The sequence below is a fragment of the Taudactylus pleione genome, unplaced genomic scaffold, assembly GCF_031769625.1.
Source record: "Taudactylus pleione unplaced genomic scaffold, aTauple2 ptg000290l, whole genome shotgun sequence".
Lineage (NCBI taxonomy): Eukaryota > Metazoa > Chordata > Amphibia > Anura > Myobatrachidae > Taudactylus > Taudactylus pleione.
The window spans coordinates 9,944,019-11,019,326 of record NW_028284692.1 but is presented as its reverse complement, the minus strand read 5'-3'; the positions used below and the strand labels follow the sequence as shown (position 1 = coordinate 11,019,326).

At 44.5% G+C, this 1,075,308-nt stretch overlaps 6 protein-coding genes and 1 long non-coding RNA gene across 9 annotated transcripts; 4 read left to right on the top strand and 3 right to left on the bottom strand.

The window, feature by feature from the left end:
* Nucleotides 1-82,165: 82,165 nt before the first annotated feature.
* On the bottom strand, nucleotides 82,166-92,351 carry RCVRN (recoverin). Its single transcript, XM_088482735.1, has 3 exons — nucleotides 91,911-92,351; nucleotides 84,111-84,222; nucleotides 82,166-83,330 (listed from the first exon to the last, which is right to left on the bottom strand). Exons 1-3 carry the CDS (start codon nucleotides 92,289-92,291, stop codon nucleotides 83,215-83,217), a joined length of 609 nt encoding a protein of 202 aa, XP_088338861.1. The 5' UTR covers nucleotides 92,292-92,351; the 3' UTR covers nucleotides 82,166-83,214.
* Nucleotides 92,352-134,371: 42,020 nt separating this feature from the next.
* GLP2R (glucagon like peptide 2 receptor) lies at nucleotides 134,372-606,354 on the bottom strand. Of its 3 annotated transcripts, none has more exons than XM_088482732.1 (13): nucleotides 606,164-606,354; nucleotides 258,226-258,322; nucleotides 226,743-226,847; nucleotides 200,184-200,305; nucleotides 188,364-188,470; nucleotides 179,039-179,198; nucleotides 176,345-176,504; nucleotides 173,876-173,936; nucleotides 164,131-164,200; nucleotides 162,036-162,124; nucleotides 160,376-160,514; nucleotides 144,070-144,111; nucleotides 134,372-135,409 (listed from the first exon to the last, which is right to left on the bottom strand). In XM_088482732.1, the coding sequence occupies exons 1-13, from the start codon at nucleotides 606,185-606,187 to the stop codon at nucleotides 135,092-135,094; spliced, it is 1,494 nt and encodes a 497-aa protein (XP_088338858.1). In that variant the 5' UTR covers nucleotides 606,188-606,354; the 3' UTR covers nucleotides 134,372-135,091. The 3 variants fall into 3 exon arrangements, with proteins under 3 accessions (XP_088338858.1, XP_088338857.1, XP_088338859.1); XM_088482731.1 differs by lacking the exon at nucleotides 606,164-606,354 and adding an exon at nucleotides 400,480-400,653; XM_088482733.1 differs by lacking the exon at nucleotides 226,743-226,847.
* Nucleotides 314,191-357,623, bottom strand: LOC148511897 (uncharacterized). Its single transcript, XM_088482741.1, has 5 exons — nucleotides 357,499-357,623; nucleotides 326,554-326,813; nucleotides 317,374-317,765; nucleotides 316,146-316,688; nucleotides 314,191-314,235 (listed from the first exon to the last, which is right to left on the bottom strand). Exons 1-5 carry the CDS (start codon nucleotides 357,621-357,623, stop codon nucleotides 314,191-314,193), a joined length of 1,365 nt encoding a protein of 454 aa, XP_088338867.1.
* Nucleotides 528,201-660,251, top strand: GSG1L2 (GSG1 like 2). Its single transcript, XM_088482734.1, has 5 exons — nucleotides 528,201-528,564; nucleotides 586,520-586,567; nucleotides 647,685-647,837; nucleotides 650,791-650,902; nucleotides 659,960-660,251. Exons 1-5 carry the CDS (start codon nucleotides 528,270-528,272, stop codon nucleotides 660,249-660,251), a joined length of 900 nt encoding a protein of 299 aa, XP_088338860.1. The 5' UTR covers nucleotides 528,201-528,269.
* Nucleotides 660,252-674,279: 14,028 nt separating this feature from the next.
* CRTAP (cartilage associated protein) lies at nucleotides 674,280-676,249 on the top strand. Its single transcript, XM_088482730.1, has one exon. The coding sequence runs from the start codon at nucleotides 674,865-674,867 to the stop codon at nucleotides 676,086-676,088; it is 1,224 nt and encodes a 407-aa protein (XP_088338856.1). The 5' UTR covers nucleotides 674,280-674,864; the 3' UTR covers nucleotides 676,089-676,249.
* A 45,401-nt stretch (nucleotides 676,250-721,650) lies between these two features.
* Nucleotides 721,651-750,513, top strand: LOC148511893 (uncharacterized). The gene is made up of 14 exons (XM_088482503.1): nucleotides 721,651-721,732; nucleotides 722,196-722,252; nucleotides 723,048-723,095; nucleotides 731,556-731,608; nucleotides 733,254-733,592; nucleotides 733,692-734,033; nucleotides 735,589-735,773; nucleotides 741,264-741,311; nucleotides 741,411-741,742; nucleotides 743,266-743,450; nucleotides 746,202-746,253; nucleotides 748,263-748,543; nucleotides 749,420-749,582; nucleotides 750,360-750,513. Exons 7-14 carry the CDS (start codon nucleotides 735,648-735,650, stop codon nucleotides 750,511-750,513), a joined length of 1,341 nt encoding a protein of 446 aa, XP_088338629.1. The 5' UTR covers nucleotides 721,651-721,732; nucleotides 722,196-722,252; nucleotides 723,048-723,095; nucleotides 731,556-731,608; nucleotides 733,254-733,592; nucleotides 733,692-734,033; nucleotides 735,589-735,647.
* Nucleotides 750,514-791,368: 40,855 nt separating this feature from the next.
* Nucleotides 791,369-797,367, top strand: LOC148511892 (uncharacterized). The gene is made up of 3 exons (XR_015880229.1): nucleotides 791,369-791,933; nucleotides 792,965-793,099; nucleotides 796,969-797,367. It is a non-coding gene; the product is annotated as an uncharacterized LOC148511892 (long non-coding RNA).
* The last annotated feature ends 277,941 nt before the right edge of the window (nucleotides 797,368-1,075,308 follow it).

Here is a 1,075,308-nt window from a genome sequence, read left to right as displayed (position 1 = left end):
TAGTTATAGACTCTGGGCACTAGAGTGCGCCCAGAGTCTATAGAGTATGCGCAGGTCACCGGGAAAATGGCCACGGCTGCCAGCCTATACCCTACCATACTTCCAGGCTGCCTGGCTATATACCCTGGCTGGCGTACTTCCAGGGGCCTGTAATACAATGCAATGAAAGATGCTGCAGCCCTCACAGACAACCAGGTGGGTAAATACCCAGCAGTGCCCCAGACAGCAGCCCCCCAGGTGCATGCACACCTAGGAATTCCACAGAGGCATTCACCTAGCAGCAGGAAATGCTTGGTATCCACTGCTCGCTAACTCATTAACTCGTGATGAAAGAGAAGATGATGATCTCCGGCGGTCTGCAGGCAGGGGAGGGGGAGCAATGGGTGACCTCTGCCGCAGTGACTGCGAGGGAAGCAGCCACCAATCCCAACATCCACAGAAAAGATCAACAGGCGGTCATAATATGGGGCAGATTAAATTGGGTGAAAGGAAAAAACTTTGCAGCCCTTGCACTCAATTTTGGAATACCGCAGATATGCGCGCTCCCGATACCCATGGTATGCAATTTAAAAAATAGTGGTCGCGGGGTTTTCAGCTCTGAAAACCCCGGGCAGTATGTGTATATATATATAATTAACTCTTCACTTACCTGCACGGGGGTCTCCGGTGGTCTCTGCAGCTCCTGGTGGCCTTCTCTCTATCTTCTCACTGTAGTGGGGCCTGCTCGGAGTCCTGGGGGTGGCTGGGAGGCTCCAGGGGCTGGTGGGAGGGGCAAGGGCTGCTGAGAGATGTAGCTCTCCCAGCGCCCATTCCAGGGGCCACACTTCACTGGGGGGGAACAGACATACACCGGGGTTCACACAAACACACACATATACACACAAACTCACTAATACCCTACTTATAAACACCACACACACTGACATACTCACCGCTGCTGCAGAAGAGCCAGCTCCCGACTCAGGATACAGAAGACAGCACTGCAAAAGGTAAGTAATTATGGACTAATTACAGTAAGCTAATTGTAAACATCCAATTGCTTAATTAGTCCTCAGGGGGGGTACCGCAGGAGTGCCAGAGCAAGTCCCGGTGTTTTTTCCTAAAATGAACAATTTTAGGAAAAAGCACACTTGCTCAGGAGGTGCGAGAAAAAAAACCTCCCAGCACGGGAAAAAAAACAAAAAACAATGCACCTAATTGAATAGCAGGTGTGCGTTTTTTTGCTATTCTCACACACAATTGAATAAGCCCCTGTGTGTGTGTGACCCCGGCTTTGAGATGCTGCCTGTGCTGCTCACCTCATATCCCTACTTTCCAGCACCTGACGCCACTAGCAGGTAATCAAGGGAGGATGAGTAGTGGATAAGTAAGGGGTGGATTGATCTGCGAAGCACAGCCATAGGTGGCTTGTCCCTGGGGAGGGATCACCCACCATGAACAAATCATGTCTGTTTCAGCCATTAATATGCCAGGGCTTGCTGGATATGTTGGGTCACATATTTAAAAAAAAAATTATAATAATAATAATAAGTTGTTTACAGTGGCACCTGTGAGGTCTATGGCCAATCCGCCCCTGCCTACAACAGAGCTATATGGAATGTACTTTTCTATGTAATTTATAAATCAATCCTGTTTCCATGCAGAGATTTTCACTCCCTCACTGGCAAATTAATGCTGCAGGTAACGACTTAAGGCAATATGGTATCCGGTCTAAAGATCTACAGTAAAAAGGTAGACAATGTCTTGAAAGACACCAGATGTTAGACAGGTAATAGGTCGACAGGGACAAAAGATTGACACACTAAAGGTCGACATGTAAGAAGGCCTACATATACACATTGACGACAGTGTCAAAAGGTCGACATGCAAATGGTCGACGCATGATTTTTTTTTAAATTTTTAAGGGTTAGGTTTAGAGTTAGGCATTTACCGGTGGGTTAGGGTTAGTCACTTACCCAAACGGTTAGGGTTAGGCACCAGGAGGGAGGGTTAGGGTTAGGTACCAAAGGGAGGATAAGGATGAAGATTAGGGTTAGAAAACAAAAAAACATGTGCCGACCATTTTCATGTCGACTTTTGACACTGTCAACTATTTGTCCCCGTCGACATTTTGTCCCTGTCTAACATCTGGTGTCTATCTAGACCAAGGATGGGGAACCTCAGGCCCGGGGGCCATATAAGGCCCCGGAATCATTTGGCCTGGCAGTCGGAGCTTTTCTCTGCTTGCCTCATCTCATAGAATGGCACCCTGCAGCCAGAATCAATGCAGCAGTGCCGCCTGGAGCATCCTTAGGATGCTTCAGACGGTAACACTGCAGCCCTTACAGCTCTCCGGAGCATCCTGAGGATGCTCCGGGCATTGCTGTAATCACCATCGATTGTGGCCCCACACCCGTCTGACATCACATGTAGGGGGCGTGGTCTGCATAAGGCCCCGCAAATAATGTTATATATATCAAAAGAGCCCTCAGCAGGAAAAAGGGTCCCCACGCCTGATCTAGACATTGTCTACCTTTTTACTGTAGATCTTTCAATCCATAACCGGCAATATACAGGTATAAATGCGCATTGAGACTTGAAAGAGGGGATCCTGCAAAACCTCTCAGGCTTTGCAAGTCCCTCATAGAAGCGCATAGGGTAACAATATCTCAAGATGGGGTTATCTAGTGGCAGAAAGATTTCCGCTGCTTGATAAATAGATTAGACACCACACTGCAGTCAACATAGGAGGCTATGGGGACCCGGTAACCAGCATCTAATTAAATAGGGTGGTCTCCCGACAAAAAAAAAAGTCAAAGAAAGCAGTTACCAATGCGTCATAAATAGAGCCCTAAAAATCATGTTAATCATTTTATATATTTTGGACACAGAAGAAATTCTGTTGACAGAAATGAACACTTGCTCAATATAATGTAGTTATAACGAGCTCTCAGAGTTCCAGGAACAATTACAATTTACATAAAGCTTATCATGGGGAAATTATTGGCTAATTGAAAGAATTGGCATTAATGCACATTAGATTCAAAATGGTTTACACATATTACAATTAATTAATAATGTGTGATGAGGATCAAAGGGACCAACTAGCAAGAAAAAAGAAATGCTAGCACTATCCATGAGTGAAAATTAAAGAATAGTAGATTAGGTAAAATCATTGGCCATTAAATCTAGTAACAGAAACGCAGTTCTTACAGTATGTACCCTTAAATGTCTCTTTATTTTAAGTTTGCAACAACTACATGGGCTAATTTTGAATTATGATGGTGACATCACAAATTCTCATGATACAGGAGGGTATGTAGGTAGCAGACCGGCAGACAGCATGCCGCCGGTCTGAATCCCGATGGTTGAAGCCTGACACAGAATTTAAGATAGGCGTCAAAATCCCGACACCTATCTTAATCCAAACACCGGAATACAGACAAGACGCCAGCCCAAACAAGGTAAGCCGGGGGCGTCTTAGCTGTTAGCGCTTTGGGGGGAGTGTTAGGTTTAGGTAGCATAGCGGGGCTAACGTTAGGTTTTGGGCGGAGGAGGTTAGGATTAGGCACCTCTAAGGAGGGGGGGGGAATGTTAGGCACCACTAGGGAAGGGGGGGTTAGGGTTAGGCACTAAGAGAGGAGGGTTAGGTTTAGGCATGAAGGGAGGGGGTGACTTAGGTTGAGATACTAGTGGGGAGGGTTAAGGTGTGGTGTGGAGAGGGCAAGTACACTTACCCGGGATACCGCTGTATTTTGACAGGAGGCATCCCGACTGCCGGCATTACATACCGATTCCTTAAGGAGACCCCATAACATCACCATCCAAAACATTACGGCAGGTCAGATCTCACTTATAAATTGCTGACTTTCCTGTACACAGTGAGCACTCAAGCTGTGTATGCCGTCACAGGGACTAATTTATGCACGCCCCTGTAACGGTGTTCACACTGGCACGCCTACGTTTCATCAACCAACCCCCAGTCACCACCCCCAAATGCTCTCTTCCTGTCAATCACTCTGCGATTGCTCTGCTTGATCTCAGTGATTCAGTGAAGCATTCACACAAGTGCACTGCGATGCATATGGATGCGCAGAATGCAAAAATCTATTAATCTACTTACCAACCTATCTCTATCACTAATTATCTCCTGCGTTGATTTTTGCAATAGCCTCCTTACTGATCTTCCCCAAAACAGACTCTCACTAGTACAATTCATTTTGAATGCAGCTGCGAGGCTGATCTTTATCACTAAATGTTCATCATCTGCTGCTCCACTCTGTCAGTCTCTACATTGGTTACCTGTATTCTACTGTATTCAATATAAAATAGTTTTACTTACACATAAGGCTATTAACCAAACTACACCAACCCAACCTCTCCACTTGCACAAGATCTGCGTCTCTCATCCACATGCATCTCTTGCTCTGGTTACAGAATTTTTTTTGGTCTGCACTCACTCTGTGGAATGTCCTCCCATGCACAATAATACTTTGCTCTAGTATCCAAACCTTCAAGTGTTCCCTGAAAACTCATCTTCTCAGACAAGCTAATCAAATTCCAGAACCACCCATATAACTTTCATATTGTAAGCTAGTAGTTTTCACTGGTGTGCCACGGGTGGTTGTATAGTGTGCCGTGACGCGAGAGCCGCCGGTCACATTATAGAACGGACCAGGCAGCACTGCCGCTGAGCTCCTCTGGGAGGCTCAGACACGCCCGGGTCATGTCTAGACGTGAAGGCATGACATCCCAGGTCACACATGCTGCATTGCCTGTCTGCCCACCACCCCGCCAGTCACCCAGCCCTTTCCTCCCGCCTGCCAGCCAGCCAAAGCCAATCACCCAGCCCTTCCCTCCCACCCACCGGACACCCAGCCTGCCAGCCACTCATCCCTTCCCTCTCGCCCGCCAGTCACCCAGCCAGTCAGCTCTTCCTTCCCGCCGCTCAACAAGCCAGCCAAAGCCAGTCATCCAGCCAGCCCTCCCTCCTGCACGGACATTGCTAACAGCTCTGCAAGCTGCTGACAGATGGTTCAGCACTGTGTGCACCCCCACCCAATGAGGGACAGGTATGTCTAGAAAAAGGTAAATTTATTTTCTATGTGGGAGCCAGTGTTATTTGTTTTTGGGGGGAGCAATGTGGGTTTTTTTTCTTTGGGGGCCAGCCAATGGTTTTATTTTTGTGGTGAGCAATGTGTTTTTTATTTTTCTGTGTGGTCAGCAATATGTTTTTTTTTTGTTTCTATGTGGTCCAGCCAACATAATTTTTATCTGTGGGGAACAATGTATGTGTGATTTATTTCTGTGGGGGCCAATGAATATGCGTTTTATTCCTGTAAAGGCCAATGTAGTGTGTTTTAGTCCTCTGGAGGCCAATGTAGTGCGTTTTATTCCTCTGGAGGCCAATGTAGTGTGTTTTGTTCCTGTGGAGGCCAATGGGTCTGTTTTTTTTATAGTGGAGCCAATATGTATGTTTTTTCATAGGTCGCGCACGCCACATCACCGGATGGTGTGCTCGGCAATTTTAAAATCTTGTGTAGTGTGCCTCGAGTTGAAAAGCACTGCTGTAAGCTATCCTTCCCAATGACATCCCCACTATACAGTCCACATAACTTTACATATTTTCTCTTTCTTTACTTTCACATCCTCCTGACTTTTGACCAACATTCCTGTGTTACTGGATCATACAGTCCAGCAAGAACCTCTGCAATCTGGCTGGAGCAATATGTAATATGTAACACCGATCCTTCTGTATCAATACCTATTCCCCTATAGATTGTAAGCATGCGAGCAGGACCCTCTTACCACTATTAGGGGTATTCAATATGGGTGCGATAACATCGTTTTTTGCGTTAATATCGCACTTTTTAATTTTTTTGCGTTAATATCACTGGTTTTAGTTTTACACCGTATTCAATTTCAAAGACTTATCGCAGTTTTGAAAAGTCTTTGATAAAAAACGGTGATAACTTTTCACCATTGAATAGGTGTCGAAAAAAAGTGCAGAATTGGGGTTTAGGGGTGCAGGCTTAAAAAAAATAGCCTGCACCCCTGAGATTGACATTTAAAAAAGAACTGTGACAAAAAAAGTTGAAAAAAAAAATAGGGACACCCCAAAAAATGAATTTAAAAATTGGGGTGCAAAAAAAAATTATTAAACAATAGGGAAATAGGTTCAGGGCTATTCTGCAAGTATGCGGCAGATGTTTCCTAGAATAGAATTATAGCGGCAGGTGCACAAATGCAGAATTTTTAAAAACTGACTTTAGGGACTTAAAAATATGCTAGTACCCATTTTCATGTACCCCGAATTTGATGGGACCACTTAAAAAAACGAAAAAATAACCTAAGTGCTCTTCTGCATCACTTCTTCAATGTCGGGAAAAAAGCACCTGCTGCGGCTATTTAAATCCCCGACTTTCAATTAAAGGCTAAAACGGGGGTATCCATAGTGTTCCCCCCATGTTTTTACAACTTTAGGGGGGGTCTTACAATTATTTTAAGGAAAAATTCGTAACTTTACGCAAATCCAACTTCGGAGTTCCCCGTTTTCGTTAATTTTATTTTGAATACGGGGATAAGCGGGAGCGCGCACCATACCTTTACGCAGAAAAAAACTCCGATATGAAACGTTAATTTCGCCAGGGAAGTTAACCTTTCATATTGAATACCCCTCTATGTCTGTCTGTTATTATCCAGTCTTGTTCTATTACTGTTTGTTCCCAATTGTAAAGCGCAACAGAATATGTTGGAGCTATATAAGTAACTGTTAATAAATAAATATAAATCATTGACAAAAATGATAAAATGCATATATATAAAATTATACTGTAGAAATATTGAAAGAACATCAAAGCATCCACTGGCACCTTATTTCCAGAACATTTCTGTGTCTTTTCCCATATAAATATCTCAAAATTGAGTCAATTCAGGACTGAGGGGTCTATTTACTAAGCCTTGGATGGAGATAAAGTGAGCGGAGATAAAGTACCAGCCAACTACCTCCTAACTGTCATTTTTCAATCACAGCCTGTGACATGGCAGTTAGGAGCTGATTGGCTGGTACTTAATTTCCGTTCACTTAATCTCCATCCAAGGCTTAGTAAATAGACCCCTGAGTGGTGTAATGCACCACCTGTCTATACAACATTGCGTGTCTTGTGGGACAAGCAGATGCCTTTAACAATTTTCCCTTTGGATACAGCAATGTAGAACTATTTTCATTAAATACATTGGCCCAAATAAGAGCAATTTATTTTCTTACCGTACAGACCATGTTTGTTGTATGACCGAGTGGCCCAGAATCCATGTTAAGCACAGAGAGTGAGTTATCTGACTAATGTCCTTTTTCATCATCTGCACCTTGTAGTTGAGCACTGGTTATGGTGTCTGGCATTTCTGAATACCCCCACAGTAAGATAAACAGATATTCCTATTGTTACCTTTTATCATATAGTAATGACAAGTTTCAACAAAATCATTTGAAATAGACACCTATGGATATTACCTGTGATAGACTCGCTTTTAGACAGAATTTAAAAGACAAAGACTAAGCTGAATAAACATTACGTGTCGAGGTTCCAAAACAAAAGATGAGAATATAAAGGCGTTTTAGTGAAATAACATACTGTATTACCAGATATACTTGAAAAGCATGGAATAACCACAATGGTAAGAAATTTTATTTATTTATTATTTTAATTCACATTATATTACCTTATATAAGACTAGCTGGGATACTTGGCATTGCCCGGGTTGAAGACTGGACAACTGCAGTTTTTATTTGTTTACATTGTCCTCGTCTATAATCCCATTCCATTCATCCTAAAAAGTATGCTTGCAAACAGTGGTATAACTGCCTCTGTATCCCGCTGGACCCCCTGTACTCAGTCACGCACACAAGGTGGGCCGGAACAGTCATTGCTGTCGAGGGGGCCGAGTGTTAGCAATGTTGATTTGGTGCCAACCCGCCATCTGATTACAGCTGGTGCACTGGCAGCCAGTCATAAAGAGACAGCTCTGCCGGTTGCAAGGCAGTGAGAGCTTGCGGACTGGCAGCCAATAAAGCAGTGGTGGCTCCTGATTGGCTGCTGGGCCGCGAGCTCCAGTTGGCTTGCGAGCGGCGCCAGATTCAAACTGTGCCAGAGCTGTCTGTCCATGTCTGCTGCTGCCTGCTGATATGTATTACTGTGTGGTATAATGTGTAAGGGGCATAACTGTGTAATGTAAGGGGCATTACTGTGTGGCATAATGTATAAGGGGCACTACTACTGCATGGCATAATGTGTATAAGGGGTTTGGGGCATTACTTGAATGAGCTCTGTGTGATATACAGGGCAATTCAATTTGGAGCGAAGAGTCAGTTTTTGCGATAATTTCACACCGATGACATCATTTTCGCTGGTTTTGGTTTTACACCGTATTCAATTTCAAAGACTTTTCGCAGGTTCGAAAAGTCTTTGAAAAAAAACGGGGATAACTTTTCACCACTGAATAGGTGGCGAAAAAAAGTGCACAATTGGGGTTTAGGGGTGCAGGCTTAAAAAAATAGCCTGCATCCCTGGGAATGTCATTTTATAATAAACTGTGTCAAAAAAAGTAAAAAAAAATAAAAATAGGGACACCCCAAAAAAATTATTTTAAATTTGGGGTGAAAAAAAAAAATGGGAAAAAAGTGTTTAAAAATAGGGAAATAGGTTCAGGGCTATTCTGCAAATATGCGGCAGGTGTTTTCTAGAATAGGTTATTAGCGGCAGGTGCATATTTGCAGAATGTTTAAATAAAGACTTTAGGGACTTAAAAATATGCTAGTACCCATTTTCATGTACCCCAAATTTGATGGGACTACTAAAAAAACCGGAAAAAATAACCTAAGTGCTCTTCTGCAACACTTCTTCAATGTCGGGGAAAAAAACACCTGCAGCCGCTATTTAAAACCCCGACTTTCATTTGCAGGCTAAAACGGGGTACCCATAGTGATCCCCCATATTTTTACAGCTTTAGGGGGGTCCTACAATTTATTCCAGGAAAATTTTGTATTTTTTCGCAGATCCCACTTCGCAGGTTCCCGTTTTCGTAGCTTTTATATCGAATACGGGGATAAAGCGGGCGCGCGCCCGATACTTTATCCCAGGAAAATCTCCGATGTGGAGCGAAAAGTCCAGCACGTACTTTTCGCTCCCATATTGAATACCCCTCTAAGTCTGAATGGGGTCTGTGTGGCATAACATTAATGGGCTCTATGTGGGTGCAAATGTATGTGTTTTTTTTTACCTCTGGAGGACCCTTTTTAAGATCTTGCTATGTGGCCCACAAAGTTCTAGTTACGCAAATGCAAACACAGAGGCTCCGGATTTATTATGAATTTGCATCAAGTTTGCTCAGACTAAAATTAAAATGATACTTTTGTAGCTTTTTCATACGTTTTTGGCAGACTGCCAATTTCCACTGGAGTCATCCCTGGAACCTATATAATATAAGAGTGCCCCCATTTTTTAGCAATTGTGTGACATTGTGTGGCCCTGATAAAGTTTAGGCAAAAACCCAATCCTGGTCAAACTATACCACCATGCCAAATTTGGTGGAGCTTGGTCCAAAACTCTGGCCGTGCATAAAGTATAAAATGAGACAGACAGACATGCTTTCTCGCTTATTATATAGATAATTGTTTCTAAAAAAAAAAAGAAGTTATTAAAACACTGCCACTAAATATATGCAACCATCAACCGCAAGTAACCATATACTTGTATGTAGTCTTGAGTCATCAACTATAGAGGAATAATTGACTTTAATACCCCTTTTACACTGACTGAAATATCCCGGGTTGATGCACGTGAATGCATATCAACCCGGGATTTTAGTCAGTGTAAAAGGATCAACCCAGGTCCAGTGACCTGGGGATCTGACACGGCTGGCTTGCAGGGTTGAGCATGGGTCATTCCCGTGTCACCCTGCAATGTAAACAGCGCGATCCAGGTCACAATGACCCTGGTCGCGCCGCATGCCGCCCGGCTTGAGTTGCGTTTGGAGATGACAATCTCCAAGCGTCCACTGCTGGGCCGACCAGAGTGAAGCAGCGCACCCCACCTGCCCTCCCTGCCTCCGGACCGCTGCGGAGTAAGGTAAGAGGGTCGGGGAGGGGAAGAAGCACTGCTCACCTGCACTGGAGAGCCGGGTCAGTGTTGACCCGGGTCCGGTGTGAACAGTGTAGATCCGGGCATTGCCCACTATGAATGGTGTCGACGCCGCGGTGTCCCGAGTCTGATCCAAGTTGGAACTCCCTGGTCAAACCCAGGACTTTGGTGTAAAATGGGTATAAGTGTTCCAAAACTTTCTACTGAACCCCCTTTCACTTGTATAGTATGTACAGAAGTGCAGACACATATAAAATATGTGCTGCTAGGGATCTTTTATCCAGGAACTCCAGAAAGGCAGAAAAGGAAATTGTTGCTGTCATGTAGATACTACAATTAATTCTTTATCTATGCACAGTATTCCTTTATGCAGTTAGATCTAGATACACAAGTAGCTAAACAAGTAATTAAGTCTTTCTCTTGCTCATGCAGAGTACCGGTGCAAGTTATCTAGGTGCCCTAGGCAAAAATTAGGGGTGAGCGGGTTCGGATTTCTGAAATCCGAACCCCCCCGAGCCCCCCCGATCCAAGTCCGATCCGAGTCAGGCTCGACTTTTCCCGCCTGACTCGGATCTGAAATCGAGGCAAAACATCATCATCCCGCCTTCCGAGTCTCGCGGGTTTTAGATCCTATATAAGGTACCCGCGTCGGCGCCATTTTCTCACTCGGCTGTGGACAGTGAAGAGGGAGGGTGGGAGTTAGGGCTGGCTGGGCTGTGTAGTGTAGTGTAGTGCTGCTGTTGTCCACTACTTCAAAGTCCATAGGGGCTGGCTGTGTTGTGCTGTGCTGCTGTTGTTAATAGGGGCTGGGTCCACTACTTCAAAGTCCATAGGGGCTGGCTGGACTGTGTTGTGCAGTCAGTTCTCCATAGGGGCTGTGTCCACTCCAAAGTCCTGTGCAGTGTCCCAGTCCTAAAGGGGTGCTGTAGTGTTGTCCAGGGGGTGCTCTGTCCATCAGGGGTGCTCCCCCCAAGTGCTAAAAAAATAATATATTTTCTGTGTTTGTGAATTGTGTGAGCAGTAGTCGCACGTGCATCAACAAAGTAGTGCCAAGCGTGCGCCTGTGTCATAAGTAAAGGGCCGGCTGGCTTGACCGTTAAAGGGTGCTGTAACCCCCAAAGTACACTCCAGTCCAAACCAAAAAAAAAATTATTTTCTGTGTTTGTGAATTGTGTGCGCAGTAGCCGCACGTGCATCAACAAAGTAGTGCCAAGCGTGCACCTGTGTCATAAGTAAAGGGCCGACTGGCTTGACCGTTAAAGGGTGCTGTAACCCCCAAAGTACACTCCAGTCCAAACCAAAAAAATATATATTTTCTGTGTTTGTGAATTGTGTGCGCAGTAGCCGCACGTGCATCAACAAAGTAGTGCCAAGCGTGCGCCTGTGTCATAAGTAAAGGGCCGGCTGGCTTGACCGTTAAAGGGTGCTGTAACCCCCAAAGTACACTCCAGTCCAAACCAAAAAAAAATTATTTTCTGTGTTTGTGAATTGTGTGCGCAGTAGCCGCACGTGCATCAACAAAGTAGTGCCAAGCGTGCGCCTGTGTCATAAGTAAAGGGCCGGCTGGCTTGACCGTTAAAGAGTGCTGTAACCCCCGAAAGTACACTCCAATCCAAACCAAAAAAAAATATTTTCTGTGTTTGTGACTTGTGTGCACTGTGGCTGCACGTGCATCAACAAAGGAGCAGCGCGAAGCGTGCGCCTGTGTCCCATAAGTAAAGAGCCGGCTGGCTCATTTCTTAAAGGGTGGTGTAACCCACAAAGTGCACTACTCTCCAGCAAAAATAAAAAAATATTTTCTGTGTTTGTGTGCGCTTTAGCCGCACGTATATATCAATATAACATAAATGGAGGACCAAACTTTCTCCGATAAAAATAAAATAGGGAAAGATCAAGAACCACTTCCTCCTAGTGCTGTTGCTGCTGCTGGGAGTTGTTCATCATCCCAGAGAGGAAGTAGGAACATCACTACTTTTACTAAACAATTGACCCTCCAACAGTCCCTAGCGATGAGGATGAAGTACGACAGCAGTCATCCTGAAGCAAAACGTATAACTGAGGCCTTGACTGCTATGTTGGTGTTAGACGTGGGTCCGGTATCCGCCATTAGTGCAGTGGGATTTAGACAATTGATGGAGGTAGTGTGTCCCCGGTTCCAAATCCCGTCTAGATTCCACCTGCATCCTCAAAGCAGCAGCGACAAGCGTGCGTCTGTCTGTTAAAGGGTGGTGACACCCTCAAAGTGTGCTACACAAACAATAAAAATATTGTTCTTTTTTTTTCTGTCTTTGTGAAATGTGTGGGCTGTAGCCGCACCTGCATCCTTAAAGCAGCAGCTACAAGCGTGCGTCTGTCTGTTAAAGGATTACATCGGTGACAGCATCCAAGTAGGCATGTCAGACAGTCCGTACCTGTACTGGCAGGAAAAAGAAGCAATTTGGAGGTCCCTGACAAACTGGCTCTATTTTACCTGAGTTGCCCCCCCCTCCAGTGTGTACTCCGAAAGAGTGTTTAGTGCAGCCGGGAACTTTGTCAGCGAAAGGCGTAGGAGGTTGCTTCCACAAAATGTGGAGAAGATGATGTTCATAAAATGAATTATCCACTCTTCCAGGGAGACCAGCCTCCAGAACGTACAGAGGGACCTGTGGTTGTGGATTCCAGCGGGGACGAATTAATACTCTGTGAGGATGAGGATGTACACACTGAAGAGGGTGAGGAATCGGTGGATGAGGAGGATGAGGATGACATCTTGCCTTCGTAGAGCCAGTTTGTGCAGGGACAGATTAATTGCCAGCTTGTTTTGTGGGGGCCCAAACGAACCAATCATTTCAGCCACAGTTGTGTGGCAGACCCTGGCGCTGAAATGATTGGTTTGTTAAAGTGTGCATGTCCTGTTTATACAACATAAGGGTGGGTGGGAGGGCCCAAGGACAATTCCATCTTGCACCTCTTTTTTTTCTTTGCATTATGTACAGTTTGGGGTCTAGTTTTTCATCCTGTCTGCCACTGCAGTTTCACGCCTAGATGGGTCACGTGTTTGTGCCGCCCACTCGTGTCGCTTAGCATAGTCATCCAGCTACCTCGGTGCAACCTTTTGGACATAAAAACACTATTGTGAGGTGTTCAGAATAGACTGGAAATGAGTGGAAATTAAGGTTATTGAGGTTAATAATAGCATAGGAGCAGAAAAACCTACAAATTCTGTGATTTTAGCTGTTTTTATGCTTTTTTTCAAAAAAATACAGATCCAAAACTACACATTACCACCCTAGCTCCCCAGTGGGTATGAGGACTTGGCAGAATAGCATGCTATCGGCCTGATTCATTACCGTTTGCAACACGCAATCGGCTGATTGTTGCGTTCTGCGCATGTATATGCATTGCAGTGCGCCTGGGCAAATACTCCACTGCGATCGGGACTGGGATCGCAGAGACCACGCAAATCCATTGCAGAGTGATTGACAGGAAGTGCTGATTGTGGGTGGTGATGAGAGGGTGGTTGGCGAAACGCAGGCGTGCCAGTGCATTTGAACACCGTTGCAGGGGCATTCATAAATTAGCCACTGCAGTGCCCTACGCAGCCTGAGGTCTCATAGCGTGCAATGAAGTTAGCAATTTCTGAGTAAGGCCAGAGCTTGTGCAAGTGTGCCTGAGGCTGCGATTGTACTCAATTGTACTGATGGTTTTGCAGTCTTGCTAAACATTTGTGTAAGGTAAAGTGGGCGTCCTAGTGTAGTGCTGCAGCAGCATAGCGATTGCTATGAATTAGCATACCACCGCAGATGAACAGCGTGCGTAATCGCTACTGCATATCCCGTAAACTATTTATACATTAATGGAGTTAAATATATATGTATATACACACACACACTGACAAGGTGTACTATGACTTCCACTACTGTTGGACAAACATAGGTATTTCACCCCCCAAGACTTGCATAACCCCAGCTTGCTCACCTCTAGATGCTGATGCCAAAGGGCATTTCTCTGTCCATGGGATTTGTTCTGCAGACTGTATGGAGTCCCGCTTGGGAGGATGGCCAATGCTGAGCTGGAGATATTGTATGCAGCCTGAGAAACTTGGTGACCCCTCCTTCTGGCCGGGCACCTAATGGTACCCAATGGTAGCGCCGGCCCTGCTCATGTAGATTTCTAGGATGGGCTGATCCACAGAAGCAGGTAGAGAGACTTAGGGCCTGATTAATTACAGATCACAACTGCAAATGCAATAGCAGTCTAACTGTGAAGATATGCTAATCCACTGCGATCGCTATGCCGTCGCAGCACAACATAAGGACGCCCACCTTACCTTACACACATCTGTAAAACTTAGCAAGACTGCAAAACCATTGGTAACATCGAGTACCATCGCAGCCTCACGCACACTTGCACAAGCTCTGACCAGAAATTGCTAACCTCATTGCACGCAGTGAGTACTCAAGCATTGCAGTGGCTAATTTATGAACGCCCCTGCAACGGTGTTCAAACGCACTGGCATGCCTGCGTTTCGCCAATTAGCTCCAAATGGTACTTCCTGTCAATGAATCTGCGATGGGTATGCGTAGTCACTGCAATCACAGTGACTAGCTCGCAATAGCGCAGAAACAACAATTTGCCAGTCGCGTGCCTAATCGCAGTTGCGATTCTTGCTGAATCAGGCCCTTAGGGGCCTATTTACTAAGCTGTATTAGGAGATAAAGTGAACGGTGATAAAGTACCAGCCAATCAGCTCCTAACTGCCATGTCACAGGCTGTGTTTGAAAAATGGCAGCTGGAGCTCGTTGGCTGGTACCTTATCACTGTTCACTTTATCTCCTAACACAGCTTAGTAAATAGACCCCTTAGTCCATAGTGGGAAATGGCAGAGTTACCCTGTGATGTACGACAGATACGAGGGTTATCACGATCCTGACTATTTCTCTAATTTGTTATTAGTTGTTGCATGTCTTACCTCTGCTTCTTGTCCTGTGGATCAGATACTCCGATTTGCCTGGGAAGTTTGCTCAGCATGCAGGCTGATTATTCACCTGAGTTTCCTTCTGTCTGTGATCTCTACATAGTCCTGATTAGTAAAGTGTGTGCAATCCAAATGTAGTGCTGGTCTTGACTGCAGATGTAATTGCTCTCTGTGCTTGCTGTTCCCCCTACACCTCCACAGCATGCTAGTACTCAGACTACATGCCAGAGTTTCCATCAAAACTGGTGCAGCCACGTTGGACTCAGTCACCTGACTCTCTTCCACCACTTTGAGCGCTGCCCTAGGCCAGCTTTTGGCAGCATCCAATCCCTGGAGACTCAGGCCCTGATTCAGAGCCGGACGCTCTGACAGAGCGCTCGCTCTGAATCAGGGCCGTCCCTCTTAATTTTTAGAGCAGCCTCTTGGCCGCTTGTATAGCTGTGGGTGACCACCCACAGCTATAGCGAGCGGCCAGGAAGATGGTCGCGATGGTCAAGACCATCGTGACCATCGGGCTTGCGACGAGACCCTTGTGGTAGGGTCTCATTGCCGCCAGCCCTGGAGTGCTATCGGCTCTATCAGAGCCGAAAGCACTCCCACTGACATCACTTGTGATGTCAGTAGGGCCGGCCCCAGACGGTAGGCGTTCCCATGGGAACGCCTCCGTCTGGACAGCCACATCCCGGCACGCCCACCAAAGGGGGCGTGCTGTCACTCACCATCGACAGCACGCCCCCTTTGGTACGAGACCCAGAGCGACGGCTTGCCCATCGCTATCCGGATCTCGCGCATGCGCACGACGGAGCCGGCTCCGTTGTGCGCATGCGCACTGGGCCAACATCGACCCGCTTGCTAGCGCTCGGCGCTCGCGAGTGGGTCTGAATCAGGCCCTCAGTCCTATAAATTCCATTTCGTGACTTCTGCTGAAGGTACACAGCTCTTTGCTGTGCTCCAGGTACTCTGTATCTGTACGGTTCCAGTCCATCCAATCCAATTCTGGTATATGCAAATCTCCATCTCCACCACTATTCCAGTCTGGATTTACCAAAGGACTTGCTTCTATCCTTATAATCGGTTCCAGCCGATACCTGTTACCATTGGTTCCAGTCGATACCTGTAAACATCGGTCCTAATCCAATTGTCTCCAAACATCGGTCCCAATCCAATATGCTCCAAACATTGGTCCCAATCCGATCTTGCATCATCAATTCTACACCAATTCTGCATCATCGATTCTACAACTTTGGTTTCTATCCGATTCTACAACCACAGTTCAAATTCAACTTTCAGTCTAATAAAGTTGTTCCATATCTGTCCTCGACTTTGGGTCAACCATCTCCAGCAGTTTCTCTGCCTCCACTTTAGCCTTCCACGTCTGACCCAGCCAACATAAGTTAACTCTCAGGCGTGACAAGAGTGGTTCAATAAGCAAGGTAACAAGATCTCTCCCCTCACGGCCATTAGATCGCACCTCATATCGGTCATACTGTCCCAACATCAGCTGTAAGATGGCGGGACTGGTGGTAACATGGTCAAACATTGAGGTGCGTAGTATGACCAGATTTCTGCATCTAAAGGGCATGTCAGCAGCTGAAATTCATTGCCAACTTGTCGAGGTGTATGGTGATAATTCATGTCATGTAAACAGGTTTGGGTTTGGTGCACTGCCTATGATAACAGCAGGACAGACGTTCAAGATGAGCAGCGATCCAGCCAACCGAGCACACCCGCCGCATTGAAGGTCTGATTCAGAGGACAGACTCATTCGAGTTAGTGACATTGCTGATGAACTGAACATCTCAGTAGGTGCTGTACACAACATCGTTCATGAGCAATAGGGGTACAGGAAACACTGGGTGCCGAAGCAACTCACAGAAGTTCACAAAACCAAAAGGATGGGCTTGTCTATCAGGCACTTGACATGGTACCATAAGGAGGGAGTGGCAACCGTGTTTTGGGACCACAAGGGTGTGCTTATTTTTTATTTACTCACCAAGGGAGATTCTGTGAGTGCTGTCTGTTATTGTAACACATTGAGCCAATTGCAAAGGGCAATTCTTCGAAAATTACATTGGTTGCTGCGAACAAGCATCCATTTGCTGAATCCAGGCCTCACTCAGGCAACTGCATGAGTGAGTTATGACCAGGGACGTATTAAGAGAGGAGGGAGCCCGTGTTCACTCCCTGTCTAGAGCCCCCTCCTCTCTCCCCGACTGCCATCAGCAAACTAACAGCAGCGGTAGACTCCAGGCACTAGAGTGTGCCCAGAGTTTACTGCACATGGGCCAATCCCCGGGAGAATGGCGTGGCCGACATTTTCCTGGTGATTTACTACTGCACATGTGCTAAAGGCCGGGAGAATGGCCACAGTGGCCATTTTCCAGGCGTTTTCTATAGCGCTACTCCGTGAGACAACGAAAAGGTAAGTATTAAAAAATAAGTATGGGTGCAGGGTGTGCGGTGCAGGCCCGTGTGCACCGCACACCCTGCACCCATTATAAACGCACCCCTGGTTATGTTGCTATAGTTGGGTGGTAATGAACCATCCAGCTCTATGGACCATCGAAGAAGCATCTGGATGGAAGGCGATTCACAACCGACAGTGAATTTCAGCAAGCCATCATGTACTTGCTTAAGGCGCTTGACACTGATTTCTTCTATGACGGGATAGATGCCTTGGTGTACCATTGGAAAAAGTGCTTAGACAAGTATGGGGACAATGTGGAAAAATAATCTGTATGAAGGCCATGCTATTGATTATACATATATGTATGAGTTGAATAAACTTCTGCAATGAGAGGTCTTGTTACCTAATTTATTGAATCAATCAACTCATAGCAAGTCTTGCTTAGTTCAGGGTCTGGTAACAGTTATGTAGGGCAGAGGCAAGTCAGGTCTGGTCCATGATCTGTCAACAAGCTATCAGAGTATGCAGAACAAGGCAGAGGCACTGCTGGCAGGCACAGTAGTTAGAAAGCAAGCATCTGAAAGAAGACTAATCACCTAACAATTAGTTAGGTGAGATGTCCTTAAATACTGACTAGCAGCTTGAATCTTCACGCCAGCCTCTGCTTCCTCTACTGCGCAGATGCCAGAACTTACAGTATGGTTGTTACGTTCAAACTGCCGGAAACCATGATGTAACTGTGCAGGTGTGCTAGTTCTATTACTAAAAATTGGCAGCTGCAAAACGTGTATGCAGGATCTGGGAACAGCAGTCTGCTCATGGTGAATGGACCGCTGATGATGTCATACATTATAATATGATCCACGTGTTCCTCCACCATTCCGAAAATCAACAACAGTGGCGTAACTAAGGGGGGGCGGCCTGGGCACCAGTGGCGCGCATGGGGGGGCGCCGTCCAGGTCAGTGGTTTCAGTGTGTAGTGCGGTCCGCACTACACAGCAAAACAAACACACCACCACCGGTGCCGGGTAGTACACAGTGAGTGTGCTACCCAGAGGCATTGTGATTGTTTTAGCAGCCAATGAGATTCAGACAGACTCTCATTGGCTGCTGCACCCAGAACCGGAGCCGGGCTAGAGCTCACTCATGAGCTCCGCCTTCCGGCTCCCGCAGAGGGTGAAGGGAGAGATGTCATGACAGCCACTGTTTAACAAGAAAAATAAAAGATTGTCAATTGATCCGTGCTCTGCTTACAGCTTGTACACTGAAGAGCAACAAGCTACTCAGGATACGGTGAGGGACACAAACAGCACACAGTCCAAACTCACTACAAAAGGACAGAGGGACGTACAGAGGATTCTATAGAACAAGAAAAATAAAATAAAAATAGACAGCACATTGAATAGACACAGTGGACCTGATTCAGAAAAGAAGGCGCGCTAGCAGACGCACGCACCCGTCCTTTGTGAGGAAATGCTAATCAATGCATACGCACGGAGATCGGAACACAAGATGCAGACGCCTAGCCCCATATTAAGCCGCCCATATCAGTTTACTCACAGTGCGCAAGATAGCGTAAACATCGGTAAACAGCGAGAACCATCGGACTCATAAACACAATAGTGGTTGACCTGACCTGCCACAGTATTTTGGCCGCTTCCTGTATATAGCTTAGGGTATGGCTGCATATGCCGCCGCACTGCTTTAATTATGCACGCCCCTATAACGGCGTCCTAACGCACAGGCACGCCTGCGTTCGACCGACCACATTACATTTTCTCATAATTTTTTTAAATACAATAAAGACAGTCATGTTTAGTAAATTGATCATTAGGGGGTTGTATTGCACCATGGAAAGCTTAGCATGTGTACCTAAACCTTGAAATTATTTTATGGGACAAAAGGTCTAATACAGAGATAGACGAAATGCAGATGTTTGAATAGTTGAACGATTATCGGTGGTCTACGCCAGCCCCTGAGTCGGACTGCACATGTGTCAAGTTACTGTTGGTGGTCGCTACAACTATCATGCCGCAGTGTTATTAACAGTAGGGGTGAGCACCGGCCACTTTTTGTGTTTTGGTTTTGGATCTGGATCTTTCTTCTTGTTTTGGATCTGGATTGGTTTTGCCAAAACCACCCTTCCGTGTTTTGGGTTCTGGGTTTTGTGTTTTGGATCTGTATTTTTTTTTAAAAAGCATAAAAACAGCTAAAATCACAGAATTTGTGTGTTTTTCTGCTCCTATGCTATTATTAACCTCAATAACCTTAATTTCCACTCACTTCCAGTCTATTCTGAACACCTCACACCTCACAATAGTGTTTTTATGTCCAAAAGGTTGCACCAAGGTAGCTGGATGACTATGCTAAGAGATACGAGTGGGCGGCACAAACACGTGGCCCATCTAGGAGTGACACTGCAGTGGCAGACAGGATGGCAGTTTGAAAAACTAGGCCCCAAACAGTACATAATTCAAAGAAAAAAAAGAGGTGCAAGATGGAATTGTCCTTGGGCCCTCCCACCCACCCTTATGTTGTATAAACAGGACATGCACACTTTAACAAACCAAACATTTCAGCGCCAGGGTCTGCCAGACGACTGTGGCTGAAATGATTGGTTCATTTGGGCCCCCACAAAACAAGCTGGCAATTAATCTGTCTCTGCACAAACTGGCTCTACGGAGGCAAGATGTTGTCCTCATCCTCCTCATCCACCGATTCCTCACCCTCTTCAGTGTTGTGTACATCCTCATCCTCACAGAGTATTAATTCTTCCCCGCTGGAATCCACAACCACAGGAAGAGTTGATAATTAATTTTATGAACATCATCTTCTCCACATTTTGTGGAAGCAACCTCCTACGCCTTTCGCTGACAAGGTTCCCGGCTGCACTAAACACTCTTTCGGAGTACACACTGGAGGGGGGGACAACTCAGGTAAAATAGAGCCAGTTTGTACAGGGACCTCCAAATTGCCTCTTTTTCCTGCCAGTACAGGTACGGACTGTCTATCATGCCTACTTGGATGCTGTCACCGATGTAATCATTTAACAGACAGACGCATGCTTGTTGCTGCTGCTTTGAGGATGCAGGTGCGGCTACAGCCCACACAATTCACAAAGACAGAAAAAAAAGAAGAATTTTTTATTTTTTGTGGAGCGCACTTTGAGGGTTACACCACCCTTTAACAGACAGACGCACGCTTGTCGCTGCTGCTTTGAGGATGCAAGTGCGGCTACAGCCCAGACAATTCACAAAGACAGAAAAAAAAGAAGAATTTTTTATTTTTTGTGGAGCGCACTTTGAGGGTTACACCACCCTTTAACAGACAGACGCACGCTTGTCGCTGCTGCTTTGAGGATGCAAGTGCGGCTACAGCCCAGACAATTCACAAAGACAGAAAAAAAAGGAAGAATTTTTTATTTTTTGTGGAGCGCACTTTGAGGGTTACACCACCCTTTAACAGACAGATGCACGCTTGTCGCTGCTGATTTGAGGATGCAGGTGCGGCTACTGCACATACATTTCACACACAAACACAGATACAAAGATTATTTTATTTTGTTGGAGCGCACTTTGGGGGTAACACCACCCTTTAACAGACAGACGCACGCTTGTCGCTGCTGCTTTGAGGACAGTATCATATGCAGTGACAGTAGACTTGTCAGAAATTGTTGGCACGTCCTTCAGTCCGGACCAGATGTCCAAACCGGCCCTTGACTTATGACACAGGCGCACGCTTGGCGCTGCTACTGTGTTGATGCACGTGCGGCTACATTGCACACAAGTCACAAACACAGAAAAAAATTTTTTTTTTATTTTTTGGAGCACTTTGGGGGTTACACCACCCTTTAACAGACTTATGGGACACAGGCGCACGCTTGGCGCTGCTGCTTTGAGGATGCAGGTGCGGCTACAGCCCACACAATTCACAAAGACAGAAAAAAAAGAAGAATTTTTTTATTGTTTGAGGAGCGCACTTTGAGGGTTACACCACCCTTTAACAGACAGATGCACGCTTGTTGCTGCTGCCTTGAAGATGCAGGTGCGGCTACAGCCCACACAATTCACAAAGACAGAAAAAAAAGAAGATTTTTTTTATTGTTTGTGGAGTGCACTTTGAGGGTTACACCACCCTTTAACAGACAGATGCACGCTTGTCGCTGCTGCTTTAATGATGCAGGTGCGGCTACAGCCCACACATTTCACAAAGACAGAAAAAAAAAGAAAATTTTTTTTATTGTTTGTGGAGCGCACTTTGAGGGTTACACCAACCTTTAACAGACAGACGCACGCTTGTTGCTGCTGCTTTAAGGATGCAGGTGCGGCTACAGCCCACACATTTCACAAAGACAGAAAAAAAAGAAGAATTTTTTTATTGTTTGTGGAGCGCACTTTGAGGGTTACACCACCCTTTAACAGACAGACGCACGCTTGTCGCTGCTGCTTTGAGGATGCAGGTGGAATCTAGATGGGATTTGGAACCGGGGGACACACTACCTCCATCCATTGTCTAAATCCCAGTGCACTAATGGTGGATACCGGACGCACGTCTAACACCAACATAGCAGTCAAGGCCTCAGTTATACATTTTGCTTCAGGATGACGGCTGTCGTACTTCATCCTCCTCGCTAGGGACTGTTGGAGGGTCAATTGTTTAGTAAAAGTAGTGGTGTTCCTACTTCCTCTCTGGGATGATGAACAACTCCGAGCAGCAGCAACAGCACTAGGAGGAAGTGGTTCTTGATCTTTCCCTAGTTTATTTTTATTGTAGAAAGTTTGGTCCTCCATTTATGTTATAATGGTATATACGTGCGGCTAAGGCGCACACAAACGCAGAAATTTTTTTTTTATTTTTGCTGGAGAGTAGTGCACTTTGTGGGTTACACCACCCTTTAAGAAATTAGCCAGCCGGCCCTTTACTTATGGGACACAGGCTCACGCTTGGCGCTGCTCCATTGTTGATGCACGTGCAGCCACAGTGCACACAATTCACAAACACAGAATTTTTTTTTTATTTTGTTTGGAGTGCCCTTTGGGGGTTACAGCACCCTTTAGCGGTCAATCCAGCCGGCCCTTTATTTATGGGACACAGGCGCACGCTTGGCACTACTTTGTTGATGCACGTGCGGCTACTGCGCACACAATTCACAAACACAGAAAATATATATTTTTATTTTGTTTGGAGTGCCCTTTGGGGGTTACATCACCCTTTAACGGACAAGCCAGCCGGCCTTTTACTTATGGGACACAGGCGCACGCTTGGCACTACTTTGTTGATGCAAGTGCGGCTACTGCGCACACAATTCACAAACACAAAAAAAAAATTTTTAATTTTGTTTGGAGTGCCCTTTGGGGGTTACAGCACCCTTTAACGGTCAATCCAGCCGGCCCTTTATTTATGGGACACAGGCGCACGCTTGGCACTACTTTGTTCATGCACGTGCGGCTTCTGCGCACACAATTCACAAACACAAAAAAATATATTTTTTTATTTTGTTTGGAGTGCCCTTTGGGGGTTACAGCACCCTTTAACGGACAAGCCAGCCGGCCTTTTACTTATGGGACACAGGCGCACGCTTGGCACTACTTTGTTGATGCAAGTGCGGCTACTGCGCACACAATTCACAAACACAAAAAAAAAAATTTTTAATTTTGTTTGGAGTGCCCTTTGGGGGTTACAGCACCCTTTAACGGTCAATCCAGCCGGCCCTTTATTTATGGTACACAGGCGCACGCTTGGCACTACTTTGTTCATGCACGTGCGGCTTCTGCGCACACAATTCACAAACACAAAAAAATATATTTTTTTATTTTGTTTGGAGTGCCCTTTGGGGGTTACAGCACCCTTTAACGGACAAGCCAGCCGGCCTTTTACTTATGGGACACAGGCGCACGCTTGGCGCTGCTCCTTTGTTGATGCACGTGCAGCCACATTGCACACAATTCACAAACACAGAAAAAATATTTTTTTTTTTAGCACTTGGGGGGAGCACCCCTGACGGACAGAGCACCCCCTGGACAACAGTACAGCACCCCTTTAGGACTGGGACACTGCACAGGACTTTGGAGTGGACACAGCCCCTATGGACAACTGACTGCACAACACAGTCCAGCCAGCCCCTATGGACTTTGAAGTAGTGGACACAGCCCCTATGGACAACAGCAGCACAGCGCAGCACAGCACAACACTACACTACACTACAACACTACACTACACTACACATCCCAGCCAGCCCTAACTCCCACCCTCCCTCTTCACTGTCCACAGCCAAGTGAGAAAATGGCGCCGACGCGGGTACCTTATATAGGATCCAAAACCCGCGAGACCCGGAAGGCGGGATGATGACGTTTTGCCTCGATTTCAGATCCGAGTCAGGCAGGAAAAGTCGAGCCTGACTCGGATCGGCCTCGGATCGGGGGGGCTCGGGGGGGTTCGGATTTCAGAAATCCGAACCCGCTCACCCCTAATTAACAGTCAGCAAGCGTTTGGGGGAGGTAATGGGGGAGTGGTGAAAAAAACGCAGATATGTCACTAGAAATTTCAGGGCATTTCGGAGACTTGGACTGCCATCCCGTACACAGACAACATGGGTCTGGCATCTCAGTTCCAGCGGCCATTCTGAACGACCAAAGGGTTACTCACAAGCAGAGCCGTAACTAGATTTTTTGGTGCCCTGTGCCAGAAAGAGCATTGTTGCCTCCCCCATTTTCTAAATAGGGACATAAGATAGTGCACCTGAAAAAGGGCCATGGCCACATGGGGAAGGGCCAGGGAAGAGATAGGGGAGGCCAGGAGATGCCGGGGATAAAAGAAGAGGAAGCTACAAGTGAGATTGATAATAAACAGGAAAATTGCCCTGCGGTGCCCTGTGCCATGGCACTGGTCGCACTACCCTAGTTACGGCCCTGCTCACAAGGCCGATCATCTAATGTTCTGTGACTGATGCTGCGTCTTTGTACTCAGCCACCAATGGGCGTCACAATACAAATCTAAGTGTCTGTAACGTTCTCAGATTTCCGAATAGCCACTGCATACACAGATGGAGCAGTGGCGGCATTAGCATCCATCTCTCAATGAGGCCAATAGTTGTACGTAATGCTGCTAGTTATGGATTTCAGCGATTATCAGTAACCGCGCATACGTCTAAATCACACAGCGCATGCATCAAATTACATGACCATAGTCATACGCAGCTAATTGTTACTTGCAGTGTGATTGACAGTCAGGGAGTGATCGGGGGAAGGTAACAGAGAGTGGCATCTAAGAACTCAGGCATGTCGCTAACGTTTAGGGGGAATGTCACAGAGTACGTCTGTATGCAAGAAAAATACTTTCATCGTCTCATTTCCCACAGCCATTCTACGGGACCATAGACTGACTCAGGACTGTGATAATCGAATGATTTGTGGCAGATGCTTTGCAAATTGTGGGCGGCTCAATACTTCTCCCGGCATCTGCTACATTTGCATATTTTAGCATAGCATCTGCATGCACATTCGCCGATGATAGGGCTAATTTACGCTGTAATACAAGAAAGGAGTTACTGCTGGCGAAACTCATTTAAGAAAATGCTTTTTATTTTAGTAAAGAATTTAATGCATAAATGTTTTATAACATATATTTTTTAGTTGCTAAGATTAATTTGATACATTTTGAAACCTTTTATTAAACAGAGCTGAAAGAAAAATCTAGTTATGCACAAGACGCCTAATACACAACCACAGAAACTGGCTTACCGAAGTGGTAAATTGGTCCCTATTGCTGTGGGGCCAGTTTAATGATGTTACCCCTGTGATATCTTTTTGATAAATCACAGTACTGTACAGCAATAAGTCATCTCTTAGTGCCTCAAGCTCTGATAAACACTGCTTATTGTTGTGATTAGGGACATTTTGTATAAATATACCCTTAAACCTTGGTCACTGAATTTTTTTCATGCTGATTATGGTCCTACATATTATTGCTTGTTGTTCATGCATTGCTGCTGTGCCAGAATAAAATCACCTCTGCACTTTCAGACTCGGAAAAGCAGTCCTGAAATACTGTATTAACTGTACTTTTGGTTCCAGCAGTGAGTGATGTTTATTGTTATGGCTTGCACATTATTGCTGTTTAGTACCAACTAGCTGCTAGGTGACAAATCATATTCGCATTGTAATTACTTTTCAGATTATTTTATTATTATAAAAATAAAGAACACTACAATAACTGACAGCTTGCCTCCGGCCCCTTATCATTTCTCCAAATTGCTTATTACATTTTGCAGTTTGTAATATTTGTTTAGAAAATATACAACTGCTATGCTTCATCTATTGACTGGGACACTGAAACTAATTGCAAAATAATGCTCCAGGTGGCTAATACTTATTTTTCTGCAGCAGATTTGTCTCCTGATCCTATGATGTTACCTCATTTCTTTACTTTGCCTCATGTAACTTTTTAAAGCACGCTTTGCTTTCTTGCAGGCAGGGTTATGAGAGTCTACACAACAGCACAGCTGTGATGCTTAGATGAACCCAGCATGGGAGTGAGCATAATCCAGCTGAAAAACTGTCTCCTTCATTGGATCAACATTTCAGATTAAAACGCTCCAGTATGGCTTCCTCTATACTTCACGGCTCTTCTGCTGCACAAGCTGGAGAAAGCTTGCCTGTGTAAGCGCATGGTACATACAGTGCTTTCAATAAAATTCAACCTGAATCTCTGTAGCAAAAAAATAAAATAAAGAAGTTGATATGGAAAAGTTGAATCTGAGGGGTAAATTTACTAAGGGTCGAGTTTGTGTGAGTTTAGGCATTTTTTTCATCTCGCAAATTTACTAAAGACAAACTCGAGTGAGTTTGAAGTGAGTTCTCTTTTTTCACTGTTAAAACTCATTTGAGTTTGCAAACTCGAAAAAACTCACCATCGGCCAAAATAGGAAGTACTTTAGGTGAAAAAGATGCAACTCACAAATTTACTAAGATTCGAGTTTCCAATCTCGTGTGAAATTGTGGCAAACTCACTCTGAAATAGAAGTTTTAAACACTCACCCCCTGAGCTGCGTGTTTGGCTGAAACATACACAAATCACTGTGATTTGCGTATGTTTTTTCTTTTAACTTGTTTACGGTAAGTAGGGTTAATTATTAAAAAAACGTGAGGTCCTCTCTAAAAGCATAACCAGCCCCAGACTTGCCAGACAATCCTGGTTCCTAAAATTATGGGGAACAAAATTAATAGGGTTCCACCATAATTTAAGAACCAGCACCAGGCAACAGGGCCAGACCTGGTTTAAAAATAGGTTGAAAAGAAATGGCGTGAGTTTCCACCTATTTTTAAAACCAACTCCAGACTAGGGGTGAGCGGGTTCGGATTTCTGAAATCCGAACCCCCCCGAGCCCCCCCGATCCGAGTCCGATCCGAATCAGGCTCGACTTTTCCCGCCTGACTCGGATCTGAAATCGAGGCAAAACGTCATCATCCCGCCTTCCGAGTCTCGCGGGTTTTGGATCCTATATAAGGTACCCGCGTCGGCGCCATTTTCTCACTCGGCTGTGGACAGTGAAGAGGGAGGGTGGGAGTTAGGGCTGTGTAGTGTAGAGTAGTGTAGTGCTGCTGTTGTCCACTACTTCAAAGTCCATAGGGGCTGGCTGTGTTGTGCTGTGCTGCTGTTGTTAATAGGGGCTGTGTCCACTACTTCAAAGTCCATAGGGGCTGGCTGGACTGTGTTGTGCAGTCAGTTCTCCATAGGGGCTGTGTCCACTCCAAAGTCCTGTGCAGTGTCCCAGTCCTAAAGGGGTGCTGTAGTGTTGTCCAGGGGGTGCTCTGTCCATCAGGGGTGCTCCCCCCAAGTGCTAAAAAAATAATATATTTTCTGTGTTTGTGAATTGTGTGCGCAGTAGCCGCACGTGCATCAACAAAGTAGTGCCAAGCGTGCGCCTGTGTCATAAGTAAAGGGCCGGCTGGCTTGACCGTTAAAGGGTGCTGTAACCCCCGAAAGCACTCCAATCCAAACCAAAAAAAAATTATTTTCTGTGTTTGTGAATTGTGTGCGCAGTAGCCGCACGTGCATCAACAAAGTAGTGCCAAGCGTGCGCCTGTGTCATAAGTAAAGGGCCGGCTGGCTTGACCGTTAAGGGTGCTGTAACCCCCGAAAGTACACTCCAGTCCAAACCAAAAAAAAATTTATTTTCTGTGTTTGTGAATTGTGTGCGCAGTAGCCGCACGTGCATCAACAAAGTAGTGCCAAGCGTGCGCCTGTGTCATAAGTAAAGGGCCAGCTGGCTTGACCGTTAAAGGGTGCTGTAACCCCCAAAGTACACTCCAGTCCAAACCAAAAAAAAAATTATTTTCTGTGTTTGTGAATTGTGTGCGCAGTAGCCGCACGTGCATCAACAAAGTAGTGCCAAGCGTGCGCCTGTGTCATAAGTAAAGGGCCGGCTGGCTTGACCGTTAAAGGGTGCTGTAACCCCCGAAAGTACACTCCAATCCAAACCAAAAAAAAATTATTTTCTGTGTTTGTGAATTGTGTGCGCAGTAGCCGCACGTGCATCAACAAAGTAGTGCCAAGCGTGCGCCTGTGTCATAAGTAAAGGGCCGGCTGGCTTGACCGTTAAGGGTGCTGTAACCCCCAAAAGTACACTCCAGTCCAAACCAAAAAAAAATTTATTTTCTGTGTTTGTGAATTGTGTGCGCAGTAGCCGCACGTGCATCAACAAAGTAGTGCCAAGCGTGCGCCTGTGTCATAAGTAAAGGGCCGGCTGGCTTGACCGTTAAGGGTGCTGTAACCCCCGAAAGTACACTCCAGTCCAAACCAAAAAAAAAATTATTTTCTGTGTTTGTGAATTGTGTGCGCAGTAGCCACACGTGCATCAACAAAGTAGTGCCAAGCGTGCGCCTGTGTCATAAGTAAAGGGCCGGCTGGCTTGACCGTTAAAGGGTGCTGTAACCCCCGAAAGTACACTCCAATCCAAACCAAAAAAAAATTATTTTCTGTGTTTGTGAATTGTGTGCGCAGTAGCCGCACGTGCATCAACAAAGTAGTGCCAAGCGTGCGCCTGTGTCATAAGTAAAGGGCCGTCTGGCTTGACCGTTAAGGGTGCTGTAACCCCCGAAAGTACACTCCAGTCCAAACCAAAAAAAAAATTATTTTCTGTGTTTGTGAATTGTGTGCGCAGTAGCCGCACGTGCATCAACAAAGTAGTGCCAAGCGTGCGCCTGTGTCATAAGTAAAGGGCCGGCTGGCTTGACCGTTAAGGGTGCTGTAACCCCCGAAAGTACACTCCAGTCCAAACCAAAAAAAAATTATTTTCGGTGTTTGTGAATTGTGTGCGCAGTAGCCACACGTGCATCAACAAAGTAGTGCCAAGCGTGCGCCTGTGTCATAAGTAAAGGGCCGGCTGGCTTGACCGTTAAAGGGTGCTGTAACCCCCGAAAGTACACTCCAATCCAAACCAAAAAAAAATTATTTTCTGTGTTTGTGAATTGTGTGCGCAGTAGCCACACGTGCATCAACAAAGTAGTGCCAAGCGTGCGCCTGTGTCATAAGTAAAGGGCCGGCTGGCTTGACCGTTAAGGGTGCTGTAACCCCCGAAAGTACACTCCAGTCCAAACCAAAAAAAAAATTATTTTCTGTGTTTGTGAATTGTGTGCGCAGTAGCCGCAAGTGCATCAACAAAGTAGTGCCAAGCGTGCGCCTGTGTCATAAGTAAAGGGCCGGCTGGCTTGACCGTTAAGGGTGCTGTAACCCCCGAAAGTACACTCCAGTCCAAACCAAAAAAAAAATTATTTTCTGTGTTTGTGAATTGTGTGCGCAGTAGCCGCACGTGCATCAACAAAGTAGTGCCAAGCGTGCGCCTGTGTCATAAGTAAAGGGCCGGCTGGCTTGACTGTTAAGGGTGCTGTAACCCCCGAAAGTACACTCCAGTCCAAACCAAAAAAAAATTATTTTCTGTGTTTGTGAATTGTGTGCGCAGTAGCCGCATGTGCATCAACAAAGTAGTGCCAAGCGTGCGCCTGTGTCATAAGTAAAGGGCCGGCTGGCTTGACCGTTAAGGGTGCTGTAACCCCCGAAAGTACACTCCAGTCCAAACCAAAAAAAAAATTATTTTCTGTGTTTAGCCGCACGTATATATCAAATCGATATAACATAAATGGAGGACCAAACTTTCTCCGATAAAAATAAAATAGAGAAAGATCAAGAACCACTTCCTCCTAGTGCTGAAGCTGCTGCCACTAGCCATGACATAGACGATAACATGCCATCAACGTCGTCTGCCAAGGCCGATGCCCAATGTTATAGTAGAGGGCACATACAATCCCAAATGGCAAAGTTCAGGAAAATGACCTTGAAAAAGACATTTAAATCAGCTGAAGAGAAACGTAAACTTGCCAATATGCCATTTACGACACAGAGTGGCAAGGAACGGCTAAGGTCGATCCCTAGTATGTTCATGACTAGTGGTTCAGCTTCACATGACGATGGAAGCCCTCCTCCCACTAAAAAAATCAAAAGAGTTAAGCTGGCAAAAGCACAGCGAAGAACTGTGCTTTCTAAGAAGATATCACAAATCCCCAAGGAGAGTCCAAGTGTGGTGGTGGTTGCGATGCCTGACCTTCCCAGCACTGGACGGGAAGAGGTGGCTCTTTCCACCATTTGCACGCCCCCTGCAAGTGCTGAAAGGAGCACCCACAGTCCACTTGCTGATATGCAAATTGAAGATGTCACTGTTGAAGTACAACAGGATGAGGATACTGGTGTAGCTGGCGTTGAGGAGGAAGTTGGCGAGGAGGATTCTGATGGTGATGTGGTTTGTTTAAATCAGGCTCCGGGGGAGACAGTTGTTGTCCGTGGGATGAAAAAGCCCATCACGGTCATGCCTGGGCAGAAGACCAAACATTCCACCTCTTTGGTCTGGCAATATTTCTATCCAAATCCGGACAACAACTGTCTTGCCATATGTACCATATGTAAAGGTGAAATAAGTAGGGGTAGGGACGTCAACCACCTAGGAACATCCTCCCTTATATGGCACCTGCAGCGCGTTCATAAAAAGTTTCTGTCAAGTTCAGAAACTTTGGCTAAGACCGTAAGCAGTCCAGGGACACCTAAATCCCGTTGTCCTGTTGTATCCAAGCGCCTGTAAACCACACCGTCAACTCCCTCCTCGTCAATTTCCTCCTTAGTCAGGATCGGAAGTAGTCCTGCAGGCCATGTCACTGGCATGACTGACTCTCCTATCCGGGATTCCTCTGGAGGATCCTGCATTGCTACGCCTACTGCTGCCGCTGCTGCTGTTGCTGCTGCTGGGAGTCGTTCATCATCCCAGAGAGGAAGTAGGAACACCACTACTTTTACTAAACAATTGACCCTCCAACAGTCCTTAGCGAGGAGGATGAAGTACGACAGCAGTCATCCTGAAGCAAAACGTATGAGGCCTTGACTGCTATGTTGGTGTTAGACGTGCGTCCGGTATCCGCCATTAGTGCAGTGGGATTTAGACAATTGATGGAGGTAGTGTGTCCCCGGTTCCAAATCCCGTCTAGATTCCACTTCACTAGGCAGGCGATACCGAGACTGTACAGAAACGTCAGAAAAAGTGTCCTCAGTGTCCTGAAAAATGCCGTTGTACACAATGTCCACTTAACCACGGACATGTGGACAAGTGGAACAGGGCAGACTAAGGACTATATGACTGTGACAGCCCACTGGGTAGATGTATCACCTTACGCAGCAACAGCAGCAGCGTCACCAGTAGCAGCATCTCAGAAACGCCAGCTCGTTACAAGGCAGGCTACGCTGTGTATCACCGGTTTCAGTAAGAGGCACACCGCCGACAACCTCTTAGAGAAACTGAGGGAAATCATCGCCCAGTGGCTTACCCCACTTAGACTCTCCTGGGGATTTGTGATATCTGACAACGCCACCAATATTGTGCGGGCATTACATCTGGGCAAATTCCAGCACGTCCCATGTTTTGCTCACACAATAAACTTGGTGGTGCAGAATTTTCTGAAAAGCGACAGGGGCGTGCAGGAGACGCTTTGGGTGGCCCGAAAAATTTCTGGCCACTTTCGCCATTCAGCGACTGCGTGCCGAAGACTGGAGCGCCAGCAAACACTCTTGAACCTGCCCCGCCATCACCTGAAGCAAGAGGTTGTGACGCGGTGGAACTCAACCCTCTATATGCTTCAGAGGATGGAGGAGCAGCAAAAGGCCATACAAGCCTATACATCCACCTATGACATAGGCAAAGGAGGGGGTATGCACCTGACTCAAGCGCAGCGGAGAATGATTTCCGTGTTGTGCAAGGTTCTCCAGCCCTTCGAACTTGCCACACGTGAAGTCAGTTCAGACACAGCCAGCTTGAGTCAGGTCATTCCCCTCATCAGGCTTTTGCAGAAGCAGCTGGAGAAAGTGAAGGAGGAGCTAAGACGGAGCGATTCCTCTCGGCATGTGGGACTTGTGGATGAAGCCCTTCATTCGCTTTGCCAGGATTCCAGGGTGGTCAATCTGTTGAAATCAGACCACTACATTTTGGCCACCGTGCTTGATCCTAGGTTTAAAGCCTATGTGGTGTCTCTCTTTCCGGCCGACACAAGCCTGCAGAGGTGCAAAGACCTGCTGGTGAACACACTGTCAGCTGAAGCGGAACGTGACACGTCAACGGCTCCTTCATTTTCTCCCGCAACTGGGGCTGCCAGGAAAAAACTTAGGTATCCTAAGCAACCCACTGGCGGTGATGCAGGGCAGGCAGGACCAAGTTTGGACATCTGGTCCGGACTGAAGGACCTGGCAACAATTTCTGACATGTCTACTGTCACTGCATATGATACTGTCACCATTGACAGAATGGTGGAGGATTACATCGGTGACAGCATCCAAGTAGGCATGTCAGACAGTCCATACCTGTACTGGCAGGAAAAAGAGGCAATTTGGAGGCCCCTGTACAAGCTGGCTCTATTTTACCTGAGTTGCCCCCCCTCCAGTGTGTACTCCGAAAGAGTGTTTAGTGCAGCCGGGAACCTTGTCAGCGAAAGGCGTAGGAGGTTGCTTCCACAGAATGTGGAGAAGATGATGTTCATCAAAATGAATTATCAGCTCTTCCAGGGAGACCAGCCTCCAGAAGGTACAGAGGGACCTGTGGTGGTGGATTCAAGTGGGGACGAGTTAATACTTTGTGAGGATGAGGATGTACACACTGAAGAGGGTGAGGAATCGGTGGATGAGGAGGATGAGGATGACATCTTGCCTCCGTAGAGCCAGTTTGTGCAGGGACACATTAATTGCCAGCTTGTTTTGTGGGGGCCCAAACGAACCAATCATTTCAGCCACAGTTGTGTGGCAGACCCTGGCGCTGAAATGATTGATTTGTTAAAGCGTGCATGTCCTGTTTATACAACATAAGGGTGGGTGGGAGGGCCCAAGGACAATTCCATCTTGCATTTCTTTTTTTTCTTTGCATTATGTACAGTTTGGGGCCTAGTTTTTCTAACTGCCATCCTGTCTGCCACTGCAGTGTCACTCCTAGATGGGTCACGTGTTTGTGCCGCCCACTCGTGTCGCTTAGCATAGTCATCCAGCTACCTCGGTGCAACCTTTTGGACATAAAAACACTATTGTGAGGTGTGAGGTGTTCAGAATAGACTGGAAATGAGTGGAAATTAAGGTTATTGAGGTTAATAATAGCATAGGAGCAGAGAAACCAACAAATTCTGTGATTTTAGCTGTTTTTATGCTTTTTTTCAAAAAAATACAGATCCAAAACACAAAACCCAGAACCCAAAACACGGAAGGGTGGTTTTGGCAAAACCAATCCAGATCCAAAACACGAAGAAAGATCCAGATCCAAAACCAAAACACGAAAAGTGGCCGGTGCACACCCCTACTCCAGACCCTTTCTATTGGAGGACTGATGCCACAGCAAGGGGAGCCCTTTCACCGGGCCCCCCAGTCGCAGCATCAGCCCTGACCGCTAGTCAGCCCAGGCCAGGGATCCCTGTGGAGTTGGAGACTCCTCCAATAAAGGGGTCCCCGTCTCCAGGGCACCCCTGGCTGAGGCTGATAGCCTGGGGCTATCCCCGCCACCCCTGGGCGGTGGGTGGCGGGTTGATAGTGTAGGTGTAGTATGTAAAATTTAGAATAATTCACATTGTCATTACAGTGGAACTACAGGTCCCAGCAAGCCTCCCCCACATGCTGGTACTTGGAGAACCACAAGTACGAGACGAGCATGCGGGGCATTAAGGGCTCAATGGTACATGTAGTTCACCTGTAAAGAAATGTGTAAAAAAACACAACATACACCGTGAAAATAAAGTTTTATTACACTCATTGGCTGGGACCCACGTGGAGGAGCCGCTGATTGGCTGGCGCCCCAGCACTAATGATAGCTCAAGCCCGAAACTGCTGTTATTAGCGATACTGTAACAATATGAAGTAGCGTCTTGTTACAGTGTCTCCAGGGGCCCTCTTTGGAATACTGCGGAGAACATCGTGGGACAAAAGGTGAGTATTGGATCTTTTTTTCAGGTACAACCATTGGATACTTTATGTTGAGAAGGGGACGTGAACATCTTACACACACCTATCTCTATCCATTGCTTTCATTATTATCCTATCTATTCTACCATGGATAGGATTATATAAGTATACTGATAAGAACAAGGTATTCCTTTCTAGTACAAATGATACAATTTTCCTTTGTTGAGAAAGTAGAATCAGCAATATACAGGTAGAAACACTTTACACCTCATTCCCTCCACCTCTTTTCCATACCTAAGCTCATCCCTGGATGCACTATGGTACAATAAATTCTTAGAGTAGTTTGCTCCTGCTCTGTCTCCTCTCTGTGCATACATTCTAGGCACTAGAACCAAGAGTCTGCAGGGAGGTGCGACCTCCGACCTACACCAACGTGGGACTCCGGAGAGGTAAGTAATATTATGGGTGCAGGGTGTGCAGTGCGGGGCCCCCCTGGTCCCAGGGGCCCGTGTTCCCCGCACACCCTGCACCCATTATAGATACGCCCCTGTTATCTTACATCACCACTGTATATATTATTTTGCTATATTACTGTTGTTACTCTGTTACCTGCTGTTTACAAATAAACCCAGCATCCTGGTTAAGGCATACATCCCAACTGTCCAGCATTCAGTGGGAAAGTCCCATTTTTCTGGGACTGTCCAGCTATCCCACCCATGGGCCGCAGTGTCCCGCGGCGGGGGGGGAAGTTAGGGATCGAAGACTGCACACGGGCCCCCTCCTCTCTAGAAACACCCCATATAGCGGTATATGGATATCTCACCTCAAGAGTTAAGCTGTGCTTCTGAACAGTACTGTGACACTCTTACACAGTAAAATGGCTGCATGCGCACGACATCTGTTCACCAGTGCAGGGAAAGCCTGGGGGCTGCCCAGCATTTCGGAGAGTGCTGGGCACGCCCCCTATAGTGACAATAACGGGGGTTGCTGCGCGACTCCGCACCTTTTCCATGAGGCCTGCCCCCTTTCCATGGAGCACCACCCCCTTTTTGGGAGCGCACACCTCCCAGCGCGAAAAGTGTACCTCCTCGCCATGGACAAAAGTTGGGAGGTATGGTTAAGGATTCTCTGTGTGGCCTAACAGTCATAGTTGCCAGCCTATTGGAATACCTTACCCTAAGGTTCCATGACCCCAATAGGCTATATCAATACTAAAGCTACAACCACCAAAAGCAAATGGTGAGATTAATTTCACAAATGTTACCAATTACAGTAATGACGTCATTCTTTGGTACCTCAATTACTGGTTCCATGGGTCTGTGTTACACATGGATCAGGTGCGTATTTATAATGAGAGCAGGCTGTGCGGTGCACACAGGCCTCTGGGTCCACAGGGGGGCCCACACCGCACACCCTGCCCCCATATTTTTTAATATATATCCCTCTAAGGTCCCGGGTCGGCTGTAGCACTACACAAAACACTTGGAAAATGTCCGCCTCTCTGCATTTTACACATGCGCAGTAGGGAAATCACCGCCATTTTCCCGGTGACCTGGACATGCACAGTAAACTCTGGGCAAAGACTAGTGCCCAGAGTTTACTTCTGCGGTGACGCAGCCGGACGCCAGGAAGAGAGGAGGGGGCCCTGGACAGGGAATGCACATGGCCCCCCCTCCTCTTTTAATACCCCTCTGACATGGATACTACCCTGGAGGATTCATTCTTGACAAAACATGAACTTAGTGTCCATTTTGCACCTACACCACCGGAAAATACTTCAGTATCTACATGATAAGACACAAGTCACATTTAAATGCGATTAAACCCCTTACCCCTTTGCAGAGTGGAAAGATAGGGGAATAAACACAATTAGTTGTGTAGTGGACAGCCTTACACTTGATCAAGCAGTTGGGAAGCATAGCTTCCTTAGGCGCTCCCGTTTTGCCAAGGTCAGGTGCTATACTATAACAGCATGATATTGCCAAATCTCCCTGACTCAGACTTGCTCGGGTGTGGATTAACAGATAGGCAGTAAAAAGGTAGACAATGCCTAGATAGACATCAGATGTTAGACAGTCAATAGATCAACTGGGATAAAAGGTCGACATGTAAGAAGGTTGACAGGTACAAATGGCTCGACATGGTTGAATGTCGACATGAAAATGGTCTACACAAAAATGGTTGACAGACACATTATTTTTTTTGTTTTTTAGCCCTAATCTTCACCCTAACCCTCCCTTGGTGCCTAACCCTAATGGTTGGCTTAAGTGCCTGACCCTAACCGTCCCTTCTAGTGCCTAACCCTCCGGTAAGTGCCTAACCCTCCCTCCTGGTGCCTAATCCTAACCATCAGGGTAAGTGCCTAAACCTCCGGTAAGTGCCTAACCCTAAAAAACAAAAAAAATTAATGTGTTGACCATCTTTGTGTCAACCATTTTCATGTTGACCTTTTGACCCTGATGACCATTTTACCTGTCGACCTTCAGTGTGTCGACCTTTTGTCCCTGTAGACCTTTTGTCCCAGTAGACCTATTGACTGTGTAACATCTGGTGTCCGTCTAGACCAGTGGTTCCCAACCTTGGTCCTCAAGGCACACTAACAGTCCTGGTTTTAGTGATATCCATGCTTAAGCAGATGGTTAAAAAATAACTGAAGAACTAATTGATTCACTTGTGCTCAAGTACTATCCTTAAAACCTGGATTGTTAGTGTGCCTTGAGGACCGTGGTTGGGAACTCCTGATCTAGACATTGGCAACCTTTTTACTGTCTATCTACAGTCCGGCACCGACTTGCACAACCCCATAGATGTCACTTAATCCCCCACAACACAAAGCTATTATTATACATTATAGATTTTTGCATGGATTTTTGGGTCACTCACCCAATCAGGCTAGAGGTAGTAATGCATAACAAAGGATCTGGTCACCAAGGGAGTTGTAGAAAAAGAAAATGTGGAAAAGGAGGGAGCCTTGTGGGACACCAAGAACCTCATTCAGAGATGGACGCAATGCCGATATTTATTTACGCAGATTGAGCAATTATTTGCCTTTACATATGTGTGTAAGCCGCACTGCTGTCTGATTATACTTTTTGCTGCTCCTGTATAGTGTAACTGCTAACACTCGTATTCTTTTCTTTCTAAGTCATCTGTTATAGGGGTTATACATTGAAAGTTATCTACTACAGCGGTTATAAATCACTCTCATCTCTTGCTCTGAATCTGTCAACAAAAAATAGACAATGATCTACAGAGCTACTTCACATACACAATTGTACGTGTCTATGATAATACAACTAGAAATTGTAACTTTCCTTTACCTTTTGAAAACGTCATTTTTAGTGGAACATGTTTTAGTTAACAAAACAAAGAAAATCTTTTAAAATTTTAGTGCAAAAGTTAAATTCAGGTCAATAACTTTTTGTAATATACCATGTGTTGTGAAGGAAATTTCACATAAAAAACAAAGATGTACAAAGATGTATGCACATTGTCCAAACCCTTAATTAAGAATGTTACATGTCTAAGGGGTCTATTCATGTACAGTAGCACATGAACTGGCTACTGAAAAATATCACTATATATCGCATCACAACGATGCGATATATAATGATGTTTACTAGCCATTCATGTACACTTACCTGTCCAGCGTCTTCGGGCGGTACCGGCCCCTTTGTGATCCTGTAAAACAGTGAGATGACAGACTTATTGGGATCCTGATATACCTGCTTCTCACTGCGCATGCTCTGTTCGGCTTGCGGTACAGATTACGACATCCTCAGATGGCGAATCTGTACCGCAGGAGTGGAACGGAAAGCAGAGCTTTCTGTTCCTTTATGAATTGCACTCACCATACATACATGTGCGTCTGTGTAGGCTGGGGTTAGCTACTGGTTAGCAGCTGCCAACACTCTGAGACCTCAGAAAAGACCCACCGTTATTGTACTCACCATACAAAAGTATGGTGACGCCATTCATACACGAAGAGGCGGTGCCGCTGGAGAAGTAATACCCTTCACCACGGTAACCGGCCTCTATGAATCGCCGAAAGCAGTGAAAAGCCCTGTTTTCAACAACAATACTTTTCACTGCTTTATGAATAGATCCTTAAGATTACAATATTTCTTCAATGATACAAATGTGATAGTGATCCAATAGTGGGCATAAGCAGCATAAACCATACAGTATGCTGATAGAAAGGTTGCCTCATCTGTGAAAAGCATTCAGAAATGAAAGGTGCCATAGCATACTGATGTATTTTAGCAACATGTAACAGTTTATGTATAAATTCTGGGAATGAGCACTGGGTTCTGTATCTCTTACCAGACTCTTACTAATATTCAGACTTGTGTTGGGTCTCTCTGAGAGACTGGTCTTATATTGATAATCAAATGCCTTTCGATTACCTTCAGAACCAAAATCTGAGAACCCTAATCCTCAGTGCCAGTGCTACCATTAGGCAGCTTTAGGTGGCTGCCTAAGGGCGCCGGCCACTGGAGGGTCCAAAGAAATAGGAAGTATGTCTCTTTCAGTCCCAGCCTGGACTACTGATGACTTGAACCAGAAACCCCCCCCGGGACTGCACTCTCACCTGTTACTGCAGTAGAGTCAGCAGCAGTGGTGACCGCCCTCTCCCTCTCCACCAGTGCTCTCCTTTCCTCCGGGTGCCAGGAGCTGCTGCTGAATGGAGCCTGATAAGGTATGTTATGACTTTTTGGTGAGGATAAAGGATTAATGCTTGAGTGTGTGCAGGGGTGGGGGGCTTGTGGGTGTGTTAATGAGTGCAGACAGGATTATTGTGTGTGTGTGTGTGTATCGGGGGGTGTTTATTGAGTGCTGACATGGATAGTGTATGTGTATTGGGGGGATTTATTGAGTGTTAGTAGGGTGTGTGTGTGTGTGTATGAGTGTTAGAAGGGTGTGTGTGTGTATGTGTGTGGGGGGGAGTTTAATGAGTATAGGCATATTTTTCACGGCACCCCTAAGCCAAAAGTTTCTTATTTTGAAATTCAGGAAAATATATCAAATTAAGCAAATTCTGCTTACCTGTCATCTTTAAGTTCAGTTAGGTGATAGTGGACAGGGCTGTGCTTCTGTTTGTAAGCCACCAGCAGTGGTTTCGTCTATCACAGTGGTTCCCAAACATTTTCAAATCATGCACCCTACAGTATCTACATTTTTTCTACGGCACCCCTTGTCCAAAAGTTTCTTATTGAGAAATTCAGAAAAAATTAAATGAAAAATTGTGTCTATATGTCACACTCAGGGTCAGTTATGTAGTTGTTGACAGGGCTGCACTTATTTTCGGCCACATATTTTATGATTGTCAGTCATTAGCACCGGTTTTGCCTATCACACTGAATAAAAATATATTTTTTTGGTACTGGACCATCAACCCTAGGCATCCACTGGGCTTATGTATTGAGGGCATTGTGTGGCATAATTCATGGCTATGTGACAGGCATATAATACATTTGGTGCACAGCTGTGTAGCATATATATTGGGGGTACGAAGGTGTGGCATAAGATGTAATGGGGACACAAGTGGGTGACATGTATTTGGGCACAAATGTGTGGCATAATATGTATTGGAGGCATTGATGTGTAGCATAATTATGAAGTTGGGATACAGCTGTGTGGTATATAATGAATTGGTGGCACTGATGTGTGGCATATTATGAAATGGAGGCAGTGTTATGAAGTATATTATGAATTTGGGACACTGCTGTGTTGCATATTATGAATTGGAGGGAGCAGGGCGGTGGGTGAAATGTTGCCTAGGGCAACCAAAAACCTTGCATCGGCCCTGCCAACAATCACCATGAACCATTTCATCTGGGAGATGTGTGCTTGCTGATATTGGCAGCCAGAATTGGGTCTTTGGCGGTGATTGGAGATGCTGACTTCTCTGGATACGTCTGTGTTTTTCTCGATCAAACACACAAATTTACTAAGAATTAGGGGTGTGCACCGGCCACTTTTCGTGTTTTGGTTTTGGATCTGGATCTTTCTTCGTGTTTTGGATCTGGATTGGTTTTGCCAAAACCACCCTTCCGTGTTTAGGGTTCTGGGTTTTGTATCTGTCTTTTTTGGAAAAAAAAGCATAAAAACAGCTAAAATCACAGAATGTGTTGGTTTTTCTGCTCCTATGCTATTATTAACCTCAATAACCTTAATTTCCACTCATTTCCAGTCTATTCTGAACACCTCACACCTCACAATAGTGTTTTTATGTCCAAAAGGTTGCACCGAGGTAGCTGGATGACTATGCTAAGCGTCACGAGTGGGCGGCACAAACACGTGGCCCATCTAGGAGTGGCACTGCAGTGGCAGACAGGATGGCAGTTTGAAAAACTAGGCCCCAAACAGTACATAATGCAAAGAAAAAAAAGAGGTGCAAGATGGAATTGTCCTTGGGTCCTCCCACCCACCCTTATGTTGTATAAACAGGACATGCACACTTTAACAAACCAATCATTTCAGTGCCAGGGTCTGCCACACGACTGTGGATGAAATAATTGGTTCGTTTGGGCCCCCACAAAACAAGCTGGCAATTAATCTGTCCCTGCACAAACTGGCTCTATGGAGGCAAGATGTCGTCCTCATCCTCCTCATCCACCGATTCCTCACCCTCTTCAGTGTTGTGTACATCCTCATCCTTACAGAGTATTAATTCGTCCCCGCTGGAATCCACCACCACAGGTCCCTCTGTAAGTTCTGGAGGCTGGTCTCCCTGGAAGAGTTGATAATTAATTTTTATGAACATCATCTTGTGGAAGCAACCATTTTGTGGAAGCAACCTCCTACGCCTTTCGCTGACAAGGTTCCCGGCTGCACTAAACACTCTTTCGGAGTACACACTTGAGGGGGGACAACTCAGGTAAAATAGAGCCAGTTTGAACAGGGGCCTCCAAATTGCCTCTTTTTCCTGCCAGTACAGGTACGGACTGTCTGACATGCCTACTTGGATGCTGTCACCGATGTAATCCTCCACCATTCTGTCAATGGTGACAGTATCATAAGCAGTGACAGTAGACATGTCAGAAATTGTTGCCAGGTCCTTCAGTCCGGACCAGATGTCCAAACTTGGTCCTGCCTGCCCTGCATCACCGCCAGCGGGTTGCTTAGGATACCTAAGTTTTTTCCTGGCAGCCCCAGTTGCGGGAGAAAATGAAGAAGGAGCTGTTGACATGTCATGTTCCGCTTCAGCTGACAGTGTTTTCACCAGCAGGTCTTTGCACCTCTGCAGGCTTGTGTCGGCTGGAAAGAGAGACACCACATAGGCTTTAAACCTAGGATCGAGCACGGTGGCCAAAATGTAGTGGTCTGATTTCAACAGATTGACCACCCTGGAATCCTGGCAAAGCGAATGAAGGGCTTCATCCACAGGTCCCACATGCCGAGCGGAATCGCTCCGTCTTAGCTCCTCCTTCACTTTCTCCAGCTGCTTCTGCAAAAGCCTGATGAGGGGAATGACCTGACTCAAGCTGGCAGTGTCTGAGCTGACTTCACGTGTGGCAAGTTCGAAGGGCTGGAGAACCTTGCACAACATGGAAATCATTCTCCACTGCGCTTGAGTCAGGTGCATACCCCCTCCTTTGCCTATGTCATAGGTGGATGTATAGGCTTGAATGGCCTTTTGCTGCTCCTCCATCCTCTGAAGCATATAGAGGGTTGAGTTCCACCGCGTCACAACCTCTTGCTTCAGGTGATGGCGGGGTAGGTTTAAGAGTGTTTGCTGGTGCTCCAGTCTTCAGCACGAAGTCGCTGAATGGCGAAAGTGGCCAGAAATTTTTCGGGCCACCCAAAGAATCTCCTGCACGCCCCTGTCGCTTTTCAGAAAATTCTGCACCACCAAGTTTATTGTGTGAGCAAAACATGGGACGTGCTGGAATTTGCCCAGATGTAATGCCCGCACAATATTGGTGGTGTTGTCAGATATCACAAATCCCCAGGAGAGTCTAAGTGGGGTAAGCCATTGGGCGATGATTTCCCTCAGTTTCTCTAAGAGGTTGTCGGCGGTGTGCCTCTTACTGAAACCGGTGATACACAGCGTAGCCTGCCTTGGAAAGAGCTGGCGTTTCTGAGATGCTGCTACTGGTGACGCTGCTGTTGTTGCTGCGTAAGGTGATACATCTAACCAGTGGGCTGTCACAGGGCCTGATTCAGAACCGGACGCTATTTGCGCTCGCTCGTTCTGAAAAAGGGGCCGGCTATTTAAATTGAGCGCTCGCTCTATGCGGTCTCTTGACGCCTCTATGTCTGAACGAGCGAACGAAACATGCGCTCGCTATTTTGTAAAGACGCCCCCTGGCCGCTCGCATCCTACGTCATCTCCGCTATTTATTTGATTAATCGAGTACATCGAAAGGCGTCTGAACTGTTCGCAGTGCTTGTGGTAGGATTTTCCTACCGCAATCATGCGAACAGTTCAGACTAAGAAACAACCAAGTGACGTGGTCGATGACGCTGCTTTGTTAATTATGCACACCCTTAAAACGCCCGTTTTGACCGTTTGGCACGCCTGCGTTTGGATCTCCACTCCCCGTTTTCAAGCCCTGTTACCACCCACAAACGCCTCATCCTGTCACTCAAATTAGCAGGCACTCGCTATTTTGCGAGCTCTCGATTTCCGACCGCAATGACTGGTTGGCGCATGCGCATTATGACCCATACACATGCGCAGATGTGCGAACATCGCTCGGAGCGAACTAGCGGCCGCTTACGAGCGGCTCTGAATCAGGCCCACAGTCATATAGTCCTTAGTCTGCCCTGTTCCACTTGTCCACATGTCCGTGGTTAAGTGGACATTGGGTACAACCGCATTTTTCAGGACACTGAGGACACGTTTTCTGACGTTTCTGTACAGTCTCGGTATCGCCTGCCTAGTGAAGTGGAATCTAGACGGGATTTGGAACCGGGGACACACTACCTCCATCAATTGTCTAAATCCCACTGCACTAATGGCGGATACCGGACGCACGTCTAACACCAACATAGCAGTCAAGGCCTCAGTTATACATTTTGCTTCAGGATGACTGCTGTCGTACTTCATCCTCCTCGCTAAGGACTGTTGGAGGGTCAATTGTTTAGTAAAAGTAGTGGTGTTCCTACTTCCTCTCAGGGATGATGAACGACTCCCAGCAGCAGCAACAGCACTAGGAGGAAGCGGCAGCAGGAGGCGTAGCAATGCAGGATCCTCCAGAGGAATCCCGGATAGGAGAGTCAGTCATGCCAGTGACATGGCCTGCAGGACTACTTCCGATCCTGACTAAGGAGGAAATTGACGAGGAGGGAGTTGACGGTGTGGTTTGCAGGCGCTTGGATACAACAGGACAACGGGATTTAGGTGTCCCTGGACTGCTTACGGTCTTAGCCAAAGTTTCTGAACTTGACAGTAACTTTTTATGAATGCGCTGCAGGTGCCGTATAAGGGAGGATGTTCCTAGGTGGTTAACGTCCCTACCCCTACTTATTTCACCTTTACTTTTGGTAGATATGGCAAGACAGTTGTTGTCCGGATTTGGATAGAAATATTGCTAGACTAAAGAGGTGGAATGTTTGGTCTTCTGCCCAGGCATGACCGTGATGGGCTTTTTCATCCCACGGACAACAACTGTCTCCCCCGGAGCCTGATTTAAACAAACTACATCACCATCAGAATCCTCCTCGCCAACTTCCTCCTCAGTGCCAGCTACACCAGTATCCTCATCCTGTTGTACTTCAACAGTGACATCTTCAATTTGCATATCAGCAAGTGGACTGTGGGTGCTCCTTTCAGCACTTGCAGGGGGCGTGCAAATGGTGGAAAGAGCCACCTCTTCCCGTCCAGTGCTGGGAAGGTCAGGCATCGCAACCGCCACCACACTTGGACTCTCCTTGGGGATTTGTGATATCTTCTTAGAAAGCACAGTTCTTCGCTGTGCTTTTCCCAGCTTAACTCGTTTGATTTTTTTAGCGGGAGGAGGGCTTCCATCGTCATGTGAAGCTGAACCACTAGTCATGAACATAGGGAACGACCTTAGCCGTTCCTTGCCACTCCATGTCGTAAATGGCATATTGGCAAGTTTACGTTTCTCTTCAGATGATTTAAATGTTTTTTTCAAGGTCATTTTCCTGAACTTTGTCATTCGGGATTGTATGTGCCCTCTACTATGACATTGGGCATTGGCCTTGGCAGACGACGTTGATGGCATGTTATCGTCTATGTCATGACTAGTGGCAGCAGCTTCAGCACTAGGAGGAAGTGGTTCTTGATCTTTCCCTATTTTATTTTTATCGGAGAAAGTTTGGTCCTCCATTTATGTTATATTGATATATGCGTGCGGCTAAGGCGCACACAAACACAGAAAATAATTTTTTATTTTTGTTGGAGACTAGTGCACTTTGTGGGTTACACCACCCTTTAAGAAATGAGCTAGCCGGCCCTTTACTTATGGGACACAGGTGCACGCTTGGCGCTGCTCCTTTGTTGATGCACATGCAGCTACAGCCCACACAGTTCACAAAGACAGAAAAAAAAAAGAAGAAGAATTTTTTATTCTTTGTGGAGCGCACTTTGGGGGTTACACCACCCTTTAACAGACAGACGCACACTTGGCGCTGCTCCCTTGTTGATGCACGTGCAGCCACAGTGCACACAATTCACAAACACAGAAAATATTTTTTTATTTTGTTTGGAGTGCACTTTGGGGGTTACAGCACCCTTTAACGGTCAAGCCAGCCGGCCCTTTACTTATGACACAGGCGCATGCTTGGCACTACTTTGTTGATGCACATGCGGTTACTGCGCATACAATCCACAAACACAAAAAAATATATTTTTTTATTTTGTTTGGAGTGCCCTTTGGGGGTTACAGCACCCTTTAACGGACAAGCCAGCCGGCCCTTTACTTATGGGACACAGGCCCATAAGTTCAGTCATGTTTGACTGAATCATATTTTCCAATGGTGTATGCAATCGTGTTAGTCATGTCGTGTTTTTGCAGAACTTTTCTAAACATCCTCGATTACGATTCGGTCAGCATACTGTACGACAAATACATTTGGCCACCGACAAACATGAATGAACCCAGAAACCACTCCTCGTGTTCCCATTGGTATAAGATATGACCTGGAACATTGTCATAGCAAAACCCATATAAATACGCCCCAGACTAATCGAACCACGTGCATTGTAGTCTGTTTGTGTGAGGAGGTTGCACTGGAGGAGTTAGTCGAGTTTTTTGGAGGCGTTTGAAGGATCTTATTGGTGATTGTTGCTTGAGGTGTGGATCATGATGAGGTGTCCATACAGCCTGGCAAAACTAAAACCTGTGTCAAAACAATGTAAAGCTTATGTTTTCTGAAAACATTGCTTTGGTGACTATAAAGTCATGCGCTTGTATGAGGTCCTATTTGATCGTCAGTCTGCCTGCACTTCAGCACGGCGCAAAAGTGTAATTTGGGATGGTGTTGTGCATGCAGTGAATGCAGAGGGAAATGTACGCCGCACAGAGGACGAGTGCAAAAAAGGTTTTTCAGATATAAAAAGATGTATCAAGATCAAGATGGCAAAGGAGGCCAGGGCCGCATGGCAGACGGGTTCCGGTTTGCACTACCAGCCAGATTATTTAGAGTATAAAGATCCCTTAAATGCCATAATTCCCTCGGAGGTTGTATTCCGCTTGCATGTGTGGAATACACATACCCGCAAGTGGCCTGGTGAGTGTCTATGTTGTGATAAATACAGCTTCTCATGTGTGCTTTATTGTCAAACTTGTGGCCTGAAAAAGAAACCAGATTTTACTGTAAACTATAATTTGTCTACTGCCTGTTTTGTGCTTCTTAATTATGGATGTCACACTGTAAATAATGTTGCAGAATTATCATTGCATTGGCATGGATAATATTGTTGTTCCATCTCTTTATCTTTATTTTTGTTTTGCAAAATATGGTCAATTTTACACCACCATGTGAACAAGAGCAACCACTCATATTTTGACTTGCATTTTGGTATAATTTATATTTCCAAACTGCAAACGGGCCTTTTGTCATAAACAAAACATGTCTTGCATACTGACAATATCCTTTTTTTTAACAAGTAAAAAAACAGCACAACAAACAACATCCCACCCACAGAGCAAAATGCAACACCAGCCGGGCGATGACGAGGAGGCAGGTAAAGATACAGTATATACCAAAAGTCTTTGTCCTTTTTCCAAAAAAATTTTAGTTTTTTTTTTTTTAAAAAAGGACCATCATCTGTGCCACACTGTAGAGACAGCGTCCACCACAGCCAGCTACGGAGCCACAAACCATGGCTGAATTTGCAGCTTCTGTTCCTCAGTTGCCACATCTAGAAGGTAAGTCAGGCAAATAAACAAAAACACATTTGCATTCCACCCATCAAAATTTAGTGCAACACTACCACAATAGCAACTTTGCAGGAGGATACCATATCAACTACGTCGGGGTCTGAGATGATTCTGGCTAAGTTGGTAATTAAAGCACCCAGACTTCCAAGTATGACATTAATGTGTCTATGTGTCTATACACTGTATATAAAGCCAGGTACATTTTCAAAATTTGAGGGACAAATGTATCTTTTGAGCACAATGCTGTTATTTGTAAATAACAAGCAGGTTTTTTTTCCAGTTACTCAAAGGGCAAAGTTAGGTGACTGCTATGTGGAATTTTTAGAAACACAACAAACTTTACCCAATTCTCTGCCATTGGTACTGTGGACAATCAAGGTGACATTCAACAGCCATTGGCAGATGTGGAACCTGAAGACATAGAAGCCATCATAACCCTATACCCAGTGACCCAACCAATGCCACCCACCCCCACAGTACAAAGTCTCCAAACACAAATTAGTCCTCCTCGTGCCCAGCAAGAAACATTTTTGTGGATCAGTTTAATTATTTCCAACAACAGCTGAGCCTCCTTACAAGCTAGGTGCGCCAACAAGGTCACATCAATAGGACCCTACACAGACACAATCGCTCCATCACAGATCAAACGGCAGAGATAAGCAAAGAGTGGCAAACAATGTGGACTACATCAGGGAATCTATTAATCACTCTCATGTTGCATTTTTAAGAATGATGTAGTCCCAAAAAAATGCGGTTTGGGATCTAAATGCATCAATAATTTCATACAATCTACTAGCAGCAGTGGCAAACGCAGGATTTCCAGAGAGGGGTTTCCAAATGCTTAATTTCAGAGCGAGTGTGGCCTGTCAATGAAGAGGGCAGAATTAGTACTTAACCAGCTTTAATAAGCGTCATACAAAGTGTATTGTGTGTAATAATCCCAGCATATTCAGGACCAGTGATCACAGTAAGCCATTAGACGCGTTAGTTGGCCGTCCTGCCTGAGTTGAATGTATTTATTTTAGATGTGGGCACCATTCCAGACTACTGGAGCGAGTCCGGGAGCCTGGAGGAGCAGTAGAAGAGCCTAGCACTGCCCTGGACATATTGGGCTCTGTAGCAGTGCATCTCTAACAGTGCATGTTTTCCAGATCTTCTAGTTGGTGCACAGGTTATTTATTACTGGCTGATACATGTTAAAAAATCCACAGGTGGTGCTAATTATTTCATTTGTGATACTGAGAAGAACATGCAGCACTAGTAACAATCTATTATAGTACTATTTCTATAGTGGTCATGGTATGGGCTGGGGAGGGGGGTTTCCAGGCAGACGGAAATCCCCCTGCGTTTGCCTATGAGCAGCACATCGGCAGAGAGCACACCACACACTGCTACCCCTATAAACACATCACCCAGGTGGACTTTCAACACTCAAGGTGCCTCACAGCAACCCAGGTCTGGCAGGGGTGCTCCTAGGCTAAGACTGTGATGTTAACATTTAATTAAAATATTATTTACATTAAACAAACAAAGTGTTTTTGACATTTTAAAATGTAAGTTATTTGGCCAGTTTTATATAGGCCTAAACTTTTGGTCCATTTTCTTTTTGCTTTAAAAAAACAAAACAGCGGAAGTTTAACATTGTACTAATGTTTCTTTGTAATTGACTTATGAAGTAATTTTAATACAAAAACACAAACACATTTTTGAGTATTTAATGAGTTAAATAGTTATGTGGGATTAAATGTGTACAGTGTATAATTGTTAATTTACACCATTTTAGAACAAATTAGGTGAAAACCCATACACATTATATAAATGTAGGTACACATTTAAAATGGCCATAGCAGAGACAATGTAAGGCTACTGTGTTTACTTTATACAGTTAGCAAAGGTATAACTAATACATGCATGTATGTTTGTGGCTAAAATGCACACATGGTAGTTTAAATGTGCACAGAATTTGTGGATATATAAAGCAATGTAAATATTGTGAAAGTGTATGATTGTAGAAATTGGCCATACTGTTGCAAACAATCAGCTTGTTGGAGTAATTTTGCAGACATTTGGAGAAAATTGCATCCTCCAAAATGTCAGTTGTCTATGCCCCACTTTAACACTCACCCGCTTCTCAACTTGTAACACTGCTTCATACATCAACCTCAGGGTATTTGTAGTGATTATATCATTTTTCAACTGGTAAACATAACAAGGGGTGTAATTAAGATCACATGAGTTATGATGTTATATTACTGGACAGAAAACTGCTGTGTGATTATTTTCTGCATGACTTACATCCTATTTACTGTACTCAGAGTGTTGGCTGATGCAACAAATTCCACTGCCTGCTCACTTTCTATTGCATAATGTGGGGGTACAGGTTGTTCCAATGCTAGATTTTGCAATAGACGGCAGATGAGCACATTGTGAGACATTTAATTTGGCAACTCAAGCTACATTCAACCAGATTTCTCCAGACAGTGGAACCAAGATTTTAATAGGCCAAAAGGGCATTGTATCACTGATCTAGGTGGCCTTATGCACATCTTTTTACTTAAGCTCAGGAGGGCAATCTAGAAGCAATAATTGAATTGGAAGGCAGGAGAAACAGCCATGCACAGAATCACCTGGAAGGCAAGTTAAACATAACATAAAAAAATGGTGCAACAATTAACATATAGGAATGTAGATTGGCAGTAATGGGTCTGTCTAATGTGCACTTGCGCTCCTTTAAAAATCAAAGCATGCGCAGCCTCCATGGTACCTGTATAAGCTGGTCATTGTGTTCTGTTTCTTGCTCCTGAGGGACAGGAGAGAGAACAGTGTTGGCAACAGTGAGAAAGGTGGGATAGAAAAGGTGCTGGATGGGGGGAAGACAAACTCAGTTTTAGACATGTTGAGTTGGGTTTAAAAAAGTGCTGGGTCACCCAGGAATAGATGGGAGAATCAGAGTTGGAGATTAGAGAGGGGTGATAGATTTTAGTATCATCAGCATAAAGCTGTATTGGAGGCAGATGGAGCTGATGAGATCTCCAAAGAAGGAGGTGTAGTGAGAGAAGAGAAAGGGACCAAGGACAGAGCCTTAGGGAATGCCAACAGAGCAGGAGAGATTGGAAGTAAAGTCATAGAAGAAATGGATAAAAAAGATAAGCCGACAACAAAAGGAGGGTAGTGTCACATAGCCTAAGCGAGTGGAGTTGGTCATCTGTAACAAAGACAGCTGACAGATCAAGGATTATAAAAATAGAAACATGATCCTTAAATTTAGTGGTGAGAAGGTCATTATGTAAGGACAGTTATAAAGAGTAAAGTAAGCAAAAGCCAGATTGGATATTGTCAATGAGTGAGTGGGAGTAAAGAAAAGTGGGCATGCATTGGAAGTCATTCCAAGAGTTTGGAGGCAAAGAAAAGTGGATGAGAGAAAGCTGTTTTAAAGAGGTGCGGCACTGAGCCAGACCAGGCCAGTAGCTGGAAGAGATTACGTGTAACCATGTATTGGAGGCCCATATGACCTATTATTAGGAAAAGTAAGTGCCTTCATTGTTCTTGGGACATATCAAACTGTCTGAAGTTGCTTATTATCAGTTCTGTTTCTGTATAGCAGTGTGCTTGATGTTATTGGAAAATAGCGCTCTGCCCTGTCTCCTCTTCCATCGAGCATTAGGGCCCCTGAGTGTCTTCTACAAAGGAGATCAAGCAAGACCCACTTTGTCACCACCATTATGTATAATATAAATCCAGCTGCCACCATTGTGTCTATGTACATAAAGGCGTGCTTTACCAACCAAGATTAACGTAATCGTTCCTGGCCGCACCTGGAGATACTGCATTCTGTAGCTGCTGCATAGTGTTTAACCATGTGTTACTTGCACCTGGTTTCTACCCTGGTGAAGTAATACAATGTATACCATGTTGACTAACCTCCATTGCACACCACTGACACCTATTAACATCATAGGATTTGCCAATAGTTATGCTCACCACTTATCAAGAGGGTTGTCTCAAACTGTGTGCTGATTAATGCTAGCTGCTTTAAAAATCTAATTATAGCACTTCATGCTAGAGTTCCCATGTTCATTGTGTCTGCTGTCAGCCTCTTATTCTTACTGCTTTTATCCTGCTGGTTATATCATATTATCCTAAAAAACTAATTTGTTGTATACTTTACATCTCACCTAGATCAATCCTGCTGTGACTTTGTCAATACTGCTGAACTATGCCCACTGGTTAGGTTAAATTTGGTTCTACACCATTTATTCACCACATCCCGTTTGAATTACCCCTGCTGCAGTTTTGCCATCACAGCTCTGTACTGCTGAACTGTGCCTGCTGGTTCCCTTTTGTGCTACATAGTGCATTTCTCATATGGCTTCTAGGTGTGGTACTGTACCTGCATGTTATTAACTTGTGTTAGAATGTAAACTCTCATCAGCAGGTCCCTCTACTCTCTTGTGCTTCTCCCTACTTTACTTTCATCTACTTCTTACTCCCCACCGGGTGCTTAAGCTCTGCTGCGTATGCGGGTGTTATGGTCGCTAATGTAGCAATGTATATTATCCATGTCCTTGTCCTGCGTTGTATTGCATTGTATTGTATTGTACTGTAAGTCTTTGGTCACCTATTTGTTTATATACTTTGTAAGGCGCTGCAGAACACTTGTGGCGCCATATAAATAAATGATAATAATAAGTTACTTAGGGGGCATTTCATTATGTCAATTATCGGGAGCCAGACAGCCCCTGGTAACTAAGTATACAATTCGCTGCGAGAAGCAGCAGTGGATACAAAATCACTGGAGCAATTCAACATTGCTCCAGTTCGGAGACAGCTGATCCGAAAATCAGCTGTCTCCGTGATCTCATTCATTACTACTTCCAAAGCAGTGAAACTAAGCACTGCTGAGTCTGACTTTAGAGTATGGGCCTGATACAGCATGGATCGCTATTGCGATTACGTATGCAGACTATGACTGTTGCGTTCTGTGCAAGCGTATGCACCGCAGTGCGCAAGTTAACATTGCGATTGCACTGTGATCACTCACGCAGACACAAAGCCATCGCAGATGGAGGGATGGGATGCCAGGGTTTGGAGGTGGTGACAGGGGAGTGGTTGGAGAAACGCAGGCGTGCCTGTCCGTTGCATGGGCGTGCATAAATTAGACACAGCAATGGCATTTGCAGCTAGAGTGGTTAGCAATTTCTGAGTAAGGTCAGACCTGTTGTAATTGTGCGCGAGGGTCCAATGTTACTCGATGTTCCAGATGTATATGCAGGACTGCAAGGTATTACAGATGTGAGATAGCGGTAGTGGGCGTCTCTTTGCTGGCATTGGTCATCTCTATAACAGCTTTGCAATTGCAGTTATTAGCATATTTTTGCAACAGGCCTGTGTGCGTAATCGCAGCTGCAATCGCCATAGTGATCCGTAATGAATCAGGCAGTATATCTGGTTCTAGTAAAAAAGTCAGAATGCTGTTTATGCAGGACACAAAGCAACTATAAGTTCATAATAACTAAATACAATTAGTTTCTCCCACACAGGCGCTTCAAAACACTCTGCAGGTGACCACAGCAGTCTAGAAAAGGAACTTTTCTTTTCATATAACAATGCCAATAAAAATAGATTGCCAATTTGTAGCGCTGAGTGTGTTTCCAATTTTACTTTATACAATCAAGATCTTATGTATTAATTCATTGTTCTGTTTATTTGTTTGTCTGTCCGGTTATGCATTCGGACACCCCTGCACCGGTTGGGATGACATCAACGCAAGGTGGTCCATTTGTATCCTGGTCAGGTTTAAGGGGGGTGAGGGTCATGGTTGGACCTCTCATTGGTGTATGCTGGGAAGAACTTTGACCCAGGGAGTCAGTTCTGGGCCTTCCACTGGATGGATTTGGCTCAGTCGGTATTGTCTTCCCAACATTCTTCCTCAAGCAGGTCAGGCAGGACATTGCCCTTTTCTCAGCTTGAGAAGAAAAACCTGGTGCACACCAATATGCTCTGACCAACTTGCACATACCTTGTTTACCTAGGTGAGTCAGACCATGCGCTGCCTCAGCTAGGCTTGGGTAGTATGCCTTGGGAGCCACCGGCTGACCTTGTCCATCTCTCCAGAGTCCAGAGGACTCTTGCCCACATCCCTTTGATCTCCAGACTGCCTTTTCCTGAATGGAACACAAATTTTGCATCTCAATTAATTTCTGCGTATCAATTGCCTGAAAAACCATCATTTGATTAACTGGTATGTTAACTCTTAACCCTGCTGCCCATTTGGCAGCTTTGTCTGCTCTGTTATTGCCCAGTGACACCGGGTCTTCTTCACAAGTATGGGCTTTACATTTGATGACAGCTACTGCCTTTGGTAGTTGGATTGCTTTCAAGAGTCCTTTTATGTGGTGTGAGTGTGCAACTGGTGTGCCTGCTGCTGTCATAAAATTTCGAAGATGCCAAAGAGCACCAAAATCGTGGACTACCCCGAAGGCATACCTAGAATTAGTGTAGATATTAGCTGACTTACCTTCTGCCAGTGCACACGCTGTCCTTAATGCCACCAGTTCAGCCACCTGTGCTGAATGAGGAGGACCAAGTGGTTCAGCTTCTACAACATCCTCGTCATCTACAACAGCATAACCTGTGCATAATACTCCTGTGTCAGTTTGTCTATGACAACTCCCACCCATGTAAAATGTCACATCTACATTTTCTAATGGTGTATCATGTATGTCAGGTCTTGCAGTAAAGGTCTGATTCAAATATTCCATACAATCAGGTGCATCAGTGTACCTACAAAACTCACCTTCCACCAGTGACTCACCTCTCACCACCCTTTGTGCATCCTGAGGCACATACGGTAAATACGTTGTTGGATTTAACGTACTGCACCGTTTAATGGTGATATTTGCAGGTGCTATTAGAGCTAGTTCCCATTTCGTGAACCTAGCTGAGGAAACATGTCTGGTTTGGGCAGAATTCAGCAAAGCAGATACAGCATGGGGTGTATAAACAATCATATCATGGCCTAATACTACATCCTCACTTTTACTGACCAAAAGAGTGGTTGCTGCTACACTTCTTAAACATGTTGGGAGTGATCTTGCCACAGTGTCCAATTGTGCACTGTAGTATTCTCCAGGGTCTACTAGCATCACCATGTTTTTGTGTGAGGACATCTGCTGCGCAGCCATCAGCCTCCATACAATATAAATCAAAAGGTTTTTCGTAATTAGGTATTCCCAATGCAGGTGCTCTTGTCAGACTGTCCTTAAGGTTAACGAGTGCCTGCTCTGAGTCAGGGCATTTTTTTTTTTTTTTTGGAGCGTCCTCCTGGACGCTCGCATAGCTGTGGGTTACCACCCACAGCTTATGCAAACGTCCATGATGATGGTCGCGATGGTCAAGACCATTGCGACCATCGGGCTTGCGACGAGACCCTGCGGTAGGGTCTCGGTGACCGCAAGCCCTGGAGTGATTTTGGCTCTATCAGAGCCAAGATCACTCCCACTGACATCACTAGTGATGTCAGTGGGGCCGGACCCAGACGGTAGGCGTTCCCATGGGAACGCCTCCGTCTGGCAGCCATGCCCCCGGCATGCCCACCAAAGGGGGCGTGCTGTCACTCAACATCGACAGCACGCCCCCTTTGGTGCGAGACCTGGAGCGACAGCTTGGCTGTTGCTATCTGGGTCTCGCGCATGCACATGATGGAGCTCCCTCCATCATGCGCACTAGGGCACCATCGACCCGCTCGCGAGCGCTCAGTGCTCGTGAGCAGGTCTGAATCAGGCCCTCTTTTTCCTCAGTGTGTGTGACATGTTCAGGTTTTGAGGATGACACCAATTCCTGCAAAGGTAAGGCCTAAATAGAAAAACCTGGGATCCATGATCTGCAGTATCCACACATGCCCAAGAAGGTACGAATTTGCTGTTGGTTCTGCGGCAGTGTCATGGTCTGTATGGCCTGTATTCTGTCAGTTGTCAAATGTCGTAGACCCCTGGGTTAGACAGTGTCCCAAGTATTTAACCTTAGTCTGCAATGGCTGTGATTTGTCCTTAGCAACCTTATGTCCTGTCTGTGAGAGATGAAGCAACAGTAGTTTAGTATCATTTAAACATGACATAAATGAATCAGAGCACAACAATAAATCGTCTACATATTGGATTCGAACAGATCCTTTGCCTTGTTGAAAGGATTGCAAACAGTCGTGTAAGGCTTGAGAGAAAATACTGGGGCTATCTATGAAACCCTGGGGCAATCGTGTCCATGTATATTGTACCCCACTGTAGGTGAATGCAAAGAGATACTGACAATCAGGGTGAAGAGGGACAGAGAAGAAAGCAGAACATAGGTCAATGACAGTAAAATGGGTTGCAAATGGTTGAATCTGAATGAGGATGACAGCTGGATTGGGTACTACAGGGAATTGGCGCTCAACTACTTTATTTACACCCCTAAGGTCCTGTACTAATCTATAACCCCTCCCCCAGCCTTCTTCACTGGAAAGATGGGACTGTTGACTACACTTGCTGTACGGACTAAAATCCCCTGTTGAAGCAATCTCTCAATTATAGGATACACCCTTAGCTCCACCTCTGGCTTTAAAGGGTACTGAGGGAGTTTAGGAGCCTGTCTTCCACCTTTTAAGCTAACCATTACAGGAGCTACGTTTGCCATTAATCCAGTGTTCTGTCCATCTTTAGTCCAAAGGGAACCCGGTATTTGAGATAACATCTCTTTTACCTGAGGTGGACTTTGCTCTAAATTGGTAGAGTGAAGCATTAACCTTTGTGGAGTGTCCAATATATCCCTTACTTCGTGCTCAACTCTCTCTGGGATATCTAGGAATATACCATCGGCAGTACAGCAAATGACACATCCCATTTTACATAACAAATCCCTTCCCAGCAGGTTAGTAGGAGCTGCCGTTGCCAGGAGAAAAGAATGCTTGGTATGCAGTGGCCCAATAGTAACCTCTGCAGATTTGGTTAAAGAATAATGCTGCACTTTACCCGTTACTCCCAGTGCTGGTACTGTATTGTTGGTCACCTGTAAATTTGATGGAGAATTTAACACTGATCTGGTCGCCCCTGTGTCTACAAGAAAAAAATGTTTAGTACCAGCTATATCTACTGTCATTGTAGGTTCTTCCCTAGTACTCTCAGTTAACCTGACTGGCTGTAGACTACAGGTATAACCTAACCCCTAGCGCTAACTGTCACTCTCTAACAGAGCATTCACTGCCACAATGTGGGCAGGTGATTGCTGGAAGTTTCCTGAATTATGGGGTTGTCCCCTCTTCTTTACCTTACAGAACCAACTTACGTGTCCTAATTGGTTACAATTAAAACACCTCCGTGATTGAAATGTGTTTTGTGGCTGCGTGGTTTGGGGTGCGTGAAGAGTCTGCGGCTGTGTATGGTATGGGTTTTGTGGCAAGGTATGTTTATATGTGTTTTGTTGCTGAATGTGGTATGGGATTTGTGGCTGAGTGTACATTTCCTCTAAAGCTTGAATGCTCACTGCCATTAGCTTCTCATTTTGTGTTTCGCTCTTCCTGAGGATGTTTTTATCATGTTCTATAGCTGACTCCCTAAGAGCATCTACCGTAATTCCTCTCTAGTTAGGCTGAGAGGTTTGAACCCTGGTCTTTAGACTATCTCTGAGACCATCCATAAGTACCGTGACTGCTACTTCCCTGTGATGTGTGTTATCTTTTATGTTCTCTATACCAGTATACTGAGTGATTGTCTGCAGTGCTCGGGTGAAATAATCTGTTGCAGACTCACTATCCTTTTGTCTGATAGTGAAGATTTTACTCCAGTTCACTACAACTGGAAAATGTACGGCCAATTGTGTGACTATGCGTGTAATGTTTTCTTGATTATCCTCGTCAGTTAAAGGGTCGTCTCCATCCAATACACACGCCGTGATAAACTTTTTCACGTCGGTATTGGAGGGGAGACATGCCTGTAATACCACTCACCAATCTTTATTCGTTGGCTCATGGGCATTACCCAAATCCTTAAAAAACTTTTGACACTTAGCTAATTCTTTTCTAGGATCGGAGAAATCTGTTCATTATGGAATGTAACTCTGCCCTCGTCCATGGACAATGCATAGCTACTTCCCTCATGGGAACTACACCATCTCCGTTCGGATTCCCATTGGGAACAGTTATTGTCCGGACAGGATGGGCGCCTACCACTTTGCTATTGTTAGAGTTAACTATGGGAACTTTGGCCTTGGTACTTGCACTGTTCTGACCGATCTCCACAGCCTTTACGGCAGGTGGGATCACTTCTGCTGCTACACTTGGTGAGATCACTTCCCTTTCCTGTATCTGTGCTGTCTCTAACAGATTAATTGCATTTGAAACGGCTGACACTACAACAGGTTCGTCATCTACGTACACATTTTCCTTATGATTACTCAGGACAGGGTACAAATTACTTGTTACATTTTTATAGATTTTATCAGCTGTACCATCAACGCCCACCTCTTGTATATTTTATATGTTTTATTTAATGTGCGTATGGGTTATGGTAGGACTTTCAACAATATGCGGAAGCAATGCAGACGCACAACGCTAATAATTGCAACACAAGATGGCGTCGTCAGGGGCGACACAAAATGGCATCGCCAGATATTAATTTAAGATTTGGCCAATCATCTGGCTTCGACACAGGTAACAGGCACTAGGAGAATGCAGAATATATGCAGAGAAATAGAGAACTAGGAGAATGCAAAATACATGCAGGGAAACAGAGAACTAGGAGAATGCAGGATACATGCAGAGAAACAGAGAAATAGGAGAATGCAGGATACATGCAGAGAAACAGAGAACTAGGAGAATGCAGGATACATGCAGAGAAATAGGAGAATGCAGAATACATGCAGAGAAATAGAGAACTAGGAGAATGCAGGATACATGCAGAGAAATAGGAGAATGCAGAATACATGCAGAGAAATAGAGAACTAGGAGAATGCAGGTTACATGCAGAGAAACAGAGAAATAGGAGAATGCAGGATACATGCAGAGAAATAGAGAAATAGGAGAATGCAGGATACATGCAGAGAAACAGAGAACTAGAAGAATGCAGGATACATTCAGAGAAACAGAGAAATAGGAGAATGCAGGATACATGCAGAGAAATAGAGAACTAGGAGAATGCAGGTTACATGCAGAGAAACAGAGAAATAGGAGAATGCAGGATACATGCAGAGACAACAGAGAACTAGGAGAATGCAGGATACATGCAGAGAAACAGAACTAGGAGAATGCAGGATACATGCAGAGACAACAGAGAACTAGGAGAATGCAGGATACATGCAGAGACAACAGAGAACTAGGAGAATGCAGGATACATGCAGAGAAACAGAGAACTAGGAGAATGCAGGATACATGCAGAGAAATAGAGAACTAGGAGAATGCAGAATACATGCAGAGAAATAGAGAACTAGGAGAATGCAGGAATCTTGCAGATCACCACAGGAACAAAGCTGGAAGCACTATCCTCAGAGAAGAAAGTGAGTTGTCCTGGCAATAAGCCGTTCTGTGGAGCTGGTTAAAATAAGGCACTATTACCAACAATTGGATAAATGGATCATGTGAGCACAGCTTTTGGAATCCAGTTGGACTGGACGATTTATCTGACAGAATCCAATATGGCTGCACCCATGGAGCCAGACTGTTTGTTTATAAAACAGTGATGTAGTATTCAGGAATATCGGTGAGCAGAAAATCATGAGATGGCACCTCCGGACATGATAACTTTTCAGGTGCTAGATAGGTTATGTGATCTTTCCCTTGAGTGGGAGGTAGCTAAGGGTCTGGGTATTGCTGCTCTAAATGGCTCTGACTAGTGGTGCTGTTTTTAAAACAGACTTACACACTGAAAGAGCATTTTAGAATTCCAGCTTTATTACCCTGTGGTCAGGGTGATCAATGTCTCTATAAAATTAATTCCAGGCTCTTCACTTCTCGAGACGGTGAACTGGCTGAAGAAAATATGCAAAAAAAAAAAATAAGGTAATGATGAAACCAGTCTTAAACATAAGAAAATCATGCTGCTCTGTGCAAGTGGGTAATTGAAAAAATTTACAAGAATTAGAAGAATCAGCCTGAATCGCTGTACAGGATAAAGAAAAGCATAAGAGGAAACAGTGTTTTACGTCTGCCTCTCCTCTTGAATAGAATGAATGAAAAAGATACAAGTGGGTGGAGCTAGTAAAGTAGGAAGAGTCAACACCCACCAGAAAACATGAATATCTAGTCGGGTGTGCCCCATGACAAAGATGGGTCCAGGGCACGTGGCCAGTCTGACACTTCCTAATTTAGTTGTGCTACTGTATAATGGAATTGAACATGGGGCTATCATGCACAGAATGCATGTGTGACAAGTGTATAGTAATTCAAAACATGATCTGTCCCTGGGGATAGGAAAGAGAGGCAGGAACTGATCAATGCAATCTGCAGCTGCAGGCAGAAAGATGAATCACAATCAACTTTATTGTCAAAGTATACAAACATATACAAGGAATTTGACTCTGGTAACTACTGGCCAAGTACTCACTTAACACATCAACCATACATACACAATATACAAGAATGGGACAAGCCTATCAATGAAGCAATAATGTGTACATTTCTGTATTCTGTCTGGGTGTATCATTACTGCATCATAGTCATGTGTAACAACTCTTCTAATAGCTGCTTACAAAAATAAGCCCTCTATGCCCTGAGGCGTTAGATCCTTACACAATATAGCTGAAAGATAAATAACTAAACAATGCATCAACAATTGGGTAGGAACGGGTGGGAATTTGCAAGTCACAAAGACGAAGTAAACCCTGCTTCCCCTTTTTTAAGTATGTGAGCTAAGGCCCTCCCCACCAGAACTTGTGATAGGCTGTTTTAACCAGCCTAGACCTGTCAATCATAAGGCAGATTGACACGAAAAACACCCAATGAGCTTCTCTAACCCCCATATACAGAGTCTTATGTAGCATCAAGCAAATGCTGCCTTCAGCTACCTTAAGCCCTCTATGCCCTGAGGCGTTAGATCCTTACACAGGTGTTATTATCTTAATTGACCTTAATGAAGACACAGACAACTGTAGTGGAATCAAAAATTGAACAAATATTTATTAAAATACACATCTCTTTGGTGGCGAATAAAAGCATTGCTTTCCGAGCTCTAGCCCACGAATAAACTATAAATGAGGCTACCTGAAGGCCTCTGACGCAACCTGAGTTACGATAGGCTACACTCCCTTTCATTTGGCTTAGTACTACTGAGCCCCACCTCTAGGAAGAAGCCCAGGTCCCCCCTTAAGGGCAGAGACAACTTGCCCTGGGAAAGGCAGGCGCCCCGCAACTACCACTTGCGCCCTGTTGGGCCGCTGAGAAGCAATGCTTTTCCGCCAACGCTAGGTCTAAAAGAACCGCAGCACGCCACCAAAACTACAATTCCACCCCAAATGCGGAGAAAAGGCTACGCAAAAACAGTCATACCCGCTTCATTAATGTGCACCCCGTCAGAACGAAATAAACTGGGGTCATCATATTTGACATAAGGGTGTTTAATGACAGAACCCCCTCTTGCTGTAACGAAGTTACCAACAGAAGCATTGACTTTCTTCCTCGTCCGGTCTAAGACCGCTGCGCTGTAAGGGCATCGCCACACTTGACGTTGGGTGATGTCAGACCATATTATTCTAATGGGACCCCACCGAGACTGCACCTCTTCTAAATCAGCTTTAATACGAAGTATAAGGCTGATACCTGTCCCTCTCCCCAGATCGTTGCCACCGGCATACAAAACCAAGCACCCGGGTGTCCCCCATTTTGCAATGGACTCAGTGACGAGTGGAATGATTCCCTCCCATCTAAGCCCCCTGACACCTAACCACCTAACCTCCCGACCGCCCAATAGACCTGCTGCCCTGGTGGATAAATGAGATTGCCCCGCCCAGTAAATGAAGGAATGCCCGATAAACCAAATAGGCGAGCCGTCTTCAGATGTATCTGTAATCAGATTAATCCCAAAACAGTCAATGCTAATCCATTAACAAGGACATACAGGCCAATACAACAATTTCAAACAAACAACACCAATATGAAACAAAAATTGGGCAGCCGAGGGAAAGGAGGGAGGAAAGAAGAGGTAGCGCGATAATGAGGAAAGGAGCAGGCGACCCAGGCGAAGGTAAAACCATCTAAAAAAACCCTCGGGGGTATAAATTCTTTGTCATTTCTTTGTGTTTTTTGTTTTGTTTGTTTGTTTGTTTTTTTCTCTTTTTTATATATTTCTTTCTTTATTCATTCATTTTATTTTGTTTAATTTCTTTCTTTATTCATTCATTTATATTTCATTTCTTTCTTTCTTTCCCCCGAGGTAAAAAAATTACTTTCGGCCAAATCCCTTCACACCCCCACAATAGTGACGAGTAAAAGTCTGGGTCAACCCCGCAGGGAGCGCATTCCTAGCTGCTGGTGTTAGGCCGGATGTACCGCTTGTAAGCGGACGATTTCCAGCGGCCAAGCGACTGAATGCTGCTAACTGACATGCCCTCCGCAGCGCAAGTGGCCGCCCCTATCCTGAAAGAATGAGTGCCGTACGCAGACGTATCCAATTTTAAGGCCATTAAACAACGCTTAAATACAGCTGAAAATTGGAATTTTGTGAGGGGAGAGGCATTAGCGTGCGCCAGCCAGTGTGAACAGTCCTCGGGGCGTAAACTGGCGAACTTAACTGCCAACTAAATGGGGCACGCTGTTGACTGAGGCTGCTCCTTGAGGGTGATCCATCGTCCCCAGCCCAGCTGATCGGTTTTTGAGCGGTGAATTTTGCACAACAGGGAATCTGCCTTAAGGACTACATTCTCCGCTAACATTCCAGAATCCGACGATCCTTTGGATGACGCAACCAGCTCGCAAATTCTAAAGGCCCCGTAAAAAGCCATTGTTAAAGCAACCTGGAACAGGGCTGCCTCGTGTGGATCCGCAGCTACTGTCGGGACTATTTCAACTAGCGAACGCAACAACGAAAGGTCCATGGGCCGCCTCCTATCCTCCTTGGGCTTGTCGCAACGAGCCCATCCTTTCATGGCTTTAGAAACTAAAAAGGATTTCGTTGGATCTGCTCTGCCATATAATTTTGAAAAATAAGCAATCCCAGCTAGGGCCGTGCTAGTGGACGGCCTGGATCTGCCTCCTTCATAACAGCCCCAGACAAAAGCGCTAAGACATTGCTCTTCTGTCTTAAGTGAAGCAACCTCTGACCTGAGGAAGTGCTCCCAATCCCTCCAGGCCGCAAGGTATGCGCGACGCGTAGACAGTGCTAAGGCCATGGTCGCCAGCCCTTCTATGCCGGCTCGACAATCTGCCACACAGAAGGAGGACAAATTAAACCTCGCAAACTCCCCTTCGGAGCAAAGCCCCTAAACCTCAACCACTGGAAACGTGACAATGCATCTGCTATACAGTTGTCAGTCCCCGGGACGTGGCACGCCCTAAAACCAATATTCGCCTCTAAACAACGGAGGACCAAATGCCTGACTAAGCGCAAAGCAGGCATGAAAGACGACTTTTGGTTATTAATGGCTTGCACAACCCCCAAATTGTCGCACCAGAACACAATGTTCCGATTACTCAATTTGTGGGTCCAGAGCTCAACAGCAACAATTATTGGAAAAAGCTCCAATAGAAGCATATTAGCCGTCAAACCCGAGGCATGCCAAGCCTCCGGCCAAGGCTCGGCGCACCAATCGCCATCAAAATAAGCGCCAAAACCGAATGCCCCGGACGCATCTGTGAACAGCTGGAGACACTTGCTATCGACGGGCGGGGAGGGCCAAATCCTAACTCCATTGAACTTGTCCAAGAACGACAACCACAAAGTCAGATCGTCCTTGATTTCTCTAGGCAGTCGCAATTTGTAATGGGGTAAAGATATACCCGAAGTGGCCCTCTCCAGCTTCCTACAAAAAACTCTCCCAATTGGTATCACACGGCATGAAAAATGCAACAACCCTAACAAGGATTGCACTTCCCGTAACGAAACCTTATTTGCCGCTATGCAATGACTAATCTGCTCTCTCAACCGCTGAACCTTGTCCCCAGGTAAGCGACAACAACCGGCCGATGTGTCTATCTGTATGCCCAAGTAGGATAAGCACGTCGCTGGACCTTCTGTTTTCTCATGCGCGATGGGCACCCCAAGGGTATGGAACAATGAGTTAACTGAAAAAAGCACATCGCCGCACGTGGTCTGACCCGCTGGTCCCACAACTAAAAAGTCATCCAGGTAATGTGAAATACCTGCATGACCGGAACCCGTCTGAATGCACCATTGAAGAAAAGTACTAAACTTCTCGAAGAACGCGCAAGAGACTGCGCAGCCCATAGGCAAACAGCGATCCACGTAATAAGAACCGTCAAACTTAAAACCCAGCAGCCGGAAAGATTCGGGGTGTAATGGCATCAAACGGAAGGCCGACTCGATATCCACCTTCGCCATTAGTGCCCCGAGCCCAAAACTTCTAACTAGCCGTAGTGCATCGTCAAAAGATTGGTAACTCACGCTACAAATGTTAGGCTCGATGGCGTCGTTAACAGACCGGCCGACAGGGTACGACAAGTGTTGTATGAGCCTGAACTTACCCGTGACCTTTTTGGGGACTACACCCAGTGGCCATACGCACAAATTGGGAATGGGAGGTTCAGAAAAAGGACCGACCATGCGACCCAATCTCAGCTCTGCACCCACTTTTGCTCTGACCACGTCGGGGTACATTCTGGCCGAGCACAGGTTGCGAGAAGCTACAGCTGTAACAGGTGCTACAACCGGGATGCGAAAACCGAATGAAAAACCGTGAAATAAAAACTCTGCGGATGCCCTATCCAGGTAAAAACTTAACCATCTGCTCAACGCCGGCAAACGAATCGGGGACGGAGCTAACTCCAGACTACTTGGCGCTGTCGCCGCGAGGGGTGCTTGAAGACCCGACTGTCTTGGTGCAATCTTTGGCGGAGTGGTTTCCACTGCAGCTAGTACAGGAGTGACGAAAACGACACTTCGCACCCCTGTCGCATTGTCCACTGTTAAAGGCAAAACATTTCCCTTTAACGAAAGGAATGGCCTGCGATTTGCCTGTGACCGGATTCTTACGCTTTGGGGCGCTGTCACCCACAAATTTCCGTTGCTGCGTAACGTCGAGCCATACTTCGACGTCCTTGAAACCCAAAGCCATGGTTTTTTTACCGTCCTGCTTCCTACGAAAATCTTCATCGTAGGAACGCCAGGTGGTGCCGCGGGCCTTAACCTGCATGCCATGAATGAGATGAATGTACCTAAGTACATTCATGTGCTCCGCCGGCCTTGTCTCTAGGTAACAAGCACCGAAAACCAGCATGCCAGTCATCCAATTGTCATAAGAACGGTACGCTTCTTCGCCCATTCCCCCCGCGGCTTTAGCTGACGCTAAGCCTTTCCTGCCTAACTCCGTAATTGTAAAGATGTCTACATAGCGACCTTTGTTAATCTTCTCCTTAATACGCTTCCTAACACCTCTAGTGATAGCCGTATTGGAGCAATGTACTAAATCGGCCTCCGAAGCCGCAGAGGCTGCTGGCGCCCTGGCTGGCTTAACCCCTACTCCTGCGTTCTTTCCTTTAAAATGCCGCTCTAGCATGCGCATGAGCTTGCGCGGCCTCCTAGGCGAACCCGAGGTAGAACTAGAATCGCTGGTGCTTGAGCTATCACTGCCAGGTACAATATCATCATAACCCTCCTCACCAACGCCGGCGACCGCGGTCGTAGCTCTTCCATCTTTATCTGTTGCTTGCATCTGTAGGGTCTGTGGGGTCCCGAGCGAGTTCTCCACTCTGTTCTCCGGATTTTCGGAAGGGGCTGTAAAAGAAAGAGGAGCAGCAGTATCAACAAGCCCAACACCGTGTGTCGTATTAGCAACAGGAACTGTCCCTACAGATTGTGGTTGTTCAATCATATTTGACGACCCGCCCTCTGAAGCAGGGTGTAGGCCGACGAGAGGGGGTTGGTTAGAACTTGGCGGCGTAGTAGACCCCCAACCTGGAGGAGCCCAATAGGGGTAAGGCCCCGTCACAGCAGACCCTTGCGCCAAAGGCTGGTAAAATGTGGGCCAATAAGGAAACATTGAGTGTTGCGGTGCGTGCAAAAAGGAGGCTGGCATGGGTGCATGCATCCATGGGGATGTGACCTGTGAAGTGTGCGGAACACCCGACCCACTAAGGCCAGGGTGGGCCCCAACACCTACTGCAGGCAAAAATGCGGGAGCGTTAGGGACGAAAGCCGGGCGTGCGATTGCGGAAGTTGCAGCTGGCGCGAAGCTAGTATTAGAATAACTGACCTGTGACAGTGCAGGAGCCTGCCCCGTGGCCAGACCAGCGAGAGCAGGGAAAATGTTCGCCTGCAGGGGGGGCTGCGGATCCGGAGTAGGGGGGCAGCGAGTCATGTGAGCTGCCCCCCTGAGGCCTGAGCTGTGGGGGGGCCTGATAGTGGACAGCCGCCAGGCAGTCTCCCTCATCGTCTGTGGAGACTGCCTGGTGTGAGGGGGGGAGGGGGGCCTGCATGTGGGGGACCTGCGATCGGGCCTGGGCGCCTAACATAGGAGCTGGAGGGGGAGGGCGCAGCCCACTGAACGCTGCGCCGAGAACCGGCGTGGCTGAGGCGGGGTCATGTGACCCGCAAGCCGGGAGAGCAGGGGCAGGCTGGCCGGGAGTCAGTGCAGAGCCCGGCAGCACGCTCGGCTGCGCGGCTGGCGGGGGGGGAAGAGGGAGCCGGCGGGCCGCTGGAGGCAACCGGCGCGGGGAAAGCGCGGCTATCGATGCGGGCGGAGGAATGGGCAAAGGAGGGTCGTGAGCCCGCGCTGTTCAAAACTGGTATGAGGGAAGGAGGGGGGAGGCGGGCGGGGGGGGACGATGAAAGTGGGTGAGAAAGTTCAGCCAGTTCAGAGGGGGGGGGGGGGGGGGCGGAACGCCTGGGAAAAGACATGGTGAGGGAATGGATAGAATAAAAGAATTGACAGGGAAGAAAGTTGTGAAAAAGGAAGTGATAGCAGGAAGATTGTAGTGTTGAGTGTCAGGGATGAATAAAGGAATATAAAGAATTAAATTAATGAGAGTCTGAAAAACAAGATGGCCGACAGAGATAGATGCTGAATGCACTTAACTTTCAATTTGCAAGTCACAAAGAGGAAGTAAACCCTGCTTCCCCTTTTTTAAGTATGTGAGCTAAGGCCCTCCCCACCACAACTTGTGATAGGCTGTTTTAACCAGCCTAGACCTGTCAATCATAAGGCAGATTGACACGAAAAACACCCAATGAGCTTCTCTAACCCCCATATACAGAGTCTTATGTAGCATCAGGCATATGCTGCCTTCAGCTACCTTAAGCACCACTCTTCCCAAACAAAACTTGCACAACACCTGTTTTCTACTGTAATCTTGTGGTCTTCAGATAAGAGCTAACCCTCTAATACATTCCCCATCTGTCCAGTGCTGAACCAACTGCCAAGAGTCAACACACTGCCTACTACCCTGCAGTCCTGATTCTAAGTAGGCATAAGCAGGTACGGATTTTAGAAATCCGAATCGCCCCGAGGCCCCCCCGATCCGAGCCGGGAACAGAGTCAGGCTTGGGTTTTCCCGCCTGGCTTGGAACTGAAATCGAGGCAAAACGTCATAATACCACTGTCGGATTCTCGCAGGTTTTGGATTCTATTAAAGGTTCCCGCGTCTGCGCCATTTTTCACTCCGGCTGTAGACAGTGAAGAGGGAGGGTGGGGGTTTCTGTGCTGGTGCTGCTGTTGTCCATAGGGGCTGTGTCCAAAGTCCATAGGAGCTGGCTGAGCTGTGTTGTGCAGGTGCTGTTTTCCCATAAAGGCTGTGTTGTCCATAGGAGCTGTGTGCAGACAAAAGAGGGGGGGCTTCAGTGGCTCCTGTGTCACTGTAGTCCTAAAGGGGTGCTGTAGTGTTATCCAGGGGGTGCTCTGTCTATCAGGGGTGCTCCCCCCAAGTGCAAAAAAAAACAATTTTTTTCTGTGTTTGTGTGTGCGTTAGCCGCACGTGCATCAACAAAGTAGCAGAGCCAAGCGTCCGTCTGTGTCATAAGTCAAGGGCCGGCTGGTCTGTTGAAAGGTGGTGTAACCCCCAAAGTGCCCCCAAAAATTAAAACATTAAAAAAGTGTTTATTTTTCTGTGTTGTTGTGCACATTAGCCACACGTGCATCAACAAAGTAGCAGCACCAAGCGTCCGTCTGTGTCATAAGTCAAGGGCCGGCTGGTCTGTTGAAGTGTGGTGTAACCCCCAAAGTGCCCCAAAATATTAAAACATTTAAAAAGTGTATATTTTTCTGTGTTTGTGTGCGCATTAGCCGCACGTGCATCAACAAAGTAGCAGCGTCAAGTATGTACTCTTTGGGACCTAGTTTTTCAAACTGCCGTCCTGTCTGCCACTGCAGTGCCACTTCTAGATGGGCCACGTGTTTGTACCGCCCACTTGTGTTGCTTAGCATAGCATCAGACACCATTTCACTCTGACTGTGGAGACTGAACAGGGAGGGTGAGTAGTGTAGGGCTGGGAGATGTGCTGGTGCTATCTGCTGTGTCCTGGGCTGGTGCTCATCCATTCAGGTCTCTGGTCACGGTGCTGTCAATATCACAGTGCTGTCTGCTGATACATTCTGGTCACGGTGCTGTCACTGTAACTGTGCTGTCTGCTGATACATCAGGGCTGTCTTCTGTGTCCTGGGCTTGTGCTGTGTTCATCTCTGGGCCCAAGTTCTGGCCTCCAGAAAAAAAAAAAGTAAAAAAAAAAAAATCAAAGTGTCTTTATTATATTTTTCTGTGTGTGCTCGTAGGTGTTAGGCTTAACTGCAGTAGCGCACAAGAGCCAGCCAGTGCTGCCCGACTCCAGTCATGCTCACTAAAAAAAAAAAATACAAGTGTCTTTATTATATTTTTTCTTCTGTGTGCTCATGGGTGTTAGGCTTAACCGCACTAGCGCACAAGAGCCAGCCAGCAAGTTGCAACCTTGTGCTGCCCGACTACAGTCGTGCTCCAAAAAAACCTCTGGGGCCAAGTTCTTCTGGAGCTGACAAAAAATAAAAATCATCATTTTCTTTTTTTCTAATATTTTTGTGTGTGTGCACCACTACACGTGTGTGAATTTTGTAACCGCACCTTGGCTACACTATTGGTGATTGTGACACTGCTTCTAGACTGCAGAAAAACTATGGAGGGCTGTCACATGACAGGAGAGCAAGGTCAAGAACCACATGTTGTAGCTGCCGCCAGTAGTGCAAGGCCGTCAACTTCCTCGACCTCTAGGAAGGCCCATGCCCCAGGGCTTAAGTCACGCCATCGATAGGGTAAAGCAAATTTTACTGAAATTAAGGAAAAAAAATTTAAAGGATATTTGCCTTTAGATAAACAAAAAATTGGCAATATGCCATTCACTAAACGAAGTGGCAAGAAAGGATAAGGGCTTGGCCTTCTTTCTTTATGGAAGACTGCTGATTCTGATAGCCCTTCTGCTTGTAATAGTAGTGGTGGTGGTCCAATTAAAAATGTGAAAGTTGTTAAGACAGCTCCGGAAAAACCAACTGTGTGCACTGAGAAAGCGAGGAGAGGAGAGTGCAAGTGTGTCCGCGGTTGCCATGTGTGAGCCCGACCTAAATACTAGTGTACTGGAGGATCCCCCAAGTTCCAACATTTGTGTGCCCTCTGTAAATGTGGGGAAGGGCAGTCAACATCTTTCACACGTAGTCATTGAGGATGCTTCTGTGGAATTGCACATGGAGGAGGAGGATATTTTGGTGGATGAAGACGCTAAGGATTATGAGGATGCTGATGATGAAGATGTTGGTGATGAGAATGTTGATGCAGAGAATGTCCTTTGTGTAAGTAAGGCAACAGCTGTTGCCCATGGTTTGAAAAAGCCAAAGCCCATTGTTGTCATGCCAGGACAAAAGACAAAAAAAATCTACTTCTCACGTGTGGAATTATTTCCATCCCGATCTGGACAACAGTTGTCAAGCCATATATGCCCGTTGTCATGCAAGAGTGAGTAGAGGGAGGGACCTAAACCACCTAGGAAACTCCTCCTTGTTACGTCACTTGAAGCGCATTCATCAAATATCAAAGTGTATGTCGCCAAGTTCCAAAACTCAAAAGGTAACAAGTCCAGTGTCACCTACCTGCTCCCTCTCTGTGGGATCCAAGCGCATTCGATCTCCAACACCAACACTTGCATCATCACCTACATCCTCATTCGTGATCAGAAGTAATTTAAAAAAACAATTGACTGTTAAACAGTCCTTTTATAGAGGAAGTAAGTATAACAGCTGTCACCCAGTTTCACAGTGGATCTCTGACACCATTACAGCTGTGCTAGTATTAGATGGTGAAATGATGAAAAATGAGGATGATAGTGTGGAGGAAGTGCAAAAGGAGGATGAGGGGGAAATTTGTGTTCTATCTGATGCTAATGTGGATGTTGATGATAAGGATGTGGTTTGCGTAAATCAGCCACCAGTGGCAGCAGTTCTTGCTAATGATAAAAAGAAAGCCAGAAAAGCAACGTCTTGGGTGTGGAATTATTTTAATCTAAATTCTGACAACAGTTGTGAAGGCATCTGTTCCATTTGTAAAGCCAAAGTTAGAAGAAGAAGGGACGTTAACCATCTAGGCACCTCCTTCCTGTTACGTCATTTGCAGCAAGTTCATGCAATTTGTTTAACAAAATTATAATTTGTAAATTAATAACAAGCAATCCAGTATCAACTACCAGCAGTTTGGACCATAACATGCAATCTCCACCACCAACACCCTCATCATCAACCTCCTCCTTAATAATTGAAGGTAGTCCTTCCAAAAAATGTTTTGTGGGGCCCAAACAAACCAAGGAGTTCAGCCACCAAAGTTTCAGTCCTAGTCGCTAAAGTGCTTGGTTTGTTAAACTGTGCATGCACTTTTTAATATCCCACATAAGAGTGGGAGGGACAATTCCATCTTGCACTTCTTTCCTTTACATTTGGCACAATTTGGGGCATTGCCGACTGACATTATTGTAGTCTATTAAACTGCCATCCTGTCTGCCACTGCTGTATGGCAATGTTTCACAGAGGTCTGATATTTTTTTAAACTTTTTGTGCTGCTGCTCTGTTGCTTACTTTAGCCAGCCAACTCGCTACAGCCTTTGGCCTATATTGCTGAAAAATAGTGAAATCAATATTGTGAGCTGTGAGGTAGTTAAAAATGCCTAGAAATGCCTGTAAATCATTGTTATTAAGGTTAATAATACTGTATGAACAAAAACAGGCCCAAATTATGTGTTTTTAGCTGTTTTTATGATTTTTTAAAGAAAAAAATCCAGATCCAAAACACGAAAACAAAACACGGAGGAAAAAAATGCAAAACCAGATTCAGATCCAAAACCAGGGGAGATCCAGATCCAAAACCAAAACATCTCTACCCAGAACCCAAAACACGGAAGGGTGGTTTTGGCAAAACTAATCCATATCCAAAACACAAATAAAGATCCAGATCCAAAACACGAAAAGTGGCCAGTGTACACTCCTAATTCTAAGTATGCAGCCCGGAGGTACCAACTACAGTCACCAGCAAAGAGGTTCTAAAGCATCTTTATACAATAGCAAGAAGTAAGCAGTTGCAGGTACTAGTGAAAAAGCATTTTGATGACATCAACTATTCTTCTACAACTAACACCAGTGCCGGACTGGGGCATGAAGGGCGTATTGGAAATATGTGGGTACAGGCTTGTAGGTGTAGCAGAGTTCCTGTACACACCAGCGGATGCCATAAATCTATGAAGAGTCCAGCTACTTTACTAGTGTAGTGGTTTATTGGAGATAAAGCAGGTACAGCCATACTCACTGGTAGGATGGAGTGGAGCTTGAGCAGAGCGGGGTGTCAAGCAGCTCACCAGCTGGTGAGTGTATGAAGGAAGCAGATAGCAGTATAGGGTCTCCAGAAAGCATTGTGGGTCTCAGGTAAATGCAGGACTCACTGGAGCTAAGTGGAAGACAACTGTATTCCCACTGTGGCACTCATACACAAGTTATGAGATGGAACTGAGCATGCATCAGTGGTCCTGCTCCACCATGTAACAAACCTTCTAATAGAGTAACAATATAATTTTAGCACATAGTCTGGAACCTGACCCTTAAAGGAGGGTGGGGGGAGGGGCTCAGGTAGCGGGGCCCATCATGAATTTCCTCTGTACCCTGTGGGCCACTCTGACCCTGACTAGCACTAGCAGTCAGTGTTTAGTGGCTGAATAATACCAGTTGGAGTGTTCAGTAATGACAGGTTACTGATGGTAAAAGGAACCCCAAGATGAATATGTTAGATAACTAATAGCAACAAGGCAAAGTAAGCCAATCTATCTCAAATAGTATTCACATTTAATAAATTGACCTATTCTACCTTAACCAGCCCAGATAATAACTTAATATCATTCTCATTCAAAAAGTAGATCTACCCCCTTAACCACATACCTTCACTTTCTTTAAAATAGCATTACTATTAATTACAAATCATTAGTTCCCCCCACTAATACCAACATTAGATGAATTGCATTCCCATTTAATAACCAGGCCTTCCTGAACCAGACCCAATATCAAATTAAAGGCATTCAGATTTCCCAAAATTAGACCCCACATTTCATAGAAGCTCTATGTTACATAAATAGCCTTTAAAATATATTTATAGTATCCTTTACCCCCGATTTTATATACCCACTGATCACTAAATACCTCCAGTAATCCCATTTTGAAAACCACTTACCATTAATCTCCTCCACAAACCCCAATGTAACATTAATGCCCATTCTCTCTAAAAACAAGAAAAAACAAAAGAAAACACTTCAAAGCCCTCCAGTTGGGATGATGTTTCTATTATATACAGTAGATGTGCATAAACCTCCTTGTTTTTGTTTTGGTTCTAAATCATCGTCGTGTTTTGGTTTTGGCATAAATCACCCTAAAAATGTTTTGGTTTCGGATTTGGTTTTGGGTCTGGTGTTGTTTAAAAAATGATAAACCAAGCTAAAAATATGTAACTTGGGTTTGTTAATAACATCAATAATTTCCAGTCATCTTTGACCACCTCCCAATATTGTTTTCGCCAAAATTGGCCAAAGGCTGCAGTGAGCTGGCTGGCTAAACTAGGCACCAGAACAGCTGCACAATCACATTGTAGTTTAAAAGAATATAGCACATCTGTGAAAAACAATTGTAAGTAAGTGCAGCTCTCTTCACACTCACTTCTAACATGCACACACACAAGAGCCTATTTGTGTTGCATTGCAGGTGCTATCGAGTGTCTGACAAAACAAACATAGACAGTGACAAAGATGCAAGCAGTCTTTTACATGTTTTTAGTGGCGTAACTAGGGGGGGGTCAGCCGGGGCTCATGCCCTGGGTACCGTCGGACCGGCGTTGCAGCCGGCCGCAGTCCAGGTCCGTTTCAGTTAGTGTAGTGCGGACTGCAGTGTACTACAGAGTAAAACAAACACGCCAGCGCTGGATAGTACACTCGTACTACCTGACAACAGTGTATTTGTTTAGCAGCCAATGAGAGTCAGATAGACTCTCATTGGCTGCTGCACCCACAACCGGAGCCAGGCTGGAGCTCACTTATGAGCTCCACCTTCCAGCTCCCACAGTGGGTAAATGGAGAGATGTCATAACATCTCTCCCATAGTGCCAAGTGGTCTGGAAGGACAGAGGAGTGAGCGGCGGCGGGCGCAAGAGTGAGGATTCAGGTAAGTATTGTTTTTTGTTGTTGTCTGTGCATATGTAAGGGGAACTACATAAATGGGACAACTACTGGGGGCACTGTATAAGGGGCACTACTGGGGGTACTGCATAGGGGGACCACTACTGGGAGCACTGCATAGGGGGGGCACTATAGAAGGGGCAGTGCAAAGAGGGGACCACTACTGTGGGCACTGTATAAAGGGCACTACTGGGAGCACTGCATAGGGGGGGACAACTACTGGGGGCACTGCATAGGAGGGCACTGTATAAGGGGCACTACTGGGGGCACTGTATAAGGGGCACTACTGGGGGCACTGCATAGGGAAGCCACTACTGGGGGCACTAAAAGGGGCACTACTGAAGGCACAGTATAAGGTAGACCACTACTGGGGGCACTGTATTGGGGCACCGTATAGGGGAGAACATTACTGGGGGCACTGTATAAGGGGCACTGCATAGGGAAACCACTACTGGGGGCACTGTAAAAGGGGCACTACTGGGGGCACTGCATTAGGTGAACCACTACTGGGGGCACTGTATAAGAGGGACTGCATTGGGGGTACCACTACTTCTAACATGCATACACAAGAACCTGTTTGTGCTGCATTGCATGTGCTATCTAGTTTCTGACAAACAAACGGACAGTGACGTTGGACCGCCGGCACCACCAGCCATGGTCCAGGTCCATTTCAGTTATTGTAGTGCGGAACACAGTGAGTGCGGTACACACTTCACAATAAAATAAACACTACCGCCAATGGCGCTGCATTGTACACTAGTACTACCCAGTGGCGGTGTGTTTGTTTTAGCAGCCAATGAGAGTCAGACAGCCTCTCATGGGCTGCTGCACCCACGGCCGGAGCCGGGCTAGAGCTCAATCATGAGCTCCGCCTTCCAGCTCCTGCAGTGGGTGAAGGTAGAGGCATCATGATGTCTCTCCCATAGTGCCAAGTGAGCCAGGAGGATGGAGGAGCGGACAGCGGCAGGCGCAGGAGCAGAGATTCTGGTATATATTTTTGTTGTTGTCTGTGTATATGTAAGGGGCACTACATAAAGGGGACATATACTGCATGTAAGGGGCACTGCATAATGGTGACCACTACTGGGCGCACTGTACTGTATAAGGAGCACTATATAAGGGGCAGCACTACTGAGGGCACTGCATGGGGGGGACCACTACTGGGGGCACTGCATAGGGGGGCCACTACTGGGGGCACTGTATAATTGGAACTGCATAGAGGGGACCACTACTGGAGGCACTGTATAAGGGGCACTGCATAGAGGGGACCACAAGGGGGGGCACTGTATAAGGGACACAACTAGGAGGACTGCATAGGGTGACCACTACTGGGGTCACTGCACAGGGGGGCACTGCATAGGGGGACCACTACTGGGGGTACTGTATAAGGGACACTACTGGGGGCACTGCATAAAGGGGAGCACTACTGGGGACACCATAAGGGGCACTACTGGGAGCACTGCATAGAGGGACCACTACTGGGGGCACTGCATAGGAGGGCACTGTATAAGTGGCACTACTGGGGGCATTGTATAAGGGGCACGGCATAGTGGGACCAGTACCTGGGGCACTGTATAAGGGGCACTACTGGGGGCACTGCATAGGAGGACCACTACTGGGGGCAATGTATAGGGGGCACTGTATAAGGGGTACTATTAGGAGCACTGTATAAGGGACACTACTGGGTGCATAGAGGAACCACTACTGGAAGCACTGTGTAAGGGGCACTGCATAGGGGAACCACTACTGGAGGCACTGTATAATGGGCACTACTGGGGGCATTGCATAAGGGGGACCTCCACCACTACTGGGGGCACTGAATAAGTAGCACTGCATAGGGGGGGACCACTACTGTGGGCACTGTATAAGAAGCACTACTGGGTAGGGACTGCCATCAAAAATTGTGGGTCCAAGGACTGACATAATAGGCAGGCTCCCACTAGCCACCCCCCCCCAAACCTCCCCTTGACATCACTCTGTGCCGGCTCACAAGAAAAACTTTATTGCGGCGTATGTAGGAGGAGGGAGGGCGGCCCTGGATGGCTGGGTGAGAAGTGACTCTATTGTGCTGCAGAAGGGGGGGGATAGTGAAGGACTAGCTGGTAACTCAGATTGGGAGGCAAACACAAGCAAGTGGCCCTGGCTTTGTGATGTGCCCCTGCATGCCCAAAGAATAAGACCTGGCACCCTGGTGGTCTAGGGTGGTAATGAAGTGGGGTTGTCCCACTGGGACCTTACCTGCTCTGCCGACCTTGGCGGGCACAGGTATCCTCTGTGCCAGCCCTTCCCTGCACGGGTCAGCGCCGCTCCCCAGCTTGCCAAGTGCTGGATCCTCACTTGCTTCTGGGTGGTAGCTTGACTTCGCCATCTACTTGACTCCCAGCAGACTTAACTTGAACAGCAAAGAAGCCATTATAAAATATATACCATTATAAAATATATTGTCTTGTCCTTTCATATATCTATATGTGCTTCCCCAATATGTTCTGCATTGTGCCCCCTATATGTTCTGCCTCCCCGTCTCTGTATCCCACATCCCTCATTGTGCTTCCCTTTCCCTATCCCACACTGTGCTCCCCCATCCCTCATCTCACCCACACTGTGCTCCCCTTTCCCTCATCTCACCCACACTGTGCTCCCCTTTCCCTCATGTCACCCACACTGTGCCCCCTGATGTCACCCACACTGTGCCCTTTGATGTCACCCACACTGTGCCCCCTGATGTCACCCACACTGTGCCCCCTTCCTTCATCTTGTCCACACTGTGCCCCCTCCTCTCACCCACACTGTGCCCCCTTCTCTCACCCACACTGTGTCCCCTCCAACACTTACCAATAACAATGGTGGCCAGTCCTGCTCCCTGACAGTTGTCTCCTCTGCTTGCAGAGCCTGCTGTGCTGTCATGCCTGATGCTGGTCGGGGTCCCTTGAGAAGCTGAAAATCATACTGACTGAGGTGGGTGCGGAGCTTCCTGATGACTCATCGGTTCTCTCAGCCAGTGATCAGAGGAGACTAATGGGGGGGCATCCACTAGACGATTTTATCCCTGTCCAACCTCTTAACGATTTTCCCTTGAAGTTTCCCTTGAAATTTGATCTTCCACTCTGAACAATTTGCAAAAGATTTGCAAACGATTTGCAAAAGATCTAACGATAAACTATGTTGTTTCAATCTGTGATTGAGAGCTTTCAGCTATAGTGGGCAGATAGTGGTTCATCGTTTGATCGTTCAGCGTGAACGATGTGTAAATGATGTGTAAACGATATGTAAGCAATCAAGTGAAATTGACCTGCATGTTCAGTCGATGGAGGAGACAATGAAACGACCAGCGGGAGCGCGCATCGTACATCGTTAGAAACAATTACTGCACGATTTGCAAATGATGTTCAAACGATGTTTTAACGATTATCGAACAATTTTATTATTATCGTTCAATCGCTCAACTTTATCGTCTAGTGGATACCCCCCTTTAGGCAGAAAGGTCAGCTTACTTCAGACTCCTCAGATCACTGGCTTAAATTTCCGAGGAGTCATCAGGCAGCCGGGCCCCTCCCCTACCCCAGTGTGCTCACAGTACTCAGCCTCCTCTCTGACTCAGCTTCTCCAGGCCATGGCGGCAGATGCTAATGTGTGTGCAGCATCTGGCTGCAGACTGCTGGTGGCTCCTTAGCCTCCGGCCCAGCCAGGCAGCCTCTGAGGGTAGTGGTGAGTGGCCGCAGCATGCTGGTTGGAGCAGGCCCCCCGAGTGTCTGGGCCTGGGGCTCCAGTCCCGGGAGTCCCCCCCTGATGGTGACCCTGCTACTGGCGGCACTGTCTAAGGGGCACTGCATAGAGGGGACTTCTACTGGGGACACTGCATAGAGGGGACTTCTACTGGCGGCACTGTATAAGGGGCACTGCATAGGGGTACCACTACTGGGGCCACTGTATAATGGGCACTGTATAAGTGGCACTACTGGGGGCACTGTATAAGAATGCATTGATAAAAACATTGGATCGCAGAAACATTGGCACCAGCTCAGTCTTGTTTGTTTTACACATTTTTGCTGAGACCTGTTGAATGCCCTTCGTTTTCCAGTATATGTATATATATATATATATATATATATATACATATACATACACATACATACAAAAGGAGGTACCGGCACCAACTTCTCAACTCAATCGAGGATTTAAACAGAAAAGGTGTGTAATACATTCTCCCAAAATTTATAAGGGGTGTCAGCTGTACCTAGTGTGAATGGACCTTTGGAAGGGCCCTTTTGTGTAGACAATGTGAATGTACCAGGTCCTATGCGACTGACGTATATATTATAACAAACAATGTGCAAGAGTGCAAAAATAAATATATTATTTCCAAATGTTAAAAGATAGCTTGTATCAATTTAATATTAAAACATATAGACACAAAAGAAAAACAAATATTTTTAGATATCTTATTCCTGATTCCAGGAATTGATCAATAAATACATATATAAGCACATACGCGCACTCTTGCACATTGTTTGCTATAATATATACCGCCAGTCGCTTAGGACCTGGTACATTCACATTATATATATATATATATATATATATATATACTGTATATATATTATATAATATATATATATATATATATACTGTATATATATATTATATATATATATATATATATATATATATACAAATCCAAATAGACCCGGCACTCCAACCTTGATTTAATGGATGCTCCAGTGCCCTACAGGGTTAGACAACCCAAATATAAAAGTCCACAAGCGGAGGCACTCACGAGACCGATAATTCTAATATCAATAGTTCTTTAATCCTACGTTTCGGGATCAATACCCATCGTCAGTATGTCCCTGACAATGGGTATTGATCCCGAAACGTATGATTAAAGGACTATTAAAATTGGAATTATCAGTCTCGTGAGTGCCTCTGTTTGTGGACTATATATATATATATATATATATATATATATATATATATACAGTCAGGTGCATAAATATTGGGACATTGACAGAATTTTCATATTTTGGCCTCTATTCACCACCACAATGGCTTTGAAATGTAACGAACAAGATGTGCTTTAAGTGCAGACTTTCAGATTTAATTTGAGGGTAATTACATCCAAATCAGGTGAACGGTGTAGGAATTACAACGATTTCTATATGTACCTCCCACTTTGTCTTATTTAAATTAGAATTACTCACTTCTTGATCTTACAAATTTATCCTAATTTAACAACTTTGGAAAGACAGGCTCTTACAAATTTATCCAAAAATAACAATATCATTATTCGCCCAGCGGATAAGGGAGGGGCAATTGTCCTACAAGACCTTAAGGACTACAAATTGGAGATTGAAAAACAACTTGCAGATAAAGAAGTATATGTGAAATTACAAAATGACCCCACTCTGAAATGTAAGAAAAAACTCCAGGTAATTTTACAACAAGCAATGGATTATGGTAATATTTCGGAGAAATTATTGAACACTTTAATTCCAGAATTCCCAATTATGCCACTCATCTACACGATCCCAAAGATCCATAAAGGCTTAAACCCTCCTGGTCGTCCTATTGTGTCGGCTAGGGGCTCTCTATTCCAGCCTGTGGCAATTTACCTTGACTCACTACTTCAACCCCTTATTCAGAAAGAAAAAACTTTTTTATTGGATACCACGACATTATTGAATAAATTAAAGGAATTATCATATGTCCCTGATAACACCTGGTTGGCGAGCATCGATGTGATCAATTTGTGTACTTCCATTCCACATGACTTTGGCTTATATTGTGTTGAAAAATTATTAAGGGAAAAGACAGAGTTTTCTACAAGTTTTATGGAGACCATCATGAGACTTTTTGAATTAATCTTCACAAACAACTTCTTTATTTACGATAGGAGTTATTATATGCAGATCAAAGGCTGCGCTATGGGGTCGAGTGCAGCGACGGCGTATGCCAATATCGTAATGTTTACAGTAGAACATGCTTTATTTTTTGATGACCCTCAGATTTATTCCAATATTATTCTTTACACCAGATTTATAGATGATCTGCTGATCATCTGGAAAAATGATGAGAAACAATTGCAGACAATAATCGATGTTCACAATAAAACAGATGTCCCTATTAAATTCACGTACAATCTGCACAATAAGGAAATTAACTTTCTGGATGTGAAAATAAGTATATCAGATAATAAGATTGTTACTACTCTCTTTTCGAAACCCACAGATAGAAATGTATTATTGCAGGCACAAAGTTGTCACCCAAGAAGTCTAATACGGGGTCTACCTTATTCCCAGATGATAAGGGTGTTACAAATCAATAGTGACATAAATATGGCTATATTACAAATTGATGAGCTAATCAATCGTTTTATCTGCAGGGGTTATTCTCGAAAGTTACTGGAAGAAACTAAAATAAAAGTCCTGAAACTTGATAGGAATACTCTTCTTAGTAAAAGTAAAACAGATAGACAAGCAACTAATTCCAAGTTCCCTTGGGTTAGCAAATATAATATTGCTTCTCCTATCATTAATCAAATAACCAAAAAACACTGGCCGATTGTGGAGACAGATTTGGATCTACATATATCGGGAAAACATTTAATGCCATGCTATCGTCGGGGGCGTAATCTGAGAGATTATTTGGTTAAAACTGATTTATCAAAATTAAATCAATCTAGTATAAATCCCAGTATGTCCCATAATAAAAAAACAGGTTGTATTAAATGCTCATGCGTAACCTGCCAATATTTAATTACGGGTAACTCCTTTTCCCATCCACATAGTGGCAAAACTATCTATATTAAACATTTGTTAACATGTAATTCTAATTATGTGATCTATCAAATTATCTGTCCATGTGGTTGGAGTTATATAGGAAAAACGGAAAGAAAATTCAAGGAACGAATGGCCGCTCATAGGTCAGCAATCCGTAATGCACTAAACACTGGTTCTAGTGAGCAACCTGTGGCACGACACTTTATGGAGATGTGCCACCCTATATCAAGCATCCGTTATAGAATGATAGACCATATTCCCCCGTTAGTAAGGGGAGGTAATAGAGGCAAAATGTTGCTTCAATGTGAGATGCGCTGGATAGCGCGTCTCAACACCCTTTATCCTAAGGGGTTTAATTAAAGTAGTTCATTCTCATGCTTTTTCTAAATTGAAATATGGTTCAGCACTAATGACATATATGGTTCTATCTTTCAGTCTCAAATGATTCCTTTTAGGTCTGAATGGGAACGTTCTATTATGGGATTGTTTAGTAGAAAATATGGACTATTTAGTTCATTTGTATATTATTAATAGTTTTGCATATGTTCTTAGTGTAAACTCAATTGGTAATGCCTTATTTGAGCCAGCAATGGCTAGCTATATGTGTTCTATAGGCTGTTTTATGTAAGAACTGTTGGTAATGTTTAAGAGCTCTATTTGTGCACATCAATATGGGTTTTGTATATGGGTTGCCATAGTAATGGACATGACTGAGTCACGTGTCTCTACTGGTTTGAGCCAATTCATTTAATATTTTCGTAGTGAGCTCTATTAGTGAGGTTTCAATGAAGATGATAAAAATGTAGTTAAATTACCTTGTTGTTTTGTGTATATATGTCTAACTTTTCTGCATCGTGATTGTTATTGTTATGTGTTTCTATGGTGATGGATATGACACGATCGCGCATACAGCGCGACGATGTCATTATCCAGTGCCGGCGGTCGGGTCAGTTGTCCTGCAGCTTTGGTTACAGTTATTCACATGTGTTTCTATAGTGATGGGCATGACGAGGTCACGCTTTTAGCGTGATGATGTCATCATCAATAGCCGGCGGCCGGGTGGGCAGGCCCGAGCTCCGGAGGTTTGGTCACTTATTAGGAGGTGTATATAAGGTATGTTTGTATTTATGTTATCTGTATCCTGATGACAGTTGTTATAAACTGAAACATTGACACATCTCTGCCTGGACTTGGAATTCTTTTTTATGCCTTGAGTGCCGCACCATTCCCGCTATATATCTACCTTTATGTGAGGGCACCGGCAGAAGCTGACACAAGTGTACTGTGAGTGCCATTCTACATTTTTTCTGAGACTATCCCTTGAAGAAGTCCAGGATACGGACGAAACGCGTTGGTTGCTCCTGTTCTCTAGCCATTCATGAACTTGCCACTTTTTATCAGATAAGCTATATTTATATATATTTTTAAATCCCTTGTTTAATCTGACTTTTTAGGGTATTTTTATACAGACGTGCTATTGTTTTTTATGTATTTTATCCTTCATGTGGAAGGATATTATTGTTGGTTTTTGATTAAATTTGTTTTTACTTTTTTAAATTTTTAAATTGTCTGAATTGCACTTTTATATTTTAAACACTTTAATAACTGAGGCACGGTTGCACAATTATATGAATTTGATTGATATTTATTTTGGTTACCTCATTGTTTGGGAGGTATCCCTTAATATATTATTACTTGCACTGCAGCACTTTACACAGTTCACTAATTAATTTAATACCAATTGTGTATATATAAAAGTACATAAGCACATAAGGCGCTCTATTCCAGTTCTAATAGCTCCATATATATATATATATATATATATATATATATATATAAAGCACTAATCCACGGCACTCACCATTCCTAGATTTGGGGTGCAACTTGGTATGTGACCACATTGTTTAAATAGAATTCACAGGGGCTCTGCCCCACCATAATAGCTAACAAAAATTATAAAAAACATAATAGACAGTGGGGTTTTGGTTCATGATTTGATCAATGCATTTAAGCTTGCAGCCTCAGTCACGGGCCCCCTCTTTACTGCAAGTCCCTTCTCTGTTGCTCAGAATTATAAGACAGTCACCAAGCACACCTGTTGCAAAGCACCTTGGAAAACAGCTGACACAAGGTAGATTAAACAGGTTAAAAGGTGGCTGCAATCTTAAATGCATTGATCAATTCATGAACCAAAATCCCACTGTTTATTAATTTAATTATTATTATTGTTAGTTATTATAGTGAGTGCAGAGCCCCTGTGATTTCTATTTAAACAATGTGGTCCCATACCATTTTGCACCCCAAATCTAGGAATGGTGAGTGCCGTGGATTTAGTGCCTAAACTAGGATTATTGCCACGCGGGGCAAGGCCATAATTTGGCACCCCCCCAAAAAAATACAACATAGTGTACGAAAAGGGTGTGTGGTTTTGTGACACAGTAATGCCCCTTATAATACATTATGCCACATATTAATGACCCTTATAACACATTATGCCACAGTAATGCCCCTTACAACACATTATGCACAGTAATGTCCCTTATTCATTAAGCCACAGTAATGCCCCTTATACATTATGCCACATTAATTCCCCTTATACATCATACCACAGTAATGCCCCATATACAATATACCACAGTAATGCCCCATATACATTATGCCACAGTAAGGCCCCTTTTACATCATGCCTCAGTAAGGCCCCTTTCACATTATGCCACAGTAAGGCCCCTTACACATTATGCCAGAGTAAAGCTCCTTACACATTATGCCACAGTAAGGCCTCTTTTACATTAAGCCACAGTAAGGCCACATCTCCCTTCTCTTACCTGTCAGGGGCATGCGGTGGGTGAGCTAGGGGTTGTTGCGTGATGGGGCTGCCACACACTGGGGAACTGTCAGTACTGCCGTCATTGTAATCTGGCACCGCTCGTGAACCAATTGGAGCTTTCGGACTGACAGCCTCTGCTGATTGGCTGTTGGTCCGCGAGCACTGACATTAGACTGACGGAGTCTCTGTGCCTCTCAAGGCTGGAATGCGGCTCCAAACCCACAAGAGCAGCAACCTAGCCTCCCGGCAGCCTTTCCCCGACACCCCCTCAAATCCGGCACCCGGGTCACATTCCCCCTTAGCCCCCCCTTATTTGCGGCTCTGGTAAAGATGACCATCAAGTCGCAGATTAGACAAGTTACAATGGCATTACAATAGGCATTGCATAAACATATGCCTAATAAATTCAACCAATAAAAAATAGAATACAAACTTTTATTCATACTAGAACTTTCCACAGCAAGCTTGCCCAAATATCTAAATATCATCACATATATTTTTTTAATCCTGAGTAGGAGATACAGGAAATATAAGGACATTATTTGGTATCGTAATAATCAGTTCAAGTTTGCACAATTATACCCTTAAAATAAGTCATGCTAAGTATAATTACAATTTATAAGCATCAATGACAATTTTAATTAAACCATTTTGAATGTTGCTTGTACAATTTCCATGTAACTACTGTACATTTAAAGGATGGCAATGTTAATTATATACTAATCATTTATTAATAACTCTTTAAAAATGGAATTCAATAACTTGTTTTCTTTAGCGATTCATAAATACTAATGTGTATCAACCAAGATCATACCATTAAGTATCAATTGTCTTGTTTATTTTAAATCTGATCTCCACCCTTTTCTATACTAGTACAATAATAATAATAATAATAATAATAATAATAATAATAATAATAATAATAGTAGCAGAAGTACAACAAACTAAACAATATGTCCCTCACATCAAGATATCTGTTTCCTAATTTTTTTCAGGGTCTCTATCTCTATAATTGTACAAAAACAAACCTAGTGCACAACATTTATAACTACAACACGAGCTGAAATACAGAAATTATTACAATATAATTTTTACAGGAGCTTACAATAGTTTTAAAATAATAAGAAATTTAAGTATGTATTTTTTTCTTCAGGTGGCTTTAGCAAATTGTGCAATCACAGCTGTGTAACATCCAGAATATCATTAAAAAAACCAACAATCCTCTTTCATGTGACCTTCAGCATTTAAGAAGACTACAGATGCAATCCACGGATTATTTGTTAACCTAATTATAATACAGAAAGAGCAATGTTACATAACACAAGTATAATTATGTTGAGTAAATGAAACTTAAGGACAACACGTGTTTCAGACCAGTTCACGTCTAGAATATTCAATTATCTTGTTGATGGAATGGTAGAAAGAAATGCCTCATAGTCTTTAAACAAAATGTTTGCTGACTCTTGTGTTAGTTTTTCTTCTCCTTTATCTTTTCCTTGACTTTCTGAGGTTCATACTGGATCAAACGGAGGATTTCATTGTTGTTCATGATGCCCTGAATGAATTCCCCTTCAGTGAGTTTATCTGTTTGAAGGAAATATAAATATCAGTTGTCTGAAACTAGCTGTTATTATGGTTAGAATAGGGATGGACATCAATCATTGAAGTTAAACAGCCATTGATGGCCATCGATAGCTGATGGTTTTACTATCGATGGCAGAGGTCCGATGTTTCTCCTCCATTGATGGCAGAGATGTTGCCCTGTCTGCCATTGCACCTCTTTGCCTGCTTCCTTTAATGATTATCCTGCCACTTTCCCATGATGCACAGTAATGATGCCCATTGATAATTTTCTGTCACTGTTTTCTGCAATTGCTTTAAAGTACCAAAAGCACTATTGGTGGTGAACCATTCCATGGTCATCCCTGGTCTACATGACTGCCCTTGAATACATGTTTTATCCAATGGGATTTTAAACCAGAATGTGACGTGTGCTGGCACAGAGCATCCACAGTTCAAATTCTGATGCAATGACACATTAAGCAGCCCTGATCCTGATATGCAGGCAGATTTGTTTGTGTGGGTATGCCAGATTTTATGTTACATACCTAAACATCAAGCCCAGATTAACTGACTTTGTGTCACTTCTAAAATGGACAAGTGATTACTAGTGTTCATTCTAGGGCTGGAGTTGGCCAGGGTGCCTGGGGGTAAAAAGGCCACTATTCAGGGCGCAATGCATCTATTCACCCAAAGGTGATTGTTTCACTGGAACTCCCCTCCCCCCACGGGACACTAAGACCTGTGGGGGGAGTTGCAGCCTAGCTCAAAGAGTAACTACTTTATACCACAATTTGTATTTACCATTGTCTTTCTTTCCAAAGAAATCCCATATTTTATTAGTCCGCTTTTCTGGGGTGTTTTCATCATCTGGCAGATGTTTCTGGTCTTCAACAGTAATCATTCTGAATATTGCCTGGAAAAGAGCAATGATTTATCATGCACTTAAGTAGAACATAGGTAAATGTATTTTGAGCCACAGTAATAACTTAGATCCATTTTCCAAATTGTAAAATATATCAGATCCTGTAAGACAGCATAGACGCCTAAAAAAATCTGGCTCCTCTATATCATATTGTGTTTATTTCCAGTCAGTTTCACTGGGCTCCTTTCATCATTCTCTGTTCTAGCTGAAAATAATGTGGATGCTTGATTGTGGCTATTTTTGGGAAATGATTTAAAGTACAATATTTTTGTCTCTTGGCTTCTGATGAAGAGGACTTTGAACTTTGTTTAAAGCAATGTTTAGCTTCCTTTTTTTGTACTTAAAGGTGAATAAATAGCTGTGATGTGCTTAGGACAGTGGCCCTCATTCAGAGCCGCTCGTTAGCGGCAGTACGCTCGTTCCGAGCGATGTTCGCACATCTGTGCATGCGTACGGTTTTTAATACGCATGCGCGAACATGTCAGTGCGGCTGAAAATCGTTTGTTCGCTATATAGCGAGTGCCTGCTATTTTGAGTGACAGAATGAGGCGTATGTGGGTGGTAACAGGGGAAGGTGCTTGAAAACGGGGAGTGGAGATCAGAACGCAGGCGTGCTTAAAGGTCAAAGCGGGCGTTTTATGGGTGTGCATAATTAATACAGCAGCGTCATTGACCACGTCACTGGGTTGTTTTATACTCTGAACTGCTCGCAATATAGTGGTAGGAAAAACCAACCACAAGAATAGCGAGCAGTTCATACGCTGTTCGATGTACTCGATTAATCTAATAAATAGCGGACATGACGTATGATGCGAGCGGCCAGGGGGCGTTTTTATCAAATAAACGTCTGCATGTTTTGTTCGCTCGTTCAGACATGGAGGCGGCAACAGACCGCAAGGAGCGTACGGTTCATTTGAATAGCCACCCCCTTTTTCTGAACGAGCAAGCGCTAATTGCGAGCGGCTCTGAATGAGGGCCAGTGTTGGCTAACCTTGACACTCCAGCTGTTGTGGAACTATATATCCCAGCATGCCCTGCCACAGTTTTAGCATGCCCTAATAGCAAAACTGTAGCAGTGCATGCTGGGTTATGTAGTTCCATAACAGCTGGAGTGTCAAGGTTAGCCAACACTGGCTTAGGAGATGTATGCGGTAATAGTTATATAACTAAATTTATTTGGAATCCAGATCAAAAATCTCACAATGTAATAATAATAATAATAATGATAATAATAATAATAATAATAATATCAAAATCATCTGGATGAACACATAAGCAATCAAGTTGTATCTTGTATGTATACATTTGCTTTTTGTTACCACAACTAAACACCACCTATTTATGAGAAGTGGGGTATACCATTTTCAGTGAAGCTATTTTATGTTATGCTGCACCAGAGCATGATATGGACTTGTGCAATAAAACAAAATCCCTCAATGTCAGTCTTAGTAGTGTAGGATAGGAGTTTCCTGTTAAGAATGTGAAGCACAAAAGAGGTAGACTACTTGAAAGAATCATAGTTTAGAGAGCATTTTAAGTATATTAGTTTAAAACTCCACCCAGGTTATTCATTATTATCCCTGCAAACAGTGCCGTAACAAGACTCCGGAGCACCCTGTGCCATCCCTGTTCCCTAAGCACAGAGGGAATGGGCCGTCAGCACTGGCAGTGCAGCCAGGCAGGATGCATGTCTGGAATGTCCAAAGGACGCTACGGGCAGCACTAACTCAGCAATACTGGCTGCAGGATGATGTTTCAGGCACCCTGCTAGCCAGAAGCAAGGGTTGTGGGGTAGCAATGGTACCATGCGCACACCCCTAGTTACGGCACTGACATCAAATGTTATTTTTCATTTTTTTTACATTATAGCTAAGTAGCTGCAATATTGCAACAAAATCATTCACATTAATTAGTACAATGAAGATTTCAGCATTTTTAAAAATGGCAATGGTAGCTGCTAGTCAGAGATTTGCCTTCTTAATCTACCTTTCCCTAAGCTGATTATTAATTGCTAGGGGTTACAGCATATTTCCTAAACAATAAAACATAAGTCTTGCTTTACAAGGTGGATGCAGCGTAAAACAAGGCCAGTAATCAGGAATTGGTGCAAGTAATAAGTGAGAATAAGAAACACGGAGTAGATAGATCAAGCTGGGACAAATTTTGAGACAAGACATTTTGGTGCAGTTTTGTTAATAGCTTTACATGTTAGTAGAATTATTTTATATTGGACTCTATAAAGTAATCAATGTATGGACTGGCAGAGGGGAGAGACAGTGACAGAAGATTTGTCGGCCACTGTGTTCAATATAGACTGTAGGGGCAGGAGTATGCTTAGTAAAGGAAAGAATTGCAATAGATTATTGGCCTGATGCAGGTTTAGTTGTAAATTGGGAATATTCTGTTACACAACTGTATACACAGAATAAATATATATACATGTGGGTGAATAACTGAATATATATACATTCACCCACATCCTGTGATAGGATCGCCCCTATGTACACACCTGGTTTGCTAACAGTCATCATCATCAGTGCTCACCTGCACCTAGGACCATAGCAGGACTTAAATGCACCCTGTACTGGCCCCGGTCCCTTAGCATCTGACGTCTTTACATCTGGTGCATGTCACGCCGAGGGGCAGGGCTGACAGCACCAGTAAGTGCAGAGCTGATTTGGAGCATCCTGCGGTTGCTCCAAATCATCTGCATGCACTGTAGGGTGCCTGCCTGGATTGTCTAAAGCAAAGAGTCTCAAACACAGTCCTCAAGGCTCCCCAACATTTCATGTTTTAGAGATATCCATGTTTGAGCACAGCTGACTTAATTAGTACTTCAGTCAATATGATTCAACCACCTGTGCTAAACCATGGATATCTCTAAAATCTGAACTGTCGGGGAGCCTTGGGGACTGCGTTTAGGAACCTCTGGTCTAAAGGATACTTTGGGGCACCACAGCAGTGATTCTGGCTACACTACTGTTCCAGGCACCCTGCTAGCCAGAAGCAAGGGCCATAGGGTGGTGATGGTTCCACCCACAGAGCCCTGCTCTCTGTGTGGTGGCACCAGTCGAACACTCCTAGTTAGGGTCCTGTCTGCTCCTACCTTAACTAGGTGCAAAAGATACATCTCCGAACAGACATACTTATTTACACTCAAGTTCAATTCTGTTTAGCTCGGAGTTCCATTGACACACGCTCTTCAAGTTTGCCTACATTACAACACAGTTACATCTCTTTGGTCGTAAGTGTAGATGTGATTGAACTTTTACATGCCCTCAGTTCTTGAGCATACACGGTGTAAAAACACGCTAGATACTGTATGCGCTGCATCAGTCCCTATTAGTGCATATTGTAAGGTTTTTGCATTGTCCTGTGTGCGCATTCTAACTGTCGACATTCAGAACCTGTCAACATTATGGTGTCAACATTCTGACAGTCATCTTTTCATACCACACCCATTAGATGTACGGGGGAAATAACAGTTCTGACTAAAGGATGGCACCTGATGGCACCTAAGTAGTGAGCTTGAAGGATAGGGTAATTTGTGTGTTGTCAAAAGAAATAGAGATGCAAGTATCTTCAGTTTTCTGATAAAAAGATTATTAGCTCATTTGTGAAATATTGAGTTTAAGGTGGCAGAAAGAACATGAGCCAACACAGTGAAGAATCCTGAAACAATAGATCTATGAATGTGACAATGAAACTCATAAGAGTCTATTTATTTTCCAAGAGAAGTGGTAGAGATAGAGAAGAGTGGACGGTCTACGACAGAGGGCTCCAACTAAACAAGAGTTGGATCAAGAGAACTAAACTCAGAAAAAGTGAGTTAATAAGTAGTATAAGAACCGAAGTAGGACGGTTCTCTAGAAACCTAGGGAATGCACTGCTGGAATGAAAAGGGAGTGGACAAGTGGTTTGGTGTCAAATGCAACAAAGATGTCAAGAAGAATTAGAGGTGACTAGTGGCCTTTACATTCATCAGTGATGAAATCATAATTTGCCTCAGTCAATACAAACTCTGGGCTATTGGGATTAAAAACCTGACTGGAGAGAGGTCTTTGAGCAAATGAAGTAAGGGGAGTGTACTGTAGGCGAGGATCTCAAGAAGATTGAGAGATTGGGCAGTAATCTGTGAGAGAATTAGGGTGAGATTTCTTCTATCAAAATAGAAATAATTATTGCATGCTTGAAAAATGCTGGTAATATACAATAGAGAGGTAGAGATTACTGTGTTAGTTAAGGCTGGAATGAGCATGGGAGACGGCTAATGACTGTTTTCTGAGGGGACAGGGTTGGGTGGATGGCATAAGACTGTGAGAAGAAGAATATGGTACAGACTTCGGGCCTGATTCAGACCCACTCGCGAGCGGCTGTCCGCTCGCAAGTGGGTCGATGTTCTGGACTGAGCATGCGCACGACGGAGGGAGCCCCGTCGTGCGCATGCGCCAGACGCGACGAGCGAAGGAAAGTCCTTCGCTCGTTGTGTCCGATCAAAGGGGGCGTGCTGTCAATGTTGATTGACAGCACGCCCCCTTTGGTAGGCGTGCCGGGGGCGTGCCTCCCTGACGGGGGAGTTCCCACGGGAACGCCTCCCGTCAAAAGCCGGCCCACTGACATCACTAGTGATGTCAGTGGGAGTGATTTTGGCTCTGATAGAGCCAAAATCACTCCGGAGCTTGCGGTTGAAAACCTCAACCGTAGGCTCCGGCTCGCAATTTCAATGGTCGCGATGGTCTCGACCATCGCGGCCATCAAAATGCACGCTCGTATAGCCTGTGGGTGGTGACCCACAGCTATACGAGCGTCCAGAAGGACGCTCCATTTTCATGGAGGCCGGCCCTCATTCAGAGCGTGCGCTCTGCTCAGAGCGTACGGCTCTGAATGAGGGCCTTCATCTTTATTTGTGGTCATATAGGTGTCAGAGGGTGCTGGAAAGGTATTTTTCTATGTAACTAATTGAGTAAAATATCATTTCATAATTAGCCCATAATTTATTTGGCAGTGATGGTTATCAAAGGGATTGGTTGGGAGGAATAAGAAGAGATATGAAAGTTTCAAAGAGCTACTGTATGTAAGGCTAGAAAACTGAACGAACTTGAGAAACTACAGTACAATAATATTTGTTTGACAGTGTCCAAAGCATTTTGGTCAGAACGAAAAATGTCAAGATTTTTTTAGGAAGTACTCAGAAGTTGGCTTTCAGTAATCACTTTTTTCTTTGTGAGAGAGTTTTTCCTGTGGTAGAACAATTGCTGTGTGTGTAATGGCTGAGGTTGTGGTCTACCCTGGCAAGAAATTGTAGCTGTCACCACTTAATCGATTGCTTTTGTTAGGGTGTGATGATGTTAGATCTGGTACTGTCAGATCAGGACAGGTGAGTTTAAAAATTATTCTTTTAAAATGTTAAAGAGAGTGCAGGTGATCAACTGATTGTTTGAGAGACAGACAGGTGTATTAAAAAAATTATAAATTAAACAATGTTAAATAAATGAGAAATTAAACAATGTTAGGATAAAACATTGTCAGGATAGTGACAATTATTGTGAGGAGGTTGCAGAGTAGTTTGGAGAACAATGGAGAATGTGGATCAGCAATCAAGATGTTGGTGTCACCTGATGAGACATGAGTGGGGTAATCCAGAAGACAATTGATTACAGCAGCACTAAAGCTGGGTACACACTATATGATGGTGCGACTCAGCGATGGTGCGATGCAATATAATGATACATTGTACTTTGCGTACACACTGCATGATGACGTGATGTATTGTTACATGCTGATTGTAACTGTAGATCAGCAAATGTATGTGATGAACGACTGTCATTAACAACGGATCAAGCGTACACACTATACGATGTGTATGATATATTGTTCCGATCTACATCATATGATGTGTACCCAGCTGAAAGTGTAGAAGATATGCATAGCATGCATTTGGAATGTGAGTGAAGGAATACATCGGACAACTTTGAATACGCAGTATGGGAAAATAAGGAGCCAAAGTGTACCAACATGACTGATCCCAGGTAGAGACCACCGCATTAAATGGCTATAGATGTGGCAGTGTATAATTCTATGAGCCACATTTTTGTTATAGCCAGAGGGTCAAGGTTGTTTTAAAGGAAGAAACCATTATAAAATAGAATTGATTTAAATTACCGACTATTGTAAAAACAGTATTAAATTAATAAATTTTTAGATTATCCCCAGATTCAGTAGTAAGCATAATTTGCAAAACAATAGTTAAAGCTACAACATATTTTTAGGAAAATGTATAATCATGGTAATGCATAATCATTAACATAAAATATTTGTCTTTTCAAAAAGATATTTGAAATTGGAAGTTGGTGTTCGCTAATTTTAATAAATCTGTATATAGGATTTCAAACAAATTATATAAATTCATTATACTTTAGTGCTATGTAAAGCCCTTTGTAAAATATTAGTGTCTTTTTCTATTAGCATAATCTTTCTCTGTTAACGTGGTGCACTTAATTTTGTTTTAATTAATAGATCAATAAACAGTGAACTCCTTATTGACCTTAAAAAATTAATGTATCATGTTAAAAGTTGTAATTTTAGTTAATTAAAATCTGCAATTGCCATGAGTTTACTGGCATAAGAGAAACCATAGGAGAATTAAAATATAAATAGAAAGTATATCAGTGAAAACTTATTACTTTTCATTTTAAAAAGCCTTTTTTACATAGACCAAGAAAAGAATGTGCCTTGTAAAGCATGAAATAATATTTTCATTACAGTACAGCAAGAGAGACAAAAGTACTTAGTATCTATGTTAAATTAAATTGTTTGTATTCCTAAATCAAAAAGCAATAAATTGAAGTCTGCAAATGAGAGGACATAAAAAATTACTGGTCAATTATGGAACTGCTTTATTTGCAAGTTATATACTTTCTGTCTTACATAACCTGCCTAATTTACTACTGATGTGATGAATACATTAACCAATACAAAGATTTTGCAATGCGTAATTCTACAGGACTGTAACATAGAGAAGGTAATATTGTATAACTAACCTTTGTTTTAATGTGTGTGATTCAACTTGAAAATATAGTGGTTTATATGTCTGTATTAAAAAAAACTCGAAACAATATGACATATTTAGACACTTTACCTTGTATAATTTATGTTTTTGCATTTTTATTTATTTTTCTGTAGATTTTAAATTGAAAAATAAATAAATATATTGATTTTATTAATAAAAAATAAGTTAACATGTCATATAGAAATCAGGAATGGGAACCTATTAAAATATATTTTGCTTGTCTATTTTATTGATGTTTCTCATTACATTGAATAAAGAAAATAATTACTATTACACTGAGCCAGAGATTTCCGTAGAACTGTAGGTTGTCAGTAGTATTTATCTAAGCTTTACAGGTCTGATACATACACATGGATGGAGTTTATTGCATTTAATGACGCTTATGTAACTATTCAGTGAAGAATCTGTGCTATTATTATCTATTTAGTTCTATATATTTGTGTGCACTATTCACTAAAATAAACTCTATTCTATCAATACTTTGAACAAACTACACCTGCTATTTGTGTTATATGCAGCACATTTATTCTAATATACAGTATTTTAAGCATTCTCTCTAGTACTAATGTGCCTGCAACAAAGAATGTGGGTGAATTTAATAATACTGCACCTTGATTATATCAAGCACTTCTTGTTTACTGATGGTTCCGTTTCCGTCCACATCATATAAGGAAAATGCCCATTCTAATTTTTGGTTGGTTTTACCAGATGAGGTCATGTGGAGAGCGATCATGTATTCTTTAAAATCCAACGTGCCATCATTATTGGCATCAAAGCTTCTGAAGACATGTTGAGCATAAGCTTTTGGGTCCGCATCTGGAAAGAATTTGGAGTAGATACTTTCAAACTGCTTATTGGAAATCCTTCCACTTGGGCACTCTTTTAAAAAGGACCTATACCATGTACATAATTCCTCCTGTGTAAATTTGGTATTGAGCTGCAAATCTTCCAAAATCTCTTTAGATAGGGCACCACTTTTGCTATTGCCCATGATGAGCAAAATCTAAAGAACCAGAAACGAAATGTAGACCTTTCTTATTGTCCTACAACACTATAGCTCAAGGAGGTAATGAGCAGTAGATCCTGTATGCTTCTAAATCCAGATAAAACCTTTTCAGGATTAGGGAGGTTTAAGTGCCATGTAGACAGGATGCTCACTTTGTGACATTGCGTGACTCCAGTATTTCAATTGTAATTGATAAAACAACTTAATAAGTGGTGTCAGTCCTTGTTTGCGTCGATGTTTGTTTTTTTCTGAGAATGGGATTACATATGTAGAAAGGGCTGTATCAACATTTATAAATTAAAATCCAGTGTAATTGCTATCTGTATATTTAGCTAGCTATTGGGGCTATGTAGCATGCTGGATAGATGTGCCCTATTAAATTGTATACATGCTGCTTATTGAGAGTTTATAACATGCATCTTAATGGGGCTAGATGCCAGGACACTTTTAGTGCCAAGTGGACCCAGGAAAAAGACACAGGGCCTGATTCAGACCCGCTCGCGAGTGCATAGCGCTCGCAAGCGGGTCGACGGCCGGGCAGTGCACACGAGCGGCGTGCGCGAGCCCCGGAGCGAGTTAGAACTTCACTCGCTCGGGCCTCGCAGCAAAACGGGGCGGCTGTCGATAGGTCGGCCCATTTTGTAGGCGGGTCGGAGGGTGGCTGGCCAAACGGAGGTGTTCCCGAAGGAACGCCTGCCATTTGGAGGCGGCCCTACTGACATTACACGTGATGCCAGTGGTGAACTTCCTGCTCTATTAGAGCAGGGAGTACACTGGGGCTTGCAGTGGACGAGACCCTACCACAAGGGTCTCATCGCAAGCCCAATGGTCGCGACCATCACCTGGCCGCTCGCTAAGGCTGTGGGTGGTCACCCACAACTTAGCAAGCGGCCTGGAGGCCGTCCAAAAAAAAAAAAAACAGGCCGCCCTGATTCAGAGCGAGCGCTTGCTATTTGCGAGCGCATCTGAATCAGGCCCACAGCTTAAAGATCATACTAGTGTGTTCACATACCTCTGGCAATACCAAAAGACTGCACTTTGTATCATTTATTCATTATGATTATATATTGTGGTGTTTTACAGTGCTTTATGTTATGACAGAGGTTCCCAAACTAGAAACCCTGACAGTCCAGATTTTAAGGATATCTATGCTTGACCACAGATGACTTAATTAGTGCCTCATTCAATTTGATTTAACCACCTGTGCTAAACCATGGATTTTTCTAAAACCTGGAATGTTGGGGTGCCTTGAGGACCTTGTTTGGGAACCTTTGTGTTATGATATAATTGTATTGTGTTTATATGTCAAAGGGGCCTAAACGGGGGATCGGGAAGCGAGGCCACGCCCCACCCATGAGGTCACGCCCACTCACACGAGGCCACACCCCCTTATTTGCCTGCGCACAGCTACGCTGCTTGCAGTACATACTCCCCCCTCCAGGTGACAAGAAAGTTTCTGATGCCATTGCCATACCCCTCCCTCCCCGCAGCCTAAACCTAACCTCCCCCCTTAGGGCCTAATCCTAACCCTCCCTCTCTCTGTGGCCTAAACCTAACCTCCTTCCCCCCACTGCAGCCTAAACTTAACCTTCCCCCAGTGCCTAACCCTAACTCCAGTACTTACCTTCAGGATCCCAGTGGTTGGGGTGCCAGCGCCGGTATTCTGATAAGTGTCGGGATTCTGGTGTGTGCATTCTCAACGCCTGAATCCCAGTGGTCAGGATTATGACCGCATCCCATTCACAGACATATCGGGTGTACACACCTGCCAATGCACTCATGATATATCGTTCATTGATCGAACAAACAACATATCGACAAGTGTGTACCCAGCATTAGTTGTGTTATGGTATGTTACTTATCAGTAGCATTTAGGTTAGGACTGAATTGTTATGATATGATACTTTTTAATAGCATCGACCATCGTTTGGGGGTTGGAAGGGCCCAAAAACAGGATGATTTGAACGATAACGATATGATCGTTATCGTTCATATCGTCCTGTTATATCTGACCATGTGTATGCACCAATAGTATTACAATTTGCATGATGTCTGAGAGATTTAAATATTTAGTTAATGTACATAGTACTCTAATTGAGTTATTCTCTGTATTGTACTGTCCTAGCAGAAATATTGTGTGCTGAGTGACAGACATTTTCTGTAAAACCATGTTACACAAATAACACAATTAAATAGGAAACTATTTTTAAAAGTTACTTTACATCCACACAAGTACAACATGAATGCTGTGAATTGTTCATGCAATAATTTGACAATTTATACTAATATAAGAGACCTAGTCATTACCCTCTATCATCCTATAGGCAAATAAATAACTTATTGTCCCTGAGTATTAGTGTGCAAGCATGTCTTCTGTATCTTCCTTCCTTCTGTGTCTAGAACTGTCACCTCTCCTGAGAAATCCTGAAGTATTTTTTAACACTAAAGGATACATTAACAAAGCAGCGTTTTTCAAAGTGCAACATCTTTGGTGGTTTCACCCACTGGATTTAAAGGGGTAATAATATTAAATACAAAAGGTATTTGTTAATAATATTATTGCCCGTTTAAATTCAAAGGCAGAAACCACTGAAGACAGAGTCTGACATTGGTTCTGCAATCTCGAGACTAAAATAAAAGTAAACAGTGATGTTATACTGTAAATAAAAATAGTCACCTAAGCGCACAAGAATACAGATAAACAATTGAGGTAAACAAAGTCTTACGTAGTTATTATTACCACTATAGTTAAACGTCCAAAAATGTTGGAAAATGGAAATGTGTTAGGTTCTGTTGGATTTCACCACAGTATACAATCAAAGTCACTGTACAAAAGGAGGGGGTATTCTTCAAGTGTTCAAAACGACTTGTTCACAGAAATCTTCACACTCCCATATCACATCCGTTCATATGAAAGAGAGAGAAGGACCACCATAGTGCATTATCATTTAATAATATGAATGATAAATGAATAGAACACAAACACGTTTCAACTAAGAGTTTAGTCTTTTTCAAGGTGTGAAAAAGACTAAACTCTTAGTTGAAACGCGTTAGTGTTCTATTATAAGTAGGGGTGTACACCGGCCACTTTTCGTGTTTTGTGTTTTGGTTTTGGATCTGGATCTTTCTTCGTGTTTTGGATCTGGATTGGTTTTGCCAAAACCACCCTTCCATGTTTTGGGTTCTGGGTTTTGTGTTTTGGATCTGTATTTTTTTTTTAAAAAAGCATAAAAACAGCTAAAATCACAGAATGTGTTGGTTTTTCTGCTCCTATGCTATTATTAACCTCAATAACCTTAATTTCCACTCATTTACAGTCTATTCTGAACACCTCACACCTCACAATAGTGTTTTTATATCCAAAAGGTTGCACCGAGGTAGCTGGATGACTATGCTAAGAGATACGAGTGGGCGGCACAAACACGTGGTCCATCTAGGAGTGACACTGCAGTGGCAGACAGGATGGCAGTTTGATAAACTAGGCCCCAAACAGTACATAATTCAAAGAAAAAAAAGAGGTGCAAGATGGAATTGTCCTTGGGCACTCCCACCCACCCTTATGTTGTATAAACAGGACATGCACACTTTAACAAACCAAACATTTCAGCGCCAGGGTCTGCCACACGACTGTGGCTGAAATGATTGGTTCGTTTGGGCCCCCACAAAACAAGCTGGCAATTAATCTGTCCCTGCACAAACTGGCTCTACGGAGGCAAGATGTCGTCCTCATCCTCCTCATCCACCGATTCCTCACCCTCTTCAGTGTTGTGTACATCCTCATCCTCACAGAGTATTAATTCATCCCCGCTGGAATCCACAACCACAGGTCCCTCTGTACGTTCTGGAGGCTGGTCTCCCTGGAAGAGTTGATAATTCATTTTATGAACATCATCTTCTCCACATTTTGTGGAAGCAACCTCCTACGCCTTTCACTGACAAGGTTCCCGGCTGCACTAAACACTCTTTCGGAGTACACACTGGAGGGGGGGTAACTCATGTAAAATAGAGCCAGTTTGTACAGGGACCTCCAAATTGCTTCTTTTTCCTGCCAGTACAGGTACGGACTGTCTGACATGCCTACTAGGATGCTGTCACCGATGTAATCCTTTAACAGACAGACGCACGCTTGTCGCTGCTGCTTTAAGGATGCAGGTGCGGCTACAGCCCACACATTTCACAAAGACAGAAAAAAAAAGAAGAATTTTTTTATTGTTTGTGGAGCGCACTTTGAGGGTTACACCACCCTTTAAGAAATGAGCCAGCCGGCTCTTTACTTATGGGACACAGGCGAACCCTTGGCGCTGCTCCTTTGTTGATGCACGTGCAGCCACAGTGCACACAATTCACAAACACAGAAAATATTTTTTCATTTGGTTTGGAGTGTACTTTGGGGGTTACAGCACCCTTTAACGGTCAAGCCAGCCGGCCCTTTACTTATGACACAGGTGCACGCTTGGCACTACTTTGTTGATGCACGTGCGGCTACTGCGCACACAATTCACAAACACAGAAAATATTTTTTTATTTTGTTTGGAGTGTACTTTGGGGGCTACAGCACCCTTTAATGGTCAAGCCAGCCGGCCCTTTACTTATGACACAGGCGCACGCTTGGCACTACTTTGTTGATGCACGTGCGGCTACTGCGCACACAATTCACAAACACAGAAAAAATATATTTTTTTATTTGGTTTGGAGTGTACTTTGGGGATTACAGCACCCTTTAATGGTCAAGCCAGCCGGCCCTTTACTTATGACACAGGCGCACGCTTGGCACTACTTTGTTGATGCACGTGCGGCTACTGCGCACACAATTCACAAACACAGAAAATATTTTTTTATTTGGTTTGGAGTGTACTTTGGGGGTTACAGCACCCTTTAATGGTCAAGCCAGCCGGCCCTTTACTTATGACACAGGCGCACGCTTGGCACTACTTTGTTGATGCACGTGCGGCTACTGCGCACACAATTCACAAACACAGAAAATATTTTTTTATTTGGTTTGGAGTGTACTTTATGGGTTACAGCATCCTTTAATGGTCAAGCCAGCCGGCCCTTTACTTATGACACAGGCACACGCTTGGCACTACTTTGTTGATGCACGTGCGGCTACTGCGCACACAATTCACAAACACAGAAAATATATATATTTTTTTAGCACTTTGGGGGAGGACCCCTGATGGACAGAGCACCCCCTGGACAACACTACAGCTCCCCTTTAGGACTGGGACACTGCACAGGACTTTGGAGTGGACACAGCCCCTATGGACAACTGACTGCACAACACAGTCCAGCCAGCCCCTATGGACTTTGAAGTAGTGGACACAGCCCCTATGGACAACAGCAGCACAGCACAACACAGCCAGCCCCTATGGACTTTGAAGTAGTGGACACAGCCCCTATGGACAACAGCAGCACAGCGCAGCACAGCACAACACTACTCTGCACTACACTACACTACACAGCCCAGCCAGCCCTAACTCCCACCCTCCCTCTTCACTGTCCACAGCCGAGTGAGAAAATGGCGCCGACGCGGGTACCTTATATAGGATCCAAAACCCGCGAGACCCGGAAGGCGGGATGATGACGTTTTGCCTCGATTTCAGATCCAAGTCAGGCGGGAAAAGTCGAGCCTGACTCGGATCGGCCTCGGATCGGGGGGGCTCGGGGGTGTTCGGATTTCAGAAATCCGAACCCGCTCACCCCTAATTATAAGACTTGGATCCAAGAAATGGGGACCATTCAGAGACAACACAGGTTGTTGAAATTACACAGACTCCTGTTCCCATGAAGTGTTATATTAGCGATTTAGGTGTATTCTGTCTACACCCACATCTTCTGGTACACCTTCAATTTTATTATTGTCATGGTGGATTTGTTTTATCCTCATGTCTATTCATTTGAAATTATTCATTCATATTATTAAATGATAATGCACTATGGTGGTCCTTCTCTCTCTTTCATATGAACGGATGTGATATGGGAGTCTGAAGATTTCTGTGAACAAGTCACTTTGAATACTTGAAGAATACCCCCTCCTTTAGTACAGTGACTTTTATTGTATACTGTGGTGAAATCCAACAGAACCTAACACATTTCCATTTTCCAACATTTTTGGACGTTTAACTACAGTGGTAATAATAACTATGCAAGACTTTGTTTACCTCAGTTGTTTATCTGTATTCTTGTGTGCTTAGGTGACTATTATTATTTACACTTCACATGCTCTTTCTGGGGTATATATAGGGATTACCCCTTGACACCTGTAGCTGCCTTTTTGTGACATGTGGGCTCTCATATCTTCCCTTCTTTAGTGATGCTATACTCCCTATTGCAAATGACATCCCTCAAACAACTTATTTAGCAGTAAACCACTTAACATAAACGTATCTATAAATAATTAGACCAAACACAAGCACTGGTTGGTTAAAGGTCAGCTTTTATTTGAAATTATTACATTATTTAAATTTAATAAAATTGTATTATGGCAAATAAAGAACATCCAGTTACTGCAGTATTGCTGCCTGTCAAAAAATTAAACATACAGACCTATGATGAGGGCTTTCTGCCAGTCCATCAGCTTATGATGAGAGCCTTCTGTCAGCTCATCAGCGTATGATGGAGCTTCTGACAACCCATCTCTGCAAGCAAACAAGATGTAACCAACTTCCGTGCCAATGACACCCATCACACGCCCATCTAGACACCAAATAAGGAGAAAATAAGTAAAATAAATAAATTACATAAATAAATAAAATCAGGGCTTTAAACTTTTAGACTTTGGGTTAAACCAAGTAGAATTTCAATAACAAAATAAATAAATAAATACTTGTTTTTGAATCAGCCTACCATTCACACAACGCAAGCCATAACAAAGCTAGGTAAATACAATAAATTTATTTATTTCACTATTAAAATTCTACTTGGTTCAACCCAAAATCTAAAAATGTAAAGGCATGAATTTATTTAATAATCTATTTTATTTAATTGTTTTATTTAACTTACACATCTAGCATTATGTTAGTTTTGGCAGAGATGGGGGAGTGGGGGTCTTGGCAGGTATAACTTGATCCAAGGTAAAAACCCAAACACCTGCCAGTATACCAACCCATTATGGCACCTGGTCATGGGAAAAGGGCAAAATTATTTACAGGTGATGAATTGCTGCAGCCTCAAGTTGTATTGTGCAAGCAATTCTGTTAGACTAATTTGCCTTAGCTGACTAACATAGCTTAACAGAACCTAAGATAAACCTGACACTTCCTTAGGCAGTGGATGAATGACTCAGCCAGTGCCTGAGGAAGCAGCAGGTTGCAGTGAAACACATCGCATTTAACAGTAAGATTATTTCTCATTTGTCATTTATTAATTACCAGTGTGAGCATCCTAGAACCATTGAAGGATGAGCAAAATGAAAAGCTCTGCGAGACAACACTCTAGCAACAATGCCAAGGGTACCAGACTCCAGCCTAAGATGGCCTACATTCGAAGTCTGCACTGAATCCCCACAAACTGACCTGCCTTATGATCAGCACAACCCAGAGCCAACTGGGAGGAGGCTCAGTGGCTACATCCCCTTGAGCCTGGCTTCGCAAACATCTGGCCCTGACCAAAACCATGGCAGCTGAACTGAAAACAAAGTATACTGAAGAATAGATAGGTGAGATAGGAGGAAAAAGTATGTGAGAAAATGGGTAAGAGAGAAACAAAGAAAGGCAAGTAAGAAAGGGAAAAGGAAAGTTAAGAAAAGAAACAACACAAAAAGAAAATAAATGAACGAAAAAAAAGAAGCAAAATAATAATGTACAGTAACAAAAGACAACAAATGCAAGAATCAATATCAACAAATTGAATACACAATATATAATACAGGACCCTGGAAATTTCCAGATGGTAAGAGACCCAGTGACTGGTGATAGAATCTTATTACCTAAAACCCCATCCCACAGAAGGAAAATGATTACCTAACAGACCACAGCTACTGTCAATTTAACAAGTAACTCCGCCCCACCAATGACACTGCAAAAGGTGGGTTGCCAGCCTGTCCCAGCCAAAGGGTTTAATCCTCATTCACTCGTATAGAAGATCTTCTTTATTACTATTCATATCCTACTTTTTATACATTGCTTCCGAGTGATATGAAGGCAAGGCAAGAAAAGACTTGGGGATAACTTGATCATCATGTGCCTGACTCAGAGCTGTACAATATGCCAATGTTTTCACAAATGGAGAGATTTTTGCTACTGCACATGCGTCCGAGTCACACTGCTAATGCGTCATGGTGCCTTACCGTAGTGACATGCTGCAATTCTTTATTCACAGTGTGATTGACAGGCAGGGTCAGCTAAAAAAGCAGGCAAGTCTCCACTATTTTGGGGTCGTCTCACATCCTTTGTCTGCCATTCCATATGCAGGAAACATGGCTACGGCGTCTTAGTTATGGCAGCCATTCTGGGTAACCATAGACCCACTCAGGAAGTCAATGTTTGCCAGGCCTGCGTCGGATGCAGCATATGTGTACACAGTTGCAGACAACTGTGGCATTAGCATATTTTCACACATTCATAGCTGTAAAAATCACAGCTGTGGGATCATTAATGTACAACTCTGTATCAGACCCTTAATTTATATCAGCAAGTTAGCAGGATCATCATGTCATCATATATCTTTTCATGCATTTGTGAATATTTTGTAGTATAGATTTCTTATTATTGACTTTAAAAATATGTCACCCAGTGCTTTTATTGCTCCACTATAAACTTAACTTAACTGAAATATAGAAATGAAGACACAGACACATAGGGGCATATTCAATTAGGTGCAAGAAGAGCAAAAATCTCACACCTACAGGGTGTTTCCCGCACGTGCAGGATTTTTGCTATTCAATGGATTTTTCATTTTTTAAGCTGTGGGAGGTTTTTTTTCTAGCAGCCCCAGAGCACAACCAATTTTTGCTAAGCTCCATACTATTGTGGCACCCACCCCAATTACTAATTAAGCAATTGGAAGTTTCCAATTTGCTTAATTAGTCAATAATTAAAGTGCTGTCTTTTTCATCCAGGCTGTCGGGACCCCGTCTCGTGCAGCGGCATGTGAGTGTGAGTGTGTGTGAGTATCTGTGTGACCCCCCCCCCAGTGTGAGCCCCCTGGAGACAGCAGCAGTGATAACTACATCTCCCAGCAGCACCTTGGCCTTCCAGCAGCTCCCTCACAAGTGCAATGATGGAGGGGCAAAGACAAGGAGCCGTGGAGACCACCAAACCGGTATGTAAGTATCTTTTTTTTTTCCTTGCACCGCAGGGTTTTCCAAGCCAAAAACTCAGCGTGCATTTTTTTAAATGGATACCGCGGGTCACGGGAGCGAGCATATCCGCTGTAATCCAAAATTGGGTGTGTGGTCCACAAACTTTTTTGCAGTTCAAACCTTGCTCCCAATTGAATATGCCCCATACTGTATATTTGGAAAAATTTACATCACAGCCTAAATTATTGATCAAACTGTAATTGGTTATACTGTAATTCGGTTATACCTGTAGTTTGCAACCTTATTTTTCTGCTACATCATTAAGTACTGCAATAAGTTAATTAAGGTCCATTTGATGGGAGAGAAGAATCAGGCATTATGTTACAAGAACAAGCACTTTTCTTTTTCAAAATGTAATGTGAGTAACATGAATGAATTATAACAAAAGTACACACACACACACACTAGTGGCCAATCAGTTCACATTGCCCCTCCCCCCTGGTTGCTCCTTTACTTAACATTGAATGCAGCTCAGACAGAGGGAGCTTAAAAAGGGATCATTGATCCTATGAGGATCACAATTCCCACTGCCAATTAGGACAACAATGGCAGAATGAACAAGAGGAAGATGCATATTTTATTGTTTTGCAGAAGTTCAAATGTTAATGACAAATAAGTACTCCAAATAAACATCCTCGACTTGATATACGAGGTTGGTTCAATAAATAAAGTAACAAGACCTCTCATTGAGTAAATGTATTTCACTTATACAGATTATTTTTCTACATAGTTCCCATACTTGTCTATGCTTTTGTTCCAACAGTACACCAAGTCATCTATTCCAGCATAGAAGAAATCAGTGTTAAGTATCTGAAACCAGGACATGACGGCTTGCAGAACTTCACCATTGGTTGCAAATCACCTTCCACCCGGGTGCTTTCTCAATGGTCCAAAGAGATGGAAATCACTCAGTGCCAGGTCAGGGCTGTAGGGAGGTTGGTCCAGTACCTCTCAATGGAAGCGCTGTAATAATACGGTCGCCATGACCTTCTTTGCTGATGGAGTTGTGTTTAATTTCTTTGAAGGTGGGAATGATGCATGTTTCCATGTTATGGATGCTCACTCCGTCTTATGTGTCACATGATGCAGCCATGTTTCATCGCCTGTAACAATACGCTGTAGGAACTACATTTCTTCTTCATGGTACTGCGCCAAGTGCATGAGAGACAATCTCATCCTATTGGTTTTGTGAACTTCTGTGAGTTGCTTCGGTACTAAGCTGAACATTTTTTCCTGTACCCCAGTTGCTCATGAACGATGTTGTGCACAGTACCCACTGAGATGTTCAGTTCTCAATGTGTGGACATGCTTCGCTGGCCAGATTGCTGCTCATCTTGAACGTCTCCCCTGCCATTGTTAAATTCAATGCACAATACCCAAACCTGTTTCTGTGACAGGACGTTATCGCCGTACCCTCAACAAGTTGTCGAAAATTTTAGCTGCTGATGTGCCCTTTAGATGCAAAAATCTGAGCACACAACGCCCCTCAGCGTTTGACCATGTTTCCGCCAGCCCCGCCATCTTACAACTGATGTTGGGACAGCATGACTGAGATGAGGCGCAGTCTAATGGCCATGAGGGGAAGCAGTGCTCTACCTGCTCTGGCTTGGAAATTTGAATGAAATAGAGAACATTATACATGTGAGAGATATTGTTGCCTTACTTATTGAACCACCCTCGTAATATAACCAGGCCACTGCTGTATACAGTACTATCGGCTGGAGGTGACAATACATATGCAGCAAATCAGAAGCAGTTATATAACGTTGCTGGTGTCATCATCATGATTGTGTATTTTTACATCAGGCCTCCATTACTAGAAAAAGATACGCCACCTATGCATTGCATCTGAGGAGCGTCCAAGTCTCACTAAGTTGCATCTCCAGGTGGCGTACAGCATTTACATGTACATTCCCTTACTGAATGTAAGTAACATATGATGAATCTAAACACAGACATGTTTGATATGCATGCACAGTACAGAAATGCGTATATTAAGTGTTAACAAAAGTAAAAGTAAATCAAACCCTCTCTGTGATTGTGCGTTAAACAATGCATATTTATAAACAATTGACTTGTTGATTGCAGTATTAAAGTTTTCATTCTTTGTTGTGAAACGGCTGCATCATTCCTGTAATCCCTGGTAAATGTGAAGTAAATGTTGATTCCAAAGAAAATAATCACAGCTCTTCAAACAAGTCCAATTACAGCAATGATTTGCCTATTCTAAATTTGTACTGGAAAATCAACATTTTTAAATGGACTCTAGAAATCAGAATAGATTAAGGACCTGCGCTCACTATATATAGGGGTGTATGTAGGTCAACTGCAGTGACTGTAAGGAAAGGTTTACACTTCGGACAGAGTTTAGTGCGGTAGGTCCTCATATCTGGTTTATGTTCTGACAGTTTCGTGACAAGATACCCAAGGTTCTTGTGTTTGCTTTTGGTCTTGGTGGGGGAGGGTCGTTTGAGTTTTTATTCCCCCTCAGTTCAGATAATAAGAGTGGACTGCTACTTAAACAATACTACTACTAAAATGCAATAAATAAAAGGCATAGGAAAAGGGCATCATAAAAAGGGTTAAAAAAGGGAACATCTGTTCAAAGTTGGAGCAAAAACTACTAAACCGATGAAAACTGCGTCATCTGGTAGTGGTAACTCCTAGATATAACCTGCTCTTTATTTCATCTCAATCCGTCAAGTTAAAGCTTGGCAATAACAAAAACAATGTATTGACATCATGCAAGAGATAGGTGTGGCACCATGCGTGCAGCTGATAAGCATTGGGGGAGGGGGGGGGAGAGGCTTTAGTACCGGTTCACTTGAATAGGATAGGCTACAAAGCAGTCTGTGAACAGGGCACCCAGTGACAATGGTGTGAGTGGTGGGTGAAGGCGCTGCTTCTCATTTATTTTATACTTGTTTCATCATATGTCAGCCAATACATTATTTAATGAATAATTATTTTATGTTAGATCCAGGCTAAGCAATGTCAAAAAGGAAGTGAAAACACAAGTGAAAAACAAGAGCATTGTTATATAAAATATGAATAAAGTTAAGAGAATGCCATCTTAATAGTCCTCTTGGAATCTATCTTAAGCACAAAAGTGTTTCAAATATGCACCTAAAAAGGTCTGAATGGGCTTGTCAGGCTATGTACTGTACGAGCATTAGCGTTAAACCAAACTCAGTTTGGTATGTGATTAGTATACTGTGCATTGGGCTTTATTTTATTAAAGCAAATCAAACTATTTTCATTTCTATATAAGTGCAATCAGTTTAAAAATTCAGGGTAAAGATGTATTTGAAACAGGCAGATAGTGTAATGCTTCGTAGATGTTCTTAGGATGTATCCTGAAGTGGCCATAGGATTCCATGGAGAAGTTGAAAAACATCAAATGATTAAAAAAGTAGAAGAAGATGTGTTCACCAATGGAGGAACCTCCTATAAGTAAAGCAAGATAAATGCTGTTGCCAGCACTTGTGTGTACTTACTCATATACTGTAACATGATGTGACCTATTTTTCTTGCATTTCATTAGTCTGACAAACAAGCTGTTCCAAAAGAGGGGTGCTCAAAAGTAATGGGCAGAAATCCCCTTCATTTCTATAAACCGCTATGCCAACTTTTATACATGCCTAGGATGCAATAAAAAGTTTTAGGCCCTGGGGTGAGGGATGTCATACCCCTTCTGGGGGCGTGGCTGCCCATGACTACAAATAACAAAAGAGGGAGGTCTGCAAAAGCGTTGGCTTAAACAAGGTGTCCTCCATGAATCTACCTCAATGTTTCTTCCTATGCCAGACCTCACCTAGCATAGGATACGTGCATTATTAGCAAACTTGCCACCTTTGTAAATTATTTACTGTGGATCCCACCATTAAGACCTTTCCTGTTTTCAAATTAGCCTGGCCCTTATTGCACCAAATCACAAAGGGCAAACACACTCCCATGGTTTTAGGTGTAGTACTCTACTGAATATCATAGTTGCAATAACTGTACATTCATAAATATCTAATCTGACTCCTTAATTATCTCCAATCATTTTCAGTTTCCTTTGAAGACATTTCTCTCCAAGATTTGATAAGTCTTCCCCATTTTTCTGTGGTAATTACAGAATGTGAATTTAAAGTAAACCTGCTTCATCTGCAAGTTATACATGGTCTTCCTCAGTATCGCCGATCACGTTTTATCTTTCCGACATCTTTTCAGCATTGACCGTCAGGGCTGGACTGGCCATCTGGCAAGTGTCAGAAGAGCCGATGGCCTGATGGGCCAGTCCAGGATACTAAGAGATGCTGACGTGCTGCAAGGCCAGGCCCCCGTGCTTCACGGCACACTCCAGTAAGATTTAACCACCCCTTTACTAGGTGAGTCAATGCCCATGTGAGGCGAGACCAAGCCCCTTTTGCAGGAGCAGTCAATGCCAGGGCTGATCAAGAGCCCAAATCCGTCCCAGCTGACCGCCATGATGGCAGCTTAAACAGTATTTAAAATGTAGACAATAACACATAAAAATAATATGTTTTACAGGACCATTTAACCTAAAACATATTTTGCTTTACATATAAAGGTTCTATGCACTACACTACACTTATGTGTTAAATTTACCATACATTGAGAGATCTTAAAATGAAAACTGAACTGTTATTGTTATCAGCTACTTCAGACTTAGTCAAACGAGTATTTTCTTGTGGCTAATACCAGTCCCTTATGTGCACCCATGGAGAACAATTAGTCTTATTTGACTGAAGTCTGAGCTGCTTTCAGCAAACAGATTGAGCTGAAATTGAACTGATTAACCTCTCACTTTAAAACTGCAGATAGTGCTAATAAAAGCTTAGTATAAATGTTATGTTTTTTTGACAGAAAATGTATATTTCTGACTTACAATAGACAATAATTCCTGAAATTAATATTTGTTTGAGATATACGTTTTAGTTATACATTTAAAACAATTTGAAGAATGAAGAAATAATAATTATAAATTATTTGCAATTTATCTAATAAAACCATTCAAAAGAAAGTTATTTCTTATATTAATATTTCTTCTCACAAATTCTGGAAAGCGTCTTCAGCTCTTCTCTATTTATTTTTCCCTGTGTGGACGGTTCATCATTGTAGGTCTTGGCTAGATGAGGGTTTGTGTGGCACATACATGACATGATGTCACATACAGAAACCTATAGAGCTCCACTCAGACTGTTTTGCTTTTATACTAAAATATACTAAAATGTAGATTGGGGGTGATTATTCCAGTCACATTCATTACAAAAGGCAAAATAATTATCTCCACATACAAGAACTTGGAGCGTAAACAGCTTAGAAATCGTTCTGTGCAAAGTATTAGGACTTAATTCTTCTTTAACAAATGCAATAGGATAGTAGGTGGATTAACTCGCCATCTGTGTTTTAAGGTCATATGGTCAGGCAATACGTATCTGTTAAATGACCCATTTTGCAATTAGTTTGAGAAGATCTCTTTACGAAACAGACACGATATTTTGATCTTAGGTTACAGCATTTGAACCATTTTATTATATAAGCTCATTCTCCTAATGAATATGAATGAACAGAAATGGAGTTGTCACTGATTGTAATAGTCTAGGCTTATTTTATTTTAACCACTTTATTAGCTAATATGTTTCCCAAAACCACTCAAAAATTTTTGTTTTTCTGATTGAATTAGGGCCCTCATTCAGAGCCGTACGCTCTGAGCAGAGCGCACGCTCTGAATGAGGGCCGGCCTCCATGAAAATGGAGCGTCCTCCTGGACGCTCGTATAGCTGTGGGTCACCACCCACAGGCTATACGAGCGTGCAGTTTGATGGCCATGATGGTCGTGACCATCGCGACCATCGAAACTGCGAGCCGGAGCCTGCGGTTGAGGTTTTCAACCGCAAGCTCCGGAGTGATTTTGGCTCTATCAGAGCCAAAATCATTCCCACTGACATCACTAGTGATGTCAGTGGGCCGGCTTCTGACGGGAGGCGTTCCCGTGGGAACGCCCCCGTCAGGGAGGCACGCCCCCGGCACGCCCACCAAAGAGGGCGTGCTGTCAATCAACATCGACAGCACGCCCCCTTTGATCAGACACAACGAGCGAAGGACTTTCCTTCGCTCGTCGCGTCTGGCGCATGCGCACGACGGAGCTCCCTCCGTCGTGCGCATGCTCAGTCCAGAACATCGACCCACTTGCGAGCGGACAGCCGCTCGCGAGTGGGTCTGAATCAGGCCTTAGGTCATCTATTTAACACTTATCCAACACAGGGCCTGATTCAGAGCCGGATGCTCTGACCAGAGCGCTCACTCTGAATCAGGGCCCTCCTACCTAAAAATGGAGCGGCCTCTTGAACGTTCGCATAGCTGTGGGTTACCACCCACAGCTTATGCGAGCGTCCATGATGATGGTCACGATGGTCAAGACCATCGTGACCATTGGGCTTGCGACGAGACCCTGCGGTAGGGTCTCGTGGCCGCAAGTCCTGGAGTGATTTTGTCTCTATCAGAGCCAAAATCACTCCCACTGACATCACTAGTGATGTCAGTGGGGCCGGACCCAGACTGTAGGCGTTCCCATGGGAACGCCTCCGTCTGGCTGTCACGCCCCCGGCACGCCCACCAAAGGGGGCGTGCTATCAGTCACCATCGACAGCACGCCCCCTTTGGTGCGAGACCCGGAGCTGTCGATGGCTTTCGCTATGCAGGTCTTGCGCATTCGCACGACGGAGCTCCCTCCGTCGTGCGCATGCGCTTTAGGGCACCATCGACCCGCTTGCGAGGACGCTCGCGAGCGGGTCTGAATTAGGCCCACAGTTTTATAGAAAAGAAATATATATATTTTTTGGAACCAAAATATACATTTTTATGGTATACTGTGCAAGAACTTAAAACTATTTAACCATAATTAAAAGGTTTCATGGAACCATCGATACTAATATCGATTTTCCCAAAAAGAATTTTCTAATATATCGGAAAAACCATATATCAGAAAATCGCGGCATTTACATTACTCCCAGTCCCTGTGAACCCACTGCTCATCCCCCAATGTGTGCCGCTGCCCCCCGGTCGCCAGTTACCCAGCGGCTGCAGAGAAGGGCAGCCACTGGTATATATATATAGGTAGAGCAGTGGAGGGCACTCTGCAGGTCTCAGTAAGATATGTGAAACAAACCAGACAGAGCCGGTAATGGTTGCCAACGTTTCAGCGATCAAATGCTTTTATCAAGACATACAGATTGTATAAAAAACAGAACATTTATAGCTATCTAGTCACCCTGTGTCCATCACCTTCACGATCTCCCCTGCTGCCGCGCATACCGATGACATCACCACATGGGAGCTCCTGTCAGTACATTATCCCGGCGACTGCAGGGAGAATCAGCCACTGGGTTTATACACTAGGAAGGAAGCGTTATATTACACTGGCGGCTGCAGAGAAGAGAAGCTACCAGTTATGCACAGGAGCAGAGCACCTCTTTCATTACACATCACCAGCGGCTGCTCCTCTCTGCAGGGGGGGGGGTAAGAACCGCCGGCTGGTCGATACACTGGGGTAGGAGCTGTGGGTGCAGAGAGGCTGGGAGGTCCCTCTGAAACTGGCGGCTGCTGAAAGATTATCTTCCAGCAGCCACCCACAGGGCATTTATGACTGGTCGCATCAGATGCGACCATGTCAAGGAAAGCCTAGCTTGGCTTGGATGCATCTGATGTGACCACGCAAGGTTAAGAAACACAGAAATTACTAAGGAATATTAGATCCTGGTTCAAACCCCAGACACGCAATTACACATTGCAATTATGTTGAAATTGAACCCAATGCCCCATATAGTACCAGGACAATACTTTTTTCACGGCGCTTGGCTCTGAATTGCTGATGGAAAAAGCTCCTCGACTTCTGTGATATTAATAAATAAAAGACATTTGCATTTATCCCTTATTGTTAATACACATTTGTACAACTCAACTTAGAAATGCATTAAATGGAAGTCAGCGAACAATATATTGGATATACAATTTTTTTAAAGGCAAGGAAACTACTGACACAGTGACAGAAGGGTCTTTTATTGTTTACTTTTCCATCAAATAATATAATTCTTATGAATTATTATGTATAATTACTCTGTGGTTAGTTGCAAATTACAGAGTAAAGAAAAAACTCTGATATATTACCACCTTAGATACAATAATCAGATCTAGCACCATAGTTTACATTTAGCACACGGGGCTCAAATAATTGTAACAGCTGGAGTCGCCATACTATAACTGGTGTATCTCATCGATTTATATGTTGAAAGCAACTTGAACTTCTCCATGTCAACATATAGATCTAAGGGCCTGATTCAGAGCCACTCGTAAGCGGCCGCTCGTTCGCTCCGAGCGATGTTTGCCCAACTGCGCATGCGTACAGATAGTTATACGCATGCGCGAACCAGTCAGTGCGGTCGAAATTCATGTGCTCGCAAAATAGCGAATGACTGATAATTTGAGTGACAGAATGAGGCGCATGTGGGTGGTAACAGGGGAAGGTGCTTGAAAACGGGGAGTGGAGATCCGAACGCAGGCGTGCTTAAAGGTCAAAACGGGCGTTTTATGGGTGTGCATAATTAATACAGCAGCGTCATTGACCACGTCACTGGGTTATTTTTTAGCCAGAACTGCTCGCAAGATTGTGGTAGGAAAAACCAACCCCAAGAATAGTGAGCATTTCATACGTTGGTCGATGTACTCGATTAATCATATAAATAGCAGACATGCGAGCGGCCAGGGGGCGTATTTTTCAAAAAGCGACCGCAAGTTTTGTTCGCTCGTTCAGACCTAGAGGCGTGAACAGACCGCAAAGAGCGAACGGTTCATTTGAATAGCCACCCCTATTTTCTGGACGAGCGACCGCTAATTGCGTCCGGCTCTGAATCAGGCCCTAAGTGTTTAGTTGATGGGCCAGTAAGTGGTCTGAATGGTCAGTATCCTTAGTTCTCATTGTGGAGATCAAAAACCAATGGTCAGGTCCCTGTATGAGAAGGCCAAACTACTTTACATCAACAGCACTGAGAAAATAGATGGTCTTTCCTTGGGGGATATAGTCATTAAGTCAACATTTACAATGTGGATAACACAATGTCAACAGTTATGATTTTGACATTGTTAAACTGTAGACAGGCAACATGTTGACATTAACAAAAAAATGGCAGCTGCTCAATCAATCTGATAGTACTTTTCAGGTGCATGAAAGGAAGGGGTCATACCAAGTAGAAAAGAGAAGGGGGTTTTAACCCAATATTGTTCCTCAGCACACTGAATTTTACTAGCAACCACATATGAAAACTATATGGTAATAGAGATATTGTTTGCATGCATTTGCAAATACATGGGAAGCTGCTAGGCCTCGTCACGGCTTCTCTGTCACTAGCAGTCCCTAACACTAAGTGGTTCACGTCCGGGGTGCTGTGCACCCCAAAAAACATCCAGCCCTGAACCCCCTCCAGGGCATCACACGAAAATGGAAAAAGAGTGACAGTGCAGTGTAAAGTATAGATGTGTGCAAGTAATCAATAAGTGTGGAATGAGAGGTTAAAATATATGTGAAAACATACATAAATAATAAACAAACATAAAAGGTGAAGTGAAAAGTAACTATGTGTATTAAGTGGTGATGCCCTAAGGAGGCCCAGCCAGAGTAGCCTCGGGGGGCCCTATGCCCAAACGCTCACCCCAAATGTAATATATACCAATTAAAGCCTCATAATAAAGGCTGGACGTTTTCTGGGGTGCACAGCACAACGGACGTGAACCACTTAGTGTTAGGGACTGCTAGTGACAGAGAAGACGTGACGAGGCCTAGCAGCTTCCCATGTTTTGCAAATGCATGCAGCTAATATCTCTGATTTCTATTACCTATGTTGTTGCTAGTAAAATTCAGTGTGCTGAGGAACAATAGGGGGTTAAAACCCCCCTCTCTTTTCAACATGTTGACATTGTCAGAAGGTTAGGCACTAGGGGGAGGTTATGGTAAAGCTGCAGGAAGGGGGTTAGGGCTAGGCACTAGAGGGAAGGTTACAGATCAGGGAATATTTACCAGGATGCTGGAAGATCAGAGGTCTGACCCAAAAGCCACGCTGGAGCCACTGCAGCCACCAGGAGAAGGTATGTCACCGCTGGGCCACCAGAGACAATATATGTTGACATTCTGGGCCATCAGGTATGATATATGTCGACATTTTAAAATGTCAACAGTTCATAAGTGTGTACATGATGTTAATGTCTACACGGTCACTGTAGACATTATGACTGTTGATATATCATACAACAACCTTTCCTTGGGGTATTGGCGTGTTAAACTCTCAATAAAAAAATTATGATCTCTCTAATTCGAAACCCAGTGTTAACAAGCACTTGGGCATATATTTACTAGGGCTTTTAGAAGTGGATTTGTTACCAATAGTAGCCAATCAGATTCTACTTATCATTTATCTAGCACCTGCTAGAAGATAATAGCTAGAATCTGATTGATTGCTATCAGCAACAACTCCACTTTCAAAAACCCCCACTAGTGAACATACCCCTAGATGTTCCCGTCAGGTCAAGAGAATATGGCGTCTGTAATTTATTGTCAGAAAAATGTATGGATCTGAAAAAAGAGAAATTTACAAATAATATTACAGATAAGAAATTAGGACTGGATTCAATTAGCCGCGAAAAGCCGTGTTTTGACGATAAGTGTTTGCTGCGTATCTGCATATCGTGCAATCCTATTGCTGAAGTTTTCACATGTGCCAAAACTCTATAGACCAAAACCAGAAAGTTTTCACCATCTCAGAGCAGCTGAAAACTTGTCCAAAATCCCAATTTTGGGCTAAAAATGTGGGGACTTGGTTTAGAAACCTTTGGACACCCCCCTAATGACTGAATAGGCAAAAAAAATGTTAATTTCACTTAATTACCCCTAATAATGGCATGTAATTTTTGGTGTCAAAATGTAAAAAGTGTTTGAAAATGGGTTTAAAGTAGGGGTGTGCACCGGCCACTTTTCGTGTTTTGTGTTTTGGTTTTGGATCTGGATCTTTCTTCGTGTTTTAGATCTGGATTGGTTTTGCCAAAACCACCCTTCTGTGATTTGGGTTCTGGGTTTTGTGTTTTGGATATGTATTTTTTTTAAAAAAAGCATAAAAACAGCTAAAATCACAGAATGTGTTGTTTTTTCTGCTCCTATGCTATTATTAACCTCAATAACCTTAATTTCCACTCATTTCCAGTCTATTCTGAAAACCTCACAATAGTGTTTTTATGTCCAAAAGGTTGCACCGAGGTAGCTGGATGACTATGCTAAGCGACACGAGTGGGCGGCACAAACACGTGACCCATCTAGGAGTGATACTGCAGTGGCAGACAGGATGGCAGTTTGAAAAACTAGGCCCCAAACTGTACATAATGCAAAGAAAAAAAAGAGGTGCAAGATGGAATTGTCCTTGCGCCCTCCCACCCACCCTTATGTTGTATAAACAGGACATGCACACTTTAACAAAGCAATCATTTCAGCGCCAGGGTCTGCCACACAACTGTGGCTGAAATGATTGGTTCGTTTGGGCCCCCACAAAACAAGCTGGCAATTAATCTGTCCCTGCACAAACTGGCTCTACGGAGGCAAGATGTCGTCCTCATCCTCCTCATCCACCGATTCCTCACCCTCTTCAGTGTTGTGTACATCCTCATCCTCACAGAGTATTAACTCGTCCCCACTGGAATCCACCACCACAGGTCCCTCTGTACGTTCTGGAGGCTGGTCTCCCTGGAAGAGTTGATAATTAATTTTGATGAACATCATCTTCTCCACATTTTGTGGAAGCAACCTCCTACGCCTTTCGCTGACAAGGTTCCCGGCTGCACTAAACACTCTTTCGGAGTACACACTGGAGGGGGGGCAACTCAGGTAAAATAGAGCAAGTTTGTACAGGGGCCTCCAAATTGCCTCTTTTTCCTGCCAGTACAGGTATGGACTGTCTGACATGCCTACTTGGATGCTGTCACCGATGTAATCCCCTCCACCATTCTGTCAATGGTGACAGTATCATATGTAGTGACAGTAGACATGTCAGAAATTGGTGCCAGGTCCTTCAGTCCGGGACCAGATGTCCAAACTTGGTCCTGCCTGCCCTGCATCACCGCCAGCAGGTTGCTTAGGATACCTAAGTTTTTTCTTGGCAGCCCCAGTTGCGGGAGAAAATGAAGAAGGAGCTGTTGACGTGTCACGTTCCGCTTCAGCTGACAGTGTTTTCACCAGCAGGTCTTTGCACCTCTGCAGGCTTGTGTCGGCCGGAAAGAGAGACACTACATAGGCTTTAAACCTAGGATCGAGCACGGTGGCCAAAATGTAGTGGTCTGATTTCAACAGATTGACCACCCTGGAATCCTGGCAAAGCGAATGAAGGGCCTCATCCCCAAGTCCCACATGCCAAGCGGAATCGCTCCGTCTTAGCTCCTCCTTCACTTTCTCCAGCTGCTTCTGCAAAAGCCTGACGAGGGGAATGACCTGACTCAAGCTGGCAGTGTCTGAACTGACTTCACGTGTGGCAAGTTCGAAGGGCTGGAGAACCTTGCACAACACGGAAATCATTCTCCACTGCGCTTGAGTCAGGTGCATACCCCCTCCTTTGCCTATGTCATAGGTGGATGTATAGGCTTGTATGGCCTTTTGCTGCTCCTCCATCCTCTGAAGCATATAGAGGGTTGAGTTCCACCGCGTCACAACCTCTTGCTTCAGGTGATGGCGGGGCAGGTTCAAGAGTGTTTGCTGGTGCTCCAGTCTTCGGCACGCGGTCGCTGAATGGCGAAAGTGGCCAGAAATTTTTCGGGCCACCCAAAGCGTCTCCTGCACGCCCCTGTCGCTTTTCAGAAAATTCTGCACCACCAAGTTTATTGTGTGAGCAAAACATGGGACGTGCTGGAATTTGCCCAGATGTAATGCCCGCACAATATTGGTGGCGTTGTCAGATATCACAAATCCCCAGGAGAGTCTAAGTGGTGTAAGCCACTGGGCGATGATTTCCCTCAGTTTCTCTAAGAGGTTGTCGGCGGTGTGCCTCTTACTGAAACCGGTGATACACAGCGTAGCCTGCCTTGGAACGAGCTGGCGTTTCTGAGATGCTGCTACTGGTGACGCTGCTGCTGTTGCTGCGTAAGATGATACATCTACCCAGTGGGCTGTCACAGTCATATAGTCCTTAGTCTGCCCTGTTCCACTTGTCCACATGTCCATGGTTAAGTGGACATTGGGTACAACGGCATATTTCAGGATACTGTGGACACTTTTTCTGACATTTCTGTACAGTCTCGGTATCGCCTGCCTAGTGAAGTGGAACCTAGACGGGATTTGGAACCGGGGACACACTACCTCCATCAATTGTCTAAATCCCACTGCACTAATGGCGGATACCGGACGCACGTCTAACACCAACATAGCAGTCAAGGCCTCAGTTATACGTTTTGCTTCAGGATGACTGCTGTCGTACTTCATCCTCCTCGCTAAGGACTGTTGGAGGGTCAATTGTTTAGTAAAAGTAGTGGTGTTCCTACTTCCTCTCAGGGATGATGAACGACTCCCAGCACCAGCAGCAGCAGCAGGAGGCGTAGCAATGCAGGATCCTCCGGAGGAATCCCGGATAGGAGAGTCAGTCATGCCAGTGACATGGCCTGCAGGACTACTTCCGATCCTGAATAAAGAGGAAATTGACGAGGAGGGAGTTGATGGTGTGGTTTGCAGGCGCTTGGATACAACAGGACAACGGGATTTAGGTGTCCCTGGACTGCTTACGGTCTTAGCCAAAGTTTCTGAACTTGACAGTAACTTTTTATGAACGCGCTGCAGGTGCCGTATAAGGAAAGATGTTCCTATGTGGTTAACGTCCCTACCCCTACTTATTTCACCTTTACATATGGTACATATGGCAAGACAGTTGTTGTCCGGATTTGGATAGAAATATTGCCAGACCAAAGAGGTGGAATGTTTGGTCTTCTGCCCAGGCACGACCGTGATGGGCTTTTTCATCCCACGGACAACAACCGTCTCCCCCGGAGCCTGATTTAAACAAACCACATCACCATCAGAATCCTCCTTGCCAACTTCCTCCTCAGCGCCAGCTACACCAGTATCCTCATCCTGTTGTACTTCAACAGTGACATCTTCAATTTGCATATCAGCAAGTGGACTGTGGATGCTCCTTTCAGCACTTGCAAATGGTGGAAAGAGCCACCTCTTACTGTCCAGTGCTGGGAAGGTCAGGCATCGCAACCACCACCACACTTGGACTCTCCTTGGGGATTTGTGATATCTTCTTAGAACGCACAGTTCTTTGCTGTGCTTTTGCCAGCTTAACTCGTTTGATTTTTTTAGCGGGAGGAGGACTTCCATCGTCATGTGAAGCTGAACCACTAGTCATGAACATACTAGTCATACTAGTATAACACACACTAGTCATAGGGAAAGACCTTAGCCGTTCCTTGCCACTCCGTGTCATAAATGGCATATTGGCAAGTTTACGTTTCTCTTCAGATGATTTAAATGTATTTTTTAAGGTCATTTTCCTGAACTTTGTCATTTGGGATTGTATGTGGCCTCTACTATGACATTGGGCATCGGCCTTGGCAGATTACGTTGATGGCATGTTATCGTCTATGTCATGACTAGTGGCAGCAGCTTCAGCACTAGGAGGAAGTGGTTCTTGATCTTTCCCTATTTTATTTTTATCGGAGAAAGTTTGGTCCTCCATTTATGTTATATCGATTTGATATATACGTGCGGCTAAGGCGCACACAAACACAGAAAATATTTTTTTATTTTTGCTGGAGAGTAGTGCACTTTGTGGGTTACACCACCTTTTAAGAAATGAGCCAGCCGACTCTTTACTTATGGGACACAGTCGCACGCTTGGCGCTGCTCCTTTGTTGATACACATGCAGACACAGTGTACACAATTCACAAACACAGAAAATATTTTTTTATTTGGTTTGGAGTGTACTTTGGGGGTTACAGCACCCTTTAACGGTCAAGCCAGCTGGCCCTTTACTTATGACACAGGCGCACGCTTGGCTCTACTTTGTTGATGCACGTACAGCTACTGCGCACACAATTCACAAACACAGAAAATATTTTTTTATTTTGTTTGGAGTGTACTTTGGGGGTTACAGCATCCTTTAACGGTCAAGCCAGCCTGCCCTTTACTTATGACACAGGCGCACGCTTGGCACTACTTTGTTGATGCACGTGCGGCTACTTCGCACACAATTCACAAACACAGAAAATATTTTTTTTTTTTGCACTTGGGGGGAGCACCCCTGACGGACAGAGCACCCCCTGGACAACACTACAGCACCCCTTTAGGACTGGGACGCTGCACAGGACTTTGGAGTGGACACAGCCCCTATGGACAACAGCAGCACAACACAGTCCAGCCAGCCCCTATGGACTTTGGAGGAGTGGACACAGCCCCTATGGACAACAGCAGCACAGCACAACACAGCCAGCCCCTATGGACTTTGGAGGAGTGGACACAGCCCCTATAGACAACAGCAGCACAGCACAACACAGCCAGCCCCTATGGACTTTGGAGGAGTGGACACAGCCCCTATGGACAGCAGCACAGCACAACACAGCCAGCCCCTATGGACTTTGGAGGAGTGGACACAGCCCCTATGGACAACAGCAGCACAGCGCAGCACAGCACAACACTACACTGCACTACACTACACTACACAGCCCAGCCAGCCCTAACTCCCACCCTCCCTCTTCACTGTCCACAGCCGAGTGAGAAAATGGCGCCGACGCGGGTACCTTATATAGGATCCAAAACCCGCGAGACCCGGAAGGCGGGATGATGACGTTTTGCCTCGATTTCAGATCCGAGTCAGGTGGGAAAAGTCGAGCCTGACTCGGATCAGCCTCGGCTCGGGGGGGCTCGGGGGGGTTCGGATTTCAGAAATCCGAACCCGCTCACCCCTAGTTTAAAGTACTGGGTGAGGTATTCACTGCTGTCACAGTAAGTGCACTATTGGTGTATCTAATCCACACTGTATAACACTCTGTATCCATGTAGGAAGCTGCACTGCCATATGTTAGTGCCGCCCACTGCTGGCGCTTAGCTTAGTCAGCCAGCTAGCTGGATGCAACCTTTTGGCCCTAAACTAGATGAAAAAAATCAATATTGTGAGGTGGTCAAAATTGATTGGAAATGACTGGAAATAAATGTTATTGAGGTTAACAATACTGTAGGAACAAAAACAGGCCCAAATTATGTGATTTTAGCTGTTTTTATGATTTTTTTTTAGAAAAAATACAGATCCGAAAAACAAAACACACAAGGGCGGTTTTGGCAAAACCAATCCAGATCCAAAACAAGAGTAGATACAGATCCAAAACCAAAACACAGGGGTCGACACACATCTCTAATATTAACCTTCTAAAACTGGCCTAGGGCCACATCACAAACAATATATAGAGTATACACAAGGGGGCAGTAGATCAAATCACGGAATTATGTCATTTAATATAATCTAATAATTTGCCTGTACAGAGTAAATCATACACACTCTTACTGTGGAAGAAAACAAGATCCAGTTAGAATGATTATTCTTTTATATTAAGAAATCAGCTTGAAAACAATAAAGAAAACATATTTATCATAAGGTGCATGTATACAATAGGATTTGACAGAGAAAACATTCTTATAATTGCACATCCCTTTCTTCTTTGTAATTATATGGTGTTAAAGATCAGGAGCCCAAACTAACTTAATTTTCAGTATATTTGGACTGTTGATAAAATAATATATCCATAAATGCCTATATCTTAGAGGGAGAGGTCTAAGGGGTAAATTCGGGAATGTGATTATGCCATTTACTGCATCATCCCTGCTTCCCACTGGGGAATCAGAGACATTATGGGGCATATTCAATTAGAAGCGAAAAGTCAGTTGCCGGACTTCTCGCTGTAATCGAAGGTTTTGGCTGCGATAAACTATCGCGCTCGTCCCCGCTTATCCCCGTATTCATTTCCAAATCGGCAAAAACGGGACCTGGCGAAACTGAAATTGGTGAAAAGTTCTGTCAGTTTTGAGGAAATCAGCCTGACACCCCCAAAAGATGCATTTACATGGGGGATCACTATGGGTACCTCTGAATAGCCCTGCTGAAGGTATTTGACAACTTTAAATGGTCTCAATAGGTGCTACAGGTTGAGTCTCCCATATCCAAAATGCTTGGGACCAGTGGTATTTTGGATATCGGAATGTTTCGTAGTTTGGAATAATTGCATGCCATAATGAAATATCTTGGGAATGGGACCCAAATCTAAACACAGAATGCATTTATGGTTTATATTAGGGGTGAGCGGGTTCGGATTTCTGAAATCCGAACCCCCCCGAGCCCCCCCGATCCGAGTCCGATCCGAGTCAGGCTCGACTTTTCCCGCCTGACTCGGATCTGAAATCGAGGCAAAACGTCATCATCCCGCCTTCCGAGTCTCGCGGGTTTTGGATCCTATATAAGGTACCCGCGTCTGCGCCATTTTCTCACTCGGCTGTGGACAGTGAAGAGGGAGGGTGGGAGTTAGGGCTGTGTAGTGTAGTGTAGTGTAGTGCTGCTGTTGTCCACTACTTCAAAGTCCATAGGGGCTGGCTGTGTTGTGCTGTGCTGCTGTTGTTAATAGGGGCTGTGTCCACTACTTCAAAGTCCATAGGGGCTGGCTGGACTGTGTTGTGCAGTGAGTTCTCCATAGGGGCTGTGTCCACTCCAAAGTCCTGTGCAGTGTCCCAGTCCTAAAGGGGTGCTGTAGTGTTGTCCAGGGGGTGCTCTGTCCATCAGGGGTGCTCCCCCCAAGTGCTAAAAAAATAATATATTTTCTGTGTTTGTGAATTGTGTGCGCAGTAGCCGCACGTGCATCAACAAAGTAGTGCCAAGCGTGCGCCTGTGTCATAAGTAAAGGGCCGGCAGGCTTGACCGTTAAAGGGTTCTGTAACCCCCAAAGTACACTCCAAACCAAAAAAATATATATTTTCTGTGTTTGTGACTTGTGTGCACTGTGGCTGCACGTGCATCAACAAAGGAGCAGCGCCAAGCGTGCGCCTGTGTCCCATAAGTAAAGAGCTGGCTGGCTCATTTCTTAAAGGGTGGTGTAACCCACAAAGTGCACTACTCTCCAGCAAAAATAAAAAAATATTTTCTGTGTTTGTGTGCGCTTTAGCCGCACGTATATATATCAATATAACATAAATGGAGGACCAAACTTTCTCCGATAAAAATAAAATAGGGAAAGATCAAGAACCACTTCCTCCTAGTGCTGTTGCTGCTGCTGGGAGTTGTTCATCATCCCAGAGAGGAAGTAGGAACATCACTACTTTTACTAAACAATTGACCCTCCAACAGTCCCTAGCGATGAGGATGAAGTACGACAGCAGTCATCCTGAAGCAAAACGTATAACTGAGGCCTTGACTGCTATGTTGGTGTTAGATGTGCGTCCGGTATCCGACATTAGTGCAGTGGGATTTAGACAATTGATGGAGGTAGTGTGTCCTCGGTTCCAAATCCCGTCTAGATTCCACCTGCATCCTCAAAGCAGCGGCGACAAGCGTGCGTCTGTCTGTTAAAGGGTGGTGACACCCTCAAAGTGTGCTACACAAACAATTAAAATATTGTTCTTTTTTTTTCTGTCTTTGTGAATTGTGTGGGCTGTAGCCGCACCTGCATCCTTAAAGCAGCAGCGACAAGCGTGCGTCTGTCTGTTAAAGGGTGGTGCAACTCTCAAAGTGCGCCAAAAAATAAAAAACTATTTTTTTAATGTGTTTGTGACTTGTGTGCGATGTAGCCGCACTGGCATCCTCAAAGCAGCAGCGACAAGCGTGCGTCTGTCTGTTAAAGGGTGGTGACACCCTCAAAGTGTGCTACACAAACAATTAAAATATTGTTCTTTTTTCTGTCTTTGTGAATTGTGTGGGCTGTAGCCGCACCTGCATCCTTAAAGCAGCAGCGACAAGCGTGCGTCTGTCTGTTAAAGGGTGGTGACACCCTCAAAGTGTGCTACACAAACAATTAAAATATTGTTCTTTTTTCTGTCTTTGTGAATTGTGTGGGCTGTAGCCGCACCTGCATCCTTAAAGCAGCAGCGACAAGCGTGCGTCTGTCTGTTAAAGGGTGGTGACACCCTCAAAGTGTGCTACACAAACAATTAAAATATTGTTCTTTTTTTTGGGTCTTTGTGAAATGTGTGGGCTGTAGCCGCACCTGCATCCTTAAAGCAGCAGCGACAAGCGTGCGTCTGTCTGTTAAAGGGTGGTGACACCCTCAAAGTGTGCTACACAAACAATTAAAATATTGTTCTTTTTTTTTGGTCTTTGTGAAATGTGTGGGCTGTAGCCGCACCTGCATCCTTAAAGCAGCAGCGACAAGCGTGCGTCTGTCTGTTAAAGGGTGGTGACACCCTCAAAGTGTGCTACACAAACAATAAAAATATTCTTCTTCTTTTTTCTGTCTTTGTGAATTGTGTGGGCTGTAGCCGCACTTGCATCCTCAAAGCAGCGCGACAAGCGTGCGTCTGTCTGTTAAAGGGTGGTGTAACCCTCAAAGTGTGCTCCACAAACAATAAAAATATTCTTTATTTTTTTCTGTCTTTGTGAATTGTGTGGGCTGTAGCCGCACTTGAATCCTCAAAGCAGCAGCGACAAGCGTGCGTCTGTCTGTTAAAGGATTACATCGGTGACAGCATCCAAGTAGGCATGTCAGACAGTCCGTACCTGTACTGGCAGGAAAAAGAAGCAATTTGGAGGTCCCTGTACAAACTGGCTCTATTTTACCTGAGTTGCCCCCCCTCCAGTGTGTACTCCGAAAGAGTGTTTAGTGCAGCCGGGAACCTTGTCAGCGAAAGGCGTAGGAGGTTGCTTCCACAAAATGTGGAGAAGATGATGTTCATAAAATGAATTATCAACTCTTCCAGGGAGACCAGCCTCCAGAACGTACAGAGGGACCTGTGGTTCCAGCAGGGACGAATTAATACTCTGTGAGGATGAGGATGTACACACTGAAGAGGGTGAGGAATCGGTGGATGAGGAGGATGAGGATGACATCTTGCCTCCGTAGAGCCAGTTTGTGCATGGACAGATAAATTGCCAGCTTGTTTTGTGGGGGCCCAAACGAACCAATCATTTCAGCCACAGTTGTGTGGCAGACCCTGGCGCTGAAATGATTGGTTTGTTAAAGTGTGCATGTCCTGTTTATACAACATAAGGGTGGGTGGGAGGGCCCAAGGACAATTCCATCTTGCACCTCTTTTTTTTCTTTGCATTATGTACAGTTTGGGGCCTAGTTTTTCAATGCCATCCTGTCTGCCACTGCAGTTTCACGCCTAGATGGGTCACGTGTTTGTGCCGCCCACTCGTGTCGCTTAGCATAGTCATCCAGCTACCTCGGTGCAACCTTTTGGACATAAAAACACTATTGTGAGGTTTGAGGTATTCAGAATAGACTGGAAATGAGTGGAAATTAAGGTTATTGAGGTTAATAATAGCATAGGAGCAGAAAAACCTACAAATTCTGTGATTTTAGCTGTTTTTATGCTTTTTTTCAAAAAAATACAGATCCAAAACACAAAACCCAGAACCCAAAACACGGAAGGGTGGTTTTGGCAAAACCAATCCAGATCCAAAACACGAAGAAAGATCCAGATCCAAAACCAAAACACAAAACACGAAAAGTGGCCGGTGCACACCCCTAGTTTATATACACCTTATACACAACCTGCAGGTCATTTTATACAATATTTTCAATAATTTTGTGGCTCAAACAAAGTTTGTGTGCATACATGACATTTATTTATGTTTCATATACACCTTATACATACATCCTGAAGGTAATTTTATACAATATTTTTAACAATGTTGTGCTTTAAACAAAGTTTGTGCACATTGAACCATCAATAAACAAAGTTTTTACTATTTCAGTCATACTCAACAAATTCCGTATTTCGGAATATCCGTATTTCTAAATATTTGGATATGGGAGACTCAACATGTATTTTGCATCTTTTAAAAAGTGGTGAAGAATAGCATTTTGGAGGGTTTTTTTTTTTTAGAGAAAACAACTAGTCACATCAAATATGGGGTACATGAAAATGGGTACTAGCATATTTTAAAGTTGCTAATGTGAAGTTTTAAAAAACGTGACAAATCCACCTGCCGCAACCACCTGCATTAAAAAAAAACACCTTGGGCATACTTGGGGACCCCCCTGGAGTCTATTCCGCTAGTTTTTAACTTTGTACCCCAACTTTGGATTTTTCGCCCCCAAAACGAAAGTACTTTTTTTGGGGTGTCCAGAAGTCTTTTTTTAAGAATTTTTTGACACAGTTATCTTTAGGGGGGCTGTCCTATGGGTGCTGGGTGTTTTTTTTTACTTGTACCCCCAAACCCCAAAGTTGCACTTTTTTCCGACACCTATTCATAGGTGAAAACTTATTGGAGGTTTCTATGCATTGACTTTGCGCACCTGCAAAAAGTAACTGGAATTGAATACAGGGATAAGTGAAAACCGTCGAAAATGACGTCATCAGTGATCCTTTTTTGCAAAACCGGATTTTTCGCTCCTAATTGAATACGGCCCTGTGACACAATTTGCAGGGAATTGTGTCATCAAGGCCTATTCCCACTTCACTTGTGGGTCCGTGAAAGTGGTTTTCTCTCCCAAGAGTCCAGGATAAGTTGTCCCGGAGAACTACTCAAAAGTCTCCCAGTAGGCAAATATGAATATATTTGTTTAAGCACAATATCTTAGGCAATTATGTAATTATGTCAATAACAGGTTATCATCACATTAACAGAAATCCTGTTAACTCATAAAGATCTAGCATACTTCTAGGAAACGTCTTTATAATTACTAGTTTGATAAATATTTTCTGGGGCATTTATAATTATTCTGGATTTATGGATGAGGACTTAATAAATGATTTTGAGTAAAACAAACAATAGAGAATCTGGGAGCTACAAACAGAAATAAAGTAGCAGATGTCGTCCCAGCAGGAATTTTCTTAGTGGCATTCACAACACAGATGATGAGAGAGACATTCGTAAATTATAGTACAAACAGAAATCGTTAGCCGTTTTGCTTTGTAATTATGCTTTTTATCATATGCCAAATTGCAGTGACTTGGGGAACTTACACAACCCAAAATAGGTTGAAAACACATTATTTGCATAAAATTTTCCTAATTAGAATTAAGACTGATTTACTTAAAATCACTCTAAATTGTTTCTAACATATTTAAGAAACCAGCTGATTGAAATGACAACAAAATCACAAATTAAACCAAAATAATCCTGATGAATTCGTCCATTACAAATGGTTATTTCTAAATAAACTAAAAATTTTAACCACTTAAATTCAATTTGCCTATCAGTTAAAAGCACTGCTGAAAGAGTACCCGCCACAATGCCACCGCTTGCCAATGAGCAGGTAAATTGCCATCTTATTCTAGGTAGCTTCCTCCTCCACTTCCTCGTTATTTTAGCTAGTGATATGAGGAGCAAGGAAATAGTGGATTAGAGTTGGAATTTGAGGCAGTCGTCTTTTCTTGTTGTATTATTACTGTACTTATTGGTCTGTGTTTTTTTTTTACTGTTTGCTTTCAGTCCACTCGGAGTTACTTGTGTGCAGTGGCGGACTGAGACATGAAGGGCCCACGGGGGAATGCAGTGGTAGGGGCCCATGCTTAAAGGTTGTGGTGATCCACCAGGGGGGTGGATGCTTGGCTAACCAATTGGCAAATCTTGGTGTATTTTCTATAGAAGGGAACCAAGCCCCATGCTGATCATTGTTCCTGGTAACTGACCTTCTAATGAGTAACAATCTATAATTTCAGTTCTGGAACCTGACACCTAGAGGAGGGGGGTGGGCCCCCAGGCATTGGGGCCCACCTGGGATTTCCCCTGTACCCTTGTGGGCAGGGCCATCTCTTCCATTGGGCTTGTTGGGCAGTTGCCCAAGGGCCCTAAGCTTGTAGGGACCCACCAACCCACCCCCCTGCAGCTGCGGCCAGTTGGTAAATTTGTGATATTTTTATAAGCCGGCCGCCGGTGCACTGTATTCTGATCTAACCTTCCCCATCCCCCCCCGGTGACGAGTACTCACCTCAGTCCCAGTTTTACTTCATCAGCCGGCTTCAGAACAGTCAGACAGAGCCTCTCTGCATGTTTGGGAGGTCTGATGGGCATGCAGGAGGGTTTAATTTTTTGACCATTTACATTTTTGTCCCGTGTATGGGTGGGTAACGGCCCCAGTGCATTCCTTTGCCCAGGGCCCACACTGCTGTTAAGACAACCCTGCCCGTGGGCCAGTCCAACCCTGCTTGTGTGTGAGTATTTGTACAGCCGTGATCCTAGTGAAATAGGTGTCCTCATGCTTGGCATGGAAATCTTTCACTAGCGATTCATAAAAACGGCAGGGGCTACCACTGGCAATAATATTGCTATTGCTTGTGGTGACCCTTTGATTAAAAGGGCAAAGCCAGGCTTGTTGCCCTTTAATAAGGAGAACCCATAATGAGGAGGCAAATAAGAAATTATTCAAGGAAAGAAAGGCTGCTGCAGGCAAAGTAAGAAGTCATCCTTTCGTCAATGACCATACATCATATATAGGGTAGCTATGGAGCATCTTCAGAAATGAACATTGTTATTGCATTTGTTTCTTTCACAAAGAATACACATATCAGCCCTAACAACTGCAGCCCTGCCAACTGAAACACAGCCATCATCAGATAAGGAGCTGGTGAGTCACCATAAAAGTAGAACATTAAGAACAAAATGAACATGAACCCCAAAAAACCTATACATATATTGTGACCAAAAACACACACTTGCACATATGTTTTCATTTACAGGAACTTTAGCACAACATCAAATGCAAACTGGAGATCATGTACATCCTGCTGAATGTGAGGATGTCTCTGCAGATGGAGAGGAGACACCTTAATTACACTCCAGTGAGTGATCTGCACACAGCTCCACCTTCCGATGCTGAAATACAAGCAACTGAGTAGACTATGATACAACTCCTTGGGGAAGATGTACTAAGTATTGAAGAGTGATAAAGTGGAAAGAGAAAGTACCAGCCAATCAGCTCCCAACTGCCTTGTTACAGGCTGAGTTTGAAAAATTACAATTAGGAGCTCATTTGTTGTTTACTTTATTTCATTCCACTATATCAGTCTCCAAGGCTTTAGTACATCTGCCTCCTTGTCACCAAAGGATCCTGTCAGTGACATGACAGATTCTGTGGATAAGTTCCACCGTATATAAAGGGACTTCATGATTGTCCAATACAGACAAATGTGGCAAATTCGTAATGCATCAAATGACGGTAAGATGCCTGAATAATTGATACAAGAACCCAAGAGCAAATTCAGTGAAGCAAATTCAACCTATTTATTTCAAAAGACTGGGACATTAAATGTATTAACATTGTCTGTGAGAAAATAAATGCCAATTTTACATATGCTGTTTCCAGGTTATGACATTACTTTTTGTAATACCTCCCTGTTGTGTTACTGTCAAGTGAGAGTAGTGTAGCCAGCACACCACCTGTCACAGATGTTTCTCCAAGGTACAATGTGCACTCCAGGTTTGGCAGAGGGCCACAGTAGCTACCTTTGTGAATAACAAAGTTAGAAAATGCGGAATGAAAATAGTTTATCTGTTTTATTAAACAACGCATTGTATATATCTACTAACAGTTACTATGTAAAAATAGTTTGCACACCACTTACATTTGACATAATTGTCATTTATCTGCTGTCAGACATACCTCCCCATCTGTATTCTGCACATCACCTGAAGGTAAAAAGGACTCCTGCTTCATCAAGGTCTACTGGGATAGCTGTAGGTGTATGGGACACACCACTAGACTTATCAAGGCACCTGAAAATATTCTTAAATATGCCAAAGGTACATTCTGTCACATACAGTATGGTAATATATGCCTCATTATATTTGTGTTTGGCAGGAATATGTGTATTCAAAAAAAGGTGTCATTGACCAGTGGCAACACCTATGTACTGAATCACAACAAATATATTTCATAATCATAAATGGCAGTTGAAGCATATACAACAAAAAGAACATGTCCAAAGCAATGAAAGTTTTGACATACCCAGCAGCCATCCGTATGGCATTTCCATAGCTGGAAGACTCGCATAAAATATAAGAGCTGTGGCATGAACCAGGATAACCTGGCACAATACACAGCATGTAAGTTTGCATTACACAAACCATCTGCACTTGATAGAGTGATCATGGTTTTGGTTGGTATATACAGTATGAGCTCTGATGAATTGGCATCAGACCAACATGTGTTCAATGTATAGCTCCAAACACATTCTGGAATCATGAGAGCCTATAAACTGCTTACCTGAGCTTATTCCACTACCTCCTGGCTGGGGAAGTGTAGGTTGTTGTAAAGTGTAAGGCACCTAATATTTTTTGCAGCAAAGACGCTTCATTGAAGTGTTATGTTAAAGCCTCTAAATCATGCCTTATAAAAAATTCAGGAGGCTTGTGCAGTTCAGACAAAACATGGAGTAACCTCTTGACCAGAATTCCAGGGTCAACCGGACTGCAAAAACACATCACCAACAATACCTCAACTGACCCTGGTGCCAGTTCTCATCCCTCTCCATGTTCTCCACATTTCCTACTCCAATCACTGCCACAAAACCTTTTATAACATTCACTGAAAATGCCATATTGCCACAACCACAGTAACAATAGTTTTTGGTCTGTTTTAATTGGCATCTTTAATGGGCAGCGATTTCAGCAATCTCACCTATCAGAGCCATGTCTAGAATACTGTATCTGCATTTTTCTGGCGGTATCTTAGCAAATAAATTGCATGGTTTGTACAGTAAACTTGCCATTTTCAAAAATCGTGACCAGTTTAAAACTGGACAGTTTCCAAGAAAGTGGTTGAATATGTGGTGTGGCCTTTAGTAAATCTGAAGGTTTCTGAATGGCACATAAAATTGACCAAAACGTGCTTTTCCCTTCAGGTCATTTTCTGGTTAACAGTAGCAACAAGTTTATTTTACCTATGTTTATTTATCACTAGCTGTAATGCCCGGCATTGCTTCCTTTTTCTTTTATAATTGGAATGAATAAAAGGTGTATGGTCATGGGTGAAAAGAGTGTTCATGAGCAAGAGGGTCTGGTCCTGGATGTTTCTCCAAAAACATCGCAATGGACACGTTTCTGCTGCAATGATACACTGACACCTTAGGTCAGACGTGTACACATGAGGAAAACGTGGTGACATAATTTTTTATCATCACTTGGTTATAGTATATAGATAGATAAATAGCTGGAATGCAGTATTTAACACTTGTTCTATCTACATATAAATAACAAAACAAATAAGTTGTTTATTAAAAAAGAATAGGCATGTGGTTACATAGATTACAGAACATATTATATTGTTATTTATTTTTAAATGTCAACATACTGTACTGTATAATTAGTAGGTGCACTATTTAAAAACAACTCACAAAGTTCTATATGAAAAAAAATATCTACACAACAATTAGAATTGACTCTTCAGTTAAATTATGTTAGATAATATGTACAAAAACATATTTGGAGCAAGTTATGGAAGATGCAAGTAAGTCATTGTAATTACAGGTTTATTTACAAAATTCAGTAGAAAAGCGATGTCACTGGCTAACAATCATAAAATACATAACCACAGAATCAGTAACATAACAGAATCCCTTCAACCCTTGCCTGTTATCAGCAAAACTTTTCAGCAACTTGCCTTTTGTATAGTATTGGCTGTAAGAATTGTATTGGGTTTAGCAGCTGCCAGGGAATGGTGATACTTTTCCAGTGCCTGTTGGAGGTTTCAGGACAGCTTCTGGGAAGTTTTTCTCTAAATTTCAAATGCATGAATATATGTGACTCACTGTATGGGTACTCTCTCTGTTTAGCAGAAATGCCTTGAAAGTGATGGGTTTACCAAATGTATGCAACTTCTGAAGTTTATTAATACTTTACAATAAGGGTCCCTTGTAAAAAAATAAAAAAATATAATTGGGAATTTTGCCCATGCTGGGTGCACAGTCTGGGGGTGTGATGCTGTGGATCAATAGGATGTGTCATATATATTATTGGTTAATGGAATCACAACAACCTCATGTACTGTAGGTGACATATTCATATGACTAACATTATTTCCCAGCCAAATATCATTGGTCAGGAGCTATAGCCCCAGGACAAATTACAGTACTTTAGTGTTTAGTTCCTGGGGCTTGGCAACACACCACAGTGGCATGGCCAGTGCCCTGATAGAACAATATATTAATAATTCTTTTGAAACAGGTTTTATTCGTCTTTTTTTGCTGGTAACAGATGAGTACAGGCATATTTTTTCTCCAAAATCAAGATTGTTTTTACTATGTTTGTTCCTATGTACAGAATTAAAAAGATAACTTGTGGAAGAGGTGAGGTCTGGCTAGATTGCTGGTTGAAGCAGAATAGATGTTACTAAAATTGTGCAAAAGTTTCAATGGGAAACATTGGAAGGTGCGCATTGTGTGAAGGTGCGCATTTTGTGAAAGTGCGCATTTTGTGAAGGTGCGCATTGTGTGAAGGTGCGCATTGTGTGAAGGTATGCATTTTGTGAAGGTACGCATTGTGTGATGGTGTGAATTGTGGAAATATATACATAAATATGAAATAACAGAGGTGAAACAGGTTATCAATACTGTATTGCGTAACATTTTAGAGTTCTAGATCATACAACTAATTTCTTTGCAATTCATCATCAATTTTCTAAACATTTCAGTCAACTTTACAAACTACTGTATCCTGTATACACAGACCCTTTTTCCACAGATGATGAATGTGACACCACTGTAGCGCATTTGGTGATGTGATGTTTGGAACCAAGGCCCAAATATAATTTCCTGAATTTGTGGAAACCGGCTCGATTCTGGTAAGATAGCTGCCAGATTTAAAGCAGCAACAGGTTAAGGCAAAACCACCCTGGTTTTTAAACCTAGTTGCTATCCCACCAGAATCATGCCGGTTCCCACAAATCTCAGGCTATTGCATTTGGGCCAAAGTGTGATATGATGTTAAATTAAATTTGTATGTAACTAATACATGGCTTAGCTATAAACAGTTCTTTTCTCTTTTGTTTTTATAGTAATTCATAAAAGGATGATTTGTGGTGAGCTAAATGGTATACCTGAAGAAATTGTCATGTTTATCTAAATTTGTCCAACATATTTGTTATATAATTTAGTAAAAGCAGTCATTGCTTAAAAAGATGATGTGTCTCTATCTTTCAGCAGTGCAAAGCTAGAGCTTGTTTATTGATTGACAAGTCACCAAGGCAACAGCAAAGCTTTGTACAGCCTGTGCAGATTGGTGGGGACAGGGATGAGGCAAGTATGGTCACAACAAGCAATGATTTGCAAAATGAATGTATGACAGGGCACAAGTGACAGAGAATAATTAGGGCATAAGTCAAATGGATTTTGCAATAAATAAAAGTACCTCTTGCACAACATTTGGACTATGAGGCTGATTCTGAGTTGGGAGCAAAGCAAAAAAGAGAAAGTAACTGCACACCTGGACAACACATTTTGGAATACAAGGGGTGCAAATACATCTATATTTTTGCATCTAAGGTCAATACTGGCTGCTTTTACATGTACAGTAGCCCACAAATGCTTTATTTTTACACTGCAATTTAGATTTCAGTTTGGAGTTGGACACACCCCTCCCAAATCTAAATCTCTCTGTACATGTTAAATCTGCCCCACCTGCAGTGCAGCATGGTTTTACCAAGGGGAAAAGTTACTTGCATTATTTTGCTTTGCTCCCAACAACAAGAATCGGCTCCTAAGTTGTTTCTCTATCTAGATTAGACAAATGGCCAAAATGTTTGAATATTTACCAATAAATGAACTTGTACATGAAGTCACTGAATCAAACCAGACCTTGCTATCTTATTGAGGAGGTTGACATCTACCTGAAGATACAGTTACAAATACAGATACAAATGTCTTCTAATTACTGACAAAACTCCAGAGCTATGACTATATTTATAATTAGTTGGGGGAATTTACTGTACATGCACTTATATAATAAATACTTGGACATGAAACGTGGTTTCATGGACCTATAACTTCAATAGAACACATAATGCTTCAATATATTTTTTCCTAGACATTATTTGGATATACATTTTCAGAAAAAAATAAAAAATAAGGCATAATTGTCAATCTACACTGACGCTATCAATGTTTTACCAGTTCCATCCATTAACTTACAGTATACAGAAACATAGAATTTGACGGCAGATAAGTACCACTTGGCCCATCCAGTCTGCCCCTTGTCATGTATCCTTTTAGCAACTTCAACCCTATTTGCTCCTTACGTCTCTCTTAAGGATATTCTTATGCCTATCCCAAGCTTGTTTAAATTGTTCCACCGTCTTAGCTTCAACCACCTCTGATGGGAGGCTATTCCACTTATCCACTACCCTTTCTGTGAAGTAATTTTTCCTCACATTTCCTCTGAGCCTACCTCTCTCCACTTTCAGGGCATGTCCTCGTGTTCTTGTACATCTCTTCCTTTGAAGAATGCTTCCCTCCTGTACCTTGTTAAAACCCTTCATGTATTTGAATATTTGAAAGTTTCTGTCATGTCCCCCCTCTGTTCCAAACTATACATATTAAGATCTTTTAGTCTTTCCGGGTAAGTTCTGTGCTGTAGGCCATGCACCATTTTAGTTGCCCTTCTTTGTACCGTCTCTAATGTGTCTATATCCTTCTGGAGATATGGCCTCCAGAACTGAACACAGTATTCTAGATAAGGCCGTACCAATGACCTATACAGTGGTATTATCACTTCTTTCTTTCTGCTACTGATTCCTCTCCCTATGCAACCAAGCATCTGACTTGCCTTCCTCAATGATTTGGTGCATTGTCTGCCTGCCTTCAAGTTATCTGAAATGGTGACTCATAAATCCCTTTCCTCCTCTGTATTTTCCAATATAGAGTCCTTGATACTATATTTAGTTTTTAAGTTGTTGAGACCCAAATGCATGATTTTACATTTTTTGGCATTAAACTGTTGTTGCCACGCTCTTGTCCATTCCTCCGGTCTACCCAGATCCTCAGTCATTTGTTTTACCCCTCCTGGTGTGTCTACCTTGTTGCATACTTTGTATCATCTGCAAAAAGGCATAGTTTCCCTTCAATACCATTTGTAATATCGCCAACATAGATATTAAAAAGCACAGGCCCAAGTACAGATCCCCGAGGTACTCCACTGGTAACATTTCCCTCCCGTGAATACACTCCATTTACTACAACTCTCTGTTTCCTATCCTGCAACCAAGATCTTATCCATTCAACAGTCATAGAATCCAAACCTATGCTTTCCATTTTGTTTATCATTCTGCGATGTGGGACCGTGTCAAAAGCCTTACTAAAGACTAGATAAGCTACATCTATGGCCCCCATTGATCTATTACTTTTGTCACTCAGTCAAAAAAGTCAATAAGATTAGTTTGGCATGCTCTCCCCAGAGTAAATCGATGCTGTTTGGGATCCTGTAAATTTTTGGTTTTGAGATATTCCACCACTCTTTCTTTTAATAGTGTTTCCATTATTTTTCCCACTACTGATGTAAGGCTTACTGGTCTGTAGTTACTTGCTTCTTCTTTACTTCCACTTTTGTACAGTGGTATTACATTTGTTGTTTTTCAGTCCTCTGAAATCATTCCTGATACTAGTGACTGGTTGAATAATTATGTTAATGGTGTTACCAGGACCCCTTTAAGCTCTATTAGAATACTTGGATGTATCCCATCCGGCCCCATTGATTTATCCACTTTCAGTTTAGAGAGTTCTGTTAGGGCCCTCTCCTCTGTAAATTAAATGTCATGTACCTCATTTTATGAATGCCTCTGCAACCTAACTGTGGCCCCTCTTTTTCTGTAGTGAATACTGAACAAAAATAATTATTTAGATGATCTGCTATTTCTTTGTCTCCCTCGATCATGTACTCACTTTCTGTCTTAAGTCTTATTATTCCTCCATTTGACTTCCTCCTTTCACTTATATACTTAAAAAAAGTTTTGCTCCCTTTATCTACTGACTGGGCCATTTTCTCCTCAGCTTCTGCCTTTGCACGCCTAATCACCTTCTTAGCCTCCTTCCTTCTGGCAAGATACACCTCTTTGTCGTTATTATTTTGAGTCTGCTTATATTTCCTAAAAGCCTTCTTTTTTAATATCACACTAGTTAATACCTCTTTTGTAAACCACACTGACTTCCTTCTCCTGGTGCTTTTCCTAACCCTTATAATACAAAGGTCTGTCGCCTTTAGTATAGCATTTTTTTTTTCCACCTCTTCTGCACTCCTTCCATGTTCCTTCAATCTGCCACTGACTCAGTAACACATCGTTACATCTCTGCAAGCCAGCCTTCCTAAAATCTAACACTTTTGTTTTTGTATGGCATGAATTGGATCCTGTCTTTATACTAAACCATACTGCTTGGTGATCACTGGATCCTAGGTTCTCATCCACATTTACATCCAATATTCTATCACAATTTGTGAGTATCAAGTCCAGAATAGCATTTTTGTGAGTGGGCTCCCTCACCAATTGCTTGAGAGATGCTCCCTGAAGGGAATTTAGAAAGTCGCCACTTCTAGAGAAACTAGCAGCAGACACCTCCCAGTTTACATCCGGTAAATTAAAGTCTCCCATGATTATGACTTCTCCTTTTAAAGCCATTCTAGTAATGTCCTGCAATAGGTATCTATCCAGCTCCTGTCCAGGTGTATAGATGTGACTACCTTGATACACAGTAGCAATATTGTCTCTGTCATTTCCTAGTCAAGTGGTTCCCAAACTTTCTTGAATAACAGCAACAAATTTTTTTCACGTCACCCCTAGGCCAAAAGTTTCTTATTGAGAAATTTAGAAAAAAATTAAACTAAGTAAATTGTGCTTACCTGTCATCCTTAGAGTCATTTTTGTGGTGGTGGATAAGGTTGCACTTCTGTTTGTTCACATATTATATGATTGCCAGCCACCAGCACTGGCTTTGCCAATCACATTGACCATAAATAATTTGAATTGGCCATGGACCACCAACCTGTGGCATCCCTGTAAGTGCCCCGCGGTACCCCAGTGTTCCACAGCACCCAGTTTGGGAACAACTGTCGTAGTTCATTTGTTTTTTTTAAGAAAACCACTTAAAACAAGTTGTTCTGTGATGAATTTCTCCTTTACAGGAAAAGTATGGAAGTTATTTTTCAGCATTCATTGCAGAGTGATTGCATGCCTTTAAATCCTGAAATAAGTTTACCAGATTCTTTAGTATTTTTTAAAGAACTTGTGAGACAAGAAGCAATAAAGTTAGCAAAGGTTATCACAATGCTTAAGGGATGCGTGGGAGAAAGTGATATCCGGTATTTGGAAAGGGACTTAAATTGATTATAATGAGAGTGCCAAAAGTTATGGGAACTCTTACTTAACTTAATACATAATGTAATTTCATTTGTTTCAGACAAACTGCTAAACTTTACTACAAAAAGCAGGCACTAGACTTGTGAACTACTCACTTTACAGTTTAATCCATTTGAACTATAAAGTTTTTCTTTAGTATAATGATACATACGTATACAATGGTTTAACATGTTTTACATTCATGATGTCTAACTATTTTTCTACAAAATGCTGTATTTGAGGTCAATCACTTATTTGGTGCAGTGACTAAATGTTTAATTTCCTTAACTACAGTATAAATATTGCAAGTGTGGATTAGATTTTAATATTACATTTGGAATGGGAGCTACAGTAATTAAAAAAGGCCAATTACTTTTAACTCAGGAGAAATCAGATACAAATAAAATATATTATGGCTCATCAGATATGAATCAAGCTTTTTATTTCCCTACACAATTTACTATTCAATGCAAAAGTTCAGTCTCCCAACAGCTGCAGAACTCTGATAATGAAGGCTGTGCTTTATTGTGTTTAGTAACAATGGGGGCCCAGCTTGTAGGACCACCATCATTTGTTTCCGTACAAAGTAGGGTCAATATATAAAATAACAAACAAATTGCATTATCAGCAATTTCCGAAATGGATAATAGTCTACTTGACCTTATTATCTACAAATATAAATTTCAAACAATGTCTTCCTTCCAAATTCCATCATCTAATTATTTGTACATCACTTTTCCTGGTATTGTAAACTGTTAACAATGTTAGATGTAAGACCATTTGTTGAATAATGCTCTTAGGAGTCAATGAATAGCCAGTTGACAATGGAAGACTTTCAGGGTGACAAGTATCTGCCTAGTGATGCATGGCTTCTGTATGGCCATCTCCATTCCTAACGCTCTTAAAGTAATTTAGTGTTCCAATTGTCTCTCATTAAATATCAGTTTCTTCAACAGTCTCCTCTATTGTTTCACCCAACGTTAAGCCGCCATCACTACTCTCTGAAACACTTCCTCTGGTGAAATACTGCGTTGGGGCACTGTGTTTGGGATCCAGGTCTGAGGTTACATTCACTGTGGCTTGAAGGATCTGAATATTTCCATTTTTCTTTCCATTGTGTACAAATAACTTATTTAGTGGCTTTTTAGAACCTTGAGTTTTATACTTGACTTTGTTGCCAAGAAAGCAGCTTTTGCACGGAAAATACTGAAGCAGAAAGAGATTCCATTGTTTTCGCACCTCTGTTTTTACCTGTAAAGAATAGATATATTTACATCAGTTTAGAGCAATGTTTTACTCTGTATAACAATGGAAATAAATTGCAAAACTAATTTTAACTGTTATTACAGAAAGCACAAATGTATATTATGCATGTAGCTTGTGCTATGAAATGTTCCTCTGTGATAACATACACTGCCTTGTACTGTAATATATGCCAGTCTGGAATTCTCTTCACTTCAGGCTGCTGAATGTACTAGCTTGTGCCACTTTATACAGCAGCGCTAGTCTGTGCAATTAGGGAAGTGTTGGGGCCACTGATGCTCTCTGTATTATATGGGGGTCACTGATGCTCTTTGCATTATACATTTATGATGGTCATTGATGCTCTCTGTATTATATGGTGGCCACTATGATATTCTCTGCATTATGTGGCAGTCACTGCAATGTTCTCTGCATTATATAGCAGTCACTGTGACCAGAGGCAGCAAACGGATGCTGTAAATAGCCCCTGGCCTTGTGGGAAGTGGGTGTGGCCTCATGGGTAAGCCGTGCATCCTTCAATGTGTGGGACATGGCTTTGTGGAAAGCCCCTGTTTACATCACTTCAGTGGTGTTCCCAGCATTCCCAGGGATGCTGGGCTGCCCAAGGAGACTGTGCCTGCATTGCAGACTCCTTCCCTGTGACTAGAGCCGGGTGCTGTACGATAATATCACAGTGCAGCACCCGGCTCCCTACTGGTTTGACTACCATTGTATGCTTAGACTTGGGGGGCTTAATTTAATCAGCCTTATTACTGTGGATTTCTATTTGCTCCTTTATTAAGGTTTAATGTGTGCCTGATTATCAACTTCTTCATATTGTTTTTGTCTCAAAAACAAAATGAATATATAGTTCCACTCCCCAATTTCATGTGCAGGTAGACTTGATTTTTAGCTGTTCTAACCCTTCTGAACTGAACTAATAACCACAACCTCCAAGCAATAGGAGAGACATATTGTGAACTCCAAGGCTGTGCACTCAAGCCCTCCCCTTTCCTAACATACTATAGGAGCCTGACCTCTGCAAGAGGTATCAAAGACCAGATAATATCTCAGAGGCAGGGGCCACATGGCACTTCACTGGCACCTAAATCTCTTTCTGTAGTCCAGAGTAATCCCCTCCCTTTACAAGCACCCGTGAAAAACCATTAAGCTGATATGAACAACCACTATTTTGTATTATTGTTCTGAAAGGCATTGATGGAACCAGCATTGGGAGGGTGTGGTGGTTCCTGTAGTGCTATTTGGAAGGGAAGTTTCTGGGGTACCTCCTAGGTGAGTTGGTTCTCATACTAAATATATTTTTGTATGTGCTATGTGGCACAACAGTATGCAGTTATGAACTAGAGTGCCTTGACGTGGCCCGGCGCTTAACCATAGATTTGCCAATATATGCAACAAAGACCTCCGGGCCCCTAATGTTCGGGCATGTAGGCACTTGTAGTTCTCCAAGTGCCTGCATGCTGGGCCAGGCTTGCTGTGACCTGTAGACAGGGGCTGGCTGGCAACTTTTAGCCTGGGGGGCAAATGCATGCAGGCGGCCCTGGCAGAGGAGTAGCGTGTAGCCACGGTGCCCGAAGAACTTGCGTGCTATGGCGCCGCCCCCCCTCAAGTGTTTCAGGGAGGAGGCAGGTCCATATGGGATTAAAGTAAGGTAAAAATAAAGATTAGGGGCAGCCCCCTTTCGTAGTGCCCATATGCAGTGCCCCCGTGTGCCACAGGAGATAACACCCTTATGCAGGCCTCCAGTAGTGCCCCCAGTAGTGATGCCCCCCTATGCAGTGCCCCCTGTGCCCCCAGTAGTGGTTCCCCCTGTTCAGTGCCCCTTGTGCCCCCAGTAGTAGGCCCCTTATATAGTGCCCCCAATAGTGGTACCCCTATGCAGTGCCCCCAGTAGCAGTCCACCTCCCCATGCAGTGCCCCCAATAGTGGTAACCCTTATGCAATGTCCCTTAAATAGTGGCCCCAGGTGTAGTCTCCCCCCTATGCAGTACCCCCAGTATTGCCCTTTATATAGAGCCCCCAGCAGTGGTCCCTCGCAGTGCCCCCAGTGGCAGTCCCCTCCCTCTATGTAGTGCCCCTAGTAGTAGTCCCCTCCCCCCTATGCAGTGCCCCTAGTAGTAGTCCCCTCCCCTTGTAGTGCCCCCAGTAGTAGTAGTAGTCCCCCCTTGTAGTTCCCCCAGTAGTACTAGTCCCCCCCTTGTAGTGCCCCCAGTAGTAGTAGTCCCCCCCCTTGTAGTGCCCCCATAGTAACCCCCCCTTGGTAGTGCCCCCATAGTAATCCCCCCCTTGGTAGTGCCCCCATAGTAATCCCCCCCTTGGTAGTGCCCCCATAGTAACCCCCCCTTGGTAGTGCCCCCATAGTAATCCCCCCCTTGGTAGTGCCCCCATAGTAACCCCCCCTTGGTAGTGCCCCCATAGTAATCCCCCCCTTGGTAGTGCCCCCATAGTAATCCCCCCCCTTGGTTGTGCCCCCATAGTAATCCCCCCCCTAGTAGAGAGAGACTTAATAAAAAAATTAAAAAAAACCCACTTACCTGAAACTCCCGCTCCTGTTCCCGACGCTTCCACCGGCTCCTCTGACCGCTTTGCATTATGGGAGAGACATCGTCATGACGACGGCTCTCCCATTACCCACTGTGGGAGCCGGAAGATGGCTCCCGCAGTGGGAGCAGCGGCAGCCGCTGAGAGTCTGACAGACTCTCAGCGGCTGCTGATTACAGCAAACACACAGCTGCCGGCTCCGGCGGCTGTGTTTGTGCTGTGTAGCGCTGACCGGACTCCGTCCGGTCAGCGCTACACACGCGGTGCAGTCTGTGTCACAGTGACACAGACTGCACCGGCCCGCAGCCCGCCACTGCCTGTAGACCACCTGTAAACAACAATATTATCATACCATGAACCCAGGGGTGCGGGGCATAGCAGTGGGCTGGTTGTTGCTCGGGAGGAGGGACCCAAATATAAATTTTTGGGATTGCCGCTTTCCGAGGAATTCCAGCACTGGGCTGACTAGTTTAGGTGTGGTTAATGTCATGGCAGGGGGACCCCTCACTTAGTGTACCCCCTGCTATGGAATGATCACCCTGGCTGGTTCAGCCTGGTGCTGGATACTGTTAAATAGGGGGAACCCTACGCTGTTTTTTGTTTTGTTTTTTAATATTTTAAAGGGGTGAGGGGGGGTGGAGGGGTGGGCGTGTTAATCATCCAGTGCCTCCCAACAACATGTCACTCGTTGGAAGAGGGTAAATTAGTGACAGCAGAGGTAGAAGTGAGGGGTTGCATTGATGTTGATTCTTTGCGCTGGGTGAAAGAAAATCTAGCTTTGCTCCTGTGGCTACCTCCATGACAATTTTTAGACATATGCCTAAACATTTGTAGCATACTAGGTACCTTCTACACATTTTTTTGCCTAAAGTTTTTTTTTTTTTTAAATTTAATGTCACTATCCAATATAAGCAATAAAACAGCAAATGTGTCCTGTAAAATATTAGAATAACCTGTAAATTAGGATACACATGTCCTTGCAGCGTCTTTGCACACTTTGATGAACAATCATGCTTTGTACAATGATCCTGCGTCCTTGAAGTCTTTATAAGATAATACTGTATGCATAAGACTATAGGAATGAGGTAATTAACAGTTTTATCGTTCCATGAAGAACCCAATTAATTGACCTTTTCATGATGAAGTATAAATCTCCCGCCTATTTGTACTGGGACATTTACTTCAGCAGCCCACTGTGTATTGCCTTTTAAAATACAAATTAAATTTTTAAGAGAGTGATCCGTCTCCACGTTCCCTTATTTTTTTTTTATTATTATTGCATGTTTTAATTTGAAAACCAAAAATACATTTTGACGAAGAAACAAACAAACAAAAAAAAAAGAGTAGTTCTGTTTACTCAGAAAATCATTGATGTGCTGTTCACTTTTTGCTGATGTTTTTCTGTCTTACATTTAAATTTTACTAAAAACAATTACAGACAGACATAATTTTTTTGTTTTAGTTTCGTTTTTAAAAAAAAATCCACACTTTTACTTGTTTGCATATCAAGCATTAAAAAAGCTCAGGCGTGGAAAAACCTTTCAGTTGCCATTTTGACATCCAGTTATGCTCTGTGGTTTTCCCTTATAAATGGCTCGGTCCTAGCATGCTCTCATCCAACTCAAGCACCTTTTCTGTCTTTTTATTTGGGTACCCATACAGCGGCTTGTTGTATTTATAAATACAGTACAGTATGCCAGGTTCAGAGTTAGCTCAGTATCCATCCTGTCCTTGGGCCTATCCTCAACTTTATTTTATGTGTTGTTTGTTCTTGTGAAAGCTGCTACCTATCATAGGGTACTATTGTGAGGGCACCTGTGGGTGTCTTGCCACAAAGCCCACCATCTTCTTCCGGGGGACACTGGTGTAGACTGGACACAGACACTGAGATAAGCTAGTGTCAAATGCTAGTGGCACAGTTTGCCCACACCCTAGGTCAGTAACTTAATTCACAGCTTGTAAAAGTTTATTTCGGAACTGGACCCAGTTGACATTCTGTTACCCACTTAAGCAGTGCCGGTTGTGAACGGGTGACCTTACTCAACCAGTCGGTCATGATTTGTGTTGGAGGTTACTTTCATTTAAGCAATCTCTATGGGCTTACTTGCCCACTCCTAGGGTAAACTGATCCCATTTTATCATCAGTAACCATCTGCTATTGCCTCTGGATGTAGTCGGCCGACCGCTGTCCTCCTGATGGTAAGTATAAGGCTTGGGGTTAGACACTAGGGGAAGGGTTAGAGTTAGGCTGCGGCGGGGAGAGTTAGGCTGCGGGAAAGGTGGTTTAGGGGGTTGTCAGCGGTTAGGGTACTTACCTGCAGGCATCGGGATTCTGACTGTTGGGGTGCTGTTGTCAATATTTTGACCGCCAGCATCCTGACCGCCGGGATCCAGTACCCAACCTCCTCCGAGTAAATCAGGGGCAGGTAACACTGCCACCAGCAGGTGCCAATACCAGCACCTGGAACAGCTTGTTCCAAAAGCCTCCTATGCTGGCAACTAGAACAGCTTCTCCCAGGCTCCTCCCACTGGGACCACTTATATCTGAGTATTTGTAGTCACGCTGCTGCAACACCTCGTGGCTGTTGTTGGCTTACTGCCCCACTGGCCACTTCCTATGAACCAATGCTGGATAAAAAGTAGATGACCTACTGCTGTCTTTTCAAGCCAAAGGTATTAATGCCTTTTATCTTCCTTGGACAAAATTTTATACCAAATGCTTAATTTACATGTTCTGAGTTGTATTTGTGTGACACAATATGCTTTCCTTAACATAGTAATTGAAAGCCTATCTATAATATTTATATTGATGGAGTTTCTATACTACTTATAACTGTTCTATTCAAATCAAGATACCGCATTAGGAGCAAATCTCTTTTGTCATTTCAAAGTCACGGAATCCAGTGGCTTTTATTCTTTTTATATCGGTGTTCATTAGAATTTAGTAATATCTGATCATCAATTTCTTTTACCTTTCAAATATTTCAAACTTGCTGATGACTTCCGCATACATAACCCTTACCACAACATTGTTAATTTAATTGTACAATTGATTTAATCCCATCGTATCCTCTGTCTGTAGCTGAAACAATTGCCATATTTGAATACATCAAGAAAATATTGAAAATTAACTTTATCTGCAAACCAACTTCTTTTATCGGAGCTGTAGTTTGCTTTAATGGACTATACCTTATATACTGCAGTTGGTTGAAAAAAATTCCCACAAGAAAAAACTAACTTACTTCATTGATCTGTGTACTGTTTTGGGCAGCGCAGACTGTGTAATGGTTAACATTACTGCCTCACAGCTCTGAGGTTGTGGGTTCAATTCCCACCACAGCCCTAACTGTGTGGAATTGATATATTCTCCCTGTGCTTGCATGTGTATTCTCCAGTTACTCCGGTTTCCTCCCACAATCTGATACTGTAGGTTAATTGGCTCTAGACATAACCCTATTGTATAAGTGTATGTGTGTACATGCGGTAGGGTATATAGATTTTAAGCTCCACTGGGGCAGGGACTGATGTGAATGGCCAAATAATTTCTGTAAAGCACAGCAAAATATGTGTGCAGTGCAATATAAAATAAATGGTAATAAATAGTAAATATATACAACAGGCTTCAGTAGTCTGTAAGCTTGATTTACTAAGAGCCTCTATTCTCATCTGCATATCCACAGAAAGAGGTAAGAGGAGGTTCAATATACGTAATGACCACTATGAATATCTTTCAGGCTATGTAATGCCCAGCAGCCTTTCAACATTTAATTGAGCTGGTTTTCCAGGACTAGCTTTAAGAATTTGTTATCATATAATGTGTTGACATTTTAATCTAAAAGAAAGAGGTGGACAGCGCTTAGAGTATGTATATAACTATACAGGCATAGAATCTATCAGCCATAAAACAATTAGTTCCATGATCTTTCGGTGCACCGATGATGAACAGTCTCTGATTAAGAGATCCCCCAGCAGAGTGATCATCTGTCTGGTCATCTTCCAGTCATTTGGAGCACAGAATTTATGCTCATTATTTACTGGCACTTATTCGCATGCTACATCAGAGCTACTGCCGGTTCACTGGACTAACAAAGTCCTGGTCATACAGAGTATTGTTTATCCACATTTAAGCTGTTTACGCAGAGTCACTTTTATATACACTAAAGCAGGGATGGGGAACCTCAGGCCCGGGGGCCGTATAAGGCCCACGGAGTCATTGGTCTGGCCCTCTGAGCTTTTTTCTGCTAACCTCATCTGGCTAGCAGGGTGCCTAGAATGGCACCAGGAGCATCCTTAGGATGCTTCAGATGGTCACACCGCTGCCCTTACAGCTCCCTGGAGCAGCCTCAGGATGCTCTGGGCATTTCTGTAATCACCGGCGATTGTGGCCCGCCCCGTGTGATGTCATATGGAGGGAGTGTGGTCTACAAAGGGCCCGCGAATAAGGTTATATATATCAAAATGGCCCTCAGCAGAAAAAAGGTTCTAACTCTGCATAGCAAGTGGAGATGTGATCGAAATGCTTACGACTAAATTGAGAAACTGGATAGTATCATCGTTATCCAAATGTTATTAATATTAAAATAGTAAACTTGGAAATTGACATTCCGTGAAAGTAGGCGAGTATGCCACTTATCTAAAATTTATTTAGAACGCCCCATCTGCACAACTTCTGTACCAACAGAAGCCGAAACAAAGCTACAATGTCCTGAAGAATTAGCACGAGCAACAACCTTGTTTATTGAAACAAACAAAAAATATGATCTTGCAACCAAAAACATATCTGTATCTCTCTCTACTTCAGAGGATTCATATTTTATTGGTTCTCCAAAACCCTAGAACTTCATCAATATATCTGACAATCGTATAGTTAGCATAAATTGAAAAAACAAGAAGAAAATAATAAGATTTATGTCTGGTGCACTTATAGGGTCACAATAATCCAATATTCAATAGGTGTCTCTGAATTTATAATAAAATACAACTTTTATTGACTTAATTACTTAAAAGGTTTAATTTGGGTCCAAAAATGAGAAGGCAAATATGTTTAAAATAAAGAAACTAGAATAAAGTGTGTGTATATATATATATATATATATATATATATATAGTGGTTTAAAATGTCACCTGCCATCGGTCTATTACATGTGTTTTGGTACAGTGCCCGGGGCTGATTGATAAATGTACCTTTAAGTATGTTCTCAGTGTTTCAATTTCCCACTGTATCTGATTAGTACACTTTTACTAAATGGGAAAAATGTAACCAGGTGCTATCAATGTAGGTTCAGTATTTTCAAAAGTAAAAGAAAACCAGTTACTGTTTTTCACATTTGATACTATCTCCCCAACCTCTGCAGTATTATATCTAAATCATTTGAGTATTGTCCATTGTCTACTGACACCCAATAAGAAAACATCAATCATGGATTATTATAAATCATGATAAAATCTATATATTAATAAGACACACAAGGAATCTGATGTGGCAACACAATTTTTATTATTTATGATTATTGTTATTTATTTGTCTTTATTTATTATGGTGTATATAATGGTACACATTTATGTTTCGCGGACAACTATTTTTATATGAATTATAATAAAAGTTATATTTTATTTTTGTTAAACACCAAACCAGTTGACGACATTGAGTCAAATTGAACAGATGTAGGTCTGGGAGTGCCCCATTAAGGAATACTTTGTTCTTTGTTGCTATTTCTATGACTTTATTATTCCAGGGTGCAACTCCTTTCAGAACATTACAAAATATGTGAATGATGTGGTTATTATAAGGAAGGACCTTCTACATATATTATTTATACTTCTATCTGTGCGGGTATTTCTGGCTCTTTCTAACTTCTAAAGAAACAAGAATTGTTGTAAGTAGTCATCACATTGAGCATTTAATTGCAAATTTTACATGAGTCCAGAGATACATTTGGAGGGGGAAAAAAACACTATATACGATTCATCTAACGCTGCATGAGGCCCATTGTGTCAGAAGATGTGCTGCTTTGAGCTCTTGTATAGCCTCAACTATGCATAAATTAATAAAACATATTTTCTATTTATGTATAAAAATATAAAATGTAATAAATAAATGCACTTACCTCTCCATTGGTAAAGCAATATAAATATGCAACAACAAACCCCTAAAATGAATAATAGAAAAGGGATTGTTAATTTTAATGTTTGGGTTTTAATTGATTTCTCTCATGATTATAGTAACATCTAGAAAGCAGAAATGTTCATTAACTACCTGTCCTGTCTCTAATTGCACCCAATTATCTACCTAACACATTTAAAAAGTGCTCCATCAACTCCTGGGGGTATATTTACTAAAGGGAGAGTTTTTAGAAGTGGAGAAGTTGCCCCTAGCAACCAATCAGATTCTACTTAACATTTACCTAGCACCTTCTAAAAGATAATAACTAGAATCTGATTGGTTGCTAGGGGCAACATCTCCATTTCTAAAAACTCTCAATTTAATAAATTTACCCCTGGTCTTTTTAAACTCCCCAGTAAAAGGGGAAATGCTCAAATGTATCTTTTTACAGATAGCTTGGAAAATGCAATGGTTCTGCACATAAACAATAACATCACTTTAAAGTCCAGACTCCTACTACTTCGGCGACACTTCATATAGAAAAGAGGCAAAACGTCATCTGTCATGGACAAACATCATCATTCATGGACAAAAGTCCATGAAAGATTACTTTTGTCCATGAAAGATGACGTTTTGCCTCTTTCTGAGATCCGATTTTTGGCAGGAAAAATCCGAACCAATCTGAGCCTGCACATCCCTAATATATATTTTATATATATATATTATATACAGTCAGGTCCATAAATATTGGGACATTGACAGAATTTTCAGATTTTTGCCTCTATTCACCACCACAATGGTTTTGAAATTTAACAAACAAGATGTGCTTTAACTGCAGACTTTCAGATTTAATTTGAGGGTAATTACATCCAAATCGGGTGAACGGTGTAGGAATTACAACAGTTTCAATATGTGCCTCCCACTTTTTAAGGGACTAAAAAGTAATGGGACTATCAACTCAAAAGCTATTTCATGGACAGGTGTGAGCTATTCCCTCGTTATTTCATTATCAATTAAGCAGCTAAAAGGTCTGGAGTTGATTCTAAGTGTGACATTTGCATTTGGAATCAGTTGCTATCAACTCTCAATATGAGATCCAAAGAGCTGTCACTATCAGTGAAGCAAGCCATCATTAGGCTGAAAAATCAAAACAAACCCATCAGAGAGATAGCAAAACATTAGGTGTGGCCAAATCAACTGTTTGGAACATTCTTAAAAAGAAAGAACGCACCGGAGAGCTCAGCAACACCAAAAGACCCGGGAGACCACGGAAAACAACTGTGGTGGATGACAAAAGAATTATTTCCCTGGTGAAGAAAAACCCCTTCACAACAGTTGGCCAAATCAAGAACACTCTCCAGGAGGTAGATATATATGTGTCAATGTCAACAATCAAGAGAAGACTTCACTAGAGTGAATATAGAGGGTTCACCACAAGATGCAAACCATTGGTGAGCCACAAAAACAGGAAGACCAGATTAGAGTTTGCCAAACAACATCTAAAAAAGCCACTACAGTTCTGGAACAATATCCTATGGACAGATGAGACAAAGATCAACTTGTAGCAGAGTGATGGAAAGAGAAGAGAAGGAAAGGAACTGCTCATGATCCAAAACATACCACCTCATCAGTGAAGCATGGTGGTGGTAGTGTCATGGCGTGGGCATGTATGGCTGCCAATGGAACTGGTTCCCTTCTATTTATTGATGATGTGACTGCTGACAAAAGCAGCAGAATGAATTCTGAAGTGTTTCGGGCAATATTATATGCTCATATTCAGTCAAATACTTCAGAACTCATTGGACGGCGCTTCACAGTGCAGATGGACAATGACCCGAAGCATACTGCATAAGCATATGGTCACAAAAAGATGTTCACAAAATTTGGCGCTGCCTCATATAGCAGCAGAAAAAAGATCACAATATAAGTCACCCACTTACAGATAAATACGTAAATACACAGGAAATGATCTTACAAGTGCGCACTAATGAGAAGTTTCAGGATGATGAGCCTTGTTCATATACTCCCAACATATAGAAATCAGTCCATATGCAAAAAAAACATAGAGAAAAAGACTCTTTCGTAATAAAGTTCTTATTGTCAATATGGTACACCTTCAGTGCTGAAAACGAATGGAGAAGTGAGACTAGTCCCAATCCACAGTGGCGGTAGATAGTGGGAGAATAGTCAAAACGTCCATAGAGAGTAGATCCACCCTGTGATCACAATAAATAGTGCTTACATGTAAGCTTACATGGATCAGGTATGGTGCACCCACGTAGCGGTTTCTTTAAGGGGTCTCCTTTACCAATCACACATCCGCAGATTCCTCATATAAGTGGGATCCACGGTACCCCAAAAATAAAGGGACCAAAACAATCACCACGGATAACTAACACTCCAAAGTTTATTAGAAAACCATAAAATCACAATAAGCCTACCCTGTGTGCATCAAACAATCCTACAGCGTAAAGATGGATCCCGGGAATAACGCTAAGGTAGGTAGGTAGACCGCACAGGGTAGGAAAAATGCAGACACTAGGATGCGTTTCGACGCTCTGCGGCGTCTTTATCAACTTTGATGTCACAGCGTGCAGCCTGTTTGATTATACGGGCGCCATCTTGTTTGGAAAAAACCTACCTACCTACCTACCTTAGCGTTATTCCCGGGATCCATCATTACGCTGTAGGATTGTTTGATGCACACAGGGTAGGCTTATTGTGATTTTATGGTTTTCTAATAAACTTTGGAGTGTTAGTTATCCGTGGTGATTGTTTTGGTCCCTTTATTTTTGGGGTACCGTGGATCCCACTTATATGAGGAATCTGCGGATGTGTGATTGGTAAAGGAGACCCCTTAAAGAAACCGCTACGTGGGTGCACCATACCTGATCCATGTAAGCTTACATGTAAGCACTATTTATTGTGATCACAGGGTGGATCTACTCTCTATGGACGTTTTGACTATTCTCCCACTATCTACCCCCACTGTGGATTGGGACTAGTCTCACTTCTCCATTCGTTTTCAGCACTGAAGGTGTACCATATTGACAATAAGAACTTTATTACGAAAGAGTCTTTTTCTCTATGTTTTTTTTGCATATGGACTGATTTCTATATGTTGGGAGTATATGAACAAGGCTCATCATCCTGAAACTTCTCATTAGTGCGGACTTGTAAGATCATTTCCTGTGTATACTGCATAAGCAACCAAGGAGTTTTTTAAGGCTAAAAAGTGGAATGTTATGCAATGGCCAAGTCAATCCCCTGACCTGAATCCGATTGAGCATGCATTTCACTTGATGAAGACAAAACTGAAGGGAAAATGCCCCAAGAATAAGCAGGAACTGAAGACATTTGGAGTAGAGACCTGGCAGAGCATCACCAGGGATGAAACCCAGCGTCTGGTGATGTCTATGCGTTCCAGACTTCAGGCTGTAATTGCCTGCAAAGGATTTGCAACAAAGTATTAAAAAGTGAAAGTTAGTTTTAAGATTGTTTAGTTTGTCCCATTACTTTTGGCCCCTTAAAAAGTGGGAAACCGTTGTGTGGGAAAAAGTATAGAAACTGTTGTAATTCCTATACCGTTCACCTGATTTGGATGTAATTACCCTCAAATTAAATCTGAAAGTCTGCAGTTAAATCACATCTTGTTTGTTTCATTTCAAAGCCATTGTGGTGGTGAATAGAGGCCAAAATATGAAAATTCTGTCAATGTCCCAATATTTATGGACCTGACTGTATATATAATATATATATATATATATATAAAAAAACAAAGAGCCTCAATCTGCCCAGACAGATGCAAATGTTAGTGTAGTGTAATGTTACTGTAGCTACTCTGACCACAAACAATGAAATAGTCGCAGTAATGCATTTTTATTATTTGTTCTTCTGATGATAGTACAGTGAAGGTATATAATAATATTAATGCTTAATTTCACCTTTTATACTAATGATATGAATATATATAATACTTATGTCACCTATTATACTAATGATATGAATATGTTACTGCTTAGATGAGTGTTTCAGTCATTGTAGTCAAGTTAGTGTTGTTGCTCTTTTTTTACCTTTTTTTTTTACATTTTGAGATATTTAATTCCACCAAAACAAATAGTTCAATAAGGCATCAATTCATTATTGCACTTAACCAATAGAAATTAAAAAAACCTTATAACTCTAATTGAAATAACCACACAAACAAGTGCTTTGATTAAAAGATCACAGCTTTTATTCATTATGACCGCGTTTTATTTCTGAGAGGAAGCAAAGAAGACGCTACCGGATCAGCTCCAGCCAAATTAAATATACACAAGGTGAGGGACAACTAAACCGTCCCTCCTGAAGAAGCAACTGCGCTGCAAAGAACCCACCTCCCTTGCTCGGGCACAGACTGAGCACCCCCGCAAAGAAGCGTCCAGGTCCCCCCACACGAGTAGGACACCTAGGCTTACTTTGAAGGGGCAAGTGCCCCCACAGCAACTTCTTGCATCACATTTTGCTGCTGATCAGCAGCGTCTTCCCGCCTAGCTGCACCTCACCTGAGAGCAAATATTTATTAAAAACACAACAATATTTTAAAATTAAATAATGGCTTTGTGTTGGAGGTTGAGGCGTCCAAACTGAAAAAGACAGTGACTGCTGAAGTACTCCCTATTTATAAACCAAGCTAAACCACGCCTACCAAGATTCCTATAGGTTAAAAACCACCAATAGCAAAAAACCTAAGAATGTAAATCTAATTAGTAACAAGGGTTCATAGTCTCAAGCCAATTACAAAAATTCAGGACTCTTATCTAGTCTCAAGCTTAAACAGTCCTCGCCTACGTTTAGTTTATATAAATAATATGAAACTATAATTTCCACTACCCACTACACTTAGAGCCATATTCAATTAGAGGCGAAAAGCCTTTTTCGCCTGTTTCTTTGAGAAAATTCTGTCTAAAAATATTTCGCTAAGTTCAATTCCAGGAAAATTTCGCCTAAGCGGAAACTCGATGCATTGAATCTCCAAAAAAGATTCTCCAATCAATAGCAGGTGAAAAGAAGTGCACAATCTTTATTTTGGGGTGCAAATGTGGGGAAATGACTCAGAACCCTTGGGACAGCCCCCGAAAAGACAAATCCGCAAAAAAAAAAAAAAACCTAAGAACACTCCAAAAAAGACATGGAATTTTTGGGGTAAAAAAGCAAAAAGTGGGGGGACAAGCATAAAATCTTGCGAAACAGGCTTCTTGGGGGGCTGTAAGGATGAGACAGGTGTTTTGGGGATTGCAGGTGCATGTTGCAGGTGGATTTTTCAAATTTTTTAAAAGTTCACTTTAGAGACAAAGATATGCTAGCACCCATTTTCAAGTACCCCAAATTTGACTGGACTACTTATTTTCACCCAAAAATACTGTTTAATGCTATTCTTCACCACTTTTACAAAGACGCTAATAGCAAGCAATTTACACAACTTAAGTACGCCAAATAGTTTTATTAGGGCTATTAGTACACATCTATATTGATTTCCTATGTTAGTGCATCTTTTTCTGGGGTACAGACTGATTTCCCCAATTCTTTCACTACTTTTCGCCTGTTCCGTAATCGCCTAATTCCGTTTTCGCCTGGTTTGCAATTTAATTAGGCGAAAAGCTGGGACGCGCATGGAATGATTTCGCCTCTGAAACAGGCGAATGAGGCAAAAAGTCGAACAGGCGAAAATGTTCCGACTTTTCGTATCTAATTGAATACCTCTCTTAGTGCGTGTGTGGTCCCCCACTTCTAAGAATGTTGTTGTAGTAGAGAGTAATCTAATCAGAGAACCCAGCATATCCGGCAAACGGTATTTTAAAGATAAGTAAGTACAATTGTGTTATTTTATATTAGCTCATTGTGTTCCATCCAAAACTGAAGTTTTTGTTTATGGTGCAGTTCATTACATTTAAATTTTGCACTGGTGATCCGGTCAGAATGTGGACAGCCAGAATGTTGACATGGACTTTAGGTGGACAAGTAGGCATTGCCATTTTCAGGTTAGCTAATGGCCAATGGAAGTCACCTGGCAATCCAATTTTTTATTATTTGTTATACTGCTAAATTGAATGCAACGAAATTGAAGTTTAATTGCTTTAATCACTTAGGTTTGCTTGGGAAATCATGCACACTAGCAATAATATACTCCAGTTGTCTAGCTTAAAGCTCCACCGCTATGATTTATGGGTTCCTGCTAGATGTGTTTTATTATTTACTAATCTAAAGCAATAATCATAGGCATGTGCAGAGTCTTCATAAGGGGTGTGCGGGCCACTTGTTAAGGGTATTCTGCAATGGGTACCTACGGACATGAGGGTGGAGGGATAATGTCACTGGGGGGGATCTAGTACAACTTGGGGATCTATTACCACTGGTAATCTATTTCCATGGTGGGGGTGTTGCAATGGTTATCTATGAACCATTGAGGGAAGGGGGTAGTAGACACTCCTAGAAATATATATATTTTTTTCATTAAAATATGTTTTGGACTACAGTAACAATAGATTCACCTCACAGGCACCTTAAACTAAATATTATGCCACACAGTGGTAATAATCAGATACTGTATATGGAGACAACTTCACTCCAAAATAATATTGTCTAATTAAAATCATTAGTCTGAGGGGTACAAGTTCCTGGATCATTTTCAGAATCTTGAAATAGGATTTCTGCCTAAAATCGCCTGTTAAAACCCCAGATAATCGAGTTGTTGCAGTTTTAAAGATATGTTGTGAATAACAAACCTTCCTTATGCTGGGCATACACGGCCAGATAAAATGTCTGTCAGACCGACAGACATTTTATCTGGTAGCCTGCCAGCCGCAGATGTCGCCGGCATACATTGTGAGATTTCTCTCACAGTGTATCAGCTCGACATCCGCGCTCCACCCCCGGGGCAGGAGACATTTCCCTGATCCTTCCGTGGGAAGGAACACAGGAAATGTCTGTCTATCGGCAGCGGCTGGGCATACACCATACACTGCCCGATGCGGCCGACAGTTTACCGGATAATTATCGCATTGGACGGACATGCTTGACAATCCGGCATGCCCGATCGAGCAATATTTAACCCTCGGTCGCCCCCCCCCCCACACGCTACAATTATCGGGGTGATCCGCCGATATGAGGCGGATCGCCCCAATAATTGTACCGTGTATTGCCAGCATTAGTAACATCTATAACTATGAAAAGAAACAGTGGAAAGTAATGACTGTTATGGTATAGATGGAAGGCCTGTTATTCACAACTTTCCAATGGCAATAAAAGTGTGTTTCTGAGTTTCAGACCGTTTCAGACAACAGTTTCCTTTCAAATAGATGCAGCTATTCAATTAAATGGAAAGATAAATTATTGCATTAAATTGGCATAACGATTTTAATTAGACAGATTCATTTTGTATTGATATTACCCTCCAGAAAACGAATTAATAAATTACCCCATTAGAATGTAAGCTCTCACGAGCAGGGCCTTCTACCCTCTTGTGCTTCTCCTTACATACTGTATACTTTCATCTACTCCTTACTCCCCACTAGGGCACCTACTACTTGGTTGCGCTTACACCCTGTTGCTTATTTGAGTGTTATGATCACTAATGCAGCAATGTATACAGGCTCGGAATGGGCCGCTGGGGAGTCGGGGAATTCCCCGGTGGGCCCCAGCTATTCATAGCCACGCCCTCTATTGCGAGAGGGCGGGGCTTATCCCATGTCACCGGCACCCTTTTCTACACTGTGTTGACTGACCAGGTGGCTGCAGGTGATGTGCGGTGACAGCGGACGTCTGCTGTTCAGCTCCATCTACAGTAGCTAGCACCACTGATTCAAATTTTCCGGAATCAGTGGTGACGTCATGGGGGAGGGGCTTAGCTCAGGCTGCAGGACTCATTCCAGGCAGCTCCTTACTGAGCTACAGCAGCAGCACAATACCATGGGGGCGGGGCCACAGCAGCAGCAGCCCGGCCTGCACTGAACTGAAGGAGCCATAGGACGGACTAGAAGCAGCAGTATGGTAAGTGGCACAGGAATTATTTTTCTTTCAGCAGTGTCTTCGTACAGTGTGGAACTACAAGACTCTGCCTGCCCTGCCATAGGGCAAGCTGAGACTTGTAGTTCCAAGAAGCTGGAAAACCAGCCATTTCTTGAGATCACTGTGACACTCAGTGGCAAGAACAGAATGGAGGTACACATATTTTGTCTATCTATCTATATACATACACAGTATATATGTATGCCATATGGTTGTTATCCCATGTACCAAGCTTGCTTCAGCTCCACGACGGTACATAGAAAACATGCGGCACTCAGTGGACTTATACATACCTCCCAACATTTGTCCAAAAGCAGTCGGGACATTTGCACGCCGTAGGCGCACTCCTGAGAAGGGGGCGTGGCCTACACATAAAGGGGCATGGCCTAGCGGCATGCCCCGTTTACATCACTAAGGGGCGTGCCCAGCATCTCCGAGATGCTGGGCTGCCCCCGGGCTTCCTCCCCGTACTGTGAATAGATGCTGTGCGCATGCGCACAGCATCTATTCTCGCTCTGCATACACGCTGCTCTGCTATGCAGAGCAGCGGTGTATGCTTTCCCCAACTGCCCCCCCACCACGGGACACTGCGGCCCGCAGGGCAGGACAGCGGGACAGTCCCATAAAAACGGGACTGTCCCGCTAAATTCGGGACAGTTGGGAGGTATGCTTATATATACAGGGACGTCTTTATAATGGCTGCAAGGTGTGCGGTGCACACATGGGCCCCTGGGTCCAGGGGGGCCCACACTGCACACCCTGCACCCATAGGTAATTATATTTACCTTTCCGCAGATTCCAGTTTCCTGCTCTGCAGCGCCGAGCTGGCTCTGAAGAGCAGAATAAAACTCACTGGGAAAATGGTGGCGTACATTTTCCTGGTGACTCGCACATGCGCAGAAAAAATGTCCCCGGGAAAAAGGCGCATGCACGGTAGAATCTACTTCGCTGACAGAAAGGAGGGGGTCCAAAACGAAGGCTGCATGGCCTCAGATGGTCTCAGATGATGCACAGGTCTACAGCTAATCCTTGTGGAATTATGTGGCAATACAAAAGATTTTATATCGCATAGTGATCTAATGCTCCTATTTATCATAAAAAATTGTCTGTACTGGCTGGCAACAGGAAGAAGAGACTTATCACTTTGCCAGCCAGTCCAAGTCTCTGCTGCGCATGTGTGACCCGACATTTCCCAGGTCACGCATGTGCACTACATCCGAAGCCTGGACTAGGACTAACATTAGCAGTTTATTAAAAAAAAAAATCACAATAAAATTGTTTAAAAAAATCATATTATTTAAAATTACTATCAATTAAAAAAATGCTTTATTTAATTTAATAAAGCATTGTTTCCTCCTCTACTCCTAAACTATCAAGAGATGAGATTTACCACCGTGATCCTTCTAAAACAGGTAGCCGGTTTTAAGTTTTGTTGTCTTCGATTGTTAATAAGGAGAAGACCTATCTTTAGCAAAAACAATAGTTTTCGCTGGATTTAGGCTCTTCTTGATAAATTAAATACTAATGGGACAGTTTAATAAACCAATTTTGCAGAGAACCCCCCTGAAAATGTAAATATCCTCCGGATATATTACAGGGATCTGCTGTGGTTCCCCTGTTTTTGTTCGCAATATCAGCCCCCTGCTATATTGTAAGCTTTACAAAGCTCTTATGATGGCATTACCCATTGTAGCCCATGGCTTCATATTGCAGATTTTACCGGGAAAGGGATCATCTGGCTCCCTCCCTGGTAATAGCGCATGCACTGTTTGATGACTGCGCATTCACAGTAGGTCCCTGATGCGATCACTTTACTTTACACATCTCAGGGACGGGTTCCTATTGGAGGCCCTGACCCTGGATGTGATTTTTAATACATCTGAGTGGTAAAGAATTTCTTATTGCCATGATTAGAGGCAATAGGAAATTCTAATTATCGATTCTAAAGCCTGATAAATAAATGAGAAAGTGCCCCCCCTAACTTTGCCATAATGTTTTTTAGCAATTTATTTTACTTAGTAGGGAGGGGTCTTTTTTTGTTATAGAGAACTCTTAAAATATCATATTTAATTTGTATAGCAAATGCAAGCTGGCCATGTGCATGGAATCTGCCCTCCTGCACTGCTCTGGAGAAGCTACAGAGGCGAGGCAGACTGTCCAAGCTGGCCATGTGCATGGAATCCGCCCTCCTGCACTTCTCCAGAGAAGCCACAGAGGCGAGGCAGACTGTCCAAGCTGGCCATGTGCATGGAATCTGCCCTCCTGCACTGCTACGGAGAAGCTACAGAGGCGAGGCAGACTGTCCAAGCTGGCCATGTGCATGGAATCTGCCCTCCTGCACTGCTCCAGAGAAGCTAGAGAGGCGAGGCAGACTGTCCAAGCCTGCCATGTGCATGGAATCTGCCCTCCTGCACTGCTCTGGAGAAGCTAGAGAGGCGAGGCAGACTGTCCAAGCTGGCCATGTGCATGGAATCTGCCCTCCTGCACTGCTCCAGAGAAGCTAGAGAGGCGAGGCAGACTGTCCAAGCTGGCCATGTGCATGGAATCTGCCCTCCTGCACTGCTCCAGAGAAGCCACAGAGGCGAGGCAGACTGTCCAAGCTGGCCATGTGCATGGAATCCGCCCTCCTGCACTTCTCCAGAGAAGCCACAGAGGCGAGGCAGACTGTCCAAGCTGGCCATGTGCATGGAATCTGCCCTCCTGCACTGCTACGGAGAAGCTACAGAGGCGAGGCAGACTGTCCAAGCTGGCCATGTGCATGAAATCTGCCCTCCTGCACTGCTCCAGAGAAGCTAGAGAGGCGAGGCAGACTGTCCAAGCCTGCCATGTGCATGGAATCTGCCCTCCTGCACTGCTCTGGAGAAGCTACAGAGGCGAGGCAGACTGTCCAAGCTGGCCATGTGCATGGAATCTGCCCTCCTGCACTGCTCCAGAGAAGCTAGAGAGGCGAGGCAGACTGTCCAAGCTGGCCATGTGCATGGAATCTGCCCTCCTGCACTGCTCTGGAGAAGCTACAGAGGCGAGGCAGATTGTCCAAGCTGGCCATGTGCATGGAATCCGCCCTCCTGCACTTCTCCAGAGAAGCCACAGAGGCGAGGCAGACTGTCCAAGCTGGCCATGTGCATGGAATCTGCCCTCCTGCACTGCTACGGAGAAGCTACAGAGGCGAGGCAGACTGTCCAAGCTGGCCATGTGCATGGAATCTGCCCTCCTGCACTGCTACGGAGAAGCTACAGAGGCGAGGCAGACTGTCCAAGCTGGCCATGTGCATGGAATCTGCCCTCCTGCATTGCTCCAGAGAAGCTAGAGAGGCGAGGCAGACTGTCCAGACTGCATGCTGTAAGGTAGGTGGCTTTCAGCCAACGATAGTGTACACTTCTCACTGCCTCTGGGGAGCCACAGGTTTCACTGTTTAATAGACAGCCACAAACGAAAACAACACATACAGTAGGGGCCTATTTGTCCATTCATATTTTAATAATATCCCCCGAACACACCCATTTCCAGGGGTACCTGCAACTATTAAGGAAACCCAGAATTTAGGGATAGCAGCAGATATTTCCATTTCTCTCCATTTCAAACCACAAACCAGCCTCACTTTGTGAATTTAGTCGTAAAATATTTATCACATCTGCAAGATGGGCCACTGCTCATACACTATGCCCACCACTTGAGGAGAGGGCTGAACTGATCTTTGCCCCAGGTGTGCTGCATTGTATTATGTTGTATTTGTGATGTGAAAGTCCTATACCAACACACCTCATACTATAATGCCAACACTCCTGGCCAGCATACGGTACATGTAAGACAACAGTCCATTCCCAAAGCCATTATGTGTATTGCCACTTGTTAGCACAGCTCATGATAAAAGTCCATTTTAGATACATATATAGTACATTTATAGTGTTCACTCTAGGTCCAGTACCAGGCAGGGTGCCGGACCTAGAGAAAGGGCACATCTGCGCATACACGAAATGGGGGCATGTCTTTGACGCGTCCCCTTTTCGCCACTCTATGGGATGTGCCTGGCACTTATGGACATGCCTGGCAGCCCCCAAGCGCTGCGGTCACTGTGAATGGATGCCGGCGGCTGCACCGCCGCTTTCTCCACCCGCGGGATACTGCGGCCCCACGGGTGGGGACAGAACCCACTGGATGTTTCAGCAGGGCTCCGCTTCGGAGGGCATGGTGCTTTCTGCCCTTTAGAAATAGTGCAGGGCAAGGCACCCCACTGAAACAGCCTAGCGGGAATGCTACATTATACACCGTGAATCGGATACTGAGTTGGGTGCTGCAGCGTCTATGTGTACATCTTTTGGTGGTGTCACCTCTGTGACTTTATTCAAATGCCGCTACCAAGCCCCTCCCTGATGTACATAAGTTCGTCTGAATGTGCAAGGACTGAGATGCCTACACTCACTGACCATATATGCTGAATTACTGATTGGTACCACGTCTTCTGAAGTGCCCATCTTTATTCTTCCTTCTAGTTGTTGTCACACAAACCAGGTCACCAAACACACACTGCATGGCGGACCTAACATACACTTAGCACCAGTGATATACTAACCAATGGATATAATTATAAGGCTGACCATGTAATGTGTTTGACCTCAGTTTATTGTATAACCAAACCTTGTGATAGTATTTAGAAAGCTCATATTTTGATAAGAGAAAAACTGTCAGATCATAGGACCCTGCAGAAAATTATTCATTGGGAGTAAAAAATGGCACAAAATAATGTGTCTCTAAATATGGGATGTAGTTGAAATACCGATATGTGGGATGCTGGCGCTTAGAATGCCGGTGCCGGAATCCTGACACCATTCAGTATCCCAGCGCCAGCATCCCGACAGTAAGTAGTGGGGTTAGGGGTTAGTCACTAGGGGGGAGGGTTAGGTTTAGGCACTGGGGGGGAGGGTATAGGTTAGGCAGTAGCGGGTGAGGTTAGAAGTAGGGTAGGGATGTAGGGATGCCGGCATCATAGCTAGGCTCTATTATTTAGGTATTTAGTTGTGTGATATCAGTGTGACTTGTTTGTGAATTTTGTATGGATACTAGTGTACTATATATATATATATATATATAATATATATATATATATATCTCAGGTGTGTGAAATCATAGATTGTGTATAGTGAATGATTGGTGTATATTGGCTGTATGATATCAGTTAGTTATCACGCTAGGCTGTTTTAGCAGAGTGCCTCGCTCTGCCAGATTTTTAAGGGGCAACATGCGCCCTGCCCTTATAGCGGCACCCTGCTAAAACAGTCTGATCGTTGCCGTTGCTGCTGCATGCACACGGCATCTATTCACATTAAGGTAGAGCTTCGGGGAAGCCCAGCACCTCAGTAGTTGCTGGACACGCGGCATGCCCCCAACAGTGACGACGGCTTGGTTGCGCCCCCTTTTCGGGCGCGCTACTTCCCCCGCACACGTGCGCCCTGTCTGTCCCATATCCTGTCGGGAACACTATCAGTGTTACCTGTGTATAGTCATGGGTGGTGTGGATATATATTATATCTGTATGATATACTCGGTTGCCTCTTTAATAGTTACCACCTACTAGTGCACACAGTATTGCCAATTTATTTCAAAGTGGATGGCAGGGGCCAGAGAGCAGACACACACTGGCCCCTTCTACTGTGCAAGAAAGAAAGAAGAATCACTTCCTTCTGCCCTTCTGGTGGCTGGCCACACCTCCACAACTTTGTGAAGCCACCCCTGTATTTCCCCTATGGGCCCTTCATGCCCCCAGTCCGACACTGAATATAAACCTTGCCCTTGTCCTGCATTGTATTGTACTGTAAGTCACTGGTTTCTAGTTCACTTATTTATGTACTTCGTAAGGCGCTGCGGAGCACATGTGGCACCATATAAATAAAGGATAATAATTATTATTATTCAAGACCACTATATCAGTCAATTTACGTGTTTGTCAGCTGCTTAGGGCCGTATTCAATTGCCGGCGAAAAGCCAAGATCGTCAAAAGGTTTCCGCCGATGACGTCATTTCACCAGGTGGAAACTTATCCCCGTATTCAATTGCAAAGACTTTGCGACTTGTAACCAGCGGAAATGATTCTCCGCTGAAAGGAGGTGGAAAAAAGTGCAGAATTGGGGGTTTGGGGTGCAAAGTTGTGGGAACACACCAGCAGCCTTGGGACACTCACCCAAAGGTAAACTGCATTAAAACATTTTTAAAAAAACCCAAACTTTAGAACACCCCAAAAAAGTACTTTCGTTTTAGGGTGAAAAAAAAAAATCAAAGTTGGTTTACAAACTTAAACACAAGCTAAATCGACTCCAGGGGGTCCCCCAAGTATGCCCAAGCTGTTTTTTGGATTGCACGGGCATGCTGAAGGTGCGATTTTTCAGTTTTTTAAAAACACACTTTAGCGATTTTTAACCATGCTTTCGAATACCCCAAATTTGTTGGGACTACTTATTTTTGCCAAAAAAACGGCTAAATGCTATTCTTCACCACTTGTGCAAAGACGCTAAATAGCACCAATTGAGAGCATTTCAGCACCCCAAATACCTTCAGCAGGGCTATTCGGGCGTATCCATAGTGATCCTCTATGTCAGTGCATCTTTTGGGGGATGTCAGGCTGAATTCCCCAAATCTGACAGGACTTTTCGCCTGTTTGAGTTTCGCCAGGACGCTTGCTCGCGTTCTTTGCAATTGAATAGGGCGAATAGCGGGGACGAGCCCGATACTTTTCCGGAGCAAAAACTACCGATGACTGCTCAAAGTCCACCAGGCAATTGAATACGGGCTTTAGTGTTAGCCTGTAGTGTTTGGGGGGGTGTTCTAGCCTAGGTTATATAAATAACTTCCTGATAGACTTAAACTGGGGACACATCTTTGTGATCACTCTTTCGATGCAATGTTTCAATCGCCTTAATTCCCGATCAGAAGGATATCGATACACGCATACACACCTATACAATCTCTCTTGCAACCTTCGATCCCTGACTGTCAAAATATTGAAAGAAAATGATTCTACCACCCACAGAGGCAATGCTGCTGCTCGTGTAGAATCATGAAAACAGTAGGAAGAATAACTGAAGGTGCGTACACACTGCATTTTTTATCAGATATGGCCCTGCGATATCAAAAGAACTAGAGATGTGCGTCGTCCCCCGTGTTTTGGTTTTGCATCAGGATCATCTTGGTGTTGCTTTTGCAAAACCACCCTTACGTGTTTCGGTTTTGAATCTGTATTTAAAAAACAAAACACAGCTAAAATTATGTAATTTTGACCTATTAGCAATAGCATGCAATCCAAAACTGGAGTTCGTTTTTTAAATCAGAGTTCCAAACCGCTGAAAGATACGAACCGGGACACGGTTCAACTCGGTATCCCAAAGTGATTCCGAACTCAGATTGACTCGAAACCCCTACATTCGGTTGTTGTCGGTTCTCTGAGAACCAGACCTGCACATCTTTAGAAAGAACGGGTGAAATTGAAAGACAGCCCGATGATTGTATAGGTGTGTTCCCAGCATTAAGCCTCTTGCAGCCGAAGTATGTCCCACTCGCCCTCCCTTTATTGTTGATGTTTGGTTTATACCGGTTGTGTGTTTATGATGGGAAAAAAACAGCAGATCAGCGGCCTTGGGTGCAGTTAATTTGTTTGGCTGCTCTCACCTTCATTATTTACTTGCAAGAGCTGTATCAGCCCTACGGGGACAGAACACCACCTACCCAGAAGGGTATTTGTTTAATGTTGGGATGTCTAATTGGATAATCATTATGTTTAGTTATAAAGACACCCAGGGCGGTCGCCACCCTTGCTAGAGGTTTGCATTGTTTAGGCTTGCTTTGATAATGGGATATCCTAAATAGCTATCTTTCAACCAAATTACTGTCTCTGGGGGAGATGTAACAAACGTTGGAGAAAGATAATGTAGAGAAGTTGCCCATAGCATCCAATCAGCTTCTAACTGTCAGCTATTTGCACAGTTTAAAAATGGTCATTAGAAACTGATTTCTGTGCCTTTGTGTAGTTAAAGTATTATTCAGGTGATGCAAACACAAAACATTCATCAGCCATTTAGAGGGTTATACTGTACGTTTCCCCCTTGAAAGCTTGAGATGAAAGTGGACACATTTGTAAATCCAATGACATCTTGAGCAAAAATTTTAAATACTTTTATCCATTTACACAAATACTAGTAAGACAGCACCTTTGCGACTTTCTCCAGAGAGATGAATCATATATTAGAAGAATATACGGGATTTATGGGTGAATTTACCTGGAAAGAGCTCATTGTCAGACGGATGAAGAGTGGTATATTCTTGGACAACCCCTTAATGTGCTCATCACTGACAAATGTAAACAAGACTTCATGAGTTCCCAGCAGTGGGATAAGTATAAGAGTTGCTTTGGCAAACCTTAAAAGTACAAAAAATGCATTAATAAATATGGGGTAGCAAAGTGATAAAAAAATAAAATTCCAGCCTGTCACCAATGGGTGTTATCTCCATGGAGTTTGTATGTTCTCCCATATTCTTGTAGGTATCCTCCCACAAGCCAAAAACAAGCTATACTGATGCTGAATAACGTAGGATTACATAACTGAAAGATTTACATGGTTGATACTTACATGTACTTTACTCCACATTCACTAGATGGCAATCACTAATAAAGTAATAGAGACATTGCTAGTGGTACTGCAAAGGGAAGTTTCCTCTCACATGACCACTTGCAAAAGGAAACAGCAACATATATATTATTTTAGACAATGAGAGGATCAGGCTACATGTCATTGCTTTGTAGAAAATGATAGGGTTAAGTGATTCATATCATAGTGTAGAAGCAATGTACAGTATTTAAAGCATAAGTCCCACAATCAGATATTTTTAGACTACTATCATGAACCAGGACCATACATTGCACAATTCTGAGAACACCCTGCAAGCGCTCCAACTTGCTTCTCTTAGCATTGCCATCCTACAGTATGAGAATTAAATTCCAAACAGTGTGATGTTACAGTAGTTGTGACACCGATTACAAATTACTCTGTTTGCACCTCGTTGTATAATGGTTGTCAACAACAACAATTTTGTCAGTGGTTCCTGCACCAGCGTAGGTGAATGTTGCCAAAATGAGCCCCACGTTGTTCTGGGGATTCGGAGAGGGGGTTTTGAATAAAAATATTTTTTTAGGGTTTTGGAATTATCCTTTAACTAAGATTAATTTTAAAGATTAAAACAATGTTAATTACCTGGAGCCAGACCTCAATGTTTACAATGAGGCAGTCTCTATATTTTACAGAATAGGATAATTGTATCCAACCAAGCTGATTCAATAGCCTAGAGCAGTGGTTCCCAAACTTTTTTTTTAATCACGGCACCCTAGAGTATCAGCATTGTTTTCAAGGTACCCCTAGGCCAAAAGTTTGTTAATGAGAAATCTAAAAAAGAAATAAATTAAAGTAAATTGTGGTTACCTGTCATCCTTGGGCTCAGTTATGTGGTGATGGACAGGTTTGAGGGGCTGAGCTTCTGTTTGTCCTCATATTTACATTACATTGACCATATATAATATGATTTGATGATGGTCCACCAAGCTGAGGCACCCCTGCAAGTGTCCCGAGGCACCCCAGGGTGCCACAGCACACAGTTTGGGAACCACTGGGCTAGACTAAAAGTAGGAAGTGTTTTGAACTGTATATATTGAATTTGCTTTCTCTGTGACCTGCATTGGGTGATTTGTTGTAAATGTCATGCTCCAACCTTTGGATTCAGGTAATGGTCAAGGTCCCACTTTATTGCTACATGAAGTGGTCGGAGGTAAAAATATGAGGTTACCCCAAAAATATATCCCTTTTAATCAATACAGAATAAGTAGTAGTAAATAATAATAAGTAGTAGTAAATAATTTTAGTAGGGATCTGTATGGTTTTTACTTACCTGTACTTGTAATCTGTAAATTTTAGCTGCTGTGCTTTCAACTTTAAATGCAAAAGGTTTAATATCTTGATGTGTACAATAAAGTTTATCTGCAAGACACAAGATATTGACTTGTATTGTATCCACAACTATATTTCCATGTACAAAGTAGTCACATCAGGAGCAAAGTCATATTTTTAAAGGACTATTAAATAGAAATAAGCAAATTGGTTCAGAGTTTTAGATTTTCAAATATAGTCAGTACTGCAGATTACAGAAATAGTGGAAATATGAAACTTGTGATATCACATAATACTTTTTAATAAAGTGGAGGATTCTAAACATGTGATCTGAAAGACACTCTCCCTGATTCAGAGCCGGACGCTCTGACCAGAGCGCTCGCTCTGAATCAGGGCCCACCTCCATAAATATGGAGCGTCCTCCTGGACGCTCGTATAGCTGTGGGTCACCACCCACAGCATATACGAGCGTGCAGGATGATGGCCGCGATGGTCTTGACCATCGCGACCATCGGCACTGCGAGCCGGAGCCTGCGGTTGAGTTTTTCAACCGCAAGGCCCGGAGTGATTTTGGCTCTATCAGAGCCAAAATCACTCCCACTGACATCACTAGTGATGTCAGTGGGGCCGGCTTCTGACGGTAGGCGTTCCCTTGGGAACGCCTCCGTCTGGGAGGCACGCCCACCAAAGGGGGCATGCTGTCAATCAACATCGACAGCACGCCCCCTTTGATCAGACACAACGAGCGAAGGAAAGTCCTTCGCTCGTCGCATCTCGCGCATGCGCACGACGGAGCTCCCTCCGTCGTGCGCATGCGCCGTGCACACCATCGACCCACTTGCGAGTGGACAGCCGCTCGCGAGTGGGTCTGAATCAGGCCCACTGTCAGATGAGTTGTATAGCAGCTACACAAAGGAGGGGATCAGCCTCGACAAGGATACAAAAATGCAATAACAAGAGGGGAGTTGTAGAGCGCTAAGAAAATCTAAACATTAAAATAATTAACATACAGCTTGATAAAAGTATATTAAAGATGTATAATATTTAATATGGAAATAACAATGGTATGTCCAAATAAGTGGGTACCAATAATAATAGATGGTGGGCCATCCACAAATAGGAACTTCAAAAGTTAATAGATTAGAAAGTTACTATACAGTATATCCAGGTAATTTCCAGTTAGCAGATAGTTATACAACCAGCTGGTAGTGGAAGAAGTCCGTCCAGTCTTTAGCATGAAAGCTCGCAGTTGGTGGTAGCTGATGGTTGTAAACGCTAGATATCCTAAAACTCCTGCTTTTTAATCCTGGTCCGGATAAGTAAGGACAAGTGCCTCAAAAGTTCCAGTGGATAAAGGGCCTGATTCACTACGGGTTGCTATTGCGATCGCGGCTGCAATTACACACGCAGGTCTGCTGCGAAAATATGCTAATGATTGCAATCGCAAAGCCATCGAACAGCCAGCATAGAGATGCCCATTACAGCTGTCTCACATCTGTAATACCTTGCACTCCTGCATATACATCGGGAACAGCGAGTAACATCGGTCTCTCACGCACAATTACAACAGGTCTGACTTTTCTCAGAAATGGCTAACCTCGTCGCACACAGTGAGCACACAAGCTGCGTATGCCGTTGCAGTGGCTAAATGCATGCCCAAGCAACGGTGCTCAAATGGACAGACACGCCTGCGTTTCTCCTACCACTCCCAAGTCACTTTCCCCCCCCCCCCCCTCTCAAAATGCTGACATCCAGTCCCTTGGGCTGCGATGGCTTTGTATCCGTGTAGGTGATCACAGAGCAATCGCATTGCTAACTCACACACTGCAGTGCATACGCATGCGCAGTACGCACCATCGGCCGATCTGCATACGCATTTGCAGTTGCGATCCGTGATGAATCAAGCCCATTGTTCCTATGCTAATCACCCAGACCTTTAACTTGTCTCGTCCCCTGATTTCTGCTCTTCTGCTATTTTTTTCTACAAATCTTCAAGATAGATGTATCCTCTTCTTTAACCAATCTAAATGTATAATGATTCAATTTACAGTAAATAATCTGCTTCAGGAATATGAAGTATAATCTTTAATACTTACAAATACACACACAAGCATTGGCCCTTTAATGATATACCAGATTGCAGTACTTCTGTTTATTGCCCAACATCTGAACAAAAAAACACAAAACAAAATGTTTAAACTTAAATGTATGAATTTCAATTTAAGTACATATAAACTATGGATATGTTTAACTTTTTTTTAAAGTTCTACATATTTTTGATGTATATTATACACTTCAAAAGCTTTTAGCTAGCCCATCACTCTCGTCCTACTGTAGCCGGGATGTAGTTATGAGACAGGTGGCTACGATGCAGTCGGTCTCAATACCGACAGAGAAATACCGACAAGGGACTTATGATAGGCATCGAAATCCCGACGCCTATCTTAATCCCGACGCTGGAATGCCGAAAGATGCCAGCCTGAATTAGGTAAATCCGGGGTGCCCTTAGCATTAGCCGTGGGGGGGGAAAGGGTTAGGTTTAGGGAGCGCAGCTGAGTTAAGGTTAGGTTTTTTTGGGGGGGGAAGGTTAGGGTTACACACCACTGGGGAGGGGTTTAGGTTTAGTCACGAAGGGGGGAGGGCTAGGATTAGGCACCAATGGGGAGGGTTTGGGTTAGGCTACAAGAAGGAAGGGTTGGGGGGGGGGGGGAGAGGGGAGGGTAAGTATACTTATCAACCAACAGGATGCTGCTGTTGGTAATCTGACAGGAGGCATCCCGACAGCCGGCATTATGTACCTATTCCTGTAGCCGCGGTAATTAGAGGGGAAATTATTTTGTACAACAAAGATGATGATGTTTTGTTCCTTGGTACCAAGAGAGAGTTAGCCAATACTTTCTAAAAACGAAAATATAAACCATGCACTGAAAATAATGCTCTGCATTTTAGTTCCTTTATAGAATATAAAAAAAAAATATTCTGGTTGTCGGAAACACTTGTAAAAACTAATACAAACATGACTATATCTAAACTAGAATAAATTGCGCTATACTGGGTAGTGTTAATGATCAAGGGAGAGATATCATTCATCAAGAAACAAATAAATACACTTAAATACAATAGTCCCAGCAGGGTTGGTAAAGAATTAAAATAATTATAATTTTTATAGGAAGAAAAAAAGAAACACTTGACTATATCTAACGCAACAGAAATATGAGGTGTTACTTCACATTTTGAACTAGAGATGTGCACGGACCCTCGTGTTTTTGGTTTTGGATCTGAATTCATCTTTGTGTTTAGGTTTTGGTTTTGTTTATGGATTTAAAAAGATATTGATAAAATGTTTTTAAAAAATGCTAAAATCTTGTAATCTTTGCAATCCAAAACCTGAAATTCTGCTTTAAAATCCGAATTCAGAACCATGGGAAGATCAGAACCGTGAGTTGGATCTATTCGGATTCACGAAATTCGTGTGGATTCGGATTTCTGGAGAACCGAACTGCACATCTCTATTTTGAACAAAACTTTTATGCTTGCAACCTACCATCAAGTTCTCATTTCTCCAAGTCCCTACACTCACATCTATGCTTCAGACAGCAAAATCGAGGGCCCTTCTTCCCCCACCATCCCTCATGTATTTTTGACACTGAAGACCTGATTCTTAGGCAAGTGCAATGTTGATGGTTCAAGCAAACGGACACTGTTTTAAGTCTGCGTGTGCACCTGAGTCGCACAGTGCATGCGGCCCGATTGTGCACAGAGACGCAGCACAGAATCTGTCGCACAGTCTGATATGTTTAGTGGCCGTTCCTGGAAGATAACAGGTGGTGAAGCAGACACGGGAGTGTTGCTGAAAGCGGTTGCATTCAAAGACGCACAGCCGCTCATACAGGGGGCCATACTCAGATGGAGAAACTGTGCCTGCCATAGGACTGCTGCATGTTTCCATGGTGTGGTGCACCGGACAGATATGCACTGTCTTATGACGCTGCAGGTGGACGTTTAATATTTTCAGAAATCAGAAGCAGCATAAGCATAAATACGCAGGTGGGACTGCGGCAATAGATGCAGCCGCCACTTTGTCTGCGTCCACATCTGAATCAGGTCCTGGACTCCAAAAACATTTAATTTTGCGCTAAATGTATTATTTTATTCAAGAGTTGGACAAATGGGACACTGTCTGGTGCTGCAATTCAATAATAATAATAATAATAATAATAATTATAATTATAATTATAATAATATTTCTTATTACTTACTTACAAGCAGTGAAGTTGCTGACATTGAATAACTGGAATAGACTGTGGTGAGAAAACGGTCACTGCACATGTTGAGTGCAGCAGTTACCGGTTCTCTCCTTGTATTAATGCAGTTACCAGCGTAAAATGATGGGGACCCCTGTCATTTTTGACAACTCTGTGTGCACCATTGGGCATATGCAGGTAGTGAATGTAAGAACGGTCAGAACATCTGACACCTGACTTTTCTTACCATTAACGATTTTGCCACCTCTGAGTGCCATTGCTGCAGTTTTATGTTCATTTCCCCGCCCAGCAGCCAATTTAGTTTGTTTGTTTTCTTTCTTTTGGTTAATAAATTTGCTGTGTTGTGAACAGTTGTCTACTGTGCAGGGCTGCTGAGTTGACCACAAGCGCAGGGGGCCGTTGGGAAAAAGACAGGTGGTGCATGTGCAGTCCCAACACAAACACTGAAAAGGAGAGCCGAACTGGAAGGATGCAGACAGGTAACAACGCTCTCCCACATCAAAACCAGAGTGATTCACACATGTGGCCAATAACAGGACTAGCTTCACCACGATCCAGAGATGAAGTGGGTCTGCACAAAATGCCCGGAGCCTGCTGCTTCATATATCTTCCCCTGTGTTTGTTCCATATTCAGGGCAATGACATGGAATGTCATAGCTATAAACCCAGCATAGTTGGTGTTAAATAATGAGCTGCATGAGTTACATAACAAATACTGCTACACAACACATATAATGTTACCTGTGCACAGTGAAGATTAACTATAAGGTTCTACGGTTTACATTCTAAAGAGGACAAGCAGAGATGTTTTCCATAGCAACCAATCAGATTCTACCTATCATTTTATACAGTGTACTAGATAAATGAAAGCTAGAAGCTGATTGTTGCTATCTTAAAATTGATGCTGGTCAGCAACAGTTGCGTATGCAGCTTCTCTGCACCAGGTTATCATCACTTACACTTATATCCTACTAGCAGCAATGATTTTAACCATTTATTTTAATTAGCAACAAGCGCATTCACTATTAGGCATCAATGAAACTGCTAAACCCTCTGTAATACAGCACATACCACTAAACATCTCGCATATAAAAAACAAAAATCTGCTTAAAAATGCACACCACTGCAAAATATAAGCCGAATGACTAATATATCACCAGCTTCATAGAAGTATTTCCATACAGCCAATCACAAGAGGTTCACTAATGTGGGAACCATCATCATCCACTATGTCCAACTCTGAAAATGCACAATTAAAATGGCTTTCCTAGGCGCATATGCATCTGGTCTGCATCTGTTTGCAATTGTGCAAACATGGCCTTACTGTACTCAGCTTACATTAGCATGCCCCTGCATCATCCCCTATTCAGGCTAAGCAGGTGTAGTGCCAGAATTATAGAAATCTGAATGGGCGCATATGTGTGCAGTCAGTTTTGGGTATTCGGACAGAGGCTGAATAATTTCACGTGAGATACGCTACGCCTACTGACATAGGACGCAGGTTCAGCACAAAGTCACATTTCTAGAAAATAGCAGTGTATCTTACACAGCTACATCTATTATTTTCTACCATCCTTATCTGTTCCTGCACATCCAACTCTGAATTACAAGACATGATTTATTGTCCAAGAGTGGACGGATCGATATTTACAGTATGTATATGGTCCCTGGAGATTGCATCATGAATCATACTGACAATGGCGTTTTTGAATCATGACTGATTACAGTGACCTCAAGAAGAACAGAAGTCTCTGTCAGACTGTAATTAATTCATAACTGTATTTTCCTTACAAGTGCAAGCATTGCAATTTAATTACAGATATTGTGTGGGAATCTTTTTTAGATTAAATAATGTTTATGTTTTGTGCAAAAATGCAAGGGTAATTTATTTATTTCTTGGGGGTATTTTTTTATTTATTTATTGTCATCAATACTTTCAAGCATTGTACAGACAGATGAATCCAAACACTATTCTGTTGGTACATGTATAAATAATACAAACGGAATATTATACAAATATTTGATAAATTATCACACATTGTAAGAAAAATCCCACAAAAAAAAAGTGTCATATTAGTATAATATTGTACAATATAAAACTGGTAGAGCATAACATCATAAATCAAAGAGATTTTATTCTTATAGTGTGTGATAATTTATCAAATATTTGTTTAATATTCCGTTTGTATTATTTATACGTGTGCCAAAAGAATAGTGTTGGATTAATCTGTCTGGATATGGATTGAAAGATCTACAGTAAAAAGGTAGACAATGTCTAGATAGACACCAGATGTTAGACAGGAAATAGGTCGACAGGGACAAAAGGTCGACACACTAAATGTCGACATGCAAGAATGTCGATAGGTACAAATGGTTGACCGGGTCAAAAGGTTGACATGCATATGGTCGACATTAAAATGGTCGAAACTTTTTTTTTATTTCTAACCCTAATCTTCACCCTAACCCTCCCTCCTGGTGCCTAACCCTAACCGTTGGAGTAGGTGCCTGACCCTAACTGTCTCTTCTAGTGCCTAACCCTAACCCTCCGGGTAATTGCCTAACCCTAACCCTCCCTCCTGGTGTCTAACTCTAACCATTGGGGTAAGTGCCTAACCCTAGCCGTTGGGGTAAGTGCCTAACCCTAACACCCCAGTAAGTGCCTAAAGGTGCCCACACACATAGCGATATTTTACACGATCTGGTCGATTCCGACACATTGGAACGACAGATCGTGTAAAATATGGCCAAATCGTGAGGAAATCGTGCGTCCCCACTCACGATCACGATGCGATGCACGTTACCGCTGGTCGCACATCGCATCTTCAGATCTTCCTTGCAGTAGGGCAGATCTGACAATCTAGGACGCGATGCAGTGTAAAAAGTCTGACTGCAGGAGAGATCGTTTGAAGATTGGACACCAAATCGTGTGCAGATCATGTGGAGATCGTGTGTACAGCTGCCGGAAGAGTTTCAAGGGAAATCGTACACAAATCGTACACATCGGCTGATCGTGGGCAGATCGGTATGTTGTGTGGGCACCTTTACCCTAAACCTAACAAAACAAAAAAAATCATCTGTCGACCATTTGCATTTAGAAATTTTGACCCTGCCGACCTTCTCACATGTCGACCTTTTGTCTCTGTCGACCTATTGCCTGTTTAATAACTGGTGTCTATCTAGACATTGTCTACCTTTTTACTGTAGATCTTTAGACCGGATCCCTTTTGTGTGTGTGTGTTTGTGTGTGTAGTTTGTACATAACATGTTTATAATAATAATTTATTACAATTAAATTGTTGCTTTTGTTTGTCTGGTTATAGCAAACTGTAAGTTACCTTGCAAAGGGGTAGGTGTGTGTTGTATCACACAAAATAAGTGGAGGGGGGAAGGAGGTTAGGCAAGCTAGGAGGTGAGAGGTGTGAATTATGAAAAATAAGTAGTGAGGGTGTGGAAGGGGAAAGGAGGATGGAGTGTGGGGGTTGAGTCAGGAAGGGAATGCCACAGTGTTGGTATTTTTCATTGGAATGGTAGATGTACCAGGGATGTGACATTTCTTTATGGTATGGTTTTGTATACAGGTTATGCATTTCATATTTGTGAAAGCTTCCTACTGGCATATTTGGATGTAACGATAGAACTTGTAGTTGGGGAGCAGTTTGGGGTGCATTTCTCTTGGAGCTCCGTGTGTGACAGCAGAGCTAATATGATATGATGAAAACTTGTCATGTCAACTGCTTTCCACTCTCATACCATATATCATTATTTTGCCCTGGTATAAATAATGCATGGAGCCATATGAATGTTAGTAAAAAGGGATGATCCGATAGGCGCGGCTTCTGTTGACTCAGGGCCTGATTCAGAGCTGAACGCTCTGACCAGAGCACTCGCTCTGAATCAGGGCCCTCCTACCTTTTTTTGGAGCGTCCTCATGGACGCTCGCATAGCTGTATATAGCTGTGTATAGCGAGCGTCCATGATGATGGTCGCGATGGTCTTGACCATCGCGACCATCAGGCTTGCGACGGAGACCCTGCGGTAGGGTCTCGCTGCCGCAAGCCCTGGAGTGATTTTGGCTCTATCAGAGCCAAAATCACTCCCACTGACATCACTAGTGATGTCAGTGGGGCCGGCTTCAGACGGTAGGCGTTCCCATGGGAACGCCTCCGTCTGGCAGGCACGCCCCCGGCACGCCCACCAAAGGGGGCGTGCTGTCAATCAACATCGACAGCACGCCCCCTTTGGTGTGAGACCCGGAGCGACAGCTTGGCTGTCGCAGTCCGGGTCTCGCGCATGCGCACGACGGAGCTCCCTCCGTCGTGCCAAGTGCAGTGGGGCAACATCGACCCGTTTGCGAGCGTCCTTTGCTCACGAACGGGTCTGAATGACCCCCTCTGTCCCGTGTACTCAGATCTACAGTGGGTACAGAAAGAGCAGCCTACAGTCCATACCATTATGTTTGAGCCAGGGGTTGAATTTGAATGAGTTCTTATCATCTATATTAGTTTGGATATCTAACCAGCATTTAGGAGTGTGCCATGCCAATAACTGCTTTAACGGGTTGTGTTATAATAACTTTGGAATAGGGGAAGCCCCAGTTCCTCCATGAAAGGTGCCCTGGCCAGGATAACTTTCTTTTTTAAAAAATTTCTTGTTCCACTTGAATATGTTGGAGTAGACAGAGATACATTGAAAACCACCTTATAAACCTGATATATATCGTTTCTTAAATCTGCTGGGGTCCCCAGTGGGAATACATATCCCATGCCATTATCCAATCTTCTCTTCCCTATACTCTTGATTTGTTCCAAATAAGCCAAATGATTGTTGAAGTCCACCTCCCAGATACCATTTCACCACATTTGAGGTGTGTGTGTCCAGCTTTCACATACGGAATGACTTCTACCCATTCAAATTTCTAATATACAAAGGTGAAATCTTGTTTGCACTTTTTGAACGATGTCTGCTGCATAATTGCAACTAGATCATTATGAATAGTGAATAACGCAACCCACTCATCATATAAAGCAAACATGTGCACCTTCACAAAAGCCATTCCAAATGGCAATGCCTAAGTGCTGATACAGACAATGAAAGACACAAACATTGCAACTCCATATAAAATTACATGCATAATTTTATAACTTGCATTCTTATCGCAGTTGCAATCTGCCCAATGCTTACATACAGATAACTGATTACATGTAAAATGCAGCATAACTGTAAAGATTGCTAGACCTAAAATCTGTTCTGATTTATACATGTTTGCCTATTGGTAAATCTCATTATGTCTATAAATCACAATATCTGTGCTTGAAAATGCACCCAATCCATGTTTATGGTAATTTGTATAAATGAGAAGGCTGGCATATTACGTAGCAGGATGCTCAGACACACCTTGCCATGGTTTACCACAAATAGAATTCCAGAATACAGTCCTAGGCATTACCACATGGAACATGATTTATAAACCTAATCCCTCAGAGATGTGGAGGACATGCCAGATTGTGCTTTATGTTATGAAAACGTGCAGCGGTAACCCATACAAAATAGGCACAAGGTCATCCATACTTGCTGACTTTGTAGTCTTTATTTTTGGGAGATACAGAGGAGAGTTCTACAATGTCAGGGTGTGCATATCAGAGTGACTAGACTTCAGGCCTGCTCATGACCACCTCGTGTCCCACCAAACAGTAATGGGCAGGATGTGATTATGCCACTTGCATCCTTGTGCCCTCCCCTTGCCCACTTCAACTGTCCTGAAAAATTACCTGCTCTCTAAGGAATTCTAGAGGACTTCCAGAATGCCAACGGCCTCCCAGATATACCAGGAGTGTTGACATAAATGTAAATGCCTTGATAGTCGAACAAATGACTGAAATTCCATATTTATTTGGTCTTGGATTTACAATGGTACTTTTTCATTAGTGTCACTAATGCATTTACTTAATAGAAATACTAATGCAATGTGGGATTATTAGGTGTGAACCACATAAGTGCTTATTTGTGTCATTTAGGGCTAAGAATCATGGTCAGTTGGTAAATGTATTGTCGAAGCCGGATAATTGGCTGAGACAGGATCGGTGTAAAATTAGATCGGGGCGATGCCATTTTGCGAATGGCAATGAGACGCCATTTTGCAACTAGCCACCCAGCGCCATTTTAGTGAAACTCGCCATTATAAGTACATACGGCGATGCTATTATTTAGCGTCGTGCGATTCCCACGCAATAGAAAGAAGTTAAAGGTCCTCACCATACAAATACAGACAGTTATTAAAACATATAAAATGATTATCCCTGCAAAACACGTACCATAGTGTACTCCACAATACACATAGTCGCACAACGCTAACTAGCGTCTTTTCCCAGTTCCCCAATACTTACACACTGCACACTTACATAAAAGGTTCCCTAGCATTAAAGTGTAATATCCAAGGTTTATGCAGTAATTATTAATGTTGTGTAATAAAGTTTATTTGATATCTAAGGTTTAGTACATGGTAAGCAGACCATGTTTGGTGTTGTACTGATCCACTGTGTCTCCACAGATTTCCGGTATCATCGGTGAGAAGATCGCAACATGCATCTGCAAACTATGGACTATAGAGAGTTAAAACATTAAAATGTACTCTGTAATGTTAGCAGCTTAGATTAGCATGCAGTGGGAAAAAGGACACAAAGGGTTGTTAGAGGCTGTTTGTGTCCATTCGAATTGACCTATGAACTATCCTGTAACAGAAGCACCTTTAAGAAGAACCAATGGAATCATGTCAAACTTGTCTATTGTATTGCCTATCCCTGTAAGAGTATATATGTGCGCTCTCTGACCTCAGTCTTGAGTCTTCTTGCTGTGCTGTTGACGGAGGTTTCTAATGCTGATGCCGGTATCTGGGCCAGAGCGCGTGCGTATATAACAATTGTACCTTGGGTTTGTATGATTTATTTGCGCTAATTGTCTTTAGATCACAGCATGTAACCATCTGTTTTTATATTGAATAATAACTTTTTGTGCTTTGGAACCACATTCAAAGTCTGAAAGCATTTATTTACTGTGCGACTCATTACGCTAAAATAGCGACAATTTTAGAAGGTATAAGCAGGATTTTAGAAGGTATAGACAGGATCGCATAGAGGTTTTAATTAGGTATCCATAGTATATACTTATACTAAAACTTACAAACTAAATATTTGATACTGTTGTGAGCCAAACTGAACACAGATAATGACCATCTCATTTGTTTATTACTGACACTTCCCCCTCTATACTGTGCTGTTGCCAGGTGCACACTTCAGAACGAGAGGTTCCAATTACCCTCAATTACATAAAAAAATATCATGACATTACTCTGATCACATGTAGCCCTGTCCTCAAATAACAATCATACAAATAAATTCCTTGATCTCCTGGGATAGTTGTGCTCATATGAGTATTCTGTTTATTTCTGTTACAAGTTATATTATTCCCACCCACTTTAAAAATGAAAACACACAAACATGTATACAATTAAGAAAAATATTAATTAAATATTTATCTACCCTAGTGAAACACAATTTAATGAAAAACACTGACAACATACCCTTCATTTTCCAGATAGTATCTTACTATTACCCACGGTATAATAAACAGTAGAGGACAAACTGCAAAAAAGAAAGACAGATGTTAGGAATCTTCAGTCATCTGGCTATTAGGTTCTTTGGAAGCACTTTTGAAGTACTGTACTGTAGTCAGCGGTGCGCTGGCTCCCTATGTTTCTCCCGCAGTGCCATCTTTTTAGTGATGTATTCAGAAAGATGGCACCGCACAGGAGCTAGCAAAGACTCCAGCACTATGCCAAAGTCTTTGCTCTCTTCTACGCATACACCATCTTTCCAAATTTACCATCAGAAAGATGTTGCTGCAGGAGAAGTATTTGGAGCCTGGGCACAGCCAGCACAGGAGGCACATTCAAACAGGTACAGGAGAAATGGGGAGGAGGGGGAGAAAGGGGGGGTCAACTGTCTAGTTCTAACTATGACCCTGCTGAGCTTATACTTGTATAAGTTCAGCAGGTGCGTAGTTAGAACTGGGCGGCTCTGTTTGCAGATAACATTGAGTAAATAATAAAAATGTGCTATAATTCAAAATTATCTTTCATAAACCTATTTTCCTATTCTTATATTCTATATAGCCATTTGTACAAATAAAAACAAATTCTTGATTAGTTTATATTACTGTTTGCAACAGAAAATAATGATATGGTGTGTGTCACTATGTGTCCTAGTATTTCTATAGAAGTGCTGTTTCTTTTTTTTTTGAACCACTGGAAATTCTAACTTAAACTAAGGTACTAAAGTACTAGAAGAAAGAAATATCCCACTTATAAAGAATATACAATCCCTTAAATATACTTGGAATAAGAGTTAGTGGCATTAAATAGTTAAAACGCTCTTCTGCTCTGGAATATGTCTAATTAACATATGTGTGCCAGACTATTACTCCTGCGCAATCATATATTCTTCTAACTGAACATGGATCAGTAAGAGGTCACCTGTTCATTTTCTAAGATCAGCAAAGAAAACTGAAAGTTTAACTGAGGCAGGAAAACGTTAAATTAACTTATTTGGAGGATATGTACCTGAATGGTACAAGTACTATAACCTCCCGAATGCACACAGGATCTCATTCAGAGTCGGTCGTAAGCGGCCGCTCGGTCGTACTCCTAACGACCGCAAAACTGAAAAAGGAAATGATCGCACGGCCGGTCGGTCATAACCAAAGTGACGCCCATACGTGAACAATGCACCTCCTCTAGCTAACGAGTGATAGCAGCTAGCGATCGAGTCAATCGTTGTCAGTTGCTATATGTTAATTTTCTTCTGATGGTTGCGGCCGCTTGTGTTCTGTACAAATTACTCCAAAAATTACCAAAAAACCGCATAGAATAAGCCATCCCCCTGAAATATATTTATTCTTATTATTCGCTAATGCAAACGCAGCTGAATCAATTACATGCCAATTAGCAGTGTTATTAGCTACAACAAACGATTATTATCTGCTTGCATTGTGTGGCTCAAAATAGAAACATCACTCCAAACATCAGTAACATTCGATAGTATTGATTGTACTCTGGGGCTTGAGAGAGCACGTACCCAACCTTAAGCTGTACGATCAGACAGGCCTTGAACCTGCTTGCAGAGTGACGTTTTTCTACTTCCGGCCTTCTATATCGGTCGTAGCAGGTAATTTATGTACGCCCCTAAAACGCCCTGAAAACGGTGAGGAACGCCTGCGTTTTCAGACCACCACCCCCGTCACCACCCACAAACGGCCTTTCATGTCAATCAACTCTCGGAAGCCACTTCCTGCTCGTAAGCCGTACGATCGACAGCATTTTGGATCGCAAGGTCTCGTACGCACATGCGCACAACTAACCGTACGCATGCGTGGTTTGGAAACATCGGATGCGTACGACCGAGCGGCCACTTACGATCGACTCTGAATGAGATCCACAGTCCCTCACTTCAATCGGAGCGTAACTATCCACTTTTGCTGTCAAGGCATTCTTATGGGTATATTTAATAAAGGTTGAATTTTAATTATTTAAAATCTATCTAAATCAATCAACATCGATATTGTGTTTCTGGGGCTAAATCACACATTTATTAACAGACGATCTTTTATTCGGTTTTTAAAGTGTTAGTAAATGTGTAATTTACCCCCAGACCCTCAACATCGATGTTGAACAATTTAGATCAATTTTAAATTGATTAAAAATTACCTTTATTAAATATATTCTTTAGTGCGCAGCCAGACAAATGTGTGTAATAAGCATATATTGCTGACATCACAAAATGGCGGTTATGTAGTGGCATCACATTTTTTCTGATTTGCAAATTATTCCTTTTTACTAATTGACAGATAACAGATGCAAAATGTGCAAATAGAACAGCTAAATAGAATTTTAGAAAAGGTAAAACCTGAATTTTTCTTTTTCAATAAATTGTATCATGTTGGAAAAAGGAAAATATGTCCCCACATTAATACACATACGTGAGCGTATACTTACACCAGCCAATGGCTATGTATCTCAGCAGCATGCGCCTCTCAGACAGCACCATGCTGACTATGGTTGTGTGTAGATATATGCCTTCTACCAGCAGCCAGAAAAAGTTGGCACCGACAAAGTAGTGCAGGGATATATGTACGACTTTGCATGAAATAGGTACCTAGAACACAGAAAGGCTTTGTCCTTAGTCTTTAATATGGACAGTTATAACAGCATTCTGACTTTGCGGATAACATGTAGCTATGGGAATACGGAGACTTTTGTAGAATTTTTGTTAAATGGGATAAACATGTAAAGTAAATGAAAATCATGGTGTGTTCCCCAGCTACTCCCATGTTTAAGGAGAGGTGGGTGCCAGCATGTCCAATAAAGGATCTCTAGGACCCCTTCTCATCCAGATAGGCAAAGCTTGTTTCCACTTTGAGAGTAAAAACGTCAGGTGTACCTAGCATAAAATGTTTTCTGACAGAGCTGTAGTCACCCTGGGGTAACTTTTACTGCAATGTATGTCACAAGCTTATCCTAGTTCCAGGGTGTGCTAATAGCTTGATACTGCCATTATAGATCCCAAAACTACATATGCAGATGGCCGGCTAGTACCAGCTGGAAGTACCACTCATTCTGGAATTATGGATATCACAAAGACACTGCATGGGGTTAATTTGGGGAATTAAACTAAATAAATCCACGTGCAATGATTAGGCTCCTTTGTCGAGAATCATTGTGAAAGCTTTTTATCTCTAGACTTTGCGGAACCTGCGCCAACAGAAACACGGGTACTTGGATTGTTCCGTTATCTTTTGTGTTATTTTACAATTTTGCACTGTTGGTGTAGATTTTATATTTAGTAAACTTAAGCACTCTGTATTCAGATATTTGCCTGATTGAGAAAATACTTTCTCACATTCATGGTACTGTAGATGGGCAACGGGCTGAAATGTAGCCTGGGATCGCTGCCTATTAACTCTGGGTACATTCCCTGCCGGTCAATGCAGTACAGTAGTATATTTTAGAAGATACATTTTGTATTACCTTTTCTGCAAGTATTAGTTCAATGCAGTCTGTGCAGAACTCCAACATTAAGCTACAACAGTCTACAGGCATCTTGGTGATTATAGGGCCTATTCATTATGTTAATTATCGAGAGCCAAACAGCCCCCACTAATTAACATTCTGTCTCACTGCGACCATCGGAGCAATTCATCATTGCTCTGGAGCAGAGACAGCAGATCCAAAGATCAGCTGTCACCGCGAATGTCTTCACCACGACAAAAGATATTTCTGGAGTAAGAATAAAACAATACTAAATAAAAAAACACAGATTCTATGATAGCTTCTATTTAAAGAAAAACTTACTCTTCAACTTTATATTATATACTTTATATTCCATACTTCCATAGACATACATGTGTATATATATATATATATATATATACACACACACACACACACACATATACACACACACACACCACTTTTCCCTCATTGTCAATAAAATGTTGAAAGTACATTAAATCAATTAGAGCATTTTATAGTAAAGAAAAACGTGCTAATTTATGAACATATTTTCTTCAACAATTAATTAGCACCATTTAGTCAAACTACATTTTTATTGACTACCCCTGAGGGAAATTCAATAGTGAGTTGTAAAATTTTACTCTTGTAATGTTCAATTCAATGTTTTAACATTTGAGACTGTGATGCTCCATATTGAGTGTTGCTGGTTTTGCTTTTGTTTACAAATAAACATTTAGAATAATTGCTGTAAAGAAATACGTCAGCCAAAGCAACTTTTATCGTTGGGCAAGGCTATAATTAAACTTTGGTCACATTTAGATGAATTTAATTAATTGGGTTTTACAAGCCAACCTACAACTGCAGATCTGTCTGTATTTGATGTGACTGTACTGTATGCACAAATAAGCTTTGCGTCACAACTAAAAAAAAATAACTACAGTATGCCTGATGACATCATCATTACTTGGCTGGATAACCTCAGGACATTAAAGGAAAATATGACACAAATAGTAAAAGCCTATATTGTACATTAAAATCATATGAAGGTAGAAAACCATACCTCATCTGGCCAGTACAGTGTAATTCATGTTATCCTTGAAACACCACAATACAATAACAATACAGCAATTGTACATTTAGTTGACTTATAAGTTTGCGACTTTAATGGGTAGTACGGTGCACACCCAGACCACCTCGTAGTTTCGCCTACAGACATAACACCCATTTCAAACTTACACTGTACTGTACAGTATAAGTTTGAAATGGGTGTTATGTCTGGAATTATTATAACTTATACAGTCTGTACTTTACACAAGGCAGACAATGTTTAGCCTCAAAGTAAATGGAAGGAAGGAGATGTCCAGGATCTTCATATTCAATCTTCAATTTGTACTCCCCCCCCCCCCCTTTCCTCCACCAAAGTGTCCAGGTTCTAGATTTTTAGCTCCATCTCACCCTTCCTTACTGTACTGTAAGTGTCTGCAATCGAACCATTAAAATAAAAACAGAAATGAGGGCATGCACTGGAGATCAGCATCAGTATATAATGCTTACAGGTCACTTATAGTAATCTGGTGTACAACTGGTATCTCCTTTAAATACAAACAGTGGCACCAAAAGAACATTTAATGGCAAATACCAGTGGTGTTTTGTTTTTTTAATTAGGTGATTATTTACCTCTGGACTTAGGATAGAAAGCCATTCATCTTCGTCTCTGAGCTTTTTTGGGGTGTGATGGGTGCTGTGGACTATATCTTTTATCAGGACAGCCAGAGCTTTCATAATAAATGAAGCGAAGAGATTCATGTGGATATAATTTCTGGTACAGTGAAGTTTCCTGGAAATTTCAGAAGCAGACAGATATTTACACACAATGAAAAGAATACTGCTTGTTATTAATTGCTTTTGAACAATACAGAGAGACCTGACTACTACAATAAATAGTCAGTCATAATGTAATGCTTTAGAACATGTGAAAGCCAGAGAGGTTCCTACCGTTGTATATATAAAAATAAATAAATACTACATGTGTAATTTAATCTATAACATATGTTTTCAGGAAACAAGAGGCTGAGGAGTTAACATAGATACAGATAAATTGCTTCAGATAAATGGCTCAGGCAACACATGATTGCTAATAGCTGTATGCTGATCGGGTTCAGTGGCGCAGCCAGCTGCCAGCTTTTATGTGAGGGGGAGGGAAGATGGGAAAACAGGTGGTCCAGGTGTTTCAAAATGTATATATCAACTTGAAAATAAAAGAAGGGACAGTTGCATAACTTGTTATCATTATTGTCATTTTGCAATCTTTTGTACTTTTAACCTTTTGGTATTTTGTATTATTTTTAAGCAGCAGACTGACTTTATGTTAGTACAATGGTATGGAAGCTAGATATAACAGGATTTAGAGAATATCTTTAATAAACATTAGGTTTAGCCGTTAGCCCAAATTCAGAGAACAACCCAGTTACTGCCATACAGTACAGAGAACATCCCAGTGAACACCATATAGTACAGACAGCATCCCTGTCACTTACTTACATCAAGTACAGACAGCATTCCAATGACCTCCACACATTACATCCCAGTGAGCACAGCAGAGACAGCATCTCCGTGTCCACCATACAGCACAGAGAACATCCCAGTGACCATCTGTGGCCGATGGCCGACCGCACGTGATTAAAATGGCTGCCAGGGCATTGCAGGGATTAACCCTCATGCCGTTGCGCCATTTTTAAATGGACAAAAGACACTAGGCGCCCATTGTAAATGTGTACTCTGCGCTAGGTGCCGAGTGTTTAAACATAAAAACATATTCAAAATGGTATGTGCAGCACTGAGCCAGGACATATATTTAAAATGTATGATTTTAAATGTAATATGGGTTTAAATGCACTTTTTCTATATGACATGACCAGCCTCTGTGGCTGCAGCAAACTAGATGCTAATTGTCATTCCTTTAGCAGGAGGTCTGATGAATAGGCTTGACTGGAATTCTCTGTGTAAAGGTGTGACTAGTGTCATATAGCTAAACTTTTCATGTACAGAACTTCCTTTGAAAAGGCAATAGCCAGCAAGGTTGGTAAAGACAATTTGGTTGTTTGTAAGAAGATCCTTTTGGATGTCACTTCTAAAAGCTGAATGTGTTAAGGTTGGAAATGCCAAACTGATTGATACTTCCATTGGGAAGGATGAATGACATTTACCATTTCCTATGAAATGTTATATCAACATTTTAGGAGACAGTATAATGTATGATAAATCAGTCTCCTTTGAAATGTAATATGTTGTTAATTTATATTTTGTGAGCTAGCATGATTGGCTAGAAGGAACCCAGGGTGGACTTACCCCCTGTGACACTGTGCCCTGAGTGGCATAAAAGAAGGCTTCGTGCCTGGTAAAATTGTACATCCTTGTAAATCCTGTGTGGAGAAGAATTGCTGTAACATCTTATGTATGCTGATATTCCCCTTCAATCCGAAGGGAGGGTCTTTTTTAAGACTGAGAGCAATAAACACAGTTGCCTTTACTCCGACTATATCTGTACCTTGCGACAACAGAATTGAGACAAACGCTATTCCGTTCTCCTGCTGCTCTGGGTAAGAGCTCAGCGTCTCCAAGTTCAAACCATCTGCCAAGCTACCGTGCAGACCTGGTCCATTGCGAGGGATAAGGTGGGAACAGCCGACACCAAACAGGAGGTGTGTCCGCAGTTAGTCGACGTATACGCAGCGGAGCGGTTCCAGGTGCCGGCGGTAGGAGCCTGAGGGTAACTAAAAAGCGGTTCTAAACGCCGATGGTAGAGTTTGGTGGTGGCAGCATCATTAAACGCCCACGGCACAGTGGGCGGAGTCAGTGATAGGCAGTCACTGACGGTGAGTGGGAGTCCAAAAGCGCTAACCCGTGACCAGGGCCGGCCAAGATGAAAGGCGTCCGGTCACACCATCATATAGTACACACAGCAACCCTTTGACTGCAATACACTACAGACAGCATCTCAGTGACCACAATACAGCGAAGACAGCATACCACCATACAGAACACAGGTGAAGCCTATGGCCAACCTGCCCCTGGTACCTACCATTGTGAAATGTAACAACATCTAACTTACAGGAAGATTTGTGACCATAAAAAGCATGACGCATTACAAATAACCTTAGTGAGTTTTTTCAAATCCTTATATTTGAAAATATAGTTGGAAACACATTATGTATATTCTGCAGCAATGTGATAAAGTAGTAAGGAGAGAAGAGCATGCCATGGACAGGAGCTAGCAGGGGATATTGTATTCTACCTAATACCACCTACACAACAGACATATTGTATATTTACACAACTTTACTATTCTTCACCACCCACATACCATAAAATTAAACATTTTCTAAGGAGCAATATATAGTCTACCCTAATTTTAGAATGTTTCCTCTGCTCTCCCTCCATTATCCATCAGAGACTGCCTCCTCCTTTCAGTGGTCTCATTACTGCTATACCCTAGTACTCTCTCAAACCACTGGTCCCACAGTTCTCCAGAACCAAAAAGCCTTATAATTCTCACATGCCTCCCCCACTTGCTATTGCAGCTCTTTCTGACACAGGCTGCACATGAATTTTTGAATGTTTGCTACATTATGAAGAGAGAAATCCTGGGTGCTTAGTTGGGGTGGTCTGAAAAAAAATCACAAGAGCAGCTCACTTTGAAAAAGAGATTGTATCCTCTCCTTGTATACACAGCTAATTACACCACATAGCATATGCCACAATTCTGTTTAAATCCTATGACGTCTACACGAGTTTGCACATAAACAGCTTATTGCAATAAATTTATTTAACAGTCTCTGGTGTGTTAAACAAGTCTTAATTTTAGCTTTGTAACACGCAGTTAGTGCATGATTATTCATTGGGAGGGTGTTCAAGGAGTTCTGTACTGTGTCCTGACATTTACTTTAAGTTAAAGATTTTTGCTACCTTTTCACCTGCTCAAGGGATGCACACAAAAAATGTGAATTTCCTCTGAAAAATCAATGTGAGTTTGTAATTGTATTACAAATTAAATTTACAATGCGTTTGCTGTGAGAACCCAACTCACACCTAATTGAATTGACCCCTGAATTTAATAGGCAGAAAGTAAAGATCAGAGCATTATGAACTACATTTTACAGCAACATGCAAAGATAATTGTTTTGCTGAAAACCATAACCACTAATCAGGTATTAACTTTTAACAGTCTCGTGTAATCAGTCCTATGGGTTACAAAATCCTCAAAAGTTACATGAGAGAAAATGATGATACAATGTAATTTCTATGGCAATGTTTCTCGATCTGTGCTATATGTACCAGCAGGCTTACCCCAGTATCTTAAAGCAACATTCAATTTAGTTCTATAATTTAGCCTAGAATGCAGAATTCTGATTACCTTGAGTCAGGGGTGTGACACTACATCATTTGGTCCCATGGTAAAATTTAAAGTGAGGGCCCTGTAACCAGGGGCTGGCTGGCAACTTTTAGCCTGGGGGGCAAATGCATACAGGCGGCTTTGGCAGAGGGGTAGCGTGTAGCCAGGGTGCCCGAAGAACATGCGTGCTACGGCGCCCCCCCCTCAAGTGTTCCAAGGAGGTGGCGGGTACATATGGGATTAATGTAAAGTAAAAATAAAGAATAGGAACAGCCCCGTCGTGGTGCCCATATGCAGTGCCCCCCTGTGCCCCAGGAGAGGATCCCCTTATGCAGGCCTCCAGTAGTGCCCCTTATACAGTGCCCCCAGTAGTGGTTCCCCCTGTGCAGTGCCCCTTGTGCCCCAGTAGTAAGCCCCTTATATAGTGCTCCCATTAGTGGTACCCCCTATGCAGTGCTCCTTATATAGTGAACCCAGTAGCAGTCCACACCCCATGCAGTGCCCCCAATAGTGGTAACCCTTATGCAGTGCCGATTAATTGGTGGCCCCAGTTGTAGACTTCCCCCTATGTAGTGCCCCTAGTAGTAGTCCCCTCCCCCCTATGCAGTGCCCCTAGTAGTTGTCCCCTCCCCTTGTAGTGCCCCTAGTAGTAGTAGTCCCCCCTTGTAATAGTACCTGAATCCCTGCTCCCGCCGTCGCCATCCGCTCCTCTGTCTGTCCTTCCCGGGCCGGGCCGCTTTGCATTATGGGAGAGACGTCATAAGACGTCATGACACCTCTCCCATTGCCCCGGAAGATGGAGCGGCTCCCGCAGTGGGCGCAGCAGCAGCTAATGAGAGTCTGACAGACTCCCATTGGCTGCTGATCAAAACAAACACACAGCTGCCGGAGCTGGCGGCTGTGTGTTTGTCACTTGTGTAGCGCTGACCGAACTCCATCCGGTCAGCGTGACACATGCGGTGCAGTCTGTGTCACAGTGACACAGACTGCCCGTGTTGCCTGCATGACGCTGTGGCCTGGGGGGCACATGGCACCCTGCCCCCTGGCCCAGCCCGCCACTGCCTGTAACACAGTCCACTTTTCCGCGGCCACCTCTCTGCTTTTTTGAGCATGAATAGGAGCCTGTGATGCAGGATGTGGCAGAACTACCTCTGTTGCATGGAGTGTAGCAGATGCATGCCCCAACTCATCTCCAGATCCATGTAGTGAATAAACACTAGTCTATTCTGAATAAATAAAGTATGCATTGAAAGAATAAAGATAGCAAAACACAAGGCAAGCTTCTTTAGGGTGCCAATGGTGCCACTGTACAGGGCCTCACACTTAACAGCTCTAATGGCAAAATTGGCAAAAGGGTTCTGCTCTGGAAAAAAGGTGCTTGCTCAATGCTTAGGACCAGAAAACCATGAGTTTGTTCCTAAAAATCATGTAAAATGGCAGGTTCTGAATGATTTAAGAAGCCTGCCTACTTAAGGGGGGCCTAATGCAGGATATACAGTATCTAATTGGGCATAACTAAGCTACAGACCACAGTCCCCTTTGTTCACAATGGAGACTGTCATCAGGTCCTATTTAGTTAGCTCCAAATAGCTTAATTTTTGGGATCTTCTGAATTCCATGGCAGCCTCCATGCTCCTCCTTTCCTGGCTATCCACATATGTAAAGGTGCTAGAATATGCATCATTAAGAAATCATACTTTCAGACTCAACATGGTCACTGATGATAAATTGGCTCTTATAGTAGGTCTTGGAATTAAGTCAAAGGTGTCAAGGGACTCACAGGTTTCAGATCCGTCTTGGGACCCTTGGGACAAGCTGAATCATGAGTGTGAGTAAAACTAGGAGACTTGATGAGTGGTCTTCTCATGTAGCAGATATGGACTATAGCTGACAAACTCATACGTCCTTGGGAAACCCAAATGCACAGGGTGGAAGTCTGGACTGGAGTCTGCACAAAGAAACATAACTGGAATCCCAGCAGAGAGAGTCTGGAATTGTTTGAATGGAACTCAACCTCAGCCTCTAACAGAGGAGCTAAAGGTTGGTACCAACTAATGGAAATACAGAACAACAACTGGAGAAAGTCAGAAATGCATAGTCCAGAACCTGGAGCCTAGAAACTCAGAGGTCAGAACCTGTGTCAATGAAGGAGCTCAGGGCAAACAACAGAAAGGGTCAAATTGTCCCGGAACCCACACAGGCATGGCACTGGAATCAGAATCCGAAACACAGAAACTAGAAGTGGAGATGCGGCACCCCAGACCACAACTGCACCAGCAGGGCGAACCTGGCAGGCGCAGTCCGTTTCAGCCCTGGAACCAGACCATGACACTCAGGAACAGCCCCACTGTAGAAACTTAGAACAGGAGAAACCAAACCCTAAGTACTGACCTATGGTTAGCAGCCAGAGGGATGGAGTGAGAATCCAGGTGTCCTCGATGCTGCAGGACATCCTGGAACAACCGAAGCAGATGAAAACATCAGGTGCAGGCCAGGAAGGGAGGATAGCAGCAGACTGCTGAGTACTGCAAACATAGGGCCTGATTCAGACCCGGACGGTATTTGCGGACGCTCGTTCTTAAAAAAGGGCCGGATATTTAAATTGAGCGCTCGCTCTTTGCGGTGTGTTGACGCCTCTATGTCTGAGCGAACGTCCGAAAAATGCGCTCGCTATTTTGTAAAGACGCCCCTTTGCCGTTCGCATCACACGTCATCTCCATTATTTATTAGATTAATCAGGAACATCGAAAGGCATCTGAACTGCTCACAATGCTTGTGGTAGGATTTACTTCCCGCTATCACTGCGAGCAGTTCAGGCTAAAAGACAACCAAGTGACTTGGTGGATGACGCTCCTTTACTAATTAGGCAACTCCCATTAAACGCTGTTTTGACCATTAGGCACGCCTGCGTTCAGATCTCCACCCCCTATTTTCAAGCACCTTCTCCTATTACCACCCACAAACGGTACATTCTGTCAATCAAATTAGCAGCCCCTCGTTGTTTTACGAGCGCACGATTTCCGACCGCAATGACTGGTTTGCGCATGCGCATTGCGAACCATATGCATGTGCAGTTGTGCGAACGAGCGGCCGTTTACGAGCGGCTCTGAATCAGGCCCATAGTCTGCTCAGCAGGATACCGATGACAGGTGGCTAACTGTAGATGGTTAGACACAGAAGCTCAATAGCAAACAGGAACAGCACTGGAATGACTGGGGCCTGGGGATCAGGAACTCTCTCAGGAAAACATTGCTCTGGCAATGTGCTGTTCTGAAGGGGTTTAAATAATCAGCAGTGGAAGTCCATTGGCTGCCAGGATCATGTGACCACAGCTACAGCACATGGATTGGACTGGAGGTTCACACAGGGAAATCCATCATGACCGTGCCCATGCAGCTGGCTGGTTTGTTTACACATGTGATGTGTAGAGCGGGGTTGCTGCTGAGACATTGGGATGTGCAGAGCACAATAATGTGGCAGCGCATGGTACGGTAAGTGGAGATAAGGCCCCGATTAGTGACAGAGGGGTTTTATTTATCAGCCAGATGCCTTTTCTATAGCTTCAGGGACTGAGGATCCTTTCCTATTTCCATGAATTTGTCAGTGATTGTTAATCCTCCTATTCTCCACTAAATTCATTATTCCAATGTCCTGATTTTGTCCTGACGCATGCAGGTGTATAGTTAATTGTTAATCTTGTTTTAAAATAATTTCCAGGCACATGTGGCTACTGAATAATTCAATCTAAGACAGCCTTTCTCACATGGTGCAAGCCTCTGTGTATTAATATCTCAATCATGACATATCCACTACACATTATAATATATTATGTCATCTTCTTTTTAACACTGATCTTTAAAATGATCCCTTAAAAGCAAGAAAATAGCAATAGATGAACAGAATAGAAGAACCAAGAGGGAGTAGGCCTGTAACAGGAAGAGAGGTGGCTAGAGAGAACAAAACTGGGTAGTGGGTGGCATGGAATAGAAACATGTGGTTAATACCATTCTGGAAGGGGGGCAGGGAGAGAGCCTTGGGATGTGGAGAACACACACTAGTAACAGTGCATTATTAAATCCAAATTATCTGTAACAAATTACTACTGACAAACAATTATGTGACTGTTAATAGGACGCTCTAATTCTGCTATCAAGTGCTGTCTGAAGATACCAAATGACGCACATAAGGAAGAGTCATGTGTAATTCAAAGAGACATTCATAGGCTAATAGGTAAATATGGCAGTTAATTGCCATGCAAATGACACATGAGGGTGTTAATTAGTTCCATGTACTACACTAAGAACATAATGATATCTCCTCTGAAGATACAAAAATAGAATAATAATAATAATAATAATAACCATACTACAGGTTCCAGCATTTCAAAGTAATAGAGCAATCTCTAAAAACGAAAAAGCCAGGCAAAGTGGATAGTAGAAAATACCCATACCCCATTCAGCTTCAATGGGGAGTTCTGCAATGATTACCGTACACGGCCCCGCATTTTTTAGAGGTCAGTCCTCTCTAAATATCAATGTATAAAGAGTAAAAAAAATAAGTAATGGTGCGATTTTTTAATGCACATTTTTGTTTGGTTGAGCTATTGTTAGTGATGTCTGTGAGGGAGGGGCATATGTGCAGCCCCTACCGATGGAAAATGGAAGTACCCTTTCAGGCTCTTTTGTTGTTTCATATTAACAATCCTCACAGGAATAGTGTGTTGCCAGTTATTACAATTTATACATTTTCTTATCTAGGACACCAATATGTGTATAAATGACCCCAGGTACAGGCCTATTTTGGGGTCTCTAGTGGCGGATTACAATGGTGGAGGTTGAGGCAACAGACCATGACTTCAGACCCATCCACATACCAACGGCCTTATCTAAGAAGGATTATGATTGTGTGGAAAGTCTGCACAGATAAATAGCTTCCTATTGCTCCATCCATTCAGTCACACCACCTGCTTTTACTGAAGATGTGAATAAAGCATCTGGGGGCCACAAAGAAAGCAGCTGCTTCTTATAACTGATAAGCAGAGCATACTGATGCCTCTACTGTAACAGAGAGAGGAAGAAAAAACAGCATGAGTCAGTATAGAACTATGGCATTGCAATGGGGTTCCCAGACACCCTGGGCTATAATCATAGGCATCTTTATAATCCAGGGGGGCCCACACCGCACACCCTGCACCCATAGTTAATACTATACTTAACTCTCCGCAGATTCCGATGTGCTGCTCCGCAGTGCCGGACCAGCGCCGCCGAGCAGCAAACTTCACTGGGAAAAAGGCGGCCATTTTCCCAGTGATCTACGTATGTGCAGAAAAGATGTCCCTGGGAAAATAGGTGTGAGCGCCATTTTCCCGGAGACCCGCATATGCGCAGTAAATTCTGACATGAAGCCAGAATCTGCAGCGCTCAGTGCACTGACATAGAGGAGGGGGCCCAAACGGAGGCTGCACATGGACCCCCTCCTCTCTTAAAACGCCCCTGGCTACAATACATGTATAATATAAAGTTGTAACAACACTGCTGTGAGAGATTTGCTCTATCCTCTATTACAGTATATATGCCAATGTAACAAATATATAATGCAATATGTACAAACCTGAACATGAGAAGGATACAAAGAGCCAATATGAGAGTCCCAAGTGATATAGAGTACCCAATAGTGTAACATATTTTTAGCAGCACCAGCACTGCATGTTCCTCCTCCTGTAACAATATCAAATAAACAGATAATACATACACATAATACATGCTCCTTACAAATAAATTAGTAATCATTTAATTGCATCTATTCATATCTACATGTTATACATTGTAAACACATTCTATCATGTATATAATGGGGATTCCTCTTGCTTGAGACATATTTCAGCAGTCATACACTAAAGTGAATGGGTATCTACTATCTAGCAAGACTTCCGTTTGGTATGTTTGATGGTAACACAAAATTAGTGGTGATGGTGTGCCATGGATTTTGGGACCTCGAGTATCATTGTGATATTGTTCTGGGAGCCCAAGTGTCATAGTTCTGTGACTCTAAACGTGAATGTGCCATTGTTCAGGAACCCTACATGTTGGGGTGCCATTATTTTGGGACTCCATATGTTGGTGTATCATTGTAACCATAAGAGTCAGAGTGCCATTGTTCTGTAACCACAAATTTCAGTGTGCTATTATTCTAGAACCATAACAACAATTTGTGCCAATGTTCTGGACCTTCAGGCAGTGGTCGAGGTGGATATTTTGAAGTGAGGGTATTGAAATATCAGGGAGGCTTTACTTAGGCATGACCAAATCCTGAGCCTCCAAGATATTTCCATACCCCCACTTTCTCCCCTCACAGCACACCTCCCACCACACCAAAACTCACACCACAGGTCCCCTCCCATCACACCACACATCACCTGACAGCGATGTACTCAGCTCCACTCTGAACTGCACCAGTGACCGCTTCCTTCCGCTCACTCCTCAGCAGCATTTTGAATTTTTACGCTGGCCATGATCCAATGACAGCTTGCAAACCAGCAGTCAATTAAGGGCAGCCAGGCGGCCTCCCTTGATTGGCTGCCGACCCATGAGCCATGATTGGCTCACGGCCAGCGCCAAATTTAATATGCCAATGGGCGCCGCTGGTCCAAGAGCAATGATTGGCTCATGGCCGGAGACAAATGTAAACATGCAGTCACTTGTTGACCGTCGCAGTGACTGTCAAGCGTGCCGAAGTGAAGTGCTGGTATGACATACCATTTCATACACTGCCTTAAGTGACATATTTACTAAGAATCGTGTCTGTCTGAGATTGACCACGATTAAAAAATTTACAAATTTACTAAGAATCATGTCTGACTGAATCGTGTTTTCCAAAGGTGGATGGAATCATGTTTGAGTGTGTGCGAGTTCAGTCGTATTTGGACTGAAATTAATAGAAGTGGATGTAAGGTGCATGTTCAGCAGAAGCACTGCACAGATCATTGTGATCTGTGCAGTGCTTTTGTGTGTTATAATTAAAATAAAGGGTTAAAAAAAAATAATTCAATGGCGTATGCCCTCTACAAGCATAACCAGCTTTGAACCTCTGAGCCCAGTCTGGGACAGAAAAATCAGTGGAAAACTGACGTGGTTTTCCCCTATTTTCCTATAAGGAACATCGGCCTGAACCAGACGGGGGGCTTGCACTATAGCAGGGATACACACAGTGTGAGGTCCCCCTTACATAATGTAAACCAGCCCCAAACTAGTCAGCCCAGGACTGGCAATCCTCGGAAAGTGGGGACCCCTAAAATAAAATGGGGACCCCCTCCTGGGGATCAACCAGTCCTAGGCTCTCCCCTGTATCCCTGGTGGTGGAAGGAGCAGGGGTAATGGGTTAAATATAGTACCAATATTGTTCTGCGGCACTTGTAGAACCACAAGTGCCAGCAGGCCGCTGGCACCTGTACCCCTACTATGAAGAAAATATAAAAAAAAACATGGACACACACTGCATGTTTTAATACTTTATTACACATTCACTCACTCATACTACATACTTACCTACTCCCTGGTGCTTCTCGGTCCTCTTCTCCATGTTGAATCTGATCTTCTTAAAATATAACGATTACCCAATCCCAGCGACACAGAAGCAGTGTATATACACATGCTATATATATACAGCACTTCACCCAAGACTGGCAGGAAACCCACGAGGTTTCCTGCATCTTAGCTATGATTGGCTAAGAGTCAGACCACTCTTAGCCAATCAGCAGCCGCTGTCATATGGCAGTGCACCATTATTTTCTGACACTAAGTATCCATGTGTAATTATTTTGGGATCCCAAGTGTCAATGTGTCATTTTTCTGGAACTCTACATGTCGTTGTTAAGAGACCCCAGTATCAATCTGCTATTGGACTGGTTCTCGAAATGTCAGTTTGCCATTGTACTTGGTGAACTACTGTTGATGTGCTGTTGTTGTGTGGGCTCAGGTATCAGAAAGACATTTTTCTGGGACTGAAAGTATTGGTGTGGTATTGTTATGGGACCTTCAAGTGATGTGCCTTATTTCAGTGTGCCATTGCTTTGGGACTCAAAGTGTTAGTGTGCCTTTGTTCTGAGATCACATGTCAGTGTGCCATTGATTAAGATCCTCGCATGTCATTGCGCCATTGGTCTTGTGCTCTAGAAGGCATTGTGTCATTTTTCTAGAACCCTTTGTATTTGTGTTCTATGATTTTAGAGCCCCTAGTGTCAGTGTTCCATTGTTCTGAGAAATCAGGTGTCAATGGGACTGCAAATATCAGTTTTCCATTGTTTTGGGAACCCAAAAAAGGTGGTTCACAATAGGTCATACAGTATAAATGAAATCAGGGACCTGAAAAATATTTTGCAGAGAACTTATCATAATTCAATACAAGATCACTTTATTTGAAATGTTCATAAACAGATGGAAGAACTGTTCAAATCCTGAAATTTACAATTGAGTTTCCATAACTTTGTTATTATAGAACATTCCATAACTGGAATTTATCTATTTTAATGTAAACAGCAGGAGATATGTATGACAGCTGTATAGTTAAGAAGACGTTTAAAATGAATGTAAAGGTGTGGAATAAACACAGCAGGTGTCGTGTTTTTCCTCAATGCATAGTCTCTATGAAACCTAGAACAGAGTTTATTTGCCAATAGCACTACAGGTGCAAAAATAAATATTGAAAAAATAAAAAGCCATTTACACGCTGCAAATTACAGTATGCAAGCAACAAGAATATTTATCTATTCATAAACAGACCTAATAAGATAACAATATGCTTTGGAGTTTTTTAAACTGCCTCCATAAAAAGATACTGGTTCATTTGAAAGTAACTCAGTTCCAACCTGTGCATGACTCTTTGTAGTTCACCCTGGCTCCCACAGGTGGGGCATAGCTATTGACATCAAAGACATTGAGGTAGATGTATGAAAGCGGCACGTTAAGTGCCGCTATAACGCTTCCTGCTTCGCCTCTTTACCGAGGTGAAGCAGGAAGCACTACCGATGAGATGTAAGAACATCTCATAGGCCGGAGAGGGGGAGCGTTAACTCCCCCCTCCGGCGCTACCCGCTAGAGACAGCAGCGCATCAGCCTAGTGCTGATGCCCTGTGTCTCAGTCCCGGCCGGCTCCACTGAGCATGCGCGGGATCTCGCAAATTTCGCGAGATCCCCACGTGCAGCCTGGAGCCGGCAGCAGGGACAGCGCTGTCCCTGCTGTGGGTATAGGCTAGCGCCAGGCTGTAGCTATCGATAACGATAGCTACAGCTGACCGAACGGTTATGCGATATGACCGTTAGTACATAGCCCTGCCGCTCAGGGCTGCAAATCTTGTAGATAGCAGCGCCGATAATGACAGAGAAACTCTGTCACTCCGGGGCTTGCGCACACGCAGTGCGGCCGCTGCGCGTGCGCAGGCCAAACCATCGAGTCGTTTACGAGCGCATCGTTTATAATTGAGTTAGATAAATTATAAGCATGAGGAGCCATAAGGGCTGTTATTTATTGTGTGGGTCATTATGGTCCCTGTAATGCTTTTATAATATTGGTAGAAAAACATCAAACCTCGTAGCTCCTCTCATTAGAAGATGCAAACTTTCTCACCCCTAAAAGACAATGAGTTTCATGCACAAATTAGTGTACTTCCCGTAAAACTGGTGTATTCACAAAAAGGAGAATGACATCATGATGGTCATTTTTATAAATAAATTTCATTGTTCTAACTCAATTGTCTCCCTTTTGGAATGCTCCCAATAAAAATGCCCATTATCTTGTGTCCAATCCCAAGTTTTGAATTTGCTCTATGCTGGAGTGTTATGGAACACTTGCAATATCACTACACAGTCCTTTTGTAATTCAACACCAGTTTTATCAGTTAAGAATCACTCTTCAATGATATTTTATCATAGCTCCTCTCTCCAACTAAGGGTAGCGTTGCCATAACTCTTGTTGTTTGAGCACCTTTCCAGCTTAATAAATGTTGACATGTCCTATTAGTATATAACCTAGGAAGTTTACAATAGGTATCAGTGGAATTGTGAAATGGAGTTTGGGCCACGTAGGGGGGAGGGTTAGGTTTAGGGTATCCCGGAGGAACTAAGGGGTAGGCACACCACCCGGGAGGGTTAGGGTTAGGCTAAGGGAAGGGGGGGTTAAGGTCAGGCACACACACACACACACACACACACACCCCGGGAGGTTTAGGATGCAGGGAAGGGGAGTTAGGTTTAGGCACCCCTGGGGGGAGGTTAGGGTTAGGCACTAGGGGAGAGGTTAGGGTTAGGCACCCCTAAGGGAGGGTTAGGGGGGAAGAGGGGAGGGTTAGAGTAGTTACTTACCTTAGTCGGGATCTTCATCTGCCGGCCTTCTGGCATTGAGATTTGATCCGCCGGGCTGAGGTCCGGTGGTCATAATTACCGATTCCTATTGAGGAACAGCAGTAGCATGCACAGCAGTGCAGCGGTGGTGATATCAGCGGTAATAGGTACTCACACCCTTAAGGAGCTAAGTGGTGCATGTGCGTGCAGCACTGCAGCACTCAACACAGTAAATATGGTGCGGCCGCGCATGTGCAGTAACACACCCGGCGGCCACCTAGGTAAGTATACCTGGCTGGCTTCACTATAAGGAGATAGGAGACAGCGCAGGAGCACAGTCGTCTCCAAAACCCTTCCTCGCTCAGGACTGTCTCCAGTCACATAAAACATATTTTTACCTTACTCATATAAACTTTGGTAAAGTTCTCCTGTAACTAAAAACATATGCATCAAATAAAACAAGCAATGACACATATCAACATGTCAAGTATATTCCAGTCCACATTTCCTTAAGAAAATGGTTAGCAATTCATACCTCCCAACATGACCCTCTCCAGGAGGGACACAATGCTCCGGTCCTGGACTTCCCTGGTAATGTATGATTGGTGGCGTCTCCAGGGGTGTGGCTGCAGTACAGTCCAAAAATCAAACAGGGGAGTCGCACCAACTGCCAGTGAGTCCCAGCCAGTGATGTTGGGCAGTGTGTGAGATGACAGTTGGTGTGACTCCCCTATTTGAATTTTGAACTGTGCTGCAGCCCAACCTCTTACCAGGGAAGCCCAGAACCAGAGCATTGTGTCCCTCTTGGAGAGGGTCATGTTGGGAGGTATGGCAATTGTGATGTCAGTCCTATTGTCAATATATCAGTAGTATTATCTTCACTTGCTTGTTTTTTAGTACTCGTCCATCTGTCTGAACTTCACAATTTTTATCTGCATTCACGTGTGTGCTCTGTTAATTTCCTTTCAGGGATCCGTATCTGCCGCTAGCCTCTGTGTTTGGGTTATATGCACATATGGCGTCCTAACTGAATTAACTGACTCAATGAACTGTGACCTCCTGACCGAGGTAGAGGGCTGGTATAGCAATCAACACAGATTAATAATCTAATCAGAATGATTTGAGGTATCCACACACCAGAAACAGACATATTGCTGAGACATAGCAGCCCCCTAGTAGTGAGCACAATGAACAGCACAAATTCTGTATTGAGTCTGTGGACCTCATTCAGAGGCGGTCGCTCGGGAGCGATCGGTCGCACCCAAAGTGATTGAAAATATGCAAAATGAGCGCTCAATTGCAACACACATCGTAAGCGCGGAAACACCCACAACAATGAGAGCACACCTCCTATCTCTACGGGCTAATTCAGAGTCTGTCACAGGCGGCAACCTACGTCAGCACGATTAACACCTGCTACATTGTTAATTGCCTACAGACATTGGTTGAGGCAGAAACCATCGCCTGCACTCACAATGCTTAAGGTAGACCCTGGGCTACCTTTAGCACTGCGAGCAGTAGCATCGTTATTGCATCGAGATGACGTGTGTGATGACTCGCTCAGTAATATATGCACGCCCTTAAAATGCCCTTTTTAAGGTCAACCACTCCTGCATTTGCACCACCACACCCCCGTTCACAAGCACCTTCCCCTGTAACCACCCACAAACGGCACGAAATGTCAATCACAGATAAGACCTCATAGTGACTAGCGAGCATGAGGATTGCGGTCGGAAAGACAGGCTTGCGCACGCGCACTGCCATGTGTACACATGCGCAGTTGAAAAAAACATTGCTCGCTATGTCCAATTGCTCCGTGCGACTGCCTCTGAATGAGGTCCTGTATCCTTTACTTGGCAGTGGGATCCAGCTTATGTCTTTTTTCTTTAGGTATGCATGCATATGCTTTGCATCCAAACACTCTGAGTTGATTAAGGCTTGGCTTAATTCCAGATCATGCGTCTAACAGTGTTTTGCCTTTCACAGCAACTGTGGGTGCACAATTCCTCAGGTATACTGCCGAAGACACTGCTTCTGCCCAAAAACATTTTTCTAGGCCTGGGTCACTTTGCATAGTTCTGGATCATTCTACAATTGTGTGGTTGGCATGCTCGCTGAAACCATTTTGCTTTTGCATGTATGTCATGTTTAGTTGGTGTTGAATGCCATACTTCTTTAGAAAGGCTGCTGCATCCCCATTTTCACATTCTTCACCATTGTCAGATCTTAAGGTTTTTAGCTTCAGTTTAAGTTTCCATTGATCTCTTGTAATCTGTAATCTTACCCATTACTTCACTCTTTGCTTTGATAAAGTAAACGTGTACATTCTTGTGAAGTCATCAATGAATGTTAGGAAATATCAGTATGTACTTATCAATTTTACTTCCATTGGGCCACACACACCTGTATGCATCAATGGAAGGAGTGCCTCAGCTCTAGTTTCTAATCTTGGGAAGGAACAGTGGGCTTGTTTACCCATTATACAACTTTCACATGATGGTCTTTCTGTGTTACTCATGGTTATTCCCGTCACAAATCTATTAAGGAGTTTCTGGATGTTATCATACCCCGGGTGGCCTAGCCGAGTGTGCCACAGCTCCACAGATTAACTTGAATTAGTGGCCATCATCGCACAACACTCCTCTGTGTCTAGGACATACAGTTGCTGGCATCGGGTTGCTGTTGCTATCACAGTCCCTCTTATTTTCCGTAACACGCTTGCCCTTTGCAAACTTGACCTTAAATCCTTGAGGTTTGTCCCCATATCTGGTGCAAATAACACATCTTGGATGTCTGTGATTATGGTCTCACCTATTATTTTTAGGCATATCGTAATTGTACCAAATTTTGTGGCTGTAAGAACTGTGGGCCTGATTCAGACCTGTTCACTAGCAAGCAATCACTCGGAGGCAGCAATGTTTTGCAAAGTGCGCATGCGTATGCATCGCAATGCGCTTACGCAAACTAGTACGAGCGATCGAAAAGCAATCGCTCGGCCAGCAGAGACTGGTGAATGAGTGGTAGGTTTAGCCATTTGTGGGTGGTAACAGGGGCAGGCCACTGGAAATGGGGGAGTGGAGGTGTGAACGCAGGCGTGCCTGAGCATCTTAACGCCGTTTCAGAGGCTTGCATAATTAACAGGCAGCATCATAGTACACGTCACCTGGTTGAATTATACACTGAAGTGCTAGCAGTGCTTGTGGTAGGGTACAGTCAACCACAAGCGCTGCGGTCAGCTCCGATGGATCCCGATGTAACGATGGTTGCATACACTTCCTGGAGATGACGTGCGCTAGTGGGCGGCTAAAGATAGGCTGGTGGGTGTCTGCAAAAACAAAGTGATCGCACATCAAGACATAGTGGGCATGCTATGCCTTGCAGTGCGATCACCTGACTTGCCGTCCCTTAGCTGAATTTGCATACGCTGGGAGAAAGCGTCCACATCTAGCAACCAGGTCCGAATCAAGTCCTTTGTCTCCAATCCGGCTGACTGATATAGGGTTGCACATACTTAGCAATGTAAACCATTCTCAATTGCAACTGAAATGCCTTGTGGCTCCCAAGTCCATGTACCAGCAATCCATCTTGTGACTGTTTGTTGAACTTAAGCCTGACTCGTTTTTCTTGTTATGCTTATTTTGCTGTGCGGAATTTGTATATTTCAGTTTGCATTCAGAAGTTTTGTGTTCCACTTTGTGACATACAAAACATCTGTACTTGGGCATTTTGGGCTTGGTAATCCTTGTGTGTAATGCAGAACTCTCAGTATTTGTTTCAACTGGTATGCGTTCTGGAACTGCAACAGTTAGTCCTCACGATCTCTGTTGAGAGCTTAGTCACACTTGTTTTAAAGCTATTAAGAAATTGTATTCAGGCATTAAATTCTATAGCATTACCAATGTGACAACCTTATCATCGACTTGGACTCCTACAGATGTCAATTGCTGAGATATGGACAGCAACTTATCAATATACTTGTTCATGTCTCTGCATTCACTCAATTTATTACCGTACAGTATGTGCTGACACTTTCCCGTGAATTATGGAATACACATATTGCGCCATACTTAAGCCTATGATTCCCATTGCTCTATCTACTTTATCAGGATTTGGACTATCACCTGGATTACTTGTAATCTTCCACAACTTTTCATGCTTGAGCTGCATTTCCATAGCGAACTTCCATGTGGCATAGTTCTCATAGTACTCCGAACCTTTCAACTTTATAAAGGTCATGTATGTTGCTGCTGCAGTGTGAATTTTGTGTGCTGATCCAAATGTAATACTTCACTCGCAGTGTACTGTAGCACCTGGGCCCATAACCTGTTAATATGTCCTACTGGTATAGAATCTACGAGGTTAACAATAGGTGGAATTGTGAAATGGAGTTTAGGCAACACAGATTCTGAACAGCAGCAAAATACACAGCAAGGTTTTGACTCTGAGGTGGTGGTGATATCAGTGGTAAGAGGTAATAACACCCTTAAGGAGCTAAGTGCTGCATGGACACTCAACACTGTAAAGACACATGCACAATAAACATATCCAGCAACCATCTTGGTAAAGGTAGTGGGAGTGTTGCCAGCATGTCGGGGACGTGTTGCCGAAAGCGGTTGCATACAGATATGCTAAAACACTCACATAGGAGGCCATACTCAAATGAAGAGACTGCACCTGCCATACGGCTGGTGCAAGTTTCAGTGGTGTGACCAATGGCATATCTAAAGTGGTATAGACTTTCAGCATCTACGGACACTAACTGAGGGCATCTCAGTCTTTGTACTTTCGGACACATGGACGTACACCAGGGAAAGGCTTTGTAGAGGTATCAGCATAAAAACACAGGACATACTGGTGCAAAAGATGCAGCAGTACCTGTATCAGACTAATGGTGACCACACACATACCGACTTTTCATCCAATTTGGCCGATTTCGACGAATCGTGACGACAGATCATGTAAAAAATGGCCAAATCGTGAGTTTCTACTCTTGATCACGATGCCGATGCGCGTCCCCGTTAGTCGTACCTCGCATCTTCAGATCTGCCGTGCTGTAGGGCAGATTAGCCAATCTGGGATACAATGCATTGGCTGCAAGATAGATCTTTAGTCAGATTGGACATTTTTAACTCCAAATCGTGACCACGACTGCCTGGGGAAGAGTTCAGGGAGAGTTCAGGGGAAATCGTGTACATCGGCTGATTGGGAGCAAGTCGGTATGTGTGTGGGCACCATAAGAGTCAGCCCCATAGGCTCCCTGCTCACCTTGAATATTCGAGTGTGGTATAAGAGATAGATAGAAATTAGATAGACAATGTCTAGATCGATCCCAGATGTAAGACAGTTAATAGATCGACAGGTACAAAAGGTCGTCAGGTACAAAATGTCGACACACTAAAGGTCGACATGGAAGATGGTCGACATGTACAAAAGGTCGACAGGTACAAAATGTCAACACAGTAAAGGTCGACATGGAAGATGGTCGACAGGTACAAAATGTCGACGCACTAAAGGTCGCCATGGAAGATGGTCGACAGGTACAAAAGGTCGACATGGTAGATGGTCGGCAGGTACAAAAGGTCGGCACAGTAAAGGCTGACATGGAAGATGGTCGACAGGTACAAAAGGTTGACAGGGTCAAAAGGACGACACGAAAATGGTTGACACCTTTTTTTTGGCGGAAATACCATTCTGCCCCTTGCGGGCTCGCTTCGCTCGCCACGCTGCGGGCACAGTGGCTCGCTTTGCTCGCCACAAGGATTTATTCCCCCTCCATGCCCACTTGGATGGTGTAGGGAATGACGTTGGATAGTAGGGAATGATGTTGGACACTGGCTCATCTTAAGTGCCTAACCCTAAACCTAACCCTTAAAAAAAAAAAAAAATCATGTGTGAATCATTTTTATGTCGACCATTTTGTTGTCGACCTTTTGACCCTGTCGACCATTTGTACCTGTCGACCTTCTTACATGTCGACCTTTAGTGTGTCGATCTTTTGTACCTGTCGACCATTTGTAACTGTCGATCTTTTTACATTTCGACCTTTAGTGTGTCGACCTTTTGTACCTGTCGATCTATTGACTGTCTAACATCTGGGGTCGATCTAGAAATTGTCTAACTAATTACTGTCTATCTACAGTCCGGCACCCAAATATTCTATAGGCTTGGAGGACAGGGAAACATGGTGGAATTTGAGCTTGAGAGCCCCCACAGTTAATCTATTTCAAATAATATTTGATTGAAGCTCTATAAGGTACTGTATACAATATATATAAATTTTGAGAATTAATTGTGTCAATAATGATCTCAAATTACCCATTCAAAATATTTATATATTTTATATAACTTTACAGACCACCATTAATGATGTAATTTGACATATAAATTATGTCATCAGACAATTCTTGGGTTTTGAGGTTATCAAAGTCTACACAAATCCTTAATGGTAATAGTTCAGGTTTTTTGCGCTTTTATTTTTCAATATTTGATGTTAGCACCTTTAAAGCAGTACAACAAAATAACTGCAGCCATCATTTATTAATTTATTGTACTATTGTGCTCTAGAACATAATATGTGATCATACATATTCTGACATGTATCTGCATAGAAACAAGATGATATAAAGCAAAAAAGTTACATTAAAAATAACCAAAGGCTATGGATATATGTATATATACAATATGAAAGGCACTCATGGGGCAGCAGAAGACTGTTCAAAGTAGGACTCAGCAGAGACATTTTGGAGATAAACCAACTTCTTTCTGAAGCATAGGGAGGTGGTTTGCCATCGAAACGTTGCTTCTGAGCCCTTTGAATAGTCTTCTACAAGTCCTGTGAGTGCCTTCTGGTTAATTATATTTATACTATCACCCCTGTCATTAGAGTGAGGTTGTGCAATGTACCCAGGCATTATATGGTGATAAATGTGCCTTCCTGAATATACAGTATAGTGTTACAGAATTGAAAAGTTAGAAGTCCTTTAACAATCATCTCACCTCAGTTTTGCATATTGCAGGAATCTGTACTGTACTTTTACAAATTCAAGTAATCCTAGGGGATTAAGAGTAAAGAGTGAAAGAAAGAAATCAAACTCACATTTTGTTTGAAGTGATTATTCACAGTACATTCCGTGTTATCCCGCCAAATATCTGTTGAGTTCTCTTTTGTCTGCCAAATACCCATGTCAGTGCAGTATCTGTACGTGTACCCAGTGCTTCCTAGGATTAAACAGACAGTATCAAAATGCAAATTACAATTGAAATAGATGTCTTGCTTAGAACTTCCAACCATTATTTTTATATTCATAATAAAATCTTCAAGCAGTTCAGGAAATTAATACCTGTGAATAGAACACAAGAAAATCAAATACATATATGGCATCTCTCAGGATTTTCCAAATAAGCATTTTTCATGTCACACCTAAAAAATATTGAAACACATTTGAAAAATAGCTTTGTTTCTCACAATACTGCCCTCACAATATTTGTTTGTGCTGCAGTACTTCTCATAGTGAGTTATTAGGAAGAGAGCAATCATGTCTGTATATGACGTGTCCCTTTTAATTTTCATATATATCAGTGACTGCTGTAAGTGCCACTCTATAATTATGTCTGTCTTTATGACATTTCCCTTAATGCTCGTGGTGCTCCTCACATTGATTGTATTAAGTGGCACTCAGAGACCATGTCTGTGACAGACTCTGTGCATGATATTTCTGTCATTCCCATGTATAGCAGTATTCCTTGGAGTGTATGAGGCTCTCAGTGATCATGCCTGATTACTGTATGTAACCCTCTTATACTAGATGCAATATTGATTTACTTCTGTCCTTGGACACTTTGGAAATGTACAGTAAAACAGGTTGAAAACTGATTCAATGCCATGGGACGGCCGTCATCCTAAAGATTTCTCCTCCTAAAATAACTGTCCCTAGCAACGTACAGATGTGTCCACATCATAGGCAAACACAGGGGGGGTTTCCGGCTGCCTGGAAACCCCTCTCCCCAGCACATACCATGACCACAATAGAAATAGTAATATAAATGAAATGTACTATCGCTGCATGTTCTTCTCAGTATCACAAATGAAATAATTAGCACCACCTGTGGATCTTTTTTTAACATGTATCAGCCAATAATAAATAACCTGTGCACCAACTATACAATTTGGAAAACATGCACTGTTAGGGATGTGCTGCTATAGAATCCAATATGTACATGCTGTATATGCCCAGGGCAGTGCTCGGTTCATCTGCTGCTCCCTCAGACTCCCAAACTTGCTCTAATACTCTGGAATTGTGCCCACATCTAAAATAAAAACATTCAGCTCAAGCAGGATGGCCCTACTGCCGAATCTATTGGCTTACTGTGATCTCTGGTCCTGTATATGCTGGAATTATGACACACAATACACTTTGTATGACACATATTAAAGCTGGATAAGTGCTAATTATGTCCTCTTCATGGACTGGCCACACTCACTCTAATATCAAGCATTTTGAAAACCCCCCCTCTAGAAATCCTGCGTTTGCCACTGCAAAAACATCTTACCTCTGTGCACTACAAGTCACGTTAACATAATGTGTGAAGGTTGTGCAACTCGGTAGCGCCAAGCATCTTTTAATGTGACTTCTTACCTTCAAATGCGTCTTATACACAAAGCGAATAGGATGCAGAAGCAGTTTCTGCTAATTAAAATGATCTGCAGCATGCCTATATTGTGTGTGTGACTGGAGTTATATCTACAGGCGAAATACTACGCTACAGGGTCAGCGGCTGTGACACTGTAACGTAGCATTTCACATGCAGATACACCCGCAGTTGCACACAGAATCAGTAATTGCGCTAAGCAAAAAAAAATTGTGGGTCCCAGTTAACCCTCACTTTAAAAAATTGGGGTTTTACTTCTCTGTTTCTGGGTCCCGTCACATATTATGGGGGGTGAGGGCAGGCAGCGGTTGGGACAGTTCTATGGGCAGGTAGCAGTTGAGGTAAAACTCGGGGTAAAGGCAGAGAGAATTATAATCAGCTATGAAATATCCTGATATCCTGAGATCGACATGTAAACAGGAAAGACCTGCATGCACCACCAACGGCTCTCACTGCCGCAGTGGAGACTGCATAGACCTGCAGATGAGAGCCCTGCAGCGCAGGCACATTTAAGTGTCTGGGATTAAGGCTTGGGTGACGCATCATATGCAGAGTGCATAATACTAGTCTATATGAATATCCGCTATGGCCTTTCCCGTCTCCATCATGTGCAGTGATAGCCAGGGTGTTAATCCCACCATTGGTTCCCACTGCTGTGACAGACGGACAGGACAAGTTTGCAACCAGGTCAGAAAGGGCTACTATACAGCACTGGCCACACTACCTAACGACCTGGTAAATGACCGGTGAAATACTAGTCCCTTATATTTGCCAATAGGCGGGATCTCCTGCAAACCTTACTTTCCTGTAACTGGCAGTATAATGCACCCAGCAACAGAGGTTCAGGCAGCATGGTTAGGGAGATGACAGCAGTGAATACACCTCAGTTTCAAAGAAAGCAAACCTTGTATAGCTGGCTGGATGTTATCCTTACATCTGCAGATATACTGTATGTAAATATATATGTGTGAAATGTGTTTACCCTGCCATTTTTATGGAACGGGTGACCAGGATCTGCTGCTGGGAAATGGCTGACCATGCAGTGTGAAGATGGCGGGTGCTGCTCACAGGAGCGCACGCTATATGAAGGAAGAATTCTGCCCCCGAGGTTGACAGGCAGGCCAGCAACCAATGGGAGACCTCCATCCCATCCTGCAGGCTCTCCCATGGGCTGATGCGATCCTATGAGACGCCGCTGCGGCCCCCCACTGTCACTAACCATCTCTCCGGTTCCTACATCAGTTGCTGCCTCTGACTGGTGTGGAACCTCCAGAAGTCCAGGCAGCAGAGAGCACCCCTTCACAATAGTGTTGCCGACATAACCTGGCACCAGCCGCAAGCCAATCAGAGCTCGCGTACTGGCAGTTGCTGCTGATTGGCTGCCGTCTGAGAGCTCCAATTGGCTCACGGCCGGCATCTATTTGAATGACAGTGCTGGGTTTTTTGTATCTGCAGGGCAGATGTGCCGGGACCCTGGGGATTGTCCACAGCACAGCGAGTCCCGGGGAACCTGGCCACCTTTTAAAAGTGAGTTCCCTGTCTGCAATCCCGAGTAAAATATGCGCTATAACGAGTATTTGCAAACACTGCAGAATATAGGCATGCTGCATATCATTTTAATCAACAGAAGCTGATTGTGTGCACTATTCACATCACTTTGCGAATACGATGCATTGAAGCAATAAGTCGCATGAAAAGATGCTCAGTGCTACCAAGTCACGCCACGGCATGGCGTGACTAAAGGGGCTGTTTAACGAGCAAGGAAGTAAGATGTATGAGGACATATCTGTATCATGTTTCAATTAAAAGTATAGTTTTTCTTATTATGGGTACTATGTATTTCCCATTTATGTGCTTGTATTCTGAGCTTTATAAATCAATAAATGTGAATATTATGGATATTATTATACCTTCTCTAAAGTATGTAACCTCAGAAATATATTACTATATGACAGTATGAAGTTCAGAGCTTTTATACATAGCATGAAAGACTGAAGTGACCAAAATTATTCTGGAACAGTATTAATATAGTACAAAGCAGGATTAACCTAATTCCTTATAATACATTGGTGTATTTCCTTATTTTAATTGAAAGACAAAGGAAAGCTGTTATTTTTTCACATGCAGTAGATATGTTTTCTGAGACAAGTTTATTAATGTGGTGCAATGGGTTGTACTGAATCTATTTTAAGTAGTGTAATATTTGCTGACATCATTTTGCTGAATGTAGTAAGGAAACAATAGGTGTATGTTGTGGTAGACAGTGACCCATTCATTATGGGACAGTACGCAACAATTGGCCAATTGCATGCATAATCGCAGTTGCTACGCTTGCTGAATCAGGCCAACTGTCATTACATGGTATAAGGATGGATGCACGGGCAGTTTTTCTTAGAGAGATCATTTCAGGTTCAATACTCTTAAAGTACTCCGCTCAACTTTATGTATTGCTCCACACTTTCTTCATCCCTTCATCCGTATGTTATGCCACCCAGCTGCATTAGACTCTAAACCGCTATTGACATTGTATTGTACACGTTACTTGGTGTAAAGACACACGCTTAACATGACATGCACAACAGGTGGGAATATTGCTATGGCTGGCTTGCATTAGCGAGTGGATAAGGTGAGCGCTTTCCATAGCCATCTCCTCGGGTTCGAGGCCTGGAAAGGGACGATGTTACAGTATTTTGTAAATCAGTATTTTTTTATTTATTTTTTAATCTATAATACAAGATTAAATAAAGGATTAAATCATTTGGTGCGTGAGTCCTGTGTTTTATAAGTAAGAACACATATCTGCGTTGGTGTGAAGACGTACACACAGCATTTCATAAAGACAGAGCAATTCAAGTTCAATATTCTTATGGTACTCTGCCAAATTTAGGGCCTGAGTAAGCAGTGTACACAATTGCAATTACGTACGCAGATCGATTGTTAACCACTGCGCATGCACCATACTGCACGTGCGCTGCAATCACACTGCAATTACAGACACACTGAGGAATCCATCACAGAGTGAGTGACAGGCTGTGAGCATTTGGGGGTGGTGACAGGGGAGTGGCTGGAACAACGCAGACATGTCTGTCTGTTTGAATTAGGGGTGAGCGGGTTCGGATTTCTGAAATCCAAACCCCCCGAGCCCCCCCGATCCGAGGCAGATCCGAGTCAGGCTCGACTTTTCCCGCCTGACTCGGATCTGAAATCGAGGCAAAACTTCATCATCCCGCCTTCCGGGTCTCGCGGGTTTTGGATCCTATATAAGGTACCCGCGTCGGCGCCATTTTCTCACTCGGCTGTGGACAGTGAAGAGGGAGGGTGGGAGTTAGGGCTGGCTGGGCTGTGTAGTGTAGTGCAGAGTAGTGTTGTGCTGTGCTGCGCTGTGCTGCTGTTGTCCACAGGGGCTGTGTCCACTACTTCAAAGTCCATAGGGGCTGGCTGTGTTGTGCTGTGCTGCTGTTGTTAATAGGGGCTGTGTCCACTACTTCAAAGTCCATAGGGGCTGGCTGGACTGTGTTGTGCAGTCAGTTCTACATAGGGGCTGTGTCCACTCCAAAGTCCTGTGCAGTGTCCCAGTCCTAAAGGTGTGCTGTAGTGTTGTCCAGGGGGTGCTCTGTCCATCAGGGGTGCTCACCCCAAGTGCTAAAAAAATAATATTTTTTCTGTGTTTGTGAATTGTGTGCGCAGTAGCCGCACGTGCATCAACAAAGTAGTGCCAAGCGTGCGCCTGTGTCATAAGTAAAGGGCCGGCTGGCTTGACCGTTAAAGGGTGCTGTAACCCCCAAAGTACACTCCAAACCAAATAACAAAATATTTTTTCTGTGTTTGTGAATTGTGTGCGCAGTAGCCGCACGTGCATCAACAAAGTAGTGCCAAGCGTGCGCCTGTGTCATAAGTAAAGGGCCGGCTGGCTTGACCGTTAAAGGGTGCTGTAACCCCCAAAGTACACTCCAAACCAAATAACAAAATATTTTTTCTGTGTTTGTGAATTGTGTGCGCAATAGCCGCACGTGCATCAACAAAGTAGTGCCAAGCTTGCGCCTGTGTCATAAGTAAAGGGCCGGCTGGCTTGACCGTTAAAGGGTGCTGTAACCCCCAAAGTACACTCCAAACCAAATAACCAAATATTTTTTCTGTGTTTGTGAATTGTGTGCGCAGTAGCCGCACGTGCATCAACAAAGTAGTCCCATGCGTGCGCCTGTGTCATAAGTAAAGGGCCGGATGGCTTGACCGTTAAAGGGTGCTGTAACCCCCAAAGAACGCTCCAAACCAAATAACAAAATATTTTTTCTGTGTTTGTGAATTGTGTGCGCAGTAGCCGCACGTGCATCAACAAAGGAGCAGCGCCAAGCGTGCGCCTGTATCCCATAAGTAAAGAGCCAACTGGCTCATTTCTTAAAGGGTGGTGTAACCCACAAAGTGCACTACTCTCCAGCAAAAATAAAAAAATATTTTCTGTGTTTGTGTGCGCCTTAGCCGCACGTATATATCAAATCGATATAACATAAATGGAGGACTAAACTTTCTCCGATAAAAATAAAATAGAGAAAGATCAAGAACCACTTTCTCTTAGTGCTGAAGCTGCTGCCACTAGTCATGACATAGACGATAACATGCCATCAACGTCGTCTGCCAAGGCCGATGCCCAATGTCATAGTAGAAGCCACATACAATCCCAAATGACAAAGTTCAGGAAAATGACCTTAAAAAAAACATTTAAATCATCTGAAGAGAAACGTAAACTTGCCAATATGCCATTTATGACACGGAGTGGCAAGGAAAGGCTAAGGTCTTTCCCTATGTTCATGACTAGTGGTTCAGCTTCATGACAATGGAAGCCCTCCTCCCACTAAAAAAATCAAACGAGTTAAGCTGGCAAAAGCACAGCGAAGAACTGTGCGTTCTAAGAAGATATCACAAATCCCCAAGGAGAGTCCAAGTGTGGTAGCGGTTGCGATGCCTGACCTTCCCAGCACTGGACGGGAAGAGGTGGCTCTTTCCACCATTTGCACGCCCCCTGCAAGTGCTGAAAGGAGCACCCACAGTCCACTTGCTGATATGCAAATTGAAGATGTCACTGTTGAAGTACAACAGGATGAGGATACTGGTGTAGCTGGCGCTGAGGAGGAAGTTGGCGAGGAGGATTCTGATGGTGATGTGGTTTGTTTAAATCAGGCTCCGGGGGAGACAGTTGTTGTCCGTGGGATGAAAAAGCCCATCACGGTCATGCCTGGGCAGAAGACCAAACATTCCACCTCTTTGGTCTGGCAATATTTCTATCCAAATCCGGACAACAACTGTCTTGCCATATGTACCTTATGTAAAGGTGGAATAAGTAGGGGTAGGGACGTTAACCACCTAGGAACATCCTCCCTTATACGGCACCTGCAGCGCATTCATAATAAGTTACTGTCAAGTTCAGAAACTTTGGCTAAGACCGTAAGCAATCCAGGGACACCTAAATCCCGTTGTCCTGTTGTATCCAAGCGCCTGCAAACCACACCGTCAACTCACTCCTCGTCAATTTCCTCCTTAGTCAGGATCGGAAGTAGTCTTGCAGACCATGTCACTGGCATGACTGACTCTCCTATCCGGGATTCCTCCGGAGGATCCTACATTGCTACGCCTCCTGCTGCCGCTGCTGCTGTTGCTGCTGCTGGGAGTCGTTCATCATCCCAGAGAGGAAGTAGGAACACCACTACTTTTACTAAACAATTGACCCTCCAACAGTCCTTAGCGAGGAGGATGAAGTACGACAGCAGTCATCCTGAAGCAAAACGTATAACTGAGGCCTTGACTGCTATGTTGGTGTTAGACGTGCGTCCGGTATCCGCCATTAGTGCAGTGGGATTTAGACAATTGATGGAGGTAGTGTGTCCCCGTTCCAAATCCCGTCTAGATTCCACTTCACTAGGCAGGCGATACCGAGACTGTACAGAAACGTCAGAAAAAGTGTCCTCAGTGTCCTGAAAAATGCCGTTGTACCCAATGTCCACTTAACCACGGACATGGGGACAAGTGGAACAGGGCAGACTAAGGACTATATGACTGTGACAGCCCACTGGGTAGATGTATCACCTTACGCAGCAACAGCAGCAGCGTCCCCAGTCGCAGCATCTCAGAAACGCCAGCTCGTTCCAAGGCAGGCTACGCTGTGTATCACCGGTTTCAGTAAGAGGCACACCACCGACAACCTCTTAGAGAAACTGAGGGAAATCATCGCCCAGTGGCTTACCCCACTTAGACTCTCCTGGAGATTTGTGATATCTGACAACGCCACCAATATTGTGCGGGCATTACATCTGGGCAAATTCCAGCACGTCCCATGTTTTGCTCACACAATAAACTTGGTGGTGCAGAATTTTCTGAAAAGCGACAGGGGCGTGCAGGAGACGCTTTGGGTGGCCCGAAAAATTTCAGGCCACTTTCACCATTCAGCGACTGCGTGCCGAAGACTGGAGCGCCAGCAAACACTCTTGAACCTGCCCCGCCATCACCTGAAGCAAGAGGTTGTGACGCGGTGGAACTCAACCCTCTATATGCTTCAGAGGATGGAGGAGCAGCAAAAGGCCATTCAAGTCTATACATCCACCTATGACATAGGCAAAGGAGGGGGTATGCACCTGAATCAAGCGCAGTGGAGAATGATTTCCGTGTTGTGCAAGGTTCTCCAGCCCTTCAAACTTGCCACACGTGAAGTCAGTTCAGACACTGCCAGCTTGAGTCAGGTCATTCCCCTCATCAGGCTTTTGCAGAAGCAGCTGGAGAAAGTGAAGGAGGAGCTAAGATGGAGCGATTCCGCTCGGCATGTGGGACTTGTGGATGAAGCCCTTCATTCGCTTTGCCAGGATTCCAGGGTGGTCAATCTGTTGAAATCAGACCACTACATTTTGGCCACCGTGCTCGATCCTAGGTTTAAAGCCTATGTGGTGTCTCTCTTTCCGGCCGACACAAGCCTGCAGAGGTGCAAAGACCTGCTGGTGAACACACTGTCAGCTGAAGCGGAATGTGACACGTCAACAGCTCCTTCTTCATTTTCTCCCGCAACTGGGGCTGCCAGGAAAAAACTTAGGTATCCTAAGCAACCCGCTGGCGGTGATGCAGGGCAGGCAGGACCAAGTTTGGACATCTGGTCCGGACTGAAGGACCTGGCAACAATTTCTGACATGTCTACTGTCACTGCATATGATACTGTCACCATTGACAGAATGGTGGAGGATTACATCGGTGACAGCATCCAAGTAGGCATGTCAGACAGTCCATACCTGTACTGGCAGGAAAAAGAGGCAATTTGGAGGCCCCTGTACAAACTGGCTCTATTTTACATGAGTTGCCCCCCCTCCAGTGTGTACTCCGAAAGAGTGTTTAGTGCAGCCGGGAACCTTGTCAGCGAAAGGCGTAGGAGGTTGCTTCCACAGAATGTGGAGAAGATGATGTTCATCAAAATGAATTATCAGCTCTTCCAGGGAGACCAGCCTCCAGAACGTACAGAGGGACCTGTGGTGGTGGATTCAAGTGGGGACGAGTTAATACTTTGTGAGGATGAGGATGTACACACTGAAGAGGGTGAGGAATCGGTGGATGAGGAGGATGAGGATGACATCTTGCCTCCGTAGAGCCAGTTTGTGCAGGGACAGATTAATTGCCAGCTTGTTTTGTGGGGGCCCAAACGAACCAATCATTTCAGCCACAGTTGTGTGGCAGACCCTGGCGCTGAAATGATTGGTTTGTTAAAGTGTGCATGTCCTGTTTATACAACATAAGGGTGGGTGGGAGGGCCCAAGGACAATTCCATCTTGCACCTCTTTTTTTTCTTTGCATTATGTACAGTTTGGGGCCTAGTTTTTCAAACTGCCATCCTGTCTGCCACTGCAGTATCACGCCTAGATGGGTCACGTGTTTGTGCCGCCCACTCGTGTCGCTTAGCATAGTCATCCAGCTACCTCGGTGCAACCTTTTGGACATAAAAACACTATTGTGAGGTGTGAGGTGTTCAGAATAGACTGGAAATGAGTGGAAATTAAGGTTATTGAGGTTAATAATAGCATAGGAGCAGAAAAACCTACAAATTCTGTGATTTTAGCTGTTTTTATGCTTTTTTTCAAAAAAATACAGATCCAAAACACAAAACCCAGAACCCAAAACACGGAAGGGTGGTTTTGGCAAAACCAATCCAGATCCAAAACACGAAGAAAGATCCAGATCCAAAACCAAAACACAAAACACGAAAAGTGGCCGGTGCACACCCCTAGTTTGAATGCCGTTTCCTGGGATTGCATAAATTAGCCACTGCGATTGTATGCACACCTTGAGTACTCAGTGTGAGCGACGAGACTTGCAGTTTCTGTGGCTAGTCAGACCTGGTGTAAATGTTGCGTGATGGGCCAATGTGCATTGATAGATCTGATGTATACACAAGAGTGCGAGCTAGTGCGGATGTGAGAAAGTGGGCATCTCTATACCGGATGAGCTGAGGCAGGCATAAGCTTACTTTTGCAGCTTCATTTCGTGTGAATTCACAGTTGCGTATGCAATAGCAACTCTTTCTGAATCAGGCCCTTAATACATTACTCTGAATTTGTCACCACCTTTCATTTCTATGTTACTGTATGTCACCCAGCTGCATTTTACCGCTATAGACATTGTATTGTACTCATTATGGGCCATCCTTACTGTATACTGTCATTACATGGTGTAAAGACGTCTGGACTAAAGACGCACGGGCAGTTTTTTATAAAGAAAGATCATTTCAGGTTCAATATTCTTAAAGTACTCTGCTCAACTTTATCTATTGTTCCACACTTTCCCTTCATCTCTATGTTATGGCACCAAGCTGCATTAGACTCTAAACCACTGGATGGGTCCCTTCCCCCCAAACCTAAGCCAGCATGAGTCATTCATCACAAATCTCACAGGGGAGTGGGAGAGTGGAAGCTGCCTATAGTATGAAAGTGTTACATACTGAGATTTGTGCCATGCTGATGGTCCTTGCAATTTCGGTAGCCTCCAGGGGCGCTGCTTTAAATGATCACTTTGTGTCAAGACAAAACCGCTATAGACATAATATTGTATCCCATTAGGGAGCAAAGTCATTTCATTATCGATATTATTATACCTTCAAAGCTTTCAATAAAAGCATATCAAATTATGGGCCTGATTCAGACCCACTCGCAAGAGGCTGTCCGCTCGCAAGTGGGTCGATGTTGTGCACTGCGCATGTGCACGATGGCGGGAGCTCCGTCGTGCGCATGCGCCAGTCGCGACGAGCGAAGGACTTTCCTTCGCTCGTTGTGTCTAATCAAAGGGGGCGTGCTGTCGATGTTGATTGACAGCATGCCCCCTTTGGTGGGCGTGCCTCCCAGACGGGGGCGTTCCCAAGGGAACGCCTACCGTCAGAAGCCGGCCCACTGACATCACTAGTGATGTCAGTGGGAGTGATTTTGGCTCTGATAGAGCCAAATCACTCCGGGCCTTGCGGTTGAAAAACTCAACCGCAGGCTCCGGCTCGCAGTGGCGATGGTCGCGATGGTCAAGACCATCGCGGCCATCAAACTGCACGCTCGTATAGGCTGTGGGTGGTGACCCACAGCTATACGAGCGTCCAGGAGGACGCTCCATAATTATGGAGGACGGCCCTCATTCAGAGCTTGCGCTCTGCTCAGAGCGTACGGCTCTGAATGAGGGCCTATGTTCACTATTGTTCTTGTACTGTGTGGAACTCACTGCATGCTTTAGCATCTCCCCTCCACCATCACTCATTTCTATTCAATCCCACTGAGCTCACTGACCTGGTGGATAGTGTCAATGATCTGTGTGTGTGTGTGTGTGTGTGTGTGTGTTAGATCCAGGTGGAACTATAAGTCTCATGAAGAGCACATGACTTAAGGCAACACTGATGGTGCGACATTAGACGAGCGGTGCGACATGTAGTGCACCTGGTGAATAGCGGTAATGATCAGTATCTTAAAGGTGCAACACGTAGTACACCCGATGGATTGCATCAATGATCAGTGTGCAGGGGCGGATTGGCCATTACTTTTATCGGGAAGAATCCTGGTGGGCCAATTGGTGTGTGGGGCCGCTTGTCAATTGTGGCCCCGCCCCCCGAATTGCATCATCCGGCTGTCACTTTGTTTTAGCATGACAGGCATCCCGGCTGCCTGTCACAGTTAGTCTAGAGCTCTGCTGCCCGCAGCCCGCCTCTTCTCGCGAGAAGGGGCTTTATTTACTGTTGAAGGGAGCTGTCTCCTACGCTGCCAGCACCCGGAAAAGAGAGCAGCGAATCCGCGGCTGGCGGCAGCAGGTGGAGTAAGTAACGGGGCCGCTTAGGCAGCCAGCCCGATTGTCTCCTCTCCACTGACCCCTCCCCAGGCTGTGAAGTTAAATTTTAACTTCACAGCCTAAGGAGGGGGCAGAGTGCAGAGTTGACAATCGGGGCTGGCTGCCTGAGGGACTCAGGCAGAATGGGGCTGGGGTGGCTGCCTGGGAGTCTCTTCCGCCCCTGTCCTGTCGTATGCTTCCATTGGATGCTGCCTGGCGGCCGGGGTGGTGATTGTGTGGTGGTATTAGCTGGGCCGGACGCTACTGCTGCTGCAGCAGCTGCTCTCCGTAGACGCGCCCTACGGCCAGTGACCTCCTCAGGGCTCCTCATATTGCCGCACATCCGCAGCATGGCGCCCCAACCGCTGCACATCCAGGAGCAAACGACGTGAGATACTGTGTGTTCAGCAAAAGGTACAACCAGGGGGAGAGGGCTCAGCTGCTACAGAACCTCTTCCGGGGGAAGGGGGGGTAGCGGAGCTCAGCTTCTGCAGAACCTCTTCTCGATGGGGGGACACAATCTTTTGGATTTTCCTGTGTCTGTCCCCTCAGTGTCTCTCTCCTGCCCCTGGGTCTCTCTCTCCTGCCCCTGGGTCTCCCCCTCCCACCCCTCAGTCTCTCTCTCCTGGCCCTCAGTCTCTCTCTCTATCTCCTGGTCCTCAGTCTCTCTCTCCTGCCCCTCAGCCTCTCTCTCTCCTGCCCCTCAGCCTCTTATGCTTCTGCCCCTTGGCGTCTTATGCTCCTGCCCCTCAACCTCTTTCTCTCTTGCCCCTCAGCCTTTTTCTCTCCTGCCCCTCAGTGTCATACTCTCCTGCCCCTCAGTGTCACAATCTCCTGCCCTCAGTGTCACACTCTCCTGCCCCTCAGTGTCACACTCTCCTGCCCCTCAGTGTCACACTCTCCTGCCCCTCAGTGTCACACTCTCCTGCCCCTCAGTGTCACACTCTCCTGCCCCTCAGTGTCACACTCTCCTGCCCCTCAGTGTCACACTCTCCTGCCCTCAGTGTCACACTCTCCTGCCCCTCAGTGTCACACTCTCCTGCCCCTCAGTGTCACACTCTCCTGCCCCTCAGTGTTACACTCTCCTGCCCCTCAGTGTCATACTCTCCTGCCCCTCAGTGTCACACTCTCCTGCCCTCAGTGTCACACTCTCCTGCCCCTCAGTGTCACACTCTCCTGCCCCTCATTGTCATACTCTCCTGCCCCTCAGTGTCACACTCTCCTGCCCCTCAGTGTCACACTCTCCTGCCCCTCAGTGTCACACTCTCCTGCCCCTCAGTGTCATACTCTCCTACCCCTCAGTGTCATACTCTCCTGCCCTTCAGCCCCTTTCTCTCCAGCCCATCAGCGTCTGTCTTTTCCGAAAGGTATAACCGGGGAAGGGAGGGAGGCCTTGAGTCTCAGCTGCTGCAGAACCTCTTCCCAGCTTTGTATTGTCCTGTCCCATCTCAGACATTGTACATGGTGTATATAGAGAGGCCTCCTGTCAGATATTGTATATAGTGATGCATTATAGTGTGTGTCCTGTGTGATACATGGTAGAGGATAGTAGGACCGCTGGTACTATTAGAAGAAACAACTGAGGGACAGTAATCATCAGTAAGACAACAATTCTAATTAAATCATATTACTGATGTAAATGGTACCAAATTAGCAAATATATTTTATTAATATAAATTTGTTTCATATGGGAAACCCACATTTATTATCTGGTTGTACCTCTGTTGCATGATAATGACATTGGTTTTATTGCGACACATACAGGTGACTTCCAGACCATGGGATCTCGTGCATGAATAGTAAATACTAACTCAAGACATTGCCTGTCCAGGGAGGATCAATTTGTTCAGAGGTTCTCTGTTGCAGAGAAATCATATAGGTAAGAAAATGCTCATTCACATGCTTGCTGTGGTTATTCACTGGAGAGAAGGACTGTGGACAAGCCCATCAGCTCCTGGAGCGGTGGGCATGCCCCTAGCATGACTGAAACAGGGGGAGTGGCATGTGGGCATGGCTTTTCACATTAGGCCACACCCATTTCCACGAGGCCACACCCACTGCACATTGGACCACTTTGACACATTTTTCCAGGGCCATTTTCAGTTCCCAATCCGCCCGTCAGTGTGTGTGTGTGTGGCTTGCTACTGAGTCAGGGGCTGGCTGGCAACTTTTAGCCTTGGGGGCAAATGCATGCAGGCGGTCCTGGCAGAGGAGTAGCGTGTAGCCAGGGTGCCCGAAAAACGTGCGTGCTACGGCGCCCCTCCCTCAAGTGTTCCAGGGAGGAGGCGGGTCCATATGGGATTAATGTAAAGTCGTGGTGCCCATATGCAGTGCCCCCCTGTGCCCCAGGAGAGGACCTCCTTATGCAGGCCTCCAGTAGTGCCCCCAGTAGTGATCTCTCCTATGCAGTGCCCCTTATACAGTGCCCCCAGTAGTGGTCCCACCTGTGCAGTGCCCCTTGTGCCCCCAGTAGTAAGCCCCTTATATAGTGCCCCCAGTAGTGGTACCCCCTATGCAGTGCTCCTTATATAGTGCCCCCAGTAGCAGTCCACACCCCATGCAGTGCCCCCAATAGTGGTAACCCTTATGCAGTGCCCCTTAAATAGTGGCCCCAGTTGTAGTCTCCCCCCTATGCAGTACCCGCAGTATTGCCCTTTTTGTAGAGCCCCCAGCAGTGGTCCCTCGATGCAGTGCCCCCAGTGGTAGTCCCCTCCTCCCTATGTAGTGCCCCTAGTAGTAGTCCCCTCCCCCCTATGCAGTGCCCCTAGTAGTTGTCCCCTCCCCTTGTAGTGCCCATAGTAGTAGTAGTCCCCCCTTGTAGTGCCGCAGTAGTAGTCCCCACTTGTAGTAGTAGTCCCCACAGTAGTAGTCCCCCCCCTTGAAGTGCCCCCAGTTATAATCCCCAGTAGTGGTCCCCCCTTGTAGTGCCCCCAGTAGTGATCTCCCCCTTGTAGTACCCCCAGTAGTGGTCTACCTCTAGTAGTGCCCCCAGTGGTGGTTCCCCTTTGTAGTGCCCCCAGTAGTGGTATCCCTCTTGTAGTTCCCCCAGTAGTAGTCCCTCCCTCTTGTAGTGCCCCCAGTAGTGTTTCCCCTTTGTAGTGCCCCCAGTAGTAGTCCCTCCCTCTTGCAGTGCCCCCAGTAGTGGTTCCCCCTTTGTAGTGCCCCCAGTAGTAGTCCCTCCCTCTTGTAGTGCCCCCAGTAGTGGTTCCCCCTTTGTAGTGCCCCCAGTAGTAGTCCCTCCCTCTTGTAGTGCCCCCAGTAGTGGTTCCCCCTTTGTAGTGCCCCCAGTAGTCCCCCCCTTGTAGTGCCCCCAGTAGTAGTAGTCCCCCCTTGTATTGCCCCCATTAGTAGTAGTCCCCCCCTTGCAGTGCCTCCAGTAGTGGTTCCCCTTTTGTGGTGTCCCCAGTAGTGGTCTCTCCCTTGTAGTGCCAGCCCCCCCCAGTAGACACACGTAGTGAAAAAAAAACAAAAAACACTTACCTGAATCCCCGCTCCCGCCGTCGCCATCCGCTCCTCCGTCTGTCCTTCCCGGGCCGGGCTGCTCTGCATTATGGGAGAGACGTCATATGACGTCATGACGCCTCTCCCATTGCCCACTGCGGGAGCCGGAAGATGGAGCGGCTCCTGCAGTGGGCGCAGCAGCAGCTAATGAGAGTCTGTCAGACTCTCATTGGCTGCTGCTCAAAAAAACACACAGCTGCTGGAGCCGGCGGCTTGGTGTTTGTCACTTGTGTAGCGCTGACCGAACTCCGTCCGGTCAGCGCTACACACGCGGTGCAGTCTGTGTCACAGTGACACAGACTGCCCGCGGCCCGCATGACGCTGCGGCCCGGGGGGCACATGGCACCCTGCCCCCCGGCCCAGCCCGCCACTGTACTGAGTCATACAGTGTATATGGGTGCAAGGAGACACTTACTGTGATTGAGCTTTTGTGTTTTTATTTTGCTCCTAAATTGAGACCCAGGTGGAACTATAAGTCTCAGCATGTCAGCAGGCAATTTTCAAACACAGCCTGTGACATGGCAGTTAGGAACTGATTGGCTTGTCCCTTATCACCATTCACTTTGGGGCCCATTTATCAAAGTTAATTTGAGGTAAATTCCCCGAAAACGCCAGTTTTCGGGGGTTTACCTCAAATATTAAGTATCCCTCGGATGTATGAAAGAGGGACCAGAGTAGGCATCTCCGATACCTGCTGCGATCCCTCCATTGCCGCCCGCAGCCGCCTCCCCCATAGGTTTCTAGGGGGGATGCGATGCTGCCAAATGTATCAATATCGGGAATGCGAAGCATTCCCGATATTGGCCCCAGCAGCTAACGCTATCTGAATATAGCGTTAGCCGCTGTAGTCTATGGGGACTTACCGCATTTCAGCCAGCGGAGGGATCTCCCAGATCCCTCCGCCAGCAATGGGCGCCGCTCATGTGCAGTCTGCGGGACTGCGCATGCGCAGCAGTCCCGCTTGTACTCAGGCCACATCGCAGGGAAGGGCTCCTTTCGGAGCCCGTCTCTCTGCATGTGCCGGTACATACATTCAGCCGGTATGATCGCATTTTGCAATGCGATCATGGGCGGTACTGGATGCCCTGATCGCATTGCAAAATGCGATCTTTAATAAATGGGCCCCTTTATCTCCTAACAAAGCTTAGTAAATAGACCCCAAAGTCATATAGAAAACTGTATGTAAAAATATAGCTGCCATGTCCCTAGACGCACGCCCAAGTATTTAGTCGCATACTGTAGAAATGTAATGTAATGACCAGTAAAATTATTACTAGTTTTATAATAGCCATCACCCTAGTCACATACAGCACTGTAGAGTAGCGATACATACTGGATCCTGCATGTATGCCATGCTTCGTTGCGGTTGCCTGCCTCGTAGCTCTCGTTGGCCATTTTGTCTATTTCCAGGTGTCAGCTGAAGGTTCAGACACATGCAACAACAATGCAAGTATACTTTCACCTGGAAGACCTGCAATGTTTAGTGCTCCTTCACCACTGGCCATATTTGGAACCCCATTGCCTGATATATCTGTACTCTTTGTACAGGGCATCCCAGGTACCAGAATTGGACCAAGCATGTCAAGTTTGATGGAAGCCGACATAAAATACTGATTCCCAACCATTTGAAAAAAAAATATCCTGTCAAGATGCCGGGAAATTTTCAGGATTGGAAAGGATGAATTACAGTAACAAAGATAAAGGACATATTGAATGGGTTGCTACGGATGGCCAGAAAACAGCCATGGAGGACGGTAATCAGAGGGGCAGTGGTGAAAGGACAGCAAACTTCCAACAGTGAAACACCAACCACTGCCATCCACATGACCTTAAACGAATGTGATGTGATGAAGGATCCAGAGTTCATGGTCTAACCTAACACATCAATAAATAAAATACAGTATTGTACTGTGGTGGGTACTCTAATGTGATTACTGCATACACCAGTGGTTCCCAAACTTGGTCTTCAAGGCACCCTAACAGTACCAATTAAGGTATCTGTGCTGAAGTATGGATAGCCTTTAAACCTGAACTGTTATGGTGCCTTGAGGACAAAGTTTGGGAACCTGTGGCAGAAACATTAATTGAGGACTGCATTGTACTAAATAACATTATTGTTAAACTGCATACCAAAGTTTTTTTGTCAAACTCAATCCTCATCAACCCTAACCGTTCTCACTTTCCAGGTATGCAAGCTGTTGCTAAGGTGTACAGCATTTTAGTCTCACAATAATTCAAAGATCCACATGTGTTGTGAGGGTATACAATCGGGAAACCGGCTGCCTTAATACCGACAGCCGGCTTCCCGACTGTCATATCCCGGCGAGGGTGAAATGCCAGGCGTCTATATCTAGACGCCTGTCATTTCCCCGGCACCCGGAGACAGGCGCCCGGCATCCCGATCGAAGGGATGCCGGGCGCCGCAAGCGGACAGCTGCGGGGGGGGAGGGTTAGGTTTAGGCCACCCGGGGGGGACTTAGGGTTAGGCACCCCCCGGGAGGGTTAGGGTTAGGCTAGGAGGAAAGAGGGTTAGGGTTAGGCATCCCCGGGGGGGGGGACTTAGGGTTAGGCACCACCCCGGGGGACTTAGGTTTTGGCAGCGGGGAAGGGGGGGTTAGGGTTAGGCACTTGGGGGGGAGGTTAGGGTTAGGCAGCCCTAAGGAGGGTTAGGGTTAGGTGGTTAGGTTAGATCAGTTTATACTTATCATAGCGACGATCTGGATTTCCAGCGCTGTCGTGCTTCCGCTGCCGGGAACTCTGCTTTTGTCGGCCAGGCGCTGCCAGGAATTGAACCGCCAGCCATGCCAATTCCATCTTATGCCACCCAGCTGCATTAGACTCTAATCCACTATTGACATGGTGGGGGGCAGCTCTGGAGAAATACTGTACAATAACTACTCTTCGGTACATACATTATTGACAGTACTGTACAGTACATCAGTATTTCATACTCTGTCCTCAGGATCCCTAACATGTTGCATAAGATAGGGATGAAGGGATGAGGAAAGTGTGGAGCAATACATAAAGTTGAGCAGAGCACTTTAAGAGTATTGAATCTTTTTATGAAAAACTGCCCGTGCATCTTTAGTCCAGGCTTCTTAACACTATGTAATGACAGTATACAGCCCACAATGAGTACAATACAGTAAAATACAATGTCTATAGCGGTTTAGAGTAAAATGCAGCTGGGTGGCATAACATATAAATGAAAGGTGGTATCAAGTTCAGAGCAATTTATTAAGGATAGCAGAGTACTTTTAAAAATATTGAACTTGAACTGCTCTGTGTCCATGAAATGCTATGCCTGCGTCTTCATACCAACGCAGATATGTATTCTTATAAATCACAGGAATCACACACTAAGGGCCAGTTGTACTAAGCTCTGAAAGTGCTAAACTGGAGAGTGATAAACCACCAGCCAATCAGCTCCCAACTGTCATTTTTCAAACACAGCCTGTAACATGACAGTTGGGAGCTGAGTGGCTGACAGTTTATCACTTTTCAGAGCTTAGTACATCTCCCTGTCAATAATTGAATCCTTTATTACAAAGTCAACTGCAGCTCTGGATTCATGACAAACCGCAGTTCAGTACTATTGTATAGTGTAACGTATAACAAGTTGCGTCAACCAAACAGCCGCCGGCGTTACAGAAGCTTTGTTGGCTATTTGCTGCATGCGCAGTGCAGTTTAGGAAAAGCGACTTCTGGTGGACAGAAAGCTGTATTATACTCTACGGCTTTTCCAACACCTCAGTTCGTTACATTGCGACTTCCTGCAGCATAATACGACTTAGAAAACCAAGCAGCGTAACGGCAGGGCTCGCTACATGGTGTATGGAGAAAAGATGTAGCAGGACACATCTGTAATCTCTGAAGAGAAGAGATTCCTATTAGAAATTACAGTGCATGCACCTTGGACCAACAAGCAGTTAACACATATCACATCAGTGCATTACTGAATGATTTTATTTCTCAACAAATCAGCAAACAACTTGGCAGCAAAGTGATAACGATCACAATAATTTTATTGTCGGCTAGGACACTGCATATGGAAAAATGAGATTGACTGGAAGGGAGGAGGATGTAGACTGCTGGGAAAACAATCACAGGATCCCGTGGGATGCAGTCAGAATGCTGACCACTGGGATTCCGGTGGTAAGAATGCAGATACCGGAATCACGACACTTGTCAGAATATCGGCGCCGGCATCCCAACCGTCGGAATCCAGAATGCAAGCACTGGGGTTCAGGGGAGGGTAGGGTAAGGGGTTAGAGTTAGGCACTAGGGGGAGGGTTAGGGTTAGGCTGAGGGGGGAGGTTACGGTTAGGCTGTGGGGGGAGGTTAGGTTTAGCCTGCGGGGAGGGAGAGCTAGGTTTAGGCACATTGGGGGTCATTCAGACCCGCTCGCAGGACGCTCGCAAGCGGGTCGATGTTACCCCAATGGAGGGAGCTCCGTCGTGCGCATGCACGAGACCCGGACAGCGACAGCCATGCTGTCGCTCCGGGTCTCGCACCAAAGGGGGTGTGCTGTCGCTGGTGACTGACAGCACGCCCCCTTTGGTAGGCGTGCCGGGGGTGTGGCTGCCAGACGGAGGCGTTCCCATGGGAACGTCTACCGTCTGGGTCCGGCCCCACTGACATCACTAGTGATGTCAGTGGGAGTGATTTTGGCTCTGATAGAGCCAAAATCACTCCAGGGTCACTGAGACCCTACCGCAGGGTCTCGTCGCAAGCCCGATGGTCACGATGGTCTTGACCATCGCGACCATCTTTTTGGCCGCTCGCATATGCTGTGGGTGGTCACCCACAGCTATGCGAGCGGCCAGGAGGCCGCTCCATTTTTAGGTAGGAGGGCCCTGATTCAGAGCGAGCGCTCTGGTCAGAGCGTCCAGCTCTGAATCAGGCCCATAGGGTGGAGGTTAGGTTTAGACCTTGGAGAGGGAGGATTAGGGTAAGATGTTAGGCTTACTTACCTGGGGGCGCTGCCATTCTAACCTGGTCAGCATCCCTAGTGCCGGCATCCCGTACCCAACCCGATCCCGCTTTAGCGATAATGTCCATAAGGACAAACAGAAAGATGTCGTTAGCTAACACAGCCACGTTCTGAAAAGCTAAGCTACTGTAAGCTTTTCCGAGCTTGATAAATAGACCCAGATCATAGTTCTCTGTGAGATAATGGGGACTGCAGTCTGCTGAGTTAGTATAGTAACAGTAATGCAGGAGATATCACTGATATCTCCTGCATTAGGCTATTTTTAGATAGCCACAAATTCAATTGCTGTAAATGTAAATGTGGATTGGACTCACGTTATATTTTATCTTGAAAACTAACTGCATATACTGGACACCAATGGCCTGGCAATCCCATGCAGCTATAAACTGTGCCCAGTGCCTTCACAATGGTGTTCAAATAGAATTATCAAAGGCACGACACTCAGGTCAGGAAACAACTCACACAGCTACAGCAGCTATAGTAGTCAACGTACCAATTATTTAGGGGTCTATTCATCATCACTTAATTTCTGCAAAAGCAGGTAGAAATTAACATTTTCACCTGCTTTTGTAGAAATTAAGTTTTCGGGCCATTCATCAAAAAGGTAGTGCTCCCTCCACTGGACGCTGGGGCTTTTGTGCACCTGCGTGACCTGTAGATCATGCAGGCGTACTAGTTTCACTGCTCCGAAAGGAGAAGTGAAAAGATTCACCGGCTCCGAAAGGAGCAGTGAAGAGACTCGGGAAGACAGCTGATTTTCAGATCAGCTGTCTCTGCGCCGGAGCAATGATGAATTTGCGTCGATTTGGCATGGTAATTATCAGGGTCCCTGATAATTAACATAATGAAAGGGACCTTACTGTCTTACTGAAACGTTGATTACTATAGTTGCTGTAGCTGTGTGAGTTATCTGCTGACCTGTTTGCTGTTCCTTTGATATTTCTATATACAGTATTTGTATACAGTATATATTTCTATATATTTGTATACAGTATGTATACAAATATATATTTGTGTACTATATATATATATATATATATAGATAGATAGATAGATAGATAGATAGATAGATAGATAAATAGATAGATATATAGATATGTAAAAAAAAATTAAAATCATTCCTGTTGTGGGTTATTTTGATTGCATGGCTTTTTTTATTTCGCAATATTACATTTAGCTATTATGATGTTGTGTCATATGTAATAAATATTGTGTTTAAATTTGTCAAGACTGTGTTTGCATCCTGCGGAGTCTTCTTTTATGTTATGGCAACAATATTCTAAATATTTTCTCATGTAGGAAACATCAAACATAATATACTATCTTTATATACTCTATATATTGTATTTAGAATTACTTCGAAATACACATTTCATAGCTCAAGGCCTCTGGTAACAAAAAAGATGACATGTAACTGCATCAACATCTGTGAAATCACATAATCTTTACCATAAATGTGTGAGTTATTTGTAGAGCTATTTTGTAAATACAATGAAGCTTTATTTTAAGTTGCAATTGGGAGTTGAAAAGTTAGTTCTACTGTTGTATGAGCTCCACATCCAGTATAGAATTTGTTGGATAGAAACTGAAATAAAACCAAAACAGTGCACATCCCCCACCGCCACCAGTTTAATTTTTAAACTTTAGGCCCAGGCAGTGCTGGTCTCTTATGGATTGCTCAGACGCGTCCCGGGCCATGACCTAAGGAGACGCGGTGGCGTGACATCATAGGTCACGCATGCCGCGTCGCTGTCCCTCCCGCCCGCACTATGCTCACTGCTCTGCTCTGTAGTGAGTGACTAAGTGGGTCTCTTACCACTACAGTGTTGCAGCAACATCTGCAGCTGAGGAACAGGGACAACTGCGATCTCTGCTATTGAAAGGTAGGGGGCAATTTTTGTGGGGGGCCATTGTGATTGTGATTTCTTCTGTTGGGGCCACTGTTATTGTGTTCTGTTTTCTCTGTGGGGGTCACTGTTGTGTTTTTTCTGTGGGGGCCACTCTTGTGTTTGTTTTCTGTGAGGGGCACTGTTATTGTGTTTTTTCTGTGGGAGCCATTGTGATGGGGCAATTGTGATTGTGTTTAATTTCTACAAATTTTAACAGGAATAATAACAATCAACAACATATATTAAATATATGTTGATATTAATTGTTAAATATTATATTTGAAAAAAAAACTAATTATGTGCCTTGGCAGTGTCAACATTTTGTTTAGTGCACCGCGAGTTATAAAAGGTTGAAAATCACTGTTCTAGAAAATAATAGCTAGAATCTGATTGGTTGCTATGGGCAACATCTCCACTTCTAAAAACCCGCACGTTAGTAAATATACTCCTAGATCTGTACATTTAAGTAAAGGCTTACATTACATCCAAGTTTTTAGCTGTTTCTCTTATAATCCACCCTACAGTATGTGCTAAGATAGTGAAGCATAAGTTTCTGGGGGATTAGATCATAATGAATATTTTGGATCTCCTGGATGGCAACGGGGAGAGTGTCGTAAAGTTGAGGCTCTAATAAAATTAATAGGCCCATTATAATGTTTAGCTTATGGCCTATTACATGTTTAATTCAGAAGCATGTTAGGACAACTGGGGCCTGATTCTGAGTCTGATGTATTGTGAAACCAGTCCTATTTAACATATGCTAATGTAAGTTTCTTTTAGGCTAATACAATGATCTGTATGGCCTGAAGCGGGAAGTTGTACCGCCCACTGTTTTTACGTTGTAACCAGTGGCGGCTCCAGAGATGGGGCTGCAGCGCAGTCCAAAATTCAAATAGAAGAACCACACCAACTACCAGTGAGTCCCGGCCGGCAATGTATGGCAGTGTGTGGGGTGGCAGTTGGTGTAGCTCCCCTATTTGAATTTTGGACTGTGCTGCAGCCACGCCTCTGGAGCCTCCACTGGTTGTAACCATCATCATTAGTATCGCCACTTGCTTGTCCTATGTTGGATGCATGAGATCTGTGAGAAACCGGCCTAGTTTCAGTGTACGCGTGACTCAGGATAGCACAGTGGAAAGAAGAATGAAAGAAAGGGAACACTGAAGAAAGAAGGCTGTGTTGAAGAGGACAGAATGGCGGCAACAGATGAAGATGCCAAAAGTCCTGGAAACATGTTGGACCCTGCAAAAAAGCTTAAGCATACTGCCATGGACCAGATGAAGTCTGGGTCTGAAGCTGTGCAAAGCCCTGAGGGTGCGGGAGGTTCCACACCTCAGGTGAAGAGAGAGAAGAGTCTTCTATCGGAGGTGTGGATGGAACAGAGTAAAGTCCAGCTGAAGACCTCAGAACAGGTAGGGCCTCACTGGGGACCCACCTGTGAGTGCTCCCCCTAGACCACCATGGTTGAAAGCAGGAACTAGGCCAGAGGCGTAGGGCTTTGAGCCATCATATACTAAGGAGCCCATTGAAAATGGGCACTAGGCCCAGAACATTAGACTCCTAAACTTAGAAGACCCATTGTAGGTGGGCACTAGATCTGAGGCCCATGCACTAGGCCCCAAATTTTGGAGACCCATCATAGGCAGGCACTAGGCCTGAGGCCCAGGGCATTAGGCCCCCAACTTAGGAGGCCCATTGTAGGTGGGCACTAGGCATTAGGCCCCATACAGGAGGGTAGTATATAGCCAGGCAGGATACCAAGGGCATAAGGCCCCAGAAACTAGAGCCAATCCATTTAAAGGGGGTGGAAATCTCAATTTCTGGAAGGGCACTAGGCCCTATTATCACCAAAGCAAATGCTTGGAACCTGGGTAAGCCTGTATGGCCGGGTGTGACAAGACTTAATTTCCATGCGACTGCCCTCTGTGTGAAGGGGCTCATCCAGCTCCCATACCACGTCAGGTCCCTGGTAAAAGGGGATGACTGAAGTTGTGCAGACGCTACCCGACTGCCGCCCTTTGATGAATGGTAAAGGTACAGGTGAACTAAACTCCCTGATAATATTCTCCACATATTATATTATTTGAATAGGGAATCTGACTGGCATAGGCAGTTAGAAGGTAATAACTGTAAGGACTAAACAAACTTTTGTCTTGCATATGATGCATGGTGTTTGGATTATTTGAAACTGTGGGGAATCTGCAGAATAGGAGAGCTGGTAATTTATTACACTACACCATACCAAGTTGTTATTGTGTACTTGCTGTTTACACTAGGTTAAGCGATATGATAGGGCCCTATACCTATAGTTGTTGTTTAGAGGGGTGGCACATAGCAGGGCATATATTAGGTTGTCCTGTGGGTGGTGATATTACAGGTCTAGCAGTGACAACCCGCAAGGTGTGATACTGTGATATACTGCATCCCACAAGCTATTCACCGCTTGTATCTTGCGCCTCTACCAACATACAGTCACTGGCTGGTGGTCTGTATGCTCCGCTCAATGCTGAGTGTCTGTTATATGCATACTGTACTTGTGAGGAAGGCTGTACATTCACGTTACTGCTAAATAACCAACCCACTGGTTAAGTACTGGGCTGTTTTCTGACTTAGGAGATCCGCTGGTGTGTACTATAACTCCACCTTATCACCGCCAACAGTACACACACATTAAAGCCTTTCCTCAACCAGCCCTGACAGTATAACGAGCTGCGTCCAATTCAGAATCAGGCCCTAATCTCCATATTATTAAGGTCAGAGATAGAGTAAATATGATTTGAGTGTAGAACAGGAGTTTTAGTGTTGAAAAGACAGTTGTGAAAGAGAGGAATCTTTAAGTGGATCAGGAGCAGTATTAGGGTGTGAGATGCTGTATCGAGCATGAGTTAAGACAACTTACAGAAAACGCATTTACCAATTTGAGCAGGAACATATGAACATTTTTATGTTGGGGTACAAGATATAGTTTAATTATGGCACTCCCTCCCCCTCTATCCAGGTTACCTGTTGCTGGGTGGAGGCAGGCTGTGCATTATAGCAATAAGTTGCATGGCTTCTGCACTACATGGAGAAGGAGGTGTAATGTCTGGTCTTTTAACTTAACATCTCCTCCTCCACAGTGCAGAGTGGGGGCCATGCAGCCCCTTGCCATAATGAAAGAAAGAAATGGGAGCGCTGTCCAATGGCTGCTGATTTGAAAAATATTTAGAATTTATTGCACATAATCACATTAAAACCTAGATCAATCAATCAATAGTACACAGATGGATAATCATTTTTAAAAATAATATTAGTATCAAAATGGAACAAGCACAGATTCGGCTCTGTAAAAATATTATAAAAATACTAGAAAGTGAACTTCTTCTCAATAATTCTGGGTCAGAGCACATCAGATGTCATGTCACCAGTAGTTCAAAAAAAAGTAAATTATGATGAAGCACAGTGTTAGGTGTTAGAATATATCGTCACAGTCAGTAAGCAGATGTTGTTAGCAGGCAGTCTCAGCCAGTGGTATGAATAGGTTAGTATTTAGTAGACAGTCAGCAATACTTTAAGATGATATAATGAGCAGTACATTACCAACCAACTGAATAATCAGTGTCCAGTATGGTGAATCTTTTCCCTCACCTCTACCCCTAACATATAGGGGGTAGGATTTGAATAGCTCCTGCCGACGTTTGTGGGATGTCTCCTGGACACTTAAAAAATGTGTCTGCTATGCACACCTAGCGATCCGGGGTGCTGAGGTATCAGGCAGAGGGACCTCTACTGCTGGTCCACGGCACTCGAGGACGCTGGTAGCACTGTGTAATTCACTGGTGCCTCGCGCTTCGCTACTTCCGGTTTCAGGCTACCGGTATTGCGTTCCACCTGCTTTTCAAATGCCACTGATGCGTTTCTCCGCAGTATGACACGGCGGTTTCATCAGAGGATATAATGTGCAGTCCCTGACCATCTGTGGTAGCCGTTCCACTCGCACCTTCAAATGTCAGACTGGTGCCTGAAATCTTTGGGGAGGGGGGGGAATCAAGTCCCCCTTAACCCCCCCTCCCCTTCTCTTTACTTCCGGCGCCTATGTATGTGAGCAATGGAAAACTAAAAATAATATAATGGCAAGGTTGGCAATGTGATAATATGTAGTGAATTGAGAGAGGTTAATTAAGAGATAGGTCAAAGCTTGGTTTTGGTAGGCTTTAGATGACGCAAGGGGAAAAAGGGAAAGTAAGTGTCAAAGGGGACAGCATTTAAACAATGTTTATTATATATTGTAAAATAAAGTTAGATCACAGTTTGGATTCAATACCTTCATGTATCATAGGCAGATACCATGGACAGGGAACCGATATGTTTCCCGGGGAGGAAAACGGCCAACAAGCAAACTGATCGAATGTCCCGTTACAATATATACCTGAAATAAAACAGAACATGGTCATTTATCAAAACTACCTTCTCTGTAGCCAGATAACAATATATACTGTACATATATACAGAAATGTCCGGAAGGTGCCACAAATGTACAATACAGAATATTTAATCCTAAAGAGTCCAATACTGGTAACTTCTTTTGTACGTAATTGTTCCCCACACTTTGGAGTTCTTCCGTTGGGGTAGTGTAATGGAGATGATGGTATCTTCAATGAAGCGACGACCACAGATGGTTAGTCTTTATACAGTCAGGTCCTATAATGAGACCCTTGCACCAGATGCACCCAGAGAGTAGTACAACAGCTTTTAGTTTGAAGTATTGCAAATTTATGTTGATTTATAATTAACAGACAAAAACATATACATAAAAGCTTACTTCAATTAATATCAGAACACCACCAATTGTATATTGGCAACAATATTCCTTTATCTGGCCCTGTTATTGGGGTAAAGCTTCTTGACTGTTTTCAGACCAATATGGCGGTTCCATATAAAATCACCCACCACTGTGCATGTATATAAAAAATAGAAAGTCATATGGGAATAATATACATTTAGCACATTCTTCTGTGGTTAGACTGTTTGCAAATGGACCTAAACAGTGATATATTTATAAAATTTTTCAGAGATATTTATCATACCACCAGTTGGTATGAGAATGTATGCATTAACCTTTTTCTGTCTACCTCTTGCTTTTCAACATGTTAGAATATACATCAACTGCAGGCTGAGTATAACTTAAAATAAAAAGTTACATTACACTGGATGGTGCTATATCTTAAATTGTGACAGTACACTCTATTATACAACTTATTTTTTTTTTTTAATTCTCCACCTAAAAACATTATGAAGTCTTACAGGTACTGGTCACAATAAGGTTTATCTCACAGTCTTCCCTGCAAGATCATGCTTGCAATAAAGTAGGTGCTTGAAGGGTTCCAGTGATATTGTCACCACCCAGAAGACATCTGTAACACCCCGCTGCTCTAGTGAGGGGGATTACATGAGTATTAGATCCTTCTACTAGGTATGTCTACAGAGATGTAAGGGGAAGGCAATAAATGTATACAAACCCCGTCAGGCGGTTATTAAATTTATTTCGGCAAACACTTCCTACTAGAACAATACTTCAATTAGGCTTCTGACAGACAATATATACAACTTTGCTATATTTTCAACGTGTGCAGCTATTTTGCAGGAACTCTGGTTCGTTGTATCAACAGGAACACTGTGGAGCAAAAGGTTAGTATAGCAATACCTTGTCTGTTATATCATACATCGACAGTCAACATACAATCCTTACTAAACTAAATAAATAAATGTTAAATGAAGTCTAATTTTAACCTATTTTACTACTAACACTTCCTTGCCTGGAAGCTAATAGTCACTAAACCAGTTTAGTGCTTCAGTGACCGTTGGTGCACTATAAGTTTCCCAGGTTAAGTAATTTGAACTACGGTGGTGGTGATCACAATATCTTTTGCTATTCTTTACTGGGGATGTAGTCAGGAAGCAGACAGTCTAAATACCGACCGCCGGCTTCCCGACCCTCTAATCCCAACAAAGTACTAATGACAGGCGTCGAAAATCCGACACCTGTCATTAGACCTACGCTGGGAGCCCGATGTCAGGCATACCGAATGAAAGTAAGCCGGGCACGGACAGCCGCAGGGGGGGAGGGTTAGGGTTATGCACCCCCGGGGAGAGGTTAGGGTTAGGCACCCCCCCGGGAGACTTAGGGTTAGGCTGCGGGAAGGGGGGGTTAGGTTTAGGCACTTAGAGGGGGGTTAGGCACTTGGGGTGGAGGTTAGGGTTAGGTACCCCTAAAGGAGGGTTAGGGTTAGGGGGTAAAAATAGGTTAGTTAGTACTTACCTTTGTAGCTTTGGGATCTTCACCTCTACCGGGCCTCTGCGGTCGGGATTTGAAACGCCGGCCACACGGCCGGTGGTATTACATACTACACCCCTTTACTGATGTATCCTAGATTAGTGTTCTCATTAAAGTCTGGATTTAGGGCCTGATTCAGACCCACTCGCAAGCGGCTGTCCGCTCGCAAGTGGGTCGATGTTGTGGTCTGCGCATGCGCACGATGGCGGGAGCTCCATCGTGCGCATGCGCCAGACGCGACGAGCGAAGGACTTTCCTTCGCTCGTTGTGTCTGATCAAAGGGGGCGTGCTGTCGATGTTGATTGACAGCACGCCCCCTTTGGTGGGCGTGCCGGGGGCGTGCCTCCCTGACGGGGGCGTTCCCACGGGAACGCCTCCCATCAGAAGCCGGCCCCACTGACATCACTAGTGATGTCAGTGGGAGTGATTTTGGCTCTGATAGAGCCAAAATCACTCCGGGGCTTGCGGTTGAAAACCTCAACCGCAGGCTCCGGCTTGCAGTTTCGATGGTCGCGATGGTCAAGACCATCGCGGCCATCAAACTGCGCGCTCGTATAGGCTGTGGGTGGTGACCCACAGCTATACGAGCGTCCAGGAGGACGCTCCATTTTTATGGAGGGCGGCCCTCATTCAGAGCGTGCGCTCTGCTCAGAGCGTACGGCTCTGAATGAGGGCCTTAATCTTTTCTGTGGTTGACTTTTACTGCGGTCTTGCTAATTGGTGATTAGAGGAATAGTTACAATAGCTGACTCTTTGCTGCTCTCTAAGTACAAGTATGTATCAGTTTAGTAGCAATTGTGGGCGAGAGTACTTGTATTAATTGGACTGCAGTCCGTGCCTGTTACAGTAACAGCTGTGCCTAACAAGTATTTGACAGGCTGTGGAGGCAGGTAATTTAACTCTTCTAACATTAGTGGGAGCCTATTGCTCTTCCCTGTACAGTAGTCTGACTCCTGACTATGGCCCTCATTCAGAGCCGTACGCTCTGAGCAGAGCGCACGCTCTGAATGAGCGCCGCCCTCCATGAAAATGGAGCGTCCTCCTGGACGCTCGTATAGCTGTGGGTCACCACCCACAGGCTATACGAGCGTGCAGTTTGATGGCCGCGATGGTCTTGACCATCGCGACCATCGAAACTGCGAGCCGGAGCATGCGGTTGAGGTTTTCAACCGCAAGCTCCGGAGTGATTTTGGCTCTATCAGAGCCAAAATCACTCCCACTGACATCACTAGTGATGTCAGTGGGCCGGCTTCTGACGGGAGGCGTTCCCTTGGGAACGCCCCCGTCAGGGAGGCACGCCCCCCGGCACGCCCACCAAAGGGGGCGTGCTGTCAATCAACATCGACAGCACACCCCCTTTGATCAGACACAACGAGCGAAGGACTTTCCTTCGCTCGTCGCGTCTGGCGCATGCGCACGACGGAGCTCCCTCCATCGTGCGCATGCTCAGTGCAGAACATCGACCCACTTGCGAGCGGACAGCCGCTCGCGAGTGGGTCTGAATCAGGGCCTATGTCTCACTTTACTTAGCGCTGCGGTTCACTGTGGCAGCGAGTGTAGTGCAGGCTGACTATAGATTCCAATAAATCTCCTTCTGACTGCGGATCCTGACACTGAAGTGTAAGCTGTCATAAGACTAAAGGGCTCAGTAATGCGACCGAAATTACACTGCTATAGGATAGTGTTCAATGGCTGCCTAACTGCCATCTGAGGACAATGCTACAGGATGCTTGGTGATTCTGTGTACTTTCAGTCTCACCACTCCGATGCTTGGTCTCCCTGGCCCCACGTTAGTTGATCACTGCCTCTGTGGTGTGGCTTTGCCTCCGGACCGCTCAGCAAACCCCAGTACTCACTACGCATTGCCGCCTCAGCCTCGCCTCCTTCAGCCGCGACTCCCCTACAACTCATCGGAGTCATCTGGGCAATGAGATAAGCTGCCTCCGGCTACACTGCTCCTGCGGTCCCTTCAGTCTACACTGCGCACTCTGTACTGCACGGAACTCATAGGCAAACGCAGGGGGTTCCGGTTGCCTGGAAACAGGGGTGTATCTAGGGATCCAAGCCCCCCTGGCAATGTAATGGACTGGAGCCCCCCTACCCCCCCATGCAGTGCCCCCAGTAGTAATCCCCCCTATGCTGCATTGCCCCCAGTAGTAGTCCCCTCTATACAGTGCCCCCAGTAGTGACCCCCCCCTAAATTGCCCCCAGTAGTGGCCACCCCTATACAGTGCCCCCAGTAGTGGCCACCCCCCCTAAATTGCCCCCAGTAATGGCCAAACCTATACAGTGCTCCCAGTAATGGCCACCCCCATAAATTGCCCCCAGTAGTGGCCACCCCTCCACCCCTATACAGCGCCCCCAGTAGTGGCCACCCCCCCTAAATTGCCCCCAGTAATGGCCACCCCTATACAGTGCTCCCAGTAGTGGCCACCCCCATAAATTACCCCCAGTAGTGGCCACCCCTCCACCCCTATACAGCGCCCCCAGTAGCGTGCACCCCCCATAAAGTGCCCCCAGTAGTGCCCCCCCCTGTAGTGCCAGGCTTACACACACGCACACAAAGAACAAAATAAAATTCAACTTACCTAATCCACGCTTCTGACGCGACCGCCGCTGTCCGCTATGAGTCCCGGCCCGCTCTTCTCCTGCATGGGAGAGACGTCATGATGTATGATGTCTCTCCCATCACATGCTGCGGGGGAGCCAGAACACGGAGCTCATGAGTGAGCTCCAGCCTGCTCCCTCCGCGGACGACGCAGCAGCAAATGAGAGTCTGTCTGACTCTCATTGGCTAGCTGCTATTACAAACACACAGCCGCCACTGGCAGCTGTGTGTTTGTAAACTGTGTAGGGCAGACCCTCTCACTGCGGTCTGCCCTACACTTGTGCGGCCGGGGGACTTGTCCACCCCTTGGCTGTTGGTGGCACTGCCGAACGGCACCCCCCCTTTGGTCGGCGCCCCTGGCGAATGCCATCCTGGCCAATGGGTAGATACGCCCCTGCCTGGAAACCCCCATTCCCAGCCCACACCATGACCACAAAATAAATAGTAATATAATAGAATATTACTAATGCTGCATGTTCTTCTAAGTATCACAAATTAAATAATTACCACCACCTGTGGATCTTTTAACATGTCAGCCAGTAATAAATACACATGTGCATCAACTAGGAGATATGAAAAACATGCACTGTTAGGGGTGCACTGCTATAGACCATCAATAGGGTTCATTATTAATATCATATAATAATACAATATCCAAGTGCATAACGAGACCAATATGTACATATATGTCCAGGGCAGTGCTAGGTTCTTCTGCTGCTCCTGCAGACTCCAGGGCTTGCTCCCATAGTCTGGAATGGTGCCCACATCTGACACAAAATCATTCAGCTCAGGCAGGATGGCACTACTGCTGCATCTAATGGCTTAGTGTGATCACTGATCCTGTATATGCTGGAGTTATAACACTCAATAAATCAAAACACTTTGTATGATGCATATTAAAGCTAGATACGTGATGATTATGTCCTTTTCATGGACTGGCCACACACTGCTTTCTCTTAGCTCCGGCTTCGCCCGGGTCTGCCTCCGTCTGTGTAATAGCTACAATCCCTCTCAGTTCCCAGTGTTCTCCAGCGGCTCCATCAGTGGCACTCAGCAGCGCAGATCCGTTGCCACTGACAGTTACCACACAGCCCAACTGTCAACTGCCGGTGAGTGCTCTCTTTAAGTTCTCTCCTCAGGTGCCTGGATGTGACCTGCTGGAGACATGAGACACTCTTCAACCGGCGCATTGTCATTTAGACCTGTCACTCAAGCGCTGGCTCCTGCAGTTTCCCCACTGTCACCAATGTACCTACATGAGGATATCACACATCCAGCGATGCCTCTCAGGCTTTGTTGGACCCCCATTGCCAAGTATAGGTAATGCCATCTCTTAATAAATTGATTTTAATTGCGATCCTTGTAGATTTCCATGGGGATGGTCAGGGCTGCCATCAGAAATTGTGGGACCCGAGACTGACAAAATAGACCTCCCCCTTATCTTATCACCTTGAAGAAGGCTCCTTCTAGCTTTTTCTGCTGGTCTGGCTGGCTAGCACTGCTCCTCATGTGCCGCAGATCCTCTGACCTCTCCCTTCCAGCGGCATGACATCATGCACCCCGACAAAAAAAACTTTATTGAACGAGCGGCCCTGTCATTCAATCAGCCTCAGGTAGTCAGCGCGGTGTGCCAGTTGAAGTAGGTCCTCCTTACACTCCCAGGCTGCAGGGATGCTGCTCCCAGCTCCATAGCACTGCAAGAGTTAAAGCCCCACCAGTTTAAGTAGTGTCCACGCAGAGCCACTGCAACCAGGACAATTATCTCAGACTGCAGGGCTAAGAGTGACCACATGCTGTGTACCCCAGTGCAGAGAGGGGAAACAGACCAAAAGGAGAGCACACTTGGTGAATCTGAGGGTTCACCTCCAGTGCGGCAAACAAGTTGTGTTACAGTTTCAGCCAAAGAGTTCCCACTTGTCTCACAGCCTCTGGAGCCCAAATTCAGCTAGAGAAGGTGATAAGGTCCCCCAGCAGAATCCTGGATGCAAGTTTTGGAGGGAACCAACCCCCACTCCAGACTTTCCAGCACCTGGGTGTAGTTAGCTGCCCAAGTGGACTCCGGGACAGAGGAGTAACCACTTTCCACTGTCCATTATGGGCTATGTAAAATGTTTGCATGCAAAGCACATACACATAGGTTAATTGGTGAAGCGATCCAGGGCGGGCTTACTCCCTGTGGTATTGCGTGTTACAACTGGATAAAAAGAGTGCCTGTGAGCCTTGAGTGTGTGTATCCTCTGACTATTGAAGAATATATGTATGCTGTGTTTGTCCCAAGCACCTTCAGCAATAAACATCTTGCCTTAAGATGCCTGCATCTGCTTGTATCCTGTGACTACCATAGTAGCGCCAAATACTTATTTGTTCTCCAGCTGTTTTGGATTTAATCCAGTGTCTCCAAGCTCAAGCCACTGCCAGCTACCTAGTACAGACTGGTCCATAGTGAGGGACCAGTGAGAATTAGCAGACACCAGTCAGGAGGTGTTGCTGCAGCATTTCCAAACATATCCAGAAGTACTGTAGGTGGTTCCAGGTGCCAGTGGTAAGAGCCCGGGTGGAATGAGCAGTTCCAGATGCTGGTGTAGAAGTCTGGTGGTGGCAACAAGTTTCAAGCCCACCTAGTGGTTTGTCAGGCGGTTACAGACAGTGAAAATGAATGCCTACGAGTGGTGAAGTAAGCTCACTGCAGTTGCTTAAGGGCGAGTAACCATCACTATTCTAGCTAAGTTCAAAAATGTGTGATTGCCTTGCAGAGCAAGGTCATACAGTCACATTATCAAACTTTAGAAACAACAGTATTATTATGAACTTTTATTTATAAGGCATTACAAAGTGTACACAGCGCTCTACATGGTAAACAGAAAATATTTCACAGTAATAGGGTATCAGAGCATAAGTAAATAAGCATACTGTATATACCAAACATTAAGATCACACTATCTACTGGGTAGGACAGATATCAGGGACAAAGGTAGGGCAAATCTCTGAAGCTTTCAGGAGTGATGGGTGGGAATTGGTTCAGTACTCAGTGATCCCGTTCCCAATGTATAGGTGAGCATACAGAGTCAGTGTGGAAAGCCCATCTGGGATCAAGTGGCTGATCCCAGCAATGGCACAGGAACAGGGGCCAGTGTGGATGTGTCCTCTGCGGGACACATCCATAGCTGGTGCTGGGACAGTGAGTGTGTCCGCAGCACAATCGGTGCAGGCGCGGTGGGTACCTGGTGAAGGGACCGCCTGGTCCCTTCCACCAGCCCCAATGGTAAAGTGTGTGGCAGGAGAAACTTGGCTACGTGCGCAAGCTAACCTTGAAGTGGCGTCTGTGCCGGCGGGTGTTTGGCTTGTGCTGCGAGCCAATCATGGCTCGCGGTCTAGCAGCCAATAGGAGGCGGCCACAACGAGCCAATCGCAGCTTGCTGCGTCATAGCCCTGCCCACTTGCAGCGTCTTATAATAGATGCCGCAGAGAGGGAAGAGTCAGTCCGACGGCAGAGAGGGAGGAAAGAAGACCTCCCGAAGGAGTGTCGCGGCAACAGTTCCGACGGCCACGGAAGTAGCCAGAAGACGCCGCTGTCAAGAAGATAGATAGGAGGCACCAGCTGGAGGAAGAAAAGAAGAGGCGGCGCCGCTGGCCAGGACAGGCAAGCGGCAGAAGAATGTGGCTGAAGACCATAGAGGACTGTGGGGGTGGAAAGTAAACGAAGCTCCCCCTGCAGCCTCTTCCACCATTCATATAGGTCCTCCGTAAGGCCTACCATTAACCCATCCTTAGGCCATCAGGGTTGTCATGCACTAGGCCCGTGGGGTAAATTCAGACAATAGGCCAGCGGGTGCCATAGGCCCTATAGATAATAAATTAACCCTTTTAGTAGTGAGTGACCTGGGTGTTAGGCCCAGGTCACTAAAAGTGCAAATAGATGGGCCACCCTAAATATTTAAAGTAGCCTGGGTATTAGGCTCAGGCCACTAACTTGCGCCTCAGTTAGACAGGCCCATAGGCCTGAGCCCTGTATAAAGTGGCCCTGGGCATTAGGCCCAGGCCACTTGCTGAGCCCCTCCATTAGGCAGGCCATAGGCCTGAGACCACATTATGGAAAGGGACTCTAGGCATTAGGCCCAAGTCCCTTTGTACCCTGTAGTAGACAGGCTTTAAAGTCTGAGCCACCAATAAGATCCTGGGCATTAAGCCCATGGCACTGAGCCCTTGAGAGTGACTGGGCAGTAGGCCAAAGTCACTGAAATTATAGTTGGATAGGTGGGTCCCTGCATAAGTATATATATATATATGTCAGAAGAGTGTTGTAAGTTCTGCGGCTCTCACCCTCTGGTTGTGTATGTTGTGTGAAGGCGTGGCCCAGCTCATTGATACCCCATGGAGAGCTGTCAGGCTCCTATGGAAATTACGTGTTTCCCAGTCATCTAGGAGAGGAGCTGGCCAGCTCTAGTTAGGCAGGATTAAAAGGGCAGCACTGAGGTTATTGGTCTGTGGTTATCTTGGAATTGTATAAATATGTCCTTATGTATATGAATTGTTGTGCAGTGCCGTGCAGAGTAGATTGATGTAGCCCTGTTACCAACTGTTGCATTTGCAGATTGTTATACACCGCACACAGTTTGTTAGGCCGGTGAGTTAGGGCCAATATTAATGTAGATAGGTGTATTAGTGTGACACACTGTTAGACACTGTTAGACTAGGTTAGAACCCTGCACGACATGTGATTATCTCCCCTACAGGGACCTGTGTGTGGGATTGAGTGGGACGAAGAGTACCTCCGGTGAGAACCTGTGTGTCTGTCTGTCTATTACTGCCGGTTCATCTCTGCCTATCTTCCTTTCTTCAGGGCATACAGTGGACCTTGCACTCTGGTGCAAGGTTGAGTCTTCAGCTGATGCACGAGTACCTATAGGTGAAACTCTGGATCTGAGGCCAAAAGTGCCAGTGATGATCCTCACTTAAAAACCCAAATCTTTTGTGTAGTCGGGTGTATTGGTCGGCGTTGAGGAAGGACGGTTCTCACATCTCCTTCCTCCTAGGCCATCATGTGCTTGTCCTGTTAGGAATTCCAGGACCGTCTGATCAACATACGGCCTGAAGGTGAGAGAGTGCGACGCCAGGTAAGCCACAAAGCTACACCTGCACGCCAGCAGGCACCGCACGGCACACCTCTTACATCAGACAAGGAAGCAGAGCACTGGTGACATGGAGTGTGCTAGAGAGGGACAAGAGGAATGAGGTCCCTACCCCGATCAACAGGGATCAACAGTTGGAGGGAGAACAGGTACAGATAACTGGGTATGGTAACACAAGAGACAAAGGCCCTCATTCAGACCCACTCGCAAGCGGGCGCACGTACGTTAGGCGTACGTACAAAAATATTTAAATTCAATGGCTCGCTCGTATTTTCGTTCGCATCTAAAATTCCTCCCAAAACTCTGAGGACCCCTCCTCTAACTAACGAGCGTACGAAATAGCGAGCGTACATCCCCGAAATGGCTTGAAAGGAACGCACGCACAAGTATAAACAGGAAGTGGCCTTGTCAGATGTCGATTACCTGCTCCTTTATTCTGCCTACCTCCATCAATCGTATCATGCCAATCAATGTATCAATTAGCTTAATTGTTTGTTTTTTTCAACACAATGCAAGAAACTTTACTCTTGTCCGTGTTTGTGTTTACCCGCAGAATACGTACGGATGAAACATTCGCTTTTATTGTTCAAAAAACATGTGAACCACAATTAAACAATTGTACTATTGCTGTGGATCCCCGCATATTTCCCTGGGTTCATTTCTTTATTTAAATTTGCTTACGCATGTCACTGCATCAAGCCTATCATAACTCTCCAGAGATTTCTGGCCCTGTCGAACACATGACTCATACACTAACCAATAAAATTGCTCCTGTTAATTTCCAAAATACATTAGCCAATCAGAAAATTTTTACACACTTTATCAAAAATGATTTTTAAGAAAAACACCATTGCCATCATGAGAGCCTCCGCATTCACCAGGCGCGAGCTGCTGGTGCTTACGGAGGTCATGGATCGCCGGATCACCAGCCAACCTCAACCCATGACCAACCGGCAGAAGCGCTCCGCGTATGCGGAGGCACGGTCCCGCCTGCGGTCCTTCGGCTCACGCCGCAACATCGGGCAGCTGGAGCGCAGGTGGTCCGACCTGCAACGGCGAACGCCCCGCTTGCTGGCATGCTTTCGCATGCAGATCCTGGCAAGTAAGTGTTATGTATTGTGGTTTTAATGTTTGTGTTTGTGGGGCAAACTGCGTGTGCATGTTTTCCTGTCTGTTCTATTTATTATTTGTACTCATATCTGCGTGTGCATGTTTTCCTATCTGTTCTATTTATTATTTGTACTCATATCTGCGTGTGCATGTTTTCCTGTCTGTTCTATTTATTATTTGTACTCATATCTGCGTGTGCATGTTTTCCTGTCTGTTCTATTTATTATTTGTACTCATATCTGCGTGTGCATGTTTTCCTGTCTGTCCTATTTATTATTTGTACTCATATCTGCGTGTGCATGTTTTCCTGTCTGTCCTATTTATTATTTGTACTCATATCTGCGTGTGCATGTTTTCCTGTCTGTCCTATTTATTATTTGTACTCATATCTGCGTGTGCATGTTTTCCTGTCTGTCCTATTTATTATTTGTACTCATATCTGCGTGTGCATGTTTTCCTGTCTGTTCTATTTATTATTTGTACTCATATCTGCATGTGCATGTTTTCCTGTCTGTTCTATTTATTATTTGTACTCATATCTGCGTGTGCATGTTTTCCTGTCTGTTCTATTTATTATTTGTACTCATATCTGCGTGTGCATGTTTTCCTGTCTGTTCTATTTATTATTTGTACTCATATCTGCGTGTGCATGTTTTCCTGTCTGTCCTATTTATTATTTGTACTCATATCTGCGTGTGCATGTTTTCCTGTCTGTCCTATTTATTATTTGTACTCATATCTGCGTGTGCATGTTTCCCCTCTATTTCTGATTTATTCATTCTACTGCTATTTGGCTTATTTGTTGTTTTTTTTTTTTTTTTAGTTTGGTTGCCCGGATTTGTCCATAAACTAACCGCAATTTCTTTGTCATATTTTAGGGGGACAGCCAAGACTCCGCCGTCACCGTCCGTCCAGACGGCGTTCCCGGCCACTATCCCCAACCCCCAGCCAACACTCCACCCCAAATCTTTCCCCTATTCCCCACTCCTCCCCATCCTTCCCAGACCCTCTCCCGGAAATGTCGGGCCTCCTTCCCCTCCGTCCCACTTCCCCCTCTCCTCCACCCACCCCTCTTCCAATTACCCCCTCCCCGGAGTCCATCATAACTCCTCCCCATTCTTTGGGTAATGACGGATCCTCCGAGGAGGATCATGGAGGTATTTCCGGAGCTCCCGTTTTGTCTCCCGGTATGTTTTTTTTTTTTTTTTTTTTAAAGCACAAACTGTTTGTATGTAATCATGTGTCGTGCCTTTCTTCGTGTTTTTGTGGCTTGACTTTTGGTGATTTTGAAGGTTTGCCTTTACCTCTTCCTGGTGATTTCAACATACACATATCATACCTGTGGGAATTTGTACCTAGGCCTTGTATTTTTGCCAGCCCCCCCTTTTTTTTTTTTGGTTTGGGTTTAGGAGTGATTTGGTTGTGTTTTTTTTTTTAATGTGGATTCCCTATTGTTGTATTAACCCACACACTTTTCTCACCCACAGAGGAACAGAGGCGTCGGCAAGAGGTGGCGGATTGTGTGGGGCAGATGCGCCAACATGTCATCGGCATTCTGGTGGCCCTCGACCGGCTGTCTGGCCTCCTTCGGCAGTAGTTTTTTTATTTTTGTTATATTTTCAAAATAAATTTATTAAGACAAATATACGTTGTGGCTCATTTTTAAAAACCAAAACCAAGATAGTTTAGCATGACATAAGTAGACTGTTCCTGCAAGGATTTCCCTTTTTTAAAAGTTAGATTGTGTTTTGTCTTTGTTTGTCAAACAGACACAAGAAACACATAACAGTAACAATGTCATTTCCCTTTTTGGGTGTAGTGTCAATTACATATTTCTACATTTTCCAGGTTCCTACTTGGTGCGCAAGCTGCTTAGGCCAATCTTACAAATCCCAAGGTTGGGCCAGGCTTCCTTTTGGTGTGGATTGGGAAGCTGAAAACATATTTCAGTTTAGCTCAACTGGCGTCAGTACTGGTTTACCCCTTAGTCAAATGTAACTTGTGTTAACCTGGTTACACTTGCTGTTAATGTCCCAAAAAAGGAAGACCATTTCACTCTCCAAACATTTATTCACAACATAACAGAGAAAACAAAGTGGTCACTCCCAAAAAAAGAACACAGTGATAAATTCAAATACAACACATACCAAGAAATAATTAAATAAAAACAAAAAATCAAGAACTGGTTGACGAAGGACCATGCCAACATGATTCCACAAACATGGCGTTGCGATATGGGTTCCAGAATATATGCCCAAAAGGACCAGATCCAGGTTTGGTAAGGGTAGCAGGAAGTAGTGAGCGTTGGAGTGGCAAAGATTATGTGAACAAACAGAAGATGGTGAGAAAAAAAAAAAAAAATTAGATGTTCGCAAACAAACACAAACACATTAGGTATAAACACTGGAGTTTTGTTCAAACTTACCTAAAAAATCTGGCCACCACATCATCGCGTATGGCCCCCCCACATACTGACCTTCGACCAACCTCGGGGGGGCCATCCTCAGGTAAGGCATCCTCTGGCTGCATTGGGACACCACTCCTTATGGCAATGTTGTGAAATATCCCACACAGGACCACAATTTTAGACACCATATCCGGCACATACATGAGCTCGCCACCAGAGCGGTGGAGGCATCTGAATCGGCCTTTTAAAAGGCCGATACAGCGCTCCACCACTTGCCTGGTGGCTGTAAGTGCGGAATTATACGCACTTTGTGGCCCTGGTGTGGGAGCCAAATAAGGAGTGAGCAGCCAGGACATGCAAGGGTATCCACTGTCTCCTGTGAACAAAAATAGACCACATCAGGAACACTGTGTATCAAGCTTAACATTGTTATGTACTAAAGGTCTCCACTTACCCAGAAGCCACGCATCACCAGCTTGTAGGTTGGTTAATTTCTGCCATATCCCTGATTGCCGGATGACGAAGGAGTCATGAGCACTTCCGGGTAATTTAGCATTCAGGGACAGGATCTGGAGGGAGGCATCACATACCACCATTACATTCAGGGAGTGATAGTGTTTACGGTTTCTAAATATTGCCTCCAGCCGTGCTGGAGGCTGAAGTGGTATGTGAGTACCATCCACAACCCCTATCATGTGTGGGAAGCCAGCTATTTGGTAAAAATTGGCCTTGGCCACACTAAGGGCACCCATATCCAAAGGCATTTTAATAAAATGATGGAGGTGCTTGAAAAGTGCCTCCATCACTGCCCTCAGGATCCGGGAAAAGGAGGATTGGGAGATGCCCGCCACTATTCCCACCGTTGTTTGAAACGATCCTGAGGCACAGAAATGTAACACCGCCATAAATTGCGTCAGTGGTGGTATTGCTGTTGGATTGTCAATTTGCCGCTCAAGATCACTTTCTATTAATGAGAGAGTGTCTATGATGATTTTGGGAGGTAGACGGTAGCGTCTTAAAACCTCATCATCGGGCATTCCAAAAAGGGTGACACGTGTTCGAAATATCTGGGGCCTTGCATGCCTACGATGCCTACGCCTGGGACGAGTTTGAGGTTGGTCGTCTTCCGGGAGCAGGGCCAGAACAATTCGCCCCAGATCTACCTGAAATTCAAAGTTTACAATGTAAGGCTTTTGAGCCACCCCAAAAGTAACAAAAAACAACTTAGCTTTCTGATACCATCCATAGCTGCTTACATGCCGGGGTATTGTCATGATACGTATAAACTGTAAAAAAGCCAAAAATGAGACATCAAAAATTTAGAGGGTGAATTTTTGTTTTTCAAATTGTTGCAAGCCAACACATAAAATAGGCGAAACACACATTTGGCCATCGATGAAAACGACATTGCACACCGTACGTCAAATAGGGTTCAAATGGACCCCAAAAATGGAAAAGGGAAAAGCAAAACTGGTTTACATGATGAATAAGCCGCCAAAAATGCGTTAATTAGTTCGCAAATGCAAGTCACTACACCAACAGTCAAAAATGCGTTAATTAGTTCGCAAATGCAAGTCACTACACCAACAGTCAAAAATGCGGTAATTAATTCGCAAATGCAAGTCACTACACCAACAGTCAAAAATGCGGTAATTAATTCGCAAATGCAAGTCACTACACCAACAGTCAAAAATGCGGTAATTAATTCGCAAATGCAAGTCACTACACCAACAGTCAAAAATGCGGTAATTAATTCGCAAATGCAAGTCACTACACCAACAGTCAAAAATGCGGTAATTAATTCGCAAATGCAAGTCACTACACCAACAGTCAAAAATGCGGTAATTAGTTTGCAAATGCAAGAAAAAAAATGGACTTACCCAACTCGAAAATATAAGATTTCCAAAAAAAAGGTCTTTGGGTCCGAAAGCCAAAACAAACTAAAAAAGATTAAATTAGTGTTAAAAAAAAATAGCTAACCAAAAAACAGAAGTAGACACCAATTGGCCACAAATTAGACTGCACAAAACTTACCAAATCAGGAAAGGATGTGGAAAAAAGCAAAAAAATGCGAACGGAAAACTAAAACAACTGTAGCAAAACCAAACAAAAAACCAACTCTGCCAAATCCTCCAACCGCAAACAACCAAATCCAAACAACTTAACCGCCAACAATCCAACAACCCAACCTCGACTCCACACACACCAAGCCATAAATAGTGTTTATTTTCCCGCACAAATTAAGGATGAATCATAGGGACGCACAATCAATGATGCGGCCGCAAACAAAGGACGCATGTATAAATACGTCACGAAATCACATTGAATTTCTGGTTGAATCCGGCGGTAAGGCCTTCATGCATTTTGTCTCAATGATTATTTAAAAACAAATATATTGGTCAAGTTGTGAAGTGGCTAAATCTGCATATTTACCCAAATAGGTGAGGAGGATGACATGGAAGAGACTGCTGGCCCCAGTCAACCCGCCAAAGCTGCCCAAAAAAAAAGGCAGCCACATTTCACAAGCAAGGAGATGGAGGTTTTGATCCAGAAGTGCGTTGACATCCTGCCCCAGGCAGCCAGGAATATGAGCCAAAGCCAGAAGTGGAGAATGTGGGAGGAGGTCGCCGTTGCTGTCAATAGGGTGGGTGATTATGTCCGTCTAGCCCGGGATGTCAAACGGCGGTAAGTAAACACTTTCCCATCCTATAAACAAACCCCATTGTAAAAAAAAGGATAATGGGTCCAATTTCATTCCACAGATGGGCAGACTTCAAATATCGTCTCAAGCAAAAACTTGCCGACAGGGCTAGGCATGCAAGGGGGACAGGTGGGGGTCCCACCCCTGTGTCATTGGAGTTGACAGACTTAGAAGAGCTGGCACAGGGGTGTGTGCAGGCTGTGGAGGTGTTTGGCGTGTCCAACATGGATACGGACATGCCAGACTTTGCGGCTCCTCATGTTGGCCAAGGTAAGTCTTGTGATGTCACCAACTCTGAAATGCTATTGTGCCAATATGTAGATTCTAATGTGAGTCTTTTCGCAATTTTCCTAACAGAGACAGAGGCGGATGAGTCTGCTCCAGAGGGGAGCCTTGGCCGCAGAATTTCTGCTGGCTCTGCAGGGGAGGAACCAGTACATCCGGCTGAGGACCCTGCAGAAGCCAGTCCAGGGCGTGCCCCCTCGCAGGCAGTGGGCCTCCTCACAGAACTCAATTTTAAATCGGATTGCCATACGGAGATTCTGCAGAGGATGGACGCCAGTCTGATACGGGTGGCTGAGGCCCTGGAGCAAAATGCTGCGGCCAACGTGACCATTGGTCAGGCCCTGGCGGAAAATACCAGGGCCAACATCCGCATCGCCGATGCCCTGGAGCAGCTCGTTCGCCAGCACATGGTGGAGCCGACCTCCCTTCCTGCCGGAACATCCGGATCCTACACCTCTGGCACAACATCAGCCAATCCTCCAAATGTGCCTAGCCCTGTGCCTAGTCCAGAGGCCACAACATCTGCCTCTGGACAGGCCAGCCCGATGGCATCCCGGACCCGGTCTGGCGCCCACCCTCACCCAGCCAAACGGGCGAGAAAACGGTGACAGCAATGGCGACTTTTCCCACACTCCTTCTGTGCTTGGCTCATATTCCTTTCTGGTCAAAACTTCCCTCTCCTTTCTTGTGAAATGTTTTTAAATTTTGTATTTACGCTTATGTTAGCAGTTATGGTTTTATTTTTTTTTTTAACAAATATCTTTGCCACAAAAAAAGGCAACAAAATATTAGGGCAATTTGTTTGTGTTTAAACAATAAATTTAAAACAAAAAAATTAGATTGTATTGTGACATTATTGTACAAATGGGTTACATTTAATCCTGGCCCTAAAGGCAAAAACTGACCCTCTTAAAAAAAAAAAAAGGCCTCTTTAAGGAACGTTTAAAAAATCACATAGCGATGCAAATTCCACAGTAAACCAAAAAAAAGGGGAGCTAATTAAAACATGATGACATTATTGTTACAATAGGCCATAACCAACAAATTGTGGCCAAAATAAAACACCAAAAATGTACGCTAATTGATTGTGTAATCATGACATTAGCAGCTCTGATTTCCACCTGCGTACGCTTTTGTGCTATCCCAATAAACTGCTTTCCAAACACATACCAAGCCGGTTTTCAATCCAACACTAATTACTTTACTGACCAGCCGCGATTAATCGCAGCACCATCGTTGAGTCCCGGGACGGAGGAGAAGGCCATCGCCAATGTGGTCGAGTAATCCTGACCCTAAGCTGTGCGAGCATTTTGAAGGGAAAGCGGATGTTCCAGTGACGTATGAGACGGTCCGAACACATTTGACGTTCGCATCTGCTAATGTATGTACGCCCCAAAAACGCCTCGCCACGCCTGCATTTTTTCATCTCCACCCCCGTCAACACCCAAAAACGCCCTGTTCTGTCAATCACATTTGACATGTCACTTCCTGTACGCTATTTTAGGAACGAGAGAAAAAAAACTCGCAATCTGCCGTACGCACATGCGCAGTGTAACACCGACGCATGCGCGGTTAGTCAACATCGGAACGCAACGAGCGTACTGTTGTTAACGTGCGGCTCTGAATGAGGGCCAAAGTTTTCAAATGTCTCCACTTTTTCACATGTGTTTTTGCAGGTGTTGTGAGGGGGTGGTTAACTTCAGCTGCACCCCAATCATTTTAAAAAGATGGCTCCTGTGGTTAGTGTGTATGGCACATTTGACACCATAATCTTATAAGTCAGTATGACAGGAAGCTTGCACCACTGTTTGGATTGGTTGCATGGGTTATAGTTATCGTTCAGTCGGTCACTATATCGATCAGTGTGTATGCAAAAATAATGAACGATAACGACCAACGATGCACGCTCCCGCTGGTCATTGTCGTTCATTGCCCGAACATGCAGGCCAAGCTGACGATATTGTCAGGTTGTTGCATGTTCAGGGATGAGGGAGGGTGCCCAGCACTGAACGATATCGTTCATGATATCATTCAGTGTGTGTGCTCAATCTCATTAACGACATTGAGCACATCCCTGCCGGGGATACACTAGACGATATCGCTCATGGAACGAATTGTCTAGTGCACAGGTTCTCAAACTCGGTCCTCAGGACCCCAATCAGTGCATGTTTTCCATGTCTCCTCACAGAATTGCAAGTGAAATAATTAGATCACCTGTGGAACTTTTAAAATGTGTGAGTGAGTAATGAATACACCTGTGCTCCGGCTGGGTGACCTGAAAACATGAGCTGTGTGGAGTCCTGAGGACCGAGTTTGAGAATCACTGGTCTAGTGTGTACGCACCTTAACTCTATCAGCAGGTCTCATTATTACCACTAACATAATCATATGTTAGACTGGGAAATACTCTAGTATATATGGTTAAATGGTTAAAGAACATAATTATTATTAGATCTCTTCCTGCGATAGTGATGTCTGTGAGAAAGAAATATAGCCAGCAGGTAAAACAAATATGCAAAGCTAAATACTACACATTGATTAGTTTATCCCAATTAGTAATTAATAATTGTAATTAAGTAAAAAATTTAATATTAATACATATTGAAAGCATGTTACAGGTGTGCTTATTACAATTATCTTTGAGTTTTATGTGATAGATGCTGTTATTATTATATGCCCTGGCCATAAAATTATCCTTTTGTAATAAAGCACAGTCATAAATGCTCCCCAAGAGTTACTATTATTAGTTTTTTGATATTTGGAAGCAATATTAATGTTTTTACTGAAAGAGGCTGTAATCCTTTTCAACACACTGGACCCTACCATTTTATTTCAATTCCGCACAAGAGGGTAGACATCCAGACAATACTGTAAGAGCTATTTCACACACTCCGGTTCTGGCTGGCCAGGCAAGAACCGGGCGGTAGCCGGCCGGGGTTTTTCTGGCACTCTGTGCCTTTCACAAGCAGTTTTTTTTTTTTTCCCTATTGGGCATGTGCAGCAGCAGCTGCTGCACAAGCCCGGCCGGCAGAAGCCAGTGTGTGTGAAAGAAAACATTGTTTCCTTTACACTACTGGCGTGCAGGGACTGCACGGCCACGGCACGGCACTGTCCTGCATAGTAGTTTTTTCCGGCTATATCACGACGACCGTGCCGTGACCGTGTCGTGTGAAAGGAGCCTGTTCTTTCCCTGCAGTACTATATTTCACAGCCGGTTAAATACCGGGCGGCTTTTTGCCGCTCGGTCAAAACCGGCATGTGTGAAATAGCTCTAAGAGTGTTACAATGATTGATTTAATCTGAATTTTAAGTAAGATTCCAGACTCTGGGCCTGATTCAGATATAGGGCGTATCCAATAAGCAGCGCTAAAGTAGCGCTGCTAATTGATCACGGCAGGGCTATCATATTAGCCCCAAAGTGCCGCCCGACGCCGGCACTTATCATGGATATTTTTCGGGACTTGATGTGTCCCGAAAAAAAGAATCCACAATAAGTGCCGTTTTTTTCGCTACAAAAAAGGCGAAAACACATAGGTCTGCGAACTTAACGTGGACCCTATGTGTTTTTGTGAGATATATCCTATTATTTTGTTCAAAATAATAGGATAGGGTGGAAAAAAAGACATCTGTGAAAAACAGGGATAATAGGCAAAAAATCCCAGTTTTTCGCCGATCACGGGGATCAATGTTCAGGGCTAATTGGATATCGCCCTAAGACGCTAATGTGTTGCGTGCAAAATCGCAGCAGTAAAAATATGCTAAAAGTTCCAAGGATCACCCGAGCATAAGGACGCCCACTGCAGCCTTCTTACATGCATACAATGTAGCTGACTTGCATAAATATCTGTAACATTGATGCACATCGAGAGGCCATATTGCCCTTGCGGCAGGTCTGACCAGCCACAGACTCGGCAGCTCTCCTGACATGCAGCGCTGTATAGGAGATCGTATGGGCTAATTTATGCACGCCCATGAAACGGCGTTCAGATGGACAGACACACCAGCATTTTTCAGACCACCTCCAAATGCAGACAGCCTGTCACTCACTTTGCAATGGATTTCTCTGTGCATCAGTATTCGCAATGCGATCACTCCGCACACGCAGTATGGTTTGTACGCATGCGCAATGGTAAACAATCGCTCGATCTGTGTACATAATCGCCATTGCGTCCGTCTCTCTGAATCGTGCCTTCGCTAAGGGGTAAATTTACTAAAGCTGCATACACATGTAAAGATTTTCTGTCCAACCATCCAACTAGTTGATTGGTTGGAATGAAAATATGGTATGAAAGCAAATGACAATCAGCAATTTGCTCCCAAATGCCGGAGAATGGACAAAAACTGTTGTTTGAAGAAATTGTTTAGATCAAACATTTAACAAACTTGTCTGACGACCATTTTCATCTGTTTTCTGGCATTTAGGAGCAAATTGCTGAACATCCTTTACTCCCATATGTTACCAGATTTTCATTCCAACCAATCAACTAGTTGGATGGTTGGACAGAAAATCTCTACGTGTGTACCCAGCTTAAGATTCGTGTTGGTCCAAGATTACAAACTCGGGTGAAAATCACGGTTTTTACAAACACAGAAACTTACTATTGTTAAAATCGGGTGTTTTTTTCTTTTAGGGGGGGTGAATTCGGCCGTGTTAGTCTGGCAAATTCGTCCATTTTTTATCACTAGAAATTAATACACCATCTACTCAATTCGGAAGTGCTTAAGTTTTCGTTCACTTCAGCATAACATGGGAATTTACCATTATTCTGATCTATTTTGTTCTATTCGCAGGTTTTTGTAAGCAAATTGGGTAGCAAATAGACCACCTTCTGAGCTGCAAGTTTCCTGAAACATACACAGATCAGTGTAATTTGTGTATGTTTCAGCATGGAAACAGTGTATAAATGGTTACATTGAAAAATTACGTAGGGTCCCCACCCAAAAGTCATAACCAGCCGCTGGCTGTTGACCCAGTCCTGGTTCCTAAAAATACGAGGGAAAAAATTGCGTAGGGGTCCCCCTATATTTAAAACCAGCAGTTGTATTTTACTGTGGAACTACAGGTGCTAGCATGCCTGCCCTTTTGCACTTGTGGAAGTACAAGTGCCAGCAGGAGGTCGGCACCCAAACCCCCGCTGTAAAATAAATAGTTAAATAACCACAACACTCACACACTGTCTAAAATACAACTTTATTACATACACCTACCTCACTCACACATACTTACCTGCTGACAGATGATCTGTCCCCTTCTCCATGTAGAAATCCAATGGGAGTACCTGGAAAAAAAATGCTATACTTACTCACCTCTGTCCTTGCGCTGGTCTCCATAGTATCCCTGAATTGGCAAAAAAAAAACGAGTGACCTGATCCATGCTGGACAAGTATTGGTATGTTTTGTCACATATACCAATACTTCGCGAATGACAGGAGATGATAGGCCTCTACGGGAAATCACACGGCCCGCCAGCCAATCAGAGGCCACTCTACATGTAGCAGCCGCTCTTTGTGTGTTTGTGTGTACAGTGTGTGTATATAATATACACATATATATATGTCTGTATATCAATTCACGTGTGTGCGCATTTATATATGTGCATATATAGCACATATACATACATATCACATGCACATATATATCACACACATAAATAGCATGGTTACTGTACATACATACACATACTTGAGAGGCAGAGGAGAGGATGCTCTCACTGTCCACTGAGTTTGAGAGCAGAGCATATGGCATGACGTGAGGAACTGCTGTGATTGGGCATGTGCAGCTCCCCCTCAATGATAGAGAAACACATCAAGGGTTTACAAGCTGTGTCTACCTCATTTGCAAAATATAGCCCTCCCAATGCCACTGCCTGTATTCAGCCCACCCAAGTATTGACAAACCGTGGTTAAATGTACTGTAGCTTTGAACATTTAGGGTGAAATGTAATAGGGTGCGAGTTCTGAAATGGTGCAAAATTTCTCATATTAAAGGTGCGAGTTGCAAATTCGCATATGTAATAGTCTGCGAGAACATGCAAACTTGTACTAAAATTGTATTTCCACTTCTCGCTTTTGTGCCAAACTCGCATCCAAATGTTTTCAATTAAAAAGAACCAACTCTTCGGATGTAATAGGGTGCAAGTTTTAAACTCGCACAAAACAAGTTAAAAAAATTAAGCGAGATTAGCCTCAGCAGCAGCATGTTTAGCAGATCACTGAGATCTGCATAGGCTTCTGTGTGTTAAAAGAGAATGAAAGTGTTAAAGAAAAAATGACGTGAGACGGTCTCTGTGACCTGATCCTGGTTGTGAAAATTTGGAGTAAACCGTAGGGGTCCCCGTATTTTCATCAACCAGCACCAGGCTCTGTGAGCTGGTCCTAGTTGTGGAAATATGGTGGACAAAATGAGTAAGGGTCCCCCGTATTATCCACAACCAGCACCGTGCTCTAACTAGTGTGACTGTAATGTCACAGCAAAGGGAGACTCTTGACTGGGTCCACCACCAAAAGCATTCCTAACCCCACACTAGTCAGCCCAGGCCAGGGATTCCTCGGGAAGTGGGGACACTCCCCAATAAAGGTCCCTCTCCCCAATAAAAGCACTCCCCCTCGAGCATACCTCCGGGCCTAGGCTGATAGCCCGGGGTTATCCTCTACACCCCTGGGCAGTGACTGTGTAGTCGATTGTGTAAAAAATATAGAAATAATATTGTCCTATACAGCAGGACTCAAGGTCACAGCAAGTCTGCCCTGCTTGCTGGCACTTGGAGAACCACAAGTGCCAGCAAGCCCAGGCATTAAGGAACAGCTGGTACCTATATTCCTCCTGTAAAATAAATATTTAAATAAAGACAATACACACACCTAGGATTGTAATATTTTATTACAAACTCAAACTCACGCACACACAGTAAATACTTACCTTTACTTCCTTGCACCGGTTGGACATCTTCTCCAAGCAGCATCCAGTCTTTGAAAAATAAAAAATAAAAATACCGGAGTCTACCGGACTTAATACTACAGTTTAAGTACACTAAGTACAGTACTACACGAATACAGCTTCAGCCACAATATTTCCCATAGAAATCTATGGGCGGGCCGTTTATTGGCTTAAAGGGCCGAGCCCCCACAGCCAATAAATGCTTCTCTATAGACTTTAATAGTGGGAATGGAGGGTTATTTGCAGTCATTCCCACCATAGAAATTTACCAGTAGACCTGTAAACTAGATTCATAACCCTTGTTAGTAGTTGTGCCCATCTTAGTTAGTAGTATGAATCAACATATCTGAACAAAACCAAAACCATAACATTTGAGGGCGATTTTGGCAAAAACAAAACATGGGTGTCCGTACACATCTCTAGAAAATAGCAGTTAGCCATTACTAACTTCATTATTTTAAAAACAAGTTAAATGTTTTCAAAGGCTGACATTTTTTTAAATACAGTATGAAATAAGTATAAGGATTCACATTCCCTTTCAAAATGATAAATGTCACATTTCGGTTAGTAACAACAGAAACACAGATTAGGAAACACAGACATGTCAATGTCTAAAATTATAGTGTGCACTATTAAAATCTTAAATAAATGGAGTAAACTCTATCAAGCTCAAATAATTTGCAACTGACAAAAAAGAACAATGAGATGCATCCTGCGAGGTCCATTCATAGTCTGTGCACTGAAGTATATAGCATTTTGTAAAAATATTCCAAAAATAATGTGTCTTGAATGTTCAGCAAATTTCTGTATTTTAGCAGAAATCATATAAATATATTTATGCATGAAATTTTAATAAAATACATGGTAGTTTACAGTGGTTGGTTTTCTATTATAGCAAATACTAAATCTTGCCACATATACATTTTATAGATAACATATGTGATTGTTTTATTTAAAGCAGGTGCACAAGTTAATTTTTTGCAGAGTACTCTCCATTCTGTCTTGCAAAGAATCACTGAATAAAGCTAAATATATCTCACACTTAAAGGGGAACGATCACAAACTAAGGAGCCTATTAATCAAAATAGGATTAGGGATTCTCCCCAATCACCCTTCCTTGTAGCCTGTGATAGCCATCCCTGGGTATCACCTACGATAACTTCTCCTGCTGCTATAAATGGTGATAGAAAAAACAGACTCTTTAAACTTGATGTCACGCATTGGGGGCGGGCCAGCCAGCGTCAGAAATGCGTCAGTGCACGAAGCATCTAGAAGATGCTCTGTTCAGTTGTATACACAGCATGGGGCCTTCCTGTAGCATCCTGCTAGCCAGATTCAAGGGCCATGGGGTATTAACGAAGCCGCCCCCACACAGCCATGCACCATGTGCACCGTTCACACACCCCTACTTACGGCCCTGAGGTCCATAATGATAAAGAGAAGACTCCTAAAAGCCTGCTGTGCTGGCTTTTGTGTTATGTCAGCTGCTCTGTTTTAGCCAATTGGAATTTTATTGGTGTGGTTAAGGTTAGATTATTTTTAGTTTTAGTTTTAAGGTTTAGGCCTCTTTTATAAAAAGGATTTTTCAGGGATGTTCATTACACAGTGCTTTATTGTATTTGTTTTCATTGTATTGTTGGTTGTATTGCTTGTTCATGGTTCTAATTTACTACTCTTATTAATCCCTAATTGTCTTGTCGAGTTATCCTGTCTTCTTTCTTGGTTTACTTATTTGTAAATTAGTCAATTGCTTTTATTCCCTCTATTCTTCCCTCTCGGCTTTTCTTTCTCCTGTTCCCTTGTATTCACCTAACCAGAGATGTCTTGTCCTCACTGCCTCGCTTCACTGCTGGCTTTAGTTTCTATAAATGGAGGATGGGTCTGGAGTTGCTGCATGTATCCAGTACCACAGAATGAGGCTATGGCGGAGTCCTGTCTGAGCACTGAATTGCTTGGCACTACTGCAGCGGGCCGTGCAAGCTCCCTACAGGAGGTCCTCCCTGGCTGTTAGTATGGAGACAACTTCAGCACTGTATTTATTTTAAGGTACCCTGCTTGCCAACATGTTGTAAGGGGGTTTTCTACATTTAGGCAGAAAACAAATACTAATGTAGGTTTGAAGCTGGTGGTGGAGCTTGGAAAGCCTAATGTTGGAACAATAAGCTCTCTAGTTCCTGTCAGTTATCTCTGGGGATCATAGCAGGTCAGTGCCGGGATGCGGTCAGAATCCTGACTGCTGGGATTTCGGTGGTCAGAATGCCGTTGACAGAAACCCGACATATATCAGAATACCGGCACCGGCATCCCAACTGCCAAAATCCTGAAGGTAAATACTGGCGTTAGGGGGAGAATTAGGGTAAAGAGTTAGGATTAGGCACTAGGGGGATGGTTATGTTTAGGCTGCAGGGGGGGGTAGGTTTAGGCACTACACAGTTTGTGTTGCCTGGTGATTTTGCTGCTAGGGACCTTTCCCCTTTGCTGATGGGTAGCTGCTGGGCTCCGTAGGCTCGTAGGTCAGACAAGCATGTTTTTAATAGCTCAGCAGCTGCCTCTACCACTGTGGTAAATACAGCTGTTCTGGTGCAAGGCTCTGGGTCAGTCTCTAGCACAGGTCTAGCATTATAGGGAGTTTTTGCATCTGCTTTAGCATAGGTCTACAAATGACCTAGCCACCAGTGGTTTATTTCAGAGTGCCGGCGGTTTAGTCTAAACAATTATTTAACAATTAATATTGCCACTTTAATATAATTAATATATAATATTGCTATATTGCTATCTTAATCAAATTAAACATTATTTCAATAATTTTTCCTCCCAATTATATTAATAAAATAATATGGCCCTAATAAGAGTATACTTGGCCCACCTAGTCTGCCCTTTTCAACCTTTTGGTAACATCAACCCTATGAGGATCACATAGGGTTGAGGTTACCAAAAGGTACAAAAGAGCAGACTAGCAATTTACAGGGTGAAGCACTTTTACATGGTAATTTGATGATCAACACGGGGCCTCTTTCTGTGTGAAGGGGTCAACCCGGGTAGAAATTCTCGGGACTTTGACCCTGGTTTTTACCAAGGTGCAATTTTGACCCAAGTTAAGAAAAAATACCCATGTTGATCAGTAAATTACTGGGTAGAAATGCTTGACCCGGTAATTTGCTTTTCTGTCTGAAAGGGGATTCAGGCTGGGACGGGCAAAATGATCTGGAACTCAAATGGCGGATAAGTGTTTCGGGAGTGCTCACCTTCTAACAGGCTCCATACAGTAGGTCAAACAGCATGCTGTGTGAGCTATCTGGCCCAGAGAAGAAGGCCTATCAAACTGAACAAGGGTTAAGCAATGACTCAGAGCTAGGCTTGTAGCCTGGCGGGCGTATATACCCATTGGCCAGGATGGCACTCGCCAGGGGCGCGGACCAAAGGGGGGGCGCCGCCCGGCAGTGCCACCAGTAGCCAAGGGGTGGACAAGTCCCCCGGCCCCACAAGTGTAGGGCAGACCGCAGTGATAGCAGTCTGCCCTACACAGTTTACAAACACACATCTGCCAACGGCAGCTGTGTGTTAGTAATAGCAGCCAGCTAATGAGAGTCAGACAGACTCTCATTTGCTGATACGTCATCCGCGGAGGGAGCAGGCTGGAGCTCACTAATGAGCTCCTTGTGCCGGCTCCCCCCGCAGCATGTGATGGGAGAGACGTCATACATCATGACGTCTCTCCCATCCAGGAGAAGAGCGGCCAGGACTCAGAGCGGGCAGCTCTTTTTGTTCTTTGTGTGTGTGTTTGTGTGTGTAAGCCTGGCACTACAGGGGGGGGGCACTGAAATAGGGGGTGGCCTCTACTGGGGGCACTTTATGAGGGGCCACTACTGGGGGGCACTGTATAGGAGTGGACACTACTGGGGACAATTTGTGGGGGTGGCCACTACTGGGAGCACTGTATAGGGGTGGCCACTACTGGGGCAATTTAGGGGGTGGGTGACCACTACTGGGGGCACTGTACAGGAGTGGCCAATACTGGGGGCAATTTAGGAGCGCTGGCCACTACTGGGGGCACTGTATAAGGGGGACTACTACTGGGGGCACTGTATAGAGGGGGACTACTACTGGGGTCTACTACTGGGGGGCACTGTATGGGGGGACTACTACTGGGGGCAATGTATAGTGGGGGACTACTACTGTGGTCTACTACTGGGGGGCACTGTATGGGGGGACTACTACTGGGGCCACTGTTAAGGGGGGGCTACTACTGGGGGCACTGTATAGGGGGGGCTACTACTGGGGGCAAGGCAGCATAGGGGGGATTACTGCTGGGGGATTACTATTGGGGGCACTGCATAGGGGGGGCGCCAGTCCATTACATTGTCAGGGGCGCTTGGATCACTAGATACACCCCTGTAGCCTGGAACAAAACTCCTTGTGATTATCTGTTCTTTTAGAACATAAGCTTGAGCATTGAGGTTTATATGGTTTAAAGATTATCTTCTATTTTAACAATTATTGCTACTTTACAAGTGTTTTATCTGCTTTATATTTTACTATGATGTCATGAAATTTTGATGATATTGTTAGATCTATAGGTTTGCTACATTTCAGTAATAAATACCTATTGATTTATACTGAAACAATCAATGACTGAGAAATTAACCTTTTTGCACCATATAAGGTTCAAGTTTTAAAATTTTATTTTTTTTATAACAGTGCCTGAACACACAACACAGTGCCCCTAGTAAAAGGGTGGCATCCTAATGACGTTATATTTTTTTAACACACAAGTTTTAATTTTTTTAGCAGGGCCTGAACACACAACACACTGCCTCACAGCACTCCTACGGCATTATTTATTACACATTGACCCTTTAAGTTAAACACAGTACTCCTGTCCTAATGGCATTTTTTTTAAATGACAAAATGCCCCAATGCTCCAGTCCACTCCTCCTAATGGCATTTTTTAGTGCCTCACAATGCTGCAGCCCACTGTCCACAGTGCCTCAACACATTCAGTGCCCCTTTAACACAGTCCTCCGAATAGTTTTTGTTTGTTTTGTTTGTTTTATGACAAAGTGTATTGTGACAGAACACCTTTCTTCTATTAGTGAACTCCAGTAGGGAGGGCTTGGTCCAATATAATAATATGCTACATCAGGGCCGGCTCCAGGGGTCGGAGCACCCTGTGCTAGCTCTCAACAGTGCACTGTGCACGACCGGAAATGAGGACGTGTCCTAATTATCATAGGCCACGCCCCTACGTGATGATATTTGGAGGCGTGTCTGCATGGCACGCCTCCAAAGAATAACAGGCTGGGAGGAGCCTCACTAGCTGGGCTTCCCCCAGTGCTCCATCACTGAATGGATGCCGCGCGCATGCGCACAGCATCCATTCAGACTCCGGGGTCCGGCACCACCTCCCGATTTGACCACCCACGGGCCACTTCGGCCCACGAGTGGAACAGCGGGACAGTACTGAAAATCGATGAAATAGGGATGTTGGGGAGGGGTGCGCCCCTGTTCGACAACACTAATTTATGCATGCCCAGAAAACAGTTTAAAAGGTCCTGACATGCCTGTATTTCTCTAGCCACCCCCCATTACTTCCCCCAACACTGACTACCTGTCATTCACTTTGCAAATTAATCCTCTGTGCAAACGTAATCGTAATACAATTGCTGCACGCATGCAGTGCAGCTTATACACATGCGCCATGGCTAATAATCGCACAAGCTGCGTAAACATTGGCATTGGTATGAATCAGGCCCAGTATCTGTTTTTAAATTTTTTTATTTCAAACAGAACAGTGCAATTCAAGCCAAATTGTCACAGCACGGGGACACCCCCTGATTGGTTGCACCCTTTGATAATAGTAAATGCCTACAGTAATTGAATAATGTTACTACGTTGCTGTTTAAAATAATTGTCAATTAACCTGAAGTCTCACTGTTATTTCAATCTTAAATCATATTCTTTCCATAATCTTTTTTCTTCAATATCTGGGTAATTTGTCAGGGTGAGAAAAACAAGTCTTTAAATCTCTGGGAGTTTTGCCAGGCAAAATAGCTTTTACATGAGTTTTCCCCCCTATTTTACTATACAGCTCCCACACAGACCAGGTGCCAGTGTGTATTTTAACAGAGGACTTCATTATTATTTTGATCATATAGATATCGTTAAATCTTTTCAAAAGGGGTAAAATTTCAGATAATTACTGTATAACTCAGATTTTCCATGCCTAGTACAACTTTTATTACATATAATACATTGCTTTATCATTCTGGCTCTTGTTTCCTTTCAGCCATGTCTTTCTAATATCAGGGTGACTACTTTGTGTCTAATGACCAATATACAAAGCAAAGCTGCTCTCTGGATATAACTGTATTCAAAGCAGGAACAGAGCAAATGGTCATAATCCAGATCAACAAAAATATACATCCCTGGCTAGTGATATCAATACATAGCTGAAAGCAAATAATCAAGACAGAAAAACTACTAGGACTTGCAGAAATCAAAATATATCTATTTCCATCCGAATGTTTAATGTATTATACCAGAATCCAACACATACAAGAGTATTTTGAGGCATATCCAGAATTGATGTATTCATAAAGTGCCTGCTGTTAAAATAAGATAAGCAAAGGCAAAACAGCAGATATTATACATATATATTTATTTTTGTATGTGTGTATGTATACATAATAGTGAGGTAAAGTGGAAAGAGATACAGTACAACCAATCCTTCATTACCTGCAACGGGGCCGCTTGCAATATAGTCTGGTTGGATGTGTAGTACGGCCTACCGGACAATGTCACGAGTGGCCGCGGGAGTGCGCATATTGGCCGTACACACTGAGAGATGCGGCCGATATGTCGTTCCGATTCGGCCGGAAACAACTTATTGTGCAGACATCGTCTCAATGTGTACCCAGCTTGACTGCCACGAAAAATGACAGTTATGAGCTGATTGGTTGCTAATTTATCACTCTCCACTTAATCTCTCTCCAAGCTTTGACACATCTCCCCCTGAGTGTGTGTGTATATATAAAATTATAAAAGAGGGTACTTTGCCATGTTCTGATGTCATCCAGAACAGGACTCACTCCCTAGGACAAGGGTCAGACTGTGTGAAACCTTTCCTGAAGGAGACAGCATGATCCTTAACACACAGCTGCACTACATGGGAATGATTGCTCTGGAGTGCGTGATGGATAAAAGTATTGTGGGATCTGGTGGGCGGGGCTTCAGACGCTGACTAGCAGCCATACGATAGTTAGGGCTGGTGGAGCATAGCTAGTGTCAGGTTGCCATCTCATGTATCTAAATGTGCTGTTATAACATTTGAGTAAAGAAGCCATCTGAGTGAGAAAAGTGGTGTGGTAAGTCATTAATTTGTAAGCATATTCCTACAAAAAAAGGCCACGCCCCCTACGTGACATTTTATATATATATATATATATATATATTCTAAAAGACTAATAGAAGGGGCGCCAATAGTGCATTATCTACAGATTTTATTTGAACATATAAAACAGACATATGTCTTAGATGACGTACCAAATAGAGCGGTCAAGCCACCGCAAATGTACAGCACATGAAAAAAACCTCCGTCTCCGGGAACAAACGGGTTAACTCGTCGGAGGACTCGTAACACGGAACAACGAAGTCCTGAGTGACGAAACGCGTAGGGCGTGGCCTAGAGTTGCTCCGTGTTACGAGTCCTCTGACGAGTGAACCTGTTTGTTCCCGGAGACGGAGGTTTTTTTCATGTGCTGTACATTTGTGGTGGCTTGACCGCTCTATTTGGTATGTCATCTAAGACATATGTTTGTTTTATATGTTCAAATAAAAACTGGAGATAATGCACTATTGGCGCCCCTTCTATTTGTCTTTTAGAATTTGATTACCTGTGTTGTGGATACGGGGACCTTTTGAAAGGGAGATACGCCGGCCCAATACACGAGGCAGTGCATACAGACCCCTGTTTTAAGGATTCACTTATTGGGACTATTTTCCATTGCTACAGACTTGCGCTCTGACTGTTTGTGTATATATATATATATATATATATATACACACACACACACATTATATATATATATATATATATATATATGGTTTTTTTTTTTTACATAAAGTTCCATTAGCTCCATCCATTACATCAGCTGTAGGGGTACTTGGAGGTACAAGGTTGGACATCACATTCATATTGTATATAATGTATTTCACGGCAATTTTCATTTGCCTTGACATATTGTATATTTATCTGTGTGAAAATGGTGGCTGTTATCACAACTGTTCAGTCTCTTACCAGTTGCCAAAGGCCTCTCTTGGTCCAGCTTTTCCAAACATTGTTGTTTGTATTGAGCCCATTTCTTCAGCATGTCCTCCAGCACAATCCCGCTGACCTAGAAGATGACAGGAGTGTTTACACTTAATTAATGAGCCAGGTCTTAGTCAAGCCAAGCCAAACTGCATGTTCTCAGTGTGGAAGTCATTTATTCAGATGTGAATAAGTGGCTTAGTTTGCTCCTGATATGCAGCTGGGAATATGAGAACTGAACACGACACAGTCTAAACTGTTCAAGAAGAGGATAGATGCTTACGTGCTATACAGCCACACAGTCCAAGATTGGAAAGAATATTTTTGATCATTTATGAACTTAACAATTTGGGGGAATGTTCTTTTCTGCTTTACAATGCTTGTCCATTTGGCTATTTTGGCGATTTGCATCCCCAGCTAAACCACAGTACAAGCCTCACTTTAACGTTTCTACATATGCTTAGGTATATTCAATTACTTACACTATTTTACTTTGCTCTACAAAATTGTTCAATAGAGCTTCATTAATGTTTTAATGAAGTTTAGAAATGAAAGCTTGTTTTCATCTCTAGAATGCCCATATGAATGTACCTGGACAATGTCCCTAAATGATGTGTGTCAAGAGTGTAGTGGCAGGAACAGAGGATTTAAATGCCCACACAGGTGCCTGGGAAAAAACATCGCCCTTCCTTCAGTTCATGACCAATTCCAATTACTCCAGCCTATCGGATCTATTTATTAAAGACCAAAAATGCTAAATTGTTTGCTATTAATCAAGGAGTACTCTCTGCAGCTATTGGCAAATATTGTTTTATGTTAGCCATTTCCTGCAACAAGTTCCCCATGCAATGCACGGGGAAGGTAGCTATCATATATTTAACAAGGACAGCAGTGGTACAAATTAGGGGTGAGCAGGTTCGGTTTTACTTGGATTTACTCTGATCTTTTTATTGGCTATCGCCTATCATGTGTTTTGGATAGCCAATATAATCAATCCGAATTTGCGGTAAAGTGGCGATAAGAACCGAGTAAATCCGAGTAAAACCGAGCCTGCACATGCCTAGTACAAATACTGCCGCTTACCTCAGATCACTATTGCCATCTTAGGATGCGTTCCAAGACAGTGACTGCAGGACGTTACTGTGTAAAGAGAAGTACTTGCGTGCCAGAGATACTGTATCAAGAGAATGCTTTATGAAAGGGGAGCTCTAGATCCCAGTGTGAGGCAAAGAGAAGTTAGTGATCGATAGTTGTGCTGTCACTGAGCTGAAGAACAGGTGCATGGAGAGAGGCACCTCTGAGGAGTGTGTGCATACCAATGAGTATCAAATGGGACAGGATATTGCATACTTGGCTACCCTTCTGGAATGTCCGGGTACTCCCAAATTTTGAGTCAACAGGGTCTCAGAGGAGAGTAGGTGACCCTCCCACATCCCATCTACTTCCTAGAGAAATAGGCGGGACAGTTGAGGGTGCCATGATGCGATTCTCAGAGAATTGTGCTATCGTGGCTCCACCCCATCTTCATAAGGTGCTCCCGCACAGTGATTTACCTGCATCTCCCCCCTCCCCCGGGAGCTGTCCCTTGCAATAGCATGCAATCACCATTTGTAAACCATTGCATAATTTAGGTATAAACGGTATGCTTGTGTATGTACAGTAAGCGCAGTGGACAAACGGAAAATAGATACTGTACCAAATAATGAAGTAAGAGCAGAGCAAGTAGACAAAATCCACCAGAGTGGAGGCTGCAGAGATGGAGGCAGAGTCAGGGCTAGCGCTACCATTAGGCAGCTGCCTAGACCACTGAGGCTGCCTACCACAAAAATGAAGGATGTCTTTGTAAAATAATGACTGTTTCAACCTACATATGAAAATGATGACCATTATGGTATGATTGGTTATTCATATACATGACTATAATCCTACAAAATCCCTGACTTAGTGCAAGTGTACCTAGAAGAATTGATGGTGTTTTCAAGGCAAAGGTTGGTCACATCAAATATTGGTTTGATTTAGATTTCTCTCCTGTTCATTCTCTTTGCATTTTGTTAATTGATAAAAATAAACATGCATTTTGTTAATTGATAAAAATAAACTATTAACACTTCTATTTTTGAAAGCTTTCTTACTTTGCAGCATTTTTCCACACCATCCTATATATATATATATATATATATATATATATATATATATATACACAGATATATATATCTGTGTAACTGCGTTGTGTAACTGTAAATGTGTCTGTGTAACCAGGGTCGCAACTAGGGGGGGTTCTAGGGGTGGTGTGCACCGGGTGACAGATTTGAGGGGGTGCCGCAGGGCCGCTCCATGGTCATGAGGAACTAGCGGTGGTGCAGCCGGTGCATTGTACTGGAGCCCACCGCAATAAAGGGACCCATGGCCAGTGTCAATAACAGCAAGCAAGCAAGGCATGCTGGTGGCTGCCACGGGAGAGGCTAGGAGGCAGTCGGGTTGGAGGAGAGGCAGAGGAAGTCCCTCCCCTTCCATCCCCTCATCACCTCTTCTCTAAGTTGGTGTTACGCCGTACTTCCTGCTGTTTCAATGGCACCATCGGGAGTCTGAAGTCCCCGGCATAAAGACCATGGTAGCCAGTGGAGAAGAGCCTCCCTGGCTCCTAATGCCAACCTCCATCCCAGTCTGAAATCACAGGCAGACTGAAACAGGTTTTGCTCAAGAATATAACTGTATTTTGCACCATCCATCTTTCCAAGTCCCTGCTGCTGAAAAACATCCCGACAGCATGATGCTGCCACCACCATGTTTCACTATGGGGATGGTGTTCTTGGGGTGATGGGATGCGTTGGGTTTGCGCCAGACATAGCGTTTTTCTTGGTGGCCAAGTCATCTGACCAGAGCACCTTCCTCCATACATTTGGGAAGTCGCCCACATGCCTTTTGGCAAATCATGTCCTCTTATTTTTATTGCTAAGTAATGGCTATTTTTCTGGCCACTCTTCCATAAAGCCCAGCTCTATGGAGTGTATGGCTTATTGTCACATGCACAGATACACCAGTCTCTGCTGTGGAACTCTGCAGCTACTTCAGGGTTACCTTTGGTCTCTGTGCTGCCTCTCTGATTAATGCCCTCCTTGCCCAGTCTGTGAGTTTTGGTGGGCGGCCCTCTCTTGGCAGGTTTGTTGTGGTACCATGTTCTTTCCATTTGATGATGATGGATTTAATGGTGCTCTGGGGGATCATCAAAGATTTTGATATTTTTTTATAACCCAACCCAGAATTGTACTTCTCAACAACTTTGTCCCTGACTTGTTTGGAGAGCTCCTTGGTCTTCATGGTGTGATGCCTCTTGCTTAGTGGTGTTGCAGCCTCTGGTGCATTTCAGAAAAGGTGTGTTTATACTGACAGATCATGTGACACTTAGATTTCACACAGGTGGACTTCATTTCACTAATTATGTGACTTCTGAATGTACTTGGTTGCACCAGAACTTTTGAGGGGCTTCATAGCAAAGGGGGTGATTACATATGCACATGCCAATTTTCAGAATTTTATGTATAAAGATTATAAATATTGGCAAATTTATTGGCAAATTTAATGTTGCTTTCTGTAAACGGTGGATAGCCGTTCTTAATAAGTGTAGTTTGGACTTAATATTGCTTGTTATAGAAGAATCAACTAGGGAGCTAAATCTTATTAAGGACAAAATTGCGGTCTTTGAATCACTACATAAATCTGCGTTTGAAATGGATGGTTCTAATAATTGGCTTGATAAATTAACCAATCAAGTTGCAACATATAAACGTGACCTGATAGCATTTTAAAAAGAAAAAGCTTACCAGAGTGAACCTAGATTATGAACAGAATCATGTATACCACTGGGTTGGAGCAGGTACTCGCGAAAGGAGTCAGTTTCAGAGAGGTCGATATCAACGGAGACCGGTTTATCGCGACCCGGTTAACTCTGATTCATCACAAGAGTTTCCATCAACTAGTGACTCTGATAGCATGCAGGCACGTAATTTTGGCAGAGGAAATATCCCTTTAGGGGCCATTACCCGCAACAGCAGTCTAAAAGGCAGAGGAGGTATACAAGACGAGGCGGCCAGAGGCAAAGGCAAAGGGAGAGTTGGTCGTCCACTTCTGCCTCGGAGACGCTAGTATTCAATCTATCCTCACGCAATTTAACTGATGTAGAGATGAAAGTTTTAAGTAAGGGACTGTCTTTTGTAACTACTACTAGTTTCAATGAGCTATCCTGGGAAGTGGAGAAATAAACTTACACGACAACTAAAGCTCCACAAACATTTTAGAGGTGCTAAGATTGATAAAGCACCAGACAATCAACCTGATACACAGATACCACAACAATTAAAATGTCTTCAGAAAAGGAGTACTTTTGAGCCTTGTTCTAACAATGCCTCCATACGTACTTTCTCTCGCATGATTGGTAATAATGTAGATACATTACGGAAACAAATAAAGGAGGATGGTGGTAGTAGACATAATAATTTATCTAAATTGGAGCGTGAGGCTCTCCGTGATTTATCTGGTTATACGGATGTCATCTTTCGCCCTGCTGACAAAGGGGGGGCGATTGTTGTTCAAGACACTCTTGCTTATAAAGCTGAGATTGATAGACAGCTGTCCGACTGTTCTGTCTATCAATTACTTTCTGGTGATCCCACTACTAAGTTTTGTGCTGAATTAAATACACTGCTTGACAACGCAGTTTGTGCTAATATTATTTCAGAAGAGTTAAAATCTGCACTTATCCCTGTGAATCCTATAGTACCTGTTATGTACACACTGCCTAAGATACATAAGTCCATCATTTGTCCTCCTGGTCGACCCATTATAGCGGCCAGGGGTTCTTTATTTCAGGCAGTGTCCACTTATCTGGATGCTTTGTTGCAGCCTTGCATCAGTAATAGTCTGGGTTTTATTTCTGACACCACTGCATTTTTGAATAGATTGTCTTCTGTTAGGGATGTACCTGTTAACTGTCTACTATGCAGTATTGATATTTGTAATCTCTACACTATCATTCCCAATGACGAGGGTTTAGTGGCAGTAAGATCTCTAATTGAGGGTAATGAATATTATAAGGGTCCTTGTATAGATCTGTTTATTAAATTACTAGAAATGACCCTTACTCACAATTACTTTCTTCACGATGGCAGGTTTTTTCTGCAAGTCTCCGGATGTGCGATGGGGTCCAGTGTGGCCCCATTGTACGCTAACGCATACATGCTTGTTGCTGAAAAAGAGATCTTTCTCAGTAGGCAGTTGATTCGTGACCAGATCAGGATTTATTGTCGTTATATTGACGATATTTTCCTGGTATGGTTAGGTACTAGGGATCAACTTACGGAGTTTATTGTACATCATAATGAGACGAACAGCCCTATTAAATTTACCTTCCATGTCGATAGGCACAGAGTTAACTTTTTGGACGTTGCAGTCTCACTTAATGAAGGTACATTTACCACGTCCCTTTTTCAGAAATCTACGGATCGCAACACGCTCCTTCATGCTAGCAGTTGCCATCCTAACTCATGTAAATATGGGCTTCCTTACTCCCAGTTTATTCGAGTTAGACGTATTTGCAGCAATATCGATGATGCGGATCACCAGATGGATGTTATGGTCAAAATTTTTTTAGAGCGGGGCTATCAATTAGACAGACTTATTAAGGATAAAAATCATGCTCTGTCCATACCTAGGGAGAGATTACTTTTGAAAAAACAACATAGGAATGAGAAATCTTGTATGCCCTGGGTCAATCATTTCAACCCTTTGAGCCCCATGATTAATAAGGTGACTAAGAGCCTGTGGCCTATTGTGCAATCTGACAGTACTTTACGCTTACAGGATAAGCGTATTATGCCATGCTATACTAGAGGGCGCAACATTAAAGATATAATCATGCGCACCGACATTACAAACTTAAATGTTAGACAAAATTTGCCCCTCAATTTTCTGTCCCTTAAACCGGGTTGTTTTAGATGCCATAATTGTTTAACCTGTAGGTATATGAATGTCGGGTATCCTTTAAGTGGTCAAAGTCTTAGGATTAAGCATCGATTGACTTGTTTAACAAGATTTGTAATATACCTCATAACCTATCCCTGCGGACTTAGTTATGTAGGTAAAACCGAGAGAATGATCAGAGAGAGGATGGCCATACATCGCTTGGCCATTAAATTCGCTATAGAGAGAGGACGTAGTGATCAGCCCGTGGCCAGACATTTTTTGCATGCTGGTCACGGTCTGTCCAGCTTTCGCTTTATTCTTATTGACCACATTCCGAACTCCATTAGACGGGGTGACCGTGCAGGTAAACTGTTGCGTTGTGAATCCCGTTGGATTCACAAATTGGGCACTTTATCACCCAGAGGTTTGAACGAGAGCATGGGATTACATTGTTTTCATTAGTATATCCTGTTAGGTTTGTTCATGTTTATTCAGTGTTATAGGCCAGTGCAAGAGTTAGGCTTGAGTCTTAATATATAATTCAATATGGAGATGTTTATGATGTTATCGATATTGTCTATAATGTTTTGCCAGATATGCACCTCGATTTTTGTTTTTATATATGTAATAATGTTTTGTATAATACGAGCGTCTTTTTTGTTGTCATGCCACAGATTTTGGTTGTCTGGGCAACGTGACTCCTGTGGATGACGTCACTTGAGAGCGTCTTCCGGGGGTGTTGCTGTCCGGCAGTGCACGAGGTGATGGTGAAGGTATTTAAGGTCAGTGTGTTTGTATCTTTTTATCCTGATGACGAGACAATAAAGATCTCGAAACGTTGAACTTATCTACCGGCTATGACCTGGTGTGTGTTGACAAGTGCCGCCTTCCATTGTATGTATGTTGGATCCCCGCTGTGGGACACCTAGGAGGGCACCGTACAGCGTTTACAGTTTATGAGTTGGGAGTGCTACCCTTGAACACTGTATAAAGATTATTTTTTATATATATTTTTCTCATTTCACTTCACCAAATTAGACTATTTTGTGCAGATCCATCACATAAAATTCAGATTAAAAAAATAAATAAATTACAGGTTGTAATGTAACAAAAAAGGTCAAAAGCCAAGGAGGGTGAATACTTTTGCTAGGCACTGTATATATATATATATATATATATATATATATATATAAACAGATGCCCTATTTTTTGCACTATTTCTTTTAAGGGTAATAATAAAAAACCAAACACTTATAAACCCTATAATAGGTGGCTGCACCTTTCTCTTTATATCTCTGTTAGATAGATATAGACAAAACAAAAACTAAAAAGGAAGAGAAGGGGCGCTCAAATAAACAAATAAAATATGAATATATAATAAGACCAAATATAAAATAGTCACTCTTAACAGACTCCAATAAAAATAAAATCAATATTTGCAGCAATGAAGCTACTCCAGTAATCAGTCCCAGATGAAAACGTGGATAATGAACTTCCTTTCCTTTTCAGAAGGATAATGTAACTGAGGGTCTCATTCAGACCCGCTCGTGAGCGCTGAGCGCTCGCAAGCGGGTCGATGGTGCCCTAATGCTATGGGTCTCGCACCAAAGGGGGCGTGCTGTCGATGGTGAGTGACAGCACGCCCCCTTTGGTGGGCGTGCCAGGGGCGTTGCTGCCCAGACGGAGGCGTTCCCATGGGAACACCTACCATCTGGGTCCGGCCCCCACTGACATCACTAGTGATGTCAGTGGGAGTGCTTTTGGCTCTGATAGAGCCAAAAGCACTCCTGGGCTTTCAGCAGCAAGACCCTACAGCAGGGTCTCGTCGCAAGCCCGATGGTCGCGATGGTCATGACCATCGCAACCATCTTTTTGGCCTCTCGCATAAGCTGTGGGTGGTCACCCACAGCTATGCGAGCGGCCAGGAGGCCGCTCCATTTTTAGGTAGGAGGGCCCTGATTCAGAGCGAGCGCTCTGGTCTGGGCGTCCGGCTCTGAATCAGGCCCTGAGTTCTTTGTTGGTCTTTGGATATTTTTGAGAGTAACACAGGCACCGTTTTCCAAATGTACGATAGTTCCTTTTGGTGTGGCTGAAAAATACCCTTACACCAGAAATACACCAGTAAAGAGTAAAACACTTCAAACGCGATAAAATGAAGTAATATTTGTTCCATAAAAGCAACGGATTCCACTAAAGATAAGCTTACATCAAATGCTATATATGTAGCTGGGTGGGCGGTTATTGGGGTGACCAAGGACGATATTTATGTAGTTTTGTGAAGGGTGTCTAAAAACTTTGCACTGGCCTTGGGCTGAGTGACAATCCCCTTCAGCAGAAGTGTCAACTCTGCAGACAAATTGTGTGCTCAGTTGCCACAGTCATTTATGTAACCAATGGCTTCCATTAGGGGTGAGCGGGTTCGGATTTCTGAAATCCGAACCCCCCCGATCCGAGGCCGATCCGAGTCAGGCTTGACTTTTCCCGCCTGACTCGGATCTGAAATCGAGGCAAAACGTCATCATCCCGCCTTCCGGGTCTCGCAGGTTTTGGATCCTATATAAGGTACCCGCGTCGGCGCCATTTTCTCACTCGGCTGTGTACAGTGAAGAGGGAGGGTGGGAGTTAGGGCTGGCTGGGCTGTGTAGTGTAGTGTAGTGCAGAGTAGTGTTGTGCTGTGCTGCGCTGTGCTGCTGTTGTCCATAGGGGCTGTGTCCACTACTTCAAAGTCCATAGGGGCTGGCTGTGTTGTACTGTGCTGCTGTTGTTAATAGGGGCTGTGTCCACTACTTCAAAGTCCATAGGGGCTGGCTGGACTGTGTTGTGCAGTCAGTTCTCCATAGGGGCTGTGTCCACTCCAAAGTCCTGTGCAGTGTCCCAGTCCTAAAGGGGTGCTGTAGTGTTGTCCAGGGGGTGCTCTGTCCATCAAGGGTGCTCCCCCCAAGTGCTAAAAAAACACCATATTTTTTCTGTGTTTGTGAATTGTGTGCGCAGTAGCCGCACGTGCATCAACAAAGTAATGCCAAGCGTGCGCCTGTGTCATAAGTAAAGGGCCGGCTGGCTTGACAGTTAAAGGGTGCTGTAACCCCCAAAGTACACTCCAAACCAAATAAAAAAATATTTTCTGTGTTTGTGAATTGTGTGCACTGTGGCTGCACGTGCATCAACAAAGGAGCAGCGCCAAGCGTGCGCCTGTATCCCATAAGTAAAGAGCCAGCTGGCTCATTTCTTAAAGGGTGGTGTAACCCACAAAGTGCACTACTCTCCAGCAAAAATAAAAAATATATTTTCTGTGTTTGTGTGCGCCTTAGCCGCACGTATATATCAATATAACATAAATGGAGGACCAAACTTTCTCCAATAAAAATAAAATAGGGAAAGATCAAGAACCACTTCCTCCTAGTGCTGTTGCTGCTGCTGGGAGTTGTTCATCATCCCAGAGAGGAAGTAGGAACACCACTACTTTTACTAAACAATTGACCCTCCAACAGTCCCTAGCGATGAGGATGAAGTACGACAGCAGTCATCCTGAAGCAAAACGTATAACTGAGGCCTTGACTGCTATGTTGGTGTTAGACGTGCGTCCGGTATCCACCATTAGTGCAGTGGGATTTAGACAATTGATGGAGGTAGTGTGTCCCCGGTTCCAAATCCCGTCTAGATTCCACCTGCATCCTCAAAGCAGCAGCGACAAGCGTGCATCTGTCTGTTAAAGGGTGGTGTAACCCTCAAAGTGCGCTCCACAAACAATAAAAATATTCTTCTTTTTTTTTCTGTCTTTGTGAATTGTGTGCGATGTAGCGGCACGTGCATCAACACAGTAGCAGCGCCAAGCGTGCGCCTGTGTCATAAGTCAAGGGCCGGTTTGGACATCTGGTCCGGACTGAAGGACGTGCCAACAATATCTGACAAGTCTACTGTCACTGCATATGATACTGTCCTCAAAGCAGCAGCGACAAGCGTGCGTCTGTCTGTTAAAGGGTGGTGTAACCCTCAAAGTGCTCTCCACAAACAATAAAAATATTCTTCTTTTTTTTCTGTCTTTGTGAAATGTGTGGGCTGTAGCCGCACCTGCATCCTTAAACCAGCAGCGACAAGCGTGCGTCTGTCTGTTAAAGGGTGGTGTAACCCTCAAAGTGCGCTCCACAAACAATAAAAATATTCTTCTTTTTTTTCTGTCTTTGTGAAATGTGTGGGCTGTAGCCGCACCTGCATCCTTAAAGCAGCAGCGACAAGCGTGCGTCTGTCTGTTAAAGGATTACATCGGTGACAGCATCCAAGTAGGCATGTCAGACCGTACCTGTACTGGCAGGAAAAAGAAGCAATTTGGAGGTCCCTGTACAAACTGGCTCTATTTTACCTGAGTTGCCCCCCCTCCAGTGTGTACTCCGAAAGAGTGTTTAGTGCAGCCGGGAACCTTGTCAGCGAATTAATTATCAACTCTTCCAGGGAGACCAGCCTCCAGAATGTACAGAGGGACCTGTGGTTGTGGATTCCAGCGGGGACAAATTAATACTCTGTGAGGATGAGGATGTACACAACACTGAAGAGGGTGAGGAATCGGTGGATGAGGAGGATGAGGATGACATCTTGCCTCCGTAGAGCCAGTTTGTGCAGGGACAGATTAATTGCCAGCTTGTTTTGTGGGGGCCCAAACGAACCAATCATTTCAGCCACAGTCGTGTGGCAGACCCTGGCGCTGAAATGTTTGGTTTGTTAAAGTGTGCATGTCCTGTTTATACAACATAAGGGTGGGTGGGAGGGCCCAAGGACAATTCCATCTTGCACCTGTTTTTTTTCTTTGAATTATGTACTGTTTGGGGCCTAGTTTTTCAAACTGCCATCCTGTCTGCCACTGCAGTGTCACTCCTAGATGGACCACGTGTTTGTGCCGCCCACTCGTATCTCTTAGCATAGTCATCCAGCTACCTCGGTGCAACCTTTTGGATATAAAAACACTATTGTGAGGTGTGAGGTGTTCAGAATAGACTGGAAATGAGTGGAAATTAAGGTTATTGAGGTTAATAATAGCATAGGAGCAGAAAAACCCACAAATTCTGTGATTTTAGCTGTTTTTATGCTTTTTTAAAAAAAAATACAGATCCAAAACACAAAACCCAAAACCCAAAACACGGAAGGGTGGTTTTGGCAAAACCAATCCAGATCCAAAACACGAAGAAAGATCCAGATCCAAAACACAAAACACGAAAAGTGGCCGGTGCACACCCCTAGCTTCCATATTGTGGGTCTAAAAAAAAGCTCAGGAGGCACCTGCAAAGCCTGGAATGCCCCCCTGATTGCACTGGTCTTGGAAGCATTTTACAGCAGATTGTTAACATCTAGCATGGAACACCCAGATCCTCCTAGTAATCACCTCTGTCTAGAAGTACGAGTATTATATAAGAATGAGCACAAATACTTATAAAAGAGCATAAGCCAAAGCCAGAAGAAACCATGTTTACGCTTTTCCTCCAATGTTTCAGTTTTATAAATAGACCTTATGAGAATAATAGTACACAATATATAGAGCTTAGCTGAGCTGCTTCTTATCCATAAACAAATCTAACTGGATCATATAAAAGATCTGATGAAAAACACAGAGGTAAGCCAGAAGTATATAAAAGAAAAATCTATATTATAGTCAAAGGAGGAATTTAGGTACAAAATAATTACTTAAACGTGCCTGACATGTAGACCCAGGGAACAGTTCAACATATGGTTAACTAGTGAAGGAGCATAAAGCAGCCCTTGCAGCTCTGCTATGGGAGCTTTACGTTAAGCATTTATACAATGTTGTAATATACATGTTTATTTAATAATAGACTACAGGAAAAATAATCTGAGCCATTCAATGGCTTGGTACAAATCAATACAATAATACCATCCAGGAGGCAGCTCAGGAAATGAAACCATTTCAGATTGACTAGGCAGTCTAAACAGTTACTAAGGTTTCATCAACCACATTGAAGGTCCTGAGATTAGACATGACCCTGACCCATCCATTTGCTGCCAAGTCCCTTTCAGCGTACAAGCAATGATTAATCATCTGTACGTTTCTCTTAGAATCAGGGGGCCCATGTGCCCTGCACACTCTGAAACCATTGTTAATACTCTACTGTCCGTACATGCCCAGAAAACAGGTCATACACCTATGTGACATCTTGCACCTTGAGGCCAGACAATGGAGGGAAAAGAGGCTGTGCACAGTAAGGCCTGTTTCACACCTGCCGGTTTTGACCAGACGGCAAAAAACCAGGCAGAGGCTAGTTTCACACTTGCAGGTTTTGACCGGACGGCAAAAAGCCACCCGTTTTTTTGCCAGGTGTGAAATATAGTTAAGCAGGGAAGCAGGTGGGTCCTTTCGCACACGGCCCGAGCACGGCCCGGTTGCCATGTTACAGCCGGGAATATCCACTGGAAGGATGGCTGCCATGCCCGTGCCGTCTCTGCATGCTAGTGGTGTATAGGAAACAATGTTTCACATCGGCCAGTTTGTGCAGCAGCAGCTGCTGCACATGCCCAGTTGATAAGTAAAAAATATTAAAAGCGTCTCAAAGCCGCAGCTTGTGAAAGGCACTGAGTGCCTGAAAAACACAGTTCGGCTTCTGCCTGTTTCTTGGTCGGACGGCCAAAACCGGCAAGTGTGAATCTAGCCAGAAGCTGGCTGTTTTTTTGAGGCACTCAGTGCCTTTCACAAGCAGCGGCTTTGAGCAGCTTTTAAAGTTTTTTTTTTATTATTTATCCATTGGGCATGCGCAGCAGCTGCTGTACACGCTGGCCGGTGTGTGTGAAAGGAAACATTGTTTCCTATACTCCACTGGCCTGCAGGGACGGCACGGGCACAGCAGCCGTCCTTCTCAGGCGGGCGGCCAAAACGGCAGGTGTGAAATTGGCCTTAGTAGATATTTCTGGCTGTAACACGGCAACCGTGCCGTGCCTTGGCCGTGTGAAAGGACCCACCAGGTTCCCTGCATCACTACATTTCACACCCGGCAAAAAACTGGCTGTTTTTTTGCCAGCCGGTCAAAACCAGCAAGTGTGAAATAGCTCTAAGGGTGCATGTGTGTAATTACAAAGAGAGAGTTACAGACAGAGAGCCTGATTCAGCTTTGGGAATAGAGTGAGAATTAGCACTTAACTGTGAACCTGGACAAACCATATTGCAATGCAAGGGGTGTAAATACATACATTTTTTTGCATGTGGGGTAAATACTGGCTGCTTTTGAATGTAGCCTACAAATACTGCACAACTATATTATTACTTTACAATTTACTTGTCAGTTTGGACGCCTCGCTCCCAAATCTAAATCTCTCTGCACATTTTAAATCTGCCCCACCTGCAGTGCAGCATGGTTTCACCAAGATGATCAGTTGAGTGAGATATCTCACTCTATTTCCAAAGCTGAATCATACTTGCCTATTATTGAATCTTCCTCCCAGGGAGAAAGCCGGGGAGGTGAAGCAGGTAGGCGGGGTTGTTGGCGGGGCGCTGAATTGTGCCATTAAGCCCCACCCCCTCATGGAAATTCAACGCGATTACGCATAATTAAAATAGGGGGCGGATCTAAATGACGTGATTCTCACATCATCACAGAATCGCGTCATTAGGCCCACCCCCAACGCTCAGAACCGCGCCGATGCCCGTTAATTTTCTCACCATTCTGCCCACTTCACTAGGGAGTGGGCAGAATGCGGGAGAAGTGCCTACCCTCCCGGGGGTGCGGGGGGTTACCTGAAAAATCGGGAGCCTCACGCGAAAACCGGGAGGGTAGGCATGCACTGTATGAGCTGAATCAGGCCCTGAGTCTCCAATATCCAAATATTCTGCAATATGGAATATTCTGAAATATTGAATTTTTTTGAGTGTGGCTGAGATAGTGACACCTTTACTTTTTGATGGTTCAGGTTCAATGTAAACAAACTTTGTCTCTGTAAAGCGCTGCAGAATATGTGTGCGCTATATAAATAACTGTTAATAATAATAATAATGATGAATGCACAAAGTTATAAAAAATATTGTATAACATCATCTTCAGGCTGTGGGTCAGCGGCGTATCTATAATGGGTTCACCCATTTATTAAATACTTACCTCTCCGGAGTCCCGCGTCTGCGGTGCCATTGCTCTACAAATCACCTGGAAAATGTCCGTCGCGATCATTTTCCCACTTTTGCGCATTCGCAGTGAGATCAACAGGAAAATGGCTGCCATGCCATTTTCCCAGTGACCTGCGCTTGCACAGAAAATGTCTGCGCATAACTCACATAACTCATAGCTCACTGCGCTGCTGGCAGCCGGGCAGAGAGGAGGAGGCTCAAGACGGAGACTGCACACGGGCCTCCTCCTCTGTTAATACAACCCTGCTGTGTGTATAAGGTGTATATGAAACATAAATGAATTTCCTGTATGTACACAAACTTTGTTTGATGCACAAAATAGTTACAAATATTGTATAAAAGTATCTTCAGGCTGTATAAGGTGTATATGAAACAAAAAAGCATTCTGGGTTTAGACTTGGGTCCCATCCCCAAGATATCTCATTATGGTATGCACATATTCCAAACTACAGAAAAATCCGATATGCTTGGTCCCAACCAAGCATTTGACCTAGTCAGTGCCAAATCAGGAATTCCTATTGGTGTCCCTGACAATAATGATGATGGTTGCCAGCACTAACAAGCGAGTGCACCCTGATGCTAATTTATGCACATCAATGAAGGAAGCAGCTATTATGCATGTGTGCATGTTTTGCCAACTTTAATTTTTTCATACATGAACTGTATCTGCTGTATTATGCCCCCTTCAAAAATACCACTCAGGAAATTCCCAGCTGAGACCTGGGTTTTCACTAGAAACCCCTTTTCACATTACACCTTGGCAGAGCCGTAGCTAGACTTTTGCCCTGTGCCATGGCACTGGTCGCACTACCCCAGTTACGGCCCTGCACCTTGGATGTGGAAGATTCCCAGGTCGATCCTGTTCACACTGAACCTAGGAATTTCCCAGGGTTTTTCTTTTTTTTACATTAAATTTGAAAGTAATTTTTATAGCGGACACTTGTTTTGACTGACAATAAGGCAGTGTCCAAACCCCTCTACACAACTGATTAGGACCCCACCCACACCCAAAATAGCCACAAACTAAATTTTTTAAAAAAATTCTCTTTACTGGCAGGAACACTGATTTCTGCCACTTTGCATAGGCACGCAGACCCTAGCCTCTCCCCTCCTGGAAACTGGGGCCACAGAGACGTGCACACTTTTAATTGGTAGAATCAGTACAATTGTGTACAAGGGTGGACTTGCCCAGTTAAATATGTGCAGACTCCCATAGGCAGGTGCCTGCTACAAAGGTCCCTGAATGCAGCCTTCCCCTACAGTGGAGAAGAGAGAAGGACAGACAGAAATATAGTAAATTTTACATACTACTTTTGTTATAAAGACTGTAGGGCTGATATACTGTACAGTTGTTGACATTATGGGTGTATGTTGCTGTAATAAAAAAACAAGAAAATATAGTGTATTCCTGCACATATACAGAGATATACAGTTCTCCAGACGCAGGCAAGTAAGGAAGGTACAGTAAGTGGCAGAAATGCGTAATTCAGTATAGGCGCATTTGCGTGCCCGCTCTTGAGTGTTTGCAGAGTGAAATCTTACAATATATGCTTATGCAGATTGGCATAGTCCTTTCTCTGCATCAGTCTCTGTATGCTCTATGGAGGACCCTGTCTACACTATAGAGTACATTTACTAAATGGCGGTTTTGCAAAACCGCTACGTTTTCATTGTTTAAATGTCAATTTTGCATATTTACTAAGGTCCAAACCACCACAAAACTACGAGTTTGAGATACCACTAAACTAGGGGTGTGCACCGGCCACTTTTCGTGTTTTGTGCTTTGGTTTTGGATCTGGATCTTTCTTCGTGTTTTGGATCTGGATTGGTTTTGCCAAAACCACCCTTCCGTGTTTTGGGTTCTGGGTTTTGTGTTTTGGATCTGTATTTAAAAAAAAAAAAAAGAATAAAAACAGCTAAAATCGCAGAAAAACCAACACATTCTGTGATTTTAGCTGTTTTTATTCTATGCAATTATTAACCTCAATAACCTTAATTTCCACTCATTTCCAGTCTATTCTGAACACCTCACACCTCACAATAGTGTTTTTATGTCCAAAAGGCTATGCTAAGCGACACGAGAGGACGGCACAAACACGTGGCCCATCTAGGAGTGGCACTGCAGTGGCAGACAGGATGGCAGTTTGAAAAACTAGGCCCCAAACAGTACATAATGCAAAGAAAAAAAAGAGGTGCAAGATGGAATTGTCCTTGGGCCCTCCCACCCACTCTTATGTTGTACAAACTAGGGGTGTGCACCGGCCACTTTTTGTGTTTTGGTTTTGGATCTGGATCTTTCTTCGTGTTTTGGATCTGGATTGGTTTTGCCAAAACCACCCTTCCGTGTTTTGGGTTCTGGGTTTTGTGTTTTGGATCTGTATTTTTTTTTAAAAAAGCATAAAAACAGCTAAAATCACAGAATTTGAGGGTTTTTCTGCTCCTATGCTATTATTAACCTCAATAACCTTCATTTCCACTCATTTCCAGTCTATTCTGAACACCTCACAATATTGTTTTTATGGCCAAAAGGTTGCACCGAGGTAGCTGGATGACTATGCTAAGCGACACGAGTGGGCGGCACAAACACGTGGCCTATCTAGGAGTGACACTGCAGTGGCAGACAGGATGGCAGTTTGAAAAACTAGGCCCCAAACAGTACATAATGCAAAGAAAAAAAAGAGGTGCAAGATGGAATTGTCCTTGGGCCCTCCCACCCACCCTTATGTTGTATAAATAGGACATGCACACTTAACAAACCAATCATTTCAGCGCCAGGGTCTGCCACATGACTGTGGCTGAAATGATTGGTTCGTTTGGGCCCCCACAAAACAAGCTGGCAATTAATGTGTCCCTGCACAAACTGGTTCTACGGAGGCAAGATGTCGTCCTCATCCTCCTCATCCACCGATTCCTTGGATAAAACAGGAAAAAGGGATTTAGGTGTCCCTGGACTGCTTACGGTCTTAGCCAAAGTTTCTGAACTTGACAGTAACTTTTTATGAACGCGCTGCAGGTGCCGTATAAGGGAGGATGTTCCTAGGTGGTTAACGTCCCTACCCCTACTTATTTCACCTTTAAATATGGTACATATGGCAAGACAGTTGTTGTCCGGATTTGGATAGAAATATTGCCAGACCAAAGAGGTGGAATGTTTGGTCTTCTGCCCAGGCATGACCGTGGTGGGCTTTTTCATCCCACGGACAACAACTGTCTCCCCCGGAGCCTGATTTAAACAAATCACATCACCATCAGAATCCTCCTCGCCAACTTCCTCCTCAGCGCCAGCTACACCAGTATCCTCATTCTGTTGTACTTCAACAGTGACATCTTCAATTTGCATATCAGCAAGTGGACTGTGGGTGCTCCTTTCAGCACTTGCAGGGGGCGTGCAAATGGTGGAAAGAGCCACCTCTTCCCGTCCAGTGCTGGGAAGGTCAGGCATCGCAACCACCACCACACTTGGACTCTCCTTGGGGATTTGTGATATCTTCTTAGAACGCACAGTTCTTCGCTGTGCTTTTGCCAGCTTAACTCTTTTGATTTTTTTAGTGGGAGGAGGGCTTCCATCGTCATGTGAAGCTGAACCACTAGTCATGAACATAGGGAAAGACCTTAGCCATTCCTTGCCACTCCGTGTCGTAAATGGCATATTGGCAAGTTTACGTTTCTCTTCAGATGATTTAAATGTTTTTTTCAAGGTCATTTTCCTGAACTTTGCCATTTGGGATTGTATGTGCCCTCTACTATGACATTGGGCATCGGCCTTGGCAGACGACGTTGATGGCATGTTATCGTCTATGTCATGACTAGTGGCAGCAGCTTCAGCACTAGGAGGAAGTGGTTCTTGATCTTTCTCTATTTTATTTTTATCGGAGAAAGTTTGGTCCTCCATTTATGTTATATCGATTTGATATATACGTGCACCGCAGTATAACACATTTTCCTTTAACACATTTTAATACTTCACTGTCTGTTTCCTTTATATATATGTATTTCACTTTTTTATTTTTATGCTTTATATGCGGCCAGCGGCTGCTCTTAACACTTCACCTTTCTTATTAGAGCGGTGCTTTGGGGTGGATTGGCTGGGCTAGTTTGGGGGTGTCCTGCGCTCTGGATTTGAGCCTTAGTATGTTAGGGACCTGCCCGACAAGAGGTTACCCGGATATGGTGGGCAGGCCCATAAGCTTGGCCAAGATTATGCCAAATACCTCTATTGTATTTACTGCAAAATGTATTTATTTATATATAATCAGTTAATTTGGAGTTGTGCACCTGTATTTCTTCTTTGTGTATATATCAATGGTCTCCACAGGTAGCACCTCCAATTATATATATATATATGTCCAGAATGTGCAGTCTGAGATCCATTTTCTTTGTAAACTAATTAGTGCATTGATTTGCACACCTGGGAAACCTGAGCCACTTCCCACTCAGACTAGCACTTCTACTATTGGTTACAGCATGGAGTCTGGCAATGTAATATGCACACCAGTCAGAGGCACAATAATAGGTAAGTCCTGCTAATATTTAGACTGTGTAGAGCAGCTTTGGTTCATTTTTGGGGTGTGGGTCCCCCTAGATTGCTTTGCTGATCTGCTTCAGGGCACAGCAGTATAACACATTTTCCTTTAACACATTTTAATACTTAACTGTCTGTTTCCTTTATATATATGTATTTCACTTTTTTATTTTTATGCATTATATGCGGCCAGCGGCTGCTCTTAACACTTCACTTTTCTTATTAGAGCGGTGCTTTGGGGTGGATTGGCTGGGCTAGTTTGGGGGTGTCCTGCGCTCTGGATTTGAGCCTTAGTATGTTATGGACCTGCCCGACAAGAGGTTACCCGGATATGGTGGGCAGGCCCATAAGCTTGGCCAAGATTATGCCAAATACCTCTATTGTATTTACTGCAAAATGTATTTATTTATATATAATCAGTTAATTTGGAGTTGTGCACCTGTATTTCTTCTTTGTGTATATACGTGCGGCTAAGGCGCACACAAACACAGAAAATATTTTTTTATTTTTGCTGGAGAGTAGTGCACTTTGTGGGTTACACCACCCTTTAAGAAATGAGCCAGCCGGCCCTTTACTAATGGGACACAGGCGCACGCTTGGCGCTGCTCCTTTGTTGATGCACGTGCAGCGACAGTGCACACAATTCACAAACACAGAAAATATTTTTTTATTTTGTTTGGAGTGTACTTTGGGGGTTACAGCACCCTTTAACAGACAAGCCAGCTGGCCCTTTACTTATGGGACACAGGCGCACGCTTGGCGCTGCTCCTTTGTTGATGCACGTGCAGCCACAGTGCACACAATTCACAAACACAGAAAATATTTTTTTATTTTGTTTGGAGTGTACTTTGGGGGTTACAGCACCCTTTAAAGGACAAGTCAGCCAGCCCTTTACTAATGGGACACAGGCGCACGCTTGGCGCTGCTCCTTTGTTGATGCACGTGCAGCCACAGTGCACACAATTCACAAACACAGAAAATATTTTTTATTTTGTTTGGAGTGCACTTTGGGGGTTACAGCACCCTTTAACGGTCAAGCCAGACGGCACTTTACTTATGACACAGGCGCACGCTTGGCACTACTTTGTTGATGCACGTGCGGCTACTGTGCACACAATTCACAAACACAGAAAATATTTTTTATTTTGTCTGGAGTGCACTTTGGGGGTTACAGCACCCTTTAACGGTCAAGCCAGACAGCACTTTACTTATGACACAGGCGCACGCTTGGCACTACTTTGTTGATGCACGTGCGGCTACTGTGCACACAATTCACAAACACAGAAAAAATATTATTTTTTTGCACTTGGGGGGAGCACCCCTGATGGACAGAGCACCCCCTGGACAACACTACAGCACCCCTTTAGGACTGGGACACTGCACAGGACTTTGGAGTGGACACAGCCCCTATGGACAACTGACTGCACAACACAGTCCAGCCAGCCCCTATGGACTTTGGAGGAGTGGACACAGCCCCTATGGACAACAGCAGCACAGCGCAGCACAGCACAGCACAACACTACAGTGCACTACACTACACAGCCCAGCCAGCCCTAACTCCCACCCTCCCTCTTCACTGTCCACAGCCGAGTGAGAAAATGGCGCCGACGCGGGTACCTTATATAGAATCCAAAACCCGCGAGACCCGGAAGGCAGGTTGATGACGTTTTGCCTCAATTTCAGATCAGAGTCAGGCTCGACTTTTCCCGCCTGACTCGGATCTGAAATCGAGGCAAAACGTCATCGGCCTCGGATCGGGGGGGTTCGGATTTCAGAAATCCGAACCCGCTCGCCCCTACACTAAACACATCACCATTCTAATTCTTTTTACATGGAAAGCATACAACTCCATGACATATATGAAGCAGTGGTTACAGAAACTGCAGAAAAACCACCGCAAAAACCCTCAAAACATTAGTTTGACAGGCAATATTGTTACTACCAGTATAGAGAACCAGAAGTGAAAGCATGTCCTGGCATCTAAGGCCAGCTGGCAACTGAAGTACACCAGTAAATACACTTTGAAATAAAGTATTTTACTTAAATAAAAGCTCTTCGACCACAACCAAATTTATTACTCAGCTATATTTCAAAGGTCCATACAGACATCATCAGTCAATGCTTGGCAAAATAAAAACTACTTTGTACTCCTTGAGGGACTGCAATTCCTATTAAACAGAATGGCTTTGTATTGATTGGTCAGAGTGCGAGAAAAGCCATTCTGATTGGCTAGAAGTTACTAACCCACCCATGTTGGGTTCTACTCAATCAATGTACAGTACCACTGGCTAAGAAACACCTTTCAAAACAATTAGGTTTTTTTTTATCATGATTTGTTTTACATATCAACTAATTCGATGTTCAAATATTTTTGAATTCTGTAAAATTGTTGCAGAACAGGACTAAGGGCCTGATCCATCACAGATTGCTGTTGCGATCACGGCTGCGTAATCGCACAAGCAGTTGTGCTGCGAAAATATGCACATTTTGCAACCGCTCAGCCAGCATAGAGACGCCCACTACCACTTTCTCACAGCCGTAAGACCTCGCAGTCCTGTGTACACATCAGTAACATCGGCCCGTCATGCACAATTACAGCAGCTATGACCTGTCTCAGAAATTGCATGTCTCATTGCACACAGTGAGTACACAAGCTGCGTATGGTGTTGCAGTGGCTAATTCATGCATGCCCATGCAATGGTATTCAAACGGACAGGCACACCTGCGTTTCTACAACCACTCCCCCTTCACTTCCCCCATACACTAACCTGTCACTCGATTCCTGTCTGCATGCGTGATCACAGTGCGATCGCAGTGCTAACCTGCAGTACACCCCAACCGCCAATCTGTTTAAGCTGTTCCAATTGCAAACCATGCTGAATCAGGTCCTCAGTGGCAAATTGATAGGAATGGTGGAACAACATAAAATAATGGGACTAAACTCAGAAAACAGGATATAAAATTTATAATCACCCTCTATCAGATCCCATTGGGACATAGGGCCTGATTCATCATGGATCGCAACTGCAACAGCGTATGCAGATTAGTTGATGATGCATACTGTGCATATGTATGCACCACAGTGCATGTGCGGGAGTTAGCATTACGAATCAGGCCCCCAGAACTTATTACATTACACCACAAGGATGACTGACTGGACTTGTACTAGTTACCCAGGATATACAGCAAATTATATGTTGTCTTTTATCTTGGAATTAGCTTGAGATGGATAGCATGCATTGTTTTATTCCTTGCTACAAATTGTTGGATGTTCGGACAATAAACTATTTACCATAGAAACACTGGAGACTGTAGCTGATAAGATTTGTACTCTTCTATTCCAAGCAAGGTATGTATTTCTGTGTCTTTACACCATCCGTTCAATAAACTGATAGGTGGATGAGTGAGAACTATTGACTGAATTTCTTAGAAGCATTGAGTGCACTTTGTTACAGTGTATACCTTTTTTGAAGTAGTTATTTTATCTTGTTGACATTTGACTTTGCTTGCTTTTAAAAATGTCTTCTTATTTAAATGATAGTAGAACTAAAAACACCAACATATTTAACTTTATATAATGTCAGATTAACCTAATTACTCAGAAGTTGTTTGAAACGCACTGCCATATATCAGTGCAAGTACCACACTCGGATTGTGAAGGGTGATGTAGCATTGGATGCATTTGTGCCCCAAATGTTATTAGGAATAGGCATGTGCATGAAAAAGCACATTGTTTCACACTGCACATGCGTCAGATCCAAGCTTATGCAATAAGGTAATGTGATTAGGTGGGTGCGACTTCATGTAATATAGCAGCCACACCAATGAATAAAGTAGCATCAGCTGGAGAGAGGAATCCGCAAACATCCAATCAAAAGCGGCTACTCAGTGCTGCCGCTCATCATCATCATTACTGTCCGCACTCCAGCGCCCCCGACATATCCGCCTGCACTTGCAAGTAGTCACAAGTGTAAGATATGACCAAATCTGCATATAGGTAGATGATAGCTAATGTGTATGCATTTTTTTAATATACACTGCACAGACATCCCTAGTTTAAGCATATATTAGAAATGTATGTAATTAATGCTATATCAACTTTATCAACCCTTGGTAATGTACATCTAACTGCACTTAAGGAAGAGTTTTGTACCCTGAAACGTCTGCTTCTTTCAAGACATTACCCTGTTTGTCTGTTCTGCTTCAATAAAATTGCATTGGCTCGTAGCCTTAATGCTTTTTGGACTTCTACATTCTACTGTACCTGGGTTTGGAGACCTGCAATGCCCCTGCAGAAGGGAGATAGCCACATCCACACCTTTGCTCTACAGATGAAAATTATCTGGCATTGAGCGCCATCATATATAAATATTGTCTGAGGTCCAATGTCATCATTCAAGCAATCCCCAAGGCTTCATCCCCCCTCTCCGTGGGATAAAGAGTTGACTGAGACACAATTATATTATTGTATTGTATTGTATTGTATTTATTGTTGTCATCAGCAAAACAAGTTTGACAGACGAAATTACATTGCACTTTTTTAAAACAGTGAATAGCAATCCATGGTAAAGGTTATCACAAACAATTTCACAAAAATAATAAAATTAAAATTAACTAAAGAGATACAATCATAGCATTCAACATGCGCACAGCAGATGGAAGAAAACTAACCCTCAAGCGACTCGTACGTGCCCGAAGTACTCTAAACCGCTTTAAAGATGGGAGCTTATCAAAAAATTCATGAAATGGATGGCTTGGATCCGATATGATACCTTTGGTTCTCTTTAGAACCCTAAGCCCATAAACATCATGAATAGTTGGCAACTGCACGCCAATGATTTTGCTGGCGGTCCTAACAACCCGTTCCAGTGCACTTCTTTCACTCGCTGTGCAGTTGCCATACCAGATAATGATACCAAACGTCAGAATGCTCTCAATTGAGCATCTGTAAAAGTTTAGCATAGTTACTTTGCTAACTCCCGAGGCCCTCAAACGTCTTAGGAAAAACAAACGCTGTTGCGCCTTTTTAATTAGGGACAGTGTATTTAAAGACCATGTCAAATCTGCCGCAACCTGGATACCCAGAAATTTAAAAGACTCAACTATATCAACATCCTGGTTGTTAATAGACACTGGCAATTTCTGCTCTAAACATCTCCTACGAAAATCAATTACCAGTTCTTTTGTCTTGTCACCATTTAGGAGCAAGTGATTATCACCACTCCAAGAAACCAAATTTTTGATCTCTTTCCTATAATGGGACTCATCATTCCTGCTAATTAACCCAACGACTGCAATATCATCAGCAAATTTGATGATTTTCACAGAATCAGAAGTCGACATGCAGTCGTGGGTAAATAGCGAGTATAATAGGGGGCTGAGAACACAACCCTGGGGAACACCAGTCTTAATCAACACTTCCCCCGACACAGCACCTCCAATTCTAACTACTTGTGGTCTATCAGTTAAAAAGTTTAAAACCCAGTTACAAATAGACCCACTTAACCCCAAGTCAAACAACTTAGATGTTAGTGAGATGGGAATAACCGTATTAAAAGCAGAACTAAAATCAACAAAGAGTATCCGAACATAAGAATCCCTCACTTCCAAATGAGCTAAAATAGAGTGAAGTGCTGTAAGTACCGCATCATCAGTGCAACGATTTTTCCTATATGCAAACTGAAAAGGATCAAAATCTACTGGGAAAAAAGATTGAATATGTCCTAATACCAGCCTTTCAAAGCATTTCATTATCAATGAAGTTAGTGCAATTGGGCGATAATCATTAAGGCATTTTACTACCCCCTTTTTTGGAACTGGAACAATATTTGCCTTCTTAAAACATCTCGGCACTACACAATTAAAAAGGGACAAATTAAATAAGACCGTTAATATCCAACTTAACTGGTCTGCACACCCCTTGAGGACTTTACCGCTAATCCCATCCGGGCCGGCTGATTTACACAAATCAACCCGACGTAGACATTTAATCACATCATACTCCTCCAACATAAGAGGAGACTCCCCCACCCGGGGAATTTGGGGCGTAACAGAAAAACTATTCTCTTGATCAAACCTAGAGTAGAACAGGTTCAAATCTTCAGCTAATAGATTATTGTCATTGCTAATCACCTCCTTTTTTATTTTACAACCAGTAATATCCTGGATCATCTGCCACAGGCTTCTCGGATTCCTGTTATCATGACTTCTAGCTTCAATCTTTGCGGAGTAACTAATTTTAGCCCTCCTAATACCTTTCTGCAATTCACACCTGGAAGATTTCAACATTTCTAAATCACCAGATTTAAACGCTCTATCACGAGCCTTGAGTAGAGATCGAACTTCCCCGTTCAACCAAGGCTTCACGTTGGGAAATATTTTAATACTCTTTGTTACTGTAACACTATCCGTACAGCAACCGATGTAACCTAATATCAATGATGCTAGAGAGTCAATATCTATATCGCCATTTACCCTACTCTCATCAATAAACAAATCCCAGTTTGTGAATTCCAACATATCCTGTAATCTAGTCAGTGCGTCCTCCGGCCATATAGTTACCAGACGTCTGACCGGTCGCACTCTCCTAACTAATGACCTGTAAACAGGTATGAGAAACAGGGACATATGATCGGATCTGCCAATATGGGGGCAAACAACAGTTTCATAAGCTGACTTGAGGTTTGTATACACCTGGTCCAAGGTACGCATGCCCCTAGTTGGAGCCGATACATTTTTATATAACTTAGGCAATACTTTCCTCAGGTCAGCTTGATTGAAATCACCTGCTATAATGAAAACTGCCTCAACATACACAGATTGTAATTTCGCAATTTCCTCGTAAAGAATTCCCAGGGCAATTGTCACATTAGCCTGAGGGGGAATATAAACGGCAATGATAATTGCCACCGAAACTTCTCTGGGCAAATAAAAGGGTCTACATTTGACAGACAGATATTCAATATCCACTGAGCAATGATTACCAATACAGATAGCATCAATACACCAGGTACGCAGGACATACAAACACAGCCCCCCACCCCTACTTTTCCCTGATGAAGAAGTTCTGTCTGCTCTGAACAGAATCCTGTTTCCAAAAGAGACCGCAGTATCCAGAACTAAGTCATTTAGCCAAGTCTCGGTAAAAATTAATACAGAGCAGGACTCCAGATGCTTCATGTATGAAAGAACTGCATGTAATTCGTCCAGTTTACTAGTCAGGGACTGAACATTTGCTAGAAATAAGCTAGGCAAAGGGGGTTTGATAAAACATAAATTGAGCCTGGCTCTAGTACCAGCTCGTTTACCCCTTTTTTGCCTCCTCTCCCTCCTCCGATGCCTCTTCCAACCCTGCCTGCGTCTCCAGGGATAACCGAGTCTCCAGAAATGCCCCCCTCCAGAGCGCTGCCCACCCCCATAATCTCTACTTCCATTGCCGTGCACATGGCTCTTCTCACAACTCCAGTCTCCAGACCAGCCACCACTCACCACCCCAGCTGCGACAGACCCATCCAGGGCCGCCACGCTTGCAGGCACAGTAACTCCAGGGGCAGCAGACACACAAGCTCCAGAAGCGGCAGCAATCCCAGCCACCCCCGCTCCACCCACAATGCCTGTGGCTGAGGGGTTACCCGGGGCTGTACCTCCCTCAGAGACCTGCACAGCCTCTGCGCCGGACCCAACAGCTCCTGCAAGCGGCTCCACTCCACCAGCTCCGGAACCTGCCACTCCACTCCAAACTCCAGTCAGGCGGAGACCAAGGAGCACCTCGCGGGGGTATGTGATCCCACACCAGCCGCCGTCACCACACAGGACTCCGACAAGCAGGAACAGGAACAACCACACCACATCCGAAGCGCGCAACACACGGACACCCGGACCATAGGAATCGCCATCACCGGCACCAACGGTAAGTGCAGCCGCAGCGTATACACGCGCCGCCATTTCCAGGCACAGCAGGGATGTCCCAAGTAGTATAGTTCAACAACTATAATAAATATACAATCCTCATTTCAATTAGTCATTTTATGCAACATATTTTGTCAGACACTTCACCCTCTTTGGAAGAAAGAAAAGTGTATCCAATGCGCTGTCAATTACTGTAGCAGCTGGTAGGGGTTGTCAGCCCCAAAATAGCAATAAGCAAAAAAAACAAATGAGGAACCAGGGCTGTGTTGTTTAGCTAATGAAATAGTTGGACAGATATAAATTGTAATGAATTTAATAAAAATATTTTAAAAAACATAAAATATATCTCAAATAATATTATAGCATTAATTCCGGACACATAAATAATCAATAGGATCCCCGACTGTTCACTTGGAAATTAGGCCCTCATTCAGAGCCGTTCGCTATTTGCGGTCGTTCGTTAAAAAACAAGGGGTGGCTATTCAAATGATCCGTACGCACATTGCAGTCTGTTCACACCTCTAAGTCTGAACGAACGAGCAAAACATACGCTCGTTTATTTGTTAAAAACGCCCCTGGCCGCACGCATCCTACGTCATGTCCGCTATTTATTAGATTAATCGAGTACATCGACCAGCGTATGAACTGCTCGCTATTCTTGTGGTTGGTGTTTGCTACCACAAATTTGCGAGCAGTTCTGGCTCTAAAATAACCCAGTGACGTGGTCAATGACGCTGCTGTTTTAAATATACACACCCATAAAACGCCCGTTTTGACCTTTAAGCACGCCTGCGTTCGGATCTCCACTCCCCATTTTCAAGCACCTTCCCCTGTTACCACCCACATACGCCTCATTCTGTCACTCAAAATAGCAGGCACTCGCTATATAGCGTACAAACGATTTTCGGCCGCACTGACTGGTTCGCGCATGCGTACTAAAAAGCGTACGCATGCGCAGATGTGCAAACATCGCTCGGAACGAGCGTACTGCCGCTAACGAGCGGCTCTGAATGAGGGCCTTAGTCTCCTAGAGCAGAAGCATTTATATCACATGGTATTACCCACAATTTGTGGATGAAGGCCCTCATTCAGAGCCGTTCGCTATTTGCGGTCGTTCGTTCAAAAACAAGGGGTGGCTATTCAAATGATCCGTTCGCAAATTGCAGTCTGTTCACACCTCTAAGTCTGAACGAGCGAGCAAAACATACGCTCGTTTATTTGTTAAAAACGCCCCCTGGCCGCTCGCACCATACGTCATGTCCGCTATTTATTAGATTAATCGAGTACATCGAGCAGCGTATGAACTGCTCGCTATTCTTGTGGTTGGTGTTTGCTACCACAAATTTGCGAGCAGTTCTGGCTATAAAATAACCCAGTGACGTGGTCAATGACGCTGCTGTATTAATTATGCACACCCATAATACGCCCGTTTTGACCTTTAAGCACGCCTGCGTTCGGATCTCCACTCCCCATTTTCAAGCACCTTCCCCTGTTACCAACCACATACGCCTCATTCTGTCACTCAAAATAGCAGGCACTCGCTATATAGCGTACAAACGATTTTTGGCCGCACTGACTGGTTTGCGCATGCGTACTAAAAACCGTACGCATGCGCAGATGTGCAAACATCGCTCAGAACGAGCGTACTGCCGCTAACGAGCGGCTCTGAATGAGGGCCGAAGATCCCAACACAAGGTCCGATTCAGCAAGGATCGCTATTCTGCGAATACGCAGTTGCTAATATCAGTGGTGAAATGCAAATGTTTGCAATCGCATTATGATCACAGCCTAACATAAAGCCGCCCACTTCCCCTTACTCACATCCGTATATTCGGGCAACATAGCAAAATAATCGGTAACATAGGACCCATACGCACAGTTAAGGCAGGTCATACCTCACTCAGGAATTGCTAACCTCAGCACAAGCTATGAGACCTCAGGCTGCGTATGGATAATTTATGCACACCCCTGCAACGGCGTTGCAATGCACAGGCCCACCTGCGTTCGCCCGACCACCGCCCCGTCACCACCCAAAAATGGCACTTCCTGTCAATCACTCTGCTCTGGGTCTGCGTACCCTCTGCAATCGCAGTTCAGATCGCAAATGCTAGTACGCGCACTGCGATGCATATACATGCGCAGTGCTGATTATTCGACTGATTGTGCTCAAATTAGCAACTGCGTTCCTTGCTGAATCAGGCCCACAGTTCCTTGTAGCAGCACTGTGTACAGAAGGTGGGAGTAGTTTGTCCACTAGGTATCCATGCAGGGCCGATGCAAGGGTGTTCGGCACCCCCCCTGCAAACTATAAATTTGCGTCTTCTATCCCAGCTTTAATAAAGGGAAAGCATGCGCCTCCAGCATGCACCACAAAAAAATGCGTGTGTTCTCACATGGAAGGGGCGTGGTTACACAATGGTACCCCCAATTCAAATTACTCCACACAATAGCAGAATCGTATTCTCATTACACCGCACATGGCGAGCCTAATTCACATTACACCACATAGTAGTGTCCCTTATGTTACGCACACACAGTAGTGCCCCTTATACACAATGCCAACAGTTCTGCCCCTTATAGACATAATGCCCACAGTAGTAGTACCTCTTATACACAATGCCCACAGTAGTGCCCATTATACACAATGCCCACAGTAGTAGTGCCCCTTACATAATTGCCCACAGTAATAGTGCCGTTACACAATGTCTACAGTAGAAGTGCCGCTTACACAAAATGACACACAGTAACAATGCCCCTTACACAAAATGACACATAAACACACTATACATACCTGTAACACCGCACTTGCACCCGCTGCTCTCCGACAGCTTGTTGACATTTATATATTTAGGTAATTATTCATAATTTTGGAATATTAGGATTAAAAGGAAATTGTTTAAATTAAAATGTCATTAATGGTTATTGTAGATATGTATATATTTTGTAGTGAGAAATTCAGTAAATGTGTTATACAAGTATGTATACATATATCAAATACTGTAGGGAATAATTTAAATAATCAAGTTTATATGTCTGATGTACATCAAATGTAGCACTGTTGTTAGGACAGTTTGAACAAGTTTTCCTGCTAATATCATAAAACAATGGTATGCACAGGTGCGTAGGTGACACACACATACAATTAAGATCAGGATCAAAGTATTGCATACCTTGGACAATTTATAAACCAGCTCATCTATGTCCAGGCCAGGGGCAATTTATCTATTATATCATCAAGAGGTCACATCTATTGATGATAGCACCTTAGGCAAAACAGATCTGTTTGCACATCAAATAATCAAAGGTAAATAGTTTGATGAATAAACAAATACAAAAGTTTATGATCCCAAACTACGTTCCCTACTGCCCACCTGAGGGGTAAACGTGAGCTGACACTTTTACACACTTCAGAATCTGGTTTTAGGGAAACCCGTAATTATCTGCCACACTGGACAGAATGGGAAATGGCACAATTGTATTGACAGATTTTGGGATAAAAGACAGCACTGGAAGTACAAGTTATAGAGAAGTTGTAGGAGGACAGGGGGAGAACAGACGAGATGTAAGAAGAGGTCAGGTATGGTGAGTATAGGAGCCCAGTCTGGAGAGAGGTCAGCACAATGTAACACAGAGGGCCTGATTCAGAGCCGGACGCAATTAACGCTCGCTCGTCCAGAAAATAGGGGTGGCTATTCAAATTAACCGTTCGCTCTTTGCGGTCTGTTCACGCCTCTAGGTCTGAACGAGCGAACAAAACTTGCGGTCGTTTTTTGAAAAAATACGCCCCCTGGCCGCTCGCATCCTACGTCATGTCCGCTATTTATTAGATTAATCGAGTACATCGACCAGCGTATGAACTGCTCGCTATTCTTGTGGTTGGTTTTTGCTACCACAATCTTGCGAGCAGTTCTGGCTATAAAATAACCCAGTGACGTGGTCAATGACGCTGCTGTTTTAATTATGCACACCCATAAAATGCCCGTTTTGACCTTTAAGCACGCCCCATTTTGCAGAGATAATGCAGAGAGCGTCGCAGTGACTGCCAGAGCGTCTCAGTGACCGCCAGATAATGCAGAGAGCATCGCAGTGACCGCTAGATAATGTAGAGAGTGTAACAGTGACCGCCAAATAATACAGAGAGCATCAAAGTGATCGCCAGATAATACAGAGATAGTCACAGTGACCGCCAGATAATGCAGAGAGCGTCGCAGTGACCGTCAGATAATGCAGAGAGCGTCGCAGTGAGCGTCAGATAATGTAGACAGCATTGCAGTGAGCACCAGATAATGCAGAAGCGTTGCAGTGATTGCCAGACAATGAAAAGAGTTGCAGTGACCGTCCGATAATGTAGAGAGAGCTGCAGTGACCATCAGATAATGCAAAGGCCATCATTGACCCACATACAGTACAACAAATAATATGAATACACCCCTCACACAAACACAATAATAATACCCATCAGTGGTGTAAGTAGGGTATTTGGAGCCCAGGAAAAATAAAAAAATGAAGCCACCTCCCTCCCGCTAAGTGCACATGCCAAAGACACATGCGCCGAAAAATGGGCATGGTCACATGCCACAAGGGACATGACCACTGAAAAATGGGGCGTGTCAACATTATACACACCCCTTTCTCGTCACTCTGGGAACATTCCTTACCATTCCATATGCACCTTAATGCCCCGAGTAGTAGTGGCCCTCTTGCAATGCCCACTGTAGTAGTGCCCTTTATGCAATGTCCCCAGTAGCAGTGCTCCATGTAGTAGTGCCCTTTATACAGTGCCCCAGTAGTGTACCCTTATACAGTGCCCCCAGTAGTGCTCTTTATACAGTGCCTCCAGTAGTGCACCCCTATACAGTCCCCCCTATGAAGTGCCCCCAGTAGTGGTCCTCCTTATGCAGGCACCCAATACAGTAACCCAGTAGTGGTCCCTCTTATGCATGCCCCCAGTAGTGCCCTTTATACAGTAACCCCCAGTAGTGGTCCCCCTTATGCAGGCCCCCAGTAGTGATTCCCCCCTATGCTATGCCCCTTATATAGTGCCCCCAGCAGTGGTCCCCTTTATGAAGGCCCCCAGTAGTGTTCCCCCTATGCAGTGCCCCCAGTAGTGATTCCCCCCCTATGCTATGCCCCTTATATAGTGCCCCCAGTAGTGGTCCCCTTTATGAAGGCCCCCAGTAGTGATCCCCCCTATGAGTTGCTCCTTATACAGTGCCTTCCATGCTGCATAAAACACACAAACAGACAGACATACACACATATAACACTGACTTGACTTACCTGAATCCCCGCTCCTGCCATGCCCGCAGCTGTCTGCTCCTCCATCCTCACGCTGGGTACTATGGGAGAGACGTTATGACATCTCCCCCATCACTCACTGCAAGAGCCGAAAGGCGGAGCTCATGAGTGAGCTCCAGCCCGGCTCTGGCAATGGGCGCAGCAGCCAAAGAGTCTGTTTCATTCTCATTGGCTGCTGAAACACACACATTGCCACCGGTTACTACGTGTGCCGGCGGTGATGTGTGTGTAACAGTGTCATGCAGACATAGTGAATGACTATATATTTACCAATAGGAACTCACCAATAGAATGTCACAATATTACTCAATGACATAATACTAAGATATAAAAGTAAATAAAAAAATAAATATACAATACATATACACTACCGTTCAAAAGTTTGGGGTCACTTAGAAATTTCCTTATTTTTGAAAGAAAAGCACTGTTTTTTTCAATGAAGATAATATTAAATTAATCAGAAATACACTCTTTACATTGTTAATGTGGTAAATGACTATACTAGCTGCAAACGTCTGGTTTTTAATTGAATGTCTACAAAGGTGTATAGAGGCCCATTTCCAGCAACCATCACTCCAGTGTTCTAATGGTACAGTACATTGTGTTTGCCTACATGTTAGAAGAGTAATGGATGATTAGAAAGCCCTTGAAAACCCTTGCGCAATTATGTTAGCACAGCTGAAAATGGGTTTGCTCGTTAGAGAAGCTATAAAACTGGCCTTGCTTTGAGCTAGTCGAGTATCTGGAGCATCACATTTGTGGGTTCGATTATACTCTCCAAATGGCCAGAAAAAGAGAACTATCATGTGAAACTCAACAGTCTATTCTTGTTCTTAGAAATGAAGGCTATTCCATGCGAGAATTGCCAAGAAACTGAACATTTCCTACAACGGTGTGTACTACTCCCTTCAGAGAACAGCACAAACAGGCTCTAACCAGAGTAGAAAGAGAAGTGAGAGGCCCCGATGCAAAACTGTGCAAGAAGACAAGTACAATAGAGTCTCTAGTTTGAGAAATAGATGCCTCACAAATCTTCAACTGGCAGCTTCATTAAATGGTACCTGCAAAACACCAGTGTCAACGTCTACAGTGAAGAGGCGACTCCGGGATGCTGGCCTTCTAGGTAGAGTGGCAAAGAAAAAGCCATATCTGAGACTGGACAATCAAAGGAAAAGATTAATATGGACAAAAGAACACAGACATTGGACAGAGGAAGATTGGAAAAAAGTGTTATGGACAGACAAATTGAAGTTTGAGGTGTTTGGATCACACAGAAGAACATTTGTGAGACGCAGAACAAGTGAAAAGATGCTGGAAGAGTGCCTGACGCCATCAGTCGAGCATGGTGGAGGTAATGTGATGATCTGGGGCTGATTTGGTGCTGGTAAAGTGAGAGATTTGTACAAGGTAAAAGGGATTTTGAATAAGGAAGGCTATGACTCCATTTTGCAATACCATGCCATACCCTGTGGACAGCGCTTGATTAGAGCCAATTTCCACCTCCAACAGGACAATGACCAAAGCACACCTCCAAATTATGCAAGAACTATTTAGGGAAGAAGCAGGCAGCTGGTATTCTGTCTGTAATGAAGTGGCCTGCGCAGTCACCAGATCTCAATCCCATTGAGCTGTTGTGGGAGCAGCTTGACCGTATGGTGCGCAAGAAGTGCCCATCAAGCCAATCCAACTTGTGGGAGGTGTTTCAGGAAGCATGGGGTGAAATTTCTCCAGATTATCTCAACAAACTAGAATGCCAAAGGTCTGCAATGCTATAATTGCTGCAAAAGGAGCATTCTTTGATGAAATAAAAATCATTCATTCTAACCATGCCAATGCCTTGACTATATGTTCTATTCATTTGGAACTCATTTGAGAAAAAAAAATGGGTTTCATGTACAACACGAAATTGTCTGGGTGTCTCCAAACTTTTGAACGGTAGTGTAAATAATAAGAGATCTATTTTATACGATCACATTAAAGGGAGGCAAAATTAACCCATAGTTATATGACAGAGTTAGGTTCAATTGGTTCAAAGGACCTGCAAGATTTATTAAACTATCTCCTCCTCTCATGGTAGAGGGGATAGTTTCCAAACAGATAATTGAGAGACTCTCTGGATTGCCATCATGTACTAAATTGAAATGATGTGGTATACTATTATTGGTACAAACGACTAAGAATGTTACACCTGTGTTCCATAAAGCAAATCCGTAATAGTCTTGTGGTTCGCCTATATAATGTAAGCCGCAGACACAACTTAACAAAACGTACTTAGAGTCACAATTCAGAAAAGTTTTAAAATATTATTATTTATTTTTATTACCAGTTATTTATATAGCGCACACATATTACGCAGCGCTTTACAGAGAATAATTGTCCATTCACATCAGTCCCTGCTCCAGTGGAGCTTACAATCTGTATTCCCTACCACATGCTCACACACACTAGGGTTATTTTTTGTTGGGACCCAATTAACCTACCAGTATATTTTTGGAGTGTGGGAGGAAACCGGAGCACCCGGAGGAAACCCACGCAAGCACAGCGACAATATACAAACTCCACACAGTTAGGGATATAGTGGGAATCGAACCCACAACCTCAGTGCTGTGTGGCAGTAATGCTAACCATTACACCATCTGTGCTGCCCAAATAATAAAAGAATATGTTTCATTGTGTATTGGTACTATATTTAAAAGTAGTTTCGTATTTATATATGAACACATGGTACAGTACATCTGGTCTTTCCACACCTATAAAAACCAGGGTGTCTTTATGTTAACCATTCCATATCTGCAATACCCAGATTTGTATTTAATTGTTTTAAATGACTAGGAGCTAATATTGGACCTCATGCTGAGCGCTTGCAAGCAGGTCGATGTTTACAGAGCCGTAACTAGACTTTTTGGTGCACTGTGCCAGAAAGAGCATTGGCTCCCCCCTCCTTTTTCACCCAAGAAAGGGGAATGGCCTCATGGGGAAGGGCCAGGGAAGAGATAGGTGTCGAAACCGTATAAATTGGTTGCGATCGCTTAATTGCGCACGAATCGCAACACGACATCCATTGGACGATTTGATCGTCCACGGCCATCTTATGCGAACACAGGCTCCCGCCGCATTTGCGCACGCACTTGCGCACGCGCAATTGCACATGCTCGCTATACATGCACACGCATCCCATGCCCCCGCAACTTGTCATATTGTGAATGGCGAGCCATGCTTCTGTGCTCACAACAGTTAAGCGCCATTTTTACATTACATAAACACATAAAGTTAGTACAGCAATACTGTTTAAATACTGTTTTGCTTTTAAGTATTATTGTCGGAAACCTTACCCCGACGGACAGCAGCCTTTCCTTACAATAAACATATCCCATTTAACCCTAAACTGACTGAGATACGCACAATGCTATGTGTTTTAAAGGTATACAGTGAATGTTACATGTTAAATAGCAGTTATATGATATCTGGGATTAGGAATAAGATAAATGGGTCATGAGTAGTATCTACCGATTTCCCTCTGTCTCAACAGGAATATGAAACCAACAGAATGAATATGGAAGGGATCACTATAGAGTTATGAAGACCTGCCAAGAATTATACTCTATACTGTATAAATCACTGTACACCTCCCCTGTAGATTTGCATGCCAAATGTTAGTACAAAGGGATTTTTTTAACAGTTCAACCTCCAGTGACGTCAACCATTTACTAACAAATGAATAGCAACAACCATTGTGACTCAGTAATAAAGGGCCAATAGGGAACCCCTCTGAGTATTCAGCTTATGTTCAAAGGTAATTGTACACCTATAAATTGCCATGCAGTCTGGATCCCTTCCCTTTCCTTTGCTACCTTCCTCCCTGCCTGACCCTAAAGAAACACACAGCAATCCTGATGGACAGCTGATTAGTCTAGGATCCAGACCGCATAGCGAAGTGTTGGTAATTGTATCTTTGTCTTTATCCTGTATATAGCTGCATTGTATAGATTAAGGCTGATTATACCCTTTTTACAATATAGTACCTTTGTGTGTGTTGTAACCGCAAACTGTTTCTGTGGGACAAAGTTATTTTATATTGAAATGGGAGGTATGGGCAATCTGGTCTGTGCAATCAAATCTCTCTAATATCGATGCTGTTCAAACGGTATCGATAAATGGGGGCTCATCGAGTTGGATATCACCCATCACTGTGTTTTTGAACTGCTCCCCTCGTCTTGGAACAAAAGACTGGGAAGGCGCCCGCAGATTTTTTTCCTGCGTTCCTATTTTTGTTCAGAGACGGAGACTCGCGGTTTGCGAATTCAGAGAGGGCTGATTAGAATCTGGGGTAGTGGAGAGAGATTTGTGCTTGCCCACGTTGTTGTAGAACGGCCGCGCATTGCATGCGCAACCGATCGCACAATAACGCCACAAAGGTTTTAGTGTACACCACGTGCAAACAGTCGCAGCATAGTGCGTGGTACCGGATGTACGGCCACTTCCTGCCATGTGTAGTGATTACATCTAATTGTTTGTAACCAAACGCACAATAGCAAGTGAAGCATGTGACTAGCATTTCTGTTAGAATTCAAATAAATCATCAAGACTGAAATACGTCATATTGATAGGACTGTAATCTCCAAAAGGCTATTAATCAAAAGAAAGGTATTTTTTTTTATTTTTGTTATTTGGCCACAATATAGAAGTGTGTAAGGTGTATGATTGAGATTGTTAAATAGGTTGTGCCTTCGTGGTCCCTATTTTAGGTAATAAATATAGGGTATACATAACAGGTATACTGGCAGAGGGGATCCTCCTGGTTTCCTATCGTTAAAGAGAGTTAACGATAAAATATAGCTTCCAGTGTAGTTGTAATATTCATCGGTCAGTTAGGGCCTTTGAGTGTTGCGACCGGACCATACGAGTGTGGCATCTCTGACTGAGGCTGGTTGCGGGGACAAAAGGACAATAGGTGGTTACTGTGGTTTTATCTATAGCTAGATAACTCCTGTGTTCCCTATTATAGGTGGTACTGTGCTTGCCTTAGTAGGTATTGCTGTGTTCCCTATTTTTAGATATTAGCTAACTGTAGAATAGGTGTGTGGAGGCAGCCTATCGGTTAATTCTTCCACCGGTCTCATCATTGTTGTTTTTTTTTTCGCAAAATGGGCGCAAAACAGTCAACAGGGATGGTAGACGATGCGCTGTGTATGCAAGGTCCGACCGGGTCGGCTGTTCATATAATGTACACTAAATATGGTGCGTACGCAACGACGCACTGTACTGTGTGGGTTAAGATGACGGGTAAGAGTGAGAAACCTTTCCCAAAGATTGGAAGCTTTAATATGGAGATTTTAAATAACCTTAGGGAACACATATGTAGAGTGAAATCCCTAAAGAAAAGAGTGGAGTATGATGATTCTTTGAAACTGGCTGAATGAGAGTCGCACATGGGTTAATGGCGTGCATGGGGCACCGCGTGGAGCCACGTGCATGCCTAGGGGTGATGCGCACGCAACGCTACACAGCGTAGTGTACGCATCACAGGGAAATGCAAACTTGCGGCATGGTAGCGTTGCCAAAGGTATTGCGAATCGCGCTTTCGCACCCCCGCCACCTTATGTGGTGGGCGGTGATGATACATTACCACATAACAAAAACTATAAAAATGTTGTAACTGAACCAAGTAAGTTGTACCCGGTCCTGAGTGAATATTTGGAAAATGTCTATGATGCAGAAAGTGATCCTGTAGCAATGTCTGCTGTATCCCATGCTGTGCAGTTATTAAATGTCCCTTCCCAGCAAGTACAAGTAGCTGCCCCTATGGCATCAAGAGGGGGGGAGGGATCCTTTGCTCATGGGGGGGGGGCCCTAGTAGAACCCATGGTGGGGGAGGCTCCTTTAATAAGGGTGCAGGAAGTATTAGAACCAACTGCTTCAATAGCGGAGGTTACTAATACCGTTCACTGCAGTAATAGGCTTAAAGGTATAGAGGTGGGAGGCATCCACCCTGTAAGGACAATTATTGTCCCTAATGGGAACGCAGATGCGAATGGTGTCGTACCCACAAGGGAATTAGCGATGCACTGTCCTTGGACACGGGCGGAACTACATTCCATTATGTCTGAATTTCCTGACCCCAAGAAACATCTGGCAAAATGTCAGCGTTTCATAAAGGATCTAGGCAATGCCCATGAGCCAACCAACAAGGATTGGCGAGTGGTGTTAAGAGCATGTCTCCCAGAAGGTACAGATGTGAAAAAGTTTATCACAGCATGTACTCTGGATGCAGACATCCCCTTAACTGATCAAGGTAATCAGGATTGCATTGCCCGTATAGTTGCCCAACTAGCCATATTTTTCCCGTTAGTTGTTAATTGGAGTAAAATCTTCTCCATTAAACAAAAGGAAAGTGAACCTGCAGAAGATTACTTTAATCGTGGGCTGCAGACGATCACTCAGTACACTGGGATCGAAAACATTAAGGATAGCACGCACTACCGGGGAATGGTCATCACTGTTCTAATGGACGGTCTAAAAGACAGTTTGAAAGACAGAGTTCAGACCTCACACCCTGGTTGGAGAGGGATAACAGTTGACGCGCTCAGGGAAACTGCAATAGACCATGACAAAAATATCACCAGGAAACGTGAAGCTCAGAGCGAGAAATTGATGGCTGTTAGCATTCGAGCTCTAGAAGATATGCACTTACAGCCAACAGACACATATCCACCTGCACAGTTACAAGTCTTAAACACCTACCATCCTGCGCAGGCCCAACCCATACAATTCCCTAACACATACCACACCAGACCACAACACACTCTTCACACACACCCAAAACCATCATACCCACACTCAAAATCCCCTCCTCCCGGACTTCAACAAAATTTCCCCAACAGATCAGCTAAGAAATGTTTTAACTGTAACCAAGTAGGACACGTTAGGAAGGACTGTAGAGTCATAATTCAGGAACCACACATGCAGCAACGTATTGATGCATCTCGTAACCATAAGAACTACCAGATAAATCCTGCCCACATAGTTGCTGCAAATGCCTTGCTGGGGGAAGATAGCCAACTATAGGGGTTAGGTCATACCTGTAGTCTGCAGGCAGTCAGGATAACGGGAGGTACTAGGGAAGAGCCGGTAATAAAGGTTAATGTAGCTGGTACTGAACGTTCCTTCCTAGTAGACACAGGGGCGACCAGGTCTGTTTTAAAATCTCTTGAAAATCTACAGATAACAAACCAGACAGTACCAGCAATGGGTGTAACAGGTAGCGTACAACATTACCCTTTAACCAAACCCACGGAGGTTACCATTGGGCCTTTGCATGCCAGGCATTCTTTCCTCCTGGCAGCAACAGCCCCTACTAATCTCCTGGGAAGAGATTTATTGGGCAAAATGGGATGCATTATCTATTGTACCCCTGACGGGATATTTATGGATGTCCCAGGAAGGTTTGCACACGAGGTAAGGGATGTGCTAGACACTCCCCAAAGGTTAATGCTGCACACCATAACATCAGACAAGGGTTCAGCTCAGGTAGATGAAATGTTAGAACAAATACCTAGTTTCCTATGGACTAAGGATGGACAGGACACTGGGTTAATGGCAAATGTAGCTCCCGTCATGGTAAACCTGAAAAACGGTAGACACGCTCCTAAAATTCCCCAATACCCATTAAAGCCAGACGTGGAGTTAGGGGTTCACCCCATAATTGAGCGTTTACTACAACAGGGAATTTTAGTCCGTACAGCCAGTGTAGCCAACAGTCCCATCTTCCCTGTGAAAAAGAGTGGTGGGAGGGGGTACAGGCTGGTACAGGACCTTAGAGGGGTTAATAAGGTGGTAGAAAGTCAATTTCCCGTAGTGCCTAACCCAGCTGTCATCCTTATGCAAATCCCATCAACCGCAACACATTTCACGGTAATAGATTTATGCTCCGCTTTCTTCTCCGTCCCCCTTCATCCTGATTGCCAATACCTATTTGCCTTCACATACAAAGGCGTACAGTACACATGGACACGACTACCCCAGGGCTTCATTGACAGCCCCAGTATCTTCTCCCAGGCCTTACATGATTGTTTACAGTCTTTTCAACCTGCCAATGGATCGGTACTAATCCAATATGTAGACGATTTGTTGTTATGCTCTGATTCGTTTATGTCATGTTTAAATGATACTAAACTTTTGTTGCTTCACCTCTCGCACACAGGGCATAAGGTTGCTAAGGACAAGTTACAGCCGTGCCAGACCAGGGTTAAATACTTGGGACACTGTCTTACCCAAGGCCTCCGACATCTGACAGCGGACAGAATCCACGCCATACAGATTATGACACTACCGCAGAACCAGCACCAGATCCGTACCTTCTTGGGCATGTGTGGGTATTGCAGGTCATGGATACCCAGTTTTTCCATTCTGGCTTTACCACTGCAGGAGTTAGTATCTTCCACAAAACCAGACCGTGTCTTGCACTCTGAAGAGTCAGAGCAAGCCTTCCTTAATCTTAAGGACAGTCTGATAAGAGCACCTGCATTGGGGATTCCAGACTATGGGAAACCCTTTGATTTATTTTGTACGGAGGCTGCTGGTTGTGCGGCAGGAGTTCTCACACAAAAACATGGTGATGCCAATAGACCAGTAGCATACTACAGTGCCCAGTTGGATGCTGTGGCAAGAGCACTCCCAACGTGTTTAAGGAGCGTAGCTGCAACCGCACTCTTAGTGGAAAAGAGTGAGGATGTAGTGTTAGGCCATGACATGACTGTACATACACCACATGCTGTTTCTGCCCTGTTAAATTCGGCCCAGACCAGACACGTTTCCTCCGCTAGGTTCACTAAATGGGAACTAGCGTTAATTGCACCGACCAACATTACTATAAAGAGGTGTAATACTTTAAACCCTGCTACATATTTACCAAGTGTGCCTCATGATGCACAAAGGGTGGAAGGTAAAGGTGAATCGTTACCAGTGGTAGAAGGTGAGTTTGGTACAGGAATTAATAGGCATGACTGTATGGAGTATTTAAATCAAAATTTTACAGCTAGGCCTGACATTCATGACACACCGTTAGAAAATGCAGACTTAACGTTTTACATGGATGGGAGTTGCCATAGACAGACTGATACAGGTGAGTTATGTACAGGTTATGCTGTGGTTGATGACAAGGATGTTATAGTGGCCGAACCACTCGGTCCACCCCATTCAGCGCAGGTGGCGGAACTCGTGGCACTAAGGAGAGCGTGTGAGTTGGCCGAAGGAAAAACGGCCAATATTTACACAGACTCCAGGTACGCTTTTGGGGTGGTGCACGATTTTGGGGCCCTTTGGCGTCTAAGAAATTTTCTAAAAGCAGCAGGCACACCAATCGCACATGCACATCACATAAAACGACTGTTGACGGCAATACAGCTACCCAAGACAGTAGCTGTCATTAAGTGTAAAGCCCACACCTGCGAAGATGATCCAGTATCATTGGGTAACAACAGGGCTGATGAAGCTGCCAAATGGGCAGCAGGTTTAAAACTTAATCAAATGGATAAAGTGTTGGTATTTGAAACGGTTGACATGCAGAAACTGGTTGAAATGCAAAGTCTGTGTACCCATCAGGAAAAGGCAAGCTGGAGATCCAAGGGATGTGAGCAAGAGTCCTCTGGGCTCTGGAGAAATGGACAAGGGAAGCCAGTAGCTCCTAAGGCATACTACCCAAGCTTAGCAGAAGCAGCACATGGTCTGACCCATCTGGGTAAGCAGGGTATGTGTAAGTTAGTGAAGGCATACTGGTATGCACCTGGCTTTTCTTCCCAAGCAGAGAAGAGGGCAATGTCCTGTTTGACCTGCTTAAGGAAGAATATAGGAAAAACTGTACCCACCGAACCATCTCACATCCCTCCAGCAGACGGCCCTTTCCAGGTCATACAAATTGACTTCATCCAGTTACCACCCTGCAGGAACTTGAAGTATGTTTTGGTTTGCATAGACGTATTCTCTAATTGGGTAGAGGCATACCCAGCTGCTACCAACACTGCTGCATTCACGGCAAAGAAAATAGTTCAGGAGTTTGTATGTAGGTATGGTATCCCTAGAGTAATTGAAAGTGATAGGGGTACCCATTTTACCGGAGATGTTTTTCAATGTATGTGTAAGTTGATGGGTATTAATAGTAAGCTTCACACCCCATATCGACCGCAGGCCAGTGCCAAGGTGGAGAGGGTAAATGGTACTATTAAAAACAAGCTGAGTAAAATCATGGCTGAAACTGGTTTGGGATGGCCAGAAGCTCTGCCTCTTGTGCTCCATAGTATCAGGACCACCCCTAGATCCCCTCTTAATCTTTCCCCATTCGAAATACTGTTCGGGAGGCAACCTCATTTAATTATAAGTCCTCAGGAAGATTTGAAAAGTAACAACGAGGTTACTGTGAGGTACCTTATAGGGATGAGTAAGCAGCTCCAACAGCAGCAGCAGAAACTAATACTGTTATCACCTGATATGCCTGAAATGAACTGTCATGATGTTGAACCTGGAGAGTATGTTATGATCCGAAACTTTTTACGTTCAGGTTGTTTGACTGACCGTTGGGAAGGACCATACCAAGTGCTACTGACAAGTACAACATCCGTGAAAGTAGCTGAGAGAGACACCTGGGTCCATTCCAGCCATTGTCGGAAGGTCAAAAATCCTGAGGAGAACCAGACCAGGGGAGAGACAGAGAACCTGGACCTGTCAATTGCAAGCCTGTTCCGTGAAAGCTACTAATTGTATCAGTAGCACTTGAACAAGGCTGGTAAGACCTGGTATGGTGATGGGGTTTCAGGTTGTAACTGCTTTTGTGTATCCTCCCAGAGTTCATATCATACTGTTGTGTCTCGGGATGTCCTGGTTCTGTGCTGGTGGTCGGAGGATGGAGAGAGAGATCGGTAGTGGTGTCGGTGGAGAGGAGCTGGGAGAGAAAGAGCTGCAAAAACAAGGCCAGTACCTGACCAATATTAGCACTGTAATGGTTAAAAGATCTGCTCTCTTGGAATCTCGGAGGCAGTGTGAAGGTTTATTGTCTGAAGAGTATTGTATATGCGCAAATTGTGGGCCTGTAGTCAATGATAAATGCATCCTACGATGTCAGACCCAGAGTAATTTATACTTGGGCGAGCATCCGTTAGAGGACTACCATTCCCTAGTAGGCAAGGTTTTGAACCAAACCGAATGTTGGGTATGCTCCCAGGTTCCTCAAGGACAGCTTAATGTAGGGTTAGTTCCATTCCCCTTAAAGGTCTCTGAAGTCATTGACTTACAGGGAGGCAAACCGGTGGACAGAAAATTTAACATATCCGATTCCCCTAATTTGAAGCTCCACCAATATCAAGTAGATAAATCCCTGTTATGTTTCAACTTCACCAATCCCAACAAACCTGGGAATTGGGAAGTCACAGGAATTAATCAGACAATGACCTTCTCACTGAGAGCCGATAATGTATCTATAGACTCAGCACTTTTATACAACATTGTTACAAGTGGGAAATTCTATAGGTACAGGTATACGCGGAGTAATGTTAAAGTGATGGTTGGAAGAGTACCACCCGGGTACTGTGTGAAGATCATACAACCTGATACTTGTATTAGCCAAATGGAGGAGATAGGGATGGGATCATTCATAGAAAAGATGTGTACCGGTATCATGAAACATTCCATCCCATTCATCCTCCCAGATGATGTATATTATATTTGTGGTAGAAAAGCATATAAATGGCTCTCTCCAAGTTCCAGTGGACTATGGTATTTGGGAAAGGTACTCCCTGAAGTCATGACTCTTGCACATAATGAAATGATTGATGTCCATAGGAACATACCTTCTCCATACCTTCATACGCATTATGAACACAGAAATAAGAGAAACATGATTCCTGGTGATGTGCATAAAGCCACTCAAATGATAAGTGAGACGACTGGCTTCCAGATTTTAGTTGCACTTGATCCCACCAGGATTGCTCGGGGATCTCTAAATTTTAGGTATATTCAAGATCTCGCAAAATTAATAGATAATATCACCGAGCTATATGATGACACCTTTAGGTACACTGGTAAGGAGTTGCAAGTGTACAAGAAAGAGCTGGTCCAACATCGTTTAGTGCTGAATTATTTAACTGCTGTCACTGGAGGGTATTGCGTAACCCTAGCCACCCAGTTTGGTGTTAAATGTTGTACTTATATCACCAATAGCACTAGTGACCCCAAGGAGGTGATAGACCGGAAAATGGATGAAATTCTGCAGTTGAAATGGGAATTTCGGAATAACCATAAAGCTTCAATCGCTGAAGTGGAGGAACAGGTCAAAGAGTGGTTCTCCTGGTTGAACCCTATGAAATGGTTCTCGGGTCTAGGAGAGTGGGTCCAAGGACTGATGGCGAGTATAGGGAAACTCCTGATCCTAGTGTTGGTGGTCATCCTAATAATTGGCATATGTATCAGATGTGTTCCAGCGGCTATGAAGTGTGCAAAAGGTTGTTCCAATGGAAACCAGGAAAATGAAATAATGATGGTAGTTACCCATGATGCTGTGAATACTAATGTAACTAATACCCTACATTATAACCCTGAATTAGAGAGTACGATCTAATGTTTGCTTGCATATTGCCATGTATAATAAAGTATTGTCAATGTTTCTTTAGAACACCCTAGTTTAAATGTAGTCTCCATCTCCCCTTTCTTCCAAGGTTGTCCTCTCCATGGAGTGGTGCTTTCCCACACTAGCTCCCCATTGGTCCTCGACTTAGAGTCCACGTGGTATGTGTACGAGTGGCTACTTTATGTCCCCAGGGGCGCATTATTCAATGATTCAAATGACCACACGGAGTCATATCGTTAAGAACATTGAACAATACTTTATAATACAGTGTCCACATGAAATAAGATCCGAATGATAGTAGAAGTCCCATAAGAACACGTACCTTGTGATGATGTGATTTGGATTTGTTTAGCAGTGCATAAAAGTGTTATTAATGCTATTTCAAAACATCTTAAAATGAAGTCTCTAAACAATTCAAAATTATCCTTATGGGTTAGGTGCGTTCCCACATCTAACATATGGTCACGACCTCTTCAGTCTGGCCTGTGGTGTGCACATAAGGCTAGTTTTATGTCCCTTCCCCCAAGAGCGCTTCATTGATGGGTAAATTAACAACTCATGCCATCCCATAACAATAACATTAACTAATGTCTTATAGTATGGCTAATCAGATAACCAATTATTAAGTGTTGCTTGCGTATGGTGATAGCGTATAATTGCTATCAAAGGGTGGACTGTCGAAACCGTATAAATTGGTTGCAATCGCTTAATTGCGCACGAATCGCAACACGACATCCATTGGACGATTTGATCGTTCTTATGCGAACACAGGCTCCCGCCGCATTTGCGCACGCACTTGCGCATGCGCAATTGCACATGCTCGCTATACATGCACACGCATCCCATGCCCCCGCAACTCGTCATATTGTGAATGGCGAGCCATGCTTCTGTGCTCACAACAGTTAAGCGCCATTTTTACATTACATAAACACATAAAGTTAGTACAGCAATACTGTTTAAATACTGTTTTGCGTTTCAATCGCATAGCCAGCTTTTAAGTATTATTGTCGGAAACCTTACCCCGACGGACAGCAGCCTTTCCTTACAATAAACTTATATCCCATTTAACCCTAAACTGACTGAGATACGCACAATGCTATGTGTTTTAAAGGTATACAGTGAATGTTACATGTTAAATAGCAGTTATATGATATCTGGGATTAGGAATAAGATAAATGGGTCATGAGTAGTATCTACCGATTTCCCTCTGTCTCAACAGGAATATGAAACCAACAGAATGAATATGGAAGGGATCACTATAGAGTTATGAAGACCTGCCAAGAATTATACTCTATACTGTATAAATCACTGTACACCTCCCCTGTAGATTTGCATGCCAAATGTTAGTACAAAGGGATTTTTTTAACAGTTCAACCTCCAGTGACATCAACCATTTACTAACAAATGAATAGCAACAACCATTGTGACTCAGTAATAAAGGGCCAATAGGGAACCCCTCTGAGTATTCAGCTTATGTTCAAAGGTAATTGTACACCTATAAATTGCCATGCAGTCTGGATCCCTTCCCTTTCCTTTGCTACCTTCCTCCCTGCCTGACCCTAAAGAAACACACAGCAATCCTGATGGACAGCTGATTAGTCTAGGATCCAGACCGCATAGCGAAGTGTTGGTAATTGTATCTTTGTCTTTATCCTGTATATAGCTGCATTGTATAGATTAAGGCTGATTATACCCTTTGTGTGTGTTGTAACCGCAAACTGTTTCTGTGTGACAAAGTTATTTTATATTGAAATGGGAGGTATGGGCAATCTGGTCTGTGCAATCAAATCTCTCTAATATCGATGCTGTTTAAACGGTATCGATATAGGGGAGGCCAGGAGATGCTGGGGATGAAATAAGAGGAAGCTACAAGTGAGAATGATAATAAACAGAAATTGTACAGGCCCAAACAGCGACCCCTGACCTGTGGTGCCCTGCACCGGCCGCACTACCCTAGCTACGGCCCTGGATGTTTAGGCCCTGCGCAAGCACAGCGGCCGCACTGCGCATGCGCAAGCCCCGGAGCGAGAAATTCTCTTGCTCCAGAGCTCACTACAAAAGGGGCGGCTGTCGATGTTGATCGACAGCTTGCCCCGTTTTGTAGGCGTGGCGGGGGGTGTTTTCACAAATGGAGGCATTCCTTAAGTAACGCCTGCCATTTTTTGGGCGGACGCACTGACATCAGCAGTGATGTCAGTGGGGAGCTTCCTGCTCGATCAGAGCAGAAAGCTCCCTGGGGCTTGCGGTTACCGAGACCCCGATGGTCGCGATGGTCTTGACCTTCGTGACCATCAACCTAGTCGGTCGCTAAAGCTGTGGGTGGTAACCCACAGCTTAGCTAGCGACCAGGAGGCCGCACTTCAAAACCCAAGCGGCCGCCCACATTCAGAGCAACTGTTCGCATATTGCGAGCGCCTCTGAATGAGGGCCATAGTTTTTAAAGACCTATTCTTCCTGTATATAATCTGTGTGAGCTGCACGAATCTCTCCTAAAATATTGTCTGGTTTCAATATATGATAATTCTTATTAATAATATTTCTAATTTCCTGCGCACTATTATTAAATTTGCATACAAAAAAGGTACTTCTATCTTCCTTTAGATCTATAGGTATAGGGTTTCCATCTTTTTATCCTTTCTATACTCCCATTCCATACTGAGAACTTCAACGTATGACCTTCTAATAGTTATTCTGGCTATCCACAGTCTTTAAAAGATTGGATCAAATTCTTAGCTTGGAGAGAAAAGGTCTCTGTGTACAATTCCTTCGAAGTCGCATAAATTGACTCTTAGGAATATTTTGTTTCCAAGGCTTATAATGAGTACTTTTGTAGTGTAAATTAGTGTTTACATTTCTTATATAGTTAGAAGCAACAATTCTGTTATCTTGAATCACGAGGGTCACATCCAAAAAATTGATAGACGTTCTATTGTAGGTGGATGTGAAAGTTAAATTATAATGATTATTATTCAGTGACGTAACAAAGGAAGTGGCTGAAGTGAGAGCCCCATCCAAATAATAAATAAATCATCAATATAACGGCCCGTAAAGACCAGGGATGCGTCCCAGCCACCCTCCCACACATGGGTCTGTTCAAAGTCACCTCACCCTCTTTGTTCATACAGCTAAAGTGGTTTGCAGCATATCAGAGTGGCAAGAATCTTTTCAAGTGCTTAGGAAACATTCCTATAGTAAGCCAAGCCATAAAACACACTTGGTTTTTGCTCCATAATATCGTAATAACAATAATTAATTGCAACCATCGGGACTTTTGATGTAGATTCTCCAGCCCATGATTATCCTCTGCATGTTAATATCTCTCTACCTTCTTTCTTATTACTTGTTATTTTAAAACTTGTCATAGTTATTTGGATGTTGGCCACTGACCATTGCAATGTAAACAGTTCCTTTAAATGTATAAACTCCCATTTGCATCTGCTTTTCCTCAAACTTAAGAAGATGTTTATGAAAACAAAACTGAATGTAACATACGGATTAACAAAACAAGTTACTGTGCAATGTTTAAACAAGCAAAAATGATAAGAAACTACATTCAAAATGTGTTTATACTGATGGCCTTGCAGATAGAATTAATCTAATATAATAGTAATGAAATACTTTACTACTCTCCTGGAAAATCTGTGAGACTTCCAAGTTTTGGTAAATACCCTGAGTCCTAGGAGAGTTGCCCACCCTCCGAAGTGAAGTGGGCGAGATAGGGGCACATTAGCACAACATGAAGAGAATTGCATAATTAAAGTCCCCCCTGCCCCTTGGTTCTAAAGGCCTGCACGCGAAGCATAAGATAGTACCTTTGCGCTGGCCCCCCCAAAAAGGGATGTGGCTTCACAAAAGAGGGTGTGGCCGGCACCCACACACATTGGCCACGACAGTGAAAAAGCAAATATAGTGATCTCCACAGGGAAAAAATAACACACACTAACCCGCACAGTAAAAACATAAAATAAAATATAATGGCCCCACAGTAAAAAACAAAACACAACAATGGCCACCAGTAAAAAAAAAAACTTACCTGACCTGTTGGCAGCACTACAGAGAAGAGCTCCTAGTCCCTCCCTCTTCTTCAAACATGGGCAGCAGTAGCCAGAGCAGCACTACAGCCTCAGAGATGCACAGGCTGGCAGAGGCTGCACTGCAGAGTGCTGGATGGCACCGGCAGGGGAATCAGTATGTAATACCGCCGGCCCCATGGCCGACGGTTCAAATCCCGACAGTGGAAGCCCGGCAGGGGTGTAGATCCCGACAGCTATAAAGGTAAGTATAACTAACCCTATTCTAACCCTAACCTTCCTCCCTAGTGCCTAACCCTAACCCCCCTCTAAGTGCCTAAGCCTAACTCCCCATCCCCGCAGCCAAAACCTAAGTCTCTGTGGTGGTGCCTAACCCTAACCCACCCTTCCCTTAGCCTAAACCTAACCCTTCCTGGGAGATGCATAACACTAAGTTCCCCCAGGAGCTCTAAAAACTAACCCTCCCCCCTGCGGTTTCCGCGCCCGGTGCCCGGCTTACCAAGATTTTGACGCCTGTCATTAGTACCTTGTCTGGATAAAACAGTCAGGAAACCAGCAGTCGGCAGTGCGACCATCGTCTTCCTAACTGCATCCCATGGCAGGTGGCTGCATGACCTATAATGTCATGCTGCTGCATCATCATAGGTCACAGCACGGGCAACATCTGAGTCGACTGGCAGAGCCTTGTGCTCCCCGGACCTGAAAGTAGGACTGGTGGCAATGTTGTTACTGACAGTTGCGCTGCTCCCGATGTGTGCTGTGCACAACAGAAGCAGGCTTCAGGTGATGTTGGAACTTGCTTAAGTAGAATGCTTATGAAGCAAATACTGTAACCTGGTATCTGGAACAAGTGCAGAATGCAGTTAGCATCTGCTCCAGCAATCAGTCTCCAGTATTGCTGTTAGCAATACTGGAGACTGATGGCTGAAACAGATGCAGGGGCAGATGTACTAAGCTCTAGAAAGTGATCTGGAGAGTGATAAACTACCAACCAATCAGCTCCTAACTCATTTTTCAAACACAGTCTGTAACAGGTCAGTTAGGAGCTGAGTGGCTGGTAGTTTATCACTTTCCAATTTTTCACTTTCCAGAGCTTAGTACATCTCAAATGCAACCAAAAGCCATGGTACTGATTTCTAGGGAGAAAAGTTGTTTTGGCAATGAACAGTCAGCAGTTCCTGGTTTAAATAGGATGCTCTTAGAAATGATAGGCTTGATGATGCTGGAGACTGGTTTGTCATAGCAGATCATGTGATACTGTTTAAGATGGAGGTGCCCATAATGTATACCGCCAGGAACTGCATGTCACAGATGAGTGACCACAAGTCTCAGGGATGCTGCAGGCAGCCCGTGGAGTCACAGATGTCAGTAAGGTGACACTTCCAGACCAGGTAACAGGGATTGGACCCCAATGTGTGACCATATAATTGGATAACAAAGGAAATCAGGGCTGGCTGGGAGGCCCAGTACAGTGCTGTAGAGGCTGGGATGCTAACTGGTATGGGGTTAAGACTATTGGCAAGAAACAGAATTTTCATAAGAAAACAAGCTACAGTAGATGCTGGCAGTCCAGTGGTGAGAGTAGTTGCTGAAATTTGGTGGATGTACACAAGAACAGGCATGAAGCTTAAGACAAATGTGGTTTAGGGCCAGGACTGTACAGCATGTACTGTACAGCCCTACCCATTGATGCATAGCAGAGACCTGACCATGTATGCATACAGTAGTAATGACCTGCAGAATTTGACTATTGATATATCCCTGTTTGTGCACAGTAAAGTCCTACTCATCAATGTGCATTAGAATGAGGACAATGGATGCACAGTCGAGTGCCTCTACAAAGTCCATCACATCCTTGAGGATGACCTCCGTGATAACCCATGAACATTTATAATAATTGTTAGCAGCTCGAAGGGCCCAAAACGTGACCCTCTGTCTGTGACACTTATGTGGTTAAAATTGGATAAAACCAATTATCCCTAACATTTCTCTATCAAAGATAATTCTTTCTGGAACCTTTTTATTGTATTTGTTTCCTGAATCTTTTAATAAATTCTATTCAAACATAAATTAGATTAAGCTCAAGATAAGGTGAAATACTGAATGCTGCAGAAGATGTACAGTACAAAGTATCAGAGGTCTTCCCATGGGTGTATATCACGGTAGAAAGCGTAAGTTGGCAGTTTGCATGTTTAATTGGCCTTGGGAGATCGTTTAAATTTATACAGACTAATTTAAACATATTACATCTTGCAAAGAGAGAAGTTAATTTAAACACAAAAAGAAAAAAGTTAACTATAGTATGTTGATAAACTGCTTGAGCTAAACTTTAAAAAATAACTTCTAATTATTTTGTTTCAAAAATTATATTTTTGTATTACTGTGAAGCAATTATTAAACCTGCCAAATATCAATTGATAGAAAAAGGGTGTGCATGAAATACAGTGCAATAAAATTGCTGTGTGATCTAATTGCTCACATTACCATTTATTTTGTCCTCTATATTTGAGTTATGTTCACTTATTGTCTAATACTTTTTTATTCAGGGTACTTTTAAACATAAATCCTAATATTACAACCTCTTGAACAGTAGAAAGATATTATTAGAGGCTTTTGTAAATGAGAAGTGAAATTAGGTATCAGTTAGAAATCACATAAAGTGGTCTGTCTGAATCCTCACCATATGAATAAATTACCAATGGACTTTTATGATGATGTTTATAGAGGGCTAAAACTTTGCAGATACGGCACTGAGTGACATTTATTTAATGCCTATTGCAAAAGCACAAAAATGAGTGGAGTGCAAATGGTAGTGCGTCCCTCCTGTGCTTCTTAAATGAGGCTTGTATGATGTGTAGTAGTGATGTGCGGCTGTGCGCATCATTCTGACTCATGGTAGAGCAATATTGCTGATGTCACAATGTGCCACTGTTATGAGCCTTCCAACTGCCTTCCAGCGGCACATACCTAAAATTGCTTTTAATTGAATCAGTCACCTTCAATCATTGCAAAAGGAACTAAAATATAATGCATACTTGCCTACTTTTGAAAAAGCATTTCAGGGAGATTGTAGAAGTAACACATATGAGCGTGGCGGTAAAGTGGACGTGTACTGCTACATCTGAGAGAAGTGTCATAGACGTTACTTACAACCAAATGTAAATGATATACAAAGCAGTTAGTAAGATCTATTTGCTGATGAAAACACCTTGATACTTTTCAGAAAATACATGTAGCATAGGGATCATTGGGGGAGATGTATTATAGTGGCACTTACCGAGGCGAAGTAGGAAGCACTAACGATGAGATGTATGAACTTCTCATTGCCCGGAGTGGGGGAGTGTTAACTCCCCCTCCGGCGATCCCCGCTAGAGTCCACAGCGCATCAGCTTAGTGCTGATGCGCCGTGTCTCAGTCCCGGCCTGCTCCACTGAGCATGCGCGGGATCTCGCAAGTATCGCGAGACCCGCGTGGAGCCCTGGAGCCAGCAGCCACCGCAGTGCTGTCCCTGCTGTGGGAATAGGGATTCGCCAGACTGTAGTGGTCAACAGCTACATCGGGCAGAACGGTCAGGTGAACTACATTGCCTAGGCTATAGGCGCTGTTATCTTGTAGATAGCAGCACCGATAATGACAGGGGCGCATAGCGTACCTGTCATTTACCGCCAAACCCCCCAATCATACATAGGGGAGAGGTGGTATCAGCGCACATAAAGTGCACTGATACCGCTTTGGCGCTTCTTACATCTCCCCCATTGTGCCTTATAACCAATGCAGGGAAATTATACTAATGATCCCATTTGAATGTATATATATCTGTTTTTATTTACATGTAACCGCTTCATGATTGGGGTAAGATGCAATCAGGGAGATTGGTAGACTCTTCAGGGAGTCAGGGAGATTGCTACTATTTCAGGGAGTCTCCCTGACAATCAGGGAGAGAGTTGGCAAGTATGATATAATGTCATTGCATATTGTTATTATTGACTAGTGATGTCATAGACTGACAAAGATGCAATCTCCTTTATAGCACTAACAGTAATGCTGTATATAGTGATGAGAGACTAGTAAAATTGTAGCTACATTTTCTGTGAATTAAATATATCAACGATGTATTTAGTTTTGCATTTGATTAGTGAGAAACTGCTCTGGTGGTAAAGGGGAGTCCTAAGGAATCCCAGCTGTGACCATTTCCCTTTGGTTGGTTGTTTAAAATGGGCAGGTGGGTCATTTTGATGAATATTATTTTATTTGTCTGTTTTCTAGGACTGAGAACTTCAGAAAGTAACCAAAATAGTAAGGAGAATTCTAGGCTGAATATGAGGCCAAATGCTGCCAGTGGATCATGTAACATTTCAGCGCCAAATGCGAAACAGACAAAGCTGTATCAAGCCTTGGAGAGAGATAAAGTGGAGAAGTTGCCTTAAGCAACCAATCAGCTTCTGTCAGTAACCGAGCACAGTCAGACAGGAGCTGATTGGTTGCTTTGGGCAAATACTCCACTTTATATCTCTCCAATGGTTGCTTTGGGCAAATACTCCACTTTATCTCTCTCCAAGGCTTGGTACAGCTCCCATTAAATCTGCAGATTGATTTTGAAAATCTGACATCTCTACTAGTGACATTTTTAAAACTAATTTAGTTAATTAGTTAATAAATTATAATTAGCCTGAAATAAATTAAAGACTTAAGCACTTGAGGCAAATGTTTAAGGAGGCCAACCCCTTACAGGTAGGGTGGTGTAAACATAAGTGATGATGACCATAAGCAGATTTATGCAGATTCTTTTTTGAACAGTTAACAAGCCTAGAGCAAAATGTATTTCAGATCTATCAGAAACCATGCTACCCATGTTACTACTATAATGCTATTACACCATATGGGGGAAAGTGGAACCTAAAGGTGCATACACACTGGGCGATTTTCACCCTGAACGATATCGTTGAACGATTTGGACGATTTTTGATCGTTGAACGATCAACGATCATTGATCGTTCAACGACTTTATGCAAACGATTTTGTAAACGATTTTTAAACGATTTTACAAACGATCAACGATCAGCGATATCGTTCAGATTAATAATAATAATAGAGGCTTTATTATTTTTAATGTAAAATAATGTGGGCAGGGCTATCATGAGGTGATAAAATTGTGTCGGCCATTTTAAAATCACTGCATTTATGCTCTGTGGCTAGTTTGGTTTGGTGTATTCCTTGCTGAACGCTGTTGCTTAGCTATTTGCTGTGGTTTGTTTTTGCTTTGGCTTTAAACAAACTGTCTATACTATCTGTCGTGATGGATACGTACCGTTATCGATTGATGGTTGCTTATGCAGGAGTGGTGGTGATAAGTGACCGGGAGAGGACTGAGAAGAGGAGAAGGCTTCGTTCATGCTGGACGAAGGAGTGGTTGCAGCAGAGGGATTCGTTCTCTCATATGCCGCTGCTCATGCAGATTCGGCTAGAACAACCCGGATGACTTCCGGAACTTCTTGCGAATGGACGATTCAACATTTCAAGAATTACTGGCCTTGGTGACTCCGTACATACAAAGGCAGGACACCAGGTTGCGTAGAGCCATTCCTGCAGAGGAGAGGCTCATTGCGACCCTGCGTTTCCTGGCTACAGGGAGATCTTTGGCCGACTTGAAATTCGGGACTCTCATCTCACCGCAGGCTTTGGGTCTTATTATTCCGGAGACCTGCAAAGCCATCTTTTACGTCCTCAAGCCGGAGTACTTTAAGGTATTTAAATTTTAATAACCCTGTCACAAATCTCCTAAATCTGTTACTTCTTTCTAAATGTCTTCAAAAATGTGTTAATATAGGTGCATGCCAGTTGTATGTCCCTGCTACTGCTCCCTACTATATCTCCTCCCAAATGTATATAAATAGCTGTTTAGCCATCCTCTGTCTTTGCTGCTCCCAAATTATATCCCGATTATATACCCCCCAAACGGCAAGCGTTCTCCCCTCTCTCCCGAGCACCACAGGCTTACACTGAAGCCGGGGCTTATCCCCATACCCCTGGAGTGGTTGGTATGGCGGTAATAGGGGGGCCAAAATAATGTCAAACTATTGTACTTTACAGTGGAGCTACAAGTGCCAGCATGCCTGCCATTTTGCACTTGTGGAACTACAAGTGCCAGCAGACATGCGGCACCTGTAACTTCACTTGAAATTTCAAAAGTTAAAAAGAGTCAAAACACACACACCGTGTCAACTTATATTTTATTACACATACCTACCCATTCACACATACTTACCTATACCAGATGTTTGGTCCCCTTGTCCACGTAGTATTTCCCAAAACCATGGCCCTGCAAGAAAGATTTCATACTCACCTACATCCAGCGCTGGTCTCCATTATCTTGGTTTTGTTAAAAGTAAAAAAAAAATCCTTACACAACCCACGGAACACAGCTATCTGTATGTGTGTTCAATCAAAAAAACTATTGATTTGAGGGTCTCATTCAGACCCTCTTGCGAGTGCAGGACGCTCGCAAGCAGGTCGATGGTACCCAAATGTGCATGCGCACGATGGAGGCTGCTGTCGTGCATATGTGCGAGACCCGTTCAGCAACGGCGAAGCTGTTGCTCGGGGTCTCGCACCAAAGGGGGCGTGCTGTCGATGGTGAGTGACAGCACGCCCCCTTTGGTGGGCATGCCTGCCAGACGGACGCGTTCCCCTGGGAATGCCTACCGTCTGGGTCCGGCCCCACTGACTTCACAAGCGATGTCAGTGGGAGTCTTTTTGGCTCTGATAGAGCCAAAAGCACTCCTGGGCTTGCGGCAGGGAGACCCTACCGCAGGGTCTCTGTCGCAAGTCCGATGGTCGCGATGGTCTTGACCATTGCAACCATCATCAATGACGCTCGCTATAGCTGTGGGTGGTAACCCACAGCTATGCGAGCGTCCATGAGGCCGCTCCATTTTTAGGTGGGACGCCCCTGATTCAGAGCGAGCGCTCTGGTCAGAGCGTCCGGCTCTGAATCAGGGCCTGAATACGGTGTTATAGCAAAACTAGGGAAAATTATGTCTTGCATTCACAATTTTAACTTCAGATAATTTTTAACACCAAAATAAATACCCCTTATAAAAGTATTAATGTAATGTTTAAAATGTTTTTTTTTTTTTTTTCTGTTTCTAGTTCCCTTCGACTGTTGAGGAATGGCAAGTTATTGCCAACGAATTTGAGACCCGGTGGAACTTCCCAAATTGTGGCGGCGCCATAGACGGGAAACACATCCGGATAACACAACCTGCAAACACTGGATCTATGTACTTCAACTACAAAGGATTCTTTAGTATGGTTATGATGGCGGTCGTGGATGCCAATTATAAATTTATCTTTGTTGACGTTGGCAAAAATGGAAGGTCTTCCGATGGTGGGTCTTTCCGAGAGACCGTCTTTTTTGAAAGACTAATGAAGAATCAGCTAAACATTCCTTCGGGATCGCAAACAAAATATGGTTTAAATTTTGTTTTTGTTGCCGATGAGGCATTTGGCCTTAATGAAAATTTGATGAGGCCTTTTCCTCAAAGGGCATTAACACCTGAAAAAAGAATTTTTAATTACAGATTATCGCGTGCGAGGCGCACTGTTGAGAATGCCTTCGGCATAATGGCGAATAGGTTTCGCATTTTTCATACTTGTATAAATTTCTGGCTAGACAAAATCGAGTGGCTTGTCTTGGCATGTTGTGCCCTACATAATTTGCTTCGAGCCAAAAGAATTGGACAACCGCCTGCCACAAACTCATTGCCTGTCAATATTGACCATAGTGAGGAAAATATTGCCCTCACATCTCTAAATCCCCCAAGATTTCCCTCTGCGGCCTCTGCCCGGGCAAAAGAGGTCAGAGAGAAATACTTAAATTATTTTAATGGTGAAGGTGCCATTTCATGGCAGGTTTAAATATGATCTGGAATTATGTTTCTTGATGTTTGTAAAAACTGAAAAATAATAAAAAAAATTTCACCTTGTGTTTATTTTTCATGTTAATATTTAACATACTTTTTTTGCAAAATTAGATTAATAAATACTTTAGTAAACCGAATTTTAACAATGAAAGTTAACTATTCAGTTTTAGGGGCCAAATTCAGAGGCGGTCGTAGGATGCAAGCTTTCATTCTGAAACAGGGCGGCGGCTTGCATCCTGAACGGCCGCCTCCATGTCGCCGGTTAGGCTGTGGGTCAATATCCACCGCTGTAACGGCCGCTATTGGTGATGGTTGCAATGGTCAAGACCATCGCGACCATTGGGGGTAATGACTACACCTTAAGGTAGGGTCTCATCAACCTTAAGCCCCCGAACAGGAAGCTCTCCAGTGACATTATTGATGAAGTCAGTGGGGCTTCCCACCAAACAGCAAGCGTTCTGGCAGGAACGCTGCCGTTTGGCCAGGCACGCCCCCGTACCACCAAACAAACGTAGCAAACTGTCACTCAACATCGACAGCTTGTCCCGTCAGCTAGGAGACCCCTAACGACGGGTCACCTTCTGAATCAGGGCCCTCCTACCTGTTTTAGGAGCGTCCTCATGGACGCTCGCATAGCTGTGGGTTACCACCCACAACTAATAGCGAGCATCCATGAAGGTGGTTGCGATGGTCTTGACCATGGCGACCATTGGACTTGCAACGGAGACCCTGCGGTAGGGTCTCCCAGCCACAAGCCCTGGAGAAATGTTGACACTAGTGATGTCAGTGGGGCAGGCTTCAGACGGTAGGCGTTCCCATGGGAACGCCTCCGTCTTGCCGGCACGCCCACCTAAAGGGAGTGCGTGCTGTCAGTCACCATTGATAGCACGCCCCCTTTGGTGCAAGACCCGGACCAACAGATTGGCTGTCGCAGTCCGGGTCTCGCGTATGTGCACGACGGAGCAGACTCCGTCCTGCGCATGCGCATTTGGGTACCAACTACTCGCTTGTGAACGTACTGCCGCTCGCGAGCGGGTCTGAATTACCCCCTCAGTACCCTAAATAACACATTATGACATTACAATTTTTAAAATCCGTTAAATAAGAGACCACGCGATTTTTTTACTTTTTAAAAAAAAATTTTTTACTTTTTGGACAGGATTCATTGAGACTAGACTTTAAGTGCCTCTGGAGACAAGATTACACAAATAGAGTGTGAAAAATAAGGCATTTGAGGAATACACCAATACAGTACAGAACAATATTCCTGATGTGAACATTTGAACAGGTTCAAGAACAGAAAACAGGATCTGGGCCCCGGTTTTGAAGGAACACAAAAAATACTTTAGAATCACAAAGAACAAGATACCAGGGGCAGATGAGGTGGAGTAGCCATCGCTATTGTACTACGACCATGCTACAGTCCACCATGAAACAAAGAGCCAAATCAATACAAGGAGTGATAAGTTTTTAAAAAATGAAAAATAACAACTGCCAATTTTGTAATAATTTATATATTTAAAAATTCATCTTCGCCAAATACAGTGGAGCGAGCACTGCCCAGTGCTGTGTGAACACCACTGGATGAAGTACTGGGAAAGACAGAAGGGGGCGAGGGGGTACGCGACAAAGAAAAGGGGTGGGACTGTAACGGAGAAGGGTTTTCTTGATGTGGATCCGCGTAAGATTCGTGAGGGACGGTGAGGTTGCCTGATGTGGCCGTTGGGGTGGGCTGCTGTCTGTTATGTAAGACAATGGTACTTGTCATACTCAAGTCCCCCTCAATAGCATGTACCAATGCCTTATAAACTAGACGCTTGAAAGGCTGGACCTGTTCCGGAGGAATGGTCCGCATTTCAATGGCGAGATTTTGGCCAAATATTTGATTATCATCCGGGGGTTTGGAAAGAACCTCCTCCGCATGTTTTAAAAAAGTATCACTCCTTGACGTTCCCGAAGTGGATGCTTGTGTTGTCCCTTTACGCTTCTTAGCGGGCGGCTTGGATGGCGGCTCAGCCACTCGCACAGGGACTTCCACTTGGGGCTCGCAGGACACCGGGTCAGGATCCTCTACCGCCAGCAGTAACTTAAAAGAATTGAAAATAAATCAAATTATAACATCAATAAAAACATTAAAAAAAAATTCTGTAATAAAAAGGCTAGGTTGATTTTAAAAAAAATTTTGTAAACAATAATATTTCACAAACCTGCAAAAAAAAATTTTGGCAATAAAAATATATTACATATTTAATGTTATAGTTAACACATGCGTAAATTATATTCAACATAAATGACCCACACCCACATTTCTGGTGTCATAAACAATAAAAAAAAAAACACAACAGGGATTAAAAAGTCAAAATCTTTATAGTTGTAAAAAACCCTTTACATTTACCCAACCTTGCCACTCCTTTAGCGTGCATAACCTGAAGCTCCCCCTTTCCCCAGCCTTACCCTATACCTCCCAACCCCCCTCCCCTCAGAAACCCTTAACCAGTCATTCCCCCCCCCACAACTATCCCTGCCCGGCTTAGCAGTGACAGGGATACCATGCGTCTGGACTCATGCGTAGTTAAGGCATCGGGATTACGACGCCTGGCTTTTATCCACTGCAGGGTTTAAACATTTGGAAAGGCGAAGGTTGGCATTCCAACCATCGGCCTCCAGACCGATTACTGATTAAAAAACATGACTACATTTTGATTTTTTTTTTAAAAGTGACATTTTAAAAAAAAAACTAAAAAAAAAAAACTTATAGAATCCTGACTCACGGTGTCCTGTGGTACCACATCTGGTGACTGTGGCACCAGCAAGCTCCGGGAACCTTGACTTGGCTCTTGATCCAAGGTAAACAGCAGCAGGTCGTAGTACCATAACGATGGCTTTCTCACCTCAGCTGCCCCTGCTCCGGATCTTTGCGAATCCAAGTATTTTTTGTGTTCCTTCAAAAACACGGTTCGCAGACCCTGGATTCTGTTCTTGACCCATTCAATGGTCACATCAGGTTTATACGCTGTACTGTATTGGCGTATTTTCTCAAATGCCTCATTTTTCAACACTCTATTCATGTAGTCTTTTCCTTTCAGTCTCCAGAGGCACTCATTAGCTTGATATAGCTCAATGAATCCTGTCCAAAAAACAGTGTCTTTGGATGAAGGCATATCTGAAAATTTAAAAAAATAAATAAATAAATATATATAAATTATTTTTTTTATGAGACAAAATAAAGATATGCCCCCAGTATAATTGCAGCCCCCCCCCCAGCACATGCTGTGCAATGCCCCCATTAGTCATGCTGCCCCCCAGCACATGCTCTGCAATGCCCCCATTAGTCATGCTGCCCCCCCCTCCCCCCTCCCATGCTGTGCAATGCCCCCATTAGTCATGCTGCCCCCCCTCCCCCCTCCCATGCTGTGCAATGCCCCCATTAGTCATGCTGCCCCCCAGCACATGCTGTGCAATGCCCCTATTAGTCATGCTGCCCCCCCTCCCCCCTCCCATGCTGTGCAATGCCCCCATTAGTGTTGCTGCCCCCCAGCACATGCTGTGCAATGCCCCCATTAGTCATGCTGCCCCCCTTCCCCCCAGCACATGCTGTGCAATGCCCCCATTAGTTATTATGCTGCCCCCCTCCCCCTCCCATGCTGTGCAATGCCCCCATTAGTCATGCTGCCCCCCAGCACATGCTGTGCAATGCCCCCATTAGTCATGCTGCCCCCCCCCTCCCCCCTCCCATGCTGTGCAATGCCCCCATTAGTTATTATGCTGACCCCCCCTCCCCCCTCCCATGCTGTGCAATGCCCCCATTAGTCATGCTGCCCCCCAGCACATGCTGTGCAATGCCCCCATTAGTTATTATGCTGCCCCCCCTCCCATGCTGTGCAATGCCCCCATTAGTCATGCTGCCCCCCAGCACATGCTGTGCAATGCCCCCATTAGTCATGCTGCCCCCCCTTCCCCCCAGCACATGCTGTGCAATGCCCCCATTAGTCATGCTGCCCCCCCCTCCCCCTCCCATGCTGTGCAATGCCCCCATTAGTCATGCTGCCCCCCAGCACATGCTGTGCAATGCCCCCATTAGTCATGCTGCCCCCCTCCCCCCTCCCATGCTGTGCAATGCACCCATTAGTTATTATTCTGCCCCCCCTCCCCCCAGCACATGCTGTGCAATGCCCCCATTAGTCATGCTGCCCCCCCCCTCCCCCTCCCATGCTGTGCAATGCCCCCATTAGTCATGCTGCCCCCCAGCACATGCTGTGCAATGCCCCCATTAGTCATGCTGCCCCCCCTCCCCCCAGCACATGCTGTGCAATGCCCCCATTAGTCATGCTGCCCCCCCTCCACCTCCCATGCTGTGCAATGCCCCCATTAGTCATGCTGCCCCCCCTCCCCCCTCCCATGCTGTGCAATGCCCCCATTAGTTATTATGCTGCCCCCCCTCCCCCTCTCATGCTGTGCAATGCCCCCAGCATTATGCTCCCTTTACTTATGCTGACTCTTACCTAATAATGACCCCAAAAACATTGGTGGACAGTGGGGGACTTTACTTACCTTTTTTTTTGGCAGGACCACGCGCAGCAAACTTCCTCCAAGTTGAATAGCTGTAATGGCTGTGTCTGGCTCTCCGCGCGCCGCAATATCGTTATCTTTATCGTTATCGTTTGATCGTTTGGCAAAAACATGTACTACATGCCGAACAATTAAACGATAACGATAAAGATATCGTCCTAATCGTGCTGCAAGTACCCGCGATGAACAATGTCGAAAACGACCAGCGGGAGCGCGCATCGCTGGTCGTTTTTGACATTGTGTTTAACGATTTTTGAACGATCAAGCGATTACGATATCGTAATCGTTTGATCTTTCATTAAAATCGCCCAGTGTGTATGCACCATAAGCTGTACCAGCAGAGACATATCAGTATAGATGCCCCAGTCCGTTGGCCAGGTTTGTAGGCTGGATTGTGCACTGCCTATTAGCCTTAGAAAGGTAGCATGCAGTCATTTACACATACAGCCATTAGCCCGCCCACTCTTTTACTTCCCCTCTGTACTTTTGCTCCTCCACCTCTTCCTCTTCCGTGTAGCAAAGTGGTGAAGTGTAAACAAGGTTCCTGCATACAATTCTGGGCTCCCAGCAGAATATAATGTTAGAGATGTTCCTTCTACTCCCCTGCTCACCCCCATGCTTGTCATATCTTGTCTGTCATCTTCTTAGTATTGAATAACATTATTATTTTTAATAATAATAATAATAATAATAATACGAGGTGGTTTAATAAGTAAGGTAACAAGACCTCTCACATGTGTAATGTTCTCTATTTCGTTCTAATTTCCCACCAGGCCAGAGCAGGTAGAGCACTGCTTCCCCTCACGGCCATTAGACTGCGCCTCATATCAGTCATACTGTCCCAATATTAGTTGTAAGATTTCGGGGCTGGTGGAAACATGATCAAACATTGAGGTGCGTAGTGTGGTCATATTTCTGTATCTAAAGCAGCAGCCGAAATTCATCACCAACTTGTGGAGGTGTACGTCATGTCACAGACACAGGTTAGGGTTTAGGGAAGCCAATCCCACCTCATTTTCAATCCCTGGATTCCTGAGATCCCCAGGATTGAGTTGAGCAATGAAAATATTATTATTAAAATAAAACTTTCATGGTCCCCCGTATCATTTTAGTCCTGTGGTGTGTGTGTGTGTGGGGGGCTGAAAGTTTTATATTTTACCTGTGCTTCTGGACCAAATGCACAGGCCAATAGAAAAAAACATTAAAAACTTTCAGGGGAATAACTTTTATGGCTCCCCCAGCCAGTCTAGCAGCACCACAGTAAGAGCAGACCACTAGCAGCAGGACACTCTCACTGGCTCAGGCTTGCAGCAGCCAGCTGAGCCAGGGAAAGGTACGAGTACTCACATGCCAGTCAAGTGGCAGTGACACACAGCACAGCAGGCAGCGCAGGTAGTGTACCCTACTACTCGGCAGTTGATCGTCAATTTGTTGCCTCAGTAAGCAGTCAATGCACTGCTCACAGTTACATTGAGTTGAAGAGTTGCAGGCGCATTGCAGCTCACCACCGGTCCTCCTTACCTCTACGAGCAGCGGACAGGCAGGCACGGCTGTTGATGGGGTGGGCTGGCATGGGGCTATGCAGCGTGACCTCTGACATCACACCTGCTCAGCCTCACAGCCTTCACTCCGCACTGCCTTCCCGTCGGGGCAGCTCACTCTGACTTAGCGCTGCCTGGCTCAATTCATCATGCAGCAGCTGCTGCACAATTCAATCCCTTCAGTCCCAGGATTGGAATTGCCAATCCTGTGATTCATATCCCGGCATTTTTGACTTGGAATCCCAGGATCCTGATCCCGGGATTGGAATCACTATTTGGGACTAGTGCACTGCCTTTGATAATGGCAGGACAGACATGCAAGATGAGCATCGAAAGACCAGCCAAACACGTCCACCACAGATCACAATTTGCGCCGCATTGAAGGTCTGGTTCAGGAAGACAGAAGCATTTGAGTTTGTGATAATGCTGACCGTTGAAGAAGCACCTGGGTGGAAAGCGATTCGCAATGGGTCGTTTGGTGTTGCTGAGCTCTCTTGTGCGTTCTTTCTTTTTAAGAATGTTCCAAACAGTTGATTTGGCCACAGCTAATGTTTTTGCTATCTCTCTGATGGGTTTGTTTTGATTTTTCAGCCTAATGATGGCTTGCTTCACTGATAGTGACAGCTCTTTGGATCTCATATTGAGAGTCGACAGCAACTGATTCCAAATGCAAATGTCACACCTAGAATCAACTCCAGACCTGTTACCTGCTTAATTGATAATGAAATAACGAGGGAATAGCCCACACCTGTCCATGAAATCGCTTTTGAGTTGATAGTCCCATTACTTTTGGTCCCTTAAAAAGTGGGAGGCACATATAGAAACCGTTGTAATTCCTACACCGTTCACCTGATTTGGATGTAATTACCCTCAAATTAAATCTGAAAGTCTGCAGTTAAAGCACATCTTGTTTGTTTCATTTCAAAGCCATTGTGGTGGTGAATAGAGGCCAAAATATGAAAATTCTGTCAATGTCCCAATATTTATGCACCTGACTGTATGTATATATATATATATATATATATAATTATTGTTATTATCATCCTTTATTTATATGGCGCCACAAGGGTTCCGCAGCACCTTCCAATGTACATAAACAAATTAGCACACAAGAAAACAGTTATTGACAGTACAAACAATGCAGGACAGATACATGATTAATACATTGCTGCATAACAATTAGATAAGCAGCATGGTGTCGGCAACCAAGGGTGGGGTACTGTTGTATATTAAAGTATAATCAAGTGAAGGAGAAGCACATGAGGGAAGAGGGCCCTGCTCGTGAGAGCTTACATTCTAAGGAGAGGGGGCAGACAGACAGGGGTGACACAGATGGGCTGGATACAAGGGTGACAGTAATATAACATTTATGGAAAGATTAGTTTAAACTTAAGAGGAAAGGACAATGAGTTGATCCAAATTTCACCAAGCCTCAAGATTTGGGGGCCACAACCAAGGTCCATTAGAGGGGTCAACTTGCTGCATCATTTGGTGTGGCATAGTTGGAGTGGATAAGCAGATTACATGAGGAGGCCATAGGCATGTGGGAAGTGTGGGAAGTGTGGTGGTAGTTAAAAACAGTCCTTAATAGCAGGAATAGTTGATTTGTTTATATATATATATATATATATATATATATTTATATATATATATTGTATATATGTGGCACCCCCAGAGAAACTGCTTAGCCTGGCAGTCCTTTCTTGTCCACATTGAGTGTTGCTCAGGATTGGCTCTAGGACCCAGGAGCAGCCAACTGTGAGCAGCAGCAGCACTGCTGAGCCCAGGATGGAAGGTGAAAATAGAGAAGGCAGAGCAGGAGCAGCCATGTGGAGCATGACAGGAGCCGTGCAGTGTGAGCTGTTGGAGAGAAGCAACTGCTAGGAGTGTGTGTGTGCTGCACTGAGCCTTGACTGTGGGCACAGAGAGTGGGGATCAGCAGCTGATCGGGGTAACAGTGGCTGCACACCTCCCAACTTTTGAAGACATGGATGCGGGACCTTTCGCGTGCTGTCGGCGCTCGCGTCTGAAAAGGGGCGTGGCTTCCCGAGGAGGAGGCGTGGCTTCCCGAGAAGGGGGCATGGCATCTAGGAAACAGGACTGAGCAGCGCTCAGCAATCACTCTCCGAGATTCTGGGCAGCCCCCCAGGCTCTCCCTGCGCTAGTGAACAGGTGCCGTGTGATGCTATGCAGAGCAGCGGGTGTGCTCTCCCCAACTTCCCCCCCACCGCGGGACACTGTGGGACAGTTGGGAGGTATGGTGGCTGTGAGAAGGAGGCTCCCCTCTATGTCAAGACAAGAGAGCTTGAAAGTGCTCAGTTTTACTGATCTTACTACAGCACCAAAGAGAGGAGAGGCTGTGCAGGTCACGTGCTACATGCTGAAAGTCAAGTGCTGGCATCTGGACAGGTATCCTTGGCATTGCAATAAATGTCAGGCGAAGGACTGCACAATTATAGAGACTGATCTTAAAGGAAGTGGATTTTCTGCAAAGACTGTAACAAGCATAATTTAATACATACATGCCTACTCTCCCGATTTGGTCGGGAGCCTCCTGAAAATTGGGTGCCGCTAATGGCCCCCCAAAAAATTAAGCATTCCTCCCGGCCCCTCCAGTCCCCCCCCCGCAATACCTACCCAAACACCCGCAGCGTGGGGGCTGATGAAGCGATTCTTGCTGAATTGCGTCATCATGACCCCGCCCCCTGCTCCACAATGCCAAAAATCTCTGCATTGTGTAGATGGGGCGGGACCAAAAAGCTGCGAGTAAGTGGCTCTGCCCCTAGCCCCGCCCCTAAACGGCATATGATATCCCAGCCACGCCCCCGTTTGCCGCCCCCGCCCCCTCTGCTGAGCCGACCTGTCTGCTCCCTCTCGGAAGGGGCAGCCATTATACCGGCAAGTATGATTTAATACCCAGGTATTCTTATAATGAGTTCCAACGTGCTGATCAGTGAAGATTAGGGACACTATTCCTGGGCACACTAACGACAAACACGGTAGTTTATTGTCAATCTTTTGAGATCGTAGTGTTTATAGGGAAACGTTATTTTGCACTTGACTTTATATGACACTATGAAGTATTGTTCATGATCGTAACTGTTTTCTATAGAGTATGCAAAGTAATTAATTATTGAATGTTTACAGTATTGACAGAGAAGTGAATACATAGCTGAAGTTAATTGCCCTACCGTATTTGAATTTAATGTATTACTGTATTTGCATATTATATTGCTGAGTGTTCTGATATGAACCAGATTATAGGTAATGTAATATTTTGGTAAGCAGCTTGGGTTTGGAAGCCAGTTTTCAAATTCACAAAACTGCAGTTATTTCTAATAAATCTGCTCTCTGCAGAGCAGACTGTTTGAGTGACCCTCTGGACTGATTTTCCTTACCTCCCTGAAAAATGGAATGAATCTGTATGAGAATCCAGTTCACCAGGTAAAACAATTTAGCTACAGTCACCATCTCATACTACACCTGGGTATAACACATTATATATATATATATATATATATATATATATATTATACACACACGCTAACATAAAAAAATTGACAATACGGATGTGCCCTCAAACACTATTGCAGCATTTGCGCCAAACAGCCCTTCACAGGTCCCATGCGATGGTTTGCGAAGAGCATCTTTTTCAATTAAAAGTGCGGCGCAACGTGATGCAACAAAACCACCTCACGAGACTGCACTAACTTCATATGCAGCACTTGTATATCTCTGTGCTACTGAGTCTCAGGGGTGTATTTACTAAGGGGAGAAAAGGGGGATAAATGCGAAAGGTAGAGAAAATCCCTGTACATAACGCTTCTCAGTATGTACTAAAGGGATTTTCTCTGCCTGTGGCCTGCCAGCGCTAAGTGCAGGCTACAATATCACACTGCACCTGGGGCACTTATTGCCTACCCTCCAACATGACCCGATCCATTAGGTACAAAATGCTCTGTTCCTGGACTTCCCACATAATTAATGATTGCAGTCACCTGTGGTGAGGTAGGTGATTGATGAGACAAGTGTTTCTACACAGGTGGTTGCAATCATCAATTAATAAGGAAGTACAGGAGCAGAGCATTTTGTACCTAATGGAACGGGTCATGTTGGAGGGTCTGTTAGTGCTGCCAGAAACACCAATGGAGATGTCACTTACCGTCTGCTGACTCCTCCAGCGCTGATATCGCCTCCTGTAGCTGCCGTTAGCCCTCTTCTCCTCACTGGAGAAGCAGGACTTCAGCTGTGTCAGGTTGGCCGTTTTTAAATAAAGTTTGTTAGACAAAAAAAAAAAGTCACTGACGGACCCTGGAGATGGTGAGTAACACAGGGCTGTAGGGGAAGGGAGTCTCAGCTGTTACCGCCAAGGGGGTGACTAAACGTTCACCCTCCTCGGCAGGTCTGTTTTTAGTAACTGCTGCGTTAGCCAGCTCCTGCTTCGCAGCGGTAGCAGGCGAAGCAGGAGTGGCATTAACGCAGCATCTTAGTAAATAGACCCCTCAATCTGTATACAAAGTGCTACGATGCAGCGGCTATGACTTTTTTTCAACTTCATTTGTACAGATTCAGACTCAGTCGCACATAGATATAAAAGTGTCACATATGAAATGAATCAGAGCAGTCTCAGGAAGTGATTTTATATAACGTATTGCGTTGCGGCTAAGATGCACATTCGAGTGAAAAAGACACTACACCTCTCAGTGCAGCTCACTCACACTGTATGGCATATTAATGCCAGGTGTATGAGGATACATCTGTGCCTCTGATTATTGTGGCCACAGGCCCACACTAGTTCTAATTTGGATGGCCATGTGCCCTTATGCTCCCAGAAAAAAATACCATTAGGCTATACAAATACCAGGCAAGTTTTTTTCTACAGAAGCTTTTTCACATCTTAATTTAGTAAACACCTGTTACAAAATAAATACTGAGACATGAATGTATTGCAATAGCAATAAAAACACATCACTGAGTTATGTTGTACTACTGCATAGTTTGTCTTTTCATGTAGATCATTAGTAATTACAGTTTTAATTTCTTGATTTCTCCACTCACTGCCATCACCACCTTCAGGTGATCAGATATGCAAGCGTGTGCCAATGCCTCGTTCCCTGGCACCCCCCATCTAGTCTATGAGCAGGCCATGCGTGTTGCCAGCTATGCGAGAGTGAGCTCATAGCTGATCTGAGGATGGCGTTAAGATGTGTATGGAAAAACTATTTTTCTTTGGCATGAGATCTTACTCACACATTCTTGCAGGCACATTTATGACTGATATGCATTTCTCTGCATATGTCTATAATGTATAATTCCATGCCCAATCATCTGGTTCAGTATATCATACAGTATGTATTTTGACAGCTTACTGCTGCTTGGGACCACCTAGAATATAGGGAGGTAAAAATACTGTCTTTCTATGGACTCTACTGAAAGAGTACTTTCTTTTTAGTAAAAAAGGTACAACAATGTCTCTTTTTTTTTTTTTTTAAAGACGATTAAGATCGGCCTGTGTGAGCAAAGGGACCTTGTTAATCTTTTATTGTAGTAGTGTGGAGAGTGTCCTGACCTACGGGATTGCCATACGGTTTGGGAATTATACTATTGCTGAACATGAGGCTCTGGATCGGGTGGTTAGGAAGGCTGGGAGAGTAATTGATGTTGCTTTGCCATGTAATCAGGAGATCTATGATAAGCGAGTCCTGAAGAAATCAAAGTCCATTAGTAGAAACACGTCTTTAATTTTAAAGAATATTAATTCTATAAGGTTTTTTTACTGTGAGCCCTATTTTGAGAGCTGAACGTAAAAGTATATTTGCGGTATGAAAATAAAGGTCTTACCATGTAAATGTGCCAGCTGAAAAATGAGATCGGGGCAAGCTAATGACATTGCACTGATGTATTTCTTGATGTTGTCTAAGAAATGACCATTGGCAGAGTCGCCGTCTTTCTTCAGAAGATTTTCAAATAATGGGTGAGAAAGTGTCAATGACAGGAGAACTTTCTTTATGGCAATAGCTACTAAAGTGAAAGTTTGTCTTGGTGCAAACCTTTTCGCAATCGAAATGTAAAGCTCTGCAGGACTCACAAGGACAGAGGGCCTAGATCGTAAAAAAAAAGAATCAGCATTCAATGTGTAGCGAAGGTGTGGTTTACGTATTCTTATAGCTGCCATCAAGGACTCTATTCATTATGTTAATTACGATAATTAACATTCCAACTCACCGCAAGCACTGAAACAAATCATCACTGCTCTGGCGCAGAGACAGCCGATCCGAGAATCAGGTGCACAAAAGCCCTGGTATCCGACAGAAGGAGCTGGACAGGGGTGGAGGGATCCGAAAGTTGGAGGATCCCTCTTCGCAACCTGGGACTCCTTCCCATAGGGAAGGAGCGGGATGTGTGCCGCGAGTGGGAGCAAAAACACCATCTGAAGATGGCGAATGCTCCCGCAGTCAAGTTCCAAAAATATTGTATTTTCAGAGCTTGATGAATTTATGGACAACCGGCCACATCGGCAGAGAAAGGTAAGCAGGAGATATCTGTGCTTTTTGATGAATGGCCCGAAAACGTGATTTCTACAGAAACAGGTGAAAACGAGTCTTGTAGAAATTAAGTGATAATGAATATAGAGAGGAATTACTTCTGCTTCTTCATCTGAGGTATCAGGCAAAACTAATCTGCAAAGTGCTCAGAGTGGTGATGTCCCAATTGGTTCAATTTCTCACTGATGTTTGAGATGGGGGAGTGTCAAGGCCCTGTTCATATTGGATGTAAAAAATAAATTATCCCAGTCTTGGTTAAGCAGCTTTCTATTATTTTAGTCAGTACAACTGGCCAGTATATAAGATTTAGGGTTAGATAGAAGCACTTGAAATGGTATATAATTAGGGCTTACATCAGTGTATGTTTTACATATGTGAGTGTACTTAAAACAATGGAAATTGTTGTGACAAAAACAGCTTACTGCATGTAGCAGACCAGCAATATTTGAAACACAGTCCATTCTATACGTAAAACCAAGCAATAAGTTTATAGCTTTCTGTGAAAAAATTAGGTGTGTGTTTAAGTGTTCCAGGTGTGCCAGCACCTTGTGCAAGAAATGTTGGAGCACCCCCCCCCCCCCCGAGTTTCTAAACCTAAAATCCCCCTCCCTGTACCATACTTGCCGACAATCTGGCTGCCCCTTCCGGGAGGGAGCAGCCAGATCGGCATGACTGGGGGCGTGGCCAGCGAACGGGGGTGGGGCCGGCCAGTCGATGAGTGTTTGCGGGTGGGGGCGGAGCTACGCAATCACGTAATTTTGGCCCCGCCCCCGTTACACACTGCCGATATTACAAGCAGTGTGAAGCAGGGGGCGGGACTAAAATGACGCGATTCCACGTGAATCGCGTCAGCGCCGTCCCCCGCTGCGGGGACTTTATATGTAAGTGTGGGGGGGGGAATAGGAGGGGTCGCTGGCAGCCAGGAGGATTGCCTGCCTTCCCGGGAGGGGCACCCGATTTTCAGGAGGCTCCCGACCAAATCGGGAGGGTAGACAAGTATGCCCTGTACCCTAAACCTAACCCCACCCACTAATGCCTAATCCATAACCCTCCTCCAATGCCCAATACTTAACTTGCTTACGATCGGGATTCTGCTGCCGGGATTTCAGCCATCAACATCCTGCATGCCGAGATGCTGACTACACCCAATTCAGCCACCCCCACTCAGTTCAGCAAATGACCACTGAAGTGCAAAGTTACTTATACACAGTGCTCCTCCTCAGCCAGAACTCAGTCCCCCTCCCCACTACAGCTCAACAAATACACATGCACTTAAGTCAATATCTCTGTCAGAGGCACGCACGGCTCCTTAGCTAGCCCCCCTACCCACCACAGACTCAGCACCTGCTGTAACTCATACTCTCCAGTCCTTGCTTAGTTAGTATTACCACCTTTGCCATGCTGTTCATTCATCCCCAATTCCCCCACCCCACGATTTCTCAGCAGCAGCACCACCACCTGCATGCTCACTGTCTGTATGCTGCTGAGATGAGTGACTAGCTCGCTCCTCTTCTAAGTTCTAAAATACCAGACCAGTATGGTACAGTACCGCACCCACCACGCCTGCCACCACCTCCACACTGTCACACAGTCCCACCACACCTCATCTCTTAGCACTTCCACTTGCTCACTGTCTGTCTGTCTGTCTGCATGCTGCAGTGCTGAGTGACTAGCTTCTTCTTCTACCATACCCGGCTGCCGCACTCCATCACACTCACAGCCTGCCTTTCAGTGCCTGCTGCCAGCAGCCAGCCCATAAATAGAAAAAACAGTGAAGTGTGTGGATCACACAGTTCCCTTTTTTATTTACTCATGTGCTGGCAGCAGGCACTGCCAGGCAGGCACACTTCACAGTTTTTTTTAATCATGGGCTGGCTGCTGACACTGGCTGGCAGGCAGGCACACTTAACCATATTTGTAATCATGGGCTGGCAGCACTGGCAGGCAGGCTGCGTGAATGTGACGCTCAGGGGCTGACTGGGAACTTTTATCCTGGGGGACAAATGCAAGCAGGTGGCCCTGGTGCATGGCAAATGAAAAATAGGCGTGACAAAAACCTGTGGGAGTGGTTTGTCTGAAGTGGGTATGGTTTAAAATTGTGATGTCATAGAGCTATAATGAAATACATCATATACTGTACCAGTCCCTCCTGGCAAAGCAGAGACTAGTAGAATGACCTCTATACAATACACAGTGCATTCTAGTGAGTTTTACTTAGACAATACAGTGACCACTCTAGTGATCAATATACACTACATGGACCAAACTAATGATTTCTATACAATAGAGGAAGCATTAAACTCACAATATACAATACAGGAAAAGCACTGATAGTAACCAACATACAAAGGAGTATTGCAATGACAGTTATACAATACAGAGACCATTCTAGTAACCAATATAGGAAGCAATCCACAGACAATAAGCCTTAGAATATCAGGCTATAAGTTAAAACCAGTGCGCTTTACCACCTGATACACCTGTGTGATTGCTCAGAAAGGGCCTGATGCTGAGATGAATGGATGTCAGTAGGTGAAGCATACAGTTTCTTGCGTGTTTTTGCCTTGCTCATACTCCGGATCCAAGCATACCAGTGATGCAACGTCATATGCACTTCACCTCAGCATCACACTCCGAGGGAGGAATGGATTATCTATTACTAACAAAACTGTCTACAATCAACATACAAGCGTAAGTGGTGCCGCTGGTCACAAGCCAAGGCAAATCATAAAAAAGTATGAATACATATAGGGCCCGATTCAGAGATGGGTGAATTTGCAGAGGCGCACACAAGCAGCTGTGCAAATCTATCCATCTCAGATACAAATGTAGAAGGACGTGTCAGACACCTCCTAGCTGCATTATGATCCTAGCACTGCAACAGACATCGCAGGCTTGGATAACCATTGCAACCATCGTTGCTCCTTTGGTCAGGCTGCGGGAGCTGAAGCTTCCTTCAGCCTGACCAGGTGCTGGTCACGTAAGAGGCCAGGAATGTGCGTCCGCTGACACAGACCCTGGCCTAGTCCCTCCAGGAAAACGCCTCCAAACACCTCAGTATGCGGCTTCGGGGGGTCTGCGAGCATAAATGCAGGACCCGTTCTGCACATGCGCAGAACAGATCCTGTGCAGGCGCAGATCCAAAAACATTAGAGATGTACTTGCCTCATCGGATGACCATACATCTCTGAAGCAGGCTCATAGTTATTAAAGTCACATTCTATATGTAATAACAAATTAGAATATTACTGACTTGGCATAAAAAACATTTATTTACATATACCTTAAAAACCACCAAATAATCTGCTACATATACACCAACAAGCCAATTATTGTCCACTTGGTAAAATAAATAATAAATTCCTCCCATTTAAAATCATTCCGCAAAACCAACAATCATCACCAATAAATTCTAATCATACTTTAGATCTGACACCCCCATTCCCTAAATTACAATACCACCCCAAATCTGAAATCCCTCTCATCCCTAAATTATAATCCAACCGCATATCTAACAGCCCTCTCCCATCTGAATTAAAAATCATGTCACAGACTTGCCCCCTCCTCACACAACTATAATCATGTCCCTTAATTCCCCTTCTCCCACAATAAACTCCCCTGCCCCTCCTCACATAATAATAATGACCCAACTGCCCCTCTCTTCACGCAATAATGACCCACAACTGCCCCCCTCCCCACAAAATTATGTCCCACAACTGCCTCCCTCCCCCTACCACAATTATAATTATGTGCCATAAATGCCCCTCTTCTTCCCACAATTATTTTCCACAATTGCCCCCCTCCAACAATTCTAATTATACCCCATATCTGCCCCAATTCTCCATCAATGATATGTCTTGTAACTGCTTCCCCTCCTCATACAACTATAACCATGTCCCCTACATTTCCTCCCCCCTGCACAAAGAGCCATTTAAAAATCAGACCTCAGATCTATGGAGACGGCCATCTCCTACTGCTGCTGTCCCCTCCAGCTCTTCCTCTCCCATAGTCCCAGCGCATTTGCAGTGTCCTCTGGTGGATTGGTGGATGGCTGGAGCTATTCACCAATCAGTGCATAGATACGCCCACAACAGTGATTGGTGGATGGCCAGCATCATCCACCCAGCAGTAATCTTAGCAGGCATATCAGTGTTCACAGTGTACAGCCACTGTGCACTGTGACAGCAACGCGGCTTGGAGTAGCGTTACATGACTGGCAGCCGCTGCGGCTGCACAGCCGCACTGATCTGATTGTGTCCGGGCAGTATTTCCAGTTACTCCAAGCTGCAGCCCTAAATGGTTTCAAATGTACCGGCCCAGGGGGCAGATGTTACCCTGCCCACCGTCCCAGCCTGCCTCTGGTGACGCTTACAGAGTTTCTCTCTGAGGCTGAGTCACTCACCGCGGCGGTCCTTCTCCTCAGCATGGCCTTTTCGGTCACCGTCGCCGTTTCCTCTCCGGGCCCTCCACCGGGCGTCCACCCAGTGCTCACTGCAGACATGTGACTGAGCCTCACGCTGGTCCTGTGGCCGGCCGCCCACCGCAGTCAGCAACAAGGCAACTTGCCAGTGCCCATCCACTTAGTCAACTGCCACCACAGAGACTGCGCGGGCAGGGATGACATCACACCCGGCCTGCCCAATCTTGGAGCACTGTGGGTGTGTCCAATAGCGGCCGCGGGGTGGGCAGCCCGGCACACAGTGACAGCAGCATAGCCAGACAGGGTAAAATGGGGGCAGAAAATCACCGCGCCCACTGTAGGTGGCGCCCTTGTGCGGCTGCTCAGGTGGAACATGCCTAGAGCCGGCCCTGTTGCCCGGGAACTGACAAATGCGATTGGTTCAGGAGCAGCAATGTGCCCTACCTTTCCCTAGCAGCGGTGTCTTCTGTAGTCAGCCTCGATCTTTTGCGGTGGTTGGTACGGAGTCAGTCAGCAGTATAAGTTCTCCGCTGGACTGCCACTTTATTCTCCACCTGCCGGAACAGCGTTCTAACCCTGGCTCTTTGCAGAAAGCTGCTGCATCTGAAATTCCTGATGCCTCATGTTCACCTGTGAGGTGACGTCAGTAGGGGGTATGCTTACACCATCGCGTTTCGTCATGTATGACTTTTTCAAGGTGCCTGAATGGTGAACTCGTTCATATCGGGGATTTCAAGGTTTGCCATCAATGCCTCCATTTTGGTTGGCTGTCTAGAGGTTGATGGCTGAGGGTTGGATAGTCTGCGCCTCTTCATTTGGTTGTAAATGTTGTTGGAATGAGACTCACGTTGTGAATACTCTTTATTCTCTATTGTCTGAGACATATAGTTGCGACCCATTGATCGCTCACGCCTTCCAGTAAGGCTCTTACGTTTTCTTTTTCTTTTGTTTGCTGCGGGGAAAACATTCTTTTATGGGTAAGTATGTAACAGAATTGTGTATGTCTGTTAGTGAGGCAGGGATGTGCCGCTGTCAGTGAAGCAGGGATGTGCCGCTGTCAGTGAAGCAGGGATGTGCCGCTGTCAGTGAAGCAGGGATGTGCCGCTGTCAGTGAAGCAGGGATGTGCCGCTGTCAGTGATGCAGGGATGTGCCGCTGTCAGTGAAGCAGGAATGTGTCGCTGTCAGTGAAGCAGGGATGTGTCGCTGTCAGTGAAGCAGGGATGTGTCGCTGTCAGTGAAGCAGGGATGTGCCGCTGTCAGTGAAGCAGGGTGGTCATGCCGCTGTCAGTGAAGCAGTGAACAGATGGTCATGTGACAGTTGGAAGTAGTTCAGGTGAGCGGTTACGCTGGGAAGTTTGTGGCCATTGGGAAATAATGTACAGTCATGTGATCTATTGTGTGCAATCATGTTAGTGGAAATGCTGTCATTATAACACACTACTTTACAGGGGAACTTTGCTGCTCCGCTACGCCCGAACTGTTGCCCCAACCTAATTTTCTCTTCCTGTGGCACATGTACATGGTAAGACCTTTATTTTGATACCGCAACCATAATTTTACGTTCAGTCGTTCTCTCAAATAGACTTCACAGTAAAAAACCTTATAGAATATATATATTTTGACAGACGCCAGACACCGTATCTATGCGTTTTTCGAGAGATTAGTCAAATAGACGTCTCAAAGCTGTGAACTCGCGCACAAAACGTCTGTATAACAGCTTTTTCCTACTGCCGTCCGCATGTTAAATTGTTGAAATGTTCTTGTCTGATTTTTTCTTATTGAATCGTTGTGCCTGAATTCTGCTAAAATGTAATAGCTGTTTTTTGCTGATTATTTGGGGTTTGTTAATGACAAATAAAGGTGTTCATTAATTCATTCATTGAAGAAGATCTTGCTGCAGTCATTATTTTGAAGTACAGACAATTTTTAAAGATGGTGAGTCTCTGAAGACATAGTATATGTGTCACACATATTTGACAGACACTTGTGTGTCATAGATTTGTCATACCTACCAGCACTATTCACAAAACACCCATTAACACTTCAAAATTATCACAGCTATTCAAGGGTCTTAAGCATCTTGTCCTTCTTCATAGGCAAATGCAGGGGGGGGTTCTGTCTGCCTGGAAACCCCCCTCCCCAGCCCACACCATTACCACATTAGAAATAGTAATATAATAGAAATGTACTATCGCTGCATGTTATTCTCAGTATCACAAATGAAATAATTAGCACCACCTGTGAATCTTTTAACATGTATCAGCCAGTAATAAATAACCTGTGCACCAACTAGGAGATCTGGAAAACATTCACTGTTAGGGATGTGCTGCTAAAGAGCCCAATATGTACATATACAGTATGTCCAGGGCAGTGCTAGGTTCTTCTGCTGCTCCCAGACTTGCTCTAATACTCTGGAATGGTGCCCACATCTGAAAAAAAATAAACTTTCTGCTCAGAAAGGATGGACCTACTGCCGCATTTGATGGCTTACTGTGATCACTAGTCATGTATATACTGGAATTATGACACACAATACACTTTGTATGACACATATTAAAGCTGGATAAGTGCTAATGGGGCAGATGTATGAAGCTCTGGAAGTGATAAAGTGCAGAGTGATAAACGACCAACCAATCAGCTCACAACTGCCATGTTACAGGCTGTGTTTGAAAAATGACAGGTGGGAGCGGATTGGTTGGTCATTTATCGCTCTGCACTTTATCACTTTCCACAGCTTCATACATCTGCCCCAATATGCCCTCTTCATGGACAGGCCACACTCACTCTAAAATCAAGCATTTGGAAACCCCCTCTAGAAATCCTGTCTTTGCCACTGTTCTTAACTTGATAACACGTCTGTCCCTCTCTTTGTGCCTCTTTGTCCCCCACTTGAAGTGTATATGTCCCATTATATCATCTGTTCCCTTTACTTTTTCTCGCATGTGCTTCCGCAAGCCACTGTGCACCCCATCTTCAATTTCTTCCCTCTTCACATATTACTATCCTCTTCTTCTGCTAGATTTGAGAGATAAAAACAGTGCTGTGTCTGTCAGTCAGAAGCAACGCAGACAAAAAGAAGTGCAATTGTATCCAACACACGATAACTAAACTAATGGAAGCTAAGCACAATTTTCTGGAGCCTTAGCCATACATGATCAGGCAAAGTGGAGGCCAAGGCCACAAGCAGAGGGTAGGATCACAAGCTTGGATTTGTAATCATTTAACAGGCAGGGTCTGGTTCATTGCATAGCAAGGCAGAAGTCAGGAGTGCAGGAGCAAGGTATGGGAGCTAATACTCTGGCACTGTATAGTGCATAGAGCCATACTTAAATAGGCTTATCTTTAGTTTATTTGTAATTGGTGCCAATTGCCATGAATTTCCATTTAGCTATGGATCAGAGCCGGAGAAGCATCTGCACTCAGATTGCATGGAAGAGAGAAGGTAGCAGGGGACATGTCTTAGGAACGCACCACTGACACTTAGTGACAGCGATGTGAGATGAATGGAACCACCATTGCGGCATGCCAGCTATTATAGTGGCAGACATCAGCATATAAAAAATGTCTACTCTGTTTTCGGTGTCAGACCAGTTTTGGCTTCCTCCAGTTCAAGTCTAGGAAATAGATTTCGAAGAGGTCTATTTACTATTAAATATTTGCAGCATATTCCCCAAATGGGTGGTACCCGCATATATTTAGTGTCCCCTAAATGCGTTATTGGAGATATCTGCTGCGGTCCCTCCATTTCCGTTGGCACCACAACCTCCATTGGTTTCTATGGGGGATGAAATGCTGCCAGGTTTACCAAGTTCCGGAAAGCAAAGCAGTACGGAACTTGGTCCATGCAGCTTATGCCATCTGCAGATGGCATAAGCCGCTATAGTATATGAGCTAAACATTACTAAAATTACTGGGAGAGGGTTCCATAGCAACCCCCCCTGGCAATGGCCGCCGCGCAGGATCCCCGGGACAGGAGTAAAGATCCCGCTGCTGCGGTCACTTCACTCAGAGCACATCGCAGGGACACACTACTTTCAAAGCCCCTGTCCCTGCAGGTGCCATTTGATACATTCGGGTGCTATAATCGCATCATGCAATGTGATCATGCGTGATACTATCGTGCCCATATTGCATTGCAAACACAATGATTAATAAATGGGCCCCTAAACAGTAGGTATATTTAAGTGGTAAATGAACATTTAAACAATTTATAGCAAATCTGAATCAGTACTATAACATTTGTGAATTGATATACATAAAATATTGGGTGAATACGGTCAGTCAGTTTGAGAATAGAACCTCAGGAGATGTAATATACCCCTTTATGACTTTACTTTGAGGGCAATAGAGAAAATTTTAAATCTAAATCGTTCAACAGATTAGTATCTCTCAATAATTGGAGTGAAAAGCACAGAAACAACCAGTAACCATCATTCTATGGCAGAATAACCACATTTGCAGGGAATGCAGCAGCTAAGGTGTGGCGGGGTCAGTGTTGCTGGTCCTTGCCCCGGAGGCACTCGCACTGTCCCAGTGAGTATGTCAGAACAGAAAACCCAAATGCCCCCAAGCATGCTCAGGTGAGGTGTCAGAAGGATGTAGCAGGCAGCACCCCCTATTTTGTTATGGGGCCAGTCAATGGATTGTTATACCCCTTTTATCACTATAATACAATGCTCACACTACTGTCTTATAAAAATAAAATCTGCACCAGTTCCTCTTATGGAGACATAATTACAGTATTTACTTATATTACATGTAGGTGCAATATGCCACAACCAATCAAGTAGCTTTGAATTGTCTGCTGCAAGTTAAAAAAATAATAGAGGTGCTTTTCAAGATTCACACCCACATCCCTGTCTTTGGCAACACCCCTGTAACAGGGGTAAGCACCTACATTTAGAGCCATGTAGGATATGTTTCTAGTCTACAGAGGTGAGGGTGTGGAAAGCAAATGTGTTACAGGGGGGGAACATGAACGCACCCATGATATGGAATAGCAATACCTCTACCACGCTTCTGTCCCAATGGCCACTTTTAACAATATTCAGAGCTATGGCATTAATGCAGATTCCTCTAACCTCCACTTTTCTATGTCTCTTACATGTTTATGCAAGTCAAGTGTAATTGTGGCCCCTTTATATCAGTACTATCCAAGTGTGGCTCTCTGAGAAGAACAGGCTGTGAATGTCAACGTGCATTCAGACATTATGCTGTCGACATGCAATGTCATAATATTATTACTGTACTATTTCATTATAATTAAGTATTTTTATATAACACATACCATTTTGTCAGCATCCTGGCATAGTTTCAATGCCTAGTTGAACACAAGTAGCTGACACTGGATTCCGTGCTTAGTACTTGGAATATCTCTCAGTGGCAATCAGATCATTTAACCACTAAGCCAGTGGTTCCCAAACTGTGCGCCGTGACACCCTGGGGTGCCTTGGGACACTTGCAGGGGTGCCTCAGGTTGGTAGTCCAGCACCAAATCAAATTATTTTTGGTCAATGTAAATATGTCAACAAACAGAAGCACAAACCTGTCCACCACCACATAACTGAGCCTAAGGATGACAGGTAAAAGCACAATTCACTTCGTTTTACTAAAGTACTTTAAAAAAAATGTCTGAATTTCTCACTTACTTTTGGCTTAGGGGTGCCCTGACAGCAATTCTGATACTCTAGGGTGCCGCGGTTGAAAATAGTTTGGGAACCACTGCACTAAGCCATTAAATGGCATTCTAACTTTTCCATTTACAAGGGTATTGCATAGCAGTTCTCCGAATGCAACTGTATATTGTTTTATTTTTCTATGCTTGCAGTTGAACAGACATTGATAAAACAGCAGGAAAACACCCCCCACAATTTATATGCAACATTCTGTTTCTTTAGTCCTTTGTTGCACATCCAGATTAAGCAAGCCTCCGTGGGATAGTATATGTGGTCGCCTCAGTCACATTTTGAACCAGAGCCTGGGCTATGGCGCCAACTGAGTGCTGTAATGATGGGAGAAAGGCCAAGAGTTCTGTTGACCCTGTGTGTCCACTTCTGTCTGGAACATCCAAATAATCAGATGCGCAATCAAAGCCCGGATTGGGCCTGTGGAAGTTCTGTTTGGTGGTTGTGTCTTTGTAATATGGCTGATATGTCTGTGTAATAAAGGGGTGTCTTTAATGGGAAGATCTGCATGCAATGCAGTTCCTGTTTGCTATAGCCTTCCATTATGGGAAATGGCAGGTAAGATTTCACATTTGGGATAAGGGGCCCAAAATGAAGGCCCGTATTACACGCATGGAAAAAAAAAAGCTATCATATTGGGCAGGAGAAATAATGGAGGGCTCGGATGAGCCAGGAGGGACTTAAACCAGGAGGCTGGGCTTTGGCCGGGGTGTTGATCATTATGTTTGGTCCCAAACTGTAATGTAATGTTTTGGTACTGTGAAACATACATATCTCCTCACTCTACCTTTCTCTCTCTATACTTAGCTGCTCTTCTCTCTCTGGGCCTGATTCAGACCCGGTCGCAAGCGTTGAGCGCTCACAACCAGGTCGATGGTGGCCCACAGCGCATGCGCACGATTGAGCCGGCTGCTGTCCCTGCCTCTAATGGTGGTGTAAGCGGCCGCCATTTTAGTGCATGGCGGGGGGCGGGGCCTATTGCTCCCGCTGTAGTAACCCCTTCAGTGCTGCCGGGGGCTTCTTCCCAGCATGCTGCGCCCCCTGTGCCTTTGGCTGCTGATGACCCTGGGCCACGGGCTTCTGTGGCTGGTATTGCAGCTCCCTCACCCCTGCATTTGGCTGGCCAAGCTGTGGGCCTGATTCTGACCCGCTCGCGAGCGCTGAGCGCTCGCAAGCGGGTCGATGGTGCCCAAGTGTGCATGCGCACAACGGAGGTGCCTCCGTCATGCGCATGCGCGAGACCCGAATAACAACTGCCAAGTCGTCGTTAAGGGTCTCGCACCAAAGGGGGCGTGCTATCGATGGTGGCCCGATGGTCGCGATGGTCTTGACCATCGCGACCATCATTTTGGCCGCTTGCTATAGCTGTGGGTGGTCACCCACAGCTATGCGAGCGGCCAGGGGGCCGCTCCAAAAAGGTGCAGGGACGGCCCTGATTCAGAGCGAGCGCTCTGTCAGAGCGACCGGCTCTGAATCAGGGCCTGTTTCCCCAGCCTTTGACCCCACTGCTATAATGGGTCTCTTTGCTAACATGGCCACTGCCTTGGCCCCCATGTTTGCGGCGATGATGCCTCCTACTGCGCAAGCAGCATCATTGAACCCGGTCGCTCCCCAGGCTGCTAGCTCCACGTCCCAGGCTGTGCTGATGCAGACAACTGAAACTACAGCAGTCAGCGCGTCTGACGGCATCTTGTTGGGCGGTCCGCCTGGTGCGCCTCTTGCTGTAGGGGTTCCACAACCTGCCCTGGCCCCGGAGGGCCCTTCTCCATCTTTTGCATGTTCCGATGATCCCTCATGTGATGCTGGTGCCGAGATGACTTCCGGTGGTTTTCAATCTGATAGCCACGCTGATCCCTCAGCCGAGGCGGATGGTGAGTGTTTGTCCAGTTCTCATTCTTCGTTTAGCGAGTTATTTCACCTCTGATGACTCCAGTGACTCTAGCCCCTCACAGAAAGCTTGCAAGGCGCGGCGGCGCGCAGCAAAGTTTCCTAGGATCGAGGCTGACAGACGCTTACAGAGACCACGGCTTAATCGCCCCGTGTCCTGTGATGACAAGGCGCACGCTGACAGTGGTGACACAGGGGTTGAGAGGCCTCCACCCTAGCATTAAAGACAAAATAAGGAAGGGACATTGGCCCTCATTCAGACCCACTCGCAAGCGGGCGCACGTACGTTAGGCGTACGTACAAAAATATTTAAATTCAATGGCACGCTCGTATTTTCGTTCGCATCTAAAATTCCTCCCAAAACTCTGACGACCCCTCCTCTAACTAACGAGCGTACGAAATAGCGAGCGTACATCCCCGAAATGGCTTGAAAGGAACGCACGCACAAGTATAAACAGGAAGTGGCCTTGTCAGATGTCGATTACCTGCTCCTTTATTCTGCCTACCTCCATCAATCGTATCATGCCAATCAATGTATCAATTAGCTTAATTGTTTGTTTTTTTTCAACACAATGAAAGAAACTTTACTCTTGTCTGTGTTTGTGTTTACCCGCAGAATACGTACGGATGAAACATTCGCTTGTATTGTTTAAAAAACATGTGAACCACAATTAAACAATTGTACTATTGCTGTGTATCCCCGCATATTTCCCTGGGTTCATTTCTTTATTTAAATTTGCTTACGCATGTCACTGCATCAAGCCTATCCTAACTCTCCAGAGATTTCTGGCCCTGTCGAACACATGACTCATACACTAACCAATAAAATTGCTCCTGTTAATTTCCAAAATACATTAGCCAATCAGAAAATTTTTACACACTTTATCAAAAATGATTTTTAAGAAAAACACCATTGCCATCATGAGAGCCTCCGCATTCACCAGGCGTGAGCTGCTGGTGCTTACGGAGGTCATGGATCGCCGGATCACCAGCCAGCCAGAACCCATGACCAACCGGCAGAAGCGCTCCGCGTATGCGGAGGTACGGTCCCGCCTGCGGTCCTTTGGATCACGCCGCAACATCGGCCAGCTGGAGCGCAGGTGGTCCGACCTGCAACGGCGAACGCCCCGCTTGCTGGCATGCTTTCGCATGCAGATCCTGGCAAGTAAGTGTTATGTATTGTGGTTTTAATGTTTGTGTTTGTGGGGCAAACTGCGTGTGCATGTTTTCATGTTTGTTCTATTTATTATTTGTACTCATATCTGCGTCTGCATGTTTTCCTGTCTGTTCTATTTATTATTTGTACTCATATCTGCGTCTGCATGTTTTCCCTCTTTTTATGATTTTTTAATTCTACTGCTATTTTTTTTTTTTTTTTTTTTTTTTTGTTTGTTTGTTTGGCCGGATTTGTCCATAAACTAAACGCAATTTATTTGACATATTTTAGGGGGACAGCCAAGACTCCGCCGTCAACGTCGGCGTTCCCGCCCACTCTCCCCAACCCCCAGCCAACACTCCACCCCAAATCTTTCCCCTATTCCCCACTCCTCCCCATCCTTCCCAGACCCTCTCCCGGAAATGTCGGGACTCCTTCCCCTCCGTCCCACTTCCCCCTCTCCTCCACCCACCCCTCTTCCAATTACCCCCTCCCCGGAGTCCAGCATAACTCCGCCCCATTCTTTGGGGAATGACGGATCCTCCGAGGAGGATCATGGAGGTTTTGCCGGAGCTCCCGATTTTTTTCCCGGTATGTTTTTTATTATTTTTTTTTAAACCACAAACTGTTTGTATGTAATCATGTGTCGTGCCTTTCTTCGTGTTTTTGTGGCTTGACTTTTGTTGATTGTGAAGGTTTGCCTTTACCTCTTCCTGGTGATTTAAGCATACACATATCATACCTGTGGGAATTTGTACCTAGGCCTTGTATTTTTGCCAGCCCACACTTTTTATTTATGTTTTTGGGTTTAGGAGTGATTTGTTTTTTAATTAATGTTTTTCTGTGGAGTCCCTATTGTTGTATTAACCCACACACTTTTCTCACCCACAGAGGAACAGAGGCGTCGGCAAGAGGTGGCGGATGTTGTGGGGCAGATGCGCCACCATGTAATCGGCCTTCTGGTGGCCCTCGACCGACTGTCTGGCCTCCTTCGGCATTAGATTTTTTTTTTTTGTTGTATTTTCCCAATAAAATTTTAAAGACAAATATACGTTGTGGATCATTTTTAAAAACCAAAACCAAAATAGTTTAGCCTGACATAAGTTCCTGCAAGGATTTCCCTTTTGTAAAAGTTAGATTGTGTTTTGTCTTTGTATGTCAAACAGACACCAGAAACACATAACAGTAACAATGTAATTTCCCTTTTTGGGTGTAGTGTCAATTTCAGATTTCTACATTTTCAAGGTTCCTACTTGGTGCGCAAGCTGCTTAGGCCAATCTTACAAATCCCAAGGTTGGGCCAGGCTTCCTTTTGGTGTGGATTGGAAAGCTGAAAACATATTTCAGTTTTGCTCATCTGGCGTCAGTACTGGTTTACCCCTTAGTCAAATGTAACTTGTGTTAACCTGGTTACACTTGCTGTTAACGTCCAAAAAAAGGAAGACCATTTCACTCTTCAAACATTTATTCACCACATAACAGAGCAAACAAAGTGGTCACTCCCCCAAAAAATACACAGTGATAAATTCAAATACAACACATACCAAGAAAAAAAAAAATAAAAACACAAAATCAAGAACTGGTTGACGAAGGACCATGCCAACATGATTCCACAAACATGGCGTTGCGATATGGGTTCCAGAATATATGCCCAAAAGGACCAGATCCAGGTTTGGTAAGGGTAGCAGGAAGTAGTGAGCGTTGGAGTGCCAAAGATTATGTGAACAAACAGAAGATGGTGAGAAAAATAAAAATAAATTAGATGTTTGCCCCAAAAAAAAAACACATTAGGTATAAACACTGGAGTTTTGAACAAACTTACCTAAAAAATCTGGCCACAACATCATCGCGTATGGCCCCCCCACATACTGACCTTCGACCAACCTCGGGGGGGCCATCCTCAGGTAAGGCATCCTCTGGCTGCATTGGGACACCACTCCTTATGGCAATGTTGTGAAATATCCCACACAGGACCACAATTTTAGACACCATATCCGGCACATACATGAGCTCGCCACCAGAGCGGTGGAGGCATCTGAATCGGCCTTTTAAAAGGCCGATACAGCGCTCCACCACTTGCCTGGTGGCTGTAAGTGCGGAATTATACGCACTTTGTGGCCCTGGTGTGGGAGCCAAATAAGGAGTGAGCAGCCAGGACATGCAAGGGTATCCACTGTCTCCTGTGAACAAAAATAGACCACATCAGGAACACTGTGTATCAAGCTTAACATTGTTATGTACTAAAGGTCTCCACTTACCCAGAAGCCACGCATCACCAGCTTGTAGGTTGGTTAATTTCTGCCATATCCCTGATTGCCGGATGACGAAGGAGTCATGAGCACTTCCGGGTAATTTAGCATTCAGGGACAGGATCTGGAGGGAGGCATCACATACCACCATTACATTCAGGGAGTGATAGTGTTTCCTGTTTCTAAATATGGCCTCCAGCCGTGCTGGAGGCTGAAGTGGTATGTGAGTACCATCCACAACCCCTATGATGTGTGGGAAGCCAGCTATTTGGTAAAAATTGGCCTTGGCCACACTAAGGGCACCCATATCCAAAGGCATTTGAATAAAATGATGGAGGTGCTTGAAAAGTGCCTCCATCACTGCCCTCAGGATCCGGGAAATGGAGGATTGGGAGATGCCCGCCACTATTCCGACCGTTGTTTGAAACGATCCTGAGGCACAGAAATGTAACACCGCCATAAATTGCGTCAGTGGTGGTATTGCTGTTGGACTGTCAATTTGCCGCTCAAGATCACTTTCTATTAATGAGAGAGTGTCTATGATGATTTTGGGAGGTAGACGGTAGCGTCTTAAAACCTCATCATCGGGCATTCCAAAAAGGGTGACACGTGTTCGAAATATCTGGGGCCTTGCATGCCTACGATGCCTACGCCTGGGACGAGTTTGAGGTTGGTCGTCTTCCGGGAGCAGGGCCAGAACAATTCGCCCCAGATCTATCTGAAATTCAAAGTTTACAATGTAAGGCTTTTGACCCACCCCAAAAGTAAGAAAAAAAAACTTAGCTTTCTGATACCATCCATAGCTGCTTACATGCCGGGGTATTGTCATGATATGTATAAACTGTAAAAAAGGCAACAATGAGACGTCAAAAATGTAAAGGGTTTTTATTAAGGTAAAAAATTGTTGCAAGCCAACACAGAAAATAACGGAAAAACACATTTGGCCATCGCTGAAAACTACATTGCACACCGTACGTCAAATAGGGTTCAAATGGACCCAAAAAATGGAAAAGGGCAAAGCAAAACTGGATTATATGATGAATAAGCCGTCCAAAATGCGGTAAATTATTCGCAAATGCAAGTCACTACACCAACAGTCCAAAATGCGGTAAATTATTCGCAAATGCAAGTCACTACACCAACAGTCAAAAATGCGGTAAATTATTCGCAAATGCAAGTCACTACACCAACAGTCCAAAATGCGGTAAATTATTCGCAAATGCAAGTCACTACACCAACAGTCCAAAATGCGGTAATTCATTCGCAAATGCAAGACAAAAAATGGACTTACCCAACTCGAATATATAAGATGTCCTCAAAAAACTTCTTTGGGTCCGAAAACCAAAAAAAACTAAAAAATATGAAATGAGTGTTAAACAAATTAACTAACCACAAAACAGAAGAATACAACAATTGGCCACAAATTTGAATGCACAAAACTTACCAAATCAGGAAAGGATGTAGAAAAAATGAAAAAAATGCGAACGTAAAAACCAAAGAAATGTAGCAAAAACAAACAAAAAAACAACTCTCCAAAATCCTCCAAACGCAACCAACCAACCAAATCCAAACCACTTCACCGACAACACTCCAACAACCCCACCTCGAATCCACACACACCAAGCCATAAATAGTGTTTATTTTCCCGCACAAATTAAGGATGAATCATAGGGACGCACAATCAATGATGCGGCCGCAATCTAACGACGCATGTATAAATACGTCACAAAATCACATAGAATTTCTGGATGATTTCATGCTGGAAGCAGAGACATGGCTTCAAACCAGGGAAACAATGGTCAAAATTGCGGCGGTAAGGCCTTCATGCATTTTGTGTCAATGAGTATTTTAAAACATAATATTGTGCAAGTTGTGAAGTGGCTAAATCTGCATATTTACCCAAATAGGTGAGGAGGATGACATGGAAGAGACTGCTGGCCCCAGTCAACCCGCCAAAGCTGCCAAAAAAAAAAGGCAGCCACATTTCACAAGCAAGGAGATGGAGGTTTTGATCCAGAAGTGCGTTGACATCCTGCCCCAGGCAGCCAGGAATATGAGCCAAAGCCAGAAGTGGAGAATGTGGGAGGAGGTCGCCGTTGCTGTCAATAGGGTGGGTGATTATGTCCGTCTAGCCCGGGATGTCAAACGGCGGTAAGTAAACACTTTCCCATCCTATAAACAAACCCCATTGTTAAAAAAAGGATAATGGTTCCAAATTCATTCCACAGATGGGCAGACTTCAAATATCGTCTAAAGCAAAAACTTGCCGACAGGGCTAGGCATGCAAGGGGGACAGGTGGGGGTCCCACCCCTGTGTCATTGGAGTTGACAGACTTAGAAGAGATGGCACAGGGGTGTGTGCAGGCTGTGGAGGTGTTTGGCGTGTCCAACATGGATACGGACATGCCAGACTTTGCGGCTCCTCATGTTGGCCAAGGTAAGTCTTGTCATGTCACCATCTCAGAAATGCTATTGTGCCAATATGTAGATTCTAATGTGAGTCTTTTCTCCAATTTCCTAACAGAGACAGAGGCGGATGAGTCTGCTCCAGAGGGGAGCCTTGGCCGCAGAATTTCTGCTGACTCTGCAGGGGAGGAACCAGTACATCCGGCTGAGGACCCTGCAGAAGCCAGTCCAGGGCGTGCCCCCTCGCAGGCAGTGGGCCTCCTCACAGAACTCAATTTTAAATCGGATTGCCATACGGAGATTCTGCAGAGGATGGACGCCAGTCTGATACGGGTGGCTGAGGCCCTGGAGCAAAATGCTGCGGCCAACGTGACCATTGCTCAGGCCCTGGCGGAAAATACCAGGGCCAACATCCGCATCGCCGATGCCCTGGAGCAGCTCGTTCGCCAGCACATGGTGGAGCCGACCTCCCTTCCTGCCGGAACATCCAGATCCTCCACCTCTGGCACAACATCAGGCAATCCTCCAAATGTGCCTAGCCCTGTGCCTAGTCCAGAGGCCACAACATCTGCCTCTGGACAGGCCAGCCCGATGGCATCCCGGACCCGGTCTGGCGCCCACCCTCACCCATCCAAACGGCCGAGAAAACGGTGACAGCAATGGCGACTTTTCCCACTTTCCTTCTGTGCTTGGCTCATATTCCTTTCTGGTCAAAACTTCCCTCTCCTTTCTTGTGAAATGTTTTTAAATTTTGTATTTACGATTATGTTAGTAGTTATGTTTTTTTTTTTTTTAGATCAAATATCTTGGCCACAAAAAAAGGCAATACAATATTATGCCAATTTGTTTGTGTGTAAACTAGGGGTGTGCACCGGCCACTTTTCGTGTTTTGTGTTTTGGTTTTGGATCTGGATCTTTCTTCGTGTTTTGGATCTGGATTGGTTTTGCCAAAACCACCCTTCCGTGTTTTGGGTTCTGGGTTTTGTGTTTTGGATCTGTATTTTTTTTTTAAAAAGCATAAAAACAGCTAAAATCACAGAATTTGTTGGTTTCTCTGCTCCTATGCTATTATTAACCTCAATAACCTTAATTTCCACTCATTTCCAGTCTATTCTGAACACCTCACACCTCACAATAGTGTTTTCATGTCCAAAAGGTTGCACCGAGGTAGCTGGATGACTATGCTAAGCGACACGAGTGGGCGGCACAAACACGTGACCCATCTAGGAGTGACACTGCAGTGGCAGACAGGATGGCAGTTAGAAAAACTAGGCCCCAAACTGTACATAATGCAAAGAAAAAAAAGAAGTGCAAGATGGAATTGTCCTTGGGCCCTCCCACCCACCCTTATGTTGTATAAACAGGACATGCACACTTTAACAAATCAATCACTTCAGCGCCAGGGTCTGCCACACAACTGTGGCTGAAATGATTGGTTCGTTTGGGCCCCCACAAAACAAGCTGGAAATTAATGTGTCCCTGCACAAACTGGCTCTACGGAGGCAAGATGTCATCCTCATCCTCCTCATCCACCGATTCCTCACCCTCTTCAGTGTGTACATCCTCATCCTCACAAAGTATTAACTCGTCCCCACTTGAATCCACCACCACAGGTCCCTCTGTACCTTCTGGAGGCTGGTCTCCCTGGAAGAGCTGATAATTCATTTTGATGAACATCATCTTCTCCACATTCTGTGGAAGCAACCTCCTACGCCTTTCGCTGACAAGGTTCCCGGCTGCACTAAACACTCTTTCGGAGTACACACTGGAGGGGGGGCAACTCAGGTAAAATAGAGCCAGCTTGTACAGGGGCCTCCAAATTGCCTCTTTTTCCTGCCAGTACAGGTATGGACTGTCTGACATGCCTACTTGGATGCTGTCACCGATGTAATCCTCCACCATTCTGTCAATGGTGACAGTATCATATGCAGTGACAGTAGACATGTCAGAAATTGTTGCCAGGTCCTTCAGTCCAGACCAGATGTCCAAACTTGGTCCTGCCTGCCCTGCATCACCGCCAGCGGGTTGCTTAGGATACCTAAGTTTTTTCCTGGCAGCCCCAGTTGCGGGAGAAAATGAAGAAGGAGCCGTTGACGTGTCACGTTCCGCTTCAGCTGACAGTGTGTTCACCAGCAGGTCTTTGCACCTCTGCAGGCTTGTGTCGGCCGGAAAGAGAGACACCACATAGGCTTTAAACCTAGGATCAAGCACGGTGGCCAAAATGTAGTGGTCTGATTTCAACAGATTGACCACCCTGGAATCCTGGCAAAGCGAATGAAGGGCTTCATCCACAAGTCCCACATGCCGAGCGGAATCGCTCCGTCTTAGCTCCTCCTTCACTTTCTCCAGCTGCTTCTGCAAAAGCCTGATGAGGGGAATGACCTGACTCAAGCTGGCTGTGTCTGAACTGACTTCACGTGTGGCAAGTTCGAAGGGCTGGAGAACCTTGCACAACACGGAAATCATTCTCCACTGCGCTTGAGTCAGGTGCATACCCCCTCCTTTGCCTATGTCATAGGTGGATGTATAGGCTTGTATGGCCTTTTGCTGCTCCTCCATCCTCTGAAGCATATAGAGGGTTGAGTTCCACCGCGTCACAACCTCTTGCTTCAGGTGATGGCGGGGCAGGTTCAAGAGTGTTTGCTGGCGCTCCAGTCTTCGGCACGCAGTCGCTGAATGGCGAAAGTGGCCAGAAATTTTTCGGGCCACCCAAAGCGTCTCCTGCACGCCCCTGTCGCTTTTCAGAAAATTCTGCACCACCAAGTTTATTGTGTGAGCAAAACATGGGACGTGCTGGAATTTGCCCAGATGTAATGCCCGCACAATATTGGTGGCGTTGTCAGATATCACAAATCCCCAGGAGAGTCTAAGTGGGGTAAGCCACTGGGCGATGATTTCCCTCAGTTTCTCTAAGAGGTTGTCGGCGGTGTGCCTCTTACTGAAACCGGTGATACACAGCGTAGCCTGCCTTGTAACGAGCTGGCGTTTCTGAGATGCTGCTACTGGTGACGCTGCTGCTGTTGCTGCGTAAGGTGATACATCTACCCAGTGGGCTGTCACAGTCATATAGTCCTTAGTCTGCCCTGTTCCACTTGTCCACATGTCCGTGGTTAAGTGGACATTGTGTACAACGGCATTTTTCAGGACACTGAGGACACTTTTTCTGACGTTTCTGTACAGTCTCGGTATCGCCTGCCTAGTGAAGTGGAATCTAGACGGGATTTGGAACCGGGGACACACTACCTCCATCAATTGTCTAAATCCCACTGCACTAATGGCGGATACCGGACGCACGTCTAACACCAACATAGCAGTCAAGGCCTCAGTTATACGTTTTGCTTCAGGATGACTGCTGTCGTACTTCATCCTCCTCGCTAAGGACTGTTGGAGGGTCAATTGTTTAGTAAAAGTAGTGGTGTTCCTACTTCCTCTCTGGGATGATGAACGACTCCCAGCAGCAGCAACAGCAGCAGCGGCAGCAGTAGGCGTAGCAATGCAGGATCCTCCAGAGGAATCCCGGATAGGAGAGTCAGTCATGCCAGTGACATGGCCTGCAGGACTACTTCCGATCCTGACTAAGGAGGAAATTGACGAGGAGGGAGTTGATGGTGTGGTTTGCAGGCGCTTGGATACAACAGGACAACGGGATTTAGGTGTCCCTGGACTGCTTACGGTCTTAGCCAAAGTTTCTGAACTTGACAGTAACTTTTTATGAACGCGCTGCAGGTGCCGTATAAGGGAGGATGTTCCTAGGTGGTTGACGTCCCTACCCCTACTTATTTCACCTTTACATATGGTACATATGGCAAGACAGTTGTTGTCCGGATTTGGATAGAAATATTGCCAGACCAAAGAGGTGGAATGTTTGGTCTTCTGCCCAGGCATGACCGTGATGGGCTTTTTCATCCCACGGACAACAACTGTCTCCCCCGGAGCCTGATTTAAACAAACCACATCACCATCAGAATCCTCCTCGCCAACTTCCTCCTCAGCGCCAGCTACACCAGTATCCTCATCCTGTTGTACTTCAACAGTGACATCTTCAATTTGCATATCAGCAAGTGGACTGTGGGTGCTCCTTTCAGCACTTGCAGGGGGCGTGCAAATGGTGGAAAGAGCCACCTCTTCCCGTCCAGTGCTGGGAAGGTCAGGCATCGCAACCACCACCACACTTGGACTCTCCTTGGGGATTTGTGATATCTTCTTAGAAAGCACAGTTCTTCGCTGTGCTTTTGCCAGCTTAACTCTTTTGATTTTTTTAGTGGGAGGAGGGCTTCCATCGTCATGTGAAGCTGAACCACTAGTCATGAACATACTAGGGATCGACCTTAGCCGTTCCTTGCCACTCCGTGTCGTAAATGGCATATTGGCAAGTTTACGTTTCTCTTCAGCTGATTTAAATGTCTTTTTCAAGGTCATTTTCCTGAACTTTGCCATTTGGGATTGTATGTGCCCTCTACTATGACATTGGGCATCGGCCTTGGCAGACGACGTTGATGGCATGTTATCGTCTATGTCATGACTAGTGGCAGCAGCTTCAGCACTAGGAGGAAGTGGTTCTTGATCTTTCTCTATTTTATTTTTATCGGAGAAAGTTTGGTCCTCCATTTATGTTATATCGATTTGATATATACGTGCGGCTAAACACAGAAAATAATTTTTTTTTTGGTTTGGACTGGAGTGTACTTTGTGGGTTACAGCACCCTTTAACGGTCAAGCCAGCCGGCCCTTTACTTATGACACAGGCGCACTCTTGGCACTACTTTGTTGATGCACGTGCGGCTACTGCGCACACAATTCACAAACACAGAAAATAATTTTTTTTTGGTTTGGACTGGAGTGTACTTTCGGGGGTTACAGCACCCTTAACGGTCAAGCCAGCCGGCCCTTTACTTATGACACAGGCGCACGCTTGGCACTACTTTGTTGATGCACGTGCGGCTACTGCGCACACAATTCACAAACACAGAAAATAATTTTTTTTTGGTTTGGACTGGAGTGTACTTTCGGGGGTTACAGCACCCTTTAACGGTCAAGCCAGCCGGCCCTTTACTTATGACACAGGCGCACGCTTGGCACTACTTTGTTGATGCACGTGCGGCTACTGCGCACACAATTCACAAACACAGAAAATAATTTTTTTTTGGTTTGGACTGGAGTGTACTTTCGGGGGTTACAGCACCCTTTAACGGTCAAGCCAGCCGGCCCTTTACTTATGACACGGGCGCACGCTTGGCACTACTTTGTTGATGCACGTGCGGCTACTGCGCACACAATTCACAAACACAGAAAATAATTTTTTTTTGGTTTGGACTGGAGTGTACTTTCGGGGGTTACAGCACCCTTTAACGGTCAAGCCAGCCGGCCCTTTACTTATGACACAGGCGCACGCTTGGCACTACTTTGTTGATGCACGTGCGGCTACTGCGCACACAATTCACAAACACAGAAAATAATTTTTTTTTGGTTTGGACTGGAGTGTACTTTCGGGGGTTACAGCACCCTTTAACGGTCAAGCCAGCCGGCCCTTTACTTATGACACAGGCGCACGCTTGGCACTACTTTGTTGATGCACGTGCGGCTACTGCGCACACAATTCACAAACACAGAAAATAATTTTTTTTTTGGTTTGGACTGGAGTGTACTTAGGGGGTTACAGCACCCTTTAACGGTCAAGCCAGCCGGCCCTTTACTTATGACACAGGCGCACGCTTGGCACTACTTTGTTGATGCACGTGCGGCTACTGCGCACACAATTCACAAACACAGAAAATAATTTTTTTTGGGTTTGGACTGGAGTGTACTTTCGGGGGTTACAGCACCCTTTAACGGTCAAGCCAGCCGGCCCTTTACTTATGACACAGGCGCACGCTTGGCACTACTTTGTTGATGCACGTGCGGCTACTGCGCACACAATTCACAAACACAGAAAATAATTTTTTTTTGGTTTGGACTGGAGTGTACTTTTGGGGGTTACAGCACCCTTTAACGGTCAAGCCAGCCGGCCCTTTACTTATGACACAGGCGCACGCTTGGCACTACTTTGTTGATGCACGTGCGGCTACTGCGCACACAATTCACAAACACAGAAAATAATTTTTTTTTGGTTTGGACTGGAGTGTACTTTCGGGGGTTACAGCACCCTTTAACGGTCAAGCCAGCCGGCCCTTTACTTATGACACAGGCGCACGCTTGGCACTACTTTGTTGATGCACGTGCGGCTACTGCGCACACAATTCACAAACACAGAAAATAATTTTTTTTTTGGTTTGGACTGGAGTGTACTTTGGGGGTTACAGCACCCTTTAATGGTCAAGCCAGCCGGCCCTTTACTTATGACACAGGCGCACGCTTGGCACTACTTTGTTGATGCACGTGCGGCTACTGCGCACACAATTCACAAACACAGAAAATAATTTTTTTTTTGGTTTGGACTGGAGTGTACTTTCGGGGGTTACAGCACCCTTAACGGTCAAGCCAGCCGGCCCTTTACTTATGACACAGGCGCACGCTTGGCACTACTTTGTTGATGCACGTGCGGCTACTGCGCACACAATTCACAAACACAGAAAATAATTTTTTTTTGGTTTGGACTGGAGTGTACTTTCGGGGGTTACAGCACCCTTTAACGGTCCAGCCAGCCGGCCCTTTATTTATGACACAGGCGCACGCTTGGCACTACTTTGTTGATGCACGTGCGGCTACTGCGCACACAATTCACAAACACAGAAAATAATTTTTTTTTTGGTTTGGACTGGAGTGTACTTTCGGGGGTTACAGCACCCTTAACGGTCAAGCCAGCCGGCCCTTTACTTATGACACAGGTGCACGCTTGGCACTACTTTGTTGATGCACGTGCGGCTACTGCGCACACAATTCACAAACACAGAAAATAATTTTTTTTTTGGTTTGGACTGGAGTGTACTTTCGGGGGTTACAGCACCCTTAACGGTCAAGCCAGCCGGCCCTTTACTTATGACACAGGCGCACGCTTGGCACTACTTTGTTGATGCACGTGCGGCTACTGCGCACACAATTCACAAACAGAAAATAATTTTTTTTTTGGTTTGGACTGGAGTGTACTTTCGGGGGTTACAGCACCCTTAACAGTCAAGCCAGCCGGCCCTTTACTTATGACACAGGCGCACGCTTGGCACTACTTTGTTGATGCACGTGCGGCTACTGCGCACACAATTCACAAACACAGAAAATAATTTTTTTTTGGTTTGGACTGGAGTGTACTTTCGGGGGTTACAGCACCCTTTAACGGTCAAGCCAGCCGGCCCTTTACTTATGACACAGGCGCACGCTTGGCACTACTTTGTTGATGCACGTGCGGCTACTGCGCACACAATTCACAAACACAGAAAATATATTATTTTTTTAGCACTTGGGGGGAGCACCCCTGATGGACAGAGCACCCCCTGGACAACACTACAGCACTCCTTTAGGACTGGGACACTGCACAGGACTTTGGAGTGGACACAGCCCCTATGGAGAACTGACTGCACAACACAGTCCAGCCAGCCCCTATGGACTTTGAAGTAGTGGACACAGCCCCTATTAACAACAGCAGCACAACACAGCCAGCCCCTATGGACTTTGAAGTAGTGGACAACAGCAGCACTACACTACACTACACTACACAGCCCTAACTCCCACCCTCCCTCTTCACTGTCCACAGCCGAGTGAGAAAATGGCGCCGACGCGGGTACCTTATATAGGATCCAAAACCCGCGAGACTCGGAAGGCGGGATGATGACGTTTTGCCTCGATTTCAGATCCGAGTCAGGCGGGAAAAGTCGAGCCTGACTCGGATCGGACTCGGATCGGGGGGGCTCGGGGGGGTTCGGATTTCAGAAATCCGAACCCGCTCACCCCTAGTGTAAACAATAAATTTTACAAAAAAAACAGACATTGTATTGTGACATTATTGTACAAATGGGTTACATTTAATCCTGGCCTTAAACGCAAAAACTGACCCTCTTATGTAAAAAAAAAGGCCTCTTTAAGGAACGTTTAAAAAAACACATAGCGATGCAAATTCAACAGTAAACCAAAAAAAAGGGGAGCTAATTAAAAGATGATGACATTATTTTTACAATAGGCCATAACCACCAAATTGTAGCCAAAAAAAAAACCCAAAAATGTACGCTAATTGATTATGTAATCATGACATTAGCAGCTCTGATTTCCACCTGCGTACGCTTTTGTGCTATCCCAATAAACTGCTTTCCAAACACATACCAAGCCGGATTTCAATCCAACACTAATTACTTTACTGACCAGCCACGATTAATCGCAGCACCATCGTGGAGTCCCGGGACGGAGGAGAAGGCCATCGCCAATGTGGTCGAGTAATCCTGACCCTAAGCTGTGCGAGCATTTTGAAGGGAAAGCGGATGTTTCAGTGACGTATGAGACGGTCCGAACTCATTTGACGTTCGCATCTGCTAATGTATGTACGCCCCAAAAACGCTTCGCCACGCCTGCGTTTTGTCATCTCCACCCCCGTCAACACCCAAAAACGCCCTGTTCTGTCAATCACATTTGACATGTCACTTCCTGTACGCTATTTTAGGAACGAGAGAAAAAAAGCTCGCAATTTGCCGTACGCGCATGCGCGGTGTAACCCCGACGCATGCGCGGTTAGTCAACATCGGAACGCAACGAGCGTACTGTTGTTAACGTGCGGCTCTGAATGAGGGCCATTATGTGGATGTATTCTGCCTTACAGATAACATGCGCAAGGAATTGTGAGCAGCTAAGCGCAAAGGCGGTATTGGTCTGGAGGCTTTCCAGACCTATTCTAATTGGCAGGCAGGGATATTTGTCTTCTCGACCTGCTATTTGGAAACTCACCCCGCCGAACACCCCAATATCATTCGGTACTTTCACCTTATAGATAGTATGCAAAGGTCCGGCCGAGGGGTTGCCTGGCATGTTTACGACGAAGAATTTCGTCATAAGCAGGATAGGTTTCCTATTAGGGGTGTGCACCGGCCACTTTTCGTGTTTTGTGTTTTGGTTTTGGATCTGGATCTTTCCTCGTGTTTTGGATCTGGATTAATTTTGCCAAAACCACCCTTCCGTGTTTTGGGTTCTGGGTTTTGTGTTTTGGATCTGTATTTTTTTTTAAAAAAAGCATAAAAACAGCTAAAATCACAGAATGTGTTGATTTTTCTGCTCCTATGCTATTATTAGCCTCAAAAACCTTAATTTCCACTCATTTCCAGTCTAGCTGGATGACTATGCTAAGCGACACGAGTGGGCGGCACAAACACGTGGCCCATCTAGGAGTGACACTGCAGTTGCAGACAGGATGGCAGTTTGAAAAACTAGGCCACAAACAGTACATAATTAAAGAAAAAAAAGAGGTGCAAGATGGAATTGTCCTTGGGCCCTCCCACCCACCCTTATGTTGTATAAACAGGACATGCACACTTTAACAAACCAATCATTTCAGCGCCAGGGTCTGCCACACGACTGTGGCTCTAATTATTGGTTCGTTTGGGTCCCCACAAAACAAGCTGGCAATTAATCTGTCCCTGCACAAACTGGCTCTACGGAGGCAAGATGTCATCCTCATCCTCCTCATTCACCGATTCCTCACCCTCTTCAGTGTTGTGTACATCCTCATCCTCACAGAGTATTACCGTATATACTCGAGTATAAGCCGAGTTTTTCAGCACAAAACATGTGCTGAAAAAGTCCCCCTCGGCTTATACTCGAGTCAAGTGTAGCGCTGACCGGACGAAGTTCGGTCAGCGCTACACACTGCCAAACACATAGCCGCCGGAGCCGGCAGCTATGTGTTTGCTGTAATCAGCAGCCGCTGAGAGTCTGTCAGACTCTCAGCGGCTGCTGCTGCTCCCACTGCGGGAGCCATCTTCCGGCTCCCGCAGTGGGTGATGGGAGACACGTCGTCATGACGACGTCTCTCCCATGCAAAGCGGCCGGAGGAGCGGACAGCGGCGGGACCAGGAGCGGACAGCGGCGGGACCAGGAGCGGACAGCGGCGGGACCAGGAGCGGGAGTTTCAGGTAAGTGTTTATTTTTTTTTTATTGTTATCACGTCTCTCTCTACTAGGGGGGGGGACTACAGGGGGCACTACCAGGGGGTGATGACTGCAGGGGGCACTACCAGGGGGTGATGACTACAGGGGGCACTACCAGGGGGCGATGACTACAGGGGGCACTACCAGGGGGCATTATCAGGGGGCGATTACTACAGGGGGCACTAAAAGGGGGGAATACCACTGGGGGAACTACCAGGGGGGGATTACTACAGGGGGCACTACCAGGGGGAGATTACTACAGGGAAAGATTACTACAGGGGGCACTAAAAGGGGGGATTACTACAGGGGGCACTAAAAGGCGGGATTACTACTGGGGGTACTACCAGGGGGGGATTACTACTGGAGGCACTGAAAGGGGGGATTACCACTGGGGGCACTACCAGGGGGGGATTACTACTGGGGGCACAACCAGGGGGAATTACTACTGGGGGCTCTACCAGCTGTTGCCATTTCCCACACTAGGCTTATACTCGAGTCAGTAAGTTTTCCCAGTTTTTTGGGGTAAAAGTAGGTACCTCGGCTTATATTCGGGTTGACTTATACTCGAGTATATACGGTAATTCTCCCCGCTGGAATCCACCACCACAGGTCCCTCTGTACGTTCTGTAGGCTGGTCTCCCTGGAAGAGTTGATCATTCATTTTTATGAACATCATCTTCTCCACATTTTGTGGAAGCAACCTCCTACGCCTTTCGCTGACAAGGTTCCCGGCTGCACTAAACACTCTTTCGGAGTACACACTGGAGGGGCGGCAACTCAAGTAAAATAGAGCCAGTTTGTACAGGGGCCTTCAAATTGCCTCTTTTTCCTGCCAGTACAGGTACGGACTGTCTGACATGCCTATTGGATGCTGTCACTGATGTAATCCTTTAACAGACAGACGCATGCTTGTCGCTGCTGCTTTGAGGATGCAGGTGCGGCTACAGCCCAAACATTTCAAAAAGACAGAAAAGAAAAGAAGAATTTTTTATTTTTTGTGGAGCGCACTTTGAGGGTTACACCACCCTTTAACAGACAGACGCACGCTTGTCGCTGCTGCTTTGAGGATGCAGGTGCGGCTACAGCCCACACATTTCACAAAGACAGAAAAGAAAAGAAGAATTTTTTATTTTTTGTGGAGCGCACTTTGAGGGTTACACCACCCTTTAACAGACAGACGCACGCTTGGCGCTGCTGCTTTGAGGATGCACGTACAGTGCAGACAATTCACAAACACAGAAGAAAATATTTTATTTTTGTTGGAGTGCACTTTGGGGGTTACAGCACCCTTTAACAGTCAAGCCAGCCGGCCCTTTACCTATGACACAGGCGCACGCTTGGCGCTACTTTGTTGATGCACGTGCGGTTACTGCGCACACAATTCACAAACACAGAATATATATATTATTTTTGCACTGGGGGGGAGCACCCCCCATGGACAGAGCATCCCCCGGACAACACTACAGCACCCTTTTAGGACTGGGACACTGCACAGGACTTTGGAGTGGACACAGCCCCTGGACAACTGACTGCACAACACAGTCCAGCCAGCCCCTATGGACTTTGGAGGAGTGGACACAGCCCCTATGGACAACAGGAGCACAGCACAACACAGCCAGCCCCTATGGACTTTGGAGGAGTGGACACAGCCTCTATGGACAACAGCAGCACAGCACAACACAGCCAGCCCCTATGGACTTTGGAGGAGTGGACACAGCCCCTATGGACAACAGCAGCACAGCACAACACTACACTGCACTACACTACACTATACTACACAGCCCAGCCAGCCCTAACTCCCACCCTCCCTCTTCACTGTCCACAGCCGAGTGAGAAAATGGCGCCGACGCGGGGACCTTATATAGAATCCAAAACCCGCGAAACCCGGAAGGCGGGATGATGACGTTTTGCCTCGATTTCAGATCAGAGTCAGGCGGGAAAAGTCGAGCCTGACTCGGATCGGCCTCGAATCGGGGAGGCTCGGGGGGGTTCGGATTTCAGATATCCGAACCTGCTCACCCCTACTTCCTATTATTGATTTTGGGTGCAAGGACGTTGAGGTTTGGCTCGATGTCACTCAGGGCCCCAGATTTTCCCCAGCTGTTGTTAACCAGTGGCGTAAGTTAGGCGCTGGCCGTACGGGTCCGGCTGCCAGTAGTAAGGGTAAGTGCTTTGCATTTAACTCAACTCAGTGTTCGTTTGGCCAGTGGTGTTGTTTTTATCACCTCTGTAGCAAATGCTGTGATGCCCACCCAGCATCAGGCTGCTCAAAACCTGTTGTTTCCCCTTCCCCCAGAAAGCCTGCCGGCCCCGGGGCCTGCTAGTCAAAGCTTTTTCCCCTTTTAACCTGGATGCCATGGCCAAATGGCTCGCATGGTACCCTGACGCAGTTGCGGCGCAGCTTTTGAGTGATGGTTTCAAGTTGGGTTTCCGTTTCCCGATAGCTTCAGTCGTGCTGGTGGATTCTCCTCGGAACCTTTGATCAGCAATAGAGCTGCCGCACATCGTTAGGGACAAAGGACCTCATTCAGAGTTGGTCGAAGCGGCCGCATGGGAAAAGGGGCCGGATATGCAAATGATTCCCTCGCAAGTTGCGTCCCTAAGTTCGGATCGGTAGCTGGCCGACCAGGGGGAGGAAGCACCCGGAATTCCAAAAAATACGCCCCCTTCTCGTACGCATTGCACGTAATCTCCAGCCATATAAGGATTAATCGAGACCATCGGAACTGGTCGTAGAGCTTAAGGTTGACCATACCCTCTCTTAAGCTCTATGATCATGTCAGTGTAAAAACCTCCCATGTCACATGTGCCATGACGCTACTTTGTTAATTATACACTCCCATAAAACGCTGTTCGCATAATTAGGCACGCCTGCGTTCGGATCTCCACTCCCCCGTTTTCAAGCACCTTCCCCTGTTACTACCCACAAACGCCTCAATCTGTCACTCAAACTACCGACCTGGCTGTGTTCAAGGAGAGAGAAATTTCTGATCGTAGCGGCTAGTTTGCGCACGCGCATTGCGAAATTTACGCATGCGCAGTATAGCGAACATTGGTGGTGTAGGACCGTGCGGCCGCTTCGACCGACTCTGAATGAGGTCCAAAGTCCTTAAGGAGGTGTGGCTCGGTCGCATCATTGGTCCCTTCCTCGATCCGCCAATAGCAGACTTGGTATTATCCCCCATAGGCGTAGTCCCTAAGAAGAAGCCGGGTTCTTTTAGTCTCATTCAGCATCTGTCTTGCCCATCGGGACGATCAGTTAATGATGCCATCCCGCAGGAGCTTTGCTCTGTGTCTTATCAGTCCTTTGATGAAGCACTTGAGCTTGTCCGGGTGCACGGTCCCAGCGCATTGATGGGCAAGGTAGATGTTGAGTCAGCTTTTCGCTTGCTGCCCTTGCACCCTGACTCGTTCAGGTACATGGGCTTTCGCTTGGACGACGGATACTACATAGACAAGTGCTTGCCTATGAGGTGTTCCGTGTCCTGTGCTTATTTCGAAATGTTCAGCACTTTTCTGCATTGGTGTGTCGAGGCTGGTTCCGGTGGGCACGGCCTAGCCCATTACCTAGACGACTTTCTGTGCAACGGCCCTGCTGATTCTCCTAATTGCGGGGTTTTGTTAGAGTCCCTTGAGGCGCTTTTTTCTCTTTTTGGGGTTCAGATTGCTTGCGATAAAACTTTGGGCGCCCGTCTCCTGGCTGTCCTATTTGGGTATTGAAATTGACACCTTGGATGGCTGCTGCAGACTTCCGATGGATAAAATTCTCAAATTAAAACATGCCATTCAGGATTGCCTGGCTGCGGGAAAGTTGACACTGCGACAAGCGCAATCTCTCCTGGGATTGCTAAATTTCTCATGCCGGGTGATTCCCATGCGTAGGGTATTTTCCCGGAAGCTCCAGAGAGCCACCGAGGGTGTTCCTAGGGCACACCATTTCATTCGGCTCTCTGCTGAAATAAAAAGGATCTATCTATTTGGCTCTCTTTTCTAGCAGACTTTGATGCCAGCCACAAGAGAACACCATTAGTTACAGTTGTTCACTGATGTGGCCAGCTCGTCGGGCTTCGGGTGTTACCTGCAAGGGGAATGGTGCGCTGCCCCTTGGCTGTTGGAGAGGTTTTCCAGGGGTTGAACTAAAGACCTGCTACTCCTGGAATTGTTTCCCATTATGGTGGCGCTGGAACTGTGGGCCCCCAAGTTGCGCGATAGTGTTGTTGTTAGATGCGACAACCTGGCCCTTGTGCACGCTGTTAATGGACAATGCGCCTCGTCGTTGCAAGCCTTACGCTTGCTTGCGCAGCTAGTGCTGCGTTGCTTACAATTTAACATCGTTTTCAAGGTGATTCACATTCCGGGCTCAGACAATAACATTTCTGATGTGCTCTCCCGTTTCCAGTGGGACAGGTTTAGGTTGCTTGCTCCTGAGACTTATTTAGTTGGTGAGCCTTGCCCCCCCTATGTTTGGCAGGTCATTGAGCCGGCATGGAGGGCCTAGCTGAGCAATCCCTTGCCCCGGCTACGTTGCGGGCCTATCAGAAGGCTTGGTCCGAATGGAAAAGTTACCTCCTTCACCGCAGACGCAGAGGTGAAAGCACGCATTGCTCAATGCTTTCTTTTGTTTGGAGTCTTTATGTCTCTGGTCGGTCCCGGCCCGTAGCTTCGCGTATTCTGGTGGGTATTTTTTCTTTTTGAGCCTTAAGGGACGTCCAGACCTTACGAAGAGCTCTGTGGTTATTAAGGCCCTTAAGGGATGGGCTCGCTCCTCCCCTCGGCCAGTTGTTAAGAGACGGCCGATCGATACTCCCCTATTGCTTAAGCTTCTAGCTGCGGTGCCTGCGGTTGTGGTTTCCCATTTCGAGGTTAATCTTTTCTGTTTGGCATTTTCGATGGTGTTTCATGGCGCCTTCTGAATATCGGAACTAGTTGCACCTTCTAAATTAGCGATTTCTCCCATGGCCCGTTCGGACGTCAGTATTGGGGAGGGGGCTGTGTTGTGCAAAATTCGGCGTTCTAAAACTGAGCAATTGGGTCGCGCCCGTTGGGTCTCCCTGACGGCCTGCGAAGACGACCGTGTTTGCCCAGTCCATCTGGCAAAACTTTACCTGGCATTGCGGCCTGTAAATTTGTTCATTCAATGTTTCATTAGTCAGCTAAACTTAAACTGAATATTAAACAAAACTTACTTAATTTTAAGTTTATAATTTAAAGTTTGCTATTTTTTAGTTGATTAGTCTATTTAAACTAAAGATTAATTATTTCTTAGTTTAGGATTTAGTTCAATCAGGTTCCTCTGTATGCTAAACATTTTGTGTTACACTCCAGTCTGTTAATTACTCTAAATCTTAAATTACTAATTTTTTACATTCCTTCCTCATCTACCGTTATAGGTTTGACATTTGATGTTAAGGATGTCTGGATTGTTGGTCACTCCTTCGTATTTTGGGCAGCTAAGTCCACTATGGCCAAGGACCAGATGTTATGGCCTGTGTCAGCGAGGATTCGTTGGCTAGGTTTTAGGGGTTTGGGAGTTCCTCAAGCCCAGATTGGTAGCCACGGTGCGGCAATTTGGTGTCCCCAAAGTGCTGGTAATACATCTCGGTGGGAACGATCTTGGTTCCAGGATTGCCCTCAATTTACGGCTAAACATTGTGTCAGACGTCCTCCTCATTATGGATGCTTAGCCTTTCTGTACTGTTATGTGGTCCTGCATTACTCCTAGGCAGCAGTGGCGTGGCGCGCGTTGTCCTAAGGCTTTGGACAAGGCTCGTAAGAAGATCAATGCTGCAGTGGCTAAATTTATGCGGTCTCATAGAGGTTTTGTTCTTACGCGTCCTTTGTACCGTGATAAACATCTCTATAGGCCTGATGGGGTGCATTTGATGGAGGCTGGTTAGGTCTTATTTGTCGGGAGTTTGTTCACTGGCATAGGTCAGGTGGTTTAGTTTTGTATGGTGGCGGGCTGCGATTCTCTGAGGTAGAATCTTGCATTGGCGGGAAGTACGGTTTATCATCAGTCCAGGTGTAGTGTGTGTGCATTGGGTGTGCTCACCTTCTATTAAGTGTGGAGAAGTACTGTACCACCTCTACAGGGGGCAGTACAGCCATCTAAGGATGGTATTGTGTTTGGTAGAAGGTTATGCTTAATACCCAAGTGCAGGGTTTGACATCCACAGGGCGGACTCCGCCCGCAATGCTGTGTTTTTGGTTGTTGAGTTTGCATTGTTGGGCTACTCTGTGTAGGGGCCATCCTTTCCAGCCACCATACAATATTTGAAATAACTTAAATTAAATCCCTTAAATAAATAGCCGACCTGTTTTAAAATCCATTAATGTCTTCGTGTGTTTATTCTTAGATAAGTTTTCCGATAGTTTATATTTTTATGGTATAATGATCACACACACTGGGCACACATCAGCCGTTACTAGGTTTAAGAGTTTAGTGAGAATTTATCTATATAGACCATCAGACATAAAGATATATGGTTACATCAGTTCAAGGCTGTTTAAACTACTCGTGCACTGTACCCAGTTATGATGCACATGGTTGGTATGTAAACTCACATTAGTAATAAAAGGTCAGGATTCTTCTTGTACTACATCATATCTCTGACTCTTATCTGCAAATTGCACCAAACCTGTACACCTTCAAGTGTCATTTTTCATAAAAACGTGGAAACAAACATGGACTCTTAATATTTATACAACTTGCACACAGCAAATATAAGCAAAATTAAACAGACTAACCCTATGTCTCCCACTTTGTATTTGTAGAAGCTAAATATTAAAGGAATCCTGTATAAAATGATTTTCTTGCTCCCTCCAATCTCCAGTTGATGATCACAACACCTTCCTACTAAATAAAATATTTATTCACCATTGATTGCTGCATCTGCACAAAAGTTGAAATCTGTGGTGAATTTAGTGACTGAGAGCCTCAGTCTGGTGCACAATATTTTTAACTATATCAGAATGAAAGGATATTTCTAGAGATGTGCGCTGACCCCTGTGTTTTAGTTTTGGTTCTAATTAGTCATCGGGTTTTGGTTTTGCCAAAACCGCCCACACATGTATTGGTTTTGGATCTGTATTTTTTTCAAAAATTGATAAAAACAACTAAAATCACATCATTTAGGCCTATTTTTGTTCCTACAGTATTATTAACATTCATTTCCAGTCAGTTTTGACCACCTCACAGCTTACAATATTGTTTTCATCCAGTTTAGACCAAAAGGTAGCATCGAGCTAGCTGGCTGACTACACTAAGCGACAGTAGTGGGCGGCACAAACATGTGGCAGTTCAACTTCAAACATGGTACAACTAGGAAAGAGAGTGGCACTGCAGTGGCAGGACAGGATGGCCGTTTAATATAAACTATCCGATTCTATAGAATGTTTTCATTAAGCAAGAACTAGATCAGAGGCCCAAGAGCAGTACAGGGAAATGAAAGTGAAGTATGTAGTGCAAGTGAGATTGATTGAGTAATTCATTGATTGATTATGGATTATTTTATTACTGCTATAAATAAAACAAAGCAGAGAAGTGGAAAATTTTATTAAAAAAGAAGCACCCAAAATAGGTGAAAGTGGTGCATTAATTAATTGATTGACTCGTTGATTAATTATAATTGATTGATTCATGGATTAAGAAAGTTAAATTTAATGCCATAAAAGATTACATTGTCAATAGCCAAGGATTTCTCACAAGGGTTGAAAGAGAAGCTAACACAATTAATAGTTGCATTGCAGAACATCTAACTCCAAATCAGCATATATTATACTAACAAACATTAGGAGACTGACCTGCTGGCCATACTAACCCCCTCCCCCTAATTGGGTAACACACCCCTGTACTACATTTATGAGGCGCACCAAAGAGTCTGAGTATGAGGGATAATAAACACACAAAAAAATATTTTGATATAAGACAAATAAAAAAACAAACTGCCCACCAACTGCAACACTGTGCAGATATTAAAGCGGTGGCCAATGGCCTACTGACCATTAGTGTTCTTAAACATTCCAGTTTTACTGCATACATTTTTTAGAACGCACAAAGAAATTTTTTTATTTTGATAAAAGTAAAACAAATACAACAAAAAATTGGCCACCAACTGCAACACACTCGCTTATATATGTATGTGAACAAACGCACTGGGGGACAGTGCACAGACATTGGGCCTGATTCAGAGCCGCTCGTAAGCGGCAGTACGCTCGTTCCGAGCGATGTTCGCACTTCTACGCATGCGTACGGTTTATAATACGCATGCGCGAACCAGTCAGTGCGGCCAAAAATCGTTTGTTCGCTATATAGCAAATGCCTGCTACTTTGAGTGACAGAATGAGGCGTATGTGGGTGGTAACAGGGGAAGGTGCTTGAAAACGGGGAGTGGAGATCCGAACGCAGGCGTGCTTAAAGGTCAAAACGGGCGTTTTAAGGGTGTGCATAATTAAAACAGCAGCGCCATTGACCACGTCACTGGGTTAAAACGACCGCGTTTTGTTCGCTCGTTCAGACCTAGAGGCGTGAGCAGACCGCAAAGAGCGAACGGTTCATTTGAATAGCCACCCCTATTTTCTGGACGAGCGAGCGCTAATTGCGTCCGGCTTTGAATCAGGCCCATAGTACAAACAATAGAAGAACATTTTTTTATTTATTTCTTTTCAATTCGCAGCTCAGCTCACACTGCGTGCAGTCACAGCGCTGATATGTACTTGAACAAACACACTGAAGGACAGCGAACACAGGTTGTATAAGCGCAACATTTTTTTTTTACTTTTTCTTGCAGCTCAGCTCACACTGCGTGGAGACAGCGCTTTTATATGTACCCGAACAAAATCAACAAATGTACTGGGGGACAGTGCACAGAAGTAATACAAACAATAGGAAAAAAAAAAATTCCATTTTTTTTTTAAATTTGCAGCTCAGCTCACACTGCGTGCAGTCACAGCGCTGAGATGTACATGAACAAATACACTGGGGGACAGTACACACAGATTGCATAAGCAAAACTAAAAAAAAATGTTAAAACTTTTTCCGCAAATGACAACTGTGGCGTCAAATGCTTATATCGCAGTTGGGTGTGCGGAGTCAAACTGCAGCACTACTGTGTGACAGACTAGTAAGGAAGTGGATGGACACAACAGCAGCCACTGGACACAGGGAGCGGATGGACACAGCACACAGCCACTGGACACAGGGAGTGGATGGACACAGCAGCAGCCACTGGACACAGGGAGCGGATGGACACAGCACACAGCCACTGAAGGTGGAGAGGATGGACCCAACACAGCAGCCACTAGACACAGGGAGTGGATGGACACAGAATCAGCTATTGGACAGAGGGATACTGGACTGGACACAGCACAGTAGCCACTGGACACGTAGGCGCACACAGCACAGCACAGACTGGAGCTGTGTGTAATGGCACTCGAATCACCATGGGAGGGACTTCTATAGAATTCAAAACCTGCGAGAATCCAATGCCGAGATTATGACATTTTGTCTCTATTTGAAATTCGAGCAAGGAGGGGAAAGAAACCCGATGAAGTCGGATGGGCTCTGTTTTCAGAAAACCGAGTCCGCACATCTCTAGATATTACGCATAATAGGAATCGTGATCTGGAATAACTGACCAGTTGTGGAGCAGTAATGGTACCAGTTGTATAAAGTTTTAGCACGCCCAAGGGCCCACAAAGCTCAGCTGCAACACCTACAGTATACAGTATGCTACACAGCGGCAGGGTTTTGCCTGTCTATTCTGCTGCCTGAGGCGGTAACGGAGATGACTCCTTCCTCATCCTTTATACAATTTACAATAAACCTGTATGAGCTGTGTTTATTTTAAAAGGCAGACATTGTCATTTTCAAACATTATCAGATTTACCAGCAAAGTAAACACTATTACCTTAGACACTTGTATCAAGAAAATTGCCTTTTTTAAAAATATAATTCCATTCAATGTAAGATCTTCAGAGCACATTTTACGCTTACGCCAAGGGACCGTTCTCTACGCTTCTGCTAATTACATAAAAAAAAGTCTATTGCAACAATTTCACTTCTTTTTTTGCCTAAAGATCTGTTTAAACATTATTCACCAAACACTGTCCTTTAGGGAGACTGTTAGCAATTCATCTGTGATCATTTTTACAGAGTGCAAGCAGCTGGTGCGTAAAGCATGTTTATAAAATGTTTTATATTTATTACGTAGAAAAAAATAAATTGTGGATCTTGGTTGAAAGCTGCAGTATGTACACTGTATAGAGCGCCTTCTAAGATCTGTCATGCAAGGCATATTTGAACATTCTGTGTGGTCTGTGGGTGAACAGAACCATGAAATAGTCCAAAAGGTTTTATTTCATGTAGTTGGATATTGTTATACAATATATTTGTAGCATTAATAGGACAATTCTGTGTTGGCTATATAGCATTGTACTCGGTTATTCAAAACTAAATACTATAGGTGACTGTTTTTATTGCTCATTAAGGGGCCTATTCATCATGTTAATTATCGGGGTCCGAAACGGACCCCAATAATTAACATCCTAGCTAGGGATGTGCGCCGGACCATTTTTGCCGGATTTGGATTTGGTTCTAATTCTTCGTCTGGCTTTGGATTTGGATTTTTTTACAAAAATTTACAAAAAAAGCTAAAATCACATAAATTGGTCTTTTTTTTCTTCCTAGAGTATTATTAACCTCAATAACATTAATTTCCAGTCAATTTAGACCACCTCACAACTTATAATATTGTTTTCAACATTATTGGCCAAAGGTTGCAGTGAGCTGACTGGTTACTAAGCGACAAAGCAGCGGCACAAAGACACCGACACCACAGTATAAAGCACATCTATGACACATTGCCACACAGCAGTGGCAGAAATGAAAAGTAGTGCACCCACCCAGTGGGATACGGCCAGCAGAGTCACAGTACTTGTTTACATAGTGGGCTACGGGCCAAGGAGTCACAGTGCACAATCTTATTCACATTACGCCGCACATAGAGCCTGATTCACATTACACCATAAAGTAGTGTCTCTCACACAGTAGTGCCCCTTTTACACAATGCCCACAGTAGCGAACCTTTTACACAATGCCCACAGTAGTGACCCTTTTACACAATGCCCACAGTAGTGGTGTCCCTTACACAATGCCCCCAGCAGTGGTGCCCCCTATGCAGTGCCCCCAGTAGTATGCCCCCCCTTTAGTATGCCCCCCATTAGCAGGCCCCCCCAGTAGTATGCCCCCCATTAGCAGGCCCCCCAGTAGTATGCCCTCCCAGTAGTATGCCCCCCATTAGCAGCCCCCCCAGTAGTAGGCCCCCCCAGTAGTATGGCCCCCCCCAGTAGCAGACGCCCCCAGTAGTATGGCCCCCCCAGTAGCAGACGCCCCCAGTAGCAGCCCCCCCCAGTAGTATAGCCCCCCCAGTAGCAGCCCCCCCCCAGTAGTATGCCCCCCCCAGTAGCAGGCCCCCCCCAGTAGCAGACCCCCCCAGTAGTATGGCTCCCCCGCACCCCCCAGTAGCAGACCCCCCCAGTAGCTGTGCCCCCCAGTAGAGCCCCCGGCCCTTACACAAGTAAAAAAAAAAAACTTACCTGTATCCCCGCTCCCGCGCCGTCCGCTCTGCTGTCACACGCTGAGGAGGGAGCCGGAAGACGGAGCTCATGTGTGAGCTCCAGCCGGCTCCCTCCGTGCAGCAGCCAATGAGAGTCTGTGTGACTCTCATTGGCTGCTGTAACAAACACAGCTGCCGCTGGCGGCTGTGTGTTTGTGTCTGTGTAGGGCAGACCGCTATCACAGCGCTCTGCCCTACACAATAGGAGCCCTGATGTCGGATTCTCTAGTGAGAATCCGACATCAGGCGGCCGCCGTTCGGCCCCGAACGGGGATCCGAGTCAGGCGGTGAACACCCGAACAGGGTTCGGGTTGACTCGGATCCCCAATGTTCGGAGCGGTTCGGATTCCACAGAATCCGAACCGCTCATCTCTAATCCTAACTCGCCGCGGCTGCCGGTGCGTGGTGACAGCTGATGCGAAATCAGCTGTCCCCACGAGCGGCTTCACTGCTCCTTTTTGGAGCAGTGAATCCTTTCACTGCTCATGTTGGAGCAGTGACGGGAGCAGTGACGGGAGTGCGCATGCGCACCCCGACGGAAGGAGCTGGACAGGGGCGGAGGGATCCAAAAGGATCCCTCTTCGCAACCCGGACCTTCTTCCCTTAGGGAAGAAGTGGGTTGCGATGCTGGAGCAGGAGCATTCGTCATCTGAAGATCAAGCAGTCAAGCTCCGAGAATATTATAGTTTTGGAGCTTGATGAATACTGTCCCCATACTAGTGTATGGGGACAGCGGGCCATTCCGCCAGAGGAAGGTGATATCTCCTGCTTTACCTTCTTGATGACTGAAGTGAAGTGATGATGAACAGGCCCCTAAATGAGAGAGTTAAAGGAAGACTGTAACTAAATGTATATATTTCCTGTATGCAGAGGGGTTGGGTATGGGATGCCCGATGCTGGCGGTATTTTGAGAGGTGTCGGGATTCTGGCACAGGTATTGTAAGTGCTGGCATTCCATGTGCCGAGATATTGACCGGATCCCATGCAGAGTTGTACACTGTATTCCGGGCAGGCTGTTATTATCCATACGCTTGGTTTGTTACCCATCATCATCAGCAATGCGCACTTACAGCACAGGCACCATATTCCTGGCCACCTCAGTATGTGCAGTAGACTGACACAAAGCCAGAGTCTACTTACTGCGCTGCTGGAGAGGAGGGGGCCTGCACGAAGGCTGCACATGGGCCCCCTCCTCTCTTAAACCGCCCCTGCCCTTACTGAATATTGCCTACATGTTATAGCCCAGTTACTCCCCTTCAGTCACAAATGGAGATTTGACTGAATTGCATACGACTCTGCAACGCCTTTAGTTGCATACATTTGACTCCGAAAGCACAGTAGGAAAAAACAGTAACACTCCACAAAGGGGCTGTGAGCAGAATAAATGTGGAGATTACTGTATATACTAAGGATCTATTATGCAAATATCCCTCCTATCATATCTGTTGCTGCATGCTCAAAAATGCAGGGATGGGGGCCTTTTGCAGCCAGCCAAACATCACAGGGACCCCCTCACTGACAGGCATCATAGTAGCCACATGGTCTGTACCGACAGTAGTTCCGCCACTGTTAACAGGATAAAACATTCACTTCAGTCCCTGTGACAATAGAAATGACAGTCAAAATGTTGTCAGAAACCAATTTACCTACCAGTATGTTTTTGAACTTTTTGGGAAGAAATTGGAGCCCCCAGGGAAAGAGAATGTGCAAATTTCAAAGAGATAGGGCCTTGGTGGGAATGAATCTAAACCACCCATGACCCTTCCTCTGTGAGACCACAATAACCACTCTGCCACATTGGCTTATCTATAACGGGTGCATGATGTGCGATGCACATAGGCCCATGAGTAAGGGGTGATCCGTGCCACACATCCTCTGAAAAGAAAAGATTATTCCACTGTTACCTGGTGGCTAGTGCCATCTATCTGGCTTTGTCATTGGCACAAAAGGTAGCAAGGATTAATTTCTAGCACTGAGCCAGAGCCTATTTTCTGCGCATGCACCATTTTACTGAAGACATTGCTGGAAAGATGGCAGCGTCAGGTTACCTGGGGATGGGGGGGAGAGGGGGGTATACAAAGTTTTCCATGTTTGATTTGCTCACTGCCCAGCCCCGTGTTATTCTGTGTACTTTTATGTGGTTACAGTATTAACAAATTTTCCTCAAAATGCAACCCACAACCCATTACTGTTATTAATAGGAATAAACATCAATACATCATGATGGTTTACATAATTCTCCCCATTTTATCTTCGGACTTTTGCAATGTTACAATCTTCCCATTCTTATTCTTCAATACGAAAAAAAAAACCTCTCTTCTATTGCATTTAGAGAAAAGTATCACCGCAGGAATCTCTGAAATGGTTGTAAAACATTTAGCAATTCCCCTGCCATCTCTAATTTATATCTCTAGGCAGTAGTCATAGTGCTAAATTTCCAAGAGTAAAGCAAAGTAGCATGTGATTTCCACAGAAGTGACAGGGAAAGCCTGTGGTGCTGTGCCAGCAGATCAGTTCTGGATAAATGGGGACAGAGCACTTGCCCGCAATGATCTCAATGCTTGGCAGGACAGAGACAGGAAGTGACATCAACAGATCAGAACATTGACCAACAAGGCCTGAGTTATGATGACTACAGCAATAAAGCTCCAACTTCAAGGGACTGAACAGTGAATGTAATTGTAGTTACAATGCAGATCTGCTGTCCTATTTGAAGGCAACAAGTTAACAATCACACCTGAAAGATGATGTTATTTTAAGGCAGATTTACTCTTTAAAGTAATCTAAAGGCTCATACAGACTAGACGATAACATGAACGATATCGTTATCGTTCATGGTGTTCAATATCATCCAATGTGTATGCACGATATCATTAATGATGCGCACTCCCGCAGATCGTTAATGATGTCTGCCATCACCTGAACTTGAAGGACAATCTGACAATATCGTCAGATTCAGCAAGTTCGGGGATGTGGCAGGGTGGCGTCAATGAACAATATCGTTAACAATATTGTTCAGTGTGTATGCTCAATGTTGTTCCCGACATTGAGCCTGGGAGTTCAAGGGATAACACTTAACGATATCGCTCATGGAGCATACTGTATTGTTAAGTGTGTATGAGCCTTAAGTTCCACAATTCTAACAGAAAGCTGAAAATCCAAAACCAAAACCCACTCTATTATCGTCTAACACCAGGGCCTAAGAAAATATGGAAGAGGAAAAGAGGAAGAAAATGTGACCGCACAGAAAAAAAAAAAATCCCACAGATTGAAAAGAAAAACCAAAATTCCCAAATCTCCAAAACAATAGATACTGTAAAACATAAATGCTATATTATCTGTAATTCAGGTATATATATCCAGAACAATAACACAGTTACATTCCCAAAAAGATGGATATACATCCATAAGGTTGTTCCTTGTCAGGACACTGAGGGCCACCATCTGGGGGTACCGAAAGAGGGGATGCAGCAGTAATGGGCTCGGACTGCCTAGGAGGCTCTGACTGACTGTCTGGACCTGACTTTTAATTATTTTTTTATTTTAAATAAAATGTACATTGCCACTGCTGCCAATAAAAGATCTACAATCATGTATTGTGCTCTAATATCGATTTGTTATTTATTATACAGTTCCAGCGGTATGCAATCGGGAAGCCGACTGCCTAAATACCGGCAGCCGGCTTCCCGACTTTCATATCCCGGCAAGGGTGAAATGCCGGGCGTCTAGATGTAGACGCCCGGCATTTCCCCGACGCCGGGAGACCGTCGCCCGGCATCCCGATCGTAGTGATGCCGGGCGCCGCCGGGCTAGGTTTAGGGCTCCCGGGGGGGACTTAGGGTTAGGCACTCCCCCGGGAGTGTTAGGGTTAGGCTAGGGGGAGGGAGGGTTAGGGTTAGGCACCCCCCCGGGGGACTTAGGTTTAGGCAGCGGGGAAGGGGGTGGTGTGGGTTAGGCACTTAGAGGGGGGATTAGGGTTAGGCACTTGGGGGGGAAGTTAGGGTTAGGCAGGGTTAGGGAGGTTAGGTTAGTAGATACTCACCTATCCACGATCGGGATTTCCAGCGCTGTCGGGCTTCCGCTGCTCGGAACTCTGCTGATGTCGGGCTGCCGCTGCCGGGAATCGAACCGCCATGCGGCCGGCGGTATTTCATACCGATTCCATTCCTCCTGTATAGAGTTCACTGTACTGATGCCAGAACTCACTCTAACCTGGAACCCTGTTGAGCTCACTATTTATTACCAGCCTGCAACTAAGTTCCTGAAACACTAATTAGGTCTAGAATATGTTTTCTGAATCCTTGTCTGAAACAAGTTCTATCTTATTTGTATTTTTGAGTTTTTCTATCCTGAATCCCTATCTATTTGGCTTGGAAGAATATCTCAGAATCTTGCCCTCATCTTATACAGTATGTGAACTGTGGGCCTGATTCAGACCCACTCGCAAGCGGGCCGATGGTGGCCCAGTGCGCACACGCAGCGTGCGCGAGCCCCAGAGCGAGTGAGACCTTCTCTCGCTCCGGTACTCGCAGCAAAACGGGGCGGCTGTCGATGTTGATCGACAGCTCGCCCCATTTTGTAGGTTGGTGGGGGGGTCGCTGAACAAACGGAGGCATTCCCGAAGGAACACCTGCAGTTTGTGGGCGGCCCTACTGACATCACTTGTGGCATTGCGAGTGCTGAGACCCTACCACAAGGGTCTCCTTGCAATTTCGATGGTTGCGATAATTGCGACCATTGCCAGGCCACTCGCACAAGCTGTGGGTGGTCACCCACAGCTATGCGAGCGGCCTGGAGGCCGGAATTAAAAAAAAATAGGGACACTCTGATTCAGAGCGAGCGCACGCAAATAGCGTTCGCCTCTGAATCAGGCCCAGTGTATCTCAGTATTACATCATTCATATACAAGACTGTCTGGTCAACACTCATTTCAGAAAGATCTACAGTGCTTTACTACTGCATATATTCCCTATTTTGTTTCTTACTGTTCCAGTCTGCGATTGGTCACAATTAGATAAACATGCCCTTACTGTACTTGGCGTACGTTAGAACGCCATCAGATTCATATGAGTATATGAGTCTCCCTGTTTTTTGGGCCTGCAGAGAGCCATATTGATTATTATTTTACATTTTGCAAACTGACACAAATCCAACTCATCAACAGGCCCTAAGTGTGAGGGAAATTCTGACACCATCATGCCCTGCCAGCCAGAAGGACAACACCTCCTAATGCATTTTGGGAGATTTTTCAGCTCATTAGGACATTCTGGGAGAGTACTGTATGCGGCTATAATTAGTAGTCAACACAGAGGGCCTGATTCAGACCCGCTCGAAAGCGGGTCGATGTTGGCCCAGTGCGCTTCCGCACGAGGGAGCTGGCTCCGTCGTGCGCATGTGCGAGACCCGGGTCCCGCTACTTAGGGGGCGTGCTGTCGATGGTGAGTGACAGCACGCCCCCTTTGGTGGGCGTGCCGGGGGCATGGCTGCCCAGACGGAGGCGTTTCCATAGTGATGTCAGTGGAAGTCCTCTCGGCTCTGATAGAGCCAAAAGTACTCTAGGGATTGCGGCAACGAGACCCTACCACAAGGGTCTCGTCACAAGCCCGATGGTCACGATGGTCTTGACCGTCACCGACAGCTATGCGAGCAGCCAGGAGGCCGCTCTAAAAAAAGAGAAGGACGGCCCTGATTCAGAGCGAGCGCTCTGTCAGAGCGTCCGGCTCTGAATCAGGGCCTGTTTTTTTTTTTTTGCAAAGCGGCCTTTTGGATGCTCTCATAGCTGTGGGTTACCACCCACAGCTTATGCGAGCATCCATGATGATGGTCGCGATGGTCAAGACCATCGCGACCATCGGGCTTCCGATGAGACCCTTGTGGTAGGGTCTCGGTGACCGCAAGCCCTGGAGTGATTTTGGCTCTATCAGAGCCAAAATCACTCCCACTGACATCACTAGTGATGTCAGTGGGGCCGGACCCAGACGGTAGGCAGCCAGGCCCCCGGCACGCCCACCAAAGGGGAGCGTGCTGTCACTCACCATCGACAGCACGCCCCCTTTGGTGCGAGACCCATAACGACGGCTACCCCATCGTTATTCGGGTCTCACGCATGCGCACGAGGGAGCTCCCCGCTTGCGAGTGCTCAGCGCTCGCGAGCGGCTCTGAATCAGGCCCAGAGTCCCTTATTGACATATATAAAAGTACTTTGCCTTTATATGGTCACAGTCAGGGGCGCCGAGAGGGGGGGAGCGGGTGCAGTTTACCCGGGCCCGGGCTTCCAGAGGGGCCCGGCGGGGGCCCGGGTCTGGCGCCGCCCCCCCCTCACTTCCTCCCTCCCTCCCTCTGCAGCAGCCCAGCACACAGCGTGTGCTGGGCTGCAGCGGGAGATTGCTTGCAGCTGCTAAGTAGCAGCCACAGCAATCTCCTATGCCTGAAGGGGGGAGCGATCATACTGATCGCGCCCCCCACTGGCTTTGCGCCAGGCTCAGGGGCTCACAGCGCCCCCCTCCCCGGTGCGCAAAACATTTATTTTTTTCAAGGGGGCGTGGCCTCCCCTTCTGAAATTAGGCCACGCCACCCTCTTTACCGGGGCCCCGCGTGGCTCTCTACGCCCCTGGTCACAGTACTCCTACTTGAGTGGTTCAGTTTTGATTCAGTTCTATAGCCAAATTAGAGCAACTTCGTATTTATCTTATTGGCTACACAAAAACACGTGAGAGATGGATAGCAAATAAGATGATGTTATTGAGATCCGAACATAACCGAGTAAAACCGAACTGCTTATCTCTACTTCTAATATCGTTATGTTTTACAGTACAGGTACATTACTTGGGATGTAGTCATTAGGTTAACATTCATAATGACGGCACCACAATATAATATCGAGTTATAATGTCAACATTGTTAAAATATTGACAGGCAACATGTCTACATTCTCGGTAAGGCTGCAGGACAAGAGGGTTAGAGTTAGGCACTCGTAGGAGGTTAGTGTTAGTGTTGGGCTACAGGGTGGAGGTTACGGTTAAGCACTAGGGGCAGGGGCGCCGAGAGGGGGGGAGCGGGTACTGTTTACCCGGGTCCGGGCTTCCTGAGGGGCCCGGGTGCGGCACCGCTCCCCCTCCCTTCTCTTTTCAACACAGCAGCCCAGCCCAGCCCACAGTCTCCTTTGCCTGTGAAGGGGGGAGCGATCACACTGATCACGTCCCCCCTGGCTTTGCACCAGGCTGAGGGGCTTACAGCGCCCCCCTCCCCGCGGCGCTGCAAAAAAGTGTTGTTTTTTTTTCTTAAGGGGGCGTGGCCATGCCTCCCGCGATTAGGCCATGCCCCCTCTGTACCTAAGCCCGCCAGGGCTCTCTACGGCCCTGACTTGGGGGGAGTTAAGGTTAGGGCATTATACTCACTGGTACCACCTATCAAAATTATGTGCCGGAAGTCACAGTCACATGAACGGTGGGACCCAGAGGACACCGCTTGAGTTGCTGCAGCCGCCAGGAGCAGCTAAGTCTCCGCTGGGCCACCAGGGAAGTCGATATTCTCATGTTGACATTATGAATGTAAATATGACTGCCGTCATATCACACCTCATAACTCCTATTATAATACGTGAATGGTGGATATCCTTACCTTTGCAACTCTCTTACATCCTCTTGGACATCATTAATGAAAATATATTTCACTATGATTACATGTTAGAACTAGGGGTGTGCACCGGCCACTTTTCGTGTTTTGTGTTTTGGTTTTGGATCTGGATCTTTCTTCGTGTTTTGGATCTGGATTGGTTTTGCCAAAACCACCCTTCCGTGTTTTGGGTTCTGGGTTTTGTGTTTTGGATCTGTATTTTTTTGAAAAAAAGCATAAAAACAGCTAAAATCACAGAATTTGTAGGTTTTTCTGCTCCTATGCTATTATTAACCTCAATAACCTTAATTTCCACTCATTTCCAGTCTATTCTGAACACCTCACACCTCACAATAGTGTTTTTATGTCCAAAAGGTTGCACCGAGGTAGCTGGATGACTATGCTAAGCGACACGAGTGGGCGGCACAAACACGTGACCCATCTAGGAGTGACACTGCAGTGGCAGGCAGGATGGCAGTTAGAAAAACTAGGCCCCAAACTGTACATAATGCAAAGAAAAAAAGAGATGCAAGATGGAATTGTCCTTGGGCCCTCCCACCCACCCTTATGTTGTATAAACAGGACATGCACACTTTAACAAATCAATCATTTCAGCGCCAGGGTCTGCCACACAACTGTGGCTGAAATGATTGGTTCGTTTGGGCCCCCACAAAACAAGCTGGCAATTAATGTGTCCCTGCACAAACTGGCTCTACGGAGGCAAGATGTCATCCTCATCCTCCTCATCCACCGATTCCTCACCCTCTTCAGTGTGTACATCCTCATCCTCACAAAGTATTAACTCGTCCCCACTTGAATCCACCACCACAGGTCCCTCTGTACCTTCTGGAGGCTGGTCTCCCTGGAAGAGCTGATAATTCATTTTGATGAACATCATCTTCTCCACATTCTGTGGAAGCAACCTCCTACGCCTTTCGCTGACAAGGTTCCCGGCTGCACTAAACACTCTTTCGGAGTACACACTGGAGGGGGGGCAACTCAGGTAAAATAGAGCCAGTTTGTACAGGGGCCTCCAAATTGCCTCTTTTTCCTGCCAGTACAGGTATGGACTGTCTGACATGCCTACTTGGATGCTGTCACCGATGTAATCCTCCACCATTCTGTCAATGGTGACAGTATCATATGCAGTGACAGTAGACATGTCAGAAATTGTTGCCAGGTCCTTCAGTCCGGACCAGATGTCCAAACTTGGTCCTGCCTGCCCTGCATCACCGCCAGCGGGTTGCTTAGGATACCTAAGTTTTTTCCTGGCAGCCCCAGTTGCGGGAGAAAATGAAGAAGGAGCCGTTGACGTGTCACGTTCCGCTTCAGCTGACAGTGTGTTCACCAGCAGGTCTTTGCACCTCTGCAGGCTTGTGTCGGCCGGAAAGAGAGACACCACATAGGCTTTAAACCTAGGATCGAGCACGGTGGCCAAAATGTAGTGGTCTGATTTCAACAGATTGACCACCCTGGAATCCTGGCAAAGCGAATGAAGGGCTTCATCCACAAGTCCCACATGCCGAGCGGAATCGCTCCGTCTTAGCTCCTCCTTCACTTTCTCCAGCTGCTTCTGCAAAAGCCTGATGAGGGGAATGACCTGACTCAAGCTGGCAGTGTCTGAACTGACTTCACGTGTGGCAAGTTCGAAGGGCTGAAGAACCTTGCACAACACGGAAATCATTCTCCACTGCGCTTGAGTCAGGTGCATACCCCCTCCTTTGCCTATGTCATAGGTGGATGTATAGGCTTGTATGGCCTTTTGCTGCTCCTCCATCCTCTGAAGCATATAGAGGGTTGAGTTCCACCGCGTCACAACCTCTTGCTTCAGGTGATGGCGGGGCAGGTTCAAGAGTGTTTGCTGGCGCTCCAGTCTTCGGCACGCAGTCGCTGAATGGCGAAAGTGGCCAGAAATTTTTCGGGCCACCCAAAGCGTCTCCTGCACGCCCCTGTCGCTTTTCAGAAAATTCTGCACCACCAAGTTTATTGTGTGAGCAAAACATGGGACGTGCTGGAATTTGCCCAGATGTAATGCCCGCACAATATTGGTGGCGTTGTCAGATATCACAAATCCCCAGGAGAGTCTAAGTGGGGTAAGCCACTGGGCGATGATTTCCCTCAGTTTCTCTAAGAGGTTGTCGGCGGTGTGCCTCTTACTGAAACCGGTGATACACAGCGTAGCCTGCCTTGTAACGAGCTGGCGTTTCTGAGATGCTGCTACTGGTGACGCTGCTGCTGTTGCTGCGTAAGGTGATACATCTACCCAGTGGGCTGTCACAGTCATATAGTCCTTAGTCTGCCCTGTTCCACTTGTCCACATGTCCGTGGTTAAGTGGACATTGTGTACAACGGCATTTTTCAGGACACTGAGGACACTTTTTCTGACGTTTCTGTACAGTCTCGGTATCGCCTGCCTAGTGAAGTGGAATCTAGACGGGATTTGGAACCGGGGACACACTACCTCCATCAATTGTCTAAATCCCACTGCACTAATGGCGGATACCGGACGCACGTCTAACACCAACATAGCAGTCAAGGCCTCAGTTATACGTTTTGCTTCAGGATGACTGCTGTCGTACTTCATCCTCCTCGCTAAGGACTGTTGGAGGGTCAATTGTTTAGTAAAAGTAGTGGTGTTCCTACTTCCTCTCTGGGATGATGAACGACTCCCAGCAGCAGCAGCAACAGCAGCAGCGGCAGCAGTAGGCGTAGCAATGCAGGATCCTCCGGAGGAATCCCGGATAGGAGAGTCAGTCATGCCAGTGATATGGCCTGCAGGACTACTTCCGATCCTGACTAAGGAGGAAATTGACGAGGAGGGAGTTGACGGTGTGGTTTGCAGGCGCTTGGATACAACAGGACAACGGGATTTAGGTGTCCCTGGACTGCTTACGGTCTGAGCCAAAGTTTCTGAACTTGACAGTAACTTTTTATGAACGCGCTGCAGGTGCCGTATAAGGGAGGATGTTCCTAGGTGGTTGACGTCCCTACCCCTACTTATTTCACCTTTACATATGGTACATATGGCAAGACAGTTGTTGTCCGGATTTGGATAGAAATATTGCCAGACCAAAGAGGTGGAATGTTTGGTCTTCTGCCCAGGCATGACCGTGATGGGCTTTTTCATCCCACGGACAACAACTGTCTCCCCCGGAGCCTGATTTAAACAAACCACATCACCATCAGAATCCTCCTCGCCAACTTCCTCCTCAGCGCCAGCTACACCAGTATCCTCATCCTGTTGTACTTCAACAGTGACATCTTCAATTTGCATATCAGCAAGTGGACTGTGGGTGCTCCTTTCAGCACTTGCAGGGGGCGTGCAAATGGTGGAAAGAGCCACCTCTTCCCGTCCAGTGCTGGGAAGGTCAGGCATCGCAACCACCACCACACTTGGACTCTCTTTGGGGATTTGTGATATCTTCTTAGAAAGCACAGTTCTTCGCTGTGCTTTTGCCAGCTTAACTCTTTTGATTTTTTTAGTGGGAGGAGTGCTTCCATCGTCATGTGAAGCTGAACCACTAGTCATGAACATACTAGGGATCGACCTTAGCCGTTCCTTGCCACTCCGTGTCGTAAATGGCATATTGGCAAGTTTACGTTTCTCTTCAGCTGATTTAAATGTCTTTTTCAAGGTCATTTTCCTGAACTTTGCCATTTGGGATTGTATGTGCCCTCTACTATGACATTGGGCATCGGCCTTGGCAGACGACGTTGATGGCATGTTATCGTCTATGTCATGACTAGTGGCAGCAGCTTCAGCACTAGGAGGAAGTGGTTCTTGATCTTTCTCTATTTTATTTTTATCGGAGAAAGTTTGGTCCTCCATTTATGTTATATCGATTTGATATATACGTGCGGCTAAACACAGAAAATAAATTTTTTTTTGGTTCGGACTGGAGTGTACTTTGTGGGTTACAGCACCCTTTAACGGTCAAGCCAGCCGGCCCTTTACTTATGACACAGGCGCACTCTTGGCACTACTTTGTTGATGCACGTGCGGCTACTGCGCACACAATTCACAAACACAGAAAATAATTTTTTTTTGGTTTGGACTGGAGTGTACTTTGGGGGTTACAGCACCCTTTAACGGTCAAGCCAGCCGGCCCTTTACTTATGACACAGGCGCACGCTTGGCACTACTTTGTTGATGCACGTGCGGCTACTGCGCACACAATTCACAAACACAGAAAATAATTTTTTTTTGGTTTGGACTGGAGTGTACTTTCGGGGGTTACAGCACCCTTTAACGGTCAAGCCAGCCGGCCCTTTACTTATGACACAGGCGCACGCTTGGCACTACTTTGTTGATGCACGTGCGGCTACTGCGCACACAATTCACAAACACAGAAAATAATTTTTTTTTAGGTTTGGACTGGAGTGTACTTTCGGGGGTTACAGCACCCTTAACGGTCAAGCCAGCCGGCCCTTTACTTATGACACAGGCGCATGCTTGGCACTACTTTGTTGATGCACGTGCGGCTACTGCGCACACAATTCACAAACACAGAAAATAATTTTTTTTTGGTTTGGACTGGAGTGTACTTTCGGGGGTTACAGCACCCTTTAACGGTCAAGCCAGCCGGCCCTTTACTTATGACACAGGCGCACGCTTGGCACTACTTTGTTGATGCACGTGCGGCTACTGCGCACACAATTCACAAACACAGAAAATAATTTTTTTTTAGGTTTGGACTGGAGTGTACTTTCGGGGGTTACAGCACCCTTAACGGTCAAGCCAGCCGGCCCTTTACTTATGACACAGGCGCACGCTTGGCACTACTTTGTTGATGCACGTGCGGCTACTGCGCACACAATTCACAAACACAGAAAATAATTTTTTTTTGGTTTGGACTGGAGTGTACTTTCGGGGGTTACAGCACCCTTTAACGGTCAAGCCAGCCGGCCCTTTACTTATGACACAGGCGCACTCTTGGCACTACTTTGTTGATGCACGTGCGGCTACTGCGCACACAATTCACAAACACAGAAAATAATTTTTTTTTAGGTTTGGACTGGAGTGTACTTTCGGGGGTTACAGCACCCTTAACGGTCAAGCCAGCCGGCCCTTTACTTATGACACAGGCGCACGCTTGGCACTACTTTGTTGATGCACGTGCGGCTACTGCGCACACAATTCACAAACACAGAAAATAATTTTTTTTTGGTTTGGACTGGAGTGTACTTTCGGGGGTTACAGCACCCTTTAACGGTCAAGCCAGCCGGCCCTTTACTTATGACACAGGCGCACGCTTGGCACTACTTTGTTGATGCACGTGCGGCTACTGCGCACACAATTCACAAACACAGAAAATAATTTTTTTTTAGGTTTGGACTGGAGTGTACTTTCGGGGGTTACAGCACCCTTAACGGTCAAGCCAGCCGGCCCTTTACTTATGACACAGGCGCACGCTTGGCACTACTTTGTTGATGCACGTGCGGCTACTGCGCACACAATTCACAAACACAGAAAATAATTTTTTTTTTGGTTTGGACTGGAGTGTACTTTCGGGGGTTACAGCACCCTTAACGGTCAAGCCAGCCGGCCCTTTACTTATGACACAGGCGCACGCTTGGCACTACTTTGTTGATGCACGTGCGGCTACTGCGCACACAATTCACAAACACAGAAAATAATTTTTTTTTGGTTTGGACTGGAGTGTACTTTGGGGGTTACAGCACCCTTTAACGGTCAAGCCAGCCGGCCCTTTACTTATGACACAGGCGCACGCTTGGCACTACTTTGTTGATGCACGTGCGGCTACTGCGCACACAATTCACAAACACAGAAAATAATTTTTTTTTGGTTTGGACTGGAGTGTACTTTCGGGGGTTACAGCACCCTTTAACGGTCAAGCCAGCCGGCCCTTTACTTATGACACAGGCGCACGCTTGTCACTACTTTGTTGATGCACGTGCGGCTACTGCGCACACAATTCACAAACACAGAAAATAATTTTTTTTTAGGTTTGGACTGGAGTGTACTTTCGGGGGTTACAGCACCCTTAACGGTCAAGCCAGCCGGCCCTTTACTTATGACACAGGCGCATGCTTGGCACTACTTTGTTGATGCACGTGCGGCTACTGCGCACACAATTCACAAACACAGAAAATAATTTTTTTTTGGTTTGGACTGGAGTGTACTTTCGGGGGTTACAGCACCCTTTAACGGTCAAGCCAGCCGGCCCTTTACTTATGACACAGGCGCACGCTTGGCACTACTTTGTTGATGCACGTGCGGCTACTGCGCACACAATTCACAAACACAGAAAATAATTTTTTTTTAGGTTTGGACTGGAGTGTACTTTCGGGGGTTACAGCACCCTTAACGGTCAAGCCAGCCGGCCCTTTACTTATGACACAGGCGCACGCTTGGCACTACTTTGTTGATGCACGTGCGGCTACTGCGCACACAATTCACAAACACAGAAAATAATTTTTTTTTGGTTTGGACTGGAGTGTACTTTCGGGGGTTACAGCACCCTTTAACGGTCAAGCCAGCCGGCCCTTTACTTATGACACAGGCGCACTCTTGGCACTACTTTGTTGATGCACGTGCGGCTACTGCGCACACAATTCACAAACACAGAAAATAATTTTTTTTTAGGTTTGGACTGGAGTGTACTTTCGGGGGTTACAGCACCCTTAACGGTCAAGCCAGCCGGCCCTTTACTTATGACACAGGCGCACGCTTGGCACTACTTTGTTGATGCACGTGCGGCTACTGCGCACACAATTCACAAACACAGAAAATAATTTTTTTTTGGTTTGGACTGGAGTGTACTTTCGGGGGTTACAGCACCCTTTAACGGTCAAGCCAGCCGGCCCTTTACTTATGACACAGGCGCACGCTTGGCACTACTTTGTTGATGCACGTGCGGCTACTGCGCACACAATTCACAAACACAGAAAATAATTTTTTTTTAGGTTTGGACTGGAGTGTACTTTCGGGGGTTACAGCACCCTTAACGGTCAAGCCAGCCGGCCCTTTACTTATGACACAGGCGCACGCTTGGCACTACTTTGTTGATGCACGTGCGGCTACTGCGCACACAATTCACAAACACAGAAAATAATTTTTTTTTTGGTTTGGACTGGAGTGTACTTTCGGGGGTTACAGCACCCTTAACGGTCAAGCCAGCCGGCCCTTTACTTATGACACAGGCGCACGCTTGGCACTACTTTGTTGATGCACGTGCGGCTACTGCGCACACAATTCACAAACACAGAAAATAATTTTTTTTTTGGTTTGGACTGGAGTGTACTTTCGGGGGTTACAGCACCCTTAACGGTCAAGCCAGCCGGCCCTTTACTTATGACACAGGCGAACGCTTGACACTACTTTGTTGATGCACGTGCGGCTACTGCGCACACAATTCACAAACACAGAAAATAATTTTTTTTTGGTTTGGACTGGAGTGTACTTTTAGGGGTTACAGCACCCTTTAACGGTCAAGCCAGCCGGCCCTTTACTTATGACACAGGCGCACGCTTGGCACTACTTTGTTGATGCACGTGCGGCTACTGCGCACACAATTCACAAACACAGAAAATAATTTTTTTTTGGTTTGGACTGGAGTGTACTTTCGGGGGTTACAGCACCCTTTAATGGTCAAGCCAGCCGGCCCTTTACTTATGACACAGGGGCACTCTTGGCACTACTTTGTTGATGCACGTGCGGCTACTGCGCACACAATTCACAAACACAGAAAATAATTTTTTTTTAGGTTTGGACTGGAGTGTACTTTCGGGGGTTACAGCACCCTTAACGGTCAAGCCAGCCGGCCCTTTACTTATGACACAGGCGCACGCTTGGCACTACTTTGTTGATGCACGTGCGGCTACTGCGCACACAATTCACAAACACAGAAAATAATTTTTTTTTGGTTTGGACTGGAGTGTACTTTCGGGGGTTACAGCACCCTTTAACGGTCAAGCCAGCCGGCCCTTTACTTATGACACAGGCGCACGCTTGGCACTACTTTGTTGATGCACGTGCGGCTACTGCGCACACAATTCACAAACACAGAAAATAATTTTTTTTTAGGTTTGGACTGGAGTGTACTTTCGGGGGTTACAGCACCCTTAACGGTCAAGCCAGCCGGCCCTTTACTTATGACACAGGCGCACGCTTGGCACTACTTTGTTGATGCACGTGCGGCTACTGCGCACACAATTCACAAACACAGAAAATAATTTTTTTTTTGGTTTGGACTGGAGTGTACTTTCGGGGGTTACAGCACCCTTAACGGTCAAGCCAGCCGGCCCTTTACTTATGACACAGGCGCACGCTTGGCACTACTTTGTTGATGCACGTGCGGCTACTGCGCACACAATTCACAAACACAGAAAATATATTATTTTTTTAGCACTTGGGGGGAGCACCCCTGATGGACAGAGCACCCCCTGGACAACACTACAGCACCCCTTTAGGACTGGGACACTGCACAGGACTTTGGAACTGACTGCACAACACAGTCCAGCCAGCCCCTATGGACTTTGAAGTAGTGGACACAGCCCCTATTAACAACAGCAGCACAGCACAACACAGCCAGCCCCTATGGACTTTGAAGTAGTGGACAACAGCAGCACTACACTACACTACACTACACAGCACTAACTCCCACCCTCCCTCTTCACTGTCCACAGCCGAGTGAGAAAATGGCGCCGACGCGGGTACCTTATATAGGATCCAAAACCCGCGAGACTCGGAAGGCGGGATGATGACGTTTTGCCTCGATGTCAGATCCGAGTCAGGCGGGAAAAGTCGAGCCTGACTCGGATCGGACTCGGATCGGGGGGGCTTCGGGGGGGTTCGGATTTCAGAAATCCGAACCCGCTCACCCCTAGTTAGAACCAACCTCATCCATGCCAGAAAGAGAAAAACATAAGTATATTTCACATGAATTTATGTACGGAGTTCACAGATTAGTTACAATTTCTGTGTCACTCCTTACTCTTCCCATCAAATGTACCTCATCCAGACATTACACTGCTGAAAGCAGACACAGCACATCCCATACACCTAAGTGACCATATTTTTCTTCTTAAATATCATATTACATGTCCGTAAGAACATTTTATCTGAATGTCGTCCAAGCTTCAGGTCTGGTATCCTCAAATATTACTTTAAATCAAAATGAAAAATAATTAAGCAACATCCAGATAAGAGAATTTACTTCATGCTTAAACTGTTCCCACATTTGGCTAATCATTTTATTAATGATCCCCCTAAAGATTTCATGCCTGTGGATTATAGTGTCATTTCAGGTATATATTACAGAGTGCGTCTGAGAGATTCCTTTACAGCCAGACATGTTTCAGGAATTTAGCTGCATATTGATCAAGGCTGTGTACGATTGTTAGGTAACCGGGTTTAATGGAAACTACAGATCTCCATTAACATAATGGAACAATAAAAACGGTTGGCGTAGTGATTAAGGAAAAATAATGACAAAGCCTTTATATAGCTTAGCATTACTTAAAGCAGTGGTTAAATGATTCCAATTATTTAATAGGAATACAATATCTAATTTACTTTGTATTTGCTATGGCCAATTATGATTTTTCAGAAGTGCAGTACCTTATTTTAGCCTGGCAGTGGAATCTGTCAAAGTGCAACACCACAAAATGTCTTGATTTTGCACTAGAGTCTACTCTACAGAGTCCTCCAGGTACAGCAGGGCTAGAAGTGCACCTAAAGGGGATTTTTTTTCCTTGCAAAATATTGCTCACTTGCCCTGATTCACTATGGACTGCTATTGCGATCGCAGCTGTGATTACGCACGCAGACCCGCTGCGCAAATATGCTAATGAATGCTATTGCAATGCCGTCGCACAGCCAGCAGAGTGACGCTCACTACCGCTATCTCTCATCCATAATACCTTGCAGTCCTGTGTATACATCGGGAACATCAGCCCCTCACGCACAATTACAACAGGTCAGACCTTACTCAGAAATTCTAACCACGTCGCACGTAGTGAGTACTCAAGCTGCGTATGTCGTCGCCCATACAGCGGTGTTCAAACGGACAGACACACCTGCGTTTCTCCAACCACTCCCCCGTCACCACCCCCAAACGCTGACTACCTGTCACTCACTCAGCGATGGATTCTTATCTGCGTAGGTGATTGCAGTACGATCGCAAAGCTAACTCATGCACGCGCACTGCTGTGCATGCGCAGTACACACCAACAGACGATCTGCGTATGCGATCAGTTGCGAGTAATGAATCAGGCCCTTAGCCTAATTTATGGAGTAAATTAATAATGTTAGTGAAGGAATATGAGGACAGTGTTTTTTACATGTGGACATTAGGGATATATTTGCTAAAGTGCGAGTTTTTAGAAGCAGAGATGTTGCCCATAGCAACCAATCAGATTCTAGCTAATATCTTCTAGAAGGTGCTAGTTAAATTTTAAGTAGAATATGATTGGTTTCTATGGGCAACATCTCCATTTCTAAAAACTCTCACTTTAGTAAATATACCCCATTGAGTTTGCAATTATTTTTTTAATTTAATTTCACATTTCTCAGAGTGTGCTTGGAAATGCATTTTGCCACCTAGGTGCATCAAGGAGTCCCTTTAAGAGACAGAAGCCAAAGTATGCCAGCATGTTTGTGCAAATAAGGGGCAAGGATTTTATTTACCAATGACTGGTTTTAGACCCGATAATTATAAAAAAATTTTGCTGCTATTCGAACCAATAAGAATTTATGGACCGCCTGCCTGTATTATTACTCACACACAGGGACAGGGGCTGTAAAATGATCACTAATGCAATCATTTTACTTCTATTTTGGGACTCCGGTGTGCTACTGCACATGCGTGGTCTGCTGACGGCCATCTACCAGTGATTTCGGCAATCTGTAACCCCAGGCTACTGCAGCTAATGTAATCTGAAGATGGCGTTAGCTGCTTGGGCCAAACTCTGGAATGCTTCGCTCTGGAATGCTCTCAAGAGTATTCCTTCCCTTCAGATGTATCTACTCCATACTTTGACAGGACTGTCTTTACTTTGGCCAACTCTTCCCATTAGCCTATTAAACTTCTGCCCCTCCGCAAATGCCTCAGTATTGATCTGTAAATATCTGCACAATTGCAGAAGTCTTGGTGAACGTGCCCAAATTGAGGTGCATGGGAGTACAGAGCTGGTTTTGCACTATGCTGTGAACATTTTCTGTTTTGTATACGACTTCCATTGAGAAACTGAAGCAATTTAAGACCCACTGTCTATTAAAGGCCATGTACTAATTTTTACACATATTCCCTATTATCTTAATCTTACAGCCATTAATAAGCTCTGGCACTTTTAGAAATAGTACCAGTCGTAAAGACAAGTAGTGAAAAATGTAGTACAAAACAAGCAGAGATAAATGCAGACGTACTTCCAATCTGATACAGTACCACTTAGTACCATAAGTACTTCATCATAGAGGAAGTTCCAGGTTTTATTAAGATGATTGTTATCTCTGCTGCATGTTTATAGTGTGAAACCACTCCACTGTTTGGGGCCTGGTGTAACTGTGAGCTCAGAAATTATACATGGGATTTATTTGCAAACCATTACTTCTCCTATTATGACTGACATTTTACCATCCAGTATGAAATATTTCACTCATGTATTTTTGCCAGCCAGCTTTAAATACCCATCTCCTAATGCTGCATCTATGCATGTCCCATCGCTACAATATCCATCACTGCATGCCCCAACACTACATTCTCCATCACTGCATGCCCAAACACTACACTCTCCATCACTGTATGCCCAAACACTACACTCTCCATCACTGCATGTCCCATCGCTACATTCTCCATCACTGCATGCCCCATCGCTACATTCTCCATCACTACATGGCCCATCACTGCATGCCCCAACACTACATTCTCCATCACTGCATGCCCCATCGCTACATTCTCCATCACTACATGCCCCATCACTGCATGCCCCAACACTGCATGCCCCAACACTACATTGTCCATCACTGCATTTTCCATCACTACATGCCCCATCACTACATTCTCCATCACTGCATGCCCCATCACTGCATGCCCCATCACTATACTCTCCATCACTGCATGCCCCAACACTACATGCCCCATCACTACATTCTCCATCACTACATTTTCCATCACTGCATGCCCCATCACTGCATGTCCCATCACTGCATGCCCCAACACTACATTCTCCATCACTGCATGCCCCATCACTGTATTCTCCATCACTGCATGCCCCATCACTACATTCTCCATCACTGCATGCCCGATCACTATACTCTCCATCACTGCATGCCCCTTCACTACATTCTCCATCACTGCATATCCCAACAATTCCCAATCTCTAGATTCTTCATGTCTAGATCTCTCATCACTACAAGCTCCATCGCTGCAAGAAGAATGTATAAATTGGTTTATGCCCAATTGTAAACCTAAAGGTAACGCTGCTGGTGGCTTAAGAATGTATTATGCTTGGAGCAATTAGAGATTCAGGATAAACAAGTGAGACATGTTCCAAACTCTGTAAATAAGTTGAGTTCAGAGTTGACTAGTGTCAAGTCTGGAAGTTTTGTTCCTGAGTTCCTAAATGGAGAGACCAAAAGTGCAGAGCTGCAAAATGAAGACGGGAAGTAGTGAAGTTCCTGATACTAAGACTGAGAACCAGAGAGATAAAACAGAGTATGAACTGAGACAAAATACAGCTAAACTGATTCGAGTGAGCATAAGTGCATACTAAGAGAAGTAGTTATCAGATTTAGCAACTGAAACTACCCACGCAACAATATACTAATGTGAACAGTATGGATACACAAGTTAGGACTCTATGCTGCCTAAAGCAGGTGTACGTCTGCAAGTGGAGCTAAGGGAAACAGTAACTGATTGCTTTAAAACCACACTGCAGAGGACAGAAGTAGAGAGTCACAGTATTACAATGAATGAATTACCTCCTGGGTCAGTTAAAATTTTTGTCGCCCAATAAGGCCTATCTGGGATAAAGGCGTTATACATGCCTTGTCGGCATTACACTTATTACATGTAATGTAGGAACACTAGTATGCCAACTTTACTCCACAGGATCCTGTGCTGGACTTCAGCTGGTGGATATACCCACAGGTACTACCATGTAGAGGTCATGAATGGCAAACTACCACAATACACTAACACATACATGGGTTACACAGTTGCACTTTTTTGTATAGACGACCAGAGTTAAAGAGTAATGTTTTAAATTGCAGTGCATTAACAGATGGGCATTAATCTTAATGTGGGAATGTTTATCAATTATAGCACATGGGTAACACTGTGCATATTTTAAAAAATACACGCGTTATACATGTGAAAGGGCTCATAGTTCAAACATCCAACTGCTTTTCGCTTAGAATGTGATGTTTACATGACATAAATCAAGCTTAACTTGAAAAGCATCAGTGTTTTTCTCTGTACTTTGTCTTCTATCTCCTGCTGACCCTTGATGATGGCCGAGGCAGTACATAGACAATGTGATGGATCTGTACAACACAATAATCCAACCTTGTTGTTTGAGCCGCACTAGGCCAATATGAGAGGTCTGTGTGAAACAGGCCTAACATATGTATGATGTGAGCAGCTCCTTTCTTCTCACCCTGTCCACCTCCAGGCCTCTCACTGAATCCCCAGTACCTTTTCTGTCTATGTGCTGATCCCTGGACCTCATTAGATGTTTGAAGTGATGCTTCCTGACAGCTCGTGTCACAGAGGTCATATTATGATTGACTGGAATCCACCTAATTATTGTAATAGTTGTGAAGATTTTAATGTTACTGCAGTGCATTCAACTACACATTCTACATGTCAGCTTATCTAAATAATGTTTTAAGTTAATGGACAACTGTAATTCTTATTTAACAGACAGGTGCTGTGTTTCTTCTGAAATCTGTTTCTAATGTATGCAGTAATTGGCACAAGGTAGAGCTGACACTGCAAGGGAAGATTCATTATTTAATGTCATAATGTATTTTTCATACTTTAGTGCAGAGTTATGTGAACATAACAAGTCCAAATACAACAGTGGCTGGGCAGCTTTAGGCACAGAATGATGGCTGGGTTGTAATATATCACATTTAAGAACGCAGACAGAGAATGTAAAATAACTCATATGCTCTGGAGTGTTCTAGGCATCCCAAACTAAATATCTTTATAAGGTAACATATTAAATTCTGTATCTGCAGAAGGAGGTGCAGTGACTTCATGACTGCTAATGCTTTTTCACCATTATATACACAAATGATGTTTTTAGGACAATTGCAGTTGAAAAATTAAAGTTGCTGAAAAAAAAAATACTTTAAAAGAATATTTAGAAAAGAAGATTTATTTTGTGGTAAAATCTGTTGCTAAAAGGATTTTTCTTTATACTCGTTTCACATAAACAGAAAAGATATTTCTTGATTGTTGATTGTTGCTAATTTAGGCTGAAGAAAAGAAACATCTACTGTAGCTGCACTTACAGCAAATGGCGGTAATTTGTCAGAAAAATAATTTGCCAAAAAGTCTTCAGTTAAAATTGCATTTCCATTATAGTAGAGCTAAACTTTGTGGCTAAAAGAATTAACATTCCGCCATAAAAAGATCTTTCAATACTAAAACATTCCGCAACTTTCGTGAATAGTATCTTGTAGGTTTTACTAAATATTGCCAAGATAATTAAGTGAAACTGGAATCAGTTACCTTAAAATCACTATGCAGTATGAGAGTGGAATGGAGTAACAGAACTACAAAAAGTGCGTTAGCTCTTGAGTCTAGTGAACGTTTTAATTACCCATAGACAACCTTTTAGATAGTAAGATCTCACAAGCAGGGCTCTCTTCCCTCATGTGCTTTACCTTCCCTCACTTATTGCATTACCATAATCTCCTTACCACTGCCAACAAAGGGTTCTGCCGCCCTGCTGCTTATATGGGTAGTAGGCAGGTTTGCCTACCCTCCCGATTTGGTCGGTAGCCCCCCGAATATCGGGTGCCGCTCCAGACCACCCGGAAAGGCAGGCAAGCCTCCCGGCTGCCTCACCCCCCGACTACACCTAGAAACCCCCGCAGGGGGGGGCCCGATGAAGCTCCGCCCCCTGCTTCACAATGCCTTTTTCCCGGCATTTTGAAGAGGGGGTGGGACCAAAATGACAGTCATGCCCCTGGCCCCACCCCCATGTGGAGTCAGTGCCCGGCCATACCCCCCGCTGTGTGCAGGCATTCAGCTCCCTCCCGGAAGGAGGGAGCTGAATGTCGGCAACTATAGTATTAGGGCTGCTGATGCATCAATGTTTATAAATCTTGTCCATGTCCTGCAATGTTCTGTATTGTAAGTCACTTATTTCTTGTTTTGTTCACAGTGTTTGTTTATGTACAGTAGTTTGTAAAGCGCTGCAGATCCCTTGTTGTTTCATATAAATAAAGGATAATAATATTAATAAGACTGTATATCATAGCAATTTAGCTGGATAACTTTCTGCAATGATCCTATGTAAGAAAGAAGAGCACGACAGATATTGCCTCTTCCTTATATCTGAAAACATACAGAATTTCTGTTATTTCATTAGAAGAATACATTTGTATTAAACATCAATATTGCTGATTTAAATTATTTAAAGTTATATTAAAATGATATGTTGTCATGTAATAGGCTATGCAAAATGTGGTCATTGTCAGATTCTAATTTCTATAATTCACATTACTGAAAATTATACAATCACTTTAGAAGATGCTCATCCATTGGTCTCTTTATGCTCTTCTGAAGGGCTTAGTAAATACATTACTTAACCTTTATGACCTTTCATGCATTTACACCATCCAAGCAAGAATATTACTTCTATAGCCCTTGGATATAACACAGCTCTTCTCTGCATTGTATATATTTAAATGCAACTAAATTTAGAGTCTAGTCCTTGTTGTAGGATCCCGAGGTGATATCAATCTTACAATGCGTTCCCCACTGTTCATAAGCCCTTCATCTCCTTATTCCCAGGAATGGTTTGTCAGTTCCCCTGTAACTGGGCAAATATAAATACTGCAGAGTGGCGGCACTCAGATTAAATAAAGACAGGAAACAGTGGCTTTCAATTACCAACGTTTCAATGTATAAAATACATTTTCCTCACCCTGAGAAAAATGTATTCTAAACATTGAAACATCAGTAATTGAAAGCCACTGTTTCCTGTCTTTATTTAATCTGAGTGCCGCCACTCTGCAGTGTATATATCAGAGTTGTGCAGTTCGGTTTCCCTGAAAAAGGAACACACCCGAATTTAGGTGTTCCGAGTTGAATCGAGCCCCAGTTTGGAATCACTTTGGGGTTCTGAGTGGTACAGAGTCCCGGTCAGGTCTGCTGTAAGTTCGGAACTCATATTTAAGAACCAAAGTCAGATTTTGGATTGCAGGTAAACAGGTCCAAATTACATGATTTTAGAGGTTTTGTACATTTTTATTTTAAAGGAGTCCAAAACCAAATTAGAAACAAAATATATATTTTAGAGATGTACGCTGACCCCCGTGTTTTGGTTTTAGTTCCAATTCATCATCGAGTTCTGGTTTTGGCAAAACCACCCTCAAGTGTTTTGGATCAGATTCGGTTTTGGTTTGGATTTGGATTCCTTAAAAATTGATATAACAGCTAAAATCATGTAATTTGAACCTGTAAACATGTAATCCAAAAACAGAGTTCAGTTTTTAAATTTGAGTTCTGAATTGCAGCAGACCCGGGACTCTGTTCGACTCGGAAACCCAAATTGATTCGGAACTGCGGCTTGATTTGACTCTGAACCCCTAAGTTCGGGTGTGTTCGTTTTTCATATTTCAGGAAACCTGAACAACACATAGCTTTTATTATATATATATATATATATATATATATATATATACATATATACATATATACATATATACATATATACACACACACACATATACACATACATTCACACACACGCACACACACAGTACTGTGCAAAAGTTTTAGGCAGGTGTGGAAAAAATGCTGCAAAGAAAGGGGTAAATTTACTAAATTCTTTTCTAATTTACCCCTAAGAGTGCTTTCAAAAATAGTGTTAATAGTTTATTTTTATCAATTAACAAAATGCAAAGTGAATGAACAGAAGAGAATATTTGGTGTGACCACCCTTTGCTTTCAAAACAGCATCAATTCTTCTAGGTACACTTGCACACAGTTTTTGAAGGAACTTGGCAGGGAAATTGTTCCAAACAACTTGGAGAACTAACCACAGATCTTCTCTGGATGTAGGCTTGCCAGGGGCATATCTATTATGGGTGCAGGGTGTGCGGTGCACACAAGCCTGCAGGTCCAGGGGTGGCCCGCATTGCACACCCTGCACCCATATTATCTAAAACTTACCTCTCCAAGGTCCTGTGTCGGGTCTCTCAGCTCTGCTCAAAACGCCAGAAAATGGAGTCGTGGCCATTTTTCCAGCGTTTTGCGCATGTGCTTTGAGGATATTGCAAGGAAAATGGTGGCCGTGCCATTTCCCCAGCGATCTGCGCATGCGCAGTAGACTCTGGGCACACTCTAGAGTCTACTGATTCTACGGTGGCCGGCCAGCCGCATCAGTCGACTGCCGGCCGCCGGGGTGGGAGGAGGGCCCCCTCCTCTCTAAAGATGCGCCTGAGGCTTGCAGACCCCTAAACAGGCAGACCCCTAAACCGGGGACTTTATTATATATATATATATATTTTTATATATATTAGGGGTGTGCACCGGCCACTTTTCGTGTTTTGGTTTTGGATCTGGATCTTTCTTCGTGTTTTGGATCTGGATTGGTTTTGCCAAAACCACCCTTCCGTGTTTTGGGTTCTGGGTTTTGTGTTTTGGATCTGTATTTTTTTGAAAAAAAGCATAAAAACAGCTAAAATCACAGAATTTGTAGGTTTTTCTGCTCCTATGCTATTATTAACCTCAATAACCTTAATTTCCACTCATTTCCAGTCTATTCTGAACACCTCACAATAGTGTTTTTATGTCCAAAAGGTTGCACCGAGGTAGCTGGATGACTATGCTAAGCGACACGAGTGGGCGGCACAAACCACACGTGACCCATCTAGGCGTGATACTGCAGTGGCAGACAGGATGGCAGTTTGAAAAACTAGGCCCCAAACTGTACATAATGCAAAGAAAAAAAAGAGGTGCAAGATGAAATTGTCCTTGGGCCCTCCCACCCACTTTTATGTTGTATAAACAGGACATGCACACTTTAACAAACCAATCATTTCAGCGCCAGGGTCTGCCACACAACTGTGGCTGAAATGATTGGTTCGTTTGGGCCCCCACAAAACAAGCTGGCAATTAATTTGTCCCTGCACAAACTGGCTCTACGGAGGCAAGATGTCATCCTCATCCTCCTCATCCACCGATTCCTCACCCTCTTCAGTGTGTACATCCTCATCCTCACAAAGTATTAACTCGTCCCCACTTGAATCCACCACCACAGGTCCCTCTGTACGTTCTGGAGGCTGGTCTCCCTGGAAGAGCTGATAATTCATTTTGATGAACATCATCTTCTCCACATTCTGTGGAAGCAACCTCCTACGCCTTTCGCTGACAAGGTTCCCGGCTGCACTAAACACTCTTTCGGAGTACACACTGGAGGGGCGGCAACTCAGGTAAAATAGAGCCAGTTTGTACAGGGGCCTCCAAATTGCCTCTTTTTCCTGCCAGTACAGGTATGGACTGTCTGACATGCCTACTTGGATGCTGTCACCGATGTAATCCTCCACCATTCTGTCAATGGTGACAGTATCATATGCAGTGACAGTAGACATGTCAGAAATTGTTGCCAGGTCCTTCAGTCCGGACCAGATGTCCAAACTTGGTCCTGCTTGCCCTGCATCACCGCCAGCGGGTTGCTTAGGATACCTAAGTTTTTTCCTGGCAGCCCCAGTTGCAGGAGAAAATGAAGAAGGAGCTGTTGACGTGTCACGTTCCGCTTCAGCTGACAGTGTGTTCACCAGCAGGTCTTTGCACCTCTGCAGGCTTGTGTCGGCCGGAAAGAGAGACACCACATAGGCTTTAAACCTAGGATCGAGCACGGTGGCCAAAATGTAGTGGTCTGATTTCAACAGATTGACCACCCTGGAATCCTGGCAAAGCGAATGAAGGGCTTCATCCACAAGTCCCACATGCCGAGCGGAATCGCTCCATCTTAGCTCCTCCTTCACTTTCTCCAGCTGCTTCTGCAAAAGCCTGATGAGGGGAATGACCTGACTCAAGCTGGCAGTGTCTGAACTGACTTCACGTGTGGCAAGTTCGAAGGGCTGGAGAACCTTGCACAACACGGAAATCAATCTCCACTGCGCTTGAGTCAGGTGCATACCCCCTCCTTTGCCTATGTCATAGGTGGATGTATAGGCTTGAATGGCCTTTTGCTGCTCCTCCATCCTCTGAAGCATATAGAGGGTTGAGTTCCACCGCGTCACAACCTCTTGCTTCAGGTGATGGCGGGGCAGGTTCAAGAGTGTTTGCTGGCGCTCCAGTCTTCGGCACGCAGTCGCTGAATGGCGAAAGTGGCCAGAAATTTTTCGGGCCACCCAAAGCGTCTCCTGCACGCCCCTGTCGCTTTTCAGAAAATTCTGCACCACCAAGTTTATTGTGTGAGCAAAACATGGGACGTGCTGGAATTTGCCCAGATGTAATGCCCGCACAATATTGGTGGCATTGTCAGATATCACAAATCCCCAGGAGAGTCTAAGTGGGGTAAGCCACTGGGCGATGATTTCCCTCAGTTTCTCTAAGAGGTTGTCGGCGGTGTGCCTCTTACTGAAACCGGTGATACACAGCGTAGCCTGCCTTGAAACGAGCTGGCGTTTCTGAGATGCTGCGACTGGTGACGCTGCTGCTGTTGCTGCGTAAGGTGATACATCTACCCAGTGGGCTGTCACAGTCATATAGTCCTTAGTCTGCCCTGTTCCACTTGTCCACATGTCCGTGGTTAAGTGGACATTGGGTACAACAGCATTTTTCAGGACACTAAGGACACTTTTTCTGACGTTTCTGTACAGTCTCGGTATCGCCTGCCTAGTGAAGTGGAATCTAGACGGGATTTGGAACCGGGGACACACTACCTCCATCAATTGTCTAAATCCCACTGCACTAATGGCGGATACCGGACGCACGTCTAACACCAACATAGCAGTCAAGGCCTCAGTTATACGTTTTGCTTCAGGATGACTGCTGTCGTACTTCATCCTCCTCGCTAAGGACTGTTGGAGGGTCAATTGTTTAGTAAAAGTAGTGGTGTTCCTACTTCCTCTCTGGGATGATGAACGACTCCCAGCAGCAGCAACAGCAGCAGCAGGAGGCCTAGCAATGCAGGATCCTCTGGAGGAATCCCCGATAGGAGAGTCAGTCATGCCAGTGACATGGCCTGCAGAACTACTTCCGATCCTGACTAAGGAGGAAATTGACGAGGAGGGAGTTGACGGTGTGGTTTGCAGGCGCTTGGATACAACAGGACAACGGGATTTAGGTGTCCCTGGACTGCTTACGGTCTTAGCCAAAGTTTCTGAACTTGAGAGTAACTTATTATGAACGCGCTGCAGGTGCCGTATAAGGGAAGATGTTCCTAGGTGGTTAACGTCCCTACCCCTATTTATTCCACCTTTACATAAGGTACATATGGCAAGACAGTTGTTGTCCGGATTTGGATAGAAATATTGCCAGACCAAAGAGGTGGAATGTTTGGTCTTCTGCCCAGGCATGACCGTGATGGGCTTTTTCATCCCACGGACAACAACTGTCTCCCCCGGAGCCTGATTTAAACAAACCACATCACCATAAGAATCCTCCTCGCCAACTTCCTCCTCAGCGCCAGCTACACCAGTATCCTCATCCTGTTGTACTTCAACAGTGACATCTTCAATTTGCATATCAGCAAGTGGACTGTGGGTGCTCCTTTCAGCACTTGCAGGGGGCGTGCAAATGGTGGAAAGAGCCACCTCTTCCCGTCCAGTGCTGGGAAGGTCAGGCATCGCAACCACCACCACACTTGGACTCTCCTTGGGGATTTGTGATATCTTCTTAGAAAGCACAGTTCTTCGCTGTGCTTTTGCCAGCTTAACTCTTTTGATTTTTTTAGTGGGAGGAGGGCTTCCATCGTCATGTGAAGCTGAACCACTAGTCATGAACATACTAGGGATCGACCTTAGCCGTTCCTTGCCACTCCGTGTCGTAAATGGCATATTGGCAAGTTTACGTTTCTCTTCAGCTGATTTAAATGTGTTTTTTTCAAGGTCATTTTCCTGAACTTTGTCATTTGGGATTGTATGTGCCCTCTATTATGACATTGGCCATCGGCCTTGGCAGACGACGTTGATGGCATGTTATCGTCTATGTCATGACTAGTGACAGCAGCTTCAGCACTAGGAGGAAGTGGTTCTTGATCTTTCTCTATTTTATTTTTATCGGAGAAAGTTTGGTCCTCCATTTATGTTATATCGATTTGATATATACGTGCGGCTAAACACAGAAAATATTTTTTTATTTTTGCTGGAGAGTAATGCACTTTGTGGGTTACACCAGCCTTTAAGAAATGAGCCAGCCGGCTCTTTACTTATGGGACACAGGCGCACGCTTGGCGCTGCTCCTTTGTTGATGCACGTGCAGCCACAGTGCACACAATTCACAAACACGGAAAATAATTTTTTTTTTGGTTTGGACTGGAGTGTACTTTGGGGGTTACAGCACGGTCAAGCCAGCCGGCCCTTTACTTATGACACAGGCGCACGCTTGGCACTACTTTGTTGATGCACGTGCAGCTACTGCACACACAATTCACGAACACACAAAAAATATTATTTTTTTAGCACTTGGGGGGAGCACCCCTGATGGACAGAGCACCCCCTGGACAACACTACAGCACCCCTTTAGGACTGGGACACTGCACAGGACTTTGGAGTGGACACAGCCCCTATGGAGAACTGACTGCACAACACAGTCCAGCCAGCCCCTATGGACTTTGAAGTAGTGGACACAGCCCCTATTAACAACAGCAGCACAGCACAACACAGCCAGCCCCTATGGACTTTGAAGTAGTGGACAACAGCAGCTCAGCGCAGCCCAGCACAGCACAACACTACTCTGCACTACACTACACTACACTACACAGCCCAGCCAGCCCTAACTCCCACCCTCCCTCTTCACTGTCCACAGCCGAGTGAGAAAATGGCGCCGACGCAGGTACCTTATATAGGATCCAAAACCCGCGAGACCCGGAAGGCGGGATGATGACGTTTTGCCTCGATTTCAGATCCGAGTCAGGTGGGAAAAGTCGAGCCTGACTCGGATCGGCCTCGGATCGGGGGGGCTCGGGGGGGTTCGGATTTCAGAAATCCGAACCCGCTCACCCCTAATATATATATATATTATACACATATACATATATACACATATACACACACAAAATATATATTTATATTTAAAATATAATGTTTGGTACACACAAAATATTATTCCCTGTGAAACTAATGTACTGTATTATGAGATCATGATAATTGGAATTTCCATGAATTAGCGATAACCTCAGGGCTTTCAAGTGGTTGCAAAGGCTTATTAGGTTGTTCCGATTTCCTACACTGGGCCTGGGTGTCTGCTAAGCCAATATTCTTGAACTTATTAATGCTGTAGGAAACAGCACACAGGCTATTAGTGATTTAATAGGCTGCATTTGTGTATGTGATGGGGACATTTTAATGAAATAATATGAATCTCTTATACCGGGTCATGCCTTAAACAAACTGATTGGGCGGGGTGGTGCTTGGAGATGAGATCATCTTGAAGCGCCCACTGAATGCTGGAAGACCCGGGTCACTGCAAGACCCAGGTCCGGTGTGAAGGGTGACGACCCAGGAATAACCCGGGTCATCCCCCTTTGTTTGAAAGGGCTAGCCCGGCTTCAACCCGTGCTCGGTGTCCTAGGTTCGAGTCAGGTAGAAGCTGGGATTTTATGTCTGAAAGCGGCACAGGTTGAGTCTCCCATATCCAAATATTCTGAAATACGGAATATTTTTAGCATGACTGAGATAGTGAAACCTTTGCTTTTTGATGGTTCAATGTAGACAAACTTTGTTTAAGGCACAAAATTATTAAATATAAAGTATAAAATGACCTATAGGATGTGTGTATAAGGTGTATATGAAACATAAATGAATTTCATGTATGTACACAAACTTTGTTTGAGCCACAAAATTATTGAAAATATTGTATAAAATTACCTTCAGGCTGTGTGTATAAGGTGTATATAATACATAAATGCATTTTGTGTTTAGATTTGTGCCCTATTCCTAAAACATTTCAATGTGGTATGCAAATATTCCAAAATATGAAATATTCCGATATCCAAAATAACCCTGGTCCCAAGCATTTTGGATATAGGAGACTCAACCTGTATTAGACAGAGGAGTACCCTTATTCCCAATGAAGATTCTTCTAAACCTGTTTTGTTTTAATTGTGCTTCAGTATAATTATTGTCGATTTAAAAATATATATCATATTGTTCAACCAACCAAAACCCAACTCCCTCAGCATAATTTCACACTATTACAATGCATTAAAGAATAAATAGTTTGGAGCGGTTATATCAGAAATATGCCTACTAATTATTCAAAGGTGATAAAATCATTTTTTCCTAAAGAACTTAATTTTACTTTAAAAATAACATTTTTAAAAGTTTCCACTTTATTATAATCGAATAAGCAGCGTAGTGAAAAAGACAAAATTAGGAATGTCTTTACCAGTCACACACTTATTCTGTACAAATCAGTTTTTCTGAGATCCCAATTTCATGCTTACCAACAATTTAAAAAAAGTTCCATGGGCACCATACTTCTTGGAAGTTGCATACAAGGCCGACATTTGGTGAACTGTGTACTTTAGATGTAATATACCCTCAACAGTTCCTGGTTAAAATGCATTTTCATTAAAATATCAAGCTCTCATAAACATTAGACAGCTAAGAGCAGTCTAGAAAGTAAGATATAATGAGAATTATATCCAATATACAGTGGAATTAACTACACACATTTGTCAATACTAAAAACCAAGACTTTTCAAAGACAAAAAGTTGAAAGGACAAAGTTGTAAAACTACATTTTAATTTAAGGTCCTCGATACCAGTCTTGTTATAGAAAGATGCCTGTAACAGAATGCAAGTCATTAAACCAAAAGCATTGAGAGGAGCACAGTTGTGCTGAATTTTGCTTAAAATGAGTCTTGTGGCAGCAGAGGCCATTTAACTGAAGAGTTAATCCCTAGTGATACACATTTCATGGATTTTATAATAAATATTGTTGGGACAACAGTCAACTCGTTCTACTGACTGGTGCAGTTGGGAACACTTAAGAACAACTTTTGCTCAGAAAGGGGCTGTTAAGTTCAGTATACACAAACATATTTTTGGACAAATTTTATGATTTTTTAAACTGTGCATGCTCCATTGCCGAGCATAGGCAACTTTAAGCAACTTCGAGCAAATCAGCTTTGTGTGTATCTCAGCTGCACCTCTACTTACAGTATGGCTGAATGGGTGTAACTGGGTGAAAACTGGGCACCCACAAGTAGCCTAAGTGTTTCTAGAGAATGCCGTGGGCATATAGACAGCAATGTGGGCTATTCAGGAGTGAGCATACGCAGAGATCCCTCTGATTTTTGATAGATCTCCTGCAGCAAGGACAGGGATGGTGCAATTGCATGCTGATAGTGAGGATGGCTACTTTCAAAGGGGATGAATGAGAGCATTGCGGCTGCATAGATGTGGCACACCATGAATACAGGTGGAGATATGTATTTATTTCCAAGTACATTATGTGCCCAAATGCAGAACAATATGAGTATATCAAAAACCAGTTTTGGTTATGTATACTGAAATACAAGTTGCTCATATTTAAAATACACTGTATGATAATCAAATACATATTTGAAAGGTTCCTCTACCATGCTGGTAGTTAAGATGTTTGACATTGTATGCAAAATTCTTCTCCTGTGATAATCATCTATTTAGGCTTTAAAAGTCTTCCTGCAATACCAATCTATGGGGTCTCCGACAGCCAGCATTGCATTGCTTATACAAAAATAATGTTACTTTATTAATCTCTAATATATTTAGTTCTGATAAGTCCATTAATATTGACACACATGTTGTAATTGTACTATTAGATGATCTTTATACATTAATTTGCATTTTAGGTTTAGCTGCCCTCGTATTGAAAGCAACAAAAGTATTTGGGCTTTTTTCTATTATGTAATACAGAACAACAAGAAAATTCTAAAGTAAAGTACTTGGAGTATTCAGTACAACATCTGCACTGTCTTCACCTACAGATAAAAGCACAAAGCAAATACAGTAAAATTTAAGAACAGAACAGTTAAAATCCTCCATATGGCTACTGTCAACAGCTAATTTATCATTTCTCAATACTAAAACAGAACATGTTCCCCTTACTTGGCTGATGACATGCAAATACTAATGCCACATACACTGAATATGAATATACACATTCATGCAACAGTCTTCAGAAATTATGTTTTACAGCGTTGCATTTGAAAAGACAATAGAGAAATAAATTGTTCTAAAAATATAATAGTATTTGTTGAATAACAAATAAAATAATGTAATAAAATAAAGTGAAAAAACATTATCGGCATTATGTCATTTGTAATTTTTATTAATGATCTGTCATTATTATTTTTTTAGATTCAAATTTACCTACGGGACAATTTTTTTCCCCTAAAAACGTAAACTTGATTTATAATTTTTGTATTTTTTTCAAAAAATTCAGTAAAATTCAATGATTTACAGTATGTTTAACATGTTTTATTTAATTCAGTTGTACATGCCAAAAAATCTTAGTCATCATAAAAATGGAAGCCTTACCTCATTTTATAGGTATGAAATGGTCTATATATCAAACAAGAAACGAATGTACATTAAGAACTCAGTCAATCGTAAATTCTAATAAAATCATGTTGCATACTATGTTTAAACACTAACTATTCTTTATCAATAAAAGAAAAAAGTAAAGAAAAAACATTAAATTGAAATGTATTTCATACAGTACGTAAAGAAAACAGTGCTAGAAAAACTTATAAATATTTTTTTTTCTTACCTGCTTCATAGACAGTAGTATTATTAGGACAAATGCTGGTCTGTAACACCACTTCTTCCCAAAATGAATCCTACAGTTATCCGACGCACTGGTAAAGCCTCCCATGTTTCCAGATAAAAAACTGTAGTATTTCTTTTTCTCCTATTTACTTAGCCCTGTAGTGTGACACCGCTGCTGATGCTGCACATACAAATAAAAACCATTTGCAAATGACACTTTTACAAGTATCAGGAATGTTCTTTTGGCAAACCCATTGTACAATAACAGACACAGAGTGCAGGCATTCTTGTACACTCCACAAGTTGTAAAAGAAACTTTTTAAAACATCTGTCGGTCTGCAGAAGAATGACGCACTACCTTACTCGGGTCAGAGTCTATGCATCTTAGACATTTTTCGTAGGGTAGTGAGCAGACATAAATGTTCCCTGTTCTCTACAGACACAGCTGATTTTTTTTTTTTGCCTTATCTGTATGTCCAATGAGAGCATAGATTGGGATTTCCTGCTAGGGTTTCAAAGTTTCTAACCTACGCATCTGGAAGAGCATGATCTAAATCCATTAATGTTTTGAAGCACATTGAATACATCTTTATTTGGCACTCATACTGTATAAGACATATTTACTGCATTGTTAAAATTGTGCAATAAAACTGATAACAGCATTTAAACCTCCAAACATTTTGGTGCACAACCCTAAGTAAGCCATTTAACTTACAAAAATAGACTTTACTTAATTATTTAAAAATACTTTTAAAAGGAGTTGTTTAGAATTTCATCATTGAGAGGGCAAAATTTAGACGTTATTATTAATATAGGTCAACGGAGCAGTAAATATGCACATCTCCTAACCGGGCATGATGGAGCAAAGGAACCCCTTCCTTAGTGATGGTAGTAGGTAAGAGCCTTGTATGGCTGATTAGTGATGGCAGTAGGTAAGAATTGGTTGGGGACCATTGACTATACTTGCAGACTCAAACTATTAAATTGCATTTTTTTGAATCCTTTGTATTTTATTTTGCGGATACACACAGGATTAACAAAACAGCAATTTAATTAGTTTGTGTAGGCAAGCATTAGATAGTGTGATCTAATGCATCTTCGTCTGGCATTGCCTGTTTTGTTTTCAGTCCACATTTTATTACAACTACTAACCTTGTTGGATCGGCTTAAGGCCTTTCAGTCTGCTGGGCAGTGCTAGATTAAGGTCCACATGGGCCTGGAGCTGAAATTTAGGAAGGGTCTATTGTGTGCCGCCGCACAGGGTGTGACCAGTGCAGCAGGGGTGTGACCAGTGATTTTGGGTCGTAGTCTGCGCTGTGTGGAGTAGCTAGCGCCATGGAGGCCATAGCTACCACCTACCTGTAACCACCTCAATCTGGAAACAGACACCTCCTTGCTGCATCTGTGAGATCTCGGTGCTGTAACCTGGGATCACCATTGCAACCATCAGTCGCGATGGTTGCCCCTTTGGCCAGGCTGCAGTAGCTGAAGCATATCGCAGCGTGGCCAGGTCCTGGCAGCTGAAAGGCCAAGAAATCTGCGTCCACCGATGCAGACCCTGGCCACCTTTCCCAGAAGTGCTTCCGTTTCAAGGAACGGTGACCAGCCATGTCCCCATCTAGGCCCCCAAATGATGCAGCATGTCAATCATGCTGCGGCTTGGGCTGGTCTGCGGGCGAGATCACAAGACCAGTTCTGCACATGTGCAGACCACTCCCTATCCGAGATGTACGCTAACCATTGGGTTAGCGTACATCTCTGAATCACACCCTCGGAAAAGTCAACATTATGAAAATGTTGAAATTTCCGTTGTCAAGATTCTGTCAGTTTTGACATGTTGCAGATGTCGGCATTAATGATGACAACATTTTAACTATGTTGACATAATCAATGGCAGCCTCGGCATGGTAACAAGAGACATTCTGACTTCATACCCTACAATGCAATACCCTGGGGATAGCCATAATGTAATACATACTCCATTATGAGGAGTCTGTCTTCATGGAGCTGTTCTCTTCTGCCTCATGCTGACACTGTTCTCCTTCCATCACTGGGCCGGCATCCAGGGGCATAACATCATCTGAGGCACAAGTTAGAATTTGGCTCCCAGTCCCCCCACACAAAAGAAAACTTACATATAACATTACATAATTGTCCTCCCACTGCCTTCCATGCTGTTGCTGTATTTCAAATCTGTCCTGGGAAACAGGAGTTGTAGTTCTAGAGGAGGGTTTCCAAAAAAGCAATTATTAAAAAAATAAAACTATATACAGTCAGGTGCATAAATATTGGGACATTGACAGAATTTTCATATTTTGGCCTCTATTCACCACCACAATGGTTTTGAAATGAAACAAACAAGATGTGCTTTAACTGCAGACTTTCAGATTTAATTTGAGGGCAATTACATCCAAATCAGATGAACGGTGTAGGAATTACAACGGTTTCTATATGTGCCTCCCACTTTTTAAGGGACCAAAACTAATGGGACTATCAACTCAAAAGCTATTTCATGGACAGATGTGGCTATTCCCTCGTTATTTCATTATCAATTAAGCAGGTAAAAGGTCTGGAGTTGATTCTAGGTGTGACATTTGCTGTCGACTCTCAGTATGAGATCCAAAGAGCTTTCACTATCAGTGAAGCAAGCCATCATTAGGCTGAAAAAAATCAAAACAAACCCATCAGAGAGATAGCAAAAACATTAGGTGTGGCCAAATCAACTGTTTGGAACATTCTTAAAAAGAAAGAACGCATCGGAGAGCTCAGCAACACCAAAAGACCCAGAAGACCATGGAAAACAACTGTGGTGGATGACAGAAGAATTATTTCCCTGGTGAAGAAAAACTCCTTCACAACAGTTGGCCAAATTAAGAACACTCTCCAGGAGGTAGGTGTATGTGTGTCAAAGTCAACAATCAAGAGAATACTTCACAAGAGTGAATATAGAGGGTTCACCACATGATGTAAACCATTGGTGAGCCTCAAAAACAGGAAGACCAGATTAGAGTTTGCCAAACAACATCTAAAAAAGCCATTACAGTTCTGGAACAACATCCTATGGACAGATGAGACAAAGATCAACTTCTAACAGAGTGATGGGAAGAGAAGAGTCTGGAGAAGGAAAGGAACTGCTCATGATCCAAAGCATACCACCTCATCAGTGAAGCATGGTGGTGGTAGTGTCATGGCGTGGGCATGTATGACTGCCAATGGAACTGGTTCCCTTGTATTTATTGATGATGTGACTGCTGACAAAAGCAGCAGAATGAATTCTGAAGTGTTTCTGGCAATATTATATGCTCATATTCAGCCAAATGCTTCAGAACTCATTGAACGGCGCTTCACAGTGCAGATGGACAATGACCCGAAGCATACTGCAAAAGCAACCAAAGAGTTTTTTTAAGGCTAAAAAGTGGAATGTTATGCAATGGTCAAGTCAATCCCCTGACTTGAATCCGATTGAGCATGCATTTCACTTGATGAAGACAAAACTGAAGGGAAAATGCCCCAAGAACAAGCAGGAACTGAAGACATTTGAAGTAGAGGCCTGGCAGAGCATCACCAGGGATGAAACCCAGCGTCTGGTGATGTCTATGTATTCCAGACTTCAGGCTGTAATTGCCTGCAAAGGATTTGCAACAAAGTTTTAAAAAGTGAAAGTTAGATTTAGGATTGTTAAGTTTGTCCCACTACTTTTGGCCCCTTAAAAAGTGGGAGGCGCATATAGAAACCGTTGTAATACCTACACCGTTCACCTGATTTGGATGTAATTACCCTCAAATTAAATCTGACAGTCTGCAGTTAAAGCACATCTTGTTTGTTTCATTTCAAAGCCATTGTGGTGGTGAATATGACTTGGTTCTAATCAGACCTCAAGGGGCCCTAGGCAAAATACTAGTTTGGGGCCCCCTCCCTCAAACAATACATAGCACTGTATGTGAGTTCCGGATTCATGCCCTTACATAATTTTTTTGTTTTCCCTCCTTATATTCAACTTTTTAAAGCTTTAAACATTACGGACATTAAAACATTAAGGCCTGAATTCAATTAGAAGCGAAAAGTCAGTTGCCGGACTCCTCGCCGTCATAGCTGGTTTTATGTGCGAAAAAGTATTGCGCCCGTCCCCACGTATCCCTGTATTCAATTCCAAATCGGCAAAAACGGGACCCGGCGAAACTCAAAAAGACGCAAAGTACTGTTTTTGAAGAAATCAGCCTGACTCCCCCCCAAAAGATGCTCTGACATTGGGGTTCACTATGGGTACCCCGATTAGCCCTGCTGAAGGGATTTGGGGTCTTTGAATGGTCTCAATAGGTGCGATTTAGCGTCTTTGGGATAGGGGTGAAGAATAGCATTTGGTAATTTTTTTTTGGTAAAATAAGTATTTCCATCAAATCTGGGGTACATGAAAATGGGTGCAAGCATATTTTTAAGTTGCTAAAGTCCAGCATTAAAAAGCACCAAAAAACGCACCTTCAGCAAACACATGGAATCAAAAATACACCTCCCCCATACTTGCAGAACCCCCCAAAGGCTAGTTTTTTTTGTCGCTCATGTTTTTAAAATGCATTTTTGGGGTGTCCTTTGTGGGGTTTTTTGATGGAGTTAGCGTCAGTGGTGGGGGGGTCCAAAGGGTGCAGGGTTGGTCCCGCAACATTGTACCCCAAAACCCCAATTCTGCACTTTTTTTCACCGGGTATTCATAGGCTAAACTTTTTCGCCCATTGCGTTGCGTTATCACGCCTGCGGAAAGACGCTACAATTGAATACGGGGATGAGTTGAAACCGGCGAAAATGACGTCATCGGCGAATAAGTATCACCGGAACGGACTATTCGCTTCTAATTGAATGCGGCCCTATAATGGAAAATGAAAACACAGTGCAAAAATTATATATATATAATCATTAATTGCATTAATTATGTGATTAGTGTGTGTATTTATATGCTCAGTGTTATATGTACTTGCATCTTGACAAAGGTCCATGGACTGGACCGAAACGTCGATGGCTGTACTGATGACTGTACCTTTAAGATGACGTAAATAAAACAAAACTTTTTCATATTTCTATGAAGTCTGGTGAGTGCACCCTCATTTCTTTTGGAGATTGTCTTTGACAAGGTATTTACCTTGTTTGGGTCAGATACCCCAGCATTGGATTCATGGTAAACGAGAGTGTGGACACTTTGCGGTATATATATATATATATATATATATATATATATATATATATAATCTCAATAGGAATGATCCATTCCCTATATAAATATTGACATTGTAAGAGCTGTGCATATGTCCAGTAGGTGTCACTAGTTCAAGTCTTGACCTAGTGATCCCTACTGGATATATAGTTTTTACAATGTCACTAGAAGAGAAAAGAAATTTATATAACTATCCCCATTGACATAGATGCATAGATGCATATATATATATATATATATATATATAGATATATATATTAGGGGTGAGCGGGTTCGGATTTCTGAAATCCGAACCCCCCCGATCCGAGGCAGATACGAGTCAGGCTCGACTTTTCCCGCCTGACTCGGATCTGAAATCGAGGCAAAACGTCATCATCCCGCCTTCCGAGTCTCGCGGGTTTTGGAACCTATATAAGGTACCCGCGTCGGCGCCATTTTCTCACTCGGCTGTGGACAGTGAAGAGGGAGGGTGGGAGTTAGGGCTGGCTGGGCTGTGTAGTGTAGTGTAGTGTAGTGCAGAGTAGTGTTGTGCTGTGCTGCGCTGGGCTGCTGTTGTCCACTACTTCAAAGTCCATAGGGGCTGGCTGTGTTGTGCTGTGCTGCTGTTGTTAATAGGGGCTGTGTCCACTACTTCAAAGTCCATAGGGGCTGGCTGGACTGTGTTGTGCAGTCAGTTCTCCATAGGGGCTGTGTCCACTCCAAAGTCCTGTGCAGTGTCCCAGTCCTAAAGGGGTGCTGTAGTGTTGTCCAGGGGGTGCTCTGTCCATCAGGGGTGCTCCCCCCAAGTGCTAAAAAAAATAATTATTTTCTGTGTTTGTGAATTGTGTGCGCAGTAGCCGCACGTGCATCAACAAAGTAGTGCCAAGCGTGCGCCTGTGTCATAAGTAAAGGACCGGCTGGCTTGACCGTTAAAGGATGCTGTAACCCCCAAAGTACACTCCAGTCCAAACCAAAAAAAAAATTATTTTCTGTGTTTGTGAATTGTGTGCGCAGTAGCCGCACGTGCATCAACAAAGTAGTGCCAAGCGTGCGCCTGTGTCATAAGTAAAGGGCCGGCTGGCTTGACCGTTAAAGGGTGCTGTAACCCCCAAAGTACACTCCAGTCCAAACCAAAAAAAAATTATTTTCTGTGTTTGTGAATTGTGTGCGCAGTAGCCGCACGTGCATCAACAAAGTAGTGCCAAGTGTGCGCCTGTGTCATAAGTAAAGGGCCGGCTGGCTTGACCGTTAAAGGGTGCTGTAACCCCCAAAGTACACTCCAAACCAAAAAAATATATATTTTCTGTGTTTGTGAATTGTGTGCGCAGTAGCCGCACGTGCATCAACAAAGTAGTGCCAAGCGTGCGCCTGGTCATAAGTAAAGGGCCGGCTGGCTTGACCGTTAAAGGGTGCTGTAACCCCCAAAGTACATTCCAGTCCAAACCAAAAAAATATATATTTTCTGTGTTTGTGACTTGTGTGCACTGTGGCTGCACGTGCATCAACAAAGGAGCAGCGCGAAGCGTGCGCCTGTGTCCCATAAGTAAAGAGCCGGCTGGCTCATTTCTTAAAGGGTGGTGTAACCCACAAAGTGCACTACTCTCCAGCAAAAATAAAATATTTTCTGTGTTTGTGTGCGCTTTAGCCGCACGTATATATCAATATAACATAAATGGAGGACCAAACTTTCTCCGATAAAAATAAAATAGGGAAAGATCAAGAACCACTTCCTCCTAGTGCTGTTGCTGCTGCTGGGAGTTGTTCATCATCCCAGAGAGGAAGTAGGAACATCACTACTTTTACTAAACAATTGACCCTCCAACAGTCCCTAGCGATGAGGATGAAGTACGACAGCAGTCATCCTGAAGCAAAACGTATAACTGAGGCCTTGACTGCTATGTTGGTGTTAGACGTGCGTCCGGTATCCGCCATTAGTGCAGTGGGATTTAGACAATTGATGGAGGTAGTGTGTCCACGGTTCCAAATCCCGTCTAGATTCCACCTGCATCCTCAAAGCAGCAGCGACAAGCGTGCTTCTGTCTGTTAAAGGGTGGTGTAACTCTCAAAGTGCTCCAAAAAATAAAAAACTATTTTTTTAATGTGTTTGTGACTTGTGTGCGATGTAGCCGCACGTGCATCAACATAGTAGCAGCGCCAAGCGTGCGCCTGTGTCATAAGTCAAGGGCTGGTTTGGACATCTGGTCCGGACTGAAGGACGTGCCAACAATTTCTGACAAGTCTACTGTCACTGCATATGATACTGTCCTCAAAGCAGCAGCGACAAGCGTGCGTCTGTCTGTTAAAGGGTGGTGACACCCTCAAAGTGTGCTACACAAACAATAAAAATATTCTTCTTTTTTCTGTCTTTGTGAATTGTGTGGGCTGTAGCCGCACTTGCATCCTCAAAGCAGCAGCGACAAGCGTGCGTCTGTCTGTTAAAGGGTTGTGTAACCCTCAAAGTGTGCTCCACAAACAATAAAAATATTCTTTTTTTTTTTTCTGTCTTTGTGAATTGTGTGGGCTGTAGCCGCACCTGCATCCTTAAAGCAGCAGCGACAAGCGTGCGTCTGTCTGTTAAAGGATTACATCGGTGACAGCATCCAAGTAGGCATGTCAGACAGTCCGTACCTGTACTGGCAGGAAAAAGAAGCAATTTGAAGGTCCCTGTACAAACTGACTCTATTTTATCTGAGTTGCCCCCCCTCCAGTGTGTACTCCAAAAGAGTGTTTAGTGCAGCCGGGAACCTTGTCAGCGAAAGGCGTAGGAGGTTGCTTCCACAAAATGTGGAGAAGATGATGTTCATAAAATTAAGTATCAACTCTTCCAGGGAGACCAGCCTCCAGAACGTACAGAGGGACCTGTGGTTGTGGATTCCAGCAGGGACGAATTAATACTTTGTGAGGATGAGGATGTACACAACACTGAAGAGGGTGAGGAATCGGTGGATGAGGAGGATGAGGACGACATCTTGCCTCCGTAGAGCCAGTTTGTGCAGGGACAGATTAATTGCCAGCTTGTTTTGTGGGGGCCCAAACGAACCAATCATTTCAGCCACAGTCGTGTGGCAGACCCTGGCGCTGAAATGATTGGTTTGTTAAAGTGTGCATGTCCTGTTTATACAACAAAAGGGTGGGTGGGAGGGCCCAAGGACAATTCCATCTTGCACCTCTTTTTTTTCTTTTGAATTATGTACAGTTTGGGGCCTAGTTTTTCAAACTGCCATCCTGTCTGCCACTGCAGTGTCACTCCTAGATGGACCACGTGTTTGTGCCGCCCACTCGTATCTCTTAGCATAGTCATCCAGCTACCTCGGTGCAACCTTTTGGATATAAAAACACTATTGTGAGGTGTGAGGTGTTCAGAATAGACTGGAAATGAGTGGAAATTAAGGTTATTGAGGTTAATAATAGCATAGGAGCAGAAAAACACACAAATTCTGTGATTTTAGCTGTTTTTATGCTTTTTTAAAAAAAAAATACAGATCCAAAACACAAAACCCAGAACCCAAAACACGGAAGGGTGGTTTTGGCAAAACCAATCCAGGTCCAAAACACGAAGAAAGATCCAGATCCAAAACCAAAACACGAAAAGTGGCCGTTGCACACCCCTAATATATATATATATACACACACACATATATGTACACATATATATATATATATGTATACATACACACACACACACATTATATATATATATATATTATATATATATATATATATAATGTGTGTGTGTGTGTATGTATACATATATATATATATGTGTGTACATATATGTGTGTGTGTATATATATATATATATATATATATTAGGGGTGTGCACCGGCCACTTTTCGTGTTTTGTGTTTTGGTTTTGGATCTGGATCTTTCTTCGTGTTTTGGACCTGGATTGGTTTTGCCAAAACCACCCTTCCGTGTTTTGGGTTCTGGGTTTTGTGTTTTGGATCTGTATTTTTTTGAAAAAAAGCATAAAAACAGCTAAAATCACAGAATTTGTGTGTTTTTCTGCTCCTATGCTATTATTAACCTCAATAACCTTAATTTCCACTCATTTCCAGTCTATTCTGAACACCTCACACCTCACAATAGTGTTTTTATGTCCAAAAGGTTGCACCGAGGTAGCTGGATGACTATGCTAAGAGATACGAGTGGGCGGCACAAACACGTGGTCCATCTAGGAGTGACACTGCAGTGGCAGACAGGATGGCAGTTTGAAAAACTAGGCCCCAAACTGTACATAATTCAAAAGAAAAAAAAGAGGTGCAAGATGGAATTGTCCTTGGGCCCTCCCACCCACCCTTATGTTGTATAAACAGGACATGCACACTTTAACAAACCAATCATTTCAGCGCCAGGGTCTGCCACACGACTGTGGCTGAAATGATTGTTTCGTTTGGGCCCCCACAAAACAAGCTGGCAATTAATCTGTCCATGCACAAACTGGCTCTACGGAGGCAAGATGTCGTCCTCATCCACCGATTCCTCACCCTCTTCAGTGTTGTGTACATCCTCATCCTCACAGAGTATTAATTCGTCCCTGCTGGAATCCACAACCACAGGTCCCTCTGTACGTTCTGGAGGCTGGTCTCCCTGGAAGAGTTGATAATTTTATGAACATCATCTTCTCCACATTTTGTGGAAGCAACCTCCTACGCCTTTCGCTGACAAGGTTCCCGGCTGCACTAAACACTCTTTTGGAGTACACACTGGAGGGGGGGCAACTCAGATAAAATAGAGCCAGTTTGTACAGGGACCTCCAAATTGCTTCTCTTTCCTGCCAGTACAGGTACGGACTGTCTGACATGCCTACTTGGATGCTGTCACCGATGTAATCCTTTAACAGACAGACGCACGCTTGTCGCTGCTGCTTTAAGGATGCAGGTGCGGCTACAGCCCACACTTTTCACAAAGACAGAAAAAAAAAGAATTTTTTTTTTATTGTTTGTGGAGCGCACTTTGAGGGTTACACCACCCTTTAACAGACAGACGCACGCTTGTCGCTGCTGATTTGAGGACAGTATCATATGCAGTGACAGTAGACTTGTCAGAAATTGTTGGCACGTCCTTCAGTCCGGACCAGATGTCCAAACCGGCCCTTTACTTATGACACAGGCGCACGCTTGGCACTACTTTGTTGATGCACGTGTGGCTACTGCGCACACAATTCACAAACACAGAAAATATTTTTTTATTTGGTTTGGACTGGAGTGTACTTTGGGGGTTACAGCACCCTTTAACGGTGAAGCCAGCCGGCCCTTTACTTATGACACAGGCACACGCTTGGCACTACTTTGTAAATGCACGTGCGGCTACTGCGCACACAATTCACAAACAGAGAAAAAATATTTATTTTTTTTAGCACTTGGGGGGAGCACCCCTGACGGACAGAGCACCCCCTGGACAACACTACAGCACCCCTTTAGGACAGGGACACTGCAGAGGACTTTGGAGTGGACACAGCCCCTATGGACAACTGACTGCACAACACAGTCCAGCCAGCCCCTATGGACTTTGAAGTAGTGGACACAGCCCCTATTAACAACAGCAGCACAGCACAACACAGCCAGCCCCTATGGACTTTGAAATAGTGGACACAGCCCCTATGGACAACAGCAGCACAGCGCAGCACAGCACAACACTACTCTGCACTACACTACACTACACAGCCCAGCCTGCCCTAACTCCCACCCTCCCTCTTCACTGTCCACAGCCGAGTGAGAAAATGGCGCCGACGCGGGTACCTTATATAGGATCCAAAACCCGCGAGACTCGGAAGGCGGGATGATGACGTTTTGCCTCGATTTCAGAATCCCAGTCAGGCGGGAAAAGTCGAGCCTGACTCGGATCTGCCTCGGATCGGGGGGGCTCGGGGGGGTTCGGATTTCAGAAATCCGAACCCGCTCACCCCTAATATATATATATATATATATACACACACACACGCACATATAGTGTGTATATGGCAGCTCATAAGGGTAATTAATGCAGGTAGGCCTCTACCTGGCCTTAGGTGCAGCACTGCTGCTGTTTGCTGCTGGTGGGCGGCGGAGGGCCTGGAAGGTTGGCAGAGTGGCTGCTGCGGCGGGCCGTGGCAGGACTAGCTGGATGAAGATGATGGATCAGCTAGGAGGGACAGGCCGGTGACAGTGGCGGAACAGGAGAGTGGTGGGCCCAGGTGCAAAAATATGCTTTGGGCCCCCCACCCCAACCCCACCAAGCAAAAGAAAAACTGTGTAGGAGATTACAAATGTCATTTATCCATATTTTTATTAGCACTGTATTATTTTCTACCATTTTAGTTCCTTCCATTTCACACTGACCCCCTTGCGGCACAATCTTACTCCCTCTCTGCTCACTGCCCCCCTCCCCCCGCAGCTCTCACTGCCCATTCATACTGTAGCTCACTGCCCTCCCGCAGCTCTCACTGCCCATTCATACTGTAGCTCACTGCCCTCCCGCAGCTTTCACTGCCCAATTGCAGAACTCACTGCCCCCTTCACAACACTCCACCCTCACAGCTTACTAACCCTTTGCAGCACTCACTGTCCTCAGTTCACTGCCCCCCACAGCTTATGACCTCACCCATAGCACACACAGACCCCATCATAGTTCACTTACCCCTCATAGCCCCCTGACCCCCTTGCAGTTTATAACCCCCCTAATAGCACACACTGACCCCCCTCATAGCACACACTAACCCCTTTACAGCCCGCTGTCCCTCCTTGCAGTTTATAGACCCCCCAGAGCACACACTAACCCCATCATATTTTACTTAGCCATCATACCCCGCTGTCCCTCCTTGCAGTTTATAGCCCCCTTAATAGCATACACTGACCCCCTCATAGCTTGCAGTCCCCGTCACAGCTTATAGCCCCCTAATAGCGCACACTGATCCCTTTCACAGCTTACCCTCATAGCTCAGTAACCCTCCCTTGCAACACTCATTGTCCCAATCATAGTACTCACAGGCACCTCCCCCCAGGCAGTGCCAGCACACTCACCTGCTTCCCTGGACTGCCAGTAGTTCCATCTTTGGGAAGGGAGATGCTGTCCTCCTTCGGCCAGATCGCCCACTACCCTCCTCTCTTCTCTGGCCGGACCGCAGCGGTGGCCTCCTTCTTTGTTAGGGCCCTCTGCCGGCCGTGAGTCCTACAACGTGCTGTAATCAGTCAGCAGTACGTACTGCTGATAACGCTGCCAGCTGCGGAAGGCAGGCCCCTTCACTGCCGTGGGCCCCGGTGCGCTGCACCGCCGGTAATTCCGCCCCTGGCCGGTGAGTTACAGTGTGCCGCGCACAGGTGGCCGGCTGCACACTCTGTCATTCCCCCTTCTAGAGAGCACCGACAGCCGCGCGGTGGAGGCGGGACCGTGTGACGTCATGACGTCACGCGGTACTCGCGCAGTGCTCCTTTGGGAGCACTGTGATTGGGTAATTTCTTTAGGGAAAGGGGCCCGTCCACGGGCCCCTTGGGTCCCGCCGGGCCCTAGGCGAGCGCCTAGGATGGCTAGCGGGAAATCCGGGCCTGGTTCTAATCAGTGTTCTAAGACAGAACATTCATCCTTGGGCCTGAGCCTTAATTGAGTGAAAGCTACAGGAGCTGAACAAGAGGTGGGTCCTGGCATAGGCAAACGCAGGGGGGGTTTCCGTCTGCCTGGAAACCCCCTCCCCAGCCCACAAAAGAAATAGTAATGTAATAGAGTTTTACTAGTGCTGAATGTTCTTCTCAGTATCACAAATTAAATAATTAGCACCACCTGTGGATCTTTTAACATGTATCAGTCAGTAATACATAACCTGTGCACCAACTAGGAGATCTGGAAAACATTCACTGTTAGGGATGTGCTGCTATAGAGCCCAATATGTACATATATGTCCAGGGCAGTGCTAGGTTCTTCTGCTGCTCCCCCAGACTCCCGTACTTGCTCCCATGCTCTGGATTAGTGCCAACATCTAAAATAAAAACATTCAGCTCAGGCAGGATGGCCCTACTGCTGCATTTAATGGCTTACTGTGACCTCTGGTCCTGTATATGCTGGAATTATGACACACAATACACTTTGTATGACACATATAATGGCTTACTGTAATCGCTGGTCCTGTATATGCTGGAATTATGACACACAATACACTTTGTATGATGCATATTAAAGCTGGTTAAGTGCTAATTCTGCCCTCTTCATGGACTGACCACACTCACTCTAAAATCAGGCATTTGGAAACCCCCCCTCTAGAAATTCTGCATTTGCCACTGCCTGGAAACAAAAATATGTTGTTGTAAAGACCGCATGTATGCACCATAAAGGTGAGTAGTAACTGGAGAATAGCAGAAGCTTATGGCACCTGAGAAAGTGAAAATAAGAGTAATGTTAGGTACTACACAAGGAGGCTGCTGCAGATACAGCAAGGACATGAAGTGACAATGGCATTAAATCATACTTGCCTACTTTTGAAAAAGCATTTCAGGGAGATTGTGAAAGCAGCACCTATGAGCACGGCGGTAAAGTTGGCGTGTACAGCTACATCTGAGGGGCGTGTCATAAAATTGCCTTACATCCACATGTAAAGCAACCCCAAAGCAATTAGTAAGATTTACTTGTTGATGAAAAAACTTCTCAGAAAATACATGTAACCACAGGGATCATTGTGCCTTATAACCAATGCAGGGAAATTATACTAATGATCCCATTTGAATGTATATATCTCTGTTTTTTCTTTTATATAACAATGTCAGATTGTGGGTAAGGTGAAATGAGGGAGATTGGCAGACTCTTCAGGGAGTCAGGGAGATTGCTGCTATTTCAGGGAGTCTCCCTGACAATGAGGGAGAGTTGGCAAGTATGCATTAAATATAGTACAGAAGTGGTGGTCGGAGAAGTGAGGACAAGGTAATAAAAGGCAATTATAAAATATAATCAGCAAAATAGTAACCAGATTAGAAAACAAAGAAGAGCAGTGCAGAAAGGTTTGAACAAATCTACCACAGTCAGTTTAAATACAGTAGGCAAGAACCAGACCGTAGCCATTTACACTGCAACTGTTGTGCTTGATTTGGGCACAATCTGCTGGAGTCAAATGCTTGCACTTTACACAACCACAGGGCAATCTATAAAAAAAAAGATTGTTGGGAAGGCAACGTGTGTAACAAGATCGTAGTTTCTGACAAGATGCAGATTCTCTGGAAGAACAAGCACTGCGGGAAGAACGCTTTGCCTTTTCTAGTTTATTTTATTTTAAGTTAAGAACCCTGCATTTTTTCCTACTGCAGATATGCAATCCATCATTGAGCACAAATCAGTAGTACTTTTTTCTGATTTGTGGTCTGATCATGGTGCCGTCTCACACAAAAATACAGCTCACAGATTGGGATAAGCAATAGATGTTTCCATAGAAATCAATTGCCTCTCCTTGTTAAGCTACATGGTTCTAAAAATTAAAATTTCCCCAACTATCATACCCTATTCAAATGCTTCCCCTTCGTCTCCCCCTGGCAGATATTTCTCGATGTTCATTAAATTGTTCATTATATTTTTATACTGTGGCAAAAAAACAAGACCTGCTAAATCTAAGATGCAGTTGCCTAGATCAGGAGGGGGTTTGGGATTACCAGACATTCTCACATTCTCCAGAGACAGTGTTCTTCCGATATATTAGCAGTAGCGCACGGAGCGAGGTTTTCTGAATACCCAGAAACCCCTCCTGGCAGACGAGAGAGCAGGCACTATGTTTTTTAAGCCCTGCCCAATCGTGGCAAAATGCCAATCGGGAGGAGGTGGAGCCAATATGATGCGATTCCATTAGAATTGTGTCATTTGGCCCCGCCCCCTCAAGAATGACCTGAGCGTGGCATGTTGCCTCAAGAGGGGCAGAGCTTAATAATATGTTGCCAGCCTGCCAGGTCCTGTCCCCAAGGTGTGTGTGTGTAATGTACCATGTGTGTGTAAATAAGTATATATGGGTGTGTGTGCGCATATGACATGTGTATGTGTGGTGTATAAATGTGTGTGTGTATATATGTATGCATCTGTAATATATATATAATATATATATATATATTAACACGGGGTATTGGAGTGAGGACTCCAGATAGGCAGGTACACGGTGAAGCAATGTCTTGTTAATGGCAGCAAACACTGCACCTCAGCATAGGTGGACATACTGTAGGCGTGGATACACACAGGCACATAACAGAAAATAAGCAAACAAACATAACTGTAAATGTCCCAGCACTCCTTGTGCTTAACAGTCAGCAGTTACAATATCTGTGGACCCACCAGGTCCTGGCACCCTAATGCTAACCACTAACCCTGGCCTATCGCCTGGCCAGCTTATCCGGCATCAAGAGCAAGGAGCATCAGGTGTGAGAGTTTTAATCCCTTCCTGTGCTCCAGTGATTATTCCAGCTGGGTCTGCTGTGAATACTTGGAATTCCACACCTCCACTGCTAATGCAGAACACACAGGCTTCACTCCAGCCTCCCTTGGAGAGAGATGATCCCACAGGAATGTGGGCAGCTCAGGTGAGAGACAACCCCTCTCACCACACATTCACCCCTTTCACTTTTCCAAGCTTGGGGAAGCGCACATATTCCTTGGTGACGGCTGACACCCTTCAGTCGTCTTACTTCCTCTAGAGAAGACGTCCATGTTTCTGTGTCGACTACCCAGCTGGTACTTCATTTCACCCTTCTCAGGCATATATCCTTTAATTTCCCTGAATGTGGCACGCTCTGACACAGGGCCCTATGGACCAAATTCAATAGTGTGAGATTTTAGAAAATGTGAGAAAATTGTCAAATTTTTAAACTCAGCCAATGTAATAAAGTGATTTTTGCTTACTAAGGCTTTCGCTCCTTTTCGCTGTTTTGCTGACACGGTGTCCGCCAGCGGAACTATTGTAGAACCAGGCGAACTAGAGCGGCCCCCAGGAACCTGAAGGGTGGTGGTTTCCAGCACATCCACGGCAACATCTGTACAGGGTATAACATCTCTGCCAATATTTTTGTCTGGCGTAACCGGGCAAAGTTTTGCTGATTTCTTTCCTCACACATTAATTGCGCAGAGGCTCTCTCTACAAAGAGGACTGGCTGTGCTTTTCCACTCTTCTCCCTTTTCCGAGGTAGGGCTTTGGAGACTTTACATTGGCGTTGTCTCTGTGGTTCCTTTTCGAGCTCAAGAAATCTGTGGAAATTGCGTCCCAATAGGATAGGATAGGGGAGCTTAGGACAAACCATGGCGACCACCTCATAAGTGCACCCCTTTATGGTGAGACACACTCGCAGAAATTTTCTGTGAATCCAGGAACGCAGAGTACTTTGACTAACCCTGGCACCATTTCCACTGCCCTGGACAAGACAGCCTCTGAGATCAGGGTTAGCTCACTCCCTGAGTCTACAATAGTTGGGAAATCTTGGCCATTCAGTAACAAAGTTTCCCACATTAACGGTGGTCTGGAATCCAGGGGTACCATCGTGCAAAAAGCAGGGTACATAGCGCCCATACTAGCAACCCCCACTCCATAGGCTCTGTTTTCCTGGGACAGTCCCACCTTATATGACTTGGCTTTCCGATCTCGTAGCAAACGACCCTGGCATCTTCAGCTATGTTACCTTCAGGAGGGGTGACAGTCGGGTCACAGGCCAATGGGGGTCCATTCCCTGGTTTCTTTTCTGGCATATTTCCTGCGGTCTCAGGACCTGATTCAGCAAGGATCGCTATTCTGCTAATACGCACGCTATGTAGTTGCTAATATCAGCGGTGAAATGCAAATGATTGCAATCGCATTGCGATCACAGCCTGACATAAAAACGCCAACTTCCCTGTATACTCGGGCAACATAGCAAAATAATCGGTAACATTGAGCAACATCAGACCCATACGCACAGTTAAGGCAGGTCAGACTTCACTCAAGAATTGCTAACTTCAGCCCCATCTATGAGGCCTCCTGCTGCGTATGGCCACGAAGTGGCTAATTTATGCATGCCCCTGCAATGCACTGGCACGCCTGCATTCACCCGACCACCCCTCCGTCACCACCCACAAACTGCACTTCCTGTCAATCACTCTGCTTTGAATCTGCGTAGACTCTGAAAATGCAGTTCCCATCGCAATTGCTAGTTTGAGCATGTGCACTGCGATGCATACACAATGCAAAATAATTGACCGACTGCATGCGTTTTGGCAACTGCATTCCTTGCTGAATCAGGCCCTCATACCTCTCCACAATGTACTTAATTCCTCTAGATTTTGAGGATCAGCGTGTATGACCCAGCACTGCATATTCCACCCTACGGTTCTCCCTCCGTCGTGCGCATGCGCAGTGGGGGAACATCGACCCGCTTGCGAGCGTCCTGCGCTCGCGAGCGGGTCTGAATGACGCCCTTAGATTGTTGACTTTGTATTACTAAGAGCTCATTCCTACCCCGGTTTTGAAAATAATAAAACAGATTTTCGGAAATAGCGGTATTAGCATGAAGTCGCACAGGCAACACCAGCAAAAGGTGCACATACAGACATGGCAGCATCCAACTCAGAATCAGACCATTTGTGTTTCAGTATTAATTAAATCAATATACAATCAAACCTTAGAAGCAGAGAGCAGTCGTACAAAGGAGGTCTGCAGCAATAGCTGTGCAGGTGGATCCAAGAACAATTCTACTGTACCTCATAGAGAGACCTCATGCTACGGTGAGCTGATAGGTGGTACTATACCAGCTGTACAGGTATGGTAAGCAGTGCAGTGAATGACTTTTGTTTGTTTTACTAAAAATTAGGGGTGTGCACCGGCCACTTTTCGTGTTTTGTGTTTTGGTTTTGGATCTGGATCTTTCTTCGTGTTTTGGATCTGGATTGGTTTTGCCAAAACCACCCTTCCGTGTTTTGGGTTCTGGGTTTTGTGTTTTGGATCTGTATTTTTTTGAAAAAAAGCATAAAAACAGCTAAAATCACAGAATTTGTAGGTTTTTCTGCTCCTATGCTATTATTAACCTCAATAACCTTAATTTCCACTCATTTCCAGTCTATTCTGAATACCTCAAACCTCACAATAGTGTTTTTATGTCCAAAAGGTTGCACCGAGGTAGCTGGATGACTATGCTAAGCGACACGAGTGGGCGGCACAAACACGTGACCCATCTAGGCGTGAAACTGCAGTGGCAGACAGGATGGCATTGAAAAACTAGGCCCCAAACTGTACATAATGCAAAGAAAAAAAAGAGGTGCAAGATGGAATTGTCCTTGGGCCCTCCCACCCACCCTTATGTTGTATAAACAGGACATGCACACTTTAACAAACCAATAATTTCAGCGCCAGGGTCTGCCACACAACTGTGGCTGAAATGATTGGTTCGTTTGGGCCCCCACAAAACAAGCTGGCAATTTATCTGTCCCTGCACAAACTGGCTCTACGGAGGCAAGATGTCATCCTCATCCTCCTCATCCACCGATTCCTCACCCTCTTCAGTGTGTACATCCTCATCCTCACAGAGTATTAATTCGTCCCTGCTGGAACCACAGGTCCCTCTGTACGTTCTGGAGGCTGGTCTCCCTGGAAGAGTTGATAATTCATTTTATGAACATCATCTTCTCCACATTTTGTGGAAGCAACCTCCTACGCCTTTCGCTGACAAGGTTCCCGGCTGCACTAAACACTCTTTCGGAGTACACACTGGAGGGGGGGCAACTCAGGTAAAATAGAGCCAGTTTGTACAGGGACCTCCAAATTGCTTCTTTTTCCTGCCAGTACAGGTACGGACTGTCTGACATGCCTACTTGGATGCTGTCACCGATGTAATCCTTTAACAGACAGACGCACGCTTGTCGTGCTGCTTTGAGGATGCAAGTGCGGCTACAGCCCACACAATTCACAAAGACAGAAAAAAGAAGAAGAATATTTTTATTGTTTGTGTAGCACACTTTGAGGGTGTCACCACCCTTTAACAGACAGACGCACGCTTGTCGCTGCTGCTTTAAGGATGCAGGTGCGGCTACAGCCCACACAATTCACAAAGACAAAAAAGAAGAATATTTTTATTGTTTGTGTAGCACACTTTGAGGGTGTCACCACCCTTTAACAGACAGACGCACGCTTGTCGCTGCTGCTTTGAGGATGCAAGTGCGGCTACATCGCACACAAGTCACAAACACATTAAAAAAATAGTTTTTTATTTTTTGGAGCACTTTGAGAGTTACACCACCCTTTAACAGACAGACGCACGCTTGTCGCTGCTGCTTTAAGGATGCAGGTGCGGCTACAGCCCACACATTTCACAAAGACCGAAAAAAAAAGAACAATATTTTAATTGTTTGTGTAGAACACTTTGAGGTGTCACCACCCTTTAACAGACAGACGCACGCTTGTCGCTGCTGCTTTAAGGATGCAGGTGCGGCTACAGCCCACACAATTCACAAAGACAGAAAAAAGAAGAAGAATATTTTTATTGTTTGTGTAGCACACTTTGAGGGTGTCACCACCCTTTAACAGACAGACGCACGCTTGTCGCTGCTGCTTTAAGGATGCAGGTGCGGCTACAGCCCACACAATTCACATAGACAGAAAAAAGAAGAAGAATATTTTTATTGTTTGTGTAGCACACTTTGAGGGTGTCACCACCCTTTAACAGACAGACGCACGCTTGTCGCTGCTGCTTTAAGGATGCAGGTGCTGCTACAGCCCACACAATTCACATAGACAGAAAAAAGAAGAAGAATATTTTTATTGTTTGTGTAGCACACTTTGAGGGTGTCACCACCCTTTAACAGACAGACGCACGCTTGTCGCTGCTGCTTTAAGGATGCAGGTGCGGCTACAGCCCACACAATTCACATAGACAGAAAAAAGAAGAAGAATATTTTTATTGTTTGTGTAGCACACTTTGAGGGTGTCACCACCCTTTAACAGACAGACGCACGCTTGTCGCTGCTGCTTTAAGGATGCAGGTGCGGCTACAGCCCACACATTTCACAAAGACCAAAAAAAAAAGAACAATATTTTAATTGTTTGTGTAGCACACTTTGAGGGTGTCACCACCCTTTAACAGACAGACGCACGCTTGTCGCTGCTGCTTTAAGGATGCAGGTGCGGCTACAGCCCACACATTTCACAAAGACCGGAAAAAAAAGAACAATATTTTAATTGTTTGTGTAGCACACTTTGAGGGTGTCACCACCCTTTAACAGACAGAAGCACGCTTGTCGCTGCTGCTTTAAGGATGCAGGTGCGGCTACAGCCCACACAATTCACATAGACAGAAAAAAGAAGAAGAATATTTTTATTGTTTGTGTAGCACACTTTGAGGGTGTCACCACCCTTTAACAGACAGAAGCACGCTTGTCGCTGCTGCTTTAAGGATGCAGGTGCGGCTACAGCCCACACATTTCACAAAGACCAAAAAAAAAAGAACAATATTTTAATTGTTTGTGTAGCACACTTTGAGGGTGTCACCACCCTTTAACAGACAGACGCACGCTTGTCGCTGCTGCTTTAAGGATGCAGGTGCGGCTACAGCCCACACAATTCACAAAGACAGAAAAAATAACAATATTTTAATTGTTTGTGTAGCACACTTTGAGGGTGTCACCACCCTTTAACAGACAGACGCACGCTTGTCGCTGCTGCTTTGAGGATGCAGGTGGAATCTAGACGGGATTTGGAACCGAGGACACACTACCTCCATCAATTGTCTAAATCCCACTGCACTAATGTCGGATACCGGATGCACGTCTAACACCAACATAGCAGTCAAGGCCTCAGTTATACGTTTTGCTTCAGGATGACTGCTGTCGTACTTCATCCTCATCGCTAGGGACTGTTGGAGGGTCAATTGTTTAGTAAAAGTAGTGATGTTCCTACTTCCTCTCTGGGATGATGAACAACTCCTAGCAGCAGCAACAGCACTAGGAGGAAGTGGTTCTTGATCTTTCCCTATTTTATTTTTATCGGAGAAAGTTTGGTCCTCCATTTATGTTATATTGATATATATACGTGCGGCTAAAGCGCACACAAACACAGAAAATATTTTTTTATTTTTGCTGGAGAGTAGTGCACTTTGTGGGTTACACCACCCTTTAAGAAATGAGCCAGCCAGCTCTTTACTTATGGGACACAGGCACACGCTTGGCGCTGCTCCTTTGTTGATGCACGTGCAGCCACAGTGCACACAAGTCACAAACACAGAAAATATATATTTTTTTGGTTTGGAGTGTACTTTGGGGGTTACAGAACCCTTTAACGGTCAAGCCAGCCGGCCCTTTACTTATGACACAGGCGCACGCTTAGCACTACTTTGTTGATGCACGTGCGGCTACTGCGCACACAATTCACAAACACAGAAAATAATTTTTTTTTTGGTTTGGACTGGAGAGTACTTTCGGGGGTTACAGCACCCTTTAACGGTCTAGCCAGCCGGCCCTTTACTTATGACACAGGCGCACGCTTGGCACTACTTTGTTGATGCACGTGCGGCTACTGCGCACACAATTCACAAACACAGAAAATAATTTTTTTTTTGGTTTGGACTGGAGTGTACTTTGGGGGTTACAGCACCCTTTAACGGTCAAGCTAGCCGGCCCTTTACTTATGACACAGGCGCACGCTTGGCACTACTTTGTTGATGCACATGCGGCTACTGCGCACACAATTCACAAACACAGAAAATAATTTTTTTTTTGGTTTGGACTGAAGTGTACTTTGGGGGTTACAGCACCCTTTAACGGTCAAGCCAGCCGGCCCTTTACTTATGACACAGGCGCACGCTTGGCACTACTTTGTTGATGCACGTGCGGCTACTGCGCACACAATTCACAAACACAGAAAATAATTTTTTTTTTGGTTTGGACTGGAGTGTACTTTCGGGGGTTACAGCACCCTTAACGGTCAAGCCAGCCGGCCCTTTACTTATGACACAGGCGCACGCTTGGCACTACTTTGTTGATGCACGTGCGGCTACTGCGCACACAATTCACAAACACAGAAAATAATTTTTTTTTTGGTTTGGACTGGAGTGTACTTTCGGGGGTTACAGCACCCTTAACGGTCAAGCCAGTCGGCCCTTTACTTATGACACAGGCGCACGCTTGGCACTACTTTGTTGATGCACGTGCGGCTACTGCGCACACAATTCACAAACACAGAAAATATATTATTTTTTTGGTTTGGACTGGAGTGTACTTTCGGGGGTTACAGCACCCTTAACGGTCAAGCCAGCTGGCCCTTTACTTATGACACAGGCGCACGCTTGGCACTACTTTGTTGATGCACGTGCGGCTACTGCGCACACAATTCACAAACACAGAAAATATATTATTTTTTTAGCACTTGGGGGGAGCACCCCTGATGGACAGAGCACCCCCTGGACAACACTACAGCACCCCTTTAGGACTGGGACACTGCACAGGACTTTGGAGTGGACACAGCCCCTATGGAGAACTGACTGCACAACACAGTCCAGCCAGCCCCTATGGACTTTGAAGTAGTGGACACAGCCCCTATTAACAACAGCAGCACAGCACAACACAGCCAGCCCCTATGGACTTTGAAGTAGTGGACAACAGCAGCACTACACTACACTACACTACACAGCCCTAACTCCCACCCTCCCTCTTCACTGTCCACAGCCGAGTGAGAAAATGGCGCCGACGCGGGTACCTTATATAGGATCCAAAACCCGCGAGACTCGGAAGGCGGGATGATGACGTTTTGCCTCGATTTCAGATCCGAGTCAGGCGGGAAAAGTCGAGCCTGATTTGGATCGGACTCGGATCGGGGGGGCTCGGGGGGGTTCGGATTTCAGAAATCCAAACCCGCTCACCCCTACTAAAAATATCAGAAAGCCCACAGTGGGGTTTTCAGGCTTTCGCTAACCACCATGTTATTCAGTTGAACAATATGCAGATCCTACAGTAGAAGAGCTTTCATAAATACATTTTATGACATCCTTCAGATGAAAAAAAAAACAAAACAAGATTTAATATCAGCTCAAGGCAAACATCCTCCGTGAGCTGAATAGTAGAGATGTAAGGAAGGACAGACGATTACCTCATAAGATATAAAGTACAGTAAAGGTCTAAAATGGAACCGCAACCACAATGTGTTTTTGCACTTAGTTGTGTCTAGGAAAGAGGAATGCTTACTGTATGTTAAACATAGTTTTATGTTATAATTCTATATAAGCTTTGGGCAATCTCAGGATCGTGTCTGTCACCTCCTTGCCTGATTCCTGTGTGATAAGAGATCTCTGGGAGAAAATATAGGATATCACAGGAAGGGAAGACAAACAATATCAATATACGACAGCCCCCCAAAGGATAACTGCGTAAAAAAAACTAAAAAAAAGTGAGGAACACCCCAAAAAAGCACTTTAAAAATGGGCGTGAAAAAGTGCAACGTGGGGGTACAAACTTAAAAACTAGCGAAATAGTCTTTGGGGGGGGGGTCTGCAAGTATGGGTGAGGTGTTTTTTTGATTGCATTTTTTAAATTTCTTATAACTTCACTTTGGCAACTTTTAAATATGCTAGCACCCATTTTCAAGTTCCCCAAATTTGCCAGGACTGCTTACAGTATTTTCTCCTAAAAATACTGCTTTATGCCATTCTTCACCACTTGTGCAAAGACGCTAATTAGTGCAATTGTGCAAATTTAAGTACCCCAAACAGTTTCTTTAGGACTAATCTGGCACTACTACATTGATTCCCAATGTTTCAGCATCTTTTGGGGGGGTTCAAGATGATTTCCGCAGTTCTCTGTTTTCACATCTTTTGGAACTGAATAGGGTGAATCGCGGGTATGCGCCCGATAAGTTTCCACGGCTAAAATAAGCGATGTAGGCGAAAACTCCAGCAGGTGAAACTTTATCGCGTATGCGAAACTAATTGAATACGGGCCTATGACGTAATGTCCTGGGCTAAAATGTAGTTTCCATAAGATAAGTTTAATTTTAAAGTCCCTTTTGAGTGTCTACTCTTGTAAATATATACACACACACGGTACACGGTACAGTGAACAGCATATTTAGGGAAGAATTAATGGCCTCATGGGCCTGGGGCTGAAATTGTTCAAGGACCCATACTGAGACGGGTAGGTGCTGTGTGGGTGTGGCCGTAGCCACGTGGTTGTTTACTCCCCCTACACGATTAGCCCCACTGTCTCTCTAAATGCATAAAAATTGCAGGATTTTTTGTGAAAAAACTAGAAATACTATTGTAATACTTGATTAATAATAATAATAATATTGTAAAATGATTTATGGACAACTTTGTGGCCAGCTAGGTAGCTGGTCGTCAACATGCTGTCATGATTATGGGCCTAATTTTATGTTTAGGCCTGGAGCTGTTGCTTCATCCACCTCATTGTTAGTCTGGTATTGAGCATATTATACAGCTGCATATTCGGCCAGAATATCACGAAACGGGATGTAGTTATGTGACCTGCAAAATGCTGGCAAAAAATGTATGATAGGCGTCAACATACCGCCGCCTATCATAATCCCAATGCTGGAATCCAGGACGACGCGTGGCCGAACGAGGCAAGTGCGGGGCACCTGACCTGTTAGCCGAGGGGGGGGTTAGGTTTAGGGTAGTTAGCGGGGTTAGCGTTAGTTTCTGGGGGGGAGGTTAGGGCTAGGCACCCCCCCTGGAGGTTAGGTTTAGGGAGCGGTAAGGGGGGGTTAGTGTTAGGCACCCCCGGGAGGAGGTTAGGGTTAAGCACCACCCCGGGAGTTTAGGGTTAGGCACCCCTAAGGGAGAGTTATGGTTACGGAGGGGAGGGTTAGATCACTTACCGGCCGCTGTCGGGATTTCCTGCTGTCGGGCTCACACTTCAATCCCATTCCCGCAAAACTTAAAACTATCCGATAATTTGGAATATCGGTCTCTATCAACGGTGTCCCATCCGACCGTTTCTCTATTTCAAATGGCACCAGGCAGGGCTGTCCTTTGTCCCTTTTGATCCTCGCTCGGGTAATAGAAACCCTAGCCTCCCTCACCCGGTTGGATCCTAGCATCCACGGAGTGCAGGTTGGGAATACCTCTTCTAAAATTGCCCTTTTTGCCGTCGACATTTTGCTTATGTTCACTAAACCTCGGATCTCTTTGCCCAACCTTTATAATCTACTGGACTGTTATGGTGTACTCTCCGGATATAAAATAAACTACTTTAAATCTGAGGCCATGCTTCTCCACACCCTCCGCCGGGACGCTGAAGCTCTTAAATCTACCTACAACTTTAAGTGGCAACAAAAAAAAATCAAATATCTTGGGAACTTCCTGACATCCCAATATGATTCATTGTATCAGGAGCATTTACCACAGCTTCTTACGAAGCTTCAAACGGATCTGGCCTCCTGGAAATGATTTATAATTCGTGGCTGGGCAGGATCATTGCAGTCAAGATGAATATTCACCCAAAATTGCTCTACCTCTTCCAGACCCTCCCAGTAGCAGTTCCCCTTACCCTCCTCCATAACCTTCAGAAATTTCTCAACCGTTTTATTTGGAATGGCAAATTCCTTCAGCTATCCTCGACTATTCTTAAAAGCCTATCTCCAGGGGAGGCAGAGGACTCCCTGATTTTAAGCTCTACTACCTGGCCTCACATTTTTCATTGTTTCCTCCTACTCTGGCTTTATATTGAATTCAACTTCGCAGACCTCTCTTCCCTGTGCGGCCTACAAAGGAAACACTGTCCTCCTCCCTCCAACCTTTACATTTCTCTTACACATATGGACTTAATACTCATTTAAATTTGCTATTACCTTCCATTTATCCCCTCCTACCCTTATATGGGATAATCTCAATTTCACCCCAGGTTTGCATGCGGCTTTCATGAAGTCGTGGATAGCAATGTCCCTTAAATTTCCTGCTGATATTAGCTCACAGGGGCTCTCGCTTTCTCTTTCAGACCTACAATTGCAATCTCCAGCCTAACCCCTAAATCTTTTTGAATATTTTCAAATACAGCACTTTTTAAGCTCCTTACCACAGGCTCTGCTTCTCTGCGACCTCACCTCCTTTGAACGACTCTGTAAACATTGCCCCATGTCCAAAGGGATGATCTCTCAAATTTACGGCATTCTCATCAATGTTGCTCTCCCTAATAATAATTCCCATGAATCCTCCTGGGAGATAGACCTCGGCCCCCCACCTGACAAGGAGGCTTGGGATGGCATGAGACTGGCAATTGCTAAAATCTCTATCTCCACTCACCTTAAAGAAATTATACTACCAGTGGTGCTATACCTCGGTACGGCTCTCCCATATGTTCCCCTCTGCTTCACCCCTCTGTTGGAGGAACGGTGACCTTCGGGGTACCCTAGCCCATATCTGGTGGACCTGCCCAGTCCTCAAACCTTTTTGAACCTTGGTTCATACTCTTCTGAATAATATATTTGATGCCCCGATTGCAAAGGACCCATGGACCTTCCTTTTAAGTTATCCCCCTCCTGATCTTAGTAAGCACTCTGTTAAATTGTTATCCTTCATCTTAGTCGCTGATAGAAATCTGAATGCCCGCAACTGGAAAAATCCTCTTCCACCGTCCATCTCTGCCCTAAAGTCATAAATCCGGCATATAGCAGAGATGGACCTACTATCTCCACGATAGAGGCCATATGTATTTTCAGGTGTGGGCTCCATGGCTTTCGCATAATGGCACTTCGCCACCTTTGATCTCCACACTCACTACCCATGTTTGACACATGCGCAGTGGATGGGCCTGCTACCCTTGCCTCGATTCTTCCTTGACAAACCTCCCTAACTAGATACTTTGTTGTTCTCCAAGTGGTACCTCTTTCCACCTTCCAATGCTTCCTGCCCAGTATCTGGCATTTTTTATGGTACCTTAATCCCCTTGGTAGTCTTGCCCCCCTCTACCAGCCCCTTCATATGCCACTTTTCTGTTCAGTTTTGGTTTATTGCCAACTATTTTATTTACAAATAGCTCATTTGTAATGCTCATTATACTAGTGTTTTTTCATGTTTGTTTCTGTGAGCTTTGTAAATAAAGAATTAAAAAAAAAAAACTTAAAACTATCAAATGTATGATGCAAGTGCCAACAGGCTACAAGTCCCGGGCGCCAGGATTACTACCTCTAGAAAGTCACCTTTTCCCTCAATGTGTGTGCATAATTATCACCAGGGATGGAGCCACAGAAATGCACTAATCATACAAGTAAATATTTATCTGCACCGCTAACACTAAGGGGTCTATTTACTAAAGTGAGACTTTTTAGAAGTGGAGATGTTGCCCATAGCAACCAATCAGATTCTACTTAACCTTTAACTAGCACCTTCCACAGGATAATAGCTAGAATCCGATTGGTTGCTATGGGAAACATCTCCACTTCTAAAAACTCTAATTTTAGTAAATTTACCCCTAAGAGCACTGGAGAGAGATCACTTAATTCAATACAAAGTTTGTTCTATAAAATATAAATATAAGAATTTCTCCAACTGGATTTCTCACTGAGGTGAAGAGGGGTCTCATATGGCTTGGTTATGGGGCTGTTATATTTTTCCTTTATAGTCTATTAATAGACAACGTTGCTGGAACCTATAAGTGGTAGTAGACTTCAGTATCTATTTTAATATTTAACATTTCTTAACATATAATATATGATTGTAAAACTATAAAACAAGATATCATTTAAAATATATTGATAGGTAAAGGAAGAAGGCATGTAGAGGTACAAAAAGGTATTTGGAGAGACACACAGGGTTGGCACTGGGGAGACACGTATTGGCAGGGCCAGATTAATAATGGGGCGGATGGAGCTACAGCTCCAGGCCTCCACATAAAAAATAGGCCCATAGTTATGACAGCATGTTGACTGGCCATCTACCATAAATCATAAGTAGTAAAATTGTATTTCTATTTACCACACAAAATTAAGCTTATTTTTACTTTATATATTTAGGGAGACATAGGGGCTGAGAGAATAGGGGTGTACATGCCCACATGGCATTGGCCACACCCACACAGCAATGGTCACACCTTTCTGCTTTTCATAATAGGCCCTTGATCATTTTCAGCTCCAGGTTCATGTAGCCCTCAATCCGGCCCTGCGTGTTGCGTTGGTCGTGTGGAGACACATTGGTATGGTGCTGGAGACAACCCTGGAGAGACACAGTGGAATGGTGCTGGAGACACACATGTGGTACCGCTATTTGGAGTAGATGAAAAAGCTGCGGCACAGTAATCTTTAGTAAGACACCAATTCTAAAGAAACCATATTATAGATATATATGGTACCAAAATTAGCGAATATATTTTACAAATATAAAATTGTTTGATCAGGGAAACTCACATTTTGCCTTGCCCCAAAACTTTTGTTACTATGTAAGTCTGGTTGAACCTTTGTTGCATGATGATGATATTGGCTTTATTCCTACAGGTGCCTTCTGGACCATGTGGTCTAAATAGCGAATACTGACTGAAGACACCTGATTCAGACCCGCTCGCCTCACTGAAGTTCAGTCGCTCTGGGGCTCGCTACAAGATGGGGCGTCTGTCGATGTTTATTGAAAGCTCGCCCTGTTTTGGCGGGGAGGGGGGGGTGGCTGCACAAACGCAGGCGTTCCCTTAGGAATGCCTGGCGTTTGTGGGCAGCCCTTACTGACATCACTCGTGATGTCAGTAGTGGACTTCCTGCTCTATTAGAGCAGGAAGTCCACTCGGGCTTGCGGGAGCTGAGACCCTACCACAGGGTCTTGTCGCAAGCCCGATGGTCGCGATAATCGCGACCATCGCCAGGCCGCTCGCACAAGCTGTGGGTGGTCACCCACAGCTATGCGAGCGGCCTGGAGACGGAAAAAAGCCCCCCCAAAAAATGCCCTGATTCAGAGCGAGCGCTCGCAAACAGCGAGCGCCTCTGAATCAGGCCCCCGTCTGTACAGGGAGGAACAATTTTTTCAGAGATTCCCCACAGAAAAACCAGCATATAGGTAAGGTGTAGTTTAATGCAGTACACACAAAAACAGTATAAATTTGCTGTCTACTCACTGGAGAGTGGGACTAGGGGCATGCCCAGTAGCTACTGGAGCACTGGGTATGCACCCAGGGTGATGAAAATAGGGGAATTAGCTGGTGGGCATGGCATTTCATGCAAGGACCACGCACCCTATTCCAGGCGCACGCCTTTCGGCACGCACAAAACTCCTGTTCCGCCCTTCTGGAAAGCCGACTTAGGGCCGCTTTCAGAAAAATTTTCCAGGGCCACTTAAAATTCCCAATCCGCCCTTTCGAGTGATCCATACTATGGTTACGTTATAAAATAAAGTCAGCTTGAGATTTAAACATCAGGCAGGTGCAGTATATAGAGAACATAATTACTTTATAAGGGACAGTACCAACTACATACTGTACAAGTGCTTCATAAAGTAAGAAGGGGGCAGTATGTACAGAATATAACTATGTTACAAGGTGGGCATGTCTATAATGGCTGTGGCCAATTAGCTCTTCTGACCCTGATTTAGTGTCTTTACGTAATTCTAGAATTATACCCAGCTATAAACGGGGTAAGAACATCAGAGATATTGTCATGAAGACAGATGTTGGAAGGTTTAAAAAGGTCCCCACTCATTTCTTAAGTCTCAGCAACGGATGTTTCAAATGTTTAGGCTGCAGAAGTTGTAACTAGCTTTCTATAGGTGATGAAATATCGCATCCCTTTTCAGGCAGAAAATATAAGATTAAGAGCCCGTTAACGTGCAGCTCAAAATTTGTTATTTATGTCATCATATGTCCCTGCGGTTTGTATTATGTGGGGAAGACCGAATGCCAGTTTAAGATCAGAATGGCCCAACACAGACTAGCTATTCGTACAGCTCTACAGTCAGGAACAGGGGCCAAACCAGGGGCCCGTCATTTTGCTGAATTCAAACACCACTGAGATATAAAATCGTGGAGCACGTTCCTGAATCCCAGAGGGGGAGCAACAGATCCAAAAGATTGCTCCTATTAGAGTCCTGTTAGATTTTTCATTTGGACACATTACACCCTAGAGGTCTAAATGAATCCCTGGGGTTGATCAGTTTAATATAAGATTATATAGTTTTAAACTATACATTAATTACTTTTCTCAATTTTTATCGACTTGGTTTTGTTTATGTAACAGTCATAGTTGGTATTTTGTAGAGACGAGCGGGTTCGGTTCTGAGAGAACCGAGCCCACCCAAATTTTGCAGATCCGAGTCGGATCCAAGGAGGCTTGGAGTTTCCCGCCTTACTCGGATCTCAAAACCGAGCCAAAACCACAAAGTCGAAAATCTTGTGGTTCGCGAGCTTACTTCTCTATGATCAATGTAGTATATAGGGACCATGCGGCGGACGCCATTTCACTCCGGCTGTGGAGACTGAACAGGGAGGGTGGGTAGTGTAGGGCTGGGAGAGTGGTGCTGTGTCCTGCGTCCTGGGTTGGTGCACTGCTGATCCATTCTGAGCTGGTGCTCTGCTATCTGCTGTGTCCTGGGGTGCTGCAGTGCTCATCCATTTTGGGCTGGTGCTCTGCTGTCTGCTGTGTCCATCTGGGCCCAAGTTCTGAACTCTCAAAAAAAAAAAATTATATATTAGTTAAAAAAAAAGCGTCTTTTAGTGTAATATTTTTCTGTGTGTGTGTGTTAGGCTTAACCGCACAAGATCCAGCCAGCAACGCAAGTTGCAACCTAGTGCTGCCCGACTCCAGTCGTGATCAATCGCTGCTCTGGACCCAAGTTCTGGACCATAAAAAAAATGTAACTTTTTTTCTTTTTAGCTTTAACTGTCTCTGTGTGTGCATGTTAGGCTTAACTGCACAAGATCCAGCCAGCAATGGAAGTTGCAACCTAGTGCTGCCCCACTCCAGTCGTGATCAATCGCTGCTCTCGGCCCAAATTCTGGAGCATAAAAAAAAAATATATATATTGGGCCAAATGTAATAGGGTGAGAGTTTAGAAATGTGAGAGAAAACGGTCACATTTTTATATTCAACCAATGTAATAAAGTCACAGAACATGCAAACTTGCATGTGTTTCAGACTCAGAAAACTCTCAAGATTAAAACTCTCATCCAGGTGTTTGCTGTATTGAAAATCAAACTCGATCAATGTATTAGTGTGAGAGTTTTACTGCTAAACTCTCACATTTTGTAAACTCTCACCCTATTACATTTGGCCCATTGTCTTTTTTTTGTCAATTTTTTTTCGTGTGCGTGTCAGCCACACCTGGCTGTCATGGTCATCGGCGTAGGTGCACAGGGGTGCTGTGCTCCTGTCTGTCGAGGAGCTGCTGCCCAAAATAATAGCTGCGCAGGGGTGCTGTGCTGCTGTCTGTCAAGGGGCTGCATGAATATTGCAATGAAAACTTTTTTTTCTAAGTTATTGGGTTACAAAAAGTTGTTTTCTGTTTAAATCTTAAACATAGCAGAAATGTTATCCTAACAGCTTATAAAGTTATATGCTCTAAAAAACTAAAACATATATTTATTTACAAACCTATATAGAGTAGACATCCTAAATTCTAAAACTGTTCTATTCAAAAATGTAAACAAAAGTCAGGAGAGGCCTCAGAGAACATGAAAATAGATGCTGTAGGTGCTGAACTTCAAGGGATTTCTCCATCATGTTCTGCAGTGTGGAAAGGTTTCATTCACATGTTTTCTAGAAAGCAGTTCAAAGTTACAGCCTTCAAAGTGTCTGGCTTTAACACCCACCTTTGCTTGTAATAATATTTGGTAATTCCTGGCAAAGGATTCAACTGTCTGGAATCTGTCTGGGAATTCATGGATCGTATTTACCTGAATGCACTAAGACATCCAGTGATTCTGTCACTGTGTTCTGTAGCAGACTTTATTCCTACCTGAATTGCAAACTGAAATACGGAATAGTAAGCACAGACAACATGGAGGTCTTTGTTATTCCGCTGCCTGCATGCCTACTAATACCTCCCAGACTACATACACTGGGGGGACCAGGTCTTGATAATGACCATCCCCATCTGTTACTAGACCTTCTTCTTCCAAACCATCCATCCTGTACTTCCTGTAGAAAAATGGGTGAGCAGGGTACAGAAAGAGGAGCTAGATGTCCCCGATGACATTTTTTTTCATCTATAATAGATGATGTGGAGAGATAAGAGCTTCAGATGTTGGAACAGGGGCTCCCACCTATTTGGCTTCCCTCCAGAGAACAGAGATCTGTTCCTCAGGAAGTGTCTATGCCTGAGCTGATAGGTAGGTAGTCTCTGGCTGTTGGTAAACACCCTTCAGGAGATGGCAACCCAAAATAACAACAACTATAATAATAATAATGTGTCCACTGATAATGATAACTAGCCTGATCCCTTAACAGCAACATATCCCATATGGCCAACTCATAACATGACACCCAGTTTGCAGCCTCCTCTTCCTTATGACACTAATCCAGTCGCCATGGTTGATCAATCAGCCATGTGTGGTCCACCCAATTTTTGGCCTTCTACATTCTAACATATTCACATATCTAAGACGTGGACAGTGGCAGTTTGAAGGCCACTAACTGTTTTTTTTTAATGTCCCTGTACAGGTTGGGTAATTCAGTTACAGAACAGAAGGTTTGCAAAGGATTATTTAAGTCAATTGTTTATTTATTTTTGGAAAGCATGCTTCCTGGTCCCCTTCTGGGATGGCGCTCAAGAAAGAATTCCCAAGAAAGACACAACGAAGACTTAAACCTTAAATCTGAAAAGTTGCATTTAATGCTCTGTTCCGCTTGTTCACATATCTCATATGGTTAAGTGGACAGTGGGAACAACGGCAGTTTGAAGACCACTAACTAAATCTGTTTTTTTTTAATGTCCTTGTACAGGTTGGAAAATGCCTTTACAGAACAGAAGGTTTGCAACAGATTTTTTAAGTCAATTGTTTTTTGGAAGCACTCTTCATGGTCCCCTTCTGGGATGAAAATCTACTCCTAGCCGCAGAAGCAGGCACAGGATTCTCAAGAAAGACAATGTAAGGCCTTAAATCAGGGACAGCCAACCTCGGTCCTCGAGATTTCACGTTTTCCAGATGACCTAGCTGGTGCACAATTATAGTCATTACTCACCAAAACATTTAGAAAGATCCACAGGTGGAGTTAATTATTATAGTTTTGATTCTGTGAGGAGACCTGGAAAATATGCACTGTTAGCAGCTCTCGAGGACCAGGGTTGGCTACCCCTGCCCTTAAATCATAGATCTTATACTTGACCACATATCTGTGCTGGTTAAGTGGCACATTGAGGCCACTAACTATGTTTTTTTATGTCCCTGTACAGGTTGGGAAATGCCTTATAGAAGGTTTGCAAAGCATTATTTAAGTCAATTGTTCGGTTTTTTTTGGAAAGCACTCTTCCTGGTCCTCTTCCGGGATGAGAAAATCAACTCCAAGCAGCAGCAGCCATGCTCAAGTATTCTTCTGTAGCAAAGACTGATGTAAATGTACTGTATCACATTTTTTTGTAAATGCCTCCTCCCCTCCCCTTCTCCCTCATAAATTTTCTTTTGAATCAAAAAACTAAATTAAATTTAGTACCAATCAACCCTTCCTATCCCTGCCCTACCTTCAACTACATACATACTCCAACTCCCTCAGGCCTCTCTTGAATAATAATAGTGTTTCCTGATGTGCCATGTTTGAAGTTGAACTCCCATGTGTTTGTGCCGTCCACTGCTGCAACTTAGCTTAGTCAGCCAGCTATCTTGGTGCAAATTTTGGGCCTAAACAAGATGAACAAATCAATATTGTGAGCTGTGAGGTGGTCAAAATTGACTGCAAATGAGTGGAAATAAATGTTATTGAGGTTATTAATACTGTAGGAACAAAAAAGGCCCATTTTATGTGATTTTATCTGTTTTTTTTTATTTTTCAAGAAAAAATCCAGATCCAAAACCCAAAAATAAAATATGGAGGTGAGGTTTTGGCAAACCCAATCCAGATCAAAAACCAGGGGAGATCCAGATCCAAAACTAAAACACGGGGGTCGGCGCACATCTCTAGTATTTTGTAAAGAGATAGTTGGGGTTCCTCTTACATTGGATGTGGTTTATTATTAACACTGTATAGCTGTTTAATGTGTAATCATAAAATACAGTTTAGATATAAATAGGGAAGGAAGACTTTTTTACAATGAATATTTATTCTGGAAGTTCAGGAGTAATTTTTTTGGTTGAGTCCTGGTATGTCCCACACACTATTCTACATTATTTACATAATTTTTTCATATATATTTGTTTACACAGACATTTTTTTTTACACATACACTAAATTTTAGATGTTTGGTTCATATATATTTTTTTATATATATATTGTGATAGGATCATTGGTAAAGTGGTCTGTGGCAGGTACATTTGTCCCAGATTCCTGTCTTATGTGTTTTAAACCTCCAGGAGAAAGTCTGCAGTGTAGCAGGCTTGAGTCTCAGCTTTTTGAAATGCCGGTTTGGGACCTGGGGGTTGTGGGTGAGAGGAGAGGGAGGGCTCCACCCACGGCCACTCCAGGTTTTGGTTCTCTTAGCCTGGTAACAGGCTTGTTAGGGTTTCCACCGGAGAGTGGCCAATATAAGCCTAGTGTTTTGAGGGCTGATTGTCTCACCTGGGAGAGCAGACAGGGAGTTTGCTCAGAGACACTTGAAAACCTAACTGTGAGTGTTGTGCTGTGCCTTGGTTGCTGGTGAGGGCATTAGGCCCTGCCAGGTTCTGGTAGTGAGGGAACTACCTGTGAAGTTAGTGCCCTGACAGGGCTAGGATTTATGTTTATGTTTTCTTTATGTTATTTCTGACATTGTACAATAAAGACTGGCATCGACCAGCTTGTACTTGCATCCAGACTGGTGTGCTGCTTCCCTGCTGCTGTGGGTGTGTGTAAGAAAGGAGTCCTTCTACCCAGGAGAGGGACCCCCTAACCTGACTGTGTCACAATATGGTGGAGAATGCGGGCATTCACACACACTGAACTTGCAGCAAGAGGAAAACTTTTCATTTAAAAATTAAAGGGACAGACACCCAATTTGTGAGTGTGGAAATAACACTGTGTCCTTGGAGTCCCATAGAGGAGGCATCAGCCAATGCTCAGAGAGGCAAGGTTCAGCTTCCAATCTACACCCCAGGACAAAATGGAGGAAATTATTAAGGCCTTGCTCCAAGCTACAGCAGCTCAGCAGGAAGCTACCAGGGCTCAGCAGGAGACTAACAAACTTCAGCAGGAATCCGCCAGGCAACAAAAGGTCGCCATTGAGGAAACCCGCCAGGCCTTAGCGGAAAACAGCCAGGCCATAAGAGAGGTGGTACAGCACCTGGTCGCCCGGCCCAGAGATGTTAATACTGGTCCTCCCACCACCACTCACTCCGTACGAGCCAGTCACTTCCTCCAGAAGATGACTTCGGGCGATGATGTGGAGGCCTATCTCGCCGCATTTGAAAGAATGGCCGAAAGGGAGAGTTGGCCCCAGGAGCAGTGGGCAAGTCTGGTGGCACCTTTTTTGTCTGGGGAGCCACAAAAAGCATATTTCGACTTATGCCTGGCTGATGCCAAGGACTATAAAAAACTAAAACAGGAGATTCTAACTCGCTTGGGAGTCACCACCTTTGTTCGTGCCCAACGGGTCCACCGCTGGGAGTTCCATAGGGACAAGCCTCCACGTTCACAGATGCATGACCTCGTCCATCTGTCCTCAAAATGGCTACAGCCCGAGACGCTGACGGGACCACAGATCGTGGAAAGGGTCGTGATGGACCGGTACCTGCGATCATTACCTGTGACTCTGCGCAAGTGGGTGAGCCATGCAGACCCTAAGTCCGCGGACCAGTTGGTCGAGCTGGTGGAGAGGTACGTGGCGGCTGAGGAGCTGATGAGTATGCCCCACCGAGCCCCAATGGCGCACCGGCGAACTCCCACAGACACTGGTAAGACTGTTCCAGGGGAGAAGGGTGCTGGGCAGTGGAATGTACCTAAGACTGAGGGTGTAGAACCTGGAGACAGGCCTGCCAGGCCAGGAACGACTGACATTAATATGACTCAGTGTTTCCGATGTGGTGGCTTCAGCCATATTGCCGCTAATTGTTCACTTACAACTGAACCTATGCAATGTGATACTGCTCATGTCTACCGCAGGGGGTCTTTCTTTGCACAGATAGCCTGTACGGCTGACCGGCAGGCTGAGACTAATAAGCACATGTGTGTACTCACTGTAGATGGCAACCGAGTAGAGGCACTGTTAGACTCTGGTAGCTTGGTGACACTTATAAAAGCTGAGCTGGTGAACCCCTTGAGGCATACAGGGAAAACTGTTGGTGTGACCTGCATACATGGGGATACTCGATATTATATTACGGCCGAGGTGAACATCGAGACACCATGTGGCTCTGCTATAGTTTCTGTGGGTTTGGTGCATGGTCTGGTGTACGATGCAATATTGGGGAGAGACTTTGCTCACTTCTGGAAGTTGTGGGAAAGCCGTTTTGTTCCAGAGGTGAACAACCCCAATCCATTTGAGGAGGTTGTCGATGTAGTGGAGGAGGGAGTTTCTTCTGAGTCAGAGTTATTCCCTTTTTCTACTATGATTGGCGAACTAGAGAATGCGGAGCGTGACGGTGGCCCGCCAACTGATGTGCCTCCCATTGATGTGGGAAGTGTTGTTGGGCCAGGTGATCATCTGCCTGATTTAGAGGTCAGAAGAGAGGTCTTTGCCGTGGAGCAGTTGAATGACCCTACTTTGGTAAAAGCCAGGGAGAATGTAAAAAGTAGTTGATGGTAAACCCGTAGACCCTGATAGTCCTTTGTCCTATCCCCACATGGCAATGTGTCAGGATTTGTTATATCAGGTGACTAAGAAGGGGGAAGATATTGTGGAACAACTAATAGTTCCCAAAGCCTACAGAAGAACAGTGTTGGATCTGGCCCATGGTCATATAACGGCAGGCCATCTAGAGGTAGAGAAAACCACTGAGCGAATAATGCAGAGGTTTTTCTGGCCCGGGCTTCATAAAGAGGTGTCTGACTTTTGCGCATCCTGCCCTGAGTGTCAGTATCATGCTCCCAGGCCACATTTTAAGGGTCCACTAGTTCCACTGCCTATTATAGAGGTGCCGTTTGAAAGAATAGCGATGGATTTGGTTGGACCCTTAATGAAGTCTGACCAGGGTACACCGTTTATGTCAAAAGTCATGAAAGAGTTATGTCGCCTGTTCAAAATTGAACAGTTAAGAACTTCGGTTTATCACCCCCAAACTGATGGGCTGGTCGAGAGGTTTAACAAGACGTTAAAACACATGCTTAGGAAAGTGGTCGACAAGGATGGTAGGGATTGGGATTACTTATTGCTGTATTTATTGTTGGCCATAAGAGAAGTTCCCCAGTCCTCCACCGGGTTTTCACCCTTCGACTTGTTGTATGGGAGACACCCAAGGGGGTTACTAGACATTGCCAAAGAGACATGGGAGGGGCAGTCTAGTCCTTACAAAACCGTGATTGAGTATGTTTCTCAAATGCAGGAGAGAATTGCTGCGGTAGTGCCGATAGTGAGAGAGCACCTGGAACAGGCTCAACAGGCACAGCAGAGGGTATACAACCGCAATGCTCGGTTATGCAGCTTTGCTCCTGGGGACAGAGTGTTAGTATTGGTTCCCACTGTGGAAAATAAACTTTTGGCTAAATGGCAAGGGCCCTTTGAAATCTTAGAAAGAGTGGGGCAGGTCAATTACAAAGTTTACCAGCCGGGGAAAAGAAAGCCGGAACAGATATACCATATAAATCTGTTAAAGCCCTGGAAAGATAGAACGGCACTGTCGGCCGTCCGAGCCCCTCCAGTAAATCCAGGGCCCTTAGTTCCCGAAGTGACAGTGGCAAAAACCCTGTCGGCAATTCAACAACAAGAGGTCAAGGAGTTTCTGATCAGAAATAGGGTGCTGTTCTCTGACGTACCTGGGAAAACCTCGGTCATTAAACATGACATCATCACTGACCCAGGGGTTAAAGTTAATCTAAAGCCCTATAGGTTACCAGAAGCACAAAGAGAATCGGTGTCGAAAGAAATTAAAAATATGCTAGAGTTAGTGGTTATTGAAGAATCACATAGTGAATGGTCAAGTCCCATTGTGTTGATTCCAAAGCCCGACGGGAGTGTGCGTTTCTGCAATGACTTCCGAAAGTTGAACAGTGTTTCAAAATTTGATGCCTACCCGATGCCAAGAGTGGATGAATTGATTGAGAGACTAGGGACGGCAAGGTATTTAACCACTCTTGACCTAACCAAAGGGTATTGGCAAGTACCGTTAACCAAGAGCGCCAAACAAAAGACAGCTTTTTCAGCGCCAGAGGGCTTGTTTCAGTACAAGATGTTGCCCTTCGGGCTACATGGGGCACCTGCTACCTTTCAAAGAATGATGGACAGGATTCTTAGGCCTCATAGACGGTATGCGGCTGCTTATCTGGATGACGTGGTCATTCATAGTCCTGAATGGCAGTCTCACTTACCCAGGGTACAAGCAGTTTTGGACTCCATCTATAAGGCAGGTTTGACAGCCAACCCCAAAAAGTGTTGTCTAGGCATGGAGGAAGTAAAATATCTGGGATACACCATTGGCAGAGGCCTGATAAAGCCTCAACTCAATAAAGTTGATGCCATACAAAACTGGCCACGGCCTCTGAATAAGAAGCAGGTGAGAGCCTTCTTGGGAATTACGGGGTACTACAGGAGGTTTATACCCAACTTTGCCACCATGGCAGTCCCACTGACTGACCTGACCAAAGGCAAACAAAAAGTCATGGTAGAATGGAGTCCTGAGGCGGAGAAAGCTTTTCAGGAGTTGAAAGTAGCGTTGTGTTCCCAACCAGTCCTGATGACTCCTAATTTTGACAGGGAATTCATAGTACAAACCGATGCATCAGAAGTAGGTATAGGAGCGGTCCTGTCCCAGAACAAGGAGGGTGAGGAATACCCTATTTTCTATCTAAGCAGAAAGTTGAATGTACATGAGAGAAACTATGCCACAGTGGAGAAGGAGGCGTTGGCCATAAAGTGGGCGTTAGAGGCTCTCAGGTACTACTTGGTTGGAAGAAAGTTCAAATTGATCACTGACCATGCCCCTTTGAAGTGGATGTCCGAAAATAAAGACAGTAATGCTAGAATTACGAGACGGTTCTTGGCGTTACAAACTTTTAAATTTTCAGTGGAACACAGGCCAGGAAGCCAGCTGGCCAATGCTGACGCGTTGTCACGCGTTCATTGTTTGGGGGCTTCAGTTGTTCCACCCCACAGTTCGAAACAAAGGGGGGGATATGTGATAGGATCATTGGTAAAGTGGTCTGTGGCAGGTACATTTGTCCCAGATTCCTGTCTTATGTGTTTTAAACCTCCAGGAGAAAGTCTGCAGTGTAGCAGGCTTGAGTCTCAGCTTTTTGAAAAGCCGGTTTGGGATCTGGGGGTTGTGGGTGAGAGGAGAGGGAGGGCTGCACCCACGGCCATTCCAGGTTTTGGTTCTCTTAGCCTGGTAACAGGCTTGTTAGGGTTTCCACCTGAGAGTGGCCAATATAAGCCTAGTGTGTTGAGGGCTGATTGTCTCACCTGGGACAGCAGACAGGGAGTTTGCTCAGAGACACTTGAAAACCTAACTGTGAGTGTTGTGCTGTGCCTTGGTTGCTGGTGAGGGCATTAGGCCCTGCCAGGTTCTGGTAGTGAGGGAACTACCTGTGAAGTTAGTGCCCCGACAGGGCTAGGATTTATGTTTATGTTTTCTTTATGTTATTTCTGACATTGTACAATAAAGACTGGCGCCGACCCGCTTGTACTTGCATCCAGAGTGGTGTGCTGCTTCCCTGCTGCTGTGGGTGTGTGTAAGAAAGGAGTCCTTCTACCCAGGAGAGGGACCCCCTAACCTGACTGTGTCACAATATTTACACTATATAAGAAATTGTTTAGGTATTTTTTATATAGGCTGGGTACTGTATCATTAGCACTTTATTACAGTGATATTCTGTATCTTAAACGTTTTCTAGCACAGTTTTTATTATTACTTTATATTTATTCATCCGTCATTTAGATTTTTGCATGTTTGTATTTTGATAAGCTCAATATGTGTGTTGTTGTTTATACAGTGTCTCCATGGTCACAGCGCCAGGGGCCCGTTGCATTACTCCGGCCGGATGTGAGGTACGTTCCCGGAAGTGCCTAGACGGACGCTGCAGGCAATGGGGCCATGGACAGCGCTGATTGGGGAAATCTTATGGGTAAGTGTATAAATATGCTAATATATATATTTATATATATATATATATATATATATATATACACACACACATACACACTGTATATGCACCACTTGCATTGCAACATGGTTTGTCCAGTTACCCCCTTTTGTTGCTTTGCTCCCAACTCCGAATAATCCCCATGGTTTGGCATTGCCTTTCGTACTATAAATGTGGGTAATTTTCCATTCAATTAAAAGAATATTTAGTTTTCCTTTACCTGTCGAATTCCCAATTAAGGATATTTCTTATTTGATTAAAAAGAAGAAACTTTGGTTTGACTTTTCCTTTAGGACCTACTCTATGGAATTTTGTGGCATCATACAAATAAACAATGTTGATTACAAACTAAAGACATTTCCCTTTAGAATAGTAACAAAATACCAGAATCCCATTGGATTATGAGGGCGTAATATAATTATTAATGAGGGTATTGGTGAGTATTTAATTTACTTCAATTTTATGTTTGAATGACATGAAAGATCAGAGCATTTAAAAAGAGAAAAAAGTAACATAGAAAGAATATAGATCAACAATAACAAGAAACAAGGCACAGGAAAGGTAGGGGAAAATAGGGAAGGCAAGGGTAGAAGTTAGTGAGGGAGATATGAGCTGAGGAGAACCTAGGGGCAATGACAAAAACAATGATAAGTTAGGCCTGCAAAGACCTAGTTGCACGCAATGAAGACAATCGTAAAAGACTTACAAGAGGCCTCTGGGCCACAGAGATAGGAGATGCTTTAAGAAGTTTCCTTGAATTCCAGCCAGGTAGCACAAAATAAATTTTTTGAAAACCAGTCTTTCAAAGATGGAGGGTAATGCAATTTCCAAAGGACCAGTATCACAGCTTTCACTGCATTATTGGAGGTGTCTCAGAGGAGACTTTTTATAGGCTTGGGAAGGAGCACAGGAGAGATAAGGAGGCCAGAATCCCTAGGAATATTGACCCCCAGAATCAACCCTACACATTTGATAACAGACTAACAGAGTGTGATTCCAGCATTGCCACCAAATGTGAAGAAAACTCCCGATAGCAGCGTTGCAACCTCCAACATTCATCAAGAGTCCCCGGGTACATTTTATGAAGCAAACTTGGGTATCTATAACACCAGTAAAGGAACTTAGAGTATCTCAAAGTATCTTAGAGTATCTCAAAGGTTGCAGAACTTAACGAGCCAGCATGGGTGTTTTGGAAGATTTTCTACCAGTCGATATAATTAACAACACCCTGTAGGTCCCTCTCCCAACCCATAGTAAAAGATGGGAGTGTGTAAAAAAGTTTTTTAATAATCAAAATATACAATGTGGAAAGAATATGAGAAGGTATCTGAGTGGAGAGACAAAAGAGGTAAAGGCTCTGTGTATGTCCTTCCAAGCAGTCGAAGAGGTTAGGAAGTGATGGAAATGCAAGTATTTCCAAAACTTGCAATGTGGTAAGTGCCAGGCTAAATGTACTGTATGTCAAAAAAAAAGGATGAACCCCTGAATGAGCATGCCAGTTGGCTGATCCAAAACACCTGCTTTGGTCAAAGTTTTAATAATTGGGGCATGAGAGCATTTAAAAAAGGATTTTAAAGGTGAAGATGGTGTGGAGGTATGTAAAAGTGACCAATTTTTTTTCAACAATGTACGATTGGTATCATGGTGAAATGATCTACATTTAGAAGCTTCAAGAGCCAAGGGATAATCTCAATCAGAACAGAGAGGCAGCATCCCTTAAGTGAAACCCATTCTTTGGTATTTTTGGCACTGGCCACTCCATAATTCTATTTAACAATGTAGAGTGGTGATAACTTGTGATATGGTGGAGTTGCAGACCACCTAACCATTTACGTTGGTATAGAATATCATGTCCCAGTCTTGGCCATCTGTAATAAATATAAAATTTTCAGTGACAAGTTCATTTTTACAACATTCAACTTTCCTATCCAAAATGGGCATTTTGATTGCCACTTACTATAGTCAAAGGAGTTGGTTTCAGCAGGGGAATAAAATTAGAGGAGAAAAGCTGAGAAAGACCCTTAGTGATCTTAACTTCTAAGTACTTGATATGAGTAGGGTGCCAGGCAAAAGCAAATGCATGCAGTCAAGTTCATAGCACCGGAATTGGCATAGTTAATTTTGAAGTTCAATTGTCTGTCAAATTTGTCGATAAGTTAGGGAAAGAGGTAACCGGATCAGTGACCAAAGCCAACAAATCGTCTGCAAAGAGAGCTAATTTGTGCTCCTCCCTGCTAATCGGATCTCATAAATATTCAGGTTCAATCTGATTGCCCTTACCAAAGCTTCCATACACAGTATGAATAGTAGGGTTAACAAAGGGCAACCCTGTCCAGTGACATTTGTTAAGTCAAAGGCCTCAGAGAGGGAACCGTTTCTCTCCTCCAGAATTAGGATAGAGTCATATTGGGGCCAAAATTCTATGGAGATAGTATGGGCCCAATCCCCGGTGCCATAAAAGACCTGATATAAATCCCTAATTTACATTGTCAAGTGCCTTCTTTAAGTCTATGGACAAAAGTAACAAGGCAGATCTTGACAGATAGGCCAAGTGGACCAGGTTGATGACTTTTGTGGTATAGTTTATAGTTTTGTGACCAAGGACAAAGCCAACCTGGTCTCCATGAATCTGGTTAGGGAGCAGAAGTTTTAAATGATCAGTTTAGCATATAACTTTATGTCCATATTTAAAAGTTAGAAATGTAACTTGTGCAGAGAAATGGATGTTTTGCTTCTTTAAGGAGGATCACTATATGGGATTCCAAGGACTGTTTAGAGAAGTGGAATTAAAAGCCCATACTTAAAAGGGGACTAGCTAATCTTTGAAAGCCTTAAAGTAAACAAGAGAGAACCTGTTAGGACACGTTCCACAGTCATCTTTTATGGCATATTTGAATGTGACCGCATGTTGCTCCCACAAGCCTACCTGACTTATTGCCCCACTGATAATAATGATTACAGCACTTGCCATAGGTCAACTTAAGTTTGTCCTGGAAGAGTCAGTTAGGGCTGTTAGTTCAGTATAATGATTAGGTTTATGAGTAGTCTTTAAAGATTTAATTTTAGCAAGCAAGGGAAGGGAAGGAATGGAAAAGGGACATAGGAAAACATTGGCAATAATAAAAATGTAAATAGAATACACAAGAAAACATAAATATCAGTAATACACTGCATCTGGGTATCATGGAGGAGAGAACTCCACGCTGTGTGTTTTCTTGCTGTGGCATTACCACAATGGCTGGTTCAGTCTGGTGCTGGTTAATGGAAAATTGGGTGAACCCCACTCCTGTTTTCCCCCTGATTTTCTATGACCACACCAGCTAAAAGATCCAGGACTGGGTATGGATATAACCACACGCCGCTTTTTTTTTTTTTTTTTTTTTAACTATTAAGGCTCTTTTAACCCTAAGAAGCAAGCACAGATCATAGTGATCTGTTCATGCTTCTCCCAAATACGAGTGCCTCAGGCAGGTATATTGTTTGGGGGCTTTGAAAGTCGGTTTTGGAGTCAATCAGACTGTGGGGTAAATTTATTAAGATGGGAGGTCTAGCAACCAATCAGATTCTACTTTTCATTTATCTAGCATCTTCTAGAAGATAATACCTGGAATCTAAATGGTTGCTATGGGCAACATCACTTCTTAATAGAACTCCTATCTTAGTAAATTTACCCCTGTTAGTAAATTAGGGGATCCTGTATTCATCTATGTGAAAATACCGATATTTGGTCATTGTTTGGTTTTGGTTGGGCTTTGGTTTAAAAGTCGATTTTGAATTTAGTAAATCTCCAAATTGCAAAATCGAATGAAAATCAACTACAAATACACTGAAAACCCCAAATCAACTTTTAGTAAATGTACTCCTAAGTCTCAGTCTGTTGTAATATCCCAACACTTTTTGCCTCCCCCTTTCGGTCTTTCCTCTCTGTCCCACTCCCTCATCTCTCTTTTATCTCTGACCCTGCCCCCATCGCTCTCATCTCTGTCCCCATTTTCCTCTCAATCTCTAACAACTCTGTCCCGCTCCCCCTTTCCCCTCCCCATCGGTGTGAGGGTGGTGGTGCGAGTAAGGGGGTTGCCAGCTACATGTGCTTTCTAAACTCAGGGAACATCCTGTGCATGGTACAGTGCTGGCTGAGGGAAGTAGTGAGGCTGTGTCTATCAGGCAGCTGCCAGTGAGAGCTGTGAGGGGGAGGAGCCGTTAGATACATGCCTTACAGCTTAATAATATACATAGTATAATGCACTTTTTAGAAATATTAGTATTAGTTTTGGTGTGCATTTATATTGTGTCTCTTGTATTATTGGGTATGAGGCAAGGGACTAAATTTATAGAGGTATTGGTTTCCACCTTTTCTGAGGTGGGATTAGTCTTAGGTCATTTTAAATGCCAAGCAATGCCATACAAAATTAGTAACACCTTCATATACAGTATGCACATTCTACAACCCTTGTTATGAAAAATTTGGCATATTTTGTACATACTTCACAGTCGGTAAATTATCTGCCCATTATTTTGTCTGATTCAAAATGTACTCATTCTGGTAAACAATGACTAGTGCCATACAAATAGGTGAATGGGCCATAAATACACTTATGGAATTGTACAAAGTGCCTATGGTTTGTAAATGACTGACTGCAAATCGATTGAAGAGATTTCATGTTAATAACAGTAATAAGAGTACTCTACACGATATCTGAAAGCATAGGGCATAAACAACTATAAAACAGTAAAGTGTCTGCTACAGCATTAATGACTGATGTGTTTTCATCCCAGACATATTTAACCCTATGGCAGTGCTGAATTCATATTTTTTCTATTTTAATTACTGCTATACTAAAGTATAAAAGAATATTATTGGCTAAGAGGTCACACCGATATTTCCAAGCTGCATTATTCTTGTTCCATATCTCTCCCCTATTAACAATCGTGACTTCACACCTGATCTATGATAAACAGTAAATATCTGGAGGAGACGGGTGGATTAAGGTTCTGTACATGATTGTTTACAAAAGGGAGCCCATACGAGAGGAAACTGAAATTAAATGTTCTCAATCACATTTTATAAGCAAACATTGTTCAGCTGTAAATATTTGTCTTATGAGATAGTAACATGTCTGTACTTTCCAACCACATTAACACTGACATTCACAGCAGCTGACGACAGGCAATTACAGAGGTCATTACTGTATATGGGGGAGACAAAAATATCAGACTTTCACAATGTTTCCAAATGTGTTTCCTGTGGTCATACTGTATGTGTACACAGTGTACAGTTATTTGGCAAGTCAAAAATAAAAAGGGAGTCGAGGGGGCTAAACCCTGAGCACTATTGAGTCCAATAGGTGTGAGGAAATATATGGATAAATACTGTAGTGTTGGGGGCAGACCAGAAATCAGAGTTACAATACTATGTACAATGCTGTCAGTCTATATGGGACAGTCACCCGTCAAGGTAAATAGAACAGTGGAAGAGAAAGAGCATAGTGTAGTGAACTGATATATCTGAAGGCAAGAACCAACACAATATTGAACAATGATATATAATAACTACTGAAGATTCTATAGTAAAAAATATTAACAATTATTTATTGATACATCATTAAAAACTGTATGCTTAAGTTCCATATAGGAGCACATAAAGAATATACACAGATTACCTAGAAGATATGGTTATATGTATAAAAATAAAACCATAGGTATAAGTAATGCAATTGTCAGTAATATTACTAATAAGTACATATGAACTCCAGTGCGGAGTGAGTCTCTCCAAATTGTTTGTTCAGTATTACTAAGTCTTATAGAAGGAAAAGTTTTCACCGCAATCTGTGCAGACCCGTCCAAGAGTGGGCATCACGTTGTATACCGGAGTGTTGGAGGATGATTCAATACCACATGTAATGGCGGTTAGCAGAAGGAGATGCAGGTGTGGATACAAAACCCTTACTCAGGCAAGTGGTCTCTGAAGCAGCTGATTTTCTCATGGAAACACATTAAGCTGTATTAATTATTGGGGTACACCGTGGAAATCCGTGGAACTCTCCTTTTACATACTTTGGATATTGCCTCAGCAAGTGTTTTGGAATAGGTGATAGGGACATGCAAAGGGTGACAGGGAGAAGGTAAAAGGGAGAGGCAGGGGGTGGCAAAGTGAGGCAGTGGGTGACATATATTACATATATTACAATTTATGTAGAAAGATTGGTAGTCCCACCGCTTAACCAACCATTAATTCGTAGATGATGGTTTTGGCCTCTCCCTAATTATTGAAAGTATCATGGCATGGTGTCACCGAGCGGTGAGCAGATGATGAACGTAACTGAAGCAACTGTATAGTTTTGTTCTCTTATAAATATAAATGATATTTAGCTTCAAAATGTTCAATTTAATTTAAGTAGGGCAAAAAAGCTTTCATGTACAGTGTAAACTAAATTACTCATGAAAAGTTGGCATTGTGCTCCCCCCACAACCAATCCCAGTGCCTGGTGTCCATGTGCTAGAGTGAAAACCAGTCACTGGCTCTAAAAAAAACATAATACCTCGATAGGACAGCAGACAAATACACTGGGGCTCTTCCAGACACCCCTATGTCCTTGGGGGCTGTGGTAATCAACACTGGGATTTCTGAAGTGGCAGCTTTACATCCCCAGTGGATTCAACTTAACAGGCAGGGCAGGGGTGTATTAACACCCAAGGGGGTCTGTGTGCAGCAGGCCACCTCCTCTGAGCAGCGACCTGCAAGCCCTGTATCTTACCTCTTCCACTGCGCCATCCTCCCAGTGATATTCGGGAAGATGGTGCATGTGCACAAAAGAGCAAAGGCTCTGAGTATATACAAATTAGAGATGTGCGGGTTTAGTTTTATTCGGTTCTTATCGCCAAATTATTGCAAGTTCGGATTTATCTTATTGGCTATCCAAAACACACGACAGCCGGATAGCCAATATGACGCCATTTTTTAGGTTCGGACATAACCGAGTAAAACTGAACCGCACATCTCTAATAAAAATGTCTTCTTTTTTAATCTGCCCAAATGGGAACAATGCAAAAAAACACCAAACATTGACTACCCTGTTACTCCAAACAACCAAAACACAATGACTGAATATACAGTAGGATTGCCCAGGACTTTCAATTACAGACTGCCACTCACAATAGGCAAACAGGTAAAAAAGGTTGTGGTTGACTATGGCGATTGTTTGTTTTTTTCCTAAATGAATAACTACTATTGGTGTTGCGCTTGTAGTATGTCGATTAATCGATAAACAACCTATATAAGTTTGTGTATAAAACATACATTTAATAACCAGGTATGGCAAAAAAAGGATTCAGAACACCACAATAGCGTAAAAGATCAAACTTTATATACTTCAAATCATATATGATAATATATAAAATAAGCACAACAGTGTGCAAATGAATTTTCCACTAAATAAACCACATATAAATATATGACACAAATCATACAAGCCCACCGGATTGCAATCCGTAAAAAAGAATAATAGATTCTAAAACCACATTAGTTTTTTTAACTGTGCTTCTTGACAGAAAAAGCACAGAGCCAATGTTGTAAGTCTCAAAAGCATCCAATAAGCTCTGATTCCGCTCAATGCACTGTGATGACAAATTTCTCCCGGAGTCCGGATAAACCACTATACAGTAATATCCCAATTCACTAGGAGAGAAGACTCCGGTCTATATTATCGGGACCACTATAGTACTGGTCTCCAAACAAACGGGGACAGGTGTAGATATAATTATATCGTTTTTGAGGAGGGTAATCGATTCTGAGGCTCGTAATAATGTCATCCAGTGACCGCCTCTCCTTCCTTACCTCTCCTCCACCGTGAACCAAGTCCCGTAGATGTATCCGGAGGATCTTAATAACTGGTGAGCTTTTTTATATATAGGGAATTCCAAAGCAAACTGGGTAGTCCTCCACAGGTCCTTGGAAGTCCTTAGAATTCAGAGTGGAAAAATATTCCTCCGCTAACGCGTTTCGCTCCAATTCCACAGAGCTTTATCAAAGAGTATGGTAGAATGAAATGAATCAATGTTCACCTTTTTATACCTGTCTCTTGGTCATGATTTGTTACTTAATTAACTTAATTAGACTCCACCTGAGTCTGCAGGTGATTCAATTGACACTTGTTGTACATACTGAAACTGACAGTGACACATTCTTTCACGCTAAGTGTGATGTCCTGAATAATTCATAATATTATATCTGTAATACAGAGAATAATTCACTTTGAATGTAAGTATCTATTAAACACATAATGCAAAATAGAATAAAATCAAACGGCTGAGAAATAAAAGTAGGAATAGGAATAAAAAATGAAGAACCTAGTGGGATTAGAACATTAGAACTCTCGATCTCTGCATCCCAACCCGCAACACTACCTCTGCACTACCGTAGCCCCCATGAATAACGTGAAGCTTAAACTGAATCTAGACCAGTGTTGGCTAACCTTGACATTCCAGCTGTTGTGGAACTATATATCCCAGCATACCCTGCCACAGTTTTAGCATGCTCTAATAGCAAAACTGTAGCAGTGCATGCTGGGTTATGTAGTTCCATAAGAGCTGGAGTGTCAAGGTTAGCCAACACTGATCTAGACTATTCACCTAGTGACCATAAGCCGATGAAGAACTACACAGGAGGAAAGTATATTGACATACAGAAAAGCGGAAAATAGATATCTATTACATCAAATCCGCCCTAAATCTAAACAAACCAAATAGATGATGTAGAAGAATTCCTTGAACATCACACCCAGTCTTGTACTAAAACATATATGTAGCCCAATTATTCGCCAATACAAATGTTACGGACGATCAACTTGACTGACCCCACACAATTCATAGAGCCTATATTGAGAAAACATCCTTATCGGACTAGACCTCTCAAACCACCAACTAATTTCGGCCCAGCCTAAAGCACTACCTCTACATTATAACATCCATCATGGTTGGAAAACCATCCATAATATATGTGAACTCTAATATCTAGCTCACCTTCCATATATACAAAAATAGCCTTGATCGAATGTGTTTAAATCAGTCTATAAATAAATTAGGATGATTATCATGATACCACTATATAATTCACATTTTTTGTATAACCAGTACCGTCTCAACACTTGATTGGAACCCTGAATAAAAATTTTTATATAGCCTAAAAAAGCCCTACCACAGCACTCCTTAGGCTAATAATTTGACAATTTAAGCAAAAGATTCAAAGTCTATGTTATCATTTAGCCCTGCAGGAAATAATGTTCGCTATTTAAATAACCAAAGGGCTTCTTTGCTACATAAAGATTTAAACCGATCCCCATCTCTACTGGTGGGTTTTATATGGGCCACTCTTATAATTCTCAATCCTGTGGGATCTCCATTGTGTACAGCTGAAAAATGTTGAGATACACTATGTTTACTGAATTTATTGATTATATTCAGTCTATGCTCTCTGAATCTCATTTTGAGCGATCTAGTAGTTCTTCCCACGTATTGCAGGCCACAAGGGCACTGCAAAACATAGATGACAAAAGTGGTATTACAATTGATAAAATCTCGTATACCATATTTATCCTTAGTGGTAAATGATACTATATCAATCACTCTATTTCCAATGTATCCACAAGTAAGACACCTGGTTGCTCCACATTTAAAGCAACCTGAAGGTGGACTAGGAAGCCAACTGGGCGTTAGACATAAATTATCCTTTCTTTTCTCAAAACACTAGGGGTGAGAATGCTTTTAAGATTTCTATTTTTCTTGAATATTACTTTTAATCCAAGATCTGCTGTCTTATTTAAAATTGAATCTTGTTGAAGAATCTTGAAATTATTTTCCAGAGTCTTCCTAATAACACCTGACTTATTATTGTACTTGGAAACAAAATAAAGTTGTTTTTTTCCTCCCAATTTTGACAGATCATGAAAGAAGAAAATAATACTCTATGTAACATTTATAAGGATAGTGATCAAGGACTTTGAGAAATATTCATTTCAAATAAAGTTTACTCGAGCTTATTGTGTATGTGTTTTCTTTTATTCTTTTGGCATAATGGGAAGAGGTTTTAGGGACCACTGTCAATCATATTGGAACAACTGGGCTGGCAAAGCTGCCACTTCAGGGATCCTAATTAACACTTGCCTGCATTTCTTTTCTCTCCTCATTTTGCTGCATTATGCTCCCCATCCTGCTTATTTCAATAGAACATTCCAGTAGAGTAGGTGAGTATATCCTAATCTTGTTGATTACCTGGACGTCACAGCCCCAGCACTTTACATTAAGAAGCTAGTCAGAGCCGTTTCAGGGCTTCACGGTGCCCTGCACTAATTACCCCCTGGCCACATGACATCATGCCGGGGGGCAGGGCTACCAGTGCCAATAAGGACAGCACCACCATCGGGGCATCCTCAGGATGCCCTGGGGTGTTGTACAGGCTGGCGACTGCATGTCAGAAGCATTCAACGGACACTGGCACTGCAGCTGTGACACTGGCTGCAGGGTGCCGTTCCAGGGGGGTAGAGTCAGAAAGGGAGTGTGGCTAAGTAAACGAGTGAATGTTTTCATGATTCAGCTGTGACTATAAGGTCTGCCAGCAGTTGTGTCCTTGGCAATCTGTCGTATTGCTAGATCATAGGTTCCCAAACTCTGCCATTACAGTCCACATTTTAAGTATATCCATGCTTGAGCACAGGTGATTTAATTAGTACCCCAGTTAATTTGTTTTAACCATCTGGACTCAAGCACGGATATCTATAAAACCTGGACTTTAATGGCGGAGTTTGGGAACCTCACTGCTAGGGGAAAGTTTGATAATCCAATAAACTCAGGGATATACTCCGGCTAACAGAACATTCTATTACATACGATACATAAGGCCAAGACAAGTTATGTCCTACCTGCACTTGCTGTAACTGCCAGCTGGGAGTTCTAAGTTCTGTTGGGGCTTGTATAAATCCCGGAAAGTTACAGGTCTGTTTGGAAAAGAGATAAGTAATAAACACCTCTTAAAGCCAAAAAATGTGGGAACATCTTAGCCCCCATATCTGTCTCATTATCCCCTCCCTCCATATCTGTCACTGCCCCTTCGTAGTTCTCTCAATGGGCGGGATGTAGTAAAGGAAAAATGTGGTAACAACCCTGTTTTCGGGGTTTTTACCGCATTTCCATATGTACTAAGCCCTGGCCACCCTTTTTTCAGCACGGAGGATAATGCCAGAAAAACCTGGTGTTACCCTATAGAAGCCTATGGGCTTCTTACTGCACCCCGCTCCTGACGGTTCGCCGCCCCGCCTTCGCCCAGCACTGGCCCCCACTCACTTGCACTCCATTGTCACCGGCCCGCGCTCCTCCTGGGTCATCCGCCTCCTCCTAATCTTCTTCCAGGTGCAGGGAGGAGGAGGAAGAGCCCGAAGCTTCCTGCACATGTGACCAGCAGAAAGCTCCCAGGCTTGGAGGGGACGGGGTCCCACAGAGACCCCATCACCCAGCATCGGCTATTTCGCAAAGGGCAGCTCTTATCGCAAGAGCTGTCCTTTGCGATACTAATCACATATGTTAGTACATATGTGATTAGTAAGGTTGCGGTGACTGGCGGAATATCTCTCTGCAACTTCAATAGCAGTCTCATCACCTTTTGAGCCCCATTCTCTCCATATCGCTCTGCCTCCCCCCCTTTTATAGCCGTGTCATTACCTGCCTAAGCCCCCCTCCCTCCATATCGGTCTCATTGCCCACTTCATACTGTATCTGTCACTGCCACTCGATAGTTCTCTCATTGCCCCTACCTTCATATCTCCCTGCCTCCACCCTTGAGCCACTCTCTCTCCATATCTTACCGCCTTCCCTCCACAGCAGTCTCATTGCCCCTGATCCACCTCTCTCCATATCTCTTTACCCTCCACTTCCATAGCAATCCCATTGTCCCCTTAACCCTCCCTCTCTCCATATCTGTCTTTCCCCATTCCATAGCAGTCCCATTGCCCCCTGAGCCTCCCTCTTTCTCATTTTCTCCCCTTCAATACCAGTCTCATTGCCCCCTAAGCCCCCTCCCACCATATTTCTCTACACCCTCACCCTTCCATAGCAGTGTCATTGCCCCCCCCCCCGTTCCATATTTTGCTGGCCCATCTCTCCTCCCCTAACCTTTAACTGTGTGGCTGCGGTTCCATCCAGGTGCTCCAGCGTCCTCTGCAGCTGCTCCTTCAGTCTCAGAGCTTCAGACATCCTATGAGAGATGCACTAAGCCTTGGAGAGTGATAAAGTGGAGAGTGATAAAATACTAACCAATAAGCTCCTGTCATTTTTCAAGCACAGCCTGTAAACTGACAGTTAGGAGCTGATTGGTTGGTACTTTATCACCCACCACTTTATCACTCTCCAAAGCGTAGTGAATCTCCCCCCAGGAAGTGAACAAACTTCCTTTCTAGGCTCAGGTCGAGCACGGAGCTTGTGGGAGCAGGGCTACCTCCTGATATCTCCTCGGATTGCTTAGACAGATTAAATGAAGGGTGAAAAAAAGAACTCCACCAAAAAATGATAGTAGTCGTGATTGTGTCTTTACAGAGTTACATTTGTAATTTCAGGCACACACACAAAGAATTGCATTGAAAATGTAGTAAGCGTTCTTGGGCTGTGACAGGGAGGTGCCTTAGTGTACGCACTTATAGGGGCGTGTTATGGGAGTGTTGCGGGTGTGTCAGTGAAAGAGGTTGTATACACACTCATGAGTCCATACTTGGATGCAGAAACTGCACATGCCACAGGGCTGGTGCAAGTTTCAATGCTGCGACCAATCGTAGCATCTAAGGCACACCAATCAGTATTACTGCATGTACTGGCACTGACAGTGGGCACCTCACTCCTTGCACATTTGGATGCACAGATGTACGACTTTGCATCAGCATTTCCATAAAGTCACAGATGGTGATAGACAAAAAGCGCTTCTGTGTCCACCTCTGAGTCAGGCCCAATGTTTTACTGCGGAGTATTCATTTTTCTTTTACACTTCTAAATAATTTTAAACCAAGAAATTAACCAACAGATCTGTTTCCCGACATCTTATGTACCATCCTAAAATAACTTGGCATACAGTAATGAAATGTATCCAGCACTACTAGCCATTAGGATAGCTTATGGCCTTTCTTGAAATCGAACTAAATATACAGTATTCTGTATCCCACAGCTGCGAGAGCCCACAGCTGTACTGTAGTTACATAGGGGCCTATTCATCAAAACTAAATGGTCCGGTAACCACGCGGAAACGCTATTCATCATGAAGGGTCCGAAATGGACTCTCTGATATTCAGCAAACTCCGAAAACTGAAAGTTTTCGGAGTTTGATTCCGAGAACAAGCAATATCTTCCTTTGGGAAGGAATTCCGGGATCAAATCCCTCCGCCGCCTCCTCACTACCTCCCGACTAGGAGGAGGTAAGTAATGTAGCTAGTTCTGTAGCTGCGATACTCACCAAGGGGACAGCTGCTTTTCGGAGCAGCTGTCCCCACACCGGAGCAATGATGAACTGCTCCGGTGTCATGTTTCCCCCTCTGCGAGTTGGATACTTACGTATCCCTCGCAGTGAGAGGATTACGGCCATAAGGCCTCCGATGATGAATAGGCCCCTTAGGGCTTTCTTTCAACATTATCATCAACTTTGTAACCACTGTACTCAGGAAATGTGCTGAAATGTTATTATTTTTTAGATCAGTTAGTTCAAAAGTTTGGGTCCCCTTATAGCATACTCTTTTTTCATAGCTTTCTTTCTTATATACTACCCCATTTTTGCATATGCATTACAAGTGTATTAATATTTAAATAGCATAATTTAAAGTTGTACAGGGCTTCATGAGGTTTTTTTTTTTACACATGGCAAAGAGGCTCTGAGAAATGACTAATCTCTTCATTCTTTCACCCACAGGTAATTGTTTCATACCTTGTCTGCACCAGATACCAGAACTTCAATAAGTTCTATTATTTTATTTTTTTTTACTCCATTTATGGCATGCTGCTTCTGCACAGTTTGTTTAAGGATCACTAACCTTTGTTGTGGGACATTATTGCAGGCTGATGAAAGTCACTGACCACATCTGTCTGTTACCCAGGGCTGAAACTAGGGTAGTGCGACCAGTGCCGTGGTACAGGGCACCGCAGTGCAGGGGGGCGCTGTTTGGGCCTGTCAATTTTCTTTTTATCATCATTCTCACTTGTAGCTTTCTCTTCTTTTATCCCCAGCATCTCCTGGCCTCCCCTATCTCTTCCCTAGCCCTTCCCCATGAAGCCATGGCCCTTTTTCAGGTGCACTATCTTATGTCCTATTTAAAAAATGGGGGGGCGCCAATGCACTCTCTGGCACAGGGCACCAAAATGTCTAGATATGGCTCTGCTGTTACCTATACATAATCAGTGTATATTGGCCACATAGGCAATGTGCATAAATTAGAGATATAGGGGTATATTAATCAATATGCCTTTAAGGTACATAGGGCAATATTCATTAATATGCCACGCTGTTATTCGTCTCGCCACAAATTGTAACACTGGATACCATATTATCGGAGCAATTAAATATTAGTCTGGTACTCTGGTACAGGGACGGCTTCTCTGATAAGCAGTCATCCCAGTCATCTCTACCACTGCAGATTCCACCACTAATTACTAGTAATGGAACTTTACACTGCCGGGTCCAACCTGAGGGGAATGAAAGTCCCCATACTAGTGAAGTGCGGCCAGAATCGGAGCTGTAAGGGAAGCAGAATATATCAGTGATATATCCTGTATTACCTATGTAATTAATATCTTAAATACATAATTCCTATAAAAAGAAGCATCATTGTCCATGTAACATACCGTAGTGGGGCCTATTCATCATCGCTTAATTTTCACAAAAGCAGGTGAAAATGCACATTTTCACCTGCAATTGTGAAAATTAGGTGTTCGGGCCATTCATCAAGAAGGTAAAGCAGGAGATATCACAAATCCTGTATCTCCTACTTACTTTCCTCTGGCAGAATGGCCCGCTGTCCCCATACACTAGTATGGGGACAGTATTCCTCAAGCTCCGAAACTATAATCAGAAATGGAAAATTTGAACAGCGCTCATCAAGATATTTATTGTTTAGGGAGCAGCTTAGTACTGGAGATGTCCAGTTTCCAACAGAATTGTATAAATAAAAAGGGATATTGTACCATGCGCTCACCTTATCTAGATATCATAATATAGAGGATGTAACAAATGTGAGAATGTAGAGATGACAACAGATCTGATAAATGTTAAAACACAGTATTTTATTTATATAGACACCATGTTCCAATGTGTCTAGTGATATGAATAGCTACTATAGAATACTTATATGTCTCCTCTCCGGTAATAGGAGTGTGATAATAAAATATATTCTAATAAAAATATAATTGTGACAGTCCTGTTAAGAAGGATCAAGGTTTGTCTGGGTGGTAGGTGTGCCCTTTGAGGGGGTTACCTTTCCATAAATATATACGGTACCCTTAAGCTTTGGTATCAGCTCAGTGTTTGTCCACACTGACTTGAAGCAAAAAAGTAAGCCAATAATAATGTTCCCAAATAGGTCAAATAATGTCCGGGTGGTAGGTGTGCCCTTTGAGAGGGTTACCTTCCCGTAAATATATACGGTACCCTATGTCTAGATAAAAGACAGGTATGTGTCCCTTTGGCTAACTGTAGTGTGCTAGGGAGGTAAGGGTAACCTTATGTAGGAAGGTAGCTCTCCATATGTGAGTATACACATACGTGTCCCTGCACTGTCAGATGCAATGTCCCGGCGGCAATATGAGCCGTGCAAAGTATAACTGCGGCGTCCCGCATGCGGGGCTTATCAGTCGGCATCTTCACTAGATAACACGTGTTGCTCTGTCCATGCGATGTGTAGAGCAGGGGAGCGGTGCGGTGTGATGTACGTTGCCACAGTAAGTCCAGCCAGACCACTTGCTCAACCCTCTGGCTCTAATGCACAATGCTCGGCAGTGTGACAGAGATGGTTGCGGTTTCCTATTTGGAGGATAAGGAGTAGCAGCGTGAGGCTGTGCACGAAGCTCTCTGCTTCCTTAGTCACGTGTATGGCAAAAGTGGGTGTCGACGCGTTTCGGCCAATCAGGCCTTCTTCAAGGATGGATGTGTTCTGATGTTGGCTGGTTAATATATTGTAAGGCAGCCAATCATCTATGGGGTGGGTGTGTCCCTCATTAATCAGTCTGATGACTCAATTGTCTATGTGAAAAACTTAACTGTTGTTCTGACAATAAATATGTATATCATTCTAATATACAAAAAATAAATAAAAACTATAATATTTTCGGAGCTTGACTGCGGGAGCATTCGCCTTCTTCAGATGGCGAATTCTCCTGCTCCGGCATCGCAACCCGCATCTTCCCTATGGAAAGAAGGTCCAGGTTGCGAAGAGGGATCCTTTCAGATCCCTCCGCCCCTGTCCGGCTCCATCCGCTGTACGTCGGGGTTCTTGTGCGCATGCGTGACCTGGATTCACTGCTCTGAAAAGGAGCAGTGAAATCGCTAGCGAGGACAGCTGATTTTGCATCAGCTGTCACCACGCCGGAGCAATGAGAAATTGTCTCGGCAGTCGCAGAGAGTTAGGATATTAATTATTCGGACCCCAATAATTAACATGATGAATAGGCCCCAGTGTCTTAGTGTCACACTACCATGTACTCTACCTTGCTGATTGCTTTCCATGTCTCTCCACACTGTAGCATATGTAATTCTGTTTAATGTTCTCATGCAAGTCATATGTCTGGTGCTAAATTTGTGGCACCATATAAATAAAAGATTATTATAAATCATGCAGTTGCTCCTTAAATTGACATGTGCTTATAGAAGTACAGGCTTGGCATCACTGAGACAGGTGTGGATTTATAGATAGACACCAGAAGGTAGACAGGCAATAGGTCAACAGAGACAAAAGGTCGACAGGGTTAAACGGTTGACAGGTAAGTTGTCGACAGAAAATATTGAAGGGTTTTTTGTTATTTTAACCCTAATGCCAACCCTCTCTTTAGTGCTTAACCTTGACACTCCCCCTGGTGCCTAACTCTAACTCTTCCCCTAGTGCCTAACCCTAATTGTCCCATTCTACATCCTAATCCTAACTCTCCACCAAGTGCCTAACCCTAAACCTAACTCTAAAATCAGGGAAAACCATGCATCTACCTTTTTTTACATCAACCTTTTGACTATGTTGACCATTTAACCCTGTCGACCTGGTCACTGTCTACATTCTGGTGTCTATCTACTGACTGTCTACCAAGTTACTGTCTATCTACTGTACCATTGGGATACACACTTAGACACTGGTTATTGGTTTTTGCTTTCTAGCCTGGTTACCATTGTCTTTTTGCATATCAAGATACTGAGCTTTTATTGTTGGTGACTGTCAGGGACCCCAATAGGTAACCCTGATTTGGCCCTGACTAAGTCAGAGCCTATGTCTGTCATCCTGACTAGTACTACACTAGTGTCAGGACTGAGGTCATGCAGATCCCCTGACCTTGATATAGTGAAGGCAGAATGTAATATAATACTCACAATCATAGGTGTGCACAGCACATTACCTTAGGGTGTGCACCACCAGAAAAAAATTTCTAGCCCTGCTTTTGGGGGTGTCTAAAACAAGTCAGGCTGCGGGTCTAGCATTACCTTAAAGTCATCAGTCCGCACTGCCCCCCCCCTCCCCCATCTTCAGGAAGTGCAAAATAACATCACAAATGTGAAGGCTGAAGTATGTATAAATAATCCAATGTATAAATATGTAAAAATAATTGAATACATTTTTAGGAGGGTGATATGTTTACTATATGTTAAAATATGTATGTATTTTATAATCATACCACCCTCCTAAATATGAATTCAATAATTTTTACTTGTATACCTCCCTTTCCCCTGCAAGCTGCAGTAGTTTACTTACAGAAGTCACTCAAAATGAGAGCCTGACACAGCGCACACTACTGCTGACAACTGCTGCCAGAGTCAATGCCTGCTGCTTGCCAAGTAAGTGCCAGTGCGTCACTGAATGTGTAATACTCCTCATTGCCTGGCACGGGGAAGAGAGCTGGCTGGTAGGTGCGCAGCGTGACATCGCGTCACATCAAGCGCACACATAGGTTAAAGAAGACACTGGGAGGCACAGCAACTGTGCCCATGATTAACCCGGTCAGTAGTCAGTCCTGACTGGGTGCCATTGGGGGGACATTAATTGACAGCGATCACTGCAGGCGTGTGTGTGGGAGGGTGCTGGACGTTAGAGTGTGCCTGTGCGCACCAGGCACCCCCCGTGCACATGCCTATGCTCACAATGAATATTCTATTACTCTGCCATTATACCACACATCCACCAGCATGGAAAATACACAAGAGCCACAGCACTCTATTACATTTGCGCAAGCTCAACGACACAAACTACCACTCAGTTGGTCTCCTTCTGCTTTTAGCAATAAATAATAGGTATACCGTAACTTAGCGATCTAACAGCTTCCTAAAAAACTAGGTTCTGGAGCACATATGAAAATAAACTTCTAAAAGGGACACTTTATTTACAAAAGAAGTACAATGATTTGTTACAGAAACAATATTAATAAAAGGGTTCCAAATTACATAGACAGACGTGTTAAAATGTCAAAAAAGGAAAAAACTTACACAGACTTATACACAGATTGTGGCTGCGAGCTGTGGGGTATGACAGGAAAATGCAGGTCCAGGCTTCAATTTAGAATTAATCCCCTAAATTTGACACTGCGAACATTTTTTTCATAATCTTTATCAGCTTCTCCCTATATTGATGTCATGACCAAGTACATGATGACTTGCTAGCTTGTTAACAAGCCCTAGGGAACATACCAGGACTGCCAATGTAACATTTAGCCTAAATACAAATAACTTTACTTAAATACCCCTGTGTAGTAGCCACATTAAATGTGGTATGTTCAATCTCTATTATTTAAGTTATAAAATGGGTGTAAGCAAGACTGCTCTATGATGTGTGATTAGGTAGATCTCTAATTTCTTCTAAATCTTATGATCCAGGGACTCTCTAATTGCCAAAGTTCCGTGTACAGACTTCAGGTATTTTTCTATGATATTGGGAACTCCTAGCTGTAATACAAATATTTTTTATGTAAAAAAAAAAAAAAATATGGTGAGGTCTTTCATCTCGGTTTATATTAGGTCACACCTTGTGACCATAGTCCTGTTTAAATACCCCCCACAGTTTTAGTGCTGAAGAGCATCTTCAAGTAATCTACTTGCAGACTTAGACAAAGGCCTTATACTTGCCAATCTATACTCATTGGGTCACCTGGTCTGCACAGGTAATTGCTTTCCAGCTCACAGAATCATAAGGAACGTACATTTTAATTAAATACAAAAGCCTCCCTATGGTTTCCTCAGTGGAATGAATATTATATTGATCGGTGTGGGGCAGAATTATAACCTAACATCAGAGATCATAACCTCAATATTGCCCAGTATACCCACTGATTATTGTTCTTATTGGCTTGACTTGTACCAGTTTTTGCCTCAATTTTCATCTACTGATGTACAGATTTGTCAGTTGTTTAAGACTCGGCCTGTCTGATCTCTTTCACTCTTTGGTCAATTATTCTAGACATAGTGGTCAGCAACTAGAGCTACGCATACAAGACCTGGGGTACCTGATGACAGGTAAACTTTCATATACCTAAAAGATTACAACCATGCATAAGTTATTTAATGGTTTCTGAAATTACTAAAAACATTGGGCTTGATTCTGAGTTACACACACTGCCGATGTTGGACGCAGTGGAGCAGTGTTTTTCTAAATGGCATGCGTCTAAGTTGTACCATGCATGGATCCTGTTTGTCTGCACACAGAGTCACAGTACAGATTTAGAAGCACAGTCTCTGAAATGTATTGGGTATTCCCAGGAGGTGACAGGAAGGTGGCTAATCAGATGCACAGAGATTCTGTTTCTTATGGGTGTGGTATGGGAGTGTCGTGGGCATATCGCTGAAAGCGGTTGCATATAAAGAAGCCACATTGCTCACATTGGATGCCAAACTTAGATGGCGAATCTGAACCTACCATAGGGCTGGTGCAAGTTTTGATGGTGCAACCAATGGTAACATCTAAAGATGCACCAAGTGGGTGTCTCACTCCTAGCTTATTCAGGACGCACAGCTGTGCATCAGGGAAGGGCTTTGTAGCGGCAATAGCATAAAGTTGTGGCTACGCGACGGCCTCTTCCAACTCAGAATCAGCCCCATTGCTCAATTTTAATAAACAATTAATGTCAGTAATCTGGAAAGCTGCAAGAGTAACTTCGACTGCAAGCGAGCTATTTGATTAAACATGGAGAGGTCACTTAATTGTCCCCTAATATGCGCATAGTTTATAAGGCGACATATGACAGATTCCTTATTTAACTTGCCCTCTGACCAGGCTGTAAATTGATGTAGACTTAAACAATCAAACAAAATGTCCTTGATTAACCTAGGCATTTATTTGCCATTTTGAAATGTAGAATCTGGCTCACCCGCCTAATCCACACGGAGATCTGCAAGTGCTGTGGCTGCAGATTGTGGGTGTGTGTATAATATATGGTCTGACATAATATTTAGTCAGATTGATGCTGATTAACACACTTTTAATCCCTTTATCTTTTGCAAAGCTAAAAATGTAGTTTACTGCCTGTTACCCATCTAATTCAAAAAGTCTATAAATATATTCTTTTATCCACAATTTATAATCAGTCATAAAACAGTGAAAACAGGAATGCTTTAGAACCGGCTGATAAAGTAGAGATCTTATCTGCTATAATAAAGTATTCAGATTGAATAATTTAGTTATGGTATGCAGTGTTTTAAAACACTATGGTGCACTGTTTTGTCACATTAATTAACATCTGTCATCTTATCACCACTATTCGCAGCGAGAAAAAATTAAATTAAGTTGGTTATTTATCATTGATGTCATGCTGAGAAAGGGCATCCAATAACAGGCTGTCCAGGGGATGACTTTCACCCACTCAAACCTCCTTCACTGCTTTCTTATCACAACGGTGAAGGAGGTACTTGTACTGGGCATGGGCTCACCCCAGGCTGTAGGGGAGGGATCTGAAAATTCAAAGAATACAGAATTTTATTAAAACGATTTTTAATTATTGCAGTGGTCAAGTACTGCCATGATTAGAGATGTGTGCTGATCCCCATGTTTGGGTTTTGGAGCTGGATTGATTAATTTTTTTGGTTTTGCAAACCACTCTCAAGTGCTTTGTTTTTGGATCTGTGGACTTGATTCAGACCCCACTTGCTAGGATGCGTTCGCTCATAGCGGGACAATTTTCGCATTCTGCACATGCGTACGCATCGCAGTGCGCGAACCTGTGCGAGAGATCAGGGAGCGTTCGCTCGCTGCGCATAGACAGCCCGACTGACTGAGTGACAGGAGAAGCCGTTTGTGGGTGGTGACAGGGGCTGGCCATTAAAAACGGAGGGGTGGAGGTGCGAACGCAAGCGTGCCTGAGCGTTTCTGAGGCGTGCATAATTTAGACCATGCGTCATAGTACACGTCACCTGGCTGGTTTTTACACTGAAGTGCTCGCAGTGCTTGCGGTAGGGTATGGTCAGCCACAAGCGCTGCGATCGCATCAGATGGTACCCGATGTACCAATGGTTGCATACACTTCCTTGAGATGACGTGCGCAAGTGAGCATCTTAAGACAGGCTGGTGGGCGTGTACATACACAAAGCGATCGCACGCCAAGACATAGTAGGCATGTTAATGCCTTGTCGTGCGGTCGCCTGCATTTCCAAATTTACATACGCATTGAGCGAGCGAACACATCGAGCGAGCGGGTCTGAATCAGGTCCTGTTTTGTTTTGTTTTTTAAATTTATTAGGTTTTAAAAACATTTAAAATCATGTAATTTTTGCAATCCAAACCCAGAATTCAGAACCGCAACTCGGCTCTGTCTGGATCTCCCCAGGATATCAGGGCTTGGACTGAATTCGGGTGGATTGGGATTTCTGGAGAACTGAACCGCACATCTCTAGCCATTATTCTAGTTAAACAGGCTTCCCCATTCAAAGCCAGTTTTACCATATCTTGGGTCTACCTCTGGCAATAGCAGTATTATCTCCACTGATAATCCTTTAAAGTGAGAAACAGCCCTAAATTGAGCAGCATTTTCAAAGAAAAGTCCATATTTAAAAAAAAAAAAAAGGGTGATAGTAAAGGGATAGGAGATCACCATTCTATTCCGTGACATTTACACCAAGCACAAATGTTTATCTTTTTTGCACACCTACAGTAAGTGCAATTGCAGTTTGTGGTGACCTCTGGAAAGAATGGACAATAGGCATGCACTTAGATATGCAGAGTGGTCAATTCAGGCTCAGTCAAGGTGTTTTTGTATTTGCTTCTTAAATTAGACCCTCTCTCATTGAACAATGCAATTCTCAATGAAGTGCTACAATAATGAGAGGCAGGATTTTAAACTTGGTAACCTCAGCATTTAAATCGGCAGATCAGCCGTACAATAAGACCCAAGTACAACTTCTCACTGAAGCCATTTACAGCAGAGGAAGACGGGGCAGGGTCATATAAAAGTAAGAATAAGAAAAAGTACTTTGGAGTAGTAAAGGTCAGCCAAAGGTTAACCATCTGTGGTCTCCATCAATGGTGCTATTTGTGTTTAAGATTGATGGCATGAAACCATTGATGGGAAACCATCTATGGTTTGAGCCATTGATGGACACCCCTGATATGTGACATAGCAGTCCATTCAGAGAAGGAGGCAAGGCTGAGCGGTGTGACAGGGGAGATGGATAAGGCTAAGCGACATTACCTCGGTGCCATTAATGGCGGAGAACTGTTGAATCTCCACCATCGATGGCAATACTATTGACTGTCAGTGACAAACCATTGATGTTTGATTGTCATCTAAGATCGGTGGCTATCCCTATTTTGGAGTGTTTACTATGACTTTAAGAGACACTGGTGACAATTAAGAAAGCCTTCTTTACCAGTTGTGATGTCACAAAATGGCTTTTGCACATTTTGTGTCTAGTTTTATACTGCAGCACACAGATTTGTATAACAAGATGACATCTTTTGTGAAGGAGCAATTTTTGGTTGTGGCGAGTAAAAAGGTCTACAAATGTTACAGGCTATGTAAATGTGAAGTTATTCAGAACTGTCATCAACTAACACAGCTTTTTATAGAATGTGATCAAGCGCTTCTAATTTGTAACCAAAGCAGCTTTCTTAAACAAAATAAATGGTCTTAAATTATGTGTGGTACCAGAAAGCGATATAAATTAAGTGTAATAAATACAATAAATATGCCTTAAAAAACAATGTATTTTTTTTTTTTAAATATCAAAATATATATATATATAAATAAAAGTAAAGTATGTATAATAAATGTACAATAAGATGGATCCGCAGGGTGTAATCAGTTAATAGGACACATAAAATGCACACTAAAAAGATGTTTATAGCCCCTTTTGTATGAATGTGGTGATTAACCTTTCGGGTTCTGGCACAATATGTACTGAAATACTTTTCCTGTCTTACCCTACCGAGTAATCTTCTGTTCACAGTCAATGCTGCTTGCCGACGTGCTGTCAGCGGTGTTCACTCTGTCTGGTTTTTGGCAAGTGGCTGCATGATCATTCTGCTCCGTCCTGAGCGCTGTAAGCGGATAGTCCAGGGGAGTCTCCACAAGAGAGTATAATCACTGTTTCTGGGTGCCTTCCTTCACCAACATGTTTTGTTACAATAAAAATTTTACCCTGGTCGGCCTTCCACTGTCGGCATTCCGGGAAGTGGTAATGTAACTACGTCCCACCACATAGTAAATCTATGTGGACACACATAAAATGCACACTAAAAAGATGTTTAGAGCCAATTTTGTATGAATGTGGTGGTTAACCTCTCAGGTTACAGATAGACTGTACCCTGCATCTTAAGCATGCCATCCGAAGCATGGAGTTATAACCGGAGCTGAGTTTTAATACCATCTTTCATCTCTTTCCTGGTAAACGAATGCCATCTTCCATATCTGATGCCTTTCACTGAAAGAATAGTCTGTTTTGAAAGTTTGTTTTCCAACTGTGAGGCTACATCTTCCCCCACCATTAATTAGCTTGTTGAACAAACTGCTCATACATTCCCTCCCACTGTACCAGCTGACCTAGCCTCTCCTGCAAAAGGGACTCATTTTAAAGCCTGCACACACAGGCTTGGCCTGCCACTGTAGCCCGCATATTAAGCATGCCATCTGAAGCATGGAGTTAGAACCGGAGTTCGAACTGGATTTGGACTTTTCACTACTTTCTAACCAAAATGTGAACAATTTCATGAACATACAGGAATGCTGCCACTCCACCTTCATTTACACTCCCCTGAGACTGGGTTTGGTTGCTGTCTCATGCTGATTAAGTTTAATATGGTATTAACGTAAAATGCGGTCACCATTTATTCTTTTTATTTTTTTCTCCACCTGGACGTTATACTTCCGCTACTTGCACACCCTGCCAGATGTAATCTACGCAGTCCGCCCCAGATGGCTGCCTCGGAGGGTTCATTCTTGGGCAGGATGAACAAACATGTGGATCTATTAATTCAGTGCATTTCATATTTCAAATGTTTCAGTCACCCGTAAATCTCATGCGCCAACTGCAGCACTGTTTGCTGTATTTACTATTCCCTGTTTTGTAAAATGTACTTCCACCCCACTGTATGCTATACTGGTGTGCTATACATCCACTGTATGCTATACTGGTGTGCTATACATCCACTGTATGCTATACTGGTGTGCTATACATCCACTGTATGATATACTGGTGTGCTATACCTCCACTGCATGCTATACTGGTGTGCTATACATCCACTGAAGTGCATCCTCCATGGGCAGGATGTACTTCATGTGGATCTATTCACAAAGGGTATATCATACTGCCACACGTGTCAGTTTTCCAATATATTCCTTGGGTCCTTGTATGGTTTATCACCCACAGCCCAACCTTTGTAGTGCGCCCACCATGGCTGCCTCACCTGGTACACTCGTGGATGGGATGAAAAATACATGGACCTGACTATTATGTTGGGACCCTACTCCAAGCATCAGGATGCTGCAATCACCCATATTGTGTCATCTCTTGTAGGCGTAACCTATTCCACCCAGGGTAATCCTACGTAGTGCACCCAAGACGGCTGCCTCAATTGGTACCTTTGTGGGTGGAATATATAATCTATGAAAGTTATTTCCCAAAATGTCTGCACCAACCGCGCAATATGCTTATTGTGCTCTCTAGATTTCGGTTGATTTTAATTATCTCGGTGTGGTTTTCTATTCTTTTGCAACATCAAAGCCTTGTACAATGTACCATGTTTTCTGATGTCTGTAAAGCGACTTTGAATCCTATGGGAGAAAAGCACTACATAAATAAAATTATTATTATTATTATTATTTACCTACTGTATCTTCCGAGATTCATTGCCTGATTTGGAGAGCATATTTCACAAGTGAATAAACGTACCTTGAACACTTGCCAAATAGCTAAAACTGATCTTTACAATAAAAATATACCATAGGTGCAGTGTGTTGCACTATTTTAGGCCATCCAGCATGTAAAAATATTCTATTGTAACTGCGTTTGTCACAGCCAGCAATTAATCACATTTACAGTACGCTGTATTGCCCCTTGCAGGATAGTGCAGTATGGGTTGTATTTAAGCTGCTTGTGTTTACACATTTGTAGTTGCCTTCTAAAACCACTGTAATCTGCAAGTATACTACAGCAACAACTATTAATAGTAATTAATATGCAATTAGAAGGAATAAACCCTGTGCTAGTAATAGATGAGACCATTGATCATTGCAAAATGTATAATATATATATATATACACACACACACACACACACACATCACAAACCCTCAATGCACTAATAATGATACAGATATTTATACAAATTGGTAGACAAATAAATAAAGGATTGACAGAAAGCTTCTCCTCTTGTATGATCCTTGCTAGAAAGTGGATCTATAGATAAAATATAAAAACAAAACAAGAAGGCACTAATAATGTAGTATTTAAAACACTGGTTATCAGAATAAGTAATGTGCATACATTTAATTCATATAATTACGCTCATCTTAATTTCACCCAATATTATGAAGAATCAGGACACGATTTTCATATGGTTTCCAGCAGCAGAATATAGCCCAGCATCAAAACAAAAAACAAGAGAAATTCATAGGGTAGTATATCCAAACTTTTATATAAGGTGGCAGCTTTCTATAGGTCCATTAGGACTTATTGTAGCCCAATTATTCTTTCAGCTGCATCACAATTTTGTACAATAAACACATTGTCCCCATATTTGGTGGCCATTTTGGGTTATACCATTTTCTACTAATAAATGAATTACAACATGTACAACATGATGGTTTTTTACTATAAAAATATTAATGTTAAATATTTTTACTTGTATGTAAGTTTATCTTATACATGTTTTTATGTATGCTTTTATTATGTAATAATCGGCCATTATGTTGGAGTGTTACATTGATATACAGTATATGATCAAAAATTGAGTCATTTTATTGTAAATAGGAAATAATGACATTAATGCTCTAGGGAACCAGTAGCCCTATTTAAGCATCACAAATTGAACCAGGAACCTATCCCTGAGGAAGTTTGGCTATAAACAAAACACTTTGGAGGTTTATGTCTACTATCTTTCAAGTCCACAACAATGCCATGGAGGTTTCCTGAATTCGGTACCATTCAGTTGGAATACTCTGGATCCCTGGCTTGGGTGAATTGTCCTTGATTGATATGCTATAAACCAAGTTATCATCTTGTACGTGTTCTTAATCTTATGTTTTAATCTATAAAGTTTGGATATACTACCCTATGAATTTCTCTTGGTTTTTGTTTTGATGCTTGGCTATATTCTGATGCTGGAAACCATATGATTCATCGTAACATTGGGTGGAATTGAGATAAGCGTAATTATATGAATTAAATGTACGCACATTACTTATTCTGATAACCAGTGTTTTAAATACTACACTATTAGCGCCTTCTTGTCTTGTTTTTATATAAAAATATATATATATATATATATATATATATATATAGATATAGATAGAGAGAGAGAGAGAGAGAGAGAGAGAGAGAGAGAGAGAGAGAGAGAGAGAGAGGCGCACTCAGCAATAGTAAACATAGGACACTGCTTAGTGAACCAATGTTTCAATGCCTCCAATCACGCATTTTCTTCAGGGTGTAAGGGTCTTACACCCTGACGAAAATGTGTGATTGGAGGCATTGAAACGTTGGTTCACTAAGCAGTGTTCTGTGTTTATTATTACTGAGCGCTGCCGTATTCCCATGTGTATCAGGATATCTACACCAGCTGTTAGCACGGAAGGCACCAAAGCATTTATCTCTTCATTGCTGTTCCTACAAGTTTCATTGAAGAATGCGGCTTTTCCAATAAAAGTATAAATCAAAGTTGGATAATCTTCTGATGCAGGCAGAACAGGAGAGAAAGATCACAGACAAGTTGCAAATAGCCTTAACACAAAATCATCAGCCAGGCAGCAGGCTGAGGCTGAGCGGCACTGCAGCTGCCGGCACCACTTGTTCTCCTGCCGGGTCCTCCCCTGAGTCCACTACCTTCTCCTCTCCTCCTCTCCCCTCCCCACATGTCCCGGCTCTATTCCCCTCCCCACCTGACTATCTCTAGTGCCGCCCTCTCTCCCCTCTGTTCCATATCTTCACCTCCCCTCTCATAACAGGTCAGGAGTAGAATGAAATGGCGTCCAGCTGAAGAGGAACGTCAAGAAATTGAAAATGAGTGGAGAAGACAGAAGAAGCAAATAGTTGCAGGAAAAAAGGGGTTTTATTTTAAATGTTTATAATATATCTATTTAATAAGGTAATATGTATATGTGTATTAATATAATAAATATATTTAATATTTTAAATGAAATATACACAGTGTATATTTAATTAAAAATATTAAATATATTATTTATTAGGGATGCAGTCATAATTCATCGGTCAGAATGTTGTCGCTAGAATCCCAACACAGAATACCAGTGCCGGCATCCCAACCACAGGGATCCCAAAGGTAAGTACTGGGGATAGGGGGATGGTTATGGTTAGGCACTAAGGGAAGGGTTAGGTTTAGGCACTAGGGGGAGATTAGCTTTATGCTAACGGGGAGGGTTAGGAGCAGGGCCGGCGCAACGTGTTCAGATGGCCCTTCACTGCAGGGAAGCAGCGGGCTGGAGAAGTGCCGCCGCTGCCTACTGCATTTGCCAGGTGCCTGCTGAGATTTTGTTACCAGCAGGCGCCCAGCAGCTCCATCCGTGTAGCCGGAGGCTGGAGCTCACTCCTGAGCTCCGACTTCCGTCTCCTGCAGTGGGTGAAGGAAGAGCAGTCATGACGTCTTTCCCACATTGCCCAGCGCAAGGACCGAGCAGATGAACAGCGGAAGGCGCAGTGGGGCTTTAGGTAAGTATAGTATTGTGTTGTGTGTGTGTCTGTGTCTTTATGTGTAAGGGGCACTACTACTGGGGCACTGTAAAAGTGGCACTACTACTGGGGGCACTACTACTGGGGCACTGTATGAAGGGCACTGCATATGGGGCACTACTACTGAGGTTACTGCTTAAGGGGCATTAATACTGGGGGCACTACATAGGGGCACTACTACTGGGGGAACTGTGTAAGTGGCACTACTACTGGTGCCCTGCATAAGGGGTGCTACTAGAGGGGGCACTGCAAAAGGGGCACTATTACTACAGGGTGCATTGCAAAAGGGGCACTATTACTACAGGGGGCATTGCAAAAGGGGCACCACTACTGTGGGCATTGCATAAGGGGCACCACTACAGTGGACATTGCATAAGGGGAACTTCTACTGGGGGCATTAAATTTATAAGGGGTACTACTACAGTGGGCATTATGTATAAGGGGCACTACTGTGGGCATTGTGTATATGTGGCACTACTGTGTCAATGTGAATAAGAGACAATACTACAGTATGTGATGTAATGTGAATCAGGGCACTATGTGCAGTTTAATGTGAATAAGATTGTGCTACTGTGTGGCGTAATTTGAATTAGGGATACTATTGTGTGACTACATCCCTTTTTTTGAGATCATGCCCCTTTGTGCACCGTGCGTCTACGGCGCGCACTGTCCCTTTGTAAAAAAATTGGAAGGAAGGGCGCAAATTTATAGTCTGCAGAAGGGCGCCATACACCCTAGTGGGTAGTGGGAAAGGCGGTAGACCTGAATCAGAGAGGATCCAGTCCCTACCAGCCATTCTGCAGAGTTTGGCAGCAGTGCCATTTTCAGCTGCAATTTTTGAGTTTCAAGATAGCCGCCGTGAGCCAATCACGGCTTGCAACGTCATCGCCCCCGCCCCCTCGGCTGGCTTATATAAGCCAGTGCTAGACAGCAGCTGGCAGTCCGCTGGCGGGAAGGAGCGTGAAGAACTCCTGAAGAAAGAAGACACCAGGAAGCCCTGGGGAGGTGGCGGCCATGCAAAAGAGCTTAAAGGTTGCCGTTCGCAGGTGAAGACACCTGAAGCCCTGGGGAGGCGAGGGCCCCCCAGGTGAAGACGTCGGAAGCCCTGGTTGGGTGGCGGCCATGAAAAAGAGCTTAAAGGCCACTGCCCCCCAGGTAAAGATGACGCTGCCCCCCAGGTAAAGATGATGTATAAAACATTTATTGAAAGTATTGTGTTTATTTTAAGATTTATTTTGCGGGTACACTACAGGTGCCAGCGGGCACTTAATGCCCCGCATGCAGGTACTTGTGTTTCTCAAAGTACCAGCATGTAGGGGAGGCTTGCTGGGACCTGTAGTTGTACTGCAAAATACAATATTTTTCTATTTTTACAGTACACAATTTACACAATCAACTCGGCACCCACCGTCCAGAGGTGCCGGGGATAGCCCTGGGCTATCAGCCTAGGCCTTGGGTGCCCTGGAGAAGGGAACCCCTTTATTGGGGGGTCCCAACCTCCCAGGGATCCCCGGCCTGGGCTGACTAGTGGTCAGGGGTAATGGTTTGGTTGGGGGACCTGGTGAATGGGTTTCCCTGGCCTTGAGAAGCAGTTCACGGCTGGGACCATCAGCGTCAGTGAACCAGTCTGTCCCCCGCTGCTGCCCCTGTGCACTGCCCTGCTGCTGCCATGCCTGCACCCTGCCCCCGCAGTCGTCTCTCCCTCTGTACCCCCGAAACACCTCCTATGTACTGTCCCCTCCACCACCAGCACTTCTCCCCTGCAGGTGGCCAGGTTTGCTGCTCCCGTCCCTGATGATTAATAAATTATATAAAAAAAAGCAATGAAATTCCATAGACAAAAAAACCTTACGGTTTCACATTTCCCATTGGGGCTTCTTAGACGGGATGTGATATTTCACAAAACCTTCTGAGTTTCTGCCACTCAAACTTAAAAAAGCAATGAAATATTGATTATTAAGGCCGATGCCTAAATGGACGTGTTCCTTGCGCAATACAGATATGGTATGACATCACACCTTGTGGTTAACTGCAGATTCAGCACTCAGAGTGAGATTGTTGTCACTCAAAATATGCTGGAGCTGATCATTCACAGAATTGTGTGCTCATTGGAATACACATATGCAGTTATGTGGCACACACATCACACTCAATGCCCACAATCTTCCCATTAGGTCACCACAACAATCCCACTGGGTCTCAACATCCTTCTCACTCCATACATCCATCTCATTCTGAATACACAATCAGTACAATGGCAGAAACAATTTAGCTCCCAGCATTATAATTCAAAGTGTCCTTTGAGGAGTTTATAAATGTCTTAAATGTTTCTCACCTGAGGAGTATTGAGTAAGGAAAGGTGGTATACAGTAGCCTAGATGAATATACAGAAGAGTTTTACCACTCTTATTTAAAATAAAGCCTACACTTTTGAAAGTGTTTCATAAAGTTTCTAACAAATTAATCTAACATATTTTCTCTTAATTTGCCTATATGGTAAATAAGGACTCCTAGATTAAGCACCCCTGTATATACTCTTTTCCAGCTAACTATCTAAAGGACAGTATACAAGCCCAAAGGGAGCACAGTTAATGTTGACCTGAAATAGTTCTATAAAGTAAACTCCATTTCTAAAATTTGCCATAATTTACCATATACATAAAAAAAAAAAAAGTTTCTGCAACCGCCAAGGCACAATCATGAACATTTAACAAAACAGGTTTATTTGTCAAGGTTTTGCTGTCCTAGAAACTTAACACTTTCAGATAAATGCACATACTGTATTTCATAAACATTACAGACTTCCTAACATATACAATTGGAAATGACATTGAAAACCAGTTAGACAGTACAGAGCACATAAATGTCCCTGACATGAGTGGAGTCATCTATCAATGTACAAGAACGAAGAGCCGATCAGTCACATTCAATTTCTCTATACTGTATCTAATAACAATGGAAATGTTCTAGAATCATTTATGTTTATGTAAAGATAACAACAACAAGAGTGCTTCAAAGAATATTTATATAATATATTGCTGAATAAAAATAAAGTTATGTAATTAAAACTCAGTTTAGAAGCCATTTCCTATGCTCACAATTATTATAGGAGGGCATTTTTTTACCAGGCTGTTAAACTGTATATTCTGACTATGGGGTCTATTGGGATGGGTACAGGATGCCGGCGTTTGGGATCCCGGCGGTCAAAATCCAGATGCCGGCATCCCGACAGGGTTATCATACAGACACCTGTCGTTCGGTATGCTAACACTCCCCCTCTCCCTACCCTAATCCTCCCCGGTGCCTGAACCTAACCTCCGCCCCAAGTGCCTAAACCTAACCTTCCCCTGCCCATTCCCTAAACCTAACCCTCCTCCCTTAGTGCCTAACCCTCCCCCTAGTTGTCAAGCCCAGACGCTGAATAGAGATGTTATTGCTGGTAAATGCCTAGACGCAGAATAGAGATGTTATTACTGGAAAGGATTCAGACGCTGGATAGAGATGTTTACGCTGGTAAATGCCCAGACGCTGATTAGAAGTGTTAAACTCAGGAACGCAACTTAGTGATAGAAAGTGTGGAGCCTTAGGACTCAGTATCAGCAAGTAACCACAAGATAAGTGAAGTTGCACAGGCAACTTCCTGTTCCAAGAGTCAGATTTAAATACCCTTAGGTAGTTGGTCATTGGTTGAAGGAGACAGCTGACCGACCACAGACTACCAATGGAGAATACCCATCAGAGGACCTGAACCAACATGGCGGCATCCATGTCCACGCTAATGGTAACTAAGACGCGCACATGATGATTCTAGCAGACCCCGGGGAGAATACTCAGCCGCAACGGGACCCTAGGCCTGGCATCCACCCGCCTCGGAGCATGGAGATGCTGGCATAGGGGTAAAAAACGACCTATCCCAGGCCTCATCCTGACACTAGTTCCTTACCCTAACCCTCCCCCTAACCCCGCTACTTACATTCAGGATTCCCGTGGTCAGGATGCCAGGGCTGGGATTCTGACAGGTGTCAGGATTCCGGCGCCGGCATTCTGACCGGCAGGATATTGAACGTATCCCGGTCTATTTATCATTAACATCAGTGGGGCCACAAATATATTTTTTTAGCACTGTATATAGCAGTGATAAGAAAATATTTTGTGGGGTTATTTATCAAAAATATTTTGCCAGGACAAGAGCCATCCCAAGGTATAGTAAAGTGACAGCTTTCACAAACACTTTACCTCCCAGTTCTGACCTGGCTTAACTACTGCCCCTGTGTGTCCATCATGCCACGCATGTACACAGTCTAGGCCGCCAGGGAGGAATGCAAAGTACCTACCCTGGCACAGCTGTAGCCTATAGGCTACAGCAGCTACAGATATATGAAGATAGCCATCAGGCCCATTTTCTGACTAAGCTTTTCAGAGCTTGATAATTTGGCCAAACTGCAGTACTGTCACAACCCGGGTCTGTTTCCACTGCCGCCGGGTCACTTACCAATTCTGCCAGCGTTCTCTATCACCTCCCAGACGCACAGCAAGAGCTAAGCCTGCTACAGAGTACTGCAGTGACAAGTCCCGATCACCTGTTTGCAACAGCCAATCAAGTGATAGCCTGAGCCTCACCGTACCACCTGTCTCTGCTCAGCCTATCTAAGGTAACACAGGGGTATAAATCCCAGCTGCTGACTCTACCTAATTGCCAGTACAATGTCTAACCTCAGTTCCTACTGAGTGAGCTATATCCTGTTGCTTACTTGTAACCAGTTTGTGCAGTTTTGTTTCCTTTCTGCTATATGGATTCCTGCAAGTGATCTACACCTGGGGCAGCTATTCCACTGGCTGCACAGAAAATCTCAACCTGTTCCAGCTATTCAAACCTGCAACTCGCCTGTGTATACCATTCTCATTGCATGGCGAGTGTTCCTGGTTCCTGCACCATTGATGCCGCTCCTGGTATCAACATCCACTATTCATTCCGGCGTCCGGTCAGCATCCGGTTCTGTCTATGCCTGAAGCAGCTATCCCACTAGTTGCACAGAGAATACCTACCTGTTCCAGTTATCCGAACCTTCTCACTGCATGGTGAGTGTTCCTGGTTCCTGTTCCATTTGATGCCGTTCCTGGTATCATCACCTACTACCCATTCCGGTGTTTTGTCTGCTTCCGGTCCTGCTACCTTCTGAGTGCTCCTGGATCCTGGACTACAGCGACAGCCCAGTTTCAGCCTGGTGAATACTTTGCAAAGATCTACCACTTCAGCATTCCGGTTACAGTAAGAAGAGGGTTTTATTATATATCTACAGTATTAATCTATTATCAGCCTGGTCAATCTACTGCTACACTCTCCTCTGATTGTACATAACAACTTGTCTTCAACACCGTCGTCCCTGGTGGTTTAGTGGGTATGATCCGGCATCTCTCCGCCGAGACCCGGGTTCGATTCCCGGTCAAGGAAGTGTTCTTCACCACATGCCAGGAGGTCTCCTTAGGCCTGCCAGCTTTCTGTACACGCCTCCAGACACTAACACAGATGAATATCAGACGCCGGGTTCACAAACAAATACAAGTCTGACAAGTACCCATTTAAAATCAAGAGTTTGAAAAATAATCCAGATACTAAAAACTTTTCTAAACCATGCAGAAACAGCGGTATCCGCATAGTATTAGGCTTAATACACAGACCACTATATGAGGATCTAGATTCACTAACAGAATTTGGTTTGACATCTTTTTTATAAGGAAGTATTTAAGGCTGTAGCTAGGACATTATGGGGTGATTTACACAGACTGTCATTTTTTGTATAAGCATACTGTACCTCCCAACATCAGTGTAAAAAGCTGGGATACGGTTGTCTACAAAATGGGCGTGGTGTCATGGCAATGGGGCATGACCTTGAACATCACTCAGAATCACCCAGCACTGTTTAGATGCTGTGCACATGCGCAAGCCATCTATTCACCTGCTTCAGTGAGAAGGCGCTCCATACTAGATGTCAGAAGGGCTGTAACAGTTTTCAAAGCAACTAATGCATTCTGCGGTAGAATGGATAGTATAGAAAAGGACATCAATGACTATCAGTGAGCAGGACACAGTTTGCCCTTAAACCATATGTATGGCTTTGTGTTGAACTGAACATGACCCCCAGTATCTCCAGAATATGTCAAAGCTTGGTACAGTCAGGTGTATAAATATTGGGACTTTGGGCCTGATTCAGAGCCGTTCGCTATTTGCGGTCGTTCGTTCAAAAACAAGGGGTGGCTATTCAAATGATCCGTTCGCAAATTGCAGTCTGTTCACGCCTCTAAGTCTGAACGAGCGTGCAAAACATACGCTCGTTTATTTGTTAAAAACGCCCCCTGTCCGCTCGCACCATACGTCATGTCCGCTATTTATTAGATTAATCGAGTACATCGACCAGCGTATGAACTGCTCGCTATTCTTGTGGTTGGTGTTTGCTACCACAAATTTGCGAGCAGTTCTGGCTATAAAATAACCCAGTGACGTGGTCAATGACGCTGCTGTATTAATTATGCACACCCATAATACGCCCGTTTTGACCTTTAAGCACGCCTGCGTTCGGATCTCCACTCCCCGTTTTCAAACACCTTCCCCTGTTACCACCCACATACGCCTCATTCTGTCACTCAAAATAGCAGGCACTCGCTATATAGCGTACAAACGATTTTTGGCCGCACTGACTGGTTCGCGCATGCGTACTAAAAACCGTACGCATGCGCAGATGTGCAAACATCGCTCGGAACGAGCGGCTCTGAATGAGGGCCTTTGACAGAATTTTCATATTTTGGCCTCTATTCACCACCACAATGGCTTTGAAATGAAACAAACAAGATGTGCTTTAACTGCAGACTTTCAGATTTAATTTGAGGGTAATTACATCCAAATCAGGTGAACAGTGTAGGAATTACAATGGTTTCTATATGTGCCTCCCACCTTTTAAGGGGCCAAAAGTAATGGGACTATCAACTCAAAAGCTATTTCATGGACAGGTGTGGGCTATTCCCTCGTTATTTCATTATCAATTAAGCAGGTAAAAGGTCTGTAGTTGATTCTAAGTGTGACATTTGCATTTGGAATCAGTTGCTGTCGACTCGCAATATGAGATCCAAAGAGCTGTCACTATCAGTGAAGCAAGCCATCATTAGGCTGAAAAATCAAAACAAACCCATCAGAGAGATAGCAAAAACATTAGGTGTGGTCAAATCAACTGTTTGGAACATTCTTAAAAAGAAAGAACGCCCCGGAGAGCTCAGCAACACCAAAAGACCCGGAAGACCACGGAAAACAACTGTGGTGGATGACAGAAGAATTATTTCCCTGGTGAAGAAAAACCCCTTCACAACAGTTGGCCAAATCAAGAACACTCTCCAGGGAGGTAGGTGTATAAGTGTCACAGTCAACAATCAAGAGAAGACGTCACAAGAGTGAATATAGAGGGTTCACCACAAGATGTAAACCAATGGTAAACCACAAAAACAGGAAGACCAGATTAGAGTTTGCCAAACAACATCTAAAAAAGCCATTACAGTTCTGGAACAACATCCTATGGACAGATGAGACAAAGATCAACTTGTACCAGAGTGATGGGAAGAGAAGAGTATGGAGAAGGAAAGGAATTGCTCATGATCCAAAACATACCACCTCATCAGTGAAGCATGGTGGTGGTAGTGTCATGGCGTGGGCATGTATGGCTGCCAATGGAACTGGTTCCCTTGTATTTATTGATGATGTGACTGCTGACAAAAGCAGCAGAATGAATTCTGAAGTGTTTCGGGCAATATTATATGCTCATATTCAGTCAAATGCTTCAGAACTCATTGGATGGCGCTTCACAGTGCAGATGGACAATGACCCGAAGCATACTGCAAAAGCAACCAAAGAGTTTTTTAAGTCTATAAAGTGGAATGTTATGCAATGGCCAAGTCAATCCCCTGACCTGAATCCGATTGAGCATGCATTTCACTTGATGAAGACAAAACTGAAGGGAAAATGCCCCAAGAACAAGCAGGAACTGAAGACATTTGAAGTAGAGGCCTGGCAGACCATCACTAGGGATGAAACTCAGCGTCTGGTGATGTCTATGCGTTCCAGACTTCAGGCTGTAATTGCCTGCAAAGGATTTGCAACAAAGTATTAAAAAGTGAAAGTTAGATTTAGGATTGATTAGTTTGTCCCATTACTTTTGGCCCCTTAAAAAGTGGGAGGCACATATAGAAACCATTGTAATTCCTACACCGTTCACCTGATTTGGATGTAATTACCCTCAAATTAAATCTGAAAGTCTGCAGTTAAAGCACATCTTGTTTGTTTCACTTCAAAGCCATTGTGGTGGTGAATAGATGCCAAAATATGAAAATTCTGTCAATGTCCCAATATTTATTCCGCTGTATAAGGGATGAATGAAATTGACAGACACTGCAGTCTGCGTGGGTGACCGCTTTCTGTTAGTGGATGTTGCACCCACTGACATGAAGTAGGATAGGACAGCACCCTAGCTCTCACCAAAGGGCTCCAAAATAGAACACAGTACAAGTCTGTATATACACTTTTCCTAAGGGCCAGCTCCTGTCTATAGCACTAAATGTATCTTATATATAAAATTAATTGGTCTGTTTGTTAGTCTGTCCAGTTAGGCATTCGGACACCGTTGCACCAATAGAGATGTAACCAATGCGAAGTGGTCCAGTTGGATCCTGCCCAGCTTTTAAGGGGGTTAGGATCCCAGTCAGACCTCCCGTTGGTGTACGCTGGGCAGAACTTTGACCTGGGGAGCCTGTTCTGAGCCTTCCACTGGATGGATTTGGATGAAATCTTCACAAAGTGGTAACATTGGATCCCAGTAATCATAATAGACGGTTGAGGTCCCGCTTGGACTGCCTGTTGGTGTACGCTGGGCAGAACTTTGACCCGGGGAGCATGTTCTGGGCCTTCCACTGTATGGATTTGGATGAACAATTCACAGAGGGGTGGTAATTGGTCTGATTTGCCTGCCAATTGGTCTGGGATGCCCAACTTAATAACTTGAAGATTAGGTCCCAGTTGGACCTCCCATTAGTGTACGCTCGGCAGAACTTTGACCCAGGGAGCTTGTTCTAGACCTTCCACTGGATGGATTTACAAATATAGGATTGTCTGGAAAAACAGTCAGTCAGTCAGTCAATTAAGTAGCATGTCTGATCATGCCAATTTCCCTTTACTCTCAGAGCTGTCTAGATTATAAAAACACAAGTCCCCTGGCATAGGTGGGTTACATAACCTAATCAGAATCTCACTAAAAACGAAAACAATCAGCTAATGACTGCCTCTGCAAGTCTGTATCCATTGGCTTATCTGTTTGTTTCATTGCATTGTTGTTTTATGAAAGGTTCAATGTCATAGATTTTTCTCCATATGTCCCATAAACATTTAACAAATTGTATTTCTTTCTGGACGTTTTCCCATAACTTTGCTTTGGATGCTGTTTACATTATGTTTATTATATACTAGGGGTGAGCGGGTTCGGATTTCTGAAATCCGAACCCCCCCGAGCCCCCCCGATCAGAGTCCGATCCGAGTCAGGCTCGACTTTTCCCGCCTGACTCGGATCTGAAATCGAGGCAAAACGTCATCATCCCGCCTTCCGAGTCTCGCGGGTTTTGGATCCTATATAAGGTACCCGCGTCAGCGCCATTTTCTCACTCGGCTGTGGACAGTGAAGAGGGAGGGTGGGAGTTAGGGCTGGCTGGGCTGTGTAGTGTAGTGTAGTGTAGTGCTGCTGTTGTCCACTACTTCAAAGTCCATAGGGGCTGGCTGTGTTGTGCTGTGCTGCTGTTGTTAATAGGGGCTGTGTTCACTACTTCAAAGTCCATAGGGGCTGGCTGGACTGTGTTGTGCAGTCAGTTCTCCATAGGGGCTGTGTCCACTCCAAAGTCCTGTGCAGTGTCCCAGTCCTAAAGGGGTGCTGTAGTGTTATCCAGGGGGTGCTCTGTCCATCAGGGGTGCTCTCCCCAAGTGCAAAAAAATAAAAAAATATTTTCTGTGTTTGTGAATTGTGTGCGCAGTAGCCGCACGTGCATCAACAAAGTAGTGCCAAGCGTGCGCCTGTGTCATAAGTAAAGGGCCGGCTGGCTTGACCGTTAAAGGGTGCTGTAACCCCCAAAGTACACTCCAGTCCAAAACAAAAAAATATATATTTTCGGTGTTTGTGAATTGTGTGCACTGTGGCTGCACGTGCATCAACAAAGGAGCAGCGCGAAGCGTGCGCCTGTGTCCCATAAGTAAAGAGCCGGCTGGCTCATTTCTTAAAGGGTGGTGTAACCCACAAAGTGCACTACTCTCCAGCAAAAATGAAAAAAAAATTTCTGTGTTTGTGTGCGCTTTAGCCGCACGTATATATCAATATAACATAAATGGAGGACCAAACTTTCTCCGATAAAAATAAAATAGGGAAAGATCAAGAACCACTTCCTCCTAGTGCTGTTGCTGCTGCTGGGAGTTGTTCATCATCCCAGAGAGGAAGTAGGAACATCACTACTTTTACTAAACAATTGACCCTCCAACAGTCCCTAGCGATGAGGATGAAGTACGACAGCACTCATCCTGAAGCAAAACGTATAACTGAGGCCTTGACTGCTATGTTGGTGTTAGACGTGCGTCCGGTATCCGCCATTAGTGCAGTGGGATTTAGACAATTGATGGAGGTAGTGTGTCCCCGGTTCCAAATCCCGTCTAGATTCCACCTGCATCCTCAAAGCAGCAGCGACAAGCGTGCGTCTGTCTGTTAAAGGGTGGTGACACCCTCAAAGTGTGCTACACAAACATTAAAAATATTGTTCTTTTTTTTCTGTCTTTGTGAATTGTGTGGGTTGTAGCCGCACTTGCATCCTCAAAGCAGCAGCGACAAGCGTGCGTCTGTCTGTTAAAGGGTGGTGTAACTCTCAAAGTGCTCCAAAAAATAAAAAACTATTTTTTAAATTTGTTTGTGAATTGTGTGCGATGTAGCCGCACTTGCATCTTCAAAGCAGCAGCGACAAGCGTGCGTCTGTCTGTTAAAGGGTGGTGACACTCTCAAAGTGTGCTACACAAACAATAAAAATATTCTTCTTCTTTTTTCTGTCTTTGTGAATTGTGTGGGCTGTAGCCACACTTGCATCCTCAAAGCTGCAGCGACAAGCGTGCGTCTGTCTGTTAAAGGATTACATCGGTGACAGCATCCAAGTAGGCATGTCAGACAGTCCGTACCTGTACTGGCAGGAAAAAGAAGCAATTTGGAGGTCCCTGTACAAACTGGCTCTATTTTACCTGAGTTGCCCCCCCTCCAGTGTGTACTCCGAAAGAGTGTTTAGTGCAGCCGGGAACCTTGTCAGCGAAAGGCATTGGAGGTTGCTTCCACAAAATGTGGAGAAGATGATGTTCATAAAATGAATTATCAACTCTTCCAGGGAGACCAGCCTCCAGAACGTACAGAGGGACCTGTGGTTGTGGATTCCAGCGGGGACGAATTAATACTCTGTGAGGATGAGGATGTACACACTGAAGAGGGTGAGGAATCGGTGGATGAGGAGGATGATGACATCTTGCCTCCGTAGAGCCAGTTTGTGCAGGGACAGATTAATTGCCAGCTTGTTTTGTGGGGGCCCAAACGAACCAATCATTTCAGCCACAGTTGTGTGGCAGACCCTGGCGCTGAAATGATTGGTTTGTTAAAGTGTGCATGTTCTGTTTATGCAACATAAGGTTGGGTTGGAGGGCCCTTAGGACAATTCCATCTTGCACCTCTTTTTTTTCTTTGTATTATGTACAGTTTGGGGCCTAGTTTTTCAAACTGCCATCCTGTCTGCCACTGCAGTTTCACGCCTAGATGGGTCACGTGTTTGTGCCGCCCACTCGTGTCGCTTAGCATAGTCATCCAGCTACCTCGGTGCAACCTTTTGGACATAAAAACAGTATTGTGAGGTGTGAGGTGTTCAGAATAGACTGGAAATGAGTGGAAATTAAGGTTATTGAGGTTAATAATAGCATAGGAGCAGAAAAACCTACAAATTCTGTGATTTTAGCTGTTTTTATGCTTTTTTTCAAAAAAATACAGATCCAAAACACAAAACCCAGAACCCAAAACACGGAAGGGTGGTTTTGGCAAAACCAATCCAGATCCAAAACACGAAGAAAGATCCAGATCCAAAACACGAAAAGTGGCCGGTGCACACCCCTATTATATACCTATTATGAATTTATGACCCAACACTGCATAAGGTTCAAATACTGTATATCAAACATGTAATGACCAACTGAAATAATGATCCTGGACACCAGATGGCGCTAGATATGCATTGTGACATTTAACTCCTGAACTGTATTAGTTTTCACATTGGGGTCTGTTGTTTTAATATTTGTACACCCATTGAATGACACAGAACTGTCTTATTATGCAGCTTACTGTATGTTGTATATTATATGAATTGTAATGTTACACTAAGTCAATTATTTCTAAAATTATGTGTTATCCAATCAATAAGTCAAAGCTAGAAAGACTGATAGGCAGCATTTATTTACCCATACTGTACATTGTCCTACAACACTGTACGTATGATATGCTGCTTAATATTGTTCTTGCAATGTTGTACTGTATTGTAAAGGAAATATTGGTTCTAAATATTACTTAAGTACATATTATCAAGTTATTCTTATTCACTGATTTTTTACTATCACAGAGACACAATGAAAACAGCGGCCAATTTATAATTTTCTATAACGCCAATGAGAAATTATTTAGAAAGCCCCATTTATTAAGACTATCTTGCTGGATCCAATAAGTGCCCGCACTGACACAGAGTAAATAGTTAAGTGATACACTAATACAACATTCAAAGCAAGCCATCAGGCTGCACATATGCAAGCATTGGCTCACAGTATCAAGGATTTGATACTGTAGCCCACAGGTTCTCAAACTCAGCCCTCAAGAACCCAAACAGTGCATGTTTTCCATATTTCCTCACAGAATCAAAGTGAGATATTAGCTCCACCTGTGGATCTTTTACATTGTGTCAGTGAGTAATGGATACACCTGTGCATCTGCTGGGTGACCTGCAAAACGTGAACTGTGTGTGGTCCTGAGGATAAAGTTTGAGAACCACTGCTGTAGCCTGTAGGCTATAATGGGTAACGCCAAGTAGCGATGGTAGTAGATACCAGCTCCATAAAGCAAAGCTATTTGCAGCTTGGTAAATACTGTAGGCCCCTTAAAGTGTTTAACCACTTAAATGACAATATTTTATATATTTTTTTTTTTAAAGTCCTACAATTTAATTTTTTTTTAATTATGTTAAACATTTGTAAAAATGTTTACATTATTTATTGAAAATAACACTAGGTGGTGTCTATAGGCCCCCAATGTAATATTACCCCCCACTCCCCAGTGGCAATTGAACCCAGTGGCATAACCCCCCACCTCCCCAATGCCATGTATCACCATGGCACTACCCATCCTCCACCCCACCCCCAGTGCCTGGAGAACACACCCATGGGCATCACCCACCTCTCGGTGGCTCTTACCTCCCCCACATGCAGAATGCAGCAGAGCGTGTGTCAGGGGAACTGATCAGCAGTCCCCCTCCTGTAGCAGCATGGTTTTACCAAGATGCAGTTACTTCTTCTTTCTTTCTCTATTTCCAAATCTGAATCAGGACCACAGACCACTATATCACTACGGGATGGCTACTGGAGCAGAGGAAATCTGTTCTTCACATGTTTGCAGCATGCAGTTGGAGAAATGTTTGCAGCATGCAGTTGGAGAAATGTTTGCAGCATGCGGTTGGAGAAATGTTTGCAGCATGCGGTTGGAGATGGGGAGCCAAATGTAATAGGGTGTAATAGTTTAGAAAATGTGTGCAGACTCGTATGTTTTTCACACTAAAAAAAACCTCACAATTTAGACTCTCATCCCGATGTTTTCCCATTTTGAAGATACAACTATTATTTCAAGCTCTCACACTCACCTTCAAAGCCACACTCGACTCCTTCACTTCTTACATCTACGAGCTTGTGAGATCCATCCAATCTTGCTCTCTGCGAGTTGACTCTGATCTATGCCTCTCTCCTCACTGCCACCTCCAAAACATCTCCCATACTGTTCCTCACTTATGGAACTCCCTACCCCAACTGATCAGACTCTCCAATTTTTCAAGCACTCTCTCAAAACTCATCTCTTTGCTACAGACACTGCTACCCCCATCTGATACTTTTCTCTCTATGGGGTAAATGTACAATGTAGTGATAAGTGCTATAACAACCGATATTTGACATTTACGTTGGTCATACACAGGTATAAAGGCAGTTAAATCATTAGAGGTTTGCAGATACTGTAGCGAAAAGTGGTTTTATCTACAGTGTCTGCAAACATCTAACAATTTTGCAAATGTATTAAAAGTTATATTTTATTTTATATTCTAACGTGCTATAAGTATGCGCTATAAGTATGCCCTCAACACAGTGAGTACTATTGGCTTCTTTCCATAGTTACTGGTCTGTGTTCCCTCTACATTCAGCATTGCAGCAAAGCCCTCCAATTGGGATTTAGTTTTCACTCATTAGGAGAAAAAAATAAATACTTTCACACTGAGCTGACAATACTGTACTGCAAACAAAATTGTAAGCAATGGTTTAAAGAACTAAAAAAACAAGGGATTCTGCTCTACTTAATCATTTTGGGCACCACCAAACTGTACAATGCACATGTAACTGATGCAATGAAACAAATGGGAGATACAGTAGAACTTGTGAGTCTCATGGTGGCTAGCTTGCACTTCTACTAAGGTTCAGTCCAGTCCAAAGTATACATACAGGTTTATCTAAACACCTAACCATAGAGTCAGCATCCAGAACTTGTTACAGATCCAGTCCATAACCTGTAAGCTCCACTGTTTACATGCCAAGAGTAATCATGGGCCCTGGTGTTGCTGCTACTTGGAAGCCCTAGCCTAGTAATAGTGAGATTACGCAGATCAGTAGGTGGCTATTGGTCTGCATAATCATGTTGCCATGCCTTTAATAAGGCCCTGCCAGCACCATCATTTGACACAGTTGGGGCCCCAAGGGTACTTTGTACACACCACAGACCCATGTGCACCTCTGCTTACATGCACACATTAAGACCGGTCTATAGTACATCTCTACATCTAGGGCACACAACAACAATCCACTCCACTCTCACATCCTAGTGTTCCATACTAAATAAATACAACACTAACAAACACTGTATAACACTGTACTGATACCATGGATGACTTATTACAAACATCCTTTAACCTAATTGGAAAAATAGTTCATATACGTGATCAACACACAATACACGTGACTATGATTATCACTAACAATTACTATCATGGGCCATGTGGCTTTTTAACTTTTGCAAGCTTTGCACATGCATGTAATGCAAATTGTGAGGCATATTTATTAACACTCATCAGCAGGACAATAAACAAAAAATAACTTTTCCCTACCAAGTATTTATATTTGACCACGGGAAAAGCTTTCCAAAAGAGATAAGAGTTATTTATCACAATGGAGGCCCTCATTCTTCTTTACTGAGCATGTGCAGTCTGAGAATAAGTTCTACTGCTATTACTTTTCTGGAGAGAAAAAAAAACAAAAAAAACGTATCCCTATTGCTGGCAAAAACACACGTTTTGGCAACAGGGCTTTCACATTTTAACAAATTGACTCCTGTGTACCTTGACCTTTGTTAACTTCTCCTCAAAAGCTACAGTCATTTGTTAGTGATCCCATTAGGCTATTTTAGCTGGGTGATGGACCCTGCCCAACTTTAAAAGGGCAAAATGTGCCCTGCCGTTTTAGTGGCGCCCTGCTAAAACAGCCTACCCTGTGCCTTCCCTGCCTGCGGCCAATAGTGTCCCACGGGTGAGAAAAGTTGCAGTGATCAATCACCACCGGGTGAGTAGACGTGAGGGGTAAGTTTAGGGGAAGCCCAGCATCTCCGTAAGGGCTGGGCATGCCCCCAAGTGTGACAAACTGGGGGCGTGTCACAAGGACACCCTCCCCCATTCTGCCATGCCCCCTTTTCAGGAGCACAATCTGGAGGATGCACTATCCACGAGTTTGCGCCCTGCCCTACCCTTCTAGCGGGAACGCTAATTTGTGACAACCCCAAAAGGTCATAAGCTTAATACAATTGTCAGGAAGAAAAAATAGAGTACATTTAGGTGTAAGATGGCGTGTATCATAGTACAATGAATTAAAGCCACCAAAAGGAATCAACACCTTGATATGGCCACGTTTTGGAGCCCCCCTCCCAAGCTGTGTGGGCTTACCCAAAAGTGAGTGCTGTGTACGTAGCCTGGGAGCGATGCATCAACCAATAGAAGCCATTGATTTTTAACTATTCACCTCAACCGCAATCACCACCACTAAACCCCAACAGTACTGGTACTGGTACTTTTTACTTGCTCCTACCCCTATTCAGCTCTTCTAGTCCTATGCATATACATCTGTAGGTGCAGCTTACTTATTGAATGCCAGCTGACCCTTGCTCTGAATTAAGACAACTTGCTCTTTATAGTACTTTATAGCACTGTATTTCCTTGAGGAAATATATGGTTTAAATAAGGACATCACAAGTATACAGTATAGTTCAATTTCTCTTTCCATTTAGCTTAATTTCAAGTTATCTCCTGAAGTGACATACAGTACATACAAATGATCCATCTAAGAGCCCCTGGCCCGTTCTTTCCTTTAGGGAAAAAGGTTATGTCAAAACCAAGCAAGAGAACAACCTTGACAAATGAAAACACTTTTCACGCACTGTAGCTTTCATGTACTTTATTGATTTGTTTACTAGCATTACAGTGTCATTATACTTTTCTAATTTAAAGGGGATTAAACTAAAAGATAAAAACATTATTATTTTATTTTTCATTAAAATAGATAATTCCTTGCAAAAGGGCATGAAATTACTTCGGGAATGCTAAATTAAGCAAACCATTGATTTTGTTAAATCTTTCTGTGCTACATATTGCAACAACAATTTCAGGATAGCCACCTGCGATGCGGATTAACAGCTCGTTTGTGCCATAAGCTTGCGTTTCATGTTTAGTGCTTGCATCTCGTGTGGGTCTTTATTGGACTAGGCACACTGGCGATATACATATGTTCTTGGACTTTTTTCCAGTGAGGTCTATTTAATGTAACTGTTGACAGCTATTCTTTGCTTGAGCAAAAGGTTATTGTGCCTTTATAAATGTAAACCTTGGACATCCTGATGTTATCTTTGTTTGTTAGACTCCGCATCCCATTGTCCTAACCAACCTAATACACATACTTGGACTCAGACTTATATGTTCTTGTATCTGCAGCTGGATCTACCAATTACAAACACAGAGATAAAAAGGAAACAAAATCTGCTTGTATGGTTATTTTTTTTTTAATTATTATTATTATTATTTGAATCCTAATATCCATTCTTTGTCCTACACAATAAATGCCAACAAACTTACTGTATAGCAGTGACGTAAGCTAAATGGGAATCATGAACCTGCCCGCTCAGCGCGATCGGTAATTAATAAAAATGTCTTGAGTTGTAATTTGATGCACTCAGTTTCCGACATCAATGTAATCTCTCTATATATCATTCATGACATCTCTTTGGGGCGAATCCATTAATCAGTCACTAATCCAGACATAAGTATTGGCAACATTTTAATTTCCTTTACTGTACAAAGTATCCACTTCAAGAGTTGAGTAATTAAACCTTTTGCAAAGTCAGGGTGAATGACAGCTCTGATTTCTGTACCTGGCATAACTCATAACAACTGATTTCTAACATGAAGGGAACAAAATTATTTGTTGAATACCAAGACACAATAAAAATTAATTACAGAAAACTCCATTCATCAACCTGCTTAATTGTAAAGATCCAATATGCTGCAGCTATTCAGGCCAGCACTAAACCAAAGAAGGAATTTGGGGCCTGATTCAGACCCACTCGCGAGCGGCTGTCCGCTCGCAAGTGGGTCGATGGTCTGCACTGAGCATGCGCACGACGGAGGGAGCTCCGTCGTGCGCATGCGCCAGACACGACGAGCGAAGGACTTTCCTTCGCTCGTTGTGTCCGATCAAAGGGGGCGTGCTGTCAATGTTGATTGACAGCACGCCCCCTTTGGTGGGCGTGCCGGGGGCGTGCCTCCCTGACGGGGGCGTTCCCACGGGAACGCCTCCCGTCAGAAGCCGGCCCACTGACATCACTAGTGATGTCAGTGGGAGTGATTTTGGCTCTGATAGAGCCAAAATCACTCCGGAGCTTGCGGTTGAAAACCTCAACCGCAGGCTCCGGCTCGCAATTTCGATGGTCGCGATGGTCACGACCATCGCGGCCATCAAAATGCACGCTCGTATAGCCTGTGGGTGGTGACCCACAGCTATACGAGCGTCCAGGAGGACGCTCCATGAAAATGGAGCCCGGCCCTCATGCAGAGCGTGCGCTCTGCTCAGAGCGTACGGCTCTGAATGAGGGCCTTAGTTTGTAGGTATAAGTGTGGGAACACCCTCGCTCTGCCCAACTCCCTAAGCCTGTGCTGACTCTGCCACCCTCTTCTGCAAACCAATGCACTTTGGCTGTAATCAAGGGGCATAATTCTCCTCTAATGTCACTAAGGCCTGGTGAATATATAAGTGGCATATTCACTTACTGTGTTGAAGAGACAGGTGCACCAGAAGTTCTCCACTGGCAAAACACCTGACTGCAATGAGACAATCAAGACACGGGAGAACATTATAAATGTCCATTAGAGAAGAGTGAAATTTTCAAAAAGGTTCATAAAAATATTCACCTTATTACACAATTGGCTGTATAATGTAGTGCTTTTCTCCAGTGTCATTTGGCCTTTTGTGTTACGAGTAGAATTCCCCCAATCATACTTATCCTGCCTGGAGTTTCCTTTGTATAACCAACATCATCACAAAGCAGAATGTACAGATACGGTCATCATCCCAAATCTACATACTGGCTAGAAATTCTGAAGATTGAGAGCCTGATTCTAACCTGTACGTGAGTGGGTTTTACTGACGCATCTCGCAGGTTTCAGCATATTGCGTATGTGCCGTAGAAAATAAATTGGTGACAGTGCATGCGACGTACAAAGAAATCGGGTACTGCACATGTGCCAAATAGGGCATATGCACAGGCCCGCTGAGAGTCCGGGTAATAGGGGGCGTGGCCTAATCAAGGGAGGCGTGGCCACGCCCCCTTCCCGGGAAAAAAAATCGCAGCGCCGCTCTGGGGAGGGGGGCACTCTGGGCCCCCTCAGCCCTGCTCAAAGCCAGGGGGGGGGCGCAATCAGTGTGATCGCTTCCCCCACAGGCATAGGAGACTGCTGTGGCTGCTGCTCAGCAGCCACGAGCAGTCTCCACTGCAGCTCAGCACACGCTGTGTGCTGGGCTGCTGTGAGGGAGGGGGAGCGGTGCCGGACCCGGGCCCCCGCCAGGCCCCTCAGGAAGCCCGGGCCCCAGTAATCTGTACCCGCTCCCCCCCTCTCTGCGCCCCTGCATATGCACACAGAGATTGCAAGTGTAGATGGTTTGATCGGACAACTCTTTCTGTGAAATGGGCATTTCTGGCTGGTCACTGCGCAACGACCATGTAGATGCATGGAACTGTTCCGATTAGTGGGAGTGTCGTGGACGTGTAAGTCACCTTCAGTAGCATGCGGATGGAGATGGGATGCCGGTTTCAGACTGATCTTTTGCTCCCAACATGGAGTAGGTGCATGTCCAGATACTAACAATGATTGTGGCTGCAGACAGAAAATTAGTGGGCGAGACAGCATTTCACATACAGGCACACAGATAATCGGCATACACGGACGGATTATCGCATTAAGCATAAGATAGTAGGCAGGCTCCTGCGGCCATACGGAAAAGCGGCTGCAGATGCATCTGACTCATTTATCTCAGGAAGGATAAATGTGCCTCCCGGTGGGTTTAGCTGAATTATAGACATTTGTACATGTATCACTTTATACATAAGGATTCTTTAAGTGTGTGCAATAGACACAAGTTCCATCAAAAGGCAGCTGACTGCTAAAACAGCAGTTAAAAGGCTTCACACTGACAGGAAGGAAGCAAAGTATTCCTATTTTGTTGAGATTCCTGCCAATTATTGCCTGCATGCACTGTGTCACTTGTGACCCATTACAAGGCTTCGATGATATAACATTTAAGGACTGCAATTATGGGATTCTTCACAAAATAAACACACGTACTGGAGAAGACATTTGATTTTCTATAACAGCTTTTCAAGAGTGTGTCAGTCGGCACATTCTTTTCTGGCAGGCAGCTCTCCGCTAATTGGGGTCTCTTCTCGCTGTGGTTGCTGATCTTATTTAAATGATGCTTTAGAGCTCTTGCTGCAGTTTCTTATGTAGATACTGCTCATTCATACAGACATGTCCTTTTATGCCCCAGGTGGGATGGTAAACTGGTAATGCTCAGTGCCATCAGAGATTGCATCTACAATGCATCTCACCTACTGTAACTCTCTTAAGTGGCTATCTTTACCCTAACATGGAAGAGAAATTGTAGCAGCACTTGCTCAGAATGAAAAAAATTAGGTTTGAGTCTTGGAAATAAAAAAACGTAATATGTTCTACAATAGAACTAGAGTGCACAATTATGAACAAAATGTAAGATATAAAATACACATTTAATTGAAAAAATTATAAATTACTCTAACAAAAAAAACAGCACTGTTGCCCAATATATAAAAAAATACATATATGGTGCAAAATTCTGTAACCATTAAAAAGGAAACTTTCATATCAGTAACAGTTCCAATGAGTTCTCTGTTATAGGAACAAGATAAAAAAAAGAACATCCAGCGCTAGCCCAAGAGAGAGGGTCAGGTATTAATGCAACAGTAGATAAAAAGGTATTTGGCAACCTCACTAGCAAGACACACACTTAAATCCCTTTGTTGGGACATTAAATTAACCACATACAAATAATTTTTTTAAGCAATAAATAAAACAAAGCAAAAATAAAAATAAAAAAAGCAAAACAATGTTACAATCTTCTAAAACACATCTCATTAGTGCAAAAAATAATATACCATACAAATACTACTTTGAACAAATTGACTGTAATCAAAAAAGGCTTCTCTAATAAATAAAGTGTAGATAACAAATATTCAGCTAGAGCACTGGTTCCCAAACTTTTTTGAATCGCGGCGCCCTAGAGTATCAGCATTGTTTTCACGGCACCCCTAAGTTTAAGTTTGTTATTGAGAAATTCAGAATAAAATGAAGTAAATTGTGCTACCTGTCATGCTTGGGTTCAGTTATGTGGTGGTGGTGGACAGATTTGAGCTTCTGTTTGTTCACATATTTACATTACATTGACCATAAATAATTTGACTTGGTGCTGGACCACCAACCTGAGGCCCCCCGGCAAGTGTCCCAAGGCACCCCAGGGTGCCACGATGCACAGTTTGGAAACCACTGAGCTAGAGTATTCTCAATAAACCGAAAGGACACAGTAACTGTTGTTAATTATCCTGATTCCAGGCTTTGATTTTGTTAGATACAAAATAGATTACTGTTTTTCCATATAATTTGCAACAAATGTTATCTTCAGCATGTGCACATGATATTATATATCGTTTAAACCAACTCTATTATATTGTGCATTATAAGATAGATGTATAGCCCATCTCAATAGGCCCGCAAATCCGTTGCTCAATGTAACCAGCACAGTGTATGATAAACTTATCTCATTTGATAATGGGCACCTGGTTACATCACCTTAGCTCTTTCTCTGTGTAGGTCCTGTTTATACACGATTGCAATCTAGTGCCCAGTAGTCTCTATCACCTGCAGCTCTGAGTAGTGTCAATCGAGCTGTCCAGGCACAGCACAGCGTGACTGTTTGTGCAGTGTAATGCCGCAGCCATCTCCGGTCCCTGTAGCTGTTAGCAGTATAAGACTTGTAGCAGGCAAGCAATGAATATCAGCATGTAGGCTGTAGCGGGCAGCTGGAAAAGTGGAATCCCCAGTGACCTGTAGGAGAGCAGCAACATGTTTCGTCTGCCACCGTAGCCCTTTTCAAGCAGAAATTAGTCCCAATGAGTTCTCTGTTATAGGAACAAGTTGAGGTTAATATGAACATGTAGGTAAAATTGTAAATAGGTCTACATACAAGATGGGTAACACAGTATGTGTGGAAATCTGGTATCTTTGTGAATCGATGGTGAGTACTCACATTTGATAGATCAAAATTGTCCAGGTTATACTGTGGAAGCTGGTAATAGAAATCCACAGTTTACCTCCTGTGTCAGGTCAAGGGATTTTGTTGATCCGGATTAGGTACTCTAGGAGTATGTAAAGGTAATGGTAGGTGGTGTCACCGTACTGTGACATTTTGGAAATGCCCACACCTTCATCTTTTGTAATCTGACATCTTGTGAGTTAATTCAAACAGGGCATGACAGTGGGTACCCGACGGATGGGATATTCCATTTCCGAAGTTGTGAGGACATTCAACATTCCTCGATCTATGGTGTAATGTGTGTACCAGGAATACCTGATGGAAGGCATTTCCACCTTCTAGTGGACAGCGTAGTGGCCAAGTATGTGTGCTTATTAATCTTGACCAGCGGCGTCAGGCCAGAATTGTTTGTGGTAACTGACAAGCAACCCTGGCTCAACACACATCCACATTCAATGCAGGATGTACCAGACGGAATCAGTATATTTGACCGCAGGACATGAGCTCGGCGGTTCAAATCCTGACGCCAGCAGCCCGATGGAGGAGATCTCAACAGCAGAGGTAAGTTTACTATTCCTAACCCTCTCCCCCCCTAACCCACCTTTAGGGGTGCCTAACCTTAACCTCCTCACGTTAGTGCCTAAGCCTAACCCCCCCTCCTTGCACCCTAAACCTAATCCTCCTGGGGGGTGTCTAGCACTAAACCCCCCTTCCCCTAGTCTAACCATAACCCACTCCTGGGGGGGTGCCTAGCCCTAAGTCCCCCCGAGGGACCCCTAAACCTAATCCCCCCTTCCCCGGCTATGTGGCTCCTTAACCCCGGCATTGGACAATCGGTCCGGCGTCTTGTCGGAGTTCCGGCATCGGGATTAACACAGGCATCGGAATTTTGATGCCTATGTTAGATCCCTTGCTGGGATTACATGGTTGGTATTGAGACCGGCAACCATGCATCCACCGGTCTCATAACTACATACCGTACCAGATGCATATCTAGCAGGTCAGTGCAACATTCTTTAGCTTCCATGCAAAAGACCCTCCAGAGTGACCCAGTTAACACTACGACACCGGACACAGTGCCTCACCTGTGCTCATGATATCCAATAAGTCATGGTTCCAGTTGTTTCAAGCTGATGGTAAGGTTCAGGTGTGGCGCAGACCCCATGAGGCAATGGACTCCAGATGTCAACAAGGCACTGTGCAGACTGGTGGTGGGGTGCGTTCACATGGCATGGGTTAAGTCCGTTGGTCAGCCTGAACATGTCATTGATGGGTAACTGTTATGTTGCATTGCATAATGACCATTTGCAGCCCTTCATGGACTTCATGTACCCCCATAACGATGGAATATTCCAGCAGGATAATGCACCATGTCATCGGTTCCAAGTTGTCCAGAATTGGTTTGAGGAGCATTCTGGAGAGTTCCGACATATGGTGTGGCCACCACATTTGCCCGACATGAACCCAATCAAGCATTTATGGGATGTGGAGGAGAGGTCCATTCGCACCCAAAATCTTGCACCTACAAATATCAGGGAGCTGTGGGAAGGTATCCAGATGGCATGGGTCAACATTTCTCTCTTCTTCTGTCCACTTATGGAATCTATGCCACGTCGAGTTGGGGGGTCCTATACTATACTAGGCATCTATCCCATTACTTTTGGTACTTCAGTGTATAGCCAATGTGTATGTGTATGGCTTGAATGTGATGTGGTTGTGTAGTATACAGCAAGGGCAATGAAGCACCCATAATGTGCTGTTAAATTGTGCTGTCTATGACTGGAGCTTTTTAGGAGACAGCTGAGGCTAATGTGCTGAGCAAGTCTGGAGGTTAAGTTCACTTTGCCGGTACACTCACTTCAAAAGTAACATGTGCTGGTAACTTTCTGGTGCTATTGGTGGCAAGAAACCCTAACGTGTTTGTTTGCCTAAGTCAACTTTGTAAGAGGATGCCACTGAGATAATGGGTATATGGACTTGCCGTCGTATTTGGATAAATACCCCTCCTTGGTAACTACTAAAATTACCTGAATGCATCCTAATAACCATTCTAATATATCATCTAACACTCAAGATAAATATTGTACTTTGTTAACAATGTTCAATTGATACAAATAGACATTATTATTATTTTCAAAGTTGCTACAATATAACAAAAAAAAAAAAAAAAAAAAGAATGAATGTAAACAATATTAAATGGCTGTAACCAGTGGAAGCTCCAGAAGTGGGGCTGCACTGCAGTCCAAAATTCAAATAGGGGAGCAACAGCAACTGGCTTTAAGTCCTGGCCGGTGAGGTTTGGTAGCGTTTCGAAGGGCAGTTGGTCTGGCTCCCCTATTTGAATTTTGGACTGTTTCCACAGAAACATACCTCACAGTAAGTATAGACTTTGATCAGGAGAACTTTCTACAGCTTTTGTTCTCCAAATTCACATTCTCAAGGACAGTTGGATATCATTATGTTCAATGAAGTTTAAGCAATTCAGGAGACAGAAATGTCTGTTCCCTGGAATTTTGTGTACACAAACCCCGATGGAAGTGTAAAGTTGATAATGATTACTGCATTCCACTGGACGCAAATCGGTGGAAAAACAGGTTTATTCAAAACTCAATAAACTGCTCCAACATGGTTTTACAAGTGATTCTACACTGCACAACACACTCCTTTTACAAAAATGATTCAGACTCAGATCTGGATGTGCAAGCCTGTGCATAGAAGTATTACCATATAAAAAAAAAAAAAAGTACCAGTTCACTTGGGTACTTAATATCAGATCTATCTGGCCAATAATGTGAAAAAGTGGTGTGGCCATATATCACAGGGGCATGCCACTGGTCATGAAGATGTGGCCTCACACCACTCCATGATTCAGCATGCTGGCGGAGCAGAGCTCCGATAGGTGGAGCTGCTCAGTCAGGCCAGCAGTGCCAAATGGCCAGTCAGGATGTGGCATGCCTCCAGTCGCAATCAGTTACAGCAAATTAGGGGGGAGTCACAGCCACTGGTGGGAGTCACAGTTTACGATTTGCATATGCAACTAACTAACCCTGAATCGGTTGCAAATGTGTGAATGGATTTGCAAACGCTTTTTGAGATTCTCAATTCAGCAGACTCTGAATAAGGCCCTATTGTGTTTCTTGCACAGATCAAAATCATCAATGCTGTGCAACCATAAAGTAGGTGCTTCTAGGTTGCTGAGATTATTCCAACACTTACGATTGTCTCTCTGTAGCCTTTCAATGCTATCTACAATCACTGACCTAATGGCTTTTCCAGTAGAAATAGTAGGACTTGTTTCATGTTCTCATCACAGAAAATGCTAAGACTGAGAATGTCAGACTCAAAGCAAAATAGAACACTCAAAACTGAGCTCAGTGAACTTTGAAACAATTAACTAGTTGTTCCACTACTGTAGGTTTCAATTTCTTTGTAACTGAGGGACAGAACTTAAAACCTTTAGAGCTGAATTGATAGAAATTTCCTAAATAAAGCAATTTGACTACAAATTACACTGGCAGCATGCCATTTTACAGTACGTTCTGGATTGATCCAGTGATTCTGTTTTCAAGGCAGCAATGTATTTCACATAAAATTTGTGACAAATAAGCTTGTTTGCCACAACTCTCCTACAGGGCGATAGATTAAAAAACCCAGAGTCTGAAGGAACAGGCTGCAGACAGGGTTCATTTCCCTCTGTGTTTCTTTTACAGCAGACAAACACTCAGGTGCACCACATGGGTGTAACTGATTTGTTGTTTACTGCGATTGGTTTGTAGTGCTTGGGCAAAGGATAAAACACTGTCTGTTCTTGTGGGTGGGGTGACTGGCGCCAGCCAGTTGGCTGGTCACTGGGCAGCTGAACTGTGTCTATCTAGAGCGAGGGTCGCCTGGTGTCAACCTGACGAAAGTCTGCTCTGCCATTTGTGACATGAACAATAAAAAGTATTTCCAGCAAGAAGTTGTTAGTGTGTTATCTGCCAGGCGGCAATATCACAATAGTGACATTGTGGGATTACAAAGGACAGCCATATTCTGCAGTCCACCAAACCATCCAGATTCAATGGTGGCGAGGGTAATGTTTTAACACCACTATCAAGTAATAGACTGATATAAAAGCTGTCCATTTTGTGTTGTGCAGTTTGTTTTGCAAAGAAAGCAAAAAGTTTTTTAAACTGCTGGCTGTTGTACTGCTAAACCCGGTGATTCACCAAGTAGTAAGTAAGGTGTGATCCAAAAAAAAAAAACCCTGTACAAATAATTTTTCAAGTTTGCCAGTGTAAATGCTAAGGGAAGCAAGATTCCACTACCCAGCCCAAACATCTGTGGACATGGAGGATGTAATAAGACCTTTGGTGAATGTGGCAGCAGCACCGGAGGAGAAAACCCATCTTCTCCACAAGGAGATTGCTCAGGTGAGACTAGACTGGGAGGCTCCAGCTATACCCACACTGCAGAACTTTACATGATGATGATGATGATATGGAAGCATATATCTGGTAGCATTTTAACGTGCTGCCACCCAAGCTATATGGTCACCTGAGAGTTGGGCTGAACATCTAGCTTCCTATTGCGGGAAGCCCAGTGTACCTACAGTATATAGATATGGACAAGGACCAGGCTGGTAACCATCAGCAGCTGAAAACCGCTATCCTAGAAGGGCTTGGAGTCACTGGAGCAGGCGAAGCACAATGGTATCATGACTGGAGACTGACCAAAGATGTGCCGGTTCTTGCTTAGCTTGCTGAACTTTGTAAAATATACCGCCAGAAAAGAACACTGCTATCAGAATGATTGGTGTAGACTGAGGGTTCCAAAGGTGGGCCCTACATACGGACCCTCAGATGTATAAGAAATTGTCCACTGTAGTAAAGAGATAGGGTGCCTTGAAGCTTATGGCCAAACCTCTGTTGCTCGCTCTAATGGTTGTGCCTTGGTCAACTCCCAATATACAGACAGGAGAACCAGGCATTGGAAATTTGCCCTAGTTTCCAGCTCCTTACTGTCAAAGGTTCTGACTCACAAATTGCCCAAAGTAAAAGTTATCTGTGTCCACGGGACTGCCAAGGAATTTGGCAGGAGTCTTTTGCCTGTTGCAGTAGCTTGATCAATAGTCACATTATAGAGGCAGTTGCCCCAAAACTGCCTTACCCTTTGAATAGCGGGAAGTACTTGTCAGGCATTAAACATATAATCCAGGAGCGAGTCCAGCCAGACACTGTGACAATTGAATCACCAGCTGAAAGTCCAGCATTGACAGAGCAGCTTGAGGAAGAAAGAAAGAAAAAGTGTCATGCTCTGCCACAAAACCTGAATCAGAGTATTGTTCAGGTGAATACATTTCCACCAGCTAAATGGATGGGAAATAGGCAAGGACAAGCTACGCAAGTTCAAACGCCCTGCCATCATTTGTTGGCAAGATCTTGGGTGAAGGTGCCATGCCTCCCAATGAGGACTCCGATTGGTCAAGGTTATCAAACTTGTTTCCATTGAGAGACCTTGGTCGAGACAGCTAGCTGATGTTACCATAGCGAAAGTCTAAAAAATTTTTATTGAGATAAATGGGGTAGAGAAGGCCAACAGGCCTACAGAAGGTTTTGCCTATTAGATCTTCAGAAATGATTTGCTATATAATTGCTAAAGTTCAAGATAAAATTGTACAACAATTTTTGGTGCAACAAAAACATATACCACTCGTACTTAAAGCTGCACATTCCCAAAAAATTGTGTGGGGGACACTTGGGAGAAGACAAAGCAGCATATATTACTCAGGAATTATTGGCCAGGGGTGTATGAGGCGATAAAGAAATTTTGCCGGACATGTTCGGTATGTTAGAGAACATGTCCAAAGCCGGAATACTGGGCCCCAATAGTTTTCATTACCATTGTGCAGACCCTGGGCCTGATTCAGTAAGGATCACTAATGCACCTGCGTATACAGATCGAGCGATTGTTAACCATTGTGCATGCGCATAAGCAGCACTGCAATTACAGACGCACAGAGGAAGCCATCGCAGAGTGAGTGACAGGCTGTGAGGATTTGGGGGAGTGGTCATAAAAACACAGGAGTGCCTGTCCGTTTGAATGCCGTTGCATGGACGTGCATAAATTAGCCACTGCAATTGCATACGCAGCTGGAGTACTCAGAAGGCAGCAAAGGGCGTCTTTATGCCTGCTGTGCTTTGGCAGGCATTAGCATATTTTCGTTACTGCGTTCAGTTTGAAATTGCAGCTGCGATCGCATTAGCGATCCTTACTGAATCAGGCCCCCTGTAAAGTGTACTGGTATGGATTTAGTAGGTTCATTACAAAAGTTGGCTCGTGGCCATCATTAGCGCAGGAAAAACAGGACTGGGATGTGTTACCTTATTTAATGTTTGCAGTTAGAAGGGTGTCTCAGGGTTGAGCCCCTTTAAATTATTGTATGGCAGACAGCCAAGGGGCATTTTGGATGTTCTCAAAGCGGGCTGGGAGCAACAGGGAACTAAAGAACACAATGTGATCCAATTTGTGTCCCAATTGTGTGCCAGCTTGGGTAAGATCACCCTGCTGGTAGAGCAGCATATGCACAAAGCTCAAGCAAGACAAAAAAAGAACTGCAATCAGTCAGCCATAATCAGAACCTTCCAACCGGGTGAATGTGTTCTTATCCTGGTACCCACACAGGAGTGTAAACTTTTCACTCATTGGCAGGATCCATATGAGGTGCTTGAGGCTTTGGGGCCTGTTAATTAGAGTATGCTCCAAATGTAAACATTTTGGCTATATAATCTTTTAGCAAGAACTGTTAAAACCATTTTTCCCTTGAAAAGTTTGACCTAATTAACTAGTTACTTTTAGATAATGCAGTACTTTATATGAAAAATGGCTATAATTTAGGTACAAAAACACATGGACTTTGAATGGAGGGAGTAGTCCCTTAGGACAATTTAAAAAAGAGCCAAATGTGCACCTCAGTTGAAGCCTTTGCATCTTTATTTGCATGTATGTATTCATCACTTGAATTAGTGGGCTGAGATGGGAGGCTTGCATCATTTAGAATCTTCTGATAGGAACTGGGCAGATCAGGGTGTTCACTGCTAAATTAGGCACATCGCATCTAATTATGCACTTGTAGATCCCTAAAAATATACATATTTAATTGCCATTTTGTTTGATAGACCCCCTTTGACACAGAAACCAGAGATGTGTGCATAACCCCATGTTTTAGTTCTAAATCTTTGTTGTCTTTTAGTTTTTGTAAAACCACCTTTAATTGTTTGGGATTTTTATTAAAACAGCTAAACTCATGTAATTTGGACCTTTATGTGTTCATACAGTATTATTAACATCAATAACAAACATTTCCAGTCAGTTTTGACCATCTCACAAAGGCTGCAGTGAGCTGGCTGCCTGAACTAATGACAAAGCAATGGCACAAACACATGGCAGTTTAATAATGGCAGGCAGGATGGCAGTTTAATATACTATATGATCCTATAGAATGTTTTAATTAATCAAGAACTAATAACCTAAAAGTAAAAACCTACTAGAAAAAAAAATTAAATATTTTTACCAACATACGTCTCCAACCAGCAAATCATAGGCCTTAGGCCAATAAAAATTTATAATTGCCGAAAGTAGAAAAAGTACAAAATGCAAAGTAGGAATTGATAATTAATAAGTTAACAACAAACTTCTCCAAGCAACAAATCACAGGCCCAGGCCAGAATTTATGTAGTGGATGCCAGTAAAGCATTGATTGATTATTCGTTGTAACTATACAAAAAAGTGGTGACATGGAAAAAATATCAAAAAACCAGCATCCAAATGTAAGTTTACAAACTCATGGCATATGGCTAGCGAATCACAGGCCTCAGGACAATATAAATTAATTTTAGAAAGTAGAAAGAAGACGATACAGAGTACTTGTTTGTATAAATAGAAAGTATCAAAATGACCAAAACTATTAGATAAGAGTAATGTTTAGCACTGCAAAAGTTTTTAGACATATTACATCCTTTAATGCTGCATTATCTGCCTTTGATAGCAGTAAATTAGAAGCTAATCTGAAGTAAAAGGTAACTAAAATTAGGCTTAACTGCTGTAATAGATGATTTAGTGTTTGTGCATACTAACTAGGGATTATTAGCACTGTTCTATCTAAAATTAGTGACCTGAAAATGATAGTTGCAAATGTCATTTTCTATGAGGTTACCTGCAAATTATGAGCACATTAATTTTTAGACATTTAAATATTTAGATCATTCAAGGTCCCAACCATGAAAGTTCTGTACAATTGGTCATGTTTGACCCTTTGCATCGACCTTTGGGAAGAGTGTAGACAGCTGTACATTGTTTCGCTAATCAATCTGTATATTTAGACCAAATAAATGTATTTGCACTGTAACAGTAATTATTAAAAGGAAAGAGTACCAATGTTAAATACACTATTCTGTTTTGTTTATTTCTCTTTTATCAGGTGAGAAAAGCCTAAGTAGTATTGGAATTGGTGGACATTTTTTTAATTGTCTACATTATTTCTAATAAACTATTCAGAGACTGAATAAAAAAGATGGTTTTGCAAGATACAGAACATTAATGCCCCAGACCACAGTAAAGTACAGTGATATTCATTGCCTGCCATACACAATATCTTTGCAAAGCCCATCATCATTACTTTTACTGCTACTACTCCTCACATTTGCAGAGGGTTCAGAAATGGTGGACAGAGGCTTCTCTAGGATTAGTGTTAGAAATGTCAGACTCACACATAGCATTGCGGCACCCTTAGAATCTCTTCAGGGATCTGTGAAGTTTGTGAACACAGTTTTCTCTTCAGCCTTAGTATTTATTTTGTGCACTGATTTGTCTGTTTTAAAGGCGAGTAAGAAGGTGGTGCATACAAGGTTCCAGAAGATACTTGGGTTAGATCTTATAGGGCACAGGTATTCTACATTTATTAACAGTGATTTAGAAGGAAGATCACATTGATTTGTAGCAGCCACCATCACCTCCCTCTTTTTTTTGTGGTTTTTGCGCTCACCAGAAAACCATATAGTCTCCAGTTTTTTAACCTCCTTCAATTAAATAGCGCAGATAGCACACCACTCTATATAAAGGTTCCAGAAGATGCCTGACTGTTTTTGGATCTGTCTTTTCACAATTGGGCATCCTAGTGCTTAAAAATAGCAGCAACAGGACAACCACTCACAAAGAAAGTGGTCTGAGACTTCCCTTGCCACTCTGTGTAGTATATGGCAAGTTGGCAATTTTACTTTTTTCCCTTCATAGTTAGAAGTAATGTTGTCTTTAAGATGGTGAAATACTTTATATATTTGAGTTGCCCTTGCTTTACCCTTGACTTACTTTAAAAGTACACTGGTGGCCAAAATTGCGGATACATTTTGAAATTTGAATGTTTTTCAACTTCGAATGCTTATAAAAACAGTTTCACTTCACGCAGTGCAATGATTCATATATCAAATGTAAGGAAATTTGATGCTGAATTCAACACAATAAACAGAGGTCAAATATTTGCATTACAAGGGGAGTTATGCTACTTTCAGTCAGACAAAGAAGCACAGATGCGTGAGATTCAAGAAGCGGATTGTAGTAACAGCTGCTACCAGCCAATTGGAATCGTCGTTCTGAGGACCAATCAGCTGTTGTTTATTAGCAGGTGCAAGGTCATGTTCAAAATTGGGGAAAGGTCAGTTTGGCCGTTTCATTTTGCAAAATAAAGTTGGTTACTGAAGTGCAATTATGGTTGGATGTTTGTGTGTATTGTTTAGTGCTATTGACGGTGTAAGAAATAAATACAACAATGTTGTCCAGGCAAAGTGGTGACTGGGCAGCCAGGAAGAGATCCAGGATTGTGGTGTTACGTGAAATGGTCATTCGTATGCAGCAATTGCGAGAGAAGTTGGTGGGAATGTGACAACATCAAGAGTACAAAAGATTTGTTTCAGCTATCAGGAAACACAATCTATACAAAACAAAGAAGGAAAAGGCCGGAAATGTGCATAACAGCTGTTGATAGGAGAATAAAACGAATTTGCGTCAGGGACAGATGGATGTCATCTGCGGCCATTAGCAGTGAACTGAGGGCCTGATTCAGAGCCGCTCGTAAGCGGCCACTCGTTCGCTATGAGCGATGTTCGCACAACTGCGCATGCGTATGGGTCGTAATGCGCATGCACAAACCAGTCATTGCGGTCGGAAATCGTGCGCTCGCAAAACAGCGAGGGGCTGCTAATTTGATTGACAGAATGTACCGTTTTTGGGTGGTAACAGGGGAAGGTGCTTGAAAACGGGGGAGTGGAGATCCGAACGCAGGCATGCCTAACGGTAAAAAGGGCGTTTAATGGGTGTGCATAATTAGTAAAGGAGCGTCATCAACCACGTCACTTGGCTGTCTTTTAGCCTGAACTGCCCGCAGTGATAGCGGTAAGAAAAACCTACCACAAGCACTGTGAGCAGTTCAGATGCCTTTCGATGTCCCGATTAATCTAATAAATACCGGAGATGACGTGTGATGCGAACGGCAAAGGGGCATCTTTACAAAATAGCAAGCGCATTTTTCGTTTGCTCGCTCAGACAGAGGCGTCAACAAACCGCAAAGAGCGAGCGCTCAATTTAAATAGCCGGCCCCTTTTTTGGAATGACCATCTGCAAATAGCGTCCGGCTCTGAATCAGGCCCTGAGTTCAACTGGTGTTTTTGTCAGTGCAAGAACGGTACAAAGAAAACTAACGGAGGTTGGCCTAAAAGGTAGGATTCCCCGAACAAAACCATTGCTGAATGAAAAGCAGTGGCAGAAACGAATAAAGTGGGCAAAAGAACACATTACATGGACAGAAGGTCAGTGGAAACAAGTGATTTGGAGTGACTAAACTAAGCTATCGATATTTGGTAGTGATGGGAGAAAATATGTGAGACATCGCATCGGGGAAGAGGTACATCCAGACTGCCTTCAAGCAACAACAAAGAATCCTACAAGTGTTATGATCTGGGCATGTATGACAGCAGATGCTGTTGGCTGAATTTATGTCATAGGTGGCACACTGAACAGCAGAAAGTACATTGACACCATCCTACAACCAAAACTTCTACCTTCTATCAGGGATCTTTTTCCAGATAATGCCCCATTTTTTTCCCAGCAGGATTTAACTCCCTGCCACACTGCACATCTATGCAAACAGTGGTTCATGGAGAATGACATACAGGTGCTGGGATGGCCAGGAAACAGCCCAGACCTGAACCCCATAGAACATTTGTGGTTCAGTTTGAAAAAACTGGTACATCTGAGGCGTCCGTCCAATAAAAGATAATTAATTGAGGCTGTAATTGTCTCATGGCATCACATAATAAAGAAGGAAGAGCTCCAAACATTGGTTGGCTCAATGCCACGTCGCTGTGCTGCTGTCTTGAAAAATAAAGGATACCCAACGAGATACTGATAGGACAGTAACATCATAAGTACACATGGATTTTCCCCCTAGGTGTTGTTTTCACTGCATAACTTCCCTTGTAACGCAAATATGTGACCTCTGTTAATTGTGTTGAATTAGGCATTACATTTCCTTTCATTTGATATATGAATCATTGCACTGCATGAAGTGTAACAGTTTTTATAAGCATTCGAAGTTGAAAAACATTCAAATTTCAAAAAGGGTCCGCAATTTTGGCCACCACTGTACATGTTAAAGTACGTACAATGACAGCAAGCACTAGCATTGAGTTGCTCTTCATCTATCAACTGATCCATGATTGATTTTATTTTTTACACCAGCACAGGAGTAAAGCTACTGTAGTTGAATTTAACTGCCACCACACCAAGTGAAGGTACAATGAAATATGGAAATGAAGGACAGTTACCTTTACCATGCAAGTTTACGAAAAGACTAGAGATTTATTTTTTTTACACCAGAAAAAAAGAAAAAGTATTTTTTACACTTTAATTATTTTGGTGTGCAGCTAACAGGGGAAAAGTCCACACCCAGTAAGTACAGTAATATATGTTGCCTTTGTAAGATACACACTCTTGAAATAGGATTTAAATTTAATTCTAAAAGACTGCAGATTATTTTGTTTACACCAGAAAAGAAAAATTTTGTTTTTTTCACTTTAATTATATTAGGGTGCAGTTAACGAGGAAATAACACCCAGTGAGTACGGTCATATACGCTGCCAACCCAAAACAAGCACTCTTGAAAAAATGTTTTGAATAAAATTATAAAAGACGATATAAAAAAAGGAATTTTTTTGCAATTATTTTTTTATAATAGGAAAATAGGTCTTCTTTGAGGTGCAGCTCACCCAGAAACATCACAGTATTTTTTGGACAAATAATTTGAAATCACTCTGTCTCTGCCATCTTACACAAGTGACAATATATATATACACTTCAGAGTAGATCGATATCCTTGTGATAAAATATGTGCAAGTTCATTTTAACAAACAGCCTGTTTGCAGGTGCACTGGATTGCAGGTGCTATATGTCTGACAAACACAGAGTAGCATGTTTGAAGATTGCAGTGCACTGGATTACAGTTGCTAGCTAGCGTGTCCGTCTGACAAACATTCACACTAACAAAGATGCATGCAGTCACCATTCCCACCTACTGCATCTACCTACTACAACTCTCTCTAATCTAATGGCTTCCTAATCTTTTGAAGAGCAACTACAGCCCACACTTTCTCCATGCCCTCTCCTGTATGAAATGGCACCAAAACATGCAAGACCAGAGATCTCCAGGAAAAGAACTCTTTGCCTCGTTTTGAGATCCAAAGTTGGAGAAAAGATCCGAGCCGGGACTCCGTTCTCCTCAGAAACCCAAAGTTCGGTTGCGTTTGGTTTTTAAGCAAAGCCGAACCGCTCATTTCTACTAGAAACTGATCTGTAATTACATTAGGCACTAGATCAGGGGTTTCCAACCACGGTCCTCAAGGCACACTAACAGTCCAGGTTTTAAGGATAGCCATAGCTGGGCACAGGTGACTTAATTAGTACCTCAGTTATTTTGACTTAACCATCTGTGCTTAAGAATGGATATCACTAAAACCAGGACTGTTAGTGTGCCTTGAGGACTGTGGTTGGGCATCACTACACTAGATGCTGATATTGATGGAAGCAAGGTGGAACTGTGGCAGTGGCGCAACCCTCACAGCTCCTGTGCTACATTCTGACATGACAATGCCATTAAGTATGTGAAGTGATGGGTTAGGATTATGGCTCTTGTTGGTCCTCTAGGGAAATCTTGAGAGATTAAAAAATACATTATTAACACCAATCATTAACTGGGTTATCGTGGTTTAGGTACCTAAAAATGCTAATCCCTACAACATTGCTACATGAATAATTTACATAATTACCATTATTATTGATCTATTGAAAATCCATCCAGTCACACAAGTATGCATGTGTTTTAGTCTGGTACAATCAAATACGCATAATAAGATTTCCTGTCTGCCAGGAATAGTCAAACAATGAGCAGTAAATAAATTAATGAGTAATATTTCTGTATCACTTTATACTTTCTGTGAGGCACGCTTCAAGAATTTTTAAAGCAAATACAATAGGAAATTAGTTTTCTGGTTATAATAGTAAATATTTTACATGGCTAATAAAGAAAATGTGTGTGTAAATAACAAATCTCTGATCAAGATAATATTTCCTAAATTATTTAAGAGATTTAATTAAAATAAAACACAAAAAGAAACAATTTTTAGTGTAAAGTGACTGCTAACAAGCACCACAAAAAGCCCTCTAAGTGTACGGTGTAAAATGTTATTGCTCACTACAGGTACTGTATGAAAGTAAAATAAACTATACTATACCACAACATATTAAAATGTATTTTCATGTACAGTTTGGTTTGTCAGAACATATCTGTTTTATTCAGAAAGTAATTTAGATGTAGGGTCCCCTAAATTTCTATAAAACATTTCAAGTCACAGACTTGCATCAATACACCTGTTCATACATTTCTCATTGCCACATGAAAGAATATAGGATACTTAAGTGAATATTCTAATATTAGTACTCAGCGTAATTCAACAGAGAGCACCATATGTTAGCACAAGCCTTATTAAATCATTAAGGCATGATAAAAGGTTCGAGTCTGGTGCAGGACAAACTTAATTATAAGTGAAAGGATATTGCATTAATACTAGGGACAGCCTTTTAATAGTCCATAGCCTTGCTCCTGTAAATAGGGAAAATACAGTTATACTGATTAGTGTTGCTCACAAGTAGAGATGCTCATACAGTACTTGTTTCAAAGTGGTTCTCAAAATGGTTCAGAAGTTCGAAAACTTGCAATAATTTATGAACTTTAGGTACGGTAAATATTTCAGCACTATGAATAGGTTTCACCATATAAGAGCCAGATCAAACAAGTTCCTGCTTAAATGGCTACATCATATTATTATTTCTTGTAATTTTTACATACAACTGCAAATTCAAACCTTGACTACATTAATTTTACTAAAATACTATAAAATGTAGTCAAGTAGCCATTTAGGTTTAAATAAGCAGAAAAGATATGTTGTTGTTTATACAAACTTCAAGTTCATGTTAACAGTGGATCAGGATTGATAGCTGCTGCAGTTAAGTCTGTTTTGGCTATAGCTAAAATCTAGTATATTAATGGGCAGGACTATACCTGCAATAATCAAGAGCATACAGTCTTAAACGTTTTTATGCATATTGGCTATGACACAAGTGCTAGATTAACACTTTTAGCCATCAAATTCTTCCTTGTACACACTAATAGAACATACAGGTGACTTGTAGAAAGAGCATGAGTGGGGTGGGCATAGAGTTTTCATCAGCCAGGGTACCAAGAGAAAATTGGTCAGGATGCTTGCTGTCAATATAAGGCATCCCATAGTTCAGGATCCCGACAAGGGTCTGGCAAGTATGGTAATCCTCCCACATTCTGTCCCTAACCCTATGTTCCTGCATCCTAACACTAAACCTCCGCACCCCCATCCTCTCCGTTAGTGCCTAATCCAAACTTCCCCTCCTGTAGCCTAACCCTTCCCCCCCACAGCGGCTAAGACCCAACCAGTCCCGCTATATTTACGCTCGGGATTCCGGCGTCGGCATCTCCACTACGGTTGGTATTCCAGGGAATTAGTCAGTCGAGGTGCTGGCTATTGGTATAATAACGGCATCCCGCCAAGAGACCAGCCAGCTGGGTGTCAGTGACATCTTGGTGCAGCGGTTAGGTCTCCTTGTCAGATTTGGGCCCCCATATAAATCCTCCATCCCTAATTATACTCACACATATAAATAAAATATACACACATCAACCATAACATTTAAACCATTAACCTAATATTGTGCAGGTCCCCCTCATACTGCAAAAATAGCACTGTCCTGCTGAGACATGGACCTCTGAAGGTGTCCTGTGGTATCTGGCACCAAGACATTAGCAGCAGATACAGTATTTTAAGATCCCTTAAGTCCTGTAAGTTGTGAGGTGGGACCTCCATGGCTTGGACTTGTTTTTTCAGCACATCCCGCAGATGCTCATTCGGATTGAGATCTGGGGTATTTGGAGGCCAATTCAACACCTTGAACTATTTTCATGTTCCTCAAACCATTCTTGAACATGTTTTGTAGTGTGGCAGGGAGCATTTTCCTGCTGAAAGTAGCCACTGCCATTAGGGAGTACTATTGCCATGAAGGGGTGTACTTGGTCTGCAGCAATGTTTAGGTATGTGGTACGTGTCTGAGTAACACCAACATAAAATGACAATGACCCACTTTTGGTAGGTACTAACAAGTGCATTCCGGTGACACCCTACCATCACAATTTGGCACTTCTCAAAGTCACTCAAATCCTTATGCTTGCCCATTTTACCCACTTCCAACACATCAACTTTAAGAACTGACTGTTCACTTGCTGCCAACTCCTTGACAGGTGCCATTGTAACAAGATAATCAATGTTATTCACTGCACCTGTCATTGGTTTTAATGTTACAGCAGATGTGTGTGTGTGCATGTTAAATGTATACACCTAAGTTTTATTGATCGGCACTCCATATAAATAGTCCAACAGCCGGGGTGCACTAAATCCAGGACCCCAAGCAGACGCAGGGTCCACATAGACATTTTCTTCAAAGATAGGCAGCACTCCTCGAGGTTAATAAACAGACTTGATGTATTAAAGCATCTGAAACGTTGCAGCTATTAAGCGTCTTTAAGTCTGTTTATTAACCTCGAGGAGTGCTGCCTGTCTTTGAAGAATATATATGTATATATAGTTGAAGTGGGGTGGTATACGATATATATATAATATAATTAGGTGTTTGTGATTAATGGCCTTTTATTATGGACAATTCCATACATTATTAGCACCAGATCAATAATAATGTATCACCTTAATAATACCAGTATACCAGTCAGTACCAGCAGAAGGGCAGTTTACAAGCATAATAGATGATAAACAGGGGATTTATTTTCAATCAATAACATGTCTACAGGGAGATGGCGAACAACAGAATTAAAAGACATTTTACCAGCATTGGTGCAAAATTCAACAGGGAATCAAAGAGGTCAATGTGAACAGAAGATTTAGACTTATTACTGAATAAATACTGTAGACAAATGACATTTCTATTGTAATGACGAAGCCTAGATGACTACATGATTAGCAACATTTGAACAGATTTCAGAAATTGTTGCTGAGGTAGGTGAAATGATTGACAAAAGTAAAATTGTGAACCTGAAGGTACAGTAATGTGACAATGTTGGCATGAATATACAGGGTTTAGACATGAAACAGCAAGGTTGTGGTTGTAAAGAATCCAGGCCAAATCTTCCTTTTGGGATCAGGTTTGGAAACAGCTAGCTTGATTGCAGACACCTGTCAGCAAAGTTTAAGAAGGTGTCAGACAGAAGGATCAGTGCTCCTGATGGTGAACTAGTCTCCCAGGTAATAGGCCAGGGGGTGGTTGCTGTTAGGAACCAGACCTCAGGGTCCATTGGAGCACTTACTGTTTCTACTCAAGATAACTGTGAATTGTATACTGTGATTTGTGACCTGCCTTGTGAACTTTCACAATTACCTGTGAACTGCCGTCTGTGTGGAAAATAAACTCTGCTTGGACCTTTTATCCGGTGCATGTGATCCTTGGCACATTTGGCGCCTGAACAAGGACATATTTGCTGGACGTTACTATGCAGCAAAGAGCCCAGATTAGGTGACAGACAGCCGGCCATTAAATGGCAGGGTTTCACAACTCAACATAAGCGTTTGTTCTGTGAATGTTTTTTGTAGTGGTATAGCTACTGTAGCTGCCATATTATTTGTGGGAGAAACTGGCTGGTCAGAGAGATTTAGCTAAACCTACTAAGTTTAGCCACAAAGGGGAATTCCAGTATAAAATGGAGGCAGTATGGAAGGTGTTGGCTGATATGGCCACCACACAGCAGACCTTAATACAGGGCCAGCAAACGCCATCAGATGACATACAGTAGAAGCATTCTGTGCACCTTTCAACATACTGCCACCAGGCTAAAATGGCCAGAGGGCCAGTTTGTGGCAAGGTTATCTCCCTGTCTTACAGGGAAAGCTCAGAGGGTCAATGTTGATCTGCCTGTGTCAGAAGCCAACTTTTATTCTCACCTGAAAGAAGCTACCTTTCCCAGGGTTGGGGTAACGTGCCCCAGCAAAGCTAAAATATGTCAGGATTGGTGACTGAACCCCTCCGAGACCCTGAGGGTTAAACTGGAGGAACTAGCCACGATAAGTAGAGCTTTGTTACAGCTGGATGAAACCACCACTTAGCGTATAGTGAAAGTGGTTGCTTTAGACCATGCTATACGGGTGTTAGATTGTGCTGTGCAACAGTGGGCTCCTCTGACCCGCAAACATTTGAGGAGTTAGCAGTGGTTACTGAACGGTTTCTGACTAAAACTGAATAAACCTAAGCAAGGGTTATGACCAGTTCCTAATCCTAGGACTCAGGTTCCGCTTGTCAAAATGGATAAAATTACCCCAGACTGTGTTGATTGTGGTGAGCCCGGCCATTTACGGTGGTACTACCCCAAACGGGGTGAGCCGATGGACTGTAGCATTGGTATATCAGCTCAACCTGTTGTCAGTATGTTTGTAGGAAATACCTCCCCAGCAGAAACCATCCTGTTTCATATGATCTTACAGATTGAAGGCCATGGGGTTTGGGCTTTGATTAATACAGGTAGTGAATTATCTATTATTTCGGCTAATCTAGTTCCAAAAGGGACTGACCAAGTCTTACCCTCGGTAAAGGTGTAATATATCCATGGAGATGTGGGGTGGCCATTTGGGAGAGTAGAAAACACTCCAACAAGTCCAGTTAAGGTTCTTTTGGCCAGGTATTCATGCTGCAGTAAATAAAATATTGCCAGAAGTGCCCAGTGTGCCAAAAGACGACACCCAGGCCAGGATTTCAAGCACCCTTGGTTCCCTTACCTATCATTTCCGTTCCTTTCAAGAGGAATGGTATGGATTTGGTAGGTCCTGTAAAAAAAGTCTGCTTGTGGGCATCAATACATTTTAGTGGTGGTTGATTATGCTACCAGGTACCCAGAAGCCATACCGCTACATTAAATAAACTCTGCTTGGACCCTTTATCCAGTACATGTGATCCTTGTCACAGTAATTAAAGATAAATTATAAATTGTTAACTGTATGAACAAACAGTAACAAAGAACGACATACAGATATTTAGTTTAATGGGTGGACATGTAGGAAGGACATTGGACACCTTTAGAAAATTGGACCGCAGGTTCACAATGGTCCATAAGGGAGATCCTCCGTGGGCTCTGCTGATTAATAGCCATGCCCTCTTTCACTGGAGGGTGGGACCTAGTCCAGGCCACCGGTGGTGACGGCGCTGTTCACTATAGCAGGCTGCACAGTGCAGCTGCTTGCAGGGCAGTCATCAGAGGCTGTTGACTGACCAAGCATTGGCAGGCTGTAGACTCCGTGTGCATCAACAGAATCACTGATTGATTCCATTTTCAGGAATCAGGGCGATGTCAGTGGGAGAAGGAGCAGAGGCTGCTGCAGGCATCACCTGCACAGGCACAGAGGAGCCAGGTCTGACACTCTGAGAGCCAGTTCCTGCTTCTGGACAGGTAAGATCCAGTGGAGGTGTGAAAAAATGTTTTGAATATTATCTAGTATATTATTCAATGAGGGTCTATTTGCTTTGTTCTGGAGGTGCTGTGTTTTAATACTGTCTGTGGTGTATTAATGTGTGTGTGCGCGTGTGTGGAGTGTATTCATATTTGTGTTATACGTGTGTCACTGATGGTCTCACGTTATATAACGGTCATTGCAATGCTCTCTGTATTATATGACGGTCACTGCAATGCTTTCTGAATTATATGGTGGTCACTGATGGTCTCTATATTATATGGTGACTACTGCAATGCTCTTTGCATTCTCTTGCAGTTATTGTTATGCTCTCTGCATTATACAGCAGTCACTGCAATGTCATTTGTATTGTATGGCAGTCACTGCAATGCTCTCTTATATGGTGGTCGCTGTGATATTCTCTTCATGTACTATGGTGGTCAATGCAGAGATCTCTGCATTATATGGCAGTGACTGCACTCCCCTGTATTATATTGAGGTTATGGTTATGCTCTCTGCGTTATATGGTGGTCACTGCAATGTTCTTTGTATGATATGGCAGCAACTATGATATTCTCTGCATTATATGGCAATCAACGTAATATTCTCTGCATTATATGACAGTCACCACAATATTCTCTGCATTATATGTCGTCACTGATGCTCTATGCAGTATATGGCAATAACTGTGATGCTTTCTGTATAGAATGGCTGTCACTGCAATGCTCTGTGATGGGTAGTGTAGTACAAGCAACAATACTTAGCCACTTAGTTTTGAGACAGTTGAGTCTGCATGCTCGATTGAAAAGTGTTAAATGCTGTAGGCCCTGGCACCTTAATATAATGGGACTAAATATCAGTTCACTGTTTTTGTATCCCATGAATTGTACACTATTTATTATTATTATCATCCTTTATTTATATGGCGCCACAAAGGTTCCGCAGCGCCTTACACAGTTCATAAATGAGCACACAAGAAAAAAACAGTAATAGTAGTACAATACAATGCAAGACAAGAACATGGTTTATAAACATTGCTGCACAGCACAAGCAGCAGGGCCTCAGCAACTAGGGTGTTAGATGCCAATTGGGAAGTTAGGAGTACATGATAGTATAAGTAGGGGAGGCAAAGCACATGAGGGATAAGGGCCCTGCTCGTGAGAGCTTACTCTAAAGGGGAGGGGCAAACAGACAGGGGCGAGACAGATGGGTAGATAGTGAGGAAGGAGCATGAAGCAGTGTGTTAGGATATATGCCGTGGAATGTGTATGTTATAAGATGACCTTGTGTTCTGTCAAAATGAAGTCCTTCGTTCATCTATCTCTATGACAAAAATAGATGTTATTTATGTGTTATTTGCATGAGAGATGTACAAAATAAAGTAGTTGCCCTATAATTTTTGTCTGTTACATTTTAGCATCTGAATACATCCAGCTAAAAATGTGACTATTATGGGACTGCCCAGTCATCCTAATAGTGAGTACTATAGTCCCGGCTGCTGGATGCTATGCCATGCTCCTGGAAATGGGTGCTTCTTACATGCTAGGCCCACCCACCTAGAGCTGCAGCCATCCCCAACATGCAGTGGCCACACCCCCTCCAGGGGGGGACCCCCAGGATGTTGCTATACTCAGGTCCAGGATTTCTCATGGCAGCCCTAGAGGAGACCGGCAGAGACAGTAGGTAATAGGGTTTAGTGGTGGGGTAGCAAGTCCATGGTGGGTGGAAGGTGGTTAATAGTGGAGGAACAGGAAGGATGGTTGAGAGAGGTACAGGGTTGGAAGGGAGACTGGTGAGAGAAAAAAGGAGGAACAGCAAGTGGAGCAGACTAGAGGGGGAGGATACAGGTGGAAGAAGTTGGTAAAGCAGGGGATTAGGTAGACACTGAATAAGGGGGGAGATTGAAGTAAAGGTGTTCATGTTGTGGATGAGGTAATAAGTGAGATGAAAACTGGAGTGGAGGCTGTGTGATGTAGGGACAGTGTGGATAAATGTGGTTAGATGTTCAAAATACAGGTAAAAGAACAGTGCTCCTAATGTTTGGCTGGGGAAGCCTTGGCTGGGTGCAGCTTTTTTTCTAAGTGCAGTTTTTTAAGTGCATAACTAGCGTTAGACCTGCGTTAAACCGAGGAAAAACAGAAGGAGAAAAAAGGTCCATCACGCAACAAACCCCAACAATCTAAAGACTCAGACTACAACTGGACTCCCTGTACAATCACGGCAAGAACACTTCTAATGCTATTCATAATGCTGGCCTACTGATTCTAGCATACAATTCAATGCTTATCGTACTTTTCCCCATGTCAGTTTATATCTATCAACTTTGAAACACTGTCCTTTATCTCAGCTCTCTTGCCTAGCCTCACATCCTCTGTCTGCTTACAATCTGCGTTATTTTTCACATTCTGCACACTTTAGAACCCCACTTTTATTTCTCCCTATAACAATCTTGTTAATCTGCATACATATTGATACACTGTTCTTTGATACGTCACTGTTTTCTTACTTGCATTCCTACAAATCTCTTGCACTCATATCTCATTTAAATTTCCAAATTTCTTTCCTCTTGTTTACTTATAAACACCATGACAAGGTTTTCGTCAACTCCCTCCTTCCCTCTGTCTCTACCTAATCCTCTGTTCTGCCCCCTGCTTCCACCTTTATCCTTTCCCCCTTATCTCTTCCACCTCCTCCTCCCCTTCTCCCCCCTCCTCTGTCTGCCTACTCTTCACTCCTCACCCATTACTCCACTTTCTTCCTGTTCTACCCCCCCTCTGTCCTACTACCCCACCACCAAACCCTCCTCCTACACTCCTCTCCCTGTCACTTCACCCCACTGCCATCCACATCTCCCTCCCTGCCCACCTCCTATTGGTTCCCTTTCCAGCTCAGGTGCCCGCACCATCACTAAACTCTATTCATATCGGTCCCCCAAATTAATCTCACCTCCACGTTACAGCAACCCGGACAATCTCATTCACATCTCCCCCACAAATGCTATCTCTCTATCCTGTGCCCTCTGGAACGCCAGGTCAGTCTGTAATAAACTGGTCCCCACCCATGACCTTTTTATCTCCAACTCTCTGAATCTCCTAGCCATCACTGAAACTTGGATCTCACCCTCTGACACCACTTCTCCTGCTGCTCTATCCTCTGGGGGCTTTGCCTTCTCCCACACCCCCCGGCCTGGGGGTCGCCATGGTGGTGGAGTTGGGGTCCTTCTATCCACCAGTTACTCATACCAGCTAATACCCTCTGAACCATCCCTTACATTCCCCACATTTGAGGTTCATGCTATACGACTCTTCCAACCAGTAAACCTCAGAGTAGCTGTCATTTACCGTCCCCCTGGCTCTCCCTCCAAATTCCTTGACAACTTCGCTTCCTGGCTCCCTCACTTTCTCTCCTCAGATCTTCCCTCCATTATCCTAGGTGATTTTAATATTCCTATTGACATTCCCACAGAATCCTCTGCAGCTAAACTCCTTACCCTCACCTCTTCATTTGGTCTCGCCCAATGGACCTCCTCACCCTCCCATGTGAGTGGGCACTCACTTGACCTGGTCTTTACGCACCGTTGTGATATTTCTGATTACTCCAATTGCCCATTCCCCCTCTCTGACCATCACCTTCTCTCTTTTAACCTATCCCTCTCTCCTTGCCCTCCTCTAACTCCTAAGGCTACCATTACTAAGCGTAATATTGAGGCTATTGACACTGTTGCTTTTTCCTCCCTGCTGGACTCTCTTCTCTCCCCTATCATTTCTCTCTCCTGTCCTGAACAAGCTACTTCCCTGTACAATTCCTCCCTTGCTTCTGCTCTTGATTCTGTTGCTCCAGCAATAACCACTCACCCTCGCAGATCCACACCACAACCCTGGCATTCCAAATGCACCAGATACCTACAAAAGTGTTCAAGAATTGCGGAGCGTCAGTGGAGAAAGTCACGCTCTAAGGCTGACTTCCTCCATTTCAAATTTATTCTCTCCTCCTACAGTGCTTCCCTGTCTCTCTCCAAACAAACATATTTCAAGAACCTCATCTCCTCCCAGTCCTCAAACCCCCGGCGTCTCTTTGCCACTTTCAACTCCCTACTCTGCCCTTCCCCTCCTTGCCTTCCCTCCTCGCTCTCTGCCCTCGACTTTGCCACCTACTTTACATCTAAAATTGACTCCATACGTGAGGACATCATATCCCATCAGACCCTTAGCACTCCTCTCCCTCCTTGCCCTTACCACCCCTCCCCTTCTGTCTCACCAACTCTGACATCCTTCTCCCCTGCTTCTGGAGAGGAAGTCTTGGCCCTCATCCGGTCCTCCCCTCCTTCCACCTCCCCTCTTGACCCTATCCCTTCCCGTCTCCTCTCCCACTTGTCTCCTTCTGCCTGTTCCCATCTGGCTCACCTCCTTAATCTTTCCCTATCATCTGGCACTGTCCCTTCTGCATTCAAACATGCTCTTGTCTCCCCCATTCTTAAAAAACCTACCCTTGATCCTAACATACTTTCAAACTATCGACCCATCTCTCTTCTCCCTTTTGCTTCCAAACTCCTTGAGCGTATTGTCTACAACCGCCTTACCACCTTTCTTTCCTCCCACTCCCTCCTTGACTCATTTCAATCTGGCTTCCGATCTCTCCACTCCACGGAAACTGCCCTCACGAAAGTCAGCAACGACCTCCTTGCTGCCAAATCCAAGGGTCACTACTCTCTGCTCATTCTCCTTGACCTCTCTGCTGCATTTGACACTGTAGACCACCCTCTCCTCCTGCAAATCCTTTACTCTCTCGGTTTACGTGAAACTGCCCTCTCCTGGCTTTCCTCCTACCTCTCTGATCGTTCCTTCGCTGTGTCCTCTCATGACTCCTCTTCCCCTCCACTTCCACTAAAGGTAGGAGTTCCCCAAGGATCTGTTCTTGGACCTCTCCTTTTCTCCCTATATACATCCTCTTTAGGTGAACTCATTAACTCCTTTGACCTCCAATATCATCTCTATGCAGATGATACTCAAATTTACCTTTCCACCCCTGAGCTCACCCCTGAGCTCCTTACCCGTATCTCCAACTGTCTCTCTGCTGTCTCTTCGTGGATGTCCCAGCGCTTTCTTAAACTTAACATGTCTAAGACTGAGCTGATCATCTTCCCACCCTCTTCCACTACATCACTTTCCACAATTTCGTTATCTATTGATGGCACAACTATCTCCTCTAGCCCCAAAGTGCGCTGTCTTGGAGTTATCCTAGACTCCTCCCTCTCCTTTAAACCGCACATTCAGCACATCTCGCAGTCCTGCCGTTTTCACCTAAAAAATATCTCCAGGATTAGACCCTTCCTCACCCAGGATGCCACTAAAACCCTCATCCACTCACTGGTCATATCCAGATTGGACTACTGTAACCTTCTCCTAGCTGGCCTCCCAGTCTCTCACCTCTCTCCACTACAATCTGTTCTCAATGCTGCTGCTCGGCTCATCTTCCTCTCCAGACGTTCTATATCTGCTTCCCCTCTCCTTCAAGCCCTACACTGGCTCCCCTTCCCCTTCAGATGCCAATTCAAGGTTCTTACATTCACCTACAAAGCCCTCACCAAATCCTCTCCCGCATACATTTCTGACCTTCTCTCCCTTCACACTCCCACCCGCCCACTTCGCTCAACTAATGCATGCCGCCTCTCTTGCCAACTGATTACTTCCTCCCACTCCCGCATCCGAGATTTTGCCCGTGCTGCTCCCTACCTTTGGAATGCTCTCCCTCTCCCTATCAGACTCTCCACCTCTCTACAAATCTTCAAACGGGCTCTCAAGACCCACTACTTCATCAAGGCCTTCCAGCACTCCTCCTAACCCACCTCATGCTCTTTCCTTCCTATCTTCCCCTTCTGTGTCACGCCTGTCTGTCTGCCCCTCCCCTTAGAATGTAAGCTCTCATGAGCAGGGACCTCTTCCCTCATGTGCTTCTCTTTACATTTTCTTCTACTCTCTACTCCCCATTAGGGCACCTAACACGGGACCGCCAACTCCCGGCAGCTTATTGTGAGTGCTTTAATCACTATTTCAGCAATGTATATAAGTTGTGTCCCTGTCCTGCACTGTAATGTACTGTAAGTTACTTGTTTCTTGTTCACTTATTAGTTCTATGTACTATGTAAGGCGCTGCGGAACACTTGTGGCGCCATATAAATAAAGGATAATAATAATAATAATAATAATAATAATGTATGAGCACAGATCCAAAGGTGAAATATAAAGAGAAGTAGTTGAGTAGTGGGAGCAGGAATTAGCTACTAAAATAAAGAATGTTAAAGTAGATATATGTGAAGCAATGGAAAGAGGCAATAGAGTTGAAAACAGGATGTTCAGTAGCATGAAGGCAAAAATTATAATGTACAGAGCCGATCTAGTCAAAGGTGTTTTGAACAACAAGAGCAATCAGTAAGGGCAGCACAGAGTTTGGGAAGTACTTGCAATGTTTAAGCAGGGAGTAATGTAAAGAGTTTCCTGGATATTGTCGAAGCTGGATAATTGGCTGAGACAAGACCAGTTTAAAATTGTATCACAGCGACGCCATCTTGCGACTGGCCGCAAGACGCCATTTTAGAAAATGAGATCGCAAGACGCCATTTTGCGATTGGCCGCCTAAGCGCCATTTTAGATAAACTTACACTTTAGTACATGTGGCGATATTACTATTAGCAACATGCAATTGCATCTTTCACCATTTCTCATACACACATTAATACGCACAATTGCGCTGTTAACTAGTCGCATATTAGAGAATGCATAAGACTTTGTATGAAATCGCTGTTTTATTAGCTTTATGCGCATGCATCTGCCCCAAGTTAACTAGCGTCCTTATATCAAACCCCGCATACTCACAGATTACATATTCACACAAGGTTTAATAAGCTTTAAAGTATAAGATTTAAGTTGGTTCAGTTAGTATAAATGCTGTGAAATAAAGATAATTGATAACTAGGGTTTTATACATGCTAAGAAAGCCCTGTTTGGTTTCGTACTGATGCGTACTCTTTCAACAGAATTCCGGTACTATCGGTGTGGAGATCGCATCATGCATTCTCAACTTATGGACCGCAGAAACTTCAAGCAACAAAATGTATAACTGTTAGGATTTTGCATGGGGGCGGGAGGGCAGAGACCCCCTGTTGTTAGAGGCTGGGTGAGTCTATTTGAACCAGCCTGTTAAACTCTCTGTAACAGATGCTTCCTCCCTGGGAACCAATGACATCAGCAACAAACTTCTCTATTGTCCGGTCTATTCTGGGGGGGTATAAATATGTGTGCTCAAACACTGGGTTTTTAGTCTTCTTGCTGAATGCTGAATGACGACGGGGTTTCTTCCTGATGTCTAACATCTGGACCAGAAAGCGCTGCGTATGTATACTGTACTTGGGGTCTGTATAATTCCTTTGCATCTAATTGTGTCTGAATCAATAGCGTGTAACTGACTGTACTTTTTACTTGAATAATACTTTGTGCTTCGAAACCACACGTTCCAAGTCTGGAGTCTTTTATTTACTGTATGACTTCGTATGCAAATTAGCGTCATCCTTAGAGGTTTATAGGTAGGATTTTAGAAGGTACAGGCAGGGGTATATAAAGGTTAAATTTCAATATCGTTAATATACATACAGCAGCTGTTAGTGACGGTGAATTGGCTTATTCCCACAAGTAAGTGTGATGTCCTTCAGAAAATGTTCTGGCTTTCAGGATGTTCTCTTTCAGTTTTCCTCCTGTTTAACTCCATCTTAGTTATTAAATTGTAAGTACTATACACTTAGAATCTAACACTAACTTTAGCAGCCAAAGGCTATGCAGCCATACAGATCACTAATAAGTAAAGCTACAGTACAAACATGTGTCTGTGTGTTCACTGATTGGGAACCCTCTCCCAGTACTCAACACACACTAGACTGGGATGCAATAAAGTCTAAGATAAACAAATATTGAGATGGGAGTAGACCATCACACATTCACCAAAAAAAAAAGAAAATCCTTACCTCATTTATAGTAATGTCACCTAATAGAACAGTAGTAGCAGATTACCTAAAATAACTTGCACAATAGCAATCAAGGTAACAGCATCTGATGAGAACAGTAGTAGCAGATTACCTAAAATAAATTAAAACTGCGCAATAGCAATCAAGATAACAGCATATGAGAACAGTAATAGCAGATTACCTGCAATTCAGAAGAAAGAGAAGTCAGATCAATCTTTGCATGGTGTGCATATGGCTAATAAAATCTTCAGCGTAACTCCGTCTTAGTTATTAAATTGTAAGTACACTTATAATCTAACACTTTGAACGAACACTAACTTTAGCAGCCAAAGGCTATGCAGCCTAACAGATCACTAAACACTACTGTGGGTTCACCATTGGGGGCTGCTGTCTAGGCACCGCTCTATCTGGACTCATTAGAATTTGCCTATGAGGAGTTAAAGCTGCCTAATTAGCTGCACCTGTTGTGCAGGTATTGGACTCCTTTATCTGGGACAGTGAGTTGCTGGTCATTGATGTTTGTGCCTTTCATGTGATCTGTCTGACGTTCCGGGACCTGTTTCTGCCTGTTAAATGGATTGCTTTTGTCGCCAGCCTACCACAGACTCTGCCAGTTATATGGATTGTTTTGTCTTCTGTTACAGCCCTCTACATGGATTCTGCACTTGCCTCTGTTCTATGCCAGGAACTATGTTCATCTACTGCCTGCTTCTGACTCAAGTTTGTATTTAAGTTTTGCTTATTTTGTTTGTCTGCTATGACATGTATCCTGAGATTTGTTTTTATACTCTCCAGTCTGCAAGGGTGCCGCTTAAACCTGCATTCATGTGTGTTGGTAATAAACCTCTTATGCACCTGCTTCTTGATTCTGAATTTGGGTATTACACACACTGTGAATTTAAAACATGGGTTTTTCCCTCACCCTACATAATTCTTTATAATTTTGACAGCTGTATCCAAGCTAACCCAAGGTGACTGCTATCTACAAGGTGCAGCACCGAGCAGAGTCTTTGGCCTGGGTGACAGAAAGCTTAGTTTCACCACTGTACTCTTTTGATAAATTATCAACACCCATTGGGGTTATTAATTTTCTACTCTCTGTAGCAGTATGTTGTTTATTGAGACAGCGGTTGGACCAAGAGTCATCACATATTTAGTATGGAGCAATGGTTCTAAGAGGTAGATGTACTAAGCTTTGTAGAGAGATAAAGTACCATTACAGACTGTAATGTGACAGGAGCTGATTGGTTGGTACTTTATCTCTCAACTTTTAGGCTTAGTATATCTCCCCCTCAATCTGTCCTCAAGACTTCAAACAGGAAAATATAAACCATTAGTGGTCCTGAGAAAATCTTGTATAAACCAAAAAAGTGTTACAAGTTGTAGTCACGACTTGTGTCCTTCGAGCAGTTTACCCAGTCAGGACAGGGTCACTCCAGTTTCTCCTGTCACTAAGAGATCGGCACGCCTCAGGATGTGACGTGTTGTCCACAGTGCTGTGTGATTGGTTCTGCCTCCTATTTGTACTCATTGGACTTTTGCCGCCTCGCCGACTATAGCGTATCTGTGACTCCCATTGGCTTGGCTGTATGATCAGCGTTGCGGTCCTCCTCGTGGTACAGAATTGGAGTTTCCCAAAGTGGATTCCAGGCTACCTCTGGCTCTCCAGCTTCTTCTATGCTTCCAAGCCACAACGACACTGCCATGCTGCCATCGTCTCTCCAAGCCGCAGCACCAACTAATAACTTTTCCATCATCGGCTCTTGCCACTCGTTCGGCATATTTGCCGTACCAAGAGCTTCTGTGCGGTTACCAGCTTTCCAGCTTCCTCTATGGCTTCCAAGCTGCACCTAAACTGTTGTGCTGCCATTGGCTCTCCAAGCCGCAGTGCCAACTATTCACTCCTCCACCATCGGCTCTTGCTGCACCTTCGGCACATTTGCCGCATCAACAGCTTCCGAACTGTCACCGGCTCACCAGCTTCTTCTACGGGTCCCAAGCCATATCTATATCTCTGTGCTGACATCGGCTCTCCAAGCCGCAGCATTTACTTCAAACTACCTACCGTATCTACTAATAGCTATTGCCGCACCATCGGCACACAAGTTTCATCATTGGCACATTTGCCGCACCACTGGCTCTCAAAACCATAAACATATCATCTGACTACCTACAATCGGCTATTGCCGCACCATCGGCACGTTTGCTGCATTATGGCCATATTTGCGGCACCATCAGCTCTCAAAGCCATATCATACTACATATCTACTAATGGCTATTGCTGCACCAATGGCACACAAGTTGCACCATGGCACATTTGCCGCATTATTGGCACATTTGCTGCACCATCGGCTCTCCAAACCATAAAACATACCATTTCACTGTTTATTAACAGCTATTGCTGCACCATCGGCACCTTTGCCACTTCATCGGCACACTTGCCGCGCCATCAACTCACCACATCATCGGCTTCCAAAGCCGCATCTCTCCTACTGTATAAACTCCTTCTGCTACTACTCCGAGCAGTAAATCCAGGCAGCCGCCTAAGTACCGGTGAGTTTATTATCTCTAAGGGAACAACAGGCGTTTTTTATTGGCGGAAGACCTCGTGGCCTGAACTAGGTCACGACTTACTAGGGGTGGTCACTGGCAATCATAAAAAAGCTTCTCTGACCTGACCCCAGGTGAATCCTCATCTACTGGAAAGAAAATAGGAGCTTGATGGAGGCACCACCAAGACATAGAATCTGTCCAAGTTAGTTAATGTGACCTTATCATCTATCCATGAAGACTATTAAATATGAGCAAGTGTTCGTTGTATTTAAAGCAACAGATTGCCATAATTTGTAAATAGGATTATACACTGATCAGCCATACAATAAAATCATTGACTGTTGAAGTAAATAACATTGATTATATAATTACAATTGTACCTATAAAGGGGTGGGATACATTAGGCAGCAAGGGAACACTCCGTTCTTGAAGCTGATTTGCTGAAAGCAGGAAAAAATGGGCAAGTGTAAAAATCTGAGCGACTATGTTACACCACCAGTCAGTTCAAATCCCAGCAGAGCCAGCCCGCTGTGGAAGGAAATTCCAATTGTGCGAAAGGTAAGTATTATCTAACCCAATCTACCCCCTAACCCTACTTTAGGGTGCCTAACCCTAACCTCCCCCCGTGCCTAACCCTAATCCCCCCTCTAAGTGCCTAAACTTAACCCCCCCTTTCCCCGCCATCTAAACCTAAGTCCCCCGGGGGGTGCCTAACCCTATATTCCCCTCGGGGCTGCCTAACCCTAACCCTCCCTCCCCCTAGCCTAAACCTAACCTTCAGGGGGGTGCATAACCCTGTCCCCCCCAGAAAACACATACAGTAGGAGTGATAAGTACTTCTAAAGTGGAGCACACACAAATAATCCAGATATTCACAGTAATCTTAGTATAACCATGGCCTGGTAGCCCTGTTGGTCAAATCAAAAAGATTCTCTAAATGCTCAAGAAATCTGACAGTATGAGATATGTGAAAGACAGCCAAAATATATGTGAAGAAAATAAGAAGATAAATAAAGTCAAAGGACATTCAGATTTAAGGAAAAGACACCTACTCAAACACTGAATAATATCTATCAAATTGAGGAAATAATCTGCCTCTCAAGGACAATAATTGTGCAGCAAATTAATGAAACTAGGTATCACATGAGCACAAACAAAAATTATCTGTCAGATATCTGTCCAATCTGGCTGGTTGGAATGAAAACCTGGTAATGTATGGGAGCAAATGAAAATCGATTATATGGTTTAAAACACTGGAAAACAGACAAAAACCATCCATTGTCTCTCCAGTCAGCCCCCTTCTGTCTGTCCAGCCAGCCCCTCTCTGTCTCTCCAGCCAGTCTTGCAGTGCCTCTATAGCTCCTGCCCACACATACCTCCGGCTCGACTTACCTTCTCCCAGGTCTCCTTGGTTCTGGCTGCTCCTCTACATGCCACAGTCCTCTATTGCACTAACTGTCGGCAGTGCCTGAAAATATGCAATGCTGCAATCAGAGTTTTTGTTTACTGCAACTTGCAATAAACAAAAAAAAGACAAAACAGTGACTCCCCAGACCCCAGAAACTGTCCATCTATAACTGCCGCCTGTGCTGCTGGCAGCGGTTATAGATGGATTTATCTGTGTGCCTCCTTGACAGCTGGCGCTTGGAGGCCAAAGATTCCACTGCCTCTGCGTGTTCCACCTCTAGGTGGGGGTATTTTGAAGGGGAAACCAGACAAACATGTCATACATAGATTAATGCTTCAGGACATATTATACAGCACAAATGCTTGGAGGGAGGGGCTACTGGCAGCAGTGTCGTAGCCAGCTTTTTATAGCAGGGGGAGCAAAGATGGATAAATCTTTTATTTTTTACTCATATAATTGTCCCTTCACTTGGGCATACCAATGGAGGAGATAAAGAAGAGAAAACTACAAGTCCTGGCTATTGAAGAGAAGCTATGCAGAAGGAACTCAAAAGTGCTCACGGTGGAAGAGAAAGAACAAAGCGTGAGACACAATTCGAGTAGAGAGTCTCAAAGAGATAAGACTCCTGTGCTTGTCTCGGGCTCATCAGACGCTGTGAGTGTGACATGGGAAGAGGATGCAGTTGTTTGGAGGAGATAGTATAGTCTGAGGGGAAGTGGCAGAGAGAAAGCCCTCGAGAGCAGTGCATTCAGCTCTATCAGGGATGGGGTCAGATAGTGTGATTAGAGATGATTTGGGGTAGGAACACAGTAATATATTATTGTAGTAACCCCAAAGTACTGTAATAGATACAGCGGCCAGGTGCGTGCGTCTGCATCCGTGCGTTCCATGCTGAATCAGGCCCTGAGTCCAGCAGGAAGCAGCCTCTCTGTTCAGAAGCTGATCACTCTCATGTAGGGATGGCCATCGACGATTCATAATTGTCGATTGTTTATGGCCGATGATGAATGCTTTTATCAACGATGGAGGACAACCATATTATTTCCCTCCATTGAGTTTTTTTTTTCTTCTTTTTTACAAGGTGCTGGGAGCATATCTCCACCCCCGACACCAAGGAAGCTCTGCCCTCATGTTCTGATTGGCGAACGGCCTAGTCAATCAAAGTACAGGGATGACCATTGGTTGGTGAAATCATCAATGGTAATCCATTCCATAGTTGGTAACAATCAATGGCCACTTACTATATGGTCATCGATGGTAACCATCGATAGAAACCACACCGATGGCCATCCCTACTCCCATGAGGCTGTCGATTTCCCAGGCCAGAGAAACATGTAAATAGCTCCTCCAATCAGAACTTAGCACATGCTCCTCTGACTCCCTGTGCTGAGTCATGTAAGTAGCTGGATGGAAGACCAGTACGCATGTTAGATATACACAGACATATAACAGATTATGCTAATATGCTGCAGGACATACAATTGCAATTGTTGTGGGGGAAGGGGGGCTGTGCTGCTGCAAGTGTATTAGCCTGGGGCAGCCAGAACCCTTAATCAGGCTATGAGAGTGGACATCAAGAAGCCTCTCTTGTAAACTTCCCATCCATGCAATGAATAGTTCACGGGGAGGGCTACTGGCAATGGTTCAAGCTACCTTTAGAAAACAGGCAGAGCAGTGAGAGGACAGAGGAGTGGAGCATATGCGCCATTGGACACACAGAGGGATCTGGCTAATCGTGCATCTAAGGATATTCATGCTTTTGTTTTCTGTTAACTCAGCTACATCCAAAACAAGATGTTTACGGTTGGAGTAATTATTTGATATTTAACTATTCTTTAGTCATCAAAATAATCTATATACGCATTACACGGATTTATAGGTGTTAATTAAATTTATATATAATGAACCTTATTGATAACTGCAGTTATAACAGTTATCGTTAAGCATAAATGATTGAAGATAGAGATATTGGTGGTGATACTGGTATAAATGAGAGCAGGGTACTTTCTCTGTATTCACAAGTGAAGACACCGTTTGTCTTGCAGTATGTAAACAAGACTGCAATATGCCTGTACCCAAACATACATGCTGTAATATGTTCATACACTAGTCTAGCACAGGTACTGAACACAGTTAGCTGTTAATTACTGCTACTGCAATGAAATAGTTACATAACTATGTAATATTTCTGTTCTATCATTTTCTTTCACACAGTCACAAACTCTGATGGTGTGTGCAAATAAAGCTAGTTCCGTAGAGCCCAATCAACACAGTCCATTAATATCATTTATTTATATGGCGCCACAAGTGTTCCGCAGCGCCTTACAAAGTACATAAACAAATAGGTTGACCAGTGACTTACAGTACAATACAGGACGAGGACAAGGATAATATACATTGCTACATTAGCGACCACAACACCCAGATAAGCAACAGAGCAAAGCAACCAAGTGTTAGGTGCCCTAGTGGGGAGTAAGACGTAGATGAAAGTAATGTAAGGAGAAGCGCACGAGGGTAGAGGGCCCTGCTCATAAGAGCTTACTGTACACATTCATCGCACATCCTAGCACCTACGCATACCGATGGCCACATCTGCTCTCTCTGCATATACTGTTAGAGATGAATGTAATATCACTTGTTATTAACTCAATGTACTTTGATAATTATAGATATATATTTGCTAAGTCAAGAGTAATTTATAACTTTAAAAATGTATACACCTAACAAGTAAAGATAATGTACACTTTACCATCTACTGTACCTCCCAATTCTATTCATCCCACTCATTCATTCAGTCCAGATGTTCAATTGTAAAGAATTCAGACAATGAACTTCTTTTAAGACACAGACACTTTATCATGCAAATACACTTCTGGAATATTAGCTAATCCAGCAAATAAAGCCTGTCCTTACATAGGTCTGGATGGCACATGCTCTGCTCTGTAATTAATATCTGGGTGAGGGGCAGACCACAATGGTCTCAGCTGCAGTATTGCTCATTTACTCAAATCAGTGTATAATAAACAGAAGTGGGAATCTTATTTATCTTTTTGTACTCCATAAAATGACATCCTCATTAGTAAATAGCTGATATTATTCTTTTATGCTAGCCTTAGGGAGCATAATCTTATACTACCTTTGCTGAACAGAGGCCGAGATTGACAGCAAAGTTATTAAGAGCCCTCTCACTGTGAAGGCAGGTCTTCTCCTGACAAGTAATTATTATTCGGTAGCTGCCTCTGCTCAACAAATAAAATAACATTGCTGAAATCTCAGAGTTATAAGTGCTCTGACCCATTAAGATACTAGAGAAATCTGCAAAAGGGCACCACCACTGGGGCACCACTTCCTTCCCTATATCACAACCTCTCCTTACCTCCTCCCCAGGGGCATAGCTGGAGAGTTTCCCAATCCGGATTCCTACAATTTGTACCTGAAAAGATATGCGGCTTCATTTGTGAGTACTACTGTATGCCGCCAGGTTGCGTAGCATTTCTTGCACTACACATGGCCAGAATGTAAACGCACACAAATGTGTATATAATGCTTGTATCTAACCTTATGACCATACAGTCAGAACAGGGTCAGGAAGAAGCTCTCTCTCATAGACAAAGGTCAGTGAGAGCGTGTAAATGTAAATGATAGAGATCAGCAATTATGCTCATATGTGCCTGTTAAGAGGTGCATGGTTTTCATCTGCTATAGGGCAAGTAGATATTGATGATGATGATGATTTCCAGTAAACTGGGCACATATGCTGCTAAGGATGTGAATGCATCTTGAAATGCCCCAGTGCCCCACTGTCAATCACAAATAGCAATATTACCCCTTGTTTACATCTTTTAAACTTTCTGCATGTTAAACATACTGTTGCTGAGAACAAATTGCACACGTTTTATGCCTTCATTGCATATTCTTATTTAAAACATACCAAGCTCAAACAATAACAGTAGCTCAGTATTTTACCAAAAACACAATACTTTATTTTAAACTAAGTTTACACATACAGACTACTTGATTACATTGCTTAAATAAACCTTGCCAGCAAAACCTTACTTGTTTAATAACGTATAGTGAAGTATGTAGTGTTTTTCTAGCTTATGTATGTGTTTCAGGGATGTAGTCAGGATCCCGGCGGTGACCATCCTGACGGTCACAATACTGGCAGCAGAATCCTGTCAGTCAAAATCCAGACAATGAGTATTAGGGTTAGGCCGCCAAAGGGGAGGGGTTAGGCTGCCAAATGGGTGAGGTTAGGCTGCCAAAGGGGAGGGGTAGGGTTAGGCTGCCAAAGGGGAGGGGTTAGGCTGCCAAAGGGGAGGGGTTAGGGTTAGGCTGCCAAAGGGGAGAGGTAGGGTTAGGCTGCCAAAGGGGAGGGGTTAGGCTGCCAAAGGGGAGGGGTTAGGGTTAGGCTGCCAAAGGGGAGGGGTTAGGGTTAAGCTACCAAAGGGAACAGTTAAGCTGCCAAAGGGGACTGTTTGGGTTCGGCTGCCAAAGGGGACACATAGGGGGAGGGGCCCTAGATTGCACACCCTATGCACAATGTGAGATGCTACCTGCTGAGACTAGTAGTGCTACAAGCAGAAAGCGAAAAAATGCAATTGCACACTCTAACCATGCTAAACCTAATAATATTACTGCTATATTGCATCAAAGAGGTTCTTAGCATAATAATAGCCATAATTATGGGCCTGCCCACCGCATGCAGGTGAACCCTATCAGACAGGTCCCTAACACTCCTATGGAACAAATACAGGGCACGGGATCCCCCAGACCAACCCAGCAGAACCGCCCCACGGCATCACACTAGTGCAAGATTACAAGCGATGGTTAAAGAATTATAAAAGAAACTCCTATGTGTTAAGTCTTACATAAGTAAGTCCAATGACCTGTATTTGCTTCATTATTATGCGAAGAACCTCTTTGATGCAATATAGCAGTAATATTATTAGGTTTAGCATGGTTAGAGTGTGCACTTGCATTTTTTTTCTTTCAGAGAACTGAATCCAACATACAAAACAAGAAAATGGGTACAGTGTATATGAAATCCAGGCTGAAACAGTTCCAAACCTGGTTCTGCTCCAAGAAATAGTGAACAGTTGGCACTGTCTACAGAAGCTGCAAACAGCTATAAATGAAACCACTTCTCATATCCTACAATATTTAAAAGCAATTGCCTATTAACTGCCTGCTGTATTTGTGGGTAAAGCCTCCTATTTCATTCCTGACATTTAGCAGAACCATCCTCCCAGTTCACTGTCCATCAGCCTGTCATACACGACAGCCGGGGAGCACCTCATTGGAGCTGTGCTTGAATCAATACAGTGACTTCTCATTGGGTGCTGAGAGATGGAGGAAGATGCCAGGGGAACATAAGCAGGTGTTTCTCTCATTTCTCCCATCCTCATTCACACATTAAGGATCACAGCACTGCTGTGGGGATGGACAGACGGAGGAGAGCTACTGTAGCTCTGACACTCAATTTTCTCTCCCTCCTCTTTTCTATCACTGCTTTTAGCAGCAGCTACTGGTGTGAAGGGATCCGGAAAGTCCCCAAACCTTTCTGCACAGGGAAAGCCAGGGAGAAGCCGGCTTACTGTATTCGGTTTAACAACTCTGAAACAAACAACAGCAATGTGGTCCAGTACACTTGGGAAACTGGAGATGATAAATTTATCGAAAGAAATTTTCATGCTGGGATTTGGTATTCCTGTGAAGAGAACATTAGCGGTGATGGTAAGTGCAGAAAAAAAGCCAATAATAACTGTTTTTGCAAAGTACAGTATAGTATAGTCAGAAAAATGAAGGGCTCAAAACAGATATAAGCTGTCCAGCATTCTGCAGAAAACAGCTGTGCAGAAATCAAACAGATAGTGATAGACTTTTTTTTAGGACTTAGCTTTCAGTATTAATAGACGTGTTTCATAGCTCATAAAACTAGCAGAGACTTTAAGAGGCCTATGTATTAAGTCATTTTCTACATAAAAGTATGCAGAAACTGCAGTTTCTGCATACTTTTATGTAGAGAACCTATGTACTAATAGCACAATGCAGGAGATTTCACAGAAATCTCCGACAAAGTGCTAATTAGCGTTGCAGATCGCAGTCCCCATTATTATCAATGGGGACTGCGATCTGACCCCTATGTACTAAACTCCAAAAAGCTAAGTTTTTCAGAGTGTAGCCCCGTGAGTTTACACCATCTTCAGATGGTGTAAACTACTGTAAGCCTATGGAGGCTCCAGGGGCAGGAGAGAGTTCTTTTGATCTCTCCCCTGCAGCCCCCGGCCAATTCCGGAAGCTGGCGCTGTGTGCATGCACAGTGTCAGCTTTCTCCGAGGAAGTGTTTCACTTCTGTTAAAGACTTCTCCTAAATGCCGGGAATATAGCTCACAGGGACAGCGCTTACTGCAACAGCTGTCCCTGTGAGTTCCCGTAATAAATAGCCGGGATATTTTTAAAAAATGAAAATATTCCCAGCGAGTTAGGCACGTAGTAATTGCGTCTGGTCTGCGATTATTAGTACATAGACCTCTTAGTGACTTAGGAGTCATGCATTGTTGCTTGTTACATTGCGAAATATAAAGTTTATGCCTCAATGTTATTTATTTATTACCAGTTATTTATATAGCGCACACATATTCCGCAGCGCTTTACAGAGAATATTGGGCCATTCACATCAGTCCCTGCTTACAATCTATGTTCCCCACCACATGTGCGCACACACACATACGCACTAGGGTTAATTTTTTTTTGTTGGGAGCCAATTAACCTACCAGTATATTTTTGGAGTGTGGGAGGAAACCGGAGTACCCGGAGGAAACCCACGCAAACACAGGGAGAATATACAAACTCCACACAGTTAGGGTCATAGTGGGAATCGAACCCACGACCTCAGTGCTGTGAGGCAGTAATGATAACCATTTGACTTATGTGTTATAGTGCCAAAATATTAAGCAGCACTGAATTTTATAAATTTCTTCTCCTGTGGTGTTTAAAATCTAATTTCCCTACCACAGACACGGAAACACTCCAAGGACAGTTTAACTACAGTAACAGAACATGGGGGGGGGGGGGGGGGGGGGGGGACTGCAGCCAAAGACACTGTGCCATATCTGTTAGGCTTTTGGAAAGGAAAACTCTATGCTACATGCATTAAGAGCATCCTTAATAAGTGCATACAGCCTAAAAAAATGCAATAAGAGCCTTCATAAAATACATGCTTATATAGTTTATAATAACTAGTCTTAGCTCACAAAACCATAGAATAAGAAGCCACAAATGGTTTGCTCCTTGTGGCACAGATAATGAAATAAATAAATTTGTGATAAGATTTTAAACATGGAAAAAAAAGAAAAGAACAAAACTTGTTAAATTTTCAATTTTATTCTCTATAAATATATCTATTTATCTACTCCTGCGCTTGAACTATGTGAAGGACGCAGGGAGTATAATATTATATATATAATTTTTTTTTCTTTATTTTTTTTCCAACTGTTTAATTGTATTTGGGAAGGAAAAGAGGGCACTGGTATTTAAAGCTGGGAAAGGAATATGAAAATGGTGTCCTATGACCGAGATCCCCAATCAATAAGGAGCAGACACAATATAGGCTGTGGATGGGGTTAACAAAATCTGACACCAGTCCCTTTTTGGAAGCGATTCTGTAATACAAGGTCACTTTAGAAATGAACACAGATGAAACAGAGTTTTTAAATCTTGCTTAACTTCCCTATCAATATATTGCCAAAATAACTATTTATGAAAACTCTGTGTAAGATGTCAGTTCATCCATGTAGAATGGTATTATACTGTATAATTACTTATTTCCACAATCACAATGTGCCTTGATAGGGGGCTGACAATCTCTCTGGAAATGGGCATTATTGTGCAGTAGACAAACAGAGTTTCTATTACAAATAGTCACACAATTATTCATGGTTTCATTTTTTAACCTTTATTTTGCTGGATTCTGTTCCTGTTGGAACTTTTTAATGTATACATAATAAAGAAATATTTTTATAATAATCTCCAGTTTGTGCGCCATATACAAAGACAAACCTTTTCTTTCTCTCTCTTCATATGATTATTACAGTATTTCTTGTCTAATGGCAGCACCCCCATTTCAAACATAATAATCTCTATGATATCAAATATGGGGATACTGCAATAAATATTATGCAATGTGTGCAGATGTACATAACTCTTTGTATCTTGACACACAGAGTACGAAATGATTTAAATAAAAGAAATCTTGTGCTCAGACCATTGGTTTTAAAAGTATGATACAAGAAAACGGAATATAATGTAGTGCTGCAGCATTGCTACAACAGTCTATTTACTTGGGTGCCGGACTACAGTATAGACAGACAGTAAAAAGGTAGACAATGTCAAGATAGAAACCAGATGTTAGATAGTCAACAGGTCGATTGGGACAAAAGGTTGACAGGGACAAAAGATCGACACACTAAAGGTCGACATGTAATACGGTCAACCTCTACAAATGATCGACATGGTCAAAAGGTCGACATGGAAATGGTCGACACAAAAATGGTAGACACATTATTTTTTAGGGTTAGGCACTTACCGGAGGGTTAGGCACCAGGAGGGAGGGTTAAGCACCTACCCCGACGGTTAGGTGATAGGCACCAGAAGAGAGGGTTAGGCACCAAGGGGAGGGTTAGGGTGAAGATTAGGGCTAAAAAACAAAGAAAATCATGCTTTGACCATTTTCATGTCGACAATTTGTACCAGTCGACCTTCTTACATATCGACCTTTTTTCTCAGTCGACCTATTGACTGTCTAACATCTGGTATCTATCTAGACATTGTTTACCTTTTTACTGTCTGTCAATCCATACCTTATTTACTGTTTTTTTTAATCACCTGCAATTGGTCTTACCCATTATCCATGCAAAGCAGTGCGCAGTAGTGTAAGTTAAGAGTCATTACACAGGACACAAAGTTAAAGCTGTCTTGAGGTCTCCTTATTATCTTAAATTACTTAAATTCTATAGGAGTGTCAAGCAGTGCTATGGTTGAAACCTCCAAAAGTTAACATAACATGGAGGGTCAAGTAGGCCATCCTTTGAAAAAAGCCTTGAAGTTATAGAAAATTAAGTGAAATGACCTTGCAGTGGGGAGTGCCACCACCTTTGCTGCAGATCTGGTGTCTTGGAATTCTATCACGAATAACCAGCAGCATCATGGTCATGTACCACACCATCACCCCACACACCCCAAGGCATATTGCCTACTCTCCTGGAATGGCCAGAAGGCTTCCGTAAATCGGGTGTCTCCCAGCCACCTGCAAAAGTAGGCAAGTCTCCCGCTCCCCCGTTTTCTCTGCACTGTATAGCTGGGGGTGAGGCCACAATGACATGATTGTGTCACCATGCCCCCTGCACCGCACACTTACCACATCCCCCAGAGGAGGGGGCAGCAAAGTCGGTAAGTATGCTCCAAGATTTTCTACTGCCCTGCACATCTGCAGTGGTGGAGGCAAAGATAAGAGGGTCGGAGTTTAAGAACTAATTAACCACATGCAGTTACCTAACTGTACAGGCAGCCTGTTTTACTAATCTTAGCATCCTGATTGTGCCAGCATGTTTACTTCCTGTTGCTGCTTTAGGTAGTTAATGGATTTAGTTTAGAAGTAACTATCTGTACAAGGACATTTACTAATTATGATTTAAATCTCTGTTCAGAAGGAGAGAATACAAAATAGTCACTTGGACAAATCAATCTTTTTGGGGTGGGCTAATGCGATGTCTACTGCTATTTATTTCCAGAGCCAGCACTTAACATGCAGAATCTATTAAACATATCTGCGAGAGCAGGGCTGGCAAGCAACAAATTGGAAGCAGTTACCTCTGAGACTCTAAACACTGAATCCAGAGAGGAGATTATAAACAAGTGACACAATGAATGCATTTTTCAAGTACTCTATAACTTGAACCAATATGATTCAACTTGTTACTAGGGAACAGTTCTGATCTCATCACCTATCACTATCTCTTGTTCTAGCAACCAAATATCAGCTTAGAGAGGGTCAGAATTTAGGTAAATAAATACCTAAACATTTGTGAATATACTGAATTTTACTGTACTATATTTTAATTGTGAAAATCTAGTAACTCAAAGGGCTCTACAGGGTCCTAGCACACAAACAGCCCACCCACCTGCTGTGTTGCTGCTACCCATCAGCACAAAGTCCAAAAGGCCAGCATATGAGACAGCCAACATTGTATACAGTAGCTCATATTATGGTAATTGCAGCTCTTCTTCCGTTGTACAGCAGATTCAGAACCTCCCCATTGTGTAGTAGTACAACCAGTGGTGGCTCCAGAAGGGAGCCACACCAACTGCCAGTGAGTCCCAGCTGGTGATGTTTGGCAGTGTTTGGGGTGGCAGTTGGTGTGGCTCCCCTGTTTGAATTTTGAAATGTGCTGCAGCCCCACCTCTGGAGCCACCACTGAGTACAACACTCTACTATATAGTGCATAATAGTGACAGTATGTACTATTCTCACCCTACTATCCAGTTGTAAAAACACTATTTACTCATTCAACCAATGCTATTGGATTGGATGTGAGTGTTTTGTGAACTCCAGCAACTAATCAGCTACCAATAAGCTACTACTATAGCCAACTAGCATGCAAAACTGCACTCCGATACAATACTGAGTATGTTTAAATAAATAGCATTACCAGCAGCAGAGCGAACACAAGTTGGACAGAACTGCTACACCCCTATTGCTATGTCAAGGGAAGAGTCGATGAGATTTCTAAACTGTGCCAGAAGATTTTACAGGATGTACGGCAACATTGAACAGCTTGGAAACTGTAACCACTATATATGAAATATGAATGACATTTCCATGCATGTTTCATTATTCAGCATGTATTTCCCTGGCGACCAAAAGGCATTGCTGTCTCAGCAACATACAGTACCTTGCCATAATACGAGCCGTTAAAGCTGCATTACCACCAAGGAAGTTATTATCCTATAGTGGCCCCTCTCCCTTTAGCTGGAAACAGCTTTGATTTGTATCATTTGTCTTAACTGAGGCAGGACACCAATAGTCTTCGCTGGCTTCTAAAGCACGGAATGAAATGAGTAAGCTATTCTCATATATTAATATTGGTTGTGCAGCTGAAAGCTTAGTTACTTTATTATGCGCTTAAACAAATCATTATGCAAAAACAATCTTTTTAAAACCTGGATTATGTATGTGGACTTCAATTTTAAATATAAACATGGGTGGGAGAGACAAAACATAATACAGTATATAAATCTGTGTTGTGAGTCAAAATGGAAGTCAATAACACTACTTTCCAATATATCTTTGGTGTTTTCTTTAAAACATATGGAGACTGAGTGGTATATTTACTAAAGTGAGAGTTTTCAGATTCTAGCTATTATCTTCCAGAAGGTGCTAGGTAAATGTTAAGTAGAATCTGATTGGTTGCTAAATAGCAACATCTCCACTTCTAAAAACGCTCACACTAGTAAATATACCCCTAAAACTGCTGGAAGACAATATATAACAAAACTCTGGAATATAGTATTATGAGGAATGAGGCTATAACAGCACTTACAGATGTGTCCTGCTACATCTTTGCAGATCACGCTACAAGCATGCGCATGCCTTGCGCCATGCAATTACCCGCAGCAGCATATACTACGGTGCGCACTGTGATCACAACATGCATTCCTATAGCGGCATGGGTGCGAGCACATTGCGCATATTCGCTCGCGGGCACATGCTTTGTGCCATGTGTAGCGCGATTTGCTGCGTACGCAACAATGATGTAGCGGGACACATCTGTATGGTAGCCCCATAAGAAATACATTGGTTTATTGCTCTAACCCTTAACAACCTTGTATAGCTTACTTAACTTAAACTAATAAATAACGACACAGACAACAAGAGCTTGGCTAAAAAAGGTCACAGCTTTTATTTATAATGAATTAACCTAACCAGGGTGGCAAAGAGACGCTGCAGACTCAGATCTAGCTTTTTCTTTGCTCAAATACTCGGGGAACGACTGACACGTCCCCCCTCTAGACGCACTAATGCTGCGAGGGTCCCACTTCCCTCCTGGGCCAATCCGAGGAGCTTCCGTACCAAAAAGCGCCCGGGTCCCCCCGTGCGGAGTAGGACAAATTCGTCAGGTTCATCGAGGGCAAGTGCCCCCACAACGTATCTTACGCCACATAAAGCCACTGAGCTGCAGCGTACTCCCGCCATGCTGCGCCTCCCCTGAATTGGGAAGAAAACGTTAGTGTGACACAACATAAACAGTAACGGGTGGGATGGTGGGTTTCAAAGATCCAGGAACCAAGAGGCTGTCCATGCTCACACAGCCCAATATATACTGATCATCTGACCACTCCTTCAAGCCATATCATTGGCTCACCCAACCAGCTGACCAGACAGCCTTATAATCTGCCCAGCAACAAGGCTGTCATCAACAGCCATACAGCAAAAAACATAGTATTCTTAGTTATACTCACGCTTATTCCGCCTTCGTATACTATAAGAAATACATTGGTTTATTGCTCTAACCCTTAACAACCTTGTATAGCTTACTTAACTTAAACTAATAAATAACGACACAGACAACAAGAGCTTGGCTAAAAAAGGTCACAGCTTTTATTTATAATGAATTAACCTAACCAGGGTGGCAAAGAGACGCTGCAGACTCAGATCTAGCTTTTTCTTTGCTCAAATACTCGGGGAACGACTGACACGTCCCCCCTCTAGACGCACTAACGCTGCGAGGGTCCCACTTCCCTCCTGGGCCAATCCGAGGCGCTTCCGTACCAAAAAGCGCCTGCGTCCCCCCGTGCGGAGCAGGACAAATTTGCCAGGTTCATCGAGGGCAAGTGCCCCCACAACGTATCTTACGCCACATAAAGCCACTGAGCTGCAGCGTACTCCCGCCAAAGCCAGACTCCAAAGGAAACTGGCCCGCCACCCAACACGACCAAGCCCAAAACAAGAATTCCTAAATAAGGAAACTGAATCCAAGTCATCAAGATGCCCTCAATCAGGATTGAAAAATACCGAGTTAAATCTCCAACTAAAAGCTATGACTCACAACCAAGCCACCCAGTGACTCCTAATGACAGTCTTCTGACACATTCACCTTCTTCTTCGTCCTGTCTAACGCACCATGCTTATACACCACTCTCCAAGTCACACTATACACCATACAGATCACACATCCTCCCATTTGGCTTGAAGCCCACAAAATCTCTCACTACGAACGATCACCTCGCACCTTTCTGCTGACGCACCTTGTTGCTCCTGACAGGCAACACCTCCTAGTCAGGCACATCCTATTTAGTCACCGAGGACACAAGAAACCCAAGCACGAAATTCAACACCAAACCGCGCACATCATTCACAACCCAAATTGTCAACTGCTGCAATCCCAGTGAGCCACAAAGACCCGCACCATGAGTATCGCACCAAACCCAAACCATCCCGACACAACTTTAAGAAAACACATAGCAACTAAATAGCAGGGATGCATAAGAGGGGAAACAAGTAACCAGAGTGAAGGGGAAAAACTAAAAAACCTACCCGTGAACCAAATTGGGCCAGATCAAGGCTTCCGGGTGGAAAAATTAAAAAATCCCTTCACCACCCCCCAATTGTTGAATGCTAGCCGTTCAACGATTGGTTGGTAAACAACGTTTCAGGTTGTCGCCAGGTGCGCAACTAGTTCTATTCGCAACTGAATACTTGTCTCATAGACAGCCATTTGTATGTCCTAAACTCTGCAGGAAAATGCCCCCGCAATTGCTGCGCCGATTCGAAGAAAATGAGTACTAGAAACTGAAGCATAGAAACTGCCCCAATAAAAACTTAGGCCAAAAACCGCAGAAAACTAACATGTAGTATGTAGGATAAGAGTGGTTTGTAAACCACCCTCGTGCCCTAAGTGAACTGTACAATGCAGGGTAAGATTGGCATGAAACTCTCCTTGTGTTCACTAGCAGGGCGCCACATCTGTAATGCACCGTAAGGTGTACCGGGCAAATGAACCTCTGGATGTTGAGAAACGGAAACTATCCACCCCCACCTTTATGGTCTGAACTGCCCAATGAAAACTTGCAAAGCACCACTAATCCCTGAAAAACAATATCTTTAAACAAAATCCTTGAAGAAACTAAACATTCCAAACTTGCAGCTGGAAAGTTCAAATGTAAAAGCGAGGCCTCACACCGTCAGAAGCCACCTGCCCCTAACCACAAGCAACGCATCAACAATGCACATCAAAAAGCCGCCGGGAGACGACGCGAACGGGGAAACCATTCACCCAACATGTAATAACTGACTGGGTATGTACATGAATACATTTAAGCTTACAATAGATGAGATCCCCGCTGGCGCCGTCACTGCAGAGACTTTGAAGCCGCTCCACTATGAATGGCTCCAAACAAAGTAGTAAAGCAAATATTGAAAAACCGCAGATGGCTGAGCCCATAAACTCACCAAAATTGCCAGGTATCATTGGGACGAGAGACCGAAGCGCAATTTGTATGTAGAAATATAATATTCTGAACCTAAACGCACCAAACTAAATGACAAAACAAATGCAAAAGGAACAAGTTTCGGTTGTAGATGGCATGAGCTGCATCCAATTCCGTAGATTAGAAAATAATCAATCCTCAGCGCACTGACCAGCCTTATATGGCCATGAAAATTGGGAACGGCTCCAACAGCAACCATTACTCGAAAAAACCTGTATCGTAATAAACCACGCTGAAAAAAAAAAATTTCCCTCCAATTGAAAGCCCAAAACACCTGGCCAGCCAGCCGCATTGGTAAACAAATTGCAGCAACAACTGCCGCTGAAGTACAAATTAGTTCACCGTTAAATTGAACAAGAAACCATGCCTAACAACGAAATGCTTGCTCAAACTGTGTAAACCTATAAATCAGCCGCATTTAAGCAAACAACTTACCAACCCCGTACATCATTCTTTTTTTTTTTTTTTTTTTTTTAAATGTTTCCACTGAGGCTGAAAACCTTAAATGCCTAGTGTGATATGTGGTCCATTTCCCACTACGCTACAAAATCTACCAAACAACCATAACCTGCTATCGTGACTATCTCCTTCTCCAACCTACCAACTGGACACAAAAACCTATCAACATATCACGCGCAACTCGAACACCCAAAACACGGAAAAAAGGTGACTGTGCCCCAAGAGGAGGTCCAAACAGACGTCACTCCTTCCCGCCCCCATGAAGAGAAATCCGTACGGACGATGTGCTACACCGACCTGGCCAGTGCCGGCCTGAACATGTGAAAGTAAGAAAAATGGATTTCTCGATATAGGTGCCGGAAACCGCACCGCCCGAAGGCAAACATTATTTTGCTAATTCACCTGAACACCACTAAAACCCCACGCATTGAAACAGAATATATGGAGGAACACAAACAGAGGGAGATATCAGGCCAAGGTGGAAACCGAACCCATAACCTCTTCGCTGGGAGGGAGGAACGCTAACCACCACACCACCTGCGCTGCACAGAGAAAAACAGCCAAACAAAAAGGCGCCTGAGCCCGACTAGCTCCCTTAGAGCTAACCCCTGAGACGAGAGATAAAACCACCTATACACGTAGGCTATCCTTGGACAGGAGCTACCCCCGCAAGTGCGGCATGAGGGCAAACGACAGCCCAACCTACAACGCATCGGGGACCATAACTGGCGAAACATATACCTTAATAAACCAGGATTACCCCTGTTTCGAAGAGGTAATGCGGAGGCAGCCCCGTGACCAAGGAGGGTCGACGCTGCTCCGTGACCTATAAACAAATTGAAACACCCTTTGTACCCAAAAGGCATAACCACCCTACCGCCACGGTTCCGCCCACATTGGGCATCGAAATCGCCCCATGCCAAATTTTTGGACTAGACAAACATGTTACTACAACACAAATGTATAATAAATCCACCTGTGATCCGCACTCTGTTCGACAAATAGCCTATGGCACAGATGAGAATGTAACTCCACCCCCAACCCAATTTATTATTCACAAAATTGCGACACTCGCCTAAGTCGCCTGATTCCACACTATGACATCCCAAAATTGCACAAGAAAAATCAGCAAATTTACTTCTGCGGATCCTTATTCGCTGAAACGCAAAGAGCACAGCAAAAGCTGAATTCACACAATTAACAGTACCCTTGTTCCCTAACCCCGATAACTGCGTCATAAGCCTCCCTGTAATTACCTCCTAACCCCCTGCCTAACCTCTGCGCAACCCTCCTGTCAATCTGACACGAGCGCGCCAGACAACGTTAGATGAAAACAAAAACTGGAGTCATAACAAAATTTGTGACATAATCATACTCGCCAGCACCAGGTGGACCCAGAACCTCCTCTACCATGCTTCTGCAAGATACCATCTTTGATGTTTTAACGCGGCGGAGCCGCCAGCTCGACCGCCATAACCATCTCCAAACGCACAGGATCACTAGCCACCGCAATGGAACAGTAGCTGTCAACAGCCGATCGAGTCACCGAGTCTTCTCCCAACACTCTTCCGTAATCCAGGGCCAACTAGACGCGTACCGGGACAGCAGCCGTGCGTAGGGTCATCAGTCGCTTGAGTCACCGAGTCTTCGCCTCACACTGTTCGTGCAAAAACGCACTCTGCAACTACATGAGACAAGTAAGGAAAAAGCAAAGGAGGGACTGTTGAGGAGGCGGGGATGTATGGAGGAGCGGGGGGTGGAGCGGGTGAATTGAAGTGGAAAGAACCCCTGGGGGTTGCGGGCTAAAGAGTGGCCCCTCTGACGGGGGCGGTTATGGTGGAGAAGTAAGAGAGAGAGAGAGAGAAAAAAAAAAATAAAAAAAAAAGTGGAGGGGGAGGGGTGAGGAGAAAGTATTAAAGAGAAAAAGGAAAATTGATAGGGGTGGTAAGAGTGGGAGAAAACCGGGTATAATGAAATGTAGGAGGGGAAACTAAGAGACCCCGGAACGGGAGAACAGGGGTTAAAGGTGAAAGGAACATGCGTGTGGGGGGGCAGGGATGCAGGGAATAGCCGCTGCCAGAGGCCCTGCTTTGGACAATGTGCCATGTGGGTGACCAAGGCTGCCCAGATGCTAGGCATGACGCGCGGTGCTGTGGAGCACCGCAAACAAAATGGCTGCAAGGGAGTTAAAATGGCCGCCGGGCCCGCCGACAGGGCAGGGTGCCGGGGCCCCGTTTAGATGGGGGGAGACCTAGTTCCACTATTCTGAGGGTGCGCAACGGCGCTAGCCGCTGGAGGAGGCAGAGGGGGGGGGCGGCAGGGAGAACCCACGTGAGCCACGGCAGCGGGAACTCCCGCCGACGAGGAGGGAATTGAGCTGACGGGGCTGCCTAGTAATGAGACCGCGCAGCCCCGGGGAAGGAAAAGATGGTAAGGAAGGAGGGGAGGGTGCCCGGGAGAGCCCCGGGGGACGTTGAGGCAGGGGATACCGCCGGAGCACCCGGGAGTGATATGATGGAGCTGCGGAGTCGGAAGACCGCGCAGCCCCGGGGGAGAAAAGGAAGGTAAGGGAGGAGGGGGGGGGTGCCCGGGGGGGGCAGCGGGGGCGTAGAAGAGGGGGATACAGCCGGAGTAACAGGGGAGTGATATAGTGGGGCTGCAGAGTCGGAAGACCGCGCAGCCCCGTAGGAACTTGAGCAGGAGGGGGAGGAGGGTGTATGCCACATGAAGGGGATGAAATGGCGAACAATGAGCCTGCATGGAGGGGGAGGGGGGGAGAAGGAAGCGTGGCTGGACTGCAGGAGATGAAAGGGGATACACTGAGTATAAATTACAAATGGAAAGGAAGGGAAGGACATGTTAAAGGTGAATACAAAGTGGACAGCATATCTGAAAGGCAAACTACTCATCCTGTTTCAAAGATCCAGGAACCAAGAGGCTGTCCATGCTCACACAGCCCAATATATACTGATCATCTGACCACTCCTTCAAGCCATATCATTGGCTCACCCAACCAGCTGACCAGACAGCCTTATAATCTGCCCAGCAACAAGGCTGTCATCAACAGCCATACAGCAAAAAACATAGTATTCTTAGTTATACTCACGCTTATTCCGCCTTCGTATACTAAACTCATTGATTTTTGTTCACAGCCCCATAGGGCTGCGTCCAAAAATCTGCAAGACCAGGAAGAGATGGGTGCAAGCAGAGGTGCTGTTGCAGGTATGGAATAAAGGGATACACTTTCAGTATCCTGCCGTGCGGGGCGACAACGCTTAGAATACTGGAGCTGGAATCCCTACACCTGTCAGAATCCCGGGGGGAGGGTCAGCTTTAGGCACCGGGGAGGTTAGGTTTAGGCACTAGGGGGAGGTTAGGTTAGGATACTCACCTCTCCACTTTGGGATTGTAACCTAGTCAGGATGCCGGCGTTGGGACTCTGACTGCCGGGATCCCGAGCGCCGGCATCCCGTACCCAACCCTGTAAAAGGGTTAAGGGCTCTATTCATGTAAAAGTGAATAACATTGCTTTTCAGTGTTTTGCTTCATTCACAGAAGGGGTTACTGTGGAAAAATCTAATATCTCTCCAGTGGAGTCCTCAATTAGTGTAGATATTGCTTCTCCATACACTGTTATTCGTGGCTGCTCCTCCACTTTGTCTACGACCTCTGGTGCAGTCAACTGAGTGAGGCCACTAACCAGGGCATCCATCTACACAAGCGCAATTGCGAGTATGGATCACAATTACTTTCATTCACAGGGATCGGTGCATCGTTGACAGTGTCTAGACCATTTCGGATTGCTGGAGTGTAATTATACCTGAGTCTCCCTGCAAAAAACATGTCCTTGCTTGAGAGAAGAGGCTGAGGTCAGTGTAGCCATAAAATGCAAATAACAGTGTAAATGGTGCATCAGTTTTAATGAAACATTTTAACTGTACAATATAGCAGAGTGACAATGGCATTCAATAACAACTTTTACCCATAGCATGCAGCAAAATGGTTAGTATTGGAAATCTTTACCACAACTACAAGCATAGGGATAATAATGAAGTATAACATTGATTTCCTTTTTAATGATTACTATAAAGCTAAGTACACATCATGCAACGGTGCGACCCAGCGACAGTGCAATGTGATGTAATGATATATTGCACGCGCCGTACACACTGCATGATCCGGTGTACGACAGTGCAATGTGTTGTTACATGCTGCATATAACAGCACTGCATCGTCCATTGCATTATCCCATCTGCTGTGCAGAACAGCAGATGGGATGATGCAATTAATGACAGATCTGACGTCATGTACAATATATCATTCTGATCCGTGTCGGTACAATATATTGTATATATGTACTCAGCTTTACTTTTTAAAAATGAAGTGTGTAGTCCCAATAATAATAATAATAATAGTAGTAATAATAATAGTAGTAATAATAATAATAAAAGGCGAAGACAATTATGATGGTAGTAGTCTTAGCATCTATGATATTTGGTAGGAAGACAATGAGTAGACGTAGTTCAGGCATGGTGGAGCAGATCAACGCCAGACCTCTAGCTCAGACAGGTCACCGTACTGGTGGTTATTCTCATGTATGGTGCTGTGCAGCATGGAGAACTCACATTTGTCATAGACATTGGCCACTTCTGGAAACCTGGAAGGCTCTTGAAATATGGCCTGTATAAATCTCCACGGAGTCCTCTGTAAACAGTTACATAGAAGTAGTAGTGACAGCAGACTCCGTTCCAGAATCCTTCTTGATCACTGGACAGGACCTTGACACCCTCTGTACCATCTCTCTCTGACAGGCTCAGTGGACTTAGCACCACAACTCTCTGCCTTACATTATTTCTGCTGAAGCAGCAGAGTCTGCAATGGCCATGCCTGCCTAACTTCAAGTTGCACCAACTCACTTCAAATCTTACCATTTGGTGAGTTCGAATGTACTAGGGCGGGAGCACGGTGGTGGAGTCTGGGACGGGAACCGCTGCCCCCGTTTGGTTATGAGGACTTATATTGGAACCAGTCACCAGCGCCCATCTTTCTGTTGCCAGTACGGTCTTCAGTGTCCTGTGGGCTGGAGTGGCAGAACTGCCTGCCCGGGCCTCCAGACGAGAGTATGGTTGAGATGATGCGCGCACAGCTGCCTGACGGTTGGGAGCCGTGCGGAGGATTTCCAGCTGAAGCTTGGACTGGCTGAGCAAGCTAAGGTGGGGACCATACTCCTTCCTGGGAGAAGGGGTTGCTGCTGAGTCCCCCTGAGGTAAGGGGGTTTTGTGAATGGGAGCAGGCTGGTATGGTTCCTTAGACAGGAAGGAGTGTGGGTATGCCTCCATGACAGGAGGAGGGCACGTTTGGCACACTTTGTGTGTTTATGTTTGAAGGGGGAGTGCAGTCACACTGTACGGGTGTAAGTGGTGGTGGTAGGTGCGGTCATATTGTTCCTGTGTGTAAGGGGATATGCTGTCACACTGTGTGTTTAATAGTATGCTGTCACACTTTTTGTATGTGTAGTGGGGGTGCTGTAATATTTTCTGTGTTTATTTTAGGGAGTGCTGGCACTATTTGTGTATGTAAGGGAAGGGGGTGCCGTCACACTGTGTGTTTTAGGGAATGCTGTCACATTTTGTGTATGTAAGGGAGGGCGCGCTGCCACATTGTTGTGTAGAGGGGGTGGGGATACTGTTACATTTTGTGTAGAGGGAATGGGGTGCTGTCACATTTTTGTGTAGAGGGGGTAGGGGTGCTGTCACATTTTTGTGTAGAGGGGGTGGGCGTACTGTTACACTTTGTGTAGAGGGGTGGGGGTACTGTTACACTTTGTGTAGAGGGGTGGGGGTACTGTTACACTTTGTGTAGAGGGGGTGGGGGTGCTGTCACATTTTGTGTAGGGGGTGCTGTCACATTTTGTAATCACCATCCAGCTCTGGAGGAAGGTCAGCAAATGCGCTTTCCTTCTCAGTCCCGGTGATAAATAGCTGAGCCATTCACTGGGTTCCAGCACAATGTAATATTTTGTGCATTTATTTTAGGGAGTGCTGGCACTATTTGTGTATGCAAGGGAAGGGGGTGCTGTCACACTTTGTGTTTTAGGGAGTGCTGTCACATTTTTGTGTAGAGGGGATGGGGGTGCTGTCACATTTTGTATAAAGGGGGTGAGGGTACGGTCAAATTTTGTGTAGTGAGTGCTGTCACATTTTGTATTCGCCATCCAGCTCTGGAGGAAGGTCAGCAAATGCCTCCAGTGCTCTCCTTCTCAGTCCCGGTGTTAAATAGCTGAGTCATTCACTGGGTTCTAGTTCTGGGTTGTGTATGTAAGGGAAGAATGTATCGAGGTCGCCGTCTTTTTCCAACACAGGGAATTGGTCGTGCCGGGGCTTTTTCCTACCCAGGTCTCAGGTGGTGTTCTGGCCGCAGAGTCTGGCCAGCTCCAGCTGGAACTCGCGTTCGGCCTGGCGCTCTGCAGCTGCAGCTTCCCTGTCTGCTGTCGCTTGGTATTGCTGCACCAACTGCATGACTGTTGCCGGGTCCACGTCCTTCATATGCCTTATAGCAGTTTGAAGGAAACTCTCCAGTGCAGACTCACTTGACCCAGCAGAGGTGTCCGATCCCCGCTGGGCATCTGTTGTAAGGTCCAGTACAGACTGAGCTTCTGCAAAAGGGTTGTCCATTGTCTGGCCACTTTCGGCAGCAAGGTTCTGATCAGCCTCACTGAGGCTTGGGCCAGTTGATCTTTGTTCTGGCCAGTCCATGCAATTTTCCTCTGCATACACATGACCACAAGGTCATCCCTTCTCAGCTGCATGTACTCCATGGTCATTCTGGACCTCAAACTTTTTGCCAAAGAAAAAGATAGAAAAATAAAAACGAGAGAGGAAAGGAAACAAATCAGCTGTGCGCAGTATGTCTTCTTTTCTATTTTAACCCTGAGCGTACTCTCTGGCGAATTAGGGTGCTGACTTTCTGAGAAGCACACACACCACTAACTCACTTAAGCTCTTATGATAAAAACAAAAATATCAAATCCCACCACTTGCCACCAGTTTGTCACGACACCATGCCCAGCTTGCGGTCAGATACGCCAACCTGTCGTAGCTGGGTGGTTGTGATGTGGGTTTTACCTAAGCTGCCACCACGAAGAGTATTAAAATAGCGCTCTTACGTTCGCCAGACACTTAATTCTCACTTAAACTCACAAGTATTAGACAAATATAGCATGGGCCTCTCCAGGCACATAAATTCATTAGAGCACAGAGATAGCGCTGATAAAGTTTTAGGATTTCCTGAGAAATATCTCCAGGGCTAAATTACAAGGAAAAAGGGTATATAAACAAGACATACATATATAAATGCACAAAATGATTACAGATAAAAGTAAAGATTAGAAAGTCAGAATCATAAGGTATCTTACGCTAAGATCTTAATGGATCTGTGTGGAGGGAGACCACCATAGACCGACATGGGGAGCACTCCTTACCTCTCAGCTACTCCCTGGAAGTGAACACAGACAGGCAGGAGAAGCTGGTTCTTATGGTTCCACATCCCCCTCTCCCTCAGCAACCCCCACCCTTCACAGGCTCAAAAGGGCTGGCCTTTGTTCTTCCAGGGTCTGTGTAGATGTAAATTAGCACAGCTACAAGACCCAAACCTCAGATAACACTCTGGGCTTTGAAGATATTTTATTGTAGGAAGCCTGCTAATGTAAGGTGCTACAAATGACCCTCTTTAGCAGCCACTGTGACTGTGCACTGCTCTTCGAGCAGGGCCACCAAGAGTGAGAGCAGACGTTATGTCCAGGAAGCTTTGTCTTCAAAGGCTAGGTGTCACGTGGCCATTTGCTTTGATTAGTATATGCAATCCAATTTTGACATACTGTACCCATTCATGGCAAGCAGCCATTCCTGAAATATACTTTAGGGGAATTATAATAATACACACACTTTATCCAGAGCTCACAAACTACGTAAAGTCATGACATGGGGCTTTGATGAATCGGCGGTGGTCGCGGCGATGGTCACAGGGGGTACTGTTACACTTTGTGTAGAGGGGGTGCGGGTGCTGTCATATTTTGTGTAGAGGGAGAGAGAATGGGTGACTCCTGTGTGTGATATAATGGCCGATTTCGGTGTGTGAGAGAGAATGGATGACTGATGCGTGTGACAATGTCTGACTGCTGTGTGTGTGTGCACATGTGAGACAATAGATGACTGCTGTGTGTGAGAGAGAGAGAATGGGAGACTCCTGTGTGTGATACAATGGCTGATTGCTGTGAGAGAGAATGGATGACTGGTGTGTGTGACAATGGGTGACTTCTATACACCTGCATAGTAGCCATATCTATCCTCAGTAAAAAAACAAATACAAAAGGTAGCTGCTTTCGAGCAAGCAGTCAATAATTGCCGTGCGCCGCATCTATTCACTGGAGAGAGCATGCATCCAGTGTGACAGAAATGGGGTATGGCTTTTTCCATGAGACCATGGCCCCTTAATTTTTTCGGGCGTGTGCAACAATGTGCCTGGGGGCGCCAAAAATATATTCGCTTACCAAAATATTTGGGCTAGGGCCGGCCGTGACTAGAGGTGTAGTCATTCGTGTACAGAGAGAAAAGCAAGGGGGAAAAAATACATCCCTGAGGTGCCCCCATGCTGATCCTCCGTACATTTGAAGTCCACCAAAAAATCTATGATCCAGGTGCAAGTAGGTACTGGAACTCCCAACTCAACCAATTTAGTATACCGTATCTCTGGAACGATTGTATTGAACGCCGAACTGAAGTCGATGAACAGGACCCTCACATAGGTACCTGGCTGATCAAGATGTTGTAAGATGTAGTACAGTCCCATATTGACTGCATCCTCCACCGATCTATTTGCTCGGTAGGCAAACTGCAAAGGCTCCAAGAGGGTACCTGCTGCCTCCTTCAGATGGTTCAATACAAATCATGGTGGACTGTGAAAGAGTATGTGGGAAGTCAGACAAGTGTATGTTATTCAACTGGACCCAGTGTGCTGAACCCAGACACGTCTTCACGTGACATAGTGCTAACAGACTACAAATTTGTTCAGCAGCCACAAGATAATAGGTTGTGGACTCCAGCATCACACCCCTGCTGCACAATTCTCTGCTAGTAAGATATGGGCCCCCTCACTGCCCTCACCCCAAGCAGCGCACAAGATTTCGCTTAAACATAGCTCCACCGTTGGAAGATGCAGACCCTGATCTCGGCACACCCAGGAAATGGGGTGACTCTTCCCTGTGTTCAAGAACACTGCACGGTGCCACCCCCTCCTCCAAATGGTCACAGTCTGTGAATCAGCCTGCAGCTTAGCGGGCACTACATGCAACAATGCAGGACCTGCTGTGCACATCCCAGAAAGGATCATGTGCATGCACAGTCCTCCCAATTGTAATTGCTGCAGCAACATGGTACCAACAACTATATAACTCTAGACACAGTGGAATGTCATGCAATGGTAGATGCTGAATCCAACCAATCAACAGAGTTGTGGTACAGTAGGCTATGAAGCCTAGGCAATGATAATATACAGGAGCTTCAAAATGGCATGGTGACTGGGATGTCAATGGACAGCATGTGAACGCTGTGTGAAGGCAATCAAACACTTTGCACCTTTCTCAAGTTTGCACCCAGAGCACAACTGCCATTCAAATTCATGCATACAGATGTGTGTGGACCAATGGAGGAAGAAACCATGAGTGGGAAAAGTTACTTCATGAAAAGCATCGCTGATGCTACAAGAATGACACTTTTACTTGCTAAAGAACAAAAAGCTAACAAACAAGTAAGCTCACAGAGTAGAAACCAAACAGGCCTGAAACCAAAGATACTGAGATCTGGCAATGGCAGAGAACACAAAAACAAAGATCTAGTCAACTATTTTAGAGAAAGTGGCATACAGTATCAGTTAACTATCGCCTATACACCAGAGCAAAATGGCGCAAGTGAAAGCGCAAGCTCTACTGAATGATGCAAGACTTAACAAAAGATGTTGTGCCGAATCAGTACAAAACAGTTGTTTACCTCAAAAGTCGATCACCTACAGTTGAAGTCAAGGATAAGACCACTGGAGGTGTGGACTGGTAAAAGACCATCGGCAGTCATTGGAATTAGAGCTTATGCTCACGGACCTAAAGAGAGAAGACACAAACTTGATCCTAAATACATTGAGGCCATCATGCTAAGACACAGTAAACAGAGTAAAGGTTAACGTCATGGGTCATTAACCACAAAAAGATCATACTATCAAGTGACTCTGGGGCCTATTCATCAACACTAAAATATAGATGGAGGTAATTAGGTTTTGAACTCACATGGAGTTCTACCTAATTACTGGAGGAATTCCATTCCTCCTCTCCATAAGTATCTATTCTGAAAAGCTGTAATTTTGCGATGACAGCTTTTCAGGAAATAGATACTTTTTCCCTGCCTGCAGAGGCGTCACTTACTTCTATGGCACCCAATGCAGCAGGAGTAGCTGAATTGCGTGCATGCCCGAAAGGGTGTGTGGCTTCAAGGAAAGGGGTATCGCCTCATCTCAAAGCCACGCCCCCTTATGTGTGCCGATCTTGGGGGCGTTACCGCTTCCCATTCTCGGCACACAGTGGGCTTCCCCACAGCTCCTGCAGCTGCTGGGGCAGCCCACATCTCTCCATGTCACGGTGACACCATCCCACGGGGTGACAATAATAATCGCCACATGCACTGATTACAGTTGCGTTAACTCTATGTCTGTCCACCCCACACCCTACACTCTACCTCTCCCACCTTCCTGGCCGCCTGGATCCCGACAGGCTGCAGCCGCGGATCCCAACCTCCCGTCCGGCTTGCTGAAGATTATTTTTAAATGTATATTTTTTTACTTTACTGTGTTCTGCCGGGAGAACACTGCGTCAGAGCAGCAGCCGGAGCTGGAGAAGGGACCAGGGAGTGATGGAGCGAACTGGAGGAGGACCTGCCCAGCTGAAAGCAGGTAAGTGTAACCCGCCATACGCCACCTGAGAGTGACGTATAGTAACACCTTCAAATTCCGAAAATACATAATTTTCGGAATTTGATGAATAGCCTAATTTCTACATCCCCATGTATGGGGGAGTGGACATTAACGCAGGCAGACTTAACCATGAGATATCAGTGATATCTCCTGTGTTAATGAATACTAAAAAAAATGGTAATTAAGGAAAATGTCCTTAAAACCGTTATTTTAGTGTTGATGAATAGGCCCCATTGTGTTTTATGAGACTACTTCAGCTAAAGACAACCAGAGCAATCTACAGCTACATAGACTTGGGACGTTACATACTGTATGCCTGCTGCTGAAAGTGTGTGTCAGAATGAGACAACAAATGTAAATTACCATTCGAGGAACAGGAGTTTTATGAGGAGCAAAAAGGGGAATGCCCCTAGAAAAAAGGGTGAGGATTTTGCTGGACTTGTTTGCCATGTACCTCAAAAACTTCAGGATCCAAAACCAGGTTATGATTGGCAAGAGTGGAAATCTACTATAAGTCCTGAAGTTCAAAACAAGTATCCAAGAAGTGTGGAAACATCAAAAATTGCGTGTCCAACTGCAAAGGAAGAAGTTGAGGGAATACTTGCAGTTGTCTTACCTTCATTTGGGACTAAATTGCATTTGAACATTTTTAGTTCATAGAAGGCTATCAACATTGCTGCCTAACATCACTTTGTCAGGGAGCCAATAGAGGATGCTTTAGTTACATCATTTAATGTTTTCTTGCCGGAATGTTGTTTGGAACATATGTAAATGTTGATATTTTTCTCGCTGAGTAATGTTATGTTTGCATATCCCTCCTTGTTTCTCATTACAGGTGAGACATCAAATGTGTGATGCTCACTTTGTGTCATGTGATGAGAGACAGTCTTGAGTGAGGGGGGTATTGGATGAGGAATGCAACTGTGCTACCTCCATCCACACTGCATCCAGGTAACCCAGCCGGTGGTCTCTAGGACCTGCTGGGGCTCAGCAGGAGGCCTGTTCTCCGACATGCGCTATTGTGCGTGTCTGCCCTGTTGGCGCAACTTTTCCTCCCCGGCATCAATGGACGTACCCTCTGAGACTTCCGTTACTAAAGAGCCTGCAGAGTACCACAAGTACACTATTACTATTACCACCGCTACCATAGAGGGGCATAACGCAACTAATCACCAGGATGTTTGGCATCATACTGCCCAGTGCACTACAATGCCCAGCGATACCCTAGCGTTCCAGGCTGCTTCATACAGTTACTATACCTGCACAATCCTGTATTTCTATGCTACATGTTGTTTCTACCTGGTTAAATAAATCTAAGACCTGGTTTAAGCTGTACCATGTAACAGCCACAAGCATCACCATATTGCGCAACACGCATAACACCATTATACACTTGGCTCAATGCATTGTTTCAAATAGGACAAATATAACAACACCCAATGTGCTGAACCAAGACATCTTCCACTGTGACATACTGTGAACAGGCTACAGACAGTCCAGCAACCATAAGTTAATAGGCTGCAGACTCCAGCATCCTACCCCTGCTGCGCAATACTAATGCTAATAGAGGAGAGGGTGGTCAAAAGTATCAAATGAGGCAAACAGATCAAAGAGGATGAATAGAGAGAAATAACCCTTGCATTTAGCAATGAGATTATTAGCGACCTTAACAAGAATAGTTTTTGTGCCTCTCGTTCTATAGAACTGCTGGCCCCTGGACTCCTCTCCACTGCTTAAATACCACTTTAGTCTCACTAAGTCCCTAATTTTGTCACTAATTTTGTTTTCACTCCCACTGACTCCACTTCATCGCTGTGGACTGCTGGAGGTCAGGACCGATGCTACCACTAGGCAACCTTAGGCAGCTGCCTAAGGGCGCCGGCCACTGGAGGGCTCCCTTGAGTCCACAAAAAACAAATGAATGGCGTAATTCATGGCTGAGTGGCATAAAATGAATTTGCGGCACAGCTGTGTGGCATATTATGAACTGGTGGCAGTGTTATGAGGTACATTATGATTTTGACGCTGTGCTGTGTGCAATATTCTGTATAGTATATTATGAATTTGGGACACTGCTGTAATGCATGTTATTTAACTGGGGAGACTGATGTGTGACTGATGCATGGTGAAATGTTGCCTAGGGTGCCCGGAAACCTTGCACCGGCCCTGCTGGAGGTTCCATTCCACCCCATTTTCCCTTAGTTCCTTTTAAATTGTTATTTCCTTTTGTTTACTGCAAAAAAACGGACATCTAAATATCACTCTCTATTTGCCTGCTGCTTACCTTGGAATTTATTGCTTACATTCTATTATTTTTTTCTTTATTGACTAGACCAGAGTTTCTCAACAACAGTCCCCAAGGACCCCTAACAGTGCATGTTTTACAGATCTCCTAGCTGGTGCCCAGGGTGCAGTCACTACAGGCTGACACATTTTGAAAGATCTGTAATCATGCACTGTTAGGGGTCCCTGAAGAAAACACTGGACTACAGTAGACATATAGCATACGGTCATACAATGTTTATGTTAGATCCTATGTGCACGATACATACTTGTTCTATACAATGGCTTTATTATGTGTATACTGTTTAAGATGTTAATTATAAACTGCTAAATTATGAATATAAAAGAGGGACTGTGCAACATGTAACAGGAGGAAAACATACACGTTTCACCGTTCCAAATGGAGAAATCTGCATTAGACATACTGTATATAATGTAATTTTTCACTAGTTGCTATGGATTATTGCACAATTTAGTTGGAGTTGAGCACAGAGGGTTCTCAACTCCAGTCCCCAAGTACAGGCTCCCATACAGATCCAGCAATGCAGCGATCCAGAGATGCCGGGTCCGTGGATCGGTGAAATCCAACATGTTGGATTTCACAAATGTAATGATCACGATCAAAAAATTATCGTGATTGGCAGATTGGTGAAATTGAACATGTATAATTTCACCAATCCTGCGACGGATCGCGGAACATCAATGTCCGCCAGTCAGCATTTCCGATCCAAATGCCGCGATCCGACTCTGATATATGGGGACCTTACCACCAGCAGGTCATGTCTTTAATCATGCACAGATGAGTTAATCTATTTTTTGGGGTCAGTTATTATTCCACCTGCTTCTACAGACAGAAATCCTCAAAACATGACCTGCTGGGAAAACATGAGGGTTGAGAAGCACTGAGCTAAATCACTAAAGTCATCAATACTAACTCTTTTACACTAAATTCCTGGGTCTGACCCGGTATTTGGAACAAGATTCCAACCTGGTCAGACCGGGACAGATCCCCTTCAGACCGCGGTACCGACCCAGGCTATTCCCTCATATGCGTCATTCACACTGTTCACAGGCAGTGGCGTAACTAGGGCAGGGACGCCAGGGCTCGTGCCCTGGGCGCCGTGGTACTGGCCCGTCCTAGTTAGCCAGTGTAGTGCCGACCGCAGTGAGTGCGGTCAGCACTACACATTTACTCAGGACCGGTGCTAGGCTTCCCGACGCCCAGCGCCGTCCTGTGCTGCATAGCAGAGTCCCTTCCCTCCCCCTGAGCGCTTACCCAATAGCGCCAGGTGGAGGGTGGGAGTCGGGCTCAGGCTAGTGCATTTACACATACATCGCCGCCTGCGCGGCGGCAATGTGTGTATTAATCAGCAGCCAAGAGTCAGACAGTCTCATTAGCTGCTACTGCTGCGCCCACTGCAAGAGCCGGGCTGGAGCTCACTCATGAGCTCCGCCTTCCGGCTCCTGCAGTGGGTAATGGGAGAGACGTCATGATGTCTCTCCCATAATGCAGAGCGCGCCAGCCGGGGAGGACTGACGTACGACGGCTGGAGGAACAGGGGCTGGAGCGTGGATTCAGGTAAGTGTATTTTTATTTTATTTTTTCTTACTCGGATTTGTCTGCATTAATCGGAGGGGGGGGCTACTACTGCTACTGGGGCCACTGTATCTGGAGGGGGGGCACTACTGGGGGGGGATAATACTGGGGGCACTGCATCGGGATGGGGGACCTCTACTGGGGGCACTGCATCGGGAGGGGACTACTACTGGTGGAGGGGGAACTACTAATGGGGGACTATATAAGGGGCTTACTACTATGGGCACTGCACTGGGGGGACCACTACTGGTGGCATTTCATTGTGAGGACCTGGACCACTACAGGGGGCACTGGATAGGGGGGGGACTACTACTGGGGGCACTATATAAAAGGGCACTGCATAGGGGACACCACTACTGGAGGCACTGCATAGGGGAGGGGGGGAACTCCCCTAATGCAGAGCGCGCAAGCCCGGGAAGACTGACGTTCGCACGGCAGCGGGAGCAGTGACCGGAACCGGAGCATTGTTTCAGGTAAGTAATTTTTTTTTCTTTCATTTATTTGTGTGCATGTCGTGGGGGTGGACTACTACTACTGGGGGGGACACCTCTATTAGGGGCACTGCTGGGGGGACTGCATCGGGTGGGGGACCATCACTGGGGGGACTACTACTACTGGGAGCACTGCATCTGGGGGTGGACTACTACTGGGGGGACCTATACTGGGGGCACTACTGGAGGGACTACTACTGGGGGCACTGCATAGGGAGGGGACTACTACTGGGGGCCCTATATAAAGGGCACTGCATAGGGGGGACCACTACTGGGGGCACTATATAAGGGGCTTACTACTGGGGGCACAAGGGACACTGCACTGGGGAGACCATTACTGGGGCACTGGATAGGGGGGGATCACTACTGGGGGCCTGCATAAGGGGAACCACTACTGGGGGCACTGCATAGGGGGGACCACTACATGGGGCACTGCATAAGGGGGACCACTACTGGGGGCATGCATAAGGGGGACCACTACTGGGGGCATGCATAAGGGGGACCACTACTGGGGGCATGCATAAGGGGGACCACTACTGGGGGCATGCATAAGGGGGACCACTACTGGGGGCACTGGATAGGGGGTATCACTACTGGGGGGGGCCTGCATAATGGGGACCACTACTGGGGGCACTGTATAAGGGGCCTTATTGGGGGCACGGCATAAGGGGGACCACTACTGGGGGCACTGTATAAGGGGCACTACTGGGGGCCTGCATAACAGGGACCACTACTGGGGGCACTGCTGTATAAGGGGCACTGCATTAAGGTGCATATGGAATGGAAAGGAATGTTCAGAGTGACGAGAAAGGGGTGTGTCATGTTGACACGCCCCATTTTAAGTGACCACGCCCCTTGTGACCACACCTATTTTTCAATGCGCACATGGGGGGGGCTCAATTTTTTAATTTGCCATGGGCTCCAAATACCCTAGTTACGCCACTGTACACAGGTGCAGTGGAACTGGTCTGCCGGAGCTTGGCGATGATCTCTAAGGACCAGAAAATCACGATACTCTCCATCCTGTAAATGGGACACGAGTTACCTCTTTACAAAGTTTGTTCCCGTGTTAAACCCTGCAAACTACCTGGGTTGGATTGCCGGAAATCTAACCCTGGCCTCTTTTACACCTAGCAGCAACCCGGGTTAACCCTGCAATAACCTGGGTTTTAGCTGTGGTGTAAAAGGGGTATTAGAAGCAAACACATTTAAGGCCGTTTAAAATTAGAACATGGAATAGATGAATCTGTTGTTCTAACTGGTCTGTTTAGTGTTTTTACTGTACATCTCCCTACTGTGCATTAATCAATAAGCCATCTTTCAAACAGATGTACAGTATCTCTGAAGTCTGTTACACTTTATGAAAGACTAGGTCAGTCAAATCAATGTGCCATGTGACTTACAGCAATTTACAACTTCTCCATAGAAAATCCTGGCTGTTTGCATCAAATGTCAAATCACATTCTGCTGTATAAAATTTAATTTCTAATGGCACAGTAAGAAAAGTAATATATATATTTATTTTTAAAACGTCAGTGATTTGTTTTAACGGCAGGTCATAGAACACTTATTCACAAGACTTCATAGAAAGAATATAATGACAACCAGGTGCAGTCTGCCAACTTTCAGTATGGGGGGCAAATAAAACAAGTGGCCTAGACTGCTAGGGTGTGAATTAAAAATCTAGAGCTCTCTATGTAACAGAGGGCCTGATTCAGACCCGGTCGCGAGCGCTCGCAACCGGGTCGATGTTTGCCCACTGGGCATGGACATGCGCACAACGGAGCCGTCGCTCCGGGTCTCGCACCAAAAGGGGGCGAGCTGTCGATGGTGATTGACAGATCGCCCCGTTTGGTAGGCGGGCAGGGGGGGTGGCTGGCCAAACGGAGGCGTTCCCGAAGGAACGCCTGCCATTTGGGGGCAGCCCCACTGACATCACCTGTGATGCCAGTGGGAGAGACCATCAACCTGGCTGCTCGCAATAGCTGTGGGTGGTCACCCACAGCTATGGGAGCGGCCGGGAGACCAAACAAAAAACAAAACGCCTTGATTCAGAGCGAGTGCTCGTTCAGAGCGTCCGTCTCTGAATCAGGCCCAGAGTGATTTAGAGACAGCTATACACTACACAAAACATTCTAGAGACCTTTATACAATATAGCAGTGGTTCACAAACTTTAGTGAACCACGGCGCCCTAGAGAATCAGCACTGTTTTCATGGCACCCCTAGAGAAATTCAGAAATGTAGTAAAGTGAAGTGAATTGTGCTACCTGTCATCCTTAGGCTCAGTTATGTGGTGGAGGACAGGTTTTACGCTTCTATTTGTCCCCATATTTACATTACATTGACCATAAATAAATTGATTTGGTGCTGGACCACCAACCTGAGGCACACCTGCAAGTGTCCCAAGGCACCCCAGGGAGCCACGGCGCACAGTTTGTGAACCACTGCAATCTAGAGACTTTCTAGTATCATCTATACAAAACAGAAAACACTGGGGTGTACCAACCAAATTACTTAACCGTCCTGTGGTCCCTCACTGTTTCTAGGCAAGCTCTAGAGGGCACCTGACAGCTTCCGGCTCTTTGATTAGTGCATAGTCCCATACACCAAAATATCACAATGTAGAGCTCTCTCGCTACTCTGATTAATTTATGACCAGTAACAGATGGATTCAGGGGTTAGGGAGTCCTTAGGAACAACAGTAATAGTCACCTCCTATGCCAAATTGTATTATTTTTATTGTTTATTATAAGCCCACATTTGGTGATTGTCAGTTTAATATAAAAAAGAATACATGAGCTAGCACACTTTTAATTCTGTATACATATTTACTAAGGAGGACAGTTTACATTGGCAATCTGTGCATGTCCTGCAGTACCTATCCACAATATCCTCAAGATGTCGTATGGTCCAGAGTAAATATTTTGTATAGTAGCTACTTAAAAATTTCAGTCTGACAGTAATAAAACAAGCATCCAGGTGCCTGTCCAAGCAAGTGACGCCCCTATTCACATGCCTTAAGTGCCTAAAAGGAAATTCATCATTGGGCAGCACCATCCACCAATCAGTCTGCTGGCTGACAATATTAGGACTCAGCTCCCGCAGCCAGATGTCTGTCGCAGTGCTGGAATCGCAAATGCAGCAAGAAGGTGTCTGACACCTCCTCCTGCATTTGCATCAAAGAAGGATGGATTCGCACAGCCGCTTGTGTGCTACTCTGCTAATCCGTCCATCTCGGTCTGAATCAGGCCCTCAGATCATACCTGCCTACCTTTGGAAACGCATTTCAGGGAGATTCTGAAAGCAACAGCTATTCACATTCATTCGTGTGTGAACTGTTCTAAACTATTTTAGTATGGGATCCCAACAGAAAGACGGGACGGGAGAATCGGGTCTCAGCTACACTCCAGTTTAAAGTTAGCAGTGGCCAACAGTCAATCTCAGCTCTCAGACCAGCTCCTCATTGACCACAATTGGATTGCGGCCAACACCAGGTTCAAAGAGCCACACCATGTTTTGATTGGCAGCCGGTCTGCAAGCCTGGATTGGCTGGCAGAAGGTGCTAACTTTTATACTGCAGTGCAGCCGGGACCTGATTATTAAGTGGTAATATGAAAAGATTATAGGGTATACTACACATCATGTCCCTTCTGCTATCTGTATACTCATGTTGCTGGCCACCAGTCTGCTAATTGAAGACTACTAGGCTATGGGTGACTGATGTCCCATTATACATCCTCTGGCAATGGATGGTTCAGAGCACAGGACAGCATTTGAGGGATACTAGAATTTATTTGGATTGGTGGGCTGTAGTGTTTCCACTTAACTGGTTTGTATCCCATTTTATTCTGATCAGGACAGAATTTCCCTTTTAAAATCAGGTTAAATTGTTTCTTTCTGCTCTTTTTTTTTTTTTTTTTTTATCAGCATTCATGTAATAGATGTAGCATGACATTTTTAGTGCAAACTGTGGACCTGATTCAGCATTGCACTTTTGTACGTATACACATTTTAAAAATTAATGTAATGGGGAATTCAATTAGCCCTGTTAAGTTAATGGGTGCTAATTGAATGCCAACCCCTAAACGATAACCTCGTTTATCGGGATTTATTTTCGTGTCTCCTGACAGCCGAAAAGAATTCTGCGTGATCAGGTGATAACAGCTAGTTAACGCACGAATCCATATACTTTACACGGATTCTGTATGTGAACGCCAGATAACCAGTGTTAACGCCCATTAACACGCTCATTTAACGGGCGTTAACACAGCTATTGGGTGAAAAAGGGAGCCTATTCGGAGAGGCTCGGGTGATAAAGCCCAAGGTTACATCCCTTCTTCATCCCAGATAATTTATCAGGGCTAATTGAATTCCAGCCATAGTAAGCACATTCTAAATAATACAAATATAAAGGGTGGACATAGTATGTTTTTCAGACACCAGAGTCACGTACAGTATTTTACTTTTTTATCAGCTGGGGTAATGGAAGGAGGGTTTTCATTTCACACTAACAACAAATAAGCACATCTGGAGTCTGAACAAATTCACTGTAAGGGGCATATTTATTAACTTTATTTTTACTAAAATAATGTGAAAATTGGAGTAGTTTTAATGAAAAACTACTTCAATCCCTTCAATTCACATGTTTAGTAAGCAAATCACATTTCCCATACTTGTAATGGGAAATGTGATCTGCTAACATTTACTAAAAATATATTGATAAAAAATACCGGGGGAGGCCCTGTGATAATAACGCCACCTCCAGATGGTGTAGTTGGGGCTTTCCCACAGTTCCCTGACTCCTGCTCTGCTCTGACAGGCAGAGCAGAGCCCCAAGCCGGACCCTGTAATCAGTTTTGTGGTCTAAATAGACCAGAAGCTGATCACTGCAAAAAAACACAAAATAGTGAAAAAAAAAAAACACGTGTTCCAGGGACCAGTGATCGGTGCTTCGGTGATGTCCTCTGGGGCTCTGGTCAGTTGGTCTCCGGGCTCCTGCACTGTGATTTTGGTCACTGGAGCAGCCATCACCAGGCAGGCAAGTGTAAGCTGGCTCTGTCCCTGCATGCGATTTTTTTATACATCCCTGTTATGTATTCATAGATGGCATTGCGATATTGGGCGAATTTATCACAGCCAATCCGCATCAGAGATGCGGATTGTGATAAATATGCCCCAAAATCTGCCGGGTAGCTTATAATTGTGCTTTTGTATTTTGGGTACATAATAATATACCGGGATGATTGCTTGGTGGATGTAAATAATATTTGTATTCTGCTTCCTTCTGAATAGTCTAACCTTCTCTGAGTAATGTCAACATTCTGATTAAATGCTTTCGTGGGATCATTATTTGATGGGAAAAACAGCTATTTACATTTTGCTCCCCTAGTTTTTGGATTTTTTTGTTATAATGGGTTTCTGTATAAGGTATCCCATACCTGTATATTAAACCTAAGTACGCACATGTCAAGTCTAGACATTGGACTATTTCATTTCAACAATATTATAAATATTGTAATCACTTAATAGATGGTGCTACTAAACTGTTCTCATTTCTGCTGGTAAATATACAGTATCAAGGGTGCAGTTGCTACAGGGCTTGAAGACTTGGGGAGCCCCATATACCCTGTACCCAATGAGCTCCCAGCCAGAACATTAGGTTCTGGGTAGCAAGTAACTCCCCATTGGTCAACCACCCTATGATTGCACTGTGCAGATCCAATCCTCTACTTTCTCAGTTTATCCCCGATCCAACCAGTCCCCTTCTTGAAGCATGTGCAGTCTTCCCGTCTCCTCTCTAGGCTCCAGTCACCAATGTGTCACCCCAGCACCATGCAGTAGTAGTATTCGGATGATTATGCAAGTTCATTTCTTAGGGGGAGATGTATCAAGCCTTGGAGAGAAACAAAGTACCAACCAATCAGCACCTGTTACTTTACAGGTTAAGTTTGAAAAATGACAGGAGCGGATTGGTTGATACATCTCTCTCTTAGGGGTCTATTTACTAAGCAGTGTTAGGAGACAGAGTGAAAAGTGATAAGGTGCCAGCCAATCAGCTCCCAACTGTCATTTTTCAAACACAGCCTGTGACATGATAGTTGGGAGCTGATTGGCTGGCACCTTATCACTTTTCACTCTGTCTCCTAACACTGCTTAGTAAATAGACCCCTTAGGCTTAAGTACATCTACCGCTAGTTTGGTAGAGAGATCCATGCTACAGTCAACAGGCATTATATATGCAGGCAGACCCCCAGGTGCAAGTCCTAGGAACAGATTCTTTAGGAAATCAGCTGGAGAATGAGCCAGGAAAACAGCACAGAGCTGAATAAGGAACTTATAGTCTCTCCTCCAGAACCCCTTCATGCACGGTATAATTCATTTATATGTTTATTAGTGTGCCATTTATGCACCCCCCCCGCAAACACCCAATAACAAGTGACACGTGTGTGTGTGTGTGTGTCTCTGTCTGTCTGTGTCAGTCTGTGTCTTTTAGAGGTGCCACTACCTACAAAATGTGGCTGTAGGGCCCACAAAGTTCTAGTAACACCTTTGTATGGATATTTTATTTATGTCCATCTTTATTAGATAGTGCCAATTTAAGCTTCATAACACTGCTGATTAACATTTTAATTTATTATCTTTAATTTTTAAAAGGTAACAAATAGTTTCCGCAGCACCTTACAAGGAAAATACAATGAACAGAGAAACTGACATTGCAATGGTACAATAAGGGTAAGATGACATATCCGTGCAACAGTACAGTGTGAAAAACAAAATAACTAAGTATGACGCAGACTAAGGCTTGGGGTGGACTCCATGAGAAGGCAGTTCAGCACTCAGTGTGACTGTACCTAGTAAAGGCCAAGTACACAGAGTTGATAAAAGGAACTAGGAGACAGGAGACACAGAGCACTGGACGCAAGGGATGAATATGAGGACTGAGGGCCTGCACATAAGAGTTTATATGCCAAGAGGGAGGGGTGAAGAAGTGGAGGGCGAACTGGGGAAAACGGAGGAGGAGAAGAGTGAAGATTTAAGAAGAGGGATGCTACTATCTGACGAAAAGATGAGTTTTGAGTAAATGTTTGAAGATTGCGAGATTGCGTAAAATTGTTGTATCAGAACAATATTTTACAATTTCATACTATTCTGACATTACAAACATGTGTCCAACACCACTCTGCATAACTGGATCATCCAATAGGCATTCTAGGTTCCTACTTACTGCCCAGATTACAATAACCATTTATTTTCTTTAAATGGAGGGGGTAATGGGAACAATCAAGTATGTTGCCTAAGGCCCCATGAAGCAAAGGTTGCCTGGTACAATAAACCTTGGTACACACTTGTTGATATATCATGTTTGATTGACAACCGATATATCGCATGTGCATCACTCGTAGACATATTATTATTCTTTATTTATATGGCAAGGGAAGAATAAGCACATGAGGTAAGAGGGCCATGTTCATGAGAACTAACATTCTAAAGAGGTGGTCTCTGCAGCACAGTCTATGCGCATATATCTTGCAGATATATTGTAAATTGGTATGTCTGGCTGTGCATATGGGTGACCTGCCAACCTCCCTTACACTGGCTGTAGGGACCGTCGAAATGGACATCACCACTGAGCAGGCAAATTTAAATGCTCTCCCATTTGTGATGTCAGACCACACATATCAAGCAGCCGATTGGCAAGTGTGACCGATTAATTGTTTAAGAGTGTAGCCAGCATAAGTGCCGTTTCCAAATGACTGCAATATCTGATATTCAAGATCTTCCACATAAAATGATACAATAAAAAAGTAAGGCAAAATATCTGGTGGTATCTTATTAAGAAAGCTTCTGTGGATGTCTGTCTATGATTATGTGACCTTATACTGAACTGAACAGATCATAGTAATGTGCAAAGGCCACATACTTTTATTTAACTGGAGGCTAAAAGTCTTAAACCTAAATAATAAGAACAGATGTTAAAATGGCATCTAAAATGCAGAAGATAGTAAATGGTTTTAAAAATGTTATTTTATAGAAGTTGTGTTTGATTAGTATGTTTAATTTTTACATAATGAACTTGGAATCATGAATAGTGTATGGCATCGCTTTATAACGGTTTAATTACTAATAGGTATTGTGGTTTGTCGGACAGGATCCGCATAATGAAAAGGTACAGTATTTATTTTTAGCTGTTAGCCTATGGATGAGTTTATCAGTATAGACCTGTAAAAAATGCTTATAAGGGATTGGGAGACATTACAAGTTCATAGCATAACCAAATGAATAAATTAACAAAAAGTAATTTAAAACATTTTTTATCACTGAGAAAGCAGCTCCGTGCATAGCAAAATAATTTGTATTTTTAAATGCTATTGTTACAAAGACTCCCAGACAGACAACATGTTACTTAATCCTGCATGTATGATGGGTTAAATCATTAAGTAGTACATAGTCTGGTACTATTCATTCATTTATAGAACACCTAATCTATCTCTGATCTCCATACCAACCACAGCATCTATAACCCTGTCTGTTCCAGAACAGATAATCCTACAATATTTACTTCAGTTTACCAATAAGGACTGTAAAATAAAATGAACAAGGGGTAAAGTACTTCAGCCTGATTACCACAGTCTGCCTGGTTACATACAACAATCTTTTCATCTTTTTAAAGAGCAACAGTGCAAAACAGAATGAGGGGATAAAATAAATCAATTACTGTTTTGTCATTCAAAGTATAGCCCCACCAACGTTTAGCTCAATCCTGTTCCTTGTAAGTACCGTATGCTATATCCTATTTAAAAGGGATTTCTCTTTTATAAATTTTGCAGTTTGGTCATATGTATTTCAGTGAACTGAATAACCGAAAAAAAACATGGAATACAAAGCTGTTTATACTAATCATTTTGTTGTAGTCAGGCTACACATTCTGTAACTCGATAAGGGTGTACTGTATGTTTACTGTATGTACAGTTCATGCCACAGCTTTAGAGAAGTGTAGTATTAAATGTCACAATGATTTATCAGAAAGCCTTCTTGAAAAAGCCCCAGGTGAAACGTGCATTGGACGTTTCCCAGGGACTTCTGTGCGCACAGGGTCCCCCGGAACAACAGTCCATCGTCCCGCTGGGTGACCTTAGAGGGTGGGGCCAGATTATAACATAATTTTAGCCCTACCACCTCCGTACAGACCGGCAATTCCTGGTAATATCTCCCCATCCTGCCCACTTCATTAGGAAGTTGGCGGGATGCGGGAGATCCGGCTACTTTAGCGGGGGTGAGGAGGAGTACCCAAAAAATCTGGAGTCTCCCACACCTTCAGGGAAAGTTGGCAAGTATGATTTAGGACCAAATGTAACAGCCTGCGATTTGCAGTAAGTGACACAATTTCAACAAATATGGCATTAGATTTAAAGAGGCAATTAGCTTTAAGGCAATACAATCATATAAAACTAATGGTTACATTTGTATTATAGGAAATTAGCAATGCATCATAAAATAAATACTGTATTTGTGAAATTAAAACAGTTTTACTAGATATATAGTATAATTACTGTATCTTATGAATTTGGAAAAGGAGCTGCAATATTAAGGTAATTCAGTAATTTACATGTTATTACTCTCTGGCAACTAACTTTAAAATGACTCACTCATATTATTTCTGCCATGTTTTCACTATTAGATCTACCAAAGATCACACAGTATTTTCACTCACAGTGGACCATTTTATCCTCATTTAGTAATATTTTCAGTATATTTTCTATTCTTTAAGTATTTTCATTAAACAATGAATTCAGTGTAAATTATGGAGTACCCCTCAAGTAAATTACCAACTCAACTTTTGTCTTTTAATAATTGTTATTAATATGACCTTATTATCTGCTGTATATTTATGTAAAGTATTAGATTTAGTACCAACAGTATTCCTCCTTTTTGTTTGTCAATGGCAAATACCAAACCATGTCAAACATTATACAAATATCACCAATATCTCTTACTACATAATTGCAATTCCCAATAAAGGTTATCCTAAATATACATATTTATACTTTCCATTCTATTGTCAATGGTAGTGGGATCCTTTCCTTTAGTCATACTCCTCTGTAATCCTTACAGTATTCACTTTTATGTACAAATAATACCTGTATTAAAATCCCCTACTTAAAGTCAAATATACTACCCTTAGATACTTCTCCCAAATATCTGCTACACTCATTCACACTTTACATCAATCCATCCAACACTTTACTTGAGTTGTATTTTTTCCACAGCTTCAACAGTAACTTGAACTGCTCTTAGGTAGTTAAAAGGAACTGATATTTGCTTATTGATTGTGTGCATTTATCGTGCCTATTTCCTTGTAGACCGAAGTAAACTTTGCAAATCCAGGTTTTATAAGGGTTAATGTATCTCCGCACTTTACTATGTAATCCAAAGTCACCAGTGCAGGGCAGTCCAGTCACTCTGGTATAATATTAGACAGATTTTATGGGATTTTCCTCTTAAATTCATAACCCGGAGCTGTATAATGTACCTAAAAGATACTGCCTTCGAAAAAATAAATCAAGGACACCCAGCCTTCCATGACTTTGTGGTAGTTGAAGTTTCCTAAGTGATATACGTAACTTTTTGCCCCGCCAAAGGAATTTCAAAAAGGGTCAAGTCTTTCTTAAGCTGGGCATCCACTATACTAGTGGTTCTCAAACTCGGTCCTCAGGACCCCACACAGGTCACGTTTTCCAGGTCACCCAGCAGGTGCACAGGTGTATTCATTACTCACTGATACATTTTAAAAGATCCACAGGTGGTTATAATTATTTCACTTTTGATTCTGTGAAAAGACCTGGAAAACATGCACTGTGTGGGGCAGGGGCATTTCTAGAGAGGAGGGGGCCCGTGTGCTGTCTCCGACACGGGCCCCCTCCTCTCTATCCAGCGGCCGGCAGCGCACTGAGCTGTGCGCGGCCAGCACTGGAGTTATAGACTCTGGGCACTAGAGTGCGCCCAGAGTCTATAAAATTTGCGCAGGTCACTGGGAAAATGGCCATGTTCCATGTACTGTGGGCCGACGTGGGACTCCGGAGAGGTAAGTAAAACTATGGGTGCAGGGTGTGCGGTGCAGGGCCCATGTACCCCGCACACCCTGCACCCATTATAGATACGTCCCTTCGTGGGGTCCTGAGGACCGAGTTTGAGAACCTGTGCACTATACAATTATCTGTCAGATATCTGTCCAATCTGGCTGGTTGGACAGATATCTGACAGATAAAACCTGGTAACGTATGGGAGCAAATGACAGACGATCATATGGTTTTTAGACACTGGAAAACGGACAAAAAACAATTGTTGAAATTGGTTAAATTTGTGTGTTTTAACCAATTTGGCTGAACATCCATTTTTGTCCATTTTCCCGTGTTTGTGAGCAAATGGTCGATTGTCATTTCATCGCATACATTACCAAATTTTCATTTCAACTGGCCAGATTGGACAGATAATTGTATAGTGAATGCTCAGATTTAGAGATGCCATTGGGTAAGATCTGGATAAGATATGAAAGTTTCGGGAAAATTATACTCTTAATAACCGCAGATCTGCCAAGTAAGTTCAAAGGTATTCAATTAGAACTATCCAATAAATGCTCAATTTTAGATATCATCGGGGTAAAATTTGCATTGTATAAACCAGAAAGGGACGAGGATAAGTTGAGTCCTAAGTACAGTACTTTACCAGCTTGTGTAAAAAGGGCTAAAGAGAGAGAAGTAAAATCTAAATGTAAAAGAGGGCCTTAAGGCATATTGTCAGGACTCTGCAGCTGGCTCCCCAACATTTACCTGTAAGATGAGTGACTTTGCTCTGGCAAGGGTCCCGGCATTCCTGCAGCTCTATGGCAGCTGCACAGTGCTGCAGAGTTCCTACACTTTTCCCTCCAGAGTCGCAGAGTTAAAATGTAGTGGTAGGGTTTATAGTGGTGTTGTATACCACCAATAATGTATCCTGGATTCTAGAAAATAGGATCTTATGATAATACCCTGATAGACCATCCGGACCTGGAGCCTTGAAGGGTTTGATTGATTTAATTACAGCAGACAATCCTTCTACGGTGATCGGGGCAGGGCAGGTGATCAGTGCTTCAGATTGTTCAGAAGGATATTTGTGTAAGTGATAAATCCGTCCAGACGACAAGTTTTTTTTTTTTTTTTTAAATCATTTTATTGAAGCACGACATATTGACACAGTTATAATGTACAAATCATATCAAATATCAGACATGAATATAAGATTGAAAATACAAACAAATGAAATGCCATCAATATAATATATTATATATAGGGTTGTATCCATACTAGACAGAAGCAAAACTGAAAACAAAAAAATAGTTTAAATAATTATACCCGAGGTAATAACCAGAGCCACAGTGTCAATATTGCAGTGTCAACACGTCTATGCTCCATCCAGTTTTCTTACTTTTCCTAACCAAACAAATGGGGCCATCTCTGGGTTGGATACCAGAGAGAGCCAAACATAATATTAACAAACAATAAAGTAGATAATTGAACGTATGCTCTTCAGTCAGTAGGTACTTAAGTGCCAGACAAAACCAACTTATGTAAATGAAGTACAATAGAGATAATTTGTAGAGCAGAGAGCAATACATTGAGATCAAAGGATCGTTGGAGGAACCGTGTTAAGATTGATTACTAGCAGGCAGGCCAATAGAATAAAGTATTTACACAGTATTCATGTCACAAAGCCAATGGTGCTCAGAAATAATGATGAAATGTAGAATGGGAGGCTTGGGGTAACCGGAGGGCTAAGCATCAAAAGGTATGCAGGAACAAGACCAATGTGGGAAGGCAATGAGAAGCAGCTAGTTTTAAAGCGAATCATGGAAAAGTTGGTGTTATCCCAATTAACAAAGAAATTCACCGTTACAAGCAAGGGAATATCTGCAACTCCCTGACCATCAGGACCCAGGCAAAAACCATTGTCAAAATGGGGAAATTGACTGTCAGCCTCTACATCTAGGGCAGAAGATAACTTCACACCAGGAGATCCCATGGGCTCTATGAGGTTAAAGGTAGCCTTGTTTTGCTGAGAATGGGGAATATCAACCTCGGCAGTCAGGGAAGAAGGGATTTTAGCCAGTTGAACACAAACTTCCTGGGGGAGAGTGGCTGGAACTCCCAAACTGCCCGAACTATCAGCAATTATGGTTACAAAATTTGCTGAGGATTCCATTTTGGAGAGAGAGGCATTTAGTTTAAAATCTAGTTTCTCCAAACAATTATCAATGTGGGATAAAAGGACAAGAGCAATGGCTTCTGCCTACTCAATGACAGACAAAGAGTGAACCGAAAACATTATTACATACAGTATGGTTTAGTTAAAGTACCCTTGGTGATATTTTCACATAAGAAAATTCTGAACAATATGTCTGGAAATGGTGCACAGTTCCAGAAACCTTCAATACAAGCTGTATAGTAATATTAGTGGACCACCAATGGAGGATAACGTTATGCTGCAGTGGACTTTAACAGTGCAATCTCTTAGTAAAACATACAAATTTAGCATACAATCTAAATAGTGAATTACCCTAAATGAGAGAAGACTAAAACACAACTCTGATGACTCCAGATACAGAATATATTGGCATTATCTCCTTTATCCTGAAGTGTCTCTGTTTCTGACAATCTTATTCGTACCCACTACTATAAGTACATAGTCTGTGAGTGAAAGAGTGAGCACCTTGTTGAAGAAGAAAAAGACAGAAATATGGGAATAATAGTTGAGGAAATAGCAGGACAAAGGCTTGGGGACAAAGGAGAAACACAAGGGTTAAAGCCAAAAATAGGGTACATAGAAAAAAAAATATATATATTAATGACACACAAGGGAGAGACGCAGGGGTTTTGGTATCCAATGAGGGGACCTGGATCGCCGGGCAGTGTCTGAAGAATAGGCACCAGTTCCAACTGCAGTCTCAACCCCCTGCCTAACCATTTGAGGGTGGCAGAAAAGGTTTAGTTAAGTATGTGATACTTAACAACAGTGGATAACACGGCCCGGTGCAAACACGGAGGAGGTTGAGAAGACACAGCAGGGAGACTGATGTGATCCGGATAGGAGTCTCCTAGTCGGTGGGTAGCGTGTGGAGAGCTGCAGAGCCAGAGGTTCATGTGCTATTTACAGCAGCAGCAGTAGTGGAGGCGCCAGGCAGCACAACTTGCAGTAGAGGTGCCCAGAAGGGTGGCCCCGTCGGCGGCCGGGCACGCAGTGAGATCTAGGTAATGAACCAGACAAGTGCAGCTTCCACCTCCACTTCCCGGACACCGCGCCGACTCCCGCCAGAAATCTCCAGTCCGCGGCTGGCAGGTAAGTTTCGGTGAAGGGGATAGGCGTGCGGTTACTAGAACTCCCACAGGGTATGGCACAGTATCAGAGGGAGTTGAGCAGATCTCCAGCTCACCGCCGCCGATGACCTGACGAGAGGCTCTGGACACACAGCCCACATCCAGGGCACATGCACCGCTAAGCAAAGGGAGCGTTTACAGGTAGCAGCGCCTCCGTATGTTATCCTCTCCAGGCTAGGACTTCCAGCAGCGTGTGGGGTAGATGATACGCGAACACAGGCCAATTTTCCACTGCCACATTAATTATTCTAGGCGGGTGTAGCTCGTCAAGAAGGCTAGCAGTCCCGGCGATGTAACTCCGGGGAAGGCAGGAATGGCTGTCACAGCAGGAGAGTCTTCTCCCAACTTTTCGCGCCCAAGATGGTGGAGGGTGGTCATATACGCCTGAACTTTTCAGGCTTGACTCCGGTGGATAGATGTCAACTCCAGACCCAATACCTGAAACAAGCCACTCTCCAGTATAGTGGCACTGCAATAAGCGACTTTGGAAATGTGAAGTCGGGTGAAGAAGCCCAGTTTTGGGTCAGTTGTAGTATGTAAGGCTGGAGCCCAAGTAAAATGCGGCCACTCTGGGTGCCCCGCCCACCGGAAGTCCGATAAGTTTTTTTTTATCAGCATCTATAGCATCTGTCTAATATAAATGGCCATAAAATTCCCAAAACAATTTAGTAATCAGCTTTCCAGAATGAACTCGACTGCCATCCTCACGTTTAATAGATTGATTAAGAACAGAGGACTGGGTAACCCTGAGGTGGTTAGTTTGCAGTTTTCCAGTCTTGTTACCATGAACATGAAACCTATAGCTACTCTAATTGGAAGAATGATCACCTATTGTGACAAAATCATAAATTTACAGGCGTGAGTGGGGGTCAATTTATATAACTGATAAGCTTCAGTCAATCTTTCTTTCGCTTGAACATTAGATGTTGCAACATTTTTAGAATTTTGACATATATGATTTCACACCATACTACTGCTTTGGAAGCTTGCCAGAACAACACCGGATTCTGCTTACCACTCCTCTCACTTTGGTATTAAATGAGGCCGAAGCTAAGACAGTTTTATTACACATGGCTAAATTCATTGTTTCAGACGGGGTATAGTGAGTTTCTTGCAGTAGCGCAATATCAACCTTTAACTTTTGAATAGAAGTAAGAACTCTACATTTTACCACTGAATTAACACATTTTAAGGGACGTCATAAAGCACTAGTAAAGGAACCATATATAGTGTGACCAAATAATTAATCTACAAAGTATACAAAAATTAGATTGCATGAGTGCACCTGACAGTCTAAGGAAGAAGTAATGACGGCTGGGGGAAAGGGAGTAGACATAATGGTGAACACAAAAAATAAAAAAAACACATACAATGAAATAGAAAAATACAAATATCTAAAAGCTTAAAACAGAAAAATTTAAAAGCTAGTATAATATGCAAGAAGGTGCAAAGCCAACTGCATAGATACTTGAAACATGTGACATAAGTATTGCATCTTCCAGACAAATAGAAAAGTGAACACCAACAAATCAAAATAATGTGCTGAGAGCTCCTAGCCAGCCACAGCTTGTAAATACGAAATAAAATGTAACCGCCTAGTATGAAAGCACAAACCTTTAAGGAACATCCTTAAGACTAGACAGATAGAATTACTGTAGAAAAATAAAAACAATATTTTGGCAAATGCAAAATTATACTTTACGGAACCAAGGCAACAGCAGTAATCAAAATCCGCATCAATAATCGTGGTCAGTAGTCCAGAAAGATAAAGTCAATAAATGACACCCTCAAAGATGACCATCAGGTATGGACATATCCGTATTCAAGGAATGAGAGCCTGCATCAATAATCTCTTGAAGATATGCTTCAGCATCGGCAACCAGGTTGAAATCTGTTGCAAAGGAGCCATCAAACAGCCGTAATCTGTCTGGGTACACCAAATCAAATTTCCGGCCATCTTTAATGAGTCAAGAACATATGAGGGAAAAATCTTTATGGGCCTTCGTAACCTCAGCATAGTAGTGCTGAAATATACATTTTTCAGCCTCGTTTCAGATCAAATCTCTCTCGCTTAACATAATTCAAGCAGGGGAAAATCAGTACATGTGGGCTTTGTTTATTTAGATCTCTAATTTGGCCAGTCCGGTGGGCCCATTCAATAACTAAATCTGTACAAACATCACTGATTTCCAAACTTTCTGGAAGAAAATGGTAAAGTGCAGGGTCTTTAACAATCTCCAGTATACCCACTATGCTAAGGTATATCCTGGAAATTCACCCCAACTGTCATCTAGAATCTCCATATCTCTTTCCAGTTACTGCACCTGTGATTTAACATGTTGGATAGACTGAGTAAACTGGGATCCAAAAGGTTGTGAGGAGAGCTCCACAATATCAGACCCATCAGGAGTCTCTCCTGTTCTTGTAGGAGCCACAGGCAGAGCAGAAAGGGGAGGGAGGCAGCATTGGCAACTGGACACTGAACAGTGTCTGGACGCCGGGAACCAGTAATTATGTTGGGAATAGCGGTGGCAGCAGAACTCCAGAACTAATCCTGCTCCTACATCAGTGCTAGAACCAGAAGTCCATGAGAGAAGAAGATTTTAAATGGAGTTTAATAGGATAAAGAAAGTATTGTATAAATGACATACAGAAATACAACTGCAACAGAATTTCTCAGAATAAAAAAACAAACAAATCTCAGATACTTCTGATACTGGTACCTAAATGACTGCTAGAATATCGACAGCTTCTCAATAGCAGACTGACTCCCTAAAAACCCTTCATTTTGAGTTCACTATCAAGGTCTGAGCATGTTTTCTAGCCCATTTATGGTCATTCAAACCATTTGTAGTCCTAAATATATAAATAGGACAGATTTTTTTTCTAACACAAATTTAATAATTCCCTGAAACAGAATATAAATTTATGTACAAATGCATATGAAACATGAATATATTATCTTGAGTCCTTAGCAACATATTTAAACTCTCTTTTTGCCTTTTAATGCTGGTACATTTGGTAGCCATATTTGATGTGGTACATACATACATCATACTTACCTGCTATCCTGGACTGTCTGGGAGACTTCCAAATCTTAAAAGGCCAGAGGCCGCCATTGCTGCCCACTTCCTGAGTAAAGTGGGTGGCCCAGGAGGCATGATAACACAATTTGCACTGAATTTATGCAAACATGGCATCACGCCTCCCCTCTTCTCCCCGCATTGCCCATTTAGCTGTGCACTACCACCAACCTGGTTGCACCTACAGGATGGGGAAGCTGAAAACTCAGCAAGTAGGATATACATACATACTGAAAAAGTATTACTTGGATGTACTTTACCTACAGGAGATAACAATGTACTTGAAGGGACCTTCAACTATTGCCCTCTAAGGGCACAGCAACTGGGCTGGCTTATGTTATCTGGTAGCTGGGTCTCAAAGCAGCATGGACTCCACAAGACCTCTTATCGAAAGAGCTGTCCTTTGCATTTTTATTCATGCATATGGCGTAATAATAAACACCGCTAAGCATGCAATGTATGATACATCCCACCCTTTGCCATGTTCCTCAAGCCATTCCTGAACAATTCTTGCAGTGTGAAAGAGGCCACTGCGATCATGTAATATATATATATATTATGGCAAGAAGATTTTCCTGCGTAAGCGTTTGACGTGTCAACTTGACCACTAGATTTCCTGACTTGCCCTTGTGGATTATTTTATGTCGGCAAGACGGTGAGAACATTCCGTGAATGGATTTATCAACATTGGTCCTCTATTCGCCTGGCATATTCGACTGGAGTTTCTGATAAGCCGGTGGCGGTTCATTTCCTCAAGAATGGGCATCCAATACCTACCTTAAGGTGTATGATAATTGACTGGATTCCACCCCTGGAAAGAGGGTGAGATTGAGGAATAATCCTACTGAAATGTGAATCTAAATGGATACACAGCCTTGAGATGGTTGCCCCAAAAGGCTTAAATGAAACCAACCCATTATCTATGTTTATCTAGAATTTAAGATTAGGAGACTGGCTCCCATGGTGTTATGACTCGGCACTTTAAAAGCAAACAACTTTAATTATTATACACATTAGTACTGATTTAACATTAGAACTATAGATGTTTAGCCTGGGTTTATTAAATGTGATTTTTTTTGTATTGTAATATATGTTGGTGATGTGATATATGTGTATATCAATAGGCATTTATACCTAAGAATTTCAGGAATGTAGACCAGCGTAGCTAGTGATGGTATTGAGCACTAGAGGTGCAGTTTTGGCTCTAGGGGTGACTTATTAGTTTATGCCCAGCACTAGAGGTGCAGATTTAGCTCTAGTGGTAGAGCTTGCGGCTCACTGGTTGTGCATTCCAGCACACTGGTACGTGGTGCATACCCAGCACTAGCATTTCCGGGGAGAGGTCCGAGGCTGACACCTGTGTAGAGCTGCGCTCCGAATGTGAATTGGAATTGTTTGTGTAAGGTTTATTTATGATAGGATGGTTGAACCTGTAACTATGGGTTAGTGTTAGTAAGGATGTAGCACTGGTTTTGATTAGTGTGATGTCACCTCCGGTTGCGTCACACATGCGATTCTAATTAATCTATGGTATAAACAGCACCAAGGATGCACATATTTTTATATTGGCTTCGTGATGGTGGATATTTGTCTGGTCTGTCTTGACAAAGGCTCTCTGGGAGCCGAAACGTCGACGAGACTATATATGGATTAAATTTACTTTTTTGGAAACGCTTCTACTGAAAATTTGTCAAGTCTGGTGAGTGCTCTCCCATATACCTATAATATATATAATATATCACACACATTCAGCACTGTGAAAAAGTTTTAGGCGCCCAAGCAAGCACACATTTGGAGAACGAAGATAGGCAGATTTAGCCAGATCATCCCTAGAAAAGAGCTGGATTAACAGCAGCCTAACAACATATACTGAACAAAATAAATATTCAAAAGCAATTACTTCCACATTGTGACCGTACCCAGAAACAGATAATCAACAACACAGTGAGAAACCTATAAACCACCCAACAAGTAAAAATACAAATCCAACACAATGTGCTACCCCTCTTTTAGATCCATGTCCAGCAACACAAACACCTGTGGAAATACCATTAAAAAGAAAATTCTAAAAAACAGGTTGCAGGGGAGGAGAAAAGACTCATAAAGACAAGGGACAACACAGAGTAGAACTAGGAAAAGGGCCATTCAACCTTAGCAACACCATACTGTCAGACGACCAATTAAAACTCCTGGATAAAGGGCTTAGATTTGCCCCTGCTAACAGATTCAACAATTTCTATACATACCTAGACCTACACAGTTTTGCACGTAAATTAACCTTGAAGAAATGCTTTGCCTACACAACACTAGCACCAATTAAGAATGATATAAAATCAGGACCATACAAACACACACCTCTAAAACCACCATCTACCTTTTACCCCAGCTACATGCAAGGGCCACAGATCGAGACATTTTGTAAAAATGGTTGAAAAAGACATTGAGAGAGCTGGCGAACAGGAAAATAGAGAGAACAATCTTACAACAAAAGAAAAAAATACATTACAGGAACTACAGGACAATCACCAAATTATTGTGAAACCAGCGGACAAAGGGGGGAGGGGGGTAGTGATCGTTAACAAACAGGACTATCTAAAAGAGGCACACATCTTATTGGATGATGAAACAACATACAGACAATTAAAACAGGATCCAACAAGTACCTTCCAGAGCAAACTGAATACACACCTGCACAAAGGTTTAAATGTAGGCATACTTACAGATCAGGAGTTTAAATTTATACAGACACATCACCCAATCATCCCGGTATTTTATTACCTACCAAAAATTCATAAAAACCCCATCACACCACCAGGTAGGCCAATTATTTCAGGAATAGGTTCACAGACTTCAAACTTATCAGAATACCTAGACTCAATCTTACAACCATATGTACAAAAACAAGACATACATTAGAGACACCACATCTGTCCTGAATTGCTTGAAGGACATTAAATGGGATGATCAGCTATGGTTAGTCACAGCTGATATAACATCTTTGTACTCAGTTATAGATCACAAACAAGGGATCACAAGTATTAAATACCACCTTGAAAAAGATGTTGATAGGACAGAAGTACAGCGCAACTTCACAGTGGAATGCATCGAATTCATCCTTAAGCATAACTATGTGTGGTTTGAGGATACTTTTTATTTACAAACCACCGGAACCATGAGGGTACAAGATTCACCTCTAGTTACGCACTTATACATGAGTTGGTGGGAGGATCACCACATATGATGTAACCAAGACCTCGGGGCGAATCTCATACTTTGGAAAAGGTACATAGATGATATTTTGTTTATTTGGCATTGGGAAGAGTCACAATTACAAATTTTCTTAGAACAAATCAACAATAAACGACAACCATCTCACATTCACTGCCAATTACAGTAGAACACAAGTGGAGTTTTTAGACCTTAACATCCAAATAAAGGAAGACAAGATACAGACTAAAACCTTTCGTACAACAGTGGATGTAAATGGTTTCATTCTGTCTAGCAGCTGGTATCACCCTAGCTGGCTCAAGTCAATAACGAAGAGATAGTTTATTAGATTGAAGAGTAACTGCTCCAAAAAAGAGGATTATGAGACACAGGGCAGAGAATTGACCTAATAATTTTTAGAGAAGAGATACGACAAAACCATGGTTGAGCAAGCTGTTAAAGACATAGAAACAATAGATAGGAATGACCTCCTCAAATACAAAGAGAAAGAGAACATGGAGAAAGACACTAAAATCCTTTTTGTTACAAACTATTTCAGACAATATAAAGACATGTTACACATCCTCAAGAGACACTGGCCCATATTGTTAGAAGATGAGATACTAGCTGACATCTACCAACCCAATGTGGTATTTACAGAGGCTCCTGGCCTCAGAAACAAATTGGTACATAAATCACATCCCCTCAAAACAGAAAATACAGACAACTATTGACCAAAATGGACCAAACAATGGTTTCTTCTATTGCGGCACATGTTCAGGATGCTCCAATGGTAGAAAACAAAGTGCTAAACCAACCAACACTTTCAGTAACTACAAAACCAAGATAAACAAAGTAGAACTCAAATGGATGTACAAACTTAAAACATTCACACCATGGGGACTCAATGAAGACAATGAGGTCAAGTCGATCAAATACAAACAATTATGAATATGGGAACATAAACCAAAATGTTATATAAACACCAGATAGCCAGCCCATTAGTTACAACACGGTAACAACCACAACACAGGGTCAATACTGAGATACACAAACCGAGTGATCAACTACAGTTAGAGTAAACAGTATATTTGTTATTATCATTACATCAAACTGTAATAGTTACCTACATTCTAGGTTCATTAGAATTGATGATGCCATATCTAGCTATGTTACTAACACGTATTAGGATACCCCCACCATATCCACCAGACACTAATTCCACTACAGAGCCTCCATATTTTATGGATTAAATGCTTACAAATGCCATCTGTAACAATCACTTTATTATGCACAGCAAGTTCAGCAGCGGTACACACTGAGACAATCCATATATAGAGGAGACAGATCGATATAGGGTTAAGTAATCACCATACAGTACATGATAAATATACCTTGCTTGCGATTAGGACAGACAAATGTATACCTTGCATGCAATCACAGATATATATCTTGCATACAAATAGGTTAGACAGATGCTCATCTTGTATGCAATTACAGATGTACATTTTGCATACAATTAAGAAGCATGATAAATATACCTTACATACAAATTAGGATAGACAGAAGTATACCTTGCATACAATAGATATACAAGCGTTCATACAGTTAAGCATTAAAGTATAGGTCACCTACTTTCAAGAACAGCGATATACGGCACATTATAAAAGTAAGAATGAAACAGACTCATATTGTCTAGAAGTTTATCATTTATTAAACTGCAACATACAAGCAACACTATGATAAATTTAGATCACTTTGAACAGCCCACCCAATGAGATCAACTGACGAGAGTGATAGTAATCCCCCATCAATTGGTTGCGGGATCTGTCAACCTATCGAAGACCCAACTTCATTTGCTGAAATGCAGCCCCAAACGTGCAAGAAACCTCCACCATGCTTCACTGTTGCCTGCAGACACTAATTATTGTACCACTGTCCTGCCCTTCAGCGAACAAACAGTCTTGTTACAGCAAAATATTTCAAATGACATCATTCCAGAGCACCTGCTGCCATTTTTCTGCACCCCAGTGCCTATGTTTTCACGCATAGTTGAGTCGCTTGGCCTGGTTTCCACATCGAAGATACTGATGTGTCCTCATACATCTAGCCTTCTTGCGCATTAAACAACCCTTCTAATTGCGCCATGCCGTGGCGTGACTCGGTAGCGTCTTTTTACCTTCAAATGCGTCTTATTCAAACAATGATGTGAATAGAATGCACAAGCAACTTCTGCTGATTAACATGATGTGCAGCATGCCTATGTTCCCTGTGCGGCTGTGGGTGTATCTGCATGCGAAACGCTAAGTTACAGTGTTACAGCCGCTGACACTGTAACGTAACAGTTCACATGCAGATACACCCGCGCACACTCAGAAAACATAGGCATGCTGCATATAATTTTAATTAGCAGAAGCAGCTTGTGCATCCTACTGTATTCACATCACTGTGTGAATAAGACGCATTTGAAAGTAAAAAGATGCACAGAAGATGCTCGGCTCTACCGAGGTACACGGAGCTCACGCGTTGTGTGGTGCAACTTGTAGTGATGGAGGATAGATGTAATTGGACACATCTGTATGGCTTTTTGGCCACAATTCTTCCACGAAGACCACTTCTGGCCAGAATTCTCCGAACAGTAGAGGGGTGTACCTAGTTTCTACTGGTTTCTGCCCGTTCTGAGATGATAACACTGCTGGACATCTTCCGATTTTGAAGGGAAGCAGATGCACTAAGTTTCCTTGGCCGTCCACTGCCTATACAGTCCTCAACGTTGCCGGTTTCTTTGTGCTTCTTCAAAGGAGCTTGAACAGCACATCTTGAAACCCCAGTCTGCTTTGAAGTCTTTGCTTGGGAGAGACATTGCTGATGCAGTATAACTGCCTTGTATCTTGTTGCTGTGCTCAGTGTTACCATGGTGTATGACTTGTGACAAGAAATGGTCTTCCTCAACCTCATCTTTGTTGAAGAGTTTGGCTGTTCCTCACACAGTTTTAAAGCCTCCTTCCAAGCCCGACGACATGTTGGTACAAGGGAGACACTTGTACCATGCCCCGTGCATGTCCACCCATCCCTTGCTTCTGCCGCTGGCCTGCTGCTGTAAATGCCGGGCATATGCAGAAAGAGCAGAGAAGCCAGGGTCAGAATCCCGGCGCAGCGCATGTGACATCATGGGATGATTAAGCTGGGAGACAGAGGGGAGATGAGTGAACGGCTGGAGATGGAGAGACAGATGAGGCTGGAGACACGCTGGCTAGGATGAGGCTGGTACAATGCAGGCGAGGATAAGGCTGAGAGACACAGGGGATGAGCCAATGGACGACGTGCATATATGTACTAGGAGGGGATAGGGGGTCCTAATTAAAGTGTGTGCTGGGCCCCAGGATTTCTGTTGCTGGCCCTGCCTCCTACACAGCTGTTTCTGTTTCAGTTAACGACTGACTATTTCAACCTACATATGAAAATGATGATCATTATCACCTGTTTGGTATGATTGGTTATTGTTATGAATCCTAAAAGGAATATCTTCAGCAGGTGGTAATAGTTCTGAGGATTATTATAGCGATGGGATCAACCAAAGGATAATGCAGTTGTAACCCAAGGCCGTACATGCTAGACAAAGGTGGACATCTGGCAGGCACGTAGCAGCCTTGAGGGTTGGAGATGCTTGTCAAAGATGGTGACCTGATTATCACGGAGCAGCCTTGAGGGCTGGAGATACTTTGCAAAAGTGGCAACCTGATGGTCACAGAGCAGCCTGAATGGCCGGAGATGTTCAGAGATGCAGAGCAGCGGATATAACCTTGGTGTACAGTAAAGTCCCTTCAGACGCTGCACTGTGGTTAATGCCGCCGAGATGGTACGGCAATTGTGATTACTGAAGACGCAGAACAGCGGAGATTGCCATGATGTTCAGGCTTAGTCCACTCAGATGCTGCACTGCAGTTAATGCCACCAGGAAGTGATGCGGCAACGGGGAGATGACGTGTACACTGCAGAGGTAGTTGCGGTGTAAGATTGGAGACCTTCAGATGCAGCAGTGTGCACTGTGCCGCCGGAATATGACACGGCACTTGGAAAGCTGGAGGCACTCTGCAGCAGCAATGTTATGCTGGAACCTCAGATGCTGGAGTGCGGTTAATGCCACCAGGATGTGATGCAGCAACTGAGAAATGATGTGTACATCCACTGTGAAGGTAGTTGCGGTGTTAGGCTGGAGACCCTCGGATGCAGCAGTGCACACTGTACCGCCGGAATATGACACTTCACTTGGAAGGCTGGAGACACTCTGCAGCAGAGATAGCCACAATGTTATGCTGGAACCTCAGACGCTGCAGTGCGGTTAATGCCGCTAGGATGTTATACAGTACAACAGAAGACACAACAGACTCAGGACTGGAGATGCTGACTATCACAGTGAGAGATACCTACTCTATGGAAACAAGTGTAAGACGCCATCACCGAGCAACGCACCAGCAGGACAGAAAAAAGTGGGAAGAACCAATCTAGTCCCGGCAGGGACTATGTACAGACGGATGGGAGGGCTTCATGAGTTGACAGCGTGGCGTCTCCATCTCCCGGCAACAGGCTTAAGAGAATCACTAGGAGCACCGTTGTCCAACAAGACACGGCGGCTTGTGACAGTTATTCATACACCCGACTATAAATCTACAAAATCTCTGAGTTTGTGCAAGTGTACCTAGAAGAATCGATGCTGTTTTGAAATCAAAGGGTGATCATACCGATTTGATTTAGGTTTCTCTTCTGTTCATTCACTTTTTATTTTGTTAATTGCTAAAAATAAACTATTAACACTTCTATTTTTAAAAGCATTCTTACTTTGTAGCATTTTTTCACACCTACTGTATACAAAGGGTCCTGTCCTGTGCACTGAGGGCCTGATTCAGAGATATACGCCAATGCAACTGTGTCTCCATATGCAACACAGTTGCAAAAATATGCTAATGTTAGCAAAGATCACCCGAGCATAAAGACGCTCACTACTGGCTTCTCACCTGCGTATAACTATGCATACCTACTTAAACATCAGTACCATTGAAGTACATAAGTGGCCATTTTACCCTTGCAGAAGGTCTGACCACATGCAGGCCAGGAAGCTCTTCTGCCCCACAGAGCTGCGTATGCCATTGTAGTGGCTAATTTATGCACACCCACGTAACAGCGTTCAAACGGCCAGGCAAGACTGCGTTTTCGCAAACCACGCAGTCTCCACCCCCAAACGGTCACTTCCTGTCAATCAATCTGCAATGGGCCTCCGTGAACGCACTGCTGCCTTCGCGCACTGCGATGCATACGCAATGGCAAATAATTGCTCGATCTGCATGCAATTTGCAGTTGCGTTTATCTGTGAATCTGGCCCTAAGCTCTAAAGTTGCAGCAAGCTGCTGTCAACCAATAGCATAAATGTAGTAAGCATAGAGTATCTGGCTTGATTTTTCACTATAACTAATATATATATATATATATATCTATATATATATATATAGATATATATATATATATATAAATCAGATACCCAGGCAGTATCCTAACAAAAAATAGGTTCTGGCAGAGGTGCCCACATCATGTGCCAAACAATAGAGTTTTGCAGTGTATACATACAGCTCTCCGACAGGTGTTCCGAGTGGAGAGCTGGCAGTAGTGACGTCCACGATTTCCAAGTACATTTGGTATTTTGTGTCCTTGGCAGACAACTAAATCCTGCTCTCTTCCTGCTTTCATCCTTTACCAAACAATTCATAAGAAATGCTTACCTAATAGGTGGGTACTTGCAGTTTTTACAGTAATCTCAAGATTTTTATTAGTTGGTTTGTATGTAACTTTTAAATTGAGCAGTCTGGAGTTAAAACTTCAATCTAACGATGTTCCCACCCTAAAGGGCTATATTGATTATTTGCTGGATTTATTGTAGCAATTTAAAACCTAACACTGTAGTTTCCAGATTGATTATATTAGAGGTCACATGGATATGGCTTATATCCCTCTTGCAAACTTGAAAGAGTGGTGTAACTACTGTGGGTGAAAGGGGTGCGGCTGCTATGGTGCCCGAGCTGCCTCTGTGGCCCACCGCTCCCCCTGCACCCAGACACACACACACACACACAAGGTGGGCCAGTCCAATCAGAGCCACCAAGGGGGGCCCAGGTGGCAGCAGTGTTTATTTGGTCAATCAGCAGTGGCGGCTCCCAATTGGCTTTCGGTCCGCAAGCTCCGATTGGCTCGCAACCGGCACCAGATTCAAATTGTAGCTGTGCTGTCCATCCATGTCTGCCGCTGCCTGCAGGTGCACCAGCTGTAATTAGCTGGTGGCCTGGGACCAAATCCACAACTGCTCGCTGCTGACGGCACAAAGGGGGAGGCAAGAGACTGCTGGAGGCACACGGGTAGGTGAGTTGCTGGGGGGGGGGCCTTAATGTGTAAGAGGCATTACTGTGTGGCATAATGTGTAAGGGGTACTACTATTGTGTGGAATAATGTGTTATATGGTGCACTACTACTATGTGGTATAATCTGTAAAGGGCATTACTGTGTGATATAATGGGCCGAATGTAATAGGGTGTTAGTTCAATAGAACTCACGTTTTTCAGAGTTACTAAAAATCTCCATTCTCAAACTCGCATCCAGATGTTTTCACATTGAAAACAATTAACTCGCCCAATGTAATAGGGTGTCTGTTTTAGACTCGCAAAAAAAAAAAAAAAAGATAACCAAAAGTCCCCAAATAATAGACCTGCTTCAGGCTAGAGAGTATGTCCTGAGCAGGTCAGATTAACACAGAAACATGCACATATCCATGAGATACATGCATGTTTCTGTGTGTACTTATGTAAAAGGTTTTAAATTAAAAAAAAGACGTGCACCCCCTCCCCAAAAGCCTTACCAGCCCCGGGCTTTATAAAGCCTGTCCTGGTTCTAAAAATACAGGGGCCAAAATGCGTAGGGGGCCCCTGTATATTAAGAACCAGCACAGGGCTTTGTTGAGCTGGTCCTGGTTCTGGAAAATCAGGGGACAAAATGAGTAGGGGTCCCCTGAAAATTCCAAAACCAGCACCGAACTCTTCTTGCGGGGGGATAATGCCACAGCCAGGGAAAAGCTTTCACCAACATCAATTCACCATTGAAGTCTAAGCTGGGTCCCGCTACATAGTAACCACAAGGTTAATTGAGATTAATCTTGTGGTTACAGCATTGATACAATGTCGCAACATTGTATCAATGATGTAACCACAAGATTAAACTCAATTAACCTTGTGGTTACGATGTAGCGGGACCCAGCATAGACTTCAATGGTGAATTCTCACCATTGATGTCTATGGGGAACACAGGCTGACCGCATTCAGCCAGAGAGCTGCTCCGACAGAGATGCCCGCTGATTGGCTGGCGGCGCCTTCAATGACGGGGCACACGTGTGCCCCGGTCATTTACGCGGAACAAAGGTATGTGTACACACACATACCTTTGCTGTGTCCAGCATGGTACGTTTTTTTTCCCGGTTTGTTATTTTAACCCTTTGGATGCCTACAGGGAATGAAGAGGACATGAACTACGCATAGGAGAGGGGAGTATGGATTTTTATTTCAGGCACCCCTATGGATTACTTTGGATACTAGGTGAGTATGTGTGAGTGAAGGGGAAATGTTTTATTAAAATTTTACTTTCACGGTGTGGGTTTTTTTTTTTAATGTATTTCTTTAGTTGTGGAACTACAAGTGCCAGCGTGCCCGTAATGCCCTGCATGCTGATATTTGTGGTTCTCCAAATACCAGCATGCGGTAGAGGATTGCTGGTACGTGTGGTTCTACACAGAGAATATTTAACCCTTTAATTTACACAAAACACTAACACTATCAACCCAGCATCCACCGACCTAGGGTGCTACGGACAGCCCTGGGCTATCAGTCTAGGTCTGGGGTGCCCCGGAGAGGGGGACCCCTTTATTGGGGGGGGTCCCCAACTCCCCATGGATCCCCGGCCTGGGCTGACTAGCGGTCAGGGGTAATGCTTTGGCCGGGGAAACCGGTGTAAGGTTTTCCCTGGCTGTGGCATTATCCCCCCTCTAGAAAGAGCTCGGTGCTGGTTTAGGAATTTTTCAGGGGACCCCTACTCATTTTGTCCCCTGATTTTCCAAAACCAGCACTGGCTCTGCAAAGCCCTGTACTGGTTCTTAATATACAGGGGCCCCTACGCATTTTGGCACCTGTGTTTTTAGAACCAGGACAGGCTTTATAAAGCCCGGGGCTGGTAAGGCTTTTGGGGAGGGGGTGCACGTCATTTGAATTTTAAAATACAGACAGAAGCCACCACGGATCTCACTGATCTGTGATGGCTTCTCTAAAACTCGCACCTTTTAAAGTGCGAGAAAGAGCGAGTTTGTACTGTTACTAAAACTGACTACCTATTACATTTGGCCCAATGTGTAGGGGGCACTGTGTGGCATACTGGGGTAGAACTGTTAGATATTGCTATGTGGACCACAAAGTTTACGCCCCTTGCATGCAAACACAGGGCTGACCAATATATGATCACTTTAAAATGTACTAACTCTGGATTTGATATGAACTTGCATGAGTCAAAGTTTGACACTTGCTCAGACTGAGGGGTTTATGTATCAGGAGGAGAAAAGCATGGAGAAGTGGAGAAGTTGCCTAGCAACCAATCAGCTCCTACCTATTACTTTATAGACTGTACTTAATAAATGCTACTTCAAAGCTGATTGGTTGTTATGGGCAACTTCTCCACTGGACCACTTCTCCATGCTTTTCACTGCTTGATACATACACCCCTGAGTTTAAAAGGATACTTTTGTAAGGAATCAGTATGAATGACCGCCGGACATCAGCCCGGCGGTTCAAATCCTGACGCCGGCAGCCGGATGGGTGAAAATCCCGACAGCGCAGGTAAGTATACTGTCCCTACCCCATTCCCTCCTTAACCATCCCTTAAGGGTGCCTAACCCTAACCTCCCCCAGTTAGTGCCTAAACCCAACCCCCCCTCCCAGCATCCTAAACCTAACCCTCCTGGGGCGGGTGCCTAACCCTAACCTCTCCTCCTAGTACCTAAACCTAACCCCCCCTTCCCCTAGCCTAACCTTCCCAGAGGGGGTGCCTAACCCTAAGTCCCTCCGGGGGTCCCTAAACCTAACCTCCCCATCCCCAGTGACTATAGGTCCAGCGTCCTCTCGGCGTTCCGGCATTGGGATTAACATAGGCGTCGGTATTTAGACGCCAATGTTAACTTCCTTGCCGGGATTAAGACCGCCGGTCTCATAACTACATCCCCTTTTGTACAGTATCTTTCACGTGGGGTTTTGGCAGACTGCTAATATCCACTTGAGCCAGCCCTAGAACCTGTGTGATTTAAGAATGTCCCAATTTTTAGGGATTGTGTGACAGTGTGTGGCCCTGACAAGGTTCAAACCTAGGTAAAAACTTAATCCCTAAACCATGCCAAATTTGGTAGCACTAGGTCCAAAACTCTGGTCTTGCATAAAGGTTAAAACAGACAAGCAGACACGCTTTCTTACTTCTTATATAGATATGCACACTAAAACAGTAGCTACAGTACAATATGAAAAGAGGTAGGAGGTGCTTTGTGTCATGTGTGTTATAAAGTGGTTCAGGGTAAAGCACACTTATGTGCTTACAAACCTACACCTGCTTGGTGATCACTGAGGTGGGCGGGGCTTGCTGATGTAATATTCATTGTCATGTGGTAATTGCCAGAATTCCAAACTGCTTCATAATCGGGGAGTCTTTAGGCATGTTTGGGAAAGTATACAGCTAGGATTATATCCCATAAACATTTCTTGATTTCAAATCATTAAAATTGTTCAATTAAACATGAGGGATTGGCCTTCCATGTCCTGTGGGACATGGCAGGCCAATCAGGGAAAGGGACAAGGCTGAGCGATGGGGGAGAACCATTGGACCTCTTACCATCCAATCATACTTACCTGCTACATAGACATTATCTGCACTACACACACTATGCAAAAGACCAGGAAGTTGTCCTTGTCACGACTATGGAGCTCATTCAGACCCGATCGCTTTGGGGTGTAAGGACGCCCACTTTGTCCTAGAGAGCGATGAAAGTGAATGTATGCAGGACTGTAAAACCTCCAACCTGTCACTTGCTGCACATGTCATCTCCAGGAAGTGTGTATTTAATCGGGAACATAGAGGGCCATCGGAGCTGCTCGCAGTGCTTGTGATAGACCCTACCCTCCCGCAAGCAGTTCAGGCTAAAAAACAACCAAGTGACGTGTTCAATGACGCTACTTTTCTAATTATGCGCACCCATTAAACTCCGTTCTGGCAGCCAGGCATGCCTGCGTTCGCACACCAACACCCCCGTTTCACAAGCATCTTCCCGTTACCACCCACAAACGGCGCTGTCACTCAAAGTAGCAGCCAGCCTGTGTGCAACGAGCTCTCGATTCCCGATCGCTAAGTCTGGCTTGCACATGCGCATTGTGAACCATACGCATGCACCGATGTGCGACTATCGGCAACAGCGAGCGGTCGCTGCTTAGCCATCGGGTCTGAATGAGCTCCTATATTTGTAACCCCTTTAAGGGGCACCAATTGCCAACACTGATGTAGAAGTTAAACGCGTCATGAGTCTCCCACAAGGGGTACTGGGCATTTCAAAACAGCCGTACTAATTAACTTTAGACCGTCGATAAAGTAATGCTGAGGACAAAGAGCTCAAATGGCAAAGCAGTTAGTGCTTTTTCTATTTGATGCAGCAACATTGACCTACCGTACACAGACTCCAATCTGAATTGGTTATCTAGGATCAGGCTCTAAGGAATCTAAAATGACTTATGTCAGCCTCCCAGTGCCAGTGTGATACAAGCAGGGGTTAAAGGGGCAGGAGTGGAACTGAGGGCCTTATTCAGACCGGTTAGCAAGGTTGTATTCGCACATAGCCTGCCGATGTTTTTAATCTGCGCATGCGTACAAAACGCAGTGCACATGTGCGAACTAGTCCATGCGATTGGGAAGTTTTCCAAGCCTGTACACAGACGCACCACAAGCATGAGTGACAGGATGTGCCGTTTGTGGGTGGAGACAGGGGGTGGTCAATGGTAATGGGGCTGTGGTGATGCGAACGCAGGCGTGTCTGTACGTTGGAACGCTATTTCAGGGACATGCATAATTAAGACACATCAGCGTACAAGTCACATGGCTGAATTACACACAGCAGCACTCGCAGTGCTTGCGGTAGGGTATGGTCAGCCACAAGTGGTGCATATGGGACAGATGTTACCGATTGTTCAATATACTTACTGGAGATGACGTATGTTACTAAGGGAAAGTGGGTGTCTTGTGTCAAGCTGGCGGGCATCTAAATACATACCGCGATCGCACGGCAAGACATAGTGGGCATGCTAATGTCTTGCTAGCGATCGTGGGATTTGCATACTTTGGCTGCTGACGAACGCAGCCTAGCGAACGGGTCTGAATCAAGCCCTGAGTTTCATCACCTCTAATTGTAGGTGGAACTAGTTCCAACTCCACCAAGTCCCTGCACAGAAGTCCCACAGACAGGGAGCCACTTACTGTCTGCCTAATGGAGGCTCAATTTCTTCAGAGGTCCCTAATTTCAGAGAAACCAGCATATAGCCATGGCCATGGTTATGGGCCTACCCACCGCGCCCAGGTAATCTCTCAGGCTAGGTCCCTAACATACTGGGGCTGAAATCCTGTCCTCTGGATTTCAACCCCAGTATGTTAGGGACCTACCCTGAGAGGTTACCTGGGCACGGTGGGTAGGCCCATAACCATGGCCATGATTATGCCAAAACCTCTATTTATTTATTGCAAAATGTATTATTATATATAATTAGTAATTTTGGAGTTGTGCATCTGTAATTCTTCTTTTTGTGTTTGAAACCAGCATATAGGTAAGGAAAGAATCAAGCGAAGGCAATACATAGGGGTTGCAAAAAACATTAGGCATCCAAGTGACAGACTAGTTTGTGGGGACCCCACAAAAAACAAACAAACAAAAAAAAAAACACAACTCAGGATGCACGGTAGAAAAATAACACTGATGATATTGAACTTTTTTTTTTTCTTTTTAAGTGATCTAACATTGTAGTCTCAGCTGATGGCAGGAATGCTAAAAAAAAGCATCTAAAATGTATTTCACACAAAAGCTTCTGGGGCCTAGGCGGCCCCCAGCCATACACTTTACAGTTTCGTATACACAATAGTGTGTGTGTAAAGAACAGCTTGCACACTTGTTTTAGCCAGGCAGACTAGCGTGGCAGGTGGGGGGGGGGGGGAGGTTAGGGGAGTAGATGGCGGGGGAGAGTTCCACTTTAAGCCCTGGGTACAAGATCGAGAAACTGCTGCCCCCATCAGAACAGCCTATATCTGCCTTCTTCCACACGAAAGATACTATATTGGATAGATAGTAACAGCAGATATGTTTTAACACTTATTATTCCAGTCTTATAATTTACCTCAGTAGTATACAATATTTAATATAGCAATGTGCAATGTGGTTTTCTTTTTAGTTACTGTCAAATCACCTACCTTGTTTATAGCGGCTTCTTTATTTTGTTTTCCAGGAGAGAAATGCAGAAGCTTTATTAACCTCACACCCCCTGCAGACAGAGGTAATTATTGTATGAACTTTAGCTATAATAAGCAGTGAAAGGAAACACGTTTTCCTTGGTTTTTGTGTTTTCCTGTTTGTTTTTTTTGAGTTCGTCAAAAATGTGAAGCTTAGGGCTAGAAAAACAAATAATAATAAAAAAAATCATACGTCGATCATTTCGTGTCGACCTTTTGAATATGTCGAAAATCTGTACCTTCTTACATGTCGATCATCAGTGCGTCGACATTTTATCCCTGTCGACCTTTTGACTGTCTATCATCTGGTGTCTATCTAGAGTAACACCGTCTACCTTTTAATCCACAGCCCCGGGAGGCGTGGTGGGGGGGGCAAAGTGTGTTGCATGGGGGGAGTGGTTCAGCAAAGTGGATGGTGTGATTGTGTTATCATGGCCTTGCCTCCACTACCTAATGCCATGATTACCAGCATTGTGAAGCAGGGGACAGGGCCACGAAGACACGATTCAGCGCTAATCATGTCATCAACTGCCCAAACTACCCACTTCACTTAGGAAGTGAGCGGCCATAGGCGGATTCTAGTAGACTTGCCCACTGTTTCGAGCATCCAGGAGCAACACCTATGCAGCCGAGAAGGCACTCTGACAGCATCAGTATTGCTACCTGTAAACCAAACAGTTTTATCCTTGATAAATTATACATATGTCGCTAGTCACCCAAACCAACTCCTGTTCCAAAACAAAAAAAGTTGAGGTGTCACTAGTTACATATCTGCTTATGGGCGATCAGCAAAAAATAGAAGCCATGTCTTCACTGAGGTCATACTTCCTAGGACCTATGTGAGGCACGATTTAGCCTCCAGTGTGTGACCATCAGTGCTCCATAACTGGCTATACAGGAAGGGGGGGTTAAACTTGGGAGACTATTTGACAATATGAGCCAGGCTCTGCCCTAATGAGGATATTGACATCAAATGATCAAATTAGGGTTGTGCCAGCACTAACATGAAGCAGTTAGGATTTACTTTTAATGGAATCATGAAATTTATGTACATAGGCTGTTGGAAGCCAGGTCGGGACGCCAGCCTGAAAGGAGTCTCACCCTGGCTGAGCAGCGTACAAAATCCCGGGTGCGACACGGGTTTGCAGTGTGAATGGAGTATCAGAACTGTGTTTCAAAACACAATGGAACATGGAGCAGAATAGAAGTAGTTAATAAAAGTGCCGGTTAGCTGCGTGTTTTGCCGAAGCACTGATCAACCAGCCCTGTGCAGTGCTTTTGTGTGTACAGTGTAAAGAAAGTGTTTAGAAAAATATGGCGTGATGTTCCCTGCCCAAAAAAAACCATAACCAGCCCAAACTCCTTATTGGCACTGGAAAAAACCCTAACCCTCCCCCTAGAGCCTAACCCCGCACCCTAATCCCCCCCCCAACCCTACTCCCACACCCCACTACTTAGCTACGCTATCCCGGCAGTCGGGATGTCTGTGTCGGGATATCAGTGCCGGCATCGCGGCCGCCTGGGATACAGACTGTATCCCATTAGTATAAACCTTTGGAACATCCATACAGCAAAGCCACATATCATTTAGAAAATTTTCAAACCTCTCCAGTTTCAGAAGAAGTGCAGTTGTGTCTGTATATTTCCAGTTGTACACAGTTGCATATAGAAATCTATAGATATTGGGTTACAAAGTGAATCTCAGGTCAATATTACTGGCCTGCCCATGAGTTTAAGATTTGTCTGCAGCATATACTGTACAGTACCTTTGATGTGTGTCAGAATTTAAATATGCAGATTCCTCGGTTGGAATAATACCTTCATTGTCTGTATCAATCAAATTATTCAACTCTCATTGAAAGGCTGTATATAGAGGCTATATACCTCTAGATTGTCAAGTTGATAATAGATTTCTACTTTATACAGTAGTCACTGATGTTCTGGATAACAATGCCCTCACCTTTGTAGTCAGTGCATATCACATTTCTGTGGTGATTCGGGTTTTTCAGGGCCATCTACTCCTCTTTGGATAAATTAGAGTATTATTGGTGATACTTTTACTCAAGTCACAGACTGTATAGTCCATGGTCTTAATGAACCCCATAATTGATTATGGGATATTGGATCAAACTTGGACTTTTTCTTAAAGCTACACTACTGTGTATCCTGAATGGACACTTTTTCCCGGAGCTTTATCTGTCGATGTAACCAGCTTACTGTAAATCCACCTTCCAATCAAACTCCCTGAATTTGTTGGTCAGTACAAATGAGATCCCTTTGTTCAGCACTGTACAGTCAGGGATATGTTGGATAGATTGAGCACTAGAGTCTCTTCTGTTTGTCCTGCTTTTTTCCCCACCTTGGCACTGTCCACCTCTCCTCATTTAGGTTGTGTCCCACACTGAGCATGGGTAATGACTCCTAAAGGGGGCTTTTGTGTTTTTGCGGAGCTGTCAAGTAAAGAATTGCTCTCCCCTGGAAATGACTACGCTTCATTTCAGGATTCTGTGTCAGCAAATAAACCGGATTTTCTGTGCCAAGATGGAGGGATACTTTCTCATTATAACCAAGTTTGCTCGCATTGAGGTTTTATTTGCAAAGTGATTGACAGACAGGGATCGTTTAAGGGCGGCAGCGCTAGGGGCCGGCAACTCAAACGGAGGCGTGTTGTGACAGTTTTGGGGGCATGTCTTTGCCTGCAGTTGTGATCTCATAGGCAGTAAAAATGTCTCCAGCATCTCAGTTCCCATGCTCATTCCGCACGGATATAGGGTTACTCAGAAGGCAGATTATCAACTGATCTGTGTCGGATGCTGCGCCTTTATTATACGCAGTCACTTTTATTTCCAAGCTGCTGGTGGGTGTCAATACAAACCCCAGCATCTGCAACATTTGCATATTTTTGCACAGCCATTGTGTACAAAATCGCAGCAGTGGTGACATTAGCGTCCATCTCTGAATCAGGCCCTAAGAGCAGGATTTCCCAACCTCAGATACAAGGAGAATGGGGGAAAGGGAAACCACTGCACTAGCAAATAATAATTCAAAAATAACCCCAAGAAAAAGAAAAATGGATATTCTATTGTTGAATCAAAAGAGATTTTTATAATTTTTTTTTATATAGGTGGGGGTGCTGCCACTAACAATATGGAAAACCATATATACCAAATTCTAAATACAGAAAAATGAAGAAATTGTTCAATGTGGTGCACAAAAGTGAAGATAATAGTTTAGTAAAACATAACTTTTTTTAATACTGTTTAGTTACAAAAAAAACAAAAACCTTGTTCAGTGAAAGGTTAAAACCATAAGAAAAAGTACAAAGTTGTAAAAATAAATTAAAAAATATTTTAGTGACACACCATACGCTGCTAGCTTGTAATAGTTTATTATCTACTGCTATGATTATTTGTATCCCTCATAAATGATTCACGTGTAAGGGATTAAATTGACAGAAAAATGCATCTGAAGGTATGTTAGTCAATTACACTATCACAAGCTGGTATTTATTTTTAGTGCATGTGTCATTATATAACTGTATCCCTTTTGTCAGGTTGAGTTAGATCCTAAATCAAATTAAAAATGCAATGTCATACAAGGGATTCTAAAAATTGCTTTTGTGATCTCTAAAGATTGGGCTTTCTGGAATATAACCACAAACACACACTCACAGGGTTTGACAAAAGGAAATAAGTTACTTCTGACCAAATTGACTGCAGCTGCAAAAAAGACCATCCTCTCACAATGGATTGAACCTAACCCACCTACTCTTACATTATTACATCCTAGAATAATATTTCTGTTTACAATGGACTGGACAGAGACGTCCACCAATAATGAAAACCTTACTGAAAAGTTTTTTGGTACATGGTTACCTTATATTCAAACATTATCCCCATCACTTAAGGATTCTTTACGGAGATGTTTCCAACTAACATCATGGTTTAATTTGGAAGTACTTTATAACGGTCCTCCCTTTTGATTTTGATCCCGATTATGATTTTTACTCACACTATAACTGTAAGCCGGCCCGTTAATGTTAATGGTAATTGTGACTGTAACTAAATATGTAACAGTGTACGTAACTGTTTCCTGTGTGCACAACTGCAATTTATATCTGGATTTATATACTGCAAATATTATAATAATTTTGTTGGATGATTCTCGGCAATGTGTTTATTATGCTGAGGATTATTTAAGATATATTTGTATTACAATATGTCGCTTTCCTAACAATAAAATGTTTTTTTTTAAAAAAATGCAATGTCACTGATCCAACTGTTCATATTAGTATAAGATTACTGTTGAAGTATCACCATTAAATACCCATGGAACATATATTATAGTAGGAGTATTTTACTGTCCTCCAAAATCCTTCGTGGCATATAAACTGATAAAGAAATTTATTGATTGATATAATCAATCATTATTAATACAAGTTTCTAAGTAGTAAATTATCTCCAATGTTATCGTGAATTGAAAGTTAATAGTATATGTTAATTATGTGGTGATGCTCATCATCACCTTCAAATTCACATTGGTTCACGGCACTAATGTACCATCAATAGATTCAATGAAACAGGATACAGGGAATACATTTTAACAACGTTGTTATTCTATAAATAGGATTCGTTGTGTCAACCTTTGATAATTGAGGGATACTTTCTCGTTATTACCAAGTTCGCTCGCAGTAAGGTTTTATTTGCAAAGTGATTGACAGACAGGGACTGTTTAAGGGCAGCAGCGTTGGGGGGTGGCAACTGAAATGGAGGCATGTTGTGACAGTTTTGGGGGCATGTCTTTGCCTGCAATTGTGATCTCATAGGCAGTAAAAATGTCTCCAGCATCTCAGTTCCCATGCCCATTCCGCACAGATATAGGGTTACTCAGAAGGCTGATTATCAACTGATCTGCGTCAGATGCTGGGTCTTTATTATACGGAGTCACTTTGATTTGCTAAACTGCATGCTTTGCAAAGCCATTGTGTACAAAATCGCAGCAGTGGTGGCATTAGCGTCCATCTCTGAAACAGGCCCTAAGAGCAGCGTTTCCCAACTTCAGTCCTGAAGGCATACTAAGGGGTATACTGTATTTACAAAAGTTCGGGGGTTTAGAAGTGGAGTTGTTGCCCATAGCAACCAGATTCTTCCATTTACCTAGCACTTCTAGAAGGTAATAACTAGAATCTGATTGGTTGCTATGGGCGACAACTCCACTTTTAAAAACCCGGACCTTAGTAAATATACCCCCTAACAGTCCAAGTTTTAGGGATATTCACACTTGAGCACAGGTGACAATTAGTCCCTCAGTTATTTTGATTGAGCAAGCATTGATATCTTTAAAACCTAGACAGTAATACCCTTTTACACCGACATGAAACTCCCGGGTTTGCACGCGAATGCGCATCAACCCGGGATTTTCGTCAGTGTAAACGGATCCACCCGGGTCCAGTGACCCAGGGATTCAACTCGGGTAGCTTGCAGGGTTGGCCACGGGTCATTCCTCTATCACCCTGCAGTGTAAACCGTGCGATAAGGGTCACGATGACCCGGGTCGTGCTGCATGCTACCTAATTGGCCAGCTTCAGTGGTGCTTGGAGATGACTTCATCTCCAAGGGTCCACTGCAATGCCGGAAGAGCCGGGTCGCTGCAGACCCGGCTCCGGTGTGAACAGTGCCGACTAGGGCATACCCCGGGTTGACGCCGCAGTGTATAGAGTGTCAGATCCGGGTTGGAAACGTGTTTCAAATCCTGGGCCAGACCTGGGACTTTGGAGTAAGACATACTTGCCTACTTTTTTTGTCTCCTCCCCAGGGAGAAGCCCGGGGAGGAGAAGCAGTTGGGTTGTGAAAAGGGCGGGGCCTGGCGGTTCACGTCATTAAGCCCCACCACCTTCGCAGTAAATTGTCAAAAATGTAAATAGGGGGCAGGGCTAAGTGACACAATTCTTTAAGAATCGCGTCATTAAGACCCACCCCCTACACGAGGACCCGTGATCGCCACGGAAATTCTCCCTATTCTGCCCACTTCACTAGGAAGTGGGCAGAATGTGGGATAAATGGCTACTCTACCGGGGGTGCAGGGGTTACCAAAAAAATCGTGAGCCTCTCGCGACTTCCGGGAGAGTAGGCATGTATGGTGTAAAAGGGGTATCAGTACCGAGGTTGGGAAACCCTGCATTAGAACAGTGGTTCTCAACTCCAGTTCTCAAATACCTCCAACAGGTCATGTTTTGTGGATGTCTAATCATGCACAGGTGAGTTGATCTGATTTGCTGGGTCAGTAATTATTTCACCTGCTTCCACAGAGAGAAATCCTTTAAAACATGACCTGTTGAGGATACTTAAAACATGAGGATTATCATTATGAGATAGAACAGCAATTCTTCAATTCTCAACTCCAGTCCTCAAGTACCAACAGCTGATGGGTTTCAAACAGAGATGCCCACCGGATGTAGCGCTAATCTGCTAATACTTTGTGCATTAAGATGCATCATTAGCCACACATCGGTTGCACCATCGAACATTACACCAGCCCTGTGGAGGCACAGAATGTCCATTTGAACATGGCCTCCAAATCAGTGCATGGCTAGCATCTGACTAGCCACCCTCCTGTCACCACCCAGAAACCACCATAGTAATTGCTTCTCTGAGTCATAATTAGTTCTGCGGCTTATGGCGGTAACCATCAGGATGCATGCGCAGTGCTACTCGGACACATGTGCAGACTGAAGAAGACGCCCGCTTGTGTCAGATATCAGCACTGAATCCACCCCTGGATCAGGCCCCATGTTTGTACTGTGAATACTCCATAGGGGTCTATATCAATTTTTGGGAATTGGTCCAGATGATCATCATTTCTTACAGCTTAATGCAGCAATAAGAAATTAAAGGATCTCCGACATTTGCTACATCCAGCGACAGGGGCTCCAAAAGGAACCCGGCAATGTGTTAGAAGTAAAGTGATCGCTAATACATTCACTTTATTTCCAGGTAAGGTACCCGGGCGTGCTACTCTGCATCTGTGGCCATCAGAGCATGCATATGAGAGCGGATTGTACCTATCCATTTGCCGGAAAATGTTGCTGAATGTAGCCCCATAGGCTACAATGGCATTAGCTACCGGGGACAAAATCCGGAATGCTTCTAAATGGATAAAAGAGAAACTGACAAATGTTCTGCAACAGCCTCATACAGAGCAGAAACTCTGGAAAGAGTACAGATATTTTAGGTGCGCAGGAGAGAAGTACAGAAGAAAGCAGCTGGTGAGTGAGATAGACAGCCTGCCCTGTTTACAGATTTCAGCAGACAGCTGGAAGATCTTGAGAAGAGAATTCTGAGTGAGATCTGCAGACACAAAGTGCAGATTTTACTTTCAGTCTTGTATCTGATCCTGCATCTGGAAAGAAAGAAGAACGAGCTGTTCACAAAGCATCGGGGAGCTGTGCAAGAGGACTAATTGAGTAGCTGTCTTGCAGGAACCAGAGGTCATGTGTGTAATGATCCAGCAACTGTATTACAGGAAAAAATATAGTTTTCTTGTGTGATACGGAGATTGAAGGAGGGGGGGATGAGAGAGAGTGAGAGTGAAAGAATATAAAAAGGTCCATGAAGTAGGAGATTTGGATGCGAGTTTTATCTTAGGTATGATACACAAAAGGATTTCCTGATGTAATAACAGGTATAAGGAGAAGCACTAGTGTGAAAGGACTTACAGTAGAGTTGTGTGCCGGTCTATTTTCGCTGATTTTGGTTCCAATTCGTCGGTCAGTTTTGCTTTTGCCAAACTGCTGTGACTGATTTTGGTTTTAGATTATTTTTTTTAAAAATTGACAAAACAAGCTACAAATTACATAAATTTGAGCTTTTTTCTGTTCCTAGAGTATTATTAACCTCACTAACATGTCCACTCATTTCCAGTCAATTTTGACCACCTCACAATATTGTTTTCATCCAGTTTAGGCCAAAAGGTTGCACCGAGCATGCTGGCTGAATAAGCTATTCGACAGCAATGGGCAGCACAAATACGTGGCAGTTCAACTTCAAACATGGCACACCTAGGAAACAGAGTGGCACTGCAGTGGCAGGCAGGATGACAGTTTAATAAACTATAAAAATGTTTGCCATCTACGCAGAAAGACAGTCAGCAATGAACCAATCAGCGCATAATGCAAATAAAAGATGTGCAAGATGGAATGGTCCTTATATACATTAAACAGGACAAGCACAATATAACAAGCTAATAAGGACAGCGACTAGTGGCTGAAGAGATTGGTTTGTTAGGGCCCCCACAAAACAAGCTACCAATGGGCATAAGGCAGCTAACAGTATTGTTAATCCTCTCTACAGTTAGAATAGGTCATTCTCATCTGATTCCTCACCTCACCTCCATCCTCCAATGTGTACATCATTCTCACACAATAATACTGTAATTCATCCCTGCTGGAATCCACCATTATAGGTGCCTCTATTTTTCTGATGGTAAAAGGTCTTCCTTGTGGAATTTCCAGTTAATTTTGATGAACATCATCTTTTTCCACATTTTGAGGAAGTAACCTATGCCAATCTCTGGTAAGGTTCCCGGCTGTGCTGAAAACTCTGAGTACACACTGGAGACTCGGCAGCTTAGGTAAAGCAAAGCCATTCTGTACAAGGGCCTCCAAATTGCCTTTTTTTCTTTCCAGTAGGGACTCTGGGCATGATGCTGAGTGCTCGCAGGCGGGTCGATGTTGGCCCAGTGCGCATGTGCACGACGGAGCCGCCTCAGTCGTGCGCATGCGCGAGACCCGGATAGCGACGGGCAAACAGTCGCTCCGAGTCTCGTACCAAAGGGGGCGTGCCGTCGATGTTGCATGACAGCACGCCCCCTTTGGTGGGCATGCTGGGGGCGTGGCTGCCCAGACGGAGGCGTTCCCATGGGATGTCAGTGGGAGTGCTTTCGGTCACCCACAGCTATACGAGCGGCCGGGAGGCCGCTCTAAAAATCAAGAAGGACGGCCCTGGTTCAGAGCAAGTGCTCTGTCAGAGCGTCCGGCTCTGAATCAGGGCCTCTGTGACATGCCTATTTGTACAGGGTCATGAAAATAATCCTCCACCATTCTTCATATGGAGTTGCGGTAGAGGTGTCACTATTTTTCGACAATTCTTTTAGACCCGACCAGATGTCACAATGTTGTGTTGACTCCTCTTCATCACCACTTGGTCTTTTGGGGAAGCTGTGTTTTTTCATAGCAGCTGCCGAAGAAACTGAAGATGTTGTGTACCACTTGTGCTGCCAACTTGCTCACCAGGAGCTCTTTGCATCTCTTAAGATCTGGGTCAGTTGGAATGAAAGCAAGATGTATGACTTAAACCTAGGATCAAGCATGGTTGCCAAAATCTAGTGATCAGATATAAAGATATTGGTAACCCTTGGATCCTGGCAAAGCGAACAAAGGACTTGATCTACAAATCCAACATACTTAGTGGACTTGTAGATCAAGTCCGCTAATTATAGTATTGTTTCATCTCCTCCTTCAATTTCACAAGCTGATTTTCCAAAAGCCTAATTAGGGGAATCACCTAACTCAAGCTAGCAGTATCTTAACTCTCGTCACAGGTGGCTACTTCAAAGGGTTTGAGCACCTTGCACAATACGGAATGTATTCTCCACTGCGCTGGACTAAGGAACACCCCCCCCTCCTCCCCCAATTTCATGGCTTGTTGTATAGCTGTTGATGGCTTTTTGCTGTTCATCCATCCGCTGAAGCATAAAAAGTGTGGAATTCCACCTTGTTACCACCTCTTGCTTCAGTTATTGGCAGGGCAAATTCAACTGTTCTTGCAGCTGCTGCAATCTCCTGCATGCTGTGGCTGAATGGTGAACATGTCCTGAAATTTTTCAGGCCACTGACATGCCCCTGTAATTTTTTTTAAAAACCCTCTACCACCAAATTGTGTTAGCAAAACATGGGACATGTTGGAATTCAACCAGCTGTAATGCTCTCACAATATTGGTGGTGTTGTCAGAAATCAAAAATACTGAAGAGTCCAAGTGGGATAAGCCATTTTGCTATGACATACCATAGTTTTTCTAAGAGGTTGTCAGCAGTATGCCTCTTAGTGAAACTGGTGATACAGAGTAGCCTACCTTTGAATGAGCTTGCATTGTTTGTTAGATACTGCTGCTGAAGGTGAATCATCCATCCAGTGGGCTGTCACAGACATGTAATCTTTAATTTGCCCACTGCCACATATCTGTGGTTAAGTGGACAGTGGGTACATTGGCATTTTGTAGACCAATAAGGTTTTTTTTTTTTTTTTTTTTTTAAAGTCCTGGTACAGCCGAGGAATGGCTTTTCAGGCAAAATGGAATAGAGATGGAATTTTGTACCGGGGACAATTAACTGTGTAAAACTCACTGCATTAATGGTGGATATTGGACGCAGATCTAATACTAGCATAGTAGTGATAGCATCAGTGATCCGCTGTGCGACTGGGTGAGAGCTGTCATACATGCTTCCCCTTGCAAAGTATTGTTTTACAGTCAGTTGTTGTTTTTTTAAATAGTAGTCCTCTTTTGGGAAGAGGACCCATCCCCAGCAGCAGGCCTAACACTGAAGGATTCTTCTGAGGAATCTTGGATAGGGGAGGAGTCACCTAGCCTTAACAAATTGGACGCAGGACTGCCTCCGATCATTACTGAGGATATTGAGTATGAAAGTGTTGGTGGTAGAGATTGCAGATGCTGCAATCTAGTTGAGAAGGGAGCTAGCTGATGCTGGACTGCTTGTTGTTATTTAGCACCAGTTTCTGATGTTGTCAAACTTTTCATGAGCTCGCTGCAAATGACGTAACAGGGAGTAGGTCCATAGATGGGTAACGTTCCTACCTATACTCACTGTGATTTTACAAATGATACAGATTGTTTGACAATTTTTGTCAGGATTTGGGTAAAAATAATTCCACACATAAGAGGTGGATTTGTTGGTCCTATGCCTAGGCAGGACAATGGCCTTCTTCTAATCATGGCCAATAGCTGCTTCCACTGGTGCCCGACTTACACAAACAACATCCTCATTAGTGTCGGCATTAGCTACACCAATATCCTCTTGCACTTCCTCTGTGGCATCCTCAATTTCTGTCATCAGCTATACTTCTGCAGCTCATCCCCACAATTGCAGAGGGAGCAGAAATGGTAGAAAGTGTTTTCCCTGCGATTACATTGTCACAAAGGTTAGGCTCACACATGAGGACACACCTAGACTCTCCTCAGGGATTTGTGATATTTCGATTTGTGAATGCAGTTTGTTCTACTGCCTTAGTGGTTTTCATTTTTTTACACCTCTTCTGGTCTTTGATGAAAAGGTCTTGCATCGTCATGACAGGCAGAAGAGGATACCTCATTGACAGTTTCAGAACCACCACTCATAACTAAAGAGCAAGACCTGAGCATTTCCTTGCCATTGCATGTGGTGAATGGCATGTTACTTTACCTTTAATATGTGTTTTTGACTTTACCCCTGTAAAATATATAAAAAAAATTCAGATGCCCTGCCTTAAACCCTCTATGCCCTTGAACATCAGCTTTAGATGACGTTAAAGGACTAGCATCATCATGATTGGTTGTTGCAGTAACTGCAGTGATCGTAGCTGCCCCTGCTCTTCTCTAAGCTGTGATCCTTTTTTTAATTGGCAGCTTGGCTCACACTACGTGGAGTCAGACCGCTTTTACGCACACACTCTGAGGTACTACAGTGCATAGAACAGTAGAAATAATTTAATTATGTTTTTTACTTTTTTTAACAGCTTGTGAATGGACACACTGACAGAACAGCCCTTCAGATGGACACACTGATAGCAGCACAGTCCCTCAGATGGACACACTGACAGCAGCACACGGTAGCGTGACTGTAGCAAAATGGTGCCAAGCCGCAGTGCATTTTATAGAATCCAAAACACGCGAGAATCAGATGCCGGGGAGGGGGTGGATGTGCCAGGGCACAGATTAGATTCGGATCCCCAAATTCAGGGTGAAGATAATCTGAACCACTCATCTCTAATTTCCAGCCATATTGCTGAATGTAAACTCATCTGATAATAATGTAATTATCAGGTGCCTTGATATCTGCCTCCAGGTCATATATAAAACATGGAGGATAGGGATGTCCAGTGCCGGATTAACAGGGGGGGCCATCCCAGTTCCGCCTCCCCGACCAATCTAACGCCGGCACCGCAGGGAGGTTCCATTTGCCCGGCTCCCTCCTTGCTGCGGCAGCCAGAGCTCACTTGTGAGCTACGGCTTCCGGCCCATGCAGTGCACTGTGGGAGAGGCATCTTGACGTCTCTCTCATAAGGAGCAGCCGAGCAGACTGGACATTGATGGCAGCGGACGCGGGCTGCGGTGCGTAAGGCAAGTATTAGGTTTTTATTCGCAAGTGATTGACAGATCATTTTGTGGAAGTAACAGAGTGGCGGTAAAATCACGGGCATATCGTGACCGTTTTTGGGGTATCTGCCTACATCTGCGACCCCGTACGCAGAAAATATGGCACCAGCGTCTTCTGTGGCTATTCTGCATTACCATAGGATTACTCAGATGGTTGATTATCGAAGGACCCGCGACCGCCGTTTGTATGTACTTGCTTGGATCTGCGAATCCGCTGTTGGGCATCTCAATTCATTTCCAGGCGGCAGCATGCATTAGCATATTTTCGCACAGCAGTTGTGTCCGGGATCACAGCTGCGAATGCATTAGTGCCCACATCTGAATCAGGCCCAATGACTGCTTGAGGCTTCATCTAATAGGATAAAACAGCCGGTGGGATACAGTACAACTGGGTTACCAAGGGGCCAAACCAATTAGCTGCAAGGCTCTGTAGTAGCCTCCCACATAATACATTACAGTTCTGTGCACATCACTGGAATTACAGTAACAAACATTTTTATATTTCTTGAACCTCTTAGCGGTGATAAAAAAAAAAGGAGTGAACACCATGAGCCAAATGTAATAGGATGAGAGTTTAGACAATGTGACAGTTTAGCAGTAATCTCTCACATTGGTCAAGTTTTATCTTCAAAATGGGAAAACATCTGGATGAAAGTTTAAATCGTGAGAGTTTTTTGAGTCTAAGAACATGCGAGTTTGCCTGTTATCAGCCTCTAGTAAATTGGCCGAGTATAAAAAGTGCTAAACTCTCACCCTATTACATGTGGCCCCATTACTTAAATATCATCCACAAATATGCACAATACTATTACTGGACTCTTGTGGCTAATTAAGCCCCAAACATCTTGATTTCCTCAATTGACTTCTCTTTGGTGTATTAGAAATGTGTTTGTTAGGGATTTCAATCATATGTTTTATCTGAGATTTTTCTCTATTTCCTTCAGTCATAACTGTGATTGGCTGTAATAAATGTCTGTCAGCCTATGTATGGTATATTAGGACTGGAGGTAGTATACTTTTTTTATTAGCTTTGAGGAATACAGGAGATGAGGTAATGGCTAGCGATTGTAATCGCAAGGGAGCCATCGACTATTGGCCGCACTGCACATGCTTTGTGACGGCATATACCCATCACATGTAACCATTCAATGGTTTAACTATCAATGCTTACCTTTTACACATACTCCGTGTACCACAGAAATCTGCAGTCACAAAGGAGCTTTGCTGTGGACACTCCCTCATGGTTTACACACCAGAATGGATATCAGCAGCCAACCAATGAGCCATTGGAAAGAAGCATGCAGTGGTGGCAACCATAGCAATCCCGGCATCGAATGGAAAAAGCATCTCCATTGTCACAGGACCACTGCCTCAGGGGTCTCCTTACTCAGCGCTGGCTCTGTCACTCAGGCCGCTAAGGTGGTTCACTCTCCCAGCTGGACTGCCCTCCTGGATGACACTGTCTGGCAACAGATAGCAACGCGGACTCTGGCACATACTGTACTCCATCCCTCAGCAATGTGGCTCCAGCATTGACCCAATGCTACCTCACAGCTCCAAGTCCCAGTGCGGCTACAGAGCGCAGCTCTCGCTCTTCCTCACTGATCAGACAGGGCCGGCTCTCTGTACGCTGATCTCACACAGACACCACCTGCGGCACTTAATGCCAATATTTATGTGGATGGTCAATATTTTTCAACTGAGCATGCATCTATGTTGCTAAAAAGTCACACAGTGCATCCATCTCACTGTATTGGGTGTTTCTGCATAATGACTGGGAGGTGGCTATTCAGACATACAAAGCTGTACCATCTTATGAGTGTGTAATGGGAGTGTTGCGGGGTGTCACATAAATGGCTGTAAACTTCAGACGCTTAATTGCAAACACTGGAGGTTTTACTTCGACGGAGTTTCCGCACCTAGCATAGGGCAGGTGCAAGTTTCACTGGTGCCACAAATGGTAGCGTCTAAAGGCACACCAAGTGGACTCCTTAGTCCTTGAACAGTAAGATACACACTTCTACACCAGGGGAAGGGCTAATACCAACATTAGCAAAAAGTCACAGACACAGCTATGGCAAAAGACACTAAAGCAGTCGCAGCAGCGTGCAATTCTCAATCAGCCCCTAAATGTTTTGTCTCTCAATATCAGAGTATTATGTGCACTATAGAGTAAGTCACAGCGGTTTGTTATCCTGTTATGCGTAGGGATGTTCATTCAGACATGTGCACCTACATCTATCCTGAAATAGCACCAAGTAGGAGCGTTTAGCGTGCCATGGACTTTGCGTTTTAGCCAAGCCATACGACTTTTTCTTAAAATATGCATCTTAATCTGCTACATGAGTCTACCAATTATTTTGCGACAAATGTACTAAGCCTAACTGCTTAGTACGCATTTAGCGGATTAAGATGCAAAATTCAGGAAAAAAGTCTGAAATCTTGATAAAAAGGTCCTATAGGCATTACTCGTACCACACATAGTTATCCTTTATCTGCTATTTTATACCACCATGCTATTCCTACAGTATACATACTGTAATAAATTAATATATTTTGCAGGGTGCACTATATGACACCTGAGGGGAGGATTCAGTTTAGCACAAAAGCAATGCTAAGGCAATACCCTTGTATTCTCACATCATAAGGGATTAAACAGTTCTCTCTCTCTCTTAAGGGGTGTATGTAATGCAAAGCTCGGGGAGAGATAAAATTGTGAGAGATAAAATTTATCAAACACAGGGGTCTATTTACTAAGCCTTGGATGGAGATAAAGTAGAAACCAATCATGTCCTAACTGCCATGTCACAGGCTGTGCTTGAAAAATGACAGTTAGGAGCTGGTTGGCTGGTACTTTATCTCCATCCAAGGCTTAGTAAATAGACTCCATAGTCTGTAAACTAAGTTAGAAGCCGATTAGTAGGTACTTTATCTGTCACAGTTTTATCTCTTTCCAAGCTTTGATAAATACCCCCCTTAGCACTGGCGTCACTATAGGGGTGCAGGCCGCACCGGGTGACACCATCTGAGGGGGCGACACAAAATAGCAGAGCTGCTCTGCTATTTTGGTGTCACCCCATCAGATGGTGTCACCGAACAGCACCAACTCGGGGAGAGGCTGTGGGCTGCCCCAGCAGCTGCCGGAGAACGGGGGGAGGGACATGTGGCCACGCCCCAAAATCGGCACACATAAGGGGGTGTGACTTCGTGGAACGAGGTCACTTCCCCTGTTGCGTGAAAGAAGTCCTACACCGCACCAGGTGTCACCAAAGTAGGTCACGCCACTGCCCCTTAGTTCAAATGATCTACCATCCCCCGATGTAAGGAGACTTTATAACAGGTCCCCTACAAAATACTCTGCTGAGAAACTTCAGTTACCCAGGCTGAATTCATTGAATAGCATAAACAAAACAGTTTCCTAAAGGGGTAAAACAATTGGGCTGTTGTAGAGCTGGAAGTAAAATGACTGTACATTATACACAAGATACGTGCACATGTACAGTCTTCAGTAGCATATGCCTCTACATCAGCAGCATATACACTGGTTTACTACTACTTATCATCATCATTTACTAGCGCCTGCCGTATATTAGGTGCAAAAGACAGGCCTCCTACCAGGTGTATATGTTTATGCACTGGCCTGCATGGCCACCATTTGCGGGAACAGACCCTTATTGAGCCGTGCCTATGTATGTGTCCTCACAACCCCATTTCACCTCTTGGTCGCAAGTGTAGATGTGATGAGAGTGCATGGGACTCTCTACATGCTAAAATTAGCATGTGTCCATTTTCTGAATGTATGCACAGCGAATTCACGCAAGATACTCTACGCAAATAGCTCTAGCTTCAACTCCAGTTAATTATAATCAAAGTTAAATAGTTTACCTGCTGCATTACCAGCTGGATCGTTGCATGGAGATAAGCCATCATGCCAGGCACAGGCGTAGAAATTGCAGCCGTATTAGAGGGTGCTGAATAGAAGTGGACGACAATACCATAAGAACCAGGGTGTATGTGCCAGCCCTGATTGAAAGGTAAAAGGGACCCCAGGAAAAGCCCTGTGTCTTACCTGTGTTTGCCTCATCACCAAGACTGTAGACACAGACATAGTTACAGTACACCTAGTATAGCATTTATGTTATTACTTCATTACTTTTGTTTTGAAGAACTAAAAATAACATTCACGTAAAAAAATAATTTGGCACTAGAGTATTTAGGTCTGCTCTTCAACGCACCAAAGTATGGCTCCAATCGATTAGAAGTCGCCTCTAAGCCATTCGTTCCTATTAAATTGTCTTTTCTGAAGACATCTCAAAGTCTGTAGAAAAGATAATTTAGTTGAAAAGTGCCTCTCAGAGAGACTGCTGCCCCACTCCCAGTCAGCAATGTGTTGTATTACTTATGCCTCATTCTGAATTTACAAAAATGCTTTGTTCTTTTAGATGTACAGTACGTTAATTTCTAACTGTAAATGTTACACAATTTATTGGTATTTTGAAATATCAATTTATGTTCTACAGAGTATCTTCATGCATTAAAATCTATTATTTTAAAAACCTGACTTTTTAAAATCACTTAACAGCCAGTGCTAGATATATTCAGTATAGGTGCATACACACACACGATTTTTTGAACGATTATCGTTAAACGATATCATTTAACGATAATCGTTTGAAAAAATCGTTCACTTTCTGAGTCAAACGATGAACGATTATTGTTCATGCGCGTTCACGTTTGTAGTTCAGTCAGACTTGTCAACTCAACGATTTTCATTAAGTTAATATGCAAAAATCGTTTGTAGTTCATAAAAATCGTTCATTACATTTAAATGAACATAGTAAATGAACAACTTTAGTAAACGATTTTAGTTCATTTTTTCAAGGTAGAAAATAGTTTACTAAAATTGTTCATTAACTCAATCGTTGTGTGTGTATGCAGCTTATGTGTTAAGCTGGGTACACACGTAAAGATTTTCTGTCCAACCATCCAACTAGTTGATTAGTTGGAATGAAAATCTGGTAACATATGAGAGTAAAGGGTCTATTTACTAAGCAGTGTTAGGAGACAAAGTGAAAAAAGTGATAAGGTGCCAGCCAATCAGCTCCCAACTGTCATTTTTCAAACACAGCCTGTGAGATGACAGTTGGGAGCTGATTGGCTGGCACCTTGTCACAGACTTATTACTTTTCACTCTGTCTCTTAACACTGCTTAGTAAAAAGACCCCTATATGATGATCAGCAATTTGCTCCTAAATGCCAGAAAACAGATGAAAATGGTCGGTCAGACAAGTTTGAACAAATTGTTTAGATCAAACATTTAACAAACAGTTTTTGTCCATTTTCCGGTGTTTGGGAGCAAATTGCTGATTGTCATTTGCTTTCATACCTTACCAGATTTTCATTCCAACCAATCAACTAGTTGGATGGTTGGTCAGAAAATCTTTATGTGTGTATGCAGCTTTAGAGATGACAGATGCTCAGTTATTGACTTTAGGGAGACCTTACTTATGCTGGGCATACACTATACAATTATCTGTCAGATATTTAAAAATGAATTTACACACACATGAATTTCTATAAAGTCATAGACATATCTAGAAATCCCTATATAAACATGACAGGAAGAATAAACATCACACACTGCGGTCTGTAGTTCCTCTGGTTCTGGTTTTCTGTCACTATTTTCCTGCTCTCTGATGCAGCATGAAGGAAGATGGCTGCGCAAGGCTAGTTAGGTATAGCCATCAATGGACGATGGTTACAAGCTATCAAGCGTGTGCATGTAATGGCAATTTTACCAGTCGATGAGTGAAGTGACATTATGCACGGCAGTGAGAAGAGACAGATATACAACAATAACCTAACCCTCTGAAGCGGACATTTTTCACATTAGACTCTGCAACATACAGTATTTGTGCAGAAAAAATGAAGTTATTTGAACAATGTGTTTTGTAGCTGGGTCTCTGTTCCTATGATAAATATATTATCTGCAAAAGAAAATAAAGCACTAGAGATGAAAAATGAGCACATCACTCACAGGAAATTTGGCAGCCAAAATCTATTAAAACGTAGTCTGTTATATGATATTTTTCATCCATAATGTTAATACGACTTTCCTTGGTATATTTCCAGAAATAAACAAAATGTTCCACAAAAGTTTTGCATGTCTCAGAAGCAGTATTTGGTGTTCGGCTTCCCAGTCCTGTCCCAACCACACCACACAGGAGAGTAAATTCACTGTTGTTGTCGACAATTTGCTCAGAAATGATAAAGTTCATGAAATAGAATTTACAAATACTGTGCACAATGAACAAACAAAACCAGAATTTGTTCAGGTTATTGATGGAACTTTGCAACATTATTCTACTTCAAATCTCAGTTAGCACCTACTGTATTAGCAATGCCAGCAGCAGGAATTTCAAAATATCCCTAATATCTGAGCTTTCTGCCCTCTACAAAAGACCCTAATGATTTTCAAGGTGCATAGTTTTTTTAGTACGTAAATAGATAGAGCCGCCGTAAGAAATTTTAACATATCTAACAAAACATTTTATTTAAAATTTAACAACAACAATATAATAATAATTGTATTTATATAGTGCTTTTCTCCAATAGTACTCAAGGCGCTTTACTGATAGTACGATTACAAAGGTTTACATAAAATACAGAAACCATGAATGTAATACAAAGGTGTGGCAGCCATTTTGAGTTATCAGTTACAAGCATTATTCATCTTAGCCATGAAGGCATACTTGCCGACAATCAGCTCCAGCCTTCTGGGAGGGAGCTGACTGTCGGCTAATAGTGGGGGGCGGGGCCGGCCATGGGGGGCGGAGCGGCCATTTTTTGTCACACTGGGGGCGGGGGCGCACGATTGCATCATCGTGACTCCGCCCCCTCTTAACAATGCCGTGATTTTCGGCATTGTGAAGCAGGGGGCGGGGCCACGATGACGCGATTCTGCGCGAATCGCGTCACCGGGCCCCCTGCTGCGGGTATTTCTGCTTTTTTCAGGGGGGAGGTGGGGAGGGTCGGAGACTTCCGGGAGGCTTGCCTGCCTTTCCGGGGGGCCGGGAGCGGCACCCGAAAATCGGGAGGGCCTGCATGAAGGTAGGCAAGCCTGCATGAAGGATCCAGGCGCACTACATAGGATTGCACTGGATAGAGGTTGATAGATAGAAATTATTGCATTCCGCTCCTCTGGATCAGATTACCTTGCTCATGGTGCATCCTGGCATGTCCTATTGTCCTCTGAGCATGTCATGTCTCCTGGATATCTCTGTGCATGTCATTCCCTATACTGCCTTTGGTTCCAGTTAGACTGTGTGATTAGGCCCAACAGTATGGGTGCAGCTATCTTGACTCTGGTCATGTGAACATTCCTACACTAATCTGGTTCATGCAATTCTCCACATGATCTCTGCACCCTATGCGTTCCCAGGCCAGCCTATTTAAACTGTTCCGGTTCACCTGCACTTTACCACATCAACAAATTGAATCCCTGACTTCTGTGAGCCTAGTAATCTAGTACTGCTGGGTTTCAGCTTTACAATCTACAACTATTTAGTGCCTATGTGTCAGGTCTGCTGTTACCTTCAGCTCTACAAGTTGCTATTATTTCTAGTTACTCTTGTGTTCCTATTTAGCTAGGATTTCATTCCAGATATCTGCTCTGGTCTCTGCATTATAGAGCTTCAGGTGATCTGCTAATTGTGCTGTCCACCTGGGAACCTTCAGCTAATCATTCACCCTGCTGCCTTCTAGATCTTCAGAGTACTCAGTTTTACCTTTGCTGCAGTAATCCTGCTTTCAGTTCTAAACTATTTTGAAACACTACAGATCCCAGCATACCAGTTAATCCTGGTTAATTCATACTTGCCTACATCCTGGCTGCTTCCTCCGGGAGGAAGCAGCCAGGTCGGTTTAGCAGGGGGGCGGGATCGTTATAGAGGGGCATGTCCGGTCGCATTACCAGTGGTTAGGGGCGGGGTTTGGGGCGGAGCCACACGATCGTGTCATTTAGGCTCCGCCCCCGCCACACAATGCCGATATTTCCGGCATTGCGAGGCAGGGGGCGGGGTTATGACGCAAATCGCGTCATCAGCCCCTCCGCAAGGGGGGTTTAGCGCTACATTGTGGGGGGGACTGGAGAAGTCGGGAGACCTGCCTACTTTTCCGGGTGGCACCCGATTTTCGGGAGGCTCCCGGCCAAATCGGGAGAGTAGGCATGTATGGGTTAATTCTGCTTCAGTTCTGAACTACTTTGCAGCACTACAGACCTCAGCATACCAGCTAAACCTGATTCCAGCTCTGACCTGCACTAGTTTCCAGCAATACCTGGCTTACCCTTACAGCTCCATCTTCATCTGTTTGACACTGCTTTAGTGTAATCTGCACTCCCCTTGTATTCTTGTTTCAGTGATCCTGCGGCGCTCAGCTCTCATATACCATTGTGCCTCATCTGCATACTATTTGGAGAAAGCCAGTTCCTTTATGTGAATCCCGTTCATTAGTCCGGAACTCTCTGCACCAATCCACCTGCGGTTCCTGTGCACAGTTTACACTTCATATTCCTGCAAACTATATCTTACTTCGTTGCATGTTAAACAGCCCTTCCAGTCGTGTCATGCTGTGGTGTGACTCGATACCGCAGAGCATCTTTTCGTGCAACATTTTACCTTCAAATGCCTATGTTCTGCATGCAAAATGCTTTGTTAGTGTCACAGCCGCTGGCACTGTAACATAGCATTTTCCATGCATATACACCTGCAGTTGCACACAGAATATAGGCATGCTGCATATAATTTTATTCAGCAGAAACTGGTTGTGTATCCTATTCGCTTTGTGAATAAGATACATTTGTAAGTAAAGACACTCGACACTACCTAGTCGCACACAGTTTTGCTATTTAACTATGATAAATCTAGGGGTGTGCACCGGCCACTTTTCGTGTTTTGTGTTTTGGTTTTGGATCTGGATCTTTCTTCGTGTTTTGGATCTGGATTGGTTTTGCCAAAACCACCCTTCCGTGTTTTGGGTTCTGGGTTTTGTGTTTTGGATCTGTATTTTTTTTTTAAAAAGCATAAAAACAGCTAAAATCACAGAATTTGTTGGTTTCTCTGCTCCTATGCTATTATTAACCTCAATAACCTTAATTTCCACTCATTTCCAGTCTATTCTGAACACCTCACACCTCACAATAGTGTTTTCATGTCCAAAAGGTTGCACTGAGGTAGCTGGATGACTATGCTAAGCGACACGAGTGGGCGGCACAAACACGTGACCCATCTAGGAGTGACACTGCAGTGGCAGACAGGATGGCAGTTAGAAAAACTAGGCCCCAAACTGTACATAATGCAAAGAAAAAAAAAGAAGTGCAAGATGGAATTGTCCTTGGGCCCTCCCACCCACGCTTATGTTGTATAAACAGGACATGCACACTTTAACAAATCAATAATTTCAGCGCCAGGGTCTGCCACACAACTGTGGCTGAAATGATTGGTTCGTTTGGGCCCCCACAAAACAAGCTGGCAATTAATGTGTCCCTGCACAAACTGGCTCTACGGAGGCAAGATGTCATCCTCATCCTCCTCATCCACCGATTCCTCACCCTCTTCAGTGTGTACATCCTCATCCTCACAAAGTATTAACTCGTCCCCACTTGAATCCACCACCACAGGTCCCTCTGTACCTTCTGGAGGCTGGTCTCCCTGGAAGAGCTGATAATTCATTTTGATGAACATCATCTTCTCCACATTCTGTGGAAGCAACCTCCTACGCCTTTCGCTGACAAGGTTCCCGGCTGCACTAAACACTCTTTCGGAGTACACACTGGAGGGGGGGCAACTCAGGTAAAATAGAGCCAGCTTGTACAGGGGCCTCCAAATTGCCTCTTTTTCCTGCCAGTACAGGTATGGACTGTCTGACATGCCTACTTGGATGCTGTCACCGATGTAATCCTCCACCATTCTGTCAATGGTGACAGTATCATATGCAGTGACAGTAGACATGTCAGAAATTGTTGCCAGGTCCTTCAGTCCGGACCAGATGTCCAAACTTGGTCCTGCCTGCCCTGCATCACCGCCAGCGGGTTGCTTAGGATACCTAAGTTTTTTCCTGGCAGCCCCAGTTGCGGGAGAAAATGAAGAAGGAGCCGTTGACGTGTCACGTTCCGCTTCAGCTGACAGTGTGTTCACCAGCAGGTCTTTGCACCTCTGCAGGCTTGTGTCGGCCGGAAAGAGAGACACCACATAGGCTTTAAACCTAGGATCAAGCACGGTGGCCAAAATGTAGTGGTCTGATTTCAACAGATTGACCACCCTGGAATCCTGGCAAAGCGAATGAAGGGCTTCATCCACAAGTCCCACATGCCGAGCGGAATCGCTCCGTCTTAGCTCCTCCTTCACTTTCTCCAGCTGCTTCTGCAAAAGCCTGATGAGGGGAATGACCTGACTCAAGCTGGCTGTGTCTGAACTGACTTCACGTGTGGCAAGTTCGAAGGGCTGGAGAACCTTGCACAACACGGAAATCATTCTCCACTGCGCTTGAGTCAGGTGCATACCCCCTCCTTTGCCTATGTCATAGGTGGATGTATAGGCTTGTATGGCCTTTTGCTGCTCCTCCATCCTCTGAAGCATATAGAGGGTTGAGTTCCACCGCGTCACAACCTCTTGCTTCAGGTGATGGCGGGGCAGGTTCAAGAGTGTTTGCTGGCGCTCCAGTCTTCGGCACGCAGTCGCTGAATGGCGAAAGTGGCCAGAAATTTTTCGGGCCACCCAAAGCGTCTCCTGCACGCCCCTGTCGCTTTTCAGAAAATTCTGCACCACCAAGTTTATTGTGTGAGCAAAACATGGGACGTGCTGGAATTTGCCCAGATGTAATGCCCGCACAATATTGGTGGCGTTGTCAGATATCACAAATCCCCAGGAGAGTCTAAGTGGGGTAAGCCACTGGGCGATGATTTCCCTCAGTTTCTCTAAGAGGTTGTCGGCGGTGTGCCTCTTACTGAAACCGGTGATACACAGCGTAGCCTGCCTTGTAACGAGCTGGCGTTTCTGAGATGCTGCTACTGGTGACGCTGCTGCTGTTGCTGCGTAAGGTGATACATCTACCCAGTGGGCTGTCACAGTCATATAGTCCTTAGTCTGCCCTGTTCCACTTGTCCACATGTCCGTGGTTAAGTGGACATTGTGTACAACGGCATTTTTCAGGACACTGAGGACACTTTTTCTGACGTTTCTGTACAGTCTCGGTATCGCCTGCCTAGTGAAGTGGAATCTAGACGGGATTTGGAACCGGGGACACACTACCTCCATCAATTGTCTAAATCCCACTGCACTAATGGCGGATACCGGACGCACGTCTAACACCAACATAGCAGTCAAGGCCTCAGTTATACGTTTTGCTTCAGGATGACTGCTGTCGTACTTCATCCTCCTCGCTAAGGACTGTTGGAGGGTCAATTGTTTAGTAAAAGTAGTGGTGTTCCTACTTCCTCTCTGGGATGATGAACGACTCCCAGCAGCAGCAACAGCAGCAGCGGCAGCAGTAGGCGTAGCAATGCAGGATCCTCCAGAGGAATCCCGGATAGGAGAGTCAGTCATGCCAGTGACATGGCCTGCAGGACTACTTCCGATCCTGACTAAGGAGGAAATTGACGAGGAGGGAGTTGACGGTGTGGTTTGCAGGCGCTTGGATACAACAGGACAACGGGATTTAGGTGTCCCTGGACTGCTTACGGTCTTAGCCAAAGTTTCTGAACTTGACAGTAACTTTTTATGAACGCGCTGCAGGTGCCGTATAAGGGAGGATGTTCCTAGGTGGTTGACGTCCCTACCCCTACTTATTTCACCTTTACATATGGTACATATGGCAAGACAGTTGTTGTCCGGATTTGGATAGAAATATTGCCAGACCAAAGAGGTGGAATGTTTGGTCTTCTGCCCAGGCATGACCGTGATGGGCTTTTTCATCCCACGGACAACAACTGTCTCCCCCGGAGCCTGATTTAAACAAACCACATCACCATCAGAATCCTCCTCGCCAACTTCCTCCTCAGCGCCAGCTACACCAGTATCCTCATCCTGTTGTACTTCAACAGTGACATCTTCAATTTGCATATCAGCAAGTGGACTGTGGGTGCTCCTTTCAGCACTTGCAGGGGGCGTGCAAATGGTGGAAAGAGCCACCTCTTCCCGTCCAGTGCTGGGAAGGTCAGGCATCGCAACCACCACCACACTTGGACTCTCCTTGGGGATTTGTGATATCTTCTTAGAAAGCACAGTTCTTCGCTGTGCTTTTGCCAGCTTAACTCTTTTGATTTTTTTAGTGGGAGGAGGGCTTCCATCGTCATGTGAAGCTGAACCACTAGTCATGAACATACTAGGGATCGACCTTAGCCGTTCCTTGCCACTCCGTGTCGTAAATGGCATATTGGCAAGTTTACGTTTCTCTTCAGCTGATTTAAATGTCTTTTTCAAGGTCATTTTCCTGAACTTTGCCATTTGGGATTGTATGTGCCCTCTACTATGACATTGGGCATCGGCCTTGGCAGACGACGTTGATGGCATGTTATCGTCTATGTCATGACTAGTGGCAGCAGCTTCAGCACTAGGAGGAAGTGGTTCTTGATCTTTCTCTATTTTATTTTTATCGGAGAAAGTTTAGTCCTCCATTTATGTTATATCGATTTGATATATACGTGCGGCTAAACACAGAAAATAATTTTTTTTTTGGTTTGGACTGGAGTGTACTTTGTGGGTTACAGCACCCTTTAACGGTCAAGCCAGCCGGCCCTTTACTTATGACACAGGCGCACTCTTGGCACTACTTTGTTGATGCACGTGCGGCTACTGCGCACACAATTCACAAACACAGAAAATAATTTTTTTTTGGTTTGGACTGGAGTGTACTTTCGGGGGTTACAGCACCCTTTAACGGTCAAGCCAGCCGGCCCTTTACTTATGACACAGGCGCACGCTTGGCACTACTTTGTTGATGCACGTGCGGCTACTGCGCACACAATTCACAAACACAGAAAATAATTTTTTTTTGGTTTGGACTGGAGTGTACTTTGGGGGTTACAGCACCCTTTAACGGTCAAGCCAGCCGGCCCTTTACTTATGACACAGGCGCACGCTTGGCACTACTTTGTTGATGCACGTGCGGCTACTGCGCACACAATTCACAAACACAGAAAATAATTTTTTTTTTGGTTTGGACTGGAGTGTACTTTCGGGGGTTACAGCACCCTTAACGGTCAAGCCAGCCGGCCCTTTACTTATGACACAGGCGCACGCTTGGCACTACTTTGTTGATGCACGTGCGGCTACTGCGCACACAATTCACAAACACAGAAAATAATTTTTTTTTGGTTTGGACTGGAGTGTACTTTCGGGGGTTACAGCACCCGTTAACGGTCAAGCCAGCCGGCCCTTTACTTATGACACAGGCGCACGCTTGGCACTACTTTGTTGATGCACGTGCGGCTACTGCGCACACAATTCACAAACACAGAAAATAATTTTTTTTTGGTTTGGACTGGAGTGTACTTTCGGGGGTTACAGCACCCTTTAACGGTCAAGCCAGCCGGCCCTTTACTTATGACACAGGCGCACGCTTGGCACTACTTTGATGATGCACGTGCTGCTACTGCGCACACAATTCACAAACACAGAAAATAATTTTTTTTTGGTTTGGACTGGAGTGTACTTTCGGGGGTTACAGCACCCTTTAACGGTCAAGCCAGCCGGCCCTTTACTTATGACACAGGCGCACGCTTGGCACTACTTTGTTGATGCACGTGCGGCTACTGCGCACACAATTCACAAACACAGAAAATAATTTTTTTTTTGGTTTGGACTGGAGTGTACTTTGGGGGTTACAGCACCCTTTAACGGTCAAGCCAGCCGGCCCTTTACTTATGACACAGGCGCACGCTTGGCACTACTTTGTTGATGCACGTGCGGCTACTGCGCACACAATTCACAAACACAGAAAATAATTTTTTTTTTGGTTTGGACTGGAGTGTACTTTCGGGGGTTACAGCACCCTTAACGGTCAAGCCAGCCGGCCCTTTACTTATGACACAGGCGCACGCTTGGCACTACTTTGTTGATGCACGTGCGGCTACTGCGCACACAATTCACAAACACAGAAAATAATTTTTTTTTTGGTTTGGACTGGAGTGTACTTTCGGGGGTTACAGCACCCTTAACGGTCAAGCCAGCCGGCCCTTTACTTATGACACAGGCGCACGCTTGGCACTACTTTGTTGATGCACGTGCGGCTACTGCGCACACAATTCACAAACACAGAAAATAATTTTTTTTTGGTTTGGACTGGAGTGTACTTTCGGGGGTTACAGCACCCTTTAACGGTCAAGCCAGCCGGCCCTTTACTTATGACACAGGCGCACGCTTGGCACTACTTTGTTGATGCACGTGCGGCTACTGCGCACACAATTCACAAACACAGAAAATAATTTTTTTTTGGTTTGGACTGGAGTGTACTTTCGGGGGTTACAGCACCCTTTAACGGTCAAGCCAGCCGGCCCTTTACTTATGACACAGGCGCACGCTTGGCACTACTTTGTTGATGCACGTGCGGCTACTGCGCACACAATTCACAAACACAGAAAATAATTTTTTTTTGGTTTGGACTGGAGTGTACTTTCGGGGGTTACAGCACCCTTTAACGGTCAAGCCAGCCGGCCCTTTACTTATGACACAGGCGCACGCTTGGCACTACTTTGTTGATGCACGTGCGGCTACTGCGCACACAATTCACAAACACAGAAAATAATTTTTTTTTTGGTTTGGACTGGAGTGTACTTTGGGGGTTACAGCACCCTTTCACGGTCAAGCCAGCCGGCCCTTTACTTATGACACAGGCGCACGCTTGGCACTACTTTGTTGATGCACGTGCGGCTACTGCGCACACAATTCACAAACACAGAAAATAATTTTTTTTTTGGTTTGGACTGGAGTGTACTTTCGGGGGTTACAGCACCCTTAACGGTCAAGCCAGCCGGCCCTTTACTTATGACACAGGCGCACGCTTGGCACTACTTTGTTGATGCACGTGCGGCTACTGCGCACGCAATTCACAAACACAGAAAATAATTTTTTTCTGGTTTGGACTGGAGTGTACTTTCGTGGGTTACAGCACCCTTTAACGGTCAAGCCAGCCGGCCCTTTACTTATGACACAGGCGCACGCTTGGCACTACTTTTGTTGATGCACGTGCGGCTACTGCGCACACAATTCACAAACACAGAAAATAATTTTTTTTTGGTTTGGACTGGAGTGTACTTTCGGGGGTTACAGCACCCTTTAACGGTCAAGCCAGCCGGCCCTTTACTTATGACACAGGCGCACGCTTGGCACTACTTTGTTGATGCACGTGCGGCTACTGCGCACACAATTCACAAACACAGAAAATAATTTTTTTTTTGGTTTGGACTGGAGTGTACTTTCGGGGGTTACAGCACCCTTTAACGGTCAAGCCAGCCGGCCCTTTACTTATGACACAGGCGCACGCTTGGCACTACTTTGTTGATGCACGTGCGGCTACTGCGCACACAATTCACAAACACAGAAAATAATTTTTTTTTTGGTTTGGACTGGAGTGTACTTTCGGGGGTTACAGCACCCTTAACGGTCAAGCCAGCCGGCCCTTTACTTATGACACAGGCGCACGCTTGGCACTACTTTGTTGATGCACGTGCGGCTACTGCGCACACAATTCACAAACACAGAAAATAATTTTTTTTTTGGTTTGGACTGGAGTGTACTTTCGGGGGTTACAGCACCCTTTAACGGTCAAAGCCAGCCGGCCCTTTACTTATGACACAGGCGCACGCTTGGCACTACTTTGTTGATGCACGTGCGCCTACTGCGCACACAATTCACAAACACAGAAAATAATTTTTTTTTGGTTTGGACTGGAGTGTACTTTCGGGGGTTACAGCACCCTTTAACGGTCAAGCCAGCCGGCCCTTTACTTATGACACAGGCGCACGCTTGGCACTACTTTGTTGATGCACGTGCGGCTACTGCGCACACAATTCACAAACACAGAAAATAATTTTTTTTTGGTTTGGACTGGAGTGTACTTTCGGGGGTTACAGCACCCTTTAACGGTCAAGCCAGCCGGCCCTTTACTTATGACACAGGCGCACGCTTGGCACTACTTTGTTGATGCACGTGCGGCTACTGCGCACACAATTCACAAACACAGAAAATAATTTTTTTTTTGGTTTGGACTGGAGTGTACTTTCGGGGGTTACAGCACCCTTTAACGGTCAAGCCAGCCGGCCCTTTACTTATGACACAGGCGCACGCTTGGCACTACTTTGTTGATGCACGTGCGGCTACTGCGCACACAATTCACAAACACAGAAAATAATTTTTTTTTTGGTTTGGACTGGAGTGTACTTTCGGGGGTTACAGCACCCTTAACGGTCAAGCCAGCCGGCCCTTTACTTATGATACAGGCGCACGCTTGGCACTACTTTGTTGATGCACGTGCGGCTACTGCGCACACAATTCACAAACACAGAAAATAATTTTTTTTTGGTGACTGGAGTGTACTTTCGGGGGTTACAGCACCCTTTAACGGTCAAGCCAGCCGGCCCTTTACTTATGACACAGGCGCACGCTTGGCACTACTTTGTTGATGCACGTGCGGCTACTGCGCACACAATTCACAAATACAGAAAATAATTTTTTTTTTGGTTTGGACTGGAGTGTACTTTGGGGGTTACAGCACCCTTTAACGGTCAAGCCAGCGGGCCCTTTACTTATGACACAGGCGCACGCTTGGCACTACTTTGTTGATGCACGTGCGGCTACTGCGCACACAATTCACAAACACAGAAAATAATTTTTTTTTTGGTTTGGACTGGAGTGTACTTTGGGGGTTACAGCACCCTTTAACGGTCAAGCCAGCCGGCCCTTTACTTATGACACAGGCGCACGCTTGGCACTACTTTGTTGATGCACGTGCGGCTACTGCGCACACAATTCACAAACACAGAAAATAATTTTTTTTTTGGTTTGGACTGGAGTGTACTTTCGGGGGTTACAGCACCCTTAACGGTCAAGCCAGCCGGCCCTTTACTTATGACACAGGCGCACGCTTGGCACTACTTTGTTGATGCACGTGCGGCTACTGCGCACACAATTCACAAACACAGAAAATAATTTTTTTCTGGTTTGGACTGGAGTGTACTTTCAGGGGTTACAGCACCCTTTAACGGTCAAGCCAGCCGGCCCTTTACTTATGACACAGGCGCACGCTTGGCACTACTTTTGTTGATGCACGTGCGGCTACTGCGCACACAATTCACAAACACAGAAAATAATTTTTTTTTGGTTTGGACTGGAGTGTACTTTCGGGGGTTACAGCACCCTTTAACGGTCAAGCCAGCCGGCCCTTTACTTATGACACAGGCGCACGCTTGGCACTACTTTGTTGATGCACGTGCGGCTACTGCGCACACAATTCACAAACACAGAAAATAATTTTTTTTTTGGTTTGGACTGGAGTGTACTTTGGGGGTTACAGCACCCTTTAACGGTCAAGCCAGCCGGCCCTTTACTTATGACACAGGCGCACGCTTGGCACTACTTTGTTGATGCACGTGCGGCTACTGCGCACACAATTCACAAACACAGAAAATAATTTTTTTTTTGGTTTGGACTGGAGTGTACTTTCGGGGGTTACAGCACCCTTAACGGTCAAGCCAGCCGGCCCTTTACTTATGACACAGGCGCACGCTTGGCACTACTTTGTTGATGCACGTGCGGCTACTGCGCACACAATTCACAAACACAGAAAATAATTTTTTTTTGGTTTGGACTGGAGTGTACTTTCGGGGGTTACAGCGCCCTTTAACGGTCAAAGCCAGCCGGCCCTTTACTTATGACACAGGCGCACGCTTGGCACTACTTTGTTGATGCACGTGCGCCTACTGCGCACACAATTCACAAACACAGAAAATAATTTTTTTTTGGTTTGGACTGGAGTGTACTTTCGGGGGTTACAGCACCCTTTAACGGTCAAGCCAGCCGGCCCTTTACTTATGACACAGGCGCACGCTTGGCACTACTTTGTTGATGCACGTGCGGCTACTGCGCACACAATTCACAAACACAGAAAATAATTTTTTTTTGGTTTGGACTGGAGTGTACTTTCGGGGGTTACAGCACCCTTTAACGGTCAAGCCAGCCGGCCCTTTACTTATGACACAGGCGCACGCTTGGCACTACTTTGTTGATGCACGTGCGGCTACTGCGCACACAATTCACAAACACAGAAAATAATTTTTTTTTTGGTTTGGACTGGAGTGTACTTTGGGGGTTACAGCACCCTTTAACGGTCAAGCCAGCCGGCCCTTTACTTATGACACAGGCGCACGCTTGGCACTACTTTGTTGATGCACGTGCGGCTACTGCGCACACAATTCACAAACACAGAAAATAATTTTTTTTTTGGTTTGGACTGGAGTGTACTTTCGGGGGTTACAGCACCCTTAACGGTCAAGCCAGCCGGCCCTTTACTTATGATACAGGCGCACGCTTGGCACTACTTTGTTGATGCACGTGCGGCTACTGCGCACACAATTCACAAACACAGAAAATAATTTTTTTTTGGTTTGGACTGGAGTGTACTTTCGGGGGTTACAGCACCCTTTAACGGTCAAGCCAGCCGGCCCTTTACTTATGACACAGGCGCACGCTTGGCACTACTTTGTTGATGCACGTGCGGCTACTGCGCACACAATTCACAAATACAGAAAATAATTTTTTTTTTGGTTTGGACTGGAGTGTACTTTGGGGGTTACAGCACCCTTTAACGGTCAAGCCAGCCGGCCCTTTACTTATGACACAGGCGCACGCTTGGCACTACTTTGTTGATGCACGTGCGGCTACTGCGCACACAATTCACAAACACAGAAAATAATTTTTTTTTTGGTTTGGACTGGAGTGTACTTTCGGGGGTTACAGCACCCTTAACGGTCAAGCCAGCCGGCCCTTTACTTATGACACAGGCGCACGCTTGGCACTACTTTGTTGATGCACGTGCGGCTACTGCGCACACAATTCACAAACACAGAAAATTATTTTTTTTTTGGTTTGGACTGGAGTGTACTTTCGGGGGTTACAGCACCCTTAACGGTCAAGCCAGCCGGCCCTTTACTTATGACACAGGCGCACGCTTGGCACTACTTTGTTGATGCACGTGCGGCTACTGCGCACACAATTCACAAACACAGAAAATAATTTTTTTTTGGTTTGGACTGGAGTGTACTTTCGGGGGTTACAGCACCCTTTAACGGTCAAGCCAGCCGGCCCTTTACTTATGACACAGGCGCACGCTTGGCACTACTTTGTTGATGCACGTGCGGCTACTGCGCACACAATTCACAAACACAGAAAATAATTTTTTTTTTGGTTTGGACTGGAGTGTACTTTGGGGGTTACAGCACCCTTTAACGGTCAAGCCAGCCGGCCCTTTACTTATGACACAGGCGCACGCTTGGCACTACTTTGTTGATGCACGTGCGGCTACTGCGCACACAATTCACAAACACAGAAAATAATTTTTTTTTTGGTTTGGACTGGAGTGTACTTTCGGGGGTTACAGCACCCTTAACGGTCAAGCCAGCCGGCCCTTTACTTATGACACAGGCGCACGCTTGGCACTACTTTGTTGATGCACGTGCGGCTACTGCGCACACAATTCACAAACACAGAAAATAATTTTTTTTTGGTTTGGACTGGAGTGTACTTTCGGGGGTTACAGCACCCTTTAACGGTCAAGCCAGCCGGCCCTTTACTTATGACACAGGCGCACGCTTGGCACTACTTTGTTGATGCACGTGCGCCTACTGCGCACACAATTCACAAACACAGAAAATAATTTTTTTTTGGTTTGGACTGGAGTGTACTTTCGGGGGTTACAGCACCCTTTAACGGTCAAGCCAGCCGGCCCTTTACTTATGACACAGGCGCACGCTTGGCACTACTTTGTTGATGCACGTGCGGCTACTGCGCACACAATTCACAAACACAGAAAATAATTTTTTTTTGGTTTGGACTGGAGTGTACTTTCGGGGGTTACAGCACCCTTTAACGGTCAAGCCAGCCGGCCCTTTACTTATGACACAGGCGCACGCTTGGCACTACTTTGTTGATGCACGTGCGGCTACTGCGCACACAATTCACAAACACAGAAAATAATTTTTTTTTTGGTTTGGACTGGAGTGTACTTTGGGGGTTACAGCACCCTTTAACGGTCAAGCCAGCCGGCCCTTTACTTATGACACAGGCGCACGCTTGGCACTACTTTGTTGATGCACGTGCGGCTACTGCGCACACAATTCACAAACACAGAAAATATTTTTTTTTTTGGTTTGGACTGGAGTGTACTTTCGGGGGTTACAGCACCCTTAACGGTCAAGCCAGCCGGCCCTTTACTTATGACACAGGCGCACGCTTGGCACTACTTTGTTGATGCACGTGCGGCTACTGCGCACACAATTCACAAACACAGAAAATAATTTTTTTTTGGTTTGGACTGGAGTGTACTTTCGGGGGTTACAGCACCCTTTAACGGTCAAGCCAGCCGGCCCTTTACTTATGACACAGGCGCACGCTTGGCACTACTTTGTTGATGCACGTGCGGCTACTGCGCACACAATTCACAAACACAGAAAATAATTTTTTTTTGGTTTGGACTGGAGTGTACTTTCGGGGGTTACAGCACCCTTTAACGGTCAAGCCAGCCGGCCCTTTACTTATGACACAGGCGCACGCTTGGCACTACTTTGTTGATGCACGTGCGGCTACTGCGCACACAATTCACAAACACAGAAAATAATTTTTTTTTTGGTTTGGACTGGAGTGTACTTTGGGGGTTACAGCACCCTTTAACGGTCAAGCCAGCCGGCCCTTTACTTATGACACAGGCGCACGCTTGGCACTACTTTGTTGATGCACGTGCGGCTACTGCGCACACAATTCACAAACACAGAAAATAATTTTTTTTTTGGTTTGGACTGGAGTGTACTTTCGGGGGTTACAGCACCCTTAACGGTCAAGCCAGCCGGCCCTTTACTTATGACACAGGTGCACGCTTGGCACTACTTTGTTGATGCACGTGCGGCTACTGCGCACACAATTCACAAACACAGAAAATATTTTTTTTTTTGGTTTGGACTGGAGTGTACTTTCGGGGGTTACAGCACCCTTAACGGTCAAGCCAGCCGGCCCTTTACTTATGACACAGGCGCACGCTTGGCACTACTTTGTTGATGCACGTGCGGCTACTGCGCACACAATTCACAAACACAGAAAATAATTTTTTTTTTGGTTTGGACTGGAGTGTACTTTCGGGGGTTACAGCACCCTTAACGGTCAAGCCAGCCGGCCCTTTACTTATGACACAGGCGCACGCTTGGCACTACTTTGTTGATGCACGTGCGGCTACTGCGCACACAATTCACAAACACAGAAAATAATTTTTTTTTGGTTTGGACTGGAGTGTACTTTCGGGGGTTACAGCACCCTTTAACGGTCAAGCCAGCCGGCCCTTTACTTATGACACAGGCGCACGCTTGGCACTACTTTGTTGATGCACGTGCGGCTACTGCGCACACAATTCACAAACACAGAAAATATATTATTTTTTTAGCACTTGGGGGGAGCACCCCTGATGGACAGAGCACCCCCTGGACAACACTACAGCACTCCTTTAGGACTGGGACACTGCACAGGACTTTGGAGTGGACACAGCCCCTATGGAGAACTGACTGCACAACACAGTCCAGCCAGCCCCTATGGACTTTGAAGTAGTGGACACAGCCCCTATTAACAACAGCAGCACAGCACAACACAGCCAGCCCCTATGGACTTTGAAGTAGTGGACAACAGCAGCACTACACTACACTACACTACACAGCCCTAACTCCCACCCTCCCTCTTCACTGTCCACAGCCGAGTGAGAAAATGGCGCCGACGCGGGTACCTTATATAGGATCCAAAACCCGCGAGACTCGGATGGCGGGATGATGACGTTTTGCCTCGATTTCAGATCCGAGTCAGGCGGGAAAAGTCGAGCCTGACTCGGATCGGACTCGGATCGGGGGGGCTCGGGGGGGTTCGGATTTCAGAAATCCGAACCCGCTCACCCCTAGATAAATCTGTTGCAAGGCATGCTGGGATTTGTAGTTCAACAGCTGGAGGGCCGCTTATTCCCCACCCCTGTTCTAGAAGGTGCTATCGATGTAACCATTCTCATCCACCTTGCGATGCGAGCGCATTGTGGCATGGATGGCACGACTAGTGTGCCTGCATCTATGGAGTACACATGCGTACGCACGCGCCCGCTATAGACTGCAATGGGCGAACTCCGGACGCGGCTCGGCGAGTGCTGTGCCGCGATGTGTATCCTCGTGCGCACGCATTGCGGCAACGATGTAGCCAGCTACATCTGTGGATTACAGGTTCTCAAACTGAGGGCCTGATTCAGAGCCACTCGCTCTGAATCAGGGCCGGGCTTTTTTTTTTTTTGGAGTGGCCTCTTGGCCGCTCGCATAGCTGTGGGTGACCACCCACAGCTATAGCGAGCGGCCTTGATGATGGTTGCGATGGTCAAGACTATCGAGCCATCGGGTTTGCGACGAGACCCTTGTGGTAGGGTCTCGTTCATCGCAAGCCCCAGAGAGCTTTTGGCTCTAACAGAGCCGGAAGCTCTCCACTGACATCACTCGTGATGTCAGTGGGGCCGCCCCCAAACGGCAAGTGTTCCCTCGGGAACGCCTCCATTTGGGCAGCGAACCCCACGGCCCGCCCACCAAAGGGGGCGAGCTGTCACTCAACATCGAAAGCTCGCTCCCTTTGGTGCGAGACCCGGAGTGACGGATTGCCCGTCGCTAGCTGGGTCTCGCGCATGCGCACGACTGAGCCGGCTCCATCGTGCGCATGCGCTGTGGGCCACCATGAACCCGGTTGCGAGCTCTCAGCGCTTGCGACTGGGTCTGAATCAGGCCCTCAGTACTCTTCACAGATTCACAAGTGAAATAATTATCTCCACCTCTTGATCTTTTAAAATGTGTCGGTAATGCTGGGCATACACTATACAATTATCTGTGAGATATCTGTCCAATCTGGCTGGTTGAAATGGAAATCTGGTAATGTATGGGAGCAAATGACAATTGACCATTTGCTCACAAACACTCGAAAACAGGCAAAAATGGTTGTTCAGACAAATTGGTTAAAACACACAAATTTAACCAATTTGAACAATTGTTTTTGTCCATTTTCCAGTGTTTAAAACCATATGATCGCCTGTCATTTGCTCCCACATATTACCAGATTTTCATTCCAACCAGACAGATATCTGACAGATAATTGTATAGTGTATGCCCAGCATGAGTAATAAATACACCTGTGCACCTGCTAGGCGACCTGGAAAACATGACCTATGTGAGTTCCTGAGAACCAAGTTTAAGAACCACTGAGGTAGATAAATGATGAGTACAATCTGATTGGTTGCTATGGGCATCAACTCCACTTCTAAAAACCCTCACTTTAGTAAATATACCACCAGTTCTCACCACTGTCTGCAGAGGGCACATACTATAGTTTAGTGGTTCTGAAACTTGGTCACCCAGCAGGTGCACAGGGGTATTCATTACTCACTGACACATTTTAAAAGATTCACAGGCAGAGCTAATTATTTCATTCTGTGAGACCTTGAAAACATGCACTGTTTGGGTTCCTGAGGACAGAGTTTGAGAACCTGTGCTATAGAGTCTGTTAGCCGGTCCCAGCCTGGCATCCATTGTGTCTACCGGTCCAGTATGCGTTAGTCGGTCCCAGCCTGGCATCCTTTGAACCTACTGGTCCCAGTCTGGTCCAGTGTGTGTTAGCCGGTTCCAGCCAGGCATTCAGTATACCAGTTCCAATCCATTCATCTCCCAGTTCTAGCCCGGTCTCAGGGCCTGATTCTGAGCCTGACGCTATTTGCGCTCGCTCGTTCTGAAAAAGGGGCCGGGTCTGTTGACGCCTCTATGTCTGAGCGAGCGAACAAAACATGCGCTCGCTGTTTTGTAAAGACGCCCCCTGGCCGCTCGCATCCTACGTCATCTCCGCTATTTATTAGATTAATCGAGTACATCGAAAGATGTCTGACCTGCTCGCAGTGCTTGTGGTTGGATTTTCCTACCGCAATCATGCGAACAGTTCAGGCTAAGAGACAACCAAGTGACGTGGCCGATGACGCTGCTTTATTAATTATGCACACCCTTAAAACGCCTGTTTTGACTGTTTGGCACGCCTGCGTTCGGATCTCCCCTCCCCGTTTTCAAGCACCTTCCCCTGTTACCACCCACAAACACCTCATCCTGTCACTCAAATTAGCAGGCACTCACTATTTTGCGAACACACGATTTCCGACCGCACTGACTAGTTGGCGCATGCGCATTACAACCCATACGCAGATGTGCGAACATCACTCGGAGCGAACGAGCGGCCGCTTACGAGCGGCTCTGAATCAGGCCCTTAGTCCCAATCCAGTTATCTTCCGGTTCCAGCCCGGTCATGCTAATAAAGAACTCCAATACTCTTTACAGTTAAGCACCACTTACACCAGGGGTTCCCAACCACGGTCCTCAAGGCACATTAACAGTCCATGTTTTAAGGATAACCATACTTGAACACAGCTGACTTAATTACTACCTCAGTTATTTTGACTTAACTATCCATACTTAACCATGGATATCACTAAAACCAGGACTGTTAGTGTGCCTTGAGGACCGAAGTTGGGAATCACTGACTTACACAGTCATCACTCTTATCAGTCTCATCCATACAGCCCAGTGGTCCCTGTTCCTGTGCCCACAAACAAAACAGATTTGCAGAAATAGTAGAAACTTCACAGCAGAAAAGAAACACCTGGCCCACCCAGTCTGTCCTCCAGTCAGACAGATAGAAAGATAGGCAGAGATAGAGACAGATGTAGACAGAGAGAGAGAAGGGCAGATAGCGATAAAACTGATAAATAGATATAGAAACTTAAGATAGACAGATACTAGATGAGACATATTGATAAATAAACTGATAGTTGATTGACATATAACTAGATGCTAAATCGATAGATAGAAGGTAAAGCCAGAGACCTGGCCCATGTGGTCAAGATGGCCGCCATGGCACTGAGGGGGTTAATTCATTTTGCTGCAGCACCACTTTCAGATGAACCACTGATGCTAGGTGCCATGCACTACAAATGTATATGTAACAATGTGCTCCTACACACTATGGACCTCATTCAGACCCGCTCACAAGCAGGTCGATGGTGGGGCACTGCGCGCACGCAAGCCCCGGAGCGAGAGAGAAATGTTGATCGACAGCTCGCCCCGTTTTGTAGGCGTGGTGGGGGTATGGCCAGACAAACGGAGGCGTTCCTGAAGGAACTCCTGCCGTTAGTAGGCGGACCTACTGACATCACCAGTGATGTCAGTAGGGTGCTTCCTGCTCTGTTAGAGCAGGAAGCTGCCTGGGGCTTGCGGTAGACGAGACCCTACCCCAGTGTTGGCTAACCTTGACACTCCAGCTGTTGCGTAACTACATAACCCAGCATGCACTGCTACAGTTTTGCTATTAGGGCATGCTAAAACTGTGGCAGGGCATGCTGGGATATATAGTTCCAAAACAGCTGGAGTGTCAAGGTTAGCCAACACTGCCCTACCCCAAGGGTCTCGTCGCAAGCCCCAATGGTCTCGAACATCGCGACCATCACCTAGTCACTCAAAAGAAAAGCGGCCGCCCTCATTCAAAGCGAGCGCTCGCATTTTGTGAGCGGCTCTGAATGAGGTTCTATATCCAATATGCTGTGCACAGCTGTAGAACCATGGGAACATATGTTTAAATGCATGGACTAAGTACTTATTCATGTATTAACAGCACTTCTTAAAAGCACTTATGGGAATGTACCTTGTCCCAGAAACCTTAGACTCCCAGAAACAGATCTCCCATAAAAATCATAAATATCAGTTCACATTTATTACTGAAAAAAGTGATAATTTTTTGTAGGGATTTGTTTTCTATAGAGATGAGTTGCGGTGAAGTCAATTTATAAAGCAGAACAGGCTGTTTTTCCGAACTGCGATGTTCTAGCAATACATGTTCGAGTTTCGCGTCGCCATTTCATTGAATATTCATTCTGCAATATCTTGGCAGATTCAGATTTCACTGATATTATAGTCTATACATAGAGCTGGGATGGGGACTGTCACTTCATTCCACTGTGGTTGAGTTTGAACTGGGAAATCTTTAGGATGCATTCTGCTGGGGAAACATGAAAATGTCTGCAGGCAAATGCAGAATGAGAAGAATGTTTTGTGGAACAGAACAGAGGTTCCCAAACACGGTCCTCAAGGCTCCCCAAGAGTTCAGGTTTTAGAGATAACCATGGCTGAGCACAGGTGGTGAAATCAAATTGACTGAGGTACTAATTAAGTCACCTGTACTCATCTATGGATATCTCTAAAACCTGAACTGTTGAGGAGCCTTGAGGACCGTGTTTGGGAACCTCTGGATTAGACCATTTTGTTCTTCTCCTATTTCTTCTCTCTCCAGCATAGGCTTTATTAAAAGGGTAATACATTTTGCAAATATTTTCATCTATTATTATTATTACCAATCTTTTATAACAACGCGCAATAAGGAAATTGAAGAATACCTGCTGATCTATCATTCATAGATGCTCAATTCAATAATTTAGAAACAGGACATATAGTTTAGATATGTATGCAGATGCTACTATATATTATAAGCTGAAATCATACACTAACATCCTTTAAATGGATCATTTCCGGAGCAGCTATTAAAAAAATACACAGGAACGGCGAGCATCATTCCAGATACCCAGAGCACATATTGATTTTATGACTCAAGTTATTAATAATTTCTCTTCTATTCCTTCAAGCATCATATCATTTAACAGAGAGCGCAACTTCCAAGGTTCATCGTCCAGTTCCATAATTCATGAGCAAGAACGTCAGAGATGTGTCTCTCTGAGTCAATTCCGCTACTACATTGATATCTGTAACTTGCTGTAATTGCTATAAAGCTGAAACACGTCGGCCATGTGTGCGTACTCGGGTGTAGCAAACTTCTAACACCTAATAAGTGTACAGTTATAATGTTTCTCCGTTTTGTGTGCTATAAGCAAGAAAGAAGTATTTGATTTTGACCAAGCCTAGAGCTGGAAGATTTTTGCGTCTTGTGTCAGTTTAAATGCAAATAACTTCTTATTATACCCATATTAGCTTTATTCTGGGACAGATTACCTAGGGCAAAGGAGGAAAAATAGGAAAAAATATTTTTACATTATTAATCTAAGTTGGATGCGTCAATATCCCGACCGCAGGGATTCCGGTGCTCAGGATGCTGGAATCCCGACACCCGTCAGAATCCCGGCGCCGGCATCACGACGGTAAGTAGCGGGGTTAGGGGGAGAGTTAGCATTAGGCTCAGGCACTAGGGGGAGGGTTAGGTTTAGGGTGCGGTGAGAGGGAGATTAGGTTTAGGCACTAGGGAGAAAGGTTAAGTTTTAGGCACTGGGGAGGGAGGGTTAGTATTAGGGTAGGGAGAGGGGAAGAGTTAGTCGGTACCCTAACCCTGTTGGGATGCCAACGTCGGGATTCTGACTGCTGGGATGCAGAGCACCAGCATCCCGTATCCATCCCTTCTAAGTAATTACACTTATGCATGACACCGAATGCAAAATGCATCAGATATAGGTTAACACAGATCAGGTGTTTTGGTAATTAGAGTCAAATGGGTTCCTGGGACCCATTTTAAAATTGTATTTTTGTGTCATTTATTGTATTTTTAGAGGAATACAGTGCTTAGATTGTAGTTTACCAATTGCTGTGCAAAAATGTTGCTATGGGGTCCCCACGTCCCTGTCACTAGGCACACCTGTGAATGTCTGTATGGAAGTGCAGGATGCACAAGCATTATGTGTAAGTGCTCAAAGCAAAAGTGGCATAGCTCTATTTGTACACCACTGAATAATGTAGTAAAACCATCTTGTAATTCAGTATTTTGTTGTGCACAAATAGAGTAATGCAACCAGATACCCAAGAGAATAATGTCAAATGTGTTGGATGAGAATGCTCCTGCACTGCCTCCATCCATAGTGCCAAAACAGGTAACTGAGCCAGCAGTCCCCAGGATCTGCTGGAGCTCAGCAGGAAGCCTGACCTCCAACATGCACACCTTATTCACGCATCTTTCCTCTCTATGTTCTCTGTTAATGGATGCACCTCTGAAACTCTCGTAGGACAGCAGCCCTGCAGTGCCTACTAAGAGCCCATAAGTACACTGTATCACCACCACTATATTATAGGGGCATTGCGCTACTGTACACCAGGGTGCATATCACCCAGACGCCCGGCGTACTGCAATGCTCATCAATACCCTAACACTCCGGGATGCAAAAGTACTATTGTTTACACATTTGTTATATCCATGTGTCATAAGCTACCTATTGTTCTACCTGGGTCAATAACCCTAAGGCCTGGTTAAGCTATTTCACGTGTGAACTACCCGACACCAGCACCAAACCACTGCGCAACACATATAACACCTTATGCACTCTATCCAAGTGTATTGTCTACTACTCAGGGAATGAGAGCGAATTACACCAATTCCATCCAGTGTTATCCCACAGCAGAATTCCACTATTGCTACTTTGGTAATAGGTTATGGGCCCATCACCATCTTTCCCCCAGACAGCACAAGTGAGATCTGAATCTAGGCAGATACCCTTGGTGTGGTATAAGCTGATACCAAGTTCAGCAAACTGTAGAAACATGGAGTAAGAGGATCTAAGTGAGCACAGACAGATTAAGGCCCTCATTCAGAGCCGTACGCTCTGAGCAGAGCGCACGCTCTGCATGAGGGCCGGGCTCCATTTTCATGGAGCGTCCTCCTGGACGCTCGTATAGCTGTGGGTCACCACCCACAGGTTATACGAGCGTGCATTTTGATGGCCGCGATGGTCGTGACCATCGCGACCATCGAAATTGCGAGCCGGAGCCTGCGGTTGAGGTTTTCAACCGCAAGCTCCGGAGTGATTTTGGCTCTATCAGAGCCAAAATCACTCCCACTGACATCACTAGTGATGTCAGTGGGCCGGCGTCTGACGGGAGGCGTTCCCGTGGGAACGCCCCCATCAGGGAGGCACGCCCCCCGGCACGCCCACCAAAGGGGGGCGTGCTGTCAATCAACATTGACAGCACGCCCCCTTTGATCGGACACAACGAGCGAAGGAAAGTCCTTCGCTCGTCGTGTCTGGCGCATGCGCACGACGGAGCTCCCTCCGTCGTGCGCATGCTCAGTGCAGACCATCGACCCACTTGCGAGCGGACAGCTGCTCGCGAGTGGGTCTGAATCAGGCCCTAAATCCTGTATCAGAGTCATGTATGGTGCAGGGATCAGCATGAGTTTTGAGAAGATGGCAGGTGCAGAAAACAATGCTACATGGAAATTTGCCATGGAACTGCAGTCAAAACGTGGAAAGTTACTAGCAACCCTGGTCATAATCCAAGCTAGGAAGAAGTAGATAGAGCTATGGGTATGATTGATCTAGCTGTGGAATCGCATATATTTTCCATCATTCACGGTATAGCCAGTTTTGAGCAGCTGGCGTGTGCAGAAATCAATGGTACGTGGAAATTTGCCAGGAAGATGCAGTTAAAACGAGGGAAGTTATGGAAAGTTACTAGCAACCCTGGTGATAATCCAAGATCATAAGAAGTAGAGCTATGGTTATGATTAGTCTATCTGTAGAATCACACGTACATTCCACCATGATATGTGGGTGACTCTGCAGATGGCTTATGAAGGTCTAATCAGAACAATTAAGTTGAGGTGCACATTGTATGCAACAAAGCTTAGTGCATGTAAAGAATGAACAAATACATATACAGAATGTTAGCCATCGCTCAGCAATTGACTTCAGTGGGCTTCGTAATAGATGAGGAGGTTGCAATGGCGATGCAGCAAAATCTTAAGCAAGAGTACGACTTTCTGGTAGTAGCATTACAGTAAAGTACTACATAACTAACCACAGAGACTGTACGTGCTAAATTATTGCAGTTTCAAGAACGCATACCTACAGGAATAAATACTGAAAAGTCTGTTCTACTGTCTAAAAAATGCGCAGAAATCCTAAGGCATCAGAATGCAGATCAAATGTGTGAAGTGGCACCTCATCACCTAGATGTGATAGCAGGAATGAGTCAGCCTTAAATGTAGCAGACAGCCGCTGTAAGGACTGCTGCTACTTGGACTCAGGCACCACAAGGTACTTCAGCTATAATTAAAATTATGGTTCAAATCATTAATGTCATGTGAATCGGCGAAAGTCAGTACATACCCTTACTGTACTATGTATTCTGCATATGTTTGCGTACCCATTCCTTCCCCTGTCCCACCTCTCCTGATGTAAGAAGTTGAATTTGCAGTTATGCACAAATCTTGATGCAGGCGCATTTATCAATCAGTGTTGCCAACAGCTGCAGGCAATGCAACATAAAATGGAATTTGAAGTGGGAGAAGGCAGGACAGACAGTCCCAAAGCTGCACACCAAGGTCTAGTATTGTTTAGCTTGATTACTATGTATAATAATGAACAGGAGTCCAGACATGACTTCTATTCTAAACATTTTGTTATGGCAAATATGTCAGGTTTGGAATAGAAGTTTTATTGGAAACTGCTTTTTTGAAAGTATATACAGTATAACTATTAATGACTTGGGGCCTGATTCAGAGACGGAGTGATTGTTTGCTAATGCGCATGCATGTATGCTGCACTGCGCACATGCAGCGATTGCAATGCGATTACGTTCAGATAGAGGAACCACTTGCAAAGTGAGTGACAGGTAGTCAGCATTTGGGGGTGGTAACGGGGGGGTGGTTAGAAAAACACTGGTGTGTCTGACCATTTAAACGCTATTTCATGGGCGTGCATAAATTAGCCTTTGTGATCTCTTGTGCAGCAAGAGAGCTCGCTGCATGTCAGGAGAGCTGCAGTGTATGCGGCTGGTCAGACATGCCTTATATGCTGCGTGACTGTCTGCTGTGTGTCGATAGTACTGATGTTTATGCTGTTGCGCGTCATCAAACAGATATGAGAAGGCAGCAGTGGGTGTCCCTATGCTCGGTTCTGCTTTGGATGGTGAAAGCATAGTTTAGCAACTGCGATCCGTTTGAGAATGCAGTTGCGATTGCATTACCGTCCATTTCTGAATCAGGCCCTGGGTCAATAAAACACATATGGAAAATATATGGAAAACAACTCCCAAACCAATGTATATATGTGGCAGTTTTATCAATGTAGAGAATGAAAGCAAAATTATATTTTCATTGTTATTCACCTTCATTGATTATATAAATGTCCCTAAAGTAATTTTACTATACTATAAATGTACCTATAGTATTTATACTATAATGTAAAAAGTATGTAATCTATATATTAAGCGAGAATGTGTGTCTGTCTGTCTTTCTGTTTGTCCTTTATGCATGGCCAGAGTTTTGGAACTAGCTCCACCAAATTTGGCACAGTGGTGTAGTTTGACCAGGATTAAGTTTTTATCTAGGTTTGAACTTCGTCAGGGCCACACACTGTCACGCAATCCCTAAAAATGGGGTCACTCTTAAATTACACAGGTTCCAGGACTGGCTTTAGTGGAAACTGGCAGTCTGCCAAAGACCTGTGTGGAAGCTACAAAACTATTCTTTTAACCTCAGTCTGAGCAAACTTGATGACTCATGAAAGTTTATAGTAAATTCAGAGTCTCTGTGTTTGCATGCAAGAGTGTAACTAGAGCTTTATGGGTCACATAGCAAGATCTTAAAAGGGCCCCCCTAGAGGTAAAAAAAACACATACATTTGTCCCCACACAGAGCCCATTCATGTTATGGCAAACATACCTCATTCAGGCTATGCCACACAGAGTCCATTCAAGTATTGCCAGACAGTAGTACCCCTTATACACATTATGCCACTCAGTAGTAGTGCCCATTATACATTATGCCACACAGTAATACCCCTTACACTACACAGTAATGCCCCTTACATATACCACATAGTAATGCCCTTTACAGATTAAGCCACATAGTAGTAGTGCCTCATATAACACATTATTGCTCACAATAGTAGTGCCCCTTACATATTATGCCCCCCCCCAGCAACTCACTCTCCCTGTGTGCCGTCAGCAGCCAGCAGCCGTGGATTTGGGGCCGGACCGCCAGCTACTTACAGCTGGCAACCAGCAGGCAGACATAGACAGCGCTGGCACAATTTAAATATGGTACCGGTTGAGAGCTAACCGGAGCTCGCAGACCGGCAGCCACCAGGAGCTGCCACTGCTGATTGGCTGCTGATCCTTGAGCTCTGATTGCCTCACGACCGGCGGCACTGTCTCTTCATGACTGCCTGCCAGTGTGCCAGCTGTAATCAGCGGGCGGGCAAGCACCAAATCAACATTGCTGACACACGCACCCCCTTGACGACCCTGACTGGACCGGCCCACTTTCTGTATGTGACTGGGTGCAGGGGGAGCGGCAGGCCACAGAGGCAGCTTGGGCACCATAGCAGGTGCACCCCTTGCACCCAAGGTAGTTAGGTCTCTGGGCCTGATTCAGAGCCGCTCGCTCTGACAGACCGCTCGCTCTGAATCAGGGCCGGGCTTTTCCTTTTTTGGATCGGCCTCTTGGCCGCTCGCATAGCTGTGGGTGACCACCCACAGCTATTGCGAGCAGCCATAATGATGGTATGGATGGTCAAGACCATTGCAATCATTGGGCTTGTCTCGTGGCCGCAAGCCCCAGAGAGATTTTGGCTCTAACAGAGCCGGAATCTCTCCACTGACATCACTCGTGATGTCAGTGGGGCCGCCCCCAAACGGCAGGCGTTCTCATGGGAATGCCTCCGTTTGGGCAGCCACCCCCCCGGCCCGCCCACCAAAGGGGGCGAGCTGTCACTCAACATCGACAGCTCGCCCCTTTTGGTGCAAGACCCGGAGCGACAGATTGCCCGTCGCTAGCCGGGTCTCGCGCATGCACACGACGGAGCCGGCTCCGTCATGCCCATGCACTGTGGGCCACCATTGACCCGGTTGTGAGCGGTGCGGGTCTGAATCAGGCTCTCTGTTTGCATGCATATTAGCAAACAGTGGGACAATGGAATGGGGTTAATGGAATAAGGACCTGTGTCAGAAGTGGACGCTATTCTGATGTTTGTGCAGGTGAGCAATGATTTTTATACTGGACATGTGTCTGAGTGCACTGCGCATGCGTTGGGATTGGATGCTGATGGCAGTCACAATGAGAATTTGGATGCAGATTCAGGAACTTGCAGAGTGCGTCTTTGTACACAAGTGGCAGATTAGAGATGCAGTCAGTGGTCGTCTCTGTACAAATTTAATTGGCTGCGGCATTAGCATATATTCGCAGTATCAAAGTCTGTTCTGCAGTAACAGCAATAAGGAATTGAACTTAGGCAGTAATGTTCCTGAGGCAGAACAGAAGAAAAACATTATATTATATCCACTCTTTATCATTTTTATTGCCACTCTATCATTAACTGCTGCCCACTAATATAGTAAAAATCCAGAGGAATAGGAGAGATAGACATTGAATGATGTACAGCCTAGGGCATATTTAGCTTTGGTAACAATCCCTGCCTGCATTGTTCTATTCAACTGTATGCTTTAGTTTATTACGCAATAATCTATTGTATTCTCCATCCCTATCGTATGAGGAACCATTGTGCTGTTCTTTAGCTGATGTTGGGAATAATGTGCAGCTTTTCTATCCTTTTCTTGCTGACTATATAGACATGAAAACTGCAGTGATTGAAACAAAGCTACTGAGCAGATTTTCATTGATCAGAAATTCGCATTAAATGGAATGAAATACCAGGTCTCAGTAAATGCCTAGTCAGTCATTCTGACCTTGCGGTTTGTCTTTATTGCAAGGAAAATTCTTAGCTACAATATTATATTAAAGTCACCTTTTATATTACAAAATGTGCCATTTGCTTTGGAGGAATGGCAAAAATAGCAAGTAACTCTTAGAAAGGAAATGACAGCATTTTAGCTTAATTGGCTATACTTCTCTTGGGACAGGTCCTTGGTTTATGTTCCTCATTATAGCTCTATACCCCCCATTGTTCATCTTTACAACAAAGTTAAATTAAGACAATACAGTTGCTTCCAAAAGGCAGGTTATTAAAAAAAAAACACAAAGCTATGCACATTCTAAAAAAGGAACTTCAGGAATTTGTAGGAACAGAGGGCCTGATTCAGAGCTGCTCGTAAGCGGCCGCTCGTTCACTATGAGCGATGTTCGCACAACTGCGCATGCGTATGGGTCTTAATGCGCATGCGCAAACCAGTCATTGCGGTCGGAAATGGAGCGCTCGCAAAACAGCGAAGGGCTGCTAATTTGATTGACAGAATTTAACGTTTGTGGGTGGTAACAGGGGAAGATGCTTGAAAACGGGGGAGTGGAGATCCGAACGCAGGCGTGCCTAACGGTAAAAAGGGCGTTTAATGGGAGTGCATAATTAGTAAAGGAGCGTCATCGACCACGTCACTTGGTTGTCTTTTAGCCTGAACTGCTCGCAGTGATAGCAGTAGGAAAAAGCTGCCACAAGCACTGCGAGCAGTTCAGATGCCTTTCGATGTCCCGATTAATCTAATAAATACCGGAGATGACGTGTGTTGCGAACGGCAAAGGGGCGTTTTTACAAAATAGCAAGCGCATTTTTCGTTCACTCGCTCAGACATAGAGGAGTCAACAAACCGCAATGAGCAAGCGCTCAATTTAAATAGCCGGCCCCTTTTTTGGAACGACCGTCCGCAAATAGCGTCCAGCTCTGAATCAGAATATTCTATTCTAGAATAACTTGCATTACATTAGTGTGCAAGATTCCAGTGTTTATCCCTGTTTATGTTGAGAAGACCATAGATGCTAGCAACCCCCAATGTTCAGGGTCAGTCCCAGGTTTTTAAGATTGACCTCTAGAAATTTTTGTCTACAACAAGTGGCCAAGGACTCAGTATGAGAAACGGACAGTGACATGCACATACATTGTGCATGCCCCCATTGAGAATCCCCACTGCCAACAATAATGTACAAAATGCCCAACATTCACATTGATCCAGCCTGGGACAGCTTTGGCAGCGCACTCACCCACCTTCCACACTTAACCAAACATTTGCCCACCACTCCCATTTGTCCGGGTTAACATAGCGGGTCCACACGCTTGCACTAAATGTGCCCCCTGCTATTACAAAATACACTGAATTAAAAAAGTTGGACAGCCTGAACAGTACAGATTCTAAAGAAATGAGAGAGAAGGAAAAGAGGGGAGAGAGAAAAATTGATGGAGAAAGAAAAGAGGTGAAGACAGCGTGAGGAAGATGGGGCTGAGAGAGAGGAGCAGAGAGAGAGATAGACAGGGAAAGAGGAGGAGAGACAGATGGGGAGGAAGAGATAGGTGGGAGAGTAATGTGTGCAGGGGTGAGAGATGGGATAAGAGGGGGACAGAGAGAGCGATGGGGGAAGAGGGGGAGACAGAAAGGTACAACAGCTAGTAACTATATAATATTACCTCCACAGGAGTGTGTAAAGTACAATAACATGGAATGTATGTCTAGAATCCTGTGTTTGATGTGCAATGATGCTGAAATAATCCCTGGAATTTGCTAAATCTTGTCAACCCAGTAATATTAATTTATAAAGTGCATATATGTGGGCAATGGGCTTGTAGTTTTTATTTTTTAACACAAGTGGGTACATTTGCTTGTCCATGAGGTTTTAAGATGCATCCTAACTTCTCACTCCTTGGAATATTAATTGGAGGCGGTGGAAATCACTACTGATTTAATCATTTTTCCAACCAAAGGACAGTTACTCTTGGTGCTTAGAAGTGATGAAAATCAGGCGTTATCATATACTATGTATGGGACCTATATGGCACCTCCCGGTGGTATTATTGAGGAAAAGTGCATTTCTAAGCACACTTCAAGCAAACATTTTAACACTAAAAAAGATTGTCCCGTTGTCCTCTCACCTGACACCATAATGAGGCTAAACTTAGTAGTGTTTTAGGTGAAAACTGAACAACTGAAGTCAATATACTGTAAGGAATGGCACTAAAGTGCGATAGGAGATTGCCTTTGATGTGACGATTACATTTAGTGCACCTCCTGTGATTATATTGTTTGTAGAGGCATCTTTTGTGAGCAGAGACCTGCTAGGTGAGCCATCCAGATGCATAAGTGCAACACCAAGACGTACTGTGGTACATACGTACTTCATAAATAAAGCCCTATATTCTTTCCCTTAATACAGTTCTTTATAATAACCTACCCCTCTGCATCATAGATGTTAAAGTTAGTGTACAATATCCTACCTCCCAATACTTAGACATGCAAAATCTGGACATACAATAAGCTCTGCACTTGAACTGCTCAACTCTACCCCAATCTGCTCAGAAATACCCATATTTGGGTGAAACACTGCCCACTTTAATGTAAGCTCTGCCCCTTTGCGATGCACAAATCCACGCCCATACCTCCTAACTGTCCTGATTTGGTAGGATAGTCCAGAATCTCAGATTGCTAAGGGAGGGTGGGACTTACCTGAATATGGAGGAAGTTTCGTCCAAGAGTGGGTGTTTTGGGGCCATTTATCATTGTATATTTCACGTTTAAGCGGGTGTTTTTTGGGGTTAACTACAAATATTAAGTTTTCCCCAGATGTATGAAGGATGGAACACAGCAGGTATCTCTGATACCTGCTGTGGTATCTCCATTCCCGCTGGCAGCCGCACCCCCCATAGGTTTCTATGGGGGATGCGATGCTGCCAAATTTACCAACATCCGGAATGCAATGCATACCGGATATTGGCTAACGCCATCTGAAGATAGCGTTAGCCACTGTAGCCTATGGGCTACACCGCGCATAATTAGCCAGCAGATGGTTCCTCCGGAACCCTCCTCGGCAATGGTGTCCATGCATGTATAGTTAGCGAGACTGTGTATGCGCAGCAGCCCCGCCAGCTCTTCAGGCACATCGCAGGGACGGGCTCCTTTCGGAGCCCATGTCCCTGCAAGTGCCAGATGATACATATGGGCGATATGATCTCATATTGAAATGCGATCATGGGTGGTAATGTCATGCCCAGAATCGCATTGCAATTGCAATCATTAATAAATGGGGGCCTTTGTGTTAGATTTGGGCAAGGTTTGGATGGATCAATGTTGGAAGATATTTGCAACCAGCAGCATAGAGAAATTGTTTGTGAAAATAATAAACTGCAAGTAAGTATTGTAATAAGAAAAGAACCAAATCAATACACTGTGTGATGCTGATATGTTATATACAAAACAGGGACATAACTGGCAACAACAACAACAAAATGATACATTTCTGGTCAGAAGCACTTAGTCAAATCACTACAAACATAGGAGAGATGTAAACACTAGTTCCACAATTTCTGCTAATTTGTAGAGAAAATAGCTTTGGAAGTTTGAGTAGTTTGTAGCCATAGAAATAACATCTGACAGAGAAGAAAATTCTGCTTCTGATCATTGATAGCCGCACAATGTACAGTATGAGCTGTATGATAATAACTTCACTGAGACAGACACCAAATAATATTCCAAATGCATTTATTCTTTGATTGCCTATTTCCTGTAAAATGTAGCTTATCGCGTGCAAAATACATTCTTGGAAACAGCTATGCAAACATGTCTGAATGTGTTACCAGATTAAGGGACCTACAGTATATATGAAGCATAAATGCCTGCCCAATTTGAATCATTTGAAGCAAATGAGGGCAAAGACGTACTGATGATGATGATGATGATGATGATGATAGTCACCAGAACTACCTAAATGCTTCTGATTGCAACTTCATCACTGATGCTGATTGTTGCTTTCTTCATGTGTTATGTTTTAGCGGTATATATTTTTTCATGCAGAAGATGAAATGTGTACCTGTTGTACTGTATTAGAGGGGGTGATTCAGGCTCCGACAGTATTACTATCGCAGCTGATAACATGGTAGCAGCTGCAATAGCACTATTATGGTAATGCAGCAGGAGGTGTCACGCCTCCTGCATGCATTACTGTTACGAGCTGCGCCCATGGAAGCAGCATCAGAACATCTGTGTGATCCTCAGCTGGGTGAGTGACCATGGGGACCGCCCCAAATACACAAAAGAGTCTAGGAAATCTCAGTCAGCCAACAGAGATCCTAGCCTCTTCCCTCCCCCCCCAAAGGCAGCAACATACCTCCGCTTTGGGAAAAGGAGACCTTCGCTGCCCCTTCTCGATCACTGACAGTCTGCTGCCGCTCTGCATGCAGGATCACAGACCAATACTACACATACACAGTACGGGTCATGCGCCGTGCAGAGAAGGCACAATCGGAGATGTGTGCTAACCATCGGGATAACGCACATCTCTGAATCAGCCCCAGCATCTATATTGATACTAAATTGCAAAAGCGTATTTTGCAAGAAAAATAAATGGTTTATTGGACATACAGGGACAAATTTAATAAGGTGAGAGTTTAGAGAATGTGAGAGTAAACTCTCACACTTTTTAAACTCGGACAATGTAATAGAGCCCGAGAACATGCACACTAGCATGTTTCTCAGACTCTCACGATATAAACTCTCATCCAGATGTTTCCCCATTTTGAAAAAACTACTTGACCAATGTAGTAGTGTTACGGCTAAACCCTCACATCTTCTAAACTCTCAACCTATTACATTTGGCCCACGGTATGTAAGTACATGTGATGAAAGCGTAACATAAACCGGGCACATACGTGCAGGTCGGCACCAGACACTTATTTATTTATTATTTTTTTTACACAAACTGTTTTTTTCTTTGCATTCCAAATAGAATGCAAAGAAAAAAATGGAGCAGATACAATCAATAACAAAAAAAATCATTCCAATTTGAATAATACAATTAGATTCACAATCTAATATAGATAGGTCTCAATATTACTAAACAATAAATCAACAAAACAGAATAAGAAAAATAAAGAAAAAATTAAATAGATAAATAATAAAAAGAATATACCAGAAAAAGGAAGGAAGATCGGGGAAGGAAAATCTGATGGAAAAAGTGGGGATTGAGTGGGTTGATAAAAAAAAAAAAAAAAACAACCCACAATCTAAAGGGTTAATCCAACACATCTTCAAAAAATAGCTTAAATATACATTAATTAATTAGCTTGGAGTATTGTGCGGAATCTTTGAACATCAGCCAGGGGAGCCAAACAGCAGTAGAGTCGGTAGGATTACCATTAGAGAAAGATACAATGTCCTCCATATCCATATAATAATCTATCCTCCTAAACCAGTCTTTGATGGAGGGAGGTGAGGTAGATTTCCACAAGACAGGTGTGACAGCTTTAGCCGCATTGTTCAAATGCCTCAGTAAAGAATTCTTGTAAGAAACAGTGGAAGATGAAGTTATATTTAAAAAGCCAGAAACCCGGATCCCTAGGGACTTCTCCTCCAAGAATTAATTTAGAACACTCAAACACATTCAACCAAAATGGGACTAGGGAAGGACAATCCCACCATATATGGAGCATGCTACCCGAAGCAGAGTTACATCTCCAACAGGATTTTGTTACCTGTGGAAATATTTTATTTAGAAGTACAGGATATCTATACCAGCGTTATACAACTTTCTAAAGAGTTTCAAGAGTAGCTATACAAGAGGAACTGGCAAAAGTGTTGTTAATTACTAACTCCCAATCAATGTTTTGAACTTTATCGTGGAATTCTTTTTCCCAAACTTTAGTAAATACCGAGGGTAATTCGAACATATTTGCAATAATCAATGAATATAATGTAGATATTGAATGTGACAGCGTTTGAGAAGCTGAACACAAGGATTCAAACAAAGTGGGAGACCTATTAAGATCAGAAAGCTTACATGAGGAAGAATAAAATGTTGTACCTGGGGGTATTTCCAGAAATCAGACTTGGGTAAATTCCATGATTCTTGGAGCTCTGCAAACGAACGCACCCCTGACAGACCAACCATCTGACCTAATCCAAAATGACCTTCAATCAACCATCTTTGAAAGGGCCGTGAGGAGTATCCCAGGGAGAAATCAGAATTGTCCAGGAAGGAAGTAAGAGGAGATATAATAGACGAAATATGAGGGAGACATCGCAGTTTCTTCCAACAAAGTAATGTGGGTGTTATAGTGGGGTGTTTAACAGTTGGGAGTTTAGGAAGTCAAGGAACTATTTCTATAGCTTGAGCCAGGCTACTTTCCTCCAACTTAATCCATTGTCTGAAACCCTTAGCCCGAGTCCATTCCAGAACTCGATTAAGCATGACAGCGTGGTAATAGCTAGTGATGTGAGGAAAGCTGTAAACCACCATCATGTTTACGTTGGTATAGGATAGAATGTTTAAAGCGTGGTGTTGAGTTACAGCATTCCAGACAAATCTACGAATACTACATTCCATATCTATAAACCATGATGGAAAAATATGAATTGGAAGGGTTTGCATTAAGTATAACATTTTTGGAAGGGAATTCATTTTCACCACGTTAATCCTGCCAATCCAGGATAAACGTAAATTACGCCATTTAGTGAAATCATCACGAATAGCTTGTAATAATGGTGTAAAATTATTCGAGAACAATTGAGATAAGTCTTTAGTCAGATATACTCCCAAATATTTAAGTCTAGTGGGTTGCCAAACAAAAGAGAAGGACTGTTTCAAAGAATTTATGAAGGATGGAGGTGCAGTCAAGCGCATAGCTACAGATTTAGAGTGATTCATTTTAAAATTGGAAAGCCTACCAAATTTCTGAAATTCTAGTAGAAGGTTCGGGAGGGAGGTAGTCAGATTAGTAATCAATGCTAAAAGATCATCAGCGAAAAGAGCTAATTTATATTCCTGGCCACCTATGTGAATACCTGAGATACTCATATTTAGTTGAATGGCCCTCGTCAGAGCCTCCATACAAAAGGACAAATAAAAGTGGGTTGAGTGGGCACCCCTGCCTCATACCGTTTGATATAGCAAATGAATCAGAAAGAGACCTGTTTACCTTGATTTTTGCTGTAGGGGTGTCATTTAAAGCTAAAATTCTCTGTAGACAAGCAGGTCCCAAACCCAAATGGCGCAAAAGACCTGACAAAACCTCCTAGTTAGCCCCGTCGAAAGCCTTTTCTGCATCAGTCAAAAAAATAATGGACTGAGGAGAAGAGAGATGCTTGGTGTATTAAATTGATAACTTTAGTGGTGTGGTCTCTAGCCTCACGACCCAAGACAAAACCAACCTGGTCATCATGAATCAATTTTGGTAAGAGAGTCTTCAACCGGTTGGCTAGGAGTTTAGCAAAAAGCTTCAAATCAATGTTTAGGAGTGAAATAGGCCTATAACTAGGACATAAGGTGGGGTCTTTACCTTCTTTAGGTAGGACAGTAATATGAGCCTCCAGCGATTGTTTGGAGAATCGAGTCCTATCTGAAATGAAATTAAAGGCACGAGTCAGGAGTGGCGCCAATCTACCCTTAAAGGCCTTGTAGTAAGCAGTTGAGAATCCATCCAGGCCTGGGCTTTTACCAGCTGGAGAAGAGGAGATCGCCTGATCTACCTCCTCGATGAGAAAAGGCGATTCGAGAGTATCAATCTCTTCTTGAGATAGCGTAGGATAATGAAGTGAATGAAGATAAGACGATATTGCCTCTCGGTAAGAAGAGATATCCGAATCTCGACTGGTGTTCTTCAAATTGTAAAGCTTAGAGTAAGAAGAACGAAATTATTCTGCGATTCGTTTAGTTTCATAATCGGTCTGACCAGAATAGTCCTTTATAGCTTGAATGAATGTGGTAGCACGTTGCTCCCTCAATGCCCTAGCCAACATCTTACCCGGTTTATTGCCCCATTGGTAGAATCTGCTCCGGTACTTACGGTAGGTTAACTTAATTTTATCCAGAGAAAGTCTATGAAGAACGGACCTAGCTTCCTCTAGCTTAGAGTAATAGTGTGGAGACAGGGATGCTTTGTGAGAAGTTTCCAGGGATTTGACCTCAGCAAGAAGGGCATCTCTTTGTTGTGTTTTCTGTTTTTTTTTAAGTATGAACCCAGTTGTATACAAGTGCCCCTCAGAACGCATTTATGTGCCTCCCAAACCGTTACCTTGGAAATGTCGTGCCGATCATTCTGTTCAATATAAGAGTCTATAGAATACTCGATCTGGGACTTGTAATATGCGTCTTGTAAAAGAAGATCATTAAAACGCCATGTCCAAGGGTTGAGCAAGCACTGTGGAAGGGAGAGTAAGAAAAACTGGAGCATGGTCAGACCACGTGATCGATCCTATTGAAGTGTCAGATATAAGGTGTAAATGTTGATGGCTTAAAAAAAGATAATCAATTCTAGAATAGGTGTGGTGTGGGCGGGAGAAGAAGGTGAAGTCAGATTCAGCTGGATGCGCGATTCGCCAGGAATCAGCCAATTGATGGTCGTTAAAGGTGCGTCTTACTCGCCTGAGCTCCTTTCCCGGCCTATGAGATGCTTTATTGGAAGTGTCACAGAGAGGATCAAGGGGCCAGTTTAAATCACCTCCAACAACGGTAATCCTTTCCAAGAAAGTCTCAGCGTTATCCAAAACAGAAGTAATAAAGGAAGGTTGGCCAGAATTAGGTGCGTAAAGATTTAGAAAGGAAAAATGCTGACAGTATATTGTGCATTTGACCAAAATACCTCTACCCTCTACAAGCCTATGTATAGAAACATCAGATATCGGGAGGTGTCGGGCAAACAAAATAGCAACACCTAAGGTTTTGCCAGCAGAATTATCGCTAGAAAAAGTGTGTGGGTAATAGTAGTTTTTTAAGGGAGGGGCATGACCATTCTTAAAATGCGTCTCCTGTACCAGAGCTACAACTATTTTATCCGCCCCAAAGGACCTAAGCATTTGAGATCTCTTTTCTGGGACATTTAACCCTTTGGCGTTAATAGTAACAATCCGTAATACAGGTTTATGACTAGACATGTATTTTTAATGTAAAAATAGCAGAACAACTAGCCCCTCAGAACAAGGCATGGATTACCCAACTAAATAGGCCGCTCCTGAGAGATGGAAAACCTGGGGAAGAGGAAAAAGGATGGAAAGAGGGGTAGGAGAAATGAAAGAAAAAAAAGGGAACAACATAACCATGAATATGAAAAACACTGTAAAAATTGTAAATATAGGTAGAAATTTAAATATCAGAATGCTGCATCTGGATGACCAGGAGACAAAAATCTGCTCCATGTCCAGGATGTGAGGGAATGCAGCACTGAGGGGGTTCGGAGGGACGGTATCAACAGCAACCCATTAAAACAGAAAAATATATAAATGAGTTAACTCCTACTTAGGGAATCTCAAAAAGAACTATACGTTGTAGAAACTACTAACACGCACAGAAAACATCAAAAACATTACTAAGATTAATAGGGAATGCATAAAGAGCACTAAAGTAAGTATCAGAAACAATGCATGACAATATAGGGTGAAGACCCAATTCCTTTTTGGACAAGGAAAACCGGAACAATCTCACCACTCTCTCACAGGGGCTAAATTGATCAAGTCTCTTCTGAGGACGCTGGAAAAGACAAACGTCGTGTCCTCTGCTTGGAATTAGATACTCGGTGCCAATGTTCTCCAGCAGAAGGAAGGGAAGGAATCATCAGAGGGCTATGCAAGGTTTCCCACTCAGGAAGTGCCACTGTATCTATACCCAAAACATGAAAAAGGAAGGAAGATCAGCTGGAGTATAAACAATAACATTCTTCCCATTGTGAGATACTTGCAAGTTAAATGGGAAACCCCATCTATATCTCAGGGAATGCTTGCGAAGTTGTTCCATCAGTGGTCTCAGAGATTTCCTTTGTTGCAAAGTATACCATGATAGATGGGGAAACAGCTGAACTTTATCACCGTTAAACTCAATCTCTTCAAGCTGGCGTACCTTCTGCAGGATAGCCTCGTTTTGGGTATGGTAATGAAGGCGGCAGATGATATCTCAAGGTTTGTATGTAGGTAGACCTCGTGGACGGAGAGCCCGATGTGCCCCATCAAACAGGATTTCGCTATTGGAATCAACGCCAAGAATCTCTCCAAATATCTTCGCGAGTGCATTTGTAAGATTGGGCTGAGAAATATCTTCAGACGAGCCTCTTACACTGATGTTATTGCGTCTGCCGCGGTTATCTAAGTTGTCCATACGTGATTTAAGAGAACGGATCTCTGAATGTTGTTGAGAAAGAATATCTGTAACTTGGAGTAAAGCATCAGCAGGCACATCTTTATGATCTTCCAGACTATCAATCCTTGTTGGCAATTCAGCTATGTCCGATTGAATGGTAGCCACCTCCTGGCAAATAGTAGACTGAAGCTTGGTCTCCAGAGACTGAAAATCTTGTTTAGTGGGCAGTGATCTGACGTGTGAGAGAATTTCACTGCTCTCGTCACGGAAGGTAGAAGCAGAAGAACTAGAAGTGTGAGTAATTCCCGGTGACATCCTGTCTGGAGAAGAGATAGTAGGGGAGGTGGTGCAGAGATCTCCCCTGTGGCAGATGTGCCAGCGGGCTTTAGAAACTGCCTCAGATCTTGATGAGAGCCGTTATCTATTCTACTACCAGCTTCCGACTTGGACCTTTGTTTCTTATCCTTCCCCATTCTGCATTTATTAAGTGAAATAAGTGCATATCATGAAAGATCAACTATTGATAATTTCCAAGGATAGAGCCGATCTAGAGTAGAATCGGGTCACTGTCAGATACCATCCCTCCTATGGGCCTAGGCAGCCATCAGGAATGTCGTCACATCATATCAGAGAGCAGGACTGGGCGTAGTTTTGTAACACAAGAGAAAAGGAAAACCCGTGCTAGTTGTCCTCAGTCTTCAAATCATCTGTATGTATGGCTGTATCTAATATAGAGACCACTTGGAGTGAAATATAATAGGTGCAAAGTGGCACTAATGAAAAAATATATCAAATCACTATATATGATGAAACTCCACAATTTCACCACAGGAGGGAGCCAGAGGATCAGATAATATGGATGACAATATAATCAATGTATAACACTCATGAAGGCTTTTTGTATGATATGACAGGTATAGGGATTGATCACAGTGAATCACCTATGGAAGAGTATAGAGTTACTATCCTTTCAATATATGTGGAATAAACTAAGGAATAATGTGTGGGAAGGAGAGAGTCTCTGTGGGATAACTGCCCAACAACCAGCAGGAGCTTGTGTAGGTCTGTGGGTTTTATCTGACCCAGGCTCAGTCCACTGCCAACATACAGGAGACCAGAGCAGTAGCAGCTGAAGGTGGAGGGCAAGGAGCCTCCAGACTGCAAACTGCAGTCAAGCTGCGAGATCAGCGCTCACTGGGGCACTCTCTGGTTCTCTTACCGCATCTAGGCAGGGAGAAGGATCCAAGATGGCGGGCGGCGTGAACCTGCGGGCAGGAAGAGCCTCCAGATGCCCATGTACAGCCAGGAGAGAGGTCGGGTGAGTACTTCTCCTGGGGGTCCTGCAGCAGCTGAATCGGAGAAATCTCTGATGATGCCGGCAGCGTCAGCATGGGGCCCGCTTGTCACGAAATCGATGTCCCAGCTTCCGGAAGGTTACAAGGCCACACCCGCGAGAAGGTAGGTTACCTTCCCCGGCTCCGTAGCTTCAACCTCCGGGTGTCCACAGGTGCCAGATACCAGCGGGAGTCACTTAGGGGGACATAGGGGCCAAGATATATACACCAAGCCTGGTATAAAGATCAATATCTCGGAGCCTCTGGGATATGAGTCTACCCCCAATGGCCGCCGAGCCACGCCCCCTCCCCCCTGCACATATTTTGAGATGTCTTGTACCTCAGCATGTGGGAGAAAACACTAGTTTTATGTTTTTTTCTATTTTTTGCAAAAATTACATCCACTAAATTCAGCATCAGTCCTTATGACTTCAGTGTTGTGGCAAAACATGCCACAGGTAATCTCATAGCATTGGATACTACATTAGCTTTGGGCACATTTATTATTGTGGCAAATATGCAGAATTACACATCTACCTCTCATGCAGAACAATCAATCTAGAGTGACACAGATCAAATCATTCAGGGGCCTATTTATCACAATCCGCATTTTTAATGCAGATGTAATACATATTTTTCATGTAAATTCGCACTGTGAAAATGAATGTTTTCACAGGAATTTACCAATAAGCTCTTCCCGGGAGAGGGGCTACGATAAGAGCATGTCCCTGCAAGGATCTGGAAGATCACTCTGCTTCCATGTCCGGCATGGAGGATCCCACTCTGTAAAATTCCCCATTACAGTAGCCTATAGGCTACAGCGGCTAACACTTCAGATGGAGTTAGCTATTGGGAGCAAGCTCCAGAATGCATGGCATTATGTAGCTTGATAAATCTAACTGCATAGCAGATCCCTTAGACTCCTATGGGGGCTGCATTTGTGGTCTGAATTGGAGGGACTGCAACAGATATCAGAGATATCTGCTGTGGTCCCTCCATGGTACATCTGGGGAATACTTAACATTTGTGTGTACCTCCTGAACATGGGTGTTTTTGGGGGATATCCCACAAATATTAAATGATAAATAGGTTTATAAACCACTTAACTGGAATATTTTTCCCTAAAAAACACTCAGAAATTGGTTACAAAGACACTGTAGAGACATCGGTCATTGGAGAATTCCTTTGCATCAGAAATTTTAAAGCAATTATTATGCTTACACGATGTACTCTGGGTTCTACAGTGTAAATTTATATTTTTGCCAATACACTATTGATGTTTTTATCTTGTTTATTGTACAATGGTTTCACTCTTAATAAATAAAGAGCTGTTAAAAATAAAAGTTTTTTTAAAAAAAAGCTGATCAACAGGTTGTAGGCCAGAATGGAAAGCCATTAACAATAGGGATGATATTCTTATGTTTGGAGCTACATTTCAAGAGCATGTCTTGGCTGTATTACGTATTCCAATATTTACAAAAGAGATATCTGACATTAGAGTAAAGCAAGTGTCAATATGTCTCCAACAAAAACTCAAACTTAAGTCTTCTGGGACTGCTCCCGGTTTATTACGAATTATGTCACATTGCCAACAGCCATGCTCAATATAGGACTTCTTTAAAGTGACAACCATTTTATGACATCAAAAGAAGTATGAAAGAACAGTGCCACAGCGTCTTACCACAATCATGCACAGTAAACACAACTCACTTTGGGCGGGATGTACTAAAAGGAAAATGTGGCAAAAAATCAGAAAACAAACGTTTTCGGAATTGGGCCGCATTTTCCATATGTACAAAGCTCCAATCGGCTCCTTCCCAGTCTCACCTACGGCATGCACGGAAGGACTCCCGGGTCATTAACTTGGAAGTTCTTCTATTGCAAAGGACAGAACTTATCGGGAGAGCTGTCCTTTGCAATATTAATCACATTTCTAGTTACATATCGGCATAATTAAAGCCGGTATGTCCCCGATAAGTGGTGAAATGTACCGCATCGCAGATGTGAGGCTTAGTACATCCCGCTCTTAGTATGACAGTCCTATTAGACTAGTAGGTGTTTTAAACAAAGCTAGATCCTTTTGGGGATCATCAAGTTGTAGCGTTTGTTAGTCAGTGTTACAGATGTTGAAAAACATTCATCTTTCTTTCTGAGGATTTCACCTATACTTACTGTATATTGGTGTTATCTTTTCTGTCAGTCATAGATCTGGTATTGATTATCCATCAGATTACATTATAAAGCACACTTTCACTTCTAGTATTTTCTATTTATTATTCTAATATTTTATGTTCCAATAAATGGTGTGAAAAGGATTATGTGAATTTCCTATTAGATTGAAAGCTCTCAGGTGCAGGACACTCCCTACCTTTTGTTTTAATATCTGCAGTTAATTTTGTCTACTGCAAATGTCCATGTTTTATGTAATCACCAACAATAATTACCCACCAATGACACGATTCACCGAATTTTGCTGTTTCATGCAGGGCGAAGCCCATTTAACAAACATTACATTGGTCACTGCAGTATACACAGCTGCCACTTGTTCCTCATGCACCCATAAATCCCCAATAGGCCCTGGGACTGTGCTTTAGTAGACAAATGTCTGGAAACCTGAGGGGTGGGAGACACCACACCAAATTAGTGAGGTGGAGTAAGGGAGGGTTTTACTCAACTAAGCAAGAAGATATAAAAGGCAATATAATATGTATTGATGATCAAGCTTAGGGTAGTATATGTTACATCTGTCATAGAGAGGCATGAGAGAAAAGAATATACATTCTGTATTCCATTGTTCTCATACTCAGTCCTCAGGACCCCACAAAGGTCACGTTTGCCAGGTCACCTAACAGGTGCACAGGTGTATTCATTATCTATGACATTTTAAAAGATCCACAGGTGGAGCCAATTATTTCACTTGTGATTCTGTAAGGAGACCTGGAAAACATGCTCTGTTTTGGGTCCTGAGGACAGAGTTTGAGAACCTGTGTTGTATTCTGAAACACAATTCATTTGTTCTAGATCCCTGATACAATGTGTCTTTTGTCTTTCTGCAGGTGTGTTGTGGCTTTCTATCGTAGCGGAAGTGTTGTACATCACATTGCTCCTTACAGGAGTGAGTCTAATGTCAGTGGAAGTGTGTTATTATACGTCTGTAATTGACGGGCTGAAGCTGAATGCCTTTGCAGCCATATTTACTGTTTTATCAGGTGAGATATATATTCAGCTAATGCATTTGTAGGCACAAGGTACAATCTGGGCATGACTCAGAGGTGAACTCTAATGCCACCGCGACTCATTCCGTAGCGTGACTGTATGCTTATGCCGCAACCGATAGAATTTGTACAGGGGACGCCCACTGGACGCGGCTCTAATCCGCCACTTTGTGTAAAGGGTCGCACCATCGGCTGCACCATCAGACAGTAGAGCAGGCTGATGGTACAAGTGCATATGTGCAAAAAGACACAATGACCAGCGTCTGACTAGCCACCCTCCTGTTACCTTCCAAGAACACCCACCGAAATTGCTTCTCTGCAAAAAAATTTGTTCTGCGTACCCCGGTGGTAGCCATAGGGATACAATCACTGTTTGACTCAAACGCCTACGCAGTACAAAAAGCATCGGGCAACTGCACAAACACCATAACTGTGTCCCCTCTGTACTGGGCTGCCTGAGCCTCACCTTGGCTGCACCCTTCGCTGTGTGGTCACGCCACTTTCAATACTTTGGGAGGAACCTACAATCCCAGCAGTCTACAGATGGCTCACTAGTACTAGCTAGGTGGAGTCCATCACAATTAATGTACAAATGTACTGTTAATCTCTGGACAGCATTGCGGACACCTGGTAACACCATATAAATAAAAGATAACAATAATAGTTATAATAATTTAGAATGTAAGCTCTCACGAGCAGGGCCCTCTTCCCTCATGTGCTTCTCATAACTTATACTTTCATCTACTCCTAACTCCCCACAAGAGCACCTAACACTTTGTTACATTTGCCCTGCTGCTTATTTGAGTGTTATGATCGGTTATGCAGCAATGTGTACTATAAACCATGTCCTTGTTCTGTATTGTATTGTACTGTACTGTAAGTCACTGGTTTCTTGTTCACTTATTTATTTATGTACTTTATAAGACGCTGTGGAACACTTGTGGCACCATAAAAATAATAATAATATTAAAATCATTATTGGAGTTAATGCAAATGTATCTACTTTTTTCATCTCCTCTCCAGGAGAAACCCGGAGAGGAGATGCAGCTTGCTACATCAGGGGGCGGGTCTGTGGTGGGGGGCGAGACTAAATGATGCAGTTTTACTTTATTTTAGCCCCGCCCCCAGTGATTCATGTTTTTATCTCTTCCATTCTGCCCACTTCACTAGGAAATGGGTGGGATGTGGGAGACTTGGCTACTCTTCCGGGGATGCGGGGGGCTACCCAAAACATTGCGAGCCTCTCAACTTCTGGGAGAGTAGGCAAATATGAGTTATTGTATCCTAGCTTACAGAGCGTTAATTGTGCAAACACTTACTGCGCATGCTCACTAAGAGATCAGATGCGTATGCGCCATTGCAGACTTGCATGTGTCTGGCACTTGCGCCTTATTACTACTGAAGAGGTAGAACGGGCGAGGGTCTGACATACACTGAGAATAGTAAGGGCGTGTTCATGCAAATACATCTCACGCAGACCTGCAGATACACTCATATGTTACTATTAGAGAAGAGGGCAGGTGTGAATATACAATGGTAATCATTACTCGGCGTACACCTGGCACATATATTGCTGATGCCTAGCCAGGTACACCTCGAAATTCTCTGTATGTGGGCATACTATTTTTGCCTGCGATTATGCTTTTTATTGTGTTAACTTATGTCCATTTTATTCTGTATTATACTTACTGACATTGCCTCCCCTCCAGGACATCTCTGAGCTGTTTTTTTTTTTTTTTTTTTACATTTAGGGCCCGTATTCAATTTGAGGCGAAAAGCTGGAATCGGCGGAACAGTTTCGCCGATGACGTCATTTCGCCAGGCGGAAAAGTATCGCCGTATTCAATTTGAAATGAGATGGAAAGTCAATGCAATGTAATAGGCGGAAAAGTTTCGCCTATGAATAGCAGGCGGAAAAAAGTTCAGAATTGGGGTTTTGGGGTGCAACGTTGCGGGAACCCCCGTGCAGCCTTCAGACAGTCCCCCGAAGGTAAACTGTGTAAAAAAACACTTAAGAACACCCAAAAATATCACTTTGAATTTGTGGGTGAAAAAAAAAAAATGTTGGGGGACAAAGTTAAAAACTAGCGAACTAGACTCTGGGGGGGGACCCCAAGTATGCCCCAGGTGTTTTTTTCATTGCAAGTGCTTGCGGCAGGTGGATTTTTTCACAATTTTTTTAACTTAACTTTAGCAACTTTAAAATATGCTGGCCCCCATTTTCAAGTACCCCAAATTTGCTGGGATAAGTTATTTTCTGCAAAAAAAAAAATCCTGAATACTATTCTGCGCCACTCATACAAAAAAGCTATTTAGCAGCTATTGAGCCCGTTTAAACACACCAAATACCTTCAGCAAGCCAAATCGGGGGTAACCATAGCTAACCCCCATGTCAGAGCATCTTTTGGGGCGTGTCAGGCTGACTTCCCCAAATCTGAAATGACTTTCCGCTTGTTTAAGTTTCGCCGGGTCCCGTTTTCGCATACTTTCAAATTAAATACGGGGATACGCGGGCACACGTGCGTGATATACTTTTCCGCCTGTAAAACACGCGATGCAGGCAAAAAGTCTGGGAGGTGGAAAAGTATCGCGGGTCCGCTCAAATTGAATACTGCTATAAGTTTAATATGTGTTGTAAAGGTTACTGCAACATTTTCTGAGTTGGGGAAGTAAAAAAAAAGATAATTAAAACATGTGTAGCTTACTTTCAAAACAAAGTTATACTACTATGAAAAAACTCAGTGGGTTTGGAGAACAATGCTGCCATCTAGTGGTCACAGTGTTAATAACTTTACAAGTTATCGTATTATAATTTCTTATTAAATGTATGTGGTACCATTTTTATACTTTTAACCATGCCTTTGAAAGCCCATTAATACGGTTACTAATTACTATTTATACAATACTGTATGTGTCTATTAGCTGTATGGTTTATTTATTTTTACAGGATTGCTCGGGATGGTGGCGCACATGATGTATACTACTGTGTTTCAAATGACGGTCAATCTTGGCCCCGAGGACTGGAGACCTCAGAATTGGGACTATGGCTGGTCTTACTGGTAAGAAACTTATATATAGATTTTTTTTAAATAATTTTTTTGGAAATCATGAAGATTGTAGTCCATTGTAATAGTTTATTATGTAAGCTCCTATGAGCAGGGCCCTCCTCCCTCCTATCTCATCATCTCTTGCTCACCAGCTACACTCGTTTACCTCCTCCTTGGACCCTCTGAGCGGGGCTGCACTTCATCTTTGTCTTTCCTTCCTATCCTCTTGCAGTGGCTCAAAACCTGTTAGTTGTGTCCTAGCATTTGGGTACAGGATTCCGTTTGTAACGAATATTTCCCTTGCCCCACTGGCATCAGCACCTACAGTGCCTTGCAAAAGTATTCACACTTCTTTGCATTTTTCATGTTTTGTTGCCTCACAACCTGGAATTAAAATGGAGTGTTCGAAGGTGTGCATCATTTCATTCACAGAACATGCCTACAACCATGAAGTTGTGTTTTTTTAAGATTGTGAATCAAACAACATTTAGGACAACATAACAGAAAACTTCAGCGTACATAACTATTCACCCCCCCAAAGTCAGTACTTTGTCGAGCCACCTTTTGCGGAACTTACAGCTGCAAGTCACTTTGGATAAATCTCTATGAGCTTGCCACATCTTGCCCCTGGGATTTTTGCCTATTCCTCAAGGCCAAACTGCTCCAGCTCATTCATGTTGGATGGTTTCCGCTTGTGAACAGCAATCTTCAAGCCTGACCAAAGATTCTCAATTGGATTGAGATCTGGGCTTTGACTAGGCCATTCCAACACATTTCGAGTGTTGCTTTAGCAATATGCTTCGGGTCATTGTCCTGCTGTAGTGCTATTTGTTAATTGTATACGGCATTGCTTATTGTAATGTACTATGGGCCTGATTCAGACCTGCTTGCGAGCGCATAGTACTCGCAAGCGGGTCGATGGTGGGGTACTGCGTGACGCGTGCATGCGCATGTCCCAGAGCGAGAGAGAAATTCTCTCACTCCGGGACTCACTACAAAAGGGGTGGCTGTCGATGTTGATCGACAGCTCGCCCCGTTTTGTAGGTGGGGCCGTTTGTGGGAGGCACCACTGACATCACCACTGTTAGAGCAGGAAGCTCTCTGGGGCTTGCGACGGACGAGACCCTACCACAAGGGTCTCGTCGCAAGCCCCGATGGTCACGACCATCACCTGGCTGCCCGCAAAAGCACCCACAGCTTAGCGAGCGGCCGGGAGGCCACAAAAAAAAAACGCCCTGATTCAGAGTGAGCGCTCTTAAAGAGCATCCTGCTCTGAATCAGGCCCTATGTACTGTCTTGTCATTTGCCTTCTGTACAGCGCTGCGGACCACATGTGGCACCCTATAAATAAATAATAATAATAAAAAATAATAATAAAAAATGTTATAGATATTTACCAACTGCAAAGCATTGTAAATTATAGTGTTTAACCATTAGTCACTTACTGATCAAGCTCCATCAGCATACAAAGTAAGAACCAGCCATGTTTGTCCATACACAGCTGTATACAGTGTCGTACTGGGGCATGAAGGGCCCTCCGGGGGAATGCAGCGATAGGGGCCCATACTTAGGGTTGTGGCCTGTCTCCAGAGGGGTTATAGCCAGCCTCCATTGAGGCTTGGCTAACCATTAGAGCAGTGATTCCCAACCTCAGTCTTCAAGGCACACTAAAGCTGGCCACACACTAGACCAACTTTCATCCAAACATCCAACTAGTTGATTGGTTGGAATGAAAATATGGTAATGTATGGGAGTAAATGATGATCAGCAATTTGCTCCTAAATGCCAGAAAACAGATGAAAATGGTCGGTCAGACAAGTTTGTTAATGTTTGATCTAATCAATTTGTTCAAACAACAGTTTTTGTCCATTTTCCGGGGGTTTGGGAGCAAATTGCTGATTGTCATTTGCTTTCATTCCTTACCAGATTTATGCATGATATTGTACCAGATTAATATCAGCAATGCATTGGCAGTGGGGCCCATCGGGGGTTTCCACTGTACCCCTGTGGTGGGCCAGTCCGACCCTGGATGCATAGCTGTATTCCTATTTCACCTACCTGCCTCCAACACAGTGTGCTAGCGGTGCTGCCACAAAGAGCACAGGGCTCTGTGGGTGGCATCGTTTCCATCGTTTGCAGGTCACAATTGCAATGTTAGACTTAATCACAGCTACTTTGTGGTACTGTAACAGCTGCAGGGTTGTATATGACTTCCTATAAGCTGTAAGGGGAAGCATCCAATTTGCACATGCCTGTGAATATAGGATCCACCCAACCCCCACCCATCCTGTCAGCAACATCACTGAATTCTAAAGGCTCACTGTGTTTGTACTTCAAATTCTGTTTGTGCCCTTCATTCATGTGACTAATGTGAATAGTCATATACAGGAAAAGTAGCTCTCCTGTAGTGGCCACAAGCACAGGTTTTGGTGTACTGTGAATCACTGCCTAAAATAATATATTATGGGTAAAGCTAGTTATAGAATTGGAAGCTATCTACATGGTAGAGGTGCTTTAATTATTCGAAATACAGTATGTATTTTATTTCTTACATTTTAGGTCATTTACCCTGTGCAGATGACATTCGCCCCTGTCATATAGTGTGATTACTCATTGCCAATGTCACAGCACTTGCAGGTGAATGCGCCATTTCACTCAAACTGTAAAATGAACATTTTATTCAATCATTTTAGACTTTCTTACCTGAAACAAATATATCATCTAATATGCAGTTAATAATGTAAATAACCTAAAAGAGCAGGCAAAGATATTACGAATGTGATAAACTGAATGAAACCTAACATACTATTTGCAGTGATTTAGATACAGGTTCGGATCCAATTTATCATTGCTCCCTAGCCAGGAGAGCTGGGTGAAGCCAAAACCAGTATTTTTGTTGCTAATAGCAGCTGCAAATGTTTACACTGCAAGGTTGTGTCCCATGTTCGACCTTCGGTCATGCATGAGCACTCTGAGAGCAGGTGACACGATGGATCCCCTCCTTTGGGAGCACTTCCATAGGAAAGAGCATGCAAATGCCATCTGCACATGGTATCAGCCACTGGAGTCAAGCTCTGAAGATATTTAATGTTTGGAGCTTGATAAATAACAGTGTTCTCCCCAGGATACGCCTGACTTTTTATATATGCCTTCCAGCTCAGATAGAATTTGCTTGCTATAGCGCTTATTCCTAGCGCTATAGGCAGATAGGGATTCCGTTTTGAAAAACAAGCTGGTTCTGCAGGACATGCTGTGGAGAACTGGTCAAAGATGTTTTTTCCCACTTCTTTATGGGCAAATACAAGAAATACTTCTATTGCAAAGTGGGCAACAAAGATTTCCACCCCCAAGACGTAATTTTGTTTAAGAGTCATGTAGAATATTTGTGTGTCCATGCTGTGTGAATGTACCTGTTCTGCAGTTGCTTTTGCTGGCACAGCCTCTCAATGCAAAGTTATCAGTTCATGGCAGGGGCCTTTCTATAATCGGTGCAGGGTACACGGGGGGGCCCACACCGCGCACCCTGCACCCATATTTTTATTACTTACCACTCCACCGCTGGAGTCCCATGTCGGCACCGGTATCAGCGCTGACAAAATCGCCTGGAAAATGGGCGCCGTGGCCATTTTCCCGGTGACCTGCGCATGTGCTGTAGACACTGGGCACGCTCTAGAGGCAGTGTAGACTCTGGGCACTCCGCTGGAGAGAGAGGAGGGGGCCCCGGACAGAGACTGCACACGGCCCCATCCGCTCTGGTCCATGGGCAGATAGTTATCCACTTAACAAAAGGTCTCTTGATATTCCATTAGTCTGCATTTTAAGGGAATGCAAATCCCAAGCAAGCACTGGAGAATATCCAAACTCCAAACAGTTAGGGCCGTAGTGGAATCAAACCCACGACCTCAGTGTTGTGAGGCAGTATGTGCTGCCCAAATTATACAAATAAAAAGAATCCACACAAAATACATTAAAATAGCCAGATCCACACAAAATACATTGAAATAGTCAGATCCACATAGAATACATTAAAATAGCCAGATCCACACAAAATACATTGAAATAGTCAGATCCACATAAAATACAAATAAAAAGTCAGCTCTAGATAAAAAACATTGAAAAAGCCAGATCCACATAAAATATTAAAAAGACAGATCCACCATAACATTTGTGAAGCCTTCACTGGTGTAAACTGGTAATTTTACTGCCGTCGGGGTTTTCGCCAGTGATAGCAGCATTAGAGGGAAAAAATGATTTAAGCCAGAAGATTGTGCTTACCTGCCATGTCTAGGTTTCTCCACGTTGCTTCTAATCGTCGGCCAGTAGAACTCCATTGCCTTCAAAAGAGGAGGAGGATGGTAAATGATGAAGGAAGGAGAAGTGGAAGATGAAGGAGGGTGTTCACCGTTCACCTGATTTGGATGTAATTACCCTCAAATTATATCTGAAAGTCTGCAGTTAAAGCACATCTTGTCTGTTTCATTTCAAAGCCATTGTGGTGGTGAATAGAGGCCAAAATATGAAAATTCTGTCAATGTCCCAATATTTATGCACCTGACTGTATATATCTCCCCTTGGAAACCTTTCCAGTGTTTTTGTCACTATATATTTATATATACACAGTACTGTACTGAAGGCAAATATTGATTCAATTTAGATTTCTCTTCTGTTCATTCACTTTGCATTTTGTTAATTGATAATAATAATCTATTACACTTCTATTTTTAAAAGCATCCTTACTTCAGCATTTTTTCCACACCTGCCTAAAACTTTTGCACAGTACTTGTAGTCTTGATGGAAAGGTCTAAGGCACGTGCTCAAAAATGGGGCGTGGCCTAGCTGTCACAAGGCCATGTCCCATTTTTGTATGCACGCCTTTGGTATGACATTTGCAGGAGTCACCTTGTGAAAAAGCCAGAGCCACAAAACATTTTTTTTTAAATACAAATCCACATAAAATACATTTTGAAAACCAGAACCACATAAAATACATTGAAAAAGCAAGATTCACATAATACACAGCTCTTCTATGTGTCACTCCAGCCCCCTCCCTTGCCATTCTAGCCCACATTCATGTGTCATTGCAGCCCCCCCATGCCACTGCAGCGGCCCCCCATGTGTCACTCCTGCCACCCCCCATGAGTTATCTCAACAGCCCCACTCTGGCCCATAAGCATGAAAGCAGGCATCATCCCACCAGCTCTCAGACTGCCCCCCACAGGCTCTCAGGCCTATTATGCTGTGCCCTCTGTAGTTGTGCTCATATGTAGTGCCCCCTGGAGTTTTGCCCCTTATGCAGTGTCCCCTGTATTCGTGCCCCTTATGCTGTGTCTGTAGTTTTGCCCCATATGCAGTGTCCCCTAAAGTAGTGCCCTTCATGTAGTGCCCCCTAAAGTATAGTCCCTTATGCGGTGCCCCCTGTAGTTTTTCCCCATAAGCAGGGCCCCCTAAAGTAGTGCCCGCAGTCCAGTACTTACCTGCTGCTGCCTGATGCTGGCTCACGATGCCGCAGCTCTGCTGCCTCACTCTAACTGGATCTGATTAGATCCAACAGGCGCGCAGGGCAGGCTCGCTCCTCACATCGCGGGTGATGTCATGCATCACTGGGAACGCTGTTCCCTGAAGTGATCAGAGGCATCTTTAGCTTCCAATCGCTTCAGAGATCAGCGTTCACAGTTCCAGGAAGCCACATGGGGGTTGGAGGCGGAGCGCCCCATGCGATTGCACGGGTCGCCCGCCCCTAGAATCGTCCCTGCTTGCGCTTTCATGTGAAGATTGATTTAGTGGACTAAGGGCCTGATTCAGAGCCGCTAGTAAGCACCCGCTCGTTCGCTCCGAACGATGTTTGCCCAACTGCGCATGCGTACGGATCGTTATACGCATGTGCGAACCAGTCAGTGCGGTCGAAATTCATGTGCTCGCAAAATAGAGAATGCCTGATAATTTGAGTGACAGAAAGAGGCGTATGTGGGTAGTAACGTGGGAAGGTGCTTGAAAACGGGGAGTGGAGATCCGAACGCAGACGTGCTTAAAGGTCAAAACGGGCGTTTTATGGGTGTGCATAATTAAAACAGCAGCGTCATTAACCACGTCACTGGGTTATTTAACTTATTTTATAGTCAGAACTGCTCGCAAAATTGTGGTAGGAAAAACCAACCCCAAGAATAGCGAGCAGTTCATACCCTGGTCGATGTACTCGATTAATCTAATAAATAGCGGACATGACGTAGGATGCGAGCGGCCAGGGGGCGTATTTTTTCAAAAAACGACCGCAAGTTTGGTTCGCTCGTTCAGATCTAGAGGCATGAACAGACCGCAAAGAGAACGGTTGATTTGAATAGCCACCCCTATTTTCTGGACGAGCGAGCGCTAATTGCGTCCGGCTCTGAATCAGGCCCTAAATACCAAATTATGATTTGCAGGGTCATGTATGTGCTATGGACTCGAAGCCTAGACTTCCAGTGCCACTTACAGTTAGAAAAAAATGTGAAAAAAACTAAACAAAAAACAAGTATTATGTAAGTAATATAAGAAAAAATAAGATTTGGATAGCGATAGGATTACTTACTTTACAGGCTTCCCCATGGTTTATATGGGAAAGCTATTGCCTGAGGCAGCAATACTCCACGATAGCTATTATTAGCTGGGGGGTTCCTTAAAGGGATTAGATTTGGTAAATAGACCCATTAGTACGGGTTCCTTGATTGGAGCATGTGTAATCTAGAGTTCTTCTTCCTCTCTTGTACATACTTGCCAACATTCTGGCTGCCCCTATTTTGACAGGGGGCGTGGCGTGGCATACATGGGGCGTGTGGCGGGGACTTGACAAGGCATTAGGGGCGGAGCAGAGGTGTGAGATTATCGGCAATGTAAAGCATGATCTGATCCAAAGCAAATGTCGTCATTGCCCCCCACCCGCTGCGGGGGTATGTGCAAGGGGTCCAGGTATGTGCAGGGGTAGGCGGCATGCCGGGAGACTTGCCAACTTTTCTGGGCGGCCGGGCAGGGGTGTAGCTATAATGGGTGCTGAGTGTATGGTGCACAGGGTCCCTTGGTCCAAGGGGGCCCACACCGCACACCCTGCACCCTATTATTCAATAATTACCTCTCCGAAGTCCCGCATCACTGGTAGCAGCGCTGTGCAAATCACTGGCAAAATGGCGCAGCTGCCATTTTAATTGCGTTTTGCGCCTGCGCAGTAGGGAAATTGCGAGGAAAATGGGTGCCGCGCACGGGCAGCACACTCTGGCATAGCACTAAAGTCGACTCTAGTGCCCAGAGTCTGCTGTGCTCAGTCCGCTTCCGGCCGCCGGGTAGTGCTGCACATGGGCCCCCTCCTCTCTTAATATGGGCATCTGATTTTCGGGAGCCTTCCGGTTGTCCCGGGAAAGTAGGTAAGTAGACTCTTATATTGATAATGTTTTTATTATAGTGTATAAACACAGAAGAGGTCAGTGTGCAGCCCCCCTCCCATGTGGCGCCTACCCCTCCAACTTCTGCCAATAGCTCTATTACTAACACCTACTGTATGCCAGGTGCATTTATTTTAAAATATTACCCAGCAAAGTACTTAGGGGACCCTCTGCAGGCATACTGTGGGGTTTAGTCTAAGTGTAAGGTTTGTACCTCACACCCTGTACCCATCATAGATACACCACTGGTTGCTGCCATTTGTCTAAAGGTAGGTACACACCTACGAATGATCTGCAGATATATATCTGTAGATAATGGTTATTCATATACACTGAACGACCATCATCTTCCAGGCAGCCTCAGGTCCCCCTGACCGAGGGGCGAGTCTGCCCCACTACCCGAGGTTGCCACTGTGTGTGTACGGGCAGTCGGCAGTCCGCCCGTACACACGTGCCGATGGACAGACATATCTGCAGATATATCTGACCATGGGCTGTGCAGCACAGCCACGCGATATGTCTGAACGACGTCATTCACAGACACATTGCTGGTACACACTGGCCGACGGGCTCCAGATATATTGGCCGATCAATTGATCTGCCAATATATATGTCAGTGTGTACTCAGCTTAAGTTTAAAACTTGACAGGTCCAAGCAAATCAGCACGCTGTACTCTTTGCCAACATCTAATTTATCTGTGTCATGCCCCTTTACACCCTATTACCAAAAGCTGCATTCTAGCTTAAGGACTGGGGTAAATACCCTACTTTTGAGGTGTCCATTTTATAACTGACAATATAAACTACATATTTGTTACATATCACTTAACATTGTTTTTATAATTTGCTTTTAATTAATGTAATAAAGGTTACATTTTAGGAGATACTGCTTATTTGAGTGCCCCACTTTAGAATACTACCCCTTTTTTCTTTCATGCCCCTTTCTTATCTCCTTTTTGCTGATAATACTGTAGAGCACTGTAGAGAACTACAGGAGATTAGAGTACAGATGTAGTAGAGTTTATTGAAGTGGATGTTGCATATGGGTAAGAATAAACTGGATAATCCATGATATTTTGTGAGAGATCTGATCTTTTAAGCAATTAACGGTTTGCATATTATTCAATTGACAACACGCAGTGTAATGGAGCCTAGTGTTCTACAATAAACCCTGCTCCATATGTAAGTAATATAGCAAAACTGCTTTCTTTATTTATTACAGTCGGTCTTTCCTTCTCCCTGACCTGTAAGGTTGAAATAAATACCAATGAAAGCCATATCGACAAGTAGAAATCATGTCCAAATAATAGAAATGTAAAAAAAATTGGTCGGGGTCAGTACACTCAGACTCTCCAATCACTTCATAGCTCCACCATATATTTATGAAGCGTGCAGGATTACTGTATGTGCGTGTAGCTAGAAGCAAAGTGTGTTGGATAGCTGATCTCCCAATCATCCAAATCCTGCACTGTTAGATAAAATGGACAATAATAAACTTGGCGCGTATGCTTCCACATGCAGAACTAAACAATTGATGACAAGTGCTGGCTATTACTTTACCCTCTTACATACTCCCATATACAACTACCTACTTGTCTCAATATTGAAACTAATAAAATAACTCATATATGATTTATGGTGTTATATGTTTTTCATGCAGCTTGGCGTGGGGATCTTTTACATGTTGTATGGCTGCCTCCGTCACCACGATCAACAGATACACAAAGACTATTCTAGAATTCAAACAGAGGCGGCGGAATCTGGAGAGAAGTTTACAGAATAAACAGAAAGCTCTAGAACAAGATGGCTCCCAGCCTGTGTGGGATATTTATATTAACACAATACAAGGCAACAGAGAGGGCTTTATGGATTTATCAATAAGTGGGCAAAGTCCTTCAGCATACGGCAACTTAAACCACTTTCCTCACACACAATGTGACGAGTACTGCTAGTTTTTAATACACTTGTATATTCTTGTGATTCTTTACTTTTTTTTAATAAAATCATACAACAGGCAAAGCTGTTTCATGCATGAGCTGTACTCTTAAAAACTGTAATTGACCATTTGATCACTAATATAGCATGTTTCTTCCAGTTTACAGTTTTTCAAAATAACCGTATTGGCTTCTGGGGGAGGAAGATGGGTGGTGAGCAAAGTCTTCATCATCAGGATGTCCAATAAAGTCAGGTTTACCACCTACTGTACATAGGCACATTACTATGGTAGAATGTTTTATGTCCTGTTTCTGCCTCTGTTTTGGGGCTGTGGTAAAAGCCCATTTAACAAAGCAAGACCACAAAGGTCCAATTGGGCTAAGGCTGGTGCCATTTTCTGTCGATTTCTCAAAAATATGGTGCTGGTATCATATTTCTAATGAATATTCTGGAAATGTGGCATGTTTAGAATATATAATAAATAATTTCTATAAGGACTACTACTCCAATATCTACAGGGAGGTGCACCCAGGAATATATTATTACATATCAAACGAAAGAAGAAAAAGTATTCCTATATTGGGGCACTCAAAAAATATCATTAAAATATAACTTTTATTGTCTCCTATCAATAAAATAAAATTATATAGTACAGCAAAATATTATTTATTTATTTTTATTTTATGTTTAATTATTTTAATAAAATAATTTGTTATGTTACTGCCAATGTAATATCCGGTTATATCAATACAATACTTGTCTCAAAACATTATGTGTTTCATATATCTGAAAACCGGGACCGGTTATATCAAAATAATGGTTATCTCATAACATCTGAGTATCCTATATATTTGAAACCGGTAGGTGTCTGCCAAACAAGGACAAACGATATATATAAAATAAAGGTAATTTAATCATGATATATGATTAAATCAACCTGATTGTCCATTCATTAATAACAACATGTATGTGGGGCCCTAACTTATAATTATTTGAGTCCTAATATTAATTAGGGGATCGATTCTGTTAATCCCTAAAGTGCTCTTGAGGTACTTGTATGTAGGCAGTAACTTATTGAAACCTACGATATAGGGTGTATACTTACCTTTATTTGATATATATTGTTTGACCTTGTTTGGCAGACACCTACCGGTTTCAAATATACAGGATACTCAGATGTTATGAGATAACCATTATTTTGATATAACCGGTCCCGGTTTTCAGATATATGAAACACATAATGTTTTGAGACAAGTATTGTATTGATATAACCGGATATTACATTGGCAGTAACATAAGAAATGATTTTATTAAAATAATTAAACATAAAATAAAAAGAAATAAATAATATTTCGCTGTACTATATAATTTTATTTTATTGATAGGAGACAATAAAAGTTATATTTTAATAATATTTTTTGTGAATAATGGAACACTGATTAATCGTTTAGTAAAACTTTTTTGATATTTAGTGAATTATCTACTTAAGTCCGTGAGTGCCCCAATATATGAATACCTTTTCTTCTTTCGTTTGATGTTTAGAATATAGCAAGAACTCTGTCATTGTGCCAGATTCATTGCAATATTCTGCATTGGTGCCTTATCCGGAGGGAGGTTGCCCACACAAAAACGTTTTGTTAAAACACCACTGCCTTTGATACTAAGCTGGGGGTTCTATTCCACAGTGTCGTTCTCGTGACACCCCTCCCATCTCTGAAGGCAAGTGGGCTTGAGGCAAGGCTAGACATTTGCCGCCAGAAGGATATTAAACAAAAACAGATTAAAAAATGACCACCTTCTGATCAAGAGGTAGCTACATTTTTAGCCTTATGATGGATACTGATTCTGAAGCTAATAATGACCCATCAATGTAATGTGAATAAAAGACTTTAACTGCTAACAGATCCTAGCTTTAATACAAGGAAGGTGCTATCAATTATAGATTTGGAGCAGGACAGATCAGCAGGTAAGCAAAACAGCACCTGTATGTAGTACATTGGGTAGGAAGATGCCATTCTGTGAAGGAGAAATGAAGAAAAATCTACATTAATTGAAATCACAGAGGCTGGAGACTGAGAAGAGAGTCTACAGGAGGACATGAGAGGAGTGTGGTAAAAGGGTCACTGACTTGTTTAGAGGCATAAGAAATCATCTCTATTACAGGGTACAAACAGAATCAAGCAGAAAGGTTAATAGAGTGTGTGGTATGGTGAATAAACAGAATGCATACCATATTTAGTGGGAAAGTAGATATATATCATAGCTTCCCTGATATTGCCCTGAGTGCTGATGCTGTATTGTATGATTATTATCTGCTGATGTGTCTTGACAAAGGCCTCCCAGTAGACCGAAACGTTGACTGACACCATGCATCATCACTGATATCTACACCTGCCTGGATTGAAGAAATAAATAAGCTGAACGTTTCTTCAGTCTGGTGAGTGCAATCCTTTTTCACTTTTATGTGGATGTTTGCTATCTATCTATATTAAAAAAATCGCAATGAGATCATCACTCTCATGTGTTCAATCCACAACTTCTGGGGTGCTCGGAAAATTCAGTGGTACCTCAAAAGAGCACCACCCAGGGCCTAAAGTGGTCCTAGAGAGGTGGTGTAACTCATCTACCCCTCCACCTACTTCCTCCAACTACCCTCACACGCTAGGTGGAACTACTCTGAGAGGCCAGAACAACTGTTCTTTACACAATACACACACACACACACACACACTGTTGTGTATAGGAAACTTTAAAGTGAATGGCCAGGGGGCTGCAGGTTTGGGAGCTATGACAGTTCGAAATACATTTTACATGGGGTTTTTTTTGCACTCCTGACATCAACTGAGACTAGAATGTTAGGGTGAATAGGGTGAGACGTACTAAGCTCTGGAAGTGATAAATTGATAAGTGATAAACTACCAGCCAATTAGCTCCTAACTGTCATGTTACAGGCTGTGTTTGAAAAATGACAGTTAGGAGCAGATTGGTTGGCAGTTTATCACTGTCCAATTTATCACTTTCCAGAGCTTAGTACATCTTCCCCTTAAAAAGGAAAAATAAATTGTTCTATATCATCAGTGTAACTCTTACACTGGAGACAACATCCTCCTACGTCTCTCCAGCGTCATCCTCCTGCATCATTACAGTGCAACCCCCCTTGCTACTCATCAGCACCATCCCCCCTGCATCTCACCAGCTTCATCCCCCTTGCGTCTCACCAGCTTCATCCCATCTGCGTCTCTTCAGTACCATCTTCCTGTGTTTCTCAAGCATCAGCCCCCCCTGCATCTCACCAGTGCCATTCCAGTGTCTTCACTCCAACACCATCTCCCTGTCTCTCCAGCTTATCCCCTTGTGTCCTTCCAGCAGCTCCCTGCCCGTGTCCCACATGATCAGAATTGAATTGGCTTATACCAACATGTCACAATCACAGGTCGACATTTTCGGTCTGCTAGGAGACCTTTGCCAAGACATGTAATCAAGGTGAAAAGTACAAACACTACCACCAAGATTGAAAAGGGTACGAGGCCAGGCCACCATGGAATTCCAAGTTCTGGAGAAGGGAACATCCAAAGACAGTTCAGATTTATGAGAATGAAGAAAAGGAAAAGGGCAAAGCTTAGGAAGAAAGGACTGGTCTTCAAAGATATTAGGGTAATTTTGAGTTGAATGAGATAATAACCCGAAGGCACAAAAAAGCTGCATTAATGCATTTGTCGTCCCTCCGGGATAAAACTATTGCCAGCATTTCAAGGGTATAGAGTACCATAGGAAAGCTTACCATCTTGGGGACGCTAGCCCGGCCCAAATAAAACAAAGGGAGTTTGTAACAGCTGTGTACTGTTTCAATCAAAACAGTCTTGTTAAGCGGCCACATGTTAAGGGAATAAAGAGATTCAGGGGGAGATTTATCAAAACTTGTAGAAAGACGAAGTGGAGAGAGAGCTCCTGTCAGTTTAGTGACTGTGGGGGGTATTCATGAAAGCTTAAAGAGAGATAAAATAGTGAGAGATAAAGTACTAACCAATCAGCTCCTAACTGTCATTGTTCAAACACAGCCTGTAAAATGGCAGTTAAGCTGGGTACACACTGACAGATATATCTGTCCAATTTGTCTGGTGAAAAGGAAAATCTGGTCTGTCTTCCAGGGTTTTGGAGCAAATTTCTATTGGTATTTGCTCCCATACAGATTTTCCTTCCCACCAGACAGATATATCTGTCAGTGTGTACCCAGCTTTAGGAGAAGATTGCTTGGTACTTTATCTTTTATCTCTCTCCAGACTTTCATGAAAATCCTCCTGTGTTTGAAAAATGACAGTTATGAGGTGATTGGTTGGTACTTTCTCTCCAAGCTTTTATAAATCTCTAGCTCAATGTGCATGAGGAGATGTATGCCTAAATAGGGGAAGTACTTTTTTCGCACTCTAAGGGGCACTCTGCTGGGGTCTCACGGCAGAACCTAGTTATAGAGCCAATCTTTGTGGTCCTAAGTCCCATAAAGTATTAAAGATTTGAGGCAAGGAGTTGGAGGGGGCCAATAAAATTGTCTGCAAAAGCAGTGACTGGTTGTTACTGTACTGTACCTAAAGGTATCTCCTGAAAAGGCAAAGCCTGAAAGATGCAAGGAAGGGGGTCGTGGCCTAAATTGAAGAGTAAGGGTGAGAGAGGCAGCCCTCTCTAACCCTGATGTGTGCCCCAAAACACGGTAACCCCCCAAGTGAAACATTAATATTAAAAATGGAGCATGCAATGGTATAGAGAAAATAAAAGCGATGGGAGAAATTAGGAACAAATGCCCTTTGTGACAATTTGGCATGAAGGTGGGGCCAGGACACAAATTTAAAAGCTTTCTCAGGATCTAAGCTGAGAAGAATGGGTGAGGGGAAGCCTGGGAATAGGTGAGAGGCTGCCAGAATAGATGCTAGTGCATGCTGCACACCAGGGACAGAATGAGCCCATGGGTAAAGAAAAAATGAGTGGGAGTGAGGCAGGGCCGGCTCCAGGGGGAGCCACGCCCTGTGCAGGCCGCTACCTAGTCGCTCCTTACCTGCGCGGGTGAAAATTGGGACGTGGTCTAATTACCATAGGTCATGCCCCCTAAATGACACTCCTGTTAATGTCAGGTTGAGGGTGAGCCCAGCACTACGTCAGTAGCTGGGCTGCCCCCAGCCCTCTTCCTGCACTGAATGGTTGCACGCGGCATCCATTCCTCTTCTCCTGGTCCGGCACCGCCGCACAGCTGCCGCGGTGCCCAACCTCCCTACCGCCCGCTGGTTCCAGAGGGATAATGCTAAAGCGCCAGAATCAGCCTCCTCTAAAAGTTAGATTTTACCATAGAGACTAGAGAATATTTTCACATATTAACACTTGTTTATTGTAATTGGACAAATAAGCTGTAAATGCACTGCAGCACTAGAGCAGCGCCACTGATAATGGCCGCCAGGGATCAAACACTCCACACTGACACACATCTGCTTGTCGCCAACGCCGGACCTGGAAGTCAATGGGGACCTGCTACAGTGCTGGACGCGGCGCTGCAGACGCCTACTGCGTACCTGACCCAACAGCTCCTCAACCTAAGAACTGTGCTACGAGAAATGTCATGATGTCTCTCCTATCCCAACAGACATTGCGGTACTGGGTCAGGAGACGGTGAGTGCATGATGAGTGACATGCAGGGGTGAGCCTGCCATTTCAGTGTAAGAGCCGGGCGCCGTGCACTGCACCGTTATTAATATATATATAGCAGCGGGTGCCCGGCGGATAGAGATTGTGATGGGCTGATTAGTTTTGCCCCCAGGGCTGTTGTGCTCTGTGTGGCGGCACTGGTCGCACCACCCTAGTTACGGCCCTGAGTCTCAGGGTGATTACCTCCTAGTACCCATTATAATAATACTATATAGCACATACACTGTACACATACTTGCCAACTTTCCCTGATTGTTAGGGAGACTCCCTGAAATAGTAGCAATCTCCCTGTCTCCCTGAAGAGTCTACCAATCGCCCTGATTGCAGCTTACCCCTATTATGAAGCTGTTATATAAAAAAAAACCCAGATATATACATTCAAGTAGGATTATTAGTATAATTTTCCTGCATTAATTATACTGCACAATGACACCTATGGCTACCTGCGTTTTCTGAAAAGTATCAGTGTGTTTTCATCAAGAAGTAAATTTTACTAACTGATTTCTGGCTCGTTTACATTTGGAAGTAATCAGGGACGGCTCTTGGGGTGTTCGATCAGTTCAGTCGAACAGGGGCGCCACCCCATAGAGGGCGCACCCCTCCCCAACATCCCGATTTCAGCGGGACAGCACTGTCCCGCTGTTCCACCCGTGAGCTGAAGTGGCCCGCAGGTGGTCTGGTCGGGAGATTGGGTACCCTGCGGCGGTGCCGTACCCTGGAGGCTAAATGGATGATGCGCGCGGATTCCATTCAGTGCTGTAAGAGGGCTGGCGGAAGCCAAGCTAAGGCTAGTGTTGGGCTTAGCCCAGCCTGACGTTAAACAGGAGGCGTGCCATGCGGGCATGCCCTAAAATAATGTCACTTAAGGGGGCATGGCCTATGGCTATACACCCGGCCGGCACAGGGCGCGACTAACCATGGAGCCGGCCCTGTCTCAGATTTAGCAGTACCCGTCCACTTTAACGTGCGTTCATAGGTGTTGCTCTCACAATCTCCCTGAAATGCTTTTTCAAAAGTAGGCAAGTATGACTGTACAGCACATACACAAACTGTATAACTATACTGTACAGCACATACACATTATATAACACACACAGTATAACTACACAGCATAAACTGTATAACACACACTGCACAACACATACACAGACTATATAATGGTGCATACACATGTGACGATCGTCAGCGATAACGATATAGCTGAACGATCTCCCTGCATCTTCCCGGAGTGCTGGATGATTGATATCGATCATCCTGCACACCACCAACCCACCGGCGACCAGCGGGTCCCTATAGTAACCTGGTCAATATCGACCAGGTTGGCTTGCATGCACAGTCAATAGACGATACCTTTATCGTCCATACGTGCCCGCTCATCACAGGTCGTTGGAGGGTTGGAGGCACAGGAAAATGCACAATATGAACGATATTGTTATCGTTCATATTCTGCATTTTTATTGTACCGTGTGTACGCACCATTATACTTAAACACACCGTATAATACATACAAACACACACATTGTGTAACTACACAGCATAGCACACATTGTATACAACACACGTATTATCCTGTGAAATTAACTGCTGATACATGGGAGATCATAATGACACGGCTCCCCACCCTTACCACTAGATAGCACCTATGTGTCTGTGACAACTTCAAGCAGCTGCCGTTTTCATCTGCAGACAGTGCAGAGAAGCAGAGATCTCAGTCAGTGTGGGCGGAGCCTAAGACGAGGACGCTTCCTATTGGCTGAGAGTTCACATAACAACAACATCATGTCAAGCTCTATGGACACAGGCAGCTGGAGGCAGGTAGTTGCCGCGGACCCCTGTAACAGCGGAAGCAGAATTTTACTAGCTGTTTTAGCGCTAGGTAACTGGTGACAACTATTGGAGACATGCAGGGTCGAGGCTGCTGCTTCAGGGGAAGTGATCGCGGTGGGTGGCCAGTGCCGCCCTCAGGGCTGTTGGGCTCTGTGTGGCGGCACTGGCCGCACCACCGTAGTTACGCTCTGCCTGGACTCTTAGGGTGCCTTGAGGACTGAAGGCCTGATTCAGACCCGCTAGCGGTTCGATGGTGGCCCAGTGCGCATGACGAAGCCGAATCCGTCGTGCGCATGCGCGAGACCCGGATAGCGACGGGCAATCCATCGCTCCGGGTCTCGCACCAAAGGGGGCATGCTGTCGATGTTGAATGACAGCACGCCCCATTTGGTTGGCGGGCCGGGGTGTGGCTGCCCAGACGGAGGCGTTCCCATGGGAACGCCTGCCGTCTGCGGCCGGCCCCACTGACATCACAAGTGATGTCAGTGGGAGTGCTTTCGGCTTTGTTAGAGCCGAAAGCACTCTTGGGCTTGCGGCAACGAGACCCTACCACAAGGGACCATCATCCTGGCCGTTCGCTATAGCTGTGGGTGGTCACAGCTATGCGAGCGGTCAGGAGGCCGCTCAAAAAAACCAGAGGGCTGGCACTGATTCAGAGCGAGCGCTCTGTCAGAGCGTCCGGCTCTGAATCAGGCCCTTAGTTTGGGAACCTCCGCTGTAGGGCATACCATTAATGCAGACCAGGTACCTAAACATTCCTTTGGTGGTGATGCACAATGAAAGGATCAGAGAGGGCAACTTTTCTTAGTATGTGCAATCTGATTTGTGCTCCCCCTATGCATGCGCTACTCAGAATAGGACTCCACCTTTTCTTTCCAGATCAGAGCACAAGCCTCAGTGAGTTGTTGCATGTACCTTGGGGGATGGATGCATGGGTTCGATAGTGACTATGTCCCAGAATTATACTTGCCTACCCTCCCGATTCGTGTGGGAGCTCCCAGCCCCTCGAAAAAGCAGGCAAGCTTTCGAGTGGCCGCCGACCTGTCCAGCCCCCCCGCTGTTACAATAAAACTCTCGGCATTGTGTAGCGGGGACGGGGCCAAAATGACGCGATTCCGTGTCCACGCCCCCGCTCCACCCCCATTGCAGTGTAGTATCCTCGGCCACACCCCCCTCTGCCGCGCCACGCCCCCCCTGCTTGTCCGACCTGGCTACCCCCTCCCGGAGGGGGCAGTCAGAATGTCAGCAAGCCTGTTCAGAATGCAGGCGTCGATATGGTTTACATGCTACTAAGAGCATGTTAACTGGATTGGCATTATAATTGTAAACATGCTGGTACAGCAGCATGTTTAAAGTTGTACTGGAGATCCAATTAATTGTTGACATGCTGTCGTCTGCATTTCGGGATCAACCTATAGTAGTCACTATTGGCATAGTGAATGTCACTCCCTTAACTAGTTCCCCATTAAAGGTCAATCAAAATCAGTCCACAATATAATTAATTACCATGCTGGGCTGTGAATCATTAACAGAAAATATATATATAATACCATATATCTCAACTGTCCCGATCAGAGGCATCTGTCTCACTGCTCAGACTGTTGGCACGTTTGTCCCATTTCCCATGAGGTGTTTTCTATTTAGGTTCATTTATACAAATCAGATACAAATTTATTTTAAAAAAAATATGATTGCATTGAATTACGTAATATGTAATGAAAAAACTACCTGCAAAGTGGACACCAATTTTTGGGAGAGTTCAAGATACATATCCAAATATACTAGTACAGATATACATGCGGAATAAAATAATTGAGAACCAATGTATATATTTTCATAGAAATCATAACGATATATCATTTATATAGGTCATGTAGCTAAATAGAATTCCACATCACAACTACCTGATAACCAGCCCATAATACTATAACAGCACCCCTAAATATAAAAGCAGAGGAAAAACTGTGATATTAAGAGAAGTAACGTCAGTTGAATTACCCTTTACATCTCTGATAAACATCGCACCAGATATATAATTCTAATTGGCTTTTAATTAAAAGAGGAAAATAATTTTGACTATTTGCCGGTGACGTTGCATATGATGCAACCAGAGCCAGAAGTGCTTCGACTGTCAAGGTCGCATCACATGTGACCGCGCCACCCCGCTCTGTGCCCTGACTTTAGAATGGATCTCCCCTGACTCCCCGGACAACCCAGAAGTGATGCGGCGATCTGTGACCACCGATATCACTTCTGGAATCATGCCCCAGAATGCTGTGCAAATGGTACTCAAAGGAGCATGTAATGGGGATCACAGAACAAGGAGGGTAACTTAGATCCCCTTCAAGCCCTATTTGGCTGATCTCTGAGGGCCTGATTCTGACCTGCTCGCGAGCGCTGTACGCTCGCGAGCGCTGTACGCTCGCAAGCGGGTCGATGGTGCCTAAGTGCGCATGCGCACGACGGAGGGAGCTCCGTTGTGCGCATGCGCGAGACCCGGCGAGTGACGGGGAATCCGTCGCTCGGGGTCTTGCACCAAAGGGGGCGTGCTGTCGATGGTGATTGACAGCACGCCCCCTTTGGTAGGCGTGCCTGCCAGACGAAGACAGTCCCATGGGAACGCCTACCGTCTGAGTCCGGCCCCACTGACATCACTACTGATAGAGACAAAATCACTCCTGGGCTTGCGGCAGCGAGACCCTACCGCAGGGTCTCGTCGCAAGCCCGATGGTCGCAATGCCATCGCGACCATCATCATGGACGCTCACTATAGCTGTGGGTGGCAACCCACAGCTATGCGAGCGTCCATGAGGCCGCTCCAAGTTGAGGTAGGAGGGCCCTGATTCAGAGCGAGCGCTCTGGTCAGAGCTTCCGGCTCTGAATCAGGCCCTGAGTCATCAGACCTACCTGACAAATGCTCCACTGTGCTCTGCATGTGGGGGGGGGGTTATGCAAACAGAGGTGGGGTTTACAGCCCCGCAAGAGGATCTAATATAAGTGGGGTTGGAAGAGGGATACAATAAGGTATCATGACGCTGGAGGGGGAAGCATGAAATAATTTTAAAAAATACACTGGTCACAGGGTAGAAGGAGGAGGGTGGGGTGCAAAAAACTGGATTTTTACAGGGGGATGGTTTCTAAAACAGAGGTTTTTTTTATCTATTAAGGAGGTGTGGGGGGTACTCTTACTAGGATTTATGACCACTGAGTCTATTGCCAAAGGGGGGTGGGAAAGGGCCTATTGGCATTGGGTGGTATATGTTTTTCAATAAAATATTTAAAAAAACTTTTACATTTTTTTTTAATTATATTAAATAAAAAAAACAGGAAAATAAAGTCAGTTAAGTAGTTAATTTTAGCATGCATTGTTAAATAATATTAATGATAATATACGAATAGTGTCAAAAAAATGGTAAGCAATATTTTTATCTCCCCCTTCTGTTTTGTTGCATTTCCTCTATCATATACCAAGTAGTTAAGTAACTGTACATTTACAGTCATGTTTTGCCAAAAAAGTTTAAATAAAGAGAGTGTTAGCTATTTCAAGTTTATAATTACTGATGCCACTTTAATGTTCATACAGGTGAGGTTCCATAAGGCTCCATAATACGACTCATCTTTTCAAAACCACCTAAGACACTGGGACAAATAATAAGATTATATTCTCACTATCAAATTACATTATGGGGTATATTTATGATTGGGAGAGGAGCCCTAAATCCATTGAGATTGGGTTTATCCACTCGCCAGAGATAGGGCTTCTCCCTATTTATCAAGCCCTGCAGCCAGTGATAGCCTTCTCCTTTAACAGCAATAGCTTTGCAATGCAATAGGAAAACTTCCAGCTGTCCTCGTATGATATCGCCACCCCAGGAAGGCGATAACAGCGGCACTCAACAAAAATATTTATTGTTGTAATAAATCATTTATATAAAAATATTAATATTGATATTATTTATTTTCTAAATGTGCAAAAAGCCACCGGACTGGCCAGCGAAGCGCTAAGTCTTTTCTTTTTTTTAGTTGCCTGTGCAACATTTTCCAATAAATTCTGTTTCCACCCAATGATTTCTAAACTCAAATATAATAAATGATTTACAACTATTGGTTTTGGATGCTTGTAAGCTTTCTGTAGGACGAGTTGCTGTTAAAAATAAATTAAGTTTGAAATACAACTGGAAAAGTTTCTTCACCAAGTATTCTTGGATAACAAATACAGTAAAAATATTAGTCTCACCAGTACTGTAGTTCCCAAACTGGGTGCTATGGCACCCTGGGGTGCCACAGGGGCACTTGCAGGGGTGGCACGGGTTGGTGGTCCAGGACCAAAACACATTATTTCTGGACAATGTGATAGGCAAAACCAATGCTGGTGACTGCCAATAATAAAATCTGTGGAAAAACAGAAGCACAATCCTGTTCAGCGCCAATAAGTAAGTACAATTTACATAACTTCATATGTTTTGCTGAACTTCTTAATACAAAACTTTTGGCCTAGGGTCTATGCACAAAATGCTGATACTCTAGGGCACAGTGATTCAAGAAAGAGTTGGAACAACTGCTGTAAACTATATATTTTCCTTTTCTCGTTCCACGTGTGTCAGAGAGAATTCTCCATCGCGTGACAGCTCCAGGGGTGGGGTAAAATTACAGAAATCCCACCAACATGATTGGACACATTTTTATTTTTTTTCACCACCCACTTGTTCCTGGAAAAAAAAATCTCACGAAAAGTAGTTGAAAATCATCGATAAATTAGCGCTATTTTGGAATTGAATACCAAACGCATGACACTGCAAGGATTTCCTATGGAGAACACAAACCAAGCAAAATTAACAACAGCCAAAAAGTTTTCTTCAGTTTTCTAGCGAAAACCTCACAATTGGATTTGGCAAAAAAATTTGGTGTTTCCAATGCAAAGTTAACACCCGAAAACGGCTTTTCGCAGCTAATTGAATTCCCCCCTAAATCACATGACAGTGCATTATTTCCTAGTGATCGCACACCTCCCAGCGTAACTCTCACTCCACAATAAGTGTAAACACTAGCATCACTCACAGGGAAACTACTAAAAAGCAGCACATCACTGCCTCACTGACCTATTTCAACTGTTTTATTCACTTATGCTGGGTACACAGGGGATCATCTGTTCAGCGAATGATAACGCTGAACGATCTCCCTTGAAATTCCTGGTGTGCTAGATGAACGATATTGTTCATCCACACACCAATCACCAACGAGGAACGACCAACGATCGCAAACCCCTATGGAAAATGCACGATATCGTCCAGATTGGCCTGCAAGCATGCCCTATGGACGATATCGTTATCGTCCAGAGGGAGCACACATCTATGGTCGTTCATTGCATACACACCGAACGATATATTGTTGAACGATATCGTTCATATTGTAACGATATATTGTTCCGTGTGTATGCACTTTACTCTGTTATCCACTTAAATGTTTATTCAATAAAAATAATTAAATTGAAACAGCCTATTTATTCCTCCTATTCTGTATCTGTTTCCCCTACATCATCTCCACGTAGAACTATTTAGTCACAACAGGGGCCATTTTATAAGGCAGATATACCAGTCTTGTGTGTGCGGTTACACTCTGATATACGCACGTCTTGGGTGGTTGAATGCACTCGGCCTTGTGCATCACAACGCACACCAAGGCGTGCGTATATCAGTGCGTGGCCGCACACCCAAGAGTGGTATATTTGATATATATTTGATATATATATATTCGATGTCATGTCGTGTTCAGCAATTAGGAATGGACCACTGAGGTATACAATATGTTCCCTCAGTATCTAGTGATTGGGAAGCAGCTGATGTCAGGGTGGGTAGTAGGGCCAGCAATGCACTGGGAGGTTAACCTGACATTATCACTGTGCACATCTTCTTCACACTATTAAAAATTGCAGAGGCAACCATTTCGAAGGAACATCACACTAGAAATCAGGGATTGCTGGCAACTCTGATGTGGCATATTTATAAGTGGAGTAGTGGAAGGAAACATTTAAATTATAATTATTGATGGTCGATAGTTTTGAACCATCAATGTTTACCGCCTTCGCACACTAATTGGATTGACCATATTGTTGGTTAATCTATTTACAGTGTGCAAGACCATCGATAGTCGATGGCCATCCCTACATAATATCATCCTGTCTGGTAAAATACTACATAATAACAGCATTCTTAAACAAAAACTGCGATACACAGAAAAAAAAAAACAAGACATACACAATTATTTTACTAATTATTATTAAACTGGGCGTTCCAATATTACATTGTCGCTAATAATACAAGTGTATATTACTGTGCATGTAATGCAAAGCCCCCTCCCTTGTACTCTGACTATACTTCCCAGTGCAGAGAAATGTGGGATGTAGATTCCGATGCAGTGAAATTTAAAATCCCTCTCAGCAACACGTGGAATATCTATTTCCTGTTCTTACACTATATGAGTGGGAAAAGAGCTAAATAAAGTTATTTAAAAAGGAAGGGGGGATATTATTTGTCTGCCAATAAGAACGTGACTCCCTGCTGGTGCCCTGCATTCCTTTCCTGTATCTCCGCCTGCAGTCTGCTGCTGTAACAGGCAGAGACTCCCCTCAGTCAGAGGCACAGCCAGAGCCTTCCTCTGTATACAGCCCCCTCCTCCTACTGCTGTTGCTGACGCTGACTTGCTACGTGGTAACTACTGGGCTCAAAGGAACTTCTGTCAGAGGGGAGAGAGCAGCCCTAGAGAGGGGGGGGGAAACTGCAGATTCACAAAAGGACAGAACTACGTCCAGGACAAAGTGCAGATAGAAAACTGTGCATGGGAACTGTAAGGATTTCTGGGGAGACTTTCTATGGATTTGACTGAAACTTCAGAGCTCGATGTGTAAGTTCACTGTTTTATGACCCTCCAAGCTAAGACTGTCCTGCTCTCTGTTGCATTTGTTATAGTGGCAGAGGAATGACATGAATGTGGATCTTGAAGATACCAGTAGATTTTAACCAGTGAACTTTGAGCTTGAATCTTATTTTGCATGTAAAATATTTAACAGTTACTTCTTTCTGCACCCATTACGTGTCTGGATATCAGTGAACCTCACAATGGTGCAAAGTCTTGGCTGCACGCTTATTGTTTTCCTCTGCCTCTCAGTAAATGCTCAGTATGAGCGTTACAGCTTCAGGAGTTACCCCCGAGATGAGCTGATGCCCCTGGAATCTGCTTACAAGTATGGGCTAGATCAGTACAGCAATGAGAACTGGCCAGAGACTGTCAATTATCTGGAGATAAGCCTGAGGTTATTCAGGCTGTTAAGGGACAGTGAGGCTTTCTGTAACCTCAACTGCAGCACTGCACAAATAGATAACAATCCTCCAGGATCAATTGTGGATCTGAAAAATGACACTGGGCATCTGGGCCGTTTCACTGGTTTCCCCGAGCTGAAGGTATTTGGAGATGTGCTGATGAGGGCCCAGTGCCTCAAACGGTGCAAGCAGGGTCTTCCTGCTTTCCGGCAGTCACAGCCCAGCAGAGAGACCCTAGAAGAGTTCCAGACTCGGGAACCATACAAGTATTTGCAGTATGCCTACTTTAAATCAAATAATTTGCCCAAGGCCATTGCTGCAGCCCATACTTTCCTGCTGCTGCACCCTGATGACGAAATGATGAAGAGAAACATGGCGTATTACAAGAGTATGCCGGAATCTGAGGCTCATATCAAAGACTTAGAGACTAAGACTTACGAGACTTTGTTCATTAGAGCTGTGAGGGCCTACAATGGCGAAAACTGGAGAACCTCAATTTCTGATATGGAGATGGCTCTACCTGATTTCTTCAAGACCTTCCAGGAATGCACTGCTGCATGCGAAGGCTCCAGAGAGATTAAAGACTTCAAAGACTTTTATCCATCCGTGGCTGATCACTACATTGAGGTACTGAAATGCAAACTAAAATGTGAAAGCAAGCTCACCCCTGTCATTGGGGGATACGTGGTGGAGAAATTTGTGGCCACCATGTACCACTACCTACAGTTTGCTTATTACAAACTCAATGATGTTCGAAATGCTGCTCCGTGTGTGGCCAGCTACCTGCTCTTCGACCCAGATGACCAAGTTATGAAGCAGAACATGGTGTACTACCAGTTCCACATGGAGAAGTGGGGGCTTTCAGAGGAGAACTTCAAGCCCAGGCCAGAAGCAGCTCTTTACTACAACATTACAACCAAGCAGAAGGAGATGTATGAATATGCTTTACAGAATATTGTAGATGATGATGAGGGCAATGTGGTGGAATATCTCGATGAACTCTTGGATGCAAATTATTTTTGAGGCAAAGTACATTTTTTAAACTTGTGACATTTCTGTCTTGAACTGAATTTAGGAGACAACCTTGACTGTATTAACACATCTTACAGGGTCAATGACTTTTTATGGCTATTTTCTTCTACAATTTGTTTGCATGGGAATAAAATTCCGTAGATCAAAAGCTATGTCGTCTACATACAGTACTATATGAAGAAGTGAAACATGGCAGTGATATTGGTTGTACAGTTACATATTTTCCTGCTTATGAACAATAAGAATGTATTTAATTATTAATAATAATATACAGACAGTACCTTAATTTGAGGAGGAAAAGTGTATGTGAGTAGACACTGCGGCTATACTGAGTATGTGTTGGGACCAGTGTATGTGCAGTGGTGCTCTGTTCTCTGGTCAGGGACTGAAATCTCAGATGGGACTTCACTTTGCCTGCGCTGGCCTCTGTGTGTACTCAGTAGTACTGTGCCTGCGCTGGCCTCTGTGTGTACTCAGTAGTACTGTGCCTGCGCTGGCCTCTGTGTGTACTAAGTAGTACTGTGCCTGCGCTGGCCTCTGTGTGTACTCAGTAGTACTGTGCCTGCGCTGGCCTCTGTGTGTACTCAGTATTATTGTGCCTGCGCTGGCCTCTGTGTGTACTCAGTAGTACTGTGCCTGCGCTGGCCTCTGTGTGTACTCAGTAGTACTGTGCCTGCGCTGGCCTCTGTGTGTACTCAGTAGTACTGTGCCTGTGCTGGCCTCTGTGTGTACTCAGTAGTACTGTGCCTGCGCTGGCCTCTGTGTGTACTCAGTAGTACTGTGCCTGTGCTGGTCTCTGTGTGTACTCAGTAGTACTGTGCCTGTGCTGGTCTCTGTGTGTACTCAGTAGAGGGGGCTTTCAGTGGTAATTTCGGCAGTAATTCTGCTGATGGTTCTCGGTTCAAATCTAATCTAATGGATGTCTGTGAATTACATATTCTGGGATCCTACCTTACAGGTTGATCACCTTTGGTGTAGGTACCCTATGGATGGTTAAATTATATGTCATGTTCAGAAATTATGTTTTTCGCTTTCTCTAGAAACTAGTTATCTTATGTAAGCACAATTCTTAAGGCAGTGGTTCCCAAACTTTCCTGAATCACGGTACCCTAGACCAGGGGTATTCAGCCCTCCAGGTGCGGTGGAACTACACATCCCAGTCCTGCCTCAGTCTTAGCATGCCATAATGGCAAAACTGGCAAGGCATGCTGGGATGTGTAGTTCTACAGCAGCTGTAGTTCTGCATGTTGAATACCGCCGCCTTGGAGTATCAGCATTTTTTCCACATTAACCCTAGATCAGGGGTTCCCTACCACGGTCCTCAAGGCACACTAACGGTCCAGGTTTAAGGATAACCATACTTGAGCACAGCTGACTTAGGGCCTGATTAAGAGCCATTCGCTATTTGCGCTCGCTCGTTCAAAAACAAGGGGTGGCTATTCAAATGATCAGTTCGCAAATTGCAGTCTGTTCACACCTCTAAGTTTGAATGAGCGAGCAAAACATACGCTCGTTTATTTGTTAAAAACGCCCCCTGGCCGCACGCACCATACGTCATGTCCGCTATTTATTAGATTAATCGAGTACATCGACCAGCGTATGAACTGCTCGCTATTCTTGTGGTTGGTTTTTGCTACCACAATTTTGCGAACAGTTCTGGCTTAAAAAAAACCCAGTGACGTGGTCAATGACGCTGCTGTATTAATTATGCACACCCATAATACGCCCGTTTTGACTTTTAAGCACGCCTGCGTTCTGATTTTCACTCCCCGTTTTCAAGCACCTTCCCCTGTTACCACCCACATACGCCTCATCCTGTCACTCAAATTATCAGGCATTCGCTATTTTGCGAACACATGAATTTCGGCCGCACTGACTGGTTCGCGCATGCGTATAACGATCCGTACGCATGCGCAGATGTGCGAACATCGCTCGGAACGAGCGTACTGCCGCTAGCGAGTGGCTCTGAATGAGGGCCTTAATTAGTACCTCAGTTATTTTGACTGAACTATCCATGCTTAACCATGGATATCACTAAAACCAGGACTGTTAGTGTGCCTTGAGGGACGAGGTTGGAAATCACTGCCCTAGATCAAATGTTGTTTATTGAGAAATTCTGCAAAAAATTATTAAGTAAATTGTGCTTACCTGTCTTCCTAATGCTGCATACACACGGGACGATCTGTTCAGCGATCGATATCGCGGAACGATCTACCTTTAAATTCCCGGTGTGTTGGTTGAATGATATCATTCATCCACACACCAACAATATCACCCACAACCAACGACCATTCCCTCCTGCAGGCACTGATAGATATCGTCCAGGTTGGCCTGCATGCATGGACGATTAACGATATAGTTATCGTCCATGCGGGAACGAGCATCGTTGGGCGATCCTTGGCAGCATAAAAATGAACAATGTAACGATGAATGTTATCGTTCATATCGTACATTTAAATCGTACCGTGTGTACGCAGAATTAGCGTCAGTTATGTGGTGGTGGACAGGTTTGTGCTTCTGTCTGTCCACATATTTTATGATTGCCAGCCATCAGCACTGGTTTTGCTTATCACACTGACCATAAGTAATTTTATGATACTGGACCACCAACCAGTGGCACCCCTGGATGTGCCTATCGGCACCCAGTTTGGAAGCCACTGTCTCAAGGCAATAATGAATAATTAATTAATATTTTGGTTTGCCTATCCTTTTATTACTGGTGCTTCTCTTTGTTATTTTACTGAATGACAGCTTTGTAGAAATACACTGTGTAGATTGCTGTGTTGAGTCATACATGTGTTGGGGCCAGAGATGGCACAGTAACTGATATGCCAGCAAAATCAACTTTTATACCTGTACGAGATCCTAAAGGTGTGAGAGAACCTTTTGCTGTCACTAATGGAGTGGTTATATTATATTTTTAACAGGTGCAGAGGATTTCAGCTTAACACTGAGCAATGTGTTTTACCTTCATGGTTTGTATGTTAACATTTTAATTTTGGGCTACAGTGACCCTTTAAATCAATGGTTCTTAAATTCAGTCCACAGAACCGCACACAGTTTTCCAGGTCACATGTGGATCTTTAAATGTGACAGTTGATAATAAATCTGTGGCCAGCTAGATGGTCTGGAAAATGTGAACTGTTTGGGGTTCTGAAGACGGAGGGTCTGATTCTGCAAGAAACGTAATTGCAAAGCTGCACGCAGGTTATAGATCTGATGTATTCTCGCTGGCTGCTTTGCAATTGCGATCCTTGCAGATACGGTAATGCAGCAGGAAGCATCACATCTCCTGTGCATTACTTATTCGAGCTGCGTTGTCCAACGCAGCATTGGATAATCTATGTAAATCGGCCGGCTGCTGTGACTCATGGGGTCCCGCAGTCGGCCGCCTCAGTTTAGAGGAACAGGCCAGGAGATCTCTGTCAGCCGACGGAGATCCTGGCTTCTTCCCTCCCCCCCACAACGGCGATGATACACCTGCGTTTCGGGAAACTGAGGGCCTCGCCGCCCACAAACGGCAGCAGACTGTCAATCACTGACAGTCTGCAAGCGCGTTAGCAGGACCCATGCTGCACACTGGCAGAATGGGTCCTGCGCCTGCGCAGATTCCCGAACATCAGGAATTTGCATTCAGCAGTGCATTAGCGTGCACTGCTGAATCAGGCCCTGAGTTTGCAACACTTGCTAAATAAGGCACATAACATGGTCAACTGAAACTTCTGTTAAAACAGAGGTTCCCAAACTCAGGGCCTGATTCAGACCCACTCGCGAGCGGCTGTCCGCTCGCAAGTGGGTCGATGTTATGGACTGAGCATGCGCACGACGGAGGGAGCTCCGTCGTGCGCATGCGCCAGACGCGACGAGCGAAGGAAAGTCCTTCGCTCGTTGTGTCCGATCAAAGGGGGCGTGCTGTCAATGTTGATTGACAGCACGACCCCTTTGGTGGGCGTGCCTCCCTGACGGGGGCGTTCCCACGGGAACGCCTCCCGTCAAAAGCCGGCCCACTGACATCACTAGTGATGTCAGTGGGAGTGATTTTGGCTCTGATAGAGCCAAAATCACTCCGGAGCTTGCGGTTGAAAACCTCAACCGCAGGCTCCGGCTCGCAATTTCGATGGTCGCGATGGTCACGACCATCGCGGCCATCACAATGCACGCTCGTATAGCCTGTGGGTGGTGACCCACAGCTATACGAGCGTCCAGGAGGACGCTCCATTTTCATGGAGCCCGGCCCTCATTCAGAGCGTGCGCTCTGCTCAGAGCGTACAGCTCTGAATGAGGGCCTCAGTCCTCAAGGCACCCTATCAGTCCAGGTTTTAAGGATATCCATGGTTGAGCACAGATGATTAAATCAAAAGACTGAAGTGCTAATTAAGTCACCTGTGCCCAAGCATGGTTATCCTTAAAACCTGGACTGTTAGGATGCCTTGAGGACCGAGTTTGGGAACCTCTGGGTTAAGGACTTATACCTAATGGGAAGCCTTGTGTGTTAAAAGCCACAAAATGCTGATACTTAAAAACATATTCAACCTAAATACAAAATATAGGTACAGTACATACTGTGGGCGGAATGCATCATGTATTGCATATTGCATGTGATACATCCTGCCACTTATCTCATGCATAGCGGCATTTATTAAAGCCGTATACATGAATAAATGCGATTAAAAATGTAAACAAGACAGCTTCTCCGAGAGTTGTCCTTTGCATTGAGAGGACTTTCGGGAGTTCTACTGCGCAGACCAATGCCTGTATGCCCAGTGGAGGCCCGAGGGGGATTGCGGCTTACAGAAGCCCATAGGTTTCTATCGGCAACACATCTATAGATGGCTTTGCCTATCGGGCACAAGCTCCAGAAAAGTTTGCTTTCCTTGGGGGCTTACTGAGGGGGACTTTCCATGGATTTGACTGAAACTTCAGAGCTCAATGTCTAATTTCACTGTTTATGACCTTCCAAGACTGTCCTGCTTGAATCTTATTTTGCATGTACAGTGCACAATTGACAGTTACTTATTTCTACACCCTTTACGTGTCTGGATTTAAGTGGATATGTGTTCACATACATCTATCCTCTGTGAGTTACACATAACGCGTGACTGCCGTGTGACTCGGTAGCACCGAGCATATTTTCATGCAACCATTTCCCTTAAATGTGTCTTATTTGCAGTCATGTGAATAGGACGCACACGTAGCTTTTGCTGATTAAAATTATATGCAGCATGCCTATATTCTGTGTGACTGCGGGTGTATCTGCATGCGAAATGCTACGTTATAGTGTCAGTGTCTGTGACACTGTACCACAGCATTTTGCATGCAGACACAAATGCAGTCACACACAGAATAGTTAGTTTTCGGATGTTTGACTGCAGTTTTGTGGTTAATATGGACTATTGTGACTATGCAGACGTGCGTGGTTCTGACATGCCTGTTTGCAACTGGAAAAATGAGACAAGGGAGGGAAGGGCAGTGTACAGAAAGGGCCTTATTTCGCATTAAATCTGATCTGCATATATAATGTAATGCTGGGTACACACTAGGATGATGGATCGGTCAGTGGACCGATCTAGCGTCCGATTGGTAAGCTATACACCAATTGGCCGCTCGTTGTGCCTGGCCTGATATCACAACTGGGCGAGCATTTAAATTTGCCCGACCAGTTGAGATATCATCGACCTGATATGTCTGTGAACGTCGTTCACAGACATATTGGGTGTACACACCCGTCAGTGTACTTGTGATATATCACTCATCGACAGAACAAGCTCTATATCGCCAAGTGTGTACCCAGCCTAACAGCTATTTAGGTTGATAAACATTTTTTTGGATGTCAACTAGGCAACTATTTGTCATACATATGCAAAAAATGGCTTTTCAAATAAGGCTGTTTCATTATTGTAATATATGAAGATGTGATTTTAACAACTAACTAAGGGCCTGATTCAGATATGTACATATCCGATGATGTCTGCACATGAGCAGAATAGGTCCTGCGATCACACTCGCAGTGCCCCCTGAACTGCAGCTTGTCAATCAGTTTGGGGGCGGCGCCAGTCCACATTCATGGAAACGGGCGTGTAACCCCTGTTTCCTTGGAGAGCTGAGGCCTGGGTCTGCATCGTGTGATGCAGATTTTCTGGCCTTGCAAGCAGCCAGGAGCAGGCCAGGCTGTGTAAGCCTTGGCTTACGCAGCCTGGCCAAAACCAATGGTCGCGATGGTGAACCAAAGCAGTGTGTACAGCCGCTGCTCTCTGATCACAGATGTATGCAGGAGGTGTCTGCAGGAGATGCTGCATTTGCATTTTACTTTAAATCAGGCCCTAAATTAGCATAAAGCACATGATTGACAAATTGATTCTTCAATAGTGTGACAGTTTTGCAGCCCAAACCACAGCCCCAGTGATATCAAACATTAAATTCCCTAATTGACTGAGAGTGAAAGAAAAATCTTTTAATTTTATACAATGACATTTAGGTCCGTATTCAATTAGAAGCGAAAAGTCTGTTGCCGGACTTTTCGCCATCATCGCAGGCTTTGGGCGCAATAAAGTATTGCACTCGTCCCCGCTTATCCCCGTATTCAATTCCAAATCAGCGAAAAACGGGACCCGGCGAAACTTAAATAGGCGAAAAGGTCTGTCAGTTTTGGGGAAATAAGCCTGACACCCCCCAAAAGATGCACTGACATGGGGAATCACTCTGGATACCCCCGAATAGCCCTGCTGAAGGTATTTGGCCACTTTAAATGGTCTTAATAGGTGCTATTTTGTGTGTTTTAAAAAGTGAAGAATAGCATTTTGATGGGTTTTTTGGGAGAGAACTAGTCCCATCAAAATTGGGGTATATGAAATGGGTACTAGCATATTTTAAAGTTGCTAATGTGACGTTTAAAAAAATGGAAAAATCCACCTGCCACAACCACCTGCAATCATAAAAATACCTGCCGCATACTTGGGGACCCCCTGCAGTTTATTTAGCTAGTTTTTAACTTTGTACCCCGACTTTTTTTCGCCCCCAAAATGAAAGTACTTTTTTGGGGTGTCAGATGGTACTTTATAAAAAAACTTGACACAGATTACGTTTAGGGACCTGTCCAAGGGCTGCAGGGTGGTTTTTGGAAGTCTACACCCCAAAACCCCAATTCTGCACTTTTTCTCGCCACCTATTCATAGGCAATACTTTTTCACCGTGTCTGATACACTGACTTTATGCACCGGTGAAAAGTCGGCCAAATTGAATACGGGGATAAATGAAATCGGCGAAAATGACGTCATCGGCGAAAAACTATCGCTGAAACGGACTTTCGCTCCAAATTGAATACGGCCCTTAATACACTACAAGTAGTGATCAATTTGAGCCTGGGACTCATGCATAACCTGTGGTCGTTATTATGCTAAATATGTGCAAGTACTCCCCACCTCTCCCTTCAGTGACAGCAAACAAGCTAACACCAAGGGGTACATTTGCTAAAGTGAGAGTTTTTAGAAGTGAGTTTTAAAAGTGATGTTGCCCATAGCAACCAATCAGATTCTAGCTATTATCTTATAGAAGGTGCTAGTTAAATGTTAAGTAGAATCTGGTTGCTATGGGCAACATCACTTCTAAAACTCACTTCTAAAAACTCTCACTTTAGTAAATTTACCCCCAAGACTTGTATGTGTGCTGCCTCACCAAATCCTCTGCCACACCTGTACAATTATCTATATGCGGTGTAATCCACCAGAAGAAGGGGGATATTATCGTCTTGAAAGCTTGTAAGGTTTTCCTATAGTCAGCTGTGAACAGTACAATCTAAAGTTTTTTTAATTATTATTTTTTTTATTTCAAATAGCTTTGTCCTCACAACTATTCTATGGGTAACACAATACCCAGGGCCGTAACTAGGGTAGTGCGACCTGTGCCATGACACAGGGCAGGGGGCGCTGTTTGGGCCTGTCAATTTTCCTCTTTATTATCATTCTCACTTGTAGCTTTCTCTTCTTTTATCCCCAGCATCTCCTGGCCTCCCCTACCTCTTCCCTGGTCCTTCCCCATGAAGCCATGGCCCTTTTTCAGGTGCACTATCTTATGTCCCTATTTAAAAAGTGTGTGGGGGGGGGGGCGCCAATGATCTCTGGCACAGGGCACCAAAAAAGTCTAGTTACGGCTCTGACAATACCACTCTATATTAGGGGTGAGCGGGTTCGGATTTCTGAAATCCGAACCCCCCCGAGCCCCCCCAATCCGAGTCCGATCCGAGTCAGGCTCGACTTTTCCCGCCTGACTCGGATCTGAAATCGAGGCAAAACGTCATCATCCCGCCTTCCGAGTCTCGCGGGTTTTGGATCCTATATAAGGTACCCGCGTCGGCGCCATTTTCTCACTCGGCTGTGGACAGTGAAGAGGGAGGGTGGGAGTTAGGGCTGTGTAGTGTAGTGTAGTGCTGCTGTTGTCCACTACTTCAAAGTCCATAGGGGCTGGCTGTGTTGTGCTGTGCTGCTGTTGTTAATAGGGGCTGTGTCCACTACTTCAAAGTCCATAGGGGCTGGCTGGACTGTGTTGTGCAGTCAGTTCTCCATAGGGGCTGTGTCCACTCCAAAGTCCTGTGCAGTGTCCCAGTCCTAAAGGGGTGCTGTAGTGTTGTCCAGGGGGTGCTCTGTCCATCAGGGGTGCTCCCCCCAAGTGCTAAAAAAATAATATATTTTCTGTGTTTGTGAATTGTGTGCGCAGTAGCCGCACGTGCACCAACAAAGTAGTGCCAAGCGTACGCCTGTGTCATAAGTAAAGGGCCGGCTGGCTTGACCGTTAAAGGGTGCTGTAACCCCCAAAGTACACTCCAGTCCAAACCCAAAAAAAATTATTTTCTGTGTTTGTGAATTGTGTGCGCAGTAGCCGCACGTGCATCAACAAAGTAGTGCCAAGCGTGCGCCTGTGTCATAAGTAAAGGGCCGGCTGGCTTGACCGTTAAAGGGTGCTGTAACCCCCAAAGTACACTCCAGTCCAAACCAAAAAAAAATTTATTTTCTGTGTTTGTGAATTGTGTGTGCAGTAGCCGCACGTGCATCAACAAAGTAGTGCCAAGCGTGCGCCTGTGTCATAAGTAAAGGGCCGGCTGGCTTGACCGTTAAAGGGTGCTGTAACCCCCAAAGTACACTCCAGTCCAAACCAAAAAAAAAATAATTTTCTGTGTTTGTGAATTGTGTGCGCAGTAGCCGCACGTGCATCAACAAAGTAGTGCCAAGCGTGCGCCTGTGTCATAAGTAAAGGGCCGGCTGGCTTGACCGTTAAAGGGTGCTGTAACCCCCAAAGTACACTCCAGTCCAAACCAAAAAAATATATATTTTCTGTGTTTGTGAATTGTGTGCGCAGTAGCCGCACGTACATCAACAAAGTAGTGCCAAGCGTGCGCCTGTGTCATAAGTAAAGGGCCGGCTGGCTTGAGCGTTAAAGGGTGCTGTAACCCCCAAAGTACACTCCAGTCCAAACCAAAAAAATATATATTTTCTGTGTTTGTGAATTGTGTGCGCAGTAGCCGCACGTGCATCAACAAAGTAGTGCCAAGCGTGCACCTGTGTCATAAGAAAAGGGCCGGCTGGCTTGACCGTTAAAGGGTGCTGTAACCCCCAAAGTACACTCCAGTCCAAACCAAAAAAAAAATATTTTCTGTGTTTGTGAATTGTGTGCGCAGTAGCCGTACGTGCATCAACAAAGTAGTGCCAAGCGTGCACCTGTGTCATAAGTAAAGGGCCGGCTGGCTTGACCGTTAAAGGGTGCTGTAACCCCCAAAGTACACTCCAGTCCAAACCAAAAAAAAAATTATTTTCTGTGTTTGTGAATTGTGTGCGCAGTTGCCGCACGTGCATCAACAAAGTAGTGCCAAGCGTGCGCCTGTGTCATAAGTAAAGGGCCGGCTGGCTTGACCGTTAAAGGGTGCTGTAACCCCCAAAGTACACTCCAGTCCAAACCAAAAAAATATATATTTTCTGTGTTTGTGAATTGTGTGCGCAGTAGCCGCACGTGCATCAACAAAGTAGTGCCAAGCGTGCGCCTGTGTCATAAGTAAAGGGCCGGCTGGCTTGAGCGTTAAAGGGTGCTGTAACCCCCAAAGTACACTCCAGTCCAAACCAAAAAAAAAAATATTTTCTGTGTTTGTGAATTGTGTGCGCAGTAGCCGCACGTGCATCAACAAAGTAGTGCCAAGTGTGCGCCTGTGTCATAAGTAAAGGGCCGGCTTGCTTGACCGTTAAAGGGTGCTATAACCCCCAAAGTACACTCCAGTCCAAACCAAAAAAAAAATAATTTTCTGTGTTTGTGAATTGTGTGCGCAGTAGCCGCACGTGCATCAACAAAGTAGTGCCAAGCGTGCGCCTGTGTCATAAGTAAAGGGCCGGCTGGCTTGACCGTTAAAGGGTGCTGTAACCCCCAAAGTACACTCCAGTCCAAACCAAAAAAAAATATATTTTCTGTGTTTGTGAATTGTGTGCGCAGTAGCCGCACGTGCATCAACAAAGTAGTGCCAAGCGTGCGCCTGTGTCATAAGTAAAGGGCCGGCTGGCTTGACCGTTAAAGGGTGCTGTAACCCCCAAAGTACACTCCAGTCCAAACCAAAAAAATATATATTTTCTGTGTTTGTGAATTGTGTGCACTGTGGCTGCACGTGCATCAACAAAGGAGCAGCGCCAAGCATGCGCCTGTGTCCCATAAGTAAAGAGCTGGCTGGCTCATTTCTTAAAGGGTGGTGTAACCCACAAAGTGCACTACTCTCCAGCAAAAATAAAAAAATATTTTCTGTGTTTGTGTGCGCTTTAGCCGCACGTATATATCAATATAACATAAATGGAGGACCAAACTTTCTCCGATAAAAATAAAATAGGGAAAGATCAAGAACCACTTCCTCCTAGTGCTGTTGCTGCTGCTGGGAGTTGTTCATCATCCCAGAGAGGAAGTAGGAACATCACTACTTTTACTAAACAATTGACCCTCCAACAGTCCCTAGCGATGAGGATGAAGTACGACAGCAGTCATCCTGAAGCTAAACGTATAACTGAGGCCTTGACTGCTATGTTGGTGTTAGACGTGCGTCCGGTATCCGCCATTAGTGCAGTGGGATTTAGACAATTGATGGAGGCAGTGTGTCCCCGGTTCCAAATCCCGTCTAGATTCCACCTGCATCCTCAAAGCAGCAGCGACAAGCGTGCGTCTGTCTGTTAAAGGGTGGTGACACCCTCAAAGTGTGCTACACAAACAATAAAAATATTCTTCTTTTTTTTTCTCTTTGTGAATTGTGTGGGCTGTAGCTGCACTTGCATCCTCAAAGCAGCAGCGACAAGCGTGCATCTGTCTGTTAAAGGGTGGTGACACCCTCAAAGTGTGCTACACAAACAATAAAAATATTGTTCTTTTTTTTCCCGTCTTTGTGAAATGTGTGGGCTCTAGCCGCACCTGCATCCTTAAAGCAGCAGCGACAAGCGTGCGTCTGTCTGTTAAAGGGTGGTGACACCCTCAAAGTGTGCTACACAAACAATAAAAATATTCTTCTTTTTTTTTCTGTCTTTGTGAAATGTGTGGGCTGTAGCCGCACCTGCATCCTTAAAGCAGCAGCGACAAGTGTGCATCTGTCTGTTAAAGGGTGGTGACACCCTCAAAGTGTGCTACACAAACAATAAAAATATTCTTTTTTCTGTCTTTGTGAATTGTGTGGGCTGTAGCCGCACTTGCATCCTCAAAGCAGCAGCGACAAGCGTGCGTCTGTCTGTTAAAAGATTACATCGGTGACAGCATCCAAGTAGGCATGTCAGACAGTCCGTACCTGTACTGGCAGGAAAAAGAAGCAATTTGGAGGTCCCTGTACAAACTGGCTCTATTTTACCTGAGTTGCCCCCCCTCCAGTGTGTACTCCGAAAGAGTGTTTAGTGCAGCCGGGAACCTTGTCAGCGAAAGACGTAGGAGGTTGTTTCACAAAATGTGGAGAAGATGATGTTAATAAAATGAATTATCAACTCTTCCAGGGAGACCAGCCTCCAGAACGTACAGAGGGACCTGTGGTTGTGGATACCAGCGGGGACGAATTAATACTTTGTGAGGATGAGGATGTACACACTGAAGAGGGTGAGGAATCGGTGGATGAGGAGGATGATGACATCTTGCCTCCGTAGAGCCAGTTTGTGCAGGGACAGATTAATTGCCAGCTTGTTTTGTGGGGGCCCAAACGAACCAATCATTTCAGCCACAGTTGTGTGGCAGACCCTGGCGCTGAAATGATTGGTTTGTTAAAGTGTGCATGTCCTGTTTATACAACATAAGGGTGGGTGGGAGGGCCCAAGGACAATTCCATGTTGCACCTCTTTTTTTTCTTTGCATTATGTACAGTTTGGGGCCTAGTTTTTCAAACTGCCATCCTGTCTGCCACTGCAGTGTCACTCCTAGATGGGCCACGTGTTTGTGCCACCCACTCGTGTCGCTTAGCATAGTCATCCAGCTACCTCGGTGCAACCTTTTGGACATAAAAACACTATTGTGAGGTGTTCAGAATAGACTGGAAATGAGTGAAAATTAAGGTTATTGAGGTTAATAATAGCATAGGAGCAGAGAAACCTACAAATTCTGTGATTTTAGCTGTTTTTATGCTTTTTTTAAAAATACAGATCCAAAACACAAAACCCAGAACCCAAAACACGGAAGGGTGGTTTTGGCAAAACCAATCCAGATCCAAAACACGAAGAAAGATCCAGATCCAAAACACGAAAAGTGGCCGGTGCACACCCCTACTCTATATAAAACAAATATTTAACATAACATTCTACTAATATACAATATTAGTTCAAATATATATTGTCGTCTGTGTATCAAGGCAAGTATGTGGAAAATAATTGTGCATTTCCGGATTTCTCCATATTCTCATTTGCACAGCAGCATTGCCTGGTACATACATGGGGGAGTAGTCAGGTAACACGTGGCCATGAGATTAAGCATTACTGTGTGACGTGTAACCCTGTTCCATTCCCTGTGCCAATATCTTCCCTCACCTTTGAGATGGAGGAGGACAGCTCTGCATTCATTCTTAATATTACACATGGTGCTAATCTGCTACAAAACGGAGTAATGGTGTTTCATGCACTGTAATACATAGTGCCCATTGCTTTTAAAATAGTTTTTATGTATTATGTCTCTAATCCACTGCAAAATTATATAGATCCCATGTTACATTATATAGAAATCACAAAAGTGCAGCAGTTCTTTTTGGTCAAGCACCAACTTTTGCCTGAGTACATTTAGTTTTCTGTCAAAGTGCATGTATTAGCAGGCCAGTTTGCAGCATTTGCCAGGCAGCAGAAGTGTGCAGTGAAGTTTTGCATGCAAGTGTGACAATGACATTTTATTTCCTTGGATGGGACTATAAGAGCTAAAAAGCTGGAGTAAAGTCATGTACAGTCAGGGCTGTTTAGCTTCATCACCAGGCCATAAGAAAATTAGGATATGCTGGTCCATGCTTTTAAGGTCCCCTACTGAGCATGTTCCCGAGCTGGCACACTCTGCCCCATGCAGCCCATCAGTTCCAGAAGTGAAAGCCCGGGCCAAGGCTTCACTGTGCATGCACTGGTACATTCACAGGGTTGGGTACGGGATGCCGGCGCTTGGGATCCCAGCGGTCAGAAACCTGATACCGGCATCCCGGCCAGGTTAGGATAACGACACTTGTTGGTCAGTACCCTCCCCCTCTCCCTAACCCTCCCTCCCTGGTGCCTAAACTAACCTCTCCCCTAGTCCCTAAACCTACCCTCCCCTTAGTGCCTAACCCTCCCCTTAACCCCAGTAATTACCGTCAGGAAGCCGGCGCTGGGATTCTGACGGGTGTCAGCATTCTAAGCGCGGGCGTCACGACTGTCGGTATTTTGACCGGTTCCTCATTCATAGAAGAGCAGCTGGGGTCCAGAGCCAATGTAATGCCAGTAGTTATGCCACTCTTCACAGTGCATTTCCACTTCTACTATCTGCTATGTAAAAAAAAGCTTCAAACACTTAAAAAGGGACATACATAGTAGTTTTGCATATTCCCTCACGGTCAAGATAAATTTAAGCCATAAGTGAGAGTGCAGTATTTTAAGTGAAAACCAGAATATTTTAAATAAAGGGAGTGGCTCGTAAGTGAAAGGGGGTTGGATGTTTTTTACTATTCACATCCTGCAGGTTTTCAGGTTTTGCTGTCAGCCATCAGAACTAGATAGAATGCATGTAGAGTGGAGTTCTACAACCAGTGTTCGAGAGGGGCATGGAGGGCGTGCCAGGGAATTAAATGTTTGGACCCATGAAGTAGTGTGTGCGCTACTGAAGTGGTGTGACAAGCCATCATAGAGGCTTAATCAGCCCATGACTGAATCAAAAGCATCATAGGGGTCCATGTACCACAATATTACTTTGCGCAGAGAAACAGCAGCTCCTACTTTGCCTGTTACTGTTGGGAATCCTGACTATACATTAGAATGATGTGTAGCCAGCTGATCCGACACAACCCTGCATTGTGCAGGGGCCGACGGCGTGATCTGACATGCCATGCTGCATTCAGCAGCATGGCATCATTAGCGATTTGTTCTGTTGACCCTGCAGCAGGGCCGACCAGAAGATGTCGTCTGAGATCGCGGGAGCGCACAAATTAGGCATACATACTTAACGATATGCCCGATTTGTCGTTCCAATTTGGCCAGAAACAGCAAATCGTGCCGATAGCGTTTAAGTGTGTACCCAGCTTGAGATTGGAACTTTCGAAGACGGAGACGGGTCAGGCACACACTTCGCATTGTGATGGGTTTCTGCACATGCGCAAAATCCATCAAATAGATTAGCCCCATAAGCTGCGTCATGAGGTCCCGTGAGAGGTGAGGAAGCACAGCACAGTAACTATATTTTTTTAAAAAACAACTTTATTAACAAAAGAACAAACAAACAAAGATGCTGCAGGAGCCAGATATCAGCAACAAGAGGAAGCGAAGTGCTGGAGAAGGCAGCTGTCCTGTCTCTTTAGTAACAGCTGAAACACTTAGCACTGCTATAAGGGGCACCTAGATGTTTTTAGGTTGGGGTGACCAAGATATAATTTCATTTTGGCGCCTCAAAATTGCTTAATGTCACCCCCTCAATGGTAGCTGGAGTAAGCCGCCACATCACCTACCTGATGACAGAGATCAGTAAGCCTGAGGGGTCTTTGTTTTTGCGGATTTGGCCTCTGTATGCAGACATCACTGCTCTCTCCCAGTCTCCTCACTCTCAGACACAACACTATGGCGCAGCTCCGGGAACACATGCAGCCAATAGCGTATCCCTGTACAGACAGTTTATTCAACCAGTATCGGGAGAGGAGGAGAACGGTTACCCGCGTGCTGACAGGCAGTTGCAGTTTGGCGTGGGATGAGTAGCTTATTTCTACACTGAATCTCGCTCTACAACTACAGAGACCATCACACAACGTAAGTAAATCATGAGAACGGTCCGCAGGTCCCTACTCGCACCTAATAGGATGGAGCCAGTTGTATGCACCCTGCTATTCTGTGTAATATACACACAGTACTGCAAATAGTCTGTAAGTATAAAACAAGAAAAAAAAATTCAAGGATGAAAAATAAATATATATATCAAATCCCGCAAACATTGCTCCATCTGGCTGCCCTATGTACAGAGAAATGAACAGGCACATATAGTGACTACAACGTCAGACTCCACCTAAATACAGTCATAGATACTCTTAGTCCCTCCAATCCAGCAATTCATGCAACAACCAATAATGCAATACGTTTAGCACAATAGGTGCAGTACACATTGCATCCATACCACACTAGGGAATTATTATCAGAGATCACTACACACACATTATGCTGGGCTGGTTACACCTAGAGGAGGAAGACAGGCTCAGACTTAACCTTATAATGAGCAAAAACCAACAGCAAAAATAGTTATAACACTATAGGAGGTGTTAGTAGTATGTATTGAATTGGAAAATATGGTAAAAAAATTATGAAATATGCAAACTCAGTTTCCCTAAACCTTATTATCTAATAAGTCAGACATGTTACATACAGGTGTGTATGTGTATCCAACAAAGTAATTATCTCACACCAGTAGGAAATGCTGCCTGGCTCTGATGAATCCTCCCATGAGGCTGTTGCTTATCTCCTCCATGGGTCAGGAAAGCATGTGATGAGCTCAGCACATGCTTCTCTGACCTGTTGTGGTGTCTCATGGGACTTACCTTCCAGTAATGCAGTGCACTCAGTGTGTCTCTGGCGCCTCTCTCAATGGTTGGGGGGGGGGGGCCTGGGTTAGGCCCCCTTGCACCATATGTTCCAGCATTTATGACTGCCATAGATGTTAAAAACAGCACCTATTAAAGAAATCCAAATTGTCCATAGTACAATGTGGGGGATGCAGTCAGGAAGCTGATGGTCGAAATGCCGACCGACGGCTTCCCGACTGTCAAATCGCGGCATGGTACAAATGACAGGCGTCAAAATCCCGACGCCTGTCATTAAACCTACGCTAGGAGCCCGACGCCCAGCATACCGAACGAAGGTAAGCCGGGTGCGGACAGCCGCTGGTGGAGGGTTAGGTTTCAGTGCTCCTGGGGGGACTTAGGGTTAGGCACCCCCCTGGGAGGGTTAGGCTAGGGAAAGGTTAGGCACCCCCTGGGAGACTTCGGTTCAGGCTGCGAGGATGGGGTGAGTTAGGTTTCGGCACTAGGGGGGGAGGTTAGGGTTAGCCATCCCTAGGGAGGGTTAGGGGGGATGGGGGGTAGGGTTAACATTACTTACCTAAATCCGCTGGTCGGGATTTTCACCCCTGCCAAGCTTCCATGCGGCCGGCGGTAATTCATACTGATTCCCAATGTGTGGCCCCCTGTCACCAGTGGCGTGACGAGCGTGGGGCAAGTGCCCTGGGTGCAAGTGCAGATAGTGGCAATTCGGGGGTCGGACCAGTCCACAAAATCCCTGATCATGTGGCCCTTCTTGATTGAGTCCCACATAATAAAGCACAGTGGCAGATGGAGAGGAGGTGGCCAGGCAATTCAAAGGCACCAGTGCCGGACCAGAACAGGGACATGGGAGAGCAGCAATGAACGGAACCTATTCCAGGTGTCTGGTTTCCTAGAATGTAGAGGCTCCTGGATCTCAAATGTTTCTGGTTCCTGGCAGCGCAATGTGATGATGACATGTCACATCCTGCCAGAGGCTGGAACTCAAAGAGTGAAGAATAGGAAGAAGGCCTTAAGTAAGCAAACTACTGGGGCATGAGTGTGGAATGATGATGGTATCAGAGCACAATAAAAAATACTTTATAGTAATTAATAACCATAAGTCTGGTGTGCATTTACATGTAGATGAGTAAAATAAAGAAATACTTATTTTAAAAAATAGCACTCGGCTGCCCCCAAAATCTATAACCATCACTATTGGTATACAATCTGGGCTGATTCCCCTAAACAGTGGGACAATGAGTGTTCCTCTGGTAAATTGGAAACCAGTACCATGCTGAACAGACTGGGATGGCCACACTATAACTGAAATATGTAGGATCCTTGTCATAATGTGAACCAGGCCCAGCTTGGTCATCTTGCGGCTGGAGCCTCTATAGGAAAGGGCAGCCCATAAATATATGATTAGGCCCATGCTCCCAAAGAGTACCAGTCCTGGACAATGCTTGGACACCTTTGTCGTATTCAATAGAATTTGTCTTCTTCCCCTTGTATCTTAATTGGGCAGCATGCACAGTTCAAATAATGTAATAAGCCTGAAACATAAAAAGTTACACATGATAAAAAAAATTCCCTCACTCTCATGAATAATTGAAGACACACAATAAGCTAAATTGGGCAGCAATATGTGGGCATGCTGTAACTTGTATGATGGAGCTATATTGAGGCATGGCTGCCATGATTCAGGGGCACCCACAGGCTATTTGCCTTCACCAATCTGTAAAGAGTATACTCAGTGTTAACGTCCCACATGGTCAAAACTTTCTTGGATACCATCAGCCTATTACTTGCCTCCAGCAGTCACATTCAAGCAAATATCCAAATAAAGATTGCTTAAGTTTATTAAACGTAAATTATCCCAATCACAAAGTTGTATCACTTTTATAAGAGGGTTAAATCAATCATACCATAGTAGACCCGTTCGCTAGGCTGCGTTTGCACGCAGCCATCAGGGTCAAAGTTTGCAAATTCCGCGATCGCACGGCACGCCTTCAGGACGCCCACTATGTCTTAGTGTGCGTTGGCAGTGCGATCGCAAACCAGTCTAATGCCGCCCCCTTTCCCTTCGCAGCACAAATCATCTCCAGGAAGTGTATTTAACAATCGGAGGCATACGCAGTGCTTGTGGTTGACCCTACAGCAAACACTGTGAGTGCTTTAGTAAAAAAAACAGCAGGTGACGTGTACAATGACGCTCCACTTTAAATATGCACGCCCTAAGAACGCCGTTTTGACGCTCAGGCATGCCTGCGTTCGCACCACCACTCCCGCGTTTTCAAGGACCTTCCCCTGTCATCACCCACAAACGGCACTTTCTGTCACTCAAAGTAGCGGGTAGTCTGTGTGTTTTTTGCGAGCGCTTCCCGATCACAATGACTGGCTCACGCACGTGCACTGCAATGCATACGCATGCGCAGACAGAAAAAAATCGTCCAGCTGCGTGCGAACGGGTTTGAATCAGTACAATCAATACTGATCTCCTTGAGGCCAACTGTCAGTATCCACTGGGGCTTGATCCTTGGCAATAAGACAGCTGGTCCTGCTACACTGTCACCCCGCTCTTCGCAGGCACATATATTCACAATACTTACAGAGAACGAGGATGAAGGAAGAGGTTTTCCCAGTCCTTTGCTTAGTCTACATTGCACTGTAGCCCCTCAAAAGGCCTGGCATCCAGCTTTATTATCTTTAAGTTGAACACAGCAAGGGGTAAATTTACTAAGCGTCTCTTTACAAAGCTACCAATTCTTTGATGAGTTTCAGGTGTTGGATTTAAAGGGGCAATAATATTAACTACAAAGCCAGGCGTGTTTTGTATTTAATATTTGATAGTCCCCATAATAGAGTTGCAAAAGCTGCCATTTAGCTCTTCTATAGTACAGACTGTGATTGGATTAGTCTTGGCATCATTGGTCCCATTACCAGGGTGGCTATAAATCTATACTCGGTGGCTTTGGAAAAAAAACAGTTTAAGCTTACATTGTACATAATATGTAAAGTTTAGTGTCGGAACCAAAGGTGAGGAGGTCCCATCATGCTTCATCTATACTGAACATGCATGGTACCTGACTTTCCTGAACTGTGGAAAGTTGAGGAAAAACAGTAGTGAAAAGTACTGTGACCAAAGTCCGTACTTTGTGCAAAACAAGATGCATTGAAAGTGGGTTAAAGTTAGCCCCTCATTTTGGTTACGCCCTGTGGACGTGTCCACAATGGGTATTATTCAAGCTACTGGGGGGTGTCTAGACTCTTGAAGCATTAAACCCCACCCCATCACCTCACATCCCCTAAAAGCACCATTTCATTGATTCAATCAAAATGATGAATGAGAATATTGAACCAGAGTTACCTCAAATCTGGAAAAACATGCTTAATTGCGGGACAGTCACATCAAATCAGAGAGGAATATATAATTTGTCCTGCAAGAAAATCCCCTTCTCCGTCAGACAAGTACTTTCAACTATTTATACCAAATTTAAAACTGCAAACTTCAAAGAGCTACAGTATAATATCACCCGTCAGTTAACCAGTCATTGTGACTAAAGCACTATTGTTAATTATCGATTTCCATAAAATATGGTTTATTTCAGTATGAGCCTTAAATCCTAGCCCATTTGGAACTGATTTAACACCGCAATTACATTTTATCACTTTATAACTTCGTAAATCACACAAAAGTTCGGAAAGTCTAAAGTTTTATTCTTGTTCAGAATCCTGGGGACATCTGGAGAATAATTGGCTGATTAAATACATTTCAACAAAATCAAGAAAAATCATCTGAAATGCAGATTAGTTTATTCAGAGCATAATGCAGTAAATAAATGACATACAGTACTTACATATTTATCACTTACTTCAGTGGCAAACTGAGGATTTCTAGAGGGGGGTTCCAAATGCTTGATTTTAGAGCGAGTGTGGCCAGTTCATGAAGAGGGTATAATTAGTACTTATCCAGCTTTAATATGCACCATACAAAGTGTATTGTGTGTCATAATTCTAGCATATATAGGACTAGTGATCACAGTAAAGGTGGATACACACGTAACGATTTTAGTAACCAACGATTTTCGTTCAGATTTTCCCTTGAAAAAGTCAACGAAAATAGTTTATAAAAATCGGTTACTAAAATACTGAACGATTGTCAACGATTTTCATGAACGATGAATGATTTTTTAATCATGCATACAGTGAATGGACATCATACATTCTGTACAACATGAACGATTCTCTGAACTAAAATCGTTATGTTGGACAGTCAAAATGGACGATGAACTACAAACTACAAATGGGAGCGCGCTTGGACGATTATCGTTCATCCCAAAAAAATGAACGAGTTTTTAAACGATTTTACGATGACGATGTCGTTATAGTTAAATCGTTCAAAAAACCGTTACGTGTGTACGCACCTTAAACCATTACATGCGGCAGTAGGGCTATACTGCCTGAGCTGAATGTATTTATTTGAGATGTGGGCACCATATCAGAGCAAGTCCAGGAGCCTGGAGGAGCAGCAGAAGAACCTAGCAGTGCCCTGGACATATATGTACATATTGGGCTCTATAGCAGTGCATCCCTAACATCCCTAACAGTGCTTGTTTTCCCGATCTCCTAGTTGGTGCACAGGTTATTTATCACTGGCTCCACAATTATTTCATTTGTGATACTGACAAGAACATGCAGCACTAGTAAAATTCTATTATACTACTATTTCTATTGTGGACATGGTGTGGACTGGAGGGGAGGGTTTCTTGGCTGCCGGACACCCCCATTCCCCCCCCCTCCCCCCTCCCCCCTTCTGCGTTTGCCTTCGTACTTACAGACAGACTGTCTTCTGTGAATTATTAAGGGACAAACACCAAATTCATAGTGGGGGGTTTCAACTGCTAGCAAGGGGATAGCCTATTTCCCAAGTTTCACAGCAGTCTCCACTGCAATATCTATTCTTGCATGTACAGTAGAAGTAAAACAAATTTTATTATAAGAGATCACATCACATATGGATGGACCAAAAGCCTGTTTCAGTCAACTTTCCTCTTGACTGACTGAAACAGTCATTGGGTCCATATGATCATATATAATAAAACCTTTTTCCCTTCTCCATATGTGGTGGTGCTGCAGATCCTATCCATATTGAGTGTCTGGGTATGGATTTTTGTCAGGTTAGTTTCTGTGCAGTCACCAATTAAGATCTACAAGATCTACAGTAATTTGAGCATTGTCTCTCTCTAATATTGCCTGAGTTAATTAATCTCTTCCTTATGTACCCATATAGACAATAACATCCTGGTTAGAATGCAGAATCTATAATGGGCAGCGCAGTGAGGCCAGACCAGACCCAATGAGGTGGCCTAGTTTCCTGTTTCAGAAACAGACACACACACACACACACAATTGTCCTTTATTTATATGGCGCTAAAAGGGGTCCACAGCACCTTACAAATTACAAAAACCGTATGAACAAAAACAAAAAACACAGGAGCGAAAGTGACATACAATACAGAACATTGTGGAACTTGGACATTGTTTATAAACATTGCTGCATCAGCAGTTATAAAACTCAAATAGGCAGCAGGGTGGCATTGTAGGCAGTGGTGATGATATGGTGGTAGAAACAAGAAAAAGCATATAAGGGAAGAGGGCTCTACATGTGAGAGCTTACAGTATAAAAGAGGGGAAAGACAGACGGGCGAAAGAGACAGTGAGCAAGGAGCATGGGACAGTGAGTTAAGCGACCCATACATGGTGTGATTATGCAGCCGATCAGACTGATTGTTGCGATTTTGCTGCTACATCGCACCATGTATGGGCCTGATGTAGGCCCAAGCGCGATCCCGTGGGGTCGTACATCGCATCTCCTGATTGTACTGCAAAACCAGTCAGAGGATGTGATGTGTGATCCCATACAGCGCTATGAGGTTGAGGCAGGGGGGAGCCGGCCTATTGGGCGGGCGGCCACCCGATCGCACTAGGTGTGGGGACCGCCCAATATGCCGGACATCGGATCCTCTGTCGTCTCGCACGGTGCTACAGCACCATATATGGCTGGCATTAGGATGAGAGCTGGATGGCTTTGATGAAGAAGTGGATCTTGAGAGTCCATTGGAAATTTTGAAGAGAGGTGGAGAGTGAGTTCCAGAGGTGTGGAGCAGCACGTGCAAATTGTTAAAGGCAAGAGTGGGAGGAAGTAATCAGTTGGGAGGAGAGGTGGTATTTATGGGTGGAGCGAAGTGTGAAGAGAGATGAGATCAGAAATGTAAATAGGAAAGGATAGGATGAGGGCTTTGTAAGTTAGTGAGAGAAGTTTGAAATGAGTTCTGAAGGGGAAGGGAAGTCAGTAGAGAGCTTGTAGGAGAGGGGAGGCAGATATAGTGCATTTAGAGAGGAAGATGAACCGGGCAGCAGTATTAAGGACAGATTGTAGTGGACACAGGTGGGAGTTAAGAAGGCCAGATAAGAGGAGGTTGCAGTAGTCCAGTCTGGAGATGATCAGTGAGTGGATGATGGTCTTAGTTGCTTCAAGATGTGAAAGGGTTTAAATTCTGGCAATATTTTTGAGTTGGAAATGGCTGGACTGTGAGAGGTGCTAGATGTGTGGTTTGAAGTAGAGAGAGGAATCAAGGATGACTCCAAGACAGCGAACCTGTGGGCTAGAGGAGATAGTGATGGGGTTAATAGTTAAATAAATTGTGGGAGGTGAGGGTATTTGGAAGTGTGGGAAGATTATCATCTCAGTCTTGGACATGTTAAAAAAGCGCTGGGACATCCAAGAGGAAATAGCAGAGAGACAGTTGGAGATACGAGTGAGGATTGAGGGGGAAAGGTCAGGGGAGGAGAGGTAGACCTGAGTGTCATCAGCATAGAGATGATATTGAAAGGCCAATAGAGCTGACTTGCTCACCTAAAGAGGATGTATAGAGGGAGAATAGGAGACATGGGCTTAACTACCATAGGTGTAAGAGGTGCAGCTGCTATGGAGCCCAAAGCTTAGGGAGGCCCATCTTCCTTGTAAAATTTACATGTGTTATATACAGTTTTTACCATTCTGTGGTACTGTACATAGGGGCCCTAACAAACTTTTGCTATGGGGTCTTCACCCCAGTGAAGTTGCTCCCCTAATAGGAGAGGTCCTAGAACAGAACCTTGGGGTCACCTACTGGCAGAGGAAGCAAGGAGGGGAATAGTCAGAGAGGTAGGAAAGCCACGAGAGTGCAGTTTCACGCAGACCAAGGGAGTAGAGGTTTTACAGGAGCAGAAGATGATCCACAATGTCAAAAGCAGCTGAGAGGTCAAGGAGAATCATTCCTGTACCCCTGCCAGTGCTGTCTGTTTGCTGTTCTGTTCTGCTGATGTTACAGTACCTTAATAAAGGTCCCAGTGGGGACCAAACCGTTGGTACTACACAACTGGTATGTTTTGTCTGGAATAGTATCCTTTGACTTTTTTGTTGTAATCTCAGTCTGGAGAGTACCTTCATTTATTTTTATCAATTAACAAAATGCAAAGTGAATGAACAAAAGAGAAATCTAAATCAAATCAATATTTGTTGTGACCACCCTCTGTCTTCAAAACAGCATCAATTCTTCTAGGTACACTTGCACGCAGTTTTTGAAGGAACTCGGCAGAGAGGTTGTTCCAAACATCTTGAAGAACTAAACATAGATCTTCTGTGGATATAGGCTTGCTCAAATCTTTCTGTCTCTTCATGTGATCCCAGACAGACTCAATGATGTTGAGATCAGGGCTCTGTGGGGGGCCAATATCATCACTTCCAGGATTCCTTGTTCTTCTTTACGCTGAAGATAGTTCCAAATGACATTGACTGTATGTTTGGGGTCGTTGTTCTGCTGCAGAATAAATTTGGAGCCAATCAGACGCCTCCCTGATGGTATTGCATGATGGATAAGTACCTGCCTGTGTTTCTTATCATTGAGGACACCATTAATCCTGACCTATCCCCAACTCCATTTGCTGAAATGCAGCCCCAAACTTGCAAGGAACCTCCTCCATGCTTCAATGTTGCCTGCATACACTCGTTATTGTACCACTCTCCTGCTTTTTGGTATATAAATTGCCTTCTGTTACAGCCAAATATTTCAAATTATTCACTCGTCAGTCCAGAGCACCTGCTGCCATTTTTCTGCACACCAGTTCCTTTGTTATCATGCATAGTTGAGTCACTTGGCTTTGTTTCCACTTCGAAGGTATGGCTTTTTGGCTGCAATTCTTCCATGAAGACCACTTCTGGCCAGACTTATCCGAACAGTAGATGGGTGTACCTGGGTCCCACTGGTTTCTGCCAGTTCTGAGCTGATGGCACTGCTGGAAATCTTCCGATTTAGAAGGAAAGTAAGCATGATGTGTCTATCATCTAATGCACAAAGCTTCCGTGACCGACCACTGCGTTAACGGCCCTCAACGTTGCCAGTTTCTTTGTGTTTCTTCAAAAGAGCTTGAACAGCACATCTTGAAACCCCAGTCTGCTTTGAAATCTTTGCCTGGGAGAGACCTTGCTGATGCAGTAGAACTACCTTGTGTCTTGTTGCTGTGTTCATTCTTGCCATGGTGTATGACCTGTGACATGAAACGGTCTTCCACAACCTCACATTTGTAGCAGAGTTTGGCTGTTCCTCACCCAGGTTTAAGCCTCCTACACAGCTGTTTCTGTTTCAGTAAATGACTGTGTTTCAACCTACATATGAAAATGATGATCATTATCACCTGTTTGCTATGATTGGTTAATCATACACCTGATTATAATCCTTCAAAGTCTCTGTCTTTGTGCAAGTGTACCTAGAAGAATTTATGTTATTTTGAAGGCAAAGTGTGGTCACACCAAATATTGATTTGATTTCTCTTCTGTTCATTCACTTTGCATTTTAATTAATAAAAATCAACTATTAACACTTCTATTTTTGAAAGCACTCTTACTTTGTTAGTTTGCAGCATTTTTCCACACCTACCTAAAAGTTTTGTGCAGTATTTATATATATATATATATATATATATATATATATATATATATATATATATATATATACACACACACACACACACACACACACACACACACACACACACGCACACATATATATCTCCCAAATAAATGAAGGCGCTACTCCATCAATCTTACTTTCTCAATTGCAATGTCATTTTAATCTTCTCCACCCAGTATAGTAAAGTAATATTGATGGAGTAGTGCTTTAATTTATTTGGAAGATTCCTAAGTTGTACTGAGCTTTGGTACATCGATTGAAGAGCACCCCACGGATGAAATGTTTATGAGAGTGCATTGTATATGTATATATTTGGCTACATTCATTTTCCACAGCTGGGAGAGTGCTCAGAGGTTAAACGCTGGGTATTGTGGGTCTGTGAGGTGGGGGCAGGGCTCAAACTGATGTGATTCTCATAGAATCGATTTCTACTAGCCAAGCCACCTCCTAATGGACCTGCGATTTGTGACATTATGTTCCACCCCGTTCTGGTCTCTTCAATAGGGTGAGACGCAGGAGGGTCACCTACTGTACTCTTCCGGGAGTCCATGGGATTCCCTGAGAATTCAGTAGTCTCCCAGTCGTTCTGAGAGGATGTAGTCGGCATCCCAACTGTCAGGATGTCGACTCTCAGAATAGTGGCTTCGGAATCCTGACGGTCATCAGAATATCAGCTCCCGAATCCTGACGGTCGGAATCCTGATGGTATCAGGTTTAGGGTTAAGCTGCAGAAGGGGAGTATTAGGGTAAGGGTTAAAATACTGTAGTTCCAGAAATCTGTCGGCATCCTGACTGTCGGGATCCCGTACCCAACCCGTTCTGAGAGAGAAGGTAAGTATACTTTAAACTGTACACTATCAGCATGTGCAGGGTACATTAGGAGAAATAAAAATATTATAGAGATTTATCTTATAGAACACTAAGGACCTGATTCAAAGGTGGACGCAGATGTGTCTGTGTCTTTTGCCACAGCCTTGTCTACGTCTTTATGCACTGCTGCGGGCAATTTTACCTCCTCGTGGTTACTAAACCTATACCTTGGTTCGACAAAATTGTACAAAAAAATCCCTCCTTAAATTTCTTAACAGTGCGGCGATAGCTGTAATACCTACTCATTGGAAATCTGTGGCTCCCCCCTCACTTAGGGAATGGTTTGCTCAGGTGGATCTCTATATGGACATGAAGGATTTGCGTCTTGGAATTAAGAAACAAGGTGAATTTTGTGCTACTTGGCTTCCTTGGCTCATGTTTAAATCTTCCACTGATTATGCTTCAGCTCTAACTTAAATATTTGTTGTTCTATGTGTCGCCCCCCCCTCCCCCCAGTCCCTTTCCCCTTTTCTTTGTTTTGGATCTGTATGCTCAGATAAATGTTTCTGGTTATATTTTTTCCAAATGAGAGTATTGCTTTTATATTTTGGTCTGTATGACTGTTTTGGACTGTCTACTCCAGGGAATATTTTTACTTTACATGGTATTGTTATACCATTTGTTTGTATTTCTTTTGTTCTGTTTGTTTTGTCTTTAAAAACAATAAACATATATTGCAAAGTTCCCTTAGGGCCTTGGGATTATTTTAAGTACCTGCCGATCCTGACAACTCAGCACTAGTCATTGCTGCTTCACATATTTCAATGCTAATACACACATCCCTCCTTATCAGTGTCTTTCTTTTTTTTTACCACTCATGTCATAGTTTTTCAACACTCAATCCACAGTTTTCTAGCTTTCATCCAACACTTTTAGTAGTCTCTTTTCCACTCATCCCATAGTGTCTCCGTTTTTCTATCCCATAGTCCAGTGGTTCCCAAACTGTGCATCGCGGCACCCTGGGGTGCCTCGGGACACTTGCAGGGGTGCCTCAGGTTGGTGGTCCAGCACAAAATGAAATTATTTATGGTCAATGTAATGTAAATATGTGGACAATCAGAAGTGCAAACCTGTCCACCACCACATAACTGACCCTAAGGATGACCGGTCAGCACAATTTACTTCACTTTACTACTTCACTACATTTTATTCTGAATTTCTCAATAACAAATGTTTGGCTTAGGGTGCCGTGAAAACAATGTCAATACTCTAGGGATTCGTGATTCAAAAAAGTTTGGGAACCACTGGCACAGTCTCTCCCCCCCACACACACATTCCACAGTGTCTCTCTCTTTTGTCCTATTCCTTCCACAGCATTTGGGAGAGTTCTGTACAAATTCTGTCTCTTTTCCTGCCAGTAAAGTGCCACTTGTCACACCTAGTGGGAACCTTGAAAATGTAATTATTATTATTTATATAGTGCTACTATGTTACCAAACTCTGTACAGAGAATATTACATCATTCACATCAGTCCCTGTCAAAATGAAAGTGATTATTATTATCATCATCATCATTAATAATAATATATGTATAGCGCTACTGTGATATCCAGCTCTGTACAGAGAATATTAAATCATTCACATCAGTCCCTGTCAAATTGGAACTTACTGTCTAAATTCCCTACTATACAAAGTACAAACACACAATAGCACCCATTGTGTGAGCAGCCAATTAGCTTTACCATGTGTTTGGACTGTGGGAGGAAACTGGAGCTCATGAAGGAAACTGATGAAAATATGGGTACACCATATAAACCCAACACAGATAAGGTCCTAGTTGGAGTCAAAACCATGACCCCAGTGATTTCAGGCAGTCATGCTAACCACTCCCCTACCATGCTTTGCCATAAAGATTCCTTGTGCCAATTGCCTAATTCACACAGACAGCAGAGGTTCTTTCCCTTGTACTTACCTGTGTACATCCCAGTGAATTTATATGATATTGGCACTAAGCAATGGGCATTTACATAGAATCTCATAACCTAAAACATAACTAAAGTTTCTCCAAACTCTTAATCCACATGGCTTCCTGGCCTATTGCAAATAGCAACAAGTTGATGATATCAGAAAATAATAGTATTAATGCTGTAGTATTAATTAGGCTCAGTACTGTGTGAACAAAAGATCTAAATAAAGTTGTAAATTAAGGTAATATTAGTCAAAAAAGTCTACAAATTATCCATAAAATCAGGAAGTAAAACGATTGTAAAAAAATATATAATATATTTACTTTATTGTAAGGAATAAATGAAGGTCATAGTCTCTAATGATCCTGTGTGAGCATGAGTATTTTGTGGTGTACTTTTTCTTGTTTTATATATTGTTGTGTGACAGACTTTATGTATATGCAGTCCCCATATGTCTTCAGTCATTTCAGAAGCAATTCACAGTAGAAGTATTGAAGCAATGTGTTCATGCACAAACAATATAATTCTATATATATATATATATATATATATATAAAAACAAATACACACACACATACTATACAGTAACGTGCAGTGAGGTTAATGGCTGGGGAGGCACTGGCTGATTAACACCCCCCTTAAATAAAAACATTGTAGGGTTCCCCCTATTTAACAGTAACCAACACCAGGCTGATCCAGCCAGGGGGATAATGCCATAGCAGTAACCAACACCAGGCTGATCCAGCCAGGGGGATAATGCCATAACAGTGTGGGTCCCCCTGCCATCACATTAACCACCCATAAACTAGTCAGCCCAGGGCTGGAATTCCTTGGAAAGTCAGGGTCCCAAAAAATAAAAAAAGGGCCCCCCCTCCCATGCAAAAACCAGCACTGTGCTGAAATCCCAGTGCTATGCCCAGAACTCCTGGTGCTGGTGGTTTGCAGGGTTCATGGTATGATAATATTGTTCTCTACAGGCAGCCTTCAGGTTCCAGCAACCCTGCCCCAGCATCCCGGCACGTGGAGAAACACAAGTGCCTACATGCCCGGACATTAAGAGTGCGGTTCCAAGGGAATTATATATTTGGAATTTTGAAGAACTAACCACAGATGATCTGTGGATGTGCATTGGTCAAATCCTTCTATCTCTTCATATAGTCCCAGACAGACTTGTTGATGTTGAGATCAGGGCTCTGGGAGGAAAGGGGGGGGGGGGGGCATATCATCACTTACAGGACTGCTTGTTCTTCTTTATGCTGAATATAGTTCTTAATGACATTGACTGCCTGTTTGGGGTTGTTGTCCTACTGCAGAATTTATTTGGAGCCAATCAGATGCCTCCCTGATGGTACTGCATGATGGATAAGTTCCTGCTTATATTTCTCAGCATTGAGGACACCATTAATCCTGACCAATTCCTCAACTCCATTTGCTGAAATGCAGCCCCGAACTTGCAAGGAACCTCCGCCGTGCTTCACTATTAATAATAATAATTTTATTTATATAGCGCTTTTCTCCTAAAGGACTCAAAGTGCTTTACATTTACAGTACAAAATACAAAATAAGCTTAAACAAGGGACATTAGTGAAATGCTTGGGTGAATACGTGAGTCTTGAGTCTATTTTTTAGTTATTGTACCACTCTCCAGTACTTCGGCAAACAAACTGCCTTCTGTTACAGCCAAATATTTCACATTTTGACTCATCAGTCCAGAGCACCTGCTGCCATTTTTCTGCACCCCAGTTCCTATGTTTTCATGCATAGTTGCAGCTTTTTGGCTGCAATTTTTCCATGAAGACCACTTCTGGCCAGACTTCTCTGAACAGTAGATGGGTGTACCTTGGTCCCACTGGTTTCTGCCAGTTCTGAGCTGATGGCACTACTGGGCATCTTCCGATTTCGAAGGGAAATAAACATGATGTGTCTTTCATCTAATGCATCTAGATTCCTTGGCCGACCAATGCGTCTACGGTCCTCAACGCTGCCCGTTTCTTTGTGCTTCTTCAAAATAGCTTGAACAGCACATCTTTAAACACCAGTCTGATTTGAAATCTTTGCCTGGGTGAGACCTTGCTAATGCAGTATAACTACCTCGTGTCTTGTTGCTGTGCTCGGTCTTGCTATGGTGTGTGACCTGTGACATAAAACGGTCTTGCACTTCCTCACCTTTGTAGCAGAGTTTGGCTATTCCTCACCCAGTTTTAAGCTTCCTACACAGCTGTTTCTGTTTCAGTTAATGACTGTGTTTCAACCTACATATGATCATTATCACCTGTTTGGTATGATTGGTCCATCATACACCCATACTTGCCTACTTTTGAAAAAGCGTTTCAGGGAGATTGTGACAGCAACACCTATGAGCGCAGCGGTAAAGTGGGCGTGTACTGCTACATCTGAGAGGCGTGTCATTAAAACTGACTTACATCCAAATGTAAACGATCCCCAAAGCAGTTAGTAAGATCTACGTGTTGAAGAAAACACACTGATACTTTTCTATAAGTGAGTGTAGACATAGGGATCATTGTGCCTTATAACCAATGCAGGGAAATTACACTAATGATCCAATTTCAATGTATATATTTGTTTTTATTATATATATATATATACACAGTATATAACAGCTACATAATGGGGGTAAGGTACAATCAGTGAGATTGCTGGACTTTTCAGGGAGACAGAGAGATTGCTACTATTTCAGGGAGTCTCCCTGATAATCAGGGAAAGTTGGCAAGTATACATACACCTCACTATAATCCTACAAAATCCCTGACTTTCTGCAAGTGTACCTAGAAGAATTGATGCTGTTTTGAAGGCAAATGGTGGTCACACCAAATATTGATTTGATTTAGAATTCTCTTCTGTTCTTTCACTTTGTGTTTTACTAATTGATAAAAATAAACGATTAACACTTCTATTTTTGAAAGCTTTCTTACTTTGCAGCAGTTTGTTGCACATCTGCCTAAAACATTTGCACAGCATTGTGTATATACACAGCATCAGACCACATTAATGCCTTTACATGCCTTCAGACTCCCTTTACATGTTATCAGACATGATCCACATGCAATCACACTCCTATAATTGTCATCATACTCCCTCACATACAGGGCCGGCGCAACCCACTCAGCATAGCCTGCACTGCAGGGAGGTGCCGTCGCTCTCCCTGCAGAGTTGCTGAGTACTTTGTTGCTGCTGCCGGCTGCCGCTGAGCCTGTTGAACTGTACGACAGGCAGCGGCAGCCTACTGCAGAGAATGGCAGTTGAGTATGAGCGGCTCTTCACACACACAGTGGGTCTACCAGTTTTAAAACTCAGCCAATGTAATAAAGTCACAGAACATGCAAACTTTCATATTTTTCTGACTCAAAAAACCCTCAAGTTTTGAACTCTCATCCAGGTGTTTCCTGTACTGAAAATACAACTCGATCAATGTATTAGTATAAGAGTTTTACTGCTAAACTCTCACATTTTCTAAACTCTCACCTTATTACATTTGGCCCAGTGTGTATGTGAAGAGCCACTCACACACACTCGCCTGTTCAGAACGTTCTCCCTCTTCCTGGCTGGGCATCCCCTTCCTGCCCTCCCTGCTCCTCCCTGCTGGGCTGAGCCTTACCTGCTGTTGAATGACAATCAGGCTCAGTATTACTCATGAACAGCTCCTCACCGCCAACGGCAGCACCGCAGCTCGTTCCCCGTGGCTGGGTCTCCCTCTTCCTCCTATCTGCAGCTGCGTCTGTGAGACCTGCTGTTAAATGACAACCAGGCAGTGGGCTGAGCATGCTTGGCTGAGCGGCTCCTCCACCGCCGCTCATATTTTTCTATGGCCGGATTCCCCCCTTCCACATGTTTGCACTGCGTGGCTGCACCTGACCTGCTGCTGGGCCTGCAGTGCTGTCAAACTGAATGACAGCCAAGCAGCAGGCTGGGACTGAGCCCGAGCGACTCTTCACTGGTGGCACTGCAGCTCTTGTTCCCCTGCCGGGTCCTCCCCTGAGCCCCCTTCCCTCCCTTCTCCTCCCCTCCCAACGTGACCTGGCTCTCCTCCATTCCCCACCTGACATGGATCTCTGAATGAAGGCAGTCTCCAGTGCCGCCTTCCCTCTCTTCCCTCCCCTCTGCTCCCTATGTTCCCCTCTCCTCTTATAACAGGTCAGGAGTAGAATGAAACGGTGTCCAGCCAAAGAGGAGCATCAAGAAATTGAAAATGAGTGGAGAAGACAGAAGAAACAAATAGTTGCAAAAAAAAAGGTAAGTGTTTTATTTTAAATGTTTATAATATATTTATTTAATAAGGTAATATGTATATGTGTATTGATATAATAAACAATATATGTCATATTTTAAATGTAATATACACAGTGTATATTTAATTCAAAATATTAAATATATTATTTATTATTAATTAGGGATGCGGTCATAATCCCGACTGCGGGCATTCCGGCGGTCAGAATGCCGTCGCTGGAATCCCAACTCCCCGCAATGACACTTATCAGAATACCGGCGCTGGCATCCCGACTGCCGGGATCCCGGATGTAAGTACTGGGTTTAGGGGGAGGGTTAGGCACTAAGCGGATGGTTAGGTCTAGGCTGGGGGGGGTTAGGTTTAGGTTGCGGGGAGGAAGAGGTAGGTGCAGGCACTGGGGAGGAGGTTAGGTTTAGGCTGAGGGGAGTTAGGTTTAGGCTGCAGGGAGAAAGGGTTAGGGGCAGGGCCAGCGCAACGTAAGGAAGTGCCGGGCTGGAGAGGCTCCCACGGTGGGTGAAGGGAGAGACATTATGATGTCTCTCCCATATTTCCCAGCACGAGGAGCGAGGAAAGAGCAGTTGGACAGGGGTGGGTGCAGGAGCGAGGCTCCAGGTAAGTATAGTATTGTGTTGTGTATGTGTCTGTGTCTTTATGTATAAGAGGCACTACTACTGGAGCACTGTATAAGGGGCACTACTACTGGGGGCACTGCATAAGGGGCACCATAAAAGGGGCACTGCATAAGGGACACTACTATTGGGGGCACTGCACAAGGGGCACTGCACAAGTTGCACTGTATAAGGGGCACTACTACTGAGGACACTGCATAAGGGGCACTACTACTGTCCTTTGTAGAAAACTGGAAAGGCACAAATTTATAATTTGCAGGAGGACGCCAAACACCCTAGTACCGGCCCTTCCCACATATGCCACCCAAGCCTTTCCAAGTGTCGTTAGACATCACCCCAATGCACCTTAAAATCCCATCAGGTTTCCCATTATACCCACAAAGGAGTTTAAGATAAAACCTTCCCAAAATATCTTTCACCTTTCCTCCTCCACTTACCACTACTGCTGTCACTGGAGTTGGAGGCTGGACTGGAGCCCATGCAAAGCGTAGAAAAGCGGGAAAGGAGCCCTCTTTCCCCCTGCTTCAAATGGATAAGCTGTTTGAGCTCAGTGACCTGGCACCTGGCATTGACACGGCACTGTGTCTGTCAGTGCCCCCTTACCCCCCTTGCTGTTCAGTCAGTGTGCTGGAGCAGGCTAACAACACAGCAGCTGCTCTTGCATTAACTATTGCAGCACTACAATACTGCACAGTGTCAGCACCAGATTACAATAGAGCTGGGATTCTTCATGATGACTTGCACCCTACTCTCTTTAAAGGCTGGTCTATCTGTGGGGTCTGGTACCATCTCCACTCCTACACTGTCAATAAGTAATGAATGCTGCTGGGACCCGCAGCTCACTGGAGATGATGTGTGGTGGCAGATTTTACTAGGGGCTCTGTAAATCTTAGATAAAATCCGCCACATGCACTGTTACAGGTCTGATTATTAGTTTAATTTTGGCAAATCTATTAGAGGAATAATTAACTAACAGTGAGTATGGGAAATTCAAGCTAATTTCTCTATATCTTGTTGGCTGTAAAACGGTAGGTGGTAGATTGATTTTAGCATTAAAATAGGTGGAGGTAACATGTTTGGTGAATGCCTACGACTAGTTGCAGAATAGCAATTGTCATTGCTAGTATGGATTCCACCCTGTCCACTACCCTCATGGTAAGCAAATGATATACTATATGTATGATTATATATATATATATATATATATATATATATACACACACACACCCCCATACATTTTAAATACATTTTTATTCTTTATTTATATGCCACCACAAGGGTTCCACAGCGCCTTACAAAGCATATAAACAGATGAGCACACAAGAAAACAATTATTAGCAGTACAGAACAATGCAGGACAAGGACATGGTTTCTAAACATTGCTGCATTAGTGATCATAACACTTACATAGGCAGCAGGGTGTCCGCAACCAAGTGTTAGGTGTCATTGCGGGGAGTTGGGAGTAAATTATAGCATAAGTAAGTGTAGGAGAAGCACATAAGGAAAGAGGGCCCTGCTCGTGAGAGCTTACGTTCTAACATATTCACTGTTAGTGAATTATTCTTCTAATCGATTTGCTCAAGTCATTAGGTTATATAATACAATTTTATGTTGTATGTTTTCATTTTGATATGATCATATAAGTGAATAGTTGTCCTAAATGTATTCATATTTTAATATGTTTAAATTACTCAGAAATAAACCTCTAAACCTTGGATAGAGATAAAGTGGAGAGAGATAAACCAAAGAATCAGCTCCTGTCACTTTATAGGCTGTTTGAAAAATGACAGTTAGGAGCTGATTGGTTGGTACATTATCTCTCTTCACTTTATCTCTCTCCAAGACTTAGTGCATAGACTCCTTAAATAGAGATATTGGTCATTTAGTTGTGCCCCTTATACATGATATGACCATGCTGTATGTATAGGTTATAAAAGCATTTTTGTGGTCACTTTACAGCAGATGCTGGTGATGATGATGACACGAAGTGATGTCATAATGAATTACTGAGCTTGGGCACTGTGACATCACAATGGTGTCAAATGATGTGCTGAGCTACTGGCTTGGAACTCTCACTTCTTACAGTGAGGTAGATGGTAGCAGGTATGTTTTCTAATAGGCCCAAGTCTTATCCTGTCATTTTCTATCTTTTCCCAATATTATCCTCCTATATATCTCTTCCATGACATTCTATAGGACATTACCTATTTTCTATCCTTCCCTTCATTTATTCTGTAATAATATCATCTAAACCATTGCTTATGTAATTAGTGGTACTTACCTATGGTATCTGTAATACATTGGACACAATGCATCTTGTTATGTGCTATTCTACTGAAGTGTAGCTGGAAGGCGCTAGATGCTCCCATTTATCTCATGCAATAATCTCATCCTACAAAATATAACATTGCCTTTGCATTGCTCCTAAAACCATGATGCAGCTTTGTGTCTACCCCGTACTGTACAAGGAAGATCTCTCTCTGGCCAGCTCCCTCTATGGGCCAGTGCTCCTGTTCCTCCACCAATGTGTTCCCTAAACCCATGCACTTCAGTGGAAATAAGTCGCACAGCACATCCAAAGGGGATTTTATCCAGCAACTCAGCTGATTGGTGCTATGTAAATGAGTCCCATTACATTACATTTCTTAATCCACCTATGAAATCGGCCTTGATACAGTAGGAACAATTAGAATGGGAGTTATTGCTAACAAGGAGCATTCCTAATACAATTATTGCTTTTACTTTTCTATAACAACTATTTTTGATTTCAGTGTAAGAAGAAATTCTGAGCGTGTACAATTGTTCTTAAAGTATTTGGGAATATAGCAATGCTGAGACGCAGCATGTCCATGAGTTCCCTGAGGTACTGTATGTAACTATCTATAAGATGGAACTGGAGAGTATTTTTATTTATTAGACCCCTAATTTTTGTTTTGTTTTTCTATTTGTTTTGTTTTCTTACTCTACTAAATGGATGATACCTGTATGTACAAGGTGGTTTTGACTTTTTGAATGAGTAATTTTGCTGTGTGACCAGTTATATAATGTATGAGGACCTGTTGCTTACTTAGAGCCTTGTGTGTTACTTATAGTTTTCTAGATGCAGCATAAAAGTCACTATGGGGCCAATTCATCAACACTAAAATAACGTTTTTAAGGACATTTTCCTTAAATAACGTTATTTTGTTATTCATGTAGCCACTTAGCACAGGAGATATCACAGATATCTCCTTGCTAAGTTCCCCTGCGTTAATTTCCACACTCCCCATACATTAGTATGGGGATGTGGAAATTGTGGTATTCATCAAATTCCGAAAATTATCAATTTTCGGAATTTGATGCAGTTACTATTCGCCACTGTGAGTGGTGAATAGCAGGTGAAACTTACCTGTATCCGCGTGTGCAGGTCCCCCGACTAGTCCCTCCGGCGCTCTGCTCCGTCCTCAGGCTCCGGAGGCTGGTCTGTCATGTGTGCTCCCCAGCAGAGCACAAGAAAGTTTAGAAAAAGAAACATTTTTTTATTTTTTTTCTAATCTGTCATGTGGTCTGCTGGGAAACCACATGACAGACCAGCCGGAGGCTGCTGCGTGGACAGGTAAGTCGGGGGGGGGAGGTGAGCGGAGGGGGGAGGGGTGTGGGGGGGGGGTCGGGGGGTACACAAACTTAACACATCTGTAGGCAGTGCTGCGCATGCGCTGGTTTTACAGATGTAACAGCGCATGCGCAGCACTTTCCAGATGCGATAAGGTAGTGTAGGCAGGGAAAAGTATCTATTTCCCGAAAAGCTGTCATCGCAAAAGTGACAGCTTTTCGGAATAGATACTTATGGAGAGGTGGAATGATGAATGCCACCTATAATTAGGTAGAACTCCATGCGAGTTCTAAAGCTAATTATCTCCAGAGAATGTTTAGGTTTAATGAATAGGCCCCTATGTTACATACAGTGGGGCTGATGCAGAGTGAGCACTACACCAGCTCCTCTAGTGTATCTTATGTGATATGCCCAAAATTATGGGGGAGATGTATATGCACCTACACAGATGGAGGGACAGGGAAGGGAGGCATTCTAATGTAGGCCAAGCTCAGTAGGGGTCTGATCGTACAATTATGAACACAATCATACCTGGGCACAAATACTGTACACATACAGGTCTGAGGAAACCATGTTCTATCTGGTTGAACAGGGGCAGATGCAAATACTGGGTGATGACTAGTGAAGATCTTATGGTTGGACGTTTACAAATGCATCACTGAAGCTAATAGGTGTTTCCTTTGTTGTCTATTAATACATTAAGTTTTTCTGAGTGTGTTTTATAGATTAGTTTGGGTGTGTATGAGATGTACAGTTGTTTCTGCTGTATTAGAGAAGAGCGTAAGTGTATGTGATATATGCCTGGTGCTATGCTACAATGCAGCTCCCCATGTGTCTCGCAATAGTAGCAGTTGTGAATATATACACAATTATTGCGGCTCTTTTACAGATTGCATGTATGCGATTCGGGACATAATTACAGTGTGTGCTATTTTCTATAATCTCCCTGAATGTTAGTATTTACCAATTTTACTACACATTGCATTTTCTGCCATTCTGTGAATTTAAAGTCTCTCTCTCTCCCTCCCCCTCAACATTGCACAGGTCTAACAATCCCCAAAGCTGTACACACTCTATGATACTTAATTGTGCACAACTGCCAGCATAGTTATACTAACTCTGTATTTTCTTTTGTAGCCTTCAGATGTTGGAAGACACTGAAGATACTGAGGTAATTGTAATTTGTTTCACAACATAATAAATATAAATGCTGAACTGCAGGGCTGCCATCAGAAATTGTGGGGCCCGGGTCTGACAAAACAGACAGGGCTCAACCCTCCCCCTCCCCACACACACAGTGCTGAAACCAAACACTAGAGGAGGGCGCCAGGGTCGATGGCATGTACGGCTAGTCCCACCTCTCCTTACGGCCCTGTATAGCGATATACAGAGCTAGACGCACTTCAGGATGCATCTGCCCACGCAGCAAATGTGCCTGCCAGAATGTAATTATGAGACCAGCGGCCGCAATGCCGCCGGTGTCGATACTGACAGCAGAATCCCGACAAGGGACTTAAGATAGGCATCGAAAACCGACGCCTATCTTAATCCCGATGCCAGAACGCCAAAGGATGCCAGCCCAAACGAGGTAAGTCCGGGGCGCCCTTAGCGTTAGCTTGCGGGGGGAAGGTTAGGTTTAAGGGTTAGAGTTAGATTTTTTTGGGGAAGTTTAGAGTTAGGCACCCCTAGGTGGGAAGGTTAGGCACCACTGGGAGGGGGGGTAAGGGTTAGGCACTAAGGGGGAAGGGTTAGGCTTGGGCACAAAGGGGGGGGGGGGGGAGTGTTAGCTTTAGGCACGAACGGGGAGGGTTAGGGGCGGATGGGTAAGTATACTTACCCGACCATCTGGATGCTGCTGTCAGTATTCTGGGGAGAGGGAGAGAGAGAGAGGCAGCGGGTGTTGGATGGGGGGGTCTTTTACCTAGCCTGGCTGTAGCAGCGCCAGGCAGGTGGCAGAAGCACCCCTTCTCTGTCTTAAGGGTTAATTTACTCATTTACCTAGCACCTTCTAGAAGCTAATACCTGGAATCTGATTGGTTGCTATGGGCAACATCACTTCTTAATAGAACTCCCATCTTAGTAAATTTACCCCTTAGTGTCCGGGCGCGGGACAGTAGTCCCGACAGTCCCCCCCTGATGGCAGCCCTGCTGAATTGTGTTGTACATGTTTCTATGTGTATAATTGTTCCTCTGCTTACATGCTGCTTTGTACTATTACAGGCTGGAGAATCCCTGGAGGCAGGTATGTGTTGGCATTGTAAATATTCTTTATTACACTTCAGGATGCTCAGATGGCAGTGAAGCAGTTATTCTGGCTGCAGTGTACCATTCCAGGCAACCTGCTAGCCAGTTATAGGGGCCGTGGGTGAGTGGCGGTGGCTCTCACAGGGCTCTGCACTCTGGGCCTGATACAGCAAGTAACGCAAGTGAGAGATCGCACGGTGTAAGCCGTTGTTTGCGATATGCATATGCATCGCATTGCGTGTGCACTAACAGGTCATAGAGTACGCTAAGGGCTCTCTCAGAGTATGCAGGATGCCCGCAGAGACCTCCAATGATGATTGACAGGAAGTGCCGTTTGTGGGTGGTTAATCTTAGCGGCAAAACACGCAGCCGGGCGCCTCTCTGTGTGCAGGGTCAGATCTACCTTTAGTTTTCACACAGCTTCAATGGCACTCAATGTTCCAGATGTTTACGCTGTCAATCACGCTAGAGGTGGGCGGCTTTATGTTTTGCTGGGCGTCTTCATCTTGTGCTGAGGTTTCCGTGCGTATGCACTGATTAGCATATACTCGCAGCGGATTGGTGCATGCACCTGCTAGTGTGAGTTCCTTGCTGAATCAGGCCCTCTGTGCGGTGGCACCGTTCGCACACCCCTAATTACAGCACTGGTTGGCATACACTGTTGTACTATATGCTACTTTATAACGGCTAACATAACTAAATGACATGTATTTTGTTTTTCAGATTCAGATTCTGATCCAGGCGATACGTAAATATATTACTCTACTAGCTGTCTCGTGAAACTCCCCCAAATAATCTCATGAAGTTCTCAAATACAATGTTTTTTTCTTGGAGCATATTTAATTTATTTATTTTATTTTCATGAACTTTTTCAGAAGATCAGTGATAACCATGACACATTTTAGTTTTTTATACATCTGGCTTATCTCTATTTGCCTGTGTAGCTCCACGTCCAGATTCAGCAAGAACGTCGCTATTAATGGTGGAAACATTGCCCATCAGTTTATCGCTTATGGGATTCTTCTCTCTTCTAAATGGAGAATGTACATTTCAGTGCTGGGGGGACTGAATAAGGCACAATATGTAAAACTAATATGGACAGGACTTAACCACAAGCTGAACACCCATAATGTTAGTGGTGGACGCTTAAAATATTGTATCAGTTCTGTTTTCAGCTGTCAGTGACACAATGTGACATCACTAGAGGGTTTCTCTGGGGTCTTCCCGTAGAGAACTAACTCAGCCATGCAAGACATTACTATAAAATTCATGCTGAGAAATATATAGTTACAAAAGGTATCTTGGTTACTAATATTATAATACCCTAATCCCCCCCCCCCCTTTCCGAACACTATAGACTAATAATATAGGGTAAATTTACTAAAGTGAGACTTTTTAGAAGTGAGTTTTAGAAGAGATGTTGCCCATTGCAACCAATCAGAGTCTTCTTAACATTTAACTAGCATCTTCTAGAAGATAATAGCTAGAATCTGATTGGTTGCTATGGGCAACATCTCTTCTAAAAACTCTCACTTTAGTAAATTTAACTACTTTAACAATAGGAATACAATATTATCGTTGACTTTGACATTGCCCCTGATTTTAGGGCTATTTGACTAGAGCAAGGTTCACCAGTTCAATAGAAAAATGTATTGCTGAATATATTTTGCTGGCAAGCATACAATATTAGTCATCTTTTTGTAACCATTTACATTTCAGATTTATGGAAACAGTGAGAAACCATAAAGTAGTATTTGGGTAGGTATCCATATCACAAACTCATGTTTTCCTGCCATTTCAAGAAATTATTATTTCCTCCAGGTTGATGTAGGTGTAGCCATGCTTGGTGTGCCTGCTCTTACAGCAAGGATCATGCAAAAGTTGGGACTTAGGGGTAGATTTACTAAAGCTTTTAAAATGAAAAGTGGTGGTGTTACCTATAGTAACCAATCAGATTGTAGCTATAATTTCTCTACTGCATCCTAGAAAATAATAGACAGCATCCGATTGGTTGCTATGGACAACATCTCCACTTCTAAAAACTTTCACTTTAGTAAATATACCCATCAGGGTTTGATTCAGAGACGTACTCAATGGAGATATTTACGCAGATCGAGCGATTGTTTGCCAGTACACATGCGTATAAGTAGCAATGCGCATGCACCGTTATTGCTTTGCGTTTACGTATGCAGATTAAAAGGCAGCAATGGGTGTCCCTATGCCCTGGTGATTTTTGCAAGAATTAGCATAATTTTCTCAGCTGTATTGTGTACAAAATCTCAGCTGGGATTGCATTAGTGTCCATTTCTGAATCAGGCCCTTAGTGCATTAGTGATAATGGTGCCCTGGAACTGCCTGGATATGTAAGCTATCGGTTTACTGTGCACGTCAATGTGCATGCCACCAAAAAATGATTATATTGTGCCAAATGTAATAGGGTGTCTGTTTTAGTAACAGCACAAACTCGCACCTTCTCACATTTTTTAAAGGTGTGAGTTTGTGCTGCAACTCGCAAATGTAATAGCCTGCAAACTTTTCAGCTCGAGGCTACTACATATGCGAATTTAGGTGAGTTTAGGACTATGTAAACTGGCACCTTTTAATGCGACTAGCATTAAAAGGTGCGAATTATACAGAAGCCATCACAGATCAGTGAGATCCGTGACGGCTTCTGTGTGTGTTTAAAAAAAATAGACGTGCAGCCCTCCTCCAAAAGCATAACCAGCCCGGGCTTTCTAAAGCCTGCCCTGCTTCTAAAAATACAGGGGACAAACTGCGTAGGGGACCCCACTATATTAAGAACCAGCACAGGGCTTTGCTGAGCCAGCCCTGGTTGTGAAAAAACAAAGGACAAAATGAGTAGGGGTCCCCTGTATCTCCATAACCAGCGCCAGACTCTTTCTAGTGTGGGGGGGGGGGTAATGCCACAAAAAAGGGGAAATCTCCATTGAAGTCTATGGTGGGAACTGCAATATTGTATACATTGATGTACTACAAGGTTACTTGAGGTGAACCTTGTGGTCACATCAATGGATACAATGTCGCTGTTTCCACCATAGACTTCAATGGAGATTTCTCCCCATTGAAGTCTATGGAAGAGACAGGCTGACAGCACACAGCCAATCAGCGAGCAGCTCCGACGGAGACGCTCTCTGATTGGCTGGCAGCTCCTACAATGACTGGGCACATGTGGACCCCAGTCATTCGCGTGGAGGAAAGGTATGTGTACACACATACCTTTTTCTCAGTCCGGCTTGGTTTCGGGTGTTTTATTTTTTTTATTTTAACCCCCTTGATGCCTACTTGGAACGAGGAGACATGAACTATTCATAGGAGAGGTGAGTATGGATTTTTTGTTATAGGTACCGCTATGGAATTCTACTGGACAAGTGGACATGATGGCATCAGGGATACTAGCTGTGTATGTGTGTTAGTGAGTGTGAGTAGGAGTATAATAAACTTTTACAGTCACGGTGTGTGTTGTGTTTTTTTACGTATTGCTTTGGCTGTGGAACTACAGGTATTATGGTTCTCCAAGTACCAGCATGTTGGGGAGGCTTGCTGGGACGTGTAGTACCACAGCTAAAGACAATATTTAAACATCTATTTTACACTACACTTTAATATTATCAACCCGGCACCCACCGCCCAGGGGTGCATGAGATAGCCCCAGGCTATCAGCTGAGGCCTGGGGTGCCCTGGAGAGGGGGTCCCATTTATTGGGGGGGTCCCCAACTCCCTGAGGATCCCCATCCTGGGCTGACTAATAGTCAGATCTTAATGCTTTGGCCAGGGAAACTGGTGAAAGGTTTTCCTGGCTGTGGAATTACCCTCCTGCTAGAAAGAATCCGGTTCTGGTTATGGAGATTACAGGGGACCCCTACTCATTTTGTTCCATTTCTCCACAACCAGGGCAGTCTCAGCACAAATTATTTTTTTTTTTTTTAAATGTTTTGCATAAGTACACACAGAAACATGCACTTATCTCATGGATGTGTGCATGATTCTGTGTTAATCTGACCTGCTCAGGATATACTCGCTATCCTGAAGCTGGTCTATTTGGGGACTTTTAGTAAATGTTTTTTTGCGAATCTAAAACTGGAACCCTATTACATTGGGCGAGTTGATTGTTTTCAATGGGAAAACATCTGGATGCGATTTTGAGAATGGGGAATTTTAGTAACTGATAAAAATGTGAGTTCTAGTGAACTGACACCCTGTTACATTGGAGAGTTGTGAAATTTACCAAAACAGACACCCTATTACATTTGGCCCCTTGTGTCCCAGCACAATGCAGATTGTAGATTGTGATCAAATCAGCACTGTGCACCTAATGATCTATGCCTGTCTTCTTAGTTGGGCAAAACCCCCAATTCTTACACCATCTCAGAGGTGGCAGTGATGGACTGTGTTCACTTCTTTCTTTAAAGTGTTGTCACTTGAACTACGTAAATGCACTCCCCAAAGTTACCTTACTGTTATGAGTCATTTAATACATAAACGGTCGTACAAGCAATATTTCAGAAGTATCAAAGGAAAAGCTTTAATTATGCATTTTGTATGCATAGAAGTTAGTTGTGATTGGAAGACCTCGCTCCGCCAGGCGATCACATAATATTTTGGTCCCACTGGATCTTGGAGCTGCCCGTCCAGTTGAGATGTTCCTGCGGCAACTGTATGGGCGGTCAGTGGGTCGCCATACTCACAGCCAGACATGCTGATATATCTGCAATGTATATCGTCATTGTTTGTGCTGCAGTGCAGATGCGATATGTCTGTAAACAACATCGTTCACAGACCTATCCTCTGTACACACACATCAATGCACTAAATATATATCGCCCGTTCAATGGAATAGGTGATATATGTCAGTGTGTACCCAGCATAAAGCCGGCCAAGTGTGTACCCTCTCTTCACAGCTTCACGAACTCTGATTAGTGGATAGCTTCAGCCATCGACAAATCAGTTGTGGAGACTGGTCAAAACAATCCACCAATCAGCATTAAGTATCTTAACACAGATGGACACTGCTCACTGCATGTACTATGTATTAGTGACAGACAGGTGGCCAGGAGAAAGGCAGAAGATGCCTCCTGGTCACGCTGACCGGGAAGCATCCTCTGCCTGTCTCCTGGCCATTAGTCATATATACTGTATGAGGAGCGGCCTGCAGACCCAAAGTACCTAAAATGTGCGGAGGGAGTTTCAGGCCACCACTGTGATTGGGGGGATTTTGGGTACCTGCAAACCCCCTTGCATGTGCCACTGTGCAGATTGTGTGCGAGGCCTTATTTTGGTAGCACATGTTGCATCAGGAAAACCCTGATAATTGCTATGTGTTTCCCTGATATTCTTTTCTACACTGGAAACTGTATTTACTTAATTCATCAGCTTTTATTAATCGATATTAATTATACACAAAATTATAATTTTGGCCATAGTGCTTTAATCGTAAAAAGTTATTACAGCATGAATGTTCTGCAATGTTTATTTTTATAAGTAAACTGTCACAGTTGGTGCTAGCGAGTTACCTGTATCAGGTGATGAGCTGGAATCACTGGAGGCCGGCTGGACTGGAACCATGGTTAACATGAATAGCTCTTTATTATAAGAAGTGGGTAGCAGTGAGAACTGCCTTTGGTGATGAGTGACTGGAACTGGAAACTGGAGACGTTGGAATGAGACCAGAAGGAACTTGGAGGGACCGGACTGGGACCGGCAGGTAGGCTGACTGAGCTGGTCGGGGTACCAGTAGATGAGCCTGCAGATGGATGGTAGCACGGAAGCTACTTGGTGCAGCTAACGAGCCGTGAGGTGAGTGGGCTTGGAGGAACCGGACTGGGACCGGCAGGAAGACTGGTATCTGGATGGCTACGTGGAGCGGCCGGTTAGCCGTGGGTAGACGCTGGTAGCTGGGTGGCTACGTGGAGCAGCTGGATAGCCGTGGGTAGATGCAGGTAGCTGGGTAGCTACGTGGAGTGGCTGGATAGCCGTGGGTAGATGGTGGTAGCTGGGTGGCTACGTGGAGTGGCTGGATAGCCGTGGGCAGACGCTGGTAGCTGGGTGGCTACGTGGAGCGGCTGGATAGCCGTGGGTAGACGCTGGTAGCTGGGTGGCTACGTGGAGTGGCTGGATAGCCGTGGGTAGATGGTGGTATCTGGATGGCTACGTGGAGCGGCTGGATAGCCGTGGGTAGACGCTGGTAGCTGGGTGGCTACGTGGAGTGGCTGGATAGCCGTGGGCAGACGCTGGTAGCGTGGAAGCTACTTGGTGCGGCCTGGGAGCCGTGGGTGAGAGATGGTAGCGTGATAGCTACTTGGTGCGGCCTGGGAACCGTGGGTGAGAGATGATAGCGTGGAAGCTACTTGGTGCGGCCTAGGAGCCGTGTGGAGAAGCTGGTAGCGTGGAAGCTACGTGGAGCGGCCTGGGAGCCGTAGGTGAGAGTCTGGTAGCGTGGATAGCTAAATGCAGCAGGCTTACGGATAGCTAAATGCAGCAGGCTTACGGATAGCACTGGTCTAGGAACCAGCAGCCTGGGACATACTGGCACACAGAGGAACAGCTATAGCACAAGCAGTACACCACGGAACGTAACACGATGTTCAAGCACTGAGTGCTATTAGAGGAGGATCTATATACCTAGAGTCTTGCAGCGATTGGTGGATACAGACAGGTGGTCTGGCAGTGGCATTCAGAGTAGAGCAAGGCACAGCATGCAGAGGGAGTATTCATCTCTGCAGCCCTTGTGGAACAGGACCACACCTGTGATTCCAATTAAGACTAGCAATGCTCACAGACAGAGCAGGGTCCAGGTGTTTAATCAGTGTGGGGGGAGAGCAGTCTGCACACACAGAGATGTTACAGCCAGCATGATTCAGCCAGAGCAGATGTCCCAGGAGAATTACAAACACAGATCCATGGAGCAGCTGGCAGAGGTAAGTCACAAAAGGTAAAAACTAGCCAGGATTGTGACATAATCTATACTGCCTATGTCACTATGTCACACCCATTTGCCTAACCAGGGATGTTCTATGAGGTACAAGAATTTTCTAAGCAGCTTAATAAATACCTTCAGTGGGACATTAATGGGGTTGTGTAGTCTTTTAGGACCCATACACAGATCAGTGTTTTGTTAAAATTGACCAGATTGTACAAACTTATTGTGTGTAGAAAATATTTTCAAATACAGAATATTTTTCAATAAAGGACATGTTTGAGCATCCACATTAATATGTGGGAAAATAGAGAAGATACATAGCAATTTAAGTACATGTTCTAATCTGCGCTAAATGTATTATTATAGATGAATCGGTTAGTAGTTTCTGAAGTGGCCAAAGTGATAAAGTCATAGACAGGATTATATAAATATATGTAACTTTTTTTTTCTTTTTTTCATAGGGAAAACTTCTGTAGAATGACATGGAGACCATCTCTATCTACAATAGTGAGCATTGAGTAAGTGTATAGAATAACATATGTTATTCAGCAATTATGGCACCAATTAATCAAAGGGTGAAATACCTATTGCCACTGAAAATTGGTGTCTTCAGTATTGATAGTTATTTATGGCACAATTAAATAAAGCCCTAAGGATTACTGCTGGCATTAGGTCTCTAGCTGTCCCTTGTTAGTTAACTGAGTACATTAAGCCTCATGCTATCTGAATGTGATGGTGTTCACATTCAGTCAGTCCCTGCAATGCTATGTTAATAGGACAGGTCACTCAGCTGACTACTCTCCTTCCTGCAATTAAATATAGCAGAGGGTCATGGCAGTACCGGCATACTATGTTAATTAAGCACAATAAATACATGCTACAATTTAGGTTCAGTTTTGCCAGGTATGATATATATATGCTTTCTGGCCTTAGCAGATTGAAGGGTTACTAGTGGGCTGGTGTATGTGCAGTGAAGCATGTTTGGGGCCTCACTGCTTAGGTGCTAGAAACTGAGGGTGGCTTGGAGCAGGTTATGTTGGAGAACAGGAGTGACGATGGGAATTTGTCACCTTTGAATAAGAATTGGTATCAGAAGCATTTCTCTATTACTACTTCCTTGTGCCTCTGCCTGTGTAATCACTCATACGTATATATATAATATATGTAGCAGGCCTCTAAGGATGAGTTACATCCATAACACACATCTGGGGTCCTCAGACCCTTTTCTTACTACATGGTCTATTTACAGAACGTTCTCCCTTCCTCTTCCTCACTTCTTTCTTCTCCAAGTGATAGTTTTTTTTTTTTTGCAGAAAACCGAAGAAATTCTCAAGAAAATGGTGGGGAGCTAAATTTCAAAAGTGAGTAATAAACAGGATATAATCCCTTTTTATTTCAAATTACATTGAAGTGCTGGATAGTGGAGAGCTACTTGAGATTTTGTAATGATTTATACAATTTATAAAAGATAACTTGTTTGAGGGATCATTGATCTCTCCATGAAACTAGGGGTTTGTTGATTCGGGTCTGGGCCCCTTGGGCTAGCATGGACTGAAGTGTGAATGATTCTGGGTAGCTAATAATGCTGTTCCTCATGCCAGTTACTAGTAGCAGTAGAAGACTGATGCTACAAAATGGTTAGGAGAATAGGTATTGAGAACAGGTGCAGGCTAGCAGAATACCCCGTGGTTGTAGCAGAGTTAAGGATATTACAGGCAGACTGCAATACACTGGAACTGGGGGCCATGAGCACAGCTGAGGCAGGTTACAATGCTGTGAAGCAATACTGGAGCAGGTTTTCTGGATAGCTCTGGAGCAGAATGCTGTGAAGCAATACTGGAACAGGTTTGCTGGAACACACTGAGGAAGAATTCTGTAAAGCAAATCTGGAGCAAGTACTGAACCAGAAGTCAGGGTACTGATCTTCTGAGAGATGTTGTGCTGGCAATGAGCAGTCAGCAGTTCCTGGTTTAAATAGGGCACCCATACAAATGATTGGCTGTGTGAATCATGTGACCAGAGTTGATGGAGACTGGTTTGTCAGATCAGATCATGTAATACCATCCAAGATGGCAGTGCCATGATGAAGAACAGCAGGAACTGCACATTTCTAGAGGAGTGACCACAGGTCTACAGGAGTGCCGAAGGTAACCCTGACACTGCACCAGCTGTTCTTGGTCTCTCACACAAATGTAAAACACACCCCATAATATGCATGGAGGTGACATACTCTAGCTCATAGGTGTAGTTGACTGGATTTGTTGCTAAATATAACTAGTACAAGTCAGTTACTATCAATAAAATAATCATAATGTTTCATATTAAAATTTATCGACTACCTCCCCTGATATTTTGGAGGGGTTGAGAGATTACAGGTTGAATTATCATGCCAACAAGGCAGATTCAATTAGCTGCAAACTAGTTCACGTGACTTTCACTGCAGCATAAACCTGTGGCTGCAACGTTTTGCTTTTCATTTTGAAAATTACGTTAGATTAATGTGGGTTTCACAGGGAGAAATCATGACTTTTAGTTCACACCTCCATACTTGTAAAAGTCCTTATTTTAATGTAAAAATGTCAGGAGACTGAGCAGTACAGATGTGCCCTCATACACTGTTCATCAAGTTGCGTCAAATAGCCACTTGGTGCGCCAAGTCTTGGGTGCTCTGAGCGTCTTTCTTACTTTAAATATGCAACTTATTTGCATAAAAAAACAATGGGGAGTGACAAAACTACATTGCTAGCTTACACTGATTTGACATTTGTACATCTGCGTGCAACAAAGTCTGAATATATGTAAAAAGGACTTTGATGTGAGCACTCGTGTCTTTTTCTCACACCAAGTTCCATTTGGCTAATGCCGCAGCCTAGCGTCTCTAATACACGGTTAGTGGCTTTTCGCTGTGTCTGGGATGCGTATAAGAATCAAAATTCAATGAAAAGTATGGTACGCTATTCCCCTTGGAGTGTCACAGTCTTGCACCATAATGCGTATAGATGCTATGTCAGGTTATGGCTTAGAATCGTCCGTTATCTACCGCTACGCCGACTTCCCTGACCATGTGCGGTCAGACATCTGGTACAGCGGTGGGTGATAAGCTGAGTATTATGCCTTAGGTGCATTATTTTCTGGGTTTGTTCTGTGATTTGGTTTCTGTGGTTTCCTTCATTGACGCAGACATAATAGTATGTAGCATCTGACTGACCCTCCATCCAATGGTAGCTTGGTTGTTGTCAGCTGACGTTATCCTCCAATGATATGCTACCTCAGGGTATATAACTAGGCTCCGGACAGCAGGAAGTTCCCTGTGCAATGTTGTTGCTACTTGTGTCTACTTGCCGTCACTACGTTCCAGGTTCCCTTGTCGTTATACCCTCGAGTCTCCAAGTGCCATCTCCTTGTGCAGCAGTGCACCAGAACATCCTGCCTATGTGCTTTACAAGTGCCATCTCCTTGTGCAGTAGTGCGTCAGAAAACCTTGCCTGTGTGTTTTACAAGTGCCATCTCCTTGTGCAGCAGTGCGTCAGAAAACCTTGCCTGTGTGTTTTACAAGTGCCATCTCCTTGTGCAGTAGTGTGTCAGAAAACCTTGCCTGTGTGTTTTACAAGTACCATCTCCTTGTGCAGTAGTGCGCCAGAACACCTTGCCTGTGTGCTTTACAAGTGCCATCTCCTTGTGCAGTAGAGCGTCAGAAAACCTTGTCTGTGTGTTTTACAAGTACCATCTCCTTGTGCAGTAGTGTGCCAGAACACCTTGCCTTTGTGCTTTACAAGTGCCATCTCTTTGTGCATCAGTGAGTCAGAAAACCTTGCCTGTGTGCTTTACAAGTGCCATCTCCTTGTTCATTAGTGCGTCAGAAAACCTTGCCTGTGTGTTTTACAAGTATGCTCTCCTGGTGCAGCAGTGCGTCAGTACATCTTGCCTACGTGCAACCTCAAGTGCCCACTCCTAGTGCAGCAGTGCTTTTTTCTGAAGTATATCACTCGGGCCATCATTTGTTTTGTCTCTATTCCCACGGATATCAAATACCTGACAAAAGGTGAGCGGAGGGGGGGGGACAGGTGAGCGGGTGGGGCAGGGGGGACACACAAAATTACCGCCGCTGTAGGCAGTGCTGCACATGCGCTGGCTTTACGAATGTAACAGCGCATGCACAGCACGGATTCCAGCTGCGGTAAGTTAGAGTAGATAGGGATAACTATCTATTTCCCGAAAAGCTGTCATCGCAAAAATGACAGCTTTTCGGAATAGATAGTTATACGGAGGAGGAATGATGAATTCCTTCGGTAATTAGGTAGAACTCCATGCGAATTCTAAACTCAATTACCTCCAGAGAAAGTTTAGGTATGATGAGTAGGCCCCTTAGTGACATCCAAAAGGGGCTTTCCAAGGAAGTGCTGTAAACAAAGGGATTAGCCATATGACACTATTCACACAGAAACCTTCCAGCCAGGTCTCACCTAGAGTTCACTGACTACAACAGGTCTTTCTATTCATCAGACCTCCTGCTAGGAGATGACAATCAGCATCTAATTTCCTGCAGCCCCAGAAGCTTGTCATGTTTTATACTGGCATATCCTAGAAGTGCATTTTCTTTACAAAATATACATGTAAAATCATACATTGTAAATACATTCACATTTCATGCCTGTGCACAGCATCAGATTCTGCACCCTGCAGCACTGGATCCCAGGACCTGCTGTCATAGCTCAGTGCTGCACATACCATTTTAAATGTGTTTTTATTTTTAAACACTCAGCGCCTAGTGTAGAGTACACAGTTACAATGGGTGCCTGGCGCCTTTTGTCCTTTTAAAAATGGCGCCACAGCATGGGGGTTAACCCCTTCAGTGCCGCAGCCGCCATTATACACGTGGGGCGGGCCTCCGGCCACAAACCTATATGCCACTTGGAGGGGTCACTGGTGAACACCACCCAGCAGGTTAGACTCCGCACCTTGGGTCAGATCTCGCCAACATCTGATATTTGTGGATGAGGAGATCTTACATACAGGCCCCTCGCCTCCGATTCCTCCCTCAACCCCGGACTTCAGCTTTCAACCCCTCAGTAGAGGTTCCCTTAGTGCCAAGCCTGACATGCTAGGTGTATGACACATCTGTACCTATGGTACACCCCTCCTGATGAATAGTAATTCATTTACAAGTGTATAAATGGTAAAATGTGGGCAATAAAGACACTTTCTCTAAAAAGCAGAGAAATGGGCTGAATGATGGAGGACGTGTATGTTGCTGTGTTGTGTTGATGGCCATTGCAGATGGGAGTTGCCAGTGTTTCTCCCAAATATTTTACAAACTTGTATATACACATTTATAACTCACATTAGATACATTTACATGTATTCCAAAATACTCTATTCACTTTTATTGACTAACAAACACAGACTGGCTGTTATTTTTAATTCATTAATAAAAGTTGTAAAATTCAACTATGTGTCACCTTATAACAGCCTCCTATGCTTTGCTTATAGCCTCTAACAGCCTCCTACACTATCCTTATGGTCACCTGCTCTCATATTTGACACTTTTTTGGGGTTCAGGTTTATTTCCCATCTCTTTCATGCACTTTATATAATTCACATATTGCAGAATGAATGTGTTATACCAGCGTGATGCACGTCACTTGCCATTTAAATTGAATTCAGCAAGATATTCCTCCTTTTTTGTGAAAAATTACCACAATATGTGCAGATTACATCGAGACACACAGTACAAAACTCACAGCTAATTGAACCTGTCCCTATGAATCCCACTGTTTCTTAAGCTGAGTACACACTAGACGACGAAATGTACCCGGCCAACGGAACAACATATTGTGTGGTCCATACACACCAAACGATCTGCTGAATGACCGCACAATATGTCGTTCACCCACCACATAAAATGCATGGGTTCATCACTCAGATCTTCAGATTGAGCAGCATGTACGGTAGAGCTGAAGATGCGACCGACAACCATACAGCAGTGCGTATAGTGCAGTGTTTCTCAAACTCGGTCCTCAGGACCCCACACAGGTCATGTTTTGCAGGTCACCCAGCAGGTGCACAGGTGTACTCATTACTCACAGAAACCTTTTAAAGATCCACAGGTGGAGCTAATTATTTCACTTGTGATTTTGTGAGGATACCTGCAAAACATGCACTGTTTGGGGTCCTGAGGACCGAGTTTGAGAACCTGTGGTATAGTGCATACACACTGGACAATTTGAACTATTTGTTGTTCCGATCCATCGAAAATCGGCAAATTGTTTAAAAATTACTCTAGTATGTACCTAGCTTTAGAATCTGGGGGGTATATATTTACTAAAGTTCGGGTTTACAGAAGTGGAGGTGTTGTCCATAGCAACCAATCAGATTTTAGCTATTATCTTCTAGAAGGTGCTAAATAAATGATAAGCAGAATCTGGATTGGTTGCTATGGACCCACACTATAGTAAATATAACCCTGGGTCACTGGGCTTAGCCCAATCGAGAATTATGACACCTTTAACAAAAATTGTCTAGATCTGAGTGCAGGTCTCATGATCCATCTGCAATTTAGAGGAAGGGAAGTACGTACTGTAATTGCCAGACTGTCCATCACTGTATATTGTATTGTGGATTATCCTTTGTGATGAAAATTATGAACACTTGCTAAATAAAATACATCACACTCTGTCTATCTAGTAAATGTGAAGTACAAAGAAAACCCCCATATCCTGTCAGGGGGATGAGGAGAAAGAGCAGTGATAGTTATAACTGACAGTTTAGAAATAAAACGCAGTTTATAAACACAGCAGCGCTAGCACAAAGTCACATACAATGCAGATACAACCTTTAGTTGTAATGGGCTCTGAATCAACTACTCAAAACACTAACAGAGTTGGTTGATAGGACATAGAGCATTATATACCTGGCCCCTGGGGAGAGGTATACAGGGAGATCCCAACACCTCCTGAGACCAAACCGTTTTCACAGAGCACTGAACGTGGTCAGGGAGCGTCTCAAATACAGAGGTTGGCGGAGCGACCCAGGTGGGCGACACTTCCAAAGCCTGAGTTGGGGAAGGGGCTGCCAGGGTGAGAGCTTACCTCCCCTATGCTGCACAACCAATTGGGACACTGGCCTCCCAGCAACTGAATGCATCTGAAGCTTGTCCCCGGCGCCAGGCGATATGGCCCCGGTGGTCTAGTTTGGGAGAGGACAGAATCAGGCCGTCACTGCAGCAGCTTCCAATGCATCTCCCACGCTGGAAGCAAGGACTTCCCAGTGTCTTCCGCTTGTAGTCCAGGTCACAGCATCGCAGCTAGCAAGCTCCGCCACGACCCTGTCGAAATCACCAGACCACACAGGTTACTGGCATTGCGTTGCCGGCGGGGGTAGATGGAGTGGCAGCACAGGTGTCTTACAAGAGTCCTGGAGAAAAAAACTTAAAACAAAACTTGGGACTACCTCAGTCCCGTCTGTTATAATGGTGCGTCTACTGCCGCACCAAATGAAAAAACTGAATGCCTGTGGCTGGGGGTGGGGTATATATGGAGGAGAACCCAGTGCATACTGGGACCAGAAGGCATTGACTGTTTGGTGCCTTGTTTCGTCCAAACCACATATTCCCCAAGGCAGTTCATGGGGACCCTATGGATCCTGAAGAAGAAAAAGCAGATTTCTAAATAGATCCAGCAAACTAGCAGATCTCATAGATACATACACACTACAGAAAGTAAGACTGCTGGGAGAGAGGATTTGCAGTTGGAAGTGGAATACATTAACATGTATGTAGCAGGTAGATTCAGGTGACAACTGGAGATATACAGTAAGTGCTTTAAAACAAATTGGCTTTCATTTCACAAAAGGTACAGCCAGTGCACAGCAGCACAAATGACAACTCAGGAACATAGCAATATAGCTTCACAGCAGAACAGTAATATGGAAAGTCAGGGTATGCCGCATCCAATACACAGAGCACTGCCAAAGGTGCACTCCCATCTGAATGCCCCACTCAAGCAGGTTTATATATTGAAGAAAAGGTGTGGTTCTTTCCTGAAGCATAGAAAGTTAACCCTTTATTCAAATTTGGGAGATTTCCACCATGCTACAATGTAACTCAGAAAAAAGAAGAAAATTGCCCTCCAGCACACTGCAGATAAATCAAAAATACTTGAATCCTACTTGAGTGTAGCAATAATTATTTTGGGGTGAGCGTTTGGGAGTGGGGCCCCCGGGATTGTTCTGGCTGCACCTTGCTCATGGCATCACCACTTAATTCACATAGAATATTTTTTCACTTTTCTATGCGTTTGTGTATTATTTATGTCATTTTAATTCTTTTACATCTCATTAACACTTATTGATTTATCTTTACACACCTATCCTTTAACACTTCACTATCACCTTTTTTCCCCTTTTCGTGTGATGCCCTGGGGGTGGTCCTTGGCTGGAATTTTTTGGGGTGCCTTGCTTCTCGGACGTGAACCGCTTAATTTTAGGGACGCTGGTATAGAGGAGCCTTGACGACGGCCCAGCGCTTATTCATATATTTGCAAATGTATGTAAACCAATACCTCTGAATTTCTATTATCATGTAGGATTCAAGTATTTTTGATTTATCTGCAGTGTGCAGGAGGGCAATTTTCTTCTTTTTCTGTGTTCAGTGTAAACCCCGCCCTTTACAAGCACCTGTAGTATATTAAGCTGATTGAGCAACTACCATATTTTTTGCTTACAATGTAACTCATAATGAAAGCAGGTTGGTGGTTCTATTGCAGTGGTTCTCAAACTCAGGGCCTGATTCAGACCCGGTCGCTATTTAAAAGGGGCCGGATATTTAAATCATGCGCTCGCACTGTGTCGCGTAAAGCTACCCACTATTAGCGAGCAGGGGCACTATGCGCTCACACCTATATAAAGATGCCCCTTTGCCACTCACAACACGCGTCATCTCCGGCAGTTGTAGGATTAATCAGGAACATCGAGAGCCATCAGAGCTGCTCGCAGCGCTTGTGGTAGCCTTTTTCCACCACAACATTGCGAGCAGTTCAGGCTAAAATAGAACCCAGTCATGTGTGTAATGACGCTACTTTGCTAATTATGCACACCCACTAAACTCCGTTCTGACGGTCGGGCACGCCTGCGTTCGCACATCCACACCCCCGTTCACAAGCACCTTCCTCTGTTACCACCCACAAACGGCACAATCTGTCACTCAAAATAGCGGCCCGACTACGGGCTACGGGCGAGCACTTTCCTATTGCACTGACTGGTTCTCGCACACTCATTGCGAATTATACGCATGCGCAGATTGCAAAAAATTGCTCACGGCGAGTGAGCGCAGCATAGCGTCCGGGTCTGAATCAGGCCCTCAGTCCTCAGGACCCCAAACAGTTCATGTTTTCCAGGTCACCTAGCAGGTGCACAGGTGTATTCATTCAAACAAAATCCACAGGTGGAGCTAATTATTTTACTTGTGAGGCGACCTGGAATACATGCACTGTTTAGGGTTCTGAGGACCGAGTTTGTGAACCGGTGTTCTATTGCAAAGATGTCCCTTAACACAGAGGTTCCCAAACACCACCATTACAGATCAGGTTTTAAGGATATCCATGCTTGAGCCCAGATGGTTAAATTAAATTGATTGAGGTGCTAATTAATCACCTGTTCTCAAGCATAGATATCCTTAAATCCTGGACTGTAATGGCACAGTTTGGGAAACTCTGCCTTAATGCATAACTATTGTGGAGTCCGGGACTGGGAAAATATCTTGGTAGTGCCTCAAAATGAATGTTTCTTGGCATAAAAGTCTAAATGTACATTATTATCCATTACAGATTTGCCAACTACTGCTCCTGCATGAATGGAGGAAAAACATACAATCTATAAAGTAAGTACACAGTCAGCACCAGATTAAGGCTTGTGGGGGCCCCAGAGCAACTAACCTGTGGGGATCCCATCAATAAATATGCACAGGCTCACGCAGCGAGTACTACAGTATGTTGCTTACCTTGTCTCCGACCTCTCCACTGACAGGCAAGGTTGCAGCATACCAGACATGACCTAGTACACTGCCAGGGGGAAACACAGGATATTGAGTGGGGGATTATATATAGAGAGAGATGCAGAGAGAAGGTGAACGAGAGAGGGAGGGAGGAAGAGAGAGGGAGAGATGAAGGGACAGGGAGGGAGAATGAAAGAGAGAGAGAAGTAGAGAGAGGGGGGAGAGAGACAGCATGATGGAGGGGAGAGAGAGAAAGGGAGATATAGCAGGGAGAGAGGGAGGAGACAGAGGAAGAGGGAGAGTGGACAGAAAAGCAGGGGGAGGGGAAGGGAAAGCACAAGAGAGGGGGGAGAGAGAGTGGGTTGGAGGGGAGAGGGAGGAGACAGAGGAAGAGGGAGAGGGAGGAATAGAGAGTGAGAGGGAGGGAAGAAGGGACAGGGAGGGAGAATGAAAGAGAGAGGGAGGTAGAGAGAGGGGGGAGAGAGATAGCGGGATGGAGGGGAGAGAGAGGGAGCAGGGAGAGAGGGAGGAGACAGAGGAAGAGGGAAGGTGGACAGAAAAGGAGGGGGAGGGGAAGGGAAAGCACAAGAGAGGGGGAGAGAGAGTGGGATGGAGGGGAGAGAGAGAAAGGGAAAGGGAGGAGACAGAAAGAGGGAGAGGGAGGAATAGAGAGTGAGAGGGAGGGAAGAAGGGACAGGGAGGGAGAATGAGATAAGGAGGTAGAGAGAGGGGGGAGAGAGATAGCGGGATGGAGGGAAGAGAGATAGGGAGAGGGAGCAGAGAGAGAGGGAGGAAACAGAGGAAGAGGAAAGGTGGACAGAAAAGGAGGAGGAGGAAAAGAGATGGGGGGGAGTGAGAGGGAGGGGAAGGGACAGTGTAATATACACTTAAAATTTTTAGAACTGAAGTTGCGTGGTGTGATGAGGATTCTTTCAGTCAATTTGCTTACCAATTTGTTTGGCAGTTCTGTTCGATTGCAGTAAGGCTCCGATTCTCAAGGTATTGACTTAATTTCAAGTATCAAAGCAAATTTATTCTCAAATCCACAAACAAGGCAACTGAATACAATGGAAGAGTTTATAGCAACATTAATATACATTACCATACATTAATACATTTCAAAAGAAACAATATAATGGACACTTTTCTGAGAATGAAATACACTTTGGTCCGAGTTATATTTATTAATCAGGTACGCAGGATACTCGACCCACCTATTACAGCAGTGAGTTAAACACAAATGGGCATACAACAACATATCCCTGTGCAATGGTTTGACCCTAACAACATTACCAACTATTTTCAGGTGCGCCCGAATAAGGTATTACACTAGTCTCTAGTCCCCTCTCTGCATGCACGAGATAATTGGCCACTAGTGTTAGATCAACGTTGCCCAGGTTGGTGAATAGTTCATTAAAGGCAGGGATTAAGTAATCCTAGTGCAATACAAAGTCCTGCACGGCTTTTTAGATAAGAACAATTAGATAGCTGTCTGGCTACCGTATTTGTAGTATATCACCTTCCCTTTCAGAAACAGCTGCTGAAAGTCACTGAAGAGCAAGGCCGCCATAAGGGGGGGACTGCTGGGACTGGAGTCCCGGGCCCGCACACTCAGACAGTGAGGGAAGGTCCGTCTGCTCCTAACAACTAACCTATGGACCAGGCCCCATAGTCCAATCAGTGTCTTGCCGTGCTGCAACAGAACAGTCCCTGCCTCCCTGGATAAACTGGCCGTCTGCAGAGCTCCTCCGTTCGAGCAGCCAATTTGAAGTGTCTGCGCATGTGCAGAAGCAGGGCTGTAGCGAGGACGCTCCAGCCGGCTGCCGAGGCCCGTGGGGACTGAGCAGAACCCAGACGACCACCCATGAAGGTAGGTAACATAAAGGGCGGTGATTGGGAGAAATTAATTAAATATATATGGGGTGAGGAGGAATCTTTCCTTAGGGGCTGTCCCCTCTTCTGCCCGCAGCTTTCGGATCTCCTCTCGGGGCCATCCACGATGAAGTTTCTCCTCCAGGATGCTGTGTTTCCGGGCAACGCTGGGGGCAGAGTCACGGTGCGGACTCCTTCCCTTGATCCCGGCATGCATATCCTCCGCAGCGGTCTTCCGTGTCTTCGGGCACTTCTCCAGACAGAACAGTGGGGTCTTCTTGAGGCTGGGCCCTTCGGTCCTCCCAGCCGCCCTCTGCGGCAGTTTTCCCCTGGTCCTTCCTCCGGCAGCCTGGTCTGGTGCGGAGTCCACGGCGGGTCCTTCTCCTATGCCGGCAAGCAGGGACGGGCACTTCTCCACTCCGCTCTCAGGGCAGCTCTGGTACGTACCGTCAGCAGTCACCAGCAGGGGAGAGCAGGTGGGTGTGCATGTGAGGGATCCGGCAGACAGGCAAAACAAATGCCTCACGGTCGTGCAGACAGCTCCTCCGGTGATTGCTCCTGCAGGTATCGGCTGCACTTCACCCTAACAGGGCAGCAGGTCCAGCGATCAGGCTCCCCACCGCAGGGATCCTCATAACAGCTCCCTTGTTCTTCCTGCTCCGCAGGCAGCAACTCTCTCCTTCGTCAGCCATGCCAGGATCCCCTGGTCCGGTCAGAGCTGCCCTTCTTTCTCAGCAGCAGCTTCAGCCCCCCCATTGGTTAGGGGCCCCTAGTGTAGCCCACCTCTAGGGCCCTCTGCCCTACAATTTAAGGGGCCAATCAATGGGGCCCATTTTAGCGGGCTCACTCTGTTACTAGCCAGCTGACAATTCTGTTTCCTGGGCAGCGTCACCTACAGTTTAGCCGACAATTACCGGGCTGTGTTATCTGTATAATAAAAAAATTGGGGGACCCCTAGTTGGGCACAAGTTTGGGGGTACCACACACACACACACATATATATATATATATATATATATATATATATATATATTGGCTCACAGGAACATATGCCCAGGTGCCCTCCACCCTCGACACAACAAACTTGTGAATATATAAACCAGGTCCGTTGGATCTCATAGGACTTATACTTATCAATGATTCACAGTATTGGTGGCTCCTTTGCTATGACAGATTTCCTCCAAAGCTATGTTGGAGCAAAGGAGCCACTTATATCGTGATTTATTGATGTGAATAAGTCCTAAGAGTGACGCCTGTCCTGGTATGTGCATGTGTGTATGTGTGTATGTGTGTATATATATATATTTATATATATATATATATATATATATATATGTATATACACACACACACACACATACAGGATTAATCACCCTGTAGTTGCCAGGTGGGTCAGCGAGGGAGTATCCCACTCCCTCCACAGACACCGCCCCTCAGCAGACCCTCCCCCATTGTGGCTGCTACCAGCCGGCAGGGTGGGGGAGGGGCCTGTCTATTTTTTCAGTCCTGGGCCCCACAGTTTCTGATGGCAGCCCTGCTGAAGAGCAATTGCAGCAATCACTCCTGGCTACTCTCTCTGTATCCTGGCGGATGATATGGCTGTTCTTTTTACTCACTCTGCCCTTCACAATTCCTCTCAGCTGCCAAATTGGTACTGCAAACGGTATGCCCTTTTTAGAAGAGGGAGCTGTTTTGCTAAAAATTAGCAATTCCACTGTACTTAGGTTATTCTGAGGTAAAAGGGCTGTCACTGCAGGGAGCACTGCATTCCACTGTACTTAGGTTATTTTGCTGGTGTGCGTGTAACACAGTCTTGGTACTCTAACTATAATGCTGCACTGAGCCTTTTGTAACTCTCCTGAAGTGTCAAGGCAAAGCCTGACTGAATGGTGCTCTCTAGCTCTGTGCTAATGGGCATGCATCAGTGTATTTATAAGGTGCTGAGGTGTTAATGAAGGGATCACTGATAGACCTGTTCCATTTATTTCTCATAGCCCAGCACCCAGGACAGCGTTCCTCTCTTCAGTCCAGCCCCAGCCGTCAGTCACTCGGAATGGGAGGGTTGTGGAGGCGGCCCCCCGGCGACATTGCTTTCTCCGGCAATGCCTCCTGGTTTCCTGTCAGCCCTGGTCCCAGCACTCACGTTGCGGAAGGCAGCAAATCCGCTTATCAGCTCCCGGTAAGTCGCGCTCCCTTCACAGGGTTCCACTCCGCACCGCTCTCCTCAGAGGCTTCCCTCAGGCTACACACACCAAGTATTCCCTGCGGCGGTGCTCTTATGCTAGCGGTCGCGTGCTGGTCATTTTCCCGCTGACCGCACGCACCGCAGTGGTTATTGGTTGCCTTCATTACTCTAGGGGGGAAAAGGGTTGTCCCCTTGGTTGCCGTTGAGCTGGTCCGTGGCTGACCGCGTGCCCATTAGTTTCCTATGTCCAGCGCGGGCTGCAGGCTCCATTCTCCCTCAATAAGGGGGTAGTCTTTATGCAGTTAAACTGGACATTACTTGTACTTGGGACCACAGTATATACGAATAATAACTTGCCCTCGACTGATACAAGCAAGGCAACACACTTATGTATACATCAATCAGCCTATTTCTGTTATAAACATTGTGTAAATATATTAATTAACTTAACCTTAAAGGGCAATGCATCTTATATCATTTATTTACTGTGTACATATATGATCTTGGGTCATAAACACTTTAGGGGTACCACATTCCTCCCCGCTAGAATGATGCATGTCCCCATGCATCCGCATTTTCTAATAAATCTGAACCACTATTTCTTTTGCAACACAGTATTTACACATGTAACAATTTCACTTGGTTATTTGTCTTTTACAGCTCCAACGGTCAATAGCTGCCCTATGGCCTGTACCGGATGCGTAGTATTGCCTTGGTAGCTCTGGTAGACCTTCGGAGTTCAGGAACTTTGAACATGTCTTCATAAGCTATTTCAGGCTGGTCATTTTCCCTTGATCCTTCAACTGCAGGGTTAAAACGACCATGGACTACCGGCCAGTACATGCTCATCATAAGTTTCAGGGTATCACCTGGCTGTGATTCAGCTTCATTTCCTAGAACAGGGGACATTTTTTCAGGTTTAGTTTCAGGCTCTCCTCCTGAGCCTTGACAGAGTTTCAGTTGGTCTCGATGAACTAATTTTTCCAGGGACCCATTCTCTTGTCTAATTTTATAGGTCGGAATCTCGGCATTGGGGATTTCAGTGATTTTGTATAGAATGGGTTCCCATCTTGAATCCAGCTTACTGTGCCGTTGATTGTTTTTTTCCATACTTTATCTCCCACTTTTAAAGGTTTAGCATGTGCTTTCAAATTGTAGTATTCCTGCTGTCGCTTCCTCTCGATTTCCATGTGTTGATCCACCAATGCCTGAGCTGTTTTTAACCGATTTTGATGCTCTTGGACCCATTCAGTCCTGGGGTATGTATCCAAACTGAGGGTTTCAGGTACATTTAATTGGAGATCAACTGGTAACTTCCCGGGTCACCCAAAGAGCAGATAGTAAGAAGTGTATCCGGTGGTACAATGGACAGTGTTGTTATATATGTACATCAGTTCGGCCAACAAGGTGGGCCACTCTTGTCTTTGTAGTGTCGGGAGAGCTCGTAGCATATTAATCACTATCCCGTTCATCCTCTCACAAGCTCCATTCCCTTGGGGATGATAAGCGGTGGTTTGCATTTTTTTGCATCCATATAGCACACACAGCTCCTTGAACAACTGGGATTCAAAAGCTGGGCCTTGATCTGTTAGAATTTTAGAGGGGTATCCATAAGGACGGACAAAGGCTCTCCAGAAAAGTTCTGCTGTTTTGGCGGATAGATCCCGAATGGGGAGAACGACTGCAAACTTGGTATAATGATATAGCATTGTGAGGGCGTACTGGTATCCCAATCGACTTGCTTCCAGTTTTATGTGATCGATGGACACCACCTCCAGGGGTTGCCGACTGATAATGGGATGAAGAGGTGCTTTTTGGTCTTGGATAGGAGGTTGGCGAGCACTGCAAATGGAGCAACTTTTACACCAACTTTCCACATCTTTCCGGAGGTTGTTCCAGTAAAATCTGGTCCGGAGATTCGCTTCGGTCTTCTGGCACCCAAAGTCGCCTGACTCATCATGGTAAGCTTTTAACACCCTGTTGACTTTTGATTTCAGCACCACAATTTGTGTGATCAGAGAGTGGGTTTTTGGATCTGTACTTTGCCGGAGAATGGTATCTCCATGAATCTCTAATTTTTCTCTCTATTGCCACAATTGGACCAATTCCGGCTCTGCTACTTGTCTTTCAAACTTAGTCATGCCTTGTCGTGTAAGCATCATCCTTTTTAATCTCCGGATGGAGGGATGTTCATCTTTCCATTGTGCCCACTCATTTTAATTTTCTGTCATTCTTGGTGGAATGTTTTCTGCTGCACCTACAGTTAATGCATTCTGCTTTGAAACTCTTCCAGGTAGATTGAAGTTTGGGATTTCTATTTCTTCCCAAGGATCATCTTCTGTGAATTCTTTTGCTTCACCAGGAATTCGCGATAGGGCATCGGCATTAATGTTACTGCGGCCACTCCGATATTGAATCCGATAATTATAATTGGCTAGACGGGAGGACCATCTTTGTTCCAAAGCTCCCAGTTTTGCAATGGACTGATGCGCCAGGGTGTTACAGTCAGTATATGCAATGAAAGAGGTTGTAGCAAGATAATCTCAGAATTTTTCTGTGACCGCCCACACCAGAGCCAGGAATTCTAGTTTGAAGGCACTGTAATTTTCGTCGTTTCTCTCGGTTTTTCTCAAACTTCTGCTGGCATATGCTATTACCCGTTCTCGGCCATCTTTTACATGGGATAGTACAGCACCTAATCCTTGTTTGCTGGCATCGGTGTAGAGACGAAATGGTTTACTATAGTCCGGGTACGCCAGCAGAGGGACCTCAGTCAGAATTTTTTAAGCTGGTCAAATGCGGACTGTCGCTCCTCTGTCCAGGGCTGCCCATGGGCTATGACTTTCTTGGATAATGCCAGAAGCTCGCATGTCATCCAACAGCTTCCACACGGTTTGATATAAACCTGGAGCCAGTGGTCGATGCCGCTCTTTTACAGGTGGATGATCTCCAGTGATTATATCATGTTGGATCTCTGTCACCACTCCTAGGTCAGTTGGACCCTGGCTAAAAGCCTCTGAATTTTCCCTAGCTAGGTTAAGAGCTCCCAGTCGATGTTCTTCAGAGGTGCAACTATCCTCTATTTGAAGTTCATCCCACCACGCCTTTTCAATTTTAGGTTCGACCTTGATAGAAGCCATTAATTCCTTCTGCTGGACACTAAAACTGAGGTTAACGACATCCTGGAAAGTAGTCCACATCAGTTTAGCCATAGGTTGGTTCCGGTATAATTTAACTTGGCAGTTATGAGGGTTCAGAATACGTATGGGTACTCTACCATTCTTTACAGTCACTAGAGCACTTGCTACCAAGACGTCGCAACTGGCAGAAATTACACTTGGTTCAATGAAAGCCTCGTAATCCTGTCCGCTGGGGCCATGGCAAGTTTTTCCCCACACTATGGTCTCTGAGTTTGGCTGGAGTTTGACAGGTTTACTGTCTGTAATTCTAACTTTGCCAATAGCTCCGGGATTCTGTGCCAATTTTTGATGACCTTGGATAACCTTAATAGTCTTCTGTAAAGTTTGTCGTGCGGGTAAGACTGCCTGAGACATCTCTCCTCTTAATATAGAGACTAATTATTCTGGACATTGCTGGAGGATGTTCATCCCTAGTATAACGGGTGCCACTTTTGCATCACTGGTTTCAGTTACCAGACAGCCTTGTCGAGCGAGAGGTTTTTCCAATTTGCACATCGGTCTCCCAATACCCTACACAGGAGATACCTAGGCCATTACTGGCAATTAATTGTAGCCATGACGGAGGTGGTAATAATAATTGTCCATCCCCCCAATGTTGGTTGAACTTAGCAAGCTGTATAGTGGTGATCTGTGACCCGGTATCCAGCATGTCTAATGTTTCTACGCCGCTGATCAAGATGGGGATAGTGGGACTCGGTCCTACATATTGGGGCCATCGTGCTCGAGGGGGAAAGGTATTTCTTGGCTGCTTTAATTGTCGCATTTCTTTGCGCATTTCTGATAATTCAATGGTTATTTCAGCCAATTGTCCCTTTAAAGCTTGTATGGGGTCCTGAGCTGGTAGTTGAACACTTTGTCCAATGGAATCTCTCCCAGGGCTGTTTTCAGTCCTCATTGGGTAGGATGTGTCTGGGTACCCTGGCATTTCTGGAAGTGCAACTCCTTGTCTCGCTCTATTTCCTATCACTTTAATAGCGGCCTTTTTAAAGTAAAAAAAAGTGTGATCTTCCAGTTGCATCCTCAATTGAGTATGGACACTTTCTTTATTTGCGCCCTCAATGAATTGTGAAACCAGGGTCTCTTCAGCATCCCTTATTTCCTGATTGTCAATGGCTTGGATGGCTTTTAAAGCCTCTTGGAGACTCAAGGCATAATCTCGAAGGGTTTCACCCGTCTTTTGGCATCGACCGTAGAATTTCATTTTTAATACTGAAACTGTCTTAGTTTCAAAGGTGGTGGACAGTCGTTCTAATATCTGTGACACCTTCTGTCGTTCCACCCGCGGCCATGACGACAAGAGCAGCTCCCTTGAGTTGGCCAATTAGTATTTCTACTTGTTGTTGCTCGCTCACAGGATATAGGCGGAACATGGCTTTGATCTTCTTTTTAAATTCTAATAAGGGTGTTCCTTCTTCTACCATACTATCTCCACTATAGGTTGGGAGCCAAGGGGCCCCAAAATAATATGGCATCGTGATGGGCGACACCAGTGTGGATGGCATTGCTCCACTGGGTGATGCATTGGATGACGATGAATATTTCTGACTTGGTGAGGCGGATAATAGTCTCCTGCCTGGAGTAGATGCAGAATTCTGGGGTTCTGACATTTTTCTTTTGTTCATCCTGTTCGTATGAAGCCAAATGTAATATACACTTAAAATTTTTAGAACTGAAGTTGCGTGGTGTGATGAGGTTTCTTTCTGTTAATTTGCTTACCAATTTGTTTGATTGTAGTAAGGCTCCGATTCTCAAGATATTGACTCAATTTCAAGTATCAAAGCAAATTTATTCTCAAATCCTCAAACAGGGCAATTGATACAATGGAACAGTTTATAGCAACATTAATATACATTACCATACATTAATACATTTCAAAAGAAACAATATAATGGACACTTTTCTGAGAATGAAATACACTTTGGTCCGAGTTATATTTATTAATCAGGAACGCAGGATACTCGACCCACCTATTAGAGCAATGAGTTAAACACAAATGGGCATACAACAACATATCCCTGTGCAATGGTTTGACCCTAACAACATTACCAACTATTTTCAGGTGCACCCGAATAAGGTATTACACTAGTCTCTAGTCCCCTCTCTGCATGCACAAGATAATTGGCCACTAGTGTTAGATCAACGTTGCCCGGGTTGGTGAATAGTTCATTAAAGGCAGGGATTAAGTAATCCTAGTGCAATACAATGTCCTGCACGACTTTTTAGATAAGAACAATTAGATAGCTGTCTGGCTACCGTATTTGTAGTATATCACTTTCCCTTTCAGAAACAGCTGATGAAAGTAACTGCAGAACCCAGACGACCACCCATGAAGGTAGGTAATATAAAGTGCGGTGAGGGGGAGAAATTAATTAAATATATATAGGGTGAGGAGGAATCTTTCCTTAGGGGCTGTCCCCTCTTCTGCCCGCAGCTTCCGGATCTCCTCTCGGGGCCGTCCACGATGAAGTTTCTCCAGGAGGGTGTCTTTCCGGGCAACGCTGGGATCAGAGTCACGGTGCGGGCTCCTTCCCTTGATCCCGGCATGCATATCCTCCGCAGTGGTCTTCCGAGTCTTCGGGCACTTCTCCAGACAGAACAGTGGGGTCTTCTTGAGGCTGGGCCCTTCAGTCCTCCCAGCCGTCCTCGGCGGCAGTTTTCCCCTGGTCCTCCGGCAGCCTGGTCTGGTGTGGAGTCCACGGCGGGTCCTTCTATGCCGGCAAGCAGGGACAGGCACCTCTCCACTCCGCTCTCAGGGCAGCTCTGGTACGTACCGTCAGCAGTCACCAGCAGGGGAGAGCAGGTGGGTGTGCGTGTGAGGGATCCGGCAGACAGGCAAAACAAATGCCACACAGTTGTGCAGACAGCTCCTCCGGTGACTGCTTCTGCAGGTATCGGCTGCACTTCACCCTAACAGGGCAGCAGGTCCAGCGATCACTCTCCCCACCGCAGGGATCCTCATAACAGCTCCCTTGTTCTTCCTGCTCCGCAGGCAGCAACTCTCTCCTTCGTCAGCCATGCCAGGATCCCCTGGTCCGGTCAGAGCTGCCCTTCTTTCTCAGCAGCAGCTTCAGCCCCCACATTGGTTAGGGGCCCCTAGTGTAGCCCACCTCTAGGGCCCTCTGCCCTGCAATTTAAGGGGCCAATCAATGGGGCCCATTTTAGCGGGCTCACTCTGTTACTAGCCAGCTGACAATTCTGTTTCCTGGGCAGCGTTACCTACAGTTTAGCCGACAATTACAGGGCTGTGTTATCTGTATAATAAAAAAATTGGGGGACCCCTAGTTGGGCACAAGTTTGGGGGTACCACACACACACACATTATATATATATATATATATATATATATATATATATATATTGGCTCACAGGAACATATGCCCAGGTGCCCTCCACCCTCGACACAACAAACTTGTGAATATATAAACCAGGTCCGTTGGATCTCATAGGACTTATACTTATCAATGATTCACAGTATTGGTGGCTCCTTTGCTATGACAGATTTCCTCCAAAGCTATGTTGGAGCAAAGGAGCCACTTATATTGTGATTTATTGATGTGAATAAGTCCTAAGAGTGACGCCTGTCCTGGTATGTGCATGTGTGTATAATAAATATATATATATATATATGTATATACACACACACACACACATACAGGATTAATCACCCTGTAGTTGCCAGGTGGGTCAGCGAGGGAGTATCCCACTCCCTCCACAGACACCGCCCCTCAGCAGACCCTCCCCCATTGTGGCTGCTACCAGCCGGCAGGGTGGGGGAGGGGCCTGTCTATTTTTTCAGTCCTGGGCCCCACAGTTTCTGATGGCAGCCCTGCTGAAGAGCAATTGCAGCAATCACTCCTGGCTACTCTCTCTGTATCCTGGTGGATGATATGGCTGTTCTTTTTACTCACTCTGCCCTTCACAATTCCTCTCAGCTGCCAAATTGGTACTGCAAACGGTATGCCCTTTTTAGAAGAGAGAGCTGTTTAGCTAAAAATTAGCAATTCCACTGTACTTAGGTTATTCTGAGGTAAAAGGGCTGTCACTGCAGGGAGCACTGCATTCCACTGTACTTAGGTTATTTTGCTGGTGTGCGTGTAACACAGTCTTGGTACTCTAACTATAATGCTGCACTGAGCCTTTTGTAACTCTCCTGAAGTGTCAAGGCAAAGTCTGACTGAATGGGGCTCTCTAGCTCTGTGCTAATGGGCATGCATCAGTGTATTTATAAGGTGCTGAGGTGTTAATGAAGGGATCACTGACAGACCTGTTCCGTTTATTTCTCATAGCCCAGCACCCAGGACAGCGTTCCTCTCTTCAGTCCAGCCCCAGCCGTCAGTCACTCGGAATGGGAGGGTTGTGGAGGCGGCCACCCGACGACACTGCTTCCTCCGGCAATGCCTCCTGGTTTCCTGTCAGCCCTGGTCCCAGCACTCACGTTGTGGAAGGCAGCGAATCCGCTTATCAGCTTCCGGTAAGTCGCGCTCCCTTCACAGGGTTTCCACTCCGCACCGCTCTCCTCAGAGGCTTCCCTCAGGCTACACATACCCAGCATTCCATGCGGCGGCACTCTTATACTAGCGGTCGCATGCCAGTCATTTTCCCGCTGACTGCACGCGCCGCACTGGTCACTGGTTGCCTTCATTACTCTAAGGGGGAAAAGGGTTGTCCCCTTGGTTGCCGTTGAGCTGGTCCGCGGCTGACCGCGTGCCCATTAGTTTCCTATGTCCGGCGCGGGCTGCAGGCGCCATTCTTCCTCAATAAGGGAGTAGTCTTTATGCAGTTAAACTGGACATTACTTGTACTTGGGACCACAGTATATACGAATAATAACTAGCCCTCGACTGATACAAGCAAGGCAACACACTTATGTATACATCAATCAGCCTATTTCTGTTATAAACATTGTGTAAGTATATTAATTAACTTAACCTTAAAGGGCAATGCATCTTATATCATTTATTTACTGTGTACATACTGTATATAATCTTGGGTCATAAACACTTTAGGGGTATCACAAGAGCGCAAGACAGAGGGAGGGAAAGAGAGGGAGAAAAGAAGGGACTGATAGAGCGCGTGCACACTACCTGTCGCAGCATCAGATTTCTATTGGGGGGGGCACTTTATAGTGCATTGCCGGTTGTGTACAGCGGAAATGTCTGTGACTGACGTTGTTCACACACATATCCGATCTGCTATGCAGCACAACAGATGAAAGATATATCGGTCATCTGCTGGTGTGTATGGGCGATCTTCTGATCGCCTGTACACATTCTGCAAGGACCCAGCAGTGATTGACAGCTCAACTGGGCAGGCAATTTAAATACCCACTTAGTTGAGCTGTTAAGCACGGCACATTTTGCAGATGATTGATAAGTGTGTATACACTTACCCGTCGACCTAATGTGTACCCAACTTTATACTAGAGATGAGCGGTTCGGATTCTGTGGAATCCGAACCGCTCTGAACATAGGGGAGCCGAGTCCACCCGAACCCTGTTCGGGTGTTCCCCCTCTGACTCGGATCCCCATTTGGGCCGAACAGTGGCCTCCTGATATCGGATTCTCGTGAGGGCTCCGCTAGTGTAGGGCAGAACGCTGTGATAGCGGTCTGCCCTACAAAGAAACAAATGCACAGCCACCAGCGGCAGCTGTGTGTTTGTAATAGCAGCCAATGAGAGTCAGGCAGACTCTCATTGGCTGCTGCGTCCCCAGAGGGAGCCGTCTGGAGCTGGCTCCCCCCGCTGCGGATGATGGGAGAAACGTCACGAGTGACGTCTCTCCCATAGTGCAGAGAGGAGCGGACGGCTGCGGTCACAAGCAGGAGCGGGGATTCAGGTAAGTTTTTTTTTTTTCTGTGTAAGGCGGCACTACTGGGGGCACAACTACTGGGGGCATAATACAAGGGGCACAACTACTGGGGGCATAATACAAGGGGCACAACTACTGGGGGCATAATACAAGGGGCACAACTACTGGGGGCATACTACTGGGAACATACTACTAGGGGCACTACTACTGGGGGCATACTACTACAGACATTACTACTAGGGGCATACTACTAGGGGCACTACTAATGGGGGCATACTACTGAGGGCACTGCATATGGGGCACTACTACTGAGGGCATTGTGTAAGGGACACCACTGCTGGAGGCATTGTGTAAGGGACACTATTGCTGTGGGCATTGTATAAGGGGTACTACTACTGTGAGCATTGTATAAGGGGCATTACTACTGTGGGCTTTGTCTATAAGGGTCACTAATGTGGGCATTGTGTAAAAGGGGCACTACTGTGTGTCGTAACATAAATAAGAGACACTACTTTATGGTGTAATGTGAATCAGGGGCACTATGTGCGGTGTAATGTGAATAAGATTGTGTGCTGTGACTCCTTGGGCCGTAGCCACCTGTGTATACAAGTACTGTGACTCTGCTGGGTAGGTGGGAGGGCCCAAGGACCATTCCATCTTGCACTACCTCCCATTTCTGCCACTGCTGTGTGGCAATGTGTCATAGATGTGCCTTAAACTGTGGTGTCTGTGCCGCTGCTCTGTCGCTTGGTAACCAATCAGCTCACTGCAACCTTTGGCCAATAATGGTGAAAACTATAATTTAAACTGTGAGGTGGTCTAAATTGACTGTAAATGACTGGAAATTAATGTTATTGAGGTTAATAATACTCTAAAGAGAAAAAAAAACCAATTTATGTGATTTTAGCTTTTTTTGTACATTTTTGTAAAAAAATCCAAATCCAAATCTAAAGCCAGTCACCGCAGTTTGGGAAATCCAAATCCAAAGCCGGACGATGAATCAGAACCAAATCCAAATCCGGCAAAAATGGTCCGGTGCACATTACTTTATACATAACAAAAATATATACACAAATAATATTTACATATTGTGGAGAATTTACGAATTAGCGGCTTCTATAAGCCGCTGCTTCCCGGCAGGTTGCAAGTAAGTATTTAAAACGGCACCTGCAGTCAGTGTTACGCACACCGGGCTTTAGACTGACTGCGGGTGCAGTTTTAAATATAGACCCGCAACATGCCGGGAAGCAGCATCTTACAGAAGCCGCTGCTTCGTAAATTCTCCCCATTGTCTATGTTCAACATCAATAATCCCCACCCCTTCCATCTTAGATTAGAGTGCATTCAATAATAATTCTGTTTATTTTTATGCTAGCTATATAATAATAACACTCCTTTATTTCATCTAATCACAGATGACGTTGGACTGTGGCCTTCTCCGTACCATCTTGGAGTCTTATCATTTAAGTGTGAATTTATATAATTTTACTACTTAAATTGAATCTTATCATTAAAATTGTCTATGAAGTGTTATTTTCTTCTAAGTCACAACAGTATCAGAGTATACAATAACAAACGTGTAATAGAAGTGGATTCCCGCACAGGATGTAAGGGTAAGTATTATATTATATTGTGAGCATGGGTATAAAAGCAGAGTGAAAAAAATTTAGTTAATGCTTCTCAAAATGAATGGCTGGTGATGCTCCTCGTGTGTAAAAGAAATGCAGAATTATATCTCAGAAGCCAAAGTACTCACTTTTTGAGGGCACACTTGACTTAGAAACGTTATTTGGTTAAAATATAACTTTTATTGTTAATAAAATAAATACTTTTTTTAATTAATTAATAATAAAAGTCATTTTAACCAATTAACATTTCTAAATCACGTGTGCCCTCAAAAAGTGAGTACTTTGGCACTATTCTATGTAATTGATGTGAGGTCAGGATACAAGTTGGTAGAAAGGAATGCTTTTTTCTAGAGATGAGCGGGGGTGGTTTTCTGAGGACCAAACCCACCCGAACATAGGAGATCCCAGTTGGATCCGAGTCCGGCTCGCTATTTCCCGCTTAACTCGGAATCCAAAACGAGGCAAAATGTCATCATCCAGCTGTTGGATTCTCACGGGATTTGGATTGTGTAAAGGTCCCATCGGCGCCAATTTCACTCCTTCTGTGGAGAGTGTACAGAGCAGACATGCTCTGTTCTTCTAGGGTGCAGTAAGTGTCGTTGTCAGTGACTTGTCACTATTTGTTCAAGGGTGCAGTGTTGTCAGGCTGGGGCTGCAGTACATAAAGTGGGGGATGCGCTGCTGTATCACTCACTGTAGTCCTGTCAATCAAGGGGCAGGGGCTGCAGTACATAAAGGGCTGCTGCTGTGTTGTCCATAATGGGGCTTGGGCTGCAGTTCATAAAGGGCTGCTGCTGTCTCGTCCAGGGGTGCTTTTCCCCAGTGTATAAAAAATAAAAGTTAAAATTAAAATCTCATTTTTTTTCTGTGTGTGCTAGCCAGGTAGTTACTAGTTAGTAACTAGTTACGCTATTATCGTTTGGTGACACTGCCAGCCAGACCGCAGTTTATCATCCATGTATTTGTGACTCTGCAGGTGGTCTGTCCGCACTCTGCTGCTCCCCAGGGGTGCTTTGTTGTCCATAAAAGGGTGCTGTTTTGATCATCAAGGGGCTGCTGCCTTTTCCAGGGGTGCCTTTCCCCAGTGTAAAAAAAACAATAGTAAAATATAATATTAGCATTCCTCAAAAAATAAAAAATAAAGATTTCTTTTTTTGTGTGTGTGTGTGTTAGCAAATTAGCTGCGCTGTTCTTGTTCGGTGACACTGCTGGCCAGACCGCAGTTTATCAGCCACATATTGTGGCACTATAAGTCGTAGCACAGTGTGTTATCCTCATTCATAAAAAAATCTTGTGACACTGTAAGTGGTAGCGCAGTGTAATATTCAACTTCCTCAATCATGAATAAATTATTAGTCTACACGCCGACTACAAGACCACAACAAAGTGCTAAATAACATGTAAAACATAATAACATCACTGAAAGTGGCAGCGCAGTGTGTTATTTTCTTATTCATAAAAATCTTGTGACATTGTAACTGGTAGCACAGTGTAATATTCAACTCTTCACTTATTTCCTCAACCGTGAATAAATTATTAGTCTACACGCCAACTACAAGACCACAACAAAGTGCTAAATAACATGCCTAACATGTAAAACATAATAAAACCCTGCAAGAAGGAGCTGATATGAAGTGATTCTGCTAAGTATGTCAGACTTGTAGATCAAGTCCTTTATTCGCTTCACCAGGATCCTAGTATTGTCAGGATCTTCCAATCAAAGCAATACATTTTGGCGACTGTGCTGGATCCTAGGTTTAAGTCATTTTAAGGCTACTTTGTGTAAACCTCCTAGATCCCATGCTAGCAAGGTCTACCGCCACTAACAGCCACCCGTTGTTCCCTTAGAACTAGGAACGTTTACTGGTATTTATATGACTATCTGATCTTAAAACTCGGGGTAGTAGCGGTTTACAGGAATGCCCAAAGGGAACCAGAGGTAACGTTTGGAATAGGATCAGGAAAAGTCAGTGGGACGGCTAGGGAGCTGATGATGTGGCTTGAGTCGGTATACAAGTTTGGAGAATTTGAAGGTCCGGTTTTGAGAGCCGATGGTGTGGCTAGAGAGACGATGGTGCGGCTTTGGTTTGAGAACTGGTGGTGCATCTTAGAGCCGGTAGTAGAAGTTGGTGAGATGATGGTGCGGAGTTGTGAGCCGATTATGCAGCATAGGTGCCAATGGTGCGGCTTTGAGCCGGTAGTAGAAGTTGGTGAACTGATTGTACAACTTTGGGAGTCGATGGTGCAGCTTTGAGAGCTGATGGTGTGGCTTTGGGAGCCGATGGTGTGGCCTTGAGCTGGTAGAAGAAGTTGGTAAACTAATAGTGAGGGTGAGGTGCCAAAGGTGCGGATTAGAGCCAGTAGTAGAAGTTGGTGAACTGATGGTGCGGCTTTGGGAGCTGATGGTGCGGCTTTGGGAGCCAATGGTGCGGTTTTGAGCCGTAGACGAAGTTGGTGAACTTATGGTGCAGCATTGAGAGCCGATGATGCTGCTTAGGTGCTGATGGTGCGGCCTTGAGAGCCAGTAGTAGAAGTTGGTGAACTGATGGTGCGGCTTTGAGCGCCGATGGTGTAGCTTTGGAAGCCGATGGTGTAGCTTTGAGCCGGTAGAAGTTGGTGAACTGATGGTACCATGTTGAGAGCCGATGATGCATCTTAGGTGCCGATGGTGCGGCTTTGAGCCAGTAGTAGAAGTTGGTGAACTGATGGTGCAGCTTTGGGAGTCGATGATGCGGCCTTGGAAGCCGATGGTGTGGCTTTGGATGCCAATGGTGTGGCTTTGAGCCGGTAGATGAAGTAGGTGAACTGATGGTGCGGCTTAGGTGCCGATGATGCGGCTTTAGGAGCCGATGGTGCAGCTTTGGGAGCCAATGGTGCGGCTTTGAACTGGTAGAAGTAGTTGGTGAACTGATGTTGCTGCTTTGAGAGCCGATGATGTGGCTTATTTGCCAATGGTGTGGCTTAGAGCTGATAGAAGAAGTTGGTGAACTAATGGTGCATCTTAGGTGTTAATGATGTGGCTTTGGAAGCCAATGGAGTGGCTTGGAAGCTGGTGGCAGCACGGGAACTGCTGGAGTGGCTGGGAAGCCGATGGAATGTCTATGGAGCTGGTGGCAGCACGGGAACTGCTGGAGCAGCTGGGAAGCCGATGGAATTGCTTGGGAGCCAGTAACCAGTGACAAGACAATTCTGCTGGAGACACAGGAAGAGAGGATACAAATATGCTGACCATGCAGCAGAGCCAAGAGAACCAAAAAGAACTATATACTCGGTGAGGCAGCAGAGGGCCAGCATGCAGAAATAGGTAAGGAAACCTATCAAGCCGTGCTGTGGAAAACATGTGACGTCTGGCGGCATCCAGATCGCCTAGCAACCCATGGAACTAGAACAACAACTCCAGAAGGAGGTAAATTGCTAGAAGGAGACAAGTCGTGACCGCAACTTGTAACAGTACCCCCTCCCGACGCAGGATTAAAGAATTCCCAGAACCTGGTATATCTGGAAAATCCCGGAAGAAAAGTCTCCTCAGCCTAGGAGCATGTAAGGCAGTCTCAGGGACCCAGGAGCGTTCCTCCGGGCAATAGCCCTTCCAGTGAACAAAGAACTGTAAATGACCCCTGGAAATCTTAAAGGCCAAGATTTTCTCAACAATACATTCACGTTGACCGTGGATTACAATCGAAGCAGGTCTGGATGGAACTTTGGGCTTGAATTTGACAGAACTGAAGACCGGTTTGAATAAGGATCAGTGGAAGGTGTTGATGCGGAGAGACTTAGGTAATTGAAGCTTCAAAGCTACCGGATTCACCTGAGTAATGATGCAAAACGGTCCAATAAATCTAGGGCCTAATTTCTGAGTAGGTTGGAAAAGCTTAATGTATTTCTTAGAGAGCCACTTCAAATCACCCTTCTTAAACCCACATGACCTCCAATGTTTATCTGCAGACTCCTTAGAGCAGAGAGAGACCTTCCAAAAGCTTTGATGAACCTTGCTCCAAATGTGAAGGAGCCGAGAGACAGAAGGCAAACCAGGCAAATTGGAGTCAAAAGATTTCGCTCTGAGATGCTGACCAGTGACACAAAAGAAAGGAGACACTGAAGATGCGTAATGACACGAATTGTTAAAAGCAAATTCAGCAAGCAGCAGTTGAGAAACACAGTAGTTATGACATTTGGAGACATAACAGTCTAAATATTGCTCCAGAGACTGGATAACACGCTCAGTTTGTCCATTGGTTGTGGATGGTACTCTGAAGAAAGGCTGAGGCAAATGCCCAAGGAAGTACAGAAAGCTCTCCAGAACTGTGCCACAAACTGTGTTCCTCAATCCGAGACAATATCCATTGGTAAACCATGCAGGCGGAAGATATGCTGGAAGAACAAGCAGGAGAGTTCGTTGGCAGAGGGTAGCTTAGGCAAAGGAATGAAGTGCACCATCTTACTAAATTGGTCCAGCGTAAAGATGGTTCTCACGCAACTTCTGCAGAACTAGGTGTACATGCTGATGGTGTTGATCCTCTGACTAAAAAAATAAGAATGTCGTCAAGGTACATGACTACAAAACTTCCAGGAATTCTCGAAGGACATTGTTAATGAGATCCTGAAAGACCGCTAGAGTGTTGGCTAGGCCGAATGGCATGACCAAGTACTCATAGTTTCCTGAGTGAGTACTGAAGGCCATCTTCCATTCATCGCCACTGCTAATTCGGATCAGGTTGTAAGTACCTCGAAGGCCGATCTTGGAAAAGATGTTGGCTTGACGCAGCTGATCGAAAAGGACTGAGATGAGAGGCAGCGGATAGGAGTTTTTAACGGTGATGTTGTTTAGTCGATGCAAGGACGGAGGGATCCATCCTTCTCAACAAAGACTAAACCAGCCCCACCCGGAGACTTAGAGGGGCAGATAAATCTTTTCGCCAATGCCTCCTCGATGTATTCCTTCATCGCCTTATCTTCTGGAACAGATAAAGAATAAAACTGGCCTTTAGGTAGCTTGGCACCAGGAACTAAATTGATAGCACAGTCGTTTATGGCAGGGGCAGAGGAAGGATATCTGCCAACTGTTTAGAGAAGACATCAGAGTATTTTCGGTACTGGACTGGAATGACAGGAGAAATTTTGGCAACAGCAGGCTGCACTGCCTGAATAGGTACAGCAAGACACCGAGATTGGCAGGCACGACTCCATTTCATGATTTCCCCAGATGACCAGTCAATGACGGGATTATGATCCCTAAACCAAGGGAGACCAAGAACGATGGGTGCTAAAGGACACTGGAGAAGAAAAAATGAAATAATCTCTGAATGCAAAACTCCAACTGACAAACAGAGAGGAGGTGTTTTAAATCTAATGCGACCATTGGAAACCAATCTTCCATCCAGTCCGCAGATAGAAATTTCCTGATCCAAAGGAATTGTGGGCACACCCAGAGACTCAAAGAAAAGAAATCCATGAAATTTCCAACTGCACCGCTATCCACAAATGCCGAAATAGTCAGGGTGAAATTAACGAGATGGATAGCTGCAGGAACCAGTACAGAGTTTTCAGAGGAAATGGGAGCCAGGCCTAAATCCAAATCCTCTATAACACTTAGGCCTTGCCTTTTACTGGCCTGAGTGGACAATTATTCATGGAATGCCCCCTTGTCCCCACAATACATACAGAGTCCCTGGTAAAGTCTCCTGCACCTCTCTTCAGGCAGTAACCGAAAGGCTGGAACCCAGACTGGAGACCAAGGTGATCTTGTGGGAAGATTCTGCTCCCGCCTACGCTCCCGGAGACATTGGTCGATTCTGATGGCCTTATGCATGAAGTCACCATCAGCTGATGGTGCGGCATTGAGAGCAGATGATGCAGCTTAGGTGCCAATGGTGCGGCCTTGAGCCGGTAGCAGAAGTTGGTGAACTGATGGCACGACTTTGGGAGTTGATGGTGCGGCTTTGAGAACCGATGGTGGGCTTTGGGAGCCAATGATGCGGCCTTGAGCCGGTAGAAGTTGGTAAATTGATGGGGCCAGGAACCTTGTCAGCGATCGATTTAGGAGGCTACTTCCTCAAAATGTGGAAAAGATGTTGTTCATCAAAATGCACTACATTTTCCACAAGGAAGACTGATACCGCCAATTACGTCCAAAAATAACAGAGGCACCTCAGGCTGTAATGGTGGATTCCAGCGGCCACAAATGAATATTGTGTGAAGATGATGTACACACTGATGAGGGTGAGGAATCGGATGATGATGGCGACAACAACTTGCCTCTGTAAAACCAGTTTGTGCGCGGAGAGATCATTGCCAGCAATTGTCAGCTGCCTGTTGGTAACTTTTTTTGTGGGGACCCAAACAAACCAATCGCTTCAGCCACAATTGGCAGTCCCTGTCGCTGAAGTGATTGGTTTTTAAACTGCATGTCCTGTTTCATATACAGTATACAACATAAGGGTGGGTGGAAGGGCCCAAGGACAATTCCATCTTGCGCCTCTTTTCTTTGCATTATGTGCTGTTTGGGGCATTGCTGCCTTACATTTTTAATTTTTGATTTAACTACATAAAGGCAGGTTGTTAATGCAAAGACAATGAGGATTATTAAACTGCCATCCTGTCTGCAACTGCTGTGTGGCAAATGTTTCATAGATGTCCTATATTTTTTTAAACTGCCGGGCTTTTGTGCCGCTGCTCTTACGCTTACTTTTTTTGAAGTTTCATACTGTCTACATTTAAACTAAAATCACAAATAGACATTCTTGCAAAATATTCTTATGCCTTTTTTCAACCTTGATTTGTAGATACCAACCTGGTGGGCTTTGCTCTCCTTGATCATAACAGCCATGTTTGGTCAGGTGCAGCTCAAACACCATATAGAGAGGCTATTTTGTGATGCTATCTGGAGATGTTCTCCCTCCTCCCCTCCCAACCTTCCCATACATAGTCCCAGAAGCACAATGATAAGAGATGTTTAGTACCATACATTCCTTTGCCCCCTTCCTATTCAGAGCTTCTGTTATGTGTACTGCCACATTAATAGTTCACCCACCCATTCAAGAATTGAAATGGACAGATGTGAAACCGACATTACTCCCGTCGGTGGGAGGGCCAATGGACAATTTCATCTTGCACCTCTTTTCTTTGCATTAAGCGCTGTTTGGGGCATTGCGGACTGTCTTTTTGTGTGGATGACAAACATTATTGTTATAGTTTATTAAACTGCCATCCTGTCTGCCACTGCAGCGCCATTCTCTTTCCTAGATGTGCCATTTTGGTAATTTAACTGCCACAGCTGCTGAAGTCTTCGACATGCAGTTGCTGAATACCGAAAATGTCCAGAGATTTTTATGCCCACAGTAAGCATTTCCCACATGCCCCTTTCATTTAAAAAAAAAACACGTGAAACCACCAAATGTGCAAGTGTTCTTTGTAAATGCCTCCCCTCCTCCCTCATAAATGTATGCTTTGGAATCCAAAACTTAATTTCAATTTACTACGAATCAACCCTTCCTTTTCCTGCCTTCAACTACACACATGCTCCAACTCCCTCAGGCCTCAGTCTTGATTAATAAAAAACATTTGTATCCTGATGTGCCATGTTAGAAGATGAGTTGCCACATGTTAGTGCTGCCCAGTGCTGTTGCTTAGCCAGCCAGTAAGCTCAATGCAGCCTTTTGGCCTAAACTGGATTAAATCAATATTGTTAGCTGTGAGGTGGCCAAAATTGACTGGAAATGACAGGAAATAAATGTTATTGAGGTTTTTAATGCTGTAGTAACAATAAGAGGCCCAACATATATGATTTCAGCAGTTTTTATGATTTTTTTTTTAGAAGAAATACAGATCCAAAACACGCAAAGGGTGGTTTTGTAAAACCAAATCCGGATAAAAACCTTGAAGGAGATACAGATTCAAAACCAAAACACGTGGGTCAGCGACATCCCTACATTTTTAACAGTAGAGTGTCCATTCAATTTGGCAAGTAATTGCCAGGCAACTGGATCAATTGGGGGCTGCATGTACAAAACTTATGTAGCAGTCTGCACAATTTACAATCTATCTGTTATGAAACAGATGTGATAAATAATCTCCACCAATTTACTGTAGAGTACCCCAAAGAGGTTCCAATATTCCCAGCAGTGCCAAAGGGATAAACAACACAAACTACAAAGTATTTTAGATAGAGGACAGACAAGCACAGCAGTCATGCAAATTCCCAAACACAGATGGGGACACCCCTTTTTTACAGCATAGTATTATGGCACCAAGACAAGCTGCTCTCAGCTAGAGCAGCAATAGCGGCCTACATTCTGTTGTATGAAGTAATCTTGTCATGAATCAGTCAGCTGCATTACTACCAGACACTACAGTCAAAGCTTCTACTACAAATCCAGAAGGACCACTAGGTGGGACCTTCATACAAGCTACAGATGTGGCCTCCAACCTTCACCACTTGACTGACGTGATCGTATAGGATGTGAAAGCAGCCAGCTGTGCTTCAACTGACAGAGTGCAACCACACCGCCTCGCTGTGTTTTTGAAGAGGAAATTTGTTCTACACATATGCAGAACCGATCTCTTCTGACTCCCCGGACTCTCCTGCGGACCCGCAATTGCTGGAAAAATCGTCAGTTAAGTGGTTAATTGGGGTGGGAGCTCCATTTTATTTTTGAAAATTAAATCTGGCTAATAACCACATTTTTCATAGAAAAACAACAATGCATGTATTACATATACATATAACTGTATTAATAAATGCATTGTTGTTTTTCTATGAAAAATTTGGTTTTTAGCCAGATTTTATTTTTCAAAAATAAAATGTGGGGAGCTGTCAGCGGGGAGCAGGGGGCTGCTGGATGGTTTGTGCAGGTGGGACAGTGGATGAACAGACCCCGTTTCAAAGTGCAAAACCTAAATGTTGGGGCAGTTTAAATGGCCTTGTTTGTAGAATAATTTTATATGGGATGGGATTCAGTAACATACATATGTCCTCAGTCATTTCAGAAGCAATTCATAGCAGAAGTAATTAAGGAATGTGCTCTTGTACATAGTATATATACTGTATATGAACAGGATTAGAAAAATTTTACACCAAGCAAAAATATGATTCAATAATTTGCACATCACTCTCCTAATGTATGTAGCCATTTTGCAAATCAATCAACTACAATCAAAGTGGCTAAAGTTTCATGAATGTTGGTCCAGCCCACAAAATCGCTGTTTCTGTTTCTAAAAACAACAGGGAAATTAAAACCGTATTCTGTCCATATCAAATGTGACGGGCTGGGGAAAAAATATATTGTCAAACTGGCAGTCTTTGCCTCTAATAATCCTATCCAAATGTTACCTTTTTCTCTATTTTTGGATAGGTAACTGCTACTGTATTCACTAGCCACCATAGTCATTGGCATGCGCCTTTTTATAGTGTCGTCCTGAGGAAAAACGAATGGTCATAAAACTTGAAAATACTACAGAAAAAAAAGATTAAATCAAGTTTTCATGTCCGACAACTCATGTGAAACCCCCTGCATGTAGAGGGCGCTCTTTACACTAGTAACAACGTCAGCTAACTCTGTAATGTTTCAAAGATCTGACTTTTTCACTATTTAAATATCCAATGCCATGTCAGGTTATTGCGGCCTGATGTCAATAAGCCGTAATTAGATCCCATCCCCACCGTGCCTTTACCAAGATGCAGGTTTAAGGCCCATATATCTGTAAATATATATATATATATTAGTATATGTTGTGATAGGGTCAGCATAATTCCACATGAAGTAAATGTGGAATATCCAGATCCTCCAGGTTTGGCAGAGCAAAGGCATTGGGAGTGTGCAATGTCCAGTTCAAGTGATGCCTCAATCAGAATCTGGAAGGCAGCTGATTACAGACACCTGTGTGAGACTGGTTTAAGAACTGCAGAGACACTGGGGAAACTGGGCCTGACGGTGAGATAGTCGCCCAGCTTATAGGCCCGGGGGTGATTAGTGTCAGGGTCCTGGACCTGCGAGTCCACTGAAGAAATATAGCTGTTTGGAAGACTGTGTAACATCTTACCTGTGAAAAAACGTCATATCCTGTGTACCTGCCTGTGATGAGTAATAAAGCTACTGATGGATTTTACCTGGTCTATGTGATTCTTGTCACAATATATACACAGCTTCTTTTCAGACGGCACTTCCACATATACGAAAATGATCTTGCCTGGTACCTTCCGTAGGTGCCCTCGGCGGAGCCCACAATACAATGATTTTATTCCTGGCTAGAGATCTCACTCGGGGCTTTTCTCTTAGTCTTCTAGTTGTGTCTAAATCAGGGCAGTGATTCAGAGATATACAGTATACACCAGGGCCGGACTGGCCAACGGGCACTTCTGGCAAATGCCAGATGGGTCGATGGTCAGATGGGCCGATGCGGCTGAGCGCAGGGTTACTGCCGGGACTGCGGCGTTCACCCTGTTTATTACATTCGCCGCGGCTGCATCATTGCATAATGGCGTTATGACGCGGCCGGCGGCCATTTGATTCTGTGCGGCTGGAAGCTATTTAGCCAGCTCCTGTGAGCTGACATGTAGCGGCTCTGCCCGGTGTTATGGGCGGGCACTTCATTACGCGGCTGCATCATGACGTGTCCGCATCATGATGTTATGACACGTTGGTCGGGTTTGAAGATGCGCAGCGGGGGCCAGGAGTTATCGATGCTGAAGGGCTGCTCAGGAGGGTGCCATGTGAGCGGTGCTGCAGCAAGTGTGTGGGGCCAGCAGAAATGGAACAGCAGCAGGTCAGTGCTCCCATCCTTCTCCAACCAAGTGTTCCCCACCATTACTGACCCCCATCCCAGTGTCTCCAATCCTGCAAGCCCAGTGTCTCCCTCCTTCCCTCCCCAACCATCCCACTACACCCATCTCACTGCCCCCACCTAGAACCCCCAAGCCAGTCACAGTGATGCCCCTCATTCAGCCTAGTGTTCCTACCTACCAACCTTCTCTCTGCCCTTTCCCATCCTGCCCATTCCCCCTAGCCACAGTGACCTCCCCCCATCCAGCCCAGTGTTCCCCACTATCTCACTGACCCCTCATTGCAGTGCCTTCCACCCTGCCAGCCCAGTGTCTCTCCCCTTTGCTCCCCAATCAGCCCACTGTCCCATCTAACTGCCCCTCAGCAAGAATACCCAGACAGTCCAGTCAGTGCCCCCCCTCATTCAGCCCAGTGTACCCCCTTTTCCATCCTAGTGTTCCCCCCTCCCACCACCATCTTACTGCCCCCTTCCCATCTAGCCCAGTGCCCTCCTATATATCACCCACTGCCTCTCCCCATCACCCACTGCCTTTCACCCTCTACCAGGCATCACCCACTACCTCTCCCTGGCACACACTGCCTTTCACCATCATACTCTGTCACCTACTGCCTCCTCTCTGTCACTCATTTCATTGCCCACTGCCTCTCCCTGGTGTCGCCCATTGCCTCTCTCCATCACTTACTGCCTCTCCCTGTCACCCTTTACCTCTCCCTACATCGATCACTGCCTCTACCCGTTACCCTTTCCCTGTCACCCACTGCCTCACCACCTCCCTCTATCTTTTTCTATCACCCACTGCCTCACCCTTTGCCTGTCACCCTCTACTTGACATCACCAACTGCCTCTCCCTTTCAGCCTCTGTCAGTCACTGCCTCTCCCCATCAGCCTCTGTCAGCCCCTGCCTCTCCCTGTTAGCCTCTGCCTCTTCCTGTCAGCCTTTGCCTCTCCCCATCAGCCTCTGCCTCTCCCCGTCAGCCTCTGCCTCTCCCCGTCAGCCTCTGCCTCTCCCTTGCCTCTCCCCTTCAGCCTCTGCCTCTCCCCTGCCTCTCCCCGTCTGCCTCTCCCCGTCAGCCTCTGCCTCTCCCCTACCTCTCCCTGTCAGCCTCTGCCTCTCCCCATCAGCCTCTGTCTCTCCCCTGCCTCTCCCCATCAGCCTCTGTCTCTCCCCTTCCTCTCCCCGTCACCCACTGACTCTCCCCGTCACCCACTGTCTCTCCCCAGTGTCACCCAAGGCCACTTTCCTGTGTTAACTACTACCACTCAGCAGCATCACCCACTGCCTATCAAACACTGCCTCTCCCCAGCGGAATGTAATCCAGGTAATGCATCCAAGTGACAGCATACTTACACTGTTCCATCTGTAATTATGGCGGTAGGAGTTGTTTAGGCAGCAAGAGTCAAAGTAAGAGCAGCATTTTTTTGTCCTGTAAAATCTAGATGTGTACCAGATAGCCTTACAAACTTTTACTAGAGTAAATATTGCTATCATGTATAGTGTTCTTGCTAGGCTGTTTCAGCGGGGCACCGCGCCCTGCCCTATTACTGAAGAGCAAAAAGCACCCTGCCCTCTAGCACGGCGTCCCGTTGAAACAGACTACGTGTTCTGTCCTCCACCAGCGAGCCGCAGTGTCCCGCGGGTTGGGAAAACGGCAGAGCAGCAATCACCGTAGGTGAATGGATGCCAGGATTCACAGTGACCGCAGCGCTTGGTGACAGCTCAGCATGTCCGTAAGTGCCGGGCACGCCCAGAAAAGTGACGGGAAGGGGACATGTTGTAAACACATGCCCCCTTTTCGGGCGCGCGCGCCTTCGCCGCGCATAGATGTTCCCTAGTTCTAGGTCCAGCGCCCTGTCTGCCACCGGATCTAGGGTGAACACTACATGTACATCATATATGGGCCCAAAAGTAATAGCCGACCTTTTACTAGCACCGGCATGTTTTTTGTTCATGAAGTCCACAGCAGGTGGGCCTGTGTGCTCTAAATGCCAGGGCTGATTTTTAGTCCCAGACCCTGATATACACTATGGGTGCAGGTTGTGTAGTGCACATGTTCCAATGAGTCAGGGGGATCCCGCAATGGCCCCTTAACTTATGGACCTTCTGCCACAGTTTAACCATAATGGGTGGAGGGGACATTAATATGGCAGGCCTGGGCTATTAGGTATAAATGACCAGGGAAGGGGGGAATAGGGGGATATAGTTTGAGCACAGGATATAATATATTGGATATAATTAGTCAAAAGAATAATGAAAATCCACAATTATAAATATCAAACCCTAGTATAGGTGTCAAGCAAAAATATTGTAAAGTGTGGAGGTGCTCCCCATGAGAGTATAGATAAACGTAGTATGGGGAAGAAGAAGAAAACTCTCTTGTTGGGGGCACTCGAATGTAAAGGTTATAATAAGAATAATATATAAAAAATAGCTTTTATTAGATATATTTTAAAATACCAAAAACAAGTCTGAGCCTGTTACTTATTGGCATTACTGTTGGAATAACAGCTATAAATTATCACAAGCAGAACACGAACATACATAGAACATAAGACAACATATAATACAATACTTATCACAATTGTGTGAAGCTAAGTGAAATATTACAAATAGGTCTATAATTCTCTGTCTCATACAATATTGAGACCTATATAAAACATATACTAGTTCAATGACCTCATAATGTCGTCATAGCACAATGGCTAATCAGAATTACGGCAGAAGCATACAAGGAAATCTTCTAGAAAAGAATGTGATAATAACCATACAATATTCAATATAGGTTATGTGAGATATCACAGCACAATAACACTGAACAGTAATCAGAGAAATACAATGATAAGGGGGTCAGATGAAATAATAGCTGACCCTGCAAATATCAAAATGAATATAAGTAAATCACAGGTTGTAATGAGAGGCAGATCACACGTAGGTCGCCTGTGATGCCACCCAGGTACTTGTAGACAGTAAGGTTATAGGAAAAAGTAAAGCTACTCCTTTATGTGGAGTTTACAAAATAGCAGCTGCTGCATGCCATTGTATAGCCATTGAATGGCATGTGAGCGTACTATAAAGGTACTCCCAGGGTAGGGAATAAGTACAATGAGTATCTGCTGTTGGACTGCGTTAAAAAGAAGGTCCTGGTGTAAACATTGCAGGAACCTCTAATAGGCGCACCCCAATGAGAGTACTCATAGAGACAATAGTTATCATAATGAAATAACACAGCATAGGTTTGCGATCTGTGCTGCTGCCAGTCATATACCAAAGGTAGTGGTGAGTGGTGGGAAACCCAGATCGCATATGCAGTGATAGGAAGAAAGAGTATGGCTAGTACAGGACAAGTGGAGCTCTGTTGCCCTAAAGGTATTGCAGGGTCACAAACTTGTCTCTGTTGAATAAAGCCACTCAGTGCGCTAAAGAAAGTGTAGTATGAAAAGTATCTGAGCGCTCACCTCCAGGGAGCCGGTGTGTAGTATAGAAAATCTGCCACTAGAAGAGCCTGTCAGTATGCTGCCATGACGAATCCCGCCTGTACACAGCCGGATCCGCGGGTCTGAGACGCGCGTTTCACTGTCGCTTCCTCAGTCAGATGCATGTGGACTGTGATACACAGGTGATCTTTAACCTGCGTTGTGACCAATGGGAGAGCAGGTGCTGAGTTTTCTTCTTCTTCCCCATACTGGGCTATTAGGTGTATTGCTTTGGTGCCCTTCCTTGTGTCTGACAAGTCACTTGGCACCAACCAGCTGCTAATAGTGATGATCTGCCTCATGCCCTAACTAGCCCAGTTTTATTTCTCTCAACCTAGTGCAGAACCAACAAATACAGAGCCAGGTCATTAAATCAGAACACCTCTATTTATTTTGACAGACCATGGGGGCAAACCTGAATACATAATTAGCTTTTTCTTTGAAACAACATGGTTAGTGTTTTTTAAGAGTTTCTGTTTTTCCACCAGAGTCTCCACAGGATCTCATCATGTATTGTGATGTACATCTGAGAGCTTCTTGCTTTCTTCCAAACAACAACCTAATAGCAGGGCGCATAATATCAGCTTGATGGTTCACCAGCTCTTTACATATTGTCTTCTGTAACTTAACTTCTAGTGATTCATCTCACTTCCATGGAAGACCTTGTTTGTTCGATGATAAGATTTTAAAATGCTGTAGGACCACACTAATATCATGCGTTTCTGATGTAACAGGGTCACATATTTGGTCCTTGGCTGGAAATGGTGCTTCCAATGCAGGTTGAAGGAGCTGGAGAATGTTCATATCCTTCCCTATTGACATAAGAGCGGAAGAGACAGACAATAAATCATAAAAGGTCTTGTTGCAATATGGAGATGCTCTTTTCAAATTGTGGGTTGTCACTGGCCTGGTCCTACAATATGGAACCAAGGCAGCCATTGGTGTCATCCACAGGGGCGCCGAGAGGGGGGCGGAGCGGGTACAGATTACCCGGGCCCGGGGCTTAGCAGGGGGCCCAGGCCGCCGAAAGCACACTGCCATGTTTTTTTTTTTAAACTTTTTTTTTTAATTAGCCACTTCAAGATCTACAGATCCTCTGCTGGCAGCGGCGGGCTGAAGTTCGGGGGTGGGGGTATGGGGGTCTTTCACCAGCCGCATCGCACTGTCTGCGTGTCAATGTGTCACACAGACAGTGTCACTTACTTACAGACTGCAGCCACGCCGCTGCGGAGCTGATGCACTCGCGAGATGATGATATCATCTCACGAGTGCTCTCATCACCAGCAGGCAGTGCGGCACCAGTAGCAGGATCCGGGCAGCGTTGGGCAGGGACAGCTCACACAGACCGGATCCGGGCAGTGGCGACACGGGTATACTTGTTGCTTGTGTGGCCCAGCACTCAACAGACAAGGGTGAGACTGGCTGCACTAAAGGCTGCATATTATTAGATATATCATATGTATATTTTTTACACATATATATTACATGTTTAAATATATACTTATTATACAAATATATGTTATATAATATATCATAGATATTTATATGATAAGTATATATCCAAATGTGTAATATAAATATATATATATATAAATATATAGATTGTAAGCTTGCGAGCAGGGCCTTCCTACCTATATATCTGTCTGTTATTACCCAGTTTTGTTCTATTAATGTTTACAATTTTAAAGTGCAACGGAATATGCTGAGCTATATAAGAAACTGTTAATAAATAAATATATGATAGATCATATACATAATATATCATATTATATAGTAAGTATATATCGAAATGTGTGTAATATATTACACACACATAATATATATATATATATATATATAAATATATGTATATATATAAATATATATATATGTATATCTATAAATATATATATATATGTGTATGTATGTATATCCAAAAAACAGACCGGCACTCACGGGTTGCTCATGCCCACTATGGCTGGCTCTGGTGCCTTCTTCCAAGGTGTTACACACCTTCCAATATAATAAACGCAATTCAGCGGCACTCAGAGACTTGTTATAATGGTGAAGCCAAGATGTCTTTAATTCTACGGCGTTTCGGGCAAAACCCAGTCTTCAGGTATATATATATTTTTGCAGCATGGAATCGACGTACACAATATCATCTGATTGATTGTGCTGCACGGCCAATCAGAAGATTTTGCATGCAACCAATACACTCTGCACGAAATGCCAGGTTTGTGCCGAAATTGTGCAGATGTGTACCCACAGTAAAGCCGGGTACACAGTAAACGATATGTCGACCAATCCAACAGATTGGAGCGACATCTCAGGCACATCAGCCACTGTGTACCCACTATGTTGCCGACGATGTGCGCTACGAATGCAGGATGGCCCCTGTTGTCGCTGCTGGCATAAGCAAGTATATATGCATCAGCAAGTATATACAAACTTGTCAATGCTGGCACCCCGCTGGGTCCCATCGCTAACGAGGTTGGTATACTTTCGGCCGAGCTGCTGGGAGCTATGTCATGCTCCTGTGAGTGGCTGCTTCTCACATGCTATGACCACACCCCCTCCAGGGGGGCCACGAGAACTTGCTTTACCGGGGCCCAGGATTTCTCTTGGCAGCCCTGGTCATCTGGTGTTAAGAGCTCTACACAATCATAATTGTTTTTAAGGCATTAGATATTTGTTGCAGATGGTATGTATAGCAAAGGAATTAATAGAAATATAGTGTAGTCAGGTTGACACATGTAGTTTATGTTGGAGCCACTAGATGGCAGCAGAAACAAGCCTGTGAACAGCCATATATTGTTAAATGCAGGCACTAGACAGAGGGCATAAATCAGACCTATACGCTTATGCAGCCACTGCTGCATCTTATTATACAGTGGATGTGCAAGAATATGCAAAGGTCACATAACTCTAGATTTGTATTGCAACGCCCAACAGCGCTACGCAAATCCAAGCATCTGCGTACAAAAGACACAGCATTGGTTGCACATCCTTCGATAATCGGTCATCTGAGCAACGCAGTGGCTGCTCATAATGGTCGCAGGAACTGAGATGCCAGAGCTAATTTCACTGCTTACGGGTTCGCAGTCGCATTCCGTGACTCGCTCCTATAATGGTCACGACATGCCTCTGTCTTTAGAAATAAACCAGCGTGTTTCTCCTGTTCAGGTTTTTCTTTGTTACATGAAAATACTTATATCCAAAGGGAGAATATATAAAAAATATACATAATTCAATGTAAGAAAAAATGTATCAAAAACTTTCTATATCCAAGTTAAAACCAATGGGGTTTGTATCAGGAACCGGCTGTTCTACTAAATACTGAAAAAACCTGTCATATCCATATAAAAATATAGATAGTTCAATGTAGAAAAAAACCGTATGAAAAACCTTCTATATGCAAATCAAAAACAATAGGGTTTATATGAAGAACCAACTGTTCTGCTCAATACTGTGACTTATACTCCAAAGACAAACAATCCAAAAAGTCAGATATGTATTTATTAAAACATCCATAAAAACTGATCACAGAAAGGTGCATATAGCCTTCATATCGGTCAGTGGTATGTTAGTCAGACAAGATAACTTCAAGGGCTCACCGGACCTCTCAGGAAGCCTGATGTTCCATGCGGTAACATACCAGCCTGTGAGTAGACATTAAGCCGGGACCTTCGTACAGCTGAAACTAAGATCACATACTAGCCCCTAAGTGGATGTCATCCGGGACCTCCATACGACTGAGACCGCTGGCCTTCCTATATATTCCCTGTGGCTCCAGGCGTGTACACACCGCTGACTTGTACCGCTGACTGGTCAGATACGAGGCACTCCTTCCGATTACTAAAAGACCTGCTACCAATGCGTTTCAACCCTAATACGGGTCTTTGTCAAGGCACCTGTGCCTTTGCTGCAATTACCCCACTACCTCCCCCAAACACTCCCACACTGCTAGTAAAAAGTCACTGCAAGCCACTATGTAATGTACCGTGATGCTTTCGTAGTGCAGCTCAGACACATGCACAGACTATCGATAATCGGTCAGCTGCGTAGATATCGGCATTGTGTACATCTCTGAATCAGGCCCATAGTATGGTATAGTTTGGGGGAACAATATCTCAAATATTGGTTACGTTTGGAAAAATGTATGGGCTAAGCTGAGTGAAAACATGTAGATGTAATTGCAGACTATACTGAATTGTGCACACACAGAGATAAGTCTAATTTCAGAACGTAACTAGGGTTTATGGTGCCCAGGGCAAATTTAAACAATGGCACCCCCAAAAAATACTATAAAAGCATGATAGAAATGTACATGGCAGACCGGGGGCAGGGCAGGGCAGTGATGTGCGGGTATGGCTTCCCCGTCCACACTCCTATAAAGGGGGCATGGTCGGCCGGGGACGGGGCGTGTCTTTGTCTTAGGTGACAGCACTGGGTGACAGGGAGAGTATGACAGCAGTGGGTGACGGAGAGAGGGTGACGACAGGGAGAGGGTGACAGCTAGTGGATGACAAAAATACAGTATTTTCAATTTTCTTATCTGGACCCAGAACTGTAGCGCATGGGTGGCAGCTCCTCCTTGGACTTAACTCCGGTGACGGTCACAAGACTATAAGTCATATAAGTCTATGTCTCCTTACCCCTCCTGGATCTGAAAGCTCCATAAACCTATGTCTGGCATTCCCTGGCCTTCTGTGGGACCCAAAGTGCTAGGGAGCCACAGACTGGCTAAACCTCAAGACACTGGGATGTGATTTGTTCCAGAGATGAAATAGTATAAACTTTACTTTAGTGCTACATAGGGTAATACAGCAGTAATGTAAGTGAGGGAATATGGAGGCTAGTAAACAGGTAACAGTGACACGCTACAGACTGGTCCCACAGCAGCCATCTGTCCACAGATTCAGTTGCATGCAGAACGCGGCAGGACTTATATATGAACCTCATTATGTGCAGGCCAGGGGTGAAAAAGGTCTAATAGTGGAGAGAGGAGGAGAAGAGAGAGTGGCCCTTCCGGCCGCTGGCCTCTGTAGGAACCCCCCATTCCTCTACTGGACTGCCAGAGCAACCAGGGCACATGCCCCATCCTAAAAATGCCCCTATTTCAGGTGCTCTTGTACTGTACTTGGAAATATATATATATATATCAGTGCAAAATGAGCGGCACTCAGACACTTGATAAAAGAATGACACGGAGAGACCTGGCGGTCTAAGTCAACGTTTCAATTCCCTTAAAGAATTTTCATCAGGGCGGGAATTGAAACGTTAACTTAGACCGCCAGGTCTCCATGTCATTCTTTTACCAAGTGTCTGAGTGCCGCTCATTTTGCACTGTTCTATTTGACTGAGGAGGAGGGCACCGATATAAGTTGTACTTTAAGTTTGGACTTGTGTATATATATATATATGTATATATAAAATCCGAAGTTAGAGGGCACTCGCTCTATCAGGGAAGATGGGAGACCTGCGCTTCTGATATGGGTTATATAAAGGGTTTGGTGCTTGCTGCTAACCTCTATATGGGTACCCAGCCGAATCATAAGCATAAATATTGTTGTAGGAGGTGAGCGCTACACACTTGAAATGATAGGCAGAAATGAATGGGAATAAGTATTTTTATTGGATAAAAGGCACAGGGCCTCTTCTGCCAGTGTATATGCCACAATGTAGAAAGAGGGGGAGTGCGGGAAGAAGAACCGCGATGAGGACTGAAAAGAGGACATCACTCACCTGGAGGTGACAAACAAGCAAAGGACGCCGAGGGTAAGTATGTGCACCTGGGGGATACGGGACGCCGCCCCACCAGAAACATACTAAGACACCCCGCGTACCAAGACTCACACCAGGTGGACAATACCCCATCCACCAGTAATACTCACTGGATCTACACTATCACCATGTGAGAGACATTGATTTACCAACCCCTTACACACCAGGACTTGTGTAGTCCCATCTTGACTGACAATCAGGTCCCCTCACACAAGGACCGACCTGATTATACTGCACTCCCCCTCTTTCTACATTGTGGCATATACACTGGCAGAAGAGGCCCTGTGTCTTTATCCAATAAAAATACTTATTCCCCATTAATTTCTGCATATCACTTCAAGTGTGTAGCACTCAGCTCCTACAACAATATTTACACTCACCATATTAGCAGTAAAAAAAATGTTCTTTATTATTACATACCACCAGTGTAACAGTATATAATGTTATTGTCAGATGTTTCGGTCCAATATTAGACCTTTGTCAAGGTAGAAAAACTCCACAAGACGCTCAAGCCGTTTTTTTGCAATCTGCGCTTGCTTAAAAGATGCAGTGCACGTGCGCGAAGCAGTCATTGCGATCAGGAAGAGAAAGCAGCGAGTACACAAATGACTCAAAAGATTGAGTGACAAAATGTGCCGTTTCTAGGTGGTGACAGGTGAAGGTCGATGGAAATGGGGGTGTGGTGGTGCGAACGCGGGCGTGCCATTGACGCCATTTTGAAGGCGTGCATAATTAAGATGCAGCGTCATATTACACTAGTACATATCACATGGCTGTTTAAAACACTGCAGCACTCGCAGTGCTTGCGGTAGGGTATGGTCACCACAAGCCCTGCATATGTTCCGATGGTACACGATGTTAGGGATTGTTGCATACACTTCCTGGAGATGACGTGTTTTACGAAGTGAAAGCGGGCGTCTTAATACAGGCCGGTGGGTGTCTAAATACACAACGCGATAGGAAGCTAAGACATAGTGGGCGTGCTAATGTCTTGCCGTGCGATCGCAGAATTTGCATACTTTAGCAGCTGACGGCTGCATGCGAGCACATCTAGCGACCGGGTCTGAATCAGGCCCTCAGTTCCTGAAGCTCTCATTAACTATGACATAATGTCCTGGGCCAAACTGTATTTTCCATAAGATAAGTTTTAATTCAAAGTCCTTTTTAAATGACTTCTTTTCTAAATACTATATATGTATATACAGTCAGGTGCATAAATATTGGGACATTGACAGAATTTTCATTTTTTGGCCTCTATTCACCACCACAATGGCTTTGAAATGAAACAAACAAGATGTGCTTTAACTGCAGACTTTCAGATTTAATTTGAGGGTAATTACATCCAAATCAGGTGAACGTATTGGAATTACAACGGTTTCTATATGTGCCTCCCACTTTTTAAAGGGCCAAAAGTAATGGGACTATCAACTCAAAAGCTATTTCATGGACAGGTGTGGGCTATTTCCTCATTATTTCATTCTCAATTAAGCAGGTAAAAGGTCTGGAGTTGATTCTAGGTGTGACATTTGCATTTGGAATTAGTTGCTGTCGACTCTCAATATGAGATCCAAAGAGCTGTCACTATCAGTGAAGCAAGCCATCATTAGGCTGAAAAATCAAAATAAACCCATCAGAGAGATAGCAAAAACGTTAGGTGTGGCCAAATCAACTGTTTGGAACATTCTTAAAAAAAAAAGAACGAACCGAAGAGCTCAGGAACACCAAAAGACCCGGAAGACCACGGAAAACAACTGTGGGGGATGACAGAAGAATTATTTCCCTGGTGAAGAAAAACCCCTTCACAACAGTTGGCCAAATCAAGAACACTCTCCAGGAGGGAGGTGTATATGTGTCAAAGTCAACAATCAAGAGAAGACTTCACAAGAGTGAATATAGAGGGTTCACCACAAGATGTAAACCATTGGTGAGCCACAAAAACAGGAAGACCAGATTAGAGTTTGCCAAACAACATCTAAAAAAGCCATTATAGTTCTGGAACAACATTCTATGGACAGATGAGACAAAGATCAACTTGTACCAGAGTGATGGGAAAAGAAGAGTATGGAGAAGGAAAGGAACTGCTCATGATCCAAAACATACCACCTCATCAGTGAAGCATGGTGGTGGTAGTGTCAAGGCGTGGGCATGTATGGCTGCCAATGGAACTGGTTCCCTTGTATTTATTGATGATGTGACTGCTGACAAAAGCAGCAGAATGAATTCTGAAGTGTTTCGGGCAATATTATATGCCCATATTCAGTCAAATGCTACAGAACTCATTGGACGATGCTTCATAGTGCAGATGGACAATGACCCGAAGCAAACTGCAAAAGCAACCAAACAGTTTTTTTAAGTCTAAAAAGTGGAATATTATGCAATGGCCCAGTCAATCCCCTGACCTGAATCCGATTGAGTATGCATTTCACTTGATGAAGACAAAACTGAAGGGAAAATGCCCCAAGAACAAGCAGGAACTGAAGACATTTGCAGTAGAGGCCTGGCAGAGCATCACCAGGGATGAAACCCAGAGTCTGGTGATGTCTATGCGCTCCAGATTTCAGGCTGTAATTGCCTGCAAAGGATTTGCAACAAAGTATTAAAAAGTGAAAGTTAGATTTAGGATTGTTTAGTTTTTCCCATTACTTTTGGCCCCTTAAAAAGTGGGAGGCACATATAGAAACCATTGTAATTCCTACACCGTTCACCTGATTTGGATGTAATTACCCTCCAATTAAATCTGAAAGTCTGCAGTTAAAGCACATCTTGTTTGTTTCATTTCAAAGCCACTGTGGTGGTGAATAGAGGCCAAAATATGAAAATTCTGTCAATGTCCCAATATTTATGCACCTGACTGTATAATATGTTTATATGTACTGTATTTATAATATATATTAGAGATGTGTGCTGAACCCTGTGTTTTTTTGTTTTGGCTTTTGGCTTTGGATCTGTATTATTTTTTTTTTAATTGATAAAATCACATCATATGGTTTTTTTGATCCTACAGTATTACTAAAATTAATAACATTAAATTCCACTTGTTTCCAGTCAATGTTTTGACCATCTCACAGCTCACAATATTATTTCATCTAGTCTCTGCCCAGAATTTTCACCAAGCTAGCCGGCTAAGCGGCAGCAGTGGGCGGCACAAACACGTGGCAGTTCAACTTCCAACATGGCACATATTCAAGAGGCCTGAGGGAGTTGGAGTATGTATGTAGTTGAAGGCAGGGACAGGAACGGTTGATTGGTAGTAAATTTTATTTCATTTTTTATTCTGAAGTAAATTTATGAGGAAGAAGGGGAGGCATTTACAAAAAAAATATTTTACTCATTCACATCAGTCCTTGCCCCAGAAGAATCTTTGAGCGCTATGCCTGCTGCTGCTGGGAGTGGATTTTCATCCCAGAAGGGGACCAGGAAGACTACAAATAGTGCTTTCAAAAACAATTGACTGTTAAACAATCCTTTGCAAAGATTCCACTTTGCTAGGAAAGCATTTCCCAACCTGTACAGGGACATTAAAAAACGTAATTAGTGGCCTCCAAAATGCTGTTGTACTCACTGTCCACTTAACCACAGATTTGTGGACAAGCCAAACAGAGCAAATGCAAGATTTAAGGTTTAAGTCAGCCATTGTGTCTTTCTTGAGAATCTTTGAGTGCTATGCCTGCTGCTGCTGGGAGTGGATTTTCATCCCAGAAGTGATGAAGACGTTGTTTCTTTCTTCCCAACGCACATAGATCTGAAGAGATGCAAAGAGCTGTTGGTAAGCAAATTGTCAGCTCAAGTGGCACGTGAAGCAGTGATGGATTCTCCTTCAGTTTCTCCAGCAAGTGCATCTACTGAGAAAATAACTAAGCTTTTCCAAAACACCCACTGGTGATGCAGGTGAGTCAACACAACCAAGCTTTGACAAAAAGAATTGCCTACAATTAATAACACCTCTACCGTGATTCCATCTGATACGGTCTCCATTCAAAGAATGGTTGAGGACATTTAAAATATTTTAATGATAGCATCCAAACAGGCATGTCAGACAGTCTGTTTGACTACTGGCAGGAAAAAAAGGTAATTTGGAGGCCCTTGCACAATCTGGCTATGCTTTACTTGAGCTGGCAACAGTTTATATAGTTACCCCAGCCTATACCATCACCCCAGATTATACCAGCACCCAAGCCTATATGTTGTGTATAAATTACAGCTGCGCTCCCTGTTAGACTGGAGATTCATTGTTCACTTTAGTGATTGTGAGATTCATTTTAGTCCATATCACCACACCCCCTACACATCTTCTATCCTGGGCTACAGGAGGGGCAGCTGCACCCTGGAATATGGTTGCATGGCGTTGCCCCTCTGACTCGCTGAAATTCAGGTAGAGGACCATGAGTAGGTAGTAGGAACACTATATCAGAGAATGCAGTAGGTACTAGGGACACTATATCAGAGAATGCAGTTTTAGCTGCTTTATTCAATTTTTTAAACCATAGCCTCTAATTTCACCTTTTGAGAATATGTTTATGTGAATCTCAGCTGAGGCTCTTGTGATGTCATTATGTTTAATATATTATGCATGTTATTTAGCACTTTGTTGTGGTCTTGTAGTTGGCATGTAGACTAATCATCTATTCATGATTGAGGAAAGAAGTGAAAAGTTGCATTTTTTTATTGCTAACTTTGTGTTATTAAATTATGAAATTGTGAAGTTTCCACCTACAGTGTCAGAAATTAATTTAATACGTGTTGAATATTACACTGCGGTTCCACTTACAGTGTCACAAGATTTTTTTTATGAATAAGAAAAGAATAACACACTGCGCTACCACTTACAGTGTCACAAGATTTTTTGTGAATAAGAAAAGAATAACACTGCGCTACCACTTAGTGTCACAAGATTAATTAGTTATGAATAATAATAATACACTGCGCTACAATTTATAGTGTCACAATACATAGACGATAAACTGCGGTCTGGCCGGCAGTGTCACCATACAATAATAGCGGAGCTAAATTGCTGACGCACACACACACACACAAAAAGCACTTTTCCTTTTTTTTACACTGGGGAAGAGCACCCCTGAATGATGCAGTAGCCCTTTCTTGATGGACAACAAAGCACCCCTGTCAAGTGCGGACAGACCACGTGCAGAGTCACCAATACATGGACAATAAACTGAAGTCTGGCTGACAGTGTCACCAAACAATAATAGCATAGCTAAGTTGCTAATGCACATAAAAAAAAGCACTTTTTTTTTTTTTACACTGGGGAAGAGAACCCCTGCCAACACAGCACCCCTTTATGGACTGCAGCCCTAGCCCCTTGATGAACAGGACAACAACAGCAGCCCTTATGTATAATAACACAGCAGCAGCCCCTTGATTGACAGGACAAGTGACAGCAGCTGCAGGACCCACTGAAGCCCCCTTTTATATACTGCAGCCCCAGCCCCTTTATGGACAACACAGCAGTAGCCTTCAGCCCAGACCCCGACAGGACAAGTTGGTCAACACACTGGCACAGACAGTGACAGCAACACGTCTGTTCAGTTCACCATCCACACCCGGAGAGAAAATGGCGCAGATCACAAGGACCTTTATTGAACCCAAAACCTGGGAGAACCCGACAGCGGGAGGATGACATTTTGCCTCGTTATGAGATCCGAGTCATGCAGGAAAATCTGAGCCTAGCTCGGTTCTCGCCTCGGATCTAGAAGTACAGGTGGGTCCAGTTCTCTGAGAACCGGACCCGCTCATCTCTAATATATATATATATATATATATATATATAAAATGTTTTTTATATAGCTCCACCCCCAGTAGCTTCATCCACAATTCTTGAACCTATTTTTCCATATATATATATCTAAACAGAAACATATACATTAAAATTAGGAATGAGCGGGTTTGGGTTCCTGGAAACTGAACGGCCGAATTTACCTAATCCGAGTGGCTTGGATCCCATACACTGTTCTCAATCTGCAGGAAGGAACTTTCCACAGCACAACGGTGTTAAACTTAAATACTTAAGGACTTGTTTGTCAGTAGTAGAAGACAGTTCAGGTGTTCTCCAAAAAACAAGTCCTTTCTTTTACAATGGATCAGTATCACTTTTGAATATATGTACCCCGGCATATGAACTACTTGTTGTTTTAAAATAAGTGGTAACTTGCTTTGATCAACGTGTTTCATCCCTCCTCTAAGGACTTTTTCAATATAAATATCTGGCCCAAGGTACCTGTATTTAAAGTGATTCTGATTGTTTAATTAGAGAGTCCTGGTTTCAATTAATTCACATGAATTGTTCACATAGGTCTTTCAATCTGTGTCTCTCAGCTCATTAGATTGTAGCAGTTTCAAATAGTGAGATCTCTTTTCATAAACCCAGTGCATATAAATTGTTATTCTCACTATTTTATAACAGCATGAGTCATTTATATATAACAATACAATTGATACAAATAAATAAATAGTGAAAATAAGAATAAAAATAATAAAAATAAATATTAAAGGCCATTCTCAAAGTATATATTTTTTCTCAAATGTATCTAGTTCTTTTGAGAAATCTATGGGCCAAATGTAATAGGGTGAGAGTTTAGAAAATATGAGAATTTTCTCACACTTTTTAAACTCGGCCAATGTAATAGAGTCCGAGAACAAAGCAACAGAGCATACTCACATGTTTTTCAGACTCAAAAAAAACTCTCATGATTTAAAATCTCATCCAGATATTTTCTCATTTTGAAGATAAAACTGGACCAATTTGAGAGTTCACTGCTAAATCTCACACTTTCTAAACTCTCACCCTATTACATATAGCCCTATATATTCATTAGCCATGTAAAATTCATGCTCCAAATAGGTATAATATAGATGTCTAGATAGTCTCTCTTTTTTTATTATTTATTCTGCAACTGTCACTGAGGCATCTTCTGCCTCTCATGAGGATGCAAGACCTTTTCATTCCAAGTCTAGAAAAGGTGTAAAAAAAACTAAAACCACTAAGGCAGTAGAACAAACTGTTCATAAACAGAAATGTCACAAATCCCTGAGGAGAGCCTAAGTGTGTCTACAAGTGCCGTGTGTAAGCCTGACCTTTCTGAACTCATAGAGAGGCCTCCTTCCTCCATTTCTGCACCCTCTGCCAATGTGGGAATGAGCAGCACAAGCCAAGAAGTTGCTGACCTAGACATTCAGGATGTTATGGTAGTAGTACAACAGGATGAGGGGCATATTTATGTAGCAGATGCAGGTGCTAATAAGGATATTGATGATGAAAATGTTGATGAGTATGTTCTTTGTAAGAGAGACACCAGTGGAAGTAGTTCTTGCCCATGATAAGAAGAAAGCAATTGTCATGCCTGGGTATAAGACAAAAAAAATCCACCTCTTATGTGTTGTGACTCAGTTAGGTTAGGGGGTCCCTCTCCTGGGTAGAGGACTCCTTCCTTACACACACACACACAGCAGCAGGGAAGCAGCACACCAGTCTGGATGCAAGTACAAGCTGGTCGGCGCCAGTCTTTATTGTACAATGTCAGAAATAACATAAAGAAAACATAAACATAAATCCTAGCCCTGTCGGGGTACTAACTTCACAGGTAGTTCCCTCACTACCAGAACCTGGCAGGGCCTAATGCCCTTGCCAGCAACAAAGGCACAGCACATTACTCACAGTTAGGTTTTCAAGTGTCTCTGAGCAAACTCCCTGTCTGCTCTCCCAGGTGAGACAATCAGCCCTCAACACACTAGGCTTATATTGGCCACTCTCTCGTGGAAACCCTAACAAGCCTGTTACCAGGCTGTGAGAACCAAAACCTGGAGTGGCTGTGGGTGGAGCCCTCCCTCTCCTCTCACCCACTATCCCCAGGTCCCAAACTGGCTTTTCAAAAAGCCGAGACTCAAGCCTGCTACACTGCAGACTTTCTCCTGGGGGTTTAAAACACAAAAGACAGGAATCTGGGACAAATGTACCTGCCACAGACCACTTTACCAGTGATCCTATCACAGTGTGGAATTATTTTTACCCATATCTGGACAACAATTGTTTTGCCATTTGTAGCATTTGTAAAGCCACAGTAAGAAGAGGTAGGGACTTTAACCATCTAGGAACCTCCTCCCTATTACGTCATTTGCTGCACATGCATGAAAAGTTTTTGGGAAAAAAAAGAAACCTTTGCTAAAAAAGTAACAAAAAGCACTCCAGCTCCAGCTGGCTCCCATCTCTATGCTAGATGCAAGCACCTGCAATCTCCACCACCAACACTTTCATCTTCATCATTAATATCCTCAGTCATGATTGGAACTAGTCCTGCATCCAATTTGATATGACTAGGTGATTCCTCCCCTATCCAGGATTCCACCAAAGATTCCTTGAGTGCTAGGGCTGCTGCTGCTAGGGGTGGATCTTCATCCCAGAAGGGGACCAGAAATACTAATACTAGTAGTAGCTTAAAATACAATTGACTGTAAAGCAATGATAAAGGAAGCAAGTATGAAAGCTGTGACCCAGTTGCACAGCGGATCACTGACTCCATATCAGCTCTTCTAGTATTAGATCTGCATCCAATATCCACCACTAATACCGTGGGTTTTAAATAGTTAATTAAGGTCCTGTGTCCCCACTACCAAATTCCATCTAGATTCCACTTTACTAGAAAAGCAATTCTCTGCCCTCCAAAATGCCATTGTACCCACTGTCCACTTAACCACAGAAATGTGGCCAAGCAAAACAGGGCAACTAAAAATTACATGACTGTGACAGCCCACTGGTGTATTGCCTTGAGTAGCAGCAACATTTAACAAATGCCACTCATTCAGAGGCAGGCTATTCTGTTAAAAGAAAAAATGGATATAAAGGGCACTGATATGGGTACTCTACAAATTAGTATATAAAATCTGCAGGTTTGAACACACAATATTATTGATGGTATATAGAAAAATGTACAATTTAAAAATATAGAACACTTATTAGCAGCCTCTAAAAAAAACATAGTCTACTGGCTACTTTCTAGTTTTTCAAGACAATTGTTTATTCCAATATAATTGTGCAGAGATACACTTATAGCACCACTTCTGTTTTTATTTAGCAAGCTACTCTATGTATCACCGGCTTCACTAATAGTCATACTGGTGTTAACTGCTTAGAAAAACTCAGAGAAGCCAAAGCTGTAAGTGGCCCGGAAAATTTTGCACCATGTTTTTTGCATTCAGCAGGTGCATGTAGAAGATTGCAGCACCTGCAAGAACAGTTTAATTTTCCCTGCCACCAGTTGAAGCAAGAACAGATAACACAGTGGAAGTCCACCCTTTATATGCTCTAGCGAATGGAGAAACAGCAAAAAGCCATCCAAAGCTACATAATGTGCTATGACATAGGGAGAATGGACTTTACTGCAGCACAGTGGAGAATATGTTTTGTGTTGTGCAAGGTGCTGAAACCCTTTGAAGTTGTCCCCTGTGAAGTGAGTTCAGACACTGCCACCTTGAGTCAGGTCATCCACCTAATTAGACTTTTGGAAAACCAGCTTGAGAAACTGAAGGAGAAGTTTAAACTAAGCAATTCTGCTAAGTATGTCAGACTTGTAGATCAAGTCCTTTGTTCGCTTCACCAGGAGTCAAGGGTTGTCAGCATCTTAAAATTGGATCAAAACATTTTGGTGACCGTGCTTGATCCTAGGTTTAAGTCATACATCGTGTCTTTCTTTCCAACGGACACAGATCTGAAGAGATGCAAAGAGCTGTTGGCAAGCAAATTGTCAGCTTATGTGGAACGTGACTTGGCGACGTCTCCTCCTTCAGTTTCATTGGCAACTGTGACTGCCAGGAAAAACTCAGCTTTCTTAAGAGGCCCACTGCTGATACAGGTGAGTCAACAACACAACAGGACTGGAAGTGCTTACTCTGCTGCAAGATGCTGTAAGATATGATAAGAAACTTCAGTGACCTTGGTCCCTAGGCAGCTGTGAGGTGTTTGTATAAGGGCACAGATTTTTATTTTAGGTTAGATGATACAGTGCGAAGAGAAGTCTCCTGACAGATTCCACCAGCCAAATGTCCTAGGATGCCATAATTCTGGAAAACATATAAATGTAAATATAAAAAAAATAAACAAATTCCTCACAAATTCCCACTTTGTCTCTCCACACTCAGTCGTGTAGATTGTCCGTATATCAAAAATATATCAAAAATAGTCTTACAAAAGTCTTTCATGATCTCAGTCCCGAAAAAAGTAATGGAATTACTGTCATTCAAGTTAAACCAATCTTGCAGTACTTCACAAAGATAGTTCCTTTTGGTATTTGATCACAGGGTCCACCTTAACATACTCCTACAGAAATCCACTCCATACACCAGCATATTTAGTCATAAGGATAAGGACAATATCACTAGCTTATCAGACACTATGTATGCAGAGCGGTGATTGGAATTTACTCACCAATTAACTCCTTCTCTGCTGGTCTCCTTCTCTCTCCAGATCTGCTGTAGAGTTCATGGGAGTGAGTGGCCCTTTTATGTGTATGTTACCTTGTTTAACTATAAAGAAAACCGTGATATACAAATAAAACAATTAACAATAGGTAGTAGTTACAGGTATTGATCCCCAATGCATTTCATGCCATCTGCAGGACTTTAAGGATTTTCATGTGTGTAGCGGTGACCATCGATGGTTAACAACCATTGATGATTAACCACCGATGGTCAATGGTTTTGCTATCATTGGTGGAGAACCAATAGTTTTCCCCATAGATGGCACAGAGCCTGGCAATGTTTTTTTTTGTCACGGCACTGGGACATAGAGCATAGCTACGCCCCTGATGCAAACTGTTAAGCCCCGCCCTCCATTGTGATTGGTCCGCTATCCCTTGAGTCTGCGAGCAGGGACGACCATCGAGGGCAAAATCATTGATGGTACCATGTTGATGGTTTCATTCCATCGTGGTTAGCCACCAATGGTACCATTGATGGTTAACCTACTGATGGCCATCGCTATTAATGTGACCACTGATACCAATAACATGTATGATCCTAACTCTCAGTCTTCATCCGTCAGAGACATTAACCCCATTTTAAAGCTGCACATATGTAAACATGATGTAAAATGTGTTTGTGTAAAGTTGGATAACGTTCAAATTAGTTTTCCAAAAAATAAATAAATAAATAAAATGGCATCTCTCTGGGATTAAGGCAGAGCACCATAAACTACAGAAGGTGCCAATGTACAGTTGGACACATTGTGCGAAAAATAAACATAAAATGCTCCAGAAAAAAAAAATTCCCAGTTTGCAAAGCTACATGTTGCCCCAGTCCCAAGATGCTTCAGGGGGATATGATTACAGAATTACAGATTCATCAAAAACCAGTCCAATATCCAGGGCTGCCATCAGGGGGTACTACCAGGTCAGACTTATCGGCGGTCCGGAGAACAGGCTGGGTCGGTGGCAGGGTGCCATTATTGATTCGGGGCCACCTGCTCGAGATCTGGCAGGCTGAGGCTGCAGCAGGGGCTAACGGAAAATGTCTGCCTCCATAGGAGGATATGAAAATATGGCTGCCATCAACCAATGGGGAGCCAGGTTTCCTTTCCCAGAAACCCAAGGGAGATGGAAAAGGGGGCAGGGCTTATTAGTAGGAAAGACAAAGATGAATAGGTGAGTAAGGGGGAACTATAGTACTGTGTGGCATAAATCTGACAGGCAGATGGGAGTGTGTGTGTGGGGGGGGAGTAGGGGGGGTCACTGACAGGCAGAAAGGAGTGTGTGTGGGGAGGACACTGTCAAACATTTTCCAAATATAGGTCAGTATATGGATATTTACAAATACATTTCTGTATTAGGACTTTATACTTAAAAACACTAGGGGGAAATGTAATAGAGTCTGAGTGTTAGTGCGACTATGGACTCACATCAGGCCGCAGTGAGTATGATGCAGGTTTTGTTCTTAAAGTCGTACTATGTAATACTGTAGCTTGCAAATTGTAGTGTGCAAGTTTTTTTTGTGAAAACTTGCAACTTGTAATGTGTGTTTCATTACAAGGTGAGAGTTTATCAGAAGCCTGCACAGATCAGTGAGATCCGTTCAGGCTTCTGTGTGTTAAAAGTTTAGGAAAGTGTAAGCCGGTCCTGGTTGTCAAAATACAGGGGTAAAAGGGGGTTGAGCCATTCCTGGTTGTGGAAATACTCAACTAAATTTCACCAAAATTCAATTTGTTCCATATGAGGGGGTTTATTTCTCAAGAGGTGTATTTCAAAGCCTTCCATCATCATAAGATGTATAATAAAAAATTATATTAAATGCAAATCAGATGTGTTTTGCATTTAATATTATTGCCACTTTAAATCCGTCCGGGGGGTGTGTCAGTGACAGGCAGGGATCGATCATTACAGTGGCTCCCTACCGGACCAGATACCAGGACGCCGGAACGGAACAGCTCTGCTGTAATGCGCTGTCTGTCCAAGGGAGCCGGCTGTAATCTCTCCCTCCCCCCCGGTGACAGGCTGTCACTACACAACCCCCAGACACAGCTTCTTAGCAGCAGAGCTGGTCCGTTCCCGCGTTCCAGCATCTGGTCCGGCAGGGAGCCACTATAATGAACGCACCCTGTCTGTCACTGACACACCCCCCGGACGGGGACTCGGGGATGCGCATTATACAGCTGACAGCTTCTCAGCAGCAGAGGTCGCTGCAGGGAGCTGTCCAAGTCCGGCGTTCCGGAATCTTGTCCGGTCCGGCCTTCACCAATACCCGTAAACACATGCAGCATACAGTAAAGTTATGTACAATTGTTTATCTTACTATGCAGGTTTACATCTGGTGACACCATACTACAGTCCATGAGCTTCAGGAGGATTGTGCCAGACCCAAGAACCCATCATGGAACTTCCATCTCTCACTGATACATGAGAGAAACAATGACAGGTAAATTCTACAACTCACCAACATGATCATCCAGCTGCTGACTGGATTAGCATACATTACACAGGAATACTGAGGGTGTGGCCAGGGGCGTAGGAGCCCATGTGCAGTCTCTGTCCGGGGCCCCCTCCTCTCTACCAGGCAGCGGGCAGTGCACTGAGTGCAGTAATAGACTTAGGGTACTAGTCTGTGCCAGAGTCTGCTGCGCATGTGTGTAGGTCACCGGGGAAATGCACAGCAGCCATTTTCCTTGTAATTTCCCTATTGCGCATATGTAAAACACTGGTAAAATGGCCGCTGTGGCCATTTTCTAGGCATTTTGTAGAGCGCTACTACCACCGATGCAGGACTCCGGAGAGGTAAGTATCGAATACGTGGGTGCAGGGTGTGCAAGGTGGGCCCCCCTGGATCCAGGGGCCTGTGTGCACTGCACACCCTGCACCCATTCTAGATACGCCCCTGGATGTGGCCCTCAGTTCTCCTGTGTATTCCTCAGGGTGCTTCTCTCACCATTTTTTTAAGATTGAAATTCTAATCCCAAAATCGTTTTCTTTTATGTAAGTATGTAGTCATAATTATCGAAGTTGGGATTCTATATCTTTGGTGTTTTTGCAGTTAAAATAAATAAAATGAGCAAATATAGACAATTGTAGCAGTATTTGTAGGACAGACCTTCCATTATTATCATTATTGTTATCATTGACTTGTAAGGTACCACAATGCTTAGTAGCGGTGGACAGTGGCAAAAGACAGAATAGTGAGGTCTAAATAAAAAAGAGTGCAGCTGCGACAAGAACAGTGAGAGTGGTGGAGATTGGGGCAGGTATGAGGATGCACTAGTGGGTGTAATATAGATGACATCAATTTATCATGATCCTGGGCTGACTCCCAGATATAGCAATCTGGATTAGCTGGTTGTGACACTAGCGCACCTCGGTCACTTACCAAAATACCCAATTTTACTGCCACCATGAAAGTTTATGGAGTCTTTGCATTCTCCACACAAATTATTAAAAATACACCATCAGTTACACACAGGTAGCATGGGCCTCACAGGCTCGCAAGTTCTATAAGAATCATGTTCTATAAGAATATATTATGGTGCATATGCACGGTCAAATTTGATGAACGATGAATGATTGAACGATTAAACGATTTCATCAATGATGAACGATTGAACTATTTCTGACAGTATTAAATTAATGAAATTGTCAAAATCTGACTGCAAACACAGTCGATGTCAGAAATCGTTATCTGACATGTGGGAACCCATATTGTTCGTCGATGCATGCTCTACATGTCAAAGATATAAATGATTGAATGATTTTTACAATCGTTATCGTTCATATCTTATAAGAAATCTGAACGTGTGTATGCCTCATTAGATTAAGGGCCAGATTAAATTAGGTGCCCGATTCAGACCTGGTCGCAACGCAGCAATCGCACGCAGACGTCAGGGGCCGGGTATGCGATCACACGGCCTGTCTTAAGGACGCCCTCTATGTCTTAGCGTGCTCTAATCCCCTCTGCCCCGAACATTATAGATAAGTGATTCCCAACCTCAGTCCTCAAGGGACACTAATAGTCCTGGGTTTAGTGGTATCCATGATTGTGCACAGATGGTTAAATCAAATAACTGAGGTACTAATTAAGTCACTTGTGCTCAAGTAAGGCTATCCCTAAAACCTGTACTGTTAGCGTGCCTTGAGGATCATGGTTGGGAACCCCTGCTATAGATTAATATGTATTTTGTATTATGCATCACTACTTTATGTATAGGAATACCATACTATAGTTGACCTTGACATTGCCCCTGATTTAAGGGCCATTTGACTAGAGTCAGGTTCACCTGTCCAATAGAAAATGTATTGCTGAATGTATTTTGCTGGCAAGCATACAATATTAGTCATCTTTTTGTAACTTTTTACATTTCAGATTTATGGAAATAGTGAGAAACCATAAAGTAGAGTTTGGGTATGTATCCATATCACAAACTCATGTTTTCCTCCAGCTTGATGTAGGTGTAGCCTTGCTTGGTGTGCCAGCTCTTATAATAAGGATCATGCAAAAGTATGGACTAGGGATAGATTTACTAAAGCTTCTAAAAATGAAAAGTGGTGGTGTTACCTATAGCTCCCAATCAGATTGTAGCTATCATTTCTCTATTGCATCCTAGAAAATGATAGACAGAATCTGGTGATTGCTATAGACAAGCACCACTACCTTTCATTTTTAGTAGCATTAGTAAATCTACCCCTAGGAGTATAAAGTAGACAGTTGGCACACATAGCACACAACTATCTCTACAGTATATTTAATAAATAAACAAGGATGACATAATGTTAGTGGGTCTTGTGTACAACTCTTAGGGCTGTATTTACTACAATCCGCATTGGTAATGCAGATTGTAGTGTGATATTACCGAGTGAATTCGCATTGTGAATTCAGGCAATATCACAGGGATTTACTACAGTATATTTAATAAATAAACAAGGATGACATAAATGTTAGTGGGTCTTGTGTACAACTCTTAGGGCTGTATTTACTACAATCCGCATTGGTAATGCAGATTGTAGTGTGATATTACAGAGTGAATTCGCATTGTGAATTCAGGCAATATCACAGGGATTTACTACAAATCCCTTGCAGGGACAGAGCTTGTGATAAAGCTCTGTCCCTGCTAATCCCCTTTGGAGCCTTATCACGGTATTTTTGCAAAAAATACCGTGATTAAGTGCCCGCGCATGCGCCGATCGGTCGCCGCTGCTGCCCCCCCTCTGGTGCTAAGCCCCGCCCCCGGTGCTAAGCCCCACCCCCACAATCGCGGACTCCCCCGCGCGACCCCCCTCTCCCTTACTTATACTTACCTGCATGCTGTAGGCCTTCGGTGATGATCTCCATTCCTCCGGTCAGGTGATCTCCCATACTGCACTGCTTCCCGATCACCTGATGACCGGGCAGCAGTGCACTGTGGGAGAGCAGCTAACTGGAGAGGAGTCATCACCGGAGGCCCGATCACCGGTCCCTGGAGTCAGGTAAGTAATTTTTTTTTAACTCTTTTTTTTTTTTTTACAGTAATCAGCTTGCTCTCTGTTTAGACCACACAGCTGATTACAGGGACCAACTCCCGGCTCTGCTCTCTCCGTTAGAGCAGGGCAGGAGGCCGGCAACCGAGGGAGACCCTGGATAACGTCACCTCCAGGTGGCGTTATTATCACAGGGCTTCCCCCGATATTTTTTTCACATTTATTTTTAGTAACTATGGTCAGATCACATTTCCCATTACAGTTATGGGAAATGCGATCTGCTTTACTAAAAATAAGTGATACTTAGGGGTTGGAGTAAAATTTTACGAATTCTACTCCAATTGCCCTGTAATAACTATAGGTGATACTAAAATAATGTGAAAAGGGTGTGAAAACATCCTTTTTCACATTATTTTAGTAAAAATAATGTTGATAAATAGAGCCCTAAGTGCATTAGTGGTAATTGTTCCCTGGAACTCCATGTATATGGAAACTACAGGTTTATTGTGCTTGTCAATGTATATGCAACCATTAAAATTATTAATATTGTGTCCCATGACAATGCATGTTGAACTTGTGATCATATCAAAATTGTGCACCTAATGGTCTACGCCTTGCTATTTAGTTGAGCAAATTACCATGATCACTTGATCACTCTTTTTTGTAAATTGATGTCACTTGTACTAAATTCACCCCTCAAAGTTACCTTACTTATTGTACTACTATGATTCATTTAATCACTTAAATGAAGATTTTTTTTCTGGCAAAACTGGTCAGATATTGCTGGGTCCGCAGGAGAGTACGGGGAATCAGAGGAGATCCGTTCTGCACATGTGTAGAATGGATTTCCTCTTCAAAAACACAGCGGGCGTGGTGGTCACACCTTGTCAGCTGAAGCACAGTTGGCTCAGTTTGCATCCCATGCGACCATGTCACTTAAGCGGTTAGTACATAAAAGGTCGTACAACAATATTTCAGAAGTAATAAAGGAAAAACTTTAATTATTTAATGATGTATTTTGTATGTATAGAAGGAAATTGTGACCGGATTACCTCGCTCTGCCAGGCAATCACAGATTTTGATCCGACTTGATCCTGGAGCTGCCTGTCCTTTTGAGATGTCAGTCACCGGTGGGTCCTTGCGTCAAGTGTATGGGCAGTCGGCGGGTCATCCATACACACAGCCAGATGTGCCAATATATCTGCAAGATATATCGTCATTGGCTGTGCTGCTGCATAGATGTCACTCACAGACATACTGTATCGTGTGTACACACCTTTCAATGCACTACAGATATATTGGCTGTTCAATGAAATGGGCGATATACTGTATGTCAGTGTGTACCCAGCATAAAGCCAGCCAGGTGTGTACCCACCTTTAGTTTCCTCATTGTCTCTCTCTCTCTCCTCACAGCTTCATGAACTCTGATTAGTGAATAGCTTCAGCCGTCCACCAATCTGTTTGTGGAGACATCCCCTCACTGTGATTGGTGAATGGCCAGAATAGTCCACCAATCAGCATTAAGTAACTTAACACAGATGTACACTGCTCACTGCATGTACTATGTACAGGGCTGCCAAGAGAAATCCTGGGCCCCGGTAAAGCAAGTTCTTGGGGGCCCCCTGGAGGGGGTGTGGCCATAGCATGTGAGAAGCAGCCACTCACAGGAGCATGACATAGCTCCCAGCAGCTTGGCCGAAAGTATACTGACCTCGTTAGCGATGGGACACAGCGGGGTGCCGGCATTGACAAGTGCGTATATACTTGCTGATGCATATATACTTGCTTATGCCGGCAGCGACGACAGGGGCCATCCTGCATTCGGAGCGCACATCGTCGGCAACATAGTGGGTACACAGTGGCCGATGTGCCTGAAATGTCGCTCCAATCTGTTGGATTGGTCGACATATCGCTTACTGTGTACCCGGCTTTACTGTGGGTACACATCTGCACAATTTCGGCACAAACCTGGCATTTCGTGCAGAGTGTATTGATTTGCGCACTCCCTTGGTTGCATGCAAAATCTTCTGATTGGCCGTGCAGCACAATCAATCAGATGATATTGTGTACGTTGATGCCATGCTGCAAAAATATATATATATATATATATACCTGAAGACTGGGTTTTGCCCGAAACGCCGTAGAGTTAAAGACATCTTGGCTTCACCATTATTAAGTCTCTGAGTGCTGCTGAATATCTTGGAAGAAGGCACCAGAGCCAGCCATAGTGGGCATGAGCAACCCGTGAGTGCCGGTCTGTTTGTTGGATATACATACATACATACACACATATATATTTATATATATATACATATATATATATATTTATATATATATATATTTATATATATATATATATATATATATATATATATATATTATGTGTGTGTAATATATTACACACATTTCGATATATACTGTAGAAGCCATTTTGGAATAAGAATCCATTTTGTATGCCATGTATGCATGGAGGGTGGGTGCACAGGACAGGATGGAGTTAATTCATTGTACAGACCCTGTTATAAGTGCACAGAAAAGCATATGTACATTTATGGTAAGGTATGCAATTCCAATGTTTAAACAGAGCTATAGTCTCACTGCAGATAATGAATACCATGTGTTAGACGGAATCTATAAATGTGGGCTGTTCTGTTAAAAATAAAGCAGAGATATGGAGATGCTTGTGGTGCATACAGTTGTGAACTGTGTCTCCTTCCTTACACACATGAACATATGTAGCCTTTAGCAAACAAGACTCTGAGGGTGACCAATAAAGAACTAATTCGCTGGCCATAGCTAGTGAGGAGAATTAACAACATGGAGATTCCCACTGAGATGCCCAGCAGTGTTGACTACCACTGGACAGAGCATGTGAGATCGTGCTCTGGGGACAGAGTTGCCAGGACAATTTCACGGGTGAGTAAACACAAATGTTGTGCCCTCCTGGTAGCTGTGTCCTCATTGCAGTTGATGTTCTGTCCTGCTGGAATCAATCCTTGGGTAATTATTGGTCACCCTAAAGGTGTTGTTATTTAAACATGTTATAATCTGTTATATGTTCAGTGAATGATAGGTGAATGTTTAAAGTCTTGTTTGTCTGTTTGTTATGTACCAAACCTGTCCTAATTGTGTTTTTGGAGTAACTTTGATTTAGCCACTGATTTAACTTTAGAAGAGAGCCCCACACAGTGATTTGTTTATGAAATAGAAGAATGCCATGAAATTGCATTACATTTAGAAAGTTACACCAAATGGGTATTAGGATTGGATACATTTACAGAAATGTGTTTTCATGTATTCGTGTATGAAAGAACAGAAAGGGAGAGAAACCCTGTCAGACAGTGTGTTCAGAAACAGGAGGAACGTTACATCCAGTCAATAGTGTTAATAACTGAGGCAGGAAAAGTCAGGGCGTGGATGTGCCTATAGATAAACATTTGATGATATTATTCTTGTGCACGAGAATAGTAACCTCTAATAAGAGGGGGGACCATTAGGTCTGATTTTAGTCATAAGGGACTTTGACTAAGCTAGACAAGGGAATGTTCTAGCAAAGCTTTATGGGAATCATAAAGCAGGATATTTGATGAATGTTTAAAAAGGCTGACACCCCAGATACTGACTTGTTTAAACATCACAAAATGAGATGTGAGTTATGTAATAAATATAACCTAGATGACACACTGAAAGGTCTGATTGAGAAATGTAATAAATGTGAATAAGATATAGAAATGACCCCCAGATGCCCACTTACTTAATTATCACTGAAGAGGAATGTTGCGTTTTATATAACTAGTGTTTTGTTTGTTTTGTTTTTCTTTTCTTCTTGAAATGTATATTTCATTGGTATTGTGAAGGCATGCTGTGATAGAGGTGCTTTGCTGATGACAATGGAATGCAGGATGTCACAGAAAATGGCTGCCGTGCTGTAACTGAATGTTTGCTTGTGAATGAAATGGGCCCATGTGTATGTGATAAAAGAGAGTCGAGTGAATGTGAGAAAGTAGAGTTGGTTGGAACAATTGTGTTGATCAGATGTGATGTGTGAATGATTGTGCGTAGTGAAGGTGTACTAGGGAATTGTGGAGAAGTTGTGCAGGAATTGAAAGGGTTAATGTGAGTGAATTGCCATTTTTTCATGGGGACGCCCATAAATAAAAAAATGTGCATTGCAAGATTGGAAAAAGGATTGATGTTGAATGCATTAGTAACAAAATGCTTTATTTGTTATTTTCTAGGAAAATGGATATTGTTTCTGTAACTTGTGAGATCAAGAGAATGCAGAGCCATATTGTAATTCTAAAAGAAACAGTAATTATTTTTGATTGCTGCAGAAGGGATTAATAGTAAAAGTGATGTAAAATTTCCCTAACAAAATGTTTTATCAGTTCAGTCCATGATTTCTTTAAACTGTTGAATGATGCATGCTTACAAATTAAGATGTTAATGGTTTTAGATGACCAACAAGAACATAATTTTACAAATCTAAGAATATAGGTAGAATAGGGGCTGTGGTTTAGATATGACTGGACTTAATTAATCAGAAGCAGCCATAGGAATGCATATTGCCAATACAGTTGCACAGGTCAAGTAAGCTTTAAATGTAAAAAGGAAAAAATCCAATAATCCACTCCAGATGTTCCAAGTTCTGGAGTGTAAGGGAATGTGGTAATATACCCGTTATAGAAGACAAATTATCCTCAGTTGTATAATATCACGAGAAACTGTTAAAAAGGACATAGATTAAGGCATTGATAGGTACTTTCACCCTTGGAAATGTCAGGATGCTGAAACTTTATTTTGTTTACAGGAATGCAACTAGAATTACATTGACGCTACTTAAACATGCCGGACGTTTTTTTTATGCTTCTAACTGATTTGGTTAAGATACTCAGATCAATATTAAAGATTAGGATTAAGTAAGATAACCAGATACAATTTTTTTGGTTCAAAGCTCCAACCCAACCTAACCAAAAGGGTATGTCTGGACCCCAAGGGGGGGGGGGGAGGGAGGGAAAAAGTCGTACAAAAAGTGTCTGTACTAAAGATATTTAAACAATTGAGAGGATTTTTAGGTCTTATTGTATATTGTATTATACTTAAAAGGTGATAGACAGCAGGAATTTAAAAGTACTGTAACTTAGTTCTTATATTAACTGCTACATTACAGCAGTTAGTTAAGATTGAATCCAGATGTCACTTTGTTTCTCATGTATTCAAGAGGAGGGAGGAAATGTACTATGGGGGATGATGCTGGCATATGAGAGAAGATCCAGCAGCACAGCATATGCAAATTGGAAGGGTCCGAGCCTGCATATCCCTAATGCAAATACTATATGTAGTTCAGCTAGCAACCACAGGGGACTAGTGAGACACAGGAAGATGACAATTATGATTCCTTTTTATCTTTTTCATCTTTCTTTAATGATAATGATTGTTTTGAATTAATTAAATCTTTTTCGATAAGTTATGTTATTGTAAATTATAGATAGATTATACATAGTTTGTATTAGATTTTTTGTTTGCTGCTTTTCAAATGCCGACAAATTTAGTTTTAAGTAAGGTCAAAAGCACATATCAGAGAACATACCCCAGAAGAGGAACTGCTCCAGCAAACCAAGTTGGCCAAACAGGCTACAATAATATACCTACCTGATATTTTGATACTAGCGACCAGAAACAGCAGAAACATTGAACCTGATTTTGTTAAAAGTTGCAGTTACAGGTTCCTCAGAAGTATGACTTGGAAAGACTTGCATGACTTCTGGTGATGGATGGATGGTTAAGCACCACCTCTGTCTGCCACGTGCACTATTCTCAGTCTGAGCCCAAATACTTCATGGAAGCACTCATGAGTTTAGAGATGCTATGGTAAAAATAGCCAAGAAGCACTGGATAGCCCCAGGCTTCAGTTAGGCTGAATAAGCCTACCCCTAATCATTGCACAGCCCAGGAAAAGTGATCACGGTACTAGAAGAAGAAAGAAAGGAGTACCTCACAGATGTTATTCCTTCCAGAAATGAAAGATAGATTTTATATAGTTGGTTAAGTGTTGGGTATGTTCTGTGCTCAGACCTGTTGTCAAATTGACTATGGTTTTGCATGGTAGCAAACATAATAGAAACACAAAGGAACAATATGAACAATAGGAAAAAGGAAAATAAATGACAGAAGTAATTCGTACATGTGAAGTACTTGAGGTAATAGAGAGTGACAAAGGTACACATTTTATTAAAAACATTTTTAGAATGTATCTTGGAGAATCTGAGAATAAATAGGACCCAAAGCAATGAGAGTGTAAAGACTGAATTATACAATCAAATTGAACTATGAAAAGTTTGTTAGAATGTATATTTTTTAATATGATTGTTAGTCAAGAACTTTCCCAGTGTGAAACGTAGGATGATAGCTTATAGAATACTATTTAGTATAGCTGCTAGAACAAGATGTGATTTCCTACAAGTGTTACAATATGAGCATAGTAACTTGATTCAATATGTGATGCATATATAATAGAAACTAACCAAAGTCCACCACTAGGTGTTCTCTTATGTTCTAGATCCCAATTAATTTGCAGCACCAAGAAACTGCAACCAGGTGATTGGGTCGTGATAAAGAAGCATCTAAGGAAAAGTCCTAGGACCCAGATACAAGGTCCTAATCAAGTTCTCCTAGCTACTCCGTTGGCAGTAAAGGCGGCAGAAAAGAAAATTTGGATTCGCCTCACACTGCAAGATCATTACATAAGGGGAGTTGGAGTAATTTGAAGTTATGAATTGATATATGTTGCTAGGCCTTAAGCCAGACAAAGGCTTGTGAGGATGTACTGTATACTATGATTCGTTCTTGTTATAGTTTTGTTTCTAGTTATATCAATATCCAGACCTAGTGTAAAGAATGGTCACAATATAGAAGCTTTAGCCAGACTATTTAATACTGTTATAGATGAAGTATTTGATGTGTTTGAAATAATTACGAATTAATTGAAATTCCAGGTGAAGGTTTTGGGACAGTTTAGGCTGATCCTTGAGTATCTCACAGCTACACAGGGAAGTATGTGTAAAATAGTGAGACCTGTTTGCTGTTATTATATAGCTGATAATTTATCTGACCCAATATATGTACACTTAGAGAAAGTTAAGAAATTGACAATACTTACTATATAATATGATATATTATGTATATGATATATCATATCATATCATATATATATATATATATATATATTACACATTTGGATATATACTTATCATATAAATATCTATGATATATTATATAACATATATTTGTATAATAAGTATATATCTAAACATGTAATATATATGTGTAAAAAATATACATATGATATATCTAATAATATGCAGCCTTTAGTGCAGCCAGTCTCACCCTTGTCTGCTGAGTGCTGGGCCACACAAGCAACAAGTATACCCGTGTCGCCACTGCCCGGATCCGGTCTGTGTGATCTGTCCCTGCCCGCCGCTGCCCGGATCATGGTACTGGTGCCGCACTGCCTGCTGGTGATGAGAGCACTCGTGAGATGACATCATCATCTCGCGAGTGCATCAGCTCCGCAGCGGCGTGGCTGCAGTCTGTAAGTAAGTGACACTGTCTGTGTGACACATTGACACACAGACAGTGCAATGCGGCTGCTGAAAGACCCCCATACCCCCACCCCCGAACTTCAGCCCGCCGCTGCCAGCAGCGGTTCTGTAGATCTTAAAGAGGGTAATGAAATTTAAAAAAAAATAAAAAAAGCAAAACATGGCAGTGTGCTTTCGGCGGCCCGCGCCCCCTGCTAAACCCCGGGCCCGGGTAATCTGTACCCGCTCCCCACCCCCCTCTCAGCGCCCCTGACTATGTACTAGTGACAGGTGGCCAGGAGAAAGGCAGAAGATACTTCCTGGCCAGCCATTTATATGAGGAGCGGGCCTGCAGCCCCAAAGTACCTAAAATCTGCAGAGGGAGTTTTGGGATGCCACTGTAATGGGGGGTTTCTGGGTGCCTACAAACACCCTTTGCATGTGCTACTGTGCAGATTGAGTGCGAGACCTTATTTCGGTCTGTTATGATATGGTAGCACATGTTGCATCAGGAAAATCCTGATAATTGCTACAGTATGTTTCCCTGGTATTCATTTCTACATTGGAACTAAATTTACATAATTCATCAGCTTTTATTAATAGACAAGTAATTATAAACAAATTACAGTGTTGTCCTTAGTGCTTTAATCGTAAAAAGTTATTACAGCAGTAGCGCACGCAGGGGGGGTTCTGAGTACCCAGAAACCCCCCCTGACTGACCAAATAATTTTTTTTAGAGACGGAGACAGCACTGTCTCCATCTCTGCACTGACTGAGGGCTCAACGGAGCTACCGTGGATCCACAGACAGAGAGCTCTGGTTGGCAGAGCTCTCTGCAAAGGAGATACAGGTGCAGCGGTCGCCGGGTAGGAAGCGCTGTTGTGACAGACACTGTCAGTCCCTGCTGTGCTCTGAGGGGACGTGTTGGTGCAGCAGCAGTAGGGGTGGAGCAGTCGCTTCTCTCCCGGTGTTTCCCATCATTCTGTGTGGGTGGTCAGGTGACGTGAAGGCCACAGCTCTCATCGCTGTGGTCGTTGTCATCCTGGTGCAGCTGGTCTGGGCCTGGCTTAGCTCCAAGCCTTCAGGAGGAGATCGCCGGGAAGGAGCTGCATTGCATGCCGAGCAGCAGCAACTACTCTCACATGGGCTCCAGCGGTGACCCATCTCCTCTCTCCTCAGTCCTCGGTAAGTATACTGATATTTGTGTATGTATGTATGCTGTGCATACTTATGCGTGTTTGTGTATGTGAGAATGTATCTATGCTGTGCGTAACTATGTAGGTATCTTGTGTCTATGTATGCTTATGTGTGTGTGTGTACGCTGTGTGTGAGTGTGCTTATAAGTTGTGTGTATGAATGCTGTATGTGTATATATATATATATATATATATATATATATATATATATATATATATAATATGGAAACCCCCCCTTAAAAATCCTGTGTTTGCCACTGTACAGCATGAATGTTCTGCAATGTTTATTTTTGTAAATTATCCATACAGCCTATGTCACACCCATTGGCCTAATATGTCCTTATTCATCAACCGAGGATGTTCTATGAGGTATAAGAATTTTCTAGGCAGCTTAATAAATACCTGCAGTGGGACTTTAATGGGGTTGTGTAGTCTTTTAGGACCTATACACAGATCAGTGTTTTGTTAAAATGTATCAGATTGTACAAACTTATTGTGTGTAGAAAATATTTTCAAATACAGAATATTTTTCAATAAAGGACATGTTTGAGTATCCACATTAATGTGTGGGAAAATAGAGAAGATACATAGCAATTTAAGTACATGTTCTAATCTGCGCTAAATATATTATTATAGATGAATCTGTTAGTAGTTTTTGAAGTGACCAAAGTGATAAAGTCATAGACAGGATTATATAAATAATTAAATATATATATTTTTTTCTTTTTTTCATAGGGAAGACTTCTGTAGAATGAACTGGAGACCATCTCTATCTACAATAGTGAGCACTGAGTAAGTGTATAGAATAATATATGTTGTTATGAAATTATGGCGCCAATTAATCAAAGGGTGAAATACCTATTGCCAATGAAAATTGGTGTCTTCAGTATTGATAGGGCTTTATTTAATTTTGCCATAAATAACTAAAGCTGGCCACACACTAGACCAACTTTCACCCAACCATCCAACTAGTTGATTGGTTGGAATGAAAATCTGGTAATGTATGGGAGTAAATGATGATCAGCAAATGCCAGAAAACAGATGAAAATGGTCGTTCAGAAAAGTTTGTTAAATGTTTGATCTAAACAATTTGTTCAAACGACAGTTTTTGTCCATTTTCCGGCATTTGGGAGCAAATTGCTGATTGTCATTTGCTTTCATACCTTACCAGATTTTCATTCCAACCAATAAATTAGTTGGATGGTTGGATGTAAGTTGGTCTAGTGAGTGGCCAGCTTAAGGGTTACTGCTGGCATTAGGTCTCTAGCTATCCCTTGTTAGTGGTACTGAGTACATTAAGCCTTATGCTATCTGTCAAATATGATAGTGTTCTGCCTGTAATCCTACAGCACTGTATATGTGTCACGCTGATGTAATAGTGCAATATAGTCTAAAGCTGGGAACACACTGGCAGATATATTAGCTGATCAATTGATCAGCCAATTTATTGTGTGCCCTTTGGCCAGTGTGTATGTCTGTGATCGACACAGTTCACAGACATATTGCATCGGTTGTGCTGCACAGCCAATGGCAGATATATCTGTCCATCGTGCTGTGTGTACGGGTCACTTGCAGCAGAGGTCACAGAGAGTGGGGCGCAACGCATGATGGTTGTTCAGTGTGTATGAGCGACAATCACCTGCAGATATATCTTTTAGGGATATACCCAACTTAACACAGGATGTTTAATTCTCTTGTATCACCAGACAGTCCTTGAACCCCAGCCCCCCTCCCCCCCAGTGCTCCTGCTGCTGACTGCTATAATGCAGTGACTCCTGTACATACTATGCTTATGTCCCTGCAATGCTATGTTCATATGACAGGTGACTCAGCGGAATTGGTATGAAATACCACCGGCCATGCGGCCGGCGGTTCGATTCCCGTCAGCGGCAGCCCGACAAGAGCAGAGTGCGACGCAGTGGAAGCCCGACACCACTGGAAATCCCGATCGTGGATAGGTAAGTATTTACTAATCTAACCTAACCCCCCTAACCCTAACCCTCCTTAGGGGTGCCTAACCCTAACTTCCCCCCAAGTGCCTAACCCTAATTCCCCCTCTAAGTGCCTAACCCTAACCACCCCCTTCCCCGCTGCCTAAACCTAAGTCCCCCTGGGGGGTGCCTAACCCTAACCCTCCCTCCCCTTAGCCTAACCCTAACCCTCCCGGGGGGGTGCCTAACCCTAATTCCCCCCCGGAGCCCTAAACCTAACCCTCCCCCACCCCTGCGGCTGTCCGCTCGCGTCGCCCGGCATCCCTATGATCGGGATGCCGGGCGCCGGTCTCCCGGCGTTGGGGAAATGCGGGCGTCTACATCTAGACGCCCTGCATTTCACCCTTGCCGGGAAATGACAGTCGGGAAGCCAGCTGCCGGTATTTAGGCAGTCAGCTTCCCGATTGCCTCCCGACTCAGCTGACCCTGCTCTCCTTCCTGCAATTAAATATAGCAGAGGGTGGCTGATAAATAGATCGTCAGTACTAGCTTAGGCCCTCATTCAGAGCCGTACGCTCTGAGCAGAGCGCACGCTCTGAATGAGGGCCGGGCTCCATTTTCATGGAGCGTCCTCCTGGACGCTCGTATAGCTGTGGGTCACCATCGCGACCATCGAATTTGCGAGCCGGAGCCTGCGGTTGAGGTTTTCAACCGCAAGCTCCGGAGTGATTTTGGCTCTATCAGAGCCAAAATCACTCCCACTGACATCACTAGTGATGTCAGTGGGCCGGCGTCTGACGGGAGGCGTTCCCGTGGGAACGCCCCCGTCAGGGAGGCATGCCCCCGGCATGCCCACCAAAGGGGGCTTGCTGTCAATCAACATTGACAGCACGCCCCCTTTGATCGGACACGTGCGAATGCGCGTCTGGCGCATGCGCACGACGGAGCTCCCTCCGTCGTGCGCATGCTCAGTCCATAACATCGACCCACTTGCGAGCGGACAGCCGCTCGCGAGTGGGTCTGAATCAGGCCCATAATACGTTAAGCTCAATAAATGCATGCTACAATTTAGGTTCATTCTTGCCCTGTATGAATAATATTGATATGCTTTTCTGGCCTTAACGTTGAACTCTTCTGAGGCCCCTACTCTGTTCTTCTGCACTTGTACAGTGGGCTGGTGTATGTGCAGTGAAGCACGTTTATGGCCTCACTGCTTATGTGCTAGAAAGTATAAACCCTATTGTTTTTGATTTGCATATAGAAGGTTTTTCATACGTTTTTTTTCTACATTGAACTATCTATATTTTTATATGGATATGACAGTTTTTTTCAGTATTTAGTAGAACAGCCGGTTCCTGATACAAACCCCATTGGTTTTAACTTGGATATAGAAAGTTTTTGATAAATTTTTTCTTACATTGAATTATGTATATTTTTTATATATTCTCCCTTTGGATATAAGTATTTTCATGTAACAAAGAAAAACCTGAACAGGAGAAACACGCTGGTTTATTTCTAAAGACAGAGGCATGTCGTGACCATTATAGGAGCGAGTCACAGAATGCGACTGCGAACCCGTAAGCAGTGAAATTAGCTTTGGCATCTCAGTTCCTGCGACCATTATGAGCAGCCACTGCGTTACTCAGATGACCGATTATCGAAGGATGTGCAACCAATGCTTTATCGAAGGATGTGCAACCAATGCTGTGTCTTTTGTACGCAGATGCTTGGATTTGCGTAGCGCTGTTGGGCGTTGCAATACAAATCTAGAGTTATGTCACCTTTGCATATTCTTGCACATCCACTATATAATGAGATGCAGCAGTGGCTGCATAAGCGTATAGGTCTGATTTATGCCCTCTGTCTAGTGCCTGCATTTTACAATATAGGGCTGATCACAGGCTTGTTTCTGCTGCCATCTAGTGGCTCCAACATAAACTACATGTGTCAACCTGACTACACTATATTTCTATTAATTCCTTTGCTATACATACCATCTGCAACAAATATCTAATGCCTTAAATACAATTATGATTGTGTAGAGCTCTTAACACCAGATGACCAGGGCTGCCAAGAGAAATCCTGGGCCCCGGTAAAGCAAGTTCTCGGGGCCCCCCTGGAGGGGGTGTGGCCATAGCATGTGAGAAGCAGCCACTCACAGGAGCATGACATAGCTCCAAGCAACTCGGCCGAAAGTATACCGACCTCGTTAGCGATGGGACCCAGCGGGGTGCCGGCATTGACAAGTGTGTATATACTTGCTGATGCATATATACTTGCTTATGCCAGTAGCGACGACAGGGGCCATCCTGCATTCCGAGCGCACATCGTCGGCAACATAGTGGGTACACAGTGGCTGATGTGCCTGAAATGTTGCTCCAATCTGTTGGATTGGTCGACATATCGCTTACTGTGTACCCGGCTTTACTGTGGGTACACATCTGCACAATTTCGGCACAAACCTGGCATTTCGTGCAGAGTGTATTGATTTGCGCACTCCCTTGGTTGCATGAAAAATCTTCTGATTGGCCGTGCAGCACAATCAATCAGATGATATTGTGTACGTCGATGCCATGCTGCAAAAATATATATATACCTGAAGACTGGGTTTTGCCCGAAACACCGTAGAATTAAAGACATCTTGGCTTCACCATTATAACAAGTCTCTGAGTGCCGCTGAATTGCGTTTATTATATTGGAAGGTGTGTAACACCTTGGAAAAAGGCACCAGAGCCAGCCATAGTGGGCATGAGCAACCCGTGAGTGCCGGTCTGTTTTTTGGATATACATACATACACATATATATATATTTATAGATATATATATATATACATATATATATTTATATATATATATATATATATATATTATGTGTGTGTGTAATATATTACACACATTTCGATATATACTTACTATATAATATGATATATTATGTATATGATCTATCATATATTTATTTATTTATTAACAGTTTCTTATATAGCGCAGCATATTCCGTTGCACTTTACAATTGTAAACATTAATAGAACAAAACTGGGTAATAACAGACAGATATATAGGTAGGAAGGCCCTGCTCGCAAGCTTACAATCTATATATTTATTTATATATATATATATATTTATTTATATATATATATATATATATATATATTACACATTTGGATATATACTTATCATATAAATATCTATGATATATTATATAACATATATTTGTATAATAAGTATATATCTAAACATGTAATATATATGTGTAAAAAATATACATATGATATATCTAATAATATGCAGCCTTTAGTGCAGCCAGTCTCTCCCTTGTCTGCTGAGTGCTGGGCCACACAAGCAACAAGTATACCCGTGTCGCCACTGCCCGGATCCGGTCTGTGTGATCTGTCCCTGCCCGCCGCTGCCCGGATCCTGGTACTGGTGCCGCACTGCCTGCTGGTGATGAGAGCACTCGTGAGATGACATCATCATCTCGCGAGTGCATCAGCTCCGCAGCGGCGTGGCTGCATTCTGTAAGTAAGTGACACATTGACACACAGACAGTGCGATGCGGCTGGTGAAAGACCCCCATACCCCCACCCCCGAACTTCAGCCCGCCGCTGCCAGCAGCGGATCTGTAGATCTTGAAGTGGCTAATTAAAATAAAAAGTTTTTAAAAAAAAACATGGCAGTGTGCTTTCGGCGGCCTGGGCCCCCTGCTAAGCCCCGGGCCCGAGTAATCTGTACCCGCTCCCCCCCCCTCTCGGCGCGCCTGTGGGTGACACCAATGGCTGCCTTGGTTCCATATTGTAGGACAAGGCCAGTGACAACCCACAATTTGAAAAGTGCATCTCCATATTGCAACAAGACCTTTTATGATTTATTGTCTGTCTCTTCCGCTCTTATGTCAATAGGGAAGGATATGAACATTCTCCAGCTCTTTCAATCTGCATTGGAAGCACCATTTCCAGCCAAGTACCAAATATGTGACCCTGTTACATCAGAAACGCATGATATTGGTGTGGTCCTAAAGCATTTTAAAATCTTATCGTCGAACAAACAAGGTCTTCCATGGAAGTGAGATGAATCACTAGAAGTTAAGTTACAGAAGACAATATGTAAAGAGCTGGTGAACCATCAAGCTGATATTATGCGCCCTGCTATTAGGTTGTTGTTTGGAAGAAAGCAAGAAGTTCTCAGATGTACATCACAATACATGATGAGATCCTGTGGAGACTCTGGTGGAAAAACAGAAACTCTTAAAAAACACTAACCATGTTGTTTCAAAAAATAAGCTAATTATGTATTCAGGTTTGCCCCCCTGGTCTGTCAAAATAAATAGAGGTATTCTGATTTAATGACCTGGCTCTGTATTTGTTGGTTCTGCACTAGGTTGAGAGAAATAAAGCTGGGCTAGTTAGGGCATGAGGCAGATCCTCACTATTAGCAGCTGGTTGGTGATAAGTGACTTGTCAGACACAAGGAAGGGCACCAAAGCCATACACCTAATAGCCCAGGCCTGCCATATTAATGTCCCCTCCACCCATTATGGTTAAACTGTGGCAGAAGGTCCATAAGTTAAGGGGCCATTGCGGGATCCCCTGACTCATTGGTACATGTGCACTACACAACCTGCACCCATAGTGTATATCAGGGTCTGGGACTAAAAATCAGCCCTGGCATTTAGAGCACACAGGCCCACCTGCTGTGGACTTCATGAACAAAAAACATGCCGGTGCTAGTAAAACGTCGGCTATTACTTTTGGGCCCATATATGATGTACATGTAGTGTTCACTCTAGATCTGGTGGCAGACAGGGCGCTGGACCTAGAGCTAGGGAACATCTACGCACGGCGAAGGCGCATGCGCCCGAAAAGGGGGGCATGTGTTTACAACACGTCCCCTTTTTGACACTTTTCGGGGCGTGCCCGGCACTGTGAATCCTGGCATCCATTCACCTACGGTGATTGCTGCTCAGCCGTTTTCCCAACCCGTGGAACACTGCGGCCCGCTGGTGGGGGACAGAACACGTAGTCTGTTTCAAAGGTACGCCGTGCTAGAGGGCAGGGTGCTTTTTGCTCTTCAGAAATAGGGCAGGGTACGGTGCCCCGCTGAAACAGCCTAGCAAGAACACTATACATGGTAGCAATATTTAATTTGTAAGGCTATCTGGTACACATCTAGATTTTACAGGACAAAAAAATGCTGCTCTTACTTTGACTCTTGCTGCCTAAACAACTCCTACCGCCATAATTACAGATGGAACAGTGTAAGTATGCTGTCACTTGGATGCATTACCTGGATTACATTCCACTGGGGAGAGGCAGTGTTTGATAGGCAGTGGGTGATGCTGCTGAGTGGCAGTAGTTAACACAGGAAAGTGGCCTTGGGTGACACTGGGGAGAGACAGTGGGTGACGGGGAGAGGCAGTGGGTGATGGGGAGAGGCAGGGGAGAGACAGAGGCTGATGGGAAGAGGCAGGGGAGAGACAGAGGCTGATGGGGAGAGGCAGAGGCTGACGGGGAGAGGAAGGGGAGAGGCAGAGGCTGACGGGGAGAAGCAGAGGCTGACGGGGAGAGGCAGGGGAGAGGCAGAGGCTAACGGGGAGAGGCAGAGGCTGACATGGAGAGGCAGGGGAGAGTCAGAGGCTGACAGGGAGAGGCAGAGGCTGACGGGGAGTGGCAGAGACTGACGGGGAGAGGCAGGGGAGAGGCAGAGGCTGAGGCAGAGGCTAACAGGGAGAGGCAGGGGCTGACAGAGGCTGATGGGGAGAGGCAGTGGCTGACAGAGGCTGAAAGGGAGAGGCAGTTGGTGATGTCAAGAAGAGGGTGACAGGCAAAGGGTGAGGCAGTGGGTGATAGAAAAAGATAGAGGGAGGTGGTGTATTCTTGCTGAGGGGCAGTTAGATGGGACAGTGGGCTGATTGGGGAGCAAAGGGTAGAGACACTGGGCTGGCAGGGTGGAAGGTACTGCAATGAGGGGTCAGTGAAATAGTGGGGAACACTGGGCTGGATGGGGGGAGTCACTGTGGCTAGGGGGGACTGGGCAGGATGGGAAAGGGCAGAGAGAAGGTTGGTAGGTAGGAACACTAGGCTGAAGGAGGGGCATCACTGTGACTGGCTTGGGGGTTCTAGGTGGGGGCAGTGAGATGGGTGTAGTGGGATGGTTGGGGAGGGAAGGAGGGAGACACTGGGCTTGCAGGATTGGAGACACTGGGATGGGGGTCAGTAATGGTGGGGAACACTTGGTTGGAGAAGGATGGGAGCACTGACCTGCTGCTGTTCCATTTCTGCTAGCCCCGCACACTTGCTGCAGCACCGGTCACATGGCATCCTCCTGAGCAGCCCTTCAGCATCGATAACTCCTGGCCCCCGCCGCGCATCTTCAAACCCGACCAACGTGTCATAACATCATGATGCGGACACGTCATGATGCAGCCGCGTAATGAAGTGCCCGCCCATAACACTGGGCAGAGCCGCTACATGCCAGCTCACAGGAGCTGGCTAAATAGCTTCCAGCCGCACAGAATCAAATGGCCACGTCATAACGCCATTATGCTATGATGCAGCCACGGCGAATGTAATAAACAGGGTGAATGCCGCAGTCCCGGCGGTAACCCTGCGCTCAGCCGCATCGGCCCATCTGACCATCGACCCTTCTGGCATTTGCCAGAAGTGCCCGTTGGCCAGTCCGGCCCTGGTGTATACTGTATATCTCTGAATCACTGCCCTGATTTAGACACAACTAGAAGACTTAGAGAAAAGCCCTGAGTGAGATCTCTAGCCAGGAATAGAATCATTGTATTGTGGGCTCCACCGAGGGCACCTACGGAAGGTACCAGGCAAGATAATTTTCGTATATGTGGGAGTGCCGTCTGAAAAGAAGCTGTGTATATATTGTGACAAGAATTACATAGACCAGGTAAAATCCATCAGTAGCTTTATTACTCATCACAGGCAGGTACACAGGATATGACGGTTTTTCACAGGTAAGATGTTACACAGTCTTCCAAACAGCTATATTTCTTCAGTGGACTCGCAGGTCCAGGACCCTGACACTAATCACCCCCGGGCCTATAAGCTGGGTGACTATCTCACCGTCAGGCCCAGTTTCCCCAGTGTCTCTGCAGTTCTTAAACCAGTCTCACACAGGAGTCTGTAATCAGCTGCCTTCCAGATTCTGATTGAGGCATCACTTGAACTGGACATTGCACACTCCCAATGCCTTTGCTCTGCCAAACCTGGGGGATCTGGATATTCCACATTTACTTCATGTGGAATTATGCTGACCCAATCACAACATATATATGTATATATATATATATATATATATATATATATATATTAGTATATGGGCCTTAAACCTGCATCTTGGTAAAGGCACGGTGGGGATGGGATCTAATTACGGCTTATTGACATCAGGCCGCAATAACCTGACATGGCATTGGATATTCAAATAGTGAGAAAGTCAGATCTTTGAAACATTACAGAGTTAGCTGACGTTGTTACTAGTGCAAAGAGCGCCCTCTACATGCAGGGGGTTTCACATGAGTTGCCGGACATGAAAACTTGATTTAATCTTTTTTTTCTGTAGTATTTTCAAGTTTTATGACCATTCGTTTTTCCTCAGGACGACACTATAAAAAGGCACATGCCAATGACTATGGTGGCTAGTGAATACAGTAGCAGTTACCTATCCAAAAATAGAGAAAAAGGTAACATTTGGATAGGATTATTAGAGGCAAAGACTGCCAGTTTGACAATATATTTTTTCCCCAGCCCGTCACATTTGATATGGACAGAATACGGTTTTAATTTCCCTGTTGTTTTTAGAAACAGAAACAGCGATTTTGTGGGCTGGACCAACATTCATGAAACTTTAGCCACTTTGATTGTAGTTGATTGATTTGCAAAATGGCTACATCCATTAGGAGAGTGATGTGCAAATTATTGAATCATATTTTTGCTTGGTGTAAAATTTTTCTAATCCTGTTCATATACAGTATATATACTATGTACAAGAGCACATTCCTTAATTACTTCTGCTATGAATTGCTTCTGAAATGACTGAGGACATATGTATGTTACTGAATCCCATATAAAATTATTCTACAAACAAGGCCATTTAAACTGCCCCAACATTTAGGTTGGGCACTTTGAAACGGGGTCTGTTCATCCACTGTCCCACCTGCACAAACCATCCAGCAGCCCCCTGCTCCCCGCTGACAGCTCCCCACATTTTATTTTTGAAAAATAAAATCTGGCTAAAAACCAAATTTTTCATAGAAAAACAACAATGCATTTATTAATACAGTGATATGTATATGTAATACATGCATTGTTGTTTTTCTATGAAAAATGTGGTTATTAGCCAGATTTAATTTTCAAAAATAAAATGTGGCTCTTCAAGACGTCTCATTCTTCTGAAGTAGCTCCCACCCCAATTAACCACTTAACTGACGATTTTTCCATCAATTGCCGGGTCCGCAGGAGAGTCCGGGGAGTCAGAGGAGATCGGTTCTGCATATGTGTAGAACAAATTTCCTCTTCAAAAACACAGCGAGGCGGTGTGGTTGCACTCTGTCAGTTGAAGCACAGCTGGCTGCTTTCACATCCCATACGATCACGTCAGTTAAGTGGTGAAGGTTGGAGGCCACATCTGTAGATTGTATGAAGGTCCCACCTAGTGGTCCCTCTGGATTTGTAGTAGAAGCTTTGACTGTAGTGTCTGGTAGTAATGCAGCTGACTGATTCAAGACCAGATTACTTCATACAACAGAATGTGGGCCGCTATTGCTGCTCTAGCTGAGAGCGGCTTGTCTTGGTGCCATAATACTATGCTGTAAAAAAGGGGTGTCCCCATCTGTGTTTGGGAATTTGCATGCCTGCTGTGCTTGTCTGTCCTCTATCTAAAATACTTTGTTGTTTGTGTTGTTTATCACTTTGGCACTGCTGGGAATATTGGAACCTCTTTGGGGTACTCTACAGTAAATTGGTGGAGATTATTTATCACATCTGTTTGATAACAGATAGATTGTAAATTGTGCAGACTGCTACATAAGTTTTGTACATGCAGCCCCCAATTGATCCAGTTGCCTGGCAATTACTTGCCAAATTGAATGGACACTCTAATGTTAAAAAAGTAGGGATGTCGCTGACCCACATGTTTTGGTTTTGAATCTGTATCTCCTTCAAGGTTTTTATCCGGATTTGGTTTTACAAAACCACCCTTTGCGTGTTTTGGATCTGTATTTCTTCTAAAAAGAAAATCATAAAAACAGCTGAAATCACATATGTTGGGCCTCTTATTGTTACTACAGTATTAATAACCTCAATAACATTTATTTCCTTTCATTTCCAGTCAATTTTGGCCACCTCACAGCTAACAATATTGATTTAATCCAGTTTAGGCCAAAAGGCTGCATTGAGCTAACTGGCTGGCTAAGCAACAGCACTGGGCCGCACTAACATGTGGCAGCTCATCTTCTAACATGGCACATCAGAATACAAATGTTTTTTATTAATCAAGACTGAGGCCTGAGGGAGTTAGAGCATGTGTGTAGTTGAAGGCAGGAACAGGAAGGGTTGATTCGTAGTAAATTTAAACTAAGTTTTGTATTCCAAAGCATAAATTTATGAGGGAGGAGGGGAGGCATTTACAAAGAACACTTACACATTTGGTGGTTTCACGTGTTTTTTTTTTAAATGAAAGGGGCATGTGGGAAATGCTTACTGTGGGCATAAAAATCTCTGGACATTTTCGGTATTCAGCAACTGCATGTCGAAGACTTCAGCAGCTGTGGCAGTTAAATTACCAAAATGGCACATCTAGGAAAGAGAATGGCGCTGCAGTGGCAGACAGGATGGCAGTTTAATAAACTATAACAATAATGTTTGTCATCCACACAAAAAGACAGTCCGCAATGCCCCAATCAGCGCTTAATGCAAAGAAAAGAGGTGCAAGATGAAATTGTCCATTGGCCCTCCCACCGACAGGAGTAATGTCGGTTTCACATCTGTCCATTTCAATTCTTGAATGGGTGGGTGAACTATTAATGTGGCAGTACACATAACAGAAGCTCTGAATAGGAATGAATGACGAAATATGAATAGGATTGAGGAGTGTTAAGATTATTAGTTTTTACTGACAGTGTGTTTTGAATGACAGCCTTGTTGCTGGGTAAATTGAGTATTAGTTTGGGTGTGATCAGCTGCTTCCAAGGGCCAGTCATATAGTTTGGGGGAGTGGTTATAGGGGACTATATAGGAGCCTGTGGTCCTTGGGATCAGGCTCTTTGAAAGAAATTTTGAAAGCTAAGTACCAGTGCCCCTGTGCTACAGCCTAAGCAGCTTAATTTGCTCATGCCTCGCCCACGTCGCTCTGCTCCCCCACCCCGTCAGTTAGCTGATTATGCTAGCCCCCTCAGCTTGCCCCCTGCATGTCCGCGCCCCCCCCTTTCCCCACCTGTGCTGTCCCCACGTCCTCCTTCCCCCCCCACCTCACCTCTGATGCTGCCGTCCTCCCCATCGGCCCCCCCTCCTCCCGTGCACGCTGGTGCGGCTGCACCAGCGCATCATGCGGGTCCTGCTACCCCGGCGGAGGTTGTGCACTCGGCAACCTCCCCGGGCCGACTCACCCCCCACGCGGCTCCGGCGGGAGCGTCCGATGGACGCTCCTCGCCGTCCCACAGCAGTCACGCAGCGGCTGGCACTTCCGCTGCGCCAGCGGGGGCGCGAGTGCTCACGCCTCCCGCTGGTTACTCTGCATCGGGCCCACCATCGGGAGCGTCCGATGGACGCTCCTTGCCGGCGCCCATCAGCCACGTGGCGGCTGCCGCTTACGCTGCACCGGCGGGGGCGCGAGTGCTCGCGCCTCCCGCTGGTTACTCTGCATCGGGCCCGCCGTCGGGAGCGTCCGATGGACGCTCCTTGCCGGCGCCCATCAGCCACGCGGCGGCTGCCGCTTACGCTGCAGTTGTGTCCTCTCCGCCTTTTTATCCCAACTACTCTGGGGCCACTTTTGGACCTTACCCTTTCTCAGGTTTTCATCCGCAGCTTTATTTCCCTTATTTGCCAATTTCGCAGCAAAGCGCATCATCGGCTCCCATGCCGATGCTACCTTCCTCATCGCCTGTCATATACAGTCAAACCTCCACCAGTTTGTCCGCGACGCCCGACTTCATGCTGGTGCCTCCGGCTCGTCTGTTAGCCGCGCCTGCACCCCTTCCGCCTACGCCTGGCATTCCCACCACCCCCGCGCAGACGGTAGTGACTTCCAGTCCTGTGGTTCACCAGTCTACCCCGGTTGCAGATAATCGGAGGGCGATCGAGGCTCCTTCAAGCGAACCAATCACTGTTGCAGCAGCTGATCCGGTGTGCGCGGAGAAAGGGACGACAGGCGAGTCTTCGGCCACGACGAATGAGCAAGTCGAGGGAGCTGTTCCTGGTCCATCTGGTGCTGGTGAGCATGAGTCTTCTTGTTCGTCTATGTCTGACTCCTCCTCTTCTTCTCATTCTTCTGGTTCCCCTGCGCGCCCGCGTAAAATAGCCAGAATGGTTGCCAGGCGTTTAGCCAAGAAGTCAGTGAGTACAGCTGCACAGGGCGTTAGTGTGGAGCTAGCTACAGTGGCGGCAGGGGCTGATTCAGTGCATTGTGCGAACACCGCCGTTCTTCGCGGCCTGCGAAAGAGTGTGAGGGGGAGAATTCGTAAAGGTAAATTTGTCGACTTCTTTACGCTTACCGAAGATATGAAAAAGGCTTTTGGTCAGGCTAAGAAGGCGGGGGGTATGGGCGAGGAGGCTTTCTGTAGTTTCACCAGTTGGTTGAAGGGCATGCTGGTATTTGCGGCGTGCTATTTGGAGACGCGAGCGGATGAACATGTAAACATAGTGAGATATATTTTTTTAGTGCTAGACATGTTTGTCCGTTCGCGGGCCTTGGCATGGCGGGAATATGACGTGCAATTTAGAAGAAAGCATGATGGCAGCAAGATTATTCCGTTCAGAGCAAAAGACGTAGAGGTGTGGTTAGAGGTGTTGCAGCAGCGTCGGCCCCCTTTGGACGGGATGCATCCTCGTAAGCGTTATGCTAGTGGTAGGACGGGGGCGACGGGAGTTATGAAGGGCAAGTGTTTTGCTTTCAACGACTCCCGGTGTACACGGGGGTCATCCTGTCGTTTTCGTCACTCCTGTCGTCTCTGCGGGGGGGAACATCCAGCCAAAGATTGCCGTAGAGGGTCTGCTAGTGCCACCCAGGATCGTGAAGGGTCAAAAGGAGCTGGTTAAGGCTCATTCGCCTATTTGTTTAGCTGCACTAGCTCGCTGGTTGGTTCTATATCCTCATAAGGAGGACGCTTCTTTTTTGTTAGAAGGTTTTTCGTTTGGTTTTTCTCTGCCAATAGTGGGTCCTTTATGGGTCTGGTCTCCCCGTAACTTGCGCTCGGCCAGGGACTACCCAGAAGTTGTGCAAGCGAAAGTTAGGGCCGAGGTGCTGCTGGGGAGGATGGAGGGTCCTTTCCCTGTTCCTCCGTTGCAGGATCTTTGTATCTCTCCGGTAGGTGTGGTACCCAAGAAGACCCCTGGGAAGTTTCGTTTGATCCAACACCTATCATATCCTGATGGGCGTTCGGTGAACGACGCCATTCCTGATAGTTTTTGTAGAGTGAAATATCAAAGTTTTGACGAAGTCTTAGGTTTAGTGCGCAGTTTTGGGCAGGGCGCGCTGCTGGCTAAGTTAGACATTGAGTCAGCCTTCCGTTTATTGCCGTTGCACCCAGACGCTATGCAGTTTATGGGATTCAAACTAGAGTCAGGTTACTTTGTTGACAAATGTTTGCCTATGGGTTGTGCGGTTTCCTGTGCCTATTTTGAGAAATTCAGCTCTTTTCTACACTGGTGTGTTCATGCCGGCACAGGACAAGCCGGCGTGGCACACTATTTAGATGACTTTCTCTTCATAGGTCCAGGGGAGAGCGACGTCTGTGCAGACCTCCTGTTTTCCGCTCAAGCTCTGTTTCGCAGTTTAGGAGTTCCCATTGCGCAAGATAAGATGGAGGGTCCCATTTCCTGTCTGTCGTACTTGGGAATTGAGATAGACACGGTTGCGGGTTGTTGTAGGTTACCAAGCGACAAAGTGGCTAGATTGTTAGAACAGATTGCGGGTTGTTTAGCCGTGGACACAGTAAGATTACGTGGAGTTCAGTCACTGCTGGGTTCCTTTAATTTTGCTTGTCGCATAATTCCCATGGGCAGGGTTTTCTGTAGGAAATTGGAGAGGGCCACTGCTGGGTTGAGACAGCCGCATCATCATATTCGTTTGTCGTCAGAGATTAAGCAAGATCTTCGGGTTTGGACCAAGTTTCTGGTTCAGTTCAATGGCGAACGTATTTGGCCAGCGCCTCCAGTGGCAAATGGCTCATTGCAACTGTATACTGATGCGGCTGGATCATCTGGTTTTGGGGCTTTTTTCAATGGGGAATGGTGCGCTACTGCTTGGCCTTTAGTTTGGCGCGACGAAGGCTTAACTAGTAATTTGTTGCTCTTGGTACTGTTCCCAATTGTCGTTGCTGTGGAACTCTGGTCAGCGCGTCTGAGTAACCAGCATGTAATTTTTTGGTGCGACAATTTGGGGGTGGTGCATGCTATTAACAACCAGCGATCGTCCTCTCCGTTAGTTTTGCGTTTGCTTCGTCATTTAATTTTGCGCTGTTTAGAGGCCAACATACGTTTTAGAGCTCGTCATGTACTGGGTGTTGTTAACGAGATTGCAGACGCATTGTCTCGTTTTCAATTTGAACGTTTTCGGGCGTTTGCACCGTCTGCTTCTGCTGTTGGTTTGACATGCCCCCCGTTTGTGTGGCAGATAATCAGGCCGGCTTAGAGGCTTTGGCGATGCAATCGCTCGCTCCATCAACTCTCCGCAAATACTCGGCCGCATGGCGGGATTGGAGCAGTCACTGCGCGCGCCAAGATTCGGAGGGTAAGTCTCCGAAGGAGTTGCTGTCATCCTTTGTGTGGGAGAGATATCAGCAGGGGAGGTCCAGGGCCTACGTGGCGTCGGCGCTTGCGGGAGTCTCTTTTTTTTTGCAAACTAAAAGGTTTGCTTGACCCAACCAGGTCTTTTCTTCTTGCTAAGGCTCTAAAAGGTTGGGCTAGGCAGGCTCCTGCTCGCGCCGATTCCCGTCGGCCGGTGGACACCCAGCTTTTGGCAGCATTGCTTAAGGTTATGGAGAAGGTAGCTTCTGATTCGTTTGAGGCTGCTCTTTTTCGTTTAGCTTTTTCTGCTGCGTTTTTTGGAGCTTTCAGGGTTAGCGAATTAGTGGCAGTTAATAGTTTATCTGAGTCCTCCGGGTTGTTGTATAAGGACATTGTTTTTAGAGATGCGGCGGTGCTTTGTAAGCTCCGTCTCTCTAAAACGGATCAGTCAGGTAGGGGTAAATGGGTCACGCTTGCGCAACAGCAGGATTGCAATATTTGCCCGGTTCATTTAGCATCGCAATACATGTTAGTGCGCCCAGTTGGGGGGATTCAGTGGTTGGTTCATGCGGATGCTAAGCCTCTCACAAAGTTTCAGTTCACTGCGTTATTTAAGCGAAGTTTAATAGAATTGGGTTTAGATCATACAGATTATGGCACCCATTCCTTTCGAATAGGGGCAGCCACTTGTGCAGTGCTTGCAGGAGTATCTCCTTCGGATATTCAAAAGGTGGGGCGTTGGAAGTCAGGGTGTTATAAGAAGTATGTTCGCTGCGACAAGTTGTAGGTGCGCACCCTGCGATAACCCGAAAATTTTGTTTACCTGCCAATCGTTGAACGGTTAGCGTTCAACAATTGGGGGTGTGAGGGGATTTTTTAATTTTCCTCCCGTTAGCCATGATCTGGCCCAATTTGGTTCACGGGTAGGTTTTTTGGTTTTTTCTTCTTCACTCGGGTTCCTGTTTCCCCCTTTTTTTTTGGCATCCCTGCTAGTTAGTTGCTCTGTTTTGTTCTAAGTTGTGTCGTTTTGATTCAGGTGGGGTGTGGTTTCTCATGTTAGGGTTTCTTCTTTTGCAGTGTTGACAAACGAAGATGGGCAGGTGTGGTTGGTTGGCCACTCCTACATTTTTTGGGCGGAAAAACATGTCTCGGGTCGGTCTAGTGGCTTGCCAATTGGTAGTCGGAAAGTGCGTTGGATTGGAGTGAGAGGTTTGCGAGTGGACGGTGTTTTGGCACTGATTGTTTCTGCGGTAGCAAAATGGGGAATGCCCGAATGGCTGGTGCTTCACGTTGGTGGCAATGATGTCGGTCAGCTGACAGGCGTGGGTTTAATCGTGAGTCTGCGTGAGATTGTGGATTCGATTCGTACAAAATGGCCATCCATTCAGATGGTGTGGTCAGAGATGACACCCCGCTTGACGTGGAGAGGAGTGCGAAAGTTTGGGGCATTGGAAAGAACACGGAGGAAGGTGAATGTGGCAGTGTCTAAGCATGTCGTGTCGATAGGTGGCTTGGTGGTGCGTCATGGCTTTTTCGAGGGTGATCTTGTACGTTTCTTTCATCATGATGGCGTGCATTTGAACGGACTGGGTATGAATCTTTTTGTTCAGGATTTGTTTTCGTTTCTTGGTTAGTTCTTTTGGGTGGCGGGCCAGTCTCTATTAGGGCCTGGCTTTGGCGGGAGTACACTGCAGCTCAGTGGTTTTATGGGACGCAAGATAACTGTGGGAGCACTTGCTCTCGATGTACAAGGCGGATTTGTCCTGCTCCGCACGGGGGGACCCGGGCGTTTTTGCATGAAACGCCTCGGATTGGCCCAGGAGGGAAGTGAGACCCTCACGGTTTAAGTGCGTCTGAAAGGGGGAACGGTTTAGGCGTTCCCTGAGTATTTTTGGAGTAAGTTAAAAAGCTAGAACTGAGTCTGCAGCGTCTCTTTGCCACCCTGGTTAGGTTAATTGATTCAATTATAAATAAAAGCTGTGACCTTTTTAGCCAAGCTATGGTGTCTGTGTCTTTATTTGTAGTTAAGGTTAAGTAAGCTAATCAAGGTTGTATAAGTTTGGAAGTTATAAACGTATGTAATTCTTATGAATGACGAAATATGAATAGGATTGAGGAGTGTTAAGATTATTAGTTTTTACTGACAGTGTGTTTTGAATGACAGCCTTGTTGCTGGGTAAATTGAGTATTAGTTTGGGTGTGATCAGCTGCTTCCAAGGGCCAGTCATATAGTTTGGGGGAGTGGTTATAGGGGACTATATAGGAGCCTGTGGTCCTTGGGATCAGCCTCTTTGAAAGAAATTTTGAAACCCACCATCCCTCCCTGATATTTGGTTGTGTATTAACATTTTTCCTATTACAGGTGAGGCACAGCATGGCGGGAGTACGCTGCAGCTCTGTGGTTTTATGGGACGCAAGATAACTGTGGGAGCACTTGCTCTCGATGTACAAGGCGGATTTGTCCTGCTCCGCACGGGGGGACCCGGGCGTTTTTGCACGAAACGCCTCGGATTGGCCCAGGAGGGAAGTGATACCCTCACGGTTTAAGTGCGTCTGAAAGGGGGAACGGTTTAGGTGTTCCCTGAGTATTTTTGGAGAAAGTTAAAAAGCTAGAACTGAGTCTGCAGCGTCTCTTTGCCACCCTGGTTAGGTTAATTGATTCAATTATAAATAAAAGCTGTGACCTTTTTAGCCAAGCTATGGTGTCTGTGTCTTTATTTGTAGTTAAGGTTAAGTAAGCTAATCAAGGTTGTATAAGTTTGGAAGTTATAAACGTATGTAATTCTTAGGGGGCAAAGGAATGTCTGGTACTAAACATCTCTTATCATTATGCTTCTGGGACTATGTATGGGAAGGTTGGGAGGGGAGGAGGGAGAACATCTCCAGATAGCATCACAAAATAACCTCTCTATATGGTGTTTGAGCTGCATCTGACCAAACATGGCTGTTATGATCAAGGAGAGCCAAGCCCACCAGGTTGGTATCTACAAATCAAGGTTGAAAAAGGCATAAGAATATTTTGCAAGAATGTCTATTTGTGATTTTAGTTTAAATGTAGACAGTATGAAACTTCAGAAAAAAGTAAGCATAAGAGCAGTGGCACAAAAGCCCGACAGTTTAAAAAAATATAGGACATCTATGAAAAATTTGCCACACAGCAGTTGCAGACAGGATGGCAGTTTAATAATCCTCATTGTCTTTGCATTAACAACCTGCCTTTATGTAGTTAAATCAAAAATTAAAATTAAAAATGTAAGGCAGCAATGCCCCAAATAGCACATAATGCAAAGAAAAGAGGTGCAAGATGGAATTGTCCTTGGGCCCTTCCACCCACCCTTATGTTGTATACTGTATATTAAACAGGACATGCACAGTTTAAAAACCAATCACTTCAGCGACAGGGACTGCCAATTGTGGCTGAAGCGATTGGTTTGTTTGGGTCCCCACAAAAAAAGCTACCAACAGGCAGCTGACAATTGCTGGCAATGATCTCTCCGCGCACAAACTGGTTTTACAGAGGCAAGTTGTTGTCGCCATCATCATCCGATTCCTCACCCTCATCAGTGTGTACATCATCCTCACACAATATTCATTTGTGGCCGCTGGAATCCACCATTACAGCCTCAGGTGCCTCTGTTATTTTTGGACGTAATTGGCGGTATCAGTCTTCCTTGTGGAAAATATAGTGCATTTTGATGAACAACATCTTTTCCACATTTTGAGGAAGTAGCCTCCTAAATCGATCGCTGACAAGGTTCCCGGCCCCATCAATTTACCAACTTCTTCTACCGGCTCAAGGCCGCATCATCGGCTCCCAAAGCACACCATTGGTTCTCAAAGCCGCACCATCGACTCCCAAAGTCATGCCATCAGTTCACCAACTTCTACTACCGGCTCAAGGCCGCACCATTGGCACCTAAGCTGCATCATCTGCTCTCAATGCCGCACCATCAGCTGATGGTGACTTCATGCATAAGGCCATCAGAATCGACCAATGTCTCCGGGAGCGTAGGCGGGAGCAGAATCTTCCCACAAGATCACCTCGGTCTCCAGCCTGGGTTCCAGCCTTTCGGTTACTGCCTGAAGAGCGGTGCAGGAGACTTTACCAGGGACTCTGTATGTATTGTGGGGACAAGGGGCATTCCATGAATAATTGTCCACTCAGGCCAGTAAAAGGCAAGGCCTAAGTGTTATAGAGGATTTTGATTTAAGCCTGGCTCCCATTTCCTCTGAAAACTCTGTACTGGTTCCTGCAGCTATCGATCTCGTTAATTCCACCCTGACTATTTCGGCATTTGTGGATAGCGGTGCAGTTGGAAATTTCATGGATTTCTTTTCTTTGAGTCTCTGGGTGTACCCACAATTCCTTTGGATCAGGAAATTTCTATCTGCGGACTGGATGGAAGATTGGTTTCCAATGGTCGCATTAGATTTAAAACACCTCCTCTCTGTTTGTCAGTTGGAGTTTTGCATTCAGAGATTATTTAATTTTTTCTTCTCCAGTGTCCTTTAGCACCCATCGTTCTTGGTCTCCCTTTGTTTAGGGATCATAATCCCGTCATTGACTGGTCATCTGGGGAAATCATGAAATGGAGTCGTGCCTGCCAATCTCGGTGTCTTGCTGTACCTATTCAGGCAGTGCAGCCTGCTGTTGCCAAAATTTCTCCTGTAATTCCAGTCCAGTACCGAAAATACTCTGATGTCTTCTCTAAACAGTTGGCAGATATCCTTCCTCCGCCCCTGCCATAAACGACTGTGCTATCAATTTAGTTCCTGGTGCCAAGCTACCTAAAGGCCAGTTTTATTCTTTATCTGTTCCAGAAGATAAGGCGATGAAGGAATACATCGAGGAGGCTTTGGCGAAAAGATTTATCTGCCCCTCTAAGTCTCTGGGTGGGGCTGGTTTAGTCTTTGTTGAGAAGGATGCATCCCTCCGTCCTTGCATCGACTATAGGGGACTAAACAACATCACCGTTAAAAACTCCTATCCGCTGCCTCTCATCTCAGTCCTTTTCGATCAGCTGCGTCAAGCCAACATCTTTTCCAAGATCAGCCTTCGAGGTACTTACAACCTGATCCGAATTAGCAGTGGCGATGAATGGAAGATGGCCTTCAGTACTCACTCAGGAAACTATGAGTACTTGGTCATGCCATTCGGCCTAGCCAACACTCTAGCGGTCTTTCAGGATCTCATTAACAATGTCCTTCGAGAATTCCTGGAAGTTTTGTAGTCATGTACCTTCACTACATTCTTATTTTTTTACAGTCAGTGGATCAACACCATCAGCATGTTCGCCTAGTTCTGCAGAAGTTGCGTGAGAACCATCTTTACGCTGGACCCATTTAGTAAGATGGTGCACTTCATTCCTTTGCCTAAGCTACCCTCTGCCAATGAACTCTCCTGCTTGTTCTTCCAGCATATCTTCCGCCTGCATGGTTTACCAATGGATATTGTCTCGGATCGAGGAACACAGTTTGTGGCACAGTTCTGGAGAACTTTCTGTACTTCCTTGGGCATTTGCCTCAGCCTTTCTTCAGAGTACCATCCACAACCAATGGACAAACTGAGCATGTTATCCAGTCTCTGGAGCAATATTTAGACTGTTATGTCTCCAAATGTCATAACTACTGTGTTTCTCAACTGATGCTTGCTGAATTTGCTTTTAACAATTCGTGTCATTACGCATCTTCAGTGTCTCCTTTCTTTTGTGTCACTGGTCAGCATTTCAGAGCGAAATCTTTTGACTCCAATTTGCCTGGTTTGCCTTCTGTCTCTCGGCTCCTTCACATTTGGAGCAAGGTTCATCAAAGCCTTTGGAAGGTCTCTCTCTGCTCCAAGGAGTCTGCAGATAAACATTGGAGGTCATGTGGGTTTAAGAAGGGCGATTTGGTGTGGCTCTCTAAGAAAAACATTAAGCTTTTCCAACCTACTCAGAAATTAGGCCCTAGATTTATTGGACCGTTTTGCATCATTACTCAGGTGAATCCGGTAGCTTTGAAGCTTCAATTACCTAAGTCTCTCCACATCAACACCTTTCACTGATCCTTATTCAAACCGGTCTTCAGTTCTATCAAATTCAAACCCAAAGTTCCATCCAGACCTGCTTCGATTGTAATCCACGGTCAACGTGAATGTATTGTTGAGAAAATCTTGGCCTTTAAGATTTCCAGGGGTCATTTACAGTTCTTTGTTCACTGGAAGGGCCATGGCCCGGAGGAATGCTCCTGGGTCCCTGAGACTGCCTTACATGCTCCTAGGCTGAGGAGACTTTTCTTCCAGGATTTTCCTGATATACCAGGTTCTGTTTTTTTTTTAATCCTGCGTCGGGAGGGGGTACTGTTACAAGTTGTGGTCACAACTTGTCTCCTTCTAGCAATTTACCTCCTTCTGGAGTTGTTGTTCTAGTTCCATGGGTTGCTAGGCGATCTGGATGCTGCCAGACGTCACATGTTTTCCACAGCACGGCTTGATAGGTTTCCTTACCTATTTCTGCATGCTGGCCCTCTGCTGCCTCACCAAATATATAGTTCTTTTTGGTTCTCTTGGCTCTGCTGCATGGTCAGCATATTTGTATCCTCTCTTCCTGTGTCTCCAGAAGAATTGTCTTGTCACTGGTTACCGGCTCCCAAGCAATTCCATCGGCTTCCCAGCCACTCCAGCAGTTCCCGTGATGCCACCAGCTTCCAAGCCACTCCATTGGCTTCCAAAGCCACATCATTAACACCTAAGATGCACCATTAGTTCACCAACTTCTTCTATCAGCTCTAAGCCACACCATTGGCACCTAAGCCACATCATCGGCTCTCAAAGCAGCAACATCAGTTCACCAACTACTTCTACCAGCTCAAAGCCACACCATTGGCTCCCAAAGCTGCACCATCAACTCCTAAAGCCGCATCATCGGCACCTAAGCCGCACCATCAGTTCACCTACTTCATCTACCGGCTCAAAGCCACACCATTGGCATCCAAAGCCACACCATCGGCTTCCAAGGCCGCATCATCGGCTCCCAAAGCTGCACCATCAGTTCACCAACTTCTACTACTGGCTCAAGCCGCACCATCGGCACCTAAGATGCATCATCGGCTCTCAGCATGGTACCATCAGTTCACCAACTTCTACCGGCTCGAAGCTACACCATCGGCTTCCAAAGCTACACCATCGGCGCTCAAAGCCGCACCTTCAGTTCACCAACTTCTTCCACTGGCTCTCAACGCCGCACCATCAGCACCTAAGCAGCATCATCGGCTCTCAATGCTGCACCATAAGTTCACCAACTTCGTCTACTGGCTCAAATCCGCACCATTGGCTCCCAAAGCCGCACCATCAGCTCCCAAAGCCGCACCATCAGTTCACCAACTTCTACTACTGGCTCTAATCCGCACCTTCGGCACCTCACCCACACTATTAGTTTACCAACTTCTTCTACCAGCTCAAGGCCACACCATCGGCTCCCAAAGCCACACCATCAGCTCTCAAAGCTGTACCATTGACTCCCAAAGTTGTACCATCAGTTCACCAACTTCTACTAACGGCTCAAAGCCGCACCATTGGCACCTAAGCTGCATAATCGGCTCACAACTCCACACCATCATCTCACCAACTTCTACTACCGGCTCTAAGACGCACCACCAGTTCTCAAACCAAAGCCGCACCATCGTCTCTCTAGCCGCACCATCGACTCTCAAAACCAGACCTTCAAATTCTCCAAACTTGTATACCGACTCAAGCCACATCATCAGCTCCCTAGCCGTCCCACTGACTTTTCCTGATCCTATTCCTTACGTTACCTCTGTTTCCCTTTGGGCATTCCTGTAAACCGCTACTACCCCGAGTTTTAAGATCAGACAGTCATATAAATACCAGTAAACGTTCCTAGTTCTAAGGGAACAACGGGTGGCTGTTAGTGGCGGTAGACCTTGCTAGCATGGTATCTAGGAGGTTTACACAAAGTAGCCTTAAAATGACTTAAACCTAGTATCCAGCACAGTCGCCAAAATGTATTGCTCTGATTGGAAGATCCTGACAATACTAGGATCCTGGTGAAGCGAATAAAGGACTTGATCTACAAGTCTGACATACTTAGCAGAATCACTTCATATCAGCTCCTTCTTGCAGGGTTTTATTATGTTTTACATGTTAGGCATGTTATTTAGCACTTTGTTGTGGTCTTGTAGTTGGCGTGTAGACTAATAATTTATTCACGGTTGAGGAAATAAGTGAAGAGTTGAATATTACACTGTGCTACCAGTTACAATGTCACAAGATTTTTTATGAATAAGAAAATAACACACTGCGCTACCACTTTCAGTGATGTTATTATGTTTTACATGTTATTTAACACTTTGTTGTGGTCTTGTAGTCGGCGTGTAGACTAATAATTTATTCATGATTGAGGAAGTTGAATATTACACTGCGCTACCACTTACAGTGTCACAAGATTTTTTATGAATGAGAATAACACACTGTGCTACGACTTATAGTGCCACAATATGTGGCTGATAAACTGCGGTCTGGCCAGCAGTGTCACCAAACAAGAACAGCGCAGCTAATTTGCTAACACACACACACACAAAAAAAGAAATCTTTATTTTTTATTTTTTGAGGAATGCTAATATTATATTTTACTCTTGTTTTTTTTACACTGGGGAAAGGCACCCCTAGATATGGCAGCAGCCCCTTGATGATCAACACAGCACCCTTTTATGGACAACAAAGCACCCCTGGGGAGCGGCAGAGTGCGGACAGACCACCTGCAGAGTCACAAATACATGGATGATAAACTGCAGTCTGGCTGGCAGTGTCACCAAATGATAATAGCGTAACTAGTTACTAACTAGTAACTACCTGGCTAGCACACACAGAAAAAAAATGAGAAAAAAAATAAGATTTTAATTTTAACTTTTATTTTTTATACACTGGGGAAAAGCACCCCTGGACGACACAGCAGCAGCCCTTTATGAACTGCAGTCCAAGCCGCATTATGGACAACACAGCAGCAGCCCTTTATGTACTGCAGCCCCTGCCCCTTGATTGACAGGACTACAGTGAGTGATACAGCAGCGCATCCCCCACTTTATGCACTGCAGCCCCAGCCTGACAACACTGCACCCTTGAACAAATAGTGACAAGTCACTGACAACGACACTGACTGCACCCTAGAAGAACAGAGCATGTCTACTCTGTACACTCTCCACAGAAGGAGTGAAAATGGCGCCGATGGGACCTTTACACAATCCAAAACCCGTGAGAATCCAACAGCTGGATGATGACATTTTGCCTCGTTTTGGATTCCGAGTTAAGCGGGAAACAGCGAGCCAGACTCGGATCCAACTGGGATCTCCTATGTTCTGGTAGGTTTGGTCCTCAGAAAACCACCCCCGCTCATCTCTAGAAAAAAGTATTCCTTTCTACCAACTTGTATCCTGACCTCACATCAGTTACATAGAATAGTGCCAAAGTACTCACTTTTTGAGGGCACACGTGATTTAGAAATGTTAATTGGTTAAAATGACTTTTATTGTTAATTAATTAAAAAAAGTATTTATTTTATTAACAATAAAAGTTATATTTTAACCAATTAACGTTTCTAAGTCAAGTGTGCCCTCAAAAAGTGAGTACTTTGGCTTCTGAGATATAATTCTGCATTTCTTTTACACACGAGGAGCATCACCAGCCATTCATTTTGAGAAGCATTAGCTAAATTTTTTTCACTCTGCTTTTATAGCCATGCTCACAATATAATATAATACTTACCCTTACATCCTGTGCGGGAATCCATTTCTATTACACGTTTGTTATTGTATACTCTGATACTGTTGTGACTTAGAAGAAAATAACACTTCATAGACAATTTTAATGATAAGATTCAATTTAAGTAGTAAAATTATATAAATTCACACTTAAATGATAAGACTCCAAGATGGTACGGAGAAGGCCACAGTCCAACGTCATCTGTGATTAGATGAAATAAAGGAGTGTTATTATTATATAGCTAGCATAAAAATAAACAGAATTATTATTGAATACACTCTAATCTAAGATGGAAGGGGTGGGGATTATTGATGTTGAACATAGACAATGGGGAGAATTTACGAAGCAGCGGCTTCTGTAAGCTGCTGCTTCCCGGCATGTTGCAGGTCTATATTTAAAACTGCACCCGCAGTCAGTCTAAAGCCCGGTGTGCGTAACACTGACTGCAGGTGCCGTTTTAAATACTTACTTGCAACCTGCCGGGAAGCAGTGGCTTATAGAAGCCGCTAATTCGTAAATTCTCCACAATATGTAAATATTATTTGTGTATATATTTTTGTTATGTATAAAGTAGGGATGTGCACCGGACCATTTTTGCCGGATTTGGATTTGGTTCTGATTCATCGTCCGGCTTTGGATTTGGATTTCCCAAACTGCGGTGACTGGCTTTGGATTTGGATTTGGATTTTTTTACAAAAATTTATAAAAAAAGCTAAAATCACATAAATTGTTTTTTTTTTTTCTCTAGAGTATTATTAACCTCAATAACATTAATTTCCAGTCATTTACAGTCAATTTAGACCACCTCACAGCTTAAATTATAGTTTTCACCATTATTGGCCAAAGGTTGCAGTGAGCTGATTGGTTACCAAGCGACAGAGCAGCGGCACAGACACCACAGTTTAAGGCACATCTATGACACATTGCCACACAGCAGTGGCAGAAATGAGAGGTAGTGCAAGATGGAATGGTCCTTGGGCCCTCCCACCTACCCAGCAGAGTCACAGTACTTGTATACACAGGTGGCTATGGCCCAAAGAGTCACAGCACACAATCTTATTCACATTACACCGCACATAGTGCCCCTGATTCACATTACACCATAAAGTAGTGTCTCTTATTTATGTTACGACACACAGTAGTGCCCCTTTTACACAATGCCCACATTAGTGACCCTTATACACAAAGCCCACAGTAGTAATGCCCCTTATACAATGCTCACAGTAGTAGTGCCCCTTATACAATGCCCACAGCAATAGTGTCCCCTACACAATGCCTCCAGCAGTGGTGTCCCTTGCACAATGCCCTCAGTAGTAGTGCCCCATATGCAGTGCCCTCAGTAATATGCCCTTAGTAGTTGTGTCTGTAGTAGTATGGCCCCAGTAGCAGTGCCCCTAGTAGTATGTTCCCAGTAGTATGCCCCCAGTAGTTGTGCCCCTTGTATTATGCCCCCAGTAGTTGTGCCCCTTGTATTATGCCCCCAGTAGTTGTGCCCCCAGTAGCGCCGCCTTACACAGAAAAAAAAAACTTACCTGAATCCCCGCTCCTGCTTGTGACCACAGCCGTCCGCTCCTCTCTGCACTATGGGAGAGATGTCACTCGTGACGTCTCTCCCATCATCCGCAGCGGGGGGAGCCGGCTCCAGCCGGCTCCCTCTGGGGACGCAGCAGCCAATGAGAGTCTGCCTGACTCTCATTGGCTGCTATTACAAACACACAGCTGCCGCTGGTGGCTGTGCGTTTGTTTCTTTGTAGGGCAGACCGCTATCACAGCGTTCTGCCCTACACTAGCGGAGCCCTCACGAGAATCCGATATCAGGAGGCCACTGTTCGGCCCAAATGGGGATCCGAGTCAGAGGGGGAACACCTGAACAGGGTTCGGGTGGACTCGGCTCCCCTATGTTTAGAGCGGTTCGGATTCTAGTATAAAGTTGGGTACACATTAGGTCGACGGGTAAGTGTATACACACTTATCAATCATCTGCCCAATGTGCCGTGCTTAACAGCTCAACTAAGTGGGTATTTAAATTGCCTGCCCAGTTGAGCTGTCAATCACTGCAGGGTCCTTGCAGAATGTGTACAGACGATCAGAAGATCGCCCGTACACACCAGCAGATGACCGATATATCTTTCATCTGCTGTGCTGCACAGCAGATCGGATATGTGTGTGAACAACGTCAGTCACAGACATTCCGCTGTACACAACCGGCAATGCACTATAAAGTGCCCCCCCAATAGAAATCTGATGCTGCGACAGGTAGTGTGAACGCGCTCTATCAGTCCCTTCTTTTCTCCCTCTCTTTCCCTCCCTCTGTCTTGCGCTCTTGTGATACCTCTAAAGTGTTTATGACCCAAGATCATATACAGTATGTACACAGTAAATAAATGATATAAGATGCATTGCCCTTTAAGGTTAAGTTAATTAATATATTTACACAATGTTTATAATAAAAAGAAATAGGCTGATTGTTGTATACATAAGTGTGTTGCCTTGCTTGTATCAGTCGAGGGCAAGTTATTATTTGTATATACTGTGGTCCCAAGTACACGTAATGTCCAGTTTAACTGCATAAAGACTACTCCCTTATTGAGGGAGAATGGCGCCTGCAGCCCGTGCCGGACATAGGAAACTAATGGGCACGCGGTCAGCCGCAGACCAGCTCAACGGCAACCAAGGGGACAACCCTTTTCCCCCTTAGAGTAATGAAGGCAACCAGTGACCAGTGCGGCGCGTGCAGTCAGCGGAAAAATGACTGGCATGCGACCGCTAGTATAAGAGAGCCGCCGCATGGAATGCTGGGTATGTGTAGCCTGAGGGAAGCCTCTGAGCAGAGCGGTGCGGAGTGGAAACCCTGTGAAGGGAGCGCGACTTACCGGGAGCCTGATAAGCGGATTTGCTGCCTTCCGCAACATGAATGCTGGGACCAGGGCTGACAGGAAACCAGGAGGCATTGCCGGAGGAAGCAGTGTCGTCAGGGGGCTGCCTCCACAACCCTCCCATTCCGAGTGACTGACGGCTGGGGCTGGACTGAAGAGAGGAATGCTGTCCTGGGTGCTGGGCTATGAGAAATAAACGGAACAGGTCTGTCAGTGATCCCTTCATTAACACCTCAGCACCTTATAAATACACTGATGCATGCCCATTAGCACAGAGCTAGAGAGCCCCATTCAGTCAGACTTGCCTTGACACTTTAGGAGAGTTACAAAAGGCTCAGTGCAGCATTATAGTTAGAGTACCAAGACTGTGTTACACGCACACCAGCAAAATAACCTAAGTACAGTGGAATGCAGTGCTCCCTGCAGTGACAGCCCTTTTACCTCAGAATAACCTAAGTACAGTGGAATTGATAATTTTTAGCTAAACAGCTCCCTCTTCTAAAAAGGGCATACCGTTTGCAGTACCAATTTGGCAGCTGAGAGGAATTGTGAAGGGCAGAGTGAGTAAAAAGAACAGCCATATCATCCGCCAGGATACAGAGAGAGTAGCCAGGAGTGATTGCTGCAATTGCTCTTCAGCAGGGCTACCATCAGAAACTGTGGGGACCAGGACTGAAAAAATAGACAGGGCCCCCCCACCCTGCCGGCTGGTAGCAGCCACAATGGGGGAGGGTCTGCTGAGGGGCGGTGTCTGTGGAGGGAGTGGGATACTCCCTCGCTGACCCACCTGGCAACTACAGGGTGATTTATCCTGTATGTGTGTGTGTGTATATATATATATATATATATATATATATATATATATACATGCACATACCAGGACAGGCGTCACTCTTAGGACTTATTCACATCAATAAATCACGCTATAAGTGGCTCCTTTGCTCCAACATAGCTTTGGAGGAAATCTGTCATAGCAAAGGAGCCACCAATACTGTGAATCATTGATAAGTATAAGTCCTATGAGATCCAACGGACCTGGTTTATATATTCACAAGTTTGTTGTGTGGAGGGTGGAGGGCACCTGGGCATATGTTCCTGTGAGCCAATGTATGTATATATATATATATATATATATGTGTGTGTGTGTGGTACCCCAAACTTGTGCCCAACTAGGGGTCCTCCAATTTTTTTATTATACAGATAACACAGCCCTGTAATTGTCAGCTAAACTGTAGGTGACGCTGCCCAGGAAGCAGAATTGTCAGCTGGCTAGTAACTGAGTGAGCCCGCTAAAAAGGGCCCCCATTGATTGGCCCCTTAAATTGCAGGGCAGAGGGCCCTAGAGGTGGGCTACACTAGGGGCCCCTAACCAATGGGGGGGCTGAAGCTGCTGCTGAGAAAAAAGGGTAGCTCTGACCAGACCAGGGGTTCCTTGCATGGCTGATGAAGGAGAGAGTTGCTGCCTGCAGAGCAGGAAGAACAAGGGAGCTGCTATGAGGATCCCCTTGGTGGGGAGAGTGATCGCTGGACCTGCTGCCCTGTTAGGGTGAAGTGCAGCCGATACCTGCAGAAGCAATCACCGTAGAAGCTGTCTGCATGACCGTGCAGCATTTGTTTTGCCTGTCTGCCGGATCCCTCACATGCACACCCACCTGCTCTCCCCTGCTGATGACTGCTGATGGTACGTACCAGAGCTGCCCTGAGAGCGGAGTGGAGAGGTGCCCGTCCCTACTTGCCGGCATAGGAGAAGGACCCACCGTGGACTCCGCACCAGACCAGGCTGCCGGAGGAAGGACCAGGGGAAAACTGCCGCCGAGGATGGCTGGGAGGACCGAAGGGCCCAGCCTCAAGAAGACCCCACTGTTCTGTCTGGAGAAGTGCCCGAAGATACGGAAGACCGCTGCGGAGGATATGCATGCTGGGATCAAAGGAAGGAGCCCGCACCGTGACTCTGCCCCCAGCGTTGCCCGGAAAGACACCCTCCTGGAGGAGAAACTTCATCGTGGACGGCCCCGAGAGGAGATTCAGAAGCTGCGGGCAGAAGAGGGGACAGCCCCTAATTAAAGATTCCTCCTCACCCCATATATATTTAATTAATTTCTCCCAATCACTGCTCTTTATATTACCTACCTTCATGGGTGGTCGTCTGGGTTCTGCTCAGTCCCCACGGGCCTCGGCAGCAGGCTGGAGCGTCCTCCTTACAGCCCTGCTTCTGCACATGCGCAGACACTTCAAATTGGCTGCTCGAACGGAGGAGCTCTGCAGCCGGCCAGTTTATCCAGGGAGGCAGGGACTGTTCTGTTGCAGCACGGCAAGACTCTGATTGGACTACGGGGCCTCGCCCAGAGGTTAGTTGTTAGGAGCGGACGGACCTTCCCTCACTGTCTGAGGGAAGGTCCGTCCCAGCTCCAGCTCCAGTCCCAGCAGTCCCCCGCTGATGGCGGCCTTGCTCTTCAGTGACTTTCATCAGCTGTTTCTGAAATGGAAAGTGAAATACTACAAATACGGTAGCCAGACAGCTATCTAATTGTTCTTATCTAAAAAGCCGTGCAGGACTTTGTATTGCACTAGGATTACTTAATCCCTGCCTTTAATGAACTATTCACCAACCTGGGCAATGTTGATCTAACACTAGTGGCCAATTATCTCGTGCATCTAGGCAGGGGACTAGAGACTAGTGTAATACCTTATTCGGGGGCACCTGAAAATAGTTGGTAATGTTGCTAGGGTCAAACCATTGCACAGGGATATGTTGTTGTATGCCCATTTGTGTTTAACTCATTGCTCTAATAGGTGGGTCAAGTATCCTGCGTTCCTGATTAATAAATATAACTCGGACCAAAGTGTATTTCATTCTCAGAAAAGTGTCCATTATATTGTTTCTTTTGAAATGTATTAATGTATGGTATTGTATATTATTGTTCCTATAAACTGTTCCATTGTATCAATTGCCCTGTTTGAGGATTTGAGAATAAATTTGCTTTGATACTTGAAATTGAGTCAATACCTTGAGAATCGGAGCCTTACTACAATCAAACAAATTGGTAAGCAAATTGACTGAAAGAAACCTCATCACACCACGCAACTTCAGTTCTAAAAATTTTAAGTGTATATTACATTTGGCGTCATACGAACAGGACGAACAAAAGAAAAATGTCAGAACCCCAGAATTCTGCATCTACTCCAGAGACTATTATCCGCCTCACCAAGTCAGAAATATTCATCGTCATCCAATGCTTCACCCAGTGGAGCAATGCCATCCACACTGGTGTCGCCCATCATGATGCCGTATTATTTCGGGGCCCCTTGGCTCCCAACCTATAGTGGAGATAGTATGGTAGAAGAAGGAATACCCTTATTAGAATTTAAAAAGAAGATCAAAGCCATGTTCCGCCTATATCCTGTGAGCGAGCAGCAACAAATAGAAATACTAATTGGCCAACTCAAGGGAGCTGCTCTTAGAGAAGTGTCGTCATGGTCACGGGTGGAACGACAGAAGGTGTCACAGATATTAGAACGACTGTCCACCACCTTTCAAACTAAGACAGTTTCAGAATTAAAAATTAAATTCTACGGTCGATGCCAAAAGACGGGTGAAACCCTTCGAGATTATGCCTTGAGTCTGCAAGAGGCTATAAAAGCCATCCAAGGCATTGACAATCAGGAAATTAGGGATGCTGACGAGACCCTGGTTTCACAATTGATTGAGGGCGCAAATAAAGAAAGTGTCCATACTCAATTGAGGACGCAACTGGAAGATCACATGTTTTTGGACTTTAAAGAGGCCGCTATTAAAGTGATAGGAAATAGTGCGAGACAAGGAGTTGCATTTCCAGAAATGCCAGGGTACCCAGACATATCCTACCCAACGAGGACTGAAAACTGCCCTGGGAGAGATTCCATTGGACAAAGTGTTCAACTACCAGCTCAGGACCCCATACAAGCTTTAAAGGGACAAGTGGCTGAAATAACCATCGAATTATCAGAAATGCGCAAAGAAATGTGACAATTAAAGCAGCCAAGAAATACCTCTCCCCCTCAAGCACGATGGAACTTGGATTTGAGGTCAACCAGGAATGACGGGTGGGAAACTCCTCGAGCAAATGGGAGAAGACCCAGCAATAGGTTTGACTCTCAAGGGAGACCCATCTGTAGAAGGTGTGAGAGAAGTGGACATATTGCAAGGAGTTGTGATTGCACTGAGTCTTTAAACTCTGAGACCCCGAGGATGGGGGCCCAAACCTCGGGGAGAGTCGGCGGAGTAGATCCTCATCCGGAAGAATGGTAGCCCCAATATGTAGGACCGTGTCCCACTATCCCCATCTTGATCAGTGGCGTAGAAACATTAGACATGCTGGATACCGGGTCACAGATCACCACTATACAGCTCGCTAAGTTCAACCAACATTGGGGGGATGGACAATTATTATTACCACCTACATCATGGCTACAATTAATTGCCAGTAATGGCCTAGGTATCTCCTGTGTAGGGTATTGGGAGACCGATGTGCAAATTGGAAACACCTCTTGCTCGACAAGGCTGTCTGGTAACTGAAACCAGTGATGCAAAAGTGGCACCCGTTATACTAGGGATGAACATCCTCCAGCAATGTCCAGAAGAATTGGTCTCTATATTAAGAGGAGAGATGTCTCAGGCAGTCTTACCCGCTTGACAAACTTTACAGAAGACTATTAAGGTTATCCAAGGTCATCAAAAATTGGCACAGAATCCCGGAGCTATTGGCAAAGTTAGAATTACAGACAGTAAACCTGTCAAACTCCAGCCAAACTCAGAGACCATAGTGTGGGGAAAAACTTGCCATGGCCCCAGCGGACAGGATTACGAGGCTTTCATTGAACCAAGTGTCATTTCCGCCAGTTGCGACGTCTTGGTAGCAAGTGCTCTAGTGACTGTAAAGAATGGTAGAGTACCCATACGTATTCTGAACCCTCATAACTGCCGAGTTAAATTATACCGAAACCAACCTATGGCTAAACTGATGTGGACTACTTTCCAGGATGTCGTTAACCTCAGTTTTAGTGTCCAGCAAAAAGAATTAATGGCTTCTATCAAGGTCGAACATAAAATTGAAAAGGCGTGGTGGGATGAACTTCAAATAGGGGATAGTGGCACCTCTGAAGAACATCGACTGGGAGCTCTTAACCTAGCTAGGGAAAATTCAGAGGCTTTTAGCCAGGGTCAAACTGACCTAGGAGTGGTGACAGAGATCCAACATGATATAATCACTGGAGATCATCCACCTGTAAAAGAGCGGCATCGACCACTGGCTCCAGGTTTATATCAAACCATGCGGAAGCTGTTGGATGACATGCGAGCTTCTGGCATTATCCAAGAAAGTCATAGCCCATGGGCAGCCCTGGACAGAGGAGCGACAGGCCGCATTTGACCAGCTTAAAAAAATTCTGACTGAGGCCCCTCTGCTGGCGTACCCGGACTATAGTAAACCATTTTGTCTCTACACCGATGCCAGAAAACAAGGATTAGGTGCTGTACTATCCCAAGTAAAAGATGGCCGAGAACGGGTAATAGCATATGCCAGCAGAAGTTTGAGAACAACCGAGAGAAATTACGAAAATTACAGTGCCTTCAAACTAGAATTCCTGGCTCTGGTGTGGGCGGTCACAGAAAAATTCTGAGATTATCTTGCTGCAACCCCTTTCATTGCATATACTGACTGTAACCCCCTGGCGCATCAGTCCACTGCAAAACTGGGAGCTTTGGAACAAAGATGGTCCTCCCGTCTAGCCAATTATAATTATCGGATTCAATATCGGATTTGCCACAGTAACATTAATGCCGATGCCCTATTGCGAATTCCTGGTGAAGCGAAAGAATTCACAGAAGATGATCCTTGGGAAGAAATAGAAATCCCAAACTTCAATCTACCTGGAATAGTTTCAAAGCAGAATGCATTAACTGTAGGTGCAGCAGAAAACATTCCACCAAGAATGACAGAAAATTAAAATGAGTGGGCACAATGGAAAGATGAACATCCCTCCTTCCGGAGATTAAAAAGGATGTTGCTTACACGACAAGGCATGACTAAGTTTGAAAGACAAGTAGCAGAGCCGGAATTGGTCCAATTGTGGCGATAGAGAGAAGAAGTTGAGATTCATTGAGATACCATTGTCCGGCAAAGTACAGATCCAAAAACCCACTCTCTGATCACACAAATTGTAGTGCCGAAATCAAAAGTCAACAGGGTGTTAAAAGCTTACCATGATGAGTCAGGCCACTTTGGGTGCCAGAAGACTGAAGCGAATCTCCGGACCAGATTTTACTGGAACAACCTCCGGAAAGATGTGGAAAGTTGGTGTAAAAGTTGCTCCATTTGCAGTGCTCGCCAACCTCCTATCCATGACCAGAAAGCACCTCTTCATCCCATTATCAGTCGGCAACCCCTGGAGGTGGTGCCCATCGATCACATAAAACTGGAAGCAAGTCGATTGGGATACCAGTACGCCCTCACAATGCTGGATCATTATACCAAGTTTGCAGTCGTTCTCCCCATTCGGGATCTATCCGCCAAAACAACAGCAGAACTTTTCTGGAGAGCCTTTGTCCGTCCTTATGGATACCCCTCTAAAATTCTAACAGATCAAGGCCCAGCTTTTGAATCCCAATTGTTCAAGGAGCTGTGTGTGCTATATGGATGCAAAAAAATGTGAACCACCGCCTATCCTCCCCAAGGGAATGGAGCTTGTGAGAGGATGAACGGGACAGTGATTAATATGCTACGAGCTCTCCCGACACTACAAAGACAAGAGTGGCCCACCTTGTTGGCCGAACTGATGTACATATATAACAACACTGTCCATTGTACCACCGGATACACTCCTTACTATCTGCTCTTTGAGCGACCCGGGAAGTTACCAGTTGATCTCCAATTAAATGTACCTGAAACCCTCAGTTAGGATACATACCCCAGGACTGAATGGGTCCAAGAGCATCAAAATCGGTTAAAAACAGCTCAGGCATTGGTGGATCAACACATGGAAATCGAGAGGAAGCGACAGCAGGAATACTACAATTTGAAAGCACATGCTAAACCTTTAAAAGTGGGAGATAAAGTATGGAAAAAAACAATCAACGGCACAGTAAGCTGGATTCAAGATGGGAACCCATTCTATACAAAATCACTGAAATCCCCAATGCCGAGATTGCGACCTATAAAATTAGACAAGAGAATGGGTCCCTGGAAAAATTAGTTCATCGAGACCAACTGAAACTCTGTCAAGGCTCGGGAGGAGAGCCTGAAACTAAACCTGAAAAAATGTCACCTGTTCTAGGAAATGAAGCTGAATCACAGCCAGGTGATACCCTGAAATTTATGATGAGCATGTACTGGCCGGTAGTCCATGGTCGTTTTAACCCTGCAGTTGAAGGATCAAGGGAAAACGACCAGCCTGAAATAACTTATGAAGACATGTTCAAAGTTCCTGAACTCCGAAGGTCTACCAGAGCTACCAAGGCAATACTACCCATCTGGTACAGGCCATAGGGCAGCTATTGACCGTTAAAAGACAAATAACCAAGTGAAATTGTTACATGTGTAAATACTGTGTTAAAGTTATAGTTGCTACAGTTGTTGCAAAAGAAATAGTGGTTCAGATTTATTAGAAAATGCGGATGCATGGGGACATGCATCATTCTAGCGGGGAGGAATGTGATACCCCTAAAGTGTTTATGACCCAAGATCATATATGTACACAGTAAATAAATGATATAAGATGCATTGCCCTTTAAGGTTAAGTTAATTAATATATTTACACAATGTTTATAACAGAAAGAAATAGGCTGATTGAAGTATAGATAAGTGTGTTGCCTTGCTTGTATCAGTCGAGGGCAAGTTATTATTCGTATATACTGTGGTCCCAAGTACAAGTAATGTCCAGTTTAACTGCATAAAGACTACCCCCTTATTGAGGGAGAATGGAGCCTGCAGCCCGCGCTGGACATAGGAAACTAATGGGCACGCGGTCAGCCACGGACCAGCTCAACGGCAACCAAGGGGACAACCCTTTTCCCCCCTAGAGTAATGAAGGCAACCAGTGACCACTGCGGTGCATGCAGTCAGCGGGAAAATGACCAGCAGATGACCGCTAGTATAAGAGCGCCGCCGCAGGGAATACTTGGTGTGTGTAGCCTGAGGGAAGCCTCTGAGGAGAGCGGTGCGGAGTGGAACCCTGTGAAGGGAGCGCGACTTACCAGAGCTGATAAGTGGATTCGCTGCCTTTCGCAACGTGAGTGCTGGGACCAGGGCTGACAGGAAACCAGGAGGCATTGCCGGAGGAAGCAGTGTCGTCAGGGGGCCGCCTCCACAACCCTCCCATTCCGAGTGACTGATGGCTGGGGCTGGACTGAAGAGAGGAATGCTGTCCTGGGTGCTGAGAAATAAACAGAACAGGTCTGTCAGTGATCCCTTCATTAACACCTCAGCACCTTATTAATACACTGATGCATGCCCATTAGCACAGAACTAGAGAGCCCCATTCAGTCAGGCTTTGCCTTGACACTTCGGGAGAGTTACAAAAGTACCAAGACTGTGTTACACGCACACCAGCAAAATAACCTAAGTACAGTGGAATGCAGTGCTCCCTGCAGTGACAGCCCTTTTACCTCAGAATAACCTAAGTACAGTGGAATTGATAATTTTTAGCTAAACAGCTCCCTCTTCTAAAAAGGGCATACCGTTTGCAGTACCAATTTGGCAGCTGAGAGGAATTGTGAAGGGCAGAGTGAGTAAAAAGAACAGCCATATCATCCGCCAGGATACAGAGAGAGTAGCCAGGAGTGATTGCTGCAATTGCTCTTCAGCAGGGCTGCCATCAGAAACTGTGGGGACCAGGACTGAAAAAATAGACAGGGCCCCCCCCACCCTGCCGGCTGGTAGCAGCCACAATGGGGGAGGGTCTGCTGAGGGGCGGTGTCTGTGGAGAGAGTGGGATACTCCCTCGCTGACCCACCTGGCAACTACAGGGTGATTAATCCTGTATGTGTGTGTGTGTGTATATATATATATATATATATATATACATGCACATACCAGGACAGGCGTCACTCTTAGGACTTATTCACATCAATAAATCACGCTATAAGTGGCTCCTTTGCTCCAACAAAGCTTTGGAGGAAATCTGTCATAGCAAAGGAGCCACCAATACTGTGAATCATTGATAAGTATGTCCTATGAGATCCAATGGACCTGGTTTATATATTCACAAATTTGTTGTGTGGAGGGTGGAGGGCACCTGGGCATATGTTCCTGTGAGCCAATGTGTATATATATATATATATATATATATATATATATATATGTGTGTGTGGTACCCCCAAACTTGTGCCCAACTAGGGGTCCCCCAATTTTTTTATTATACAGCTAACACAGCCCTGTAATTGTCGGCTAAACTGTAGGTGACGCTTCCCAGGAAGCAGAATTGTCAGCTGGCTAGCAACTGAGTGAGCCTGCTAAAAAGGGCCCCCATTGATTGGCCCCTTAAATTGCAGGGCAGAGGGCCCTAGAGGTGGGCTACACTAGGGGCCCCTAACCAATGGGGGGGCTGAAGCTGCTGCTGAGAAAAAAGGGCAGCTCTGACCGGACCAGGGGTTCCTGGCATGGCTGATGAAGGAGAGAGTTGCTGCCTGCGGAGCAGGAAGAACAAGGGAGCTGCTATGAGGATCCCCGCGGTGGGGAGAGTGATCGCTGGACCTGCTGCCCTGTTAGGGTGAAGTTCAGCCGATACCTGCAGAAGCAATCACCAGAGAAGCTGTCTGCACGACCATGCAGCATTTGTTTTGCCTGTCTGCTGGATCCCTCACATACACACCCACCTGCTCTCCCCTGCTGGTGACTGCTGACGGTACGTACCAGAGCTGCCCTGAGAGCGGAGTGGAGAGGTGTCCGTCCCTGCTTGCCGGCATAGGAGAAGGACCCGCCGTGGACTCCGCACCAGACCAGGCTGCCGGAGGAAGGACCAGAGGAAATCTGCCGCCGAGGACGGCTGGGAGGACCGAAGGGCCCAGCCTCAAGAAGACCCCACTGTTCTGTCTGGAGAAGTGCCCGAAGACACAGAAGACCGCTGTGGAGGATATGCATGCCGGGATCAAGGGAAGGAGCCCGCACCGTGACTCTGCCCCCAGCGTTGCCCGGAAAGACACCTTCCTGGAGGAGAAACTTCATCGTGGATGGCCCCGAGAGGAGATCCAGAAGCTGTGGGCAGAAGAGGGGACAGCCCCTAAGGAAAGATTCCTCCTTACTCCATATATATTTCATTAATTTCTCCCAATCACCGCACTTTATATTACCTACCTTCATTGGTGGTCGTCTGGGTTCTGCTCAGTCCCCACGGGCCTCGGCAGCCGGCTGGAGCGTCCTTGTTACAGCCCTGCTTCTGCACATGCGCAGACACTTCAAATTGGCTGCTCAAACGGAGGAGCTCTGCAGCCAGCCAGTTTATCCAGGGAGGCAGGGACTGTTCTGTTGCAGCACAGCAAAACACTGATTGGACTACGGGGCCTGGCCCAGAGGATAGTTGTTAGGAGCGGACGGACCTTCCCTCACTGTCTGAGTGTGCGGGCCCGGGACTCCAGTCCCAGCAGTCCCCCCCTGATGGCGGCCTTGCTCTTCAGTGACTTTCATCAGCTGTTTCTGAAAGGGAAAGTGATATACTACAAATACGGTAGCCAGACAACTATCTAATTGTTCTTATCTAAAAAGCTGTGCAGGACTTTGTATTGCACTAGGATTACTTAATCCCTAACTTTAATGAACTATTCACCAACCTGGGCAACGTTGATCTAACACCAGTGGCCAATTATCTCGTGCATGCAGGCAGGGGACTAGAGACTAGTGTAATACCTTATTCGGGTGCACCTGAAAATAGTTGGTAATGTTGTTAGGGTCAAACCATTGCACAGGGATATGTTGTTGTATGCCCATTTGTGTTTAACTCATTGCTCTCACAGGTGGGTCGAGTATCCTGCGTACCTGATTAATAAATATAACTCGGACCAAAGTGTATTTCATTCTCAGAAAAGTGTCCATTATATTGTTTCTTTTGAAATGTATTAATGTATGGTAATGTATATTAATGTTGCTATAAACTGTTCCATTGTATTCAGTTGCCTTGTTTGTGGATTTGAGAATAAATTTGCTTTGATACTTGAAATTGAGTCAATACCTTGAGAATCGGAGCCTTACTGCAATCGAACAGAACTGCCAAACAAATTGGTAAGCAAATTGACTGAAAGAATCCTCATCACACCACGCAACTTCAGTTCTAAAAATTTTAAGTGTATATTACACTCTCCCTTCCCCTCCCTCTCACTCCCCCCATCTCTTTTCCTCCTCCTCCTTTTTTGTCCACCTTCCCTCTTCCTCTGTCTCCTCCCTTTCTCCCTGCTCCATCCCGCTATCTCTCTCCCCCCTCTCTCTACCTCCGTCTCTCTTTCATTCTCCCTCCCTGTCCCTTCTTCCCTCCCTCTCACTCTCTATTCCTCCCTCTTCCTCTTCCTCTGTCTCCTCCCTCTCCCTTTCTCTCTCTCCCCCCTCTCTTGTGCTTTCCCTTCCCCTCCCCCTGCTCTTCTGTCCACCCTCCCTCTTCCTCTGTCTCCTCCCTCTCTCCCTGCTACCTCTCCCATTCTCTCTCTCCCCTCCATCCCGCTGTCTCTCTCCCCCCTCTCTCTACTTCCCTCTCTCTTTCATTCTCCCTCCCTGTCCCTTCATCTCTCCCTCTCTCTTCCTCCCTCCCTCTCTCTGCATCTCTCTCTATATATAATCCCCCACTCAATATCCTGTGTTTCCCCCTGGCAGTGTACTAGGTCATGTCTGGTATGCTGCAACCTTTCCTGTCAGTGGAGAGGTCGGAGACAAGGTAAGCAACATACTGTATTACTCGCTGCATGAGCCTGTGCATATTTCTTGATGGGATCCCCACAGGTTAGTTGCTCTGGGGTCCCCACAAGCCTTAATCTGGTGCTGCCTGACTCTGTACTTACTTTATAGATTGTATGTTTTTCCTCCATTCATGCAGGAGCAGTAGTTGGCAAATCTGTAATGGATAATAATGTACATTTAGACTTTTATGCCAAGAAACATTCATTTTGAGGCACTACCAAGATATTTTCCCAGTCCCGGACTCCACAATAGTTATGCATTAAGGCAGAGTTTCACAAACTGTGCCATTACAGTCCAGGATTTAAGGATATCTATGCTTGAGAAAAGGTGATTTAATTAGCACCTCAATCAATTTAATTTAACCATCTGGGCTCAAGCATGGATATCCTTAAAACCTGATCTGTAATGGTGGTGTTTGGGAACCTCTGTATTTCAATAAGGGACATCTTTGCAATAGAACACCGGTTCACAAACTCGGTCCTCACAACCCCAAACAGTGCATGTATTCCAGGTCGCCTCACAAGTAAAATAATTCGCTCCACCTGTGCATTTTGTTTGAATGAATACACCTGTGCACCTGCTAGGTGACCTGGAAAACATGAACTGTTTGGGGTCCTGAGGACTGAGGGCCTGATTCAGACTCAGACGCTATGCTGCGCTCGCCTTGAGCAATTTTTCGCAATCTGCGCATGCATATAATTCGCAATGAGTGTGCAAGAACCAGTCAGTGCAATAGGAAAGTGCTCGCCCATAGCCCATAGTCGGGCGCTATTTTGAGTGACAGATTGTGCCGTTTGTGGGTGGTAACAGAGGAAGGTGCTTGTGAACGGGGGTGTGGATGTGCGAACGCAGGCGTGCCCGACCATCAGAACGGAGTTTAGTGGGTGTGCATAATTAGCAAAGTAGCGTCATTACACACATGACTGGGTTCTATTTTAGCTTGAACTGCTCGCAATGTTGTGGTGGAAAAAGGCTACCACAAGCACTGCGAGCAGCTCTGATGGCTCTCGATGTTCCCGATTAATCCTACAACTGCCGGAGATGACGCGTGTTGTGAGTGGCAAAGGGGCATCTTTATACAGGTGCGAGCTGATAGTGCCCCTGCTCGGTAATAGTGGGTAGCTTTACGCGACACAGTGCGAGCGTATGATTTAAATATCCGGCCCCTTTTAAATAGCGACCGGGTCTGAATCAGGCCCTGAGTTTGAGAACCACTGCAATAGAACCACCAACCTGCTTTCATTTAGGGGTGTGCACCGGCCACTTTTCGTGTTTTGTGTTTTGGTTTTGGATCTGGATCTTTCTTCGTGTTTTGGATCTGGATTGGTTTTGCCAAAACCACCCTTCCGTGTTTTGGGTTCTGGGTTTTGTGTTTTGGATCTGTATTTTTTTTTTAAAAAGCATAAAAACAGCTAAAATCACAGAATTTGTTGGTTTCTCTGCTCCTATGCTATTATTAACCTCAATAACCTTAATTTCCACTCATTTCCAGTCTATTCTGAACACCTCACACCTCACAATAGTGTTTTCATGTCCAAAAGGTTGCACCGAGGTAGCTGGATGACTATGCTAAGCGACACGAGTGGGCGGCACAAACACGTGACCCATCTAGGAGTGACACTGCAGTGGCAGACAGGATGGCAGTTAGAAAAACTAGGCCCCAAACTGTACATAATGCAAAGAAAAAAAAGAAGTGCAAGATGGAATTGTCCTTGGGCCCTCCCACCCACCCTTATGTTGTATAAACAGGACATGCACACTTTAACAAATCAATCATTTCAGCGCCAGGGTCTGCCACACAACTGTGGCTGAAATGATTGGTTCGTTTGGGCCCCCACAAAACAAGCTGGCAATTAATGTGTCCCTGCACAAACTGGCTCTACGGAGGCAAGATGTCATCCTCATCCTCCTCATCCACCGATTCCTCACCCTCTTCAGTGTGTACATCCTCATCCTCACAAAGTATTAACTCGTCCCCACTTGAATCCACCACCACAGGTCCCTCTGTACCTTCTGGAGGCTGGTCTCCCTGGAAGAGCTGATAATTCATTTTGATGAACATCATCTTCTCCACATTCTGTGGAAGCAACCTCCTACGCCTTTCGCTGACAAGGTTCCCGGCTGCACTAAACACTCTTTCGGAGTACACACTGGAGGGGGGGCAACTCAGGTAAAATAGAGCCAGCTTGTACAGGGGCCTCCAAATTGCCTCTTTTTCCTGCCAGTACAGGTATGGACTGTCTGACATGCCTACTTGGATGCTGTCACCGATGTAATCCTCCACCATTCTGTCAATGGTGACAGTATCATATGCAGTGACAGTAGACATGTCAGAAATTGTTGCCAGGTCCTTCAGTCCGGACCAGATGTCCAAACTTGGTCCTGCCTGCCCTGCATCACCGCCAGCGGGTTGCTTAGGATACCTAAGTTTTTTCCTGGCAGCCCCAGTTGCGGGAGAAAATGAAGGAGCCGTTGACGTGTCACGTTCCGCTTCAGCTGACAGTGTGTTCACCAGCAGGTCTTTGCACCTCTGCAGGCTTGTGTCGGCCGGAAAGAGAGACACCACATAGGCTTTAAACCTAGGATCAAGCACGGTGGCCAAAATGTAGTGGTCTGATTTCAACAGATTGACCACCCTGGAATCCTGGCAAAGCGAATGAAGGGCTTCATCCACAAGTCCCACATGCCGAGCGGAATCGCTCCGTCTTAGCTCCTCCTTCACTTTCTCCAGCTGCTTCTGCAAAAGCCTGATGAGGGGAATGACCTGACTCAAGCTGGCTGTGTCTGAACTGACTTCACGTGTGGCAAGTTCGAAGGGCTGGAGAACCTTGCACAACACGGAAATCATTCTCCACTGCGCTTGAGTCAGGTGCATACCCCCTCCTTTGCCTATGTCATAGGTGGATGTATAGGCTTGTATGGCCTTTTGCTGCTCCTCCATCCTCTGAAGCATATAGAGGGTTGAGTTCCACCGCGTCACAACCTCTTGCTTCAGGTGATGGCGGGGCAGGTTCAAGAGTGTTTGCTGGCGCTCCAGTCTTCGGCACGCAGTCGCTGAATGGCGAAAGTGGCCAGAAATTTTTCGGGCCACCCAAAGCGTCTCCTGCACGCCCCTGTCGCTTTTCAGAAAATTCTGCACCACCAAGTTTATTGTGTGAGCAAAACATGGGACGTGCTGGAATTTGCCCAGATGTAATGCCCGCACAATATTGGTGGCGTTGTCAGATATCACAAATCCCCAGGAGAGTCTAAGTGGGGTAAGCCACTGGGCGATGATTTCCCTCAGTTTCTCTAAGAGGTTGTCGGCGGTGTGCCTCTTACTGAAACCGGTGATACACAGCGTAGCCTGCCTTGTAACGAGCTGGCATTTCTGAGATGCTGCTACTGGTGACGCTGCTGCTGTTGCTGCGTAAGGTGATACATCTACCCAGTGGGCTGTCACAGTCATATAGTCCTTAGTCTGCCCTGTTCCACTTGTCCACATGTCCGTGGTTAAGTGGACATTGTGTACAACGGCATTTTTCAGGACACTGAGGACACTTTTTCTGACGTTTCTGTACAGTCTCGGTATCGCCTGCCTAGTGAAGTGGAATCTAGACGGGATTTGGAACCGGGGACACACTACCTCCATCAATTGTCTAAATCCCACTGCACTAATGGCGGATACCGGACGCACGTCTAACACCAACATAGCAGTCAAGGCCTCAGTTATACGTTTTGCTTCAGGATGACTGCTGTTGTACTTCATCCTCCTCGCTAAGGACTGTTGGAGGGTCAATTGTTTAGTAAAAGTAGTGGTGTTCCTACTTCCTCTCTGGGATGATGAACGACTCCCAGCAGCAGCAACAGCAGCAGCGGCAGCAGTAGGCGTAGCAATGCAGGATCCTCCGGAGGAATCCCGGATAGGAGAGTCAGTCATGCCAGTGATATGGCCTGCAGGACTACTTCCGATCCTGACTAAGGAGGAAATTGACGAGGAGGGAGTTGACGGTGTGGTTTGCAGGCGCTTGGATACAACAGGACAACGGGATTTAGGTGTCCCTGGACTGCTTACGGTCTGAGCCAAAGTTTCTGAACTTGACAGTAACTTTTTATGAACGCGCTGCAGGTGCCGTATAAGGGAGGATGTTCCTAGGTGGTTGACGTCCCTACCCCTACTTATTTCACCTTTACATATGGTACATATGGCAAGACAGTTGTTGTCTGGATTTGGATAGAAATATTGCCAGACCAAAGAGGTGGAATGTTTGGTCTTCTGCCCAGGCATGACCGTGATGGGCTTTTTCATCCCACGGACAACAACTGTCTCCCCCGGAGCCTGATTTAAACAAACCACATCACCATCAGAATCCTCCTCGCCAACTTCCTCCTCAGCGCCAGCTACACCAGTATCCTCATCCTGTTGTACTTCAACAGTGACATCTTCAATTTGCATATCAGCAAGTGGACTGTGGGTGCTCCTTTCAGCACTTGCAAGGGGCGTGCAAATGGTGAAAAGAGCCACCTCTTCCCGTCCAGTGCTGGGAAGGTCAGGCATCGCAACCACCACCACACTTGGACTCTCCTTGGGGATTTGTGATATCTTCTTAGAAAGCACAGTTCTTCGCTGTGCTTTTGCCAGCTTAACTCTTTTGATTTTTTTAGTGGGAGGAGTGCTTCCATCGTCATGTGAAGCTGAACCACTAGTCATGAACATACTAGGGATCGACCTTAGCCGTTCCTTGCCACTCCGTGTCGTAAATGGCATATTGGCAAGTTTACGTTTCTCTTCAGCTGATTTAAATGTCTTTTTCAAGGTCATTTTCCTGAACTTTGCCATTTGGGATTGTATGTGCCCTCTACTATGACATTGGGCATCGGCCTTGGCAGACGACGTTGATGGCATGTTATCGTCTATGTCATGACTAGTGGCAGCAGCTTCAGCACTAGGAGGAAGTGGTTCTTGATCTTTCTCTATTTTATTTTTATCGGAGAAAGTTTGGTCCTCCATTTATGTTATATCGATTTGATATATACGTGCGGCTAAACACAGAAAATAATTTTTTTTTGGGTTTGGACTGGAGTGTACTTTGTGGGTTACAGCACCCTTTAACGGTCAAGCCAGCCGGCCCTTTACTTATGACACAGGCGCACTCTTGGCACTACTTTGTTGATGCACGTGCGGCTACTGCGCACACAATTCACAAACACAGAAAATAATTTTTTTTTGGTTTGGACTGGAGTGTACTTTCGGGGGTTACAGCACCCTTTAACGGTCAAGCCAGCCGGCCCTTTACTTATGACACAGGCGCACGCTTGGCACTACTTTGTTGATGCACGTGCGGCTACTGCGCACACAATTCACAAACACAGAAAATAATTTTTTTTTTGGTTTGGACTGGAGTGTACTTTGGGGGTTACAGCACCCTTTAACGGTCAAGCCAGCCGGCCCTTTACTTATGACACAGGCGCACGCTTGGCACTACTTTGTTGATGCACGTGCGGCTACTGCGCACACAATTCACAAACACAGAAAATAATTTTTTTTTGGTTTGGACTGGAGTGTACTTTCGGGGGTTACAGCACCCTTTAACGGTCAAGCCAGCCGGCCCTTTACTTATGACACAGGCGCACGCTTGGCACTACTTTGTTGATGCACGTGCGGCTACTGCGCACACAATTCACAAACACAGAAAATAATTTTTTTTTGGTTTGGACTGGAGTGTACTTTCGGGGGTTACAGCACCCTTTAACGGTCAAGCCAGCCGGCCCTTTACTTATGACACAGGCGCACGCTTGGCACTACTTTGTTGATGCACGTGCGGCTACTGCGCACACAATTCACAAACACAGAAAATAATTTTTTTTTGGTTTGGACTGGAGTGTACTTTCGGGGGTTACAGCACCCTTTAACGGTCAAGCCAGCCGGCCCTTTACTTATGACACAGGCGCACGCTTGGCACTACTTTGTTGATGCACGTGCGGCTACTGCGCACACAATTCACAAACACAGAAAATATTTTTTTTTTTGGTTTGGACTGGAGTGTACTTTGGGGGTTACAGCACCCTTTAACGGTCAAGCCAGCCGGCCCTTTACTTATGACACAGGCGCACGCTTGGCACTACTTTGTTGATGCACGTGCGGCTACTGCGCACACAATTCACAAACACAGAAAATAATTTTTTTTTGGTTTGGACTGGAGTGTACTTTCGGGGGTTACAGCACCCTTTAACGGTCAAGCCAGCCGGCCCTTTACTTATGACACAGGCGCACGCTTGGCACTACTTTGTTGATGCACGTGCGGCTACTGCGCACACAATTCACAAACACAGAAAATAATTTTTTTTTGGTTTGGACTGGAGTGTACTTTCGGGGGTTACAGCACCCTTTAACGGTCAAGCCAGCCGGCCCTTTACTTATGACACAGGCGCACTCTTGGCACTACTTTGTTGATGCACGTGCGGCTACTGCGCACACAATTCACAAACACAGAAAATAATTTTTTTTTAGGTTTGGACTGGAGTGTACTTTCGGGGGTTACAGCACCCTTAACGGTCAAGCCAGCCGGCCCTTTACTTATGACACAGGCGCACGCTTGGCACTACTTTGTTGATGCACGTGCGGCTACTGCGCACACAATTCACAAACACAGAAAATAATTTTTTTTTGGTTTGGACTGGAGTGTACTTTCGGGGGTTACAGCACCCTTTAACGGTCAAGCCAGCCGGCCCTTTACTTATGACACAGGCGCACGCTTGGCACTACTTTGTTGATGCACGTGCGGCTACTGCGCACACAATTCACAAACACAGAAAATAATTTTTTTTTGGTTTGGACTGGAGTGTACTTTCGGGGGTTACAGCACCCTTTAACGGTCAAGCCAGCCGGCCCTTTACTTATGACACAGGCGCACGCTTGGCACTACTTTGTTGATGCACGTGCGGCTACTGCGCACACAATTCACAAACACAGAAAATAATTTTTTTTTTGGTTTGGACTGGAGTGTACTTTCGGGGGTTACAGCACCCTTAACGGTCAAGCCAGCCGGCCCTTTACTTATGACACAGGCGCACGCTTGGCACTACTTTGTTGATGCACGTGCGGCTACTGCGCACACAATTCACAAACACAGAAAATAATTTTTTTTTTGGTTTGGACTGGAGTGTACTTTCGGGGGTTACAGCACCCTTAACGGTCAAGCCAGCCGGCCCTTTACTTATGACACAGGCGCACGCTTGGCACTACTTTGTTGATGCACGTGCGGCTACTGCGCACACAATTCACAAACACAGAAAATATATTATTTTTTTAGCACTTGGGGGGAGCACCCCTGATGGACAGAGCACCCCCTGGACAACACTACAGCACTCCTTTAGGACTGGGACACTGCACAGGACTTTGGAGTGGACACAGCCCCTATGGAGAACTGACTGCACAACACAGTCCAGCCAGCCCCTATGGACTTTGAAGTAGTGGACACAGCCCCTATTAACAACAGCAGCACAGCACAACACAGCCAGCCCCTATGGACTTTGAAGTAGTGGACAACAGCAGCACTACACTACACTACACTACACAGCCCTAACTCCCACCCTCCCTCTTCACTGTCCACAGCCGAGTGAGAAAATGGCGCCGACGTGTGTACCTTATATAGGATCCAAAACCCGCGAGACTCGGAAGGCGGGAAGATGACGTTTTGCCTCGATTTCAGATCCGAGTCAGGCGGGAAAAGTCGAGCCTGACTCGGATCGGACTCGGATCGGGGGGGTCGGGGGGGTTCGGATTTCAGAAATCCGAACCCGCTCACCCCTACTTTCATTATGAGTTACATTGTAGCATGGTGGAAATCTCCCAAATTTGAATAAAGGGTTAACTTTCTATGCTTCAGGAAAGAACCACACCCTTTCTTCAATATATAAACCTGCTTGAGTGGGGCATTCAGATGGGAGTGCACCTTTGGCAGTGCTCTGTGTATTGGATGCGGCATACCCTGACTTTCCATATTACTGTTCTGCTGTGAAGCTATATTACTATGTTCCTGAGTTGTCATTTGTGCTGCTGTGCACTGGCTGTACCTTTTGTGAAATGAAAGCCTATTTGTTTTAAAGCACTTACTGTATATCTCCAGTTGTCACCTGAATCTACCTGCTACATACATGTTAATGTATTCCACTTCCAACTGCAAATCCTCTCTCCCAGCAGTCTTACTTTCTGTAGTGTGTATGTGTCTATGAGATCTGCTAGTTTGCTGGATCTATTTAGAAATCTGCTTTTTCTTCTTCAGGATCCATAGGGTCCACGTGAACTGCCTTGGGGAATATGTGGTTTGGATGAAACCAGGCACCAAACAGTCAATGGGCCTGATTCAGAGCCGTTCGCTATTTGCGGTCGTTCGTTCAAAAACAAGGGGTGGCTATTCAAATGATCAGTTCGCAAATTGCAGTCTGTTCACACCTCTAAGTCTGAATGAGCGAGCAAAACATACGCTCGTTTATTTGTTAAAAACGCCCCCTGGCCGCACGCACCATACGTCATGTCCGCTATTTATTAGATTAATTGAGTACATCGACCAGCGTATGAACTGCTCGCTATTCTTGTGGTTGGTTTTTGCTACCACAATCTTGCGAGCAGTTCTGGCTATAAAATAACCCAGTGACGTGGTCAATGACGCTGCTGTATTAATTATGCACACCCATAAAATGCCCGTTTTGACCTTTAAGCATGCCTGCGTTCGGATCTCCACTCCCCATTTTCAAGCACCTTCCCCTGTTACCACCCACATACGCCTCATTCTGTCACTCAAAATAGCAGGCATTTGCTATATTGCGAGCACATGAATTTCGGCCGCACTGACTGGTTCGCGCATGCGTATAACGATCCGTACGCATGCGCAGATGTGCGAACATCGCTCGGAACGAGCGTACTGCCGCTAGCGAGTGGCTCTGAATGAGGGCCAATGCCTTCCAGTCCCAGTATGCACTGGGTTCTCCTCCATATATACCCCATCCCCAGCCACAGGCATTCAGTTTTTTCATTTGGTGCGGCAGGAGACGCACCATTATAACAGACGGGACTGAGGTAGTCCCAAGTTTTGTTTTAAGTTTTTTTTCTCCAGGACTCTTGTAAGACACCTGTGCTGCCACTCCATCTACCCCCGCCGGCACCGCAATGCCAGTAACCTGTGTGGTCTGGTGATTTTGACAGGGTCGTGGCGGAGCTGCTAGCTGCGATGCTGTGACCTGGACAAGCGGAAGACACTCTGTATTTGAGACGCTCCCTGACCATGTTCAGTGCTCTGTGAAAATGGTTTGGTCTCACGAGGTGTTGGGATCTCCCTGTATACCTCTCCCCAGGGGCCAGGTATATAATGCTCTATATCCTATCAATCAACTCTGTTAGTGTTTTGAGTAGTTGATTCAGAGCCCATTACAACTAAAGGTTGTATCTGCATTGTATATGACTTTGTGCTAGCGCTGCTGTGTTTATAGACTGTGTTTTATTTCTAAACTGTCAGTTATAACTATCACTGCTCTTTCTCCTCATCCCTCTGACAGGATATGGGGGTTTTCTTTGTACTTCACATTTACTAGATAGACAGAGTGTGATGTATTTTATTTAGCAAGTGTTCATAATTTTCATCACAAAGGATAATCCACAATACAATATACAGTGATGGACAGTCTGGCAATTACAGTACGTACTTCCCTTCCTCTAAATTGCAGATGGATCATGAGACCTGCACTCAGATCTAGACAATTTTTGTTAAAGGTGTCATAATTCTCGATTGGGCTAAGACCAGTGACCCAGGGTTATATTTACTATAGTGTGGGTCCATAGCAACCAATCCAGATTCTGCTTATCATTTATTTAGCACCTTCTAGAAGATAATAGCTAGAATCTGATTGGTTGCTATGGACAACACCTCCACTTCTGTAAACCCGAACTTTAGTAAATATATACCCCCCAGATTCTAAAGCTAGGTACATACTAGAGTAATTTTTAAACAATTTGCCGATTTTCGATGGATCGGAACAACAAATCGTTCAAATTGTCCAGTGTGTATGCACTATACCACAGGTTCTCAAACTCTGTCCTCAGGACCCCAAACAGTGCATGTTTTGCAGGTATCCTCACAAAATCACAAGTGAAATAATTAGCTCCACCTGTGGATCTTTAAAAGGTTTCTGTGAGTAATGAGTACACCTGTGCACCTGCTGGGTGACCTGCAAAACATGACCTGTGTGGGGTTCTGAGGACCGAGTTTGAGAAACACTGCACTGCTGTATGGTTGTCGGTCGCTTCAGCTCTTCCGTACATGCTGCTCAATCTGAAGATCTGAGTGATGAACCCATGCATTTTATGTGGTGGGTGAACGACATATTGTGCGGTCATTCAGCAGATCGTTTGGTGTGTATGGACCACACAATATGTTGTTCCGTTGGCCGGGTACATTTCGTCGTCTAGTGTGTACTCAGCTTAAGAAACAGTGGGATTCATAGGAAAAGGTTCAATTAGCTGTGAGTTTTGTACTGTGTGTCTCGATGTAATCTGCACATATTGTGGTAATTTTTCACAAAAAAGGAGGAATATCTTGCTGAATTCAATTAAAATGGCAAGTGACGTGCAGCACGCTGGTATAACACATTCATTCTGCAATGTGTGAATTATATAAAGTGCATGAAAGAGATGGGAAATAGACCTGAACCCCAAAAAAGTGTCAAATATGAGAGCAGGTGACCATAAGGATAGTGTAGGAGGCTGTTAGAGGCTATAAGCAAAGCATAGGAGGCTGTTATAAGGTGACACATAGTTGAATTTTACAACTTTTATTAATGAATTAAAAATAACAGCCAGTCTGTGTTTGTTAGTCAATAAAAGTGAATAGAGTATTTTGGAATACATGTAAATGTATCTAATGTGAGTTATAAATGTGTATATACAAGTTTGTAAAATATTTGGGAGAAACACTGGCAACTCCCATCTGCAATGGCCATCAACACAACACAGCAACATACACGTCCTCCATCATTCAGCCCATTTCTCTATGTTTTAGAGAAAGTGTCTTTATTGCCCACATTTTACCATTTATACACTTGTAAATGAATTACTATTCATCAGGAGGGGTGTACCATAGGTACAGATGTGTCCTCATAACCTAGCATGTCAGGCTTGGCGCTAAGGGAACCTCTACTGAGGGGTTGAAAGCTGAAGTCCGGGGTTGAGGGAGGAATTGGAGGCGAGGGGCCTGTATGTAAGATCTCCTCATCCACAAATATCAGATGTTGGCGAGATCTGACCCAAGGTGCGGAGTCTAACCTGCTGGGAGGTGTTCACCAGTGACCCCTCCAAGTGGCATATGGGTTTGTAGCCGGAGGCCGGCCCCACGAGTATAATGGCGGCTGCGGCACTGAAGGGGTTAACCCCCATGCTGTGGCGCCATTTTTAAAAGGACAAAAGGCGCCAGGCACCCATTGTAACTGTGTACTCTGCACTAGGCGCTGAGTGTTTAAAAATAAAAACACATTTAAAATGGTATGTGCAGCACTGAGCTATGACAGCAGGTCCTGGGATCCAGTGCTGCAGGGTGCAAAGTCTGATGCTGTGCACAGACATGAAATGTGAATGTATTTACAATGTATGATTTTACATGTATATTTTGTAAAGAAAATGCACTTCTAGGATATGCCAGTATAAAACATGACAAGCTTCTGGGGCTGCAGGAAATTAGATGCTGATTGTCATCTCCTAGCAGGAGGTCTGATGAATAGAAAGACCTGTTGTAGTCAGTGAACTCTAGGTGAGAGCTGGCTGGAAGGTTTCTGTGTGAATAGTGTCATATGGCTAAACCCTTTGTTTACAGCACTTCCTTGGAAAGCCCCTTTTGGATGTCACTAAGGGGCCTATTCATCATACCTAAACTTTCTCTGGAGGTAATTGAGTTTAGAATTCACATGGAGTTCTACCTAATTACCGGAGGAATTCATCATTCCTCCTCCGTATAACTATCTATTCCGAAAAGCTGTAATTTTTGCGATGACAGCTTTTCGGGAAATAGATAGTTATCCCTATCTACTCTGACTTACCGCAGCTGGAATCCGTGCTGTGCATGCGCTGTTACATTCGGAAAGCCAGCGCATGTGCAGCACTGCCTACAGCGGCGGTAATTTTGTGTGTCCCCCCCTGCCCCACCCGCTCACCTGTCCCCCCCCCCCGCTCACCTTTTGTCAGGTATTCTTCGATATCCGTGGGAATAGAAACAAAACAAATGATGGCCCGAGTGATATACTTCAGAAAAAGGCAATGCTGCACTAGGAGTGGACACTTGAGGTTGCACGCCGGCAAGATGTACTGATGCACTGCTGCACCAGGAGAGCATACTTGTAAAGCACACAGACAATGTGTTCTGGCACACTACTGCACAAGGAGATGGCACTTGTAAAACACACAGGCAATGTGTTCTGGCACACTACTGCACAAGGAGATGGCACTTGTAAAACACACAGGCAAGGTGTTCTGGCGCACTGCTGCACAAGGAGATGGCACTTGTAAAACACACAGGCAGGGTTTTCTGACGCACTACGGCACAAGGAGATGGCACTTGTAAAACACACAGGCAAGGTTTTCTGATGCACTACTGCACAAGGAGATGGCACTTGTAAAGCACACAGGCAAGGTTTTCTGATGCACTACTGCACAAGGAGATGGCACTTGTAAAGCACACAGGCAGGGTGTTCTGACGCACTGCTGCACAAGGAGATGGCACTTGTAAAGCACATAGGCAGGGTGTTCTGGTGCACTGCTGCACAAGGAGATGGCACTTGGAGACTCGAGGGTATAACGACAAGGGAACCTGGAACGTAGTGACGGCAAGTAGACACAAGTAGCAACAACATTGCACAGGGAACTTCCTGCTGTGCGGAGCCTAGTTATATACCCAGAGGTAGCAGATCATTGGAGGATAATGTCAGCTGACAACAACCAAGCTACCATTGGATGGAGGGTCAGTCAGATGCTACATACTATTATGTCTGCATCAATGAAGGAAACCACAGAAACCAAATAACAGAACAAACCCAGAAAATAATGCACCTAAGGCATAATACTCAGCTCATCACCCGCCGCTGTACCAGATGTCTGACCGCACATGGTCAGGGAAGTCGGTGTAGCGGTAGATAACGGACGATTCTAAGCCATAACCTGACATAGCATCTATACGCATTATGGTGCAAGACTGTGACACTCCAAGGGGAATAGCGTACCATACTTTTCATTGAATTTTGATTCTTATACGCATCCCAGACACAGCGAAAAGCCACTAACCGTGTATTAGAGACGCTAGGCTGCGGCATTAGCCAAACGGAACTTGGCATGAGAAAAAGACACGAGTGCTCACATCAAAGTCCTTTTTACATATATTCAGACTTAGTAGCACGCAGATGTACAAATGTCAAATCAGTGTAAGCTGGCAATGTAGTTTTGTCGCTGCACATTGTTTTATTTATGCAAATAAGTTGCACATTTAAAGTAAGAAAGACGCTCAGAGCACCCAAGACTTGGCGCACCAAGTGGCTATTTGACGCGACTTGATGAACAGTGTATGAGGGCACATCTGTACTGCTCAGTCTCCTGACATTTTTACATTAAAATAAGGACTTTTACAAGTATGGAGGTGTGAACTAAAAGTCATGATTTCTCCCTGTGAAACCCACATTAATCTAACGTAATTTTCAAAATGAAAAGCAAAACGTTGCAGCCACAGGTTTATGCTGCAGTGAAAGTCACGTGAACTAGTTTGCAGCTAATTGAATCTGCCTTGTTGGCATGATAATTCAACTTGTAAACTCTCAACCCCTCCAAAATATCAGGGGAGGTAGTCGATAAATTTTAATATGAAACATTATGATTATTTTATTGATAGTAACTGACTTGTACTAGTTATATTTTGCAACAAATCCAGTCAACTACACCTATGAGCTAGAGTATGTCACCTCTATGCATATTATGGGGTGTGTTTTACATTTGTTTGAGAGACCAAGAACAGCTGTTGCAGTGTCTGGGTTACCTTCGGCACTCCTGTAGATCTGTGGTCACTCCTCTAGAAATGTGCAGTTCCTGCTTTTCTTCATCATGGCACTGCCATCTTGGACGGTATGTGAAGCAATTACTCAGTGTGTTCCAGCAAACCTGTTCCAGTATTGCTTCACAGCATTCTGCTCCAGAGCTATCCAGAAACCCTGCTCCAGTATTGCTTCACAGCATTGTAACCTGCCTCAGTTGTGCTCATGGCCCCCAGTTCCAGTGTATTGCAGTCTGCCTATAATATCCTTAACTCTGCTACATCCATGGGGTATTCTGCTAGCCTGCACCTGTTCTCAATACCTATTCTCCTAACCATTTTGTAGCATCAGTCTTCTACTGCTACTAGTAACTGGCATGAGGAACAGCATTATTAGCCACCCAGAATCATTCACACTTCAGTCCATACTAGCCCAAGGGGCCCAGACCCGAATCAACAAACCCCTAGTTTCATGGAGAGATCAATGATCCCTCAAACAAGTTATCTTTTATAAATTGTATAAATCATTGCAAAATCTCAAGTAGCTCTCCACTATCCAGCACTTCAATGTAATTTGAAATAAAAAGGGATTATATCCTGTTTATTACTCACTTTTGAAATTTAGCTCCCCACCATTTTCTTGAGAATTTCTTCGGTTTTCTGCAAAAAAAAACAAACTATCACTTGGAGAAGAAAGAAGTGAGGAAGAGGAAGGGAGAAAGTTCTGTAAATAGACCATGTAGTAAGAAAAGGGTCTGAGGACCCCAGATGTGTGTTATGGATGTAACTCATCCTTAGAGGCCTGCTACATATATTATATACGTATGAGTGATTACACAGGCAGAGGCACAAGGAAGTAGTAATAGAGAAATGCTTCTGATACCAATTCTTATTCAAAGGTGACAATTTTCAATTGTTACTCCTGTTCTCCAACATAACCTGCTCCAAGCCACCCTCAGTTGCTAGCACCTAAGCAGTGAGGCCCCAAACATGCTTCACTGCACATACACCAGCCCACTAGTAACCCTTCAATCTGCTAAGGCCAGAAAAACATATATATATTCTTCATACCTGGCAAAACTGAACCTTAATTGTAGCATGTATTTATTGTGCTTAATTAACATAGTATGCCGGTACTGCCATGATCCTCTGCTACATTTAATTGCAGGAAGGAGAGTAGTCAGCTGAGTCACCTGTCCTATTAACATAGTATTGCAGGGACTGACTGAATGTGAACACCATCACATTCAGATAGCATGAGGCTTAATGTACTCAGTTAACTAACAAGGGACAGCTAGAGACCTAATGCCAGCAGTAATCCTTTGTTATTTATGGCACAATTAAATAAAGCCCTATCAATACTGAAGACACCAATTTTCAGTGGCAATAGGTATTTCACCCTTTGATTAATTGGCGCCATAATTGCTGAATAACATATGTTATTCTATACACTTACTCAATGCTCACTATTGTAGCTAGAGATGGTCTCCATGTCATTCTACAGAAGTTTTCCCTATGAAAAAAAGAAAAAAAAAGTTATATATATTTATAGAATCCTGTCTATGACTTAATCACTTTGGCCACTTCAGAAACTACTAACAGATTCATCTATAATAATACATTTAGCGCAGATTAGAACATGTACTTAAATTGCTATGTATCTTCTCTATTTTCCCACACATTAATGTGGATGCTCAAACATGTCCTTTATTGAAAAATATTCTGTATTTGAAAATATTTTCTACACACAATAAGTTTGTACAATCTGGTCAATTTTAACAAAACACTGATCTGTGTATGGGTCCTAAAAGACTACACAACCCCATTAATGTCCCACTGAAGGTATTTATTAAGCTGCTTAGAAAATTCTTGTACCTCATAGAACATCCCTGGTTGATGCATCAGGACACATTAGGCCAATGGGTGTGACATAGTGACATAGGCAGTATAGATTATTTATAAAAATAAACATTGCAGAACAGTCATGCTGTAATAACTTTTTACGATTAAAGCACTATGGCCAAAATTATAATTTTGTTTATAATTAATATCTATTAATAAAAGCTGATGAATTATGTAAATACAGTTTCCAGTGTAGAAAAGAATATCAGGGAAACACATAGCAATTATCAGGGTTTTCCTGATGCAACATGTGCTACCAAAATAGGGCCTTGCACCCAATCTGCACAGTGGCACATGCAAGGGGGTTTTGCAGGTACCCAAAATCCCCCCAATCACAGTGGTGGCCTGAAACTCCCTCCGCACATTTTAGGTACTTTGGGGCTGCTGGCCCGGAGACAGGCAGAGGATGCTTCCCAGTCAGCGTGACCAGGAGGCATCTTCTGCCTTTCTCCTGGCCACCTGTCTGTCACTAATACATAGTACATGCAGTGAGCAGTGTCCATCTGTGTTAAGATACTTAATGCTGATTGGTGGATTGTTTTGACCAGTCTCCACAACTGATTAGTCGATGGCTGAAGCTATCCACTAATCAGAGTTCATGAAGCTGTGAGGAGAGGGTACACACTTGGCCGGCTTTATGCTGGGTACACAGACATATATCACCTATTCCATTGAACGGGCGATATATATTTAGTGCATTGATGTGTGTGTACAGACGATAGGTCTGTGAACGATGTTGTTTACAGACGCATCGCATCTGCACTGCAGCACAAACAATGACGATATACATTGCAGATATATCGGCATGTCTGGCTGTGAGTATGGCGACCCACTGACCGCCCTTACAGTTGTCGCAGGAACCCAGGGACATCTCAACTGGACGGGCAGCTCCAAGATCCAGTGGGACCAAAATATTATGTGATCGCCTGGCGGAGCGAGGTCTTCCAATCACAACTAACTTCTATGCATACAAAATGCATAATTAAAGCTTTTCCTTTGATACTTCTGAAATATTGCTTGTACGACCGTTTATGTATTAAATGAATCATAACAGTAAGGTAACTTTGGGGAGTGCATTTACGTAGTTCAAGTGACAACACTTTAAAGAAAGAAGTGAACACAGTCCATCACTGCCACCTCTGAGATGGTGTAAGAATTGGGGGTTTTGCCCAACTAAGAAGACAGGCATAGATCATTAGGTGCACAGTGCTGATATGATCACAATCTACAATCTGCATAGTGCTGGGACACAAGGGACCAAATGTAATAGGGTGTCTGTTTTGGTAAATTTCACAACTCTCCAATGTAACAGGGTGTCAGTTCACTAGAACTCACATTTTTATCAGTTACTAAAATTCTCCATTCTCAAAATCGCATCCAGATGTTTTCCCATTGAAAATAATCAACTCGCCCAATGTAATAGGGTTCCAGTTTTAGATTCGCAAAAAAACATTTACCAAAAGTCCCCAAATAAACCAGCTTCAGGATAGTGAGTATATCCTGAGCAGGTCAGATTAACACAGAATCATGCACACATCCATGAGATAAGTGCATGTTTCTGTGTGTACTTATGCAAAACATTTTAATAAAAAAAAATTATGTGCTGAGACGGCCCTGGTTGTGGAGAAATGGGACAAAATGAGTAGGGGTCCCCTGTAATCTCCATAACCAGAACCGGATTCTTTCTAGCAGGAGGGTAATTCCACAGCCAGGGAAAACCTTTCACCGGTTTCCCTGGCCAAAGAATTAAGATCTGACCATTAGTCAGCCCAGGCTGGGGATCCTCAGGGAGTTGGGGACCCCCCCAATAAATGGGACCCCCCTCTCCAGGGCACCCCAGGCCTCAGCTGATAGCCTGGGGCTATCTCATGCACCCCTGGGCGGTGGGTGCCGGGTTGATAATATCAAAGTGTAGTGTAAAATAGATGTTTAAATATTGTCTTTAGCTGTGGTACTACACGTCCCAGCAAGCCTCCCCCACATGCTGGTACTTGGAGAACCACAAGTACCAGCATGCGGGGCATTATGGGCCCGCTGATACCTGTAGTTCCACAGCCAAAGCAATACGTAAAAAAACACAACACACTCCGTGACTGTAAAAGTTTATTATAACATACATGCACACTCCTACTCACACTCACTAACACACATACTCACCTAGTATCCCTGATGCCATCATGTCCACTTGTCCAGTAGAATTCCATAGCGGTACCTATAACAAAAAATCCATACTCACCTCTCCTATGCATAGTTCATGTCTCCTCGTTCCAAGTAGGCATCAAGGGGGTTAAAATAAAAAAAATAAAACACCCGAAAGCAAGCCGGACTAAGGAAAGGTATGTGTGTGTACACATACCTTTCCTCCACGTGAATGACTGGGGTCCACATGTGCCCAGTCATTGTAGGAGCTGCCAGCCAATCAGCGGGCGTCTCCGTCGGAGCTGCTCGCTGATTGGCTGTGTGCTGTCAGCCTGTCTCCTCCATAGACTTCAATGGGGAGAAATCTCCATTGAAGTCTATGGTGGAAACAGCGTTATTGTATCCATTGATGTGACCACAAGGTTCACCTCAAGTAACCTTGTGGTACATCAATGTATACAATGTTGCAGTTCCCACCGTAGACTTCAATGGAGATTTCCCCTTTTTTGTGGCATTACCCCCCCCCCCCCCACAAGAAAGAATCTGGCGCTGGTTATGGAGATACAGGGGACCCCTACTCATTTTGTCCTTTGCTTTTTCACAACCAGGGCCGGCTCAGCAAAGCCCTGTGCTGGTTCTTAATATAGTGGGGTCCCCTACGCAGTTTGTCCCCTGTATTTTTAGAAGCAGGGCAGGCTTTAGAAAGCCCGGGCTGGTTATGCTTTGGAGGAGGGCTGCACGTCTATTTTTTTTAAACACACACAGAAGCCGTCACGGATCTCACTGATCTGTGATGGCTTCTGTATAATTCGCACCTTTTAATGCTAGTCGCTTTAAAAGGTGCCAGTTTACATAGTCCTAAACTCACCTAAATTCGCATATGTAGTAGGCTCAAGCTGAAAAGTTTGCAGGCTATTACATTTGCAAGTTGCAGCACAAACTCGCACCTTTAAAAAATGTGAGAAGGTGCGAGTTTGTGCTGTTACTAAAACAGACACCCTATTACATTTGGCACAATATAATAATTTTTAGGTGGCATGCACATTGACGTGCACAGTAAACCGATAGCTTACATATCCAGGCAGTTCCAGGGCACCATTATCACTAATGCACTAAGGGCCTGATTCAGAGATGGACACTAATGCAATCCCAGCTGAGATTTTGTACACAATGCAGCTGAGAAAATTATGCTAATTCTTGCAAAAATCACCAGGGCATAGGGACACCCATTGCTGCCTTTTAATCTGCGTACGTAAATGCAAAGCAATAACCGTGCATGCCCATTGCTACTTATACGCATGTGTACTGGCAAATAATCGCTCGATCTGCGTAAATATCTCCATTGAGTACGTCTCTGAATCAAACCCTGATGGGTATATTTACTAAAGTGAAAGTTTTTAGAAGTGGAGATGTTGCCCATAGCAACCAATCGGATGCTGTCTATTTTCTAGGATGCAGTAGAGAAATTATAGCTACAATCTGATTGGTTACTATAGGTAACACCACCACTTTTCATTTTAAAAGCTTTAGTAAATCTACCCCTAAGTCCCAACTTTTGCATGATCCTTGCTGTAAGAGCAGGCACACCAAGCATGGCTACACCTACATCAACCTGGAGGAAATAATAATTTCTTGAAATGGCAGGAAAACATGAGTTTGTGATATGGATACCTACCCAAATACTACTTTATGGTTTCTCACTGTTTCCATAAATCTGAAATGTAAATGGTTACAAAAAGATGACTAATATTGTATGCTTGCCAGCAAAATATATTCAGCAATACATTTTTCTATTGAACTGGTGAACCTTGCTCTAGTCAAATGGCCCTAAAATCAGGGGCAATGTCAAAGTCAACAATAATATTGTATTCCTATTGTTAAAGTAGTTAAATTTACTAAAGTGAGAGTTTTTAGAAGAGATGTTGCCCATAGCAACCAATCAGATTCTAGCTATTATCTTCTAGAAGATGCTAGTTAAATGTTAAGAAGAATCTGATTGGTTGCAATGGGCAACATCTCTTCTAAAACTCACTTCTAAAAAGTCTCACTTTAGTAAATTTACCCTATACTATTAGTCTATAGTGTTCGGAGGGGGGGGGAATTAGGGTATTATAATATTAGTAACCAAGATACCTTCTGTAACTATATATTTCTCAGCATGAATTTTATAGTAATGTCTTGCATGGCTGAGATAGTTCTCTACTGGAAGACCCCAGAGAAACCCTCTAGTGATGTCACATTGTGTCACTGACAGCTGAAAACAGAACTGATACAATATTTTAAGCGTCCACCACTAACATTATGGGTGTTCAGCTTGTGGTTAAGTCCTGTCCATATTAGTTTTACATATTGTGCCTTATTCAGTCCCCCAGCACTGAAATGTAGATTCTCCATTTAGAAGAGCGAAGAATCCCATAAGCGATAAACTGATGGGCAATGTTTCCACCATTAATAGCGACGTTCTTGCTGAATCTGGACGTGGAGCTACACAGGCAAATACAGATAAGCCAGATGTATAAGAAACTAAAATGTGTCATGGTTATCACTGATCTTCTGAAAAAGTTCATGAAAATAAAATAAATAAATGAAATATGCTCCAAGAAAAAAACATTGTATATGAGAACTTCATGAGATTATTTGGGGGACTTTCACGAGACAGCTAGTAGAATAATATATTTACATATCATCTGGATCAGAATCTGAATCTGAAAAACAAAATACATGTCATTTAGTTATGTTAGCCATTATAAAGTAGCATATAGTACAACAGTGTATGCCAACCAGTGCTGTAATTAGGGGTGTGCGAGCGGTGCCACCGCACAGAGGGCCTGATTCAGCAAGGAACTCACACTAGTAGGTGCATGCACCAATCCGCTGCGAGTATATGCTAATCAGTGCATACGCACGGAAACCTCAGCACAAGATGACGACGCCCAGCAAAACATAAAGCCGCCCACCTCTAGCGTGATTGACAGCGTAAACATCGGGAACATTGAGTGCCATCGAAGCTGCATGAAAACTAAAGGTAGACCTGACCCTGCAAACAGAGAGGCGCCCGGCTGCGTTTTGGCCACTAAGATTAACCACCCACAAACGGCACTTCCTGTCAATCATCATTGGAGGTCTCTGCGGGCACCCTGCATACTCTGAGAGAGCCCTTAGCGTATTCTGCAACCTGTTTGAGCACGCGCAATGCGATGCATACGCAGATCGCAAACAACGGCTCACACCGTGCGTTCTCTCACTTGCGTTACTTGCTGTATCAGGCCCAGAGTGCAGAGCCCTGTGAGAGCCACCGCCACTCACCCACGGCCCCTATAACTGGCTAGCAGGGTGCCTGGAATGGTACCCTGCAGCCAGAATCACTGCTTCACTGCCACCTGAGCATCCTGAAGTGTAATAAAGAATATTTACAATGCCAACACATACCTGCCTCCAGGGATTCTCCAGCCTGTAATAGTACAAAGCAGCATGTAAGCAGAGGAACAATTATACACATAGAAACATGTACAACACAATTCAGCAGGGCTGCTATCAAGGGGGCACTGTCGGGACTACCGTCCCGCGCCCGGACACTAAGGGGTAAATTTAGTAGGATGGGAGTTCTATTAAAAAGTGATGTTGCCCATAGCAACCAATCAGATTCCAGGTATTATCTTCTAGAAGGTGCTAGGTAAATGAGTAAATTAACCCTTAAGACAGAGAAGGGGTGCTCCTGCCACCTGCCTGGCGCTGCTACAGCCAGGCTAGGTAAAAGACCCCCCCGTCCTACACCCGCTGCCTCTCTCTCTCTCCCTCTCCCAGAATACTGACAGCAGCATCCAGATGGTCGGGTAAGTGTACTTACCCATCCGCCCCTAACTCTCCCTTTTAGTAGCCTAACCCTCCCCGTTCGTGCCTAAAGCTAACACTCCCCCCCCTTTGTGCCCAAGCCTAACCCTTCCCCCTTAGTGCCTAACCCTTACCCCCCCTCCCAGTGGTGCCTAACCTTCCCACCTAGGGGTGCCTAACTCTAAACTTCCCCCAAAAAATCTAACCCTAACCCTTAAACCTAACCTTCCCCCCGCAGCTAACGCTAAGGGCGCCCCGGACTTACCTCGTTTGGGCTGGCATCCTTTGGCGTTCTGGCATCGGGATTAAGATAGGCGTCGGCTTTCGATGCCTATCTTAAGTCCCTTGTCGGGATTCTGCTGTCAGTATCGACACCAGTGGCATTGCGGCCGCTGGTCTCATAATTACATTCTGGCAGGCACATTTGCTGCGTGGGCAGATGCATCCTGAAGTGCGTCTAGCTCTGTATATGGCTATACAGGGCCGTAAGGAGAGGTGGGACTAGCCGTACATACCATCGGCCCTGGCGCCCTCCTCTAGTGTTTGGTTTCAGCACTGTGTATGTGGGGAGGGGGAGGGTTGAGCCCTGTCTGTTTTGTCAGACCCGGGCTCCACAATTTCTGATGGCAGCCCTGCAGTTCAGCATTTATATTTATTATGTTGTGAAACAAATTACAATTACCTCAGTATCTTCAGTGTCTTCCAACATCTGAAGGAAACTTAATGTAAGAATAGACAACAAAGGAAACACCTATTAGCTTCAGTGATGCATTTGTAAACGTCCAACCATAAGATCTTCACTAGTCATCACCCAGTATTTGCATCTGCCCCTGTTCAACCAGATAGAACATGGTTTCCTCAGACCTGTATGTGTACAGTATTTGTGCCCAGGTATGATTGTGTTCACAATTGTACGATCAGACCCCTACTGAGCTTGGCCTACATTAGAATGCCTCCCTTCCCTGTCCCTCCATCTGTGTAGGTGCATATACATCTCCCCCATAATTTTGGGCATATCACATAAGATACACTAGAGGAGCTGGTGTAGTGCTCACTCTGCATCAGCCCCACTGTATGTAACATAGGGGCCTATTCATTAAACCTAAAAATTCTCTGGAGATAATTAGCTTTAGAACTCGCATGGAGTTCTACCTAATTATAGGTGGCATACATCATTCCACCTCTCCATAAGTATCTATTCCGAAAAGCTGTCATTTTTGCGATGACTGCTTTTCGGGAAATAGATACTTTTCCCTGCCTACACTACCTTATCGCATCTGGAAAGTGCTGCGCATGCGCTGTTACATCTGTAAAACCAGCGCATGTGCAGCACTGACTACAGATGCGTTAAGTTTGTGTACACCCCCACACCCCTCCCCCCTCCACTCACCCCCCCCCCCCCCCGACTTACCTGTCTGTGCAGCAGCCTCCGGCTCCATCCTGCTTGTCTGTCATGTGGTTTCCCAGCAGACCACATGACAGATTAGAAGAAAAAAAAACTTTTTTTTTTTGTCTAAACTTTCTTGTGCTCTGCTGGGGAGCACACATGACAGACCAGCCTCCGAAGCATGAGGACGGAGCAGAGCACCGGAGGGACTCGTTGGTGGACCTGCACACGCTGATACACGTAAGTGGATTCTGCTATTCGCCACCTCACAGTGGCGAATAGTAACTGCATCAAATTCCGAAAATTGATAATTTTCGGAATTTGATGAATACCACAATTTCCACATCCCCATACTAATGTATGGGGAGTGTGGAAATTAACGCAGGGGAACTTAGCAAGGAGATATCTGTGATATCTCCTGTGCTAAGTGGCTACATGAAATACAAAATAACGTTATTTAAGGAAAATGTCCTTAAAAAAGTTATTTTAGTGTTGATGAATAGGCCCCATAGTGACTTTTATGCTGCATCTAGAAAACTATAAGTAACACACAAGGCTCTAAGTAAGCAACAGGTCCTCATACATTATATAACTGGTCACACAGCAAAATTACTCATTCAAAAAGTCAAAACCACCTTGTACATACAGGTATCATCCATTTAGTAGAGTAAGAAAACAAAACAAATAGAAAAACAAAACACAAATTAGGGGTCTAATAAATAAAAATACTCTCCAGTTCCATCTTATAGAAAGTTACATACAGTACCTCAGGGAACTCATGGACATGCTGCGTCTCAGCATTGCTATATTCCCAAATACTTTAAGAACAATTGTACATGCTCAGAATTTCTTCTTACACTGAAATTAAAAATAGTTGTTATAGAAAAGTAAAAGCAATAATTGTATTAGGAATGCTCCTTGTTAGCAATAACTCCCATTCTAATTGTTCCTACTGTGTCAAGGCCGATTTCATAGGTGGATTAAGAAATGTAATGTAATGGGACTCATTTACATAGCACCAATCAGCTGAGTTGCTGGATAAAATCCCCTTTGGATGTGCTGTGCGACTTATTTCCACTGAAGTGCATGGGTTTAGGGAACACATTGGTGGAGGAACAGGAGCACTGGCCCATAGAGGGAGCTGGCCAGAGAGAGATGTTCCTTGTACAGTACGGGGTAGACACAAAGCTGCATCATGGTTTTAGGAGCAATGCAAAGAAAATGTTACATTTTGTAGGATGAGATTATTGCATGAGATAAATGGGAGCATCTAGCGCCTTCCAGCTACACTTCAGTAGAATAGCACATAACAAGATGCATTGTGTCCAATGTATTACAGATACCATAGGTAAGTACCACTAATTACATAAGCAATGGTTTACATTATATTATTACAGAATAAATGAAGGGAAGGATAGAAAATAGGTAATGTCCTATAGAATGTCACGGAAGAGATGTATAGGAGGATAATATTGGGAAAAGATAGAAAATGACAGGATAAGACTTGGGCCTATTAGAAAACATACCTGCTATCATCTACCTCACTGTAAGAAGTGAGAGTTCCAAGCCAGTAGCTCAGCACATCATTTGACACCATTGTGATGTCACAGTGCCCAAGCTCAGTAATTCATTATGACATCACTTCATGTCATCATCATCACCAGCATCTGCTGTAAAGTGACCACAAAAATGCTTTTATAACCTATACATACAGCATGGTCATATCATGTATAAGGGGCACAACTAAATGACCAATATCTCTATTTAAGGAGTCTATGCACTAAGCCTTGGAGAGAGATAAAGTGAAGAGAGATAATGTACCAACCAATCAGCTCCTAACTGTCATTTTTCAAACAGCCTATAAAGTGACAGGAGCTGATTATTTGGTTTATCTCTCTCCACTTTATCTCTATCCAAGGTTTAGAGGTTTATTTCTGAGTAATTTAAACATATTAAAATATGAATACATTTAGGACAACTATTAACTTATATGATCATATCAAAATGAAAACATACAACATAAAATTGTATTATATAACCTAATGACTTGAGCAAATCGATTAGAAGAATAATTCACTAACAGTGAATATGTTAGAACTAGGGGTGAGCGGGTTCGGATTTCTGAAATCCAAACCCCCCCGAGCCCCACCGATCCGAGGCCGATCCGAGTCAGACTCAACTTTTCCCGCCTGACTCGGATCTGAAATCGAGGCAAAACGTCATCATCCCGCCTTCCGGATCTCGCGGGTTTTGGATCCTATATAAGGTACCCACGTCAGCGGCATTGGACAGTGAAGAGGGAGGGTGGGAGTTAGGGCTGGCTAGGCTGTGTAGTGTAGTGTAGTGTAGTGCAGAGTAGTGTTGTGCTGTGCTGTGCTGCGCTGTGCTGCTGTTGTCCATAGGGGCTGTGTCCACTACTTCAAAGTCCATAGGGGCTGGCTGTGTTGTGCTGTGCTGCTGTTGTCCATAGGGGCTGTGTCCACTACTTCAAAGTCCATAGGGGCTGGCTGGACTGTGTTGTGCAGTCAGTTGTCCATAGGGGCTGTGTCCTCTCCAAAGTCCTGTGCAGTGCCCCAGTCCTAAAGGAGTGCTGTAGTGTTGTCCAGGGGGTGCTCTGTCTGTCAGGGGTGCTCCCCCCAAGTGCTAAAAAAAATATTTTTTTTCTGTTTGTGAATTGTGTGCGCAGTAGCCGCACGTGCATCAACAAAGTAGTGCCAAGCGTGCGCCTGTGTCATAAGTAAACGGCCGGCTGGCTTGACCATTAAAGGGTGCTGTAACCCCCAAAGTACACTCCAAACCAAATAAAAAAATATTTTCTGTTTGTGAACTGTGTGCGCGGTAGCCGCACGTGCATCAACAAAGGAGCAGCGCCAAGTATGCGCCTGTGTCCCATAAGTAAAGGGCCGGCTGGCTCATTTCTTAAAGGGTGGTGTAACCCACAAAGTGCACTACTCTCCAGCAAAAATAAAAAAATATTTTCTGTGTTTGTGTGCGTCTTAGCCGCATGTATATATCAAATCGATATAACATAAATGGAGGACCAAACTTTCTCCGATAAAAATAAAATAGAGAAAGATCAAGAACCACTTCCTCCAAGTGCTGAAGCTGCTGCCACTAGTCATGACATAGACGATAACATGCCATCTTCGTCATCTGCCAAGGCCGATGCCCAATGTCATAGTAGAAGCCACATACAATCCCAAATGACAAAGTTCAGGAAAATGACCTTAAAAAAACCATTTAAATCATCTGAAGAGAAACGTAAACTTGCCAATATGCCATTTATGACACGGAGTGGCAAGGAACGGCTAAGGTCGATCCCTAGTATGTTCATGACTAGTGGTTCAGCTTCACATGATGATGGAAGCCCTCCACCCACTAAAAAAATCAAACGAGTTAAGCTGGCAAAAGCACAGCGAAGAACTGTGCGTTCTAAGAAGATATCACAAATCCCCAAGGAGAGTCCAAGTATGGTGGCGGTTGCGATGCCTGACCTTGCCAGCACTGGATGGGAAGAGGTGGCTCTTTCCACCATTTGCACGCCCCCTGCAAGTGCTAAAAGGAGCACCCACAGTCCACTTGCTGATATGCAAATTGAAGATGTCACTGTTGAAGTACAACAGGATGAGGATACTGGTGTAGCTGGCGCTGAGGAGGAAGTTGGCGAGGAGGATTCTGATGGTGATGTGGTTTGTTTAAATCAGGCTCCGGGGGAGACAGTTGCTGTCCGTGGGATGAAAAAGCCCATCACGGTAATTCCTGGGCAGAAGACCAAACATTCCACCTCTTTGGTCTGGCAATATTTCTATCCAAATCTGGACAACTGTCTTGCCATATGTACCTTACACAGCAGCAGCGTCACCAGTAGCAGCATCTCAGAAACGCCAGCTCGTTCCAAGGCAGGCTACGCTGTGTATCACCGGTTTCAGTAAGAGGCACACCGCCAACAACCTCTTAGAGAAACTGAGGGAAATCATCGCCCAGTGGCTTACCCCACTTAGACTCTCCTGGGGATTTGTGATATCTGACAACGCCTCCAATATTGTGCGGGCATTACATCTGGGCAAATTCCAGCACGTCCCATGTTTTGCTCACACAATAAACTTGGTGGTGCAGAATTTTCTGAAAAGAGACAGGGGCATGCAGGAGACGCTTTGGGTGGCCCGAAAAATTTCTGTCCACTTTCGCCATTCAGCGACTGTGTGCCGAAGACTGGAGCACCAGCAAACACTCTTGAACCAGCCCTTCGAACTTGCCACACATGAAGTCGGTTCAGACACTGCCAGCTTGAGTCAGGTCATTCCCCTCATCAGGCTTTTGCAGAAGCAGCTGGAGAAAGTGAAGGAGGAGCTAAGACGGAGCGATTCCGCTCGGCATGTGGGACTTGTGGATGAAGCCCTTCATTCGCTTTGCCAGGATTCCAGGGTGGTCAATCTGTTGAAATCAGACCACTACATTTTGGCCACCGTGCTCAATCCTAGGTTTAAAGCCTATGTGATTTCTCTCTTTCCGGCCGACACAAGCCTGCAGAGGTGCAAAGACCTGCTGGTGAACACACTGTCAGCTGAAGCGGAACGTGACACGTCAACAGCTCCTTCTTCATTTTCTCCCGCAACTGGGGCTGCCAGGTAAAAACTTAGCTATCCTAAGCAACCCACTGGCGGTGATGCAGGGCAGGCAGGACCAAGTTTGGACATCTGGTCCGGATTGAAGGACCTGGCAACAATTTCTGACATGTCTACTGTCACTACATATGATACTGTCACCATTGACAGAATGGTGGAGGATTACATCGGTGACAGCATCCAAGTAGGCATGTCAGACAGTCCATACCTGTACTGGCAGGAAAAAGAGGCAATTTGGAGGCCCCTGTACAAACTGGCTCTATTTTACCTGAATTGCCCCCCCTCCAGTGTGTACTCCGAAAGAGTGTTTAGTGCAGCCGGGAACCTTGTCAGCGAAAGGCGTAGGAGGTTGCTTCCACAAAATGTGGAGAAGATGATGTTCATCAAAATGAATTATCAACTCTTCCAGGGAGACCAGCCTCCATAACGTACAGAGGGACCTGTGGTTTTGGATTCCAGTGGGGACGAGTTAATACTCTGTGAGGATGAGGATGTACACAACACTGAAGATTGTGAGGAATCGGTGGATGAGGAGGATGAGGATGACATCTTGCCTCCGTAGAGCCAGTTTGTGCAGGGACAGATTAATTGCCAGCTTGTTTTGTGGGGGCCCAAACGAACCAATCATTTCAGCCACAGTCGTGTGGCAGACCCTGGCGCTGAAATGATTGCTTTGTTAAAGTGTGCATGTCCTGTTTATACAACATAAGGGTGGGTGGGAGGGCCCAAGGACAATTCCATCTTGCACCTCTTTTTTTTCTTTGCATTATGTACAGTTTGGGGCCTAGTTTTTCAAACTGCCATCCTGTCTGCCAATGCAGTATCACTCCTAGATGGGTCACGTGTTTGTGCCGCCCACTCGTGTCGCTTAGCATAGTCATCCAGCTACCTCGGTGCAACCTTTTGGACATAAAAACACTATTGTGAGGTGTGAGGTGTTCAGAATAGACTGGAAATTAGTGGAAATTAAGATTATTGAGGTTAATAATAGCATAGGAGCAGAAAAACCAACACATTCTGTGATTTTAGCTGTTTTTATGCTTTTTTAAAAAAAAATACAGATCCAAAACACAAAACCCAGAACCCAAAACATGGAAGGGTGGTTTTAGCAAAACCAATCCAGATCCAAAACACGAAGATCCAGATCCAGATTCAAAACCAAAACACAAAACACGAAAAGTGGCTGGTGCACACCCCTACTTTATATGAAGAACCAACTGTTCTTCTCAATACTGTGACTTATACTCCAAAGACAAACAATCCAAAAAGCCAGATATGTATTTATTAAAACATCCATAAAAACTGATCACAGAAAGGTGCATATAGCCTTCATATCGGTCAGTGGTATGTTAGTCAGACAAGATAACTTCAAGGGCTCACCGGACCTCTCAGGAAGCCTGATGTTCCATGCGGTAACATACCAGCCTGTGAGTAGACATTAAGCCGGGACCTTCGTACAGCTGAAACTAAGATCACATACTAGCCCCTAAGTGGATGTCATCCCGGGACCTCCATACGACTGAGACCGCTGGCCTTCCTATATATTCCCTGTGGATCCTGGCGTGTACACACCGCTGACTTGTACCGCTGACTGGTCAGATATGAGGCACTCCTGATTACTAAAAGACCTGCTACCGATGCGTTTCAACCCTAATACGGGTCTTTGTCAAGGCACCTGTGTCTTTGCTGCAATTACCCCATTACCTCCCCCAAACACTCCCACACTGCTAGTAAAAAGTCACTGCAAGCCACTATGTAATGTACCGTGATGCTTTCGTAGTGCAGCTCAGACACATGCACAGACTATCGATAATCGGTCAGCTGCGTAGATATCGGCATTGTGTTCATCTCTGAATCAGGCCCATAGTATGGTATAGTTTGGGGGAACAATATCTCAAATATTGGTTATGTTTGGAAAAATGTATGGGCTAAGCTGAGTGAAAACATGTAGATGTAATTGCAGACTATACTGAATTGTGCACACACAGAGATAAGTCTAATTTCAGAACGTAACTAGGGTTTATGGTGCCCAGGGCAAATTTAAACAATGGCACCCCAAAAAATACTATAAAAGCATGATAGAAATGTACATGGCAGACCGGGGGCAGGGCAGGGCAGTGATGTGCGGGTACGGCTTCCCCTTCCACACTCCTAAAAAGGGTGCATGGTCGGCCGGGGATGGGGCGTGTCTTTGTCTTAGGTGACAGCACTGGGTGACAGGGAGAGTATGACAGCAGTGGGTGACGGAGAGAGGGTGATGACAGGGAGAGGGTGACAGCTAGTAGATGACAAAAATACAGTATTTTCAATTTTCTTATCTGGACCCAGAACTGCAGCGCATGGGTGGCAGCTCCTCCTTGGACTTAACTCCGGTGATGGTCACAAGACTATAAGTCATATAAATCTATGTCTCCTTACCCCTCCTGGATCTGAAAGCTCCATAAACCTATGTCTGGCATTCCCTGGCCTTCTGTGGGACCCAAAGTCCTAGGGAGCCACAGACTGGCTAAACCTCAAGACACTAGGATGTGATTTGTTCCAGAGATGAAATAGTATAAACTTTACTTTAGTGCTACATAGGGTAATACAGCAGTAATGTAAGTGAGGGAATATGGAGGCTAGTAAACAGGTAACAGTGACACGCTACAGACTGGTCACACAGTAGCCATCTGTCCACAGATTCAGTCGCATGCAGAACAATATTTACACTCACCATATTAGCAGTAAAAAAAATGTTCTTTATTATTACATACCACCAGTGTAACAGTATAATGTCATTGTCAGATGTTTCGGTCCAATATTAGACCTTTGTCAAGGTAGAAAAACTCCACAAGACGCTCAAGCCGATTTTTGCAATCTGCGCTTGCTTAATAGACGCAGTGCGCGTGCGCGAAGCAGTCATTGCGATCAGGAAGAGAAAGCAGTGAGCACACAAATGACTCAAAAGATTGAGTGACAGAATGTGCCGTTTCTAGGTGGTGACAGGGGAAGGTCGATGAAATGGGGGTGTGGTGGTGCGAACGCGGGCGTGCCTGAGCATCAAAACGCCATTTTGAAGGCATGCATAATAAAGGTGCAGCGTCATATTACACTAGTACATATCATATGGCTGTTTAAAACACTGCAGCACTCGCAGTGCCTGCGGTAGGGTATGGTTACCACAAGCCCTGCATATGTTCCGATGGCACTCGATGTTAGGGATTGTTGCATACACTTCCTGGAGATGACGTGTTTTACGAAGGGAAAGCGGGAGTCTTAATACAGGCCGGTGGGTGTCTAAATGCACAACGCGAAATGAAGCTAAGACATAGTGGGCATGCTAATGTCTTGCCGTGCGATCGCGGAATTTGCATACATTAGCAGCTGGCGGCTGCATGCGAGCACATCTAGCGACCGGGTCTGAATCAGGCCCTCAGTTCCTGAAGCTCTCATTAACTATGACATAATGTCCTGGGCCAAACTGTATTTTCCATAAGATAGGTTTTAATTCAAAGTCCTTTTTAAGTGACTTCTTTTCTAAATACTATATATGTATATACAGTCAGGTGCATAAATATTGGGACATTGACAGAATTTTTATTTTTTGGCCTCTATTCACCACCACAATGGCTTTGAAATGAAACAAACAAGATGTGCTTTAACTGCAGACTTTCAGATTTAATTTGAGGGTAATTACATCCAAATCAGGTGAACGGTATAGGAATTACAACGGTTTCTATATGTGCCTCGCACTTTTTAAAGGGCCAAAAGTAATGGGACTATCAACTCAAAAGCTATTTCATGGACAGGTGTGGGCTATTTCCTCATTATTTCATTATAAATTAAGCAGGTAAAAGGTCTGGAGTTGATTCTAGGTGTGACATTTGCATTTGGAATCAGTTGCTGTCGACTCTCAATATGAGATCCAAAGAGCTGTCACTATCAGTGAAGCAAGCCATCATTAGGCTGAAAAATCAAAATAAACCCATCAGAGAAATAGCAAAAACATTAGGTGTGGCCAAATCAACTGTTTGGAACATTCTTAAAAAGAAAGAACGCACTGGAGAGCTCAGCAACACCAAAAGACCCGGAAGACCACGGAAAACAACTGTGGGGGAAGACAGAAGAATTATTTCCCTGGTGAAGAAAAACCCCTTCACAAACGTTGGCCAAATCAAGAACACTCTGCAGGAGGTAGGTGTATATGTGTCAAAGTCAACAATCAAGAGAAGACTTCACAAGAGTGAATATAGAGGGTTCATCACAAGATGTAAACCATTGGTGAGCCACAAAAACAGGAAGACCAGATTAGAGTTTGCCAAACAACATCTAAAAAAGCCATTATAGTTCTGGAACAACATTCTATGGACAGATGAGACAAAGATCAACTTGTACCAGAGTGATGGGAAAAGAAGAGTATGGAGAAGGAAAGGAACTGCTCATGATCCAAAACATACCACCTCATCAGTGAAGCATGGTGGTGGTAGTGTCAAGGCGTGGGCATGTATGGCTGCCAATGGAACTGGTTCCCTTGAATTTATTGATGATGTGACTGCTGACAAAAGCAGCAGAATGAATTCTGAAGTGTTTCTGGCAATATTATATGCCCATATTCAGTCAAATGCTACAGAACTCATTGGACGATGCTTCATAGTGCAGATGGACAATGACCCGAAGCAAACTGCAAAAGCAACCAGTTTTTTTAAGGCTAAAAAGGGGAATATTATACAATGGCCAATTCAATCCCCTGACCTGAATCCGATTGAGTATGCATTTCACTTGATGAAGACAAAACTGAAGGGAAAATGCCCCAAGAACAAGCAGGAACTGAAGACATTTGCAGTAGAGGCCTGGCAGAGCATCACCAGGGATGAAACCCAGAGTCTGGTGATGTCTATGCGCTCCAGATTTCAGGCTGTAATTGCCTGCAAAGGATTTGCAACAAAGTATTAAAAAGTGAAAGTTAGATTTAGGATTGTTTAGTTTGTCCCATTACTTTTGGCCCCTTAAAAAGTGGGAGGCACATATAGAAACTATTGTAATTCCTACACCGTTCACCTGATTTGGATGTAATTACCCTCCAATTAAATCTGAAAGTCTGCAGTTAAAGCACATCTTGTTTGCTTCATTTCAAAGCCATTGTGATGGTGAATAGAGGCCAAAATATGAAAATTCTGTCAATGTCCCAATATTTATGCACCTGACTGTATAATATGTTTATATGTACTGTATTTATAATATATATTAGAGATGTGTGCTGAACCCTGTGTTTTTTGTTTTGGCTTTTGATCTGTATTATTTTTTTTTAAATTGATAAAATCACATCATATGGTTTTTTTGATCCTACAGTATTACTAAAATTAATAATTTTAAATTCCACTCGTTTCCAGTCAATGTTTTGACCATCTCACTGCTCACAATATTATTTCATCTAGTCTCTGCCCAAAATTTGCACCAAGCTAGCCGGCTAAGCGGCAGCAGTGGGCGACACAAACACGTGGCAGTTCAACTTCCAACATGGCACATATTCAAGAGGCCTGAGGGAGTTGGAGTATGTATGTTGTTGAAGGCAGGGACAGGAATGGTTGATTGGTAGTAAATTTAATTTCATTTTTTATTCTGAAGTAAATTTATGAGGAAGAAGGGGAGGCATTTTCAAAAAAAATATTTTACTCATTCACATCAGTCCTTGCCCCAGAAGAATCTTTGAGCACTATGCCTGCTGCTGCTGGGAGTGGATTTTCATCCCAGAAGGGGACCAGGAAGACTACAAATAGTGCTTTCAAAAACAATTGACTGTTAAACAATCCTTTGCAAAGATTCCACTTCGCTAGGAAAGCATTTCCCAACCTGTACAGGGACATTAAAAAATTTAATTAGTGGCCTCCAAAATGCTGTTGTACTCACTGTCCACTTAACCACAAATTTGTGGACAAGCCAAACAGAGCAAATGCAAGATTTAAGGTTTAAGTCAGCCATTGTGTCTTTCTTGAGAATCTTTGAGTGCTATGCCTGCTGCTGCTGGGAGTGGATTTTCATCCCAGAAGAGCTGCTGGTAAGCAAATTGTCAGCTCAAGTGGCACGTGAAGCAGTGATGGATTCTCCTTCAGTTTCTCCAGCAAGTGCATCTACTGAGAAAAAAACTAAGCTTTTCCAAAATACCCACTGGTGATGCAGATGAGTCAACACAACCAAGTTTTGACAAAAAGAATTGCCTACAATTAATAACACCTCTACCGTGATTCCATCTGATATGGTCTCCATTCAAAGAATGGTTGAGGACATTTAAAATATTTTAATGATAGCATCCAAACAGGCATGTCAGACAGTCTGTTTGACTACTGGCAGGAAAAAAAGGTAATTTGGAGGCCCTTGCACAATCTGGCTTTGCTTTACTTGAGCTGGCAATAGTTTATATAGTTACCCCAGCCTATACCATCACCCCAGATTATACCAGCACCCAAGCCTATATGTTGTGTATAAATTACAGCTGCGCTCCCTGTTAGACTGGGGATTCATTGTTCACTTTAGTGATTGTGAGCTTCATTTTAGTCCATATCACCACACCCCCTACACATCTTCTATCCTGGGCTACAGGAGGGGCAGCTGCACCCTGGAATATGTTTGCATGGCATTGCCCCTCTGACTCGCTGAAATTCAGGTAGAGGACCATGAGTAGGTAGTAGGAACACTATATCAGAGAATGCAGTAGGTACTAGGGACACTATATCAGAGAATGTAGTTTTAGCTGCTTTATTCAATTTTTTAAACCATAGCCTCTAATTTCACCTTTTGAGAATATGTTTATGTGAATCTCAGCTGAGGCACTTGTGATGTCATTATGTTTAATATATTATGCATGTTATTTAGCACTTTGTTGTGGTCTTGTAGTTGGCGTGTAGACTAATCATCTATTCATGATTGAGGAAAGAAGTGAAAAGTTGCATTTTTTTATTGCTAACTTTGTGTTATTAAATTATAAAATTGTGAAGTTTCCACCTACAGTGTCACAAATTAATTTAATACGTTTTGAATATTACACTGCGGTTCCACTTACAGTGTCACAAGATTTTTTTTATGAATAAGAAAAGAATAACACACTGCACTACCACTTACAGTGTCACAAGATTTTTTGTGAATAAGAAAAGAATAACACTGCGCTACCACTTAGTGTCACAAGATGAATTAGTTATGAATAATAATAATACACTGCGCTACGATTTATAGTGTCACAATACATAGACGATAAACTGCGGTTTGGCCGGCAGTGTCACCATACAATAATAGCGCAGCTAAATTGCTGACGCACACACACACACACACACAAAAAGCACTTTTCCTTTTTTTTTACACTGGGGAAGAGCACCCCTGAATGATGCAGTAGCCCCTTCTTGATGGACAACAAAGCACCCCTGTCAAGTGCGGACCGACCACGTGCAGAGTCACCAATACATGGATAATAAACTGAAGTCTGGCCGGCAGTGTCACCAAACAATAATAGCACAGCTAAGTTGCTAACGCACATAAAAAAAGCACTTTTATTTTTTTTTACACTGGGGAAGAGAACCCCTGCCAACACAGCACCCCTTTATGGACTGCAGCCCTAGCCCCTTGATGAACAGGACAACAACAGCAGCCCTTATGTATAATAACACAGCAGCAGCCCCTTGATTGACAGGACAAGTGACAGCAGCTGCAGGACCCACTGAAGCCCCCTTTTATATACTGCAGCCCCAGCCCCTTTATGGACAACACAGCAGTAGCCTTCAGCCCAGACCCCGACAGGACAAGTTGGTCAACACACTGACACAGACAGTGACAGCAACACGTCTGTTCAGTTCACCATCCACACCCAGAGTGAAAATGGCGCAGATCACCAGGATCTTTATTGAACCCAAAACCTGGGAGAATCCGACAGTGGGAGGATGACGTTTTGCCTCGTTTTGAGATCCGAGTCATGCAGGAAAATCTGAGCCTAGCTCGGTTCTCACCTCGGATCTAGAAGTACAGGTGGGTCCGGTTCTCTGAGAACCGGACCCGCTCATCTGTAATATATATATATATATATATATATAATGGTTTTTATATAGCTCCACCCCCAGTAGCTTCACCCACAATTCTTGAACCTATTTTTCCATATATATATATAAACAGAAACATATACATTAAAATTAGGAATGAGCGGGTTTGGGTTCCTGGAAACTGAACGGCCGAATTTACCTAATCCGAGTGGCTTGGATCCCATACACTGTTCTCAATCTGCAGGAAGGAACTTTCCACGGTGTTAAACTTAAATACTTAAGGACTTGTTTGTCAGTAGTAGAAGACAGTTCAGGTGTTCTCCAAAAAACAAGTCCTTTCTTTTACAATGGATCAGGATCACTTTTGAATATATGTACCCTGGCATATGAACAACTTGTTGTTTTAAAATAAGTGGTAACTTGCTTTGATCAACGTGTTTCGTCCCTCCTCTAGGGACTTTTTCAAGATAAATATCTGGCCCAAGGTACCTGTATTTAAAGTGATTCTGATTGTTTAATTAGAGAGTCCTGGTTTCAATTAATTCACATGAATTGTTCACATAGGTCTTTCAATCTGTGTCTCTCAGCTCATTAGATTGTAGCAGTTTCAAATAGTGAGATCTCTTTTCATAAACCCAGTGCATATAAATTGTTATTCTCACTATTTTATAACAGCATGAGTCATTTATATATAACAATACAATTGATACAAATAAATAAATAAATAGTGAAAATAAGAATAAAAATAATAAAAATAAATATTAAAGGCCATTCTCAAAGTATATATTTTTTCTCAAATGTATCTAGTTCTTTTGAGAAATCTATGGGCCAAATGTAATAGGGTGAGAGTTTAGAAAATATGAGAATTTTCTCACACTTTTTAAACTCGGCCAATGTAATAGAGTCCGAGAACAAAGCAACAGAGCATACTCACATGTTTTTCAGACTCAAAAAAAACTCTCATGATTTAAAATCTCATCCAGATATTTTCTCATTTTGAAGATAAAACTGGACCAATTTGAGAGTTCACTGCTAAATCTCACATTTTCTAAACTCTCACCCTATTACATATAGCCCTATATATTCATTAGCCATGCAAAATTCATGCTCCAAATAGGTATAATATAGATGTCTAGATAGTCTCTCCTTTTTTATTATTTATTCTGCAACTGTCACTGAGGCATCTTCTGCCTCTCATGAGGATGCAAGACCTTTTCATTCCAAGTCTAGAAAAGGTGTAAAAAAACCTAAAACCACTAAGGCAGCAGAACAAACTGTTCATAAACAGAAATGTCACAAATCCCTGAGGAGAGCCTAAGTGTGTCTACAAGTGCCGTGTGTAAGCCTGACCTTTCTGAACTCATAGAGAGGCCTCCTTCCTCCATTTCTGCACCCTCTGCCAATGAGGGAATGAGCAGCACAAGCCAAGAAGTTGCTGACCTAGACATTCAGGATGTTATGGTAGTAGTACAACAGGATGAGGGGCATATTTGTGTAGCAGATACAGGTGCTAATGAGGATATTGATGATGAAAATGTTGATGAGTATGTTCTTTGTAAGTGAGACACCAGTGGAAGTAGTTCTTGCCCATGATAAGAAGAAAGCAATTGTCATGCCTGGGTATAAGACAAAAAAATCCACCTCTTATGTGTGGAATTATTTTTACCCATATCTGGACAACAATTGTTTTGCTATCTGTAGCATTTGTAAAGCCAATGTAAGTAGAGGTAGGGACTTTAACCATCTAGAAACCTCCTCCCTGTTACGTCATTTGCTGCACATGCATGAAACGTTTTTGGGAAAAAAAAGAAACTTTTGCTAAAAAAGAAACAAAAAGCACTCCAGCTCCAGCTGGCTCCCATCTCTATGCTAGATGCAAGCACCTGCAATCTCCACCACCAACACTTTCATCTTCATCATCAATATCCTCAATCATGATTGCAACTAGTCCTGCATCCAATTTGATATGACTAGGTGATTCCTCCCCTATCCAGGATTCCACCAAAGATTCCTTGAGTGCTAGGGCTGCTGCTGCTAGCGGTGGATCTTCATCCCAGAAGAGGACCAGAAATACTAATACTAGTAGTAGCTTAAAATGCAATTGACTGTAAAGCAATGATAAAGGAAGCATGAAAGCTGTGACCCAGTTGCACAGCGGATCACTGACTCCATATCAGCTATTCTAGTATTAGATCTGCATCCAATATCTACCACTAATACCGTGGGTTTTAAATAGTTAATTAAGGTCCTGTGTCCCCACTACCAAATTCCATCTAGATTCCACTTTACTAGAAAAGCAATTCTCTGCCCTCCAAAATGCCATTGTACCCACTGTCCACTTAACCACAGAAATGTGGCCAAGCAAAACAGGGCAACTAAAAATTACATGACTGTGACAGCCCACTGGTGTATTGCCTTTAGTAGCAGCAACATTTACCAAATGCCAGCTCATTCAGAGGCAGGCTATTCTGTTAAAAGAAAAAATGGATATAAAGGGCACTGATATGGGTACTCTACAAATTAGTATATAAAATCTGCAGGTTTGAACAAACAATATTATTGATGGTATATAGAAAAATGTACAATTTAAAAATATAGAACACTTATTAGCAGCCTCTAAAAAAAACAGATAGTCTACTGGCTACTTTCTAGTTTTTCAAGACAATTGTTTATTCCAATATAATTGCGCAGAGATACACTTATAGCACCACTTCTGTTTTTATTTTGCAAGCTACTCTATGTATCACCGGCTTCACTAATAGTCATACTGGTGTTAAATGCTTAGAAAAACTCAGAGAAGCCATTGCTGTAAGTGGCCCGGAAAATTTTGCACCATGTTTTTTGCATTCAGCAGGTGCATATAGAAGATTGCAGCACCTGCAAGAACAGTTTAATTTTCCCTGCCACCAGTTGAAGCAAGAACAGAAAACACAGTGGAAGTCCACCCTTTATATGCTCTAGCGAATGGAGAAACAGCAAAAAGCCATCCAAAGCTACATAACGTGCACCTTAACATACTCCTACAGAAATCCACTCCATACACCAGCACCTTTAGTCATAAGGATAAGGACAATATCACTAGCTTATCAGACACTATGTATGCAGAGCGGTGATTGGAATTTACTCACCAATTAACTCCTTCTCTGCTGGTCTCCTTCTCTGTCCAGATCTGCTGTAGAGTGAGTGGGAGTGAGTGGCCCTTTTATGTATATGTTACCTTGTTTAACTATAAAGAAAACCGTGATATACAAATAAAACAATTAACAATAGGTAGTAGTTACAGGTATTGATCCCCAATGCATTTCATCCCATCTGCAGGACTTTAAGGGTTTTCATGTGTGTAGCGGTGACCATCGATGGTTAACAACCGTTGATGATTAACCACCGATGGTCAATGGTTTTGCTATCATTGGTGGAGAACCAATAGTTTTCCCCATAGATGGCACAGAGCCTGGCAATGTTTTTTTTTTGTCACGGCACTGGGACACAGAGCATAGCTACGCCCCTAAAGAAAACTGTTAAGCCCCACCCTCCATTGTGATTGGCCCGCTGTCCCTTGAGTCTGCGAGCAGGGATGACCATCGAGGGCAAAATCATTGATGGTACAATGTTGATGGTTTCATTCCATCGTGGTTAGCCACCAATGGTACCATTGATGGTTAACCTACTGATGGCCATCGCTATTAATGTGACCACTGATACCAATAACATGTATGATCCTAACTCTCAGTCTTCATCCGTCAGAGACATTAACCACATTTTAAAGCTGCACATATGTAAACATGATGTAAAATGTGTTTATGTAAAGTTATAAAACTTTCAAATTAGTTTTCCAAAAAAAACCTAAATAAATAAAATGGCATCTCTCTGGGATTAAGGCAGAGCACCATAAACTACAGAAGGTGCCAATGTACAGTTGGACACATTGTGCGAAAAATAAACATAAAATGCTCCAGAAAAAAAAAATTCCCAGTTTGCAAAGCTACATGTTGTCCCAGTCCCAAGATGCTTCAGGGGGATATGATTACAGAATTACAGATGCATCAAAAACCAGTCCAATATCCAGGGCTGCCATCAGGGAGGGGACTACCAGGTCAGACTTATCGGCATTCCGGAGAACAGGCTGGGTCGGTGGCAGGGTGCCATTATTGATTCGGGGCCACCTGCTCGAGATCTGGCAGGCTGAGGCTGCAGCAGGGGCTAATGGAAAATGTCTGCCTCCATAGGAGGATATGAAAATATGGCTGCCATCAACCAATGGGGAGCCAGGTTTCCTTTCCCAGAAACCCAAGGGGCTGGAGATGGAAAAGGGGGCAGGGCTTATTAGTAGGAAAGACGAAGATGAATAGGTGAGTAAGGGGGAACTATAGTACTGTGTGTGGCATAAATCTGACAGGCAGATGGGAGTGTGTGTGTGGGGGGGGGAGTAGGGGGGGTCACTGACAGGCAGAAAGGAGTGTGTGTGGGGAGGACACTGTCAAACATTTTCCAAATATAGGTCAGTATATGGATATTTACAAATACATTTCTGTATTAGGACTTTATACTTAAAAACACTAGGGGGAAATGTAATAGAGTCTGAGTGTTAGTGCGACTATGGACTCACATCAGGCCGCAGTGATTATGATGCAGGTTTTGTTCTTAAAGTCGTACTATGTAATACTGTAGCTTGCAAATTGTAGTGTGCAAGTTTTTTTGGTGAAAACTTGCAACTTGTAATGTGTGTTTCATTACAAGGTGAGAGTTTATCAGAAGCCTGCACAGATCAGTGAGATCCGTTCTGGCTTCTGTGTGTTAAAAGTTTAGGAAAGTGTAAGCCGGTCCTGGTTGTCAAAATACAGGGGTAAAAGGGGGTTGAGCCGTTCCTGGTTGTGGAAATACTCAACTAAATTTCACCAAAATTCAATTTGTTCCATATGAGGGGGTTTATTTCTCAAGAGGTGTATTTCAAAGCCTTCCATCATCATAAGATGTATAATAAAAAATTATATTAAATGCAAATCAGATGTGTTTTGCATTTAATATTATTGCCACTTTAAATCCATCCGGGGGGTGTGTCAGTGACAGGCAGGGATCGATCATTACAGTGGCTCCCTACCGGACCAGATGCCAGGATGCCGGGACGGAACAGCTCTGCTGTAATGCGCTGTCTGTCCAAGGGAGCCGGCTGTAATCTCTCCCTCCCCCCCGGTGACAGGCTGTCACTACACAATCCCCAGACACAGCTTCTTAGCAGCAGAGCTGGTCCGTTCCGGCGTTCCAGCATCTGGTCCAGCAGGGAGCCACTATAATGAACGCACCCTGTCTGTCACTGACACACCCCCCGGACAGGGACTCGGGGATGCGCATTATACAGCTGACAGCATCTCAGCAGCAGAGGTCACTGCAGGGAGCTGTCCAAGTCCGGCGTTCCGGAATCTTGTCCGGTCCGGCCTTCACCGATACCCGTAAACACATGCAGAATACAGTAAAGTTATGTACAATTGTTTATCTGACTATCCAGGTTGACATCTGGTGACACCATACTACAGTCCATGAGTTTCAGGAGGATTGTGCCAGACCCAGGAACCCATCATGGAACTTCCATCTCTCACTGATACATGAGAGAAACAATGACAGGTAAATTCTACAACTCACCAACATGATCATTCAGCTGCTGACTGGATTGGCATACATTACACAGAAATACTGAGGGTGTGGACAGGGGCGTAGGAGCCCATGTGCAGTCTCTGTCCAGGGCCCCCTCCTCTCTACGCACTGAGTGCAGTAATAGACTTAGGGTACTAGTCTGTGCCAGAGTCTGCTGCGCATGTGTGTAGGTCACCGGGGAAATGCACAGCAGCCATTTTCCTGGTAATTTCCCTATTACGCATATGTAAAACACTGGTAAAATGGCCGCTGTGGCCATTTTCCAGGCATTTTGTAGAGCGCTACTACCAGCGATGCAGGACTCCGGAGAGGTAAGTATCGAATACGTGGGTGCAGGGTGTGCAAGGTGGGCCCCCCTGGATGTGGCCCTCAGTTCTCCTGTGTATTCCTCAGGGTGCTTCTCTCACCATTTTTTTAAGATTGAAATTCTAATCCCAAAATCGTTTTCTTTTATGTAAGTATGTAGTCATAATTATCGAAGTTGGGATTCTATATCTTTGGTGTTTTTGCAGTTAAAATAAATAAAAGGAGCAAATATAGACAATTGTAGCAGTATTTGTAGGACAGACCTTCCATTATTATCATTATTGTTATCATTGACTTGTAAGGTACCACAATGCTTAGTAGTGGTGGACAGTGGCAAAAGAGAGAATAGTGAGGTCTAAATAAATAAGAGTGCAGCTGCGACAAGAACAGTAAGAGTGGTGGAGACTGGGGCAGGTATGAGGATGCACTAGTGGGTGTAATATAGATGACATCAATTTATCATGATCCTGGGCTGACTCCCAGATATAGCAATCTGGATTAGCTGGTTGTGACACCAGCGCACCTCGGTCACTTACCAAAATACACAATTTTACTGCCACCATGAAAGTTTATGGAGTCTTTGCATTCTCCACACAAATTATTAAAAACACACCTTCAGTTACACACAGGTAGCATGGGCCTCACAGGCTCGCAAGTTCTATAAGAATCATGTTCTATAAGAATATATTATGGTGCATATGCACGGTCAAATTTGATGAACGATGAATGATTGAACGATTAAATGATTTCATCAATGATGAACGATTGATCTATTTCTGACAGTATTAAATTAATGAAATTGTCAAAATCTGACTGCAAACACAGTCGATGTCAGAGATCGTTATCTGACATGTGGGAACCCATATTGTTCGTCGATGCATGCTCCACATGTCAAAGATATAAATGATTGAATGATTTTTACAATCGTTATCATTCATATCTTATAAGAAATCTGAACGTGTGTATGCCTCATTAGATTAAGGGCCAGATTAAATTAGGTGCCCTATTCAGACCTGGTCGCAATGCAGCAATCGCACGCAGACGTCAGGGGCCGGGTATGCGATCACACGGCCTGTCTTAAGGATGCCCTCTATGTCTTAGCGTGCTCTAACCCCCTCTGCCCCGAACACTATAGATCAGTGATTCCCAACCTCAGTCCTCAAGGGACACTAACAGTCCTGGTTTTGGTGATATCCATGATTGTGCACAGATGGTTAAATCAAACAACTGAGGTACTAATTAAGTCACTTGTGCTCAAGTAAGGCTATCCCTAAAACCTGGACTGTTAGCGTGCCTTGAGAATCATGGTTGGGAACCCCTGCTATAGATTAATATGTATTTTGTATTATGCATCACTACTTTATGTATAGGAATACCATACTATAGTTGACCTTGACATTGCCCCTGATTTAAGGGCCATTTGACTAGAGTCAGGTTCACCTGTCCAATAGAAAATGTATTGCTGAATGTATTTTGCTGGCAAGCATACAATATTAGTCATCTTTTTGTAACTTTTTACATTTCAGATTTATGGAAATAGTGAGAAACCATAAAGTAGAGTTTGGGTATGTATCCATATCACAAACTCATGTTTTCCTCCAGTTTGATGTAGGTGTAGCCTTGCTTGGTGTGCCAGCTCTTATAATAAGGATCATGCAAAAGTATGGACTAGGGATAGATTTACTAAAGCTTCTAAAAATGAAAAGTGGTGGTGTTACCTATAACTCCCAATCAGATTGTAGCTATCATTTCTCTATTGCATCCTAGAAAATGATAGACAGAATCTGGTGATTGCTATAGACAAGCACCACAACCTTTCATTTTTAGTAGCATTAGTAAATCTACCCTTAGGAGTATAAAGTAGACAGTTGGCACACATAGTAACTATCTCTACAGTATATTTAATAAATAAACAAGGATGACATAAATGTTAGTGGGTCTTGTGTACAACTCTTAGGGCTGTATTTACTACAATCCGCATTGGTAATGCAGATTGTAGTGTGATATTACCGAGTGAATTAGCATTGTGAATTCAGGCAATATCACAAGGCTTTACTACAAATCCCTTGCAGGGACAGAGCTTGTGATAAAGCTCTGTCCCTGCTAATCCCCTTCGGAGCCTTATCATGGTATTTTTGCAAAAAATACCGTGATTAAGTGCCCGCGCATGCGCCGATCGGTCGCCGCTGCTACCCCCTCTGGCGCTAAGCCCTGCCCCCGGTGCTAAGCCCCACCCCCACGATCGCAGACCCCCCCGCACGCCCCCCCCTCTCCCTTACTTACACTTACCTGCATGCTGCAGACCTCCGGTGATGTTCTCCATTCCTCCGGTCAGGTGATCTCCCATACTGCACTGCTGCCCGATCACCTGATGACCGGGCAGCAGTGCACTGTGGGAGAGCAGCTAACCAGAGGGGAGTCATCACCGGAGGCCCGATCACCGGTCCCTGGAGTCAGGTAAGTAATTTTTTTTTACTACTTTTTTTTAAAAATTTTTTACAGTAATCTGCTTGCGGTCTGTTTAGACCACACAGCTGATTACAGGGTCCGGCTCCTGGCTCTGCTCTCCCCGTTAGAGCAGGGCAGGAGGCCGGCAACCGAGGGAGACCCTGGATAATGCCACCTCCAGGTGGCGTTATTATCACAGGGCTTCCCCCGATATTTTTTTCACATTTATTTTTAGTAACTATGGTCAGATCACATTTCCCATTACAGTTATGGGAAATGCGATCTGCTTTACTAAAAATAAGTGATACTTAGGGGTTGGAGTAAAATTTTACGAATTCTACTCCAATTGCCCTGTAATAACTATAGGTGATACTAAAATAATGTGAAAAGGGTGTGAAAACACCCTTTTTCACATTATTTTAGTAAAAATAATGTTGATAAATAGAGCCCTAAGTGCATTAGTGGTAATTGTTCCCTGGAACTCCATGTATATGGAAACTACAGGTTTATTGTGCTTGTCAATGTATATGCAACCATTAAAATTATTAATATTGTGTCCCATGACAATGCATGTTGCACAGTTGGCTCAGTTTGCATCCCATGTGACCATGTCACTTAAGCGGTTAGTACATAGAAGGTCGTACAACAATATTTCAGAAGTAATAAAGGAAAAACTTTAATTATTTAATGATGTATTTTGTATGTATAGAAGGTAATTGTGACCGGATTACCTCGCTCTGCCAGGCAATCACAGATTTTGATCCGACTTGATCCTGGAGCTGCCTTTTGAGATGTCAGTCACCGGTGGGTCCTTGCGTCAAGTGTATGGGCAGTCGGCGGGTCGTCCATACACACAGCCAGATGTGCCAATATATCTGCAAGATATATCGTCATTGGCTGTGCTGCTGCATAGATGTCACTCACAGACATACTGTATCGTGTGTACACACCTTTCAATGCACTACAGATATATTGTCTGTTCAATGAAATGGGCGATATACTGTATGTCAGTGTGTACCCAGCATAAAGCCAGCCAGGTGTGTACCCACCTTTAGTTTCCTCATTGTCTCTCTCTCTCCTCACAGCTTCATGAACTCTGATTAGTGAATAGCTTCAGCCATCCACCAATCAGTTTGTGGAGACATCCCCTCACTGTGATTGGTGAATGGCCAGAATAGTCCACCAATCAGCATTAAGTAACTTAACACAGATGTACATTGCTCACTGCATGTACTATGTACAGGGCTGCCAAGAGAAATCCTGGGCCCCGGTAAAGCAAGTTCTCGGGGGCCCCCTGGAGGGGGTGTGGCCATAGCATGTGAGAAGCAGCCACTCACAGGAGCATGACATAGCTCCCAGCAGCTTGGCCGAAAGTATACCGACCTCGTTAGCGATGGGACCCAGCAGGGTGCCGGCATTGACAAGTGCGTATATACTTGCTGATGCATATATACTTGCTTATGCCGGCAGCGGCGACAGGGGCCATCCTGCATTCGGAGCGCACATCGTCGGCAACATAGTGGGTGCACAGTGGCCGATGTGCCTGAAATGTCGCTCCTATCTGTTGGATTGGTCGACATATCGCTTACTGTGTACCCAGCTTTACTGTGGGTACACATCTGCACAATTTTGGCACAAACCTGGCATGTCGTGCATAGTGTATTGATTTGCGCACTCCCTTGGTTGCATGCAAAATCTTCTAATTGGCCATGCGGCACAATCAATCAGATGATATTGTGTATGTCGATGCCATGCTGCAAAAATATATATATATATATTAGGGGTGAGCGGGTTCGGATTTCTGAAATCCGAGCCCCACCGATCCGAGTCCGATCCGAGTCTGGCTCGACTTTTCCCGCCTGACTCGGATCTGAAATCGAGGCAAAACGTCATCATCCCGCCTTCCGAGTCTCGCGGGTTTTGGATCCTATATAAGGTACCCGCGTCGGCTCCATTTTCTCACTCGGCTTTGGACAGTGAAGAGGGAGGGTGGGAGTTAGGGCTGGCTGGGCTGTGTAGTGTAGTGTAGTGTAGTGCTGCTGTTTTCCACTACTTCAAAGTCCATAGGGGCTGGCTGTGTTGTGCTGTGCTGCTGTTGTTAATAGGGGCTGTGTCCACTACTTCAAAGTCCATAGGGGCTGGCTGGACTGTGTTGTGCAGTCAGTTCTCCATAGGGGCTGTGTCCACTACAAAGTCCTGTGCAGTGTCCCAGTCCTAAAGGGGTGCTGTAGTGTTGTCCAGGGGGTGCTCTGTCCATCAGGGGTGCTCCCCCCAAGTGCTAAAAAAATAATATATTTTCTGTGTTTGTGAATTGTGTGCGCAGTAGCCGCACGTGCATCAACAAAGTAGTGCCAAGCGTGCGCCTGTGTCATAAGTAAAGGGCCGGCTGGCTTGACCGTTAAAGGGTGCTGTAACCCCCAAAGTACACTTCAGTCCAAACCAAAAAAAAAATTAATTTCTGTGTTTGTGAATTGTGTGCGCAGTAGCCGCATGTGCATCAACAAAGGAGCAGCGCCAAGCGTGCGCCTGTGTCCCATAAGTAAAGAGCCGGCTGGCTCATTTCTTAAAGGCTGGTGTAACCCACAAAGTGCACTACTCTCCAGCAAAAATAAAAAAATATTTTCTGTGTTTAGCCGCACGTATATATCAAATCGATATAACATAAATGGAGGACCAAACTTTCTCCGAAAAAAATAAAATAGAGAAAGATCAAGAACCACTTCCTCCTAGTGCTGAAGCTGCTGCCACTAGTCATGACATAGACGATAACATGCCATCAACGTCGTCTGCCAAGGCCGATGCCCAATGTCATAATAGAGGGCACATACAATCCCAAATGACAAAGTTCAGGAAAATGACCTTGAAAAAAACATTTAAATCAGCTGAAGAGAAACGTAAACTTGCCAATATGCCATTTACGACACGGAGTGGCAAGGAACGGCTAAGGTCGATCCCTAGTATGTTCATGACTAGTGGTTCAGCTTCACATGACGATGGAAGCCCTCCTCCCACTAAAAAAATCAAAAGAGTTAAGCTGGCAAAAGCACAGCGAAGAACTGTGCGTTCTAAGAAGATATCACAAATCCCCAAGGAGAGTCCAAGTGTGGTGGCGGTTGCGATGCCTGACCTTCCCAGCACTGGACGGGAAGAGGTGGCTCTTTCCACCATTTGCACGCCCCCTGCAAGTGCTGAAAGGAGCACCCACAGTCCACTTGCTGATATGCAAATTGAAGATGTCACTGTTGAAGTACAACAGGATGAGGATACTGGTGTAGCTGGCGCTGAGGAGGAAGTTGGCGAGGAGGATTCTGATGGTTATGTGGTTTGTTTAAATCAGGCTCCGGGGGAGACAGTTGTTGTCTGTGGGATGAAAAAGCCCATCACGGTCATGCCTGGGCAGAAGACCAAACATTCCACCCTCTTTGGTCTGGCAATATTTCTATCCAAATCCGGACAACAACTGTCTTGCCATATGTACCATATGTAAAGGTGAAATAAGTAGGGGTAGGGACGTCAACCACCTAGGAACATCCTCCCTTATACGGCACCTGCAGCGCGTTCATAAAAAGTTACTGTCAAGTTCAGAAACTTTGGCTAAGACCGTAAGCAGTCCAGGGACACCTAAATCCCGTTGTCCTGTTGTATCCAAGCACCTGCAAACCACACCGTCAACTCCCTCCTCGTCAATTTCCTCCTTAGTCAGGATCGGAAGTAGTCCTGCAGGCCATGTCACTGGCATGACTGACTCTCCTATCCGGGATTCCTCCGGAGGATCCTGCATTGCTACGCCTACTGCTGCCGCTGCTGCTGTTGCTGCTGCTGGGAGTCGTTCATCATCCCAGAGAGGAAGTAGGAACACCACTACTTTTACTAAACAATTGACCCTCCAACAGTCCTTAGCGAGGAGGATGAAGTACGACAGCAGTCATCCTGAAGCAAAACGTATAACTGAGGCCTTGACTGCTATGTTGGTGTTAGATGTGCATCCGGTATCCGCCATTAGTGCAGTGGGATTTAGACAATTGATGGAGGTAGTGTGTCCCCGGTTCCAAATCCCGTCTAGATTCCACTTCACTAGGCAGGCGATACCGAGACTGTACAGAAACGTCAGAAAAAGTGTCCTCAGTGTCCTGAAAAATGCCGTTGTACACAATGTCCACTTAACCACGGACATGTGGACAAGTGGAACAGGGCAGACTAAGGACTATATGACTGTGACAGCCCACTGGGTAGATGTATCACCTTACACAGCAACAGCAGCAGCGTCACCAGTAGCAGCATCTCAGAAACACCAGCTCGTTCCAAGGCAGGCTACGCTGTGTGTCACCGGTTTCAGTTAGAGGCACACCGCCGACAACCTCTTAGAGAAACTGAGGGAAATCATCGCCCAGTGGCTTACCCCACTTAGACTCTCCTGGGGATTTGTGATATCTGACAACGCCACCAATATTGTGCGGGCATTACATCTGGGCAAATTCCAGCACGTCCCATGTTTTGCTCACACAATAAACTTGGTGGTGCAGAATTTTCTGAAAAGCGACAGGGGCGTGCAGGAGACGCTTTGGGTGGCCCGTAAAATTTCTGGCCACTTTCGCCATTCAGCGACTGCGTGCCGAAGACTGGAGCGCCAGCAAACACTCTTGAACCTGCCCCGCCATCACCTGAAGCAAGAGGTTGTGACGCGGTGGAACTCAACCCTCTATATGCTTCAGAGGATGGAGGAGCAGCAAAAGGCCATACAAGCCTATACGTCCACCTATGACATAGGCAAAGGAGGGGGTATGCACCTGACTCAAGCGCAGTGGAGAATGATTTCCGTGTTGTGCAAGGTTCTCCAGCCCTTCGAACTTGCCACACGTGAAGTCAGTTCAGACACAGCCAGCTTGAGTCAGGTCATTCCCCTCATCAGGCTTTTGCAGAAGCAGCTGGAGAAAGTGAAGGAGGAGCTAAGACTGAGTGATTCCGCTCGGCATTTGGGACTTGTGGATGAAGCCCTTCATTCGCTTTGCCAGGATTCCAGGGTGGTCAATCTGTTGAAATCAGACCACTACATTTTGGCCACCGTGCTCGATCCTAGGTTTAAAGCCTATGTGGTGTCTCTCTTTCCGGCCGACACAAGCCTGCAGAGGTGCAAAGACCTGCTGGTGAACACACTGTCAGCTGAAGCGGAACGTGACATGTCAACAGCTCCTTCTTCATTTTCTCCCGCAACTGGGGCTGCCAGGAAAAAACTTAGGTATCCTAAGCAACCCACTGGCGGTGATGCAGGGCAGGCAGGACCAAGTTTGGACATCTGGTCCGGACTGAAGGACCTGGCAACAATTTCTGACATGTCTACTGTCACTGCATATGATACTGTCACCATTGACAGAATGGTGGAGGATTACATCGGTGACAGCATCCAAGTAGGCATGTCAGACAGTCCATACCTGTACTGGCAGGAAAAAGAGGCAATTTGGAGGCCCCTGTACAAACTGGCTCTATTTTACCTGAGTTGCCCCCCCTCCAGTGTGTACTCCGAAAGAGTGTTTAGTGCAGCCGGGAACCTTGTCAGCGAAAGGCGTAGGAGGTTGCTTCCACAGAATGTGGAGAAGATGATGTTCATCAAAATGAATTATCAGCTCTTCCAGGGAGACCAGCCTCCAGAACGTACAGAGGGACCTGTGGTGGTGGATTCAAGTGGGGACGAGTTAATACTTTGCGAGGATGAGGATGTACACATTGAAGAGGGTGAGGAATTGGTGGATGAGGAGGATGAGGATGACATCTTGCCTCCGTAGAGCCAGTTTGTGCAGGGACACATTAATTGCCAGCTTGTTTTGTGGGGGCCCAAACGAACCAATCATTTCAGCCACAGTTGTGTGGCAGACCCTGGCGCTGAAATGATTGGTTTGTTAAAGTGTGCATGTCCTGTTTATACAACATAAGGGTGGGCGGGAGGGCCCAAGGACAATTCCATCTTGCACCTCTTTTTTTTTCTTTGCATTATGTACAGTTTGGGGCCTAGTTTTTCAAACTGCCATCCTGTCTGCCACTGCAGTATCACGCCTAGATGGGTCACGTGTTTGTGCCGCCCACTCGTGTCGCTTAGCATAGTCATCCAGCTACCTCGGTGCAACCTTTTGGACATAAAAACACTATTGTGAGGTGTGAGGTGTTCAGAATAGACTGGAAATGAGTGGAAATTAAGATTATTGAGGTTAATAATAGCATAGTAGCAGAAAAACCAACACATTCTGTGATTTTAGCTGTTTTTATGCTTTTTTTCAAAAAAATACAGATCCAAAACACAAAACCCAGAACCCAAAACACGGAAGGGTGGTTTTGGCAAAACCAATCCAGATCCAAAACACGAAGAAAGATCCAGATCCAAAACCAAAACACAAAACACGAAAAGTGGCCGGTGCACACCCCTAATATATATACACCTAAAGACTGGGTTTTGCCCGAAACGCCGTAGAATTAAAGACATCTTGGCTTCACCATTATTAAGTCTCTGAGTGCCGCTGAATACCTTGGAAGAAGGCACCAGAGCCAGCCATAGTGGGCATGAGCAACCCGTGAGTGCCGGTCTGTTTGTTGGATATACATACATACATACACACATATATATTTATATATATATATATATATATATACATATATATATATATATATTTATATATATATATATTATGTGTGTGTAATATATTACACACATTTCGATATATACTTAGTTTATAATATGATATATTATGTATATGATATATATATATATATATATATATATATATATATATTACACATTTGGATATATACTTATCATATAAATATCTATGATATATTATATAACATATATTTGTATAATAAGTATATATCTAAACATGTAATATATATCTAATAATATGCAGCCTTTAGTGCAGCCAGTCTCACCCTTGTCTGCTGAGTGCTGGGCCACACAAGCAACAAGTATACCCGTTTCGCCACTGCCCGGATCCGGTCTGTGTGATCTGTCCCTGCCCGCCGCTGCCCGGATCATGGTACTGGTGCCGCACTGCCTGCTGGTGATGTGATGAGAGCACTAGTGAGATGACATCATCATCTTGCGAGTACATCAGCTCCGCAGCGGTGTGGCTGCAGTCTGTAAGTAAGTGACACTGTCTGTGTGACACATTGACACACAGACAGTGCAATGCAGCTGGTGAAAGACCCCCATACCTCCACCCCCGAACTTCAGCCCGCCGCTGCCAGCAGCGGTTCTGTAGATCTTGAAGTGGCTAATTAAAAAAAAAAGTTTAAAAAAAACAAAAACATGGCAGTGTGCTTTCGGCGGCACGGGCCCCCTGCTAAGCCCCGGGCCCGGGTAATCTGTACCCGCTCCCCACCCCCCTCTCGGCGCCCCTGACTATGTACTAGTGACAGGTGACCAGGAGAAAGGCAGAAGATACTTCCTGGCCAGCCATTTATATGAGGAGCGGGCCTGCAGCCCCAAAGTACCTAAAATGTGCGGAGGGAGTTTTGGGATGCCACTGTAATGGGGGGTTTCTGGGTGCCTACAAACACCCCTTGCATGTGCTACTGTGCAGATTGAGTGCGAGACCTTATTTCGGTCTGTTATGATATGGTAGCACATGTTGCAACAGGAAAATCCTGATAATTGCTACAGTATGTTTCCCTGGTATTCATTTCTACATTGGAACTAAATTTACATAATTCATCAGCTTTTATTAATAGACAAGTAATTATAAACAAATTAGTGTTGTCCTTAGTGCTTTAATCGTAAAAAGTTTTTACAGCAGTAGCGCACGCAGGGGGGGGGTTCTGAGTACCCAGAAACCCCCCCTGACTGACCAAATAATTTTTTTTAGAGACGGAGGGCTCGACGGAGCTGCCGCGGATCCACAGACAGAGAGCTCTGGTTGGCAGAGCTCTCTGCAAAGGAGATACAGGTGCAGCGGTTGCCGGGTAGGAAGCGCTGTTGTGACAGACACTGTCAGTCCCTGCTGTGCTCTGAGGGGATGTGTTGGTGCGGCAGCAGTAGGGGTGGAGCAGTCGCTTCTCTCCCGGTGTTTCCCATCATTCTGTGTGGGTGGTCAGGTGACGTGAAGGCCACAGCTCTCATCGCTGTGGTCGTTGTCATCCTGGTGCAGCTGGTCTGGGCCTGGCTTAGCTCTAAGCCTTCAGGAGGAGATCGCCGGGAAAGAGCTGCATTGCATGCCGAGCAGCAGCAACTACTCTCACATGGGCTCCAGCGGTGACCCACCTCCTCTCTCCTCTGTCCTCGGTAAGTATACTGATATTTGTGTATGTATGTATGCTGTGCATACTTATGCGTGTTTGTGTATGTGAGAATGTATCTATGCTGTGCGTAACTATGTAGGTATCTTGTGTCTATGTATGCTTATGTGTGTGTGTGTACGCTGTGTGTGAGTGTGCTTATAAGTTGTGTGTATGAATGCTGTATGTGTGTGTATATATATATATATATATATATATATATATATAATATGGAAACCCCCCCTTAAAAATCCTGTGTTTGCCACTGTACAGCATGAATGTTCTGCAATGTTTATTTTTGTAAATTATCCATACTGCCTATGTCACACCCATTGGCCTAATATGTCCTTATTCATCAACCGGGGATGTTCTATGAGGTACAAGAATTTTCTAGGCAGCTTAATAAATACCTGCAGTGGGACTTTAATGGGGTTGTGTAGTCTTTTAGGACCTATACACAGATCAGTGTTTTGTTAAAATTTATCAGATTGTACAAACTTATTGTGTGTAGAAAATATTTTCAAATACAGAATTTTTTTTTTAAAAGGACATGTTTGAGTATCCACATTAATGTGTGGGAAAATAGAGACGATACATAGCAATTTAAGTACATGTTCTAATCTGCGCTAAATATATTATTATAGATGAATCTGTTAGTAGTTTTTGAAGTGACCAAAGTGATAAAGTCATAGACAGGATTATATAAATAATTAAATATATATATTTTTTTATTTTTTTCATAGGGAAGACTTCTGTAGAATGAACTGGAGACCATCTCTATCTACAATAGTGAGCACTGAGTAAGTGTATAGAATAATATATGTTGTTATGAAATTATGGCGCTAATTAATCAAAGGGTGAAATACCTATTGCCAATGAAAATTGGTGTCTTCAGTATTGATAGGGCTTTATTTAATTTTGCCATAAATAACTAAAGCTGGCCACACACTAGACCAACTTTCACCCAACCATCCAACTAGTTGATTGGTTGGAGTAAATGATGATCAGCAAATGCCAGAAAACAGATGAAAATGGTCGTTCAGAAAAGTTTGTTAAATGTTTGATCTAAACAATTTGTTCAAACAACAGTTTTTGTCCATTTTCCGGCATTTGGGAGCAAATTGCTGATTGTCATTTGCTTTCATACCTTACCAGATTTTCATTCCAACCAATAAATTAGTTGGATGGTTGGATGTAAGTTGGTCTAGTAAGTGGCCAGCTTTAGGGTTACTGCTGGCATTAGGTCTCTAGCTATCCCTTGTTAGTGGTACTCAGTACATTAAGCCTTATGCTATCTGTCAAATATGATAGTGTTCTGCCTGTAATCCTACAGCACTGTATATGTGTCACGCTGATGTAATAGTGCAATATAGTCTAAAGCTGGGAACACACTGGCAGATATATTAGCTGATCAATTGATCAGCCAATTTATTGTGTGCCCTTTGGCCACTGTGTATGTCTGCGATCGACACAGTTCACAGACATATTGCATCGGTTGTGCTGCACAGCCAATGGCAGATATATCTGTCCATCGTGCTGTGTGTACGGGTCACTTGCAGCAGAGGTCACAGAGAGTGGGGCGCAACGCATGATGGTTGTTCAGTGTGTATGAGCGACAATCACCTGCAGATATATCTTTTAGGTATATACCCAACTTAACACAGGATGTTTAATTCTCTTGTATCACCAGACAGTCCTTGAACCCCAGCCCCCCTCCCCCCCAGTGCTCCTGCTGCTGACTGCTATAATGCAGTGACTCCTGTACATACTATGCTTATGTCCCTGCAATGCTATGTTCATATGACAGGTGACTCAGCGGAATTGGTATGAAATACCGCGGGCCATGCGGCCGGCGGTTCGATTCCCGTCAGCGGCAGCCCGACAAGAGCAGAGTGCGACACAGCGGAAGCCCGACACCGCTGGAAATCCCGATTGTGGATAGGTAAGTATTTACTAATCTAACCTAACCCCCCTAACCCTCCTTAGGGGTGCCTAACCCTAACTTCTCCCCAAAGTGCCTAACCCTAATCCCCCCTCTAAGTGCCTAACCCTAACCACCCCCTTCCCCGCTGCCTAAACCTAAGTCCCCCGGGGGGGTGCCTAACCCTAAGTCCCCCCGGGGGTGCCTAACCCTAACCCTCCCTCCCCCTAGCCTAACCCTAACCCTCCCGGGGGGGTGCCTAACCCTAATTCCCCCCCGGGAGCCCTAAACCTAACCCCCCCCTGCGGCTGTCCGCTCGCGGCGCCCGGCATCCCTACGATCGGGATGCCGGGCGCCGGTCTCCCGGCGTCAGGGAAATGTGGGCGTCTACAGACGCCCGGCATTTCACCCTTGCTGGGAAATGACAGTCGGGAAGCCGGCTGCCGGTATTTAGGCAGTCAGCTTCCCGATTGCCTATCGACTCAGCTGACCCTGCTCTCCTTCCTGCAATTAAATATAGCAGAGGGTGGCTGATAAATAGATCGTCATGGCAGTACTAGCATAATAGGTTAAGCACAATAAATGCATGCTACAATTTAGGTTCAGTCTTGCCCTGTATGAATAATATAGATATGCTTTTCTGGCCTTAGCAGATTGGAGGGTTAACGTTGAACTCTTCTGAGGCCCCTACTCTGTTCTTCTGCACTTGTACAGTGGGCTGGTGTATGTGCAGTGAAGCACGTTTATGGCCTCACTGCTTATGTGCTAGAAAGTATAAACCCTATTGTTTTTGATTTGCATATAGAAGGTTTTTCATACGTTTTATTTCTACATTGAACTATCTATATTTTTATATGGATATGACAGTTTTTTTTCAGTATTTAGTAGAACAGCCGGTTCCTGATACAAACCCCATTGGTTTTAACTTGGATATAGAAAGTTTTTGATAAATTTTTTCTTACATTGAATTATGTATATTTTTTATATATTCTCCCTTTGGATATAAGTATTTTCATGTTACAAAGAAAAAACTGAACAGGAGAAACACGCTGGTTTATTTCTAAAGACAGAGGCATGTCGTGACCATTATAGGAGCGAGTCACGGAATGCGACTGCGAACCCGTAAGCAGTGAAATTAGCTTTGGCATCTCAGTTCCTGCGACCATTATGAGCAGCCACTGCGTTACTCAGATGACCGATTATCGAAGGATGTGCAACCAATGCTGTGTCTTTTGTACGCAGATGCTTGGATTTGCGTAGCGCTGTTGGGCATTGCAATACAAATCTAGAGTTATGTCACCTTTGCATATTCTTGCACATCCACTATATAATGAGATGCAGCAGTGGCTGCATAATAGGGGTGTGCACCGGCCACTTTTCGTGTTTTGTGTTTTGGTTTTGGATCTGGATCTTTCTTCGTGTTTTGGATCTGGATTGGTTTTGCCAAAACCACCCTTCCGTGTTTTGGGTTCTGGGTTTTGTGTTTTGGATCTGTATTTTTTTTAAAAAAAGCATAAAAACAGCTAAAATCACAGAATTTGTTGGTTTCTCTGCTCCTATGCTATTATTAACCTCAATAACCTTAATTTCCACTCATTTCCAGTCTATTCTGAACACCTCACAATAGTGTTTTCATGTCCAAAAGGTTGCACCGAGGTAGCTGGATGACTATGCTAAGCGACACGAGTGGGCGGCACAAACACGTGACCCATCTAGGAGTGACACTGCAGTGGCAGACAGGATGGCAGTTAGAAAAACTAGGCCCCAAACTGTACATAATGCAAAGAAAAAAAAGAAGTGCAAGATGGAATTGTCCTTGGGCCCTCCCACCCACCCTTATGTTGTATAAACAGGACATGCACACTTTAACAAATCAATCATTTCAGCGCCAGGGTCTGCCACACAACTGTGGCTGAAATGATTGGTTCGTTTGGGCCCCCACAAAACAAGCTGGCAATTAATGTGTCCCTGCACAAACTGGCTCTACGGAGGCAAGATGTCATCCTCATCCTCCTCATCCACTGATTCCTCACCCTCTTCAGTGTGTACATCCTCATCCTCACAAAGTATTAACTCGTCCCCACTTGAATCCACCACCACAGGTCCCTCTGTACCTTCTGGAGGCTGGTCTCCCTGGAAGAGCTGATAATTCATTTTGATGAACATCATCTTCTCCACATTCTGTGGAAGCAACCTCCTACGCCTTTCGCTGACAAGGTTCCCGGCTGCACTAAACACTCTTTCGGAGTACACACTGGAGGGGGGGCAACTCAGGTAAAATAGAGCCAGCTTGTACAGGGGCCTCCAAATTGCCTCTTTTTCCTGCCAGTACAGGTATGGACTGTCTGACATGCCTACTTGGATGCTGTCACCGATGTAATCCTCCACCATTCTGTCAATGGTGACAGTATCATATGCAGTGACAGTAGACATGTCAGAAATTGTTGCCAGGTCCTTCAGTCCGGACCAGATGTCCAAACTTGGTCCTGCCTGCCCTGCATCACCACCAGCGGGTTGCTTAGGATACCTAAGTTTTTTCCTGGCAGCCCCAGTTGCTGGAGAAAATGAAGAAGGAGCTGTTGACGTGTCACGTTCCGCTTCAGCTGACAGTGTGTTCACCAGCAGGTCTTTGCACCTCTGCAGGCTTGTGTCGGCCGGAAAGAGAGACACCACATAGGCTTTAAACCTAGGATCAAGCACGGTGGCCAAAATGTAGTGGTCTGATTTCAACAGATTGACCACCCTGGAATCCTGGCAAAGCGAATGAAGGGCTTCATCCACAAGTCCCACATGCCGAGCGGAATCGCTCCGTCTTAGCTCCTCCTTCACTTTCTCCAGCTGCTTCTGCAAAAGCCTGATGAGGGGAATGACCTGACTCAAGCTGGCTGTGTCTGAACTGACTTCACGTGTGGCAAGTTCGAAGGGCTGGAGAACCTTGCACAACACGGAAATCATTCACCACTGCGCTTGAGTCAGGTGCATACCCCCTCCTTTGCCTATGTCATAGGTGGATGTATAGGCTTGTATGGCCTTTTGCTGCTCCTCCATCCTCTGAAGCATATAGAGGGTTGAGTTCCACTGCGTCACAACCTCTTGCTTCAGGTGATGGCGGGGCAGGTTCAAGAGTGTTTGCTGGCGCTCCAGTCTTCGGCACGCAGTCGCTGAATGGCGAAAGTGGCCAGAAATTTTTCGGGCCACCCAAAGCGTCTCCTGCACGCCCCTGTCGCTTTTCAGAAAATTCTGCACCACCAAGTTTATTGTGTGAGCAAAACATGGGACGTGCTGGAATTTGCCCAGATGTAATGCCCGCACAATATTGGTGGCGTTGTCAGATATCACAAATCCCCAGGAGAGTCTAAGTGGGGTAAGCCACTGGGCGATGATTTCCCTCAGTTTCTCTAAGAGGTTGTCGGCGGTGTGCCTCTTACTGAAACCGGTGATACACAGCGTAGCCTGCCTTGTAACGAGCTGGCGTTTCTGAGATGCTGCTACTGGTGACGCTGCTGCTGTTGCTGCGTAAGGTGATACATCTACCCAGTGGGCTGTCACAGTCATATAGTCCTTAGTCTGCCCTGTTCCACTTGTCCCCATGTCCGTGGTTAAGTGGACATTGGGTACAACGGCATTTTTCAGGACACTGAGGACACTTTTTCTGACGTTTCTGTACAGTCTCGGTATCGCCTGCCTAGTGAAGTGGAATCTAGACGGGATTTGGAACCGGGGACACACTACCTCCATCAATTGTCTAAATCCCACTGCACTAATGGCGGATACCGGACGCACGTCTAACACCAACATAGCAGTCAAGGCCTCAGTTATACGTTTTGCTTCAGGATGACTGCTGTCGTACTTCATCCTCCTCGCTAAGGACTGTTGGAGGATCAATTGTTTAGTAAAAGTAGTGGTGTTCCTCCTTCCTCTCTGGGATGATGAACGACTCCCAGCAGCAGCAACAGCAGCAGCGGCAGCAGTAGGCGTAGCAATGCAGGATCCTCCAGAGGAATCCCGGATAGGAGAGTCAGTCATGCCAGTGACATGGCCTGCAGGACTACTTCCGATCCTGACTAAGGAGGAAATTGACGAGGAGGGAGTTGACGGTGTGGTTTGCAGGCGCTTGGATACAACAGGACAACGGGATTTAGGTGTCCCTGGACTGCTTACGGTCTTAGCCAAAGTTTCTGAACTTGACAGTAACTTTTTATGAACGCGCTGCAGGTGCCGTATAAGGGAGGATGTTCCTAGGTGGTTGACGTCCCTACCCCTACTTATTTCACCTTTACATATGGTACATATGGCAAGACAGTTGTTGTCCGGATTTGGATAGAAATATTGCCAGACCAAAGAGGTGGAATGTTTGGTCTTCTGCCCAGGCATGACCGTGATGGGCTTTTTCATCCCACGGACAACAACTGTCTCCCCCGGAGCCTGATTTAAACAAACCACATAACCATCAGAATCCTCCTCGCCAACTTCCTCCTCAGCGCCAGCTACACCAGTATCCTCATCCTGTTGTACTTCAACAGTGACATCTTCAATTTGCATATCAGCAAGTGGACTGTGGGTGCTCCTTTCAGCACTTGCAGGGGGCGTGCAAATGGTGGAAAGAGCCACCTCTTCCCGTCCAGTGCTGGGAAGGTCAGGCATCGCAACCACCACCACACTTGGACTCTCCTTGGGGATTTGTGATATCTTCTTAGAAAGCACAGTTCTTCTCTGTGCTTTTGCCAGCTTAACTCTTTTGATTTTTTTAGTGGGAGGAGGGCTTCCATCGTCATGTGAAGCTGAACCACTAGTCATGAACATACTAGGGATCGACCTTAGCCGTTCCTTGCCACTCTGTGTCGTAAATGGCATATTGGCAAGTTTACGTTTCTCTTCAGCTGATTTAAATGTCTTTTTTAAGGTCATTTTCCTGAACTTTGCCATTTGGGATTGTATGTGCCCTCTACTATGACATTGGGCATCGGCCTTGGCAGACGACGTTGATGGCATGTTATCGTCTGTCATGACTAGTGGCAGCAGCTTCAGCACTAGGAGGAAGTGGTTCTTGATCTTTCTCTATTTTATTTTTATCGGAGAAAGTTTGGTCCTCCATTTATGTTATATCGATTTGATATATACGTGCGGCTAAACACAGAAAATACATTTTTTTTTGGATTGGACTGGAGTGTACTTTCGGGGGTTACAGCACCCTTTAATGGTCAAGCCAGCCGGCCCTTTACTTATGACACAGGCGCACGCTTGGCACTACTTTGTTGATGCACGTGCGGCTACTGCGCACACAATTCACAAACACAGAAAATAATTTTTTTTTTGGTTTGGACTGGAGTGTACTTTGGGGGTTACAGCACCCTTTAACGGTCAAGCCAGCCGGCCCTTTACTTATGACACAGGCGCACGCTTGGCACTACTTTGTTGATGCACGTGCGGCTACTGCGCACACAATTCACAAACACAGAAAATAATTTTTTTTTTGGTTTGGACTGGAGTGTACTTTGGGGGTTACAGCACCCTTTAACGGTCAAGCCAGCCGGCCCTTTACTTATGACACAGGCGCACGCTTGGCACTACTTTGTTGATGCACGTGCGGCTACTGCGCACACAATTCACAAACACAGAAAATAATTTTTTTTTTGGTTTGGACTGTAGTGTACTTTCGGGGGTTACAGCACCCTTAACGGTCAAGCCAGCCGGCCCTTTACTTATGACACAGGCGCACGCTTGGCACTACATTGTTGATGCACGTGCGGCTACCGCGCACACAATTCACAAACACAGAAAATAATTTTTTTTTGGTTTGGACTGGAGTGTACTTTGGGGGTTACAGCACCCTTTAACGGTCAAGCCAGCCGGCCCTTTACTTATGACACAGGCGCACGCTTGGCACTACTTTGTTGATGCACGTGCGGCTACTGCGCACACAATTCACAAACACAGAAAATAATTTTTTTTTTGGTTTGGACTGGAGTGTACTTTCGGGGGTTACAGCACCCTTAACGGTCAAGCCAGCCGTCCCTTTACTTATGACACAGGCGCACGCTTGGCACTACTTTGTTGATGCACGTGCGGCTACTGCGCACACAATTCACAAACACAGAAAATAATTTTTTTTTTGGTTTGGACTGGAGTGTACTTTCGGGGGTTACAGCACCCTTAACGGTCAAGCCAGCCGGCCCTTTACTTATGACACAGGCGCACGCTTGGCACTACTTTGTTGATGCACGTGCGGCTACTGCGCACACAATTCACAAACACAGAAAATAATTATTTTTTTGGTTTGGACTGGAGTGTACTTTCGGGGGTTACAGCACCCTTAACGGTCAAGCCAGCCGGCCCTTTACTTATGACACAGGCGCACGCTTGGCACTACTTTGTTGATGCACGTGCGGCTACCGCGCACACAATTCACAAACACAGAAAATAATTTTTTTTTGGTTTGGACTGGAGTGTACTTTCGGGGGTTACAGCACCCTTTAACGGTCAAGCCAGCCGGCCCTTTACTTATGACACAGGCGCACGCTTGGCACTACTTTGTTGATGCACGTGCGGCTACTGCGCACACAATTCACAAACACAGAAAATATATTATTTTTTTAGCACTTGGGGGGAGCACCCCTGATGGACAGAGCACCCCCTGGACAACACTGCAGCACTCCTTTAGGACTGGGACACTGCTCAGGACTTTGGAGTGGACACAGCCCCTATGGAGAACTGACTGCACAACACAGTCCAGCCAGCCCCTATGGACTTTGAAGTAGTGGACACAGCCCCTATTAACAACAGCAGCACAGCACAACACAGCCAGCCCCTATGGACTTTGAAGTAGTGGACAACAGCAGCACTACACTACACTACACTACACAGCCCTAACTCCCACCCTCCCTCTTCACTGTCCACAGCCGAGTGAGAAAATGGCGCCGACGCGGGTACCTTATATAGGTTCCAAAACCCGCGAGACTCGGAAGGCGGGATGATGACGTTTTGCCTCGATTTCAGATCCGAGTCAGGCGGGAAAAGTCGAGCCTGACTCGGATCAGACTCGGATCGGGGGGGCTCGGGGGGGTTCGGATTTCAGAAATCCGAACCCGCTCACCCCTACTGCATAAGCGTATAGGTCTGATTTATGCCCTCTGTCTAGTGCCTGCATTTTACAATACAGGGCTGTTCACAGGCTTGTTTCTGCTGCCATCTAGTGGCTCCAACATAAACTACATGTGTCAAACTGACTTTACACTATATTTCTATTAATTCCTTTGCTATACATACCATCTGCAACAAATATCTAATGCCTTAAAAACAATTATGATTGTGTAGAGCTCTTAACACCAGATGACCAGGGCTGCCAAGAGAAATCCTGGGCCTCAGTAAAGCAAGTTCTCGGGGCCCCCCTGGAGGGGGTGTGGCCATAGCATGTGAGAAGCAGCCACTCACAGGAGCATGACATAGTTCCCAGCAGCTCGGCCGAAAGTATACCGACCTCGTTAGCGATGGGACCCAGCGTGGTGCCGGCATTGACAAGTGTGTATATACTTGCTGATGTATATACACTTGCTTATGCCAGCAGCAACGACAGGGGCCATCCTGCATTCGGAGCGCACATCGTCGGCAACATAGTGGGTACACAGTGGCTGATGTGCCTGAAATGTCGCTCCAATCTGTTGGATTGGTCGACATATCGCTTACTGTGTACCGGCTTTACTGTGGGTACACATCTGCACAATTTCGGCACAAACCTGGCATTTCGTGCAGAGTGTATTGATTTGCGCACTCCCTTGGTTGCATGCAAAATCTTCTGATTGGCCGTGCAGCACAATCAATCAGATGATATTGTGTACGTCGATGCCATGCTGCAAATATATATATACCTGAAGACTGGGTTTTGCCCGAAACGCCGTAGAATTAAAGACATCTTGGCTTCACCATTATAAGAAGTCTCTGAGTGCCGCTGAATTGCGTTTATGATATTGGAAGGTGTGTAACTCCTTGGAAGAAGGCACCAGAGCCAGCCATAGTGGGCATGAGCAACCCGTGATATATATATTATGTGTGTGTAATATATTACACACATTTCGATATATACTTACTATATAATATGATATATTATGTATATGATCTATCATATATTTATTTATTTATTAACAGTTTCTTATATAGCGCAGCATATTCCGTTGCACTTTACAATTGTAAACATTAATAGAACAAAACTGGGTAATAACAGACAGATATATAGGTAGGAAGTCCCTGCTCACAAGCTTACAATCTATCTATATATATATATATATATATATATATATATATATATTACACATTTGGATATATACTTATCATATAAATATCTATGATATATTATATAACATATATTTGTATAATAAGTATATATCTAAACATGTAATATATATGTGTAAAAAATATACATATGATATATCTAATAATATGCAGCCTTTAGTGCAGCCAGTCTCACCCTTGTCTGCTGAGTGCTAGGCCACACAAGCAACAAGTATACCCGTGTCACCACTGCCCGGATCCGGTCTGTGTGATCTGTCCCTGCCCGCCGCTGCCCGGATCCTGGTACTGGTGCCGCACTGCCTGCTGGTGATGAGAGCACTCGTGAGATGACATCATCATCTCGCGAGTGCATCAGCTCCGCAGCGGCGTGGCTGCAGTCTGTAAGTAAGTGACACTGTCTGTGTGACACATTGAAACACAGACAGTACGATGCGGCTGGTGAAAGACCCCCATACCCCCACCCCCGAACTTCAGCCCGCCGCTGCCAGCAGCGGATCTGTAGATCTTGAAGTGGCTAATTAAAAAAAAAGTTTAAAAAAAAAACATGGCAGTGTGCTTTCGGTGGCCTGGGCCCCCTGCTAAGCCCCGGGCCCGGGTAATCTGTACCCGCTCCCCCTCCCTCTCGGCGCCCCTGTGGATGACACCAATGGCTGCCTTGGTTCCATATTGTAGGACAAGGCCAGTGACAACCCTCAATTTGAAAAGTGCATCTCCATATTGCAACAAGACCTTTTATGATTTATTGTCTGTCTCTTCCGCTCTTATGTCAATAGGGAAGGATATGAACATTCTCCAGCTCCTTCAATCTGCATTGGAAGCACCATTTCCAGCCAAGGACCAAATATGTGACCCTGTTACATCAGAAACGCATGATATTGGTGTGGTCCTACAGCATTTTAAAATCTTATCGTCGAACAAACAAGGTCTTCCATGGAAGTGAGATGAATCACTAGAAGTTAAGTTACAGAAGACAATATGTAAAGAGCTGGTGAACCATCAAGCTGATATTAGGCACCCTGCTATTTGGTTGTTGTTTGGAGGAAAGCAAGAAGCTCTCAGATGTACATCACAATACATGATGAGATCCTGTGGAGACTCTGGTGGAAAAACAGAAACTCTTAAAAAACACTAACCATGTTGTTTCAAAGAATAAGCTAATTATGTATTCAGGTTTGTCCCCCTGGTCTGTCAAAATAAATAGAGGTGTTCTGATTTAATGACCTGGCTCTGTATTTGTTGGTTCTGCACTAGGTTGAGAGAAATAAAGCTGGGCTAGTTAGGGCATGAGGCAGATCCTCACTATTAGCAGCTGGTTGGTGCCAAGTGACTTGTCAGACACAAGGAAGGGCACCAAAGCCATACACCTAATAGCCCAGGCCTTCCATATTAATGTACCCTCCACCCATTATGGTTAAACTGTGGCAGAAGGTCCATAAGTTAAGGGGCCATTGCGGGATCCCCCTGACTCATTGGTACATGTGCACTACACAACCTGCACCCATAGTGTATATCAGGGTCTGGGACTAAAAATCAGCCCTGGCATTTAGAGCACACAGGCCCACCTGCTGTGGACTTCATGAACAAAAAACATGCCGGTGCTAGTAAAACGTCGGCTATTACTTTTGGGCCCATATATGATGTACATGTAGTTTTCACTCTAGATCCGGTGGCAGACAGGGTGCTGGACCTAGAGCTAGGGAACATCTATGCACGGCGAAGGCGCGCGCGCCCGAAAAGGGGGCATGTGTTTACAACACGTCCCCTTTTCGTCACTTTTCGGGGCGTGCCCGGCACTTACGGACATGCTGAGCTGTCACCAAGCGCCGTGGTCACTGTGAATCCTGGCATCCATTCACCTACGGTGATTGCTGCTCTGCCGTTTTCCCAACCCGCGGGACTCTGCGGCCTGCTGGTGGAGGACAGAACACGTAGGCTGTTTCAACGGGACGCCGTGCTAGAGAGCAGGGTTCTTTTTGCTCTTCAGAAATAGGGCAGGGCGCGGTGCCCCGCTGAAACAGCCTAGCAAGAACACTATACATGGTAGCAATATTTACTCTAGTAAAAGTTTGTAAGGCTATCTGGTACACATCTAGATTTTACAGGACAAAAAAATGCTGCTCTTACTTTGACTCTTGCTGCCTAAACAACTCCTACCGCCATAATTACAGATGGAACAGTGTAAGTATGCTGTCACTTGGATGTATTACCTGGATTACATTCCACTGGGGAGAGGCAGTGTTTGATAGGCAGTGGGTGATGCTGCTGAGTGGCAGTAGTTAACACAGGAAAGTGGCCTTGGGTGATACTGGGGAGAGACAGTGGGTGACGGGGAGAGTCAGTGGGTGACGGGGAGAGGCAGGGGAGAGACAGAGGCTGATGGGGAGAGGCAGAGGCTGATGGGGAGAGGTAGGGGAGAGGCAGAGGCTGATGGGGAGAGGCAGGGGAGAGGCAGAGGCTGACGGGTAGAGGCAGAGGCTGACGGGGAGAGGCAGGGGAGAGGCAGAGGCTGACGGGGAGAGGCAGGGGAGAGGCAGAGGCTGACAGGAAGAGGCTGAAAGGGAGAGGCAGTTAGTGATGTCAAGTAGAGGGTGACAGGCAAAAGGTGAGGCAGTGGGTGATAGAAAAAGATAGAGGGAGGTGGTGTATTCTTGCTGAGGGGCAATTAGATGGGACAGTGGGCTGATTGGGGAGCAAAGGGGAGAGACACTGGGCTGGCAGGGTGGAAGGCACTGCAATGAGGGGTCAGTGAGATAGTGGGGAACACTGGGCTGGATGGGGGGGTCACTGTGGCTAGGGGGACTGGGCAGGATGGGAAAGGGCAGAGAGAAGGTTGGTAGGTAGGAACACTAGGCTGAATGAGGGGCATCACTGTGACTGGCTTGGGGGTTCTAGGTGGGGGCAGTGAGATGGGTGTAGTGGGATGGTTGGGGAGGGAAGGAGGGAGACACTGGGCTTGCAGGATTGGAGACACTGGGATGGGGGTCAGTAATGGTGGGGAACACTTGGTTGGAGAAGGATGGGAGCACTGACCTGCTGCTGTTCCATTTCTGCTGGCCCCGCACACTTGCTGCAGCACCGCTCACATGGCACCCTCCTGAGCAGCCCTTCAGCGTCGATAACTCCTGGCCCCCTCCGCGCATCTTCAAACCCGACCAACGTGTCATAGCATCATGATGCGGACACGTCATGATGCAGCCGCGTAATGAAGTGCCCGCCCATAACACCGGGCAGAGCCGCTACATGCCAGCTCACAGGAGCTGGCTAAATAGCTTCCAGCCGCACAGAATCAAATGGCCGCTGGCCGCGTGATGACGTCATGATGCGGATGCGTCATAACGCCTTTACGCAATGATGCAGCCGCGGCGAATGTAATAAACAGGGTGAATGCCGCAGTCCCGGCGGTAACCCTGCGCTCAGCCGCATTGGCCCATGTGACCATCGACCCTTCTGGCATTTGCCAGAAGTGCCCGTTGGCCAGTCCGGCCCTGGTGTATACTGTATATCTCTGAATCACTGCCCTGATTTAGACACAACTAGAAGACTTAGAGAAAAGCCCTGAGTGAGATCTCTAGCCAGGAATAGAATCATTGTATTGTGGGCTCCGCCGAGGGCACCTACGGAAGGTACCAGGCAAGATAATTTTCGTATATGTGGGAGTGCCGTCTGAAAAGAAGCTGTGTATATATTGTGACAAGAATCACATAGACCAGGTAAAATCCATCAGTAGCTTTATTACTCATCACAGGCAGGTACACAGGATATGACGGTTTTTCACAGGTAAGATGTTACACAGTCTTCCAAACAGCTATATTTCTTCAGTGGACTCGCAGGTCCAGGACCCTGACACTAATCACCCCCGGGCCTATAAGCTGGGGGTTTCACATGAGTTGCCGGACATGAAAACTTGATTTAATCTTTTTTTTCTGTAGTATTTTCAAGTTTTATGACCATTCGTTTTTCCTCAGGACGACACTATAAAAAGGCGCATGCCAATGACTATGGTGGCTAGTGAATACAGTAGCAGTTACCTATCCAAAAATAGAGAAAAAGGTAACATTTGGATAGGATTATTAGAGGCAAAGACTGCCAGTTTGACAATATATTTTTTCCCCAGCCCGTCACATTTGATATGGACAGAATACGGTTTTAATTTCCCTGTTGTTTTTAGAAAGAGAAACAGCGATTTTGTGGGCTGGACCAACATTCATGAAACTTTAGCCACTTTGATTGTAGTTGATTGATTTGCAAAATGGCTACATCCATTAGGAGAGTGATGTGCAAATTATTGAATCATATTTTTGCTTGGTGTAAAATTTTTCTAATCCTGTTCATATACAGTATATATACTATGCACAAGAGCACATTCCTTAATTACTTCTGATATGAATTGCTTCTGAAATAACTGAGGACATATGTATGTTACTGAATCCCATCAGGGGCAGAACTATGGGAGACAATGGAGGCACCTGCCACCGGGCTCCAGCTCTGAAGGGGCACCTCCTCCATTGTCCACAACATATTCACCCCACTTAGGATTGTAATTATGTACCCGGAGTGTACCGTCACGGCCGCCCAATACATGGCACCCCTTCCCAGCACCTGAGAAGCCACCATACACTAGTGGAGAGCTCTTTGTCAGACCTTCAGATGCTGCCTTCATCTATCTATAGCCCGTCTGCATGCAAATTGTTACATTACAGTGTCAGCAACTGTAGCGAGGGGGGTATCAAATTATAACTTGCCTCCGGGCGTCTGGGATGAATTTACGCCACTGAATCCCATATAAAATTATTCTACAAACAAGGCCATTTAAACTGCCCCAACATTTAGGTTGGGCACTTTGAAACGGGGTCTGTTCATCCACTGTCCCACCTGCACAAACCATCCAGCAGCCCCCTGCTCCCCGCTGACAGCTCCCCACATTTTATTTTTGAAAAATAGAATCTGGCTAAAAACCAAATTTTTCATAGAAAAACAACAATGCATTTATTAATACAGTTATATGTATATGTAATACATGCATTGTTGTTTTTCTATGAAAAATGTGGTTATTAGCCAGATTTAATTTTCAAAAATAAAATGTGGCTCTTCAAGACGTCTCATTCTTCTGAAGTAGCTCCCACCCCAATTAACCACTTAACTGACGATTTTTCCATCAATTGCCGGGTCCGCAGGAGAGTCCGGGGAGTCAGAGGAGATCGGTTCTGCATATGTGTAGAACAAATTTCCTCTTCAAAAACACAGCGAGGCGGTGTGGTTGCACTCTGTCAGTTGAAGCACAGCTGGCTGCTTTCACATCCTATACGATCACGTCAGTCAAGTGGTGAATGTTGGAGGCCACATCTGTAGATTGTATGAAGGTCCCACCTAGTGGTCCCTCTGGATTTGTAGTAGAAGCTTTGACTGTAGTGTCTGGTAGTAATGCAGCTGACTGATTCATGACCAGATTACTTCATACAACAGAATGTGGGCCGCTATTGCTACTCTAGCTGAGAGCGGCTTGTCTTGGTGCCATAATACTATGCTGTAAAAAAGGGGTGTCCCCATCTGTGTTTGGGAATATGCATGCTTGCTGTGCTTGTCTGTCCTCTATCTAAAATACTTTGTTGTTTGTGTTGTTTATCCCTTTGGCACTGCTGGGAATATTGGAACCTCTTTGGGGTACTCTACAGTAAATTGGTGGAGATTATATATCACATCTGTTTGATAACAGATAGATTGTAAATTGTGCAGACTGCTACATAAGTTTTGTACATGCAGCCCCCAATTGATCCAGTTGCCTGGCAATTACTTGCCAAATTGAATGGAAACTCTAATGTTAAAAAAGTAGGGATGTCGCTGACCCACGTGTTTTGGTTTTGAATCTGTATCTCCTTCAAGGTTTTTATCCGGATTTGGTTTTACAAAACCACCCTTAGCGTGTTTTGGATCTGTATTTCTTCTAAAAAGAAAATAATAAAAACAGCTGAAATCACATATGTTGGGCCTCTTATTGTTACTACAGTATTAATAACCTCAATAACATTTATTTCCTGTCATGTCCAGTCAATTTTGGCCTCCTCACAGCTAACAATATTGATTTAATCCAGTTTAGGCCCAAAGGCTGCATTGAGCTAACTGGCTGGCTAAGCAACAGCACTGGGCAGCACTAACATGTGGCAGCTCATCTTCTAACATGGCACATCAGGATACAAATGTTTTTTATTAATCAAGACTGAGGCCTGAGGGAGTTGGAGCATGTGTGTAGTTGAAGGCAGGAAAAGGAAGGGTTGATTCGTAGTAAATTTAAACTAAGTTTTGTATTCCAAAGTATAAATTTATGAGGGAGGAGGGGAGGCATTTACAAAGAACACTTACACATTTGGTGGTTTCACGTGTTTTTTCTTTAAATGAAAGGGGCATGTGGGAAATGCTTACTGTGGGCATAAAAATCTCTGGACATTTTTGGTATTCAGCAACTGCATGTTGAAGACTTCAGCAGCTGTGGCAGTTAAATTACCAAAATGGCACATCTAGGAAAGAGAATGGCGCTGCAGTGGCAGACAGGATGGCAGTTTAATAAACTATAACAATAATGTTTGTCATCCACACAAAAAGACAGTCCGCAATGCCCCAAACAGCGCTTAATGCAAAGAAAAGAGGTGCAAGATGAAATTGTCCATTGGCCCTCCCACCGACGGGAGTAATGTCGGTTTCACATCTGTCCATTTAAATTCTTGAATGGGTGGGTGAACTATTAATGTGGCAGTACACATAACAGAAGCTCTGAATAGGAAGGGGGCAAAGGAATGTCTGGTACTAAACATCTCTTATCATTGTGCTTCTGGGACTATGTATGGGAAGGTTGGGAGGGGAGGAGGGAGAACATCTCCAGATAGCATCACAAAATAGCCTCTCTATATGGTGTTTGAGTTGCATCTGACCAAACATGGCTGTTATGATCAAGGAGAGCCAAGCCCACCAGGTTGGTATCTACAAATCAAGGTTGAAAAAAGGCATAAGAATATTTTGCAAGAATGTCTATTTGTGATTTTAGTTTAAATGTAGACAGTATGAAACTTAAAAAAAAATGTAAGCGTAAGAGCAGCGGCACAAAAGCCCGGCAGTTTAAAAAAATATAGGACATCTATGAAACATTTGCCACACAGCAGTTGCAGACAGGATGGCAGTTTAATAATCCTCATTGTCTTTGCATTAACAACCTGCCTTTATGTAGTTAAATCAAAAATTAAAATTAAAAATGTAAGGCAGCAATGCCCCAAATAGCACATAATGCAAAGAAAAGAGGTGCAAGATGGAATTGTCCTTGGGCCCTTCCACCCACCCTTATGTTGTATACTGTATATTAAACAGGACATGCACAGTTTAAAAACCAATCACTTCAGCGACAGGGACTGCCAATTGTGGCTGAAGCGATTGGTTTGTTTGGGTCCCCACAAAAAAAGCTACCAACAGGCAGCTGACAATTGCTGGCAATGATCTCTCCGCGCACAAACTGGTTTTACAGAGGCAAGTTGTTGTCGCCATCATCATCCGATTCCTCACCCTCATCAGTGTGTACATCATCTTCACACAATATTCATTTGTGGCCGCTGGAATCCACCATTACAGCCTCAGGTGCCTCTGTTATTTTTGGACGTAATTGGCGGTATCAGTCTTCCTTGTGGAAAATATAGTGCATTTTGATGAACAACATCTTTTCCACATTTTGAGGAAGTAGCCTCCTAACTCGATCGCTGACAAGGTTCCCGGCCCCATCAATTTACCAACTTCTTCTACCGGCTTAAGGCCGCATCATCGGCTCCCAAAGCCCACCATCGGTTCTCAAAGCCGCACCATTGACTCCCAAAGTCGTGCCATCAGTTCACCAACTTCTACTACCGGCTCAAGGCCGCACCATTGGCACCTAAGCTGCATCATCTGCTCTCAATGCCGCACCATCAGCTAATGGTGACTTCATGCATAAGGCCATCAGAATCGACCAATGTCTCCGGGAGCGTAGGTGGGAGCAGAATCTTCCCACAAGATCACCTCGGTCTCCAGTCTGGGTTCCAGCCTTTCGGTTTCTGCCTGAAGAGAGGTGCAGTAGACTTTACCAGGGACTCTGTATGTATTATGGGGACAAGGGGCATTCCATGAATAATTGTCCACTCAGGCCAGTAAAAGGCAAGGCCTAAGTGTTATAGAGGATTTGGATTTAAGCCTGGCTCCCATTTCCTCTGAAAACTCTGTACTGGTTCCTGCAGCTATCCATCTCGTTAATTCCACCCTGACTATTTCGGCATGTGTGGATAGCGGTGCAGTTGGAAATTTCATGGATTTCTTTTCTTTGAGTCTCTGGGTGTACCCACAATTCCTTTGGATCAGGAAATTTCTATCTGCGGACTGGATGGAAGATTGGTTTCCAATGGTCGCATTAGATTTAAAACACCTCCTCTCTGTTTGTCAGTTGGAGTTTTGCATTCAGAGATTATTTCATTTTTTCTTCTCCAGTGTCCTTTAGCACCCATCATTCTTGGTCTCCCTTGGTTTAGGGATCATAATCCCGTCATTGACTGGTCATCTGGGGAAATCATGAAATGGAGTCGTGCCTGCCAATCTCGGTGTCTTGCTGTACCTATTCAGACAGTGCAGCCTGCTGTTGCCAAAATTTATCCTGTCATTCCAGTCCAGTACCGAAAATACTCTGATGTCTTCTCTAAACAGTTGGCAGATATCCTTCCTCCGCCCCTGCCATAAACGACTGTGCTATCAATTTAGTTCCTGGTGCCAAGCTACCTAAAGGCCAGTTTTATTCTTTATCTGTTCCAGAAGATAAGGCGATGAAGGAATACATCGAGGAGGCATTGGCGAAAAGATTTATCTGCCCCTCTAAGTCTCCGGGTGGGGCTGGTTTAGTCTTTGTTGAGAAGGATGGATCCCTCCGTCCTTGCATCGACTATAGGGGACTAAACAACATCACCGTTAAAAACTCCTATCCGCTGCCTCTCATCTCAGTCCTTTTCGATCAGCTGCGTCAAGCCAACATCTTTTCCAAGATCGGCCTTCGAGGTACTTACAACCTGATCCGAATTAGCAGTGGCGATAAATGGAAGATGGCCTTCAGTACTCACTCAGGAAACTATGAGTACTTGGTCATGCCATTCGGCCTAGCCAACACTCTAGCGGTCTTTCAGGATCTCATTAACAATGTCCTTCGAGAATTCCTGGAAGTTTTGTAGTCATGTACCTTGATGACATTCTTATTTTTTTACAGTCAGTGGATCAACACCATCAGCATGTTCGCCTAGTTCTGCAGAAGTTGCGTGAGAACCATCTTTACGCTGGACCCATTTAGTAAGATGGTGCACTTCATTCCTTTGCCTAAGTTACCCTCTGCCAACGAACTCTCCTGCTTGTTCTTCCAGCATATCTTCCGCCTGCATGGTTTACCAATGGATATTGTCTCGGATCGAGGAACACAGTCTGTGGCACAGTTCTGGAGAGCTTTCTGTACTTCCTTGGGCATTTGCCTCAGCCTTTCTTCAGGGTACCATCCACAACCAATGGACAAACTGAGCGTGTTTTCCAGTCTCTGGAACAATATTTAGACTGTTATGTCTCCAAATGTCATAACTACTGTGTTTCTCAACTGCTGCTTGCTGAATTTGCATTTAACAATTTGTGTAATTATGCATCTTCAGTGTCTCCTTTCTTTTGTGTCACTGGTCAGCATCTCAGAGCGAAATCTTTTGACTCCAATTTGCCTGGTTTGCCTTCTGTCTCTCGGCTCCTTCACATTTGGAGCAAGGTTCATCAAAGCCTTTGGAAGGTCTCTCTCTGCTCCAAGGAGTCTGCAGATAAACATTGGAGGTCATGTGGGTTTATTGGACCGTTTTGCATCATTACTCAGGTGAATCCGGTAGCTTTGAAGCTTTAATTACCTAAGTCTCTCCGCATCAACACCTTCCACTGATCCTTATTCAAACCGGTCTTCAGTTCTGTCAAATTCAAGCGCAAAGTTCCATCCAGACCTGCTTTGATTGTAATCCACGGTCAACGTGAATGTATTGTTGAGAAAATCTTGGCCTTTAAGATTTCCAGGGGTCATTTACAGTTCTTTGTTCACTGGAAGGACTATGGCCCGGAGGAACGCTCCTGGGTCCCTGAGACTGCCTTACATGCTCCTAGGCTGAGGAGACTTTTCTTCCGGAATTTTCCTGATATACCAGGTTCTGTTTTTTTTTTAATCCTACGTCGGGAGGGGGTACTGTTACATGTTGCGGTCACAACTTGTCTCCTTCTAGCAATTTACCTCCTTCTGGAGTTGTTGTTCTAGTTCCATGGGTTGCTAGGCGATCTGGATGCCGCCAGATGTCACATGTTTTCCACAGCACGGCTTGATAGGTTTCCTTACCTATTTCTGCATGCTGGCCCCCTGCTGCCTCACTGAGTATATATTTCTTTTTGGTTCTCTTGGCTCTGCTGCATGGTCAGCATATTTGTATCCTCTCTTCCTGTGTCTCCAGCAGAATTGTCTTGTCATTGTTTACCGGCTCCCAAGCAATTCCATCGGCTTCCCAGCTGCTCCAGCAGTTCCCGTGATGCCACCAGCTCCATAGACATTCCATCGACTTCCCAGTCACTCCAGCTGTTCGCGTGCTGCCACCAGCTTCCAAGCCACTCCATTGGCTTCCAAAGCCACATCATTAACACTTAAGATGCACCATTAGTTCACCAACTTCTTCTATCAGCTCTAAGCCACACCATTGGCACCTAAGCCACATCATCAGCTCTCAAAGCAGCAACATCAGTTCACCAACTACTTCTACCAGCTCAAAGCCGCACCATTGGCTCCCAAAGCTGCACCATCGGCTCCTAAAGCTGCACCATCGGCTCCTAAAGCCGCATCATCAGCACCTAAGCCGCACCATCAGTTCACCTACTTCATCTACCGGCTCAAAGCCACACCATTGGCATCCAAAGCCACACCATCGGCTTCCAAGGCCGCATCATCGGCTCCCAAAGCTGCGCCATCAGTTCACCAACTTCTACTACTGGCTCAAGCCGCACCATCGGCACCTAAGATGCATCATCGGCTCTCAACATGGTACCATCAGTTCACCAACTTCTATCAGCTCAAAGCTACACCATCGGCTTCCAAAGCTACACCATCGGCGCCCAAAGCCGCACCATCAGTTCACCAACTTCTACTACTGGCTTTCAACGCCGCACCATCAGCACCTAAGCAGCATTATCGGCTCTCAATGCTGCACCATAAGTTCACCAACTTCGTCTACCGGCTCAAAACCGCACCACCATTGGCTCCCAAAGCCGCACCATCAGCTCCCAAAGCCGCACCATCAGTTCACCAACTTCTACTACTGGCTCTAATCCGCACCTTCGGCACCTCACCCACACTATTAGTTTACCAACTTCTTCTACCAGCTCAAGGCCACACCATCGGCTCCCAAAGCCACACTATCATCTCTCAAAGCTGCACCATCGACTCCCAAAGTTGTACCATCAGTTCACCAACTTCTACTACCGGCTCAAAGCCACACCATTGGCACCTAAGCTGCATAATCGGCTCACAACTCCGCACCATCATCTCACCAACTTCTACTACTGGCTCTAGGACGCACCACCAGTTCTCAAACCAAAGCCGCACCATCGTCTCTCTAGTCGCACCATCGGCTCTCAAAACCAGACCTTCAAATTCTCCAAACTTGTATACCGGCTCAAGCCACATCATCAGCTCCCTAGCCGTCCCACTGACTTTTCCTGATCCTATACCTTATGTTACCTCTGGTTCCCTTTGGGCATTCCTGTAAACCGCTACTACCCCAAGTTTTAAGATCAGACAGTCATATAAATACCAGTAAACGTTCCTAGTTCTAAGGGAACAATGGGTGGCTGTTAGTGGCGGTAGACCTTGCTAGCATGGGATCTAGGAGGTTTACACAAAGTAGCCTTAAAATGACTTAAACCTAGTATCCAGCACAGTCGCCAAAATGTATTGCTCTGATTGGAAGATCCTGACAATACTAGGATCCTGGTGAAGCGAATAAAGGACTTGATCTACAAGTCTGACATACTTAGCAGAATCACTTCATATCAGCTCCTTCTTGCAGGGTTTTATTATGTTTTACATGTTAGGCATGTTATTTAGCACTTTGTTGTGGTCTTGTAGTTGGCGTGTAGACTAATAATTTATTCACGGTTGAGGAAATAAGTGAAGAGTTGAATATTACACTGTGCTACCAGTTACAATGTCACAAGATTTTTTATGAATAAGAAAATAACACACTGCGCTACCACTTTCAGTGATGTTATTATGTTTTACATGTTATTTAACACTTTGTTGTGGTCTTGTAGTCGGCGTGTAGACTAATAATTTATTCATGATTGAGGAAGTTGAATATTACACTGCGCTACCACTTACAGTGTCACAAGATTTTTTATGAATGAGAATAACACACTGTGCTACGACTTATAGTGCCACAATATGTGGCTGATAAACTGCGGTCTGGCCAGCAGTGTCACCAAACAAGAACAGCGCAGCTAATTTGCTAACACACACACACACAAAAAAAGAAATCTTTATTTTTTATTTTTTGAGGAATGCTAATATTATATTTTACTCTTGTTTTTTGTACACTGGGGAAAGGCACCCCTAGATATGGCAGCAGCCCCTTGATGATCAACACAGCACCCTTTTATGGACAACAAAGCACCCCTGGGGAGCGGCAGAGTGCGGACAGACCACCTGCAGAGTCACAAATACATGGATGATAAACTGCAGTCTGGCTGGCAGTGTCACCAAATGATAATAGCGTAACTAGTTACTAACTAGTAACTACCTGGCTAGCACACACAGAAAAAAAATGAGAAAAAAAATAAGATTTTAATTTTAACTTTTATTTTTTATACACTGGGGAAAAGCACCCCTGGACGACACAGCAGCAGCCCTTTATGAACTGCAGTCCAAGCCGCATTATGGACAACACAGCAGCAGCCCTTTATGTACTGCAGCCCCTGCCCCTTGATTGACAGGACTACAGTGAGTGATACAGCAGCGCATCCCCCACTTTATGCACTGCAGCCCCAGCCTGACAACACTGCACCCTTGAACAAATAGTGACAAGTCACTGACAACGACACTGACTGCACCCTAGAAGAACAGAGCATGTCTACTCTGTACACTCTCCACAGAAGGAGTGAAAATGGCGCCGATGGGACCTTTACACAATCCAAAACCCGTGAGAATCCAACAGCTGGATGATGACATTTTGCCTCATTTTGGATTCCGAGTTAAGCGGGAAACAGCGAGCCAGACTCGGATCCAACTGGGATCTCCTATGTTCTGGTAGGTTTGGTCCTCAGAAAACCACCCCCGCTCATCTCTAGAAAAAAGTATTCCTTTCTACCAACTTGTATCCTGACCTCACATCAGTTACATAGAATAGTGCCAAAGTACTCACTTTTTGAGGGCACACGTGATTTAGAAATGTTAATTGGTTAAAATGACTTTTATTGTTAATTAATTAAAAAAAGTATTTATTTTATTAACAATAAAAGTTATATTTTAACCAATTAACGTTTCTAAGTCAAGTGTGCCCTCAAAAAGTGAGTACTTTGGCTTCTGAGATATAATTCTGCATTTCTTTTACACACGAGGAGCATCACCAGCCATTCATTTTGAGAAGCATTAGCTAAATTTTTTTCACTCTGCTTTTATAGCCATGCTCACAATATAATATAATACTTACCCTTACATCCTGTGCGGGAATCCATTTCTATTACACGTTTGTTATTGTATACTCTGATACTGTTGTGACTTAGAAGAAAATAACACTTCATAGACAATTTTAATGATAAGATTCAATTTAAGTAGTAAAATTATATAAATTCACACTTAAATGATAAGACTCCAAGATGGTACGGAGAAGGCCACAGTCCAACGTCATCTGTGATTAGATGAAATAAAGGAGTGTTATTATTATATAGCTAGCATAAAAATAAACAGAATTATTATTGAATACACTCTAATCTAAGATGGAAGGGGTGGGGATTATTGATGTTGAACATAGACAATGGGGAGAATTTACGAAACAGCGGCTTCTGTAAGCTGCTGCTTCCCGGCATGTTGCAGGTCTATATTTAAAACTGCACCCGCAGTCAGTCTAAAGCCCGGTGTGCGTAACACTGACTGCAGGTGCCGTTTTAAATACTTACTTGCAACCTGCCGGGAAGCAGCGGCTTATAGAAGCCGCTAATTCGTAAATTCTCCACAATATGTAAATATTATTTGTGTATATATTTTTGTTATGTATAAAGTAGGGATGTGCACCGGACCATTTTTGCCGGATTTGGATTTGGTTCTGATTCATCGTCCGGCTTTGGATTTGGATTTCCCAAACTGCGGTGACTGGCTTTGGATTTGGATTTGGATTTTTTTACAAAAATTTATAAAAAAAGCTAAAATCACATAAATTGTTTTTTTTTTTTCTCTAGAGTATTATTAACCTCAATAACATTAATTTCCAGTCATTTACAGTCAATTTAGACCACCTCACAGCTTAAATTATAGTTTTCACCATTATTGGCCAAAGGTTGCAGTGAGCTGATTGGTTACCAAGCGACAGAGCAGCGGCACAGACACCACAGTTTAAGGCACATCTATGACACATTGCCACACAGCAGTGGCAGAAATGAGAGGTAGTGCAAGATGGAATGGTCCTTGGGCCCTCCCACCTACCCAGCAGAGTCACAGTACTTGTATACACAGGTGGCTATGGCCCAAAGAGTCACAGCACACAATCTTATTCACATTACACCGCACATAGTGCCCCTGATTCACATTACACCATAAAGTAGTGTCTCTTATTTATGTTACGACACACAGTAGTGCCCCTTTTACACAATGCCCACATTAGTGACCCTTATACACAAAGCCCACAGTAGTAATGCCCCTTATACAATGCTCACAGTAGTAGTGCCCCTTATACAATGCCCACAGCAATAGTGTCCCCTACACAATGCCTCCAGCAGTGGTGTCCCTTGCACAATGCCCTCAGTAGTAGTGCCCCATATGCAGTGCCCTCAGTAATATGCCCTTAGTAGTTGTGTCTGTAGTAGTATGGCCCCAGTAGCAGTGCCCCTAGTAGTATGTTCCCAGTAGTATGCCCCCAGTAGTTGTGCCCCTTGTATTATGCCCCCAGTAGTTGTGCCCCTTGTATTATGCCCCCAGTAGTTGTGCCCCCAGTAGCGCCGCCTTACACAGAAAAAAAAAACTTACCTGAATCCCCGCTCCTGCTTGTGACCACAGCCGTCCGCTCCTCTCTGCACTATGGGAGAGATGTCACTCGTGACGTCTCTCCCATCATCCGCAGCGGGGGGAGCCGGCTCCAGCCGGCTCCCTCTGGGGACGCAGCAGCCAATGAGAGTCTGCCTGACTCTCATTGGCTGCTATTACAAACACACAGCTGCCGCTGGTGGCTGTGCGTTTGTTTCTTTGTAGGGCAGACCGCTATCACAGCGTTCTGCCCTACACTAGCGGAGCCCTCACGAGAATCCGATATCAGGAGGCCACTGTTCGGCCCAAATGGGGATCCGAGTCAGAGGGGGAACACCTGAACAGGGTTCGGGTGGACTCGGCTCCCCTATGTTTAGAGCGGTTCGGATTCTAGTATAAAGTTGGGTACACATTAGGTCGACGGGTAAGTGTATACACACTTATCAATCATCTGCCCAATGTGCCGTGCTTAACAGCTCAACTAAGTGGGTATTTAAATTGCCTGCCCAGTTGAGCTGTCAATCACTGCAGGGTCCTTGCAGAATGTGTACAGACGATCAGAAGATCGCCCGTACACACCAGCAGATGACCGATATATCTTTCATCTGCTGTGCTGCACAGCAGATCGGATATGTGTGTGAACAACGTCAGTCACAGACATTCCGCTGTACACAACCGGCAATGCACTATAAAGTGCCCCCCCAATAGAAATCTGATGCTGCGACAGGTAGTGTGAACGCGCTCTATCAGTCCCTTCTTTTCTCCCTCTCTTTCCCTCCCTCTGTCTTGCGCTCTTGTGATACCTCTAAAGTGTTTATGACCCAAGATCATATACAGTATGTACACAGTAAATAAATGATATAAGATGCATTGCCCTTTAAGGTTAAGTTAATTAATATATTTACACAATGTTTATAATAAAAAGAAATAGGCTGATTGTTGTATACATAAGTGTGTTGCCTTGCTTGTATCAGTCGAGGGCAAGTTATTATTTGTATATACTGTGGTCCCAAGTACACGTAATGTCCAGTTTAACTGCATAAAGACTACTCCCTTATTGAGGGAGAATGGCGCCTGCAGCCCGTGCCGGACATAGGAAACTAATGGGCACGCGGTCAGCCGCAGACCAGCTCAACGGCAACCAAGGGGACAACCCTTTTCCCCCTTAGAGTAATGAAGGCAACCAGTGACCAGTGCGGCGCGTGCAGTCAGCGGAAAAATGACTGGCATGCGACCGCTAGTATAAGAGAGCCGCCGCATGGAATGCTGGGTATGTGTAGCCTGAGGGAAGCCTCTGAGCAGAGCGGTGCGGAGTGGAAACCCTGTGAAGGGAGCGCGACTTACCGGGAGCCTGATAAGCGGATTCGCTGCCTTCCGCAACATGAGTGCTGGGACCAGGGCTGACAGGAAACCAGGAGGCATTGCCGGAGGAAGCAGTGTCGTCAGGGGGCCGCCTCCACAACCCTCCCATTCCGAGTGACTGACGGCTGGGGCTGGACTGAAGAGAGGAACGCTGTCCTGGGTGCTGGGCTATGAGAAATAAACAGAACAGGTCTGTCAGTGATCCCTTCATTAACACCTCAGCACCTTATAAATACACTGATGCATGCCCATTAGCACAGATCTAGAGAGCCCCATTCAGTCAGACTTTGCCTTGACACTTCAGGAGAGTTACAAAAGGCTCAGTGCAGCATTATAGTTAGAGTACCAAGACTGTGTTACACGCACACCAGCAAAATAACCTAAGTACAGTGGAATGCAGTGCTCCCTGCAGTGACAGCCCTTTTACCTCAGAATAACCTAAGTACAGTGGAATGCAGTGCTCCCTGCAGTGACAGCCTTTTACCTCAGAATAACCTAAGTACAGAGGAATTGCTAATTTTTAGCTAAACAGCTCTCTCTTCTAAAAAGGGCATACCATTTGCAGTACCAATTTGGCAGCTGAGAGGAATTGTGAAGGGCAGAGTGAGTAAAAAGAACAGCCATATCATCCGCCAGGATACAGAGAGAGTAGCCAGGAGTGATTGCTGCAATTGCTCTTCAGCAGGGCTGCCATCAGAAACTGTGGGGCCCAGGACCGAAAAAATAGACAGGCCCCCCCCACCCTGGCGGCTGGTAGCAGCCACAATGGGGGAGGGTCTGCTGAGGGGCGGTGTCTGTGGAGGGAGTGGGATACTCCCTCGCTGACCCACCTGGCAACTACAGGGTGATTAATCCTGTATGTATGTGTGTGTGTATATATATATATATATATATATATATATACACATGCACATACCAGGACAGGCGTCACTCTTAGGACTTATTCACATCAATAAATCACGCTATAAGTGGCTCCTTTGCTCCAACATAGCTTTGGAGGAAATCTGTCATAGCAAAGGAGCCACCAATACTGTGAATCATTGATAAGTATAAGTTCTATGAGATCCAATGGACCTGGTTTATATATTCACAAGTTTGTTGTGTGGAGGGTGGAGGGCACCTGGGCATATGTTCCTGTGAGCCAATATATATATATATATATATATGTGTGTGTGGTACCCCCAAACTTGTGCCCAACTAGGGGTCCCCCAATTTTTTTATTATACAGATAACACAGCCCTGTAATTGTCGGCTGAACTATAGGTGACGCTGCCCAGGAAGCAGAATTGTCAGCTGGCTAGTAACTGAGTGAGCCCACTAAAAAGGGCCCCCATTGATTGGCCCCTTAAATTGCAGGGCAGAGGGCCCTAGAGGTGGGCTACACTAGGGGCCTCTAACCAATGGGGGGCAGAAGCTGCTGCTGAGAAAGAAGGGCAGCTCTGACCGGACCAGGGGTTCCTGGCATGGCTGATGAAGGAGAGAATGCTGCCTGCAGAGCAGGAAGAACAAGGGAGCTGCTATGAGGATCCCCGCGGTGGGGAGAGTGATCGCTGGACCTGCTGCCCTGTTAGGGTGAAGTGCAGCCGATACCTGCAGAAGCAATCACCGGAGGAGCTGTCTGCACGACTGTGCGGCATTTGTTTTGCCTGTCTGCCGGATCCCTCACATGCACACCCACCTGCTCTCCCCTGCTGGTGACTGCTGACGGTACGTACCAGAGCTGCCCTGAGAGCGGAGTGGAGAGGTGCCTGTCCCTGCTTGCCGGCAAAGGAGAAGGACCCGCCATGGACTCCGCACCAGACCAGGCTGCCGGAGGAAAGACCAGGGGAAAACTGCCACCGAGGACGGCTGGGAGGACCGAAGGGCCCAGCCTCATGAAGACCCCACTGTTCTGTCTGGAGAATTGCCCGAAGACTCGGAAGACCGCTGCGGAGGATATGCATGCCGGGATCAAGGGAAGGAGCCCGCACCGTGACTCTGCTCCCAACGTTGCCCGGAAAGACACCCTCCTGGAGAAACTTCATCGTGGACAGCCCCGAGAGGAGATCCGGAAGCTGCGGGCAGAAGAGGGGACAGCCCCTAAGGAAAGAATCTTCCTCACCCCATATATATTTAATTAATTTCTCCCCCTCACCGCACTTTATATTACCTACCTTCATGGGTGGTCATCTGGGTTCTGCTCAGTCCCCACGGGCCTCGGCAGCCGGCTGGAGCGTCCTCACTACAGCCATGCTTCTGCACATGTGCAGACACTTCAAATTGGCTGCTCAAACGGAGGAGCTCTGCAGCCGGCCAGCTTATCCAGGGAGGCAGGGACTGTTCTGTTGCAGCATGGCAAGACACTGATTGGACTACGGGGCCTGGCCCAGAGCTTAGTTGTTAGGAGCGGACGGACCTTCCCTCACTGTCTGAGTGTGCGGGCCCAGGAACCCAGTCCCAGCAGTCCCCCCCTGATGGCGGCCTTGCTCTTCAGTGACTTTCATCAACTGTTTCTGAAAGGGAAAGTGATATACTACAAATACGGTAGCCAGACAGCTATCTAATTGTTCTTATCTAAAAAGCCATGCAGGACTTTGTATTGCACTAGGATTGCTTGATCCCTGCCTTTAATGAACTATTCACCAACCCCGGCAACGTTGATCTAACACTAGTGGCCAATTATCTTATGCATGCAGAGAGGGGACTAGAGACTAGTGTAATACCTTATTCGGCTGCACCTGAAAATAGTTGGTAATGTTGTTAGGGTCAAACCATTGCACAGGGATATGTTGTTGTATGCCCATTTGTGTTTAACTCATTGCTCTAATAGGTGGGTCGAGTATCCTGCGTTCCTGATTAATAAATATAACTCGGTCCAAAGTGTATTTCATTCTCAGAAAAGTGTCCATTATATTGTTTCTTTTGAAATGTATTAATGTATGGTATTGTATATTAATGTTGCTATAAACTGTTCCATTGTATCAATTGCCCTGTTTGAGGATTTGAGAATAAATTTGCTTTGATACTTGAAATTGAGTCAATATCTTGAGAATCGGAGCCTTACTACAATCAAACAAATTGGTAAGCAAATTGACAGAAAGAAACCTCATCACACCACGCAACTTCAGTTCTAAAAATTTTAAGTGTATATTACATTTGGCGTCATACGAACAGGATGAACAAAAGAAAAATGTCAGAACCCCAGAATTCTGCATCTACTCCAGGCAAGAAACTATTATCCACCTCACCAAGTCAGAAATATTCATCATCATCCAATGCATCACCCAGTGGAGCAATGCCATCCACACTGGTGTCGCCCATCACGATGCCGTATTATTTTGGGGCCCCTTGGCTCCCAACCTATGGATTGTATGGTAGAAGAAGGAACACCCTTATTAGAATTTAAAAAGAAGATCAAAGCCATGTTCGCCTATATCCTGTGAGCGAGCAGCAAGAAGTAGAAATACTAATTGGCCAACTCAAGGGAGCTGCTCTTAGAAAGTGTCGTCATGGCCGCGGGTGGAATGACAGAAGGGGTCACAGATATTAGAATGACTGTCCACCACCTTTGAAACTAAGACAGTTTCAGAATTAAAAATGAAATTCTACGGTCGATGCCAAAAGACGGGTGAATCCCTTCGAGATTATGCCTTGAGTCTCCAAGAGGCTTTAAAAGCCATCCAAGCCATTGACAATCAGGAAATTAGGGATGCTGAAGAGACCCTGGTTTCACAATTCATTGAGGGCGCAAATAAAGAAAGTGTCCATACTCAATTGAGGATGCAACTGGAAGATCACACTTTTTTGGACTTTAAAGAGGCCGCTATTAAAGTGATAGGAAATAGTGCGAGACAAGGAGTTGCATTTCCAGAAATGCCAGGGTACCCAGACACATCCTACCCAATGAGGACTGAAAACAGCCCTGGGAGAGATTCCATTGGACAAAGTGTTCAACTACCAGCTCAGGACCCCATACAAGCTTTAAAGGGACAATTGGCTGAAATAATCATCGAATTATCAGAAATGCGCAAAGAAATGTGACAATTAAAGCAGCCAAGAAATACCTCTCCCCCTTGAGCACGACGGAACTCGGATTGGAGGTCAACCAGGAATGACGGGTGGGAAACTCCTCGAGCAAATGGGAGAAGACCCAGCGATAGGTTTGACTCTCAAGGGAGACCCATCTGTAGAAGAGTCTTTAAACTCCGAGACCCCGAGGATGGGGGCCCGAACCTCGGGGAGAGTCGGCAGAGTAGATCCTCATCAGGAAGAATGGTGGCCCCAATATGTAGGACCGTGTCCCACTATCCCCATCTTGATCAGCGGCGTAGAAACATTAGACATGCTGGATACCGGGTCACAGATCACCACTATACAGCTCGCTAAGTTCAACCAACATTGGGGGGATGGACAATTATTATTACCACCTCCGTCATGGCTACAATTAATTGCCAGTAATGGCCTAGGTATCTCCTGTGTAGGGTATTGGGAGACCGATGTGCAAATTGGAAAAACCTCTCACTCGACAAGGCTGTCTGGTAACTGAAACCAGTGATGCAAAAGTGGCACCCGTTATACTAGGGATGAACATCCTCCAGCAATGTCCAGAAGAATTGGTCTCTATATTAAGAGGAGAGATGTCTCAGGCAGTGTTACCCGCACGACAAACTTTACAGAAGACTATTAAGGTTATCCAAGGTCATCAAAAATTGGCACAGAATCCCGGAGCTATTGGCAAAGTTAGAATTACAGACAGTAAACCTGTCAAACTCCAGCCAAACTCAGAGACCATAGTGTGGGGAAAAACTTGCCATGGCCCCAGCGGACAGTATTACGAGGCTTTCATTGAACCAAGTGTCATTTCCGCCAGTTGCGACGTCTTGATAGCAAGTGCTCTAGTGACTGTAAAGAATGGTAGAGTACCCATACGTATTCTGAACCCTCATAACTGCCGAGTTAAATTATACCGGAACCAACCTATGGCTAAACTGATGTGGACTACTTTCCAGGATGTCGTTAACCTCAGTTTTAGTGTCCAGCAGAAGGAATTAATGGCTTCTATCAAGGTCGAACCTAAAATTGAAAAAGCGTGGTGGGATGACGTTCAAATAGGGGATAGTGGCACCTCTGAAGAACATCGACTGGGAGCTCTTAACCTAGCTAGGGAAAATTCAGAGGCTTTTAGCCAGGGTCCAACTGACCTAGGAGTGGTGACAGAGATCCAACATGATATAATCACTGGAGATCATCCACTTGTAAAAGAGCGGCATCGACCACTGGCTCCAGGTTTATATCAAACCGTGCGGAAGCTGTTGGATGACATGCGAGCTTCTGGCATTATCCAAGAAAGTCATAGCCCATGGGCAGCCCTGGACAGAGGAGCGACAGGCCGCATTTGACCAGCTTAAAAAAATTCTGACTGAGGTCCCTCTGCTGGCGTACCCTGACTATAGTAAACCATTTAGTCTCTACACCGATGCCAGCAAACAAGGATTAGGTGCTGTACTATCCCAGGTAAAAGATGGCCTAGAACGGGTAATAGCATATGCCAGCAGAAGTTTGAGAAAAATCGAGAGAAACGACGAAAATTACAGTGCCTTCAAACTAGAATTCCTGGCTCTGTGTGGGCAGTCACAGAAAAATTCTGAGATTATCTTGCTACAACCCCTTTCATTGCATATACTGACTGTAACCCCCTGGCGCATCAGTCCACTGCAAAACTGGGAGCTTTGGAACAAAGATGGTCCTCCCGTCTAGCCAATTATAATTATCGGATTCAATATCGGAGTGGCCACAGTAACATTAATGCCGATGCCCTATCGCAAATTCCTGGTGAAGCGAAAGAATTCACAGAAGATGATCCTTGGGAAGAAATAGAAATCCCAAACTTCAATATACCTGGAAGAGTTTCAAAGCAGAATGCATTAACTGTAGGTGCAGCAGAAAACATTCCACCAAGAATGACAGAAAATTAAAATGAGTGGGCACAATGGAAAGATGAACATCCCTCCTTCCGGAGATTAAAAAGGATGATGCTTACACGACAAGGCATGACTAAGTTTGAAAGACAAGTAGCAGAGCCGGAATTGGTCCAATTGTGGCGATAGAGAGAAGAATTTGAGATTCATGGAGATACCATTTTCCGGCAAAGTAAAGATCCAAAAACCCACTCTCTGATCACACAAATTGTGGTGCCAAAATCAAAAGTCAATAGGGTGTTAAAAGCTTACCATGATGAGTCAGGCCACTTTGGGTGCCAAAAGACCGAAGAGAATCTCCGGACCAGATTTTACTGGAACAACCTCCGGAAAGATGTGGAAAGTTGGTGTAAAAGTTGCTCCATTTGCAGTGCTCGCCAACCTCCTATCCATGACCAGAAAGCTCCTCTTCATCCCATTATCAGTCGGCAACCCCTGGAGGTGGTGTCCATCGATCACATAAAACTGGAAACAAGTCGATTGGGATACCAGTACGCCCTCACAATGCTGGATCATTATACCAAGTTTGCAGTCGTTCTCCCCATTCGGGATCTATCCGCCAAAACAACAGCAGAACTTTTCGGGAGAGCCTTTGTCCGTCCTTATGGATACCCCTCTAAAATTCTAACAGATCAAGGCCCAGCTTTTGAATCCCAGTTGTTCAAGGAGCTGTGTGTGCTATATGGATGCAAAAAAATGTGAACCACCGCCTTTCATCCCCAAGGGAATGGAGCTTGTGAGAGGATGAACGGGACAGTGATTAATATGCTACGAGCTCTCCCGACACTACAAAGACAAGAGTGGCCCACCTTGTTGGCCGAACTGATGTACATATATAACAACACTGTCCATTGTACCACCGGATACACTCCTTACTATCTGCTCTTTGAGCGACCCGGGAAGTTACCAGTTGATCTCCAATTAAATGTACCTGAAACCCTCAGTTTGGATACATACCCCAGGACTGAATGGGTCCAAGAGCATCAAAATCGGTTAAAAACAGCTCAGGCATTGGTGGATCAACACATGGAAATCGAGAAGAAGCGACAGCAGGAATACTACAATTTGAAAGCACATGCTAAACCTTTAAAAGTGGGAGATAAAGTATGGAAAAAAACTATCAACGGCACAGTAAGCTGGATTCAAGATGGGAACCCATTCTATACAAAATCACTGAAATCCCCAATGCCGAGATTCCGACCTATAAAATTAGACAAGAGAATGGGTCCCTGGAAAAATTAGTTCATCGAGACCAACTGAAACTCTGTCAAGGCTCGGGAGGAGAGCCTGAAACTAAACCTGAAAAAATGTCACCTGTTCTAGGAAATGAAGCTGAATCACAGCCAGGTGATACCCTGAAATTTCTGATGAGCATGTACTGGCCGGTAGTCCATGGTCGTTTTAACCCTGCAGTTGAAGGATCAAGGGAAAATGACCAGCCTGAAATAGCTTATGAAGACATGTTCAAAGTTCCTGAACTCCGAAGGTCTACCAGAGCTACCAAGGCAATACTACCCATCCAGTACAGGCCATAGGGCAGCTATTGACCGTTGAAGCTGTAAAAGACAAATAACCAAGTGAAATTGTTACATGTGTAAATACAGTGTTAAAGTTATAGTTGCTACAGTTGTTGCAAAAGAAATAGTGGTTCAGATTTATTAGAAAATGCGGGTGCATGGGGACATGCATCATTCTAGCGGGGAGGAATGTGTTACCCCTAAAGTGTTTATGACCCAAGATCATATATGTACACAGTTAATAAATGATATAAGATGCATTGCCCTTTAAGGTTAAGTTAATTAATATATTTACTCAATGTTTATAACAGAAAGAAATAGGCTGATTGATGTATACATAAGTGTGTTGCCTTGCTTGTATCAGTCGAGGGCAAGTTATTATTCGTATATACTGTGGTCCCAAGTACAAGTAATGTCCAGTTTAACTGCATAAAGACTACCCCCTTACTGAGGGAGAATGGAGCCTGCAGCCCGCGCTGGACATAGGAAACTAATGGGCACGCGGTCAGCCACAGACCAGCTCAACGGCAACCAAGGGGACAACCCTTTTCCCCCCTAGAATAATGAAGGCAACCAGTGACCACTGCGGTGCGAGCGGTCAGCGGGAAAATGACCAGCACACGACCGCTAGTATAAGAGCGCCGCCGCAGGGAATACTTGGTGTGTGTAGCCTGAGGGAAGCCTCTGAGGAGAGCGGTGTGGAGTGGAACCCTGTGAAGGGAGCGCGACTTACCGGAGCTGATAAGCGGATTCGCTGCCTTCGGCAACGTGAGTGCTGGGACCAGGGCTGACAGGAAACCAGGAGGCATTGCCGGAAGAAGTAGTGTCGTCAGGGGGCCGCCTCCACAACCCTCGCATTCCGAGTGACTGACGGCTGGGGCTGGACTGAAGAGAGGAACGCTGTCCTGGATGCTGAGAAATAAACAGAACAGGTCTGTCAGTGATCCCTTCATTAACACCTCAGCACCTTATAAATACACTGATGCATGCCCATTAGCACAGAGCTAGAGAGCCCCATTCAGTCAGGCTTTGCCTTGACACTTCAGGAGAGTTACAAAAGGCTCAGTGCAGCATTATAGTTAGAGTACCAAGACTGTGTTACACGCACACCAGCAAAATAACCTAAGTACAGTGGAATGCAGTGCTCCCTGCAGTGACAGCCCTTTTACCTCAGAATAACCTAAGTACAGTGGAATTGCTAATTTTTAGCTAAACAGCTGTCTCTTCTAAAAAGGGCATACCGTTTGCAGTACCAATTTGGCAGCTGAGAGGAATTGTGAAGGGCAGAGTGAGTAAAAAGAACAGCCATATCATCTGCCAGGATACAGAGAGAGTAGCCAGGAGTGATTGCTGCAATTTCTCTTCAGCAGGGCTGCCATCAGAAACTGTGGGGCCCAGGACCGAAAAAATAGACAGCCCCCCCCCACCCTGCCGGCTGGTAGCAGCCACAATGGGGGAGGATCTGCTGAGGGGCGGTGTCTGTGGAGGGAGTGGGATACTCCCTCGCTGACCCACCTGGCAACTACAGGGTGATTAATCCTGTATGTGTGTGTGTGTGTGTGTGTATATATATATTTATATATATATATATATATACATGCACATACCAGGACAGGCGTCACTCTTAGGACTTATTCACATCAATAAATCACGCTATAAGTGGCTCCTTTGCTCCAACAAGGCTTTGGAGGAAATCTGTCATAGCAAAGGAGCCACCAATACTGTGAATCATTGATAAGTATAAGTCCTATGAGATCCAACGGACGTGGTTTATATATTCACAAATTTGTTGTGTGGAGGGTGGAGGGCACCTGGGCATATGTTCCTGTGAGCCAATGTATATATATATATATATATATATATGTGTGTGTGTGGTACCCCCAAACTTGTGCCCAACTAGGGGTCCCGCATTTTTTTTATTATACAGATAACACAGCCCTGTAATTGTCGGCTAAACTGTAGGTGACGCTGCCCAGGAAGCAGAATTGTCAGCTGGCTAGTAACTGAGTGAGCCCGCTAAAAAGGGCCCCCATTGATTGGCCCTGTAAATTGCAGGGCAGAGGGCCCTAGAGGTGGGCTACACTAGGGGCCCATAACCAATGGGGGGGCTGAAGCTGCTGCTGAGAAAAAAGGGCAGCTCTGACCGGACCAGGGGTTCCTGGCATGGCTGATGAAGGAGAGAGTTGCTGCCTGCAGAGCAGGAAGAACAAGGGAGCTGCTATGAGGATCCTCGCGGTGGGGAGAGTGATCGTTGGACCTGCTGCCCTGTTAGGGTGAAGTGCAGCCGATACCTGCAGAAGCAATCACCGGAGAAGCTGTCTGCACGACCGTGCGGCATTTGTTTTGCCTGTCTGCCGGATCCCTCACATGCACACCCACCTGCTCTCCCCTGCTGGTGACTGCTGACGGTACGTACCAGAGCTGCCCTGAGAGCGGAGTGGAGAGGTGCCCGTCCCTGCTTGCCAGCATAGGAGAAGGACCCGCCGTGGACTCCGCACCAGACCAGGCTGCCGGAGGAAGGACCAGGGAAAAACTGCCGCCGAGGACGGCTGGGAGGACCAAAGGGCCCAGCCTCAAGAAGACCCCACTGTTCTGTCTGGAGAAGTGCCCGAAGACACGGAAGACCGCTGCGGAGGATATGCATGCTGGGATCAAGGGAAGGAGCCCGCACCGTGACTCTGCCCCCAGCGTTGCCCAGAAAGACACCCTCTTGGAGGAGAAACTTCATCGTGGATGGCCCCGAGAGGAGATCCAGAAGCTGCGGGCAGAAGAGGGGATTGCCCCTAAGGAAAGATTCCTCCTTACTCCGTATATATTTAATTAATTTCTCCCAATCACCGCACTTTATATTACCTACCTTCATGGGTGGTCGTCTGGGTTCTGCTCAGTCCTCACGGGCCTCGGCAGCCGGCTGGAGCGTCCTCGTTACAGCCCTGCTTCTGCACATGCGCAGACACTTCAAATTGGCTGCTCGAATGGAGGAGCTCTGCAGCCGGCCAGTTTATCCAGGGAGGCAGGGACTGTTCTGTTGCAGCACGGCAAGACACTGATTGGACTACGGGACCTGGCCCAGAGGTTAGTTGTTAGGAGCGGACGGACCTTCCCTCACTGTCTGAGTGTGCGGGCCCGGGACTCCAGTCCAAGCAGTCCCCCCCTGATGGTGGCCTTGCTCTTCAGTGACTTTCATCAGCTGTTTCTGAAAGGGAAAGTGATATACTACAAATACGGTAGCCAGACAGCTATCTAATTGTTCTTATCTAAAAAGCCGTGCAGGACTTTGTATTGCACTAGGATTACTTAATCCCTGCCTTTAATGAACTATTCACCAACCTGGGCAACGTTGATCTAACACTAGTGGCCAATTATCTTGTGCATGCAGGCAGGGGACTAGAGACTAGTGTAATACCTTATTCGGGTGTACCTGAAAATAGTTGGTAATGTTGCTAGGGTCAAACCATTGCACAGGGATATGTTGTTGTATGCCCATTTGTGTTTAACTCATTGCTCTCACAGGTGGGTCGAGTATCCTGCGTACCTGATTAATAAATATAACTCGGACCAAAGTGTATTTCATTCTCAGAAAAGTGTCCATTATATTGTTTCTTTTGAAATGTATTAATGTATGGTAATGTATATTAATGTTGCTATAAACTGTTCCATTGTATTCAGTTGCCTTGTTTGTGGATTTGAGAATAAATTTGCTTTGATACTTGAAATTGAGTCAATACCTTGAGAATCGGAGCTTTACTGCAATCGAACAGAACTGGCAAACAAATTGGTAAGCAAATTGACTGAAAGAATCCTCATCACACCACGCAACTTCAGTTCTAAAAATTTTAAGTTTATATCACACTCTCCCTTCCCCTCCCTCTCACTCCCCCCCATCTCTTTTCCTCCTCCTCCTTTTCTGTCCACCTTCCCTCTTCCTCTGTCTCCTCCCTCTCTCCCTGCTCCATCCCGCTATCTCTCTCCCCCCTCTCTCTACCTCCCTCTCTCTTTCATTCTCCCTCCCTGTCCCTTCTTCCCTCCCTCTCACTCTCTATTCCTCCCTCTCCCTCTCCCTCTTCCTCTGTCTCCTCCCTCTCCCTTTCTCTCTCTCCCCTCCATCCCACTCTTTCTCCCCCCTCTCTTGTGCTTTCCCTTCCCCCCCCCTGCTTTTCTGTCCACCCTCCCTCTTCCTCTGTCTCCTCCCTCTCTCCCTGCTACCTCTCCCATTCTCTCTCTCCCCTCCATCCCGCTGTCTCTCTCCCCCCTCTCTCTACTTCCCTCTCTCTTTCATTCTCCCTCCCTGTCCCTTCGTCTCTCCCTCTCTCTTCCTCCCTCCCTCTCTCGTTCACCTTCTCTCTGCATCTCTCTCTATATATAATCCCCCACTCAATATCCTGTGTTTCCCCCTGGCAGTGTACTAGGTCATGTCTGGTATGCTGCAACCTTGCCTGTCAGTGGAGAGGTCGGAGACAAGGTAAGCAACATACTGTAGTAGCTGCGTGAGCCTGTGCATATTTATTGATGGGATCCCCACAGATTAGTTGCTCTGGGGTCCCCACAAGCCTTAATCTGGTGCTGCCTGACTGTGTACTTACTTTATAGATTGTATATTTTTCCTCCATTCATGCAGGAGCAGTAATTGGCAAATCTGTAATGGATAATAATGTACATTTAGACTTTTATGCCAAGAAACATTCATTTTGAGGCACTACCAAGATATTTTCCCAGTCCCGGACTCCACAATAGTTATGCATTAGGGCAGAGTTTCACAAACTGTGCCATTACAGTACAGGCTTTAAGGATATCTATGCTTGAGAACAGGTGATTTAATTAGCACCTCAATCAATTTAATTTAACCATCTGGGCTCAAGCATGGATATCCTTAAAACCTGATCTGTAATGGTGGTATTTGGGAACCACTGTATTTCAATAAGGGACATCTTTGCAATAGAACATCGGTTCACAAACTCGGCCCTCAGAACCCCAAACAGTGCATGTATTCCAGGTCACCTCACAAGTAAAATAATTAGCTCCACCTGTGGATTTTGTTTGAATGAATACACCTGTGCACCTGCTAGGTGACCTGGAAAACATGAACTGTTTGGGGTCCTGAGGACTGAGGGCCTGATTCAGACTCGGACGCTATGCTGCGCTCGCTCACCTTGAGCAATTTTTCGCAATCTGCGCATGCGTATAATTCGCAATGAGTGTGCAAGAACCAGTCAGTGCAATAGGAAAGTGCTCGCCCATAGCCTGTAGTCGGGCGCTATTTTGAGTGACAGATTGTGCCGTTTGTGGGTGGTAACAGAGGAAGGTGCTTGTGAACGGGGGTGTGGATGTGTGAACGCAGGCGTGCCCGACCGTCAGAACAGAGTTTAGTGGGTGTGCATAATTAGCAAAGTAGCGTCATTACACACATGACTGGGTTCTATTTTAGCCTGAACTGCTCGCAATGTTGTGGTGGAAAAAGGCTACCACAAGCGCTGCGAGCAGCTCTGATGGCCCTCGATATTCCCGATTAATCCTACAACTGCCAGAGATGACGCGTGTTGTGAGTGGCAAAGGGGCATCTTTATATAGGTGCGAGCTGATAGTGCCCCTGCTCGCTAATAGTGGGTAGCTTTACGCGACACAGTGCGAGCGTATGATTTAAATATCCGGCCCCTTTTAAATAGCGACCGGGTCTGAATCAGGCCCTGAGTTTGAGAACCACTGCAATAGAACCACCAACCTGCTTTCATTATGAGTTACATTGTAGCATGGTGGAAATCTCCCAAATTTGAATAAAGGGTTAACTTTCTATGCTTCAGGAAAGAACCACACCCTTTCTTCAATATATAAACCTGCTTGAGTGGGGTATTCAGATGGGAGTGCACCTTTGGCAGTGCTCTGTGTATTGTATACGGCATACCCTGACTTTCCATATTACTGTTCTGCTATGAAGCTATATTACTATGTTCCTGAGTTGTCATTTGTGCTGCTGTGCACTGGCTGTACCTTTTGTGAAATGAAAGCCTATTTGTTTTAAAGCACTTACTGTATATCTCCAGTTGTCCCCTGAATCTACCTGCTACATACATGTTAATATATTCCACTTCCAACTGCAAATCCTCTCTCCCAGCAGGCCCCCATACATCAGAGATTGATTGCAGCAATCGTGCAATTTGCAATCGATTGTGTATAAAAATGTTTCCCTTTTTCAATCGATTGCAGATTGCAGAATTGCCACAATCGATTGAAAAAGGGAAAGATTTTTATACACAATCGATTGCAAATTGCACGATTGCTGCAATCAATCTCTGATGTATGGGGGCCTTTACTTTCTGTAGTGTGTATGTATCTATGAGATCTGCTAGTTTGCTGGATCTATTTAGAAATCTGCTTTTTCTTCTTCAGGATCCATAGGGTCCACATGAACTGCCTTGGGGAATATGTGGTTTGGACGAAACCAGGCACCAAACAGTCAATGCCTTCCGGTCCCAGTATGCACTGGGTTCTCCTCCATATATACCCCACCCCCAGCCACAGGCATTCAGTTTTTTCATGTGGTGCGGCAGGAGACGCACCATTATAACAGACGGGACTGAGGTAGTCCCAAGTTTTGTTTTAAGTTTTTTTCTCCAGGACTCTTGTAAGACACCTGTGCTGCCACTCAATCTACCCCCGCCGGCACCGCAATGCCAGTAACCTGTGTGGTCTGATGATTTTGACAGGGTCGTGGCGGAGCTTGCTAGCTGCGATGCTGTGACCTGGACTACAAGCGGAAGATACTCTGTATTTGAGACGCTCCCTGACCATGTTCAGTGCTCTGTGAAAACGGTTTGGTCTCAGGAGGTGTTGGGATCTCCCTGTATACCTCTCCCCAGGGGCCAGGTATATAATGCTCTATATCCTATCAATCAACTCTGTTAGTGTTTTGAGTAGTTGATTCAGAGCCCATTACAACTAGGGATGTGCGCCGGACCATTTTTGCCGGATTTGGATTTGGTTCTAATTCGTCGTCCGGATTTGGTTTTGGATTTGCCAAACTGCGGTGACTGGCTTTGGATTTGGATTTGGATTTTTTTTACAAAAATTAACAAAAAAAGCTAAAATCACATAAATTGCTCTTTTTTTTCTTCCTAGAGTACTATTAACCTCAATAACATTAATTTCCAGTCAATTTAGACCATATCACAGCTTATAATATTGTTTTCAACATTATTGGCCAAAGGTTGCAGTGAGCTGACTGGTTACTAAGCGACAAAGCAGCGGCACAATGACACAGACACCACAGTATAAAGCACATCTATGACACATTGCCACACAGCAGTGGCAGAAATGAAAAGTAGTGCACCCACCCAGTAGGTACGGCCAGCAGAGTCACAGTACTTGTTTACATAGTGGGCTACGGCCCAAAGAGTCACAGTGCACAATCTTATTCACATTACACCGCACATAGGGCCTGATTCACATTACACCATAAAGTAGTGTCTCTTATTTATGTTACGACACACAGTAGTGCCCCTTTTACACAATGCCCACAGTAGTGCCCCTTTTACACAATGCCCACAGTAGCGGTGTCCCTTACACAATGCCCCCTATGCAGTCCCCTTAGTAGTAGGGTCCCCTATACAGTGCCCCCCAGTAGTATGCCCCCCATTAGCATGCCACCCAGTAGTATGCCCCCCATTAGCAGGCCCCCCCAGTAGTATGCCCCCCATTAGCATGCCACCCAGTAGTATGCCCCCCATTAGCAGGCCCCCCCAGTAGTATGCCCCCCATTAGCAGGCCCCCCCAGTAGTATGCCCCCTATTAGCAGCCCCCCCAGTAGTATGCCCCCCTCAGCAGTAGGCTGCCCCAGTAGTAGCCCCCCTGTAGTATGGCCCCCCCTGTTGTATGGCCCCCCCAGTTGTAGTAAGCCCCCCCAGTAGTATGCCCCCACAGTAGTATGGCCCCCCCAGTAGCAGGCACCTCAGTAGTATGGCCCCCCCTGTAGCGGACCCCCCCCAGTAGTATAGCCCCCCCCCAGTAGCAGGCCCCTCAGTAGTATGGACACCCAGTAGCAGACCCCCCCAGTTGTATAGCCCCCCAGTAGCAGACCCCCCCAGTAGTATAGCCCCCCCAGTAGCAGTCCCCCCCCAGTAGCAGACCCCCCCAGTAGCAGACCCCCCCCAGTAGCGCCCCCGGCCCTTGCACAACTTTCACAAGTTAAAAAAAAAAAAACTTACCTGATTCCTGATTCCCCGCTCCCGCGCCGTCCGCTCTGCTGAGCCTGTCACACACTGCAGAGGGAGCCGGAAGACGGAGCTCATATGTGAGCTCCAGCCGGCTCCCTCTGTGCAGCAGCCAATGAGAGTCTGCCGCTGGCAGCTGTGTGTTTGTATCTGTGTAGGGCAGAGCGCTATCACAGCGCTCTGCCCTACACAATAGGAGACCTGATGTCGGATTCTCTAGTGAGAATCCGACATCAGGCGGCCGCCGTTCGGCCCCGAACGGGGATCCGAGTCAGGCGGTGAACACCCGAACAGGGTTCGGGTGGACTTGGATCCCCAATGTTCGGAGCGGTTCGGATTCCACAGAATCCGAACCGCTCATCTCTAATTACAACTAAAGGTTGTATCTGCATTGTATGTGACTTTGTGCTAGCGCTGCTGTGTTTATAGACTGCGTTTTATTTCTAAACTGTCAGTTATAACTATCACTGCTCTTTCTCCTCATCCCTCTGACAGGATATGGGGGTTTTCTTTGTACTTCACATTTACTAGATAGACAGAGTGTGATGTATTTTATTTAGCAAGTGTTCATAATTTTCATCACAAAGGATAATCCACAATACAATATACAGTGATGGACAGTCTGGCAATGACAGTACATACTTCCCTTCCTCTAAATTGCAGATGGATCATGAGACCTGCACTCAGATCTAGACAATTTTTGTTAAAGGTGTCATAATTCTCGATTGGGCTAAGCCCAGTGACCCAGGGTTATATTTACTATAGTGTGGGTCCATAGCAACCAATCCAGATTCTGCTTATCATTTATTTAGCACCTTCTAGAAGATAATAGCTAGAATCTGATTGGTTGCTATGGATAACACCTCCACTTCTGTAAACCCGAACTTTAGTAAATATATACCCCCCAGATTCTAAAGCTAGGTACATACTAGAGTAATTTTTAAACAATTTGCCGATTTTCGATGGATCGGAACAACAAATCATTCAAATTGTCCAGTGTGTATGCACTATATCACAGGTTCTCAAACTCGGTCCTCAGGACCCCAAACAGTGCATGTTTTGCAGGTATCCTCACAAAATCACAAGTGAAATAATTAGCTCCACCTGTGGATCTTTAAAAGGTTTCTGTGAGTAATGACTACACCTGTGCACCTGCTGGGTGACCTGCAAAACATGTCCGGTGTGGGGTCCTGAGGACCGAGTTTGAGAAACACTGCTCTATACGCACTGCTGTATGGTTGTCGGTCGCATCTTCAGCTCTTGCGTACATGCTGCTCAATCTGAAGATCTGAGTTATGAACCCATGCATTTTATGTGGTGGGTGAACGACATATTGTGCGGTCATTCAGCAGATCGTTTGGTGTGTATGGACCACACAATATGTTGTTCCGTTGGCCGGGTACATTTCGTCGTCTAGTGTGTACTCAGCTTAAGAAACAGTGGGATTCATAGGGACAGGTTCAATTAGCTGTGAGTTTTGTACTGTGTGTCTCGATGTAATCTGCACATATTGTGGTAATTTTTCACAAAAAAGGAGGAATATCTTGCTGAATTCAATTTAAATGGCAAGTGACGTGCAGCACGCTGGTATAACACATTCATTCTGCAATGTGTGAATTATATAAAGTGCATGAAAGAGATGGGAAATAAACCTGAACCCCAAAAAAGTGTCAAATATGAGAGCAGGTGACCATAAGGATAGTGTAGGAGGCTGTTAGAGGCTATAAGCAAAGCATAGGAGGCTGTTATAAGGTGACACATAGTTGAATTTTACAACTTTTATTAATGAATTAAAAATAACAGCCAGTCTGTGTTTGTTAGTCAATAAAAGTGAATAGAGTATTTTGGAATACATGTAAATGTATCTAATGTGAGTTATAAATAGGGATGAGCGGGTTCGGTTCCCTGAGAACCGAACCCACCCGAACTTCGGGGATCCAGGGCGATCCGAGCCCAAGCTCGGATCTCCCTGTCTGCCCCGGATCCCTCTCCCGAGGCAAAACCTCGAGATCTGCTGTCGGATCTCGAGGTTTTGCCTCGAGCGGCCATTTTAAAAAAAATGCCTTTGCCTTTAATGGGCAAAGTGCTGATTGGCTGACAGAGCCGTCTGTCACGGCTCTCAGCCAATCAGCATTATGGTGCTCATTTGCATGTAGCACGGACTCGTGAGATCCGTGCTACATGCATCTGTGTGACTGACAGTGACACAGAGCACAGATGGGAGACCCGTCTGTGCTACTGTGTATTTCAATGACACAGATGCACGCACGGACCAGGAGATCCATGCTACTTGCATCTGTGTCATTGACACAGAGCACTGACGGGTCCGTGAGACCCGTCTGTGCTGCTGTGGTAAAAAAAAAAAAAAAAACCTGTGTAAAAAAAGAAAAAAATGGCGTGCCCCCCCCAAAAAAGAGCAACCAGCGCCGGGCATTAGTGACCCAGTGCTGGGTGTGCTTAAATACAGGGGACAAATGATGTAGGGGTCCCTGTACTTAAGCACAACCAGCACCGGGCTAGTCAGAACCAGCGCTGGTTGCCAAAATACGGGGGACAAACGACGTAGGGGTCCCCCGTATTCTGCGCAACCAGCTCTGGGCTCTGATCCGGTCCTGGTTCTGGAAATACAGGGGAAAAAAATTAGTAGGGTTTCCCTGTATGTTCCAGAACCAGCACTGGACTTTTTCTAGCGGGGGGCTGATGCCACAGCCAGGGGCATCAGCCCTTTCACCGGGCCCCCCAGCCGCAGCATCAGCCCTGACCGCTAGTCTGCCCAGGCCGGGGATCCCTGGAGAGCTGGGGACCCCCCCAATAAAGGGGTCACCCTCTCCAGGGCACCCCAGGCCCAGGCTGATAGCCCGGGGCTATCCCCACCACCCCTGGTGGCGGTGGGTGGCGGGTTGATTGTGTGGTGTGGAGTAAATAAAGAATATCAAACATTGTCTTTACAAGTAGAACTGCAAGTCCCAGCAAGCCTGCCCCACATGCTGGTACTTGAAGAACCACAAGTACCAGCATGCAGGGCATTAAGGGCCCACTAGTACCTGTAGTTCACCTGTAAAAAAATGTTTAAAAAAAACACAGGACACACACACCGTGACAGTATAAGTTTATTAAACATACATACATACATACATACACACATGTACACATACTCACCTATGTAACCTGTAGCATCGGTCTACTTGTCCGGTAAAGTATACATAGGGGACCTGTGAAAAAAAACATACTCACCATCTCCTATGCGAGGTTCTGTCCTCTTCGTTCCAAAGTAGGCATCCCCGGACTTGGCAAAAAAAAAAACGAAAACGCGATCCACGAACTTAGTACCGTTCTATAGAACGGTACTTCCCGAATGAGAGCTTAGCGGCGGGGTATCACCATGGAAACCCCGCTGCTAAGCGTTCATTGGCTGAGAGAGGTCATCTCCCGTCTCTCAGCCAATGTAGTCAATGGTGGGAGCCGCAAGGTTATTAAAGTTTACCCTGCGGCTCCCACCATTGACTACAATGGAGGGAGCCGTTCATTGGCCGTTCATTTGCCAAGTCCGGGGATGCCTACTTTGGAACGAAGAGGACAGAACTACAGGTACTAGTGGGCCCTTAATGCCCTGCATGCTGGTACTTGTGGTTCTCCAAGTACCAGCATGTGGGGCAGGCTTGCTGGGACTTGCAGTTCTACTTGTAAAGACAATGTTTGATATTCTTTATTTACACCACACCACACAATCAACCCGCCACCCACCGCCACCAGGGGTGGCGGGGATAGCCCCGGGCTATCAGCCTGGGCCTGGGGTGCCCTGGAGAGGGTGACCCCTTTATTGGGGGGGGTCCCCAGCTCTCCAGGGATCCCCGGCCTGGGCTGACTAGCGGTCAGGGCTGATGCTGCGGCTGGGGGGCCCGGTGAAAGGGCCCCCCGCTAGAAAAAGTCCAGTGCTGGTTCTGGAACATACAGGGGAACCCTACTAATTTTTTTCCCCTATATTTCCAGAACCAGGACCGGATCAGAGCCCAGAGCTGGTTGTGCAGAATACGGGGGACCCCTACGTCATTTGTCCCCCGTATTTTGCAACCAGCGCTGGTTCTGACTAGCCCGGTGCTGGTTGTGCATAAGTACAGGGGACCCCTACGTTGTTTGTCCCCTGTATTTAAGCACACCCTGCACTGGGTTACTAATGCCCGGGGCTGGTTGCTCTTTTTTGGGGGGGTGCACGCCATTTTTTTCTTTTTTTACATAGGTTTTTTTTTTTACCACAGCAGCACAGACGGGTCTCACAGACCTGTCATTGCTCTGTGCCAATCACACAGATGCATGTAGCACGGAACTCCCGGGTTCGTGCTACATGCAAATGGGCACCATAACGCTGATTGGCTTCCTGTCTGCAACTGCAGTGCCACTCCTAGATGGGCCACGTGTTTGTGCCACCCACTTGTGTCGCTTAGCATTGTCATCCAGCTACCTCGGTGCAACCTTTTGGCCTAAAAACACCTGATGACCGGGCCCCAGTGCACTGTGGGAGACCAGCTGACCGGAGAGGAGCCATCACCGGAGGCCCGATCACCGGTCCCTGGATTCAGGTAAGGAAAAAAAAAATGTTTAATTTTTTTTTCTATTTTTTACTGTAATCAGCTTGCGGTCTACTTAGACCACATAGCTGATTACTGGTACCGGCTCCCGCCTCTGCTCTCTCCGTTAGAGCAGAGTGGGAGCCCGGTAACCGGGGGAGACCCTGGATAACGCCACCTCACAGGGCTTCCCCCGGGATTTTTTTACAATTTATTTTTAGTAACTTGCACACAGATCACATTTCCCATTACAATTATGGGAAATGCGATCTGCTTTACTAAAAATAAGTGATACTGGGGGTTGGAGTAGAATTTTACTAATTCTACTCCAATTGCCCTGTAATAACTACAGGTGAAACTAAAATAATGTGAAAAGGGTGTGAAAACACCCTTTTTCACTTTATTTTAGTAAAAATAATGTTAATAAATAGAGCCCATGATCTGATCTGACAAACCAGTCTCCCTCAACTCTGGTCACATGATTCATACAGCCAATCAGTTGTATAGGTGCCCTATTTAAACCAGGAACTGCTGACTGCTCATTGCCAGCACAACATCCCTCTCCGAAGATCAGTACCCTGACTTCTGGTTCAGTACTTGCTCCAGATTTGCTTTACAGAATTCTACCTTGTTCCAGCAAACCTGCTTCAGTATTTGCTTCTCAGCAATCTGCCTCAGTGTATCCCAGCACACATGCTTCAATAATTCTTCTCAGTGTGTTCCAACACACCTGCTTCAGTAATTGCTTCACAGCATTCAGCCTCAGTGTGTTCCAGCAAACCTGTTCCAGTATTGCTTCACAGCATTCTGCTCCAGAGCTATCCAGAAACCCTGCTCCAGTATTGCTTCACAGCATTGTAACCTGCCTCAGTTGTGCTCATGGCCCCCAGTTCCAGTGTATTGCAGTCTGCCTATAATATCCTTAACTCTAATACAACCACGGGGTATTCTGCTAGCCTGCATATATTCTCAATACCTATTCTCCTAACCATTTTGTAGCATCAGTCTTCTACTGCTACTAGTAACTGGCATGAGGAACAGCATTATTAGCCACCCAGAATCATTCACACTTCAGTCCATGCTAGCCCAAGGGGCCCAGACCCGAATCAACAAACCCCTAGTTTCATGGAGAGATCAATGATCCCTCAAACAAGTTATCTTTTATAAATTGTATAAATCATTGCAAAATCTCAAGTAGCTCTCCACTATCCAGCACTTCAATGTAATTTGAAATAAAAAGGGATTAGACCCTGTTTATTACTCACTTTTGAAATTTAGCTCCCCACCATTTTCTTGAGAATTTCTTCGGTTTTCTGCAAAAAAAAACAAACTATCACTTGGAGAAGAAAGAAGTGAGGAAGAGGAAGGGAGAACATTCTGTAAATAGACCATGTAGTAAGAAAAGGGTCTGAGGACCCCAGATGTGTGTTATGGATGTAACTCATCCTTAGAGGCCTGCTACATATATTATATACGTATGAGTGATTACACAGGCAGAGGCACAAGGAAGTAGTAATAGAGAAATGCTTCTGTTACCAATTCTTATTCAAAGGTGACAATTTTCAATTGTTACTCCTGTTCTCCAACATAACCTGCTCCAAGCCACCCTCAGTTGCTAGCACCTAAGCAGTGAGGCCCCAAACATGCTTCACTGCACATACACCAGCCCACTAGTAATCCTTCAATCTGCTAAGGCCAGAAAGCATATATATATTCTTCATACCTGGCAAAACTGAACCTTAATTGTAGCATGTATTTATTGTGCTTAATTAACATAGTATGCCGGTACTGCCATGACCCTCTGCTACATTTAATTGCAGGAAGGAGAGTAGTCAGCTGAGTCACCTGTCCTATAAACATAGCATTGCAGGGACTGACTGAATGTGAACACCATCACATTCAGATAGCATGAGGCTTAATGTACTCAGTTAACTAACAAGGGACAGCTAGAGACCTAATGCCAGCAGTAATCCTTTGTTATTTATGGCACAATTAAATAAAGCCCTATCAATACTGAAGACACCAATTTTCAGTGGCAATAGGTATTTCACCCTTTGATTAATTGGCGCCATAATTGCTGAATAACATATGTTATTCTATACACTTACTCAGTGCTCACTATTGTAGCTAGAGATGGTCTCCATGTCATTCTACAGAAGTTTTCCCTATGAAAAAAAGAAAAAAAAGTTATATATATTTATAGAATCCTGTCTATGACTTAATCACTTTGGCCACTTCAGAAACTACTAACCGATTCATCTATAATAATACATTTAGCGCAGATTAGAACATGTACTTAAATTGCTATGTATCTTCTCTATTTTCCCACACATTAATGTGGATGCTCAAACATGTCCTTTATTGAAAAATATTCTGTATTTGAAAATATTTTCTACACACAATAAGTTTGTACAATCTGGTCAATTTTAACAAAACACTGATCTGTGTATGGGTCCTAAAAGACTACACAAACCCATTAATGTCCCACTGAAGGTATTTATTAAGCTGCTTAGAAAATTCTTGTACCTCATAGAACATCCCTGGTTGATGCATCAGGACACATTAGGCCAATGGGTGTGACATAGTGACATAGGCAGTATAGATTATTTATAAAAATAAACATTGCAGAACAGTCATGCTATAATAACTTTTTACGATTAAAGCACTATGGCCAAAATTATAATTTTGTTTATAATTAATATCGATTAATAAAAGCTGATGAATTATGTAAATACAGTTTCCAGTGTAGAAAAGAATATCAGGGAAACACATAGCAATTATCAGGGTTTTCCTGATGCAACATGTGCTACCAAAATAGGGCCTCACACCCAATCTGCACAGTGGCACATGCAAGGGGGTTTTGCAGGTACCCAAAATCCCCCCAATCACAGTGGTGGCCTGAAATTCCCTCCGCACATTTTAGGTACTTTGGGGCTGCTGGCCTGGAGACAGGCAGAGGATGCTTCCCGGTCAGCGTGACCAGGAGGCATCTTCTGCCTTTCTCCTGGCCACCTGTCTGTCAGTAATACATAGTACATGCAGTGAGCAGTGTCCATCTGTGTTATGATACTTAATGCTGATTGGTGGATTGTTTTGACCAGTCTCCACAACTGATTAGTCGATGGCTGAAGCTATCCACTAATCAGAGTTCATGAAGCTGTGAGGAGAGGGTACACACTTGGCCGGCTTTATGCTGGGTACACAGACATATATCACCTATTCCATTGAACGGGCGATATATATTTAGTGCATTGATGTGTGTGTACAGACGATAGGTCTGTGAACGATGTTTTTTTACAGACACATCGCATCTGCACTGCAGCACAAACAATGACGATATACATTGCAGATATATCGGCATGTCTGGCTGTGAGTATGGCAACCCACTGACCGCCCATACAGTTGCCGCAGGAACCCAGGGACATCTCAACTGGACGGGCAGCTCCAAGATCCAGTGGGACCAAAATATTATGTGATCGCCTGGCGGAGCGAGGTCTTCCAATCACAACTAACTTCTATGCATACAAAATGCATAATTAAAGCTTTTCCTTTGATACTTCTGAAATATTGCTTGTACGACCGTTTATGTATTAAATGAATCATAACAGTAAGGTAACTTTGGGGAGTGCATTTACATAGTTCAAGTGACAACACTTTAAAGAAAGAAGTGAACACAGTCCATCACTGCCACCTCTGAGATGGTGTAAGAATTGGGGGTTTTGCCTAACTAAGAAGACAGGCATAGATCATTAGGTGCACAGTGCTGATATGATCACAATCTACAATCTGCATTGTGCTGGGACACAAGGGGCCAAATGTAATAGGGTGTCTGTTTTGGTAAATTTCACAACTCTCCAATGTAACAGGGTGTCAGTTCACTAGAACTCACATTTTTATCAGTTACTAAAATTCCCCATTCTCAAAATCGCATCCAGATGTTTTCCCATTGAAAACAATCAACTCGCCCAATGTAATAGGGTTCCAGTTTTAGATTCGCAAAAAAACATTTACCAAAAGTCCCCAAATAGACCAGCTTCAGGATAGCGAGTATATCCTGAGCAGGTCAGATTAACAAAGAATCATGCACACATCCATGAGATAAGTGCATGTTTCTGTGTGTACTTATGCACAACATTTAAAAAAAAAATTATGTGCTGAGACGGCCCTGGTTGTGGAGAAATGGGACAAAATGAGTAGGGGTCCCCTGTAATCTCCATAACCAGAACTGGACTCTTTTTAGCAGGAGGGTAATTCCACAGCCAGGAAAACCTTTCACCGGTTTCCCTGGCAAAAGCATTAAGATCTGACCATTAGTCAGCCCAGGCTGGGGATCCTCAGGGAGTTGGGGACCCCCCCAATAAATGGGACCCCCCTCTCCTGGGCGGTGGGTGCCGGGTTGATAATATCAAAGTGTAGTGTAAAATAGATGTTTAAATATTGTCTTTAGCTGTGGTACTACACGTCCCAGTAAGCCTCCACCACATGCTGGTACTTGGAGAACCACAAGTACCAGCATGCGGGGCATTATGGGCCCGCTGATACCTGTAGTTCCACAGCCAAAGCAATACATAAAAAAACACAACACACACCGTGACTGCAAAAGTTTATTATAACATACATGCACACTCCTACTCACACTCACTAACACACATACTCACCTAGTATCCCTGATGCCATCATGTCCACTTGTCCAGTAGAATTCCATAGCGGTACCTATAACAAAAAATCCATACTCACCTCTCCTATGCATAGTTCATGTCTCCTCGTTCCAAGTAGGCATCAAGGGGGTTAAAATAAAAAAAATAAAACACCCGAAACCAAGCCGGACTAAGGAAAGGTATGTGTGTGTACACATACCTTTCCTCCACGCGAATGACTGGGGTCCACGTGTGCCCAGTCATTGTAGGAGCTGCCAGCCAATCAGCCGGTGTCTCCATCGGAGCTGCTCGCTGATTGGCTGTGTGCTGTCAGCCTGTCTCCTCCATAGACTTCAATGGGGAGAAATCTCCATTGAAGTTTATGGTGGAAACAGCAACATTGTATTCATTGATGTGACCACAAGGTTCACCTCAAGTAACCTTGTGGTACATCAATGTATACAATGTTGCAGTTCCCACCATAGACTTCAATGGAGATTTCCCCTTTTTTGTGGCATTACCCCCCCCCACTAGAAAGAGTCTGGTGCTGGTTATGGAGATACAGGGGACCCCTACTCATTTTGTCCTTTGTTTTTTCACAACCAGGGCCGGCTCAGCAAAGCCCTGTGCTGGTTCTTAATATAGTGGGGTCCCCTATGCAGTTTGTCCCCTGTATTTTTAGAAGCAGGGCAGGCTTTAGAAAGCCCGGGCTGGTTATGCTTTTGGAGGAGGGCTGCACGTCTATTTTTTTTTAAACACACACAGAAGCCATCACTGATCTCACTGATCTGTGATGGCTTCTGTATAATTCGCACCTTTTAATGCTAGTCGCATTAAAAGGTGCCAGTTTACATAGTCCTAAACTCACCTAAATTCGCATATGTAGTAGGCTCGAGCTGAAAAGTTTGCAGGCTTTTACATATGCGAGTTGCAGCACAAACTCGCACCTTTAAAAAATGTGAGAAGGTGTGAGTTTGTGCTGTTACTAAAACAGACACCCTATTACATTTGGCACAATATAATCATTTTTTGGTGGCATGCACATTGACGTGCACAGTAAACCGATAGCTTACATATCCAGGCAGTTCCAGGGTACCATTATCACTAATGCACTAAGGGCCTGATTCAGAGATGGACACTAATGCAATCCCAGCTGAGATTTTGTACACAATGCAGCTGAGAAAATTATGCTAATTCTTGCAAAAATCACCAGGGCATAGGCACACCCATTGCTACCTTTTAATCTGCGTACGTAAATGCAAAGCAATAACGGTGCATGCCCATTGCTACTTATACGCATGTGTACTGGCAAACAATCGCTCGATCTGCGTAAATATCTCCATTGAGTACGTCTCTGAATCAAACCCTGATGGGTATATTTACTAAAGTGAAAGTTTTTAGAAGTGGAGATGTTGCCCATAGCAACCAATCGGATGTTGTCTATTATTTTCTAGGATGCAGTAGAGAAATTATAGCTACAATCTGATTGGTTACTATAGGTAACACCACCACTTTTCATTTTAAAAGCTTTAGTAAATCTACCCCTAAGTCCCAACTTTTGCATGATCCTTGCTGTAAGAGCAGGCACACCAAGCATGGCTACACCTACATCAACCTGGAGGAAATAATAATTTCTTGAAATGGCAGGAAAACATGAGTTTGTGATATGGATACCTACCCAAATACTACTTTATGGTTTCTCACTGTTTCCATAAATCTGAAATGTAAATGGTTACAAAAAGATGACTAATATTGTATGCTTGCCAGCAAAATATATTCAGCAATACATTTTTCTATTGAACTGGTGAACCTTGCTCTAGTCAAATGGCCCTAAAATCAGGGGCAATGTCAAAGTCAACGATAATATTGTATTCCTATTGTTAAAGTAGTTAAATTTACTAAAGTGAGAGTTTTTAGAAGAGATGTTGCCCATAGCAACCAATCAGATTCTAGCTATTATCTTCTAGAAGATGCTAGTTAAATGTTAAGAAGAATCTGATTGGTTGCAATGGACAACATCTCTTCTAAAATTCACTTCTAAAAAGTCTCACTTTAGTAAATTTACCCTATATTATTAGTCTATAGTGTTCGGAGGGGGGGGTAATTAGGGTATTATAATATTAGTAACCAAGATACCTTCTGTTTCTATATATTTCTCAGCATGAATTTTATAGTAATGTCTTGTATGGCTGAGTTAGTTCTCTACGGGAAGACCCCAGAGAAACCCTCTAGTGATGTCACATTGTATCACTGACAGCTGAAAACAGAACTGATACAATATTTTAAGCGTCCACCACTAACATTATGGGTGTCCAGCTTGTGGTTAAGTCCTGTCCATATTAGTTTTACATATTGTGCCTTATTCAGTCCCCCAGCACTGAAATGTAGATTCTCCATTTAGAAGAGAGAAGAATCCCATAAGCGATAAACTGATGGGCAATGTTTCCACCATTAATAGCGACGTTCTTGCTGAATCTGGATGTGGAGCTACACAGGCAAATACAGATAAGCCAGATGTATAAGAAACTAAAATGTGTCATGGTTATCACTGATCTTCTGAAAAAGTTCATGAAAATAAAATAAATAAATGAAATATGCTCCAAGAAAAAAACATTGTATATGAGAACTTCATGAGATTATTTGGGGGACTTTCACGAGACAGCTAGTAGAATAATATATTTACGTATCGTCTGGATCAGAATCTGGATCTGAAAAACAAAATACATGTCATTTAGTTATGTTAGCCATTATAATATAGTACAACAGTGTATGCCAACCACTGCTGTAATTAGGGGTGTGCGAGCGGTGCCACCGCACAGAGGGCCTGATTCAGCAAGGAACTCACAGTAGCAGGTGCATGCACCAATCCGCTGCGAGTATATGCTAATCAGTGCATACGCACGGAAACCTCAGCACAAGATGAAGACGCCCAGCAAAACATAAAGCCGCCCACCTCTAGCGTGATTGACAGCGTAAACATCGGGAACATTGAGTGCCATCGAAGCTGCGTGAAAACTAAAGGTAGACCTGACCCTGCAAACAGAGAGGCGCCCGGCTGCGTTTTCGCCGCTAAGATTAACCACCCACAAACGGCACTTCCTGTCAATCATCATTGGAGGTCTCTGCGGGCATCCTGCATACTCTGAGAGAGCCCTTAGCGTATTCTGCAACCTGTTTGAGCACGCGCAATGCGATGCATACGCAGATCGCAAACAGCGGCTCACACCGTGCGTTCTCTCACTTGCGTTACTTGCTGTATCAGGCCCAGAGTGCAGAGCCATGTGAGAGCCACCGCCACTCACCCACGGCCCCTATAACTGGCTAGCAGGGTGCCTGGAATGGTACCCTGCAGCCAGAATCACTGCTTCATTGCCACCTGTGCATCCTGAAGTGTAATAAAGAATATTTACAATGCCAACACATACCTGCCTCCAGGGATTCTCCAGCCTGTAATATTACAAAGCAGCATGTAAGCAGAGGAACAATTATACACATAGAAACATGTACAACACAATTCAGCAGGGCTGCTATCAAGGGGGGACTGTCGGGACTACCGTCCCGCGCCCGGACACTAAGGGGTAAATTTACTAAGATGGGAGTTCTATTAAGAAGTGATGTTGCCCAGAGCAACCAATCAGATTCCAGGTATTATCTTCTAGAAGGTGCTAGGTAAATGAGTAAATTAACCCTTAAGACAGAGAAGGGGTGCTCCTGCCACCTGCCTGGCGCTGCTACAGCCAGGCTAGGTAAAAGACCCCCCCGTCCTACACCCGCTGCCTCTCTCTCTCTCCCTCTCTCTCTCCCTCTCCCCAAAATACTGACAGCAGCATCCAGATGGTCGGGTAAGTATACTTACCCATCCGCCCCTAACTCTCCCTTTTACTAGCCTAACCCTCCCCGTTCATGCCTAAAGCTCACACTCCCCCCCCCCTTTGTGCCCAAGCCTAACCCTTCCCCCTTAGTGCCTAACCCTTACCCCCCCTCCCAGTGGCGCCTAACCTTCCCACCTAGGGGTGCCTAACTCTAAACTTCCCCAAAAAAATCTAACTCTAACCCTTAAACCTAACCTTCCCCCCCGCAGCTAACGCTAAGGGCGCCCCGGACTTACCTCATTTGGGCTGGCATCCTTTGGCGTTCTGGCATCGGGATTAAGATAGGCGTCGGTTTTCGATGCCTATCTTAACTCCCTTGTCGGGATTCTGCTGTCAGTATCGACACCAGCAGCATTGGTCTCATAATTACATTCTGGCAGGCACATTTGCTATGTGGGCAGATGCATCCTGAAGTGCGTCTAGCTCTGTATATGGCTATACAGGGCCATAAGGAGAGGTGGGACTAGCCGTACATGCCATCGGCCCTGGCGCCTCTAGTGTTTGGTTTCAGCACTGTGTGTGTGGGGAGGGGGAGGGTTGAGCCCTGTCTGTTTCATCAGACCCGGGCCCCACAATTTCTGATGGCAGCCCTGCAGTTCAGCATTTATATTTATTATGTTGTGAAACAAATTACAATTACCTCAGTATCTTCAGTGTCTTCCAACATCTGAAGGCTACAAAAGAAAATATAGAGTTAGTATAACTATGCTGGCAGTTGTGCACAATTAAGTATCATAGAGTGTGTACAGCTTTGGGGATTGTTAGACCTGTGCAATGTTGAGGGGGAGGGAGAGAGAGAGACTTTAAATTCACAGAATGGCAGAAAATGCAATGTGTAGTCAAATTGGTAAATACTAACATTCAGGGAGATTATAGAAAATAGCACACACTGTAATTATGTCCCGAATCGCATACATGCAATCTGTAAAAGAGCCGCAATAATTGTGTATATATTCACAACTGCTACTATTGCGAGACACATGGGGAGCTGCATTGTAGCATAGCACCAGGCATATATCACATACACTTACACTCTTCTCTAATACAGCAGAAACAACTGTACATCTCATACACACCCAAACTAATCTATAAAACACACTCAGAAAAACTTAATGTAAGAATAGACAACAAAGGAAACACCTATTAGCTTCAGTGACGCATTTGTAAACGTCCAACCATAAGATCTTCACTAGTCATCACCCAGTATTTGCATCTGCCCCTGTTCAACCAGATAGAACATGGTTTCCTCAGACCTGTATGTGTACAGTATTTGTGCCCAGGTATGATTGTGTTCACAATTGTACGATCAGACCCCTACTGAGCTTGGCCTACATTAGAATGCCTCCCTTCCCTGTCCCTCCATCTGTGTAGGTGCATATACATCTCCCCCATAATTTTGGGCATATCACATAAGATACACTAGAGGAGCTGGTGTAGTGCTCACTCTGCATCAGCCCCACTGTATGTAACATAGGGGCCTATTCATTAAACCTAAAAATTCTCTGGAGATAATTAGCTTTAGAACTCACATGGAGTTCTACCTAATTATAGGTGGCATTCATCATTCCACCTCTCCATAAGTATCTATTCCAAAAAGCTGTCATTTTTGCGATGACAGCTTTTCGGGAAATAGATACTTTTCCCTGCCTACACTACCTTATCGCATCTGGAAAGTGCTGCGTGTGCGCTGTTACATCTGTAAAACCAGCGCATGCGCAGCACTGCCTACTGATGCGTTAAGTTTGTGTACCCCCCCACCCCCCTCCGCTCACCTCCCCCCCCCCGACTTACCTGTCCGCGCAGCAGCCTCCAGCTCCATCCTGCTGGTCTGTCTTGTGGTTTCCCAGCAGACCACATGACAGATTAGAAAAAAAAAAAAAACTTTTTTTTTTTTGTCTAAACTTTCTTGTGCTCTGCTGGGGAGCACACATGTCCGACCAGCCTCCGGAGCCTGAGGACGGAGCAGAGCGCCGGAGGGACTCGTTGGGGGACCTGCACACGCGGATACAGGTAAGTTTCCCCTGCTATTCGCCACCTCACAGTGGCGAATAGTAACTGCATCAAATTCCGAAAAATGATAATTTTTGGAATTTGATGAATACCACAATTTCCACATCCCCATACTAATGTATGGGGAGTGTGGAAATTAACGCAGGGGAACTTAGCAAGGAGATATCTGTGATATCTCCTGTGCTAAGTGGCTACATGAAATACAAAATAACGTTATTTAAGGAAAATGTCCTTAAAAAAGTTATTTTAGTGTTGATGAATAGGCCCCATAGTGACTTTTATGCTGCATCTAGAAAACTATAAGTAATACACAAGGCTCTAAGTAAGCAACAGGTCCTCATACATTATATAACTGGTCACACAGCAAAATTACTCATTCAAAAAGTCAAAACCACCTTGTACATACAGGTATCATCCATTTAGTAGAGTAAGAAAACAAAACAAATAGAAAAACAAAACAAAAATTAGGGTTCTAATAAATAAAAATACTCTCCAGTTCCATCTTATAGATAGTTACATACAGTACCTCAGGGAACTCATGGACATGCTGCGTCTCAGCATTGCTATATTCCCAAATACTTTAAGAACAATTGTACACGCTCAGAATTTCTTCTTACACTGAAATTAAAAATAGTTGTTATAGAAAAGTAAAAGCAATAATTGTATTAGGAATGCTCCTTGTTAGCAATAACTCCCATTCTAATTGTTCCTACTGTGTCAAGGCCGATTTCATAGGTGGATTAAGAAATGTAATGTAATGGGACTCATTTACATAGCACCAATCAGCTGAGTTGCTGGATAAAATCCCCTTTGGATGTGCTGTGCGATTTATTTCCACTGAAGTGCATGGGTTTAGGGAACACATTGGTGGAGGAACAGGAGCACTGGCCCATAGAGGGAGCTGGCCAGAGAGAGATGTTCCTTGTACAGTACGGGGTAGACACAAAGCTGCATCATGGTTTTAGGAGCAATGCAAAGGCAATGTTACATTTTGTAGGATGAGATTATTGCATGAGATAAATGGGAGCATCTAGCACCTTCCAGCTACACTTCAGTAGAATAGCACATAACAAGATGCAATGTGTCCAATGTATTACAGATACCATAGGTAAGTACCACTAATTACATAAGCAATGGTTTAGATTATATTATTACAGAATAAATGAAGGGAAGGAGAGAAAATAGGTAATGTCCTATAGAATGTCACGGAAGAGATGTATAGGAGGATAATATTGGGAAAAGATAGAAAATGACAGGATAAGACTTGGGCCTATTAGAAAACATACCTGCTATCATCTACCTCACTGTAAGAAGTGAGAGTTCCAAGCCAGTAGCTCAGCACATCATTTGACACCATTGTGATGTCACAGTGCCCAAGCTCAGTAATTCATTATGACATCACTTTGTGTCATCATCATCACCAGCATCTGCTGTAAAGTGACCACAAAAATGCTTTTATAACCTATACATACAGCAAGGTCATATCATGTATAAGGGGCACAACTAAATGACCAATATCTCTATTTAAGGAGTCTATGCACTAAGCCTTGGAGAGAGATAAAGTGAAGAGAGATAATGTAACAACCAATCAGCTCCTAACTGTAATTTTTCAAACAGCGTATAAAGTGACAGGAGCTGATTCTTTGGTTTATCTCTCTCCACTTTATCTCTATCCAAGGTTTAGAGGATTATTTCTGAGTAATTTAAACATGTTAAAATATGAATACATTTAGGACATTTATTAACTTATATGATCATATCAAAATGAAATCATACAACATAAAACTGTATTATATAACCTAATGACTTGAGCAAATCGATTAGAAGAATAATTCACTAACAGTGAAATATGTTAGAACTAGGGGTGAGCGGGTTCGGATTTCTGAAATCCGAACCCCCCCGAGCCCCCCCGATATGAGGCCGATCCGAGTCAGGCTCGACTTTTCCCGCCTGACTCAGATCTGAAATCGAGGCAAAACATCATCATCCCGCCTTCCGGATCTCGCGGGTTTTGGATCCTATCTAAGGTACCCGCGTCTGCGCCATTTTCTCACTCGGCTGTGGACAGTGAAGAGGGAGGGTGGGAGTAAGGGCTGGCTGGGCTGTGTAGTGTAGTGCAGAGTAGTGTTGTGCTGTGCTGTGCTGCGCTGTGCTGCTATTGTCCATAGGGGCTGTGTCCACTACTTCAAAGTCCATAGGGGCTGGCTGGACTGTGTTGTGCAGTCAGTTGTCCATATGGGCTGTGTCCACTCGAAAGTCCTGTGCAGTGTCCCAGTCCTAAAGGGGTGCTGTAGTGTTGTCCAGGGAGTGCTCTGTCCGTCAGGGGTGCACCCCCCAAGTGCTAAAAAATTTTTTTTTTTTCTGAGTTTGTGAATTGTGTGCGCAGTAGCCGCACATGCATCAACAAAGTAGTGCCAAGCGTGCACCTGTGTCATAAGTAAAGGGCCGGCTGGCTTGACCATTAAAGGGTGCTGTAACCCCCAAAGTACACTCCAAACCAAACAAAATAATATTTTCTGTGTTTGTGAATTGTGTGCGCAGTAGCCGCACGTGCATCAACAAAGTAGTGCCAAGCGTGCGCCTGTGTCATAAGTAAAGGGCCGACTGGCTTGACCGTTAAAGGGTGCTGTAACCCCCAAAGTACACTCCAAACCAAAAAAATATATATTTTCTGTGTTTGTGAATTGTGTGCGCAGTAGCCGCACGTGCATCAACAAAGTAGTGCCAAGCGTGCGCCTGTGTCATAAGTAAAGGGCCGGCTGGCTTGACCATTAAAGGGTGCTGTAACCCCCAAAGTACACTCCAAACCAAATAAAAAAATATTTTCTGTGTTTGTGAATTGTGTGCGCAGTAGCTGCACGTGCATCAACAAAGGAGCAGCGCCAAGCATGCGCCTGTGTCCCATAAGTAAAGAGCCGGCTGGCTCATTTCTTAAAGGGTGGTGTAACCGACAAAGTGCACTACTCTCCAGCAAAAATAAAAAAATATTTTCTGTGTTTGTGTGCGCCGCATGTATATAGCAAATCGATATAACATAAAAGGAGGACCAAACTTTCCCCGATAAAAATAAAATAGAGAAGGATCAAGAACCACTTCCTCCTAGTGCTGAAGCTGCTGCCACTAGTCATGACATAGACGATAACATGCCATCAACGCCGTCTGCCAAGGCCGATGCCCAATGTCATAGTAGAAGCCACATACAATCCCAAATGACAAAGGCCCTCATTCAGAGCCACTCGCTAGCGGCAGTACACTCGTTCCGAGCGATGTTCGCACATCTGCGCATGCGTACGGTTTTTAGTACGCATGCGCAAACCAGTCAGTGCGGCCGAAAATTGTTGGTACGCAATATAGCGAGGGCCTGCTATTTTGAGTGACAGAATGAGGCATATGTGGGTGGTAACAGGGGAAGGTGCTTGAAAACGGGGAGTGGAGATCCGAACGCAGGCGTGCTTAAAGGTCAAAACGGGCGTTTTAAGGGAGTGCATAATTAATACAGCAGCGTCATTGACCACGTCACTTGGTTTTTTTTAACTCAGAACTGCTCGCAAAATAGCGGTTGAAAACACCAACCACAAGAATAGCGAGCAGTTCATACGCTGTACGATGTACTCGATTAATCTAATAAATAGCGGACATGACGTATGGTGCGTGCGGCCAGAGGGAGTTTTTATCAAAAAAACGAGCGTATGTTTTGCTCGCTCGTTCAGACTTAGAGGTGGGAACAGACTGCAATTTGCGAACGGATCATTTGAATAGCCACCCCTTGTTTTTGAACGAACGACCACAAATAGCGAACGGCTCTGAATCAGGCCCAAAGTTCAGGAAAATGACCTTAAAAAAAACATTTAAATCATCTGAAGAGAAATGTAAACTTTCCAATATGCCATTTATGACACGGCGTGGCAAGGAACGGCTAAGGTCTTTCCCTATGTTCATGACTAGTGGTTCAGCTTCACATGACGATGGAAGCCCTCCTCCCACTAAAAAAATCAAATGAGTTAGGCTGGCAAAAGCACAGCGAAGAACTGTGCGCTCTAAGAAGATATCACAAATCCCCAAGGAGAGTCCAAGTGTGGTGGCGGTTGCGATGCCTGACCTTCCCAGCACTGGACGGGAAGAGGTTGCTCTTTCCACCATTTGCACGCCCCCTGTAAGTGCTGAAAGGAGCACCCACAGTCCACTTGCTGATATGCAAATTGAAGATGTCACTGTTGAAGTACAACAGGATGAGGATACTGGTGTAGCTGGCGCTGAGGAGGAAGTTGGCGAGGAGGATTCTGATGGTGATGTGGTTTGTTTAAATCAGGCTGCCGCTGCTGCTGGGAGTCGTTCATCATCCCAGAGAGGAAGTAGGAACACCACTACTTTTACTAAACAATTGATCCTCCAACAGTCCTTAGCGAGAAGGATGAAGTACGACAGCAGTCTTCCTGATGCAAAACGTATAACTGAGGCCTTGACTGCTATGTTGGTGTTAGACGTGCATCTGGTATCCACCATTAGTGCAGTGGGATTTAGACAATTGATGGAGGTAGTGTGTCCCCGGTTCCAAATCCCGTCTAGATTCCACTTCACTAGGCAGGTGATACCGAGACTGTACAGAAACGTCAGAAAAAGTGTCCTCAGTGTCCTGAAAAATGCCGTTGTACCCAATGTCCACTTAACCACGGACATGTGGACAAGTGGAATAGGGCAGACTAAGGACTATATGACTGTGACAGCCCACTGGGTAGATGTATCACCTTATGCAGCAACAGCAGCAGCGTCACCAGTAGCAGCATCTCAGAAACGCCAGCTCGTTCCAAGGCAGGCTACGCTGTGTATCACCGGTTTCAGTAAGAGGCACACCGCCGACAACCTCTTAGAAAAAACTGAGGGAAATCATCACCCAGTGGCTTACCCCACTTAGACTCTCCTGGGGATTTGTGATATCTGACAACCCCACCAATATTGTGCGGGCATTACATATGGGCAAATTCCAGCACGTCCCATGTTTTGCTCACACAATAAACTTGGTGGTGCAGAATTTTCTGAAAAGTGACAGGGGCGTGCAGGAGACGCTTTGGGTGGCCCGAAAAATTTCTGGCCACTTTTGCCATTCAGCGACTGCGTGCCGAAGACTGGAGCACCAGCAAACATTCTTGAACCTGCCCCACCATCACCTGAAGCAAGAGGTTGTGACGCGGTGGAACTCAACCCCCTATATGCTTCAGAGGATGGAGGAGCAGCAAAAGGCCATTCAAGCCTATACATCCACCTATGACATAGGCAAAGGAGGGGGTATGCACCTGACTCAAGCGCAGTGATTTCCATGTTGTGCAAGGTTCTCCAGCCCTTCGAACTTGCCACACGTGAAGTCAGTTCAGACACTGCCAGCTTGAGTCAGGTCATTCCCCTCATCAGGCTATTGCAGAAGCAGCTGGAGAAAGTGAAGGAGGAGCTAAGACGGAGCGATTCCGTTCGGCATGTGGGACTTGTGGATGAAGCCCTTCATTTACTTTGCCAGGATTCCAGGGTGGTCAATCTGTTGAAATCAGACCACTACATTTTGGCCACCGTGCTCGATCCTAGGTTTAAAGCCTATGTGGTGTCTCTCTTTCCAGCCAACACAAGCCTGCAGAGGTGCAAAGACCTGCTGGTGAACACACTGTCAGCTGAAGCGGATCGTGACACGTCAACAGCTCCTTCTTCATTTTCTCCCGCAACTGGGGCTACCAGGAAAAAACTTAGCTATCCTAAGCAACCCGCTGGCGGTGATGCAGGGCAGGCAGGACCAAGTTTGGACATCTGGTCTGGACTGAAGGACCTGGCAACAATTTCTGACATGTCTACTGTCACTACATATGATACTGTCACCATTGACAGAATGGTGGAGGATTACATCGGTGACAGCATCCAAGTAGGCATGTCAGACAGTTCATACCTGTACTGGCAAGAAAAAGAGGCAATTTGGAGGCCCCTGTACAAACTGGCTCTATTTTACCTGAGTTGCCCCCCCTCCAGTGTGTACTCCGAAAGAGTGTTTAGTGCAGCCGGGAACCTTGTCAGCAAAAGGCGTAGGAGGTTGCTTCCACAAAATGTGGAGAAGATGATGTTCATCAAAATGAATTATCAACTCTTCCAGGGAGACCAGCCTCCAGAACGTTCAGAGGGACCTGTGGTGGTGGATTCCAGTGGGGACGAGTTCATACTCTGTGAGGATGAGGATGTACAGAACACTGAAGAGGGTGAGGAATCGGTGGATGAGGAGGATGAGGACGACATCTTGCCTCCGTAGAGCCAGTTTGTGCAGGGACAGATTAATTGCCAGCTTGTTTTGTGGGGGCCCAAACGAACCAATCATTTCAGCCACAGTCATGTGGCAGACCCTGGCGCTGAAATGATTGCTTTGTTAAAGTGTGCATGTCCTGTTTATACAACATAAGGGTGGGTGGGAGGGTCCAAGGACAATTCCATCTTGCACCTCTTTTTTTTCTTTGCATTATGTACAGTTTGGGGCCTAGTTTTTCAAACTGCCATCCTGTCTGCCACTGCAGTATCACTCCTAGATGGGTCACGTGTTTGTGCCGCCCACTCGTGTCGCTTAGCATAGTCATCCAGCTACCTCGGTGCAACCTTTTGGACATAAAAACACTATTGTGAGGCGTGAGGTGTTCAGAATAGACTGGAAATTAGTGGAAATTAAGGTTATTGAGGTTAATAATAGCATAGGAGCAGAAAAACCAACACATTCTGTGATTTTAGCTGTTTTTATGCTTTTTTTCAAAAAAAATACAGATCCAAAACACAAAACCCAGAACCCAAAACACGGAAGGGTGGTTTTGGCAAAACCAATCCAGATCCAAAACACGAAGATCCAGATCCAGATCCAAAACCAAAACACAAAACACAAAAAGTGGCCGGTGCACACCCCTAGTTTATATGAAGAACCAACTGTTCTGCTCAATACTGTGACTTATACTCCAAAGACAAACAATCCAAAAAGCCAGATATGTATTTATTAAAACATCCATAAAAACTGATCACAGAAAGGTGCATATAGCCTTCATATCGGTCAGTGGTATGTTAGTCAGACAAGATAACTTCAAGGGCTCACCGGACCTCTCAGGAAGCCTGATGATCCATGCGGTAACATACCAGCCTGTGAGTAGACATTAAGCCGGGACCTTCGTACAGCTGAAACTAAGATCACATACTAGCCCCTAAGTGGATGTCATCCCGGGACCTCCATACGACTGAGACCGCTGGCCTTCCTATATATTCCCTGTGGCTCCTGGCGTGTACACACCGCTGACTTGTACCGCTAACTGGTCAGATACGAGGCACTCCTTCCGATTACTAAAAGACCTGCTACCGATGCGTTTCATCCCTAATACGGGTCTTTGTCAAGGCACCTGTGTCTTTGCTGCAATTACCCCATTACCTCCCCCAAACACTCCCACACTGCTAGTAAAAAGTCACTGCAAGCCACTATGTAATGTACCGTGATGCTTTCGTAGTGCAGCTCAGACACATGCACAGACTATTGATAATCGGTCAGCTGCGTAGACATCGGCATTGTGTTCATCTCTGAATCAGGCCCATAGTATGGTATAGTTTGGGGGAACAATATCTCAAATATTGGTTACGTTTGGAAAAATGTATGGGCTAAGCTGAGTGAAAACATGTAGATGTAATTGCAGACTATACTGAATTGTGCACACACAGAGATAAGTCTAATTTCAGAACATAAACGTAACTAGTGTTTATGGTGCCCAGGGCAAATTTAAACAATGGCACCCCCAAAAAATACTATAAAAGCATGATAGAAATGTACATGGCAGACCGGGGGCAGGGCAGGGCAGACCGGGGGACGGGAAGTGTCCTTGCCTTAGGTGACAGCACTGGGTGACAGGGAGAGTATGACAGCAGTGGGTGACGGAGAGAGGGTGATGACAGGGAGAGGGTGACAGCTAGTAGATGACAAAAATACAGTATTTTCAATTTTCTTATCTGGACCCAGAACTGCAGCGCATGGGTGGCAGCTCCTCCTTGGACTTAACTCCGGTGACGGTCACAAGACTATAAGTCATATAAATCTATGTCTCCTTACCCCTCCTGGATCTGAAAGCTCCATAAACCTATGTCTGGCATTCCCTGGCCTTCTGTGGGACCCAAAGTGCTAGGGAGCCACAGACTGGCTAAACCTCAAGACACTAGGATGTGATTTGTTCCAGAGATGAAATAGTATAAACTTTACTTTAGTGCTACATAGGGTAATACAGCAGTAATGTAAGTGAGGGAATATGGAGGCTAGTAAACAGGTAACAGTGACATGCTACAGACTGGTCACACAGCAGCCATCTGTCCACAGATTCAGTCGCATGCAGAACGCGGCTGGACTTATATATGAACCTCATTATGTGCAGGCCAGGGGTGAAAAAGGTCTGATAGTGGAGAGAGGAGGAGAAGAGAGAGCGGCCCTTCCGGCCGCCGGCCTCTGTAGGAACCCCCCATTCCTCTACTGGACTGCCACAGCAACCAGGGCACGTGCCCCGCTTGCCCCATCCTAAAAATGCCCCTATTTCAGGTGCTCTTGTACTGTACTTGGAAATATATAGATATATATATATATCAGTGCAAAATGAGCGGCACTCAGACACTTGATAAAAGAATGACAAGGAGAGACCTGGCGGTCTAAGTCAACGTTTCAATTCCCTTAAAGAATTTTCATCAGGACGGGAATTGAAACGTTGACTTAGATCGCCAGGTCTCCGTGTCATTCTTTTACCAAGTGTCTGAGTGACGCTCATTTTGCACTGTTCTATTTGACTGAGGAGGAGGGCACCGACATAAGTTGTACTTTAAGTTTGGACTTGTGTGTGTGTGTGTATATATATATATATATATATATATATATATATGTGTATATATGTATATATAAAATCCAAAGTTAGAGGGCACTCGCTATATCAGGGAAGATGGGAGACCTGCGCTTCTGATATGGGTTATATAAAGGGTTTGGTGCTTGCTGCTAACCTCTATATGGGTACCCAGCCAAATCATAAGCATAAATATTGTTGTAGGAGTTGAGCGCTACACACTTGAAATGATAGGCAGAAATGAATGGGAATAAGTATTTTTATTGGATAAAAGGCACAGGGCCTCTTCTGCCAGTGTATATGCCACAATGTAGAAAGAGGGGGAGTGCGGGAAGAAGAACCGTGATGAGGACTGAAAAGTGGACATCACTCACCTGGAGGTGACAAACAAGCAAAGGACGCCGAGGGTAAGTATGTGCACCTGGGGGATACGGGACGCCGCCCCACCAGAAACATACTAAGACACCCCGCGTACCAAGACTCACACCAGGTGGACAATACCCCATCCACCAGTAATACTCACTGGATCTACACTATCACCATGTGAGAGACATTGATTTACCAACCCCTTACACACCAGGACTTGTGTAGTCCCATCTTGACTGACAATCAGGTCCCCTCACACAAGGACCGATCTGATTATACTGCACTCCCCCTCTTTCTACATTGTGGCATATACACTGGCAGAAGAGGCCCTGTGTCTTTATCCAATAAAAATACTTATTCCCCATTAATTTCTGCATATCACTTCAAGTGTGTAGCGCTCACCTCCTACAACAATATTTACACTCACCATATTAGCAGTAAAAAAAATGTTCTTTATTATTACATACCACCAGTGTAACAGTATAATGTCATTGTCAGATGTTTCGGTCCAATATTAGACCTTTGTCAAGGTAGAAAAACTCCACAAGACGCTCAAGCCGATTTTTGCAATCTGCGCTTGCTTAAAAGACGCAGTGCGTGTGCGCGAAGCAGTTATTGCGATCAGGAAGAGAAAGCAGCGAGTACACAAATGACTCAAAAGATTGAGTGACAGAATGTGCCGTTTCTAGGTGGTGACAGGTGAAGGTTGATGGAAATGGGGGTGTGGTGGTGCGAACGCGGGCATGCCTGAGCATCAAAACGCCATTTTGAAGGCGTGCATAATTAAGATGCAGCGGCATATTACACTAGTACATATCACATGGCTGTTTAAAACACTGCAGCACTCGCAGTGCTTGCGGTAGGGTATGGTCACCACAAGCCCTGCATATGTTCCGATGGTACTCGATGTTAGGGATTGTTGCATACACTTCCTGGAGATGACGTGTTTTACGAAGGGAAAGCGGGCGTCTTAATACAGGCCGGTGGGTGTCTAAATACACAATGCGATAGGAAGCTAAGACATAGTGGGCGTGCTAATGTCTTGCCGTGCGATCGCGGAATTTGCATACTTTAGCAGCTGACGGCTGCGTGCGAGCACATCTAGCGACCGGGTCTGAATCAGGCCCTCAGTTCCTGAAGCTCTCATTAACTCTGACATAATGTCCTGGGCCAAACTGTATTTTCCATAAGATAAGTTTTAATTCAAAGTCCTTTTTAAGTGACTTCTTTTCTAAATACTATATATGTATATACAGTCAGGTGCATAAATATTGGGACATTGACAGAATTTTCATTTTTTGGCCTCTATTCACCACCACAATGGCTTTGAAATGAAACAAACAAGATGTGCTTTAACTGCAGACTTTCAGATTTAATTTGAGGGTAATTACTTCCAAATCAGGTGAGCGGTATAGGAATTACAACGGTTTCTATATGTGCCTCCCACTTTTTAAAGGGCCAAAAGTAATGGGACTATCAACTCAAAAGCTATTTCATGGACAGGTGTGGGCTATTTCCTCATTATTTCATTATCAATTAAGCAGGTAAAAGGTCTGGAGTTGATTCTAGGTGTGACATTTGCATTTGGAATCAGTTGCTGTCGACTCTCAATATGAGATCCAAAGAGCTGTCACTATCAGTGAAGCAAGCCATCATTAGGCTGAAAAATCAAAATAAACCCATCAGAGAAATAGCAAAAACATTAGGTGTGGCCAAATCAACTGTTTGGAACATTCTTAAAAAGAAAGAACGCAACGGAGAGCTCAGCAACACCAAAAGACCCGGAAAACAACTGTGGGGGATGACAGAAGAATTATTTCCCTGGTGAAGAAAAACCCCTTCACAACAGTTGGCCAAATCAAGAACACTCTCCAGGAGGTAGGTGTATATGTGTCAAAGTCAACAATCAAGAGAAGACTTCACAAGAGTGAATATAGAGGGTTCACCACAAGATGGAAACCATTGGTGAGCCTCAAAAACAGGAAGACCAGATTAGAGTTTGCCAAACATCTAAAAAAGCCATTATAGTTCTGGAACAACATTCTATGGACAGATGAGACTAGTATACGAAGGCGGAATAAGCGTGAGTATAACTAAGAATACTATGTTTTTTGCTGTATGGCTGTTGATGACAGCCTTGTTGCTGGGCAGATTATAAGGCTGTCTGGTCAGCTGGTTGGGTGAGCCAATGATATGGCTTGAAGGAGTGGTCATATGATCAGTATATATTGGGCTGTGTGAGCATGGACAGCCTCTTGGTTCCTGGATCTTTGAAACAGATGAATAGTTTGCTTTTCAGATATGCTGTCCACTTTGTATTCACCTTTAACATGTCCTTCCCTTCCTTTCCCTTTGTAATTTATACTCAGTGTATCCCCTTTCATCTCCTGCACTCCAGCCACGCTTCCTTCTCCCCCCCCCTCCATGCAGGCTCATTGTTCTCCATTTCATCCCCTTCATGTGGCATACACCCTCCTCTCTCTCCTGCTCAAGTTCCTACGGGGCTGCGCGGTCTTCCGACTCTGCAGCCCCACTATATCACTCCCCTGTTACTCCGGCTGTATCCCCCTCTTCTATGCCCCCGCTGGCCCCCCTGAGCACCCCCCCCCATCTCCCTTACCTTCCTTCTTTTCTCCCCCGGGGCTGCGCGGTCTTCCGACTCTGCAGCTCCATCATATCACTCCCGGGTGCTCCGGCGGTATCCCCTGCCTCAACGTCCCCCGGGGCTCTCCCAGGCACCCTCCCCTCCTTCCTTACCATCTTTTCCTTCCCCGGGCTGTGCGGTCTCATTACTAGGCAACCCCGTCAGCTCAATTCCCTCCTCGTCGGCGGGAGTTCCCGCTGCCGTGGCTCACGTGGGTTCTCCCTGCAGCCCCCCCCCTGCCTCCTCCAGCGGCTAGCGCCGTTGCGCACCCTCAGGATGGTGGGACTAGGTCTCCCCACATCTAAACAGGGCCCCGGCACCCTGCCCTGTCGGCGGGCCCGGCGGCCATTTTAACTCCCTTGCAGCCATTTTGTTTGCGGTGCTCCACAGCACCGCGCGTCATGCCTAGCATCTGGGCAGCCTTGGTCACCCACATGGCACATTGTCCAAAGCAGTGGCCTCTGGCAGCGGCTATTCCCTGCATCCCTGCCCCCCCACACGCATGTTCCTTTCACCTTTAACCCCTGTTCTCCCATTCCGGGGTCTCTTAGTTTCCCCTCCTACATTTCATTATACCTGGTATTCTCCCACTCTTACCACCCCTATCAATTTTCCTTTTTCTCTTTAAAACTTTCTCCTCACCCCTCCCCCTCCACTTTTTTTTTTTTCTCTCTCTCTCTCTTTCAACTCGCTCTTTTACTTCTCCACCATAACCGCCCCCATCAGAGGGGCCACTCTTTAGCCCGCAACCCCCAGGGGTTCTTTCTACTTCAATTCACCCGCTCCACCCCCCGCTCCTCCATACATCCCCGCTTCCTCAACAGTCCCTCCTTTGCTTTTTCCTTACTTGTCTCATGTAGTTGCAGAGTGCGTTTTTGCACGAACAGTGTGAGGTGAAGACTCGGTGACTCAAGCGACTGATGACCCTACGCACGGCTGCTGTCCCGGTACGCGGCTAGTTGGCCCTGGATTACGGAAGAGTGTTGGGAGAAGACTCGGTGACTCGATCGGCTGTTGACAGCTACTGTTCCATTGCGGTGGCTAGTGATCCTGTGCGTTTGGAGATGGTTATGGCAGTCGAGCTGGCGGCTCCGCCGCGTTAAAACATCAAAGATGGTGTCTTGCAGAAGCATGGTAGAGGAGGTTCTGGGTCCACCTGGTGCTGGCGAGTATGATTATGTCACAAATTTTGTTATGACTCCAGTTTTTGTGTTCATCTAACGTTGTATTGCGCGCTCGCGTCAGATTGACAGGAGGGTTGCGCAGAGGTTAGGCAGGGGGTAAGGAGGTAATTACAGGGAGGCTCATGACACAGTTATCGGGGTTAGGGAACAAGGGTACTGTTCATTGTGTGCATTCAGCTTTTGCTGTGCTCTTTGCGCTTCAGCGAATAAGGATCCGCAGAAGTAAATTTGCTGATTTTTCTTGTGCAATTTTGGGATGTCATAGTGTGGAATCAGGCGACTTAGGCGAGTGTCGCAATTTTTGTGAATAATAAATTGGGTTGGGGGTGGAGTTACATTCTCATCTGTGCCATGGGCTATTTGTCGAACAGAGTGCGGATCACAGGTGGATTTATTATACATTTGTGTTGTAGTAACATGTTTGTCTAGTCCAGAAATTTGGCATGGGGCGATTTCGATGCCCAATGTGGGCGGAACCATGGCGGTAGGGTGGTTATGCCTTTTGGGTACAAAGGGTGTTTCAATTTGTTTATAGGTCACGGAGCAGCGTCGACCCTCCTTGGTCACGGGGCTGCCTCCGCATTACCTCTTCGAAACGGGTAATCCTGGTTTAGTAAGGTATATGTTTCGCCAGTTATGGTCCCCGATGCTTTGTAGGTTGGGCTGTCGTTTGCCCTCATGCCGCACTTGCGGGGGTAGCTCCTGTCCAAGGATAGCCTACGTGTATAGGTGGTTTTATCTCTCGTCTCAGGGGTTAGCTCTAAGGGAGCTAGTTGGGCTCAGGCGCCTTTTTGTTTGGCTGTTTTTCTCTGTGCAGCGCAGGTGGTGTGGTGGTTAGCGTTCCTCCCTCCCAGCGAAGAGGTTATGGGTTCGGTTTCCACCTTGGCCTGATATCTCCCTCTGTTTGTGTTCCTCCATGTATTCTGTTTCAATGCGTGGGGTTTTAGTGGTGTTCAGGTGAATTAGCAAAATAATGTTTGCCTTCGGGCGGTGTGGTTTCCGGCACCTATATCGAGAAATCCATTTTTCTTACTTTCGCATGTTCAGGCCGGCACTGACCAGGTCGGTGTAGCACATCGTCCGTACGGATTTCTCTTCATGGGGGCGGGAAGGAGTGACGTCTGTTTGGACCTCCTCTTGGGGCGCAGTCACCTTTTTTCCGTGTTTTGGGTGTTCCAGTTGCGCGTGATATGTTGATAGGTTTTTGTGTCCAGTTGGTAGGTTGGAGAAGGAGATAGTCACGATAGCAGGTTATGGTTGTTTGGTAGATTTTGTAGCGTAGTGGGAAATGGACCACATATCACACTAGGCATTTAAGGTTTTGAGCCTCAGTGGAAACATTTAAAAAAAAAAAAAAAAAAGAATGATGTACGGGGTTGGTAAGTTGTTTGCTTAAATGCGGCTGATTTATAGGTTTACACAGTTTGAGCAAGCATTTCGTTGTTAGGCATGGTTTCTTGTTCAATTTAACGGTGAACTAATTTGTACTTCAGCGGCAGTTGTTGCTGCAATTTGTTTACCAATGCGGCTGGCTGGCCAGGTGTTTTGGGCTTTCAATTGGAGGGAAAAAATTTTTTTCAGCGTGGTTTATTACGATACAGGTTTTTTTTCGAGTAATGGTTGCTGTTGGAGCCGTTCCCAATTTTCATGGCCATATAAGGCTGGTCAGTGCGCTGAGGATTAATTATTTTCTAATCTACGGAATTGGGTGCAGCTCATGCCATCTACAACCAAAACTCGTTCCTTTTGCATTTGTTTTGTCATTTAGTTTGGTGCGTTTAGGTTCAGAATATTATATTTCTACATACAAATTGCGCTTCGGTCTCTCGTCCCAATGATACCTAGGAGGTATTAGTCTACCTGGCAATTTTGGTGAGTTTATGGGCTCAGCCATCCACGGTTTTTCAATATTTGCTTTACTACTTTGTTTGGAGCCATTCATAGTGGAGCGGCTTCAAAGTCTCTGCGGTGGCGGCGCCAGCGGGGATCTCATCTATTGTAAGCTTAAATGTATTCATGTACATACCCAGTCAGTTATTACATGTTGGGTGAATGGTTTCCCCGTTCGCGTCGTCTCCCGGCGGCTTTTTGATGTGCATTGTTGATGCGTTGCTTGTGGTTAGGGGCAGGTGGCTTCTGACGGGTGTGAGGCCTCGCTTTTACATTTGAACTTTCCAGCTGCAAGTTTGGAATGTTTAGTTTCTTCAAGGATTTTGTTTAAAGATATTGTTTTTCAGGGATTAGTGGTGCTTTGCAAGTTTTCATTGGGCAGTTCAGACCATAAAGGTGGGGGTGGATAGTTTCCGTTTCTCAACATCCAGAGGTTCATTTGCCCGGTACGCCTTATGGTGCATTACAGATGTGGCGCCCTGCTAGTGAACACAAGGAGAGTCTCAAGGAGGGCATTAGGCCTCGCTTTTACATTTGAACTTTCCAGCTGCAATTTTTGGAGTGTTTAGTTTCATTAGGGATTTGGTTTAAAATATTGTTTTTCAGGAGATTAGTGGTGCTTTGCAAGTTTTTATTGGGCAGTTCAGACCATAAAGGTGGGGTAGATAGTTTCCGTTTCTCAACATCCAGAGGTTTATTTGCCCGGTACACCTTGCAGTGCATTACAGATGCGGTGCCCTGCTAGTGAACACAAGGAGAGTTTCATGCCAATCTTACCCTGCATTGTACAGTTCACTTAGAGCACGAGGGTGGTTTACAAACCACTCTTATCCTACATACTACATGTTAGTTTTCTGCGGGTTTTGGTCTAAGTTTTGATTGGGGCAGTTTCTATGCTTCAGTTTCTAGTACTCATTTTCTTCGAATCGGCGCAGCGATTGCGGGGGCATTTTCCTGCAGAGTTTAGGGCATACAAATGGCTGCCTATGAGACAAGTATTCAGTTGCGAATAGAACTAGTTGCGCACCTGGCGACAACCTGAAACGTTGTTTACCAACCAATCGTTGAACGGCTAGCATTCAACAATTGGGGGGTGGTGAAGGGATTTTTTAATTTTTCCTCCCGGAAGCCTTGATCTGGCCCAATTTGGTTCACGGGTAGGTTTTTTAGTTTTTCCCCTTCACTCTGGTTACTTGTTTCCCCTCTTATGCATCCCTGCTATTTAGTTGCTATGTGTTTTCTTAAAGTTGTGTCGGGATGGTTTGGGTTTGGTGCGATACTCATGGTGCGGGTCTTTGTGGCTCACTGGGATTGCAGCAGTTGACAATTTGGGTTTTGAATGATGTGCGCGGTTTGGTGTTGAATTTCGTGCTTGGGTTTCTTGTGTCCTCGGTGACTAAATAGGATGTGTCTGACTAGGAGGTGTTGCCTGTCAGGAGCAACAAGGTGCGTCAGCAGAAATGTGCGAGGTGATCGTTCGTAGTGAGAGATTTTGTGGGCTTCAAGCCAAATGGGAGGATGTGTGATCTGCATGGTGTATAGTGTGACTTGGAGAGTGGTGTATAAGCATGGTGCGTTAGACAGGACGAAGAAGAAGGTGAATGTGTCAGAAGACTGTCATTAGGAGTCACTGGGTGGCTTGGTTGTGAGTCATAGCTTTTAGTTGGAGATTTAACTCGGTATTTTTCAATCCTGATTGAGGGCATCTTAATGACTTGGATTCAGTTTCCGTATTTAGGAATTCTTGTTTTGGGCTAGGTCGTGTTGGGTGGCGGGCCAGTTTCCTTTGGAGTCTGGCTTTGGCGGGAGTTCGCTGCAGCTCAGTGGCTTTATGTGGCGTAAGATACGTTGTGGGGGCACTTGCCCTCGATGAACCTGGCGAATTTGTCCTGCTCCGCACGGGGGGACCCGGGCGCTTTTTGGTACAGAAGCGCCTCGGATTGGCCCAGGAGGGAAGTGGGACCCTCGCAGCGTTAGTGCGTCTAGAGGGGGGACGTGTCAGTCGTTCCCCGAGTATTTGAGCAAAGAAAAGCTAGAAACTGAGTCTGCAGCGTCTCTTTGCCACCCTGGTTAGGTTAATTCATTATAAATAAAAGCTGTGACCTTTTTTAGCCAAGCTCTTGTTGTCTGTGTCATTATTTATTAGTTTAAGTTAAGTAAGCTATACAAGGTTGTTAAGGGTTAGAAGCAATAAACCAATGTATTTCTTAAAAGATCAACTTGTACCAGAGTGATGGGAAAAGAAGAGTATGGAGAAGGAAAGGAACTGCTCATGATCCAAAACATACCACCTCATCAGTGAAGCATGGTGGTGGTAGTGTCAAGGCGTGGGCATGTATGGCTGCCAATGGAACTGGTTCCCTTGTATTTATTGATGATGTGACTGCTGACAAAAGCAGCAGAATGAATTCTGAAGTGTTTCGGGCAATATTATATGCCCATATTCAGTCAAATGCTACAGAACTCATTGGACGATGCTTCATAGTGCAGATGGACAATGACCCGAAGCAAACTGCAAAAGCAACCAGTTTTTTTAAGGCTAAAAAGTGGAATATTATGCAATGGCCAAGTCAATCCCCTGACCTGAATCCGATTGAGTATGCATTTCACTTGATGAAGACAAAACTGAAGGGAAAATGCCCCAAGAACAAGCAGGAACTGAAGACATTTGCAGTAGAGGCCTGGCAGAGCATCACCAGGGATGAAACCCAGAGTCTGGTGATGTCTATGCACTCCAGATTTCAGGCTGTAATTGCCTGCAAAGGATTTGCAACAAAAGTGAAAGTTAGATTTAGGATTGTTTAGTTTGTCCCACTACTTTTGGCCCCTTAAAAAGTGGGAGGCACATATAGAAACCATTGTAATTCCTACACCGTTCACCTGATTTGGATGTAATTACCCTCCAATTAAATCTGAAAGTCTGCAGTTAAAGCACATCTTGTTTGTTTCATTTCAAAGCCATTGTGGTGGTGAATAGAGGCCAAAATATGAAAATTCTGTCAATGTCCCAATATTTATGCACCTGACTGTATAATATGTTTATATGTACTGTATTTATAATATATATTAGAGATGTGTGCTGAACCCTGTGTTTTTTGTTTTGGCTTTTGATCTGTATTATTTTTTTTTTACTTGATAAAATCACATCATATGATTTTTTTGATCCTACAGTATTACTAAAATTAATAACATTAAATTCCACTTGTTTCCAGTCAATGTTTTGACCATCTCACAGCTCACAATATTATTTCATCTAGTCTCTGCCCAAAATTTGCACCAAGCTTGCCGGCTAAGCGGCAGCAGTGGGTGGCACAAACACGTGGCAGTTCAACTTCCAACATGGCACATATTCAAGAGGCCTGAGGGAGTTGGAGTATGTATGTAGTTGAAGGCAGGGACAGGAACGGTTGATTGGTAGTAAATTTAATTTCATTTTTTATTCTGAAGTAAATTTATGAGGAAGAAGGGGAGGCATTTACAAAATAAATATTTTACTCATTCACATCAGTCCTTGCCCCAGAAGAATCTTTGAGCGCTATGCCTGCTGCTGCTGGGAGTGGATTTTCATCCCAGAAGGGGACCAGGAAGACTACAAATAGTGCTTTCAAAAATAATTGACTGTTAAACAATCTTTTGTAAAGATTCCACTTCGCCAGGAAAGCATTTCCCAACCTGTACAGGGACATTAAAAATCGTAATTAGTGGCCTCCAAAATGCTGTTGTACTCACTGTCCACTTAACCACAGATTTGTGGACAAGCAAAACAGAGCAAATGCAAGATTTAAGGTTTAAGTCAGCCATTGTGTCTTTCTTGAGAATCTTTGAGTGCTGTGCCTGCTGCTGCTGGGAGTGGATTTTCATCCCAGAAGGGATGAAGACGTTGTTTCTTTCTTCCCAACGCACATAGATCTGAAGAGATGCAAAGAGCTGTTGGTAAGCAAATTGTCAGCTCAAGTGGCACGTGAAGCAGTGATGGATTCTCCTTCAGTTTCTCCAGCAAGTGCATCTACTGAGAAAAAAACTAAGCTTTTCCAAAACACCCACTGGTGATGCAGATGAGTCAACACAACCAAGTTTTGACAAAAAGAATTGCCTACAATTAATAACACCTCTACCGTGATTCCATCTGATATGGTCTCCATTCAAAGAATGGTTGAGGACATTTAAAATATTTTAATGATAGCATCCAAACAGGCATGTCAGACAGTCTGTTTGACTACTGGCAGGAAAAAAAGGTAATTTGGAGGCCCTTGCACAATCTGGCTTTGCTTTACTTGAGCTGGCAATAGTTTATATAGTTACCCCAGCCTATACCATCACCCCAGATTATACCAGCACCCAAGTAGGAACACTATATCAGAGAATGCAGTAGGTACTAGGGACACTATATCAGAGAATGCAGTTTTAGCTGCTTTATTCAATTTTTTAAACCATAGCCTCTAATTTCACCTTTTGAGAATATGTTTATGTGAATCTCAGCTGAGGCTCTTGTGATGTCATTATGTTTAATATATTATGCATGTTATTTAGCACTTTGTTGGTCTTGTAGTTGGCATGTAGACTAATCATCTATTCATGATTGAGGAAAGAAGTGAAAAGTTGCATTTTTTTATTGCTAACTTTGTGTTATTAATTTATAAAATTGTGAAGTTTCCACCTACAGTGTCACAAATTAATTTAATACATGTTGAATATTACACTGCGGTTCCACTTACAGTGTCACAAGATTTTTTTTATGAATAAGAAAAGAATAACACACTGCGCTACCACTTAGTGTCACAAGATTTTTTGTGAATAAGAAAAGAATAACACTGCGCTACCACTTAGTGTCACAAGATTAATTAGTTATGAATAATAATAATACACTGCGCTATGATTTATAGTGTCACAATACATAGACGATAAACTGCGGTCTGGCTGGCAGTGTCACCATACAATAATAGCGCAGCTAAATTGCTGACGCACACACACACACACACAAAAGCACTTTTCCTTTTTTTTTTACACTGGGGAAGAGCACCCCTGAATGATGCAGGAGCCCCTTCTTGATGGACAACAAAGCACCCCTGTCAAGTGCGGACAGACCACGTGCAGGGTCACCAATACATGGACAATAAACTGAAGTCTGGCTGGCAGTGTCACCAAACAATAATAGCACAGCTAAGTTGCTAATGCACATAAAAAAAAGCACTTTTATTTTTTTTACACTGGGGAAGAGAACCCCTGCCAACACAGCACCCCTTTAGTGACTGCAGCCCTAGCCCCTTGATGAACAGGACAACAACAGCAGCCCTTATGTATAATAACACAGCAGCAGCCCCTTGATTGACAGGACAAGTGACAACAGCTGCAGGACCCACTGAAGCCCCCTTTTATATACTGCAGCCCCAGCCCCTTTATGGACAACACAGCAGTAGCCTTCAGCCCAGACCCCGACAGGACAAGTTGGTCAACACACTGACACAGACAGTGACAGCAACACGTCTGTTCAGTTCACCATCCACACCCAGAGTGAAAATGGCGCAGATCACCAGGACCTTTATTGAACCCGAAACCTGGGAGAATCCGACAGCGGGAGGATGACGTTTTGCCTCGTTTTGAGATCCGAGTCATGCAGGAAAATCTGTGCCTAGCTCGGTTCTCGCCTCGGATCCTGAAGTACAGGTGGGTCCGGTTCTCTGAGAACCGGACCCGCTCATCTCTAATATATATATATAAATATATATATATATATATAAATATATATATATATATAATGGTTTTTATATAGCTCCACCCCCAGTAGCTTCACCCACAATTCTTGAACCTATTTTTCCATATATATATATAAACAGAAACATATACATTAAAATTAGGAATGAGCGGGTTTGGGTTCCTGGAAACTGAACGGCCGAATTTACCTAATCCGAGTGGCTTGGATCCCATACACTGTTCTCAATCTGCAGGAAGGAACTTTCCACGGTGTTAAACTTAAATACTTAAGGACTTGTTTGTCAGTAGTAGAAGACAGTTCAGGTGTTCTCCAAAAAACAAGTCCTTTCTTTTACAATGGATCAGGATCACTTTTGAATATATGTACCCTGGCATATGAACAACTTGTTGTTTTAAAATAAGTGGTAACTTGCTTTGATCAACGTGTTTCGTCCCTCCTCTAGGGACTTTTTCAAGATAAATATCTGGCCCAAGGTACCTGTATTTAAAGTGATTCTGATTGTTTAATTAGAGAGTCCTGGTTTCAATTAATTCACATGAATTGTTCACATAGGTCTTTCAATCTGTGTCTCTCAGCTCATTAGATTGTAGCAGTTTCAAATAGTGAGATCTCTTTTCATAAACCCAGTGCATATAAATTGTTATTCTCACTATTTTATAACAGCATGAGTCATTTATATATAACAATACAATTGATACAAATAAATAAATAAATAATGAAAATAAGAATAAAAATAATAAAAATAAATATTAAAGGCCATTCTCAAAGTATATATTTTTTCTCAAATGTATCTAGTTCTTTTGAGAAATCTATGGGCCAAATGTAATAGGGTGAGAGTTTAGAAAATATGAGAATTTTCTCACACTTTTTAAACTCGGCCAATGTAATAGAGTCCGAGAACAAAGCAACAGAGCATACTCACATGTTTTTCAGACTCAAAAAAAACTCTCATGATTTAAAATCTCATCCAGATATTTTCTCATTTTGAAGATAAAACTGGACCAATTTGAGAGTTCACTGCTAAATCTCACATTTTCTAAACTCTCACCCTATTACATATAGCCCTATATATTCATTAGCCATGTAAAATTCATGCTCCAAATAGGTATAATATAGATGTCTAGATAGTCTCTCTTTTTTATTATTTATTCTGCAACTGTCACTGAGGCATCTTCTGCCTCTCATGAGGATGCAAGACCTTTTCATTCCAAGTCTAGAAAAGGTGTAAAAAAAAGCTAAAACCACTAAGGCAGTAGAACAAACTGTTCATAAACAGAAATGTCACAAATCCCTGAGGAGAGCCTAAGTGTGTCTACAAGTGCCGTGTGTAAGCCTGACCTTTCTGAACTCATAGAGAGGCCTCCTTCCTCCATTTCTGCACCCTCTGCCAATGTGGGAATGAGCAGCACAAGCCAAGAAGTTGCTGACCTAGACATTCAGGATGTTATGGTAGTAGTACAACAGGATGAGGGGCATATTTGTGTAACAGATGCAGGTGCTAATGAGGATATTGATGATGAAAATGTTGATGAGTATGTTCTTTGTAAGTGAGACACCAGTGGAAGTAGTTCTTGCCCATGATAAGAAGAAAGCAATTGTCATGCCTGGGTATAAGACAAAAAAATCCACCTCTTATGTGTGGAATTATTTTTACCCATATCTGGACAACAATTGTTTTGCCATCTGTAGCATTTGTAAAGCCACTGTAAGTAGAGGTAGGGACTTTAACCATCTAGGAACCTCCTCCCTGTTACGTCATTTGCTGCACATGCATGAAAAGTTTTTGGGAAAAAAAAGAAACTTTTGCTAAAAAAGAAACAAAAAGCACTCCAGCTCCAGCTGGCTCCCATCTCTATGCTAGATGCAAGCACCTGCAATCTCCACCACCAACACTTTCATCTTCATCATCAATATCCTCAATCATGATTGCAACTAGTCCTGCATCCAATTTGATATGACTAGGTGATTCCTCCCCTATCCAGGATTCCACCAAAGATTCCTTGAGTGCTAGGGCTGCTGCTGCTAGGGGTGGATCTTCATCCCAGAAGAGGACCAGAAATACTAATACTAGTAGTAGCTTAAAATACAATTGACTGTAAAGCAATGATAAAGGAAGCATGAAAGCTGTGACCCAGTTGCACAGTGGATCACTGACTCCATATCAGCTATTCTAGTATTAGATCTGCATCCAATATCCACCACTAATACCGTGGGTTTTAAATAGTTAATTAAGGTCCTGTGTCCCCACTACCAAATTCCATCTAGATTCCACTTTACTAGAAAAGCAATTCTCTGCCCTCCAAAATGCCATTGTACCCACTGTCCACTTAACCACAGAAATGTGGCCAAGCAAAACAGGGCAACTAAAAATTACATAACTGTGACAGCCCACTGGTGTATTGCCTTTAGTAGCAGCAACATTTAACAAATGCCAGCTTATTCAGAGGCAGGCTATTCTGTTAAAAGAAAAAATGGATATAAAGGGCACTGATATGGGTACTCTACAAATTAGTATATAAAATCTGCAGGTTTGAACACACAATATTATTGATGGTATATAGAAAAATTTACAATTTAAAAATATAGAACACTTATTAGCAGCCTCTAAAAAAACAGTCTACTGGCTACTTTCTAGTTTTTCAAGACAATTGTTTATTCCAATATAATTGTGCAGAGATACACTTATAGCACCACTTCTGTTTTTATTTAGCAAGCTACTCTATGTATCACCGGCTTCACTAATAGTCATACTGGTGTTAACCGCTTACAAAAACTAAGAGAAGCCATTGCTGTAAGTGGCCCGGAAAATTTTGCACCATGTTTTTTGCCTCCAGTTGAAGCAAGAACAGATAACACAGTGGAAGTCCACCCTTTATATACTCTAGCGAATGGAGAAACAGCAAAAAGTCAGCCAAAGCTACATAACGTGCTATGACATAGGGAGAATGGACTTTACTGCAGCACAGTGGAGAATACGTTTTGTGTTGTGCAAGGTGCTGAAACCCTTTGAAGTTGTCCCCTGTGAAGTGAGTTCAGACACTGCCACCTTGAGTCAGGTCATCCACCTAATTAAACTTTTGGAAAAGCAGCTTGAGAAACTGAAGGAGAAGTTTAAACTAAGCAATTCTGCTAAGTATGTCAGACTTGTAGATCAAGTCCTTTATTCGCTTCACCAGGAGTCAAGGGTTGTCAACATCTTAAAATTGGATCAAAACATTTTGGCGACCGTGCTTGATCCTAGGTTTAAGTCGAACATCATGTCTTTCTTTCCAACGGACACAGATCTGAAGAGATGCAAAGAGCTGTTGGCAAGCAAATTGTCAGCTTATGTGGAACGTGACTTGACGACGTCTCCTCCTTCAGTTTCTTTGGCAACTGTGACTGTCAGGAAAAACTCAGCTTTCTTAAGAGGCCTACTGCTGATACAGGTGAGTCAACAACACAACAGGACTGGAAGTGCTTACTCTGCTGCAAGATGCTGTAAGATATGATAAGAAACTTCAGTGACCTTGGTCCCTAGGCAGCTGTGAGGTGTTTGTATAAGGGCACAGATTTTTATTTTAGGTTAGATGATACAGTGAGAAGAGAAGTCTCCTGACAGATTCCACCTATTCAGGGGTGGATTATCCATAAGGGCCCATTTGCTCACCCCCACAGTAGGCAATGACCAGGAATCCGGAGCCTCATGGGTTATGGGGCCTGACAGCTACACACACAGAATCAGGGCACAGTGCAGTGCACTACTGGGTAAAACCCATGAGAAGGGTCAGGTAAACATGAACTCTGATTAGAGTAGCCCATCACGTGCTCCTCTGACCCATGGAGATCAGCAGCAGCTACATAGGAGTGATTCATTGTGAGGCTGTGTCTGCTGAATGAGGCTTTGGATGCAATTCAATTGTCAGCGAAGGGAGGGAATTGCCATTGCCGCAACGTTTAATCGCCAGCAACTAAAGCCTGTCTCACACCCTTCACTCAGCCGGCTGAATGCCTGATTCACACAAAAGTGCTCGCTATCGTATGGGGTAGGTAGTGAATACTTTTGTGCAAGATCCCAATGCCGTTAAGTGAGGCACCTGCCGCGCAGATTCAGCTGTGTGAATAGATTTGCCCTTAATTAAATTCCCCCCTGTGCCTTCTTGTGAGTACAGTGTATACAACTACAGTCTTCTATTCATGTGTAGGGTTGAATAATTCTAAATCCACATGCGGCGCTTATCAAGACCTTATGGACTGTATCAATGTTCTGCATATAGCCAAATGTCCTAGGATGCCATAATTCAGGAAAACATATAAATGTAAATATAAAAAAAATAAACAAATTCCTCACAAATTCCCACTTTGTCTCTCCACACTCAGTCGTGTAGATTGTCCGTATATCAAAAATAGTCTTACAAAAGTCTTTTATGATCTCAGTCCCGAAAAAAGTAATGGAATTACTGTCATTCAAGTTAAACCAATCTTGCAGTATGTCACAAAGATAGTTCCTTTTGGTATTTGATCACAGGGTCCACCTTAACATACTCCTACAGAAATCCACTCCATACACCAGCACCTTTAGTCATAAGGATAAGGACAATATCACTAGCTTATCAGACACTATGTATGCAGAGTGGTGATTGGAATTTACTCACCAATTAACTCCTTCTCTGCTGGTCTCCTTCTCTGTCCAGATCTGCTGTAGAGTGAGTGGGAGTGAGTGGCGCTTTTATGTATATTTTACCTTTTTTAACTATAAAGAAAACCGTGATATACAAATAAAACAATTAACAATAGGTAGTAGTTACAGGTATTGATCCCCAATGCATTTCATCCCATCTGCAGGACTTTAAAGGTTTTCATGTGTGTAGCGGTGACCATCGATGGTTAACAACCGTTGATGATTAACCACCGATGGTCAATGGTTTTGCTATCATTGGTGGAGAACCAATAGTTTTCCCCATAGATGGCACAGAGCCTGGCAATGTTTTTTTTTTGTCACGGCACTGGGACACAGAGCATAGCTACGCCCCTGATGCAAACTGTTAAGCCCCGCCCTCTATTGTGATTGGTCCGCTGTCCCTTGATTCTGCAAGCAGGGATGACCATCGAGGGCAAAATCATTGATGGTACCATGTTGATGGTTTCATTCCATCGTGGTTAGCCACCAATGGTACCATTGATGGTTACCCTACTGATGGCCATCGCTATTAATGTGTCCACTGATACCAATAACATGTATGATCCTAACTCTCAGTCTTCATCCGTCAGAGACATTAACCCCATTTTAAAGCTGCACATATGTAAACATGATGTAAAATGTGTTTGTGTAAAGTTGGAAAACTTTCAAATTAGTTTTCCAAAAAAAACCTAAATAAATAAAATGGCATCTCTCAGGGATTAAGGCAGAGCACCATAAACTACAGAAGGTGCCAATGTACAGTTGGACACATTGTGCGAAAAATAAACATAAAATGCTCCAGAAAAAAAAAATTCCCAGTTTGCAAAGCTACATGTTGCCCCAGTCCCAAGATGCTTCAGGGGGATATGATTACAGAATTACAGATGCATCAAAAACCAGTCCAATATCCAGGGCTGCCATCAGGGAGGGGACTACCAGGTCAGACTTATCGGCGTTCCGGAGAACAGGCAGGGTCGGTGGCAGGGTGCCATTATTGATTCGGGGCCACCTGCTCGAGATCTGGCAGGCTGAGGCTGCAGCAGGGGCTAACGGAAAATGTCTGCCTCCATAGGAGGATATGAAAATATGGCTGCCATCAACCAATGGGGAGCCAGGTTTCCTTTCCCTGAAACCCAAGGGGCTGGAGATGGAAAAGGGGGCAGGGCTTATTAGTAGGAAAGACGAAGATGAATAGGTGAGTAAGGGGGAACTATAGTACTGTGTGTGGCATAAATCTGACAGGCAGATGGGAGTGTGTGTGTGTGTGTGGGGGGAGTAGGGGGGGTCACTGACAGGCAGAAAGGAGTGTGTGTGGGGAGGACACTGTCAAACATTTTCCAAATATAGGTCAGTATATGGATATTTACAAATACATTTCTGTATTAGGACTTTATACTTAAAAACACTAGGGGGAAATGTAATAGAGTCTGAGTGTTAGTGTAACTATGGACTCACATCAGGCCGCAGTGAGTATGATGCAGGTTTTGTTCTTAAAGTCGTACTATGTAATACTGTAGCCTGCAAATTGTAGTGTGCAAGTTTTTTTTGTGAAAACTTGCAACTTGTAATGTGTGTTTCATTACAAGGTGAGAGTTTATCAGAAGCCTGCACAGATCAGTGAGATCCGTTCAGGCTTCTGTGTGTTAAAAGTTTAGGAAAGTGTAAGCCGGTCCTGGTTGTCAAAATACAGGGGTAAAAGGGGGTTGAGCCATTCCTGGTTGTGGAAATACTAAACTAAATTTCACCAAAATTCAATTTGTTCCACATGAGGGGGTTTATTTCTCAAGAGGTGTATTTCAGAGCCTTCCATCATCATAAGATGTATAATAAAAAATTATATTAAATGCAAATCAGATGTGTCTTGCATTTAATATTATTGCCACTTTAAATCTATCCGGGGGGTGTGTCAGTGACAGGCAGGGATCGATCATTACAGTGGCTCCCTACCGGACCAGATGCCAGGACGCCGGAACGGAACAGGTCTGCTGTAATGCGCTGTCTGTCCAAGGGAGCCGGCAGTAATCTCTCCGTCCCCCCCGGTGACAGGCTGTCACTACACAACCCCCAGACACAGCTTCTTAGCAGCAGAGCTGGTCCATTCCGGTGTTCCAGCATCTGGTCCGGCAGGGAGCCACTATAATGAACGCACCCTGTCTGTCACTGACACACCCCCGGACGGGGACTCGGGGTTGCGCATTATACAGCTGACAGCATCTCAGCAGCAGAGGTCGCTGCAGGGAGCTGTCCAAGTCCGGCGTTCCGGAATCTTGTCCGGTCAAGCCTTCACCGATACCCGTAAACACATGCAGAAAAACAGTAAAGTTATGTACAATTGTTTATCTGACTATGCAGGTTTACATCTGGTGACACCGTACTACAGTCCATGAGTTTCAGGAGGATTGTGCCAGACCCAGGAACCCATCATGGAACTTCCATCTCTCACTGATACATGAGAGAAACAATGACAGGTAAATTCTACAACTCACCAACATGATCATTCAGCTGCTGACTGGATTGGCATACATTACACAGGAATACTGAGGGTGTGGCCAGGGGCGTAGGAGCCCATGTGCAGTCTCTGTCCAGGGCCCCCTCCTCTCTACGCACTGAGTGCAGTAATAGACTTAGGGTACTAGTCTGTGCCAGAGTCTACTGCGCATGTGTGTAGGTCACCAGGGAAATGCACAGCAGCCATTTTCCTGGTAATTTCCCTATTGCGCATATGTAAAACACAGGTAAAATGGCCGCTGTGGCCATTTTCCAGGCATTTTGTAGAGCGCTACTACCACCGATGCAGGACCCCGGAGAGCTAAGTATCTAATACGTGGGTGCAGGGTGTGCAAGGTGGGCCCCCCTGGATCCAGGGGCCTGTGTGCACTGCACACCCTGCACCCATTCTAGATACGCCCCTGGATGTGGCCCTCAGTTCTCCTGTGTATTCCTCAGGGTGCTTCTCTCACCATTTTTTTAAGATTGAAATTCTAATCCCAAAATCGTTTTCTTTTATGTAAGTATGTAGTCATAATTATCGAAGTTGGGATTCTATATCTTTGGTGTTTTTGCAGTTAAAATAAATAAAAAGAGCAAATATAGACAATTGTAGCAGTATTTGTAGGACAGACCTTCCATTATTATCATTATTGTCAGGGCTGCCATCAGAAATTGTGGGGCCCGGTACTGACAAAATAGGCAGAGCCCCCTGGGGTATAGGGCAGACTTGGGTGGAGTTGTGGATAATGTGGGTGGAGCTACTTTGGGGGTGGTGCATTAATTGGTATGTAAATCAGGGATGGCTAGACATGGTGGATGGGGGGGCACAGGGTAGAGAAGGCTGGGTATTAATGGGGACACAGGGAGGGAAGGCTAAAAATTCAGGGGCACTTGGCTGGGAAGAGTGGATTGGGGTGGCAAAGGGCAGGGAAGGCTGGCTCGGTCTGAGGGGGGCAAAGGGCAGGGAAGGCCTGCTGAACTAGGGGAGAGGCAGGGCAGAGAAATCTGGCTGGACTAGGACAGGGAAGACAGGCTGGCTGGACTAGAAGGGGAAGGGAGTGCAGGGAAGTCTGGCTGAACTGGTGGGGTGGGCAGGGAAGGATGGCTTGCTAGACTAGGGGGGTGGACAGGGAAGGAATTCTTGCTGCACTGGGGGGAGGGTGGGCAGGGAAGGATGCTGGCTGCACTGGGGGGAGGGTGGACAGGGAAGGAATTCTTGCTGCACTGGGGGGAGGGTGGGCAGGGAAGGATGCTGGCTGCACTGGGGGGAGGGTGGGCAGGGAAGGATGCTAGCTGCACTGGGGGGAGGGTGGGCAGGGAAGGATGCTGGCTGCACTGGGGGGAGGGTGGGCAGGGAAGGATGCTGGCTGCACTGGGGGGAGGGTGGGCAGGGAAGGATGCTAGCTGCACTGGGGGGAGGGTGGGCAGGGAAGGATGCTGACTGCACTGGTGGTGGGGGTGGGCAGGGAAGGATGGCTTGCTAGACTAGGGGGGTGGACAGGGAAGGAATTCTTGCTGCACTGGGGGGAGGGTGGGCAGGGAAGGATGCTGGCTGCACTGGGGGGAGGGTGGGCAGGGAAGGATGCTGGCTGCACTGGGGGGAGGGTGGGCAGGGAAGGATGCCGGCTGCACTGGGGGGAGGGTGGGCAGGGAAGGATGCTGACTGCACTGGTGGTGGGGGTGGGCAGGGAAGGAAGGCTGGCTGCACTGGTGGGGGAGCCTGGAAGGATGGCTTTCTGGACTGGGGGGATAGGCAGGGAAGGATGGCTTGCTGGACTGGGGGGGGTGGGCAAGGAATGAAGGCTGGCTGCACTGGGGGGTGGGCAGGGAAGGAAGGATGGCTGGGATGGAGAGGGCTTAGGGAAGGCTGGCTGGACTGGGGGAGGGGCAGGGAAGGCAGCATGGCTGGCTAAACTGGGGGGGGAGGGCAGGCTGGCTGGGCTGGGGGGGTAGTGCAGGGAAGGCTATCTGGACTCGAGTGGGGGCACAAAACATGTAGAACAGAAGTACCTGAGAAAGGGGCCATCTGATAGCGGCGAGTAGTGCAGCAGGCGGAGAAAAAGAGCATCTGCGTTGCGGCATTTAAACTATGGAGCCGGTCGTGAGCCAATCATAGCTCACGGAACAGGAGCCAATCAGGAGCAGCCGCTCCTGATTGGCTGCTGTTTCGCGAGCTATAATTGGCTCGCGGCCAGCTCAATACTACAATTGAGCTGGCTGCGAGCCAATCACAGCTCGCGGAACAGCAGCCAATCAGGGCGGCTGGTCATGATTGGCAGCCGTTCCGCGAGCTGTTATTGGATCGTGGGTGGCTCCATTGTATTTCAAATGCCGCAGCACCACTGATGCTCTTCCTCACCAAGTCGCCACTGCCAACCGGGCCCCCTCTCTCTCCGGGCCCGGGACAGGAGGCCCGGCAGTCCCCCCCTGATGGCGGCCCTGATTATTGTTATCATTGACTTGTAAGGTGCCACAATGCTTAGTAGCGGTGGACAGTGGCAAAAGACAGAATAGTGAGGTCTAAATAAAAAAGAGTGCAGCTGCGATAAGAACAGTGAGAGTGGTGGAGATTGGGGCAGTTATGAGGATGCACTAGTGGGTGTAATATAGATGACATCAATTTATCATGATCCTGGGCTGACTCCCAGATATAGCAATCTGGATTAGCTGGTTGTGACACTGGCGCACCTCGGTCACTTACCAAAATACACAATTTTACTGCCACCATGAAAGTTTATGGAGTCTTTGCATTCTCAACACAAATTATTAAAAATACACCTTCAGTTACACACAGGTAGCATGGGCCTCACAGGCTCGCAAGTTCTATAAGAATCATGTTCTATAAGAATATATTATGGTGCATATGCACGGTCAAATTTGATGAACGATGAATGATTGAACGATTAAACGATTTCATCAATGATGAACGATTGATCTATTTCTGACAGTATTAAATTAATGAAATTGTCAAAATCTGACTGCAAACACAGTCGATGTCAGAGATCATTATCTGACATGTGGGAACCCATATTATTCGTTGATGCATGCTCTACATGTCAAAGATAGAAATGATTGAATGATTTTTACAATCCTAATCGTTCATATCTTATAAGAAATCTGAACGTGTGTATGCCTCATTAGATTAAGGGCCAGATTAAATTAGGTGCCCGATTCAGACCTGGTCGCAACGCAGCAATCGCACGCAGACATCAGGGGCCGGGTATGCGATCACACGGCCTGTCTTAAGGACGCCCTCTATGTCTTAGCGTGCTCTAACCCCCTCTGCCCCGAACACTATAGATCAGTGATTCCCAACCTCAGTCCTCAAGGGACACTAACAGTCCTGGTTTTGGTGATATCCATGATTGTGCACAGATGGTTAAATCAAATAACTGAGGTACTAATTAAGTCACTTGTGCTCAAGTAAGGCTATCCCTAAAACCTGGACTGTTAGCGTGCCTTGAGGATCATGGTTGGGAACCCCTGCTATAGATTAATATGTATTTTGTATTATGCATCACTACTTTATGTATAGGAATACCATACTATAGTTGACCTTGACATTGCCCCTGATTTAAGGGCCATTTGACTAGAGTCAGGTTCACCTGTCCAATAGAAAATGTATTGCTGAATGTATTTTGCTGGCAAGCATACAATATTAGTCATCTTTTTGTAACTTTTTACATTTCAGATTTATGGAAATAGTGAGAAACCATAAAGTAGAGTTTGGGTATGTATCCATATCACAAACTCATGTTTTCCTCCAGTTTGATGTAGGTGTAGCCTTGGTTGGTGTGCCAACTCTTATAATAAGGATCATGCAAAAGTATGGACTAGGGATAGATTTACTAAAGCTTCTAAAAATGAAAAGTGGTGGTGTTACCTATAACTCCCAATCAGATTGTAGCTATCATTTCTCTATTGCATCCTAGAAAATGATAGACAGAATCTGGTGATTGCTATAGACAAGCACCACTACCTTTCATTTTTAGTAGCATTAGTAAATCTACCCCTAGGAGTATGCAGTAGACAGTTGGCACACATAGTAACTATCTCTACAGTATATTTAATAAATAAACAAGGATGACATAAATGTTAGTGGGTCTTGTGTACAACTCTTAGGGCTGTATTTACTACAATCCGCATTGGTAATGCAGATTGTAGTGTGATATTACAGAGTAAATTCGCATTGTGAATTCAGGCAATATCACAGGGATTTACTACAAATCCCTTGCTGGGACAGAGTTTGTGATAAAGCTCTGTCCCTGCTAATCCCCTTCGGAGCCTTATCATGGTATTTTTGCAAAAAATACCGTGATTAAGTGCCCGCGCATGTGCCGATCGGTCGCCGCTGCTACCCCCCTCTGGTGCTAAGCCCCGCCCCCAGTGCTAAGCCCCACCCCCTGCACGACCCCCCTCTCCCTTACTTACACTTACCTGCATGCTGCAGGCCTCCGGTGATGTTCTCCATTCCTCCGGTCAGATGATCTCCCATACTGCACTGCTGCCCGATCACCTGATGACCGGGCAGCAGTGCACTGTGGGAGAGCAGCTAACTGGAGGGGAGTCATCTCTGGGGGCCCGATCACCGGTCCCTGGAGTCAGATGAGTCATTTTTTTTTTACTATTTTTTTTTTCTTTTTTTTTACAGTAATCAGCTTGCGGTCTGTTTAGACCACACAGCTGATTACAGGGACCAACTCCCGGCTCTGCTCTCCCCGTTAGAGCAGGGCAGGAGGCCGGCAACCGAGGGAGACCCTGGATAACGCCACCTCCAGGTGGCGTTATTATCACAGGGCTTCCCCCGATATTTTTTTCACATTTATTTTTAGTAACTATGGTCAGATCACATTTCCCATTACAGTTATGGGAAATGGGATCTGCTTTACTAAAAAGAAGTGATACTTAGGGGTTGGAGTAAAATTTTACGAATTCTACTCCAATTGCCCTGTAATAACTATAGGTGATACTAAAATAATGTGAAAAGGGTGTGAAAACACCCTTTTTCACATTATTTTAGTAAAAATAATGTTGATAAATAGAGCCCTAAGTGCATTAGTGGTAATTGTTCCCTGGAACTCCATGTATATGGAAACTACAGGTTTATTGTGCTTGTCAATGTATATGCAACCATTAAAATTATTAATATTGTGTCCCATGACAATGCATGTTGAACTTGTGATCATATCAAAATTGTGCACCTAATGGTCTATGCCTTGCTATTTAGTTGAGCAAATTACCATGATCACTCTTTTTTGTAAATTGATGTCACTTGTACTAAATGCACCCCTCAAAGTTACCTTACTTATTGTACTACTATGATTCATTTAATCACTTAAATGAAGATTTTTTTTCAGGCAAAACTGGTCAGAAATTGCTGGGTCTGCAGGAGAGTACGGGGAATCAGAGGAGATCCGTTCTGCACATGTGTAGAATGGATTTCCTCTTCAAAAACACAGCGGGCGTGGTGGTCACACCTTGTCAGCTGAAGCACAGTTGGCTCAGTTTGCATCCCATGCGACCATGTCACTTAAGCGGTTAGTACATAAAAGGTCGTACAACAATATTTCAGAAGTAATAAAGGAAAAACTTTAATTATTTAATGATGTATTTTGTATGTATAGAAGGTAATTGTGACCGGATTACCTCGCTCTGCCAGGCAATCACAGATTTTGATCCGACTTGATCCTGGAGCTGCCTGTCCTTTTGAGATGTCAGTCACTGGTGGGTCCTTGCGTCAAGTGTATGGGCAGTCGGCGAGTCGTCCATACACACAGCCAGATATGCCAATATATCTGCAAGATATATCGTCATTGGCTGTGCTGCTGCATAGATGTCACTCACAGACATACTGTATCGTGTGTACACACCTTTCAATGCACTACAGATATATTGTCTGTTCAATGAAATGGGCGATATACTGTATGTCAGTGTTTACCCAGCATAAAGCCAGCCAGGTGTGTACTAGGGGTGAGCGGGTTTGGATTTCTGAAATCCGAACCCACCCGAGCCCCCCCGATCCGAGTCAGGCTCGACTTTTCCCGCCTGACTCGGATCTGAAATCGAGGCAAAACGTCATCATCCCGCCTTCCGGGTCTCGCGGGTTTTGGATCCTATATAAGGTACCCGCGTCGGCGCCATTTTCTCACTCGGCTGTGGACAGTGAAGAGGGAGGGTGGGAGTTAGGGCTGGCTGGGCTGTGTAGTGTAGTGTAGTGTAGTGCAGAGTAGTGTTGTGCTGTGCTGCTGTTGTCCATAGGGGCTGTGTCCACTACTTCAAAGTCCATAGGGGCTGGCTGGACTGTGTTGTGCAGTCATTTGTCCATAGTGGCTGTGTCTCCTCCAAAGTCCTGTGCAGTGTCCCAGTCCTAAAGGGGTGCTGTAGTGTTGTCCAGGGGGTGCTCTGTCCATCAGGGGTGCTCCCCCCAAGTGCTAAAAAAAAATAATATTTTTTCTGTGTTTGTGAATTGTGTGCGCAGTAGCCGCACGTGCATCAACAAAGGAGCAGCGCCAAGCGTGCGCCTGTGTCATAAGTAAAGGGCCGGCTGGCTTGACCGTTAAAGGGTGCTGTAACCCCCAAAGTACACTCCAGTCCAAACCAAATAAAAAAATATTTTCTGTGTTTGTGAATTGTGTGCGCAGTAGCCGCACGTGCATCAACAAAGTAGTGCCAAGCGTGCGCCTGTGTCATAAGTAAAGGGCCGGCTGGCTTGACCGTTAAAGGGCGCTGTAACCCCCAAAGTACACTCCAAACCAAATAAAAAAATATTTTCTGTGTTTGTGAATTGTGTGCGCAGTAGCCGCACGTGCATCAACAAAGTAGTGCCAAGCATGCGCCTGTGTCATAAGTAAAGGGCCGGCTGGCTTGATCGTTAAAGGGTGCTGTAACCCCCAATGTACACTCCAGTCCAAAACAAATAAAAAAATATTTTCTGTGTTTGTGAATTGTGTGCGCAGTAGCCGCACGTGCATCAACAAAGTAGTGCCAAGCGTGCACCTGTGTCATAAGTAAAGGGCCGGCTGGCTTGACCGTTAAAGGGTGCTGTAACCCCCAAAGTACACTCCAAACCAAATAAAAAAATATTTTCTGTGTTTGTGAATTGTGTGCGCAGTAGCCGCACGTGCATCAACAAAGTAGTGCCAAGCGTGCGCCTGTGTCATAAGTAAAGGGCCGGCTGGCTTGACCGTTAAAGGGTGCTGTAACCCCCAAAGTACACTCCAAACCAAATAAAAAAATATTTTCTGTGTTTGTGAATTGTGTGCACTGTGGCTGCACGTGCATCAACGAAGGAGCAGCGCCAAGCGTGCGCCTGTGTCCCATAAGTAAAGAGCCGGCTGGCTCATTTCTTAAAGGGTGGTGTAACCCACAAAGTGCACTACTCTCCAGCAAAAATAAAAAAATATTTTCTGTGTTTGTGTGCGCTTTAGCCGCACGTATATATCAATATAACATAAATGGAGTACCAAACTTTCTCTGATAAAAACAAAATAGGGAAAGATCAAGAACCACTTCCTCCTAGTGCTGTTGCTGCTGCTGGGAGTTGTTCATCATCCCAGAGAGGAAGTAGGAACACCACTACTTTTACTAAACATTTGACCCTCCAACAGTCCCTAGCGATGAGGATGAAGTATGACAGCGGTCATCCTGAAGCAAAACGTATAACTGAGGCCTTGACTGCTATGTTGGTGTTAGACGTGGGTCCGGTATCCGCCATTAGTGCAGTGGGATTTAGACAATTGATGGAGGTAGTGTGTCCCCGGTTCCAAATCCCGTCTAGATTCCACCTGCATCCTCAAAGCAGCAGCGACAAGTGTGCGTCTGTCTGTTAAAGGGTGGTGTAACCCTCAAAGTGCACTCCACAAACAATAAAAAAATTCTTATTTTTTTTCTGTCTTTGTGAAATGCGTGGGCTGTAGCCGCACCTGAATCCTTAAAGCAGCAGCGACAAGCACGCGTCTGTCTGTTAAAGGGTGGTGTAACCCTCAAAGTGCGCTCCACAAACAATAAAAATATTCTTCTTTTTTTTTCTGTCTTTGTGAAATGTGTGGGCTGTAGCCGCACCTGCATCCTTAAAGCAGCAGCGACAAGCGTGCGTCTGTCTGTTAAAGGATTACATCGGTGACACCACCAAGTAGGCATGTCAGACAGTCCGTACCTGTACTGGCAGGAAAAAGAAGCAATTTGGAGGTCCCTGTACAAACTGGCTCTATTTTACCTGAGTTGCCCCCCCTCCAGTGTGTACTCCGAAAGAGTGTTTAGTGCAGCCGGGAACCTTGTCAGCGAAAGGCGCAGGAGGTTGCTTCCACAAAATGTGGAGAAGATGATGTTCATAAAATGAATTATCAACTCTTCCAGGGAGACCAGCCTCCTGAACGTACAGAGGGACCTGTGGTTGTGGATTCCAGCTGGGACGAATTAATACTCTGTGAGGATGAGGATGTACTCAACACTGAAGAGGGTGAGGAATCGGTGGATGAGGAGGATGAGGACAACATCTTGCCTCTGTAGAGCCAGTTTGTGCAGGGACAGATTAATTGCCAGCTTGTTTTGTGGGAGCCCAAACGAACCAATCATTTCAGCCACAGTCATGTGGCAGACCCTGGCGCTGAAATGATTGGTTTGTTAAAGTGTGCATGTCCTATTTATACAACATAAGAGTGGGTGGGAGGGCCCAAGGACAATTCCATCTTGCACCTCTTTTTTTTCTTTGCAGTATGTACAGTTTGGGGCCTAGTTTTTCAAACTGCCATCCTGTCTGCCACTGCAGTGTCACTCCTAGATGGGCCACGTGTTTGTGCCGCCCACTCGTGTCGCTTAGCATAGTCATCCAGCTACCTCGGTGCAACCTTTTGGACATAAAAACACTATTGTGAGGTGTGAGGTGTTCAGAATAGACTGGAAATGAGTGGAAATTAAGGTTGTTGAGGTTAATAATAGCATAGGAGCAGAAAAACCCACACATTCTGTGATTTTAGCTGTTTTTATGCTTTTTTAAAAAAAATACAGATCCAAAACACAAAACCCAGAACCCAAAACACGGAAGGGTGGTTTTGGCAAAACCAATCCAGATCCAAAACACGAAGAAAGATCCAGATCCAAAACCAAAACACAAAACACGAAAAGTGGCCGGTGCACACCCCTAGTGTGTACCCACCTTTAGTTTCCTCATTGTCTCTCTCTCTCCTCACAGCTTCATGAACTCTGATTAGTGAATAGCTTCAGCCGTCCACCAATCAGTTTGTGGAGACATCCCCTCACTGTGATTGGTGAATGGCCAGAATAGTCCACCAATCAGCATTAAGTAACTTAACACAGATGTACACTGCTCACTGCATGTACTATGTACAGGGCTGCCAAGAGAAATCCTGGGCCCCGGTAAAGCAAGTTCTCGGGGGACCCCTGGAGGGGATGTGGCCATAGCATGTGAGAAGCAGCCACTCACAGGAGCATGACAGCTCCCAGCAGCTTGGCCGAAAGTATACCGACCTCGTTAGCGATGGGACCCAGCGGGGTGCCGGCATTGACAAGTGCGTATATACTTGCTGATGCATATATACTTGCTTATGCCGGCAGCGACGACAGGGGCCATCCTGCATTCCGAGCGCACATCGTCGGCAACATAGTGGGTACACAGTGGCCGATGTGCCTGAAATGTCGCTCCAATCTGTTGGATTGGTCAACATATCGCTTACTGTGTACCCGGCTTTACTGTGGGTACGCATCTGCACAATTTCGGCACAAACCTGGCATTTCGTGCAGAGTGTATTGATTTGCGCACTCCCTTGGTTGCATGCAAAATCTTCTGATTGGCTGTGCGGCACAATCAATCAGATGATATTGTGTACGTCGATGCCATGCTGCAAAAATATATATATATATATATACCTGAAGACTGTGTTTTGCCCGAAACGCCATAGAATTAAAGACATCTTGGCTTCACCATTATTAAGTCTCTGAGTGCCGCTGAATACCTTGGAAGAAGGCACCAGAGCCAGCCATAGTGGGCATGAGCAACCCGTGAGTGCCGGTCTGTTTGTTGGATATACATACATACATATACACATATATATTTATATATATATATATATATATATATTTATATTTATATATATATATATAAATTATGTGTGTGTAATATATTACACACATTTCGATATATACTTACTGTATAATATGATGTATTATGTGTATGATATATCATATATATATAATATATATATATATATATATATATATATATATATATTACACATTTGGATATATACTTATCATATAAATATCTATGATATATTATATAACATATATTTGTATAATAAGTATATATCTAAACATGTAATATATATGTGTAAAAAATATACATATGATATATCTAATAATATGCAGCCTTTAGTGCAGCCAGTCTCACCCTTGTCTGCTGAGTGCTGGGCCACACAAGCAACAAGTATACCCGTTTCGCCACTGCCCGGATCCGGTCTGTGTGATCTGTCCCTGCCCGCCGCTGCCCGGATCCTGGTACTGGTGCCGCACTGCCTGCTGGTGATGAGAGCACTCGTGAGATGACATCATCATCTCGCGAGTGCATCAGCTCCGCAGCAGCGTGGCTGCAGTCTGTAAGTAAGTGACACTGTCTGTGTGACACATTGACACACAGACAGTGCAATGCGGCTGGTGAAAGACCCCCATACCCCCACCCCCGAACTTCAGCCCGCCACTGCCAGCAGCGGTTCTGTAGATCTTGAAGTGGCTAATTAAAAAAAAAAGTAAAAAATAAATAAAAACATGACAGTGTGCTTTCGGCGGCCCGGGCCCCCTGCTAAGCCCCGGGCCCGGGTAATCTGTACCTGCTCCCCACCTCACTCTCGGCGCCCCTGACTATGTACTAGTGACAGGTGGCCAGGAGAAAGGCAGAAGATACTTCCTGGCCAGCCATTTATATGAGGAGCGGGCCTGCAGCCCCAAAGTACCTAAAATGTGCGGAGGGAGTTTTGGGATGCCACTGTAATGGGGGGTTTCTGGGTGCCTACAAACACCCTTTGCATGTGCTACTGTGCAGATTGAGTGCGAGACCTTATTTCGGTCTGTTATGATATGGTAGCACATGTTGCATCAGGAAAATCCTGATAATTGCTACAGTATGTTTCCCTGGTATTCATTTCTACATTGGAACTAAATTTCCATAATTCATCAGCTTTTATTAATAGACAAGTAATTATAAACAAATTACAGTGTTGTCCTTAGTGCTTTAATCGTAAAAAGTTATTAGCATGAATCTTCTGCAATGTTTATTTTTGTAAATTATCCATACTGCCTATGTCACACCCATTGGCCTAATATGTCCTTATTCATGAACCGGGGATATTCTAAGAGGTACAAGAATTTTCTAGGCATCTTAATAAATACCTGCAGTGGGACTTTAATGGGGTTGTGTAGTCTTTTAGGACCTATACACAGATCAGTGTTTTGTTAAAATTTATCAGATTGTACAAACTTATTGTGTGTAGAAAATATTTCAAATACAGAATTTTATTTTTAAAAGGACATGTTTGAGTATCCACATTAATGTGTGGGAAAATAGAGAAGATACATAGCAATATAAGTACATGTTCTAATCTGAGCTAAATATATTATTATAGATGAATCTGTTAGTAGTTTTTGAAGTGACCAAAGTGATAAAGTCATAGACAGGATTATATAAATAATTAAATATATATATTTTTTTCTTTTTTTCATAGGGAAGACTTCTGTAGAATGAACTGGAGACCATCTCTATCTACAATAGTGAGCACTGAGTAAGTGTATAGAATAATATATGTTGTTATGAAATTATGGCGCCAATTAATCAAAGGGTGAAATACCTATTGCCAATGAAAATTGGTGTCTTCAGTATTGATAGGGCTTTATTTAATTTTGCCATAAATAACTAAAGCTGGCCACACACTAGACCAACTTTCACCCAACCATCCAACTAGTTGATTGGCTGGAATGAAAATCTGGTAACGTATGGGAGTAACTGATGATCAGCAAATGCCAGAAAACAGATGAAAATGGTCGTTCAGAAAAGTTTGTTAAATGTTTGATCTAAACAATTTGTTCAAACAACAGTTTTTGTCCATTTTCCGGCATTTGGGAGCAAATTGCTGATTGTCATTTGCTTTCATACCTTACCAGATTTTCATTCCAACCAATAAATTAGTTGGATGGTTGGATGTAAGTTGGTCTAGTGAGTGGCCAGCTTAAGGGTTACTGCTGGCATTAGGTCTCTAGCTATCCCTTGTTAGTGGTACTCAGTACATTAAGCCTTATGCTATCTGTCAAATATGATAGTGTTCTGCCTGTAATCCTACAGCACTGTATATGTGTCACGCTGATGTAATAGTGCAATAAAGTCTAAAGCTGGGAACACACTGGCAGATATATTAGCTGATCAATTGATCAGCCAATTTATTGTGTGCCCTTTGGCCAGTGTGTATGTCTGCGATCGACACAGTTCACAGACATATTGCATCGGTTGTGCTGCACAGCCAATGGCAGATATATCTGTCCATCGTGCTGTGTGTACGGGTCACTTGCAGCAGAGGCCACAGACAGTGGGGCGCAACGCATGATGGTTGTTCAGTGTGTATGAGCAACAATCACCTGCAGATATATCTTTTAGGTATATACCCAACTTAACACAGGATGTTTAATTCTCTTGTATCACCAGACAGTCCTTGAACCCCAGCCCCCCTCCCCCCCAGTGCTCCTGCTGCTGACTGCTATAATGCAGTGACTCCTGTACATACTATGCTTATGTCCCTGCAATGCTATGTTCATATGACAGGTGACTCAGCGGAATTGGTATGAAATACCGCGGGCCATGCGGCCGGCGGTTCGATTCCCGTCAGCGGCAGCCCGACAAGAGCAGAGTGCGACACAGCGGAAGCCCGACAGCGCTGGAAATCCCAATCGTGGATAGGTAAGTATTTACTAATCTAACCTAACCCCCCTAACCCTCCTTAGGGGTGCCGAACCCTAACTTCCCCCCCAAGTGCCTAACCCTAATCCCCCATCTAAGTGCCTAACCCTAACCACCCCCTTCCCCGCTGCCTAAACCTAAGTCCCCCGGGGGGGTGCCTAACCCTAAGTCCCCCCCGGGGGTGCCTAACCCTAACCCTCCCTTCCCCTAGCCTAACCCTAACCCTCCCGGGGGGGTGCCTAACCCTAAGTCCCCCCCGGGAGCCCTAAACCTAACCCTCCCCCCCCTGCGGCTGTCCGCTCGCAGCGCCCGGCATCCCTACGATCGGGATGCCGGGCGCCAGTCTCCCGGCGTTGGGGAAATGCGGGCGTCTACATCTAGACATCCGGCATTTCACCCTTGCCGGAAATGACAGTCAGGAAGCCGGCTGCCGGTATTTAGGCAGTCAGCTTCCCGATTGCCTCCCGACTCAGCTGACCCTGCTCTCCTTCCTGCAATTAAATATAGCAGAGGGTGGCTGATAAATAGATCGTCATGGCAGTACTAGCATAATACGTTAAGCACAATAAATGCATGCTACAATTTAGGTTCAGTCTTGCCATGTATGAATAATATAGATATGCTTTTCTGGCCTTAGCAGATTGGAGGGTTAATGTTGAAGTCTTCTGAGGCCCCTACTCTGTTCTTCTGCACTTGTACAGTGGGCTGGTGTATGTGCAGTGAAGCACGTTTATGGCCTCACTGCTTATGTGCTAGAAAGTATAAACCCTATTGTTTTTGATTTGCATATAGAAGGTTTTTCATACGTTTTTTTTCTACATTGAACTATCTATATTTTTATATGGATATGACAGTTTTTTCAGTATTTAGTAGAACAGCCGGTTCCTGATACAAACCCCATTGGTTTTAACTTGGATAAAGAAAGTTTTTGATACATTTTTTCTTACATTGAATTATGTATATTTTTTATATATTCTCCCTTTGGATATAAGTATTTTCATGTTACAAAGAAAAAACTGAACAGGAGAAACACGCTGGTTTATTTCTAAAGACAGAGGCATGTCGTGACCATTATAGGAGCGAGTCACGGAATGCGACTGCGAACCCGTAAGCAGTGAAATTAGCTTTGGCATCTCAGTTCCTGCGACCATTATGAGCAGCCACTGCATTACTCAGATGACCGATTATCGAAGGATGTGCAACCAATGCTGTGTCTTTTGTACGCAGATGCTTGGATTTGCGTAGCGCTGTTGGGCGTTGCAATACAAATCTAGAGTTATGTGACCTTTGCATATTCTTGCACATCCACTGTATAATGAGATGCAGCAGTGGCTGCATAAGCGTATAGGTCTGATTTATGCCCTCTGTCTAGTGTCTGCATTTTACAATATAGGGCTGTTCACAGGCTTGTTTCTGCTGCCATCTAGTGGCTCCAACATAAACTACATGTGTCAACCTGACTTTACACTATATTGCTATTAATTCCTTTGCTATACATACCATCTGCAACAAATATCTAATGCCTTAAAAACAATTATGATTGTGTAGAGCTCTTAACACCAGATGACCAGGGCTGCCAAGAGAAATCCTGGGCCCCGGTAAAGCAAGTTCTCGGGGCCCCCCTGGAGGGGGTGTGGCCATAGCATGTGAGAAGCAGCCACTCACAGGAGCATGACATAGCTCCCAGCAGCTCAGCCGAAAGTATACCGACCTCGTTAGCGATGGGACCCAGCGGGGTGCCGGCATTGATAAGTGTGTATATACTTGCTGATGCATATATACTTGCTTATGCCAGCAGCGACGACAGGGGCCATCCTGCATTCGGAGCGCACATCGTCGGCAACATAGTGGGTACACAGTGGCTGATGTGCCTGAAATATTGCTCCAATCTGTTGGATTGGTCGACATATCGCTTACTGTGTACCCGGCTTTACTGATGGTACACATCTGCACAATTTCGGCGCAAACCTGGCATTTCGTGCAGAGTGTATTGATTTGCGCACTCCCTTGGTTGCATGAAAAATCTTCTGATTGGCCGCGCAGCACAATCAATCAGATGATATTGTGTACGTCGATGCCATGCTGCAAAAATATATATATACCTGAAGACTGTGTTTTGCCCGAAACGCCGTAGAATTAAAGACATCTTGGCTTCACCATTATAACAAGTCTCTGAGTGCCGCTGAATTGCGTTTATTATATTGGAAGGTGTGTAACACCTTGGAAGAAGGCACCAGAGCCAGCCATAGTGGGCATGAGCAACCCGTGAGTGCCGGTCTGTTTTTTGGATATACATACAGACACATATATATATATATATATATATATATATTTATAGATATACATATATATATATATATATTAGGGGTGTGCACCGGACACTTTTCGTGTTTTGTGTTTTGGTTTTGGATCTGGATCTTTCTTCGTGTTTTGGATCTGGATTGGTTTTGCCAAAACCACCCTTCCGTGTTTTGGGTTCTGGGTTTTGTGTTTTGGATCTGGATTTTTTCTTAAAAAATAAAAAAAAAACGCTAAAATCACATAAATGGGCCTTTTTTTGTTCCTACGCTATTAATAACCCCAATAACATTAATTTCCACTCATTTCCACTCTATTCTGAACACCTCACACCTCACAATATTGTTTTTAGGCCAAAAGGTTGTACCGAGGAAGCTGGATGACTATGCTAAGCGACACAAGGGGGCGGCACAAACACGTGGCCCATCTAGGAGTGGCACTGCAGTGGCAGACAGGAAGCCAATCAGCGTTATGGTGCCCATTTGCATGTAGCACGAACCCGGGAGATCCGTGCTACATGCATCTGTGTGATTGGCACAGAGCAATGACAGGTCCGTGAGACCCGTCTGTGCTGCTGTGGTAAAAAAAAAAAAAAAAAACCTGTGTAAAAAAAGAAAAAAATGGCGTGCACCCCCCCAAAAAAGAGCAACCAGCCCCGGGCATTAGTAACCCAGTGCTGGGTGTGCTTAAATACAGGGGACAAACGACGTAGGGGTCCCCTGTACTTAAGCACAACCAGCACCGGGCTAGTCAGAACCAGCGCTGGTTGCCAAAATACGGGGGACAAACGACGTAGGGGTCCCCTGTATTCTGCGCAACCAGCTCTGGGCTCTGATCCGGTCCTGGTTCTGGAAATATAGGGGACAAAAAATGAGTAGGGTTCCCCTGTATGTTCCAGAACCAGCACTGGACTTTTTCTAGCGGGGGGCTGATGCCACAGCCAGGGGAGCCCTTTCACCGGGCCCCCCAGCCGCAGCATCAACCCTGACCGCTAGTCAGCCCAGGCCGGGGATCCCTGGAGAGCTGGGGACCCCCCCAATAAAGGGGTCACCCTCTCCAGGGCACCCCAGGCCCAGGCTGATAGCCCGGGGCTATCCCCGCCACCCCTGGTGGCGGTGGGTGGCGGGTTGATTGTGTGGTGTGGTGTAAATAAAGAATATCAAACATTGTCTTTACAAGTAGAACTGCAAGTCCCAGCTAGCCTGCCCCGCATGCTGGTACTTGGAGAACCACAAGTACCAGCATGCAGGGCATTAAGGGCCCACTAGTACCTGTAGTTCACCTGTAAAAAAAATGTTTAAAAAAACACAGGACACACACACCGTGACAGTATAAGTTTATTAAACATACATACACACACACACACACACACACATGTACACATACTCACCTATGTAACCTGTAGCATCGGTCCACTTGTCCGGTAAAGTATCCCTAGGGGACCTGTGAAAAAAAACATACTCACCATCTCCTATGCGAGGTTCTGTCCTCTTCGTTCCAAAGTAGGCATCCCCGGACTTGGCAAAAAAAAAAAACGAAAACGCGATCCACGAACTTAGTACCGTTCTATAGAACTTAGTACCGTTCTATAGAACGGTACTTCCCGAATGAGAGCTTAGCGGCGGGGTATCACCATGGAAACCCCGCTGCTAAGCGTTCATTGGCTGAGAGAGGTCATCTCCCGTCTCTCAGCCAATGAACGGCTCCCTCCATTGTAGTCAATGGTGGGAACCGCAGGGTAAACTTTAATAACCTTGCGGCTCCCAGCATTGACTACAATGGAGGGAGCCGTTCATTGGCTGAGAGAGACGGGAGATGGCCTCTCTCAGCCAATGAACGCTTAGCAGCGGGGTTTCCATGGTGATACCCCGCCGCTAAGCTCTCATTCGGGAAGTACCGTTCTATAGAACGGTACTAAGTTCGTGGATCGCGTTTTCGTTTTTTTTTTTTTGCCAAGTCCGGGGATGCCTACTTTGGAACGAAGAGGACAGAACCTCGCATAGGAGATGGTGAGTATGTTTTTTTTCACAGGTCCCCTAGGGATACTTTACCGGACAAGTGGACCGATGCTACAGGTTACATAGGTGAGTATGTGTACATGTGTGTGTGTGTGTGTATGTTTAATAAACTTATACTGTCACGGTGTGTGTGTCCTGTGTTTTTTTTAAACATTTTTTTACAGGTGAACTACAGGTACTAGTGGGCCCTTAATGCCCTGCATGCTGGTACTTGTGGTTCTCCAAGTACCAGCATGCGGGGCAAGCTTGCTGGGACTTGCAGTTCTACTTGTAAAGACAATGTTTGATATTCTTTATTTACACCACACCACACAATCAACCCGCCACCCACCGCCACCAGGGGTGGCGGGGATAGCCCCGGGCTATCAGCCTGGGCCTGGGGTGCCCTGGAGAGGGTGACCCCTTTATTGGGGGGGTCCCCAGCTCTCCAGGGATCCCCGGCCTGGGCTGACTAGCGGTCAGGGCTGATGCTGCGGCTGGGGGGCCCGGTGAAAGGGCTCCCCTGGCTGTGGCATCAGCCCCCCGCTAGAAAAAGTCCAGTGCTGGTTCTGGAACATACAGGGGAACCCTACTCATTTTTTTCCCCTGTATTTCCAGAACCAGGACCGGATCAGAGCCCAGAGCTGGTTGCGCAGAATACGGGGGACCCCTACGTCGTTTGTCCCCCGTATTTTGGCAACCAGCTCTGGTTCTGACTAGCCCGGTGCTGGTTGTGTTTAAGTACAGGGGACCCCTATGTCGTTTGTCCCCTGTATTTAAGCACACCCAGCACTGGGTCACTAATGCCCGGGGCTGGTTGCTCTTTTTTTTGGGGGGGGGGCACGCCATTTTTTTCTCTTTTTACACAGGTTTTTTTTTTTTTATTTACCACAGCAGCACAGACGGGTCTCACGGACCCATTAGTGCTCTGTGTCAATGACACAGATGCAAGTAGCACGGATCTCCTGGTCCGTGCGTGCATCTGTGTCATTGAAATACACAGCAGCACAGACGGGTCTCACTGACCCATCTGTGCTCTGTGTCACTGTCAATCACACAGATGCATGTAGCACGGATCTCACGAGTCCGTGCTACATGCAAATGAGCACCATAATGCTGATTGGCTGAGAGCCGTGACAGACGGCTCTGTCAGCCAATCAGCACTTTGCCCATTAAAGGCAAAGGCATTTTTTTTTAAATGGCCGCTCGAGGCAAAACCTCGAGATCCGACAGCAGATCTCGAGGTTTTGCCTCGGGAGAGGGATCCGGGGCAGACAGGGAGATCCGAGCTTGGGCTCGGATCGCCCCGGATCCCCGAAGTTCGGGTGGGTTCGGTTCTCAGGGAACCGAACCCGCTCATCCCTAATATATATATATATATATTTAGACAAAGTCAGAAATCCACTGCACTCGCCACTCCTAGATCTGGGGTGCAAACCTGCACTCGCCATTCCCAGGACTGGGGTGCAAGTGGCCTGTGACCACATTGCTTAAATAAATAAAAACAGAAAACCCAGCACTCACCATGTTTAAACACTCACAATGATGTATAAATAAGTAAATAAATGTATACATCATAGTGAGTGTTTAAACTAGGGGTGAGCGGGTTCGGATTTCTGAAATCCGAACCCCCCCGAGCCCCCCCGATCCGAGTCCGATCCGAGTCAGGCTCGACTTTTCCCGCCTGACTCGGATCTGACATCGAGGCAAAACGTCATCATCCCGCCTTCCGAGTCTCGCGGGTTTTGGATCCTATATAAGGTACCCGCGTCGGCGCCATTTTCTCACTCGGCTGTGGACAGTGAAGAGGGAGGGTGGGAGTTAGTGCTGTGTAGTGTAGTGTAGTGTAGTGCTGCTGTTGTCCACTACTTCAAAGTCCATAGGGGCTGGCTGTGTTGTGCTGTGCTGCTGTTGTTAATAGGGGCTGTGTCCACTACTTCAAAGTCCATAGGGGCTGGCTGGACTGTGTTGTGCAGTCAGTTCTCCATAGGGGCTGTGTCCACTCCAAAGTCCTGTGCAGTGTCCCAGTCCTAAAGGGGTGCTGTAGTGTTGTCCAGGGGGTGCTCTGTCCATCAGGGGTGCTCCCCCCAAGTGCTAAAAAAATAATATATTTTCTGTGTTTGTGAATTGTGTGCGCAGTAGCCGCACGTGCATCAACAAAGTAGTGCCAAGCGTGCGCCTGTGTCATAAGTAAAGGGCCGGCTGGCTTGACCGTTAAAGGGTGCTGTAACCCCCGAAAGTACACTCCAGTCCAAACCAAAAAAAAATTATTTTCTGTGTTTGTGAATTGTGTGCGCAGTAGCCGCACGTGCATCAACAAAGTAGTGCCAAGCGTGCGCCTGTGTCATAAGTAAAGGGCCGGCTGGCTTGATCGTTAAGGGTGCTGTAACCCCCGAAAGTACACTCCAGTCCAAACCAAAAAAAAAATTATTTTCTGTGTTTGTGAATTGTGTGCGCAGTAGCCGCACGTGCATCAACAAAGTAGTGCCAAACGTGCGCCTGTGTCATAAGTAAAGGGCCGGCTGGCTTGACCGTTAAGGGTGCTGTAACCCCCGAAAGTACACTCCAGTCCAAACCAAAAAAAAAATTATTTTCTGTGTTTGTGAATTGTGTGCGCAGTAGCCGCACGTGCATCAACAAAGTAGTGCCAAACGTGCGCCTGTGTCATAAGTAAAGGGCCGGCTGGCTTGACCGTTAAGGGTGCTGTAACCCCCGAAAGTACACTCCAGTCCAAACCCAAAAAAAAATTATTTTCTGTGTTTGTGAATTGTGTGCGCAGTAGCCGCACGTGCATCAACAAAGTAGTGCCAAGCGTGCGCCTGTGTCATAAGTAAAGGGCCGGCTGGCTTGACCGTTAAGGGTGCTGTAACCCCCGAAAGTACACTCCAGTCCAAACCAAAAAAAAAATTATTTTCTGTGTTTGTGAATTGTGTGCGCAGTAGCCGCACGTGCATCAACAAAGTAGTGCCAAGCGTGCGCCTGTGTCATAAGTAAAGGGCCGGCTGGCTTGACCGTTAAGGGTGCTGTAACCCCCGAAAGTACACTCCAGTCCAAACCTAAAAAAAAATTATTTTCTGTGTTTGTGAATTGTGTGCGCAGTAGCCGCATGTGCATCAACAAAGTAGTGCCAAGCGTGCGCCTGTGTCATAAGTAAAGGGCCAGCTGGCTTGACCGTTAAAGGGTGCTGTAACCCCCGAAAGTACACTCCAGTCCAAACCAAAAAAAAATTATTTTCTGTGTTTGTGAATTGTGTGCGCAGTAGCCGCACGTGCATCAACAAAGTAGTGCCAAGCGTGCGCCTGTGTCATAAGTAAAGGGCCGGCTGGCTTGACCGTTAAGGGTGCTGTAACCCCTGAAAGTACACTCCAGTCCAAACCTAAAAAAAAATTATTTTCTGTGTTTGTGAATTGTGTGCGCAGTAGCCGCACGTGCATCAACAAAGTAGTGCCAAGCGTGCGCCTGTGTCATAAGTAAAGGGCCGGCTGGCTTGACCGTTAAGGGTGCTGTAACCCCCGAAAGTACACTCCAGTCCAAACCAAAAAAAAAATTATTTTCTGTGTTTGTGAATTGTGTGCGCAGTAGCCGCACGTGCATCAACAAAGTAGTGCCAAGCGTGCGCCTGTGTCATAAGTAAAGGGCCGGCTGGCTTGACCGTTAAGGGTGCTGTAACCCCCGAAAGTACACTCCAGTCCAAACCTAAAAAAAAATTATTTTCTGTGTTTGTGAATTGTGTGCGCAGTAGCCGCACGTGCATCAACAAAGTAGTGCCAAGCGTGCGCCTGTGTCATAAGTAAAGGGCCGGCTGGCTTGACCGTTAAAGGGTGCTGTAACCTCCGAAAGTACACTCCAGTCCAAACCAAAAAAAAATTATTTTCTGTGTTTGTGAATTGTGTGCGCAGTAGCCGCACGTGCATCAACAAAGTAGTGCCAAGCGTGCGCCTGTGTCATAAGTAAAGGGCCGGCTGGCTTGACCGTTAAGGGTGCTGTAACCCCCGAAAGTACACTCCAGTCCAAACCTAAAAAAAAATTATTTTCTGTGTTTGTGAATTGTGTGCGCAGTAGCCGCACGTGCATCAACAAAGTAGTGCCAAGCGTGCGCCTGTGTCATAAGTAAAGGGCCGGCTGGCTTGACCGTTAAAGGGTGCTGTAACCCCCGAAAGTACACTCCAGTCCAAACCAAAAAAAAATTATTTTCTGTGTTTGTGAATTGTGTGCGCAGTAGCCGCACGTGCATCAACAAAGTAGTGCCAAGCGTGCGCCTGTGTCATAAGTAAAGGGCCGGCTGGCTTGACCGTTAAAGGGTGCTGTAACCCCCAAAGTACACTCCAGTCCAAACCAAAAAAAAATTATTTTCTGTGTTTGTGAATTGTGTGCGCAGTAGCCGCACGTGCATCAACAAAGTAGTGCCAAGAGTGCGCCTGTGTCATAAGTAAAGGGCCGGCTGGCTTGACCGTTAAAGGGTGCTGTAACCCACAAAGTACACTCCAGTCCAAACCAAAAAAAAAATTATTTTCTGTGTTTAGCCGCACGTATATATCAAATCGATATAACATAAATGGAGGACCAAACTTTCTCCGATAAAAATAAAATAGAGAAAGATCAAGAACCACTTCCTCCTAGTGCTGAAGCTGCTGCCACTAGTCATGACATAGACGATAACATGCCATCAACGTCGTCTGCCAAGGCCGATGCCCAATGTCATAGTAGAGGGCACATACAATCCCAAATGGCAAAGTTCAGGAAAATGACCTTGAAAAAGACATTTAAATCAGCTGAAGAGAAACGTAAACTTGCCAATATGCCATTTACGACACGGAGTGGCAAGGAACGGCTAAGGTCGATCCCTAGTATGTTCATGACTAGTGGTTCAGCTTCACATGACGATGGAAGCACTCCTCCCACTAAAAAAATCAAAAGAGTTAAGCTGGCAAAAGCACAGCGAAGAACTGTGCTTTCTAAGAAGATATCACAAATCCCCAAGGAGAGTCCAAGTGTGGTGGTGGTTGCGATGCCTGACCTTCCCAGCACTGGACGGGAAGAGGTGGCTCTTTCCACCATTTGCACGCCCCCTGCAAGTGCTGAAAGGAGCACCCACAGTCCACTTGCTGATATGCAAATTGAAGATGTCACTGTTGAAGTACAACAGGATGAGGATACTGGTGTAGCTGGCGCTGAGGAGGAAGTTGGCGAGGAGGATTCTGATGGTGATGTGGTTTGTTTAAATCAGGCTCCGGGGGAGACAGTTGTTGTCCGTGGGATGAAAAAGCCCATCACGGTCATGCCTGGGCAGAAGACCAAACATTCCACCTCTTTGGTCTGGCAATATTTCTATCCAAATCCGGACAACAACTGTCTTGCCATATGTACCATATGTAAAGGTGAAATAAGTAGGGGTAGGGACGTCAACCACCTAGGAACATCCTCCCTTATACGGCACCTGCAGCGCGTTCATAAAAAGTTACTGTCAAGTTCAGAAACTTTGGCTCAGACCGTAAGCAGTCCAGGGACACCTAAATCCCGTTGTCCTGTTGTATCCAAGCGCCTGCAAACCACACCGTCAACTCCCTCCTCGTCAATTTCCTCCTTAGTCAGGATCGGAAGTAGTCCTGCAGGCCATATCACTGGCATGACTGACTCTCCTATCCGGGATTCCTCCGGAGGATCCTGCATTGCTACGCCTACTGCTGCCGCTGCTGCTGTTGCTGCTGCTGCTGGGAGTCGTTCATCATCCCAGAGAGGAAGTAGGAACACCACTACTTTTACTAAACAATTGACCCTCCAACAGTCCTTAGCGAGGAGGATGAAGTACGACAGCAGTCATCCTGAAGCAAAACGTATAACTGAGGCCTTGACTGCTATGTTGGTGTTAGACGTGCGTCCGGTATCCGCCATTAGTGCAGTGGGATTTAGACAATTGATGGAGGTAGTGTGTCCCCGGTTCCAAATCCCGTCTAGATTCCACTTCACTAGGCAGGCGATACCGAGACTGTACAGAAACGTCAGAAAAAGTGTCCTCAGTGTCCTGAAAAATGCCGTTGTACACAATGTCCACTTAACCACGGACATGTGGACAAGTGGAACAGGGCAGACTAAGGACTATATGACTGTGACAGCCCACTGGGTAGATGTATCACCTTACGCAGCAACAGCAGCAGCGTCACCAGTAGCAGCATCTCAGAAACGCCAGCTCGTTACAAGGCAGGCTACGCTGTGTATCACCGGTTTCAGTAAGAGGCACACCGCCGACAACCTCTTAGAGAAACTGAGGGAAATCATCGCCCAGTGGCTTACCCCACTTAGACTCTCCTGGGGATTTGTGATATCTGACAACGCCACCAATATTGTGCGGGCATTACATCTGGGCAAATTCCAGCACGTCCCATGTTTTGCTCACACAATAAACTTGGTGGTGCAGAATTTTCTGAAAAGCGACAGGGGCGTGCAGGAGACGCTTTGGGTGGCCCGAAAAATTTCTGGCCACTTTCGCCATTCAGCGACTGCGTGCCGAAGACTGGAGCGCCAGCAAACACTCTTGAACCTGCCCCGCCATCACCTGAAGCAAGAGGTTGTGACGCGGTGGAACTCAACCCTCTATATGCTTCAGAGGATGGAGGAGCAGCAAAAGGCCATACAAGCCTATACATCCACCTATGACATAGGCAAAGGAGGGGGTATGCACCTGACTCAAGCGCAGTGGAGAATGATTTCCGTGTTGTGCAAGGTTCTTCAGCCCTTCGAACTTGCCACACGTGAAGTCAGTTCAGACACTGCCAGCTTGAGTCAGGTCATTCCCCTCATCAGGCTTTTGCAGAAGCAGCTGGAGAAAGTGAAGGAGGAGCTAAGACGGAGCGATTCCGCTCGGCATGTGGGACTTGTGGATGAAGCCCTTCATTCGCTTTGCCAGGATTCCAGGGTGGTCAATCTGTTGAAATCAGACCACTACATTTTGGCCACCGTGCTCGATCCTAGGTTTAAAGCCTATGTGGTGTCTCTCTTTCCGGCCGACACAAGCCTGCAGAGGTGCAAAGACCTGCTGGTGAACACACTGTCAGCTGAAGCGGAACGTGACACGTCAACGGCTCCTTCTTCATTTTCTCCCGCAACTGGGGCTGCCAGGAAAAAACTTAGGTATCCTAAGCAACCCGCTGGCGGTGATGCAGGGCAGGCAGGACCAAGTTTGGACATCTGGTCCGGACTGAAGGACCTGGCAACAATTTCTGACATGTCTACTGTCACTGCATATGATACTGTCACCATTGACAGAATGGTGGAGGATTACATCGGTGACAGCATCCAAGTAGGCATGTCAGACAGTCCATACCTGTACTGGCAGGATAAAGAGGCAATTTGGAGGCCCCTGTACAAACTGGCTCTATTTTACCTGAGTTGCCCCCCCTCCAGTGTGTACTCCGAAAGAGTGTTTAGTGCAGCCGGGAACCTTGTCAGCGAAAGGCGTAGGAGGTTGCTTCCACAGAATGTGGAGAAGATGATGTTCATCAAAATGAATTATCAGCTCTTCCAGGGAGACCAGCCTCCAGAACGTACAGAGGGACCTGTGGTGGTGGATTCAAGTGGGGACGAGTTAATACTTTGTGAGGATGAGGATGTACACACTGAAGAGGGTGAGGAATCGGTGGATGAGGAGGATGAGGATGACATCTTGCCTCCGTAGAGCCAGTTTGTGCAGGGACACATTAATTGCCAGCTTGTTTTGTGGGGGCCCAAACGAACCAATCATTTCAGCCACAGTTGTGTGGCAGACCCTGGCGCTGAAATGATTGATTTGTTAAAGTGTGCATGTCCTGTTTATACAACATAAGGGTGGGTGGGAGGGCCCAAGGACAATTCCATCTTGCACCTCTTTTTTTCTTTGCATTATGTACAGTTTGGGGCCTAGTTTTTCTAACTGCCATCCTGTCTGCCACTGCAGTGTCACTCCTAGATGGGTCACGTGTTTGTGCCGCCCACTCGTGTCGCTTAGCATAGTCATCCAGCTACCTCGGTGCAACCTTTTGGACATAAAAACACTATTGTGAGGTGTGAGGTGTTCAGAATAGACTGGAAATGAGTGGAAATTAAGGTTATTGAGGTTAATAATAGCATAGGAGCAGAAAAACCTACAAATTCTGTGATTTTAGCTGTTTTTATGCTTTTTTTCAAAAAAATACAGATCCAAAACACAAAACCCAGAACCCAAAACACGGAAGGGTGGTTTTGGCAAAACCAATCCAGATCCAAAACACGAAGAAAGATCCAGATCCAAAACCAAAACACAAAACACGAAAAGTGGCCGGTGCACACCCCTAGTTTAAACATGGTGAGTGCTGGGTTTTCTGTTTTTATTTATTTAAGCAATGTGGTCACAGGCCACTTGCACCCCAGTCCTGGGAATGGCGAGTGCAGGTTTGCACCCCAGATCTAGGAGTGGCGAGTGCAGTGGATTTCTGACTTTGTTTGTGCGGTTAATTTTTATTAACCTTTTGTGATCATAGCTTTCTCATGCACCCCATGTGCATACTCGTTTATATTAACCTGTGTAAGCAGTCTTTTTGGTAGTGTGATAGAAGCTATGTCAGGTGACTGCCTTACCTTTAAAAGCCATTAGCTGGCAGGTGAGCTTTAAACCAGGTAACATTTTTTCAGTCTAAACTATGTGATAGCAGCTAACAGGTTTCCATCAGTGTGACGGATAGTGTAGGAACTGCAGAAAGTGGGGTCCCGTGATGTGGGCTGCGGGCTTAAATGCATTGATCAATCCATGAACTAAATCCCCATTATTTATTTACTTATTTATACATCATTGTGAGTGTTTAAACATGGTGAGTGCTGGGTTTTCTGTTTTTATATATATATATATTTATATATATACATATATATATATATATTATGTGTGTGTGTAATATATTGCACACATTTCGATATATACTTACTATATAATATGATATATTATGTATATGATCTATCATATATTTATTTATTTATTAACAGTTTCTTATATAGCGCAGCATATTCCGTTGCACTTTACAATTGTAAACATTAATAGAACAAAACTGGGTAATAACAGACAGATATATAGGTAGGAAGGCCCTGCTCGCAAGCTTACAATCTATATATATATATATATATATATAAATATATATATATATTACACATTTGGATATATACTTATCATATAAATATCTATGATATATTATATAATATATATTTGTATAATAAGTATATATCTAAACATGTAATATATATGTGTAAAAAATATACATATGATATATCTAATAATATGTAGCCTTTAGTGCAGCCAGTCTCACCCTTGTCTGCTGAGTGCTGGGCCACACAAGCAACAAGTATACCCGTGTCGCCACTGCCCGGATCCGGTTTGTGTGATCTGTCCCTGCCCGCCGCTGCCCGGATCCTGGTACTGGTGCCGCACTGCCTGCTGGTGATGAGAGCACTCGTGAGATGACACCATCATCTCGCGAGTGCATCAGCTCCGCAGTGGCGTGGCTGCAGTCTGTAAGTAAGTGACACATTGACACACAGACAGTGCGATGCAGTTGGTGAAAGACCCCCATATCCCCACCCCCGAACTTCAGCCCGCCGCTGCCAGCAGCGGATCTGTAGATCTTGAAGTGGCTAATTAAAAAAAAAAGTTTTAAAAAAAAAACATGGCAGTGTGCTTTCGGCGGCCTGGGCCCCCTGCTAAGCCCCGGGCCCGGGTAATCTGTACCCGCTCCCCCTCCCCTCTCGGTGCGCCTGTGGATGACACCAATGGCTGCCTTGGTTCCATATTGTAGGACAAGGCCAGTGACAACCCACAATTTGAAAAGTGCATCTCCATATTGCAACAAGACCTTTTATGATTTATTGTCTGTCTCTTCCGCTCTTATGTCAATAGGGAAGGATATGAACATTCTCCAGCTCCTTCAATCTGCATTGGAAGCACCATTTCCAGCCAAGGACCAAATATGTGACCCTGTTACATCAGAAACGCATTATATTGGTGTGGTCCTAAAGCATTTTAATATCTTATCGTCGAACAAACAAGGTCTTCCATGGAAGTGAGATGAATCACTAGAAGTTAAGTTACAGAAGACAATATGTAAAGAGCTGGTGAACCATCAAGCTGATATTATGCGCCCTGCTATTAGGTTGTTGTTTGGAAGAAAGCAAAAAGCTCTCAGATGTACATCACAATACATGATGAGATCCTGTGGAGACTCTGGTGGAAAAACAGAAACTCTTAAAAAACACTAACCATGTTGTTTCAAAGAATAAGCTAATTATGTATTCAGGTTTGCCCCCCTGGTCTGTCAAAATAAATAGAGGTATTCTGATTTAATGACCTGGCTCTGTATTTGTTGGTTCTGCACTAGGTTGAGAGAAATAAAGCTGGGCTAGTTAGGGCATGAGGCAGATCCTCACTATTAGCAGCTGGTTGGTGCCAAGTGACTTGTCAGACACAAGGAAGGGCACCAAAGCCATACACCTAATAGCCCAGGCCTGCCATATTAATGTCCCCTCGACCCATTATGGTTAAACTGTGGCAGAAGGTCCATAAGTTAAGGGGCCATTGCGGGATCCCCCTGACTCATTGGTACATGTGCACTACACAACCTGCACCCATAGTGTATATCAGGGTCTGGGACTAAAAATCAGCCCTGGCATTTAGAGCACACAGGCCCACCTGCTGTGGACTTCATGAACAAAAAACATGCCGGTGCTAGTAAAACGTTGGCTATTACTTTTGGGCCCATATATGATGTACATGTAGTGTTCACTCTAGATCCGGTGGCAGACAGGGCGCTGGACCTAGAGCTAGGGAACATCTACGCACGGCGAAGGCGCACGCGCCCGAAAAGGGGGCATGTGTTTACAACACGTCCCCTTTTCATAACTTTTCGGGGCGTGCCCGGCACTTACGGACATGCTGAGCTGTCACCAAGCGCCGCGGTCACTGTGAATCCTGGCATCCATTCACCTACGGTGATTGCTGCTCTGCCGTTTTCCCAACCCGTGGAACACTGCGGCCCGCTGGTGGAGGACAGAACACGTAGGCTGTTTCAACGGGACGCCGTGCTAGAGGGCAGGGTGCTTTTTGCTCTTCAGAAATAGGTCAGGGCGCGGTGCCCCGCTGAAACAGCCTAGCAAGAACACTATACATGGTAGCAATATTTACTCTAGTAAAAGTTTGTAAGGCTATCTGGTACACATTTAGATTTTACAGGACAAAAAATGCTGCTCTTACTTTGACTCTTGCTGCCTAAACAACTCCTACCACCATAATTACAGATGGAACAGTGTAAGTATGCTGTCACTTGGATGCATTACCTGGATTACATTCCGCTGGGGGGAGGCAGTGTTTGATAGGCAGTGGGTGATGCTGCTGAGTGGTAGTAGTTAACACAGGAAAGTGGCCTTGGGTGACACTGGGGAGAGACAGTGGGTGACGGGGAGAGGCAGTGGGTGATGGGGAGAGGCAGTGGGTGACGGGGAGAGGCAGGGGAGAGACAGAGGCTGATGGGGAGAGGCAGAGGCTGACGGGGAGAGGTAGGGGAGAGGCAGAGGCTGACGGGGAGAGGCAGAGGCTGATGGGGAGAGGCAGGGGAGAGGCAGAGGCTGACAGGGAGAGGCAGAGGCTGACAGGGAGAAGCAGGGGAGAGGCAGAGGCTGATGGGGAGAGGCAGAGGCTGACAGGGAGAGGCAGGGGAGAGGCAGGGGCTGACAGAGGCTGATGGGGAGAGGCAGTGGCTGACAGAGGCTGAAAGGGAGAGGCAGTTGGTGATGTCAAGTAGAGGGTGACAGGCAAAGGGTGAGGCAGTGGGTGATAGAAAAAGATAGAGGGAGGTGGTGTATTCTTGCTGAGGGGCAGTTAGATGGGACAGCGGGCTGATTGGGGAGCAAAGGGGAGAGACACTGGGCTGGCAGGGTGGAAGGTACTGCAATGAGGGGTCAGTGAGATAGTGGGGAACACTGGGCTGGATGGGGGGGTCACTGTGGCTAGGGGGACTGGGCAGGATGGGAAAGGGCAGAGAGAAGGTTGGTCGGTAGGAACACTAGGCTGAATGAGGGGCATCACTGTGACTGGCTTGGGGGTTCTAGGTGGGGGCAGTGAGATGGGTGTAGTGGGATGGTTGGGGAGGGAAGGAGGGAGACACTGGGCTTGCAGGATTGGAGACACTGGGATGGGGGTCAGTAATGGTGGGGAACACTTGGTTGGAGAAGGATGGGAGCACTCACCTGCTGCTGTTCCATTTCTGCTGGCCCCGCACACTTGCTGCAGCACTGCTCACATGGCACCCTCCTGAGCAGCCCTTCAGCGTCGTTAACTCCTGGCCCCCACCGCGCATCTTCAAACCTGACCAACGTGTCATAACATCATGATGCGGACACGTCATGATGCAGCCGCGTAATGAAGTGCCCGCCCATAACACCGGGCAGAGCCGCTACATGCCAGCTCACAGGAGCTGGCTAAATAGCTTCCAGCCGCACAGAATCAAATGGCCACCAGCCGTGTGATGACGTCATGACGCGGCCGCATCATAACGCCATTATGCAATGATGCAGCCACGGCGAATGTAATAAACAGGGTGAACGCCGCAGTCCCGGCGGTAACCCTGCACTCAGCCGCATCGGTCCATCTGACCATCGACCCTTCTGGCATTTGCCAGAAATGCCCGTTGGCCAGTCCGGCCCTAGTGTATACTGTATATCTCTGAATCACTGCCCTGATTTAGACACAACTAGAAGACTTAGAGAAAAGCCCCGAGTGAGATCTCTAGCCAGGAATAGAATCATTGTATTGTGGGCTCCGCCGAGGGCACCTACGGAAGGTACCAGGCAAGATAATTTTCGTATATGTGGGAGTGCCGTCTGAAAAGAAGCTGTGTATATATTGTGACAAGAATCACATAGACCAGGTAAAATCCATCAGTAGCTTTATTACTCATCACAGGCAGGTACACAGGATATGACGGTTTTTCACAGGTAAGATGTTACACAGTCTTCCAAACAGCTATATTTCTTCAGTGGACTCGCAGGTCCAGGACCCTGACACTAATCACCCCCGGGCCTATAAGCTGGGTGACTATCTCACCGTCAGGCCCAGTTTCCCCAGTGTCTCTTCAGTTCTTAAACCAGTCTCACACAGGTGTCTGTAATCAGCTGCCTTCCAGATTCTGATTGAGGCATCACTTGAACTGGACATTGCACACTCCTAATGCCCTAATGCCTTTGCTCTGCCAAACCTGGGGGATCTGGATATTCCACATTTACTTCATGTGGAATTATGCTGACCCAATCACAACATATATATGTGTATATATATATATATATATATATATATATATTAGTATATGGGCCTTAAACCTGCATCTTGGTAAAGGCACGGTGGGGATGGGATCTAATTACGGCTTATTGACATCAGGCCGCAATAACCTGACATGGCATTGGATATTCAAATAGTGAGAAAGTCAGATCTTTGAAACATTACAGAGTTAGCTGACGTTGTTACTAGTGCAAAGAGCGTCCTCTACATGCAGGGGGTTTCACATGAGTTGCCGGACATGAAAACTTGATTTAATCTTTTTTTTCTGTAGTATTTTCAAGTTTTATGACCATTCGTTTTTCCTCAGGATGACACTATAAAAAGGCACATGCCAATGACTATGGTGGCTAGTGAATACAGTAGCAGTTACCTATCCAAAAATAGAGAAAAAGGTAACATTTGGATAGGATTATTAGAGGCAAAGACTGCCAGTTTGACAATATATTTTTTCCCCAGCCCGTCACATTTGATATGGACAGAATACGGTTTTAATTTCCCTGTTGTTTTTAGAAACAGAAACAGCGATTTTGTGGGCTGGACCAACATTCATGAAACTTTAGCCACTTTGATTGTAGTTGATTGATTTGCAAAATGGCTACATCCATTAGGAGAGTGATGTGCAAATTATTGAATCATATTTTTGCTTGGTGTAAATTTTTTCTAATCCTGTTCATATACAGTATATATACAAGAGCACATTCCTTAATTACTTCTGCTATGAATTGCTTCTGAAATGACTGAGGACATATGTATGTTACTGAATCCCATCAGGGGCAGAACTATGGGAGACAATGGAGGCGCCTGCCGCCGGGCTCCAGCTCTGAAGGGGCACCTCCTCCATTGTCCACAACATATTCACCCCACTTAGGATTGTAATTATGTACCCGGAGTGTACCGTCACGGCCTCCCAAAACATGGCACCCCTTCCCAGCACCTGAGAAGTCACCATACACTAGTGGAGAGCTCTTTGTCAGACCTTCAGATGCTGCCTTCGTCTATCTATAGCCCGTCTGCATGCAAATTTTTACATTACAGTGTTAGCAACTGTGGCGAGGGGGGTATCAAATTATAACTTGCCTCCGGGCGTCTGGGATGAATTTACGCCACTGAATCCCATATAAAATTATTCTACAAACAAGGCCATTTAAACTGCCCCAACATTTAGGTTGGGCACTTTGAAAAGGGGTCTGTTCATCCACTGTCCCGCCTGCACAAACCATCCAGCAACCCCTGCTCCCCGCTGACAGCTCCCCACATTTTATTTTTGAAAAATAAAATCTGGCTAACAACCAAATTTTTCATAGAAAAACAACAATGCATTTATTAATACAGTGATATGTATATATAATACATGCATTGTTGTTTTTCTATGAAAAATGTGGTTATTAGCCAGATTTAATTTTCAAAAATAAAATGTGGCTCTTCAAGACGTCTCATTCTTCTGAAGTAGCTCCCACCCCAATTAACCACTTAACTGACGATTTTTCCATCAATTTCCGGGTCCGCAGGAGAGTCCGGGGAGTCAGAGGAGATCGGTTCTGCATATGTGTAGAACAAATTTCCTCTTCAAAAACACAGCGAGGCGGTGTGGTTGCACTCTGTCAGTTGAAGCACAGCTGGCTGCTTTCACATCCTATACGATCACGTCAGTCAAGTGGTGAAGGTTGGAGGCCACATCTGTAGATTGTATGAAGGTCCCACCTAGTGGTCCCTCTGGATTTGTAGTAGAAGCTTTGACTGTAGTGTCTGGTAGTAATGCAGCTGACTGATTCATGACCAGATTACTTCATACAACAGAATGTGGGCCGCTATTGCTGCTCTAGCTGAGAGCGGCTTGTCTTGGTGCCATAATACTATGCTGTAAAAAAGGGGTGTCCCCATCTGTGTTTGGGAATTTGCATGCCTGCTGTGCTTGTCTGTCCTCTATCTAAAATACTTTGTTGTTTGTGTTTTTTATCCCTTTGGCACTGCTGGGAATATTGGAACCTCTTTGGGGTACTCTACAGTAAATTGGTGGAGATTATTTATCACATCTGTTTGATAACAGATAGATTGTAAATTGTGCAGACTGCTACATAAGTTTTGTACATGCAGCCCCCAACTGATCCAGTTGCCTGGCAATTACTTGCCAAATTGAATGGACACTCTAATGTTAAAAAAGTAGGGATGTCGCTGACCCACGTGTTTTGGTTTTGAATCTGTATCTCCTTCAAGGTTTTTATACGGATTTGGTTTTACAAAACCACCCTTTGCGTGTTTTGGATCTGTATTTCTTCTAAAAAGAAAATCATAAAAACAGCTGAAATCACATATGTTGGGCCTCTTATTGTTACTACAGTATTAATAACCTCAATAACATTTATTTCCTGTCATTTCCAGTCAATTTTGGCCACCTCACAGCTAACAATATTGATTTAATCCAGTTTAGGCCAAAAGGCTGCATTGAGCTAACTGGCTGGCTAAGCAACAGCACTGGGCAGCACTAACATGTGGCAGCTCATCTTCTAACATGGCACATCAGGATACAAATGTTTTTTATTAATCAAGACTGAGGCCTGAGGGAGTTGGAGCATGTGTGTAGTTGATTCGTAGTAAATTTAAACTAAGTTTTGGATTCCAAAGCATAAATTTATGAGGGAGGAGGGGAGGCATTTACAAAGAACACTTACACATTTGGTGGTTTCACGTGTTTTTTTTTTTAAATGAAAGGGGCATGTGGGAAATGCTTACTGTGGGCATAAAAATCTCTGGACATTTTCGGTATTCAGCAGCTGCATGTCGAAGACTTCAGCAGCTGTGGCAGTTAAATTACCAAAATGGCACATCTAGGAAAGAGAATGGCGCTGCAGTGGCAGACAGGATGGCAGTTTAATAAACTATAACAATAATGTTTGTCATCCACACAAAAAGACAGTCCGCAATGCCCCAAACAGCGCTTAATGCAAAGAAAAGAGGTGCAAGATGAAATTGTCCATTGGCCCTCCTACCTACGGGAGTAATTTCAGTTTCACATCTGTCCATTTCAATTCTTGAATGGGTGGGTGAACTATTAATGTGGCAGTACACATAACAGAAGCTCTGAATAGGAAGGGGGCAAAGGAATGTCTGGTACTAAACATCTCTTATCATTGTGCTTCTGGGACTATGTATGGGAAGGTTGGGAGGGGAGGAGGGAGAACATCTCCAGATAGCATCACAAAATAACCTCTCTATATGGTGTTTGAGCTGCATCTGACCAAACATGGCTGTTATGATCAAAGAGAGCCAAGCCCACCAGGTTGGTATCTACAAATCAATGTTGAAAAAAGGCATAAGAATATTTTGCAAGAATGTCTATTTGTGATTTTAGTTTAAATGTAGACAGTATGAAACTTCAGAAAAAAGTAAGCGTAAGAGCAGCAGCACAAAAGCCCGGCAGTTTAAAAAAATATAGGACATCTATGAAACATTTGCCACACAGCAGTTGCAGACAGGATGGCAGTTTAATAATCCTCATTGTCTTTGCATTAACAACCTGCCTTTATGTAGTTAAATCAAAAATTAAAAATGTAAGGCAGCAATGCCCCAAATAGCACATAATGCAAAGAAAAGAGGTGCAAGATGGAATTGTCCTTGGGCCCTTCCACCCACCCTTATGTTGTATACTGTATATTAAACAGGACATGCACAGTTTAAAAACCAATCACTTCAGCGACAGGGACTGCCAATTGTGGCTGAAGCGATTGGTTTGTTTGGGTCCCCACAAAAAAAGCTACCAACAGGCAGCTGACAATTGCTGGCAATGATCTCTCCATGCACAAACTGGTTTTACAGAGGCAAGTTGTTGTCGCCATCATCATCCGATTCCTCACCCTCATCAGTGTGTACATCATCTTCACACAATATTCATTTGTGGCCGCTGGAATCCACCATTACAGCCTCAGGTGCCTCTGTTATTTTTGGACGTAATTGGCGGTATCAGTCTTCCTTGTGGAAAATGTAGTGCATTTTGATGAACAACATCTTTTCCACATTTTGAGGAAGTAGCCTCCTAAATCGATCGCTGACAAGGTTCCCGGCCCCATCAATTTACCAACTTCTTCTACTGGCTCAAGGCCGCATCATCGGCTCCCAAAGCCCACCATCGGTTCTCAAAGCCGCACCATCGACTCCCAAAGTCGTGCCATCAGTTCACCAACTTCTACTACCGGCTCAAGGCCGCACCATTGGCACCTAAGCTGCATCATCTGCTCTCAATGCCGCACCATCAGCTGATGGTGACTTCATGCATAAGGCCATCAGAATCGACCAATGTCTCCGGGAGCGTAGGCGGGAGCAGAATCTTCCCACAAGATCACCTCGGTCTCCAGTCTGGGTTCCAGCCTTTCGGTTACTGCCTGAAGAGAGGTGCAGGAGACTTTACCAGGGACTCTGTATGTATTGAGGGGACAAGGGGCATTCCATGAATAATTGTCCACTCAGGCCAGTAAAAGGCAAGGCCTAAGTGTTATAGAGGATTTGGATTTAAGCCTGGCTCCCAATTCCTCTGAAAACTCTGTACTGGTTCCTGCAGCTATCCATCTCATTAATTCCACCCTGACTATTTCGGCATTTGTGGATAGCGGTGCAGTTGGAAATTTAATGGATTTCTTTTCTTTGAGTCTCTGGGTGTACCCACAATTCCTTTGGATCAGGAAATTTCTATCTGCGGACTGGATGGAAGATTGGTTTCCAATGGTCACATTAGATTTAAAACACCTCTTCTCTGTTTATCAGTTGGAGTTTTGCATTCAGAGATTATTTCATTTTTTCTTCTCCAGTGTCCTTTAGCACCCATCGTTCTTGGTCTCCCTTGGTTTAGGGATAATAATCCCGTCCTTGACTGGTCATCTGGGGAAATCATGAAATGGAGTCGTGCCTGCCAATCTCGGTGTCTTGCTGTACCTATTCAGGCAGTGCAGCCTGCTGTTGCCAAAATTTCTCCTGTCATTCCAGTCCAGTACCGAAAATACTCTGATGTCTTCTCTAAACAGTTGGCAGATATCCTTCCTCCGCCCCTGCCATAAACGACTGTGCTATCAATTTAGTTCCTGGTGCCAAGCTACCTAAAGGCCCGTTTTATTCTTTATCTGTTCCAGAAGATAAGGCGATGAAGGAATACATCGAGGAGGCATTGGCGAAAAGATTTATCTGCCCCTCTAAGTCTCCGGGTGGGGCTGGTTTAGTCTTTGTTGAGAAGGATGGATCCCTCCGTCCTTGCATCGACTATAGGGGACTAAACAACATCACCGTTAAAAACTCCTATCCGCTGCCTCTCATCTCAGTCCTTTTCGATCAGCTGCGTCAAGCCAACATCTTTTCCAAGATCGGCCTTCGAGGTACTTACAACCTGATCCGAATTAGCAGTGGCGATGAATGGAAGATGGCCTTCAGTACTCACTCAGGAAACTATGAGTACTTGGTCATGCCATTCGGCCTAGCCAACACTCTAGCGGTCTTTCAGGATCTCATTAACAATGTCCTTCGAGAATTCCTGGAAGTTTTGTAGCCATGTACCTTGGCGACATTCTTATTTTTTTACAGTCAGTGGATCAACACCATCAGCATGTTCGCCTAGTTCTGCAGAAGTTGCGTGAGAACCATCTTTACGCTGGACCCATTTAGTAAGATGGTGCACTTCATTCCTTTGCCTAAGCTACCCTCTGCCAACGAACTCTCCTGCTTGTTCTTCCAGCATATCTTCCACCTGCATGGTTTACCAATGGATATTGTCTCGGATCGAGGAACACAGTTTGTGGCACAGTTCTGGAGAGCTTTCTGTACTTCCTTGGGCATTTGCCTCAGCCTTTCTTCAGAGTACCATCCACAACCAATGGACAAACTGAGCGTGTTATCCAGTCTCTGGAGCAATATTTAGACTGTTATGTCTCCAAATGTCATAACTACTGTGTTTCTCAACTGCTGCTTGCTGAATTTGCTTTTAACAATTCGTGTCATTACGCATCTTCAGTGTCTCCTTTCTTTTGTGTCATGGGTCAGCATCTCAGAGCGAAATCTTTTGACTTCAATTTGCCTGGTTTGCCTTCTGTCTCTCGGCTCCTTCACATTTGGAGCAAGGTTCATCAAAGCCTTTGGAAGGTCTCTCTCTGCTCCAAGGAGTCTGCAGATAAACATTGGAGGTCATGTGGGTTTAAGAAGGGCGATTTGGTGTGGCTCTCTAAGAAAAACATTAAGCTTTTCCAACCTACTCAGAAATTAGGCCCTAGATTTATTGGACCATTTTGCATCATTACTCAGGTGAATCCGGTAGCTTTGAAGCTTCAATTACCTAAGTCTCTCCGCATCAACACCTTCCACTGATCCTTATTCAAACCGGTCTTCAGTTCTGTCAAATTCAAGCCCAAAGTTCCATCCAGACCTGCTTCGATTGTAATCCACGGTCAACGTGAATGTATTGTTGAGAAAATCTTGGCCTTTAAGATTTCCAGGGGTCATTTACAGTTCTTTGTTCACTGGAAGGGCTATGGCCCGGAGGAACGCTCCTGGGTCCCTGAGACTGCCTTACATGCTCCTAGGCTGAGGAGACTTTTCTTCCGGGATTTTCCTGATATACCAGGTTCTGGGGGTTTTTTATTCCTGCGTCGGGAGGGGGTACTGTTACAAGTTGCGGTCACAACTTGTCTCCTTCTAGCAATTTACCTCCTTCTGGAGTTGTTGTTCTAGTTCCATGGGTTGCTAGGTGATCTGGATTCCGCCAGACGTCACATGTTTTCCACAGCACGGCTTGATAGGTTTCCTTACCTATTTCTGCATGCTGGCCCTCTGCTGCCTCACCGAGTATATAGTTCTTTTTGGTTCTCTTGGCTCTGCTGCATGGTCAGCATATTTGTATCCTCTCTTCCTGTGTCTCCAGCAGAATTGTCTTGTCACTGGGTACCGGCACCCAAGCAATTCCATGGGCTTCCCAGCTGCTCCAGCAGTTCCCGTGCTGCTACCAGCTTCCAAACCACTCCACTGGCTTCCAAAGCCACATCATTAACACCTAAGATGCACCATTAGTTCACCAACTTCTTCTATCAGCTCTAAGCCACACCATTGGCACCTAAGTCACATCATCGGCTCTCAAAGCAGCAACATCAGTTCACCAACTACTTCTACCAGCTCAAAGCTGCACCATTGGCACCCAAAGCTACACCATTGCATCATCGGCACCTAAGCCACACCATCAGTTCACCTATTTCATCTACTGGCTCAAAGCCACACCATTGGCATCCAAAGCCACACCATCGGCTTCCAAGGCCGCATCATCAGCTCCCAAAGCTGCACCATCAGTTCACCAACTTCTACTACTGGCTCAAGCCGCACCATCGGCACCTAAGATGCATCATCGGCTCTCAACATGGTACCATCAGTTCACCAACTTCTACTGGCTCAAAGCTACACCATCGGCTTCCAAAGCTACACCATCGGTGCCCAAAGCCGCACCATCAGTTCACTAACTTCTACCACTGGCTCTCAACGCCGCACCATCAGCACCTAAGCAGCATCATCGGCTCTCAATGCTGCACCATAAGTTCACCAACTTTGTCTACTGGCTCAAATCCACACCATTGGCTCCCAAAGCCACACCATCAGCTCCAAAAGCCGCACCATCAGTTCACCAACTTCTACTACTGGCTCTAATCCGCACCTTCGGCACCTCACCCACACTATTAGTTTACCAACTTCTTCTACCAGCTCAAGGCCACACCATCGGCTCCCAAAGCCACACCATCAGCTCTCAAAGCTGCACCATCGACTCCCAAAGTTGTACCATCAGTTCACCAACTTCTACTACCGGCTCAAAGCCGCACCATTGGCACCTAAGCTGCATAATCGGCTCACAACTCTGCACCATCATCTCACCAACTTCTACTACCGGCTCTAAGACGCACCACCAGTTCTGAAACCAAAGCCGCACCATCGTCTCTCTAGCCGCACCATCGGCTCTCAAAACCGGACCTTCAAATTCTCCAAACTTGTATACCGGCTCAAGCCACACCATCAGCTCCCTAGCTGTCCCACTGACTTTTCCTGATCCTATTCCTTATGTTACCTCTGGTTCCCTTTGGGCATTCCTGTAAACCGCTACTACCCCGAGTTTTAAGATCAGACAGTCATATAAATACCAGTAAATGTTCCTAGTTCTAAGGGAACAATGGGTGGCTGTTAGTGGCAGAAGACCTTGCTAGCATGGGATCTAGGACAGGGGTTCCCAACCACGGTCCTCAAGGCACACTAACAGTCCAGGTTTTAGGGATAGCCATACTTGAGCACAAGTGACTTAATTAGTATCTCAGTATATTGATTTAACCATCTGTGTACAAGCATGGATATCACTAAAACCAGAACTGTTAGTGTGCCTTGAGGACCGAGGTTGGGAATCACTGATCTAGGAGGTTTACACAAAGTATCCTTAAAATGACTTAAACCTAGTATCCAGCACAGTCGCCAAAATGTATTGCTCTGATTGGAAGACCCTGACAATACTAGGATCCTGGTGAAGCGAATAAAGGACTTGATCTACAAGTCTGACATACTTAGCAGAATCACTTCATATCAGCCCCTTCTTGCTGGGTTTTATTATGTTTTACATGTTAGGCATGTTATTTAGCACTTTGTTGTGGTCTTGTAGTTGGCGTGTAGACTAATAATTTATTCACGGTTGAGGAAATAAGTGAAGAGTTGAATATTACAGTGTGCTACCAGTTACAATGTCACAAGATTTTTTATGAATAAGAAAATAACACACTGCGCTGCCACTTTCAGTGATGTTATTATGTTTTACATGTTATTTAGCACTTTGTTGTGGTCTTGTAGTTGGCGTGTAGACTAATAATTTATTCATGATTGAGGAAGTTGAATATTACACTGCGCTACCACTTACAGTGTCACAAGATTTTTTATGAATGAGAAGAACACACTGTGCTACGACTTATAGTGCCACAATATGTGGCTGATAAACTGCGGTCTGGCCAGCAGTGTCACCGAACAAGAACAGCGCAGCTAATTTGCTAACACACACAAAAAAGAAATCTTTATTTTTTATTTTTTGAGGAATGCTAATATTATATTTTACTCTTGTTTTTTTTACAATGGGGAAAGGCACCCCTGGATGAGGCAGCAGCCCCTTGATGATCAACACAGCACCCTTCTATGGACAACAAAGCACCCCTGGGGAGCGGCAGAGTGCGGACAGACCACCTGCAGAGTCACAAATACATGGATGATAAACTGCGGTCTGGCTGGCAGTGTCACCAAACGATAATAGCGTAACTAGTTACTAGCTAGTAACTACCTGGCTAGCACACACAGAAAAAAAATGAGAAAAAAAATAAGATTTTAATTTTAACTTTTATTTTTTATACACTGGGGAAAAGCACCCCTGGATGACACAGCAGCAGCCCTTTATGAACTGCAGCCCAAGCCCCATTATGGACAACACAGCAGCAGCCCTTTATGTACTGCAGCCCCTGCCCCTTGATTGACAGGACTACAGTGAGTGATACAGCAGCGCATCCCCCACTTTATGCACTGCGGCCCCAGCCTGACAACACTGCACCCTTGAACAAATAGTGACAGGTCACTGACAACGACACTGACTGCACCCTAGAAGAACAGAGCATGTCTGCTCTGTACACTCAGAAGGAGTGAAAATGGCGCCGATGGGACCTTTACACAATCCAAAACCCGTGAGAATCCAACAGCTGGATGATGACATTTTGCCTCGTTTTGGATTCCGAGTTAAGCGGGAAACAGCGAGCCGGACTCGGATCCAACTCGGATCTCCTATGTTCTGGTAGGTTTGGTCCTCAGAAAACCACCCCCGCTCATCTCTAGAAAAAAGTATTCCTTTCTACCAACTTGTATCCTGACCTCACATCAGTTACATAGAATAGTGCCAAAGTACTCACTTTTTGAGGGCACACGTGATTTAGAAATGTTAATTGGTTAAAATGACTTTTATTGTTAATTAAAAAAAGTATTTATTTTATTAACAATAAAAGTTATATTTTAACCAATTAACGTTTCTAAGTCAAGTGTGCCCTCAAAAAGTGAGTACTTTGGCTTCTGAGATATAATTCTGCATTTCTTTTACACACGAGGAGCATCACCAGCCATTCATTTTGAGAAGCATTAGCTCAATTTTTTTCACTCTGCTTTTATACCCATGCTCACAATATAATATAATACTTACCCTTACATCCTGTGCGGGAATCAATTTCTTTTACACGTTTGTTATTGTATACTCTGATACTGTTGTGACTTAGAAGAAAATAACACTTCATAGACAATTTTAATGACAAGATTCAATTTAAGTAGTAAAATTATATAAATTCACACTTAAATGAAAAGACTCCAAGATGGTACGGAGAAGGCCACAGTCCAACGTCATCTGTGATTAGATGAAATAAAGGAGTGTTATTATTATACAGCTAGCATAAAAATAAACAGAATTATTATTGAATACACTCTAATCTAAAATGGAAGGGGTGGGGATTATTGATGTTGAACATAGACAATGGGGAGAATTTACGAAGCAGCGGCTTCTGTAAGCTGCTGCTTCCCGGCATGTTGCAGGTCTATATTTAAAACTGCACCCGCAGTCAGTCTAAAGCCCGGTGTCCGTAACACTGACTGCAGGTGCCGTTTTAAATACTTACTTGCAACCTGCCGGGAAGCAGCGGCTTATAGAAGCCTCTGATTCGTAAATTCTCCACTAGATGTAAATATTATTTGTGTATATATTTTTGTTATGTATAAAGTAGGGATGTGCACCGGACCATTTTTGCCGGATTTGGATTTGGTTCTAATTCATCGACCGGCTTTGGATTTGGATTTCCCAAACTGCAGTGACTGGCTTTGGATTTGGATTTGGATTTTTTTACAAAAATTTACAAAAAAAGCTAAAATCACATAAATTGTTTTTTTTTTTCTCTAGAGTATTATTAACCTCAATAACATTAATTTCCAGTCATTTACAGTCAATTTAGACAACCTCACAGTTTAAATTATAGTTTTCACCATTATTGGCCAAAGGTTGCAGTGAGCTCATTGGTTACCAAGCGACAGAGCAGCGGCACAGACACCACAGTTTAAGGCACATCTATGACACATTGCCACACAGCAGTGGCAGAAATGAGAGGTAGTGCAAGATGGAATGGTCCTTGGGCCCTCCCACCTACCCAGCAGAGTCACAGTACTTGTATACACAGGTGGCTATGGCCCAAAGAGTCACAGCACACAATCTTATTCACATTACACCGCACATAGTGCCCCTGATTCACATTACACCATAAAGTAGTGTCTCTTATTTATGTTACGACACACAGTAGTGCCCCTTTTACACAATGCCCACATTAGTGACCCTTATACACAAAGCCCACAGTAGTAATGCCCCTTATACAATGCTCACAGTAGTAGTGCCCCATATACAATGCCCACAGCAATAGTTTCCCTTACACAATGCCTCCAGCAGTGGTGTCCCTTGCACAATGCCCTCAGTAGTAGTGCCCCATATGCAGTGCCCTCAGTAATATGCCCTTAGTAGTTGTGTCTGTAGTAGTATGGCCCCAGTAGCAGTGCCCCTAGTAGTATGTTCCCAGTAGTATGCCCCCAGTAGTTGTGCCCCTTGTATTATGCCCCCAGTAGTTGTGCCCCTTGTATTATGCCCCCAGTAGTTGTGCCCCCAGTAGTGCCGCCTTACACAGAAAAAAAAACTTACCTGAATCACCGCTCCTGCTTGTGACCGCAGCCGTCCGCTCCTCTCTGCACTATGGGAGAGACGTCACTCGTGACGTCTCTCCCATGATCCGCAGCGGGGGGAGCCGGCTCCAGACGGCTCCCTCTGGGGACGCAGCAGCCAATGAGAGTCTGCCTGACTCTCATTGGCTGCTATTACAAACACACAGCTGCCGCTGGTGGCTGTGCGTTTGTTTCTTTGTAGGGCAGACCGCTATCACAGCGTTCTGCCCTACACTAGCGGAGCCCTCATGAGAATCCGATATCAGGAGGCCACTGTTCGGCCCAAATGGGGATCCGAGTCAGAGGGGGAACACCCGAACAGGGTTCGGGTGGACTCGGCTCCCCTATGTTCAGAGTAGGGATGTGCAGGCTCGGTTCTACTCGGTTCCGTTCGGTTCTTTTTACCGAATCTTATTGGCTATCCAAAACTCGTGACAGCTGAAACCCAATAAGATCCGGTAAAAAGAACCGAACGGAACCGAGTAGAACCGAGCCTGCACATCCCTAGTTCAGAGCGGTTCAGATTCCACAGAATCCGAACCGCTCATCTCTAGTATAAAGTTGGGTACACATTAGGTCGACGGGTAAGTGTATACACACTTATCAATCATCTGCCCAATGTGCCGTGCTTAACAGCTCAACTAAGTGGGTATTTAAATTGCCTGCCCAGTTGAGCTGTCAATCACTGCTGGGTCCTTGCAGAATGTGTACAGGCGATCAGAAGATTGCCCATACACACCAGCAGATGACCGATATATCTTTCATCTGCTGTGCTGCACAGCAGATCGGATATGTGTGTGAACAACGTCAGTCACAGACATTTCCGCTGTACACAACCGGCAATGCACTATAAAGTGCCCCCCCAATAGAAATCTGATGCTGCGACAGGTAGTGTGCACGCGCTCTATCAGTCCCTTCTTTTCTCCCTCTCTTTCCCTCCCTCTGTCTTGCGCTCTTGTGATACCCCTAAAGTGTTTATGACCCAAGATTATATACAGTATGTACACAGTAAATAAATGATATAAGATGCATTGCCCTTTAAGGTTACGTTAATTAATATATTTACACAATGTTTATAATAAAAAGAAATAGGCTGATTGATGTATACATAAATGTGTTGCCTTGCTTGTATCAGTCGAGGACTAGTTATTATTCGTATATACTGTGGTCCCAAGTACAAGTAATGTCCAGTTTAACTGCATAAAGACTACTCCCTTATTGAGGGAGAATGGCGCCTGCAGCCCGCACCGGACATAGGAAACTAATGGGCACGCGGTCAGCCGTGGATCAGCTCAACGGCAACCAAGGAGACAACCCTTTTCCCCCTTAGAGTAATGAAGGCAACCAGTGACCAGTGCGGCGCGTGCAGTCAGCGGAAAAATGACTGGCATGCAACCGCTAGTATAAGAGAGCCGCCGCATGGAATGTTGGGTATGTGTAGCCTGAGGGAAGCCTCTGAGCAGAGTGGTGCAGAGTGGAAACCCTGTGAAGGGAGCGCGACTTACCGGGAGCCTGATAAGCGGATTCGCTGCCTTCCGCAACATGAGTGCTGGGACCAGGGCTGACAGGAAACCAGGAGGCATTGCCGGAGGAAGCAGTGTCGTCAGGGGGCCGCCTCCACAACCCTCCCATTCCGAGTGACTGACGGCTGGGGCTGGACTGAAGAGAGGAACGCTGTCCTGGGTGCTGGGCTATAAAAAATAAACGGAACAGGTCTGTCAGTGATCCATTCATTAATACCTCAACACCTTATAAATACACTGATGCATGCCCATTAGCACAGAGCAAGAGAGCCCCATTCAGTCAGACTTTGCCTTGACACTTCAGGAGAGTTACAAAAGGCTCAGTGCAGCATTATAGTTAGAGTACCAAGACTGTGTTACACACACACCAGCAAAATAACCTAAGTACAGTGGAATGCAGTGCTCCCTGCAGTGACAGCCCTTTTACCTCAGAATAACCTAAGTACAGTGGAATGCAGTGCTCCCTGCAGTGACAGCCCTTTTACCTCAGAATAACCTAAGTACAGTGGAATTGCTAATTTTTAGCTAAACAGCTCTCTCTTCTAAAAAGGGCATACCATTTGCAGTACCAATTTGGCAGCTGAGAGGACTTGTGAAGGGCAGAGGGTGTAAAAAGAACAGCCATATCATCCGCCAGGATACAGAGAGAGTAGCCAGGAGTGATTGCTGCAATTGCTCTTCAGCAGGGCTGCCATCAGAAACTGTGGGGCCCAGGACTGAAAAAATAGACAGGCCCCCCCCCCCACCCTGCTGGCTGGTAGCAGCCACAATGGGGGAGGGTCTGCTGAGGGGCGGTGTCTGTGGAGGGAGTAGGATACTCCCTCGCTGACCCACCTGGCAACTACAGGGTGATTAATCCTGTATGTGTGTGTGTGTGTATATATATATATATATATATATATATATATATATACACATGCACATACCAGGACAGCCGTCACTCTTAGGACTTATTCACATCAATAAATCACGCTATAAGTGGCTCCTTTGCTCCAACATAGCATTGGAGGAAATCTGTCATAGCAAAGGAGCCACCAATACTGTGAATCATTGATAAGTATAAGTCCTATGATGTTGTGTGGAGGGTGGAGGGCACCTGGGCATATCTTCCTCTGAGCCAATGTATTTATATATATATATATATGTATATATATATATATATATGTGTGTGTGGTACCCCCAAACTTGTGCCCAACTAGGGGTCCCCCAATTTTTTTATTATACAGATAACACAGCCCTGTAATTGTCGGCTGAACTGTAGGTGACGCTGCCCAGGAAGCAGAATTGTCAGCTGGCTAGTAACTGAGTGAGCCCGTTAAAAAGGGCCCCCATTGATTGGCCCCTTAAATTGGAGGGCAGAGGGCCCTAGAGGGGGGCTACACTAGGGGCCTCTAACCAATGGGGGGCTGAAGCTGCTGCTGAGAAAGAAGGGCAGCTCTGACCGGACCAGGGGTTCCTGGCATGGCTGATGAAGGAGAGAGTTGCTGCCTGCAGAGCAGGAAAAACAAGGGAGCTGCTATGAGGATCCCCGTGGTGGGGAGACTGATCGCTGTACCTGCTGCCCTGTTAGGGTGAAGTGCAGCCGATACCTGCAGAAGCAATCACCGGAGGAGCTGTCTGCACGACTGTGCGGCATTTGGTTTGCCTGTCTGCCGGATCCCTCACACGCACACCCACCTGCTCTCCCCTGCTGGTGACTGCTGACGGTACGTACCAGAGCTGCCCTGAGAGCGGAGTGGAGAGGTGCCTGTCCCTACTTGCCGGCATAGGAGAAGGACCCGCCGTGGACTCCGCACCAGACCAGGCTGCCGGAGGAAGGACCAGGGGAAAACTGCCGCCGAGGACGGCTGGTAGGACCGAAGGGCCCAGCCTCAAGAAGACCCCACTGTTTTGTCTGGAGAAGTGCCCGAAGACTCCGAAGACCGCTGCGGAGGATATGCATGCCGGGATCAAGGGAAGGAGCCCGCACCGTGACTCTGATCCCAGCGTTGCCCGGAAAGACACCTTCCTGGAGAAACTTCATCGTGGACAGCCCCGAGAGGAGATCCGGAAGCTGTGGGCAGAAGAGGGGACAGCCCCTAAGGAAAGATTCCTCCTCACCCCATATATATTTAATTAATTTCTCCCCCTCACCGCACTTTATATTACCTACCTTCATGGGTGGTCGTCTGGGTTCTGCTCAGTCCCCACGGGCCTCGGCAGCTGGCTGGAGCGTCCTCGCTACAACCCTGCTTCTGCACATGTGCAAACACTTCAAATTGGCTGCTCGAATGGAGGAGCTCTGCAGCCGGCCAGCTTATCCAGGGAGGCAGGGACTGTTCTGTTGCAGCATGGCAAGACACTGATTGGACTACGGGGCCTGGCTCAGAGGTTAGTTGTTAGGAGCGGACGGACCTTCCCTCACTGTCTGAGTGTGCGGGCCCGGGAACCCAGTCCCAGCAGTCCCCCCCTGATGGCGGCCTTGCTCTTCAGTGACTTTCATCAACTGTTTCTGAAAGGGAAAGTGATATACTACAAATACGGTAGCCAGACAGATATCTAATTGTTCTTATCTAAAAAGCCGTGCAGGACTTTGTATTGCACTAGGATTGCTTAATCCCTGCCTTTAATGAACTATTCACCAACCTGGGCAACGTTGATCTAACACTAGTGGCCAATTATCTTATGCATGCAGAGAGGGGACTAGAGACTAGTGTAATACCTTATTCGGGTGCACCTGAAAATAGTTGGTAATGTTGTTAGGGTCAAACCATTGCACAGAGATATGTTGTTGTATGCCCATTTGTGTTTAACTCATTGCTCTAATAGGTGGGTCGAGTATCCTGCGTTCCTGATTAATAAATATAACTCGGACCAAAGTGTATTTCATTCTCAGAAAAGTGTCCATTATATTGTTTTTTTTTTAAAGTATTAATGTATGGTATTGTATATTAATGTTGCTATAAACTGTTCCATTGTATCAATTGCCCTGTTTGAGGATTTGAGAATAAATTTGCTTTGATACTTGAAATTGAGTCAATATCTTAAGAATCGGAGCCTTACTACAATCAAACAAATTGGTAAGCAAATTGACTGAAATAAACCTCATCACACCACGCAACTTCAGTTCTAAAAATTTTAAGTGTATATTACATTTGGCGTCATACGAACAGGATGAACAAAAGAAAAATGTCAGAACCCCAGAATTCTGCATCTACTCCAGGCAGGATACTATTATCCGCCTCACCAAGTCAGAAATATTCATCATCATCCAATGCATCACCCAGTGGAGCAATGCCATCCACACTGGTGTCGCCCATCACGATGCCGTATTATTTCAGGGCCCCTTGGCTCCCAACCTATAGTGGAGATAGTATGGTAGAAGAAGGAAAACCCTTATTAGAATTTAAAAAGAAGATCAAAGCCATGTTCTGCCTATATCCTGTGAGCGAGCAGCAACAAGTAGAAATACTAATTGGCCAACTCAAGGGAGCTGCGCTTAGAGAAGTGTCGTCATGGCCACGGGTGGAACGACAGAAGGGGTCACAGATATTAGAACGACTGTCCACCACCTTTGAAACTAAGACAGTTTCAGAATTAAAAATGAAATTCTACGGTCGATGCCAAAAGACGGGTGAAACCCTTCGAGATTATGCCTTGAGTCTCCAAGAGGCTTTAAAAGCCATCCAAGCCATTGACAATCAGGAAATTAGGGATGCTGACGAGACCCTGGTTTCACAATTCATTGAGGGCGCAAATAAAGAAAGTGTCCATACTGAATTGAGGATGCAACTGGAAGATCACACTTTTTTGGACTTTAAAGAGGCCGCTATTAAAGGGATAGGATATAGTGCGAGACAAGGAGTTGCATTTCCAGAAATGCCAGGGTACCCAGACACATCCTACCCAATGAGGACTGAAAACAGCCCTGCGAGAGATTCCATTGGACAAAGTGTTCAACTACCAGCTCAGGACCCCATACAAGCTTTAAAGGGACAATTGGCTGAAATAACCATCGAATTATCAGAAATGCGCAAAGAAATGTGACAATTAAAGCAGCCAAGAAATACCTCTCCCCCTCAAGCACGATGGAACTTGGATTTGAGGTCAACCAGGAATGACGGGTGGGAAACTCCTCGAGCAAATGGGAGAAGACCCAGCAATAGGTTTGACTCTCAAGGGAGACCCATCTGTAGAAGGTGTGAGAGAAGTGGACATATTGCAAGGAGTTGTGATTGCACTGAGTCTTTAAACTCTGAGACCCCGAGGATGGGGGCCCAAACCTCGGGGAGAGTCGGCGGAGTAGATCCTCATCCGGAAGAATGGTAGCCCCAATATGTAGGACCGTGTCCCACTATCCCCATCTTGATCAGTGGCGTAGAAACATTAGACATGCTGGATACCGGGTCACAGATCACCACTATACAGCTCGCTAAGTTCAACCAACATTGGGGGGATGGACAATTATTATTACCACCTACATCATGGCTACAATTAATTGCCAGTAATGGCCTAGGTATCTCCTGTGTAGGGTATTGGGAGACCGATGTGCAAATTGGAAACACCTCTTGCTCGACAAGGCTGTCTGGTAACTGAAACCAGTGATGCAAAAGTGGCACCCGTTATACTAGGGATGAACATCCTCCAGCAATGTCCAGAAGAATTGGTCTCTATATTAAGAGGAGAGATGTCTCAGGCAGTCTTACCCGCTTGACAAACTTTACAGAAGACTATTAAGGTTATCCAAGGTCATCAAAAATTGGCACAGAATCCCGGAGCTATTGGCAAAGTTAGAATTACAGACAGTAAACCTGTCAAACTCCAGCCAAACTCAGAGACCATAGTGTGGGGAAAAACTTGCCATGGCCCCAGCGGACAGGATTACGAGGCTTTCATTGAACCAAGTGTCATTTCCGCCAGTTGCGACGTCTTGGTAGCAAGTGCTCTAGTGACTGTAAAGAATGGTAGAGTACCCATACGTATTCTGAACCCTCATAACTGCCGAGTTAAATTATACCGAAACCAACCTATGGCTAAACTGATGTGGACTACTTTCCAGGATGTCGTTAACCTCAGTTTTAGTGTCCAGCAGAAGGAATTAATGGCTTCTATCAAGGTCGAACCTAAAATTGAAAAGGCGTGGTGGGATGACCTTCAAATAGGGGATAGTGGCACCTCTGAAGAACATCGACTGGGAGCTCTTAACCTAGCTAGGGAAAATTCAGAGGCTTTTAGCCAGGGTCAAACTGACCTAGGAGTGGTGACAGAGATCCAACATGATATAATCACTGGAGATCATCCACCTGTAAAAGAGCGGCATCGACCACTGGCTCCAGGTTTATATCAAACTGTGCGGAAGCTGTTGGATGACATGCGAGCTTCTGGCATTATCCAAGAAAGTCATAGCCCATGGGCAGCCCTGGACAGAGGAGCGACAGGCTGCATTTGACCAGCTTAAAAAAATTCTGACTGAGGCCTCTCTGCTGGCGTACCCGGACTATAGTAAACCATTTCGTCTATACACCGATGCCAGCAAACAAGGATTAGGTGCTGTACTATCCCAGGTAAAAGATGGCCGAGAACGGGTAATAGCATATGCCAGCAGAAGTTTGAGAAAAACCGAGAGAAACGATGAAAATTACAGTACCTTCAAACTAGAATTCCTGGCTCTGGTGTGGGCAGTCACAGAAAAATTCTGACATTATCTTGCTACAACCCCTTTCATTGCATATACTGACTGTAACCCCCTGGCGCATCAGTCCACTGCAAAACTGGGAGCTTTGGAACAAAGATGGTCCTCCCATCTAGCCAATTATAATTATCGGATTCAATATCGGAGTGGCCACAGTAACATTAATGCCGATGCCCTATCGTGAATTCCTGGTGAAGCGGAAGAATTCACAGAAGATGATCCTTGGGAAGAAATAGAAATCCCAAACTTCAATCTACCTGGAAGAGTTTCAAAGCAGAATGCATTAACTGTAGGTGCAGCAGAAAACATTCCACCAAGAATGACAGAAAATTAAAATGAGTGGGCACAATGGAAAGATGAACATCCCTCCTTCCGGAGATTAAAAAGGATGATGCTTACACGACAAGGCATTACTAAGTTTGAAAGATAAGTAGCAGAGCCGGAATTGGTCCAATTGTGGTGATAGAGAGAAGAATTTGAGATTCATGGAGATACCATTGTCAGGCAAAGTACAGATCCAAAAACCCACTCTCTGATCACACAAATTGTAGTGCCGAAATCAAAAGTCAACAGGGTGTTAAAAGCTTACCATGATGAGTCAGGCCACTTTGGGTGCCAGAAGACCAAAGCGAATCTCCGGACCAGATTTTACTGGAACAACCTCCGGAAAGATGTGGAAGTTGGTGTAAAAGTTGCTCCATTTGCAGTGCTCGCCAACCTCCTATCCATGACCAGAAAGCACCTCTTCATCCCATTATCAGTCAGCAACCCCTGGAGGTGGTGTCCATCGATCACATAAAACTGGAAACAAGTCGATTGGGATACCAGTACGCCCTCACAATGCTGGATCATTATACCAAGTTTGCAGTCGTTCTCCCCATTCGAGATCTATCCGCCAAAACAACAGCAGAACTTTTCGGAAGAGCCTTTGTCCGTCCTTATGGATACCCCTCTAAAATTCTAACAGATCAAGGCCCAGCTTTTGAATCCCAGTTGTTCAAGGAGCTGTGTGTGCTATATGGATGCAAAAAAATGCGAACCACCGCCTATCATCCCCAAGGGAATGGAGCTTGTGAGAGGATCAATGGGACAGTGATTAATATGCTACGAGCTCTCCCGACACTACAAAGCCAAGAGTGGCCCACCTTGTTGGCCGAACTGATGTACATATATAACAACACTGTCCATTGTACCACCGAATACACTCCTTACTATCTGCTCTTTGAGCGACCCGGGAAGTTACCAGTTGATCTCCAATTAAATGTACCTGAAACCCTCAGTTTGGATACAAACCCCAGGACTGAATGGGTCCAAGAGCATCAAAATCGGTTAAAAACAGCTCAGGCATTGGTGGATCAACACATGGAAATTCGAGAGGAAGCGACAGCAGGAATACTACAATTTGAAAGCACATGCTAAACCTTTAAAAGTGGAAGATAAAGTATGGAAAAAAACTATCAACGGCACAGTAAGCTGGATTCAAGATGGGAACCCATTCTATACAAAATCACTGAAATCCCCAATGCTGAGTTTCCGACCTATAAAATTAGACAAGAGAATGGGTCCCTGGAAAAATTAGTTCATCGAGACCAACTGAAACTCTGTCAAGGCTCGGGAGGAGAGCCTGAAACTAAACCTGAAAAAATGTCACCTGTTCTAGGAAATGAAGCTGAATCACAGCCAGGTGATACCCTGAAATTTATGATGAGCATGTACTGGCCGGTAGTCCATGGTCGTTTTAACCCTGCGGTTGAAGGATCAAGGGAAAATGACCAGCCTGAAATAGCTTATGAAGACTTGTTCAAAGTTCCTGAACTCCGAAGGTCTACCAGAGCTACCAAGGCAATACTACTGATCCAGTACAGGCCATAGGGCAGCTATTGACCGGTGAAGCTGTAAAAGACAAATAACCAAGTGAAATTGTTACATGTGTAAATACTGTGTTAAAGTTATAGTTGCTACAGTTGTTGCAAAAGAAATAGTGGTTCAGATTTATTAGAAAATGTGGATGCATGGGGACATGCATCATTCTAGCGAGGAGGAATGTGATACCCCTAAAGTGTTTATGACCCAAGATCATATATGTACACAGTAAATAAATGATATAAGATGCATTGCCCTTTAAGGTTAAATTAATTAATATATTTACACAATGTTTATAACAGAAAGAAATAGGCTGATTGATGTATACATAAGTGTGTTGCCTTGCTTGTATCAGTCGAGGGCAAGTTATTATTCCTATATACTGTGGTCCCAAGTACAAGTAATGTCCAGTTTAACTGCATAAAGACTACCCCCTTATTGAGGGAGAATGGAGCCTGCAGCCCGCGCTGGACATAGGAAACTAATGGGCACGCGGTCAGCCACGGACCAGCTCAAAGGCAACCAAGGGGACAACCCTTTTCCCCCCTAGAGTAATGAAGGCAACCAGTGACCACTGCGGTGCATGCAGTCAGCGGGAAAAAGACCAGCACACGACCGCTAGTATAAGAGCGCCACCGCAGGGAATACTTGGTGTGTGTAGCCTGAGGGAAGCCTCTGAGGAGAGCGGTGCGGAGTGGAACCCTGTGAAGGGAGCGCGACTTACCGGAGCTGATAAGCGGATTCGCTGCCTTCCGCAACGTGAGTGCTGGGACCAGGGCTGACAGGAAACCAGGAGGCATTGCCGGAGGAAGCAGTGTCGTCAGGGGGCCGCCTCCACAACCCTCCCATTCCGAGTGACTGACGGCTGGGGCTGGACTGAAGAGAGGAACGCTGTCCTGGGTGCTGAGAAATAAACAGAACAGGTCTGTCAGTGATCCCTTCATTAACACCTCAGCACCTTATAAATACACTGATGCATGCCCATTAGCACAGAGCTAGAGAGCCCCATTCAGTCAGACTTTGCCTTGACACTTCAGGAGAGTTACAAAAGGCTCAGTGCAGCATTATAGTTAGAGTACCAAGACTGTGTTACACACACACCAGCAAAATAACCTAAGTACAGTGGAATGCAGTGCTCCCTGCAGTGACAGCCCTTTTACCTAAGAATAACCTAAGTACAGTGGAATTGCTAATTTTTAGCTAAACAGCTCCCTCTTCTAAAAAGGGCATACCGTTTGCAGTACCAATTTGGCAGCTGAGAGGAATTGTGAAGGGCAGAGTGAGTAAAAAGAACAGCCATATCATCCGCCAGGATACAGAGAGAGTAGCCAGGAGTGATTGCTGCAATTGCTCTTCAGCAGGGCTGCCATCAGAAACTGTGGGGACCAGGACTGAAAAAATAGACAGGGCCCCCCCACCCTGCCGGCTGGTAGCAGCCACAATGGGGGAGGGTCTGCTGAGGGGCGGTGTCTGTGGAGGGAGTGGGATACTCCCTCGCTGACCCACCTGGCAACTACAGGGTGATTAATCCTGTATGTGTGTGTGTGTGTATATAGCTGGCTAGTAACTGAGTGAGCCTGCTAAAAAGGGCCCCCATTGATTGGCCCCTTAAATTGCAGGGCAGAGGGCCCTAGAGGTGGGCTACTCTAGGGGCCCCTAACCAATGGGGGGGCTGAAGCTGCTGCTGAGAAAAAAGGGCAGCTCTGACCAGACCAGGGGTTCCTGGCATGGCAGATGAAGGAGAGAGTTGCTGCCTGCAGAGCAGGAAGAACAAGGGAGCTGCTATGAGGATCCCCGCGGTGGGGAGAGTGATCGCTGGACCTGCTGCCCTGTTAGGGTGAAGTGCAGCCGATACCTGCAGAAGCAATCACCGGAGAAGCTGTCTGCACGACCGTGCGGCATTTGTTTTGCCTGTCTGACGGATCCCTCACATGCACACCCACCTGCTCTCCCCTGCTGGTGACTGCTGACGGTACGTACCAGAGCTGCCCTGAGAGCGGAGTGGAGAGGTGCCCGTCCCTGCTTGCCGGCATAGGAGAAGGACCCGCCGTGGACTCTGCACCAGACCAGGCTGCCGGAGGAAGGACCAGGGGAAAAATGCCGCCGAGGACGGCTGGGAGGACCGAAGGGCCCAGCCTCAAGAAGACCCCACTGTTCTGTCTGGAGAAGTGCCCGAAGGCACGGAAGACCGCTGCAGAGGATATGCATGCCGGGATTAAGGGAAGGAGCCCGCACCGTGACTCTGCCCCCAGCGTTGCTCGGAAAGACACCCTCCTGGAGGAGAAACTTCATTGTGGATGGCCCCGAGAGGAGATCCAGAAGCTGCGGGCAGAAGAGGGGACAGCCCCTAAGGAAAGATTCCTCCTTACTCCATATATATTTAATTAATTTCTCCCAATCACCGCACTTTATATTACCTACCTTCATGGGTGGTCATCTGGGTTCTGCTCAGTCCCCACGGGCCTCGGCAGCCGGCTGGAGCATCCTCGTTACAGCCCTGCTTCTGCACATGCGCAGACACTGCAAATTGGCTGCTCGAACAGAGGAGCTCTGCAGCCGGCCAGTTTATCCAGGGAGGCAGGGACTGTTCTGTTGCAGCACGGCAAGACACTGATTGGACTACGGGGCCTGGCCCAGAGGTTAGTTGTTAGGAGCGGACGGACCTTCCCTCACTGTCTGAGTGTGCGGGCCCGGGACTCCAGTCCAAGCAGTCCCCCCCTGATGGCGGCCTTGCTCTTCAGTGACTTTCATCAGCTGTTTCTGAAAGGGAAAGTGATATGCTACAAATACGGTAGCCAGACAGCTATCTAATTGTTCTTATCAAAAAAGCCGTGCAGGACTTTGTATTGCACTAGGATTGCTTAATCCCTGCCTTTAAAGAACTATTCACCAACCTGGGCAACGTTGATCTAACACTAGTGGCCAATTATCTCGTGCATGCAGAGAGGGGACTAGAGACTAGTGTAATACCTTATTCGGGTGCACCTGAAAATAGTTGGTAATGTTGCTAGGGTCAAACCATTGCACAGGGATATGTTGTTGTATGCCCATTTGTGTTTAACTCATTGCTCTAATAGGTGGGTCAAGTATCCTGTGTTCCTGATTAATAAATATAACTCGGACCAAAGTGTATTTCATTCTCAGAAAAGTGTCCATTATATTGTTTCTTTTGAAATGTATTAATGTATGGTATTGTATATTAATGTTGCTATAAACTGTTCCATTGTATTCAGTTGCCTTGTTTGTGGATTTGAGAATAAATTTGCTTTGATACTTGAAATTGAGTCAATACCTTGAGAATCCGAGCCTTACTGCAATCGAACAGAACTGCCAAACAAATTGGTAAGCAAATTGACTGAAAGAATCCTCATCACACCACGCAACTTCAGTTCTAAAAATTTTAAGTGTATATTACACTCTCCCTTCCCCTCCCTCTCACTCCCCCCCTTCTCTTTTCCTCCTCCTCCTTTTCTGTCCACCTTCCCTCTTCCTCTGTCTCCTCCCTCTCTCCCTGCTCCATCCCGCTATCTCTCTTCCCCCTCTCTCTACCTCCCTCTCTCTTTCATTCTTCCTCCCTGTCCCTTCTTCCCTCCCTCTCACTCTCTATTCCTCCCTCTCCCTCTTCCTCTGTCTCCTCCCTCTCCCTTTCTCTCTCTCCACTCCATCCCACTCTATTTCCCCCCTCTCTTGTGCTTTCCCTTCCCCTCCCCCTGCTTTTCTGTCCACCCTCCCTCTTCCTCTGTCTCCTCCCTCTCTCCCTGCTACCTCTCCCATTCTCTCTCTCCCCTCCATCCCGCTGTCTCTCTCCCCCGTCTCTCTACTTCCCTCTCTCTTTCATTCTCCCTCCCTGTCCCTTCGTCTCTCCCTCTCTCTTCCTCCCTCCCTCTCTCATTCACCTTCTCTCTGCATCTCTCTCTATATATAATCCCCCACTCAATATCCTGTGTTTCCCCCTGGCAGTGTACTAGGTCATGTCTGGTATGCTGCAACCTTGCCTGTCAGTGGAGAGGTCGGAGACAAGGTAAGCAACATATTGTAGTACTCGCTGCGTGAGCCTGTGCATATTTATTGATGGGATCCCCACAGGTTAGTTGCTCTGGGGTTCCCACAAGCCTTAATCTGGTGCTGCCTGACTGTGTACTTACTTTATAGATTGTATGTTTTTCCTCCATTCATGCAGGAGCAGTAGTTGGCAAATCTGAAATGGATAATAATGTACATTTAGACTTTTATGCCAAGAAACATTCATTTTGAGGCACTACCAAGATATTTTCCCAGTCCCGGACTCCACAATAGTTATGCATTAAGGCAGAGTTTCACAAACTGTGCCATTACAGTCCAGGATTTAAGGATATCTATGCTTGAGAAAAGGTGATTTAATTAGCACCTCAATCAATTTAATTTAACCATCTGGGCTCAAGCATGGATATCCTTAAAACATGATCTGTAATGGTGGTGTTTGGGAACCTCTGTATTTCAATAAGGGACATCTTTGCAATAGAACACCGGATCACAAACTCGGCCCTCAGAACCCCATACAGTGCATGTATTCCAGGTCACCTCACAAGTAAAATAATTAGCTCCACCTGTGGATTTTGTTTGAATGAATACACCTGTGCACCTGCTAGGTGACCTGGAAAACATGAACTGTTTGGGGTCCTGAGGACTGAGGGCCTGATTCAGACTCGGACGCTATGCTGCGCTCGCTCGCCTTGAGCAATTTTTCACAATCTGCGCATGCGTATAATTCGCAATGAGTGTGCGAGAACCAGTCAGTGCAATAGGAAAGTGCTCGCCCATAGCCCGTAGTCGGGCCGCTATTTTGAGTGACAGATTGTGCCGATTGTGGGTGGTAACAGAGGAAGGTGCTTGTGAACGGGGGTGTGGATGTGCGAACGCAGGCGTGCCCGACCGTCAGAGCGGAGTTTAGTGGGTGTGCATAATTAGCAAAGTAGCGTCATTACACACATGACTGGGTTCTATTTTAGCCTGAACTGCTCGCAATGTTGTGGTGGAAAAAGGCTACCACAAGCGCTGCGAGCAGCTCTGATGGCTCTCGATGTTCCCGATTAATCCTACAACTGCCGGAGATGACGCGTGTTGTGAGTGGCAAAGGGGCATCTTTATACAGGTGCGAGCTGATAGTGCCCCTGCTCGCTAATAGTGGGTAGCTTTACGCGACACAGTGCGAGCGTATGATTTAAATATCCGGCCCCTTTTAAATAGCGAGAACCACTGCAATAGAACCACCAACCTGCATTCATTATGAGTTACATTGTAGCATGGTGGAAATCTCCCAAATTTGAATAAAGGGTTAACTTTCTATGCTTCAGGAAAGAACCACACCCTTTCTTCAATATATAAACCTGCTTGAGTGGGGCATTCAGATGGGAGTGCACCTTTGGCAGTGCTCTGTGTATTGGATGCGGCATACCCTGACTTTCCATATTACTGTTCTGCTGTGAAGCTATATTGCTATGTTCCTGAGTTGTCATTTGTGCTGTTGTGCACTGGCTGTACCTTTTGTGAAATGAAAGCCTATTTGTTTTAAAGCACTTACTGTATATCTCCAGTTGTCCCCTGAATCTACCTGCTACATACATGTTAATATATTCCACTTCCAACTGCAAATCCTCTCTCCCAGCAGGCCCCCATACATCAGAGATTGATTGCAGCAATCGTGCAATTTGCAATCGATTGTGTATAAAAATGTTTCCCTTTTTCAATCGATTGCAGATTGCAGAATTGCCACAATCGATTGAAAAAGGGAAAGATTTTTATACACAATCGATTGCAAATTGCACGATTGCTGCAATCAATCTCTGATGTATGGGGGCCTTACTTTCTGTAGTGTGTATGTATCTATGAGATCTGCTAGTTTGCTGGATCTATTTAGAAATCTGCTTTTTCTTCTTCAGGATCCATAGGGTCCACATGAACTGCCTTGGGGAATATGTGGTTTGGACGAAACCAGGCACCAAACCGTCAATGCCTTCCGGTCCCAGTATGCACTGGGTTCTCCTCCATATATACCCCACCCCCAGCCACAGGCAATCAGTTTTTTCAGTTGGTGCGGCAGGAGACGCACCATTATAACAGACGGGACTGAGGTAGTCCCAAGTTTTGTTTTAAGTTTTTTTTCTCCAGGACTCTTGTAAGATACCTGTGCTGCCACTCCATCTACCCCCGCCGGCACCGCAATGCCAGTAACCTGTGTGGTCTGGTGATTTTGACAGGGTCGTGGCGGAGCTTGCTAGCCGCGATGCTGTGACCTGGACTACAAGCGGAAGACACTCTGTATTTGAGACGCTCTCTGACCATGTTCAGTGCTCTGTGAAAATGGTTTGGTCTCAGGAGGTGTTGGGATCTCCCTGTATACCTCTCCCCAGGGGCCAGGTATATAATGCTCTATATCCTATCAATCAACTCTGTTAGTGTTTTGAGTAGTTGATTCAGAGTCCATTACAACTAAAGGTTGTATCTGCATTGTACCGTGTTTCCCCAATAATAAGACCTACCCCGAAAATAAGACCTACCCCTAATTTTGAAACCCAGTCCAAATTAAGCCCTACCCCGAAAATAAGACCTACCTGAACTCATTTTCAGCTGGGAACGCTGCAGAGACCAGCGTTCCCAGTCATGCAGTGCGCGGATGACATCATGATGTCACCCGCGCACTGAGGATCCTGTGCGGCCGCGCCTGCTGGATCATGTTAGATCCAGTCAGCACGCAGGTGAGAGCGACATCCCGGACGGCGGCGAGTCAGGTAAGTTCACTACAGTAAGGGACACTGCTACAGGGGGGGACCTGCATAAGCGGCACTTCCACAAGGGGGCCTGCAAGGTGGGAGCATGCATAAGCGGCACTTCCACAAGGGGTGGGCATGCATAAGTGGCACTTCCACAAGGGGGGGGCATGCATAAGGGGCACTTCTGCAAGGGGGGGCCTGCATATGGGGCACTTCTGCAAGGGGGCCTGCAAGGGGGTGGCCTGCATATGGGACACTTCTGCAAGGGGGGGGCCTGCATAAGGGCACTGCTGTCAAAATTAATATAAGACCTACCCCGAAAATAAGCCCTATGGTGTTTTTGTTAACAAAAAAAAAAATAAGACAGTGTCTTATTATCGGGGAAACACGGTATGTGACTTTGTGCTAGCGCTGCTGTGTTTATAGACTGCGTTTTATTTCTAAACTGTCAGTTATAACTATCACTGCTCTTTCTCCTCATCCCTCTGACAGGATATGGGTGTTTTCTTTGTACTTCACATTTACTAGATAGACAGAGTGTGATGTATTTTATTTAGCAAGTGTTCATAATTTTCATCACAAAGGATAATCCACAATACAATATACAGTGATGGACAGTCTGGCAATTACAGTACGTACTTCCCTTCCTCTAAATTGCAGATGGATCATGAGACCTGCACTCAGATCTAGACAATTTTTGTTAAAGGTGTCATAATTCTCGATTGGGCTAAGACCAGTGACCCAGGGTTATATTTACTATAGTGTGGGTCCATAGCAACCAATCCAGATTCTGCTTATCATTTATTTAGCACCTTCTAGAAGATAATAGCTAGAATCTGATTGGTTGCTATGGACAACACCTCCACTTCTGTAAACCCGAACTTTAGTAAATATATACCCCCCAGATTCTAAAGCTAGGTACATACTAGAGTAATTTTTAAACAATTTGCCGATTTTCGATGGATCGGAACAACAAATCGTTCAAATTGTCCAGTGTGTATGCACTATACCACAGGTTCTCAAACTCTGTCCTCAGGACCCCAAACAGTGCATGTATTGCAGGTATCCTCACAAAATCACAAGTGAAATAATTAGCTCCACCTGTGGATCTTTAAAAGGTTTCTGTGAGTAATGACTACACCTGTGCACCTGCTGGGTGACCTGCAAAACATGACCTGTGTGGGGTCCTGAGGACCGAGTTTGAGAAACACTGCTCTATACGCACTGCTGTATGGTTGTCGGTCGCATCTTCAGCTCTTCCGTACATGCTGCTCAATCTGAAGATCTGAGTTATGAACCCATGCATTTTATGTGGTGGGAGAAAGACATATTGTGCGGTCATTCAGCAGATCGTTTGGTGTGTATGGACCACACAATATGTTGTTCCGTCGGCCGGGTACATTTCGTCGTCTAGTGTGTACTCAGCTTAAGAAACAGTGGGATTCATAGGGACAGGTTCAATTAGCTGTGAGTTTTGTACTGTGTCTCGATGTAATCTGCACATATTGTGGTAATTTTTCACAAAAAAGGAGGAATATCTTGCTGAATTCAATTTAAATGGCAAGTGACGTGCAGCACGCTGGTATAACACATTCATTCTGCAATGTGTGAATTATATAAAGTGCATGAAAGAGATGGGAAATAAACCTGAACCCCAAAAAAGTGTCAAATATGAGAGCAGGTGACCATAAGGATAGTGTAGGAGGCTGTTAGAGGCTATAAGCAAAGCATAGGAGGCTGTTATAAGGTGACACATAGTTGAATTTTACAACTTTTATTAATGAATTAAAAATAACAGCCAGTCTGTGTTTGTTAGTCAATAAAAGTGAATAGAGTATTTTGGAATACATGTAAATGTATCTAATGTGAGTTATAAATGTGTATATACAAGTTTGTAAAATATTTGGGAGAAACACTGGCAACTCCCATCTGCAATGGCCATCAACACAACACAGCAACATACACGTCCTCCATCATTCAGCCCATTTCTCTGCTTTTTAGAGAAAGTGTCTTTATTGCCCACATTTTACCATTTATACACTTGTAAATGAATTACTATTCATCAGGAGGGGTGTACCATAGGTACAGATGTGTCCTCATAACCTAGCATGTCAGGCTTGGTGCTAAGGGAACCTCTACTGAGGGGTTGAAAGCTGAAGTCCGGGGTTGAGGGAGGAATTGGAGGCGAGGGGCCTGTATGTAAGATCTCCTCATCCACAAATATCAGATGTTGGCGAGATCTGACAAAAGGCGCGGAGTCTAACCTGCTGGGAGGTGTTCACCAGTGACCCCTCCAAGTGGCATATGGGTTTGTGGCCCGTGGCCCGGCCCCACGTGTATAATGGCAGCTGCGGCACTGAAGGGGTTAACCCCCATGCTGTGGCACCATTTGTAAAAGGACAAAAGGCGCCAGGCACCCATTGTAACTGTGTACTCTGCACTAGGCTCTGAGTGTTTAAAAATAAAAACACATTTAAAATGGTATGTGCAGCACTGAGCTATGACAGCAGGTCCTGGGATCCAGTGCTGCAGGGTGCAAAGTCTGATGCTGTGCACAGGCATGAAATGTGAATGTATTTACAATGTATGATCTTACATGTATATTTTGTAAAGAAAATGCACTTCTTGGATATGCCAGTATAAAACATGACAAGCTTCTGGGGCTGCAGGCAATTAGAAGCTGATTGTCATCTCCTAGGAGGAGGTCTGATGAATAGAAAGACCTGTTGTAGTCAGTGAACTCTAGGGGCTCTATTTACTACATATTGAATGCGGATTGTAGTGTGATATTACCGAGTGAATTCACATTGCGAATTCAGGCAATATCACAGGGATTTACTATAAATCCCTTGCAGGGACAGAGCTTGCGATAAAACTCTGTCCCTGCGGATCCCATCCGCACTCTAGTCGCGGTATTTTCAGAAAAAATACCGCGACTAAGAGCCCGCACATGCACCGACCGACCACCACTACTACCCCCCACCGACGCTAAGCCCCGCCCCCATGATCGCGGACCCCCGTGACCCCCCCCCTTCATTACACTTACCTGCATCCTCCTGGCCTCCGGTGATCTTCTCCGGGCTTCCCGATCAGGTAATCTCCCATACTGCACTGGGGCCCGATCACCTGATGACCGGGCCCCAGTGTACTATGGGAGACCAGCTGACTGGAGAGGAGCCATCACCGGAGGCCCGATCACCGGTCCCTGGATTCAGGTAAGGAAAAAAAAAAAAAATTATTTTTTTTTTCTTTTTTGTACAGCAATCAGCTGTAACCGGGGGAGACCCTGGATAACGCCACCTCCAGGTGGCGTTATTATCACAGGGCTTCCCCCGGTATTTTTTTACAATTTATTTCTAGTAACTATGGTCGGATCACATTTCCCATTACAATTATGGAAAATGCGATCTGCTTTACTAAAAATAAGTGATACTAGGGGTTGGAGTAGAATTTTACTAATTCTACTCCAATTGCCCTGTAATAACTACAGGTGAAACTAAAATAATGTGAAAAGGGTGTGATAACACCCTTTTTCACTTTATTTTAGTAAAAATAATGGTAATAAATAGAGCCCTAGGTGAGACCTGGCTGGAAGGTTTCTGTGTGAATAGTGTCATATGGCTAAACCCTTTGTTTACAGCACTTCCTTGGAAAGCCCCTTTTGGATGTCACTAAGGGGCCTATTCATCATACCTAAACTTTCTCTGGAGGTAATTGAGTTTAGAATTCGCATGGAGTTCTACCTAATTACCGGAGGAATTCATCATTCCTCCTCCGTATAACTATCTATTCCGAAAAGCTGTCATTTTTGCGATGACAGCTTTTCGGGAAATAGATAGTTATCCCTATCTACTCTGACTTACCGCAGCTGGAATCCGTGCTGTGCATGCGCTGTTACATTCGTAAAGCCAGCGCATGTGCAGCACTGCCTACAGCGGCGGTAATTTTGTGTGTCCCCCCCTGCCCCACCCGCTCACCTTTTGTCAGGTATTCGATATCTGTGGGAATAGAGACAAAACAAATGATGGCCCGAGTGATATACTTCAGAAAAAAGCACTGCTGCACTAGGAGTGGGCACTTGAGGTTGCATGCAGGCAAGATGTACTGACGCACTGCTGCACCAGGAGAGCATACTTGTAAAGCACACAGACAATGTGTTCTGGCACACTAATGCACAAGGAGATGGCACTTGTAAAACACACAGGCAAGGTTTTCTGACGCATTAATGCACAAGGAGATGGCACTTGTAAAGCACACAGGCAATGTGTTCTGGTACACTACTGCACAAGGAGATGGCACTTGTAAAGCACACAGGCAGGGTGTTCTGGTGCACTGCTGCACAAGGAGATGGCACTTGGAGACTCGAGGGTATAACGACAAGGGAACCTGGAACGAAGTGACTGCAAGTAGACACAAGTAGCAATAACATTGCACAGGGAACTTCCTGCTGTCCGGAGCCTAGTTATATACCCTGAGGTAGCAGATCATTGGAGGATAATGTCAGCTGACAACAACCAAGCTACCATTGGATGGAGGGTCAGTCAGATGCTACATACTATTATGTCTGCGTCAATGAAGGAAACCACAGAAACCAAATCACAGAACAAACCCAGAAAATAATGCACCTAAGGCATAATACTCAGCTCATCACCCGCCGCTGTACCAGATGTCTGACCGCACATGGTCAGGGAAGTCGGCGTAGCGGTAGATAACGGACGATTCTAAGCCATAACCTGACATAGCATCTATACGCATTATGGTGCAAGACTGTGACACTCCAAGGGGAATAGCGTACCATACTTTTCATTGAATTTTGATTCTTATACGCATCCCAGACACAGCGAAAAGCCACTAACCATGTATTAGAGACGCTAGGCTGCGGCATTAGCCAAACGGAACTTGACGTGAGAAAAAGACACGAGTGCTCACATCAAAGTCCTTTTTACATATATTCAGACTTAGTAGCACGCAGATGTACAAATGTCAAATCAGTGTAACCTGGCAATGTAGTTTTGTCGCTCCACATTGTTTTATTTATGCAAATAAGTTGCACATTTAAAGTAAGAAAGACGCTCAGAGCACCCAAGACTTGGCGCACCAAGTGGCTATTTGACGCGACTTGATGAACAGTGTATGAGGGCACATCTGTACTGCTCAGTCTCCTGACATTTTTACATTAAAATAAGGACTTTTACAAGTATGGAGGTGTGAACTAAAAGTCATGATTTCTCCCTGTGAAACCCACATTAATCTAACGTAATTTTCAAAATGAAAAGCAAAACGTTGCAGCCACAGGTTTATGCTGCAGTGAAAGTCACGTGAACTAGTTTGCAGCTAATTGAATCTGCCTTGTTGGCATGATAATTCAACTCTCAACCCCTCCAAAATATCAGGGGAGGTAGTCGATAAATTTTAATATGAAACATTATGATTATTTTATTGATAGTAACTGACTTGTACTAGTTATATTTTGCAACAAATCCAGTCAACTCCACCTATGAGCTAGAGTATGTCACCTCCATGCATATTATGGGGTGTGTTTTACACTTGTTTGAGAGACCAAGAACAGCTGTTGCAGTGTCTGGGTTACCTTTGGCACTCCTGTAGACCTGTGGTCACTCATCTAGAAATGTGCAGTTCCTGTTGTTCTTCATCATGGCACTGCCATCTTGGACGATATTACATGATCTGATCTGACAAACCAGTCTCCCTCAACTCTGGTCACATGATTCATACAGCCAATCAGTTGTATGGGTGCCCTATTTAAACCAGGAACTGCTGACTGCTCATTGCCAGCACAACATCTCTCTCAGAAGATCAGTACCCTGACTTCTGGTTCAGTACTTGCTCCAGATTTGCTTTACAGAATTCTGCCTTGTTCCAGCAAACCTGCTTCAGTATTTGTTTCTCAGCTATCTGCCTCAGTGTGTCCCAGCACACATGCTTCAATAATTCTTCTCAGTGTGTTCCAGCAAACCTGCTTCAGTATTTGCTTCTCAGCAATCTGCCTCAGTGTGTCCCAGCACACATGCTTCAATAATTCTTCTCAGTGTGTTCCAAAACACCTGCTTCAGTAATTGCTTCACAGCATTCAGCCTCAGTGTGTTCCAGCAAACCTGTTCCAGTATTGCTTCACAGCATTCTGCTCCAGAGCTATCCAGAAAACCTGCTCCAGTATTGCTTCACAGCATTGTAACCTGCCTCAGTTGTGCTCATGGCCCCCAGTTCCAGTGTATTGCAGTCTGCCTGTAATATCCTTAACTCTGCTACAACCACGGGGTATTCTGCTAGCCTGCACCTGTTCTCAATACCTATTCTCCTAACCATTTTGTAGCATCAGTCTTCTACTGCTACTAGAAACTGGCATGAGGAACAGCATTATTAGCCACCCAGAATCATTCACACTTCAGTCCATGCTAGCCCAAGGGGCCCAGACCCGAATCAACAAACCCCTAGTTTCATGGAGAGATCAATGATCCCTCAAACAAGTTATCTTTTATAAATTGTATAAATCATTGCAAAATCTCAAGTAGCTCTCCACTATCCAACACTTCAATGTAATTTGATATAAAAGGGGATTATATCCTGTTTATTACTCACTTTTGAAATTTAGCTCCCCACCATTTTCTTGAGAATTTCTTCGGTTTTCTGCAAAAAAAAAAAAACTATCACTTGGAGAAGAAAGAAGTGAGGAAGAGGAAGGGAGAACGTTCTGTAAATAGACCATGTAGTAAGAAAAGGGTCTGAGGACCCCAGATATGTGTTATGGATGTAACTCATCCTTAGAGGCCTGCTACATATATTATATACGTATGAGTGATTACACAGGCAGAGGCACAAGGAAGTAGTAATAGAGAAATGCTTCTGTTACCAATTCTTATTCAAAGGTGACAATTTTCAATTGTTACTCCTGTTCTCCAACATAACCTGCTCCAAGCCACCCTCAGTTGCTAGCACCTAAGCAGTGAGGCCCCAAACATGCTTCACTGCACATACACCAGCCCACTAGTAATCCTTCAATCTGCTAAGGCCAGAAAGCATATATATATTCTTCATACCTGGCAAAACTGAACCTTAATTGTAGCATGTATTTATTGTGCTTAATTAACATAGTATGCCGGTACTGCCATGACCCTCTGCTACATTTAATTGCAGGAAGGAGAGTAGTCAGCTGAGTCACCTGTCCTATTAACATAGCATTGCAGGGACTGACTGAATGTGAACACCATCACATTCAGATAGCATGAGGCTTAATGTACTCAGTTAACTAACAAGGGACAGCTAGAGACCTAATGCCAGCAGTAATCCTTTGATATTTATGGCACAATTAAATAAAGCCCTATCAATACTGAAGACACCAATTTTCAGTGGCAATAGGTATTTCACCCTTTGATTAATTGGCGCCATAATTGCTAAATAACATATGTTATTCTATACACTTACTCAATGCTCACTATTGTAGCTAGAGATGGTCTCCATGTCATTCTACAGAAGTTTTCCCTATGAAAAAAAGAAAAAAAAAGTTATATATATTTATAGAATCCTGTCTATGACTTAATCACTTTGGCCACTTCAGAAACTACTAACAGATTCATCTATAATAATACATTTAGCGCAGATTAGAACATGTACTTAAATTGCTATGTATCTTCTCTATTTTCCCACACATTAATGTGGATGCTCAAACATGTCCTTTATTGAAAAATATTCTGTATTTGAAAATATTTTCTACACACAATAAGTTTGTACAATCTGGTCAATTTTAACAAAACACTGATCTGTGTATGGGTCCTAAAAGACTACACAACCCCATTAATGTCCCACTGAAGGTATTTATTAAGCTGCTTAGAAAATTCTTGTACCTCATAGAACATCCCTGGTTGATGCATCAGGACACATTAGGCCAATGGGTGTGACATAGTGACATAGGCAGTATAGATTATTTATAAAAATAAATATTGCAGAACAGTCATGCTATAATAACTTTTTACGATTAAAGCACTATGGCCAAAATTATAATTTTGTTTATAATTAATATCGATTAATAAAAGCTGATGAATTATGTAAATACAGTTTCCAGTGTAGAAAAGAATATCAGGGAAACACATAGCAATTATCAGGGTTTTCCTGATGCAACATGTGCTACCAAAATAGGGCCTCGCACCCAATCTGCACAGTGGCACATGCAAGGGGGTTTTGCAGGTACCCAAAATCCCCCCAATTACAGTGGTGGCCTGAAATTCCCTCCGCACATTTTAGGTACTTTGGGGCTGCTGGCCCGGACACAGCCAGAGGATGCTTCCCGGTCAGCGTGACCAGGAGGCATCTTATGCCTTTCTCCTGGCCACCTGTCTGTCACTAATACATAGTACATGCAGTGAGCAGTGTCCATCTGTGTTAAAATACTTAATGCTGATTAGTGGATTGTTTTGACCAGTCTCCACAACTGATTAGTCGATGGCTGAAGCTATCCACTAATCAGAGTTCATGAAGCTGTGAGGAGAGGGTACACACTTGGCCGGCTTTATGCTGGGTACACAGACATATATCACCTATTCCATTGAACGGGCGATATATATTTAGTGCATTGATGTGTGTGTACAGACGATAGGTCTGTGAACGATGTTGTTTACAGACACATCGCATCTGCACTGCAGCACAAACAATGACGATATACATTGCAGATATATCGGCATGTCTGGCTGTGAGTATGGCGACCCACTGACCGCCCATACAGTTGCCGCAGGAACCCAGGGACATCTCAACAGGACGGGCAGCTCCAAGATCCAGTGGGACCAAAATATTATGTGATCGCCTGGCGGAGCGAGGTCTTCCAATCACAACTAACTTCTATGCATACAAAATGCATAATTAAAGCTTTTCCTTTGATACTCCTCAAATATTGCTTGTACGACCGTTCATGTATTAAATGAATCATAACAGTAAGGTAACTTTGGGGAGTGCATTTACGTAGTTCAAGTGACAACACTTTAAAGAAAGAAGTGAACACAGTCCATCACTGCCACCTCTGAGATGGTGTTCTTACCATCTCAGTCCATCACTGCCACCTCTGAGATGGTGTTCTTAGTTGGGTTTTGCCCAACTAAGAAGACAGGCATAGATCATTAGGTGCACAGTGCTGATATGATCACAATCTACAATCTGCATTGTGCTGGGACACAAGGGGCCAAATGTAATAGGGTGTCTGTTTTGGTAAATTTCACAACTCTCCAATGTAACAGGGTGTCAGTTCACTAGAACTCACATTTTTATCAGTTACTAAAATTCCCCATTCTCAAAATCGCATCCAGATGTTTTCCCATTGAAAACAATCAACTCGCCCAATGTAATAGGGTTCCAGTTTTAGATTCGCAAAAAAACATTTACCAAAAGTCCCCAAATAGACCAGCTTCAGGATAGCGAGTATATCCTGAGCAGGTCAGATTAACACAGAATCATGCACACATCCATGAGATAAGTGCATGTTTCTGTGTGTACTTATGCAAAACATAAAAAAAAAATTATGTGCTGAGACGGTCCTGGTTGTGGAGAAATGGGACAAAATGAGTAGGGGTCCCCTGTAATCTCCATAACCAGAACTGGACTCTTTCTAGCAGGAGGGTAATTCCACAGCCAGGGAAAACCTTTCACCGGTTTCCCTGGCCAAAGCATTAAGATCTGACCATTAGTCAGCCCAGGCTGGGGATCCTCAGGGAGTTGGGGACCCCCCCAATAAATGGGACCCCCCTCTCCAGGGCACCCCAGGCCTCAGCTGATTGCCTGGGGCTATCTCATGCACCCCTGGGCGGTGGGTGCTGGGTTGATAATATCAAAGTGTAGTGTAAAATAGATGTTTAAATATTGTCTTTAGCTGTGGTACTACACGTCCCAGCAAGCCTCCCCCACATGCTGGTACTTGGAGAACCACAAGTACCAGCATGCGGGGCATTATGGGCCCGCTGATACCTGTAGTTCCACAGCCAAAGCAATACGTAAAAAAACACAACACACACCGTGACTGTAAAAGTTTATTATAACATACATGCACACTCCTACTCACACTCACTAACACATATACTCACCTAGTATCCCTGATGCCATCATGTCCACTTGTCCAGTAGAATTCCATAGCGGTACCTATAACAAAAAATCCATACTCACCTCTCCTATGCATAGTTCATGTCTCCTCGTTCCAAGTAGGCATCAAGGGGGTTAAAATAAAAAAAATAAAACACCCGAAACCAAGCCGGACTAAGGAAAGGTATGTGTGTGTACACATACCTTTCCTCTACGCGAATGACTGGGGTCCACGTGTGCCCAGTCATTGTAGGAGCTGCCAGCCAATCAGCGGGCATCTCCGTCGGAGCTGCTCGCTGATTGGCTGTGTGCTGTCAGCCTGTCTCCTCCATAGACTTCAATGTGGAGAAATCTCCATTGAAGTCTATGGTGGAAACAGCAACATTGTATCCATTGATGTGACCACAAGGTTCACCTCAAGTAACCTTGTGGTACATCAATGTATACAATGTTGCAGTTCCCACCGTAGACTTCAATGGAGATTTCCCCTTTTTTGTGGCATTACCCCCCCCCCCACTAGAAAGAGTCTGGTGCTGGTTATGGAGATACAGGGGACCCCTACTCATTTTGTCCTTTGTTTTTTCACAACCAGGGCCGGTTCAGCAAAGCCCTGTGCTGGTTCTTAATATAGTGGGGTCCCCTACGCAGTTTGTCCCCTGTATTTTTAGAAGCAGGGCAGGCTTTAGAAAGCCCGGGCTGGTTATGCTTTTGGAGGAGGGCTGCACGTCTATTTTTTTTAAACACACACAGAAGCCGTCACGGATCTCACTGATCTGTGATGGCTTCTGTATAATTCGCACCTTTTAATGCTAGTCGCATTAAAAGGTGCCAGTTTACATAGTCCTAAACTCACCTAAATTCGCATATGTAGTAGGCTCAAGCTGAAAAGTTTGCAGGCTATTACATTTGCGAGTTGCAGCACAAACTCGCACCTTTAAAAAATGTGAGAAGGTGCGAGTTTGTGCTGTTACTAAAACAGACACCCTATTACATTTGGCACAATATAATAATTTTTAGGTGGCATGCACATTGACGTGCACAGTAAACCGATAGCTTACATATCCAGGCAGTTCCAGGGCACCATTATCACTAATGCACTAAGGGCCTGATTCAGTGATGGACACTAATGCAATCCCAGCTGAGATTTTGTACACAATGCAGTTGAGAAAATTATGCTACTTCTTGCAAAAATCACCAGGGCATAGGGACACCCATTGCTGTCTTTTAATCTGCGTACGTAAATGCAAAGCAATAACGGTGCATGCCCATTGCTACTTATACGCATGTGTACTGGCAAATAATCGCTCGATCTGCGTAAATATCTCCATTGAGTACGTCTCTGAATCAAACCCTGATGGGTATATTTACTAAAGTGAAAGTTTTTAGAAGTGGAGATGTTGCCCATAGCAACCAATCGGATGCTGTCTATTTTCTAGGATGCAGTAGAGAAATTATAGCTACAATCTGATTGGTTACTATAGGTAACACCACCACTTTTCATTTTAAAAGCTTTAGTAAATCTACCCCTAAGTCCCAACTTTTGCATGATCCTTGCTGTAAGAGCAGGCACACCAAGCATGGCTACACCTACATCAACCTGGAGGAAATAATAATTTCTTGAAATGGCAGGAAAACATGAGTTTGTGATATGGATACCTACCCAAATACTACTTTATGGTTTCTCACTGTTTCCATAAATCTGAAATGTAAATGGTTACAAAAAGATGACTAATATTGTATGCTTGCCAGCAAAATATATTCAGCAATACATTTTTCTATTGAACTGGTGAACCTTGCTCTAGTCAAATGGCCCTAAAATCAGGGGCAATGTCAAAGTCAACGATAATATTGTATTCCTATTGTTAAAGTAGTTAAATTTACTAAAGTGAGAGTTTTTAGAAGAGATGTTGCCCATAGCAACCAATCAGATTCTAGCTATTATCTTCTAGAAGATGCTAGTTAAATGTTAAGAAGAATCTGATTGGTTGCAATGGGCAACATCTCTTCTAAAACTCACTTCTAAAAAGTCTCACTTTAGTAAATTTACCCTATATTATTAGTCTATATTGTTCGGAGCGGGGGGGGGGGATTAGGGTATTATAATATTAGTAACCAAGATACCTTCTGTAAATATATATTTCTCAGCATGAATTTTATAGTAATGTCTTGCATGGCTGAGTTAGTTCTCTACGGGAAGACCCCAGAGAAACCCTCTAGTGATGTCACATTGTGTCACTGACAGCTGAAAACAGAACTGATACAATATTTTAAGTGTCCACCACTAACATTATGGGTGTTCAGCTTGTGGTTAAGTCCTGTCCATATTAGTTTTACATATTGTGCCTTATTCAGTCCCCCAGCACTGAAATGTAGATTCTCCATTTAGAAGAGAGAAGAATCCCATAAGCGATAAACTGATGGGCAATGTTTCCACCATTAATAGCGACGTTCTTGCTGAATCTGGACGTGGAGCTACACAGGCAAATACAGATAAGCCAGATGTATAAGAAACTAAAATGTGTCATGGTTATCACTGATCTTCTGAAAAAGTTCATGAAAATAAAATAAATAAATGAAATATGCTCCAAGAAAAAACCATTGTATATGAGAACTTCATGAGATTATTTGGGGGACTTTCACGAGACAGCTAGTAGAATAATATATTTACGTATCGTCTGGATCAGAATCTGAATCTGAAAAACAAAATACATGTCATTTAGTTATGTTAGCCGTTATAAAGTAGTATATAGTACAACAATGTATGCCAACCAGTGCTGTAATTAGGGGTGTGCGAGCGGTGCCACCGCACAGAGGGCCTGATTCAGCAAGGAACTCACACTAGCAGGTGTATGCACCAATCTGCTGCGAGCATATGCTAATCAGTGCATACGCACGGAAACCTCAGCACAAGATGAAGACGCCCAGCAAAACATAAAGCCGCCCACCTCTAGCGTGATTGACAGTGTAAACATCGGGAACATTGAGTGCCATCGAAGCTGCATGAAAACTAAAGGTAGACCTGACCCTGCAAACAGAGAGGCGCCCGGCTGCGTTTTCGCCGCTAAGATTAACCACCCACAAACGGCACTTCCTGTCAATCATCATTGGAGGTCTCTGCGGGCACCCTGCATACTCTGAGAGAGCCCTTAGCATATTCTGCAACCTGTTTGAGCACGTGCAATGCGATGCATACGCAGATCGCAAACAACGGCTCACACCATGCGTTCTCTCACTTGTGTTACTTGCTGTATCAGGCCCAGAGTGCAGAGCCCTGTGAGAGCCACCGCCACTCACCCACGGCCCCTATAACTGGCTAGCAGGGTGCCTGGAATGGTACCCTGCAGCCAGAATCACTGCTTCACTGCCACCTGAGCATCCTGAAGTGTAATAAAGAATATTTACAATGCCAACACATACCTGCCTCCAGGGATTCTCCAACCTGTAATAGTGCAAAGCAGCATGTAAGCAGAGGAACAATTATACACATAGAAACATGTACAACACAATTCAGCGGGGCTGCTATCAAGGGGGGACTGTCGGGACTACCGTCCCGTGCCCGGACACTAAGGGGTAAATTTACTAAGATGGGAGTTCTATTAAGAAGTGATGTTGCCCATAGCAACCAATCAGATTCCAGGTATTATCTTCTAGAAGGTGCTAGGTAAATGAGTAAATTAACCCTTCAGACAGAGAAGGGGTGCTCCTGCCACCTACCTGGCGCTGCTACAGCCAGGCTAGGTAAAAGACCCCCCCCGTCCTACACCCACTGCCTCTCTCTCTCTCCCTCTCCCCAGAATACTGACAGCAGCATCCAGATGGTCGGGTAAGTATACTTACCCATCCGCCCTTAACTCTCCCTTTTAGTAGCCTAACCCTCCCCGTTCGTGCCTAAAGCTAACACTCCCCTCCCCCTTTGTGCCCAAGCCTAACCCTTCCCCCTTAGTGCCTAACCCTTACCCCCCCTCCCAGTGGTGCCTAACCTTCCCACCTAGGGGTGCCTAACTCTAAGCTTCCCCCAAAAAATCTAGCCCTAACCCTTAAACCTAACCTTCCCCCCGCAGCTAACGCTAAGGGTGCCCCGGACTTACCTCGTTTGGGCTGGCATCCTTTGGCGTTCTGGCAGCGGGATTAAGATAGGCGTCAGTTTTCGATGCCTATCTTAAGTCCCTTGTCGGGATTCTGCTGTCAGTATCGACACCGGCGGCATTGCGGCCGCTGGTCTCATAATTACATTCTGGCAGGCACATTTGCTGCGTGGGCAGATGCATCCTGAAGTGCGTCTAGCTCTGTATATCGCTATACAGGGCCGTAAGGAGAGGTGGGACTAGCCGTACATGCCATCGGCCCTGGCGCCCTCCTCTAGTGTTTGGTTTCAGCAATGTGTGTGTGGGGAGGGGGAGGGTTGAGCCCTGTCTGTTTTGTCAGACCCGGGCCCCACAATTTCTGATGGCAGCCCTGCAGTTCAGCATTTATATTTATTATGTTGTGAAACAAATTACAATTACCTCAGTATCTTCAGTGTCTTCCAACATCTGAAGGCTACAAAAGAAAATACAGAGTTAGTATAACTATGCTGGCAGTTGTGCACAATTAAGTATCATAGAGTGTGTGCAGCTTTGGGGATTGTTAGACCTGTGCAATGTTGAGGGGGAGGGAGAGAGAGAGACTTTAAATTCACAGAATGGCAGAAAATGCAATGTGTAGTCAAATTGGTAAATACTAACATTCAGGGAGATTATAGAAAATAGCACACACTGTAATTATGTCCCGAATCGCATACATGCAATCTGTAAAAGAGCCGCAATAATTGTGTATATATTCACAACTGCTACTATTGCGAGACACATGGGGAGCTGCATTGTAGCATAGCACCAGGCATATATCACATACACTTACACTCTTCTCTAATACAGCAGAAACAACTGTACGTCTCATACACACCCAAACTAATCAATAAAACACACTCAGAAAAACTTAATGTAAGAATAGACAACAAAGGAAACACCTATTAGCTTCAGTGATGCATTTGTAAACGTCCAACCATAAGATCTTCACTAGCATCACCCAGTATTTGCATCTGCCCCTGTTCAACCAGATAGAACATGGTTTCCTCAGACCTGTATGTGTACAGTATTTGTGCCCAGGTATGATTGTGTTCACAATTGTACGATCAGACCCCTACTGAGCTTGGCCTACATTAGAATGCCTCCCTTCCCTGTCCCTCCATCTGTGTAGGTGCATATACATCTCCCCCATAATTTTGGGCATATCACATAAGATACACTAGAGGAGCTGGTGTAGTGCTCACTCTGCATCAGCCCCACTGTATGTAACATAGGGGCCTATTCATTGAACCTAAAAATTCTCTGGAGATAATTAGCTTTAGAACTCACATGTAGTTCTACCTAATTATAGGTGGCATTCATCATTCCACCTCTCCATAAGTATCTATTCCGAAAAGCTGTCATTTTTGCGATGACAGCTTTTCGGGAAATAGATACTTTTCCCTGCCTACACTACCTTATCGCATCTGGAAAGTGCTGCGCATGCGCTGTTACATCTGTAAAACCAGCGCATGCGCTGTTACATCTGTAAAACCAGCGCATGCGCAGCACTGCCTACAGATGCGTTAAGTTTGTGTACCCCTCCCCACACCCCTCCCCCCTCCGCTCACCTCCCCCCCCCGACTTACCTGTCCGTGCAGCAGCCTCCGGCTCCGTCCTGCTTGTCTGTCTTGTGGTTTCCCAGCAGACCACATGACAGATTAGAAAAAAAAAAAAACCTTTTTTTTTTTTGTCTAAACTTTTTTGTGCTGTGCTGGGGAACACACATGTCCGACCAGCCTCCGGAGCCTGAGGATGGAGCAGAGCGCCGGAGGGACTCATCGGGGGACCTGCATATGCGGATACAGGTAAGATTCCCCTGCTATTCGCCACCTCACAGTGGCGAATAGTAACTGCATCAAATGCATCAAATTCTGAAAATTGATAATTTTCGGAATTTGATGAATACCACAATTTCCACATCCTCATACTAATTAGGGGTGTGCACCGGCCACTTTTCGTGTTTTGTGTTTTGGTTTTGGATCTGGATCTTTCTTCGTGTTTTGGATCTGGATTGGTTTTGCCAAAACCACCCTTCCGTGTTTTGGGTTCTGGGTTTTGTGTTTTGGATCTGTATTTTTTTGAAAAAAAGCATAAAAACAGCTAAAATCACAGAATTTGTAGGTTTTTCTGCTCCTATGCTATTATTAACCTCAATAACCTTAATTTCCACTCATTTCCAGTCTATTCTGAACACCTCACACCTCACAATAGTGTTTTTATGTCCAAAAGGTTGCACCGAGGTAGCTGGATGACTATGCTAAGCGACACGAGTGGGCGGCACAAACACGTGACCCATCTAGGAGTGACACTGCAGTGGCAGGCAGGATGGCAGTTAGAAAAACTAGGCCCCAAACTGTACATAATGCAAAGAAAAAAAGAGGTGCAAGATGGAATTGTCCTTGGGCCCTCCCACCCACCCTTATGTTGTATAAACAGGACATGCACACTTTAACAAATCAATCATTTCAGCGCCAGGGTCTGCCACACAACTGTGGCTGAAATGATTGGTTCGTTTGGGCCCCCACAAAACAAGCTGGCAATTAATGTGTCCCTGCACAAACTGGCTCTACGGAGGCAAGATGTCATCCTCATCCTCCTCATCCACCGATTCCTCACCCTCTTCAGTGTGTACATCCTCATCCTCACAAAGTATTAACTCGTCCCCACTTGAATCCACCACCACAGGTCCCTCTGTACCTTCTGGAGGCTGGTCTCCCTGGAAGAGCTGATAATTCATTTTGATGAACATCATCTTCTCCACATTCTGTGGAAGCAACCTCCTACGCCTTTCGCTGACAAGGTTCCCGGCTGCACTAAACACTCTTTCGGAGTACACACTGGAGGGGGGGCAACTCAGGTAAAATAGAGCCAGTTTGTACAGGGGCCTCCAAATTGCCTCTTTTTCCTGCCAGTACAGGTATGGACTGTCTGACATGCCTACTTGGATGCTGTCACCGATGTAATCCTCCACCATTCTGTCAATGGTGACAGTATCATATGCAGTGACAGTAGACATGTCAGAAATTGTTGCCAGGTCCTTCAGTCCGGACCAGATGTCCAAACTTGGTCCTGCCTGCCCTGCATCACCGCCAGCGGGTTGCTTAGGATACCTAAGTTTTTTCCTGGCAGCCCCAGTTGCGGGAGAAAATGAAGAAGGAGCCGTTGACGTGTCACGTTCCGCTTCAGCTGACAGTGTGTTCACCAGCAGGTCTTTGCACCTCTGCAGGCTTGTGTCGGCCGGAAAGAGAGACACCACATAGGCTTTAAACCTAGGATCGAGCACGGTGGCCAAAATGTAGTGGTCTGATTTCAACAGATTGACCACCCTGGAATCCTGGCAAAGCGAATGAAGGGCTTCATCCACAAGTCCCACATGCCGAGCGGAATCGCTCCGTCTTAGCTCCTCCTTCACTTTCTCCAGCTGCTTCTGCAAAAGCCTGATGAGGGGAATGACCTGACTCAAGCTGGCAGTGTCTGAACTGACTTCACGTGTGGCAAGTTCGAAGGGCTGAAGAACCTTGCACAACACGGAAATCATTCTCCACTGCGCTTGAGTCAGGTGCATACCCCCTCCTTTGCCTATGTCATAGGTGGATGTATAGGCTTGTATGGCCTTTTGCTGCTCCTCCATCCTCTGAAGCATATAGAGGGTTGAGTTCCACCGCGTCACAACCTCTTGCTTCAGGTGATGGCGGGGCAGGTTCAAGAGTGTTTGCTGGCGCTCCAGTCTTCGGCACGCAGTCGCTGAATGGCGAAAGTGGCCAGAAATTTTTCGGGCCACCCAAAGCGTCTCCTGCACGCCCCTGTCGCTTTTCAGAAAATTCTGCACCACCAAGTTTATTGTGTGAGCAAAACATGGGACGTGCTGGAATTTGCCCAGATGTAATGCCCGCACAATATTGGTGGCGTTGTCAGATATCACAAATCCCCAGGAGAGTCTAAGTGGGGTAAGCCACTGGGCGATGATTTCCCTCAGTTTCTCTAAGAGGTTGTCGGCGGTGTGCCTCTTACTGAAACCGGTGATACACAGCGTAGCCTGCCTTGTAACGAGCTGGCGTTTCTGAGATGCTGCTACTGGTGACGCTGCTGCTGTTGCTGCGTAAGGTGATACATCTACCCAGTGGGCTGTCACAGTCATATAGTCCTTAGTCTGCCCTGTTCCACTTGTCCACATGTCCGTGGTTAAGTGGACATTGTGTACAACGGCATTTTTCAGGACACTGAGGACACTTTTTCTGACGTTTCTGTACAGTCTCGGTATCGCCTGCCTAGTGAAGTGGAATCTAGACGGGATTTGGAACCGGGGACACACTACCTCCATCAATTGTCTAAATCCCACTGCACTAATGGCGGATACCGGACGCACGTCTAACACCAACATAGCAGTCAAGGCCTCAGTTATACGTTTTGCTTCAGGATGACTGCTGTCGTACTTCATCCTCCTCGCTAAGGACTGTTGGAGGGTCAATTGTTTAGTAAAAGTAGTGGTGTTCCTACTTCCTCTCTGGGATGATGAACGACTCCCAGCAGCAGCAGCAACAGCAGCAGCGGCAGCAGTAGGCGTAGCAATGCAGGATCCTCCGGAGGAATCCCGGATAGGAGAGTCAGTCATGCCAGTGATATGGCCTGCAGGACTACTTCCGATCCTGACTAAGGAGGAAATTGACGAGGAGGGAGTTGACGGTGTGGTTTGCAGGCGCTTGGATACAACAGGACAACGGGATTTAGGTGTCCCTGGACTGCTTACGGTCTGAGCCAAAGTTTCTGAACTTGACAGTAACTTTTTATGAACGCGCTGCAGGTGCCGTATAAGGGAGGATGTTCCTAGGTGGTTGACGTCCCTACCCCTACTTATTTCACCTTTACATATGGTACATATGGCAAGACAGTTGTTGTCCGGATTTGGATAGAAATATTGCCAGACCAAAGAGGTGGAATGTTTGGTCTTCTGCCCAGGCATGACCGTGATGGGCTTTTTCATCCCACGGACAACAACTGTCTCCCCCGGAGCCTGATTTAAACAAACCACATCACCATCAGAATCCTCCTCGCCAACTTCCTCCTCAGCGCCAGCTACACCAGTATCCTCATCCTGTTGTACTTCAACAGTGACATCTTCAATTTGCATATCAGCAAGTGGACTGTGGGTGCTCCTTTCAGCACTTGCAGGGGGCGTGCAAATGGTGGAAAGAGCCACCTCTTCCCGTCCAGTGCTGGGAAGGTCAGGCATCGCAACCACCACCACACTTGGACTCTCTTTGGGGATTTGTGATATCTTCTTAGAAAGCACAGTTCTTCGCTGTGCTTTTGCCAGCTTAACTCTTTTGATTTTTTTAGTGGGAGGAGGGCTTCCATCGTCATGTGAAGCTGAACCACTAGTCATGAACATACTAGGGATCGACCTTAGCCGTTCCTTGCCACTCCGTGTCGTAAATGGCATATTGGCAAGTTTACGTTTCTCTTCAGCTGATTTAAATGTCTTTTTCAAGGTCATTTTCCTGAACTTTGCCATTTGGGATTGTATGTGCCCTCTACTATGACATTGGGCATCGGCCTTGGCAGACGACGTTGATGGCATGTTATCGTCTATGTCATGACTAGTGGCAGCAGCTTCAGCACTAGGAGGAAGTGGTTCTTGATCTTTCTCTATTTTATTTTTATCGGAGAAAGTTTGGTCCTCCATTTATGTTATATCGATTTGATATATACGTGCGGCTAAACACAGAAAATAAATTTTTTTTTGGTTCGGACTGGAGTGTACTTTGTGGGTTACAGCACCCTTTAACGGTCAAGCCAGCCGGCCCTTTACTTATGACACAGGCGCACTCTTGGCACTACTTTGTTGATGCACGTGCGGCTACTGCGCACACAATTCACAAACACAGAAAATAATTTTTTTTTGGTTTGGCTTTGGACTGGAGTGTACTTTCGGGGGTTACAGCACCCTTTAACGGTCAAGCCAGCCGGCCCTTTACTTATGACACAGGCGCACTCTTGGCACTACTTTGTTGATGCACGTGCGGCTACTGCGCACACAATTCACAAACACAGAAAATAATTTTTTTTTAGGTTTGGACTGGAGTGTACTTTCGGGGGTTACAGCACCCTTAACGGTCAAGCCAGCCGGCCCTTTACTTATGACACAGGCGCACGCTTGGCACTACTTTGTTGATGCACGTGCGGCTACTGCGCACACAATTCACAAACACAGAAAATAATTTTTTTTTTGGTTTGGACTGGAGTGTACTTTCGGGGGTTACAGCACCCTTAACGGTCAAGCCAGCCGGCCCTTTACTTATGACACAGGCGCACGCTTGGCACTACTTTGTTGATGCACGTGCGGCTACTGCGCACACAATTCACAAACACAGAAAATAATTTTTTTTTTGGTTTGGACTGGAGTGTACTTTCGGGGGTTACAGCACCCTTAACGGTCAAGCCAGCCGGCCCTTTACTTATGACACAGGCGCACGCTTGGCACTACTTTGTTGATGCACGTGCGGCTACTGCGCACACAATTCACAAACACAGAAAATAATTTTTTTTTTGGTTTGGACTGGAGTGTACTTTCGGGGGTTACAGCACCCTTAACGGTCAAGCCAGCCGGCCCTTTACTTATGACACAGGCGCACTCTTGGCACTACTTTGTTGATGCACGTGCGGCTACTGCGCACACAATTCACAAACACAGAAAATAATTTTTTTTTGGTTAGGACTGGAGTGTACTTTCGGGGGTTACAGCACCCTTTAACGGTCAAGCCAGCCGGCCCTTTACTTATGACACAGGCGCACGCTTGGCACTACTTTGTTGATGCACGTGCGGCTACTGCGCACACAATTCACAAACACAGAAAATAATTTTTTTTTTGGTTTGGACTGGAGTGTACTTTCGGGGGTTACAGCACCCTTAACGGTCAAGCCAGCCGGCCCTTTACTTATGACACAGGCGCACGCTTGGCACTACTTTGTTGATGCACGTGCGGCTACTGCGCACACAATTCACAAACACAGAAAATAATTTTTTTTTTGGTTTGGACTGGAGTGTACTTTCGGGGGTTACAGCACCCTTAACGGTCAAGCCAGCCGGCCCTTTACTTATGACACAGGCGCACGCTTGGCACTACTTTGTTGATGCACGTGCGGCTACTGCGCACACAATTCACAAACACAGAAAATAATTTTTTTTTGGTTTGGACTGGAGTGTACTTTCGGGGGTTACAGCACCCTTAACGGTCAAGCCAGCCGGCCCTTTACTTATGACACAGGCGCACGCTTGGCACTACTTTGTTGATGCACGTGCGGCTACTGCGCACACAATTCACAAACACAGAAAATAATTTTTTTTTTGGTTTGGACTGGAGTGTACTTTCGGGGGTTACAGCACCCTTAACGGTCAAGCCAGCCGGCCCTTTACTTATGACACAGGCGCACGCTTGGCACTACTTTGTTGATGCACGTGCGGCTACTGCGCACACAATTCACAAACACAGAAAATAATTTTTTTTTGGTTTGGACTGGAGTGTACTTTCGGGGGTTACAGCACCCTTAACGGTCAAGCCAGCCGGCCCTTTACTTATGACACAGGCGCACGCTTGGCACTACTTTGTTGATGCACGTGCGGCTACTGCGCACACAATTCACAAACACAGAAAATATATTATTTTTTTAGCACTTGGGGGGAGCACCCCTGATGGACAGAGCACCCCCTGGACAACACTACAGCACTCCTTTAGGACTGGGACACTGCACAGGACTTTGGAGTGGACACAGCCCCTATGGAGAACTGACTGCACAACACAGTCCAGCCAGCCCCTATGGACTTTGAAGTAGTGGACACAGCCCCTATTAACAACAGCAGCACAGCACAACACAGCCAGCCCCTATGGACTTTGAAGTAGTGGACAACAGCAGCACTACACTACACTACACTACACAGCCCTAACTCCCACCCTCCCTCTTCACTGTCCACAGCCGAGTGAGAAAATGGCGCCGACGTGTGTACCTTATATAGGATCCAAAACCCGCGAGACTCGGAAGGCGGGAAGATGACGTTTTGCCTCGATTTCAGATCCGAGTCAGGCGGGAAAAGTCGAGCCTGACTCGGATCGGACTCGGATCGGGGGGGCTCGGGGGGGTTCGGATTTCAGAAATCCGAACCCGCTCACCCCTAATACTAATGTATGGGGAGTGTGGAAATTAACGCAGGGGAACTTAGCAAGGAGATATCTGTGATATCTCCTGTGCTAAGTGGCTACATGAATAACAAAATAACGTTATTTAAGGAAAATGTCCTTAAAAAAGTTATTTTAGTGTTGATGAATAGGCCCCATAGTGACTTTTATGCTGCATCTAGAAAACTATAAGTAACACACAAGGCTCTAAGTAAGCAACAGGTCCTCATACATTATATAACTGGTCACACAGCAAAATTACTCATTCAAAAAGTCAAAACCACCTTGTACATACAGGTATCATCCATTTAGTAGAGTAAGAAAACAAAACAAATAGAAAAAAAAAAAAAATTAGGGGTCTAATAAATAAAAATACTCTCCAGTTCCATCTTATAGATAGTTACATACAGTACCTCAGGGAACTCATGGACATGCTGCGTCTCAGCATTGCTATATTCCCAAATACTTTAAGAACAATTGTACACGCTCAGAATTTCTTCTTACACTGAAATTAAAAATAGTTGTTATAGAAAAGTAAAAGCAATAATTGTATTAGGAATGCTCCTTGTTAGCAATAACTCCCATTCTAATTGTTCCTACTGTGTCAAGGCCGATTTCATAGGTGGATTAAGAAATGTAATGTAATGGGACTCATTTACATAGCACCAATCAGCTGAGTTGCTGGATAAAATCCCCTTTGGATGTGCTGTGCGACTTATTTCCACTGAAGTGCATGGGTTTAGGGAACACATTGGTGGAGGAACAGGAGCACTGGCCCATAGAGGGAGCTGGCCAGAGAGAGATGTTCCTTGTACAGTACGGGGTAGACACAAAGCTGCATCATGGTTTTTGGAGCAATGCAAAGGCAATGTTACATTTTGTAGGATGAGATTATTGCATGAGATAAATGGGAGCATCTAGCGCCTTCCAGCTACACTTCAGTAGAATAGCACATAACAAGATGCATTGTGTCCAATGTATTACAGATACCATAGGTAAGTACCACTAATTACATAAGCAATGGTTTAGATGATATTATTACAGAATAAATGAAGGGAAGGATAGAAAATAGGTAATGTCCTATAGAATGTCACGGAAGAGATGTATAGGAGGATAATATTGGGAAAAGATAGAATATGACAGGATAAGACTTGGGCCTATTAGAAAACATACCTGCTATCATCTACCTCACTGTAAGAAGTGAGAGTTCCAAGCTAGTAGCTCAGCACATCATTTGACACCATTGTGATGTCACAGTGCCCAAGCTCAGTAATTCATTATGACATCACTTTGTGTCATCATCATCACCAGCATCTGCTGTAAAGTGACCACAAAAATGCTTTTATAACCTATACATACAGCATGGTCATATCATGTATAAGGGGCACAACTAAATGACCAATATCTCTATTTAAGGAGTCTATGCACTAAGCCTTGGAGAGAGATAAAGTGAAGAGAGATAATGTACCAACCAATCAGCTCCTAACTGTCATTTTTCAAACAGCCTATAAAGTGACAGGAGCTGATTCTTTGGTTTATCTCTCTCCACTTTATCTCTATCCAAGGTTTAGAGGTTTATTTCTGAGTAATTTAAACATATTAAAATATGAATACATTTAGGACAACTATTAACTTATATGATCATATCAAAATGAAAACATACAACAAAAAATTGTATTATATAACCTAATGACTTGAGCAAATCGATTAGAAGAATAATTCACTAACAGTGAATATGTTAGAAGTAGGGGTGAGCGGGTTCGGATTTCTGAAATCCAAACCCCCCCGAGCCCCGCCGATCCGAGTCAGGCTCAACTTTTCCCGCCTGACTCGGATCTGAAATCGAGGCAAAACGTCATCATCCCGCCTTCCGGATCTCGCGGGTTTTGGATCCTATATAAGGTACCCACGTCAGCGCCATTTTCTCATTCGGCTGTGGACAGTGAAGAGGGAGGGTGGTAGTTAGGGCTGTCTGGGCTGTGTAGTGTAGTGTAGTGCAGAGTAGTGTTGTGCTGTGCTGCGCTGTGCTGCTGTTGTCCATAGGGGCTGTGTCCACTACTTCAAAGTCCATAGGGGCTGGCTGTGTTGTGCTGTGCTGCTGTTGTCCATAGGGGCTGTGTCCACTACTTCAAAGTCCATAGGGGCTGGCTGGACTGTGTTGTGCAGTCAGTTGTCCATAGGGGCTGTGTCCACTCCAAAGTCCTGTGCAGTGTCCCAGTCCTAAAGGAGTGCTGTTGTGTTGTCCAGGGGGTGCTCTGTCCATCAGGGGTGCTCCCCCCAAGTGCTAAAAAAAAAAAAAAAATTTCTGTGTTTGTGAATTGTGTGCGCAGTAGCCGCACGTGCATCAACAAAGTAGTGCCAAGTGTGCGCCTGTGTCATAAGTAAAGGGCCGGCTGGCTTGACCATTAAAGGGTGCTGTAACCCCCAAAGTACACTCCAAACCAAATAAAAAAATATTTTCTATGTTTGTGAATTGTGTGCACAGTAGCCGCACGTGCATAAACAAAGTAGTGCCAAGCGTGCGCCTGTGTCATAAGTAAAGGGCCGGCTGGCTTGACCATTAAAGGGTGCTGTAACCCCCAAAGTACACTCCAAACCAAATAAAAAAATATTTTCTGTGTTTGTGAATTGTGTGCACAGTAGCCGCACGTGCATCAACAAAGTAGTGCCAAGCGTGCGCCTATGTCATAAGTACAGGGCTGGCTGGCTTGACCGTTAAAGGGTGCTGTAACCCCCAAAGTACACTCCAAACCAAATAAAAAAATATTTTCTGTGTTTGTGAATTGTGTGCGCAGTAGCCGCACGTGCATCAACAAAGGAGCAACGCCAAGCTTGACTCATTTCTTAAAGGGTGGTGTAACCCACAAAGTGCACTACTCTCCAGCAAAAATAAAAAAATATTTTCTGTGTTTGTGTGCGCCTTAGCCGCATGTATATATGAAATCGATATAACATAAATGGAGGACCAAACTTTCTCCGATAAAAATAAAATAGAGAAAGATCAAGAACCACTTCCTCCTAGTGCTGAAGCTGCTGCCACTAGTCATGACATAGACGATAACATGCCATCTTCATCGTCTGCCAAGGCCGATGCCCAATGTCATAGTAGAAGCCACATACAATCCCAAATGACAAAGTTCAGGAAAAGGACCTTAAAAAAAACATTTAAATCAGCTGAAGAGAAACGTAAACTTGCCAATATGCCATTTATGACACGGAGTGGCAAGGAACGGCTAAGGTCTTTCCCTATGTTCATGACTAGTGGTTCAGCTTCACATGACGATGGAAGCCCTCCTCCCACTAAAAAAATCAAACGAGTTAAGCTGGCAAAAGCACAGCGAAGAACTGTGCGTTCTAAGAAGATATCACAAATCCCCAAGGAGAGTCCAAGTGTGGTGGCGGTTGCGATGCCTGACCTTCCCAGCACTGGACGGGAAGAGGTGGCTCTTTCCACCATTTCCACGCGCCCTGCAAGTGCTGAAAGGAGCACCCACAGTCCACTTGCTGATATGCAAATTGAAGATGTCACTGTTGAAGTACAACAGGATGAGGATACTGGTGTAGCTGGCGCTGAGGAGGAAGTTGGCGAGGAGGATTCTGATGGTGATGTGGTTTGTTTAAATCAGGCTCCGGGGGAGACAGTTGCTGTCCGTGGGATGAAAAAGCCCATCACGGTAATTCCTGGGCAGAAGACCAAACATTCCTCCTCTTTGGTCTGGCAATATTTCTATCCAAATCCGGACAACAACTGTCTTGCCATATGTACCTTATGTAAAGGTGGAATAAGTAGGGGTAGGGACGTTAACCACCTAGGAACATCCTACCTTATATGGCACCTGCAGCGCATTCATAATAAGTTACTGTCAAGTTCAGAAACTTTGGCTAAGACCGTAAGCAGTCCAGGGACACCTAAATCCCGTTGTCCTGTTGTATCCAAGCACCTGCAAACCACACCGTCAACTCCTTCCTCGTCAATTTCTTCCTTAGTCAGGATCGGAAGTAGTCCTGCAGGCCATGTCACTGGCATGACTGACTCTCCTATCCGGGATTCCTCCGGAGGATCATGCATTGCTATGCCTACTGCTGCTGCCGCTGCTGCTGTTGCTGCTGCTGGGAGTCATTCATCATCCCAGAGAGGAAGTAGGAACACCACTACTTTTACTAAACAATTGACCCTCCAACAGTCCTTAGCGAGGAGGATGAAGTACGACAGCAGTCATCCTGAAGCAAAACGTATAACTGAGGCCTTGACTGCTATGTTGGTGTTAGACGTGCGTCTGGTATCCACCATTAGTGCAGTGGGATTTAGACAATTGATGGAGGTAGTGTGTCCCCGGTTCCAAATCCCGTCTAGATTCCACTTCACTAGGCAGGCGATACCGAGACTGTACAGAAACATTAGCAAAAGTGTCCTCAGTGTCCTGAAAAATGCCGTTGTACCCAATGTCCTCTTAACCACGGACATGTGGACAAGTGGAACAGGGCAGACTAAGGACTATATGACTGTGACAGCCCACTGGGTAGATGTATCACCTTACACAGCAGCAGCGTCACCAGTAGCAGCATCTCAGAAACGCCAGCTCGTTCCAAGGCAGGCTACGCTGTGTATCACCGGTTTCAGTAAGAGGCACACCGCCGACAACCTCTTAGAGAAACTGAGGGAAATCATCACCCAGTGGCTTACCCCACTTAGACTCTCCTGGGGATTTGTGATATCTGACAACGCCTCCAATATTGTGCGGGCATTACATCTGGGCAAATTCCAGCATGTCCCATGTTTTGCTCACACAATAAACTTGGTGGTGGTTTCTGAAAAGAGACAGGGGCGTGCAGGAGACGCTTTGGGTGGCCCGAAAAATTTCTGGCCACTTTCACCATTCAGCGACTGCGTGCCGAAGACTGGAGCACCAGCAAACACTCTTGAACCTGCCCCGCCATCACCTGAAGCAAGAGGTTGTGATGCGGTGGAACTCAACCCTCTATATGCTTCAGAGGATGGAGGAGCAGCAAAAGGCCATTCAAGCCTATACATCCACCTATGACATAGGCAAAGGAGGGGGTATGCACCTGACTCAAGCGCAGTGGAGAATGATTTCCATGTTGTGCAAGGTTCTCCAGCCCTTCAAACTTGCCACACATGAAGTCAGTTCAGACACTGCCAGCTTGAGTCAGGTCATTCCCCTCATCAGGCTTTTGCAGAAGCAGCTGGAGAAAGTGAAGGAGGAGCTAAGACGGAGCGATTCCGCTCGGCATGTGGGACTTGTGGATGAAGCCCTTCATTCGCTTTGCCAGGATTCCAGGGTGGTCAATCTGTTGAAATCAGACCACTACATTTTGGCCAACGTGCTCGATCCTAGGTTTAAAGCCTATGTGATTTCTCTCTTTCCGGCCGACACAAGCCTGCAGAGGTGCAACGACCTGTTGGTGAACACACTGTCAGCTGAAGCGGAACGTGACACGTCAACAGCTCCTTCTTCATTTTCTCCTGCAACTGGGGCTGCCAGGTAAAAACTTAGCTATCCTAAGCAACCCACTGGCGGTGATGCAGGGCAGGCAGGACCAAGTTTGGACATCTGGTCCGGACTGAAGGACCTGGCAACAATTTCTGACATGTCTACTGTCACTACATATGATACAGTCACCATTGACAGAATGGTGGAGGATTACATCGGTGACAGCATCCAAGTAGGCATGTCAGACAGTCCATACCTGTACTGGCAGGAAAAAGAGGCAATTTGGAGGCCCCTGTACAAACTGGCTCTATTTTACCTGAGTTGCCCCCCCTCCAGTGTGTACTCCGAAAGAGTGTTTAGTGCAGCCGGGAACCTTGTCAGCGAAAGGCGTAGGAGGTTGCTTCCACAAAATGTGGAGAAGATGATGTTCATCAAAATGAATTATCAACTCTTCCAGGGAGACCAGCCTCCAGAACGTACAGAGGGACCTGTGGTTTTGGATTCCAGTGGGGACGAGTTAATACTCTGTGAGGATGAGGATGTACACAACACTGAAGAGGGTGAGGAATCGGTGGATGAGGAGGATGAGGACGACATCTTGCCTCCGTAGAGCCAATTTGTGCAGGGACAGATTAATTGCCAGCTTGTTTTGTGGGGGCCCAAACGAACCAATTATTTCAGCCACAGTCGTGTGGCAGACCCTGGCGCTGAAATGATTGCTTTGTTAAAGTGTGCATGTCCTGTTTATACAACATAAGGGTGGGTGGGAGGGCCCAAGGACAATTCCATCTTGCACCTCTTTTTTTTCTTTGCATTATGTACAGTTTGGGGCCTAGTTTTTCAAACTGCCATCCTGTCTGCCACTGCAGTATCACTCCTAGATGGGTCACGTGTTTGTGCCGCCCACTCGTGTCGCTTAGCATAGTCATCCAGCTACCTCGGTGCAACCTTTTGGACATAAAAACACTATTGTGAGGTGTGAGGTGTTCAGAATAGACTGGAAATTAGTGGAAATTAAGATTATTGAGGTTAATAATAGCATAGGAGCAGAAAAACCAACACATTCTGTGATTTTAGCTGTTTTTATGCTTTTTTTAAAAAAAATACAGCTCCAAAACACAAAACCCAGAACCCAAAACACGGAAGGGTGGTTTTGGCAAAACCAATCCAGATCCAAAACACGAAGATCCAGATCCAGATTCAAAACCAAAACACAAAACACGAAAAGTGGCTGGTGCACACCCCTAGTTTATATGAAGAACCAACTGTTCTGCTCAATACTGTGACTTATACTCCAAAGACAAACAATCCAAAAAGCCAGATATGTATTTATTAAAACATCCATAAAAACTGATCACAGAAAGGTGCATATAGCCGTCATATCGGTCAGTGGTATGTTAGTCAGACAAGATAACTTCAAGGGCTCACCGGACCTCTCAGGAAGCCTGATGTTCCATGCGGTAACATACCAGCCTGTGAGTAGACATTAAGCCGGGACCTTCGTACAGCTGAAACTAAGATCACATACTAGCCCCTAAGTGGATGTCATCCTGGGACCTCCATACGACTGAGACCGCTGGCCTTCCTATATATTCCCTGTGGCTCCTGGCGTGTACACACCGCTGACTTGTACCGCTGACTGGTCAGATATGAGGCACTCCTGATTACTAAAAGACCTGCTACCGATGCGTTTCAACCCTAATACGGGTCTTTGTCAAGGCACCTGTGTCTTTGCTGCAATTACCCCATTACCACCCCCAAACACTCCCACACTGCTAGTAAAAAGTCACTGCAAGCCACTATGTAATGTACCATGATACTTTTGTAGTGCAGCTCAGACACATGCACAGACTATCGATAATCGGTCAGCTGCGTAGATATCGGCATTGTGTTCATCTCTGAATCAGGCCCATAGTATGGTATAGTTTGGGGGAACAATATCTCAAATATTGGTTATGTTTGGAAAAATGTATGGGCTAAGCTGAGTGAAAACATATAGATGTAATTGCAGACTATACTGAATTGTGCACACACAGAGATAAGTCTAATTTCAGAACATAACTAGGGTTTATGGTGCCCAGGGCAAATTTAAACAATGGCACCCCAAAAAATACTATAAAAGCATGATAGAAATGTTCATGGCAGACCGGGGGCAGGGCAGGGCAGTGATGTGCGGGTACGGCTTCCCCTTCCACACTCCTAAAAGGGGGCATGGTCGGCCGGGGATGGGGCGTGTCTTTGTCTTAGGTGACAGCACTGGGTGACAGGGAGAGTATGACAGCAGTGGGTGACGGAGAGAGGGTGATGACAGGGAGAGGGTGACAGCTAGTAGATGACAAAAATACAGTATTTTCAATTTTCTTATCTGGACCCAGAACTGCAGCGCATGGGTGGCAGCTCCTCCTTGGACTTAACTCCGGTGACGGTCGCAAGACTATAAGTCATATAAATCTATGTCTCCTTACCCCTCCTGGATCTGAAAGCTCCATAAACCTATGTCTGGCATTCCCTGGCCTTCTGTGGGACCCAAAGTGCTAGGGAGCCACAGACTGGCTAAACCTCAAGACACTAGGATGTGATTTGTTCCAGAGATGAAATAGTATAAACTTTACTTTAGTGCTACATAGGGTAATACAGCAGTAATGTAAGTGAGGGAATATGGAGGCTAGTAAACAGGTAACAGTGACACGCTACAGACTGGTCACACAGCAGCCATCTGTCCACAGATTCAGTCGCATGCAGAACAATATTTACACTCACCATATTAGCAGTAAAAAAAATTTTCTTTATTATTACATACCACCAGTGTAACAGTATAATGTCATTGTCAGATGTTTCGGTCCAATATTAGACCTTTGTCAAGGTAGAAAAACTCCACAAGACGCTCAAGCCGATTTTTGCAATCTGCGCTTGCTTAATAGACGCAGTGCGCGTGCGCGAAGCAGTCATTGCGATCAGGAAGAGAAAGCAGCGAGTACACAAATGACTCAAAAGATTGAGTGACAGAATGTGCCGTTTCTAGGTGGTGACAGGGGAAGGTCGATGGAAATGGGGGTGTGGTGGTACGAACGCGGGCGTGCCTGAGCATCAAAACGCCATTTTGAAGGCGTGCATAATTAAAATGCAGCGTCATATTACACTAGTACATATCATATGGCTGTTTAAAACACTGCAGCACTCGCAGTGCTTGCGGTAGGGTATGGTCAACACAAGCCCTGCATATGTTCCGATGGCACTCGATGTTAGGGATTGTTGCATACACTTCCTGGAGATGACGTGTTTTACGAAGGGAAAGCGGGAGTCTTAATAGAGGCCGGTGGGTGTCTAAATACACAATGCGATAGGAAGCTAAGACATAGTGGGCGTGCTAATGTCTTGCCGTGCGATCGCGGAATTTGCATACTTTAGCAGCTGACGGCTGCATGCGAGCACATCTAGCGACCGGGTCTGAATCAGGCCCTCAGTTCCTGAAGCTCTCATTAACTATGACATAATGTCCTGGGCCAAACTGTATTTTCCATAAGATAGGTTTTAATTCAAAGTCCTTTTTAAGTGACTTCTTTTCTAAATACTATATATGTATATACAGTCATGTGCATAAATATTGGGACATTGACAGAATTTTCATTTTTTGGCCTCTATTCACCACCACAATGGCTTTGAAATGAAACAAACAAGATGTGCTTTAACTGCAGACTTTCAGATTTAATTTGAGGGTAATTACATCCAAATCAGGTGAACGGTATAGGAATTACAACGGTTTCTATATGTGCCTCCCACTTTTTAAAGGGCCAAAAGTAATGGGACTATCAACTCAAAAGCTATTTCATGGACAGGTGTGGGCTATTTCCTCATTATTTCATTATAAATTAAGCAGGTAAAAGGTCTGGAGTTGATTCTAGGTGTGACATTTGCATTTGGAATCAGTTGCTGTCGACTCTCAATATGAGATCCAAAGAGCTGTCACTATCAGTGAAGCAAGCCATCATTAGGCTGAAAAATCAAAATAAACCCATCAGAGAAATAGCAAAAACATTAGGTGTGGCCAAATCAACTGTTTGGAACATTCTTAAAAAGAAAGAACGCACCGGAGAGCTCAGCAACACCAAAAGGCCCGGAAGACCACGGAAAACAACTGTGGGCGATGACAGAAGAATTATTTCCCTGGTGAAGAAAAACCCCTTCACAACAGTTGGCCAAATCAAGAACACTCTGCAGGAGGTAGGTGTATATGTGTCAAAGTCAACAATCAAGAGAAGACTTCACAAGAGTGAATATAGAGGGTTCATCACAAGATGTAAACCATTGGTGAGCCACAAAAACCGGAAGACCAGATTAGAGTTTGCCAAACAACATCTAAAAAAGCCATTATAGTTCTTGAACAACATTCTATGGACAGATGAGACAAAGATCAACTTGTACCAGAGTGATGGGAAAAGAAGAGTATGGAGAAGGAAAGGAACTGCTCATGATCCAAAACATACCACCTCATCAGTGAAGCATGGTGGTGGTAATGTCAAGGCGTGGGCATGTATGGCTGCCAATGGAACTGGTTCCCTTGTTTTTATTGATGATGTGACTGCTGACAAAAGCAGCAGAATGAATTCTGAAGTGTTTCGGGCAATATTATATGCCCATATTCAGTCAAATGCTACAGAACTCATTGGACGATGCTTCATAGTGCAGATGGACAATGACCCGAAGCAAACTGCAAAAGCAACCAGTTTTTTTAAGGCTAAAAAGGGGAATATTATACAATGGCCAAGTCAATCCCCTGACCTGAATCCGATTGAGTATGCATTTCACTTGATGAAGACAAAACTGAAGGGAAAATGCCCCAAGAGCAAGCAGGAACTGAAGACATTTGCAGTAGAGGCCTGGCAGAGCATCACCAGGGAAGAAACCCAGAGTCTGGTGATGTCTATGCGCTCCAGATTTCAGGCTGTAATTGCCTGCAAAGGATTTGCAACAAAGTATTAAAAAGTGAAAGTTAGATTTAGGATTGTTTAGTTTGTCCCATTACTTTTGGCCCCTTAAAAAGTGGGAGGCACATATAGAAACTATTGTAATTCCTACACCGTTCACCTGATTTGGATGTAATTACCCTCCAATTAAATCTGAAAGTCTGCAGTTAAAGCACATCTTGTTTGTTTCATTTCAAAGCCATTGTGATGGTGAATAGAGGCCAAAATATGAAAATTCTGTCAATGTCCCAATATTTATGCACATGACTGTATAATATGTTTATATGTACTGTATTTATAATATATATTAGAGATGTGTGCTGAACCCTGTGTTTTTTGTTTTGGCTTTTGATCTGTATTATTTTTTTTTAAATTGATAAAATCACATTATATGGTTTTTTTGATCCTACAGTATTACTAAAATTAATAATATTAAATTCCACTCGTTTCCAGTCAATGTTTTGACCATCTCACTGCTCACAATATTATTTCATCTAGTCTCTGCCCAAAATTTGCACCAAGCTAGCCGGCTAAGCGGCAGCAGTGGGCGACACAAACACATGGCAGTTCAACTTCCAACATGGCACATATTCAAGAGGCCTGAGGGAGTTGGAGTATGTATGTTGTTTAAGGCAGGGACAGGAACGGTTGATTGGTAGTAAATTTGATTTCATTTTTTATTCTGAAGTAAATTTATGAGGAAGAAGGGGAGGCATTTACAAAAAAAATATTTTACTCATTCACATCAGTCCTTGCCCCAGAAGAATCTTTGAGCACTATGCCTGCTGCTGCTGGGAGTGGATTTTCATCCCAGAAGGGGACTAGGAAGACTACAAATAGTGCTTTCAAAAACAATTGACTGTTAAACAATCCTTTGCAAAGATTCCACTTCGCTAGGAAAGCATTTCCCAACCTGTACAGGGACATTAAAAAACTTAATTAGTGGCCTCCAAAATGCTGTTGTACTCATTGTCCACTTAACCACAGATTTGTGGACAAGCCAAACAGAGCAAATGCAAGATTTAAGGTTTAAGTCAGCCATTGTGTCTTTCTTGAGAATCTTTGAGTGCTATGCCTGCTGCTGCTGGGAGTGGATTTTCATCCCAGAAGGGATGAAGACGTTGTTTCTTTCTTCCCAATGCACATAGATCTGAAGAGATGCAAAGAGCTGTTGGTAAGCAAATTGTCAGCTCAAGTGGCACGTGAAGCAGTGATGGATTCTCCTTCAGTTTCTCCAGCAAGTGCATCTACTGAGAAAAAAACTAAGCTTTTCCAAAACACCCACTGGTGATGCAGATGAGTCAACACAACCAAGTTTTGACAAAAAGAATTGCCTACAATTAATAACACCTCTACCGTGATTCCATCTGATACGGTCTCCATTCAAAGAATGGTTGAGGACATTTAAAATATTCTAATGATAGCATCCAAACAGGCATGTCAGACAGTCTGTTTGACTACTGGCAGGAAAAAAAGGTAATTTGGAGGCCCTTGCACAATCTGGCTTTGCTTTACTTGAGCTGGCAATAGTTTATATAGTTACCCAGCCTATACCATCACCCCAGATTATAACAGCACCCAAGCCTATATGTTGTGTATAAATTACAGCTGCGCTCCCTGTTAGACTGGGGATTCATTGTTCACTTTAGTGATTGTGAGCTAATTTTAGTCCATATCACCACACCCCCTACACATCTTCTATCCTGGGCTACAGGAGGGGCAGCTGCACCCTGGAATATGTTTGCATGGCATTGCCCCTCTGACTCGCTGAAATTCAGGTAGAGGACCATGAGTAGGTAGTAGGAACACTATATCAGAGAATGCAGTAGGTACTAGGGACACTATATCAGAGAATGCAGTTTTAGCTGCTTTATTCAATTTTTTAAACCATAGCCTCTAATTTCACCTTTTGAGAATATGTTTATGTGAATCTCAGCTGAGGCTCTTGTGATGTCATTATGTTTAATATATTATGCATGTTATTTACCACTTTGTTGTGGTCTTGTAGTTGGCGTGTAGACTTATCATCTATTCATGATTGAGGAAAGAAGTGAAAAGTTGCATTTTTTTATTGCTAACTTTGTGTTATTAAATTATAAAATTGTGAAGTTTCCACCTACAGTGTCACAAATTAATTTAATACGTTTTGAATATTACACTGCGGTTCCACTTACAGTGTCACAAGATTTTTTTTATGAATAAGAAAAGAATAACACACTGCACTACCACTTACAGTGTCACAAGATTTTTTGTGAATAAGAAAAGAATAACACTGCGCTACCACTTAGTGTCACAAGATTAATTAGTTATGAATAATAATAATACACTGTGCTATGATTTATAGTGTCACAATACATAGACGATAAACTGCGGTCTGGCCGGCAGTGTCACCATACAATAATAGCGCAGCTAAATTGCTGACGCACACACACACACACACAAAAAGCACTTTTCCTTTTTTTTACACTGGGGAAGAGCACCCCTGAATGATGCAGTAGCCCCTTCTTGATGGACAACAAAGCACCCCTGTCAAGTGCGGACCGACCACGTGCAGAGTCACCAATACATGGACAATAAACTGAAGTCTGGCCGGCAGTGTCACCAAACAATAATAGCACAGCTAAGTTGCTAACGCACATAAAAAAAGCACTTTTATTTTTTTTACACTGGGGAAGAGAACCCCTGCCAACACAGCACCCCTTTATGGACTGCAGCCCTAGCCCCTTGATGAACAGGACAACAACAGCAGCCCTTATGTATAATACCACAGCAGCAGCCCCTTGATTGACAAGACAAGTGACAGCAGCTGCAGGACCCACTGAAGCCCCCTTTTATATACTGCAGCCCCAGCCCCTTTATGGACAACACAGCAGTAGCCTTCAGCCCAGACCCCGACAGGACAAGTTGGTCAACACACTGACACAGACAGTGACAGCAACACGTCTGTTCAGTTCACCATCCACACCCAGAGTGAAAATGGCGCAGATCACCAGGACCTTTATTGAACCCAAAACCTGGGAGAATCCGACAGCGGGAGGATGACGTTTTGCCTCGTTTTGAGATCCGAGTCATGCAGGAAAATCTGAGCCTAGCTCGGTTCTCGCCTCGGATCTAGAAGTACAGGTGGGTCCGGTTCTCTGAGAACCGGACCCGCTCATCTCTGATATATATATATAAATATATATATATATAAATATATATATATAATGGTTTTTATATAGCTCCACCCCCAGTAGCTTCACCCACAATTCTTGAACCTATTTTTCCATATATATATATATAAACAGAAACATATACATTAAAATTAGGAATGAGCGGGTTTGGGTTCCTGGAAACTGAACGGCCGAATTTACCTAATCCGAGTGGCTTGGATCCCATACACTGTTCTCAATCTGCAGGAAGGAACTTTCCACGGTGTTAAACTTAAATACTTAAGGACTTGTTTGTCAGTAGTAGAAGACAGTTCAGGTGTTCTCCAAAAAACAAGTCCTTTCTTTTACAATGGATCAGGATCACTTTTGAATATATGTACCCCGGCATATGAACAACTTGTTGTTTTAAAATAAGTGGCAACTTGCTTTGATCAACGTGTTTCGTCCCTCCTCTAGGGACTTTTTCAAGATAAATATCTGGCCCAAGGTACCTGTATTTAAAGTGATTCTGATTGTTTAATTAGAGAGTCCTGGTTTCAATTAATTCACATGAATTGTTCACATAGGTCTTTCAATCTGTGTCTCTCAGCTCATTAGATTGTAGCAGTTTCAAATAGTGAGATCTCTTTTCATAAACCCAGTGCATATAAATTGTTATTCTCACTATTTTATAACAGCATGAGTCATTTATATATAACAATACAATTGATACAAATAAATAAATAAATAGTGAAAATAAGAATAAAAATAATAAAAATAAATATTAAAGGCCATTCTCAAAGTATATATTTTTTCTCAAATGTATCTAGTTCTTTTGAGAAATCTATGGGCCAAATGTAATAGGGTGAGAGTTTAGAAAATATGAGAATTTTCTCACACTTTTTAAACTCGGCCAATGTAATAGAGTCCGAGAACAAAGCAACAGAGCATACTCACATGTTTTTCAGACTCAAAAAAAACTCTCATGATTTAAAATCTCATCCAGATATTTTCTCATTTTGAAGATAAAACTGGACCAATTTGAGAGTTCACTGCTAAATCTCACATTTTCTAAACTCTCACCCTATTACATATAGCCCTATATATTCATTAGCCATGTAAAATTCATGCTCCAAATAGGTATAATATAGATGTCTAGATAGTCTCTCTTTTTTTATTATTTATTCTGCAACTGTCACTGAGGCATCTTCTGCCTCTCATGAGGATGCAAGACCTTTTCATTCCAAGTCTAGAAAAGGTGTAAAAAAAACTAAAACCACTAAGGCAATAGAACAAACTGTTCATAAACAGAAATGTCACAAATCCCTGAGGAGAGCCTAAGTGTGTCTACAAGTGCCGTGTGTAAGCCTGACCTTTCTGAACTCATAGAGAGGCCTCCTTCCTCCATTTCTGCACCCTCTGCCAATGTGGGAATGAGCAGCACAAGCCAAGAAGTTGCTGACCTAGACATTCAGGATGTTATGGTAGTAGTACAACAGGATGAGGGGCATATTTGTGTAGCAGATACAGGTGCTAATGAGGATATTGATGATGAAAATGTTGATGAGTATGTTCTTTGTAAGTGAGACACCAGTGGAAGTAGTTCTTGCCCATGATAAGAAGAAAGCAATTGTCATGCCTGGGTATAAGACAAAACAATCCACCTCTTATGTGTGGAATTATTTTTACCCATATCTGGACAACAATTGTTTTGCCATCTGTAGCATTTGTAAAGCCACTGTAAGTAGAGGTAGGGACTTTAACCATCTAGGAACCTCCTCCCTGTTACGTCATTTGCTGCACATGCATGAAAAGTTTTTGGGAAAAAAAAGAAACTTTTGCTAAAAAAGTAACAAAAAGCACTCCAGCTCCAGCTGGCTCCCATCTCTATGCTAGATGCAAGCACCTGCAATCTCCACCACCAACACTTTCATCTTCATCATCAATATCCTCAATCATGATTGCAACTAGTCCTGCATCCAATTTGATATGACTAGGTGATTCCTCCCCTATCCAGGATTCCACCAAAGATTCCTTGAGTGCTAGGGCTGCTGCTGCTAGGGGTGGATCTTCATCCCAGAAGAGGACCAGAAATACTAATACTAGTAGTAGCTTAAAATACAATTGACTGTAAAGCAATGATAAAGGAAGCATGAAAGCTGTGACCCAGTTGCACAGCGGATCACTGACTCCATATCAGCTATTCTAGTATTAGATCTGCATCCAATATCCACCACTGATACCGTGGGTTTTAAATAGTTAATTAAGGTCCTGTGTCCCCACTACCAAATTCCATCTAGATTCCACTTTACTAGAAAAGCAATTCTCTGCCCTCCAAAATGCCATTGTACTCACTGTCCACTTAACCACAGAAATGTGGCCAAGCAAAACAGGGCAACTAAAAATTACATGACTGTGACAGCCCACTGGTGTATTGCCTTTAGTAGCAGCAACATTTAACAAATGCCAGCTCATTCAGAGGCAGGCTATTCTGTTAAAAGAAAAAATGGATATAAAGGGCACTGATATGGGTACTCTACAAATTAGTATATAAAATCTGCAGGTTTGAACAAACAATATTATTGATGGTATATAGAAAAATGTACAATTTAAAAATATAGAACACTTATTAGCAGCCTCTAAAAAAAACAGATAGTCTACTGGCTACTTTCTAGTTTTTCAAGACAATTGTTTATTCCAATATAATTGTGCAGAGATACACTTATAGCACCACTTCTGTTTTTATTTAGCAAGCTACTCTATGTATCACCGGCTTCACTAATAGTCATACTGGTGTTAACCACTTAGAAAAACTCAGAGAAGCCATTGCTGTAAGTGGCCCGGAAAATTTTGCACCATGTTTTTTGCATTCAGCAGGTGCATGTAGAAGATTGCAGCACCTGCAAGAACAGTTTAATTTTTCCTGCCACCAGTTGAAGCAAGAACAGAAAACACAGTGGAAGTCCACCCTTTATATGCTCTAGCGAATGGAGAAACAGCAAAAACCCATCCAAAGCTACATAACGTGCTATGACATAGGGAGAATGGACTTTACTGCAGCACAGTGGAGAATACGTTTTGTGTTGTGCAAGGTGCTGAAACCCTTCGAAGTTGTCCCCTGTGAAGTGAGTTCAGACACTGCCACCTTGAGTCTTTTCATCCACCTAATTAGACTTTTGGAAAAGCAGCTTGAGAAACTGAAGGAGAAGTTTAAACTAAGCAATTCTGCTAAGTATGTCAGACTTGTAGGTCAAGTCCTTTATTCGCTTCACCAGGAGTCAAGGGTTGTCAGCATCTTAAAATTGGATCAAAACATTTTGGCGACCGTGCTTGATCCTAGGTTTAAGTCGTACATCGTGTCTTTCTTTCCAACGGACACAGATCTGAAGAGATGCAAAGAGCTGTTGGCAAGCAAATTGTCAGCTTATGTGGAACGTGACTTGGCGACGTCTCCTCCTTCAGTTTCTTTGGCAACTATGACTGCCAGGAAAAACTCAGCTTTCTTATGAGGCCCACTGCTGATACAGGTGAGTCAACAACACAACAGGACTGGAAGTGCTTACTCTGCTGCAAGATGCTGTAAGGTATGATAAGAAACTTCAGTTACCTTGGTCCCTAGGCAGCTGTGAGGTGTTTGTATTAGGGCACAGATTTTTATTTTAGGTTAGATGATACAGTGCGAAGAGAAGTCTCCTGACAGATTCCACCTATTCAGGGGTGGATTATCCACAAGGGCCCATTTGCTCACCACCACAGTAGGCAATGACCAGGAATCCGGAGCCTCATGGGTTATGGGGCCTGACAGCTACACACAGAGGATCAGGGCACAGTGCAGTGCACTACTGGGTAAAACCCATGAGAAGGGTCAGGTAAACATGAACTCTGATTAGAGTAGCCCATCACATGCTCCTCTGACCCATGGAGATCAGCAGCAGCTACATAGGAGTGATTCATTGTGAGGCTGTGTCTGCTGACTGAGGCTTTGGATGCAATTCAATTGTCAGCGAAGGTAGCGAATTGCCATTGCTGCAACGTTTATTCGCCAGCAACGAAAGCCTGTCTCACACCCTTCACTCAGCCGGCTGAATGCCTGATTCACACAAAAGTGCTCGCTATCGTATGGGGTAGGTAGTGAACACTTTTGTGCAAGATCCCAATGCCGTAAAGTGAGGTGCCTGCCACGCAGATTCAGCTGTGGGAATAGATTTGCCCTTAATTAAATTCCCCCCTGTGCCTTCTTGTGAATACAGTGTATACAATTACAGTCTTCTATTCATGTGTAGGGTTGAATAATACTAAATCCACATGCGGCACTTATCAAGACCTTATGGACTGTATCAATGTTCTGCATATAGCCAAATGTCCTAGGATGCCATAATTCTGGAAAATATATAAATGTAAATATAAAAAAAAAAAATAAATTCCTCACAAATTCCCACTTTGTCTCTCCACACTCAGTCGTGTAGATTGTCCGTATATCAAAAATAGTCTTACAAAAGTCTTTTATGATCTCAGTCCCGAAAAAAGTAATGGAATTACTGTCATTCAAGTTAAACCAATCTTGCAGTATGTCACAAAGATAGTTCCTTTTGGTATTTGATCACAGGGTCCACCTTAACATACTCCTACAGAAATCCACTCCATACACCAGCACCATTAGTCATAAGGATAAGGACAATATCACTAGCTTATCAGACACTATGTATGCAGAGCGGTGATTGGAATTTACTCACCAATTAACTCCTTCTCTGCTGGTCTCCTTCTCTGTCCAGATCTGCTGTAGAGTGAGTGGGAGTGAGTGGCCCTTTTATGTATATGTTACCTTGTTTAACTATAAAGAAAACCGTGATATACAAATAAAACAATTAACAATAGGTAGTAGTTACAGGTATTGATCCCCAATGCATTTCATCCCATCTGCAGGACTTTAAGGGTTTTCATGTGTGTAGCGGTGACCATCGATAGTTAACAATCGTTGATGATTAACCACCGATGGTCAATGGTTTTGCTATCATTGGTGGAGAACCAATAGTTTTCCCCATAGATGGCACAGAGCCTGGCAATGTTTTTTTTTGTCACGGCACTGGGACACAGAGCATAGCTACGCCCCTGATGCAAACTGTTAAGCCCCGCCCTCCATTGTGATTGGTCCGCTGTCCCTTGAGTCTGCGAGCAGGGATGACCATCGAGGGCAAAATCATTGATGGTACAATGTTGATGGTTTCATTCCATCGTGGTTAGCCACCAATGGTACCATTGATGGTTAACCTACTGATGGCCATCGCTATTAATGTGACCACTGATACCAATAACATGATGTAAAATGTGTTTGTGTAAAGTTATAAAACTTTCAAATTAGTTTTCCAAAAAAAACCTAAATAAATAAAATGGCATCTCTCTGGGATTAAGGCAGAGCACCATAAACTACAGAAGGTGCCAATGTACAGTTGAACACATTGTGCGAAAAATAAACATAAAATGCTCCAGAAAAAAAAAATTCCCAGTTTGCAAAGCTACATGTTGCCCCAGTCCCAAGATGCTTCAGGGGGATATGATTACAGAATTACAGATGCATCAAAAACCAGTCCAATATCCAGGGCTGCCATCAGGGAGGGGACTACCAGGTCAGACTTATCGGCGTTCCGGAGAACAGGCTGGGTCGGTGGCAGGGTGCCATTATTGATTCGGGGCCACCTGCTCGAGATCTGGCAGGCTGAGGCTGCAGCAGGGGCTAACGGAAAATGTCTGCCTCCATAGGAGGATATGAAAATATGGCTGCCATCAACCAATGAGGAGCCAGGTTTCCTTTCCCAGAAACCCAAGGGGCTGGAGATGGAAAAGGGGGCAGGGCTTATTAGTAGGAAAGATGAAGATGAATAGGTGAGTAAGGGGGAACTATAGTACTGTGTGTGGCATAAATCTGACAGGCAGATGGGAGTGTGTGTGTGGGGGGGGGAGTAGGGGGGGTCACTGACAGGCAGAAAGGAGTGTGTGTGGGGAGGACACTGTCAAACATTTTCCAAATATAGGTCAGTATATGGATATTTACAAATACATTTCTGTATTAGGACTTTATACTTAAAAACACTAGGGGGAAATGTAATAGAGTCTGAGTGTTAGTGCGACTATGGACTCACATCAGGCCGCAGTGAGTATGATGCAGGTTTTGTTCTTAAAGTCGTACTATGTAATACTGTAGCTTGCAAATTGTAGTGTGCAAGTTTTCATTACAAGGTGAGAGTTTATCAGAAGCCTGCACAGATCAGTGAGATCCGTTCAGGCTTCTGTGTGTTAAAAGTTTAGGAACGTGTAAGCCGGTCCTGGTTGTCAAAATACAGGGGTAAAAGGGGGTTGAGCCGTTCCTGGTTGTGGAAATACTCAACTAAATTTCACCAAAATTCAATTTGTTCCATATGAGGGGGTTTATTTCTCAAGAGGTGTATTTCAAAGCCTTCCATCATCATAAGATGTATAATAAAAAATTATATTAAATGCAAATCAGATGTGTTTTGCATTTAATATTATTGCCACTTTAAATCCATCCGGGGGGTGTGTCAGTGACAGGCAGGGATCGATCATTACAGTGGCTCCCTACCGGACCAGATGCCAGGACGCCAGAACGGAACAGCTCTGCTGTAATGCGCTGTCTGTCCAAGGGAGCCGGCTGTAATCTCTCCCTCCCCCCCGGTGACAGGCTGTCACTACACAATCCCCAGACACAGCTTCTTAGCAGCAGAGCTGGTCCGTTCCGGCGTTCCAGCATCTGGTCCGGCAGGGAGCGACTATAATGAACGCACCCTGTCTGTCACTGACACACCCCTCGGACGGGGACTCGGGGATGCGCATTATACAGCTGACAGCGTCTCAGCAGCAGAGGTCGCTGCAGGGAGCTGTCCAAGTCCGGCGTTCCGGAATCTTGTCCGGTCCGGCCTTCACCGATACCCGTAAACACATGCAGAATACAGTAAAGTTATGTACAATTGTTTATCTGACTATCCAGGTTTACATCTGGTGACACCATACTACAGTCCATGAGTTTCAGGAGGATTGTGCCAGACCCAGGAACCCATCATGGAACTTCCATCTCTCACTGATACATGAGAGAAACAATGACAGGTAAATTCTACAACTCACCAACATGATCATTCAGCTGCTGACTGGATTGGCATACATTACACAGGAATACTGAGGGTGTGGCCAGGGGCGTAGGAGCCCATGTGCAGTCTCTGTCCAGGGCTCCCTCCTCTCTACGCACTGAGTGCAGTAATAGACTTAGGGTACTAGTCTGTGCCAGAGTCTGCTGCGCATGTGTGTAGGTCACCGGGGAAATGCACAGCAGCCATTTTCCTGGTAATTTCCCTATTACGCATATGTAAAACACTGGTAAAATGGCCGCTGTGGCCATTTTCCAGGCATTTTGTAGAGCGCTACTACCAACGATGCAGGACTCCGGAGAGGTAAGTATTGAATACGTGGGTGCAGGGTGTGCAAGGTGGGCCCCCCTGGATCCAGGGGCCTGTGTGCACTGCACACCCTGCACCCATTCTAGATACGCCCCTGGATGTGGCCCTCAGTTCTCCTGTGTATTCCTCAGGGTGCTTCTCTCACCATTTTTTTAAGATTGAAATTCTAATCCCAAAATCGTTTTCTTTTATGTAAGTATGTAGTCATAATTATCGAAGTTGGGATTCTATATCTTTGGTGTTTTTGCAGTTAAAATAAATAAAAGGAGCAAATATAGACAATTGTAGCAGTATTTGTAGGACAGACCTTCCATTATTATCATTATTGTTATCATTGACTTGTAAGGTACCACAATGCTTAGTAGCGGTGGACAGTGGCAAAAGAGAGAATAGTGAGGTCTAAATAAAAAAGAGTGCAGCTGCGACAAGAACAGTGAGAGTGGTGGAGATTGGGGCAGTTATGAGGATGCACTAGTGGGTGTAATATAGATTACATCAATTTATCATGATCCTGGGCTGACTCCCAGATATAGCAATCTGGATTAGCTGGTTGTGACACTGGCGCACCTCGGTCACTTACCAAAATACACAATTTTACTGCCACCATGAAAGTTTATGGAGTCTTTGCATTCTCCACACAAATTATTAAAAATACACCATCAGTTACACACAGGTAGCATGGGCCTCACAGGCTCGCAAGTTCTATAAGAATCATGTTCTATAAGAATATATTATGGTGCATATGCACGGTCAAATTTGATGAACGATGAATGATTGAACGATTAAATGATTTCATCAATGATGAACGATTGAACTATTTCTGACATTATTAAATTAATGAAATTGTCAAAATCTGACTGCAAACACAGTCGATGTCAGAAATCGTTATCTGACATGTGGGAACCCATATTGTTCGTCGATGCATGCTCTACATGTCAAAGATATAAATGATTGAATGATTTTTACAATCGTTATCGTTCATATCTTATAAGAAATCTGAACGTGTGTATGCCTCATTAGATTAAGGACCAGATTAAATTAGGTGCCCGATTCAGACCTGGTCGCAACGCAGCAATCGCACGCAGACGTCAGGGGCCGGGTATGCGATCACACGGCCTGTCTTAAGGACGCCCTCTATGTCTTAGCGTGCTCTAACCCCCTCTGCCCCGAACACTATAGATCAGTGATTCCCAACCTTAGTCCTCAAGGGACACTAACAGTCCTGGTTTTGGTGATATCCATGATTGTGCACAGATGGTTAAATCAAATAACTGAGGTACTAATTAAGTCACTTGTGCTCAAGTAAGGCTATCCCTAAAACCTGGACTGTTAGCGTGCCTTGAGGATCATGGTTGGGAACCCCTGCTATAGATTAATATGTATTTTGTATTATGCATCACTACTTTATGTATAGGAATACCATACTATAGTTGACCTTGACATTGCCCCTGATTTAAGGGCCATTTGACTAGAGTCAGGTTCACCTGTCCAATAGAAAATGTATTGCTGAATGTATTTTGCTGGCAAGCATACAATATTAGTCATCTTTTTGTAACTTTTTACATTTCAGATTTATGGAAATAGTGAGAAACCATAAAGTAGAGTTTGGGTATGTATCCATATCACAAACTCATGTTTTCCTCCAGTTTGATGTAGGTGTAGCCTTGCTTGGTGTGCCAGCTCTTATAATAAGGATCATGCAAAAGTATGGACTAGGGATAGATTTACTAAAGCTTCTAAAAATGAAAGTGGTGGTGTTACCTATAACTCCCAATCAGATTGTAGCTATCATTTCTCTATTGCATCCTAGAAAATGATAGACAGAATCTGGTGATTGCTATAGACAAGCACCACAACCTTTCATTTTTAGTAGCATTAGTAAATCTACCCCTAGGAGTATAAAGTAGACAGTTGGCACACATAGTAACTATCTCTACAGTATATTTAATAAATAAACAAGGATGACATAAATGTTAATGGGTCTTGTTTATAACTCTTAGGGCTGAATTTACTACAATCCGCATTGGTAATGCAGATTGTAGTGTGATATTACCGAGTGAATTAGCATTGTGAATTCAGGCAATATCACAGGGATTTACTACAAATCCCTTGCAGGGACAGAGCTTGTGATAAAGCTCTGTCCCTGCTAATCCCCTTCAGAGCCTTATCATGGTATTTTTGCAAAAAATACCGTGATTAAGTGCCCGCGCATGCGCCGATCGGTCGCCGCTGCTACCCCCCTCTGGCGCTAAGCCCCGCCCCGGTGCTAAGCCCCACCCCCACGATCACAGACCCCCCCGCGCGACCCCCCTCTCCCTTACTTACACTTACCTGCATGCTGCAGACCTCCGGAGATGTTCTCCATTCCTCCGGTCAGGTGATCTCCCATACTGCACTGCTGCCCGATCACCTGATGACCGGGCAGCAGTGCACTGTGGGAGACCAGCTAACTGGAGGGGAGTCATCACCGGAGGCCCGATCACCGGTCCCTGGAGTCAGGTAAGTAATTTTTTTTTTACAACTTTTTTTTAATTTTTTTTTACAGTAATCAGCTTGCGGTCTGTTTAGACCACACAGCTGATTACAGGGACCGGCTCCTGGCTCTGCTCTTCCTGTTAGAGCAGGGCAGGAGGCCGGCAACCGAGGGAGACCCTGGATAACGCCACCTCCAGGTGGCGTTATTATCACAGGGCTTCCCCCGATATTTTTTTCACATTTATTTTTAGTAACTATGGTCAGATCACATTTCCCATTACAGTTATGGGAAATGCGATCTGCTTTACTAAAAATAAGTGATACTTAGGGGTTGGAGTAAAATTTTACGAATTCTACTCCAATTGCCCTGTAATAACTATAGGTGATACTAAAATAATGTGAAAAGGGTGTAAAAACACCCTTTTTCACATTATTTTAGTAAAAATAATGTTGATAAATAGAGCCCTAAGTGCATTAGTGGTAATTGTTCCCTGGAACTCCATATATATGGAAACTACAGGTTTATTGTGCTTGTCAATGTATATGCAACCACTAAAATTATTAATATTGTGTCCCATGACAATGCATGTTGCACAGTTGGCTCAGTTTGCATCCCATGCGACCATGTCACTTAAGCGGTTAGTACATAAAAGGTCGTACAACAATATTTCAGAAGTAATAAAGGAAAAACTTTAATTATTTAATGATGTATTTTGTATGTATAGAAGGTAATTGTGACCGGATTACCTCGCTCTGCCAGGCAATCACAGATTTTGATCCGACTTGATCCTGGAGCTGCCTGTCCTTTTGAGATGTCAGTCACCGGTGGGTCCTTGCGTCAAGTGTATGGGCAGTCGGCGGGTCGTCCATACACACAGCCAGATGTGCCAATATATCTGCAAGATATATCGTCATTGGCTGTGCTGCTGCATAGATGTCACTCACAGACATACTGTATCGTGTGTACACACCTTTCAATGCACTACAGATATATTGGCCCTCATTCAGAGCCGTACGCTCTGAGCAGAGCGCACGCTCTGAATGAGGGCCGGGCTCCATTTTCATGGAGCGTCCTCCTGGACGCTCGTATAGCTGTGGGTCACCACCCACAGGCTATACGAGCGTGCTTTGTGATGGCCGCGATGGTCGAGACCATCGCGACCATCGAAATTGCGAGCCGGAGCCTGCGGTTGAGGTTTTCAATCGCAAGCTCCGGAGTGATTTTGGCTCTATCAGAGCCAAAATCACTCCCACTGACATCACTAGTGATGTCAGTGGGCCGTCTTCTGACTGGAGGCGTTCCCGTGGGAACGCCCCCGGCAGGGAGGCACGCCCCCGGCACGCCCACCAAAGGGGGCGTGCTGTCAATCAACATTGACAGCACGCCCCCTTTGATCGGACACAACGAGCGAAGGACTTTCCTTCGCTCGTCGCGTCTGGCGCATGCGCACGACGGAGCTCCCTCCGTCGTGCGCATGCTCAGTCCATAACATCGACCCACTTGCGAGCGGACAGCCGCTCGCGAGTGGGTCTGAATCAGGCCCATTGTCTGTTCAATGAAATGGGCGATATACTGTATGTCAGTGTGTACCCTGCATAAAGCCAGCCAGGTGAGTACCCACCTTTAGTTTCCTCATTGTCTCTCTCTCTCCTCACAGCTTCATGAACTCTGATTAGTGAATAGCTTCAGCCATCCACCAATCAGTTTGTGGAGACATCCCCTCACTGTGATTGGTGAATGGCCAGAATAGTCCACCA

What these genes read in the sequence shown, in the direction of transcription:
- GLP2R (XM_088482731.1), bottom strand. Translation starts at nt 400,584, where the DNA reads ATGGGAGGCTTTACCAGTGCGTCGGATAACTGTAGGATTCATTTTGGG. An exon ending in TTTACAGATTACAAGTACAG is followed by an intron (nt 160,515 to 162,035) that starts GTAAGTAAAAAC and finishes TGTACTTTTAAG; the next exon opens with GTTTGCCAAAGCAACTCTTA. An exon ending in TGACAATGAGCTCTTTCCAG is followed by an intron (nt 144,112 to 160,375) that starts GTAAATTCACCC and finishes TATTCATTTTAG; the next exon opens with GGGTTTGTTGTTGCATATTT.
- GSG1L2 (XM_088482734.1), top strand. Translation starts at nt 528,270, where the DNA reads ATGGACAGACGGAGGAGAGCTACTGTAGCTCTGACACTCAATTTTCTC. An exon ending in CATATTTACTGTTTTATCAG is followed by an intron (nt 647,838 to 650,790) that starts GTGAGATATATA and finishes TTATTTTTACAG; the next exon opens with GATTGCTCGGGATGGTGGCG. An exon ending in GACTATGGCTGGTCTTACTG is followed by an intron (nt 650,903 to 659,959) that starts GTAAGAAACTTA and finishes TTTTTCATGCAG; the next exon opens with CTTGGCGTGGGGATCTTTTA.
- CRTAP (XM_088482730.1), top strand. Translation starts at nt 674,865, where the DNA reads ATGGTGCAAAGTCTTGGCTGCACGCTTATTGTTTTCCTCTGCCTCTCA.
- LOC148511893 (XM_088482503.1), top strand. Translation starts at nt 735,648, where the DNA reads ATGGGAGGGTTGTGGAGGCGGCCCCCCGGCGACATTGCTTTCTCCGGC. An exon ending in CCGCTCTCAGGGCAGCTCTG is followed by an intron (nt 741,743 to 743,265) that starts GTACGTACCGTC and finishes TATTTCTCATAG; the next exon opens with CCCAGCACCCAGGACAGCGT. An exon ending in AGAGCCGGTAGTAGAAGTTG is followed by an intron (nt 748,544 to 749,419) that starts GTGAGATGATGG and finishes GGTGCATCTTAG; the next exon opens with GTGTTAATGATGTGGCTTTG.
- RCVRN (XM_088482735.1), bottom strand. Translation starts at nt 92,291, where the DNA reads ATGGGCAATAGCAAAAGTGGTGCCCTATCTAAAGAGATTTTGGAAGAT. An exon ending in AAGTGCTTGATATAATCAAG is followed by an intron (nt 84,223 to 91,910) that starts GTGCAGTATTAT and finishes GCTCTTTTCCAG; the next exon opens with GCAATATTCAGAATGATTAC. An exon ending in CTTTGGAAAGAAAGACAATG is followed by an intron (nt 83,331 to 84,110) that starts GTAAATACAAAT and finishes TCCTTCAAACAG; the next exon opens with ATAAACTCACTGAAGGGGAA.
- LOC148511897 (XM_088482741.1), bottom strand. Translation starts at nt 357,623, where the DNA reads ATGTGCGGCAGCTCTATTGCTGATCAAAGGTTCCGAGGAGAATCCACC. An exon ending in TGCGCCGCAACTGCGTCAGG is followed by an intron (nt 326,814 to 357,498) that starts GTACCATGCGAG and finishes TTTACGATCTAG; the next exon opens with GCCCTCTGTCCTTGTGAGTC. An exon ending in TCAGCTGGCACATTTACATG is followed by an intron (nt 317,766 to 326,553) that starts GTAAGACCTTTA and finishes TTAAATTTTCAG; the next exon opens with ATATGCCTTCATCCAAAGAC.